The 1,153,433-nt window shown below is 42.5% G+C and overlaps 1 protein-coding gene across 2 annotated transcripts; it reads right to left on the bottom strand.

Annotated features, from left to right (window-relative positions):
- Window positions 1-9,773: 9,773 nt before the first annotated feature.
- TMEFF2 (transmembrane protein with EGF like and two follistatin like domains 2) lies at window positions 9,774-919,742 on the bottom strand. 2 transcript variants are annotated; one of them, XM_040357081.1, is made up of 11 exons: window positions 919,073-919,742; window positions 915,143-915,252; window positions 741,096-741,225; window positions 705,466-705,492; window positions 462,206-462,302; window positions 279,617-279,765; window positions 238,907-238,966; window positions 126,890-127,007; window positions 93,509-93,667; window positions 69,298-69,443; window positions 10,018-10,099 (listed from the first exon to the last, which is right to left on the bottom strand). In XM_040357081.1, exons 1-10 carry the CDS (start codon window positions 919,239-919,241, stop codon window positions 69,302-69,304), a joined length of 1,161 nt encoding a protein of 386 aa, XP_040213015.1. In that variant the 5' UTR covers window positions 919,242-919,742; the 3' UTR covers window positions 10,018-10,099; window positions 69,298-69,301. The 2 variants fall into 2 exon arrangements, with proteins under 2 accessions (XP_040213016.1, XP_040213015.1); XM_040357082.1 differs by lacking the exon at window positions 69,298-69,443 and having other exon boundaries at window positions 9,774-10,099; window positions 919,073-919,737.
- Between the last annotated feature and the right edge of the window lie 233,691 nt (window positions 919,743-1,153,433).

Here is a 1,153,433-nt window from a genome sequence, read left to right on the forward strand (position 1 = left end):
AGGGGGCAGTAAATGTCCACAAGCAAGAAAACGGATTTAAAATCTAACGACCAGCTTCTGTCTAACGACCAGCTTTCGGTAGAAAACCAGCATGATCTCTGTATTTTGAAAGGGGGATGTCTCCGTTGTAAGAATAAAATAGAACAGTGGTAGAGATCTCTGCATCCACATTGCTTGAGTTCATGTAGGAATCTGTCATTTTTTTAATAAAAAATAAATGTACATGTATACCCAGCTTAGGGCTCATTCTTTTTTTAAACATTTTGCAGAAAAATGTAATGGGCCAAATGGTTGAATCCTCAAATAGAAATATAAAAATAATGCTTTAGTGGATCTAATAATATAAAGCAACACAGAGCCGATTCCAAAAGTGTATATATAAAGATCCTTCACTTTTTAAAGTATACTATAAATGTGAAAACGGCTGCAGCTTACAAAAAAAAGGTGCTCTATCTGCTCTTTCTAATTATACCATATACAAATCAGGCAGAACAGTGCCATAAACCAAATCAGTGTTTCTAATAGTATAGCGCTCTTAGGAGCACTGCATATCTTTTTTTACATGCTGTCTGGGTACAAGGTGATGTGGATGCTACAGCAGTGAATATGAGAAGAAATCTAACTAAAGGCCCCTTTCACACTGGGGCGTTTTTCGAGCGTTATTCGAGCATTTTTCAAGCGTTTTTCGAGCGTTATTCAAGAGAAGCCTCATCTGCAATCCCAATGTGCTGGTAAAGCACCGCTAAGACCCTAACGTTCTAGGGTGTTTTTGCAGTGCCTCAGTGTGAAAGGGTAAGGCATTTTTACAGCGCTTTCAATTCATTTCAATGGAGAGGGGCGTTTTTGGAGCATTTTTTTTCAGTGCCCAAAAGCTGCTCCAAAGATGCTGCTTGCAGGACTTTCCTCAACGCCCTGCCAGTGCAAGGCCTCAGGCCCCGTACACACGACCAGTTTCCTCGGCAGAATTCAGCTTCCGACCGAGTTTCTGGCTGAATTCTGCCGAGGAAACTGGTCGTGTGTACACTTTCGGCCGAGGAAGCCGACGAGGAGCTCGACGAGGAAATAGAGAACATGTTCTCTATTTCCTCGTTGTTCTATGGGAGCTCTCGTCCCGCCGAGCTCCTCGGCGGCTTCAGGGCTGAACTGGCCGAGGAACTCGATGTGTTTGGCACGTCGAGTTCCTCGGCCGTGTGTACGAGGCCTCAGTGTGAAAGGGTAAGGAGTTTTTACAGTGCTTTCAATTTATTTCAATGGAGAGGGGTGTTTTTGGAGCGTTTTTTTCAGCGCCCAAAAGCTGCTCCAAATATGCTGCTTGCAGGACTCAGTGTGAAAGGGTCCATTGAGATGCATGGAGAGTGTTTTATGAGCGTTTTAATAGCAATATGTTTACGCTAAAAAGCTGTAAAAACGCTTCAGTGTGAAAGGGGTCATAGAGTTTTGGTGCCCTAGTAAAAGCTCATGAGAACTGAAATAATAGTAAGGTCACATACTTCTGGTGAGTGGATAATTATATAACACACAGTTTTGAAGTCTGGCAGATTTTCAAGAGGTTAAAGAAAATAGAAGAACATTCATAGACACTGACAAATTTAAGATATTTTTCACAGATATAATTTTTCACTGCAGAAATATTTTATTGTTTATTGAGCGTTTATTATTATTATTATTATTAGTATATTTATTATTATTGGCTGTTAGGCCTCGTACACACGACCGAGGAACTCTTTGGGCGAGACACATTGTTTTCCTCGACGAGTTCATTGTTAGGCTTGTAGAGGAACTCGACAAGCTTGCTTTGCGTACACACAGTCAAGACAAAATCTCCTCGTTCTCAAACGCGGTAACATACAACACATACAACGGCAGGGGAAGTTAGATTCCACTGGCACAACCCTTGGGGCTGCTTTTGCTAATCTTATGTTACTACATGTTAAAGTGGAGGTTCACCCTATAAAAAAATTCTAACAGTACATCCAGCACCGTGCTGCATATAAAATATCACTGACCTTTATTTATTTTTGTCCATAGATATTGTTTAGCCGTGGAATTGGCATTTTAAACGACGGCGCACACAGCGCGTCACGACTTCCCGAAGGAAGCTCGGGTCGGCTCGGCTCTATTCGGCGCCTGCGCACCGGCGCCGAATAGAGCCGAGCCGACCCGAGCTTCTTTCGGGAAGTCGTGACGCGCTGTGTGCGCCGTCGTTTAGCATGACAATTGATTGGCATGTCAATAGGAACGCCCACTCCCGCGGGATTCCCTACCCGGAAGCCGCGCTGAGTTCTATGGCTAAACGATATCTACAGAGGAAAAAAAAATAGGTCAGTGTCAATTGATTTGCAGAACTGGGCTGGATATAATGTTAGAATTTTTTTTATAGTGTGAACTTCCACTTTAAGTAAAAGTTTGGTGGGACACGATTTGCACTTTTCAGTCTGTTACAGCATGAAAAATGTGTTATCTCCATTACAAATGCTACTTTTACTCCCATACTTTATTCTGAGCATGTGAGGGTTTCTTAGCATACACACGCTCGAGTTTCTCGTCGGAAACCAGCCCGACGAGGAACACGACAAGGAAATTGAGACTCCCGTTGAGGAAATAGAGAACTTGTTCTCTTTTTTGCTCGTCGAGTTCCTCGACAGTTTCCTCAATGAAAAACGTACACACGACCGGTTTCCTCGGCAAAAAAGCTCTCCCACCAAGTTTATTGATGGATTCTGTCGAGTTACTCGGTCATGTGTATGAGGCCTTACATTGTTTTGGTTGATGACACTGTGCTGTCGGATTTGTATATGTACGTATGTATACTTGTATGATTGCACATGTGGAAGTTAATTTAGGTAACAGAGATCAAAGAGTAGTTTCATTTAACATAAATTACAGGAAGGAGATGCATGGGGTAGAATCAAACTTTAAAATAGTACAATTTACTAAGCTGTGCTCCATAATGCATGATACTAAATGCAACCATTTTTTTTCAACTAAGAACACTGAGGAAGGGCATATTAAACAATGGCATTTGACAGTGCATTCCACTGGGCAACAAGTATTAACCACTTAAGCCCCGGACCTTTAGGCAGCTAAATGCCCAGGCCAGGTTTTGCGATTCGGCACTGCGTCGCTTTAACAGACAATTGCGCGGTCGTGCGACGTGGTTCCCAAACAAAATTGGCTGTTTTTTTTCCCCACAAATAGAGCTTTCTTTTGGTGGTATTTGATCACCTCTGCGGTTTTTATTTTTTGCGCTATAAACAAAAATAGAGCGACAATTTTGAAAAAAATTCTATATTTTTTACTTTTTGCTATAATAAATATCCCCCAAAAACATATATAAAAATGTTTTTTTCCTCAGTTTAGGCCGATACGTATTCTTCTACCTATTTTTGGTAAAAAAAATCGCAATAGGCGTTTATCGGTTGGTTTGCGCAAAATTTATAGCGTTTATTAAAATAGGGGATAGTTTTATTGCATTTTTATTAATTTTTTTTTTTTTACTACTAATGGCGGCGATCAGCAATTTTTTTCGTGACTGCGACATTATGGCGGACACTTCGGGCAATTTTGACACATTTTTGGGACCATTGTCATTTTCACAGCAAAAAATGCATTTAAATTGCATTGTTTATTGTGAAAATGGCAGTTGCAGTTTGGGAGTTAACCACAGGGGGCGCTGTAGGAGTTAGTGTTCACTTAGTGTCTTTTTACAACTGTAGGGGGGTGTGGCTGTAGGACTGACGTCATCGATCGAGTCTCCCTATATAAGGGATCACTCGATCGATGCAGCGCCATTGTGAAGCACGGGGAAGCCGTGTTTACATACGGCTCTCCCCGTTCTTCAGCTCCGGGGAGCGATCGCGACGGAGCGGCTATAAACGAATAGCCGCGCCGTCGTCCCGGATCGCTCCCCGCGGGAATCCGACCGCCGCATGTAGCGGGGGGGTCCCGATCGGACCCCCCACCCGCTAGACTGCAAAAAAGGACGTACATGTACGTCTGTGGACGTACATTTACATGCGGCGGTCGGGAAGTGGTTAAAGAACGAATGTTAAACCTTATTACATAAAAACTAAATTAAAAAGACATATAAATCAGAAAAAAATTTCCTTAAACCACTTAAGACCCGGACTAAAATGCAGCTAAAGGACCTTGCCCCTTTTTGCGATTCGGCACTGTGTCGCTTTAACTGACAATTGCACGGTCGTGCGACGTGGCTCCCAAACAAAATTGGCGTCCTTTTTCTTCCACAAATAGAGCTTTCTTTTGGTGGTATTTGATCACCTCTGCGGTTTTTATTTTTTGCACTATAAACAAAAATATTGCAACAATTTTGGAAAAAAAATAATATTTTTTATTTTTTGCTGTAATAAATATCCCCAAAAATATATAAAAAAAAACATTTATTTTCGTCAGTGTAGGCCGATACGTATTCTTCTACATATATTTTGTAAAAAAAATCGCAATAAGCGTTTATTGATTGGTTTGCGCAAAAGTTATAGCGTCTACAAAATAGGGCATAGTTTTATGGCATTTTTATTAATATTTTTTTTTTACTAGTAATGGCGGCGATCAGCAATTTTTATTGGTACTGCGACCTTATGGTGGACACTTTTGACACCTTTTTGGGACCATTGGCATTTTTATAGCGATCAGTGCTATAAAAATGCATTGATTACTATAAAAATGCCACTGGCAGGGAATGGGTTAACACTAGGGGGCGAGAAAGGGGTTAATTATGTTCCCTGTGTGTGTTCTAACTGAAGGGGGGGTGGGACTGATTGGGGAAATGACTGATCGCTGTTCATACATTGTATGAACAGAGGATCAGGCATTTCTCCCCCTGACAGGATCGGGAGCTGTGTGTTTACACACACAGCTCCTGGCTCTCGCTCTGTAATGAGCGATTGCAGGTGCCCAGCGGCGATCGCTCCCTATTCGCTGATTCGCAAGATGATGTATAGCTATCTGATCTCGCGCAGCCGTGCCGACCTGCCGCCGTATAACAGTTATACATCGGCTGGTCGGCAAGCATTTAATAAGCTCAATAAAACATTTTCTTTAAAAAAAAGAAATACTAGCTTCGAGAAACCTGAAACATTTTGCTTGCGGTGGGATGTACCTGCTCGCCAAGCTGCTCATTTAGGACTAGAGGGCACAGAAAAAAATATTTACTTACCCAATCCTCCTCATTGCTGGACCACTCCCTGTTGCAACTTCGCCCTATGTTCCAGCATAAATTTTGAAACAAAACTTGTTTTTCTTTGTTTCTGTTATAACGATTTTGCAAATAACTAATTGTTCTTCATAAATTTAGGCCAATATGTATTCTGCTACATTTCTTTGGTGACAATAACCCAAATCAGTGTCAATAATTTAGTCTGTAGGAAAGTTAAAGCGTCCACAAACTATGGTACAAATTTAAAAATTGATCAATCTTGAAGAACTGATAAACTGTCATTTCATGAGGCCCTAAAATGCCAGGACGGTACAAATACCTCCAAAATGACCCCTTTTTGGAGAGTATGCACATGTGGAAGTTAATTTAGGTAACAGTGATCACAGAGTAGTTTCGTTTAGTAAGAGGCATTGTGAGTTTTTCGAAGTTGCAATTTTTTCCCATAATTTTTGGGAAGATTAAGAAATTAAAAAATAATGTTTTCACAATAAAAAAAATACATACTGTCACCAGTGCAGTACAGCATCATCATATAACTGGTGTGGTGGTGATCAGGGACACTGAATAGTGACAGTTTTTTTTTTTTTTTTTTTTAACACACTGTGACCAAAAACAATATAATGTTACCATAGTAAGGGGAAGTGATCAGGCTTTTTTTTTACATATTATAATTGACCAATCACCGCTAACAACACAATTGTACACAATGTGTGGCATGAAAGAAAGCCATCCATTGTTTACAACTGTCATGTGATCTGCTCTGATTGGCCACAGCAGTCACATGGTACTGACAGTGAGCCGGTACACTGATCAGTCATCGACTATGTCCGGTGGACACAGCTGGTGACAGATTGCACTGCTGCACAGCCTCGCAGCCACATAAGCGACACTTTCTGAGAGGACCTCATATGATGTCCTCTCAGAACGGTAAAGCCAGAACGATGGCTGAGGTACCAACAGATTTGTGAAATACAAATGTGGTACCAATGTTAAAAGGGCTAAGATATTTAGCAGGAATCTACAAACCAGCCATCATAACATCAATAAATATATTGTCTCATTAGTACAACATTGTAGTAACTAACATGGATTTATGAAGGACCATTCTTGCCAGACCAACATTTTAATATTTTATGAGGAGGTGTGCTGTAATTTGGATAGAAGAAAACCCATGGATGTATTGTGTCTAGAATTTGATATAGTACCCCACAAACACTTATTCCACAAATTAGAATGTATTGGCACTCTTGTAACCAGTTTTCTATCTATGCACATACGTGAATGATGGATATGTTGATAATTTGTCTGGTTACTCCATAGTCCCTGCAAATATGCTAACCAATTACTCAATTGTGAATATCTGGGTTTCCAAACTGATGTTGCAACCCAGGTATGCCTTTTCAGCATATGTGAGTAGCATTGTCCTCATCAGATGCACACGTGAAGAGACTGATTTTTATTTAAAAAAAATCTGGACTGAATAAACCAATACATTTAGCTTCTTTTCTCAGATTCCACCTTACATTGTATGACTGAACCTATTTACACTTGAGGAAATACATCTAAAGAAGTATTACCAGCATTTTAAAGCATGTGCTGAATCCCCATGGGATCCAGTGCACATAGCACTTGGTCCCATTAAAATATATGTAGTGTTAATAAAATGTACTTATTTAGTTCTGTCAGTGCTGGTTGGAGCTCCATCCCAGGCTACAGTACACATTTTGAATGTTACCATTAGTGATCTACAACCACCCCCTCATTAATTGTTCAGACCCTCCTCTGTAATTGTGAAGCCTCGTGTCTCTGCATATCTTAATATTCACTGTAAATAAAGCTAGTAAATGTAGACCTGTCTTTAGCAGCAACTTCAGCCTACTATTTTAGATCTGAGGAGTAAGTGGAGTTGTAACTCTTTACTGTAAGTACTAGGTGATATCACTTAGAGCAGACATTAGAGTATCAGCACCTTTCTCACATCCTCACCACCACCTGTCAGGAGACCAGCAGCAAGGGCCCGACAAGTCTGATACCCTCTTCCTTAGCCACTCCAAATCCTGGTGGACTGTGATTTCATTTATTGGATACCCATCAGCAAGAAGATATGCACAGAAGAATCAGGCCAGAGTAAGTGTCATGATTTTATACATTATTACTAATCCACAGTACGGTATATGCCTTCAGACATGACTTTTGAAACACTGATTGCTCAAATAAGGATACAGTATTTCTACAAATTGTCTTTTAGAGATACTTTTTGACACATCTTTTGGCAAGCACTGACTAAAATAATTGTATATGTACTTATTGTGTGTGGATAGTCAGGGGATTTATCTGTGTCAGTTTCAGCTACTGCAATCAAACTGGACAGTATTCCTTGTTGCCCTAAAGGAATATCTTTGGCTATTTTTAAATCTACAACATTATTTAAAATAACACCTGGTGATTCTGCCATAAAGATTCTCATTTAGGAAACTCTTGTTATAGGGTGACCATTTTCTGTCCATGTTTCACAATTGTGATCCTGCATTGCCACCCTATTACACTGCATACTGATGTCTACATGTGGCTATCTCAAAACATATAATGCAGTTGTTACCACATAGAATATAACTCTGCAAACTGTTTGAGAAGAAATACCATTTCAGGATTTAGACAATACTCATGCAAACCATGGGTAATTTGTGCGTGCAAGGCAAAAGTATTTCTATACTTCATCAGGCATTTTGTGCCCATATGAGCTTGTTTGGACTGAAGAGATTCTGGTGCTGCTAGGCAAATGCAAATATGCACCACATCAATATGTGAGCTCACAGTAGAAAGCATATGGCAGGAAGTCTTAGCTTTCTGTATAGCACCCTGCAACTAACTACACTCATTGCACCACGTCTAAGGTAAGCACAGAAAGCAGGATCCAGTGCCCGAAACAAACATTACAGGTCAGCCCCACTGCTATTGGAGTCCAGGTATGGTTCTTAAGATGTACATTGAAGGCAATGGATCATTGAGGCAATAAGCAGTGGGAGTGTAAAAGTGTCAGTTGAAGTAGTGAAGAAAAGACAAAAAAAGGATAGTTTAGAAATGTCTCCATAGAAGAAGTCCATCAGCTTAGGACACAAGCAACATTTTTTTTAAAATGGAGTCCAACAAAGAGGGTAGGGTTCTATAAGGGTGCACTAACGGTGTTCCCAGCAAAGCTTTTCCTTCTGTCCAATCATCTAGAGGTACAGCCATATCACCCATGGTCTAGAATTACAACTGCTGTGTCCTGTACTGTACAATTGAAATAAAACTGTTTATTTAGTTAGAGTTTAACATTCTGTATACTTTATATCCAAAAAGCTGTGCTTTAGAAAAGAGTGGTAAATAGAAAATAGTTGCTGAAAAATCATATCAAATCATCTTTGAAATTTGCTAACACTTATTCGGGGAGGGAAATGTGTTGATAAAATTATAACATTTATCTTTTTGATCTTAGTTCAAAATGCTATGGGGTTGATTTTCTAAAACTGGAGAGGGTGAAATCTTGTGCAACTTGGCAAAGAAACAAATCGCTTTATTTCTTTTTTGTTAGTGCTTAATTGAACAAACTGAAGTTAGAAGCTGATTGGCTACCATGCACAGAGGCACCAGATTTTACATTCTCAACTTTTAGTAAATAAACCTCTATGTGTAGCAAGAAGCCAAAACTGATCATCACCCTGTAGCATAGTGATGGAAGCATCATGTTGTGGGGTGTTTTTTGTCATCATGGACTAGAAAACTGCTCTTGACTGACAGCAAAATGGATGCAGCCATATAAGGAATAACTATAGAAGTCCTGTTTCAGTCTGCAAGAGAACTTAGTCTGGGACAGAGATTCACATTCCAGTAAAATGTTACCATAAACACACAGCCAAGGCTACATTTGTCTGATTTAAAACTCAACTAAGAAACTGTTATAATAGCATGTAAATCAAATGGTACAAGTCACAGTGCAACTATTTTCATTCAAGGCTGTGGTATTACAAAATATGTATAAATCCAAGGAAGTGAATACTTGCTGTATGCAAAGCACCATAGTTGTATTTGCTTATAGATAATCTTTGTGTAAAAATAGCTACATACTTTCATAGTTAGTCAGGTTGAAAAAAGACATAAGTCCATCTAGTTCAACCAAAAAAAGAAGAAGAAAAAAAAGCAATATAATATAAGCTAATACAAACAAATCTGATTGTAATCATAATGCCTTCTGGTAACCAAGGTGTAAGGTTTTCATTACATGTACATATATAGCTGATATTTACAGGAAAAAATAGCATGTTATGTACTTTTACTAATCTATGTTTCCTTGCACAAACATAGTCATGTTTCCTTACATTTTAGGGTAATGGAATTACGAGAAAGAAATGAAAACAATAGTTACAAGCAAGAATAACACAGTTTTAATTGCCAATAATAAGAATTTGCATTAAATTTACATCATTTCTCCTATGTTATATGAGCATTATTTGTACATATTGAAAAACTAACAAACTTCCAAGTATTCAAATGCCAGTAAATAATTCTCATTTGTATTTATTATACCAAATACATTAAAAAGAACAAAAAAGCTATATAATGTGATATAAATAGTTTATTTACATTACAGAAAAACATCAAGACAATGTATACTATTTCAAATATATCCATACATATTCAAATATATCTGTAGTACATGTTTTCATTGGTGTAGATTACCACAAATTCAAGGCAACATGTGCAGGTCGTTTGTCCATTTATTGACTAATATTTATCTAGTCCATGTTCTCTTCTGGTATTTTTGCCATTGTGGAAACATGCGTGCTTTAAATTAACCGCGTTGATGCCCTTGTTGTGTTATCTGAACTGTAGTGGCCCGTGGTTTGTTTTTGCCTGTGGATCCGATTGCTTCTTGGACATTTTCTACAAAATAAAACGCGTAAGTAAATAATGGGACACCAAATACCTGTCATATGCAATTTACTTTGAATTACATTTGCTTGGTGTTTACAGTGTATTGCATATAGTTGGGTACTTAAAGTATAACTCCATTTACACTATGAAATACACATTTGTACTTCACCCTACAACATATAAAAAACAAAGACAATATGACAGGTTACCTGTAGTGCAGACAAAGACAGATATTAAGTGAAAGTGGAGTAATATTTTTAATATTGCATTGACTAAAGTAGGTATTTCTAGGGAAGACACATTTAGGCTCATTCATATCCTTAAATTCCTCCATTTTCTGCCATTTGCCTATTTAGTTAAACTATCCAGTTCCCTGGTGGTGGATGTAGAGGGTGAATGCAACAGGAAATTAGGGCTAACATCATTATTTGCAGGGCATCAGATACAAAGCAAACATGCGTGTCAAGAGGCACATGCAAGCAAGTGCATAAAATCCTTCATAAATTAATGATAAGTAATACAGTCAATGTTTCACATCACCAAAAATAAATGTCAAAGGACAGCTTAAGCCCAGAGGCTGTAACATGCGTTGTTTTATGAATATGACAAATATTAGTGAAACAAGGATTTCCCATCTTAAATCTGAGTTGAAAATGTGTGGAAAACAGGACTTAGTCCAATGAACACGCTAATGGCAAATACTTTGTTACTATAGTGTACAGTATGGTTCAACATGCATTCAGCTTTTAATTAGCAAGGAATGATTGGTGAACTGTGGTGGGCACTAATGAGGTGGCACTGATGGGCACTGATAGGTGGCACTGATGGGCACTGGTAGGCGGCACTGATGGGCATCACTGATAGGTGACACTCATAAGGAGGCACTGATGGGTACTGATTGGCAGTGCTGGTGGGCACTGATTGGCAGCTCACTTTCACACACACCTGTCAGCATGGAATGCCAATAACTGGCTTGTGTTTATATTGTGTGGTAAAGGCCGCTGTGATTGGTCCCTTACTGGTAAGGGACCAGCTGTGCCCTAAAGAGGCATCGATCACAGAGCGCATCGCCCATGTGCCACAGTGGACACAATCCCAGGAGGACATCATATGACACCTTCCCAGAACTGTCCGGCCAATCTGTAACCGCCATTCAGCTTTAGCGCGGTTGGAAAGTAATTAAAGAAGAGCCTAATTGAAATAGTTAAGGACTACACAGCAAGTAGCAACTGTTGATACAATAAATTCTGTGGTCAGGAGTATGTAATTTCACAACACAGCCAAAAGAGGGCAGCAGTCAGGACTATAGTATGTACAATTATGCAACATAAATCACAGTGTATACAGTGCAGCAGGCAGTAGTATATAGTGTACAACATAGCTTATAGATGTAGTATTTACATAATATAACAATAATAGAATGCATGGATCGACGTGAACAAAGTCTCTTGATTTGCTAGAAGATTATAACTCTAACTGTGTGTCCTTTAAAGAGGAAGTGCAAAGCTGCTGTAACCATAAGTGGAGATCTCTTGTCTAAGTTGTCTCCTGAGAAGGATAAAACTGACACAGACAACATAAACAGAAATGTAATTTGTTGTTTGCCTACGGGTCACCTTTGAATTGGAAGTCCAGGATAAAATCTTTAAAAAGAGTATGTAAACCCAACATTTCATATTCCTGATATGTGCCTACTGTGCCATTGAATTGTATAAAAAGGTATCCTCTTTACTTTGTATTGCTTCATTTGTGTGAAATCTCTGTTGTTCCTGCCAGTCACTCGGCTTTCCTAATAGAAACTAATCACACTATACAGGAGTTCCCACTGTGCTTAGTTGTGCTGGGAACCCAGTGTGCTCTCCTCCAATGATCAGACTTGTCCTGACACCCCCTCTCGCACAGCCATTCACTGAGTAGTTCAGCATGCTGCTGTTTCTCCTCCCCCAGCTCTTTAGCTTGTATACAGCTGAGAACAAATGATATGAAATCACTTATAAAAAAGGGGGAAAAAATGTATTTATAATATTTTTTATATCTATGCACAAATAATTTGCCTATCATTTCTATTTTAAACTGAATGTTTTTTTTTTTTTACAACATGGGGCATTAAAATCACGTTCTAACATTTATACTAATTCCCAGGTTGCTCATACGGTCATGTTATTGGCTCTAGTATCTCAACTGGTAGCAGTTTCAGGGGAGAAGAGGGGGCACTGATAATAGATTGCCCATAGTTAGCCTGTGGATGATGTCACCATTTAGGAATTCCCACCGTTGATGGAGCACTCTCTCCTCAACCCTGTAGCTGGCATTGGCTGATACAGGGGAGATCACATGAACATGGAGCAGCCCGAGAATAGATATTGTATGTATATGCATTTTTCTTCTATGAGTAGTTAGTATAGGTGAGAAGGGGGGTTGGAGAAGTTTTAAGAATAAACAGTTTTATCCTGGAATTCAACAGTCCATCAAGCTCTTAGGCCTCGTACACACGGACGGACCGTTTTCAGCGGACATGTCCGCTCGGAGATTTCTGTCTGATGGTTGTACACACCATCAGACAGAAATCCGCACGGACACGAAACGCGGTGATGTGGCCACGCCGTCACCGCGATGATGACGCGGCGACGTGCGCGGCCCTGGAAGGTCAATGCTTCCACGCATGCGTCGAATCACTTTGACGCATGCGAGGGCTTTCGGCCGAGCGGGCATGCTAAGAAACATTTGTCCCCTGGAAACCTGTCCGATCCGCCGGAAAAATCGTCCGGTCGGACGTACAGACGACCGAACATGTCCGCTGAAACTGGTCTGCGGACCAGTTTCAGCGGACATGTTCGGTCGTGTGTACGGGGCCTTATGGTTTCAAAATCTTGTTTTCTGGGAGAAATAATGCCAATTGATGCCATAAACAGAATCCATTTATTTCACATAATGAAGTAAGCAACAGAAGCTGGCAGTAAGCCCATGTTTCTGCCAGTTTTCGGGAGTTACTGTTTAAGCACATCTCACTTAAAAACAATAATCAATGTCCCAGGTACCCTCTTAAATTTATCATAACCAAACAAGGCCATATGTTGCTTATCAAAAGTTTGGCAGAAGACACAACCTTGCTGAGCAATTTGGATTTATTATCAGAAGCATTAAGCAGCATGCATTGAAACCCCTGGCCATATTACATAGGACTCGCATTAGAGCCCTAGGCATTGCAAAGCAAACCCCATTGATGGGAGTGGGTGAAGTCTAGCAGCAAAGGCCAGGGCACCATACAGGAAAGTGATTATGGGCTTTCACAGCAGTACCCTGCTAATAATGCTTCAGTCGTTGAAGCTAGGTGCTGGAATGAGTGTCAGTGGACACAACCTAGTCCTACAGGATGCGAAGACTGTTAAAATCCTGGGACAGTCCGCTGGGCAGGCCTGGTATGATATCAACATTAAGGATATAATAGGGCTATTTCTTGCAAATAGTCATGGTCAAATAAAAAGAAGAAAAAGTGATGCAGATTACAGGACCACCCTATTAACTAAATATTCAAATCCTATATTCCGGTGCATGACAGCAAAATACTTTGACAATACTCAGAGAATTATAGTGAACAGAATTAAATAGGGAAATGCGTGTGGATATTCAATATTTATTTTACTGCAAATTCAGTGATTTTTGGCATGAGAATCATGGTTGAGTTTATACACCATCCAAGAACTAAAAAAAACAATCATCTGATTTTTTTTTCTGGCCAACATGATTAATAGGGTACTGAGCATGTTCCCCTGAGGCACTGTTATTGGTTACTGGATCTTTGGGAGGCATGGCTAGAGTTTTTTTTCACTTAGGGCTCTTTCACACGGGCGGATCAGTAATGATCCGCTCCGTGTGTCCTCAAAAGCTCAGCGGAGATCCTCCGTAAAATCCCCGCTGAGCTGGCAGCTGACAGGGCGGTCCTCGCACACTGTGCAGGGACCGCCCTGTCTTTCCTCTGCTCTCCCCTATGGGGGATCAGATGAACACGGACCGTATGTCCGTGTTCATCCGATCCGATCCGGCAGACGGAAGAAAAATAGGGTTTTCTTCCGTCCGCAAATGCGGATCTTTGCGGAGGCGGACAATTTCGGGTGTCAGCGGATGGTCATCCGCTGACACCCGTAATCACATAGGGACCCATGTATGTCCCGTTTTCATCCGCAAACGGACGGATGAAAATGCGGACATACGGTCCGTACGTGAGAAAGGGCCCTAACCCAATAGAATGAAATAGTAATGCACCAATACCAGTTTGTTAAGATCGAGTACGAGTACAGATACTTTTTCTCAAGTACTTGCCGATGCGAATTACCAATACCTATTTTTAGTGTCATGTCGGTGACATTTTTTTAGGGCCCATTCACACCATACATACATGAAAACCGATGGGAAACTGCACAGATTTCACTTGCAGAGACATCAGTTTCACATCAGTTTTTATGGGCCACAGTGCGATATGAAAAAGAGTCCTATGTGATTTCAGTTTAGTTTAGGTGCAATTTATAATCTCATCTACTACAATTCGTATTGGAATTGCACCTGAACCTCTGAACGAAATCACACCAGACCGGGCTTTGAATTTGCACTGCAAACTGGCCCGCACTTATGTTGAACCGACTTTGAAAGTATCAGTTTTAGTATGGGAGCATTTGTGCAAATACAAGTACCAGTGCAAATGATTAGTATCGGTGTCGGTGCAAGGCTAGAATGAAACACAAAGATGAAAGATTAGATTTCGAGGCTGTTTACAAAAAGAGCTGAGAATCTTCATTCATAAACTGAATGTGTACAGTATATACAGTGTACTCCAGTCCTGTAAAATACAAATTCCTATCCACTATGAATACCCAATCATGTGCAGATGCTTTTCACTAAATCAGATGATTCAAATAAATATGCCCACAGACAGTCTTTAAAGCAGTGGTCATCAACCCTGTCCTCATGGCCCACTAACAGGCCAGGTGTTATGTATTACCTTGGGGAGATGCAGACTAGAATACTGCACTCACTGTGCGTTAAGCGATATCACTTGTGATGGATTTCAGTTATCTTGCAAACCTGGCCTGTTAGTGGGCCCTGAGGACAGGGTTGATGACCAATGCATTAAAGCATACAGTACAACACTATTCATTTTTATTTTGATAAATTCTGCCTTCCACACAGTCTTATCAAATCTCCTGTGAAACCTGGGAGTCACAGAGTATTTTGGGATCCTCTGTTGGTCTCCCTGCAGCTCTACAGAGTTTCAAGACTTATATGGACACATCTTGTCATAGTGACTGGTATGTATAGTCCACAACAGTGTAGAATATCTTGGGATACTTCAGAAATGTACATAACCCAGGTCTTGCCATACAACAGGCTTGGCAAGTATGCAGTCTACGCAGCCTTGCTCTTCTCTAATGGCCCGTACACACGATCTGAAAATCGGACAAAAAATACCGCTTTTGAAGCGATCGTACAATAATCGGATCGTTAGTACAAAGCTTTTGAGAGCTGATTAAGACAGTTAAATCCGATATTATCAGGGCCGTTTGAAGACATTTGGGGGGCCCAGGCAAAAATAAATAAAAAAAGTGACATTTTAGTTTTTCAGTTGAGAAGCGGGGGGGGGGGGGATTGGCGGCTTACCTCTATCCTCACAAGCACACGCTGGCAGATGTGTGCACTTCCTGTCAGTCCGGCCGGGAACAGGAACCTGATTCTCCTGTACCACGCGGTTATGGTACACGGCCGACCGGACTGCAGGAGGACGCAGCGGTGCGGCAAGGGCCCTCCCTGCTGGGGCCCCTGGCCAGCTCGGGGCCCCAGGCAAATTCTTGCTTTGCCTGTCGGGTTCCGACGGGCCTGGATATTATCCAATAGGGCAAACACAAACATTTTGCTCATACGTTGCCATATCATACGATAATTGTTTAATCAGTACAGTTGTTGTTCGAAAATACAATACAAATACACTACAAGACATTGCATCACTTTGTACGAGAATTTTCCGAACTTTAGTAAACTCCTTATTTTTGATATGCGAGTAGGATGCAAAGAAAAACTGACGATCAGTCGTCTGATTTTCAGATCGTGTGTATGGGCCATTGGATGGGAGAAGGAAGATTACTTTTCTACCCATTTCACTTTAATCCTAATTGCACTGATGATTAGAAGCTGTTTGGTGAGGAGAAGTGAATAATGGACTTGCTCAGGGGTTTTGCCATTTTGCACTGAAGCTTAGGCCCCTTTCACACTGAGGCGCTTCTAAACTGCCAGTAAAACGAAAAGAGTGCTTTTGCGACACTTTTCATGTGCTTTTTGGGTGCTTTTCAGTCGCATTTCGGGCTCTTTTCCTGCACTTTCCAAGAGCTTTTCAGAAGCTTTTGAAGAGCTTACCATTCATTTCAATGGAGAGGGGCATTTTTGAGGAGCTTTTTGTAGTGCTCCAAACATGCTGCTCGCAGGAGATTTTTCACCGCCAGCACACCGTCCCAGTGTGAAAACATTAGTTGATTTGAATGGAAATGCGTTTTTGTGAGCTTTTCAGGCGCTATATTTAGTGTGAAAGCGCCTCAGTGTGAAAGGGACCATGACAAAATATGCAAGTGACATCAGGTAAAATATTGTGCTGCTGCAAATTCTGATAATCTGTTATTCGATTAGGGTTTAAGTTGTGCAGTCAGAATTTGCTACAACCCCATCTATTTAAAAATAAATAGCACATAGAGCATCTCTACTGTGGAATGAAGGCCATTTATTATTTTTTTAATTGGAGAAGGCCTTCGACCGCGTGTCGTGGGACTTCTTGTTCGCCACTTGCACTAATATAGGATTCAAACCTCATATGCTAAATTGGATAAAGGCTTTATACCATAATCCAACAGCTCAAATTAAAATAAACGCAACACTATCTGTCAAAGTAAGAATCCAGAATGATACAAGACAGGGCGGTCCCATCTCACCCTTATTATTCATTCTAACTTAGGAACTATTTATTTGCACTATAAACGCTTCACCAAACATTCATGTTTTCAATGTCAAAAATAAGATATACTATGCCAATGACTTCCTTTTCTTCATATCTGAACCACACATAACCATGCCCAACTTATGCAATATATTTTCCCAATACAGCTACATATCAAACTTCAAAATTAATTACAAGAAATCTGAAGCACTGAATCTATCACCACGAGAGGCCACACTAAACAATACAAAAATCAATAGCAAATTCAAATGGGAAACGACATCTCTCACGTACTTGGGTATCCAATTGACACCGAAATTGGATTTAATGTACAAATCCAACTTCCAACCCCCTTTACAAAACATCACTAAAGACCTAGAAAAGTGGACGCTAAAATACTTTTTATGGTTTGGCAGAGCAGCCATAATCAAAATGTCAATCCTGCCCAGAATCTTATACTTTTTTCAAACTGTCCCCATAGTGCTACCCTCTAGCTTTATCAGATCACTACACTCCTTGCTAAGAAAATTCCTGTGGGCCTCCAAAAAAACACGAATCAGTCTATCCACACTTACCATGAACAAGTGAAAAAAGCATGAAAATATCTGCGCTAACTTAAAATACAAAAGAGAAAAAAGCTGCTGGCACAATATGTGGATCAAACAAGCAAAAAATATAAAATTTAAAAGTGCAGCACTACAAAATTTATTATTGAAATAAAACAGTGTCCAAAATGAGTAAAGTACAACCTTCAAAGTGTTCAAAGTGTTGAAAACGAAGAACCTCCACCGAGAATTCAGTGTGCAGATATAGAAACACACCACACCCTGTGCAGTCAAACTGCTTACCAGAAAGATATCATTATAGGCATGTAGAATTAAATAATGCAGGGATCAATGGCAGTCGCACCTCCACTCGGAAAGTAATAATCCATGAAACACATCAAGAATAAGGAAGCATCCAAAACTCATAAGGATCCAAAGGTATATATTGCGTTCACCAGCAAAAGGAAAACCAAAAAAATGCAGAGAGGAAGCACAATAGTGAAGCAGGTAGGTGAAAGCAACACACAATTTATTGTAGTGTACTTACAAACAAGATGGGTTAACAGGCATCAAAAACATAGAAGGTTCCATGGAGTATAGCGTACATGTGTCAGGTCAGCCTTACATGTTTCTTTCAACAAGGATTTCTTCAGAGGCGTGGCCTGAGACACATGCACGCACATATAAATAGAAAAAGGTCCAAATGCATAGGAGCCCATGCGATCGTGAGATCAGAGGAACAGGGTTAAAAATAATGAAAGTCGTGCGCAAGCGCAGCATCTCCGCACTCACCTGCGGGTCCAAGAGAGGCATCAAATCCTGCTTCCAGGGTGACCGGCGGCAGACGCGCTCGTGCATGCACACCACTGCAAGCAAAACTGTAAAGGAACTGGTGTGCGCCAGCCATGTATCCGGGGAACGGAACAGCAGCGCACACCAGAAGTGATGAGGACACAAAGGAGGGGCCAGGCAACTGGAGGGGAAACACAGCAGGAGAGCAAACCTAGCCGAGAGACAACGTTGCCCGGCCGGAAATAACCCCAGAGCCGACCCACCCTTTGTGTGCCAAAACGTCATCTAACATACAGGGGCAAAATTAATGTAATTCTGCACTTGCAAAAATAGGTTAATTATCCAGAAATATCTCTCTAGGTAAAACCAACAAAGAACTGCAAACAATAACAAAAATTTCTAATGCACAACAGTACAATACAAGATAAATATCATGTGTACAATCATAACAAGGTATATAAAGACCTACAGCACGGAGGACAAGAAGGAGGCTCCTATGACTAATAAAACTGCGGTCTCAATAAAAGAAAAAATATTAAAAAACTTTTTTTGAAAATTATTTTAAAAATTTATTTTTCAAAAATATTTCTCATAGATTTTATATAGAGGTTGAAAATGAACCCCGACCAGAAAAATGGGTTATCGTGAGGGATTATATTCCTTGAAACAGAGAAATTACATTTTTATTCGTCCTGCGGAGAGGGGGGGGGGGGTAGTGGTGATGGATAAGGATTCCTACATTTCAGAAATGAATAGGATCCTATCTGATACTGACACGTACATACCGCTAAACTATGACCCCATTTTTCGATTTAAAAAGGAGCTTGTTAGCCTTGTTGATAAGGGTTATCGTACTAATTTACTTAATAAGAAAGAGAGAGATTTCCTGGTTCCTTTAGCCCCAAGAAAACCCATTATGTACTTTCTCCCGAAGGTACACAAGAGTCTAACCAACCCTCCGGGAAGACCTATTATTAGTGGATTAGATTCCATAACCTCGAGAGTCGGGAAGTATATAGACATTTTTTTGCAGCCCTTGGTGGCAGCAACTCCATCATACATTAAAGACTCTGCGCAGGTAGTTCGTGCTTTTGAGGGTATGGTGTGCAAGGAGAATTACATCTTGGCCACCGCTGATGTGGCCTCCTTGAACACCATTATCTCTCATGAACACGGATTAGAGGCCGTGAAACTCTTTCTTAATAGAGCATCCACTCTGATTGTCTCCCAGCAAGATTATATCTTGGATTTATTGAAATTTGCGATGACCCACAATTACTTCTGGTTTGGTGGTGTTCATTATTTGCAAAACAGAGGGGTCGCGATGGGCGCTAAATTTGTGCCCAGTATGGCAAACTTATTCATGGCCAAATGGGAGGAGGATGTCGTCTATTCTGACAGGAGACCAGAGTTGGCCTTCTGGGACAGATACATAGACGACATCCTCCTTCTATGGGAGGGCGACCTAGAGTCACTTACTCTATACATGCAAGAACTCAATAATAATTTGTTGGGGATTGTCTTGCAGTTTGAGATCAGCACTAATAAAATACATTTTCTGGATCTCACCATACAAATTAAGGATGGTTCCTTCAATTTGTCTACTTTCTTTAAAACCACAGACAGGAATGGCTATATTGGACAAGGGAGATGTCATCGTTCCTCCTGGCTTAGGTCAGTGCCCAAGAGCCAGTTCCTTCGTCTGAGGCGTAACTGCACCCTTAAAGATGATTTCTTCTCACAGGCTTCTGTCCTGAGGGAGAGATTCCTCAAAAAGTGTTATTTAGTTAACAATCTAAATGCTGTTATTACTGAGGTGGGCAATATGGATCGAGTGTTAGTTCTTTCTACTAATAAGAAAGTACCATCCAAAATGGTTGATTACAGTTTCTCCATGGTTACCACCTTTTCATAACAACATCTGGATATTAAAAAGATCTTGACCAGACATTGGGGAGTTTTGAGAAATGATAGGATTTTGGGTCCAGTACTTCCTGAACATCCACAAGTTGTTTTTTGAGGGGTTCCCCCTCTTAAGCTTCAAGTAGCACCCAACATCTTGGACGCTCCCAATCGGGTCTCTTTTTTTCAAAAGTCTAAGGGATATTACCCCTGTCATAACTGTAATGTCTGTGCCAATAACCAGAATAAAAGCCGGAAAATATGTCAGTTCAAATCGCATATTACGGGTAGAGTTTATGATATCAATACTTTCATCACCTGCTCTTCCCTAAATGTTGTCTATTTGTTGATTTGTCCATGCGGTCTTCAGTATGTCGGCCGCACTACACGTGCTATGCGTGTTCGGGTCAATTAACGCATTGGAAACATTAAGAAGGGTTTTCCAAAGCATTCTGTCTCCCAACACTATTTGGAGCATCATAAAAAGAACCCTAAGGGTACGACTTTTATAGCCATTGACAGGTTCAACCCTCACTGGCGAGGTAGTACGTCCACACAAGAAATTTCTAAACTCTAAACTCGCTGGATCTACGATCTGAAATGTTATACCCCTTTCGGCTTAAACGTCGATTGGGATATAAATTGCTTTATTAATAACAGTTGATTTATGCATGTGGGGGTTTTTGTATATGATTCTCTTTGGATTATGTACTTATTCCCCTACTTTTCCATCTAGTTATTGATTTTTAACTTTGTACATTTATATATATTTTTTTATTATTTATTATTTTTTATGTAATTTATTTTAATTTTTTTTTAATTTTCAATATGGGGATTAATTAATATTTTTCTCGATATTTTTATGTATTTTTCTGGTCGGGGTTCATTTCCCCCCTCTATATAAAATCTATGAAAAATATTTTTGAAAAATAAATTTTTAAAATAACTTTAAAAAAACGTTTTTTAATCTTTTTTATTTTATTGAGACCGCAGTTTTATTCCATGCTGTAGGTCTTTATCTACCTTGTTATGATTGTACACATGATATTTATCTTGTATTGTACCGCCGTGCATTATACATTTTTGTTATTGTTTGCAGTTCTTTGCTGGTTTTACCTAGAGAGATATTTCTGGATAATTAACCTATTTTTGCAAGTGCAGAATTACATTTATTTTGCCCCTGTATGTTAGCTGGCGTTTTGGCACACAAAGGGTGGGTCAGCTCTGGGGTTATTTCCGGCCGGGCAACATTGTCTCTCGGCTGGGTTTGCTCTCCTGCTGTGTTTCCCTTCCGGTTGCCTGGCCCCTCCTTTGTGTCCACGTCACTTCTGGTGTGCGCCGCCGTTCCGTTCCCTGGATACACGGCTGGCGCACACCAGTTCCTTTACAGTTTTGCTTGCGGTGGTGCGCATGCGGTCACCCCGGAAGCATTTCATTATTTTCAACACTGTTCCTCTGATCTCACGATCGCAATGCACGGTCGGTGATGTGGGGGGGGCAGTGATTGAAATCAGCTGCTTATTCAGCTATGTTGGCCTATCATGGGCTCCTATGCATTTGGACCTTTTTCTATTTATATGTGCGTGCATGTGTCTCAGGCCACGCCTCTGAAGAAATCCTTGTTGGATGAAACATGTAAGGCTGACCTGACACATGTACGCTATACTCCATGGAACCTTCTATGTTTTTGATGCCTGTTAACCCGTCTTGTTTGTAAGTACGCTACAATAAATTTCGTGTTGCTTTCACCTATGGGCTTCACTATTGTGCTTCCTCTCTGCATTTTTTTGGTTTTCCTTTTGCTGATGAACGCAATATATACCTTTGGATCCTTATGAGTTTTGGATGCTTCCTTATTCTTGGTGTGTTTCGTGGATTATTACTTTCCGAGTGGAGGTGCGACTGCCATTGATCCCTGCATTATTTAATTCTACATGTCTATAATGATGTCCTTCTGGTAAGCAGTTTGACTGCACAGGGTGTGGTGTGTTTCTATATCTGCACACTGAATTCTCGGTTGAGGTTCTTCATTTTCAACACTTTGAACACTTTGAAGATTGTTCTTTACTTACTATGAACAAGCAAGCGGGAGGCGTGAGTTTCCCCAACTTAAAAAACTACTACCTAGCCACACATTCAACTAGGATCATAGATTGGACATGTAACAAGGTAAACAAGGATTGGGTAGGGTTGGAGAATGACTTGAGTCCCATTCCGATATCACACTCTCCCTGGATTCCCTGGAATTTATGCCCTAAATAATTGAAACAACATCCTCTCATAGGAGCAACATTAAAAAATCTACAAACAATCACACAGAAATCCTCTCTCACCACCTCATTTGGACCGTTAACCCCACTAACTATAAATCCTAACATTGCCCCGGGTATGACTGACTCTATCCAAGCACTCTACAATAGAAACTCACTATTACTGGTAGCACACTGCATGAAGGGCAACAAAATCAAATCACACTCAGAACTACAAAAATAATTGGGTCAAGTACCCTTAAATCCTGGGGAATATCACCAAATTTATGACTATATCATGAACCCACAGAAACACAAACATTTCACTAGACCCCTAACACCCTTTGAAACCATTTGTTTCCTGGCCATCACGAACACAAAAAATATTTCCTTGACCTACACTTGGTTGCAGACCTATGATTTACAGGAACCCAACAGACATAAAACATTTTGGGAATCAACCCTAAACATGTCTTTCACAAAAGACCAATGGATGCAGGCCTGCGTATTTGCCCATAAATGCGAAATTAGCGTGAGACTACAGAAAACATCATTCAAACTCATAACAAATTGGTACATCACACCAAAAAAATTGCATAAATGGTTCTCTACAGTCCCTGAACATTGTTGGCGCTGCAATCAAGAACAGGGCACACTATATCACATATGGTGGGAGTGCGATAACATTAAATCCTTTTGGAAATGGGTAATCAAAACCAAAATACATATAACCAAAACAAAAATTTAACTAAATGCTGCATGTTGTCTTCTAAACATCACTAATTGCTCAGTAAGAAAATACAAAAATTCATTGACAAGATATCTACTCACAGCAGCAAAAACAGGAATACACAGACACTGGAGAAATACCACCACTCCCATGACCAAGGAAATGCTAGAGGAGGTACATCTCCTCAATGGAATGGAAGAGATCAGGACAATAGCACAAGGGAAGACAGACAATTTCAATAAAATTTGGCAACAGTGGACCATCTTCAAACATTTAGAATCCTACGACACCTTTAATTAGAAATAGGCTCTTAGGACACAGGCAATCCTGATTAATCAGTGTTGTTTTTTCATATCTGTTCTTATTCTATGCTTTTTATTTGTTCTTTTCTAAGGGAACCTTCTTCAGGGGATAACTCATTTATTTTCTCTTTTTAGTTAATTATAAGAAATATGTATACAAATTCAGAGTATTTTCCTTGATTACAATACTCGGTCTAGTCTTAGGCTGATTGCTAAAACATTCATGTTTAGTTAAGGAATCACCCACGGCACCTGAGTTGAACTAAGAAAATTCAATTTCAAACTATGATGTGCTTAAGTAATGTTTTTTCTTTTAATAAAAATACTCTATTATTGAATTCAGTTATACTAAGTATTCACCGTATATACCAAATTACATGTACAAACGTTAGTATGATTGTACACCTGTTAATTTTTAATATAAATAAAACGTTATTTTTTTCAAATAAATAAATCTGAAAAAAAAAACCAGTTATATTTCTACCTTTATATCTCCTAATCATATACCCATACTTTTAATTCTGAATATCCTCATCTACCCGGCTGCTGCTTTGCCCCACTGTTCCGTTTCTGCCTAGATTGATTTCTAGGCTGGCCATACATGGTTGAATTTCGAAAGAATATTCTTTTGAAAAGCTGAAAATTGGTGCATTTTTGATCCGTTGGTGCCACATGGGCATTTCTTTTTCTATTACATTTCTCACGCGATTCTCCCATCATTGATTAGAAAATCATTAGTTTTTTTTAAAAAATCCAACATGTCAGATTACTCAAATTCGATGGCCGCACAAAAATTGGCTGTTGTTGCAGCCCACTAATGGTGCGAAATACAAACAAAAATTCTTAGATAAGATTTCGAAAGAAAATTCCTTTGAAATTTGACCAATGTATGGCCTGCCTATGTCTACCATTTCTCAGGTCAGATTTCCTAATGGTGAAAACAGTGGATTATTTTTGCATATTATGTGCTGAAAGAGCTACATGTAGTCTGCATGCTGTGTTAGAGGGTGACAACACGGGAGCATAAGTGGGAGACAGAGCATTGTCACCTATAAATAGAAGTGCCCGTATAAAAACTTTAATGGCATCATCACTGGACATTATTATAGTAAAAAATGCAGGTTAAAATGTACTTTTGAGCTTACATATGCTTTAATATTTCCTTTGAAAGATGTTCCTTAGTTTCTGCAATCGGTATTTCACATATTTCTGCTCATTCCTTCCTTCCCCTGTAAAGTGTATCTGTGCTCTCTACAATGCTTTTATGTTTGTTTTTTAGAAGACAAAGTGGTTAAAGTAGCACAGAAGGACTTGTCACTCATCAGGTGTACTTAGATATGTTCTCGACATTGCACAAGCAGAACTTTACTAGCCATACAAAATTGATTTTTTTATTTTCTTCAGTCCTTTAACTCAACGTTGAACTTTTTTTTTTTTTTTTTAGCTTTGCATAGAGTGAGGAATGGTAACAACTTCTATCACACTTCAGATGTTTTTTTTTATATGATATTTTTTCCTTCAAATTTTAAACACCATATATGGGGTTCATTTACTAGGGGGTTTGCTATTTTGCCAGTTTGCCATTTTGCACTGAAGCTTAGGCCCCTTTCACACTGAGGCTCTTCTAAACTGCCAGTAAAACGAAAAGAGTGCTTTTGCGGCACTTTTCATGTGCTTTTTGGGTGCTTTTCAGTTGCATTTTGGGCTCTTTTCCTGCACCTTTGAAGAGATTTTCAGAAGCTTTTGAAGAGCTTACCATTAATTTTAATGGAGAGGGGCATTTTTAAAGGAGCCGTTTGTAGCGCTCCAAACATGCTGCTTGCAGAAGATTTTTCACCGCCCTGCCAGCACACCGCCCCAGTGTGAAAACATTAGTTGATTTGAATGGAAATGCGTTTTTGTGAGCTTTTCAGGCGCTTTATTTAGTGTGAAAGCTCCTTAGTGTGAAAGGGACCATGACAAAATATGAAAGTGACGTCAGGTAAAATATTGTGCTGCTGCAAATTCTGATAGTCTGTTATTCGATTAGGGTTTAAGTTGTGCAGTCAAAATTTGCTACAACCCCATCTATTTAAAAATAAATAGCACATAAAGCATCTCTTCTGTGGAATGAAGGCCATTTATGCTTTTTTTAATTTCAGGGGCTGAGCTTATGCACTCTGCATACCTCAAATTCATAACCTAATCTACTGACAATTTAGATACACCTTGGAAATGGCTGCAAAATGCAAAGAAAACACCTAGATTCACAGTTGAACTACAATTATAAGAGTATTTATGAATAGTCTTTCAAGTATTTGTGAATATCATGGGTAAATTAGACGTGGTTGTTTAGAATGATAATTTAACTTTAATCTTTGTCAGTGTTGTTTATTTGTTATAAAAAAGAAATACGAATACAAAGGTATGTTACTATCTACCGACGTGGAGAAGGCCTTCGACGGCGTGTCGTGGGACTTCTTGTTCGCCACTTGCACTAATATAGGATTCAAACCTTATATGCTAAATTGGATAAAGGCCTTATACCATAATCCAACAGCTCAAATTTAAATAAATACAACACTATCTGACAAAGTAAGAATCCAGAATGGTACAAGACAGGGCTGTCCCCTCTCACCCTTATTATTCATTCTAACTATTAATTTGCACTATAAACGCTTCACCAAACATTCATGTTTTCAATGTCAAAAATAAGATATACTATGCCGATGACTTCCTTTTCTTCATATCTCAACCACACATCACCATGCCCAACTTATGCAATATATTTTCCCAATACAGCTACTGTACATATCAAACTTCAAAATTAATTACAAGAAATCTGAAGCACTGATTCTATCACTAAGAGAAGCCACACTAAACACTACAGAAATCAATAGAAAATTCAAATGGGAAATGACAATTGACACTGAAATTGGATTTAATGTACAAATCCAACTTCCAACCCCCTTTACAAAACATCACTAAAGACCTAGAAAGGTAGACGCTAAAACACTTTTCGTGGCTTGGCAGAGCAGCCATAATGAAAATGTCAATCCTGCCCAGAATATTATACTTTTTTCAATCAGTCCCCATGGTGCTACCCTCTAGCTGTATCAGATCACTACACTCCTTGCTAAGAAAATTCCTGTGGGCCTCCAAAAAAACATGAATCAGTCTATCCACACTTACTATGAACAAGCAAGCGGGAGGCATGGGTTTCCCCAACTTAAAAAACTACTACCTAGCCACACATTCAACTAGGATCACAGATTGGACATGTCACGAGGTAAACAAGAATTGGGTAGGGTTGGAGAATAACTTGGGTCCCATTCCGATATCACACTCTCCCTGGATTCCCTGGAATTTATGACCTAAACAATTGAAACAACACCCTCTCATAGGAGCAAAATTAAAAAATCTACAAACAATCACACAGAAATCCTCTCTCACCACCTCATTAGGATTGTTAACCCCACTAACTAGAAATCCTGACTTTGCCCCGGGTATTACTGACTCTATCCAAACACTCTGCAATAGAAACTCCCCATTACTGGTAGCACACTGCTTGAAGGGCAACAAAATCAAATCACACTCAGAACTACAAAAAGAATTGGGTCAAGTACCCTTAAATCCTGGGGAATATCACCAAATGTATGACTATATCATGAACCCACAGAAACACAAACATTTCACTAGACCCCTAACACCCTTTGAAACCATTTGTTTCCTGGCCACCACGAACACAAAAAATATTTCATTGACCTACACTTGGTTGCAGACCTATTATTTACAGGAACCCAACAGACATAAAACATTTTGGGAATCAACCCTAAAAATGTCTTTCACAAAAGACCAATGGATGCAGGCCTGCGTATTTGCCCATAAATGCACAATTAGCGTGAGACTACAGGAAACATCATTCAAACTCATAACAAATTGATACATCACACCAAAAAAATTGCATAAATGGTTCTCTACAGTCCCTGAACATTGTTGGCGCTGCAATCGAGAAGAGGGCACACTATATCACATATGGTGGGAGTGCGATAAGATTAAATACTTTTGGAAATGGGTAATCAAAACCATAAAACATATAACCGAAACAAAAATTCAACTAAATGCTGCATGTTGTCTTCTAAACATCACTAATTGCTCAGTAAGAAAATACAAAAATTCATTGACAAGATTTCTACTCACAGCAGCAGAAACAGGAATACACAGACACTGGAGAAATACCACCACTCCCATGACCAAGGAATGGCTAGAGGAGGTTCATCTCCTCAATGGAATGGAAGAGATCAGGGCAATAGCACAAGGAAAAACAGACAATTTCAATAAAATTTGGCCACGGTGGACCATCTTCAAACATTTAGAATCCTACAACACCTTTATTTAGAAATAGGCTCTTAAGACACAGGCAATCCTGATTAAGCAGTGTTGTTTTTTCATATCTGTTCTTATTCTATCCTTTTTATTTGTTCTTTTCTTCACCTTCTTCACCTTCTTCAGGGGATAACTAATTTCTTTTCTCTTTTTAGTTAATTATAACATATATATATACAAATTCAGAGTATTTTCCTTGATTACAATACTCAGTCTAGTCTTAGGCCTCGTACACACGACCGGGTTTCTCGACAAAAAACCAGCAAGAAAACTGATTCTTGCCGAGATTCCCGTTCGTGTGTACGAGGCATTCAGGTTTCTCGTCTGGAAACCTGGCCAGAATCTCGCCGAGAAAAAAAGAGAACCTGCTCTCTTTTTTCTCGTCGAGATTCTTGTCGGCCTGTTTCCCGATGAGAAACCCGAGAGTGTGTATACTTACCTGTTGCCGTGGAAACCTGCGCATGCTCGAAATGACTTTGACGCATGCGCGGTAGCTTCCACGGCATAGGTAGGGTGAAGCAAGGTGACGGCATCGAATGTGACGAGTGCATGCTCGTCATATGTGATGACATCACTGCGTTCTTTCCTTTTAAGAGAACCGCGGTTCTTTTGAAATGAAAGTCAGTACACTCCGTCGACAAGAGTTTCTTGCCAAGAATCTCGTCAGGGAAAACGACGGGTTCTTATTAAGTTAAGGAATCACCCACGGCACCTGAGTTGAACTAAGAAAATTAAATTTCAAACTATGATGTGCTTAAATAATGTTTTTTCTTTTATTGAAAATACTCTATTATTGAATTTAGTTATACTAAGTATTCACCTTATATACCAAACTACATGTACAAACGTTTGATTGTACACCTGTTAATTTTTAATATAAATAAAACTTGATTTTTTTCAAATAAATAAATAAATCAAAAAAAAAATAATCATTTATATTTCTACCTTTATATCTCCTAATCATATACCCATACTTTAAATTCTTAAAATCCTCATCTACCTAGCTGCTGCTTTGCCCCACTGTTTCGTTTCTGCCTAGATCGATTTCTAGGCTGGCCATACATGGTCGAATTTCGAAAGAATTTTCTTTTGAAAATCTGAAAATTAATGCATTTTTTATCCGACGATTTCGAAATTCGACCAACCAAGCCCCCTCCTGTTGCTACAGAAAATAACTTTCATAGCTGGGAAAATAAGATTTTCGAAAGAAAATTTCTTTGAAATTCGACCGATGTATGGCCTGCCTATGTCTACACATTTCTCAGGTCAGATTTCCCAATGATGAAAATAGTGGATTATTTTTGCATAATATGTGTTGAAAGAGCTACATGTAGTCTGCATGCTGTGTGAGAGGGTGACAACACAGGAGCATAAGTGGGAGACAGAGTGTTGTCACCTATAAATAGAAGTGCCTGTATAAAAACTTTAATGGCATCATTACTGGACATTATTATAGTAAAAAATGCAGGTTAAAATGTACTTTTGAGCTTACATATGCTTTAGTATTTCCTTTGAAAGATGTTCCTTATTTTCTGCAATCAGTATTTCATATATTTCTGCTCATTCCTTCCTTCTCCTGTAAAGTGTATCTGTGCTCTCTACAATGCTTTTATGTTTGTTTTTTTAGGAGACATAGTGGTTAAAGTAGCACAGAAGGACTTGTCACTCATCAGGTGTACTTAGATATGTTCTCGACATTGCACAAGCAGAACTTTACTAGCCATACAAAATTGATTTTTTATTTTCTTCAGTCCTTTAACTCTACATTGAACTTTCTTTTTTTTTTTTAGCTTTGGATAGAGTGAGGAATGGTAACAACTTCTATCACACTTCAGATGTTTTTTTTTTATATGATATTTTTCCTTCAAATTTTAAACACTGTATATGGGGTTCATTTACTAAAGGCAAATGGGCTGATCAGTTTGCATGGGAATTTTCCACTGGCTTAGTAAATGAGGTGAAATTCTGCCGACTTCCATCATCCAATCAAATGCAAGCAAAAAAATGTTCTTGCATGTGATTGAGTATTCTTTGCAAAGTAAATGTTTACCACATTCACTAAGCTCTTCTGTCTGACTGGCCAAGTTGTGGGGAAAATCACTCCAATGGGCACACATACTGCAATACATTCTTGGTTCTAAACTTCTCATTCCAATAGAAAAAGCAGGAGATTTTATTTTACTTTCTGTTCTGTCGGAGACCAACCAAATAGACAGGGAGTGAGGGTAATGAGGACAAAGGCAGCCATAAAAAGTTGACAGAGATTGTAACATTTTCTAAATTTATCCATAACAAAAATAGTTTAGACTGGTGTTGAACTTTATGGAACCTGCTTCTACTTTGAGGACATTGGGAAAAAAAATAGTAAAACCTTTGGCTCTGGCATTTATTGCTTCTGTAGGTGTTACCCATGCACTTACTTACAATTTAAGGGACACAAGAGATGCTGGGGCATATAATAAAGTTTAAAACTTGTCAATATCACAAAATGGTGGTGGTGTGACGTTAGCATTGGGGTGGGGCTATATACTGACGTCAGGCCGCCACCACCAGTCTTGTATCTGGCGGCTGTCTAAGTAAGTGCACTGCTGCTATTTTTAGCATCTGAATGTGTTTTATGGACTTTGTGTTTTGCCTTAAAGGGGTTGTAAAGGTAAATGTTTTTTCACCTTAATGCATTCTATGCATTAAGGTGAACAAACATCCGACAGCACGCCCCCCCCCCCCTGAGCCCCCATTGTACTTACCTCACCCCTCGAAAGTCCCACGCGCGTCCCCGTCATCCTGTTCGGTTCCCAGCCTGGCCGCTGATTGGCTAGGTTGGACGGATTGATAGCAGCGCAGCCATTGGCTGGCGCTGCTGTCAATCACATCCAATAATGCAGCTGGGCTGAGTGATACAGTCGGCAGCTATGGCCGCCGCTGTATCACGGGAGCGTGCTCGCAAGAGCTTTCCACCATGCGAGGGAGCTCGCATGAAGCTAGAAAGCTCTCGCGAGGAGGAGCCGAGACAGCCGCCGAGGGACCCCAGAAGACCGGGTTTGGGGACACTCTGTGCAAAACGAGCTGCACAGTGGAGTATAACATGTTTGTTATTTTACCAAAAAAAATTCTGCCTTTAGTGTTCCTTTAAGTTGATACACTTTATTACCAAAGGTATTGGGAGGCCTGCCTTTAAACACACATTAACTTTAATGGCATACCAGTCTTAGTCCGTAGGGTTCAATATTGAGTTGGCCCACCCTTTGCAGCCATAACAGCTTAAACTCTTCTGGGAAGGCTGTCCACAAGGTATCCAGAAGCACATTTGTGAGGTCAGGCACTGATATGCACGAGAAGGCTTGGCTCGCAGTATGTGCTCTAATTCAACCTAAATGTGTTCTATCGGGTTGAGGTCAGGACTCACTTGCTAATCCATGTTTTTATGGACCTTGCTTTGTGCACTGGTGCAAGGTCATGATGGAACAGGAAGGGAAAACCCCAAACTGTTCCCACAAAGTTGGGAGCATGAAATTGTCCAAAATGTCTTGGTATGCTGACGCCTAAAGCGTTTCCTTTACTGAAACTAAGGGGCCAAGCCTAACCCCTGAAAAACAATTCCAAATCATAATTTAGTAGACTAAAATGTACTGGAGATTTAGTTGACTAAATACGACTTAAACTAAAACACTTGCAGACAGGGGCGGACTGACAACTGATGGGGCCCCTGGCAATAAGAGATCATGGTTTACCGATCCTGACCACCCCATGTATATGTACTGCAGCAGGGTTGCCCTTTAGCGTGAAATCACGCACCTGTACCTGATTTTCGATTACCGGATCTGGGGCGCTCACGCGTGCCGCCAGGGACCAGCTTCTGCTGTGATTAGACACAGCGGGAGCCAATCAGTGGGTACAGCGGACCCAATGTCTGCTGGGACCCATCGATCATTCCTTAGGCAGGCAGAACAGTGGTTTGCCTATGTAAACAATGCAGATCGCCGTTCTGTGACAGAGATCTTTTGTTTCTGGTGAGTGTATGCTCACGGCTCTTCTAGTTGTTATGCCCAAAGAAGTGCGGGAGGGAGAGCAGAGTAAGAGCTGTGCGGGAAACCTGAAGATCGGCTGATATATGCTGAGAGACAGCATGTCTGCTCAGGATGTTGGTAACACAGTCATCCCTCGGTCAGCGATCAATATGCCCAAATGGACAGTCTGCCATTGCTTGCAGAAGACTAAAATGGGACTAAAACTAAAATGCCATTTTAGTCCTAAGACTAAAACTAAAACTAAATCAAAATTTGCTGCCAAAATTAACATTGCTAAATGCCTTCTTTCATCACAAGTATATAGCAGTCTTGTGATTTCTATCAGTTCCTGGTAAAGCTTGTAGGAGGAGTTTTCATACTGCACTGAGCTGTTCTATGAGGCTGCAGGGCTCCTGACCCTCTGTCTGGACAGGGGCAATTGACCCTGTGCTGATTGCATGCACTCTCCCAAGAAAGAAAAGCCTCTCTAGCAATACACACCAAACTGTGCATGTGCAGCCTGACACCAAAGGTTCTGTCTTATACAGACTTGTCCAGGGGGACAGGGCATGGAGCAGAGGATCTGTGTATACAAGATCAAACAACCTTTTTACACAATGCAGAGGATTTACCCAATAGGTTTCACAGTGAGTATAACAAACATGTTTACTGCATTAACAGACTGATTTTACTGTTGTGGGTTTAGTAACACTTTAAGGCAGGAAAATCAGTGGGCCCTGATGGTGATAGCTCCAGGGTGCTTAGGGCCTCTGCAGACCAGTTGGGGGGGGGGTGTCCTTCAATGGGTCTTAAACCTGAGCCAGAGTTTACAAAAGGTCCCTGAGTTGTGGAAGACGTCTTGCCTTGTTCCTGCACTGAAGATACCAAATCCTTGTGGCTCCAAGGATTACGGATACAGTGGCTTTGATCTCCCACATCAAGACATTGAGAGACTTGTTTTACATCAGTTATGGCCCATGGTAAATATCTTGACATTTGCACTTTGCCTACCAACTGAGACTGGGAGTATGCACACCTGGATAAGCCAGCGAGCACTGTAAAGGTCATATTTATTTACTTCTCTAGTGATTTTGATGCTATAAGGCTGGCTATTCTGGGAAAGAAGCTAGCAGCCATACATGATGATGTCTCCATTGTGTCATGGATTGTAGACTGACTGGATGACCACAGTATGTGCATTTGTAAGACTGTGTGTCGGATAGGGTGGTAAGCAATATTGGGACAATATTGGGAGCAATATTGGGAGCAATATTTACTGTCTATGCCACTGATTCAGCTACCAGACAAAGTCTTGCCATCTTCGGAGGTTTTCTGATGACTCTGTAGTAATGGAAAACAGAGGGCATCCAGAACAGTCCACCTTCTGGTTATAAGCCCCAGAAAAAACAGCAGCTCACACCAGTATTGATCAAGTAAACATGAGAAGAACAGTGGGACTTATTATGGGAATGTATTTAAAACATTCATGTATATTTGAATAAAAACATATTCACAAGAGACAAAAGATTATGGCCATGGCCATAATGGCCATTCCCTGAAGACGTCCAAGAGGACAAAACACGTAGGGGCAGGGAGTCTTTGGATGCTGATGTCATTGCGCACGCGTGCCCCTTTGGACAGCGTTCTTTTTATTATAGAATGTATTCTGTTGTCCCTTGTGACCCAAGGTACTTTTTAGGAGACATGGTGAGTCTTTTGAAGACTTAATTTCATTGCCACAAGTATGTAGAATGAAGAAAGTTTTTTACACAAAGTTGGCAATTTTTTTAAAGATATTTCTCACATTCAGCATGGGCATACTTAGAATTACACCCCAAAACACATTCTGCTACGCCTCCTGAGTATGGCGATACCACACATATGAGACTTTTTCACTGTCTGGACTGAATATATACCCAACATTATATCAACACATTTTGATTTTTGAATATCATCTGAATTAGGGCTGATGACTCTTAAGAGGAGTACTGAGGCCAGGCATCATGTTGTTTTCAAGAACCTATGTACAGCACCCTACTGACCCCTTTATCAGCCATGATCTGCGTGGGGTGGCATACAGAAACATAGAGACCCAGGGATCTAGGTCTAAAATAAGGAATGAAACAAAAATGGGAAGGCTTTATTAAAGTTTTTAGCATGTCGATGAGTAGTAAGAGAGAAACCAGGGAAGGCTAAAGTGTATTCTCAAACAGAGATACGCTTAAACATATCTAAGATATGACGGCTTGCGCCGTCCTATCTTAGGTTGCAATATTGAGGCTGGCCGCTAGGTGGCGCTTCCATTGCGGTCGGCGTAGAATATGTAAATCAGTAGATACGCCTATTCACGAACGTACGCCCGGCCGCCGCAGTACATTTATGCTGTTTACGTAACGCATTACAGGCCTAAAGTTATTCCATCAAATAGATGGAATAGTAATGTTAAGTATGGCCGCCGTTCCCGCGTCCAAATTTGATATTTTTACGTCGTTTGCGTAAGTCGTCCGTGAATAGGGATTTACGTTGTTTACGTCCACGTCGAAATCAATAGGCCCGTGCGGCGGACGTAGCCGCAATGCACACTGGGAAATGTAGGCGCACGGCGCATGCGCAGTTGAAAAAAAACGTCAATCACATCGGGTCAAGCCTCATTATCATAAAACACGCCCCCTTAGACAAATTTGAATTAGGCGCCCTTACGCCCGCCCGCTTTAGGCTACGCCGCCATAACTAAGCAGGCAAGTACATTGTGAATCATGTACTTGCCTCGCTAACTTACGGTGGCGTAGCTTAAATGCCTTAAGCTACGCCGCCTTAAAGTTGCAGCCATCTATGTGAATCTAGCTAATAGTGTCTACAAACTATGGGAAAGATTTATCGCATTTATATGTTTTTTTTTACTAGTAATGGTGGTGATCTGTGATTTTTTTTGCGGTATTGCGACATTGTGACAGGTCGGACACTTTTGACACATTTTTGGGACCACTGACAATTACAGAGCGATCAGTGCTATAAATATCCACTGATTACTATGTAAATGTCACTGGCAGAGAAGGGGTTAACACTAGGGGGCAATCAAGGGGCTAACTGTGTTCCCTTTTGTGTGTTCTAACTACTTTGTAGAGATTATGAGATGTATGATCGGTAATGATCAAAGAAAGGTTCATATCCACTATTTTGTTAGCTAGGCTCCTAGCATTTGTGTATATTCCTCTTAGTTTTGTATTGAGAGCATAATATTTTCCACACAAAAAAAAAACTGTGCTGCCACTCGTGCACGCAATTGCACGTGGCCGGTGGCGATCGTGCCCGCTGGCCACACGCATTGGGTTCCCCACTGTGCAGCGGGCGCGTGCCTCCGGCGGCTTGTGCGCGACTTCTGGTGGCTCTCCTAAAGTGGCAGAATTTGAGTTCTGTTCCTGGAGTATATCCTTGTTTTTATGCATGCTAATATTCTGCCTGCTTTGGTAGCTGCAACTCTGTCCTGAATGCTGTTGCTTAATCTGTCATCTATTAGCTATCTATTAGCACCCTAGATCCTTCTCCAACCTTGAGTTCTCCCCCTAGTGAATATTTTGCATTTATGTTTTTTGCCCCCAAGTGCATTTTTCCACATTAAACCTCATTTGTCTGCCAACTCCTTTATTTGTTCAGGTCATTCTGCAAAATGTCTATGTCCTGGTGTGAGTTTATTACTCTGCTTATCTTCGTGTGATCTGCAAAAACTGAGACTGAACTAGTATCATATTTGACATATAGACACCCCCCCCTTCTACCTTCCCTGTCCTTTTGATACAAGGAAAACCCCTGTATATTGGCCAGCCAATCATGTGAGCTGTCAAACCAAGTTTCAGTTATTCCCACAAAGTCTAAGTCCTCTTCGTGGTACAGCGCTCCATAGCCACTATTTTGTTAGCTAGGCTCCTAGCATTTGTGTATGGGACTAACTAGGAGAGATGACAGATCGCTGTTTCTACTTTGTAGAGATTATGAGATGTATGATCAGTAATGATCAAAGGAAGGTTCATATCCACTATTTTGTTAGCTAGGCTCCTAGCATTTGTGTCTATGCCTCTTAGTTTTGTATGAGAGCATAATATGTCCCCCCTTTGTTTCTCCTGGCTTTGTTTATGAATTTGAATTGCCCACTCCCTTACCCCGACATTGGTTGCTATGGGTGTATTTTCAATGCTATTACCAATGCTGACTCTTCGATCACTCTCTGTCACATGCTCCCTGTCAGCTATCACTTTCTCTGATCCCTCCCCCCAGCACCTAGTTTAAAAACCCCTTTAACTTTGTGGCCATCTTACTTCCCAATAGAGCTGTACCATCCCCATTAAGGTGCAGTCCGTCCTTACTAAAGAGCTGGTAACTGACTGAGAAGTCAGTCCAGTTCTCCAGGAACCCAAAACCCTCTTTCCTACACCAGTTCCTCAGACACTTTCAGTTCACTGAGCTCCTGCTGTCTCTCTGGTGTGGCTCATGGTACAGGTAGTATTTCAGAGAAAACTACCTTGGAGGTAATTTTCCTCAATCTATTCCCTAATTCCCTGAAATCGTTTTTTAGGACTCTCCACCTTCCTCTCACTCTACCAATGTGTACCATGACCACTGGGTCCATAATCTGTCCACCTAATCCGTGATGTGTTGAATCCAAAAGCCCAGTAAACAACACACTGTTTGGCAACCCGGTCTTTCTGACAGATTGTCCTCTCTGTCTACCTTATAAATGAGTCTCCCACTACCAGCACTTTTCTGGCCTTTGCGGTATCACTGCTCCCCTCCTTACTGGAGCCGCCTCTCCCCTGGCAGCTAGGGGAGGGCGCCTGCTTCAGCATTGCCACCCCTGAGCTTATTACCCCCATCATTATGCAACTTTACATATTTGTTGGGGGGTACTAACTCAGGACTGGCCCCCTCTAGACTGGCCCCAGCCAGCACCTGCTGGGTAATGTCCAAACTCCTCTCTAGATTGCTAATGATTCTCAGTGTTGCCACTTGACTCTCCAGAACCAGGATCTGGGTTTCCAGAGAAACAACTCGCTCACATCTTGCACAGCAATATGCGCCCTCGATTGGCTCATCAAACAAGCATTCATGGAGCAAGTGGCAAGTGGCGAGTGGCATCACCAACCCCGTTGGACATTTTACCTGCTATTCTATTGGGGATATTGGGTAAGACTAATTATTTATAACCTACCATATTCCCAGCTCCCAATTTCTAGTGCACCCACAGTAGGGGGCACTCACAGCAAATGGGCACTCACAGTGCTCTGGCACTCAAAGCACTCGGGCACTCACAGCACTCAGGCAATCACAGTACACGGGCACCCTCAGTACCCAGGCACTCATAGTACACGGGCACTCACAGTACACGGGCACTCACAGCACTCTTGCACTCAAAGCCCTGAGCACTCACAGTACTCGGGCACTCACAGTACTCGGGCACTCACAGACCTGGGCACTCACAACACTCAGCACTCACAACAGTACTCAGTTAAACCACAACTAGAATACCACACTAGAATATCTCCTAAATGATGCACATTTAGAAGATATTCATTTAACCTACATGTAAGCTTTATTATAAGCTTACCTTTAGATAAAAATGAAAATAGAGAATTTTCTACCACTTTAAGCTTTAGGAGCTAAGGCTTGCCTGAGAATTACAAGTCCCTCTGAGCATTGCTTGCAGTTATTAGGTCATTTTAGCTAGGGAGGAATATCTGCCTGTCAATATCCTTTTGTATATATGAAATATACAGTATCTTAGAACGTGTGAAAGTGTCACCTCAAAATATAATCCTTCCTCAAAAACAAAACTTGTAATCCATTAATTTCAGGAAAACTTTTTTACATTAGGGGCTTATCTTAATGAGAAGCTTAAAAACCATAATGAACTAAAACTCATTAAAGCGTATAGGTTTATAAACTTATGGTTAATGCCATTGTTAAATTATTTTGAATAAAATCTATACATAACAAGTAAAAAAGCATGCATTTGTGATGCCCAATACAGTTCTACTAAGAAAAGCCATTACAGCTTGCATGCTTTTTAGCATCCTTTGCAAACTGAAAAATTAAAGAGGAAGTAAAGTCTTATTTTTTTACTTGTACCTATAGATAAGCCTACAATAAGGCTTACCTGTAGGTACTGTGAATATCTCCTAAACTTGTTTACCATACTGGACGCGCCATAATCGCTGCTCCGGCCACTCACAGCCCCGGAGCCCCCAAATCCAGAAAAAACACCAGGGAAGATGTCAGCCACCTCAGCGGTGTACAGGCACCACTGGAGGGCTTTTTTCTGAGGTATTTCAAAATGAGCTACTATGCAATGCATAGTATCTCATAATGCCTTTGTCTTACAGGTTTTTTTGTTCACCAGGGTTTACAACCTCTTTAAGACAATACCATCTCTGTTGAAATTGGGAAGGGGAAACACATCCTTCCCCTGACAACTGCACAAAAATATGCTGACCACACTGGTAAGTTTAAAATACACAATATTTGCCTATTTTGATTCTATACAGTATATGTAAAATAGAGTAAGGACTAGGGCCAGACAGAGAGAGATGACTTTGACACAGTTGGCCAGCTTGAACATGTATTGCAATATAAGAATTGCAACTAAGAATCCCCATTTTATAAGAAAAATATTACTATATGTAAAGGTTAAAGGGTTTGTAAACCCTTGTTTATTTTTTTTTTAAATAAAAAATGTATCATACTTCCCTCCACTGTGCAGTTCGTTTTGCACAGTGTGGCCCCCGAACGCCCCTGGAGAAAGTGTTCTCCCTGGGGGTTACCTTGCAGGTGCTCTACCGAGTCCAGCATTTGTGTGCATAGACACAGAATGCTGGACTCGGCCCCTCCCCACGGCGCCAGCGTCATTTGATTGACAGCAGTAAGAACCAAAGACTGCGCTGCTATCAACCTATCCAATCAAGAGCCAAAAACCCTGGGCAAAGAGGTACAGCGCATCTCCGCTGAAAGAACAACTGGGCTCAGGTGAGTAAAACGGGGGGGGGGGGGGCTAGGGGGTCGGTCAGTGTCAGAAGTTTTTTCACCTTAACCTCCATTGCGGTTTTCCCGAGTGTGGCTCTGGGTTAAATTTCAGTACCATTAGCGTTAACCCCGAGCCCCCCGGGATTGCATTGCAGGATCCTGTTGCAGTATACTTACCTTGTCCCCAGGATCCTGCGATGTCCCCTGCTGTGTCCACGGGCTGTGTCCTTTGCCTGATGCCTCGAATTCAAAAAGTACTAAATTCATAACACATACAGTACACTGTAATCTTACAGATTACTTTACTGTATGAAATAATTTCACATCCCTTTTGTCCCTAGTGCTTTGTCCAGTGCCCTGCATGCAGTTTTATATTATATATGCTGTTCTTTCTGCCTGGTAAATTGAGAATGTCCATGGCAACCGAAAAGTGTCCCTTTACGTCAAAAGTGGTTTTAGAACAGCTAAAAAACAGCTATAGTAAATTAGAACACTTTCAGAATTGAGCAATATTGAATCGTGGTTAAATAAGTTGTATCATTATTATTTTTTTATAATTATTTATCGTTATTTAGTATATTATAATTTATGATTTAGTGTTTCAAGCTTTATCATACCTGGGATATCTACTAGACTCTTGTTTGGACAGATTTAAGTGCGTTATGAATAAGAATTACAGGCCTACAATTTTAAACACCAAATTTCTATGCAAAACAATTGTACCGTTTTGAGTCGCAACAATCTGACACAATCATACCGCCAGGGTGGCTACTGCATAGGATGCATTAAGGTGAAAGAACACAAGTGTTTATAACCCCTTTAATACATGATTATACCTCTTTAGTATCTCTTGTACTATATATATATATATATATATATATTAGGGCTGTGGAAATTAACTATTAATTCATCGATTAATCTTAAATTTTTTTGATCAATCAAAATTTTTTTGATCGATCAACATTATTTTGGTTGGTACTCATCTCTCCGCCGGCTTACGGGCCTTCAGGGAGTTCCGTCGGAGATCCGGTGACGTCATGGACACCGGCGGGGCTTACCGTATCCATCTGAAGGGCTCCTTTGCTGTGCCTTCATATCTGCATGCCGGCGGGACCTTACTATTAGTGTTGAGCAGAATATGCCATATTCGATTTCGCGATATATCTCGAATATATATTCGAATATTCGAGATATATTCGCTAAATTCGAATATTCGTGATATTTTATCGAAATTAATTGAATGCGATTTTTCGCTATTGCGAATGCGAAAATAATTGCGATTTTTTAATAACTGCGGTAGGAGCGCTCTGATTGGCTTAGAATATTCGTGATATTTTATCGAAATATCGCAACATGCGAATGCGATATTTATTGCGCAATTTCGAGATATGCTGGAGGAGCGCTCTGATTGGCTCAGAATATTCGTGATATTTTATCGAAATATCGCAACATGCGAATGCGATATTTATTGCGCAATTTCGAGATATGCTGGAGGAGCGCTCTGATTGGCTCAGAATATTCGTGATATTTTATCGAAATATCGCAACATGCGAATGCGATATTTATTGCGCAATTTCGAGATATGCTGGAGGAGCGCTCTGATTGGCTCAGAATATTCCTGATATTTTATCGAAATATCGCAACATGCGAATGCGAAATTTATTGCAGATATTTCGAAAACTGCTGTAGCAGCACTCTGAAATCGAATATGTATGATATTTTAACCAAAATACATATTGCGATTGCGATTTTTCGATCGCGCATGCGCAATTGCGCGAACAACACGCGACCATTTCCTGGAGCCTTGCCAGTTTCCCAATATTACAGCAACATGGTGGGAAGCAATTTCTCAAAGTCTGAGGAAAAGTTGCTGATTTGTGTAAGTATTTTGACCACTGTTATTTCATCATCTTCAACTGCATTTAAGTCTAGTTTAAAAGTTAGTATATATGATCAGATATTAGTATTTAACCAAAAATGTGTCTCCTGCTTTTACAAAACTACAAGTCCCAGCATGCCTGGACAGCTGCAGACACCCTGGTTGGCAAATGTGTATTTAGGCACTTTTCCTTGTTATTTAGCATAATGAATTTAAAATTTTTTTGGACATAGGACGTATGCGAACGTCCTGACTTCAGTGTCCTCAAGGCCCAAGGACGTTCGAATACATATTGCCCTTTAGATGTTGCAGAACTACAACTTCCAGCATGCCTGGGAATGCTGGCACTTCTAGTATTGTAAGTTCTGCAGGCCCACATTTTTCAGGCCTTTATGCACGGGTCTCTAAACTGTGGCACCCTAGATGCAGCAAAAGTAAAATTCTTAGCATGCACTGAAAGACCGTGGCTGATGGGAGTAGTAGTTTTGCAACAGCTGGAGGTGGACTGGTCTTGAAACCCAGAGTTAGGTAACAAACCCGTAGTGTTTTGCAACCATTCTGCCTCCAGCTGGTTATTTTCTGTTGAAAAGCCTGTGGCGTGCAAAACACAACCCAAAAACTCCACCCGGTGCAAGGAAAAATTTGCACACACCTAAAGAGTGACATCACAAAAAACTGCGACGGTTGCATACGTCAGTGGTCCTCCGAAAAGGTCCCGTCTCTGACCCCCCGGGGCGTTAGGCTCCTGACAGGGAAAAGAGTTACTGTGGTCCATACAGCCGAAGCCATATGGACCCATCTCGGTCCAAGCAGCGCAATCAACACGCGAACAACACGCGACCATTTCCTGGACCCTTGCCAGTTTCCAACTTTATGATCGCAACGCAATCGCAGAGCAAGATGGTTGGAAGTAATTTCACTGTATCTGAGGAAAAGTTGCTGATTTGTGTAAGTATTTTGACCACTGTTATTTCATTATCTTCAACTGCATTTTAGTCTAGTTTAAAAGTTAGTATATATTCATAATTATGCAAATGATAATGGCTGCTATATTTATGTAAAAAAGGTGGCGACGGAAATGGCAGTATATAAAATCTGTCATGTTACCCCTGTCATTGATTAATAAGGCGAGAATGCTTCCAATTGTTGAATAGCATACATTTATGTCATATATCCATAAGGCTGTCAACAAAAGTATTACAATATACTTTGTTCTTCATCTTGCAGAAGTTCCTGGAAACAGGATACGATGAGCTGCGGAGGCAGCAAGAAAAACAGGGAGTTATAAGCTCCCTGATTGAGGAACTAGGCGAAGAACACACTCGCATGGCGATCCTCAAAAAGTGGTCCGACCTGAAGAGGCGCCAGATGAACCGGGTCAGGCGTATCCGGAATAAATATCATCCTGGTAAGTTATTGGTCACAGTTATGTTTTTTTTTCCCTAAAGTGTATTTTGTGCGTGTACTCGAGAGAGGAGCCGGACTGCAGGAGTTGGGAGTAGGCAGGCCTCCCCCAGAGGTAATCTGCCACCTTTCTCCATGCCCCGGGTGGCAATGGCGGGTGTGAGGGGGTCCTCCCACACAGACCGTCCTACCTGCTCCGCTTCGAAGCCCCACGGGGCAGAGGGACTCCCTATAAGGGAGTGAGAGGATTTGCCCGCTCAACCAGCCCCGTTAGTCCTTCGCCTCTCTTTTTAGAGACCGCATGGTCAGAGTGCGTGCATGTTAACCCAATTGCGAGTGCGTGTGTAAGTGTGGTGGTTTTTGTGGGAGGGAGGTGGGCATACTAAGCGCAGGCTTACCTCGCATAGCACACCCACCGGGGGCCGAGCTGAGACCACCAAACTCAATTCACATGTAGCCGAGAGCGGGATCCGAACCCCTAGCTGCAGAGGTGAATGGCTTGTCAGCGCAGTGGCAATCGCGTTGAGCCAGCCCGGGTCCCTTGGGGACAGTTATGGAAGGTCATATGTAATTAATGTAAGGTCAGATGTTGTTAACCAAGACGCCATGTTGTTGTAACATATATCACCACCAGCCAAGGTATTCATAGTACTGTTGGAAAAAAACATGGGACAGCAGACAGGAACACAGAAGTTATGTGGGAACATACTTTTCCCATTGCTTTGCATGGGACTTTAAACAAAAAGCCCGACCCTCACCAATGGGGTTAGTTAAGGGATAAATTAACGATCCTATACTTTAAGTGGACGTATAGATAACATGTGACCAAGTGTTATCGAAATATCTACAGCTGTTATGAAATAACATGTATTTCCCATAGAGTTGAATGGGACTTTAAAGAAAAACCCTGACCAAGGCAAATGGGGGTGGGTATGGGTTAAACCACCAATCCTATATTTGTGGCTGACATATAAGTAACCTGTGTGCCAAGTTTCATGTAAATATCTTTAGCCGTTTGGACGTGATGGTGGAACATACATACATACATGCACACACACGTTGAGTTTTATATATATAGATTCCCACTAAATTCCTGTGTTAGGCGTGGGGTTGTTATAGTAATCCTGTGTACTCCATCAAGTACTTTTTTTTAACATGAGATCGTCTGAACAAAACAAAGGAGACAAAAACAGCTCATTTTACCATGGTGGCAGCCCAGCTCACGCTCAGTCCCCTGTAGTGCCCACAAGACCCTTTAATATAACATTGTCCCATTGGTTAACTGTCTATATAAATTAATTTGTATTCATATACAATACAGTAGAGTACACAGAATTTGCATACGTCATTAGAAAACATTTTTATAATATATGAACATTGTGTTATTATAGGAGCTCCGCTACCAACTGTGCGCCCCAAGCGCACAAGGCGACAGGCCGCAGAGGAGGAGCAGGAGGAGGATGTGGAAGAGGAGGAGAGGGATGAGGAGGAGCAGCCAGGGCCATCCACATCACCACCCCCAGTTCCTGTGGAGGAGCAAGAGGAGGAGCTGCACCCCCCCCCCGAAACTTCTGGTGGAGTAGTGGGTGACGAGGAAGAGGAGCAGGATGAGACGGTTAATTATACCGTCAATCAGGAGGGTAAATATGTGCACATATATTAATAAAATTTCAACAATAAAATGTAGCTCTAAAAATGGACAGCATTTAAAGCAGGGCTGTGGAGTCGGTAGATAAATTTTTCGACTCCGACTCCTCAGTTTTATGTACTTCAGACTCCGACTCCCCGACTCCCCGACTCCGACTCCTCTGTATTAATATGCAAATGTATTTTATAGATTCCTTGAGGGAAAGAAACGCAAACTACCACAGGACTACTGGCTGGGAAGCCAACAGTCTACTGTATTGCACAGTTTAAGCAAAAGACAAACACAATGAAAACAATCAAGTGACTGGATAGTAGCAGCAGGCTTAAACATCAGGAACATGATCTTTAACAGTTCAAAAATACAGACCACATTATTTGGCTGTTTTAGAACCAAAACAAAGCTTATCTATAATGAACCCAAAAAAAAAAATATGAAAAACCTAGAAATGGTTTATATTAATCTTGAAATGTAGTTCTAGGCTTAGCAAATGCAAATAAATGCAATGTAGAGTTCTAAGGAAGAGAATTGCCTCTGCCAGATCCTCTTTCATAGAGTCTCTTAAGTCAGACTTTATTATTTTTATGGCTGAAAATAATCTTTCGTAACGGTCTTTGAAATCCAAATGTTTTTTTCTTATATCCTAACAGTTCTAAAAAAGCTAGAGGTGAAGCAAGCTGCCATGAAAAACCTCACGAAGAGAGTAATGGCAAATGAGCAGCAGATACTGTTTTTGATGCGCCAAAATCAACAACTGGTGCAACAACTGGCGAAAAACATGGATGAGGTGACAGAGCTTCAGAAGTTAATGTCCTAATTTTTTTTTTTTTTTTTTAATAAAAAATGTTATATTTTGCAAAGGTTTCATTTCTTATTGAAATTGTTAGTTTTTTAAACACATCTAACTTCACATCTAACTTCACATCTAACACATCAACATCAACATCAACACATCTAGCTTAATAATAACCGAAAACATTTTATACTATTACTAGCTGAATACCCGGCGTTGCCCGGTCTTCCTATCTTAACCTTTTGGGGAGGAAAATCATAGTAATATAAATATACCCATCTTTTATATAAGGGTGTTGGTAAGGGTTAATTTAACTGTTATATATTTTTATTTGGCATATAAGTAATATGTATAGCGGGTATTATTGAAATATCTCCAGGCGTACAGAAGTTATGTGGGAACATACATTTTCCATTGATTTGCATGGGACTTTAAAGGAAAACCCCGACCCTCACAAATGGGGGTAGTTAAGGGATAAATTAACTATCAGTGGTATCAGTGAACAGCAGTGGTAATAGGAGTATATATAGAGTGGGAATTAACTTTTTACATAGGTGTCTTGACAGAGCAGCAGCAGCAGCAGTAGTAGTAGTAGTAGTAGATACAGAGTCATATCACTTGGGCAGGAGGTGCCATGATGAACAGCAGTGGTAATAGGAGTATATAGAGTGGGAAATTACTTTTGACATAGTTGTCTTGACTGAGCAGCAGCAGCAGCAGCAGCAGCAGTAGTAGTATTAGCAGTAGTAGTTGATACAGAGTCATATCACTTGGGCAGGAGTTGCCATGATGAACAGCAGTAGGAATAAGAGTATATAGAGTGTGAAACAACTGCTGACATAGGTGTATTGACTGGGCGGCAGCAGCAACAGCAGAAGCAGCAGTAGTAGTATTAACAGTAGTAGTTGATACAGAGTCATATCACATGGGCAGGAGTTGCCATGATGTACAGCAGTCTTAATAAGAGTATATAGAGTGTGAAATAACTGCTGACATAGGTGTATTGACTGGGCGGCAGCAGCAGCAGAAGCATCAGTAGTAGTATTAACAGTAGTAGTTGATACAGAGTCATATCACATGGGCAGGAGTTGCCATGATGTACAGCAGTCTTAATAAGAGTATATAGAGTGTGAAATAACTGCTGACATAGGTGTATTGACTGGGCGGCAGCAGCAGCAGCAGAAGCAGCAGTAGTAGTATTAACAGTAGTAGTTGATACAGAGTCATATCACATGGGCAGGAGTTGCCATGATGTACAGCAGTCTTAATAAGAGTATATAGAGTGTGAAATAACTGCTGACATAGGTGTATTGACTGGGCGGCAGCAGCAGCAGAAGCATCAGTAGTAGTATTAACAGTAGTAGTTGATACAGAGTCATATCACATGGGCAGGAGTTGCCATGATGTACAGCAGTCTTAATAAGAGTATATAGAGTGTGAAATAACTGCTGACATAGGTGTATTGACTGGGCGGCAGCAGCAGCAGAAGCATCAGTAGTAGTATTAACAGTAGTAGTTGATACAGAGTCATATCACATGGGCAGGAGTTGCCATGATGTACAGCAGTCTTAATAAGAGTATATAGAGTGTGAAATAACTGCTGACATAGGTGTATTGACTGGGCGGCAGCAGCAGCAGAAGCATCAGTAGTAGTATTAACAGTAGTAGTTGATACAGAGTCATATCACATGGGCAGGAGTTGCCATGATGTACAGCAGTCTTAATAAGAGTATATAGAGTGTGAAATAACTGCTGACATAGGTGTATTGACTGGGCGGCAGCAGCAGCAGAAGCAGCAGTAGTAGTATTAACAGTAGTAGTTGATACAGAGTCATATCACATGGGCAGGAGTTGCCATGATGTACAGCAGTCTTAATAAGAGTATATAGAGTGTGAAATAACTGCTGACATAGGTGTATTGACTGGGCGGCAGCAGCAGCAGAAGCATCAGTAGTAGTATTAACAGTAGTAGTTGATACAGAGTCATATCACATGGGCAGGAGTTGCCATGATGTACAGCAGTCTTAATAAGAGTATATAGAGTGTGAAATAACTGCTGACATAGGTGTATTGACTGGGCGGCAGCAGCAGCAGCAGAAGCAGCAGTAGTAGTATTAACAGTAGTAGTTGATACAGAGTCATATCACATGGGCAGGAGTTGCCATGATGTACAGCAGTCTTAATAAGAGTATATAGAGTGTGAAATAACTGCTGACATAGGTGTATTGACTGGGCGGCAGCAGCAGCAGAAGCAGCAGTAGTAGTATTAACAGTAGTAGTTGATACAGAGTCATATCACATGGGCAGGAGTTGCCATGATGTACAGCAGTCTTAATAAGAGTATATAGAGTGTGAAATAACTGCTGACATAGGTGTATTGACTGGGCGGCAGCAGCAGCAGAAGCATCAGTAGTAGTATTAACAGTAGTAGTTGATACAGAGTCATATCACATGGGCAGGAGTTGCCATGATGTACAGCAGTCTTAATAAGAGTATATAGAGTGTGAAATAACTGCTGACATAGGTGTATTGACTGGGCGGCAGCAGCAGCAGAAGCATCAGTAGTAGTATTAACAGTAGTAGTTGATACAGAGTCATATCACATGGGCAGGAGTTGCCATGATGTACAGCAGTCTTAATAAGAGTATATAGAGTGTGAAATAACTGCTGACATAGGTGTATTGACTGGGCGGCAGCAGCAGCAGAAGCAGCAGTAGTAGTATTAACAGTAGTAGTTGATACAGAGTCATATCACATGGGCAGGAGTTGCCATGATGTACAGCAGTCTTAATAAGAGTATATAGAGTGTGAAATAACTGCTGACATAGGTGTATTGACTGGGCGGCAGCAGCAGCAGAAGCATCAGTAGTAGTATTAACAGTAGTAGTTGATACAGAGTCATATCACATGGGCAGGAGTTGCCATGATGTACAGCAGTCTTAATAAGAGTATATAGAGTGTGAAATAACTGCTGACATAGGTGTATTGACTGGGCGGCAGCAGCAGCAGCAGAAGCAGCAGTAGTAGTATTAACAGTAGTAGTTGATACAGAGTCATATCACATGGGCAGGAGTTGCCATGATGTACAGCAGTCTTAATAAGAGTATATAGAGTGTGAAATAACTGCTGACATAGGTGTATTGACTGGGCGGCAGCAGCAGCAGAAGCAGCAGTAGTAGTATTAACAGTAGTAGTTGATACAGAGTCATATCACATGGGCAGGAGTTGCCATGATGTACAGCAGTCTTAATAAGAGTATATAGAGTGTGAAATAACTGCTGACATAGGTGTATTGACTGGGCGGCAGCAGCAGCAGAAGCATCAGTAGTAGTATTAACAGTAGTAGTTGATACAGAGTCATATCACATGGGCAGGAGTTGCCATGATGTACAGCAGTCTTAATAAGAGTATATAGGGTGTGAAATAACTGCTGACATAATTGTCTTGACTGATCCAAAGGAGTCATGGGAGAAAATCATGTGGTCAGATGAGACTATAATATAATTTTTTGATCATAATTTCACTAACCGTGTTCGGAGGAAGAATAATGATGAGTACCATGCCAAGAACGCCATCCCTAATGTGAAGCATGGGGGTGGTAGCATCATGCTTTGGTGGTGTTTTTCTGCACATGGGACAGGGTGACTGCACTGTATTAAGGAGAGGATGACCGGGGCCATGTATTGCAAGATTTTGGGCAACAACCTCCTTCCCTGAGTTAGAGCTTTGAAGATGGGTCGAGGCTGGGTCTTCCAACATGAGAATGACCCAAAGCACACAGCCAGGATAACCAAGGATTGGCTCTGTAAGGAGCATATCAAGGTTCTGGCGTGGCCTAGCCAGTCTCCAGACCTAAACCCAATAGAGAATCTTTGGAGGGAGCTCAAACTCCGTGTTTCTCAGCGATAGCCCAGAAACATGACTGATGTAGAGAAGATCTGTGTGGAGGAGTGGGCCAAAATCCCTCCTCCAGTGTGTGCAAAGCTGGTGTAAAACTACAAGAAATTTTTGACCGCTGTAATTGCAAAGAAAGCCTACTGTACCAAATATTAACATTGATTTTCTCTGATGTTGAAATAGTTATATTCAGCACTGTAAATACATCAGGTCCGGGGCTTCATCAGGGAATGCATGGCAAGGGACCCTTCAGCGCCCTGAACCGACGACGGGTGCCAGAAAGTCACCGCCGATCCAGGACTCATTCATCTTTATGAATGTGAGTCTGTCCACGGACTCTGTGGACAGACGGGTCCTCTTGTCCGTGACCACCCCACCTGCCGCGCTGAATGTCCGCTCAGATAGTACGCTGGAGGGGGGGCAAGACAATAACTCCAGCGCATACTGAGCGAGCTCGCGGCAGGTGTCCAATCTGGCAACCCAGTACTCCATGGGGTCGTCGGTGCTCATACTGTCAGAAGCACCGACGGACGCCATGTAGTCTGCCACCATGTGGGCCAGCCGCTGGTGGTGACTGCTGCTGCTGCTGCTGGTGGTGGTACTGGGTCGCTCGGTTTGGAAGAACATCCTCATCTCTTCCATTAGGTCCCCTGCTCGGCTGCAGCTGGGTGCAGCCACCTGCTGGGTGAGATGAGGGGGGACAACTGGAGGCCGGGGAGTTGCCTGCTCCAACCGTCTGACAATGGCTGCCTGCAGTTCCTCCATCCGGTGCTGCCTCCGGCTGGCTGGGATGAACTGCTCCAGTTTCCCCTTGCACCTGGGATCCAAAAGGGTGGCCATCCAGAAATCATCCCTCGTCTTGATGGTCTTAACCCGGGGGTCCCTCCTGAGGCATCTGAGCATGTGGGCAGCCATGGGGAAGAGCACAGCCCGCTGTGACTCCTCAATGCTGGCCAGGTGAATGAGGTGCGACTCTTCTTCCCTGAGGCGCTGCTGGTCAAACTCAGACATGCCCAACCCCCGGACTATCGGTGCCCCCAACACCGGCTCTCCCTCCTGACCAGGCCCTGACTCCGGGACGACACCAGCAACCACCTCCTCCTCCTCTTCATCATCATCCTCCTCCTCCTCCTCCTCCTCCTGGTCCTGGCCCTGGTCTCGGTGGAGCATTGCTGACTCCTCCTGCTCCACCAAGGCACTCTCCCCAGCCTCGAGCAGGCGATCTAGTGTCCTCTCCAGCATGAACAGTATTGGCAGCACGCTATTGAGGCCAATTTGCTCACTGCTGACCATCTTGGTCGCCTGCTCGAAGGAGGACAACACTTGGCAGACCTGGTTTATCTGCCCCCACTCCGCACAGGCGATGAAAGGGAGTTGTGGTGAAGCCCTCTGAGTGCCTAGTTCCATCAGGTACTCCCTCACCGCCCTTTGCTGCTCCCACAACCTCTTCAGCATGTGGAGGGTGGAGTTCCACCGCGTCACACTGTCCACAATCAGCCTGTGAAGGGGCAGATTGTACTTCCGCTGCAATTTGGACAGGGACGCGGTAGCGGTTGGGGAGCGCCTGAAGTGGCTGGCAATCCTACGCGCCTTTGCCACAATGTCACTCAACCCTGGATAAGTGCGCAGGAACTTCTGCACCACCAGGTTGAGGACATGTGCCAGACAGGGCACGTGCGTCAGACTGCCAGCATGGAGGGCGGCGAGTAGGTTGCTGCCGTTATCGCAGACAACCATACCTGGCTGGAGCCTTCGGGGTGTCAGCCACTTCTGGACCTGAGCTTGAAGTGCTTTCAGCACTTCTTCTGCAGTGTGTCTCCGGTCCCCTAAACTAACAAGCTGGAGCACGGCCTGACAGCGCACGTGCCCCACACTTGAGTAGCTACGGGGGCGCTTGCTGGGAGGCTCAGCAGCTGCGGAGACAGTGGCTTGAGGGAGACCAGCAGTTCTCCCCTGGACACCCCGGGGCGGCACCACAAGATCGGTTGCCGACGATCCCTCACCGACGCCTCGGAGGGAAACCCAATGGGCCGTGAAGCTGATGTAGCGTCCCTGCCCATGCCTGCTGGTCCAGCCATCCATTGTCAGATGAACCCTGTCGCTGACAGCGTGATCCAGCGACAGGGTTACATTCTGAACAATGTGCTGGTGTAGGGCAGGGACACCAGTCCTGGCAAAGAAATGGCGGCTGGGGACACGCCATTGGGGTTGGGCCTGCTCCAACATCTGCCTGAAGGGGTTGCTGTCAACTATGTTGAAGGGCAGCAGATGTTGGGCAATAACCCTTGCCAGGAGCCCATTGAGGGAACGCACACGTCGGTCTCCAGGGGGGAAGGGAGTGGTGCGGTCAAAGGCGTCTGAAATCGACGCCTGGCGCCGGACGGCAGTGCGGGACACAGACGTGGAGGGTGCTGTGGAAGTAGAGGTCTGGCTGCCGGTACCAGTACCTCTACTAGAGGGAGCGGGGGGGCATGACCTGCTGGAAACAGATGAAGATGTGGCAGGGGCTGCTGTACCCTGCTCACTTGTGGTGGTGGCGCTGCTACCACCACCACGCTTCATCTCCTCATACAACGCCCAGTGGTTTATCCTGAGGTGCTGGTTCAGGGCTGTGGTACCCACCCGAGCCAAACACTTCCCTCTCTTCACCCTCACTTTACAAATCCGGCAGATGGCCACGGTAGGGTTGTCTGCCACCAGGGTAAAGAAATTCCAGACAGGTGACTTCAGCACCGCCCTCCTGTCAGATGGGGTGACGCTTACTTGCACCTGCTGGGATTCGGTGCGCACAGGTGGAGCTGCCTGCTGCTGCTGCTGCTGCTGCTGCTCCTCCTCCTGACACCTCCTGCTGCCATCACCAGTGGAGACCCTGACGATGGTCTCCCTGGTGGTGACCTGGCGCACCGTTTCACCAGGGTGCCTACCTTCCCCGTCGTCACTGACGTAGTGAGCCGACGCGTCAGATGGCAACCATGATGGGTCACCCTCTTCGCCCCCAGAGATGTCAGACCAAGGGCTGAGATGTGTTGGTCTGAGGGAACCACGTGACATGGAGCCTCTAGCCTGGCTCCGCTGTCCCCTCACCCACGCCTGGGTCTGACTAGGTGCTGCTGTTTCCTGCACCAAAACAGCAGCACCAGTTTGAAGGGATGTCTCTGGGATACTGCCAGCAGGTATCCCATCCTCCTCATCCATCCCTTCAAAAAGGTCCTGACCATCAGGACAGAGCTGGAGGTCTGCCTGATGCATGGCCTCCCCCAAGAGATCCCTATCACTGTCGCTGTCGAACAGTAAGATGCTGGACTCTTGGGGGCTGGGGGGGGGTAGTACAGGCAACGGTGTAATGGTGGTACTACTGTGAGTCGGGACCGACGACTCAGTGGCACTGCTGTGCCCCATGTAGTCCACCACTACTTGAGCCTGAGATGGCAATATCGGGCGGCTGCCCGATGGGAAGAACTCCCGGATCAGGCGTACTCCCCTTGCACCCGATCCTCTACCACTAGTAGGGGCACGAGAGGTACCCCGTGCTGGCAGCGATCCAGCACTGGGAGTAACTCCCCTACCCCTACTGCCACGGCCACGGATGCCGCTCATAATTGCTGATATGTGTGTGGGGGGGTTAAACTTTATTGGGGGGGAAAATGTGAACAAAATGTGTTTTTGTGTTTTTTTTACAAGACAGGCACGCAGACAAAGACGTACACAGACAGCTACTAAACTATAAGAAAAGTAGTACACCAGACAAGGACTACAAAATTAAAGAAAAAAAAAAAAAGCACTAAACAAACACTAACTTTTTTTTTTTTTTTTTTTTTTAAACACAAAACACAGACACTAAACACACACTAAGCTAAGCTAGATGAAATAAATGTACACTAACAGTGTGTACACTTACTACACAAAATTTAACTAAACTGAACACAAAACTTAGCTTTTATAAAAGCTCTTTAGGGAAAACTAAACAAAATTTGAACTGAGATGCCTATCAAATATCACTGAACAGTGAACCTGCAAGATCTGACAGTAACACAAGATGAACAAAACTTAGCTTTTAGAAAAGCTCTTTTATAAAGCTCAGATCAATATGTGTTCTGAAATCTCTTGCAAATATAACTGAACAGGGAGGATTGCAGGATCAAACAGTAACACAAATGAAAAAAACAGCACAAAACAGCACAAAACGTAGCTTTGAAAAAAGCTCTTGGGTCTATTGCTTTGAAAAAAGCAGTTGATATACTGGAAAAGATCCACTGGAATCACTAAATAGCAATGCTGGTGATGATCTAAATCAATCAAGAACAAAGACACAGGAAACCAGGAAACCAGGAACACAGAAACAGCCTCCACACTCTATAGCAAGCTTCTGAATCTGCAATGAAATGGTGCTGGGAGTGAGCTTATATAATGTCCATGCAGGCAGGTTCCTATTGGTTGCTAACCTGTGACGAGTGTGGAAGGAGAACTCTGATTGGCTCTGATGCAAAAGGGCGGAGCAAATAATCGCGCAATATTCCTATTGCCGAATATTCGCATTGCGATTATTCGGCAATATAAAATGATCGCTTCAGCTACTCGGCCCAATGGCTCTAATCATACCAGCAATGCTTTCAGACGTCTATGGAGATCACTAGGATGTGATCTGTTTTAAAAATGAAACTGTAAAAATCGCTCTGATGCGGAAGATCGGGGCGAGGAAAATAATCGCGCGATATTGCGTTTGCCGAATAATCGCATTGCGATCTTTCTGGAAAATTCAATGAACGCTTCAGCTACTCGGCCCAGGGTCTCTAATGATACCAGCAATGCTTTTAGACGTCGATGGAGATATCTAGGATGTGATCTGATTCAAAAAAAAAATTGTAAAAAATCGAATATTCGGAATTGCGAATATTCACCGCGAATTTCGAAATATAGCGCGATTTCTCGAATATGCTATATTCGAGTCGAATATTCGCAATGCGAATATTCGTGAGCAACACTACTTACTATCTGCCACACGCAAGGGCTGTTACACTTCCCTCTATCAACCTGGGATTCTACAAACATCCACTGGGAGTTGTTATAGTTTCCTTCATGGGACATCTACATGCCGACGGACTGATGTTAACCTCTCCTCATCTGGATTCAGCAGTGGCATCGTTGTACACATTTTTATACCAGTATCATACTTAGCTACATGTTTTTATGACTGCTTTTGTTACCGTTTGGTATTACTCGCACCATTTTTACAGTTTATGTAGCTACATCAATTTTATTTCCAGTGCAATATGTATTTTGTTACCTACTTGAAGACTATAAACGTTTTAATGCTATTCCCATCGAGCGCTGCCTTTGTGTGTTTTTTGTATCCTGCTATCCATTTTTCCAGTGGTTGGTAGCTGCATTGGGAATCAGCCTGCAAGGAGGAGATCAGCTAAAAGTAGTTGGATCTGTATGTGCGTTATAATTAATCGAAATTAGTCGATTAATCGATAAAAAAAAAAAACGATTAACCTAACACAACAATTTTGATCAGTAACAGCCCTAATATATATATTTATATATATATATATATATATATATATATATATATATATATATATATTAGGGCTGTTACTGATTAAAAAAAATTGTGTTTGATTAATCATTTTTTTTTTAAATCGACTAATTTCGATTAATTAAAACGCACATACAGATGCAACTACTTTTAGCTGATCTCCTTGCAGGCTGATTCCCAGTGCAGCTACCAACCTCTGGAGAAATGGATAGCAGGATACAAAAAAACACATTAAAACTTTTATAGTCATCAAGTAGGTAACAAAATAAATATTGCACTGGAGATAAAATAGATGTAGCTACATAAACTGTAAAAATGGTGTGAGTACTACCCAGTGTTGTTCATCTTCGTTTAAAAAAGAAACTAGTTACAATTACAAGTTACTTGCCCGAAAAAGTAATTGAGTTAGTGACTCAGTTACTTTATTAGCAAAGTAACTAGTTACTCGGAAAAGTAACTGAGATTTTTTTTTTTATATTCTACAATGCAATTACGTTCTATAACATCTTTAATATCAAAGATGTTTATATTAACTGATTGAAGAATAAAAACACTATATACAGTATTTTAGAACATTTCGAACTGTGTACAATTATTAATATCATCATCACACTCCAGCTGCCCAGGCAGCAATACTGTACAATATATATTCAGTGTGCAGTGTGAGTGACACTGCTGCAGTGCACACTGAATCTATATTGTACAGTATTGCTGCCTGGGCAGGTGGAGTGTGATGATGATGATATTAATAATTGTACACAGTATTGCATTTGCTGGGCCTGCCATATACTGTACTGTACTATACTGTATAACTGCACTACAAAATTCCTTTACAAATAATGCATATTTTAAAATGTTATTAGTAATAACATTTTAAAATATGCATTATTTGTAAAGGAATTTTGTAGCGCAGTTATACAGTATAGTACAGTACAGTATATGGCAGGCCCAGCAAATGCAATACTGTGTACAATTATTAATATCATCATCACACTCCACCTGCCCAGGCAGCAATACTGTACAATATAGATTCAGTGTGCACTGCAGCAGTGTCACTCACACTGCACACTGAATCTATATTGTACAGTATTGCTGCCTGGGCAGGTGGAGTGTGATGATGCTGGGCCTGCCTGGGCATGTGGAGCCGCCCGGTGGAGTGTCCCGTGTACTGTGCGGGCGTACCTGTGTGCCTCAGCCTCTCCATCCCCGACTGTCATGTTGACGATCTCCTCCGCGGGCTCCAACGCCGCTGTTCCATCCGTTCGCATCCGGGCGGTCCCACTCCCATCTCACTGTCGCCATTCGGCCGCGGGCGGGACTCGGGAGACTCCAGGGGCGCGTCACTGCATGCGCCAAGCAAAGCCACTGCCACTGTGATTGGGTGGGTGACTGTCAACGCATCATCACATTCACATGCATTGGTGTCAAAGAAGTTAATGATTGGTCCCCGGCAGGCATGTGACTCTCAGTGTGGATGGCGCTGGCAGTGCCAGCGCCACCCACACTGAGAGTCACATGCCCGCCGGCGACCAATCTGACATCAATGCATGTGATGATGATGATGACAGACACAGTCAGTCACTCACCCACCCAATCACAACCGTCAATGCAACATCACAGCCATCCCGCCGGCCCTGAGGTGAGGGGAATTAGAACAGACATGACCCCGGATGTAACGTGGTAACAGAGCAAATGTAATGGCAACGGCGCTCCCGCTGGGGTAAAAGTAATCAGGTAGATTACTAGTTACCCCTTGGCGGGCAATCGTTACGTAACGGCGTTTATTTAAACGCCGTTACTTACAACACTGGTAATACCAAACGGTAGCAAAAGCAGTCGAAAAAACATGTAGCTAAGTATGATACTGGTATAAAAATGTTCGATGTAATTTTACCAATGTATCACAGATGTATACAATGTCAATTGTCTGTTTCAATTTTATTTCAATAAAATTCTTGATTGTGAAAAAAAAAAAAATGTGTACAATGATACCACTGCTGAATCCTGATGAGGAGGGGTTAACATCAGTCCGTCGGAATGTAGATGTCCAGGGAAGGGAACTATCACAACTCCCAGTGGATGGCTGTAGAATCCCAGGTTCATAGAGGGAAGTGATAGAGGGAAGTGTAACAGCCCTTGCGTGTGGCAGATAGTAAGGTCCCGCTGGCATGCAGATATGAAGGCACAGCAAAGGAGCCCTGCAGATGGACACTACAAGCCCCGCCGGTGTCCGTGACATCGCCGGATCTCCGACGGAACTCCCTGAAGACACGGAAGACGGCAGAGAGGTGAGTACCGATCAAAAGAATTTTGATCGATCAAAAAAATTAACGATTAATCGAGGAAATAATAGTTCATTTCCACAGCCATAATTTATATATATATATATATATATATATATATATATATATATATATATATATATATATATATATATATAAAGCTAGTACCCAAACACTCACACTGCCATTTTTACTGCAGTGTTGGTTAGTAATTAGAAAGGGCAGGGATACCTAAAGTAAATATATATTTTTATAAATCTATAAGTTTATATATAATGTATATGCTTTTACACGGGTTGATGATGTAGACTACAAGTAGTCATCTTAACACACATTTCTAAGGTATGGGCCACTTTTGTAAATATTGGGCAATGTCATGCAGCCAACACTGGAGTACATGCTTGAAGACAAGAAGTGGCTGCGAATAACTTGCAGCAAATTAGCAAAAATTTGATGCAAATAAAAAAGGTGGAAACATGAATTTACTAAAAAAATAAAGACTATTTTGTATTAGACCAATGGTTATTGGTGATTGGTTGAACTAGATGTGTCTTTTTTCAACCAGACTATGTAACAATGCTTTATAAAAACAATTGTAATTATGTTAAGGTTTATATTTACTTTAACATTACCAATAAAACACTAGACATTTAATTTAAGCTACAACCAGTGTGAAAAGCTGTACCATGGAGTAATCTTGAAGCAATTTATCTGTATGCTGGAAACTGACAGCAGGTGACATATTTGGTAGTAATGCTTCTGTACAGCCAAATACTAAAAATAATAAGTTCTGCTGATACTTTCACTGTAGACAAGTGACTGTCCATGTGACCTGGCTTCCCTCAGCAGCTATATTGCAGTCTGCTTCTAGCAAATTAAAAACATCAAAGAACTGTATGTCACTAAAAGTGCCACTGGGGATAGGCTACAAAATGGGATATGCCTTTAACAAATGAAAAATAAATTACAAGGCATTGCAGTGCAGTGTGGATGTTTGTCAAGTGAAGTATAAAATTCACTCAACTAGAAACAGTAGAAAGGTATATTGCTTAGAAAATGTTCCCTGTCATCACAGGTTGGTAGCTACTCAGCAGTGAACATTGATAAGGCTTGCTTGGTTGAGCAGCACATAATGGATTGGGAAGAAAATAAAGTATATGGATTAATGTATACAGACCGCAAAAGAGCCATTAATATTTTACAACAGTTGATCTATTTGCTTACTTGCTTTCAATGCACCCAGTGATACAATAAGCGTTTATATTCTAAAACAAATTATACAAATTTTGTTTTCACTGATGCAGTTGTTAATCAAATAGGTATTACGATGATGTTAACTCATTTTTCTGCAACAAAATGCAACGAAAAAGCATGCTATTTTTGATTTAATTAAATGTAAATATGTTCTATAAGGGCAATTTTTTTTTTCAGGTATGGTATTGACAAGACTGGACAGTAAGCCTATTTGAAGGTAAGGAAGAGTAAAAAATAAAAAGGGAAGTAGTGAGTACGGGCCAGGGACTATAAGAAAATGCAGCGTGCAACCCATATCCTAACTAAGACATGTTAAGAATATACAACACAAGTAGTATTTTGTGTTACTTCCCCAAATCCACATTTTAAACCACATTTTTGCAAAGAGCAGCACTGTTCCAAAACAAATGTAAGGTAAGATGGAGCTCAACTCAAAAAGTGAGGATTGGCTATGTTATAGGGAAAAGTTAGAAATCCTAATCGCACCTAAACATTACACTGAAGAATGTACCCTTTGTCTGAAAAATAGCAGATATGTTAGTGTGCCCAGGCACTACTATTCCCACAGCCTCATAGTTATATATCTGCGATGTGAGATCTAAGGCACTGCTGCTGATAGTTAGTCTAAGAAGATTTGGAGTGAGATTTGTTGATGTCACTACTGTGCCGCTCTTTGTTGTACTTGCTTAGGTCTCTGTCATTAAAGTGGATGTAAACCCGATCATGACATTTGACCTAGACACATACAGTGCCTTGAAAAAATATTCATACCTCTTGACATTTTCCACATTTTGTCATGTTACAACCAAAAACATAAATATATTTTATTGGTATTTTATGTGAGAGACCAACATAAAGTGGCACATAATTGTGAAGTGGAAGAAAAATTATAAATCATTTTTTTTTTACAAATAAATTACTGAAAAGTGTGGCATGCATTTGTATTCAGTCAAAACTTTGCAGAACCACCTTTCACTGCAATTACAGCTACAAGTCGTTGTGGGGATGTCTCTACCAGCTTTGCACATCCAGAGAGTGACATTTTTACCCATTGTTCTTTTCAAAATAGCTCAAGCTATGTCAGATTGGATGGAGAGCGTCTGTGAACAGCAATTTTCAAGTCTTGCCACAGATTCTCAATTGGAATATGCTTTGTCTAATCCATTCCATTGTAGCTCTGGCTGAATGTTTAGGGCCATTGTTCTGCTGGAAGGTGAACCTCCGCCCCAGTCTCAAGTCTTTTACAGACTGTAAGGTTTTCTTCTAAGATTGCCCTGTATTTAGCTCTATCCAGCTTCCCTGTCCCTGCTGAAAAAAGCATCAGTGGGGATGTTGTGTTCAAGGTGCTGTGTTAGTTTTCTGCCACACATAGCGTTTTGCTTTTAGGCCAAAAAGTTTAATTTTGGTCTCATCTGACCGGAGCACCTTCTTCCACATGTTTGCTGTGTCCCCCATGGCTTCTCGCAAACTGTAAATGTGACTTCTTATGGCTTTCTTCTTGCCACTCTTCCATAAAGGCCAGATTTGTGGAGTGCACATCTAATAGTTGTCCTGTGGACAGATTCTCCCACCTGAGCTGTGGATCTCTGAAGCTCCTCCAGAGTTGCCATGGGCCTCTTGGCTGCTTCTCTGATTAATGCTCTCGTGGCCCAGCCTGTCAGTTTAGGTGGACGGCCATGTCTTGGTAGGCTTGCAGTTGTCATATTCTTTCCATGTTCAGAAAATGGATTGAACAGTGCTCTGTGAGATGTTTAAAGCTTGGGATATTTTTTTTATAACCCAACCCTGCTTTAAACTTCTACATAAATTTATCCCTGACCTGTCTGGTGTGTTCCTTGGCCTTCATGATGCTGTTTGTTCACTAAGGTTCTCTAACAAATCTATGCAGGCTTCACAGAACAGCTGTATTTCTACTGAGATTAAATTACACACAGGTGGACTCTATTTATTAATTAGGTGACTTGTGAAGTCAAATGGTTCCACTAGATTTTAGTTAGGGGTATCAGAGTAAAGGGGGCTGAAAACAAATGCATGCCACACTTTTCAGACATGTATTTGTAAAAAATTGGGAAAATCATTTATAATTTTCCTTCTACTTCATAATTATGTGCCACTTTGTGTTGGTCTATCACATAAAACCCCAAAATACATTTAAGTTTTTGGTTGTAACATGACAAAATTTGGAAAATTTAGAGGGGTATGAATACTTTTTCAAGGCACTGTATATCTGTAGTGTTTACTTATCTCTCTCCAAAGCCCTAAGTCCTGTGTCTTTCTGCTGCTCTGTTCCTCTGTTATCAGCGTGATAACTTCTGACAAGCTCTCTGACATGGGAGATGAAAGCAGCTGAACATTTGTGTCAGGGAGGATGCTATAAATAGATTAGCATAGAGTTTGTCTATTCACAGCACAGCTCTGCAAGTATCTTTATTCCTCTGCCTATGTGGAGGGGGGGTTGTCTTTCCTCTAATCAGCTGTCACACAGTATATGCCAATACTCCCAGTGCTGAAACACCCAGTGCTGAAACAGGAGGAAAAGATTCTAACACAATGTTCATTTTCTAAAGAATATAGAAAGCTGAAGACAGCAGATATACATGTAAAACTTATGTAGGGAGATTTGTTTCATCCCTGTGTATCATCTAAGGCTGTTCACTTCACTGGGTATAGGAGAGGTTTTAAGAAGCACAGATCAGAAGATGACTGCCTCTACACAGAGATAGGGTTCAGAACAAAGCAAGGTAAGTCAATAAAGAGGGAAAAGTCTGTTGCAGAATACCACAGACAAGGCTGCTGGCTGGTCTGTAGTCCTCTGCCTACCTTTTTTTTGGGCAAAGGTTCCAGAGTTTAGTTTTTAATTATAAGCATTAAACTGCAACTAAAAGTTGGGAGTCTGCATTTCAGATACGTAAACTTTACCCAGCAAATACAGATGGGATGCATGCACTATTTAGCTTGCTATTTAGGCTTTGACCCTGACAAGTGATTATACACTCTATAGACAGGATGGTTTACTGTTTAGTCTATTTTTCTATATTGCCATTGAAATGGCTTATTTCAGTGATGGCGAACCTTGACACACCAGATGTTTTGGAACTACATTTCCCATGATGCTCATGCACTCTGCAGTGTAGTTGAGCATCATGGGAAATGTAGTTCCAAAACATCTGGGGTGCCAAGCTTCACCATCATTGGCTTATGTTGAAGTCTGTATATGTTCTTTCAGCATTATTATCTGTATATAAAGTTCTTAAAATACAGAGTGTTAAAAATAAATATTACCCAGGTACACATAGATCATGCTTAACTTAAAGTGGAGTTCCAGCCTTTTTCTGTTTTAATAAACAGACACTTACCTGCTCCACGGTCCAGCGACACGGCCACCCAGAGCTCCGCTCCTCTCCCCCCCCCTCCGCCAGCGCCTCCATTCATAGTGTGGGCACCTGGCCGTGACAGCTTTCGGCTTCACGGCCGGGCACTCACTGTGCATGCGCGAGTCGCGCTGCGCTCTATGAGTGGACAGGCGATCTCCTGTGACCTGTCACGTGTCCCAGGAGATCGCCTAAAATGAGGGGCCACCTAAGGTGAGAGGAGGAGTCGCCTAGGAGGTCCCTGGGTGGAAGTAGGAAGTGGGACAGGAAGTCCCACTCCTACCGAAGCCCCCACTCCCCCCCAAAAAAAATTACATGCCAAATGTGGCATGTAAGTGCTTAAAGCGGAATTTCCACTTTAGAGTAACTTTAACAAAATCTCAACATTCCTGCCATTATTAATACTGGATGTTTCCCAATGTTGTCTTTCTTCTCTATAGAACGAAAGCAGGAATCATAGGCCAGCCCGACCTCCATGCTAAAATCACATGCTGTGCAAAACTGACTATGCATTATGATTATTTTTTCATTCAGCAAGCAGACTGAATGAAAAAAATGTGATGGCTGGAGGAATCCTCCCCACTGGGATATTGTAGTCTGACAGAGAAACTTTCAGAATACACTGATTAACAGGTGCAGCAATTTGATCAGCAAATGTTTTCCAACTTGTTCATTCAACATAAGTTGATCTACTGATCGACTTCTGTTGAACAGGAACAACCACACACTGGGGTTGATTTACTAAAGGCAAACTTTGCACTTTGGTAAATAGAGAAACCACGCTAAATGTAAACATAAAAAACAAACACCTTAACATGATATAGCGACGTTTGAGCCGCTTATAATTAAAAGTCCCAATAAAGTGCTTGTGCTTAAAAAATAAGGAAATCTGTACTTCTTCGGTGCTCAGACAAGGTGCCCCCACATAGATGTGAACTCACCCCTCAATATGGACCAACTATCTCTAGAGTGGTCAGATGCACATGTGGGCGGAGACCCCTGCAGATTTTCTTCAAGCTGACAGTTTTCAGGGATGAATATGCCTCATACGAATAGGTATGACAGAAGAACCTTCATTGCGCAATACCGTTTTAAAAGGATTATTTACAATTTAAATCATAATAATCGACTCACATGAAAGGGTGCCTGTGGCCTGGCACCTGGTGTGAATAGCAGGTGATTATTTGGTAAATAAACCCATAAGCAATTTTGAACCACTGCCGTGGTAGATGCTCGATTTCCGGAGGCAAATAGTGGGCGTAAGGAAGTTGCGAATCAACCTCAACGCGTTTCAGCCTATCAAATGGGCCATTATCAGGAAAGGCTAAAACGTATCAAGGTTGATTTGCGTCATTCGCGACTTACTTCTGGCCACCATTTGCCCCCAGAAATCGGGCTGATTTCCCAAATAATCACCTGCTATTGACACCGGGTGCCAGGCCACAGGCACCCTTACATGTGAGTTGATTATTACAGTAAAACAGTATTGCACAATGAAGTTTTTTCTGTCATATCTATTCATATTGGGTATATCCATCCCAGGAACCGTCAGCTTAAAAAAAGTCTGCAGGGTTCTCTCCCCACACGCGCATCTGGCCACACTAGAGATAGTTGGGTGAGTTCACATCTATGTGGGGTCACCTTGTCTGAGCACTGAAGAAGCACCGATTTCCTTATTTTTTGAGCACAAGCTCTTTTAATTATAAGCGGCTCTAATGTCGCCATATCATGTTATGGTGTTTGTTTTTTATATTTACATTTAGCGCGTTTCTCTATTTACCATTTTATTTGATTTGCAGAGCAAATTTGTCACTGCAGCTGTTAATTTAATTTAATTTAATTTGCCACTAGATCTTTATTTATTATTTTTTGTTTACTATTATCTATTCCTTTGTCGCTTTGGTTATTTATTGTTAAACTTTGCACTTTGCAAACTGCAGTTGTACTCTACAAGTGCAGTTGCTTCAGAGATTAGTAAATTAGGTAAAGCTTCACTTTGCAAAGAATATCCAATCCCATGCAAGGGAAATAAAAAAGAAAATTTTTGCTTGCACATGATTGGATTAAGGAAGTCAGCAGAGTTTCCCCTCATTTTCTAAACTCTGGAGCAACTGCACTGGCAGAGTACAACTGCACTTGTTGTTTGCACATTATATTTGACTTTAGTATATCAACACCACTGATTGAAATTAATCCGGTCACTGCTGATTTGAATGAAATTAGATCCATCTATTGCCATCTTTAACCCCATGCTGACCGCTGCACAACTATATACGTCAGCAGAATGGCAAGGCTGGGCAGATCGACATACAATATATATACGTAGCCTTTAAGGCACAGGGTTGTGGGTGTGTGCGCGCCCGACCACCGCATGCTCTGTGAGTCTGACTCTGAGGCCTCGTACACACGACCGAGAAACTCGTCGTAAACAAAACATCGTTTTCCTCGACGAGTTCCTTGTTAGGCTTGTCGAGAATCTTGGCAAGCTTTCTTTGCGTACACACTGTAAAGACAAAATCTCGTTGTTCTCAAACGCGGTGACGTACAACACGTACAACAGCACTATAAAGGGGACGTTTGATTCCACTGGCACCACCCTTGGGGCTGCTTTTGCTAATCTCATGTTACTGCGTGTTAAGTAAAAGTTTGGTGAGAGACGATTCGCGCTTTTCAGTCTGTTACAGCATAACGAATGTGCTATCTCCATTACAAAACCTACTTTTACCGAAGGCACGCTCCCATCTTATACTTTATTCTGAGCATGCGCGGGTTTCTAAGCATACACACGAACGTGTTTCTCGTCGTAAACCAGCCCGACGAGAAACACGACAAGGAAATACATACACACGACCGTTTTCCTCTGCAAAAAAGCTCTTCCACCAATTTTCCTGATGGATTTTGTCAAGGAAAACGGTCGTGTGTACGAGGCCTTACTCTGTGAGTCCCGTGGACTCAATGTCCGCCAGGAGTCCCGCGATCGTCTCACAGAGAGGAAAAATGGGGAAATGCTAATGTTAACAAGCATTTCCCCTTCTGCCTAGTGACAAGGACACTGATCACAGCTTCCTGTAATCGGGAGCGGTGATCAGTGTCGTGTTACACGTAGCCCATTCCCCATACAGTTAGAACACATCCCTAGGACACACTTAACCCCTTCAGTGCCCCCTACAGGTTAACCCCTTCACTGCCAGTCACATTTACACAGTAATCAGTGAATTTTTATAGCACTGATCGCTGTATAAATGTGAACGGTCCCAAAATAGCACCAAAAGTGTCTGATGTGTCCACCATAATGTTGCAGTCACGATAAAAATCGCTGATCGCCGCCATTACTAGTAAAAAACAATTATTTTTTAAAATGCCATAAAACTATCCCCTATTTTGTAGACGCTATAACGTGTGCGCAAACCAATCAATAAACGCTTATTGCAAAAAAAAAATACCAAAAATATGTAGAAGAATACGTATCGGCTTAAACTGAGACTTTTATATATATATATATATATATATATATATATATATATATATATATATATATATATATTTTGGGGATATGTATTATAGCAAAAAGTAAACAATATTGCTTTTTTTTTCAAAATTGTCGCTCTATTTTTGTTTACCACCAAAAGAAAGCTCTATTTGTGTGGAAAAAGGGACATCAATTTTGTTTGGGAGCCATGTCGCACGACCGCGCAATTGTCAGTTTAAGCGATGCAGTGCCGAATCAAAAAAAGTACTCGATGGTCTGGGCTGAAGTGGTTAAAGGTCAGACTGTCGCTGTAAATGCTACAGTACTGGAGTGTAAAAAAAAAAAGATAATATTAATATAATGACTGCAAGCAGAAAATACCTGTTTTTTTTTCAACAGGTCACATGAAAAAAAAAAATTTTTACTCTCTTCATTATAAACAAATGTAACTCAAATGCTGATGTAAAATTGTAATGAGAATGAGATACATTTTATATATATATATACACACACACATCAAGTACATTTCCCCCCCAAAAAAGTCACTATGCTACTGTTGATAACATTTTACACAACAAAGAAAAATACTTGCTGCTACTTCTTTCACAACACAAAGAAAATTGTATCAACTGATCTGATGCTTTTTTCCATGGCTGGATTTTTTATCAATCTTTTCTAAATTGATTGAATTAATACCTGCCGTGTGTCAGACAACTGATCACTCGTACCTAGATTGATTTAAAATCGATACGTGTATGGCCACCTTGAAGCCAGGTTCACACTGCTGCGAATTCTATTGCGAATTTGAGCCGTTGTGATTTCTCAAATTCGCAAGTCATTAAAATAACATTGTTTTCCATTAGTGCCATTCACATCAGTGCGGTGTGAATCTAAGCTGCGGAAAAAAAGGGTCCGATGGACCGTTTTCATCAGATGAACCGATCGTGTGTGGGCCCCATCGTTTTTTTTCCCCACTGGTGAAATAAAATAGAACCTGGTTTAAATTTTTCTTATGGTTAAAAAAAACGATAGTAAAAAACGATCGTCTGTGGGGAAATCCATCGGTCAAAAATCCACGCATGCTCAGAATCAAGTGGACGCATGCTCGGAAGCATTGAACTTCATTTTTCTCAGCACGTCGTTGTGTTTTACGTCACCGCGTTGGACACAATAGGATATATATATATATATATATATATATATATATATATATATATATATATATATATATATATATATGTATATATATTAAAGAAACTCCCATCAAGTTGTCAGCTGTATATTGAGTGCTTTTTACCATCAAGGGCCTTTTTGTGGGCTTGCATGTGCTCCTCTCCATTTCCTTACATACAGCAGGTGTGATTTTCCATGGGTCCCTCTAGACCAGGGGTCTCAAACTGGCGGCCCTCCAGATGTTGCGAAACTACAAGTCCCATGAGGCATTGCAAGGCTGACAGTTACAAGCATGACTCCCACAGGCAGAGGCATGATGGGACTTGTAGTTTCGCAACAGCTGGAGGGCCGCCAGTTTGAGACCCCTGCTCTAGACCTTCTGCACACTTTCTGGATAGATCACCACCTGGAAACCACCCTGTCCCTATGTTTTTAGTTGGTTCTGGTTACACACACTATTCAAATTTGAAGATGTCTTTATCCCCCTGAGGAAGATCAGGACAGAATACGATCAAAACACATTGATTTTTTTTTAGGAAACTTGTATATACCCAACACATCTGATCTCTATTTACTGACAAGAGTAGAGGATGTTCGATGATGGTTTATTAAAAAAAATGGTGGACTGCACATCTGAAACCTTGTTAACCATTAGTTTCCACTACCATAGACTTTTAAGTTAACAGTGCTTGGAATGAGTTACTGGGGTTTGTTTACTAATGTCAAATAGGATTGTTTATATTCCTTTTGCAATAGAGTTAGCTTAGTGAATGAGGTGAAGCTTTGTTGATTCTCATCATCCAATCATGTGCAAGCAGTAATTTTCCTTGCACGTGATTGGATATTCTTTGAAAAAAAACCCACTACATTCACAAAGCTAAGAGAAACAGTCTGTTTGCCTTTTGAAAAATCAACCCCATTGTGTACATTTGTAAGTCAATGTATGGTGTCATTGACTTGAAGAAAACAAGGAGAAGCCACAGACCCTTTTGACCTATTTTACATAAGTAAAAATATTTTTTAAAGAATTTTAATTTCATGCAATGCAAAACTGGTATTGATCAGTTAATTATGCCAGAACTTGTTGCAGTACATCACACTCTAAAATACAGTATTTTACAGTATTTTATATGACATAAAGGCAAACATAATGATTGGATAGGTATACATCAAATTGTCTTAAAGGTGTCCAGCCTTTAAAAAAAATTATAAATGCACAGCATTTTGCAGATAAAATATGCATTTATAGAGAATGTTGTGAGTGTTTTTGTAGATGCTAAATTTAATACCATTATGCAATGTAAAGGCAGTTAAAACTGAAGTTTAGGTATGGATATTTTTGCATAGGTCCATCTTGAACCAATGTAAGCATGCATGTGTCATATCTTGGCAATCCCCATGGAAGCTGGAAATCACTGGAGTAGGCAAAGCTTTTCAAGTGATCGCTGCTAGCTTTTAGGTCCCATGAAAAGTGGCTGCTTTGATGTTTAGTGAACACAGGATGTTAGTGGTGTCAATCAGAGAACACTTTAAATGTTCTCAATAAATACAAAGTGTTCTCTGATTGGATGAGGTGGAGGGAGAATCAGAGAATGTTTTGCATTTATTGAGAAAATGCAAAGTGTTCTCAGAATGGTTCCTGTCCCTATTGAGCGCACACCTGTGTTCAATAAGCAGCAGAATAGCCACTCGGCACGGGAACCTGAAGCTAGCGAGGATCAATATTAGTATACAAAAATATCCATAGCTAAGCTTCAGCTTTAACAAAAAGTATGTCTGGAACTGGAAAGAGCAAAGTAAAAAGGGAAGGTTAACAGAACTAATAAGGGGCATGGAGAAAATCAGTTGTGTGGAAAGCCTAATTGAATTAAAAATATTTAAGCTTTATAAGAGGTAATTTATCAGATCCCCAAGGGATGTCAGGAAGGTTTTTTTTGTTAAAGCAAATTGGATTCCATTTTTTTAAAGAGTGCATATAAAGAATAGTGGTAAGGGAGTAATCTTAATAGTATAATGAACAAATCATAATTACCTAAAAAATAGATGTGCTAAAAGTTTAGAACCATTTTGCCTGTGCATGGTTGTCTTTTCAGAGATTGAAACCTTCAATAAAAAAACTGGGAAATTAACTAAGTTTCCTGTGCCATTATAATGGAGACTGTCTGGAGTGGTGTGTGTCATATTATCTAAGCATATACAGTAGATCTGTTGTAGGTCTATCTGCTCCAGCGGCAGCAGTTTCTATTTCAGAGTGAAATTGAAACCAGCACTGGATTTTCACCTAATTTACAAAGGAATTGTGGCAGTTTTTCATATAGAAAACTGTCATAGATCCCCACCAGGTTTGACCGTGACATATGGAATGTGAGCAGTCAGCAGACAGCTCACATCCCTTCCATTGCCTGTGCAGTCATTACACTACATGAGCAGAGTCTGCAGGGCCCACAACCCTCCTCCTTCCTCCTGCTCTGAGTAGAACTTGGGTCAGGAATAGGCAGAGAGATCAGAGCCTGCAGCTCTATCTCTCCTGTGCTCTGCACTGTGTCTGTCATAGACATGGCAGAACAGACTACTGAGCATGCCTAATTAACAAAGGGGCTTGTGCTCCTTTAGCTAATTAGCAGCACATCTGCTCAATTCTGTATGTTTAGAAGAGTGGTGCAAGTGTTGTGTTTGCATCACTCTGTTAAAGCGGTAGTAAAACCTGCTTTGTTATTTTACCTACAGGTAGGCCTATAATAAAGCTTACCTATAGATAAAATGAATATTTCCTAAACGTGATATTCCCCCTGCATACTGCTGCTGACGTCACCGGCGCTTGCGCTCTGAAGGTCTGAAATACCGCGTTGGACCTTCAGAGCTTCTTGCCGAAACCATGGGCTACCATGCACATGCACGGGAGTGATGTCACCGCAGCTTCGGCCACTCAGCGCTGGAGCCCCCAAACTCAGAAGAAAGACCAGGGGAAGTTGTCAGCCTTCTCAGTGGTGACTGCCCGCCACTGGAAGGGCTTTGTTCGAAGGTAAGTATTTCATAATGTGCTAGTATGTAATGCAGGTGTTTTTTTTTCCTGCAGCAGTAAACTACTGCTTTAATTTCAAATAACGACTCCATCTTCAGCAGCCATTTTCTATGTGTAAAAGACAGGAAAGTTTAGGGTACAAAAAGATGAAAAATTACTTGCTGCCTAACAGTAGTAAATAACAAACTCTGTTGCAAGCTGTTTTTTTGAGTGTTATCCATGTTTAAAAAATTGAATATTCTGATTCCACCAACATTCCCCAAGCATTTGAAAACTTTCTTTTGTGGCATGGAAGTTTGTGGCACTGTGAAATATTACTAAAGTTTATTTGTGTGCATTAACAGAATTTTAAAAAACAAAATATATTTTTTTTACTCCATGTGCACTTGAAATGCTTCCTCTTGTAAAATTTCAGCTTTTGGTACTGTACAACATTCTTTACATTTATCACAAACTGCATTTTTTTGTGTTTAACAGTATTAAAAAAAAATCATGACTGTACAGAAATGTGAAAGGTTCATGTCATGGTGCTGCAGTGTAAAATGTACACTATAGCTAAAGAAAAAAAAATCAGCTTTTAGATGCACATGGAGCACAGCCTACCTGCTCAGTACTTCAGTTTTTCATCCAGGCAATGCTGTACTGCACCAGTCCACCCTACTCCCTTTTGTCGGTAATCTGGTGATGCTGGAACACACCTGCTTTTGATGCTGGAACACCCTCCTTGCTGCCTCTCACATACAGAAAGCCTGATGTAAAAAAAAAATGTCACTACTAAGATGTTTCTCACAGCCATCAATCAGATTCAAATCTGCCTGGAAATTTGAATATGATTGGTGATGCAGAAAGCACATGTTTCAGGAAGTACACTCCTATTGACCCTGTGACGTACCTTGTATCTGTTCTAGCTGCAGTGAATTACAAAGAACTCTGATAAATGCACATTGAGTGAAAGTCCTGATGTTGGCACAGCTGCAGTGTGCCAGAGTGTATTAATAGGTCATTGACTGGTTTCACTTGTTGCCAGGAATTGCTATTTGATCGAAACTTGTTGCTAACTGCATTTTGTACTTTATAAAACTGTTGTATAAAATAAGGAATAGTGTTACCGCTCACAATTTTAAAAGTGTAAACCTACTTTATGCCTGTGCACAATTATTAAACGATTTGATATAACTTACAGTTATACCTTATCATACTGTATATGCCAACTGCACACTTTATGGTTTGTTGCCACACACTGCTGACAAGTCACCTGCATAAAACCATTGCTCAATAGAGAGCCCCTTAAAATATCCATTAAATGCCTTCACTATTAGTGTGTGCCAGAGCCATTAAAGGATAGATTCACCTTTTTATTAAATGTCATAAATGCACTAATGGTATGATAAAAAATAAATAATGAATATGCATTGATAAAAATAAAATAAAAAATATAAACCTTAGTGCCCCCTGGGTGCAATGCTGAGGCTTCTGCAGACCTGACTTCTAAGCTGAGGTCCGTATCTGAAGTATGGACTTTCAGTTAGAAGAGTTCAAGAAGGATGGCTGAACTAAAAATGGGATGATATCAGCATGCTACTACCTTCACTGCTCCATTCACAAAGTGGCACTGTAACTTGCTGCATCCAAGTATACCGCACAAAAAATTGTCATTCACTAAAAAACACTACTAAAATACCACATCCGCATGTACTATTTTTTTAAGTCATTTGAAGGCACTATTTTAGTAGTGAAAGCCTGCAGTAGTTTACCGCCGGCAGTTGCTGACATCCTTAACAAATAGTGTAAAAAGCTGTCTGTTAAGGAGCAGGAAGGCGATGGTGTCCTTAACAATCGATGAGTCATCAGCTGTCAGCAGGGTTCCCTGCTGACAGCCGAATGTAAAAAGAATTGCCAGCATCGAAAAATTAAGAAAAAAAAACAGTGTGGGGTCCCCCCAATCCATACCAGGCCCTTTGGGTCTTATAATAATTTTGAGGGGAACCCCCATGCCAAAAAAATAAATAAAGTATGTGAGTCCCCCCAAAATCCATACTCTTAACAAGGGGGCCCCCATATCCCAGCCCCCTAATGTGAATGAGTATGGGGAACATAGTACCCCTACTGATTCACAAAAAAGTGTCAGTTTTTGACAAGTCCTTTATTAAAAAAATTAAAATAAATCCATTGTCCAACATCAATCACAATGACCGATTTGAAAATGAAAAGAAACTCCGCTCCCTATGAGGGCTTCCCCTGAATGACAGCTCCGCCGCCTACCGTCTCTAAATAAACTAAGGGGCGGGGCCGCCAATCACCAGATGGCCCCACCCCATTGTGGTGTCAATGGCCCAGCAGGCCTTGGACATCACTGGGTGGCCCCACCCCTTAGTTCATTTAGCAACAGGAGACAGCGGAACTGTCATTTGGCAGGAGCCTTCGTCAGAAGTAGAGCTTTTTTTTGGGGTCATCGTGGCAGTGGGTATTGTGATTGACATTGGATCTACACTGGGTGGCCTTTTAAAAAAATATATTAACAAATTTGTCAAAAACTGTGTCTGCTTTTTTATGTACTTTTGAGCACTTTTTTGATGAATGACTAGGGGTAATATGTACCCCTACTCATTCACATCGGGGGTACCCCTTGTTAAAAGCAGCTGCCAGATTCCGATAAGCCCGTCCACAGATTCCCACAACCACAGGCCAGGATTGTGGGGAAGAGGCCCTTGTTCCCATCAACATGGGGACAAGGTGCTTTGGCAGGAGCCCTCCTGCCCCAAAGCAACCCCTCATGTTTAGGGCATGTGACCTGGTATGGTTCAGGAGGGGGGCACACGCTTGTGTCCTCTTTTCCTGACCTGCCATGCTGCATGCTCAGATAAGCATCTTGTATAGATTTTGGGGTAACTCCATGCCATGATTTTTTAATTTTGGCATGGGGGTTTCCCTTCAAATCCATACCAGACCCAAAAAGCCTGGTATGGATTTTGGGGAGCGTGCTTTTAGGGGCGCGTGCTCATTACAGAGCGAGAATCGGGAGCTGTGTGTGTAAACACACAGCTCCCGGTCCTGTCAGGTGGAGAAATGACTGTTCGTCTGTTCATACAATGTTTGAACAGTGATCTGTCATTTCCCCTAGTCAGTCCCACCCCCCTTCAGTTAGAACACACCTAGAGAACATAATTAACCCCTTCCTCGCCCCCTAGTGTTAACCCCTTCCCTGCCAGTGGCATTTTTACAGTAATCAATGCATTTTTATAGCACTGAATGCTATAAAAATGCCAATGATCCCAAAAATGTGTCAAAAGTGTCCGAAGTGTCCGCCATAAGGTTCCAGTATGGATAACAATCGCCGCCATTACTAGTGAAAAAAAAAATATTAATAAAAATGACATAAAACTATCCCCTATTTTGTAGACGCTATAACTTTTGTGCAAACCAATCAATAAACGCTTATTGCGTTTTTTTTTTAGAAAAATATGTAGAAGAATACGTATCGGCCTAAACAGTTTTTTTTATATATTTTTGTGGAATATTTATTACAGCAAAAAGTAAAAAAGTATATATATTTTTTTCAAAATTGTCGCTCTATTTTTATCGCGCAAAAAATAAAAACACAGAGGTGATCAAATACCACCAAAAGAAAGCTCTATTTTTGGGGAAAAAAGGACGCCAATTTTGTTTGGGAGCCACGTCGTACGACACAGTGCCGAATCCCAAAAAGTGGCCCGGTCATTGACCAGCAAAATGGTCCGGGCTGAAGTGGTTAATGTATTAAGGGGGGAGAAGCCAAGTGAGAGTGCACACAGATCCTATGATTGCTTCCAGGGTAAAGGAGGAATGAATGTGTTTGCGCTCTGTAGCATGTAACATGAGGCAAAAGGTGAACTTATCCTTAAAGTACCGTAGAATTACCATATAAATTCTGGTCAAATGTTATGTTTTTCTATTTCATATTTAAAAACTGGCAGTTTATAGGTGGGGGAAAGGTTCTCTTATATCTTTGGCGGGTTCCACTAAGTTTGCACTCTATGTGGTGGCTTTAGAATTGGAGAATTGATTACATTTTATTGTGATGCCACATAGGAACAGTGATTCGCATCCAAACAGAGATTGATAGTTTTTTTTAAATGAAGAATAGATACCACTCTCCAAGGTATATCAGTGTTAACAGTTAACAGTTACAAAAGGACATAATGTGGAGTAGGTGGTGTCCTTCTGAGTTTTCTCTTCAAAACACTGCAGAGAACACTGAAGCCCCATACACACTATCAGTTTTCCTGCAGGTTTTCTGTTCAGGTTTACCAAAACCATGTAGTGCAAGGGCCTGCTTGATTGCATACAAATTGAAACTCTTGAGGTTTGACCTCATATTAGATGGTTTTGGTAAACCTGAAGAGAAAACCTGCAGGAAAACTGATAGTGTGTATGGGGCTTTAGTCTTAGGAGGTGAGCTTGATCATATGACTTTGGCAGGGCATGTGATGTGACTGTGCTCTCCCCTAAATGACAAACTTTTCACAAATTTACTGGAAAAACTCATTGCATCTGGTGGTAAATTAAAGATCAAATAAGTATATTTCAGGACAGAAGTTTATTGGGTTTTCCCCAATATGATCAATTAAGTTCTAATTCGTTGCAGGTAGTTTATTTATTGCTTTGCTATATGAGATGGTAAAATTTGGTGGTTGGATTGGGACACAAAAGACAGTGTCAACTAATATAATATATTGGCTGGAAAAATATTAACTGGACATAATGTATGTACACATGCATGCATACATTATGGATGTAGTACGGTATAATTGGGTATTATTTTTTGCATTGGATCAAAAAGAATGTCTGTCAAATTCAATCTTAAATGACATAGTTTGTTTGGTAATTCAGAGGAAAGTAAAAAACCTTTAGAAAATATGGTCCAATTTGCTTTAACGGGGAAAAAAAGCCTTCCTATATCTTAATTATAACTGGATAAATCAGTGGTCCAACATTCATATATTTTTAGAAACAAATGCATACATTTTTTTTTCTAATAATCCACTGTATTTGCTAGAACCAGTTCCTGTTGAAGTCTGTGCCTCATTTTTAGCTTTTATAGTTTGTTTATTATGTCTTCTCTGGTGATGTTACAATAAACAGTTTACTGCTGAATTTCATATCAGCCATTTATAAAATTAAATTATATTTCCCCTTAAGGGGAATGCATACAGTCAGTAAATTACCCGTTCCTTGCAACTAATTTTCTCCAAAGCCCTAATTTAATTATGCAATCAACTAATAATAGCACATGATATTCATGAATATTATCCCCCTATCTGGGGTTGTACCAATATTCTTCCAAAATGTTGATTGAAAAACAAAGAAAGAAGATTTTTTTGGACTTTACAAGTATACATATCTGATTATGCAAACATCACACTTTACAAGTAAAATTAATGTTTATTAACCAATCACATTAAAATTGTAACGTACATACTATAAAAACAACGCTGGTGCATAGATTTTAATAATATGTTTGCTAATTTTTGTAGGTAAACAATACATATTTACAGTGTATTATAAAAGGTTGTCTATATAATCTTTCTTACTGTACATCATAATTATTTTATTTATGCATTCTAATAACACACCTACCATAACATTTCTCCCTAAGAGGTGAATCTTGTTAATTAAAATCATTTAGAGCATGTCAAAACCCCACCATTGAGTGGTATAATGATTATATATGTTTCTTTATTATAATACACTGTATATAATCTATGTAACTGCCAGTGGCATGACTGTGGTGAAGGTATTGCAAACAAACAAGAAAAAAAATAGGATTTTTACCTTACCTGTAAAATCTATTTGCTGTACTTGACAGGATAGTATTCATAGACTGCTGGGATATACTGCCACCTTCAAGAGATTGGATACTGGCAAAGGAAAGTTGTAAGGACATCTTAATATAACCCCTCCCACTTCCAGCATGCTTCAGTTTTGCCAGAAAGCAAACGTAGGAGTGAAACAAGAACAGAAAGGTGGAACTTGTGTCCTTTAATGTACTTCAAGATAAAGATTTTACACATAAGGTAAATATCCTATTTTCTTGATCATACAATACAGGACACAGGATGATAATCTTAGACTACCAGGATGTCTAAAAGAAGTCCAACTTATAAGTGGGCAATAGAGAAACCAACCCCACAGGATAACATAGGTGGCTCATCAAAACTGGACAGTCAAAGCCAGCTGAGGCCTGAACATTCTTGAAATGTAACAAAGTGCAAACACAAGACAAGGTAAAAGCATTGTAATCTACAAGATGCCTGATGCTGAAAAGTCCAATAAGCACAAAATGCTCATGTAGACTGTATCCAGACAGGGAAAGTAGAAGTCTTGCTGTAGAGGTCATAAGCAGGCAAGATTAACTCTAAAATCCACCTTATGAAGGCAAAACAAGAAACAGGCTGTCCTATACAGGGACCCCTAAGTGGTCATAAAAAAGAGCTGGACTGACAAGAAAACATCAGATGCTGAGAGATAAACTAGAATAGTATAAAATTCAGGCAGTACAAGATGTTTTAGAGCAGGACAGAGAGAGGGTAGGACAACACTCTAGAGTAGGAAAAAAACATGATAAGAAACAACTAAAGGAAAAAAAGTGGCCATGTGTCTAAAAACAAAAACCTGTCCATGAGAAGCACAAGTATTTCATCAAGCAATACTACATAGTGTAAATATTTGTGTAAATTGATGCCTCTAAATGCCTTATTGTAGATTGTTTCTGGCCAGTCACGTGACCTCTGGCCGTTCTCCTCTCCCGATCTAAGGGGTACAGTGAAAGGGCCAAGATCCCCCTCTGACATCAGCCGTGACATCACGTGACCGCTGTGCTGTCCACTCAGCCCCTCCTGCTGTAGCTTTAGAGTGGCCGGAGGTCAAACGATCAGCAATAAGGTATTTAGAGTCACCATTTTACACAACCTTTTTCACTATGCAGTATGGCTTGATGAAACAGAGGGGCTGACAATAATCTTTCTTTAAGTGAGTGAGTGAAAAAACGTATATAGCGCTGCACATGCGAACTGAATCGCCTCTGGGCGCTTGTTGACCATTTCTCCTTTGACCTTAAAAGAGATGGGTTTTAATATTTCTCCTAAAGGCCAAGTGGTTCTCCTCCAACCGAATGGAGGTTGGTAAAGTGTTCCAAAGTCGAGGGCCCAGGACAGCAAATCTTCTTTCTCCTTTGGACTTGTATCTGGTTTTGGGGATTTGGAGTAAATTTTGGTTTGAGGATCGCAGAACACGATTGGGGTTGTAAGCCTTTAGTTTTTCGCACAAATACTTGGGGGCATTTCCCAAAATACATTTGTGCGTCAGACAAAGCGCTTTGAAAGTGATTCTATCTTTCACTGGCAGCCAGTGAAGGCTTCTCAGTGAGGGCGAGATTGATTCCCAAGGTTTTTTCCCAGTCACAAGTCGCGCGGCCGTATTCTGAACGACCTGCAGGCGAGTGATTTGGTACTTTGGGAGTCCGAGGTAGAGGGCATTTGCATAGTCCAGTCTGGAATTAACAATAGTTCCCACCACGACTGCTATGTCCTCTTTGGGAATAAATGGAATAAGTCTGCGTAGTAGGCGCAGCAGATGGTGTGATCCGCTGACTACTGACCCTATTTGTGCATCCATTGTCATGTAGGTGTCAAAAATGACCCCGAGACTTTTGACTTTGGTGCTAGGGGTGATGATTTTGCCCAGAATGGGCGGAGGTGTCCAGGTGGTTGCCGGTTGATTCTTTCGATTAGCATGAAACAGAAGAAGTTCTGTTTTCGATCCGTTGAGTTTAAGATAACTCTTTGTCATCCAGTTCTCTATCAAAGAGAGGCATTTCTCTAGAGCGAGATGATGATCCTTTTTGTTGCAGATGCGAAAGTACAATTGTGTGTCATCCGCATAAGAGTGGTAGAGCAGCTTTTGGCTGCTAATTATTTAAAAAAGGGGGCGAAGATAGATATTAAACAGCACCGGGGACAGAGGGGATCCTTGAGGGACTCCGCATGACACTGTGCGTTTCTCAGAAGTGAACGGTCCCAGTTTCACTACTTGTGATCGGTTTTCCAAAAAGGAGGAGAACCAGGGTAAGTCACATTCTGCGACTTTGGCTACTTCAACTAGCTGAGTCAGCAATAGTTTGTGGTCTACCGTGTCAAAAGCTGCGCTGAGGTCCAACAGTACTAGAAGACAAGATTCTCCTTCGTCTGCGGCCTCTAGAGCATCATCCCATATTTTGAGCAATGCTGTTTCCATCCCGTGTCCTGGACGGAAACCCGATTGAAAAGGATCGAGCAAATTATGGGTGTCTAAATGCTGTTGCAGCTGTTGTACCACAACTTTCTCCATTACCTTGGAGAAGACGTTCAGGTCTGTTATGGGACGACGATGTTCAGGGTCCTTGGGGTCAAGGGTGGGCTTCTTTAGGATGGGTTTGATTATACCTTGTTTCAACAGGGTGGGCACTATGCCCTCACTGAATGACTGGTTAATCAGCTGTTTGATAGGTGGTGCAAGAATATCGGCACATTCCTTAAGCAGTTTGGTGGGGATAATATCATTTGGCGCTGTGCTATTTCGCAGGGCACTGATGATATTTTTTGTGTCCTCGATGGAGATGGGTTTTAGTGTAAACATTGTTGATTGTGGCTGATTCCGGTGGGAATTGGGCGGGGGACTTAGGGGGAAATTGGGGGGGGGTGCTGTTTTGATGAATGCTTTCACGGATCCTTTCGATTTTGTTAACGAAATGATCTGATAATTCATTGCAAAATTTTTGAGTATCTGAATTGGGAGCTTCTAGACAGACTGGATTCATAGTCTGGGTGACAAGCTTGAAAAGTTCGCGGGGACGGTTTAGGGCATTGGTGATGATCTTGGAAAAATGTTTTTTTTTGGCCTTGAAAATTTCTTTGTGGTATTTTTTTGTTATTTCTATGTAAATGGCATGGTTTTCGTCTGTGGTGCTTCTTTTCCAAGCTGCTTCCGCTCTTCTGCGTTCTTGCTTAAACAACGCCAGCTGGTCGTTAAACCAGCTGGAGTTGTTTTTCCGGATGCAGGTTTTGCGTTTGGGTGCTACTAAGTCGTCTGACTGTAGTAAAGCTATGTTAATGGCATCCAGGGTTTCAGTGGCTGATTGATGTGAGTGGATTTTTTTTAGTTTGTTCCCTAATGTTGTTTTAAAGAGTTCCGAATGGAGCTTCTTCTGAGATCTGGTCCAGTGTGTTGTCACTGGTTTTGGTGTTTTTGTCAAAGGGGCATTTTTGGTAATCAGGAATTTGATTACGTGATGGTCTGTCCATGGTAGCGGCTCATTTTCCAGAATTTTTACTTCTATATCTTGTCTGAAGATAAGATCGAGCGTGTGACCAGAAGCATGTGTGGGCCCACATACTAGCTGCTGCAGGCCTAGTCCTTCCAAGTGGTCAATGCAAGCAATGGCCACGGGATCCTGTGAGGAGTTGGCCCAAAGGTTGAGATCCCCAAGCAGCAAAAAATGTTTGCTGTTTAGTGTATAAGTGGAAACGAATTCTGTCAACGATGTGAGAAGCTGCGATTTTGGACCCGGTGGCCTATAGCAGAGTAGAATATGGACAGTCTCCTGGGGGTTTGTTTGAAGCTGTAGGGAGAGGGTTTCCATGAAAGGAAGAGTATTTTGAAGGACTGGTTTAGTGATCGAGAGGTGATTCTTGTGGATCACTGCCAGGCCTCCTCCTCTTTGCCCCACTCTGTTTTCGGTTATTATGCGATAGTTCTCTGGCACCAGTTCACACAAAATGGTGTTACAGTCAGCTGTGAGCCAGCTTTCTGTAATAAAGAGGCAGTCTAAATCGCATTGTAGGATGAGATCATGAATTTCTACTCAGTGTCTTACTCCCGATCTTGTATTGATCAGAGCGCATGATATGCGCTTTGGTTTAGATAAGCAGGTGTAGTGTTTGACTGTCGATCGTCGATTGATTCTAAACAGTCGTTCACTCCTTAAGACTTTTTTGTTGGCGTCTGGTAATATTGATGCAAATAGCTTTAGTCCCCAAATGGTTGCTGCCGAGTAACTCAGTTTAGTCATAGTTGCTGATGTACTGGTGGGCAGATGCCAATAAGGGGGGGGGATTCAGTATATGATGGGACGAACGATTCACCAAATCCTACCTCCCTGGTTGATCCAGAGGAAGGCGAAAAACCCCGTTCAGTGCTATGCCAATGTGCCGTGGCAGGGGAAAAAATTCCTTCCTGACCCCCTAGGGGCCCCCTAGGGGCGATTGGACGTGGCCCTGGATCAAATACTGAACCGAATGGAGGTGGTGGCCTTGGAGGGAAAAGGGGCAGGGGTACCCAACTGGTAGTTATTGGGTAAGGATTGGGTCGGGGTGAGAGGTGGGGGCACCCCAATCACAGAGGTGTACCAAGATTTTTTTTATTGTTTTGTGGAGGGGAGATATTTGGCTGGATAAACGTAGGAAACCAGACTAGGCCGCAGCTAAAGCCGCAGACTTTCCTGGCTGTGGATGCGGGCGCCACAAGCCACTAGCGGGATACTATGGATGTTAGGTAACTGAGAGGATGGGGCTCCTCCTTGGGTACCGGGGGGAGTTTTCCCAAGCCGTTTAGGGAGGAATTGCTGGGAATCGATGCGGCGTGCCACTAGGCCGCGAGTGAAGCCGTGGTCTTTCCTAGAGGCGGCCGCCGCGAATCTTTCCAGGAGGTGGCGGGGGAAGCGGGGGCCCAGGTAGAGATTGCGGGCGGTTGGGGGATAGAAAGAGTGAGGCGGGGAGATGGCGGGTAATGCCTCAATTAGGGGTGTCTGGGTGTCTGTTTTTCTGCAGGGGGTTAGGCCGCTGCCGCGGCTCGTCCTTACAAGGACGGCCGCCAGCGGAGTCCGGGGCGATGGATATCCGGGATGGTGGATAGCCCTGAGAAACAGTGGCTTACCTTGCTTAGGCTCCCCGGAGGAGATGTCTGCGGAGTACAGAGGGGAGGCCCGGGGGGAGGAAGAGAGTTGCGGTCCTGGTTGCTGTAGCAGTGGGAGATTGTAGGTGAAGGTGTTGCAGCAGGGGGCTGATGGAACCTGCCTGCCTGACTGACTAATCTATCTGGGTGAGAGCAGACTCGAGAAGCGCCCGCTCCCCCCACTGTGCTCAGGCTGACTAACTGTACAGAGTTCCTGTTACACACGTCGGATGTGCTTGACTATGTGTGCCGATTGCTCTGAGGGGGAGAGGAGTCGAGAGCAGAGCCGTGGGATGATGGAGGCACATAAACTTACCATGGTATCATGGATCAGCAGCCATGATTACCATGGTCAGTTTACATGGGACAGGCAGGTTTTCTATAGCTTAGAAAGAGACAGATTAGACAGCCCAAACACAGTGCTGTTGAACCACTTTAGCCCCAGAAAGGATTTCCCCCCTTCCTGGGCCATTTTCTTCAGTACGGCACTGCGTTAGTTTATCTGACAATTGCGTGGCCGTGCGACACTGTATCCAAATAAAATTGATGTCCTTTTTTCTCCACAAATAGAGCTTTCTTTTTATGGTATTTGATCACCTCTGCGTTTTTCTTTTCCGCTATAAACTAAAAAAGACCGACAATTTTGAAAAAAAAAAAGATTTTTTACTTTCTGCTGTTAAACATACTTACATACAAAATTAAAAAAAAAATCGAATTTCTTCATGAATTTATTCCAATATGTATTCACTACATATTTTTGGTAAAAACAAAAACAAACAATAAGCCTATATTAATTGTTTTGGGCAAAAGTTATAACGTCTACAAAATAGGGGAAAGATTTATGCCATTTTTTTGTTAAATGGGGATGATCAGTGATATTTAGCAGGACTGCAACATTGCAGCAGACAGTGTATATTAAAATTAGTGCTGAGCTGGTATCGTCATTGACCACGTGACTTCATCAGAGGATAAAAAAAATCCCTGATGAAGTCACGTGGTCAATGACGATACGCGTAGGGACACTACAAGCACCGGAGATGATGCGGACGAGCTTGGTGCTCGTACTTGATATGCACCTTAATGTTATTTTAAATGTGAGTACCAATATTTTTATTCAATAAACGCAGATTTTATTCAAAAATTACTACACTATATTGGGATTCCTTTACCTTCTCCCTGCTAATATATGCACTCCATTTAGAGACCCTATACCCCGTGAATAGGCGAGTTGCTCCATACATCCAGGCAACATATTCCCACGCTCTAAGGAACCATCCAGGCAGCACCAGGCCAGATTTGGATTGGGTTTATATACATGCTGTAACCACACAGCAGTGAGGTAAGGGGCCACCCATTCACTATTATTAGAGGATCATCCACAGTGTGGAAGTCATAGAAGAAACCGTCACTCAGCACTGAAATTCAGCACATAACACTTTATTTTGCTATTTTGGACTTTAATATAAACACCATCCTGCATGTTCCCCATTTTGCTTCAAAAACATCATGCAATACGTTTCAGAAAGCAATAAGTTTAATTTAGTACTTTTGATTGTCACTTATGTTTTGCATGTTTTTTCACTTTTCCATTGCTTCAGTATCTGTATGATAAGGATTATTTTTGCTTGGCACTATTTTGTTTTGCACATTTGCACTTTATCATTGCTACAGCACTTGCTTGCAGGGCAAGCCACCTTACTAATTCAGTCAGTATATTAAGGCTTTCTGGATTGCTTGATATCAATTTGGGATCACCAGTTGTCTGCACATCTGCACTTTATTTATTTGTGCAATATATCTTTTTAGTACTGCTAGTACACTAAGAATTTGGAACAATATTGTTTATTATTGTTTTTTTTATATCCCGGAGCCTTGCACATTGCACCTTTATGCTTTGAATTTTGAATTATCCTCAACAGCTCAGCACTACTTTTTATATACACTTTTTAACATATGGTATGGTTTTACCTTTTCCAATGTTTTGTAGCAGTTGATTTACTATTAGAAATATCTTATAGTAACCCGGAAATACCTCCTGTATACATACCATTGCAGAACAGATCGGACACCTAGCTGACATATTTGACACTTTTTTGGGAACCAGTGACATTATTACAGTGATCAGTACTAAAAAATATTTACTGACATTGTACTAATGACACTGGCAGGGAAGGAATTAACATCAGGGGCGATCAAGGGGTTAAAAGTGTTCCCCCAGTATGTTTCTAGCTGTGTGGGGATGGGCTGCCTGGGACAACGCACAGATCCATCTTCCTGCGTAGCAGGAAAACAGGATCCTGTGTCATCCCCTGTCAGAACAGAGAATTGCCTTGTTTACTTCATCAGATCCATGTAATGTCTCTGCGGGTAATGATTGCGGGCGGCCGGCAGACATTAAGTCCGCCGCACTCACTGATCGGCTCCCCTGCTGGGCAATCGGCACTCCCACATAACCTCGTACACGAACCAACGTACACCTACGGTGGTTCGCGCAGCCAAGCTAACTTGCCGCTTGCTTTTTTTAGGGTTACAACCTCTTTATTAGTTCCAAGGGCAGTCTAGCAGAATTGAAAGAACCAGGTTTAAAATCTACAGAGTCACTGGGAAAAATTCAGGAACAACCATGTGAACAGCACCCTAAATGTAGAAAAAACAAAAAAGAGTGAGGCAAGCGGTCTCTGAAAAAAACCCACCAAGGCCAAAAATTGACCCTTGGTGATCCTCAATGCCAAATGCTAACCCTAAGTACACACTGGGATAGATGTTCTTTCCACATGCAACAATAGACCTTATGTGAAATCTGTTACCCAGCCTTTAGAGGGTAGGAAAAACTGAATCAGGGCCTCAGCATCATTAGTCAAGTGACCAGGAAGCAGGGTAATAAACCAGTCCATGATTAAAGAGGATCCAGACAATCTGGGAGAGCCCCTGGAAAACCCAGAAGGAGCCTGATGAGGTCTGAGCACCACATCCTCTTTGGCCCATTTGGTGCAAAGAGAAGCACTGGGATAGCCTTTGTCCAATCTTGCAGACCAAGAGAGAAAGGAGTATCAGAGAAGAAACCACAGAGTAGCCTGAAAACCCAAAGGTCCATGTCTGGCATCCCTCAACTGCAACAGAGGCCTTGAACACCTTGGGATGAAGACCATCCTATGGAGTCCATACAATGATGATGGAGGATATCTGTTTGTCAACTCTAAATGTCTGGTATTTGCATAGTGGTCAGGGGTGAGAATTTCTGCTCAGGCCAGAAGCAGATGCAGCTCCCTGCAATTTGTGATTTCTTAATGATGGCCGAAGGAAGCAACCACCTTTGTATAGTTCAACTGAATCATGAACCATGCAGACAAGAGGTCCAACAGTTAAGGGATAACAATCACCCTGAGTTCCAGAACAAAGTCCCTCATACTGAGAGCATACCTAGGACTCCACCCAAGCTACCCAAGCTCGATAGGATGGTGTCAATTGTGATGTCATACCAAAGCACTGGGAGTAAGGAATTTTCTGAGTGCAGTGACAAACTTATGATTCAACACACCAGGGCAAGCCTGGTTCAGCTGGATATGTGAATAGCAGAGTCCCTAGACCGCACCCCCTTTTGCCACATTGCTCAGAAGTCTGGCATAAAAATTTCTATATGAGACTGACTTGAAAGAGCAGAGCATTAGACCCAAGACCCTCATGCAAAAATATAGGGTTGGTCCGGCTGCAAATGTGGAAAATTAAGAGCCTGGAGCTTCTACGGGAGAAGGCGAAAACATCTTGAACAAGATAAGGCAAAAAAGTCTGCCTGCAATTCCCACAATATGATTCAGCCATGATTCACAGAACTCTGACATAGTTACAAGAAAAAAAAAAATCCTTGGGAAACAAAAAGGAACATGTGAGCTGCAGTAGGGACAGTGATCCAAGATAACAAAATCCAAACCCTCAGAAAAACTACAACCCGCCTGCCAACTCAAATTTAGCTAAGGGATGCTGCAAGATCACACTCATGAACCACTACACCAGCAGCATACACACGTAAAACCCCACCCTCAGGGGATGCTCACAACCCAACTGAAGAGCAGGAGGGGATAACGGTTACTTGAGACAAAAACACTAAGAACATAAGTACAAATAGCCTGTAAACAAGACATGACAAACAAAGGGATACTCCCTGACCCACTTCAGATCAGGAAGGATAATAGCAATCTGTGATTAGATCATAAAAGGCCGCTTGTATAAATAAGTGAGATATTACCATCAAATAATTACTCACTGACTCACTGCAGAGCAGTGGTGACTAGGTCACCATATGTCACTGGTATCAGTAGAATGTAAGTGAGACATTACCTGTAAAGGGTTATCCATGATTAGATCAATATAGGCTACTTGTACCATTAGCATGTAAACGAGACATCAGCAACGTAAGTTTTATTCACTAACCCACTGAAAAGCAGGAGGGATTAATGGCAGTTTAAGCATCCCAGTTTGAGTTCTCATAGCCTGCTGTACAATAGTATACAAGTGGGGGAAATACAAAAAATACATGACCCTCCCATTGAACTGGAGGGAAGCAATGCCCAATTGAGGAGTACCTGACATACATTGCAAAGAGTATTTTGTAGCTCATTCAGAGGGTAATAAGCATACACCCAAACAATGCAGCTCATGCTAGGGGTGGGGATACTGCCAATGTGCATTGCAGCCATGTAGAGACACACAACACATTTTATAAGTGTCATGGGGCCAGTAATAAGTGTTTCAGAGTACAGGAACCTTGGTTAACGAGTAATGAGAATTTTGAAAGACAATCAACTTTTAAAAAAAAATCCTGACTCGGTTTGCGAGTGTTGTCTTGCAATACGAGCAGGATTCAAGACAATGGTGTGTGCAGTACCACATTTGGCCAAAGGTGTGGGAGCGCCAGTGACACTTAGAGTGGTGACACTCAGAGCGGTTCGGATCTGTTTGCCCAAGTGTTCCCGAGCCTTTCCGAGGGTTTCCGAGTTCAGCCGAGCTGTCTCCGAGTATTTCAGAGGCTCTCTGGCACCCCCACCTCTGGCCACATGCGGTATTGCATGCAATAGAAGAAAAATGCGGAACAAATTATCTTTGTTTCCATTGACTTCTATGGGGAAACTTGCTTTGATATGTATTGGATTACATGCATTCTCCTGGAATGGATTATGCTCGAAATTCAAGGTGCCACTGTAAATTATTTGTTGCAGTACACAATGCAGTGTCTGCAACACATGTGTAAAGTGTTGTAGCTACGTTAGTTAACCCACTAAGGAAAACCATGAACACATGGGGGGGGGGGTGTCCTGTAGCGTAGGGACAATGCAATATAATCACTGGTGGTATTTTGGGTGTTTGACAGTAGGTTCCACAAAATGTCAGTATAATCCAGACAGTTTTCACTCCTCCAGTGGGCATGACCCCAAGGGGTTTTCAGGGTTAAGGTCACCAAGTGCCACAACACAAGACCTATCTTGCACTCTGTGGCTAACAAGACACACTGCATGTCAAGGTGAAAGCTTTAATACAGGAACCAGGGCCCAAAGCAACATTGCATCTTCCTTCTGGTAGAGTCTGGGAATGGTCCCCAAGGAGCAGAGATAAGTGCTGATCTAAAAGTTGCTCAATTGTGCTGCAATGACCGTGCAAGGGCTGGAAGTCTAGCAAAAAAAACGAGGCATGCTGGAAGTGGAAGGGATTATACTGGGTTGTCCATACACCTTTGCTTGGCCAGTGTCCAACATCCTGTAGGTAGGGGTATAACCCAGTAGTCTTAAAGGACCACACATGGTGAAGACATTTACATTTTTCTTATACAGTGTGATGCTTCTATAATCAGACATTTGTACTAGTAGCATCATAAAAAAAAGTTTTTTTCTATTTTACCCTAATTTAATTACCCATTTTCACTCCCCCCAGTAACAGTGCATTGTTTTCTTGAAGTAGTGCTCAAAATTGAACTACATATTCAAGATAGGGCAAATATTTTGCATTGGGTTAAAATTATGTCACCATTTTTTGCAGGCTTTGGAAGCTACAGACTGGAATTGCATGAAGTCACAAACTCTACAACAAACAAGATCTGCGTATTCTTCAGCAATTTGCCCAATGTATTCCCTCCTGGCAATGACTCACAGGTGCTCTTTGCTTGCTTATGTAACAATAGAGTGTCATACATCAAGGGAATTCATTCTGAGTAGAACTAGGCAGTAGGAGAATCACTCTAATAGAATTTGATCAAAGGAGGCTTGCACTTGTTTTGTCAGGAAAAACACAAGTCAATTGCCTATAGGGATTGGTGTGCCAGTTCTGTGTAGGAAGAATAAGTGCATTTTTAGGAGCAAGTGGGCTTATAATGCCACATTCCTGGACCCTGAGGCTTGGTTAACCCTTGTTGAATGAACTAGTAGAACTGTGGTTTCTCATGCAACTTGAGCTATCAGAAACACAGGTTTGAGCAAGAGCTCTCTTGGTAGTGACAGAGTGCAACGAAGTGCTTACTAAGGCAGAGGTAACTTGGTGGTATGCATGCAACCCCAAGCAGAAGGATTTATTACAGCAGTGTGTGTGTGTGTGAAGTAACCCAACTTTAATGCACACAAAAAACATAATTGTCCATATAGCTGCTTAAAGTGTTACTAAACCCACAACAGTAAAATCAGTCTGTATATGCAGTAAAGCATGCTTGTTATACTCACATGGAGCCTAAAGGGTTAATCCTGCACATTGTGTAAAAATACTGTTGGATCCTGTCTTCTCTGATCCTTCTCTTCTTTCACAGTCCCCAATTCATCTTCTTAGGGCCACTCACACATGCTTATTTTGATGTGTATTGCTAGAGAGTTTTTTTTTTCTTTTATGGGAGGGTGCATGTGATCGCCACAGGGCCAAACAGCACTGTCCAGAGAGAGGGTCAGGAGTCATGCAGCCTCATAGGACAGTCAGAGGAGAATGAAAACTCCTGCTACAAGCTTTAAACAGTGCTCGACTGGACACTGATAGGAGTCACAAAACTGCTATATACTGCTGATGATAAAAGTTATTTAGCTGTTTATATTTACTATAATAATTGCATTTCCATGTTCTGTGTACTGTGGGAGACCAGATATAGTGAATGCAGAGTCCTGGGTTTAGTAACACTTTAATCATTCATCAAAAAGAAGAGAAGAAAAAAGGCGCACCAGCCTAGTGTGTTACCGTAGACGATTTAATGAATAAAAAAGTGATAAAAAACTACTCACAAAGGAAGCAGCATAATAGACTTGTCGACAACACTTTGGTAGATGTCCCTCGAACCACACTCCAAATAGGGGGAATAGAGGTGTGTCACTGCCGGCTGACGCGTTTCGAGGCTACAAAGACCTCTTCATCAGAGCCCAGCAGTGCAGACCCTTCCACGGGCTCCCCTTATATACATATGAGCACTCATACACAAATTGCAAACCGCAGGGGACCTCCCATGGGTCATCACCGGCTCCCCCCACCCAAGTGGGTGGTCCCAGATGCCTCACACTAGTCGGATTGACAGTGGTAGAAATACACAAAGGATAGTAATAATAATAATAATAATAACAATAATAACCAGATTTAGGAATGTATAGTGTGGTATCGCTGTAGGTGCCAATGTCTCCAACAGCGATATGCCCTACAGCTATGGCCGCTGGTCGGGTATCTCTAATAAATAGATATATATACATATGGATATAGGGAAAGAGGTGCAAAAATCAAAAACCAATTTAGTAAAAAGCCAAATTAGTTAAAAATTGATTAAAAATTGAACTTAATACTGCTTATTGTCAGCCTGGTCTGAAGTACAGCTCTAACCCCCTGCTCCTCCAGGATCATCCAAGGAGCTTCCTATTCTTCTGGATGTGCAGCTGTCCTCTGTAGCGACATCCGTCGTGGCGCAGTACGACACGGCGGTGCTGAGACTCCATAGTGGGAAGTAGATGGAGCGCAAACAGATCCATCTGCGCTCCACGTGTACGCACGCCGGTGCTCCGCATCATCACTAGTGGCCCACAACACCAGCTCCTGGCGCGCTAATAGAGCTACGCCAAGCTGGATACCTCACTATACATTCCTAAATCTGGTTATTATTATTGTTAGTATTACTATCCTTTGTGTATTTCTACCACTGTCAATCCGACTAGTGTGAGGCATTTGGGACCACCCACTTGGGTGGGAGGAGCCGGTGATGACCCCTGGGAGGTCCTCTGCGGTTTGCAATTTGTGTATGAGTGCTCATATGTATATAAGGGGAGCCCGTGGAAGGGTCTGTACTGCTGGGCTCTGATGAAGAGGTCTTTGTAGCCTCGAAACGTGTCAGCCAGCAGTGACACACCTCTATTCCCCCTATTTGGAGTGTGGTTCGAGGGACTTCTACCAAAGTGTTGTCGACAAGCCTATTATGCTGCTTCCTTTGTGAGTAGTTTTTTATCACTTTTTTATTCATTAAATCGTCTACGGTAACACACTAGGCTGGTGCTCCTTTTTTCTTCTCTTCTTTCTGCTACTAGGATATTCCCCGTCCATGAAGGACAGCAAGGCCTTTGTTACCGGTTTTGGTATTTTCTCTATGGAACATTGATCATTGGACAATCCACTTGTGCTCAGGAGTTTTTGTTTTCTGTGTTTAATCATTCATCCCATGTGTCTCTACTCTCTACCTACGTCCACTTGTAATTTGAATTCATCTCACATGGACTGCATTACACTACACAGCTTTGTGCCATTAACAAAGAAAAAGTAGTTTTTAATATTGAGATTAACAATCTGTTAAACAAGTTAGCTTACAAGCTTAGCTCATTCTGAGTATAATATCATTGATCACAACTCCAGATACTTTCTCTAAGCAAGTTTTCTATGCATGTAAATATGATATTTTCCAAATCAACAGGTTTTAGTTAATTTCAGACATCAGAACCAAATTCATAAATCCATAGCCACCCATCTCAGATTTCTACTCATACAAATTAGATTTTGTTAAAGTATACAGTATCTGAAGCCAAAACATTTTTTTTCTCGATTTGGATAGAGTAAATAAAGGTTAAAGGGGTTATAAAGGTAAAAAAAAAAAAAATCCTAAATAGCTTCCTTTACCTTAGTGCAGTCCTCCTTCACTTACCTCATCCTTCGATTTTGCTTTTAAATGTGCTTATTTCTTCTGAGAAATCCTCACTTCCTGTTCTTCTGTCTGTAACTACACACAGTAATGCAAGGCTTTCTCCCTGGTGTGGAGTGTCATGCTCGCCCCCTCCCTTGAACTACAGGAGAGTCAGGACGCCCACTAACACACAGCTCCTTATACCATCTGCAACGTAGAGAGCGTCCTAACTCTCCTGTATTCCAGGGGAGGGGGCGAGCACAACACTCCACACCGGGGAGAAAGCCTTGCATTACGGTGTGTAGTTACAGACAGAAGAACAGGAAGTGAGGATTTCTCAGAAGAAATAAGGACATTTAAAAGCAAAATCGAAGGATGAGGAAAGTGAAGGAGGACTGCACTAAGGTAAAGGAAGCTATTTAGGAAAACATTTTTTTACCTTTACAGCCCCTTTAAAACCCCAGTATTTTTCTGCAATCTGCACCCCTTTGGATACAAACGGATATCTTTTTTTTTCAATTCTGTAGAAACAAGATTTAGTGAAAGGAGATCTATCTGAAGCAGACAAATGTCGCCTTATACGTGTCCCCAGTGGAACTGTATACAGAGGGCACACATAAATGTAGTCTTTTAAGAAATTGAAACATGCATCTTAGATCATAGCTGACCAGTCACCACTCGATACATATTCCATAAACATAACAACAATGTAACCCTGAATGCCAAGTGGATCCCTGTGATGCCTGTGACCTATAATAGGTGTCCTTTTATTAAAGTTAGATCAGCGGCGATCCTGACTCTCACCGCTGGTCTCAGGTCATACACAGTTTATGAAGCTGAGGTAATCATGTTCTCCACTGATTACCTCAGCACAGTGAGAATCTGTAACTGACTGTCACAGAAACGGCCAGTTTATGAAGGTGTGATCTCAGCACCTCACTGGCGATCTGTGACAGAATTCTCACTTTCTGATTCACCATCTCAGAGGTGGAGAATCAGAGAGAGAAGCAGGAAGCTGGATGAGTATTGTGGAGGAAGAAGGAAGTCTTTTGACTTTCATCCTTCACACATGAGCAGCCATACCATCAGAACACATTTTCCCCACTATTACCCCAAAATGAGCAGGTTAGGAATTTATAGTGTATGTATATGTATATAAATATATATATATATATATATATATATATATATATATATATATATATATATATATATATATATATATATATATTAAAAAATATATACACATATATATAGATATATGTATATATCTATATAGATATATATATATATATATATAGCATATATATGTGTGTGTTTATATATATATATATATATATATATATATATATATATATATATATATATAAAACTATATATCTATATAAGTATATACAGATAGATATCTATATCTATCTATCTATCTATCTATCTATCTATCTATCTATCTATATATATATATATATATATATATATATATATATATATAGATAGATAAATAGATAGATAGATAGATAGATAGATAGATAGATAGATAGATAGATAGATAGATAGATAGATAATATATATCTATCTCTCTATATATATATTATTCTACGTGCAGAACCCATGGACTGTTCTATTACAGTTATACAGGTTTATATTTGTATACTTTATTAAAAAAAAATATTTAATTATAAATGTATTTTTCATTTATATAAATGGTGTATAGCTGCATTACATATGTGGGATTCCATTAATTTACTATACACCATTCACATTTAAATAGGCACATGTATGAGCTTTAAATATTGATAAAAACAATGGGCCAGATTCAGGTAGAATGGCGTAAATCCGCGGCGGCGTAACGTATCACATTTACATTACACCGCCGCAAGTTTTACGGGCAAGTGCTTGATTCACAAAGCACTTGCCTGTAAACTTGCAGCGGCGTAACGTAAATCCGTCCGGCGCAAGCCCGCCTAATTCAAATGGGGCGCGTATCATTTAAATTAGGCGCGTTCCCGCGCCGAACGTACTGCGCATGCTCCGTTTTGAAATTTCCCGCCGTGCTTTGTGCGAAATGAATGGCAACGTGCGTTACGTCCTTTCCTATTCACGGACGACTTACACGGAAAAAAAAAATTGAAATTCGACGCGGGAACGACGCCCATACTTTAACATGGCTAGTCTAAATATAAGCCATTGAAATAGCATCCGTAACTTTACACCGGGAAAAGCCGACTAGCGACGACATAAGAGAGTGCGACGACCGCGCGTACCTTCGTGGATCGCCGTGAACAGCTAATTAGCATACCCAACGACGCAAACTCCACCCAGCGGGTGCCGAAGTATTGCATCCTAAGATCCAAAGGCGTACAAAGCCATACGCCTGTCGGATCTTACCCAAATGCCGTCGTATCTTGGTTTGAGGATTCAAACTAAAGATACGACGCGGGAAATTTTAAAATACGCCGGTGTATCAGTAGATACGCCGGCGTATTTCATATGTGAATCTGGCCAAATGTTTTTTAATAATTAGGTTAATGTATATTGTTTGGTGGGAATGTAACTTTATTATTTTATTATTATGTGGTGTATAATGTGTGCTGATTCGTGTTCAACTTTTGTATTTTTCACTTCCTCATACTGTAATCCCGCTACATCACGCGAGATTACAGTGAGAGAAGCCGTTCTCAGGAGTTTCCAGCCGTTTGTAGATCGCTCCTCATCTCATGAGAACCCATCTACAGAGCTTCATAAACAGGCACTCAGAGGAGAACTGAATAGCGGTATTTTACTGCACTTTTCATAACTATAGGGTTGGTCAGCTACTATCTGGGTTACATTTTAAACCTCTTAAGAGACTTTATTAGTGTGTGCCCTCTGTATGCAATTTTAATTTTTAAAGTTTTATTTTATTTTGGGGTGTGGGCACTACAGTTTAACATGAGCTATGGGAATTCACAGACTAGTAATTTGTATCCTTTTTATCTTTGAGTCAATACACCCAACACTTCTACATTTATATTCATCTCTATAGCATAACCCTATACAACAATCTTTACCACCCAAGTGTGTAAAGAAAAAACAGTTGTTTTTTGTTAAATATCTCTATTTATGTGGATTTTAGGACCATTTTTAGAAATGTAAAATGACTATAGAAGGGATCTAAGATATACTAAAAGATTTCATCTTTAATAACCTATTATTTTTGACTCCAATGTTCTGGGAGGTTAGCTCAAGAACAATGCATGAAAAGGAGCAAGTCTGTGGTAACAAAGACTATTTTAAAGTATCCAATCCTCAAATGATTAATCTAATTTGATTAGATTAGTGATGGGCTGCTCACCAGTCAGGACCAGTCAGTATTAATCAATGGAAGCAAGATCTATATTAATTATGATACCTGGAAGTAAAATTTGTCTTTTGATCACCAAAGAGCACACCAAATGTTCTAAATATATCCCGGCATATATATATATATATATATATATATATATATATATATATATATATATATATATATATATATATATATATATATATATATATATATATATATATATATATATATATGCCGGGATATATTTAGAACATTTGGTGTGCTCTTTGGTGATCAAAAGACAAATTTTACTTCCAGGTATCATAATTAATATAGATCTTGCTTCCATTGATTAATACTGACTGGTCCTGACTGGTGAGCAGCCCATCACTAATCTAATCAAATTAGATTAATCATTTGAGGATTGGATACTTTAAAATAGTCTTTGTTACCACAGACTTGCTCCTTTTCATGCATTGTTCTTGAGCTAACCTCCCAGAACATTATATATATATATATATATATATATATATATATATATATATATATATATATATATATCTTGTCTATCTCACTGATTTGTACTTAATAATGTTATAAAATGCTTTATAATTTCCTATATAAATAGATTTTGTGTGTGCTACATTTAGATCCTTTTACTGTATTGTATACCACTGTATTTCTGTTGTGTTCCTGCTTTCACCCAAGTGTCTGAGCCTTTTTGCCAGGTTATATACTGTACATGGAGGTGTGGAGGTGTATATAACTGTGCTATCTATAGGTATATCACTAGGTAATACTGGCAATGTTATTATCCTTATAAAATATTATTGTAGTTGCAATCTTAACAGCTGTGAATCTGATAAATTTCGAACAACAGAAGTCAAACTTACAGGTCCTGTAAATTATGATTATGCCAGTCAACTGATGAAGTACAAGTATTTATAAGGACGCTAAACATTATATACAAAGATGATTTGGTGGTATAATTCATCTGGTCCAGGATCGTTAGAAATATTTATTTCTTCTGGTTCTTATTGGGCCATATAATTTGAGGATTGTCATTATAATCATCATAATGTACACCAGAACCATTCTGTTCATCATTTGCATACACAAACCTAAAGAAGGCGTTTAGCAAAAAAGTCTTCATTTTGTCCCCAGATGCCCACTCTGCCTGGTAATTTTTAATTTGCATACCTCTAGGAAATGCAAATTGGAAATTGAACCTAGTTGACTGTATTTTTATATAACAGGTCTTCTTGGTCTGTTATGCAAATATACAAAACATAGATTTCTACTTGTATTATATATTTTTTACTTTTTAAATTCCATTTGTCATAAAAATCCCTCATGGTTTAGTACACATTTTATATGGTTAAAAGAATTGCCAGCAAATAATTATTTTTTTTTTTTAGACAAAAACAAGTACAAACCTTGTAATGCAAAGGATTACAACACAGATAATGGCGATCTGAATGGTTCCAATCACTGCTGCTATTAAGACATACTGGAAGCGTACGGGGCCTGGGACCACGTATAACACATTAAAGTCCTTTTTTTCACATTTTGAACCACTATATCCTGCATCACATCTGCAAAGATAAATACATTGTTTTAGTCATACAACATTTATGCCATTACATGTTGTGTGCATTTGTAGTTACTTACATTTTATTCAAACAGCCAATCAATTGTCAAATCAAAACAGGCAGAAAACTGTGCTCACGCTTCTCCTGAGTCAGTTAGTTTATCATCTCTTTAAACTTTTGTTGATGAAACAAGGCTTGTCTTGAAACTGTCACTTTTTGAAATAATACATTGAAATTAAAAGCGTAATTAACACTTCCTACTCTGACCAGGGAACCCCCCCCCCCTCCCATGAGGTAAACATTTACCTACCTAAACACACAACATATTATCAATGAAGAGTAAGAAACTGTTGTGGTAAGTAATGCAATTTATCATTATGTTCATCTTAAAATCTCAGCCCCAACATCGATTGCAGATTCAAGTGATTATTGTGTTCTGCTGGTGTTGCTGGATTTTTGCTGCACTGTCTTTTAAGGCCTGATTTTAAACTCCAATTGTGAGTATTATGATTGATTTTAATATTTTAATAAAATTCATTTAAGCGGTATCACACTAGGTCAGTGCACCCTCCGTTCTTCTCTCTTTTTTCTTAGCTTCATGAATTCCCACGATTCTGAGGAGGGCTGCAAGACTCTGGAAGATAATTTTTAATTGGATTACACCACCCCATAGCACCAAAAAAATACCGGAGCGCAGGAGATTTGTCTTTGTCAGTTATGATACCAGCCATTGGATGGTTTGATAGTTTGGTTGAGAGCACATCCAATGTGACAGTTACATTCCCGGCATGTGCCGGAAACTTAACTGTTTTTTTAAACTGTTAAATCTATGGGTAGTTTACGTCCAATTTAAGACAACTATCCTGAGTTTCACCAACTAAAGTACAATACTAACAAATATTATTTAGCAGTGTTTATTGTTAGATATTTCTTTTGTTGTAAAACGTTTCTTGCATTTCGAAAAAAAAAAGAAAGCATTATTTGGTTTTCCCGTACATTGCAAAGCCATGTCTGTAGTTTTTTTTTTGTAATTTGCTTCAATCTAAACTGACCCTAGAGTGCAACTAGATATAAAGTATATTTAAATAACATCTGTAAGCCAAAATGGCAAAATGGTCAATGCTACAATCAATACATTAAACAGCTTAAAGCACTACAAACAGTTTTTTTTTTTTAAATTTGATAAAAATATATATTTTCCTAGATATAGGTAAATCATGGTTATTATGTTCGACCTTACATTTGCTTATACAAATGTCTTGCCCTCTCCCCACAAACCTCTCATTTTAAACAACCTGTGCCTCCAACAGTACCATTTAGTCAGATATACAGTAACAGTCCATAACAACCCATTTTTTTAATCCAAAATGGTATTTGTGTAAAGTTACACTGCAGCGATGACACAACTAATATTAATACATTGCTAATAATATGAAGCCAATGGAGAGTTTGCAGTTAGCATGATCAAAATATTACTCTATTGCTAACATGTATAGTTATCTTCAAGTATTTTTCTTTTTATTTCTATGTTTTATTATAAAGACATGTCCTGTTTAATAGGAGACTGAACTATTGGGGAATTGCTCCAGCCTATTTATTTTGTGGTACTACCCAGTGTTACCCAAAAATTCAATTTCCCCAAAGTAATATGTTATTCATAACTTCTGCCAGACAACCTAGGGTACGCAACAGTAATTCTAAATCTATCTTTTGATTTTCATTTGTTTCTATGTGCCGTGCACCACATATGGATGGTTCAGCACAAGAGCTTTGTTTGCAATTCAAATAAAACTTTGCTCAGCTCAGAAAAACCTGAGGCCTGTAAGGCAGATAGCGTTTTTGATGGTGAGAAAAGGAGGGGTATTCCTAAATAGTTATGCCCTGTACACACGATCGGTCAATCCGATGAGAACGGTCTGATGGATTTTTCCATCAGTTAACCGATGAAGCTGACTGATGATCAGTCGTGCCTACACACCATCGGTTAAAAAAACGATCGCGTCAGAACGCGGTGACGTAAAAAACAACGACGTGCTGAAAAAAATTCAATGCTTCCAAGAATGCGTCGACTTGATTCTGAGCATGCGTGGATTTTTAACTGATGGACGTGCCTACAAACGATTGTTTTTATTCTATCAGTTAGGTATCCATCGGTTAATTTTAAAACAAGTTTTTTAACCGATGGATAAATAACCGATGGGGCCTACACACGATCGGTTTGGTCTGATGAAAACGGTCCATCAGACCGTTCTCATCGGATTGACCGATCGTGTGTACACGGCATTATATTCTAAAGCAGTGGTTAGGAAATAGAATTACATTTTTATTACTGTCAAGGCTGGCTGTATCTTCTACCCAAGCTTAAGACAAAATTATGAGTGTTCCTATGGGGGCGTTAAATCCAGAACTGAAGCCCCACCCCCTCTATATTCTGCAGTCCGTCCTGTCCGTACCTCCCCTGCTACCTTACTTGTATATAAAACATTAAGGCCTCTCGGAAATAGCAGAATGGTGTCTGGGCTCAGTCAAGCTAGTGTTTTATGTGCATGGGAGGAAAGGAAGCACAGATAAAACAACATAATTAAAAAGAGAGTTGTCAGCTTACAGAGGAGGAGAAAGGGGACTGTGCTGGCTATGTGTGCATTGTCCATCAGGCTCCCCCACCTCTGAGCTGTAATTTAGAATTGGTTTCACCTTCGTCCAGTGTTGTTTGTTATACATAGAATTGGGGTAGAAGAGCCATAGCACACATTTAAATTCCAGTGGGGGATTTAACAAACATTTTTATACTTGTGGCAGTACTTCTTTAAGGAAAGTGCGCATGTGCGAGGCACCGCTCCTCTCTCCTATTGGGTCGACAGCCATGGGAGGAGGAGGGAGCCCTGCGGTGACATCACAGGCCGTGGCCCTGACTCCCGGAAGTGGAAAAGGATACTGGTCAAAGAGTATCCTGTCCTCCCTCCCCCCGAAAGGTGGCAACTGTGGTACTGGGGGGGATCAGATGAGCGGAAGTTCCACTTTAGGGTGGTACTCCGCTTTAAGTAATTTTGCTGCGGTACACATTTTTCTGTTGGTGAGCTTATTTGTAGTATGAGGCCTCGTACACACGGCCGAGGAACTCGACGTGCCAAACACATCGAGTTCCTCGGCCAGTTCAGCACTGAAGCCGCCGAGGAGCTCGGCGGGACGAGAGCTCCCATAGAACAACGAGGAAATAGAGAACATGTTCTCTATTTCCTCGCCGAGCTCCTCGTCGGCTTCCTCGGCCGAAAGTGTACACACGGCCAGTTTCCTCGGCAGAATTCAGCGAGAAACTCGGTCGGAAGCTGAATTCTGCCGAGGAAACTGGTCGTGTGTACGGGGCCTTATACAGTACATAGTCAAATCCAAGCAAACCACTGTTGCACTTTCCATGTCACCAACATTGACTCTTGGCAGAATCTCAGTTTAACAGTGTCCACTGCAAGCTTATTTGGCATATTTGGACCCTTCTGTTTAGTTACAGTCCTCACATTTTTCTTACAGATGGTTCTAAATGCCAGAGCTCATTAACTCATTCACACTGGTCACATGCTGCTGATTTTTTTCAGTGCCAGCTATATCATGTCCTGTGATTTTTTTTTCCTGATTCTTTTTTTTTCATCCTACCTGACATATTAGGGAGGGAAGCTGATAACTGGCCAGAAAGAAGGAGATGATAGTTTCCCTTGTGCATTAGCAGGGACCCAACAAGATTCCTGCATGTAATGCATCTTGAACTGTGATGCTGTAAAGGAGCTTACTGTATATCTCACTCCCCTGGTGCTCTAGAAAGCACTAGAAAGCTTTAAGGAAAGAGTATCACATTTCATTTCATGAGGTCAATATAGAGCATAGAGCAGTACTGCTACTCTAGAACTTGTACTTGTCCATGTAGCACTGCTTATCAACTGGTCTATGTTGCTCCTTCCATAACATTTATAAATGTTTCATATTCCTACATGGTGCAAATATTAGGAGATTAAATACTATTTATAAAAGATAGTAAGAGCCATCTCTATACCCACTTAAAAATAGAAAAGTTGTCTTGGAAGTGACTTCTTTTCAATGTGTACAACTTTTAAATCTAAGTTAATTCAGATCTATAATATTTCACAGAACTCTGCAGCAAAGCTTGCTATTAACATTGAGTTCTCTGAAGTGCAAAAGATTTGTGATAATAAATACAGGTCTTCATAAATGTAAAAAGACATGTTATTATCCTGAAATAATTCAGTGGGGAGCCCCTTGTCACCTCTTAATGGAAATCCCATACAAACTGGAAGCTGGAATGTAAGCATATTTTAACATTAGTTTGCAACATATGGACCAAGATATAAAAATTCAGAAACAATTGAGTAATGTCCATGATTTTTTATTTGCACTAACATACAACTTTTCAGGACAAGCTTTTGGGGTATATCCTCTTCTTCGAGGTCCCAGCCGTACTAATTCACAAAAGTTTTAGCAGAAGGTTAAAAAAGACAGGCCCAGATTCAAGAAGCAATTGCGCCCGTGTAACCATAAGTTACACGGCGCAATTTCTTACTTGCTCCGGTGTAACGAGTGCTCCTGATTCAGGAACCTCGTTACACCGACTGCAGCCTAAAATCTGCGCGGCATAAGGCACTTATGCCTCGCAGATTTTAGGCTGCATTCTTGTGCTTGCCGCTAGGGGGCGCTCCCATTGTGATCAGCGTGTAGTATGCAAATTGCATACTACCAACTGATTCACAAACTTGCGCGGGCCCCGCGCAAGCCAGGTACGGAGTTTCCGTACGGCAACTTTAGCGCAAGGCTGCCCTTTCTAATAGCAGGGGCAGCCAATGCTAAAGTATAGCCGGCCTTCCCGCGCCGTGAAATTTGAATTTCACGGCGTTTGCGTAAGTGCTTCGTGAATGGTGCTGGACGCCATTCACGTTCACTTTGAAGCAAATGACGTCCTTGCGACGTCATTTGCCGCAATGCACGTCGGGAAAGTTTCCCGACGGAGCATGCGCTGTACGCTCGGCGCGGGAGCGCGCCTAATTTAAATGATTCCCCCCGGCGGGATCATTTAACTTGTGCGCGCTTACGCCGGGCAAATTTGCCGGCACACCCTCGCAGTTCACGGAGCTACTGCTCCGTGAATCGAGGGCAGCGCAAAATATTTGCGGGGCGCAGGGCAAAATCGTTGCCCTGCTCCCCCGCAAATATCGCGCAAATGTACCTGAATCTGGGCCACAGTCTTTAAGGGAAAGGAAAAAAAAAACAAAAGAAAAAAACGCACACAAACAAATGTACACAACAAATAAAACTATTATTATTATTATTATTATTATTATTATTATTATTAATATACAGGATTTATATAGCGCCAACAGTTCGCATATCGCTTTACAACATGGGGCAGACGGTACAGTTACAATACAATTCAATACAGGAGGGATCAGAGGGCCCTGCTCGTTAGAGCTTAGCCGAGTTCGTGAGATAAGACAGATAGAGAGTTGTAGACTGGGGAGGGGGGATGACAATCACAGAGGAGGTTCAAAAGGTATCCTTTCCTGTATAGTTTTGAAATTTCTTTTAAGAACTCTGGCCCAGATTCACAAAGGAGATACGTCGTATCTCTGTTTCTATCTATGCGACTGATTCATAGAATCAGTTACGCATAGATATCCATAAGATACGACAGGTGTAAATGTTTTACACTGTCGGATCTTAGGATGCAGTACCGCAGCCGCCGCTGGGGGGAGTTTGCGTCGTAAACCAGTGTCGGGTATGCAAATTAGGAGTTACGGCGATCCACAATGGATTTTCGTGTTCGCTACGTCGCCGCTAGTCTAGTTTCCCGTCGCAAAGTTAGTCGTCGTTTTGGGTGCCCTAACTTTAGTCAGCAAACGTATTGCTGTCTAAAGTATGGCCATCGTTCCCGCGTCGAAATTTAAAAATGAACGTCGTTTGCGTAAGCCGTCCGGGAATACGGAATTACGCTACGCGCGTCGCCGTTTGAAAAAATGACGTCACTGCGCGCAAAGCACGACGGGAATTGCGAAACGGAGCATGTGCAGTAGGTCCGGCGTGGGAGCGCGCCTAATTTAAATGGCACACGCCCATTTGAATTGGCCCGCCTTGCGCCGGACGTATTTATGATATACCGCCGCAAGTTTCCAGGTAAGTGCTTTGTGGATCGGGCACTAAAACTGGAAACTTGCGGCGGTGTATCGTAAACGCGTTACGTTACACAGCCGCAAATGTATGTGAATCTGGCCCTAAGGCACTTTTCCTTTCCCTCAGAGGTTGTCTTTTTTTAACATTCTAAATAAAAAAATTGTGAATTAGTATTGCTGGGACCTTGAAGAAGGGGACAAAAGCTTGCCCTGTTGTCGCAAATACAAATATTGCGAACAGTACTCAATTGTTTCTGTCACAAGTGCACCAATAAAGCTACAATCACCTCAAGCAAGATGTTATATAAAAGTACAGAAATGTTTGTCAGGATTGTACAAACAGGAAAATGTTCACATTCTGTGGTCTATAACTTTGCACAAATTGCTTAAAATGTGCCTGTTTTGTTGCTCCTTTGATATGTTGCTGACTATGTGGTGTAATAAAGTTCCAGAGATGGGGCTGAATTTTTTTATTGATTGGGTTTGAAACCCAATAGTGGTTAGATCCTATGGTGCTAGTAATAGCTTATATACTTCTATACAAAAACATTTTTTTCTGATTTACTCTTAAGCCTCGTACACACGACCGGTTTTCTCTGCAAGAAAACTGCTTCTTGCCGAGATTACCGTTCGTGTGTACGAGGCATTCAGGTTTCTCATCAGTTTTTTTACGCGGTTTTAGCCCACACATGATCATTTTTTACAACCCGAAAAACAACATAGTTTAAAACTACGTTAAAAAATGCAGCATGTTCGGAAAAAAAAACTGTCGTTTTTCAGAACCTGAAAAATTATGTGAAGGCCACACAAGATCATTTTAAATGACATTTTTGAAAAACAACGTTTTTTTCATGCCGAAAAATGATTGTGTGTACGCGGCATAAGAGTATATGGGAAAACAATCAAATTACTTGAAATGAGAACCAATTTGCAGGTTTTAAGATCTGATCCATATTAAGTCAATTAACCATTTACAATGATGCAAGTTAAAATAAAGGGAAATTCACACACTCTATTGTAAGAAGGAAATTGTGCGTAAAGGTCTTTTTACAATGTTTCTTCTCTATACACTGTTATTTAAAGAATAGGAGATCTGGCATAAGATAAGCAATTTGCTCAGTTGCTTTAATTTGTGCTTCAGTGGTCTGTGTAATTTCTAAAGGTTAATATATATTTGCTTAATGTGAGCTTAGGATCAGCTAGCATTTCTCTCATATCAGAATTTCTAATGCTGAACAATTTTATCTCTGGACAAAAAAATAAATTTTAGCCATCTATATACTCAGTCTACGGCATTCAATTTTTGTTCACCCAGAAATGTGTACTGTGTGCCCAGAATTTTAATTTAGAAATACAATGTTTTTTTCTTTGACTGCAAGTGGAAGGCTAACGTATATGTGAACCTTCACCTTGTAAAACAACGTATCCAGTTTAAAATAGAAATGCAAGGCAAAACATTTGTGTATTTATATTAAAAAAAAACATTCTAAATACCTGCATTCTAAACAGCTGCATAAGAGGCTAGGAGAGGTGTGGTGGAGACTAAAGGGGAGAGGGGAGGGGGGGTGGTGTCCACAGAAGGCAGAGAAACAGCAGCACACTAATCTTCCCAGTGATTGCCTGTGCTTGAGGTGTATGTCAACACACATTTTGTCCATTAGCGGACAGGCAGACTGAGGTTGATTTACTAAAGGCAAATAGACTGGGCACTTTGTAGTTGCCCTTCGCAAGCGCGGTTGCTCCAGAGCTTAGTAAATGAGGCAAAGCTTCACTTTGCAAAGCATACCCAATTACGTGCAGGAAAAAATACATACATTTTGCTTGCACATGATTGAATGATGGAAGTCAGCAGAGCTTCTGCTCATTTACAAAGCTCTGGACCAACTGCATTTGCAGATTGCAACTGCACTCTGCAAGGTGCAGAGTCTATTTGCCTACAATGCCTTGTGTAGTCATTTTTAAATAGGAGGGGGACTGGGAACTGGCAGGATCACCAGATATTTCACACAAAGGAAACAATGCAAAGAGAGCAGGATACTCTTTAATACAAATATGTGGTAACACAGACATATATCAGGAATATGACATGTTGGGGTAACATACACTTTAAAGTCACAGGATGCAGTGAATTCTCTGTATTAATGAAGAGTAAAAGTTGACCATAAAGGCAGAACCAAGATGCAATACCAAATAACAGGGCAGGAACAGAGCCAAGACAGACTGAATGTAGAGCCAGGGCAGAGATGCATGGATGGAAGTGTTGCCAACTGTCAGTATTTTTGCTGTCAGCCAGTAAAAAACTGTAACTTTTCTCCTGCCAGTAAATGCCAGTAGGAGGTAAAGGTTGCCAGTAAAAAAATATGGCTGTGATGCTTGGCTTGGACTTGCGGATGCACAGCTCGGGTCCGGTGACAGTCGAGACCAGTCGAGACCATCCAGACCTGCTACAGTGTATTTGGGCAGTACCAGCGGGAGGGGACGAGTCTGGCGGAATTGGTGCCTGAACGTGTCATATGAGGTTATGGTGCAAGGGAGCTGAGCGAAGTGGCCAGAGCTTTGTGTGTGGATCTGCAGGATGGGAGCAAGGCAAGCCGGGAGAGGGACTGTGTGTGCTGTTTGGACTGGAGGGGACTAAAGAGACAATCTGGCATGGAAAGAGACTGTCACTGTTACTCAGGAGGGGACGTTTCGGTGATCTGTGCGTCTGCACCCTGCTGTGGGTCAATTTCATGTGTGTGCTGCCCATTCTAATTTTCTGCCCCTGAGTCCTGTCCCTGAGCCACTTACTTACTATTTGAAAATAAAATAAGAAATATGTTTTTTTGCCTTAATATCTATCTTAAATCACATTGATAATTGCATATTGTAATTATGTGTAGCCTAACTACTGAAATTTGTACTTTCAACTGTAATTTTCTAACTTTTGGAAATGCCAGTAAATACTTGGCTGCGCCAGTAAGTTTTGGGTGTTGTGTCAGTAAATTTCAATCTGGTAGGTTGGCAACACTGATAGATGGGAACAAAGTCAGGACAGGCTGCATTCAAACTCAGAAACCTAGAATAATCTAAGTTGAAATGGGAAACAAGAAAACATCTAGACAGGCTGAAAACACACACCTTTAATCAAGTACTTACTAAATGTTCTAAACTCCATTTTAGCTCTCCATTTTGAGGTCAGGTGTGCAGCTGCAACATGATCGTACTGTAGTGCTGGGTATCATCCAACCGTTTTCAAGCTAAATATTACACTATACTGTGTCCATAGTCTCAGGGCCCTTTCACACGGGCGGATCAGTAATGATCCGCCTCCGTGTGTCCGCAAAAGCTCAGCGGGGATCCTCCGTAAAATCCCAGCTGAGCTGGCAGCTGACAGGGCGGTCCCCGCACACTGTGCAGGGACCGCCCTGTCTTTCCTCCGCTCTCCCCTATGGGGGATCGGATGAACACGGACCGTATGTCCGTGTTCTTCCGATCCGGCAGACGGGAGAAAAATAGGACTTTCTTCAGTCCGCAAATGCGGATCATTGCGGAGGCGGACAATTACGGGTGTCAGTGGATGGTCATCCGCTAACACCCGTAATCACATAGGGACCCATGTATGTCCCGTTTTCTTCTGCAACGGACGGATGAAAATGCGGACATACAGTCCGTACGTGTGAAAGGGCCCTAACACAATAAAGGGGTTGATTTACTAAAACTGGATAATGCTAAATCTAGTACAGCTGTGCATGGTAGCCAATCAGCTTCTAACTTCAGCTTGTTCAATTAAGCTTTGACTGGAAGCTGATTGGTTTCTATATAGAGCTAAATCAAATCATGCACGTTCCAGTTTTAGTAAATCAACCCCAAAGTGTTCGTAATACAAGTGTAATGCGATATAGTGTCCATAATGCAATACTAATCTAGATCTTCTTCACCAATCCCATGCAGCAAAACAGCTTTTGCATTCCTCTGGATATTTACAAGTGAAGAAAGAAATCATATTTATAAAGAATAGGAAACTAAACTTTTTCTATGCTATTGTAACAAAGACAACATATCAATTCCCGCATTGAAAATAATATGTGAACTAAAAATAAATGCAATTTGACAACATCAAACTACTCTTACAGTTTCCATAATAAACTTAAACAGGCATATTAAAACTGCTGCACGATTTTCAATAAAATTCTATTTAAAAAAAAAAAAAAAAAAACAGAAAGTGGAGGACTTCTCAAATATAGGAAACAAAAGCAAGAATATTTTTCAAATAGTGAGGAAAAACGTGGAGTGCATTTTAGTAAAACACAAAATGACACTTGAAAGAAACGTTAGATGTTTTCTGGATTATAGGCAGTTCACTATTTAAATAATCTGCTGTACTTGCACAAAGGACGCCAAAACAATTTAGGTGCAATACAGAGCACCACATTTACAATACTGCAAACTGTATCTCTATCTCTCTCATTATATATACAGGTAGTCTCGGGTCTATAGGTTTGTTTTTAAGTTGAATTTGTATGTAAGTTGGAACAGATACATTTTTGAGTGTAACTCCAGTCAAATAAGTTTTGGATAGATAGCATAAGGAAGAGTTAACACCCCTGTAACATTTGTGTTGCTGTCTGTGACCCTGTTCAGAAGATTTTACCTGACTTTCTGTCCCTGTGATAATTGGATTTAACCTTCCTGGCGGTGTTCCCGAGACTGACTCGGGGTTAGATTTTCCTGCTACGATCGGTAACCCCGAGTCAGTCTCGGGCTTGCCTCGCTAGATCCAAAGGCACTTTTTACTTACCTTGTCCCTGGATCCAGCGATGCCACCGCGCTGTGTGAGCGAGCGGGACCTCGCTCGATTCACATAGTGCCTCCGTGTGACGCCGATCTCCGTTCCCTGCGACGTTACGACGCACGGGGACGGAGAACGGCGCCAAATTCAAAAACGTAAACAAACACCTTACATACAGTATACTGTAATCTTATAGATTACAGTACTGTATGTAAAAAAACCACACCCCCCCTGTCCCTAGTGGTCTGTCCTGTGTCATGCATGTCATTTTATATAATAAAAACGTTTCTTTCTCCCTGCAAACTGTAGATTGTCCATAGCAACCAAAAGTGTCCCTTTATGTCAAAAATAGTTTTAGATCAGCTAAAAAACAGCGATAATAAATTATAATCACTTGCAGAATTGTGCGATAGCGATTTGTGGGGAAATTCGTCATAAAAAAAAAAAATAATGACAGCAACAATTCTGCAACTGAGCAAATTTCAGTGATTTTAATTTGATTACATTATTGAATAATTTTTATTATAATTATATTATTATTTGTTATAATTATTTATAATTATTTATTATATTATAATTTATAATTTTGTTTTTAAAAAAATGTCATACCCTGGATGCCTATTAGAATCTTGTTTGGTCAGATTTAAGTGAGTTATTTCTAAAAATTACAGACCTACAATATAAAACGCCAAATTTCCTTGCAAATAATGGTACCGCTTTCAGCATGTTTTTTCGGAAAGAATCATACCGCCAGGGAGGTTAAAAAATGTTGGGATTTCATGGTTTTGTGAAAACCGGGATTGGTGATAAATCTTCAGTGGGGACACTTTTTTCCCCATAATAACTCTTACTGGAGTGAATTTCCCTTCCTAAGGGTCAGTAGAAAGGAAAGTATAATGTTCAAGAACTGGTCAAAAAACAAAATGTATGTTTGACGAAGCTTGAGGTTTCAAAAAAATTTTTTAGGAAAATTTATAATAATGGTTTAAAATGAGTAGAGAATGTACAAAAAAAAACTTTTTTGGAACTTTATTTTGACGTTTTGGGTGTAGATATTGCTTAGCTGTATTTCTTTTTATAGGAAAAAAAATTCAAAATAAGAACTTTTAATATCAAAAGAGAAGTACACTTTTTTTATTTTTATTTTGTGGTATATTTCTTTGTTATATCTAAAAATAAATAAATAACAATAGATTACACCACAAAAAGGGATTTTTTTTCGACATTACACCAGCAAAGAATCTACGAATTAAGCTTAAAAAAATAAATAAAAAATAAAATAAATAACTTGAGCTATTTAAATACCTAAAAGCTTTTATAATAAACCTTACAAAAACACCTTCACCAACCAACATTTTGTCTTCCCCATTGAGTTTGAAATTCTGAAAAATCTGGAAATGTTGCCATTATTTCAGCAAAGCAAATTTGGCAAACTTTGCTCACACCTTATTGTAAGTTAAAAGTGAATCCCTTTGGACTAGGAAGCAAATTATTTGTGATGGGCTTTTGTGATGCTGTATGGGCCTAGTCATTCTGATAGATTTTAATTATTACAATTTTAGATATAGTTCTTTTGGCATATTCACTAATTCGAGCATGTTCAAGTATTTATTTGAAAATTATCAAAAAATAAAACTAAACTAATTCAATATCCTTCTAGAGTTTGTAGTTAGACCTCATGATTTGTATTTTATCCTTATTGAGAAAATTCACACATTAGATGAAGAGAAGGGGAGAGCACAAGGCATTTCTACATTTCAATTGGAACTTTATGTAACATGCTTTAATCTGTTTATAAAATTAATGAAGGATATATATGCACCTCAAGAGATTTGTAATAGCCTTTGAAGGAAATGCAGCCTATTGGGCCCCTTCTTCACTTCTAAGTATTTTATTATCTTACTCAGCCCCATCGTATGTTGCTTTTATGTATAGAAGCAATTAACTTAGAAATCAAACGGATCTGGCATTTAATGGAAATTGATGAGAAAATCTTGGTAACTGCAGATATTGGTCAAACTGAACCAAACTATTTTAAAGGTAGAATTAGGAACAAAAATATGATCAATACCAGTTTGTGTGCCATGAGATGAATAACAAGTGCAATCCGTTTTAAGCTGATGGCAAACATCTGCAAATCTATATTTTAAAGTGACCTTGTCATTATTCTATACATAGCAGGTTTAATGGACTGTGTTAAGGTAGGTACTAAGCAGTTACTTAACCACCTCAATACCGTACACTTTTACACCCTTCCTGCCCAGGACAATCTTCAGCTTTCAGACATTTGAATGACAATTGCGTGGTCATGCAACCCTGTACCCATATGAAATTTTTTGCTTTTTTTTCACACAAATAGAGCTTTCTTTTGGTGGTTAATAATAACCACTGGGTTTTTTGCTAAATAAACTAAAAAAGACTGAACATTTTGAATAAAAAATGTGTTTTTCTTTGTTTTTGTTAAAAATGTTTCCAAATAAATAATATTTCTTCAAAAATGTAGGCCAAAATTTATTCCGCTACATTTCTTTGGTGAAAATAAACTCAAATCAGTGTTTATTATTCAGTCTGTAGGAAAGTTATACAGTCCACAAACTATGGTATATATACTGTAACTAACAAAAGTGAGTACACCCCTCACACTTTGTAAATATTTTATTATATCTTTGTATAACACTTTGCTACAATGTAAAGTAGTGAGTGTACTGCTTGTATAACAGTGTAAATGTGCTGTCCCCTCAAAATAACTCAACATAACTCAGCCATTAACCTTCTTAGCGGTATTCCTGAGTGTTGCTCGGGGGTGAATTTTCCAAGAGCGGTAATCCCAAGCCACACTTATGCCACGTACAGACGGTCGTTTTTTGTGATGAAATAAAACAACGTTTTTTATCATGAAACAAAACAACGTTTTTCAAACTTCATTTTAAAAAACGACGTTGCCTACACACCATAGTTTTTTCAAAATGCTCTAGCAAAGCGCGGTTACGTTCAGCACGTACGACGGCACTCTGTTCCATTCAAGCTTGCGTCATAACTTGCTTCTGAGCATGCGCGGGTTTAAAAACTTTGTTTTAAACGTCGTTTTACCCTTACTCTATCATTTTAAATGACACAAAAAACAACGTTTTGAAAAACGACATAAAAAATTGAAGCATGTTCGATTTTTTTTTTGTCGTTTTTCAGAAGACATAAAACAACGTTTTCCCCACATGCGGTCATTTTAAATGACGTTTTTAAAAATGACGTTTTTTTTCATCACAAAAAATGACCGTGTGTACGCGGCATAAGGGCTGCATTGCAGTATCCAGAGAAAGTTACTTACCTTGTCCCCTGGACCTTATGATGCTCTGTGTGCCAGGCTCCGTTCCCTGCAAGCGGCGCGACGGACAGTGACAGAAATTCAAAATGTGCAAAATACACACAGTACACTGTAATCTTACAGAATACATTACTGTCTCAAATTATTTCACACACCCTTTGTCTCTAGTGCTTTGTCCAGTGCCCTGCATGCAGTTTTATATTATATATACTGTTCTTTCTGCCTGGAAACTGGAGACTGTCCATAGCAACCAAAAAGTGTTCCTTTACATCAAAAGCTAGAAAACAGCGACAGTAAATTAGAACACTTGCTGAATTGAGCGATAGTGATTCGGGGGTGGAAATTTGTCATCAAACACTGAAAGCAACGACAGTGAGAATTCTGCAACTGAGTACATTTCAGTGTTTTTGACTTAATTACATTATTGAATAAATTGTATTAATATTATTTTTGATATTTATAGTTATTTATTATATTTTAATTTATGATTTTGTGTTTCAAACTTTATCATACCCGGGATGTCTACTAGACTCTTGTTTGGTCAGATTAAAGTGTGTTATTCCTAAGAATTACAGGCCTACAATATAAAACGCCAAATTTCTATGCAAAACTTTGTACCGCTTTGAGCATCAAAAATCTGAAATAATCATATCGCCAGGGAGGTTAATATCTTAACTACTGGCAACAAATGTGAAAATGTCCAAATTGGGCCAAAAGTGTCAATTATTTGTATGACCACCATTATTTTACAGCACTGCCTTAACCCTCTTGGGCATGGAGTTCACCAGAGCTTCAAAGGTTGCCACTTGAGTCCTCTTTAACTCCTCCATGATGACATCACAGAGCTGGTGGATGTTAGAGACCTTGCGCTCCTCCACTCTCCTTTTGAAGATGCCCCACAAATGCGCAATAGGGGTTAGGTCTGGTGATATGATTGGCCAGTCCATTACCTTTACCCTCAGCTTCTTTAGCAAGGCAGTGGTCATCTTAAAGGTTTTGGAAATATGGTCCAAGATGTGTAGATTCACCCAAAAATAAGGCACCTAATCCCAATTAGATAGATAAAGTTTTTTCCAATGGGAAAGGGAAGGGGATAATTTGCGGTGCGTACTTTAGCAAATTGATAGTGATGAGAAAGCACAATTCTTGTTAGAAAATTACAAAAATGCTTTATTTATGAATACAAAACATACAATACAATAGTTTAAAAGAAAAGTGGACAACCAGTTTGTTGATTTGATTCAGTGGATAACACAGCATCAGTCAGTTGTAAATATGGATGCAACTGGAAAAGGAAATCGCATAGACCCTACATGTTTCGCGGACTTCCGCTTCTTCAGGGGAGGGAGCGATATCCAGTCAAAATATGCAACTGAAAGGTATATATACACAAGCATTAACCAGTAAAATATAATACACATTCCAATTGCTTAAATCAGGTACAACATATAATGGTAAAAAATGGTTCCAAAGTTTAAAGACCACACTATCTTACCCACGAGTTGCCCACAACTAGCGACAAACACAGAAAACCGCCGAGGTGAAAATGGTCATGTGCATGATCCTGCAAATGAGCAGGAAAAGTTTGAAAATGGTCACAAAAGGACAGTCATATAAGGGTTAACATGTAAGTGAGAACCATTTTTTACCATTATATGTTGTACCTGATTTAAGCAATTGGAATGTGTATTATATTTTACTGGTTAATGCTTGTGTATATATACCTTTCAGTTGCATATTTTGACTGGATATCGCTCCCTCCCCTGAAGAAGCGGAAGTCCGCGAAACATGTAGGGTCTATGCGATTTCCTTTTCCAGTTGCATCCATATTTACAACTGACTGATGCTGTGTTATCCACTGAATCAAATCAACAAACTTGTTGTCCACTTTTCTTTTAAACTATTGTATTGTATGTTTTGTATTCATAAATAAAGCATTTTTGTAATTTTCTAACAAGAATTGTGCTTTCTCATCACTATCTTAAAGGTGTGTTTGGGGTCCTTATGTTGGAATACTGCCCTGCGGCCCAGTCTCCGAAGGGAGGGGATTATGCTCTGCTTCAATATGTCACAGTACATGTTGACATTCATGGTTCCCTCAATGAACTGTAGCTCCCCAGTGCTGACATCACTCATGCAGCCCCAGACCATGACGCTTCATTCTGGAACAACAGCCACGTAAACCAATTTAATGCAGTGTGCAGCATATGGTCTGAGCACTGAAAGGCTGACCCCCACCCCTTCAACCTCTTCAGCAATGCTGGCAGCTCTCATATGTCTATTTCTCCAAAGACAGTCTCTGGATATGACGCTGAGCATGTGCACTCAACTTCTTTGGTTAACCATGGTGAAGCCTGTTCTGAGTGGAACCTGTCTTGTTAAACTGCTGTATGGTCTTGGCCACCATGCTGCAGACCAGTTTCAGGGTCTTGGCAATCTTCTTATAGCCTAGGCCATCTTTATGTAAAGCGATGACACCAAATTCAACACACCTGCTCCCCATTCACCGAGACCTTGTAACACTAATGAGTCACATGACACCGGGGAGGGAAAATGGCTAATTGGGCCCAATTTGGTCATTTCACTTAGGGGTGTACTCACTTTTGTTGCCAGCGGCTTAGACATTAATGGCTGTGTGTTGAGTTATTTTGAGAGGACAGCAAATTTATCCTGTTATACAAGCTGTACACACTCTACTTTACATTGTAGCAAAGTGTAATTTCTTCAGTGTTGTCACATTAAAATAAATAAAATATTTACTAAAATGTGAGGAGTATACTCACTTTTGTGAGATCCTGGGGTGGATTTACTAAAGGCAAATAGACTGTGCACTTTGCAAGTGCAGTTGCTCCAGAGTTCAGTAAATTAGGTAAACTTCACTTTGCAAAGAATACCCAATCAGGTGCAAAGAAAATTTAAAAAAATTGCATTTTTGCTTCCCACATAATTGGATGATGGAAGTCAGCAGAGCTTCTGTACATATACTGAGCTCTGCACTTGCAGAGGGCAAAGTGCACATACTATTTGCCTTTAGTAAATCAACCCCCATGTATCTGAAAATGTATCAATCTAATTTCTTGAGGCCCATAAATGCCAGAACAGTAGATATATCTCCCAAATTACTCCTTTTTGAAAAGTAGTTCAAGATATTTAGTAGGGTTGTCCCGATACCGATACTAGTATCGGTATCGGGACCGATACCAAGCATTTGCCTGAGTACTTGTACTCGGGCAAATGCTTCCGATGCTTCACCCGATACTTTTACTGTCAGCGGTGATCAGTGCGTGGGGAAGTTACAAGCACTGATCACCGCTGTATAGATTTAAAATTAATTTCTGCGCTTCTCTTTAAAATCAGCGGTGATCGGTGCTTGTAACTCCCCCACACACGATCACCGCTGACTGTCCCGTGTCCTCCTCCAGCCCCCCTCCGTTTTGCTGCAGGCTGTCTCGCTCCCTCCCTGTATCCCGTGTTTCCCGCTGTGTATCCTGTGCATCCCGCCGTGTTTCTCTCCCCTTCCGTGCTCCTCCTCCACCCCCTGGAAATGTCAGGATGGAGAGTGGGGTAGGAGCCGGTAAATCCGGCTCCTTACTGCTCAGAATGGACAGAGTCAGTGATCACTGACTCTGTCTATTCACATAACTGAAACATTGTAAACTGTGATTACAATGTTTCAGTTTATGAATGAAGAGAAGACGCTGTCTTCTCTCCTTTTATTTTCCTTTTATTTTCAGTGCAGGGGAACATGTGTCCCTAGTCCCTTTCCCTGTCTCAAAGGGAAGATGTCAGAGGTCTGTTAAGACCCCTGATATCTCACCAAAGCCCCCCACCAACAGGGCTGAAAAAATAAATAAAATAAATAAAGAATAAAAAAAATGATTGTAAAAAAATAAAAAAATTAAAGAAAAAACACACTGACATGGTCGACCCCCCCCCCCCCCCTAAAAAAAAAAAAAGCATTATAAATAAAAAAAATTGTAAAAAAAATTGTAAAAAATTAAAAACAAATTGTTAAAGATAAAAAAAAAAAAACTACTGACACATGTGCCGCTGTCATATGAGATTAAAAAAAAGTATCGGTATTCGGTATTGGCGAGTACTTGAAAAAAGTATCGGTACTTGCACTCGGTCTTAAAAAAGTGGTATCGGGACAACCCTAATATTTAGTAAGAGGCATGGCAAACTTTTTAAAGTTGTAGTTTTTTTGTCACAATTGTTTGATTTTTTTTTTTACATGAACAGATCACACAAGAGTGTAGCCTGCAAGGAGCGTACTGTGAAGGACGTCATATGACGTCCTCCCAGAACAACAGGCCTCCTACTCTAAAATCTAATGTATTGCAGCTTACCAATGCTTAGATGTGGAGGCTGCATTGTAAAAAATCACTCTGCAAAATAACCCACTCACTTATATATTTATATATATCTATACATATGTTTTGCCTTTCTATTGTGAATACAGTTTTTTTCCCTTTTTATAAATCATCACATCCCCTTGAGGAGGAGGAGAAGCAGCAGCACACTGAGCTTCCCAGTGAAAGTCTAATCATTGGGGGAGAGCACACTGAGTTCCCAGCACAGCTAGAGAACTGACCACAGTGTGTTCTCCTGCTTTTTAAAAGGAAAGCAGAAAGAATGACAGGAACACCAGCAATTTCACGCAGGAGAAGCAATACAAAGAGAACAGAAGACTTTTTATACAAGTACATGGTACAGTAGGCGCATTTTAGTAATATAAAAGGCTTGGTTTACAAACTCTTCAATTTTCAATTTTCAGGCTTTTTCCCTCTCCTCTGTCACCTGGTGATTTGGTGAATAACACAACTCCTAATAGAGTGCCCAGATTGAAGCTGAACTTTAGCTAATACTATGCAGTTACATTACAGCAAAATGTTTTTTCTTTTTGGGATAAAGTTTTTACATAACTGAATAAAAGCTGTATATTGCAAGCACTCCCTGTCAGAGTTAAATGGTTCTTCCTAACCCCCTAACAGCTACATCAGCGGGACAGTTTGTTCTGTTGAAAAACAACAGAATTGCTGGCATGACCTCCTGGCAAAAATAAATAAAAAAAAGACTAAAAATACAGTAAAAACCGCAGACATAACATTTAAGAATTGGTAAGCTGCAATATAATATTGATGTGCTTTAAGTTCACTTTCTGCTATCAATGTGTCCTGTTTTTCTGGATGTTATTGTTCTATCTCCTGTTATTGTTCTATCACTTCTGACACTAGCAGGTATGTTGAAGGCTTTTTGTACCCAACAGCAGCAGCTGCTCTCTTCTCCAGCCTTGACATCAATAAATGCCAGGGAAGCATTGCAGGATTTGAAGAGTCAGTGCCCCTGCACACAGCCACTAATAGCTGACACTGGGATGTGCAATGTACCCAATCCAGTCACATAAAGCTTGATTGATGGATGGATGGATTGATATGAACATGAGTTTTCCTTATTTTCAAAATTCCGACAACATATACTTTTGTTTAAAACCTGAATTCATTCAGCAGATGAATGTAAACCCTCAATTTTTAATGTAATTAGATAACTGCAATTTTTTAAAATCAGAGTACTGTTACGCCTAGCAATTTGACAGGACAACAGTCAATATGAAATGATAAATAGTGTCCTTCGCGCTACTAAGAGTAATAGGTGAATGTCTCAAATACACAAAGTGAAAATGCAGCAAAAACTAACAGTGTTTACAATACACCAAATTAGAATATAAGAAAAAGGTTCTCGCGCATAATCTAAACACGCATAAATATTGCAATGAAGTGAGTAAAAAAATAACAGTGATATGTGATAATAAATAGTGTATAACACCAAAAAGTAGTCCATATAAATAGGGCAGATAAACTGCTAAAAAGGAGAAACAAAAAATAAAAATATGTGCATATGGAAAAAACAAACAAAGCATCTGTCAATCTGTATGCCCAAATCAATGAATAAGTGGTCTGATCCCCAGCGTGTCTGGTCTGGCCAGATGAAGACACGTGATGGTGTCGTAGCGTGTAGGCATTGGCTGTGGACAGACGTGCACCTGGAGTGACGTAAGAAGGCGCAGAGAACGCCGCTGTTCAAGTTTTAACATTGCACCTGTTTTTTTTACTGTTGATGTAAGAGCATATACATTTAAATAAACGTCCCCTATTCTTTGATACTACACCATTGGAGGTCTTTCTCTGTCTTCTCTCCCCCGGCCACCTACTGGAGCCTTGATAGGGACCATTTGAGGAATTGGTTGGAGTAAGCTGCAGCAATACATATGAAGTCTGCAGGAAGTCTGAAAGAAACCAGTGGAAGTGTATACAGTGGGAATATCGCTTGATGTATGGAGGTGAAGCTCTCTATGGATTTCCTTGTTACTGTATTTATATATATATATGAGGTGAGAGTTCTGAGAGACCAGACACGCTGGGGATCAAACTTATTCATTGATTTGGGCATACAGATTGACGGATGCTTTGTTTGTTTTTTCCATATGCACATATTTTTATTTTTTGTTTCTCCTTTTTAGCAGTTTATCTGCCCTATTTATATGGACTTTTTCTTATAGTCAATATGAAGCAATTAATGAAAGATTATAAGCAAATCAATCAATAAATGTTCCATATGAATAAATTAACTAGACAAGGCCTCTCTTATATTTTTAACCTTTTGTTCCATTAAAGATTGCACCATGTGTGTTTGTTTATACATATTGTTTGTAACCAATGCCGGCCTGTTTTTAATATGTTACTCTGCTGTGCTAAACATATGAGAAACACTGGGGTTGATTTAAAGTGGAGGTTCACCCAAAAAATCAACTTTTAACATTACAATCAGCCGAGTTGTCCTAATGACAATCGGCTGTTTTTTTTTGTTTTTTTGTCTTTTTTCCCGTACATACCTTATTTTCACCGCCACTTCCGGGTATGTCTTCTGCGGGACTGGGCGTTCCTATCTGATTGACAGGCTTCCGACCGTCGCATACTACGCGTCACGAGTTGCCAAAAGAAGCCGAACGTCGGTGCGCAGGCGCCGTATAGAGCCGCACCGACGTTCGGCTTCTTTCGGCAAATCGTGACGCGTAGTATGCAACAGTCCCGGAGAAGACATACCTGGAAGCGGCGGTGAAATAAGGTATGTACGGGAAAAAAAAATGTAATGTTAAAAAATTATTTTTGGGTGAACCCCCGCTTTAATAAGTCTAAAGAGGGCAAAATATTTTGCAGCTGTGCATGGTAGCCAATCAGCTTCCATGTTTTTTTGTTTGTTTTTTTTGTCAACGCTTAATTGAACAAGCAGAGGTTAGAATCAGATTGGCTACCATACACAGCTGCACCAGTTTTAGTAAATCAACACCACTATGTTCACCAGGTAGGGGGTGGGAATGTACTTGCCTCCTAAAGGAGCTATGTTGCACATAGGCCCCAAAATTCCTGCACAGCTGCCTGGGGCAACAAAGGTGCCCAGCACCAGCCCAGTGCTGGAGGTCTTAGAAAGGTCTGATCATTCCCAAGCCAACAAAAAGGTTCATGGATATACTTAGATAAGTAATCATTTTATGTAGCAGAAAATAAAAGTTATTTTACAATATAGTAAATATTGTATATACACAAACACATTATACAGAATATGGTTAGAGAAGGACGTGTATGGCATTTGTGTTCCACAGAATTTAAAATGGGCAAATGTTTTTACACCAACATTATACTGAAATTATTAAAAATTTGTAAAACATTTTTTTTTTTTGCTTTCTATTTTTTGTTACTTTTGTTGTTTAAAAAACAAAAAACAAAAATTTAATTTTAAATGGAAACCTAAAAGGATTTCTTCTGTTTTACAGAAAACTCAAATACAAAAAAACCTTGGGTTGCGAGCATAATTAGTTCCGGAAGCATGCTTCAATCTATAGTCCTTCAGTCTATAGTCCATATAAAAAGATTATAGCAATGTAATAAGTTGTGTAACCATAAAATGTCCATCCACAAATGGAAGCCTCCCCAATGGGATTAGGAGCAAAATCCAGTAGGAGCTACAGAGCATTAAAAGAGAAGAGAGGTGCCTCTAAGTGTAGTAATATGGTTACATTTAATGAAGGTACAACATTTAGCAACTCACATGGTTGATGATTAACCACTTCCTTACTGGGCACGTAAACCCCTTCCTGACCAGGTGAAATTTCAGCTTCTGGCACTGCGTCGCTTTAACTGACAATTGCGCGGTCGTGCGACGTGGCTCCCAAACAAAATTGGCGTCCTTTTTTCCCCACAAATAGAGCTTTCTTTTGGTGGTATTTGATCACCTCTGCGGTTTTTATTTTTTGCGCCATAAACAAAAAAAGAGCGACAATTTTGAAAAAAAGTCAATATTTTTTACTTGTTACTATAATAAATATCCCATTTTTTTTTAAAAAAAAAATATTTTTTTTCTCAGTTTAGGCCGATACGAATTCTTCTACATATTTTTGTTAAAAAAAAAAAAAAAATTGCAATAAGCGACTGGTTTGCGCAAAAGTTATAGCGCTTACAAAATAGGGGACAGAATTATTATTCATTTTTATTATATTTTTTTTTTACTAGTAATGGCGGCGATCTGCGATTTTTATTGGGACTGCGACGTTATGGCGGACACATCGGACACTTTTGACACATTTTTGGCGCCAGTCACATTTATACTGCGATCAGTGCTATAAAAATGCACCGATTACTGTATAAATGTGACTGGCAGTGAAGGGGTTAACACTAGGGGGGCATGGAAGGGGTTAAATGTGTAGCCTGGGTGTGTTCTAACTGTAGGTGGGGGGAGGGGGTGACTGGGGGAGGTGACCGATCTATGTCCCTCTGTACAAGGGACACAGATCGGTCTCCTCTCTCCCCTGACAGGACGTGGAGCTCTGTGTTTACACACAGAGCTCCACGTCTTGTCCCTGTAGCCGCCGATCGCGAGTGCCTGGCGGACATCGCGGCCGCCAGGCACGCGCATCGGTATCTCAGGAATGCGGCGGGCACGCGCGCGCCGCCGGAGGCGCTCGCGCGCCCTCTAGTGGCCTGGAAGAGCGGAGGACGCATATATGCGTCCTGTTAGAGATTTAGAACCACCCTGCGGCCGCACATATTCGTACGGCCGTCGGGAAGTGGTTAAAAGAGACACATCTACTACATGCATCTGGGGTAAAGCAATCCACATAGACAGTCCTCCTCACCGCCGGCTCTCACTGCTGTCAGTCTGCAATTGTGACCAGGAAGACTACCCTGAAGTAGAGCGATCTGAAAGCGAGGCTTGAACTGTTCGTAGATGGGACGACATCAATGGCGGCCTATGGGTCAGCTTTTCCCCGGATGCCTGCATACTTAGATGTGCCTCTTTTAATCATCAACCATGTGAGTTTCTAAATGTTGTACCTTCATTAAATGTAATTGTATTGCTACACTTAGAGGAGCCTCTCTTCTATTTTAAACTCAGTTGTGACATGATGCTACTCTTATATCAAGACATCACTAGTAAAAAATGTTGCTTGTCTTTCAAAATGCTCTCAAACCAAGTTACTCTCAAACCAGGGTTTTACTGTATGAATAAAGCTGATTCAAGCCTGCCTAACATAATTACTGATTCTGCTCTGAATATGCAATCACTTTCCACTCTACTTCATCATACTTGCTTGTCTGGCAGAATAAAAAAAAAACATGGGCCCTTTTGTCCATGGCTTACCCTAACCTTAACATATTCTGTAGCTGTTGCACTCTGGGATACACAATGTCATAGTTTTGACTAGTGACCACTGGGAAATATCGGGGGGGGGGGGGCGTAGTAGATGACCTGTACACGTGTGTTTTTGCAGACCAATACTCCACTCATATCAACAACTTACTTTTCACAGCCTTACCTGCATTACACTTTTAATTCGCCTACTTCCCAAAAATCCAACCAACAAGGGTTTATACCATCAACACAGCCCACCTTTACCATTATTATATTACAAGAATCTTTTATGAAACTGCTAAAGAATATCAGAATCCTGCCATGTACCAGTTGTGAAATTATATGAAACATCCACAATATGTGTGAAGACTGGCCGCAGGCTAGCCTGGATTTGTATGAGGAGTCTGAGGGCTATTTATCGCTCCTCCCCTCTCATCTCCTGCGTTGGTGGGGTTTCTGGGTGATGTAGCCGACGCACGTCACTTCCGGCCGGCTCACAGAGCGGCGGTCGGCCGCAGCAATGGCGGTGGTTCATCTCCCGAGCACCGTCGGGGGGACCCCCCTTTTCATCCCTGGCTTCCACCAGCATTGTTGGGGCCGCCCTGTCCATCCTCCCTTGCACCCCAATTTTCCATACAGCTTCGTAGGGGCCGCCAGCTTCTCCCGGCCCTCATACCGGGGGAAGGGGGGGTGTCGGTCCATCCACATTGCCCAAGGCTCATCTCACTGCAGGAGGCTGCCCGCCCCCTTCTCCAGGTACTCTCGCTGGGTCATGAGGGGGGGCTGTCCGATCCCATCCACCCTTCTGCCAGGGCTCACGCCCCCTGGCCATCCACTCACTGGTTCTTGGAGGTGTCCTCTCCTCTCCTCTCCTGGCTCACGCTGCTATCACAAGGGGGGAAGGCGTCACCCACCCACTCCTCCCGGGGCTGTTGCTGGCAACATGGGGGGGGGGGCGTCCATCCACTCCTTCATTATAATACATATAGGTAGATGGCGCATAACCAGGAGAGCACAGTCAATAATTGAAAAGTACATATATCATAAGGTCCATGTCAATAACTAAAAATGAATGAATCAATAGTCCAATATAAGTCCAATAAACACTTTAGTGGCAGCAAAATCCTGAAGCAGAAGCAGACTCTGAAAGATATGTATAAACAAAAAGAGAAAATGCGCCAACCTAAGTGCAGTAAGTGGGTATTTAATTCAAGTAATTTTTACACAATAAGAATGGCTACTCACAAAACCAGTGATAACACAGGCATGTAATGGAAGAAAACGGCTGGTCCGGTGTCACAACGTGTCATCAACAGTTACAACAGGCTGGTCTCATATCCTGGTCCCCTGGGCGATTGAAATGAAGGTCCAAGGTGTTCAGGAGCCTTTGGGGGACCCCAGAGAGTACAGGAGCCGTGGATGCTGTATCAGAAGCGGCGTGCGTTCCAGCGTGGAACGCAACGTATCGCCGTACAACCGGAAGTGACGTGGGGACTTCGGACAGCCAATGGGATGACGCGTTTCTCAGCCTCCGCTGGTTCATCAGATCCATGGTGTCCAATAGGAGCGGACGTAATAGGTAAACAGGAAAGTGCCGTGATTGGTCAGCTGCGCCAATGGGCAAATGCACACAATGAAAAGAAAGGAATTATGTAGGAAATGACTGGGAAAAATACACACTATAAATGGAATGGGGAATTAAAACAAAAGATTATTATTACAATTATTAACAGGACCATTTTGAAAAAAGGACCATTTTAAAAAAGAACTACTTTAAAAACGAAATTTTTTTAAAAAACTTTTCTTAAAAAACGAACAGCAACATATCATATCAATAGAACAAGCATGTCTAAACAAGTATTTTGGATGGAAAAAGAAAAGGAACACAAATGAGGGACTGAGAGGAATACAATCAGGAATTTTTACATAAGCATGTGAACATCCCTAAGTGGGTAAAATAGCACACATATATGCTAAGAAAAAATAATAATAATAATAATAATAATAAATGATAAATAGAAAAATAGAAATAATAAAAATCAAAATGAAAATAAAAATAATAATAATAATAAAAATAAAAGTAAAAATATATAAATATAAAGATATAAATATAAAAATAAATATAAGTATCAGAAAAATTAGAAAATTGTCAGAACAATTAGAAAATTAATATTATTATCTGATCCATAAAGGATCGTAGATTACCCATACATGTACATGTATGTAAAATAGAATATATGTATACAATAGAAAATGGAACCGACACATCCAGGACTGATCATAAATAAATGTATATATATTTCATAAAACTGATGGCAATTCAGAATGTCAAAATAAACTAGTGCATATAATGCACAGTGTATCTATAGATGGTAACACAATATACATAGATAACAAAAAAGACTAATAACCGAGGCAATCCTGTAGTACCCCGTGTATATGTCAAATACGGTCAGAAAAAGGTTTATATGCATATATGTGTGAATATGAAAAGTACCAAAAAACTATCATCAACCAAAGGACAAGGTATATTTAAAAGGTGAAAAAACCTGCATACATTAGATAATATTATTCGTCTCTATTTCCTCATTGAGGCCATGAGGCGACATCGTGTTTAAAGAATAAATCCAGAAAGTTTCCTGTCTACATAGTCGCTGGAATCTCTCGACTGCAGTGGGGGTTTCCGGAATGGCCTCAATGACCCACACCTGCAGGAGAGAGATATCCTTATGATGGTAAATGGCAAAATGACGTGCAATACTAGACTTGGGGTCCCCACCATGAACAGCACGTCGATGTTCCCCAAATCTGGTATGAAGGGCTCTAATGGTTCTACCCACATAAAAAAGTCCACAAGGACAAGAGATACAATAAATGACATAAGTCGTCGAGCAGTTATAAAAAGAATTCAAGTTATAAGTTTTGTCATGGATGACAAAACTTTTTTGTCCCTGCTTAACATGGGAACAAGTCAAGCATTTGGCCTTTTTACATTGAAACATTCCGACAAGAGGAATGAGCGTGAGTTGTTTGAGCCTATTAAGTTTAGTATTACCAGAGGATTTTATTTTGCTGGGAGCAATCTTACGCTTGATGCTGGGAGCCCTACGATAGGCAAATTTTGGCTGAACTGTAATGGATGAAGAAAGATGGGGATCCTGAATAAGAATGGGCCAATGTTTTTTAATGATATTTTCCATTTTTTTGTATTTAGCGTGATACTGGGTAATAAAACGGGTGGTAGGGGCCTGGTCTGTTTTCCTGGATGAAGGTAGGGAATCAGAATCATAATTATTACAAGCGGTTTCCACAAGGTTAGGAGGATAGCCTTTAACGATGAATTTGTCTTTAAGATTGACACTCAAAGATTTATAGTCCTCCAATCTGGTACAATTGCGTCTAAGACGATTAAATTGGTTTTTGGCTTTTGGGAACATTATTGATCCATTTGGGGTGGTGGCAGCTAGAATAGTGGAGATAAGAGTTCACAGCGGTCGGTTTAGTGAAATTCCTAAGCCCTACCATCCTATATTCGTGATGGTACCCATCTAATTGAGTTGTTGTCCCCTTATTCCTGGGAGCCTTCTTACCATTGGCTATCTCTTGATGTTTGCTCGCTTTACACTTCTATACCACATTCTGTGGGATTAGAGGCTGTCTCACATTTCCTTAATGAACATTGCAGTTTAAACACACAACAGATTGAGTTCATCCTTTTGTCTACTCGTTTTTGCCTAGAACACAATTATTTTCAGTTTGATGATGAGTTTTATCTACAAAAGCAAGGCACAGCCATGGGTGCAAATTTTGCACCTAGCTATGCCAACCTGACCATGGGTCGATGGGAGGCCAGCTATATAGATAAAAACAACCCCTTTTTGGCACATGTCGTGTTCTATGGTCGCTATATAGACGACATCATAATGATCTGGGATGGGTCTATTGCATACTGTAATAACAACTCCTTTGGCCTGACCTTTACCTCGGCTAGTGACCCCGAATCGTTATGTTATCTGGATCTTGAACTTTTTCACGACCATGATATTATTGGTGCTAGGAATTTCACTAAACCGACCGCTGTGAACTCTTATCTCCACTATTCTAGCTGCCACCACCCCAAATGGATCAATAATGTTCCCAAAAGCCAATTTAATCGTCGACACAATTGTACCAGATTGGAGGACTATAAATCTTTGAGTGTCAATCTTAAAGACAAATTCATTGTTAAAGGCTATCCTCCTAACCTTGTGGAAACCGCTTGTAATAATTATGATTCTGATTCCCTACCTTCATCCAGGAAAACAGACCAGGCCCCTACCACCCGTTTTATTACCCAGTATCACGCTAAATACAAAAAAAATGGAAAATATCATTAAAAAACATTGGCCCATTCTTATTCAGGATCCCCATCTTTCTTCATCCATTAAAGTTCAGCCAAAATTTGCCTATCGTAGGGCTCCCAGCATCAAGAGTAAGATTGCTCCCAGCAAAATAAAATCCTCTGGTAATACTAAACTTAATAGGCTCAAACAACTCACGCTCATTCCTCTTGTCGGAATGTTTCAATGTAAAAAGGCCAAATGCTTGACTTGTTCCCATGTTAAGCATGGACAAAAAAGTTTTGTCATCCATGACAAAACTTATAACTTGAATTCTTTTTATAACTGCTCGACGACTTATGTCATTTATTGTATCTCTTGTCCTTGTGGACTTTTTTATGTGGGTAGAACCATTAGAGCCCTTCGTACCAGATTTGGGGAACATCGACGTGCTGTTCATGGTGGGGACCCCAAGTCTAGTATTGCACGTCATTTTGCCATTTACCATCATAAGGATATCTCTCTCCTGCAGGTGTGGGTCATTGAGGCCATTCCGGAAACCCCCACTGCAGTCGAGAGATTCCAGCGACTATGTAGACAGGAAACTTTCTGGATTTATTCTTTAAACACGATGTCGCCTCATGGCCTCAATGAGGAAATAGAGACGAATAATATTATCTAATGTATGCAGGTTTTTTCACCTTTTAAATATACCTTGTCCTTTGGTTGGTACTTTTCATATTCACACATATATGCATATAAACCTTTTTCTGACCGTATTTGACATATACACGGGGTACTACAGGATTGCCTCGGTTATTAGTCTTTTTTGTTATCTATGTATATTGTGTTACCATCTATAGATACACTGTGCATTATATGCACTAGTTTATTTTGACATTCTGAATTGCCATCAGTTTTATGAAATATATATACATTTATTTATGATCAGTCCTGGATGTGTCGGTTCCATTTTCTATTGTATACATATACCGTATTTATCGGCGTATATCGCGCACTATTTTGCCCTGAAAATCAGGGCAAAATCGTGGGTGCGCGATATACGCCGATACCCGCTTTCCCGCCATGAGTTTGAATACTGCGCCCGCATATAGCGAGCGCAGTACAATCGTGAATCTTCGGCCAGTCTCGGCGCCTCTCGTACTGACGTCCTGACGTCCTGAGCATACAGGACGTCAGTGCGAGAGGCGCCCGAGCCTGCCCGAAGATTCACGAGTGTACTGCGCTCGCTATATGCGGGCGCAGTATTCAAAGTTGTGGCGGGAAACGAGCGGGAGGACGCCGCCGAAGGACGCCGGACCCGCCGAAGATGGACACCGGACCCGCCGAAGATGGACACCCGACCCGCCGAAGATGGACGCCGGACCCGCCGAAGACGGACGCCGGACCCGCCGAAGAGGACACCCGACGAGGCCGCAGAAGGACTCCGGACCCGACGAGGCCGCAGATGGACGCCGCGCAAGACATCAAAACTGTAAGTACAAAACAACAAAAAATCTTTTTTTCCCACAGGATTGGGGGCCACTTTGGGGGTGCGCGGTATACGCCAGAGCGCGTTATACCGCGATAAATACGGTATTCTATTTTACATACATGTACATGTATGGTTAATCTACGATCCTTTATGGATCAGATAATAATATTAATTTTCTAATTGTTCTGACAATTTTCTAATTGTTCTGATACTTATATTTATTTTTATATTTATATCTTTATATTTATATATTTTTACTTTTATTTTTATTATTATTATTATTTTTATTTTCATTTTGATTTTTATTATTTCTATTTTTCTATTTATCATTTATTATTATTATTATTATTATTTTTTCTTAGCATATATGTGTGCTATTTTACCCACTTAGGGATGTTCACATGCTTATGTAAAAATTCCTGATTGTATTCCTCTCAGTCCCTCATTTGTGTTCCTTTTCTTTTTCCATCCAAAATACTTGTTTAGACATGCTTGTTCTATTGATATGATATGTTGCTGTTCGTTTTTTAAGAAAAGTTTTTTAAAAAATTTTCGTTTTTAAAGTAGTTCTTTTTTAAAATGGTCCTTTTTTCAAAATGGTCCTGTTAATAATTGTAATAATAATCTTTTGTTTTAATTCCCCATTCCATTTATAGTGTGTATTTTTCCCAGTCATTTCCTACATAATTCCTTTCTTTTCACTGTGTGCATTTGCCCATTGGCGCCGCTGACCAATCACGGCACTTTCCTGTTTACCTATTACGTCCGCTCCTATTGGACACCATGGATCTGATGAACCCGTGGAGGCTGAGAAACGCGTCATCCCATTGGCTGTCCGAAGTCCCCACGTCACTTCCGGTTGTACGGCGATACGTTGCGTTCCACGCTGGAACGCACGCCGCTTCTGATACAGCATCCACGGCTCCTGTACTCTCTGGGGTCCCCCAAAGGCTCCTGAACACCTTGGACCTTCATTTCCATCACCCAGGGGACCAGGATATGAGACCAGCCTGTTGTAACTGTTGATGACACGTTGTGACACCGGACCAGCCGTTTTCTTCCATTACATGCCTGTGTTATCACTGGTTTTGTGAGTAGCCATTCTTATTGTGTAAAAATTACTTGAATTAAATACCCACTTACTGCACTTAGGTTGGCGCATTTTCTCTTTTTGTTTATACATATCCACTCCTTCATGGCTTTCACTGCCATCAGGGGGGCATCTACCCACTCATTCCAGGCACACACTGGCAGCATGGGGGAGGCATCATCTACTCCTCCCAGGGGTCATGCTAGCAGCATGGGGGGGGAGGCTGTTCACTGCATCTCCAGGGGTCACGCTGGCAGCATGGGAGAGGGCTGTCCACCCACATCTGCAGGGGTCATGCTGGCAGCATGGGAGAGGGCTGTCCACCCACATCTCCAGGGGTCACGCTGGCAGCATGGGAGAGGGCTGTCCACCCACATCTCCAGGGATCACGCTGGCAGCAAGGGAGAGGGCTGTCCACCCACATCTCCAGGGGTCACGCTGGCAGCATGTGGGGCTCTCCACCATTTCTCCCGGGTCACGCTGGCAGCAGGGGAGACGTTTCAGTCTCTGCATTTTCTGTCATAGCGTTTCCGCCCCGCAGTTCTGTCATGGCGATCTGCCCCAGGGTTTACTGTCATAGCGTTTCTGTCCCGGGGGTTTTCTGTCATAGCGTTTCTGTCCATGGGTTTATGTCATAGCGTTTCTGTCCTGGGGTTTCTGTCATAGCGTTTCTGACCCGGGGTTTCTGTCATAGCGTTTCTGTCCCGGGGTTTCTGTCATAGCGTTTCTGTCCCAGGGTTTCTGTCATAGCGTTTCTGTCCCGGGGTTTCTGTCATAGCGTTTCTGTCCCAGCATTTCTGTCATGGCGTTTCTGCCCCTCAGTTTCTGTCATGATGTTTCTGGCCCAGCATTTCTGTCGTGGCGTTTCTGCCCCTCAGTTTCTGTCATGACGTTTCTGGCCCAGCATTTCTGTTGTGGCATTTCTGGCCCAGCATTTCGGTCAATGCGTTCTGTCATAGCGTTTCTGCCCCTGGGTTTCTGTCACACCATTCTACTCCAGTATTTCTCGGCGTTCAGTCTCGGCATCAGAAGGGGTTGTGGTTATGTCATAGCGTTTCTGCCCCAGGTTTTTTTTTCTGTTATCCGGCTCTCATACCCCTTCCCTCCTATCAGTTTGTGCATTTTTGGCAGCTCTCCCTCTCACGTCCCCTTACCAGGTATGGACAGTTAGGCCAGGGGTTGTGGGGGTTTTACAGGGCTACTTGTTTTGCGTCCTGTTGGATGGTGTTCAACCTTTGCATTGTTTTACAGGGCTCCTCAGGTCAGCCCTTGTTCATTCCCCCACATATCCTCTCGCCACAGCAGTTGTTCCCATGTCTGTGCTTCTGGAAGTAGGCTCAATCTATCAGTCACGGGACAGTCGTTTGGTTTCTGGGCAGTTTCGCAGTGCCAACGGATGGGGTTCCTTCTAATCATCAATTCTCAGGACGCTGGTTTCTGCTGTCGTAACAAATGCTTACTGGAGCCGTTCTTTTAGACCGTCCGGGCGTGCGTTACTCTACCAGACAGATTGTACATGCCCTTCTACTTTCTTATAACACCTACTTCCGGGTCTTTTTGCCCACTTATAGGCATACTGACCAGCGAGGCTAAGGCACACCTCAGGCCTTGGTAGTTAGGGTGTCGCATTCCTCAGTGAAGACTCTGACTACAAGTGTGAGGGCTGGCCCCAGGCTTGCCTGGATTTGTAGGAGGAGTCTGAGGGCTATTTATCCCTCCTCCCCTCTCATCTCCTGCATCGGTGGGGTTTCTGGGTGCCCACCCACCCGTTCCCCCTTTTTTCATATTATCATTTTCTTCATTAATTTCTTCACAATCACTTTAAGGGTATGCCCACTTATAGGCATAATGACCAGCGAGGCTAAGGCACACATCAGGCCTTGGTAGTTAGGGTGTCGCATTCCTCAGTGAAGACTCTGACTACAAATATGCTGATAATGTAGATATTTAATATATTATGACATCAGGCACATTACAAGAGTCTGTCAATGTAGACTTCTATGCATGTTACAGGAGAATCACATGGTAGAGACTGCTGCTGTGTTTAAATTCACTATCAGAGACGGTCTGCATATTGTCATGGACTTAAAGGTTGCTTCCACATTACAGACGAATGATAAAGATTTCTTCAAAGTTAGAGAAGCTTGTTATAGACTATAGTGACTGCAGGCATGTCGTACGTTGTTCAATACAAACACCCCTGCCCATAATTTAAGAATTCATTATTCAAAATTTTATAAAGAAAAATTTACAGTTTTTTGTTTTACTTTAATTGTGGAGACAACTTTTTAGTAATGAGAATAGATTTTTCAATAGAGTTTTATTGTATTGTCAAGTTGATTCATTTATTAGGAAATCAGTGCTTAGAAAGTCATACCTGCAGTATGGTTCCAACATGTTAGTAGAATGTTCACATTTGCCGTGTTTACAATAGCCGTCATAGGCATCAGAACAGGAAATATGCACTCCTCTTTCTTCTAATTTGTTTGCATTTTCTGAAAGCAGACAGTAATATGAGAAAGGGGTTTAATAGAGATCATGCATTCATAACAGCTTATTGAGTTTCATTTGTTCCAATTCTGTATGGAAGCAAGGGATCCTTGTATCCATAGAGACCCAGTGACTTCTATGTTCTAGTAAAACACTGATAGACTATAGTATTATAATTTACTAAATGTCTGGCTATGCTCATGTTAAATAGTCAGTTTAAAGGGAAACAAAAACATCCAAATAATAAAAATTCCTAAATTGATCACAATGCAACTGGTCTGGAGCCTTCCTGAAATCAGTAGATCTTTAAGACTTTATTTTACACCGAAAGCTATGCAGGAAGACAGATCTGTGTGTTTCCCCAGTCACACAGTCCCCATACAGTTAGTAAACACACCCAGGGAACACATTTAACCACTTGATTGCCTGTAATGTTAACCCACTCCCTGCCAGTGTCATTAGTACAATAACAGTGCATATTTGTAGCACTGATACTGTAATAATCTCACTGATTTCCAAAAAAGTGTTAAAAATGTCAGTTAGGTGTTCGATCTGTCCGCCGCAATGTGACAGTCCCGCTAAAAATCACAGATCCCCACCATTACTAGTAAAAATGCCATAAACCTATTCCATATTTTGTAGACACCATGGCCCGGATTCACGTAGCACTTACACTGGCGTATCTTGAGATACGTCGCGTAAGTGTCAATGTGCGCCATCGTATCTATGCTCCTGACTTTGAAAGCAAGATACGCCTGTAAATAGGCTTCATCTGACCAACGTAAGTTTCCTACGTCGTCATATCGTGGGCGCATATTTACGCTGGCAGCAAGGGGAGCTCCCATTGATTTATGATTCGAATATGCAAATGAGTGAGATACGCTGATTCACGAACGTACTTGTGCCCGGCGCATTAATATACGCGGTTTACGTAAGTCGTACGTCCGGTGTAAAGTTAAGCCTCATAAAGCAGGTGCAAGTCATGTTAAGGTATGGACCAGGGAACAGCCTTCGTATTTTATGTCGTTTACGTAGTAGTACATGAATAGGGCTGGGCGTAGGTTACGTTCATGTCGTAGGCAGTGATTCGACGTATCTTAGGGAGTATTTCCGACGTGATTCTGAGCATGCGCACTGGGATGCTTCCACGGGATGGCGCATGCGCCGTTCGTTCGGCCCATCATTTGCATGGGGTAACGCTTAATTTAAATGGATCACGCCCACTTCCACCTACTTTGAATTAGGCCGGCTTACGCCGAAGAATTTACGTTACGCTGGCGCAACGTTGGGAGCAAGTGCTTTGTGAATACTCTGCTTGCCTCTCTGTGTTACGTCGGCGTAGCGCATATGAGATGCGCTACGCCAGCAGAAATATGCGCCGATGTATCTGAATCCGGCCCTATAACTTTTGTACAAACCAATCAATATACGCTTAGTGTGATTTTTTTTACCAAAAATATAAAATAGATAGAATAGAAGAATATATATTGACCTAAACTGAGGAAGAAATTAGTTTTCTAAATTGTTTGGGGATATTTATTATAGCCAGAGTTAAAAAAAAAAAAAAAATCTAAATTGTTACTCTTTTATTGTTTGTTTGTTTGTTTTTTGTTTATAGCACAAAAAAATAAAACCCACAAATGTGATTAAATACCACCAAAAGAAAGCAAAATTTGTGGTGAAAAAAGGGACATACATTATGTTTGGGGGCCAGCATAGCATGACCGCACAATTGTCAGTTAAAGAGATGCAGTGCCGTATTGCAAAAAAATGGCCTGGTCATTAAGGGGGTAAATCCTTCCAGTCCTTAAGTGGTTAATGAATTTTAAAAAAATTTCACTCCTATAGAATTTATTTATACTTTTATACCTATTTATGTTAACTTGGTTGATTCTCTTTGGTCTGTTAAAGCAGAGTTCCACCCATTTAAAAGTCAGCAGCCACAAAAAGTGTAGCTGCTGACTTTTAATAATCAAACACTCACCTGTCCCACGATCCAGTGATGCGGGCGCACGAAGCCTCGCTCCTCTCTCGGGCGCCAGAATTCCAACTGTGGGCACCCGGCTGTGGCTTCACAGCCGGGCACGCACTGCACATGCGCAAGCAGCGCTGCACACTGTGAATGGCCGGGCAATCTTCTACAGAACACCTTCCAACTATCTTATACTGAAGGGGAGAGGGTGAAGGATTCTCCAGTCCTGACATATTTCCTGTCCTAAGGTGATGATGCTGCTTCTCTATAGATGCATCACTGCGAGTGAGCCTTGTTTTTCTAGGACTGAAAGTGTCTTACTGGGAGGAACATCTTGTAAAACAGGGGGGGAAAAGACTAAAAAAAGAAAACAAATACACTTTAACCACTTCCATACCAGGCACTTACGCACCTTCCCGCCCAAGGCAATTTTCAGCTTTCAGCACTGTTGCACTTTGAATGGCAATTGCGCGGTCATGCTACACTGTACCCAAACAAAATTGGCGTCCTTTTTTCCCCACAAATAGAGCTTTCTTTTGGTGGTATTTGATCACCTCTGCGATTTTTTTTTTTGCGCAACAACTAAAAAAAGACTGAAAATGTTGAAAAAAAATTTTTTTTTTTTTTTTTCTGTTAATTTTTTTGTAAATAAGTAAGTTTTCTCTTTCAATTATGGGCACTGATATGGCGGCACTGATGGGCACCGATGAGATGGCACTGATGGACATCGATGAGGTAGTACTGATGGGCACAGATGAGGTGGCACTGATTGGCGGCGCTGGTATGCGGCACTGATGGGCACTCATAGGTGGCACTGATGGGCACACATAGGTGGCACTGATGGGCACACATAGGCGGCACTGATGGGCACTCATGGGCGGCACTGGGCACTCATGGGTGGCACAGATGGGCACTCATGGGCGGCACTTATGGGTGGCACTGATGGATACTTATGGGTGGCACAGATGGGCACTGATAGGTGGGCACTGGGCATGGATGGGCACTGTGGGGTGGCACTGATGGACACTGTGGGGTGGCACTGATGGACACTGGGGTGGCACTGATGGACACTGTGGGGCAGCACTGATTCTCATGTTGCCAGTCAGTGCCCATTTGTGGGCACTGATTGGCATCTTTTTTTTTTGTTTAATGCTTTTTTTTTTTTTTTAGACTTTTTTTTTTCCAGCCTTTTATTTTTTGTTTTGCCCACCCTGGTGGTCCAGGGTGGGCTTCCCTGGTGGTCCAGTGTGGCGATCCGAGGGGGGCTGCACTGATAAACAATCAGCCGATCGGCTCTCCTTTACTCGCGTCTATCAGACGCGAGTGAGGAAGAGCCATCAATGGCTCTTCCTGTTTACATCGTGAGCAGCCGTGATTGGACACGGCTGATCACTTGGTAAAGAGTCTCCGCCGGAGGCTCTTTACCGAGATCGGAGATGCAGGCTGACACCCCGCATCACTGATCGCCGCGATTTACGGGCCAGATTCACGTACAATTGCGCCGGGGACACGTAAGCCATTTAAGTTACACCACCGTAAGTTTTCAGGTTTAGTGCTCGATCCACAAAACACTTACCTGGAAACTTGCGGCGGTGTATCGTAAATGCGTCCGGCGCAAGGCGGGCCAAATAGAATGGGGCGAGTACCATTTAAATTAGGGGCGCTCCCGCGCCGGACGTACTGCGCATGCTCCCGTCGCAAATTTCCCGATGTGCTTTGCGCGAAATTACGACGCGCCAACGTTTTGTGAATCACGACGTAAAAAAAGATTTACGCCGGGAAAAATAAAAGATTTGAAAAAAATTCAAAAGCGATGCGGGAAAGACAGGCATACTTTAACATGGTGGAGTACTTTTACACCATGTTAAAGGTGCCCTATCTTTGCGACGGAAATCTAACACTCGCGACAACGTAACGACGGGAAAAATCTTTGTGGATCGCCGTAACTCCTAATTTGCATACCCGACGCTGGTTTACGATGCGAACTCCCCCCAGCGGCGGCCGCGGTACTGCATCCTAAGATCCAACAGTGTAAGTCCATTACACCTGTCGGATCTTCTGCCTATCTATGCGTAACTGATTCTATGAATCAGTCGCATAGTTAGAAACAGAGATATGACGGCGTATCATCTCTTTTGTGAATCTGGCCCACTGTGTACATTAACACTAAATTAGTAGCTTCTTATTCCATATACTTTTTTTTTGCTTAAAGTGAGGTTCCACCCTCCAATTTTTTTTTTTTTTACCAAAAATCCTAAAAAAAAAAATAGTACAGTATATATTTTTTTGTACTTACCAGCGGTTGCTATGTCTAAGGCCCTGTACATACGACCGGTTCATCCGATGAGAATAGTCCGACGGACCGTTTTCATCGGTCCACCGCTGAAGTGGCCTGATGGTCTGATGTGAGTACACACCATCAGTTCAAAAACCGATCGGGTCAGAACCCGGTGACGTAAAACACACGACGTGCTGAAAAAAACTAAGTTCAATGCTTCCAAGCATGCGTCAACTTGATTCTGAGCATGCGTGGGTTTTGAACCAATGCTTTTGTGTACTAACCATCGGTTTGGCCCGATCTGTCAGCGGTGCATCGGTTCGATTTTAAAGCAAGTTTAAAAATTTTGGTCCGAAGGACAAAAGACCGATGGGCCGTACACACGGTCGGTTTGGACCGATGAAACTGAACCTCGGTCCATTCTCATCGGTTTTGACCGGTCGTGTGTACGCGGCCTAAGTCTGTAATCTGCCTCTTCATTGTCCGCAGCAGGTCTTCTTCCTCCGTCCTACTTCTGGTGAATGGGGCGCGGTGCCTTCTGGGAACTGTGTGTATCCCAGAGAGCAGCCAGCCCATTCAAAAAGCGTTGCACGGCTCGCGCATGCGCAGTAGGAAACGAGCAGTGAAGCCGCACGGCTACGGAGGATGCTGGCGCCGGGAGCTGCCACTATCAAGGGATCGGCCTTGGGGGGGCTGACATTGCGGGCGAGTAGGACAGGTAAGTGTCCTTATTAAAAGTCAGCAGCTACAGTGTTTTGCGGGTGGAATCCCTCTTTAAGGAACTAATAGGATTATATTTTGTACTGCTATAAACTTTTTCTAGTTTTATCTTTGTTTCTATTCTCTTCATTAATATTACAGACACCTTTCAAATTAATTATTAAGAATATTATGGAATATTTATTTGTAGGGCACGTGGTATATTGTCCGCCTTTTAGCTCAAGTGGTGTCATGTCCTACATAACTTCATAACCTGTCAGAAATATTCCTCAGTGACCTCAAATTCTTTGCCTGCCAAGGTAGAAAAACATGCTAATGGAAACTGCCAGATGATATCTCCCTCTTGATAGCAGTAGTACTTTGCTCCAAGGCACATGAATATAAAACAGAAAAACAGAAATGCTAGGTATATTTATACACTGTAACCAATCAGGAAAAGTCATATCTGATTGTGCTACAGGAATCTTATCAACTCTGAATAACATAAGACATAACTTTATACATTATATGCTGTGTATTATGACTGTCTAATCTCAATGACAAACAGTTTTATGTCACATCTGGCCCTTACTATGCTCAGACAATATTCACCTTACAAAGCTGAGTTGTCAAAATACTGTGGGGTTTATTTACTAAAACTGTACAGTGCAAACTGTTGCAGCTCTGGATAGAAACCAATCAACTTATCAACTTACAGTTTTTTTGGCCAAAGCATTTGTTACTCCAACATATCATATTCATGATATGTGCCTGCTGTACAATGTACTTGTATGAGAAATAGAAAAGGGGGCACAATAGGAGCCCACTTAAGTGGGATTGTGGCCACCACATACTTAGGAAATGGATGAAGGGTTAAAATGTATAGCTTGTATTATGCTGAGTATGTATGGGCTTATGTGGAAATTTGTGGTACTGTTGCTTTAAATGAGGGATCAGCAGCCAGCCAATGGGACTCAGCAGAAGGAACTGGAAGCCGGGAAGGCTTTAAAAGGATTGGCTGGGCTGGAAATCCCCCTCTTTCTCCTCAACAAGCACCGGTGGAAGAACGTCCCGCCCTCCCTCCCCAGTCGCGTGCAATTTTATGCGGTCGGTGTCACCCTGGATGTCCAGGGGGGACGTGTTATTTCATAATTTAATGAGGTAATGCTGCTTGAGTTCTAAAAACTAAGCAGTTACACAGTTGGTTGGTTTCATTAAAGTTGATGTTTGATGTTGAATAATAAAAGTTTATACGGATAATTTATTTCTTGTGTTAAAACCAATAAAAAATGGCGCGACCATTATTTGCCAAACTTGGGTCAGTATATTTACAGGCATACCCCACTTTTAAGGACACAATAGGGTTTATTTATTAAAGCTGAAAAGTGCAAAATCAGGCTCACTTCTGCATAGAAACCAATGAGCTTCCAGGTTTTATTACCAGACTTAATTGAACAAGCTGGGGTTAGAAGCTCATTGGTTTCTATGCAGAAGTGAGCCTGATTTTGCACTTTTCAGCTTTAGTAAATAATCCCCATTGTGTACTTAAAAGTGGGGTATTCCTGTATTTAATTTTACTTATTGTACCTGGAGTAAGGTTGTTGGTGGGTATATGTGTGGCCTACAGTCCCAGTATTCTGTTCTCTCTGTATTACTTTCTTTGTGTGAAATCCCTGGTGTTCATGTCAGTCCCTCTACTTCACTATTAAAAACTGACCACACTAAACACCATGGTCAGTTCTCTAGCTGAGCTTGGAACTCAGCCTGTTCTCCTCCAATGTTGAGACCTGCCCCGACACACCCAGCCCCCCGCACAGCGATTCACTGAGAAGCTTAGTGTGCGGCAGCTTCTCCTCTTCCCAGCTCTTATGCAGCTGAGAACAGAGGGAAGGTTATCACTTATAAAAAAGTGAAAAAAGTCATTTATAATGTGCTTTTTTAAATCTATACATGCTATACATACATGTTTTGTCCTTTCATTTCTATTTCAAACTTAAAGTTGTTTACAACCACTTTAATTGAAGAAGCTGAAGTTAGAAGCTGATTTTGCACCCCTATGGGATCTTAAAATTCTGTATTTTGTGTTAGGCAAAAAAATGACTACAAATACAAAATGGTGCGCTGTTCCACCGCCCGGATCACTTTCAGAAGAAGCGGGAGAGGTTCCCCCCTCCTGTCACTTTCTGGTGGTTTTCAGGCTCACCTTGCTGATATCGGTTGCGACTACTGGTCACAGAGATGAGCGGAAGAAAGATTGCCTCCACTTGTCTCTGTAGCCTAGGAGGACCAGAGAGATGTCATAACATCATGTTTGGTTCAGGTCCATTATAAACAAGGCCTTTTTTTTTGTTTTAAAGAATTAGATCAATGTTTTTCATCTAATGTTCTACATTCTAGAGGAGAGATGTGGGGTCTTGCCACTGCTCACTTTTATCACAAGGAATGTTTACATTCCTTGTGATAGGAATAAAAGTGATACCGTTTTTTTGTTTTTTTTAAAGGGACAATGTAAGAATAAAATACAAATGTATAAAATAAATAGCCCCCCTGTGCTTATGCGTAGTGGTGAATATATACCCACATATGTAAACAGTGTTCAAACCACACATGTGAGGTATCTCTGCAAAAATCAGAGTGAAAGCAATCATTTAAGCACTAGATCTCCTCTGTAACTCTAGACTGGTAAGCTGTAGAACATTTTAAAGCATTGCCTATGGAGTATTTACTCAGTGTAACATCATCTTTCATATTTTACAAATACACTGTGTTATATATTGAATTTTGTTCATTTTTAAATCAATAAAGTGTATATTTTCCCCCCAAAAAAGCATTCGAAAAATCGCTGCAGAAATACAGTGTGACATAAAAAATTGTAAAGGCCACTATTTTATTTTCTAGGGCCTCTGCTAAATATATATATATATATATATATATATATATATATATATATATATATATATATATATATATATATATATATATATATATATATATATATATACATATATATATATATATATATATATATATATATATATATACAGTACAGACCAAAAGTTTGGACACACCTTCTCATTCAAAGTTTTCTTTATTTTCATGACTATGAAAATTGTAGATTCACACTGAAGGCATCAAAACTATGAATTAACACATGTGGAATTATACATAACAAAAAAGTGTGAAACAACTGAAAACAGATTTTATATTCTAGGTTCTTCAAAGTAGCCACCTTTTGCAGCAGACACATCTCTAGAACTGTTAAGAGGAGACTGTGTGAATCAGGTCTTCGTGGTAGAATATCTGCTAGGAAACCACTGCTAAAGAAAGGCAACAAGCAGAAGAGACTTGTTTGGGCTAAAGAACACAAGGAATGGACATTAGACCAGTGGAAATCTGTGCTTTGGTCTGATGAGTCCAAACTTAAGATCTTTGGTTCCAACCCCAGTGTCTTTGTGCGACGCAGAAAAGGTGAACGGATGGACTCTACATGCCTGGTTCCCACCGTGAAGCATGGAGGAGGAGGTGTGATGGTGTGGGGGTGCTTTGCTGGTGACACTGTTGGGGATTTATTCAAAATTGAAGGCATACTGAACCAGCATGGCTACCACAGCATCTTGCAGCGGCATGCTATTCCATCCAGTTTGCGTTTAGTTGGACCATCATTTATTTTTCAACAGGACAATGACCCCAAACACACCTCCAGGCTGTGTGAGGGCTATTTGACCAAGAAGGAGAGTGATGGGGTGCTGCGCCAGGTGACTACCTCTTGAAGCTCATCAAGAGAATGCCAAGAGTGTGCCAAGCAGTAATCAAAGCAAAAGGTGGCTACTTTGAAGAACCTAGAATATGAAATATATTTTCAGTAGTTTCACACTTTTTTGTTATGTATAATTCCACATGTGTTAATTCATAGTTTTGATGCCTTCAGTGTGAAAACTACAATTTTCATAGTCATGGAAATAAAGAAAACTCTGAATGAGAAGGTGTGTCCAAATTTTTGGTCTGTACTGTATATATATAATGCTTGGAAGTTCTAGGTAATCTTCTAGCAAAAAAACACTGATTATTACGTATAAGAGAGAAGTGTCAGAATTGGCCTGGTAAGCAGGTGGTTAAACCCATAAATCCATATGGTCCAAGATATAACAGGAAGAGTGAACGTTTGCAAAGACACCCTGTTTCTAACTACATAACTATGCAATTAAGAAATTTTGGTTGTGACAAGGATGGATATTAAAGTGACAGGTTAAATATTTCCCTAATCTGCTCAAAGCATAGCCTAAGGCTACACAAAGACAAACGACATAAAAGAGGCATTTCTGTGTTGAAAAATGCCTAACAACATTTTTACTATTAAATATCATCACTGATCTGCAGTGAGTACAATTTGTGTGCACTTTCAGCCAGACACGCAATGGGCATTATTTATTAAAGCTGGAGAGTGCAAAATCAGGTCCACTTCTGCATAAAAAGCTTGAAAGAAAGGGGGGTGAATGGCAAATGTATGCTTGTGCCACATCCAGTATATATAAGAAAAGAAAAAGGGGGTTCCCCTGGGTGGACTTTTAAGGCACTAATAGTATTCCAAAATATAGAGGATATTGAGAGTAAAAAAATATAGTTTTATTCACAATTGTACATATTTATCAAAAAAATGAAATATTGAATTAAAATATACAGTCAACCTCACAGCTTGACAACCCAGCAAGAGCACTCTTTGCTGGGTTGTCAAGCTGTGAGGTTGATCCTGTCAATATTACAGTGTACTGTTAGACAGCGGACATTATTAGGTTTGTTGCGGATCTCATATAATCAGGGACCTCCATCCCAGTCCCAGTATATCTCTTCTGGCTGATCCACCGGCTTCTCGAACTTTGGAATAATTTCTCCCTAACGGGATGAACACCTTTTCCTTGTAAATGTTCATCTCAAACGTCCATTAATTGTATATACTGATACCCATTTCTTCTTTGATTGGCAACCTCATTGATTGAACCCAGCGTGCCGTTTATATTTTCAATTATTTTTTAAAAACCGTATGCAATGAAATATTCATCATCCTTTATAATACATGAACTAATTGTCCTTCTCTACACACCCCTGAAGAAGGTTACCCCAAAACGCGGTGACAATCATTGGAACTGTATATTTTAATTCAATATTTCATTTTATTGATAAATATGTACAATTGTGAATAAAAAGTTATTTTTTTACTCTCAATATCCTGTATATTTTGGAATACTATTAGTGCCTTAAAAGTCCACCCAGGGGAACCCCCTTTTTCTTTTCTGTTCAATTAAGCTTTGGCGATAAAGCATGGACGCTGAATGGCTTCTATGTAGAAGTGAGCCTGATTTTGCACTCTCCAGCTTTAGTAAATAAACGCCAATGTCTGTTTTTTTGCTTTCCATTTTAGGACAAACAAAGGGGTTGGTTTACTAAAGCTGGAGAGTGCAAAATCTGGTGCAGCTGTGCATTGAAACCAATCAGCTTCCAGGTTTTATTGTTAAAGCATAATTGAACAAGCTGAATTTAAAAGGTGATTGGCTAGAATGTACAGCTGCACCAGATTTCACACTCTCCAATTTTAGTAAATCAACCCCAAAGACCCCAAAGAGTAGTACACAATACGCATGTGCTTTTTTTGTACTCAGAAGCATCATTTTGATATTATCTGGTACTTGATGATCTTTCCAGTAGAATGAGAAGTCTGGCAAGTCTTCTTATGTCTATAGCCGGACCAACATTGGTACAGTGTTCTGGTTGTATTACCAACTGGCAACAGTAGTCTACCTACTCTGGTATCAGCTTGTGTAACTTCAAAGCAAACCTAGTGAATGACTAAACAATGAAATTATATAAAATCATGTGTGAAGCATGAATGTGAATCTGTATTCTATATATATATATATATATATATATATATATATAAAACCCAATTTTTACATGTCTGTTTCCCAGTGGAAGATTTTCTTCCACTTCCTCTTTAGTAAAATGTTGTTCCAAGAGCAGGAAGTGGGAACAATGGGCCAGATTCACAATGGAGATACGACGGAGTATCTCAGATACGACGGAGTATCTCTCAGAGTATCTATGCGACTGATTCATAGAATCAGTTACGCATAGATATCCCTAAGATCCGACAGGTGTAATTGTTTTACACTGTCGGATCTTAGGATGCAATACCGCGGCCGCCGCTGGGGGGAGTTTGCGTCGTAAACAAGCGTCGGGTATGCAAATTAGGAGTTACGGCGTTCGCTACGTCACCGCTAGTCTAGTTTCCCGTCGCAAAGTTAGTCGTCGTTTTTGGTGCCTTAAATTTACACAGCAATCGTATTGCTGTATAAAGTATGGCCGTCGTTCCTGCGTCGAATTTTAAAAATTAACGTCGTTTGCGTAAGCCGTCTGGGAATACGGAATTACGGTACGCGCATCGCTGTTCGAAAAAATGACGTCACTGCGCGCAAAGCACGGCGGGAATTCCGAAACGGAGCATGCGCAGTAGGTGCGGCGCGGGAGCGCGCCTAATTTAAATGGCACACGCCCATTTAAATTTTCATCGCAAGTGCTTTGTGAATCAGGCACTTGCGATGAAAACTTGCGGCGGTGTAACGTATCTACGATACGTTACGCCGCCGCTATTCTACGTGAATCTGGCCCAATATCCCTAACAGAGACCTACTGTAGATAGCAGTAAAATATAAGTTCAAACCCTTCCCAACTCTAACCAAAGCAAAACAATCAAATTTGGGGTTATAGATAGAATTTAACAGCTCCCACTTCACATTGCCCAAATCACAATATTGTTAATGGACAGTGCATTCTCTAGGGTACAGAAATTGTAAGTGCTAGAACTGAATTGGTTATAAAGAAAGGTAATGCAGAATTATCTAATATTGCAAAAAGATGCAGTCGGTCTATTATTGCAAATACAGCCTTTTCTCTAAAACAAATCTTTGTCTTCTAAAAAAAAAATAAAAAAAATGTTATGGTATCAATGAAGATCATTTGCTTCTATAACTTTCTAAAGGGAAGGAAATCTGACATGTATACAGATGAGTTGTTTTGACATTGCGCTTACTACATACTATTAGGGTCAATGACTGTATAACGTACTGATGTGTGTGGATCTGCATGATTTCCATTGAATTTCACTCATACTGTCAGAAAGAGGTCAGTAACAACAGTCAATTTGTTTTGTTTCAGCAAAGGTTATCTTATAAAGCATATTTGCTGCCATAGTGCATCTGAATATTGTGGCTCATCATAGTATTCTTCTGAAGTATCATTTAAGAAATGTTTAACAAAACAAGGTACTCATTTATCCAAATACACAGTCGTTTCTTGTAAACTGCACACTTTGACATCCAGAAATCCATGAAACAAGTTGAGAAGAGAGGCAAAATGCTTAATGCAAAAACAGATTTAAATTTATAAAATTATATTTCCTTGAAACTTAATGTATAATCATTCCTTTAATATTTCATAGTATGCCAGGAACTTTTACATTACAATATGTGCTACCTTTGAGGTTCTGCAAAGCATAGCAATTTTTTTTTACCATAAAATAATATTCTTAAAAGTCTCATTTAGAAAAAAAAATAGGAAAACTACTGTGTGTACATGTGCACAAAAATGTGTTGTTTAGACACATTAGGACCTCCTAATATAAAAAAATGTCTTGCCTGACTGTACTGATGACACTTTGGCTCTAATACTTACCTAATCACAACACTTGAAGAAGTCGTCTATTTACAACAATTTGGAGTAAACCACCATGTCTGCCGTACATGTGAAAGATCATAAACTCATTAATGAGGGTTTGCATTATAGTCAGAAATGCTAATATACTGTATATAAGTATATTGGTCAGTTACTATAAGGCTGATTTACTAAAAGATTTGAGTATGTTCACACAGTGTGTGCAAATTCACTTCAATTATTGAATTGTGTGAAAAGAAAACCCTGTTTGCTGCATCTGCATGTGATTGGATAACTACAAACTATATTGATAAATAATAGCATATTATGTTTACCGTCTAAAAAGAAAAAAAGTATTAGTTTATTTCCTCTTAAAATACCAGACAGGGAAACCCCAGTGGCTGAAGGGTGAATTCTTTAGGGGCACAGACCAAAGAAGAAGATACACATTTGAACATTTATTGAAAACAGAAAAGCTCATAAAATCAGTGGGCCAGATTCACAAAAGAGATACGACGGCGTATCTCCTGATACGCCGTCATATCTCTGTTTTAGGGGCTTCCTAACTATGCGACTGATTCATAGAATCAGTTATGCATAGTTTGCCCTAGGATCCGACAGGTGTAATTGAATTACACTGTCGGATCTTAGGATGCAATACCTCGGCCGCCGCTGGGGGGAGTTTGCGTCGTAAACCAGCGTCGGGTATGCAAATTAGTACTTACGGCGATCCACGGCGGTTTTTCGCATTCGTTACGTCGCTGCTAGTCTAGTTTCCCGTCGCAAAGTTAGTCGTCATTTTAGCTGCCCTAACTTTACACAGCCCCTTTTTAAAGTATGGCCGTCATTCCTGCGTCGAATTTCCCCAAAAATGTTTCTTGCGTAAGACGTCCGGGAATACGAAAGTACGCTACGCACGTCGCCGTTCGAAAAAATTACGTCACTTCGCGCAAAGCACGGCAGGAAATTCAAAAGTGAGCATGCGCAGTAGGTCCGGCGTGGGAGCGCGCCTAATTTAAATGGCACACACCCGCCGGCGTAGGTTTTCATTGCAAGTGCTTTGTGAATCAGGCACTTGCGATGAAAACTTGCGGCGGTGTAACGTATCTACGATACGTTACGCCACCGCACTTCTACGTGAATCTGGCCCAGTATATCTAGATTAAACAATGCATGAACAATAGTGTGAAATGTTTAAGCTACACATAATGTGCTGTTAATCTCCAAACATTTCATAAAAATATGCCCACAGATGGAAGAGTTTACTAGGGAAAACGGTCTAGCTTCCAAAATTCAAATTTATATAATTACATAGTTGGTGAGGTTGAAAAAAGACACATCAGTGCATAAAGTTCAACCCGTGTGTGTGTTTTTATATCAGTATTACATTGTATACCCCTGTATGTTAAGGTCACTCAGGTGCCTTTTTGAAATTATCTATGCTCCCTGCTGAAACCACTGCCTGAGAAGAGAATTCTTCATCCTTCCCGCTCTTACAGTAATGAAATCATCTATGCAGTGTAAGGTTAAACCGCTTCTCTTCTAGTTTTTGTGACTTTTAAAATTCCCTTTCACTGAAGAGTTTTATCCCTATTGTGGGGTCACTAGTATGGTATTTGAACAATAAAATCACATCCCCTCTCAAGCATCTCTTCTCCAGAGAGAATAAGTTCAGTGCTTGCAGTCTTTCCCCGTAGCTAAGATCCTCCAATCCCTTAATTAGCTTTGTTGCCCTTCTATGGACTCTCTTCCGTTTCAGCAAATCCTTAGTGAGGACTGGTGCCCAGAACTGGACGGCATACTCCAGGTGCAGCCGGACCAGAGTCTTGTAGAGTGGGAAAATTATCATTTAAATCTGGAATTAATCCCCTTTTTAATGCATGCTAACATTCTGTTGGCTTTGCTTGCATGTAATTGCTGAGCCTGTCATCTACAAGACATGGGCGCCGTCAATAAATCTGTTTAGTTTCGTTCCGTTCCATTTCGTATTAGGCGATAATTCGTATTTCATAATTTGTTTCCGAAATTCAATTTGGATTCGTACAAAATCTGAATTTTTGTTAGATTCGTAACATTTTTGTAAAAATTACAAACATGCGTTATGATGAATTTAAAAAGAAAACCCAGGAAGTCAGCAGTGCTGCTGACTTTCTGGGTTTGCTTTTTAAATTCATCATAACGCATGTTTGTAATTGTTACGAAAAGTTAACGAACCTAACGAAAAGTTGTATTCAATCTAAATTGAATTTCGGAAACGAATTACGAAATACAAACTAACGGGCTACAAACAAACCCAGCAGGAACTCAGCACAGAACAGGGATGGTGGGAGCCCCTCATAATGAGCACAGCAGGGGAACAATCCCAGGAGGAAGTCAGCACAGCGCAGGGATGGTGGGAGCCACTCATAGTTAGCACAGCACCGGGATGGTGGGAGCCACTCATAATGAGCACAGCAGGGGCACAGCCCAGGAGGAAGTCAGCACAGCACATCAATGGTGGGAGCCCCTCATAATTAGCACAGTGCAGGGATGGTGGGAGCCCCTTATAATGAGCACAGCACAGGGATGGTGGGAGCCTCTCATAATTAGCACAGCACAGGGATGGTGGGAGCCTCTCATAATGAGCACAGTAGGGGTAAAGCCCCAGGAGGAAGTCAGCACCTCACAGGGATGGTGGGAGCCCCTTTATAATGAGCACAGCACAGGGATGGTGGGCGCCTCTCATAATTAGCACAGCACAGGGATGGTGGGAACCTCTCATAATGAGCACAGTAGGGGGTAAAGCCCCAGGAGGAAGTCAGCACAGCACAGGGATGGTGGGAGCCCCTCATAATGAGCACAGCAGGGGTACAGCCCCAGGAGGAAGTCAGCCACTATCCCTGTGCTGTGCTCATTATGAGGGGCTCCCACCATCCCTGTGCTATGCTCATTATGAGGGGCTCCCACCATCTCTGTGCTGTGCTGACTTCCTTCTGGGCTGTACCCCTGCTGTGCTCATTATGAGGGGTGACCACCATCCCTTGCTCAGTGCTGTGCTGACTTCCTGGGTTTTTAACTTCATCATAACAAATAATCGTAAATATTATGACAATAATAAATCAATATTAACAAACATTCTTATTTTGTCTGATTCTGAATCTCCCATCAACTACCAGTACCAGTCAGTCTCCCACTCCCATATTAAAAAAGGTAATTTTCCCAACCCTCACTCAGCAGCAGAAGAAAACCTCGGAGTGGTCAACAAAACACCAGTCATTTTTCCGTTCACGTTGTAAGAAATTCGGATCCGAAATTTGTTAACAAAATTTCGTATTTCGTAAAATTCAGAAGCATAGCAATTCAGATGCTTCCGAATGTACGAATTTTCAGAAATTCATACACATTTTCGATTCGTACCAAACAAACCGCACATGTCTATATTCTAACATGACCCATAGGTCCTTTTCCATCCTAGATTCCCCCAGAGGTTCACCCCCTAGTGCATGGGTCGTCAACCCCCCGGTCCGCGGCCCAAAGCCGGGCGTCACCGCCTCTCCAGCCGGGCCGCAACGCACAGGACACATTGGCGGGCCGTACCGCCGATATATCCAGGGAGATCCATTCGAAATTCAGCTGCCCGAGCAGATGACGCCATCTCTCTGCGCTACGCAGAGGCGCGCCGCTGTCCCGGCCTAACATACGGGGCTGAAAGGCTACGCTACACAGAGCAGCCGCCGGATGAGAGCAGAGAGAGAGAATTACGTCATCTTTCGGCCCACCCGCTCTATGCATTCCCGCAATCTACCGGCTCTCCCTCACATTCTCGCGCTGAGACTGTGTATGTACAGTGGGCACTGCTGAGGGACTTTTATATTGTTTTATAATGGCACATTTATTTTTATTTTTTATACTGGGACATTTATAAATTTTTTTATACTGGGACATTTATTAATTTTTTTATACTGGGACATTTAATAATTTTTTATACTGGGACATTTAATCAATGTCCCAGTATAAAAAATGATTAAATGTCCCAGTATAAAAAAATGATTAAATGTCCCAGTATAAAAAAACGATTAAATAATTTTTTTATACTGGGACATTTAATAATTTTTTCTATACTGGGACATTTAATCATTTTTTTATACTGGGACATTTAATCATTTTTTTTATAATGGGACATTTTAATAATATTTTTACACTGGGACATTTAGGGCTGGTTCACACTGCAGCGATGTCAGAGTTTGGATGTGATTTGCACCGCACTGCAGTGCACATCACATGCGATCTCTGTGCGATGCGATTTCAGCCATACAAATTGTATGGCTGAATTCACATCAAACTTGCACAGGACCCTTTTTTGTCCGTAGCAGAAACGGATCGCATGGGTGTTCACACCCATGCGATCCGATTCCTGTCCGAGTTTGCAGATCGCACTGCGATATGCGCACTGATTTGGGGGTGTTGTTAACTTTTAACTGACACTCCCAGCAGTTCGCATAGGGCAATGTGAACTGCCGCCGCAAAACCTGTGATGCGGGAACGCGCAATGGATTTGCAGGGTTCTCACACTAACCGCTAACGCAACACATCGCGATTCCTCCTACCGGGCCTTGGAAAAATATTCTTCCACAAACCGGTCCTTGGTGCCAAAAAGGTTGGGGACCACTGCCCCAGTGAGTAGATTGCATTCATGTTTTTGCCACCCATTATTTTAAATTTTTCTACATTGGATCTCATTTGCCATGTAATTGTCCACCCCATTAATTTGTTCAAATTTTCTTGCAAGGTTTACATATCCTGCAGAGAAATTATTGCCCTGCTTAGCTTAGTATCGTTCGCAAATACTGAGATTGAGCTGCTTATCTCATCCTCCAGGTCGTTTATGAATAAAGTAAATAGGATTGGTCCCAGGACACAATACTGGGATGCCCACTTTTCATACCGGACCAATCTGAGTATTGCCCATTTATCACTACCCTCTGAACTCGGCCCTGTAGACAGTTTTCAATCCATGTACTCACCCTTTGGTCCATACTGACAGCCCTTAGTTTGTACAGTAAACGTTTATGGGGAACTGTATCAAATGCCTTTGCAAAATCCAGATACACCACGTTGATGGGCCTTCCTTTATCTAGATGGCAGCTCACCTCCTCAGAAAAGTTTAAAAGATTGGTTCGGCAAGAATGATTCTTCATGAATCCATGCTGATTACTGCTAATTATACCATTCTCATTACAAAAATCTTGTATATAATCCCTTATCATTCCCTCCAAGAGCTTGCAAACTATTGACTTTAGGGTAACTGGTCTGTAATTTCCAGTGACATATCTTGGGACTTTTTTAAATATTGTGCTACATTGGCTTTTCTCTAATCTTCTGGTACCATACCAGTCAGTAGACTCAATGAACAATGGTCTGGAAATTACTTAACTGAGTTCCTTAAGGACCCTCGGGTACAAGCCATCTGGTCCCGGTGACTTATTAATGTTAAGTTATTCAAGTCTATTCATAATTTGATCCTCTGTTAGCCATAAGGGTGCTTCCTGTGATGTGTTATGAGCATAAACATTGCAGTTTTGGTTACTGAATCCCCCCGTTTCCCTCATGAAGACTGGAAAATTATTTTGCAAACTAACTGAAAATGCTGTTTCAAGTTCACTTCCCTGGTACACACAATAAACAAAAGGATTCCTCAAAAGGTGGATTTTTAATGGACCGGAGACAGTAAATAAAGTAGAAAAATATAAATTTTATTAGTACAAAAGCATATATAAAAAAGGAATTCACATAAAAACAAGCACAAAGTGTAAATGACAACATGGAACCATAAACCAGTGAATAACCTAAAAATCAACTGGGACAGAAGAAATCCAATGCGTTTCAACAGAAAATTAAGGTAACAGTCTTCTTCAGGGACAATAGATTATACTGAGGTTTTGCTGAGGAGAAGAATAAATTGTGTCGCAATTGTCGTACTTTATAACTGTGTTTTAGGCACTCGGTTACCAAAGCGAGATGACCAGAACTCAACTTCTGCATCCCCCAAGATGCACTTGTGTCCATTCACAAAAGCACAAGGCACACAGATTTTATTACCTAGCAATTTTTACAAGTGAAAATAAATGTTTAAATTCAAAGCAAATGAAGAGAATAGCAAATAAGAGAATAGCTACCCTTCTTAACCACTTACCGCCCGGCTTATAGCAAAATGACGGCCGTACAGTGGTTGCGTTATCCTGACTGGACATCATATGACGTCCAGCAGGATAACAGCTGCCACGTGCCTATGAAGGCATGCATCGCGGTGCTCCGCCCTTTTGCAATCCTTGTTTCAGCATGTCTGTATACTGGTCCAGGATAATTGTTTCTTTCTTTTTAGTCTGGTTTAATGGGTTCCTGTCTATTTGATGGCATTCAGTTGGTGTTTAAGAAGGGTGGCTATTCTCTCGACCTGATTGTCCCCCTTTATTTTGAAATAAGCTGATCCTTCCACTAGGGTGATGCTGGTGAGGTCACTGATGCAAATTAAGTGACAGGGCAGTTTTACAGCAGTATATTGAAATGCATTAGTGCACTTTTACTGCAGTATATTGACGTGCGATAGTGCACATTTACTGAAGTATATTAAAGTGTGTAATACTGCAGTATATAATACTTTTACTGCAGTATATTAAAGTGCATCAGGGCACTTTTACTGCAGTATATCGAATTGTGTTAGTGCACTTTTACGGCAGTATATTCAAGTGCGTCAGTGCACTTTTATTGCAGTATATGAAGTGTGTCGGAGGACTTTTATTGCAGTGTATTGAATTGCATTAGTACACTTTACTGCAGTATATTAAAGTGCATTAGTGCACTTTTACTGCAGTATATTGATGTGTGTCAGTGCAGTTTTACTTCAGTATATTGCAGTGTGTCTGTGCACCAAACACCACTTTCCATTGATTAAAGCGCATCCAAGTACACATTTCCCCGTTTCTATTTCATTTTGGTAATTGGCTCCCCCCATTATGTCTGGGAGGCCAACAAGGAGAGGCAAACATTCCCATGGCACTGTGAGGGGGCCAGCAGTGTCTGTGGAGGAGGGGATGATGATGATGAGGTCACTGATGTGACTTGGGTGCCGCATAGAGCAGAGGAGGGAAGTGAGGGTGAGGCACAACCCCAATGAGGCAGCCATCATGGAAGAGTAGAGAGCAGCCACCCTATTCATTCAGATTGGGGAGCTGATATCTCCCAGCCCACTTCCCACAGCTCAGCTGTCTGGGTCTAAAGCACATGATCAGCCAATCACACTGTTGTGAGTTTTAATCTTTGCCTCAGCAGATTAAGCATGGCAAAAACACCAGTCATATGGGTACCACATGCTTGACAAGGCATTTAACCTCCCAACACACAAGACCATTGGCAAGAGCACCTGAAAACCATACAAAAGGGACCCAAGTATGCTCCTCCTCCCCTTTCTGGTTTACCCCTGCTATATCTCATGACCTCTCAGCAGCCTCCACTGGTAGGGATGATGGTATAGCTAAGGGTGTCAGAGGTACTTGCAGCATGTCTGCAAGCAGCACACCACCAGCTGTATAGTCTAGCAGGCAAATGTGTCTGTCCCAGCTGCTGCAGCAACTAAAAATATACAGTCACTGCCATCCACATGCCCAGTGCCGTAATTCCAGTTTGTCAAAGCTGCTGGCTTTACAACTCCTGTTTTTTAATCTGGTAGATTTTTCCTCTTTCCTTGAATTTTCAAAATGTGCTGTACCACAATGGTAGGTTCCCAGGCACTATTTCTTTGCATGTAAGGCCATTCCAGCTCTGTACCATCACACAAGGGCAAAGCAGCCAGCCAGCCAGCCACGGTCCACACTACTGCTGAATTGTCTTATGAACCACCAGTACCCCTAAACATTTAGGGACTATTCAATGAGTCAGGCTAAAAGATGCCATGCAGTGCTTCGGCTGGTCTGTCTAGGGGACAGGAGCCACACCCCAGCAGAGATTCTTTCAGCTCTGCAGGGGCTGGCCCAGAAGTGGTTCACACCATGCCAGCTTGAGCCAAGAATGGTGGTGTGCGATAATGACACTAACCTCCTGTCTGCCCTTCATACAGGGAAAGTTGACACATGTGTCATGCCTGGCACATGTCCTATTTGGTGGTGCAGCATTTCTTAAACTGGTACCCAGGATTGGAAGATCTGCTAAAGTAGGCCAGAAGAGTCTGTAGCCATTTCAGACAGTCATAAACAGCCAGTAAAACATACAGATTTGTTGCACTTAAAAAACAGTAAACAGTATAAGCAGCTGACACTATATTGCTGGGCACAATGACAAGAAATAGAAAAACAGGTGCAGCGCTATTAGATATAAATAATAAAGTTCATCAATGATGAGCTGTTGAGGAACAATTGAAACAAAGTCTAATTGAATTCCCGTTGCATCAGAGGGTGCGGGGTCACCCATGACACCATGGCGGAATCGATCGTGGCGGCATGCATAGTTGGGTCGTGGAAAGATTACATCGCTGGAATTTTTTTTTCTTTTTTATTAAAGGACTTGTCCCAAGCTGTGTGTATGTTTTTTTTACCATTTTTGTAACTTTTTTGGGTGAAATGGTAGGGGTACAACGTACCCTGTTACCAAATAACATAGGGGGGCTTCCAGATTCTTATGGGCCCCCACCCGCAGACCCCCACAACCACCGAGCAAGGGTCTGGTATGGATTTGGAGGGGGACCCCTACTTCATTTTTTTTACAAAATTTGGCGCAGGTTTCCCCTTAATATCCATACCAGACCTGAAGGGCCTGGTATGGAATTTGGGGGGAACCCATGCTGTTTTTTTCAATTACTTTTTTCTGTATTGCCGGGACCCGCCAATTCATTATAGCAGCGAGTTTTAAATGACTTTTTTCCTTTAGAAATGTCATTTTGTGCAGGGACTGTTCTAAACACAGGAAAAATGCGCTACTTTACAGGCATACTATAATATTTCACTTTTATTGTTTCACTTTAAGCATTATTAAAATCACTGCTCCCGAAAAAACTGTAGTTTTTAAAACTTTTTTTGCATTGATACATGTCCCCTGGGGCAGGACCCAGGTCCCCAAACACTTTTTATGACAATAACTTGCATATTAACCTTTTAAATTAGAACTTTTGATTTTTCACATTTGTGTCCCATAGACTTTAACCCCCCTGACGGTAAACCCGAGCGTGACTCGGGGTTGGTTTTACATGTTAGGATCGGTAAACCCGAGTCACGCTCGGGCTGGATGGGCTTACCTTTCGCTGGATCCACAGGCTTGGTTTACTCACCTTGTCCCTGGATCCAGCAATGCCACCCGCTGTGTGAGCGAGCGGGACCTCCTCGCTCGATTCACAGTCCCCGTGTGCCGCCGATCTCCGTTCCCTGCGACGTTACGACGCACGGGGGCGGAGAACGGCGCCAAATTCAAAAAAGTAAACAAACACTTTACATACAGTATACTGTAATCTTATAGATTACAGTACTGTATGTAAAAAATACACACCCCCCTTGTCCCTAGTGGTCTGCCCAGTGCCCTGCATGTACTTTTATATAATAAAAAATGTCATTTCTGCCTAAAAACTGTAGATTGTCCAAAAGTGTCCCTTTATGTCAAAAATGGTTTTAGATCAGCTAGAAAACAGCGATAATAAATTATAATCACTTGCAGAAATGTGCGATAGCGATTTGCGGGGAAATTAGTCATAAAAAAAATAAAATAATGACAGCGACAATTCTGCAACTGCAAATTTCAGTGATTTTGAGTTGATTACATTATTGAATAATTTTTATTATAATTAAATTATTATTTGTTATAATTATTTATAATTATTTATTATATTATAATTTATAATTTTGTTTTAAAAAAAAAAATCATACCCGGGATGCCTACAAGACTCTTGCTTGGTCAGATTTAAGTGAGTTATTTCTAAAAATTACAGGCCTACAGTATAAAACGCCAATTCCCTTGCAAAATAAATGTACCGCTTTTGGTACGTAATTCCAGACAGAATCATACCGCCAGGGAGGTTAACGGTGTTCGCGTATTCAAACAATTTTTTTTTCCTGTTCGCATGTTCTGCTGCGAACCGAAACCGGGAGGTGTTCGGCTCATCCCTAATAATTACCTATCAGTGCCACCTATCACTGCCCATCAGTGCCATCTATGTGCCAGTGCCAGATCTTAAAGGGAACAACATACCCATAAGTTGCTTTGCGCAGCCGCGCCAAACTGCTGATGTATATTGGTGTGAGCCGGTCAGCATGTGGTTAAAGCAATGTACTGAGCTGGTCCAGCTCTTGAGGGAGTATTCCACATTTTCACTGTGAAGAAGCCTTTCCGCATTTGGAGATTAAATCACCTTTCCTCCAGATGTAAAGAGTGCCCTCTTGTCTTTTGTAATGACATTAAAGTGAATAACTCAACACCAAGTTCACTATATGGACCACTTATGTATTTATACATTTTGATCATATCCCCCCTTAATCTCCTCTTCTTAAGGGAGAATAAATTCAGTTCCTATAATCTTTACTCATAGCTGAGCTCCTCCATGCCTCTTATTAGTTTGGTTGCCCTTCTCTGCACTTTCCCCAGTTCCCCAATATCCTTTTTATGAACTGGTGCCCAAAAATGAACTGCATATTCCAGATGAGATCTTACTAATGATTTGTACAAGGCAGTGGCAACTGGTGAATTTTTAAGATGGTGGGGCACCAGACACCGCCCTTCCTTTTTGACCCCTACCACTTCTCAGAAGCCCCACCCATCTCTTATAGACTCCAGCCACTCCGTTCTAACTTTTCTTTGGGATTATATACATGGTACATCCATATGCAATGCAAATTGAGCTGGCCCTCTACACATTTCCATAGGCCAAATATGTAGATTTTCGGCACACAATAAAGCAACATGTTTTCTTTTCTATTACATGCTTATCTTGAAATTCTAAATATTATGGACGTTTGTTTAAAATTGCTATAGATGTACTGAGACATAACCATGAGACCTTTTTAATATCTTATATATATATATATAAATTCAAAATGTTCTCTATATGAAATTTTAAAATGTTCAAAATAGCTGTAAAACAGCTACAGCGTGGGCTTACTTTGTCAAGGGCATCTATGGACATCGTCCCAGACTCAGCTGATCACAGATCAGGGTAAAGGGCCTGTAACGGACACATGCATGCTGCCGAGACAGTTATAATCTTCATGCAGGGAGGACTACAAGGAACTGCATGGCTTGTCACAAGTGGATGTACCACAGTGTATTCTGAGCTCAAAGGGTTAATTGGACAAGTTTCTTTTCATTGTTGAATGCTAATGTTCCCTTCGCATAGATAATGAACTCTTCTTTTGTGTGCAGGTAAACAGCCCCCTGTGAGGTGTATGCTGATGGGGATTATGTGTGAGTGATAATTGTTTTAAAGGTTAATTGAATTCTATGTGCCTGGCCAGGAAATGTTAAGTGGGGTGAGGTGCCGAAGCGTCTAGAAACTGGCCAAGTGATTAATTCAAGGAGATGTCATTGTTTCAGGGGGTCTGTGTTGAAGCACCCTACTGGGAAAAGGGGAGGGCGGAAACTGTCATTGTTCTTGTAACAGTTGTAACCAGATATAAGCAGGTGAAATATGCCAAATAAAGTCAGTCTACTTGACCCTTCAAACGTAGCACGTCTCGTTTCTTGGAAGGGCGTTCGATGGGATATACCGGCGGTACCTGCATATCGCAGCTTGCCAGGGAAAAGGACGTCTCAAACGGCTGAGACCCTCACTACCAGTGGGTAGCCGTTACATTGGTTGGCAGTAGTGGGATGGTCCTTTTATCCAAAGAGCAAGTTCTGAATGGAGTCGCAGTACGCCAGGCTGAAAAGATCCACACTGAAAGATCTATTGGAGATTCGTGGTAGGAGCGCCAGCAACAGACCACGGAGGGAGCTGATAGCTGAACTGCTGGAGCTGGACGAAATGGATGGATCCATGGAAGGAACGGAGCCCCTTGCACCGGTCAGCGAAGAAGATGTAATTACTGGGATTGTACAGCGGAGATTATCCTTGTATCCAGAAACGTCCGTGGAACTAATCAACCAGCTGTTCCGGGAAGCAAGGGAAGAAATACAAACGAAGAGGGGACAAGAACTGGAACTGGTAAGAGCGAGACAGCCCATTACACCTGCAGTTCCTACCCCCCCACCCGCTGCTACAGGAAAGAAAATACCGTTCACTGCATTTAAAGCTTTTGTAGAAAGTGAGGAGGAAATCGATGGATATTTGGCGGACTTTGAGAGACAGTGCTCACTACACCAGGTACCACCAGACCAATGGGTCACTATTTTGTCGGGGAAACTGTCGGGCAAAGCCAACGAAGCCTTTCGGGCTCTCGCTCCAGAGGATATTTTACAATATCAGCAAGTTAAAAAGGCGCTGCTAACCCGATATGCCGTAACGCCAGAAGCCTACCGCCGGCGCTTCCGGGAGTCCAAGAAGATGGCTGTGGACTCCCACATGGAATGGGCCAACCAGTTACAAAGGGTGGCATCCCTTTGGGTCCAAGGGTGCAAGGCCAACACCGGGGAGGAAGTATTGCAGCTGTTCCTAATGGAACATTTCTTCCAAGACCTGGCCGCAGACATACAAGACTGGGTACGAGATCGCCGTCCCGCTAACTTAAACGAGGCGGCTCGGCTAGCAGATGAGTACGCGGAGACAAGGAAAGTAAGCCAGGGTACGACGCGGCTGGCTCAGAAGGTAGAACCGCGTACTCCAACCGTCACCCCACGCCCAGAGTTTCGGGCTCCAGTCCCACCACGTCCTCAGGGGCCTAGCAACTACCCCCGGGATTCGCCTAGGGTGACGTGCCATCACTGCAGCGACACGGGACATATTGCTCGTTATTGCCCTTTGAGAGCTACAAATAACAACTGGAGACGCACAACACCCAACACAGAGGTCACTCCATCACGTCCCTCTGCGGCCCACTGCCTGGAGACCGAGGGGGGCCCTGAGGAATGTCTGGGAATTTGGTATGAGGCAGACCCAATACAAGCGGCCTCTCCGGATAACCGTCAGCATCACCGTCAGGAGGTACGAGTGAATGGACAAGTAGCACAAGGCTTAAGAGATTCCGGGACTACTATCACTCTGATTCAAAAACATCTGGTAAAGCCAGAGAACGTGTCCACTCGCACAGTTGCCGTCCGGGTCGCAGGGGGTGCTGTATTTCGCGTACCCACCACCCGTGTGCACTTAGACTGGGGAGCCGGGTCAGGAAAGACCACAGTTGGTATCATGGACAACCTACCTGCCGAGGTGGTGCTGGGCAACGACATTGGCCCTCTGACTTCGGCTTATTTACCTACACCTGCTGCTGCTTGTCCCGGGACCACCCGCGTTGCTGGAATCAACCCGCTTGCTGCTGAGAACCGGGTAAGACTACCTTCCCCGACATGTACTGTAGATCCGGCACAATATCACAGTCTAAAATGGGAATGTGACAAGTTGGCCAGTGAGAAATCAGAGATGCAACGACACTATGTCATGTATTATGAGATGTCCCGTGGCTTGAACATTGAAATGCACAAACAGGCGGAAATTGTCAAAAGATTAAATGGGATTTGCATCCAGGTGGTGCCGTATCTGTCCCAAGAGCATCAGCAACAGGTTTTGGGAGCCATTGAGAGAGCAAAGCAAGTGACTGTTCCAGAATTGAATTCTATTCTTCACCGTCACCATCAGCTACCGACCTGGTAAGCCAATGGGAAGGCCGACGGACTGTCCAGGCAAACAGAACTTTTACCCTAACAGCAGACCGGACATCCCCAAGTTGATCCGAAAAGGATCAATCCGGGTCTGCCGGAGTGTTCCACAAAGGGGGAGTAGTGTAACGGACACATGCATGCTGCCGAGACAGTTATAATCTTCATGCAGGGAGGACTACAAGGAACTGCATGGCTTGTCACAAGTGGATGTACCACAGTGTATTCTGAGCTCAAAGGGTTAATTGGACAAGTTTCTTTTCATTGTTGAATGCTAATGTTCCCTTCGCATAGATAATGAACTCTTCTTTTGTGTGCAGGTAAACAGCCCCCTGTGAGGTGTATGCTGATGGGGATTATGTGTGAGTGATAATTGTTTTAAAGGTTAATTGAATTCTATGTGCCTGGCCAGGAAATGTTAAGTGGGGTGAGGTGCCGAAGCGTCTAGAAACTGGCCAAGTGATTAATTCAAGGAGATGTCATTGTTTCAGGGGGTCTGTGTTGAAGCCCCCTACTGGGAAAAGGGGAGGGCGGAAACTGTCATTGTTCTTGTAACAGTTGTAACCAGATATAAGCAGGTGAAATATGCCAAATAAAGTCAGTCTACTTGACCCTTCAAACGTAGCACGTCTCGTTTCTTGGAAGGGCGTTCGATGGGATATACCGGCGGTACCTGCATATCGCAGCTTGCCAGGGAAAAGGACGTCTCAAACGGCTGAGACCCTCACTACCAGTGGGTAGCCGTTACAGGGCCAATTACAGCAGCCCTCTACCATCAGCTGTGTCCAATGACAATATAACAACACACATAAAAATGTAGGCAGCGCTAAAATAAACACCTGAAAAGATGTAAACTGGATAACTCATATTAAACATAAATTAATGTAATAGATAATAAACTGAAGAGTCATTAAAGTGCATATAAAGTCCATAAAATAAATATTGAACGGATGATAAATAGTCTACAGGAATTTTCAAAGATAAAGATAGGGGATAGTACTCACACCCCCCTCTGTATAAACTCTTACCATAAATAGTAAGGTAATAGGCAGGAAATAATGCTGGTTAACAATCCTGTGATATCCGATTTAAATCTGAGTCCGCCTGCATGTCCTCCCTGTGTAGTGTTTTGCTGGCGTTGACGGAGAGAGAGTGTTGTTTCATTTAGTTTGAGCAGGCAGGCGATTCAGTTAGCTGCAGTGTATTTAGTATATATATATATATATATATATATATATATATATATATATATATATATATACTTCCAGGCATTTAACATATATATATATATATACACATGCTTGTATATATATATATATATATATATATATATATATACACTGCCTACTAGTCTAGCCAAGCCTATGGCCCCGTACACACGGCCAAGGAACTCGACGTGCCAAACACATCGAGTTCCTCGGCCAGTTCAGCCCTGAAGCCGCCGAGGAGCTCGGCGGGCCGAGAGCTCCCATAGAACAACGAGGAAATAGAGAACATGTTCTCTATTTCCTCGTCGAGCTCCTCGTCGGCTTCCTCGGCCGAAAGTGTACACACGACCAGTTTCCTCGGCAGAATTCAGCCAGAAACTCGGTCGGAAGCTGAATTCTGCCGAGGAAACTGGTCGTGTGTACGGGGCCTATATCTGACTGTAGGACATTCCTGGTGTACGTGTTCAAATACACTTTCAGGCAGGAAGGCCAGGCAGGTGATTCAGTGATCTGCAGTGCATAAAATATATATACACAGGCTCCTACATATATAGGCACTGCATTCTAGTCCAGCCAAGATTATACCTGACTGCAGGCCATTCCTGGCGTACTTTTTCTAGTAAGCTTCAGGCAGTGTTTTGCTAATCTAATTGTACAGTATGTCTGGAAGGCCACCAATGAGAGGCAGACACTCATAGGCCGCTAAAAGAGGGCAAACAGGCTCTGTGTCTACAGCCAACAGTGCTGGTCATGGACACGGTGCATCCTCAGCACATGGCCGTGGGGAACGCCTGTCCTTTTTTTTGGCAGTTGGCCGTGTTGAACCACAACATGCAGAAGAGTTGGTAGAGTGGATCACAAAGCTCTCCTCATCCTCCTCATCCTCTGTCACCCAGGCTCAGAGTACTTTGGCTGCCAAAGCAGCCTATTCCATCGGCTCAATGTCATCAGTCACTCCTTCCCTAGCCCCACCATCATGCCCTGAGAAGTCCCCCGAACTGTTCGCCCACAGTGTCGGGTACATGCTACAGGAGGATGTGCAGCGTTTTGAAGGCTCTGATGATGGTACCCAGGTTGAGGATGAAGGCTGTAACGTGAGCCCAGAGAGAGGGGGGTGCCCAAGAAGGACAAGAAACTGGCAGTCATGTTCCCCCAGCTGCAGCATACTGCCAGGTTTGCTCCAGTGGCGAGGAGGGAGGGGATCACTGACTCTACGTGGGTGCCTGATAGAAGAAAGGAGGAGGAGTAGGCACATCTCCAAGGAGGCAGTATGCCCTCCAGAGGCCAGCTTTAGGGCAGCAAACCGACTGCATCACACCGCAGAGCTCCGCATGTGCAGGGCGCTGCTGACTCCATGTGTTTTTTCAAAAGTTCTTTGGTGTGGGCCATTTTTGAGACGTATGCAGCAGATTGCACCATTGCCGTTTGCAACATATGTCTAAAGCGTATCAAGAGTGGCCAAAACAGCAGCCACTTGGACACCACATGCTTGACCAGACATATGTCAACCTCCCATGCAGTCCGTTGGCAACAGTACTTAAAAAAGTTATACATATCAATATAAAATCCGTCTCACTGTTATTAAGTGGCCCACACACAGGTTTCAATCACATATCCAACAATATACAAACATATTACTAAGCCCAGTAAGGACAATGGTACAGTTTCCAAGGATAGTAGCCAGATGGAAATATGCATATGGAGTGGTTGAACCACGGTGTGAGTCCAAGTGCAAAAGAGGATTTGCTCTACATGTTACACGTAGAGATACACTTCTTCAGGAGGAATAGATAGAGGCCGTTTTATATAAATAGTCTACGTGCCAAGACTATGACGGTGTATTGAAACAAACTGTCAGTCTAGGGTGTATAATCATAAAGTTCAGCCACAGTAGTAAACTGTAAGGTTTTGCTGGTAAGCAAAGGAAGTTCCAGAATAGATTCAATCAGCACGACAAGGTATACTGGCATAAGTTGGTAATAGGAACCAGCATGCATCGTAAACAATGCTACTCCAGTAGAATGGAGAAGAGTGTGCTCAAGACTTTAGCCAAGGCCTTGGAGTCTTAGTAGTTGTGTGCATGCAGTGAGCTTCCTGGGTCCACGGGTGTGGATCCAGGAATTTTTTACATTACCTACCTGTGTGCCTTCAAAGTCCATCTCTCTTAAGTTTTAGCTAGTCCATACATATTATCGGGACGTTGGCACACTATTATTGTTGAATCCACAGTGTCACCCTATAAGGATACACGTTAAACTCAACTTTTTTAAATAGTACTTAAAAGACCCACACCAAAGAACAAGGCGGACCTCTCCTTGCTCCTCATCAGCTGGGATCTCCAACCCCACTATACCTTCAGTCCTCTCAGAGACCTGCACTGAGAGGAATCATGGTGTAGCGGGCAATATGCTAGCGGTTCACCTAAATCCGATTGTAGCAGGCAAATTTCCCTACCCCTTTTGCTAAACCGTCAAAAGAAATTCGGTCCCAGCCATCTACATGCTCAGCGGCTTAATACTAGTTTGGCTAAATTTCTAGCACTCCAACTGCTGCCTTTTCAGCTGGTAGACTCTGCCCCCTTTCGAGAATTTGTGGAATGTGCGGTACCTCAGCGGCAGGTTCCCAAATGCCATTTTTTCTCAGAAAGCCATTCTGGCTTTCTACCAGTATGTGGAAGGCAATGTCTTGGCCTCGTTGGACATGGCGGTCAGTGGTAAGGTGCATATTACCGCTGACTCATTGTCCAGCAGGCATGGACAGGGACATTATCTTTTTTTCACGGTGCACTGGATAACTCTGCTGGCAACTGGGAAGGATTCAGGTGAGGGTGCAGTATTGTTGGAGGTTGTCCGCCACCACGCCTCCAAAATGCTGGTAGTGGTGATTCTGCCACACCTCTCTCCTCCACCCCCTCCTCTTCTTCCTCTATGGCCTCTTCCTGTGCAGATTTGTCTTCGGAACCTCCGTAGGCATTCCAGGGACTACGCAAGCACTCAGGCAAAAAGATGCAAAAAGTCTGTGGGCATTTCCACCGGTCATATAATGCCAGTGCTCAGCTGGCTGACCTTCAAAAGGAATGCAACAAGCCCAAGAACTGCCTCATCTGTGACATGCCCACCAGGTGGAACTCAACGTTGGCAATGCTGCAGCAGCTGCACACGCAGCAGAGGCCCATTAATGAGTACCTGTACGTGTATGGCACCAGGACAGGGCCAGGGGAGCTTGACTTTTTTTCGCCACGCCAGTGGGTCATGATCAAGGTTGCATGCACTGTCCTGTCACCATTTGGAGGAGGCCACGTGAATGGTGAGCAGTGACAGTGCATGCATCAGTGATACTGTCCCTCTTGTCTTCCTGTTGGAGCACATGCTGCATCAAAAAATAAACAGGGCACTTGAGGCACAACAGAGGGAGGAAGAGGAGGCCTTCCTTACCTCTCAAGGCCCCCTTTATCCAGACAGTATTCATGCGGGCCCACCGATCACACAGGAAGAGGAAGAGGAGGAGGATTGTGTCAGCATGGAGGTGGAGCCTAGAACTCAGCATCAGCAGCAGTCTTGAAGGGATCGTTTTCAGTCCCCAGAAAACCATGGACTTGTACATTGCTGGGAGGAAGTGGCTGCGGATCATGTCGTCCTTAGTGACCCAGAGCACTCCGGACCGAATGCCTCAGAAAACCTATGCTGCGTGGCCTCCCTGATCCTGCAAAGCCTGCGAAAGGACCCTCGGATTTGTGGTATCAAGGAGAGGGATAATTACTAGCTGGCAACACTTCTTGATCCACGTTACAAGGGTAAGGTTGCGGAACTCATCCAGCCGTCGCAGAGGGAGCAGAGGATGAAACATCTTCAGGAGGCCTTGCAAAAAGGTTTGTGCAATGCGTTTCCAGAGCCTGGGAGGTTACAATTTCCTGGTCCTCCTGGACAACGTGTTGCTGAGGCTTTGGTCAATCACAGAAGGAGCGGCGGAGAAGGTGGCCATCTGACCGGTGCATTCAGACATGGGAGCGCGCCCGCAAGTGCTTTCCACCATGCAAGCTCGCTCGCATGAAGGTGGAAAGCTCTTTCGGGGGGAGCCATGACAGCCGCCGAGGGACCCCAGAAGACGTGGATCGGGGCCACTGTGTGCAAAACAAGCCGCACAGTGAAGGTGAGTATAACATGTTTGTTATTTAATTTTTTTTTACTTTAGTGTTCATTTAAGAACACACCTACAGTCCCTGTTTGTTTGGACCACCTGTATACTGCTGTTCAGAGTATATAGGGCCTCCTAGTATATAGGACCCCTTAATATCCATACAAGACCCAAAGGGCCTGGTAATGGACTGGGGGGTACCCATGCCGTTTTTCTCAATAATTTTCATCCATATTGCCGGGACCCGACATTACATTACAGCCGCAAGCAGTTTTAAATGCCTTTTATTCCTTTAGAAATATAATTTTGTGCAGGGACTGTTCTAAACATGGGAAACATGTGCCACTTTATAGGCATACTATAGACACCCCCAGGTACGATATTTAAAGGAATACTTCACTTTTATTTTTTCACTTTAAAGGGGTTCTCAGGCCCTTCCTTGGACTACAGGAGAGTCAGGATACCCACTAACACACAGCTCCTTTCTCTATCTGCAACATAGAGAGCGTCCTGACTCGCCTATAGTCCAAGGGAGGGGGCGATCACGACACTCCACACCAAAGAGAAAGCCTCTCATTATTGTGTGGAGTTACAGACAGAACAGGAAGTAAGGATTTCTCAGAAGAAAAATCGAAAGATGAGGTAAGTGAAGGAGGACTGCACTAAGGTAAAGGAAGCTATTTAGGAAAAAAAATTGTACCTTTACAACCCCTTTAAGCATTATTAAAATCACTGCTCCCGAAAAAAAATGTGTTTTTAAAACTTTTTTTGCATTGATACATGTCCCATGGGACAGAACCCGGGTCCCCGAACCCTTTTTAGGACAATAACTTGCATATTAGCCTTTAAAATTTGCACTTTTGACGTTCGAGTCACATAGACTTTAACGGTGTTCGAAAGTTTGCGCAAACTTTTGGTCTGTTCGCATGTTCTGCCACAAACCAAATCGGGGGTGTTCAGCTCATCCCTGCTTATGATCAAACAAAACACCCAGATCCTTCTCCACCATAAATTCCCTCATTTGTACCCCCCCTAGAATGTATGATGCATGCATATTATTAGCCCCAAGTGTATAACTTTACATTTATCTGCATTAAACCTTAATTGCCAAATGAAACGGTGCATTGAGGATGATAGACTTGGTACTTTTAATCCCAGACCCTATATCATTTATAAATATATTGAAAAGTAAGGGTACCAACACTGAACCTTGGGGTACACCACTAATAACCTTAGACCATTTGGAGTATGAATCATTAACCACTTACTGCCTTTTAGCCAGTTTTCTATCCATTTACAAACTTTTTCCAGGCATGTTGACTTAACCTTACACATTAGCCGTGAATGTCAAACGCTTTTGCAAACTCCAAGTATAGTATGTCCACAGCCAATCATTTGTCTAAGGTTTTACTTACCTCCTCATAATCAGATTTTCTGCTTTTCATGAATCCATGCTGTCTGTTGCTTAAAATATTTTTTTCAACAAGAACTCATCTATGTGGTATTTTATTGAACTCTCGAGTACCTTCCCAACTATAGAAGTTAAACTAACAGGTCTATAGTTACTTGGTAAAGACTATGGGCCAGATTCACATAGAAGAGTGGCGGCGTAACGTATCGTAGATATGTTACACCGCCGCAATTTTTCATCAACAAGTGCCTGATTCACGGCAAGTGCCTGATTCACCAAGCACTTGCAATGAAAACCTACGCCGGCGGCCTCCAGCGCAAGGCGGGCCAATTTAAATGGGCGTGTGCCATTTAAATTAGGCGCGCTCCCGCACCGGACCTACCGCGCATGCTCCGTTTCCGAACTCCCGCCGTGCTTTGCACGCCGTGACGTAATTTTTTCAAACGGCGACGAGCGTAGCGTAATTCCGTATTCCCGGACGGCTTACGCAAACGACGTTATTTTTTTAATTTTGACGCGGGAACGACGGCCATACTTTATACAGCAATACGATTGCTGTGTAAAGTTAAGGCACCAAAAAAAGCGACTAACTTTGTGACGGGAAACTAGACTAGCGGCGACGTAGCTAACGCGAAAAACCGTCGGGAATCGCCGTAACTCCTAATTTGCATACCCGACGCTGGTTTACGACGCAAACTCCCCCCAGCAGCGGCCTCGGTATTGCATCTTAAGATCCGACAGTGTAAAACAATTACACCTGTCGGATCTTATGGCTATCTATGCGTAACTGATTCTATGAATCAGTCGCATAGATAGAAACAGGGATACAACGGCGTATCAGGAGAAACGCCGTTGTATCCCTTTTGTGAATCTGGCCCTATGATCCCTTTTTAAAAATAGGCACCACATTGGCCTTACACCAATCCTGTGGTACTATTCCAGTTATTAAAGAGTCCCTAAAAATTAGAACAATGGTTTTAAAATGACAGAGCTTGATTCTTTAAGGATTTGTGGGTGTATACCATCTGGTCCAGGTGCTTTATTCACCATTATGCTGTCTAAATATTTGAGCTATTGTGAATCATTTGGGGCTGTGTCAATACCACCTCCATTATAGCCATGAGCTCCCCCATGCTCCTTTGTATACACATAGCTGTTCCTTAATATATTACAAATAGGCTACCATTTGATTAAAAACTCCACAACAAAGCTATTTGTTATAGCCCCTTCCCTTATAAAGCATACAGAGAACCCTGTTCATTGTTAGCATTCATTAGAAAACATTTCATCAGGGTGCTTTTGTAAAAAATGCAACCACTTAAAATACTGCTGTAAGAGACTACCAAATTTGGCCCAGATTCTCGTAGATGGGCGTAAAACTGCGGCGGCGTAATGTATGTAATTTACGTTACACCGCCGCAAGTTTTACAGGCAAGTGCTTTATTCACAAAGAACTTGCCTGTAAAGTTGCGGCGGCGTAGCGTAAATCCCCCGGCGCAAGCCCGTCTGATTCAAATGAGCCGGGTAGGGGGCGTAGAGCATTTAAATTAGGCGCGTTCCCGCGCCCAACGTACCTTGCATGCGCCGTCCCTAAAATTTCCAGACGTGCATTGCGCTAAATGACGTCGCAAGGACGTCATTGGTTTAGACGTGAACGTAAATGGCGTCCAGCCCTATTCACGGACGACTTACGCAAACGACATAAATTTTAAAATTTCGACGCGGCAACGACGGCCATACTTAACATTGGTTGCCCCTCATATAGCAGAGGCAACTTTACGCGTCGCAAATCTAACGTAAACGTCGTAACTTCACTGCCTCGACCACGCGTACGTTCGGGAATTCGCGTATTTTGCTAATTTGCATACTTGACGGGGAAAACGACGCAGGCGACACCTAGCGGTGAAAAAAAAAATTGCATTTAAGATCCGACAGTGTAAGAGCCTTACGCCTGTCGGATCTAATGGTTATCTATGCGTAACTGATTCTAAGAATCATTTGCATAGATACGATGGCCCAGATTAGGACTTACGACGGCATACATTGCGTTGCGTCGTCGTAGGCCCTTTGGGAATCTGGGCCTTTGTGTTTAGGGGTGGCCACAATCTGTTAACTAGGTTAGCTGTATATGTGAATACACTCCAATCACTACAAGAGTACTCTTACACAGCTAGAGCTAAGGATTCTTTGACAAAATAAGTAGGTCCACCTGCAATATACATTTATTGATAGGGTTCCATAATATAAATAGACACCAAACAGTATTTTCAACACAATGTAAATTGTTATTACACTGGATTACATGATATTTGCAAATTACATACAAAACCATATTTACAGTGTACAGTACAAGTCTGTATTTGGTTTACCTCTTAGCTTCAGGTATGGTCATATTGACTGCTTTTGTGTCTCAGGACAAAGCAGAGGCACAGCTTGATAACAATTCATTATATTCCCCCTCTCCTTTCTGTTCAGAGGCAAGTATAAAGCACCCTAATTGTACTCTGCACCTAGAAAATGTATATTGGGCACAGCCTGACTGGAGGATTCAAAGAAGAATGCTGTTTACAACCCATGTGAAATTCGATAAGGAAAAATATTGCCCAAGCAAGCCTTTTAAGTAGAAAAAAAGTAACAATGCTGAAAAAGCAATGATTTAAAAATATCTAAAATATATTCATAATCACAATGTTATTTACAGCTGTCAATGGCGATTTCACATACAATCATTATTTAACATACAGTACTGTATATGTGTGTGAGGGGACTGTCTGGGTGTTGCTAACCAATAGATTGCCATTCTGTGTCACACCAGTAAGACTGCATTCAATGAAAATGTGGGGCAACATGAAGTTAGTTTTTGTTCTCTGATAATTTACCAAACGCACCACTGAGTTTTCAGAGAGCACTGGGAACATGTCGAAGTGAGTAGTGGTTTACATAAAGCAAATGTTTATTCTTTTTGTATATAAGGCTTTCATTATATTTAAACTAAGGAGTTGCTCCTAGGCAATTGCTAAAGTTAGAGAAAAAAACAACAGGTATAAAATATTGGTAGCTATTTGCAGTTCTAGTACAAGCTTCTTGATACAGATGATGCTATTGTGATTAAAATAAAGGAGAGGTAGTAAGTGACAGCACACTACAGGCTGCATTAATACAAAACAGACAGCCAACTGCCAAGCATTTTGATGTGCATAAAAATAGAAGAGGGCCACTGACAAGATGACACATTTTAATAGCAGATGGATATGTATAACCTGAGTTTTCAGTTGAATGTCAGGAATATTGACATGCTGAGCAAGGAACATCATTCTGTAAGCAGTCTTAAAGGAGGTATTTTGTATGATTAATGAAGCTGTTTTCTCTTATTTTCCTTTCCAGTGCCAGCAAAGGGCACAGATGCATACATGATTTATGCCCCAAAGCCAATTACCCCCTTCCTAGTAAATAAGCTCTTCATACAGTCTTTTTATTTTGTATATCGCTTAAAACATGTGTAAAAAAATATAAAATGCATGCCCAAGTATAAGTCTTATATTGTGTGCTCCAGGACCCATTACCTTCAGCAGCCACCTTTTACACTTCTAGACCAAGCCTATTTCTGACACTATGGGCCAGATTCACAGAAGAAGTACGCCGGCGTATCTACTGATACACCGGCGTACTTTCAAATTTGCCGCGTCGTATCTTTAGTTTGAATCCTCAAACCAAGCCGTCATTCCTGCGTCGAATTTTAAATATTTTTTTTTGCGTAAGTCGTCCGTGAATAGTAAAGGACGTAACGCACGTCGAAGTTCAAAAAATTACGTCAGTGCGACGTCATTTCGCGCAAAGCACGGCAGGAAATTTCAAAATGGAGCATGCGCATTTCAATCGGCGCGGGGACGCGCTTCATTTAAATGAATCACGCCCCCTACCCACCCAATTTGAAATACGCGCCGAGAAATACACTACACCGCCGTAACTTACGGCGCAAAATCTTCCTGGATTCGAAATTCCGCCAGGTAAGATACGGCGGAGTAGCGTATCTCTGATACGCTGCGCCAGGGCAATTCTTTGTGAATCTGGCCCTTATTGTTTACAAGTTAAAAACAGTATTTTGTGCTAGAAAATGACTTGAAACCCCCAAACATTATATATATATATATTTTAGGCAAAGACACTGGAGAATAACACGGCGGTCGTTGCAATATTTTATGTCACACAGTATATGCGCAGAGGTCTTTTAAATCCGATTTTGTTGTGGGGAAAAATACACATTTTGTAAATAAATAGATACCTAACATGTTAAGCTTTAAAATTGCACACACTCGTGGAACGACAAACGAGGGTACTTAAAATTCTCCATAGGCGACGTTTAACAGTTTTTAACCGTTACCTGTTTAGAGTTACAGAGGAGATCTTTTGATAGAATTATTTCTCTCACTCTAACAATCAGAGAGATACCTCACATGCGTGATTTGAACATGTTTACATTTGTGGGCTTAACTTACATATGCATTTTCTTTAGTGTGCAAGCTCGTGGGGATGGGGGGCACTTTAAAATTATTTTTATTTTTTTTTATAATTTTTTTTATTGAACACTGTCCCTTTAAAAAAAATCTGATCACTTTTATTGCTGTCACAAAGAATGTAAACATCCCTTGTGACAGTAATAGGCGGTGACAGGTACTCTTTATGGAGGGATTGGGGGTCTTTGCGCTTTAAAGTATCCAAAACCAGTGTTTTGGAATACTGTAATTTTTTTTAAATCGGCAACATTGGCAGCAGAGTAAACTGGACGTGACGTTGTGACATAGCTGCCTTGTTTTTATATTGTCGAGTACTTCATGATACAGGTGAGCCAAAGCTAAGAGATAATGTGGACCCGTCTGGACGGAAAAGAAAGGAAGTATATAGATTTTTTTTACACAGGACATGCAGGATAGGTAGAAGGAGTGGGGGTGGGGGGTTTGGGAGGAACATTTTTTTTAAATAGATAGTGTTAGGCTTCAATTCCACGTTAAAATTGTAATTTAAAACTCATACATTAGGATAGAAAAGTCCAGAATGATAATTATCTATACCAATACATATAGTATCAAACAAACAAGAGTCTTACAAAGCTAAACTAAATATCAAAAAAGATTTGCAATCAATGAAACAGACCACAGGAAAAAAATAATCACTAGATAAATATATGAAAAGTACTTAAACAGTGAAAAAAAACAACATAAAAAGGAGTTGGGGGGGGAAGGAACATCAAAGATGCTTGGCCTGTCACATCTAGATTCATGATCAAATATGAAATCCACCTGGGGAAAAATAAAAAGATAATAAAGACGAACCAACAGACACTATGGAGAATGAAGATATGTATTCTAAGACAATATTATCAACTGTTGTTTGGAATCTGACTCATTTCAGCCAAATTTTACTGAATGCAGTTGGATATAATGAGCAAGCTTTTCCATTTCTTGTATGTTATTATCTGAACTTATCTTATTATCCAATCATCTGCTGTTAAAATTGCTATATTTACCAAAACAATGGAAGTAATGTCTAGTAAATAACAATCTGCAGATGACTTAATTCATTAAATTGAAATTATTGTATTTTGCTGTTCATATGAAGACAGTTTAGCTGGTTAGAACAGGTAGTTTAACAGAAATGAATGGTCATGTATATTCAATTGCTTCAAAAATCTTTTTAATTATCCTGCTGTCTATTTATTAAGAACTAGAAATGTCATGGTTAGGGTTTCATATTTTTAAGATTTTATAATGAATTGGACAGTTTAAAAAAAAAACAAAAACATTATTAATCTGAGGTAAAAAACAATAGAAGAAAAGATCATTAATATACTATATATTGCAATCCTATGTTTAGGTTAATGAGCATCTGACATCAGGATTATTATGAACTGAGATAAGAAAGGGCTTCAATGTGATAACAAAGTAAAAGAGCAATTTTGGCAGGATGTGAAGGTAGCCAGTGTTACTAAAAATGCTATCAAGTAAAAACGGCAGCTGGCTAAAAGCAGATAGTTCCCTTAATTTACTATGCTGAGTTCTTTGTAATTCCTATACATACAGAGTACCTTACAAGTACAGTAGGGGAGTACTTCCTTGAGTCTCTGCTGTACAATTTCTTCTCTGTCTGTTTTCTGAATCAACACTTTCAAACATGTAATGTAGGTTTGAAACTGTTTGTACTTGTGAGAATTCTCTATTTTACATTTAATTGTGTGCATCTGAGGGTTAACAAGGAGACAATAGTAAATATTTCTGCATCACAAGCAAGAAAGTAAGTAGGTAGACCGCTTCAATACATCTATGCCTAGTTGAATAACTAAAGTACTTTAAATCAAATTTTCCCTTAATTTTATCTAGAGCACACCTCTAGTTAAAATGATTTTGTGTTAACTAGAGGGGCATTTTTCTAGTTTCATTGTGGAAACTAGGAGAGTGTTAGCATTCACCCTAGGTTCAAGGGCTAAAGAAAGTGCAGGGAATGACTGACAAATAAAAGGGTCCCAGTTCTAATATGCTTTTAAAAAAAATGTCTGACCAGCTCGTTTTCAGAATTGGGTCAGGCATAGGGTCCAACCTATTTGTTACATTTTAATTGAGTAGTGTAAGGTGTCCACTAGCACATAATGCCAATGGACATGATAAAAAATAACACTGTATAATGAATAGAATGTAAGGCAGGCTTAGTGATACAGTTTAGAACAAAGGAAGACTTCAACCTCAGAGAGTTTTCTGGAAGCAAAAACAAATCCAAAACAGAAAAAAAAAGAAGAAAAAGAAAAGACTAGAAAATCTAGTTATATACATTGAAAACGATATGACCACAAATATTTGACAACTATTAGGTGCTTCCCCTTCCCTACCCTCCTGGTCTCCCTTCTCTCTCCCTGTTTATTCCTTACCTTACTGACCTCCCCATTCAATCCTTCTCTCTCCCCCCAGTTTTCCCCCCCCCCTTTTTCCTTTTCTTCTTTCCTTTTTCCCTTTTTCCCTCTTTTTTTTCCTCCTTTTTTCTCCATTTCCCCCCCCCCTCTTCTTTGTCCTCTTTGTCCTGGTTGGTCTCTTACACACCTTCTTCACCCCCTGGTGATCCATACCTCAATAATTAACCGACCATCCCCCCCTATACATATTACTCATTCTATTCCTTATCCTAATAGAGCCCGTCTAAATAAAAATATCCCCCTCCACGCGCCACAGAAGGCTTTTGCCAGGCTCCACGTCCGACCATATGACCAACCTGGGTGAGTGCTTTGCTCCACTGTATATTGCGCTGCTTTGAATTATACACAATGTATACATATTTTTGTATGTTTTGCTTGTTATTCATTTGTTTATACATACCTTTTAGAACTTAATCTCCTCCTGAAGAAGCGGTAAAACCGCGAAACCGGTCGAGGTCATCGATTCCACTAAAACACAGTCTGTTAATTGCTTTCTGATGTATAATGTGGGGATTGTTCTTAAATTTTCTTTTGTATTATATTTGTATTTTTCTTGTTAAATAAATATCGATACCTTTTATCAGATTGTTTGTATCAGTGCCGCGAAAAGTCCCCCCCAAAATCCCCTTCCCCCTGGCCCCTGACCCAAATATTGACCTCTGTTGGCCTCAAGCACCTAATAGTTGTCAAATATTTGTGGTCATATCGTTTTCTATATTCAATGGGATGTAGGCACAATTTTTACTCCTTGTACCTCTATTTTAAAAGAGGCGATACTCTCCCCCTTTTTTTCAATTTTTAGTTATATACATTCTAAGAAATGGGGAATAGTTCTCTACATACAGCCATTACAAATGTCTGTACATGCCAACACAATATTGCTACCACAGTGTCATTCCTATAATTAACAGTAAGATATCCCTGGTGTTATATTAAAAAATGATCTTTCATCATCATAGACTGAAACATGCCTATCGGTTGACAAAAATGGATATATAACTAGCTAAAGTGGGCCAGTTATATAACAGGAGATCAGGGGGTGTGGAATGGCTGGCAGGGGAGGTGGTCAGAGCAAGAGGGTTAGGGTGGTGGCAGGTACAGTGGTGAGAGTGAGGGGTGATGGGGTCAGGTGTGGTGGTGACAGAAGGGAAGCATGAAGACATGGCCATGGGTGGGTCAGGGTAGATGTGCAGTAGTGAAGGTGGGGGTAATGGGGTTCAGATCCTGTGGTGAGTCAACAGTGTATAGATGCAGTGGTGAGAACATGTGAGGAGCTCAGTTTATTTGCTTGTTTCCTATTGCTTCTCTGCATGTGTTATTCTGCATCATCCTGGTTTGACCTGTCAGAACTAAGGTTGTGAGATCCTGTAAGTACCTAATAGTCACCACTGTGTTTATGCAGAATCCTGCTGCAATATTTCTGACACCACAAAATGGCAGCAGGATTCAGGGCAAGTCTGGTAGCAACTCCAGAGATAGAACACTACTGTACATGGCTGGCTTGAATAGCTGCCATGGAAGCATTATTATCTCAGCCCACACTAAGGATAGAAGTATCATTTTATTGGCTCAACCCTGATGACACAACTATCATCCATATTTGAAGAAACTCAGATGGAACTCACGTGCATTCTTGGAAAAGTCCAAGAGGGCAAATTATTATATACAAATTGTCTCTTTCCAAGAAAATGCTTTAAATTAAACAAATCTAATATTATTTGTCTATAGGCAATGCATCTATTATTTATCTCATGTTATTATTAACCCAAACTCTGCATTTCAACATGAAACTATGGGGGGAACAAAAACACAATTTAGTTTTCAGTATACTTCATTTTATAATAACTATAGGATGCAGGTGATTGATAATAACATTCATAGTTCCTGTGAAAGAAGCAAATCCCTTAGACCCCCTACCACACTGGGTCGGTTTGCAGGTGCTATAACGCTAAAGATAGCGCCTGCAAACCGACCTAAAACAGCCGCTGCTGTCTCTCCAGTGTGAAAGCCCTTCAGGGTAAAACCGTCCCACTAGCGGCCGAATAGTGCCGCAAAATTGATGATAAAGCGCTGGAGAGTCTCACACTTAGGCCTCGTACACACGATAGGTTAACCAGAGGCCAACGGTCCGATCGTGTGTAGGCCCCATAGGTTATATAACCTTAGGTTAAAAAAATGACAACTTGCTTTAAAATGTAACTGATGGATTGCTAACCGATAGGTCAAAACCGATCGTTAGTATGCAAAACCATTGGTTAAAAACCCACGCATGCTCAGAATCAAGTCAACGCATGCTTGGAAGCATTGAACTTTTCAGCACGTCGTTGTGTTTTACATCACCGCATTCTGACATGATCGTTTTTTTAACTGATGGTGTGTAGGCACGACTGACCATCAGTCAGCTTCATAGGTTAACCTAGGACAACGGTCCTTCAGACCGTTGTCCTCTGGTTAACCTATTGTGTGTACAAGGCTTCACAGTACACATTTTAGGTGACTACTTCTAAAGCTGGACAAACATTTTTTAGTTTCATTGTACAAACCTATAATTTTTGATCTTTCTTATTGCCAGGAAATTTTAGAGTAATTACCAGCATGCCACCCACCCACAGTACATTTACTGGGGACAGGCTAGGCAATGCTACTGGAGCATGCAGCGGTGCTATCCTATCCTGTGAACACATTGGATCACTGTGCTCAGTACCTGGCTGTTGTGAACGGCAGAGGTATCATGTGATCGCTAAGACAAATCATAGCAATCACATGATTTTATGTAAGTAGACTGTCATGAATGTCTTTCATTCATGAACAGCTGGCTTACTGTTGTGATGCCTTTATTGGCTCAGAGCTATCACAGGGTACCTGGGCCAATTACAGCACCCTGTACCATGTGACTAGATGTGACCAATGACAGTTATATCATCACTGTTATAAGTAATAACAGGGTAAAAACAAAAAAACCCTGATCACCCCCCCCCCCCCCCCCCCCCCAGAATAGTACAATGTCCTAGGATCTCCTCAGACCATGTTTTTTCTTTTTCCAGCTGATAAAGAAATGCCCATTGGTCGGAAATGTCTTGCTGCCAGAAATGATTTAGGAAATAGGAAGCTCTCCTTTGAGCTAGGGTGGATAGCAGATTTGCATACATTTAGAGCTTTGTGCCTTCAAAATTAAATAGAGCTTGCACCTGGCAGCATGCATTGTGTTTTCTTTGGGGGAGAACATTTCACTGCAACAGGTCATACCTTGTGAGGGCCCCGTACACACGTCCGAGAAACTCGACAGGCAAAACACATCGTTTTGCTCGTCGAGTTCCTTGTGAAGCCGCCGAGGATCTCGGCGAGCCAAGTTTCCTCATTAAATAACGAGGAAATAGAGAACATGTTCTCTATTTGGCTCGACGAGTTCCTCATCGGTTTCCTCGGCCAAAAGTGTACACACGACCGGATTTCTCAGCAGAATACGGCTCCGATCGAGTTTCTGGCTGAATTCTGCCGAGAAACTCGGTCGTGTGTACGGGGCCTAACTCGATAGAACTCAATAAAATGCTCTTTTGGCTCTACAGAAAAGTATGTAAAATAACTTGAATAGTCTGTATTATATATATCTGTGGTATTGCTTTCAAGAGACCATTATCTGTATGTTATGTTGGTGCCTTAACTGTTACTATAGATCTAAACTAATTTCAGCGTGTGTAAGATGTAACCTCGTGAGATTCTTGTTATCAGAAGAAAATGATTTAAAGAGATTTTTGAGTCAAATAAAGCAGCATATCTGCTTCTGAAAATGTATATTGCAACTTATTGAACTTAGAAGCACATAAGTACTTAATTCTGGCAGAAATGTTGTTCTTGGTAGTGGTATTTTGTAAGTGCCACCAGATCCCCTTTAAAGATGATAATGCACTATACAATCTCCTCCTACTCCAACAACCATATTGTGTAAGGACCTGGGAAATTTTAACAACACTGGTGCATCACAACGCTGTGGAGATGTCACAGATGTAGAGCAGAAGCCCTGACAAACATGAGCTTTAGAGGAGGTTGTATGGTGAGCAAGCTTGCATGAATCTGGAATTGATCTCCGCAAAGAAGTAAACCATTGAATTGTGATTATACAACACCGGATGTGCAGGCCGGAAGAAAATTATTTACTTGCCTGTAAAGATCACGTTGTATAATTATGTAAAATGAGGAGACCTAACTAATTAAGACACCATTGGCTGCTTGAAACCAAATGTTTGTCACCAATTAGGTCAAGGGGAAGGGGGAAAGGGGATTTTGGGGGGGACTATTCACGGCACTGGTTAAACACAGTATAATAAAAATAACAAGTATTTATTGAACATAAAACAGGTATCATAAAGCAACATTTAAAAACAATCCCCACATTGCAGTATAATTATATTAACCACTTAAGGACCGCCGCACCACTATATACGCACGACTATATACGACTATATACAGAATCATGCTGCAAGACTAGTCACAAACTGCCCAAGGCGGAATCACATCTCCCCGCTGCTTAAGAATCTACACTGGCTCCCGATAGCAAAACGGGTTGAGTTCAAGGCACTCTGTCTGGTGTTTCGGGCCTATTGGCAACTATGTCCGATGTACTTATCGAATATGACACAACACTACTGTCCACCCAGAGAGCTTCGCTCAACTGACGCCCTGTTAGCAATTATTCAATCTAGTCGATCAGCTTCAAAAGGTGGCCGCCAGCTCCAAACACTGGGGAACTCTCTTTGGAACCAGCTCCCTCATCAGCTCCGAGCATCCTCCTCCTTGATGGCCTTCCGTAAGGGCTTGAAAACACTTCTTTTTTCACAAGCCTACAGATAGAGACTTGGCCTTCCAAGCCCTTAGCAGGACGCTGCCTTAATCCCAGGCTGCGGTCCATGGTCAGGGAGTAGGGATAGGCTTTTTGTGCCCTGATACCCCCCCCCTTCTTTTTATATTTCTGTTTATTTCTTGTCTGTTCCCCTCTTTTACTTAGATGTCCTAGTTTCTTCTTTTTGCTCTTGGGAACTGGATACCCCCAGCTTGTTGGTAAGCGCTTAGACGCGAGTTTCACAACTCGCATTCGGCGCTCTATAAGTATTTATTCCAATCCAATCCAATATACGTCGGCAGAATGGCACGGCTGGGCACATGGGCATATATATATACGTCCCCTTTAAGAGGCCAGCCGTGGGCCGCAAGCGTGCCGCCAGTGACGCGCTCACGACCAGGTCCAATGCTCTGTGACCGTGCCCGCGGGACCCACGGACCCGATCGCCGTGGGTGTCCTGCGATCGGGTCACAGGAGCTGCAGAACGAGGAGAGGTGAGTGTAAACACACCTTCCCCGTTCTTCTCTGTGGCAATGTCAGTGATCGTCTGTTCACTGACATAGGGAACGACGATCACTGACGTCACACGTCCAGCCCCGCCCCCTACAGTTAGACACACACATGAGGTCACAATTAACCCCTACAGTGCCCCCTAGTGGTTAACCCCCTCGCTGCCATTCTCACAGTAATCAGTACATTTTTATAGCACTTTTCGCTGTGAAAATGACAATGGTCCCAAACATGTGTCAAAAGTGTCTGATGTGTCCGCCATAATGTCGCAGTCATGAAAAAAAATCGCTAATCAGAGCCATTAGTAGTAAAAAAAATATTAATAAAAATGCCATAAAACTATCCCCTATTTTGTAAACGCTATAAATTTTGCACAAACCAATCGATAAATGCTTATTGCGATTTTTTTTTACCAAAAATAGGTGGAAGAATTGGCCTAAACTGAGGAAAATAAATGTTTTTTTATATCTTTTTTGGGGGATATTTATTATAGCAAAAAGTAAAAAATATTGATTTTTTTTCAAAATTTTGTTTATAGCGCAAAAAATAAAAACCGCAGAGGTGATCAAATACCACCAAAAGAAATCTCTGTTTGTGGGAAAAAAAGGACGCCAATTTTGTTGTTTGGGAGCCACGTCGCACGACCTTGCAATTGTCAGTTAAAGCGACGCAGTGCCAAATCGCAATTAGGGGCAAGCTCCTAAACCTGCATATTGGTCCGGGTCTTAACCAGTTAAGGTATGGCAAACAGTTTATGCCAAAATGTCAATTGTTTTGCAATTTTCAATAAAAATCATTGAAACAGAAGTAAACCATTGAATATCAGCCTAAGCATAAAAAGAATGTTTCTTAGTGGAGCTTAAGTTATCTCTTAGGCCCCTTTCACACTGGGGCGGGAGGGGCGGTGGTATAGCGCCGCTATAAATAGGGGTGCTATACCGTCGGAATTGCCGCGGGATTCGACCACTAGCGGTGCAGTATTAACCCCTGCTAGCGGCCGATAAAGGGTTAATTCTTCCCGCAATGTGCCTCTGCAGAGGTGCATTGCGGGCGGTATTACCGCGGTTTCCCATTGTTTTAAATGGGAAGGAGTGGTGAAGGATCGGTATACACACTGCTCCTCTCACCGCTCCAAAGATGCTGCTTGCAGGAGATTTTTTTCTCTCCTGACAGTGCATCGCCTCGGTGTGAAAGCCCTCCGGCTTTCACATTGAGGTTGCTGGGCAGGAGATTTTCAGGTGGTATTTAGGCACTATTTTGAGCACTGTACCGCCTGAAAAACTCCGCCTGTGAAAGGGGTCTTAGCTTGTGCTTCTTGTCCATTAATAAACTAATTATGGGGGCAAATATTTTGTATTATTTATGCCTGGGATCAATTGGAGCCTGTGGCATGCATATCCTCACAGTCCCAATGTAATCCTGGTTCCCTAAAAAACATTCCTTAAAGGATATTTCCATTTTTAAAGCCAAATTTGGGTAATACCTAATTCATATTTGTCCCCATTCACATAGCAAATCTTAAGCAAACAAATATAAATTGCAACCCACTTTTTTTAGATTCTCTTTTCTGGAACTTCCAGCAAGGAAAAACTCTACTTAGTTAATTTTCTTATGAAGGAGGCTGGTTTCGTCTATCATAATTAACCCTGTCTGGAGGCAGCCATCTCATCTGTTGTGCTAGATCTGAGCACTATCTAGCTGAAAGAAAGGTTAATGGTTTAGGAGCTGGGCTTCTCCATTGTATATTAGTAGGAAGCAATCCCCAGACCAACTACTAAGACAGATCATTCAGTTAGCTAAGAAATGCTTTCAGTCATCTATGACGCCTTAGAAACATCTACAAGGTAAGAAATATTAGTTATAAAAAAATCTTTAGGTATGCTGTGTGAATAGGAAGACCTAACAAACATATATTGTGCTTTTCTCAAATGTGACTTACAAAAATTGAAGTACACTTTAAAGCACATATTCACTTTACTATTATTACTTAGAAACCCCCAGATTTTTTTTATTATTATTCCTGGCATACATACCCTGGCCCGGATTCAGAAAGGACTTACAACGGCGTATCTCCAGATACGCCGTCGTAAGTCCAAATGTGCGCCGTCGTATCTATGCGCTTATTCAGGAACTGACATACGTCTGAATTTTGCAAGATACGACCGACGTAAGTCTCCTTACGCTGTCGTATCTTGGGTGCATATTTACGCTGGCCGCAAGGGGCGCTTCCATAGATTTACGCGTTGAATATGCAAATGACCTAGTTACGCCCGTCGGATTTAGCTACGCCGTTTACGTAAGGCTTACGTCCGGCATAAGTTTACCCCTCATAAAGCAGGGGTAAGTCATGTTAAGGTATGGACGTCGGAAACGTCGGAATATCGTCGTATTTTACGTTGTTTGCGTAAGTCGTACGTGAATGGGGCTGGGCGTAAGTTACGTTCACGTCGAAAGCATTGAGCCGACGTATCTTAGGGAGTATTTGCGACGTGATTCTGAGCATGCGCCGTTCGATCGGCCATGCATTTACATGGGGTCACGCTTTATTACAATACAAAACGCCCACTGCCTTGCTACTTTGAATTACGCGGGCTTACGCCGGCCCATTTACGCTACGCCGACGTAACTTTGGGAGCAAGTGCTTTCTGAATACAGTACTTGCCTCTCAATGTTATGTCGGCATAGCGCATATGAGGTGCGCTACGCCCACTCAAAAATACGACAATGTATCTGAATCACAGCCCCTAAGTTTAGGTGTCTTTGGGAAGGTCACATAATGCCCCAGAGTAGTCTGCCCAGGTGTCAGTTGCTGGAATTATAAATACTCCAGAGAACAATGCTCACATAGTGGTACCAGCTCATAAGAATCTAGGTCACTGCATGCCAAAATAATCAGAGGATCTACTGAGTATACTGATGTTATTATGTGGGTCTAATTAAGGTAACCTCTGAATATGTATTTTCTTTATATGCTCAGTTAGGGATTAGGGATTTAAAAATATATTAACAGTATTATGGTTTATTTATAAAATCAAAATGTACAAAGGCACTACCACTAGCCATGTGTGGCAAAAATATATTTTTTTCCCCAGCCCAAAACAGAATGAAAAAAAAAATGTATGAGAAAGAAAGAGAAAGCTGTCTTCTCATCCAGACATTTGGTTCCAGGACTGCTTCAATTTGAACTTCTTCCTACCACTGAATTATGATACAAAACACCCACTTAATATCAATGGAATTTAAATCTCATGTGTTAAAGAATCCTTGCCCACTTGTCATAAAGTAGCAAACAGCCCTCTTCAAAAATTCTTTATTGCAGGAGAAAAGATCTATTGACAGCGTGCAGCAACTCGACAGGAACACATTAACATTTTCCTGCAACCTCTTGATGCTTCTCTTAACCTAAAAGCCAGAACGTCTATAGACTCAAGGATGTCAATACCAAGAGGGCAAATAAATGATACAGTGCAGTTCTCCCGGTAGAAGAATGCATTACTGTGTCAGAAAAATGAAAGATATTATTTCTTTTTTTTTAGCCTCAGAGTTTTTGCAGCTTGTTTACCAGCTGACAAGAACATCCAAGAAATCTTTCATCTGTGAATATAATAATTTTACCAAGAAAAAAAAAAGAAGAGGTAAGGCAGTAAAACTGCAAATGAGGCCTTGTTTCTCCAGCTGCATACAACAAGATAATGAACTAGAATTGCTCATTTCTGGCTTCTAGCTGTTATATTTTTGCAAATGTAAACACTTTTGTACCTTAAAGAAAACAGCTGTTTTCACATACATATGATATGAAATGATTACATATTATAGTTTTCTATAGGAACGAAAAAAATTATAAAACCTAAAAATAATAGATCTTTGTACTTATGTGTAAAATCCATTTCTTGGAGTACATCGCGGGACAGGCTTTAAATCATGACATTCAAAAATCCACAATTGCCATCATGCAAAGAAAATAATGTGCAAAGTTCGGCTTATATTTGGGTCGGCTTATACTCGAGTATATACGGTAGTTGAAATTTAGTGTTCAACATCCTATTGTGCCGGTGCTGTAGGTGTATCACCCAAACGTGTTGCACTTTCCGATTCCGGACGCCATTTTGTTGTAGACCTATGACGCAATCCAATTGAATCTCAATTTTTTTTTAGAAATTCAGGTAGTTTGCCGCTTTTCCATTAGGATACTTTATATGTTTTTTCCAGCTAGAGGGGTCTGGCAATATTATGTATATTTACATAATGTACAAATTAAAAAAAAAAAACATTTTAATTCTAGGACTGAGGATTGAGCCACATATCAGAATGAGGCTTGAAGTGCAAGCCACGGGCGCCATCTTTACAAACAGGAAGTGGTTAAATTTCTCGTTTTGGCAATTGTAGAGCTGGCCCTCATTTGAGGGGTTCTCCATACCTATATATAAGCAGTGGACGCAGTGGACCAGCACCACAGAAGATGCCTTATTAGGAGAAACACATCGGGAGGGGCTCTGCTGATGCCACTGCGTTATTTAGATTTTACTTGCTTTTACATGTCTTCCCAAATGTGAGTGGCCATTTTATATTTATAAATGTTCTAATTTTGAAACGGAATTACACTATGTGGCTGTGTATATTCATTGATGTCAATACTGTGATATACCTCTGCCTGGTTCTATTGGAAGCAGTGCTTGCTTACTTCTCCCTGGGCGTGGTACACCAACAAGCCAGTTCGACTCATCAGGCGTAAGCCTTGCTGGGTCCAACTTGTTTGATAAGCCTTTGATCTTCACGGTGTTGGATCACCTACGACAACTAATTATACAGTCACTTTCATTTCAGTGGAATATTTGGACTAGATATTCACTTGTTCACCAACACACTTGGTTCATTGTAACTTTTGATGCTTATTATAGGTTCACATTTATAATTTTGTGTATTTAATTACTCTGATTACCTGGACCTTTCTTCATGTGTTTTTTAGCACCAATCGGTTTGGTTTTTATATATGCCTGTTTTTTAATTACCTTAGTAAGTAGGTGCTGTCTTAATCTTTTTAATAAACCAATGGTATGAACGGACGTTGAGCAATGAGGCTCTCTTACCCATGAAATTACCTTTTTGGTGAGGTGATCTGGAGAGTGTGTCCAAGCAATTGACTATCCATATGGGCCTTCTCGCTGGGAGATACTTCCCTTATCTATAGTGAGGGGCATACTCACTAAAGCAAGGCCAGACTCTAATAAGGTCTTATTTTCTGGTAAGAGGCTACATTTTTCATCTTCGAGTGGAGCGCATTTTTGTGATCACCTACAATAGGATGTAGGGCCGAAACAACTAATCGATTAATCGACAACTAATCGATTATGAAATTAATCGATTACAATTTTGATAATCGATTAATCGGCCAGTAACATAATAGTGTTAAAAAAACTAAAACAAAAAAGCAAATCGCTACTGTAGATATTACTTTCACTGTCCCACAGTAAAAAAATGAACTCCTTACAGTAGCGATTATTTGCTCTTTTTGTACTTTTTTTTTTTAACCCCATTATGTTACTAAACATCTCAGGCCTGGGTCAAACCTCTGTTTTTTGGTGCTTTTTTCAGAAACACACTACAGTTAATTTACATGTTTTCCTATGGGACACGTTCACATCCATGATTTTTCTTTCAGCTGCTGCGTATTTGGAGAGGGCAATGACTTTTTAAGGCAAAACAGTGCTATTTTTTTTGGTTCAATATACTTCAATGGAGAAGCTGCAGAAAAGCATGTAATGTGTTTTTGCGGCAATTTGTGTTTTGCAATATGCCCAAATAGCCTTCTTTTTTTTTTAAGGGTATTATCCGATTTATCGAATAATCGACCAACTAATCGATTATGAAAATAATCGTTAGTTGCAGCCCTAATAGGATGTGCACATGTTGAGCACTACATTTCAACTACTTGATTATTTGGGACTTTTAACCTTTTTTAATAATTTTCCTGGACTTTGCACATTATTTTCTTTGCATGATAGCACAGATTTTTTAATTTGTGGATTTTTAAATGTGATGAAGTCACTTTATTTACTTGCATGGGGCACAATATGCACTTTAATAATTGTTTACTGATATATATTCATAAATGTATGTATGTACTATTTGATGAAAGCACAACTTTTCTTTCTTTCCACTTGTAAACCAATATTGTTATGTGCAATATTTTGAGTGTAGCTGTAAGTATTATTAATTAATATTAATTTAATTCCTTTTTACCGTATTTGCCGGTGTAAAAGACGACTGGTCGTATAAGACGACCCCCTAATTTTCCAGCCAAAATGTTGGTTTTGGGATATACTTACTGTATAAGACTACCCCATTCCTACTAGTCATGCCTCGCCTCACTTTGCCACCATTACATGCCAGACTGTGCCACTACATGCCAGACTGTGCCCCATTACATGCCAGACTGTGCCCCATTACATGCCAGACTTTGTCCCATTACATGCCAGACTGTGCCCCATTACATGCCAGACTGTGCCCCATTACATTACATTACCCCTCCATTGTGCTGTTCTCCCCGTCCACGCTCCGCTCCGTGTCCCCCCTCGCTGTGCCCTTACCTTATCCACATGCAGAATCGCGGCCGTACTGTACGTTTTTTCAAAAGCCGCGCCTCCGACGTCTTCTGTTCCGTGATAGGCGGAACAGTCAACTTCCCAGGAGGCATTGTGTTCATTGTTCGCCTACCACGGAGGCCCTCTCGTCCGAGGACGAGAGGGCCTCCGTGATAGGCGGACACTAAACACAGGACTAGGGGGCCTCCATGATAGGCGGAACTGAACACAGTGCCTCCTGGGAAGCTGAGTGTTCCGCCTATCATGGAACAGAAGATGTAGGAGGCGCGGCTTTTGAAAAAACATATGGCCGCGATTCTGTATGTCTTTAGGATAAGGTAAGGTTAGGTTACCGGCGTATAAGGCGTATAAGACTTTCAAGAAGATTTTAAGGGGTTAGAAAGTCGTCTTATACGCCGGAAAATACGGTACATTGAGCGCAGATAGTTTCTATTAGATTATAAATTATGACTACCTGGGTTATGCACCACCTATAAGTGGATGGACATTGGCAGAAAAAAACAAACAGAAAGTCCCCCTATATAATTTCTCCTACTCAGGACGCGCCTCAGTTTTGTAGCAAGCAATGGACCTCCAAAAAGAGGTGAGAGGTATCTGTGTGCTGTGATGTACTCCAAGAAATGGATTTTACATGTAAGTACAACAGTCCAATTTTCTTTTTCGTACATCATGGGACACAGAGCAGGCTATAAATCACGACTACCGTGGATATCCCAAAGCAATGCAACTGTGGGTGGGGGGGGGGGGGGGAAACAGCAGCTGTCAGACCCAACAAAACACTTTTATCTTGCACATGATTGGATGACAACATCAGCAGATCTTCCCCTCATTTTAGATCTACCGCTTAGATTTAGAGTGACTGCACTTCCAAGTGCACTTTCGAGTGCAATTGCAGTGCAAAGTGGATTTGTCTTTCGTAAATAACCCCCAGGATGAAGGATAGCCCAAGAGGCCCCCACACTCCTAGTAGAGTAAGCCTTTCTGAAAGAGGCAGAGCTTTACCATTCAAGCCATAAGCTTGGACAATAAAGCTGAAAAATCCACAATGAAATGGTTGACTTAGTAGGTACCCAGCCTTTCCTAGAGCCTTCAGGAAGGACAATGAATGAACTGTCTGCCTGACTGCCATGAACATTTATATATATATGTCCTGACAGACCAAACCACATGTATGGTGTGCAATTTAAAACTCAGATTCAGATTCAATTTAAAACTCAAAACCACCTTCAGCAAGAATTACGGATGATGAGGAAGCAGTACTACCTTATCACGATGAAGTGCTAAAAATGTCTCCATACAGGAAAAAAAACACCCATTCTGACATTCTCCTTGCCGAAAAGTTTCCCACCAAAAACATTAATTTCTAAAAGACTAATGCCGTGTACACACGATCGGAAATTCCGACAAGAAAACTCTAATGTGAGCTTTTGGTCGGAAATTAATTTCTGATATATACAATTCTTCATTGTTATTGTACTTTTGTAAGTATACAATGTATTATGCTTTATTATTCACCCAATAAAGACTCTTTGTGGGGAAAAAATAAAGAGATCAGGGTCCTTTTCTCAGCATGTTGACACAGGCATTTATACTTGCTGTCACAGGCAATTCTATTTAGACTGTGACTGCTTTTCAAGGAAAAGTAACTGTAGGACTTTTATCACCTTTAATTGTTTCTGGAAGGATAGTATAGTTCAGGTTTTAACAATAAAAAAAGTATTATATTGTCACTATATTATACATAATTTTGATAATAAGAAAGAATTATTGGTTGATACAGTAGGTGTTTGTGATATTGTGCTTTTAGCACGACAGCGTCGCGCTGATACTCGGCGACACGGTGCCGAGATCTCGCCGACATCTTGCACTCACTGGAATAGTGACAGCACATCCCAGCAAGCGCGTCATAGAAGCGACGGGAGATCCGACTTGGATTCCCGCCAATTCTACACGTGTGCGGCGTTTGTTATGAATCCTGAAGGGGAAGTCCCCGCCGGATTTTAAATAAAAATCCGGCATGGGTCCCCCCTCAGGAGCATACCGGGCCCTTAGGTCTGTTATGGGTTGTAAGGAGAGCCCCCCTACGCCGAAAAAACGGCGTAGGGGGTCCCCCTACAATCCATACCAGACCCGTATCCAAAGCACGCTACCCGGCCAGCCAGGAAGGGAGTGGGGACGAACGAGCGCCCCCCCCCCCCTCCTGAGCCGTACCAGGCTGCATGCCATCAACATGGGGGGGTTGGGTGCTCTGGGGCAGGGGGGCGCACTGCGGCCCCCCCACCTCAGAGCACCCTGTCCCCATGTTGATGAGGACAGGGCCCCTTCCCGACAACCCTGGCCGTTGGTTGTCGGGGTATGCGGGCGGGAGGCTTATCGGAATCTGGGAGCCCTCTTTAATAAGGGGGCCCCCAGATACCGGCCCCCCACCCTAAGTGAATGAGTATGGGGTACATCGTACCCCTACCCATTCACCTGCAAGAAAAGTGGTAAAAACACAAATAAACCACACAGTGTATTAAAATATTTTATTTTTCTGCTCCGGAGGCCGCCCCCTGTCTTCTTTATTAGCTCTTTTACCAGGGGGGGCTTCTTCTTTGACGTCTTCGGGTGGGTGGGGGCCGCCGTCTGGTTCTCTTCCACCGCCGGGGGGGGGTGGCTTTTAAAAAAGCCCCCACCCCCCCGGCGGGTTTCCTCCGGCGGGGCTCTTCTTCTTCCGCTATCCCGACGGGTCTTCTCCGCTATCCGGGGGGTCTCGCCGCTCTCCGCTGTTGACTCGTCGCACCCCGGTTCTTCGTCTCGCAGTCCGGTCCCTTCTTCCGTGCTGTACGTCTTCTTCCGCGCTGTGACGTCATGTTCTTCACTTCTCTTCTTCTCCCGATGTTGACTCGCCGGTCCTCCTCGCTGAAATGACGGATGCGCGCCTTGCATCGGACCTATATAGGCCTCACAGTCCCATCATGCTCTGTACCTACCCATGTGATACCTACCACATGGGTAGGTACAGAGCATGATGGGACTGTGAGGCCTATATAGGTCCGATGCAAGGCGCGCATCCGTCATTTCAGCGAGGAGGACCGGCGAGTCAACATCGGGAGAAGAAGAGAAGTGAAGAACATGACGTCACAGCGCGGAAGAAGACGTACAGCACGGAAGAAGGGACCGGACTGCGAGACGAAGAACCGGGGTGCGACGAGTCAACAGCGGAGAGCGGCGAGACCCCCCGGATAGCGGAGAAGACCCGTCGGGATAGCGGAAGAAGAAGAGCCCCGCCGGAGGAAACCCGCCGGGGGGGTGGGGGCTTTTTTAAAAGCCACCCCCCCCGGCGGTGGAAGAGAACCAGACGGCGGCCCCCACCCACCCGAAGACGTCAAAGAAGAAGCCCCCCCTGGTAAAAGAGCTAATAAAGAAGACAGGGGGCAGCCTCCGGAGCAGAAAAATAAAATATTTTAATACACTGTGTGGTTTATTTGTGTTTTTACCACTTTTCTTGCAGGTGAATGGGTAGGGGTACGATGTACCCCATACTCATTCACTTAGGGTGGGGGGCCGGTATCTGGGGGCCCCCTTATTAAAGGGGGCTCCCAGATTCCGATAAGCCTCCCGCCCGCATACCCCGACAACCAACGGCCAGGGTTGTCGGGAAGGGGCCCTGTCCTCATCAACATGGGGACAGGGTGCTCTGAGGTGGGGGGGCCGCAGTGCGCCCCCCTGCCCCAGAGCACCCAACCCCCCCATGTTGAGGGCATGCAGCCTGGTACGGCTCAGGAGGGGGGGGGGGCGCTCGCTCGTCCCCACTCCCTTCCTGGCTGGCCGGGTAGCGTGCTTTGGATACGGGTCTGGTATGGATTGTAGGGGGACCCCCTACGCCGTTTTTTCGGCGTAGGGGGGCTCTCCTTACAACCCATAACAGACCTAAGGGCCCGGTATGCTCCTGAGGGGGGACCCATGCCGGATTTTTATTTAAAATCCGGCGGGGACTTCCCCCTCAGGATTCATAACAAACGCCGCACACGTGTAGAATTGGCGGGAATCCAAGTCGGATCTCCCGTCGCTTCTATGACGGCTCTGTCTCCATCGCGGCAAGCCAGCTCGGCGCTGGCTCCCGCGATGGGGCTCGTAGGTGCTCAATCTCGCCGAGAAAGAGAGCGAGATTGACACAAAATCGGGTTCACCTACTGTATATAATCAAAATGTAGATATTCATTTAGAAATTACCCACTGTAATTCTCTGCAGTCTAAAATGTAGATATGAAATAAGCTACAGTATATGAAATCTTTCATTTGTATCCACAAAGACAACAATATTTATTTCCAGAATTTATAAAACCGTGGCATATTTTACAGAATTTTTTACAGAGCATTTAGATCCAATCACAACAGTCCCTCAAAAAAGGCCTGAATCGAATGTTGCTATGCCATTCTTATTAACACTAAGGACAGCCTGCAAGGGTACCAATTGATCTACCCATATGTTTTTTATATTTTTGGAAGAGGCCTTAGCACTCAAAGGAAACCCATGCAAAAATGGGGAGAACATATCCATTACATGTATATATTTCAGTTGCAAGCCAAACCAAGGACCCAGAGCTGAAAGGCAAGGATATCCAGATAAGGCCTATTTTTCTTGGCCAATTCTAATGCCAAGAACTAGAATTGTCCTTTTGTGCAGAAATAATATATATACAAAACACCCAGGTGCCTTTTACTTTCTTGTGGGCCAACAAACATTTTATATAACTCTGCATTCTTTATAATTCTCAAAATTCTTAAAAAAGCTACCAGTTCATATGTGCCTGGACCATTGAACACCAACAGTTGTGGCTGGCAACTGTAAAGGGATTTGAGCTGTCAGGAGAAAGGTGGGTGTGTGTGGGAGTCAATGGTTAGTTTACATAACAGGGATAGTAGAAAGTCATTTACTACTTATGTATATGTCTGTTCCAATCCTCCATAGTCCTACTCCTCTGATTCTTGCTAGGGATGAGCCAGATGTTCGAGTCGAACATAAGTTCGACTCGAACATAGGGTGTTCGCCGAATAGCGAACAATTTGGTTTGTTCGGTGCAAATTCGAAAGCCACGGAACACCCTTTAAAAGTCCATGGGAGAAATAAAAAGTGCTAATTTTAAAGGTTAATATGCAAGTGATTATCATAAAAAGTGTTTGGGGACCTGGGTCCTGCCCCAGGGGACACGTATCAATGCAAACAAAGTTTTAAAAACTGCTGTTTTTTTGGGAGCAATGATTTTAATAATGCTTAACTTGAAACAATAAAAGTGAAATACATTTTGTACCTGGGGATTGTCTATAGTATGCCTGTAAAATAGCGCATGTTTCCTGTGTTTAGAACAGTCCCTTCACAAAATGACATTTCCAAAGGAAAAAGGTAATTCAAAACTACTCAGGAATATTTCACTTTTATTGTTTCACTTTAGGCATTATTAAAATCACTGCTCCCGAAAAAACTTCAGTTTTTAAAAGATTATTTTGCATTGATACATGACCCAGGTCCCTAAACACTTTTTATGACAATAACTTGCATATTAACCTTTAAAATTAGCACTTTTGATTTTTCATGTTCGTGTCCCATAGTGTTCGCGTGTTCAAACAAATGTTTTGCCTGTTCGCGTGTTCTGCTGCCCTAATGCATCCCTAATTCTTGCTAACAGAAATTAAATCTGAATATGCAAGTAGAGACAGTACAATATAATAGAAAAGGGGGCACAATAGGAGCCCACTTAAGTGGGATTGTGGCCACCACATACTTGGGAAATGGATGAAGGGTTAAAATGTATAGCTTGTATTATGCTGAGTATGTATGGGCTTATGTGGAAATTTGTGGTACTGTTGCTTTAAATGAGGGATCAGCAGCCAGCCGATGGGACGCAGCAGAAGGTACTGGAAGCCGGGAAGGCTTTAAAAGGATTGGCTGGGCTGGAAATCCCCCTCTTTCTCCTCAACAAGCACCGGTGGAAGAACTCCCGCCCTCCCTCCCCAGTCACGTGCAATTTTATGTGGTCAGTGTCACCCTGGATGTCCAGGGGGGACATGTTATCTCATGATTTAATGAGGTAATGCTGCTTAAGTTCTAAAAACTAAGCAGTTATACAGTTTGTTGGTTTCATTAAAGTTGATGTTTGATGTTGAATAATAAAAGTTTATATGGATAATTTATTTCATGTGTTAAAACCAATACAAAATGCCGCGGCCATTATTTGGCAAACTTGGGTCAGTATATTTATTTAATTTTACTTATTGTACCTGGAGTAAGGTTGTTGGTGGGTATATGTGTGGCCTACAGTCCCATGATTTTGGTTCAGTATATTTTTAGTTATGTTTTTACATTATATGTTTTATATGTTATATGAAAGCTCTATTTTCCAAATGAACTTGAAATGGGGCACAGCTTGTATAAGCTAAGTGCCAAAATATTTTTTGTGTAAAATATCATATGGCATCATTTAAACAAAGTAAATAAAGGAGGAGAAGAAAGAAAATTAAATATTTTATAGTACCTTGCTAAAACATACTTTCAAAATATATTTTCAGCAATCAATAAAACACATATTGTGACAGAGTCTGGGTAAAAATTACACACACAGTGGTGAATGGGAGCCATTTCTTGGACAAAATGAGGATTGGAGCGGTTGTGGGCTCCAGTGAAGCCTGGTAAGAAATATAGGTCAATCTTCTATTAAGAGGCTAATCGTAAGATTTGTCTGTTGGGCCTGGAATTCAGACTGTGGAAAAGTTTCTGTGGGGATGCAACCTGATCTCCCCATCCACAAGTCCACCTTGCTCATTAAAGTGCTGAAAAGCACTCACTGGAGGAAGCCATGCTACAAGTTTGAAAACTCTACATACATAAAACTTACAGTATGTGTTATTTTGTTGTGCATGACATACTTGAAGCATTATCAACCAGACTGGAACTGATTGAGGCTGAGCTAAAGCCTACTGCATTGGATCTAGCACTTTCTAAAGAAAGCAGGACTTTTATTTTGCTTTATGCTGACTTAAATGGGTTTTGTTTTGTCTAGACATAAAGAAGGGATAGGTACTCCCTTAAAAGAAAGGTATAGCCAATGCTCCTTTTGCCATAGCTCTCCTGTAGGTCACAGTAGTGCACTTAGTTTTGTACTCCTGTGACCCAGATTCAGCTGACAGCAGGATAAAACCTGCTGTCGGCGGACGTCACAGAGCCAGTCCAGGCTCTGCAGTGATCCCAACAAAGCTCAGGCTCAAACACTCCCGCCACCTCCACAGTCCGGCACTCCAGTGAGCACTGAAGGAGGAGAGCACACTCCCTTCTCAAAATGGACATGGAAACTGACCGATCAGCAGTCTTTGATCACTCAGTTGTCAGTGTAGAAGTGGCCGGGGACAGCAGCAGTTTCAGACCAATGCTGCATCTCCATATATGAGTGTGATTGTTTTGTTTTTTTTTAATCCCACACTTCTCTATTAAAGACACTGCATTGTATGGTGCCCTACTGCCACAGGGCTACCATTTGAATGAGTCCCCTGTCACAATTTCTGCTCAGATGCAGGCAGTGCGTCACTATAAAGAGACAGTTTTTAAATGGACAGTCACATGTTTTCTATAAACTGTGGTTACTACTCCAAGGATGGAGGATGTGGTGACAGCCCTTGTCCAGAGTAAAGACTCGTAAACACGCATGGTTTTCTCGGCAAGAACCAGCAAGAAAACTGCTGGCAGAGCTTTCTTGCCGAGTAAACCGTGCAAGTGTAGGAGGCTTTCAGGTTTCTCGTCAAGAAAATTGCCCAGAATCTCGACGAGAAAAATAGAGAACCTGCTCTCTATTTTCCTCGTCGTGATTCTCGGCAGTGTTTTCCTGCCGAGAAACCCGAGCGTCTGTATACTTACCTGTCGCCGTGGAAACATTCTTGCCAAGAATCTCATCAGGAAAAACAAGGGGCCAGATCCACATACATTTAGATGGGCTACGCCGCTGTAACTTACTTTTTAATTCTTTGAATCCACAAAGAATTTGCGCCGTAAGTTACGGCGGCGTAGTGTATCTCTCGGCGTGTAATTCAAATCGGCGAGTAGGGGGCGTGTTTCATTTAAATGAAGGCGCGTCCCCGCGCCGAATGAACTGTGCATGCGCCGTCCCTAAATTTCCCGCCGTGCATTGCGCTAAATGACGTCGCAACGACGTCATTTTTTTAACTTAGACGTGAATTACGTCCATCCCTATTCACGGACGACTTACGCCAAAAAAAATTCAAATTTCGACGCGGGAACGACGGCCATACTTAACATGGCAAGTCTAACTATACGCCGCAAAATACCAGCTTTAACTATACGCCGGAAAAAGCCGACTAGAGAAGACGTAAGAGAATGCGACGGCCGCGCGTATGTTCGTGGATCGTCGGAAAAAGCTAATTTGCATACCCGACGCGGAAAACGATGCAAACTCCACCCAGCGGACGCCGAAGTATTGCATCTACGATCCGAAGGCGTACGAAGCCGTACGCCTGTCGGATCGAACCCAGATGCCATCGTATCTTGGTTTGAGGATTCAAACTAAAGATATGACGCAAGAAATTTGAAAGTACGCCAGCTCTCTCTGTGGATCTGGCCCAAGGGTTTTTTCCTGATGAGATTCTGGCCCGTGTGTAAAGGGCTTAATGCTTCACAGCAGGAGGTCACCCAGGTGTAGCTGGTGACCTCTGAGGATGCTAATAAATGCACAGAAGCCCAAGTGGAGCAAATACAGAAGGCAAGTGGGGAGGAAAACACTGCATACCCACCCAGCTGAAGGCTTAGCAGGAGGAGCTACATAACATTGTGAAAAAACTAATGTAACAGGACCCAAGTGTAATTGGGATCAGCCCTAGTGACACTGAGGATGTACAGGCTAGCCATTTCCTCCAGAAGCTGAATCCACAATGTAGATGCATTCCTGTATACTTTTGAGAGTGTTGCAGACCAGGAACAATGGCCCAAGGGACACTGGGCAGGTATCCTGGCAACCTTTCTCGCTAAACATGCTCAGAATGCATACTTTCACCTGAGTGAGTGAGTGAGTGAGTGAGTGAGAAACTTATATAGCGCAAACAAATGCGAACTTAATCGCCTCAAGGCCACCAGGGGAGGCTGCATTTTATGAAAACTTGAAGACAGAGATCCTTTGTTACCTAAGGCCCCGTACACATGACCGAACATGTCTGCTGAAACTGGTCCGCAGACCAGTTTCAGCGCACATGTTCGGTCGTCTGTACGTCCGACCGGACAATTTTTCCGGCGGATCGGACAGGTTTCCAGCGGACAAATGTTTCTTAGCATGCTAAGAAACATGTCCACTGGAAGCCTGTCCGTCGGACATGTTCGGTTGTCTGTACAGACTCACCGGACATGTCCGCTCGGCCGAAAGCCCTCGCATGCGTCGAAGTGATTCGACGCATGCGTGGAAGCATTGAACTTCCAGGGCCGCGCACGTCGCCGCGTATCGTGTCCGCGTGGATTTCTGTTTGGTGGTGTGTACAGACAGAAATCTCCGAGCGGACATGTCCGATGAAAACGGTCCGGCGGACCGTTTTTATCGGACAGTCCGTCCGTGTGTACGAGGCCTAATGCCGCGTACACACCATCACTTTATGTGAAGAAAAAAAAACGACATTTTTAAAAACGTCACTTTAACCACTTGCCCACCGGGTTAATTCTGGCACTTCTCTCCTTCATGTGAAAATCACAATTTTTTTGCTAGAAAATTAATCAGAACCCCCAAACATTATATATTTTTTTTTAGCAGACATCCTAGGGAATAAAATGGCAGTCATTGCAATACTTTTTGTCACACCGTATTTGCGCAGCGGTCTTACAAGCGCACTTTTTTTGGATAAAAATCACTTTTTTGAATTAAAAAATAAGACAACAATACATTTTGCCCAATTTTTTTATATATTGTGAAAGATAATGTTACGCCGAGTAAAATGATACCCAACATGTCACGCTTAAAAATTGCGCCCACTCGTGGCATGGCGTCAAACTTTTACCCTTAAAAATCTCGATAGGCGACGTTAAAAAAAATTCTACAGGTTGCATTTTTTGAGTTGCAGAGTAGGTCTAGGGCTAGAATTATTGCTCTCCCTCTAACGATCGCGGCGATACCTCACTTGTGTGGTTTGAATACCGTTTTCATATGCGGCGCTACTCGCGTATGCGTTTGCTTCTGCGCGCGAGCTCGTCGGGACGGGGCGCTTTAAAAATTTTTTTGGGGTTTTCTTATTTATTTTTATTTAGTTTTATAATTTTTTACACTGAAAAAAAAAAAAATTGATCACTTTTATTCCTATTACAAGGAATGTAAACATCCCTTGTAATAGAAAAAAGCATGACAGGTCCTCTTAAATATGAGATCTGGGGTCAAAAAGACCTCAGATCTCATAATTAGACTTAAATGCAAAAAAAATAATAAAAAAAAAAAAAGTCATTTTTTCAAATGACAAAAAAAAAATGTTTCTTTAAGAGGCTGGGCGGGACTGACGTTTTGACGTCACTTCCGCCCAGCAGAGCTATGAGGACGGGTGAAGGAGATTTCTCCTTCAGTCCCGTCCCCGCTCAGCTGCCGGACACATCCGATCCCCTCCGCCGCTACCGACGGCTCCGGTAAGCGGCGGAGGGCGCGGGAGAGCGGCGGGCCCCCCTCTCCCGCCACCGATAACGGCGATCTCGCGGCGAATCCGCCGTGGAGACCGCCGTTATCGTGTACACCACCGCCCCCTGAAAAGATGAATATCTCGGTTGTGGCAGCAGCTGCTGCCGTTATCGAGATATTCAACTTTAAAAAGAGGACGTCTTTTTGACATGGGGCGGTGGTCAAGAGGTTAAATGACCGTGTGTGGGGGAAAACGTTGTTTTATGTCTTGTGAAAAACGACCAAAAAAAATTGAAGCATGCTTCAATTTTATGTGTCGTTTTTCAAAACGTTGTTTTTTACTTCACAGAAATTGACCGTGTGTAGCAAAAAACGACGTTTAAAACAACGTTTTTACACCCGCGCATGCCCAGAAGCTAGTTATGAAGCGAGCTTCAATGGAAAAACGTGGTGAACGTAACCTCGCTTTGCTAGAGCATTGTGAAAAAACGATGGTGTGTAGGCAACTTCGTCTTTGAAAATTGAAGTTTCAAAAACGTCGTTTTTTACTTCACAGAAAATGTCGTTTTTTTCATCACATAAAGTGATGGTGTGTATGCGGCATAAGAGTGACCACTTTAATACAGGCACAGGCCGAATAAGATTTTAAAGTTATTTTCTTTCTCCCATGCTCTGAATAGGTGAATTAATAGAGATATTAAGGCTGGCCTAATTCATCTAAACCAGTCACATTGTTACCAGACCAGAGTAGTCAAACACAGTGTCCCTGATCTTTAGCCACTCCAGTCACAATGCCACAAGTGTCAGTGCAGACAGTCGCCATGTTCCTAATTGCTAGCTACAACAGTTACAGTGTCACCAGACCAGAAACAGTGTTTCTGATTCTCCCCACACCAATATCATTGTCATCATACACCTAAGCACTGCCACACCCGTGCCAGTGTTTTCAGACCAGTGAAGCTACCAACATTGTTCTTGATAGCTAGACAACACCAATCTCAGCATTGCCAGACCAGCATCAGCCATCACTTCCCTTCAGTGCCAGTGTTACCAGAGCCAGTGTGAGCTAGTCCTAAACACTAGCCAAAGTAATAGTGTGACCAGAGCCAGTATAAGCCAGGAACAGTGGCCTGAGCAGTGCCACTGTAAGCTTGCTACAATCTCTAAATATCACCATAGCCAGTGATGCTAGCAATGTTGTTTTGATTGCTAGCCATAGCATTGCCAGTGTCATCAGAGCTAATAAAGTCAGAAACAGTGTTCTGATCACTAGTCACACCAGTGGCAGAGTCACTAAAGCCAGTGTAAACCAGCAACAGTGTCAATAGACTCTGCAAAAAAAAGAAAAAAAAAATAGGTCTGAGTTGGTGAATTAGTGCTGTAATAATGTATCCATACTGTGTGATTAAGTCCACACTAGTTTCACAAGGCCCCTTCATAAATGTCCACAAAGTGCCAACTGAAAAATATGTGCTCCACTAACAGAATCTACACTTGTGACCTTCTTTACTCCTCCCCTATAAGTGCACACACTAACTAGAAAAAATTGTGACCGCTTATATTTGGAAGAAAATTAACCATATGCACTCGGGTGTCAGCGTTGCACTCTACTTTTGCTCTGACATATAGCTCATCAGGTTTGTCAAAACACTTAAAAGGATGATAGAGGGGCATTTCCATAGTGTAGTACAGCCCTCAAAATTTCCACTCGCCTACTAGCATTTGGTGAGTGGATTTAAGCTGGGGGCGAGTGATGACAGGGCTGCATGACCAATCTCCCTCCAATCTGTGCCTACACTTAGAGTCCCGATGAGATTGGCGGCCGAAGAGGAAAGGTGCATGCTCGGCAGAGCAGTACACAGGTGCTCTACTTACAATCCTTATTAAGCCATGGGACCTCTCTGAGCCTGCCCCCCTCCCCCCGACCAATGTAGCCGGAGAGCAGAGAGCAGGAAGCAGAAAGTAGTGAGTGAGGTGGAGGATTGCAAAAATTACCACTCCGGTGCAGCGCTCACTGAAAGTTGCCCTGACATGAGAGCGGCAGCCTTCTAGTTTGTACCGTTTTCTTCTCCTTGTGCTCCATGTAGGTGTCCACCAGTTCAGCCTGAGCACTGTGAACAGACTGGTCTCAATGTGTGCTGTGCGGTGTCAGTGTGCGCTGTGCTATGGTGTCAATGGCTGTGCAGTTGTGTGGATCTCAGCGCTGGATTGTACTCCCTCCCGCTGTGCTGCATCTCCCCTCCTCTCTGCCAGCCTGAATAAAAAGGGGAAGTGGGGACATGCAAGCGTGGAGCCGCACACACAGGCTCCTGATGATGAGATGAATGGGAGAGAGAGAGGATGGATGGGAGTTGCAGAGGAGACAGCAAGAGAATGGGGAAGAGACCCAGTTCTAGTGCCCTGTCCCTCTGGTCTGCCCCCAGTGCCCTGTCCCTCTGGTCTGCCTCCAGTGCCCTGTCCCTCTGGTCTGCCCCCAGTGCCCTGTCCCCCTGGTCTGACCCCAGTGCCCTGTCCCTCTGGTCTGCCCCCAGTGCCCTGTCCCCCTGGTCTGCCCCCAGTGCCCTGTTCCATTTTGTTAAATTTGTTGTTGGTAATATTTAATTGTGTAACTTGATTCTGCATAAAACATTTAACAGTGTCATTCCATGAGATAATCTATGAGGGGGTGTTTACAGGTGCAATTAGGCGCAGGGCAGTGTATGAATTAGGTGGGGCAACTGGTGGCGAGTAACTCTTGAGGCCTGGCTAGTAGCTCAGGACTTGAAATTTTGAGCCCTGGTGTAGTAAGTTTGTTAAGCATTAAAAGACACAAAAGTTAAAAAATCAAACAATTTAGTGCCCTCCCTTGTGCCCAGTAAGATCACACAGTTCTGGAAAGGGGCCTCGCTGCACCTGCCTCTCACTGGGTGCAAGTGTGCATTCCACTAAGTGAAAGTAATGCTCTTTATGAGAGCCTTGGTCAACATGGCGGTGAGCTTTCGATGAACCTCAGGCCTTGTACTCACGACCGGATCTGTGCGCTGGAAACTGTCTGCCCGACAGTTTCCGGCGTACAAGGCTGATTTGTGTTTTGTTCCGCTGGCGTGTACACACCAGCGGACCAAATTCCCGTCGTACCGGAACGCGTGCACGTAAACTACGTACGACGTCACTATAAAGGGGAAGACCAAAGTTAATGGCGCCGCCCTCTGTTCCTCTTTTGCTAGTTACGTGTTTGCTCGTGTTAGTGAAGGTTTGGTTAGAGCTGATTCGCGCTTCTCGGTCTCCAGGCTTTGACAGCGTGTATTCACGGGTTCAGTGCGTGTGCTTGCGGTAACGTAGTTGTCATTCGGCTATAGGCAAGCAGGTTGTTTCTGCTTTAGCAGTTGCATCCTGTGCGCTCGTATCTGTTTGTCACGCGTTTGTCGCAGGTAGTGCTGGATTTGCGAGTGCTTTCTGTTTCAGTGTGTTCTTGACTGACCAGCCGGCCGGTTTGAAGCCATGATGGAGCAGCAGCGTCAATTTTCGCGAGTTGGTGCTGTTTATGGGATGGCTGCTGGATATGTTCATTTGTCCAGTACTTTGGCCAGAAACAGGGGGCGGAGGCGTTTCTGGACCAAGAATTGGTTGCGCCAGCGTGACCAGTTCTCACATATGCCTCTGCTTAGGGAACTCCAGGAGAATAATCCTAATGACTTTAGGAATTTTCTCCGCATGACGGACCCCGTATTCAACCGTCTGCTGGATCTTCTGTCCCCCTATATCACGAGGCAGGACACTGTGATGCGCCAAGCCATCACGGCCGAGCAGAGGCTTATTGCCACGTTGCGGTACCTGGCGACTGGGAGGAGCCTGCAGGACCTCAAGTTCTCGACAGGCATCTCTCCGCAGGCGCTTGGGGTCATCATACCGGACACGTGTGCTGCCATCATCAAAGTTATGCATGAGGAGTATATTAAGGTAAGTTTCCTGGCTCTAATAATGTGGCCAACTAACTTTATTTTTATTTTCCCAGATATGCTGTGTGTTTAACTAACGTTACCTTTTCTCCCTATGCATGTTGATATCAGCTTTACATGTTTTATTCTTGGCCTACCTGCATATTTGTCCCTTACCCAATATTAACCTGTCCAGCATGCTATCCTAGGGACAAACCCACCTTGCCATTTTTTCAAACAGGACTTTTTGGTTTTTGTGTCCCCCCCTTCAAACTTTTATTGTCCCCATCAGAGGGCTGTGGAGTCTCTTAATGAAGTGGCCCTATATATTTCATTTCCCAAATTCTCCATGCACATTTTTCTAATGCAATTTTAATACTGTGAACTGTCACAAGGATGCTTGTAGGATGTATTTGTTACAAAGTACTAAATCTCTAATTTTGTTTGTCCCCACAGCTACCCTCCACACCACAGGAATGGCAGTCTGTGGCTTCCCAATTTGCCCAGCGGTGTGATTTTCCAAACTGCGGTGGAGCAATAGATGGGAAACACGTCCGCATTGTGCCCCCACCCCGCTCGGGGTCCTACTATTATAATTACAAGGGTTATCATAGTATTGTGTTGATGGCGGTGGTGTCGGCACAGTATGAGTTTCTATATGTGGACGTGGGGAAGAACGGCCGGATGTCTGATGGGGGAGTGTTCGCACGGACTGATTTCTATGATCGTCTCCAAGCTGGTGGTCTGGCATTGCCACCAGATGAAGATAATGTGGAAGGACTTCCGTTTGTGTTCCTAGCGGACGAGGCTTTCGGGCTTGGTCCTCACCTCATGCGGCCTTTTCCCCAGAGGACCCTCACCTCAGAGAGGAGTGTGTTTAATTTTCGGTTGGCCAGGGCTCGGAGGGTAGTCGAGAATGCCTTTGGGATACTCACCAACCGGTTCCGCCTGTTCAGGACATCGATACATCTGGCGGAATATAAATTGGACACCGTTGTATTTGCCTGCTGCATTTTGCACAACTTTTTACGCAGGCACTCCCAGACGTACCTACCCGACATCGGTTCTGAGGCAAGACTACCCTCAGATCCCCTTCCCGGGCTGGACACTGGTCGCGCTGGCTTGGCCCCCCAATCAGCTCGTGAGGTACGCGACAAATATGTTGAGTACTTCATGGGTCGGGGGGCCATTGCTATGCCAGATCATATTTCTTTCTAATTCGGCCCCCAAAGAAAGGAATATTCTAAAAAATAATAAATAATTAGACCATTGGACTTTATACAGTTGTTTGTCATTAATGCTTTTTCTCTTTTTCTGTCTTCCTGGTTCTCTAACTAACTTCTTCAATTGTAATGCATAATTGATTTCTCCACTTTTAGTAACTAACCACATTTTGCACAGTATTCACTCATCTACAAACAGGGTATTGAGTCTAGAAATAAGAAGCAACTCCATTTGTAAATGTTGAGGTCAAGTTTTTTTAATTTTTGCTTGTTCATGACCCCAAAAATAATTTTATATTTTTTTCATTACTCCCTGCTTTTGTACTTAGGAGTCTTCAAAAAATTTTTAAACTTTTTTTTTTTTTTCAGGTAATTCAACCAAAAATATTATGCAGATTATACATTTATTAACAAGTTCACTTTTTTTTTACTCAAATATAGTTAGATTTATTGTTTACATATATATATATATATAGATTATATTTGGTGGGGTGTTTACCGCCTTAAATTTTTTTTTGGCCATATTTTTTAGGCACAAAAAACAATAATTTTTTAACCATTTTTTTTGTTTTTGGTGTGTTTTTCTAAAAGAAAATTTTTAGGTGAGAATTTGGAGTCAAATCTCTACTTCACTAAATTCAGTGATTAGAGAGATTTATAATTCTATATATATATTTTTAAAAATGTTTGGCGTTGTTTATTCTTTATGGTCTAAACTTTATAGTATCCCAAAATGTTCAACATGGTCAAAAAGTAACAAAATCCAATTCCAAAAATATAAAAACTCACAACAGCAGTCAGTCATGGTGTGCTTTCACACTGGAACACGCCAAAATTGGAAGATACACACATTCAGTGCAAACTCGCCAAATGTCATTGGTTCAACAGACAAATGGCCACATGTGCTATCTGACATCATGGGTGATCAATGTCTGTGTTTTGTGGGAGCAAACCCTTCCTCTCAACTACTTGAGGATGGAGGAGGGGGTTGGACCCACAAAGCACAGACATTAGATATTCTGTGATGGCAGATAGCACATGTTGGCACACTGTGTGTGTATCTTCAAATTTTGGCGTATTCATTATTCAAACTGTAAAAATGTTTGTGGGGGCGGGGGATGGGCGGGGGGTGTTTCAGTCTTTGACACGGCCCATCATGTCAATAATGTTCTTAAAATTAGATTCGATGACCATCATTCTTTGCCGCATATTGTCCATTTCCGTGCTGCATTCCAAAAGGACATTTGTTACATTCTGTTCCATGAGAAACATCCTTTCACGCATATTGTGCATTTCAGTGCTGCACTCCATTACCTGCTGAATAATTATAGCAGCACTTGCACGTGAAAATATTGGCACACCATCCTCCTCCCCTAAAACAAAAAAAAAAAATGGCATTTACAATATTATTTTTCAATGAGGCCTATCTACATATGTTTTTTTGAATCAAGCTAGGGTGACACTGACCTGATGGGCTTCTCCTTTCCACCTCTTCGACATCTTCTATCACTCCTCCTTCTTCCACCACCTCCCCATCATCTTCAATCACTCCTCCTTCTTCCACCACTTCCCCATCATCTTGGACTCCTCCTTCATCCATCAATCCACCTTCTTTCAATTCGCCAAATTGTTCTTCCGCCACTTGCCCTTCATCTGCTATGACTTCTAAGTCCAAAATTACTTCTTCCTCCTCTCTTCCTTCCTCCTTTCTTCCTTCCTCCTCTCCTTCCACATCCTCCTCTCCTTCCACATCCTCCTCTCCTTCCACATCCTCTTCTCCTTCCACATTCTCCTCTCCTTCCACATCCTCCTCTCCTTCCACATCCTCCTCTCCTTCCACATCCTCCTCTCCTTCCACATCCTCTTCTCCTTCCACATCCTCCTCCTCCTCCACATGTTGAGATGGCAGATTTTGGCCTTGTCTGGCCCTCTCTGCCTCCTCCAAATGCTGGCGACTTCTTTCCCCTGAAATAAACCAAAAAAAATGTAGACTCATCAGCACACAGATATTGGAGAGCATAAATCGCACACATTGCTTAGAAGATGCTTTCATTTAGTTACTTTTATCTTTCACCAAACCTACATTTTGCAATTACTTCTATATGGCAAGCTCTGATCCTGCCCCTTTTTAGCAAAGTGACACACATGGATGTCCCCCCTAAACTGTATTTCTGGGAGACCCTACCAAAACCCATTTTTGATTTGGGGAGACACAGGTGCTCTGCATTGCAGATGTGAAAACATCTGCTTTATTACCATATTATTTCTAGAACTAGCTTTTACACAATGTTTACAAACAAAGTTTTTGGCCAGTGAGCCATGTCCAGGTGTGTTGTTCCTGGAATAACCGAGCCTTTCTGATAAACTATGTGATGTTACGTTGTTTACTAAGAACACTGTTTGTAAATATGTAGTTATTTATGTTCTAAAAAATAAATAACAACATGTCTTTAAAATTACAAGCAGGCCAAGGAGGCAGATGGTGAAATATACATGGCAACACATTATTGCAGACAATCACCACCCCCCCCCCCCCAACCCCAATATATATTTACTTACTTTTACGCAGAATTTTAAGTATTTTCTTCATCTGATGTGGCTCCCTCAATTTTAAGTCTGACCAGCGTTTCCTCAGCTGTTCCTTGGACCTGGTGATCCCAAACATCCTCTGCATTCTCCTCGCCACCTTGTCCATAATATGTGCCTTTCGGCGGTTAGGGGTCTTGTATGGCCCTAATTCACCATCATAGTCCTTTTTTCGCATGATGTAAACTAACTCCACCATTTCCTGGAACCGCATATTAGTGGCTTTATATCTTCTTTTCCTTGATCGGGACGTCCCTGCCTCTGTCCCTTCACTTGTGGCATGAGAGCATCGTGCCCGCTCGTGTGACATCGCCATCTTTCCTTTCCCACAGAGATTATGGGCGTGGAAAAGATGAATTCTTACGCCATGGGCGGAGAAGAGGGCGGCGTTTAATACATACGCGGAGTGTAGAGAATGCAAACAACGTGTTTACGTCCGTTACGCGGAGAATCTTCGAGCGCATCCAGAACATACACAGTTAACGCCATATTTCCTAAACTCATTGATTAGGGGCCTCGCAAAGGTGACGAGGGCGGGGTTTCATAAATACGCGGAGTGTTTAAAAGGTTTACGCCGTGATTACGCATCTTACGCGGTAATTAGGCGAGCGTGAGAAACGAGGAGCGAGAGACAGGAAGGTAAGGAAATTAAAAATGTGATCAGCAGAGGCCTTGAAAATGTAGACACATGGGATGGGGGTTTGGGCTGTTGGTTGCACCCTTTTTAAGCTATTCTGTCTATGGGGTACCACAATGTTATTTTGGTATCCAAATGCTTTTGGACACCTCACAAAATAGAGATGTGAACAATGCTGTACCTCATTGACAAGTTTTTGAATGGTGTATTCAGATCAGGCAAAGTATTGTTCAAGTGTTGGTTGTACAGAGGTCATTAGGAAGTGTCTTTTATGTCATCCATTGTCAGGGGTATGAGATTTACACATGAAAGAGTGCCTAGATGAAAACTGTCATTTGTAAGCATTGTTTAATTTAATATATTTAAAATATTTACTGCAATGTGAACAATGGCTCTGCATCTAGCAAATCAATGTTTGGTACAAGCAATGCGGCCGAGCTGCCAATCATTGTTTAAACAAGAGAGACTGTGTTTGGAATTAGATATAGGTAATAAATTTGAAGACACATATTAGATCAAGGTCAACGCTGATCCTTTGGAATATTTATTTTTCTGTGGTTTATGTTTTTGTAATCTAGACTCAAAAAGAAATATAATTTTGCAAAAATTGCAATGGACCTCCTACAAAGCAAGGAATCTATAGAGGCCTTACTTCAAAAATACCAGGACACGCCCATCCTGTGGAATTCAAAACACTCGTTATATTGCAATAAAGAGGTACGAGCGGCAGCACTAGAAGAGCTAGCAAATTATATGCAAACTTGGGTGCCAGGATGCACTGCCAACATGGTGAAGGATAAACTTGCCAACCTCAGAAGCACATACAGGAGAGCATACAAAGCTAATAAAATCAAAAAATCGGGAGCAGCAGCAAGACAAGCAAAGGAACCCAAACTGTGGTATTATAAACAGATGGCTTTTTTGCGGGACGAAATGGAAGGCAGGAAAACGATGTCCAGTCTTTCTTCCAACCTTTCCTCCATGCTACCTTCCAGCGGACATTCCCCAGATGACCACAGCCCTGCAGAGTCGGAGGAAGAGGGCCTGGCTGACAGAGATGCAGATCTGCCACCCTTCGATGAGGAGGTATAGTAGTTTCCTCTATATTTATGGCGTAAATAATTCTTGGTGGATTAATGATTAGATATTGTAAAAAAAAAACCAAGCTGGAAAAAAGCAAACAAAAAGGTGTACAGACAAATAGGTGTCAGGGATGACAACTGCAGGGGTCAGAAGTAGAGTGTATTCAAGTAATAATGAACAGAAAATACTGAACGAAAAACATGAAAATGAGTGTGGTTTTATTTAGCGAAATTGTAAAAAAATTCTTTTTTTTTCCACACAGGAAGAAGAGATCAGCCAGGAGGTGGCAGATCCTCAGGTGTCTGTCAGCCAGGAGGAGGCCGGGGTCAGTGGCAGCCAGGAGGAGGCCGGGGTCAGTGGCAGCCAGGAGGAGGCCGGGGTCAGTGGCAGCCAGGAGGAGGCCGGGGTCAGTGGCAGCCAGGAGGAGGCCGGGGTCAGTGGCAGCCAGGAGGAGGCTGGGCCCAGTGGCCTGCAGCAGGTCCACCCGGCCAGGAGAACCACCACCAGCCAGTCTTCTCCCCCCCAGGTGAGGCCATCAGGCCGAAGGAGGCAGTTGAGGCCTGTGGAGGAGGCAAGCCTCCGCATGATCCAGGAGGCAAGCGCCATCATGAGGGCCCCCCTCAACCCCACAGAGGCCTTCAGTGCCTCATTGGCCCATGATTTAAATGAAGGGGAGGAGGACCAGAGAAGACTGGCAAAGGCCCTGATGAACCAGGTCCTTTGGTGGATGCAGAGGGGCCTGCTGACCCCAGACACTGGGCTATGTGACCCGGCCCGGCTTGCGGAACACCATCCTCCTGCTGCCACATCAACCCCACCTGCAAGACCCCGTGTTCGATCCGCTGGAAGGCTGCCTGGAGGGAAGGCTGGAAAGAGGAGGAAACGTTGATTTTCTGCCTTCCATTTCCTTCCACATAAAGGACATCTTGTTTGTACTACCACAGTTTGGGTTCCTTTGTTTGTGTGCTGCTGCTTCATATTTTTGTGTTTGGCTCCTGAGGCTTGGAAGTTTATCCTTCACCATGTTGGAAATGCAAGTTTGCATATAGTTTGCTATCTATTCTAGTGCTGCTGTTCTTTTTATTTTTTGTGATGACATTTGCCTGAATAAAAGGCCTTTTGCTTTCATTTGAAAACATGTCTATTGTTTGATATACTGTGGGGATTATTAGGCAGCAAACCTTTAATAAATATACAATGGGTAATTTACAAAGGACACACTCCTTGGGGGGGGGGGGGGGACATTTGGTGTGCCAACATGGTTTAATATTCTCTAATGAAACACCAACAAAAAAAAAAAAAATTTAAAAAAACATGTAAAAAAAAAAAAGTTTAAATGGTGACATAACTAGAAACAAAAAAAGAAATTAAAAAAATGCACATTCCTTTACAAAAATGACTACTCTAAATTATGGAGGACCACCAACCAAAACACACGTCTGGCATAGAAAACATTATTAAAGGATTACATCACAAGCAAGAAATGTGACATTTCAGTATGGGACAACTCTATTGAAATTGCATCAGCAAGAGAACGGGGTTATTCTAGCAAGAGAAGAATTAATAAAACGAGGCTTTAAAATGTGGTTTAGTGCGCCTTTTTAAGACATTGTTCTCTTGCTAGAATAAAAGGTTTCTAATGACGAATGTGCCATATCCCAAAGAAACGCGAGTTTTACCTGAACGAGCGCTCCCGTCTCCTCATTTGGACTGAGCATGCGCAGGGTTTTTGTACGCTGCTTTTGTGTACAGACGACCGAACATGTCTGACGGACACGATTCCAGCAGACTGTTTTAAAGCAAGACCAGGAAACAGTTGTTCGTTGGAAAACGGTCTGGCCGACGATTGTTTGCTGGAATTCTGTACGTTACTGCCTACACACGAACGAACATGTCCGCTGAAACTGGTCCGCGGACCAGTTTCAGCAGACATGTTTGGTCGTGAGTACGAGGCCTCAAAGTTAAAGTAGCCACAAGTTGGAGTAGAAGAAGAGTGGATCACTGAGTGCATATGCTGACTTTTGATTTAAATATAGGAGGTCATATTTTTTTCTGGTGGGTGTGTACACAGGAGAAGAGCACAGAGGTGTTACTAGTGTGGATTATGTAGGTGGAGCATATATTTTCCAGTTGGCACTTTGTGGGCACGTCCTTTTTTGCAGATCCTTTTGTTTTGTCACTAACTCTGTGAATGTTTTATAGATCCACCCCTAAATGTACATAATATTCCTATTTAACTTGTCTAATAGCAAATGATACTTTTTTAAACATGAAATTTATCAAGATGAAACTGATGTGTGCAGCCCAGAGGTCTCTATAGCTACACGTGCAGGCTGGCACTTAGGGCCCTTTCACACTGATTCCTTTTGATTAATTGTTCAGTTAAAAAAAACTAAAGAAAAATGCATGAAAAATGCACCCCTTTAAATCCTATGGAACACTTGACACTGGTCAATTGTGTTTCAGCTGCATTTTTGGTGCACATTTGGTGTATGTTTAGTGCAGTAAAAAAACGGCACCTCTCCTTTGAAATAAATGGAAACCACAACAAAAACAAATAAAAATGCATCAAAAACGTAACGCGCCTTTGAGACGTGCTATGTCCAGTCACAAGTCCAGGGAAAAAAGACACCACAAACGTGGTAAAAATGCATCAAAAATACAATACACCATGGCAAAAACGCATCAAAAATGTGTCAAAAATGCATAGGCCCCCATTTATTCAATTGAATTTCTTTAGTAGGATACAACATGCAGATGGCAAAAACGTATTCAGCAAATTCCCATATTCAGCAAATCATCATGGTCCATTTGGTTGAATTTCAAACTTGATTGAGAATTTGCTCACCTTTATCAATTTGCTTTAATGAGTAAAAAAAGTTTTTTTCATTTTAACTCCTATGTCTTTTTTGGTTGGACTAAGAATATTTCTGTAGTATAGCCTGCACTTGGTATGTTTATGTCGTAAGCATAAAAAATATACATACCAAAATCATTAAAAGACTTATATATATATCAAATGCTGGTTATACTACAATGGTTTCCAGAAATATATTAAGATATTAATTATAATTATATGAATGAATAAATACCACTGTTGTTTCATAAAACAATAGATTACATTTGTTACCATGATTGTACTGCGGCATGTTAATGCAAATTATTTGATACATAAAAGTTCTAAAAGTACACAACAGCAATTATACCATTAAGCTCTAACTCAGCCCACTAATAACATCAAATTCACAATTGCTACTAGTTCTGCCTAATATTAAGTAATATTGGTATAGGCCAAATGGTTACTCATTAAATGGGGACAAGAGCAAACGCTCAGTATGGACAGTTCAATTTCGATAGTTTGAGATGTTTCTGAATGCTGACAGTGTATGTATTTTTGTGAGATATAATCAGAAATGAGTAATTGAAAAAAAAAAGATAAGTCAGACTAGTTGAAATGTATTTTCATTGTCAAGGACAGTGTCCTTTTACCAACTGTAGGCCAAATTCACTAGATCATTTGTAATACTAACCATTAATTTCTGCAATAGGAACCAAACAGACCTGAAGTTATAGTTGCATAGCTGAAAAATAATGATTGTTTTGGCATTAATAGCTTAGTAAATTGAGCCTAATATCTGAGTGACTTGCAATTTATAGTTGTGATTGACAATAAAAATGTTTTTCTGTCTTATGGGTATATTTCTCCAAAACAAAAGTTATGCTGCTTCTGACCTGCCCCTCCTGATTAATTATTTCCTTCATCCATGAGGATGAAAAAAAGATACAGAGCCCTCACGATGCATCTATGAATGGGTCCTAAAATATATGGCAATACTTTAAATTCCCTGTACAATTAGGTTTCATTTCCATGGACGTTTTTGGACGTTTTTACAGCCACTTTTCTGAGCGTTTTTTGCAGCTTAAAAACAGCTCTCCATGTTAGTCTATGGCCTCATTCCCACCATGACGTTTTTGAGCTGTAGATGGCTGAGCCGGTTTTAAGCTGCAAAAAAAAAAAAACAGGACCAGTGCATTCTGAAGCTCCAGAGTAGAGCTGTAAAAACGCCAGACATTAAAACACGCTCACCGCTGCGTTTTTGAGCTCCAGCTCAAAAAATAAAATAAAATAAAAATTTAAATTTTTTTTTTAAAAATAAACGTGGACAGGCGTTTTTAAGCTGTAAAAAAGGGTAAAGAAAGTGGCTGTAAAAACGTACATGGAAATGAAGCCTTAAAGTTAAATTTAGAGTTATATACACTAACGTGTATCTGATTTTAGAAAAATATCATCAGAGATAACCTTAGAGTTATTTTAAAATAGAAACTTTATTTTGGAATTACAGATTTTGCTGGCTGGAGCCAGCAAACAAAATGTATCTTTTATGTACTTGCGATTTTGTTCAGAATTGGGTAAAGAAAGAAGGAATTATAAAGCTGCCTTTGTACTTTACATTTCACATGGAAGCACATTTTTTTGTGTTTCATATACATAATTTACAGAATGGACCACTGGATAAGGTTTCTGAAACTTTATTCTGTGACCAAAGTGTATTTGAAGTTCTCTATGAAAATGGTATCACTGTGGTATTTTGTACTACTACTACTAATACTGTATTTCTATATAATGAGATAGTAGAAAATACTTTTGTTTTAAATGTACAGTAAGAAAACCCTTCCCCAGAACCCATATTTAATTCCTGTAATGACAGATGTAATGACTGATCTGTTCTCTTTCATTGCCAGGCCATGCTCCCTATTTTTAACTTCAGGTGGTCTGACTATTTTTGCTATTTTTTTACTTTTTTATCATGTTCCACAATTTTTGCTTGTATCACAGAAAAAAAGACAGTTTTGGCACTATGACCCAACAGGATGTTTCTTGCAAGGTGATCGTATGTAACATATCCACCCAGCTGCTCCATAGGAAAGTCATGAACTGAGTTTCCATACAAGGTGAGCGCTTGGGGGGCCTCTTGTCACATGTGATGTTACTGCACTTAATGTATGGATGGCAAAACAAATGTGCAAATAAGCTGTGACTGTTGTAAAAACCATACAACAAATTTATTAAAAGGTAGACCACCAGTCATAAAAACTGTACATATGTGGAGAAATCATAAATGTCATAGCAGCCACAGCATGCAAAACAAATGTCAGATGGTATGCAGTAATACACTATAAGGACATCCAGAATGTGGTGCTTACTCAGCCCTTGGAGACCCAGTGAGATGAACTGGTGCTGCAGTGGAAGAGAGGAAGTCGTGCCTGAACTGGTAGATGGTAGCAGCCCAATTTTTAATAGTGACAGCCCCATGGTGTGGGGACCTGGGCCTGAGGAGTAACTAGGTGTGTGATGAAAAACATTGTGCAACCTGTGTCCTGGTGTGCACCGGCTGTGACATCATCCACTCTGGACGGCGCAGGCTGAAGCGAGGTCAAGCTGTAGCTGAGATGCACACTGAGCTTTGAGCGTGGCTGTTAAAAAATGATTAAAGCTGTTGTCATGACAATGCATTTCCAGCATGGCCCTTTGTCAAGTCAAGTGACTGGGACAGCAACAAGGGCTTAAATAGGGGATTAGCCTGGTAATACACTATATAACCAAAAGTATTGGTTCGTAGTGTTCAATATATATATATATATATATATATATATATATATATATATATATATATATATATATATATATATATATATATATATATATATATATATATATATATATATATATATGACCCACCCGTTGCAGCATAAACAGTTTCAACTCTTCTGGGAAACCAGTCCACAAGGTTTAGGAGTGTGTATGGGAATGTTTGACCATTCTTCCAGAGGCATTTTTGAGGTCAGGCACTAATGTGGATGAGAAGACCTGGCTCGCAGTCTCTGCTCTTATTCATCCCAAAGGTGTTATATCGGGTTGAGGTCGGGACTCTGTACAGGACAGTCAAGTTCCCCCACCCCAAACTTGTTCATCCATGTCTTTATGGACCTTGCTTTGTGCACTGGTCCAAATCATTTGGTGAAGGGGGGATTATGGTGTGGGGTTGATTTTTTGGGCTTGTGCTTGGCCCCTTAGTTCCAGTGAAGCAAACTCTCAAGGCATCAGCATACCAAGACATTTTGGACAATTTCATGCTCCCAACTTTGTGAGAACAGTTTAAGATGGCCCCTTCCTGTTCCAGCATGAATGCGCACCAGTGCACAAAGCAAGGTCCATAAAGACATGGAACGAGTTTGGGGTGGAGGAACTTGATTGGCCTGCACTGACTGACTTCACAAATGCGCTTCTGGAAGAATGATCAAACATTGCCATAGACACAGTCCTAAACCTTGTGGGAAGCCTTCCCAGAAGAGTTGAAGCTGTTATAGCTGCAAATGGTGGTCCAACCCAAAATTTGAACCCTACAGACTCAAGCCCTATACACACGGGCAAGAATCTTGTCAGGAAAAAAACATTGTTTTGGCAAGAATCTCTTGCCGCCCGAGTGTACAGACTCTCCTTTCAAAAGAACCGCAGTTATCTTGAAAGGCAAGAACGCTGTGACATCATCGCGTACGACGAGCCTGCGCTCGTCACATTCGATGCCGATGTCGCCATCTAGCTGCACCCTACCTATGCCTAGGAAGCTACCGCGCATGCGTCAAAGTAATTTCGAGCATGCGCGGGTTTCCATGGCGACAGGTAAGTATGCACGCTCTTGGGTTTCTTGGCAGGAAAACTGCAGAGAATCTCACGACAAGAAAAATAGAGAACATGTACTCTTTTTTTCTCGTCTAGATTCTGAGCAGTTTTCTTGTCAAGAAACCTGAAAGCCTCATACACACGCTCGGTATACTCGGCAAGAAAGCTCTGCCAGCAGTTTTCTTGCTGGTTCTTGCCGAGTAAACCGATCGTGTGTACGAGGCTTAGGACTGGGATGTCATTAAAGTTTATGTGTGTGTACAGACAGGAGTCCCAATACTTTTTCTAATATAGTGAACATTGACTACTAATAATAGAGTTTTGCAAATTTTGCATAATATCCTAAATTATGCTTATTAGGGCTAATGGACGGCTAGGAGATTTCCTCAGAGCTAAAGATTCCTATAGATTATTGTTCCTGGAACTCAAACTTATTGCACACCAATGGATTGTGCCTACTCCACTATATAATAAAACATAGATATCTACTAGTATAATATCCTTACCAAAGAAAGACTGGTTTATATACGAAGAGGCAGCCTTCATAAGGGCAACTGGATGGATGAAGTGGATCTTGACCTTTTGCCATTGGTAGCACATACACTGTTTTCATAATATGCACCTATTGCATTTTTTTTTTGTTTTTAATTATGCTGTGGAATTGACATAGCCAGCCAATTCATGTGGTATGGCACTCTTAGCCCTCTGTAGGTGTATAATTTTTATTTCCATCAAATGATGTGCCATCCTTCATTCCTAACACATTACACAGTCCATATCAGTATAGATATCCAGCATGAGATTTTTGCCTGTTGAGATCTGATATGTTTTCAAAGTGTTCCTTTAGTTTTTTAAACTTCAGTTTGGTAGATTTTTCTCCACAAATATATTTCTTTTACTTACAATGGTAGTTCACCATTTTTCCAATTCACCAGTTACTTTCTTACCTGGTATACCATTAATAAATTTCTAAAAAAAATACATCAAATGAGCAAGCTAAGCTAGATCATAAGATGAAAAAAAGAAAAGAACTGCATGAGCATGCTCTGAACACCCTGGACATTCAGCATGCATGCAGTATGGCAGTAAATTTGTTGCAATGTTGCTTAGTCTGAGCTGTCTTATGTAGCATATTTACAGTGCCTTGAAAAAGTATTCATACCCCTTGAAATTTTCCACATTTTGTCATGTTACAACCAGAAATGTATATGTATTTTATTGGGATTTTATGTGATAGACCAACACAAAGTGGCATATAATTGTGAAGTGGAAGGAAAATTATAAATTATTTTCATTTTTTTTTTTCAAATAAATATGTGAAAGCATTTGTATTCAGCCCCCTGAGCCAATAATTTGTAGAACCACCTTTACCTGCAATTACAGCTGCAAATCTTTTTGGGTATGTCTTTGCACATCTAGAGAGTTAGGCCTCGTGCACACGACCGTTTTCCTCGACAGAATCCATCAAGAAACTTGGTGGCAGAGCTTTTTTGCAGAGGTAAACGGTCGTGTGCATGTTGAGGAACTCGATGAGAAAAAAACAAGTTCAATTTTTCCTCGTCGGGAATCTCAATTTCCTCGTCGTGTTCCTCATTGGGCTGGTTTTAGATGAGAAACATGTTTGTGTGTATGCTTAGAAACCCGCGCATGCTCAGAATAAAGTATGAGACGGGAACGCACCTTTGGTAACAGTAGCGTTTGTAATGGACATAGCACATTTGTCACGCTGTAACAGACTGAAAAGTGCAAATCGTCTCTTACCAAATTTTTACTTAACACGCAGTAAGATTAGCAAAAGCAGCCCCAAGGGTTGTGCCAGTGGAATCGAACTTCCCCTGCCGTCGTACGTGTTGAACGTCACCGCGTTTGAGAACGACGAGATTTGGTCTTGACAGTGTGTAAGCAAAGAAAGCTTGTCAAGATTCTCGACAAGCCTAAAAAGGAACTCGTCGAGGAAAACGATGTTTCATTTACGACGAGTTCCTCAGTCGTGTGTACGAGGCCTTACAGTTTTGCTCATTCCTCTTTGCAAAATAGATCAAGCTCAAATTAGATCAAGCTCTAAATTGGATTTAGACTGGACTTTGACTGGACCATTCCAACAAATGGATATGCTTTGATCTAAACCATTCCATTGTAGCTCTGGCTGAATGTTTAGGGTCATTGTCCATCTGGAAGGTGGACCTCTGCCCCAGTTTCAAGTCTTTTGCAGACTCTAACAGGTCTCTTCTAAAATTGCCCTGTATTTGGCTCCATCCATCTTCCCATCAACTCTGACCAGCTTCCCTTTCTCTGCTGAAGAAAAGCATCCCCACAAAAAAAAGATGCCTGCCACCACCATGTTTCACGGATGGTGTGTTCAGGTTGATGTGCAGTGTTAGTTTTCCGCCACACTATTCTGATATTTATTTGAAAAAGAAAATCATTTATAATTTTCCTTCCACTTTACAAATATGTGCCACTTTGTGTTGGTCTATCACATAAAATCCCAATAAAATACATTAACGTTTTTGGTTGTAACATGACAAAAAGTGGACATTTTCAAGGGGTATGAATACTTTTTCAAGGCACTATATTATATATCTATATATATATCTATATATATCTATCTATATATATATATATATATATATATATATATATATATATATATATATATATATATATATATATATATATATATATATATAAAAATTGCTGGCTTACATAAAAAAAAAATCCTATTGGTGAAAACAGTGGTCTGTCATTAAACAGATTTTGATCATTATTTGCTCAGAACTATTTGTAACTTGATAAGCGAAGTAACAAAATGTAAACACTCATATTTGAAAATGGGCCATGCAACATGTATATTTGGCAACATTTGCATTTAAAATTGAACTTTACTTTTAAACTAAGCTGTGGAAGATGCCATTCCCCCCCCCCCCCAATCCACCTTTGTTGTTCGTCTGTCGTTTGGAAAGATGACCTTGACATCTAACAGGTTGTTGGCTGTGCTCTACAGAGTGCTCGCTTCTCTTGTGCTTCTCTTGTGCTATAGTTGTCCTTCTGGACTCAGATGTCTGACAGCCTTGGTTGATCAGCATACACCATGTCGATCATATGCTAGGGTTTCCCAGGAGGTGGTGTCGATATCCAGGGACTTGAGAGAGGGTTTCAGCATGTCTTTGTATTGCTTTTTTTGTCCCCCCCACAACCGCTTTCCTTGCAACAGCTCACCATAGAGGAGCTGTTTGGGGATGCGGTAGTCTGGCATCTTTGCACATGGCCTGCCCAGCGTGTCTGGGCTTTCATAAACAGGGTGTGAATGACAGCAGGCCTGCTCTGTAGAGGACTTCTGTGTCTGGCACCTTGTCCTGCCACTGGATCCTCAGAAGTCTGCCTAGGCAAGTTGTGTCTTGTGAAAGTGATTCAGTTGCCTAGCGTGCCTCCTGTATACAGTCCAAGTCTCACTGGCGTACATCCAGGTAGTTAGTACTACTGCCTGGTATACTTTAAGCTTTGTAGCAAGGCTTATTTCATGGCGGCCACACACATTGGTCCGCAGTCTGCCAAAGGCAGAGCTTGCCTTGGCGATTCTGCAGTTGACCTTGATGTCAATCATCACTGCATGGGAGAGGGAGTTGCCAAGGTATGCAAATCTATCCACTGATTGCAGCTTTTGTCCCTTCAATGTGATGATGGGCCCTTGGTGATCGGCTTTTGGAGCTGGTTGGTGCATCACTTCGGTTTTCTTTGTGTTAAGAAAGAGGCCAAAGTTGTCACATGCTGCTGCAAGTTTGTCCATACTGGCTTGGATTTCCTGCTCTGAGCCAGCATTCAGGGCACAAAAAGTAACTCTCGTAGCACAATCTCCTTTATCTTGGTGGCAGCCCGGAGTCTTTACAGGTTGAACAGTTTCCCATCGGTTCTGTATCTCAGGCTGACTCCTAAACTGTTCTGAAATGCGTCAGGCAGCATGCCTGAAAACATTATGCTGAACAGGGCGCATGCACTCCCTGAGAGCTGAGGTCCATACAAGGATCTAAGGGCTTTGTAGAACCGTTTGGCATAGTTTCCATCAGCAAACTTCTGGATTTCATCTGCTTTGGCATTCAACCAGGAGTCCTGGATCTTGCAAAGCTTGATCTGTACAATCCTGCGAGTGTTGTTGAAGGCATTTTTCTTAGCTGTTAACAGTGTTCATTATGGTGAGCACGGTGAAGGCCTGCTTTTCAAGCAAGTAGGACTTTGGTCTCTTCATCGTTTTCATCAAACCAATCCTGCCATTCTGTGTGAGGGTCCAAGAAGCTTTAGTGCAGAAGAGTGCACAATATCCCGGAAAATTTGTTATCATATGTCATACAGACCTCACAGGCAAATAATTCAGTTTTTCTGCCCACTACGTAAAAGATTTCTTACATTCATTAATCAGTCCACTCTACAAAAAAATAGGTAGCTTTCATGGCCATAGAGAATAATGGGCGTTCCATCACTTACAGTAACTTGACAGTAATTAAATTACTTATTACCTAATACAAATATGCTGTATGTTTGTATTAAACCATATAACAAAAATGTCCTCTTGTAAGATTTTTAATTAAGATCTAAAGTGGAGAGCTATATTCATTCTGCCTTAATATGTTTCTAAAAAAATCATAAATAAATTAGTGCTCAAAGTATAAAATGTGAAGCGTGTTTAATGCAGGCACATACAGTTTTGCTCTGTCTTCTGAGGACACGAAGCTCAGGGGAAAATCATGTAAGAGTTTCATTAATGGGTAAAGGTGGATTTGAAAAGTTGTCTACTAGAAGAGCACAAGTAAATGAACTAGTAAGATAAGATAAGTTGTTAAGGCTAAGAACAGCATAAATATATAAGAAAACAAATATTGAAAATTTTTCACTCAAATAGGAAAAATGGGAAAACTGATTTAGGGGGCAGGACAACATTTTGTTGTAATCATTTTAGCTGTGACAAGGCAGGTGACATGGGATATGGAATCATTGCACTTGAGATTGTGCTCTTATGCCACGTACACACGATCGGTTTGTCTGATGAAAGCGTTCTGATGGACCGTTTTCATCAGACAAACCGATCGTGTGTGGACCCTATCGGTTTTTTTTTCCATCGGTGAAAAACGTAGAACCTGTTTTAAAATTATCTGATGTTTAAAAAAACGATAGAAAAAAACGATCGTCTGTGGGGAAATCCATTGGTTAAAAATCAACGCATGCTCAGAATCAAGTCAACGCATGCTCGGAAGCATTGAACTTCATTTTTCTCAGCACGTCGTTGTGTTTTACGTCACCGCGTTCTGACACGATCGGTTTTTTAACTGATGGTGTGTAGGCAAGACTGATGAAAGTCAGCTTCATCGGATATCTGATGAAAAAATCCATCAGACCATTTTCATCAGATGAACCAAGAGGATTTTTGGTCAGATCATTATTTTATATTATAAAGGAACAAGAACATGCAGGTTAGAACTGTAGAGAATGGGTCTTGCTACTGTAGTCCGCAAGAAATTCAGCCAATCAGACTTTGACTATTACTGAATATATAACAATTTAAGGCCCAAGCCCTTAACATTGAGATCTGGGCAAACAGCCACTTTTGTGATTCATATACCCTGCCCGTTACCCATTTATAGACTGCTCACTAATATGTGAACTAACATCAACACAACTGAGCAGCCATTCTTGTTATTTCTCTGTCAGCACATATAAACACCTTCTTCTCTTATTCCCAGTGCATGAAATATATTAGGATTATAGAAGTGTGTAGAATCCTAAGGTCTGATCAGCACACAAAAGTCACACCACCAGGCCCGGATTTACTCCCTGTGCCGCCCCAAGGCCGGGTCCTTCATCTCCTGGGGGAGATGCTTTCTTACATCTCAGGTGTCACTGTCCCCAGCGGAGTGCTTCCTTACGTCCCAGGTGTCACTGTCCCCAGCGGAGTGTTTCCTTATATCTCAGGTGTCACTGTCCCCAGCCGAGTGTTTCCTTATATCTCAGGTGTCACTGTCCCCAGCGGAGTGTTTCCTTATATCTCAGGTGTCACTGTCCCCAGCCGAGTGTTTCCTTATATCTCAGGTGTCACTGTCCCCAGCCAGCAGAGTGCTTCCCTACATCACAGGTGTCACTGTCCCCAGTGGAGTGTTTCCTTACATCTCAGGTGTCACTGTCCCCAGCCAGTGGAGTGCTTCTTTACATCTCAGGTGTCAATGTCCCCAGCAGAGTGCTTCCCTACATCTCAGGTGTCACTGTCCCCAGTGGAGTGTTTCCTTACATCTCAGGTGTCACTGTCCCCAGCGGAGTGCTTCCTTACATCTTAGGTGTCACTGTCCCCAGCGGAGTGTTTCCTTACACCTCAGGTGTCACTGTCCCCAGCCAGCAGAGTGCTTCCTTACATCACAGGTGTCACTGTCTCCAGTGGAGTGTTTCCGTACATCTCAGGTGTCACTGTACCCAGCCAGCGGAGTGCTTCTTTACATCTCAGGTGTCAATGTCCCCAGCAGAGTGCTTCCTTACATCTCAGGTGTCACTGTCCCCAGCGGAGTGTTTCCTTACATCTCAGGTGTCACTGTCCCCAGCGGAGTGCTTCCTTACATCTTAGGTGTCACTGTCCCCAGTGGAGTGTTTCCTTACATCTCAGGTGTCACTGTCCCCAGCGGAGTGTTTCTTTACATCTCAGGTGTCAATGTCCCCAGCGGAGTGCTTCCTTACATCTTGGGTGTCACTGTCCCCAGCCAGCGGAGTGCTTCCTTACATCTCAGGTGTCACTGTCCCCAGCGGAGTGCTTCCTTACATCTTAGGTGTCACTGTCCCCAGCGGAGTGTTTCCTTACATCTCAGGTGTCACTGTCCCCAGCCAGCAGAGTGCTTCCTTACATCTTAGGTGTCACTGTCCCCAGCGGAGTGTTTCTTTACATCTCAGGTGTCAATGTCCCCAGCGGAGTGCTTCCTTACATCTTGGGTGTCACTGTCCCCAGCCAGCGGAGTGCTTCCTTACATCTCAGGTGTCACTGTCCCCAGCAGAGTGCTTCCTTACATCTCAGGTGTCACTGTCCCCAGCGGAGTGCTTCCTTACATCTCAGGTGTCCCCCCCATTAGAGCCCTTCTATATGCCAGCAGCAGTGTCACCTACGCCATTACTGAAGGCTGAGGGGGAACAAATTAGGGGCAACCATTTTCCAGAAAACCACAGACGAGTTATAAACAAGAAGGAAGCCTGCCGAGTGGCTACAATAGAGATTGAGTGGTGGCACCGCCCACCCGCCACCCCTTTCCACAACAGGTCACAGATGACAGACAAACCGACCAGGGGTGTGGGGTAGGTGGTGCCGCAGATCCATTTCTATTGTAGCCACTCGGCAGGCTCCCTTCTCGTTTATAACTGGTCTGTGGTTTTCTGAAAAATGGCTGCCGGCAGAGACATTATCTCCGCCGGCCGCGGACCTCCAGCGGCGGTGGCGAAAAATAGTACATTACAGTGCCGCCGCCCACTGGGGGGCTATGTTAGTGCGGGGGCGGCCGCGAAAGCCGAGAAGTTGCCACAAGAGCGGCGCCGCCCCTTCACCCACTGTCGCCCCGAGGCCTGGCCTCGGTGGCCTTGTGGGAAATCCGGCCCTGCACACCACCATTCTTAGCCTAATTTTGGTGTGAAGGAAATTATGAAGATAATAAATTAGAAGCGACCATTGAGATGCTGGCAGGAAATCTGTATTGGGATTCTATATTGTGTGTTATGGAAAGAAAGAAATATATATGGACAGCCGCACTCCAATGTCTAAAAAAGACGTGCCCTTTATTGGGTAAAAAGAAAATGCATTACAAAAAACAGCAGCATACAGTGGGAAATAAACAGCTGACGCGTTTCACATTGAACCTCTAACCTGACTAAGCATTGAGGTTCAATGTGAAACGCGTCAGCTGTTTATTTCCCACTGTATGCTGTTTTTTGTAGTGCATTTTCTTTTTACCCAATAAAGGGCATGTCTTTTTTAGACATTGGAGTGCGGCTGTCCATATATATTTCTTTCTTTGCATGCTTCGTGCATTGCCGGCACCCGTTGGTTCTTGAGTGGACAGTGATTGCCTTAGGTGTGCTCACCTGGAGCGGCAGTTTTTTCTATTTGTTCATTGTGTGTTATGGACTCCAGTAAAACAGAAATATAAAACAAGTTGATTTTTTTTAAGTGGGCTTTACAGAAAACCTACACTGTACATGTTTACATCCCCACTGGTCAGGGTGTGTAGCAAGCACCTGGTTTCTGTTTTCTTGTGCCTGCCCTTGACTGCTCCTGAAGTAGAAAGAAAAGATCCAGCACTATGGGGTATAAAAGGATGCGTTACAGACTCCCTGCTTTCCAAATTCCAGTGTTTGGTGACTGAGAATGCACTCACAAGATTGGAATGCTGTCACAAGGGTCTACAGTCTGATCAGGGAAGAGTTAGGTAGAATCCCCAATCACCAACCCATTTCCAAAGTCTAGTTAACTAGCTGAAGCTGTATCCATAGCTTAAACAGGTATCCTGGTAAAGCTTCAAAAGAGATTGGAGACATAACAGATTAATGAATCTGTTATTTTGCAATATGATTGTGACCCTCCTGATGATTTCCTACACAAATATGGAGTTTGCTGACCTTTGCTTATTTATTATTGATGGTGCTGGACAGGGCTTTTTTTCAGGGGGAACTTGGGGGAACTCAGTTCCACCACCTCGGGCTCAGACCCTTTGGTGCATGCTTACCACAATCACTTGTAAACACAGAAGTCTGGTTTCTGTGTTTACAAGTGACAGCTTTGTAACCCCCTGAACTCTGCACTGTGTATGTAATGCAATTCTGGTATTTAATGCCCCTTTAAGAACCTTCTACTGTTTGTGAAATCTGAGCGGGTCGTGGTTGAGTTCCTGCACCTATGTTCTGAGAAAAAAAGCTCTGGTGCTGGATTTATATTCTATGTTGGAGCTGTGATATGTCACTCTCTACAGGTCCAAAGCCTCTGTAAAATTTTTGAGCTAAAAAACTTTGCCATAAATACAAAACATGTACCTATAACTTACTCTTAAAAACATTGGGCCAGATCCACAGCCAGCGGGCTTAACTTAAATCTTCCTATTTAAGTTACACCGCCGCCAAATTTCTACCTAAGTGCCCGATCCACAAAGCACTTACCTAGAAATTTTCGGCTGTGTAACTTAAATCTGTCCGGCGCAAGGCGTGCCCAATCTAATGGGGCGAGTCCCATTTAAATTAGGCGCGCTCCCACGCCGGACGTACTGCGCATGCTCCCGACGCGATTTTCCCGACGTGCATTGTGCAAAATTACGTTACGCCGAGTTTTGTGGATCGCGTCGGGTAAAAAAAGTTGCGTCGGAAAAAAAAGATGCGGCGGGGAAAAAAAATGTTTGCGTATCCCTTTTAAGGATCTGGCCCATTGTCACTTGTTAACGTAACTTACAACCTATGATTTTTACCTGATATCGGTGTATTGTGTATATACTGTCACACTCTACACATACATATAAAGTATATAGTAGATGTAAAGTATATTGTGGGGTTTAGCTCAAATTGGGATCACCTTCCCTGGGAAAAGGGCAGTCTTTCCTTAAAGTCTGACTTGTAGCCAGTTTTATTTAAAAGGTTGCATGGAAAACAAACAAAACAGAAAATACATCTTTGCCATCCAGGCACTAACTAAACGAGATTCCTATCTCACAGGTAAATGGGTTCTCCCAGTCACCAATAAAACAAACGTTGTGCAATCCTTTCTTTCTCTTACAAAGCAATCTTCACATCCATAGTTCTCTCAGGTTTGTCTTCCTGAGTCCCAGGCCAAGAGCAACCTCTTACTCCAGTCCTTCCTTATTTATACCAACTGCTGCTGGTCACAGGTTGAAAGAAAAATCTGGTTCAGGTGATGCATAGCATGTCTCAACTACCTCTTCTTTCATAATGTCACTATATATATATATATATATATATATATATATATATATATATATATATATATATATATTGTAAGATTGGGGTTATTAGACTCCAGCGATAGATGCGTTTTCCAGTGAGTACACCAATCCAGAACTGAGTTTTTAAGGGCCTGGGAGCCCACTTTTATTTAAAAAACACAAAAGTTCACAAATACAATAGTAGCCCTCGCAGGGGGTTCCACCATTCCTGTATCTTGACAAATTCAACAGTTTAGCCTCCTGGCTTTCACACACTAGCCATCTGGCTTTTTTAGGCCTTTAGCCTAGGCCTAGTTCTGTTCCTCAGAACACACAGTTTCCTAACATTAAGCTCAAACCTTGCTTTCTTCTGTCAGCGTCCTGCTGCTCAATTTCTGTTCGTCAGAACAAACAGTCTCCTGGAGTTAAGCTCAAACCTCGCTTTCTCCTAATGACATCTACCTCTTGCAGACATCCACACAGCCCCTGACTCCACTCAGAGGGATTTGGAATCCACCTGATTCCTGGGACAGACCTCCTGTCTGTAGGGTGGGGCCCTGAGCCATGTCAAGTCAGAACTAAATAGCTGAACACACAGCTGTGTAATTAATGTGTCTTTCTCTCCAACATATGGCGTAACCCAGCAATCTTTCCCATAGCACGGGGTCCCGCCCTCACAATATATATATATATATATATATATATATATATATATATATATATACACACACAGTCAGAATTGACAGTGCTCAGGGCTATCAATGCAAATAACCAAATTATGATATTCACCAATGGTTATAAAAGTTATTCACAAATTTAAAAAGGAGTCTGCCCAGTGTATAGCAAGTAATTATCGTTTATTTCAAAACTTGTAAGCCATAGGACAATGTAAAATCAATAAAAGCAAGCAGTACCAAGTTCCAATGTCCGGGTTGGGATGGCATCTCATACTTGCGTTCCGGAGAGGAGAACAAGAGGAAGATGGAGTGACAGCCTGCACAATAATGGTGCAGTTTCGTGTACAAGCTCAGTGTGCCATGGATGGTACTACAATTGGTCACCAGGAGGAAGCCTAAAGAAGCCACACGGAGCCATTTTGGACCGCAAGCATGGGTGGTTACCGTGACAATGCGTTTCACACACATAAGCTTTGTCAAGTCACGGAAAGACTGCCAACTGACATATTTATACAATGGGGATGAGTTCAAAACTAAAGAAGGGGAGTGCAAGTGGGTGGGAAAAGAAAAGAAGCTGAGTGCCAAGGTCTCATCATTGCCCTTACAGATTGAATATAAACAGATTTAAAAAAAAAAAAAAAAATACTATTAATTCATTACAATTTTTTTTCACTTAAAGTTTTCACTTAGAATTAAACATTTAAAGACTAAAATACAGTTGGATGACAATTCTAAATTATATTAATCCAACAATTCAAGAATCCATAGGATTATATACCTTCCCCAGGATTTCGTATACAAATGACCTGTAAAAAATAAAAATGAAATGAAAATAAAAATGTAATACAAATTTTTATTAAAAATAAAAGATCAAATTTCAACCATATCTTTGGTCACTATAATTATAAAAAATAATGGGCACTGCATCCTACGGACTAAAGAGGAGAGGGACCTTGTTGCTTTGTTATCAGTGTTCAGTTTAAAATCCTTCATCTCTGATGGTTTGAAGGTAAATATATATGTTCCCATCCAAGATTTTTTTCATGCTTGTGTTGGAGACTGCTCTGAACTGACAGGATTGATCAATGGTTTTTGATGGGTATTCGTGTGGGCAAAAAAAGAAAGGAATGCCTTGATCTTTTGCTTTAAAAAAAAACTGTTTACTTTTAGCCTGGACTGGAAGTGACGTCAGTCTGGTCCTCCAAGGCAAGAGGTGATCAAAGATGATCTACTCTTTGATCACCCCTGGGACTAGCCAGCCGCACCGTCGGATTGTGTCTCGGGTGAGTTGGCGGTAACGGTAATCCAGAGAAACACCGGCAAGCCATGGGAGGGGAGATGTGCTTCTGAAAGTGTTCCAGTGGCTCATTAACCACTTGGACCACTTTCACGAGAAAGCTAGCTGTCCGCTGAAGAAATAGATACTGCCGACCATAACCCCAGTAAACCACTTCAAAGCCACAAGATATATACTGTATATATATATATATATATATATATATATATATATATATATATATATATGCGTATTGCGCTCTTGAAGTGGATAAAATACATGTTTCACTGGTTACATCATCAATAGGGACTGGAAGACCTGTTCTGGATGATTTTTTTTTTTTTTTAAGGGAGCTAGGCAGGGCTGGGAGGAGAAAGGAGTTAGCAATTATTTTCCCCATCCATTCTGACTTGATAATGGCAGTGCTGCCTAAACTGAATCTAAAAGTGCCATTGAAGGTACCGGTCACCCAGCACACAGAGACCAGACAGAAGTGACCAGTATTCTTATCAGGATGCATTGGGATCCCACCTATGTGCACAATGAGTTTTAATAAGGTTTAGGGAGCCTAGAGCAGCATACATACTGTATACCCTAAAAAGCACTATCTACATGGTTGATCAATTTAATACATTTAAAACAACAATCTCCAGGATCTAACTTTTCCTTATGCCCGTCTAATTTATCTGAATAGATTGTATTTAAATATTATAAAGTGTGATTGCTTTCCAAACTAAAAGATAAAAGGGGCAGATCCATATTCCCTGTCAGTGAGACAACTGCCCCTCATTCTGATGTTTTTACTTTCCACATAAAAAGCTGTTCTATTCCTAATAGCACTTATAACAGCTAGAATAAAAGAATAAATAAATAAACATGCTTTCCTTTGAAAGATGGGTCTATTTTCCGAACATTACAATCTAATCTATCACCAGGAAAATATTGCTAAACATTCTGGCATTAATATGATTGCCTGCAAGTCAATATACTCTCTGCAGAGAAATAGTTTTTTAGCATGCTAGTCATGAGCAACCTAAAAGCCCTTTAAAGAAACCACACAGTTATTGAAAAAAAAAGTTTACAAGTCTATAAATGATGCATTCTGCTTTTATGAATTAGAGCATAAACTGTAAAACATGTGCATATAACTTCCACCTTGTAATGCAGGCATTTTCCACTCTTTTTACCAGGCAGATGAAATTCTTATGTTTACTTTTCAAAAGCAGATATAAACTATTGTTATGGCCATTTCATTTACTGTAGTAAACAAATGCTACATTTCTGTTATAGAGTGCTGGATATTTTAGCTTTTCATCATTTTGTATAATATGAAAATGGGAAATATATAGGGAATTTTGATACAAAGCTATTTATTTTTTAGCTTAAGTGTTTCAGGCAAACTGCTAAGGCCATTGTAGTTTATTCCTGAATGTAATTTATTCTTCTGCAAGTGCCAATATAGGTTAAAGGTTTTTCCCATTTCCAGCTTATTTATTTTACCCAGATTTCTATCTGGATGTTATATGACAAACATGACTCCCACTGTAACACTTTTACCAAATGATCAACTTAAGCTATTTAATATGTGAATGAAGTATAGAAGTGTTTACTGCCTTCCAATGCATTAATGGGTGCAATGAGAAATAAAGGAGTAAAGGGCCATTTAAACACTAAAAGAATGCTTCTGAGATTGACTCTATAATTATAAATAAAAATCATTTCTGCATAGGTGCCTTAAAGGGATTGTAAAGGTAAAACATTGTTTCCCTAAATAGCTTCCTTTACCTTAGTGCAGTCCTCCTTCACTTACCTCATTCTTTGATTTTGCTTTAAAATGTCCTTATTTCTTCTGAGAAATCCTCACTTTCTGTTCTTCTGTCTGTAACTCCACACAATGTGAGGCTTTCTCCTTGGTGTGGAGTGTCGTGCTAGCCCCCTCCCTTGAGGGGGCGAGCAGGAGAGTCAGGACGCTCTCTACATTGCATATAGAGAAAGGAACTGTGTGTTAGTGGGCGTCCTGACTCTCCTGCTCACCCCCTTAAGGGAGGGGGAAAGCACGACACTCCACACCAGGGAGAAAGCCTTGCATTACTGTGTGGAGTTACAGACAGAAGAACAGGAAGTGAGGATTTCTCAGAATAAATAAGGACATTTAAAAGCAGAATCTAAGGATGAGGTAAGTGAAGGGGGACTGCACTAAGGTAAAGGAAGCTATTTAGGGATTTTTTTTACCTTTACAACCCCTTTAACCTAAAATGTACAATAAAAGAAGAGAGAAACAATTAATATAAATTTTGCATGTAATCTTTTGGCAGGAGAGGGAATGATTTTACTGTCAACTTTGTTCAGTGTATTCAGAGATGGATTGTTCTTTGAGCTAACTTCAATGAAATGCATCTTCAATTTAATAGGATAATAGACAAATGTCTCTTATCTTTTTTGTTGCTTTTGTGGTATTTAACATGATTATTTATTTGTTGTTATTATTTCAACAATACAGTATGAATACAGTATTCTTGGTAAGGTTATTTTAAAAGAAAACATTTGAAACTGACCTTTTATTACATAATCCCATTTCTGTAAAACAAAAAAAACTTAAAAATTCTTAGAAACCAAAGGTCCGTGATAACTCTGGTTTGCTAAAATCATTCAAATGTGACACATCAAGAATATTTTAGGTAACTGAAAGGTGTGCACAGACTCAGTGATCATTAATAAGAAGCCATAAAATATTAGATCATTAAAGAAGAGAAGTATTTAAAGATCACAAAGAAAAAATCTAATAGCAAAATCTCAAATCTCAAAAGTTAAAATCCTGAAGTTGAGACCTAAAGTTGACAATCAGTATTTTACAGACAAAGGAGGACATAATAAGAAAATCTAACAGTAATATTAAAAACAAAAAACAAATTAAGAAAATACGCATCAATGGTCAACTAAAATGTATGCATTTAAAGTGCATCAATATCACTTTCCTAAAAAGCCTCTCTCTTCACAAATAGTCCATAGTCTCCTAACATTTGCTTTTCCCTGCTGACTTGCCACACTGTTTGCTAATTTTTCAAACTTCTGAAATAAGTACTCTTAAATTTATTTGTATATAAGAGTACTTTATGTTATGTGGAATTTCACATAAAGACAATGCCAACGTTTTCCAAGAAGATTCTGCAATAAATTATCTGCTAGTTGTTTGTGATAATTAATCCAGTTCATGATAAAACTAGTGGTAGTTTTTTACATCCCACTGGACTGTTTTGTAATGTTGAAGACATTTTGCTGTTCAGCTTCTAAAGTCAACGTTACAGAACAAGTCCAGCTGACTATGATCAACATTATCTTACCTGCAAAAGGCATGCCAACAACACCCTATATTACCCTAAAAGGCATGTCTATAACACCTTAAAGGGATCAGAGTCACAGCTCTTTTGGAATGTGTTTCAGTGCAAAATCATTTGTCAACATTATGCTGTAAAAGGACATTTAGGTCACACTAACACCATCATAAGATCTAGTATTGTTCTTTTTTTTTTTCAGTTCTTTTCTCTTTTTGATTACACGAGTTACAAACTAATAATAAGATTCTACTGTACCATACTTTGCTGTGCTAAATCATAATGTAACATACTGTATTTTTTAAATATGTTTTATTTATAATTTTATAACCAAATAATACGTTAGAAAAGTTAATACCCAAACATGAAATACTTCAAACTTTACACTTTGAAAAAACCTTACAATATTTCAGAGGATGTGATATTTCTAAATGGAAAATATTGAGTCAATTCATTCCTTTTAATGCACAAAAAATAAACATAATTCTCAGACTAAAAATACTCAAATAAGGCTGAACTCTGGGTATCTACTAAATTTCCCCTTGCAGTGTCCTTCATGTACTTCAAGGATTAAATGTGGAACTAGGTTCCACAGTGGGTATTACAAGCATGCTTTACTGCATATACAGACTGATTTTACTGTTGTGGGTTTAGTAACACTTTCATCATGTAATGTTAGTAGAAGAACTCCCAAGGTTACGGCTCAGAAGTTCTGTAACACGAGGTTCTGCTGGTTAGAATAGAGATCTACAGAGGAATACAGTCATGATCACCATCCAATCCATCCCATACATGCCCCCTTCCTATCCAACATCTCTATTTTACCCTAAGGGGATTGGAATAAGCATAATACTTACCGTAATCCTTGCTCTTCTAGCAGCTGGCTCTCCTCTTCACTTATTGTTACTCTCTGGTAGTAGTACCGTTTTATGAATTATGACATTGGATAGCTGTGACTAGTTGAGCAGAGAAGAATATCAGCTTTTGGAGGCATATTGTATGGAGGGGAAAACCTTGATGAGCAATGAGTAAGGTAAGTATTTCACCTTTTTTCTTTAAACTCAGATCAAACTAGCATTCACTCCCAGCATTGTGTGTGAATGGCAGTCACTGCAAGGTCAATTTTTTTTGACACTCAAAGTTTAGCTTTAACCACTTGCTTACTGGGCACTTATACCCCCTTCCTGACCAGGCCAATTGTCAGCTTTCAGCACTGTCACACATTGAATGACAATAGCTCGGTCATGCATCACTGTGCCCGAACAACATTTTCAGTATTTTTTTACACAAATAGAGCTTTCTTGTGGTAGTATTTATTCACCACTGGATTGTAAATTTTTTGCTAAAGAAACAAAAAAATGTTCATAGTTTGTTATGAAATTTTTCAAAAGGTAACTTTTCTCCTTAATTGATCTGCACTGATGAGGCTGCACTGATGGGTACTGATGAGGTGGCGCTGATGAGGTGGCATTGATGGGCACTGATGAGGCTGCATTTATGGTACTGGTGGACACTGATATGGCTGCACTGACAGGTGGCACTGATAGGCAGGACTGATAGATGACACTGATGAGGCACTGATGGGCACTGACTGGCAGCACTGATAGGTGGCACTGGTGGGCACTGATTGACAGCACTGGTGGGCACTGATGGGCACTGATTAGCAGAACTGGTGGGCACTGATAAGAGGCACTGGTGGACACTGATAGGTAGCACTGGTGGACACTGTTGGGACCGATATCCCTGTAACAGAAGTCGATTATGCTTTAGGAAGGTTATCCTGCTTTTGGCTTCCCATATTCACTGAGGTCATATCAGAGAGTTTGGATGCCTTTTAAAACTCCAGTTGATTTTAGCATTTTTTTGGCAACTTTTCTCGCTGCAAGATCACTTTTATAGGCAGCGGGAGAGGTGCCCCCCCGGCCGCTACCCGGTCGTCTCAGACGGCCTGTCATGCTTATTTCATTTACAAGGGATATTTACATTCCTTGGAATAGGCATAAAGGTGATCAAAAAAAGAAAAATAAAGAAGATTTTTTTTAAAGCGCCCGTCCCTCCGAGCTTGTGTGCAGAAACGAACGCATAAGTAAGTCATGCATATGGAAACGGTGGTCAAACCACACATGTGAGGTATCACTGCAATCGTTAGAGCGAAAGCAATAATTCTTGTGCAAGACCTCCTCGGTAACTCTAAACACAAAACCTGTAAAAATGTTTAAAGCGTCACCTATGGCCTATAAGAACCATAGTTTGTCGTCATTCCACGAGCATGCACAATTTTAAAACATGACATGTTAGGTATCTATTTATTTGGAATAACATAATCTTTTACATTATACAAAAAAAGTGGGCTGACGTAAAAAATTTTGTTTTTAATTTTATTAATTAAAGTGTATTTTTCCCCAAAAAATTGCACTTGAAAGACCGATGTGCGCCTAAATAGAGGGCTTCAGTAAGTTTTTAAAGCAGGTTTATGATCCTATAGAGCCAAAGCTTACTTGGGATGTGGCTGTTGCATCAGGCACCAGAACCAGAGATCTCTATTAGCATGATGTTTAACTTCATAGATCGGAAAATAAATTAAAGTAAAAGACAGAAAACCAAGAGTGCTTCATGTCATCTTTCTTTAAATCTACAGTATAAGGCATTTATATTCACTTTGCAGGCAAATTGACAAGATTTTTATTTGTACATGATTGGGCGATGAAAGTGAACACACAACTTCACCTTATTCAGTAAGCCAAATAATAACTAATGTTCCATGGGGCATAGAAAATGTTTACATACTGGTCTATTTATAAATCTTTTCACACAGCTTTCATCCAATAATTATACTTTTCTCTAACTGTATTCAAATGGATTCATTGAGAAGTGAAATAATTCCGATTAAAAACATTTATAAATAGGTCCATTAGTTTAGTGAATAAAGTAAAGCTACATTTACTTCAGCCATAAAAAAATATATTTTTTCTTGTTGGTTATTCAAAATGAGTATAGCTTCCCAATAAGATAACAACTCATTTAATTTACACACTAAAAATTCACTTTAATAAGTGAACATTCCCTTCAACCTTGTAAGACCGAGTAGTAAAACTCGACTGCCAAGCAGGAGCTAAATATAATTGTCCTCATGTATATAATTTCAAACAATACACAGAAAAAAAAGACACTCCATTAAAATATGTCTGCATAAAACAAAACAAAAAAATCTTAATGAGTCTATGAACAGGCATATTCTCTCATGTGTTATATTCACAGTACACCATGGATTATACAAATCAAACTGCAGTTGAAAATTAAAATGGCTTCCCTCTTCAATATTTTCTTGATTTTTTTTTCTTTAAGTCTATATAGTGTTCTTGCAGCAAATTAATATATCTTTATTAACAATATTGTTTAAACATCGGAGTATAGATGTTTCATGGGAGAATCTTAGATTTCACACAACTTTCACCCAAGATGCACCTATTTTCTAAATTAATCATATATGGAAAATGGGTGTAAATGTTGTGTTAATCCTGGGTGAAAACATATAACCCTTCTTCTGCAATAAAATAAAAATTAGACTTTGGTCTTAATATGCATTTATAAGGTTTTACAAGACATATACACCAATACATGGAATATCCTCATTAAGGATTAAAACAGTAAATACAATATACACAGTAAACAATTTTTTGTCTTTAAATCATCACGGTTCAAAAGATCTTATTTACACTATGATGCTAGGAATTGCTCCTTTGTGTGTGTTTTTTTATTTCTTTTGCACATTATCATGCTCTGGGGATCATCAAAACAATACTCAACAACCATGTTACAAAAGCTAAACAGTTCATAAAACAGTAAAACGTATTGGATTTATGTTGTAAAGCGCTGCATAAACTGTCAGCACTATATAAATACTATATAATAGTAATATTTTATAAAATTTTATAGAAAATCTGCGCTTAAGATAAAATAGTGCAAAAACGGCAGCTAAACACTATACCCTGATACCAGGCATTCAACATAAGATACATCAAAACAGTTCAGCACTTATATACAGTAAATAAAAATGTTCTCTAATGCCCCGTACACACGATCGGAATTTCCAATGGCCTAAAATCCGATAGAATTTTTCGTCGGAATTCCGTTCAAGCTGTTTTCCATACACACTGTCAGACCAAATTCCGACCGTCCAAAACGCGGTGACCTAGAACACTACGACAAGCCAAGAAAAATAAAGTTCAATGCTTCCGAGCATGCGTTGACTTGATTCTGAGCATGCGTGGGTTTTTTCTCCGTCGTAGTTGCACACAGACGATAGGAATTTCCTATCGTTTTTTTTCCATCGAAAAAAAATAAAACATGTTCTATTTCTAAACACCGACGGACTTTTTTCATTGGAAATTCCGATTGTGTGTACGTGGCATCAGAATGTGATATCAACTATCCCTGATATTCACAAATAAGTGATACGGTAAATGTTTATAGTACAATACAGTGGATGTGTAACTACAAGTATAAAAGAAACGGTAACTAACAACATCCAAAAAATAAAAAACTGTGTAATCAGTTAAGTTGCCAGTCCCACATGCCATGATGGAAATTGAAGCTTCTCAAAATAACCAAAGTAACACCATCCACTCTCGTGCAATTCTTATCAGAATACTTATGACTCTGATAAGAGTGGTCAATAAATGTGTATTTACAGCAATAAAACCAGCATCGTGGAATAAGGGGTAATCTTCACAGAAAAGCCCAGCGAATACATTAACCACTTCCAGACCTTAGGTGTTATTCAGATTTGGTGTTTGCAAGACAAAAACATTTTTTTCTGCTAGAAAATTACTTAAAACCCCCAAACATTATATATATATTATTTTTCTAACAGCCTAGAGAATAAAATAGTGGTCATTGCAATACTTTTTGTCACACCGTATTTGCGCAGCGGTCTTACAAGCGCACTTTTTTGGGAAAAAAAATCACTTTTTTGAATTAAAAATAAAGACAACAATAAATTTGGCCCAATTTTTTTATATATTGTGAAAGATAATGTTACGCCGAGTAAAATGATACCCAACATGTCAGGCTTAAAAATTGCGCCCGCTCGTGGCATGGCGTCAAAATTTTACCCTTAAAAATCTTGATAGGCGACGTTTAAAAAATTCTATAGGTTGCATTTTTTGAGCTACAGAGTAGGTCTAGGGCTAGAATTATTGCCCTCGCTCTAACAATCGCGGCGATACCTCACTTGTGTGATTTGAACACCGTTTTCATATGCGGGCGCTACTCGCGTATGCGTTCGCTTCTGCGCGCGAGCTCGTCGGGATGGGGCGCTTTAAACATTTTTTTTTGTTTTCTTATTTCTTTTTATTTCTTTATTACTTTTTACACTGAAAAAAAAAATTTGACCACTTTTATTCCTATTACAAGGAATGTACACATCCCTTGTAATAGAAAAAAGCATGACAGGTCCTCTTAAATATGAGATCTGGGGTCAAAAAGACCTCAGATCTCATATTTAGACTAAATATATTTAGACTAAAATTCAAGAAAAAAAAAATTTGAAACTGTCATTTTTTCAAATGACAAAAAAAAAATGTTTCTTTAAGGCCTTGTACACACGAGAGGCGAATCCACCGCGAAGACCGCCGTTATCGTGTACAGGACCGCTCACACTAAAGATGGATACCTCGGTTGTGGCAGCAGCTGCTGCCGTTACCGAGATATCCATCTTTAAAAAAAGGACGTGCATCGTCGTGCGCAGGTCTGGAAGTGGATAAATGGGGTAAAGCAAATCCTCCTCTATGGTTAGTAATGGCTTGAATCTGGCTCAATCAGATAAAATCAAGGTGTGTTGCAGGGAACATGTAATAATTAAGTTTCTCCACATAGTGTAAAACCACAAACCGCACAGTTTAATGATTAAAATTGCACTTACATCATGACCAGACAGGTATGTACACAAAATACCAAAATAGGTCTTCCTCCAGTAACAAAGGTTTATGTCGGCCAGTTGCACATGCATGGTAGTATGTGTGCATGGCTCCCCCTACGCGTTTCACCATACGTGACATCAAAAGAGGCACGCATACACTCTGGACTATGCTCTTAAATAAGGGAAGAGACCAAGGAGGACCGCTACCATTGGGTGAGGAACCACCAAGGGGAAATACCAAACACCTGGGTACTATTAGGCATATTGTACAATGGTGTGATCATTACAAACAAATTCCTTATATTCTATAGCACCATCTTGTGTTAAGAAAGGAGATGGCCAGAATTAAAAGAAAAAAATAGCATGTTTTTCTACCTTGTTAGATAAAACTACAACAAGTTTATAGCAGTACAAAATGTAATCCAATTAGTTCCTTAACCATTTGCCAACCGCCGCACAACGATATACGTCACCAGAATGACATGGCCAGGCATATGGGCGTACCTGTACTTTCCTGCTTCCCAGCCCGTGGGAGTTTCGATCGGGCCCCCCCCCCATGCCTGTGGCGGTCGTAATCCCTCCAGGAGCGAGCCGTGATGAGGGGCGTCCATCGATTTATGGCCACCCCCTCACAATCTTTCCTGGTGAATGATAAGCTTCCTCTGTCTGTGAATTGTGATAAGACATTTCAAGTAAGTGCACCAACACTACACTGACACCAGTAAACGTAGGCACACTTTTCACCCCCCAATCACCCCCTGATCACCTCCTGCACCCCCAGTCACAGTGTCACCGATTGCAGTGTTCATTTATTTACTGATCACTGCATTTGGTGCAATTTTTTCAATGGGCTCAACATACCTCTCAGCAATTTTCTTGGGGTGTCTACTTTCTAAAATGGGGTCATTTGGGGGGGTTTGTACTGCCCTGTCATTTTAGCACCTCAATAAATGAGGCAGTCAAACTAAAAGCTGTGAAAATTCCAGAAAATGTACCCTAGTTTGTAGACGCTATAACTTTTGCGCAAACCAATAAATATATGCTTATTGACATTTTTTTACCAAAGAAATGTAGCTGAATACATTTTAGCCTAAATGTATGACTAACATTTAGTTTATATTCTATGTTCTTATAACAAAAAGTAGAAAATATCATTTTTTTTCAAACTTTTCTGTCTTTTTCCGTTTATATTGCAAAAAAAATTAAATCACAGAGGCAATCAAATACCATCAAAAGAAAGCTCTATTTGTGGGGAAAAAAAGGATGAACATTTTGTTTGGGTACAACATTGCATGACCGATCAATTACCAGTTAAAGCAGTGCAGTGCCAAATTGTAAAAAGTCCTCTGTTCTTTAATACCTAATGGTCTGGGCTCGAAGTGGTTAAGCAATAAAAAAGGATAGGGAATATGCTCCTCATTTAGTTTTAATGCACACAATATTAAATCTCTTAGCACTTCATTATCAGGACAAGGTGATTTGTAGCAATGGGGAACTTTAGCTTAAAGTGTATCCAAACCAAAGAACAAGAATGTAATATAGGGCCAAATTCCCAAAAACGTAGCCTAACTTAAATTTCAGCAGTTAAGTTACACTGCCTTAAAATTTCTACCTAAGTGCCCGATCCACAAAGCACTTACCTAGAAATTACACGCCGTGTAACTTAAGTGCCTCCGTCGCAAGGTGGTCCTCCTCTCCGGGGGGCGATTACTATTTAAATACTGTACCGTACTGCGCATGCGTGTGACGTAATTTTCCCGACGTGCAGCGCGCGAACGTAATTTACTCCGGGCTTTGTGGATTGCGACGGGACAATAAAGTTGCGACGGGTGAAAAAAAAAGTACGCGCCGGGAAAACAAAAAAAAAAAAAAAATTGACAGCGTCGCTCGGCATGCATTCCTGAGAGGGAGAACTCCATGCCAATTTTCAAAGAAAAAACCGGCATGGGTTCCCCCCCCAGGAGCATACCAGGCCCTTAGGTCTGGTATGGGTTGTAAGGAGACCCCCCCTACGCCGAAAATTCGACGTAGGGGGTCCCCCTACAATCCATACCAGACCCGTATCCAAAGCACGCTACCCGGCAGGTCAGGAAAGGGAGTGGGGACGAGCGAGCGCCCCCCCTCCTGAGCCGTGCCAGGCAGCATGCCCTCAACATGGGGGGGTTGGGTGCTCTGTGGCAGGGGGGCGCACTGCGGGCCCCCCCACCCCAGAGCACCCTGTCCCCATGTTGATGAGGACAGGACCTCTTCCCGACAACCCTTGCCGTTGGTTGTCGGGGTCTGCGGGCAGGGGCTTATCGGAATCTGGGAGTCCTCTCAAATAAGGGGGCCCCCAGATACCGGCCCCCCACCCTAAGTGAATGGATATGGGGTACATCGTACCCCTACCCATTCACCTGGAGGCAAAAAGTTAAATTTATCAAACACACAACACAAGGGTTTTTAAAATAATTTATTAGTCTGCTCCGGAGGCCCCCCTGTCTTCTTTAGCTCTAATACCAGGGGGGGCTTCTTCTTCCGCTCTCCGGGGGTCTTCTCCGCTCTCTGGGGGGGGCTTCTTCTTCCACTCTCCGGGGGGGGGGGGGTCTTCTCCGCTCTCTGGGGGTCTTCTTCTATCTTCGCCGCTCTCCGCTGTTGACTCGGCGCACCCCGGTTCTTCTGCAGCTGTCCGGTGCCTTCTTCTTCAGCGATGGCTGCCTGCTATCTTCGTGTGTTAGCTCAATTACTAGCAGGCAGCCAGCACGGTCTTCTGTGACGTCATCTTCTTCTCTTCTCTTCTTCTCCCTTCTTCCGATGTTGACCCGACGCCTCTTCTCGCTGCAATGATGGAAGCGCGCCTTGCATCCGATTTATATAGGCCTCACCGTCCCATCATGCTCCGGTAGGTACCCACGTGGTGGGTGCCTACCCACGTGCACCCACCACGTGGGTACCTACCGGAGCATGATGGGACGGTGATGCCTATATAAATGGGATGCAAGGCGCGCTTCCATCATTGCAGTGAGAAGAGGCGACGTGTCAACATCGGAAGAAGGGAGAAGAAGAACATGACGTCACAGAAGACCGCGATGGCTGCCTGCTAGTAATTGAGCTAACACACGAAGATAGCAGGCAGCCATCGCTGAAGAAGAAGGCACCGGACAGCTGCAGAAGAACCGGGGTGCGCCGAGTCAACAGCGGTGAGCGGCGAAGATAGAAAAAGACCCCCGGAGAGCGGAGAAGACCCCCCCGGAGAGCGGAGAAGACCCCCGGAGAGTGGAGAAGACCCCCGGAGAGTGGAAGAAGAAGCCCCCCCTGGTATTAGAGCTAAAGAAGACAGGGGGGCCTCCGGAGCAGACTAATAAATTATTTTAAAAACCCTTGTATTGTGTGTTTAATAACTTTAACATTTTGCCTCCAGGTGAATGGGTAGGGGTACGATGTACCCCATATCCATTCACTTAGGGTGGGGGGGCGGTATCTGGGGGCCCCCTTATTTGAGGGGACTCCCAGATTCCGATAAGCCCCCGCCCGCAGACCCCGACAACCAACGCCAAGGGTTGTCGGGAAGAGGTCCTGTCCTCATCAACATGGGGACAGGGTGCTCTGGGGTGGGGGGGCCCGCAGTGCGCCCCCCTGCCCCAGAGCACCCAACCCCCCCATGTTGAGGGCATGCGGCCTGGCACGGCTCAGGAGGGGGGGGGGCGCTCGCTCGTCCCCACTCCCTTTCCTGACCGGCCGGGTAGCGTACTTTGGATACGGGTCTGGTATGGATTGTAGGGGGACCCCGTACGTCGAATTTTCGGCGTAGGGGGGGTCTCCTTACAACCCATACCAGACCTAAGGGCCTGGTATGCTCCTGGGGGGGGAACCCATGCCGGTTTTGATTTTACAAATTGCCGTGGAGTTCTCCCTCGGGAATGCATACCAAATGCCGTCGCTTGAATGGGCTTTTACATGGTGTGACTAATTTTCCACATTGTAAAACCAGCCCTAGTTTTGCGCAAGCAAATCGGAACTTACGCAGAAATCACAATGCTGAAATGCTTTGTGGATCTGCTTAAGTCCTCATTTGCATACTCAAAGCGGCATTTCAATGAGAAATGCCCCCAGCGGCGGATGCGGTACTGCATCCTAAGATCTGACCGTGTAAGTGTCTTACACATGTCAGATCTTCTGCCTAACTTTGGAAAAAGCCTTTTGAGGATCGTTTCCAAAGTTAGGCACAGAGATAAGCAGGCTGAATAGCAGTTCCGCCTGCGTATCTCTTTTGAGAATTTGGCCCTCAGTGTGGAATACTGATCCCTAGATGTGCTGGCTGCATTTGTTTTCTTTTTTGAGGCTTTTCCCCCTTTTTCACCAGGTGATCCTCCCAGTAACACACTTCCAGTCCTAGGGAGACAAGGCTCACTAACAGTGATGCATCTATAGAGAAGCATCATCACCCTAGGACAGGAAATATTTCAGGACTGGAAAACCCTCCACCCTCTCCTCATCTGTATAACATAGTTGGAAGGTGTTCTGTAGTACACAGAACTGAGAACAATGTACCTAATAAGAGTGCAGAACAGCCAGAGGACAAAGGAAGTTATCAACAGTGTTGTTTTTTTATACTTACTGGACAGAGCAAAAAGCAAAGTGGTGTATTTAACAGACCAAAATGTGGATCAACTAAGTTAACATAAATAGGTATATGTAAAAAATGGACAAAAAATTTGACTTTATTGGTACCCAAAAGGAATGACTAGATGGACATATAATATTTCAAATTGTAATAAAAAAACATTAAAATATAAATAAAATATCAATCTCAAAATGTATGTGCATTGGTCATATTCCATAAACCATAAAAATAGGCACCCTAATGGGGTGTTACTATGTACTATGTGCAGTTATGTTGTATTAACCACTTCCATACTGGGCACTTAAACACCCTCCTGACCAGACCAATTTTCAGCTTTCAGGGCTCTCACACTTTGAATGACAATTACTCAGTCATGCAACACTGTACCCAAATGATTTTTTTGTCCTTTTTTTCCCCACAAATAGAGCTTTCTTTTGGTGGTATTTGATCACCTCTGCGGTTTTTATTTTTTGCGCTATTAATGAAAAAAGACCGAAAATTTGGGGAAAAAATGATTTTTTCTTAGTTTCTGTAATAAAATCTTGCAAATTATAAATTTTTCTTCATAAATTTTGGCCACAATTTATACTGCTACACGTCTTTGATAAAAATAACCCCACATTTTTGGAAATGATTTGGTCTGTGTGAAAGTTTTAGAGTCTACAAGCTATAGTGCAAATCATAAAAAATTATCACATCTGATCACACCTGATGTACTGAAGGCCAATCAAATTTCATGGGACCCTAATAAGCCAGGAAAGTACAAATGCCCACAGATGGCACTGAGGCAGCACAGATGGCACTGAGGTGGCACAGATGGCACTGAGGCGGCACAGATGGCACTGAGATGGGTACTGATGAGATGGGTACTGATGTGCACCGATGAGGCCTGTGTACTGGTGGACACAGGTGGGCACTAATGAGGCAGCACAGATGGCACCAATGAGGCGGCACAGATGGCACCAATGAGGCGGCACAGATGGCACTAATGAGGCGGCACAGATGGCACTAATGAGGCGGCACAGATGGCACTGAGATGGGTACTGATGCGATGGGTATTGATGTGCACTGATTGACTGCGGCACAGGTGGGCACTGATGAGGTGGCACAGGTGGACACTGATGAGGTGGCACAGATGGGCACTGATTGCAGATGTGCACTGAGGTGGCAGATGGGCACTGGGCACAGGTGGTACTGGTGGGCATGGTGGTACTGATGGGCACGGTGGTACTGATGGGCACGGTGGTACTGATGGGCACAGGTGGGCATGGTGGTACTGGCGGGAGCAGGTGGGCACGGTGGTACTGGTGGGCGCACGGTGGTCATGGTGGTACTGGTGGGCACGGTGGTACTGGTGGGCGCACGGTGGTCATGGTGGTACTGGTGGGCACGGTGGTACTGGTGGGCACAGTGGTACTGGTGGGCACAGGTGGGCACAGTGGTACTGGTGGGCATGGTGGTACTGGTGGGCACGGTGGTACTGGTGGGCACACGGTGGTACTGGGGGGCACAGTGGTACTGGTGGGCACAGTGGTACTGGTGGGCACAGGTGGTACTGGTGGGCACACGGTGGTACTGGTGGGCACACTGTGGTACTGGTGGGGGGGCACCTTTGGTACTGGGGGGCACCTTTGGTACTGGGGGGCACTGTGGTACTGGTGGGCACTTTGGTACTGGGGGGCACTGTGGTACTGGTGGGCACTTTGGTACTGGGGGGCACTGTGGTACTGGGGGCACTGATTGGTCACTTATTTTTTTTTTTTCCAAATCGCTGCTACTTACAGTTAGCTCTCCCCTCCTCACACGCGGTGTCTGTGTGAGGAGGGGAGAGTCGGCAATGAGAGATGATCTCATATGTTTACATGTGAGATCATCTCTCATTGGCCGCACAGATCGCGCTGTAAATAGCCGCTGTGATTGGCTATTTACCGCGATCTGTGTTTGGCTGTGTCCAGGGGACACGGCCAGCACAGCAGTTCCCCGCTGCGCGCTCGGGAGCGCGCGCGGGGAACGAGCAAAGGGGCGGCCGTAAAAAGACGGCCTGTTAGAGAAGTAGAGCCGCGATGCGGCCGTACAAAGTCGTAAGGCCGTCAGCTAGTGGTTAAGCTTCTTCAGGGCCTTACTATCCTGGCTTAGGGAGGATGGATGCTATCACATGTAGTGTGACAAGCATATGTTGCAAGATCAAGAAAAGTGGAACAATAATAATTCAATACAATGACTTAATGAGGCAGCTAGTAGGAGAATATATATTTCATCCCATCAGAAATAAGGGAAGGCAGTGGCCCAAACATGTCCTATCTTAAGATCAAAACCTCAAAGGAACAGATATTGGACCCAAACCCGCTGTTGCAATCATCAGGAACAGTTCCAGAATAAACCAGTATACTAATATAGGGAATCAGGTATCGATCAATCAACTTGCTGGATTATCTTGCGATTATTGCTAGCATCTGCTATAGTCTCTAGCGATAATCACTGTCTTCTCTCTGCTGGGAGAAGACAATTGCTGATTCCCCTGTCAGCATGGCATGTGTTGATGGGGGAATCAGGCAAATGTCTTTCCTGCAACCTGTGGTTGTCTGAAAATAAATTCACATTGTATATGGCCTGCCTTATACATTGAGGCACTAATCTACCCATCTCATTTCTCCTTGGCTAAAGATTTTTTAAAGTCGGTTAAGGCCCCTTTCAGACATCCGCTCCGTCTGTCCGCTCATTACAAGTCCGTTAACGGACTTGTAATGAATCCCTATGGGAACGCGTCCGTTAGCGGATGGAGCATCCGCTAGCGTCCGCGTCAGTCGGGATCCGCTTTTCTGAACGGAAGAAACCCTATTTTTCTTCCGTTCGGCGGAGCGGAACTGATGCAGACGGACAGACGGTCCATCTGCATCAGGTTCCCCATAGGGGACAGCGGAGCAGAGACAGGGCGGTCCCTGCACTGTGTGCGGGGACCGCCCTATCCGCCGACAGCTGAGTGGGGATCCCCGCTGAGCCGACGGAGACACACGGAGCGGACCCGGAAACGGTCCGCTCCATGTGAAAGAGCCCTAAGATCCAAGAAAAGTCGGTTAAGGTCCAAGGAACAATGTAATCATAATTTCTGTCATTTCTGTTCCTTGAAAAGCGATAGCCTCTTTAAAACCCACCACCCCACCTACTTTCCTTTGCTTCCCTATCACCATTTACCTTCCTTTTGGCAGACACCCCCTCAATTCCTGCTGTGTCTTGAGATAGGAAGAAGGAAAAAACACTTCTTCAAACAGAAACTCACCGAATCAACTTTTATCTAGGTCTATAATCACCAATGGTGGCTTGTCTATGTGCCGCCCCCTAATCTTCATGTGGGTTGTCCGGACACATGGATTTCTACAAGTTTTTTTTAAGCACATGATTAGAGCCTGAGGCTCTAATTTACTTAAAAAAAGTTGGGTTTGGGGCACAGAGCACTATGCCCTGAGCCCACCCATTTGTGACAATATGAGAATGAATATTCGGTATTGTCTTCCGGCTTCTCTTCCTGGCTAATCAGGACAGGAAGCGGGTCTTAAGACCAGATTGGCCAGGAGGAGAAGCCAGGGAATCTGAGGCCTGGATAGAGTACCAGAGAACTAGCTGCCACTGTGTTTAACTAATGTAACAGGTGTTTGCCAAAAGAAAAAAAAACTAAAAAAAGACACAAAGGCTGCTTTTTTCAACTGCTGTGGTACTATTAAAAAAAACATCATTAAATATTTAAAAACATCACCAATCAACAGTTCCCCTATTTTGTAGGCGCTATAACTTTTGCGCAAACCAATCAATGTACGCTTATTGCGATTTTTTTAAACAAAAATATGTAGAAGAATACGTATCGGCCTAAACCGAGGAAAAAATGTTTTTTTAAAAAAAAAAATTGGGATATTATTATAACAAAAAATATTGTCTTTTTTTGTTTATAGCGCAAAAAATAAAAATCGCAGAGATGATCAAATACCACCAAAAGAAAGCTCTATTTGTGGGAAAAAAATTATAAAAATATAATTTGGGTACAGTGTTGTATGACTGCGCAATTGTCATTCAAAATGCGTCAGCGCTGAAAGCTGAAAATTGGTCTGAGCATGAAGGGGGTTTAAGTGCCCAGTAATGAAGTGGTTAAAGAATCTGGTCAATAAAAACTGACACAATTATTAAAAGAAAAACAGTCAAAGACCTGAGATAATATCACAGTACAAATCATTGGTTTTGAACTTGAACCAGCAGGCCCATGCAGTATTTTAGAGTGTTTAACAACAGTATATCTGGCAATAAGCGCAAGTTCTTCTAAGAGACATATATCATCCACTTTACATAGCCATTGAACTAAAGTGTGTACTGTGCATTGTCCCCAGTGAAGTGGGATCAACAATTTTGCAGCATTTAATAAATGTACAATAATTGAACTTTTGTATTGGCTTACTGATTCTGTTGTACAATGGCATAACATAAACCAATGTTCTAATCTAAACTTGTCACCTTGTATAAGGGGGATCATGTTAGCCACCACCTGCCAATACACATGAACAAGCGGAAAAGCCCACCAGATGTGTCCCTGCTCAGCAAAAAATCTGCAGTCCCTCACATAGGTGAGACAAATTAAGACATTGCATTCAATTTAACTGGTGTGTTAATGCCAGCAAATAAGAAGTTTATAATTTACAGTGCCTTGTAAAAGTATTCACCCCCTTGGCTTTTTACCTATTTTGTTACATTACAGGCTTTAATTCAATGTTTTTTAATCTGAATTATATGTGATGGATCAGAACACAAAAGTCTGTTGGTAAAGTAAAATTAGAAAAATATATAATTAAAACATTTTTTCAGAAATAAAAAGATTATAATTGGCATGTGCATATGTTTTCACCCCCTTTGTTATGAAGCCCATAAAAAAGCTCTGGTGCAACCAATTAAGTGTCACATGATCTGTCATTACATATACACACCTTTTTGAAAGCCCCCAGAGGCTGCAACACCTAAGCAAGAGGCAACACTAACCAAACACTGCCATGAAGACAAAGGAACTGTTCAAACAAGTAAGGGATAATGTTTTTGAGAAGTACAAGTTATGGATGGGTTATAAAAAAATATCCAAATATTTGATAATCCCTAGGAGCACCATCAAATCTATCATAACCAAATGGAAAGAACATGGCACAACAGCAAACCCACCAAGAGACGGGCACTCACAAAAACTCATGGACCAGGTAAGGAGGGCATTAATCAGAGAGGCAGCACAGAGACACAAGGTAACCCTGGAGGAGCTGCAGAGTTCCACAGCAGAGACTGGAGTATCTGTACATGGGACGACAATATGCCATACGCTCCATAGAGTTGGGCTTTATGGCAGAGTGCCCAGCAGAAAGCCATTAATTTCAGAAAAAAACGAAATGGCACATTTTAAATTTGCGAAAAAGCGTGTGGGAGACTCCCAAAATGTATGGAGGAAGGTGCTCTGATCTGATGAGACTAAAATTTAACTTGGCCATCAAATAAAACGCTATGTCTGGCACAAACCCAACACATCACATGCCCACAGGGAAACATGGTGGTGGTCAGAGTTGAGGGAAAGATGTATGGTGCTAAATACAGGGATATTCTTGAGCAAAACCTGTACCACTCTGTGTGTGATTTGAAGTAAGGATGGAGAATCAGTAGGACAATGGCCCCAAACACACTGCTAAAGCAACACTTGAGTGGTTTAAGGGGAAACTTGTAAATGTTTTGAAATTTCCTAGTCAAAGCCCAGACCTCAATCCAATATAAAATCTGTGGTCAGACTTAAAGATTGCTGTTCACAAGCGCAAACCATCCAACTTGAAGGAGCTGGAGCAGTTTTGCAAGGAGGAATGGGCAAAAATCCCAGTGGTAAGATGCTTAAAATAATAGCATCTGCACGGCTAATAGTCTATTGATCCCTATCAAGATAGAAATAATATGGACACAAGATATGTGTCCATATTATTTCTATCTTGATAGGGATTAAAAGACTATTGACCATGCAGATGCTATTATTTTAACATATATATCCAACTATGAATATGGTGGACCCCTTTATTTCACCTTGAATTTAAATGTTTGTAAACATGTCATTACTAATGATTGCCAGGTTAGAAATTGGCACCATGTTATGGGTGCATTTCTTTGTACATGAAACTAAATGTATGTAAACATGTTTTTATGCCTACCTTTACATATATAGTGTGAAATAAGGGATTGTAAGGTAGGGAACCCCCATAGGGAGCATTTGAAAGAAGAACAAAACTTGTGGTAATATATTCATCTTAACAACATTTATGTTACCTAGCCATGAGTGACAAATAGAAGACCACTTGCGTTGCTTGATGTTTGTTTATTTAATAGCTTTAGAGCGATCACCATGAAATGCCTGCTCATCTGTGTGATCCCTCTTTTTTACACACACTGTAATTTATAATTTAGTCATGCTCTGGTTTGAGCTTGAGATTACCCTATGAGCCTGTTTAATTGCTAGTGATCTTCATCATTTGATACCGTTAGTGGTGGATTTTGATTGCATTTACTTATGTATATTCCAAATCTTTGCTGTCCTTAAAAAATAATTAATCAGTTTGATACCACTTGAGGCTGCATCAGGTAAATGCTTTCTTTGGGGACTCTCTCCAATTTTTTTCTATATGTATGTTTTCTATTGCTTTACTTATTTGACTTTATTCAGTAAACTAGAAAATGCATTTCCTGCAGAAAATGCGTGGGAATGCTGAATAGCTGAATTGCTAAAGCTAACTGGATGAATAGCTTAAATCTGTAAGAAAAAGTTGAAGAAGTGAGAATAGTTGGAATAGTAGGAAAAACTGAAAAGCTGACACTAAACTGAATTGTTGGCTTTAAAAGTTTGCAAAGAATATGCCCAATACACACTCTGTTTAATTGATACATTTTTCTGAAATTATCACTAAACTTTAACAGCTTTTTCACAAAAACTGTAAAAGATATCAAACTGAAAAGATATATCCAGATAGCTAAATATTTTGTGAACATTTTAAAGTTTATTTGGCGTCTGTAGGTGAAAGTATGAAGGAGCTGAAACTTTTGGGAGCGTAAGAAGATTTTAAGGATTTGAAGCATGCTCTCATGGACTTCAAGGTTAAAAAAAGGGTTAAAAAGCTTAATGTTTTAAAAAGTATAAATAGTACAAAAAAATTGAAGAAGTCCCATCATTAGCTGAAAGAGCTGAACATTTTAAAAGTTGAATGGTTTTAATAGCTGAAAGTATGCAGAAGTTACGCAGAGACAAAAAACATCAAGGAAATATAGGTAGATATTTCAACACTTACCTGCATAGTCTGTTCTTGCATAATGGCTGTCCTCTGATTTCGTAGTTGCTGTTGTATTTTCTGTTTAAAGCAAAATGAATTTGTTAACTGTTGCGCTAGCTCTGGTATATTTTGGCATGTATTTAATTGTTTACAAATACATAACATTGAGGCATATCTGTTTTATGGATAAGCTAATGTTAGTAAATCTTGCTCAAGATTCACAAACTTTATCATACCTGAGATGTCTACTAGACTCTGGTTTGGACAGATTTAAGTGAGTTATTCCGAAGAATTACAGGCCTACAATATAAAAACGCTGAATTTCCATGCAAAATAATTGTAGCGCTGTCTGCATCTAAAATCTGACATAATCATACCACCAGGGAGGTTAAGCAGGGTATACACTGACTGAAAATTGCCAAGTTCAGCACGAACCCGATAACCATGTGTACTGCTGTCTGTTCAACAGAACCCAGTCTAATGACAGGCTTATGTTGAATGGTCCTACTGGAAAACCAGCATTTAATCAGTGCTTGCAGCCAATCAGATCTCTCTATCCTGATTTGTTATACTTTAATACAGCAGCAGGGGAGGTCTCTGCATTACACATAATTTGTGTTGATGCTGTGATCTGTCAAGTTTTTTTAGTTCAACATGCTGGTTGAATGAAAAAAAAAACTGAATGTGTATACCTTGCTTTACATAAGTTGGAGGGATTTTTAGGATGAGTTAGAAATCCTACTTTAAGGCTGGGTTCATACCTATGCAAATTGGATGTGGGTTTCTCCGCCTCCAATTCGCATTGCAAGAGAATGTGAACAGCTCTCTATGGAGCTGGTTCACATATCTCCTGGGTGGCTGCGGAGCGCACTGCACTGTGCATCTTTGGTTCCATTTCAGGGTCGAATTCAGGTAAATATTCGTCCCTAAAATGGAGAATAGGGACGCACATCGTTCCTATGCGAACCGCGAAAGGTTTAGGTGTGAACCGAACCTTAGTGAAACAAGAGTTATAAATGTTATTACAACCTAATACTTTTTAAATACTGTGAACAATATATTTATTTATACTGTAAATAGTTTTGACTGCCAAAACTTTTTTCTACACAAATGATTCATTTTTAGTTGCTTGCTTTCTATACATCTAAACATATACACTGCGGTTGATTAACTAAAAGCAAATAGGCTGTTCACTTTGCAAGGTAATTTGCCTCAGAGCTTAGTGAGTGTGGTGACGCTTCACTTTGCAAAGAATACTCCAATCACATGGAAAAAAAAACTGCACATGATTGGATGATGGAAGTCAGCAGAGCTCCACCTCATTCACTAAACTCTGGTGCAATTTCTCTTGCAAATTGAAAAGTGAAAAGCCCATTTACCTTTAGTTAAAATAAAATCTGTCTGTATAGCATAACTAGTTTGCTTAATCTATCATTAAACAAACCCCAGCACTTGCTGTTGCTTTAAAATGCACCCCACCTTTTCCTACTGCCATTTGTGGCATTTTTAGAATCAAAAGTCTTACTATATGCACTTCCTGACCCCATGTTACTTAATTAAATATGACAAATGTGTTACATATTTTACAGTTCTGAACATTATCATGGAACTGAGAGTACTTTAAGGTGTTTGACTGATACCACTGACAGATTTACCATGTTCTTGATGTATTTATGACTCAGTAAATTCTTAATAAATTAAGGCTTTTAAACTTTAGTTAAAGATAAGATGGTAACAAAAATGTTTTACCTTATGTTATTTATTGTAGAAGGATGTGAAAAAATACTGACAACCTTTCCATGGTTTGATTTAATCAATGGTTATGTTCCATTACAGATGTTACAGATGTTATCAGTTTGAGTAAAGCCAATGTGAAATATGTGCAGACATCAAAGTTGATGTACATAGTTTTATTTTTATTTTTTCTGGATGTTATAGATGTGGAAAAACGGGTATGAACAAAAAATAATATGGAACAACTGACTGGGCCAGCATAATTGTTGGCTTCATGGGCAAAATGTTACCAGCAAAAAGACAGGAATTTGGAATGTACATGTAAAACATTAGTCTAAACTCACTTACAATGTTGAATTTTTTTTTGTAAACTTCACCTAGAGACATATATAAATACATTACATATACATAAATAATAGTGCACTTCTGGTTACTATGCAAAAAATGTAATACTGAAAATTGATCAATGTACAATTAAACAGTGAATTGAATAGTCGATAAAGTTGAACATGAAAATAAGTCCACGTGCCAATAGCATTGAAAGCATTGTCGGAACATTTGGGGTTAAAAGAATATACATATAGGCCTTTATATTATGCATATTTTTAATATTTTCCATATTCATATATATTTGGCAGAAGAGAAACCATTTGTGTCTTAGGTTAATCGCAGTTCAAAGTCTGTGAATAAGGCCTTGTTAAAAGAATGATTTTATGTCTTACAGGGAGGTTGTAATAAGTCTTGTATGTCCCATCTCTAGGTCATATATCTTTTAGGTTTGACACTTATAATATAGGAGAATGGTAAGGAGCACTGGTTTGATATGAACTTACAGGAATTGTCCTTTGCATGAACGAAGCTAGGGGGGGGGGCTCATCCACCAATAAGCTATCGTATTATATATCTTAAATAGTAATGTTTCTTTCATAATGGTAATAATGTAAATGTATTAGTTATTATAACTTGTTAAGTACATATATATTACTATGCTTACAAATGTGAGTTCCTAGCTGTATTGACATTGAGAACCTGTATTTGGGAAGTAAAGTGTTTTGCTTAGAAGTACTTTTCAAAGAATCTCACTTTCCTAGGAATTCAACTAATGGTCTAAGCTAATGGTATGTAAACATTCCCAGTCTACAAATTTACTAGAAGAGCCACAATGTCTGACAATTGTTAGACATATAAGACAATTTATGGTGTTCCACCAAGGCTTAGGTCAAAGGGGGTCATAAATTAGGATTAACCCTGGATGACCCTAGCATTAGAAATTATTCCTTATACACCACCACCACTACAGGTTAAAAGTGGCATTACTCAAAATGGCCGCATTCTTGGTTGCTATGGCAGCCTACCTAACATAGCATCATTTGACATCATCAATGACGTAGTAATGTGAGATACACACCCACTTCTTGAGTGTGTTAAAAAGTAGTTGTAGGGGACACAAGGAGATCAATCTTGGAGGGTCGCTTATGGAGGATGGCTGACTTGATCTCTGGGCATCTCTGATGGTCTCTGGAGGGCTCTATCTCTGGAAGGAAGCTGACTCTAAAAAGATGTCTGGGGAAACTCTCTCTCTCTCTGAAAGGATATCTGAAGGAAGCTGGAAGGAGATCTTGAATGCAAAGATGTAGGGGGTTGAAAGAAGTCCCTCATGGGACTTTGCTTCTCAAACAGAAAGAACTCGTAAATACTGGTAATGTATAATTTTGTTTATTTACCTTTTGGTAATGGAATGTTTTTGCATACACATAACTAAAACCATTTAAATATATTTGGCAAGATAATTTGGGAGTTATATTATTTTTAACTGCAGTATGAAATAATTATATTCCAAATATTAGGAGACATACACAAATGATGTTTGTCTTTAAAAAGCTAAATGCCAACAGTTGTACAATGGTTTTAGGGTGATGTCTGTGAAAATAAATTCTCTCTAAATTTAAAATAAGCTTGCCTGTATTGCCAAACTTGTGTACAAAATATATTTTGATCTGTACACATATAAGAAGTAAAAGAAGAGATAACATAGTGTCAATGTAAACAAAAGCTATTTACTAAGCCGTATAGTCATGGAAGGTTATTTTACAAGTTACCAGGTTTTAAATATACCAGGACGATTTAAGTAAGAACTGTGAATATACCTTCTCATATCAGTGGCGTCACTAGGGTTGGTGTCACCTGGTGCGGTAAAATATGGTGTCACCCCCCCCCCCCCCCAATAACATTTTTCAAATATTTTTTACCCTACTGTTTGCTCTCTGTTCTCCTTTCTTCCCCTTTTCTCTCTCTCCCTATCCATCTTTCTTGTTTGTTCTATCCCTTCTTCTTTCTCTCCATTTTTCTTTGTCCCCTCCCCCCACCTCTCTTTCTCCAGAACCGGAATTCACATCTCAGGAGCCTATAGGCCAGGGGCGTACCTAGAGCATTTGGCACCTGGGGCGGATCCAATATCTGGCACCCCCCCACGTTAAAAAGGTAAAAACACCCCACTGTGCTCCCTGCATACCTCTGCATCCTTCAATATCTTTTTGTTACTACTGTGCACCCCTCTCCACAACTGCACCTCTGGACCACTTTACATTGCACAGCACCCTGCATCACTGGACCCCTTTACATTACACAGCCCCCTGCATCACTGGACCCCTTTACATTACACAGCCCCCTGCATCACTGGACCCCTTTACATTAAACAGCCCCCTTGCATCACTGGACCCCTTTACATTACACAGCCCCCTGCATCACTGGACCCCTTTAAAATTACACAGTACCCTGCATCACTGGACCCCTTTACATCTCACAGCCCCCTTCACCTCTGGACCCTTTTACATTACACAACACCCTGCACCTCTGGACCTCTACATTACACAGCCCCCTGCATTACTGGACCCCTTTACATTACACAGCACCCTGCACCTCTGGACCTCTTTACATTACACAGCCCCCTGCATCACTGGACCCCTTTAAAATCACACAGTATCCTGCATCACTGGACCCCTTTAAAATTACACAGCACCCTGTATCACTGGACCCCTTTACATTACACAGCACCCTGCACCTCTGGACCCCTTTACATTACACAGCACCCTGCATCACTGGACCCCTTTACATTACACAGCACCCTGCACCTCTGGACCTCTACATTACACAGCCCCCTGCATCACTGGACCTCTTTACATTACACAGCCCCCTGCATCACTGGACCCCTTTAAAATTACACAGCACCCTGTATCACTGGACCCCTTTACATCTCACAGCCCCCTTCACCTCTGGACCCTTTTACATTACACAGCACCCTGCATCACTGGACCCCTTTAAAATTACACAGTACCCTGCATCACTGGACCCCTTTAAAATTACACAGCACCCTGCATCACTGGACCCCTTTACATCTCACAGCCCCCTTCACCTCTGGACCCTTTTACATTACACAGCACCCTGCACCCCTTTACATCACATAGCCCCCTGCACCCCTGGACCCTTTTACACTACACAGCCCTCTGCACCCCTTTACATTACACAGCACCCTGCATCACTGCACCCCTTTTACATTACACAGCCACCTGCACCTCTGGACCCCTGCATGTTACACAGACCCCCCTTCAGTGCAGACACCCCCTCAGTGCAGACACCCCCCCTGAGTGCAACCCCCCCTCAGTGCAAATCCCCCCTCAGTGCAACCCCCCCCTCAGTGCAAACCCCCTCGGTGCAACCCCCCAGTGCAAACACCCCCCCCCTTAGTACAAACACCCCCCTCAGTGCAAACCCCCCTTAGTGAAAACCCCCTCAGTGCAAACACCCCCTTAGTACATCCCCCCACCCCTTCAGTGAAATCCCCCCAGGTGCAAACACCCCCCATCCCCATTCAGTACCTCAGATCATCGCATGCAGCGCCACGGCACATGGACAGAAGGTCCCCCCGGCCCCTCCCCCTCTGTACACACAAACAGAGAGAAGTGGGCTGTGCCTGTGTGCCGACTGCCGACCACCGCTAACAGCCCGTGGCTGTGAGAGGAGGGGATGGATGGTGCTGCGGTGTCACCCCGCAACCCCCCTCCTCTTGTACCGCGGCGCTCTGCCCTCCAATTCCGCGGCGCTCATCGCTGCAGTCGCGGGGGGGAGCCGCCCCCCCCCCCCCCCCATGTCAGCTAAAAAAAAAAAATTTTTTTTTTTTTAAAATCGCAATGGTTTCACCCCTCTAGCGGGTGTCACCCGGGGCGGCCCGCACCCCCCTAGCAAATATTATCTGAACATTTAACCATCATTTATCTCTAATTGTAGAAGTACATCAATTTGTATTATCACAAATGGTACCTGATTTTAATTTTGCACTATATCTTTAGTTAATAAATATATATATATATATATATATATATATATATATATATATATATATATATTAAATATTCATTTGTGTTACTTGTCTTCAAAATAGCACGGATAAAAGAATTTTGGATTTCTTGTTTTGATATTGTAGGAAATTGTAACTCTCCCAAAGCACAGATTTACATATTTACATAAATACAATAATATTTTATATTTCAGTATAAACATTCTGACAGTATATGGAGGCACTATGCCACGATACGTCAATGGTTCTGACAGCATATAGTGAAATAAAGGTTTATCTAATTCTTCTCAAATTAATTATATATCCCACCGGGTTTGAAACAACGTGAATTGTTAAGGAATTCCACTATACACACGTGCCCTCCAACATAATCAAGCCTCTTACCAGATGGCTGTGATTCTAAATAACAGAGACTAAACACACATGAGAAATAATGGACTCCTCTGGGTGTCTCTGAATTGGAGCAGTATGGTCCATTGGGTTTCAACATATGATATTCTCCAATACCAAGGCCACAACTTTGGATCCAACTCATAAGGCCGCCATAGAGGAAAAGCAACATAGATCGCACATAGCGTGAATACTGCTAGTACATATTTATTGTTAAAAACACCACATTCAGGAAAATAAAAAACATTCAAACCACATGGAGCCTCACCGGCGATGAGGGGCATGAATGACTTTGCACGTTTGTGGCCCCGCCCAACTAGTTTCGCGTCACAGCGTATCGTCAGGGGGACAGGAGCATAAACGTGTGATACCAGAGAACAAACTATTTTATATCATGTGACTGGAGCAGTCTCTGTATTGGGAATTAAACCCGGTGATGAATGCCATGTTAGATTTTTCCTGTTGCATTTTTATCTTTTGTTTCTGTCCATATTCAGGACTTGTTCTTTTAGTCTGGCCAAATGTTCCTCATTATACCCTTTTTCCTTAAACCGGTCTACAATCACGTCAGCTTGGATCTTGAAGTCTGCGATCGAATTGCAGTTTCTGCGAAGTCGCATCATCTGCCCTTTAGGTATATTAGCTTTCCACTTGGGATGGTGGCAGCTAGCTGACGGTATATAACCATTGCGGTCAGTGGATTTGAAAAACGTTTTTGTATATAACTTAGACCCATGCTTGAAGATTTGCAGATCTAAATAATCAATGCATTCATTATCCCACTTGCCAGTGAAGGTAAGGCCATACCTGTTGATGTTAAGGTCTGATAGGAATTTTTGGAAGGTATCACTAGTGCCATCCCACAGGATTATGAGATCGTCAATGTATCTTCGATAAAGTTTAATTTGGGGAATGTTGGCATTGTATACGTATTCTTCTTCCCAACAGTCCATAAGCAGGTTAGCGACACTGGGGGCATAACGAGCCCCCATTGCCACTCCCTTGGTTTGAACAAAATAATTTTTCTTATACCAAAAATAATTACATTCCATGGCCATTTTGAGTCCTTCGATAATGAAATTAATCTGTTCTTGCTTGAGTTTAGTATTTTGATGTAAGGCTTTCTCAACACCTAGGATCCCATCTTCTTGGGAGATGCTGGTGTAGAGCGAATTAACATCAATGGTAGCTAGTAATAGTCTTTCTGCCCCATCCACATGCTGTAGTTCATTAATCAGTTGTAGGCTGTCACGGAGATGTGATCTTCCCTCCTTTACTACAGGGTTTAGAAAGGTGTCCAAGTATTCCCCTAACCGCGAAAAAATGGAGTTAATCCCACTGATTATGGGTCTTCCGGGAGGTTTGTCGAGCCTTTTATGTATCTTTGGTGTATAATAGATAACCAGCGTTTTCGTCGATTTGGACACTAAATATTCAGCTTCACTCTTATTCAGGATCCCCATGCATTTGCCCTTCTTCACATATCTCTCAAGCATTTTCATGAACCTCAGCTTCGGATTCCCCTTTAATTTTTTGTAAGTGCCTTCAACTTTGAGTAGGTTTTCCATTTCCTTTTCGTAATCTGCTTTATTGAGGATGACCAGGCCTCTCCCTTTGTCCGCTGGCCTAATTATCACCTCATTTCTTTTCCCAATTGCCTTAATAGTTGCCCATACATAGTTGCCCATCCAGGTACCAGTACAGACCTAATGCCGCGTACACACGATCGGTCCATCTGATGAGAACGGACCGATGGACCGTTTTCATCGGTTAACCGATGAAGCTGACTGATGGTCCATCGTGTCTACACACCATCGGTTAAAAAAACGATCGTGTCAGAACACGGTGACGTAAAACACAACGACGTGCTGAAATAATGAAGTTCAATGCTTCCAAGCATGTGTCGACTTGATTCTGAGCATGCGTGGATTTTTAACCGATGGTTGTGCGTACTATCGTTTTTTTCCCATCGGTTAGGAATCCATCGGTTAAACTTAAAACTGATTGATTTTTTTTAACCTATGGATAAATAACCGATGAAGCCCACACACGATCAGTTTTGACCAATGAAAACGGTCCATCAGACCATTCTCATTGGTTTAACCGATCGTGTGTATGCGGCATTAGGCCACCAACTGTACTAAAGCTCCATCTGATCCTTTTTCATACGAAGGGTCATGGTAGTCTGGTAAGTAGGCACTTACCTCTATCTTTCACCGGGTGTCGCCAGTTTGATATCTGTTCTGTGGTGATGGTGTCTACTCTCAAGTCAACCATTTAATGAATTGACTTACCAATGCTTATCATTTAGTGACCATTGCTGCATTTTTTGGACCTGTTTGCACCTATTTTTTGATGTTGTCATTATATAAGCACTTGCACTTTAAATCACTATTATATTGTTGACCTTATAGTTAATATATTGTTTCAAGCTAGAATTTGGAATTTATTTACCCCTTATTATTATACACCCCCCACATAATCAAATATGATACAATACATTGCATTGCTTTCAGTATGAAGTAGATCTTTGTTTTGCTACACTACATTGTTTGTTTGCAGTACAGAAGCAATGATTCAATTCCCCGGTTTCACACTTTTACAGCGTGTTAACCCATGCATCAATCAATTAATGTGCGTTGCATAAATGAGCCAAAAAGGAGCATCATGCTGCAAAGCTCACTGGATTTCTAACAGGATATATTGTAAAATTAAACTTTCAACTGTATATTTAAAGAGTAACTCCACTTTTGTTGAGAAAAAAATGTTTTTTTAAGAATAGGCATTATTACGTCTTGAAATCATTTGTAAAATCTTGAAGTGTAACCCATCTGGACCGGGGCTTTTGCCCAGGACCAACTCAGATATAGCATGTTGTATTTCCTCTGTTGAGATTTCTTTTTCCAGATCCTCTGTTACTTCTGTTGAAAAAAACGGTAAGGCTGTATCTTTTATATATTTCAGAATCTCCTCACATTAATTTTTTTTATTATTTTCCTGTTGCGTCTTTAAATTATATAACTTAGAATAATATGTATGGAAGATTTTAGCTATTTCTATTGGGTCGTATGCCATTTCCCCATTTGTTTTTTAAAATTTTGATTATAGAGGTCAAAGATTGTTTTTTTTTTAGTGTTCTAGCCAATAATTCCCTGTTTTATTACCTTGTTTTATTTGTGCTTTTTTTTATCCCTCGTCTGAAGGGAATCTTCATCAAGCAAGCATCGTAGTTGCCTTTGTTTTTCTTTTAATAGTATTTTGTTCTCCATTTTAAGACTCTGTTTATGCTTCCTTTCTGATTTTGTACAGTATGCTTTCAGATTTACATATTGCATTAAATCAGAGTGCTGCTGATTGAAAAGGAAGGGAAATTGTATATAACAATAAAATACAATATGGCTTGGGTCTTAATTGTATAAGCCACACATTTTATTTGCTATAATTCTTTCCATTAAAGTGGAGTTACCCTTTTACAAATCAAAGTATCAGATAAAATAAGTTTATTGCTAGGGTTTTGACAGGTATCCGCTCCCACTTCCACTTGGATCTGACTTTGAGTGTGCCATGTGCACCCAAAAGTGTACACAGGATGTAAGTAGGATACCCTTGCCCCTTTCACTGTTTCCCCTACCTCATATGTCACAATTCCTGGCATGTAAAATAAATAACATATATAAATACAATTGGTGCCTGCTCTTATGAAACCGTAAGTACTTGCCTACATAACACTTTCACCCCCCTTCCTGCCCAAATTGTATGAAATAACCTCTAAAATTGGGATTTTATTGGCAACAAGTAGCAAATTGTGTATAAAAATATAAATTTAATAATAGAAAAACGAATGTTATTTATATAATGGAGACATAAAAACATAAAATAAATAATGGATGTGAAACAAATGATACAATGCCAAAATTCAAAACCTCCAGTGGTTAGGAGACAGTCGAACAGTGGCTAATACAACACGTTTCAAACAGTTAAAAACAGTTCTTCCTCAGGGATATCAAATTGTATCTTTGTCTACAACTACGACAATACACCTCCTTCCTGCCCAGGCCAATTTTGAGCTTTTAGCGCTATTTCACTTTGAATGACAATTGGGTGGTCATGCTACACTGTAACTATGTGACATTTTTATAATTTTCGTCACATAAATAGAGCTTTATTTTGATGGTATTTACTCACTGCTTTTATTTTTTATTTTTTAAAAAGACCGACAATTTTTAAATATTTTTTTTTCTTAGTTCCTGTCAGTAATTTTGGAAATAAGTAAATTTTCTCCTTCACTGATGTGTGCCTATGAGGTGGCATTGATAGGTTGCGCTGATAGCCACTGATGAGGGGGTACTTATGGGCACTGATGAGGCGGCACTTATGGGTACTGATTAGGTGGCACTGATGAGGAGGCACTAATATGCCGCACTTATGGGCACTGATAGGTGGCACTGATGAGTACTGATAGGCATCACTGATGGGTGGCACTGGTGGGCACTGATTAGGTGTCACTGAGAGAAGGCACTAATATGCTGCACTTATGGGCAATTATAGGTGACACTGATATGTGGAACTGATGAGCACTGATAGGCAGCACTGATGGGTGGCACTGATAGGTGGCATGGATAGGCGGAACTAATGGGCACTGATGGGCATTAATGGGTGGCACTGATGGGCATTGATGGGCAGCACTGATAGCCAGCACTGACTGGCCTCACTAATGGGCACTGATTGCTGGCACTGGTGGGCACTGATTGCTGGCACTGGTGGCCTGTTATTGTAATCAGGGCACTGGTGATCAGTGTCCTGATTATATGTCTTGATATCCCCTGAGAGGAGATGCTGCTGATCGGCTCTCCTTGCCACACACTGTCAGTGTGAGGCAATAAGAGCCCAAATTTTCAGCATCTCTGTGTTTACATGTGACTGGCTGTGATTGGACACAGCCGATCACATGGTAAAATAGCCACAGTTGCGGCTCTTTACAGAGATCGAGGTGGCACAGTGTCCTCTGGCACAACGTCATTCATGGTCGTCCCAGAACGAGAGCCGAACTGCCCCTCTGTCATTTGACGGTGGGCGGGTGGCAAGTGGTTAATTAATCTTAAAGTGGTTGTAAACCTCAGACATAAAATATAAACAAAGCACATCTCTCTATAGTGGGTTATTGTCTCAATTAAGTGTACTTGATTTGTTTCATCCTTGTGAATCACCTGAGGCCATTGGTTTACAACCATATTATTCAGTCCCAATTAGCTCACCCTGCCGTCTTCCTCTCAGCTATTATGTTTCAGCTATTTTTGTTTATTTCTGTTTTTTTTACTTTTGATATTTAAATTTTGTGTTTATTTTTTATTTGTTACGTTTATTAATGCAATATAAAAATGTGCAAAATTATATTTAAGAGGCCCTGTGGTCCTACCGCAGCAACACCTGAGGAAGGATGATAACAATTAGAGAAGAAATGGAAAGGGGTGGATTCGTTCATGTAATTATAGCTTCTCCACCAGAGAATTGGCTACTCACATGAAACAATAATGTCAGCCTGGTAAAAAAAGGGAACATAGCCTGTAGGCATTGTTCATATTCAAAATGTAGTATTTACCTAATAAAATAAAAAATAAATAAAAAAAACCCACAAACTTAAAGACTAATTTGCTTAGTTCTTGACATAATAAATATTAATGCACATATACCACATTACACATTCTCTTTGACAAAGCTGAGAAAGAGTAATTTACAATAAATCAAGTGCAATTTAAGTGGAAGAGTGATGGATTGAATAATAGTGCGTTATGTATAATGAAAAGGTATACCTAGATATAGTGAGACATGTTGATTGGCTGCAAGAAATTCACATCTAGAAATAGTCATGGCAGAAAGTCAAAAAGTTATGTATTATTAAATACATGTGTGACAAGACTGACATATCAGTCACATCAAACCATGTTCAGTGTAGGTGAATACAGAATTAATTTTTATTATTAATAAACTGTTAAACCAAGAACCTGTAAAGTAACATTATTATTAAATTACAGTATTGTTTTAGTATGATCTACACAAACTCCTGTATAGAAAGAAAAAAGTAAAACCTGAAATCACAAGGTTACCAGGTTAATTCACGAGATTCGCTGTGCATTTAATAAGGTATAATACAGATATATATATATATTTTTTTGGGGGGGGGGTTATAAACACTAAGCCTTGCCATTTTTATGTTTCTATGGTAACCCTTATTAGGAATACAGGAGTTATAATGATTTGTGATCCCATAGATACAAGAAAATTATAATACTAGTAGAAGTTATTTTAACAGCACTGACCTAACCAGGCTGCCATGGCAACTGTCAATAATCAAGTGATACTACGATAAGAAGGGGAAATATTGAGTCATACATACCTGGGTAAACACTGGATTGCTGGGCACAAAATACATCCTTTAGGATTTCAGGAGTGTCCTAATTCTATCAGAGTACTTTTTAGTATATTTTTTCCAGCTAAACAGAATTCTAACCCTAATGATCATCTCTTACTATATTTTTTATATATATATTTTATATTTTTTTTATTTTTATATCAATTGCTTGCCATGTATATGATTATTATGCATGTGATAACTGTATTATACTAATTTCTACAGTTGTTCACGTGATATGGGGGTACTTACAAAATGTACAATCCATTTAAGTTGTAAAGTATCTGTATAACGTTTAACCTTAAAAATGTCACAAAATGAAACATTGATCATGTTTGAAAAATATATATATATTTTTTTTCATTAATGCCTGAAATGTGTAACTATCTCTCTGAGAGTCATGGTTATGGAGATAGCTCATCATCCTTGGGCTGCATACACACCTGAGCATTTTCAGCTCGTAAAATGCTCATCTCAAAAGTTCCAAAATCTCCAACAAGCAAATTACCATTCATTTTAATGGCCCCTATTCACATCTGAGCGTTCTGTCACCTGAAGCAAAATGCCTGAGGCTCCGTTCACACCTAGGCGATTTTGGGCGTTTTTCTGCTCTAATGCCGCGTACACACGATCTAGAAAAAACAACGTTTTTTTCAACCCGATCATTAAAACGGCCTTGCCTACACATGATCGTGAGAAATGCTCTAGCAAAGCGCGGTGACGTACAACACGTACGACGGCACTATAAAGGTGAAGTTCCATGCGGATGGCGCCATCCTCTGTGATTCGCGCATTTCAGTCTGTTACAGCTTGATGAATGTGCTTACTCCATTACGAACGCTAGTTTTACCAGAACGAGCACTCCCGTCTCATAACTTGCTTCTGAGCATGCGCATTTTTTTCACGTCGTTAAAGCCCACACACGACCATTTTTTACGACGTAGAAAATGACAACGTTAAAAACAACGTGAAAATTAGAGCATGTTCGAAATTTTTAATGCCCATTTTTTACATTGTGAAAAATGCTCTGGAGCCCACACACAATCGTTTTTAATGACATTAAACGTGTCATTGCGCTAAATGACGTCGCAAGGACGTCATTGGTTTCAACGTGAATGTAAATGGCATCCAGCCCCATTCACTGACGACTTACGCAAACAACGTACATTTTTAAATTTCAACGCGGGAACGACGGCCATACTTAACATTGGTTGCCCCTCATATAGCAGGGGCAACTTTACGCGTCGCAAATCTAACATAAACGTCGTAACTTCACTGCGTCGACCGCACGTACGTTCGGGAATTCGCGTATTTTGCTAATTTGCATACTTGACGGGGAAAACGACAGAGGCGACACCTAGCGGCAAAAAATTAAGAGCCTTACGCCTGTCGGATCTAATGGATATCTATGCGTAACTGATTCTAAGAATCAGTCGCATAGATACGACGGCCCAGATTAGGACTTACGACGGCGTGTCTTTAAGTGGTATAGACACACACTGCTATCCTTTTAACATCGCTGACACAACGTACACAGAGCTTTTTTCAATGCAGTCTTTTAACAACAGGTACACTGTGCAGCCAGCAAACTTGCCTTTCAGCATGGATCAGTAGAGGGATTGCACACATCCGTTTACACCAATTGTGGGCAATTAGCTCCAGGTGAAGAGTTTTCAGGCAGGTAATCCAGCCATTTGCAATGTTAAGGGCTTCCTGTCCATGTTTATTTGGTCAGCAAATAAAGAAAACCGAAAGGCTTTCCTCGCAGGGGTAGAAAATATAGTCCCAAAACAGTCCATTAAACAAATATAAGCCTTCTGGCTAACAGACAGACTTTACTGGGTCTGCTTCAATCCTGCATGCTCCTCTATCAGCACCATCACTGATTACACTCAGGTAAGTCAAAATTATACACCAGGTGGGGAAGCAAGGTATGGCCAGTGCTTAACCCCTTGCCGCCTACAGACCTTTCACCGTCACTCATTTATCTTAAGAACCTCAAGATTCTGCATGGTAGATACACCCCATCTATCACTGACAGGGTCAGTCACACTGGGTACAATTTATCAGTTAGATATTTAGAATGGTCTCTCTGAATATGGACACCTAGATACTTCAATTGAGAAACCCATCCAAGAGGCACTGGAAGAGTTGGAGAGGGTGCTGTAGGGGGTCAGAGGAAACAATACTGATTTATTTAAATTTATTTTAATACCCGAATGGGCACAAAAGATATTTATTATAGCTAAAGCAGCAGCCAATGACTGTTGGGCATCACTCAAATAGAGCAGAGTGTCATTGGCATAGAGAGTTATCTTTTCCATCAGAGGTTCAACTGATATGCCTTGAACATCGGGGGATGCTCTAATAGTATCGCCAAAGGCTCAAGTGCCAGGGCAAATAGACCTGGGGAGAGGGGGCACCCCTGTCTAGTACCTCGGCAGAGTGTGAATGGTTTGGATAGGATATTATTCTAGCAAAGGGAAAGCGATACCAATAGTGGATTGAAGTGCTGCGCACCCCTGAAAAGATTTGGGAAAGGAAAGGTACCCCTAGGGGCTTTGAGTTGCAGCAAGGATTAAATTACATGAAACATGTAAAAAATGTATATAATTTATTAGATGAAAAAGCGTACACAGTGAAAAAAACATCTGATAGAAATCAGGACATGAGCTCCAAAATAACAATTTAAGCATATTTAATGAATACAGCCAATAAGAATTCATACGCCAATGTAATGATGTTGCTTATACACAAAATCCGAAGCGTTTCAACCTTTGTATTTTTAGAGGTCTTCTTCTGGGGGTTATTTTGGAGCTTGTGTCCTGATTTCTATCAGATGTTTTTTCACTGTGTACGCTTTTTGATCTAATAAATTATACACATTTTTTACATGTTTCATTTAATTTAATCCTTGCTGCAACTCAAAGCCCCTAGGGGGGCCTTTCCTTTCCCAGATAGTATATTATTCATCCTTACTCTAGCTGTGGGGGCTGGGTACAGTTGTTGGACCCAATAGATGAAGTTTGGACCAAAACTAAATTTGTGTAGCACCAGCCATAAGTAATCCCAGTCCACCCAATCAAAAGCTTTTTCGGCATCTAGGAAGGTCACCACTCCTGGGGCACCAGAGCTCCCGGCATATGTAATAATGGTAAACAACCTTCTGAGATTAATATCAGTCCCCTTTCCTGACATGAACTCAGTTTAATCACCACAAATCAAGGGAAGTATAATTTTATGCAGATGGAAGGCTAGTATTTTAGTGAACATTTTTGTGTCAAAGTTTAAGAGAAAGATGAGCCTGTACAAAAAGAAAAGCTCTGGGTCTTTACCAGGTTTCAGCACCACCGCTATAACAGCTCACAACATAGACTCTGGAAGAGAGGCTGCGTTTAAAGATGATACCAGGACTGCCTGGAGTTTCTCCGCAAAGGGGTCACTATATGTTTTAAAAAATTCATAAGGGAGACATTAATAAAATTTAACGCAGAGGCCCATTTTGACAAGAGAGAGTCCATGTATGTAGCTATTAATTTAATCAATCTGGTGAGTATTGCAATGGTAACAGTTGGTGGGATATACAAACCCACCACAATCACGGGAACATTGGCAATTACTGCATGAAGTAAAACAAATTTGCCCTCAGGGTCCAGATGTAGATCCAAAAGAGTAAAGGGTAGGGACTTACAAATTAGTATGCTCACCCCGCGAACATAAGGGGAATATGTAGCATGGTAGTAATGGCCCACCCAAGACTTAAAACCTTACTCCTGTGCTGGTAGGTCTTCAAATAGTTAAACACCAGGGAGCGCTTTATTTTTTTAGCTTAAATCCCGGACATTCCAGGAAACAATATTTAAAGTGGAGTTCCACCCATAAATATAACATTACATCAGTAGTTTTAAAAAAATGTCATTAGTCCTTTACGAATTTTTTTTTTTTTTTTTAGATGCCTTCAAAGTGTTGTTGCTAGGCAGAATAGTTAATCTTCCCACTTCCTGCACCTAGGTGCTTAATGCTTCCTAACCTACACCGCACAGACTCCTGGGAATGTAGTGGGTGTAACTTTCCAGGAGTCTGTGCATTCCCCAGTCTCAAAGAATCATGTGACTTGGACAGCACAGGTGCTGAAACCTGATCTGACACTGCTTGTGCAGCACTGAGCATGTGCGAGATTTGCAAGGCTGAAATCCAGGAAGTCATACACTTAAGATGGCCCCAGTCAATTTCTATTTTATAAAGTGTCTAAATGCTGTAACAACCTAACAAAACGGACCTTAGTTTACAGACTAACTTTACTAGAATACATTAAGCTTGTGTATTACAGGGGTATTTATATTTAAAAAGTGAAATTGTGGCCGGAACTCCGCTTTAAGGGGGCTATAAGAGAAGTATCACAAATAAAACCCTTTTGCAGGAAATGACATCCAGACCTTGAAGGACACAAGCATGAAGCATGTACCCTGTAAAGCAGAGGTGCACCCATGGCTAGGACAGTTAGTATAATACACAGATTCATAAGAACATTGTTTAGTAGACCATAGTCCCCAAAAGAAAATGGAACAAAAAAACAAAAAAAACTGAAAAAAAACTAGGGTTATGAACAGTGCACAACCTTCAACTCGTGGCAGTATAGTATCGTGACACCAACCTAACACACAGTAGAAACAATAATCTTAGCAAATTTCTGGAGCAAAAAGGACACCTGTTTCCATGGCAGCTAACACAGAAGGGTGACTATTGGAGGATCAGGATTGCATCTTAGCCAGACACATATCAGCAGGCAGGGGGACGAATAGACAGTCCAGACGAGGGCCCTGGCTTAAGCATATACGTATATATTCCCATTGTCTCCAAGTCACAGATTCCACTGCAGGTTCCAGAGTGACTATGCAGGTAAGTTAGTTAAGTGTTATAACAAAAAGGTTATAGCCAAAGAGGCATGGTAGGCACATAGTGAGGCACAGAAAATATAGCTTGCCATCTAAGGTACTCTCCTTTTCTGGGAAAGGCAGTAGTATAGAGCAGATGAGGCCTGCCATCAAAGGCCAAAATACACAGCAGAAAGTTACCATAGCTTCTCCACAGGCCAAAACGTAAAAAGAAGAACTCACAATCTTGGCAAGGTGTTGATCTACTATAAGGCCCCATACACACTATTAGATTTTCGGCCGATTTTGTTGTTCAGATTTACCAAAACCATGCAGTGCAAGGGCCTGACTGATTGCATACAAATTGAAACTCTAATGCCGCGTACACACGCTTAGAATTTCCAACAACAAATATTCGATGGGAGCTTTTTGTCGAAAATTCCGTCCGCGAGTAGGCTCCATCGGACATTTGCTGTCGGAATTTCTGACAACAAAAATTTGAGAGCTGGTTCCCAAATTTTCCAACAACAAAATCAGTTCTCATAAATTCCGAGTGTGTGTAGACAATTCAGATGCACAAAATTCCATGCATGCTCTGAATCAAGTACGAGACGGAAGCGCTCGGTCTGGTAAAACTAGCTGTCATAATGGAGATAGCACATGTTAAAATCTTTTAATGCAGCGCATTCTCTTCTAACAGACTGCTCTTCTAACAGCAGTAATGGACTGAAAAACATGAGGCTGAAAAGCGCGAATCATCTCTCAGTAAAATGTGTTGTACGTGCCTGCGTTATTGGCAATCGGAATTTCCGACAACATTTGTGCGACCGTGTGTATGCAAGACAAGTTTGAGCCAACATCTGTTAGAAAAAAATCCACGGCTTTGTTGTCAGAGAGTCAAATCGTGTATATGCGGCATTAAGGTTTGACCTCATATTATATGGTTTTGGTAAATCTGAAGTAAAAAATATACAGAACATTGTGTAGTGTGTATCGAGCTTTAGGCATCATCCGTTACAGTGAAGAAGTGTACCCACAAACGGGCTGGGAATAGCATGTTATATTTCAGGCCTCTGTGTTGTTTCACTGCATCAAAGGACTTGCGTTGTTTCTGTCAATAGAGAAGTCTAAGAATATCATAAGCTTAGCCTCCTCAAAGTGAATAGTATCCAGCGTGTGGGCTTCCTGAAGGATTAGATCTCTATCTGTCTTGAAAATTCAATAGGCGGAAAATAAAAGTATGGGCTGGTCTCCCAGGTTGGTTTCTGGTAGGTGGAATTTGGTGTGCTCTCTTCACCACAAAGAACGGGGAAAGACAGCCTGAGGGAACAGAGATCTCAGTAGACACTTGGTAAATGCCGCTGGGCCATTACCTTCCACACCCCCAGGATGCAGAAATTATTCTGCCTGTTACAGTTCTCTGCATCCTCAGCCCTGGATTCAAGGGCTTTTACCTTAGTCTGAAGCGCGTGCAGGCTGGTCGAGTGGTCGCCGATCACGTCCTCAGAATTACCGATCCAATGCTTAACCTCTGTGATGTGGCCCTGAATCTTGTCAATATCCCTTCTCAGGAGATCCACCTCCATTTGCAGAGAATCAATCTTGGTGGTAAGATTGTTCTGTCACATGTAATGGCCTGCATAAGTGCAATAAAGTTTTTGTGTGCTGTAAGAGCCGTCTCTGAATCATTTGTCTGCATTGCCATGTTGGCACCCGCTCCAGCAGTTTTAACTGGACCTGTACTGTGTCACAGAGGCTCAGATTGATGCCCTCCTTTGGTGCAGAGTATCCCGGCAGCAGATGGAACAGGGTAGGATTAACAGGAAGAAACCTCCCCCACAGCAGCAGAGCTCCTCAGTTAGACATCCATCTCGGTCGTCATCTTGGATACGCCCCTGACAAGTTCTCGTTAATGAGACATGCAGGGTCTAAAATACACTGTAGGTCTCTTCTGGACCACACTGAATGTTTTGCAATGCAAATCGCATTGCAAATCATTGCTTTCTGGCTATGCTAGCTGGGGACACTGAGAGGCTGACGCGGAAGTGATGTCATAGCTGTCGCTTTTCAGGTCACAGTGTCCACTCTTCTTCTCCCCCCCTAGCCGCTGTCACCTGCCATGTTGGTCCTGAGCCCGCTGATGGGCAAGCAAAGCCCAAAAAACATGTGTGTTTGTGGAACTAAGGAGCCAAGCTAAACCCCTGAAAAACAACCCCACACCATAATCCTCTTTCCATCAAATGATTTGGACCAGTGCAAAAAGCAAGGTCTATAAAGACATGGATGAGCGATTTTGGGGTGGAAGAACATGACTGGCCTGCACATAGTCCTGGCCTCAACCCAATGGAACACCTTTGGGATGAATTAAGGCGGAGACTGCGAGCCAGGCCTTCTCATCCAACATCAGTGCTTGTCCTCACAAATGTGCTTCTGGAAGAATGGTCAAACATTCCCATAGACACACTCCTAAACCTTGTGGACAGCTTTCCCAGAAGAGTTGAAGCTGTTATAGCTGTAAAGGGTGGGTCAAACGTATTATTGAACCCTATGGACTAAGACTGGGATGCCATTAAACTTCATGTGTGTGTAAAGGCAGGTGTCCCAGTACTTTTGACAATATAGTGTATCTCTTCACTCCCTTTCCAATAGCCAAAACATAAAGTAAGAGAAAATCTCTCTAAGGTGATTGTCACCAGGGTCACTAGTACCAGTATCCCCACTGAAAGATATCCCCACTATTCTTGTTCTAAAGGATAACCCAAAAGTTGGTATTTTCTTTTACTTTCACTTCTGGTGATAATGGTAAACATGACAAATAGAGAGGGTGAATCACCTTAATAGAGGCAGGGACAGCAATTAAAACCTGACAGGTTTTCCAATCCCTCTCTATTCTATAAATAAATAAAATAAAATAATATTTTGCCTTTATTTATACTTTAGCTCCCCTAAATATTCATACATCATTACAACAGATATAATGGGATTACATTGGTAACCTTGATTTTTCTTTTGTGTGGCTATAAAGAACAATATGTATTTAAAACAAATACAGTGGAACCTCGGATTGCGAGTAACACAGTTAACGAGTGTTTCGCAATACGAGCACTGTATTTAAAAAAATTGTGACTCGGTTTGCGAGTGTTGTCGAGGAAAACGAGCATGATTCAGGCCAAAGCGGTGTGTAGTACTGCTTTTGGCCTGAGGTGGGGGGCGCCGGAGCTGAGCAGAGCTGAACGTAGCCGATCAGCGCCATTCGTATATGCACGGAAAGGCCAGAAGACAGCACGGCTGACCTTAGCAAATCTTGGGTAGGAAGTCTTTCCAAGGTTTGTCGAGGTCAGCCAAAGTGTCCTCGGGCCTTTTCGGGCATTTCCGAGGCTCTCCGGCAGTATTGCATCCCATTGAAGTTAATGCGGAATTAATTATTTTCATTTCCATTGACTTCGATGGGGAAACTCGATTTGATTTGCAAGTACTTTGGATTACGAGCATTCTCCTAGAATGGATTATGCTCGTAATCTGAGGTTCCACTGTACATGCATATTTAATTTGATTACATTTTTTTAGATGTTTTCCTACTATAGACATAATTGTGTATGATTAAGTGAACTTTACATGGATTTATCAAATTTGTGTGACTCCGTAAATTAAATAAAAATTTACAGACAAAATATGAATACAAATAAATGATGTGGAAAATGCTCCAGATTTGTGATGTCTTATTGCTTATCTTGTCTGCCATTTAGCACACCTCACATTTTCTAATGCTAATTTGATTGCAATTTCTTCATACTAATTTGATGTGAGTAACTTTTTGCTGTGTTGCATTTGTATGTAAACAAAGTTTTCATATTTGGGACAACTTCAAAGCAGAATTATTCTGTCAATTTAACAAGACTCAGAATTTATTCAAGAAAAAAAAAGGTTTTGAAAAAAGAATATTCCACTGCTATGGCAATAATGTTCAAGCTAGCAGTGCCTGATCTTAGAATTTTGGAGCCTTACTTTGAAGTTCTGTGGGAAAACAGCCTTTGTAAATAGCTTTGTTATAAAAGTAAGGCTGTAAAACTCGAAATGCTCTTTAGAGGCAGCTTTTTATTTAAAGCATTTTGTCTGAATTATGTGCTTTAAACACACAAATGCATAGTTTGAATCAGCATGACTGTCGGACTTACAATTATAATATTTTAAATCTGAATCCCTATGAAACCAGTGAAGTGTAAAGCTCATAAAGTACATTAATGTTGTTCAATGGATTTTCAAATAGAAGGAAACAAAGAATCTAAAATGTGAAACACAAAGCCACAATAGTTAGAACTCAGTAGGAATCGTGTTGCTACAGGATTTTAAGTGGTGAGGAAAATAAAGAATACAGACATTTACGCAAACTGCTTTCATGACAAAAAAATAAATAAATAAAATAAATGGTAAGAACGTTTTTTTTTTTTTTACCAACAGATTCTGGAGGAGCTGGTGCTATCACTTAGATACAATTAAAATGTGGACACTGCTACATTCCTTTGTTTTTAAAGGGGTTGTAAAGGTTTGTTTTTTATTTTATAAATAGGTTCCTGAGCCTAGGTTCACACTGCTGCGAATTCAAAATCGCGGTAAAATGCACGATTTTACCGCGATTTCGCGGCCGCGATTTTGCCCGAAAAAAGTAGTACAGGAACTACTTTTTGAAATCGCAGATGCGGCGTCGCACTGATTAGGACAGTGCCATTGCCGACAATTGCCGCCGATTTGAGATGCGATTTGACATGTCAAATCGCATCTCAAATCGTTCCAAATCGTACCCAGTGTAAACCAGGGCTCTAAGCTAGTGCATTGTTGGTTCGCTTACCTTTTCCTTTGATTTCCCTTCTAATTTTTTTTTCTTTGTCTGAATTTCTCACTTCCTGCTTCTCCTCAGTAAGTTTGCCCCCATCATCTGACCTGTCCTGGCTGGGGGTTAGTCAGGGTGCTCGCCCCCCCCCCCCCTTGGGACTACATCCCTGAAGGGAGATACTCTCCCCGCAGGGATATAGTCACAAGGGAGGTGACAATCACGCTGACTAACCCCCAGCCAGAACGGCCTAGATGATGGGGGCAAGCTTACTGAGGAGAAACAGGAAGTGAGAAATTCAGACAAAGAAAAAAAAACATTTAGAAGGGAAATCGAAGGAAAGGGTAAGTGAACTAACAATGCACTAGCTTAACCACTTGACACCCGCACGCCGTCATATGACGTCCAAAACGGGGACCTGTTATCCTGGGTGGACGTCATATGACGTGATGGGCTTTGCGGGGGGATATCTCAATGATGCCTGCACCCGGAGGCATCATTGAGATATCATTTTTTAGCGGCGGCGATCCTGCGCACCGTAAGAACGATCATAGTGGCGGTTCCGCCGCTAGATCGTTCTTACAGGCGGCGGGAGGGGACATCCCCCCCCTCCCCCCGCCATCCGGTGCTTCTCCGGGCTCTCCCGTCCCACCGGGGGCCCGGAGAGATGATCGCCGTCCGCCGGATGTTTGCCATAGAGAAGACTGGTGACCATCTGGTCATCAGTCATCTCTATGATCGTCGGTGGCCCGGGCGCGATGTGATGACGTCACGCCCGGGTCCCAGTAAGTAAACAAACCGCAATTGCGGCTAGTTTGAATGAGATCTGTGAATTTTTTTTCACGATCTCATTCTTTCCAGCCTGCAGGAGAGATGTGGGGTCTTATTGACCCTGCATCTCTCCTTAAAGAGGACCTGTCACACACATTCCTATTACAAGGGATGTTTACATTCCTTGTAATAGGTATAAAAGCGATTGAAAAAAAAAAAAGTGTAAAAAAAAGTGTAAAAAATAAAGAAATAAGTAAAAGAAAAAAGAAAAAATAATAATAAAAAAATTAAAATGCCCCTGTCCCCGGTAGCTCGCGCTCAGAAGCGTACGCACACGTAAGTCCCGCCCACGTATGTAAACGTCGTTCAAACCACACATGTGAGGTGTCGCCGCGTGCGTTAGAGCGTGTGCAACAATTCTAGCACTAGACCTCCTCTGTAACTCTAAACTGGCAACCTGTAAAAATTTTAAAGTGTCGCCTATGGAGATTTTTAAGTAACGAAGTTTGGCGCCATTCCATGAGTGTACGCAATTTTAAAGCGTGACATGTTAGGTATCTAGTTACTCGGCGTAACATCATCTTTCATATTTTACCCAAAAATTGGGCTAACGTTACTGTTTTGTTATTTTTTAATTTATGAAACCATTTTTTTTACAAAAAAAAGCCGTTTGAAAAATGATTGCGCAAATACGGTGCAAGATAAAAAGTTGCAATGACCGCCATTTTATTCCCTAGGGTGTCTGCTAAAAAAACATATATAATGTTTGGGGGTTCTGAGTAATTTTCTAGCAAAAGAATGAGGATTTGTACATGTAGGAGAGAAGTGCCAGAATAGGCCCGGGAAGGAGGTGGGTTTTAAAGCCCGGTATTGAAGTGGTTAAGGGAACCTATTTAGAAAATAAAAAAACAATCATTTATAACCCCTTTAATGTTTCAACCCCATTACATTTTAATTCCCCCACTAAAACACAAATAAAAGAAAAAAATATGGGGTCTAATAATACATCCACAGGGATATTATTTAATAATCATTAAAGCTAACACATTCCATACAAAATATTCCCAATAATCCAGTGTACTTAATAAACATAGACAGTGCTGTCATAAACAAACTTCCACTCTTGTTTATCAGTTCTACTTCTCTCTAGCAATGTAATCGCACCATATGTTGCTTCATAAAGCCCAACAGAGTAGTGGTGCTATAGTTTCCTACAGAATCAGAGTTTCATATTAAATTTGTAATACTTCTATAATATATACAGTATAGTAGATTTAGTATTGCGCTCCAGACAACAGTTTCAATCCATGACTATGGATACACATCTCCATATTGAGTTATGGACTGTTTCCTAACATACTTGATCACAGACAAGTCCCTTATATCTAAGCTTTTGTACTGTATATCCACAGTTAATTTATATTTGTAATCAAGTCCAAAACTAGATTTATTGGTTCAGCAGAATATGTGATTATAGTATTAATGACAAATGAAAACATCTAAAGGCTACAAACACAAATAATGGCAGTGTCTTATAGGGCTGAGGTTCATATTCATGTTCTGACCTACCATAGATTTAAGGCTATTGCTGTATGTTTGAGATTTGTGGTCCAGTTGAATAATTGCAGAAATTCAGCAGGCCATATTTTTCTGTATCCATAATGCACTGCAAGGTCTTTTGAACATAGATCAGCTGGCTTAGAAGGAACAATATAGGGGGCTTATGTGCCATAGTGCTTGGTGTCATTGTATTGTAAGCTGTAGCAGCAAAAGAATTAGAAAGTCTTTACAACTGCACAGGGAGTGATTAGGGCTAGTTGGAAAGCTGTATTTTAATTTGAAATGATATCTCCTTGTGGAAAGGGAACACAAGAGGGCACCAAACTAAGTGTAGCAATAGTAAACCTTTATTAGATAAAAAAGACAATAGGCAATGCATTCAAAAAGATGAAAGTCAGTGCTTATCATGAATATCATCAAGCCGTCAGCTCAGATGTGCTGTGTCTGGTATTGCAGGCAAAATTGCTCTATATCCACACCAGCTGAGTAATGGGAAAAAACAGGAAGTGGCTGAAAGCAGGAAGTGAAACCATCTTGGAGTGCAAATTATGTCACATGCCTTTCAGCTGTGAAGGGGCATGGCTACACATTTTGAACCACCCAGCTTCTTTTTAAGCCTTGACAAAGAAGCTGGATGGCTCTGAAATGTATAGCCATGCCCCCTTCACAGCTGCCAGGCATCTGACATAATTTCAAGTCCAGCCTTGCACTCCAAGGTGGTTTCACTTCCTGCTTTCAGCCACTTTCACAGCTAACAGGCATGTGACAAAATTTACAGTCCAGCCTTGCACTCCAAGATGGCTTCACCTCCTGGTTTTAGCCACTTTCTTTATATTATCCGGCTGGTGGTAGCACTCTCACCTGGAATAACAGACCTCTGAAGCACAAGCTTAATGGCTTAATGATATTCATAAATACTAATTGTCATCCTTTTGAGCGAGTTGCCAATTGCCTTTTTAAATCCAATAAAGGTTTCCTATTGCTACACTCAGTTTGGTGCCCTCTTGTGTTCCCTTTGTCCTAATCCAGATACTCTTCAGTCTGTGAGATGCTGCTGATGCTGGAATTAACCTTTGATGAAAAATGAAGGACTGTGTTGTACCCTTTCCATAGTTGTGCAAGTGGTTCCATGATTGCTATGAGTGAGTGAGAAACTTATATAGCGCAACACATGCAAACTGACTATCCATTCCCTGGGCCCTCAGAAGAGATGGGTCTTGATCTTTCTTCTGAAGGCCAGGTGGTTTACCTCCAATCGGATGGTGGTTGGTAGAGCGTTCCATAGTCTGGGACCTTGGACAGCAAATCTTCATTCTCCTTTGGACTTGTATCTGGCTTTAGGTATCTGGAGTAGATTTTGGTTGGTGGATCGCAGAATGCGATTGGTGTTGTGAGCTTTTAGTTTTTCGCATAGATATTGGGGGGCATTTCCCAGAATACACTTATGCGTTAGACAGAGTGCTTTGAAAGTGATTCTGTCTTTTACAGGCAACCAATGAAGGGATCTCAACGAAGGTGAGATTGATTCCCATGTTTTTTTTCCAGTCACAAGTCGAGCGGCCGTATTTTAAACGACTTGCAGACGAGTGATTTGGTATTTTGGGAGTCCAAGATAGAGGGCATTTGCATAGTCAAGTCTGGAGTTGATAAGTGTCCCCACCACGACTGCTATGTCTTTTTTTGGGATAAAGGGAGTGAGTCTGCATAGAAGGCGCAACAGATGGTGCGATCCGCTGACTACTGACCCTATTTGTGCATCCATTGTCATGTAGGTGTCGAAGATGACTCCGAGACTTTTGACTTTGGTGCTGGGGGTGATGGATTGACCCAGAATGGGCGGGGGCGTCCATGTTGTTGCGGGATAAATCTTTTTCTATTAAAGTAAGGCATTTCTCTAGTCCGAGATAATGATCCTTTTTGTTGCAGATGCGAAAATATAGTTGTGTGTCATCTGCATAAGAGTGGTAAAGTAACTTCTGGTTGCTGATGATTTCAAAAAGAGGGCGGAATTAGATATTGAAAAGAACAGGCGACAGAGGGGATCCCTGGGGGACTCCACATGACACCGTGCATTTTTCAGAAGTGAAAGGGCCCAATTTCACTATTTGTGATCGGTTTTCCAAGAAGGAGGAGAACCACGATAAATCACATCCCGCAACTCCGGCTACTTCGACTAGCCATGTCAGCAATAATTTGTGGTCTACCGTATCAAAAGCTGCGCTTAGGTCCAGCAGTACTAGAAGACAAGATTCTCCTTCGTCTGCGGCCTCTAGAGCGTCATCACATATTTTGAACAGTGCTGTTTCTGTCCCGTGACCCGGACGGAAACCGGACTGGAATGGGTCAAGTAATTTATGGGTGTCTAAGTGATGTTGTAGCTGTTGTACAACTTCTTTCTCCATTACCTTGGAGAAGATATTCAGGCCTGTTATGGGGCGACGATGGTTAGGGTCTTTGGGGTAGAGGGTGTTTTTTTTTAGAATTGGTTTGATTATACCTTGTTTCAGCAAGGGTGGCACCACGCCCTCCTTGAATGACTGGTTTATGAGCTGCATGATAGCTGGAGCCAAAATATCGGCACATTCTTTCAGCAGTTTAGTGGGGATGATATCATTAGGCGCTGTGCTATTTCGCAGAGTCCTGATGATATTTTTAGTGGCATCGATGGAAATGGGTTTTAGAGTGAAGTTAGGTGATTGTGGCAGAATTATGTGGGTATTAGGTTTGTGATTTAGGGAGGGTAGATGGAGGTTGTATTTTGCTGAATACTTTCTAGGATTCTTTCAAATTTGTTGATGAAATAATCTGATAATTTGTTGCAAAATTCTTGTGAATCAGAATTAGGGGCTTCTAGACACACTGGGTTCATGGTCTTGGTAACTAGATTGAAGAGTTCACGGGGGCGGTTTAGGGCATTGGTGATAATATTAGAAAAATGATTTTTTTTGGCAATAAAGATTTCTTTATGGTATTTTTTGGTTATTATCTTATAAAAAGAGTGGTTTTCCTCTGAAGAGCTTCTTTTCCAGGCTGCTTCAGCTCTTCTGCGCTCTTGCTTTAGCAACGACAACTGGTCGTTAAAACAACCGAGTTGTTTTTCCGGATGCACGTTGTGCGTTTTGGAGCTACTAAGTTGGCTGACTGTGGCAGAGCCTTGTTTATAGCATCAAGAGTTTCTGTGGCTGTTTGATGTAGTTGGATTGTTTTTATTTTGTTCCCTAATGTAGGTTTGAAGAGTTCCGAGTGGAGCTTCTTCTGAGATCCAGTCCAGTGTGTTGTCACCGGTTTTACAGTTTTTTTTTTGAGGGGGTGTTTATGTGATTGTGAATTTAATGGCATGGTGATCAGTCCATGGTTGCGGCTTATTTTCCAGAATATTGATTTCCAGATCTTGTCTGAAAATGAGATTGAGCGTGTTACCTGAAGCATGTGTGGGCCCGCATACTAGTTGCTGCAGACCTAATCCTTCCAAGTGGTCAATGCAGGCGTCGGCAACGGGGTCCTGTGAGGAGTTAGCCCAGAGGTTAAAATTCCAGAGCAGCAGGAGTTGTTTGGTGTTTAGGGTATATGTGGAGATGAACTCTGTCAATGACATGAGCAGGTGCGTTTTTGGACCCGGTGGTCTATAGCACAGGAGTATGTGAACAGTGTCCTGGGGATTTGTTTGCAGTTGCAGAGTGAGGGTTTCCATAAATGGAAGTGAGTACTGAAGGCCTGGTTTAGTGATCGAGAGGTGAGTCTTGTGGATCACCGCCAGGCCTCCTCCTCTTTGCCCCACTCTGTTTTTTGTTAGAATGCGATAATTCTCTGGCGCCAATTCTCCTAGAATGGCGTTACAGTCGGCTGTGAGCCAGCTTTCTGGGATAAAAAGGCAGTCTAAATAGTTTTGTAGAATGAAATCATGGATTTCTTGTTGGTGTTTTACTGCCGACCTTGTATTGACCACTAATTCGGGGTACTTTGTCGCAGTAAGTGGGCTTAGCACTATATGATTATATAGTGTGACCAAACCCCCGTATTTTTGAATATGTTCAGGTGTTTTTAACTAGCCTTGCAGGATAAATGTCATTTTTGCATGTGTGCGCTATAATCTGTTTTGTCTTGTATTGACCAAAGCGCATGATATTTGCTTAGGTTGGGGTAAATGCGTGTCATTTTTGACTGTCGATCGTCGATTGATTTTTAACAGTTGCTCATTCCTTAGAGCTTTTTTGGTGATGGCTGGTAATATTGAGGCGCTATATGCCGCTATAAACAAAAATAGAGCGCCAATTTAAAAAAAAAATTATATTTTTTACTTTTAGCTATAATAAATATCAACAAAAAAAATATAAAAAAAACATATTGTTTTCTCAGTTTAGGCCGATACGTATTCTTCTACGTATTTTTGGTAAAAAATCGCAATAAGCGTTTATTGATTGGTTTTCGTAAAAATTTATAGTGTTTACAAAATAGGGGATAGTTTTATGGCATTTTTATTAATAATTAATTTTTTACTACTAATTGCGGCAATCAGCGTTTTTTTTTGTGACTGCGACATTATGGCGGACACATCAGACAATTTTGACACATTTTTGGGACCACTGTAATTTTCACAGCGAAAAGTGCTATAAAAATGCACTGATAGTTGTGAAAATGACAATTGCAGTTTAGGAGTTAACCACTAGGGGGCACTGAAGGGGTTAAGCGTGACCTCATATGTGTTTCTAACTGTAGGTGGGCGGGGCTGGACGTGTGACGTCAGTGATCGTCGTTCCCTATATCAGGGAACAGACGATCACTGACATTGCCACAGTGAAGAACGGGGAAGGTGTGTTTACACACACCTCTCCCCATTCTTCAGCTCCTGTGACCGATCGTGGGACATCGGCGGCGATCGGGTTCGCATGTCCAGTGGGCACTGTCACGGAGCCTCGGACCGTGCCGCTTGCGCGCACCAGCGGCGCGCGCGCGACCCACGGCTGGGCTCTTAAAGGCGATGTACTTAAACGTGCCTGTGACCAGCCGTGCCATTCTGCCGACGTATATCGGCGTGAAGGGATCCTTAAGTGGTTAATATCATATATTTATGGATTTTTACTGTCTGGTTATCAAAGAACCATCTGGCCTGCTGTAAGTCTTCTTGAAATGCCAGGAGGATTGGATTACACAACAAGTGGCGTTTAACAAAAGATAGCATATAAGAAATCTGCCTCTGGAATAGAATTCATGCATCCTCCCTAGCGGTGGGGCATGGACATAAGAAAGCCTCAACTCTGAGGCCCCGTACACACGACCAGTTTCCTCGGCAGAATTCAGCTTCCGACCGAGTTTCTGGCTGAATTCTGCCGAGAAACCCGGCCGTGTGTACACTTTCGGCCGAGGAAGCCGACGAGGAGCTCGGCGAGGAAATAGAGAACATGTTCTCTATTTCCTCGTTGTTCTATGGGAGCTCTCGCCCCGCCGAGCTCCTCGGCGGCTTCAGTGCTGAACTGGCCGAGGAACTCGATGTGTTTGGCACGTCGAGTTCCTCGGCCGTGTGTACGAGGCCTGAGTGTGCTTTTAAAATGCAAAGGCCAGTGATGAACTCTCTTTTTCTCATTACGCTCAGGACAGACTTACATTACAAATCATCTCTGCTCTTTTGTTTTATATGCTCTGTAATATTCTTTTAAATTTCTATGTTAGCGTTCTACTTTCTTTAAAAATAAATAAGACCTTTGCGCATTGTGTTTATTTTTATAGCTTATATTGTTATTATATTATCTCCATCGTCAGCTGCGGCAATGTAATATACTGTAAATCAACCATATTCAGTCTATGTAAAAAAAAAGTTCAGCGTGTGCTAATTTAAGAAGCATATTATGTGCGCATGTGCATGTTACCAAGCATAAAGTCACTGCAAGACATGTATCAGCACGTGTGCACATGCATCGTATTAGTGTATATTGCCCTATTTAGGGTAGAATGTGACATGGGCAGGTTGCTTAGTCAGTATCTCGCTGCCCTTTATGAACTGACCTTGGTTTACATTCCATCTCTACCTCTGCCTTATGTTCCTGTACCTTGCTATATGTATCGTGATGTTCTTGGCCTGTCTTCTTATGCTGTCCCTGCATTCTGATTCAGTACTTCATTTTGTGGCTGTTGACATTTGCCTTGTGCCCTGGCTTAGTTCCTGTCCACTGATAAGGTGCTGCTCTGGTAAGGGGTGCAGAAAAAGCTACTCATCTCGAGATACGTCGGCGTAAGTGCTTTGTGAATCCGGGCCATAGTCTTTACTTTACAGGAAAGAAAAAACAAAAAACTGAATTTACTTCCTCTTTAAACCAACATACAAGTGAACAGCGGCACTCAAGTGTATAACCAAATCCAAATGTAAAAAAAGAATATCACTACCTACTGTAAATACACGTGTCTCAATGTCATAAATTATTCAGGACATACAGTATTTAGTGTAATCAAGCTGGAAACCCTGTGTACATCGTTTCAGCCAGCTTGGTGGGATCGCGGGTTATAGAGTGAGACACCCGCTACACCTGAATAATTTGTCCTTTTGGTAAAAAAATATATATTTAGGCTGGGTGATCACTCCTAACCAACAAATAGCTAATCCAGTCTGTAGGTTTTAAAATAAACTCTAGTGTTCAAAACCAGACCTTGTTTGTCAATAATGACATCTAAAAAAATAATAGTATCTTCACTCAATTGATAATCCAAGTAAATGTTGTTGTCGTTAGTATTCAAATATGCCAACAAAGAATGGACTGACTCTTCTTACACCTCCAATATAAAGAGGAGGTCATCAATGAACCTGCCATATTTGCGCCCATTGCTAAACCAACCTGCTGGGAGTAAAACTGGCCATGAAACCAGAAATAATTATGTGACATACAAAAATCCAATTACCTACCCAAAAAAACTTTTTGTGAGTAGGGAATGTCATCCCTTTTGCTAAGGGCCCAATTTAGTGCCAGTAATGAGTCGTCATGCTGTATTATTGTATACCGCAAAGATACATCAGCAGTCACCAAAAGTGTACTTTTATGCCCATCTAAGTGCATGCCATTCAAAGATTGTAATAGATCTTTCAGATATTCTTTAGTCACCAGCACACTAGGCTGAAGCAATCTATGCAGAAATTCCCCCAACCAATGCGTTACGACCCAATACCATCAACAATCGGTCGTGCTGGTGGAGTGGTTCCATATTTATGCACTTTTGGAAGCATGTATATCACTGCATGGGTGTCTGCAGGTAGGGACAAGGTGGGTCATGTGCCCCTCCTGAAATCAGGGATCGGATCGGCACTGTTAAATTTATCACATCGCTATGGGGGTGCGGGCAGCCCGCACCTGAGTGCCAACCGCCAGTGGGGTGACACCATTGATGTAGTGTGACTGTTGGCTCTTTTCCCTGCTCAATCCAGCAGAAAATTTGGTGGCGCTGTGATAGGACAAAGGTGAGCTGCAGGTTGTCAGAGGTTTCCCTCGTTCGCCTCCCCTTTCTACTGTCAGGGAGAAGAGACAGCGGCTCTCATTAGGTTCCCTGCCCAGCTTCCTGCCCACTCTGTTCCTTCCCCATTGGCCATAACTGAGGACCAATCAATGGAGACTAGGAGAGGAGAGCATCATGGGATATGTAGTCCAGAAGATTGGCGGCTCCATTTTCCACAGGGAGGAGGCTACAGATCAATCAAGAGAGAGATTGAGAGACTGCAGCCTGGAAAAAAGCTGAGAGAGTGAGTGCTACAGGACAAAGAAAGAGGAGTGCGCTGGGCAGAAGCCAGAGAGAGAGACACCACCAGAGAGAACCATGCTGCCCAGCGCCACCAAAGAGAGAGACACGCTGCCCAGCACCACCAGTGATAGAGCCACGCTGCCCAGCACCACAAGAGAGAGAGCCACACTGCCCATCTCTACCAGAGAGAGAAACTGAGCCACTGGCAGGGTAGAGACATGCTACACTACTGACCAGAGTCTCCCCCGGGGAACCCAGAGTGAGCAATCGCCCAGCCGGAGGGATCACTGCTGTAGGTTTGCTGGGTCTGGTAAAAGGGTCATTATCCATTACTTATCTTAGGGGCTGTATAACGTCTGCAGTCTCTGACTAAGATAATGTGATAATGACATTGTCGAAAAGGGGCGGTGCATGGGTGACCCTAAAATGATGCCCCCCTTGCAAAAAGTTCTGCGGACGCCCATGTATCACTGGCATATGAAACACACTAGGTACCAAGTATTTTTGATCTTTTTTATATAATTTAGTTCTGGAACCCAATTCCACCAGAGTTGTTCCTTATACTTAATAGTGGGGTCTCTATCAAGTCTTTTATAAGTGACTTTATCAGTCAGAATATCTAACAACTGTCTATGATAAAACTCTTTATCTTGCACAACCACTCCTCCACCTTTATCCGCAGGTCATATAATAACATATTTTCTATTTTCTAGTGATTTTATACCTTCTGTAATGTAATGAAGGTTTATATTTTTTATTGGCTGAATATTTTTGAAATCTCTAAGGCCCCGTACACACGAGAGGATCGATCCACTGAAATTGATCCGCGGATCGGTTTCAGCGGATAGATCCGCTGGTGTGTACGATCCAGCGGATATTTATCCGCGGATATATTTCGGGCCGACCGATTTCCAGCGGATAAAAATTTCTGAGCATGCTAAGAAATCTATCCGCTGGAATCGGATCCAGCGGATCGAACCGGTGGTCTGTACAGACTCACCGGATCGATCCGTCCGATTCCCTCCCTCGCATGTGTCGTAATGATTCAACGCATGCGTGGATATCCTTATATGACAGCGTCGCGCACGTCGCCGCGTCATCATCGCGGCGACGGCGCGACACGTCACCGCGGACGGAATTCCGCGGGGATTTTGATCTCCTGGTTAGTACAACCAGGAGATCAAAATCCGCCAGAGGATTTAGCCGCGGATACGGTCCGGAGGACCGTTTCCGCGGATAAATCCTCTCGTGTGTACCCGGCATAAGAACTAGGGGCCAAATCCTCAAAAGAGATACGACGGAGTAACTGCTGTTACTCCGTCGTATCCCTGGTCCTAACTATGGAACTGATCCACAGAATCAGTTTCCCATAGTTAGGACGAAGATCCGACATGTGTAATTGAATTACACTGTCGGATCTTAGGATGCAGTACCGCATCCGCCGCTGGGGGCATTTCGCGTCGAAATGCCGCCTCGGGTATGCAAATTAGGACTTACGGAGATCCACAAAGCTTTTCAGCTTCGTTTTTTCTCCGTAAGTTTTATTTTGCAAACGCAAAATTAGGGCTGCTTTTACAAGGTGTAAACTGTTTACACCTTGTAAAAACAGACCTTTCTTGCTAGCGACGCGATTTTTTTTTAATTTTAAATATTTTTTTTGGCGCCGTATCTTTTTTTTTACCCGACGCAACTTTATTGTCCCGTCGCGATCCACAAAGCCCGACGTAACGTAATTTTGCGCTATGCACGTCGGGAAAATGACGCCACGAGCATGCGCAGTACGGCCGGAGCGGGAGCGCGCCTCATTTAAATGGGAATCGCCCCCTGGAGAAGAGGAACGCCTTGCGCCGGCCGGATTTAAGTTACACCGCTCAAAATTTCTAGGTAAGTGCTTTGTGGATCGGGCACTTAGGTAGAAATTTTGCGGCGGTGTAACTTAAATAGGAAAAATTACGTTGCGCCGCTTCTTTGTGGATTACCCCCTAGATTCTTGAATACTTCAATATGATAGTTATTATTAATTGGTTGGATTGAATAAAGATTTATTCCTTAAACTGCTGTCCACCACTTGGGGGGGGGGGCAGTGGTTACTCTATTCACGGAAAATAATAAAAACAATAATGGCGCATACAGAGAACAAATACCGTATATAAATCATCCAAAGTATTACTCTATTCACAGTGTCAAAAGGATGTTTCAAATAATAACGTTTCATATTTCATTTCCATATGAATTTATGAGTATCTATATAGATCTCTGATTTTATTAAAGGTTTTTAGGGCATTTTTAAGTCCCACATTTTATATATTATACATATATATATATATATATATATATATATATATATATATATATAGTTCTTTATGATTTAATTCTACCTAACTTCAATTATAAATCCCACCATTTAGGTGTCCCTTCTTCTCTTTCTTGGATTGTTTTCATCTCCCTGCCTTACATCCTCTGTTTCTTTGGGAGGGCTCTATGTTGTAATATGCATTCTGAGGGGGCCCTCCCCTTCCACCTCCTTGGTGATATCGGTGATGGAAATTCAGTTTTGGGGTTCTCCATCAATTCCCCTGTCCCCCTTAAAAAAGGGATCTCTGCTCTTAACTGGTGTCATGTTCATACTGTGCTAAATGTTTGTATCTATTCTGTACTGGAATTGGGTATTTCTTTTCCCGGGAACACAGAGGTGGTTGGTGGCCCTTGTTGCCACTGTCCCTGTTCATTAAATTGTCCATCTTTTCAATTATTTGATTGATTATGACTCCCATATCTATATAGGGGAGGTCTCTGGGACTAATACCCTCTCTGTTGGTGTCCCTGATTAGGATTATGATTCCTACTATCAGGGTGTTGATAATTGGGAGCAATGCATCCTCCCCCATGGGGTGGTCCCTTAAATTCCCCTACCTGTGGGGGCATGGGTTTGAGGTTAATCGGCCTACCAGATTCTTCCTCTCCATTGAGGACATCACTAACTGAAGGTGTGAGATTTTGCCACAAATAGATATAAAACTTTTTTCAAAGCAGTAGAATCCCTTTCTTTTTCTGTATATCCCTATCAACGTTTAATTTTTTTTCTTATTTTTACTATAAAACTCTTTGTATTCATTAGAATCCTTTATGGGGTCTAATCTAGCCTGAAGTTCATTTATTTTTTACTTAATTTGTTCCAGTTTAACTTTTTTCCTCTAAGACCCCTTTCACACTGGAATGGTATGCAGGCACTATTGCGCTAAAAATAACACCTGCAAACTGACCCTAAACAGCTGCTGCTGTGTCTCCAGTGTGAAAGCCTGTGAAGGAGCTGTGTGTATACCGCTCCTCCACCACTCCAGCCCATTGAAATCAATGGGACACCGTGGCTATACCGCCAGCAATGCGATCTGCCGAGGTGCTTTGCGGCGGTTTTGAACCCTTTCTCGGCTGCTAGCGGGGGTAAAACCACCCCGCTAGCGGCCAAATAGTGCAGCGAAATTACTGTTTATTACAACAGGTGTTCTTACTTTTAAAGGAAGTGTTTAGTATTCTTGGTATTATTTTAATTTATGTACTGTGAATGAGTGTGTGAAGTATTGTTCTTATGTTTTGTTAACCACTTCAGCCCCGGAAGAATTGGCTGCTCCATGACCAGAGCATTTTTTGAGATTCAGCACTTCGTTGCTTTAACTGACAACTGTGTGGTCGTGCAACGTTGTACCCAAACAAAATTGATGTCCTTTTTTTCCCACAAATAGAGCTTTCTTTTTGCGGTATTTGATCCCCTCTGAGTTTTTTTTTTTTTTTGCGTTATAAATGAAAAAAATTGCAAAAATTTAGAAAAAAAACACTGGCCCAGATTCAGGTAGAATCGCGCAATATTTGCGTGGGCAAAGAGCAATTTTTTTTCTCTGCGCCCACGCAAATATTGCGCTTTGCCCGCGATTCACGGAGCAGTTGCTCCGTAAATTGCGCGGGCAATACGCTAAACAGCCGGGCGCAAGGCTGCCTAATGTAAATGATCCCGCCGGGGGCGGGAATCATTTAAATTAGGCGCGCTGCCGAGCGAACAGCGCATGCTCCGTCGGGAAACTTTCCCGACGTGCATTGCGGCAAATGACGTCGCAAGGACGTCATTTGCTTCTAAGTGAACGTGAATGGCGTCCAGCGCCATTCACGGTTCACTTACGTAAACGACGTGAAATTAAAATTTCACGGGCGGGAGGCGCAGCTATACTTTAGCATTGGCTGCGCCTGCTATTAGCAGGAGCAGCCTTATGCTAAAGGCGCCGTACGGAAACTCCGTACCTTGCGTACGCAGGGCCCGCGCAACTTTTGTGAATCGGTGGTAGTATGCAATTTGCATACTATACGCCGATCACAAAGGCCGCGCCCCCTAGCGGCCAACGCAAGAATGCAGCCTGGGATGTGAAGGCATAAGGAGGCTTATGTTTGTCACATCCTAGGCTGCAGTCGGTGTAACGAGGTTCCTGAATCAGGAGCACTCGTTACACCGGAGCAAGTAAGCACTTGCGCCGCGCAACTATGGTTGCGCGGGCGCAAGTGCTTCTTGAATCTGGGCCACTATTTTGTACTTTTTGCTGTAATAAATAGCCTCTATTTTTTTTGTAATGGCAGCGATCTGTGATTTTTATCGGGACTGCAACATTATGGCGGACATATCAGACACTTTTGACACATTTTTGGGACCACTGGCATTTATACAGCGCTATAAAATGCACTGATTACTGTGTAAATGTCACTGACAGGTAAGTGGTTAACACTAGGGCGCAATTAAGGGGTTAACTATGTTCCCTAATGTGCATTCTAACTGAAGGGGGATGGGACTCTCTAAAGGAGATGACAGATCGTGGTTCCCAGCTTGTAGGAACTCACGATCTGCATCTCCTCTCAGAACAGGGATGTGTGTGTTTACACACACATACATCCCTGTTCTTCCTCTCGTGCCCACGATCGCTCGTGGTCAGCGATTATCGCGACCACTGGTCACAAGCACGTTTAAAGGGACTGACGTACAGCTACAATGGTCCGCAGGAACAAGCCGACCTGCCGCAGTATAATGTTCGGCGGCAGGTCGGCAAGTGGTTAATATGAGGTGCAGTATGATAGAAATTTTGTTGTAAATGTATTATTGCAATGACAATAAGGCTACTTTCACACTGGTGCGGGGGTGCGTTAGCGGCAAAGTTAAAAGCACTGTGGCTTTTCGGCTGGTGCTAGCGGGGTGCTTTTAACGCCCACTAGCGGCCGAAGAAAGGGCATAAAGCTCCTGTTTTGCGGCACTGTCAAAGCGCTTTGCAGGCGCTTCGGCAGCGCTGCCCATTCATTTTAATGGGCAGGGCGTTTTGGGAGGGTGAATACACCCCTCTCCAAAACGCCCCAAAGATGCTGCTTACAGGACTTTTTTTCCTATCCCGCAAGAGCACCACCCTAGTGTCAAAGTACTCAGGCTTTCACACTGGGAAGGCATGAGAGGCACTTTACATGTGCTATATTTTGTGCTAAAACCCCTGAAAAGAACCTCAGTGTGAAAGAGTTTTAACTTAAAACTTTTAAGTCTTATCAATAAATAAAATAAATACAAAACAAGCAATGTAATATTTACTTATTTAGGTTGAAAAAAGACGTGGAGTTCAACCGTATAAGGTCAGTAAAAAGGAGCAGCTGTAAGCTTCTACACATGCAGAGTCCCACGAGAAGAAATATAGGAGAGGAAATGAAAGGTTGCCGTGTCGGCAACTTCACATAAGTTTAAGGCATGTCAAACAAAGTGCACAGATGCAACCTTACAACCTTAGGAAGTGAAGAGGGGATACCTAGTCACATGCTGTCTGGCCAAGTACACCTCCCAACACAGTACAGTGGGTAGTGAAGAGAAAGATATAAGTGAAGGTTTAGATTTTGTTGTTTTCACAGTTTCAGTGGAAACTGTTATATGTACCTTTAATTCTATTGTGAGATGTCAATGGATTTATTTTAGAGACATTCTAGCCGTATTGACCAGGTATTTCCCATTTATATGCATCAAATTCTATTGTGACATTAAACAATTAACTGACAAGCCCAAAAACAATATAATGCACTTTCTTACATGTAGTACCATCACAATCCATAACATGCTAAATTCAAATAATAAAACACTTTTATGTGTCCCTTTTTATTCATTAACCACTTAAGACCCGGACCTTTAGGCAGGTAAAGGACCTGGCAAGTTTTTGCGATTCGGCACTGCGTCGCTTTAACTGACAATTGCACGGTCGTGCGAAGTGTCTCCCAAACAAAATTGGCGTCTTTTTTTCCCCACAAATAGAGCGTGCCATTTTGCCGACGTATATCTGCAGGAGGCGGTCCTTAAGTGGTTAACTGACATGTTAAAGCCAACCAGCACCATCACCAAGTCTCCAGGATTATAATAGAGTTCTTTTGGTTGCTTCTTACTCCTTTTGAAAGCCTAGTTATTTTTTATAATCTTGTTTAACAAGGGAGATCCTAGAGAAGGATTGTCAGTATTAGGATCCCTTTAGAACAGAACGCAGCTCAACTCACCTGACACAGCCTTTGCCTGGGAAACAACAGTGATTGGCCAGCTCACCTTTAAATCATCTGTATCATCATCCAATCAGTGCTCGTGATAGAGTTGTTACCTTTGTGTGCCACTGTTTGATCCAGCTATCTGCTCTGAGTATCTTGTGAATGACCCGGCTTGTTTGACCCTGCTTGCTCGCTTCTGATTGAGTACCGTTTGGACTCTGATCTACCCGTGTATGACCCGGCTTCCCTAGACTACGCTTTGCCTGATTCTACTGTAGTACCTTCATCTGCAGCGGTGAACTACAAGCACCAGATAACATCCACTCTATCTGCAGCGGTGAACTACCAGCACCAGCTGACATCAACCCTTATCTGCAGCGGTGAACTACAAGTCCCAGCTGACTTGCTCTGCTTAGACCTGCTCATAGTATGTGCTCTTGTACTTTGAACTCTTTGCATAATCAGCACACCTGAACTGTTACCTGTTATCTGCTCCTAGCCTGACAAGGATGAACATGTCAGTGCTTAAAGAGGAGTTACGCCCCCCCCCCTCCAGAAATATTAAAAGTCCACAGCTACAAATACTGTATCTGCTTCACAGCCGGATTCCTACTGCGCATGTGCGAATTGTGCTGCACCGGTAGCCGGGGGGAGGAGAGGGGCTGAACTTCCAGCTCACCTCACCGCAAGTGGGAGCGGGTACCTGTCAAAACCAGGTACCCGTTCCCCCCCAAAAGGTGCCAAAAAGAGGCAGACAAGCAGAGCTTCCCCTTTTGGGTGAAGCTCTGCTTTAGTTCTGTGCAAGAACTGCCTAAGGAGGGAGCGCCAATTGCAATAAAGACACCACTACTACAAGGGCAGCTATTTTACTGGTGAGCAGGTTTAGGAATATTTACTGGCCTTTGTGATCCTTATAATTTATTACATATTTTAGTCACAAAATAGCCATTCTATTAAACCCAATCTCCCACAAACCCCTTGAATACGTTTCAGTAGCCAAATTATTCATACAATGGCCCTGCCTAGTGAAACCAACTCACCTGTATCTTATACTGACAGAGGGCAATTAAATGAAAGCAAATCTATCTCATGGGAAACTGTTGACTACACAAAGATATTACAATCGTCTTGTGCACTTAAATTTACCCATCTTGAGTGATTACTTTTGTAACCTTTTAAAAACTTGTTAATAATACAACATATTCAACCTAAAAGGTACTACCAGGTTAATACACACACTGAAACGTGAAAATTGTTTCCCTGGTCAAAAAATTTAAGAAATATTACAGGCCGTGAAAGGGTTAAACACAAGCATTTTTATATATATAGCAGTACATCATGTTTATATACAGAATGTAAATATACAGAAGTATTCTGCATATTTGATTGTTTTGTAGAAACTTCAGTAACATTATTAATTTGGTAAAGAATAATATTATATAGAGAAGAAATATGAAAGCACCAAGAAACAAGCATTTAGGAATCTTCCAGCTATTCTGTCTACACAAAAATAATGAAATCCTGTCTTCAAAATAAATTTTGCTACAGGCATTACCTTGACATCGCCCCAAATACTTGACTTCAATTTTCTCCTGTTTCTGGCATGATGCCTCTTTGATCTGACAAGGATTATCATAAGATTTCCCATCAGAAGCACAAACTGGATTGAAACTGATGTGGGAACAGTCGATGTTGCACACACACCTATGAAAATACAAAAGTATAACAGTTCTAAATGAATGTTACATTACAAGATAAAAAAAAAAACATTTTGACAAACAGGTCTTCAAACACACCAATATTCTCTATGGATCACATTTTAGTCAGTAACAACATTTTTGAAAATGTACCAGGAACTGCAATTTCAGAAACTTGAAGGAAAATTAAAACAAATAAAAAAAAATCGACCCAAAAACTTAATTGAAAATGACCAAAGGAATTTGTAGTTTTTACAAAATATTATTAAAGAACTACATATACTGATCTCAGCAATCTTAATTTCATTCATATACTGTAGCTAAGATAGTGGTTAGAGCTAAAGACATGTTTGTTCAACATCTGACTGGACATCTGTTGGCCTCAAAAGTTAGGGGTACCCCCTGCAGCAGCCAATCATTGGTGGCCCAGATCTTTCTCTCCCCTGTAATGTTGTATGTTAGAGTATCTTGTAACAGACTTTTCTTTATCTAGTTACTAGAAATACAAATTGGTAACATCATATGCTAGCTATACATGATCTATAAAAATATTGGTACAAAAATCATGCAGTGTTGCAGTAGTGTATTTAGGATTTGTGCTGCCCCAGGCCTGACTAAACTTGTGCACCCCCCTAATTTAAATATGACCCACCCCTTCCTGTCAAGGCCACACCCCGCTCTGTTTAAGACCCGCACTGAAATTTTCGAGTGGGGACACTAGTTCTGAGAGCCTGAGGCAATGGATTCCCTTAATTTGCATATATTTCCTCTCACTTCCTGTTCAGCTATGGGGCAGGAAGTGAAGGGAAATCTCTGCAATGGGACAGGGATGGTAAAAAATAAACTGACAGGGGCTATAACCCTCCCTTACTCTATCCAAAATGAAAAAAAAAAGTGTTGCCTATAGTTCTACTTTAAGCACACATTTCTGATAATTTTATGGAGAGGACTGATAAAATATAACCGTGCCAATGGTGCAGCAAAAAACATATAGCATAGTGAGGAAGGTTTGTGGTCCAGGATGATAGGGCAGTCAAAATTAGAAGCAGCACCCCCCCACCCACAGTTGCAGAATGCCGTCCTCCCACATACCGGAAGCAGTGCAGCCCAGTCTGCCCCATCATAACAGTGTAGCACAAGCCGGCGGGGACTCTTTCTGTGCTGCCCCCATGCAAAGTGCTGCCCTAGGCCAGTATACAGCATTGCAGTGTTGCGTGATAAGGCCTAATACTCCAGCTGGGGCTACATTCATTTTATGTAATTTTGGGAGATCAAACAGGAACTGGGTTTAATTCCAAGCTCTTTTTCTATAAATCAGGTCTTAACGAGCTCTAGCCAGTTTCAAATATTTCTGTGGGATGCCTATCAATGCATCAATTAGTTGATGTATAAGCACCTATGGAGTTGGCTGGCATTTGTACTGTACTGTGTCCAGCTGATTCAGGGAACGCATACAGAGCAGGTGCACTGCTGGTCTTTTAGACGCCTACATAAAAGTTTGCACTTTAATTTACTGTAAACTGCAGGGAAGGACAGGAAAGATAGACAAAAATGTATTGTGTAATTATATTAACAGTGTTATTATATATCCCTTCTAGAAAAAGTGGCACCAACACACATTACTTTATGTTTTTGTTTATATAAACCACACATATTAATATTAAAATTTCAATTTAACCACTTAAGGACCCGCTCATGTATATATACGTCCTGTTTTTAAAGATGGATATCTCGGTAACGGCAGCAGCTGCTGCCACAACCGAGATATCCATCTTTTCACCATCAAAAACGTTGAAAAAAGCTGAAAAAAAGTTGAAAAACTCACTGCAGAGCTACTGCCGTTTTTATAATATTATTTTCACGTCCAGTGTGCATGAGGCCTTAATAGAGTCTTTGCTAAAAGAGAAACATGAACATAATCATTGTTGTCTTTTCATTCTGACAATAGTTATCACCTGGCTGTCACGCTGACTCCTTGGCTTAGTCAACACAGAACAAGCTTGCGGATATAGACTTCTGACTTTGAGCCCTGGTTCACACTGGGCTGCGGGAGTGAAGCCGTGCGAGTTCAGCTGAACTCACACGGCTTCACTCCCGCTGGCAGTCTCGATTTCGGCCGCGATTTAAGAGACATCTGTGCAGGATTCTGCACAGATGTCTATGTAAATCGTGGCCCGAAATCGCAAAAAGTAGTACAGGAACTACTTTTTGAAATCGGTGCAGCGCCGCAGATGCGGCGTCGCACCGATTAGGACAGTGTCATTGCCGACAATTGCCGGCAAATGCCGCCGATTTGAGATGCGATTTCACATGTGAAATCGCATCTCAAATCGAAGGAAATCATACCCAGTGTGAACCTGGCCTAATCTTGTCTTTCTATGGTCCAGATCAATAATGCCAAAGGATCAGCATCACAACAGCCAACCAACTAGCATTTCCAGAAGTAAGTAAACAATGTACAATTTTATTCTAAAGCAAATCTTTACTTGCTATTCATACATGTAACAATAAATTGCTGACCACCCATACATGATGTCATCGAATCTAGTATTAGGTTTGACTGTAAATTAATGAGGACAAGCTTTGCCATTTCTGTGAATGTTGTTTTATGTCTAACCTCTAAGTAATGCAAAACCTAGTTTAATGAAATTTATCGGACCATAATTAATCAAGAAAATAAAACCATATTATTTTGCTGTCCTTGTTACATATCTAATATTACACTCATCTAGCACATTGTGTTATCAATTAATGAGGTTTATACTTTATACATTACCTTTTATGCAGTGCAGTTGCTTTTGAAAATCATTCTGGGCAAAGTACATTATCATACAGTAAGTTATTCAGTTTGATAGTGTAGCATTAACATATTTGTAACATTTACATAGCATTCCCTAAGGCAGAGGTTTGCATTGCAATGACATTTTAGCAGTAATCTGTAATCAAAAATAAAAGGGCTGCTATAGAGTTGGGCTGTTTGAAGATTTAATTCTGCAGAACAAACAATGCACTGTATAAAATATAACAATGATAATAGCAGTATCCATACATCACGAGTCACAATGATGTCAATTAAAATCAGAATCTTATATACAGTATCTGGTTTACAGGTTTCTAAAAATACACATATACAATACTATACTTGTGGAAATGAAGTATAAGCAAAAAAAAAAATAACCATACAAAACAAGTAATTATGTAATCTATTTGTAAAGTTTATTTGAGGTAGTGTCCATGTACTTCACCCCTGCTATTTGGCTCCAGTACAAGGTAGTAAAGTTTTATATTGGATTGACATGGCTTAATACATCATTTGTCTAGTCTGCAGGTTTTTCATCAATATATAAACTATATTTTCAAAAGTATTGGGACACCCACCGCTACACACGCATGAGCTTTAATGGCATCCCAGCATGTCAGGAATCAGGAATCAGACTGAGGCACAAGTGCAGTAAAAATCACACTTTAATAAAATGGTAAAATGGTAGAAACAGAGCAAACATAGTCAAAACATAGCCAGAGTTCGGTAACCAGGACAGGTAATCAGAACAAGCCAGAGAAACAGGAGTCCAGAGATCAGCGAAGTTGGGTTCAGCAAACAGGATCAGGAACCAGAAGGGAAGTCAGCCAAACAAAAGTCTTTCACAGGTAAACACAGCAGAGAGAGTCAGGATATGCTGACCAAGGCAAAGGCACAGAAGGCTGTCCACAAGGTTTAGGAATGTGTCTATGGGAATGTTTGACCATTCTTCCAGAAACGCATTTGTGAAGTCAGGCACCGATGTGGATGAGAAGGCCTGGCTCACAGTCTCTGCTCTAATTCATCCCAAAGGTGTTCTATCAGGTTGAGGTCTGTGTAGGCTGCTTGTAGGCAGCTTGCTGTGGGGGCATTTGTCAGGAGGGAGGGGCCAGGAGAGCCGAAGAGGGACCTGAGAAGAGGAGGATCTGGGCTGCTATATGCAAAACCGCATTGAGGGCCAAGAAGTCTACAAGGTTGGAGTATGCCCTATATGACCTATTAGTTTATTAGGTCATACTCAAACTTTACCTTGTAGGCTTCCTGGCCCTCAGGGAATAGTAATATCCTAATCCGAGTGGAGGCATACAGTCCCAAAATTAGGTATGTAATTATTGGTTTGTCAATATTGGGCAATACATTGTATTTTGCAGAAGTACCAATTATTATAATTATATATTGTTTTAACCGCTTGACAACCGGCTCACGCCGATATACATCAGCAGAATGGCACGGCTGGGCAGATCGACGTATATAAACATCGCCTTTATACTCGCTCAGATAAAAAAAAATTATGTATGCATTCTTTATTTAAAGTAAAAGGTTTTTATTTTTATAACAAGAAATTACAATCCAAAACAAGTACAGCAAAGTATGAATTATCTCACATCAGCTGTAACAAAAAACAAAACAAAATTCTCGGTTGAATGTAAGACATATGACCCAGGTGCCATAGTAGTAAAGGTCCAGATGTGTAGTAACCAATAATAGAAATTACTTAGTGGACCAACGGCAGCAGCAGTAGACAACGCAGGCGACTGCACCTATTCATTAAAAAGGCAACCCCTCTTCACTTCACATACACAGAAAAGGATAGTAGGAAGTACATTGGAAAAGAGAAAAAGGGAAAGAACCAAGATTCAGCCTGCTGCCTGCCTAAGCTCCAGCATAGGGAGTGATATAGGACCTTGTATAAGTAAGACATCCTGAAGGCACCCTGCTCCTGCACATGAACACCCCACAGCTTACCGGCACCATCCCATTCCGTCTCACTGCTGTGAGGATAGAGGAGGTAAATAGTCCACAGGATGCACTTAAATTCAGCTGTGCAAAAATACTTGAGCCAATAAAACCAATAAAAACAAAGCACTAGCCAAGCTCTCCAAATATCATATAGCCTCAACCTTACAGAACCAATGCATCAAGGAGGGCACCCACTGTGGATTTGCATAATGCAGGAACACATGATTGGGCCCCATTGACTAAGTGTCTCACCACTGACTTCTTGTACACCTTCACATCAGGGTAGTAGATAGAAAACAGGTGTGTAAGGTAATCGAGTGTCCTCAAATTTCTGCACAATTTCTATACAATGGCAATTCTACACAATTCCAGAAGGGCTGAAGATCAGAGCATACCAAAAAGATGTGTAGCATATCTCCCCTGTCTGACTCACGGCGCCAACAATGGTCCGATATTTAGGGGTACATTCGGTTTTATGTGGCGTTTGCAGGACTACCTCATCATAATTTTGTAACCAGCTTCCTGGTACGTATTACTGATGGAAGATTTGTATGAGAGAGTTAAGAATATTGAACACTCTGCCAAGGGCAGCCTGATTTGAAGGTCCATGTCATCCAGAAATGTAGGCAATCGGTGTCAAGTTTCAGGGAGCAGCAATTTGTAGGTGAAGGAGAGAGTATATCTGAGCGAGTCATGCAAGCAGCATTCCCGTTCAAAGGTGGTCAACAGTTGTGCATGTGAAGAAGCATCTGGTATTGATTTCAGGAAATGGGAGAGATGATGTAGTTGAAAACCACTAAGGCCTGTGAAACATCAGCCATAAAAATATACTTAACTCCAGTTATTTCTGATTTTATATCAAATTTATTAGGTCACATAGATTACATCTGTATAAACAGCCCAGAATAAGTTGTTAAAAACCTGTATACCAATAAAGCAAGTAGTATCATTTCAATGTTAAAATGTGTGGAGTATAGTGAAGTGGAGTCTTATTGTATAAGGCAGTGGTGTCCAAACTTTTTTCAAAGAGGGCCAGATTTGTGTGAGGGTCGACCATTTTGCCTGACATTCTTTGAACCATTAAAATTTGGTCTAAGTTTGTTAGTTCGAGCACTAATACACTACCCAACAAGAATTCTTGCCTTTGTGGCTGTGTGTGAGTAAAGAGATGAGCTTGGGCACATTATTTGGATATACCGTATTTATTGGCGTATAACACACACCTTCACTTTAAGAGCGAAGTTTCAGGGAAAAAAATAAAATTTTAAATAAAGAACTGTGAAGCACAATAAGGGTCAGTGCCCATCTGCAGCCTCACAAGTGCCCATCTGCAGACCCACCATTGCCATGAATGAAGCATTCCCAATTGCCAGGAATGCAGCACCCACCATTGCTAGGATTGCAGCACCCACCATTGCCAGGAATGCAGCACCCACCATTGCCAGGAATGCACCACAATTTCCAGGAATGCTCTCACCATTGCCAGGAATGCTCTCACCATTGGCAGGAATGCACCCACCATTGCCAGGAATGCACCCACCATTGGAAAATTCTTATGTGTGTGTACGGCGCTTGCCCCGCCTCCTCCCTGTCCCCTCCAAGGCATATACATCTTTTGTGGCCCCAGCGCTGGGAGATCGTCGGGGGCCACAAAAGATATATATGTCCAAATAACCAGTCGGCCATTCAAAACTGGAACGCGGGCCGGACATGCCTGGTATAAGGCATTACAAACCCATCAAACAGTTATTTAGGGCATAAGTCTGTTATCTAATGTACCTACAGTATACGATCATTGGTATCCTTGCTAAATCTATTAACCTTGTTACGTCTTTTTTTCATTTACAACAGAGGGAAAACATCCCATACATTATCCCATACATAATAGTATTATTTACAAAAATATATTTATTAGTAAAAGAATATTAAAGTTTGGAAAATAAAATAACTGCAATAATTTTGTTTGTTGTCTTAATCCTTAATATTGTAATGCACATGCTATATAAAAATTAATAAGGAGGCTTTGAAAATTGGATAGTAGGCAATTAACGTGACTGGCATCCAATCTAGAAACTGGCCTGACAGTTTAGCTATCAAATTTCATATCATGTTATGGGTCAATGCAAAAGTTAATTACTGGATTTTTATCAGGGATTTCTGGATTTAAAAACAACACATGGTATATGCTCAGTGAACACATATTTTGAGTTATTAAAGCAGTATTTAAAAGTAACTTTTTAATGTGATTTTCATAACTCAACATTCATGCTTTTGTTATATTTTTATAACTGTGTTAGACATTAAAATTTTTAAGCCACTACAAAGGTAGTGTATTTGCTGCTACCATCACTATACACTGCACCGCCTTCATGTACTGATTTGTTTTCTTTTATCGTTTATAATAGGATGATTCACAAATAATTTGGATGTGCTTGCACACAGTATATGTGGCTAGATGTTACCATTATAAATCATCTTGGATGGAATGTTTTAGCCTGTGTTTTTCATTTTCATTCAGTAAAATTTATGGGCCAGATTCAGAGAACACTTACGCTGGCGTATCTACAGATACGCAGCGTAAGTGTCCAGATGTGCCGTTGTATCTATGCGCCTGATTCCTAACACTAGAAGCGCCTGAAATATGGCTTCAGCCGTCCGACGTAAGTTGCCGTACGCCGTCGTATCTTGGGTGCATATTTACGCTGGCCGCAAGGGGCGTTTCCGTAGATTTACGCGTCGAATATGCATATTACCTAGATACGCCAATTTACGAAAGTACTTGCGCCCGTCGGATTTAGCTAGGCCGTTTACGTAAGGCTTACGTCCGGCGTAAAGTTACCCCTGCTATATGAGGCGCAGGTAATGCAAAGTCGGAACAAACGTATCTTTTTACGTCCTTTACGTAAGTCGTACGTGAATGGGGCTGGGCGTAGGTTACGTTCACGTCGTTGCCATTGAGCCGTCGTATCTTAGGGCGTAAATTCTACGTGATTCTGACTATGCGCGCGCATGCGCCGTTCATACGGCGCTTCATTTACATGGGGTCACGATTCATTATAATACAACACGCCCAATACCAGCCTACTTTAAATTACGCGTGCTTACGCCGTGCTTTGTGAATACTGTACTTGCCTCTCTATGTTACGTCGGCGTAGCGCATATGAGTTGCGCTACGCCCGCACAGAGATACGCTGATCTCTGTGAATCTGGCCCTATGTTTTTTATATAAATGTAAATTGTTGTGCCTGTAAAATCCCTACCAGCCAATATACACTTGAGGAACAACAGACAACCAGAAGATTGTGGGATAACAAAATAGGACATACATATTACACACACATACTCATGAGTCCCCAAGGGTTCAAGGCTTCCAAGCATGCGTCAACTTGATTCTGAGCATGCGTGGATTTTTAACCGATGGACGTGCCTACAAACGATCGTAAGAGTTATGCCGCGTACACACGATCGGTGTGTACGCGGCATAACTCTTACGATCGTTTGTAGGCACGTCCATCGGTCCATCAGACCGCTCTCATCGGTTTGAGAGCGGTCTGATGGACCGTTTTCATCTGACCAAACCTATCGTGTGTGGGCCCCATCGTTATTTATCCATAGGTTAAAAAAAAATCAATCTTGTTTTAAATTTAACAGATGGATACCTAACCGATAGAAAAAAAAATGATCGTTTGTAGGCACGTCCATCGGTTAAAAATCCAGGCATGCTCAGAATCAAGTCGACGCATGCTTGGAAGCATTGAACTTTGTTTTTTTCAGCACGTCGTTGTGTTTTACGTCACCGCGTTTTGACACAATCGTTTTTTTAACCGATGGTGTGTAGGCATGACTGACCATCAGTCAGCTTCATCGGTTAACAGATGGAAAAATCCATCAGACCGTTCTCATCGGTTTGACCGATCGTGTGTACACGGCATTAGGGCAAACAATGCCCTGTTTCGTTTGTGGCAGAACTCTTGATTATGGCAAACGTTTGGCCCCCTGAACCGCAAACCCTGTACTTTACTGTGTATAGAACCTGCTGCAGCAAAACTGATATACAGTATATAACGGGAAAAAATGATATTCAAATTGATTTTCTCTGCAAGCTTTCTTTATTTTGTAAACAACTGCTTGGGAAGCCAGTCTGTATGATGAGGCCACACTTAAAGCGGGGGTTCACCCTATATAAAAAAAAAAACAATTTTCCCTCTAGTATTAAATTCGGCATAGTAGCGCGAGCTACAGTATGCCTGTCTGTATTTTTTTATCCCCGTACTCACTGTGCAATTGGATATTGAAGATTCCGGGGAATGGGCGTTCCTATGGAGAGGGAAGGTGATTGACGGCCGGCCCTGGCACGTCACGCTTCTCCGGAAATAGCCGAAATAGGCTTGGCTCTTCACGGCGCCTGCGCATAGCCTGTGCGCAGGCGCTGTGAAGAGCCGAGACCTACTCCGGCTGTCTTCGGGGAGCGTGACGTGCCAGAGCCGGCCGTCAATCACCCTCCCTCTTGCTAGGAACGCCCATTCCCCGCGGCAGACGGAATCGTCTATGTACGATATAACAGTGAGTATGGGGATAAAAAAATTAAGACCGGCATACTGTAGCTCGCGCTACTATGCCGAATTTTATGCTGAAATGTTGGTAATGAGGGTGAACCACCGCTTTAAGTGCACTCAGAACAAGATTAGGTGTTTTGGATACATTCTGGTGTCTCTTTGGCAGACTTTGGATGAAAATAACACATTTTTGCACCACAGGGAACAAGCCTTATGTGAAAAAGCCAAATAATAGTACACTCAGACCAAGATTAAAGCGGAGGTTCACCCAAATAACATTTATATAAGACCAAATTCTTTATACTACCAGCATGTACAGTCAACATTTTTTTTTTTTAGGCTGTACATACCTTATAATCTATATTTGCAATCTGGCTTCTGGGTACTTCTCCCACGGGAGTAGGCGTTTCCAAGCTGAGCCACAATGTAATCTGGGCATTCGCCCAGATGATTGATGTCTATCAGAAAATGTTCCCCCCGGCGGATAAGGCCCCGCCCCCCGTATTGCGTAGGCGCGTCACAGAGTTTCTGAAAGGAGCCGAACAGGTAAAGCTGCAAGTCGGCTCTATACGGCGCCTGCGCAGTCAGCTCTACACGGCTCCTAGTCGGTGCGCAGGCGCCGTGTAGAGCCAACTCGCCCCTTTACATGTTTGGCTCCTTTCGGAAACTCTGTGACGCGCCTATGCAATACGGGGGGCGGGGCTTTATCCGCCGGGCGGAACATTTTCTGATAGACATCAATCACATGGGGGCGAACGTCCAGATTAAATTGCAGCTCAGCTTGGAAACACCTAATCCCGTGGGAGAAGTACCCGGAAGCCGGATTGCAAATATAGATTATAAGGTATGTACAGCATAAAAAAAAATATATATATGCCAACTGTAAATGCTGGTAGTATAAAGAATTTGGTCTTATATAAATGTTCTTTGGGTGAACCTCCGCTTTAACAATTTGATTTTAGATAAAGTCTGGTGTCTCTGGTGTTGGGTAAAAGTAACAGGTGCAGAAAAATTGGGCTTTGGGTGTTGGTGGTGCCTTTACACAGTAACCTTATAGTACTCTTGAAAAAAATCAATACATTTTTCTTAACAAAACATACAAAAACAATGTCCAACAATAACCTCAAAAAGAGAAGTTTCAAAATAAATGTTCAAAACTAATTTGGAAATTGCTTTATTCTCTCATATTGCCACCTTTGTCCTCCTCATCTTCCCCTTGTGAAATACAATACATTTTTACACCTTATTAAAACTTCTCCAAGATGTCCAGACAATGCCACATCAATATACCTTTCTGCATTGGCTAGCTGCATGTCCACAGAGACTTATATTCCATACCCCACTTCAGTTTCACCATTACTGTCTTTCCAGTAAGGAATATTTTTGGGTATAGTGGCAAACTCATTCTACCACTGATCTACAGACCAGTGAAAGGAAGAATACATTTCTCAGTGGGATGCTTCAAGAATGAGCAGAGGGCGGAGGGAGCAGGAAATGGCTAGAGGTACTCTTGATGAAAGCAAGAATTGGCCTTTCTGTAGAAAATTTAAAGTATATGCACCTGTCAAATAGGTGCAGAAAAATTGGGCTTTGGGTCTTGGTGGTGCCTTCACACCGTATCCCTATGGAGGTACTCTTGATGAAAGCAATAATTGGCCTTGCTGTAAACATTTTAAATTATATGCACCTGTCAAACAGGTGTGGAACAATTGCTCCTTGGGTGTTAATTGTGACCATAAAACCTATACCAAAACATTTAAATCAAAACCCACACAGCTAGGCAGCCTAGACCAGTGTTTCTCAACTGCAGTCCTCAATGCACCCCAACAGGTCATGTTTTCAGCCTTTCTTTTGCACAGGTGATTTGATCAGTTTCAATGCCCTAGTAATTACCACAGCTGTTTTATCTGAGGGAAAGCCTGAAAACATGACCTGCTGGGGCACCTTGAGGCCTGGAGTTGAGAAAAAATGGCCTAGACAGTCTTGCAGAGATTCCAGATCCCAAAAACATTTAAACAGTGACATTGGTATCTTGATAGCTGCTGCTAATCCAGGACTGAATTAATTTTGATATATGTCAGCCGGTCAATGGACAAGCTCTTTTATTTGTCACAAAACCTCCAGGAGCACTGAATGCCTGTTCAGAATGCATGCTGGATGCAGGAAAGCCCAACAGCTGTATTGCATACTGGGCAACTTCTGGCCAGTGGTTTATTCTCATGACCCAGTAACCCAGTGGCTTGTCTACTGGAAAGCTCTCAATGTCTGTTTTTGCCCCTAGACAATCGTCCACCATATGACAGTGCTAATGGGATGTGTAAGCTGACAGCCCTGGGCACCAAGGACTAAAATGCATCACTTAGGCGGCCCCACTTCTCAACCGCTACTCCTTTGACCAACAGATGCCTCAAAATGATCTTTTCCATGAGATTGTAACCTAACAGAGTCTGGAAAGGTGTTACATAAAGTCCTTTTAAGATGTCCTCAAGATATTTCAATTTGTGTGGGAAGCACAGGGCACTCTGCAAGGGCAGGATAAGCTCCAAGGATTTCCCCTTGAAACAGTGGTCAAGGAGAATTGCAATCCCATAATGATTCTTCTCCATGATGCAAAAAAATTAATGGTGTCCTTTTGCAAGCTTTGAAGAATAAGGGAGCCCATGCCTTGCAAGTTTGTGGGGGCATGAGAATCAGAGTCCTCAAGGTCAACCAAATAGTACTCCCAAGATTTCTGGGGACTGAAAAGCATCTCTTCATTTTTGACTCATGTCTTCCTCTGATTGTATGCCTCCAAAACTGCCAGAATCCTCCTCCTTCACCCTCTCCTCTTGTGTGTTCTGTGGTTCTGTGGTGTTGCAAGAATGGTGTCTGCATAAAGCAGGAATTGAGAGGAAAGTAAGTCCTCCTCTGCAAATTCACAGAAGGGGCCAGAATCCACTAGACAAAAAGGCAGAAGTTGTAAAGTCAGCAATTTGGACAAGCTGAAATTTAGAAGTTGGGCATGTGTGTGGCAGTGAGTATTTTTTCTTTTATGCAGCAGCTGGGGCAGAAACATTTGTCTGCTATATTCTACAGATGGTGGTGTGCTACTAGCAGATGTGTTGCAAGGACCTGGGACACCCTTTGCTATACCATCATCCCTGTCAGGAGGCTGCTTGGAGGTTATGAGATATAGCAGGGGTAGACATGAAAAGTATTGAGGAGCAAAATTGTGTCCCTTTTGTGTGGTTTAAAAGCTCTTGCCAACGGGCTGAGTGGTGGGGGTTAAATGCCTTTGCAAACATGGCACCCAAATGGCTGGTGGTTTTGCCACACTTGATATGCTTGCAGCAGTGATTACAAATTGCAACAGTGCTATCATGTGCAAAAAAAGGTTTACAAAGCTGAGCTGTGGTAAGTGGGCCAGGAGATAACAGCTCCTCAAATCTGATGGATTAGGGTGGCTGCTCGCTACTGCTCCATGATGGCTGCCTCTATAAGACATCCTGCCTCATTGGGGTTATGCCTTCCCCTGACTTTCCTCTTCTGCTCTATCTGTGTAACTGCGGCGGCTGGTCCTTCATTGGTTAAAGAAGGATTGAATATCTGATGTTTGAAACAATTGCTTGGCTGGCCATACTCAGTTTAAATGCTGAACTGGCCAAGATTCAGACCGTTAATGGGCAGGCTGAATGTACCAAGTTGATCATTTGGATGATAACTGGAGATAGCTTTAATGGTAGAAATTGTTAGAGGTATTTGTGGATGTGGATTCCAAGATATTTTAAATTTGTTAGTGGAGAGCTTGGAATTTGCTAGGAGGGCCAGTAAGGGAAATTGTCTACTTTTCCCAGCTTCCAAATAAAGGGTTTATCAAACTTATGCATTATATCTAAAAGGGAGCTTCTAAAATAACTTTTATGCCGCCTACACACGATCAGTTTTCCCGTCGGAAAAAGTCAGATGTGAGCTTTTGGATGGGAATTACGACCGTGGGAATGCTCCATCAGACTTTTTCTGCCGTAATTTCCACCAGCAAAAGTTTGAGAGCAGGTTCTCTATTTTCCCGATGTAAAAAATTCCTAGCAGAAAAAACGTTCGTCTGTATGGAATTCCAACATGCAAAAAAACACGCATGCTCCGAATCAATTTGACGCATGCTCGGAATTGAACTTAATTTTTCTCGGCTTGTTGTAGTGTTGTATGTCGCTGCTTTCTTGATGGCGGAATTTGGTGTGTAAACAATGGGAACAAATATCTGCGCTAACTAAAAGTGAACCAATGTATTATATGAAAAAGCAGCTAGCACAGTCTGTGGATTCAGCAAACAAAAACATGTAAATAAATAGTGCAGCGCTCAAATGATATAAAGTGTCAGTCCAAGTATAAATCAATGCAGGGTAAAGTTGATAGAGCTGACAGAAGACCTCCACCACAGCTTCAGTGTGAACACACCACACCACGTGCTAATAATCTGCTTACCAGATGGTAAAGGCAACAGGCGTTGTAATCATACAATGCAGAGGGTTAACCGGGAAACGATATTCCAAACCAGATGGATCGATCAGCATAACATCAAGAAAATCCAAGACTCGGACAATTGATGGATATATTGTGCAAATACCACATGGAATTAATCAATGAAGAGAACAAAAGCAACAATAGTGAAGCCCGTAAGGTAAAACATACTAAAATTGATTGTAGTCTACTTACAGGTGTACAAAGATCATCATGACATAAAAAATCCGTGGCTCTCAATGTGCTTGTATCAGCCAGCCTGACATGTTTCATCGGAAGTTGGATATCATCAGAGGAATTTGGTGTGACCATGTGTATGCAAGACAAGCTTGAGCGGAATTCCGTCGGAAAAACCATCCAAGGTTTTTCCGACGGGAAAAACGATCATGTGTACGCGGCATTAGAACAATTTTTTAGTAGATCAAGGCATTATCAGTGTACATTCCAGGGAATGCCATAGAATGCCATGGATTATTGGAGATTATTTAATAAAGCATGCTAATTGCTCCATCACTATTGCAAATAGCAGTGGTGAGAGGGGGGAATCCCTGGTGAGTGTCTCTCTGAAGGGGGAGTGAATCAGAGAAATATTTGTATTAGTGCAGTTCCAAGTCATTGGTTTGTCATACAGCAGTTTTGCCCATTTAGAATGTTTTTCTCATAACGTGCATGGTTTCCCAGAGAAAATTACAGTGTGCCAAGTCAAAGGCTTTTGTGAGGTTTATTGACAATATGAGACCACAATATTAAAACTGCCAAGCGATATCGATGTTCATGTACAGTCTTCTAAAGTTAATATGTTAAAGGGGTTGTATACCCTCATGTTTTTTCACCTTAATGCATCCTATGCATTAAGGTGAAAAAAAATCTGACGGCTACTGGCCCCCACAACCCCTCTGTTTTAATTACCTGAGCCCTGGAAAGTCCCGCGTTGAGAATGCGCCGGATCTTTTCCCGGGGATTTTGGCTCTTCATTGGATAGATTGATAGCAGCACAGCCATTGGCTCCCGCTGCTGTCAATCAAATCCAATGACGCGAGCACTGGGCAGAGTCCTGCACTCGGCGGTTATGGACCCTGAATGCAGGACTCGGGAGGAGCACCCACAAGGTAACCCTCTTGGGAGAGCGCTTTCCATAGGGGGTTATCTGAAGTGGGGAGAAGCAGAGAAAGAGCCGCTGAGGGACCCTAGAAAGGATTTTCGGGGCCACTCTGTGAAAAACGAGCTGCACAATGGATGTTATTAAAAAAAAAAAACTATAGTATCACTTTAACTCTTAATGAATAAGTGAATGAATCACAGAGGCCAAGCATCAGGAGAGAATCTTAACTAAAAACTTTACATCACTATTCATTAAGAAATAGGCCTATAGGATGTCCAATGTTTTTATTTTTCCCTGGACTGGGTATAAGGACTATCATGACCTCATTCATAGAATAAGGGGGTTCATAACATTAAAAGGATATTTGAAATGATTTATTACATTGGAGTGGGAAGTTTACTTTGTGTCCTATACCACGTGAGAGGTATACCATCTAAGCCTAGTGTTTTATTAGCTGAAAGGGATAGCAGTGCAATGGTTATCTCCTGTGGAGTAAAAGGGGCATTTCTTCTTGGGATAGGTGAGGGGAATTTACTCCCTGTAAGAAGGTTTGGGATCCTGTTTTAGATAAAGTCAAATTACAAGGCATAAAAACGACACAAAGAAACCACTAATAGCTAATGAGTCTGAATTGAGCTCTCATGTCTCAGATTGTATCCAAGGACTGGATGTAGCTGACAAGCCCACCCATGCCAGGAAAGATTAAGCCTTTCTATTATTGCCTCTGTGCTCATCAAGACGGATAAACTGATAAAGCATTTTTTTTTCTGTATTAGGTCTGTGTGCATGACAAGTGTGTACTGAGCCTTAAACACGTTAGGTATTTTCTCCTCTGAAGGATTGCCACTATTCTTTATTAACTGTCAATAAAAAGTTTTTCTGGAAATCAAGCAGAGTGTGGTGGAAACGCATGTATGCTGCTATATAATTAATATAGAAAAACTCTGTTTCATATTATACATTTGTAAAAACATCCCAGAGAACCTAGAAGCATTTGCTTACCAAATCCTGTGATCTAAATTATAGGCAGTAGCTTTTTTTTTAAATCCAACAAAAGTTTTATTTAGTTTGCAGAGGTACAAGGCATACAGAATCCCTTCGACATATCGGGGACATAAACAAAATAGGCAGTAGCTTAGCAGAAGAGAAAGTTTGGTGGGGAAGTGATCTGATGGAAACTGCTGCATATAGTTAATTTCCAGTACCTTAAAAGGTTCTTGATTGACAAGATAACTACAGGATTTTTCTATTACCAGATGTCAATGTACCGTATTTATCGGCGTATACCACGCACTTTTTTGCCCTGAAAATCAGGGCAAAATCGTATGTGCGCGGTATACGCCAATACCCGCTTTCCCGCGCCGAGTTTGAATACTGCGCCGACATATACCGAGCGCAGTACACTCGGGTATAGTCGGGCAGTCTCGGCTCCTTCCGCGCTCACGTCCTGGACGTACAGGACGTCAGCGCAAGAGTTGCTGAGCCTGCCCGACAATACACAAGTGTACTGCGCTCTGTATATGTCGGCGCAGTATTCAAACTCTGCGCGGGAAACAAGCGGGGAGGACGCGAGGACGCCGCAGAAGGACGCCGGACCCGACGAAGAGGACACCCGAAGCCGCAGACGGACGCCAGACCCGACGAGGCCACCGATGGACGCCACACAAGACACCAAAACTGTAAGTACAAAAAAACTTTTTTCCACAGGAATCCGCTGCAACTTTAGGGGTGCGCGCTATACGCGGGAGCGCACTATAGCCCAATAAATACGGTAATTAAAAGCCTTATACCAGTTTACAAATAGGTGACTCCAACTGAGGAGACTGTACCCCATCCAACATAAGGTCTGGAATAGAATGATATCTTATGATATCCATGGCCTTTTCCGTACCAAACTCTTTTCACATTTTTTTTTTTTCCAGAATAGATTTTATTGAGAGTAAATAACAATACAATAGGATATACAGTACGCACATTAAGTAGGTGATGCAACAAAAAGTGACATTTGCAAAGAATATTGTAGATACAGTACAAGTATTTGAAAATCATATTAAAACAGTTCATTTTATTTTCCCCTTAATGTGTGTCCCCTAGACTGTAGGCGCTAGTGAATATAGGGGAGGTGTACCCTCGAGGGTCCACTATACACCATATCCGTCCTATTAAAGCTAGATTGGGGAGTCTAATTTTGAGGAAAGGGGGGCAACCCCAATCATGCTGTCGCAATGTGGTAAAACCTAGGAACAGGGGTGTGAAATTTCAAAAAGAGACCAGAAGGGACGATCCCCAACCCCGGTCACCCCTAACGGGATCTCGGCTGTGGCTCGGGGATGGGGAGTAAAGAACGAGTGAGGAACATTAAAAAGAATAAAGATAAACATCTGGTCAGTAATCACGTTGAGTGTCTCCCCCCGCTTCCAGTTCCCTGAGCGATAGGGGTCCCGTACACACCTTACAATCAAAAGTAGCTTTCCCAAGGGTCACGTATCCCTTTCAAAGAATTTGTAAATGTAACACACATTTCGCAAGTTCATATAGTCGGTCGTTGCAGACAGAGGTAATAAAGGATGAGGATAGATGAGAAAGAGAGTAGAACAAGATATAGAATGTAACAGCGACCCGTTTACCTAAAAAGTTACATTCATAAAGGAGGTTTTAGAGGATATGTTAGTCAAGTCAGTGAGTAGAGATCTATTCCGTATTGGGTGTAATGGAGTTCTTATATTGAGTCCAGCCTCCCCAGATGAGTCTGAATTTTCCAGTATTGTCTCTAGCCTGGTGAATCAGTTTTTCCATCAGTTCGATTTTGTTCACCCTATCCTGCCATTCTGTCAATGTAGGCGGAAGGGGGTCTTTCCACCTTATTGGGATACATTGAGTAGCAGCATTAATCAAGTGTATTAAGAGTGATTTTCGATACATCGATTGGGGCAGAGAGGTGTGATGAAGAAGATACTGTCCTGGGGTAAAATCTGGCGTGTAAGATGTAATTCGAGTAATATGTGAGTGTATCTCCTTCCAATAGGGCTGTAGTTTCGGACAGCTCCACCATATATGTAGTAGAGTGCCTTCCTCTCCTCCACATCTCCAACAAGCCGGAGATACCGTTGGGTAAAATTTGTGCAATTTGCTTGGGGTCCTATACCACCTTGAGTAAATTTTGTACCTGTTCTCTTGGGCTGATACATTAATAGAACCCTTATGTGTATGAGTCCAAATTGAGCTCCAGTCGTCATTTGATAATGATATCTGGAGGTCAGTTTCCCATTTCGCGTGGATGGTGGTCATAGCAGTGTTTTGTGGAGTGAGCCAGGAGTAAATTTCAGAAATAAGATGTCGTTGTGGAGCAGAGGATTCACAAAGCCTTTCAAAGTGTGACAGATCCCTGCACCACAAGTCTGAAACCTGTGAGTCTAGGAGGAATTTCCTAATGTGAAAAAATTTATAGCGTGGTATGTGGAAGTCCGGGAATTTCTGAATCATAGCCGAGTGGGATAGAAGTTTACCCCCCTCAAAAAGCTGATGCGCTCGTACCGAAGGTGCCATCCCAGATCTTCTTGGATCCCTAGTGTCAATACTCTTCGGAAAGCCGGGGTTATGGTTAAATGGGGTCATAGGACCTAGGTGAGGAGCCGTGAGCGAGCCTTCATGTGTCTTTCTAAGGTAAGTAAGGGTTGGGCCAATCAAGGGGTGGGATGTACATGACCTAGGAGTGAGTGCCTTATCTATCCAAGGGAGGTGTGAAATCCGGAAACCAACAAAGGCTTCTTCTAGTTCAACCCAGTCTTTTTCCGTTCTGTGGGCATGCCAATCTACTATTCTCGTAAGCAAGCATGCTTTATGATATCTAGATAGGTCCGGCACTCCCAGTCCACCTTTCAGCTTGGGCATAGTCATTCTGTCCCAATTTAACCTGGCTGGACGTCCAGCCCAAAGAAATCGTCTACATGTGGTTTTGAGGGAGGCTAAAAAAGAGGCAGGGAGTTTAATGGGTATGGCTTGAAAAAGATAAAGAAGCCTGGGAAGGACGTTCATTTTCAGAATCGCCGCCCTTCCGAACCAGGATACCGTGCCTTTAGTCCATATCTCCAGATCCGACTTAATGGTTTGTAAGGCAGGTAAAAAATTCCTAGCATACAGATCAGAGAGTTTAGTGGGCAATTTGATGCCTAAGTATGTTAGGTCATTCGGGTCCCATTTAAAGGGGAAATTGTGTTTGCAGAGGGCCACTACCTCTTGAGGAAGGGACACATTCAGTGCAGTTGACTTTCCGAAATTGATTTTAAAGTTAGAGAGTGCTTTGAATAATTTGAAGTCCTTAAGTAAATTCGGTATGGAGACCAGAGGATTCGTTAAAAATAGAAGGACGTCGTCCGCGTATGCCGCCACTTTATATTGTTTCCCTTTAACGTCGACTCCCCGCACGTCCGGATTATCGCGCAGACGTCTTAGAAAGGGTTCCAAAGTTAAGATAAAGATCAGGGGTGATAAGGGACAACCCTGCCTCATGCCGTTGTGAACCGAGAAGGCGTCCGACAGGCGACCGTTCACCCTAACCCGGGCTGTGGGTGTTGAGTATAGCGCCATGATCATTTGTAGGAAGCGCTGTGGCAAGCCAAGCTTACGAAGCGCAGCCTCCATATAGTCCCAGGCCACTCTGTCGAACGCCTTCTCGGCGTCAAGGGAAAGCAAGAATCCCCTGGTCTTTGAGGTTGTCAACCAGCGATGTATGTTTATTGCTTTCGTGGTATTGTCCCGCGCCTCCCTTCCTGGGACAAATCCAGCTTGATCAGTGGAGATAAGGTTCGGGAGGAGGGAAAGTAATCTATTGGCCAGTATTTTAGCGAAAAGTTTTAGGTCCACATTCAATAATGAAATGGGACGATAATTTGAAACTAACGTATGGTCCCTCCCAGGCTTCGGTATCAAGGTGATATGTGCTTCAAGTAAGTCTGTTCCAGTAGAAGGAGAGAAAGGAATATTATTGAATGCCTTAACAAAATGGGGAAGTAGCAACTCAGCATGTGCTTTATAGTATCCAGTTGTTAGACCGTCCGGGCCAGGGCTCTTGCCTGGCTTCAATTGTTTCAATGCACACCTTGCCTCTTCCACCGACACTGGCTCATCTAAATGAGACAGGTCAGGGATCTGAGATGCCGGCACACCATAATCAGATAGAAAATCATCTATAAGTTTTCCCCGATGTATAGGCGTCCCTGACCCGGACGGAGAAGGTAAGTTATATAGCGATGAAAGAAAAGATGTAAATTGTTTGGCTATCAAGTCTGACCTATGTAGAATCTCTCCTGTGGGGGTGGTGATGGAATGAATCGTATTGGCTTCTTTTTTCTTTTGTAATGCGTGTGCTAATAACCTGCCAGACTTATTGCCAAATTCATAGTAGAGTTTATGAGTCAGGTTAAATTTGTATTGGAGTCTTTTGTGCAGTTCAGTTTGGAGGTCCTTTCTGGCTTCCAATAAAGCATCAAGAGAAACCACCGCCACAGAACGTTTATGAACAGTTTCCAATTTTTTAATTTTAGATAAAAGTTCATCAAGTCTGGCAGATCTGAGCTTGCGCCGTCTGGACATAATAGAGATGATTTTCCCCCTGAGGACGCATTTGTGAGCAGCCCAAACCGATGCCGGTGCTACTTCCTGTGTGGAGTTATTAGCAAAGTATTGTGTAATAGTCTCTGACACTTCAGTAGCCAGGTTGGGGTCAAGCAAAATGGAATCATCCATCCTCCATACTGGTCTACCCGGAGAGAATCCCCTCCAGGATAGCGTCATCGTGATAGGGTGGTGATCTGATAGCACCATAGGCTCAATTGAAGTATCAGAGTGTTTAGTCAAATCTTCCTGGGTTACAAAAAAGAAATCAATTCTCGAGTATTTGGTATGTAGGTTAGAGTAATAGGTATAATCTTTTGTTGTGGGATGGAGTGTACGCCACGTATCGTGTAAAGTCAGCAAGTCTAGTTGGGTTCTAATGGCCCTAAGAGCTTGGTAAGTCAGGCAGGAGGAACCATTGGATGTGTCAAGAAGTGGATTTAGGGGGACATTGAAATCCCCACCTAGGATCAGCATTCCAGATTGAAAGACCGTGAGTCTTTGAACTACGTCTCTAAAGAAGCTAACCTGTTGTGAATTAGGGGCGTAGATATTAGCAATGGTCATTGGTGAGTTATAAATCTTGCCCTTGATAAAGAGAAACCTCCCGTCTGGGTCTTGTTTGATGCTTTCAACCCGAAATGGACAGTGTTTGGATAGTAAAATGGATACCCCTCTTGATTTCGATACCCCGTTGGTGGCGTGATACACAGTTGGGAAATTGCTGCTTCGCAATGTGGGAATGCTATCTGTCCTGAAATGAGTTTCTTGTAGTAGAACAATTTGCGGCTTTTCCTTCCATAGAGAGGAAAGCAACAAGGAGCGTTTCTCCGGTGTATTGAGTCCTCTTACATTTAGAGAGTACAGTTTCAAATTCATGTTAGAGGTGTCTTGGTCAGTAGACCGGGGGTTTGTGTCAGTTCTGTCAACCATCATCTCCCTAGAGACCTGGAATGATAAGTGGAAAGAAGTGAACGAGAGGAGGAAAGGTGAGAAAAAAGGGAGGCTACAAGCCTAGTTAAGTAAGCAAATTAGTAGGACTTGCGAAATGGAGAATTGTACACTAGTACAGTGTCCAATATTCAATTGAAATTAATAAAAAGCCGAACGGCTAAGGGTACGGTGCACCCAAATCGGGTTTACCACAACCAGTGGTTATCAGAGCTACCAGGCCCTACCGTATGGGGGTCGGCCGGACCGAGCCTGGAAGCAAAAATCAGTGAATTTAGAAAATATTAACCAACAATATTTACAATCAAGTAATACCAATGGGATTGTCCCATGTCACCCTAGGACAACCCCTAACATAAGGTAACATATGCCAGCCATGTTTAAAATCGCTGGCAATGACTATTTCCCAGGGAGTATTAATATTGCCACATAGGAAGGATAATAATCAATACACTGGTGAGTCTCGTAGTGTATAGTCAGGGGTAGCGTCCTTCCAATAAGGTAACATTCGTTCCTCCACTCCCCCCTATTATTACCGGGTTCTCCCATTTCCAGATCAGGCCAAGCATAGCACATCCCCCTCTCCCAAGAGCTGGGAGACATGCTAAGATCCCCCACCAATGATCTTACTACCTCCCAGTGGTACCCAGAGATATATTGTGGTATAGTCATGGAAACCACACCACTCAATCCGTAAGCATTGCAAGTGAATAGTCTGTATCAATATCTAAACTCTCCCCTCTAAAGCATATCTAAAGCTACTCATCAAAACAAATGAGAGAGATACTTTTATAACCAAAACATATTGAATTGAAGAGAGCATATTCAGGTAGTAGAGATTCCAGCCGGAAAATTTACAAATAACCATACCTCTCAGGATAAAGTTCAAGTATGTAGAATAAGAAAGTCTCATAGTGGGCTGTAAGCCCAGGTGAAGTCTCAAGAATGCTCTCAAGTCTATGTTCACAAAGTCTCCCTACGCACAGCATTTATATGGGCTAGAGAACCTATTTGTGAGCAGAATGACAGTCTTTACATTGGTAGAGCCAATTATTCCCTGTGTTTTAGACCAGGATCGTGCGTAAAGTCCAGAGATTCCTTAAATGGACACGGGTGGAGTATATGTGGGTAGGTAATAACAGGCTTACCAAGCAAAAATAGAACAAAAAGAAAACATTTTTAGTGATAAGGCAACATTAAGACAGCATTCACTGTAGCGGGGTAAAGGGGTAAAATTCCATCCCTAGTGTTCAGCATTTAGGTTTAATCACTCAGATTTTAGTGCACTGGGGAGTGCTCCAGCTCTCGTTAGCCTAGCGGCATATAGATTGTTGTGTCATCCATTCCTGGTGTAAAAGAAAGTTTGATTCTCTGCATGTCACGGAGGAGACCCATGGAGTCGGCAAGAAATCCACAAGAGGGTGATTTGTAACCAGACAGAAATTAACCATAACGTAATACCTCAAATCTCTCAGGGTGATGATGATTATTTGCAAGAAGAAGGCATCTGCTCACCATGTTGTTATATAGGCTGAGGTATTTGTTTTATAGGGAGGGTGCTGTCAGCTCTATCTGACAGAATTAAGCCATCTGTTCTCAGGTAGTTGCGTATCAGATGAAGACACTATCTGTCATATCTCAAGGATGTACCCTGTCATAACAATTTTCAAACTGGTTCTGTAGAAAATAGGATGAACAAATAAACTCCAAAAAAGAACATAACCGACTCTTTTCTTTACTCCAGAACCATAAACGGAAGGGCAGGATGTTCTGCCAACAGGAGACTTCATGTAGGTATTTATTAACGGTCTCTTCGTGCCCTCCTGGCAGCTGGCCTAGGTGAACCTAGGTTATGAGAGCCAGATGTCGTATCATCAGGTGGTACTCCTGATTCTGAGGGAGAGCGCCGACGGCGGTAATTGGTAGACTGAGTCTCCATGGGTTCCATATGCTGTGGTGGCCAGCGATGCACGGATTGACGGTACATTGCATACCATTCTGGTACCGCAATCAAAGGGATCCCCAGGGTGTCACAGAATCTGGGCAAGTCCTCCGGGACTTTCAACATTGCAGTGCGCCCTTGATGAGATGCAGACAGGCAGAATGGGAATTTCCATTTATACCCTATGTTTCTGTCGCGTAGGACATCCAAAAGGGGTCTGAGATACCTGCGGTGTTTTAAAGTGATACCCGACAGGTCTTGAAAAAGTTGAATCGGTGAACCTTGACAAGTTAATTGCTTACCCCTAGCTTTTCTTAAGATCTCTTCCTTAATTCTAAAATCAGCCAGGCAGCATACTATATCTCTGGGTGGATCTGTGTCTTTTCCTTTAGGACGCAATGCACGATGAATTCTGACAAGATCTATGTCAGTCTGGGGTGGTCTGTCAAGTATGTAATTAAACAGGCCTACCACAGATTGGGAGACAAGGTCCCCCTCGACCGATTCAGGTAAACCCCTGACTCTCAAATTCTGGCGGCGTCCTCTATTATCGAGGTCCTCCATATGTCTATTCATGTCTCTTAATTGGAGAGTGTGATCATCCACCTTCCTTGTGGAACGCCTGAGGATGGATTCATGGTCCTCTAGAGCAGTTTCAGTGTGTGAGACTCTATCTGTGAGGGAGCGGAGGTCTAACCGCAACTCTGAGATTGCAGCCGCCAGAGCATCCTTAATGTCTGTTGCTACATTCTTTAAATCCTCAATGGTCAATGATCTTTGAGCTGTGGTGTTCTGTATTCCCCGAACCTCCGGTCCCACCGAAGCGGAGACTGGGTTCGGTGTCGGGCTAAGGATAATTTCCTCAGGGTCCCTGTGCTGCTGCTGTGAATTACCTGAGGTAATCCTCTGACGAGACGTCGCCATGTTCCCTCTGTTAGCGCGGGACATATCCGTGACTGAAAATGTCACTGTACCGTTATTCTCCCTCGGTGAACGGGATCTCGAGGCAGATGATGACCTTGAGGCCGTTCCCATGTCGGTAAAAGCTGCAAATTTAGGCTGGGTGAGCTGTAAAGGTGGAAAGTTATCCCAGGGTGACAGGAGCTCAGCAGCTAAGCGTCCATTCTCCCTCACGGTCCGGCCACGCCCCCCCTCTTTTCACAGTTAAATGTGACAAATGATTTGAGGATGTGCTTTAAGAAATCTGAACATGTAAGCACTTGGAAATTAGGCCAGTAATATACCAGAAAATAAGCCATTATGAATAGGGAATGCACATCAGGGAAATAAGGGGTATCCTGAGACTCCACACACCACAATCTCCATACCAAGGGTATCATGGGAAGTCATAAGGGACTTACACCATCTTTCATACTAAACATAAGACATTTTAAATATACATAAAAGAAGACAACAAAAACGTATAGTTCAGCAACAGCCTGGAGTTATAAAGAGCTCCCTTTCCCAACTCCTCTCTTAAATGAACAGACCCTGTCCCATAACTAACATATAAATATATGAACATAAAACTGTATATATCACATCTGGCACACTTAGCCTGGCACACATTTAAATTCAGAAGTGGGTTCCTGCAGCATTAAGCGTTAGGAAACAGAATCAAACAATATAAGACAACCCTATTTTTAAGTATCAGACACTGATTTAGGAAGTAATTGTGAATGAAGCAAGGACCAGAGCAGGTCTAAAGTGTTATGCCACATACACACGATTGGTCAAACCGATGAGAATGGTCTGATGGACCGTTTTCATCGGACCAAACCGATCGTGTGTGGGCCCCATTGGTTATTAATCCATAGGTTAAAAAAAAGCAATCTTGTTTTAAGTTTAACCGATGGATTCCTAACCGATGGGAAAAAAAACGATCGTTAGTAGGCACAACCATCAGTTAAAAATCCAGGCATGCTCAGAATCAAGTCGACGCATGCTTGGAAGCATTGAACTTAGTTTTTTTCAGCACGTCGTTGTGTTTTACGTCACCGCGTTCTGACACAATCGTTTTTTTAAACCGATGGTGTGTAGGCACGACTGACCATCAGTCAGCTTCATCGGTTAACCGATGAAAACGGTCCATCAGACCGTTCTCATCGGTTTGACCGATCGTGTGTATGCGGCATTAGCCTGGGTGTTGAAAGTGAGCTTTCTCCTGATACTGTATAATTGTATAATCAATTGGGCAAGATCATGGTGTATTGTAGTTCCACAGCACATAACTTATGCATAATAAATTGGAACTGGGTAAGTTGTTTTCTTACCTGTGTAGAATAATCAGGATTACAGCAAGATTGAGGTCTGTTAATATTCAATCCCGATGTAATATATAGCCACAGTAATTTAATGAGCACATTTCAATAATGAAATGGGAGATAAATTGTTGGTGAGGAATTAAGTAAGAAACCAATGCTCCAGGAAATATACAGGGTTGTTCCCTTCAACTTTTTCAGGAAGACCAAGCAGTCTACTATGCTGTGACATAGGCCCCGTACACACGGCCAGTTTCCTCGGCAGAATTCAGCTTCCGACCGAGTTTCTGGCTGAATTCTGCCAAGAAACCCGGCCGTGTGTACACTTTCGGCCGAGGAAGCCGACGAGGAGCTCGACGAGGAAATAGAGAACATGTTCTCTATTTCCTCGTTTGTTCTATGGGAGCTCTCGGCCCGCCGAGCTCCTCGGCGGCTTCAGGGCTGAACTGGCCGAGGAACTCGATGTGTTTGGCACGTCGAGTTCCTCGGCCGTGTGTACGGGGCCTTAGCTGGTTTTCTAGGTTCTCTGCCATTTTGTCTTTTAACCCTTTTCTCCAAATTAGATAGCTAACTAGTTGTTTAGTTATTTAGAGTACCTTTCCCAAATAATTACAGTAATATAACTAACAAAGTATTTTTTATCAATTAATTAATATAACTGGATACTAATATTTATAGGGAATATCTGATTGTTTCTTAGGGGATCAGAAATGATTTTTTTCCCCTGCTGGAGCATATTAGATCATGCTTTATTGTTTTGTTTTTTTGCCCTCCTTTGGATCAATTGTGGGTATAGGATTGTATATAAAGGAGTGTGTATATATTTACATATAAACAGTATATATATATATATATATATATATATATATATATATATATATATATATATATATATATATATATTATATATATATACACCTTATATTGGTTGAACTAAATGGACTTGTGTCTTTTTTCAACCAGAGCCCTGAAAATACTAGACTTGCATTAAACTCTAGCTGGCTAAAAACGGTAATAAAAAATATTTATAATAAATGGTATGCATTGTATGAATTTAAACCTTATTAACTATATAACTATTAATGTACAGGGATATTGAAAATGGTAGTGACATAAACACACTCACATTGAACCTTACTAACTATTTAAATATGTAAGTCCCCATAAGGCTAATTTTCAGGATTATGTATTAAGAATTGTATGCAATAAGGTTAGGGGCAGGCATAGTTTTTATGAATTATATTTTATTGTTCATTCATTATTTATTGTTCATACAATATTTATTGCGTTTTAGCTACGTAATATTTTTCACAGCCCTATTGTTTCTTTCCATACTAGCTGTGTTATCTCTGAGTTTTTGCATGTTATCAGAAAGACGATCCAACCTAACCTAATTTTATTCTCTTTTCATAGTGTTAACAGTACTTTATTATTTGTCAGCATTACATTTAGCAACACATATAATAAGTTGATATAATAAACTAGTATACTATAACAATTGCCTGGCTATCAACCAATTCATATTATTGCACCTAAACTTAGATGTCTGTTAGTGTACAGCAATTACAACATGTATTCACTGTACATTCTGGTGACTAAACAACACATTTCAATATTTAAGGAGTACATCAAATGACCTGAATGGGAAAGAGACACCATGTGCTCATCATTGCATATAATGTGAGAGGGTTCTTCTATTATCATACACAAACTGTTCAAAAAAGATCAGAGAGTCAACTATAGTAATCCAAGGTGTCAGTGGTTTGTAGTGGAGATTAATTTCCTTGCACATGATTAAGGTATCTTGCAAAGTGAATTTTTGCTTAGCTTTACCTCACTAAAAAAAGTGAAAATTCACTTTGCAAAGCAACAATTCAGTGGACACTCTCTATCTGCAGACCGTGCTATTCCAACCATTGGCTTACTTCTAGAGAGGAAATCCCAGGGGAAGGCATAAGAGGACCACTTATGCTTAAAACAAATAGCATGATATTGAAACAGGCTTTCATAATCCTACCAACAACCTAAAATCAAATTGGTTGATCTACACGATTTTACTAAGCAATGGGGCTTACTTACGAAAGGCAAATTAACTTTGCACTACAAGTGCAAACCACAAGTGCAAAGTGCACTTAAAATTGCACTGAAAGTGCACTTGGAAGTGCAGTCGCTGTAAATCTGAGAGGTAGATCTGAAATGAGGGAAAACTCTGCTGATTTTATCATCCAATCATGTGCAAGCTAAAATGTTGTTTTTTATTTTCCTTGCATGTCCCCCTCGGATCTACAGCGACTGCACTTCCAAGTGCACTTTCAGTGCAATTTCAAGTGCACTGTACTTGTAGATTGTGGATTTGCCTTTAGTAAATAACCCCCAAAATCTGTTTACAAAAATGTACAAATGTACATCACAACATAAATACATTACATTTTAGGACAATGTGATACTCTACTGGTTGTGACATGTTTCAATCTTTTTTAAGCAATTGCCTGGTAATGCAACAGCACTCACTCTGACAATATAGAATAGATTGCTAATGTAGCAGAATTGTACAGGGTAACCCAAAACATTGTTGCCTGATAATGTTTTACAATTGAATTCTATTAGACTTAGATTAGAATGATGACATTATGAGTTAGACATTCATAAAAGAGGCTTCAACATTGTGTAGAGAGGGCCCAAACCTAGTCTCAGGCTGCAACACTTAAATCTATTTGCAAATATGTTTTGTTAAAGTATAACTAAAGGAACAATATTTTTTATTTTTTTTTCGTTTTTTCGTTTTGGATAGGGTGGGGAGGAATTAGAACACTGATTTGGTCTTTTTGCTGTCCCCATTAAGGAGATTCCTCAACATTTTTTTCATTCCATTAACATTGAAAGTTGAAGTAAAAGAAAATTAAACAATTTGGGTTGTCCCCATAAAACAAATAGAGTGAAAATATTCCAATTGGGGTACTAGTTCTGGTGACCCTGGGGTTTCCAATGGATTTCCTTGATTTGCAGGGACTACCTCTTACTTCCTGTTTTGGCTATGGGACAGGAAGTGAAGCTAAATCTCTCCAACAGGACACCGATGGCAAAAAAAAAGTAAAGTCATTTAGTACATTTTGTAATTTAGTAATGTCTAAAATTAGGAACTGTGGGCCAGATTTACAAAAGAGATACAACGGCGTATCTCCTGATACGCCGTCGTATCTCTGTGATCCGCCCGTCCTAACTATGCGGTTGATTCATAGAATCAGTTACGCATAGATAGCCCTAAGATCCGACAGGTGTAATTGACTTACACCGTCGGATCTTAGGATGCAATTCTAGGCTGGCCGCTAGGTGGCGAGGCCATTGCGGTCAGCGTAGAATATGCAAATGATTATTTACAGCGATTCACGAACGTCCGCGATGCCCGTCGATCTAAATTTACGTTGTTTCCGTCGAGATACGCGTCGTAAAATTAGGGCTACCTCCTAGGTGTTCTAAGCAATGTTAAGTAAGGCCGTCGTTCCCGCGTCGAAATGTTAAATTTCACGTCGTTTGCGTAAGTCGTCCGTGAATGGCGCTGGACGCTATTTACGTTAACGCCGAAACCAATGACGTCCTTGCGACGTCATTTAGCGCAATGCACATCGGGTAATTTACCCGACGGAGCATGTGAAGTACGCTCGGCGCGGGAACGCGCCTAATTTAAATGGTGCCCGCCCCATTTGAATTAGGCGGGCTTGCGCCGAGCGGATTTACGTTACACCGCCGCAAGTTTACAGGTAAGAGCTTTGTGAATCAGGCACTTACGCTGTAAACCTGCGGCGGTGTAACGTAAATGGGATACGTTACGCCGCCGAGGAGTAACATAATTGTACCTGAATCTGGCCCTAAGTTCTTCATTCTATGACATATACCAGCTATGTCAAATCTTTAAAGTTTTACTGAAAATACATACTGCTTTCTCTGGTCTATTTATAATAATTGGCTATGACAAGTGTGTAACAAATATTGTAAACGCATATTTAAAAGAGAAGTATGGGATTTGTTTTTGTTTTTTCAATCATACTTACCTAGCTGGATGCAGCATCTGTTTCCCCCGCTGGCTCTAACTCTGAGAATCGAGCAATCAAATACTACCGATCTCTTGGTTCTCACAGCTCAGTTAGCAGATGGCTGGTGACTATCATCAATCTGCTCTCTGCTCTGTCCCCGCACTCATTGGAGCACTGGGCTGTGGAGGGGGCGGGAGCCAGTCCAGGTATGTGGGTGGATCCATATGATCGCAATTGTTCCCAAGCCTGGATTGGCTCTGTGACATCAGCTAAAAATGGGTCACAGGAGTGCAGAGCAAACTGCTCTACTGTGATCCACAGGAGAAGTACAGCCAAACGAGCTTACAATAAGGCTAAATGTAGTTTGTCTAATCAGTACTGTAATGATACTTTGAAATGTAGATCTGTATGAGATGTGGTGAACATTCACAATATATGCCCATGAACTATACTATGGAGAAAATACATGCAGCACATGATCTTCCCAAAGCTGGATCGCCCACAAGGCCACTTGGTGCTTAGGGCCTGGTCATTGTCCTGGGCCTGCAATTATTAATTAGCAGGCTTGTCTATATTTAGAAGAAGGGATTATATTTACCAATTACTTATGCTTGCTTCCATCCCTAGTGCTCACCTGTGTCCACTATAAATGCTGCAGGCCAGTTAAGTATAAAGAGGGGGAGGAGGATGGCTGAGCACTTCTGGCTCAGAGCTGTCAGAATTCTGAATTAGCAGGCAGGGAAACAGCATATCAGGAACTCTGAATCCCCAGTCTGCAAGATTTGTAATCAGAGAAGGTATTAGGAGTCCTAAAAGGCTCCATATGACTTGATAACCAGGCCACTGCCTTAATAATGTCACATAGTGGCTTTTCAGCCCCTTGGTGAACATAATAAAGTCTAATAATAAAATAAATAAATAAATACAATGTACAAAAATAAATAAATAAAGAAAAACCCCTTTAAACCCCTTGAATTCATACAGTATCTCACAAAAGTGAGTATACCCCTCACATTTTTGTAAATATTTTATTATATCTTTTCAAGTGACAACACTTTGCCACAATGTAAAGTAGTGAGTGTACAGCTTATATAAGTGTCGGGTTCACACAGGGGCAACTTGACTTACAGCGTGACTTTGCAAGGTGATTTGGAGGCAACTTCAGCGTGACTTCAGCACGACTTCAGCGTGTCTTTGAGCAACTTACAAAGCAACTTGAAGTTGCCTCCAGGACAGGCGACTTTGGCTGTGGCCAATCACAGAATAATCAGCTCTGTGGGAGGGAGAGGTTTGCTTGGGTAAACTAATTTCTTTTCCTGTAAAGTTGCTTCAGTTAAGATGGAGATCAGACTTTGGAGGCAACTTCCATTGAAATCTATGGATACAAGTTGCCTAGAAGTCACCTTGAAGTAATACAGGAACCTTTTTTGAAGTCAGAGCAACTTCAGTAGTGTACATTAAGACAGCTCTCATTCACTGCAATGGAATTTCTTATATCCAGCGACTTGGGGCAACTTGAGGTCTGACAAATCGGATCCCAGGTTGCTGTAGTGTGAACCGGCACTTACAGTGTAAATTTGCCATCCTCTCAAAATAACTAAGCACACAGCCATTAATGTCTAAACTGCTGGCAACAAAAGTGAGTACACTGCTAAGTGTAAATGTCTAAATTGGGCCAAAGTGTCAATATTTTGTATGGCTACCATTATTTTCCAGCACTGCCTTAACCCTCTTGGGCATGGAGTTCACCAGAGCTTCACAGGTTGCCAGTGGACTCCCCTTCCACTCCTCCATGATGACATCACAGAGCTGGTGGATGTGACCTTGCGCTCCTCCATCTTCCGTTTGAGGATGCCCCACAGATCCTCAATGTGGTTTAGGGCTGGAGACATGCTTGGCCAGTCCATCACCTATATCCTCAGCTTCTTTAGCAAGGCAGTGGTCGTCTTGGAGGTGTGTTTGGGGTCATTATCATGTTGGAATATTGCCCTGCGGCCCAGTCTTCGAAGGGAGGGGATCAAGCTCTGCTTCAGTATGTCACAGTAGATGTTGGCATTCATGGTTTCCTCAATAAACTGTAGCTCCCCAGTGCTGGCAGCAGTCATGCAGCCCCAGTCCATGACACTACCACCACCATACTTGACTGTAGGCAAGACACAATTGTCATTGTACTCCTCACCTGGTTGCCATCACACACGCTTGACACCATCTGAACCAAAAAAGGTTAACTTGGTCTCATCAGACCACAGAACATGATTCCAGTAATCCATGTCCTTAGTCTGCATGTCTTCAGCAAACTATTGGAGGGTTTTCTTGTACATCATCTTAAGAAAAGGCTTCCTTCTGGGACAACAGCAATGCATACTAATTTGATGCAGTGTATGGCGTATGGACTGAGCACTGACAGGCTGGCCCCCCACCTCTTCAACCTCGGCAGAAATGCTGCCTGTACTCATACATCTATTTCCCAAAGACAACCTCTGTATATGACACTGTGCATGTGCACTCAACTTCTTTGGTCAACCATGGCAAGACTTGTTCTGAGTGGAACCTGTCCTATTCAACCACTGTATGGTCTAGGCCACCGTGCTGCTACTCGGTTTCAGGGTCTTGGCAATCTTCTTATAGCCTAGGCCATCTTTATGTAGAGCAACAATAATTTTTTTTCAAATCCTCAGAGAGTTCTTTGCCATGAGGTGCCATGCTGAACTTCCAGTGACCAGTATGAAAGAGTGAGAGCGATAACACCACATTTTACACACCTGCTCCCCATTCACTCCTGAGACCTTGTAACACTAATGAGTCACATGGCATCGGGGAGGGGAAATGGCTAATTGGGCCCAATTTGAACATTTCTACTTAGGGGTGTACTCACATTTGTTCCCAGTGATTTATATATTAATGGCTGCGTGTTAAGTTATTTTGAAGGGACAGCACATTTACACTGTTATACATTCTGTACACTCACTACTTTACATTGTAGCAATGTGTAATTTATTCAGTGTTGTCTCATGAAAAGATATAATAAAATATTTACAAACATTTTGTGAGATACTGTACATACGTACACACAGGAAACACTAACACACTTAAATACCTATTACAGTAAATATATCAGGTATCCCAAAACTCATTACTGTACAGAATAATAATTTTAGGACCTTGTTTTTAACATTAAACTGCTGTAATTATAAAAAAAGAAAAAATGAATAAAATTGTTAAAATTTTTGATGTATCACCTCTTTAAAAATGTGGGTATCACAGCTTACTGCTGTTTTGCCAGGGCATCTAAATTTGAAACTGGACATATCTGGTAGGAAGTTACCAGTAGTAAAACTACAACTTTTCTCTATCATCTGGCGGTTATCACATCATCACTGTCACATTATACTCATTTGCTGTCACCACTGTCATGATAGTAATAAATTAATTTGGAATATTTTAAGGTAAAACTTTGGTGACACGTTCTTTAATTATTGAAATATGTGATCAGGGTATACATTTGAAAAGTTTGGGGCACAGAATGCTAAGCTATTAGCCTGCTTAGGGCCTTGTTTTGTCTTAATCTGGCGCTTAAGGTTTCACCACATGTTAGTCATCTATAAAAAAAATGGTTTTATGATTCCTGGTGCCATTTTATTTTGTGTTCTTTAAAATGAAACTCTCAAAATTGCACCACACTGCTGTGGCTACTACTGTAACTTCTCTACTTTCATGTTTTTTATTCTTGGTTTGCAAAAAAAAGCACCTGGCCACAAACAGGAATAGTTACATGCTGTTTAAATGACACTATCACACATAGCTGTTGTTTTGTTTCATAAGAAAGAATCACAACACCCCCCCACTCATCATTGTACAAGACTACCACCATTTGTCTTGTAAAAAAAATAACAGCAACACTTTTTTTAAATCTTCTTGTTTACCAACCTTTCTCAAATCAGAATTGCTTAAGTCTATCCAAAATGACCTTGCGTCATAACTAACAGCAATGTAAAGTGATGGTCTCCCGGTAGTTGAAAAGGAGAGAGAATGTAGGTGGTGGTGGATAGGAAGACAAAGCCTATTCTTAATCTAATCAATCACCTCACTGACAGCCGTTGTAATCACCCATCTGCAGCATCTTGGCAGTTCTAAATTGTGTGCCAGACAGGGTCTTGTATACTTTCATTATCAATTACATACTTCTCTAGATGAAGATGAAGGGCGAGGAGGTGATAGCAATGAGCCTACTATACATAGTGATGTAACAATACACTGTAAGCCTGAGCATTACCTGTCTACAGTAGATTCTCGCACTTGGAGGAATAGAGCAGTTATTTTTTAAATGTTTGACCTGCCCTCACATCTGGAAGCAACCCAGAAAACACTTGGGATGCTAAAACACAGATTAATGATTCTCTAAATTAATTGTATTGCTTTGAATTATAGGTAAGAAAATTTTTCTCAAGGTGCATGTGTAAAAAATCTGACTATTAGATCTTTATTTGTCAAATGTTCTCAGTACAACACCAAAAAAAGGAGGGGGGTGTATACAAGATACCTTACATGCTCTTCATTTGAATCTGGGAGGCATCTTGTATATACCCCTCCTGTGTTTTGTTGGAAGACCAGATTGCTGGTATGATTGTAGATTTGTAACTTGGTGAAAAAAAGGGAATTTCTGCATAAAATTATTTGTTCTCTGCAATTTTGCTCCTTCTAGCTTCAGTCTGTATGTCCCCTCTTTGACAGTAAGGCACCTCTGAGTCTTTATGTGATATATCTGACAACAAGGTACCTAGCAAGTTGTATGCCCTTTGACATCTTGATATACTGTATATTTTGCTCCTTGAAAAATAGTACTTTTTTCATAGGTTTCCTCAGTGTAATATGGCACATCTTTTGCTTTATATGCACTTTTTGGCTGTATATCTATTTTGTGCATTACTGAACATCTCTGTTTATATACAGTACCCATTTAAATCAATTGCACTTTTTGCCCCTTTTATTTCCCCACTCTGCAATATTGAATAGCTTTGGTTCCTTAGAAATATGGCATTTACCTGACAGTATTGCAGAATCTGAGAATAATTTACCTTTTAATGTTTAACTTGTGGCAGAATGGGTACAATTTCTCTCTTTAGCAATTTTGTAGAAGAACAGCTTTAAAGAGAGTGTTAAAGGCATGCTTTTCGTTGGGAGTAGGGAATACAAATTATCAGTAATACACACGTATAGCCCTTTAACATTCAGTACTGTTTAATCGTAGAACCAAATCCTGAAAATGTTTCCCCAAAATGGTAAATTATAGAAATTACTGTGTTTTTTTGTATACATAACCACTCAATGTGAGTAGATGCCTGGACTTCTACCTGTATAATCATAATGGCTAATGCAGCCATCACATAGTAAGCCAAAATATATAACATTTTTGCTTTTGGGTTTAGATATGCTTCAAACATTCACTGATTCATTCTGCTTAACAAGATAACAGATATCTCATTGCTCAAGTACTTTCAGTAAATATTGTAAATGTGTCATCAGTTTATGTTAATAGGCCATATGTTGATTTACAATTTGAGCATAATGTAGGAAATCTGGACGTTTATTATAAACACATAGAGGCATACAGAATGCCAGACTGCAAAGAGCTTGGAAATGTGGTGAGATGTTAATGAAATCGTGGGGTCCAAACCCCACAGAGACTAAATCCGGCTTGTATAAACCTCTGTGGTGTGAACCAAATCATTTTATCTCCTAAGCTGATGTAAAGACTTTAAGTTTAATTAGAACCTTTGTTTCTGTCACTGACAAATTTACATGCCGGCAGATGGAATGGAATGATAGATTTTATCAATGTTTATTTTCACAGTGGGGAGGAAAAAAAATTGCATCTTGATTGACCCACATATTTTTGCATCAAAACAGCATTTCACACTGCCGATGTCTCTGCAAGGTAAATATGCTGGATTGAAAGTTTTGTACAGGCTATATTTGTATCTGACAACCAAGCATTCTGTGACTATATCCATATTTCATAATTCAAAATACAACAATGACTAAAACATATCCTAGTTAGAAAAAGTCATTTTTCAATACTCTGGTGAGAGAAACATCATTTAATAATAATGTGAAATAGAAACAGCCATGAAAACCAGGTACATTGTATCATGTACAGTAAAACCTTGGTTTGAGAGTAACTTGTTTTGAGAGCGTTTTGCAAGACAAGCAAAATGTATTCATAAATATTGACTTGATATACAAGCAATGTCTTGATATACAAGTAGCGTCATGTCACAACTGAGTATATAAGAGACTCTAATGCCGCGTACACACCATCACTTTATGTGATGAAAAAAAATGACGTTTTTAAAAACGTCACTTTAATTGACTGTGTGTGGGGAAAAACGTTGTTTTATGTCTTGTAAAAAACGACCAAAAAAAATTGAAGCATGCTTCAATTTTATGTGTCGTTTTTCAAAAGTGCACTTTTTACTTCACAGAAATTGACCGTGTGTAGCAAAAAACGTCGTTTTCTAAGACGTTTTTTCATCCACGCATGCCCAGAAGCTACTTATGAAGCAAGCTTCAATGGTAAAACGTGGTGGAACGTAACCTCACTTTGCAAGATCATTGTGAGAAAACGATGGTGTGTAGGCAACTTCGTCTTTGAAAATTGAAGTTTCAAAAACGTCGTTTTTTACTTCACAGAAAGTGTCGTTTTTTTTCATCACATAAAGTGATGGTGTGTACGCGGCATAAGTGTAGCAATATGGTTACATTTAATGAAGGTACAACATTTAGCAACATGTTGCTACACTTACAGGCGCCTTTTTTCTCTTTAATACTCTGTAGCTCCTGCTGGATTTTGCTTCTAATCCTCTTGTGGAGGCTTCCTTTTGTGGATGGACATTTTATGGTTACACAACCTATCACATTGCTATAATCTTTTTATATGCACTTGTAGCGCCTGGTTACTTAAAAAGTTCCGGTGCTAGTTAAATTTAGAGAGGGATCCGAGTGTTAACTGACTCTGAACCAATTATTATTTTTCAAAAGTCTCTGTGTCAGCTTGGCTGTGCTGTGGGCTGTCTATTGTTACTGGGGTGTAGTTCCTACCCCAGGGCGATGGGTGACAGCAGTGGAGTCAAGGTTTGGGTGCTTTTTCCCAGCAGCCTATCAGGAGGGTGGAGCCTCGCTGTGCATGCTGGGGGAGGGTATTTATGGGGCAGACGCCATTAGTCTGGGTTCTTCTTTGGAGTGCGGCACTCACCTACAGGGTGACTGCATCACGGCGCCCCGGCATAATGGCCTTCAGGCCAAGGTGTGCATGCCACGCAGTGTTCCTGGATCCAGGACCATGTTGGTCCGGAACATTTAAGCTGTGGCAGGGATCAACTGGGATCCAAATCTTGAAGATCCCAAGCGAGATAGCTGTTTGGGGTGGAGTCCATCTGAGGTGAGCCAATGAGAGGCTGGCGATCCAATAGGGTCTCAACAAACCACTGGGGATCAAGGTAGCCGAACACTGAGAGGCTGGTCACCTGTCAGTCGGTACCTGAAAACTACCTGAAGGAGATCCAGGCGCAATTCTATCAAGGAGGATAATGTCCATAATTACAATCACAGAGAGGGCCTGTGGCAGAGGCTTTTCCCTGAGTCCATTTCAGGAGGGTCTGTGGCAGAGACTTTTCCTTCAAGTTACGAGTGATACTCTGGCTGCCAGGCCAGTGAGATAGGCCTGTCCAGGTACGCTATACCCACTCTGGCTGGAGTGGAGAAGAATACAAAGTATTGTTGGGAGCAGGACTGTTTCCCTGTTGTTACGCCTGAGTCTGCTCTTTCTCCTTCTACTTCACCTCTACTCTTCATCACAAGTTTTAATGTTTTTACCCGGCTGGGTAATAAAGAGCACAGAAAAAGCCACTCCATTACTGCTATATTCACTATACACCCCTAAGACGGCAGAGGAGCCACGAAGTAACATGCCACCCAAAACAAACCAGCAGCTCCTTCAGGGGGAGCGCTACACACTATAAACTGAAGGACCTATGAATAAATGGTTGTGGAACTAATCATTTGAGTTACCATTATTTCTTATGGGGAAATTTGATTTGGATTACAAGCATGCTTCCGGAACAAATTATGCTTGCAATCCAAGGTTTTACTGTATCATCTACTCTACAGACAGCAGGAACCATAGAGAACCAGCAAATGAACAGGAGATTTCTAGAAATATATATTTATTTAATTAGGTTCAAAATCATGTTAAAGTGTAAGTTCACCTTTACCAAAAAACACACAATGCTGTCCTACATTGGTATAGCAGCATACTGTGCTAAACTTCCTTCCAGCCAAAGCTCTCTTTCAGTTTAACCAGTTCAGCCCTGGAAGGTTTCACCCCGTTCCTGACCAGAGTATGTTTTGCAATACGGCATTAAAGGGGTTGTAACGGAATTTTTTTTTTCATAATAAGCATCCTTTACCTGCAGACATTCCTCTTTTCACTTCCTCATTGTTCGTTTTTGCTCAGAAGTTGCTCTTTTTCTTCTCTGTTCTGTTCACTTCCTGCTTGTCTGATTGTTACCCACCACCGTGAAGGGAGACTTTACTGCGGTGGTCATTGACATGCTCGTCCCCTACTGGGAACTACATCTGTGCGGCAGGACACTCTCTATGTGTTAGAGACTTCAAGGAGGTGTGAATTACTGGGCGTGCCACAATGCATTCTGGGAAATGTAGTTCTAACATGAACGAGCACCGCAAACCAGGAAGTGAATGAGAGAACAGAAACTAGAACGCCGGAGGTGATATAGATGAAGGAATTTAATAGGTAGTTACTTGTTTTTTAACATAATCATTACACTATTCTGTCTGTCTACCTTGCAGACATTAATTTCAGCCCAAAATTTTTTTTTCTTTACAACTCCTTTAAGTTAATTTAACTGATAATATCGCTGTACCCAAACACAATCTATGTCCTTTTTTTCCCCGCTGTAAACAAAAAAAGCTTGACAATTTTGAAAAAAATAAAAATAATAATATACTTTACTTTCTGCTATAATACATATCCAAAAAAAATCGAATTTCTTCATCAATTTAGGCCAATATGTATTCTGCTATATGTTTTTGGAGGACACCACTGCCTGAGCACCCACCTGTGGACTCTGCCCTGCCTGTTGGTATTCCCCTGTTCAGAGCGCTGCACCATTCTTAATGGCAATGATCTTCTTTTCCTACTGTTTTACCTATACAGGTTGTTGCCTACAGTGACCAAATAACTTACTTGGTTACTTTTACATATAAAGAAAAGAGAAACCTGATTAGCTGCTGTTCAATCTTGAATAATTCCATCCTCCTGCGTTTTGTCAAAGCTTGACTTGCAACTTGATATCATGTTAACTAGTACTCTATCCTACAAACATATTTCCTTGCATCTTGATATCCCATTGCATTGTATCTTTGTCTTCTACCCAGTGGCCTTGCTTGAGCTAGGTCCCTGTAGTGCATGGTATGTCCTTTTTGTGTCTTGTAGCTTTGCTATTTCCTTCTAGTGTGCTGTGTGCCTACTTGCTCTCTTGTACTCCAAGCTGTTTACTTAGTCTCTCTTACTAAGCTTCCATGTTTCCTGACTGTGCACAGCCATCCACCATTATTTTTGTTTGTTAACACAATTTATACACAAATATGTGTATATAAACCACATTTTTTACATAGTGCATGTAATTTGACTTTCAAGAAGAGCTCTGTAGAAGTTACAAAAGGATTTATATAAATTATCTAGTAAGCACTTCATAGAACACTGGACTTAATTTACTAAAGCAGTAGAGGAGATTCACCTAGAAAATTTAAAGTTTTGTTGGAAAGCACATGTTTTACTTACTTTTTTTGCAAAACATACACTTTCTTAGTTGGACAGCTATTCCTTTAGTAAATCAACCTTTTTATCTTCTGTCCTCAAGCTTTATACTTTATGCACTTGTAGCACCCTCTAGGTTGCTACATAGTGAATAGGATTTTTGTACAGGTTGGTAAATTGTCAGGCTTGGCTGACAGCCAAGCCTGCATGTTTTTCTTTTGGGTCAGGGTTGAGTGACTCAGGCTGAGCTGGTGACTCACAGGCAGCATCACTGAGACATCCCACTTCTTTCCAGAACATGCCAAAATGTTATGTAGAGGAAAAAGGAGAGGAGAGGTGGGGCTGCCTGGGGTATTCTGAGGAGCCCTGAACAATCCCCAACCTGTATTGGCAAGGGACAGGCCTCCTTAACCACTTACCCCCCGGACCATATTGCTGCCCAAAGACCAGAGTACTTTTTGCGATTCGGGACTGCGTCGCTTTAACAGACAATTGCGCGGTCGTGCGACGTGGCTCCCAAACAAAATTGGCGTCCTTTTTTTCCCACAAATAGAGCTTTCTTTTGGTGGTATTTGATCACCTCTGCGTTTTTTATTTTTTGCGCTATAAACAAAAATAGAACGACAATTTTGAAAAAAATGAATATTTTTAACTTTTTGCTGTAATAAATATCCCCCAAAAATATATAGAAAAACATTTTTTTTCCTCAGTTTAGGCCGATACGTATTCTTCTACATATTTTTCGTTAAAAAAAATCGCAATAAGCGTTTATTGATTGGTTTGCGCAAAAGTTATAGCGTTTACAAAATAGGGGGTATTTTTATGGCATTTTTATTAATATTTTTTTTACTAGTAATGGCGGCGATCAGCGATTTTTTTTTCGGTATTGCGACATTATGGCGGACACTTCGGACATTTTTGACACATTTTTGGGACCATTGGCATTTTTATAGCGATCAGTGCTATAAAAATGCATTAGATTACTATAAAAATGCCACTGGCAGTGAAGGGGTTAACACTAGGGGGCGGGGAAGGGGTTAAGTATGCCTGGGTGTGTTCTTACTGTGGGGGGGGGTGGCCTCACTAGGGGAAACACTGATTTTCTGTTCATACATTGTATGAACAGAAAATCAGCATTTCCCCTGCTGACAGGAACGAGAGCTGTGTGTTTACACACACAGCTCCCGTTCCCCGCTCTGTACCGAGCGATCGCGTGTGCCCGGCGGCGATCGCGCCCGCCGGGCACACGCACGGGAGTCGGGGGCGAGCGGGGGGCGCGCGCGCGCGCCTCCGGCGGCGCCCGTGCGCCCCTAGTGGCGGCTAATAGGCAGGACGTCCATTTACGTGGTCTCGCCTAGGAGAGCCACCTTGTGGACGTATTTCGGCGGTGCAGCGACGGCAAGTGGTTAAATACACAGGGTTAGCTCAGCTAGGGGGGAGTTGTTCAGGTGGAAGCTGGAGATGGAGTGCTAGGCTGTCATGGCCCTGAGAAAGCCCCCCAGTCTGAAGAGATGTGACCTTGGGTCTGTGGCTCGGGTGCGGACCAGACCCTTCTCATGACAAGCGGAGGTGTCTTGGACAGGTGGTGCAGGAGCAAGGAGAGGACAGCAGGAGAGCACTGTCAGGCAAATTCTCCAAGGTGGAACAACAGGTCGTAGCCAAGAAGGTTGTAAGGCACGCCTGAAAGGACTGGGAGATTGCAGTCTGGGATGGGTGCAGAGTCAGTGGAGTGGACTGTGGTGGCACAGGCAGTGGAAAGAGGCAGCTGCAGCCAGGAGGGCTGGCAGGGCTTGAATAAGTGGTGCTGGGATCAGTAGCCTAAGGGACAGCTAGCACTAGGACTACCACTATTTTTCTGCTACACTAGAGGTTCTCACAGTCCCTGCCTGCAAAGGGCATTTGCTAATGCCTGGCAGAGCCAGTGTCAGGCCTGAAATATAGTGCTAGCTGGTCCTGGAAGAACAAGCAAGTGATGTGCTGGGGGTGTTGAGGAGAGATAGTCTGCAAGCAGGTGCTGTGCTGGAGCTGGAGTGTAGAAGTTTAATATACAGGAAGTGTATATAGTTGTGTCCCGTATACTTTCTTCAATCAAGTGGGCATCCCATACTCCCCCTTACCCCATCCAAGTTTAATAACCCTCAATAAAAAAACAAAAAAACAAAGTTCAATGACTGGTTTTCTGCCTGAGGGTGAATGAGAACTGTGTGCCTGACTGGGAAAGGTGACAGACTGACCACAACACTCAGCAGCCTTTACGTGGGGTACTGCTACACACATTTATTTTTGTGTGGCTCTATGCACTATAGGAGTGACACTATAGGAGTGCACTTTTACTATTTTATCACTCCTTCCTGAAAGAAGCTGAAATGCTGCAGTTACTTTTGGGAGTAGTAGTTTTTGTCTTCTGCTTGTACATCAAAGGGGCAGATGCCATAACTATCCTCCATCCATGCACAGCATTTTTCTGCTTTGATCTAGGTTGGATAAAGTAGAGGTTAACACAGAAGATTTAATTTATGAATTAATTAGACAAAATGGCCATAAGTAATATCTTTTTTATAAACATCTAATAGAAGGCCATGCAACACCTTGAGCATACCACATTTATTTGTATAGGATTCTTCTGATAATATTTCTATTTTACCAATTAAATGATACACAATCCATAATAAGCAGAAATATGTAAACTAAATACATTTCCACTTACTAGTAAAAATACACTAAACTTGATTATCTATTATTCATAATATTCTATAAAGAGTTTTCATTACTGAAGGTAAATCACACTATTTTGTACATTACAATACTGGCCTAAAATAAATATGACACACTGATTTTATAGCTAGAGGGTAAAAAAGAACTGAAATAAATGATTTATGATAACTAATTTTGCCTTTCTCGCTCTCACGCTGTGTTTAAAGAAGGCTGTAGTCCAAGAATGCCCATGAGATAAGTACCAAGGAAACAAAGGGCAATGTTTATTTTTGAGAAATTAGGTCAATGGCAAGGTACACATCAGTGTAGGAAATATGGTCATTTTACCTGTAGACCCAAAATATTTAAACAACCCACAGCCATTTTATACATATGACAATTAATGTTTTATTGCTTTTAGCCAACCTGAGTCTGTGAGTGTAATAAACATATACAATGCCCTATTAATTTATTAAATTATAATGCATTATAAATTAAGTTGGATTTTTAAAGGAAAAGCTAAAGAAATTGCTTAGCTTAGTAGATAGGGTAACGATGTGTTAAAGTAAATCATGTAACCACAAGCATGCAGTAATCCTGTTTCTTTAATATCCTTGCATGTGATTGGGTTTAACCCTTTGACTCCCAAGCCTATTTTGACACTTCTCACATACATGTAAAAATATGCATTTTTTACTATAAAATTACTTAGAACCCTAAAAAAAAATGAATTTTCTGAAAGCAAAGGCCCGGGAGAAAAAAATGTTGATTATTGCAAATTTTTATGTCATATGATATTTGATCAGTGGTTATCCAAAAGCAATTGTGGGGAACACATACACTTTAGTGAATTTTAGTGCACATAACCACAATATAATGCACACTATAATACACAATATAAAATATAAAAGTTAATGTTACACCATGTAAATAGATACCTAACATGTCACACTTTAAGGCTGGGTTCACACTTATGCAAATTGAATGTGGGTTTCGCCGCATCCAATTCACATGACAGGAGATTGTGACCGGTTCTCAATGGAGCCAGTTCACACATTTCCGGGGCAGCTGCGGAGCAAATTGCACAGGGGTCCTGTATGTCTTTCGCTCTATTTCAGGTCTAAATTCAGGCAAACATTCAGGCCTGCTTTGTCTCTGAAATGAAGAACAGGGATGCAGTGGATCCCTGCTGTCAGCCCATCTGAATCAAGTGTGAACCCAGCCTGAAAGCGTGCTCGCCCGAGGAAAGATGACATACTATGGTACGTAAAAATCTCCATAGGTGATGCTTTAAAAGCCTTTACAGGTTTCCACTTTAGAATTACACAGAAGGTCTGGTGCTAGAACTATTTCTCTCACTCTTATATTCGCAGCAATACCTCACATGTGTGGTGCAATCGCTGATTACATATGCTTGCGGGACCAACATGCACATTCACATTTGTGTGTGAGCATTAGGGGGGGGAGTCACTTTAGTATTTTACAATTGAAATTATTTATTTTATTTAAAAAAAAAAAATTACACTGTCTCTTTACTTTTGTATCAACTTTATTGCTATCATAAGAGATGAATAACACTCCTTGTAAAAGCTGTGGCAGGGAGAGGTACTCTTTACTGAGAGATCTGAGGTCTCTTCAGTAATGGCTTGTAAACAACAAACTGAAATCAGAAGTGATAAAATCCTCATAGCTTCCAATTTCATAGACCATAGAGATGATTGGGGACCTTCCGTTCCTCCTTCATCTCTTTGGTATGTCACCCTAACTGCCAGTTTTAGTCTTGGGCTCCCTGATGGGACCATATTCCACTGCATATAAAAGGAATTCAGCTGCTTAGATCACTTTTACATGAAAGCGAATCACCAGTTGAAAAAAAGTTACCAGGGTCATGACTGCTGCCAAAGTCATGACCCTGGTAGAACCACTTTAACAAGAGGATGTATGGGTACATCCATCTGGGGCATGTGATTAGAGTGAATACAGCTTCACATTTTCACTAAGCAAAGAGAACACCTTGCTAAGTGAATAGTCTATTTTCCTTCAGTAAATCATTATATACAGTGGGGATCGAAAGTTTGGGCACCCCAGGTAAAAATTTGCCTTAATGTGCATAACGAAGCCAAGGAAAGATGGAAAAATCTTCAAATGGCATCAAATTACAGATTAGACATTCTTATAATATGTCAAAAAAAGTTAGATTTTATTTCCATCATTTACACTTTCAAAATTACAGAAAATAAAAAAATGGCGTCTGCAAAAGTTAATACAATTTTTTACCTGGGGTGCCCAAACTTTCGATCCCCACTGTATATATATATATTTATATATATATATATATATACAATGGCCCAGATTCACAAAGCACTTACGCCGACGAATATCAAGCTACGCCTACCTAAGTGCAAATGTGCGCCGTCGTATCTGTGCGCAAGACCCACAAACAGAGATGCGCCTAAAAATAGGCTTCACCCTGCCGACGTAACTTGCTTACGCTGGCGTAGAGTGGGCGCACATTTAGGCTGGGCGCATAGTGCCGCGCCCATTGATTAGCTATTTAAACATGCAAATGAGGGAAATACGGCGATTCACGAACCTGCGTGCGCCCGACGCAGGCTAGGAGAGGTGCGCGTAAGTTGTACGTCCGGCGTAAAGTTATGCCCCATAAAGGAGGTGCAACCCAGCAGCAGACATGCAAAGGTCCTCACCAAGGAACACAAGCTGGCGCATTTTACGTTGGACGTGTGTCTGGCTGGGTGTAAGTTACGTTCACGGCATACGCAGTGATCCAGCGTATCTTAGGCAGTTGTTCCGACATGGTTGTGAGCAGGCACAGGGGGATGCGTCCACGTACTTGTCTTGCGGCCGGCCCATCATTTGCATGGGGTCACGCCTGATTTGCATGGGTCACGCCCACTTCCACATACTCCAGCCTGCACCTTTTGATATTTAGGGCGTTTTTGCAGTGCCTCAGTGTGAAACGGTAAGGCGTTTTTACAGCGCTTTTAATTCATTTCAATGGAAAGGGGGGTTTTTGGAGCGTTTTTTTTCAGCACCCAAAAGCTGCTCCAAAGATGCTGCTTGCAGGACTTTTCTCAACGCTCCGCCAGTGCAACGCCTCAGTGTGAAAGGGTAAGGCGTTTTTACAGTGCTTTCAATTCATTTCAATGGAGAGGGGCGTTTTTGGAGTGCATTTTTCAGCTTCTTGCAGGACTCAGTGTGAAAGGGTCCATTGAGATGCATGGAGAGCGTTTTATGAGCGTTTTATGAGCGCTATTTTTAACACTAAAATGCTGTAAAAACGCTTTAGTGTGAAAGGGGTCTAAAGCAATAAAGACTGATTTGTAAAATAGTTGAGAATCTTTACTTAGTAGATTGTAGCTGTGTTCAATTTGATTACCCAATCATGAGCAGGTGAAATAAACAAACAATAATTTGCTTTTCTTATACTTAGAAAAATTAAGCAAATATTCTATCCATTTATTGAGTGAAGAATCCCAACTCTTTTTTAATTCAGTCTTATTCAGTTTTACTGCTTTTTCTCACAATGTTAGTCTGTGAATCAACTACCTGCCTGACAACAGTCATTAGGAAGGGGAGCCGGTGACTGCAAATTTAGCATCTGCTCCCTCTTGTAGCTAATCTACAAATTCTTTATTTGTTAACAATAACAAGTGACAGCAACCTTGTCCCTGTGTGTCATTCACTTTAATGCTCGTCGCACAAACTACATATGATTTATTTTTTTCAAATTAGCCCCAAAAAAGTTTTTTCCACAATTGTCTTAGAATTGTCGAGCTCAGAGTCACCTTTCATTACATTTATCGAAATGTCTGATTTGTAATTAGCACCTTCCCTGTCCTTCTACTATCTACTCTGTTTTACCCTAGCTAGCACCCTCATAGAATCAGACATTTACTGACCTTTGGTAATCCTTTTTGTTACTGTCTTCTTAATGCATGAATTCTACATATACCACCATTTAGTATTTCTGTATATGTCAGTTCCAGTGTTGCCAACCTACCAGATTGAAATTTACTGGCACGACAACTGAAATTTACTGGCGCAGCCACGTTTTTACTGGCATTTCACAAAAGTTACTAAATTAAATTTGTAGGTGCACATTTCAGTATTTAGGCTACAAACAAGTACGCTAGGCAAATAGCAATGTGACTTAAAGCGGAGGTTCACCCGCACATGACCCTTTTTCCCCTTAGATGGATGCTCGTTTTGTCTAGGGGAATCGGCTAGTTGTTTTAAAATATGATCCATACTTACCGTTTACGAGATGCATCTTCTCCGCCGCTTCCGGGTATGGGCTGCGGGACTGGGCGTTCCTATTTTGATTGACAGTCTTCCGAGAGGCTTCCGACGGTCGCATCCATCGCGTCACGATTTTCCGAAAGAAGCCAAACGTCGGTGCGCAGGCGCAGTATAGAGCCGCACCGACGTTCGGCTTCTTTCAGCTACTAGTGACGCGATGGATGCGACCGTCGGAAGCCTCTCGGAAGACTGTCAATCAAGAAGGAACGCCCGCTCCCGAAGACCCATACCCGGAAGCGACGGAGAAGATGCATCTCGAAAACGGTAAGTACGGATCATATTTTAAAACAACTAGCCGATTCCCCTAGACAAAACGAGCATCCATCTAAGGGGAAAAGGGACAAAAATATATAATTGGGTGAACTCCCGCTTTAAGGTAGATATTAAGGTAAAACAACATATTTTAGCTATTTTTAATATAATAAGGGCAAATTATTTAGTCACATCACCCCCTGCCTCCATCTCCCTCTGACACCAACCTCTGCCTTCACCCCCCTCTGCAGTGCCACAATCTCCCTCTGCCTCCAATATCACTCTGCCTCCAATCTCTCCCAGGCCCCCTGCCTCCAATCACCCTCTTCCTCTATTGTCCCCTGCCTCCACCCCCCTCTGCAGTGCCACCAACAACCCCTATCTCCATCCCCTACCCGCTGCGGTGCCACCATCCCCCTCTGCAGTGCCACCAACACACCCTGCCTCCAATCACCCCCTGCCACTTACACCCCCTACCTCCAATCTCCCCCTGCCTCCATCCCCCTCTGCGGTGCCACCACAGCCACCATCACCCCCTACCTCCAATCTCCCCCTGCCTCCATCCCCCTCTGCGGTGCCACCGCAGCCACCATCACCCCCTGCCTCCAATCTCCATGCACAGTTCCAAGCTGTACCGATCTCGGTGATTTTTACTGGCACATTCCCGCAAACACAGACATTTATGAACGGGGGGGGAGTGCTTGTTTTTACGAATTGTTCATAAAAATACGGACGGTTGGCAACACTGGTCAGTTCTGATGTTCCATCGCACTGTGATAAAATTAATTATTTGCCTCTGAAGTCAATTTGAAACAGTTCAGTCTTCAAGTGTAATGGTAATTTTACACTTTCTATGGTATTTTGAACAGTCAGAAGGTGTATTATCATATTTCGTTTAAAATAGCACTAAAGTCCATTTTGTGTAACAAAGTCGTGTGACAATGAAGTGATTTTTTATTGTACTCTATTTTTGAGTGGCCTATTTGAATGTATGTTCAGTATAATCTGCCTGAAATACTCTTTCATGTGCTGTACTTCTTTAGCTGTGCATTTCATCATACTTTCTTTGAAAACCATTAGACCCTTATAAATAAAAGATCCTGAAAGTGTCTTTATGTTCAGGGCAGTGAAGTGGCTTAGTGGTTATCACGTCTGACCTCCAGCACCAGAACTTTTGAATCCTGGCCAGAACATTGTTTGCGTGGGTTTCCCTGGGTATTCCTGTTTTCTCCAATACTCCAAATAAATTATGGTAGGTTAATTGGCTCATGTCTAAATGGGCCCTAGTATGTGTGAGCATGCATGTATGCCTGTGAGATAGGAACCATAGATTGTAAGCGCCTTAAGGACAGGGACTCATGTGAATTTACAGTATGTAAAGTGCTGTGTTACTTGTTGGCACTATATTAATAGCTGTAATAAAAAAATATATATATTAATCAATACATAGTATTTGGCTGTGAGCTACTTTACCATAGTCTGTAAAGCTTTATTGTGATGGTAGTTTTAACAGTGGCAGTGACAATCCAACAAGTGTTTTAGCTACAAGCGTTCAAGACCTTCCATAACAGGAGGTCATGAGGATCTGGTTAGCAGCCATTTCTATGAGGTGGGGGCTTTTTTTTGAAATTCCACAAATATTCTGGTGAAAGTGTTAAGCACTGAGGGTTATATTGGACATCATGTCACTTTATGGAATTTCCTCTTCTTTAAAGTGCTTTTGAATATAGACTCATCATTATTCGATAATCTTATATTATTATTTTTTTGCGCTATTTTTTTAAGTTTATTTTAAGTATTTAGTCGTACCTTTTTTGAATTAATAACAGGTCTTAATCAACACATTGGGGTTCATTTACTAAATGAATACAGACTATTCACTAATCAAAGTGAATATTCACTTTGGAAAGTGTGGGGTTGAGTTACTAAAACTGGAGAGTGCAAAATATGGTGCAGCTGTGCATGGTAGCCAATCAGCTTCTAACCTCAGCTTGTTAACCACTTCCAGACCGCCTGCTGTCGTTATACGTAGGTATTCTGAAGAGGGATACCTGTCACAGATCAGCTGCGGAGCTGATCTGTGTCTTACCTTTTACTGCTGTTGGTCGGCTGGCGCCTGTGGTTCCACAAGCTTGTGTTCAGCGCTTGCTGCACTTAACAGCTATGAGTGTCACTGGCTTCACCTGATGCTTAACCACTTGGGATCCGCCTGCCGTCAATTGACGGCTACAGCGCGGATCCCAATTGCCAAACTGCCGTCAATTGACGTCCGCCCCTTAGGGCGGTCCCCGCGCGCTGCGGGGAAAATCTGTGTTGGCCGTGTCCCTCGGACACAGCCAATTACAGATCGCCGCGAACGGCCAATCAGAGTGGCCGTTCGCGAGGCGATCTGTGCGGCCAATGAGAGAGGATCTCATATGTAAACATATGAGATCATCTCTCATTGCCGTTTTACACAGAGACAGCGGTGCTGTCTCTGGAGAGGAGATCGATCTGTGTCTCTTGTACATAGAGACACAGATCGGTCACCCCCCCAGTCACCCCCCCTCCACCTACAGTTAGAACACTAAGCAGGGATACATTTAACCCCTTCCTCACCCCCTAGTGTTAACCCCTTCAATGCCAGTCACATTTATACTGTAATTAGTGCATATTTATAGCACTGATCGCAGTATAAATGTGAATGGCGCCAAAAATGTGTCCGATGTGTCCGCCATACTGTCGCAGTCCCATTAAAAATCGCAGATCGCCGCCATTTCTAGTAAAAAAAAATAATTAAAAAAAAATAATTCTGTCCCCTATTTTGTAAGCGCTATAACTTTTGCGCAAACCAGTCGCTTATTGCGATTTTTTTTTTTTTTTTTACCAAAAATATGTAGAAGAATACGTATCGGCCTAAACTGAGAAAAAAAAATGTTTGTTTTTTTTTTAAATTGGGATATTTATTATAGCAAGAAGTAAAAAATATTGTATTTTTTTCAAAATTGTCTCACTTTTTTGTTTATAGCGCAAAAAATAAAAACCGCACAGGCGATCAAATACCACCAAAAGAAAGCTCTACTTGTGGGGAAAAAAGGACGTCAATTTTGTTTGGGAGCCACATCGCACGACCGCGCAATTGTTAGTTAAAGCGATGCAGTGCCGAAAGCTGAAATTTCACCTGGGCAGGAGGGGGGTATATGTGCCCAGTAAGCAAGTGGTTAATATATCTTTTCTTCCTGCTACTTCCGGTCCAGTCTCCCATGTGCCTCTCTATTTAAATTCCACTCAGACCAGTTTCTGGTTGCTTGAACAACACTTGTTCATGAGCGCCTTCCGTGCAAACCTTTCTAACCTGACTTCTCGTGAACTGATCTCTTGTATACCAAATCGGCTAGTTCTCCTGATTACATTGTTTGCTGCCCACCCTGACCTTGGCTCGCTATTCGGCTCTCCTTTTGCTCCATCCCTCAATCCATCCATCCGTGTCTGACAGTGTCTTTTGGTAATCTCCTCACGAGCAGGGTGAACCTGGGGGTCGTGACCTGGGGTCAGCACGCAGCTAAATCCAAACTCTCGTAAAGAGGTCCCTGGCAGAATACCGGCTGACCCTTAGATTCCACGGCCTGGGGGATCCTGTGTCACCTGCTCACTTGTGGGCTTACACCAGGAGCACCGTGACAGTACTGTTGCTAGTAGCAGCTATCATAACCCGGGAATCTTCTTCTTCAGTGGGCGGTCCGCTTTCAGATAAAGGTGGTCTCTGCGGCAGATTCGCAGCGAGATCACTGTTATTGGTGGAGGGAGAAGGCCCCCCCTCCTGCCACGCTCTGGTACCCTCCGAATATTCGCTGTTCTAACACTGAACCATCTCTCCGCCAATCAGGAAGAGCGGGTGTGTTATACGTCACCTGATTGGCTAAAACAACACACCCTGTGATTGGATGCCTATCAGGAGGAGTGGAGGAGATGCACAGAGGACACAGCTGGCCGCCATCACCCGCTGCCCCACCAAGTTAGTGGGCGGGGGGGTTTCACAGTGTTAACTTTTGATGGGCACAGTGGTAATATTTGATGGGCACAGTGGCAGCATTTGATGAGCACATTGGCTGCAATTGATGGGCACAGTGGCTGCAATTGATGGGCACAGTGGCTGCAATTGATGGGCACAGTGGCTGCATTTAATTGTACAGTGGCTGCAATTGATGTGCACAGTGGTTGCAATTGATGTGCACAGTAAGGCTGCAATTGATTTTTATTTATTTTTTTCAGAATTTTTCAGTTTGTTTGCGTCCCGCCCAAAATTTTGAGCCCCTAGCCGCCACTGTTTACATCTGATAATGAAGATCTGCCAGCAAAGTATAGAAAAGTTTAATTATGGTAAACATAACTAGCCTCCTCCTTAACCACTTCAGCCCAGGACCATTTGGGTGGTCAATGACCAGGCCACTTTTTGCGATTCGGCACTGCATCGCTTTAACTGACAATTGCGCGGTCATGCAACGTGACTCCCAAATAAAATTGGCAACATTTTTTTCCCACAAATAGAGCTTTCTTTTGGTGGTATTTGATCACCTCTGCGGTTTTTATTTTTTGCGCCATAAACAAAAATAAAGTGACAATTTTGAAAAAAAATAATATTTTTTACTTTTTGCTGTAATAAATATCCCCCAAAAACATATAAAAAACATTTTTTTTCTCAGTTTAGGCCGATATGTATTCTTCTACATATTTTTCTAAAAAAAAAACGCAATAACCGTTTATTGATTGGTTTGCACAAAAGTTATAGCGTCTACAAAATAGGGGATAGATTTATGGCATTTTTATTAATATTTTTTTATACTAGTAATGGTGGCGATCTGTGATTTTTATCGGTACTGCGACCTTATGGCGGACACTTCGGACACTTATGACACATTATTGGGACCATTGGCATTTTTATAGCTATCAGTGCTATAAAAATGCATTGATTACTATAAAAATGCCACTGGCAGGGAAGGGGTTAACACTAGGGGCAAGGAATGGGTTAATTATGTTCCCTGTGTGTGTTCTACTGAAGGGGGGTGGGACTGACTTGGGGAAATGACAGATCGCTGTTTATACATTGTATGAACATGCGATCAGTAATTTTTCCCCCTGAAAGGACCGGGAGCTGTGTGTTTAAACACACAGCTCCCGGTTCTCGCTCTGTAACGAGCGATCGCGGGTGCCTGGCAGTGATCGCGCCCGGCGGGCACGTGCATCGGCACCAGGGGCGAGCAGGGGGTGCGAGCCTCCGGCGGCGCGTGCACGCCCCTAGTGGCTGAAATGCACAATCACTTTATATTACGTGATTTTGAGCCGCTGAGCTGACCTGCCGCCGTAGAACTACAGTAGAACTACAGTGGGCGGTCGGCAAGCAGTTAAAAATACGTAAAAGGGAAAATCTAAGTAGGATTTTTACGCAAGTAAAATACAAGTAAAAAGACAAGCAGTAGTTTACAATATTTTTATTATAAGTTATATGCTATGTAAATAGAAACATAAAAAATATAAAGTAGGTGTTATTTCAAACTGGCTGCAAAGTGAAAATACACTTTAGGTGCTAGGACACATATTATATTAGCATCATTAACCACTTAAGCCCCAGACCAATACGCTGTCTAAAGACCCAAGGTGTTTTTACAATTTGTCACTGCGCTGCTTTAACTGGTAATTGCGCGGTCATGCAATGTTGTACCGAAACGAAATTTGCGTCCTTTTCTTCCCACAAATAGAGCTTTCTTTTGATGGTATTTGATTGCCTATGCGATTTTTATTTTTTGCGATATAAACGGAAAAAGACCGAAAATTTTGAAAACAAAAGATTTTTCTTATAACAAAAAGTAAAAAATATCGAATAAACTAAATTTTAGTCAAACATTTAGGCCAAAATGTATTCAGCCACATGTCTTTTGTAAAAAAAATCGCAATAAGCGTATATTTATTGGTTTTCGCAAAAATTATAGCGTCTACAAACTAGGGTACATTTTCTGGAATTTACACAACTTTTATTTTATGACTGCCTATCTCATTTCTTGAGGTGCTAAAATGGCAAGGCAGTACAAAACCCCCCCAAATGACCCCATTTTGGAAAGTAGACACCCCAGGGAAACTGCTGAGAGGCATGTTGAGTCCATTGAATATTTTTTTTTTGTCCCAAGTGATTGAATAATGACAAAAAAATAAAAATAAAAAAAAAATTACAAAAAGTTGTCACTAAATGATATATTGCTCACACATGCCATGGTTATATGTGGAATTGCACCCCAAAATACATTCTGCTGCTTCTGCTGAGTACGGGGATACCACATGTGTGGGACTTTTTGGGAGCCTAGCCACGTACGGGACCCCGAAAACCAAGCACCGCCTTCAGCATTTCTAAGGGCGCAAATTTTTGATTTCACTCCTCACTACCTATCACAGTTTCGAAGGCCATAAAATGCCAAAATAGCACAAAAACCCCCCAAATGACCCCATTTTGGAAAGTAGACACCCCAAGCTATTTGCTGAGAGGCATGTCGAGTCCATGGAATATTTTATATTTTGACACAAGTTGCGGGAATATGACAAACTGATTTTTTTTTGCACAAAGTTGTCACTAAATGATATATTTCTCACACATGCCATGGTTATATGTGGAATTGCACCCCAAAATACATTCTGCTGCTTCTCCTGAGTACAGGGATACCACATGTGTGGGACTTTTTGGGAGCCTAGCCGCGTACGGGACCCCGAAAACCAATCACCACCTTCAAGATTTCTAAGGGCATAAATTTTTGATTTCACTCCTCACTACCTATCATAGTTTTGAAGGCCATACAATGCCAAGATGGCACACAACCCCCCCAAATGACCCCATTTTGGAAAGAAGACACCCCAAGCTATTTGCTGAGAGGCATGTTGAGTCCATGGAATATTTAATTTTTTTTGCCCCAAGTGATTGAATATTGACCAAAAAAATAAATAAAAAATAAATTACAAAACGTTGTCACTAAATGATATATTTCTCACACATGCCATGGTTATATGTGGTATTGCACCCCAAAATACATTCTGCTGCTTCTCCTGAGTACGGGGATACCACATGTGTGGGACTTTTTGGGAGCTTAGCCGCGTACGGGACCCCGAAAACCAATCACCACCTTCAAGATTTCTAAGGACATAAATTTTTGATTTCACTCACACAAATCTTGAAGGTGGTGATTGGTTTTCGGGGTCCCGTACGCGGCTAAGCTCCCAAAAAGTCCCACACATGTGGTATCTCCGTACTCAGGAGAAGCAGCAGAATGTATTTTGGGGTGCAATTCCACATATAACCATGGCATGTGTGAGAAATATATCATTTAGTGACAACGTTTTGTAATTTTTTTTTTTTGGTCAATATTCACTTGGGGCAAAAAAATGTAATATTCCATGGACTTAACATGCCTCTCAGCAAATAGCTTGGGGTGTCTTCTTTACAAAATGGGGTCATTTGGGGGGTTGTGTGCCATCTTGGCATTTTATGGCCTTCAAAACTATGATAGGTAGTGAGGAGTGAAATCAAAAATGTATGCCCTTAGAAATCTTGAAGATGGTGATTGGTTTTCGGGGCCCCGTACGTGGCTAGGCTCCCAAAAAGTCCCACACATGTGGTATCCCCGTACTCAGGAGAAGCAGCAGAATGTATTTTGGGGTGTAATTCCACATATGGGGGGAGTATGTTTTGCGCGTGGGTGTAAGCGTTACTGGCACTAACTAGCTACCTAGCGGCACCAGCGACACTAATACAGCGATCAGAAAAATGATCGCTTAGTGATGCTGGCAATAGGGGGGTGAAAGGGTTAACTCTAGGGGCAATCAGGGGTTAAAACCTTTATTAGAAAATGTATGGGGGTACCTAACGCTATAAAAACCTAGCGGGCGAACCTCAAAAAATAACTAGCTACCTAGCGGCACTAATACAGCGATCAGAAAAATGATTGCTTAGTGACGCTGGTAATAGGGGGTAAAAGGGTTAACTCTAGGGGCAATCAGGGGTTAAAACCTTTATTAGAAAATGTATGGGGGTACCTAACGCTATAAAAACCTGGCGGGCGAACCTCAAAAAATAACTAGCTACCTAGCGGCACCAGCGACACTAATACAGCGATCAGAAAAAAACGATCGCTTAGTGACACTGGCAATAGGGGGTGAAAGGGTTAACTCTAGGGGCAATCAGGGGTTAAAAACCTTTATTAGAAAATGTATGGGGTACCTAACGCTATAAAAACCTGGCGGGCGAACCTCAAAAAATAACTAGCTACCTAGCGGTACCAGCGACACTAATACAGCGATCAGAAAAACGATCGCTTAGTGACGCTGGCAATAGGGGGTGAAAGGGTTAACTCTAGGGGCAATCAGGGGTTAAAACCTTTATTAGAAAATGTATGGGGGTACCTAACGCTATAAAAACCTGGCGGGCGAACCTCAAAAAATAACTAGCTACCTAGCGGCACCAGCGACACTAATACAGCGATCAGAAAAATGATCGCTTAGTGACGCTGGCAATAGGGGGTGAAAGGGTTAACTCTAGGGGCAATCAGGGGTTAAAACCTTTATTAGAAAATGTATGGGGGTACCTAACGCTATAAAAACCTGGCGGGCGAACCTCAAAAAATAACTAGCTACCTAGCGGCACCAGCGACACTAATACAGCGATCAGAAAAACGATCGCTTAGTGACGCTGGCAGTAGGGGGTGAAAGAGTTAACTCTAGGGGCAATCAGGGGTTAAAACCTTTATTAGAAAATGTATGGGGGTACCTAACGCTATAAAAACCTGGCGGGCGAACCTCAAAAAATAACTAGCTACCTAGCGGCACCAGCGGCACTAATACAGCGATCAGAAAAACGATCGCTTAGTGACGCTGACAATAGGGGGGTGAAAGGGTTAACTCTAGGGGCAATCAGGGGTTAAAACCTTTATTAGAAAATGTATGGGGGTACCTAACGCTATAAAAACCTGGCGGGCGAACCTCAAAAAATAACTAGCTACCCAGCGGCACGAGCGACACTAATACAGCGATCAGAAAAACGATCGCTTAGTGACGCTGGCAAAAGGGGGGTGAAAGGGTTAACTAGGGGGTGATCAAGGGGTTAAAAGTGTTAGGTCCAGTGTAGCCCCCTACCCCCCCCCAATAAAGGTTTTAACCCCTTGATCACCCCCTAGTTAACCCTTTCACCCCCCTTTTGCCAGCGTCACTAAGCGATCGTTTTTCTGATCGCTGTATTAGTGTCGCTCGTGCCACTAGGTAGCTAGTTTTTTTTTTGAGGTTCGCCGCCATGTTTTTATAGCGTTAGGTACCCCCATAAATTTTCTAACGCTATAAAAACATGGCGGCGAACCTAAAAAAAAACTAGCTACCTAGTGGCACGAGCGACACTAGTACAGCGATCAGAAAAACGATCGCTTAGTGACGCTGGCAAAAGGGGGGTGAAAGGGTTAACTAGGGGGTGATCAAGGGGTTAAAAGTGTTAGGTCCAGTGTAGCCCCCTACCCCCCCAATAAAGGTTTTAACCCCTTGATCACCCCCTAGTTAACCCTTTCACCCCCCTTTTGCCAGCGTCACTAAGCGATCGTTTTTCTGATCGCTGTATTAGTGTCGCTCGTGCCGCTAGGTAGCTAGTTTTTTTTGAGGTTCGCCGCCATGTTTTTATAGCGTTAGGTACCCCCATAAATTTTCTAACGCTATAAAAACATGGCGGCGAACCTCAAAAAAAAACTAGCTACCTAGTGGCACGAGCGACACTAATACAGCGATCAGAAAAACGATCGCTTAGTGACGCTGGAAAAAGGGGGGTGAAAGGGTTAACTAGGGGGTTATCAAGGGGTTAAAACCTTTATTGGGGGGGGGGGCTATCCTGGACCTAACACTAACTGCCTGACACTAACTGCCTGTCACACTGAAACTAAATGCAGTGATCAGTAAATGATCACTGCAATTTAGTGACGGTGTGACAGGGGGGGCTGGTGGGGGCGATCGGGGGGTGACCGGGGGGGGATCGTAAGCCTATGTGTCTGTGTGTCAGTGTAGTGCTTGTGTACTCACTGTGTGATGTCTCCGCTCCTCCGCCGGACGAAAATACCGGCGGGAGGAGCGGTGACATCACTTCCTCCTCTGCCTGTGTTTACAATGCAGGCAGAGGAGGGCGGGGGAGGAAGCTGATTGGCTGGGGAGCGATCCGGAGGGGGCGGACAAAAACGAACTGCCGCCCCCGCATCCCGGATCGCTCCTGAAGATTACCGACCCGCGCCATGTACCGGGGGGGGGTCCCGATCGGACCCCCGACCCCCGTCAAGCAGGGCACGTACAGGTACGTTGATGTGCCTGTCCGTGCCATTCTGCTGACGTATATGTACATGAGCGGGTCGGGAACTGGTTAAAACATCATAGATGCCTTATTTCACATTAGTACAGTAGAGTTTTCTTAGAACAGAAAATATTAGCATGTTTCATTCGATCACATATCCCAAACACAGGTTTCACGATAGTGGACAGAGCCATGCAAACCATTTCTTTATGGTTCTTTGGTTAACTGTACATCCATAACCACTGGTGTGTGCTGCAGATACATTAAGTTCTAATATTACATAGCAATGTATTTCAATCTAAATACAAATAAACAAAAGCCTTTCATGTATGGTAAATCTACTTTTTATTAATACATTTCTTCAAAAATGAACGTATTAAATTAACTACATGTAACAACCCTTGAAGTTCAATCTTCCATGTAACCCATACTTTGCCTTTGAAAAAGCTCTGGAAGCTGGTGAAACAAATGGCATTTTAATATTTCAGGCTATCACGTAACTAGGGATGAGGTTCCGCTTTGCAACTACCACCATAGGTTTGAGGTGAAATCTGCATGTTTAAAGTATCAGCAATTTTTTGTGGGAATTCTTCAGACCAAATTCACTGTACCAAAAATTATTTCATAGGTCCTCAAACTCTAAAACTAAAAAAAAAAAAAAAAAAAAAAAAAAAATTAAATTTTCAAAAGCTGCAACTGAGATTTCTACACTTGTTTTTCTTAAAAAATGTGATTAGAATAAAAGAAAGATCTATCAAACCAGACAATTTGTAGTCAAAACCTGATGGTTTGGTGGCTATCTCAACTAGCAAAATATATCAGAGGTGCCTGATTTTATAGAGTCCATTTAGGAGTAAACCAATCCAGCCTGGGATGTGCAGTGGTTAACTTGCTGGCAGAATAACACATCATTTACGTGATCTGGAGTCAGTGAATCATGTCCTAAAATATTGAAGTGTCACATAAAATGATGAATTGTTCAGTGATGGTTCACCAAAAGCCATTAAATAAGAAAAAAGTAGTAGTTAATAGTTCACAATAAGTCCTACAACTAAATATTTATGATTACTACCAACTCTATAAATACAGCAAAGGTTAAAAAAAAAAAAATACCGAACCTTTTTCCAAATATGCTCCTTACATACTGTATTTATTGGCGTATAACACTCACTTTTTTACCCTGGAAATAGAGGGTAAATTGTGCCTGCGTGTTATACGCAGGGGGCTGTGTAAAGTTTCTTCCCTGAAACTTCCCCCTTAAAGTTAGGGTGCGTGTTATACGCCTGTGCGTGTTATACGCCGATAAATACGGTATGTACTGTGTATATTACATATTTACATATTGCATTTATACCTGCTACTATGTTTCATTTGGTTTGTATCATTACACTGTTTACAATATTCTTAGTATTCATGCATAAAATCCAATAAAAAGCATTGGGGAAAAAAAAAGAAAAAAAAAAAAAAACAACACGTATGTGCTATCAATTGAGTCCAAATATAAATACATTACCTAGTCATTTTAAAAATATAACTATCTTTATATAGAAAAGTTATACTACAAATAAAAAAATATTAAAAAAAAATAAAAGTTCACCTTTTTCTTATTTTTTAACTGTTTTGCATGTATAAAAAAGAAGAAAAACACTTTTTTTCTTAATGCATGTACTGTTTCCCTTTTTAAACTGGGAACAACAAGCAAGTTCAACTTAATGTCTGACAAAGTTCCACTAAAGAATTTAAATCTTTTACATATATAGGTTACATAACACAGGTTATAAGTTATAAAGAAGGAAAACAGTTGTTTACAGGCAATCCACCTCCTAGCACATCATTTGCCAGTCACTGTCATTCCACTTCTGTTGACATCTGCTCACAGGACATATTGCTGGGTCATGCACCACTGCCCTGGAGGTCTTTAAGACAATTGTGTAACGCTTGCCGTGCCCTATCACAAGTCTCACATTAAATATGTTTATGACGCCAAGTTCCAACCTGGTTATGCTTAATCACTTGCTAGGAGGACCAGCACAACTAATTTGAATAATAGCCATGGCTAATCCTTTTTAAAAGCTATATCACTCCTCCTGCTTTCGTTGCCTTCTTACTAAGCAACTGGGATATTGCATCACGTTGATTAAATGGATGTAAAGCAGAGGTGACACTGTGTACAATGGAGCTGTGTCAGGTTGTAGTATAGGCATATACAGTGTACAATACACACACATGCAATACAACTGACATGTCCACTTATGCATTTTTTTATCCATCCTTTGGTTAGAATTTAGATGGATTACCTCTAAACAAAGAGGTCTAATTGCAAACTATACTCTTGGGCTTGATTTGGTTGTGTATGGAGGAATAGTATCTTTGACCACTGTAATGTTCTGGAGCTGAGGTTGGGTATTACGTGGTTTGGTATATAGAGATTAAGCTGAGGACTGCCACAAGCAGATACCCATTGCAGTTGCAGAATGCTTCATCACATCCATGCAATAGTATGATCCCAGATAGCAAACGTAACTTGCCACAAATTTGTGGAAGTGTTGAATTGTAAGTCTTTAAACGTGCTGCACATTTTCACTGGCAAGTTGTTACATGGTTATTCAGGTTAAAAAAAGACACATATCCATCTAGTTCAACCATAAAAATAAATAAAAAATAATATCATACAATCCATATACACAATCCTTCACCCACAGTTGATCCAGAGGAAGGCAAAAAACCCCAGCAAATCATGATCCAATTTGCTCTAGCGGGGGTCAACTTTAAATGTTAGTACCCGGTTATATTATGTACATTTAGGAAAGAATCCAGGCCTTTTTTAACCCCTTCCCATCTGGCCTATAGCAGAATGATGGCCGGGCGGTGGTTCTGTTATCCTGACTGGACGTCATATGACGTTTTTCAGGATAACAAGCCAGCGAGCGCCCGCAGCATGGCGATCGGTGGTGTCGTGTGTCACTCTGACACACTGCATCTCCGATCATGGTAAGGAGGCTCTAACGGAGGCTCTTTACCACGTGATTAGCTATGATCAATCACAGCTGATCACAGCGTGAACCAGGAAGTGCCAGTAATTGGTTTTTCCTCAGTTCGCACTGACAGGGAGAGCCGGTCGGTGGCTCTCCTGTCAGAGGGAGGGGGGGTGCGCTGATAGTCAGCACATTGATTATCAGCGCAGCCCCCATAAGAGGTGTCCACCACAGCTGCAAATCAGTGCCCACCAAAATCACCAATCAGTGCCCATAAAAGTGCCAGTGCCCATCAAAATGCCAATCAGTAATGCATGCCAGTGCCCTTCAGATGCCCATCAGTAATGCCTGTAAGTACCTCATCATCAGTGCTGCCTATCAATGCCACCTATCAGTGTCCATCAGTGCCCATCAGTGCCACCTATCGGTGGCCATCAGTGCCCATTAGTGCCACCTATCAGTGCCCATCAGTGCCACCTATCAGTATACCCTATCGGTGCCCATCAGTGTTGCATATCAGTGCTGCCTATCAGTGCCCATCAATTCTAAATAGTATTGCCTCCTCATCAGTGCCACCTTATCAGTGCCCATCAGTGCAGCCTCATCAGTGCCCATTAGTGAAGGAAAAAACAAAATATTATAACAGAAACAAAAAAATGTCAGTCTTTTTTAATTTGTGTAGCAAAAAAATAAACCCAGTGGTGATCAAATACCACCAAAAGAAAGCTCTATTTGTGAGAAGAAAATTATGAAAAAATTTGCTTGGGTACAGTGTTGTATGACCATGCAATTGTCTTTCAAAGTGACAGCGCTGAAAGCTGAAAATTGTCCTGGGCAGGAAGGGGGGAAGTGCCCTGTATTAAAGTGGTTAAAGCAATCTACCGAGTTGGCCAGAACCACCTCTGGGGGGGGCTATTCCACATTTTCACAGCTCTTACTGTAAAGAAACCTTTCCGTATTTGGAAATTAAATCTCTTTTTCTCTAGGTCGTAAAGAGTGCACCTTTTTACTCTGTGTTGACCGTAAAGTGAATTACTCATAAACCAAGTTCACTATATGGACCTCTTATATATTTGTAAATGTTGATAAATACCCCTCTTAATTTCTTCTTCTCAAGAGAGAATAAATTCAGTTCCTCTAATCTATCCTCATAGCAGAGCTCCTCCATGCATCTTATCAGTTTGGATGCCCTTCTCTGCACCTTTCTCCAGTTCCCCGATATCCTTTTTATGAACTGGTGCCCTTGCAGAGCACTTGAAGCACAGGTTCTAGTTGGCACTTTATCAATTTATAGCAAATTTGCGTGGCTCTATCAAGAGCAAAGTTGCAGTGGTGAGTCTACAGCAAGAGCTCTGCAAGTCTACAGCATGAAAATTCAGCCACAGTGACCCCTGTGGTGGGTTGACTATTGCACTGTGCAACTGAACCACAACTTGCAGCAGACTTGCAGAATGTTTGCAAAGAAAGTTGATCTGGAGTCATGCCATGTGGACTTGCTGCAATTGTGCAACAAACTTGTGAAGGAGAGTGCCAATTTAGCAACAATTAGAAATGGTACTTACATCCTATCAGATTATAGAGAAAAATTAATAAAGGCTATTGTGGACTTTCATGGTACCGTACAAATGCTTGCCATACACAAGGTAAGCAAACAATATACATTTTATTCCAGCAATATATTAAAACATACAGACATTGTAAAAATAGACACAATAACCTGTGTCCTGGGTATTCAGCTCTAGAAAATTACAGATGGAGTGACCTTTGGAAGATAACCATTGTCAGCATTAACATATACCATCTGTGTATTGGATGGCCAACATGTTTCACAGAAAAAAAAGCACTTCTTCAGGAGCTTGTTATATGGTATTATAGAGCAATCATCACATTTAATACTATAATAGAATACTATTATAATTCTCTATTTCTACTCTCTATTATAGTATTAAATGTAATGATTGCTCTATAAAACCATGTAATAAGCTCCTGAGGAAGCAGTGTGTTTTCCACGAAACATGTCAAGCGTCCAATACACAGATGCTATATGTTAATGCTGAAAATGGTTTATCGATGGACGATGGACTATCTTCCAAAGGATAATCCATCTGCAATTTTCTAGAGCTGAATATCCAGGACAGAGGTTATTTGGTCGATTTTTAGAATGTCTGTATGTTTTAATACATTGTTGGAATAAAATGTATATTTGTTACTTACCTTGTGTATATCAAGCCTTTGTACTGTACCATGAAAGTCCACAATAGCCTCTATTCATTTTTCTCTCTAACAAACTTGTGAAGCCTGGCAAGTCTAGAAATAACTTAGCAAGTCATTTTCAAACTTCCAGTACAATTGCTTGCTATCTGGGATTGAACCTATAATGTAATTAAGTTTTTTGGGTTCAAATAAACTGTTAGTCATCTACTCACCTCAAGCATCAAAGTTGTCATGAATTTCATTTTTGTGATACTGAGAAACATCCTAAACAAGCTGCAGACTGTGAGACCTTTGATGCTACAGATGTTACAAATGCTCATAAACTCGCTACCAACTCATATCTGCAGTAAAGAATAAATCCTCTGTGTGAAGGGTTTATTGTGCCATGACAGCACTGCCAAATCTGAAATAATCTGGTAGTATTAGGCAAATCTAAAAGAGCAGAATAATGAATACAATTCAATCCACTTTAAGTTTAGTTAATCACAGCACAGTTTTTCTATTACATTTTCTATAATAACAGTAAGTTTAATTACACTACATATGACTTTCACATTTCAAGGACACAGACATTTGATTTCAGTGTAATATTACAAGCATGTCTTCATTTGATTAAATGTATTACTGTAAAACAGGTTACCTTAGCAATGTTAATTTAGCATAGAGACCCACCATTTCAGTATCCACCCGCTACTTAATATTGTTGATTATTATATTTTACAATGATCTCACAACAGAAACTTTTTTGTCTAAAGGGAATAACGTATAAAGATGAGAAGAGAAGAAAACTGGGAATAAACTAAAGATACATTATAATGAAGTAGTGGTTTACTACCAAAAACTTTGCAGAAATATATATATATATATATATATATATATATATATATATATATATATATATATACAGGGCTCAAAATTTCAAGTCCTGAGCTACTAGTCAGGCCTCAAGGCATACTCGCCACCAGTTGCCCCACCCAACCCCTACCATGTCCCGCCCCTAATCCCGCCCCTAGACATGCCCTCATAAATCTCATGAAAATACACTTAAATGTTTTATGTAGAATTAAGTAATAAATATTAACAACAACTTAATCCGTGCCCAAAAATGCAGCCTACCAATGCAGCAAAATTTCCCCATTTTCCAGCCAGAGTCCCCTCACCCACATTGCAGCCAGAGTCCCCTCACCCACATTACAGCCAGAGTCCCCTCACCCACATTACAGTCAGAGTCCCCTCACCCACATTGCAGCCAGAGTGCCCTCACCCACATTGCAGCCAGAGTCCCCTCACCCACATTGCAGCCAGAGTCCCCTCACCCACATTGCAGCCAGAGTCCCCTCACCCACATTGCAGCCAGAGTCCCCTCACCCACATTGCAGCCAGAGTCCCCTCACCCACATTGCAGCCAGAGTCCCCTCACCCACATTGCAGCCAGAGTCCCCTCACCCACATTGCAGCCAGAGTCCCCTCACCCACATTGCAGCCAGAGTCCCCTCACCCACATTGCAGCCAGAGTCCCCTCACCCACATTGCAGCCAGAGTCCCCTCACCCACATTACAGCCAGAGTCCCCTCACCCACATTGCAGCCAGAGTCCCCTCACCCACATTGCAGCCAGAGTTCTTCCCCCCCCCACACATATTAGGCAGAGTTCTTCTCCCCCCCACACATATTAGCCAGAGTTCTTCTTCCCCCCCACACACATATTAGCCAGAGTTATTCTCCTCCCCCACACACACATATTAGCCAGAGTTCTTCCCCCCCCCCACACACACATATTAGCCAGAGTTCTTCTCCCCCCCACACACATATTAGCCAGAGTTATCCCCCCCACGCATATTGGCCAGAGTTCTTCTCCCCCCACACACATATTAGCCAGAGTTCTTTCCCGCATCCTACCTGTGCTGGGTAGGAGAGGAGGAGCCGCCGCCGAATGGTTCAAACCGCGGGGAACATTACAGCTTTCAATTCAATAGCTGTGTGTTCATCGCAGCGCGCGTCTTATACAGCCCCTCCCCTCTTGTCCGGGAAACTTTGTTAGACAGATCACCCATCCAATCCTGGGATGGGTGATCTGCCTATCAGTTTCCCGGAGGGGAGGGGCTGTATAAGACGCGTGCTGCGGGGAACACACAGCTATTGAATTGAAAGCTGTAATGTTCCCCGCGATTTGAACGCCACAGCGGCTCCTCCTCTCCTCTCCTTGCTTGCCCCCCCTGCTCCCAAGCAGCCAGCCAGACACTCGCCAGCCCTCAAAATTTACTCGCAAAATGCGAGAGGCGAGTGTAAATTTTGAGGGCTGTATATATATATATATATATATATATATATATATATATATATATGTATATTTATGACAGAAGGAAGTGACAGCCTGGACATAAGACAATGGGGGGAGATTTACTAAAACAAGAGCACTCAGAATCTGACGAATCCGTGCATAGTAATCAGACTCCAGATATTATTGTCAAGCTTAATTGAACAAGCTGAAGTTGATTGGATACTATGCACAGCTGCATCAGATTCTGAGTGCACTAGTTTTAGTAAATCCCGCCATGTGATTGCAGTGGAAAGCCATACAAGGGCTTTCTGATTCTTAGGTCTCATTGAGCCCGGGTTCACACTGATGCAGCGTGGGACACAATCGTAGCACATTCCTGTGAGAATTACATGCTGTGTCTCGAGGGTGCGATTTGAGCCATGGATTTGTATTACTCAAATTGCACCACACCAGAATCAGATTGCATAGGTGTTCACACCCATGGGCTCCGATTCTGAAAATTGTGATGCTTTTTGCAAACCAATTTTGGGGTGTCTTTACCTTAACATGAATAATGCAATCAGTTTCGCGTGAACGTGGTTGCAATTTTGATGCAGTGCAGAATCCGTAGCAAATTCGTATCTAGTGTGACCTGAGGCTTAAACTAGTGGTGTTAAAAACTCACACTTGAGCTGAGATTTTAGTGTCCCACCAACCATCCTGCATAGGCTGCAATAGCAGTGAATGAGGGTGTTTATATGCTGGTAATTTTGTAAATTATCTGTAAGCAATCACGGCTCATTCACTCTACAACTCGCACATTTAGCGTGCATTAACCCATGCACACTGACACACATTTTTTTGCAGCATTGAGCTGCATTTTTTACATATAATGCATTGTAGTGTTTTTTGTTTTGTTTTTCGCTCTAAAATGTCTTTACTTAAAGTAATCTTCATATAAAGGAACATTTCCTATGAAGTTACTTCCTTTTCCAATGAACTTTTTATTGATAGTTTGATAGTGTGATTGAGAAATCAATTCGGGGAATTCTTCTTTGTTCATTCACAATATTTGTCATTTAAAAAATGGACAACAGTGTAGTTTCTGGCTGCAACCTCTGATGCAGAAAGGCAACGGCAGGGACAAACTGGACCCTGCACAATGACCTTCAATCTCATCCTTAAAATGCAGAAAGTATATCCTGAATTGAACGTCAAGGGATATAGTAACAAAATAATGCAGCAGGCACACTGAAACAGATCAATCCCCCACTAATCTGAAAGAAGAAAAGTCCAAATATTTTCAGTCAGCACTTGCTGGGAGCGTCAATTGATCCTTTAAAATGACTTCCACTTGTAGCTTCTTAATCTAACACAAAAGACACAAATCACTCCATAGTGTAATAGAAATCTACAAAACCAGTATGGAAATAATCATTGCTTGCTACAGGCATCCATTGTTCTCATCTAGCTTATTCCACCTACATGTATTGCAAGCGGCTTTGTGTAACTAGTTCACTATATAAAAAGTACTTAGAAAGATTGTATTGCTGCCAACATGAATGAATAGATGTTGATACAATAGCAACTAGGTAACTTCTCAAATCCACTGTCAGGATGATCTGCGTGTAACAGGCTCTCTCTTCCAGCCATGGATACACAGATATCCAATCACTAATCTTGTTGTAATCGGATCTCAAAGAGTAGAATTGGTTTAACTGAAGGGTGTGATACCAGAATGAAAAAGTGTTTGAATTATCTGTCTGAACCTAAGCCGTCGGCCTGTGACAGGTGAATTTAAGGAAAAAAACGCAAAAAGTTCAAAGGACTGCCCAGTTGGTGACATCACACTGAGCCTCAATTCGGACTAATTTTGATTAAAACGTCAATTCTTGTCACAGAATACAGAAGGCACTCAGAACATTCCTTTAACCACTTAAGGTGTTGTAAAGGTAAAAAAATGTTTCCCAAAATAGCTTCCTTTACCTTAGTGTAGTCCTCCTTCAACTTACCTCATCCTTCAATTTTGCTTTTAAATGTCCTTATTTCTTCTAAAAAATCCTTACTTCCTGTTCTTCTGTCTGTAACTCCACACCATAATGCAAGGCTTTCTCCCTGGTGTGGAGAAAGCCTCTTGAGGGGGGAGGGGGCGAGCAGGAGTGTCAGGACGCCCACTAACACACAGCTCCTTTCTCTATCTGCAAAGTAGAGCATCCTGACCCTCCTACTCGCCCCCTCCCCTCTAGAGGATTTCTCCACCCCAGGGAGAAAGCCTGGCATTACCGTGTGGAGTTACAGACAGAAGAACAGGAAGTGAGGATTTCTCAGAAGAAATAAGGACATTTAAAAGAAAAATTGAAGGATGAGGTAAGTGAAAGAGGACTGCACTAAGGTAAAGGGAGCTATTTAGGGAAATTTTTTTTACCTTTCCAATCCCTTTAAGACCCAGACCATTATGCAGGTAAAGGACCTTGGGAGTTTTTGCGATTCGGCACTGCGTCGCTTTAACTGACAATTGCGCGGTCGTGCAGCGTGGCTCCCAAACAAAATTGGCATCCTTTTCCCACAAATAGAACTTTATTTTGATGGTATTTGATCACCTCTGCAGTTTTTATTTTTTGTGCTATAAATAAAAACAGAGCAATCATTTTGAAAGAAAATCAATATTTTTTACTTTTTGCTATAATAAATATCCCCAAAAAATATATAAAAAAAATGTTTTTCCTCAGTTTAGGCTGATACATATTCTTCTACATATTTTTGGTAATAGTTTTATTGCATTTTTTTAAATATTTTTTTTTACTAGTAATGGCGGCGATCAGAGATTTTTTTGTGACTGCGACATTATGGCGGACACATCGGACACTTTTGACACATTTTTGGTACCATTGTCATTTTCACAGCGAAAAGTGCTATAAAAATACACTAATTACTGTGAAAATGACAATGGCAGTGAAGGGGTTAACCACTAGGGGTGCTAAGGGGTTAGGTGTGCCCTAAGGGAGTGGTTCTTACTGTAGGGGGGCGGGGATGGACATGTGACATCACTGATCGTCGTTCCCTATAACATGTCCTGGTTAAGCTGATCAGGAACAATAGTATCACTTTTGGATATCTAAATGGATTCAGTCTGACATTTTCCAAAGGAAACTGCCCCTTCGCCAGTCACATCTTACAATTTCTATCCCCCTGCCAACCCCCCCCCCCCCGCACAAAAAGGGTACATTTCAGACTTTTATTATGATAGTTTGGATTATAAGCTCTAACGGCCAGGGCTCTCTGATTCCTCCTGCAGTGAATTGTATTGTAACTTGAATTCTGCCCTCGTGTTTCTAAAGTGCTGCGCAAACTGTTGGCGCTGCATAAATTCTGTATAATAATAATATAATAATAATTGTATGCCAAAAGTAAGATGCCACTCAAACCAACCCAGTGCTCTAGGAGTGTAAATAACAATATTAATTATTACTTATTATTTGATACAGTTCCACATAATGATCTAATACAAAAGTTGTACAAGCTAAGACTTAACCCTTGGGTGGATATACAGTTGGCTAAAGAATAGATACCAGAGTGTGGTTGAAAATGGGGTTCACTCAGAACATAGAGCAGTCACTAGTGGTGTGTGGGGGAAAACGTCGTTTTATGTCTTCTAAAAAACGACCAAAAAAAATTGAAGCATGCTTCAATTTTATGTGTCGTTTTTCAAAACGTCAACTTTTACTTCACAGAAATTGACCGTGTGTAGCAAAAACGTCGTTTAAAACGACGTTTTTTCATCCGCGCATGCCCAGAAGCTACTTATGAAGTGAGCTTCAATGGAAAAACGTGGTGGAACGTAACCTCACTTTGCTAGAACATTGTGAGAAAACGATGGTGTGTAGGCAACTTCGTCTTTGAAAATTGAAGTTTCAAAAACGTCGTTTTTTACTTCACAGAAAATGTCGTTTTTTTTCATCACATAAAGTGATGGTGTGTATGCGGCATTAGGCTGGGTTCACACTATTGCAAATTGGATGTGGGTTTCCCTGGTATTAAAGTGGCATTAAACCCAAAACAAAGCATGTAATATACCACAGTTTACCAATCCTTAACTACTTGCCGACCAGCCACCGCAGTTATACCGCGGCAGGACGGCTTGGCTGCGCGAGATCACATAGCTATACGTCATCTCGCGTTTCAGCCAATAGGGGCGTGCGCGCCCCTCGCTCGCCCCTGGTGCTGACGCTTGTGCCCGGCTGGCGCGATCACCGCTGGGCACCCTCGATCGCTCGTTACAGAGCGAGAACAGGGAGCTGTCAGGGGGAGAAACACACTCCCGGTCCTGTCAGGAGGAGAAATGACTATTCGTCTGTTCATACAATGTATGAACAGCGATCAGTCATTTCCCCAAGTCAGTCCCACCCCCCTTCAGTTAGAACACACACAGGGAACATAATTAACCCCTTCCTCGCCCCTAGTGTTAACCCCATCCCTGCCAGTGGCATTTTTATAGTAATCAATGCATTTTTATAGCACTGATCGCTATAAAAATGCCAATGGTCCCAAAAGCGTGTCAAAAGTGTCCATAAGGTTGCAGTACCAATAAAAACTGCTGATCGCCGCCATTACTAGTAAAAAAAAAAAAATATCTTAATAAAAATGCCATAAAACTATCCCCTAAAACTTTTGCGCAAACCAATCAATAAACGCTTATTGAGATTTTTTTACGAAAAATATTTAGAAGAATACGTATCGGCCTAAACTGAGGAAAAAAATAGTTTTTTATATATTTTTGGGGATATTTATTATAGCAAAAATTAAAAAATATTTTATTTTTTTCAAAATTGTCGCTCTATTTTTGTTTATAGTGCAATAAATAAAAACCACAGAGGTGGTCAAATACCACCAAAAGAAAGCTCTATTTGTGGGGAAAAAAGGACGCCAATTTTGTTTGGGAGCCACGTCGCATGACTGTGCAATTGTCAGTTAAAGCGACGCAGTGCAGAATCTCGAAAAAGGGATGGTCCGGGGCTGAAGTGGTTAAATGTGGTGGCTGCATTTATTTATTTATTTATTTTTAGGCTTTTATGACCTCTGTTTTCACCTGGTGATCTGGTCAGTAACACACCTTCTTTATTAGAGTTCCTCCACTCTGGATGAAGCAGCACAAGGGGCACATTTGGACAGCAGCATTGTCAGTCTGAGGGAGACAAACTAGCAGAATTAGCTGGCTTCACTAGTTAAAGCAGCCTCACTAGCAAATTGAAGCGATTACAGAAAACTGTTTTTTTTTTCCTTTAGGGATAAACGTTTTACATGAATACATAAAAGCTGACCATTGTAAGCACCCCTGTCAGTAGTAAATGGGTTGTCTCAATACTTTAAATGCTACATCTGCAGGAGAGTTTGGTCTGTTGAAGAAAAAAAAACAGACTTACCTGCTGGATCACCAGGTGAAAATAAAAGAACTAAAGTCTAAAAAACGTATGCACCACATCTAAGGCCCCGTACACACGACCAGTTTCCTCGGCAGAATTCAGCTTCCGACCGAGTTTCTGGCTGAATTCTGTCGAGAAACCCGGCCGTGTGTACACTTTCGGCCGAGGAAGCCGACGAGGAGCTCGGCGAGGAAATAGAGAACATGTTCTCTATTTCCTCGTTGTTCTATGGGAGCTCTCTCCCCGCCGAGCTCCTCGGCGGCTTCAGTGCTGAACTGGCCGAGGAACTCGATGTGTTTGGCACGTCGAGTTCCTCGGCCGTGTGTATGGGGCTTAAGACTCGGTAAGCTAAAATATAATAAATTTTTGCTTTTATGTTTATTACTACTTTAAAGTATGTAACTGTTGCAGTCCACTGATTTTTCTAGTTAGAATACTATTTTAGTAAAGATGTCCAAATCAAAAAAGTTAACTTCAAATTACTGACATGTGGTGTAAATTGGGGATTGTATTCATTCTGATCAGCGAGGTGAATGAATATATCCAAATTTTCCTTGGACCCCTTCCTGATGAAGATGATATTAAAAGGTTAATCTTTTCCACAGGGTGTTCCCCCTTCCATATACATATATATAAAGGGGAAGTTCCATGCGGATGATGCCACCCTTGGGGCTGCTTTAGCTGATTCCAAGTTAGTAAAAGACGATTTGCGCTTTTCTGTCTGTTACAGCGTGATGAATGTGCTTACTCCATTACGAATGGTAGTTTTACCAGAACGAGCGCTCCCGTCTCATAACTTGCTTCTGAGCATGCGCTGGTTTTTAACGTCATTTTAGCCCACACACGATCATTTTTTACAACCCGAAAAACGACATAGTTTAAAACGTCGTTAAAAAATGCAGCATGTTCGGAAATTTTTTTTGTCGTTTTTCAGATCCCGAAAAATGTGGTGAAGACCACACACGATAATTTTAAATTACATTTTTTTAAAACAACGCTTTTTTCATGCCAAAAAATGATCGTGTGTATGCTGCATTAGGAATAATTCACTTAAATCTGTCCAAACAAGAGTCTAGTAGACATCCTGGGTATGATAACGTTTGAAACACAAAATCATAAATTAAAATATAATAAATAACTGTAAATAATTATAACAAATAATAATGTAATTATAATAAACAAATATTCAATAATGTAATCAAATCAAAAACACTGAAATGTTCCCAGTTGCAGAATTGTCGCTGTCATTACTTTCAGTGTTTGATGACGAATTTCCCCACAAATCGCTATCACTCAATTCTGCAAGTGATTCTAATTTATTGTCGCTGTTTTCTAGCTGGTCTAAAACCACTTTTGACATAAAGGGACGCTTTTTTGGTTGCTATGGACAATCTACAGTTTCCATGCAGAAATAACAGTTTTTATAATATATAAATACATGCAGGACACTGGACAGGCCACTAGGGACAAAGGGGATGTGCATTTATTTGATACAGTACTGTAATCTGTAAGATTACAGTAGACTGTATATATACTGTGTTTTTCATTTTTTGAATTTGGCACCGAACTCCGCCCCCGTGTGTCGCGCCACTCGGGAACGGAGCTAGAGACTCTGTAGTCACCAGTGTGAATCAAGCGAGATGACAGCTCGCACACACAACGGGGAGACATCGCAGGATCCAGGGTACAAGGTAAGTAACTTCCCCCTGTATCCTGCAATGCAATCCCGAGTCTGGCTCGGGGTTACCGCTTTTGGTATGTAAAATTCACCCCGAGCCAGACTCGGGAATACCGCCAGGGAGGTTAAAGTGATTGTAAAGGCTCACTTTTTTATTTATGTTTAAATAACAAACATGTTATACTTACCTCCTTTGTGCAGTTGGTTTTGCACAGAGTAGCCCTGTTCTTCCTCTTCTCAGGTCCCTCTTCACTGCTCCTGGCCCCTCCCTCCTGATGAGTGCCCCCATAGTCCAGCAGCTTGCTATGGAGGCACCCGAGCTGAGTCAGAGCTCCATGTATTCATTCAGAATTGGAGCCCCGACCCGGCCCCACCCCTCTCTCCCCTGATAGGCTAATTGACAGCTGCAGGAGCCAATGGCGTCATGGCTCTGCCCCAGCCAATAAGGAATAGAGTCCCAGGTGGCCAAGGGAATCGGGGACATCACTGAATAGAGAAGGGGCTTTGAGTAAGTATTAGGGGGTGGTGGGGAGGTTGCTACACACAAAATGTTTTTATCTTAATGCATAGAATGCATTAAGATAAAAAACATTTTGCCTTTACAACTCCTTTAAGTAGTGGTCCAGGTATGCAGTATTTAACCACTTGCCCACTGGGCAGTTATACCCCCTTCCTAACCAGACCAATTTTCAGCTTTTATTGCTCCCACATTTTGAATCACAATTACTTAGTCATGCAACACCTGTACCCATATGACAATTTTGTCCTTTTTTTTTAGCACAATAAGAGCTTTCCTTTGGTGGTGTTCAATCAGTGCTGGGTCTTTTTTTTTTTTTGCGTTATAAAAGGGAAAAAAAAACAGACACTTTTGTAAAAAAAAATAAAAAAATTCTACGTTTCTGTTAGAAAATTTAGCAAATTAGTATTTTTTCTTTTTGGCCAAAATCTATACTACTACACATCTTTGGTAAAAAAAATAACCAAAATCAATGTATATTATTTAGTCTGTGTGAAAGTTATAGGCCCGGATTCAGAAAGGACTTATGACGGCGCATCTCCAGATACGCCGTCGTAAGTCCAAATGAGCGCCGTCGTATCTATGCGCTGATTCATATAGGCAGTTACGCCTGAATTTGGCCAAGATACGACCGACGTAAGTCTCTTACGCAGTCGTATCTTGGGTGCATATTTACGCTGGCCGCAAGGGGCGATTCCGTAGATTTAAGCATTGAATATGCAAATGACCTAGATACGCCGATTCAGAAAAGTACTTGCGCCCGTCGGATTTAGCTACGCCGTTTACGTAAGGCGTCGGTCCAGCGTAACTTTACCCCTCATAAAACAGGGGTAAGTCATGTTAAGGTATGGACGTCGGAAACGTCGAAATAGCGTCGTATTTTACGTCGTTTGCGTAAGTCGTACGTGAATGGGGCTGGGGGTATGTTACGTTCATGTCGACAAAGCATTGAGCCGACGTATCTTAGGGAGTATTTGCGACGTGACTCTGAGCATGCGCGCATGCACCGTTCAATCGGCCATTTACATGGGGTCACGCTTCATTACAATACAACACGCCCACTGCCTTGCTACTTTGAATTACGCGGGCTTACGCCGGCCCATTTACGATACGCCAACGTAACTTTGGGAGAAAGTGCTTTCTGAATACAGTACTTGCCTCTCAATGTTATGTTGGCGTAGCGCATAGGAGATGCGTTACGCCCGCTCAAAGATACGACAATGTATCTGAATCGCGGCCATTGAGTCTACAAGCTATGGTACCAATCATTGAAAATTGATCACACCTGATGTACTGATGGCCTATCTCAATTCTTGAGACACTAACAAGCCAGGACAGTACAAATACCTCCCCAAATGACCCCTTTTTGGAAAGTAGACATTCCAAGGTATTTATTAAGAGGCATGGCAAGTTTTTGGAAGTTATGTTTTTTTCCCCACAATTCTTTGCAAAATTATGATTTTTTTTCTTCTTTATTTTTTTCACAAAATTGTCATATTAACGGGTTATTTCTCTCACATGGCATATGCATTTTTGCAACTACATCCAAAACACATTCTGCTACTACTCCTGAGTATGGTGATACCACATGTGTGAGACTTTTTTTTACAGCCAAGCCACATACAGAGGCCCAACATGCAGGTGTTCTAGAAACACAACTTACACATTTAATTTCTTGACTACCTCTTGTACTTTTGAAGGCCCTGGAGCACCAGGACAATGGAAACGAGACATGCATGAGCATTAATGAGGCATGGTTGAGGCTGAATGAGCAAAGATCAGCGATGTGGGCACTTCACATCCAGCCCACAAACCGGCTCCCTCCTCTCTTCATACACTGAACCGATCAGTGCGAGGAGAGGAGGGCGCTGAATTGGACATGTGCCGGTTTGTTCACAAGCGATCGCTCCATCATTGGACGGAGCGATCACGTGGTAAAGGGCCACTGTCATTGGTCATCTACTGTGATTTTTCATTTTGTATAGAGTTAAGGAGGGTTAGAATCCCTATCAGGTTTTTTTTTTTTTTACTTTTTTGCCATCTGTGTCCCCATTAGAAGATTTCCCCTCTATTACTTTTCACCCCACATTTGGGATTTTCTTTACTTTCACTTTCAGTGATGGTAAACAGGACAAATAGAGAGGGTGAATGTCCTAATGGGGGCACAGACAGCAATAGAAACAGGTGTTCTAATACCTCTCCACCCTTTCCAAAAACTGAAAAAAAAAATTCCTTTAGTTATAAACACAAATATATAAGTACCAACCAATTTTAAATTGCCTGGACAGGAAGGGGTGAAAGTGTCTGGTACTGAGGTGGGTAAAATACACTATACTTTTTTCTGCATATCCACACAACAATTATATAACCCTGAATCATTCATGTCCGTTGTGGTAAAAGTTGTCTCTAAATCTTTGCTAATCCCAGAAGATTTTACTTTCTGCAAGGATAAACATAAGCATGCATTTGGAGATAATTAAACTAAACATGCTTATTTATAAAAACAACTGTTTATTAAACTGGATAGTTTGTAAAGTTATTAATTGGAATTTTTCGGGAAGTTTTTTGAAGAGATTATAACCAACACATGCGAATTTCAGTGCAAAGTGGATCCAGCTCTTGCTATTACAAGGTTGTAATTAGGAATGAGTGAACTTGAGAGTTCTTGTTTTCTCAAAATGTTGGTAAAAATCTGAAGTTTTTGATAAAAATATGCAGATTTTTGCCAAATGGATTGGAGTACAAAAGGGAAAGAAAATTACCGTATTTATCGGCGTATAACACGCACAGGCGTATAGTGCGCACCCTAACTTTAACCACTTGAGGACCGCCTCCTATACATATATGGCGGCATTAGTAGTAAAAAAAAAAAATTATAAAAATGCAATAAAACTATCCCCTATTTTGTAAGCGCTATAAATTTTGCGCAAACCAATCAATAAACGCCAAACCAAAAATAGGTAGAAGAATACGTATCGGCCTAAACTAAGGAAACAATTTTTTTTTTATATATTTTTGGGGGATATTTATTATAGCAACAAGTAAAAAATATTGTTTTTTTTTCAAAATTGTTGCTCTATTTTTGTTTATAGCGCAAAAAATAAAAACCGCAGAGGTGATCAAATACCACCAAAAGAAAGCTCTATTTTTGGGGAAAAAAGGACGCCAATTTTGTTTGGGAGCCACGTCGCACGACCACGCAATTGTCAGTTAAAGTGACGCAGTGCCGAATCGCAAAAAGGGGCCTGGTCCTTTAGCTGCATTTTGGTCCGGGTCTTAGGTGGTTAAATAGCTCCAGGGGGTTATGGAAGCTTCCTTTAAATATTTTACAATGAAATGATTTGCCATCTCAGCTTAGTGTATGTGTGGAATAAATGTGTCTGGCAAATACATGAACTATAGTGCAAATAGTATAGCACACCACTTCAACGTGAAGAACAGGCAGGTGTTACTTGACCAGGCGAATGTGCAAACAAATCTGACCAACGAGTTTGTTTTGTAAGTTGGGCTAAGGTCTCCTTGGTGAATGTGAAGCATAATTGTGGTGAATATTTTTATAACCATGACCCTAAGTGTTTTTATCCTATGCAAATAACTACCTACATATCCCCAGTGGCAGCGCATAATGCAGGACGCCCCCCTATCCATGCGTGCAGCCCCCTAACAGATAATTTCATGCTCCCAAATATGTAGGAACAATTGTGGCTCCTTCCTGTTCCAACATGATTGCACACCAGTGCACAAAGCTGGTTCATAAAGACACAGATGAGCGAGTTTGGGAAGGAGGAACTTGACTAGCCTGTCTCAACCTGACTTGACCTGACTGACCTGACCTGACTCAACCTGATAAAAAACCTTTGGGATGAATTAGAGTGTAGACTGAAAGCCAGGAGTTCTTATCCAACATCAGTGTCTGACCTCACAAATGCTCTTCTGGAAGAATGGTCAAACATTCCCATATACACACTCCTAAACTTTTTGGACAGCCTTCCCAGAAGAGTCAAAGCTGTTATAGCTGCAATGGGTGGGCCAACTCAATATTGAACCCTACGGACTAAGACTGGGACTGCCATGAATGTTCATGTGCATGTAAAGGCAGGCGGCCAAATACTTTTAGCAATATAGGGGTAGATTCATAAAGACTTACGACGGGCGTATCAGTAGATACGCCGTCGTAAGTCCGAATCCCCGCCGTCATATATTTAAAGCGGTTCTCCACCCTAAAGTGGAGTCCCGCTGATCGGAACCCTCCCCCCTCCGGTGTCACATTTGACACCTTTCAGGGGGGAGGGGGGTGCAGACACCTGTCTAAAGACAGGTATTTGCACCCACTTCCGGCCACACGATACGGGCGAAAGACGGGCATTCCGTCACATCCCGTCTGTCGCCCGTTGTGTGCTGGGAACACTCGGCTCCCAGCACACAGCGTGTGAGCCAATCGGCGGGCGCAGTGCGACTCGCGCATGCGCCGTAGGGAACCGGGCAGTGAAGCCGCAGCGCTTCACTTCCTGGTTCCCTCAGCGTGGATGGCGGGGGGAACAGCAGAGTGACGAGCGATCGCTCGTGCTCTGCTGCGATCGGCGCTGGACTCCAGGACAGGTAAGTGTCCTATTATTAAAAGTCAGCAGCTGCAGTATTTGTAGCTGCTGGCTTTTAATATTTTGTTCCCATGGCACATCCGCTTTAAGCGTATTCTCAAACTGAGATACGCTTAAATATTGCTAACATATGACCGGCGTAAGTCTCCTACGCCGTCGTATCTTAACTGCATATTTACGCTGGCCGTGGGGTGCGTGTACGCTGATTTACGCCTAGAATATGTAAATCAGCTAGATACGACTATTCACGAATGTATGCCCGGCCGTCGCAGTAAAGATACGCTGTTTACGTAAGGGGTTTTCAGGCGTAAAGATAAACCACCAAAAACATGGCACAGCCAATGTTAAGTATGGACGTCGGAACCGCGTCAAATTTTCCAAATTTTACGTTGTTTGCGTAACTCGTCCGTGAATGGGGCTGGCCGTAATTTACGTTCACGTCGAAAGCATGACGATTTGCCAACGTCATTTGGAGCATGCGCACTGGGATACGTCCACAGACGGCGCATGCGCCGTTTGATCGAAACATCATTTACGTGGGGTCACAGTTAATATACATAAAACACGCCCACAGCTTCAACATTTGAATTAGGCAGACTTACGCCGGCCCTAATACGCTACGCTGCCGTAACTTCGGCGGCAAAATCTTTGAAAATACCAAACTTGCCTCTCAAAGTTACGGCGGCGTAGCGTATAGGAGATACGCTATGCCCGCCTAAAGGTACGTGAATCTACCCCAGTGTGTATACTTTAGTCTGTGATATTTATCACTCTGTTGATCTTATGAACAATACAATAACCAAAATTATGTATCTTTTTAACCTCCCTGGCGGTAACCCCGAGCGTGACTCGGGGTGGGTTTTTCTTGCTGCGATCGGTATCCCCGAGTCACGCTCGGGGTAGACATGCAGAGCCTGCAGCGTGCGCTGGCTTACCTTCTCCTGGATCCAGCGATGTCACCACGCTGTGTGAGCGAGCGGGACCTCGCTCGATTCACACAGCGTCCTCCTGTGCCGCCGATCTCCGTTCCCTGCGACGTTACGACGCACGGGAGCGGAGATCGGCGCCAAATTCAAAAAAGTAAACAAACACATTACATACAGTATACTGTAATCTTATAGATTACAGTACTGTATGTAAAAAAAAACACACCCCCCTTGTCCCTAGTGGTCTGCCCAGTGCCCTGCATGTCATTTTATATAATAAAAACCTTTTTTTCTGCCTGAAAACTGTAGATTGTCCATAGCAACCAAAAGTGTCTTTTTATGTCAAAAATGGTTTTAGATCAGCTAGAAAACAGCGATAATACATTATAATCACTTGCAGAATTGTGCGATAGCGATTTGCGTGGAAATTCGTCATAAAAAAAAAAAATAATGACAGCAACAATTCTGCAACTGAGAAAATTTCAGTGATTTTGAGTTGATTACATTATTGAATAATTTTTATTTTTATTATATTATTACTTTCTATAATTATTTATAATTATTTATTATATTATAATTTAAAATTTTGTTTTTAAAAAAATGTCATACCCGAGATGCCTATTAGATTCTTGTTTGGTCAGATTTAAGTGAGTTATTCCTAAAAATCACAGGCCTACAGTATAAAACACCAAATTTCCTTGCAAATAATTGTACCGCTTTCAGCATGTTTTTTCAGACAGAATCATACCGCCAGGGAGGTTAAAATATTATTTACCACAAATACATAGTGATATTTTCCCTGCCTTGTTAACATTGGGAATGAGCCATGGAAAATGTTTTAATCAGACTTGCTGACCAATATGTTATTGATGTTTCCATACAGATTTTCTACAGCTAATTTGTTTATACAAATTCTTTTTATAAGTATTATGTTTTTGACATAGTAATTTTTTTTTAAATAAAGGTAGCTGTGCATCTTAAGGCTCAATGAACACTGAAGCTGATAAACTGCAGTTTATTGGTGTTTTGGCTTTTTTTTTTAAAGCCCATAAACTGAACTCTATGCACACCTGGGCGTTTTTTAGTGTTAATGAGCTTTGGAGTTTATTGGCTTTTTTTCTGAACGCCCGAAATTTGCGTTCAAAGTGACTTTTTTTTGCGGGAAAACGCTCAAAAATGCGAAACGCTCAAAAACCCCTAAAAACGCTCAAAAAGGCCGGCACCAGCTACTGCCGATTTTTTTTTTTTTGCTTTTATCAGCTTCAGTGTGCATGGAGCCTTACAATTTACAAACAGTGAACCGTTGTCTACGAGTTATGGTTTCCTGGAACTGGTCTATGACTGATCATGATGATATAATAAAACAATGTTGCTTTGAAAAAAAAAAAGCAAAAGAAAAAGCTGAGGTGTACCATAAGTACAATAAGATATTGCTACTCCTAAGATTGTGCAGTGATGGATTTTTATTTGCAATATTCTGCAAGGTACTATTTTGTGCTAGGAAATTGTGCACTATAATATAAATTGTATCTGATTATGTAACAATTTATATGAAGACTATAATGGGGAAGTACAAAATGTTATACACCATTTTGACAGTTTTGTGCAATAAATACTAAGCTAACAAACCTTTACCAGACAAGGTCAGTTGAGGTACTTTTATGTTACAACATTTATAAGATTGCTTTATATAAAAAGCACTACACTGGAAAAATATTTTTGATCTTTCCAGTGAACTGCAGTAGAGGCCCATATGTTCTTCTTTTCAACTGAAATTTAAAGAAATATACGTTTGTTACCTAAAAGTAATAAAACTCCCATGCATCCTTTCTTACCTTTGATTGCAATTTTCATAGTCCCTTTTTTTATGTTTTAATTAATAATTAAAAAAAAAATAACAATTGGCAGCACAATGTGCAATATTAATTCGGAGATACCAACCAAAGGCATGCATAAGATAGAAAAAATAGTATTTGATAAATGAAACTAATAAGCCTTAGAAAATGTAATCCGACTAAAGTAAGCTCATATTTTCACAGTTCCATACGCATTAATAACTTTAATCACATTTGAATCACATTTGTTTAATTAGATTACATACCATGTGGTTTTCAGAGGGCTGCATTAAATTAACTGTGAACAATATATAATAACAGTCTATAAATACCGAAGAGATTTTCTTTGATATAATTAAAACAGCCAGAAAGTACATATGCCCCACGGTATTTGGGGAATATAGAAATTACTGGATCTATGACAACTAGACTAGTTCACATGCAAGGCAGGTTACGTGCTTTAAAGGTAATCTATCTAATAAGCCAGAACTAATTTTGTTGTTTATGTCTGAATAACACAGAAAGAAACTAAGAAAGTTTTGAATGACAAAACTTTGTCAGCAGATCTCTTAGGATCTATTTATAAAAAAATGCTGGATGAAAGTCACACTAATTTTTCAAAATACATTAACAAATTCGGCCCATTGTTTGCTTTATTGAACCATATCATATGATTGTCTGCTCCATCTTGTGGCATAATACCATTTTTCCTGATTGAGATATATCAGGAAAATGCCATATTGTAGCCAGTAAATGGGCTGAATATCATATGAGATAAACAAATTTAAACAAAATATAACCATAATTTGAGAACGGTGGGTGAATGCTTGTGACATTCACCCAGTGATTTTTTTAAAACAGACCCCATAATGTAGAAAAAGAAAAACTGCACCAACTCTAATAGCCAGCTATAAAACTGGAAAAAATGTTCAATATAAATTAAAACGTAAAATCAAATATTGAAAAATTGACTGATAAATGAATTAGTCCAAAATAAATGTCCTGATTAAAAAAGACACTGAATATGCAGCAGGAAACTGTACAGCTGGATTTTGATTACACCACAGTGAGAGGTATAAGGCCCCGTACACACGAGGGGATCTCCTTTGGAAACGGTCCGCCGGACCGTTTCCAGTGGAGATTCCTCCTCCGGATTTTGATTGGATGGCTTGTACACACCATCGGATCAAAATCCGCGCGGAATACATCCGCGGTGACGTGTCGCGCCGTCGCCGCGACGACGACGCGGCGACGTGCGCGACGCTGGAAGGTAAGTACTTCAACGCATGCGTCGAATCGTTACGACGCATGCGAGGGAGGGGAGCGGACGGATTGATCCGGTGAGTCTGTACAGACGACCGGATCAATCCGCTGGACAGGATTCAAGCGGATAGATTTCTTAGCATGCTAAGAAATTTTTATCCGCTTGAAATCCGTCATAAATCCCAGCGGATAGATCCGGTTGTGTGTACGAGGCCTTACAAATCAGTGAAGCCACCACCACATAGATAGCCTCTTACCGGATAGCTAAGAGGGAATAGCCTTAAACAAGATACACCGCTCTTATGTTGATAACCAATCCAGAGGAATCCTAATCACAGTCATCCAAGGGAAAAATCTCCAGGGGAGAAGAGCCTGATATCCAGCGAATCAAATCCTCCACACAGAGATAGAGTGGCAGCCCTTCCACTCAGAGATCACGTAGTCCCCAGAATAGAAACAGTTTCCTGCTGCATATTCAGTGTCTTTTTTCATCAGGACATTTATTTTGGACTAATTAATTTATCAGTCAATTTTTCAATATTTGATTTTACGTTTTAATTTATATTGAACATGTTTTCCAGTTTTATAGCTGGCTATTAGAGTTGGCGCAGTTTTTCTTTTCCTATGTTATTTATGTGTATATGCACTGTTTATTGCTGCCTTCGGTGTTAACATACCTACATATTTTTTCTTCATTTATTCTGTTTCTGGTTAGCGCAAATTTTTTTGTTCTTAGACCCCATAATGTGTCTTGCAATAAGCCCCCCCACTGCCCCACAAATACCCTAGGAGGTAATAAAAGGGTATGCTTTATTTTTAAAGATGTCTTGGTATAGAGTAAATCTGTCATGAAAAGAATACATGAGCTGGCAATTTTAACCCCCTGTTGAAAATGCTAATTACCTGGTTGCATGTATGTTACCGAGTACTGCACCACTGACATAATTACTTTCTAAGGCCCCTTTCACACGGGGCTGTCTGTTTTGACGGACTCCGTTTGCTCAGCGGGGATCGCTTTGTTGATCCCCGCTGAGCCGGCGGATGACAGGTCCATCTCTGCTCACTGTGCAGAGCCCCGTTCTCCTCTATGGGGGATCGGATGAAAACGAACCACCTGTCCATTTTAATTCGATCCGCCAGACAGATGGAAAATAGGGTATCCATCCATCTGGATTCAGCGGATCAGAATAGCGTTCCGTTTTTTGGAAAGAGATGGGTTGGAAATGGCAGGGCACTGATTTGAACACGCTAGGGTCAGAGCAGATGGGAGAAGAAGGATGCCAAGTTCAAAATTGCCCTAGTCCTCTGGTGCAAGCCACAGCCCAGTAAAATCCCCCCCCTATAATAAAAATAGTTGGCAGGATGCCAAATAGGTATATCTCTTAACAGGAAGTTTATTTTGAAAAACTGATTTTTGCACATTAACAGCCACATATTAGGGTATCTCCATGCAAAATATTGCCATTTGGCCAAAAATCACGGAGGTTTTTATAAACATCACATCTTAAAGGAACATAACACTTTAAACGCTTATTAAGCCTAATCTGTGTATTAGTGAGCGATTGTAGTGATGCTGACACCCTATTCTGAGGCATAGTCAAAAATGTATAGTTTAACCACTTAAGCCCCAAACCAATATGCAGCTAAATGCCCAGAGGTGTTTTTACAATTTGGCACTGCGCTGCTTTAACTGGTAATTGCGTGGTCATGCAAATGTTGTACCAAAACGAAATTTGCATCATTTTCTTCCCACAAATAGAGCTTTCTTTTAGTGGTATTTGATCACCTTTGCGGTTTTTATTTTTTGAGCTATAGATAGAGCGACAATTTTGAAAAAAATTCAATATTTACTTTTTGCTATAATAAATATATCCCCCAAAAATATATAAAAAAACATTTTTTACCTTAGTTTAGGCCGATACGTATTCTTCTACATATTTTTGGTAAAAAAAATCGCAATAAGCGTTTATCGGTTGGTTTGCGCAAAATGTATAGCGTTTACAAAATAGGGGATAGTTTTATTGCATTTTTATTAATTTTTTTTTTTTACTACTAATGGTGGCAATCAGCGTTTTTTTTCATGACTGCGACATTATGGCGGACACTTCGGACAATTTTGACACATTTTTGGGACCATTGTCATTTTCACAGCATTGTTTATTGTGAAAATGACAGTTGCAGTTTGGGAGTTAACCACAGGTTAACCACAGGGGGCGCTGAAGGAGTTATGTTTCACCTAGTGTGTGTTTACAACTGTAGGGGGGTGTGGCTGTAGGTCTGATGTCATCGATTGTGTCTCCCTATAAAAGGGATGACACGATCGATGCAGCCGCCACAGTGAAGCACGGGGAAGCCGTGTTTACATACGGCTCTCCCTGTTCTTCAGCTCTGGGGAGCGATCGTGAGGGGGCGGCTAGAAACAAATAGCCGCCCCCTCATTCCAGATCGCTCCCACACGATTAACGACCGCCGTATGTACCGGGGGGGTTCCAATCGGACCCACGTCTAGGCAGCGACGTGCGGGCACGTCGTTCTGCCTGTCCGTGCCATTTTGCCGACGTATATGTACATGCGGCGGTCGTTAAGTGGTTAAAAAAATTCTAGAAGAGGGGATACTGGATATCACTCTAGAACACCTCTATAAACCCTGTAGCCGCTAATACAGGACTTGAGGGAAATTAACAGTTTAGTTATACTTGGAGCACCAGTTTTTATCTAATGCTACCCACTTCACTTCATAGTGATTGGTTTAGCGAATATTTTTTAGCGTCCCGATGGACGAGGAGAAGGCATCACCTTGTGGACTAGCCAATCTTTTGGAAATGTATTCATTCACGGTCGATGACTAACCTGGTGGATAATATCCTCAGGGTTATGTACCTTTGTTGTCTACGCAATTATGCTCCAGACCACATTGCAAGCCCACCTGCGAGACCACACCTACACATAGATCGGCCCTGCTACAGTATGTAGTTACTCTTTGGAGGCTGGTTGTAAGGACGGGTTGAGTTTTCACCGAGAAGGACACTCTGTATTCAGAGTCGTTGGATCCTTTGCTCGGGGTCGGTGGATATATTTATATATAAAGACAGAGGGATTTTTGGTTTCACTAAAAAGGCCAGTAGTTTGTTTTACTTCGGCAGGTAAATCAATCAAGCAATAAGTTAGATTTATTGGCTGTTTTCAGCTTTCCAGGTTCTTGCTGAGGTAGCTATCCTAGCATTTGAGGCTCACATATGGAAACAGACCAGGCGGCTAAGGATGCCGCGTTACAGCCCCAGACACTTGATGGGTCTGTGCAACTCACAGCTTCCACCTAGTTCTGGCCCAGTATAGCTGGGCAAAATAATTCAACTTTAAGGACCCCAGAACGAGAAGAACAAGTGGTCCACAGGGGGCAACTTTGGAATCAATGGGATCCGTTATGTCTGCCAGCCATTCTGACCCCTCCACAGCCCCGCAGACTGACACATGGAACATGTCTTCAGTCACAAGCAGTTATGGCTGCCCTAGTAAATGAACATGGGATAGAGACAGGGTTCACCACAGTTGGTTTTTTAGTATACCACTTCTTGTTTTACCTGTTACCAAAGGTGTAACCAAGGGCTGAACCTCCCTTCTGGAAATATAAAAGATATATCCGGGTGCCCAAGTAAAGGTATCTGAAAAGTGCTGTGGTTGTAACACCCAGACCTGGCCTCCTCACTATGTTTGTATGCATGGGACAATTGTAAGATTATGACAGGTGTCCTCGCCAAAAAAAAACATGGTGGAGAGCTTTGCCCTGTGGGTTTTTTTTCCCAAGGGTGGTCCCAGTTCAGGTTTAAGGTATGCCTTCTGAGCGATGGTGGTAGGGGATGGCAACATTATTTACCCTGGGCAGACCAACTACAATGTTACTTAAAATATTCACACCCAACACATGCCTGCTCAAAGATTGGGCGGATATGGAGTTACTCCAAAAGCTAGGATTTTAATGCCTTTTTGGGATTAAATAGGAGAACAGGGTGAGGTAGTGTCACAGCATGACTGTATACACATTGCTCAATGGGACACTTCTCCCAGGTCATTTATGACTTCCACTGTTTTATCTGATATACACAAGGGTTTTGTAGATTCTGCTGTTATTAGAGTCAGCTACTAGAGCAGCCAGCATATACCAAAATGCCAGTACTAACACCTGAATTAGCACTGCTAGATCATTCATTGTTAGATATCCAGACACATGCCACAGAGAAAGATTTGAAGGTTTGGGTGAGGGATGACTCGGAAAAGACCATAAATGGACTTTTCCTCGAAGAGGGGAAGACAGAACATGATGCATCACCGCTAGTGCATTTTTGTCAGGACATGATGCATCCCAGCAGCTAGTGCATCTTTGTTTATGGCCCAATACCATTTTACTGAAGGATTACTTTGTCACAAATCTACCCAAGCTTGTTAAAAGCATATGTGTCACGGTGCATCACATGTATCAGGAATAATCCAAACATACCACACAAGGTGAAACATGAACACCTCCCGTATCCTACTACACCTTTCATCTCCAAAAAGATTTCACCCACATGCCAAAGAAAGGGACAGAGCAAGAATACCTTTTGGTCATCGTGGATGTATTCTCACGATGGGTGGAAGCATTCAAAACCACAAGAGAAGGTACGGGGGCGTGACTGAGTATGACGGTGTGAGACACAGCGTGCGTGTGTGAGTGCAGGTGTCCTGACATGGCCTTTCTGAGAAGCACGGGAGGCTTCTGAAACATCCGAGCAAGCCGAACAGCTGATCGCAAAATCAGACAATTGAACAGCTGATCTCGCTGAGCTAGTTGCGGGGAGAGAGAGAGTGAATAAGCAGGCTGGAGTGGAGGAGCGGGGGAGCAGACACTCACTCATTTACTCACCCACTCGCAAACAATTGGAACAACAGAGGATGGCTTATGGACCATGGACCCGTGCTGACTCCAAGCTGACCCCAAGCTGACTCCATGCTGTTCCTATGCTGACACGCTGATAGGAGCGAGAGGGAACAAACAGCGTGGTGCGGAGAGGAGCGGTAAAGCGGCTTCAGACATCCAGGTACAGAGGAGCTAAGCTGAGTAAACACTGGTGTAAATATTGGATATCAGGCACCAAGCTCCGAGCATCCCCCTCCTCCTTTACGAGCAGATACAAAAACAGTCAGACGGTGCTGAGAAATACACCTGACTGTATACAGCAATTCTGGTGGAGGGCATAGGACGTAAAGTGCAGAGCGGACAAATATACGGCAGCAGTGGTTTATCCGAGAAGGAGAGAGAGAAGTGGCTGATGAGAAAACAGGGGAAGCAAGCCGGGAATAATCCCCCCCACGTGTATGTAACACGGCAGCAATCCCAGGCTGGAAGTGAGAAAGGCGCCCAGAAGGCTGAAACAAAAGAGCATTTAAATATAAAGACACCTACACCTACACCTACCTCAGATCCCTCAGAGTTTTTTTCAGAGCCAATATCAGCTTTCACAACCCAAAAAGGCACAGATACCAGAGGAAAAGACAACAACGGAGGTGCAGCCAAAGCCGCAGCAGGACATGTCAGGTGAGCACAATATCGCAGACAGTCACATGACATCTCAAACTGTATTGTTGCCAGACAGAGACAGTGGTATCATACAACGTATTGTTCAAGATAATAATGCAGACATGGCCAATAAGGCAAGTGGAGGTGGCGGAAACTCTATGACGGCTACAGTATTTATGGCTGACAATAATGGCCCACATAGGGCCAGAAAGCTCGAGGGGAATGAGGAGGGGGACCTGGATATTAAAAATGTTTTAAACTCTCTCCCTACCAAAGACGATATTCAAGAAATGATTGGGTAAATGGCTGGGCCCTCTGAAGGCGGAAATGGAAGAGATACGGTTTAACGCAGAAACTCTAGATAAAAAGGTGTCAAATTGTACGAAAGCACAAGGACTGACAGATGCCAGGGTAGATCATTTGGAAAACGTAATCAGAGCGCAGCATCAGAGGCTGCTAACATTACAACTACAGGTAGAAGAAAATGAAAACAGAAACAGAAGGAACAATATACGGATAAAAGGCATATCAGAGGCAGTAACTACAGCGGATCTAAGAGGGAGAGTGTCAGACACTCTCAATGAGATATTGGGAAAATCATCGGATAATCAAATTGAGCTTGACCGGGTACATAGGATCCCAACAGGTCCCTATCCGATAAAAGAACCCCCAAGAGACGTGCTCTGCAGAGTGCATTTTTTTAGGATAAAGGAGGCGATAATGAGAGCGGCGTGGCAGAAAGGCCCGTTGGAAATAAATAAGGACACAATCCAAGTGTTCCCCGATTTAAGTCAGCAGACGAGAGCTAGAAGAAGGAAAATGAAACCCCTATTAGACCATATCCGTCTGAAAGGGGGATCGTACAGCTGGGGGTACCCGATATCTCTGAATATTAAGAAAGATGGAGAAACGTTCCATTTAGATGATACAGATCAGTTACCAGAACTATTCAAATTTCTAGGGTCTGAAGCCATTGAAGTACCAAATTGGAGAGAAGTACAGATAACCCCCAATAGGGATGGGTCAAGACAGCGAGGCCGGAGCTCAGAAAGCCAGTAGAAAATTCCAATACTGAAGAACAGTAAACAAAAGTCTCTCGAGAAAGGAATTACATTTTTTTTTTTTTTTTTTGCATGAGATGGAGAATGAAGCAAAGGGATACTGACTTCTGCTCTTCTCTCTCCCTCCTCTCTTCTTAATCCCCCGACTGGAGAAGAGCATCAGGATAGCCCTTTTTGGCTTTTTTTTTTTTTCTTCTTCTTCTCTCTTTTCCTCCCCCTGGCAAATAACTTTTTGGTGATTTTTTTTTTCTCAGCCCTCTATCTTTTTTTCAGTATGGTTGGGCAGGTAGACCATTGAATATGGAAGCAAGTTCTTTTTCTCTCTTTCGACCTGGACTGTGGGGGGGGGGATAGGGTGGGTAAGGTGGATTGAAAAAACACTGTGTGTGATGAGGATATCCTTAGGATTGTTAATAATATGATTTCTGCATATGATTAGTCACTAGGTTTTTTTTTTTTTTTTTTTTGCTTGGTTAAGATATCAGTTAAAAGGGTGGGGAGGGAGGATTAAACACAGATTACGTGGAGGCAGAAGAGGGGTAGATAAGGGTGAGGGAAGGGGGGAGGGGACATCAAGGGGGTAGGAATGAAGGGGATAGATAAGTAACAATGGAGGGTTTAAGGTAATATGGTTAAAGACACTAATTATTTGGAACATGATTTCCCTGTAGTCCCATAGGGGCCCACAATATAACCGGGATAAGGTGGGGGAACACACGAAAATGAGTGAATTACACTATAAGGGGGAGAGAGAGTAAGGGGAGAAGGGGGAGAAGGGGGGAAGGGGCAGACCAGGCAGGACGGGAGCTAGAAGGGGATTGGTGTAAATATTAATATAGAGGGAAGGAGAGATTTTAGGGGAAGAATATGAAACGACGTAGAAAAGTATGATCTATTTGAAGATGAATTATATGATTTTGTTTATGTAAAAGAAAATGTTGGCGTATACACATATAACATTGATATACTAATAAAGATACATAGGATGGGCAGGTTGAGGACCATAGGGAGGGAGGGGGGAGAGGGAGGAAAATATCTTAGAGTACACAGGGGGGGGGAGGGGGGGGGGAGAGGAGAGGGAAGCAGAATGTAAAAATGTATAAAGGCATAAAAAGTAAAACTATATTTGATAAGAGAGAAAGAAGGTTAAATAAGGAATAGAAGAGAAAGGGCCACGGAAGGGAACACCGAGCACAAGCACTGCCATGCTCTATTGAAACCCCCACAATAAACGCCTTTCCTCCGGGTGGAGGAGAAGCCGGAGGCGTTTTGAATTTTTTCTTTTTTTTCTTTTTTTCTGTGGCAGTTGGGTCTCTGAAGGACACCGAACGACCACAGACGCGAGGAGCAATTCGAGCGTAGGGGAATAAGGGTTGTTTTTTTTTTTTTTTTTTTTGTGGCTAAAGTCCCCGCTTTCCCCCCCTCCCCCCCCCGGGAAAAAGGAAGGGAAACAGAAAGAAGAAAATGTCGAATATAACATTCACATCGTATAACGTAAAAGGGCTAAATATTGCGGAAAAAAGAGAAAGAAATACATAGACTAAAATCTCAGGTTACATTTATACAAGAAACCCACTTTAAGGGAGAATAAACCCCGAACTTGAAAAATCGCAAGTTCCCAATAGCATATCATAGTACATCACAGAACTCAAAATCATGTGGGGTATCTATTTTGATATCCAAACAGGTGAAGTGGAAGGAATCCGCGGTGATCAAAGATGAAGTGGGTCGTATGTTAATCGTTAAAGGGACTCTGAATCAAAAGAAAACCACGTTGGTAACTATAAATTTGCCAAATGCTGACCAAATAAACTATCTAGAACTATGTCTACAAAAAGTCCACCAACACAGGGAGGGAATTTTGGTGATAGGGGGCGACCTGAATATAGCCCTGGATCCTATAAAAGATACATCGAAAGGTATCTCTCAACTGTCTTATATCAAATTAAGGAAAGCTAAAAAACTCCTCCAAGAACTACAAATGATTGATAGCTGGAGAACAGTACACACACAAGAGAGGGGTTACACGTTCTTTGCAGCAAGACATAAGTCGTACACCAGAATCGACTATGTCTTTATTCCGCAAAATGTAGCACCATTGTTAATGGGGGCCAATATTGGAACCTTTACGCTCTCGGACCATGCTCCAACAGATTGTACAATAAAATGAGACAACCCCCTTTTTCCTGTGGGAAACGCACAAATGTGTAATGAGAGGTATCCTCATCGCAATGGGAGCACATAGAAAAAAGATATTAAACGAACAGATAGACACATTGTTTAAACGAATCGGAGAACTAGAAACAGTACATAAAAAATCACAGGCCCAGGCTATAGAACTAGAATTGGATTCGGCGCGAGAAAAATTAAATCTCCTGCTGATAGATAAAGCTAAAGCTAAATTAACAAGGGGGAAAAGATCATTCTACGAATTCGGAAATAAACCAGGTAGAATCTTAGCAAATGCTTTGAGAGAAGCACACAAAGGTAATCAGATCACACAAATTAAGACATCAAACGATGAAATAGTCAGCACACCACAAGAAATCGCAAATAGCTTTAAAAAATACTACGAGAAACTATATCAGCTAGAAGATAAAGTAGTTATAACTAGCTATATCAGCTAGTTGATAAATGGTCAGCAGAGAAGGAAAAAGAGAAAATGGAAAAAGCTAGGGAATATATAACAGACACCTTGATGCCAAAAATACCAGAGGATATAGCAAGGAAATTAGACGAGCCAATCACAACAGGGGAATTTATGGATGCCTTAAAAATATTAAAATTGGGTAAAGCACCAGGTCCAGATGGGTTTACCCTAACATATTACAGATTGTTCTCGGAGAAACTGGCACAAAGATTTACATCAGCTTTTAACTCACTAAGGGAAGGAAATAAAATACCAAATGAAACATTAATGGCACATATAGTAGTTATTCCAAAAGAAGGTAAAGATCCATCACAGTGTGCCAGCTACCGCCCTATATCACTATTAAACGTGGACTTAAAAGTCTTCACTAAGATCCTTGCTAGTAGGCTAATATAATTCATTCCAGATCTGATACACCCAGACCAAGTGGGATTTATACCAGGAAGAGAGGGAAGAGAGAATACACAGCGAGTGGTAAACGCAATACACCTAGCTCAGAAGCAAAAGAAATCAATGATATTAGTAGCTAGCGACGCAGAAAAAGCGTTTGATCGAGTGGAATGGTCATTCCTGAAAGCAACACTGAAGCATATAGGACTGAGGGAAGGAATGTTGAGTTGGTTTACGAATCTATACTCAGAACCACGCGCGAAAGTTAAAATAGAAGGTAAGATATCTGACCCATTCGATATTCGAAATGGGACAAGACAAGGCTGCCCCCTATCGCCCATAATCTTTGTGTTGACTATGGAGCCTTTCCTGCGGAAAATTCGAGCGAACGAGGATATTAGAGGGCTAGCAGCCAAAGGAGAGATACAGAAAGTAGCGGCATTCGCGGATGATTTAATTTTTTTATAACATCTCCAACTATCTCCTTACCATGTCTAATGACAGAAATAAGAGAGTATGGGAAGCTGTCCAACTTCAAAGTCAATTATGGGAAAACAGAAGCATTAGGAATAGAAGTTAAAACGGAACTACTGGAGCGGATTAAAACAAATTTTGATTTCAAGTGGACAGACTCTCATATAAATTATTTGGGCACAAAGATATCGGGGTGTTTAAATAGACTTTTTGAGCTCAATTATGCTACGCTGGCAAGGCGTGTAAAAACAGACCTAGACAAATGGGACCTTTACGTGGTTCGGGCGGACAAACATATTAAAGATGAATGTGCTCCCAAAAATTGTATATATCATACAGACCCTACCAATTAAAATCCCTCAAAGCTATTTAAGAGAATTAAGATTTTTGAAATTTATATGGGCTGGGAAACCAGCAAGGATAAGCAGGACCATTCTATCTTTACCCAAGGGGAAAGGGGGGATTGGACTCCCAGATCTACTAAAATACCAAGAGGCAGCACATATAGCTAAAGTCGTGGATTGGTGTGGGCGGAATGAAAAGCCGTGGATAAGAATGGAACAAGCGACGGTAGAGGTACCATTAGAAGGATTGGCATGGACCCCAGATAGTGAAATAACACCAGAGGTAAAGAAACACCCTATGATAGGAGCTACCATACAAATTATCAAAAAGATTTTTGAAAAAACGAAACTGTCAGAAGACCCAAGCCCTCTCGCACCGATCCTGGGAACTAATGCCTTTCAAATGGGAATGACAGACCCAAGGTTCAAGGCCCTGCGACAGAGAGGTATAAATAGGGTCATCCACTTCTCAAAAGATAACCGATTAATGACAAGGGGAGAGCTGGAAAGAGAAGGGATGCAGGAACTAGACTTTTTGAGGCTAATGCAACTAGTAGCATTTCTCAGAACAAAGGCAGGTATCTACACGACAGTCAGGACTCCATCCAAATTCGAACAATTATGCCTAGAAGGGAAGGCAATAAGACACTCTCTGTCACATTTTTATGCAATATTAGTAAATCTAGATATACCACAAGAATTTAAATTCTTACAAGCATGGGAGAGAGACCTGAAACTAACATTCAAAGAAGAACAAAAAGATAAGATTCTGAGATTCACGCATAAAGCATCAGTAGCAAGTAAATATGAGGAGGGGGGCTATAAAATATTAACAAGATGGTACAGAACACCAACGGTACTACACCGAATATACCCAGATACATCAGAAATCTGTTGGAGATGTCTGGAAGCGGAAGGGACATTAGTGCACATCTGGTGGAAGTGTAGAAAAATACAAGAATTCTGACAAATGGTAATAGAAATAACTGATAACATTACAGGATTTAATCTGGCGGATAGACCATTGGCGGTTCTACTATTAGACATTCCAATGACAATGGAAAAATACCAAAACTCACTGATAAGACATCTTATTACAGCTGCAAGAGCGTGTATCCCAGCTTTGTGGAAACAGGAACTGCCCCCATCAAGAGCACAATGGCTCGCTAAAGTGGCAGAGATCCAACAAATGGAGAACCTAACAATGACATTGAAAGATCAGGATGAGAGATACAAATCGATATGGGCCCCATATGAGAGGTATAGGGGGGAGGCGGGGATGGGGAGCGGGGAATAAGCAGCAGACGCCCTCTTCCTTTTTTTTTTTTTTCTTTTTTTTTTTTTTTCTTTTGGGGGGTAGGGGTGGGGGGAGGATAGGGTTGCAAGAGACAGATAGAAATGAGAGGAAATAGGAGAAGTATTGCTAAATCAGGATGGAAGCGGGAGGGGGGATGGTGGGGTGCGTAATCTTTTTTGTGTCCCTTACCATCTCTCTAATAATTTGATAATATAGTTTAAGTAAGTGGTTGAACCACAATGTATAATCCTGTAAAGTAATTCTTGAAATAAATAAAGAATTTATAAAAAAAAAAAAAAAAACACAAGAGAAGACACACAGACAGTAGTGCACATACTCACGCAGGGAATCATTCCTAGGTGGGGATGTCCATTGCAAATAGGAAAGCCACGCAAGGAACTTTAAAAGATTGGCTCGTACACTTACCCTTGATACTATACCAAATCAGAAACACCCCTAGTTCAAGAAATGGACTTTCTCCTTATGAAATTTCAATAGGTAGGCCAGTACAAAAGAGGACATGGTTTGTGGAAAATTAAGATCCCCAAGTGGATCCTAACCTTTACTCCCTTCAGGAAGAGTACGTGAGTAATCTGGTAAGTACACTTAGCGAAAATTATGAAGCAATGGCTGTCACCTTTCCTCCTCTTTCCACAGATCCGATCCACCAGGTCATACCGGGAGACAAAGTCCTAATAAAAAACTTGCAGTGAGAAAACATATAGGACCCGTTTACAACGGCCCACACAAAGTAGAAAAAGGTCTCCAGAACAGCTGTACTTACTTCCCAGGGACCACAATGGATCCATGCATCCCGGATAAAGAAGACCCCCCTTTTTCACTTCCAACTCCGGAGGCACGGACAGAAAAGCAGAAAAGGAGGGATCAACAAGCCGCACAACTGGAGGACTTGATCCAAGGATTGGAACAGGTCCAAGTGCAACTACCCTGAACATTGTCAAAGACTGGCCTCAATTTGTGTCCCCGTTTCGGTCTCAGACAACTTACCAACTCCACATTGGCCCGAATTGCAAAATATGTTTCTTGTCACCAATTGTTACATGTTGTGTTCTCCTTATTGCAATCCCAGGAAAATGACTAACCCCCATGTAAAAAGGGGTGAGAAGGTCAGCATGGCAATGTTGACCATAGAGGAGAAATGGTATAATGAGTGATCGGTGTAGGCTAGGGCCTACACGATCAAAGGAGGGATTGTAAGGCTGGCTAGAGTTCCCCCCTAATATCAATGCATTGTAAGGCTTGCTAGAGTTCCCCCATAATATCAATGCTTGTATGAGATGTATCCTTTAACCCAGAACCGGAGTGATTACACAGAAGCTAGGAACAACCTTGCAAAATGTTATTATGTACTGAGCAGAGAACAATAACATAGATAAGGCGTGCGGGTAGACACAAGGTTTAGCTGGTTGCACAGAAAATAGATTGCTTTCATGCTCTCAGAACAGAGGGTTACACGTTGTATAATTGTGACGTACTGTATTACTTGTATAACCTAATTACTTAAAAACGATTGGCTGAGCCAAGGGTGGCCCTTTTCTTGTATGTTTTGATTAGGTGCAGAGCGCATGAAAAATAAAGTCTAGATTTGGATTCACCATATTGCTGTGTGTGTTCTGACTCGCCGATGCATCAGAGAGCTCCATACATCCGGAAGTCCTAAAAAAAACAAGTCTAGTTGAACCACTAACCTTACAAAAACTAGGTACCAGCTCCCCCCCTCCCCCAAAAAAAAGGGCATGCCAAATGTGGCATGTCAGGGGTTCACGAGTACCTAAAGCTGAAGTTCCATTTTTGGGTGGATATTTTGTTGACTTGTGCTTAATTTTTCCTTCCAGTTAATAATGAACTGCTAGACAGTTAAAACAGTATAAAAACAATAAAGATCTAAATGACATTTGGTAAATGATCTCCTATGCTGCTTTGTCTGGTACCATGAATATCAATAGGTAAACCATGGAATCCCGACTAACTGCTCATATGCTATTTTAGGTTAAAATATTATAATTGTTAAAACACATTAATAACACATATTCATGATTGAAATGTACCATACAAGGTGTATCTGGACCTTTGATTGTTCAATGTGTATTATGGTACCAACATCCCGAGTATAATCAATACTTAGGAGATAAAGAGTAAGGGACTTTCAAGGTACCAAAGAAAATTCCTGAAGTACATACAGGATAATAAAATGGATCATTTTTATTTGAATAGTCATAAAATGATACATGATTAAAACTGATGCAACAAGACTCATGCTCAATGAAACATCTTACGAACTATACCACCATGCTCATATTCCCCATGTAGCCTGTCTGCTATTCTGAATAATGAGTACATTTATAGTATAATGGCAACATTATTGGAGAGAGACAAGCAATTGATTCAACACATTTTGTTGAATATTTCCAACTTCAGAAGTTAATGGTGGGTAAACAATCTGAAGTACATAATACAAAAAGAGAGTATAAATCCTTACAAATATTATTAGTATCTGTAATATGCAAACAACCAAAATGCAAACATATCATTTTATCATGTGTACTTACAGACATGACAAAAACCATCTATATGCAATAATGTGGATATCAGCATTTGCAAGGCAGGCAAAGGGAAGAGGCGCTGCCAGGGACTAGAAGAGATCACAGCCCCATAGACCTTGAAATTCCTTACACATAGGTTGTACAATTTGTAGATAAGTTGTACATGATTGACAAAATAGAGTACACTCACACATAATCATCTACAATTTGCTTGTTTATAAACCCTAACAAATAGCAATCATTTTTAAATACATTTCTGGATCTTTGGGGTTGTGTTCTCATGTGGTCCATGGCGGCAGTGTCTCATCCCCTTTTCTGCCTTTCAAGCACTGATATTCACATAATTGCATATGGATGCTTTTTTTATAGTGTCTGTAAATGTATTTTACTCTATCTTGTATATACTATTGATTTGCAATTATTTGCAGTCTTTTTTTTAATCATATACTTTATAATACACCACCCACTATTAGCCTATAAAGAAGTTTGAAATAACTGAGTTGATTACTCATCTCTCTCTCTAATAATGTTGCAAAAAAAATATTATAAAGTACTTTTGAAAGACAGTGTTCTCATTATTCCAAATAATAGAAATGCAACATGGCAAATAAAAGCACAGTGGTGTAGTTCTTCAGATGTTTTAAAGTGGCTGTAAAGTCTTATAAATACACTTTTTTATTTTTTTGCAAAATCTTCTCTAAGTGCATTTAGATAGGAGCTCTGCTGTGCAGTCACATGGTTCAGTCTGCTCTCGTGCCCATGTAGAAAGACTCCAGTGGAAGGGGCTGTTTTTCCCCTCTGACACTGACTTTCTGAGTATTGGTTTTAGTTTCTACTCATCTACATCATAGAGGAGGGGGAGGGACAGTTGGCAGGGAATAGTATTAGTCAATGAAGGCAGGAGGAGAGGGAAAGGGAGGGTTAGGAAGCAGATCAGCATCACAAACAGACTACGGAAATGACAGAGATTTGGAGGGGGGGGGATGCAGAGATGCTGGTGAGAGAGCTGGATGGCGGAGGCATGTAAACTGACCATGCTATCATAAGACATAATACAACTTCACAAATGATGTAATGTATTATATTGTATTGTAATATATTTATTTGTTTCTGCATATGCAAGGTATTGGTCACATGATTTTCTTCGTACAAATACTATACTAATTACACAAAAATCATTCCTACTGTTATCATACAAGAACAATTTCCGTGCTTAAACCTTCGGATATTTTCCCATGAACTGTTGTGATCGGCTCTCAAAAGCAGTGTGCTAACGATTAGATTATCAGACGATCGCTCCAGCGTTTTTTTTTTTTTACTAGGCATAAGTCCCTTGCTCTTACTCTCTTATTTACACAGTATATATGACTTAAAAATAAAGAGGTCCTATACAGTATTTCAAGATATTAAAGAAATGATTCTATATCACACATAGTACTTTGCTATACCCTAAATACTAATGAAATGTGTGTAACTGGGTGTCATAACTGATTACCACTTCAATAAAAATGTTAGTATTTTCAAACTAATGTAAGCGTATGCATTTTACTTTTGCCCTATCATTAAAGCGGGGGTTCACCCTTTTTTGCGTACATACCATTTTAGGGCTATTTTCACCCCCGGCTTCCCCGTGGGAGTGGGCGTTCCTAATCACAGGCTGAGATTGATGTGCTTCCGACCGGCGCATACTGCGCGTCACGAGTTGCCGAAAGAAGCTGAACGTCGGTGCGGCTTTATACTGCGCAGCGACGTTCGGCTTCTTTCGGCAACAGCATACTGTCGGTCTCATAGGTCGGCTCCATGCAATGTTAGAATTTTTTTTTAGGGTGAACCCCCGCTTTAACCTCCCTGGCGGTATGATTCTGTCAGGTTTTAGGTGCTGAAAGCGGTACAATTAGTTTGCATCGAAATTTGGCGTTTTATATTTTAGGCCTGTAATTCTTAGTAAATAACTCACTTAAATCTGTCCAAACAAGAGTCTAGTAGACATCCCGGGTATGATAAAGTTTGAAACACAAAATCATAAATTATAATATAATAAATAACTATAGATAATTAAAAAAAAAATTATAATGTAATTATAATAAAAATTATTCAATAATGTAATCAAATCAAAAACACTGAAATTTGCAGAATTGTCGCTATCATTATTTTTATTGTTTGATGACAAATTTCCCCACACATCGCTATCGCTCAATTCTGTGAGTGATTATAATTTAGTATTGCTGTTTTCTAGCTGGTCTAAAAGTACTTTTGATGTAAAGGGACACTTTTTGGTTGCTATGGACAATCTCCAGTTTCCAGGCAGAAAGAACAGTTTTTATTATATAAAACTGCATGCAGGACACTGGGCAGACCACTAGGGACAAAGGGTGTGTGTAATTATTGGATACAGTACTGTAATCTGTAAGATTACAGTATACCTTATGTGTATTGTGTGTTTCACTTTTTGAATTTGGCGCCAAACTCCGTCCCCGTGCGTCGTAACGTCCCAGGGAACGGAGCTCAGCACTCAGCACTGTGAATCGAGCGAGGAGACACAGCGGAGGAGCCCTCACACACAGCGGGGACACATTTCAGGATCCAGGGACATGGTAAGTAACTTCCCCTGTATCCCCCTGTATCCTGCAATGCAATCTGGACTCAGGAATACCGCCAGGGAGGTTAAATATAAAAAAAAAATCATACAACATAACATAAATACATAAAAAAAACAGCACACTGACTCTGCATTGAACAGAGTCCATATCCTCACTGAGCAGTGTCCACACACCCAGCAGTGTCTATACTCTCCCACCGATATTGCTCACTAAGACACATGAGGGTTGATTTACTAAAGACAAATAAACTGTTTACTTTTGCAAGGGCAGTTGCTCCAGAGCTTAGTAAATGAGGTAAAGCTTTACGATTACCCAATCACGTGCAAAGAAAAAAAAAATGCTTGCTTATGTTTGGATGATGATCACATCTGCAGATCTCCTCCTCATTTACTAAGCTCTGGAGCAACTGCTCTTGCAGAGTGCAACTGCACTTTGCAAAATGCACAGTCTATTTGCCTTTAGTAAATCAACCCCATGGTCTGGGGGTGAAGCAGAGTGAAGTACAGCTCATAAGCAGTTAGCACAAAAAGAGTGTGCAAAAATAACCCGTTGGTGGTCCGATCGACTGAGAACAGCTCCCAGAGATCGAATCAGACCTAATGACATCACCTCTTCACTCATAACTTCTGAGAACACCCTGAGAACACCCTAGAGGACTCAGTATAGGGACCCCCTGAGGCATATAGAGCAAAGCACCTTTATCCTGCGTGGAGTCAGGTTTTCTCCACCCATGTACTTGGAATGTTGGGGTAACCACCCTTGGGGTAATCGCAGTCTCAACAGACATACTGGGCCAGATTCAGAGAGAGAGTACGCCGGCGTATCTACTGAGAATGGGGCTGATTTACTATCCTCTGTGCGCTGCGCTGGTTCATGCCTTAATTAGTGCGCCGGGTGAAGCCTTAATTAGGCGCATGAACCAGCGTAGCAGCCGGCGCATTGCAAGTAATATGTAAAGCCGCGCCAAACTTCCTATAGAAGTCTATGGGAGAAATCAAAAGTGTTCATTTTAAAGGCTAATCTGCAAGTTTTGTCCTAAAAAGTGTTTGGGGACCTCAGTCCTGCCCCAGGGAACATGTATCAATGCTTTTTTTTTTTTTTTTAAACGGCCGTTTTTCCGGGAGCAGTGAAATTAATAATGCTTAAAGTGAAACAATAAAAGTGAAATATTCCTTTATTATATTCCTTTAAATTTCGTACCTGGGGGGGTGTAATGTCAGCATGTGAAATAGCGCATTTTTCCCGCACTTAGAACTAACATTCTGAAGGAAAAAAGCCATTTAAAATTCACACGCGGCTATAATGAATTGTCGGCTCCCGGCAATTCTAAAGGGATTCATTCATAAAGGAAAAAAAAAATGTGTAGGGGGTCCCCCAAATTAAATTACCAGGCACTTCAGGTCTGGAATGGATATTAAGGGGAACCCCGCCGTAAAAAAAAAAAAAAAAAAAATGGCGTGGGTTTCCCGCAAATATCCATACCAGGCCCTTCAGGTCTGGTGTGGATTTTAAGGGGAACTCCACCCCAAATAAAAAAAAAATGGCGTGGAGTCCCCCTACAAATCCACACCAGACCCTTATCCGAGCACGTTAACCTGGCCGGCCGCAGAAAAGAGGGGGGGACAGAGTGCGGCCCCCCCTCCCCTGAATCGCACCAGTTACCAGTAGCTGAACCTGTGGCAGCTATTTCTCTCCACCAGCCTGTGTCTATGACTTAGGCCCATTTCACACTACCGCGACTTCAATGTTGTGCAATTTCGTCGCCATTTTGCGGCTGCCATTTTGACACGATTTCAGGGAGACTTGAGGTCTATGAACCTGAACGTGCATCAAAGTCAGACCAAAGTAGTGCAGGGACTACTTTGAAGTCGGCACGACTTCAAGTCATATGAATATGAATGGTTGACATTGGACATCATGGGGAACGACTTGTCATGTGACTTATAGCCCCAAGTCATAGGACAAGTCGTACAAGTGTGAAAGGGGCCTCACTGTCCAAATTGTGCTTTGCTCCTCAATGCACATCTATGTTTACATCTGCTAGCCCTTCTTGGGGGTTTGACTAATGGGATATAAGTTGAGGTTGGAAACAGAAAGGCAGCAGAGGTACCAATTCAGAAGCTAGGAGTGGAGAATTCAAGCCAAAATCAGAATTGCTTATTGTTTTACTAGCTAATATTACTGTATATATGGTATAAAAAAGCCGCGCCAATCTAAATAAATTCAAAATCAATGTCAGTCAATGAATGAAAATTGGTGAAATCCCCATGAAGGCAATAAGATCAGATGGAGCCTTTGGTTTGCTTAATGAATGACACTAGGTTCTTAGAATTAGTCAAACCTCGAACACCCAGGTGACATGCATGCATTTAGTGCAAATCCTCCACCGTAAGAATAAGCTGCTTACCAAACGGCAAGCCTTTATTGCAATTGGCTATAGCCCAGCCACGGCCTTTCAATCCTCTGGATGCTCAGGATGGAACACTTGTATTAAGCAGCGAGATCCAAGCCTCAGCAATAGGATGGAAAAGAGTTGCAGTTCACTCTCATTTACCCCCTCAAAAGACAGCAGCAATCAAGCGGTCCAGACACATATACCGGAAGATAAAGAAGGGGCACAATAGCGTAATACCGCAGGATAAAAATATTTATTAAAAGTAATGTACTTACATCAGTACGAGTTAAAACAGCGTGTGACAATAAGAAGTAAAGCCGGCCGGCTTGAAGAGCCCTCCTCCTTGGCGTGGTGACGTCACTGACGCAGCCTCCCAGACGCGTTTCATCACTAATGGACGTTTTCAATGGGGGTAGGGCTAGCAGCAGTGAGACACCTTCATATAGCAGCCACTCAATGTAAACGGCGATCCATGGGAACAGACCCCGCCATCTTTGTTGAGGGAAAGTTTGCCCATACTACCGCGCTTAACGTGCGCGGCTCGAGCAGAGAATGTTAGTCTTTTTTATCAATACCCCATTGCCGCAGAGTGAACTCCTTTTTCCCTGCAAAACGGCAATAAAAAGAAAGAAAAAATTAAAACTTATAGAACCTCCGTGGAGACTAGTTGGAATTAGCACATGGACAAACCAAGGAAGCACAAAGTTTATATCCGGCACAGGATAATTCAACTCGGTGCTCACCGTGGCCATCTTGTGGGCAAATTAGAAACCACTTATTGGATTGAACCTAGTGGTAATGTAAACCTAGGAAGAACACAGGCCTGCATGTCTATACAAGATAGTGGTTTTTAAAGGGTATTATCCTAAATAATATAAAATGTGATGGGAAAACACATTCCTATACATAAGCAAGATCAAAAAAACACTTCAAGTGACAAAAGTGAATTATAAATTTTAAATTTTAAATGTGCTGAATGGTTTTAAGTCAACTGAGTGGTAATAATCCAAACAGTGTACCATGCCAATTCTTAAATATTTTTATAGATTTAGTTAGTATATTTAAATAAATTTAATATTCAAAAATTATACTTAATAGGTCCCAACACAGTCGGGAAATGTAATAACGTAAAAAAACACAGTACGTGCTACCCCACACCCTCAAGGGTAGACATACCTCAAAAAGGGGGGGGGGAAGGGGGGAAGGGAACACAAGTAATAATAATGTGTTCATTGTGAACAAGAAAAAAAATATAATAAAAATGGCATTTTCATATAAGTGAGAAAATGCGTGAAGATTTATTTTTTGAAAATAAAAATAAAAATATATCAATAGTGTATATATATATAGCTAAATAGGTGAAAACAAAACAAATTTTTATGTTTAGAAATAAAAATGCAAAAACCCGTGTCTGTTCCCATAGAGCCCTTTACAAAGGTTCACATCAGGCATTATTAATAAAAGCATTTATATCTGTTTCAATGTTGAGGCCATGGGGACTATATGATTTCAAACGATGGATCCACCCCATTTCCATTTGGGAAATCTCCCTAACCAAATTACTACCCCTCCAGTGCGCCTTGAATTTATCAATTCCGAGAAATAGGGTATTGGAGGGGTCCTTATGATGTTTAAGTCTGTAATGATTAGACACAGAGTGGTTCCTAAAACCTGCTAAAATATTCGTGATATGTTCATTAACCCTTATTTGAAAGGACCTCTTAGTGCGGCCTATGTATTGTAGCCCACAAGGGCATTGAACCAAATATACCACCCCAGTGGAGGCGCAGGTAACGCATGGCACAATCTTAAACTCCTTCTGGGTGACTGTAGAAATAAAGGTGGTGACACATCTCCGCTGGTTGCTACTGAGGGCACACACACGACACCTGTTACATTTATAGTAGCCCCTAAGTTGGTCGAAGAAGCCAATGCTCCTAAGGTGGAGGGTCAATAACTTTGACAGAAATCTTATTCCTAAGGGACTGTACTCCCTTAAAAATCACCTTCGGTTTTGTTGGCAAAATTTCTCTCAGCACCGGGTCACTCCTGGCAATATGCCAATGTTTCTGAATCAGATGTGAAATGGACCGGTGCTGGATGGAATAAGAGGTGATAAAAGGCACACCCTCAAGGAATTGACTTCCTTCAACATGTTCCCTTTCACGCAAAAGTTCATCCCTATCCATAGCTGTGATTTGGTCAAGGGTATCTTTTAAAGTATTCTCATTGTAACCCTTTTCTAGGAAACGCTCTGTGAGGACCCCAGCCTGATTTAGAAACTCTTGGCGGTTCGAGCAGTTCCTCCTGAGCCTAAGGTATTGACTCTTAGGGACTCCCTTGAGCCAAGGGGCATGATGGCAGCTATCGATAGGGATGAAAGCATTGCGGTCGGTGTCCTTAAAGTAAGTGGAAGTGGCAAAGGAACCATCGCTAACACTTATCGTTAAATCCAAATAATGGACACTGGTTTGGCTGGCCTCGTATTTTAGCTCGATCCCTCTATTGTTGGAATTGAGGTCATTGATAAAACCAACGAGGTCCTCATACTCACCAGCCCACAGGAGGAGGATGTCATCAATGTACCGTGCCCAAAGGGCAACCTGAGGTACATTTCGTGAATAGATGACATCCTCCTCCCACCTGGCCATAAATAAATTGGCCAGGCTTGGGGCATACTTAGCCCCCATGGCCACCCCCGTGTCCTGTTTATAGAACACATTATCAAACCAGAAATAGTTTGATCCGGCAGCGAACTTTAGCAAGGCCATAATGAACTCCACCTGTTTAGTACAAAGCCCAGATTCTTTAGAAAGGAAATATAGGACTGCCTCCATACCCAAGGCATGGGGTATGATGGTATACAATGACTTTACGTCGATAGTAACCATCCACATCCCTGAGGCTGCTGTAAAACTGGTTAGTATGTTCATAATGTGCCTTGAATCCTTAACATAGGAAGGCACCTTTTTTACTATAGGCTGTAAATAAAAATCGATATATCTGCCCACCCGGGACGTGATGGAATCAATCCCACTCACTATGGGACGTCCCGGGGGGCAGACTGGATCCTTATGTAGTTTCGGGAGATAATATATAGTGGGAGTCCGGGGGGCTTTAGGAATGAGAAAAAGTTTCTCCTTGATAGTCAATATACCTTCAAACAATCGCCTCTCCACTAAAATTTCCAATTCCCTTTTAAATTTGAGTTTAGGGTCATTAGGGAGAACAGAGTAAGTATCAGTGTCGTCAACAATGTTGTGCATCTCTTTTAAATAGTCCACCTTGTCCAAGACAACAATACCCCCCCCCCCTTATCCGCCGGTCGGATAACTAAATCCTTATTTTTGCAAAGAGAATCTAGACCCTCTTGTAAAACTTTACTAAGTTTGGCCTTCTTAATTTCCATACCCTCCAGGTCTCTTAATAAGACATCCCTAAAGGTTCTTAAGGATGGTGCCATTCCACCAGGAGGGTTAAACAAAGAAGAGTTGGATAGGCCCGAATGAACAAAGCCATTGGTTAGGTGTCTATTAGACGGAGTGATTCCAGCCATGTACCTTTTTATATGAATCTTCCTAACGAATTTATGTATATCCATGTAGGTACCAAACCTGTTTAGGCTCTGTGGGGGTGCAAACTTTAACCCCTTATTGACAGACTCCGAAAAATCTTTACTGGATAAGGGGTTAAAGTTTGCACCCCCACAGAGCCTAAACAGGTTTGGTACCTACATGGATATACATAAATTCGTTAGGAAGATTCATATAAAAAGGTACATGGCTGGAATCACTCCGTCTGATCGACACCTAACCAATGGCTTTGTTCATTCGGGCCTATCCAACTCTTCTTTGTTTAACCCTCCCGGTGGAATGGCACCATCCTTAAGAACATTTAGGGATGTCTTATTAAGAGACCTGGAGGGTATGGAAATTAAGAAGGCCAAACTTAGTAAAGTTTTACAAGAGGGTCTAGATTCTCTTTGCAAAAATAAGGATTTAGTTATCCGACCGGCGGATAAGGGGGGGGGTATTGTTGTCTTGGACAAGGTGGACTATTTAAAAGAGATGCACAACATTGTTGACGACACTGATACTTACTCTGTTCTCCCTAATGACCCTAAACTCAAATTTAAAAGGGAATTGGAAATTTTAATGGAAAGGGGATTGTTTGAAGGTATATTGACTATCAAGGAGAAACTTTTTCTCATTCCTAAAGCCCCCCGGACTCCCACTATATATTATCTCCCGAAACTACATAAGGATCCAGTCTGCCCCCCGGGACGTCCCATAGTGAGTGGGATTGATTCCATCACGTCCCGGGTGGGCAGATATATCGATTTTTATTCACAGCCTATAGTAAAAAAGGTGCCTTCCTATGTTAAGGATTCAAGGCACATTATGAACATACTAACCAGTTTTACAGCAGCCTCAGGGATGTGGATGGTTACTATCGACGTAAAGTCATTGTATACCATCATACCCCATGCCTTGGGTATGGAGGCAGTCCTATATTTCCTTTCTAAAGAATCTGGGCTTTGTACTAAACAGGTGGAGTTCATTATGGCCTTGCTAAAGTTCGCTGCCGGATCAAACTATTTCTGGTTTGATAATGTGTTCTATAAACAGGACACGGGGGTGGCCATGGGGGCTAAGTATGCCCCAAGCCTGGCCAATTTATTTATGGCCAGGTGGGAGGAGGATGTCATCTATTCACGAAATGTACCTCAGGTTGCCCTTTGGGCACGGTACATTGATGACATCCTCCTCCTGTGGGCTGGTGAGTATGAGGACCTCGTTGGTTTTATCAATGACCTCAATTCCAACAATAGAGGGATCGAGCTAAAATACGAGGCCAGCCAAACCAGTGTCCATTATTTGGATTTAACGATAAGTGTTAGCGATGGTTCCTTTGCCACTTCCACTTACTTTAAGGACACCGACCGCAATGCTTTCATCCCTATCGATAGCTGCCATCATGCCCCTTGGCTCAAGGGAGTCCCTAAGAGTCAATACCTTAGGCTCAGGAGGAACTGCTCGAACCGCCAAGAGTTTCTAAATCAGGCTGGGGTCCTCACAGAGCGTTTCCTAGAAAAGGGTTACAATGAGAATACTTTAAAAGATACCCTTGACCAAATCACAGCTATGGATAGGGATGAACTTTTGCGTGAAAGGGAACATGTTGAAGGAAGTCAATTCCTTGAGGGTGTGCCTTTTATCACCTCTTATTCCATCCAGCACCGGTCCATTTCACATCTGATTCAGAAACATTGGCATATTGCCAGGAGTGACCCGGTGCTGAGAGAAATTTTGCCAACAAAACCGAAGGTGATTTTTAAGGGAGTACAGTCCCTTAGGAATAAGATTTCTGTCAATGTTATTGACCCTCCCCTTAGGAGCATTGGCTTCTTCGACCAACTTAGGGGCTACTATAAATGTAACAGGTGTCGTGTGTGTGCCCTCAGTAGCAACCAGCGGAGATGTGTCACCACCTTTATTTCTACAGTCACCCAGAAGGAGTTTAAGATTGTGCCATGCGTTACCTGCGCCTCCACTGGGGTGGTATATTTGGTTCAATGCCCTTGTGGGCTACAATACATAGGCCGCACTAAGAGGTCCTTTCAAATAAGGGTTAATGAACATATCACGAATATTTTAGCAGGTTTTAGGAACCACTCTGTGTCTAATCATTACAGACTTAAACATCATAAGGACCCCTCCAATACCCTATTTCTCGGAATTGATAAATTCAAGGCGCACTGGAGGGGTAGTAATTTGGTTAGGGAGATTTCCCAAATGGAAATGGGGTGGATCCATCGTTTGAAATCATATAGTCCCCATGGCCTCAACATTGAAACAGATATAAATGCTTTTATTAATAATGCCTGATGTGAACCTTTGTAAAGGGCTCTATGGGAACAGACACGGGTTTTTGCATTTTTATTTCTAAACATAAAAATTTGTTTTGTTTTCACCTATTTAGCTATATATATATACACTATTGATATATTTTTATTTTTATTTTCAAAAAATAAATCTTCACGCATTTTCTCACTTATATGAAAATGCCATTTTTATTATATTTTTTTTCTTGTTCACAATGAACACATTATTATTACTTGTGTTCCCTTCCCCCCTTCCCCCCCCCTTTTTGAGGTATGTCTACCCTTGAGGGTGTGGGGTAGCACGTACTGTGTTTTTTTACGTTATTACATTTCCCGACTGTGTTGGGACCTATTAAGTATAATTTTTGAATATTAAATTTATTTAAATATACTAACTAAATCTATAAAAATATTTAAGAATTGGCATGGTACACTGTTTGGATTATTACCACTCAGTTGACTTAAAACCATTCAGCACATTTAAAATTTAAAATTTATAATTCACTTTTGTCACTTGAAGTGTTTTTTTGATCTTGCTTATGTATAGGAATGTGTTTTCCCATCACATTTTATATTATTTAGGATAATACCCTTTAAAAACCACTATCTTGTATAGACATGCAGGCCTGTGTTCTTCCTAGGTTTACATTACCACTAGGTTCAATCCAATAAGTGGTTTCTAATTTGCCCACAAGATGGCCACGGTGAGCACCGAGTTGAATTATCCTGTGCCGGATATAAACTTTGTGCTTCCTTGGTTTGTCCATGTGCTAATTCCAACTAGTCTCCACGGAGGTTCTATAAGTTTTAATTTTTTCTTTCTTTTTATTGCCTTTTTGCGGCGAGTGGGAGTTCACTCTGCGGCAATGGGGTATTGATAAAAAAGACTAACATTCTCTGCTCGAGCCGCGCACGTTAAGCGCGGTAGTATGGGCAAACTTTCCCTCAACAAAGATGGCGGGGTCTGTTCCCATGGATCGCCGTTTACATTGAGTGGCTGCTATATGAAGGTGTCTCACTGCTGCTAGCCCTACCCCCATTGAAAACGTCCATTAGTGACGAAACGCGTCTGGGAGGCTGCGTCAGTGACGTCACCACGCCAAGGAGGAGGGCTCCTCAAGCCGGCCGGCTTTACTTCTTATTGTCACACGCTGTTTTAACTCGTACTGATGTAAGTACATTACTTTTAATAAATATTTTTATCCTGCGGTATTACGCTATTGTGCCCCTTCTTTATCTTCCGGTATATGTGTCTGGACCGCTTGATTGCTGCTGTCTTTTGAGGGGGTAAATGAGAGTGAACTGCAACTCTTTTCCATCCTATTGCTGAGGCTTGGATCTCGCTGCTTAATACAAGTGTTCCATCCTGAGCATCCAGAGGATTGAAAGGCCGTGGCTGGGCTATAGCCAATTGCAATAAAGGCTTGCCGTTTGGTAAGCAGCTTATTCTTACGGTGGAGGATTTGCACTAAATGCATGCATGTCACCTGGGTGTTCGAGGTTTGACTAATTCTAAGAACCTAGTGTCATTCATCAAGCAAACCAAAGGCTCCATCTGATCTTATTGCCTTCATGGGGATTTCACCAATTTTCATTCATTGACTGACATTGATTTTGAATTTATTTAGATTGGCGCGGCTTTTTTATACCATATATTGCTTTGTTTTTCCAACGTCAGCTGCTGCCTATAGACTCTGTGGTGGAAGCGCGGTTTTCTGTTTTTCCATATTACTGTATATAATTTGTCATATTGACAACTACACTGATTATTATTATTATCTGTCAATAATTATTACTCTGGCCAGCGTTACTATACAGTAAACAATCTGTCACCAACTATCACTAAATATAATCTGCAGCCAACGGCTGTATTGATATATGTTACTGTACTGGGGTTCCTACAACAGTCGTACCTACTGATGTCATGGTATTTAATTTGTTGAATGTCACCATATTTAATAAGTTAAAAACTATCAAATCATATAATGTCTAAAAACAACTAACAACACTAATATATATATATATATATATATATATATATATATATATATATATATATATATATATATATATATATATTTATTTTAAAAAAAATATTGGGTTTGATGAAAATGGATTATACTGGATCTGATCTGCTCACAGAAAATGGTAGCTATCCCTTTGTAAATATGTATTTGCTCATTTAGTTGATTAAGCAATACTAAACTTTTATTTATTTATTTTATAAAAAAAGTTGCATAGTAATTTGTACAGGGAATATTAATGTACATTTGTTCTTTGCGAACTGGGCAGAACAAATGTTATTAGGCCATTTCCTTTGTTGATTGAATGTTTTTCTTTGATTTAGCCACTTGTTTAACAGCCTGTAATGCCCTTTTGTTACCAGCAAATTTTCAGTGCTATGGTAGTATGACTGAGAATGACTCATGCAACGTGTACCCAAATGGTATTTAATAACTGTCTTTTGGTTTTTTTTTTTTACTATAAAAAAGACCTATTCCTCCTATGCCCAGGGGCAATAGACCAAGACCTCAAGAGAATTTACGGGCTAGCCGGTATGGCTTGCATACCCACCTTGGCTCTCGCGGCCACGTCCAAGGCTATGGAAGCCTGGACAGAAAATTTAAGCTGGCAGTGGCCTTCCTGGTGGAGGCTTTTATTGACCTGATCCGCCTGTTGGCTCGGACTATGCTATCCTCGGTCACGGCTAAGTGGGCCCTATAGTTGTGCCCTGTGGCTCATCCAGCATGTAAGCAGGCCTGTTGTAGGTTCCCCTTTGAAGGCTCCTCATTGTTTGGTAACAGGCTGGATAGCGCCAAAGCCTAGGCCATGGGTGGGAAGTCGGGATTCCTGCCCCAGGATAAGCCTGTGTTCGGTCAGAAGAGGCCCCAGCGCAGAAGACACAGCACTGAGGGAAGCATGCTCTTACAGGCCCGGCTGGTATTTCAGAAGGAATTAGAGCAGAGGTCAGACATCCTTCCAAAAGTTGGCTAAAAGCCAGGTGCCCAGTGGGCATGAGCCGGCTAAGTTATTTAGAAAATTGGGCCCACCCAGGTGGATCGGGTGGGGGCACACGCGCTTCTCTTCCAGTATGTCTGGGTGGCCTCAATCTCAGACTACTGACCATCAAGACAGTCTCCGCAGGCCACACATGGTCTTTCACCAATACTCCCCCCCAGATTTATTTCCACCCTGCTACCACAGACAGAAGAAAAGAAGCAGGTGTTACTATCCAAAGTGAATTCGCTAAGAACACAGGGAGCGGTGGTGTCCGTCCTGAAGGTTGAAGGGTTCCAAGGAGTATACTCCCCTCTTCTTAGTACAGAAGAAAAACGGTTCATGGCGCCCTGTAATAGACCTAACTTACCTAAACAAGTTTATAAAATACAAAAGATTCAAAATGGAGACTTTGCCTACCATTAGTGGTGCAATGGATCGTCATTGATCCGTGATCCGCACGGATCAATGACTTTGGATCGGCCACACCACATGATCGGTGGCACAGGTGGGGGGGGAAGCAGAGTGGTAAAACACATTGAAATTGTCTCTGTTCTGCTCGCACTCACACAGCCCTGCCTTCCACTAACCCCGCACTTGTGATAGACAGAATGCGGGTCCAATGCTGTCTATCACAGTGCAGGGTTAGGAGGAGGCGGGGCTGTGTGAGTGCGAGCAGAGCGGAGACAGTTTCAATGGCCGGAACATACAGGCGGTAAATTGCTTTCTGCCGGACTTCACTTGTAAAATATGTGCTGCCGTCCATCCTCCCCTCTCCCCCCCACATACCTCTCCCCCCCCACATACCTCTCTCTGCTGGCTCTGTTTTCTCTGTCTGTCCTCTCACCGGCCGCCGAGTCTGTCTCCTGTCCCTCCCCCCGATGTACACAGTGAGAAGGGAGAGCTGTGCTCTTCCCATCTCAGCTATGACAAGAGTTCTAGCACAGTTCTAGGACTCCTGTTTTGGAGGTGACAGGGTCAATAAAGAGAACCTGTCATTTCCAATTGCTATCACACAGGGAATTTTTTCTCCTGTGTGATAGCAATAAAGTTAAGTAAAAAAAAAATTACAAAACAAAATAATAATAAATAATAAATTAATAAAATAAAAAGTAATTAAAAAGTAAAGAATAAGAAAATAATAAAAACTAATAAGAAAATTATACAAAAATAAAAGACAAGCAACAAATAAATAAAAATAAAAACAAGTGAAAAAAAAGAAACAAAAAATATTTGAACTAACCATGCAGCCCCTGCCATTTGGTTGCCATTCTCCGTTTATTTAGGCGGGTGGTTCGGTTGGTGGTGAGGGGTGCAATGCGGAACCTGGCCTTGGGGTGGCAGGGAGAGCAAATCTGGCCCTGCTGGCCACCCTCTCACTTTCTCTGCCCTGGCGAGGCTGCAATCTGATGCACAATTAGGCTGCAATGGGGGCACAGTGAGGCTACAATTTGGGGCACAGTGAGGCTGCAATGGGGGTACAATGAGGCTAAAAAAAATTGCTGATCCGAAAAAAATTATCCGATCTGTGACTCTGATCCGAGGAACAATCCGAACCGTGAGTTTTTTGATCTGTTGCACCCCTATCTACCATCCAACAAGCCGCGCAGCCAAGCGATTGGCTAATCTCAATCGTCTTAAAAGGAGCCTAATTCCATGTGCCTGTGGCAGAAGAATTCGGCAAAAACCTCCGGGTCATAGTCGGGCAAGAACATCTACAGTTCATCTGCCTCCCTTTCGGGCTGACAACCTCACCCCGAGTCTTTTCGAAAGTTCTTCTGGCCGTGGTGGCCCTCATCATAACAAAAGGGATACGCTTGTACCACTATCTTGACCTCCTGTTACTGTCCCAAGACAGGGAGCAGCTGTTGGTCCACAGGGAGAAAGTCATCTGCACACTAATCGAATTTGGGGGGCTCCTAAACCTGGAAAAAAGCCATCTGGAACCAGTTCAGCACCTGATATACCTAGGGGCCCAGTTCGACACGGTGGAAAGCACCATCTTTCTCCCAGCGGAAAATACCCCAGTAATTCGAGAGAATTTCACGGGCTCTGAGCTCCTCACGCCTGAGGGCGTCACAGTGCCTAAAAATTATCGGCACAATGGTCTCTACGACCCCCATGGTCAAAAGGTCTCTGTGGAGGTTATGCCCTTTCCAGACAGGGTTTCTTCAACAATGGAACTCAGGGGACGACAATCAGTCCATTCACATAACTTCAGGAATGAGGAACAGTCTCTTCTGGTGGCTCCAGCGCAGGAATCTGTTCACCTGCTACTCCATTGCCCCTGTCTCATGGGTCACGGTCACAACCGATGCCAGCGGTGCCGGATGGGGAGCCCACTTCCGGTCAGAACTTGCACAAGGTAAGTGGTATGTCCGCCTTCACAACCTGGGCTCAAATGTACTGGAACTTCGGGCAGCCTGGCATGCCCTTCAGTCATCTCCTGAAATGGGAATCAGTGTTATTGAGGATAGACAACACCACAGCGGTCTTCTATGTGAAGAGGCAAGGGGGAACTAGGAGCTCCACCTTGCTCCAAGAAGTCAAGCCCATCATGTCCTGGGTTTAGAGAAACCTGGCCAATATTTCAGCGGCCTTCATCCCCGGATTTCAGAACTTCCAAGTGGACTTCCTGTCTTGCACACAGTTAGGCAACAATGAGTGGTCTCTTCATGTGCAGACGTTCAAATGGATCCTGTCCTTGGGAGTCAATCCCGAAGTAGATATATTTGCATCCCCCTGCAACTTCAAGATCACAGTATCAAGTATTACACTCGGGCCAGGCCTTCGGAATAGATGCCCTGACAGACCAGTGGAGCTTCAACACCTTTTACCTTTTCCCGATTATCCTCAGGTTCCTACGGAGACGTCAAGCGGAAGCTGTCGAGGTGGTGATGATATCGCCTTACTGGCCAAACAGGCCATGGTTTCCCCTCCTGACCAAGCTCAGCTTCCATGACCCGGTGCCTCTTCCTCTCAGGCCGGATCTTCTTTCTGAGGGGGCAGTTCTGCCCCTTTGTCCAGGATTACTGAGACTGATGGTCTGGTTCTTGAGAGGGAGAGGCTGGAATTTCTCGGGTGCGCTTTTAAGAGTGATTTCCACCCTTATGAGCTCAAGAAAGGCAAGCACAAATAAAGTCTATGGGAGAATATGGGCCAAATTTGTCGAATTCTCATCCTCTACAGGCAGATCATTCAGAGATCCAGAAATCTAGGATATCCTTGGCTTCCTTCAATTTGGCCTAGATCTGTCTCTATCCATCAGCTCTCTCAGGGTCCAAGTCTCAGCCTTATCAACCTTCTCTGGTACATCATGGGCTGTTCACCCTCTAATCCGGCAGTTCTTCCATACGGCGACAAGACTCAGGCCCCAAAGAAGACCAAAATTCCCAAATGAGATCTTCCCCTTGTTCTCGACTCACTGTCTGGACTCAGTACTGCAGGATCTACCCTGCTTTCTATCAAAGACCTTTCCGCAAGAGTTGCTTTTCTAGTAGCCATCACTTCGGCCAAAAGGGTTTCTGAGATTGGGTCCTTGGGTCATAAGGAACCATTCCTGACTTTCTTGTCAGACCGAGTGGTCCTCATCCCTATGCTCGGCTCAAACCCGAAAGTCACCTCAGCGTTCCATGAGAACCAAGAAATCGGCCTACCTACATTCAGGACCCCAGGGTCCACCGAAGTTGGATGTATGAAAAATACTAAAGGAATACCTGCAAGTTACTTCCTCCTTTAGATGACTATCTGTTTATCCTGCACTCTGGCAGTAACAGAGAGAAGCGATCCAGTAGAATCCATTTGCAACAAACACAATATATTTTTTATATATATATATATATATATATATATATATATATATATATATATATATATATATATATATATATATATATATTGTGCTATTAGTTGTTTTTAAACATTATAGATCAAGGTAATCACATTTTTTGCCACAATTTTTCAGAAATGAACAAACATGTCAGTACAGATGGGGTTTAACACAGAGCTTGGTAACGGTGCACTAGATACACACAATGGCCCGGATTCACGTAGAAGCGCGCATCTTTGTGCGGGCGTAACATATCCTATTTACGTTACGCCTCCGCAACTTTGACAGGCAAGTGCAGTATTCTCAAACCAAAGTTGCGGCGGCGTAGCGTAAATAGGCCGGCGTAAGCCCGCCTAATTCAAATGTGGAAGATGTGGGCGTGTGTTATGTAAATTTAATGTGACCCCACGTAAATGCCGCTTTTTACGAACGGCGCATGCGCCGTCCGTGAAAGTATCCCAGTGTACATGCTCCAAATTAACCCGCAAGAAGCCAATGCTTTCGACGTGAACGTAAATGACGCACAGCCCTATTCGCGAACGACTTACGCAAACGACGTAAAACGGGAAAAATGTGACGCTGTTCCGACGTCCATACGTAACATTGCTACGCCTCATATAGCAGGGGTAACTTTACGCCGGGAAAAGCCTAACGTAAACAGAGTATCTGTACTGTGTCGGCCGGGCGTACGTTCGTGAATTGGCGGATCTAGCTGATTTACATATTTCTAGGCGTAAATCAGCATACACGCCCCTAGCGGCCAGCGTAAATATGCAGTTAAGATACGACAGCGTAGGAGACTTACGCTGGTCGTATCTTATACAAATTCTGGTGTATCTGATTCTTTGAATCAGGCGCCAAGATATGACGGCTCAGACTCAGAGATACGACAGCGTATCTGGAGATACGCCGTCGTATCTCCTACGAGAATCTGGGCCAATGTATAGAACATACACAGAGGAAGAGGGTAGTGAATGTTTTTTGTACTGGTCACATACAATGGAGGCATGGAGATGACAGGATTAACGTTCAGATGGTCAGGATAAGGGAGGTGAGGGATTAATGTTACAGGTCACTAGGTATTTAATTAACAACATTATGGCTAGTATGTGTAAAAGAGGAGGCAGAAGGAAAGGGTTAAAAATAATTTTGTGTCATTACAACCAAATTAATGAATCAGAAAATGCAGCCACAAATACATTCATTCGGTGCCCATTGATCTCTTACCTTCCTCTAAAGTAAGGGGAAGGGGAGTGGCCAGCAATGTAAATAACACCATATAATCTCTGTGAAGATCAATCACAATGATTGCATGATACTCAGCCATTGGCTTGGTATAGTGTCTCTGTGTGCCTAGCCATCTAATGACAGCTTGGTACACAATGACCACTTGGCAAATCGGCTGCCTGAGGTCTATTTATCTGGTGCCGTTCATAAAAGACCCTGGGTAAATAAAGGGCCACACATTGAAAATCATACAATGGTAGAGAAGCCGTTAAACTGGCAATACCACATTTGGCCACTAGAGGGTGCTAAGTATCGTAGCAATTTTCCATGATATTTATTACCATATAGCAGCTAAATACAGTATTTTACATTTTAAATCAATGAAAAAAATTTGACCAGCACGGGAAGTACCCTAATAACTCTCTTGCCCCATTCATGCAGAAACAAATATACATGCACTTTCACTTGATGAAGTGGTATGCAAATTTTTATAAATACACTGTGTGTGAAATTGCAATTGAATATGCTGTAATTGCTTCTGATTTCATGCAGATTTGGATGAGAACTGAGCAGCTGGAAAGATAAATAAGAGTCTCTTCTTCTTTCCCATATTGAGTTTAGCACCATGCTTTTACAGATACATGAAGTAAGAAATATCTGGAGCATTTTGTACCTGTCACTATGAATCATATGGTGTCTAGTACTGACAATTGTTTCTGGTCTCAGCTGGCATATTAGCTCATGTTGATATTGAATATTTATCCAGTAAACTCTCTGACCACTCTTGCACTTTGACGCAATATTCCCTCTCTGGAACAAGTGCATTGCAGACTTACCATCTTAATTGTCAGACTTGCTCATTGTAGGGCAGATTTTTTGGAATAAATTGCCACCAATATTGAAAACTATAAAGCAGAGGCGTGTGGGCGGAGCCTAGCGGAGCGGTAATGCTGGGCTAGAGCTCTGCTCCGTGCAGGAGATAAACCCGTAAATAAACGACGGACCGATCCGTCAAAACGAACGGGGACACCGGAACGGACTACCGGAAGGTGAGAGGCACCGAATGATATAAAATGGTGCTGGGAGGAAGCAAGGGAAAGAACAAGAATAGTGGCACAAACGGCGCTCAGCATCTCAAGAGCGCGGCTGTGAAAAAGGCGCCGGTTACCTCAGGTGAATTCTCCTCAGAGGTAGTGAGGAGGAAAAAACCCTTAACAAAGCCACAGAAACAAATGGCTTCCCGCAGTAATATAGTCACTGATAGTGAAGGAGAGGACGCGTTAGAAGAACCCTCATCTTTATTAAGACAGGATGCAGCGGTCCCCTCAGGTATTTTACAGCAATTTGAAAGGATGCTACACAGAGCGCTGCAAGTTACCTCAGACCAGATAACAGCCAATCTCACCAAGGAGATTAGGGACCTTGGGGGCCGCACAGAGGCCCTTGAATCAAAAATGGACGAAGTTGAGGTATTCACACAAGAGTGTATGACTGAAATTGATACCCTTAAGGAAGAAAATTTAACCCTGCAAAACAGACTGGAAGATTTTGAAAATAGAGCCAGGAGGTCCAATATAAGGTTTAGGGGTCTGCCCGAATCAGTCATTGACCTGCCTGGAACCATATTGGCACTATGTCAGGAACTGCTGCCTGGCATACCCGTAAGCAGACTGGAAATGGACAGAGTCCACAGGGCTCTTGCTCCCAGAAAAGCGGATGGACCACCTAGAGACATTATAGCCAAATTCCATTTTTACAAAACCAAAGAATTAATAATGGAGGCCACCAGAGAAAAAAAGAAATTATCCTTTCAGGGGCATGACTTTCAGATTTTTGCGGACATTTCCCAGCTGACGATAAATAAGAGAAGGGCTATGAAACCCCTTCTTCAAGAATTACAACATCGCCAAATTAAATACCAGTGGGGTTTCCCCTTCTCCCTGAGGTTCACTTTTCAAGGCACCAAAATAGTGTGCAGAACCCCGGATCAGCTACACCAAGCTCTTATTGACTTCAAAATTATTGAAAATCCACCAACAGCGCATGCTGCGCGCAGAAGATCTGCATTCACCTCTCCTCACAACACTTCACCTAAGCAAGACCACGTTAACGGCATCCATCAAATGCACAAGCGTGGCAGATTTGTGGCTCAAGAGCAAGCACAAGACCAGGAAGATACTATGGACTGATTCCACTGAGCAAGATACTTCTTTTTTCCCTCTGCCTAAAGGCAGGAACTTGTTCATTTGTTGTTTGCAAAACGCATGGCAGTTACAGTGACCATCCTTTTCCTTTTTTTTTCTCTTTCTTTTCCTCTTTCTTATATATTTCTTTAATTTTCTCTTCTACTTTTCAACCATAGTTATAGCCAATGCCCTCATAGGAGGGACCACTAATGTGCATGGGTTTTTATTCAGAAGCACAGCTTCCTCACACCACAAGATTAGGCACTCCCCTCCCCAATACAGGGGACCAGTAAACCCAATTGCCAGATTGACTATTACTTATACTACTTTTTGTCATTTACCAATCTCTCACTAGGATACTTCAATCTAACCCATCCTCTCTTAATGCCCTACATATACTCTGCTGCCTTTATGCTAATTCTCCCCTGCCTATAGGGCAAGAGACACCACCATCCCGGTTCTCACTGAGTGGAGTTTCACTCTACTCTCTCTTCCCTCTTTCCTTCAAAACCAATAGTTTTTTCTTATTTACACAAACCAGTTACCCCGTATATTATAGAAGTAATTAGAGATGTTGTACATTCAGTATCTGTTATGGGTACTTACAGAATTTCTTTTTGGACGCGGGTCTCCATGGCACGGACAATACACGTGCCACACTTGGCTCCCCTCTGATCCTCGCAATAATATGCGAGGGCTAGACGTGGGCCCTTTTTCCCCTGACCGGGTACTTTTCTCCCGGTCACGGGCCAGTTCGGAACATTTTTTATTCATTCTAATGCTTGTTTGTTATTTTAACAGTAACATTTTGTTTTCTTTTTTGAAGGTAATCACTTTCCTGAACCCCTTCTTTCCTCTTCTTCCCCCCTCTGCACGGACTAGACCGGGTAATCGTTGTACAGGCTCACATGGTAAGATGTGCGGAATGGTTTGGCTGCCATGGCTCCTTTGAATGTACTATCTTTAAATGTGCAGGGTCTAAATGTTCCACAAAAACGAGTAAAGGCTTTCAGATATTTTCAAGCCAAGAAAGCACATGTAGTATGCTTACAAGAAACCCACTTCACCCCTACCGCCACTCCTAAATTTTTTCATGCTTCCTATCCTCAAGTTTATACAGCATCCGCTTCATCTAAAAAACGGGGCACCCTAATTGCCTTCCATAGGTCTACACAATTTACGGTAAAGTCTGAAATAAAGGACCCAGAGGGTCGCTACATTATACTAACAGGTCATATAATGGACGCAGCAGTAACTATTGTATCATATTATGCTCCCAATCAAAACCCACTCCCATTCATGTCGCACTTATTTCAAGTGGTAAACACACACAAATTTGGCTCCCTCTTTATTTGTGGGGATTCTAATCAGGTTCTCCTCCCTTTTTTGGACAAAACTCCCTACTCCCCTCCGAAAAAACAGGTCAAATGGTCCCTCTCCAACTTACTATCTAAGCACAATCTAGTGGACTCCTGGAGGGAAGTGAACCCCACCAGGCGCTCCTACACATACTTCTCAAATCCTCATCAATCGTCCAGTCGTATTGATCACATCTTTTTGACAATAGGTATGCTGCCGGAGGTATTAGACTCCGGCATCATTCCTATTCCTTGGTCGGATCACAACGCAGTCCTTACCACTCTAGCTTCGACTATACCCAAAAAGCATGATTCCACATGGTACCTGCCAGATATAATTCTCAAACACCCATCTTATAAAATGGTAATAGAGCAAAGCCTAAAGGAATACCTGACACTTAATGCAACCTCGGAAATCTCACCGCTAACTCTGTGGGAAGCGCACAAACCAGTGCTGAGGGGAATAATACAAAAACAATACGGTATCCTTAAAAGGGAACGCAAGCAACTAGCAAATAAGCTTGAACTAGAGCACAATCTGGCATTCATGGCCTTCCAACATAGTCATTCACCCAAAACAAAAGCCCGTCTCGACAAGGCGCGAATGGAATATGACTTATTCCTCACGGAATCTGCCAATAAATCCCTGTATAGGACAAAACACTTTTTCTACAAATATGCTAATAAATCAGGCTCACTCCTCGCAAGATCACTTAATTCAATTAATAAAACATACAAACCCATCCATTTAAAAATTGCAAATAATAACATTTCTAGTAATCCGATCAAAATAGTGCAAAAATTCAGTACGCACCTTAAAAAATTGTACTCCGAAAATAAGGTATTCAACTCACAGGAAGCTGATACCTTCTTTTCCGATTTACAGTTACCGCGATTGAGTGATTCCCAAAACGCACTATTAGACGGACCTATAACGCCATCAGACGTTTTGGCGGCCATCAAAGACCTTAAAATAAATAAAAGACCAGGTCCAGACGGGTTTACTGCGCGTTACTATACAACGCTCAAGGAACAGATCTCATCCACAATGGCTGACGCATTCAATGATCTATTGAACCATAAATCCTTTAGACAAGAATCCCTCATGGCCACGATTTGTATGATACCCAAACCACATTCAGATGCTACCCTTAGTGAGAACTACCGCCCGATATCCATGCTCAACACGGACATTAAAATACTTGGCAAAATCCTAGCTAGCAGAATGAACAAGATTATTGGATCGCTAATTCATAGGGATCAAGTGGGATTCATGCCCAATAGACAAGCAGGGGATAACATTCAGAGGGCTAGTCTATTAGCACACATTGCAAGAAAGAGGAAAATTCCAGCATGCTTCTTATCATTAGATATTAGACAAGCCTTCGACTCTGTCTCTTGGTCATACCTAGAGTACTCATTGCTGAAATGGGGCTTTGGTCCCAACTTTATACGATGGGTTCTACAGTTATACAAAAACCCGAGAGCGTATGTCAAATACGCAGGATATAAATCAGATGCATTCTCCATACAGAGAGGCACTAGGCAAGGCTGTCCATTATCCCCTTTATTGTTTGCCCTCCTTATAGAACCTCTGGCCCAAAAAATAAGAGCGGACCCCAAGGTGATGGGTATAGAATTGGGCGGTGTAAAACACAAATTATGTCTATATGCGGACGACATCTTATTGTTCCTCTCGTCTCCCCAAGTTTCTGGTCCCAACCTAACCCCAATTTTGCACCAATTTGCGTCTTTTTCGGGATTAGTGATAAATCCTAAGAAATGTCTGGCCCTCAACGTTTCACTTTCCAGCACAGAATTGAATGCGGCGAAAGTGGGTCTTCCCTTCGAATGGCCAGCCAAAAGCATCCCTTATTTAGGAATACACCTCACTGCTGATATACTAGATCTATACTCTTACAATTATCCTGCACTTTTGAAACACATAACAAGTCTTTTACACTCGTGGACCCAACTCCCCTTATCCTGGTTCGGTAGAATTAATGCAACAAAAATGACCATACTGCCCAAGCTCCTATATCTCTTTAGGGTACTCCCCATACCCATTCCAGCGCATTTTCTTAGAATAGTACAAAAACGGGTCTCCACCTTCGTCTGGGGTTCCTCCAGGCCAAGAATCAAATCACAAGTCCTACATCTCCCCAAGACGGCAGGTGGGCTCGGTTATCCCAACTTTGCCCGTTATTATCAAGCAGCGCAACTGGCAATGTTAACAAAATATCATGCCAAAACTGAGGTGCCACTTTGGGTATCAATAGAAGCAGTGGAAAGCGACCCTATTTCTATATCTAATTTGTTGTGGATCTCTCCAAAGTTACGTAAGCATATTACCAACCCAGTCACGAAGCACTCGCTTTCCTTATGGGATGCACTTAAATCCAAACATCACCTATTGTCTCCATTAACCCCGTTACTGTCCTTTAACAAAAACCCGGCATTCTACCCGGCTTGGGTCTTTCCCAGTTCCTTTAAAGAATGGGTGGATAGGGACTGCACACTCAAATACAAATTTTTTGATTCAATGTCAATGACCCCCTTCCCATCTATGTGCACAAAATACGGGATACCATCGAAGGAAATCTTTAGATATTTACAGATTAAATTTTTTTCCAACCCCCTACTAACTCAGCATACTTGCCGAACAAATTCACAATTTTTGAAAATGTGTGCGATAAGAATCCTAATGCTAGAAAAGTGGTTTCAGCCCTATACTCGCAGCTACTTTTACAATCAGACAAGGGGAAGCTATCATATGTCCGTAAATGGGAGGAAGACTTGGGCACAGAACTGAATGAGAGGGAGTGGGAGCAAATATGGACCAACACTAAAACAGCTTCTTCTAATGTGCTAGCAGCGGAAACGAACTATAAAGTAATATCTAGGTGGTACTTGGTGCCGACTAGAGTGGCCAAATTCTCTAGTAATTATTCTGATCAATGCTTTAGGGATTGTTCTGGTACGGGAACATATATTCATATATGGTGGTCGTGCCCAAAGGCACAGGTATTTTGGTCAGAAGTTTTCCAAACAATAGAAATCCTCACTAAAACTTCCCTCCCTATGGATCCTAAATTGGCATTACTTAATTTAAAACCACACAATTTGTCGCATATGCAATTCAACCTGATTAAACAGCTCCTTACGGCAGCAAAACAAACAATAGCGAAAGCATGGAGATCTCCTAATTTATTAATGAGCAAAGTAGTCAATAGAATGAACACAGCAATGAAGTATGCCAAAATGTCGGCCATCGAATTGGATACGATCACCAGATTTGAATGTATATGGGAACCCTGGATTAATCTCACAATGCAGAACGCATTTGTTAATGCGGTAATGATGCCATGGTAGTCCAGCCATTGTATAGACAGCCTGACTTTTCTAACCAAAATGCAGATGGATCCCCGGTCTAGTCCTGCAGAGCCCTCTATCCCTTCCTCCTTCCCTTACCTTCCCTCTTTTAATTTAATGCTTTATAATTTTCCTTTTTATTTTATTTTTTTCCTTATTACCTCGCATCTGCGACTTCTATTTACCTAAGATATTAGGAAAATACAACATCAACTAGATGCCTCTAACATCTTGGAAGCAGTACAACACCTGGAACGAAGTTCAAATATTACGCAGCAAGACCTCTGTTATCCAAAACATGTCCTGATGGACTTCTCTGTTAATCTTTTGAATTTATTTTGATCGAATTTTCATGAATGATTTTCATATGTGATGTAGATGTTATGCTTCATTATATAATACTTCAGTATTTTCCTCTGTATACGCTAATACTATTTGAAGATTCTGTATACTTGTTGTTACTATTACACAATAAAGATATATTGACACGGAAAACTATAAAGCAAATTTTTTAATATTGATAGAGGAAAAGCTGACTATGCTATTCCTAGATTGTAAGGACTTGATGCTCCTTTATAAACCCTTTTTTTGTCAATGTGTGATCAAATCACTTCAAATATTGAAAAGGAATGATATGGATTTCTTCACAAATTGGTCATAAAATGTGATCTGATCTTCAAGTCACAACATTAGACAATCACAGTCTGCTTAAACTAATAACACACAAATTAAATGTTACCATGTTTTTATTGAACACACCATGTAAACATTCAAAGTGTAGGTGGAAAAAGTATGTGAACCATTGGATTTATTAACTGGTTGAACCTCCTTTGGCAGCAATAACTTTAACCAAACGTTTCCTGTAGTTGCAGATCAGACGTGCACAACAGTCAGGCCCCGTACACACGTCCGAGGAACTCGACGGGCAAAACTCATAGTTTTGCTTGTCGAGTTCTGTGTGAAGCCGCCGAGGATCTCGGCGAGCCAACTTTCCTCATTGAACAACGAGGAAATAGAGAACATGTTCTCTATTTGGCTCAACGAGGAACTCTTCGGCTTCCTCGGCCGAAAGTGTACACACGCCGGGTTTCTCGGCAGAATTCAGCTACGATCGAGTTTCTGGCTGAATTCTGACGAGAAACTCGGTTGTGTGTGTACGGGGCCTCAGGAGTAATTCTTGACCATTCCTCTTTACAGATCTGTTTCAGTTCAGCAATATTCTTGGGATGTCTGGTGTGAATCGCTTTCTTGAGGTCATGCCACAGCATCTCAATCGGGTTGAGGTCAGGACTCCAACTGGGCCACTCCAGAAGGTGTATTTTCTTCTGTTTAAGCCATTCTGTTGTTTATTTACTTCTATGCTTTGGGTCTTTGTACTGTTGCAACACCCGTCTTCTGTTGAGCTTCAGCTGGTGGACAGATGGCCTTAAATTCTCCTGCAAAATGTCTTGATAAACTTGTGAATTCATTTTTCCTTCGATGATAGCAATCCATCCAAGCCCTGACACAGCAAAGCAGCCCCAAACCATGATGCCCCCAACACCATACTTCACAGTTGGGATGACGTTTTGATGTTGGTGTGCTGTGCCTCTTTTTCTCCACAAATAGTGTTGTGTGTTTCTTCCAAACAACTCAACTTTCATCTGTCCACAGAATATTTTGACAGTACTGCTGTGCAACATCCAGGTGCTCTTCTGCAAACTGTAAACATGCAGCAATTTTTATTTTGGACAGCAGTGGCTTCCTCAGTGGTATCCTCCCATGAAATCCATTCTTGTTAAGTGTTTTACATATCGTAGATTCGCTAACAGGTATGTTAGCATATGCCAGAGACTTTTGTAAGTCTTTAGCTGACACTCTAGGATTCTTCTTCACCTCATTGAGCAGTCTGTGCTGTGCTCTTGCAGTCATCTTTACAGGACGGCCACTCCTAGGGAGAGTAGCAGCAGAGCTGAACTTTCTCCATTTATATACAATTTGTCTTACCGTGGACTGATGAACAGAAAGGTTTTCGGAGATACTTTTATAACCCTTTCCTGCTTTATACAAGTAAACAATTCTTATTCATAGGTTTTCTGAGAGCTCTTTTGTGCGAGGCATCATTCACATCAGGCAATGCTTCTTGTGAAAAGCAAACCCAGAACTGGTGTGTGTTTTTTATAGGGCATGGCAGCTGTAACCAACACCTACAATCTCATCTCATTGATTGGACTCCAGTTGACTGACACCTCACTCCAATTAGCTCTTGGAAATGTCATTAGTCTAGGTGTTCACATACTTTTTCCACCTGCGCTGTGAATGTTTACATGGTGTGTTCAATAAAACATGGTAACATTTAATTATTTGTGTGTTATTAGTTTAAGCAGACTGTGATTGTCTATTGTTGTGACTTAGATAGAGATAATATCACATTTTATGACCAATTTGTGCAGAAATCCATATCATTCCAAAAGGGTTCACATACTTTTTATTGCAACTGTATATATACCGCATTATATATACTGTATAGCATACACAATTACTACACATGCAATATTGTAGTCATTGTTATTAAAAATTGCCTTACCTATCCAGTCTGCAGCCTTGTAATTTTCTGTAAAATTCAATGCAATAAGGCAACCTGGAGGCATTCTGTAAACTGCTGGTATGCACAACACCTCCAAAGATGTCATTTTCTGCTTGTGTGATTGACTCACTGATTTTTCAAGAAGTCTGCAAGTCTAAGATACAACTCAGATTTTAGGTGCCCAGTTTCAGCTTTGGTGGGAGGGTTAATAACTTATAACGTGATGCAGACCCAGCAACTTTTCTCATTAATGTACACTGGTTATAATGAACCAGTTCCTCCTATTCTGAATCAGCGTGTACATTGATCTCCCAAGAGGGGATTTTTTTTTTCTTGACAAAAGTTGAGTAACTCTTTGAAGTTCCCACACTTTCAAATTACCATAAACAAAGTAATGCTATTGCATTAGGTTTTTGGTCACATATGAAATTGTGCCAAGTCAGGTTTGGCTCAATTTTCTTTTGAAGAAAATGTATGGTCACAGCATACACTTTAACATTGTAACAGCAATACAATCAATAATTATTTCTGACAGTCTAATATGAGCACTTCATGTTTTGAGTTCTGCCTGTCTGATAACACCTCAAATTTCGACGCGGGAACGACGGCCATACTTAACATTGGTACGCCGGACTTATGCCTCATATAGCAGGGGCAATTATCCACTTAAGGACCCCCCACTGTATATATACGTCCTCTTTTTAAACATGGATATCTCAGTAACGGCAGCAGCTGCTGCCACAACTGAGATATCCATGTTTTCAGCGGGCGACCGTGTAAACGATAACGGCGGTCTCCGCGGCGGATTCGCCGCGAGATCGCCGTTATCGGTGGCGGGAGAGGGCCCCCCCCCCCTCCCGCCGCTTTTCCGCACCCTCCGCCGCTTACCGGAGCCGTCGGTAGCGGCGGAGGACATCCGATGCTGCCGCCTGGAGAGTGAGGACTTGAGTGAGGGCAAGATGGCCCCCACCCGTCCTCATAGCTCTGCTGGGCGGAAGTGACGTCAAAACGTCAGTCCCGCCCAGCCTCTTAAAGAGACAATTTTTTTTCTGTCATTTTTTTAAATGACAAATTTTCCTTTTTTTTTTTTTTTTTTTGCATTTAAGCCTAAATATGAGATCTGAGGTCTTTTTGACCCCAGATCTCATATTTAAGAGGACCTGTCATGCTTTTTTCTATTACAAGGGATGTTTACATTCCTTGTAATAGGAATAAAAGTGATCATTTTTTTTTTTTATATTTTAGTGTAAAAAATAATAAAATCAATAAAATTAAATAAGAAAACAAAAAAAAAATGTTTTAAAGCGCCCCGTCCTGACGAGCTCGCGTGCAGAAGCGAACGCATACGCGAGTAGCGCCCGCATATGAAAACGGTGTTCAAATCACACAAGTGAGGTATCGCCGCGATCGTTAGAGCGAGAGCAATAATTATAGCCCTCTGTAGCTCAAAAAATGCAACTTATAGAATTTTTTAAATGTCGCCTATCTAGATTTTTAAGGGTAAAAGTTTGACGCCATGCCACGAGCGGGCGCAATTTTAAAGCGTGACATGTTGGGTATCATTTTACTCGGCGTAACATTATCTTTCACAATATATAAAAAAATTGGGCCAAATTTATTGTTGTCTTATTTTTTAATTCAAAAAAGTGAATTTTTTCCAAAAAAAGTGCGCTTGTAAGACTGCTGCGCAAATACGGTGTGACAAAAAGTATTGCGATGACCGCCATTTTATTCTCTAGGGTGTTAGAAAAAAAAAATATATAATGTTTGGGGGTTTTAAGTAATTTTCTAGCAGAAAAAACTATTTTAGTCTTGCAAACACCAAATCTGAAAAACACCTGAGGTCTTTAAGTGGTTATACGCCGCGAAAAGCCTAACGTAAACGTGGTAACTTTACTGTGTCGGCCGAGCGTACGTTCGGAGATTCGCGTATCTAGCTAATTTGCATACTCGATGGGGAATTCGACGGAAGCGCCACCTAGCGGTAGAAAAAAAAATGCAGTTTAGATCCGACGGCGTAAAAGACTTACGCCTGTCCGATGTAATGGATATCTATGCGTAACTGATTCTAAGAATCAGGCGCATAGATACGACGGGTCGGATTAGGACTTACGACGGCGTACATGGCGCTGTGCCATCGTAAGTCCTTTCAGAATCTGGCCCACAGCCTCTGTCCCCAATTTAACATCCGTGCAGGTGCATGAGGGTGAACTTACACTGTATGCAGGTGGGGGCAGGCATCCACAGCACCTGCACCTGGATGTCAAATTGGGAGTTGTGTCCATGCAGCTGCTGCATCCCAATAGACTTGAATGGTACCCCTATGCATCCCATGCAGGCAAATCCATCCATTTGCATGAATAAATGCTTAAATATGCCTATGTGAATGAGGCCAAAGGGTTACCTGGGTGTGGTTTGAGATGGAGCTCAGGTAACTATAAAAAGAGTGAGTTTTTGTGATTCGTGCTGAAATGTTTGTGTAAGACTCACCAGACAAGAGGATAAAGCTTAATAGACACGGGCTGAATGTCTGGCCTAATGGTCTGCCAATTGGCTCCCTGCCAGAACACTCTGGTCAGCGCTCTCAGCCATTGGCCGAGATGGCCGCCCCCATCAAAACACAATAGTGCAGTAAGGGAGATCATTGTTCATTGTACACAGATTTTGAGTTGTTTTTGTTGTTTTTTTCACCTAGCCCTGCTTGGTTGTACAAAAAAAACTACTAGTGTACACTAGGCTTAAATTGGATGTAAACCTGATTCATGAAATTTGAGCTGGGCACTTATATCTGAAGTGTTTCCTTATCTCTCTCCAAAGCCCTAATGCCGCGTACACATGATCGGTTTGTCTGATGAAAAACGGTCTGATGGATTGTTTTCATCAGACTAACCGATCGTGTGTGGGCCCCATCGTTTTTTTAGCCATCGGTTAAAAAAATAGGAACTTGTTTTAAAATTATCTGATGGTTAACTAACCGATATAAAAAAAAAAACGATCGTCTGTAGGCACGTCCATCGGTTAAAAATCCACGCATGCTCAGACAAATTTTGGGGACGGGAACGCTCGTTCTGGTAAAACTAGCGTTCGTTATGGAGATAGCACATTCGTCACGCTGTAACAGACAGAAAAGCGGAATCGTCTTTTACTTACACAAAATCAGCTAAAGCATCCCCAAGGGTGGCACCATTGGATTTGAACTTCCCCTTTATAGTGCCGTTGTACGTGGTTTATGTGACCGCGTTGTGACACGATCGTTTTTTTTAACCGGTGTGTGTAGGCACGACTGAACATCAGTCAGCTTCATCGGACCGTTTTCATCGGATGGACCGATCGTCTGTACAGGGCATAAGGCTGGGTTCACACCTATACCAATTGGATGTGAGTTTTTCCGCATCCAATTCGCATATCAAGAGCCAGTTCACATATCTCAGGGGCCGCTGTGGAGCACACTGCATAGAAATGCTGTGCGTCTTTGTCTCTGTTTCAGGGCCAAATTCAGGCAAAAATTCATCCCTGATCCATCCCTGAAATGGAGAACAGGGACGCACATCGTTCCTGTGCGATCCTCGGTCAGTTTAGGTGTGAACTGAGCCTCTGTCCTGTGTCTTTCTGATGCTCTGTTGTTCTGTTATCAGCATGATAACTTCTGACAAGTTATGCGACATTCGAGATAAAACCAGCCTAAAATTTGTGTCGGGATGGGTGCTATAAATTGATTAGCAGAGAGCCTGTATTGTCACAGCACATCTCTGAACATTCCTTCCTTCCTTTGCTTATAAGGAGTGGAGGTGTGTACCTTTCCCCCAATCAGCTGTCACACAATATGTCAAGAATCTACAGCCAGTGCTGAACAGGAAGAAAACATTTCTAACCCAGTGTTCACTTTCTAAAGAATATAGCAAGCTGAAGACAGCAGATATACATGTAGAACTTATGTATGGAGATTCACTGGGTATATGTGAGGGTTTACATCAACTTTAAGGAAGCAAAACAATGGACATGACTTTGAAGTAGAAGGAGTCACAGTAACACAATTGGGAAGCTGGGAGTTGTAAAATACATTTTATACAATCAATGGGTTAAAAATATTTACATATATTAACCACTTGACCACTGGGCACTTAAACACCCTTAATAACCAGACCAATTTTCAGCTTTCGGTGCTCTCACGTTTTGAATGACAATAACTCAGTCATACAACACTGTAACCAAATTAAATTTGTTTCCTTTTTTCCCACAAATAGAGCTTTCTTTTGGTGGTATTTGATCACCTCTGGGGTTTTTATTTTTTTGGCTATAAATGAAAAAAGAAGGAAAATTTTGTAAAAATAAATACATTTTCTTCATTTCTATTATAAAATTTAGCAAAAAAGTAATTTTTCTTCATAAATTTGGCCTAAAATGTATACTGCTACATATCTTTGGTAATAATAATAAAAAAATTGGGATATTATTTAGTCTGGGTGGTACCAATTACTGAAAATTGATCAATTTGATCATACCTGATGTACTGACAGCCTATCTCATTTCTCGAGACCCTAACAAGCCAGTAAAGTACAAATACCCCCCAAATGACCCCTTTTTGGAAAGTAGACATTCCAAGGTAGTTAGTAAGAGGCATAGTTAGTTTTTTGAAGTTGTCATTTTTTCCCACAATTCTTTGCAAAATTAAGATTTTTTATTTTATTTTATTTTTTCACACCATATTGTCATTATAACAGGTTATTTCTCTCACATGGCATGTATATTCCACAAATGACACCCTGCTGCTCCTCCTGAGTATGGCGATACCACATGTGTGAGACTTTTACACAACCTGGCCACATACAGAGGCCCAACACTGAAGTAGCAACTTCTAGCATTCTAGAAGCATAAATTACACATCTAATCTCTCAACCACCTATTACACTTTTGAAGGCCCTGGAGCACCAGGACAATGGAAACGCCCACAAAGTGACCCCATTTTGGAAAGCTAACACCCCAACGTATAATCTATGAGGCATAGTGAGTCTTTTGAACGGTTAATTTTTTCCAGATGTTTTTGGAAAATGTGGAAAAAAATAAAAACGCATTTTTTTTTACAGAAAGTTGTCCATTTATAGGATATTTCCAACACATAGCATGTACATAGAAAAAATTACACCCCAAAATATATTCTGCTGCTCCTCCTGAGTATGGCGATACTACATGTGTGAGACTTTTACACAGCCTGGCCACAGCCGAGACCCAACATCCAAGAAGCACCATCAGGTGTTCTAGGGACATAAATTACACATCCAATTTCCTTACAATCTATCACATTTTTGAAGGCCCTTCATATTTCTAACACAGCATGTACATACCAAGAATTACACCCTAAAATACATTCTACTGAGTAATGGGTAAAAAAAAAAAAGATTACCTGTGGTTTTAGTAGTGCAATTGTCCACAGAAGGAGAACCCTGATCCAGGCAGCAGGCAGAGACGTGATCACTGGCCAGCGACAGTGAATGGAATTGTCCAGGCAGCAGGCAGCAGGCAATAATATTGTCCATAGTCAGTACAGGCAGGGATTCTGTCCATATACAGTCCAGGGCCAGTACAAGTAGAAACATTGCCAGCAGTGCCAAATTATTTGTCCTGGTAGTAAGCAGGAACATGGTCCAGTAGCGGGCCAGGAAAGAATGGGGACAGGGGTAGAGGCTTCTCCCACTCAAATCTCTTTGAAGCCTCCAGGCAACCAGACCCTAATCCGGGAATGAGAAAACTAAAAAATTCATTTTTTCATCCAGAAAAACAATTCTGGAGCCCCTCACATATGTGAGACCCCTGTGTTCCCACTAGTATAGCAGGGTCAAAGATCAATCCAAGGGGCAGGCAAAAAACATGGTCAAACAGTCCAGGGTCAGTTCCAGAGCAGGCAGAGGTAGGTACAGTTTAGCATTAGGCAGAAGCGTGGTCGTATAACAAGCCAGGGTCATTTCCGGAGCAGGCAGAGGTAGGTACAGTTTAGCGTTAGGCAAAAGCGTGGTCGTATAACAAGCCAGGGTCAGTTCCAGAGAAAGCAGAGGTATGTTTAGGGTTAGGCAAAAGAGTGGTCGTATAACAGGCCATGGTCGGTTCCGGAGAAGGCAGAGGTATGTACAGTTCAGTGCAGTGGCATAAGGGGTGTGGGGGGAAATTACAGGAAATGAGAATTGCATTTACCATACTTCCCTAATAATGTAGAAACGTATGGTAACGTCGGAAACATGCACCTATACAGAGGCCTGGTTGGGAAGGACAATCGGGACAATAATACACAGTGTCTCTTCGAATTCCTTCTCTGGAGCACACTCTGCATTTTTTCTGGCGTCTGTAGCCTGTTTCACGGGCGACGGCTTTCTCAGGAAAGTGACACTCATGGAGTCTGCTCAGGGAATCAGAGCAAATCATTTCTGGTGGGTTTTCAGGGTACAAAAGGGCGGTGATGACTTCTTCTTGATAGAACAGATAGGATACGGGGTTCTCTGATGATTTTTTGTAGATAACATAGGAATTAAAGAAGGCCAAACTAAAAAGATAAATGGACACTTTCTTATATCAGTGGCGGGATTTTCTTGTGGGAAGGTAGGGTTCGATCATCTAGTCATTGAAGTCCACTCCCCCCATGAACAAATTATAGTCATAGATGCATGCTGGTTTTTGGATTGGGCCATTTCTTTTGGGGACTTCCACGTAGGTGTCATCGTGGATTGATGTGAGCATGTGGATGTTCCGTTTGTCCCCCCACCTGACAGCCAATATCTCCTGGTTCCTCAGTGATGCCGACTCCCCTCGTCTGAGCTTTTCATTCACCAGTTTTTGCGTGAAGCCTTTTCTATTGGGTCTTATTGTGCCACATGCTGGGGTATTCCTAAGGTAAAGATTTCTAAACAGGGGCAGGCTAGTGTAAAAATGATCCACATAAAGGTGGTATCCCTTTCCAAAGAGTGGATAGATCAGCTCCCAGACCACTTTTCCGCTGACTCCGATATACTCTGGGCATTCAGGGGATGCAGTTGGGAGTCCTTCCCTTCGTACACCATGAAGGAGTAGAGGTACCCTGTGGCTCTGTCGCATAGTTTGTACATTTTGACCCCATATCGGGCCCTTTTGCTGGGGATGAACTGTTTGATGCCCAGCCTGCCTGAAAATTTGACAAGGGACTCATCCACGGATATGTTCTGTTCAGGGGTATATAATTGGGGAAATTGTTGAGAGAAAAAATGTAGGAGTGGACGAATTTTATATAGTTTGTCAAAAGCAGGGTCATTTCGGGGAGGGCACTGGGCGTTGTCGTTAAAGTGGAGGAACCGCATAATTATTAAATATCGGGATCTTGGCATAAGGGAGGGGAAGAGTGGCATGTGGTGAATGGGTTTGGTGGACCAGTAGGAGTACAATTGTTTTTTTTTTAAAGTCCCATAGTAAAAGTTAGGTCTAAGAAAATGTTGAATTCCTCCACGGTTAGTTCTCTCCACTCAAAGGGGTGGGCATATCTGGAACCAGGGTTGCTTTTTATGTACTGCTGTGCATAGAGATTGCACTGGGCCACAATGAAGGATAGCAAATCTTCGGTGAAAAGTAAATTAAAAAAATTAAGCATGGAAAAATTATCGGTGTTCACCTGGACACCTGGCTGGGCAGTGAAAGGGGGGATATTTGCTGCTCCGGAATTAGGGGGAAGCCACAGGGGGTTTTGAAGGCCATAGAGAAGGCTGGCATGGCCCTTATCCCTTTGGGGCTGAGATGACACCCTACTGGTGCCTGGCCTTTGTTGCAGTGGCACTGCGCTTGAGGTGGACGGCACATCGCTTGAGGTGGACGGCACAGCGCTTGAGGTGGACGGCACAGCGCTTGAGGTGGACGGCACAGCGCTTGAGGTGGACGCTAGCACCCTTTCTTTTCCCGGGCACACGTTCCTCTTCAGATTCTGAATCAGACTCACTGTCTATAACGGGTTCATAGGCCAAATCCGAATCGGACAGAGACTCCCCGCTGCTCTCATCGCTCATGGTTAGTAGACGCTGGTAGGCCTGCTCACCGGTAAAGATTTTTTTTGCCATACTGGTGGCTGGTGAGGCTGCACTGCAGAGCACTGTGGTGGCACTGGTGGACACAGGTGGACACAGTTGGGCACAGGCGGCACTTATGTGCACTGTAGTGGCACGGGTGTGGCTCTGGTGGGGCTCTGGTGTGCACTGATTAGCAGAACAGGCAGCACTGGTGGGCACAGGCAGCACTGGTGGGCACAGGCAGCACTGGTGGGCACAGGTGGTACTGGTGGGCACAGGTGGCACTGGTGGGAACAGACAGCAGTGGTGGGAACAGACGGCACTGGTGGGCACAGGCGGCACTGGTGGGCACAGGCGGCACTGCAGTGGCGCAGATAAGGACTGATGGGCACAGGTGGCACTGTTGTGGCACTGGTACGGCACTGTTTTGGCACTGGTATAGGACTGTTGTGGCACTGGTGCGGCTCTGGTGACACTGGTGCAGCTCTGGTGACACTGGGGTGGCACAGAAGTGGCACTACTGGGCACAGATGTGGCACTGTTGGGCACAGATGTGGCACTATGGACACAGATGTGGCTCTATTGGGCACAGATGTGGCACTTTAGGCACAGATGTGGCACTATTGGGCACAGATGTGGCACAGATGTGGCACTATGGGCACAGATGTGGCACTATTGGGCACTTATTGGCAACAATAACGTTTGGCAACACTCACAGTTATCTCCTCTTCTCTCTACTGTGTGAGGAGAGGAGAGGAGAGGAGATGAACTTTCCCTGACCTGCTGTGTTTACATTGTGATCGCGCCATCATTGGACGGCGCGATCACATGGTAAAAGACCGCTGTCATTGACCAGTTACCGTGATCTGTGTAGCGCAGGGTCTCGTAGACCCGGTGCGCACGTAAGTTTCTTTGTGCGCGCCCGAGGAGGCGCGCATTACCGATTCTCCCGGGGGACGTTATATAACGTCCACCCCCAATTAGGCAACCACCTTGCCGCCGTTATATGACGGCAGCTGGTGGCTAAGTGGTTAAAATATCTAATGAAGATATTATGCAAACAAACGTTTCTATTGTAACACTTTATCCATTGAACCCAAAATAAGTTGTACACATTTTGCTTGTGCAGTACTGCATGTGAGGAGTGCAGCAAAGACATTAATAACAATGTGATAATAGGAGATAATTCTAAATATAGCATAAAGTAAAGACACAATAAACCACACATAAAGCCTCTATTCAGTGTCAATTTATGCTTATAGGGCCGGATTCACAAAGACTTACGCCAACGTATCTACTGATACGCCGGCGTAAGTCCAAATGTGCGCCATCGTATCTATGCGCTGATTCTCAAAATTCGCCTGAATTGTGGCAAGATACGACCAACGTAAAGGGGCGCTTCCTTTGATTTACGCGCCAAATATGTAAATGAGCGAGATACGCCGATTCACGCTGTAATCTACGTTGTTTACGTAAGGCGTTTTTCCGGCGTAAAGTTAAACCACCAAAAAGCTGGTCTAAGTCGTTTAGGGTATGGACGTCGGAACTACCGTCAGATTTTACATTGTTTACGTAAGTCGTATGTGAATGGGGCTGGGCGTAAGTTACTTTCACGTCGTACGCATTGAGCTGTCGTATCTTAGGGAGTATATGTGACGTGATTCTGAGCATGCACGCGCATGCATGCGCATGCGCCGTTCATACGGCCATGCATTTACATGGGGTCACGATTCATTTTAATACAACACGCCCACTACCTGCCTACTTTGAATTAGGTCGGGCTTACGCCAGCCTATTTACGTTTCGCTGGCGTAAATATGGGAGCAAGTGCTTTGTGAATACTCAGCTTGCCTCTCAATGTTACGTCGGCGTAGCGCATATGAGATGCGCTACGCCGGCACAAAGATACGCAAATGTACCTGAATCTGGCCCATAGTCTTTATATTTGAAGGTTTCAGTCCAATATAATTCTGTTTATAGGCATGCAGTCCACGTGCCTGCAAATATTTCTAAATGTCTTGTTGCAATATACAGTGAGCAGTTTTTTCACCTCAGGCTCAGATTTAGCACAAGATCAGAAGCGTCAAACATGCAATCACTTGTCCCAAACACAAAGGGAAATACTGTAGAAGATATAAGACATAAATGTCACTAGGGAAGTGAAAAGTAAAACATTTACATGCTGGTCCCGAACATAGTATGTGGATTGCAGATAGTTGTAATCAAAATCATTGGCTAAAATCTGCTACCCACCTCAAGCTGTGTCCAATACACATATGAATACAATCTTTGAACCCAGAAAATACGTTTTAAAGAGATCCTTTTACCTTTAGAGCCCATTCACACAGGGGCAACACAACTTCTAGCACGACTTTGGGAGGCAACTTGGACACGACTTGAGTATAAATCATCAGGCAACTTACAAGGCAACTTCAAGTTGCCTCCCGGACAGTACAAGGCAACTTCAAGTCGCCTCCAGGACAGGAGGCTTTCCAGTGGCCAATCAAACAGCAATCAGCTCTGTGGGAGGGAGGGACTTTTATTGAAATCAATGGGTATAAGTTGCCTACAAGTTGCCTAGAAGTCGGATTGAAGTAGTACAGGAACCTTTTCTATAGTCGGAGCGACTTCAGTAGTGTACATTAAGATGGCTCCCATTCACTTCCATTCATTTTCTCGACCACGCGACTTGGGGCAACTTGGGGCGACTTGAAGTCGGATCCCAGGTTGCCCCAGTGTGAACCGGCTCTTATGTAAATGATTTTATCAAAAAATAAAACATGCATGTGTGATATTTTTAATAAGGTGTTTTCCTTTATTTATAAAATAAACTATGAATAGGAATCCAACACTTCTGGGAGTGTTGGATCCTACTGTCTTTAGGCTCCCACTCCCAGCATTCACGGCTCATGTTCACAGTGCTTGAGCAACTTGTTGATATATGAATGAATGAAAAGTGTTTTCCAGGTTGTGACCTGGGAGTGGTGTGGGAGGCCCACAAGGCGGTGATAAGGGGGATACTGATGAAGCATGGGGCGAGGATAAAAAGAGATAGGGAGACAAAGGTAACAACTCTTATGACAGAAATTGCAAACCTGGAGACAAAACATAAACAGAACCCTAACCCTGTGTTGGAACGGGATCTACGGGGGGCGCGTAGACAAATCACAGAACTACTTATAAAGCGGGCCAAATGGGCAATACAAAATGGCAGAAGACAGAATTACGAATTTGGTAATAAAAGTGGGAAACAACTGGCCAGGGCTCTAAAGGAACAACAGACTAAAACCTATATCCCGATGATCCAGGGCACAGAGGGGGAGAAAATTGTGTTACCTAGAGAGATAGCAGGGAGATTTGGGGATTTTTATGGCTCCCTATATAACTTGCAAACAAGCTCTCAAGACCAGGCGAAAATGGGTGACTATATAGCAACTTCAGGTACCCCCAGCTTAACATCAGAAATGAGCCAGGAAATGGAAAAACCTATCACAATAGAAGAACTACAGGAGGCAGTGAAAAAGGGGAAGGGAGGGAAAGCACCTGGGCCAGATGGTTATACCATTCACTATTACAGAGCTTTTATGCCCGAACTGGGCTTATTTATGGTCAGACTGTTCAATGGTTTAGGGGATTCTGGTACCTTCCATAACGAATCGCTAAAAGCGGTGATAGCTGTGATCCCTAAGGAAGGAAAGGATCCTTCCCAATGTGGGAGTTATAGACCAATTTCCTTACTGAATGAAGACATGAAGCTCTTTGCCAAGATTTTGGCAGGGCGGATACAGCAGAAGATATCAGGACTTGTCCATAAAGATCAGGTGGGATTCGTGCAGACGCGGGAAGCCCGAGACAACACGGTCAAGACTCTGAATCTGATCCACCTGGTGGGTACCACCCGAACCCCTTGTGTCTTTTTAGGAACAGATGCAGAGAAAGCATTTGACCGGATTAACTGGCAATTTATGTTTGCGGTGCTAAGACACATGGGGTTCGGGAGGAAGATGCTGCGATGGATTACAAGTAATTATACACAACCAACAGCCCAGGTTAGAGTGAATGGAACACTATCACCTCCCTTCCAACTTTCAAACGGGACAAGGCAGGGTTGCCCCCTATCGCCGCTATTGTTTGCTCTGACTGTTGAACCGCTGCTGAGCCGGATTCAAAGGTGAACCCCGATATTAAGGGGGTGTCTTTGGAAGGTACAGAATACAACAATTTCAGCTTATGCTGATGACATGATGTTTAGTGTGACCAGCCCGATGGAATCCCTTCCTAACCTGGAACAAGAACTAAGTGCGTATGGAGAGTTGTCAAATTTCAAGATTAACTACGATAAATCAGAGGCGATGGGAGTGGCGATCCCGGAGAGAGAATTGAGGATATTGAAATCAAAATTTAGATTTAAATGGTCTGATACCTCTCTTACGTACTTGGGGACCTCTATCCCGGCGGACTTAACACAAGTTTTTAAACTTAATTTTTTGCCTTTGCTGTCCAAAACACGGGCCCTCCTGGATAGTTGGCGGAGGGGGTTCCATTCATGGCTTGGAAGATCTAGCATCATTAAAATGAGCATACTACCTAAGTTTCTGTACCTTTTTCAGACCCTCCCGATTGATATACCCAGATCTTTTTTTAGGCAAGCACAGTCCCTTATCAGTGGGTTTATATGGGCAAACAAACGACCAAGAATCAAGGCCCGCATAATCTCATTGGCCAAACGGGATGGAGGAATAGCTGCTCCAGATATCTATAGATATTATCAAGCAGCATTATTGTGCCGACTTATTGATTGGAGTCGGCATGCTGGAGAAAAGTTATGGCCGGGGCTGGAGCAGGATCAATGCGGCGGTATCTTGCAGCGGGCGGCATGGTGTTACCGGGGGCTTCCATCAGACACCAAGAGCCATCCGTTGATAGGCCCCACCTTGCGGGTAGCACATAAGCTGTTCGTGAGGGGGGTACTGTCCACGGAGGACTCACCACTTTTTCCAATTTTGGGAAACCCGCAGTTTGAACCAGGGTTAATGAACGGACCCTTTAGTAAACTGAGGGAGCAAGGGTGGTTCCAGGCATCGCACTTTCTGAGGGAGGGTGGATGGATTACCAGGCAGGGGTTGGAAGGTGAAGACTTGCCTTACCAGTTGGATTTCTGGAGATCTCTCCAATTGCACCATTTCTTAGACTCTCTAAAACCATCAGCTAGATATGGTCGAAGAATGACACTGTTCGAGAGATACTGCAGTGGGGAAGGGATCTTACGACACTCCCTATCAAGAATTGGTGAATTATTAAATACCCCAACAGAGGATGATCAAATGCCCTTCTTTAATAGGTGGGAACGGGACTTGGGAAGACCTTTCACAGAAGATCAAAAGACTAAGATAGTAAGGAATATCTTTGAAACATCCATGTGTATAAAGACACAAGAGATGAACTATAAAATACTATCTCAGTGGTATCGGACCCCGGAGATACTGAATAAATGTTTCCCAGAAATAACAGACAGGTGTTGGAGATGTGATAAGAAAGGAGGAACCCTAATGCAAATCTTCTGGGCCTGCCCCAAGATTCGAAGCTACTGGAGAAAGGTCAGGGAAATAACCCAAAGATTTTGTAGGGAACAATTAACAGAGGAGTGGTCTTTTTTTATATTACAAAATGCGGAGATACCAGTGAGGCAATACAGGAAATCAGTTGTGTGCCATCTTTTGAATGCGGCCCGGGCTTGTATCCCAGGATTGTGGAAGCGGGCACGGGCCCCATCCGTAAAGATGTGGCTTACTAGAGTGGAAGACCTGAATAGAATGGAGGACTTAGTATGGACTTCAAGGCAGAAGCGGAAGGTATACCTAGAAACATGGGCAGAATGGAATATATTTAGATATTCGGAGGAGGGAAAGGCCCTGATGGATGTGGATTGAGAGGGGGTGGTCGCGTGGGGGTCGGGGGGGGGAGACAAACTTTTGTCTTTCTTTCCTTTCTTTTTTTTTTTTTTTTTTTTCGGGGGGGGGGGGGATAGGTTACGAAAGGGGGGTATAAGGGAGGTAAAGTAAAGCGAAACAGAGAGAGACAGTTTAACTGCCCTGACTCTGGCGGGACATGGGGATCCCGCTAGGAAAGGGACAAATAGTATCATTGCAAAGAAGGTGTTATCAGAGTAGAGAGCTGCCCTCAGATAAGATAGAGGGGAAGGAAATTACGATAAGATAAGAATAACTAAAATGTATAGTGAGTGTTTTCTTCCTCGTATACTCATGGAGAATGATATGTTGGGGAAATGTTTTTTTTTTTGTTATATTTTTATTTTTATTTATTTTTCTGTGAATCTTATGTTGATATCCCTGACTTATGTAAAATGAGAGGGTTAAACCAGAGGAATGTCTTTTGGGTTTTTGTGAATTTCTGTTTTTTTCTGTTTAAAATCAAATAAAGGATGATTAAAAGAAAAGTGTTTTCCTCTCCAGCTCTAGAAAGAGTCTCTATAGAACTGTCAAGGCCACAGAACAAAAAAAAATATATATGTTATTTAATGTTCATTTATTCATACTGTCAGTATACATCTCCTATATTAAACCTCTGTATATCATCATCAGGGTGCAACTTTGCAACAGAGGGGCATGCAAGCAAAGCTGAATCATATCTAAGATAGTGGCCATAACTTCCTGCAAAGCCACACACTGATAATGGCACTTATTTGAAAATCTTATAAAAAAGAAAAAGCAACCAATTAAAGAAAAATATCATACATGTATTTGTAATGCCTTTTTATTTTATTTTTTAAAGCATCTTAAATAAAAAGCTTGATCTGGAGACAGTTTTTTTTTTTTTAAACTAATGTGCCACAAATAAGAGCTTCACAGACACAAAAACCTCAGCATAATCATTCTCAAAAACTGTAACTCATCAATTACATATACTTTTCTCAATTAAAATAGCTACTTAGCCATCAGTTAACTGTTGGGATAATGAACACTGTGATCAGGGGTTTTATAGAGAGCAGACATCAGGACCATGACCACTGATCCTATTTCACTACTACTCATGTCTGCACTGCTTCTTACACTAACAATTAATGCAGCCCCCTAAAATATAATATGCAGTCCCACTTCTCACACATACAGTACATACAATGCAGCCCCCTGCCCCCCCTCCTCTTCACACTCATACTATACAGCCCCCTGCCCCCTCCCCTCTATTCTTACACTAACATGTAGCCCCCTAAACAAAAGATTACCTGTGGTTTTAGTAGCACAGTTGTCCACAGGAGAATAGCACTGGTTCAGGCAGCAGGCAGGGACTTGGTCAGCAAAAGCGAACACAATTGTCCAAGCAACAGGCAGGAATACTGTCCATAGTCAGTACAGGCAGCAGGCAGGGATACTGTCCATACACAGTCCAGGGTCAGTGCAGGCAGAGATTGTCAGCAGGGCCAAAATATTGGTCCTGGTAGTAGGCAGGGACATGGTCCATGTGGTGTGGTCAGTTCATGCGACAGGCAGAGGCATGATGCATAGGTCCTACAGGCAGAAGTAGGGCCTTGTTCAGGATAGAATGGGGACAGGGGTAGAGGTTTCTCCCACCCAAATCTCTTTGACGCCTCCGAGTCTCCAAACCCTAATCTAGGAATGAAAAAACCAAAACAAATTGTTTTCTTCATCCAGAAAAAAACAATTCTGGAGCCCCTCACATATGTGAGACCCCTGTGTTATGAATCCCAATAGTCCAGTGGCATGTTGGGCCTCTGTATGTGGACAGGCAGTGAAAAAGTCTCACACATGGGGTATCGTTCTACTCAGGAGGAGTAGCAGAATGTATTTTGGGGTGTCATTTTTGCTATGTACATGCTATGTGTTGGAAATATCTTATCAATGGACAACTTTGTGTAAAAAAAAAATGCGTTTTCATTTTATTCCACATTTTCCAAAAACTGCTGGAAAAAAATAAACTGTTCAAAAGACTCATATGCCTTATAGATTATATGTTGGGGTGTTAGCTTTTCAAAATAGGGTCATTTTCTAGGTGTTTCCATTGTCCTGGTGTTCCAGGGCCCTCAAAATTGTAATAGGTAGTCAACTAGTTAGATGTGCAATGTATGCTCCTAGAACCCCTGATGGCGCTCCCTGCATGTTGGACCTCTGTATGTGACCAGGCAGTAAAAAAGTCTCACACATGGGGTATCGTTATACTCTGGAGGAATAGCAGAATGTATTTTGGGGTGTCATTTGTGGTATGCACATGCCATGTGAGAGAAATAAGCTATTACAATGACAATTTTGAGAAAGAAAATTAAATAAAAAATAAAAATATAAATTGTGCAAAGTATTGTGGGAAAAAAATTACAACTTCAAATAACTCAACATGCCTCTTACTAAATACCTTGGAATGTCTACTTTCCAAAAAGGGGTAATTTGGGGGCATTTGTACTTTCCTGGCTTGTTAGGGTGTCAAGAAATGAGATAGTCCGTAAGTACATCAGATGTGATACATTTATTATGATTTGCACTATAGTCTATAGACTCTAAAACTTTTACACAGACCAAGTAATTTCCACAAATTTGGGGTTATTTTTACCAAAAATGTGTAGCAGTACAAATTATGGCCACATTTTATGAAAAAAAAGTTCTAATTTGCAAAATGTTATCACAGAAATTAAGAAAAATTATATATTTTTCAATTTTTTTTGTCTTTTTTCATTTATAGCGCAAAAAATAAAAAACCCAGAGATGACCAAATACCACTAAAAGAAAGCTCTATTTGTATGAAAAAAATGACACAAAAATCATTTGGGTACAGTGTTGCATGACTGAGTAACTGTCATTCAAAGTGTGAGAGCGCTGAAAGCTGAAAAATGGTCTGGGCAGGAGGGTTTTTTAAGTGCCCAGTAAGCAAGTGGTTAATAAACATTAAAAATGACTGGAACACCCCTTTAAGCATCATTAAAATCACTGCTCCTGAATAAACGGCCGTTTTTAAAACTTTTTTTGCATAGATACATGTTACCTGGGGCAAGACCCGGGTCTCCAAAACCGTTTTAGGACAATAACTTGAATATTAGTCTTTAAAATGAGCACGTTCGAGTCCCATAGACTTCAATGGGGTTTTTAAAGTTTGTGCAAACGTTCGGTCCGTTCAAGGGTTCTGATGCAAACCGAACCGGGGAGTCTTCGGCTCATCCCTACTCACAAATGTGCTTTTGGAAGAATGGTCAAATATTCCCATAGACATACTTCTGAATCTTGTGGACAGCCTTCCCAGAAGAGTTGACGCCATTATAGCTACAAAGGGTGGGTCAACTCAATATTGAACTCTACACACTAAGACGGGGATGCAATTAAAGTTAATTTAAAGGCAGATGTCCCAATACTTTTGGTAATACAGTGTGTGTGTGTGTATATATATATATATATATATATATATATATATATATATATATACATACAGGGCTTTTTTTCAGGGGGAACTTGGGGGAACTCAGTTCCACCACCTCAGGTTCAGACCCTTTGGTGCCTGCTCACCACAATCACTTGTAAACACAGAAGTCTGGTTTCTGTGTTTACAAGTGACAGCTCTGCACTCTGTGTGTAACCCCCTGAACTCTGAACTATACGATACAATCCTGGTATTTAATGCCCCTTTAAGACCCTTCTACAGTTTTTGAAATCTGAACAGGGTTGTGGTTGAGTTCCTGCACCTATTTTCTGAGAAAAAAAGCTCTGTATATATATATATATATATATATATATATATATATATATAAGGAACTGTCAAGAAATGAATTGTAAATGGTGCATTTCTGCTGTAACTTTGCACCAATGGGTATATCTTCATTAAAATGAACCTAGACTAGGGCAAACATATCAAATGAAAGAGAAAAAGGGGGGTGTAGGTGTGGCACTGTTCTGATGAAAAGACATGGGAATCCAAATGGATTCAAAACAAATGTGGTGCTACCCCCACCTGAGTATTGACCCTGAGAAATGTGTAATATAATAAAGAGAGAAGCGTGGAAAACGCAACAATTGAAAACATATTAGTAAATGTGTATATGCGTTTTGGACCCTCGGCCGGGTGTTTGCTGATGCAATATACCCTCAGGCCGGATGTTGGTAGGTGCTAGTCTGACGATACTTGTGAGTGTGACAACAACTATGAGCAAAGTATAGCATCAAACACAATAAAATGAATAAATTAATATACCTCCTGCTGGGTGTTTGCTAGTTTGAAACCTAGACCGGGTATTATAATTGGAAATTAGGTGAAAAAATACATAAATAAATCCTAGGGTTCAAACTACTGTAGCAAACACCCGGCAGGTGGTATATTCATTTATTCATTTTATTGTGTTTGATGCTATACTTTTCTCACTGTTGTTGTCACATTCACAAGTAGCATCAGACTAGCACCTACCAACACCTGGCAGAGGGTATTTTGCATCAGCAAACACCTGGCTAAGGGTCCAACACACATATACACATTTACTAATATCTTTTCAATTTTTGCGTTTTCCAAGCTTCTCACTTCATTATATGAGGCCTCGTACACACGACAGAGTTTCTTGGCAGAATTCGGCAAGAAACTCGGTCAGAGCCGGATTCTGCCGAGAAACTCTGTCGTGTGTACACTTTCGGCCCGATGGAGCCGCCGAGGAACTCGTCGAGAAAATAGAGAACATGTTCTCTATTTTCTCGTTGTTCTATGGGAGCTCTCGGCCCGCCGAGCTCCTCGGCGGCTTCAGGGCTGAACTGGCCGAGGAACTCGATGTGTTTGGCACGTCGAGTTCCTCGGCCGTGTGTACGAGGCCTTACACATTTCTCAGGGTCAATACTCAGGTGGGGGTAACACCACATTTGTTTTGAATCCATTTGAATTCCCCTGTCTTTTCATCAGAACAGCGCCACACCTACACCCCCCTCTTTCTCTTTCATTCTTTTTACACCACCTAGTGGAAATTGTGCAATATGCAGCAGCAAAGTATGACATGGTTCAGATTCTACTTAAAAAAACCTACAGTCCTTGTCTTGTTTGCACCGCCTGTATACTGCTGTTCAAAGTATATAGGGCCAAAGGGTCTTGTCAGGGCCGATCCTCCCTATATGCTCACTATGCAAGCAGCCTAGGGCCCCGCAAAGCTGCAAAGGACCCCCCAAATTACTAGAGGCATCGCCTGGTGAGAAGTCATTTTCGCCCCCTCACCCCGCTTCTAAACTCGCTGTCTGAGTCATTTCCGACAGCAGAACACCCCCTCCCCCAGCTTCTCAACTTTCTTTAATGTGACATGTCACTGTCGTCAGTGCCCCCCGCTTCTCATTTTTAATGTGCCATGTCATTTTGCTTAGGGCCCCAGGGAGGTCAGGATCGGCACTGGGTCTTGTAATGACCTGGGGGGAGTGGTGGCGGGGAAACTCATGCTATTTTTTTCAATGATTTTTATCCATATTGCAGGGACCAAACATTACATTAAAGCCGCAAGCAGTATTAAATTACTTTTTTTGAGAGTAATCTCATGTTGTGCAGGGACATTTCTAAACGCGTGCCACTACTATAGACACCCAGCAGGTACGATATTTAAAGTAATTTTTGATTTTTTTTTTCACTTTAAGCATCATTAAAATCGCTGCTCCAGAAAAAACTACAGTTTTTAAAACTTTTTTTTCCATTGATACATGTTCCCTGTGGCAAGACCTGGGTTCTCAAAGACGTTTTCCAACAATAACTTGAATATTGGGCTTTAAAATTAGCACTTTTGAATTCGAACGTCCGAGTCCCTCAGACTTCAATGGGGTTCTAAATGTTCGCGCGAACGGTCGGTCTGTTCGAACGTTCTGGTGCGAATCGAACGGGGGGGGGGGGGGTGTTCGGCTCATCCCTAGTGTTAAGGTATTGTCAAGTGCTAAAGTTCTCTGCTGATTCTAATAGAAGATTGCATTCTAAAGGTATATTGGGGATTATATATGCTAAAAGGCGCAGGAATTTTGCTAAACACTTTCAACACTGGAATCTCAATCTAGATAGTGCTGCAGAGTGCTAACCATGAGTTGTGTCCGAGGACTCCTGGAGACACAATCAACACTTTTTTATTTGTCCTGCTGGTTCCATTAATATATACAGTCCGCAGTTGCTTTGATTATATCCTTCATTCATTTTGAGCTTTGGTTAACACAGACATTTTTGTATGTAATATTTGCCTGACAATAACTAGAATTATCCTTTTAATCAATTAACCCTGCTTTGCTTAATCTATACTCTATTATTCCATATTTTTCCCTTTCATATTAGCAGAGATAAATTCACCTTTTCTCCTGTCCTTTCATCAGCAGTGATTTTCAAGGACATGTCCCTGTGCATCTTAATTCATATGTAGAGGTATGGTCTGGAGCCCAGAAGATGTCAGAATGCCCTCAGGAAAATAAGCCTACAATTGGATTTCTATATTTTTCACAAATTGCTTTTCACAGCAGCAGAAAAACAAAAAAGAAAACCTAAACAATCAATGGTAATCAAGTGAGAAGTGAAAGGTATTGTTGCCGAGCACATCCTGTCTTTTAGATGTTACAAAATATTAGATTAGCATTGTTGCTTACTCTTTCCGCAATATCCTACACATTCAGATTTAGCTTGGCTCCTATGTATCATAAGGAATATGAGGATTTACATTTTTTATGCTATAGTTAAATAAAAGAGTTTCTAACATCAAGTGTAGTGGAAATAGCGAAAAGTAATCTCGTAGTTGGTCATACACCAGGTTTGTATTGGATTTTATCTTTAACTTTTGCAAAATGTACCAATAAATTGTTAATATTTTAACAAATCAAATCTATGAAAAATCTTTTTTATGTATAATCAGCTTTACATACATAAACTTAGTAACACAATGTGCCAAGTCCTTAAAAGTTAAATTGTTCAGGAGAGGTTGTAAAAACGTCCCGTGTACATGAAGCCTCAGGCCTTGTACAGACGACCGAACATGTCTGCTGAAACTGGTCCGCTGACCAGTTTCAGCAGACATGTTTGGTCGTGTGTACGGCCGACCGGACAGGTTTCCAGCGGACATTTTGTCCAGCCGACCGTTTTGCAGCGGACAAATGTTTCTTAGCATGCTAAGAAACATGTCCGCTGGAATCCTGTCCATCGGACATGTTCGGTCGTCTGTACAGACTCACTGTACATGTCTGAGCGGCCGCCATCCCTCGCATGCGTCGAATCACTTTGACGCATGCGTGGAAGCATTCACCTTCCAGCGTCGTGCACGTCGCCGCATCATCGTCGCGGCGACGGCGCGGACACGTCACCGTGCTGTCTGTCCGCGCGGATTTCTGTCTGATGGTGTGTACAACCATCAGACAGAAATCTCCGAGGGGACATGTCCGCTGAAAACGGTCCGGCGGACCGTTTTCAGCGGACTGTCCCCTCGTCTGTACGAGGCCTTACACTCAATACTGTTAATCTTTTTTTACAGGCCTCCTCTTTTACAAGAAGACAAAACAACAGGGATCCAATGTGGCACAGAGTGTTTTTGTCACATGACTCTCATGAGTGGATATTGGGACATACATACATACATACAAACAGGCACTGAAAATAAACATGGAACTGAAAGTTGATTTCTGTGCAACCCTTCAATAATGTTAACCCTACACCCCCAGTTAAGCCCCCATTTATTTTTACTGGAAAAAACAAACAAAAACAAAATGACCCAAAATACATACCAGAATGCAAGTAAATGTAGTGTTCTCTGCACCCTTCACATCACTGCCCTTAGTAGTGTCCTCTGCCCCTTCACATCACCCCCCCACAGTAGTGTTCTCTGCTCCCCCTTCACATCACCCCCCCCCGCAATAGTGTCCTCTGCCCCCCCCCCCCCAAAGCAGTGTCATCTGCCCCCCTTCACATCACCCCCACTGTAGTGTATTCTGCTACCCACAAAGTGTCATCTGCCCCTCTGCCCCCTGAAAGCAGTTTCCTCTGGCTCCCCATCTTCCAAAGCAGTGTCCTCTGTCTATTTATCATCACAATTTCCCATTGAAGTTTCCTTTGTCCCCCCTCCAACAGTGTCCCCTCTGTCTCCTTCACATCCCCCCCCATACACACTGTACTGTAGCTGCCGCCGTGTGTACAGCAGAGTGAAGATCAGGAGACAGCATATAACTGGATGAAAGGCAAAAGCAGGAGCTAACACGAGTGAGACAGGATATACTTGGCTATCTTTGCCATGACATATGGACACCACTTTATAGACACTTTTGAGCATCGAGATGTTTCTGGGACACTGCATGGGTGGCTCGCCAAATATTTATCCAGTCCTCCATTGGCTTACATAGGCTGGTAAGGGGGTGGCAGGGTTAGATAACAAGGGGAGATATAGCCTGCAGATCACCACTTTTGCATGGGGGTTCTGAGGAACATAAATGCTCAAACAACTTCATCTATGGCTGCCTGAGAGAAAGTATTTGTAGTATAGAAATGCCTAACCTGGAGATATCATAGCACCTCGTAATTTGGTAATTTGTTCTGCTCCTGCAAATCTGATTTAAGCACTTAAGGACCGCCGCACGACGATCTACGTCGGCAGAATGGCACGGCTGGGCACAGGGACGTATATATACGACCGAAGCTCCGTGACCGCACCCGCGGACCCAATCGCCACGGGTGTCCTGCGATCGGGTCACAGGAGCTGAAGAACACACATGAGGTCACACTTAACCTCTACAGTGCCCCCTAGTGGTTAACCCCTTCACTACCATTGTCATTTTCACAGTAATCAGTGCATTTTTATAGCACTTTTCGCTGTGAAAATAGCAATGGTCCCAAAAATGTGTCAAAAGTGTCCGATGTGTCTGCCATAATGTCGCAGTCATGAAAAAAATATATTAATAAAAATGCCATAAAACTATGCCCTATTTTGTAAATGCTATACATTTTCCGCAAACCAATCGATAAACGCTTATTGCGTTTTTTTTTTACCAAAAATAGGTAGAAGCATACGTATCGGCCTAAACTGAGGATTTTTTTTTTATATCTTTTTTTGGGATATTTATTATAGCAAAAAGTTAAAAATTTTCGCTCTATTTTCGGACGATCAAATACCACCAAAAGAAAGCTCTATTTGTTGGAAAAAAAAGGACGCCAATTTTGTTTGGGAGCCACGTCGCACAACCGCGCCATTGTCAGTTAAAATGACGCAGTGCCGAATCGCAAAAAGGGGCAAGGTCCTTAACCTGCATATTGGTCTGGGTCTTAAGTGGTTAAACAGTCAGGAGGAAACTAACTGAAGCAGTCTTGTCATTTGCAGACAAGGCTAGTGATGGAAGGAGGAAGAGGAGATAAATGCTGGGCAGAACACCAGATTATGAAAGAAGGAAAGCATAGGAGTATGATAGGATATGACACCCGATGCCTGTTTTAATCTATCCTATATATCCAAGGGTTATAAATCACCAGCAGGAGCCATAGCAAGTTATCAACAAAAAGTAGATTGCAGTCTGCCGCCTCCAAGCAGACCAACAGAGGGACCTCATGAGTAGCATAATATTTAAAGCGGGGGTTCACCCTTAGAGGGCACTTTTCCCCCTTAGATTCCTGCTCGTTTTTACTAGGGGAATCAGCTATTTATTTTAAAATATGTGCAGTACTTACCCGTTTACGAGATGCATCCTCTCCGTCGCTTCCGGGTATGGGCTTCGGGAATGGGCGTTCCTTCTTGATTGACAGTCTTCCGAGAGGCTTCCGACGGTCGCATCCATCGCGTCACGATTTTCCGAAAGAAGCCGAACGTCGGTGCGCAGGCGCAGTATAGAGCCGCACCGACGTTCGGCTTCTTTCGGCTACGAGTGACGCGATGGATGCGACCGTCGGAAGCCTCTCGGAAGGCTGTCAATCAAGAAGGAACGCCCGCTCCCGAAGACCCATACCCGGAAGCGACGGAAGAAGATGCAGCTCGAAAACGGGTAAGTACAGCTCATATTTTACTACAAATAGCCGATTCCCCTAGACCGAACAAGCAGGAACCTTATGGGAGAAAAAAAAAAATTCATAAATGGGTGAACTCCCGCTTTAAGTAGTGGGACTAGTTGGACACGTTTAAAAATATTTAAAAAGGTGTGGAATGCACACCCCCACCCCACAATTGAGATGCAGCAATATCATGTGATATTCAAAGCCTTGGATTTACTACAGTTGACCTCCAGTTCAAAAATCCAAGCAAAACCATCTAACATTTTACAATAGAAAAAGTGCATCATTACAGGGTGGCCCACAGTGAATGCTGATACAGTACAATGTGCCACGTCCTAAAATTGACTGGAAACATATAGAATTGACTACAAAGATGGACTTTATCGGCACAGAACTCAGTTAAAATTTGGTACGTTTAATCAGTAAATAGATTTAACAATGTTAAAAACATATGTATAAAAAGACACAAAAACTATTTGCCATATAACATCACATACAAGACCCTGTGAATTAGGATGTTTCTGTGCAGGGTAGCCATGGATCAAAGCCATATGCCCTATGAGCTAATCCTGGTGAAATGGGGTAAATATAGTTCGACTATACCGTATTATTGTAGGTGCTTGCCTGTAGAAAGCAAAGGTGGGTACTCCCAGTACAAATACATTTTTTATTTCTATGCTGTAAAGGATGCAGTTATGAGGAAGGCTGGGGATTCAGATAACCTTGCTATGCAAGGGAACCTGGTTCAAATATTTGTGGACTTGTCCCAACAACTATCCAACGCAGGTGGTCCCTTAAACACTCTTGGGTTTGCTTTCCCAAAAAATCTGTGAAATACTGGTGGTGTTTACCTTTCCAACTACAGTTTCAATTTCAGAATTAAACATACAACTTTGCTTCCTTTCAAGAGGATGAACGGCTACTATTTCAACTGGCCTTTATCTCCCAAGAATTGTCTCTGCCTGCTTCCTCACTTACTCGCCAGAATTCTTCCAAGTGTCCTCTTCCAGTCAGTCGACTGAATTCGGACTTGCAGAAATAGAGATGACAACAAAATTCCAACCCTCCATGGTGGTGAACTCTCCCTCTGAATCCTCATCTGACCTGTCACGCTCCATGTTTGGTTCGAAGTGCATCTTCCCAGGTTATAAACTTGTTACTGTCCCCCGATTGAAATCTACTTTTATTTTTTTTAGGGCACTTTACTTTACTTTAACAATTTTTTTTATTTTAGATATATTTATAATTCCTTTTTTTCATATTTGAGGCTTATAGGCTGGTGCCCTCTTAGTGCTCCTCCCCCTGTTGTGGCTCAAGGATTTCAGATCCCTCGGGTGGCGGCAGGATAGCACCCTGATACCTGTGTGGGGGCCCAGGCCTCTTTTGATAGATGTTGAAATCATGCCTCTTCAGATTAATCTCCCTGTGGACTCATGGTATGCTGGTTATGTATTGATAAAGTGTTTCTCCTCTCCTCTCCATGGCTAATGCTCCTCAATAGGGTGATACTCTTATGCCGCGTACACACCATCGCTTTCTGCGATGGAAAAAAACGTCATTTTCAAAAACGTCAATTTAATTGACCGTGTGTGGGCAAAAACGTCGTTTTATGTCTTCTAAAAAACGACAGAAAAAAATTGAAGCATGCTTCAATTTTATGTGTCGTTTTTGGCCGACGTCGTTTTCTGTGTTCTAAACATTGACCGTGTGTACGTAAAAACGTCGATTTAAGCCCGCGCATGCTCAGAAGCAAGTTAGGAGACGGCAGCGCTCATTCATGTAAAACGACTGTTCAGAATGGAATCAGCACATTCGTTAAGGTGTTTTTCAGCTTATAGACAAGAAAATAAAGCGCTTCTTTAACCCCTGCTTTTAACTGCTACCCAGAAATGGACGTTTGTTGCGGCTGATCTTGTTGCATAGTTATGACAAGCTTTTAATTAGTTTCTTTCTTGTTTGATAATGTTTATGTTTGTGTTCTGTTATTTAGTTGTATCTTCCATCTTAAACATTTTAAATATATATATTGGTCCACCTTTTTTTTTATTTGTTAATTTTTGTCACCAATTTGATTAGTAATCTCTTTTTTTTTTTTATTTAGGAGTGTGTGAAGTGTCTGCAACAACCTAATTTTTTAGTTAACTCACCCACAAGCATGTTTTTTTACCTTGTTAATGTTTGCATTATTTATTTTGTAATGGGTCTGCCCACTCAATACTGATCTCTCAAATCTACAATAAAGAAACATGTTGAAATTTGGCTGAAAAATTAATTTTTATTTTAGTCTTCATAAAAATTTCAAAAAAAAAAGTGGCAAACCAAAAACACAACATAATAAAAACAAAGATGCCAAGGTAGGCAGCACTTTAGAGCATGCTTGTTTTTTTCTGAAAACAAGGGTCCCCGAAGCCACAAATACAGCCTGTGAGTCCACATTAAAATTCCATCAGGGGCACCGTATTATTTCTTCGCCCTTTTCTTCCCAGCAGCCTTCCCTGCAGTCTTCCCTGCAGCCTTCCCGGTAGCCCGAGTCCTTGGGGGCTGGGTTCCTGGAGGAGATGAGGTGGCAGGAGCCAGAGCAGCCTCATGAGGTGGAGGAGCAGGAGCAGGTGCAGGAGCAGGAGCAGGAGCAGGAGCAGGAGGAGCAGCAAGGACAGGAGGAGCAATCCGCACAATGTGGGTGTCGTCATCGAGCTGCCCCAGGGATGCCATGGTTATGGCTTGGAAGATGAGGAGTTCGCAGCGCACACGCTGGCTCTGCTCCAGATTGTACATCTTGGCTGCAATGAGCGCTGCGAACCCCTCAACTTCACTGGGTGGCTCTCGGATGGCTGCAGTAGCTTGGCGAAGCAGGCCCTGGGTCTCCTCCTCCATTTGTCGCATACTCCTGAGCCGTTTATTGGGATTGCGGAATGGAGGGATCCGGGAGATGGTATCCCGCCGGCGTGCCTCCTGGGTCCCACTGGGGCCTGCCACCTCCTGGCTCCCAGTGGGCTCTGCCACCTCCTGCCTTGCAGTTGGCCCTGGCTCCTCCTGGCTCCCTGTGGGCCCTGTCTCTTCCTGGCTCCCTGTGGGCCCTGGCTCTTCCTGGCTCCCTGGCTCTTCCTGGCTTGGGTCTGCCTGTGTATCAAAAAAAGGAACATATGTTATTTGTGTTTGTCATTAATCACACACATTTTTACAATCATGAGTGATGCAAATTGAATGTCAATATATATTACACACAGGGTCGCCATCCTTAATTATGTGGCCCCTTAAACACCTTCAGACATGGTCCCCCTGGAATTATGTGGGTTGTTGCATGCCTAATTTAGTAAATAAGTGGCCTTTTCCCCAAAAATTAATTTATTCAATTTAGTGTCAACTAGATAGTACTCAAAAAGGGTGTCTTCCATCTGGGACCCCTTGCAGGTGTATTGCGTTACTCCCCCCTACTGGCCTATCTGAAAATGCCACCCACTCCTTCATAAACATTATTAATTTGCCCATTTTGACCCCATCATGTTTTCCCACTACTGACTATTGATCCTATCCCTAAACTTAGGAGATTCACATAGAATTTAGAACAATAGTAACATACATTTACCATTATTACTATACTTGTCATATACTAACTAAATTCAAACAAAAAACACATACCATTCTCCATGGCTCACAATTGGGGTCCTCCAGGAACTCTTCCTCTTCCTCCGAGCTTGCCTGCTCTTGTCTGCAGGGAACACTGGAGGATTGGCTGCTGGGAAGCTGGGAGCTACCTCTTGGGGGAAGGGTAGACATGGATGTCCTGGTCTCAATGTGGTCGTCCAGGAACTGCAGCTGACTATAGTACCACAGGGTTGGTTTGTATATGGAGTCAGCTGCAGCCCCAGACCTCATTGAGGCCAGGACTTGGACCCGTTGGGCCCTGTAGGTGCCCCTGATGGAATTGATTTTACTTTTCACAGTGGCTGTTGTGGCGTTGGGGACCCTTGTTTTCACAAAAACAAGCATGCTCTGTCTAGCTTTCTCCCTGGCATCTTTGTTTTTATTTATTGTGCTTTTGGTTTGCCACAGAACTGGATGTTCCTTCCATTTTTGGATGAATTCTGTCAGGAAGTCCGCATCCTTGAAGGCATCCATTCTTTCTGCACATGAAACAGAAGCCAAAACATAATGTAATTAAAGGCACTAGCTTACTTCCCCTAACTAGCCCACAAACTCATTCCCTATTCACTATAATAAAGTCGGAATAAAAAACTTACGTCTCGTCGTTAGGAAAGATCGGGATTTACGCCTTCTTCCACAGACTATGCACGCCGTTTACAAACACGTCCCATCCCTTTTACACTACGCACGCGTGACGCTCCGCACGACACCCCGCCCCTGACGTTCGGTATCGTCCTTTCCACGCCCCTTCTCTGTCGTTTGGTGAGTGAGAAAAGATGGACAACATGGAGGTGTATTCTAGCTCTAGCCAGGAGGCAGGCCAGGCCCAACCACGCCGCAGATTCCGCTGCAGAGCCTCCAACATGAGCTTTAATGAAATGGTGGAGATGGTCACCATATTGAGGAGGGAGGACTATGATGCCAAGCATGGCCCCTACATGCATCCCAATAAAGTAAAAGCCCAAATTATGGAGAAGGTCATCCGTAGGCTCCAGCGGAAGTTTGGGAAAACCAGGAGCAGAGAGCACCTGCGCAAAAGGTGGTCGGATTTAAAAAAAAGGGAACCCCACCAACTTTACAGAATTAATAGGGTGATTCGAAGAAGAAGTAAGTTTTTTCCATGTGTATTTAATTATTTTGGTGTGTTCTTTGTGCCATTTTTTTTTTTGGGCCAGGTTGACCATAAAATGAATATTATGAATGTGGACGCATGATGCAGTCGTCGTAGTCGTCGTTCATTCGGTGACTTTCAATAATCCAAGACCATATTAATGAGAAATGGCATCATGCCTAGTTTGCATGTGCAAAGGGGAGTTGAAGCACTGTATCTGAACTAAAATCGTAAATTTAGGAATTGTGGGCGAATGAACGACGACTCCTATGACCAATTAGTCGACACAAATATGAAAGTTGTGACATTTTTGGGGCTTAAAAAAAAGGTGTATTCAATTCTGGAATAGATGGAAATGTGTTTCAGCTTATTTTAGAAGAAACGTAAATACCTTGAGATTCACAAAAAGGAGCGTTTGCTACTCCTTTTTTTATTGAACATGTGTACTCAGTAGCACAATTGTTTGTCACAATCACAACCTATGTTGGGTCACACACAGGGGTGAGCAGATCCAGGGGAGACTTGTTTAGCTTACATATCTAAAATGAAAAATTGGGTTAACTGATTTGACATTACTTTGTGAATGGATTAAATATTGGTCTATTTTATTGATAATTGTTAAAAAATCAACAATAGTGACCTTTTGTTTATCATTTCTTATTTTTTGGGTGTCATTTCATGCCGCTCGTAATGGTTGAACCTCATGTTTTCCCTTTCTTCAATCTTGTAGGGCACAATGAAGCAGAAAGGCAGGAGGCACAAGCCAATCAAGCCACACCCCCGAGGGATGTAGAGGAAGAGGAACCTGCCTCAACATCCGGTAAAGTAAAATCTACCACATTTTCTGTGAATATAGATATAGGCATACAATCTTTTAACACATGTTTTGGTTCCACATTTCAGGAGGAAATCGGGCTGGTCAGGGACTGGACACGTATAGTGCCCAGCTCCTCATCGGCGAGGTTCTCACCTGCAGGGCCCAAGTCGAGGACATACGTCTGGCCTGCCGTGAAATACGCCACAAAGCAAAGACGCTGGAACGGCAGCTTAAAAATTTTATTAATGTTTTGGGGAGGGTTTAATTTTTGGTGTATTTTCTTTTTTCCTTGAATTTGAAAAAAAATAAAAAAAATAAAATAAAAAAAAATATATTTTGTACTAATCAAAAAAGACCAAAAAAATAAAAAAATTAGATTTTGTACTAATCAAAAAAGACCAAAAAAAAGAAAAAAATATATTATATTTTGTACTAATCAAAAAAGACCAAAAAAATAAAAAAATTATATTTTGTAATAATCAAAAAAGACCAAAAAAAAGAAAAAAATATATTATATTTTGTACTAATCAAAAAAGACCAAAAAAATAAAAAAATTATATTTTGTAATAATCAAAAAAGACCAAAAAAAAGAAAAAAAAATATTATATTTTGTACTAATCAAAAAAGACCAAAAAAACAAAAAAAATGATTTGTTGTACTAATCAAAAAAAAAATAAAAAAAAATAAAAAACATTTTGGACTCCAAACAATTTGTGTGTAGTTATTGGTATCAATGCAGACTCATTCAATTACTCAGGCATATTTGTAGAGTTATTAAGATTTAACACTCATGTGAATTTATGACATCCCAAACACATGGCTGGATGAGAACCTAGGAAAAAGAAACATTACCCCCCAAAACTTACAAATAACTAAAATCAAACAAATAAACACTGTTTCATCAAACAAAAAGTAAATTTAATTATTTAATCCAGATCAGGCATTGCAATGGCCCCCCTCCCCATAAAATAGTCCACATAGGATTGACGCACTGCACGTGCGGTTTGGGGGGCCAAGCCTCTATGGCTAGCCTGATGTCCCGGCTCCGGAGCCACAAGATCAGCCTCATCAGGCAATACCGTCAGGTAAGTTTGAGAATTTCTTTTCAAAAAATTGTGCAAAATGCAACAAGATAGTATGATGTAATTCCACTTGTATTCCGCCAGGTTTATTGCTGTTAAAAACAATCTGAATCGGCTGGCCATGATTCCAAAGGCATTCTCTACCACACGTCTTGCTCTGGCCAGCCGATAATTAAAAACCCTCCTCTCATGGGTGAGGGTGCGTACGGGAAATGGCCTCATGAGGTGGGGACCCAAACCAAAAGCCTCATCTGCTACAAACACGAAGGGCAGACCCTCTTCGTTCTCCTCCGCAGGTGGCAATCCTAGGTCCTCCAACCGAAGCCGTTGGGCGAACTCCGTCTCCGCAAACACACCGCCGTCCGACATCCGGCCATTTTTCCCAACATCCACGTACAAAAACTCGTAATTTGCAGAGACCACCGCCATCAAAACAACGCTGTGGAACCCCTTGTAATTGAAGAAATGGGATCCACTATGGGGTGGGGGCACAATGCGGATGTGCTTGCCATCAATGGCTCCTCCGCAGTTCGGAAAGTTCCAAAGCTGGGAGAAGTCCGCTGCCACAGTCTGCCATTCCTGTGGCGTGGTGGGGAACTAGATAGAAAGAACAAATAAAAAACATTATAACAAAGATTTTGAACAGAATATAGCTAAAATTACAAGGGATCCCACCAACAATTCCACAAAAAAGGTTAGTATTAAAAAATAACATGTGAACAATTAAGCATATTAATCACCCCCCTCTGATGTTGAAAAAATATATTTAGGGGGAGTGGGGCTCAAGATGAGTTTCTCACATGAGAAACAACCCCCCAAAAAATATCAAACTAAGAAAAATAATTATTAGTATGTAGTTCAAAAATCTAGGGGGGGGGGGGGTTTGGACAATGGAGGCCACAAATAAACGGGGATATAGGGACACACAAAATGCAGCACTACAATGGAGGCCACAAATAAACGGGGATATAGGGACACACAAAATGCAGCACTACAATGGAGGCCACAAATAAACGGGGATATAGGGACACACAAAATGCAGCACTACAATGGAGGCAACAAATAAACGGGGATATAGGGACACACAAAATGCAGCACTACAATGGAGGCCACAAATAAACGGGGATATAGGGACACACAAAATGCAGCACTACAATGGAGGCCACAAATAAACGGGGATATAGGGACACACAAAATGCAGCACTACAATGGAGGCCACAAATAAACGGGGATATAGGGACACACAAAATGCAGCACTACAATGGAGGCCACAAATAAACGGGGATATAGGGACTATGCTAGGTGGGTTTGGCCACAACATAGAATGATGGACAGGTTGGCTAAATTAAATAAACATGTAGGGCTTTACTAATTGTGTAGAACAGCATACATAGAGACAAAGTGATCATTCTGAGCATATTCGAACATTTTTTTTTTGGGACATAGTTTGACCATTGAAAGAACACCACTTACCTTAACATAGTCCTCCTGAAGAACCTGAATGATGGCCGAACAGGTCTCAGGGATTATGAGGCCCAGAGCCTGGGGGGAGATGCCCGTCGAGAACTTCAAGTCCTGCAGACTTCTCCCTGTTGCAAGGTAGCGCAACGTAGCAACTAGCCTCTGCTCAGCAGTGATGGCTTCCCGCATAACGGTGTCCTGCCTGGTGATATATGGCGACACCAAAGCCAAAAGCTGCTGAAATACGGGGTCAGACATCCTAAGAAAATTCCTGAAATCATCAGGGTTATTTTCTCGGATCTCCCGCAGCAGAGGCATATGAGAGAACTGGTCCCTGCGTAGCAACCAGTTCTTGGTCCACAACCTCCTCCTCACCCTGTTCATGGACCGTCGCTGGGATGCAGCACACATCCTAACAACAAGCACAGCACGATCTCGGCGACGAGTTCGTACCCGCAACATGGCTAGAAAACGGTCGTCAAATCAGATCAGACTAAAAATTACGCCCTGAAGTAAAGAATGGCCTTTGAAGAACGACCTGCTAAACAGCACCGTGCACACCAAACGTAATGCCTAAACAAATACGTCCTTAGTACAAGCACTGTATCACAGATCCGACAACAAATAGACAAACTGTACGACAGAAAACGAAATTTAAAGCACAGTCACTGAAAATCACGAATCGTATCTCACCAAACTTTTACTAACACGCAGCAACACGATATCAGCAAAAGAGGCCGTCTTCCGCATGGAAACGACCCTTTATAGTGACGTCGTGCGTGATTGACGGAACTGCGCTGTGCTAGAGCGTTGTGAAAAAGCGATGGTGTGTATGCTACGTCGTTGTTCAAATTGAAGTTTGAAAAATGACGTTTTTTTAAAGCACATAAAGCGTCGCATTTTTCCATCGCAGAAAGCGATGGTGTGTACGCGGCATTAGAGTGACATCTCACAACATCCAAGGCCTTAACTCTCCGATAAAGAGACGGAAAGCATTTCAACATTATCTTTTTCAGGGTCTTGACATTCTCTTACTCCAGGAGACTCACTTCTCTGGGAACTTTTATCCAGTGTATTTACATCATAAATTTCACACATTTTACCTAGCAAACGCAGAGGCCAAAAAAGGGGAGTGGCTATCCTATTCTCTAAAATAGTTTATTTTTCCTATTCTCAAATGATTAAGGACAGGGAGGGTTGCTACATCCTGGTCAAAGGACATATTGACGGCTGCCTTTACACGTTTATCTCATATTACCCCCCGAATAAGGGTCAGGCAAAGTTCTTCTCAGAAATGCTTCAAACCCTCTACCCCCACTTTGAGGGTAGGCTAGTAATGGGTGGTGGCTCTAATATCGCATTTGACCAGCTCTTAGACGAAATGGGAACAGGAGCATCCCAGATACAAAGAACACCTAAGCAAAGCCTTCGCAGTAAGTGCAGTAAGCTTATTCAATAAGCTTCTCAGTTAAAACGGAAGCGTCAGGAAGACATAGACAAACTTGATAGATTTTAAATTACATTGCAAAATGTACAAACACAATCCCACCCCTCTATGCTAGCTAAACTTGACAAAGCTAGACTGGCTCTAAACCTGGCCCTTACCTCAGCTGCAGAAAAAAGTTTAAGGTGGCAGGGAGCCCGTTTTTACACACAAAAAGACAAAGTAGGTTTGGAACTCGCAAACAAATTGACCCCTAAATACCGTATGATCTCCATTGCCAAAATTAAGGATTTGAAGGGTGACATCACTGAAAACCCCAGCCGTATTATGGAAACTTTCCACTCCTTTTATTCAAAACTGTACAGCAAGGCCAATGGTGAGGAACCCAGAAACCTTGATGCCTTCCTGGAGTGCATCCCCCTGCCCACTCTTACTTATAGTCATCGCTCCCTTTTGGAGTCCCCTATTTCGGAAACCAAGCTTCTGGACATAATCAATGGGCTCTGTACCGGGTCTACCCCTGGACCTGATGGGTTTTCTAATAAGTAGGGCTGTTACTGATCAAAATTTTTCTGTTCGATTAATCGTTTTTTTTTAATCGATTAATCGACTAATTTCGATTAATTATAACGCACATACAGATCCAACTACTTTTAGCTGATCTCCTTGCAGGCTGATTCCCAGTGCAGCTCCCAACTACTGGAAAAATGGATAGCAGGATACAAAAAAACACACAAAGGCAACACTCGATGGGAATAGCATTAAAACTTGTATAGTCTTCAAGTAGGTAACCAAATAAATATTGCACTGGAGATAAAATTGATGTAGCTACATAAACTGTAAAAAAATGGTGCGAGTAATACCAAACGGTAACAAAAGCAGTCATTAAAACATGTAGCTAAGTATGATACTGGTATAAAAATGTGTACAACGATGCCACTGCTGAATCCAGATGAGGAGAGGTTAACATCAGTCCGTCAGCATGTAGATGTCCCATGAAGGGAACTATCACAACTCCCAGTGGATGGTTGTAGAATCCCAGGTTGATAGAGGGAAGTGATAGAGGGAAGTGTAACAGCCCTTGCGTGTGGTAGATAGTAATGTCCCGCCGGCATGCAGAATTGAAGGCACAGCAAAGGAGCCCTTCAGATGGACACGGCAAGCCCCGCCGGTGGCCGTAACATTACTGGATCTCCGACGGAACTCCCTAAAGGCCCAGAAGCCAGCGGAGAGGCGAGTACCAAAAAGATTTTGACCGATCAAAAAAATTAAAGATTAATCGATTAATTAAAAGTTAATTTGCACAGCCCTAATTATAAGGTATTTTCACATACCTTATATGGTCTGGTATTTTAACGATTTGGGGACAGGCAAACCTCTAAACCCTGCCGCTAATCTAGCATTTATCTCTGTTATACCAAAACCGGGTAAAGATCACAGTGAAGTTGTGAACTACAGGCCTATCTCACTGGTCAATAATGACTTGGAAATTCTAGAAAGAAATATTTTTCCAATCGCTTAGCCTCTTTCATAGGTAAATACGTACACAAAGACCAAGTGGCAGGCAGGGTCTGGACCAGATAAGGAAAGCGATAGATGTGATCTCCCTACTGAAGTTGGGGTGAGACAGGGGCTCACCTCAGGAGGGCTACTGTCCTTAGCAGGGCTTTTTTTCAGGGGGAACTTGGGGGAACTCAATTCCACCACCTCTGGCTCAGACCCTTTGGTGCCTGCTCACCACAATCACTTGTAAACACAGAAGTCCGGTTTCTGTGTTTACAAGTGACAGCTCTGCACTCTGTGTGCATCCCTCCTGAACTCTGCACTCTGTATGTAATGCAATCCTGGTATTTAATGCCCCTTTAAGACCCTCCTACTGTTTGTGAAATCTGAACGGGGTCGTAGTTGAGTTCCTGCACCTATTTTCTGAGAAAAAATGCTCTGGTCCTTAGACCTCCAGAAGGCTTTTGATACAGTTTATTGGTCCTTTCTTTTCTCCATCCTCAACAGATGGGGCTTCGGCCCTAACTTCACCAGAGTCTTAGAAGTTTTCTATTCCCAACCTTCCGCCCAAGGCAGAATGCAGGGAATTTACTCAGAACCCTCCTCTAAAGCTAGAGGGACTGGACAGACGTGTTCATTTTCCCCTCTGATATTTGCTAAAGTAATAGAGATCCTGGCCATTGCCATCAGGAAGCATCCAGATATCCAAGTAATCTAGGTATGATTACCATTGCCATCCAGGTCAGTTGTGGCACGTCTACACATAAATGTGCCCTTTTTGCGGATGATATCCTATTATTCATCACCTCTCCCCTCATTTCAATTCCTAACATTCTTCGATTGTTACACAATTTTGACCGACTCTCAGTACTAAAAGTCAATATCCAAATTTCAGGCCCTGAATGTATCGGCCCCTCCTACGCTGGTGAATTGGTTACAGGACCATTTCTCTTTCACCGGGAATGATAAATCAATCCCTTATTTAGGTGTTAGTTTGGCCTCCTCTATAGACCAACTCTATAACATCGATTACTCCCCTCTTTATAAAAAACTCTCTACTAACCTATCACAATGGTCATCCCTAGGGCTCCCCTAACACTTCAATGTAATATATTCACCATTTAGTATTAAGGTATTGATTCCTGACCTCCCGAACACGTATCTCTCTTTTCTTTTGCACTCTTCTCTTTCCCCCCTCCCTTTCCATCCTGCTTTTCCGAAGTAACACTACATCCCTCCCTGAACATCTTATCTCACACAGTAAATCCAGAGTTTTTGGCACCTTTTCCAGACTCTCTGGTTACTTAGTAAGTTGTCACTGTTGATGGGGTGGTATGGCTTAATGGCTTACAAAGCCCTAGCCCGGGGACAGGCCTCCTGTCCCTATTAGGCTTAGGCCATGTACACACGGTCGGTCCATCCGATGACAACGGTCCGATGAAGCGGACTGATGGTCTGATGTGCCTACACACCATCAGTTGAAAAAACGATCGAGTCCAACGCGGTGACGTAAAACACAACGACATGCAGAGAAAAATTAAGTTCAATGCTTCCAAGCATGCGTCGACTTGATTCTGAGCATGCGCAGGTTTTTAACCTATGCTTTTGCATACTAACCATCGGTTTTGACCTATCGGTTAGGCGTCCATCGGTTCAATTTTAAAGCAAGTTCTAAAATTTTTGACTGAAGGATAACTGACCGATGGGGCCCACACATGATCGGTTTGGACAGATGAAAAGGTCCTTCAGTCTGTTTTCATTGGTTTGGACCGACCGTGTGTACGCGGCCTTACACTCCACAACCTACCGAGCAGTGGGGTAACATTTCCTATTCATGTTTATTCTCTCGACATATCCTCAATTTAGGGACTACGAAGTTGATGCTATACTGTTTAACTGTTTAAGGGGATAATTTCTCAATTGACGTACCTCTGGTGATATTGAGAAGTCTCACTCACAAAATGATATACCCATGGTGCAGCCTCTAGAGACTTCTGGATCATGGCACTACTTGGTATGTTATACCTACAGCAATGTTATCATATTTTACCCCCTACAATTTATTTTCTCAGGTCATTCTCTCATGATATCTCACTGTTTTTGCATGGTTATTTTACCTATGGCAACCAATGTATTTTCTCATTTGTATTGATTGTTAATATTCTTGCTTTAAAATAAATAACAATTATTGAAAGTAAGATTTCCCTGTATTTGACTCCATCCATCTTCCCATCAACTCTGACCAGCTTCCCAGTCCCTGCTGAAGAAAAGAATCCCCAGAAACAAGATGCTGCCACCCTCATGTTTCAGAGTGGGGATGGTGTGTTCAGAGAAATGTGGAGTGTTACTTTTCCGCCACACATAGTGTGGTCAAAAACGTTTAGGTCAAAAAGTGCAATTTTGGTCTCATCTGACCAGCCCACCTTCTTCCACATGTTTGCAGTTTGTGAGAAGTCATGTGGGGGACACAACACAGTTTTTTATGGCTTTCCTTCAACAATGTCTTTCTTCTTGCCACTCTTCCATAAAGGCCAGATTTGTGGAGTGCACAACTAATAGTTGTCCTGTGGACAGATTCTCCCACCTGAGATGTGGATCTCTGCACCTCTTTCAGAGTTATGGTGGCCCTCTTTGCTGCTTCTCTGATTAATGCTCTCCTTCCCGGCCTTTTCTTTTTCGGATGATGAATTGAACAGTGCTCCTTGAGATATTCAAAGCTTTAAACTTCTCCACAACTTTCATCCCTGACCCTGCCTGGTGTGTTCCTTGGCCTTTATAATACTGTTTGTTCACGAAGGTTCTTAAAAAAAACTCTGAGGGATTCACAGAACAGCTAGCTGTATTTATACAGAGATTAATTTACACACAGGTGGACTCTTTACACTAATTAAGTTACTTCTGCTAAGGGGTTAGTTACTTGATACAATGTTACATACCACTCCTTGTGCACGTGTCTGTTTGTGTTTGTTCCAGAACTATGCAGGCACCATTGGGGGGCAAAAAGATCACTCTGCCATGATGAAGTTAAATCACAGACCTGACACCCTCAGCCACTTCTCTGCTGCAGAATAGAGCCATTGGTACATGAGTGTGTAGAATAAAAACCATGCCTCAAATAGTAAGCTTTTAAAGAGGGCCTTCTGTGATGTTTGTGATAGATCACTGTAACCCTTTTGCTTTTTCTCCTGATGCATGATGGGGGGGAGGAGCTGTACCAGGAAGTCGGGACGGTGTGTGTGTGTTGGCAGACTGGAAGCTGACACACGAGGCTGGAGAAGGGATTATATCTGTTAAGAACAGAAGCTATTTGGATCAACACTCCTCCATGTAAAATGACATAATATTCTGAGTAATAAACCTCGCTCTGGTTAAGAAGTACATCGTCCTGTGTGTGTAACTTGCTGAGCAGATTCTGGCAGCATTGCCAGCAACACCGGGGACACAGAGTGGCAAGGGGACATAACAGTGGCGACGAGGACTGTGGATGTTAGCACACATGGCCTTCATAGGGTTTATTCAATCATTTGATCCTGCAGCTGAGTCATGGAGCTCTTGAGTGGAGAGGTTGGAACAGTATATGGAAGCAAATAATGTGACTGTTGAAAAGAAAGTTGCAGTTTTTCTCACTGCATTGGGTCAAGCTGCATATGGAACTCTCAGAGACCTAGTTTCTCCAGACAAGCCGGCCTCTAAGCCCCTGCCTGAGTTAATTCAGATGTTACATACACACTACAACCCGAAGCCGTTAGAAATCGCAGAGCGGTTTAAATTCTACAGTAGGAAGCAGCGGGCCGGGGAGGATATAAAGACATATATCATCGCTTTATGTAAACTAGCTGCCACTTGTCAGTTTGGAGACTACCTGCAGACGGCTCACCGGGACATGTTCGTCATGGGACTCTGCGACCCAGCCATACAGAAACGTTTACTCACGGAACCTGATTTGACTCTGGCGAAAGCCACTGACCTTGCTACGATCATGGAGATGGCAACTCGGGACGCCACCCTCCTGAAGGCACCACCTGAACCTCCTGCAAGCCAGGGTGAGGAAATATTCCACACTGCTATCATGCCTCACTCAAGACAGCCGTTCCCTGCCACTCAGCTAAAACCTTGCCTCCTTACTTCTTCGGTCTCTGGGACCCTGACTTGCTACCGTTGTGGTAACACTGTTCACAGTGCGCCTGCTTGCAAGTTCAAGGATGTCGTTTGTTTCCGCTGTGGAAAGTCTGGTCATATTGGGTGTGTTTGCCGCAGCTCTCGCTCCCCGAACACTACCAAAAAAGATAGATGTAAACAGACTTTCCGTGTAGATATGGACAATAACGGTTTCAGCTCTGATGAGGAGACCTGTGTCCAGTATGTTGGACTGTTTCGAGTAGCTGGGAGCACTCCTGCGATTACAGTGGATGTCACACTTAATGGCTATCCTGTCTCCATTGATGTTGATACGGGGGCAGCTGTGTCTGTCATTTCATGGACTGATTTAAAGGCCTCGGGTCTGTCCCTGCCGCTCAGACCTACAAAGATCACACTGCAAACCTACAGCAAGGAACTACTACAACCCTTGGGTTATGTGCAACCCCTTGTTGCATTAGGCACCCGAAGTCAAAGGCTATGCCTTTATGTTGTGAGTAAAGGGGGTCCTCCGCTAAATGGAAGGGACTGGAACAAAGCCCTGGGCATGACTCCTTTTGCCATTGCCCAATGTACATTGATTTCTGAAGTAGACCTTTGGGTGGAATCCCTGAAGTCCCGTTTTACAACAGTTTTTGAGGACTCTTTGGGCACAGTAAAAGGAAAGATGGCCCACCTCCTCTTAAAGCCGGGTGCTACACCCCTTTTCGTAGGGCAAGGTCAGTACCCTTTGCCTTGCGGAATAAAGTGGAAGCAGATCTGGACCACCTATTGGCTGAAAAGATCATAACGAAAGTTGATAGAAGTGAATGGGCATCGCCAATTGTGCCTGTCAAGAAAAAGACTGGAGACATTAGGATTTGTGGTGATTTCAGGGTAGCCCTGAACAACCAACTTCTTGTGGATCAATACCCATTGCCTCGACTTGAGGATTTATTTAGCTCACTGGCTGGGGGGCAAAAGTTTACAAAAATAGACTTAAAGCAGGCTTACCTGCAACTGCAAGTACACCCGGATTCACGTCATCTGTTGACCATTAACACTCATAAAGGTTTATTCCAGTATAACCACATGTTTTTTGGCATAGCCCCAGCTCCAGCCATCTGGCAGCGGCTCATGGATGAGGTCCTGGCGGGAATACCTTTCACCCAATGTCTATTGGATGACATGCTCATCACTGGTCCCACTGATGAAGACCACAGAAAGAATGTCGAAGCGGTGCTAGAGAGACTCCAAAAGTATGGTTTACGTGTTAATCTTACAAAATGCAAATTTCTCAAGCCTCAACTGGAATTTTGTGCCCACACGGTGGACTAACATGGGTTACACACTACTGAGGAGAAGGTTAAAGCCCTTACCCAAGCCCCTACTCCCCAGAATGTCACCCAGCTCAGGTCATACCTTGACCTCCTAAATTACTACCACCGTTTCTTGCCGAACCTGGCACACCAGCTCTACCCGTTACATCGTTTACTGGATGCAAGAGCTAAATGGATATGGACGGAAAAATGTGAGGAAGCTTTTCGTTTTTCTAAAGACCTCATTCTGTTATCTCGAGTTCTGGTCCACTATGATTTGAAGAAACCTGTCATCTTTGCTTGTGATGCCTCACCTTATTGACTGGGTGTCGTGCTTTCCCATGTCATGCCGGATGGCACAGAGCGCCCCATTTCTTTTGCCTCCAGGTCTTTAACCTCAGCGGAACAAAACTACTACCAGATAGACAAAGAAGCTTTGGCCATTGTATGGGCCGCATACATCTATGGTCGGGAGTTCACACTTATCACTGACCACAAACCTCTGTTGTCAATACTGAACCCTCAGAAAGGGATTTCTACAATGACTGCATCTCGTTTGCAAAGGTACGCTTTATTTTTAGGAGCTTATACTTATTCTATCAGATACTGCTCCCATGATACCCATGGCAATGCAGATGCATTTTCCAGATTGCCACTTGGAGGCCACCCACCAAGAGATATACGTGTAGTGGAAGTACACAGGCCACGATCTTGCATGTCCACCTCCCTGATTGCCAGACATACAGCCACAGATCCTTTCCTGTCTCAGATATTCTCTTATGTTCAGACTGGATGGCCAGAAAGAGATCCAAGTGAATTTCATCCGTACTTTGCCAGAAAATGTGAGCTTGTTACGAATGTTGGTTGCCTACAATGGGGCAATAGAGTGATTGTACCCCAGTATTTGCAATCAACCATGCTGCGGATGCTGCATGAAGGCCATCCTGGTGTGGTGTGCATGAAGCAGCGAGCCCGGAGCAATGTTTGGTGGCCACAAATGGATACGGCAATTGAAGATTATGGCCCAGATTCTCAAAGGCGTTGCGACGGCGCAACACCATTTGCGCCTTCGTAAGTCCTAATCTGGCCCCGGGTATCTATGCGACTGATTCTTAGAATCAGTTACGCATAGATACCCATTAGATCTGACAGGCGTAAGGCTCTTACGCTGTCAGATCTTAAATGCAATTTTGTTTCCCGCCGCTAGGTGTCGCGGACGTAGTTTTCCCCGTCGCTTATGTAAATTAGTTAATTACGGCGATTCCCGAACGTACGCGCGCTCGACGCAGAGAATTTACGTTGTTTCCGTAGCCTTTCCGACGCGTAAAGTTGCCCCTGGGTCTATGAGGCGCAGCCAATGTTAAGTATGGCCGTCGTTCCCGCATCGAAATTTCAAAAATCTACGTCGTTTGCGTAAGACGTCCGTGAATGGCGCTGGACGCCATTTACGTTAACGTCTAAGCAAATGACGTCGGTGCGACGTCATTTAGCGCAATGCATGTCGGGTAATTTACCGACGGAGCATGCGCAGTACGCTCGGCGCGGGAGCGCGCCTAATTTAAATGGTGCCCGCCCCATTTGAATTGGGCGGGCTTGCGCCGAGCGATTTAACGATACACCGCCGCAAGTTTACAGGTAAGTGTTCTGAGAATTAGGCACTAACGTTGTAAACCTGCGGCGGTGTAACGTAAATCTCATACGTTACGCTGCCCAGGAGCAACATAATTGTATGAGAATCTGGGCCAAAGTTGCTAAATGCCCTGGGTGCTGTTAAGCCCAGCGACCCCAAAAGAGAGGAACCCTGCAACCTTGGCCATGGCCAACGGACCCATGGTCAAGACTCCATCTTGATTTTGCTGGCCCCATCCGGGATAAAATGTATTTGATCGTGGTAGATGCGCATTCCAAATGGCCGGAAGTTTTTCAAATGACTTCTATTACCTCGGCTGCTACCATTCTAGTCTTAAAGAAGCTTTTTGCTCAATATGGCTTGCCGACAGCCATAGTCTCCGATAATGGCACTCAATTTACATCGCATGAGTTTCAATCCTTCCTTGGTGGCTTGGGCGTCCACCACTACAAAACAGCTCCTTATCATCCAGCTTTGAATGGGCTGGCGGAACGATTTGTGCAGACGTTTAAGAAGCACTTACTGTCCACTCTGGACCAGGTTGGACTGTCAGAAGAGAAGCTGCTGTAATTCTTGATCATGTACCGTAACACGAAACACGCTACTACTGGGCTGTTACCAGCTTTTCTTATGTTAGGCAGGCATCTCCGCACCAAACTTGATTTAGTTCTTCTGCAGGAACCGTCACCAACACCTCCTTCGCCAGGCCGTCTGGGATTCCATGCCGGTGATCTTGTGTGGTCTCGGAATTACAGGGTTTTGCCCCCTTGGCTCCCTGGCGTTATTGATGGAACTCTTGGAAGAAGAATGTACCTTGTTCGCCTGGAGAAAGGCATTTCTGTTCGACGACACCTTTCGCAATTGAGGAAGCGCATTTGCTGGCCGCTAGTGACGAACCCGACCCCTCTTGCTAACTACCCACCAGAGTCTACTCTGAACTCTGCTGGTGACATATGGCATGGTGTCTGGCATGATCCCGCAAGTTTACAACCAAACCCTGAAACAGTTGGTGACCATGTTCCTGAGGAACCCAGTCATGTGCCTGGAGTTACAGAGACTGATTTGTCTGTGGGACACCCCCATAGACACATTGGAGATCAGGACACAGAGACACAGGGCTTGTGAAGTGCTGCGGGAATCACCAAACTGAGTTGCGGATGCTACTTGCTGAACTGATTTTGCTTGTCTCGTTATGTTATGTGTTCAACATTTTGTTCTCTTGTTATGTTTTGTTTTTGTTGTTGGGAAAGAAAGGAGGTGTGATGTTTGTGATAGATCACTGTAACCCTTTTTCTCCTGATGCATGATGGGGGGGGGAGGAGCTGTACCAGAAAGTCGGGACGGTGTGTGTGTTGGCAGACTGGAAGCTGACACACGAGGCTGGAGAAGGGATTGTATCTGTTAAGAACAGAAGCTGTTTGGATCAAGACTCCTCCATGTAAGAATGACATAATATTATGAGTAATAAACCTCGCTCTGGTTAGAAAGTACATCGGCCTGTGTGTGTAACTTGCTGAGCAGATTCTGGCAGCATTGCCAGCAACACCGGGGACACAGAGTGGCAAGGGGACATAACACCTTCCTATTGTCAAAGCCTAAGGCATCATTAAAAAAAAAACTATCAAACAAGCCCCCTGAAGCTATTCCATGCAATACAAGGCACAACTTTTTTTAAAAGACTGGACTTTATTAAAAAAAAGGTCTTAGATTTTACAATATCTTAAGTAATATCAGGGAAATGCATTTTAGTCAAGCTAATGATTTAAAAAATCCATCATATTCACTGTACAGTACAGAAGAGCCTATTCAAGCACCAGAATTTAACAAAGCAAATTACTGCTGCTAAAAATGAACACTATTCAAAGATTACACCCTTCAGATTCAGACAAAAATGACTGTCAGAATCTTTTGTGTTTATAAACTATAACCAACTGAGTCTGACAATATATACTAATAGACTTATACTTCAAAAAATTAATGTAAGTCACATTGAGCACTGTGAAACTATTAGCTGCTTGTGCATTAGCTTATGGATTGTTTATTGATTCTAAAACTGTCCCTGGGCACATAGAGCTCAATGGAGGGCAATATGTGAACTACAATAAGCTTATGGTTAAAGGCATTGTACACCTTAAAAAAAAAATGTTGTTGTGATCCCCCTGTGGATCGAGAAGGTGGAAGAGATAAAGCGCATGGAGGATCTTATCCTCACAGCGCAAAACAGACAGGAAAGATTCACTGATACCTGGCAACTGTGGAATATCTTCATATACTCAGCTGAGGGCCAAGCACTGAGGGAGTCACGGACGTGTGAACGTATACTTCCCAGCATCTATCTGCACGCCTCAGACCGTTGCTACAATGGTAAGGGAGACCACAAAGTGAGGGAACCCTCCCCCCCCCCCGGGGAGCCTGTGCTCGGGGAGTTCAACCCCCAGAGCCCCCCCTGCCCCCCCCCCATTCCCCCTCTGCTACCCTTGACCGCTCCTTCTTTCCTTCTCTTTCTCTCTGTCCTTAGTTCTGACTTTCTATCCTCTGGAATAGTACACACCCCCTTTTAGGGGGTCTTTCTTGAAATAAAGAGAAAATGTGGGAACCGGTCGCGTGATCCGGATACTTTGCTATAAATTGACACAGTTGTTACTTTTCGATGTTGTATACCTAATCTATTACGTGTGCTGTGTGTATGGTTGTACCATGTCGGCCTGCGCGGCCTTGTCCCTGTTTACAAATAAACAATTTTGAAAAAAAAAATGTTTTGTTGTTTTACCTAAATCTCTTATGGCAATGTATTAATTACGTAGCTGGTTCCTAGGGACAGACAACTTTTTGTTCTGGGTCAAACCTCATCCAGTGCATGCCTTGCCATTTGCTCTATGTTGCATTACAATTGCAGGAGTGCAAATGTGATGAAAACACATATCTTCCACCATGGTAAGCTCTGTTAATTGCTCTGCTTGTTTGCGTCTGTTTCAAATCAAATTACTATTTAGTGCTCACCTGCAGATCACTGGACTGAAAGATCCAGGAAGTGTGAGATATGTATTTTTTTCACTGAAAAAGTAAATTTTCAGGCTACAGACAGAGGTAATGCATGAACCCGTGCAGTGCCATGTTGCATGCTTAATCTTTGAATAAAAACATAAATTTATAACACAAGAATATGAAAATTTGCTCTACTATAGGCTGTGCATTCAGGCCAACAAATTACACCATGAAACTACTTGATTATTGCACATCTTATGCAGATGAAAACCACAAGGTGAAGGTAGGTAGAAAGATTTGTAATCACTTTAAAATAGAAACAAGTAAGTACTAAACCAATGGTAGGGCAGCATGAAAGCCAGTTTTTCACCTTAGTGCCTGTGACATCCCTTTGCTGGGGTATTTTGTGGTCCCGGAAATAGTTTTCAGTCAAGTTCTGTAAATGCTGGCTTGCTATGATGTCCCAGCATGTTCCAACATTGATTTAAGGTGTGTGCACAAACTCCTCAGGGTATTTTAGCTGCTAGGAGACAGAGAGAGAGCAGGGTAGACAGAGAAGCTGGATTGTCAATTTGAGAACAGCCGACCATATACACATCCAGCTTAAGACTTTTTTGGGGGGACATCCCTAGCAACTGGCATCAAGTCAAAATATTTTCCAGTGTGGAGTCGGCCCGATATTGAAGTGCTGTCTTGGTATCAGCAGTAGGGTTGAGCGAACTGTAAAGTTCGGGTTCGGTACGGACTTTGTTTTTTTTTGTACCCGGACCCGGACATTTTGCTGAAAGTCCAGGTTCGGGTCTGCTGTTCGGGAATGTTATGGCGGGCTGCAGGGCAGCCAATCCCCATTTGTTTTACTACTGTGACTAAGAAGCCATCACAGCCATGCCTACTAATGGCATGGCTGTGATTGGCCAGTGCATCATGTGACCCAGCATGTGACCCAGCCTCTATATAAGCTAGAGGCACACAGCACAGCTCGTCACTCTGCTTTAGCTAGGGTAGGGAAAGGCTGCTGCTGATCTGAGGGCGAGATTGAGATAAGACTATCCTGCTTCAGAAATCTACACCAGCACTGCATCTGTCCCTGTGAGATACTCTGCATTAGACAGTTGAGGGTAAGGTTCCTGCTTGTTCTGATAGGGAGAAAATTATATAGGAGATACTCTGCATATTGCACCAGCACTGCATCTGTTCCTGTGAGATACTCTGCATTAGAGAGTTTAGGGCAAGGTCCCTGCTTGTTCTGATAGGGAGAGAATTATATAGGAGATACTCTGCATATTGCACCAGCACTGCATATGTTCCTGTGAGATACTCTGCATTAGACAGTTTAGGGCAAGGTTCCTGCTTGTTCTGATAGGGAGAGAATTATATAGGAGATACTCTGCATATTGCACCAGCACTGCATCTGTTCCTGTGAGATACTCTGCATTAGACAATTTAGGGCAAGGCTCCTGCTTGTTCTGATAGGAAGATAATTATATAGGAGATACTCTGCATATTGCACCAGCACTGCATAGGTTCCTGTGAGATACTCTGCATTAGACAGTTTAGGGCAAGGTTCCTGCTTGTTCTAATAGGAAGAGAATTATATAGGAGATACTCTGCATATTGCACCAGCACTGCATCTGTTCCTGTGAGATACTGTGCATTAGACAGTTTAGGGCAAGGTTCCTGCTTGTTCTGATAGGGAGAAAATTATATAGGAGATAATCTGCATATTGTACCAGCACTGCATATGTTCCTGTGAGATACTCTGCATTAGACAGTTTAGGGCAAGGTTCCTGCTTGTTCTGATAGGGAGAGAATTATATAGGAGATACTCTGCATATTGCACCAGCACTGCATCTGTTCCTGTGAGATACTCTGCATTAGACAGTTTAGGGCAAGGTTCCTGCTTATTCTGATAGTGAGAGAATTATATAGGAGATACTCTGCATATTGCACCAGCACTGCATAGGTTCCTGTGAGATACTCTGCATTAGACAGTTTAGGGCAAGGTTCCTGCTTGTTCTGATAGGGAGAGAATTATATAGGAGATACTCTGCATATTGCACCAGCACTGCATCTGTTCCTGTGAGATACTCTGAATTAGACAGTTTAGAGCAAGGTTCCTGCTTGTTCTGATAGGGAGAGAATTATATAGGAAATACTCTGCATATTGCACCAGCACTGCATCTGTTCCTGTGAGATACTCTGCATTAGACAGTTTAGGGCAAGGTTCCTGCTTGTTCTGATAGGAAGAGAATTATATAAGCGATACTCTGCATATTGTACCAGCACTGCATCTGTTCCTGTGAGATACTCTGCATTAGACAGTTTAGGGCAAGGTTCCTGCTTGTTCTGATAGGGAGAGAATTATATAGGAGATACTCTGCATATTGCACCAGCACTGCATCTGTTCCTGTGAGATACTCTGCATTAGACAGTTTAGGGCAAGGTTCCTGCTTGTTCTGATAGGGAGAGAATTATATAGGAGATACTCTGCATATTGCACCAGCACTGCATAGGTTCCTGTGAGATACTCTGCATTAGACAGTTTAGGGCAAGGTTACTGCTTTTTATGATAGGGAGAGAATTATATAGGAGATACTCTGCATATTGCACCAGCACTGCATCTGTTCCTGTGAGATACTCTGCATTAGACAGTTGAGGGCAAGGTTCCTGCTTGTTCTGATAGGGAGAAAATTATATAGGAGATACTCTGCATATTGCACCAGCACTGCATCTGTTCCTGTGAGATACTCTGCATTAGACAGTTTAGGGCAAGGTTCCTGCTTATTCTGATAGTGAGAGAATTATATAGGAGATACTCTGCATATTGCACCAGCACTGCATAGGTTCCTGTGAGATACTCTGCATTAGACAGTTTAGGGCAAGGTTCCTGCTTGTTCTGATAGGGAGAGAATTATATAGGAGATACTCTGCATATTGCACCAGCACTGCATCTGTTCCTGTGAGATACTCTGAATTAGACAGTTTAGAGCAAGGTTCCTGCTTGTTCTGATAGGGAGAGAATTATATAGGAAATACTCTGCATATTGCACCAGCACTGCATCTGTTCCTGTGAGATACTCTGCATTAGACAGTTTAGGGCAAGGTTCCTGCTTGTTCTGATAGGAAGAGAATTATATAAGCGATACTCTGCATATTGTACCAGCACTGCATCTGTTCCTGTGAGATACTCTGCATTAGACAGTTTAGGGCAAGGTTCCTGCTTGTTCTGATAGGGAGAGAATTATATAGGAGATACTCTGCATATTGCACCAGCACTGCATCTGTTCCTGTGAGATACTCTGCATTAGACAGTTTAGGGCAAGGTTCCTGCTTGTTCTGATAGGGAGAGAATTATATAGGAGATACTCTGCATATTGCACCAGCACTGCATAGGTTCCTGTGAGATACTCTGCATTAGACAGTTTAGGGCAAGGTTACTGCTTTTTATGATAGGGAGAGAATTATATAGGAGATACTCTGCATATTGCACCAGCACTGCATCTGTTCCTGTGAGATACTCTGCATTAGACAGTTGAGGGCAAGGTTCCTGCTTGTTCTGATAGGGAGAAAATTATGTAGGAGATACTCTGCATATTGCACCAGCACTGCATCTGTTCCTGTGAGATATTCTGAATTAGACAGTTTAGGGCAAGGTTCCTGCTTGTTCTGATAGGGAGAGAATTATATAGGAGATACTCTGCATATTGCACCAGCACTGCATCTGTTCCTGTGATATACTCTGCGTTAGACAGTTTAGGGCAAGGTTCCTGCTTGTTCTGATAGGGAGAGAATTATATAGGAGATACTCTGCATATTGCACCAGCACTGCATCTGTTCCTGTGAGATACTCTGCATTAGACAGTTTAGGGCAAGGTTCCTGCTTGTTCTGATAGGGAGAGAATTGTATAGGAGATACTCTGCATATTGCACCAGCACTGCATCTGTTCCTGTGAGATACTCTGCATTAGACAGTTGAGGGCAAGGTTCCTGCTTGTTCTGATAGGGAGAAACTTATATAGGAGATACTCTGCATATTGCACCAGCACTGCATCTGTTCCTGTGAGATACTCTGCATTAGACAGTTGAGGGCAAGGTTCCTGCTTGTTCTGATAGGGAGAGAATTATATAGGAAATACTCTGCATATTGCACCAGCACTGCATCTGTTCCTGTGAGATACTCTGCATTAGACAGTTTAGGGCAAGGTTCCTGCTTGTTCTGATAGGGAGAGAATTATATAGTAGATACTCTGCATATTGCATCAGCACTGCACAGGTTCCTGTGAGATACTCTGCATATTACAGCATCACTGAGTAGGTTCCTGTGAGATACTCTGCATATTACAGCAGCACTGAGTAGGTTCCTGTGAGATACTCTGCATATTACAGCAGCACTGAGTAGGTTCCTGTGAGATACTCTGCATATTACACCCAGACCAGCTCATGGCCATCACTGGTGCGTGGCTGGGGGGGATACAGAGGACACAGATGATACACCTCCCACAGAGGACAGCTTTTCATTGCCTCTGGGCAGCCTGGCACACATGAGCGATTACATGCTGCAGTGTCTCCGCAACGACCGCCTTGTTTCGCACATTTTAACAGGTGCTGATTACTGGGTGGCCATGCTGCTGGATCCCCATTACAAGGACAATGTACCGTCCTTAATTCCCTCACTAGAGCGTGATCGCAAGATGCGCGAGTACAAGCGCACGCTGGGAGACGCACTGCTGGTGGAATTCCCACCTGACAGCGGGGGCACAGTGGAAGCACAAGGCGAAGGCAGAGGAGGAGGAAGAGGTCGCCAACGCAGCCGGGGCACCGCCAGCACCTCAGAAGGCAGGGTTAGCATGACCGAAATGTGGAAAAGCTTTGTTAGCATGCCACAACAACCAGCACCACCAGCTGATATGGAATGTTTTAGCAGGAGGCAGCATTTCACCAACATGGTGGAGCAGTATCTGTGCACATGCCTACACGTACTGAATGACGGGTCTGCCCCCTTAAACTTCTGGGTCTCCAAATTGGGCACATGGCCTGAGCTTGCCCTTTACGCCTTGGAGGTGCTGGCCTGCCCTGCAGCCAGTATATTATCTAAAATGTGTATTTAGCACGGCAGGGGACGTTATCACAGACAAGTGCAGCCGCCTGTCCAGAGCCAATGTGGACAAGCTCACGTTCATTAAAATGAACCAGGCATGGATCCCACAGGACTTGTCCGTACCTTGTGCAGAATAGACACCGGGCCGGCCTTACCCAGCCATTCTTTTTTTTCTGATCTTTCTAGGGTTGCCACCTCATCCCTTTAAAAGTGAAAACATATTAATTACACAGGTTCTCTGGCTGATTAAGGTGCTGCTAATTAAACTCACTTGGTGCCTTATCGACATTAAATTAGCCCCAGAACCTGTGTAATTACTATGTGTTCGGGTTTAAAGGGATGAGGTGGCAACTCTAGATCTTTCTCACTCTTTTGGGGTGTACACAAATTTAAAAAATAAATCAATTAAAAAACAAAACTTGCTGTGTTGGCTACCTCGTCCTCCTCTACCGCCGCTTCCACCTACACCGCCACATCCACCGCCACCTCAACCTCCATATGGACCTCGTCCTCCTAGGTCAGGATTAATATTATTATTTTTTTTATGTTATTTTTATTTTTTATGTTATTTTAAGTTATTTCCCGATCCACATTGCAGAGTACTTGCCATGCTCTTCCCGACATTTTGCTGCCACTTGCAGCCCTCTAGCCCTTTCCATTTGTTTTTTAGAGACATTTTAGTAGTCAAAAGTCCGGGACCCCATTGACTTCAATGGGGTTCGGGGTCAAGTTCGGGTCCCGAACCCAGACTTTTTTCCAAAGTTTGGCTGAACCCGTCGAACCCGAACATCCAGGTGTCCGCTCAACTATAATCAGCAGCACTGGGTTTACATCTAGCGGGCATACCATCCAGGGGCAGCAGGAAACTGTACAGTGTTTTTAAACGGGGGGGTTACATGACCTTCAATGACAATTCAACAGCAAAAAAACTTTTCAGCAAATGTTGGCCCCATTGGATCCCTCTAAGGCCCCGTACACACCATAGAATCTATCCGCAGATAAATCCCATCGAATGGGTTTCAGCGGATAGATTCTATGGTGTGTACACTCCGGCGGATATTTATCCGCGGATATTTCCGAATTCCAGCAGATAAATATTTGTCGACATGCACAGAATATCTATCCGCTGGAATCGGATCCCACGGATGGATCCGCTCGTCTGTACAGACTCACCGGATCCATCCGTCCAAAGGGATTCCCCGCACGCGTCGTAATGATTTGACGCATGCGTGGAATTCCTTATATGACAGTGTCGCGCCCGTCGCCGCGTCATAATCGCGGCGACGGCGCGACACGTCATCGCCAAAGGATTTTGGCGCAGATTTCAAAGCGATGGTGTGTACACGCCATCGCATAGAAATCTGCTGAAATCCTCGAGAGGATTTATCCGCGGATACGGTCCGCTGGACCGTATCCGCGGATAAATCCTCTCGTGTGTATGGGGCCATACTCAAAAACCAAAGATCTGTGGTATAATACCAGGTGGTCTTTTCTGAGACAGGAGATTCTCATCAAAGCAACCTAGAGGGACTAGTAAGGGGTCCAAAGAATCATTTTATTAGTCCACAAACCAGTTAGTCCACCTAGTGGAGAAATTCAGAGATACAGTGGAACCTCAGTTTACGAGTAACGCGGTGAGCGCTTTAAAAAGACAAGCAACATTTTTAACCACTTAAGGACCGCCTCCTGCACATTTACGTTGACAGAATGGCACGGCTGGGCACATGCACGTACAGGTACGTCCTGTGCTAGTGCCCAGCCGTGGGTGACGGGCGTGCGCCCGCGACCTGGTCCGAAGCTCCGGGACCGTGGGACCCGCGGACCCGATCTCCGCTGGAGTCCCGCGATCGGTCCCCAGAGCTGAAGAACGGGGAGAGCTGTGTGTAGACACAGCTTCCCCGTTCTTTACTGTGGCGATGTCATTGATCGCATGATCCCTTTTATAGGGATACACAATCGATGATGTCACACCTACAGCCACACCCCCCTACAGTTAGAAACATATATTAGGTTATACATAACCCCTTCAGCGCCCCCTTGTGGTTAACTCCCAAACTGCAATTGTCATTTTCACAGTAAACAATGCATTTTAAATGCATTTTTTGCTGTAAAAATTACAATGGTCCCAAAAATGTGTCAAAATTGTCCGAAGTGTCCGCCATAATGTCGCAGTCATGAAAAAAATTGCTGATTGCCGCCATTAAAAATTATAATTATAAATTATAATAAAAATGCAATAAAACTATGCCCTATTTTGTAAAAGCTATACATTTCGTGCAAACCAACCGATAAACGCTTATTGCCATTTTGTTTACGAAAAATAGGTAGAAGAATAGGTATCGGCCTAAACTGAGGAAAAAATTGTCGCTCTATTTTTGTTTATAGCGCATAAAAATAAAAACCGCAGAGGTGATCAAATACCACCAAAAGAAAGCTCTATTTGTGGGGAAAAAAGGACACCAATTTTGTTTGGGAGCCACGTCGCACAACCACTTAATTGTCTGTTAAAGCGACGCAGTGCCGAATCGCAAAACCTGGCCGGGTCCTTTAGCTGCCTAAAAGTCTGGGTCTTAAGTGGTTAAAGAAATTCTGACTCGGTTTGCGAGTGTTGTCTCGCAAAATAAGCAGAATTCAAGCTAATGTGGCCTTCAGTACTGCATTTGGCCTGAGGTGGGGCCGGAGCCAAACGGTGCCAATCGGTGCAGTTCGGAAATGCACGGAAAGCTTGGCCGACCTCGACAAACTCCAGCGCCCCCCCGCCTCTGGCTGCATGCGGCATTGCACGCCATTGAAGTCAATGCAGAACAAATTATTTTTGTTTCCATTGACTTTAATGGGGAAACTCGCTTTGATATGCGAGTACTTTGAATTACGAGCATTCTCCTGGAACGGATTATGCTAGTAATCCAAGGTTCCACTGTATCCTGTGATATCTGGTCACCTCATATTGGTCGAAATTGTCACAAGTCTGGGTTAGGATAATATACGCTCATCACTGTTAATTTTTTATCATATTAGCCAGCATCATAGCATTATAATACACTGATCACTGAACTTCTGAGTTTACAGTAAAGCAAACTCTTATGCCCTGTACACACGATTGGTTCATCCGATGAAAACGGTCTGATTGATTTTTTCATCAGATATCCGATGAAGCTGACTTTCATCAGTCTTGCCTACACACCATCAGTTAAAAAAAATATCGTGTCAGAACGCGGTGACATAAAACACAACGACGTGCTGAGAAAAATGAAGTTCAATGCTTCCGAGCATGCGTCGACTTGATTCTGAGCATGCGTTGATTTTTAACCGATGGATTTCCCCACAGACGATCATTTTTTTCTATCGTTTTTTTTTAACCATCAGATCATTTTAAAACAGGTTCTAAGTTTTTTCACCGATGGGAAAAAAACTGATGGGGCCCACACACGATCGGTTCGTCTGATGAAAACGGTCCATCAGACCGTTTACATCAGACGAACCAATCGTGTGTACGTGGCATAAGGCGTAAGACATGGGGAATTATAGTTAATTTGGTGTGAAGGACCAGTCATGTCATTTTACAAAATAGTAATTGAATATGATTGACCCAGGTAGATCATGCGAAGGACAAGAACTGGGTATTGAATAAATGGAACAGTCTACTTTACTGTATATATTTTTTCTCTAATTGCATATGCTGACTGATTATTTATTTGTGGAACTGATTCCGAAAATTCTTCACTGCCCATTTCAGAAAGTTCGAAATTCATAATTATAATTTTACTAGGTATATAAAAAAACTTTTATATGTGGGAGGTAACTGTTATTTATATTTGTTGCTGTGGGCACAGCAAGAGCCTACACAAAGTCAAAACGGCTGTCGTTAAAAGTGGAATCCTGTAGGGAAAACTAAGCCCAAGCAATTCTTCATTATGGTTCACTTGTAATAACTTGCTGGGAATGCTGATTTTCCTAACTTTATGTGCTACTTCATTGTAGTCAGTAATGGGTTGGCTTTGGGCATTACAATATAATAAAATTCATGCATTTGATATATTTTTACAAAAAATAATGTTTAGTTAAACATTGGGACATACAGTACATATTTACAGTACTATCTTTTGTTCTGTAGGACTTCCTTCATGAATATATGGTGATACAAAAGCAAAATTCACCCTAAAGCATTTAAAAACATTTGCAGTTTCATGCAGTAAAGCAATATTGGGATCTACGCTAAAATTGAGCATTTTTATAATGCTATAATGTGAGTTGACCTACGTAATGCAAAATAAGTGCTGAGAAGCACTGAGCTACTGGATCTACTACTAGAAGCTGGAAAAGAGTTTCAGCAAATTACTTCCCTACAATGGGTGAGTACCTTAAAATGGAATCTATGGTGCAATTACCTAGTAGGTAGAAATAATCTGTAGACTTCACAACATGGTATAATCCAGGACCAGCCTGTCACTCTCTCTAACTTGGCAGCACACAAGTTAGGGAGCAGCATTTCTAGTAGGTTGTGGAATATTAAATAGTATTTGGAAGACTTGCTGACAATATTGTCACTTTTAATTAACAGATCTAATCTATCTAACAATTCTCCTGACAGTTGTCTTTTAAACAAAAGTGCAAATTATAACACTTAACCCATTGTTAGTGTCCTAACATCCTGCAGTCCAAGATGTGGAGAAAATTATTTCCTTCTGTATATTAAAGAAAACATATGTTAAGAAAATATGTAGGCTTAATTACCTCTTCCTTTGAAAACACTAGCCCCCTGGCTGTTATGTTGAGTTGGTACTTGGAACATGGTCAAGGGCTCTAACTGCAGTAGAAAATGTCAGCCTCCATATTTATCTCAGTGCAAGTTTCTTCTAAGTCACAATTTAAAAAGGAACTTTGGTATATTTAAAAAGCAGGAGTGCATTCTACCAATAAATTACTAACTATAGCCAATTAACAAATATAACTATGTTCCTTGCAATGAGAGAACAGCTGACTTTCATCTCTGAACCTGAAAATCTTGAACCGTTTGTATCTGACCTTCCTTTTAATACAGTGCTGCAGTTATCTTTTATAATGCACACAGTCTCTAAAAGGCTTTTGATAGACGTGAGTAGTCTCAGTTACCTTAGGTAAGTGCTAAGTGTAGGGTTTTTTGTGTTTGCTGCCAGTGCAGGTAAATTTAAGCAGGTCTATGCTGCGATCTAGGCCTGTGTGTTTTGATCTGGGGGCAGGGGAGTGGTTTAGTGTAGCAATAGGTGACTGGTATGTACTTCAGCTCTTGGGCACATCCTCTGTTTCCAGGGTGAATGTTCTGGAAAAGGGGCAGGGCAGAGGGCTGGAGTGACATGAGGTGCATGTGAGGAGCTCTGACCAATCCCCAACTAGGATTGGCAGGGGGCAGGCCTCCTACATATACCCATTGTCAGACTGCTGGGGAAGGAGTTGTCGGCTGTGTGAACTGGAAGATGGAGTGCTAGACTGTCGTGCCTGAGGGAACCTCTTTTTTCAGGGGGGGTGTCCTTAGGTGGAGGAGCTCGGGAGTTGGGAGGGAGTCTTTCCTTACGTGGTCATGGAGAGGTGTCCTGGAACAGGAACTGGAGGAGACAGTTGGTCCACATGTCCAAAGTCTTTCAGGAAGGATCCAGGGATGGTGTCGGTGAGTGAAAGCAAATTGGAGAGATCTGGAAGAGGCATGCCAGGGGAGCTGGATGCAGAGCCAGAGGGAGAGACTCTGGAGTTAGTGTCAAATTGATGCAGCCATGAGGGTGGGCAGGATTTGTCAGCCTTGCTGGCATCAGTAGTACATCACCTTTTATTCTTCTCAATTAAACAGTTGCTGCCATAAAGGGGTACTGCAGGTGCCGGTCTACAAAGGGTCATCAAGTAAATTCACTGGGACTTATTCAGAGCGAGGCCTAGTCATGTTCTGATGGTGTGAAAAGATTACTAAGACTGTGACAGAAAGTAGTGTGCTGGAGGAAGAAGTGTTCTGAGGTAAAAGACTGTCAAGTTTAGGGTCAGCCATCTTGTCCTTTTTGATGAGTTTGATACGTGTGATGCAGTTACTATAGTCTTCAAAGTACCAATTCATCCTATGGGCATCCCATGTGCCTTGTCCCCAACCAAGTTCAACCCCATAATACAATAACAAAAACAAGCAAGAGACTGTTCATTGACTAAGGGAGTGTGTCTAATGAATGTCTGGCAGCAGGGTGGAATGTGTGGATGTTGTAACATGTAGCAACCCATCGCTACATTATTAAAAATGTTTTTGATCAAAAGATAAGATTTATCTCTTGCCATTAATCCACAGTGATTTGACAATGCCTATTCCCAGTACAGCTGGCCATAAACAGTTCAAATCTCAACCAGTTCAGCAAAGACCAGCTGAGATTTGAACCATATATGGGCAGGCTGAGTGTGCCCAAGTTGATCGATGAATCAACTCGGGGACAACCAGCATGTCGGATCTTTCATGCAAGTATTGCATATAGCCACCAACAGTTATCACTGTGTGTTCTCCTAAAATAAACAACTCCCCACTCCACCCCCCCAGGAGGGATTCTTCCATCAACACTGACTGTGTTAAGGGGGAATCAAGTGATTTTTCCTGCAACAAACACAATCACTTCATCTATGGCTGGCTTTAGCCACAGCCATGTTGCTCTTTCTGTGCATACAATGTGTAACTATAACCCTATCAACTTCTAGCTGCACTAGCATTTCTATTTTCTTCTTCCATAAAATGTCATTTGCCCATACAAATGCAACACCTTTCCTTCTGGTTAGTGTCTGGAGCCATCTCTGGTAAATTGTATTACTGAATATAACAAATTAAAACATTTTCCAAAAAATAACACATCCACTCTTGGTAAACACTGTGTTTTAAAACGTTATATTATTGAATATACCCTGGAAGAAGGGTACCAGTGAAAGTGGCAACATTGATAAATAACGGTGCACCCACAATAAAATGTTTACAGTATGTGTACAAACATCAGCAGTAAGGTAGTTTTACATTGGATTTTTAAAGCACTGAGTATGTGAATTTGTGTATGCAACTGTACTAGAAACTTTGATCATTTCGCAGGTGAGCTACTTTTATTTAGTCACAATAAATATACCCAATAAAGTAGGTATGACCAATATCAGCAAACACATGAACAGAGGCAACAAAAGGGGATGCTGTTTTCAAATGTATTGCAACGGAACAGCAGGCTGATTCAGCTCTTTTAAAAACCTAACATTAATGACTAGCTTCTTCATCTTCACAATCACAGCAGGATGATACATCTCACTGGGGTACCATTCAAACATCCTCCTCAAAGCACTCTTTGACTGCTGCTCAAGATTTTCCTCTATATCTAACACTTTTGTTAAAGACCCAAGAAAACAAATGTCATTGTCAATAATGATGGTGGACACTGATAATGGCCACCCTTAGATTATTAGGGATAAAAAAAGATCAGGATGGTCAAGAAGCATTTAATGCCACAGATTATGTTCTCCTGCACTATTGGGTATTCCTTGCCTCCCTCTTTGAGGGTTGTGGAAATTAATTCCAGGCAGCTTGAAAGTTTGCAGTGCCAAAGTGTAAGGATCTCCACCTTTAATATGTATTCATCTAGGCACACATGGGAAGTTCAACACTCCTACTGCATATTATACAATAGCCTAATGAAAAAGAGCCCATTTTCAACCATGTTTTGTGCCAAAATCAAAATATGATAAGCTTAAGGACATGATGAAAAAACATTTTACCACTCATTGTTGTAGTTTAAAATGTTATATTGTGACAGCAGGCAGGTAAAACCGCCTGGTTGCATCCAGGATAGCAAATATGTGTGTCCCAAGTTCAGGCTCTATGCCGACTTGTACTACTAAGGGGAAGGGCTGAGAAGTCCTGCAGGGGTAGGAGGTAATGAGCCCAGCTGGCTCATTAAGGCCTCTACAAAATCTCCCAGCATGCAAAGGGAGTTGCTCCATCCTGGAATCAGTTTTGTGCCTGTTTAGACTGGGGAGCGTGGTACCTGTCTGTGCTGTGAGACAACACCTGTGTGGCAAGCCTCTTTAACAGGGAGATAGGTGCTGGGGACAGCACAATGCTGCACCTAGCTTATAGCCAGGGAACCTGTGTGTAGAAAGTGGCCAAGTTGGCAAGGATTTTATTTCATGTTTCTTTTTGTTTTGCTGTTTTTGGACCATTGTAAATAGTGTAAATAAACTGTACCTTTGTTTTTTCACCTTCACTGTGGTTTGCAGTGCCTAATTTTTGTGTAGTGAACCCATCCAGGCGGTCACACACTGCAGCCGAGCTAACCACCTCACAATATGTTAAAACTCTCAAACTAAAAGTTTGAAAAGTTGAAAAGAGAAAAACATATATTCAAAATATCCTTGACATTTTATTTTGATGCAAACATCTGTGAAAATCAAATCAGGACATCATAGGGTTACACAAATTTGTGCAGAATGGTAGTGTTCAGAAAGCCCATACTTTCCAACTGGATCAAAACTAAGTAGGCCCAAGTAGAAAAATAATTGTTGAAAATATGTTAAGAACTCTCCAGAAAACAAATGCACTGTAAATGTTGATTTGCATATTTGACCTTTGTGACATATTATAATTCTGAATACTGTGCATATAGGAGGTTCTGTCAATGACTGGTTATATTAGATGGTAAAGGCTCTTACCAGACATCCTCAGCATCTTCATCACACTCTGCTCCAAACTGACAAATATCACAGGTTGATGTCTCCTTTTGACTGGTCTCCCCAGACCCTTCATTGGCTGTAAGATACAAATAGTAATACAATAAGAACTACAGCTAAATCATAATTTATGCTGTTAGGGAGATTTAAAAAAAAATGTTTTTGGGGAGATAAAACAGAATATTCAGTTTTGAAAAACTGTGGAAACCACAATATATTCTGAAACTGTAAATATTATAAAATGAGTGAGATTACAAATAATACATCATTCATAATTTCTTCAATGTCATATCAAGTAGTACATACATTCATAGGAATGTGATTTACAACAAAGATTGTCATTTACAGTATATTGGATTCACCATTTAACTTTTAAAAGTAAGGACTAAAGGACATTAATTTGACAGTAGTAATCATAAAACTTCTACCCTTTCTAACATTTCTAAGTACTTTATATTAGTACATGAAAGTGATGAACATGATTTGCAGTCCACAACCGACAGTTTGCTTTTGCTTTCAAAAGTGGTGATAACTTCCACTGTAAAGTACTTGAACTGAAAGCCGTTTTGGATTTTCCATTTAAAGACTGAAGACCAAAATGGGCCTAATTGCCAACAAAAAATAATTCATAAACGTAGAGATCTGCATAATTAGTTGAATCAAAAGTACAGACTAGTGTTAGCAAGTGACCATAATAAAGTTTTTAATGTGACAAGTTATAGTCCATCCAAATTTAAAGTGGTCATGTACAGCTGCTAAGTTTTAGCAAATTCCTAATGAGGAAGCAACTGTATAACTATGAATAATAACCACATAACCAACCAAAAGAATGTAGCCAACCTGTACATAATCAATCAATATGCAATACAGACTGCTAAGTATTTTGGTATAGATTATGATGCCCTGATGAATGGCACAGGTATCTATGTGACAAACTAGATACCTATCAAAAATTAGCATGCCAAGGTTGTCCAGTGCCCAGTACCAATGTCATCTTTTAACTCATCCTTTTCCAACCTTTTTACCCCATGGACCCCTTGAAATATGTTTTCAGGTCTCAGAGAACCCTTAAAAAAGGTGCACCTCTCTCTTCTGTCACTAGGTGGCATTGACACCTGTGGACTTAGAATGACAAGGGCATAGTGAGTTCACAGGTTAGGAGTAGATAGGTTGTCCTAGCCAATTGGTAGGAGTCTCTTTGGCCCCATGAACTGCTGGGAAAGCCTATTTATTTGGGAGGAGTCAGGTGATCGGGACTCTGTGCCACCTGGACGGCTGTCTGGGTGGACGTGTGTTACATAGTTACATAGTTACATAGTTACATAGTTAGTCAGGTTGAAAAAAGACACAAGTCCATCCAGTTCAACCACAAAAAAACAAAATAAAAAAACACAGTAAAATCCTATACACCCAACTCCATACCCACAGTTGATCCAGAGGAAGGCAAAAAACCCCAGCGGAGCATGATCCAATTTGCTACAGCAGGGGAAAAAATTCCTTCCTGATCCCCCGAGAGGCAATCGGATTTACCCTGGATCAACTATACCTACAAATCTTAGTACTCAGTTATATTCTGTACATTTAGGAAAGAATCCAGACCTTTCTTAAAGCAATCTACTGAGCTGGCCAGAACCACCTCTGGAGGGAGTCTGTTCCACATTTTCACAGCTCTTACTGTGAAAAAACCTTTCCGTATTTGGAGGTGAAATCTCTTTTCCTCTAGACGTAAAGAGTGCCCCCTTGTCCTCAGTGATGACCGTAAAGTGAATAACTCAACACCAAGTTCACTGTATGGACCTCTTATATATTTGTACATGTTGATCATATCCCCCCTTATTCTCCTCTTCTCAAGAGTGAATAAATTTAGTTCCTCTAATCTTTCCTCATAGCTGAGCTCCTCCATGCCTCTTATCAGTTTGGTTGCTCTTCTCTGCACTTTCTCCAGTTCTCCTATATCCTTTTTGAGAACTGGTGCCCAAAACTGAACTGCATATTCCAGATGAGGTCTTACTAATGATTTGTACAGGGGCAAAATTATATCTCTGTCTCTGGAGTCCATACCTCTCTTAATACAAGAAAGGACTTTGCTCGCTTTGGAAACCGCAGCTTGGCATTGCATGCCATTATTGAGCTTATGATCAACTAAAACCCCCAGATCCTTCTCCACTACAGACCCCCCCAGTTGTACTCCCCCTAGTATGTATGATGCATGCATATTCTTAGCCCCCAAGTGCATAACTTTACATTTATCTACATTAAACCTCATCTGCCACTTAGTCGCCCAATCAGACAGAGCATTGAGGTCGGCTTGTAAATTGGAGACATCCTGTAAGGACGTTATTCCACTGCATAGCTTGGTGTCATCTGCAAAGACAGAAATGTTACTTTTGATCTCAGACCCAATATCATTTATAAATATATTGAAAAGTAAGGGTCCCAGCACTGAACCTTGGGGTACACCACTGATAACATTGGACCATTCAGAGTAAGAATCATTAACCACGACTCTCTGAATTCTGTCTTTCAGCCAGTTTTCTATCCATTTACAAACTGATATATCCAATCCTGTAGACCTTACCTTACACATGAGCCGTGTGTGCGGAACTGTATCGAACGCTTTTGCAAAATCCAAATATATCACGTCCACAGCCACGCCTCTGTCCAGGGTTTTACTTACCTCTTCATAAAAGGAAATCAGGTTTGTCTGACAACTTCTGTCTTTCATGAATCCATGTTGTCTGCTGCTTAAATAGTTTTTTTCCTGCAAGAACTCATCCATGTGGTCTTTTATTAAACGTTCCAGTATCTTCCCAACTATAGAAGTTAAACTAACAGGTCTATAGTTACTTGGTAAAGACTTTGTTCCCTTTTTAAATATGGGCACCACATTGGCCCTGCGCCAATCCAGTGGTACTATTCCTGTCTTTAATGAGTCCCTAAATATTAGATACAGTGGCTTTGAAATGACAGAGCTCAACTCACCTAGGATCCGTGGATGGATGCCATCAGGTCCAGGTGCTTTATCCACCTTTATTCTGTCTAAATATTTCTGGACCATATCACTTTTGAGCCATTGTGGATTTGGGGCTGTGTCACTCCCACCCCCATTTTGGACATGAGCTCCCCCATGCTCCATTGTATACACAGAGCTGAAGAAAACATTTAGTAAATTTGCCTTCTCTTTGTCCCCAGTCACCCACTCTAGATTATTTTGTAAGGGGCCTACATGCTCAGACTTCACCTTTTTACTATTAATATATTTAAATAATTTTTTGGGGTTTGTCCTACTATCTTTTGCAATCTGTCGTTCGTTTTGAATTTTTGCATCCTTGATTTCCTTTTTGCATATCCTGTTATATTCTTTGTAACATTTAAACAACACTAGTGTTCCTTCATTTTTATATTTTTTAAAAGCTACTTGCTTATTGTTTATAGCTTTTTTAACTTTGACCGTGAGCCACATAGGTTTTATTTTTAGCCTTTTAAACTTATTGCCCATGGGAACATACTTTGCAGTGAGGTTCCACACAGTCTTTTTGAAGAATTCCCATTTCTGTTCTGTGTTCATCTGTGCCAATAGTCCCTCCCAGTCCAAGTCCTGGAGAGCAGCCCTCATCCTTGGAAAATTTGCTCTCTTAAAATTTAGTGTTTTAATATTTCCTGTATGTATTTCTTGCTTATAGTTAACATTAAATGAAATCATGTTATGATCACTGCTACCCAGGTGTTCCTTTATCTGAACATTAGTAATAAGCTCTGCATGGTTTGAAATTATCAGGTCCAACAGGGCATCATTCCTAGTTGGGGCCTCAATAAACTGCACCATAAAATTGTCCTGCAATAGGTTTTTAAATTTTTGTCCTTTAACTGTCCCAGAAGTGCCATTAATCCAGTCAATTTCTGGGTAGTTAAAATCCCCCATTATTATCACCGTCCCAGACCTTGCAGCCCTTTCCATCTGTGCAAGGAGCTGAGTCTCCACCTCCTCATTAACATTGGGTGGTTTATAACAAACTCCAATGATTAATTTTGAACTACGCACATCTGTATGCAGTTCCACCCATAATGCTTCAGCCTCATCACACTCTCCATCAACCAGGTTCTCTTTCACGCTTGCTTTGAGGTCACTTCTCACATAGAGACAGACCCCTCCACCTTTCCTTTTTACCCTGTCTTTCCGAAAGAGAGCATAGCCAGGAATATTAATAGCCCAGTCATGTGAGGATTGAAGCCAAGTTTCAGCAATACCGATTACATCATAGCTCTCCTCATGCATCAGAGCTTCCAGTGTTGTATTGCTCCTGGTTGCTAGGCCAGAAGCCTGAGGCCTATTCGGGAGCACCTGGTTTCTAGGCTGTCTGAGGCCTATCCAGGACTGTAAGAAGCAGCGCGGGTTTGGGGCTTCAGGTCGGGAGCCTTACCAAACTGCAGAGATTCAGCTGGACTGGGAACCAAATGTTGCTAGAAGTGAAGGAGAAGCAGTCAATATTGACTGTTGAAAGTTCAGTTGCTATAGCAGTTCTACAAAATACAGTGCGCTACATTCAGCTTAAAGGCCCTATACCTGTATAGCTGCCTGTCTATTACTATTTATGGTCTGGAGAATCTGCCAATTGCTATTGCATTTGCCTAAGGGTGTCCTGGCCCTAACCCAGTTCTTGTTAGGAGACAATAAAATCAATTTTGTTGCATTTAAAAAGTGACTGGCGCCCATGTTTCTAACTTGCATTACACCCACCATGCCCAATGACCTGTACCCTGAGGAGGAATGTCAGTTCTCCATGATTCTGGGGGTCACCTTTAGGCCCTTAGATGCCACTACATAAAGCTTTATTAGAGATTTTGGTACAGGAGCAGAGTACAGAATTTGAACTGCACAGTGGGATACAACAACTGTATCAAGTTTAGTTTAATGAAAAATGAATCCTTAATCCGCAAAATCCAAGGCCTATACAATAACATGAGTGAATCTAGTGGTTACAGGAAACAGCTAGGTGGACCATTTGGAGTAAGCAGTGGTAGCGTAATACTTAAACTGGGCAGACTCAAAAAAATGATCCACATACTTCAAGTCAAAATATATAGTTCACGTTTATACTAGTCAGTTCCTGGTGCATTGTAAATGGGTAATTTCAGTGATCAATTCTTCAATGGAAGGGGAGTGGTTGGACATCCAGTGCCAAGATATTATAGTTCTGGCAGTATAAAGAAGTGCAATAAAACATAAAGGATGGTTACGTTTTATGGCATATTCCATGGTGCTAATTGTGTGTATTGTGCTATCCCTTGCCTCCTGGAATGAGACAAAACCCACTTCCTCCATGTGTATTATTGAGGGGATGTAAGGTTATAGTCTATTAGCAATGAGTTTGGAAAGTACCTTTGGGTTAATATTAAACAGGGATAATGTGTCATATATAACAGAGAGTGAGGCATCCTTATCTCCTTTGGATCAGGGTGATGTGAGATTCATAGAAAGCAAAGTAACAAGTGGAGGATATATAATTAAAAGTAGTTTCAAAGATTGGTGATAAGGCATCTTTGAATTGTTTGAAGAAGGTTGCTATGAAGCTGTCAAGACCTGGACTATTGCCAGTAGTTGAAGAGGAAATCGTATGTTTTATTACTAATGTAATAATTGGACTGAAGGGGACTTAATGGCTTTCTTCAGAAGGACAGGGGATTTGGTGGAGTCTATGCAGTCTCAAAGACAGGATTGGATATCTGGCTATTGAGACAGTTGTCTTTATATTGTACAAGTCAGTATAGAATAAAAAAAAAGTCACGGCAATGTCTGAGGGGCCATGTAGTATAGTCCTTTTTGGAGTTTGGATTTGGGAATGACTGTTTCACAACATCAATTGGTCCCAGTATGGTGTCACTTCTGGTTACGTCACTTTGATGTCATATCCAACATACTAGGGTTGTCCAGATACCGATACCAGTATCGGTATCGGGACCGATACCGAGTATTTGCGGGAGTACTCGTACTCGCGCAAATACCCCCGATACCTAAATAGAATACTTTCCCCCCCCTTTCCCCCCCCCGCCGCTGCATCGCGCCGCCGCATCGAGGGACATGGCTAGAGGGACATTGCTGCATATGTGAGGGACATGGCTAGAGGGACATTGCTGCATATGTGAGGGACATGACTGCATATGTGAGGGACATGGCTAGAGGGACATGGCTGCATATGTGAGGGACTGTCACGATCGCTATCGTGCCAAACAGACAGCGAGGCGTGGTCACGCCCCAAGTGGCTCTGAGTGGGATTGAACCCAGGACTTCTCCATTGTTGCTCCAGGTCTTTGCCTCTGAGCCACTTCTCAAGTTCATATTCTGCTTGCTGTTCATCAAAGCCTGGTTCTGAACTATGTGCTGATTGCCTGTCTTTGAATCTCCCTGCAATCTGCACCTGTTTATCCTGGTCCAGCTGAGGCAGGTTTCCTAATCAACCAGGGTATAAAGCCCTGCCTCACTATGAGGCAGGTGTCAGTTCATTGTTCTCTGATAGTCCTGTCTGTGCCAACGGTTCCTGTGATCCTGTAGTTGTCTTCAGCCTACAAGACTGACCCCGGCTTCTGACCCTTTTGGCTTATGTACCCTGGAATGCTGCTGTCTCCTGCCCTTTGACCCCGGCCTGTACTTTCGGATTTTCCCTGCCTTCTCCAGCCCTTGACCCACGGCTTGTGCCCCGGATTTGTCTTTGGTTCCTGTCTGCAACCCTGAACTTTCCGTCAGTAGTTACCTGACTCTCTTTGGAATCCTGGACCACGGCTATACTTGGGCTATCCTTGGCAAATCCCTATCAAGCCCCCGTGCACAGACTCACAGCCCAGGTAGTGTCTTACCTGTATTACCTTGGGCTGTGTGTATTTGTAAGGGTGAGCATACAAACCTGCAAAATGGACTCCACTCAAGGTAAGCCCTTACATAATGAACTGACCTATAACATGGAGTCCGCAGAGTTGTACAAAATGCTCACCTCCCTGGCTTTGCAAGTCTCCAGCCTGGGCCATACCATTTCTGAACTACCGCAAGAAGTTCTATTGCTTAAAGGGACAGTACGCCCAGCCCCGGAACCAGCATATCCTGAGCCATTTGTTGTGATGCCAGAGAGGTTTGACGGTAGCCGTGCATCCTTCTCATGCTTTAAGATGGATTGTGAGTTGTTGTTTACTCTTAAACCTAAGACCTATGCCACAGACTATGTTAAAGTTTGCGCTTCCATCAACCTGCTCACAGGGCAAATCAAATCATGGGCTCATCAATTGTTGCAGGAAAAGAGTCCAGTCTTGGACAGCTGGGAAACTTTCATGTTTGCTCTGGACTCACACATTCCTGTCTCCAAGAGAACCAGTATTCCCAAGTCTGCTCTCGGTTCACGTGGCCTACGAGTATCCAGGGACAGGAATTCCCAGTACAGATATGACACCAAGCCAGCCCAGCATGTGCCAAGGTATGAAACTCTGTATGTGCCCAGCCATGAAGCTCCAACACCACATAGCCTTGACGCTCCTGTGGATGCACACACGCCTACCTTGGAGGATGAGGAACCCATGCAGATCGGGGCCATCCGATCCAGCCTATCTAAGGTAGAAAGAGAGCGGAGGAGAGGCTATGGACTTTGTTTTTATTGTGGTGTTAGCGGGCACCTTATATCTCTCTGCCCAACTCGCCCACCTCGGCCAAGGGTTCTTCAGGTGGGTACTATTGGGAGTTTTTTCTCTACCCCAGAATCTTTGCCTGCTATGCAGCTTGAAGTTCCTTTGCCCCAGTCTGACATTCTGGCTCCAGTGTCTCCAGTTTCAGTGTCCCCAGTTCCCGTGTCTCCTGTGTCCCCAGTTCCTGTGTCTCCAGTTCCTGTGTCTCCAGTTCCTGTGTCTCCAGCGTCTTCTGTTCCAGTTCCAGCGTCTTCTGTTTCAGTTCCTGTGTCCCCAGTTCCAGTTCCTGTGTCTTCAGTTCCGGTGTCCCCAGTTCCAGTTCCTGTATCTTCAGTTCCGGTGTCCCCAGTTCCAGTGTCTTCAGTTCCGGTGTCCCCAGTTCCAGTTCCTGTGTCTTCAGTTCCGGTGTCCCCAGTTGAAGTTCCAGATCATGTGTCCCCATGTGAAGTTTTTCCACCTGACTGCACATATGCCTCGAATGGTACTATGGTCCGTAAGCAGGATCTAGCAGTGTTTGAACAAGCTTTACAAGCAGTGAGTGCACCCCCTACCAGAACTTCAAAAGCAACGAAGTCCAAAAAGAAAAAGAAAAAGTCTTCGGACTCTGTCGTTGGTGCTTTGTTTCCCCATGGTTTGGACGAGAACTGTTTGTATGGCATGGATGCCTATGGCAACATATCTCTCCTGTCGGACGATGTGTTTGACTACTCTAGTGAAGAGGGTGGTTTGGACTTTACAGACTGTGTCTATGAGGAAGCTCCTTCCAACGCCCGGAGGGCGTTTTTAAGGGGGGGGAACTGTCACGATCGCTATCGTGCCAAACAGACAGCGAGGCGTGGTCACGCCCCAAGTGGCTCTGAGTGGGATTGAACCCAGGACTTCTCCATTGTTGCTCCAGGTCTTTGCCTCTGAGCCACTTCTCAAGTTCATATTCTGCTTGCTGTTCATCAAAGCCTGGTTCTGAACTATGTGCTGATTGCCTGTCTTTGAATCTCCCTGCAATCTGCACCTGTTTATCCTGGTCCAGCTGAGGCAGGTTTCCTAATCAACCAGGGTATAAAGCCCTGCCTCACTATGAGGCAGGTGTCAGTTCATTGTTCTCTGATAGTCCTGTCTGTGCCAATGGTTCCTGTGATCCTGTAGTTGTCTTCAGCCTACAAGACTGACCCCGGCTTCTGACCCTTTTGGCTTATGTACCCTGGAATGCTGCTGTCTCCTGCCCTTTGACCCCGGCCTGTACTTTCGGATTTTCCCTGCCTTCTCCAGCCCTTGACCCACGGCTTGTGCCCCGGATTTGTCTTTGGTTCCTGTCTGCAACCCTGAACTTTCCGTCAGTAGTTACCTGACTCTCTCTGGAATCCTGGACCACGGCTATACTTGGGCTATCCTTGGCAAATCCCTATCAAGCCCCCGTGCACAGACTCACAGCCCAGGTAGTGTCTTACCTGTATTACCTTGGGCTGTGTGTATTTGTAAGGGTGAGCATACAAACCTGCAAAATGGACTCCACTCAAGGTAAGCCCTTACAGGGACATGGCTAGAGGGACATTGCTGCATATGTGAGGGACATGGCTAGAGGGACATTGCTGCATATGTGAGGGACATGGCTAGAGGGACATTGCTGCATATGTGAGGGACATGGCTAGAGGGACATGGCTGCATATGTGAGGGACATGGCTAGAGGGACATGGCTGCATATGTGAGGGACATGGCTAGAGGGACATGGCTGCATATGTGGGGGACATGGCTGCATATGGGGGGGACATGGCTGCATATGTGGGGGACATGGCTGCATATGGGGGGGACATGGCTGCATTTGGGGACACATTTAAAAAAAGTATCGGTATTCGGTATCGGCGACTACTTGAAAAAAAGTATCGGTACTTGTACTCGGTCCTAAAAAAGTGGTATCGGGACAACCCTACAACATACCCTTGAAAAAATTGGATATGACAAACCGTGTCACAGTGTGGCTTAGCAGAAACAGGAAGTGATGTAACTGGAAGTGGTGCCATACTGGGACCGATCGATGTGGTGAGATCCTGATGGGCTTACAGAATGGTAACAAGTGGTTGTCTTTGTTGCCGTCACATTTTTTGGGTCTATTTGACATGTTTATTACAATAATTTATCTGGTTAGCATATTTAACTTTAACCTCTTGACCACTGGGCACTTAAACCCCCTTCCTAACCAGATCAATTTTCAGCTTTCGGTGCTCTCACAATTTGAATGACAATTACTCAGTCAGACAACATTGTGCCCATCTGAAATTTTTGTCCTTTTTTTCCCACAAATAGAGCTTTATTTTGGTGGTATTTGATCACCTCTGTTTTTTTTTGCGCTATAAAAGAAATAACACTGAAAATTCTGTAAAAAAAAAAAAATCTTGTTTCTGTCATATTAGCAGGTATTGCGGGGTATTGCAGAGTATGGGCGGGTTATTGCAGAGTATGGGCGGGTTATTGCAGAGTATGGGGGGGGTTATTGCAGAGTATGGGGGGGGTTATTGCAGAGTATGGGGGGGTTATTGCAGAGTATGGGGAGGTTATCGCAGAGTATTGCTGGTATTGCAGAGTATTGCACAGGGAGGGATGGCTGGATCTGTGACTGCAGTTGTCTTCTAGACCCGGTGCTCACAGATGATTCCGGGAGCGCGCCCCAGGGGGCGCGCGAGAGGAGGATTCTGGGAGGACGTCCCAGGTACAACCTCCCAGAATAACTCCACCGCGCTGTAGACGTCTTTTGTCTATAGCGCGGTGGTAAAGAGGTTAAATAAACTTTGGGAGCTTTTATATACTTCACTATTGAAGCATTTTCGTCCCCTTAGATGTGGTATATGCAACTGTATTCCCATATTGATTATGAGCAAAGAAGGTGGAGCTTTCTATTGGGTTGGAAGCTTATCAGCAGTGGCCCATATGCCTCGTACACGCAACTGTTTTTCTCGTCAGGAAAAAAAAACAAAGATGGGATTCCTCTCAAGCCTGCCTTGCATACACACATTCAGGCTAAATACTGTCCAAAGTGCGGTGATGTACACCACATACAACGGGACTATAAAGGGGAAGTTCCATTCAAATGGCGCCACCCTTTGGGCTGCTTTGCTGATCATCGTGTTAGTAAAAGTTTGGTGAGAGACGATTCACGCTTTTCAGCGTTGTGCTTTTCAGTCCGTTACAGCGTGACTAATGTGCTATCTCCATTACGAACGCTGAGCATGCATGTTTTTTCCCCTCAGAAAAGCATACACATGACCGGTTTTCATCATGGGAAAAAGTCGGCCGGGAATCCCAACGAGAAAAAAGAAAACATGTCCCCCCCCCACAGTTTTCCTGTCGGGAAAACTGTGATGGAGCATACACATGGGTAAAAGCTCTCTTGGCAGTTTTCCTGCCGGGAAAACCAGTCGCGTGTACGAGGCAATAAAGTTTTGTATGCCTGTCTATATTATGAGAGGAAATTTTAGTTGATGAGTTTTATTTCTTTGCGAGCAATGGTGTAATGGTGTAAAAGGGGCTGCGTTGGATTTATACACACACAGTTTTAATTTCAGTGGACACTATGGACTTATTTTAATGCACCTTTTATGAACACTTGGTTTTATTATAGTCACAGTGCTGCATTAAATGAGCCATTTTAATGTGTTTGTTATGATTTGATGTATAGTCTGTATGAATGCCCTTAAAACAAAGCCTGCAATTCTTCTTTGTTGAAGCAAATTGATTAATACGTGCAGGCTTCCTGTGTGTGTTTGAGGGTTAGTTTGAGGTACTGGATTTCTGAAGACATTTAGGAGACTTTGGCGGATTTCTCTATTTTGAGGCGTGTTAGAGGGTATACAACATTATCTGTATTGCAATTAATAAATTAGCTTATATCAAATTTCTTACCACTATTGGTATTCCTGAACTTACTGTGCTCTATAATTCTCGGAAAACATGGGCAAGTGTCACTACCTCATTTAAAGTTCCCTTTTGAATGACAACCAGTGAGTGCCCCTAATGCTCGCTGTGGAAAAATTGCTTGTAGAGAGGTACTGACCCAAGGTTTGAGCTCATCTTGAAACAACCCTAACACCCTTTTTCAAAATCTTTACATCCCTATAGGGCATCAGCATACCATTCAACTATATTCTTAACTTTTGAAAAATTCCAAACTTTACAGGGTAGAACAAACTGGTATGTTCTGCTCTTTTTTCTTCTCTTTCATTAGGACTTCTCCCTAGCAATATCTCCAGCTCTATTTAAAACTGGTTGGGAGTAACCTTGTTGAGTGAATATGTGACACAGATCTGTCTCATCTGAACAAGTTTGTGGGACCCTTAGTAGTTGTCCTACGGGGATCCCCCTAATGGTGTGCCTAGGGTGACCTGAGTCAGCTCTAAGAACCATGTTGCCTGATAAGGGTTTCCTGTATAGGCTTGTCATTACCTTTCCATCTTTTTGTACCAATTGTACATCCAAAAAGGGTATTGTATGCTCATTTTTATTCCCTGTAAATGTTTAGTTTAATCTGTTGTCATTAAGGTAGTCAAGGAAGCGTTCAAATAAAAAATAAGAACCATCAAAACAAAAATTTGTATCTGTATAGCAATGAAAAAAACTGATCTGGGGACAGAATGGATGTGTACCTTCTCCTACCAACCCATGTACAGGTTGGAGAGAGAAAACCTAGCACCCATAGACACTCCACACCTCCGGCAGAAGAACTCACTGTCGATTTGAAAGAAGTTATGTGCAAGACGATACCCCATACTATTCAAAATGAACTCCTTCTGGACACATTTGTGAACATCCATCTGGAGTGTCCGGTTTGGTGATCTTCAATAAAAATTGAGTACACTGTGTTACTCTGTAAATACAAGCTTTATGGAAATAGCCATCTCTTTTTAAACATTGTGTAGTGTGTCTTTTATATTTGATGATGTGTATAACAATTTTGTACAATTTAAGAATTAATTCTAAAGCCACGTACACACGACCATTTTTAATGTCCTAGAAAAAAATATGTTTTTTTTGTACGTGATTCTTGTCAAGCCTGCTATGCATACACACGATCGTGAGGAAAAAAATGCTTGAGCATAGTACAGTGACGTACAACACGTACAACGGAACTATAAAGGGGAAGTTCCATTCAGATGGTGCCACCCTTTGGGCTGCTTTTGCTGATTTTGTGTTAGTAAAAGTTTGGTGAGAGATGATTCGCGCTTTTCAGTCTTTGTGCTTTTCAGTCTGTTACAGCGTGACAAATGTGCTATCTCCATTACAAATTACTTCTGAGCGACTTACCGTCGTTAAAGCCTAGACACAACCTTTTTTCACGATGTGAAAAACAACAACATGAAAAATGACGAGAAAAATTAGAGCATGTTCTAAATTTTTAATGCCCATTTTTCATGTCGAGAAAAATGCTCTGGAGCCTACACATGATCATTTTTAATGACCATTCTAAAAAATTGCATTTTTCACGTCATGAAAAACAGTTGTGTGTACGCGGCATAAGTCACAATTTATTTAGCCATTTATTGTTGCTGCTTAAAGTCCTACACCTGAGGGTTTTCAATGTATAGATATTGTAAACAAAGGTATCAGTAGGAATACACTAAAAACATGTGAAAGCATAATTGTGGGACTCGAGGCGGCATACCAAGATCTGAATTACAAACACTAGCAAAGCTGCTCTAGATAAGCAATCAGCAATCCACCTACTGCAGTACCAATGTGAAGGTGCTAGCACAGCTGATCTGCAGATACACAGGAAAGAATACAGTTGGGAATTTGCTACACTTCTTCAACCTTTAATGCATAGTCTTGCAAAAACATCACAGACAGTGTGGGGCACAGTAAAAGTTAGCAGGTTTTGTGCTACAGTTAATGCTTACTCATAACTTACTATACCAAGGATTCCAAAACATTTATAGTTTAGACATCAATGATGTTGTGTTAATTGTGTTAATTAGAGTGTCCCCCTCATCCCTCTCAGAGGAGAGGTTTGTAGGAAATGCAATCAAGAGTAACTGCACAACGTGTTTTAAAAATATACCTTTTGATTTACCTTGTAAGTCACAAAGGTAACATGTAATGGTTTATTAACAACCAAAGCTTTTTGTTTCCAAAAGTGAAAACATTCTATCTTTGATGAATCAAGTGATATAATCATATGTAATATTAATACTTTAAATTTAAAACAGTAACTCAATGAGGCTTTTAGTTCTTTTTTTTTTTAAATCAAAAATAAGTTTATTGTAGCAATACAAACATATATATATACACAGGCAGATCAATAGAAAGTGCATCAGAATGGTAAAGGGAATATACCAAATGTACTCCCACATTGGCAAACATCCAAGTCTGAAGTAATGCCAACACATACATTAAATGAACGAATCATTATCTACACTTCAGACGAATAGAAGGATGGGTATGACATTATAACTTACTTCATCATACAAGGCATTACCACATTAGCTCAGTCTGACTGTGTATTTCAATATTAACTCTTTAACTTCGGAAATAGAAAGATAACACCAAATAGGGATAGGAAGAGAAGAAAGGGAGGGGAAAGAAAGAAAGAAAAAGAAAAGAGGAAAAAGAGAGAAAGGATCTTTATCCCTAGGACTGTGGTCCTCAACATGTTTCCAACCTCCACCTAGTGTAGCAGAGGGTAGTGTGGTATTCTCACTCCTCATACCCCACCATTAATACAATTACACCACTCAATATTGATTTATCGTCATTTGTTTTGAGGGATCATCCCTGTAACAATCTGTCCCTCACTAGCTGAAGAGGTCCCAATCCTGGGACATCTAACCAGGGTTGCCATAGTGAATAAAACTTTTTCGAAGCACCCCTGTGCTGGTATGTTAGTTTTTCACGAATCAGTAGGTTATTGACCTTTTTCACCCATAATGTGCCCGTTGGTACCCTAGGCGTAATCCACACCCTCGCAATCTCCTTACGAGCCAGGTAAAGCAACCGTAGCACCGCAGTGTGACCGTTTGGTGACAGATCAGGTAACTCCAGAGCGCCAAGGAGGCAGACCACTGGGTCAGTAATAACTGGTATCTGAAATACCTGGGCTATAGTATCAAGGACATATTTCCAGTACCTAAAGAGTTTCGGGCATTTCCAGAACATGTGCAAGAGATCCCCAGTATGCGCATTGCATTTTGGGCACAGAGGTGTCTCTCTAAAACCCCATTTATGTAGCCTAGCCGGGGTTCTGTATACCCTATGCAGCAAATATAAGTGAGAGAGCCTCTGTGATGCCGATACAGACACTAGTGGGGCGGATGTCAGACACAATTCCCATGTTTCACCATCTATAGGCCCCAAATCCCGTTCCCACCCTCGTCTGCAGGGGAGCTTACTTGCATCATGTGTAGATTGGATCAGTCTTGCATAGACCCTGGATATCATGCCCGCCCGGTCATCAGCAATGAGCACATCTCTCATCAGAGGGTGTACCACTACAGCTGGTCGGGTAAGTCTGCTTTCGCATTGTACAGCGTGTCTCAGTTGCAGGTATTGGTAAAATTGGGAGTTACATAAACCATATTCCTCTTTTAGGGTCGCAAAGGATTTAATTATAGTTCCAGAGAACAGCTGGGCGATATAATGTATGCCCAACCCCTCCCAGGAGCCAAATCCCTTCAACTTAAAAAGTTCACAATAATGTCTATTCCTCCATATTGGGGTAAACTGGCACATTGTCTTGATCTTGAAAATGGTCCTTACATATTCCCATAACTTATTTAATAGACTAACTGTGGGTAGTGCAGTAGGGAATTGAGTAAGGCCTGCATCTAGATACACCAGTGCTGGAAGGGTTGAGTCCACTGGGACTATCAGTGATCTTATCGGGTCAGATTCATCCACTATTCCCCAATTAGCAAGTTGCTGGAGCTGTGACGCTATGAAATAAAACCGAGAGTGCGGAACTGCCATACCTCCCTGATCTTTTGGTAATTGCAGAGAATGCAAACTAATGCGGGCCGATCCCCCCCCCCATATCAACTCTCTAAATTGAGAGTCTATACGGGTAAACCATCTATGAGTGATCCAGATCGGGGAGTTGTGAAAAATATATAAAAGTTGAGGTGCCCATATCATCTTAATTAGGTTAACTCTTCCGGTCACGGATAGAGGTAACTTTCTCCAGGCTGAGCATTTCAGCCGTAGTTTCTGCATCAGTGGAGATAGGTTTTTGTCAAGGTACTGGGAAGGATTTGGCTAGACCTGTATGCCCAAGTAACGGAATTCATCTACTATTGCAATGTCCTTCGCACAGTCCGGCAGAGGGCTTGGCAAAGGGTCTAGAGGCATAATAACTGATTTGTTCCAGTTAATACTGAACCCCGAAAGCCGACCGAAGTCAGCAATCAGACCCATTACGTTTTACAGGGAGCTTGCCGTGTCCCCCAGATATATCAATGTATCATCCGCATAAAGGGAAACCACATCTTTTCTGGGACCCCTCTGAAACCCCACTATATCCTGCCTATTTCTAATGTGAATGGCCAGTGGCTCAAGAGCCAGGGCAAACAACAGGGGCGACAAAGGGCACCCCTGCCGAGTGCCCCTAGCCAGACAGAAGGGTTCCGACACCTCTCCATTAATACGCATTCTCGCCGACGGGGAGCTATACAATAACTGTACCCATTTCAAAAATGAGGGACCCACCCCAAATCGAGTTAGGACTTCCCAAAGGTATGGCCACTCCACGCTGTCGAACGCCTTAGCGGCGTCCAACGATAGGATCGCCCTGTTACCTACATTGTCCGGGGGGATTTGTAAGTTCAGGAAAAGTCTGCGCAAATTCTGAGATGTGGATCTCGTCGGAATGAACCCAGACTGATCTCTATGTATCACTTTTTGTATACAGCCAGCCAACCTGCTAGCCAAAATCCTGGCCAGCAGCTTGACATCATAGGTTAAAAGTGAAATCGGTCTGTAAGAGTCCGGAGACGATGGGTCCTTTCCGGGCTTCAACAGGACCACAATAAGTGCCTCGTTCATAGAAGGGGGGAGAGACCCCGTTTCGAATGCATGATTATACATTTTAAGAAGAATGGGGAGGAGTTGAGTTGAGTACCTTTTGTAAACCTCAGAGGGTAACCCATCAGCCCCGGGTGCCCGGCTATTTTTCGAGTGGGCCAGCGCCTCAAGTAATTCATCCTCAGTCAGAGGAGCATTAAGAAGGGCAACATCCGAAGCAGACAAGGACGGCACAGGATACTTGTCTAGAAACGAATGTATGTCATCTCGAGTGGGGTTAACCTTGGAGGAATAAACATCCTGAAAAAAAAGACTAAATACCCTAGTAACTTCTCTAGTAGAATGGCAGGGATTCCCCTCGGAATTTGTTATAGATGCGATATGCGAGGACGGCTGTTGTGACTTAGCCAGTAGCGCTAACATATGCCCCGTATTCTCTCCCTCCTCAAAATGAGTTTGTTGTAGGAAAAACCGCTTATTTTCAGCTAGTTGCATAGTTAGGTCTTTGAGTAAGGTTTGGGATGCTAGCCACGAGCGTTTCGCATCATCTGTGGGGTCAGCAATATACCTGGCCTCCGAGGATCGTACTTCCTCTAGTACCGACATTTCCCATTCCTTAGTGGAGGTTTTTATCTTGGAAATTACTCTAATAAATTGCCCTCTGAGGAAGGCTTTAGCTGTGTCCCAGACTATATCTAATGCCGCAGTATCTAGGTTTTGACTGAAAAAATGTTGGAGAAGCTCTGGGATAGGATCAGGGACCGGAAAAAGTGATAGCCAAAAGGGGTTAAGCTTCCAGAGGGTATTGCCCCTGCGAGCCCCACACCTGATGTCAATCGAGAGAGGAGCATGATCAGAAATTTGCCTAGGGTGGTATTGAGAGGTTTCCAACAATGACAGGAGTAATGCATTTCCCAGCCCTAGGTCTATTCTAGAGAGGCCCCCCACCGAGGCAGATTGGCACGAATAGACTCTGGCGTCCGGATTGCGGACCCTCCAAACATCTGTTAGTCCCATTTCCAGTAGTAATCGAGCGAACGGGGTAGGCCCACTTCCCCTTTGTGCTCCAACCTCCCCTTGGGCAGACAACCTGTCCCTAGTATGGTCCAGACAGTTATTAAAATCCCCTACAACCAACACAGGGACACCTGGAAAACGGGCAACAAAATCTGACAGTACTTTCAGTATGCTGGTAGAAAAGGGAGGGGGAATATAAATACCTGCAAGTAAACATTTAGTACCGCATATACAGCATAGAATAATGACATAACGCCCCTCAGGGTCAATTAGTGTCTCCAGAGCCGTAAATTGCGTGCCCTGTTTGACTAGGATGCTCACCCCCCTCGAGTACACTGAGAAAGTAGAATGATACTGGTGGCTAAATTGCCTTATCGCAAATTGGGGTGTGGAGGTCGGGGGGAGATGAGTCTCCTGCAGGCAGACAATATCAGCGGTTATACGCTTGATTGTGCGAAGCACAGCCAAGCGTTTAACAGGATTATTCAATCCCCGCACATTCCAGGACACAAATCTGGTTATCTTAGACATTGCATATTAGGAGTAAGTAAAACATAGGAGTCAATGGCAAGCACACAGCAGCAAAAAACAGGACAGCTAGTCCCCCTTGGGGGAGGATTCCTTAGTATGCCCTCAGTCAAGTGCAGAGGCACACATAGCAGGGCCAGACGGCCCAACGGAGTTGATGAGGCCAGGCCGAGGAGTATCACAAAGTTCACAGCATAGGTAGTCACTGGTGGGATAATAAACCCCAAAAGCAGGTGGTATGTAAAGGACGATGAACCCACAGTCACATTGGCAGATGAAAAAAGGGATATTAAAAGAAAAAGAAAAAAAGATATATTCAAAAAATAACAGGCCAACATGGCCAACTTTGTTTGCCTACAGGCAGTGCGAGGCCTGTACCAGGCCCGCATGGGGGCAACAGTGGAAGTGCACCAAGTGTCTAAACTTCTCAACAGCAAGAACAAATAGCCCAGTGTATCTAGTATGAGCGAAATCTCAGCAACTTCTCCGCCTTGATAAAGGGGAATAGTAGGTAAATGGCAGGATAAGTCCATCTAGGTATTACCCATCTTGTTGAGCACGGTGACGATTGCGACCTTCTCGGATTGAATGTTCCTCTCTGTCTAGCCATTGTGCAGCTGATGACGGAAGATCAAAGAAGTGTACAGATCCCAATGCTTCCACCCTAAGCTTGGAGGGGTACAGCATAGCATATTTCACATCTAATACTCTGAGGCGACGTTTAACATCCAGAAACTTTGCACGTTGCTTTTGCAGCTCAGCAGAAAAATCAGGGAAGCAGGAGATTTTAGCATTATCAACTTTCATGGCCTCGGGTTTAATCCTGGCATTGCGCAGTATGGCATCCCTGTCCTTGTAATGCAGAAGTTTAAATAAGAAGGGTCTCGGAGGTGCTCCTGGCTGAGGGGGACGGGAAGGCACCCTGTGAGCTCTTTCCACCGAGAATAATGGAGTGAAAGCTTCTTTGCCAAAAGCAGTCACCAGCCAGTTTTCAATAAATTCTACAGGATTCTTCCCTTCAGCTCTCTCAGGTAGACCCACCAGCCTCACGTTATTTCGTCTCATTCTGTTCTCCAATTCCTCTAAACGGGAGGAATGTTGTGTAAGGAGATGATTATTGTAGGAAAGATCCCTTTGCATGGGGGCCATATCATCCTCTATGGAGCTCACCCTCCCCTCCACAGCAGATGTCCTCTCCCTTAGTTTCTGTGCATCCTGCCTCATGAATGACATTTCTGCTTTCACCCCCTTAATATCAGCAGTTAGGGCAGTTAGGGAGGTATTGCATGTAGTTATGGCCGCAAATATATCCCTTAATGAGGGTTCATTGTCAGTAGCAGGACTAGTGGCTGGACTGGTGAGGGCCTGCGGCCTAGTGGTATTGCCGTTAGGGGTACTCACTGTACTCCATGGAAAGTCCGGGCCTCCACCATCCTCCAGGGGGACCGTATCGTCCGCGTCTGACACTACGCCCGGCATCTCGCTCTGGCCTCCCGGGCGAGCATTGGGATCGGCGGCCAGCACTCTGGAGAATAACTTCTCCGCCCCATCCCTGTATTTTTCCTTGGCCGTGCGCTGGGCCTGAGCGCCATCTTGGATCCCCACGCTGTCCGGGGACCGGGCCGCATTTTGTCTCCTAGCCGCCGCCATCGTGTTCGGATCGGGGAACAAGAGACACCGGAGCGATCAGGGAACCTTCCTGCAGCGAGCTGGCGTGAAGAACGGGTCTGTCGGGTAAGTATCAGGATGGATTGCAGGAGATTCGGCGGAGAGAAGCAAAAGGTGCGTCCGGCTACATCCGCTGCCTGGCCACGCCCCCAGGCTTTTAGTTCTTTAAGAAAATTGTTTGTTTGCAATGTATACATTCAGATGCGGTTCTCTAATTAGGTAAATGAGGCAGCCGCCTAAGGCCTTGCTCTCCCAGGGGCCTCGTGGCCACCTAATTTGCCTCTGCTCGATAACTGGACGGACCAACAGGCAGGCATAGGGCACACAAAGCAGCCGAGCTGCTCCTTCAGCCCGCACCGCTCATCTGTCATCTCCCTCCGCATCTGGCCAGATGCCTATTCGGGTCTGGAGTCGGCCAGATTATCCCTGCCCTTTTGACTTTCTGTGAAGGGGAAGCTCCGGTGGATGGATCCCATCCCAGCGTCTGTTGCAGCCTGGCCGACCGCTCAGAGAGAAGGTGAGTATCCGGCCGCCCACGCCGCCCACCTGTGTGCCTGGATAGGAGGAGCGGCGGGCCGGGGACAGCTGCACATGGAGAAACTGATCTTTCCACATTCCTCCTGCAGCCGCTAAATGAGCGCTTCTTCTACGGGCATTCATTGGCTGCAGAAAGAATATGGAAAGATCAGTTCTCCCTCCCCTCTCTCTCTCCCCGCTCTCTCTCTCTCCCCTATCTTTCTCCCTCCCCCACCCCCATCTCTCTCCCCCCCTCTCTCCCCCTCCCCCTCTCTCCCCCCTATTTCTCTCCCCCCCTCTCTCTCTCTCTTTCACCCTCTCTCTGGACTGTGGATGCGGAATGATTCAGTGACACAAGGGAAAATCCTAGAGGGATTGTCACCTTGCTGGGTCCCAGATGTTGTATTGGCTGCATATATCTGCATATATCTGATGAGGAGGGTGCCCTGGAATTGTTACTGATCGCTTGTGTGCTAGATCCACACATCTTTCTGCAGCCATTTTTACTTGCTTGATTTTTTTTTATTCATTATGGGCATGCCTAAGGCCTCACAAAGCCTAAAGCCACCTCTGTATACATTTGTCTTTATATCCTTTTTTTACCAAATACACTGTAGGTAGCTCTTTCTTCTCCATGAATATAGTTGAATAGAGCTAGGAATGTCAAATCAATCACTATCTCTTATATTTATAAAACACCTATTATTACTGGACATGTCAAAGAACCCCAGTTTTGATAAAGAACATCCACTTTGAGAAAGGATTCTGAACTTTATTGTAATATATTGTATACTAAACAAATCACTTGCATGCTTCTTTCCATTTGTAAAAATAAGCAGATGTCTGAGATGCTATACATATTGGCAAAGTGGTTGTTTTTATGATTTACATTGTCCAGAACTGTTTTAAGAAAGCTGTTTGTCTTGTTTGCTAGTAAAATTGGTTTCTGTCATCCTGGTTTTGTCAGTTTTATTGAAAGAAAGACACTATATAAAAATTGTTATACCATCTCAACAGACAAAGCTGACTATAGTAAAGTCAGTGTTATCACAAGTCTCAGTAAGCTTGAAAAATCAAATTCATCAACACAGCTGCAAATCAGAAAAATGTATTTTTTATATGTCACGTCCAGGAATCTTTTCATTTGTTTCCAACACTGTACATGATATCAACATTGTGTAAGCAAACAACTTACAGTACAAAGAGCGTTTTCATGAGCATTTAACATCCAAAAGGCTTACATCTCTGCATGTAATAGATTAACAATTTTTCTCAATTTCTGAAGCTGCATGGATTATAATATGTAAATTAGCCCAACTAAACTAGACTCCTACAATAACTTGTTGTCTACACTTGCTCTATTTTATCGCCACTGAGATTTAGTAGGAATCATGCTGTGCCTGTACTGGAAACAGTCTTTTTTTTTTGTTCTTGGTTCAGATCTCTTTAGCTATGTACATAATGCATAGTGATGAGCCTGAACATAACTAGGTTCAGTTGGGGACAGTTTTCTTTCCCTTTTATTTATATATATATATATATATATATATATATATATATATATATATATTTATTTTTTTCACAAAAAGAGACAAAACATTACAGGGTATGGACTGGAAGACAAGCAGTATTCCAGTCCGTACACTAGAATTAACATCCACATAAACCTGATGGTGCAACACATTTCAGGACACTGTCTTATAAACAGGGGTTTCTGAAGTCAATGGGAGCCAAATGTTACAAAATAGTTCTGCCCATTTTTAGGCTAATAGGCAGGAGATTGTCAAACAAATGGCATTGTGGGCTCAATGCCTCTGGGAACATATACCAAAGCAAAACATAAATAAAGCAATGCTTTTAGTAATGTTTCATTAAAAATGTGAAACTCCAATAAATAACATGTACACAACCTACTACAGAAACACTGACACTTACAAATAAATACATGTTTAAAATGCTGGGAAAATGAAAGCTTGCAGCAGTTTCATTATGTTTATAAACAAAGAAGCCATGGAGTCCATTCATCTATACCAGACCCTTATTATCTTAGAGGGTCGGATAGAAACTTTAATAAAACAAAATACAGAGTAAAGCCCCATACACACTATCAGTTTTCCTGATGGTTTTCTCTTCAGGTTTACCAAAACCATCTAATATGAGGTCAAACCTTAAGCGTTTCAATTTGAATGCAATCAGGCAGGTCCTTGTACTACATGGTTTTGGTAAACCCGAAGAGAAAACCAGCAGGAAAACTGATAGTGTGTATGGGGCTTGAGGCCTTCCCAAATTCTGTACCACCCAAACAGCCAATGTTCAGTTTGATCTTGTAATCGGACCAAAATCTAATGCCGCGTACACACGGTCGTTTTATGCGATGAAAAAAAACAACGTTTTTAAAAACGTCACTTTAATTGACCGTGTGTGGGGGAAAACGTTGTTTTATGTCTTGTAAAAAACGACCAAAAATAATTGAAGCATGCTTCAATTTTATGTGTCGTTTTTCAAAACGTCGTTTTTTACTTCACAGAAATTGACCGTGTGTAGCAAAAAACGTTGTTTAAAAATACGTTTTTACACCCGCGCATGCCCAGAAGCGAGCTTCAATGGAAAAAGTTGTGAGAACGTAACCTCGCTTTGCTAGAACATTGTGAGAAAAACGATGGTGTGTAGGCAACTGGCCTACAGCGATCCCAGAAAGAGAAAAACAGGGATGCAGTGAGTAATATGGAGTGATTTTCATGCATCCCAGCCACATAAAATGTAATGCCGACACATATGGGAGATGCAATCAGTGATACAGACATTGAATTGTTACACATGATTATGGAGAAGTCACATAACGCTGGCATGGACCTGCCAGGATTTGAACATACTGCAGGGGCTCACAGAAAGTGAGTGGGACTTGCAGGGGTAATATGGAGCCTACACTTATGAATATATTTCTTGCAGTTCAATTATGCAATACATCACTATCTACTCTTAGCTCTCAGTGCAGGGCATCAGATAGGATATGCCAATCATCCGACATTATATACAGAAATTAAGTGACCATCAGTGCTGAATGGCCAAATAAGCTCAATGGATGAGGTTGCACCAACAAAATGCAATCTTAAGCTAGGGGGCAACCAACAACTGATCACAATAATTGTCTGGAAGACATAGAACACAGATTGAGGTAGAGCAATGTCAGAATCCTATGCTTTCCAGAAAGCATTAAGGGCAAAATCCCAACTGAATACATTAAAACATAGCACTTATGCCTAGTACACACGAGAGGATTTATCCGCGGATACGGTCCTCCGGACCGTTTCCGCGGATAAATCCTCTGAGGATTTCGATCCGCTGGATTGTACTCACCATCGGATCGAAATCCGCGCCGAATTCACACCGTGGTGACGTGTCGCACCGTCGCCGCGATGATGACACGGCGACGTGCGCGACGCTGTCATATAAGGAATTCCACGCATGCGTCGAATCATTACGACGCATGCGAGGGATGGTTTCGGACGGATCGATCCGGTGAGTCTGTACAGACCACCGGATCGATCCGCTGGAGCCGATTCCAGCGGATAGATTTCTTAGCATGCTAAGAAATTTTTATCCGCTGGAAATCGGTCGGCCCGAGAAAAATCAGCGGAAAAATATCCGCTGGGTTGTACACACCAGCGGATCTATCCGCTGGAACTGATCCGCAGATAAATTCCAGCGGATAGATCCTCTCGTGTGTACGGGGCCTTAAAGGTTTTTGGGGAAAGTTTTTGGGGTGTAAAGGGCACACAGGATCCCTGCAAGACATTTTCCGTCAGGCAATCCCCCAAGACCATCGATCCTGAGGATGTCTCACTACAAAAATAGGAATATCATTCTGAATCTGGCTCTCACTGAAGGCAGTGTTGAAATCAGTGGCTCCAAAGTTTCACTTTTTAAGAGTTTTCTGTGGAACATCAAGGGCAAAGAATTAAGTACATAGAAGTTTAAAAGAGGCTCCACCAGCTCCAACTCTCATACGCAATGTTATACCTTTCAAAGTTAAAAGCTACAGCTGGGGGTAAAACACATTTCCTTGACAATCCTCAGATGGCATTCCTTTGGCTGGACAACAACAAATTGCACCTTCCTCCCAATTAAGGAAAATCCTAAACTTCTTCAATCCCTAACTTTTCAGTATCTGGATCACAACTTAACCTCAATGTAACGGGAGTCACTTTTGGGCACAGATTGAGCCAGGAAATAATGGACATATCTTGGGTTGCTTTAACCGGGGTCTGTAATCCACAAATATTCAAGAATGTCTTGAAGAACTAATTACAACCGGTCAATAGAGTGACTCCTTCAATGTGGGACAGAGTCTGTTAAGGGGGTAATTAAGTCTCCTACTGTCATGTAAACTAGCCTTAGCCTGGCTTCTAAAGACCTTTTCATTGTGTGATGCTAATTAACACTGTTTTGTGTGAATTTCTATTGATGATAATGTGTGTTGTAAGTTAGCACAATCTAAAATGTCAGATGTCTGACTTATGTTTACTAAAGGAATGTGTATTGTATTGAGGTGAAAAGAGCTTATCTCAGAGTCACCTCGTCTGGGTAAATGGTTAGTAATTAGCTCATATCGGTACCAGAAAGTCTGACTAAAAATGTGCATTGAATTCATTGTGTTATGTCGTGGGGGTGATGAAAGATTTGCCAGCAGATGTACTACTGGGGAATGATTTGGCCCCCCTCATTTCTGCTTATGCCCCGATGGGCCCTAATTAAGCCAACCCAGTGACTACCTGTGCCCAGTCCCATGATGCTGGAACCGGCCCGCTTGCTGCTGAGACCCAGGTAAGACTATCTTCCCCGACATGTACCATAGATCAGGCACCCCTAGGCCGGGATACCCCAGAGGCATTCGGGAGGGAAACCCGGGGGGATCCCTAAGGCAGATACTCAGGAAAGGAGAATGGATGGGGTGCTTTATGAATGGGTGGGGGACATACTGTATAGGATCCCTAAGCCACCCCAGAGAAGGAAGTCCCCTTTACAGAAAAGACAGCTGGTGGTACCTAAGAAATACCAGCTGGAGATTCTGTGAATCGGGCATGATGTACCACTAGCAGGACATCTAGGGTCCTGTCGCACAGCCCATAGGATTACACAGAATTTCTTCTGGCCCAATTTTAACCAGTATGTGCGACAATACTGCAAAACGTGTGACACATGTCAATGGGTAGGTAAGAGGGGGGACCACACTAAGGCTAGACTTATGTCTATGCCTATTATTGGGGAGCCCTTTTACCGCATAGCCGTTGACATTGTGTGTCCCATGGCCAGGCCTAGTCCATCCGGGAAGAAGTATATTCTCACCGTGGTGGACTATGCCACCCGTTACCCAGAGGCAAAAGCTATGTCCAACATCGAAGCGGAGACAGTAGCTGATGCCCTGGTTAAGATATTCACTAGAGTGGGGTTCCCTCAGGAGATCCTCTCTAACCAGGGAACCCAGTTTACCGCAGTGCTCACCCAGCAGTTGTGGAAGGTGTGCAATATTAAGCCCTTGCTTAGCTCACCTTACCACCCCCAGACTAATGGTCTCTGCAAGTGCTTTAACGGGACTTTCAAGCAAATGCTGAGGACCTTTTTGGATGCTTGCAGAGACTGGGAGAGATTTCTGCTTCACCTGTTATTTGCGTACAGAGAGGTACCCCAGGAATCTACTGGTTTCTCTCCTTTCGAATTGCTCTATGGGAGAAGGGTCCTGCGGACCCCTCAATCTCATTAGAGGACACTGGAAGGGAAAGACAGAACAGGAGGGGACCCCCATAGTGCCCTATGTTCTGGAACTCAGGGACCGCATGGAGCAACTGTCTCTGATGGTAAGGGAGAATCTCCAGGCGGCCCAGGGGAGACAGAAGAAATGGTATGATCGGGGGGCCCGACAGAGTATCTTCCAGGTTGGGCAGAAGGTCTTAGTGCTCAAGCCAGTGAAGACCGACAAGATGCAGGCATCTTGGCAAGGCCTATATAAAGTAGTAGCCCAGATATATGATACTACCTATGTTATTGCCAGCTGTGCAGATGAAAGAATCCAGTGGACCTTTCATGTGAACATGCTGAAGGAGTATCAGGAACGGCAGGAGGATGTCGCTGCAGTATGTGCCCCTGCTGCGGACGACTCAGAAAATGTACCCCTCCCTGATTTACTAGAGAGAGACCCCCAGACTGATCTCATTAGCCTTGTACAGCTAGGGGACCGGTTAAGTCCCACAAAGAAGGAACAGGCTAAGCGGCTTCTGTGGGAGAAACAGGCAACTTTCTCCCAAAAACCGGGCTACACGACCCTGGCTGTGCATAAGGTAGAGACCCCTGGACAAGCACCCTTCGACAGACCCCCTACCGTATCCCTGAAGCAGTCTGAGAAGGAATGCGGGAGATACAGGAGATGATTCAGTTAGGAGTCATTGAGCCCTCTGACAGCCCTTGGGCCTCGCCTGTAGTCCTAGTGCCTAAGAAAGACGTAACTACCCGGTTCTGTGTGGACTACAGGCGACTCAATGAGAAGACCACCACTGATGCCTACCCGATGCCCTGGGTAGACAAACTGCTACATCGTATAGCCAGGGGACGTTATTTAACTACAATCGACCTGTGTAAAGGTTATTGGCAGATTCCCCTGGCCGAGGATGCTATCGCCAAGTCGGCATTTGTTACCCCATTTGGCCTGTACCAGTCTAAGGTCATGCCATTCAGGATGAAAAATGCCCCGGCTACCTTCCAACATATGGTGGATAGGCTCCTCGATGGCTTACATGATTTTGCTTGTGCATACCTGGATGACATTGCGATCTACAGTGAGTCTTGGGAGGAGCACCTGGTTCATGTAGGGGTGGTGTTGGACAAGATTCAGATCGCAGGCCTGACCTTGAAACCAGACAAGTGCCATCTAGGTATGGCAGAGGTGCAGTACCTGGGACACCGAGTAGGGTGTGGGAACCAGAGACCCGAGCCAGTCAAGGTAGAGGCAGTAGCTAACTGGCCCACACCCCGCACTAAGACCCAGGTATTGGCCTTCTTGGGGACTGCAGGGTACTACCGAAGTTTTGTCCCCGATTATAGTGCTATCGCCAAACCCCTGACAGACCTGACGAAAAAGAATTTACTTAGGCAGGTCCTGTGGTCTCCAGCTTGTGAAGCTGCGTTTCTAGCCCTCAAGCAAGCACTTGTAAATGCCCCTGTTCTGGCTGCCCCAGTACCTAACAAACGTTTCCTTGTTCACACAGATGCTTCCATGTCTGGACTGGGGGCGGTGCTGAGCCAAGTCGGGGAGGACACCCGGTCGCATACCTGAGCAGAAAGCTACTCCCCGGGAAGTGAGCTATGCGGCAGTGGAGAAGGAGTGTTTGGCCCTGGTTTGGGCCCCTTAAAAAGTTGAACCCTTACCTGTACGGACAGGAATTTTCATTAGTCACTGACCACAACCCATTGGTGTGGCTTGACCAGGTCTCAGGAGACAATGGCAGGTTGCTGCGGTGGAGCTTAGCCCTGCAACCCTACTTCACAATCAACCCTGTAAGCAAAATGGCAATGCGGATGGGTTATCTCGGCAAACAGACATCACCCCGGCCTCCTAGTTCCGGACATCCCCAAGTTGACCAGAAAAGGATCAAGCCGGGTCTGCCGGAGTGTCCCATAAGGAGGGAGCCATGTAAGGGGAGTCACTTTTGGGCACAGATTGAGCCAGGAAACAATGGAAATATCTTGGGTTGCTTTAACCAGGGTCTGTAATCCACAAATATTCAAGAATGTCTAGAAGAACTAATTACAACCGGTCAATAGAGTGACTCCTTCAATGTGGGACATAGTCTGTTAAGGGGGTAATTAAGTCTGCTACTGTCATGCAAACTAACCTTAGCCTGGCTTCTAAAGACCTTTTAATTGTGTGATGCTAATTAACACTGTTTTGTGTGAATTTCTATTGATGATAATGTGTGTTGTGAGTTAGCACAATCTAAAAGGTCAGATGTCTGACTTATGTTTACTAAAGGAATGTATATTGTATTGAGGTGAAAAGAGCTTATCTCTGAGTCACCTCGTCTGGGTAAATGGTTAGTAATTAGATCATATCGGTGCCAGAAAGTCTGACTAAAAATGTGCATTGAGTTCCTTGTGTTATGTTGTGGGTGGAGTTAAGCCATTGTTATTTTATTACTGACTGTATATAAGAAGCCTGAGTTTCCCCATTAAAGATCTATTCGTTTGAACCAGAGAACAGAGCTGTGTCTCGTTTCTCTGGGGGAAATCTGTATGGGTCGTGTCGCCGGATTGTGGAGTGTCGATAAGCTGTCCTGGGTTGGTGGAATGGAATATTGTAAACGGCGTTAACCCCTGTCCCATTTGGGGTTCCGTTACACTCAATAATACTCCTCTTGCGCCCTGTACACACGATCGGTTCATCTGATGAAAATGGTCTGATGGATTTTTTCATCAGATATCCGATGAAGCTGACTTTCATCAGTCTTGCCTACACACCATCAGTTAAAAAAACGATCGTGTCAGAACGACGTAAAACACAACGACGTGCTGAGAAAAATGAAGTTCAATGCTTCCGAGCATGCGTTGACTTGATTCTGAGCATGCGTTGATTTTTAACCGATGGATTTCCCCACAGACGATCGTTTTTTTTCTATCAGTTTTTTAACCATCAGATCATTTTAAAACAGGTTCTACATTTTTTCACCGATGGGGAAAAAAACGATGGGGCCCACACACGATCGGTTTGTCTGATTAAAACAGTTCATCAGACCGTTTTCATCAGACGAACCAATCGCGTGTACGTGGCATTAGGGTGGATCTAATCGATTAGAGACTGCTGCTTCTAGATTACCCACCATAGTCCTCATTTGAAGGCATAGGACTGCCTCTACACATTTTTCCTAAGGGAAACAACTTTTGTGTTTTCTTTTTTGTTCTGTAATGTGTTTTACTAGGGCTAGGACATTGTATTTTATTTTTTATTTTTTGCATGACAGAATTCTGCCACTGCAACTTCTACTCACATAGGAGAACATTACTGTTCTGCTTAATAGAATGTTATTACCAGTGGCGGCCCGCCCATAGGGGGCGCCCGGGCACCGCCCGCCCCCCCCCCTCCTGTAGTCATAAAAAAAAACGGGCCCTTTAAGGCTTTTAAAAATTTGTTTTGCAGCGCAACGCAAATAACATACACTCATGCATCGCATGAGTGTATGTTATTGTGGCTAGCCTATTCAGATAACCGGACATTGGGCGCCGATTATCTGAATAAGAACAGCTGGTTGGCTGTGCGGAAGTGCCTATCAGAGCCAGCGGCTCTGATAGACTTTCCCAGTACAGCCCTTCAGCTCCCGGATGTCTTATCATCGGAACGTAGTGAGCTACGTCCCTTGGATAAGACTGACGGCCGTCTCAGCCAATCAGGTTCACTGATTCTGGTTATCAGTAACCTGATTGGCTGAAGCGTCATCGATGGTGGCCGAAGACATCAAGGGACCGTGGAAAGAGGATGGCGAACCCCAGAAAGGTAAGTGCCGGGAGGGGGGGCAATCTGACTGGCAGCATTTTACAGGGCACAGTGGGGACAATTGATGTGGGGACAATTGATGTGGGCACAGTGGGGACAATTGATGTGGGCACAGTGGGGGACAATTGATGTGGGCACAGTGGGGACAATTGATGTGGGCACAGTGGGGACAATTGATGTGGGCACAGTGGGGACAATTGATGTGGGCACAGTGGGGACAATTGATGTGGGAACAGTGGGGACAATTGATGTGGGCAAAGTGGCGACCATTGATGTGGGCACAGTGGGGACAATTGATGTGGGCACAGTGGGGACACTTGATGTGGGCACAGTGGGGACAATTGATGTGGGCACAATGGCGACAATTGATGTGGGCACAGTGGTAACAATTGATGGCATAGCACAGTGGCTGCGTTTGATGGCACAGTGGCATGGCACAGTGGTGACAATTGATGGGCACAGTGGTGACAATTGATGGGCACAGTGGTGACAATTGATGGCACAGTGGCGACAATTGATGGCATGGCACAGTGGCTGCATTTGATGGGCACAGTGGCTGCCTTTGATGGGCACAGTGGCTGCCTTTGATGGGCACAGTGAGGCTGCAATTGTCTTTTTTTTTTTCATTTGTTTGCGCTCCCCTAAACATTTTGAGCACCGGCCGCCACTGGTTATTACCAGACACCTGGAAATCTTTTTGGATATAATGAGCACACATCAAGCCCTAGGGGCCTATAGCATAGTGTGAAGTGTTCACTCCAGACTCACAACTCACCTATCTCTCTTATTGTCATCCATAACATCATATGGGAACTTATCTTCAGAAATGGCCTGGGACAGGTTGTTGTTATTATTGTTATTATTGGTACTTATATTATTATTCTCTAATCACAAGTAGGGATAAGCCGAACACCCCCCGGTTCGGTTCGCAGCAGAACATGCGAACAGGCAAAAAAAAATTTGAACACGCGAACACCGTTATGCCCCGTACACATGACCGGGTTTCCTGATGGGAAAACTGCGAGTAGAGCTTTTAGCCGGGAATCCCGGCCGTGTGTATGCTCCTCGCAGTTTTTCAGATGTGAAAACTTCCCAAAACCCGCCGGACCAAAAAAGAGAACCTGCTCTCTTTTTTCCCGCTGGGCTTCCAATTTTTGGCAGTTTTCCTGTGCTTTTCCTGTGCTCTCGAAAAAACGTCCCTTTTTAAAACGTCCTTTTTTTAAAACGTCACTTTTTAAAACTTTTTTTGCATTGATACATGTCCCCTGGGGCAGGACGCAGGTCCTCAAACACTTTTTATGACAATAACTTGCATATTAACCCTTAAAATTAGCACTTTTGATTTCTCCCATAGAATTTTAAAGGGTGTTCCGCAGCTTTCGAATTAGCCGCAAACACCCCAAATTGTTCACTATTCGGCGAACGGGCGAACAGCCGATGTTCGAGTCAAACTCATGTCACATGTCACAAGTATGAGTAATGAATCCCCAATAACTTCAATAAAAATCAGAGGACTTAAAAGATACTCATTGCTGTATGCTTTATTTTCTACCCAGATCTCTTTTGGCTCTGTAGTGGTCTGCCTGCAGGAAACTCATTTAAATAATGAAAAAATGTATCTCCTCATTTGCAAGGGCTACCCATACAAATATCACTCAAACTACTGTATTTGGATTTTGCTAGAGGAGTCAGTACCCTAATTTTTTCAAAAGTAACCTTTCCTGCAGTCAGGATCAGATAGACCCAATGAGCATATATGTCTTTCTAAAAATTATCATTGACAATGTACACTATATTTTAGCAAATTTTGATATACCTCCCGCATACAAAAAATATTTAAGCATTATTATGAACAAAGAAAATAATGCAGCACCTCCAAATATAGAATATTACAAACTTAAAGCATGTACTGCCAACACAGCATTCATAATGTGCAAAAAGCATCTACAATATTTAAAAATGATAATACAAAACAAATCACTATGAATAGTCCAATGCAAAAGAGTCCAACATATGTGATAAATATCACTGCAAAGAAAGTGTCTCTCACAAGCTAATGGAAATCCTCTCCACAACGTGTGAGCAACATAACTAAAATCCACTCAATGACATTAACGTGGCTGTAAACTGCTGGACAATTTTTTTTTTTTTTTTTTGTACCTGCAAGATAAAGGCAACGCATACTAGCACATTATGTTAAACTTACCTTAAAACAAAGCTCTTCCAGCGCTGAGAAGTCAGCGCTGCAGGCGCTCTCATCTTCACCCGTCTTGCTTCCGGGTTTGCAGACTCTGGCTATGTGACTGGCCTGAGCCGCGATGATGTCATTCCCATTAACTCATGATTTCACTGGCTGCATGTAAACTAGATATCTCCGGTGCATGTTTAGGATATATTTACACAACCTATAGGTAAGCCTTATTATAGGCTTAAAGACAGAGGCCCAGATTCTCAAAAGAGATACGACGGCGCATCTCCAGATACGCCGTCGTATCTCTGCGTAGCGCCGTCGTATCTATGCGACTGATTCTTAGAATCAGTTACGCATAGATATTCATTAGATCCAACAGGCGTAAGTGTCTTACGCCGTCGTATCTAAACTGCAATTTTTTTTTTGCCCGCTAGGTGGCGCTTCCGTCGATTTCCGCGTTGAGTATGCAAATTAGCTAGATACGCGAATTCTCGAACGTACGCGCATCCGACGCAGTAAAGTTACAACGTTTACGTTAGGCTTTTCCCAGCGTAAAGTTGCCCCTGGGTCTATGAGGCGCAGCTAATGTTAAGTATGGCCATCGTTCCCGCGTCGAAAATTGAAAAAATTACGTTGTTTGCGTAAGTCATCCGTGAATGGGGCTGGACGTCATTTACGTTCACGTCGAAACCAATGATGTCCTTGCGACGTCATTTGGAGCAATGCACACTGGGATATTTTAGGGACGGCACATGTGCAGTTCATTCGGCGTGGGGACGCACTTCATTTAAATGAAACACGCCCCCTACCCGCCAAATTTGAATTCTGCCGGGTGATTTACGCTACACCGCCGCAACTTTACAGGCAAGTGCTTTGTGAATAAAGCACTTGCCTGAAAAACTTGCGGCGGCATAACGTAAATGAGATACGTTACGCCCGCACAATTTTGCGCCCATCTATGTGAATCTGGGCCAATATATCTGGCGCAAGGTCAGTTGCTGAATAATTCTAAAAAAAGTCCCATGGTGATAAAAAGTTAGTTAATGTAGTATATACATTTGGTATATACATAATCAGTCCATCATATAGTTCATGGAGAAAAACAATTGGATTAAAAGCAGCAGCTGTTCTTAGAGAATAGCCAGATCTGTGTGAAAAACAAGAAGGGGGGAGAGAAGCGCTGGCTCCTATTATATGCTTCTCTATAGTTACAATCAAAATATGGAATTTTTTTTCCACTTTAAAGCTGCCAGAGGAAAGCAGCAACATGCACATTTGTGTCAACAGGATGCTTCACACATGGTCAACCAGCTCCGTTCTCACAATGGGGACACCCTGCACTACCGCTTCTCAAAACTGAGGACAGTCAGAAAAATTGCTTGATACTGTCTGGGAAAAAAGCTCACCACATGGAGGTAGAATTCCATTTTGAAATAGAACAGTAAGGGCCCTTTCACACGGGCGGATCAGTAATGATCCGCTCCGTGTGTCCGCAAAAGCTCAGTGGGGATCCTCGTAAAATCCCAGCTGAGCTGGCAGCTGACAGGGCGGTCCCTGCACACTGTGCAGGGACTGCCCTGTCTTTCCTCCGCTCTCCCCTATGGGGGATCGGATGAACACGGACCGTATGTCCGTGTTCATCCGATCCGGCAGACGGAAGAAAATAGGATTTTCTTCCGTCCGCAAATGCAGATCTTTGCGGAGGCGGGTGATTACGGGTGTCAGCGGATGGTCATCCGCTGACACCCGTAATCACATAGGGACCAATGTATGTCCCGTTTTCATCCGCAACGGACAGATGAAAATGCGGACATACGGTCCGCACGTGTGAAAGGGCCCTAAAGCTCCGTACACACTCTCGGAATTTCCGATGGAAAAAGTCTGACTGACCGTGTGTATGCCCCATCGGACTTTTTTCCGAGAAATTCCGTCGGAGTTTAGATAGAGAACATGTTCTCTTTTACTCCGATGGAATCCCGTCGGAATTCCGATGTGAGTTTGGCCGGGCAAAAGCCTGATCATGTGTACGGGGCATAAGTATGCTAAATCACCGTCTACATTGGTGCTTTGTAAGAATTGCAATAGGTGGGGTGTGTTCTTCACTCTGCTAGTTCCTGATTGACTAATGCTGGCAAATCACACTAGTATGCACAGGAACACAACATAGTGAAGTAATGGAACTCTAAGGCCTTGTACACACGAGCAGACATGTCCAATAAAAACGGTCCGCGGACTATTTTCATCGGACATGTCTGCTGGGAGCTTTTGGTCTGATGTGTGTACACACCATCAGACCAAAATCCCAGCGGACAGAGAACGCGGTGACGTAGAAGACACCGACGTTCTCTAATACGCGAGTTCAATGCTTCCATGCATGCGTCGAATCAATTTGACGCATGCGAGGGATTTCGGGCCGCTGGTTATACGTCATAACCAGCGGACATGTCCGATGAGTCGTACTAACCATCGGACATGTCCGACGGACATGTTTCCAGCGGACAAGTTTCTTAGCATGCTAAGAAACTTTTGTCCGCTGGAAACCTGTCCGCTAGGCCGGAAAACTGTCCGCTAGGCCCTACACATGGTCGGACATGTCCGCGGAAACTGGTCCGCTGACCAGTTTCAGTGGACATGTTCGGTCGTGTGTACAAGGCCTCATAGTAGCAGTAGTGGTGAAGGTATACAAACATATATATATAAGTTACAGTATGCGTAAAAAACATATACATGTGTGTTGCCAATTGTATATCATTTTTAGAGACAGACCCTGTTCTTTAACTTATTGTAGGTTCTTCAATGTTTTGTCCCTGGAATTGCCTTTCCGTCTTCAATGTGATCTCAGTCTAAACTAAGCATACCATTAAAAAAAAGTTTTTTTCATCTATTTTAAAAACAGTTCTCGCCATGAAGCAACATACTACATATTTAGGGCTTTTTGTCATGCATAATGAAAAATAAATACTAACATTCTCTAGGTTTTGTGGTCCCTTTATGCAGTATTAAGCGGGGAGAATGTATTTGTATTGGTTTTAGAACACTGACCTTTATGAAAATGTTACTGAAGAGAGACACAGCATAAAATTCTAACAATTTATAGAATAGAGGATTTACAAAGCAAACCGGTATGAACAGGATTTTGTACACCAATGTGTTATCTTGACATTCAGAACATGGTACTATTGATAATAACTTCACAATTCTATGGCCATTGTAGCTTGAGTCTTATGGGTTACACAGTACCTCTGCTGATGGTATTATGTCTTAATAACATTACATTATTCTGGCTCTGTAAAAAGTCATTACCCTGTCTTTTGTAAGATGGCACTTCTAGTAACATGGCACCATTAAAAAATATCAGTTTGTCTTTTGCAATATGATAGTTTTGGTAACATAGTACTGCCCTGGCTGCAGTAGTATGGTTCTGTCTCTAGTTGAATTAGGACAGCTATGCTTCAGGTGGCTTTACATTCATTTACCACAGTGACCATTATGAACATTTCTGTTTTCTTGCTCTAAAGGATAAAGCATGTTTTAAATGGTTATTATGTTTTTTTTTTTTTAATCAAAACTTTTTTTATTGACAAGAATAATGGGTAACTGAGTTACAATAAGGGTATAAACATATTTCCCCACAGTTGAGGCGTACACAAAATAAAACAATATATGTACAATATATGTACAAATGATGCAGTTACCTATTATTAGGCATATATAATCTTGTTTTTCATAAAACTTAGAACAAACAAAAACAAAACAAAAAAAAGGTGGGGATAAAATAAAATAAAGTAAAATAGATTATTACAAGGAATAGGCTCCTTCCTCCAGGCTTGTTAGGCCTTTTTACCATATGAGTTACCATCTGCACAGCAAATGCATTATAGGAGAGGCCCTAAGCTCAGGAGGAGGTCCCTACAACAACATTAGAGTCTATAACCATAGCTGTCTATCCATATGAGCTGGGAGGAGCAAGATTGAGGGTGTCCAACCAGTTTTGCCATACAAGATCACATTTTTTTGGAGCCTTTCGGTGTCGGTATGCTAACTGTTCCCTAAGGAGGAGAGAGTTAACATATGCGATCCACTGGGCTTTTGTAGGCACATTAGTCGCAAGCCAGTAACGTGCTATGAGTTTCCTGGCTAGGTATAGTAGTCTAGTTACCATTATATAGATGCCTTTTGGATACATTTCAGCATCAACAGATTCCAAGAGGCACACCAGTGGTGTGCATAGTATGGGTGTTTGTGCTACAGCGGATACAGTCTGTGTGACCTCTGTCCAATATCTAGTAAGCTTTGGGCAGCGCCATATCATGTGTATAAAATCTCCCCTGTGAACGGTACATTTAGGGCATAGGGGGGAATCTCTTCTGCCCCATTCATATAGTTTGTATGGGTGTACAATATGACCTATGAAGTATAAACAAGTGTGAGAGTTTATGAGATGCCTAGACTGACACCACTGGACTTGTTTCCAGGGCCATGTCCCAATGGTCACCGTCTATGTCACCCACATCCGTGGACCAGTGCATTCTACATTTAAGTAGGGCAGCATTTTGAATTGTGGCTACCAAAGTAGAATAGGCTTGTGATATCACACCCTCGCGGGTATCAGCTTGTAGGACCTCCTGTATCAGGAAAGATTTAGTGATACTTAGACTGACAGTCCATGTCTGGGTTTGTAAAGCATGCTTGAGTTGGAGGTATTGGTAGAATTGTTTCCGTGTTAGAGAGAATTCCCTGCATACATTTCGAAATGATTTGAGTACATTACCATCATATAATTGTGTAAAGAACCATATCCCTACTCCTAACCAAAGGGAGAATCCCTCTAGTTTGGATAGTACAGGGTAATTGGGATTGTTCCAAATGGGAGTAAACTCCATTGGACCATCTACAGTTAGTGCACTTTTAACTGTCTTCCAAACCTTCTGAAGTAGTATTGCTGTTGGGGAGGACGAAGGGATACCCAGCAGACCCATCTCCAAATGAGAGCCAGCTATTAATATGAGATAGGTCCCATCCTGCAAACTATTGCAGCTGTGATGCTAAAAAGTACATCTTAGGCCGGGTACACACGAACAAACATGTATGGTGAAAGCGGTCCGTCGGACCGTTTTCACCATACATGTCTGCCAGAGGGCTTCTGTACGATGGTTGTACACACCATCGTACAGAAGTCCGCGCGTAAACAATACGCGGGGCGTGTCCGCGTCGTCGCCGCGACGATGACGCGGCGATGACGCGGAGACGTGGGCGGGCCTGCCATTTAAAGGCTTCCACGCATGCGTCGAAGTCATTCGACGCATGCGATGGACGGCGGGCGCCTGGACATGTACGGTAGGTCTGTACTGACGACCGTACATGTCCGAGCGGGCAGGATTCCAGCGGACGGTTTTAAAACACATCCAGGAATATTTGCCCGCTGGGAAAAGGCCCGGCGGGCAAATGTTTGCTGGAATTCGGCCCGCTCGCGCCCACACACGACCGAACATGTATGCTGAAACTGGCCCGCGGACCAGTTTCAGCATACATGTTTGGTCGTGTGTACGGGGCCTTAGAGTGTGGTACTGCCAGCCCCCCCCCCCCCCCGTCCCCTGTCATTGCCAAATTGTATTGTTGTTAGGCTGATGTGGGCTCTACCTTTTTTCCAGATAAGCCTACAAAATTGGGGAATTGTGAAAGATGTATAGGAGCTGCAGTGCCCAGATCATTTTGATCAGGTTTACCCGCCCTACCACTGATAGTGGAAGCTTGCACCATCCCTGACATTTAATATGCTCTCTTTCCATTAGGGGGATAGATTAAAATTTGGGACGCCTCTGAGGGTGATACTGGTGGATCTAGGGGCATTAATACGGATTTGGACCAATTAATAGCAAATTCGGAGAGCTCACAGAATTAATAGTAAATCCGGAGAACTCACCAAATTTAGTAATAGTTACCATCAGGGTCCGCAGTGAGCCACCGGAGCCTGCCAAATATAGGAAGGCATTGTCAGCATAAAGGGACAACATATGCTCCAGGTGGCCCTTGCGGAATCCCACAATGTCCCCATTATTGTGAATTAACATTGGAAGTGGCTCTACTGCTAGTGCAAATAAAAGGGGAGATAACGGGCAGCCCTGATGCGTACCCCAGTGTAGCTGGAAGGGCAGGGATAGGGAGTTATTAACTCGGACCCTGGCCCGAGGTTCAGAGTAAAGTGCTTTCACCCAGTTGATAAAAGCATTCCCAAGGCCGAAGCCAGCCAGGATCTCCCAGAGATAGGGACATTCAACACTTTTAAAAGCCTTGGCAGCGTCCAAGGACAGAATGGCCCTACCCCCGGTGTTATCCACCGGGGTCTGAATATTTAGGAAGAGGCGTCGGATGTTGTCCGCCATGGACCGTGTCGGAATAAATCCGGATTGATCACGATGTACCAGCCACCCAACAACACCCACAAGTCTGTTTGCAAGGACCCTGGCTAGCAACTTGACAACTTGATATTAAGCAGGGTAATGGGGCGGTATGAATCTGGTATCTGTCTATCCTTGCCTGGCTTGGGAAGGACCACTATAAATGACCTCCTTCATCGAGTCAGGTAGATGACCCATTTTATCCGCCTCTTGTAAGGCCTGCAATAGTGGAGGTACGAGGATTGACCCATACCTGGTGTATACCTCGACAGGCAGCCCATCCGATCTGGAGATTTGTGTTTTGGTGCATCCGCCAATGCCTCAGTCAGCTCTTCTATCGTGATTGGGGAATAAAGTGCTTATTCTTTCAGCCACGGAGACCTGGGGAAAGGTACAGTCCCCTAAAAAAAGAGCCAAGTCAGAGGGGGTATTGTTAGTTTTAGAGGTGTATAAGTCTGCCGTGTACTCTCATTCTCTAGATCTTTTCTTTATACCAGATATTTCCTGTATAAGGAGATCCCATAAGAATGCTTTTATAGCATCCCATACTACCGATCCACTAGCAGATTGTTTATTGAACATCAGAAATTCCTTCAGCTCACCGGGGATGGAGTCTGGGGTGGGGAGTAAGGTTAACCAAAACGGATTAACTCTCTACATTGGTCTGACAGATGGAGCTGAAGTATCAACCCTCGCCCAAAATGGAGAATGATCCGAGAGGAGGCAGTGTCCATAGGCCGCATCCAAAATGTGGGAGCAGCATATAATTTCCCATACCCATGTCTATTCTAGAGATCCCTGTTACACCCTCTCCAGATGTCAGGTAGACCCAGCTCAGATATTAAAGCTGCAAATGGGGATGTGTGGGACATCACTCTTTGAGTTCCAGCCTGTCCAGTTGTGGGTCAACAATATTATTGAAGTCCTCCAGACCTAAAATAGGGATCCTGGGGTGCAATGCCATAAATTGTGCAAATTTGTTCAGGGGATCTGAATTAAATGGTGGAAGAATATACATTGCTGCAACAATACATCTGAAGCCCCCCCAGGCTGCACAACAGGAACACATATTTACCCTTTCTGTCAATCTGCTTCTCCATACACTGAAAAGCGGTATTCATAGCAATTAGCATGCCTACTCCCCTAGAAAAAGAGGAGTAGGTGGAGTGAAATTGTACCGGAAATTGACAAGTTTTAAGCAGGCGGACAGAGTCAGGTTGTAAGTGTGTCTCCTGGAGACACACAACATGTGGTTTCATTATCGATAAATAATGAAACATTGCCCCTCGCTTTGTCCCATCACTCAGGCCCCTCACATTCCATGAGAGGAAGAGCAGTTCCTTATTAGAGTTGGCAGACATAGTACATAGAGGCAGAATATGGGGGAGGTTTATTATTGGCATGTCCTCTGTATTGCAAGGTTAGGCCCACCATGTAGTATGTCATTATAAACAACAGTAATAACACATGTTTGGTGCTCCCTCTAGTGTTAGATTGAAGAATAGACAACCATGGATTTATCCATTTCAAAATAATTTGTGGAAAAAAAGAAAAAGAACAAGAAAAACTGTTGAAAGAAAAATTGTAAAAGAACAACAAGAGAACCAAAACTATAGTTCTGGGTCAACAGGACCCAAGTAATCTCAGGGTGCTCCTCAACATGAGGGGGGATAAGTCCGCTCAGGACTAGGTTGCTGGGGGGGCAATAACGTAGCCCGAGAGGTAAATAGACCAGATAACTAGTGTCAAACTTGATCACTTAGGCCCCGTACACACGACCAAACATGTCTGCTGAAACTGGTCTGCGGGCCAGTTTCAGCAGACATGTTCGGTCGTGTGTAGGCCCGAGCGTGCAGGATTCCAGCAAAAATTTGCCCGCCGGGCCTTTTCCCAGAGGACAAATATTCCTGGACTTGTTTTAAAACAGTCCGCTGGAATCCTGCCCGCTCGGACATGTTCGGTCGTCTGTACAGACCTACCGTACATGTCCGAGCGCCCGCCATCCCTCGCATGCGTCGAATGACTTTGACGCATGCGTGGAACCATTTAACTGTCGGGCCCGCCCACGTTGCCGCGTCATTGTCGCGGCGACACCGCGGACACGCCCTGCGTATTGTTTACGCGCGGATTTCTGTACGATGGTTAGTACAGCCATCGTACAGAAATCCCCGGGCAGACATGTACGGTGAAAACGGTCCGGCGGACCGGTTTCATCGTACATGTTTGCCCGTGTGTACACGGCCTTACAGTATGTCCCAGAACATAGTAGAATAGCCGTGTAGTGTGGAATGGGACCAATACATTGTGAGATCACACAGATGTAACCTGCCCCACCGCCAAACACATACCATGTGCTTTCCACCAATAAAAATAATTCTTTCTGTTTTCAACCTTCAGGCTGGCGCCAGATTACGTTCCTCCCTGTCCAGCCGGTGCACAGCAGAGGTAGGGTTGTCAAAAAGTGAGAGGAACCATTGGCGAGTAACTTAAATTTTGCCGGGTATGGCATAAAATATTGAACATTTGCTGCCCTCAGTAGTTTCTTGATATCCAGGAATTTCACCCTTTGCCTTTGCACTTCCGCCGAAAAGTCAGGAAACAGTAAGATTTTTGCATTATCCACTTTGAGAGAAGGAGTAAACCTGGCTTTAGACAGTATGGAGTCCATGTCTCTGTAATTGAGCAGACGGAACAGGAAGTGCCTCGGGGGTGTACCCTGTGGTGGCGGGCGCGTTGCGACCCTATGGGCTCTCTCAACTGCGAACATAGATGAAAAAGCGTCTTTCCCAAACGTGTCAGCTAACCATGTTTCGATGAACGCCACAGGATTCTTGCCTTCTGATTCTTTTCCAGGATGCCCACCACATGTACGTTGTTTCGGTGGAGACGGTTCACCATGTCCTCCAACCTAGATGTGTTGGCAGCCGCCATGGAGTGAGTATATTTAACATCCCTCTGTAATGGCTGCCATTCATCCTCCAGTGTGCTAAAATGCCCTTCCACTGCAGATGTGCGTTTGCACAGCTTTTGTATGTCTTGCCGCACAAAAGATATTTCCATTTTCATGCTTTTCACCTCCCCTGCTAGGTTAGTAATAGAGGAGTTGCAGACAGTAACCGCAGCCAGTATATCTCTGAGTGTTGGCTTGGGATCAGTGTTGTCATCATTGCTCTGCAAGCTGGGCACCACCATATTGGACAGTTGTGTGGGGCTGTGTGACACAGGGGACAGCAAGGCTGTAGGTTGCAGGATGGTGGTGCTATGGCTCGGCTTCTGCAGGATATACGGCAGAGAAAACGGCTGCACCTCCTCTTACATGCCTTGCTTGGTCTCGCCCCCCAAATGGTTATTATGTTTAATATTGAAGCCACACTGTTGGCAAAATACAAAGTACAAAACAATTTCTTGTTGGGTGAACCTCTCCTGTCTGGTATTGTAACAATATTGTGATCATTAACATTATAGAGTATAAAACACACAAGTCAGTGTACAGAAAAGAGCAATACATATATAAAAGAGCAATAACATAAGATAAAACACAATGTACAGGCTGGCAAGAAGTATATAATATAACATACAGAATAGTCTTCAAAGTGGTCAATGTGGAATAATTATACGGCAAACAGAACAGTGTACATAGTGGGACAATCTGGGGCATGCAAAGGGCAGGAGTAGGAGTATGTGACTTCTAGAACAGCATTTAGAATGGGGAATTCAGCATGTCATGCAGAGAAGAGATATCCAGAGTATGTAAAACACAGCACAGCATAATGAGTGGAAGAACAGTGCGTATTGCAGGTAGAGTGTACGGGTACAGAGTATGTAACATACAGCACATCATACAAAGTGGAGCAGTCTGAACTGCAGATAGAGGAGAGTGGTTCACAATATGTAACATACAGCACAGTGTACAGTGATCCAATTTGCCTACAGAAGGGGGATGGGGTCCAGAGTATGTAAAACAAAGCAGTGCATGCAGAGTACAGAAGTTTGCACCAGATGCTTTGGGAAGGCTTCCACAGTGTGCATTTCTTGTGATCCATAGCATGTAAATACAACACAGTATGTCAGTGGAGAGTTACAAGCTGTGGCAAACGAATGGAATGTATGTGCGCTTCAACCCCAGTACTCAATTGTAATGCTTCAGAGTGAATTATGTCACTATGAAATGTAAGAGGATAAGGGCTTCCTGGATCTTTTCTTTATACTAATTACTGCTGCTGATTTGGCTGTCCTATACAATACTTAAAATAACACCATGTTTTTGTGGGACTAAATACATGTTTTCTGAGCAATGATAGCACGTGATGACATGACATTTATGTTTAAAAGAAACAGTCTTTTCAATGAGTTATGCAGCAGTTATCACTCTGACATTATCTAAGCATTCAGTATGATCAAATCCCTTAAAAAAGCAAAAACACTTATTCCAATAGCAACAATTTCTTAGACCCTTCTGCAATATTCTGCTGCCTGACTGACTGCAGTGATGACTGTTTTTAACATTACTTCCCCCCACCTTTCTTTATTTCCGTATATCCTACTGTGGAGATGAGAACCTTGATAAACACAGATATCTCAGAAAGAGTAATTTTCTTAAAATTTCCCAGGGCTGCAGGAGGCTGATGCTGAAGATGTTCATTTTCAGACTTGGCTTTTCTTCTTTTTTTTTTTTTCAACAACTGGCGCTTTCAAAGACTTAAGAATGTGTTTTATCTGCTAGCAAAGGTTCTACTTTTCTTTAAAGAAAGCCTGGAATAAGAAAATATGCAGGCTACTGTTGCTGACCTGTCATTTTATAAATGCTGGTTACTTGGTTGCTACATTGAGTCAAAAGTTTCAAAACTAGCTGTGTGCTTGTTCCAGGTGAGGGATTCCAAGATTACTGAAGCCAAATACAGATCAGCAACTGGGGGTAAGCAATAGATTGTTGTGTACCAGGTACCTTTAATTTTAATATGAAACAATACTAAAGCGTCTTGCCTCCTTTTTTTCATAATAAATACTTTTATATTAAGTAAAATCTGCTGACACCAGGAGCACCTTAACCACTTCAGCCCTGAAAGGATTTACCACCTTTCTGACCAGACCATTTTTTTGCAATACGGCTCTGTGCCGCTTTAACTGACAATTGCACGGTCATGCGACGCAGTTCCCAAACAAAATCTATGTTCTTTTTTTTCATCACAAATAGAGCTTTCTTTTGGTGGTATTTGATCACCTTTGCTGTTTTTTTATTGCACTATAAACATAAAAATAGCGACAATTTTGAAAAAAAAAACACAATATTTTTTACTTTCTGCTATAATAAATATCCCAATTTAAAAAAAAAATGATATATATATTTTCCTCAGTTTAGGCCGATACGTAATCTTCTACATATTTTTGGTAAAAAAAAAAATTTGCAATAAGCATATATTGATTGGTTTGCGCAAAAGTTATAGCATCTACAAAATAGGGGATAGATTTATGCAATTTTTATTATTATTTTTTACTAGTAATGAAGGTGATCTGCGATTTTTATCAGGACTGCGACATTGCGGCGGACAGACCGGACACATTTAACACTTTTTTTTTTAAACCATTGAACCTTATACAGCAATTAGTGCTATAAATGGCCACTGATTACTGCAGAAAGTGCACCACACCTGCAGAATGTCACAGCCGCAGCAAGAGTTAAATGCCCTGTCATGGTTGGTGGGTGTAGCACCTGCCAAACATGACACATTCAAGTGAATGAGGCCACTTTGCAAGTGCCCTACAACCTTGTGCAGTACAGCAAACAAAGGGTTAAAGGGTCAAAGGGTTGTTGCTGTCTCACCACCTGCTTTAACCCCTTTGGACCCTGCAGAAGAATGCAGTTCTGGTGCAACAAACTAAAGATCCACGCTGCTCACAGGTGAGCTGGTTCCAACAGCATGATCTCCTCACTGCAGAGTGCTCGTCCAGTCGCAGCTGAAGCAATTATGAAAGGAAAATCCGGATGGCTGCACACCAAACTGAGATCCAAATGTCTTTATTCACATACAACCACATATATTCACATAAAGATTTTATTTTATTTTTTTAAGTATATACTTTGCGATAGATTTTAGCTATATTGTTCTATCACTGCTACATAAAAAAGTGTTGCCTTTAAAAAAAAAAAAAAGTACCCTTAACCCCCTTAGCGGTAAACCCGAGCGTGACTCGGGGTGGATTTTTAATGCTAAGAACGGTATCCCCGAGTCACGCTCGGGGTGGACGTGCAGAGTGTGCAGCGGCGCGGCTTACCTTCGCAGCATCCACAGACAAGTTACTCACCTTGTCCCTGGATCCTGCGATGCATCCCCGCTGTATGAGCGGGGTCCTCCTTGCTCGATTCACAGTGTCCCCGTGTGCCGCCGATCTCCGTTCCCTGCGACGTTACGACGCACGGGGGCGGAGAACGGCGCCAAATTCAAAAAAGTAAACAAACACAATACACACAGTATACTGTAATCTTATAGATTACAGTACTGTATGTAAAAAATACACACCCCTTGTCCCTAGTGGTCTTCCCAGTGTCCTACATGTACTTTTATATAATAAAAACTGTTCTTTCTCCCTGCAAACTGTATATTGTCCATAGCAACCAAAAGTGTCCCTTTATGTCAAAAATGGTTTTAGATCAGCTAGAAAACAGCGATAATAAATTATAATCACTTGCAGAATTGTGCGATAGCGATTTGTGGGGAAATAGGTCATAAAAAAATAAAAGTAATGACAGTGACAATTCTGCAACTGAGCAAATTTCAGTGATTTTGAGTTGATTACATTATTGAATAATTTTTATTATAATTATATTATTATTTGTTATAATTATTTATAATTATTTATTATATTATAATTTATAATTTTGTTTTTTTTTAAAAATCATACCCGGGATGCCTACAAGACTCTTGTTTGGTCAGATTTAAGTGAGTTATTCCTAAGAATTGCAGGCCTACAGTATAAAACGCCAAATTTCCTTGCAAAATAATTGTACAGCTTTTGGTACATAATTTCAGACAGAATCATACCGCCAGGGAGGTTAAAAACCTTTTTTGAGTGGAAATCAATCCTATTGAGCAACTGATGTGTAAGCGAATTAAAAATGTAAAAGTTAATTGAATACACATGCAATTTATGCAATGCCAGTGTCACTGTATATTAGAATCAAGTTCTGTAAAACCACATATAGCATGCCACTGAAAAGAATTGCACATTTGTAATTCTTTCCTTTAAGCCACCTGAAAAGACCCTCTCCCAGCTGAACAGTATTTTTTTTGCATTGGTATATGTCCCCCAAGGAACTTCCTAGCTCCCAATGACCTCTGTTTGACAATCCTTTGCCTATTAGCCCCAAAAATCGTAATGACTGGTTTCAAAGGGGGGTTAAGATTCAAAATCCAATATTTTATTAAGTTTGCAAAATTACTTCAAATCTGAACCTGCGGCACTCAGCTCATCACTAATCTCCAGTCACATTTTCAAATTCCAAGACAGGTTTGGCTCTGAACATTTTCTTCATACTGAAATATTTTTTCACATCACGCTTCTGCATGTATTTGGAAATAGTTAAATTCATTTTTAATCACTAAAAGTAGTGCACTCACATTGTATGAATAATAAAAACGACATGTCAGAAAGCTGCAGCGTAATAACATCCACTATGCAATCTTACTGGCTGGTAGCCACTGTGCATGACTCATTAGCCATACATTTGTCATCAGGGGTTTGGCCCTGATTGTTGAATTTTGTACTGTTTGAGCAGAGAAGGATTAAATGGTCAGATCACACTATCTACTGCGGGCTTGTTTATTATTGATCTCTCAAGCGCTTTTGGCTGCTTAGTAGTATGAGGGTCATTGTGGTCTGGTAAGCATCCAACTTTATTCCTGTTTCTACTGGATTTCTGAGAGATTGGAATCACTTTTTGCACTTTTATGGACTTGGTTTGAGCACAAGATCATATTAACACTTTTATGTTTGTATCACATGCCAAATATTGTCTCACAAACTTGTTATGTCTGATATACCTTGATAGCACTGCACATAATGAACGATACTCCTTTGCTAAAATGAACCACACTAAATTTTTTGAAAATAAAAAAGCTATTTGCTCTTTCAGCCCCATATATCTGAATTATGTGAGGATAGCACCACTGTATATTACATCAGAGCCTGGTAAGCTTACTGTATTTGCTTTCTCATCCTCACTCTCACAGATTCGATAATTTTTGAAGAAGCACATAACACAGCTAAAGTATCATTTTTATATGTGCCTGGGTTTGGCTTTAACGCCACTCAGGTTTGTGTCTGTTAACAATGTTAGAATAGATTTATCCTTGGAATCCTCTTGTGATGAGGGTCCATCAATCTACACACCTAGATACAACATCAGATACTATTGAGAGTACCAGTACTTTTACTTATAGCAGTTGAGGAATAATTTCGTAAAAAAAACACATTTATAAAACAATTAGAATAATTTTTTTTATTTTTTTAACAAAAATGTTTATATACTTGTATTGTGCCTTAAAAACCTCCACTGCCACATGGTAATTGCTGTTTTCAGTGGATTCATCTGTTCTATGTTACTAATTAATTTTGCCTACGCCTATTAGTAATAAAGAAATAAATCTGAGAGACTGTCATATGTTCTACTAAACAATTAATAGTCATCTTTTTTTCTGGAATTGTGACAACAGACTTCTTGCTGTGTCTTGCCACAATGCTTAGGATTGTCAAAGAAAAAAGTAGCAACAATTCTGTGCAATCAGCTTTTGTTATACATGTGGCATGACTTAACAACATTGAGAGTTTTCCTAGATGGGTTTTTGAGTCTAATGCCGCGTACACACGGTCGTTTTTCGGCATGAAAAAAAAGGACATTTTTCAGCATGTCCAAAAAACAACGTGTTTTCCAACTTCATCATTAAAAACGATGTTGCCCACATACTATTGTTTTTGGAAAATTATGAACAAAGCGCGGTGACGTACAACACGTACGACGGCACTCTGAAGGGGACGTTCTATTCGCCTTTGGGCTGCTTTTAGCTGATTCTTTGTTAGTAAAAGACGATTTGTGTCTTTTTGTCTGTTACAGCGTGATGAATGTGCTTACTCCATTATGAATGGTAGTTTTACCAGAACGAGCGCTCCCGTCTCATAACTTGCTTTTGGGCATGCGCGGGTTTAAAACGTCGTTTTAGCCCACACACGATCATTTTTTACAACCCGAAAAACGACATTTTAGAAGCCGAAAAACGATGTGAAGCCCACACACGATTTTCGTGCCGAAAAACGACCGTGTGTACGCGGCATAAGCAGTGCTGGATACAATTGTATCTACATCATATTTACTAAAGATCATTTAATATGTGTCCCATAGGACCATTTGGCACCAATTCTGTGTTTGCAAACTTTTAGGCCTCGTACACACGACCGAGTTACTGGACGGGCGAAACACATAATTTTCCTCGTCGAGTTCCTTGTTAGGCTTGTCGAGGAACTCGACAAGCTTGCTTTGCGTACACACAGTCAAGAAAAAATCTCCTCGTTCTCAAACGCTGTGACTACAACACATATGACGGCAGGGGAAGTTTGATTCCACTTGCACAACTCTTGGGGCTGCTTTTGCTAATCTTATGTGTTTGCGTGTTAAGTAAAAGTTTGGTAAGAGACTATTTGCACTTTTCAGTCTGTTACAGCTTCAAAAATGTGTTCTCTCCATTACAAATGCTACTTTTACTCCCGTCTCATACTTTATTATGAGCAAGCGCGGGTTCCTTAGCATACACACGCTCGAGTTTCTCGTCGGAAACCAGCCCGACGAGGAACTCGACGAGCCAATTTGACTCCCGTCGAGGAAAAAGAGAACTTGCTCTCTTTTTGGCTTGATGAGTTCCTTGACAGTTTCCTCGATGAAAAATGTACACACGACCAGTTTCCTCGGCAAAAAGACTCTCCCACCAAGTTTCTTGATGGATTCTGCTGAGGAAACTGGTCATGTGTACGAGGCCTTAAAATGAATTAATTAAAGCTGATCATTATAAGCACCCCTGTCAGTTTTAAATGGTTTGTCTCATCCATGTAAACTGATACATTCTGGAACAACAGATGAAAGCAGAAGAAAGAAAACCAATGCAGCCATTGCATGCAGTAATGTGTAAGAAATATTTGCTTTTGGGTATAATACTACTTTAACTAAAATTGTGGACCAGTCATTCCTGGATTTTTACAATGATTTTCCTGAAAATAATAAAAAAGTTTAAAATTAAATGTTCTTTTTTTTTTTTTTTGCAGGAAGCAGAGACTGTAAAAATAATGAGTAATAATGAAAAATTATGGATGCCCCCTTTAAATTACAAATTGTATATATGTATAGAATCTGTGTGTATATATATATATATATATATATATATATATATATATATATATATATATATATATATATATAACAAATTACTAAATTGTATCAGTGCAATCACTTCTACAAATATCTAGCATTGTGTATGGGCCTTGATTGTTATAATGTACATACTAAGGAATAAATAAGAATACTTAAAGAGGGGTTACGCACAGCTCTCAGGGTTTGGGCCTTTGCTCGGAGGTGATTTCTACAGCCCAGTCAGTGGTCTCCATACCACCTGCTCTGGGGCAATCCTAACTTGCCCCATTTCAGACTTCTACCTGAATCCCATCTCTGGGCTCTGTTTGGAATTAAAACCCTAAGAGATGTTATTTCTGTGGGTTTATTGCTCCCCATTAGAAATTGTTTGATTACATTTATGATTCCTACATGGAGATATTCCTAGCTAGGCATGGAGGACTGGGAGGATTGCATTGAGAACAGCTCAAAGTTGGTGATCTCCTCTAAACTTATTCAGACAACATTCTTACATAAGGTATACTATACTCCTCAGAGATTGCATAGGATCTACCCTCAAAGGTCTCCAGACTGCCCCCAGTGCTGGACAGCTGTTGGCATATATTATCATATGTTCTGGGGCTGGCTGAAGATATCACGGTTTTGGAGGATGTGTTTGAGATTGTTAACGTTCGCCTTCAGCTGACCCTTTCAGTCTCTTCTGAACTGGCACTGCTCAGCATTCAGGGTGACACATAGAGGCCACGGTGTACTAAACTGCAGATCTCATATTTGTTATACCAAGCCAAGAAAGCCTTGCTGTGGACACAAATTCAGAGAAATTGTGTCCGATTCAATACAACCCCTTGTCCTCTCTGTTCATTTGCTATTGTCACACAACTGGGTGGGCTCGGTTCGCAATGCTCTGCACCTCAAGCCCACCCTATTTTGAAGCCTATTAGAACCTCTGGCTCTAATCATAAGATTCAAATCCCCCCATTGGAATTCATGTATTCAGCGTATTGCAAGGGGTCAGGTGCATGGACAGGGGGGGGGGGGCGCCCTTGTGCCCTTAATTGATGGGCCTCCCCTGCTCACTGATATCCTGGCAGGGACAGATTTTGTATTTCTTCTGAAGTTTGCACTTTGAGGAGGACTTTTTATTTAACACTTAATCATGGACTCTTACGTTGCACTATTTTTCACCAATTTTCTTTGTGTGTATTGATGGTTTATGCACATATAAATTGACACTTGGTATGTATATTTATTATAAAGATTAACAGTTATGATAAAGATGAGATGAGCGCTACACATGTTCCTTTAGACTTCTACAAATATATCTAAAAAACATGAAACCTAATTCCATTTAACAGTACTTTTTATGCATAATTTGTTCTTATTAGTTATTATGTCATAAATAATTGTTCTTGGCCAACTTCAACTACTCCAACAACTTCAGAACTTTTTTTAATTCATAATTAAGTTACTGTATATACTCAAGTATAAGCCGACCCGAATATAAGTCGAGGCACCTAATTGTACCACAAAAAACTGGGAAAACTTATTGACTCGAGTATAAGCCTAGGGTGTCCATCTGCATGCATCACTTTGCCTCACTGTGTCCATGTGCATGCCTCACTGTGCCCATGCCTCACTGTGCCCATGCCTCACTGTGCACATGCCTCACTGTGCACATGCCTCACTGTGTCCATGACTAGACTGACGTTTAACATGAGAGTCTATGGAAGGGCTGCCTGGATTTGAAAATTTGGTGCTCCCCAGCCGTAGGTCCCCCAGACAACAAACTTTGCACACTTGTAGAAGAGGGGCTACATGTGTGCCAAGTTTGGGGTCCAGACGACCTACGGCCGGCCGGTACCGGGTCCCCAAAGTCCGGGAGATCAAGAGCAAAAAGGTGATTTGAGTATAAGCTGAGGGGCATTTTCAGCACAAATAAATTTTGCTGAAAAACTTGGCTTATACTCAAGTATATACAGTATATGTCTGAGTGAATGCAACAGCATACTGACAACTATGACAAAATATGTTACTGGAATCAAGGAGCAATATATTCAAAACATAGACCCGGATTCACAAAGCACTTACGCCAATGTATCTCAAGATACGCCAACGTAAGTACAAATGTGCGCCGTCATATCTATGAGCCGACCCACATACTAAGATACGCCTAAAAATAGGCCTCCTACGACCGACGTAACTTGCCTACGCATATGCTGCTCCCATTGATTTTCTATGCACATATGCAAATGAGGGAGATACACCGATTCACGAACGTACTTGCACCCGGCAAATAATATACGCGGTTTGCGTAAGTCGTACGTTCGGCGTAAAGTTATTCCCCATATATGAGGCGCAACTAATGCTAAGGTATGGGCCAGGGAACACAGCCGTCGTATTTACGTTGTTTAGGTAGTACGTGAATAGGGTTGGGCGTAGGTTACGTTCACGTTGTAGGCAGTGATCCGTTGTATCTCAGGGAGTAGTTCCGACGTGATTCTGAGCATGCGCACTGGGATACGTCCATGGGACGGCACATGCACCGTTCGTTTTAAGTACTTGTCTGGCACTCGGCCCATCATTTACATGGGGTCACGCCTCATTAGCATGGCTCACTCCCACTTCCACCTACGACGGCTTATGCCGAGGGAACCCAGCGCAGTTTGGGAGGCAAGTGCTTTGTGAATTCAGTGCTTGCCTCTCTGCGCTACGTCGGCAGAGCGTATATTAGATATGCTACGCCGGTATAAATATGCGCCAATGTATGTGAATCCGGGCCATAGTCTGTCCAAGCCATATTCTTTACTCTATGAACCCTAAAAATTATATTAAACCAGGTTCCAATTAATATTCCTGATCCCATACTCTCCTTACTCATGTTGCATGAGATTACAGGGCCAACAGGATAACTTGTATTGTTTCCTAGTCACGTATTACAGAAGCATGTGTCTGCATAGCTTCAGCCACATTTCAGTTTTATATGCAGATGTGGAGGAGCACATTTGGCAGTGCAAGTTCTAAAGCATGTTTTTTAGTACAGGTATATGGAAAGCTATGTGCTACTAACTACAAATGGGTGTGCTTCTGTCACACAAATAGAGCTTTTTTTTGGTGGTATTTAATCACGTTTGTTTTTTGTTTTGTTTTTTTGCGCTATAAAAGAAAAAAGACTGAAAATTCTGTAAAAAAAATATTTTTCTTTGTTTTTGTTATCTTTGTTAGCAATTTTTCTTCATAAATAATTGCCCAAAATTTATACTGCTACATATCTTATGTAAAAATAAGTACAAATTGGTGTATATTATTTGGTCTTTGTGAAAGTTATAGAGTCCACAAGCTATGGTGCCAATATCTGAAGATTGATCACACCTGAAGTACTGATGGCCCATCTCATTACTTGAGACCCTAACATGCCAGAAGAGTACAAATACCCCCCAAATGACCCCTTTTTGAAAGTTGAAGTTGTGATTTTTTCCCACAATTCTTTGCAAAATAAGATTTGTTTTTTCCTTTTTCACAAAATTGTCATATTAGCAGGTTATTTCTCACATACACAGCATATGCATACCACAAATTACACCCCAAAACACATTCTCCTATTACTCCTGAGTATGGCGATACCACATGTGTGAGACTTTTACACAACGTGGCCACATACAGAGGCCCAACATGCAGGGAGCACCTTCAGGTGTTCTGGAGCACCCAGGCCAATGCTGACATCTCTCTCCTACATGTAAAAATTATCATTTATTTGCTAAAAAATTACAAAGAACCCCAACACATTATATATATTGTTGTCGGGGTCCATATCCCAACGGCCAGAGCTGATCTTCCGGAGACCTTGAGATTTTGGAAGTGTCATTGCCCCAGTAGGGTTAAACCAACCACAAAATCATCAGTCATGGGATGGAGTACCATCTTTGACCAGAAGGGCAGTTTCAAATGTGGTTTGTTCAACTGTGTTGTCTGTGGCTTCATGTGGCATAGGAAAATGAAGTCCGCGGGGGTTGACAGGAAACCCTATTCCATTAAACAATTTATTAACTGTGGGATGCAGTATGTTATATACTGCTTGGTCTGCTCCTATTGCCTCCTCTTAATAGGTCGCACTGCACGTACTCTGAGGATACACTTCAAGAAACACAAAAGAAACATTATTCATGGTTTTGAAAAACACTGTTTCATGCCACTTTTGAGATGAACATGTCAAGAACTCTAAAGCCTCGTACACACGCTTGTTTTCTCGGCAAGAACCAGCAAGAAAACTGCTGGCAGAGCTTTCTTGCTGAGTAAACCGAGCATGTGTACAAGGCTTTCAGGTTTCTCATCTGGAAATCTGGCCAGAATCTCGACGAGAAAAATAGTTTCTACTCTCTATTTTCTCATCGAGATTCTTGTTGGCCTGTTTCCCGACGAGAAACCTGAGAGTGTGTATACTTACCTGTCGCCGTGGAAACCTGCACATGCTCGAAATGACTTTGACGCATGTGCGGTAGCTTCTACGGCATAGGTAGGGTGAAGCAAGATGGCGGCGATGGCATCGAATGTGACGAGCGCATGCTCGTCGTCCACAATGACGTCACCGCATTCTTGCCTTTCAAGAGAACCTGAGTACACTTTCTGAATTTAAGCTGCAATACATATTACAGATCTCTTTTTTTTTTCTTTTTCGCATGTTCTGTATTTTCTTCCTTGCTGATATCAGTTCAAGCTTTGAACATCTCACACAGCACTGTTCAATCCATCATGTGAAAATGCAAAGAGTATGGCACAACTGAAAACCTATCAAGACATGTCCATCCACCAAAATTGGCAGGCCAATCAAGGAGAGCAGTCAGCAGAGAAGCAGCCAAGGGGTCCATGGTAATTTTGGAGGAGGTGCAGATCCACAACTTAGGTGGGAGAATCTGTCTACAGGACAACTATTAGTCGTGCACTCCACAAATCTGGCCTTTATGGAAGAGTGGTAAAAAGAAAGCCATTGTTGTAAGAAAGCCATAATAAGTCCTGTTTGTGAGAAGCCATGTGGGGGACACAGCAAACATGTGGAAAAAGGTGCTCTGGTCAGATAAGACCAAAATTGAACTTTTTGGCTTAAAAGCAATGTGCTATATGTGGCGAAAAACTAACACTGCACATCATCCTGAACACACAATCCCCACCATGAAACATTGTGGTGGCAGCATGTTGTGTGGATGCTTTTCTTCAGAAGGGACAGGGAAGCTGGTCAGAGTTGATGGGAAGATGGATGGAGCCAAATACCGGACAATCTTGGAAGAAAACCTGTTAGAGTCTTGAGGCTGGGTTGGAGGTTCGCCTTCCAGCAGGACAATGGCCCTAAACATACAGCCAGAGCTACAATGGAATGGTTTACATCAAAGCATATGTATGTGTTAGAATGGCCAAGTCAAAGTCCAGACCTAAATCCAATTGAGAATCTGTGGCAAATTGCTGTTTACAGACACTTTTCAATCTGACAGAGCTTGAGTTATTTTGCAAAAAAAACTATGGGCACAAATGTCACTCTCTAGATGTGCAAAGCTGGTAGAGACCTCCCCAAAATGACTTGCAGCTGTAATTACAGCGAAAGGTGGTTCTGAAAAATATTGACTCAGGGGAGATAAATACAAATACACACCACGCTTTTCACATATTTAAAAAAAAAAAAAAAATTGAAAACAATTTATTATTTTCCTAACACTTTACAATTATGTGTAACTTTCTGTTGGTCTATCACATAAAATGCCTATAACATACATTTACGTTTTTGGTTGTAACATGACAAAATTTGAAACATTTCAAGGGGTATGAATACCTTTTCAAGGCACTGTACCTCTGCTTAGCCCCTGGCAATACATTTTGGAGTTACTAAACTAGGAACAGCATAATTTCTTCATAGTTCCTAAACAATACAATTTTCTAATACAAGCTTGTCAACTGACAAGGTACACAATAATTCTCTCTTGCAGCATATGCCACAAAGAAAACAATCTTAGATAGTCAAAAGTTTGCCATTTCTGTCATTTCCTCAAACAGTTGACTAGCAGTAATTTTACATATCATTTATTTTGCCTTGCCATAGCTGTCAAATTGAAATCCATGTATCAGCTAATGTAACTTAAATAAAATGCATTACATTCTGTTAGAAGTGCTGGCACGCTTAAGATTAAGGGAAAACTGCTATAAAAGCTATTTTTTAATTAAAGAAATATGTTTCGACCACACACTCCATTGTGCCATGCAGGCATGCTAACTACAGATAAAAGTATTAAGAACATCTCTGAATAGAGTTGACATTACAAGCTTGGTAGTGTTACAACACGACTGCACTATTGAAAGAACAAAAATCTACAGAATTATGGACCACACACCAAAAGCTAATACAGTCAAACTAATAAATAGCTAGATAGATAGACAGACAGATAGCTAGTTATATATACGGTATATATATATATATATATATATATCTATATATATATATATATATATATATATATATATATATATATATATACACACACACACAGTATATACACAGTATATATATATATATATATATATATATATATATATATATATATATATATATATATATATATATATATATATAGTAGGATTGGGGTGATTAGACTTCAGCGGTAGGTGCGTTTTCCAGTGAGTACGCCAGTCCAGAACTGAGTTTTTAAGGGCCTGGTAGCCCACTTTTATTTAAAAGCACAAAAGTTCACAAACACAACAGTATTTCTGCATCTTGCATAACCAACAGTTTAGCCTCCTGGCTTCTTCCTGAACCGTGGGCTCCCACTAATTCCTCTATCCCTTCTACCTTCTGGCCTCAGGATCCTTCTTTTTCCTCCCACAGACCTACTCTCCTGGGACTGTTGGAGACCCACTTCCATGAAATCTGTCAGGGACTGACCGCTCTCACTACCTGATGCAACATTAACCAACAACATTTGTTTCTTAGGTTCACTAACCCCTATGTGGTTACCTTTGGCAACCAAACTATCTGAGATCAACATCACATCCTTCTGTTTAACCTCAATAGCAATGTTCCACAAGGGGTTATTCAACTCAACATTGTCATTGGGACCTCTTCTCCTCTTGTTTGCTAGGACAGTGTCTATGGAGGGACCACCTACAGGCAAGCAGTTACTCCCTATGGCACAGTCCCGCAGTTTCACATCGCCCCCTGTTGTCCAACACTCCAAAAGCATATCTCCTACCAACGCACATTTTCCCACACCAATCTCTTTAACCATTTATGTGTCCCTTGGTACCTCAACCAATACCTCTCTACAGTGCTTCTCATACACTTTTTCGTTACAGTTACCATTACTGTTATTTCCTGTCAAAGTGTCTCCGGGTACCTCAAACTGCACCTCTCTGCGAGTGATGGACCGAATTCCCACTACTGCCACATCCATTCCGAGCCCTTCCTTTACATGAGGTCTAGAGGGTGGAACAGTACGCACACCATGTACCAACCAATGCTCAGCCGCACCTCGGACCGCACCGGCAGGAATACACCCCATCACATCAGCATACGGAGAGACTTCCACTATGTCTATTATTTCTGATTCCTCTAACAATTCTCCTGAGCGCCTTCTGCACACAACCGCCGCTGGAAGCACTCTCGAAGAGAACTGTGAGACAACTTTCCACAAAATTAACCAACAGTACAGCAACCAATTTTCATCAACATTGCTGTACCACCTGTGTCCACCGATTGGTACTGCGTAGTACCATGTCGCCCCTCTGCTGTGGATACATGCAGATGTACATTGGAAAGATTTTCACCAATTCCAACAAAATCTCAGTTATTTCTAGACATGCCACATTTAAACACAGAACTCTAGGAACTTTTCCCTTACCAACGATGTGGAGGGGCTCATTTGCTAAGGCGCGAGAGACTGAGACACTTACAGAGACCTCTACCTCAGAGGCAACTGACAAAACTTGTGGCTTCCCCTGAGCACTGCAAATCGCATGTGTCTCATCCTCTCACTTTCAGCAACACTGAGTGATTCCAAATCGCTATCCATTACCCCATCATCCTGAAGCTCAACATTCCTCATCTCTTTTGCTGTGGACAAAACCTCTGCTATGTATGCGCCCTTTTCAGATCCTTCCAATTGGAGAGGGTTAACTTCTGCAAAAGCCAATGCACCCGTGTCTACCGGCCCTGCAGTCTCTCCATTTTGCATAGCAGAACTTGTGTCCACTCCACTGTTACCCACTGCAAACACATTTTTAAACACAGCAGGCTGCAATAACATAACTTCACCACTTTGCTCAGGTGGCGCTTCATTAAACTCATGAGGACTTTTTCTGCCAGCAGTGACAGACCACAGTACCCCATTATGACTACAAGTAATTTCAGACATTTGAGTTTTACCATTTTTCTCATCACCAAGGTCTTATCACCAACCCTCTTATCCATCAGAGCGGCACCACAGTTGTCCCGTGCAACCTCTGGCTCCAACACACAGAGCTTCCTGGAGGTTTCTAAGGACACCTCTGCAGCCTTATATACGGTTGCTAAGGGGAATCGCATATCCTGCTTAGCGATCACCCCTACCTCAGTAAGCATCACATCACCATAAGTACATGTATCATCAGCAATATCTTCATCATCAGCATTCATAAACATAGCAGTTTTATAATCTCTATCAGATTGTCTTTTGTCAGAATGCATGGCACCCTGCATGCCACTCAGCACATCACCCTTCCTCTCCAAAGGAGTTATTTTGCCCACTAGGGAAGCTTCACAGTTGTCCTGGGAAACCACTTGCCTCACCACTGCAGGCTCCTTGGCGGCTTCCCTTGGCAACTCTGCAGCACCTGTCTCTGTCACTAGGGAACATGGCATACCAACTGTTTTGGTCACCCCTAGCACATCTCTCCCAGCACTCTGCTGGATTACTTTAGGTGCACCCAGAGTCCATATGTCCTTTTCAGTCTTTGACCTTGCTGCAAGCAGGGTTTTAACCTGTGTCTCCCCACTGATCTGGGTAGCACACTGCAGCAAGTCCATTTTTACACATTCTGCAGATCCCCTCACCGGACACACTGCTACTTTACTTGGATCACAAACTGCAACAGTCTTACCATATCCTGTAGCAGGTAACTCTGTCTTCATTTAAGTGCGCTGTCTCTCAGTTGCATATTTACTGGCCAACTCCCTCTGGTGGTCACAGGATGAAATCGCAGCAGGCATCTCCCACTGTTTAGCACTCCCTGCAGACACAAACGAAAACTCCTTGTTGCCAGGGGTGACTGCAAACATATCTGAAAAGGAGTCTTGGCCCACCGATAAAGAGTTCTGCTCAGCAACATTACCTTCAGCTGCATCCCAGAATCTAGGGCAAGAAAATATGCTGTGCCCCAGCTGACCACATTCCAGGCATGGTGTTTGGTGACTTTTTCCTGTTGTTAAGGGAGATGGCACTCTCCCAACACACATAATTTCACTGGCATCTTTATGGGGATGGTAATATACCTCTTCCTTGTAGCTTCTCCTTCCCATTGGCACATTTTCTCCTGTTGCTAACGAAAACGGTGCTCTCCCAGCTGCACGTTGCTGGCTCTCCCACACACGTAGACTTCTCTCTCCATGAAGCGGCGTTGCTTTAAACTTGCCACGACCCTCTGTAGGCAATATCTTTGTCTTGCGGTCCACTAACCTGACATCACAGGCGTTGCTATGGGCAACTGCACCCATATGCTCACTCTTTACACTCAGAGCAGGCTTCTCATACCTTTGCTTTGCTGAAGCCTGGGACAAAGGGCATTTGAAAACTTCATGCCCCCACTCACTGCACCGCAAACAGTGCACCTGGCTCTCAACACTTTTCACATTGATAGCTGGCTGGCCTACACCAGTGTTGCCAGGGGCAACAGCATGCACTTTCCCTTTGACTTGATTCAGTGCAGCCAAGTGCATCTTGCACCAGTCTGGGGCTTGTTCTGTCGGTAACAACTCCTCCAGTCACAAGGTTCTGTCTCTCATTTCTGCAATCATTGCTTCCTTTTTGCCTTTTAACCTCCCCATCGCTGCAAACAGACCAATGTTTTTTTTAACACAGTTCCTTTTTAACACAGGAAAAAATTTGGTGTACTGTCTCCAAGACTTGCAAACAGCACACTTTCATATGCAGACTTCACTCTTTGCGATTCTGCTTGAATCATCCACTCACTGGGCCTTTCCAAGTGGATTCTCTTCTCAGGCCACGCTGAGCTCACTTCCACAGGTACACCCCCTGTATGCAACACAGTCCATCAATTGAACTCCTGTGCAATGCAGTTTGCCTGGCTGCCACACACAGCTAACAGCAGTTCACCGCAGAAAACTTTGACTTTCAGTTCACATTGGCTGCTCATCACAGCATTGCTGCAAAACACACAGGCCCGGATTCAGAAAGAAGATACGACGGCGTATCTCCTGATACACCGTCGTATCTCTGAGTCCGGCCGTCGTATCTATGCACCTGATTCATAGAATCAGGTTACGCATAGATCTCCCTAAGATCCGACAGGTGTAAGTGACTTACACCGTCGGATCTTAGGCTGCAATCTCACGCTGGCCGCTAGGTGGCGCTTCCATTTGTATACGCGAGGAATATGCAAATGAGGAGTTACGCCGATTCAGAAACGAGCGGCCGCCCGGCGTTTTTTTTACGTCGTTTGCGTTCGGCTTTTTCCGGCGTATAGTTACCCCTACTATATGTGGCGTATCCTATGTTAAGTATGGCCGTTGTTCCCAGGTCGAATTTCGAATTTTTTACGTCGTTTGCGTAAGTCGTTCGCGAATACGGATGGACGGAATTTACGTTCACGTCGAAACCAATGACGTCCTAGCGACGTCATTTAGAGCAATGCACGCTGGAAAATTTTACGGACGGCACATGCGCAGTTCGTTTCGGGGCGGGGACGCGCCTGATTTAAATTTTACACGCCCCCTAGCCGCGGAATTTTAATTCCGACGGGGGATTTATGATACGCCGGCGCCAAGTTTACAGGCAAGTGCTTTCTGAATAAAGCACTTGCCTCAAAAACTTGCGGCGGCGTAACGTAAATCAGATAGGTTACGTGGATCTAAAGATCCGCTAACCTATCTGAATCTACCCCACATATCCGTGCCCATCCATGCCGCCTATCAGTGCTCATCTGTGCTGCATATCGGTGCCACCTATCAGTGCCCATCAGTGCCGCATATTAGTGCCCATCAGTGCCCATCAATGCCACCTCATCGGTGCCCATCAGTGCCCGTCAGTGAAGTAGAAAACGTACTTATTTACAATGTTTTGTAACTGAAACAAAAAAAACATATTTTTTTTTCTAAATTTCGTTTATTTATTTATTTTTTTTGCAGAAAATAAAAATCCCAGAGGTGATCAAATACCACCAAAAGAAAGCTCTATTTGTGGGAACAAAACTGTGCAATTGTCATTCAAAGTGCAACAGTGCTGAAAGCTGAAAATTGGTCTGGGCAGGAAGGTGTATAAGTGCCCTGTATGGAAATGGTTAACAACACTGAAAGAGGGATCTGTTTTGTCCATGAGGCCAGCCAAGAAAGTATCATTTTTTAGATCTTACCATCATGAAGGATTAGAGTTGAACGGACACCTGGATGTTCGGGTTCGACGGGTTCGGCCGAACTTCGGAAAAAAGTCCAGGTTCGGGACCCGAACTTGACCCCGAACCCGAACCCCATTGAAGTCAATGGGGACCCGAACTTTTAAGTACTATTTTTTTTAAAAACGAATGGAAAGAGCTAGAGGGCTGCAAATGGCAGCAAAATGTTGGTAAGAGCATGGCAAGTACTCTGCAAACAAATGGATAGGGAAATAACTTTAAATAACATAAAATACATACAAATAAAAAATATTGAGGAAACACTGCAAACACTGGAGGAAACACTGCAAAATATATTTTTTGCCCTAAATGGGTGTTTTTTGAATAGCACAATAGAAGAACACTAACTAAAGGGCTAGATTCACATAGATTAGCGGATCTTTAGATCCGCGTAATCTATGTGATTTACGATCCGCCGGTGCAATTTAGCTAGGCCAGTGCAGTATTCACAAAGCACTTACCTCGAAAATTGCACCGTCGGATCGTAACTCCCCCGGCGGAATTCAAATTCCGCGGCTAGGGGGAGTGTACAATTTAAATCAGGCGCGTTCCGGCGCTCATTTAACTGCGCATGCGCTGCCGGCGAAATTTCCCAGTGCGCATGCTCCAAATGACGTCGCTAGGCGGCAACGTCAATTGCGGCCATCCGTATTCCAGACCGACTTACGCAAACGACGTAAAAATTTGAAACTCGGCGCGGGAACAATGGCCATACTTAACATTAGCTACCCCTCATATAGCAGGGGTAACTATCCGCCGGAAAAAGCCGAACGCAAACGACGTAAAAAAAAAAACGATGGGCGGGCGTTCGTTTCTGAATCGGCGGTTCTCCTCATTTGCATATCCGATGCGTAAAAGACACGGATGTCAATGCCTTTATAGACAATGGTTGAAGAAAGAATCTGGTTTAGTAATTTTGTACATTCATTTATATCTGATGTGCACTGGCTCAGACATCCGGGTGGGTCCTATAGCCTATGTCAATCTATTTGCAAGCCATTTCCATTCATTGACATTTTTGGGCCTATTCAATAGGTGCTTTTATTAGTTTCTTTGGCCTGAATTGTGGCTTCATCCGATCGACGTAAGTTTCCTACGCCGGCAGAGCCTGGGCGCATATTTACTCTGGCCGCAAGGGGCACTTCCATTGATTTGCGCGTCGAATATGCAAATGACCGAGATACGCCGATTCACAAACGTACTTGCGCCTGTCGCTGTAATCTACGCCGTTTATGTAAGGCGTACGTCCAGCGTAAAGTTATTCCACATAAAGCAGGTGTAAGTCATGTTAGGGTATGGACCAGGAAACAGCCGTCGAATTTTACGTTGTTTACGTAAGTTGTACGTGAATGGGGCTGGGTTACATTCACGTCGTAGGCATTAAGCCGTCGTATCTTAGGGAGTATATGTGACGTGATTCTGAGCATGCGCGCGCATGCGCCGTTCGTTCGGCCCTTCATTTGCATGGGGTCACGCTTCATTTTAATAGATCACGCCCACTTCCTTCCTACTTTGAATTAGGCAGGCTTACGCCGGCCAATTTACGTTACACCGAGGCAACAAAGGGAGCAAGTGCTTTGTGAATACTGTTCTTGCCTCTCTATGTTACATCAGTGTAGCGCATATGAGATGCGCTACGCCGATCTAAAGATGCGCCGATCTACGTGAATCTAGCCCATAATATATATTTATTTTTCAGTTCCAATATTTAATATACTCATTGTAGTTTAGGAACATTTATAGAAATTTCCCTTTCTCTCCATTTTTAGTCTGATATTAGAACATGTGGCATTCTTGGTCGTGCCTCCCTCATATTGGTTTATCCATGTGATGGCACTAAGCGGTGGGTTGCTATTTGCTTAATCGGCTATTATTGGGCCTTAAGCCATCACGTCTTTTTAACAAGAATAGAGGGAGTTGTTTTTAATAAATGTTAATTATAAAATAATTAATATTTTTATATATATCGTTTATAATTTTTATAAAACCTATATGCTGGGTTGGCTTGTGCATCCAATAGTGCTTGCATGTTTGATTGGTCTTGTTACTCACATTGGTCATTGGCTAGGGGGGGTGTTCCCTAGCCATGACGTAGGCATAGTCACAAACATAGAACCCAACATTATTTTGTTTTAGTGGATAAACATCAATTTTTTAGGCATTTTTTATCTTCTTTTTTTGTCAAGTATTATAGATTCTCTTTCCAGACTTTTTATTTTACCCCGTGGCCAATGTCAATGTTGTATGTCCGCAGCAATATAACACTTTTGGCACATCTGCCTTATTTCAAAATGGTGGTGACGGAACTGGGGACTCCCGGATTTCTGAGCTGGGCGTTCCCTGTGTAGTGTGATTTAAATAGCGGTGAGTCAAAACGACGTAGGGAGGAGCGACGTGCTGATGATACCACAACCAAACAACGCAAGGTCCCGGAACGTAAGTGCTGTGGGAGCCGGCCGGCTTTACAAAATTGACACGCTATAATATATCTACACAATGTGAGTGTACCATTGTTTTTAATTGTTTTAATAAAGTGCTACTAGCTAGATTATGCTATGTGAGCCTCTTTTTTTGCCCTAATATGTGGAACTGCTGAGCTGCTGAGTTACACATTTCATTGAGATTTACCTAACCAGGAAGTGGAGGGATTCTGCTGGGAACTATAGAGACCTTGGCTGGGGTGTAAGCCACAAGCGATTGTGATCTCCTTCAAACGAGATCAGAAAATCTGGTAAGCGGCAGTATATTTTTTCTATCTGAGACCATCACTTTTCCTGGGGTGTTTTGTCTGTTTGAAGTCACAGATATCACGTTTGGAGAGGACTTTCATGCTGAAACTAACACCCAGATTTTTAGAATATTTGGACTCTTTACCATGTTTAATTATAAGTTTTTTGCTTCACATTATTTTTGTTTCACAACATCAGCACTGGTATCAGAAAGTGGATTGTTAGTTCCACTTCATGGGATGGTGTTTTGAGTTTGCTTGAACAAGTTTAAACGGACAGGGTAGCTGTCCTATCGATCTGATTGTTCACATTGAAGTCACATCAATCTCATGCACTCCGTTCATTTATTGTGGCAAGCGGAGTGTATGTGATTTTAGGAATGATGTTTAGTGTATATTTCATTCATTTGTTGTTTTTCACAATCGGAGTATACAGTGTATGTGATCTTAGATATCAAATTTTTGTGCACATCATTTGTTGTTTTTCTTATTGCAGTGCAGCTATTTTCTCTAACATTTGCTTCCTATGGTGTGTATCTCACATGGTTAGTTGCAGCGGCAAGTCGTGTTTCTATACACCTTATTTACCATTTTAGACAGTGCAGTATTTCCACCTTTACAAATGCTGACCCACCCGCCTGACACCCACAGGGACTCCAAGGCAAGGTACAACAGCCCACCCTCCTAGCTGCCACAGAGATGAGGGGCTCCCCCCCAGAGGACTTACCACCCTGGACGGTACCGCACAGCTGCTGACTGCTTCCTACTTGAGCTGCTCTCCTTGCAGCTGCCTGTGTCAGTCTGACCCTCCGCAGCATTGCTCTGCATACACCTCTAGAGGCCAAAAGCCCCTGCAAAATGCTTGCCAAGCGAACGTACTGCAAAACGGTGTGGACCGCAAGAAAATGGCCACGAGCGGCAGATAGAGGCAAAACACAGCGCGGACCACAAAAAAAATGGCCGCCGAGCGGCAGCTAGAGGCCAAGACAGGCGCGGACCACTAGAAAATGGCAGCCGAGAGGCAGATAGAGGCCAAAGCAGGCATGGACCACAAGAAAATGGCCGCCGAGGGGCAGATAGAAGCCATAACAGGTGTGGACCACAGGAAAATGGCCACCAACAGCATGGATGAAGAAACACACAGGTAAGCAAACTGACACTCTTAATGGCAGCCCACTAGCACCCCCTAAGCGGACGTACAGCATAGTTCCTGCCTTAGATGGAGCCCCCCCAGGTTAAACCCTCAGCCCCGGCAGCCAGCCTAGCTCAGAGAGCCCAGGGAGGGAGGGAGGGAGGAAAGGAAGGATGTGACCCCCTACTCGACCTCCCCAGGAATGTCCAGCTATGTCCTCCTGCGAAAGCAGGGGATTACTACTTACACTTCCTGCGTGGATTATGCTGTAAGCATCCCAGACAGACCATCTTCTGCGCAGTTCCGTAGGTGACTGTCGGCTCGGCATGCGGTGACTCGGTCATATGCGTAACTTGGAGCATGTAGCTCAACGGACACCCGTAGAGCGACGGGCATGTCGTGGACGACCGAGCGCGTAACTACAGTCGGCACACGCTCGATGGCTGAAACTGGGAAAACTACAAGGATCTGGGATCCAGCCTGTCACCCAGTCGGCAGTTGATCGCAGATCACAGGAACAAACAAAAAAATAATAAACCAGGGAGCCATGTCCTTCTCCTTTGCTAGGCAGTAAAAAACTGAGCTGCGAGATGCAGGGAGAGGGGTTATACCAAGAGGGACTGCCCCTGGGCTGTACTGTATGGAGTGTAATGTGTTTAACACTTTCTACAAGTTTCTGCCTATTCACTCCTGAATGAAGGCTAATACCCACTTTGTCAAGATTAAGGCTGTGTCCGTCCATGAACGAAAGAGAAATACTAATTTATTAAGGTAATGAATATAAATACAACCACCTCCAATATGACACAGTGCAATAAACCAACCAACAGACAGAGACCCACAAATAGGTCAGGGCACGAGGATGATACCAAGGGTTGTGTATGTATTTATGTGTATGCCTGTAATTAGGCTTAGGTGACACCTGACCGCAGGAGGTGCTGTCTGCCAGGATCCATCCGCTGGTGGACACCTGTACTGTGGCCCAAAGATAACATAACACCAGCAGGGAGAAGTTCCCCTGACAATTCCAAACTGCCATTAGACACCTGCTGGTGGACCTCAGTACTACATACCAAAAGATAGATATTACCAGCGGATGGAACCTTTCCTGACAGAAATGGTATTAAGCCAGTTGAAAACAACCGAGAACTTTGACAGGTTATGTGACTGGGCTCCCCTCTCTGCTTTTGTTTTAATTTTCACTTCAAAGGCATACCACTGCTTTTTAAAAGCCTATATACAGCATATATCAGAGAGATACAGGGGGGGGGGGGTTTCCTTGCTGTAAAAAATTATATCAAGCAAATCATTATTACACGATACTCCAGATACCCCAATCATGAGATCGTTCCACTGTGTGCCCCAAGGGGTGCAGAGGTGTGCATGTGCCAGGCGACATACCAGTGCATCACTGAACATGGCTGTGCCGCTCGTCCACAGTACAATTATTGCAGGCAGGTGGCACAGCCAAGCTTAGCAACGAACTGGTTAAAGAAAATGCAACAATGGTATATTTCCAAAATGTACCAAAAAAAACTAAATTGCAGAATGATCCATAGGATACAGTGCTAAATATCCGAAAAGAAAATTAGGAACAAAAATAAATATTTGTGTAAAATTAAATTGCAGATTTTAAAAGATTACACAATAAAACACATGTAGCTGTTTTCAATCTGAGAAACTATATTTACATTTCCAAATCAATAGAAAAATAATAAACCAAACTCTATATATAAGCACCCCCCCCCCTCCGGACACCTACCAACCTCTATATAGGACTCCAGACACTTATCAACCAACCTTTATATAAGACCCTCCTGACACTTACTGACCTTGATACAAGATTTTAGATACCTACCAGCCTCTTTATAAGACCACTGACACCTACTGACCTCTATATAAGACTCCAAACCCCTACCGACCTCTATTTAAGACCCCCAGAAAAACAAAAACCCTACTAATCTCTATAAAAAAAACCCTGACACTTACCAGCCTCTAAATAAGGCTCCAGATGCCCCCTGACCTCTATATGAGACCTCTCAACTCCCAACACCTAACAACCTCTGTATAAGACCCCATGACACCTACCAACCTCTAAATAAGACCCCTGACTCCTACCTATCTCTATGTTAGATTCTTTAAAACGTACCTACCTCTATGTAAGACCCCCTGACATCTACTGACCCCACAGAGGACCTCCTGACACCCACTGACCTCTATAGAAGACTGCAGATACCTACCTCTACTGTATATAGGCTATATAGCCCCTATAAAAAAGCTCACATCCCCCTGCCTCTATCACAAGGTGATGATATGAGGTCTCTCTGTACACAATCACTATCTCTCCCTCCAGCTGAGTCTCCCATTACTGTTCAGCACCTCCCTCCCCTTTCCCCACATGGTTACACATTCTGGTTACCTGTGTCTGGGGCAGTGAGGCCTACATGCTGCCTCTGGGCTTATCCACCCATCATCCACTCAACCAGGGACATTTGGTGGGACCAGGGCATGCCAGCCGAGACAGCAGATGGGGTGAGAAGAAAGCAGGGCTAAGCCAGAAACAAGAGGTGATAGTGAACAGGGTGGTGAGTGTGCCTGAGGTGAAGCTGAGTGGATTTGGAGTGTCAGCGGTCCTGTATTTGGCTAGCTGTTACAACTGCCAGCTCCCTATTAATCCATCGAACAGCACCCAGTTGCCACAGTCACTGGTGACCTAATGAAGGTGCATGACGCCTCACAGGGGGCCCCCTACAGGTCCCGGGCCCTTGGGCAGTGCCTGAGTGCCTGAAAGGTCAATCTGCCCCTGCTACCAACTTGCTCCAGGTCACTGATTTAGAAAGGACCAAATTCAGACAGACAAAAAAAGAGCATTGTAAAAAGGGGGAGGAAACTAGCCTCTGTTGGTGTTAGATAGATTTAAGGTGCTGGAATATGGTAGATCTTTTTCTATTTAGTTTAAGACTAGATAATCACGATGTTTGGTTTATACAGACAAAAAGGAACATGTTAATGCAATCTGCTGCATTTATTAACAATAGAAAGAAAAGCTATGTCCAGTTTAAAGATGTCCTGTGGTATTACTGTCTTATACACTTTGGGGTAGATTCAGGTAGATTGGCGCATCTTTATACCGGCGTATTGCATCTCATATGCGCTACGCCGACGTAACTCAGAGAGGCAAGTAAAGTATTCACAAAGCACTTGCTCCTAACGTTGCGCCGGCGTAACTTAATTTAGTCAGCGTAAGCCAGCGTAAGTGTAAGTGGGTGTGACCTTATGCAAATGATGGTCGTAGAGTGGAGTAGTGATATACGCCCAGCGTATCCTGAACGGAGCATCACAACTACGCCGGCCCAACTTCCTGGGAATACGCCGGCCAACCGGCTTACGCCGAGCCTATAAATACACCAATACATGCGCCCGTCCGGCGCAAAAGTACATCCTGTTTCCCCCCCCTTAGGGAAGGTACTTTTGCAAAGCGATGGCGGCTGCTGCAACTACAGACAAGAAGGAGAGGAGGAAGAAAAACTTTAGCCTGGGGGAGAGGGCTATTATTGTTGCTGGCATAGTGGCACATGACAAGTACCTCCATGGTGCCCTCAGTCACCAGACCAGCAAGGCTAGAAAGAAGGAGATCCTGAGGGAGCTCAGCCTGCAGGTCAGTGCCGTGGGCAATGCGACCAGGAGCCCCCTGGATATCCCCAAAAAAATCCTGGATATCCAAAAACGATCTGAAACGTAAGGTCCGTAATAAAGCTAGGTGCGATAAGGAGGACCAGCCTGTACTGTGCGGTTGACCCCGGAGGATGAGATGATCACCCAATGCCTGCAGCGTGAGCCTGTGGAGGGCATATAGGGGTTTGACTCCGGAGACCAGTCCTTGAGGTCAGGTAAGTGTGTTTTATCTCCTATCCGGTGTGTAGCATATGAGGGGGTGGAAGGGAATATGTGACAAGTGTGTGGGTCCACCAACATGTGAATGCTTTGTGTCATCCACAGATGTGCTGGAGGGAGCTGGGCCGTCGTCGGCTGCAGGTCGACCCATGCCATCCAGGGATGAGAGTGCCCATACCTCACCTCTGGAGGAAGTAGTGGAGGAGAACGGGGACCTGGAGGACGTGTTCTACATAGTGGAGGAAAATACCAGCATCCCTGAACCCTCCCAACCCTCCTCCCCCATCAGTGAACCCTTTCAACCCTCCTCCACCATCAGGGTACCATCCTCACCCTCCTCCACCATCAGGGTACCATCCTCACCCTCCTCCTCCATCAGGGGACCATCCTCATGGGCCTCCCCATCTACACGGCCCCAAGCCTCTCCTGCCCCCAGAAAGGCCACCAGAAAAACCAGGGGTGTTCCTGAGGCCATTCAGGAAACCCTTGCGAGGGATCAGGCCCGCCAGACCCACCATGTGGGTGATGTTGCCCGGGACATGAAGCGTCTCGCAGACAGCCTGGCCTCCTCGGCAGAAATACCAGACTGTCTGCAGGATATTAATGCCAATTGTGCAGCAGTTGTCATCTGTGTTGGGAAGCTGCAGGCCATGACCTCACGCCTGGCCTCACAGTGGCTGCAAAAGCCAATACAGCAGAGACGAGGCACAGGAGGCGTTAGCAACATCAGACCACCACCCGCCAGCTGCTGATGCCCGCATAGCCCTGGCGTTGGAGGGCGGGCAGCCAGAACCTGCCAGGAGTGGCAGACTTGAGGAGGAGTCTCCTGCTGATGCCCCACCGCCACCTGAAGTTGCCCCCAAGTGAGGAGCCAGAGACGTGGCACCAGGCGGCGCCCACGACGGGGCAATTGCGTGTTTTTTTTATTTTTTTTATGCTCCGGTGAGGATTTTTTTTTATGCTCCGGTGAGGATTTTTTTTTTTTTATGCTCCGGTGAGGAGTTTTTTTTTATGCTCCGGTGAGGATTTTTTTTTTTTATGCTCCGGTGAGGAGTTTTTTTTTTGTTATTACTGCACACGGTCAGTAGTGCAGGCTACAGTGTGACTGGTGTGTGAATGTGAGGGTGACATACCTGCCAGTAAGGTGTGTCACCCTAGGTCATCGGGGGAGAAGTTATCCCTACGACCGTGTGAATGTGGTATGAATGGCCAGCGACATAATTGGAGCCTTGGCGCGGCGTTGCTGCTCCCAAGTCCTGCATGGTGGACTTGGGCTAATCCAATGTGAAGTGGATGTGGTGTGTGTGAGCTAGGGACCACAGTGGTGTGCATGTGTGCATTCTCCTTGTGCCATGCTGAATGTGTGTGTTTAACGTGCAAACATGCCTACCACGAGGCATCTCCTGACTGCTCTTCCCTCAGCAGACGGGGTAGCCTCGGTTAGGGGGGGACTGTGTGGTTCGGGGGTCAGGTCATCACATATGTCAATCTTCAGGCCCTTTCTCATGGCGTAGTTGTGCAGCACGCAACATGCACCGATGATCTGGCACACAAAGTTTGGGGAATACAACAGGGTCCCCCCAGGATTATCCAGGCATCGGAAACGGGACTTCAGGATGCCAAATGTGCGTTCCACCACTGCACGGGTGCGGATGTGTGCATCATTGTATTTTCTCTCTCCTCTGGTTTCTGGATTCCGGAATGGAGTCATGAGATGGGGCCCAAGTGCATATGCAGAGTCACCTGGAAGGGAAAAGACAGGAGGATGTTAGTCATGCATGTGCCCCTCGTGATGTCTGCATCATGGGGTCGGACAGTCATGTCTGACACCCATGTCACTCACCAACCAGCCAGCTGTTCCCGTACACGTTCTGTTCGAATTCTGTTGGGTTGTAGCTTTGACGGTATATGTAGCTGTCATGGCTGGACCCTGGGCGTGCCATATGAGGCATTGGGCATCGGCTATCACCTGTACGTTGATGGAATGCCACTGCTTCCGATTGTGGAATATGTGCTCTGTGTCACAGGGGGGCCGTAGTGCCACATGGGTGCAATCAATGGCCCCCACGGTGCGTGGGAATCCTGCAATTTCGTAGAAATCCTGCATTGCCCTCTGCCGCAGGTGCTCATGGGTGGGTTTGATGATGTGGTGGTTCATGCGTGTGAGGATTGCGGGGACAACCTTGTGTACGCATCTGCTCATGGTGGATTGTGACATCCCAGCCACTACTCCACTTGTACGCTCAAAAGATCCACTTGCAAGAAAATGGAGTGTTGCCAGTACCTTGACCAGTGGCGGCACTGCATGTGAGCGATGTGTCTTGCTGGTGATGTCATCATGCAGGGCTGTGGCTATTTCCAGGATGGCTTCAAGGCTGAATCTGAAAATGCGAAACACCTCCGAATCACCCATGCGAAAGACGTTCATGCGCATGCGGTATATCCTCTCCTGTGCCCTCCTACGTGGCGGTGGGCCCATTAGTAGTGCTAGGACCACGGCTGCCATGTGTTGTCCTGCAAGTGGGGTTGCTCAGCTCGTCCATAATGGTGCTGCTGAAGCTACTCTCCAGCTGACTTGTGCAAGTCTGGTGCAAAGTTACCCCTGCTTTATGAGGGGTAACTTTGCATATTTGCATACAAAATCAATGGGTGCGCCAGATACGTTTGGCGTAATTATGCGCCTACGATACGCCAGCGGAGGAAAGTTACGTCGGTCCGGGGAAGCCTATTTTCAGGCGTATCTAGTTCTGTGGGTACGGCGCATAGATACGATGGCACACATTTACACTTGCGCGGCGTATCTCGAGATACATTGGCGTAAGTCCTACCTAAAACTGGCCCAATATATATTACCAGGCTGGACTGAACCCGTAATAGACAGCAGCATAGAATAATGGAATGCATGTGCATGAATCCTGCAAGTAATATAAATTAATGACCTACTTAGCAGCAGCACTTGGTTGCAAATAACATAATAGAAGCTTATGCTCCCACTATATTTAACTTTATATATTTTTAATATTTTGACAACATGTGGAATAAGTGTCCAATAATAAACATTACACTTGTATTCCTACAAATAAATAATGTTTTCCTGTAGATAGTACTTGTATCTGTTATATTTTTACATCTGCTTCTACATGCACATATTCTGTTTATCTACCTGAAGCTCATTCATAATCTCTGTAAACTATGTGCCCACTAAATGTCAGTGTTGCTAGTGTACTAAGCACAGGATGTGTAAGATAAGATATAGATGTTTTAAAATTCATACCAACAGTGTTTTTTTGCCTCTGTTTTACTTAAACTGGCAAATGTCTAGAAAGGGACACAAGATTTTATTCACTTCAACTTCAGTATTTATCAACATTAATTTGCTGTATGTCTTGCAGAAATAAGTTCATTTTGTAATTAAGTTTGTGCACAATGGTACAGGGAAGCAATACTACATCTTCCATATTTTAGAATAATTTACTGCTACATTTAATTAGGACATTCCTACAGAAGGGAATGAGATGGAAGATTAACTTTGCAATTTCTTGTAGCTCTGATGATATACAGTACACTAATAGGCAATATAATGTCAAATGAAAAGGATCAAGGATATTTGTGATGTTATGTTTTTTTGTAAAGTAGCTTTGATTTGCTTCCAGAATGACCCGATGGTCCCAATTCGTGTAGGAGAGTGTAATGTTCACTGTGTCAAAAAAACAAACAAAAAAAAAACAGTCTAGGTAATCCAGCATGACACATGTATAACTGTTCAAATTATTGGATTTCTTTCTAAGTTTAATAATATCTTGGTGTTGCTATTCATAACCTCACATTCATCTAAATGAAAATGATATTAAAGCCAAAGTTTTATATATTGTGCTTACCTTTTCTAAGATGTGGTGACTGCATATGTTTTTTTTGTAGGAATTTTTCCCTCAGTTTTCACCCAGTGATCTGGCCAGTAACACACTTCCTGTATCAGAGTGCCCTTGCTCTGCATGAATGAGAACAGAGGGCACAGCAGACAGCAGTATTGTCAGTCTAAAGGGGAAGGGCATGGAGGAGAGAATGCCTTTTAAGAATTTGTAAGCTGCAATATAACAAACGTTTGCTTTTAGGTTTAACCACATGACGACCGCGCCATAGCCGAAAGACGGTTACAGCACTGTCAAGTTATTCTGGGAGGACGTCTATGGACGTCCTCCCGTACTCACGCTTCACGCACACCCCCTGGTGCATGCTCGCGAAATTGTCCGTATTTGCCGGGTTCATGGAACCCGGCGCAACACGGATCACGGTAAAGGGCCAATGATAGCGGCCCTTTACCACGTGATCGCTCCGTCATTTGTAAACAAACCTCTTTCCCCTCTGTGTACCGATCGATACATTGCGAGAGGAGAGGGGAGAGAGCAGATGGCAGCAGTGCTGCTCTGTGACAATTGAAGTCACAGAGACAGCCATCCCTGTCCATACCCTGCCCATACTCTGCAATACAATACCCTGCCCATACTCTGCAATACAATTCCCTGCCCATACTCTGCAATACAATACCCTGCCCATACTCTGCAATACAATACCCTGCCCATACTCTGCCATACCCTGCCCATACTCTGCCATACCCTGCCCATACTCTGCCATATCCTGTCCATACCCTGCCCATACTCTGCAATACAATTCCCTGCCCATACTATGCAATACAATACCCTGCCCATACTCTGCAATATAATACCCTGCCCATACTCTGCCATACCCTGTCCATACTCTGCCATACCCTGCCCATACTCTGCCATACCCTGCCCATACTCTGCCATACCCTGCCCATACTCCACAATACTCTGTCATACCCTGAAATACTCTGCAAAACTCTGCCATACTCCACAATACCCTGCAATACCCCGCAATACTCTGCAATACCCCGCAATACTCTGCAATACTCTGCAATACTCTGCAATACTCTTCAATACCCCACAATACTCTTCAATACCCCACAATACTCTGCAATACCCCACAATACTCTGCAATACCCCGCAATACTCTGCAATACCCTGCAATACCCCCCAATACTCTGAAATACCCTGCAATACTCCGCAATACCCTGCAATACTCCGCAATACCCCACAATACTCCGCAATACCCCGCAATACTCTGCCATACCCAGCAATACTCAGCCATACCCTGCCATACTCTGCTATACCCAGCCACACTCAGCCATACCCAGCCATACTCAGCCATACCCAGCCATGCTCGGCCATACCCAAAGCCATAACTTTGTGTTAAAAAAAAAAGTGTTTCAACCACTTCCCGTCCGCTGGCTGTCATATGACATCCTTGACTTTGTGCGTGGATATCTGAATGATGCCTGCAGCTACATGCATCATTCAGATATCAGCTTTTTCAGCCAGTGATTCCCTACACCATAAGAATGATCATAGCAGCTGTTCCACTGCTTGATCGTTCTTATGGGAGGCGAGAGGGGACGCCCCCCCTTGCGCTGCCCTCCGGTGCTTCTACCAACTCACCACTACGATCGAAGCCAGGTTCGATTTTTTTTATTATTTCAGGCTTCCTAGCCTAGAAGTGAGATGTGGGGTCTTATTACATAGTTACATAGTTAGTCAGGTTGAAAAAAGACACAAGTCCATCCAGTTCAACCACAAAAAACAAAATAAAAAAACACAGTAAAATCCTATACACCCAACTTCATACCCACAGTTGATCCAGAGGAAGGCAAAAAACCCCAGCAGAGCATGATCCAATTTGCTACAGCAGGGGAAAAAATTCCTTCCTGATCCCCCGAGAGGCAATCGGATTTACCCTGGATCAACTTTACCTACAAATCTTAGTACTCAGTTATATTCTGTACATTTAGGAAAGAATCCAGACCTTTCTTAAAGCAATCTACTGATCTGGCCAGAACCACCTCTGGAGGGAGTCTGTTCCACATTTTCACAGCTCTTACTGTGAAAAAACCTTTCCGTATTTGGAGGTGAAATCTCTTTTCCTCTAGACGTAAAGAGTGCCCCCTTGTCCTCAGTGATGACCGTAAAGTGAATAACTCAACACCAAGTTCACTGTATGGACCTCTTATATATTTGTACATGTTGATCATATCCCCCCTTATTCCCCTCTTCTCAAGAGTGAATAAATCTAGTTCTTCTAATCTTTCCTCATAGCTGAGCTCCTCCATGCCTCTTATCAATTTGGTTGCTCTTCTCTGCACTTTCTCCAGTTCTCCTATATCCTTTTTGAGAACTGGTGCCCAAAACTGAACTGCATATTCCAGATGAGGTCTTACTAATGATTTGTACAGGGGCAAAATTATATCTCTGTCTCTGGAGTCCATACCTCTCTTAATACAAGAAAGGACTTTGCTCGCTTTGGAAACCGCAGCTTGGCATTGCATGCCATTATTGAGCTTATGATCAACTAAAACCCCCAGATCTTTCTCCACTACAGACCCCCCCAGTTGTACTCCCCCTAGTATGTATGATGCATGCATATTCTTAGCCCCCAAGTGCATAACTTTACATTTATCTACATTAAACCTCATCTGCCACTTAGTCGCCCAATCAGACAGAGCATTGAGGTCGGCTTGTAAATTGGAGACATCCTGTAAGGACGTTATTCCACTGCATAGCTTGGTGTCATCTGCAAAGACAGAAATGTTACTTTTGATCTCAGACCCAATATCATTTATAAATATATTGAAAAGTAAGGGTCCCAGCACTGAACCTTGGGGTACACCACTGATAACATTGGACCATTCAGAGTAAGAATCATTAACCACGACTCTCTGAATTCTGTCTTTCAGCCAATTTTCTATCCATTTACAAACTGATATATCCAATCCTGTAGACCTTACCTTACACATGAGCCGTGTGTGCGGAACTGTATCGAACGCTTTTGCAAAATCCAAATATATCACGTCCACAGCCACGCCTCTGTCCAGGGTTTTACTTACCTCTTCATAAAAGGAAATCAGGTTTGTCTGACAACTCCTGTCTTTCATGAATCCATGTTGTCTGCTGCTTAAATAGTTTTTTTCCTGCAAGAACTCATCCATGTGGTCTTTTATTAAACGTTCCAGCATCTTCCCAACTATAGAAGTTAGACTAACAGGTCTATAGTTACTTGGTAAAGACTTTGTTCCCTTTTTAAATATGGGCACCACATTGGCCCTGCGCCAATCCAGTGGTACTATTCCTGTCATTAATGAGTCCCTAAATATTAGATACAGTGGCTTTGAAATGACAGAGCTCAACTCACCTAGGATCCGTGGATGGATGCCATCAGGTCCAGGTGCTTTATCCACCTTTATTCTGTCTAAATATTTCTGGACCATATCACTTTTGAGCCATTGTGGATTTGGGGCTGTGTCACTCCCACCCCCATTTTGGACATGAGCTCCCCCATGCTCCATTGTATACACAGAGCTGAAGAAAACATTTAATAAATTTGCCTTCTCTTTGTCCCCAGTCACCCACTCTAGATTATTTTGTAAGGGGCCTACATGCTCAGACTTCACCTTTTTACTATTAATATATTTAAAGAATTTTTGGGGGTTTGTCCTACTATCTTTTGCAATCTGTCGTTCGTTTTGAATTTTTGCATCCTTGATTTCCTTTTTGCATATCCTGTTATATTCTTTGTAACATTTAAACAACACTAGTGTTCCTTCATTTTTATATTTTTTAACCCTTATTGACCCCATATCTCACTGTAAAGAGGACCTGTCATGCCATATTTCTATTACAACGGATGTTTACATTCCTTGTAATAGGAATAAAAGTGATCAAACAAAATTTTGTTGGGGGAATAAAAGTGTCAAACTAAAATAAATAAAGTAAAATGAACAGTTTTTTAAAAAATTTTTAAAGCTCCTCTGTCCCCATGTGCTCGCATGCAGAAGCGAACGCATATGTAATTCCCGCCCACATATGAAAACAGTGTTCAAATCACACATGTGAGGTATCGCTGCAAACGTTAGAGCGAGAGCAATAATTTTGGCCCTAGACCTCCTCTGTAACTCAAAACATGTAACCAGTAAAAAAAAATTCAAGTGTCGCCTATGGGGATTTTGAAGTAACAAAGTCTGGCGCCATTCCACGACCATGTGCAATTTTGAAGGGTCACATGTTGGATATCTATTTACTCGGCGTAACTTTCACATTATGCAAAAACATTGGGCTAACTTTACCGTTTGTTTTTTTAAAGCACAAAACTGTCTTTCCCCCAAAAAACGCGTTAAAATAATTGCTGCGCATATACTGTGTGAGATAAAAAGTTGCAACAACCGCCATTGTATTCTCTAGGGTCTTTGCTAAAAAAAAAAACATATATAATGGTTTGGGGTTCTATGCAATTTTCTAGCAAATAAATGATGATTTTCACATGTAGGAGAGAAATGTCAGAATTGGCCTGGGTGCTCCAGAATGCCCGAAGGTGCTCCCTGCATGTTGGGCCTCTCTATTTGGCCACACTGTGTAAAAGTCTCACACATGTGGTATCGCCATACTCGGGAGCAAAAGAAGAATGTGTTTTGGGGTGTAATTTGTGGTATGCATATGCTGTGTGTAAATGACAATTTAGTGAAAAAAAAAAAAAGAAAAAAATATCTTGATTTTGCAAAGAATTGTGGGAAAAAATTACAACTTCAAATAACTCACCATGCCTCTTTCTAAATACCTTGGAATGTCTTCTTTCCAAAAAGGGGTCAGTACTTCAGGCGTGATCTATTTTCAGAGATTGGCACCATAGCTTGTGGACTCTATAACTTTTACAAAGACCAAATCATATACACCAAGTTGTACTTCTTTTTACCAAAGATATGTAGCAGAATACATTTTGGCCAAAATTTATGAAGAAAAATTACTAATTTGCTAAATTTTATAACAAACGCGAGGAAAATTTCATTTTTTTACCAAATTTTCAGTCTTTTTTCTTTTTTAGCGCAAAAAATAAAAAACCCAACGGTGATTAATTACCACCAAAAGAAAGCTCTGTTTGTGTGAAAAAAGGACAAAAATTTAATATGGGTACAATGTTGTATGACTAAGTAATTGTCATTTAAAATGTGAGAGCACCAAAAACTGAAAATTGGTCTGGCTAGGAAGGGGATTTAAGTGCCCAGTTGTCAAGTGGTTAATAAGACTTCAATGGGCAGTTAAAGTCTCAAAAATAATTCTCTCTCTCTCTCTCTCTCTCCCAGTCATGTATTCCTGCAGATTTGCAGCTGTTTTTGCTTGGAACTCCCTTAAAATATACAGCACCAATTCCAAAAAAAGTTGGGACGTTGTGTAAAATTGACGTAAAAACAGAATGCAATGATCTGCATATCTCATAAACCCATATTTTATTCACAATAGAAAAAAATAAACTGAGAAAATGTATAATTTCAGAAAAAAATTAGGTACATTTAAAATGAATGGCGGCGACTTGACTCAAAAAAGTTGGGACAGGTCCGCGGTGTAGCATCCCCTCTTCATTTAACACTCTGTAAATGTCTAGGAACTTAGTATACCTAAGCCAGTCCCTCCACAGCCTAGTGCTCCAGTGAGCGCTGAAGGGGAGAGCAGACTAACATGGCTCTCTGCTCAGAGCGGAGGTGGAGAGCTAAGTGATCAGCACTGCAGAGCCAACAGGGGTAGGGGGGGGGGACAAATGCAGCATTGAACCTAATTGTGTAACATCTTACAGTAATAAAGATGCAGCACAAAATAATTTGCTATTTATGCAAACACCCATAAACTAGAGCATGAAAACCCACAAAACAATACATTCAGAAAATGGCAACTATGCTATATTATAACAGTATAAGAATTCAAGTCATTTGATGTAATAGACATGCTAATGCTGGTAACAAATTTGCATATTAGCTCTTATACAGAATCCAAGATCAATATCTATAACTATTCTGCTGATTGCATTATATTAGCATTTGCTTTCAAAATTTTTAGTTCTAGTGAAACCAGAATAGGCTGTGTTATATTAATAGTATATTGTATTTTCAGTAAGCACACATTTAGCCAGATTCAGATAGACTGGCTTAATTTTGAGGCGGCGTAGTGTATCGCATATACGCTACGCCGCTGTAAGTCAGAGAGGCAAGTGCTGTATTCACAAAGCACTTGCCTCCTAAGTTACGGCGGCGTAGTGTAAATGGGCCGGCCTAAGCGCGCCTAATTCAAATGAGGAACAGGGGGGCGTGTTTTATGTAAATGATTTGTGACCTGACGTGATTGATGTTTTTAACGAACGGCACATGCGCCATCCGTGGACATATCCCAGTGTGCATTGCTCCAAAGTACGCCGCAAGGACGTATTGGTTTCGACGTGAACGTAAATTACGTCCAGCCCCATTCACGGACGACTTACGCAAACGACTTAAAATTTTCAAATTTTGACGCGGGAACGATGGCCATACTTAACATTGGCTAGGCCAGCTATTTGTTAGACTAACTTTACGCCGGAAAACGCCTTATGTAAACGGCGTATCTTTACTGCCACGGGCAAGCGTACATTCGTGAATCGGCGTATCTCGCTGATTTACGCAGCTAAGATACGATGGCGCAGGCTGTCGTATCTTAGCTACATTTGAGGCCTCGTACACACGGGCAAACATGTCCGATGAAAACGGTCCGCGGACCGTTTTCATCGGACATGTCCGCTGGGATCATTTGGTCTGATGGCTGTACACACCATCAGACCAAATTCCCCGCGGACAGGATACGCGGTGACGTGGCAGCGCCATGGCCACGATGATGATGCGGCGACGTGCGCGACCCTGGAAGGTCAATGCTTCCATGCATGCGTCGAATCACTTTGACGCATGCGAGGGCTTTCGGCCGAACGAACATGTCCGGTGAGTCATACAGACGACTGAACATGTCCGACAGACAGGCTTCCAGCGGACATGTTTCTTAGCATGCTAAGAAACATTTGTCCGCTGGAAACCTGTCCGCTCGGCCGGGAATCCGGTCCAATCAGCCGTACAGACGACCGAACATGTCCGCGAAAACTGGTCCGTAGACCAGTTTCAGCAAACATGTTCGGTCGTGTGTACGAGGCCTAAGTGTAAATCAATTTGAGAATACACTTAAATGTACAACGGCTTAGATTCAGAGTTACGACGGCGTATCTACTGATACGCCGGCGTAAACCTCTCTGAATCTAGCTAATTGTGAGTTATTTTGTACAATGAATTTCAGAATGTATAATGCAATTTGTCAGTCCCTACCCCCACCTTCTCCTTTCATAGATAACTGTGCACAGTACAGCCATTACATGTAAATATTTAAGGAAATTAGGACCATTAACTGCAGAGTGCCTTTTTCTTTCTAATCAGTACAAACAGAAAATTTCCCAGCACACACTTACCAGCTAGTCTGCAACCAAACTGAACTGGCCCTGTCTGACAACCTGTTTGAGGTTTTAGTTGCACACATTTGCAAATATATGTGAAAGCCACAGTGCCTCGCCAAGGCGCCTCTGCATACTGTGGCCCCAACTCTATAGTTTTGAGAGTCTCCAATTTGGAGCATAGAGCAGGGGATACATTAAGGCAGGTCTACCTAAAGGTAGCTCATTGGTCCTTAAAGGCACAGGAACATATTGGACACTAGTAAATGGGCTGGAAAATCTTCTGTTGTGTGTAATGCGTAAAACCCCTTCCATGTGCACCTTACTGTAAAGGCTAGTTATAGATAGGGGTGATTGCCACTTATCTGTAAAACATGTTGGCTGAATTTGACACTGGGACACATTGGATAACTTCAGCTCTGTGCTCTTGCTGGGTGTCCAGCATGTCCCTGTGCCTTTAAGGAGGAATGGGCTACCTCCAGGCAGACCTGCCCCAAATGTATCTACTGCTATATGTGCTCCAAATTGGAGACTCTCAAAACTACTGTATAGAGTTAGAACCACAGTATGTAGAAGAGCTTTGGCAAAACATTGTCACTTTCAAATATATTTGCATAAAACCGCTGTTGTTTCTGTTGTTTTTAATGTGCAAAGCCCCCATCCATGTGCACCTTACTGTAAAGGCTAGTTATCGATTGGAGTGATTGCCACTTCTCTGTTCTTTCTAATCAGTGGTTATGGGAGGAGCAAAAAGACAACCAAATGAAGCATCACTGTAATGTTTGATGCCACTTGGTGACAACATTTACCATGTGGCTTTGATACTGTTGAGGGAATATGTATAGACATATCCAGGGGTGTCTTGCCTTGCTGATTGCTTTCCCTGACTTCAGTCATACAGTGAGCTTGAGAATCCTGGGAAATTGCAAGCAGCAATGGTACTGTGATGACAAAAACCTTGCAAAATAAAAGAAAATCATAGCGGTTATGAATAGAAGAGCTGACTCTGTCCACGCAGAACAAAGAAGTGCAGTTCAGAAAGACCTGACAACACTGGCCTGTGTCCACCACTTCTGGGGTATAAGAGGCCTTAAGGTCAGACAGCTAATGTAAGTGAGTTGGAAGACTCTTTCCTGTCTCTGGCAACTTTCGTGAGCGGGCATGGGGGCACTTCAGGGGGATGGTCTAGTTTTTCCCTTGTTCTCTCACCCCATTTTTCCCTTCTTTCTTCTTCATGCTCATATGTTCTCCTTCTGTCCATTCCTTCCTTCTCTCTGTTTCTAATCCCTGTATCCTTTTCTTCCCTTATACTCGCTTCTTATCCTTAGTTTCCCTTCTCCTAATTTTGTGTATTACAGTCTGACCTGATGGTTTGCATCCCAAGTGACTTAGTGGTTATACTTATCTTTAACCATCCAGTTTTAGAAGTAACACGTATAAGTGTTAAAAATTCGACTGCTTTCTCTCATGATTGAAATAAATGCATCCATAATGATCCTGCATGGTTGAAACCCCTTGTACAAAATACATGTTTTTGGATTGGATTGGATTGGAATAAATACTTATAGAGCGCCGAATGCGAGTTGTGAAATGCGAGTCTGCTCTGTACCCAATACCTATGCTTTTCTGGACTTTTGTATTTCTATATTTTTGTAAAATTACTAAAGCAAAAAAAGTAATGAATTTACAAGAGAAAAGAATTGCAGGGGTGTGTCTAAGACAGCCAGGCTGCTGACACACCAGACCAGAAGAGTGGTGGCCACCATGTAAATGAAAAGGAGAAATTAAAGATGCAAGGGGAGGAGGATTAAAAGAGTTATAATTACCGTATTTATTGGCGTATAACACGCACAGGTGTATAACACGCACCCTAACTTTAAAGCCCCATACACACTATCAGTTTTCCTGCAGGTTTTTCTCTTCAGGTTTACCAAAACCATCTAATATGAGGTTAAACCTTTATGCCGCATACACACGATTGGTCAAACCGATGAGAACGGTCTGATGGACCGTTTTCATCGGACCAAACCGATCGTGTGTGGGCCCCATCGGTTATTTATCCATAGGTTAAAAAAAAGCAATCTTGTTTTAAATTTGGTTTGGTTAAAAATCTAGGCATGCTCAGAATCCAGTTGACGCATGCTTGGAAGCATTGAACTTAGTTTTTATCAGCACGTTGTTGTGTTTTTCATCACACGATCGTTTTTTTAACCGATAGTGTGTAGGTACGACTGACCATCAGTCAGCTTCATCGGTTAACCGATAAAAAAGGTCCATCAGACCGTTCTCATCGGTTTGACCGATCGTGTGTACGCGGCATAAGAGTTTCAATTTGTATGCAATCAGGCAGGCCCTTGCACTACATGGTTTTGGTAAACCTAAAAAGAAAAACCTGCAGCAAAACTGATAGGGCTAGATTCAGCATTGATTTACGCCGGCGTATCTATCGATACGCTGCGTAAATTCAAAGCTGCGCCGGCGTATCTTCTTTCTGTATTCAGAAAGCAAGATACGCCAACATTAGCCTAAGATGCGACTGGCGTAAGTCTCTTACACCGTCGTATCTTAGGGTGCATATTTACGCTGGCCGCTAGGACGTAGAATATGCAAATGACCTAGATACACCGATTCACAAATTTACATACGCCCGGCGCTATTTTTTTACGTAGTTTACGTTATGCGCCGTTCGGGAAAAACGTCAATCACGTTGGGTCACCAAGAATTAACATAAAACATGCCCCTTCATCCTCATTTGAATTACGCGCGCTTACGCCGGCCCCATTTACGCTACGCCGCCGTAACTTAGAAGGCAAGTGCTTTGTGAATACAGCACTTGCCTCTCTAAGTTACGGCGGCATAGCGTAAATACGATACACTGCGCCGCCGTAACAATGCGCGCCCCTACCTGAATCTAGCCCATAGTGTGTATGGGGCTTAAGAGGGAAGTTTCAGGAATAAAACTTTCCACAGCCCCCTGCGTATAACACACAGGCACAGTTTACCCTCTATTTTCAGGGTAAACAAGTTAGTGTTATACACCAATAAATACAGTATTTACAAAGAACATTCTAGGGGTTTAGAGTTAAAATTATTCAGTTGAGTGCAATGGAATATAACTTTCCTGTATATTTGCATGCAGGCAGGATGTTAAAGCTCAGTAACCTGTTCATTGGTGTCAGAAAAGAGGAAGCCTTGAGTACCAGCATAGATGCAGGGAGCTGAGACCTAGTTATCTGATGGGCAGGGAGAGATGAAGCTTTGTTACCTGTTAATGTATACCAGTGTGGATGCAAATATAGGTGTATGAGCTGGGGTGGGTAATGATGCTAGAAGGATGATGAGTGTGCCTCTACCATCCTCTTCACCTCGTTGGTAACGTTATGTTTCATGTATAGACTTCATTACTGACAACATACAGTAAAAATAACATGGAAGCGTAAATCTGTGAGAAGAAAATCAGTCATCATCACCATCAGATGCAAGCTGGCAACCACAGAATGAATATGTCTGGTATCCTTTCTGATATGCAATGTTTGATTTCACCCATTCACTGGCTACTGTCCCATCCAGATGTCAATAAGGTCTCAGGCAAACAACTATTCCTGCTCTACTCTGGAGATGCAAAGCTGCAAGACACAAATGTTATGACTCTAAAGAGGCATGCCATGCAGTGTGACACCACCAACATGAAAACCTGTACTGGCAAAATACAGAGGCCATTTCTGATAAACCTTAAAAAATGCTAGGAGCCTGGCTCTCTGACACTGACCAGAAAGTAGTATGAGAAGTAAGCAGAAAGAAAAATCAGAGTAGAACTCATGATCTGCATACCTGTTAAGCGTCACTGACTCCATTGAAGGTTTTGGATCAACGACAGCCAGGCAACTAGCCTTTTTTTAATAAATAATGTATGACCAATAGCAGCCTCTGCACAGGCTGCCTTTAATTGGTAACAAAATGTTGCTGCTCCCATCGCCCTGTTGTAAAATGGCCACCTGAAGCAGGCAGATGATTCCACGTCACTGCCAGTTAGTTGCCTTGCAAATGCATTTGTTTCAGATATACAGCCAATTCCACCAAGAAAAGCTTTATCTATATCAGCATAGGAATTAACTAAATGTGGCAATTTGAACACTTCTTCATTTCAAGCAGCGATTATGCAAATTCTCTAACTCCCATCTGTCAAAAATGCTCATTGCTTCAGAATGTTTTCCTATTTAGATCCAGACTTGACTCATGTTACAATGTTTTAAAAACATTTCATTTTCACATATGTTTAAATGTGTATTTTAATGTGTTTAGCATGTTGAAGTATGCTTTAGCACATTTGAGTTCCCTTTAAAGCAGGGATATGCAATTAGCGGACCTCCAGCTGTTGCAAAACTACAAGTCCCATCATGCCTCTGACTCTGGGTGTCATGCTTGTGGCTGTCAGAGTCTTGCTATGCCTCATGGGAATCGTAATTCTGCAACAGCTGGAGGTCCGCTAATTGCATATCCCTGCTTTAAAGGATAACTCCACTACTGTGGGAAAAAATAGCAAACAAGAAACAAAAATACTGGGCCAGATTCAGAACAGAGATACGACGGCGTATCTCCGGACACGCCGTCGTATATCTGAGTGCGGGCCGTCGTATCTATGCGACTGATTTAGAGAATCAGTTACACATAGATTTCCCTAAGATCCGACCGGCGTAAGTGTCTTACACCGTTTTATCTTAGGCTGCATATTTACACTTGCTGCTAGGTGGGGCTTCCATATATTTACGCAAGGAATATGCTAATTAGGTATTTACACCGATTCAGAAACGTACATCCGGCAGGCGCTTTTTTTTACATCGTTTACGTTAGGCTTTTTCCGGCGTAAAGTTACCCCTGCTATATGAGGCGTAGCTAATGTTAAGTATGGACGTCGTTCCCGCGTCGAGTTTTGAAAATTTTACGTCGTTTGCGTAAGTCGTTCGCGAATAGGGCTGTACATAAGTTACGTTCACGTCTAAAGCATTGACGATTTGCGGCGTAATTTCGAGCATGCGCACTGGGATTTTTTCACGAACGGCGCAAGCGCCGTTCTTAAAAAAGTCAATTGTGCGGGGTCACAGTTAATATACATAAAACATGCCCACATCATCCCCATTTGAATTAGGCGGGCTTACGCCAGACCAAATACGTTACGCCGCTGTAACTAAGGGCACAAGTTCTTTCTGAATACGGAACTTGCGCCCTAATTTACACAATTGTATGTGAATCTAGCCCAGAGTGTATACACATGCTACACAAATCATATTGTAGTTTTATGTTATTAAAAGTTACCTTTCCTTTTCAATCTGCAGCACTGTAATTTTCTCTAAAATGAAATGCAATATGGCTACCTAGAGGCAATTTGTACACAGATGGTATACGCAACACCCCTAAAATCCCTGCTTGTGTGATTGGTTTACTGATTTTCCAACAATGTAGATTTTGGTGAGATACACCCAAAGGGAAGCCACATCTAAAGGGATGTAGAGCCTGCAACTTTCCTTATTAGAGCCATGCAGGTGCAGCAGCTGATTGGTATTATAAAATCACTGGCATACCGATTCACAAACCAGCCATAACATTATGACTATTCACCCAATATTAAGTGGACCCCCTTTTTGCAACCAAAACTGCTATGACCCATCGAGGCATGGCTGTCACTAGACTTCTGAAGGTATGCTTTAGAATTTTGCACCAACTGTCAGTAGCGAATCCTTTAAGTCCTGTAAGCTGTGAGGTGGGGCCTCCATGAATCATACAAGTTTTTCCAGCACATCCTACTGATGGTTGTATTGATATTTGGAGAATTTAGAAGCCAAGTCAACAAACTTGTTATCGTGTTCCTCAAACCATTCATTGCCATCAGATAATATAATTTCCATGAAGATGTGTACTTGGTCAGCAACAAGGTTTAGATAGGTAGGACCCAAGGTTTCCTAGTAGAACATTGTCCAAAGCATCACACACCTCTGGCTTACCTTCTTCACACACTGCATCCTGGTGCCATCTCTTCCCAAGGTAAGCAACATACATGCACCCAGCCATTCACGTTAAAAATAAATAAAACATGATTCATTCAAACAGGCTGTGAATGAATGAATGAATGAATGACTGTCTTCTCTCATTTCTCTATGGTCCAGTTCTCATGCTCATATGCCCATTGTAGGCGCTTTTATCTGTGGACATAGGTCAGCATGGGCATCCTAACAGGTCTGTGGCTTAGCAGCCCCACACACAACATAATGCAATGTAATTTTTGTTTCAGATTTCAACACATAAACCTCATTAACAACATGTTTTCTTGCTGCTTAATATATCCCACCAACATTCAGATGCCACTGTAACAATATAATCAATGTAATTCCCTTTACCTGTCATAAAGTTATGGCTTTATAGCTACATGGACAGGAAGACCTAAATACAGTTTGGAGTCTGGACTACCTCTCTGCACATTTAAAGTTGATCTACAATATGTACACACTATATACAGGTGTTCAGTAGTGGAATAAAACAGAGTTCTGGAAATAGCCCAGGCACAAAAAACACAATGGTTACAAATAAATAAATATGACAAAATATATTGCATATGTTAATTTCACTGCATTAATAGATAATATACTGTATACATGGGGATTGTATTTAGAATTTCATTCCTGTGGGTCACAGAAGGATATCTTTGCAACCATGACTTATTTGTTCTCACCTTTCCCTAGGTTCTTTAAAGCATAATGGAAAAAAAAAGAGGAAAAAAGTATAAAATGCAATACTGTCTAAATCCCGAGCAGGAACAGTAAGACTTTATACTTTATACTGTATATTAAATGTAACACAGTAAGGTTTAAGAGAAGAATATAATTAAGTACGAATCATCTCAAAACTGTTTCTCACCATGGGATGCACCAATTAGATAGGATCACTTTAAAGAAAGCACATTATAATATATTTGTGTCTACAAAGAAAACGAATGTGCATAATGAGCATCTGCTTCATGAGGCTCACACAGTGACAACATTCAATTTATGTATTCATGTACTGGAACCTTACTCTTCTGTGTACTGAATTTGATGTAAAAATATACCTTTCCTCTAATTAAAACAACTGTGTCCACCGGTTTATGTCTGTGGGGTCCCTACCACCACATTCATCTTTCATCTATAGCAGCACAGGTTAGTTGTATTGATTTATTAACACACATTCAGTTACAAAATGTGAAAGAAAATCAAAGCTTTTCATGTGTTATTAGATGCTTTGTACTAGTTAGGCAGTGAAGTAAGTCTCTTCCTGACTCTGAATCAATGCAGTTTATTACAAATAACTTATATTTCATCCTAGGTGGGAATCTCATCTGCTTGTCCCTAGTTCTGAAAATGACAACAAATATACATTGTGGGCCAGATTCACAGCGGAGATACGACGGAGTATCTCAGATACTCCGTCGTATCTCTCAGAGTATCTATGCGACTGATTCATAGAATCAGTTACGCATAGATATCCCTAAGATCCGACAGGTGTAATTGTTTTACACTGTCGGATCTTAGGATGCAGTACCGAGGCCGCTGGGGGGAGTTTGCGTCGTAAACCAGCGTCGGGTATGCAAATTAGGAGTTATGGCGATCCACGACGAATTTTTGAGTTCGCTACGTCGCCGCTAGTCTAGTTTCCCGTCGCAAAGTTAGTCGTCGTTTTTGGTGCCTTAACTTTAGACAGCAAACGTATTGCTGTATAAAGTATGGCCGTCGTTCCCGCGTCGAAATTTAAAAATTCACGTTGTTTGCGTAAGCCGTCCGGGAATACGGAATTACGCTACGCGCGTCGCCGTTCGAAAAAATGACGTCACTGCGCGCAAAGCACGGCAGGAATTTCGAAACGGAGCATGCGCAGTAGGTCCGGCGTGGGAGCGCGCCTAATTTAAATGGCACACTCCCATTTAAATTACGCGGGCTTACGCCAGAGGCCGCGGCGTAGTTTTCATCGCAAGTGCTTTGTGAATCAGGCACTTGCGATGAAAACTTGCGGCAGTGTAACGTATCTACGATACGTTACGCCGCCGCACTTCTACCTGAATCTGGCCCTTTATGTATTTTTCTCACCAGTATGTTTATGCTATTCTATTCAGCATAAAAAAATAGCATTTTACATTCAAATGATGCGTTTCTTAACCGGAGCTATACACCCACACAAATGGAACCTATTCATGTAAATAAAAACAGCGCCTTTATTCTGTAGCAGGCATTCCTTCTTAACCACTTAAGGACCGAGCCTCTTTCTGAGATTTGGTGATTAAAAATTAAAAATGTTTTTTGTTTTTTTTTGCTAAAATTTTTTGTCACTGTTTAAAAAACAAAACAAAACAAAAAAACATCTGGGTCACATTAATTCCTATTACAGGTAATGTAAACATCCTGTGTAATAGAAAACGAGATCAAAGAGTAAAAAAAAAAACTCAGATCTCATATTTAAACTAAAATTCAATGATATGGAGACGGGAGGGTGCCATCTTCCCCTCACTCGTATACCCAGGAAGGAACAACATCTGATTGCCTCCCGCGCTGCCGACGGCTCCGGTAAGCGGCGGAGGGCCCTCTCCCACCGCCGATAAAAGTTTCAGCGTATATACACCACAGAGACCACTTTTATCTGAAAGCGGACCGCCCACTCTTGAAGAGGGTACCAGGGTTATGGTAGCTAGCTGCTACCATAACAATGGTATTCCTCTTGAAAGTAGCGATGTATTCCTGCGGCGGGTGGTCCGTAAGTGTTTAAAGTCAAATTTAGTTAAATTGGTTGTAAAGGCAGAAGTTTTTTTTTTTATCTTAATGCATTATATGCATTAAGATAAAAATCCTTCTGTGTTTAGCAGCCCCTCTCAGCCCCCCTAATACTTTCCTGAGCCCATCTTGATCCAGCGATGTTGAACGAGAGACTCGGCTGTCCAGGACTCTACGTCCTCATTGGAGACAGCAGTGAAGCGCCATTGGCTCCTGATGCTGTCAATTAAAGTTAGCCAGCCAATGAGGAGAGAGAGAATGGATGTCTGTATGGATACAGAAGCTGTGCCTCGGGGGCCCCCATAGCAAGCTGCGTGCTGTCAGGGCACTCAATAGGAGGGAGGGGCCAGAAGCGCTAAAGAGGGACCCAAGAAGAGGAGGATCTGGGCTGCTCTATGCTAAAGCATTGCACGGAGCAGGTAAGTATAACATGTTTGTTATTTTTTTAGAAAAAAAAAACAAGACTTTAGCATCACTTGATAGGGTAAATGGAATAGCCATTTTGTTTATCAAACATTTATTTGTGATTATCAAAGCATGTATTTCTGATTAAGCAGATATTTTTGATGCAAATGTTAGAAGTCATATTGTGTAAGAACTGTTGTGTTCAAATGCCATTTACACCTCCAGCTGTGGAGATTGCTGCCGCAACCTTTTCCTCAAATGGACACTGGAAGGGACAACTATGTGAACAAGGATTTTGCATTTTCATTCAAGATTTGATTTCAAAGAAACTTTAGCTAACTAGTTCCAAACCTTTTGTATAACACATAAATTTGTATTAGTGGGCCAGATCCACAAAAGAGATACGACGGAGTAACTGCTGTTACTCCATCGTATCCCTTGTCCTAACTTTGGAACTGATCCACAGAAGCAGTTTTCCAAAGTTAGGCAGAAGATCCGACATCTGTAAGGGACTTACACTGCCGGATCTTAGGATGCAGTACCGCATCCGCCGCTGGGGGCATTTCGAGTCGAAATGCCGCTTCTGGTATGCAAATTAGCACTTAGGGCGATCCACAAAGCTTTTCAGCTTCGTTTTTTCGCCGTAAGTTTTAGTTTGCAAGTGTAAAATTAGGGCTGCTTTTACATGGTGTAAAGTTAGTAACACCATGTAAAAGCACATTCAAGCGACGGCATTTGGTATGCATTCCTGAGGGAGAACTCCACGGCAATTTGTAAAATCAAAACCGGCATGGGTTCCCCCCCAGGAGCATACCAGGCCCTTAGGTCTGGTATGGGTTGTAAGGAGACCCCCTACGCCGAAAATTCGACGTAGGGGGTCCCCCTACAATCCATACCAGACCCGTATCCAAAGCACGCTACCCGGCCGGTCAGGAAAGGGAGTGGGGACGAGCGAGCGCCCCCCCTCTCCTGAGCCGTGCCAGGCCGCATGCCCTCAACATGGGGGGGTTGGGTGCTCTGGGGCAGGGGGGCGCACTGCGGGCCCCCCCACCCCAGAGCACCCTGTCCCCATGTTGATGAGGACAGGACCTCTTCCCGACAACCCTTGCCGTTGGTTGTCGGGGTCTGCGGGCGGGGGGCTTATCGGAATCTGGGAGTCCCCTTTAATAAGGGGGCCCCCAGATACCGGCCCCCCACCCTAAGTGAATGGATATGGGGTACATCGTACCCCTACCCATTCACCTGGAGGCAAAAAGTTAAAGTTATTAAACACACAACACAAGGGTTTTTAAAATAATTTATTAGTCTGCTCCGGAGGCCCCCCCTGTCTTCTTTATTAGCTCTAATACCAGGGGGGGGGCTTCTTCTTCCGCTCTCCGGGGGTCTTCTCCGCTCTCCAGGGGGGGCTTCTTCTTCCGCTCTCCGGGGGGGGTCTTCTCCGCTCTCCAGGGGTCTTCTTCTATCTTCGCCGCTCTCCGCTGTTGACTCGGCGCACCCCGGTTCTTCTGCAGCTGTCCGGTGCCTTCTTCTTCAGCGCTGGCTGCCTGCTATCTTCGTGTGTTAGCTCAATTACTAACAGGCAGCCGGCGCGGTCTTCTGTGACGTCAGGTTCTTCTTCTCCCTTCTTCCGATGTTGACTCGTCGCCTCTTGTCGCTGTAATGATGGAAGCGCGCCTTGCATCACACTTATATAGGCATCACCGTCCCATCATGCTCCGGCAGGTACCCACATGGTGGGTGCCTACCCACGTGCACCCACCACGTGGGTACCTACCGGAGCATGATGGGACGGTGATGCCTATATAAATGGGATGCAAGGCGCGCTTCCATCATTGCAGTGACAAGAGGCGACGTGTCAACATCGGAAGAGGGGAGAAGAACAGAAGAGAAGAAGGTGACGTCACAAAAGACCGCGCTGGCTGCCTGTTAGTAATTGAGCTAACACACGAAGATAGCAGGCAGCCAGCGCTGAAGAAGAAGAAGGCACCGGACAGCTGCAGAAGAACCGGGGTGCGCCGAGTCAACAGCGGAGAGCGGCGAAGATAGAAGAAGACCCCCGGAGAGCGGAGAAGACCCCCCCGGAGAGCGGAAGAAGAAGCCCCCCCCGGAGAGCGGAGAAGACCCCCGGAGAGCGGAAGAAGAAGCCCCCCCTGGTATTAGAGCTAATAAAGAAGACAGGGGGGCCTCCGGAGCAGACTAATAAATTATTTTAAAAACCCTTGTGTTGTGTGTTTAATAACTTTAACTTTTTGCCTCCAGGTGAATGGGTAGGGGTACGATGTACCCCATATCCATTCACTTAGGGTGGGGGGCCGGTATCTGGGGGCCCCCTTATTAAAGGGGACTCCCAGATTCCGATAAGCCCCCGCCCGCAGACCCCGACAACCAACGGCAAGGGTTGTCGGGAAGAGGTCCTGTCCTCATCAACATGGGGACAGGGTGCTCTGGGGTGGGGGGGCCCGCAGTGCGCCCCCCTGCCCCAGAGCACCCAACCCCCCCATGTTGAGGGCATGCGGCCTGGCATGGCTCAGGAGGGGGGGGGGGGCGCTCGCTCGTCCCCACTCCCATTCCTGACCGGCCGGGTAGCGTGCTTTGGATACGGGTCTGGTATGGATTGTAGGGGGACCCCTACGTCGATTTTTCGGCGTAGGGGGGGTCTCCTTACAACCCATACCAGACCTAAGGGCCTGGTATGCTCCTGGGGGGGGGGGAACCCATGCCGGTTTTTTCTTTGAAAATTGGCATGGAGTTCTCCCTCTCAGGAATGCATGCCGAGCGACGCTGTCAATTTTTTTTATAATTATTTTTTTTCCCGGCGCGTATATTTTTTTTCACCCGTCGCAACTTTAGTGTCCCGTCGCAATCCACAAAGCCCGGCGTAAATTACGTTCGCGCGCTGCACGTCGGGAAAATTACGTCACACGCATGCGCATGTACGGCCGGCGCGGGAGCGCGCCTCATTTAAATTTTAAACGCCCCCCGGAGAGGAGGACCGCCTTGCGACGGAGGCACTTAAGTTACACGGCGTGTAATTTCTAGGTAAGTGCTTTGTGGATCAGGCACTTAGGTAGAAATTTTAAGTCAGTGTAACTTAACTGCTGAAAGTTAAGTTAGGCAGCTTTTTTGAGGATTAGGCCCAGTGTTCCTAGCCAGTTAGAGCAATTCTTTTGAATCCAACAGCATATGGTGCCGCTCTCCCTGCCTGTAGCTACATACAGGCTTGTATAATAAATACATCTATTTTTTTAATCTGGCTTAAGCAGTCAAAATGTTACTGAAACCCATGAGTTTTGGGTTTCCAATACAAAGTAGTCCTTTGTGCCGGAAAGACAAACTCTGCAGACATTGCTAAGAAATGGAACAACAAAAGCTGGGAATTCACTTCTGCTTGAAAAGGTAAACAAACCTTTTGCTTACTGTGATTTTCCTTTGTACTGTGCTTATTTCTGTAAGTTGGTGTCATGGAGAAGTACTCTTTCCAAGAACCTTGACTGTTTTTTATTTTATTTTTACTTCTACATGAGTGTTCTGCCGAATGACTTGCCCAATCTCGGGTGCAATGTATGGCTAGGAAGAATTTCTGCAGTTCCTGTGTCTGGGAGACCAGCCAGGTCAGAGATCGGGTCTTCTCAGCTTCCAGCGCTATCACACTTTCAATGACAATTGTGTGGGCATGTAATACTGTACCCAACTGAAATTAAAAAAAAAAGAATAGACGGTTTTTTTTTGGTTGTATTTAATCACCACTGGGTTTTTTCTTTTTTGCTAAGCAAATGAAAAAAGACTCACATGTTCTGGTATAAAATCTTGAAAATGTTTTTTTATTCTTCACTGATGTGCGCTGATGAGGCTGCACTGATAGGCACTGATAAGCTACACTGATGAAAAGGCACTGATATGCTGCACTGATGGACACCGATTGGCCCTGATAGGGCTGCACTGATAATCAGTGCAAATGTGCCCTATAAAAAGATAGTCAGGAATCGGCTTTCCTTTCCTCAGACAGTGACAGCAATGAGGAAAGAAACTGCTAATAACCAGCATTTGTTTACCTTTGATTGGACACAGCTGATCACATGGTAAAAGGCTGCTGTAATTTTCCCTTTACCCTGATCTGTGATCAGCTGTGTCCAAATGAAGGGGGGGGGTGGATTTTTGGGAGGAAATCAATATACACCTTCCTGGAAATGTGTGACTGTGCTGTAGCCGCCAATAAGCTATAGCTGGGTCGACAAGAGGTTAAAATTACCAACATTCATTTTTAAATTGCCCATAAAAACATCCTTATATCCTGCAAATGAAGGCTGAAAATAGGATACAATAGTGATGTGCAGGTTGGTAGAGATAACCAGTGAGAACTGCAGAGAACCAGGGAGATTGTCACTCCCAGAAGCATCAGTTTTCCATCAGAATTCAGGATACCATGCCTCTTAGTTGTAGTTTTAAGTGAGGCAGGCAGTGGGAAGGATATACTGTTTTGCAGAGTGTGTATCTGAACACTTTCGTTTCAATGTTTTTATTGAAATTTTCACAAAAAATAATAAAATCTTAAATACAAAAACAAGTACAGTATAAAATGTATACAAACTCCAGAATTATCCAAACAATGTGTGGATATCCCTACAGTGTACCGTATTGCAAATACAGGACTTTTCTATCTATAATAATTAAGCTATCCTCGTCCATATGAGGTATCCTCAATTCTCGTTTAGAATTTCAGACGTGGTCTAAGGCTAATACTATGTATCTGTTATATACAGTTAGAGATAGAGCCTCTATGTTTTGTAATTCAAGGTCAATCTTTTGCTTATGACTTTTATATATATATATATATATATATATATATATATATATATATATATATATATATATATATATATATTGTAGACGCTCTTATTGACCACTATAAGTATGAGCAAGAGGAAGTATCTGAACACTTTTAACATTGAAGTAGTATTAAACCCAAAAGCTAAACATTTCTTATGTTGCAGCTTACTGTACCAATTCCTCTATGTGATAGCTGCACTAGTTTCCTTTTCTGGGATTTCTATTTCCATCTGGTGATCTAGCCACTAAGTCTGTTTTTCAACAGAAAAGCTCTACTGCAGTTACATGGATGAGACAGGCTATTTAGTCCTGGCAGGGTGCTTAAAATTATCAGTTTTTATTTATTCATGTAAAACCTTTCTCCCAAAAGAAAAACAATTTTATAAAGTCTTAGCTGGAGTTTGGCTTCAATGTGTTAGGCCGCATACACACGGTCGATCCATCCGATGAGAATGGTCCGACAGACCGTTTTCATCGGTTCACCTCTGAAGCAGACCGATGGTCTGATGTGAGTACACACCATCAGTTCAAAAACCGATCGGGTCAGAACGCGGTGACGTAAAACACACGACGTGCTGAAAAAAGCGAAGTTCGATGTTTCCAAGCATGCGTCGACTTGATTCTGAGCATGCGCGGGTTTTGAACCGATGCTTTTGTGTACTAACCATCGGTTTTGACCGATGGTCAGCCGTCCATCGGTTCGATTTTAAAGCAAGTTCTCAAATTTTTGTCCGTAGAACAACAGACACGGTCAGTCAGATGAAACTGGACTTCAGGCCGTTTTCAGCGGTTTGGACCGACCGTGTGTACGCGGCCTTACTCTACTTAAATCTGCTAGCACTTCTAGCACCCCCCACCTCAGACCGACAATGCTGCTGTCCAAATCTGCCCCCCAGTGATCATTCATCCACAGTGGGGCCACTCTAATATATAGGAGGAGTGTTAATGGCCAGATAACCAGGGGAAAAAGAGGGAAAAAAGGCTCAAAAAACTAATACAGCCATTTTTTTTCTCTGTCCCATTACGTAGATTTCCCTTCACTTCCTGTCCCCTAGCCAAAAGAGGAAGTGAGAAGAAATCCCCTCAAAATGAGGGAATCCCTGGTTGTACCAAGGGTCACCAGGGCTACTGTCTACATTGGAAGATTTCCCCTCTATTATTGTTGAGGAGCCAACTCAAAACGTGGGCTTTCTTTTACTTTCTCTCTTGGGGATAATGGTAAACAGGACAAACAGAGAGGGGTGAAAATCAAGAGCACAGACATCATTAAAATCTTGACAGGTGTTTGAATCCCTCTCAATTTTTTCCAAAACTAGAAAAAAAGTTTTGCCTTTAATTAAAAATATTGACACTGTATTAATACCATTCTATATTACTGTAAACTGAAGCATATTAAAATGTTTGTTGAGTAAATGTCACCTAAAACAAAAAAATATGTTTTTATATAAAACTGCTATGAAATGTTTAATATTGCTGTATGCTCAGGGTGACACATTGAAGAGCATTTACATAAATCTGTTGATACAGATGCCAGAAAATTTTGTATGCATCCTATTTGCACACACTTTAAGGAATCCTTTTATGGTCTTCCTATTCCATTGTGCTGTTTCATCTAGCCAACCAGATCTAATTCTCCAGTTATATTCCTGTACTGTTGCAGCATGCTCAGCACTTTTATTATGTTATTAGAATATGTGGGAGCATTTCACTTGTACCTTGTGAGCATGAAACATCAGTAGATAGGGTTGGTTATTTAAAGATCAGTTCCGGAGAAGTAGAGCTAAGAAAATCTGTGCTGCTAGATAGTTGTATAATCTTCAGCATTTCAAAATGTAATGTTTTGATTCACATTCATTGCTATACAATGCATTGGGCACATAGACATTTTATATAAAAAGGGGTTACAGGGTGGTGAAAATCTATTTTCTCCCTTCCTGACACCATTTATTAAAGTACATTTTCTACTTTTTTTAAGTTTTTAAAAACCCTTGTGTTGTGTGTTAAGTTTTAAGTTTTTAATTAAAACAAAATGTTAGATAAAGGACATCTACAGAAAGTGCACAAATATCACAAATTCTTTTAAAGAATGAGAAACAAATAAAAGTAAGGTGCTAACACATATCTAGTGTTTAAATAAAGACATTAAGGGAATAGCAATCCAGTGATCTTTATCCAGTTGTATTCATGGTGTGTAACCCACCTTTGTAATAATTAATGTGCCAACTGTGGGTCCTCCACATGTGACGTCACTTCATGTTGGATCTGGTTAGGATATTCTGCCATTTGAAACGCACTCAGACTAAATGGTGTGCAGGACAACTGATACCAGGCTGTTTGTGTTGGTGCTGACTATAGTACCTACAAATGTACATTTAAAATTTATATTTTATCCCTGCTTTTGGCTTTTAAAATCAACAGTATAACACTTCCCTGGATTATTTTTTTTTCTGGGTCTCGGTATTGATGTTTGAGGATGACCACTTGAGAGGACAGCGGTTGGCAGATTATTATTAATTGTTACAAAGGTGGGACACCATGAATACAACTGGATAAAGAATGGTACCCTAAGACACCAAAGGCTTATGGTATTGATGTGGCCGGTAAGTGTGCATTTTGTACACATTGTGGTGGAGCACTAATCTAAGGAGCACTTAAAGGGTCACTAAAGGAAAAACTTTTTTTTTCTGGGTATAGAGACATAATAGTTACCTGATTCCTTTTAAAAACAATTAAAAATAGATAAAAATCAATCATATAATGTACCTGTAGTTTTTTTAGTTTCGTTTTTGCATTTAGTTTCGTTTCAGCATGTTATGCTGTATCTGTATCTGTGCTGGACAGTGCCATAGAGCAGTATTGGTTTGAAAACGAAACTAAAATCTCCCAGTACTGTGGTGATCAGGAAACAGACAACCAGGAAGTGTCCAAAAAACAGAGGCGAATTACAGCAACATCAGAGCAAAAACGAACAATGAGGACATGAAACCAGGACTGCAGTAAGGTAAAGGAAGCTATTTAGCTAAAAAAAATATTTCCTTTAGTGACCCTTTAAGGCACTTTAACACCAGGAGCACAGTGGTTGGAGCTTTTTCAGCAACGACTTGATTTTTTTCTTTATGGACTGTGCAGGTTTTATTAATACTTTTTAGTGTTTGTTTTTCTGTTTTGAATTTTCAAGATCACTGGATTGCTATTCACTTAATGTAAACATTAGATATGTGTCGGTGCCTTACTTTTTTTTTTCTGGTTTAGAGGTGGTTAATCCACTTAAAGGGGCAGCTTAACACACTCATTGCTTTAAGGTTGTTGTTATTTGGGTTGGTGCCAAGGTTTACTATTAATATTTGCACTTCTTTTAAAGAATGACTGAATTAACAGTTGTTCCAAACCACCTGGCACTAGGCCAAGTTTAATTACCCCTTTATATTTAAAGTAGTATTAAAGGCTATTTTTTTATATAACAAACATGCTATACAGTACTTACCTGCCTTGTGCAATATTATTGCACAGAGCAGATGAACCTCCTCTTCTGGTGCTATTGGCTCTCTCTTTTCTGTGCTTAGTGCCACTATAGGAATCTATTTCCTATGGAGTCAGACATTGCAGCTTAAAGGGGGAGGTTGGCGGGCAGTAAAAAACCTGCTCAACTGCACATTTTTGCCGCCCCTCAACCACAAGTCTAAACAAGCCCTCAGACAAATTTTTATTGGAACCTTGGGAGGGTTTCCTAGCTACTTTTCTGCAAATACAAAATATGACTTGACATCTAAATATTTTTGCTAACAAAAAATCATCTATGTGGTCTTTTACGTAAATAGTTTTATGCAGTTGTGAAACAAAGGGCCAAATCCTCAAAAGGGATACGCAGGCGGAACTGCTGTTCAGCCTGCGTATCCCTGTGCCTATCTTTGGAACTGATCCTCAGAATCAGTTTTCCAAAGATAGGCAGAAGATCCGACATCTGTAAGAGACTTACGCTGTCGGATCTTAGGATGCAGTACCGCATCCGCCGCTGGGGGCATTTCGAGTCGAAATGCCGCTTTGCGTATGCAAATGAGGACTTACGGAGATCCACAAAGCTTTTCAGCTTTGTGTTTTCTGCGTAAGTTTACGTTTGCATACGTAAAATTAGTTCTGCTTTTACAAAGTGTAAACTAGTAACACCTTGTAAAAACAGATCTTTTTTTCGATCGCCGCGTTTTTTTAAAAATTTTGAATTTTTATTCCCGGCGCGTAACTTTTTTTTTACCCGACGCAACTTTATTGTCCCGTCGCAATCCACAAAGCCCGACGTAACGTAATTTCGCGCGCTGCCCGTCCGGAAAATGACGTCACGAGCATGTGCAGTACGGCCGGCGCGGGAGCGCGCCTCATTTAAATTGTCATCACCCCCTGCAGAAGAGGACCGCCTTGCGCCGGAGACATTTAAGTTACACGGCCTGAAATTTCTAGGTAAGTGCTTTGTTGATCGGGCACTTAGGTAGAAATTTTAAGTCAGTGTAACTTAAATGGGAAAAGTTAAGTAAGGCAGGAAATTTGAGGATTTGGCCCAAAATTTTTAGGTTGTCAAGCAAACATTTTGTGTTGGTACAAGCTCAGCTTACAATATCCTTTAACAAATATGCAGTACCAGTGGCTTCAAATTTCAATAATGATTGGATTGTATAGACAGGTACTTATATTACACATTATCACAAATTTTGCTAATCCAAAGATTGTACAAAAGCATGAGCTCTTTTAAGGCCCATACACACAATCAGAATTTTTGACAACAAAGGTCTGACGGACTTATTTGATCGGACAATCCGACCGTGTGTATGCTCCATTGGACAATTATTTTTGCTTTTTCATCGGACAAATGTTCACTGTGAATGCTCTTAAACTTTTTGACAACAAATGTCCGATGAAGCATAATCCGAGCGTGTGTACACAAGTCCATCGGACTTAAGTCCAAAGTACAAACACGCACGCTCGGAACCAATGCTAAAGATCAGACAACAATAGCAGAAGTTGCCCAAAGGGTGGCGGTAAAGAGCTAAAAAGCCACGTGATTTGGTGAAAATTGGCTGAAAAAGTCCTGCCGTGTGTATGCAGAACAAGTTCACGGCCAACGCCCATTTGGATAAAAATCCACAGAAAAGTTCAATGGAAGTCCGATCGTGTTTATGAGGCTTAAGAATGATAAAGTTTACATTTTGGATTTTGTTGGAGTTAGTCTACAGTAGACTGCCCTTTATTCTTATTACATATAGCCTATTACTAAATAACCCCACTAGAGCTATTGTTCAGCAATGCCATGTTATGCAAGCCATGACCTGTGAGCCATGTGAGAAGTTTGTGTGATATTAATAGTGATGGTGTTGCAAGATGTCTGTGTGCTTCTTTGCATACATATGTCTTGCACTGCCCGGGAGACTGCGCTGCGGCGACGTCCCTCGAAAAAGGCTTCACTGCCATTTTCCTTACCACAAATGGCAGTGGCAACACCCGAGAGCCGATCCAAAAAGTGGCTTGGGTGCCAACATTGCGGGATCCCTGGACAGGTAAGTGTCCTAATATTTAAAGTCAGCAGCTACGGTATTTGTAGCTGCTGACTTACATTTTTTGGTGGGGGAGTGGGTGGATCTCCGCTTTGAAATTGCTTCTCCAATACTGTCATACATGAAAAAGCCTCTCCCTTGGAAAGAGAGGTTACCAAAAAAAGAGTCCAAAGAAGAGTCCTAATATTGATAAGCAGAAGCTCCCAAAAATATTCAACAAATGTAATTCCTTAGGGGTTGCTCGTGTTAGAATACTGGATCTTTCAATCACCCGGTGACATATCATACAAATCGTGAGATCCCTCCACCGAGAATAATGAGCCTCTTACCAGATGGCAAGTAACCAGAGCAGTTGGCTATAGCCCAGCCACGGCCTTTGGGTTCCCAGAAATCACCGGACAAGACTGACAGCGTCACGACTTTAGCTAAATCGATCGCTCCAATGCAGAGAGTATATAGAAGAAAAGACGCATATAGCGTAATACCGCTGGGTAACAGATTTATTTAAAATAGCAATGTACTTACAGCAATTCAAAGTAAAAACAGTGTATGTTTAAAATATAAATGCCGGCCGGCATGCAGGAGCCCTCCTCCCGAGCGTGGTGACGTCACTGGCGTAGCCTCCCAAACGCGTTTCGTCACAAGGGGACGTTCTCAATGGGGTAACCCCCATTGAGAACGTCCCCTTGTGACGAAACGCGTTTGGAAGGCTACGCCAGTGACGTCACCACGCTCGGGAGGAGGGCTCCTGCATGCCGGCCGGCATTTATATTTTAAACATACGCTGTTTTTACTTTGAATTGCTGTAAGTACATTACTTTTTTAAATAAATCTGTTACCCAGCGGTATTACGCTATATGCGTCTTTTCTTCTATATACTCTCTGCATTGGAGCGATCGATTTAGCTAAAGTCGTGACGCTGTCAGTCTTGTCCGGTGATTTCTGGGAACCCAAAGGCCGTGGCTGGGCTATAGCCAACTGCTCTGGTTACTTGCCATCTGGTAAGAGGCTCATTATTCTCGGTGGAGGGATCTCACGATTTGTATGATATGTCACCGGGTGATTAAAAGATCCAGTATTCTAACACGAGCAACCCCTAAGGAATTACATTTGTTGAATATTTTTGGGAGCTTCTGTTTATCAATATTAGGACTCTTCTTTGGACTCTTTTTTTGGTAACCTCTCTTTCCAAGGGAGAGGCTTTTTCATGTATATCTACTTGGCGCGGCTTTTTGTTTTTTTATGTTGATTGTGTATTCGCACGATAGCTGCTGCCTTGAAATCACTGTGTTGTAGCGCAGTTTTTGTGTTTTTCTAATACTGTCATACGCATTGCAAAATGTTACAGTTTGCTTATAACGACTTCCAGAAAGCTTAGTTATTAATTGTTGGGACAATCGAAGTGTCAGAGTGTCATTCTGCCTTTTGCCTGTCAGTTCATTTCTGTCAGTTTACCTTTGATGCAAAAGAACACAGCATTTCAGTGTAATGCCACGTACACACGATCAGTTTGTCTGATGAAAACAGTCTGAAGGACCGTTTTCATCAGACTATCCGATCGTGTGTGGGCCCCATCGGTTATTTATCCATCGGTTAAAAAAATAGAAACTTGTTTTAAAATCATCTGATGGTTAACTAACCGATAGAAAAAAACGATCGTCGGTGGGTACGTCCATCGGTTAAAAATCCATGCTCAGAATCAAGTCGACGCATGCTCGGAAGCATTGAATTTCATTTTTCTCAGCACGCTGTTGTGTTTTACGTCTCCGCGTTCTGAAACGATCATTTTTTAACCAATGGTGTGTAGGCAAGACTGATAAAAGTCAGCTTCATCGGATATCTAATGAAAAAATCCATCAGACCATTTTCATCGGATGAACCGATCGTGTGTACAGGGCATTATAGTTCTTGCTTTATTTGGAGTTGGACAGCTTTATTTGGAGCTGAACATGTATGCTAGTTAATATAGTAACCCAAATTGTGAGAAAAACAATCAGCACCACAATACTAATAAATTACTCCTATAATAATGTGAAAAAAAAGAAACAAATATAACCCTCTGAGTGTCTACACAGCTGTTGAACACTTATAGTGATACACCACACCTACTGCAATATTAATTTTGTGAAAATAGTGCAGCGCTGCGTATCTATAAATCTTATGTAAACAAATAATTATACATTCCATACAACACTTTATGAAAGAAGAAAATAAATAAATTATAAAAAACAGTTCATATGTAGATTTCCAAAGCTGTCACCGCTGTGAAAAAATCCTATTTAAATGAATCCAATGTTCAGTGCACACCACCACCTGCTAAAATGCCTGCTTACCTCAAGGATGAGTATAAAACTCATAAACTGATCACTCCACGTGTCCACCACGATGAATCCACTTTACCAATGGTAGTAATACCTACAGTCCCCAGACTGCACCTCTGTGTGGGTAATCAACGTTTAAATTATCTCCAAACACCACCTTCCTCCATCCGCTTTTAAATAATGAATTCCACTTATGTATCCAGGGTTTAAGGACATGAACCAAAAAACACAAGTACCATAGTGTTCTCTGCTTTAGAATTTATTAAAAAAGCCCCCCTAAAAAGTTACACTTACAAGAAAAAAACAATAAAAACAGCATGTATCAAATCACCAGCTCATTCATCGCAAGATCTAGACTCACGGTGCTTCGCCTGACATCACAGATACGACTCCTCGATGTCAGGCGAAGCACCGTGTTTTTTATAATTTATTTATTTTCTTTTTTCATAAAGTGTTGTATGGAATGTATAATTATTTGTTTACATAAGATTCATAGATACGCAGCGCTGCACTATTTTCACAAAATTAATATAGTAACCCCCTTGGTTTTTGAGGAGGATTCAGCTGTAAAACATTGATTAAAGTAGTTATTTGTTATTCTCAGGGTCTAAGAGCACCTTAAGTGGGTCTCCTGTAAAACAAAAAAGATAATCTAGGATTTGGCTCTCTTGGGCCCTTGCAAAAGAATGGATCTTTTTCCTGGAGAGTTTGGGCCCTGAATTTAAGTCCACCAATGTCAATGGGTGTTTTAGGAAAATAGAATTAGAGCAATATGGTGGATCTGTTGGCAAAAGGTCTGTCAGGTGTTCGATTTTTTCACATCCCAGCAAAACTTAATGAGGTTGAGGAGAGATAAGTTTGGGATAAAGTTTGGATGGGTGTAGGTATCGGGCAGTTAGGAAAAGTAGAATAGGGGAAGAGATGTGAAACAGTAGAGAAGGATAAGGTTTAGTCAAGTTATATAGGAAAAAGGAGAGTAGACTGCAATAAGTGATACGATTATTACATTTTAGATCATTTGGGGGGCCTATTCAGGGAGTTTGCTATAAAAGGGACAGCTTAAAGGGTGAAATGAATAGACTGTGGTATCAGTGGCGTCAAAGATAAGGCAGGATGAAAATGGGAATAAAGGAGGTGGGTATGAAAAGTGTGTAGAAAATGTGGTCTTCAAACAGCAAGACAAAAGTAGTGAATATATGTATGTCTATGGATGGCAATTGTGGGGCAATCACCAGAAAGCTTACATGTCAGTCAAAAACAGTTAAGATAACAATAACTATCAGGCAATATTTAATATTTTTTTCTCAGTATACGAAAATCACTGTTATGCTGCATACACGCGGTCGGAATTTCCGACAACAAATGTTCGATGTGAGCTTGTTGTCGGGAAAATCCGACCGTGTGTATGCTCCATGATTTTTACAATTAACCGATGGATTGTAGGCGCTACGGACCATCAGTCAGCTTCATCGGTTAACCGATGAAAAAGGTATATCGGTCCGTTCTCTTTGGATCGTATGTACGAGGCTTTAAAGGTGATTAAAAATGTAAGCACATTTTTCAGGACAGTGGTAAGTGAAATTAAGAAATAAAGGCAGCCTACCTTTAGACACCTAACTGATTTAACTTGATTTAATTTTATAATAAAGGCAGCCATTATGATTCCGTGGAAGTGTTAAAAAGGGAAAATTTTTTTAAAAAATTATAAATAAAGAATAAAAAAGGGGCAAAACAATATTACATTTACATATTACGCATTTAGGAATAAGGAGAGCATTGCAGTATATTTATATATGTAAGTTAATACAGTATAATATGCAAGTTTGACAAAGTGTGAGTTATTTACCTTTCAGATATCCGGAATTTGAAGGCAAACTTACAGAACTGTAATTTTTGGTTGAAGACTTGAAACATTAACCCTTTCACTGATAGGTCTGTTTCCAGCTGGCCAGGTTCGTACCCCGTAGGGACCTAATTTCTCCTTCTGCTATCCCCCCTCCAATGCGGCAGATTCCCTGTCCCCATTCTCTCCACCTTCCGGCGCTCCCTTCCATCTAAAAAAGCTCCCCACACTGTGATTTTTTTTATCCACTTTATCCACCTCCCCCAGCACTGATTTCCATCCCCCACACCGATCTGACCCCCTATCAAACCCAATGCCCTGCAGCTACCCTCAGAAGCCGGATTCCCTCCTCCGCCACTCCAGTCAGCTTCTGGTGCTGCTGGGGCTTAGATGGTATCAAAATATGTCCTACCATATCTCCAATCATCCCCCCCCACAATGACCCCCACCTCTCTGATCCTCAACTGCTGGGCGGCATCCCTCCTTCCCCTCCCACTGCCCCACACTTAGGTATGGCAAGATGACAGGCTGGAGAGTGGGGGGGAGCGGTGTGGGGGCGGGGGCAGGTGAAGTTGGGCAGGCAGTGATCAAAACAGTTTGCTAATTTGTCCACTGCTAACTGAGCATTGTAAACCGAATGTTACTTATTTACTAAAGCTAGAGAGGGCAAAATTTGTCACAATTCTGCAGAGAAATCAATCAGCTTCCAGGTTAAAGGTGCTCCCTGCATCCCTGTGCAGGCAGTCCCATTAATGTAATTGGGATGTAGCAACTGTGCGAACAGAACAATTGTTCCCAATTTGACATCCTTGTTGGCCCGTGTGCATGTCTGCATTTGGGATCCCACACAGATGTCAGATTTGGAGCAGCAGCCATACCTGTCTCAATTGACATAAATGGGACTGTCTTTACAGGGAGGCATGGAACACCTTTAGTATGCCACATTAATGATGCTTTAGTACCAAGGAAGATTGTAAGTTATGTTGTGTTTATGTACACTAATATGAAAATAGCGATATGATGAACTTTTGCGCAATTATTGCGGGGCCCAAAAAATCAGTAGCACGTTTTTATTCTACAGGTCATGTGCTTTCAGAAAATGTATAGTTTTTTTTTTCAAGCTCTAAAAGCTGTAAATGAAAACAGATTTATAGAGTAAATTGTTTTTATTCACTGTTTTGTGCACCTTCACTTTTCACCATTTCACAAAAATGTGCAATTTAAAATGTACAAATATTTGTTATTTATTAATACAGTTTTAACTTTTAAATTGGGTAGGAATTTAGCAGGAGTTTTGTACATTTTGCCATGTATGAATCTACTAATAATGATTTTAGTGTATTTTTAGCGAAAATATTGATTTGATAAACATTTGTGCAAATATCGCGGTTCCTTAAAAATCAGTAGCACCTTCTTTTTTTTCTACTGGTCAGGTGTTGTCAGAAAATATATGGTTTGGGGGGTCTTTTACAAACTCTATATGCTGTAAGTGAACACTGAAACCTCTAGATTTTTAGAGAAATATTTGTTTTCGTCCAATTTTCAGCATTTCTCAAAAAGGCGCAATTTAAAATTTACAAATATTTGTGAAAAACGAAAACCTCCAGATGTTAAGAGAAATTTGGTTATTTATAGTTTTGTGAATGTTCAATTTTCACCATTTCGCAAAAAGTTGCAATTTAACATTTACAAATATTTGTTATTTATTATTAACATATTATGTTATAACTCAATACAAGTTAAGCTTTTATATTTACTAGGAATTTAGAAGGAATTTTACTGTGCTTATATCTGCTAATAATGATTTTAGAGTATTTTGTTTTGATAAACATTTGTGAAAAAATCTCAGTGCCCTGAAATCAGTACACAGGCCTAATACATACTTGCCTCTGGTAAGCAAATAATTCAGACGGTGGTGGAGCAGGAGTGGTGGAGCACGAGTGTTTGGGTCTCATCCGCCCAATATTTCATCATTACCTCAGTGGGCGTATCACGGCTTCCCTGATTTCGAGATTGTGTACTTTCTTTTTCATCACTGTTTTACTATTAATCTATCATCTCCTTCACTGGTTTAATTACAGACTTTTTAAATAAATTTCCAAAGCATTCACTTTATGTTTGTACCATAAGCACCTAATACATGTTTATATGCTATACACTGGTATATGTCACCTTGTCATATGATGGGTTGGTTATTACCATTGGTACTTCACTTTTTAGAGCAGCCTTCACATTTTTCTACTTGGTATTTTCTGTGTTTATCTCACGGCAGAGCTGCTGCTGTTTTTTCTGTTTAGATATTATTTGAGTTAGCGCAGTATTTTTTTCATTTTTTTTTTCATTTTTTACCTTAAAATCAGTAGCACCTTCTTTTTATTCCAAAGGTTGTGTGCTTTCAAAAATTAAATGGTTTGGGGGGTCTTTAACAAACTCTGAAAGTTGTAAGTGAAAAATTAAAACCTATAGACTTTTTGGGAAATTTGTATTTTTACATTTTTGCGTATTTTCGATTTTCACCATTTTGCAAAAAGGTGCAATTTAATTTTTTCAAATATTTGTTAGTTATCAACTCATTACAGGTTCGCTTTTATATTCAGTAGGAGTTTTATAAAATGTGCTGTGTTTTTATCTGCTAATAATGATTTTAGTGAAAATATTGTTTTGATAAACATTATACAGATATCATTGTGCCCTAAGAATCAGTAGCACATTTTTTTATTCGACTGGTCAGATGATTTCAGAAAATATATGGGTTGGTGGTCTTTTACATACTCTTAAAGCTGTATTGGGGAAAAAGCAATGTAAAAATCGCAAAAATTGTCCGGCCAGCTCAGTTTAATAGTGTTGCACAGGGCCTGGCAACAAAATGGTTAACAAAAAAAAAACAGATACTATATTTTGCACCTACATGGTATTATCAAGTCAATTTTTAAAGAATTTCTAAAAAAAAAATGAATTTTTAGAATTAACTGAGCTCAACACTTTCAAGAATATTGTGTGTGTGTGCTATCTGGTTAGGGTGTTCTTTTTCCATTTATTCTGTTACAGCATATCAATGTTGTGACATCTCTCTGCATCAGAAACTGAGGTAATGCCATCCACAAACTGGATCATAAATGTCCTTTGTAAACACAGAGATAAAGTAGGTATTTATTATATTGTTTTTTTTGTATTATTTGTCTCCGGTAACCCATTTCACACTATTATTATTTAGAGGTCCTTTGCACTCAGATTCTGTATTTGTCTATCAATATATCTAAATATGATTTGTGGATTTATCTTACTCTGTTTAGTAACCAGGTGTTCATTTATCGAGACTGATTTGCCTTTTGCAGCTTTCATGATTTTTTTTTTTTTTTTGTAGCTCTAAAGCATGAAATTGTTCCCTCGGTTTTGTATGTCAAATCTCCCTTTCTAATTGCTTATGGCTGTTTTTTATCATTAGAAGAAAGTCATCAATGTTTTGTTTTTATACTTTTTGCACAATGGAACAAATTATGCAATGTGTTTTCATAAAATGAATTGAAACACTGTCATTTGTGTTCTATGGGCCAGATCCAGGTACTTTTCCGGCGGCGTAACATATCCCGTTTACGTTACACCGCCGCAAGTTTTCATCGTAAGTGCTTGATTCACAAAGCACTTGCGTGTAAACTTGCGGCGGCGTAGCGTAAAGCCGTCCGGCGCAAGCCTGCCTAATTCAAATGGGGCGTGTACCATTTAAATTAGGCGCGCTCCCGCGCCGAACATTCTGCGCATGCTCCGTTAGGAAATTTCCCGCCGTGCTTTGCGCAAAATTACGGCGCCTCGACGTAATGTTTTGAACGGCGACGTGCGTAACGTACTTTCGTATTCCCGGACGTCTTACGCCAAAAAAAAATTGAAATTCGACGCGGGAACGACGGCCATACTTTAACATGGATGGTGTCATTTTACACCATCTAAATAGCACTCTTAACTTTATGAAGGGAAAAACCGACGTAAGAGAATGCGACGAACGCGCGTACCTTCGTGGATCGCCGTAAACAGCTAATTTGCATACCCGACGCTGGAAAACATCGCAAACTCCACCCATCGGCCGCCAGAGAATTACACCTAGGATCCGAAGGCGTACGAAGCCGTACGCCTGTCGGATCTATGCCAAAAGCCGTCGTATCTTGGTTTGAGGATTCCAAATCAAGATACGACGCGGCAAATTTGAAAGTACGCTGGAGTATCAGCAGATACTCCGGCGTACTTTTTCTGTGAATCTGGCCCTATGTCTTTTGTTGACAGTATTTCTGCCAAATCTAGGTTTCAAGACATTCTCTCAACATTGGGAAATGTACTCTTTTAAAATTAAAAGCAGTGCTGGGGTCACAGCATAAACTTAAATGTTTTACCATCAGTTTTGTAAAAGCAATACAAACAATAGTTTTGTTGACAATTCAAATCAAGCTTACTTGACAACTCTCCTTTAAAGTGGTTGTAAACCTAGTTACACCAATTTTACCTACAGGTAAGCCTATAATAAGGCTTACCTGTAGGTACTGGAAATATCTCCTAAACCTGCAAGGTTCCTGCAAGGTTTAGGAGATATGTACCATATATGCTTGCGCCGTTGTCATCGGTGCATGCAAAGTAAAGAAAGGGTATGATCTTGCACAAGAAAGTTTGAGCCAAGAAAAGGCTGGGCTCAGCAGGCTTACGGAGTGCCAAATCCCTTCCCTGTGCTCTCCTACCAAAAAGGCCAGGAAGAGCCACAACCAGCTGACTTCCTTACTCGGGCAACATCAGCTATCACAACAGCACCCGATAGTGCTGAAGGGTTTGGCTGTTTCACAGCTCTATGAGGGCCTAATCGTCCATCTTCTCAGCAAGGCGAGGAAACGTGAGCTAACCCCAAAAAAACATGTGTGTGATTTAGAGCACACACCTCCACCACCTCCACAACAAGCCTACCCACCCCAGCAAACCTACCCACCTCAGCAAACCTACCAACATCAGCAACCCCACTGACCTCAGCAAACCTACCAACCTCAGAAACCCCACCCACCCCAGCAGCATGGTGGTCAGTGGCAAAATCAGTCCCAGGATCCCCAACAAAGCCAGTGGTCTGGGAAGTTTTGGGTCTACTAATTTATATATATATATATATATATATATATATATATTTTTTTTTTTTTTTTTTTTAAGTATGATTTTCTTGGTTATACTTTAGTTCCTTTTCTGTGTATGATTTGCACTTTTGGTTTCAGTTTGTTAATTTTGATGTCTACTAATTTTTTACTGTTCTTTTTGTTCTGAATGCACAAGAGACGAAATGGCCTCAGCTGATGTTGAACGAATTGTGGAGAGCAATGGGCGTGATTTGGTCTGGCCTGTCAAAAATCGCAGCCTGTTGTAGTACCACAGCCTGGGGACATATATGTCATCTGCTGCTGCTCCCGATCTCTCGGAGTCCACGACCTTCTTGTGCTCCCTATTGTATGCACTCCTCAGGTTCCCAATTTTGCTCTTCACATAATTGATGTCTGCCCTGGGATACAGAGGCTTCACCAATTCCACCAGTTGACCCATTGCTGCCTTCCACTTGATTTTGATATGCCATTCTTGTGCTTACTATTCAAAATAAAAAAATAATACAAAAAAAATGTGCTTATGTGTTTAACTTCTGATGGCAGTTTGGGAGTAGACAGGTACATTTCTAAAATTAAAGAGAAGGTCCGGTAAAAAAATAAAAATAAAAGCCAGCAGGTACACATACTGCAGCTGCTGGCTTTTAATAAGTGGACACTTACCTGTCCTGGAGTCCAGCGATGTCGGCAGTAGGGTTCCCGGCGTAAAGCCGAAAGGCTACACTGCCATTGCGGGTAAGGGAACCCGGCAGTGTAGCCTTTCAGCTTCACGCCAGGAACCCTACTGTGCATGCGGGAGGCCCCGCTCCTCTCTCCTATTAGCCCGGCGGCCAGGGGAGGAGGAGGAGGGAGCCTCGAGGTGACCTCACTGCCGCGACACGGCCGTCAAAGACAGGTATCCTGTCCCCTCTCCCCCCGAAATGTGCCAATTGTGGCATCGGAGGGGGGGGGAATCTGATGAGCGGAAGTTCCACTTTAGGGTTTAGGTGGAACTCCGCTTTAAGAACAAGGGACGCAAATAGAGTTGGAGCTTTGAGCTTAAAACCCACTAGCGTATAATGGGGTTGTGCTAACTTGACACAAAAAAATATATCTTTTATTGATATCACTAGAACACAAATCCTTTGTAAATATGTTTGTTATTGCTCCGTCAGTATCACCAGCAAAGCAGCTTTTTATTTTAAGCCATTATAAAGAAGAATAGAATGCATTTTGAGATTGCCGAATTTGCCGCGTCACAAATATGATATCTCTGTTACGAACGCTAGTTTTACAAGATTGAACTCTTCGGCTGGTCCTTGCTTCCGAGCATGCGTGTTTGGAATTTGGACTTTTGTACAAACGATCGAATGAGCCGACGTAGGACATTTGTAGGACATTTGTTGCCGAAAAGTTTGAGAGCATTCTCAGCGAACATTTGTCCGATAAAAAAGCAAAAACAATTATGAGATGGAGCATACACACGGTCGGAATGTCCGATGAAACACGTCCGTCGGAGCGTTGTTGTTAAAAAGTTTGATCGCATGTATGGGCCTCAAGCTTCTGTAGCCTTCCTTAAATTTGCTTTTATAGAATCTCCACTTTCTCTTGTTTTTTCTTATTGACCTCAACATAAACAAAGAAGTAGCAGAAACTCTTAAGGCCCGTACACACGGTCAGACTTTTTGCCAACAAACTTCAAAAACAGCAAGTTTTCAAATTAGTCCGATCGTGTGTACGCTCCATCGGACAAACTTTTTCGGGTTTCATCGGACAAAAAGTTTGGTCTGCAAACGGACAAACTTTATGTCAACAAGAGTCCAATGGTGCCTAGTCCGGTCGTGTGTACAGCAAGCAATCAGACTTTTGGACAAAGTACAAACGCACATGCTCAGAAGCAAAGACCAGCCGGAAGCGTTCTGTCTGATAGAACTAGTGTTCGTATTTGAAAGAGCACATTCGTGACGTGGCAAGTTCTGAAATCAAGAAAAGCAGCGCACATTCTCTTCTTCTTTATAATGTGATAATACTAAAAGCTGCTTTGCTGGTGATACTGACGGAGTAAAAACAAATGTCTTTACTTTGGATTAGTGTATTTTGGTTATATGAATCACACATATTTCTATATTTTTTTGTGGGTCAAGTTAGCACAACCCCATTGCGCAACATGTCTGCTTGACGAACGGACAAAATTGCAGGAAACTGAAAATCGCGAATGCACACAGACGAAACCTCTACTAACTCTCGATTAGCAGAAGGAGCCCAAAGGGTGACGCCGAAGAATTGAACTTCCTCTTTTAAACTCTCGTCAGTACGTTGAAACGTCACTACATTCGTGTTTGTTGCCGAAAAAGTCAGAGCGTGTGTATGCTATGGGTGTGACCGGACAACTCCCTTCGGACAAAAATCCAAGGGAAAGTTTGTTTGATGTCCGGCCGTGTGTACGAGGCTTTACACCTACTTTTCTTTTTGAAGCGAAAAGAATGGTAATTCTACAAAGTTTTCAAATCTGCCTGATTGAGCTTTTCCTACAAAAAGTGCTGACAAACAACTTTTGCTACAAACATGAGATTTGAGTCTAAAAATGGGGAGAAAATGTCCTGATCTTGCATAATCATCTCATGTGTATGGCCAGTTTAAGGGCTTTAAAAAATATAAACTTTGCAGCATTGTGAAAGACAAGAAGAGAAGACAATCTAAGCTGATAAATCCAAAGTGTGACATCTGGAAAATGGTTTTATTTTAAGTTTTAAATAGATTAAAGAAGGATTCAAGTTTCTGTAAGGCTTTTATTGTTGTCTGAGTCCCTCTTGGATGTATTCTCCTTTGCTTTCTCTGTGATCCTGTTATCATAATTTTGGGGAAATAAGGCAGGGGGTAAGAAAAAAAAACACAGAGGTGCTAGCCTTTCCTCATTTCTGCTATACTGTATATGCAGGTATATACATTTTCCATTCACTTACAGAATAAAAAAATAAAACTTTAACAAAAAAACATAGAAAAATGTTTGGGATTTCCATTGCACTACCTTGTCATACCTATAATGTACAGTATATGTAACAATCTATTTTAAAGTATATTTGGCATCATGCCTTACTAAGTTTTTTGTGAATCTCACAATATTTCTTTTTTGGAGATTCTACTATAATACTAACAGAACTTCCTATTTTGGCTGACAAAACAAATCCACTGCTTTTCAATTGGAGTCAGAAGCTCCTTCAGTTGGCCTTTTGGGTTTGCCTATATAAGACCTGATGGAAAGCACAACAGACAACTGGAAAAAGAGCACCCAGTAAGCTAACAACAGTGACAACATCAGTGTTGCACTGATGCACATTTCAGGAAAAAAAACGTTCAAGGGAACCACATGCATTATCAAGGTATAACTGTGCCATTCAAAACACACCCAAATAATGCATACACACTCAAATACTACTAAACCTATCAGTTTTGACTATTGAGAATGTACTACAAGAGTAAAGTAACAAACTAAAATCATGCTGCAGACATCATTTGAAACATTTTGTTGCTGAACACTTATAGCACACAGAGTTTAAGAAGGTCCAGTGATGTGCACATTTTTGGGATGAAAAATGTAATATGTTTTTATGCTATTATATTAATTATTATACTAATATACTTTAATATACTTTAGTATACCAAACCAGGTAAAACAATAATTTTAGAGTAGATATAATGATATCATGGTACAATGTCCTTTTAATTTTAAGACTATAAAAGTGACCAGGCACATGCATTTAGATAAAGAGAAACCAAACCATCTTCCATATAAAAAGTCTTCATCATTCTAGTAACATAATTCAAAGTCTTTCCAAGCCATCTAGTTTTTTTGTTTGCTTTGATAATTTTTACTGGTAAATGAAGCACCAAAGCTGGAATTCTTGTGAACCCTGATACATAATGCTGGAGAAGGATGCAGGAATTGAGCAGGAGTTCTTGCATCATTTCCATATGCACCTATGGATAGATCAATGTATTGACAATTTAAAGAGATGTAGGTGAAGCTAGACCTACTGATGGGGCTATCAATGGAGAAAAAACTTAAGCAGCTACAGCAGCAGAAAGGAAAGAAACAAATAATCACCATGTCAAAGAAAGTCCCTATCCAATGGTTTAACTGGCAGGATTAACAAGTATTTACAACATTTTTCAGGGGGAACTTGGAAAACAAAGAGCCTTATGGCAACCTATATCACACATGTAACTTTAAAGTTTGCCTATAGTTCTGTTTAAGACCTACTGTACCAGATGATGGTGATAGGCAAAAGTGTATAGATCAAAATTTGGCAGCAGAATGATTAATCCAAGGAATCAATCTGACTGTTTGGATGCAGATTGATTTTCACCAACTCTGATGGTTTGCTTTCTTTTGTATCAGCATAGTAAGAACATTTTAAATTCAGAGGAGTGTTAAAATTACAGTATTTTGAACCTTTCGTCATTACTGAGTCTTAAAAAAAAATTGCAAACTGGAGTCTTTTTTTCATTGAATCTGGGAAAAAGAGGTGGAAATTTGTATGCACTGTATGGAGCTTGTGTAGGCAAGGAAAAAAACACTTGGCCCACAATACAGCATCTGCTCATAGAGCTATTATAAGCTCAGCAACGTCACAGTTTCCCTTTCTACAGAAACTCCCTGTGGTACATAGAACTTTATTGGAGGATAAAGTTATACAGTTAATAAACATACAGGTAACCTGTCATATCTACCAAAAGATTTGTGATTCTGTTCAGCCAGCCTTGTGATTTAGGCAATTACCATTATCTCTAATTCAGGTAGTCAGAATAGCTTGTTTACTGACCTACCCCCAAGCCTGACAATAAAAAAAATGCATACATTTCTTCTGCTCACTGTTCCTGTTAATAAATGTTGAGTGTCAGAATCATAGCACATGTAATGCCTCATTCACATGTATATACTTAAACATAAAACTATTTGAGGGCCATGTTTGCATGCACAGGGTGCCTGGGTTCACCTGGGCATCCATCTGCAGGCATTTCTATTTATGTAAATTGGAGCACAGAAGCTGCATGGACACAGCTGATGCTCCCATTTTGACATCTGTGTTGCTGCTCACCGGCATCCACACAACTGCAAAACACAAGTCCAGATTAAAGTTCCATAAAAGTTCTTGGCATGAATCTGTGTGGATAATTCACCCATGTTCTTCTTTAATATAAGGACACCATGCTCGAATTCACCAAAGGGATAAATTCTGGACTCACCAGAAAGTAAAAAAATTGCTTGTGGATAAATTGGCATTTGAACCCAATCTGAAAGGAAGCCTAAAGGCTTCTTGCAACCTAAAATGGTGTTCACATTGGTGTTACAAGCATTACTCCTGGAGAGCCAGCAGTGCTTCCTGGTTCTATTATTGTATATGCAGCTTTCTACTAGTTCAATGTAAGTGCAATGAAGCAAAACTACAGCAGGCTTTCCATCACATTTTAATACTGCCATGAGGGGGTCCAGCTTTTGAGGAAGATCGAAATAAAGGTAAAGAGGGGGCTCTTTGGAGTAGTGCTTGAAGCACCAACGAGAACACCATTCCAGGTCGCAAGAAGACTTTTGGTTTCCTTCCAGATTGGGTCCAAGTGACAATTTATAAACAAGCACTTTTTGACTTTATTGAGTAAAGCAAGGGGTCAACATTATTCTGGTGAGTGCAGAATATATCTCTTTGGTGTTGGCACAGAGAATTGGAGTACAGTGTCATTATATTGAAGAAGCACATTTGTGATTTACAGTATCCACAAGGATTTATACCAAACATAGTATATATATGGGACTTTAATATGGGTTTTTGTTATTTCTCTGTTTGTTTGTTGTTGCAAGCACTGTTGGATTTTCTTTTAACCACTTCCCGACGGCCGTACGACTATATACGGCCGCAGGGTGGCTCTAATTCTGTTTTTACGACCGCCCCTTTCCTCGTTCCCTGCGCGCGCTCCCGAGCGTGCATCGGGGAACTTCTGTGCTGGCCGTGTCCCGATCACAGATCGCGGTAAATAGCCAATCACAGCGGCTATTTACAGCGCAATCGTCGGCCAATGAGAGATGATCTCAAATGTAAACATATGAGATCATCTCTCATTGCCGGCTCTCCCTCCTTACACAGACACCGTGTGTGAGGAGGGAGAAAGTTCTGTGAGTAAAAGTGCCATAAAAAAGTGCCAGTTTTAAAAGTGCCATACAGTTTTAATAGTGCCATACAGTTTTAATAGTGCCATACTGTCCCAATCGGTGCCCGGGAAACACTTGGTGCCCACTTGTGCCACCAGTACCACCTGTGCCACCTGTGTTACCAGTACCAACTGTGCCCACCTGTGATCAGTGCCCATCTGCCGCCTCAGTGCACATCTGCCACCAGTGCATATCAGTGCCCACTTGTGCCACCTCATCAGTGCCCACCTGTGCCACCTCATCAGTGCCCACCTGTGCCACCTCATCAGTGCCCACTTGTGCCGCAGTCAATCAGTGCACATCTGTGCTGCCTCATCGGTGCACATCAGTACCCATCTCAGTGCCATCTCTGCCGCCTCAGTGCCATATGTGCAGCCTCATCAGTGCCATCTGTGCTGCCTCATCAGTGCACATCTGTGCAATCAATCAGTGCACACATGTGCCGCCTCATCAGTGCACATATATTCCACCTCATCAGTACCCATCTGTGTCACCTCAGTACCCATCTGTGCCACCTCAGTACCCATCTGTGCGGCCTCATTAGTGCCACCTGTGCCGCCTCATCAGTGCACATCTGTGCAATCAGTACACATCTGTGCTGCCTCATCGGTGTACATCTGTTCCACCACCTCAGTACCCATCTCTGCCACCTCAGTACCCATCTCTGTCTACTTTCCAAAAAGGGGTTATTTTGGGGGCATTTGTACTTTCCTGGCTTGTTAGGGTCTCAAGAAATGAGATAGGCCTTCAGTACATCAGGTGTGATCAGATGTGATAATTTTTTATGATTTGCACTATAGCTTGTAGACTCTAAAACTTTCACACAGACAAAATAATTTCCAAAAATGTTGGGTTATTTTTATCAAAGACATGTAGCAGTATAAATTGTGGCCAAAATTTATGAAGAAAAAGTAATAATTTTATCACAGAAACTAAGAAAAAAACATTTTTTTTCAAAATGTTCGGTCTTTTTTCATTAATAGCGCAACAAATAAAAAACCCAGAGGTGATCAAATACCACCAAAAGAAAGCTCTATTTGTATGAAAAAAAGGACAAAAAAATCATTTGGGTACAGTGTTGAATGACTGAGTAATTGTCATTCAAAGTGTGAGAGCGCTGAAAGCTGAAAATTGGTCTGGTCAGGAGGGGTGTTTAAGTGCCCAGAAATGAAGTGGTTAATTTGGTGACACATAGGTGTTTTTCACAACAGCTGCACATATTTCATATAGTAGTTGGCGAGAGTGTTTAGCTTAACCACTTGCCGCCCGCCATATAGCAAAATGACGGTGGCAAAGTGGTTTCAACATCCTGACTGGACATCGTATGACGTCTTCAGGATATTGAGCCGATGTGCGCCCCCGGGGGCACACTTTGCGGTGATCGTTGTTGTGGGGTGTCAGTCTGACACCCGCAACACCGATCTTGGTAAAGAGTCTTTGACAGAGACTCTTTACCACGTGATCAGCCGTGTCCAATAACGGCTGATCATGATGTAAACAGGAAAAGCCAGTAATTGGCTTTTCCTCACTCGCATCTGTCAGACGCAAGTAGAGGAGAGCCGATCGGCTGCTCCTCTGACGGGGGGGGTTTGTACTGATCGATTTTCAGTGCACCCCCCCCCCCCCGAGGATGCCCACACTGGACCACCAGGGATGCCACCAGACCACCAGGGATGCCCACCACAGTAAAAAAGTAAATACTGTGCTTCCCTAGAAATCTCTCTAGTGGGCAGCCAACACAACAAAAGGATAATTGTAACAAACTAGGTAAATAAAAGTGCAGAGCCTATAACAGGAACTCCTATAACAAGAGTTCTATATAGTGAAGTGTAATAAACAAATTCAAACGTATCAAAGTGAAAATGTGATTTGCAACTTAATATACATGACATATATATAAGTGTCCATAAAAGTGAAAAAAATCCAAATGGAGCAATCTTTGTAGAATCAATGTGGAAAATGTCCCTTCAAGGAAACGTGATCCCTCCAGAAACAAATAATCAGATGAAATACCCTTACCGAATGGGGTGGACCCAAACTACACCGTATGGTGGTGGGTCATACATGCATGGAGGGCCGATTGCCCGATCTGGTCACTGATGTAATAGTGCTCCTCACTTCCACTGGACTGGGACTGGTGATCTCCTCGACAGAAAGCTGTGTGAATCAACCTCCAGGTGACTCACTCCGCTCCAATTCAGGATGAGAAGAGTGGGTAAAGCAAAACCAGCTAGTACTAGACCCGATGGGCTCCAAACATGGGGGAAAACAGGAAAAAAACAAGGAGAACGACTCCTCATAGCGTAAAAAAGCTTAAAATGTTATTCTTAAAATGCAAAAAGTCCAGACATTAAATCCAAAAATTTCAAATAAAAAATATAAAATAATCATCTCAAACACCACATCCAAAATAAAGGTAAATGTCATTATGCATACACAATTTGCGCAGTTGCCCCTGTTAAAGTCTTTTCAGATGAAACCGGTCGGGCACATACACTTGGTCCACACCACTTCCATACTGGGCGAAGTGTGTATGAATTGATGACATTTACCTTTATTTTGGATGTGGTGTTTGAGATGATTATTTTATATTTTTTATTTGACATTTTTGGATTTAATGTCTGGACTTTTTTCATTTTAAGAATAACATTTTAAGCTTTTTTACGCTATGAGGAGTCGTTCTCCTTGTTTTTTCCTGTTTTCCCCCATGTTTGGAGCCCATTGGGTCTAGTACTAGCGGGTTTTGCTTTACCCACTCTTCTCATCCTGAATTGGAGCGGAGTGAGTCACCTGGAGGTTGATTCACACAGCTTTCTTTCCTTTACCATAGACTGGCGCTTTCAGTGCCGTAATGCGTTCCATGCTGGAAAGCATACGACGCTCGCGTGATGATGTCATTGCCCGGCGCGGACCCTGTGTTCCATAGTGGAACGCGGAAGAGCGCCGTACACGGTGCCCTGTTTGAATTACTGCAATGCACTCATGCCTATAAAGGCATTCAATGGAAATACAGCTGGTGTTCTATTATTGTCAGCCGTAGACTCAGGCTTAGCCTGTCATCTCAGCCATGCTGCTGTCTTTGCTACATTTGCCGGAACACCGCTCCAGGAAACAACTACTACTTTGCTGCCAAGACTTCCTACAACAACTGCATTGCTGGGAACCACCTTTATGCTATGAACATCTTGCACCATGGACATTCCATCTCCTGCATAGATATCTACAAACAGATAAGTAGACATTCCTTCACTTGTAGTTCTATAGGAAGATCTAATGCTAATGATTCATCTATTACAATTGTACTATTACAAATACCGTGTGGATATTACTATATCTTCTGCGAGATAATAATGTGCTAAAGCTTATTGCAAAGGAGTACCTAAAAGGGACAGCTACCTCTAAATCATTATAGCAATAATTACCTCATGTATGCTACTCTAATTACCTGAGCTATATTGCCTCTCGTTTGTGTGCATTGCTACATCTCTAATTACAGCTCATGTCTACAACTATATTTACCTGAGCTATACTGCCCCTCATACTATTCTACAAATAAATACCTCAAGTATGCTACTATATTTACCTGAGCTATACTGTCTCTCATAAGCAATAGTATTGCATCTACCAATTTACCTCAAGTATGCTACTATAACTACCTGAGCTATATTGCCTCTCATACACAAGTACTACTACTCAATTAAAGTACTTGTTATATGCAAGCAACAGTTGTCACTACAACTTATATTACTACGAGCCTGACATGAGTACAAATCCTCATAGGCCTTGTCCTAATTGTTTGAACTTGTTCGCTCTAACTTTTCTATGCTAGGGGTTGTTGTTATTCCATAGCATCTCCCTTAGTGGCCTTAATACATCTCTACATGCCAAGGTGATATAATGTAGAGAACCCCCAAACTTCTGTTATGAGGAGAGACGCCTGGGGTCCCTTACTGATAATCACCTGCATGTAGTGGTGTATTGGGATATTGTCCTTGAACTATTTTAAACGCTAAGCTCTGGTTGCATGCTGTAATGCGTCCATGCTTAGTAGCACAACGCCTTTCTTTATGTGACAGAGAGATGATGTATAGATCCCCAAACTCCTGTTGCGAGGAGTGACGCCTGGGGCCTAATACTGAGTTGTCGCATAGAGAATCGCATTGAAGTCCTTGCTAACCGCAGTTGTGGTTCACTCCGTTCACCAGTGCTGTTACATCCTCCCTTTATCTGTAGTTCTGCTGTACAGGAATTTAAGGAAGCTACTATAAAGACAGATTAATATTATTGTAGTAGTTCTATTGAAAATAACATTTACTGTATTTTTTGGACCATTAGACGCACTTTTTTCTCCCAAAAATATGGGGGAAAATGTCTATGTGTCTTATGGTCCGAATGAACATCAGGCACTGCCCCCCGCCGCCATTGTAGTGCCTCTGTGGGGGGCTAAGATATGGCAACCCACTCTGCTGGGACTTGTAGTGCCTCTGTGGGGGGCTGAGATATGGCAACCCGCTCTGCTGGGACTTGTAGTGCCTCTGTGGAGGGGACTGTGGATTCCTCAGTTTTCCCACAGTTTAGGGCACTACAAGTCCCAGCAGAGTGGGTTGCCATATATTAGCCCCCCACATAGGCACTACAAGTTCCAGCAGAGCGGGCTGCTCTTACAGAACAGGAGAAGCAGCTGGGGGAGGGGGGTTTGTACCGGAAGGGGAGAGAAGATGGCACAAGTTTGAGATGGGGAGGATTTCATGGGCACTTGTAAATAGTTTTGGTTTGGAACCATTTGGTTCAGAATATTTTTTTTCTTGTTTTCCTAGATGTGTCTTATGGTCAGGTGCGTCTTATAGAGCGAAAAATACGGTACATTTTATTACAGAAAACACAAATGGATTAAATGGTGATCTCTTATATCTGCCTGAAGTTCAGCTTTAAGAGACCACTTTGACCAGAGATGCACTTCACTGTAAATTCCCAAGCTATCGTTGTTATTTCTTTCTTTAATTTCTCACCTTTAGTGCTTAATCAAATTGTTCTGTATGAGATATTTAAACTATTCTCATCTTGACAACTGATGGGAAATTAAATCATTAGGAGCTAATATTGACGCTTGACTCACATCCCCATTCAGTATACTGTAAGACTTAACTTTTATTTATGAGCACAAGCCAAAAATCTTGTTATTAGCAGCTCGTTCTGTCATATTTCCAATACTTGACTCACATGTGTATATTATGCATTAAGCTGAAAGGAGGACATAGAAGGATGAATATTGATGGGTACCATCTCTTTAGTATTTTCTAAATGTTTGTACCATAGTAACTGTATTAGTTTTTTTTACACTCTTTATTCATATTTAAAACTTCTTACCATAACCTCCCTGCTTATTAGGCACTTACATATCTTGCATACCCACACCTCAAGGCAGTGAAAGGAGAAGGTAACTGGAATAGAAGATCCCTTACTCCTCAACGCATTCTACAATAATGTAATTGACTTGTTACAGCTCATCCTAATTCCTGTCATACTTCAGGGAGGGGGGATTTTGGGTAAGAGGATATTGGAGGACCCTAAACCTCTAGTAGTTGTCTACCTCTCTCTATACAGTAAGACTACCTTATGTGAAAAAAGCTAATAATTATTTTTGTTATAAAAAATTACCCATATCCCAAAACGAGTAGCTCAGTGTTTTTACATTCATTCTGAAGAGGAGGGTTTGGTTCATTTATAATCAGCTGATGCATTTTCTGTGTTCTAATGAGGAAAGGTGCAGTGTCTGCATGCCTTTAGAATTAATTAACACTTGAGGAGTATCTCACCAAAACTTACATTTCTATTGCAGCGGATGCCTAAAATCTGGCTGTTATCTTATAGCTGGATTCACGTAGAGGTGCCTAACGTTAGGCAGGCGTAGCGTATCTCATATACGCTACGCCACCGTAAGTTATAGAGGCAAGTGCTGTATTCACAAAGCACTTGCATCCTAAGTTACGGCGGCGTAGCGTAAATGTGCCGGCCTCAGCGCGCCTAATTCAAATTGTGAAGAGGTGGGCGTGTTTTATGCTAATGAATCTTGACCCGACGTGATTGACGTTTTTAACGAACTGCGCATGCGCCGTCCGTGGACATATCCCAGTGCGCATGCACCAAATTACGCCGCAAAGACTTATTGGTTTTGACGTGAACGTAAATTACGCCCAGCCCCATTCACGGACGACTTGCGCAAACGACGTAAAAATTTACGCGGTTCCGACGTCCATACTTAACATTGGCTGCGCCATCTTTTTGGTGGAATATCTTTAGGCCTGAAAATGCCTTACGTAAACGGCGTATCTTTATTGCGACGGGCAAGCGTACGTTCGTGAATAGGCGTATCTCGCTGATTTACGCATTCTAGGCGCAAATCAGCGTACAGACGTATTTTAGCTAGATTTAAGTGTATCTCAATTTGAGAATACACTTAAATTTACAACGGCGCAGATTCAGAGTTACGACGGCGTAACTCTCTCTGAATCTGGCTATTAGTGTCTACTTCTGGAAAAATCAGTGAGCCATAAACACAAGCAGAAAACTATATTTACAGTATACTTGTATAGCAATTGCATATGCTATATTATTATTATTATTATTAGAGGTACTTATAGCACCATACATTTTTGCAGTGCTTTACACATATATTGTAAGCTCCCTGCCCTCAAGGAGCTTACAACCTGAGGTCCCTAACTCACATTCATAGATACATATACTATGGACATACATATACTATGGACAATTTAGACAGGATCCAATTGCCTACCACAATATCTTTGGAGTGTGGGAGGAAACCCATACAGGCACAGAGAGAACATGCAGACTCCAGGTAGATAATGCAGTGGTTGGGATTCAAATCGGCACGCCTAGTGCTGCTAGGCGAAAGTGCTAATCACTTATAAGTATTATTATTTCTATTTGCTATTTATTTACCACGAAAGTGGAGCTACCCTTTAAGTGGCTTCAGAAGAAGTAAAGAAACATTTTCATACAATTTATACAACTCCTAGTCTCCAAAGGGTTCTTCTACTTCCACGCATTACCAAACATAAAGCAACACGTTAGGTAACAAACAAATGTTTCTTCCATGCAACAAACTGTGATTTGATAGTTATAGAAAGGGGATGCAAGCTAACTTCTACCTCCTATCACTTAGATACCACTGGTGTCTAGTAAATGCGGCACTGGGAAATGGAAGTCAAAGATTATTAAGAAGGGACAGGCAGTGGTATTAACAGATCAGTGATGACTGGGCTAATTTACAGAACTTGTAAAATGCAAACTACATTTTTTAATACATGCTTGCTAATCTCTGCTATGCTCGGACGCTAAAATATTGGCTAAGGTACTGGCAGCAATATTAAATAAAATCATTCACAAACTCATACACCCAGATCAAACAGGATTCATCCCTAGTAGATCAACCAGTTTGAATATAAGAAGGGTATTTCTTAATCTGCAGACTCCGACAGATAATATGGGTGCAAGAGCGGTTATGTCTTTGGATGTAGTTAAGACATTTGATAGCCTGGAATGGAGTTATATCTGGCGGGTACTGGGGGAAGTTGGGTTTGGGCCCTCCTTTATCAGATGGATAAAAATATTGTATATGGTCCGAGTGCTAAAATCAGAGTAAATAACGAATACTAGGGTAAGATTCTATTGGAAAGGGGGACAAGACAGGGGTGTCCATTGTCACCCCTGCTCTTCGCCCTTGCAATGGAGCCCTTGGCAATAGCAACAAGATCAAGCCCAGGTATGAAGGGGTTCTCAAAGGGGGACAGAAGAGGAAAGGATCGCATTATATGCGGATGACATACTCCTTTTTTTAGGGGGAACAGAACAATTCCTTAAGCAGGTAATGGAAACTGGAGAAATTCGGAAGGTTCTCAGGATTAATTATAAACTGTGAGAAGGCGGCACTTATGCTGGTGGACCCCATTAGGAATCCCATTCCATTAGAACTGCCTCAATTAGAAGTAGTAGAAAAAATACCTGGGTATATACCTGACAAGGGACCCCAGCAAATATATAAGCAACAACATGATACCACTTTTGACTAAATTTAAAAGTAAAATTGATATCTGGAGTTGGCTCCCCCTTTCAGTCGCGGGAAGATGCAATCTGATCAAAATGCTCTGGATGCCACAATTGTTATACGTGCTAAATAATTCTCCAGTGTGGATATATAAGAAGTAGTTTAAAAAAATTGAAACACTGTTTAGAGAATTGATACAGAAAAGGGTCAAGCCAGGATCAGCTTGCATGTTCTACAGTTACCAACAAGGCGAGGGGGGCCTAGCTGTGCCACACCCCTGGAGCTACTACTTCGCCTCTCAGTTACAGCACTTGGAGGGATGTAGCGCCCCGGGAGGAGGAAGTGCGGTTGGGGACTTAATAACACTAGGGTGTCACATAATACAGTAATAAAGGTGTTGGAGGCAGACTTTTTTCTGTATAGAAAGCCCACAGTAAAGATGTTAATAAAAGTGTGGAAAGCAGTTAAGTTATTAATGGGGTATGAGGGGGTAACACACTATACCCCACTTTGGAACAACAGGAACCTGCAGGAGATGGCGGCTATAGAAAAATGCAAAGAATGGGAAATAAAGGGGATAAATAGACTAGCCCAAGCTTATGAGGGAAACACTTTAAAAACATGTGCAGACCTGAGAGGAGAATACAATATATCAAACCACTCATTTTATAAATATCTGCAGATTAGACATGCATTGGGAATGCAGTTTAAGAGAGAAGGCCAAGAATGGAATAAAACCCCCCTTATTCAAAGAGTAATTAAACTGGGTATGAGCAAGGGACTTTTATCTGAACTATACACACAAATATGTAGTAGAAGTATTAAATAGGCCCAGAATCGATCAAGAGTAAGAAAAGGTGGGAAGAGGATGTTGGAGAAATAACAGAGGCTAAATGGAGATGGATATTAGAGATGGGGCACTTGGTGTCAGTCTCCCCCTCACAGAAAGTCTTGCATTTGCTGTTATATAGGACACACCTAAAAGACTATTCTTGTTTGGACGAATAACAGACGACAAGTGTCTCAGATGCCAGGAAACAGGGGATTTGATGCACATGATATGGAGGTGTCCAAAGCTGTTTTGATACTGGTCAGAGGTTCTAGATACCATAAACGTAACATATGAGACTGAGCTGAAAATGGACCCTAGACTGTGTGTCTTGGGCCTTGGGAAGGAAATCGGCAAAACAGCAAGTATAACTGTAGCAGTGGCACAATGTCTATTCCAAGCAAGAAAATTGATAGCACAGAGATGGCAATCAGTGAAACCCCCATCAGTAAGGGATTGGGTTAGAATAATAAGTGAGAGGGTATGGAGGGAAAAGGTAGTCTATACGAATAGGGAATTTAAAAAAATATGAAAACCATGGCTGAAAAAGAGGGGATATGCCCCGTAAGGGAAAAAGCCCAAAATAGATGATGGATGCGAACCCATAAGGAATAAGTGGAACCGTATAATATTAAAAAGTACACTAGGACAGAAGAGGGAGGGTGGAAAGGGGGGTGAGGTAAGATACTGGGTTTAGCAGGTAAAGGGGTAATTTAAAGATGTAATGATTGTAGTTTTCACAGTTGTGTTTTTAAATGTACCGAAATTTGAATAAAGAATACATAATTGAAAAAAAAAATATACCGTATATACTCAAGTATAAGCCGAGTTTTTCAACCCTTTTTCTAAGGCTGAAAATACCCCCCTCGGCTTATACTCGAGTCAGTGTACCTGAAATTATTGACAGCCTGCAGGCGTCCATTGTTTAAAAGTCACGGTCTCCTCTTGGTCCCTTCCGTGATGGGCGTTTCTGAGCAGACACAGTTCTGCCTATCACAGGCGTTCTCACATCCTCGGACTCAGTTTCTAAGCAGACACTGTGTTCAGTGTTCCGCCAATCACAACGTCCGTTCATCCTTGGACAAGAGGACATCAGTGATTGGCGGAACACTGAATACAATGTCTGCTGGGAAACTGAGTCAGAGGATGAGAGAACGTCCGTGATAGGCGGAACTGTGTCTGCTGAGAAACGCCTATCATAGAAGGAACCAGGAGGAGACCACGACTTTTAAACAATGAATGGATGCCCGCAGCCTGTCAATAATTTCAGGTACACTGACTCGAGCACAGTGAGGCTGCAATGGGCACAGTGAGGATGGGTACTGTGAGGTTGGGCACAAAGAGGTTGCAATAGGCACAGTGAGGTTGCAATGGGCACAATAAGGTTGGGCACAGTGAGGTTGCAATGGGCACAGTGAGGTTGGGCACAGTGAGGTTGGCACAGTGAGGTTGCAATGGGCACAGTGAGGTTGGGCATAGTGAGGTTGCAATGGACACAGTGAGGTTGGGCACAGTGAGGTTGCAATGGGCACAGTGAAGCTGCAAATGGGCATTGTTTACCCTCTTTTCCTCTTACAGTAGCTGTTGCATTTCTCACCCTAGGCTTTTACTCGAGTCAATAAATGTTCCCAGTTTTTTGGTGGTAAAATTAGGTACCTAGGTTTATACTCGGGTCGGCTTAGGTATATATATGCTTGCAGATTTCTTCAGGATGCATAAAATCATACTATAAATGAATAACAATTGCATATAATGAATTCCATGAATACCCAGATTGGATCATTACGGTACATTAGTACACAGATAATATAAAAATATGGGCTTACATGTCGGCAGCCTTAGGAAACATGAAATTGGAAACTTTCCTTAATGAATGCACTTGGAATCTACTATAAAGGCTAAAGGCGCATTATCCTCAATTAATAATAAAATCAATTGAGTTGAGACTACAGAATGTCATCACGCAGATATATTTTGTGTTATCACACAATGTTAACCCTAAAGAGCTACACTGTTTTTATATTTACACAGAAACCTGCCTGAATGTGTATATTACCTATTATAATGTACTCACTAACAATGGAAGGGCTTCTGATACACTAAGGACTTTTGATACAATATACTGTAAATACAAAAGGAAACATTTCATGAGCATTTATGAAAGTCACACAACTTCTTAAAGCTGTACATACCGTATAATCTATATTTCCAATCTGGCTTCCGGGTACTTCTCCCCGTGGGAGTAGGCGTTTCTATGCTGAGGAGGAATGTCCTCTGGGAGGTCGCCCAGATGATTGACGTCCTTTCAGAAAAAGTTTCCCCCGGCGGATAAGGCCCCGCCCCCCCCCGTATTGTGTAGGCGCGTCAAGAGTCACGGCGTTTCCGAAAGAAGCTTAACATGCAGAGCTGCAAGTCGGCTCTATAGAGCTTCTTCATGTTCGGCTTTTTTCGGAAACGCTGTGACTCGTGACGCGCCTACGCAATATGGGGGGCGGGGCCTTATCCGCCGGGGGGAACTTTTTCTGAAAGGACGTCAATCATCTGGGCGACCTCCCAGAGGACATTCCTCCTCAGCATAGAAACGCCTACTCCCGCGGGAGAAGTACCCGGAAGCCAGATTGGAAATATAGATTATACGGTATGTACAGCGTAAAAAAAAAAATGCGGACTGTACATGTTAGAAGTATAAAGAAGTTGGTCTGATATAGATGTTTTTTGGGTGAACCTCCGCTTTAATAAAAGTTTTGTGGTTATAAGGTGGTTAATAATTAATTGCTTGGTATGCTACTTTTAGCATGTGACACGTGATACTGGAGCCTGATGAAGCCAGCCCAATGCATCGTCTACACAATACAATTATTAAATTGATAGAGAATGCCAAAGCCATGGGCTGCAAACTACAGCCGTTATTAGAAAACATTGAAAGAAAATAGAATATACCAGATTTGTTGGACTGTTTTTACAAATCCCTGTGTCTCCTTGTAGAGAACAATCATGTAGGTGTTTTTGAAAATCTAATTAAAATTGCCCTAAGTAAACACATTTCTAGAGAGTTAGTGTAGTCATTTTACAACACTATAAATAATTTTGTGTATCTTTAAATCGTGTTAATTAATTCCCCAGTCTTATGCAAATAAAGAAAAAGTCATATTTTATCTAAAAATTGTAAAATGAATCAACGGTTTCTGCAGACAAAAGAAAATTCAAACTCATGTATTATGCATAAGTACTCAGTGAAGATATTTTAATCGTGTTATTATATTGTACGAGACTTAAAAAAAAGAAAATAATTGCTCCGTGTTTTTTTTTATAGAGTAGAAACATTTACAGTTGCATTCAAAAATCACAAATACTGTGGTCATATCTAAAATTAAGATTTTGACATGTTTCAGTTTAAGCATAAAACTGTAAGCTTAACCTATACCATGATGTACAGAATGCTAGGGTATGTTCTTTGGTACAATAAGATTTGCACTGTAAGGTATATTTACACTGAGCAAAATTATAAACCAAACACTTTTGTGTTTGCCCCTATTTATCATGAGCTGAACTTAAAGATCAACAACTTTTTATATGTACACAAAAAGCCTATTTCTCTCAAATATTGTTCACAAATCTGTCTAAATCTGTGTTAGTAAGCACTTCTCCTTTGCCGAGATAATCCATCCACCCCACAGATGTGGCATATCAAGATGCTGATTAGACAGCATGATTATTGAACAGGTGTGCCTTAGGCTGGACACAATAAAAGGCCACTCTAAAATGTACAGTTTTACTGTATTGGGGGTGTCCGGGGGGTCCGAAAACCAGTCAGTATCTGGTGTAACAACCATTTGCCTCACACAGTGCAGCACATCTCCTTTGCATAGAGTTGATCAGGTTGTTGATTGTGAACTGTGGAATGTTGTTCAATTCATCTTCAATAGCTGTGTGAAGTTGCTGGATATTGACAGGAACTGGAACATGCTGGCGTATACGTCGATCCAGAGCATCTCAAACATGCTTAGTGGTTGTCATGTCCGGTAAGTATGCTGACCATGCAAGAACTGGGATGTTTTCAGCTTCCAGGAATTGTGTACAGATCCTTGCAACATGGGGCCGTGCATTATCATGCTGCAACATGAGGTGATGGTCATGGATGAATGGCACAACAATGGGCCTCAGGATTTTGTCATGGTATCTCTGCATTCAAAATGCCACCAATATAATGTACCTGTGTTGGCTGTCCATACCATAACCCTACCGCCTCCATGGGCCACTCGATCCACAACGTTGACATCAGCAAACCGCTCACCCACACAACGTCATAGCCACTGTCTGCCATCTGCCCTGTACATGGGATTCATACATGAATAGAACACTTTTCCAAAATGCCAGATGCCATCAAATGTGAGTGTTTGCCCACTCAAGTCGGTTACAATGACAAACTGAAGTCAGGTTGAGACCCCGATGAGGATGACGAACATGCAGAGAAGCTTCTCTGAGATAGTTTCTGATAGTTTGTGCAGAAATTCTATGATTATGCAAATCGATTTTTGCAGCCGCTGTCCGGGTGGCTGGTCTCAGACGATCTTGGAGGTGAATATGCTGGATGTGGAGGTCCTGGGCTGGTGTGGTTACACATGGTCTGCGGTTGTGAGACTGGTTGGATGTACTGCCAAATTCTCTGAAAGCCTTTAGAGAAGACTAATGGTAGAAAAATGAACATTCAATTCAAGGGCAACGGCTCTGGTGGACATTCCTGCAGTCAGCATGCCTATTGCACGCTCCCTCAAAACTTGCGACATCCGTGCCATTGTGATAAAACTGCACATTTTAGAGTGGCCTTTTTATTGTTGCCAGCCTAAGGCACACCTGTGCAATAATAATGCTGTCTAATCAGCATCTCGATATGCCACATCTGTAAGGTGGATGGATTATCTTGGCAAAGGAGAAGTGCACAATAACACAAATTTAGACAGATTTGTGAACAATATTTGAGAGAAATAGGCCTTTTGTGTACATAGAAAAAGTCATAGATCTTTAAGTTCAGCTCATGATAAATAGGGGCAAACACAAAAGTGTTGCATTTATAATTTTGTTCAGTCTATATAAAAATGTATTTTAACCACTTGCCGCCCGCCAATGACAGATTGACGTCGGCAAAGTGGTTGTAGAATCCTGACTGGACGTCATATGACGTCCTCAGGATTCTGAGCTGCTGCGCGCCCCCGGGGGCGCGCATCGCGGCGATCGTTGTTGCGGGGTGTCAGTCTGACACCCCGCAACACCGATCTCGGTAAAGAGTCTCGCACGGAGACTCTTTACCACGTGATCAGCCGTGTCGAATCACGGCTGATCACGATGTAAACAGGAAGAGCCGTTGATGGCTCTTCCTCACTCGCGTCTGACAGACGCGAGTAGAGGAGAGCCTATCGGCGGCTCTCCTGACAGGGGGGGTTCGCGCTGATTGTTTATCAGCGCAGCCCCCCCCAGGACCACCAGGGAAGGGCATATAAAAAAAAAAGGCTGTAAAAAAAAAGCTGTAAAAAAAAAAGCATTAAAAAAAAAAGATGCCAATCAGTGCCCACAAATGGGCACTGACTGGCAACATAGGTAAATCAGTGCCACCCCAGTGTCCATCAGTGCCACCCCACATTGTCCATCAGTGCCACCCTACAGTGTCCATCAGTGCCACCCTACAGTGCCCATCCATGCCCAGTGCCCACCTATCAGTGCCCATCTGTGCCACCCATAACTAGCCATCAGTGCCACCCATAAGTGCCGCCCATGAGTGCCCATCTGTGCCGCCTATGAGTGCCCAGTGCCGCCCATGAGTGCCCATCAGTGCCGCCCATGAGTGTCCATCAGTGCCGCCTATGTGTGCCCATCAGTGCCGCCTATGTGTGCCCATCAGTGCCGCCTATGTGTGCCCATCAGTGCCGCATACAAGCACCGCCAATCAGTGCCACCTCATCTGTGCCCATCAGTACTACCTCATCGATGTCCATCAGTGCCATCTCATCGGTGCCCATCAGTGCCGCCATATCAGTGCCCGTAATTGAAAGAGAAAACTTACTTATTTACAAAAAAATTAACAGAAAAAAATAAAAACTTATTTTTTTTCAAAATTTTCAGTCTTTTTTTAGTTGTTGCGCAAAAAAAAAAATCGCAGAGGTGATCAAATACCACCAAAAGAAAGCTCTATTTGTGGGAAAAAAAGGACGCCAATTTTGTTTGGGTACAGTGTAGCATGACCGCGCAATTGCCATTCAAAGTGCGACAGTGCTGAAAGCTGAAAATTGGCTTGGGCGGGAAGGTGTATACGTGCCCTGTATGGAAGTGGTTAACCACTTCCTTACTGGGCACTTAAACCCCCTTCCTGCCCAGAGGACTTTTTGCGATTCGGCACTGCGTCACTTTAACTGACAATTGCGCGGTCGTGCGACGTGGCTCCCAAACAAAATTGACGTCCTTTTTTTCCCACAAATAGAGCTTTCTTTTGGTGGCATTTGATCACCTCTGCGGTTTTTATTTTTTGATAGAGATAGAGCGACAATTTTGAAAAAAAAAAAATGTTTTACTTGTTGCTATAATAAACAGCTCATTTTTTTCAAAACAAATTTTTTTTCCTCAGTCTACGCCGATACGTATTCTACATATTTTTAGTAAAAAAAAAAAAAAATCGCAATAAGCGACTGGTTTACGCAAAAGTTATAGCGCCTACAAAATAAGGGACAGAATTATTATTTTTTATTATTTTTTTTTACTAGTAATGGCGGCGATCTGCGATTTTTATTGCGACTGCAACATTATGGTGGACACATCGGACACTTTTGACACATTCACATTTATACTGCAATCAGTGCTATAAATATGCACTAATTGCTGTATAAATGTGACTGGCAGGGAAGGGGCTAACACTAGGGGGTGAGGAAGGGGTTAAATGTGTACCCTATATAGTGTTCTAACTGTGGGGGAAGGGGGATGACTGGGGGAGGTGACCGATTTGTGTCCCTATGTACAAGAGACACAGATCGATCTCTTCTCTCCGACAGGATGCTCTCATTGTGAGAGCCGGCAATGAGAAATGATCTCATATGTTTACATATGAGATCATCTCTCATTGGCTGCACAGATCGCCTACCAAATGGCCAATCCGATTGGCCGTTCACGGCGATCTGTGATTGGCTGTGTCCAAGGGACACGGCCAGCACAGAAGTTCCCCGCTGCGCGCTCGGGAGCGCACGCAGGCGTCCCAGAGAAGTAGAACGATCTTGCGGCCGTATATAGTCGTACGGCTGTCGGGAAGTGGTTAAAGTGACACTAAAAAAATAGATTATTTATTATTAACTCAGAAAAGTGCATTCTATTGCCTTCAGCTTCCTTCATATCTCCAAATTCTCCTTTTTTTTTTTTTTGCTGTGATTTGACCTTCTGTAAGAGGGTGGCTGTGTTCATTCTCTTGCTTGCTTCTGAGATGAACTATGGAATTTGTGACATAGCGTGGAAGTTTAAGAAGGTAAAACACAAGAAAGGATTTAATGAAAAATAGATTACAGGGCCATTAAACAGTGGATGTGCATAGATTATTTTTGAAGATTAAGACTATTGTTAACATAACTTTAACTCTAAGCTACAAAGAAGAAAAATCCTTAAAATAAGACCCAGACACAATTTGCCTGATCATCCCCATGACCCGGTTATGTGTAGAGTAAATCTTTGAAGATCTGCAAATTTAGGGCGTCATCTTGAGTATTGCCAAGTAGGACACATACTTTAGGAGCTTGGGGCTTCAGTTCACATTTCAGAAGAACAATTGCATCTGTACCTGTGGGACTTATTTTGCCTACAGCATACCAAAACAGAACAAGCCAATGATCTAACTTCAACCCTGGTCTATACACATACATTTCCTCTAGAACCCCTAATATGATGAACATTCCAGCTGCACAAAGTATTGTACAACACCACAGACAATTGCCTCATCTGTCTCTTAGTGGTTCTAGGACTATGACTCAGACCACACCATCTGAGGCCTTGGACCCACTGGCTGATGTACTGTAGGTGACCGCGATATTGTGTCAATCTCGCTCCCTTTCTCGGCGAGATTGACCACATATGAGCCCCGTCGCGGGAGCCAGCGCTGAGCCGTCTCGCCGCGATGGGGAAAAAGCCGTCATAGAAGCAACAGGGATCCGACTTGGATTCCTGCCAAATCTAGCCGGGGCGTTTGGTATGAATCATGAGGGGGAACTCCACGCCAAATTATAAATAAAAAATCGCCATGGGTTCCCCCCCCAGGGGCATACCAGGCCCTTAGGTCTGGTATGTGCTGTAAGGAGAACCCCCCTACGCCGAAAAAAACAGCGTTGGGGTCCCCCTACAATCCATACCAGACCCGTATACAAAGCACGCCGCCCGGCCAGTCAGGAAAGGAGTGGGGACGGGCGAGCGCCTCCTCATCCTGAGCCTTACCAGGCCACATGCCCTCAACATGGGGGGTTAGGTGTTCTGGGGTAGGGGGGCGCCCTACCCCAGAATTTGGGAATTTGGGAATGTAGGAGGTTGAAATGAGTCCTGTGGGACTCATAACTGAAGCTTCTCAAAATTACAGAATTCTTAAAGTCTTGGTAAACTATTATTCAGTTTATTTTAACTTAGGTAATTGAAGTTTGGTTTAGCATATGCTTGACTAATCCAATCCATTGTTAGTTCAGTTTTGGAGAGAAGTGAATTCTAACTGCAGTATGAATTTGTTTTGCTTCTAAAACAAAGGAGATACATATACTGTTATATCTCACAAAACTGACTTCAAAGTCTTAGGCCCCGTACACACCATAGAATCCATCCGCAGATAAATCCCAGCAAATGGGTTTCAGCGGATAGATCCTATGGTGTGTACACGCCAGCGGATCTGTTTCCGCGGATATATCTCCCCTGGGATGGATTCCAGCAGATCGAATATTTGCTGACATGCAGAACATATCCATCTGCTGGAGTCCATCCCAACGGATGGATCCGCTGGTCTGTATAGACTCACCGGATCCATCAGTCCGAAGGGATCCCCCGCATGCGTCGTAATGATTCGACGCATGCGTGGAATTCCTTATATGACAGCGTCGCGCACGTCGCCGCGTCATAATCGTCATCACGTCATCGCCAGAGGATTTCGGCGCGGATTTCAATGCGATGGTGAGTACACTCCATCGCATTAAAATCTGCTGAAATCCTCGAGAGGATTTATCCGCGGAAACGGTCCGCTGGACCGTATCCGCGGATAAATCCTCCCGTGTGTATGGGGCCTTAGAATTGAATTGGTTATAGCATGTGTTAAACAATTGATTCATTCTAAGTCTAAAAAAAATAAGTCTTGATCAAATTATCAAGCTCTGTACAACATGGAATTTTGTCTGTGCATGTTTAAAGTTTAAGTTAGAAGATCTGTTTGTTTTGAGAAGAAAACACCGTGATTCAGGTAAACACAATTGTTCACACAAGTCCCTGAAGTCACAGAGGGCTATTCAGTAGGGATGAGCCAAACACCCCCCCGTTCAGTTTGCACCAGAACCTTCGAACGGACCGAACGTTCGTGCAAACTTTTAGAACCCCATTGAAGTCTATGGGACTCGAACTTTCGAATTCAAAAGTGTTCATTTTAAAGGCTAATATGCAAGTTATTGTCATAAAACGGGTTTGAGAACCCGGGTCTTGCCGCAGGGAACATGCATCAATGGAAAAAAAAGTTTTAAAAACAGTTATTTTTTCTAGAGCAGTGATTTTAATGATGCTTAAAGTGAAAAAAATTAATACAAAAATTCCTTTAAATATCGTACCTGCTGGGTGTCTATAGTATGCCTGTGAAGTTGCATGTGTTTCCCATGTTTAGAACTGTGTATGTGTAATAATATTGCGCTAACCAGAAAGTGAGAAAGTGAAAATCAGGCTGCCAACACAACAAAATGGATGCTTTGTGAACGTAAATATATATAACAGTGTAGCGCCAATCGGGGAACCCTGTACGGGTACTCCTAAAGACCAAAAATAGGTATTCCACCCCACTATATGGTTTAAAATATCATAAGTGATCAAAAAATAGAACATAAACCAACCATTCAAAAATAAACAGAAAGTGTTCCAAGGTACTGTCACTACAGTGATCATGTACCATACCATAAGGTAAGTGTTCAAACTTATAAAATGGTGCTAATAGACCAGTGATGTGAGCCAACCATATATTGAACCATACACACTAAAGTGCAATAATGATGCAATCCACCGTTGCAGGAGTTGGATATCGACAATCAATTATATAAAGATTAGTCCATGCTTTATAGAAATGTGATAAACATATCTTCTCCTCAGCTGGTTTGTGCAAAACATATATTGAAATTAGGGAAGAAAAAGTTGCGCTAACCAAAACTAATAATAACGTGTAGCAGCCAGCACCAACAAAGGACAATGTTGTGTACAAAAATAAAAAATAAAAAGTGCAGCGCTAAATATTAAATGAAGTGAATCAAAAAATAAGTGAATAATCCAATCCAAAAATCAATGGGATTGGAGAAAAAAGGGGGGAGACCCACCTTGAATGGTGTGGCCAATGGACTACAACCAGGTGTAATACCACAAGAGACCACTGGGAGGTGGTGCTTCTTGTAACCTTAATGTTATGACTAAATGCACTGTGATGAGTGATATAACACCTGTAGATGACGGTGAAAAGAAAACAAAACAAAAACAAAAAGTCCAAACAAGATGTGTGTACCAGACCTACGCAGGTCTAGTATACATAGTCCAAAAAGGTAAGATGGTTCAGGAATTCTTATCAGGAAAAACACAACCACAAACAGATGAAGGATGATAATCTTCACAGGTATTCAATATGGATGGGAGGGACCTCATCAACGATCCACAGTAAATAGATAGAAAGATGGATACTCTTACCAGAATCCGTGGACACACACGTCAGCGACGGTATGTCGATCAAGCATGCACGAACTCCAGGACGGCAGTGATGTCGGTGAAGAAGCCTTTTAATATGCTGACATCTAATCCACAGGAGCCGGTATAATCCAATAGAGAGAGACAACTCATGCAGGAGAGGTTCACGAATGCAGACATGTGGTGGACAAACCCATCATGGAATCATGTAAGAAAAAACCGTACCTCACATAGTGCGATTACTCTCGACAAAAAGCCTTTATTAGGCATAAATTATGAGCCAAGCAAACAGAAAAAACGGATAAAAAATATTGCATATATTAAAAAGATAAAATGGTACAGGTCTGGTAAGAGACGAGTACAAGTGATCACATGGGTAAAATGGCGTAATGAGCGGATAGCGTATGAGCTATGTACCCGACATGTTTCGAGCAGCAGAGCTCTTCAACTGGGGCATATCCCATACACATGCCCAACGCCATCTATTTATAGTGTGAATGAACAATAATGACAACTTGCCTGGAAAAGCTGTGCAAAGCCAAGGGGTGTAACCAATCATCGCCATCAGCATCAAACACGCCCACTGCTGTCAGCAAAGGACGTTTAGGTGTGCAATGACAACTTCCTATGTATCCCCTCTGTGCTCTCATTGGTTCCTGGAGCCAATACATGAGCCACATCACTTCCGCCCTCAGCAGCCTAACTGAAGCCAATGTCAGGAAATCCCTCAAATTGCTGAATGCCCAGAGGGCAATGGTCGGAATAGCGGCGGGCATACATGTATGCGCGTCTCCACGGAAACCGCGGAGATGACAGCGCACAATACATGCGACGCGATTGCGCTCCACATTGGAACGCCAATGGGCCCAATCAGGGGATACGGACGGCGTCAGGTCGGCGTCATGATGTCATCACGCCGCTCCCTTCTAATGCGCTCCATGCATTCCATTGGCCAGCAACGGACCAACGAAAATACTGACAGCCAACCTGTATTTTCAAGGGGGATGGCTTAGATATACCCAGCGGTGAAGCTGTTGGTATATAAAAGGCTAAATGGCATTATTGTTATTAAAACAGTATGTATATATTACAAGATTGCCCCACCTATATACAGAAAAAAACTATAAGCATATAGCAATGTACAATGTATATCAGTGTTGAAACAATATCTCATCTCCATGGATAAGTGTATAGTAACATAAAACAAACTGGTGTGTATTAAAAAAGTAAATATCAGACGAAAAGAAAACAAGAGAAAACGAGAGACATGCTTGCCACAAAAACCCTAGGATTTGTTGATGAAGGCATTGATATCCCACTCTATATTGAGTCCATGGGGAAAAAAACAGCGAAGTTGGTATATCCAAAACATCTCAAGCTGGGAGACACCTCTGATCTTAGATTCACCTCTCCAGTGGGGGGTAAATTTTCCAATAATCTGGAAACTTGTCCCCTCTGGTTTTTTGTGATGATGTTCCAGGTAATGTTTGGGTACACTGTGATTAGTTTTACCTAATCTGATCCGTGTTATGTGTTCGTTTACCCTAATAGAAAACGTACGTATTGTCCTGCCAACGTATTGTTTTTTACACGGACAAGTAAGAAGGTAAACGACATAACGGGTATCGCAAGTAACAAAATCCCTCATGTGATAGATAGTGGATGTCACTGTGGATGTAAAATTCTCAATTTTTCTACTAGTAAGCGCATTTATAAGACACACATTACATCTCCTACATGCATGAAAACCTTTCATTTCGGGAAAGAAAGAAGGTTTGATGGGGGGGTCTGATACATTAGGAGCAAGCTTATTCCTGAGTGCCATAGCTCCTCTAAATACAACGCCCGGTCTGTCAGGAAGTACCGGACCTAAAAGAGAGTCACTCTTCAATACGTTCCAGTGTTGATTGAGTATACTCTTAATGCGTTTATGTTGGACAGAGTACTGTGTGGTAAATGCCCATTTGAATTTGGTGTCTGGAAGGCGTTTTGGTTTCTCTACAATAAGTGAGTCTCTATCGATCTTATAAACACGATCAATGTCCTCATCTATCTTGGCCGTGGAGTAACCCTTTTCAACAAACTTAACCTTTAGGGACTCAGCTTGCGTAGCAAAATCTGATACATTTGTACAGTTCCTCCTGATACGAAGCAATTGGCTGAAGGGTATGGACTTCAGCCAAGAACTATAATGGCAACTATCAGTGGGGATGTACCCATTTCTGTCTGTTGGCTTAAAGAATGTTCTCGTGACCAACTCGTTTTGATCCACTGAAATCTCAAGGTCGAGGAAATGTATAAGGTTGTGGCTAAGATCATAGGTGAGAACAATACCCATCTCGTTATTGTTGAGAGTAACCATAAACTCATGGAGGGATTCTTCATCACCATGCCACAAGAGGAGGATGTCGTCTATGTATCTGGCCCACAGTAGGATCTCAGGACGATGGAGAGCATAGACGACATCCTCCTCCCATTGTGCCATATACAGGTTTGCCAGGCTGGGGGCAAACTTGGCCCCCATTGCGACCCCCTTGGTTTGAAGGAAAAAACGCTGATCATACCAAAAGTAATTGCCCTGTGTGGCAAATTTTAGTAGATCCATAATAAATCTCTGTTGTGCAACAGGGAGTGTATTATCTCTAGAAAGAGACAATTCCACAGATTTAAACCCCAATTTGTGTGGTATGCACGTATATAGAGACGTGACATCGGCAGTTACTAGTAAGCAACCTTCCGGGTAATCCACCGCCTGTAGTTTGCGAATAGTGTCACCAGTGTCTTTTAAAAAAGACGGAACGGCCCGCACCAGGGGTTGTAGGAAAAAATCAATGTACCTCCCAATGCGAGAGGTCACTGAGTTGATCCCACTAACGATGGGTCTACCTGGGGGATTAGTGACACCTTTGTGGATCTTGGGGAGGAAGTACATGACTGGAATACGAGGTACAGTGGGTACAAGGTAGTCCTTTTCTTTTTTATCCAGGATTCCATTTGCAAAATCCTTATTGATCAAACCCAACAGAGACTTCTGTAACGTCTTCGTTGGATCGGAATTCAACGGGGAATAAGTGCTTGTGTCATCTAGGATACGGCACATCTCCACATGGTAATCTGCCTTATCCATGATGACCAGACCACCCCCCTTATCCGCTGGCCGGATTATTAGGTCCTTTCTCTCACAAAGGGACTTAAGGCCTAGTTTAATGTCAGGATGGTCGTAGGTGCGTTTTTTTGGTATAGACTCCAGATCTTTAAGTACAAGATCTCGAAAGACCTTAATAGAAGATGCTGTGGTGGTTGGAGGATTAAACAATGAGGGATTAGACATTCCTGAATGAATCACATCTCCAAGAGGGGTATAGGAGGTGTTGGACTGGTAGGGATTAGACAAAAAATATCTTTGGATATTTAATTTTCGGGTAAACTTATGAATATCGACAAAGGTGTCGAATTTATTCAATTGTTTCGATGGAACAAACTTTAAACCCTTGTCTAAAGTGGTGAGCTCAGCTTTGGAAAACTCTACCTTACTCAGATTGAAGATGCCACTATCTTTTACGGTCTGCCTCTTTTTCCTTGCCCTCCTCCCCCCTCTGGAGCCCCGTTTTGTTCTATACCCCTTTTTGAGCCCGTGCGGGCCCTGGGAAAATCCCCCTCATGGGAAGGCTCGGGGTGTGGGCGATTATACGAATAGGGTGATCTATTGTATGAATCCTGGTCTCCTTCGGTATATGGAAGATATCCTCTAGACCCCCCATGTGAGTGCGTATCTCTCAATGGAAGGAATCTATTCTGGGTATATAACGGAGTATGATTTCCGTATGATTGGTCATAATGATCTCTACCTCGACTGTCATAAGAATCCCGGGGGGATCTATCTCTAACGTAGGACTGATGGGGAGATCTATCCCGCGCATATGAGTCCCGAGGGGAACTATCTCGACTATGGTAATAGGCAGAACCATGATCATTCAGAGCTTGGTGGCTTCCCCTACCTTTGCCTCGTCCACCCCTCCCCCTGGATTGACCCTTAATAGGGTTATTGGGAATAAAAAATTTACCAGGAGGGTCCACTTTCTTGGGTGGAAGAACCATCTTACCTTTTTGGACTATGTATACTAGACCTGCGTAGGTCTGGTACACACATCTTGTTTGGACTTTTTGTTTTTGTTTTGTTTTCTTTTCACCGTCATCTACAGGTGTTATATCACTCATCACAGTGCATTTAGTCATAACATTAAGGTTACAAGAAGCACCACCTCCCAGTGGTCTCTTGTGGTATTACACCTGGTTGTAGTCCATTGGCCACACCATTCAAGGTGGGTCTCCCCCCTTTTTTCTCCAATCCCATTGATTTTTGGATTGGATTCTTCACTTATTTTTTGATTCACTTCATTTAATATTTAGCGCTGCACTTTTTATTTTTTATTTTTGTACACAACATTGTCCTTTGTTGGTGCTGGCTGCTACACGTTATTATTAGTTTTGGTTAGCGCAACTTTTTCTTCCCTAATTTCAGTTTTTCTATGACATTTTTTGTTGCAGCTTATCACTAGTCCTTCATTATTTTCCTTGGTTGTTTACACACTATCCACCATGGATGTTTTTGATTATAGGACCACCCGCTCTTTAAACATTGAGGGTGTATTCACGGTTATTGGTACCAACGTTGAAATTAGTGGGGTCTTTATGAGACTTAAAAATCTTATGACTACCGAAATCCATCTACAATGGGACATAGCCTTTCTGGATCAATACCAAAAAGAAAAGCTGGTCCCGAGAGGATTAAGGTGGGACATTCACCCACAACAAGGAGAGGAGGAAACCCAGACCTGGTTCCGTTATTTTAACGAAGCTGGTTTAAATCTTTTGGATTTCCTCACAGGGAGAAAGAAGGCCAAATTGAAGGCTATTGATTTAGAGATTAAGGCCCTTCGTGAACAACTCCTTCCACATAAAACATCTCCAGAGTATATTTCTCTTTCCTCCAATCTCCAGACTGTACTGGAGAAGGAAGAAAGAGATCAACGTTTTAAAAAACAAAAGAAATACAATAGAGATACCAATGATTATAAGACGGGTTTGGTCTTCAAATGGCAAAAAAATGAGTCACCTGCACCATCAAGTGAGGTAATTCTCACTCTTGATGGATACAACTGCTCCTTTGACCAATGCTCCTAGAACTTTGACACCCGTCCTCATCCCTCAGGTTCTTCCACCCAAGAAAGTGGACCCTCCTGGTAAATTTTTTATTCCCAATAACCCTATTAAGGGTCAATCCAGGGGGAGGGGTGGACGAGGCAAAGGTAGGGGAAGCCACCAAGCTCTGAATGATCATGGTTCTGCCTATTACCATAGTCGAGATAGATCCCCTCGGGACTCATATGCGCGGGATAGATCTCCCCATCAGTCCTACGTTAGAGATAGATCCCCCCGGGATTCTTATGACAGTCGAGGTAGAGATCATTATGACCAATCATACGGAAATCATACTCCGTTATATACCCAGAATAGATTCCTTCCATTGAGAGATACGCACTCACATGGGGGGTCTAGAGGATATCTTCCATATACCGAAGGAGACCAGGATTCATACAATAGATCACCCTATTCGTATAATCGCCCACACCCCGAGCCTTCCCATGAGGGGGATTTTCCCAGGGCCCGCACGGGCTCAAAAAGGGGTATAGAACAAAACGGGGCTCCAGAGGGGGGAGGAGGGCAAGGAAAAAGAGGCAGACCGTAAAAGATAGTGGCATCTTCAATCTGAGTAAGGTAGAGTTTTCCAAAGCTGAGCTCACCACTTTAGACAAGGGTTTAAAGTTTGTTCCATCGAAACAATTGAATAAATTCGACACCTTTGTCGATATTCATAAGTTTACCCGAAAATTAAATATCCAAAGATATTTTTTGTCTAATCCCTACCAGTCCAACACCTCCTATACCCCTCTTGGAGATGTGATTCATTCAGGAATGTCTAATCCCTCATTGTTTAATCCTCCAACCACCACAGCATCTTCTATTAAGGTCTTTCGAGATCTTGTACTTAAAGATCTGGAGTCTATACCAAAAAAACGCACCTACGACCATCCTGATATTAAACTAGGCCTTAAGTCCCTTTGTGAGAGAAAGGACCTAATAATCCGGCCAGCGGATAAGGGGGGTGGTCTGGTCATCATGGATAAGGCAGATTACCATGTGGAGATGTGCCGTATCCTAGATGACACAAGCACTTATTCCCCGTTGAATTCCGATCCAACGAAGACGTTACAGAAGTCTCTGTTGGGTTTGATCAATAAGGGTTTTGCAAATGGAATCCTGGATAAAAAAGAAAAGGACTACCTTGTACCCACTGTACCTCGTATTCCAGTCATGTACTTCCTCCCCAAGATCCACAAAAGTGTCACTAATCCCCCAGGTAGACCCATCGTTAGTGGGATCAACTCGGTGACCTCTCGGGAGGTACATTGATTTTTTCCTACAACCCCTGGTGCGGGCCGTTCCGTCTTTTTTAAAAGACACTGGTGACACTATTCGCAAACTACAGGCGGTGGATTACCCGGAAGGTTGCTTACTAGTAACTGCCGATGTCACGTCTCTATATACGTGCATACCACACAAATTGGGGTTTAAATCTGTGGAATTGTCTCTTTCTAGAGATAATACACTCCCTGTTGCACAACAGAGATTTAATATGGATCTACTAAAATTTGCCACACAGGGCAATTACTTTTGGTATGATCAGCGTTTTTTCCTTCAAACCAAGGGGGTCGCAATGGGGGCCAAGTTTGCCCCCAGCCTGGCAAACCTGTATATGGCACAATGGGAGGAGGATGTCGTCTATGCTCTCCATCGTCCTGAGATCCTACTGTGGGCCAGATACATAGACGACATCCTCCTCTTGTGGCATGGTGATGAAGAATCCCTCCATGAGTTTATGGTTACTCTCAACAACAACGAGATGGGTATTGTTCTCACCTATGATCTTAGCCACAACCTTATACATTTCCTCGACCTTGAGATTTCAGTGGATCAAAACGAGTTGGTCACGAGAACATTCTTTAAGCCAACAGACAGAAATGGGTACATCCCCACTGATAGTTGCCATTATAGTTCTTGGCTGAAGTCCATACCCTTCAGCCAATTGCTTCGTATCAGGAGGAACTGTACAAATGTATCAGATTTTGCTAAGCAAGCTGAGTCCCTAAAGGTTAAGTTTGTTGAAAAGGGTTACTCCACGGCCAAGATAGATGAGGACATTGATCGTGTTTATAAGATCGATAGAGACTCACTTATTGTAGAGAAACCAAAACGCCTTCCAGACACCAAATTCAAATGGGCATTTACCACACAGTACTCTGTCCAACATAAACGCATTAAGAGTATACTCAATCAACACTGGAACGTATTGAAGAGTGACTCTCTTTTAGGTCCGGTACTTCCTGACAGACCGGGCGTTGTATTTAGAGGAGCTATGGCACTCAGGAATAAGCTTGCTCCTAATGTATCAGACCCCCCCATCAAACCTTCTTTCTTTCCCGAAATGAAAGGTTTTCATGCATGTAGGAGATGTAATGTGTGTCTTATAAATGCGCTTACTAGTAGAAAAATTGAGAATTTTACATCCACAGTGACATCCACTATCTATCACATGAGGGATTTTGTTACTTGCGATACCCGTTATGTCGTTTACCTTCTTACTTGTCCGTGTAAAAAACAATACGTTGGCAGGACAATACGTACGTTTTCTATTAGGGTAAACGAACACATAACACGGATCAGATTAGGTAAAACTAATCACAGTGTACCCAAACATTACCTGGAACATCATCACAAAAAACCAGAGGGGACAAGTTTCCAGATTATTGGAAAATTTACCCCCCACTGGAGAGGTGAATCTAAGATCAGAGGTGTCTCCCAGCTTGAGATGTTTTGGATATACCAACTTCGCTGTTTTTTTCCCCATGGACTCAATATAGAGTGGGATATCAATGCCTTCATCAACAAATCCTAGGGTTTTTGTGGCAAGCATGTCTCTCGTTTTCTCTTGTTTTCTTTTCGTCTGATATTTACTTTTTTAATACACACCAGTTTGTTTTATGTTACTATACACTTATCCATGGAGATGAGATATTGTTTCAACACTGATATACATTGTACATTGCTATATGCTTATAGTTTTTTTCTGTATATAGGTGGGGCAATCTTGTAATATATACATACTGTTTTAATAACAATAATGCCATTTAGCCTTTTATATACCAACAGCTTCACCGCTGGGTATATCTAAGCCATCCCCCTTGAAAATACAGGTTGGCTGTCAGTATTTTCGTTGGTCCGTTGCTGGCCAATGGAATGCATGGAGCGCATTAGAAGGGAGCGGCGTGATGACATCATGACGCCGACCTGACGCCGTCCGTATCCCCTGATTGGGCCCATTGGCATTCCAATGTGGAGCGCAATCGCGTCGCATGTATTGTGCGCTGTCATCTCCGCGGTTTCCGTGGAGACGCGCATACATGTATGCCCGCCGCTATTCCGACCATTGCCCTCTGGGCATTCAGCAATTTGAGGGATTTCCTGACATTGGCTTCAGTTAGGCTGCTGAGGGCGGAAGTGATGTGGCTCATGTATTGGCTCCAGGAACCAATGAGAGCACAGAGGGGATACATAGGAAGTTGTCATTGCACACCTAAACGTCCTTTGCTGACAGCAGTGGGCGTGTTTGATGCTGATGGCGATGATTGGTTACACCCCTTGGCTTTGCACAGCTTTTCCAGGCAAGTTGTCATTATTGTTCATTCACACTATAAATAGATGGCGTTGGGCATGTGTATGGGATATGCCCCAGTTGAAGAGCTCTGCTGCTCGAAACATGTCGGGTACATAGCTCATACGCTATCCGCTCATTACGCCATTTTACCCATGTGATCACTTGTACTCGTCTCTTACCAGACCTGTACCATTTTATCTTTTTAATATATGCAATATTTTTTATCCGTTTTTTCTGTTTGCTTGGCTCATAATTTATGCCTAATAAAGGCTTTTTGTCGAGAGTAATCGCACTATGTGAGGTACGGTTTTTTCTTACATGATTCCATGATGGGTTTGTCCACCACATGTCTGCATTCGTGAACCTCTCCTGCATGAGTTGTCTCTCTCTATTGGATTATACCGGCTCCTGTGGATTAGATGTCAGCATATTAAAAGGCTTCTTCACCGACATCACTGCCGTCCTGGAGTTCGTGCATGCTTGATCGACATACCGTCGCTGACGTGTGTGTCCACGGATTCTGGTAAGAGTATCCATCTTTCTATCTATTTACTGTGGATCGTTGATGAGGTCCCTCCCATCCATATTGAATACCTGTGAAGATTATCATCCTTCATCTGTTTGTGGTTGTGTTTTTCCTGATAAGAATTCCTGAACCATCTTACCTTTTTGGACTATGTATACTAGACCTGCGTAGGTCTGGTACACACATCTTGTTTGGACTTTTTGTTTTTGTTTTGTTTTCTTTTCACCGTCATCTACAGGTGTTATATCACTCATCACAGTGCATTTAGTCATAACATTAAGGTTACAAGAAGCACCACCTCCCAGTGGTCTCTTGTGGTATTACACCTGGTTGTAGTCCATTGGCCAAAACATATATTCCTCAGAAGCAATCCTCAATACTGGACATAAGAAGATTGATGGGTACTCTTATCGGATCAGGTGGACCCTCGACTCACCGTACGGCGGGAGGGTCTTCAGGGCTTGGGTAGACTGTCTGATCCGGATGGCGTCAGGATGATGGTCCTGGGCAAAGGTGGTCTCCAAAATGTCCTAGCGTCCAGAGGGTAGCTTGATATTATACCAGCCTGGTAATAATGCTTAAACACTCCCAGCCATAGGAGAGGAAAAAAGAAAAAAAGGGGGGGGCTCCTCATAGTGTAAAACTGGTTTTAATAAAAAATTCCAAATATCCACACAAGTGACAGGAACTCGATAAAAACAATAAAAAAATACAAAGCCACACGTGACAAGGAAAAACAAACTGTAAGGTAAAAAACAGCAGCAACTCCCACCCTTGATGAGTATTTCCAGAAAGAAAAAATGCAGTGGAGATGCGATGAATCAGCAACCTGACCAGTTTCGTCTAAGATAGACTTCAACTGGGGTATCAGATACCCCAGTTTCGTCTATCTTAGACGAAACCGGTCTCCTATGGCTGGGAGTGTTTAAGCATTATTACCAGGCTGGTATAATATCAAGCTACCCTCTGGACGCTAGGACATTTTGGAGACCACCTTTGCCCAGGACCATCATCCTGACGCCATCCGGATCAGACAGTCGGTCTACCCAAGCCCTAAAGACCCTCCCGCCGTACGGTGAGTCGAGGGTCCACCTGATCCGGTAAGAGTACCCATCTATCTTCTTATGTCCAGTATTGAGGATTGCTTCTGAGGAATATATGTTTTGCACAAACCAGCTGAGGAGAAGATATGTTTATCACATTTCTATAAAGCATGGACTAATCTTTATATGATTTATTGTCGATATCCAACTCCTGCAACGGTGGATTGCATCATTATTGCACTTTAGTGTGTATGGTTCAATATATGGTTGGCTCACCATCACTGGTTTATTAGCACCATTTTATAAGTTTGAACACTTACCTTATGGTATGGTACATGATCACTGTAGTGACAGTACCTTGGAACACTTTCTGTTTATTTTTGAATGGTTGGTCCATGTTTAGAACTGTCCCTGCACAAAATGACATTACTATAAGAAAAACGTCATTAAAAAATTGCTTGGGGCTTTAATGTAATGTCTGGTCCCTGCAATATGGATGAAAATCATTGAGAAAAATTGCTTGGGTTTCCCTGTCCCCCTCCCCCCAGGTCATTACCAGCCCCTTTGGCCTTATATACTTTGAACAGCAGTATACAGGTGGTGCAAACAAGACAGGGACTGTAGGTTTGTTGTGAAGTAGAATCTGTTTGTAATTTTGAACTGGTACTTTTTTTAAGTGTAGCTCCAGCCAAAAAAATCTATGTTCAAGCTTTTTGGAAAACATAGAGAAGGGTTATCACCCCTGTAACATGTGTTTTGCTGTCTGTGTGCATCTGTTCAGAAGATTGCACCTCACTTTCTGTCCCAATAACAAATGTTTTTTTGAAAATTCGTTTTTTTTTTTGTGAAATAAGGATTGGTGATAAAGCATCAGTGGACAGGAGACATCTCTTACAGAAGAGAATTTCTCTTCCTAGGGGTAGATTTCCTCTCACTTCCTGTTGTCTCCTTCCAGGTTGCAAGTAGGAGTCGTTTGTAAGTTGGATGTTTGAAAGTAGGGGCATGCCGTATATACTGGTATATACTGTGCAGAAATTTGGGCCCTAGGTGTTGCCACAACACTGTAAGCCCTCATAGTTACTCTTGGTGGGCGCAAGAATGGGTGCAGTGAAAATACTTGCTGATCAGCCACTGCCTGTGATATTAATATGACAACAACAGCAATTGTATTTACGTGGCTTTAGCTGCACGCTGTGCAGAGGACACAGCACACCACGTGAAAATACTTGCAGAATGATCCCCTGCCTGTGGTATTAATATAAGAAGATCCCTGCCTGTAGGAATTGATATGAGAAACACCAGCAAATCTGTTGGCGTAGCTTTAGGTGCACACTGTGCAGAGGACACAGCACACCACGTGAAAATACTTGCAGAATGATCCCCTGCCTGTGGTATTAATATGAGAAGATCCCTGCCTTTAGGAATTAATATGAGAAACACCAGCAAATCTATTGACGTAGCTTTAGGTGCACACTCTGCAGAGGACACAGACAGTACACCACGTGAAAATACTGCAGCTAGCACAATCACCTGCCTGCCTGTCAGTATATTAGGAAGAGCGGATCTATCTAAACTCAATACAGTGTATAAATATATAAACAACACCTGGGATGCATATACTGTATATCCTCTACACACTGTAACTCTAACTGATTAGCCTGCCTGCCTGCCTGCCTGCTCTATCTAACTCCAAAAATGACACTCTCTCTCTCTCTGTCTCTTTCTGTAAACCACCAACACACTACACAAGGCCAACTTTCAGGCAGCCTTATATAGTGTGGGGCGTGTACTAAACCCCCTGAGCCATAATTGGCCAAAGCCACCCTGGCTTTGGCCAATTATGGCCCTCCGTTTTTTGCACGCTGTGATTGGCCAAGCATGCGGGTCATAGTGCATGCTTGGCCAATCATCAGCCAGCAATGCACTGCGAAGCCGCAGTGAATTATGGTCCGTGACACGCCACTTGAATTTGATGTGAACGGCCCAAAACTTTCGCAATTCGACGAACAATCGAACATACGATGTTCGAGTCGAACGTGAGTTCGACTCAAACACAAAGCTCATCCCTACTATTCAGTAAGTTACCAAGTCTAAAATGTACAAGTATCATTCAAGAATTTAAATGTGGTATTTTGTTATAAGAACTTGTGTACAAATGTGAATATTATCTATATCATCATATATCTTTGATATTTAGAAGTATATCCATTTATTTATATAAAAAATATCAGAATTTATCCGAAGATAGTACTGATCCAAGCGCTCTATGGATATAGTGTGATATCTACTGAGATATGTGAAGTGGTAGTTTTTGGCAGAATAGCAGCTATTATAAAAGAAATGCTAGAAATTAGGAAAGGTGTCTCAATATGGAAACACTAACAGCGCTTAGGTAAAAGAAAAAAATCTAAAATTACCCCTCTGCTTATGGTGATAGATATTCACCCTTGGTGAGAGCAATTGTCACTTCAAATCAATCATATACCATGAGTGAAAAAGAAGAGCACAAAACCTCACTGAAATGATAATGGTTGAAATTGCAAAAGAAACGATGATACAAAGTCCATTTACCAAAAAAACGCATTAGCATAAAAAAGTCTCTAAAATCATTGTAATTCCTGTGCGTTGTTATACTCCTGAAGTGTCCACACAAAGATCTTCACATACAGGTCTCCCTTAGGAGTTCTACTCACCAGATGCCTATGGTGTAATCAGCCTTGAGAACTCCTGTGATCCTGCTGGGCTCCTTCAAATGGTATGCCTAGGATGTATCCTGGAAGACTCTAAATATCTTTCCTCCTATTACCAGCGTCTCTCGGTGGAGTGGATGGGTAATCAAGGGCAGAGTATGATCATGGAAAATAAGCATAGGAAAGAAACATAGTGTGATACTGCTTTTTATTCAAACCAAGCCCCTCACAAAATGTTATGCTTACAATGTAATAGAAAAATACAGGCACATCAGATGTTAGGACTATTAGCTCACGTAGCTATGTTGCTTGTCAGCTCAGCTCCAGCTGACAAGTTGCTCGTTCTATACAACTGCTGTCTGTATGGGTGTAGACTCGTCGTGTAGCCACGCCCTGACGCGTTTCGGGATTGGTTCCCGTCTTCAGAGGGCGTAGCTACACAACGCTGGCTCCGAATTTAAATAGGCAGAGCTGGTGTGTCCATCCACGCTCCAGCCTATAGTACATCAGCTATGTGTGCGGATGGTACCCGCCCACTCAGTCCTGGAGTTCCCTCTCAGGTCCTGTTTTTGGCTGATGGTATCTCCCTATGCAAAACTATGGGCGCGGAGTGCATTGTAATGCCCGCGCTTCCATAATATGCCGGATGTTTAAAGCTTAGTGACACCTCCCTCCGAACGGATGACACGGCATCTGTGTCACCCTGCTCGAGGTGGTGTCTATGCAGAGATGGGGCAAATGAACAAAAACTCTGTTTAACCAGAGAAGTACTCCCCATCTCAGTGTATATAAAAAATATCCATTTATTTGTATCATCACAAAATATACCTGATATTAATTTGCACTGTATTTTAAGTTAATAAATATATATTTTTAAGCATATCATTTGTGTCACTTGTCTTCAAAATAGCACGACCGTGTGGATGTGGTATGAATGTACAGCAACATCATTGGTGCCTTGGCGTGGCGTTGTTGCTCCCAAGTCCTGCGCGGTGGACTTGGGCTAAACCAATGTGAGTTGGATGTGGTGTGTGTGAGCTAGGGACCACAGTGGTGTGCATGCGTACATTGTCCGTGTGCCATGATGAATGTGTGTGTTGCTGCAATTCAACATGCAAAGATGCATTCTACGAGGCAACTCCTGACTGCTGTTCCTTCAGCAGACGGGGTAGCCTCGGGCAGGGGGGGATTGTGTGGTGCGGGGGTCAGGTCATCACATATGTCAATCTCCAGGCCCTTTCTCATGGTGTAGTTGTGCAGCACGCAACATGCACCGATGATCTGGCACACAAAGTTTGGGGAATGCAACAGGGCCCCCCCGGACTTATCCAGGCATCAGAAACGGGACTTCAGGATGTCAAATGTGCGCTCTACCACTGCATGGGTGCGTATGTCTGGTTTGGGGATTCCAGTATGGAGTCAGGAGATGGGGCTCAAGTGCATATGCCAAGTCACCTGGAAGGGTAAAGACAGGAGGATGTTAGTTGTGCAAGTGCCCCTCGTGATGTCAGCATCATGGGGACGGACAGTCATGCCTGATACCCATGTCACTAACCAAGCAGCCAGCTGTCCCTGTACCCATTTGTTCGAATTCTGTTGGGATGGTGCTTTGACGGTATATGTAGCTGTCATGGCTGGCCCCGGGGTGTTTGGCACGGACGTGCCATATGAGGCATTGGGCATTGGCTATCACCTGTATGTTGATAGAATGCCACTGCTTACGATTGAGGTATATGTGCTCTGTGGCATGGGGGGGGGCTGTAGTGCCACATGTGTGCAATCAATGGCCCAGACGGTGCGTGGGAATCTGGCAATGCTGTAGAAATCCTGCATTGCCTTCTGCCGCAGGTGCTCATGGGTCGGTTTGATGATGTGGTGGGACAAGAGTGTGAGGATTGCGGGGACGACCTTTTGCACGCATCTGCTCATGGTGGATTGTGACATCCCAGACACGACTCCACTTGTACGTTGGAAAGATCCACTGGCAAGGAAGTGGAGTGTTGCCAGTACCTTGACCAGTGGCTGCACTGCATGTGAGAGTCCCGTCTGGCTGGTGATTTCATCATGCAGGGCTGTGGCTAATTCCAGGATGGCATCAGGGCAGAATCTGAATATGCGGTACACCGCCGATTCCCCCATGCCGAAGAGGTTCATGCGCGTTCGGTATATCCTCTCCTGTGCCCTCCTCCGTGCCTGTTGTCGCAGTAGTGCTCTGACCATGGCTGCCCCTGGCATGTTGGCGTACGGATGTGTTGTCCTGCAAGTGTGGTTGCTCTGCTCGTCCGTAACGGTGCTGCTGCAGCTGCTCTCCAGCTGACCTGTGCATCCTGTTGCTGGGTTGCACCTCATTTATGGGGAATAACTTTACGCCGGGCGCACAACGTAGCCCATCGCGCGTAGTGGTACGCCGGTTCGTGAATCGACGTATTCCTTTCATTTGCATGTTTGCATGGCTAATCAATGGGAGCAGCATTGTGCGCCCAGCCCACATGTCTGCCCACCCTACGCTGGTGTGCTCACGCTACGTTGGTGGGGCATAGCGTGTTGTTGGGCGTATGTTGCTTTTTGAATCCGGCCCGCAGAGTTTAAACTTTAGATAACTGTGGAGCACCTGTCCCTCTTCCTACTCTCCCTTGGTGTGGGAATTCTCCTCCCCCAATCTGCATCTTTTACTTTTTTTTTGTGTTTGGTCATCTACCTCAGTTGCCCTGTACACACCCACAAATGCAATTGTGCACCCAGGGTGCAAATGTGTGTGTAAACTGCACTTGCACCACACATGTGAGGTATTGCTGTGAATGTCGGAATGAGAAAAATAATTTTGTTGACCCTGCATGTCTCCCCTGTACTCCACAATTTTTTTTGCAATACAGATCGCATTGCAAAACATTATTTCCTGGCTGAGCTAGCCAGGGACATGGAGAGCTTGACCCGGAAGTGACGTCAGAGATGACGCTTTCCATGTCACAAGAAGAATATTGAACCCTGCAGACTAAGATATGTACAGTTGTGCTTATAAGTTTACATACCCTAGCAGAATTTATGATTTCATGGCCATTATTCAGAGACTGTGAATGATAACATAAAAACTTTTCTTTCACTCATGGTTAGTGTTTGGCTGAAGCCATTTATTATCAATCAACTGTGTTTACTCTTTTTAAATCATAATGACAACATAAATTAACCAAATGGCCCTGATCAAAAGTTTACATACCCTGGTAATTTTGGCCTGATAACATGCACACAAGTTGACACAAAGGGGTTTGAATGGCTATTAAAGGTAACCATCCTCACCTGTGATCTGTTTGCTTGTAATTAGTGTGTGCACAAAAGGTCAATGAGTTGCAGGCCAGTAAAGACAATACTTATTGTGTAGGTTAGGAGCCTTGTATTACCCACTATTTTCCCCATATAACAACAGCACAGCAACAGCACACTTCTAAGCCTCCGTTTGAATACCAATCTAGACAGATCCCTGTGTCTCATTGTCACAAATTGCTTGCTCTTTATAATAATCAGCATTTCTGTTCCTGGCATCAGCAGTGCAGCTAAAAGGTTTTACCACAATTTTTAACCATTTATTCTCCAGGAGCATCATTATTCACAGTCAGTTGATTGCAGTGGCTCTGGCCAGAGAATACAGCATAATGCACTTTTACATTATAAATTGTTCATTATAAATGTCCTTTGAAATAAACAACAAAACAGTAATGCTGTTTATAGCCTTTATAATGCTATTTTGTCATAAAGTCAATTACAACAGCATTTGCCATGGTCACCTACCTGGCAGTACAAGCTGTCATTACATTACCACAGCTTCTTTCTCTTTTTATAGTTGCCCAAGATAATATGCTCTTTGTCACACATAAGCACAGCAAGCTTTGGCCAGGGGTTGGAAAAAGTGGATGTTATTCAGTGCTAGTTGATGAGTCAGACTAGAGATGGGAGGGAAACTGAAAAGTATAGCGGCATAAGTAAAGCATTACGGATAGTCTTCCAAATATCCATAAATGTACAACATTCAATTTCCTTTTTGATGTAAAGTGACAAATAGCTAGCCACCTAGTACTGTACCTATCTTATTTTTTTATTTGCTAGGGTAGGCCAGCAAATATGTATGATGTTATACTGTACATTCATTTGCTTCTCCACAGACAGAAATTGGGCTATAGTATAAACCTATTTTTCTTTTTTTTCTCTGAATCTTCCGAACTACTGATCTTCATTTGACGCTCTGAGGTCATATTCTGGAAAAAGTAATAAAGTAACTGATGTCTTTGCTAGTACACTGACAGTGGTGTTTTGGAAAGGTGTTTAAAAAAGGAGATGCAGAGGGGTTTCCCCAACCGTAATGAACAAATATGAATTGAAGGGACAGACTCTCAAATAATAATAAAGGTGGAAAAGGAAGATAAAGAAAATGTGACTGATTAGTGAAATTCCAGTATATGTCAAATTTTACAAAGGACCTTCATTCTCAAATGCACAACATTTTGATTTGTATTCAGCCTTCTATTTTCAGTTAATAGTTGTTGAAGGTTAACATTAAAAATATGCAAATTACCACAGTTCAGTGGGCAGTAATATTAATGAAAAAGAACATGAAGTAAAAGTCCAAGGATGATGGATGTAATAAATGCTAGGACAAGTACTGATTTTAGATCTTTACTGAGCTTTCAGGATGTTGTGCAATTGAATGGCTTTCATTAAGCATAACACACAGATCCTGCATATCACAGATATTTTTAGATTTTTTTTATGTTATATGGAAAATCAGTTAGAAGATCATGCAGGTCCTTGTACATTCAACAAGTAGATACAATCTAACTACTTGGATAACCAAGGTTCAACAAGCACAGATCACGTAGCTGAAGCAAGGAGGTGATCAAATGATCCGACAGGTGTAATTGTTTTACACTGTCGGATCTTAGGATGCAGTACCGCGGCCGCCGCTGGGGGGAGTTTGCGTCGTAAACCAGCGTTGGGTATGCAAATTAGGAGTTACGGCGGATCCACGACGTTTTTTTGCGTTCGCTACATCGCCGCTAGTCTAGTTTCCCGTCGCAAAGTTAGTCGTTTTTTTTGGTGCCCTAACTTTAGTCAGCAAGCGTATTGCTGTCTAAAGTATGGCCGTCGTTCCCGCGTCGAAATTCAAAATTTAACGTCGTTTGCATAAGCCGTCCGGGAATACGGAAGTACGCTACGTGTGTCGCCGTTCAAAAAAATGACGTCACGGCGCGCAAAGCACGGTGGGAGTTAAGAAATGAAGCATGCGCAGTAGGTCCGGCGCCGGAGTGCGCCTAATTTAAATGGCAGACGCCCATTTAAATTGGCCCGCCTTGCGCTGGAGGCCGCCGGCGTAGTTTTCATCGCAAGTGCTTGGTGAATCAGGCACTTGCGATGAAAAATTGCGGCGGTGTAACGTATCTAGGATACGTTACGCCGCCGCGATTCTACGTGAATCTGGCCCCAAGTGTATATTTCACTTATTAAAAAATAAAATAAAATGAAACAGATTCAGTCCAAACTAAAAAAGTAAAAACTCGGGGTAATTAACCCCACACTTTAAAAACTCCCAAAAAAATCGTCCATGGATGAAAAAATGAATTTCACAGATGCAGGTTGAAAGGAATACAGATGAAAGAATTCCACCACCGATCGGGGTAAAGTTTGAGCAGAATGTAGAGAATCCACCAGGAAAATGGTAAGTAATAAACTCTTACTAGATGGCCAGATATAAACAGCATAACGATCCACTCCACCAGGGGAAAGGAAGAAGAGACTGCAGCGCTCCACGGTAGTCAGCTGGTCCCAATTTGTACAGGTCCCGATTTTCCTTCAGCTCACCTCCAGGTTTCAATCACCATATAGTACCCAAAAGGAATAATGCTAAAATAGTGAAGTACCGCTAAAGCAAGCTCCGGTTTATTAAAAGAAAGGTTGTGTCCAATACAATGGCACTCCACGGGTACAAAAAGTACAGGACAATTTGATAGAACAGGATAAAAACAAACAAACGTGCGCCCGTGCTTCCGGGGTCACGTTACAACGTGATGACGTCAGTGCGTGGCTCCGCCCTGACCGGTTTAGACATAAACAGTCGTTGTCTAAGGGCACGGGCGACGCACTGAGCCGTCACCTTTTATAGCCACAGAGCAGCAACCAAGCCTCGCTCCCAGGTGGCTTCTGTCAATGGGGAAAATAAATTTCCCATTATGATCGCACACAGCCAATCCCGTGCAGGAGGAGGGCAGAGAGGCGGGGAGAGAAACGCAAACCCTATCAAAACTCCAACCTCCACAAAGGAAGGGGGAAGTGCTCCCATCAAATCTCTCCCTCCAAATGTCACTCTGGCTGGCTGCTGGAACATACATTTTTAAATTTCCACTGTCTGCCGCTTTACATGTGTAAGATCACTTAAACATATAAACAGCTATAACTAAGTATAAAATTAATTACAAAGGTACATAAATTCAATCATGAAACCTTAATCATAAATTCACATATAAGCAGCAATAAGACCTAATTTAAGTCTATAGAGCCATCTAGTGGGCAAAAAAGATATTTCAAGAATTATCCAAAAAGGCATTTACCTCAATGTCCACATTGAGGTCAAATGGTTTGAGGCACTTGATCCAATATATCCAGCTCATTTCTAACTAATTTCTAACTTGGAAATAGCTCTCCTTTTTGGTCCCCCTCTCCAGTGTGGTTTCAAAATGTCTATAGCCACAAAGGAAGTACCACTAGGGTCCCTATCATGCACCTCTCTATAGTGGCGAGATACAGAGTGGTTTTTGTAACCTCTCCTGATGTTCCCTATATGTTCATTCACTCTAATTTGAAATGATCTTACTGTACGTCCAACGTATTGAAGCCCACATGGGCAAGTGAGGAGGTATACAATATACGTAGATGAACAGGTAATGAAGGATCTGATGTTAAACGTTTCAGATGTGCTGTTTGAAGTAAAAACCTCAGTCTTGCGGTCGCAGACTGCGTTAACCATACACACCGCACATTTCTTGCACTTATAATAACCCTTCATGGTTTGAAAAAACATCGGTTTATTTGATGGAGGGTTGCATACCCCAGGTGCTAGGGGTATGCAACCCTTCATCAAATAAACCGATGTTTTTTCAAACCATGAAGGGTTATTATAAGTTTCGTCATAGGTCAGATGTTTCAATGGGATCCTCCTTGGCGGGCAGTGACGTCACCATGCCAAGAAGGAAGGGATCCGCTTGTTGCCGGCCGGCATTTGTTTTATGTCTGATGATTTTATCTTCTTTGTAAGTACCCCTTACATCTTTTTTTTACATATTTTTTCAATAAATATGTTTTTATGGAATTACGCTATGGTGCACCTTTTCTCTATCCATGTTCATCTTGACGAGCCTGTGAATGCGCTGGAAGCTTTGTCTGGAAACTTTTAACCCTGTGAGTCCACTACAGTCTCTGGTAAGCGGCTTTAATACTAGTGGTGGGTCTTCACTTCAGTGTGAAAACACATTTGATGTCACGGTGGTGTTGAAGTTTTGGAGGATTTAATCTTCAGGATTGACCATTTGTGTGCACATTAATAGTGCATTGGGACTTTACTTATTTGAGTTTCAGTGGACCTTTTATTCTCAATTCTGTTTAGTGGCGCAGCTTTAATTTTCTTTTAAATTATAATCCTACCTTTAGATATCAGAGAGTTACCTATTTAAAAATAAATAAAATACATTCTGGAGGTACTTAACCACTTCGATACCGGGCTTTTATACCCACTTCAATACCGGGCCTATTCTGGCACTTCTCTCCTACATGTACAAATCATCATTCTTTTGCTGGAAAATTATGCAGAACCCCCAAACATTATATATGTTTTTTTAGCAGACATCATAGGGAATAAAACGACGGTCATTGCAATGTTTTATCTTGCACCGTATTTGCGCAATCATTTTTCAAACGCCTTTTTTGGGAAAAAAAAATTTCATGAATTAAAAAAATAACAAAACAGTAAAGTTAGCCCAATTTTTTTGTAAAATATAAAAGATTATGTTACACCGAGTAAATAGATACCTAACATGTCACACTTTAAAGTTGCGCACACTCATGGAATGGTGCCAAACTTCTGTACTTAAAAATTTCCATAGGCAACGCTTTGAATTTTTTTACAGGCTACCAGTTTAGTTGTACAGAGGAGATCTAGTACTAGAATTGTTGCTGGCACTCTAACGCACGCGGCAATACCTCACATATGTGGTTTAAACGGCGTTTACATATGTCGGTGGGACTTACGTGTGTGTTCGTTTCTGCGCGCAAGTATCGGGGACAGGTCCTCTTTATGGAGAGATGCGGGGTCAATAAGACCCCGCATTTCTCCTCCAGGCTGGAAAGCATGAGATCGGTAAAAAAAAATTCACAGATCTCATGATTAGTGTTGCTTACTAGCCGCAATTGCGGCTTTGTTTACTTACGGGTACCCGGGCGTCACCAGTTATATCTATGCTTCCTGCCTGCGCCGGACGATTCCTTCTCCGGGCCCCCGATGGCACGGGAGAGCCCGGAGAAGCACCGGATGGCGGGGGGAGGGGGGATGTCCCCTCCCGCCGCCTATAAGAATGATCAAGCGGCGGAACCGCCACTATGATCATTCTTATGTTGCACAGAATCGCCGGCACTAACGAATGATATCTGAATGATGCCTCTAGCTGCAGGCATCATTCAGATATCCCCCCACAAAGCCCAGGACGTCATATGACGTCCACCCAGGATGGGAGATCCCATCTGTGGACGTCAAATGACTATGAGCAGGTATTGAAGTGGTTAATATTGAGGATTCAGAGAGGTTGATTCAGTAATATTCTATAATGTTACAAAAATATTCAAGGAATTCTATATAGCTATATATATATATATTTAAATAGCAGAAAGTGTATAATTGATATGGCCATATTGAATAATAAACAAGATAGGGGTTTTATGTACAGCAACTTTTTTGTGTAAATTGTTGTGAATGCATTTCTTTGGAGTTTATAAAGAAGAAATGTTGAAAGAGGGCTTGAAATATCCCCTAACTTTGCTGCTCATAGCATGCAATACAAATAGAAAAAAAACATGGCAAATATACATGGTAAAAGAAATCAATTGAAAAACATATGTAATAGAGACAAGTAGCTGTTGGCATTTATTGGCGTTTCTTGGCATTACAGCCATTCATTAGAAGTGTGATGAAGTAATATACTGGAACGGTAAAATAGACAGGGGTTGATGATAATGCCCTTAGAATAAGGGAGGACAGAGAGACTATGTCCCAACAAGGTGGAGACAAATTGGAAAACTTACTGCACAGCCTCAAAACCAAGTCCGGTATTCGCCAAGGAAAGCGGCATCATCGATGTCAATTTGATGTCTTTTTCCATCCCTGGCCACGTACAAGATGGTCGGGCACCCACTGCTGATGGCTCCACCACATGCAAGCTGGGTATCCTCTCCCCACCTTCCTTGTGCAGAGTGGCCAATCAGGCATGATGTTGATGGGGCCCCACCTGGGAGTATATAGTAGCCCTTGAGCAACCGATGATTCATTTGCTTGACTCAATCACAAGCAATCACACACCGATCCCACACACTGGTCACCCCTTTCGCTGGGAGCTCAGTCACAATTTTTTTGGTATGTTTTTTCCTCCCTCTGCTTGGTTTCACTCTACACACACTCCCCCATGTAGTCCCCTTGTGGGAACACATAGACATTTTGCTACACCATTCTTACACATTTTAATTAATCTATTTTTGATACACTTATTTCAGGAACACTATACACTTGTCGTGCACACATAGTATTTGGATCATGCTGTGACCATCGTGTTGTGCTCTGGGCGCTGTTCTCCATCCTTTGAGGGTTCCCCCGTCTCAACCTGGACACCCGTACCCCCGCTTTCCTTAGCGAATACCAGACTTGGTTTCCCAATTTGTCTCCACCTTGTTGGGACATGGTCTCTCTGTCCTCCCTTATTCTAAGGGCATTATCATTAACCCCTGTCCATTTTTCCTTAACAATATATTACTTCATAACACTCCTGATGAATGGCTGTAATGCCAAGAAACACGTTGAGTGCCAATAAATGCCAACAGCTACTTGTCTCTATTACATATGTTTTTCAATTGATTTATTTTACCATGTATATTTTCCATGTCTATTTTCCATTTGTATTGCATGCTATGAGCTGCATATTTAGTCATAAGTCTTGTGACTACCTATCTATTTGATACAAAATATCTAATATGAATTCTAGATTGTAATAAATAAATCATGTACTGTAACTTCATTTTTATGCTATTATTTTTACTTGACATGGCAATCCCTCATTCAAAGTCCCATAAACTCTTTCTTTTTTACCTACCAAATTAGGGATGGAGGCCACCATGTGTTTTATATAGTGTGTGTGTGTGAGGTCACGTCCATTTACTGTATCTCTTAACTTTCTTTGATTTATTTTATTTTGATAGCACTGAATAGGAGTTAGATTTTTCATTACCATTTTCAGATTCATATAGGAAATGGTGGGAATACATTTATATTTATGGTATTGGTAAATCACAGATTACATTCAAATCTTTGAATTGATTATTTATAATTTGTTCCATTCAAAGGTTTTGATTAATATAGCAACAACAAAAATATCTGATATTTACTGGGCCTATTTACACTTTTTACTATTTGCACATTGTTGGATGTAGAAAAACATTGAATATTTTGAGTAGGAGAGTAGAATTTACTATCTACACAAAAGAGACCTTAGTCAATGTCCTTTTACATGCACCCTCATGTAATCCGAATGATATCATTAAAAAGGGTTACCCTGAAGACCTTGTGGCTCTTATGGATTGACTACTCTACCTCTGATTCCTTAAAGACGTTACTGACACCTCGAGTTCAGCCCTGATGCTCGATCCGTATGTACTTTGCACAGCTGGGGTGTCGTGGCCCGCTCGGTTCTCGGTTCTTCCTTCCCTCCTCCCCCACCCATCTTTTCCCTCCTCCCCCACCCATCTTTTCCCTCCTCCCCTACCCGTCTTTTCCCTCCTTTTCCTCTCTCCTTTATTACTTCTTCTCCTTCTCTCTTTTCTAATGATCAACTGTAGTTTTACTGGTTTATGTCTCCTCAGTCCTCCTTGCTTTTCCATATCACACACTATTAGCCACCCGACATAGGGGGCGAATTTGGTGGACTCGTGTACAGCTTCCGTTGTGCAGTGTTTCAGACAGTATGTATTTATATGTTCCTTCCTATGCTATAGACATTTGATGATCATATGTGTTGTATTTCTCTGTTGAAAACAATAAAGACATATTTACCTCTAAAAAGGGTTACCCTGAATGTATGATAAATAAGAGAAAGGGATACCAGCATAACTAAATATTTTGCGGAGGACCATCATTTAATCAATAGTTTTTTTTAGACTCAGGCAGTGGAGAGAATACAATTTCCAAGGAGTGTGGGTGATACTCTGCAGAAGATATATTTTTTGGATTTTTTAACTCTAGAAAAGATGCCACATGCAATAAACTATTGATGTAATACATAAATGTTTGTAATACATGACTTGCACCACTAGATGTCTCAGAATGAAATTGTTTGTAGCTGTAATTCATTATAATGATAACGATGAAGAATATTGTTTAACCACTTAAGACTCAGACCGATATGCAGGTAAAGGACCAGGCCCCTTTTTGCGATTTGGCACTGCGTCGCTTTAACTGACAATTGCGCGGTCGTGCGACGTGGCTCCCTAACAAAATTGGCTTTTTTTCCCACAAATAGAGCTTTATTTTGGTGGTATTTGATCACCTCTGCGGTTTTTATTTTTTGCGCTATAAACAAAAATAGAGCGACAATTTTGAAAAAAAAACAATATTTTTTACTTTTTGCTATAATAAATATCCCCCAAAAATATATAAAAAATATACGATACGTATTCTTCTACCTATTTTTGGTAAAAAAATCGCAATAAGCATTTATCGATTGGTTTGCGCAAAATTTATAGCGTTTACAAAATAGGGGATAGTTTTATTGCATTTTTATTTAAAAAAATGCTTTACTACTAATGGTGGCGATCAGTGATTTTTTTTTGTGACTGCGACATTATGGCGGACACATCGGACAATTTTGACACATTTTTGGGACCATTGTCATTTTCACAGAAAAAAAGTGCTATAAAAATGCATTGTTTACTGTGAAAATGACAATTACAGTTTGGGAGTTAACCACTAGGGGGCGCTGTAGGGGTTAAGTGTGACCTCATATGTGTTTCTAACTGTAGGGGGCGGGGCTGGACATGTGATGTCATTGATCGCCTTTCCCTATATCAGGGAACAAACGATCAATGACAGTGCCACTGTGAAGAACGGGGAAGGTGTGTATACACACACCTCTCCCCGTTCTTCAGCTCCTGTGACCGATCACGGGACTCCGGCAGCGATCGGGTCCGCTTGTGCCCAGCCGTGCCATTCTGCCAACTTATATCGGCGTTAGGCGGTCCTTAAGTGGTTAAGTTATTATGAGACATGGCTAAAACGCATTTCGGTGAAATAATAGTTCATTGAAATCAAGACACATGATTCGGATTGTATAATGTAAATAAATATTATTGTAATTCAATTTGCAGTTGTTTGGAAACTACTGTGCAATTGAAAGCAGGTTTGTGTAACCAACTGCTTGTGACTACTACTTTAATCCTATAGCACCTGTTGAGATTAGGCTTTGAGTAAACACTATGGGGGTTATTTACTAAAGACAACTCCACTTTGCACTATGAGTGCAAACTACAAGTGCAAAGAGTACTTGAAATTGCACTGAAAGTGCACTTGGAAGTACATTCAGTGTACTGTAGATCTTAGATCTGAGGGGTAGATCTGAAATGAGGGGAAGCTCTGCTGATTTTATCATCCAATCATGTGCAAGCTAAAATGTTGTTTTTGATTTTCCTTGCATGTTCCCCTCGGATCTACAGTGACTGCACTACCAAGTGCACTTTCAGTGCAATTTCAAGTGCATTTTGCACTTGTAGTTTGCACTTGCAGTGCAAAGTGGATTTACCTTTCATAAATCACCCCCAATGTGAAGAAAATGCATCACAGCTAGTTGGTGATTATCTGGATGTGCTGTTTGCTTGTATTCAAACAAAGAAGCTTCTGTGATTTTGAATTCCATAAACAGACATTTATCTTTTTAACCATGTGTGAACCAGCATCGTAGGTCCAGAGTCAATATAGAGGATAACATTGTTCTCAGTTGGAAGCAGTACCTAATGTTAAAATGGATTTCTTATAAAAAAAATACATAATGTATATATCAATCTTTCATTGACATGGCCATTTTTGTTTTTTGTTTTCTGAGTCCCCCTGTAACATAATTTTGTTACCCTCTTATCCTGCCATCAATCTTTTATTTTTCTTCCATTACTTCTGCTGGTCAATTTGGCCTGTTGCAGGAAGTAGGAAAATAACAGATCTACTGGCAGGATCAATAGATTCAAAAAAATGATGTTAATAGGGATTTAGAAAAAAATAAACATCTCTGCTAATGCTACTGACAGACTACATTATGTACATAATTTTAGATTGTGCCCACAATTCTACTTGTGTTATCCTGTTGTTGTTGAGCATGAAAAGGTATTTATGCATTACTATTCATGAGCATTCATTAACTCAACAGTCTGCAGGAAATATACAAATAAAAACATTTCCTTATTTGGTTTAGAAAAAAAGGAACCGTAGAGTGCATTCAAATGTAATAGCTAACAACAACAAAAAAGTCCTACTGTTGTGCAAGAAAAAAACAACCATGGTTTGTTCATTACCACTTTCTGGAGAAAAATCCTTGTGCTAATATTAGGCATGTTGCAACCAATAAGGGCTCGAAAAATAAAGCCAGTAGCATTAAAAAATATATATATATTATTAATTATAATGCTATACGGTATTATAGTGTATAGATAATAATAATGTACTTCCCTGTTGCCCTGTTTTTTGTTTTTTTTGTGAATTACTATTTTGGTGTAATTGTTACCTGTGCTATTAAAAGCCTCACATTTAATGCCTGTACATCCGTTGCACAGTATAAAATTGTCATCCTCTAGTGTTTCAGAGAAGTTTAAAAGTGAAAGACACTTCCCAGCAAGAGCCACTAAATGAAGGAGATAATGACTATTCTGTCCTATCCTCAGGTTGTTGGGCAAGATAAAAGTACTGATTTTTTTTCGCAGCTAAGATGTGTTTAGCGTGTTGCCAGTTCCTTTTAATTTCTCTTACCATTCTTTCCTTTGTGGTGTAATTAGAAGAGTCTCGACAGCAAGAAAAACTGCAAGACATCTTTGTCACTGCTTTCCTCCAGGGCTAGATTTCAATTATGTGCATCCCTAGACTATTTTTTTTTTGTTGTAGCTTGGTGACAATCTTTGTGACTGCACAATGCTCTAAGCCTTACATTACAAGTAAGAGTAATCTGCAAAGTAGTTCCTTACGCTTTTGTTATTGAGACATGCAGTGCATCCGGAAAGTATTCACAGCTCTTCACTTTTTTAAATTTTTTTTATGTTACACCCTTATTCCAAAATAGATTAAATCCATTATTTTCCTCAAAATTCTACAAACAATACCCCATAATGACAATGTGAAAGAAGTTTATTTGAAATCTTTGCAAATGTATTAATTATAAAAAATCACACATACATAAGTATCCACAGACTTTGCCATGACACTCAAAATTGAGCTCAGGTGCATCCTGTTTCCACTGATAATACTTGAGATGTTTCTACAACTTGATTGGAGTCCACCTGTGGTAAATTCAGTTGATTGGACATGATTTGGAAAGGCACACACCTGTCTATATAAGGTCCCACAGTTAACAGTGCATGTCAGAGCACAAACCAAGCCATGAAGTCCAGGATTGTATCAGGGCACAGATCTGGGAAATGATACAGCAATATTACTTCAGCATTGAAGGTCCCAATGAGCACAATGGCCTCCGTCATTCTTAACCACTTCAGCCCCATAAGAATTTTTCTTCTAGGAAGTTACCAATTGCATTAAAATGTATGTACAGCCAAAACTTTCCTTTTAGTTTTCGCAAAGGGAAGGGTTTGGATAGATCTCCTTTTACCTCTTTTCAGAGAAGATGAAAGGAAATCTCCAACAAAGTGAGAGGAATTCTGCTCTTAGAAAGTAGTCACTGAAACCCCATTGGAAGATCTCACCGCTTCTGATGAAAACTGTTTGGAATTTCCCATCAATTTCTGTCTCTGTGACAATGAACCGATTAGGTAAGTGAAATGAAGTAAGTGTATTAAAGACACAGAAAGCAATAAAATTGTAAGAGGTAGAATGGCGGCCAGAATGCAGGACCGGTTGGAAGCCCATGATAAGGTCTGGGAGCTGTGGCACCGCCGGGAGGACCCACTCTGACACGGTACGTGGGCCACTCCGATAACACTCTTCTTCTACTCTGCTCTCTTTCTCTTTTATTTCCCCTTTTTCTTCATTTCTGCAGTCTCCTTGTGACTCCGGCTGTTAAGATATTCAGATGTTAGGTTTGGTGTTCATCCTAGCTACAACGAATGTGAAGTCCTCACAGACTAGGCCTAGAATGTGTTCTTGCACTTTGGCACCACCATGTACCCTGACATAGCGGAATAAGGTATGCAAGGGTACTGCACCCTCATTGTCTTTGTGTATGTGTACCTTTCTGTATGGATGTATGTTATGAAAAACAAACCTCTGATCAATAAAAACTGTTATTGGAATAAAAAAAATTGTTAGAAGCAACAGCTGCCTAATGCCGCGTACACACGATAGGTTAGTCTGATGAAAACGGTCTGATGCACCGTTTTCATCAGACCAAACCGATTGTGTGTGGGCCCCATCGGTTATTTATCCATAGGTTAAAAAAATAGGAGCTTGTTTTAAAATTATCTGATGGATAAAAAACCTATAGAAAAAAACGATCGTCTGTGGGTACGTCCATCGGTTAAAAATCCACACATGCTTAGAATCAAGTCGACGCATGCTTGTCAGCACATCGTTGTGTTTTACGTCACCGCGTTCTGACACGATCGTTTTTATAACTGATGGCGTGTAGGCACGACTAATCATCAGTCAGCTTCATTGGAAAACTGATGGAAAAATCCATCAGACCGTTTTCATCAGACTAACCTATCATGTGTACAGGGCATTAAAGCTTGCCTATGCATATTGAAATAGAGTCCAGCTTTTGATCTCATCAAGAAACCCTGATAAAGCGGGTTATCTGTGACCCCCAAAATGCATTAGTTAATTGTTTGGCTCACATCTAACTATTTTATTAAAACGTATATTTGAACACCTAACTCTGGTTCCTATTCTAAGTGTCCATATACAGTAGGTGAACCCGATATTGTGTCAATCTCGCTCTCTTTCTCGGCGAGATTGAGCACCTACGAGCCCCATCGCGGGAGCCAGCGCCGAGCTGGCTTGCCGCGATGGAGACAGAGCCGTCATAGAAGCGTCGGGAGATCCGACTTGGATTCCCGCCAATTCTACACGCGTGCGGCGTTTGTTATGAATCCTGAGGGGGAAGTCCCCGCCGGATTTTAAATAAAAATCCGGCATGGGTCCCCCCCTCAGGAGCATACCGGGCCCTTAGGTCTGTTATGGGTTGTAAGGAGAGCCCCCCTACGCCGAAAAAAACGGCGTAGGGGGTCCCCCTACAATCCATACCAGACCCGTATCCAAAGCACGCTACCCGGCCAGCCAGGAAGGGAGTGGGGACGAGCGAGCGCCCCCCCCCCTCCTGAGCCGTACCAGGCTGCATGCCCTCAACATGGGGGGGTTGGGTGCTCTGGGGCAGGGGGGCGCACTGCGGCCCCCCACCTCAGAGCACCCTGTCCCCATGTTGATGAGGACAGGGCCCCTTCCCGACAACCCTGGCCGTTGGTTGTCGGGGTATGCGGGCGGGAGGCTTATCGGAATCTGGGAGCCCCCTTTAATAAGGGGGCCCCCAGATACCGGCCCCCCCACCCTAAGTGAATGAGTATGGGGTACATCGTACCCCTACCCATTCACCTGCAAGAAAAGTGGTAAAAACACAAATAAACCACATAGTGTATTAAAATATTTTATTTTTCTGCTCCGGAGGCCGCCCCCTGTCTTCTTTATTAGCTCTTTTACCAGGGGGGGCTTCTTCTTTGACGTCTTCGGGTGGGTGGGGGCCGCCGTCTGGTTCTCTTCCACCGCCGGGGGGGGGGGGTGGCTTTTAAAAAAGCCCCCACCCCCCCGGCGGGTTTCCTCCGGCGTCTTCGGCGGGGCTCTTCTTCTTCCGCTATCCCGACGGGTCTTCTCCGCTATCCGGGGGGTCTCGCCGCTCTCCGCTGTTGACTCGTCGCACCCCGGTTCTTCGTCTCGCAGTCCGGTCCCTTCTTCCGTGCTGTACGTCTTCTTCCGCGCTGTGACGTCATGTTCTTCACTTCTCTTCTTCTCCCGATGTTGACTCGCCGGTCCTCCTCGCTGAAATGACGGATGCGCGCCTTGCATCGGACCTATATAGGCCTCACAGTCCCATCATGCTCTGTACCTACCCATGTGATACCTACCACGTGGGTAGGTATCACATGGGTAGGTACAGAGCATGATGGGACTGTGAGGCCTATATAGGTCCGATGCAAGGCGCGCATCCGTCATTTCAGCGAGGAGGACCGGCGAGTCAACATCGTGAGAAGAAGAGAAGTGAAGAACATGACGTCACAGCGCGGAAGAAGACGTACAGCACGGAAGAAGGGACCGGACTGCGAGACGAAGAACCGGGGTGCGACGAGTCAACAGCGGAGAGCGGCGAGACCCCCCGGATAGCGGAGAAGACCCGTCGGGATAGCGGAAGAAGAAGAGCCCCGCCGAAGACGCCGGAGGAAACCCGCCGGGGGGGTGGGGGCTTTTTTAAAAGCCACCCCCCCCCCGGCGGTGGAAGAGAACCAGACGGCGGCCCCCACCCACCCGAAGACGTCAAAGAAGAAGCCCCCCCTGGTAAAAGAGCTAATAAAGAAGACAGGGGGCGGCCTCCGGAGCAGAAAAATAAAATATTTTAATACACTGTGTGGTTTATTTGTGTTTTTACCACTTTTCTTGCAGGTGAATGGGTAGGGGTACGATGTACCCCATACTCATTCACTTAGGGTGGGGGGGCCGGTATCTGGGGGCCCCCTTATTAAAGGGGGCTCCCAGATTCCGATAAGCCTCCCGCCCGCATACCCCGACAACCAACGGCCAGGGTTGTCGGGAAGGGGCCCTGTCCTCATCAACATGGGGACAGGGTGCTCTGAGGTGGGGGGCCGCAGTGCGCCCCCCTGCCCCAGAGCACCCAACCCCCCCATGTTGAGGGCATGCAGCCTGGTACGGCTCAGGAGGGGGGGGGGGGCGCTCGCTCGTCCCCACTCCCTTCCTGGCTGGCCGGGTAGCGTGCTTTGGATACGAGTCTGGTATGGATTGTAGGGGGACCCCCTACGCCGTTTTTTTCGGCGTAGGGGGGCTCTCCTTACAACCCATAACAGACCTAAGGGCCCGGTATGCTCCTGAGGGGGGGACCCATGCCGGATTTTTATTTAAAATCCGGCGGGGACTTCCCCCTCAGGATTCATAACAAACGCCGCACACGTGTAGAATTGGCGGGAATCCAAGTCGGATCTCCCGTCGCTTCTATGACGCGCTTGCTGGGATGTGCTGTCACTATTCCAGTGAGTGTGAGATGTCGGCGAGATCTCGGCACCCTGTCGCCGAGTATCAGCGCGACGCTGTCCTGCTAAAAGCACAATATCACAAACACCTACTGTAGAATCTTCGGTATACAGTACTGTATGTGAGCTGCCTGCCTGATGCATTTTACAACATTCAACCTACAGAAATCCAGAGAAACTTTTTTTCCACCTAAGACACAGCACCACCAGCTCCTTTCTTTAGCAAAAAAATAAATAAAAAATACAGTGTTCTAGTCTTATTTAAAAAATAATTAAATAAATACAAGGTTTGGGCTATACAGTATATACACTACCAAGTTACTACATCATATTATTCTTTCTATAGAAAGAACATAATTTCTCATGGAGTCAAATAACATGTATTTACATACAGTATAGTAGAGTATAATACAATGTAGCCATGTAACTTAGCTGCACTGATTAGCCTGATTTTTATAATCAGAATATAGACTATATGGAAGCCATAACATTGAGAGGAGCCATAGTAGCAGCCCAAAGTTACCAGAGGATGAGACAAAGGAGCTAAAATATGTTGGCATGTATTGCCAATGCATCATTTACAAATGTATATATAAATATATTCCCATTAGCCTTGTCTTTTTTTTTGTTTTGTTTTTCTGAAGGCATGTAACACAAGGCTTCACACAGATTTGCATCTATAAGTGCTAAACTGCAATTTACATGTCATTTGCTAAGATGCTTTTTTTGCGATCTGAAATGGCATCTGCATTTTAACACAGGGGAAGCAAAGGTGTTGATAACAGCTGTCGTTTATTGCAGATATAATCTACATTACCCCCCATTTAAATTGTTTTGTTTTCCGGTTAACAACTATAGCGAGTCATGTCTCCTTACAAATAATCACCTGAAATCTGCATTTATTTGAGTCAGCAGTGAAATATTGATAGTGGCATATGTCATGGTACAATCAGGCAAGACATAAAAACAATGCTATGCTTATCATGATTACTGTAAACTTATTTCAGAAGCACACAGATGGTCAGGCCTAACAAGGCAGTAAAAGGTCCATTAAATATTATGGACACAGAAATCCCCAGCTGCTTCTTAGATTTATATGACTGGAACATTTTTTTTTTTACTTTTTTATTAAAATTCATAGTGACAAATTGCTTCTCTTACTATTTTTTCTGTCAGTGGGAGGACAAAAAAAAATGAAACCTCCGCTGTGAACAAATAGGAGGTCATATCAAATAAATATTTTATGAGCAATAAAATTTGTAGTAGTAAGAACATAGCACGACCTGATGTCTATGTGTGATTACTAAGTTATTTTAATTGATTTGTAGGTTTCAAACAAACTTAAAATAGGTTTTACAAAATGAAATAACAATACAGTTATATATTTAAAAGTAAAAACACTCCAGAGCGCACATCCCAATGTAGGATGTAATGGGTGAGGACAGAACCAAGACAGCTCATAGATGATTCAATTTTCTTTCCTTCCACCGATGGGCTGCTGGGGGTTTGCGATGGTCAGTAGGCGCCTGCTTGCCTGAAGATCATTGTCATGGAGAAGAGCTGGCAGTGGAGATGCATTTCTGAGGGATTCATCTTTCTTCAAATGAATGATGTGTTTGTGTATGTATTTATATACAATAAATGTTGTTGTTAAAACGTGCTACACTATACCCTTTGCGCTGGTCTCCCTGTTCTGTCAAAGTTATATAATTCCTTAATAAATAGTATGTATATTTTGTAGCTACACTACATAGTGTAATAATAAGGACATGGTGATACGATTATATTTCTGAAAATATTTACATTTTCAAGTTGGTCATTTTCTTATTTAGGTGCATCCAAGACAGATTAATCAGTTAAGCTCCAGAACAATTTTGGGCCTATTATTTAGCACATATGCTATTAATAATACGTATGATACATTAGGATACAGAATTGAGATATACTGTATATCATTTTCGTGGATAAAAGGGTTTTTGCTTGATAGTATTGCTGTACAAGAATTTTTTAATCCGATTTATATTTTAAATACAAACAAAGCAAAAAATAATATATTTTTTTCCCAGTTAAACACTAATAAGCTTATTACTCATGTGAAAAGTTTATTATGTTATTAACTCCATTCATTGTGACTCTAAAATTATATTTCTGGTGCAAAGTGTGGCAAAGTTATTTATGGATTAAACTATGTCTGAGAAACAAAATAAATAAAAACATATTTAGCACAGCTCTGCAATACATGCACATTTCCACATTGTGTCTCTTTTAAAGTGCTTCAAGTACAGAAGAATATCAAGGATCCAATAAGAGATCTGGTGAGCTGACAATGCTGCCTCTGTTTCACTGAAAGTCCAAGCAGGGACCCTCCCTGAATTCTCCCCTGGTAGAATAAAGACCCCCTTTGTCATCCGCAAAACAACTGACATATCTGTAAATGGCCAGCAGAATTGCACACTGGCAAACGGAAATTTGTCAATGCTAATGCACATGCGCACATGGGCAAGAGCAGCCAAAAAATATATATGCACCAGTGTGCCAAAGGGCATGCAATGCGTGACTGATTCTGACATCCAGTGACCTATTTAAAGCCAGCAGCAATCACTAATTGCTGGGTGATCCTCAGCCCCCCCCCCCCAGTGTTCTTGTGCCTTGTGAATCCTGATCTTGGACCTCCCTTTACCGACCCGGCTTGCCTTTTGACCTGATTCACCATGATTCCTAGCTCTGACCCCTGGCTTGAACTTCTAATTTGCTTCTGCTTGATCCACTGTATTTGACCTCGGCTTGGCTTACTGACTCTATTACCTGTTTACCTGTGTTTGTTGGCTTGTTCCAGTTTCTGCTACCTGCCTATGCTACTGACTGATCCACCATGTATGACCCTTGGCCTGGCTTCTGGTTCTGCTTTCTGCTTTGCCCTGCTGTCAAGTACGCCCAGAACTGCTAAGGAAACCTGCCCTACAGCACATCCTGCCTGTTCCTGCTGCCATCCAGTGATCAGCTCTGCAGACTACTACAACTGGCAACTTGTGCTTCTTTGGGTATTGCATTCCCTGTACCACCTCCAGGGGCGTTCTGCACTTAGCTCTCTCGCCACTTCGGCCTCTGACCAAGTACGTGATGCCCTTCCTTTTATTTTATACAAATAAGGAATAAGGAGATAGAAGTGTTTAGCAGGAGGAGGAGGGCTTAAATGAGCTGGGCAGAAGAGGCACTTTCTTGTCAGCTCATACAGGAAGTTAATAGTGCACAGATTTTCTAGTGGATTAGGTATAAACATGGGGAAATATGCATGTATTGCCAATATGTAATACATTTAAATTTTGCTCAAACATACATTTTAAACTCCAAATTCTTGCTTAACACATAGTATTGTTTGTATTGTTGTTAGCTGCTTCAGTTACAATGCACCAATTATTGTTTATATTTTAACAAGCACTGAGTGCAAATACCTGTAATAAGTGCAGATAGAGCAACCAAGTGCAGCCCCTGTATTTGCTATTTGCAATGTTGTTGCAATTGCTTCAAAACTACAGTAAAAAGCATTAAAAAAATGTTATGATACCTAATATGATAATGTTACATAAAAAATAAACAAGTCCCATAAACTGAAGCAATCCAGAGGAAGGCAAAAAAAATTTGGACAACAGCTGCCAATTTTTTCTCACCAGGGAAAGAATGCTTCTTGACCCCAGCAAGGCAGTCCAATTCCCTACTACCCTTGAGGTGCAGGAACAGCATAAATGATGTGTAAATGTCCTAATTATTCAAAACAGCCTATGTTCAGCCTAACTGGCTGACCTTTAAAAGATGCACTGACCGCACTGACAAAGCAAGCCAAAGCAAGTTTTTATACATTTAATCTACTCTCGGTTGTGAAGAAATTGTATGTACATGAATAAGAAACTGCTTACAGGAATAAGTCCAACGAATAGTGATAAATGATGCGTTCTTTAAATGGTCTCAGGTCTTGAGTGGTGTGCACAATTATTTAAAAGATGGAAATAGAGTAATTGTAAACCCTAACACCCTGTAAAACACCTCATTATGTTTAAAATAAAAATAGGCAAAACATTTTTGTATAGATTTAAAAACATTATAAATATATTTTTTCACTTTTGTTTTATAAGTGATCGCATTTCCTCTGTTCTCAGCTGCATAAGAGCTGGGGGGGGGGGGGGGGGAGAGAAGCAACAGCACACTGATATTTCCAATGAAAGGCTGTGCAGTGGAGATGTGTCAAGACAAGTTTGATCATTGGAGGAGAGCTAGAGGAACGGTCATGATATAATCTCATGCTTAGTGTGGTCAGTTTTTATTAGGAAAGCAGAGGGACTGGCAGGAACACCAGTTATTTCACACAAAGGAAGCAATACAAAGAGAACAGAAGTATGTGGCACAGCAGGCATATGAAGTGTTGAGGTAACGAGCACTTTAAAACTTAATACAAGAAAAAGAGTTTTCCTCAAATCACCCCCCCCCCCCCCAGTAACCAGTGCTCTCTACTTTCCAACAGTGGTCTGTTCGTCATGTGAGCTCTGGATTGCAATTAACGATATCAGAGAACCTGTGACTGCTGGAACATAGGGTAAAAGACTCTGCGGGGACTGGTCTTACAGCACAGAGGCAACTCGTAGGAGCAGAGGGTCAGGTAAGTAAAACTTGTTTCTCTAGCCCTAAACAACCATTTAACTTTGAAGTGCAGGGGCAGCCCCACTGCAAAAAATGTTTTATACTTTCCCTGAAGTTCAGCTTTAAGGTCCATTGCTCAATACATTATAAAGGAAATATATATATATATATATATATATATATATATATATATATATATATATATATATATATATATATATCAGAAAATGATTTGCTACAGTCAAGAGATAATTGGCTTTTCTGCTAAGCCAAGAGGCAAAAAAGTAGTGGTCCATTAGTCCAGAAACCTTTTGTTTACAAAGAAAAAGCTTTTTGGAATAAAAGTTTTCTGTTGCCATGGTTTTGACATGCATTCGTTAAAAGCTCTGGTTTCATCATATCAGCTTCTAATAAATGTATCATGTTGATTTCTCTTAAAAATAAGTGGCAAGCATTTAGATGTATGTAGGTGATATCAGAATATGTCCTAAAACCAAACTGATCCTAGCGCTCAATAGATCTAGTATGTTAAATAAATATATACGCAGAACAGCAGCTGTTATAAAAAGGTAAACGTAAATAAAAGAATGTGTCAAATAGACACTAACAGCGCTTAAATGAATACCAATATGATTCAACTGAACCTAGTGTTCACAATCTGCTGAAGTATGATGTAATGATCCGAAGGGATTTGCCCCTATAAATCACCCCAACATCAAACTAGTGAAAAATTAGAATCATAAAACAGTCCTCAAGGAATCCACCAAGGTATTAGATCCACCAAAGAAGATACAGATGTTCTGGGACAAGCTAGGTTTCACAGCATGTAGGAGATGTAAAGCGTGCCGCCAAGTATCTACCCACCTAAGAGACCTCACTCAGTTCTCTTCCACGGCCAATGGCAGACTTTTTGAAATCAAGGCATGCATAACATGTGTATTGACACATGTAGTGTACGCCTTGGAATGCCCATGTGGGCTAATGTACATTGGTCGGACAAAAAGAAAATTATCCAAAAGAGTGTCTGAGCATATTTACAATATCTCTATTGGATATACAGAGCACAGTGTTTCTTTGCATTTTAAGGAAAAACACGATAAAGATCCATCAGGATTAACATTTTGGGGGATAGACAAAATAGACCCCAACTGGAGAGGATCCAATATGGTAAGGGAGATTTCAAAACGTGAAACGGAATGGATATTCCTTACCAATACACTCAGCCTGAATGGACTCAACATTGATCTGGACATAAATTGCTTCATAAGCAACAATTAACATGATAGAGTAAAGAAATGATAGGGAGGGCATTTGATATGTATAGGATGCCTAGTTTTAAGATTATTTTATTCTTATCTTTTTTATCTTATTGATGTATTTTATATGTTATACTAAGTAATACTTCAGAAAACAACCTTAAAACTTATCTAAGTATGACAGTTAGTCTAGATTCTAGGCTTAAGACATTGAGTTTTAAGAAATTGTCAATTGTCATTATTCATGTGTATGGTCTTATTAGAATCAATACATAAATGTATCATGCAGCAATGCAGGTTATATTTATGAGATTGTATAGTTGCCTAATGAGGTAGCTACTAACCATATGGCTTTTTTAATACAAAGCGTAAGTTTACAAACAGAGAAATAATGTAATACTAGCATGCTGATTTTCGTTTCATTTTAGTGCCAATGTTTACTGAATATCTAGATGCGCTGTAGTTTCATTCATTTTTATTCTTATTCCTTATTTTTGATTTGTTTTCATTTATATTTGTTGTTTGCAGCACAAACTAATGTGACAGATCTCAATTGGTTTGGGTGTCAGCAAGGAAGGTCTTTCTTCCTTTGCAATGGGGCGGCACTGACGCTGACACAGGGATTATAGGAACAGAAACAGCTGTGGAGGGTGGGCCATCTTACAACCAGTAACTGGCCATTACGTCCTAATGGGGAGTATGATTAACATACCACGCTGTATCCTTAAGTATTGGCAGAGGGCTGAACCAATCAGGTGATCCAAAGCGTAATTACGGGGAGGACGCACTGAACGAGTGGGGGAGTGGTTAAACACACCCACTCCAACAGCTCTCAATAGGCGAATGGGCAGAGCCAAAAGGACTCATCCGCCCATATAAACGAGAAGTCGCTTTGTGTAGCCACGCCCTCTGAAGATGTGAGCCAATCACGAAACGCGTCAGGGCGTGGCTACGCGACGCATCGTTCACACAGGAGTAAGCTGTACCCGGGACTCACCAGCTGGAGCTGTGCTGACAAGTACATCCGTCTGAGTGAGCTACTCCCTTATCATCTGATGTGCTATTTTAAATCCTTTACCTTGTAAGCATATTCATGTTGCGGGGGATATTTTCTTAATTAAAAAACAGTTTTACACTATGTCCTGCTCCTCTGTTCCTTTCCATGACCGTTCATGTCACATCATGCACTCATCCCATTGATCCAACATTCCCTGTGAGGTGTGCTTTGGACACTAAGCTGAACTGGGGCGAGAAGGAGAGAGGCTGGTGATCCATGATTGAGAGGAGATCGTAAGGCATTATATACCACTACTATCTGGTGAGTAGAAAACCAAGAGGGGGGCTGAGACGTAAAGGACTGTTTATTGACATATCAGGATTGACCAACATAACTACCCTGCTTTAACCACTTACCCCCCGGACCATATTGCTGCCCAAAGACCAGAGTACTTTTTGCGATTCGGGACTGCGTCGCTTTAACAGACAATTGCGCGGTCGTGCGACGTGGCTCCCAAACAAAATTGGCGTCCTTTTTTTCCCACAAATAGAGCTTTCTTTTGGTGGTATTTGATCACCTCTGCGGTTTTTATTTTTTGCGCTATAAACAAAAATAGAACGACAATTTTGAAAAAAATGAATATTTTTTACTTTTTGCTGTAATAAATATCCCCAAAAATATATAAAAAAACATTTTTTTTCCTCAGTTTAGGCCGATACGTATTCTTCTACATATTTTTCGTAAAAAAAAATCGCAATAAGCGTTTATTGATTGGTTTGCGCAAAAGTTATAGCGTTTACAAAATAGGGGGTATTTTTATGGCATTTTTATTAATATTTTTTTTACTAGTAATGGCGGCGATCAGCGATTTTTTTTTTGGTATTGCGACATTATGGCGGACACTTCGGACATTTTTGACACATTTTTGGGACCATTGGCATTTTTATAGCGATCAGTGCTATAAAAATGCATTAGATTACTATAAAAATGCCACTGGCAGTGAAGGGGTTAACACTAGGGGGCGGGGAAGGGGTTAAGTATGCCTGGGTGTGTTCTTACTGTGGGGGGGGGGGTGGCCTCACTAGGGGAAACACTGATCCTCGGTTCATACAGTGTATGAACCGAAGAAAAGCATTTCCCCTGCTGACAGGAACGAGAGCTGTGTGTTTACACACACAGCTCCCGTTCCCCGCTCTGTACCGAGCGATCGCGTGTGCCCGGCGGCGATCGCGCCCGCCGGGCACACGCACGGGAGTCGGGGGCGAGCGGGGGGCGCGTGCGCGCGCCTCCGGCGGCGCGCGTGCGCCCCTAGTGGCGGCTAAAGGGTAGGACGTCATAATACGTGATCTCGCCTAGGAGAGCCACCTTGTGGACGTATTATGACGGTGCGGCGACGGCAAGTGGTTAAGGAATCACCTTTTAACCAAAGACTTTAACATGTTGTCCAACATGGTGTAGGATTCCTTGAAGACTGTTTTATGATTCTAAGCTTTTAGATGTAATGAGAGAAACAGTCTTCTGATTTAGGAATGTGAAAATGCTCCAAGTGTTTTTGAAAATATACCATTAAATAATAGAAACATTAAATCATATATAAACAATAAAACAAACATTTGATATTGTGTTGAATAGTTATTTTTTTCCTTTATTTTCATTTGGTGACTATACAAGTAATACTTCCTGGGTGACAATGCTTACTCATAGTACTATATGTGTAGAGGGTGTCTCACTCAACCCGCAATCCCGCCAAGCTGGCCGAAATTATGTAAACAGGCTTTTCTGCTTGAGGTAGGGAGAGCTGCCTGCTAGCAGTCGTCCTTCTTCCTGTTTTCACTGACTGATTTAATGTAATATGAGCTGACACACACAGAGCTCTGCGTTCAGTGGCCTTTCTTGTGCCCTATTGGCTGGAAGAGGAAAACCAATTGAGGGCACAATTACAACAGCCAATGGAAGAGATTGTACTGAACTGCAGGGAGAGCTGCAATGGATTCTGGGACATGCAGTTCCCACACAATACGGGCTCATAGACTGGTATACAGGGAGAAATACAAATCCCAAGAGGCTTTGCTGATAAGAAAGTAAAATATTAAATTTTGTGTCCTGAGGTTAAGTTCAGTCAGGCTTGAGGGAGGGAAGAGACCAGACCTGAGGGAGAGATGCTGTCTCTCAGATGCTCTCTCTGTGCGATTCATGCCTCCTCTGCCAGTCGGGATGTCCAGGCTGAGAGAGGGGGATCCCAGGTGTATATTGAGGCACATCCCCACCAACGGTAAACCGTTTCAGTATGAGGGGACAAGTCGGGTCGCCGGGAAAGCCTGCCTGTTCCAGGACTTTCGCTTGGTCCCTGTTCACTGGAATTGGTGAGAGGACATTTCTGCCCATCTGCAGGGAACAGAGACACTGCACCATAGAAGGAGTTATTTGAACACCGTATAAAAAAACATCATTGCCGGTAGTCATCTTGCTGACACTTGAAGTACTACAGGGATAAAGGATAAGGCTATCCATTTCTGGGACATTGTATACTGACACCATTGTCCTCTCACCTTGTTCATTATAAATCATGTCTGTTTCACTTGATAATCTGGGCCAGTTATATTGTTTGCCCTGCTACCCAGGAGTTAAAGTGCACTAATGAAGGTGGCTAGCTGAAGACACCAAAGCTTATCTTTGCTTCAAAAAGGACTGAAGCTGTTAGGGCCATGCGGATCCACACACACACATATTCAGGGCTCTGCATATGTATTAGGTGTGTGGGACAGTTTATCTATAAAGTTAAGCCACTACTTGCTGACTTGAATAGGTGTGTTAAGTTGGGCCTGTGGTGTCAGGGGACAGTAGAGAGAGGTCTGACACAAGGGGAGTCATTCCTCTGCTCTCCTCCTGCCTGGACTCATAGAGCCAATCTGAGTAAAGGTAACCAATCTAATTTGACCTGTCATATTGTGCTTTTTTTTTACCATTAAAGTGTGCCTCTCCTCTTGGGGACATTCTCAGGTGTGGAATTCCCTGAAAGCAGCTTGAGTATAAGATTGAGAGCTCTATTGCTCACAAATTACAGTTATTCTCTAGTTGATTACTTGACTATATACTATTGCTGTTTGTTATTCTTCCACAGAAATATTGTAGTAGAGACAATTTCTTATCCTAACGTGTGTGTTTCTCATTGGTCATTGCATTTACACTATTGCCAGGTGTGACAGAGTTTTTTTTTTTTTATGTGTTAGACCAACACAAAGTGGCACATAATTGTGAAGTGGAAGGAAAATAATAAATGGTTTTAATTTTGTTTACAAATAAATATCTGGAAAGTGTGGCATGCATCTGTTTTCTGCCCCCTTTACTCTGACACTCCTTAACTAAAATCTAGTGTAACCAATTACCTTCAGAAGTCACCTTATTAGTAAATAAAGTCCACTGATGTGTCATTTAATCTCAGTATAAATGCAGCTGTTTTTTGAAGCTCTCAGATATTTGGTAGAGGACCTTAGTGAACTAACAGCATCATGAAGGCCAAGGAACACACCAGACAGGTCAGGGATGAAGTTGTGGATACGTTTAAAGCAGGGTTAGGTTATAAGAAAATATCCCAAGCTTTGAATATCTCACGGAGCACTGTTCAATACATCATCCAAAAATGGAAAGAGTATGGCATAACTGCAAACCTACCAAGACATGGCTGTCTACCTAAACTGACAAGCCAGGAAAGGGGAGCATTAATCAGAGAAGCAGCCAAGAGGCTCATGGTAACTCTGGAGGAGCTGCAGTGATCCACAGCTCAGGTGGGAGAATCTGTCCACAGCACTCCACAAATCTGGCCTCTATGGAAGAGTGGCAAGAAGAAAACCATTGATGAAAGAAAGCCATGAGTCCCATTTGCAGTTTGCAAGAAAACATGTGGGGGACACAGCAAACATGTGGAAGAAGGTGCTCTGGTCAGATGAGACGAAACTGGAACTTTTTGTCCTAAAAGCAAAATGCTATGTGTGGTGGAAAACTAACACTGCACATCACCCTGAACATACCATCCCCACCCTGAAACATTGTGGTGGCAGCATCATGTTGGGGGATGCTTTTCTTAAGCAAAATACTTGAGACTGGGGCAGAGTTTCACATTCCAGCAGGACAAGGACCCTAAACATACAGTAGGTGAACCCGATTTTGTGTCAATCTCGCTCTCTTTCTCGGCGAGATTGAGCACCTACGAGCCCCATCGCGGGAGCCAGCGCCGAGCTGGCTTGCCGCGATGGAGACAGAGCCGTCATAGAAGCGACGGGAGATCCGACTTGGATTCCCGCCAATTCTACACGCGTGCGGCGTTTGTTATGAATCCTGAGGGGGAAGTCCCCGCCGGATTTTAAATAAAAATCGGGCATGGGTCCCCCCCTCAGGAGCATACCGGGCCCTTAGGTCTGTTATGGGTTGTAAGGAGAGCCCCCCTACGCCGAAAAAAACGGCGTAGGGGGTCCCCCTACAATCCATACCAGACCCGTATCCAAAGCACGCTACCCGGCCAGCCAGGAAGGGAGTGGGGACGAGCGAGCGCCCCCCCCCCCTCCTGAGCCGTACCAGGCTGCATGCCCTCAACATGGGGGGGTTGGGTGCTCTGGGGCAGGGGGGCGCACTGCGGCCCCCCACCTCAGAGCACCCTGTCCCCATGTTGATGAGGACAGGGCCCCTTCCCGACAACCCTGGCCGTTGGTTGTCGGGGTATGCGGGCGGGAGGCTTATCGGAATCTGGGAGCCCCCTTTAATAAGGGGGCCCCCAGATACCGGCCCCCCCACCCTAAGTGAATGAGTATGGGGTACATCGTACCCCTATCCATTCACCTGCAAGAAAAGTGGTAAAAACACAAATAAACCACACAGTGTATTAAAATATTTTATTTTTCTGCTCCGGAGGCCGCCCCCTGTCTTCTTTATTAGCTCTTTTACCAGGGGGGGCTTCTTCTTTGACGTCTTCGGGTGGGTGGGGGCCGCCGTCTGGTTCTCTTCCACCGCCGGGGGGGTGGCTTTTAAAGAAGCCCCCACCCCCCCGGCGGGTTTCCTCCGGCGTCTTCGGCGGGGCTCTTCTTCTTCCGCTATCCCGACGGGTCTTCTCCGCTATCCGGGGGGTCTCGCCGCTCTCCGCTGTTGACTCGTCGCACCCCGGTTCTTCGTCTCGCAGTCCGGTCCCTTCTTCCGTGCTGTACGTCTTCTTCCGCGCTGTGACGTCATGTTCTTCACTTCTCTTCTTCTCCCGATGTTGACTCGCCGGTCCTCCTCGCTGAAATGACGGATGCGCGCCTTGCATCGGACCTATATAGGCCTCACAGTCCCATCATGCTCTGTACCTACCCATGTGATACCTACCCACGTGGTAGGTATCACATGGGTAGGTACAGAGCATGATGGGACTGTGAGGCCTATATAGGTCCGATGCAAGGCGCGCATCCGTCATTTCAGCGAGGAGGACCGGCGAGTCAACATCGGGAGAAGAAGAGAAGTGAAGAACATGACGTCACAGCGCGGAAGAAGACGTACAGCACGGAAGAAGGGACCGGACTGCGAGACGAAGAACCGGGGTGCGACGAGTCAACAGCGGAGAGCGGCGAGACCCCCCGGATAGCGGAGAAGACCCGTCGGGATAGCGGAAGAAGAAGAGCCCCGCCGAAGATGCCGGAGGAAACCCGCCGGGGGGGTGGGGGCTTTTTTAAAAGCCACCCCCCCCGGCGGTGGAAGAGAACCAGACGGCGGCCCCCACCCACCCGAAGACGTCAAAGAAGAAGCCCCCCCTGGTAAAAGAGCTAATAAAGAAGACAGGGGGCGGCCTCCGGAGCAGAAAAATAAAATATTTTAATACACTGTGTGGTTTATTTGTGTTTTTACCACTTTTCTTGCAGGTGAATGGGTAGGGGTACGATGTACCCCATACTCATTCACTTAGGGTGGGGGGGCCGGTATCTGGGGGCCCCCTTATTAAAGGGGGCTCCCAGATTCCGATAAGCCTCCCGCCCGCATACCCCGACAACCAACGGCCAGGGTTGTCGGGAAGGGGCCCTGTCCTCATCAACATGGGGACAGGGTGCTCTGAGGTGGGGGGCCGCAGTGCGCCCCCCTGCCCCAGAGCACCCAACCCCCCCATGTTGAGGGCATGCAGCCTGGTACGGCTCAGGAGGGGGGGGGGGGGCGCGCTCGCTCGTCCCCACTCCCTTCCTGGCTGGCCGGGTAGCGTGCTTTGAATACGGGTCTGGTATGGATTGTAGGGGGACCCCCTACGCCGTTTTTTTCGGCGTAGGGGGGCTCTCCTTACAACCCATAACAGACCTAAGGGCCCGGTATGCTCCTGAGGGGGGGACCCATGCCGGATTTTTATTTAAAATCCGGCGGGGACTTCCCCCTCAGGATTCATAACAAACGCCGCACACGTGTAGAATTGGCGGGAATCCAAGTCGGATCTCCCGTCGCTTCTATGACGCGCTTGCTGGGATGTGCTGTCACTATTCCAGTGAGTGTGAGATGTCGGCGAGATCTCGGCACCCTGTCGCCGAGTATCAGCGCGACGCTGTCCTGCTAAAAGCACAATATCACAAACACCTACTGTACAGCCAGAATTACAATGAAATAGTTTAGATCAAATATTCAAATAAATGTATAATGGCCCAGTCAAAGTCCAGACCTAAATCCAATTGAGACTCTGTGGCAAGACTTGAAAATTGCTGTTAACAGACGCTCTCCATCCAATCTGACAGAGCTTGAGCTATTTTGTAAGGAAGAATGGGTAAAAATGTCACTATTTTAGATGTGAAAAGCTGGTAGAGATATACCCAAAAAGACTTCCAGCTATAATTGGAGTATAAGGTGGTTCTACAAAGTATTGACTGAATACAAATGCATGCCACACTTTTCATATATTTATTTGCAAAATATATTGAAAACCATTTAGCATTTTCCTTCCACTTCACAATTATGTGCCACTTTTGTGTTGGTCTATAACATAAAATTCCAATAAAATACATTTATGTTTTTGGTTGTAACATGACAAAATGTGGAAAATTTCAAGGAGTGTGAATACTTTTTCAAGGCACTGTATAAACTAGTGGCATGTAAACAGTTACAATATTGTGCTGCACTCTTCTGTCAAGAGTTTTATACAAAATCAAAGCTTCTTGTTGATAACATCTGTGTATCGGAAACATTAGAGTTGGATACACTTTGAAATTCAGTCTTTAGGATTTGGTTAATTAACATAACTATATCTTTATATTTGCAAAAATGAAACATCACAAATAATAACTTTCCATAATAATATTCCATTCAGGGACCATTTATAATTATGCTCAGATGCTCAGTTATGATTGTATAACAGAAATGAACACAACTCCACCCTATTCACTAAGATACAACGTGGACATTCATTTGCTAGATAAACAGTCTCTTTTAGTAAATCAACTGTATTTCAGCTAATGTTCCCTACTGGACATTTTCATAATGGGTGTTAATCCATTTTGTACAAATTTGTATCAATGTGCTTTCACATTATAGCCTATGAAGCTACTGCTTGCTAGATTATTGTATAAAATGTGTCACTATGGAGGGCATCATATCGTTGCTGTTGTATACCCAGATAGCAAGTATAGCTTGCAACAAATTTGTGGCAGTGTTGCATTGTAAAGTCTGTTAACTTGCTGCACGTTTTCACTGGCAAGTTGTACACTTGCAGAGCACTTAAAGCACAAGTTCTAGTTGACACTTTTCCAATTGGAAGCAAATTTGCGTGGCAAGTCTCTAGCCAGAGTAAAGTTACAGTAGTAGAGTCTACAACAAGAGCTTTGCAAGTCTACAGCATTAAAATTCAGCCACAGTGACCACTGTGGTGGGATGACTATTACACAACATAACTGAACCAGAACATGCAACCGACTTGCAGAATGTTTGCAAAGAAAGTTGATCTGGAGTCATGCAATGCAAACTTGCTCCAATTATGCAACAAATTAGTGAAGCCCGGCAAGTCTACCAATAGTTTAGCAAGTCATTTTCAAACTTGGAGCACAATGCCTTGCAATCTGGGTAGGCTACTATGCGTTGGATATCTAAACCACATATAGATTTACATTCCAGTCTGAGAAATCCCAACTAGTCATATTAAAATGTATTGTAAAAGTGAAACAATTAAGAAAAAAAAACTGTAGCTACTGATAATTAAAACCAATCTATAACATATTTGCTGGAATTATATATTGTCTGTTCAACCACATATACTGGGAGGTGGCAGTGAAACATACACTACTGACCTATCCCTCCTCCCAAGTGTGTCAGACTCCCTACCATAAATACATTTTATGGGGTTGCCCTTATGCTCAGTTGCAGAATTGTTGCTGTCATTATTTTATTTTTTTTATGACGAATTTCCCCACAAATCGTTATCGCACAATTCTGCAAGTGATTATAATTTATTATCGCTGTTTTCTAGCTGATCTAAAACCATTTTTGACATAAAGGGACACTTTTGGTTGCTATGGACAATATACAGTTTGCAGGGAGAAAGAGCCGTTTTTATTATATAAAAGTACATGTAGGGCACTGGGCAGACCACTAGGGACAAGGGGGGGTGTGTATTTTTTTACATACAGTACTGTAATCTATAAGATTACAGTATACTGTATGTATAGTGTTTGTTTACCTTTTTGAATTTGGCGCCGATCTCCGCCCCCGTGCGTCGTAACATCGCAGGGAACGGAGATCGGTGGCACAGGAGGACACTGAGAATCGAGCCAGGTCCCGCTCTCTCACGCAGCGCGGTGGCATCGCTGGATCCAGGAACAAGGTAAGCCAGTGCGCGCTGCAGGCTCTGCATAGCTACCCCGAGCGTGACTCGGGGTTACCGATATTGGCATAAAAAATCCACCCCGAGTCACGCTCGGGAATACCGCCAGGAGGGTTAAGGGTGGAGAAACAGGTAAAATAAATTGAGCCCAATAATCCAGGCAGGGGTCAATCACTAATATAGGGTGGCATGTGGGAAGGGAGGGGGGAGTTATGGCATATGATAAGCAGTTTCCTATGAATGAAAAAAAAAACAGTTTACAGTATTGTTTGTACTACAAAAATAATATGGGTAATTTGGGTAATACAAGCACGAAATGCAACAATGGATCCAAGTGTCTGTTCAGCACTGCGCAAAGTCTGCCAAGTGAGATAGGAGATTTTAAATTTTAGTAATAGAAGTGCACTATAATTTGGTATTGTTGAATCTTGGCTTCATTCCTCACATTGGGCTGGTAATACTCCTGATCATGTTGTTTTTTGGATAGCCAGGGTAAAGATAGCAGTCCATGTCTCTATGTGAGAAAAGATCAGGTCTGGTCATGTAGACCTCTTAAAAATAACAGAGCTGGTGACTGGGGACATAAAGAAGGCAACTTTAATAAATGCATTCTTTAGGTTTGTGTATACAGAGAAAAATGGTGGTACTCAAATCCATAATGTGGATAGTATTGCCACAGCCTCAAATGAACCACAATAGCTGAAAATGGATATGGTTAAAAAAAGATTTAAAGTGTTACTAAACCCAAAACAGTAAAATCAGTCTGTATATGCAGTAATACATGCTTGTTATATCCACTGTGGAACCTAAGGGGTTAATCCTTCAAATTGTGTATAAGGGCTGTTTGATCCTGTCTTTTCTGATCCTCTCCTCCTTCCACTGCCCCCAATCAATCTCCTGATAAGACAGAGCCTTTGGAGTCACGAGTCACTCTGCACATGCTTAGCTTGATGTGTGATTTTTTTTTTCTTCTTGAGAAGGTTATTGTGATCAGCACAGAATCAATCAGCACTGTCCAGAAAGAGGCTCAGGGGTCCTGAAGCCTCATAGGACTTCCAGGGTGAAAACCCCTCCTACAAGCTTTAACCAGATTTAACAGATAGAAGTCACAAAACTGCTATATACAGTTGATGAGAAAGGGTATTTAGCAGTTTATATTTACAAAAATAATTGCATTTCCATGTTATGTGTACTGTGGAAGACCAGATATATTGAATGTAGAGTCATGGGTTTACACTTTAAAGGGATTGATATAAGACCAATGTGGTGCTAAATTTAAAAGTGATCAAAGTCTTTACAAATTAATCACAAACTGGTCAGTTTAATTTCTAAAGGCCTCTTGAACACTTTGTATGAGATCACAGCATTTTCATGTGGGCAGAAAGCAAAAGCGCCCCTTCTCCACTGCAAGTAACCTACAAAATTCCATGAGAGACTGTGCTGGATGGTGGAGTGGTTTTAATGTTTAGGTCGGTATGTGCTCTGATAAAATTGCTCAGAATGCAAGAAGGGGAGTGTACAGAGAAGAGAAACCAAATCGGTAAGAAGAATAGAGCACATCAGCTATTAGAAAATATCAGCTAAATTAAACTTATTTTTACTTGAGAAGAGGCATTTAGGGGGGGATATGACCACCATGTATAAATACATAAATGCTCCACATAGTGATCTTAGTGCAAATGTATTCACTTTAAGGACATTACAAAACACACAAGGGGATGGAGATGAAAGTGGTCCCCCCCACCGGCCGGCTTCAGGGGAGAGGAGAGTGCCGACAATGGATGGAATGCCTAGGTGGTGATGTCACCCATAAGCTTACTATTGGGTATCCATTGTCAGCTGTCCCTCTCCCCTAAAGCTGACACTGGCAGCCGATCAAGTGACCGGACCAGAGTGCCCTGAGAATAAGTAAGTGTAAGCATCTTTCTTCTACAGGGTAGTTAGAGTAGCCTTTGGCAGGGGGATGGGAGCCATCTTAAGCTTAGTTAGAGCCTGGAATTCCGCTTGAAGGTGTTTTACCTTCATCTACATTAACTGTGGTTATAGGGGTTCTGTATATGGAGATTTTTTATTTCTTTTTATTTCTTCATTTGTTTTTTGTTTTTTTTCTATTAATTGAACTAGATAGACTTTTTTTCAATCTAACACAGTAACTAATATGAGCTCTTAAGGGCAGATATTTATATGCAATAACAAAGAATATTGATATGAATGGCTAAATAGCTAACAAAATATGATTGATAAATATTAGCTATATCATTGGACTAATTTCTTTACTTTGCTTATATACATAGATCAGGGTTCCTCAAACTATGGCCCTCCAGTTGTTGCGGAACTACACATCCCATGGGGCATTGTAAAAGTCTGACATTCACAGACATGACTAGGCATGATGGGAATTGAAGTTCCTGAACAACTGGAGGGCCATAGTTTGAAGACCCATGACATAGATAGACTTAGACTTCAATATCATTGATCAGAAGGCAAGTCTTTAAATACATGTAAGCACCTAGATTATATTATTCAGCCAGTCTTGATCAATACGTTTTCTATAGGCTATTATGTTAAAATCAGTGATAAAAATGTACATTCATTACAAACAAATTTTTTATAATAAAATCACTTTTAATGTATTGAGCTTGGTTTCACATATTATGAAATACAATTAATGACCAAAACAATAACACAGTATTATTTAAGAAGCAATCGTGAAAGAAGTTTGCTAAAAGCCCTGAATTATGGAGGGGGTTGCTTTAAAAAAAATTATGTGCATTCATTACAAATATAGGGGTCCACAATAAGCTTTATAAAATTCGCCCACTGATAAATTAATTTTTCCAATGATTTGCAGAACTCTACGCCGGCTAGGAATTAAACAATACATTCCTAGCAAAAGGGCAAGATATGGAGTAACATTTTACAAGCTCTGTGAGAGAGTCACGGGATATCTTTATGCATTCCGCATATATAAAGGAAGAGATTCCCAGCTCCAGCCCCCTGAGTGCCCGACCTACATGAGCACAACTGGAAAAATTGTATGGGACCTGGCTTACCCACTTCTGAAAAAAGGATATCACATATACCTTGACAACTTCTATACCAGCCTGACCCTTTTCAAACACGTATACATTGCAAAAACCCTGGCCTGTGGAACTTCCAGAAAGAATAGGAAGGGCTTCCCACAATCTCTAGTGAACAAAAAGCTGCAAAGGGGGGAAAGAGCAATACTGAGATGCAATGAAGTGTTGGCCTTAAGGTGGAAGGATAACAGGAACGTGCACATGATGTCCACCATTCATGATGACACTACAGTTGAAGTTCAGAGAAGATGAGGTCCCATTGAAAAGACAACATGTGTCCAAGATTATAATCTCTACATGAGGGGTGGATTTCAATGATCAAATGATTCAGCCCTATTTGTCAATAAGGGCGTCCCTATTGTGGCACAAGAAGGTAGCAATTTATCTCATCCATTTGGCCATTTATAATTCCTACATAGTCTACATCAAATCCACAGAAAGCCCCACCCCTTCCTAAAATTCATAGAAGTAGTCACTTCCCTCATCCATCAACAAAGACCCCCCCCAGAAGACCTTCAGTCTGATGCTGTTAGCCGACTTCATTAATGCCACTTCCCGTACAACATTCCACCATCTGAAGCAAGCTGAAGACGACAAACAAATGTTGTGTGTGCAGCAAAAGAGGATTTCGAAAGATACCAGCTACCATTGTACCCAGTGTCCCTCCCAGCCTGGCCTTTGCATTGGTGAATGCTTCCAACTTTATCATACATCCCTAAAATATTAGCCCATATTTTTAACCATTTCCCCATTTTCATCATCTGTACTGACCATTTTCCATGCTTCCACAAATAACCATGCCCTGCCTTCCACGTGAATTGAACCTGGCCTGCTTTTTGACTATGCCTCTGCCTACCGTTTGGACTGCTTCCACGTGAACTGACCCTGGTCTGTTTTGTGACTATGCCTCTGCCTACCGTTTGGACTGCTTTCACGTGAACTGACCCTGGCCTGTTTTGTGACTATGCTTTTGCCTACTGCTTGGACTGATCTGTTGCACTGCTACTGTAGTACATCGGGGTCTCACATATGTGAGGGGTTTCAGAATAATTTTTCTGGATGGAGAAAACAATTTGTAATGCTTTTTTCGGGTTACAGAATTTTCGGATTAGGGTCTGTAGTCCGGAGGCTTCATAGAGATTTGGCTGTGCTGGCTGTCTGGAAAATTTCTATGGACAAATGGACAAATGCTTTGGCTGTGCTGACAATATCCTTGTGCTGACTATAGACAATATTCCTACCTGCTGCCTGGATAATTACTATTGCTGTCGCTAAGCGCATCCCGACTGCTGCCTGGACCAGTGCTCTCTTCTGTGGACACTACTAAAAGCACAGGTAATACTTTTTTTTTTACCCATTCCGTAATAGAATATATTTTGGATTGTAATTCTTGGTATGTACATGCTATGTATTAGAAATATGAAGGGCCTTCAAAAATTATAGGTTGCTAGGAAATTATATACAGTATCTAATGTATGCTCATAGAATGCCTGATGGTGCTACTTGGATGTTGGGCCTCTGTATGTGGCCAAGCTGTGTAAAAGTCTCACACATCGTATCGCCATACTCAGGCGGAGTAACAGAATGTATTTTGGGTTGTCATTTTTTGCAATGTATTTGTTATGTGTTGGAAATATCTTCTAAATGGACAACTTTGTGTAAATAAAATGTGTTTTAATTTGTTTTCCACATTTTCCAAAAACTTCTGGAAAAAAATAACCGTTCAAAAGACACATTATGCCTCATAGATTACATGTTGGGGTGTTTGATCTCCAAAATGGGGTCATTTTGTGGGCAATTCCATTGTCCTGGTGCTCCAGGGCCTTCAAAAGTGTAATAGGTGATTGAGAAATGAGATGTGCAATTTATGCTTGTAGAACGAATGCCTGATGGTGCTACTTCAATTTTGGGCCTTTGTATGTGGTCAGGCTGTGTAAAAGTCTCACACATGTGGTATCCCCATACTCAGGAGGAGTAGCAGAATGTATTTTGGGGTGTCATGTTTGCTATGTATTAGCTGTGTTGGAAATATCTTATAAATGGACAACTTTGTGTAAATAAAATGTGTTTTCATTTTTTTTCCCACATTTTTCAAAAATGTCTGGAAAAAAAATAACTGTTCAAAAGACTCATTATGCCTCATAGATTATACATTGGAGTGTTTGCTTTCCAAAATGGGGTTATTTTGTGGGCAATTCCATTGTCCTGCTGCTCCAGGGCTTTCAAAAGTGTAAGGCCGCGTACACACGGCCGAGAAATTTGACGGGCAAAACACATCGTTTTGCTCGTCGAGTTCCTTGTTCGGCTGTCAGAAAACTCGTCGAGCCAAATGGTCCCATTGCCCAACGAGGAAATAGATAACATGCTCTCTTTTTGGCTCGACGAGTTTCCCGACGGGTTTCTCTGCGAAAAAAGTGTACACATGACCAGTTTTCTCGGCAGAATACATCTCCCATCGAGTTTCTTGCTGAATTCTGCAGAGAAAACCGGTCGTGTGTACGGGGCCTCATAGGTGGTTGAGAATTAAGATGTGCAATTTATGCTTGTAGAATGCCTGAAGGTGCTACTTCAATGTTGGGCCTTTGTATGCGGCCAGGCTGTGTAAAAGTCTCACACATGTGGTATCGCCATACTCCGGAGGAGTAGCAGAATATATTTTGGGGTGCAATTTGTTGCATGCATATGCTCTGTGAGAGAAATAACCAGTTAATGTGACAATTTTGTAAAAAATAATAAAAAAAATCTTAATTTTACAAAGAATTGTGGGAAAAAAATACAACTTAAAAAAATCACCACGCTACTTACTTAATACCCTGGAATGTCTACTTTCTAAAAAGGGGTCATTTGGGGGGTATTTGTACTTTTCTGACTTGTTAGTGTCTCAAGAAATGAGAGGCCGCCAGTACTTCAGGTGTGATCAGATTGATCAATTTGCAGGGATTGGCACCATAGTTTGTAGACTCTAATTTTCACAAAGACTAAATAATATACACTACTTTGGGTTATTTTTACCAAAGATATGTAGCAGTATAAATTTTGGCCAAAATGTATGAAGAAAAATTACTAATTTGCAAAATTGTATGACAGAAACAAAGAAAAAAGCAATTTTTCAGAAAATGTATGGTCTTTTTTTATTTATAGCACAAAAAAAAGTGATTTAATACCACCAAAAGAAAGCTCTATTTGTGTGGAAAAAAAGGACGCAAATTTCATATGGGTACAGTGTTGCAAGACTGAGTAATTGACATTCAAAGTGTGAGAGCACTGAAAGCTGAAAATTGGTCTGGCAGGATCCCCGAGCGTGACTCGGGGTTGATTTTTTTGGCTAAAATCGGTAACCCCGAGTCACGCTCGGGGTAGCTATGCAGAGCCTGCAGCGCGCGCTGGCTTACCTTCTCCTGGATCCAGCGATGCCACCTTGCTGTGTGAGCGAGCGGGACCTCGCTCGATTCACACAGCGTCCTCCTGTGCCGCCGATCTCCGTTCCCTGCGACGTTACGACGCATGGGAGCGGAGATCGGCGCCAAATTCAAAAACGTAAACAAACACTATACATACAGTATACTGTAATCTTATAGATTACAGTACTGTATGTAAAAAAAAAACACACCCCTTGTCCCTAGTGGTCTGTCCTGTGTCATGCATGTTCTTTTATATAATAAAAACCTTTATTTCTGTCTGCAAACTGTAGATTGTCCATAGCAACCAAAAGTGTCCCTTTATGTCAAAAATGGTTTTAGATCAGCTAGAAAACAGCGATAATAAATTATAATCACTTGCAGAATTGTGCGATAGCGATTTGTGGGGAAATTCGTCATAAAAAAACACAAATAATGACAGCGACAATTCTGCAACTGAGCAAATTTCAGTGATTTTGAGTTGATTACATTATTGAATAATTTTTATTAGAATTATATTATTATTTGTTATAATTATTTATAATTATTTATTATATTATAATTTATCATTTTGTTTTTTAAAAAATGTCATACCCGGGATGCCTATTAAACTCTGGTTTGGTCAGATTTAAGTGAGTTATTCCTAAGAATTACAGGCCTACAGTATAAAACGCCAAATTTCCTTGCAAATAATGGTACCGCTTTCAGCATGTTTTTTCTGAAAGAATCATACCTCCAGGGAGGTTAAGTGCCCTGTATTGAGGTGGTTAAACCCATTTTTAATCACATTTTTTGTATTCTCCAGTGTCATTCAAAATATCGTACATTTTATCTACATAGTGTGTTTTGTCTATTAGGACTATTTCTCCCCCTTTGTCTGTAGGTCTTATTATTAAAGGGGCTGTAAAGGTAAAAGTTTTTTCACCTTAATGCGTTAAGGTGAAAACATTTTGACTATACCAGCCCCCCCCCGGCCCCCTGTTTTACTTACCTGACCCCTCGAAAGTCCTGCGCTCGGCCCCGACATCCTCTTTGCCGCTCAGCCTGGCCGTTGATTGGCTAGAGCGGATGGATTAAAAGCAGAGTAGCCATTGGCTGGCGCTGCTGTCAATCACATCCAATGACGCAGCACGCTGGGGGGCAGGGCCAAGTGATACAGTGAATGGCTATGGCCACTCACTGTATCACGGGAGCGTGCCCGCAAGGACTCCACACAATGTGAGGGAGCTCGCATTAATGTGTGAAGTTCTTGCAGGAAGGACCAGAGACAGCCGCGGAGGGACCCCAGAAAACGTGGATCGGGGCCACGAGCTGCACAGTGGAGGTAAGTATACCATGTTTGTTATTTAAAAAAAATTTTTTACAAACCCTTTAAGTCACATCTTTCTAATAGGTATTAGAAGTTATAGTTAGTTATTCATTTAGCTAAAGATCAGACCACATTTTAGAAACCATTTGTGAAGAAATCCTGACAGTTTCAAACTGATCAGAAAACCAAAAACATCACAAAACATTAGCTGGAAAAAACTGCAATGAGAGGCTTAAAACACTGTTTGGCTTTATACAATGCAAATATTCTATTATTGGTACAAAATTAAAATTTGCCTGTGTAATATCATCATAAGATATTCTGATATATGGAAATGTATTAAAATTATTGATTGTGTCTCCATATTTTATACATCTCTCAGCATCCCAATAATGTAAGGGCTCATTTACAAATGCAACAAGGACTGTCACTCCTCGTTTGTTAGGAGGTAAGGCGGCGATATGTTGCCTCTTAATCATTTGTTTTAACCCCTAAATTGTGTACTACTGTGCAACAACTGTACCACAGCACCATTCACTTGAATAAGTTATATTTGGTGAGTGGTAGTGCTCGTTGAACATAACAGGGGGGTATAATTTATGATACAAAGCATCATGGGCACGGCATGTGTTCATCCCCCTGTCACTGCCTTTGCAACTTGAAGCGATTGTATACCCCACTTTGACATTTTTACCTACAGGTAAGCCTTTAAGTAGGTAAAATTATTATTCACCTTGCATGCAGCCGCTGATGTCAGCGGCACATGCTCTCTGAAGGTCCGGCAGATCCTGCCAGAAAATCAGACCTCCTTGCCGGAAAGAGTACTTCCACACGGCTCCGGCCACTCACAGCGCCGAGCCGCGAACCTGGAAGGAACGCAGGGGGAACATGTCAGCTCCCTCAGCCGGGATCGGAAGGCGATACCGGCACTTCGTTCTAAGGTAAGTATTTCATAATCGGCTAGTATGTAGTGCATACTAGTTCATTATGCCTTTGCCTTACAGTTTGTTTTTCACATACATTACATACAACCTCTTTAAGGGGGAGCAGATTGGATAGGTAAAAATGTGACTATTTTTACTGTCCCTCTAGTGCAAGTGTAAACAAGCCCTTACTGTAACTCTTTTTACTTCAAACACCTAGTCTTTGTTTTATTTCCATATCACATCTCACATGGGTTGTAAACAGCAACCTAATCTAGATCCTTCAATCTGGTTGCACCCTATGTACATTTGAATATGGCAATAATCACTGTGTGTTGCAAAATGTTAAACGTTACTCCTTCCCCCATTGCATTTTAGCTAAATAGAAGATAAATGCAGATCCTTTTATATTACTTTTTCTAAAATAAGCCATCTGAAAATATGGAATGCAATTTGAAAGCATAAGCAAAATACTGGAAAAACATAAGACATGCATATAAACAGGATGCAAAATGCAACATATTTTATAAAGACTGATCAGTACTTTCAGAATCCACTGTAAATGAATACTGCTGTGTGTGCCTGTTATTTAGAGGCAAGGGTATCGATTCAGCCAATCAATTTGAAACTGAATGTGATGAACAGAAAAAAGCAAGAACCATGGCACATGAGGAATAAAAAGAGCATTTCACTGCCATATGCACTATGCTACAATACAAATTATCTACTTACACAGAATTAAAAGACAAGGAAACAATGCACTGATTTATTAAGAAGAGTAGCTGTAAATACATTTGTAAAGAAGAAAGAGGTTTGTCTACTCATAATGATAATGAAAAATATAAAAATTAGGCAGCAGAAATATCCCTTACCTATTTTGAACCACAAATAAAGATTTTTTTTAAATGTGTTAGGGTTGAAAGTACCGGTGCAGAACAGACAGAATTATGTCACTGTCTGTGACTCAATTGGATTTGCAGCGATGAACAAATTTAGTAGTACCCTTAGGGCTCACTAAAACAATGGTTCATTGTTTCTGAGAGCTGAAGAAATAAAAGCAACCGTCTTGTGTATACGTGCATACCTTTGGCATGGTCATAGAGTAAAACAAAAAAAAAGTGTAAAAAAAGATCAATTACTGTATAATGTTCAAGAATTTTCCAAAATGCCCTAAGCAGATTTGTTGATATCCCTAGAAAATATTATAAATAATTGGATAGTTGGATCATAGTGAGCAGAGTTAAGCTGACCATACATGGATCGAAATTTGTCCGCTTCAGCATGGACTGGCCGAATTTTGATTCATGTACGGGCACCCTGGTTGTTGATCGATTGGGTTTGTCTTGAATGATTAGTGCCTAGAGGTTTCTAGGCACAGGGTATAGCATATGAACTAAAAAATTGGCTAATACTGTGCCGTGTCAATACAATACGATGTGCAATGTATGGTGCAATAGAATATAGCAGTGTTTCTCAACTCCAGTCCTCAACAGGTCATGTTTTCAGGCTTGCCATTATTTTGCACAGGTGATTTGATCAGTTTCACTGCCTTAGTAATTACCATAGATGTTTTATCTGAGGGAAATTCTGAAAACATGACCTGTTGGGGCGCCTTGAGGACTGGAGTTAAGAAACGCTGGAATATAGAATATAGCAATAGAATATAGAATTACCAATGAAACATAAATAAATAAATTAGTGATATCAAATGTCCATATACTGGTAAAAAATAGAAACCAAAAATTCCATACAACAGTGAAAAGTTTGTTTCCAAAAATACACTGGTGCAGATCCCTCTTCCCACAGTATGTGCTCTTCAAATACTTTCATGAGCGAACACCCAGTGCTCCATACACCAAAGCATACAGTAATTAAATATAAATATATATATATATATATATATATATATATATATATATATATATATATATATATATATATATATACACACACACACACGCTTACCAGAGGTAGTGTGACTCACAATTCCCTGAGGAGTCAAAATATGCTGGGATCATGGACTTAACTCTGTGTTGAAAGCTTGGGTTTCCTTGGAACAGGAACTTTATATGTGCCCCTACAAACAGCTCCCTGGTTGAAAACTAGCCACTATATAATTACACACATAAAGCATCTGCTTATAACAGCCACTTTGAAAGTCTTGTACCAGCATGTACCACACTTGGGATCTCGTCGGCCCTGGGCATACTTAGCCTGCTCAGAACACAGGTTTTCTGCCAGTTATGTCATAAACCTTTTTAAAAAACAATTGGCAACTCCCATAACATTTAGCTTACCAGTTTGTTTTTATAAGGGGACATTTTAGTATCCAAGGTGTCTATTGATACTCTGGAGTTTACTCCAGCCCAGTAACTGCTCCCTCAAACTAAGTTTTCTGTACGACCATAAAGTAAATTACTGATGGTCCTTAAAAGCAATGTAGCCAGACTTTGTTTTCCAATACATTGGTTAGACAAATGCCCACCGGGCCTGAGGGCATGGTTCCTTAAATTGAATAAAATAGGAGAGATGGAGGAACTAATTTGTATTTTGCAAGACCAAATGGTAAAATTTACCCAGGCAATGACTTTTTCGGCCTCACTACAAAACAAGGTATAAGCAGATTGTGTTAGCCCCATGAAGTTGATTCATATTACTGTGGACAGGAGACAGAATCTATTTCGAATGGGGCCCATAACTGATTTGACTATCATCATTGTTAGTTATTATTATTATTATTATTATACAGGATTTATATAGTGCCAAAAGTTTGCACAGGGCTTTACAAAATGTTAGTTGTCGTGGTACAGCCTGCACCCTGTCCTTTTGCACTGGTGCTCTTTGGGGAGTGGGGGGGGGGTGCACCCATCTTACCTCTGCACAAGTAATAATATTAATATATATGTTAATATTCTCTCTCCCCTGTTCCCCCCTCCTGGGCATATAATTATTTCAGTATAACTGACTTTTTTGAAAATTATCAGTACTACCCGAAGAGACGTGGAGGCTTACTAGCATATATAGACCTGCCTTCCTGGGCTGAGGTCTAAGTATTTGTCTGAGAGGCTGTCTGTATTCCAATGTACCCTCACCATCCACTCTGTCTTACTCTTTTGGGTTTGTTCAGTTCATATTATATGTAGCTATGCTCTGTGTAACATTAAGTTTAACCCTGTTTATTTTTTTTTGTATGTCATGAATGTCTAATAAAAGTATAATGTAAAAAAAAATGAAACTTTCAAAGAAAAGAATACCTTACCTACTGTAAAATATGGAGACTCAGTTACCGTTTGGAACTGTTTTGCTGCACCTCGCATTTTGTGCCTTGAATTTGTGCAGGGCACAGTGAAATCTCAAGACTGACATTAGCTGGGGCATGGGGTGCCTTGAATTTGTGCAGGGTACAATAAAATCTCAAGACTTAAGGAATTTTAGAGCAAAATCTACAGCCCAGTGTCAGAAGACTGTTTCAGTTACAGGTCATGGGTTCTCCAACAGGATAATGTCTGGGATCAATGGAAAGGAAACATTTCAAATCATAACATTTAAAAAAAAAAAAACAAGAGCAATTAGGAAAATGTGCAAATTGTTTATTTTCTTACAAAGTATGAGCCATAGAAACTCCAGGGCCAAATGACAGCTTATTTTCCCACTGGGCAAAGTGACGGGTAGTCAAGTTAAAGCGGTTCTCCACCCTAAAGTGGAGTCCCGCTGATCGGAACCCTCCCCCCCTCCGGTGTCACATTTGACACCTTTCAGGGGGGAGGGGGGTGCAGATACCTGTCTAAAGACAGGTATTTGCACCCACTTCCGGCCAGACGCTACGGGCAAAAGACGGGCATTCCGTCACATCCCGTCTGTCGCCCGTTGTGTGCTGGGAACACTCGGCTCCCAGCACACAGCGGGAGCCAATCGGCTGGCGCGGCGCGACTCGCGCATGCGCCGTAGGGAACTGGGCAGTGAAGCCGCAGCGCTTCACTTCCTGGTTCCCTGAGCGTGGATGTCGGGGGGAGCAGCAGAGAGACGAGCGATCGATCGTGCTCTGCTGCGATCGGCGCTGGACTCCAGGACAGGTAAGTGTCCTAATATTAAAAGTCAGCAGCTGCAGTATTTGTAGCTGCTGGCTTTTAATATTATTTTCCCGTGGCACATCCGCTTTAATAAATGAGCAGAGACTGTATGACTGTTCACTTTGTTTTGTAAACATAGTGATCCTGTTTTCACTTTCAATGCCCAATCATGTGCAAGGGAATTGAGAAAAAACAGACTTTTTTTCACAATTGAATTGGGCATTAGTGTCTCTTTAATTTTTTAAATTAGTCCAGTTCAGTATTCTTCACCTGCACCAAATAACACCTTGTGCTTAAAAAAATGTTTGTTAAATATTGGGTGAATCTGTGGATCATGTAGACTAATCCAGACAGCAATGTAAAGTGATGTTTTTTTTTTTTTCAATTTTAATATGCACCAAAGCATTATTTATTTAAATGTATTCAGCTAATCCAATCAATGTGATCTACATGTCTACTAAACCAAAATAAAACATGGACAGATATATTCTGCAAATTAAAAAAAAAATACACTTAAATACACAATAAAATATGTTGGAGTCTTTGGCATCTAATAAATACTAATAAATCGTGTGTATAAAGAAGCTAATGCTTGGTGGTATGATTCCATTAAGTTGCATAAAAATAAATCCATATTTCTTGTTCAAGCCTAAATAAGCATGTAAAAAAATAATTAGAAACAAACTACATAGATTAGTGTACAGAACATAAACATGATAGATTTTCAGCTTTTAGCAGCTGCAAATGTGCTCACGCGATGTTAGCAAGAAAAAAGTAATACGCTGTTGTGTATGAACAAAATATTTTGTAAGCCAAAAAAAATGCCTTTAAGTGGCCTCTACACACAAAGCTGAAATTACAATCCTTGTAGTCAACTAAAAAGACTAGCCCAAATAGATATTCCACTTTTAAATGTAATTTCTAAAACATGTTTGTGATACAAGTGTCTACCTTTTCATACAAGACAAAGCAAATCAATTTGTCACATTATTTCAGAAACTGAAAAATACCTTTTTCCTTTAGGCTGGGTTCACACTAGTGTGAATAAAAAGTGGATTTCACCACATCCAATTTGCATGACAGGAGATTGGGACCGGCTCTCTATGGAGCTGGTTCACATATCTCTGGGGGGCTGCGGAGCGGATTGCACAGAGGTCATGTGCATCTTTGGCTCCGTTTCAGGGCCAAATTTAGGCAAAATTAGCTCACTGGCTGTGATTGACAGCAATCTCAGCCAATGAGGAGGGAGAGTACCCGGAAAGTCGAGGCTCTTATGCACATTGCTGGATCAAAACGAGGCTCAGGTAAGTATTAGGGGGCTGGGGGGCTGCTGCACACAGAACGTTTTGTTACCTTCATGCATAGAATGTATAAGGATAAAAAAACTTGAGCCTTTAGAACCACTTTCATTTACTATAATAGAGGAACATACTCTACCATATTTGCCAACATTGACAAATACAACGTTGTAAAATTGTTCTAGTCTCTTAGTCTAAGTGAGAAAATAGTGCTCAATAATATGGTAAAATATAGCATAATACATGAACATTATTTTTTACTGTACTTTAGTGGATCAAGGCCATACTGCTACAAATATTTAAACAAGCTGTTCATTTTAAGTACATTATATGAGGATTTATTTACTAAAGAAGTAGAGATTTTTCACTAAGCAAAGTGAAACTTCACTAAGCTTAGTAATTAAGCTAAAGCAATGTTCATTTTGAATGTGCAAAATAAAATAAAAATGCAGTAGTTAGGTTTTGGACATATGTGAAAACAGCTTGAAGTGAAAACGGCTTTGCGTTATTTCCTAAACAAGTTAACTTATGCTAAACAATCCCTTTACTAAGAGAACACAATTGCACCTTTAGTAAATTATCCCCTAAATGTTTAACTGCAATAATACTGAATATTCTATTTATTTGCAATTCATATTTTATTGAGTACCACATTTTTAGATCTGTTAAATGACAAGGTAAAGCAAAACAACAAATATTATAGGTCAAAATCTCAGTATGAAGTTTTTATCTTTTAATAAAAATTATACTTTTTTTTTTCCTTTGCAACGGGATTTGTTACCTCTGATTAAATTTTAATATGTGTAATATATTAGCTTGCCATGGAATCTTACAAGATAACCTTTTTAATGTAGACTTCTATACTTTAATATCACATTTATGCAAAGTTATACATTTCATTTTATATTCAATGTTTCTATATGCCTGCAGTGTTAGGTATTTGACAAACAGGCATTAGGGCTGAGTTAAAAAAAAAATAGGACCTTGGATATTTAACACATTTTTCAATAATATGGTTTTATTGTTATTAAAGTTTTTAGCATCTATCTAATGAAATAGATGACATAGCATCCTTCTAATGAAATAGATGACATAAATATTCCTTCAACATACTGCAAAAATAAATTTACAGGAAATGTGGCTAATGAAAACCAATCTATAAATATGCATGTATTGCAAACATGCAGTAACAAGTTTTGTTTTGCACATACACTATACACATTTTCTTCTAGGAGAGGGTCATAAAAGTGGGCACTCCCTCTCCAAATCAAATGCCAGCAAAGTGCCAATGGGCAATAGACTCTTTCACACTACTTTTGTCCCATGAGATAGTGTGGAAATAATTGATGGACATGTAGTACATGTAATTTAGTTTTATTGTAACCAGAAAACTAGCAAGTCACGAAATCTGTTCAAAGAGGACAGGATTGAACCATGGTTAGTTTGAGAATATCCCAGAATCTTCCATGCAGCTGAAGACTCCCATTGATTTTACTCACAGTTGGTAAAACAATTTATTAGATTACTTGGGTACTGGTTTGGGGAACAGTATGCTGGGGGATAGTTGTATTATGTTGAATATTGTCCTACCCATGTGCATCTTTCAGTTTTTGTCCAATCACAGCCGATCACATGTAAACACGGAAGTGCTGGAAATCGGCTCTCATCGCCTCACACTGACAGAGTGTGTGGCAAGGAGAGCCGATTAGCGGCATTTCCTCGCAGGGGACAGAAAGACAGATAATCAGGGAACTGATCATCAGTGTCCTGATTACAGTAAAGCGCCACCAGTGCCAGCAATCAGTGCCCACCAGTGCCAGCAATCATTGCTCATTAGTAATGCCAGTCAGTGCCTCATCAGTGACACCTATTCAGTGCCTATAAGTGCCGCCTCATCAGTGCAGCCCCATCAGTGCACATCAATGAAGGAAAAAAAAAATACTTATTTACAAAATTTACTGACATAAACAATTTTTTTCAAAATGTTTGGTCTTTTTTTTTGTAAAAAAACAAAACTCAGCAGTGATTAATTACCACCAGAGGAAAGCTCTATTTTTGTGAAGAAAATTATAAAAATGTAATATGGGTACAGCGTGGCATGACCGTGCAATTGTCATTCAAAGTGTGACAGCGCTGAAAGCTGAAAAATGGCCTGGGCAGTAAGGGGGTGGAAGCGCAATGTATTGAGATGTTTAAAGTAAAAAAATACTCATAATGGTATATTTAACAGAGCAAAAAAGAATAAATAGGAGAAGTTCCTTGTTGGTGTTTACAAATACTATAAAGGGTAACTCCACCTTTGTGACAAAAATATAGCAAATACAAAATATATAGCATATACAATTGTGACACAACTGTTTTGTAATTAAATGGTATTACAAATTACCATTGCATTCTGCAGTCATTGTAATTTTCTGTAAAATTCTGTGCAATATGCAACCTGCATTCTTCCTCTACGCAGTTGGTGTACAGAACATCCCAATAAATGTAATGTCCTGCTTGTGTTATTAGCTCAATGATTTTCCCAGAAGTCTGCACTAAGCTACAAGTTTAGGCATCCTGTGCAACAGGATTTTTCTTTTGTGAGATACTCCCTGAGAGGTAATTACTTTTAAAGGGATTCAGACACTGCAACGTTCCTCATTAGCACAAGGCATGTGCATCAGCTGATAAAATGGAACACAGACATTCAAGACTCAGTTTAACATAGTTTAACATAAATATTTTTCTTAGGAACAGAAACAGGTAGGAATCTGCTACAAAGTTTGTAAAATCCTTGCAATGTACATAGATCAACCAGATAGGATTATTTTTTTTCTCAACAAAAGTGGAGTTATTCTTTAACCACGTCCTTAGGAGAGATCTCCCATCCTGGACGGGTGTCATATGATGTCATCAGCTTTCCGGCCATCTAGGAGAGCGCACGCCCGCCCGCTGCCTCACTCAGGAGCCAGTGCGCATGTCCGGCGGCCATGATTGCCTGAAACAGAGCAGGGACGTGAATCTGTGTGTGTAAACACACAGATCCACGTCCTGTCAGGTGAAAGTAGACCGATCATGTGTTCCCAGTACAGAGGAACACCAATCAGTCTCCTACCCTTGTGAGTCCCCTCCCCTTACAGTTAGAATCACTCCCTAGGTAACACATTTAACCCCTTAATCGATTATACAGTAATCAGTACATTTTTATAGCACTGATCACTGTATAAGTGTGAATGGTCCCAAAATAGTGTCAAACGTGTCCAATATGTCTGCCGCAATGTCACAGTCAAAATAAAAAATTTGCAGATCGCTGCCATTACTAGTAAAAAAAATAATAATAAAAATGCCATAAATCTATCCCCTATTTTGTAGACGTTATAACTTTTGCGCAAACCAATCAATATACACTTATTGCAAAAAAAATTACCAAAAATATGTAGAAGAATACATATCGCCCTAAACTGAGGAATTTATTTTATTTTTTAAATTGGGATATTTATTATAGCAGAAAGTTATTTGTGTTATTTTTAAAAATTGTCGCTCTTCTTTGGTTTATAGCACAAAAAATAAAAACCACAGATGTGATCAAATACCACCAAAAGAAAGCTCTATTTGTGGGTACAATGTTGCATGACTACGCAATTGTCATTCAAAGTGTGACAGCGCTGAAAACTGGAAATTTACCTGGGCAGGAAGGGGGTGAAAATTCCCTATATTGAAGTGGTTAAGAAGGAATGGTCTGCCTCCAGGTACAGTTGAACCTTGGATTACGAGCATAATGCGTTCCAGGAGAATGCTCGTAATCCAAAGTACTCGCATATCAAAGCGAGTTTCCCCATTGAAGTCAATGGAAATTAAAATAATTTGTTCCGCATTGACTTCAATGGCATGCAATACCCCATGTGGCCAGAGGTGGGGGCGCCAGAGAGCCTCGGAAACACAGGGAAAGGTGACCTCGGCAAACCTCGGAAAGGTTCGGGAACTGAGTATTTCCGAGTCTTTACGAACATTTCCGAGCGGCGCCAAATGCAGTACTGCACACCGCTTTGGCCTTGAATCCTGCTCGTTTTGCGAGACAGCACTCACAAACCGAGTCAGGATTTTTTTAAATACAGTGCTCGTACTGAGAAACGCTTGTTAACCACGTTACTCGCAATCCGAGGTTCCACTGTATATATTTCCCACAGTTGGTAACTGAGACCGTTTTTAATTAAGAGCCTCAAGTTACAGAAATGCCTTGATGTATCAAAGTGGCCTAACTAGTTTTTATGAACAGTGTAGTCCTGATTGGATGGAATGTATGTATTGTTTTGTACATTTCTCTTCCCGTGTGCTCCTTACTGCTTTTAGATTTTTTTGACCACTTAAGGACCGCCTCCTGCACATTTACGTCAGCAGAATGGCACGGCTGGGGACAGGCACGTACCTGTACGTTGCCTCTAAGAGTCCAGCCGTGGGTCGCGCATGCGACCCGGTCCAAAGCTCCGTGACCGCGGGACACGCCCGATCGGTCACAGGAGCTGAAGAACGGGGAGAAGTGTGTGTAAACACACCTTCCCCGTTCTTCACTGTGGCAGTGACACTGATCGTCTGTTTCCTGATATAGGGAATGATGATCAGTGAAGTCACGCCTACAGCCACACCCCCATACAGTAAGAATCACTCCCTTAGGGCACACATAACCCCTTAGCGCCACCTAGTGGTTAACCACTTCACTGCCAGTGTCATTTTCACAGTAATTAGTGCATTTTTATAGCACTTTTCGCTGTGAAAATGACAATGGTCCCAAAAATGTGTCAAAGGTGTCCGGTGTGTCCGCCATAATGTCACAGTCACGAAAAAAATCACAGCTCACCGCCATTATTAGTAAAAAAAAAATATTAATAAAAATGCCATAAAACTATCCCCTATTTTGTAAACGCTATAAATTTTGCGCAAACCAATCGATAAACGATTATTGCGATTTTTTTACCAAAAATAGGTAGAAGAATACGTATTGGCCTAAACTGAGGAAATTTTTTTTATATCCTTTTTGGGGATATTTATTATAGAAAAAAGTAAAAGATATTGAATTTTTTTCAAAATTGTCGCTCTATTTTTGTTTATAGCGTAAAAAATAAAAATCGCAGAGGTGATCAAATACCACTAAAAGAAAGCTCTATTTATGGGAAAAAAAGGACACCAATTTTGTTTGGGAGCCACGTCGCATGACCGTGCAATTGTCAGTTAAAGCGATGCAGTGCCGAATCGCAAAAAGGGGTAAGGTCCTTAACCTGCATAATGGTCCGGGTCTTAAGTGGTTAATTGATCAAACCAGAAGTCCTTGTTGCCTTACTAGTTCAGGTATTCAAGTCATGTCTTCTTGTTACCTTGACAAAGTCAGCAGAAAATAGATATATTTTTTAGGAGGGAGTAGCATAGCACCTCCCCTTCTGTTTTAAGTTGCAGTTACCTATACTGTATACAGTCTCTTTTGATGATTACCTAGGCAATAAAAACAATTTTTTGGGAAAGCATGCATGCATTCTTTTCTGCTGGTTACTTGGGCACTAACAGTTAAAAATAAGGCAAACCTGGCCTAGGAGGTTGTTTTTATCTCTTGTGAACTGTATGAAATGTAATGCCTTTACTTTCTTTACCTAGTTAAACCTTGTAATTATGCATAATAAATAAAAAAAACAAGCTTGACATGCATTTTCATTTGTGTAAATTTCACATAAAAAGCTTTCACAAAAAAATGCATATTTTTCAAGCATGAAACTCATCAATTATTCATGCCATCCATAAGTCTGTAAACCTCTATTTCTTTGCATTTCTAAGAGCTTTTGTGACAAAATTGGATTTTTTTCAGTGTAGTCCTAACACTGTACATATATAACGTGAACAAAAGAAACTAAAATATCAAAATCTGTATTATACTTGTTTTATTATGAAAACTGATCTGAAAATAATTATTTCATCACAACATGCTTCCTTTTTTTCAACTTTATAATTTTCCTATATTTCTCCCATAAATCCAGTGCTTACTATCAATACAATTGTGTCCTTTTGTCTGTTGAAAATCTTAAGTGATGGAAATTTCCCAGAAGAGATGATCAACATTAACATAAGCAATGCCTGAGATTATATTGGGGTTGTTCATGGACCACATATACCAAAAAATTGTCTGCAATGGTGGCTTCATAGAACCACAAAGGAGACACCCTGAATCCAGATGTATGGGCCAGTGCTAGAAAAGTAAACTTTACAACATTAAGGAGCATTATACATAGTAAGTAATTTCAGCAGCATTTAAAAAAAGCTAAAAGTATTAACTTTACAGTTGATAGTGGTAATGGTTATCCACGCCAATGGTAAAGAGTTTATTTGGCATATGCATTGCTGCTTGATAAGTCAAATAATTTTAATATTTTTTGGTTGAAAGTCAATAACCATTGAATCAATTTTTTTAAATATACAGTATGTGCCACTATCACTATATTGACATGCTTTTTTTATCAAAGAAAACTGATATGAACAGTGTGCAATAATGAAAATGAAACATGAATGTATTGAAGCTGACAGCTATCTGAAGTACAACATTAGATCACATACAAATATAATATGTATGCAGATCAACAGGATATTAATAAATCTACTTTTACAGACTAACCAGTTATCTTGGAATCTTTTTCAGTCTTATTATTGCATTGTGTACATTTGTTCTTCTTCTATTATGGACAGAGATTAGATAATAATATTCTGTTATTTTAGCTATGTACTTTGTATTGAGTTGTGGGGAGAACAGCGATTTGCAGTCTTATTAATTTTCACCCTTTTCTTTAGCTTATTTAAAATCCACCTTAAGATTTTAGTGGTTGACTTTGGTAAGGTTGTATATTTCTGTCTTTTAAAGCTTTAATATATTGTTTAGGAATCAAGGTATCTCCAGGTGCGGGAACTTAGAAAATGAACTAAGCTTGTAGTTAATGTTCTTGCATCTTTTCATCATACTGCATCTCATCAGGGAATGGGAATAAATGAAATGTGAAAATCAATGACACTAATCTTGGGAACTTCAAAATGTATCTTGTATTTACTACTAGTTGAAATATGAGTGATTGCTGAATACACTTTGTTAGATTTATTAGTTTAATTGCCTAAATATTTTTTTAACAGGAATAGCAGTAGACTGTACATATTAGTGACTACAGCTTAAAAAAAATAAAGAATAAATATTTGATAATATACAGAGTTATTTTGAACATGTATACCCAAGGATGTGTACTGTAATAGCACATGTCAACAGAAAACAATCTTTTTATTATGATCACGTGATTATATTCCATCAGGACAACTTTAATTAACACTAAGGCAATGTTAATATGTATTACAACTTTGATTCTTATTTTGTTTTATTATGATTTAGAAAAGTTTGTTCAAAACTGTTAGAAGTCAATGTGGAGATTCAGGGTCATTGCCAGCTAGTTGTGTGTGCATGTTTGTTTGAGCAGCATGCTAATATACAGTACATGCACAGGATTATCCATGTGGGCACTTGGCGCCAATGTCTAGGCATGCAGGTGCATAAACATTCACATCTAATTCCAGACTTGGTGTCATGTGACCTATTTAAGGAACAGAGCTAAAACTGTGAAGCAGCTGGATGGCCTTTACTTGTTGTCTTGTGGCCAAACTTGTTCCTGATCTGCTTACCCATTGCTAATCCAGCCTGCCCTTGGTCTCTGTTCTTTCTCCCCACTATTTCCCTTGGTTAGTTCCTAACTATGACTTGTCACAGCTAATCTCTGCTGATTAATGGCCTGCCTCCTGACCACAATATGTTTTCAAACCTTCCTGTTGTCACTTTTCCTACTGTGTTCTGCAGTTTCCTGCCAGCTGCTTTTCAGTATACTGCTTCTCTGTGATCTTCTGATAAATGATACAAGCCCTCAGCACCTGAGCCATTCTGGGTCTTCTCATTCCCTGTACTTAATTCCAGAGGTGTGGACTATAGGGGACAAACCAGGTATGTGGCGAAATGAGAGTAACAAATTGCTCCACGTGGATTACAACTCTGAATAGATAAATCTCAGTTTAAGTCACTATTGTGCTAAAACACTGGACTATAACAGAGATGTGTACACTCTATTTGTCATTTAACTGAAGCATAGCAAATATTACAAATGTGTGCCCATTTAGAAAAAATAAAGTTGCATAAAAGTGTGTCCATATTCCCACAGCTGTTTCATAGGAAACTGGAACTATACCTTCTCCAAATGCCCTTGTGCACGAAGCATGTTTTTTTGTTTTCCTTTTTGTTGGTGTTTCTATATTGTGTATCAGTACAACATGTGCTCATAGCCCTTTTTCTCCAGGAATAACCACAAGGCTGTACATTTGATGTATTGCCATGTGTTAGATAATGAGTTTATAAGAAACTTCCCATTAACATGTAAATAAGATTGTAATTAGAACTATAATCTAGTTAGATGGCAATATATTTAAACCATTAAGGATAAAACCACTCCAAGCTTCCATGTTGGTGTTACGGTAAATAGTTCCCTATTTCCATTGTCTGTCCTTATTACATCTGATATGGGTTTTAAACAGAAGCCTTATTTGAATCCTCCAATCAGGCTGGTCCAATATACATCCACTAGGTATTATGACCAATTAGGGTGTGTTGTATTAGCCACTGTATAGAAAAGAGAGGGAATATAATGCATTGTAAAATTGGTGTGTATGATTCCACGCAAAGATGAAGTACCAGCAGAAAGGGATAATGCAAATATAAGGAATCAAAAGAACTTCTGCCTCTACAAATGACTTCCACCTGAGTGGAGTAAATGAGCGAGTAAAATAAGTGGAGTAGATGTGGTGCTGTTCTGTTGGTTCTCCAAACCTATGATCCTGGGTGTCTGTAAACTATTATCTTACTATGTCACTATATATGGAGCGCTCCAGATGTCGTCAGAGTGACGAAATGCATAGGGCGGAGTCAGCATACGTCTTGCATCACTTCCGGTCGGCGGACAAAGTGTCAGCATTACATGTTTTACAAGTTTTTGATAAATGTGAGTACATTTCCACATGTTTCAATTGAATACAATTTTTTATATAATTACACTATTGGGCATCCTTCTCTCCCTCACATGGTATATGATTGGAGCATCCTTCACATGGTATATGATTGGAGCATCCTCATAACAGCACGGACCGGCTATCTCCCAGGTTGCTACACAGTGGCAACATTTTCTGCCAGTGTGCCGTCAGTGTGCCAATGCCCTCAATTGCTGCCAGTGTGCCATCAATTGCTGCCAGTATGCCATCAATTGCTGAAAACTGTGAATGCCTCATACCCCAAGTGGGGAAGGAAAATCTGGTGAGTGCAGCTATAATAGGAGCACAGATAAGGCATGCATGCTGTGATCACCCTTTTGAAAAGGGAATTAGATCAACATTTTCTTCATCAGCACACAGCACTTTCAACGGGAAAAATACTTTATATACCTTTACTAATGTACCCCTTTCTGCTTATTTGCACATAATTTTTTTGTTATATTTTATTGCACTATAATGCTATTATTCGAGAAATCAACATCTCTTGTATACAGCACTTTAGAGATTATTTCACACTAAAGCAACTTTATTATCATTATGATCGTAAGATAATAGATCACAGACACCCAGGATCATAGATTTGGAGAACCAACAGAACAGCACCACATCTACTCCACTTATTTTACTCACTCATATAATGCATTGTGACCATGGTGTGCTCTCTTTTTGTCCTAGGGACACACAAGCGGTCAATATGAACAGACCTAAAGCTGAGAGGTAAACTAACTTTATACTGTTTAATTTATAAATCTCATGTACTTATCATGATGTACTTATACTGTACATTGTTCTGTAAATGTGTGTAATTTGTATATATTGGGTAACCCTATCAATAAATGTATATTGCAGATTGAACTACAACTTTTGTTCAAGAATCAGAAATATGTATACTCCTATCTACACTTAACCTAGTTAACACAGGGATATTTTAAAGTTTTTCAGTCGTGCTATAAAATCCATTAAAAAAAATAACCAGGCAGATTCAAACTAAATTGCAGGAGTAGATCAGGATTACTGCCATATGACATTTTTAAAGATTTCCTTATCTCTTTAACCACTTCCCGACGGCCGTCCGACTTTGTATGGCCGCAGGGTGGTTCTACTTCTCTGAGTAGCCGTCTTTATACGGCCTCCGCTCCACCTGGCCACTGGGGGCGCGCGCGCCCGCTGCATCACTGGGATGCCAATGCGCGTGCCTGGCGGCCGCGATGTCCGCCAGGCTCCCGCGATCGGCGGTTACAGAGACAAGGATGTGGATCTGTGTGTGTAAACATGTCCTGTCAGGGAGAGAGGAGACCGATCTGTGTCTCTTGTACATGGGGACACAGATCGGTCACCTCCCCCAGTCACCCCCCTTCCCCCACAGTTAGTAACACTCACTAAGGTACACATTTAACCCCTCCCTCACCCCCTAGTGTTAACCCCTTCAATGGCAGTCACATTTATACAGTAATTAGTGCATATTTATATACTGATCGCAGTATAAATGTGAATGGTGCCAAAAATGTGTCAAAAGTGTCCGATGTGTCCGCCATAATGTCGCAGTACCGATAAAAATCGCAGATCGCCACCATTACTAGTAAAAAAAAATAATAATAATTCTGTCCCCTATTTTGTAGGCGCTATAACTTTTGCGCAAACCATTATTGCGTTTTTTTTTTTTTTACCAAAAATATGTAAAATACGTATCGCCCTAGACTGAGAAAAAAAAAATTGAGCTATTTATTTTTTAGCAACAAGTAAAAAATATTTTTCAAAATTGTCGCTCTATTTTTGTTTATAGCGCAAAAAATAAAAACCGCAGAGGTGATCAAATACCACCAACAGAAAGCTCTATTTGTGGGGAAAAAAGGACGTCAATTTTGTTTGGGAGCCACGTCGCACGACCGCGCAATTGTCAGTTAAAGCGACGCCGTGCCGAATCGCAAAAAGTCCTCTGGTCAGGAAGGGGGTTTAAGTGCCCAGTAAGGAAGTGGTTAAAATGTCACGAACACGTGTTCATTTCTAACAGAGTAAACTAATTTAATGTAACTACTTGGAATAGATGCTATAATGGGCTAAAACTGAAAGGGCAAAGCAGATAATTATAATAATTAATCAGCAATGCCATACTAAATACATACTTTATACATATTGTTTTACATTAAAATGGATATGCATATTTTATGCTGGCTATTCTTGGTACATCAAACTTGTAGTATACAGGATGATCACTCTGCTAGTTCCTGGTCTACCGTTGCATTGTCCATGGTTTAGCTCTCTGCTCACTGGACCAAGGTGGTGATGCTGATTCATTATTCTGTAGGTGGTGGATATACAATGAGAAATCACAAACCTGATCCATGAAGCTGGGTTGTTGAGAAACAGCAAATATTTGTTCACCTGACTAGATGTATGCTGTCCAAATCACACAATTGGCTAAATATGAATACAAATCATTTGGCAGATAAAGCAGTAAATGTATTTCAACTGTGTTTAGTTGTGTGCCTGAAGTTTCACCCAATCATCCAGTAATTTCGACCATTTATTTTTTTTAGCTTTTTTCGTTTTTCATTCCTTGTATTTAACATGATCCTTTGTCACTTTTCTGAGCAATAGATCCATACCACAAACCATACCAGGATTGACTTTGTGCATTTAGGGTGCTGCAGCAACTCACAATGTATCGTTATGAGACATAAAATAAATATATTGGGCTTCTGCATGACTGCGCACTTTGCACTGTGATGTAATACTATACATACAGTAGTGAAGAAGACATGTAACAAATATGAAGTAGGTGTCAACCCAATTTGGCTGCAAAAGTGGAAATATACTTTAAACTTGATTTGGTGGCATTAAGCCTGGTACACACTATACGTTTTTTTTTCATTCAACCCAGCGGACTAAACAAAAAAAAAAACAGAGGTATTGCCATACTAACATAAGCAATGTTAGTGCAGCATTCTCTCCCGCTGTGCCTTTGTATTCTGACACAAGGACTTCCTCTCCACCAGAATACACTAATTAGTGCTTGCATTCATTAACTGACAGTGGTGATCATAAGATCAGCTTCTGTCAGATGGGCTGCTGTACACACTGACTGAATGTCGGCTGGTTCCAGTTGAACCGGCTGATATTCGACCCGTGTGTACCCACAAGAAAAACAGAAATGGAAGTTGCGCACACCTAGTGCATTACCAGAGATAATTTAATAATATTTTTTTGTATAAAAGTGGGTACTCACAAAATGTAACTGACAAAAGGCCATAAACACAGTGCATGGACATGCACAGAACACGGGGTACAGCTAACGCATTTCGGGGGCGCACCCCCTTCCTCAGAGCTAGCCTTCCATTTCTGTTTTTCTTGTAGTTCCTTTTGGATTACCCCATCTGAGGAAGGCAGCATCCACCTAGTTTTGGGATACCATAGCACAGTGGTGTAGTGAATAGCACTCTCACCTAGCAGTAAAAAGGGATGCTGGTTCGAATCCCGACCACGACACTACCTGCCTGGAGTTTGCATGTTCTCCCTGTGCCTGCGTCGGTTTCCTCCGGGTTCTCCGGTTTCCTCCCACACGCCAAAAAGACATGCTGGTAGGTTAATTGGCTTCTGCCTAAATTGGCCCTAGTATATGAATGTGAGTTTAGGGACCTTAGATTGTAAGCTCCTTGAGGGTAGGGACTGATGTGAATGTACATTGTATATGTAAAAGCTCTGCGTAAATTGACGGCGCTATATAAGTACCTAAATAATAATAATAATAATAATAATATATACCTTTTACACCACCATTTTATCTGATATCTGTTACATCACACCTTGGATGACCTATTGGCGCTGGAAGTGACTGTGTTTTTTCCATGTGTACCCAGCCTTAGTGACAGTATCCATTAAAATTTCTCTGGGTTCCCAGACAAAATCATTTTTAGAAGACCCCTACCACCACCACCTTAGTTAAATGTTTAATTTACATATCTGTATTACTGTCTTGGCTACAAATAAGCCTGCCATTATGTGGTACATTCTCTTGACACAATTTTCCCTGGGGATTGATACATACAGCTCACATCAGAAGATGTTGAGTGACCAGAATTGCTAAACATAACAGCTCAGGGTCTAGCACACAGCTTAACCAATTCCCCGCACACAGTACATTTGCTGGGGGAGGGTGGTACAGGCAGGCTGGATCACGTACATGTAGTTTATACAGCCTGTTCTGGGTTAGGGATGCTTATGTGCACACCCCCTGCTAACCCGCGCTATTACTGGCTACAGTGGGAATTTGTCAGCAGGTCCTGGTCAACGATTTATGGCTGAGACCTGCTGATCGGCTGTGTTTACAAACACACAACACAGATTAGTGATCTGGCTGTATCGTCTCCCTGCAAAGCAAGGAGGAAAAACTGTCAGATCTGTTGGTAAAAGCAGCACATATTACACATATTGCACTTGTTATGCACACAGTTAACCCCTTGATAGCCCCTTCCTAGCCAATGTCAAAAATACAGTGTACAGTATTATATGTGATCGCTGTAGTAGTATTACTACTAATGACAATGTCAGTTAACAGTAAGGCCTCGTGCACACGTCCGAGGAACTCGACGGGCAAAACACATCGTTTTGCTCGTCGATTTCCTTGTGAAGCCGCCGAGGATCTTGGCGAGCCGAAATTTCCTATTGAACAACGAGGAAATAGAGAACATGTTCTCTATTTCCTCGCCGAGATCCTCGTCGGCTTCCTCGGCCAAAAGTGTACACCCGCCCGGGTTTCTCGGCAGAATTCAGCTCCGATCGAGTTTCTGGCTGAATTCTGCCGAGAAACTCGGTCGTGTGTACGGGGCCTAAGGCCTCGTACACACGACCAGTTTCCTCGGCAGAATTCAGCTTCCGACCGAGTTTCTGGCTGAATTCTGCCGAGAAACCCGGCCGTGTGTACACTTTCGGCCGAGGAAGCCGACGAGGACCTCGGCGAGGAAATAGAGAACATGTTCTCTATTTCCTCGTTGTTCTATGGGAGCTCTCGTCCCGCCGAGCTCCTCGGCGGCATCAGGGCTGAACTGGCCGAGGAACTCGATGTGTTTGGCACGTCGAGTTCCTCGGCCGTGTGTACGAGGCCTTAGTGTATCTTCCACCAAGGGTCTGGTGCCATATTGTCTACCACACAGTCCTACTATAAGTTACTGATAACTGCCATTTCCAGTATAGGGTCATAGCTGCGTAAAGTATACCATCATTTGAAGATATTATAACTTTCACGCAAACCATCTAGTATACACTTATTGGGATTTTTTTTTACCAAATACATGTAACAGAATACATTTTGGCCTACATTTAGGAATCTTATAAAAATATATTTTTTTTTTAATTGGATATGTTTTTTAACTGAAAAACAATTATAAATATTGTTTTTATTTTTTGTTGTTTATAAAAAAAAACAATTGCTGATCAAATACTACAAAAAGAAAGTGCTTTTTGTGTGAAAATGATATAAATGTAATTTGCGTACAATGTCACATGACTGAGCAATTGCCAGTCAGAGTAGTGCAGTGCTGAATAGCAAACAATGCACTGGTCATGAAGGAGGAAAAACCTTCTGGAGGTCAAGTGGTTAAAGTGCTACACCTTTGGTGCAGTTACACTTACATCAGAGTAACACCCATCCTCAATACCAGTCTTATACTCATATGTCCCTTATCCAGCTAGATTTAGCTCATTAGACCACCTCACCACTTGTCAACAATCTGGGTGGGCCCAAACATATGCTCTGCAATCCCATTCATTTCTATAGACTTCCTAGTACAACTAATCCAAAATTAACAATTTTAAGATGCGCACTACACACAGTTTACCTTTGCAAAGACAATCCAAATAGCCTCAAAAGTCTAAGGGGGGTTGAAGAGGAAGATTGACAGAACTGAGTTTAACTTCCCAAGGGGGGAACTTTTTTCCTTTACTGGAGGATTGTGATATAAATGATTACATGAGGGATTTAGATGTTTACTTATTTAAATTATGCCTAATCATGCACTGTATATACAATAAGAGGAAATCTCTACTCAAGCTTGGAGTAGAGCAATTAAGTTTAAAAAAAAGCTGAAATGCAGGTGTGCTGCTGCATAATGTAAACTGTGCATTACAAAGCACTCACTGGCCCTAATTTATCATAGGAATAGCATATAACCGCAGTGTTACAAAAAATAAATAAAAAATAACCAATGCAGCATGAAACTGCAGATAATGGTGGGGCACAAGCTAATAGTTAAAATTGGAAGCCTACTATAATCATGAGGCTGTAATACAAACAAATGTGGTTCTGATGTTTTCGATGAGTGCTGAATCTATTGAAATACTATTACTGTTAACTGGTAACCCAGGAGTGGATGGATGAGCTGTGGCTGGATATGAATATATACAAGTGTGATGTTGATAATTGTGACCTGCAATGCAAATTGTTACTACTTGAAAGCAATATTTGACTACCTTTTACCATTGTGAAATAATCACATACTGTACCTGCAAATCACTCTAATGCCGCGTACACACCATCACTTTCTGCGATGGAAAAAAACGTCATTTTCAAAAACGTCAATTTAATTGACCGTGTGTGGGCAAAAACGTCGTTTTATGTCTTCTAAAAAACGACAGAAAAAAATTGAAGCATGCTTCAATTTTATGTGTCGTTTTTCAAAAGTGCACTTTTTACCTCACAGAAATTGACCGTGTGTAGCAAAAAACGTCGTTTTCTAAGACGTTTTTTCATCTACGCATGCCCAGAAGCTAGCTTCAATGGTAAAACGTGGTGGAACGTAACCTGACTTTGCAAGATCATTGTGAGAAAACGATGGTGTGTATGCAACTTCGTCTTTGAAAATTGAAGTTTCAAAAACGTCATTTTTTACTTCACAGAAAGTGTCGTTTTTTTTCATCACATAAAGTGATGGTGTGTACGGGGCATAAGGCCTCGTACACACGACCGGATCGATCCGCTGGGATTGATCCGCGGATCAGTTCCAGCAGATAGATCTGGTCGTGTGTACGGCCTAGCGAACATTTTCAGGCGGATAAAAATCCAGCCGACGGATTCCCAGCGGATAAAAATTTCTTAGCATGCTGAGAAATCTATCCGCTGGAATCCAGTCCAGCGGACTGATCCGGTCGTCTGTACAGACTCACCGGATCAGTCCGTCTGCTCCCATCCCTCGCATGCGTCGTAATGATTTGACGCATGCATGGAAGTATTTACCTTCCAGGGTCGCGCACGTCGCTGCGTCATCGTCGCGGCGACGGCGCGGCCACGTCACCGCGGATGTATTCCGCGGGGATTTCGATCTGATGGTGTGTACAGCCATCAGATCCAAATCCGCTTTCCAGCGGATATCCTCTCGTCTGTACGAGGCCTAAGAATAAACCCCTGTCCCCTGTCTGTTTCCATGGCAAAGAAGAACTTTTAAAATACGAGCCCACAAGCAATCATTTTCTGGAAGCGGTAAATACTCATCTCCCAGCATTCACCGCTGTATCTCACCCCTGCACAATGTTTTTAACGCGAGTAACGTCGTAAACTTACTGGTTACCATTACAACGGGCGGCGTCATTGAAAGTTCACGCGTTGTGATGAAATCTCAAGATATTTGGCAGGATGGCGTTCCGCATTGTCTCCTGGGAAACATGAAACTGTGCTCCCAGGAGACATTGCGGTAAGCTCCCAGATGATATTATGGCGCCAGGGAAAGGAGTAGGGACACCTACTCCTGCGGGAGGTAAAGCCCGGAAGTGGCAGCTAAAAAAGCAAATCTACGGTATTTACACTATAAAAAAATTTGATGTGGCTATTTAACTTGTTGATAGTGTTCTGCATGTGCTGGGATATAGTTGTCTTTTTGGGTGGAACTTCACTCTAAATCTGTCCAAACAAGAGTGCCATGATAATCTGACTAAAAAAATGTTGTAGATAGTCACAGTTACCCTTACATAGGACAAATACATCATCAATATATCTTTTGTAGAGGAGGAGTTCCTCAGGTGGATTATTAAAAATTACTTCTTACTCCCATTGGGCCATACAGAGTCTTGCCACACTGGGTGCAAACCTAGCTCCCATGTTTTTTGTTGATAGTTGATAGTATTGATGATGGTACCAAAAATAGCTATGTTTGAGACAGAAATCTAGACATTTAATAAGGAATTTTCTTTGCATGCAAGGAAGTTTAGTGAACTTTCTGAGCCCCCATATCATTGCTTCACATGCCTGATGGTGGTGAATAATGGTATAAGAGACGAGACATTTACATGAATCTAAGTCAGGGGTGCCCAAACTTTTGACGAGCTAGGGCCATTTAAGCGACACAATGAGTGGAGCGGGCGGATGACAGGTCAATGTCCACTCTGCGTATGCAGAGTGGACACTGACACAGCCCGCTCTACTCTATGGGCCCTCCGATCTGACCAGATGGAAGGAGACAGATCCCCTTCTGTTTTGTTAGCAGATCAGATTGGAGGTAGGTGGGTGTAAACGGCACAAGTCTGTATACATCTGTGGCTCCATAGAGGTGAATGGAGGGTCCGATTGGGTGGGACTGATTGTGTCAAAGGGGCCTAAGGCTGCTTTTACACTGATGCCCTGTGGTTTACCCACATCAAAGGTACACCTATGGCTTTCCTGCAGGTTAGCTGCACTTTTCCATTGATGTCTATTATATCCTGCAAGAGTGGTGCACTTTCTGAAAGAGCCTCAAACCCACAGGCAATACCAGAAGTCTATAACTCAGTGCAGGTAACCCTGGGCTGCACCTGTGGATCAGTTTTGAAAGCAGCCCAGTAACCACTGCAGACCAGATATGCCCATAAATACATTGTAGTTTTAGTATAAACTTACCTTTAATAACAGTCCCTAATTCAGGCTTGTGACAGGAGATGGCATTATACAGGAAGCATCTGCTTATGCAGCTCTGCTCGGCAGCTGCTTGCTTCCTCTACCTGCCGGCTTCATTTACAATACTGATGCTCTGGGATGGCGGGTATGGAACCCACAATGTGGGCTTGCAAAAACGCAATCCCAGAGCAGGATGTCGCGGGCCACATCAGAGTGCTCCATGGGCCACATGTGGCCTCTGCACCACTGGTTGGGCACCCCTGGTCTAAGTGGAGGATCTATCTTATCTTTGTGGATCTTTGGCAGTGCATAGATAATCGGGGTCCGACATGCTTCTGGTATCAAGTATCTTGCTTCCTTTTTATCAAGTATACACTTCTTAAGTCCTAAGTTGACCACCTAATGTAATTATTTTTTCCATTTAAATATGGGATTACATTCGTTAGAGAGTTCACAGCGCAGCATCACAACTTTACCCAGTGACAGAGAAGATAACTGTGGCAGGGGATGGAGAGGTGATAGCGAGCCTGGACCTGTCATCATTGGAGGAGGGCATGATGCCTCCTCCAAAACCAGTTATTCTTTTTACTTCAACAACTTTTAGGACAGGGGTCGACAATATCCGGGCGCCAGGTCGCATTGGCGACAAGAAATTGTGACCTGGCGCCCGCCAATAATTGAGGCCGCGGCTTTGCAGCCTACAAGGGCGTGAAGCCGCGGCCTCAATTACCGGCCGCCGTAATCGCGCAGGGGGGGAGGTGGGGACGCACGGAGGCACAGGATCCTGTGTCTCCGTGCGCCCCCACCTCCCCCGCCGCGTGATCGCGGCGGGTCCGCGATATGCGGTAATTAAGGCCACGGCCTTGTGAAGTCCCAAGCTCTTCGGAAGCTTCTGTGAGCTGGCGCCATCTGGTGGTGGCCGTTGGCATTACATTACATTGGCATTGCAGCAATTTTAATGTGTGTCATTTTTCACTATTTTCACTGCCATCTCCTCCCCTTTAATTAGAACCCCCAAACATTATAGATAGTTTTTATTATAACAACCTAGAGAATAAAAGGGCGATCGTTGCAATACTTTCTGTAACATCGTATTTGTGCAACGGTCTTACAAGCACACTTTTTTGGGAAAAAAATACACTTTTTTAAATTAAAAAATAAGACAACTAGTAAAGTTATCCCAATTGTTTTTATATTGTGAAAGATAATGTTACACCGAGTAAATTGATACCCAACATGTCACGCTTCAAATTTGTGTCTGCTCGTGGAATGCCGACAAACTTTTACACTTAAAAATCTCCATAGGCGACGTTTAAAAAAATCTACAGGCTGCAAGTTTTGAGTTACAGAGGAGGTCTAGAGCTAGAATTATTGCTCTCGCTCTAACGATCGCGGCGATACCTCACGTGTGGTTTAAATACCGTTTACATATGCGGGCGCTACTCACGTGTGTTCGCTTCTGTGCGCAAGCTCGTCGGGACAGGGCGCATTTTCTGGCTCCTAACTTTTTTAGCTGGCTCCTAGACTCCAAGCAAATTTGTAAAAACCCTGTTTTGGGATACCAGCAGCAAAGGGTGCAATGCACGGTGTATTTTATACAATTTGCACATTCACATTATAATTTTCCACATTTGTATACCATCTTATTATACCAAACTAAGTATCATCATCTTATTATCTAATTGGTCCATTAATTCAATGTGAATTGTCTTTTCCTTGTTTGCCTCCAGCTCCTTTTTCAATACATACCCCTCCCTCCCAACACAAAAAAACAAACAAAAAAAAACAGGGGCAATGGGAAAAAACAAACTTCCTCCTCCTCCCATCACCTCCTTCTCCCCTTCGTTCCGATTCCTCCTTTTTTTTTTTTTTAATTAAGCAGAATTTTGAGCCTATATATTTGATAATCAATATAGATTACTGTATGTACATTAATGATTACACACCATGAAATAACTAGAAATCATAAGGACTGAAAATGAAAAAAATTAAGAAAAAAGTCACTTGTCACAATTCCTAAATGAAAGCACCCAGAAACAGTGCACAATCATTAGTACCACTTCCCCTGCCCCCCCCCTTCTGAAAAACTGCATTAGGATAGTGCACAATCAGAAGATCCTCATTCATGTTTAATCATTTACTCATCAAAAGTATTAAAGATGTAAAAGTGAATACACCTTTGGCATCAGAAGCTGGTATCGTTGCTTTTTACCAGAAAATATTTCTTGCAATCATTTTGCATTACAGCCCACGCCACCACCTTCATGCAAAATTCCTTCAGCTGCAAGAAGTTTGTTGTTTCCTTACATGAACTACCTGTTTCAAATCTCCCACAACATATTAATTGGGACTCAAATCATGGTTTGACTAGGCTAGACTATACCTCTACTTTTGGACAGATGGACTCGCATTTTCATATAAAGAACACTTTTATTTGATGCAAAATGTATAGTTAATTTGATAACTGTAGGATGCCCAGGCCCTGAAGTAGTAAAACAATCCCAAACCATAATATTTCCATCACCATGCTTAAAGTTGGTTTGAGGTTGCTCTCTAGAAATGCTGCTTTTGGTTTGCACTAAATATGTCTACTGTTACTGAGGGAGGATAAACAACACTATTTTTGATGTGGTCTTAATGTTTTGGGGACAGCAAAGGCTTTTTCCAGATTTAGCTGCTTTACTCTTTTGCAAATTTGATTATCACTATTTGTTCATAAGCGCCGTGTTGGGAACACAGAAAGGGTGGATTCATCTTTGTTACCATTATTTACATGCAAGTTAAATTGCATGTTAAATTGGTACAATCTCTTTCACAGTTTCCTGTAGATCTCACAATTAAATTTTAGGGTTCTCAGAACTGTTTTTTTAAAGCTAAAAGTATTCTCTTAAGCCCTGTACACACGATCGGTCAAACCGATGAGACCGGTCTGATGGATTTTTTCATCGGTTAACCGATGAAGCTGACTGATGGTCAGTCGTGCCTACACACCATCGGTTAAAAAAATGATTGTGTCAGAACGCGGTGATGTAAAACACAACGACGTGCTGAAAAAAACGAAGTTCAATGCTTTCAAGCATGCGTTGACTTGATTCTGAGCATGCGTGGATTTTTAACCGATGGTTGTGCCTACTAACGATCGTTTTTTTTCTGTTGGTTAAGAATCCATCGGTTAAATTTAAAACAAGTTGGCTTTTTTTAACCGATGGATAAATAACCGATGGCGCCCACACACGATCGGTTTGGACCGATGAAAACAGACCGTTCTCATCGGTTTAACCGATCGTGTGTACGTGGTCTAACGCTGAATATTGAGCCTGTCAATCCTGGACAAATTGGCAGTTATTTTTTTCTTTCAGTGAAATTATTGATTTTAAATAATTTTACCTTTTTTTAATCCTTTGCCATAGTCATAGGCATTCACAACCTTCTCTTTAATAAGGGCATTAGAAAGTTTTCTTGACTTCTGCATGATGACATCACATAAATCAATAGCAAATAAAAAAACAGTCATGAGATAGCTGAGGTTAAAATAAGACAGATTTTACCTGCATACTCTGTAAGAAAATGTTAATCACTTAATGTACTAGTGCTTAAAGGCCTTGTTCACACAAGGCGTATGCATCCATGCCCTGTGTGAGGGCAATGTACACCTGCACAGGTTTGCACAATAGTTCCATTCATCTCTGTGCAAGCAGTCCCATAGCTGTCAATTGGGACACAGCAGCTACAAGGATACTCCCACTGCTCTCAATGTAACATACATGTGGGTGCACAGCTGCGAACGCACCCTGGGTGCACCCACACGGATGTCGTATTAGAAGCAGCGGCTGAGTCCATGTAGCCACTGCATCCAATTAGACAGTTATGGGACTGTCTACATGGAGATAAACAGAACACCTGTGCATCCTCACACAGGTATACATGGCCCTCACATGGGGCACGGATGCATACGCCCCATTTGAATGATGCCTCGCTTTCTCTACATGGCAAATCTGCATTTTATTAATAAAAAAAATTGAGAATGAATAAACCATGTCAAATGTATGTGACATTGTTCAAGTATATCAAATGTATCTTTAGGCAGTCTCTGAATGAAGATCTTATGTTTCAATTATTTAATATTATGTATCAATATATACATTTTTGTTATTCATATTAGGGCAGAAATGCCCTCCCCCTGCGCAGCTATTCACTGGGAAGTTCAGTGTAATGTTGTTTCTTCTCCCCCAGCTCTCTGAGCTCATTCTGCAGCTGAGAACAGAGGGTATATGAGCACATACACAGTATGTGATCCATAAACAAATGTTTTGTCTTTTGTTTCTATTTTAAACTAAATGGGTTATTTTACAAGATGAGAGTTCATATACTTTAAAGGAGTCAAATTGATGATTGTGTTTGACTGAAATTATGAATATAATCGAAGGAGCAGGATTTAAAGTTTTTCTTGAATGAACAAAACATTGTAGGTTGTTTTTATACAAGAAATGTTATTCATTCCAAAAAAATTTCAAAGCAAACTAAATTTCAAACATCGTTTGTCAAATCTCTGATGGTATTATCGAATGTACTAACAAGATTTTCCATCTGATTTGTCATACAAAATCCTAAAAGTGTATAGCCATTTTTTAGGTTTTAACAAACATGCAGCACTCTGTAGGGCTGGATTACTATCAGAGGTGGAGGTTGTACTAAAGTTAATGTTCACTAAGCTAAGAAAATAGGTGAAGTTGTGTTCCTTTTGTAAACCCAATCATCTGCAAGGAAAATTGAAAAGAAACATCTTGTACATGATTGGAGGATGGAAAAAAATACATTGTTACTTTTATTCAATAGCTACTAAGCGCACATCCACTTTTACTGTGAACAGACTCTATTCCTTTAGAATGTTAAGCCCAGTAAGTTCTTAAAAGTATTCAGCTGTAAAATAATGTAACTTCAAGGTTTACATTATAGACACCTCATTTGTCATTTATTTCATTATAATCCCTTGTGGTTTTGTTTTGTTCAAGTGCCAAAGACCAGACAATCCAAAAAATAAGCTGCTGAAGTGCTGTTTAATATTACCATTCCCTCTTATCCATGGCAACTCAAATGCCATTAAAAAAAAAATATGTTTTTTTTTTCCACTATAGGCAGCTAGTTTTCTAAACTCCAATGAAACTAAAATAGAAAAGAAGATAATTACATGTCTGTAAAAGTAATACATACAAATAATGCTTGATGTGTTTCTACAGTATATACACCTTAAAGTGGAACTTTGCTGTATTTGAGCACCACAAACCAAAAGTGCCATTTAATTATTTTTTTATATTCACAGCAAACTCCCCCATCTATCCATGCTTTGTTTTGCAGAGAATTAACTTAGAAAAGCATCCCCTAGCAATTTATATATGTGATACCATTAGGGTTCCTTCTTTTTATATACTGGTGTATCATGCTGCCATTTGTAGTCCTTTTCAGTCGTTATAGTGTTATTAATGGTACTGATTTGTAGTGCTGTTTAAATATCATACATTGCTATTATTGTGTTTGCTATGTCCTATAATTGTCTCTCCATTATTCTGTGCCACTCATCTCCTGCCCACTTCTAATATTATGCCACCTCTTCCCCACCAATTTGTTCCATATAAGCTCGGTCGCGTCCTGGGGCTTATGTTTTGAAGAATGAGCTTCTGCACATGCTCTGAAACATGTCACTGCTCTCTTCATGATGCCACTTCTGATGCATGCATCCATGGTGATCTCAAAATTGAGGTGGCCATCTTGACCCTGTGCTCCAACCCTCCTCTGCAGCTGCTGATCAGCACAGCGATATGAAGAGAGCAGTTAAAAGGAGCCCAGCCAGAGGCTCTCTCTGCGATCTTAGAGGTCTCACTTTCCACAACTCAAAAATCAACACAATTGTTTATCTTACACAGATCATATTATACCCCGGAAAAATTATTTAAGTGGAAACGCAGGGATTTTCCCCCTATGCCCTCGATGTAGAGGCGCCCCAGCCAATCTTATACACATGTTTTGGAGGTGTCCCAAACTCCAAAGATATTGGGAAGATATAATTCAAAACATTAATAATACACTAGGTATAAAATTAATATTAGATCCAAGAATCTAATAGTAAATAAACCTAATATATCAACAAACATTTAAAGTGCAATGGCGAGATGCCTGTTTTTGGCACTTAAATTGATAGCGCAGAAATGGATCTCCATATTTTCCCCGATGGTAGAGGAATGGAGAACACAACTAAGGGAAACTTTAGTAAAGGAGAAATATTGTTACCTACATAGAAACAATCAAGGGAAATTTGAAGCTATTTGGAAAGATTGGTTGGAGGTTTGGGACCTTGAGCACTGAACGACCTTGCTAAATGAGGATGCGGAGAGATATGGGGGGGGTGAGTGTGAGGGAGGGAGGGAGAGAAACACTAAAATATTAAATATCAAATAAATAAAAGAGAAAGAGAAGATAATTATTATTTATTTTTTGGCACCCCCTTTTTTTTAGGGGGGGATAATGTATGATGCAATATGTGTATGTCAACTGTATCTGGATTTTATGAATGTATTATGAATGTAGAATGTTTCAATTTGTATTTGATGTAGTAGAAAACAATAAAAAAAAATACTGAATTTAAAAAAAAAGGAGCCCAACCAGGATTATTATCTTGATGAGCCTGCAACACATTTATTTCCTGTAAGTGTTTTTTACCAGAGTGTTAAACTACTGGTATACTGCACTTAGAAGTGCATTCTTTTGTATTTTCTATTTGTGATATAGTGTGCTTCTACTCCCTGAAGTGTTGCTCAAGTGCCCTCTTAGCTCCATCATACCTTTCCCTTGGATTCACCATCTCAAGACTACCAGCACCCTGAAGGTCTTTGATGCAGAAGCAACCTATGAACTTTTTCCTTTGATTTTAAGAAAGCCTATTTCCAAATGTCAAGGGCCATTCTCTAAAAAATGTTTATAAATGATACAGAAGAGTCAATTTAGTTTCATACTGTTTTCTGCAAACACATTACACAATATGTTTCCATGGTTGAGCCAGATTTTCAATTGGGCACAGTAGATTTGTACAGTCATTGGACATAAATCCAGTAAAAAAAGAAAATGTATGCACATTCCCTGCCTCCTTTTGAGGCCCTGCAAGTGAATCCAGAACCTACTCTCTGGCTGATATACAAACTTTTTACTGAATCATCTCTTGGGTACAGATTTATGTTATCTTAGGCCTCATACACACGATAGGTTAAACAGAGGACAACGGTCTGATGGACCTTTTTCATCGGTCAAAACCGATCGTGTGTGGGCCCCATAGGTTATTTAACCATCGGTTAAAAAAAAGCCAACTTGCTTTAAATTTGACCGATGGATTCCTAACCGATGGAAAAAAAATGATCGTTAGTAGGCACAACCATCGGTTAAAAATCTACGCATGCTCAGAATCAAGTCGACGCATGCTTGGAAGCATTGAACTTCGTTTTTTTCAGCACGTCGCTGTGTTTTACGTCACCGCGTTCTGACGCGATCGTTTTTTTAACCGATGGTGTGTAGGCGCGACGGACCATCAGTCAGCTTTATCGGTTAACCGATGAAATTGGTGCATCGGTCCGTTCTCATCGGATGGACCGATCGTGTGTACGAGGCTTTTAGGGGGTGGGAACCTGAACTAGGCCAAACTTTTCTGCCCCACAAAAGGACAAAATTACTAAACTGACCTATACCTCCTCATACAAAAACGCAGGAATCATGTTACAATTAATTGACCAATAACACTGTATACGGTCCCAGTTACACTCAAAGATATATATAGCCCATTACTTCCTAAATTTGTTGGATGGGCTGCGGGCATGGAGGGTACGTCCCTACACATTTGGTGGGTGTGCTGCAAGTTCAACTGCTTCTGGCAAGATGTGAAGGAGCAAATACAACAAGTGACAGACTGGCATTTCTGGGATGACCCCTCTATATTCATACTTCACAGTGCTAATCTATAAAATTGTATAATAATAGTAACGGCACTGGAATTGATTCTGACCTACAGAATAAATATACTTATTATTATTATTATTATTATTATTATTATATTACCTATATATATATATATATATAGTAAGACATAACATTGTAGGGGGTTGAGCCAAGGAGTTATTCAATTGCCTATGGGGACCAGGAAAAACATTTTCACTTGTTTACCCATTTTAAACTGAGCTTTATTTTGAATATCTTTGGATCAAATAGTGGGTTTATCAATTCTTGTTCTAGCTTGGTTGAAGTCAATAGACCTGCTCAATTCAATAGACATGCTCATCAAACTGTAATGGCTATTTTTAGATCACTTCCACTTCCACCCCCTTACAATACAATCTATCATAAACACAATTAAATATCTAATGTATGCTTCTCACCACTCCTCATCTGCTGCTCCTCCCAGCAACTCTTTTAACTTGGTTCTGTTAAACCTGAGGATAGAATTCAACTCAATGCTTTGCTTCCAATGCAGTACACAATTCATTCCCTAGCTTTATTACTGATCTCATATACAAAATATTCCCAAAACCTTATTCTCTGCTCTGACCTACTTAGGTTTTCCATCCCATGTATGACTCCAAGATTTCTCCTGAGCAGCATTAGGCAAACCTTGCCTAATTGTTAATTAGAATATACATCCCTTAATAGTTCTGCTAAAGCTGAAATTCAGTATTTGCAGCATGTTCTATTTTTTTAGCTACTAGTGGTATGAACCTCATTAAAATGATCATATTGCCTAAGTTCTTATACATATTGCAATATTCATAAGTATCCATTCCCACTAGAGTATTCAGAGAAATTAACTCCCTCATATCATTTGAATATGTGGTAATTTTACTAATCAAACTCCACTGACTTAAAGATAAAGGGACCTTAGAAAATTCAGATTTTTTGTTATATTGAATGGCAAATACATCATAAATAGGAATTTGCCTACTACTGATTTTTTCTTTAAATATTGGTGTACATAGAAAGTGTTTACTAGCTTTTCTGCTTTACCCCGATTTACATATTGTAGAGCAATATTTTGATCCATGCAGCTGATAGGACAGTTCTGGAGAGGATGGGAGGTCAGGCTTGCTGACAACTTTTAAAAAGGCAGATGAAAATGTTTTTCACAGATACAAGGACTCAAAGTTTATGAAAAGGTTGATATTCCAATATTTTATACAAGAATTTCCCCACACTTTTACTACATGTTCACTTATTAAGCCCTGTACACACCATCGGTTTGTCTGATGAAAACCGATGGACCCTTTTTATCGGACAAACCGATTGGGTGTGGGGCCCCATCGGTTTGTTTTCCATTGGTGAAAAAAAATAGAACATGTTTTAAAATTTTCCTATGGATAAAAAAAATGATAGAAAAAAACGATCGTCTATGTGGAAGTCCATCAGTCAAAAATCCACGCATGCTCAGAATCAAGTCGACGCATGCTCAGAAGCATTGAACTTCATTTTTCTCAGCACGTCGTAGTGTTTTACGTCACCGCGTTGGACACGGTCGGATTTTTGACTGATGGTGTGTAGGCAAGACTGATGAAAGTCAGTTTCATCAGATATCCGACGAAAAAATCCATCGGATTAGATTCCATCAGATATCCGATCGTGTGTACAGGGCTTTAGACCCAACTATACATTCCCCTTATACATGTATATATATATATATATATATATATATATATATATATATATATATATATATATATATATACTGTATTTATTGGCGTATAACACTCATTTTTTTACCCTTAAAATAGAGGGTAAACTGTGCCTGCGTGTTATACGCAGGGGGCTGTGGAAAGTTTTTTCCTGAAACTTCTTTCTTAAAGTTAGGGTGCGTGTTATACGCCGATAAATACGGTAGGTAGAGCAAATACATTGTGCCTGGCGCAGGGAATTCCATTTAATAAAAAGCCAAGAATAATCCTAACTGGAAAAATCACTTACAAGCAGCAGAGAGAGCAAGGACCCAGTTCTTATCTTCTAACTGTGCAAGGAACGCTTGTCCTGACAATCCGCTGGCTTCAAAGTATGAGCTGGGAGAGTTGTCAGATATAAATGGGAGTGCTGGATGACAGCAATGCAGGACTGTAATCTTCAGCGTGCCGAGAAGTGTAGAGAAGATCTCTATAAAAGGTGTTGATCTACTAAAGAAAAACAGATTATTTACTTTGCAAGTGCAGTTGCAAGGGAAATTTCCCCGGAGCTTAGTGCAGGGGTCTTCAAACTATGGCCCTTCAGTTGTTCAGAAACTACAATTCCCATCATGCCTAGTCATGCTTGTGAATGCCTCATGTAATTCCTCATGGGACATGTAGTTCCGCAACAGCTGAATGGCAGTAGTTTGGAGATTCCAGGCTTAGCGAATGAGGTGAAACACTGTTGACTTGCATAGGATAAAGTATACATTCCAAGGTGAAGTTTTGCCACATTCACAAAGCTTTAGGGAAAATAATCTAGCACAGTGCAGCTTCAATTGCAAAGTAAACAGTCTATTTGCCTTTAGTACATCAACCCCATAGAGTCAGCACCAGAACTGTTCAAAGTGTCCTTGGCAATCTGTGGTGTACAGGCATACCCCGGTTTTAAGTACACAATTGGGTTTATTTACTAAAGCTAGAAAGCAAAAAATCAGGCTCACTTCTGCATAAAAAACAATGAGCTTCCAGGTTTTATTACCAGTCTTAATTGAACAAGCTGGGGATAGAAGCTCATTGGTTTCTATGCAGAAGTGAGCCTGATTTTGCACTTTCCAGCTTTAGTAAATAAACCCAATTGTGTACTTAAAACCGGGGTATGCCTGTATTCAGTTTTCTAGCACATTTTATTAACATGTATACCAATAATCAGTTGGTTACCTAGTTATCCAATTGTGGTTGCTATGCTTCTAAAAGTTACCCCATCAACTTTAAATTTGAACTCAAGGTAGTTAAAAAAAAGATACAAATGAACGTGGCTTTGTATTTATAAATACATCATAATTTTATTGTTTTAATGCAAGTAGAACCTACATTTGATTTGATATCAGCTTTTTGCAGTTCCTATAGCAAAGTTCAGACTAAAAGAGGAAGAATCAGCACCAAGAGCCAATCAGTAGTGATTAACATGAAACATGCATTTTACTGCTCCTTCTTTCAGTGTCAAGTCACACACTGGGAAGGGAGAAGATGTGAAAGTTAACTGCAAAAGAAAAAAATCAGGTCTCCTGCCCTGCCAGGCAGGCCTGTGCTGTGTGTCAGAGTTGTGTAAATCTCATGAAATCCTTTGGTGGGGAAGACAGCTCCCATATATGTATTTTATCTTTGTATTTAGATGTTTGATTGGTGATTAGCTTTTATAAGGTATGGGAAATATGATACACATGTATTTTAAATGTACAACATCATAAAAATGATGTACACCTAATACTTTATATTTAACTGCTTAACATGTCTATGTTCTATAATGTATAATTGTTTTATTGTTAAATATTACAAAAAATTACTTACATTATTTACAATGTAGCAATCTTTTGAAATCTCCTGAAGTCTGCGTTTTGCTATGCCTTAGCATACAGTATGTAAAATCTATGCTTTTAAAATATAGCCTTTAAGCGAATGTGAAATTTTTTTTTTCACAGCAAAGATTTCATAAAGCAAGTGTAAATGGGTTTTGATTCATAGGTTTGTATCATACTTTGTATGAATAAAGCATAATCAAAGCTTAATGCTTGATGACAAGTGAGCCCCTGTCATTCCACTAAGGAAAATGTGTTCTATTTTGGTTTTATGTAATCCTCTCAGTACCAATAATGATAGAGATGCTCACTATGCAATTCAAATCATTCATCATTACAGCTTCCAGCTAATTATAATTGGCTAGTAAGGAAAAATAAGACCGTGCAGTGTTTTTGTTCAATTTAGCGGTATTAAAAGCATACTTCAGGAATTTGTCAGGACAACCATTCTGCTCTTTGTGCTATGCATTTGTAGACTGGCCTATCAGTCAATATTGTGATAGAGTGGAGTGGAAGCATACTGAAAAGCTGACAGATGTTGCAAGTGTTTAACACAGACAAAAATGCATAAGCATAAACAGGAATAATTAGCTACCGGTCAATTGATAATGAAAAAAGATGGCTTTAATTAACATTCTATTATTCAGAAAGACACATGCAATCATTACTCATAATATATTATTTCAATGTAGTAATGACATGTACAAAATTGGAGAGTTAAATATTGCTCTATTTTCCCACTGATGTATAATCTTGGGAAAAAAACAAATCATATTTTTTTTAATATATTCTTAGTGTAGCCTGCAAACATTTCCTCTACAGTGTTTGTAACATAGGTCCTAACTTATTAAAGGAGTTGTATATAAGTGCTGTGTTTGAAAGAATAAAAACCACCTGTGCCACAAGAACACACAGGTGTGTACATCGGCTAGTGTCTAGCCACCTGCCAGTTATAAATGTGAAAGCCTATGCATTTTTATGTGTGCAGAGATAGTTTGCACCAGACATTTGTAAATGTCTTACCAGTACAGATGGTGTGTGGTTGCTCCGAAATGATGTTCAAAAATGTTTGTAAATGTTTTATACACAGAAGAAATAGAGGTGTATCTTGCACATGCATATGCATTTTTGAAGAATATTTACTTTGATACAGTATATGCACATTTCATGACTTCTCTTTAATTGCCAGAATATGATACACTTCATGCTTGGTGGGCAGTTTGTCACAATCTTAACAGTTATTTATTTTTATTTTTTAAAACCCTAGTCAGTATGTTGTTGCTCTACCAGATTTTGACTCCTGAAACCTGCAGAGCACAATCCATATTTTTCATTCCATTCCTACAATGCATTCCAGTGTTGAGTCTGTGTAGACCAATTGGCCTCTCTTTACTTAAAGCGGTGGTTCACCCTCCTTAACATCATTATAGCATTACATTCGGCATCGTAGCGCGAGCTACAGTATGCCGGTCTTACATTTTTTATCCCCGTACTCACTGTGCTATTGATCATTGAAGATTCCGACTCCCGCGGGGAATGGGCGTGCCTATGGAGAGGGAGGATGATTGACGGCCGGCTCTGGCACGTCACGCTCCCCGAAGACAGCCGGAGTAGGTCTCGGCTCTTCACGGCGCCTGCGCACAGGCTATGCGCAGGCGCCGTGAAGAGCCAAGCCTATTTCGGCTATTTCCGGAGAAGCGTGACGTGCCAGGGCCGGCCGTCAATCACCTTCTCTCACCATAGGAACGCCCATTCCCCAGAATCTTCAATGTGGAATAGCACAGTGAGTACGGGGATAAAAAATGTAAGACCGGCATACTGTAGCTCGCGCTACGATGCCGAATGTAATGCTAGAATAATTTTTTTTTTTTTTTTTTTTTTAATAGGGTGAACCCCCGCTTTAACACTGCAGTGAGAGTTCTGAAGGTGTAATGCTCCTGTTGCTTTGACAGGTTGTTTGATTTGTTCTTCATAAAACTAAATTCATTTTGTTGGTATCTTCATTATGTTTTACAACAGTACAACGTAAAGTTGTTTTTGCACGAAGAGAGCATTATTATATACAGGCATACCCCGGTTTTAAGTACACAATTGGGTTTATTTACTAAAGCTGGAAAGTGCAAAATCAGGCTCACTTCTGCATAGAAACCAATGAGCTTCTATCCCCAGCTTGTTCAATTAAGACTGGTAATAAAACCTGGAAGCTCATTGGTTTTTATGCAGAAGTGAGCCTGATTTTTTGCTTTTCAGCTTTAGTAAATAAACCCAATTGTGTACTTAAAACCGGGGTATGCCTGTACTGCTTTACAAAGATCAATAGTGATAATCTGGCCAAAGCACAGTGGCATAAGTAAAGTAAACAGAATTTCCATTATTACCAAATAAAAATGGGCAAGAAATATATCACATAAAATGTAGGAACAACTGCAGTGACAGAAAACAAGTATTCGACATTGAGCTTATTGAAAGCAAAAAATCCTAAATGGCCTTTAATGCCAATTAGCTGGTTTTACCCACACACAGGTAGATACCATGGAGATTATTGATGTCCAAAGCAAATTCTGGCCTGCCCACATTGAGAGAGGGGATACAAAGGTTTTTGCTCTCCTTTCAAACTACCTCCAGCATGTGTCAGTGTATTTATTCCAGTCTTTAATGCTATAAGTCTCTTGTACCCACAATATATCCACTTTCTGAAATCAGATCTTGCAGAAGATATTAAGATGGCAGAAATAATACCATATTCTAAATAGAAATCTGATATGTTACAAGCTTCTAGACTATGCTAACAGACTTCCCAGACAATGGCGTAGCGTATGGGGGGGCAGGGGGTGCTGTAGCCCCGGGCGAAAAATTTAGGGGGGCGAAATTCCGTGCGGCTTGCCAATGCGTCCTAATTTTTATTTCCAGTTTCCCCCGATCTCTGTCCGCCATGTTTAATGTCCGGCGCCCTGTGATTGGGTGTATGGGGGTCATGTGCGGCTGGCCAGTCCGCGATCCGTACATGACCCCCATACACCCAATCAGAGTGCGCCGGGAAACATTGAACATGGCAGCGGGAGACAAGCACTGGAAAGGAACCCGCCGGCGCTGTCTCCTCCTCCGCCTGTCCCTGTGGTGCAGCGGGGCTCGGTGGAGATGGGACCGGCTGGAGCGTGGATGGCCTCGGGTGGATGACGCTGCCTGGCGGGGACTCTACACTCTAGATGGGACTCGGAGCATGGATGGAGGTGCCGTGCAGCGTCTAACATGGAGCGCGCTGCGGGTGGATGGCGCTGGCGGGGAGTCGGGACAGAGGTAAGGAGGACTCAGAGGATGGATTTGCACACAGCTGTGGGGAGGGGGGTGTGAGTAGTACAGGAAGTAGGACGCAGACTGTAGGTGTCGGGGGTCAGTGTATGTTTTGGGGGGTCAGTGTAGGTGTCGGGGGTCAGTGTAGGTGTTGGGGGTCAGTGTAGGTGTCGGGGGTCAGTGTAGGTGTCGGGGGTCAGTGTAGGTGTCGGGGGTCAGTGTAGGTGTCGGGGGTCAGTGTAGGTGTCGGGGGTCAGTGTATGTGTCGGGTAGGTGTCGGGGGTCAGTGTAGGTGTCGGGGGTCAGTGTATGTGTCGGGTAGGTGTCGGGGGTCAGTGTAGGTGTCGGGGGTCAGTGTATGTGTCGTGTAGGTGTCGGGGGTCAGTGTAGCTGTTGGGTAGGTGTCGGGGGTCAGTGTATGTGTCGGGGGTCAGTGTATGTGTCGGGGGTCAGTGTATGTGTCGGGTAGGTGTCGGGGGTCAGTGTATGTGTCGTGTAGGTGTCGGGGGTCAGTGTAGCTGTTGGGTAGGTGTCGGGGGTCAGTGTATGTGTCGGGGGTCAGTGTATGTGTCGGGTAGGTGTCGGGGGTCAGTGTAGGTGTCGGGGGTCAGTGTATGTGTCGGGTAGGTGTCGGGGGTCAGTGTAGGTGTCGGGGGTCAGTGTATGTGTCGGGTAGGTGTCGGGGGTCAGTGTAGCTGTTGGGTAGGTGTCGGGGGTCAGTGTATGTGTCGGGGGTCAGTGTATGTGTCGGGGGTCAGTGTATGTGTCGGGTAGGTGTCGGGGGTCAGTGTATGTGTCGTGTAGGTGTCGGGGGTCAGTGTAGCTGTTGGGTAGGTGTCGGGGGTCAGTGTATGTGTCGGGGGTCAGTGTATGTGTCGGGTAGGTGTCGGGGGTCAGTGTAGGTGTCGGGGGTCAGTGTATGTGTCGGGTAGGTGTCGGGGGTCAGTGTAGGTGTCGGGGGTCAGTGTATGTGTCGTGTAGGTGTCGGGGGTCAGTGTAGCTGTTGGGTAGGTGTCGGGGGTCAGTGTAGGTCACATATGTTCAAAAAATGGAAAGAGTGCAGTGCTTATGTGGTTAAAACCATGTGTGAAATAAATGTTATACCTTCAAATGTAAACAAATGATATGTGAAAAATGTATTAAAAGGAAAACTAATGCAGAGTCCAAAAAGAACACAACATAGTCCGTAAAGTGTTAATTCCAAAAGCAAATCCGTGAAGGGTTAACTCCCAAAAAGACACATTGCTTGCCAAGAAAGTGAAGATAGAGTTTGGTGAATAATAAGTCCCAAAATTCTCTGGCAATACCCTGGTTTATTTTGGGACTTATTACTAATAAACCAGGGTATTGCCAGAGAATTTTGGGACTTATTATTCACCAAACTCTATCTTCACTTTCTTGGCAAGCAATGTGTCTTTTTGGGAGTTAACCCTTCACGGATTTGCTTTTGGAATTAACACTTTACGGACTATGTTGTGTTCTTTTTGGACTCTGCATTAGTTTTCCTTTTAATACATTTTTCACATATCATTTGTTTACATTTGAAGGTATAACATTTATTTCACACATGGTTTTAACCACATAAGCACTGCACTCTTTCCATTTTTTGAGATCTATCCTAAGTTTTTTTTTTTTTTGTAGTGAACTTAAGTGCCAGCTGCTTTCCTATACACTTAATCATCATTTTTTTTTTATTATCTTCTTAAATTAGCGCAGCGTTTGCCTTAGGGCTTCTTTTTTTTCTAAGGTCAGGGTAAAGTGGTTCAGGGCAGGGGGGGTTGCCAACAATCCTTGCACCAGCCTTGGTGGTCAGTGTGTGGGTTAGTGGTCAGTGTATAGTGTAGTGGTCAGTGTATAGTGTAGTGGTCAGTGTGTGGGTTAGTGGTCCGTGTATAGTGTAGTGGTCAGTGTAGTGTGCAGTGTGGTGGTGTGTGGGTTAGTGTTCTGTGTATAGTGTAGTAGTCAGTGTGTGGGTCAGTGTATAGTGTAGTGGTCAGTGTATAGTGTAGTGGTCAGTGTATAGTGTAGTGGTCTGTGTATAGTGTAGTGGTCAGTGTATAGTGTAATGGTCAGTGTATAGTGTAGTGGTGTGTGGGTTAGTGGTCAGTGTATAGTGTAGTAGTCAGTGTGTGGGTCAGTGTATAGTGTAGTGGTCAGTGTATAGTGTAGTGGTCAGTGTATAGTGTAGTGGTCAGTGTATAGTGTAGTGGTCAGTGTATAGTGTAATGGTCAGTGTATAGTGTAGTGGTGTGTGGGTTAGTGGTCAGTGTATAGTGTAGTGGTCAGTGTGTGGGTTAGTGGTCAGTGTATAGTGTAGTGGTCAGTGTATAGTGTAATGGTCAGTGTATAGTGTAGTGGTGTGTGGGTTAGTGGTCAGTGTATAGTGTAGTGGTCAGTGTGTGGGTTAGTGGTCTGTGTATAGTGTAGTGTGCAGTGTATAGTGTAGTGGTCAGTGTGTGGGTTAGTGGTCCGTGTATAGTGTAGTGGTCAGTGTAGTGTGCAGTGTGGTGGTGTGTGGGTTAGTGTTCTGTGTATAGTGTAGTAGTCAGTGTGTGGGTCAGTGTATAGTGTAGTGGTCAGTGTATAGTGTAGTGGTCAGTGTATAGTGTAGTGGTCAGTGTATAGTGTAGTGGTCTGTGTATAGTGTAGTGGTCAGTGTATAGTGTAATGGTCAGTGTATAGTGTAGTGGTGTGTGGGTTAGTGGTCAGTGTATAGTGTAGTAGTCAGTGTGTGGGTCAGTGTATAGTGTAGTGGTCAGTGTATAGTGTAGTGGTCAGTGTATAGTGTAGTGGTCAGTGTATAGTGTAGTGGTCAGTGTATAGTGTAATGGTCAGTGTATAGTGTAGTGGTGTGTGGGTTAGTGGTCAGTGTATAGTGTAGTGGTCAGTGTGTGGGTTAGTGGTCAGTGTATAGTGTAGTGGTCAGTGTATAGTGTAATGGTCAGTGTATAGTGTAGTGGTGTGTGGGTTAGTGGTCAGTGTATAGTGTAGTGGTCAGTGTGTGGGTTAGTGGTCTGTGTATAGTGTAGTGTGCAGTGTATAGTGTAGTGGTCAGTGTGTGGGTTAGTGGTCCGTGTATAGTGTAGTGGTCAGTGTAGTGTGCAGTGTGGTGGTGTGTGGGTTAGTGTTCTGTGTATAGTGTAGTAGTCAGTGTGTGGGTCAGTGTATAGTGTAGTGGTCAGTGTATAGTGTAGTGGTCAGTGTATAGTGTAGTGGTCTGTGTATAGTGTAGTGGTCAGTGTATAGTGTAATGGTCAGTGTATAGTGTAGTGGTGTGTGGGTTAGTGGTCAGTGTATAGTGTAGTAGTCAGTGTGTGGGTCAGTGTATAGTGTAGTGGTCAGTGTATAGTGTAGTGGTCAGTGTATAGTGTAGTGGTCAGTGTATAGTGTAGTGGTCAGTGTATAGTGTAATGGTCAGTGTATAGTGTAGTGGTGTGTGGGTTAGTGGTCAGTGTATAGTGTAGTGGTCAGTGTGTGGGTTAGTGGTCAGTGTATAGTGTAGTGGTCAGTGTATAGTGTAATGGTCAGTGTATAGTGTAGTGGTGTGTGGGTTAGTGGTCAGTGTATAGTGTAGTGGTCAGTGTGTGGGTTAGTGGTCTGTGTATAGTGTAGTGTGCAGTGTATAGTGTAGTGGGCAGTGTGCAGTGTGGTGGTGTGTGGGTTAGTGTGCAGTGTGGTGGTGTGTGGGTTAGTGTTCTGTGTATAGTGTAGTAGTCAGTGTGTGGGTCAGTGTATAGTGTAGTGGTCAGTGTATAGTGTAGTGGTCAGTGTATAGTGTAATGGTCAGTGTATAGTGTAGTGGGCAGTGTGTGGTGGTCAGTGTATAGTGTAGTGGTCTGTGTATAGTGTAGTGTGCAGTGTATAGTGTAGTGGGCAGTGTGCAGTGTGGTGGTGTGTGGGTTAGTGGTCCGTGTATAGTGTAGTGGTCAGTGTGGTGGTGTGTGGGTTAGTGGTCAGTGTTTACTGCATACTTACTAGTGTAGTGGCCAATGTAGGAATCGGGTAGGTCAGTGCAGTGGACTCAGGGAGTGCAAAAAGTCCGCAGGTTAGGGGGGGGCGCAAATTTCTTGCCTTGCCCCGGGCGCTGACAACCCTAGCTACGCCACTGTTCCCAGAGCACATGCCATGACTCCAATAGAGTATGCAATTAGATTAAAAAAGGAACAAAACACACACACACTGTATACAGAGAGTGACAGATTTTTTTTGGAGAAGGTTGTGCATGTACGGGTCCGAATAATGGCTGCGGTCTAAACCGGCTCCATCACACCCACTGGCATAACAGCGCATAATTTAGCGCATCCCTACACCCTCCGAACCCACACATTCTGCAGAGCTGCTGAGGTGGATTGGGTTTCTCTAGTAAAGGCTCTAAAAGTCACATAGGAAAGTTTTAGAGGCAGGATATGTTAACCCGAGTCTCCCGCAAAGTGGGCGATGAGCCGCATCCCCTGAAAACTGCAGATAATGTATTCTTCAGCATAAGGCTTATTATTATTCCCCTGCATTACTAGATCAGTTTCAGTCCATATTGCAAACATTTCTGGACACTACTTCTAAACAAATAACTGATTGTTTGTCCAGGGAAATAAGGGGTCTAGGCAGTTGTCCATTTGGAAGAGAGAATGAATTATGTGGCTACAGTCTGGGTTGGACAGGCGGAAAACTTTGGCAGCCTAAAATCTGAAACCCAGGCATTAAATCACAAACTAGAGTATGCTGAGAACAAGGTCTGCAGGTCCAATTTACGATTTTAGGGCTTACCCGAATCCATCATAGACCTCCAGTCCACAATAACTGCTCTGTGCCAAGAACTGGCTCCTGAGATCCTGATTGATAGACCTGAACTCAAGAAAGTACACACAGAGGGCCAGATTCACAGACGACTTACGCCGACGTATCTATTGATACGCGGCGTAAGTTCTGAGATGCGCCGTCGTATCTATGCGCCCTATTCAGGGAACAAGATACGCCTGAATCTAGCCAAGATATGACCGACGTAAGTCTCCTACGCCGTCGTATCTTGGGTGCATATTTACGCTGGCCGCTAGGGGCACTTCCATTAATTTACGCATCGAATATGCAAATGACCTAGATACTTGCACCCGCTATGCCGTTTACGTAAGGCTTACGTCCGGCGTAAAGTTACCCCTGCTATATGAGGCACAGGTAATGCAAAGTATGGACGTCGGAACAAGCGTATGTTTTTATGTCGTTTACGTAAGTCGTACGTGAATGGGGCTGGGCGTAAGTGAGGTTTCACGTTGTATGCATTGTGACGTTGTATCGTAGGGATTCTTTGCAACGTGATTCTGAGCATGCACGCGCATGCGCCGTTCGTTCGGCCATGCATTCACATGGGGGTCACGATTCATTTCAATACAACACGCCCACTACCAGCCTACTTTGAATTACGTGGGCTTATGCCGGCCCATTTACGCTACGCTGCCGTAACTTAGGGAGCAAGTGCTTTGTGAATACAGTACTTGCCTCACTAAGTTACGTCGGCGTAGCACATATGAGATGCGCTACGCCCAACAAAAGATACGCCGCTGTATGTGAATCTGGCCCAGAATGTTAAAAAGTGATCAGACTGCCCCCCACATAAAATACATGTGGAATTTCATTATTTTTGCACTAAGGAACACCTATTGAAAGCCTCCAAGTGATGTGATATCTTAATCTTACAGGGACATCAATGCCAACGTTTTTTTGACCTTGCTTCTTCCACTATTCAAGAAGAGAAATAAAACCCTTGACCCACATATTCCAACAACACCAAAAAAAAAACACGATTAGGGCTTCCCCTTTAAACTGATGTTTATATACTAGGGAAAGCAATACGCCCCTACAAAACCTGATGATGCTTGAGATTGCCTTTACAACCTTGGCTCTTATACCAGAGGATCATGCAACAGACTCTTCTACATCTGCAGCAGAGCATCAGAATACTCCAAAATTCTTCTTCTAAAGAACAATACCTTGCCCGCAGCAGCTCGTTTTAAAAGGAGTCTACCCATTCCTCCCACTACTCCTGAGCCTGTCACCTTCCTGCAGCTGCCCTGTGATCACGTTTTGGTAGCATTCTGACTTTTTGGGTACATGGCTATCATGGGTCATTTCTCTGTACCAGTTTTGCAATAGACGATGCAGCCTGCTGTTTCTGTTCTCTATACATTCCAGTTTCAACATTACCAGTTTGTTTTTTCTACATTATTTTCGCATATGATGTTCTGCTATTTTTAACTAATCTTTTGATTTCCCTCCCTAATCTGATTGGTATTCTGAAGAAATGCTCTGCCTTCTCAGGACTTAGCACTAATGATTCTAATGCCGCATACACACGATCGGTTTGTCTGATGAAAACGGTCTGATGAACAGTTTTCATCAGACTAAACCAATCGTGTGTGGGCCCCATCGGTTATTTATCCATCGGTTAAAAAATTAGGAACTTGTTTTAAAATTATCTGATGGATAAAAAATCTATAGATTTTTGTTATATTGTTCCTTGTGAATTTTTTTATCAGTAATTTGCACCTATTTTTTTTTAGACACAGCAGATGTATTTATAATATTTATTTTTTAGCCTTGGCCATAACAAAGAAAATATTTAAAAAAACACTCTACATTTTCTCTAAATAAAGGATGCAGCAAAACATGTTTGCATAACATGTATTATTCATAGTTAGGGATGAGCTTCGAGTTCGAGTCGAACTCATGTTCGACTCGAACATTGCCTGTTCGCCTGTTCGGCGAACAACAAACAATTTGGGGTGTTCGTGGCAAATTTGAAAAGCCGCGGAACACCCTGTTAAAGTCTATGGGAGAAATCTAAAGTGCTAATTTTAAAGGCTAATATGCAAGTTATTGTCCTAAAAAGTGTTTGGGGACCCGGGTCCTGCCCCAGGGGACATGTATCAATGAATTTTTTTTTTAAAAACAGCCTTTTTTTGAGAGTAGTGAATTTAACAATGCTTAAAGTGAAACAATAAAAGTGAAATATTCCTTTAAAATTCGTACCTAGGGGGGCTGTAAAGTAAGCATGTGAAATAGCGTATGTTTCCCGTACTTAGAACTGTCTCTGCACAAAGTGTCATTTCTGAAAGAAAAAAAGTCATTTAAAACTGACTTGCGGCTATAATGAATTGTTGGCAATTCAGAGAGAATTCATTCATAAAAAAAAAAAAAAAAGCGTGGGGTCCCCCCAGATTCAATTACCAGGCCCTTCTGGTCTGGTATGGATATTAAGGGGAACCCCGCCGTCAATTAAAAAAAAAATTACGTGGGGTTCCCCCCAAGTATCCATTCCAAACCCTTCAGGTCTGGTGTGGATTTTAAGGGGAACTCAAATTTTAAAAAAAAATGGCGTGGAGTTCCCCCAAAAATCCACACCAGACCCCTTACCCGAGCACGCAACCTGGCCGGCCGCAGAAAAGAGGGGGGACGGGAGAGTGCCCCCCTTCTGAACCGTATCAGGCCACATGCCCTCAACATGGGGAGGATGTCCCCATGTTGATGGGGACAAGGGCCTCATCCCCACAACCCTTGCCCGGTGGTTGTGGGGGTCTGCGGGTGGGGGGCTTATCAGAATCTGGAAGACCCCTTTAACAAAGGGGACCCCCAGATCCTGCCCCCCCCTATGTGAATTGGTAATGGGGTACATTGTACCCCTACCATTTCACGAAGGAAGTGTAAATAGTTGTAAAAAAACACAGACACCATGGAAAAAAGTCCGTTATTAAAAAAGAAAAAAAATCCAGCGGTGGTAATCCACTCTCGGTCCCGGCTCCCCGCTCCAACGTTGTCGGTATCCAGCAGCGGGTGATCTCCTCTCCAGCGATGAGAAGATCATCCGGGATCCAGAGCGCAGCATCGCCGGCCACCTGTCTCCACCGGAGACAGCCCGGCGAATGACGCTGCTGGAGCTAGTGACATTTCTTATATAGGTGAGGCGGGGCCACCCGTCACGTGACCCCGTCCCCCTCTGACGCACCCTCTGCTACGTCACTGGGGAAGCCCAGGCTTCCCCCTTGTGTCAGAGGGGCGGGGTTACGTTACGGTGGCCCCGCCTCACCTATATAAGAATATAAGAAATGTCACTAGCTCCAGCAGCGTCATTCGCTGGGCTGTCTCCGGTGGAGACAGGCGGGGCGGCGATGCTGCGCTCTTGATCCCAGATGATCTTCTCATCGCTGGACTGGAGAGGAGATCACCCGTCGCTGTATACCGACAACGTTAACTTTCTGCTGGGCTCAGACTATGCAAACATTAGGTGAAGTAAATTTTAGTTATTGCATTTATTGAAAAAAAAATCGGTAAAAATTCTTATGCTTCGGTTATGAACTTGAAAGTAATGATCAAATAGTGAACCAATGCTAATCAGAGAAATCAACAAGCTGGCTTGCCAAAGATAGCAATAAATGAAAGCCGGGCACCTGGTACACCTCCCAAGTTCCTGACTACACAACAGCTAAATTAAAATAAAAAAAGACAACAAAAGCCCAGCCAAATGAAACCGGAATAATGCGGCCTGCCATTGCATGGTGAGTTAAATATACTGGTAGTCATTGTGACAGACTCAGATTCTCCTATGTTTAGGGTCACCTTATGTCCAATAGGGCCATAGGGTGACTAAGAAATTATATCATAAATTCTATGAGATGGGACATTACTGATACTGATAGTTCATATTCCAGGATGTCTTGAGACATAGTACAGGTGATTCCATGTGGACCAGAGTGACTCATTCCTCTGTGTAACAGACTGTTGAAATGTTAATGTCCCACCTCCAGCCATCTCTCTATTCTTTGTGCTAATTGCCTCTATTGTGTGTGTGAAGATGTCCTGTGTTTACGCTTAAGAGATTGTGTATTGTACAGCAGATGAATGAAGAGTCGGGGTGTCTAGTCACCTCGTCTGGCTAAATGATTAGATAAATTAGCTCATGTTAATTATTGTTCTGGCCACCTCCACTTTACTGTATAAAAGATTGTGTTCTTGTTCCTATTAAAGACTCCATACTTAGCACACATACAAGTCTCGTCTCGTTGTGTGTTCCAAGGCAGCTAAAATATCTGGTATCTATGTCGAGACTATGGGAAGCAGTATCTGACGGAAGCATTCGGTCTGGATGCGGGGACCTTCTGTGACAGTCATATAATAGATCTGTTACCCATGTTGATTAGAAAATGACTATGCACCTTATTAACTGAAAGAGTAAGGGGCACAAATAATCAGCTTAGGTTAGGGGATAATAAATATCTAGGCTGACTGTAGTCACATGCTAGTCATACTACTAAATTTGCCTGAAGACACTGTTATGCTCTTTATCCCCTCACCTAATAAGTCCATAACTTTGTAGCTACAGGCACTGCAAAGCAATCCATCCTCAAAGTTCACAACGTTTCTCAACAGCCCATCTCTCCCTGCTCCCTCTCACAGCAGTGACTTGGCAGCATTTCATCATTCTAATGAAAACATGGTGGAGGTATTTCTCAGGGATGCAAAGCTGTCAAGCACCTTATGTTTATTCTGTCTTATCTTGAGGATGAGGGATGGCTTTTCTTTTTTTAAATCTCAATTACAGCTTGTTATGAATTTCTAATACCTAAAATATCCAGAGTTGGTCACATGTTCATTTTACACTGTGGAGATTGGATAATTTTCTCAAAACTCATGGTTGCCCAAGAGTTTTTGTTTTAGACCAAATTTGTTTACATTTGGAAGCTGTTCAACTTGAAAGTCCTTTTTTTCAGTAAAGTTAGCTTTCTAACTATGTAGGAGAAGGTGAGATGTGCATCCTTGTTTGTCCTTGCCTTTAGTGAAAGTAAGTCTGAACATGCACACTAGACAAGTTGCTCTGTTCATTTTGTCATCACTTGTCCTCTCTTCATCATTACCTTTGAAGATCATGACAAAATTGCTTTCCAGAGCTAAACAATGCACACTTTTTTTAACAGCAACAAAGGATTTATGATTTTGTAGTTTAGGATTGTGAATGTGAGTAGGACTGATCACAAAGAGCAGAATGGGTTTGTAGTTATTGATTACACTATACTTTTCCCACAAAAGATAAGGATGTTGTCTGATAAACCAAAGTTTTCAAGTGTGTGCTTGTATTGGCAAAGCTTAATAGTGGTGGATATGTTGTTCAGTGATGTAAAGAAAAATGTCAAACTGGAAATCCCCCACAATATCATATTAGTTCTGAAATTCCACAACAGAATATTCCCTGCAGCCTGTCAAGTTTCAAAGCAGTCCTTCTGGATAATTCTGAGTTATTGGTCAAAAATTGCACCACCCTCTCATGATTCTTCATCATTACCCATAATTTGTTCCCATGTCCTATCTTCAACTACATCACCATCATCATTTGACCTAGAAATGTTAGAAGTAGTTTTACTACAGATGCTGTATATATATTTTCCCCTACTCTGTGGTAAAGCCATTTATATGTCTTTTATTCCTTCTTGGTATTCTGTATTCTGTTCACCAACTAAATTATCCACAAACTGGAAGCAGCTGTTATTATGACACACTGATTATTGGTGATACTGGCACAAAAAAGAAGAGGCTGAGTAGTAGTTGGAGAATTTAGGAGTATGCCAACTCAAATGTAACTTCAACATATGTTGTTTATCACCATGATCTCCCTCCTGAAACTGGGAATAACCATTTAGGTAACCAGATAAAAAGTCATATGCGCTTAGTTTGTATTGTTAAGCCTGCTAACACTTTGTTTGCTAATGATCATGTTACTTTCCCTTTTGCCCTTTGTTGCCTAATGTTGCATAAATCAAATTGATGTTCCACTACTGTGTACAACCAGATTTTTACATTTAGTGACACAAAATTAGCGGGCTTTCTGCAACATTTAAAAAATTCTGTCTGGTGCTGTTGCCACAATTCAACACAATATGACAGATTCGTATGGAGATGCAAAAAAAATTCAAACGTCAAAAAAACTTTTTAAAATAATCTTACTAAATGTTCAGAGTCAATGTAACTGTGACAAGTTTAATACACCAAAAGTCAGCTTCCAACAATGGTCTGCAAATTTTACACAATGAAACAATGGTAACTGTGTAAAACAACACTTCAGGTTTCCAATTGGACACAAAATTATGAAAATTAAACCTGCAACAATTATGTTGTATCACTTTATACACTAGGGTGCTATTTGGCTTGGTAATTTTATACAAATGAATACAATATATGGTATATGTTTATTACATTTGCAAGTATGGTGAGTATGCTTGCTGACCTAATATAAAAACAAATTCTGTTTTCAACATTGGTTTGGCACTAACTTATAGTTCTATATATGGACTGTTACTTTTGTGATCATTATTCACAAAAACATTACAATATTTCTAAACATCACTGTACATTTAACTATTACACACATTTTATACTGAGTTCTTAGCAAACAGTCACGCGGATCTATAAAACAATTTTCCACAGTAATCTTCTGCTGTCTGCTTGTAACACCTGGTCATGCTGTTTACCTCTTTCATTCCATTGTCTAACATGTTAACCCTTGTACTTTTCATCCTAGCTGTGCATTCATTTAATACCCTTTTCACACCCCTAAAATGTACCCACCTAAAAATGTTGATGCACTTGAAAAATAACATAACTTGAAAAATGACACTGAATGAATCAGCTCTGTGTCATCTGCATTTTACAAACATTAAGCTGCTGCAAATAGTGAGTGTAGCCAGAATGTGGGAAATGCGGCAGGTTACTGAATAAGATTGTATTTACCCAGCAGTATAATAGAACTTTCCTAGAAAAACCATGCATCAGCCTAATAGCATCTTCAAACATTCCCATATTACCCCAGCAGTATATAACCCCCCACACACAGTATAGTATTTTAACTCAACGGGACTATATCTCATGTGTATCCCGATCATATATAAAATTACTAATCCTTGCCAGAGGACTTTGAAAGCTGTACCTTTCTATCTTACAACCCCACTTGAAAGCAAGCAAGTGTAAATCTCCTTCAAGGGGACACAGACAGCAATAAAATCTTGACAGAGATTATAAACTGTGCCTATCATTTCAGTGCAATTGTTTTTATTGGTGCTTTTGCTTCAAGGATTTCCCTTAAATTAGTTTTTAGGGGGACCACCATCGAATAGACAGTAATGCCCTGTCCACGCGATCCGAAAATCGTACAAAAAATGCCGCTTTCGAAGCGATCGTACGATAATCGGATTGTTAGTACAGAGCTTTCGAGAGCCGATCATGACAGTTCATACGATATTATTCTATCGGACATGCACGGATTTTTTTTTCGTATGATGCCAGATCGTACGATTTTCGTTTAATCAGTACAGTTGTCGTTCGAAAATGCAATACAAATGCATTACAACACATTACATCACTTCCGAATTTTTATTCTGTCGTACGAGAATTTTTGTGACTTTAGTAAACCCATCAGATTTGACGTGAGATTAGCAGCATGCAAAAAAAACGGACGATCATCTGATAATCTCATCGTGTGTACGGAGCATAAGTGTGAAGATTTTTCTTTTCTTTTTATTTCTGTCAGACACTTATCAAATAAACAGGAGGAGGCTTTCCCACTTCCTGCTTCTCTTTGAAACGTGACAGTTTTCCCTTTACACAGACAACTAACATTGAAACCCTTCCCCATTCAATAAAAATATGAAATATGTTATTTTATAAATATACATATAAGAAAGGATGAGCTGGATTTTAATTCACTTCAATTTACTTCAGCAGTAAGTATGTAACCAGAGAAGTTAGGACTCTTGACCAATGTATAACAGTAACAAGAATATCTTAAACCATAAAAAAAAAAAGCCAACAGTGGAAATTTCTATATTGAAAACTTCTTATTTAGCCGTTTGATGTCATCTATGGGTCAAAAAAACATTTCCATGTTTCTAGTTTTTATAATTAAAGTCAATGGGGTTGATTTACTAAAAATGGAGAGTAAAAAATCCGCTGCAGCTCTACATAGAAACCAATCAGCTTCCAGGTTTTTTGTCAAAGCTTAATTGAACAAGTTGAATTTAGAAGCCATGCACAAACCAGGTTTTACACTCTCCAGTTTTAGTAAATCAGCCCCAATGTGTGCATAACAAACCAAGCTTTCACAGAAATGTAATTACCATTAAAGTGCATGTCAACTCTAAAATGATGGCTTATCGATCACTTTCATGATTAGAAACCAGAATTAAAAGAGAGGATTGTTTTTTGTTTTTTTCCAACAGGGACAAATGCAGCACTAAAAAGGGGGTTTTAATCATTACAAGATTATTTTACATACATTTTGAAGAAGAACATCATATTTATCCAAAACATAATACACATTTGAGCTGGAAGGAAGTTTGGGACTTTAAATGAAACATGCACCTAAAGGACCATGTACCAACAGTTTATATATCTTATTAATTTCAGATACACATTAGCATCAGCTCCTGAAGAGTGCAGAGTTGCAAGAAACGCATCGAGCTATTCCGATGCTATTATCATGTACTACATGGGATCATCTTACTATTTTTAAATGTATTATGCTGTACCAATCATGACATGTATATGGTTAACATGTTATGTATGGATTAATCTGCCTGACTTTTTTATACTATTACCAAGTATTGTAATGCTTTTATGCTACAATGTATTACATGTATATAGATGAAATACATATTATTATTATGTATTACTGTCCTGTGTGATGAGTATAGAGATTCAGCTAGTACAGTTGTAATATGCATCCTATTGGTCAGACACCCATTGTCCGTTATCACTCTTTTAGGTGCATGTTTCATTTAAAGTCCCAACCTTCCTTCCAGCCTAAATGCTATACAGGGATGGAGACACTGGACGTACAAGTCCTATGCCTTATATAAAGTCCCAAATTCCCCTATCTCTTCCCCCCTCCCTTCATGTATAATACACATTTGCTTGACCACGGGGTGAAAGAAGGTAGTTTGCAAATGCCAGCATCCCGGTATCTCTAGGACATGTTTCTTCTATTGGTGGTGCAACACATTCAGTGTGCAATTGCCCCAAGCATTTTCACAGCTGTCACAGATAATCACTATAATTTGTTTAAGATGTCTACTTTCTGTAATGGATATTATAAGGTATTTATCGTGAAAAACCCCATTCATTAAAATACCACATTATGTACACTAGATGGAGCTGACAAACATAGGAAGTAAACATATTACACAAATTATGGAAATTATTTGTGTGATTTGCACAGTAATTCTTTTTTTATAAATGTACTTTCAAGTATTTTTATACAGAGGCTTGTAATTACAGTGGGATTTTGTGAGGGGGGACATTTTAGATACACACACCACTTCATGGAGCTCTTTTTTTAATCATGGAACTTTTTTTTCACAAAATAGATCATATAATCGCATAATCCTTACCTCCATCGCCTGAGCCCGAGCCTCCCTCTGAAATGAAAGGAAAAAAATTAGAGAACGATTTTGACAGAATATGTACGATCAAGTAAAGGATTCATCGTTCAAAACACATTACAAACAAGAAAAGCAGTTACACAACTTTCTAATCTATTGTTTGTTCATTTTCATTTAACTTTTCATAACCCAAAGTATTTACTTTCTTGACATATATTTTTAGTTTTTCACCAATATGAATTTTCTTATTAAAAAATGGACCTTAAAAACCAACAGCAAATGCCGCTACATGCAACTACAGAGCAAAGACAATGTTAAATTACCTAAAGGGCCCATATATACTTACTGTTCTGTTTCAGTGCCTTAAATGTGTTAACACTCATTATTCATAATGCATTGAATTAAGGCAGCCCATTCATTATGGAAGGATTGGAAATGCACCACAATGGATGAAAAAAAATACATGACCCTTTCTCAAAAATGCAGTGCACCATATGTTGGCTCTAAAATACATGTGTGTTTGGGTGCCATGCACAAGTGTGAATGGGTCCAAAAGCTTGCCAAGAGCTTTTGTAGTGCAACTTACATAATGTTCAAAGAAATGGCAAATGTGTTGAATATTTCAGTTAGAGCTGCGTTCACACACAGCAACCAACCTCCCATTTTATTAAAAGTTCCAGGCACAGTTAATAGTCATCATATCCCTCCAAAAACTTTGCAGTATGTGGGACAGTCCTAGATGGTGTCCACATTTGTGTATCCTATGTTGTTGTTACTTTCCCTGCAGTGTCCCATAAAATACCTGATGACCACTGGTTCAAGTAGCACTTGGAATTATTTTGAAATTAGGAAGAAGTACAAGTACTCGCGCAAATGCTCAGTGTCGGTCCCGATACCCAGGGCCGTCTTAATAGCATCATGGGTCCCTGGGCAAAGTAATGCTCTGGGGCCCCTACAATGATGACAGTGCAGGTAAACAGACATCAAGTAGGTAGGAGGCAGACTGCCTCCCCTGTGTATCTATCACTCTCAGTGCTATCATGGGGCCCCCCAATTTCGGGGCAGGGTGGGCTCAAGGACCAGCTGCTTTGGGCAAAGTGCAGGGGCCCCCCATGCAGCTGGGGCCCCTGGGCAGTGCCCAGGTTTGCCCTCTCATTAAGACAGCCCTGCTGATACCGATACTAGTATCGGTATCGGGACAACCCTAATATATAGCACCTCTTTTCTTGTGCCATCACAGGCTTGTTTATACTCAATAAAAGAACAGCAGAGGGTGCTTCTAAGTGCAGTAAAAAATGTATGTAAAAACAACAATTGTCAGCTTACATTTCATAACAAGTCAGTCCCGGTTTACACTGGTGCGCTGTGCAAATCACATACGATGTGATTTCAGTCATACACATAGTATGGCTGAATTTGCATTGCACTCGGACCAAACTCTCTCTGGACCCTTTTTTGGTCCGCACCAGAATCCAATCGCACAGGTGGTCACACCAATGCAACCCGATTATTGTTCAAACTGACAGTTCGCACTGCGATATGCGAACTGATCTGAAAGGTGTCGTTAACTTTCTATTGACACTCCCAGCAGTTCGCATAGTGCAGTGTGAACTGCCTTGTGTGTCAGGTGTGATGCAGGGATTCGCTGGGTTCCTGCATCGCACTAGTGTGAACCCAGCCTAAAGTGCTTGTCATAATGAATTAATGCACTGGGGGCTGTCATCCCAAGCACAATAGCACATAGCAGAGGAAATCTAGCCCAGAGAATTTGTGCTACCAGCAGCCAGAAAATACTTAGGGAGCCATGTGCACAGACAGCAAGAGGAATGTCCTGTGTGATGTCAGACACTGGTGGGCATGGAGGAGATATGGCTACAAGTTTTGAGGCTGCTCTACCTCTTTCACAAGCCTATGTTACTGTTAGAGCAGTTTATATACTCAGTGGATGGGATTGCCAGATGGGACCACAAGGCATAGCATGCCTAATAAGTGATATAAACAAGACCAAGGAAAAATCCAAGCTTTACTCACCGGCCAGCCCTAAAGACAGATTTGACTCAATTGCGGATGCCTTGAGGACAGGTAAGTGTGTTTTATTTTCTATCTGGTGTGTAGCATGTGTGGGGGTGGAAGGGAACATGTGACAAGTGTGTGGATCCTCCAACATGTGAATGTTTGTGTCATCCACAGATGTGCAGGAGGGTGCTGGGCCATCTGGCCAGTCCACACCATCCCCTGGACATGAGTCTGAGGCAGACCACCTGGCAAGCCAGGAGTCCTCTGTGGAAGGGAGTGGCCACACCTCTCCTCAGGAGGTGGTTGAGGAGGAGGAGGTGATGAGTGGGAATGAGGTGAGGCTCCATTTGGAGGAGTCTTCCCCTGTGGCTGGGACCAGTCAACCCACCATTAGTGGTAGCCCCTCCTGCTCCTCCCCCAACAGGGCTTCCCCCCAAGGGTCTCCCCTTCTCCCAGGCCCCAAGCCACTTCAGGACCCAGGAAGGTGGCTAGGAAGACAAGGGGGTGTCAGATGTTATCCCTGACCACCTCAGGAGGGACCAGGCCCGCCAGACCCGCCATCTGGCTGAGGTTGCCCAGAGTATGGACCACATGGCCCAAAACATGGCCTCCGTGAAGGAAGCTGTGGAGGAGTTGGGCTGCAACTTCTCAGCTGTGGTCACCTGCCTGGCTGATCTGCAGACCACCATAGCAGGCCTGGGTGAGGAGTTCCACGCCCTGACAGAGGCTGTCAGGGACAACACGGCAGCCTTCCAGGCGGGGGTGTGGCTGCATGCGGACACCAATGGGGTCCTCACCCGCATCGCCTTGGCATTGGAGGGCAGGCCTTCAGGCGTGGAGAGACCAGGGGATGCTCCTCCTCCTGATTGCCCCCCCCATGAGTCTCCCATGAGGAGCTGAGGCCGTGGCTGCCACAGGCGTGGGGCACGGCAGCGCCGTAATTTTTTTTTTCTTTTTGACTCAGATTATGAGTGTTTTATGTTTCTTTTTGTCATATACTCAGGTTATGAATTTTTATTTTTTTGTAGCCAAAGCACACGGTTAGTAGTGCAGGCTATGTGCTTCCATTGTGGAGTCCATCATGAGCTAGAGATAGGACTACAGATACCAGGGTGCCGTGACGAGGCTCTGTGGCTTACGCATGTATTTGCAAATGTGTGCAGACTAAACCCCTGTAAAAATTGCAGATCATTGCCATTTCTAGTAAAAACAATAACAAATAAATAAAAGTCCCTAAATCTATCACATAGTTTGTAGACGTGATAAGCTTTGTGCAAACCAATTAATATATGCCTATTGGGATTTTATTTTACCAAAAACATGTAGAAGAATATATATCGGCCTAAACTGATGAATAAATTAGTTATATATATTTATATATATATATATATATATATATATATATATATATATATATATTGGATATGTATTATAGCAAAAAGCAAAACAATATATATATATATATATATATATATATATATATATATATATATATATTCAAAATTGACACTTTTTGTTTGTTTATAGCGCAAAAAATAAAAACCACAGAGTTGATCAAATACCATCAAAGGTAAGCTCTATTTGTGGGGAAAAAGGACATCAATTTTGTTTGGGTACAAGGTATCGCAAAAAAATGGCCTGGTCATTAAGGGGGCAAATCCTTCTGGTCCTTAACTACTTGCCGACCTGCCGCCGTCATTCTCCTGCGCGAGAGCCCGTCATATTACGTTGGCTCTCTCGCAGGCTACGGTGCGCGCGCCCCCCGCCGGGCACATGCGATCGCTCGTTACAGAGCGGGGACCGGGACCTGTGTGTGTAAACACACAGCTTCCGGTCCTGTCAGGGGGGAAATGCTAATCCTCTTTTCATACAATGTATGAACAGAAGATCAGTGATTTCCCCTAGTGAGGCCACCCCCCCACAGTAAGAACACACCCAGGGACATACTTAACCCCTTCCCCAACCCCTAGTGTTAACCCCTTTATTGCCAGTGGCATTTTTATAGTAATCCAATACATTTGTATAGCACTGATCGCTATAAAAATGCCAATGGTCCCAAAAATTTGTCAAAAGTGTCCAAAGTGTCCGCCATAATGTCGCAGTACCGAAAAAAATCGCTGATCGCCGCCATTACTAGTAAAAAAAATATATTAATAAAAATGCCATAAAAATACCCCCTTTTTTGTAAACGCTATAACTTTTGCGCAAACCAATCAATAAACGAAAAATATGTAGAAGAATACGTATCGGCCTAAACTGAGGAAAAATTTTTTTTTTTATATATTTTTGGGGCATATTTATTACAGCAAAAAGTAAAAAAATATAATTTTTTTTCAAAATTGTCGCTCTATTTTTGTTTATAGCGCAAAAACTAAAAACCGCAGAGGTAATCAAATACCACCAAAATAAAGCTCTATTTGTGGGAAAAAAAGGACGCCAATTTTGTTTGGGAGCCACATCGCACGACCGCGCAATTGTCAGTTAAAGAGACGCAGTGCCGAATCGCAAAAAGTACTCTGGTCTTTGACCAGCAATATGGTCCGGGGGTTAAGTGGTTAAAAAGGACAAGACACTATAATGTCTATGTAATGTTTTCTCTGCTTTGTTCTAGATAGAGCTAATTTATTCAAATTTTCATCTTTTTTCTATTTGTTTTTTTTTATCCACACTTCAATTATTAGTCATTTAGTTCATACGTACTTTCAAGTGTATACAGTACATGTCAATTAAAAAATATTCTGAACTTACTCCATCCTCTCTTGAAGCTTTATACTTTTTTTTGTCATTTAATGGCATCTTCCACTTCATATTACATTTCTGGGCTGTAAAATAAGACTTCTTTATTTTCACTCTCTACATATGCCTAGTTAATATTTCTGTAAAGTATTCAGCTCAGCAATTGAATATGTTCTTCTTTTGCCCAATTAAGTTTCCATTTTTATCTCTGCAGATCATCACTCAGGGTTGGAACCCCTTCCTTTCTAGTTCTCTTTTCAAGGAGGTTTTCTATTCAGAACCTTTCCTGCTTTTTTCATCTTTCTTCTGCCTGCATAATTAATTTACTATTCTTCTTTTTAAGTAAATTCATACGCATGTGCTTTGTTTTTTCCTAAGGATTTAGATCCTATACTTATTCTGTATTGCCTTTCTTTTCTATTTTTCGCTAGTCATTAATTCAATCTATCCTCTTTCAGTATGTTTCATAGCCACATTTTATATTACATATAATATAACATGTATTCTTTATTTTCTGTCATTTTTTTTTAATATATCTATCTATCTATCTATCTATCTATCTATCTATCTATCTATCTATCTATCTATCTATCTATCTATCTATCTATCTATCTATCTATCTACATACACATATCTGAAATTGTCATCGTAGGTGGATGTCCACTGTGAGAGACATAATCAAAAAATTTTTTTTTAACTATTTATTTGTATGATACAGCTGCAAATAAGTATTTGAACACCTGTCTATCAGCTAGAATTCTGACCCTCAAAGACCTGTTGGTCTGCCTTTAAAATGTCCACCTCCACTCCATTTATTATCCTAAATTAGATGCACCTGTTTGAGGTCATTAGCTGCATAAAGACACCGGTCCACCCCATACAATCAGTAAGAATCCAACTACTAACATGGCCAAGACCAAAGAGCTGTCCAAAGACACTAGAGACAAAATTGTACACCTCCAGGCTGGAAAGGGCTACGGGGAAATTGCCACCTACGATAACAATTTCAGACCCCTCCATGATTTCCAAGTGGGAGAACTTGCAAAATAGCAGGGTGTTCAAATACTTATTTTCATCACTGTATATAGATAGATAGATAGATAGATAGATAGATAGATAGATAGATAGATAGATAGATAGATAGATAGATAGATAACGGAATGACCCGTGACAACCAGAGACTTTTGAAGGATGGGGGGTAGTCCTGTGCCAGCATCACTAATGGCTCTTGGGTCTAGGGTCACCCTGTGCCCCTTTTGGGCATATGGTGACTGATAACTGATAATTCATACATATTGAAAGCAGAGAACAGAGCGTATGTCTCGTTTATTCTGGGGAAATCCATATGGACATATATATATATATATATATATATATATATATATATATACACACACACACATACATACATATATATGCATTCTGTTCATATTTACCTAAAATATATATATTTTTTGAAATACCTGATTTTTTCCCATATAGGTTCCATAAAATTGTGTCTGCTCCTCTCCTTAGCACTTCTAGATAATTATATATCTGGTTTTGGGTTTCACCATCAAGCAATATTAATTATGCCATATCTATACTTTTATGTTCAGACATGTACCACGCACAATATGTATTAGGTTGTGCGTAAATCTACTCCATGTAAATTCACTGACTTTGCATTATTACTCTTTCTATCTTTTGCAAATTATAGGGATGTAGGCCTAGATGGCTGTTTCTCCCTCCCCGACAAACCCTGCCAGTTTCTCAAACCACTTAATAGTATTTTAACATTATAATTTGGCTTTTTTTTTTTTACAATCCTTTTAGATGTTCCAGATGTTTTCTTTTGCTATAGTGAAATGACCAACATAATACTTAAGCCTCATGCACACTGGATGTTTTTACCGCTGCTGTTTTTGGCTTCAGGTGTTTTTTTCTGCAGCCAGTAAACTCCCCAGTATGTTATCCTAAGTGTCCCTGTACACACATAGGCTGTTATCAGCGTTTTTTGGCAGAGTGTTTTCTGGCTGGAAAAAAAACACAGAACTAGTCAGTTTTGAGAGGAGTTCTTCAGCTGTAAAAACAGTCTAACTCTGATAAAAGCTGAAAAACGACGACCCGAATATAAGCCGAGGCACCTAATTTTACCACAAAAAAACAGGGAAAACTTATTGACTCAAGTATAAGCCTAGGGTGTCCATCTGCATGCCTCACTGTGCATCAATGTGTCCATGTTCATCCCTTACTGTGTCCATGCCTTATTGTGCCCATGCCTCACTGTGCCCATGCCTCACTGTGCCCATGCCTCACTGTGTCTATGACTAGACTAACATGGGACATGGGAGTATATAGAAGGGGTGCTCGGCTTTGAACAATCGGTGCTCCCCGGCCATTGGTTTCCCAGACAGCAAACGTTGCACACTTGTAGAGGAGAACATGGGGCTACATGTGTGTGAAGTTTCGGGTCCAGGGGACCTAGAGCCTGCCGGTACCAGGTCCCCAAAGTTACTGGAGAAATTACAGTTTAACATGGGAGTCTATTGAAATGGTGCCCGACTTTGAAAAATCAATGCTCCCCGGCCATAGGTGCCCCGGACAACAAACTTTGCACACTTGTAGAGGAAGAGTGGGGCTCAATGTGTTGGGGTCCAGGGGATCTACGGCCGGCTGGTTCCTGGGTCCCCAAAGTCTGGGAGATCAGGCGCACAAAGGTGACTCGAGTATAAGCAGAGGGGGGCATTTTCAGCACCAAAAAATGTGCTGAAAAACTTGGCATATACTCGAGTATATACGGTAATTGCCTTTGCATCCTCCTGTAGCTAGTACTGTTTCTAAAGAGGAACTGCAGTCTTCTCACATAATTTGTAATAAAAACATCTTTGCCATTCTGAAGCTTCCCTGCCAACCACTTTACATAATATTTTATATATTCTGTACTTGCCAAATATGCTGCAGAAATCTCCCTTCACTAAGTCTTTCTGTAACTATTTTAACTGTGGGCAGCTGAAGCTGTTGTCTGTTTACTTCCTGCATTAACGCAATCACACAGAGGCACACCTCTAGCTCTGCAGCTCTGCAGTTCTCATTGGCCCTCTTATAACTCACCCCCCTCCCTTCCTGGCAAACTCTGTTGAGAGTGAGAGAGAGAGAGAGAGAGAGCGAGAGAGAGAGAGCTGTGCATGATGTCATAAGCCTAGGCTTTTTACCAGACAAGAAACAGGAAGTGGTCTATATAAGGTATTTACTGGCAGAAAAAAAAAATGTTTTAATCTCCATAGTTAAAACAACAAGCGCAGAAGATTTAATAGATGGAACGTTGAAAAAATTACTGAGGGTCCGCTTTAATTGTTTTATTACCATACCAAATGTGGCAGCTCTGAATAAACTCAGTACCTTCACTGTCCTCATATCTTTCTATTATACTATCCTTATGTTGGCCATACATGGTTCAGTTTTTTCCTTCAGCCAGTGGGCTGAACGAAAAAAACTGAATCGATTTCCCCATCCATACATTGGATGTGGAAATCCTTCCCACTGTGCTATTGTATTCTGACAGCGAGGAGACTCCTCCAATGTCAGTATACATAGGTCAGCACTACAGCCATAGGCTGCAGCTGCTGACCAAGCAGCTTTTATTTGACAGTGTGATTGAACAGAAGTCAATCTACAGATCAACTTTTGTTTAACTGCGGTCTGCATTCTCTAGGTTCCTATGGAGCTCTACTTGTGGATTCACCTTGGATACTAACAGTGTAAGTGTGTATATCTGTTATTTCATTTTTTCTGAGTCCTATGATCTATAAAGTTGTAATCATGTACTATATATTAGTTTGGTAACATGCTGTTTTTTGTAGAACCTACCCCCTTTTGTGCAATACCCCAAGAAGAAGACTGAAGGTTGAAACCCGTTGGGGTGCATTTCCATATTTCCATATATGTGGATGACCTCTAGGGTGTATGTATATCCATGAACATGACTTTTTTTATGTGATCTACCTGCATGAGGACCTATGATTGCTTTTAATCTTTGTATAGTTTTTATTTTGATGTACAATAAACCTTTTTCTATTATATATGGTAGTAATATTTTCCTGGTGCCAGCAAAATCTCATCTATTGTTTTGTACATTTGTATATTCGTATTTATCTTAGGGATGTGGCATTACAAATTAGGATATAGGCATACAGTGTCTGACACAATTGTGCACTAACTGACACTTTGTGGGAACCAATGACACTAATATAATAATCAGTGCTAACAATATACACTGTCACTGTATTAATGACACTGGCTGAGAAAGATCAAAGGTTAAATGTGTGCCTAATTAGTTCTTATGTGTGTACCATAAGTTGATTTTACTAAGGAAAGTGACATTTTTTTCTCTGCTTTGCAAGTCTGGCACATCCCTGCTGACAGGACAGAGATCAGCATTGTTTACATTGACAGAGCTCTGTCCTGTCTTCCTCCTCACAAATCAGTGGGTGTCAGCAGTAAATCATTGATGTGCACGTCCCCTACCTGAAAGTTCTGGATCACGCACTAGATACGTGATCCAGCACAGGAGAGCCACTCTGCCACCGTACTCCTACGTGAGGCAGTTGGCAACCGATTATATAAACCCTCTCCAAATAAACAAATAGCAAGGTAGGAAATATTTGTTGTAGTTATTTTTAGGGCTGCTGTGTGAATGAGAACTCATGCCAAACATATAATGGGGAATTCTCTAATATAATTTCAAAGGTGGAAATACATTTTAAACAATTAATATAATTGTAGTAGCTGATATACTCTGTCTTTAGAGCCCTTTCATACTGGGGCGGTGGGGACAGTAGCGGTAAAGTGGTGTTAGTTTTAGCGGCTGTTATTGCAGCGCTTTGACACCCATGTAGCACCGATGCATACATTCCAATGGCCAGGGGTGGTGGAGGTGTATACACCGCTCCCAAAGAGCTGCTTGCAGGACTGGGGCTGCAGATGAGGCATTTTTCAGTGTGAAAGGGGTCTTAGTAGCAGATCTACCTGCCTTTTCTCTGAAAAAAAAATATATAAAAAATTATGTTGGTTGCACACTTGTATCTTACAATACTTCAATGAAGACTTATTGAAAGTGAAAACTATATTAGGAAAATTTATTCTTACCTGAAATTTTATTTTCCTGTAGTCCGTAGGCGGCACACAATGGGTTAAGCTCCCTTCTAACCCCTAAGGAAGAAAGAACTTAAACAAGCAGTGAGACAAGTTAAAATCATTGATTAAGCTCAGTGAATCCACCTGCCCTGAGCCTATAAGAACGCCCCCAAGAACACACACAGACGTATTTTATGCAGCAATAGAGTAACTTTAATGGGAGGGAAAACCTGTGCCGCCTACGGACTACAGGAAAAGAAAATTTCAGGTAAGAATACATTTTCCTATTCCTGGTCGTCCTACGGCGGCACACAATGGGATTTGCAAAGCAGTGCAAAAAGGGAGGGATATCAATGGTTTAAGGCACCCTGAAGCACTCTCGAGCCAAAGGCTGATCCCTCGGACGATACTACATCGATTCTGTAGTGCTTTATGAAGGTGTTCGGTGAAGCCCACGTCGCCGCCTTACAGATCTGGTCCATTGGAACATGATACTTCTCAGCCCAGGACGCAGCTGTAGATCTTGTAGAGTGAGCTCTCAAGAGAAGAGGGGAATCCTTGCCTTCTAAAAGGTAACAGTGCTTGATAGTGTCCCTAATCCATCTTGCCAGTGAAGATTTACTTGCTTTTTTCCCCTTGTTTGGTCCTTGGAACTGTAGGAACAGGGCCTCAGACTGTCTGAATTCCGAGGTTCTCTGTAGGTAAGCAGAGATGGTTCTTTTTACATCCAGGAGGTGCAGGTCATCCTCAGAACCATCCTTAAATACAGGCAAGACAATTTCTTGATTAATATTCGAGGAGATGGAGACTTTGGGAAGGAAACCCGGCATAGTTCTTAGGACAACCGCATCCGGAAGCAACCTGAGATGGGGTTCTTTGGATGACAGGGCCTGAAGCTCACTTATTCTTCTGGCGGATGTAATTGCTACCAGAAAGATACATTTGAAAGTGAGGAATCTTAAGGATGAACTCTCCAGGGGCTCGAAGGGAGGCGACGTTGGCCTCTTCAGCACTAAAGGCAAGCTCCAGGCTGGTAACGGTTTATGGAAAGATGGTCGTATCTTCATAATGGCTCTGAAAAATCTGCTGACGAGAGGTGTTTTTGAAAACATTCCGTTCAGGTAGGAATTAATGGCGGTCAGCTGGACCCTTAGGGTGTTTGGTTTCAGCCCCTTTTGGAAGCCTTCTTGTAAAAACTGCAACAAAGAGGCCACCTGTTCAGGAGAACATGAGCTCCTGGCGCACCAGGCCGAGTATAGGGACCACACTCTACTGTAGACCTTCAGGGTATCAGGCTTCCTAGAGGCCAAAAGAGTAGCTATAACCTCCTGAGATAGGCCTTGAGCGGTCAAGGTTCTGTGTTCAAATTCCATGCCGCAAGCTGGAGTTTCTTGAGGTCTGGATGGAACATCCCCGATTGGAGCAGAAGGTCCTTCTGGATGGGTAATTTCCAGACCTGACTCTTTGACATATTCAAGGCTAGCGGAAACCATGCCCTCCTGGGCCAAAATGGTAGGATTGCTACTGCTCTCACCTTCTCGTCCCGAATTTTCTGCAGCACTTTCGGGATTACTGGAATCGGTGGAAAGATATAGATGAAAAGCCTCCTCCAGCTTATCGACAGGGCGTCTATCGCCAGTGGGTTCCCCACACTAGATAGAGAGCAGAACTGTGGAAGTTTCTTGTTCTGGAAGTTCGCCATTGCATCCAATTCAGGCAACCCCCACATGGAAGTGATCTTCCTGAAGATCAAAGGGTTCAGTTCCCACTCTCCCGGCAGGATCAAATTCCTGCTGAGCCAATCCGCTCTCACATTGTCCACACCTCTGATGTGAACGGCCGTCAGAGAAAAAAGGTTCTCCTCTGCCCAGAGCATGATGCGGGCACACTCCCTCTGCATTGAGGGGCTTCGAGTTCCCCCCTGTTTGTTCAGGTAAAAAACTGTGGCTAAGTTGTTCGACTGAACTTGAATCGCCTTGTGGAGAATCTCGGACCTGAAATGGATGAGCGCCTTCCTGATTGCCGTAAGCTCTTTCAAGTTGGATGACATTAGAAGCTCCTTCCGAGACCAGGCTTCTTGGACCCAAAAGGTCCCCCACATGAGCACCCCAGGCTAAGCCTGAGGCATCCGAGGTGAGGACCGTCGGAGTCCTGAGGGATCTGCCCCCCAGGAAGCGTTGAGGATGCATCTACCAAAGGAGATCCTTCTTCACCACAGGAGAAATGGTGATAGGCTTCTCCAAAGAGTCTTGGCTCTTGTTCCACTGAGACAAAATGCAGTTCTGAAGTATCCTGAAATGGGCCCCGGCCCAGCCCATGGAACGGCTTCCAGGGATGATGTCATCATACCTAGGACCCTCATCGCCTTCCTTACTGAGCAGTGATTGGTTTGTAGAAGATCCTGCACTGCCTGTTGAATATTGGAAGCTCTCTGATGTGAAAGGAACAATTTCACCTGAAGGGTGTCTATCGTGAACCCAAGGTAGGAAATGATTGGAGTAGGGATCAAAGAAGACTTCTTTACGTTCACAATGAAACCGTGAGAGTCCAGTATTTGAAGGGTTTTGTGAAGATGATGCCTTAACAAAACTTCTGAGGGGGCTCTGACTAGCCAGTCGTCTAGGTAGGGTGTTACACATATCCCCTGTAGGCGAAGAGCTGCAGTCAGGATCACTACCACTTTTGTAAAGACTCGAGGTGCCGAGGTGATGCCGAATGGTAGGCAAGTGAATTGAAAATGGAGAATCTGATGATTGAAGAGAAGAGCAATCCGCAGATATTTTCTGTGTGATTTCAGAATAGGGATGTGCAAATATGCGTCCTGAAGATCGACTGACACTAGGAAGTCTCCTTTTTCTATGTTTGCCATGGCAGACCGAATTGACTCCATTCTGAATTTGCGCTTTGCAAAGAACTGATTTAGGTAAGAGAGGTCTATTACTAGCCTCCATCCTCCTGAGGTCTTGGGCACTGGAAATATCGGGGAGTAGAGACCTTGGAACTTCTCCTGATCTGGAACTTCTTCTAGAGCGTGCTTTTTTATGAACTCTCCCACTTACTCTAGAACCACTGGGTTGGAGGGTTTGTTGAGCATGAATTTCTGTGGGGGAAAGGAATTTAGCTCTAGAGAGTACCCTCTTGTGACGATGTCCGTTACCCAGGAGTCCGATGACGTCTTTTGCCAGACCTGAGAAAAAAACCTCAGCCTGCCTCCCACTGGAGGAGAGGCGTTGATGGCGTCAGGCTTCTTTGGGTTTGTTGAAGGGCTGCTTCTTGGCTGCCGCTGGATCTTGCCTTTTCCTATAATAGGGCCTTCTGCCCCGAAAGGAATAGTTCCTTTTCGGGGAGTATCTGGATCTTCCGAAAAATGGCTTACTAGACCTCTTTTTCTCCGAGGGAAAAGTAGCATCTTTTTCCTCATTATAGGATTTGAGAATATCCTTCAGATGAGGGCCAAACATGGATGAAGGGTGAAAAGGCATGTTTATAAAATTGAACTTTGAAGATACGTCACCTGTCCATTGTTTTATCCAAAGCGCCCTCCTGGTCGCATTGGATAAGGCAAGGGATCTGGATGAAAAATTTAGAACGTCCACAGGAGCGTCACATAAAATTCTGCAGCAGATTTCATCATGACAACACCCTTCAGCAAAGAGTCCCTAGGGACCCCTTCTTCTATATCCAGAGACAATTGACTCAGCCAGACTCTTAGTGCTCTTGCTACCGGAACTGAAGAAGCCGCAATTTTGGCGGTGGAGGCTGCTGCTAGATAACTTTTTTTAGCTAAGCCATCCGCCTTTCGTTCCAAGGGGTCAGACAATTTGGAGGATTCGTCTGAGGGAAACAGAGACTTCTTGACCATCCGGGCAGCCGCCAGATCAAGTTTAGGTGGATTTTCCCACTCGGATGACACTTTAGAATCCAACCTATAAGAAGATTTAAAGCGGGACCCTGCATCGGATTTCTTATCAGGGTTGGGCCAGTCCTTTTTAAACCAGTCACCTAGAATGGGGTGAAAAGGGAATCTCATATCTGGGATCTGAGGAAAATAATACAATTGATCCTTTTTTGGTCTGGCGGATACATCTTTGGAAGATTCTATAGTGTCCTTTACCGCCGACAGCAACTTAGGAATTTTATCCTTAGGCAATAAGTATAAGTCGTCATCCAGGTCCTCAAATGCTATTTCCTGATCGGATGATGAGGAACTACATTCCCCAGATGAGGAGCTAGCTGCGGCTGGGGAAATATCTCTGGCGCTACGTTTCCTCTTTTTGGACACCAGAGAGTCTTTAATTTCTTTAAATGTGCTGGACATTTCCCCTTTAAACCATGAGGGAAATGCATTTGCACTATCAGGTGGATTCAAGCAGGCTGCACAGGTGTCACTTGAATATGTTTCTGGTAGGGGCTGTTCACATTTATTGCAAATATTGTGCTTGGATTTTCTCTTGACTTTCCCGGAGGGAGCCATCTGAGAAATAGAAACAGAGAAAATAAAAAAGCCCACACCTAAGTAACAGCACTATAACATACGTATACACACACATAGGGGACATGCCTCACCTCTGACCGGCCAAGGGACCTGCTGCCTAGGCTCAGTGCAGCCATAGCAGATCCCTGCCGGTCAGAAATAGCCTGCAGCCCTAGACCGGAAGTGACGCGGCCGCCCTGGGATTCCCCCAGAGTTCCAGCCCGGCTGTAAACACCACAAAGTTGTGCGACTAGCGCACTGAATGATTCCCAGTAAAATAACCAATGTAATAGAGCCGTTACCGGTGCTCACCGTCCCTCCGGTCGAAGATGCGGATTCCGGAGTCCCGGAAGTGCGTCATCAATGTGCGCGGCTCCTTGCGGCGACTTCCGGCCAATGGAGCGCAAACACCCCCGGCATCCATCTAACCGTCCTAAAACGGGGATCCCATGGCGGCCTCTCCGGATGACGTCCTTGCCGAGCCGGGGGGTGTTGGGGTGCAGGCTGAGGGACCGAGGATAGCACCCGGTATACGGCCGCCCCTTAGCTCAGGAACCCAGAAGCACCAGGTGTGAGCACTTGCCTCACGCCTTCTTCATCTGTTCTTTGAGGTAAGAAAGAAAAAAATACGTCTGTGTGTGTTCTTGAGGGCGTTCTTATAGGCTCAGGGCAGGTGGATTCACTGAGCTTAATCAATGATTTTAACTTGTCTCACTGCTTGTTTAAGTTCTTTCTTCCTTAGGGGTTCGAAGGGAGCTTAACCCATTGTGTGCCGCCGTAGGACGACCAGGAAATAAAAAATCAGGAGGAAACGTGAAAAAATGTAGGTTTCCCCAAACTATACTTAAAAAAGACATTGAAATAATAACTGTGATAAATGTGTGCTCAATAAAAATACAATATACTTTCATTTTAAAGTATTGTTAATGTCTCTATATTCCTGCTAAGCAATAGTGTTATCTTGTGGATAATAAAGCAGTGTGGATAAGTACAAGTTCTATTTAATATGCACTCCCATAATGTGTAATTATGTAATTATGGATGCCCTAGGACCATTCCATTCTAAGAATGTATGACTGTGATAATTTAGAAAGAAATTTATCACACCCTGACCCACATCCATTGTAGATTCCTGAAAATGTTGCTCTGGGGTAAGGTTGTACAGCACAGAATGACTAGTTACAGGCTACAGCTCTACTCAAATATATAGTACATAAAAATTCAAACTTATACTGGCTGTAATAAGCCATCTAATTAAATTATAGTCAGCTTGTAAGCCATTTTAAACTTTTAAAAGTAAAAGTCTTACCAAACAAAAGGCCTGCTATTAGCCAAAAAAAGTCTCTATAGCTAGGAAGGGCTATTTTGGTGGAGAAGGGGTTAGCAACTGGTGGGACTAAATAAGGCCTTACATATATTGAAATGTTGCTACCTCAGCAAGTACCAGCTGAATTCTGATCCATCTGTGACTATTCCTGTTGGAGAGAAGTCAATCTAACGATCAGCTTCTGTCAAACGGAATGTAAGAAATCAGCAATTAGTGGGCTGCAGCACTAATCAGTGTATTTTGACAGTGGAGAAGTCCCAACTGTCCAAATACATTATCACAGCAGAGAGGATTCCTCCAGCCACCTCGCTTGTGTGGACTGGGGAATTTGTTCATTGTTTTCTTTTTTTTTGATCAGTCTGCAGGTTGATCAAAAAATTAACCAATGGCCAGCCTTACAAACATCGCAAACAAACTGAACCCAGTATAAGCCCTGGTTCACACTGGGTACGATTTGGAACGATTTGAGATGCGATTTGACATGTCAAATCGCATCTCAAATCGGCGGCAATTGTCGGCAATGGCACTGTCCTAATCAGTGCGACGCCGCATCTGCGATTTCAAAAAGTAGTTCCTAAATTGCGGCCGAAATCGCGGCAAAATCGCAGCCACGAAATCGCGGTAAAATCGCGCATTTTACCGCGATTTTGAATTCGCAGCAGTGTGAACCTAGGCTTAGAGACAGATAAGGGCTGCCTGTCTACTATAAGTAATTCATTACATGTATCTTGAGGTGTCTGATCTGATTTTACGAAGGGCTTGTACTTTTTTTTGTTTTGTTATTAGAATAATCAGCACAGTTCCAGGCAGCTATGTATTGATGTACAATAATAATTTGTTGGGTATATATAAAAGGTGCATGCAAAAAAAAATTGAAAATGCTGAGGAAAACAAATTAAGTAAAGCATTTCCAAACAACATCTTGACACCATATAGCCAAATACTCAGACAATAAAACACGTAGGCCCCTTTCACACCTGCAGACCGCAGGGGAGATTCAGATAGAGATATGACGGCGTATCTCCTGATACGCCATCGTATCTCTGAGATCCGACGGTCGGATCTATGCGACTGATTCATAAGAATCAGTTACGCATAGATCTCCCTTAGATCCGACATGTGTAAGTGACTTACACCATCGGATCTTAGGCTGCAATCTCCCGCCGGCCGCTAGGTGGCGCTTCCATTTGTATACGCAACGAATATGCAAATGAGGAGATCCGCCGATTCAGAAACAAACGCCCGCCCGTCGCTTTTTTTTACATCGTTTGCGTTCAGCTTTTTCCGGCGGATAGTTACCCCTGCTATATGCGGCGTATCCAATGTTAAGTATGGCCGTTGTTCCCGCGCCGAGTTTTGAATTTTTACGTCGTTTGCGTAAGTCGGTCGCGAAAACGGATGGACGTAATTTACGTTCACGCCGAAACCAATGACGTCCTAGCGACGTCATTGGGAGCAATGCACGCCGGGAACATTTGCGGACGGCGCATGCGCAGTTAAATCGGCGCGGGGACGCGCCTGATTTAAATACTACACTCCCCCTAGCCGCGGAATTTGAATTCCGCCGGGGGATTTACGATCCCCCGGCGCAAGTTTCGAGGTGAGTGCTTTCTGAATACTGCACTAGCCTCTCAAATTTGCGCAGACGGATCGTAAATCAGATAGATTACGCAGATCCAAAGATCCGCTAATCTGTCTGAATCTAGCCCCGTATGTCCGTTTATCATCCATCTGTTTTCAGATGAAAAACGGACATACATGTATCCCTATGGCAGCCCTCAAAATTTCCACTCGCCTACTAGCATTTGGCGAGTGGATTTAAGCTGGGGGCGAGTGATGACAGGGCTGCATGACCAATCTCCCTCCAATCTGTGCCTACACTTAGAGTCCCGATGAGATTGGCGGCCGAAGAGGAAAGGTGCACGCTCGGGAAAAGTAGTCTGGTGAGCCGCGCACAGGCAGAGCAGTACACAGGTGCTCTACTTACAATTCTCATTAAGCCATGGGACCCAACAGTATGACCTCTCTGAGCCTGCCCCCTCCCCCGAGCCCTGACCAATGTAGCTGGAGAGCATAAAGTAATGAGTGAGGAGGAGGATTGCCAAAATTACCACTCCGGTGCAGCGCTCACTGAAAGTTGCCCTGACATGAGAGCGGCAGCCTTCTAGTTTGTGCAGTTTTCTTCTCCTTGTGCTCTATTTAAGTGTCCAACAGTTTAGCCTGAGCACTGTGAACAGACTGGTCTCAATGTGTGCTGTGCGCTGTCAGTGTGCGCTGTGCTATGGTGTCAATGGCTGTGCAGTTGTGTGGATCTCAGCGCTGGATTGTACTCCCTCCCGCTGTGCTGCACCTCCTCTCCTCACTGCCAGCCTGAATAAAAGGGGGAAGTGGGGACATGCAAGCGTGGAGCCGCACACACAGGCTCCTGATGATGAGATGAATGGGAGAGAGAGAGAGGATGGATGGGAGTTGCAGAGGAGACAGCAAGAGAATGGGGAAGAGATCCAGTTCTAGTGCCCTGTCCCTCTGGTCTGCCCCCATCGCCCTGTCCCTCTGGTCTGCCCCCAGTGCCCTGTCCCTCTGGTCTGCCCCCAGTGCCCTGTCCCTCTGGTTTGCCCCCAGTGCCTTGTCCCTCTGGTCTGCCCCCAGTGCCCTGTCCCATTTTGTTAAAGTTGTTGTTGGTAATATTTAATTTTGTAACTTGATTCTGCATAAAACATTGTCATTCCATGACATAATCTACGAGGGCGTGTTTACGGGTGCAATTAGGTGCAGGGCAGTGTATGAATTAGGTGGGGCAACTGGTGGCGAGTAACTCTTGAGGCCTGGCTAGTAGCTCAGGACTTGAAATTTTGAGCCCTGCCTATGGGATTGCGGATGTCAGCAGATGACATCCGATCTCATTGATCTCCACTATGCTCCGTTTCTGCAGACGGAGGAAAATCCTATTTTTCCATCCGTCTGCGGATCAGACCGGATGGAATACGAAGATCTGACAGGGCCGTCCCTGCAGATGACAATGTGCAAGGACCGCTCTGTCATCTTCCGGCTCAGCGGATATCAACAGAGTGATCCCCGCTGAGCTAGCGGATGTATAAGGAACGGATCCTCACGGGATCCGTGGGTGTGAAAGGGCCCTAATTAAATAAATATTAACATATTGGAATTTTCTGCTGCCTTTTAGCCTATAATGAAAGGGTGCCTGCGAGCCAGGCATCAGTTTTAAGCTGTAAAGAGAAAGAAGGATTCAATATTAGGTGGAACAGCAAATTAATGTAAAAAGTTCTAAGGAGCTTAACTGCCGATTGGGTATACTTCAGTCAAGTGTTCCAAATCATCCCAAAATTTAGTCTGACAACCTATATGTGCACAAAATAACAACAGTTGTATTAGGTAGACCATCTGCAACACAGAGTGCCAATTTCCAGACATTCAGTGGAGCACCATTCTTTTCCATAGCAGTTTATAGAAGATGTACTGTGTGGCTAAAAGCATCAGTGTATTGAATAAGGCCACTTTCACATTGGACCAAGAGCCGCGGTGGCTGTATATCGGTGCTAAAAATATCGGCGCTATACCGCCGGGATTGCCGTGGGAATCGGCCGCTAGCGGTGCGCTATTAACCCCCGCTAGCGGCCTATAAAGGGTTAATACCGCCCACAATGTGCATTGCGAGCGGTATTGCCGCGGTTTCCCATTGTTTTAAATGGGAAGGAGCGGTGAAGGAGCGGTATACACGCCGCTCCTCTCACCGCTCCAAAGATGCTGCTGACAGGAGATTTTTTGTCTCCCGCTAGCGCATCGCCTCAGTGTGAAAGCCCTCCGGCTTTCACATTGAGGTAGCTGGGCAGGAGTTTTTCAGGCGGTATAGCAGGGCTATTTTTAGCGCTGTACCGCCTGAAAAACTTCTCAGTGTGAAAGGGGTCTAATTCTTTACAGCAGATTCGCAAGGTAAGTGGGAAAGGACAAAGTATCATGTCAAGGATACATTTAAGCATTTTCTCCTAACATTGGCTAATAATAGGACATAAGCATAGCATGGGGATGGATCAAACATGAGCTTAAACACTTGGCATAGCATGAGCTTGATGTTCATGAAAAGATGGCCAACCTATGTGGAGTTGGGTAGGTGTAGTATACTATGAAAATCTGAATTTGTCTTCTTTGGTTCATGAAGAATCTTTGTTTGGGGCCTCCAGGCACTCCTCCCAAAGTTAGAAATATCTCTGAAAAGATACCGTAAATTCAGTTTAGGAGGTTATTGACTATTGATAAATCTATTAGCCCTATGTACATGTTTGCAAAACCTGAAAGTGTGAAAAGTGAAGGTTAATCAATAGTGATGGACGAACATCTGACGGGGCGGTTCGCGAATGCTAACTGAAAACTTTCTCAAATGTTCGCGAACCGCAAGTTTGCGGCGGGCCCTATTGACTTTAATGGCAGGCGAACATTAAAAACCTGCAGGTCATATTTGCAGCCACAAAATACTTACTAGCTGTGCACAAATAGTCCCACAACATGGACACTGACACCTACCAGAAGTATTAAGCGAAAAACCGGATACAGAAATAAGTGTCGGCCAGTACAGGCCCCAAAAATTAGCCCACAGGCGTTAACCTTACAGCAAACAACTTTGTATTCTGTGGCTGGTGGTACATTAGGCATTCACCGGATACAGAAGTAAGTGCCACCCATTACAGGCCCCAAAAATTAGCCCACAGGTGTTCACCTGACAGCAAACAACTTTGTATTCTGTGGCTGGGGGTACATTAGACTTTCACAGGATAAATAAGTGCAGGCCCCAAAAATTAAGCATTCAACGGACATAAAAGGCCTTTTATGCCCCTGTATTTACCTAAGACAGGGACCATGAATTTTTATTGGTGGTGGATATTCTTGGCCTGTCATGAGGAATTTGAATCAAACATGGTCTACTGGTCACATGTGTTGAATTCCTTCAAGATCCATGCCTCATTCATTTTTAGAAATGTGAGGTAGTCAACACTGTTGTGAGCTAGGCGAGTACGCTTATCGGTCACGACCCCCCCTGCTATGCTGAACGTCCTTTCGGACAGGACACTGGACGAGGGGAAAGCCAACAGTTCCATTGCAAATTGTGCAAGCTCTGGCCAGAGGTCAAGCCTGCCCACCCAGTAGTTCAGGGGTTTATCACTTCTCAATGCGCCCACATTGGCCGTTAACCCAATGTAGTCAGACACCTGTCGGTCTAGGCATTCCCTGATACTGGATCAGGAGGACAGCTGTCGATGGGTCTGCTGAAAGAATGATCTCATATCATTAGTGACCAACACATTTTCAAACCACCCTCTTCTTGCAGGCGCTGTTGGATTGGTACCTGCAACTGTTTCTCTGTGAGTAGAAATTCCTCTGCCAGTGCACGCAAAAGCAGAATGCAGCATTTCTCGAAGCAAGGCCTGGAAGTGCTGCATTCTGATAGCCCTCTGTGATGGTGGTAACATTTCCGCCATTTTTCGTTTGTACCGGGGGTCTAAGTACGTTGCTACCCAGTACTGTTACTTGCCCTTTATGCTTTTTATACGGGGGTCCCTCTTAAAACACTGGAGCATGAAGGCCCCCATTTGCACTAAACTGGAAGCGGTGTAGTGGCCTGGCTCCTGCTCATCATCCAGGATAATGTTGTCCTTGTTCTCCTCCCCCCATCCACGGACAACACCAGGGATCACAGAAAGGTTTGAAGCATGCTCTTCTTGCTCCTCCTCATCTGCCCCGGGAACCAGTCTCCTCTGACTCCTCTTCAGACTCCCGTTGTTGAGTAGCCCCCCTGGGAATTCATCCAGCATTGCGACTTCCTCATCTTCCTGCTCCTGCTCCTCGACGACTTGATCAATGACACAACGCAATGCACGATCCAGAAAGAAGGTGTAAGGTACGATGTCACTAATGGCGCCATGGCTGCGACTGACTAGTTTGGAGATCTCGTCAAATGGCCGCAGATGTCTGCATGAGTTGCGCATGAGCAGCCACTGGCACGGTGAAAAAAAAACAAGCTCCCCAGAACCTGTCCTGCCACAGAGTTCGTACAGGTAGTCGTTAACTGCACGTTTCTGCTGGAGCAGCCTATCAATCATATACAAGGTTGAGTTCCATCATGCCGGACAGTCACAAATAAGACGTTTGACGGGCAGGTTGTGTCACCGCTGAATGTCAGCAAAGCAAGCCATGGCCGTGTAAGATCTTCTGAAATGGCCCGAGGTTTTCTTGGCTGCCGCAAGACTTTCTGGACCCCAGGGTATTTGGCAACGAATCGCTGCACGACTAAGTTCAGGACGTGTGCCATGCATGGCACGTGTGTAATTTTCCCTGTTGCAGCGCTCAGCAGATTGGTACCGTTGTCGCGCACCACTTTACCGACTGTCAAATTGAACGGTGTTAGCGACTGATCTGCCTGTGAACGCAAAGCTGAAAGGAGTGCAGGACCAGTGTGACTCTTGTCTTCAAGGCACAACAGAAGCAGCACAGCATGGCAACGTCTTACCTGGCATGTCGAATAGGTTCTGGGGATCTTGGGTGGCACAGCGGAAGAGGCGGTAGCATCGGAAAAGGAGGAGTCAGCCGAGGAGGAGAGGGAGGATGGAGGAGGAGGAGGAGAAGAAGAGGCAGGCCTGCATGCAATCCGTGGCAGTAAAACTAAATCTACATGGGTGCCACGGGTTACATGCTTGACGGCCGTCAGAAGGTTCACCCTGTGGGCAGTAAAAGTTATATACCTTCCCTGCCTGTGTTTGCTAGACCACGTGTATGTGGTCAGATGTATCTTGGCACCGACACTGTATGCCAGAGATACATTCACTTGTTATTATGGCCACAGATTTTCGAAAGGCCTCCAAGTCCACCAGTTTATATGGCAGTAGTTTGCAGGCTATCAGTTCCGACAAGCCAGCGGTCAACCGTTGGGCAAGAGGGTTATCCGGCGTCATAATTTTTATTTATTTTTTTACCATCGAACATTTGGGCCACGGAAGCAGGCCTTTTTGCAGAAAAACGTGAGGACGGCATGATGGTAGGTGGAGTGAAGGACAATTGTGAGTATAGAGGAGAAGGAGAAGAAGAGGCTGAACGGTGAGAGCCTGGAGTGTGGCTTTGTGGGTTCTGATGGCGTTGCTCCCACTGGACTCGGTGATGGGAGGCCAGGTGCCTTCTTAAGGCAGTCTTCCCAAGGTGAGTGTTGGGCTTACCGCGACTAATGCAATGACTGCAAAGGCTGCAGATGGCAACACTATTGTCAGCAGCGGTCATGTTAAAAAAAGCCCACACTGCGGAGCCATGGGAATGCCAGATGTGACCGTACATGGTTGATGGCTCGCTCCTGATACATTAGCAGTCTGGTTTGTCCCTCCTGTGCAATGTAAGTTCGGCCTGCTTCTCCTCCCTATCTGCCGGTCCATCTCTCCCTTTGAACTCACCTCCTCTTCCTCTCTTGTGGGCACCCACGTGACATCTGTAGACACGTCATCATCAACGTCACCTTCCCCACCACTAACATTAGAGATCTCGAAGTAGGCAGCAACTGCGGGGACTAACCTCCTTGTGCTGATCTGGGTACTGTCGTCAGACTGCTGAGTGGCAGCTGTTGCTACCTCCTCTTCCTGATCCAATGCCAAGAATGGCTGCGCTTCGGAAATGTCTTCTGATGGATCGGAAAATAATTCCTGTGACTCAAGCGGAGGGTATATGGTGGTGTTGGTGGGGAGCCACTCAAGCAAGTCTGGTGCGTCCTTAGACGTAATCGAAAGCACCTTGTACCACTTCCCACTTTGGTTTCGGCCTGGTGCTCCTGCCCTACCACCCCTGCGGAAGGGCCTGCCTCTTCCTCTGCCTGTCATTTTTTAAATGACCCTGTGACAAAAAATCTCTAGAGAAGCGGCAATATATGTGGAAGAAGGTATATAACACCCCGTTTCAATCTGACGTTTTGGGGGGCCACTGGTTAATCGCACCAGTTATAAAACTTTTTTTTCAGTAACTTTTGTCTCTGTGTGTAGCTAAGTTAAAGCAGCAAAACAGAACAAAAAATTCTGCAGTACCCAAATACACTATTATGAAAGTATATTTTTATATAACACCCCGCTTTAATCTGTCATTTTGGGGGGCCACTGGTTTATCACACCAGTTATGAAACTTTTTTTCAGTAAATTTTGTCACTGTGTGTAGCAGAGGTAATGCAGCGAAAGAGGCAACAATTCTGCAGTACCCAAATACACTATTATGAAAGTATATTTTTATATAACACCCCGCTTCAATCTGTCGTTTTGGGGGGCCACTGGTTTATCGCACCAGTTATAAAACATTTTTTTTTCAGTAAATTTTGTCACTGTGTGTAGCAGAGGTAATGCAGCAAAAGAGGCAAAAATTCTGCAGTAGCCAAATACACTATTATGAAAGTATATTTTTATCTAACACCCCGCTTCAATCTGTCATTTTGGGGGGCCACTGGTTTATCGCACCAGTTATAAAACTTTTTTTCCAGTAACGTTTGTCACTGTGTGTAGCAGAGGTAAGGCAGCAAAACAAGAAACAAAAAGAAAATTTTGCAGTACCCAAATACACCACCAGTCACAATGCTGCAAATCCACTATAATATGCTTTCTATATTAGAAAGTATACTATAAGTGTATTATACCCCTATATACTGCACACCAAACAATAGTACACCTATACCAGTCCTTAAAAGGACTTTTGTGGACCTGTTAGCTAACAATTTGTGTCACTACAGTCTGTCCCTGCTCCACACAGCAACCTCTCCCTACACTGACAAAAATCAGAATGTATTGAGGAAAGGGACCTCAAGGTAGTATTCTCAGAAATACTACTGGCATTTTGAGCCACACCAGAAAGGCAGAGTGAGATTAGGGAAGTAAACAAGTGCTGGTGTAGAAAGGAGGAGTTTTGGTTCCTGGAGAACTGGGCGACTTCTCAGTCGGTTACCAGCTCTATAGAAGGGTTGGACTGCACCTAAATGGGGAAGATGCAGATCTGCTGGGAGTGAAGATGGCCAAAGGTTTAGAGGAGCTTATAAACTAGGCGACGGGGGGAAGGGGGGGGGCGTCCAGAGGTAGAGATAGTCAGCATGGGTTTGACCCTTTTCCAGAGGGTAGTATTAGGAGCATTAGTAGTAGGTTGACTAAAACACTTAAATCTGAGGTAAGTATAGCAACCCCAGAGCACCCAATAAGGAGATAGTATGCGACCGGTCAAAACTATGTGGCATGTTTACCAATGGCAGGAGTCTGGCGGACAAGATGGGAGAACGAGAGCTACTGTTGTACGAGGAGGATTTTGAATTTGTAGAAATTACAGAAACTTGGTTCAAAAGCTCTCATAATTGTCTGGCAACCATTCAAGGGTATTCCCTATATCGCAGGGATAGAGAGGGTAAAAAAGGGTGAGGGGTATGCCTGTATATCAAAAATGATGTACACGTAAAAGTGAGAGATGAGATCACTAAGGGATCTAGGGAGGAGGTGGAATCCTTATGGATAGAGCTACAAAGAGAGGAAACTAAGAGGAAAGCAGTACTGGGAGTATGCTATAGGCCCCCTAACCAGAGGGAGGAGGCAGAGACGGACCTCCTATCACAATTTGGATTAACGGCAAGATTAGGAAGTGTCATTATAATGTGCGATTTTAATTATCCAGGCATTGACTGGGTGGAAGGAACCGCGCTTTCATCTAAGGCTCACCAGTTCCTAAATGTCTTGCAGGACAATTTCATGGGTCAGTTGGCAAATGCACCAACTAGAAACAAAGAATTACTACACCTACTGATTACCAACAATACAGACCTGATCATGGATGTGGAAATACGGGGCAATTTAGGAAACAGCGATCACAGGTCAATTAGTTTTAGTATAAGTCACACAAATAGAAAATGTAAGGGGAATACAAAGACACTGAATTTCAAAAGAGCCAACTTCCCTAAGCTTTGAGAGCATATTAAATAAGGGCATTAAAAAGGAACAAGAGAACAGCGCCCTCTAAGTGCAGTATGTAAACATTTTAATAGGGAAAAAATGTATTCAAATACACTCATTTTCAGGCATGTAATGGAGTTTGGGTTTCATCCGCTCTGACTTTCGAGTGAGGGCAGGGTAGGGTTCGGCGTCACTGGTGTGGATGGGTGTCAGCGATCGGGACAATCCTCCGGCCACACTGCTAGTGCACAGTGCTTCCGGATGGCTGGGACTGCGATCAGCGGTGTACAGGGACAATGTCACTTCCAGGTCGGGTCAGCGGGCGGTCCTCGCTTCGGAGTATGCGTACTCCTTCCTCAGGCTTGGATGGTGGCCATATTAGATTATTGAGATTTATACACACGCACACCATAATGGGTCAGCTTAATTAATTAATTAGATGATAAGGATAATTAGATGATAAGGATCATAAAAGCTACATAATTAAAAACTAAAAAGTTAAAATATAGATGATAAGGATAATTAGATGATCAGGATTAGATGATAAGGATAATAAAAGCTACATAATTAGAAAAAATAAAAATAAATAGTTGATATTTTTTTATTTTTTATTTTCTAATTATATATATAGCTTTTATGATTCTTATCATCTACCGTATTTATTGGCGTATAACACACACTTTTTTCCTCTGAAAACAGAGGGTAAACAGTGCCTGCGTGTTATACGCCAATATCATGTTTTAACAATAGGGGGCGGGGATCGGGCAGTCTGCCCCCCATGGTCCTGGAACAATGCTCCCTGCATAGTCTAAAGTTGAGAAAAAAAGTCACTTGCCAGCCCCTTCTACACCGCTCCTCCTGTGTCTGTGTCATTGTAAAACAAAGCTTGTAAATATCACTATAACTCCATTTTTTCTGGCTGCTCTCCTCCTCCTCTGAGTGTAGCTTTGATTGGTGGAGGAGAGCGGTCACATGACCATCTGTGTAACATCAGAGGAGAGCAGTCACGTGACCAGGTCAGTGAAAAAAAACGGAGCTATTGAGGTATATGGAAGCTTTGTTTTGCAATGGGAGTGACACATGAGGAGCATTGAGGAAGGGGTTGACAGTGATTTTTTTTTACTTAACTGTAGAGAATGCTGGCAGCACTGTCCCAGGAGACTTGGGGTCTTCTGGGAGTGCAGGGGGGCTGTGTACTGGATGGGAGGTATGTATAATGAATGGGGGATGTATAATGGATGGGGGGGATGTATAATGGATGGGGGGCTGTGTACTGGGGAGTGGGGGCTGTATAATGGATGGGGATGTATAATGGATGGGGGGCTGTGTACTGGATGGGGGATGTATAATGGATGGGGGGATGATTACTGGATAGGGGGATGTGTACTGCATGGGGGAATGTATAATGGACGGGAGCTGTATACTGGGGAGGGGGCTGTATAATATATAGGCGTGTGTACTGGATGGGGGGGTGTAAAATGAATGGGGGGGCTGTGTACTAGGGAGGTGGGCTGTGTACTGTAAAGAGGGCTGTGAAAACATTTCTGACAGACCTAGCTGCGACAGAGGCTTTTGGAGAGGATTGAATGCGAGCCTTTTACCTACCGATTATTGGCCAGGGCCTCAAAACAGGAAGGCGGATGGGTTATTCCGGCAGACGGATCTGGAACCTTAAGACTACTTTTCCAACATCCTCGAGTTGACCTGTACGGGGTCCCATTGTGGCTGTTGGACTGTTTCCCAGGGGGGAGTATTGTCATGGACTTTGGAATGCTGAAGTGTATCTCCTTGAAATCTGTTACACAGTGGGGGGTCTTCTGCCCTGTCTTAAGGCTAACCCCCCCCTCCAGACGTCTCCATGGTCTGGAGGAAAAGTATTGTTCTGTGTCTGGCTGTTTGTGTACATTGATTGCCCCCTGGGGTTTCTGTCTCATTACACATAGCAGTCATTCTATTCAAGCTATCGGACCAATCCCTGCTGACCCTGTTTCAAGTCCTCATTTGCATGGCTAAGAGGACCTAATTGAGAACTACAGTGTACTTTACAATTGACCAATAGGAAAGCCGGTTGTTGGGGGCGGGGTGTTCGAACTGCTGTATAAAAGTGTGTTGTGTGCATCCAAATAAAGAGTTTCCTGTTTGAACTTACATACAGCCTGCCTGGTGTTTGTTCTGATGGATTTCGAACGGCACAAAGCTGTAGTTTGAGTCCCGGAGCCTTGGATGACCGAACCATCAGACGCTGCGATCTGCAATCTGATTCAATAGCAGCAGAGGAGTGTCGGGAGAGTGGAACCGAGCGAGCAAGGGTCTCGTTACAACATTTTTTCCTTAAACTCCCCTCTTAAAATTGGGGTGCGTGTTATACGTCTGTGCGTGTTATACGCCGATAAATACAGTAATTACCGTATTTATCGGCGTATAACACGCACTTTTTCCCCCTTAAAATCAGGAGGAAATCGTATGTGCGTGTTATAGCGGATATCACTTTCTTGTTTTTTTTTTGGTGGGGATTGGGCGGTGGTGTCACGCCAGCCGTTCCGCCTCTCCTAGCCCTGGGACAGCCCGCTGGCATACTATAAAGATAAAAAAAATCACTGTGAGTCCCTTCACATCCTTTGAAGTGTCATAGCCTGCACATACCTCATTCTCCCCGTTCTTTCTGGCCACTCTCCTCCTCCAGCTCCTCCTCCCCCTCCGAGTGTAGTTTAAGATTGGAGGAGGAGAGCGGTCACACGAAACAGAGGAGAGCGATCATGTGACCAGCTGGAAAGAACAGTGACACAGTATGTACGAGAAGTGACTGGCAGTGATTATTTTAAAACTTTAGAGTATGCTGGAAGTGCTGACCCAGGAGACTGGGGGGTCTCCTGGGAGTGCAAGGGGGCTGTGCAATGTAAAGGAGCTGTGTACTTGCAGGGGGAAAATGCTGTGTAATGTAAAGAGGAGCTACATAATGTGCAGGGATCTGTGCAATGTGTGTGGGGGGGGCTTTGGTCTGTGCAATGTACAGGGGGGCTTTGGTCTGTGTAATGTGCAGGGGGAGCTTTGGTCTGTGTAATGTGCAAGAGGGGCTTTGGTGTGTGTAATGTACAGGGGGGCTTTGGTCTGTGTAATGTACAGGGGGGGGCTTTGGTCTGTGTAATGTGCAGGGGGGGCTTTGGTCTGTGTAATGTGCAGGGGGGGCTTTGGTCTGTGTAATGTACAGGGGGGCTTTGGTCTGTTTAATGTGCAGGGGGCTTTGGTCTGTGTAATGTGCAGGGGGGCTTTGGTCTGTGTAATGTGCAGGGGGGGGCTTTGGTCTGTGAAAATGTGCAGGGGAGGCTTTGGTCTGTGTAATGTTCAGAAGGGGGGGGTTGGTCTGTGTAATGTGCAGGGGGGGCTTTGATCTGTGTAATGTGCATGGGGGGCTTTGGTCTGTGTAATGTGCATGGGGGGGGGCTTTGGAATGTAAAAGGGGCTGTTGAAAGTTTTTTTCCTTAAACTTCCCTCTTAAAATTAGGGTGCGTGTTATACACCGATAAATACGGTAATTAATTGATATCCCTTTACTCATAATTTATATACATTTCTCTTTTTTTTATAGATTTTAAATATATCGTCAGCACAATATTTTTTGTAGATATACTTTGCCAATCAGACTACTGGTCGTCAGGAGTGAGTATAACAATTATAATATAAGCCACCCCAGTAAAAAAGACAGTGTATACAAGTTAGGTCATAATGTTTTTTAGCCGTAATTCCGTAATTTGCTTTTATTTAATTTGTTGTGATGTTGCTATGGGGACCCCTTATATAAGTATGGCGTGCGTGTGTATAAATCTCCATAATCTAATATGGCCGCCATCTAAGCCTGAGGAAGGAGTACGCATACTCCGAACGCAAGCACCGCCCGCTGACCCAACCCAGCAGTGACGTTGTTCATGTACACAGCTGATCACCGTGCACCAGCGATCGCGGCCACCTGTCCACACCAGTGACGCCGGACCCTACCCTCCCCTCACCCGGAAGTCGGAGCGGATGAAACCCAAACTCCATTACCTGCCTGAAAATACTACACCTTTGTGAGTGGATTTGAATATGTTTTTTCCCTATTAAAATGTTTACATACTGCACTTAGAGGGTGCTGTTCTCTTGTTCCTTTCTATATAACAGAGTTTTCTTTTGCCTTCTAAAACTTCTGAACTGGCAGCCTGCTTTGGACAGGTATTTATTATTTATCCTCACACAGACTAAGGGCCAGATTCTCAAAAGAGATACGCCGGCCGCTAGGTGTCGCCGACGTCGTTTTCCCGATCGAGTATGCAAATTAGCAAAATACGCGAATTCCCTACGCTCGACCGACGCAGTGAAGTTACGACGTTTACGTAAGATTTGCGGCGCGTAAAGTTGCCCCTGGGTATATGAGGCGCAGTCAATGTTAAGTATGGCCGTCGAAAATTTACGTTGTTTGCGTAAGTCGTCCGTGAATGGTGCTGGACGCCATTTACGCTAACGTCGAAACCAATGACGTCCTTGCGACGTCATTTAGCGCAATGCACGTCAGGAAATTTTAGGGACGGCGCATGCGCAGTACGTTCGGCGCGGGAACGCTCCTAATTTAAATGATCCACGCCCCCAGCCGGATCATTTGAATTAGGCGGGCTTGCACCGGAGGATTTACGTTACGTCGCCGCAACTTTACAGGCAAGTGCTTACGCCGCCGCAAAGATGCGGCGATCTACCTGAATCTGGTCCTAAATCTCTAAATAACTTATGTTATCTTCCTAATCTCTCCTCCCAATCCATTCCTAGTTTTACCTTGTCATATCCAGAGTGCGCCATATTACCCAATTGTCTAAATAAGGGCATTAGCCAGTGCATCTCAATGGGAAATACATTTAAAATAGCTAATAAAAGTCCCGGGTGGCTTAACTCAAACGTAATAATGCATATAACAGCAAAGGAGAAGGCCTTCAAAAAATACAAGGCAAAGGGATCGTCATCAGCATTCCAGCTTTATAAAGAATGCAACAAGAAATATAAGCGTGCAATCAGGGCGGCTAAGATAGTACACGAAAGGCAAATAGCTGAGGAGAGTAAAAAAAAAGCCAAAAAATTGTTTAAGTACATAAATAGTAAGAAAGGGAGGTCAGATCATATTGGTCCCATAAAGAATGATAAAGGGGGGAAGTTGTAAAAATGACCAATACACATGCCACATACGAGCCAATGTTTGCTGCATCACAAGGTAAATACCAAACAATGAGTGCTCACTGGAAACCGTGGATTGAATGGTATAAGTTAAGAAGTTTTGAATACCAATCATAATTGGAAAATGGCTCATATCCAGCTAAGTTTCTTTAATGGTTATGTCATACCTTATCACAAGTTATTATACTGGACTGTGTAGTTGTATGATTTTTTTTCTTATTTGTTATTAGTTATTTTTTTTTCTATTTCAATTTTCTTAATTTTGTTTATATTGCTTATACGTGTTGCTTATATTTGTAAGGTCGATTCGCTTCTCAAGGCTAGTACATAGCAATTTATATAAAAATACAACTTGTTTTCTATTTATCTACTTAAAAATTGTTAATGCCTTGAGATGTTAACTGTACCTTAATAATCTAATAAAAAACGATTGAAATTAAGAATGATGAAGGGAATCTGGTTACTAAGGATGACTCGGTCTTTCATGAGGGAAATAGGGGGCTTCAGTAACCAAAACTGCAATGTTTATCCTCATGACACGTCACAGGAAGCACCCTCATGGCTAACAGAGGACAGAATTAGAAATAGACTTGAAGAACTTAACATTAATAAGTCACTGGGACCAGATGGCACCCGGGGGTCCTTAAGGAACTCAGTCAAGTAATTGCCAGACCATTGTTCCTAATTTTTGAACAGTCTGCTGACTGGAATGGTACCAGCTGATTGGAGAAAATATTGTAGCACCAATATTTTAAAAAGGGCCAAGATACATCCCTGGGAATTACAGACCAGTTAGCCTAACATCAATTGTGTGCAAGCTCTTGGAGGGGATGATAAGGGACTATATACAAGATTTTAGTAATGACAACGGTATCATAGCCATTAATCAGCATGGATTCATAAAGAACCGTTCTTACCAAACCAATCTATTCACCTTCCATGAGGAGGTGAGCTGCCATCAAGATAAAGGAAGCCCCGTAGACGTGGTGTATCTGGATTTAAAAATCATTTGATACAGTTCCCCATAAACGTTTACTGTACAAAGTAAGGTCGGTTGGCATGGACCATAGGGTGAGGACATGGATTGAAAAGTGGCTACAGGGGCGAGCTCAGAGGGTAGTGATAAATGAGGAGTACTCTGAATGGTCCAGGATGGAAAGTGGGGTCCCCCAGGGATCTGTCCTGAGACCAATCCTATTTAATTTATTCATAAACGACCTGGAGAATGGGATACTAAGCTAAGCAGGGCAATAACTTCTCCGCAGGATATGAAAACCTTGCAAGAAGATTTGAACAAATGAATGGGGTGGACAACTACATGGCAAAGGTTTAATGTAGAAAAATGTAAAATAATGCATTTGGGTGGCAAAAATATTAATGCAATCTACTCACTGGGGGAGAACCTCTGGGGGAATCTAGGATGAAAGTCCTAGTAGATGACAGGCGCAGCAATGGTATGCAATGCCAAGTTGCTGCAAGCAAAGCAAACAGAATATTGGCATGCATTTAAAAGGGGATTACCTCCAGAGATAAAACAATAATTCTCCCACTCTACAAGACTCTGGTCTGGCCGCACCTGGAGTATGCTGTCCACTTCTGGGCACCAGTCCTTAGGATGGATGTGTTGGGACTGCAGAGAGTCCAGAGAAGGGCAACAAAACTAATAAAGTGACTGGAGGACCTTAGTTATGAGGAAAGGTTACGAGCACTGAACTTGTTCTCTCTGGAGAGAAGTCACTTGAGAGGGGATATGATTTCAATGTACTGATACCATACTGGTGACCCCATAATAGGGATAAAACATTTCCGCGGAAAGGAATTTAATATGACATGCTGCCATTCACTAAAAATAGAAGAAAAGCGGTTTAACCTTAAACTGTGTAGAGGGTTGGGCAAGTGAAAATCCACATCTAGTGGCAGGCGACGTGGCAGGTGACAATCCGCATCTGATGGCAGGCAGCGTGGCAAGTGACAATCCGCATCTGGTAACAAGCAGCGTGGTAAGTGACATGCTGCATCTGGTGGGAGGCCATGTAGCAAGTGACAAGCTGCCTCTGAAGGCAGGCAACATGGCAAGTAACAAGGTGCATCTGAAGGCAGGCGATGTGGCAAGTGACAATCCACATCTGGTGGCAGGTGTCTAGTGGCAGGCTTGTTATAAAGCATCCTATGTGTACTGGCCCCTTATCCACTGATGAAGTCACATGATCAGAAGATGCAATACGTTGGAACAAGCCGGTGACGTCACACCATGAGCCGAAGCATACGGTTGGCCAGTTTGTTGGAGGTTTTTCATGTTCCAATGCCTGTTAACTGCTGTTCACCAGGAGATGTGCACAATTTAGGTTTTATTAAAAAATATTATATCCTATATGGAGAGCACTATAAATCCTTTTCTTTTTTGAGTTGTAAATAAACAATGACCAAAGGATTGCAGAGGATGGAGATGGATTGAGGAACATCTGGATGCTGGAGAGAGGAACAACATCTGTAGCATAGGAGGTCCCACTTAAAAGGGAAATGACTTGAGACCTAATATTTGTTAGGTCAGAAAATAAGGTGAGAGAATAAGAGTGTTGGTGAAGGCATATGCACAAGCGGTGAAAGAACACTCCAGAGAATTATACACACAGTGGAACGTTTGAAAAAGCATTTGGCACATTTGAAAATAAACCACACCCTGAATGTTTATGTCTTCCACTTTTGCAGCCAAATTGGGATAACACATACTTCATATATTACATGCACTTATTGACATTACATACAGTAACTTAAAAAAAAAAAAATTAAACATTGCAGCTTAGCTATTTTAAATGTTTTTTTCTGCAAACTCCAGCAATGAAAAAATTTACTTAGTTCATTTTGTTTATGAAGGGGCTGGGGAGACGTGTTTGCTGTGTTTGCCATATTTTACCCTATTTGTACTATGCTCACAGATATAATTTCATCAATTGGAAACTAGATATAAATACTGCAAATATAACAAATAAATCCTCATGTGCTGCCCGACTTCAATAATCCAATATTGGCTGCTGCTAACACCTCAATGTGTTCCCACACCCTGACAAATAGCAAACAAAGCAATAATGTAGTGCTGCCCCAATATATGTAGAAATTTACAATAGTGAAAATTTGCTATCAAACAAATACAATAACAAAGCCATAAATAACCTCCAGCCCCTCTAACACCCATCCAAACAATAGCCCCATAAACCATCAAATTGTATGTGCATATGAAAACAAACTTAATGTAAATCATTATATGGTGAGTATCAGTAAATAAAAAAACCCACAGGGAAACATGAATAATATCAAATTATAAAGTATTGTGATCTGAAATAAGTAAAACAAATTGTCCCATCAAATAAGTCCCAACAGATTTATATGATTCTTTCAGTGAAGTGATTCATTTAAGATTTGATTCAAAACACAAGATCAGTCCCATCAGTGATCTTATACCCTGTCAACCTCCAGACACCTCTATTCTCTACCAACACAGTCATGGTAGCTGTGAAGCTTGGCAATGAAAGAAATGCTCAATGGTGAAGGTTTGGTTAAACCATAAAGGCCTCTGAGAAAGTAACATGACCCAATATTAGATTGCACTGGTACTGCTGGGAGCGGGGGGGGGGGGGGGGGCTGGGTGTTGTGTCTAGCAGGAACATGGCCAGGAAAGGAAGGAGTAGTTGATGGTAGGACAGGTGATTAGGTAGAACTGCAGCTGAAAGGTACTTCTGTTAATATAAGCCCTCATTCAGACGAGGCGGACTCCGTCGCTACGGAGTCCACCAGCTCCCACCAGCCCAGCAGGAAATCTCTCCGCTGATCTGGCGGATGACAGGTCCCTCTCTGCTCACTGAGCAGGGAGGGGCTTGTTGAGCGTCACTGTCACCTATGGAAGCGATAAGGATTTTGGCACTTAAGATTTCTGATCTGGCGGATGACAGGTCCCTATCTGCTCACTGAGCAGGGAGGGGCTTGTTGAGCGTCACTGTCTCCTATGGAGAGATCTGATGAAAACGGACAGCATGTCCGTTTTCATCAGATCTCACCCAATCCGATCCGCCATGGACGGATGGCGACGTATTGCCATACGTCTGATTATAGCGGAACGGGTCGAATGTCAGCGAGCATGTCACCGCTGACTTCTGATGCTCCATAGGCTTGCATGGAGCGGCCATTCAGGTCCGCGACAAAACTGACAGGCGGATCTGAACGGTCAAAAAGCGTGAAAGGGGCCTTAGTAACCATGAATCTATTTGTTTACAGATCAAAAACCAAATAAAACGTATAACGCTCGAATGCCCCAAACTGTTATTCCAGCTGACTGGCCACAATGTTTGCAGGTGCTAGTTGTGTTGAATACTGGTTTATCAGACACATTAAGGACTACAACAAAATGGTGCCTGTCCACACACTGCCTCGGCATATAGTGAACTCCTCTTAGTAAAAAATGGCTTTGGATTAGTCTCCTACACATGGAAGAACCCCCTCCAACATGTTTCGCCCAGTAGGGGCTTAATTGTAGAGGCCTTGATTGTAAACGTGGAGAAAAAATATTATTATATGAATTTTAGCATTGCATGTATCATTCACATTCAATTATCATCATACAATATTATTTAACACTGGTCCTATAAAGCTATTATACAGACACTATATTAGAGGTATAATATTGCATGCTTTAATCCTATAATGGCAAAAGGCGGTTATTTGTATCTTTTCAAATAAAAAAAAAAAGGCAACTAGGCAGTAAAACAAACTCAAGTAATTTTAGAACATACAAAGTTTGTTGCTATTACACAACATAACTGACACATACCTGCCACACATGAACCTTCAGCTACAACAAGTATTTCACTTTGCTGCTTGCAGGCTGCTCCTCTTAGGTAGCACTCGTTTCGGAAAGTTACACCATTGGATCCACAGACTGGTATGTAATCATGGGGGCACTAAAGTGAAGAAGCAAATAAATAATTATTACCTACAATTCATTTTATTATGTAAAACAAATTAATATTTTCTAAAGTTATGTTAATTTCTGTTTCTATTATCACTTCACAGCTGGAATAGCAGAAGGACTCAGGGAACCCAAAAGACCCTAATGAGCCAACAGAGTAAAGTTGGCAGGGAGGACTATTGCAGTACACGGTAGAATAGGCAGACTCAAAGAGAGCAATGATCTCAAAAAAATATACAATTGTTTAATATAATGACAAGAAACAGGGAATGAAAAACATCAAACATAGACAACATTTAAAACAATGCACATAGGGTGACTCAACAAATCACCGGAGGTGCAATCCCCAGGAAAAGGGGAGGTTTTGGGGTAAAGGTTGAAGTCACGATATGGAAGATCTCCATTTCACAGCTGGTTGATCACTTCCCATCCCTAGGCCGTTTATAAATTACCTAAAGTTTAAGTGGTTATACCAGGATCATGTTTAAGGCTACACCCACGATCCTGGTATTATTTTTTACAGCCGGTGATATCCTATTAGGTAAAAGTGATCCAAGCAGCTATCTAGCCACTGGATCACTTTTACAGGTGATGGAAGGGGGTCCCCCCTCCACCTGCCGCCTTTACCAGGGTCTCCTATCTGACTGGGAAGTCCAGTAAGTATGCGACTGGCAGCATCGGCTTACCTGGACACAGTGAGAGGAACTGAGCAACAATAAACCTGTAACATGTAAAGGCTTTTAAAGAGTCCCCTATGGAGATTTTAATCCTCCTGGCGGTAACCCCGAGCGTGACTTGGGGTTGATTTTTTTCTACCAAAATCGGTAACCCCGAGTCACGCTCGGGGTAGCTATGCAGAGCCTGCAGCGCACGCTGGCTTACCTTCTCCTGGATCCAGCGATGCCACCGCGCTGTGTGAGCGAGCGGGACCTCGCTCGATTCACACAGTGTCCTCCTGTGCCGCCGATCTCCGTTCCCTGCGACGTTACGACGCACGGGAGCGGAGATCGGCGCCAAATTCAAAAAAGTAAACAAACACTATACATACAGTATACTGTAATCTTATAGATTACAGTACTGTATGTAAAAAAACACACACCCCTTGTCCCTAGTGGTCTGCCCAGTGCCCTGCATGTACTTTTATATAATAAAAACCTTTCTTTCTGCCTGCAAACTATAGATTGTCCATAGCAACCAAAAGTGTCCCTTTATGTCAAAAATGGTTTTAAATCAGCTAGAAAACAGCGATAATAAATTATAATCACTTGCAGAATTGTGCGATAGCGATTTGTGGGGAAATTCGTCATAAAAAAAATGACAGCAACAATTCTGCAACTGAGCAAATTTCAGTGATTTTGAGTTGATTACATCATTGAATCATTTTTATTAGAATTAGATTATTATTTGTTATAATTATTTATAATTATTTATTATATTATAATTTATAATTTTGTTTTTAAAAAAAATGTCATACCCGGGATGCCTATTCGATTCTTGTTTGGTCAGATTTAAGTGAGTTATTCCTAAAAATTTCCTTGCAAATAATGGTACCGCTTTCAGCATGTTTTTTCTGAAAGAATCATACCGCCAGGGAGGTTAAGGTACCCTAGTTTGGTACTGTTCCACGGACGTATGCAATTCTAAATCATGACATGTTAGATATGCATTTATTTGGTGTAACATCATATTTTATGTTTTATGAAAAAAGTGGAAATTATATTGTGTTTACTAAAATTCATTTAAGTGTATTTTTTTCCTGAAAATTTTTCATTTGATAACCCACTGGGCAAATATCATGCAACATAAAAAATTACAACCATTTTATCTCCAGGGTCTCTGCTTAAAAAATATATAATGTTTAGATGTTCTAAGTAATTTTCTAGCAAAATATTTAATGCATGACAAAAATATCAGACCTGGCCCAGACTGAAACTGGTTAATTATTTTTAACTTTGTAAATGGCTGTTGACTATTGGTAAATTTTTAAAAGGGAAGGAGTGGGAGAATACAAAATGCAAGGATTTGAAATCAGTTCTAAAAATTTAAGAAAGTTACCGGTAATTTTTTTTTAAACTTGTGTGCAGATCTTGTACTTAAAGGTGTTTGTGCTCTATTTAAATATAACTACATGGCACAAAATCTCCTTTATAATGAAATCATATATTCTCTTTAACTTATCCCAGACTTGAATGGCACAACAATGGCATCTGTTACCTAATTTGGATATTTGGTCATTTGATCCACTTTTATTAACTGGGATCAAACTCAGCTGGAACCAATGCTTTCTTACAGGGAACGTTTTTTTTTTTTAGTCTCTTGGCTGCAATGCAGGTTTATGACTGATCCTTATCTATGGCCCTCATTACCGGTTCTGGATTTTACCATCAACTTTGATAGGAGCCTTCAAGCATGAATATTTCTGCCCTTTTCTGCTGTAACAGCAGCTCTTTTGTATAAACCCTGTTCTTTCCACTGCTTTGTCTACCTCACTTCTTTAGTAAGAGCAATTAGCATGATACTCCTTTGTTTTTTTAGCACTTTGTACACTCTGTCTCATGGACTGCTAGGAGTGTAGATACTCCTCTCTCTATTCTGCAGCTGGATCATCTGTCACTTTCAGTTATAGTACATGACTTTTGGCCTATAGCCACCCAGAGATGCCAAAATTCAAACTATGCTAAATGCTGTGAATATTGCTGACACATTGGACATATACCCTTGGACGCTAGAAAGAAAACTTTGCTACAAGACTCTGCTGCCATTCTACCATCATCATCATCATCATCATCATTTTAAACAGGTGTTTAACTCTCCCATAAAGAAAGTACCACTGTACTACCAATAAATAATCAAGTATATAACATCAGTAAATATATAAACTTTAAAACAGTGACAGCAATGGTGTAAAGGCAATAAAGACCCCTTACAATTTTACATAATTAAAATTAGACAAATCAACTCAGCTTCTTGCAAAAAATAAATTTGCGCAAAAAATAAATTTGCGCAACATGAACACTTGTTCCTCTTTAACGCTGTCCTTGGCATATAGCGAGTCATAAAGGGGTTGTAAAGTCAGAAGGTGCTTTTATCCTATGCATTAAGGAAAAAAGCCTTCTGTGTGGAGCAGCCCCCATCGGCCATCCTAATACTTACCCGAGACACATCTCTGTCCAACGATGTCCACAAGTGTCTCAGCCATCCGGGACTCTCCCTTCTGATTGGCTTAGACACATCAGCAGTGCCATTGGCTCCCGCTGTTGTCAATCAAAGTCAGTTAGAAAGAGCTGCAGCTTGGCTTGGGTGTCCCAATAGCAAGCTGCTTGCTGTGGAGGCACTGAAACAGGGGGAAGGGGCCAGAAGCCCAGAAGAGGAGGATCAGGGCTGCTCTGTGCAAAACCACTGCACATAGGAGGTAAGTATAACAGGTTTGTTATTTTTATATAAAAAATAAAACAAGACTTTACAATGACTTTAATATTTACCAGCACTACAAGTGGGCATACTGCTTGATTTACAAAAAAAAATATTTCTTTAAATGCTTCCTCCATGCTTGAAAATAATTAGTTGACGTACAGACATGACCTAGGACAGTGGTTCTCAACACTGTCCTCAAGTACCCCCAACAGGCCAAGTTTTGTGAATTTCTCTTAGATAAAAAAGCTGTCCAAAATACCAAGCCATTGACTCAGATTTAAAGCACCTGTGCAAGATAAAGGAAAACCTGCAAACATGGCCTGTTGGGGCTACTTGAGGACAGGGTTAAGAACCACTGACCTAGGATAATTAAAAAACACTATGGGCTAGATTCACATACCTTTAGGCGGGCGTAGCGTATGTCCTATACGCTACGCCGCTGTAACTTTGAGAGGCGAGTATGGTATTCACAAAGATTTTGCGGCCGAAGTTACGGCCCTATAGCGTATTAGGGCCGGCGTAAGCCCGCCTAATTCAAATGTTGAAGCTGTGGGCGTGTTTTACCCAAATTAAGTGTGACCCCACGTAAATTACATTTCTAACAAACGGCGCATGCGCCGTCCGTGAACGTATCCCAGTGCGCATGCTCCAAATCACGTTGCAAATAGTCAATGCTTTCAACGTGAACGTAACCTACGCCCAGCCCCATTCACGGACGACTTACGCAAACAACGTAAAACGTGAAAAATTTCTACTGATACGCCTGTCGTAAGTCTTTCTGAATCTGCCCCAATAGGTATACATTTAGAAATGACAGTTGGCTCCTCTCAGTGAATGAATCCAACTGAGAGCAAGATCTGGACACCTTCACATCGCTCCTCATGCCTCTTGCCAATCATATCAATAATAAAGCAATATTTTTACTCTCTCTCTATAATGTATATATATTACACACACATGCTGACATTAGTAACCAAGATGTGGGTGGAAGGAATAGATGTTGTTAAAAATTTCATGAGAATATCATGACTAAAATCAGGAAGACTGCCATAATTGCCTTTCCCACGCTACTTATCCGTATGCCAAAGTTAAATCCTTGGCAAGATAACTTTGTTTATGAACTTGGAGACACAACATCTGTGTCAGCCTTGCCTCGTATCAAAACAGAATCTCTGCAAATGGCATAGACAGCTATGCATAGTAGGGAGTCTGGATGAAACCTGCTGAACTGCTCAAACATTTGGTAAACTACACACCTGTCAGATGACCCACCTTGTACATATATTTTTCACATTTATTTTGTCATCTGAGTACGCACTTTTCCACGGTTGTTCCTGAACATCTTAGAGAGACTGGTGCACATAAGGATAATTCTATAAACAACTGGTGCTCATAATGATAATTTTCTTTTAAGATACTTTTAAGCCTTGTACATACGATCGGATAGCTGATGGAATCTAATCCGATGGATTTTTTCGTCGGATATCCGATGAAGCTGATTTTCATCAGTCTTGCCTACACACCATCAGTCCAAAATCCGACCGTGCCAAAACGCGGTGACGTAAAACACTACGACGTGCTGAGAAAAATGAAGTTCAATGCTTCCGAGCATGTGTCGACTTGATTCTGAGCATGCGTGGATTTTTGACCGATGGACTTCCACACAGACGATCGTTTTTTTTCTATCTTTTTTTTATCCATAGGAAAAATTCAAAACATGTTCTATTTTTTTCACCGATGGAAAACAAACCGATGGGGCCCACACACAATCGGTTTGTCCAATTAAAACAGTCTATCGGTCTGTTTTCATTGGACAAACCGATCGTGTGTACAGGGCATTCGACTTTATTTCAAATCTCATTTCTGTATAGTTTCTACATAACAATTTCCACCATAAACAAGTTATTTTGATATTTGGTAATAAGGTTGGGCTACACACAAAGTGAAGTCCTTTCAGACATGTGACTATAATGTTTTAACTTTCAATGGCACTCGTTAAAAAAAAAAAAAAAAAAAGTGTTGTTATGGCAATAAAGGCTGTAATATTAGTGAAATTAACTCGTATCTCTTATACATATTCCAATTCAGCAAACAATGGATTTGATATTCAATACCGCCATATCCATAAGTGTCAAGCAAGGCAGGAAATGTGCATTTGATGTGGAATTTGTTTAATTTCAGGTACAATAACATATACTGTATATGTACAATATGCTAAGCAACAAGTACTTTAATTAGTTTACACAATAGATTAGATTAGGTGTGTTTTTTCCCTCTTTTAGCTTTTTGCACAGAATCCTTAAATGCTAGTGTTTTTAAACTTTAGGCGGCTGTACCTGCTGCCTCCATCATTCCCCCTCTCCCACGGCATGCTCTGGGAAGAGGAACTGTTATCTCAGGACTTGCTTTCCATAGTGCAAATCTTCCCTATTTTTCACACAGCACAACACCCTAATTCCCACCTACAATGCACCACTCCCCTTTCTATTCAGACAATCACTATAGAGATATGTGCATGCTAATATAGTACTATGTATCAAAACTGTCAACTGCTTCCTCCCCTTACCTTCATTCTCATGTGTCAAATAAGTGTGGCTTAGCAGCATAGATAAGACTTATTACACAGGAGCTGATTGATTGATATGCATCTCCACCTTCCTACAGCCCCTGCAAATGGCATAACAGGAGGAACCATATGACAGGAGAATTTTTGGAGCCTGTGGTGCAGTGTGCAAAAACAAAACACCAAAGTAAACCAAAAAAGTGTTTCTGAACACACACAAAAAATGCACTAGAGTATGTCATATGGTCCCCTCCTAAAGAGTAATGACCTTTCTGTGAATCAAGTGGTGTTGTTGCCTAGTACCCATTGTCACAGATGGGCCCCTAATCTAAAATAAATACAAGGAGGACCTCCAGATCGCCAATCCCAGGGGGTACTTCACACCGCAAGCTCTCTGCCTTCCTGGCCCCTATGACTAAGTGGCGTGTGCAGCCACGTAACGCATAAGGGAGGAGAGCCAGTGGTGATGTCATCCTCGATTGCGGCCAAGAGCGAAGGGATTAGTGTTATACGCTTGTTTTAACTACTCTAATGCCACGAACACACGATTGGTTCGTCCGTTAAAAACGGGCAGTTAAAAATCCGTTTGTGTCAGAATGCGGTGACGTAAAACACTACAACATGCTGAGAAAAATTCAGTTCAATGCTTCCGAGCATGCGTCGACTTGATTCTGAGCATGCATGGATTTTTAACCGATAGACTTGCCCACAGACGATCGTTTTTTTATATCGTTTTTTTAACCATCAGATAATTTTAAAACAGGTTCTAAGTTTTTTCACTGATGGGGAAAAAAAAGATGGGGCCCACACACGATCGGTTCGTCCAATAAAAACAGTCCATCGGAACAGCACAGGTATGCCGTTCTTTCAGAGCGTATGCACAGGTTATGTTACCGGCTGCATCTAAAGTAAATATCTCCTAAACGGTGCACGTTTCGGAGATATTTACAGTACTAATAGGCAAGTCAAATAAAGCTAAGGAATTTCCAAGCTCAACTTACCAACCAGCCTGCGACCCACCGAATTGACCTGTCTAACAGTATGCGTTAAAAACAGGGGTTTAGTTGCACATATTTGCAAATACATGCGTAAGCTGCAGGCCCAAGCAAAGCACCCTGTATCCTGCAGACCCTACCTCTAACTTTTAGTCTGCACAGTGGGATCATTTCTGACAGATAGATGAAGGGCAGATGACTGGAGGGAGCCCACCCCCCTTAGGCCCCGTACACACGACCGGAACGATCCGCTGAAACTGGTCCGGCGGACCAGTTCCAGCGGACAGATCCAGTCGTGTGTAGGCCCGAGCGGACAATTGTCCGGCGGATCGGACAGTTTCCATCGGATAAAAATTTCTTAGCATGCTAAGAAATCTGTCCGCTGGAAACCTGTCCGTCGGACGTGTTCAGTCGTCTGTACAGACTCACCGGACACGTCCGACCGACCGACATCCCTCGCATGCGTCGTACTGATTCGACGCATGCGTGGAAGCATTGAACTTCCAGGGCCGCGCACGTCGCGCATCATCGTCGGTCTGGCGGACCGTTTTAAGCGGATTATCCATCCGTGTGTACGGGGCCTTAAAGGCGCAGGAACACACTGAACATTGCACTATGGCAGCAAAGGTGTCAGTGCGTTACTTGACCAATATGTCAACATATTGACATTACTATTATGCAGGTCAATTTGGTTGATCGCAGGCTGGTTGGTAAGTTAAACTTGGAAATTCTAGTTATAGGTGGGGGCAGTGACCTTTTTTGTAGTACTAATAGGTAAGCCTTATTATAGGCATACCAATAGATAAAAATCATACATGGGAGTTTACTCCCACTTTTCCTAATGCATTTAATTGCTGATCTGTTTGCCATTAAAACTGGATCCTAACAGCTCCCCACTGTTGGTATATGAGTACTATAATTCCATATATCAAGCATATTAGTATATACAATTCTATAAATGTCATAAGAGTGTTTCATTCCATATAAAGTAATCAATGTACTGTAAATATATATATGTGGGGGCGTGGTCTGGAGCTGCATGTAGCAGGACGTGCAGAGTGAGAGCTCCGCTCGAGACTCATCCTTTTCAATTGATCCTGGGGTATATATTCCCTGCCAAAGACCACCTGAAGGCTCCGGGCACTCTACTCAACCGCGGGCTACCATGTCCCCATCTAAAAGGCCCGGGGCTATCGCCAAATTGGCTCAATTTCGCCATGATGAGCAAGATCCTGAGGAGGAAGATGGCGCCGACCAGCCTTGTGTGGATGGAGATACAGCCAGAGTGCTAGAGGCGATCGCCCTCTGCCAATCCACCCTAACAACCTGAATCGAGGAGGTAAAGATCGATATCTTCCTGATCCGGCAGGACGTTCACAAGCTCCGTGAGCGGGTGACTGAGACGGAGCGCCGGGTCGGCCATGTGGAGGAGGGCCTGCATCCCCTCCAGGTTACCACGGAACAGCTGCAATACCAGTTGAATGCGGTCCTATCCAAGCAGGACAACATGGAGAATCGTCTAAGACGATGTAACCTGCGCATCCCTGAGAGGGCAGAGGGCGCGGATCCCCCTACATACCTTGAAAACCTGCTGGTCAAGACGTTCGGTAGAGAGGCCTTCTCCTCGACATTCGTGGTGGAGCGCGCGCATCGCCTCGCTGCAAAACCCCCCCTGCTGCAGCCCCGCCGCGCACCTTCATCGGCAAGTTTCTTAATTACCGCGACGCAATCCTCAGGCTTACCTGGGAAAGAGGCAACATCCCCATCGGCAACGTAAACGTGGAGGTGTTCCCGGACTTCTCGGCCGAGGTCCAGTAGAAGAGGACACGCTTCACTGAGGCCAAACGACAGCTCCGCGCACGCCATCTCCCATACGCGATGCTCTTCCCGGCGCGGCTCGGCGTGGTGAGCGAGGGCAGAGCATAGTTTTTTGAAGACCCGCAGGCCGCGGCACGGCCGAGCAGGCTCCCGCCTAGATCCTCGCCACCCCGTCCATCGCCTCCATTAACTCTCCGCGGCTGAGGGATCCTACTGTATGGGTGACCTGCTTACTCAAAACCTCCTACAGAACCGTGAGTTAGCCCATGACATTTCTCTTTCTCCTGTTCTCATCCTCCCCCCACTCCCCGCTGTGCGCCGGTAAGTGCCCCGTTCCCCCCCTGGATCGAGCTGTGAGACGGCGTCTCCCCCCATCATTATGATTATTTTGTGTGTCTCGGGCGGCTCACCAGCGCCCCCACTCCACGAGACTGGATACCCCCCTCCACCGTTGTGTGCTCTTCAGTTTGTCGCCCCCCCCCCCCCTGACCCCACTGGTCACCTTAAGAACACGGCACCAGTGCCATCCAGGAATACCATTCCTCAACCTATGTTTCCCTGGCCAACCTCTGCCCACCTGAGTTTGGTGGATGGCAGTGTGTTGAATCAGCATTGCTGGTCCATTGTCTATGTAGACTGTTTAAATTTCACTTTTGTTTATATATGTTTTGTTCTCCTTTCTTTTTTTTTTTTCCACAAAAGATTTTATTGAAGCATAAAAAATAGTACAGGCATAAACGTTTGTTAAAATAAACATGTTGCAGATAACATTTTGACAGGTATCAATGACAAACTGAAACCATATGGTGAAAATAGACAGAGTGTACCTTTCAGGGTAAGCTTCCCGGCAACGGGCCTGGAATTGGGGTGTTCTGAGAAAAAGAGATGAAAAGAGGGGAGAAGGGGGGTGGGGGTTGGGGGGGAAAGGCGGACAGAGAGGGGGTAGGAGGGAAGGAGGCCACTCCACCATCACGGGACTGTAAAGAATTATCGGTCTGGGTGGTAAGGGTGAGGTCCGTGGTCTGTTCAGGAATCCCGTGGTTCAGCGAGTTCAGGGGGGGAAGTAAGATTTGTAGCATTCAGTAGATTTGAAGTGGGTCCAGCATGCCCATGTCAGTGTGTATTTCTGTAAGCGCTCCTGAGAAGTGTAGATAAGTTCCTCCAGTTCTGCAATTCCGGCCACTCTAGCTAGCCATTCTCTAGTGATAGGAGCTTCCGGGGAGCGCCAATGGTTTGGAATACAGAGCCTAGCTGCATTTACCATGTGCATGGCCAAAGATCTGTGATAAACGCGTTTGGGAAGGGTTGAATGATGTAGGAGGTACTGTGCTGGGTTGTAGTCGAGTTCATAGGTTGTTACCTTTTTAATGATGGAGTGTACTTCCGCCCAAAAAGGTTGTATGGATCCACATTCCCACCAGATGTGTATCATGGATCCCACATCGGAATCACATCTCCAGCAGGTGTTGGGGATTGTAGGTGAAAACTTATGTAAGCGTGAGGGGGTCCTGTACCATTTGGTTATAATTTTGTATCCGTTTTCTTGGATCGCGACGTTTAGTGAACCCTTATGGGCGATTGTGTATATGTTTTCCCAGTCTTTATCAGTGAGCTCTGAATTTACGTCCTTCTCCCAGGATTCATGAAGGCGTATGGAGGATGATGGGAAGGAGTCATCCTGGAGGAGGGCGCAAATGAAAGATATGAGATGTCTTTGTGGGGCCGGGCAGAGGCAAAGAGATTCAAACGGGGTAAGAGACCTTGACCAGGTCGCATTTGTGGCTTTGGATGCAAGATAGTGTCTCATTTGTCTAAATTGCCAGAAAGGAATATTCTGTGTGCGTGATTCGGCTGCCAGGTCATCGCTTGGACGTGGGTTTCCCCCCTTAAATAAGTGTTTCGCTAGAATGTCCGGGTATGGCCATTCCTTGTGCAAAAAAGTGGGGTCTCCCGGAGGGAAGTCCGGATTTCCCCTTAGTGACGTCAGCGGGCCCAGATGTGAGGAGAGTTTATGCAGGGATACAGCTCTATTAAACGCCGCCAGGGTAGGGTATATAAGGGGGTGTGTTTTGAGTGATTGGGGCCATAGATGAGGAGGGAGCCATGGGAGTATGTGCGTAGGTGTGTAGGTAAAGAGCCTTTCCAATGAGACCCATGCCTTCCTCAGGTGGTGGATCCTCCAGTCTGCGACCCTAGTCAGGTGACATGCTAGATAATATTTGTGAAGGTCTGGTAGACCGATTCCACCGCAGTTTTTGGGTAGGGTGAGCCGTGAGTATTTTATGCGGGGAGGTTTGTTTCTCCATAAGAAAAGAGAGCAAGCTTTCCTATATGACGCAAAGAAGGAGTTGGGAAGGTGAATTGGAATTGACTGTATCAAATACAACAGACGGGGAAGGATCACCATCTTGATTAAGGCCGCCCGGCCAAACCAGGAAATGTTCAAATTGGCCCAGTCTTTCAGGTCACTCTGAACCCTCGTAAGTGCTTTCAGAAAGTTCAGGTTGAAAAGTTCCGTCATATTCCTGGTAATCTGAATGCCAAGGTATGTTATAGCCGTCTCCTTCCACTGAAATGGGAAAGAATCCTGGCAGTGCAACACTTCCTGGTGGGGCAGCGAGACGTTCAAGGCGTGAGATTTCGAGTAATTTATCTTTAAGTTGGAGATTTCTCCAAACTGGCCTATGTCCTTTAGTAAATTTGGTAAGGAAATTCTGGGGGTTTGTAGGGAGAGTAGGATGTCGTCCGCAAAGGCAGCGACTTTAAATTCCTTTCCTGCTATGGTGACTCCTTTGATGTCAGGATTATTACGTAATCTGTTTAAAAGGGGTTCTAATGACAAAACAAAAATTAGCGGGGATAAGGGGCATCCCTGGCGAGTTCCGTTGCTGATGGAGAAGGCGTTTGACAGGAAGCCGTTAGTCTTTACCCTGGCCGATGGATTGGAATATAGGGCGTTAATGCACGTAGCCATGCGGGGCATCAGCCCGATTCTTTTTAGGACTTCTCGCATGTAATCCCAGGCCACCCTGTCAAACGCCTTCTCCGCATCAAGGGATAGAAAGAAGCCTTTGGAGTTCGACGTTTGTAGCCAGTGTTGTATGTTCAGGGCGCGTATGGAGTTGTCCCTTGCTTCTCTGCCCGGTACAAACCCCACCTGTTCTAATGTGACCAATCCAGGGATGAGGGGGAGTAGTCGATTGGCTAGAATTTTGGCGTAGAGTTTAATTTCCACGTTGAGGAGGGATATGGGCCTGTAGTTTGAGGCTAGCAGGGGGTCTTTGCCCTCCTTAGGTATGACCGTTATATGGGCTTCTAAAAGCCTGCCCGTTTGGGTATGTGGGTCTGCCAGGGAGTTAAACAATTTGAGCATTTCAGGGGTCAGGGTATCCTGGAACGTCTTGTAATATATGAGGGATAGGCCACCTGGGCCTGGGCTTTTCCCTACTTTCATTTGCTTTATGGCCAGGAACAGCTCTTCTTTAGAAAGGGGGGACTCCAGGGCCTCAGCTTGTTGGGTGGAGATGGGTTTGGGACAGTATTCGGCTAGATATTCTTGTATTCGGAAGGCCCGAGCAGAGGCAGCAGTGCCTCCTGGATTTGTTTGAGGTAAGTTGTACAGGTTAGAGTAAAAACTCTCAAAGTGGCTTGCTATCTCCTCATTTTTTGAGAGGAGGGTGCCCTGCTTGTCCCGAATTTGATGGATTCTAGAGGAAAGCCCGGCTGCCTGTATTGTGCGTGCTAGCATTTTGCCGCTTTTGTTCCCGTGCTCATAGAACACTTTTTGTTGCAGAATATAGCGTCGTCTCGTTCGTTTCCCGAGTTCATCTAAGAGTGCGGACCTAGCCTGCACTAAATCTTGCAGTACTGTGTGTGAGGTTGACAGTTTGTGCGCTGCTTCTAGCCTGTTGATGGTTTTAATAAGTGTCTTGATAAGTTCCTGGTGTCGTTTTTTGGCCACTGATGCTAGGGCTATGAGCTTCCCCCTTAAAACACATTTATGTGCTTCCCAGAGTGTGACCGGTGTGATATCCGGGGTCGTGTTTTCCTGGAAATATGTCTGAATGTGAGACTTGATCTGGGCAACTGTTACAGGATCTTTCAGTAGTGAAGGGTTTAGGCGCCACGTTTTCGTGGAGTTGTTTACTTCAGGGAAGGAAAGTGTTACGGTGACAGGGTGATGGTCGGATAAGAACATTGGTTCAATAGTGGCTTGGGATAAGAATTATAGGTCTGATTGGGAAAGAAAGAAATAATAAATTCTTGAATATTTTTGATGTGGAGCCGAGAAGAATGTGTAGTCTTTAGTGTTTGGGAAAAGGGTGCGCCAGGTATCATGGAGTGTCAGGTTCTGGATTTGTAGTTTGATTTGGCGTAGGGCTCGGAAGGGGAGAGTGGAGGAACCAGTGGAGGAGTCTAGAATGGGGTTCATCGGAGTGTTGAAATCCCCACCTAGAATCAACAGTCCTTCTTGAAAGGTGGAGAGAAGGTCGCCCACTTTCCTGAAAAATGTAACTTGGTGTTCGTTTGGGCTATAGATGTTGGCAATAGTAATTGGTTTAGATGCAAACCTACCCTTGAGGAAGACATACCTGCCCTCTGGATCAATCAATGTGTCAGCTAGTTGAAACTAGGCATGCTTAGAGATGAGGATCGAAACCCCCTTGGCTTTGGAGTTCGGGTTTGTGGAGTGTAGGGCTTGTTTGTAGATGTGGTTGGTTAATCTAGGCACAGTGTCTGACCTGAAGTGAGTCTCCTGAAGTAGGAGAAAATGTGCTTTGTGTTTAGAGAGGGCAGAGAGAACCTTAGATCTCTTCTCAGGAGCGTTCAGGCCCTTCACATTTAGTGATAGGCACTTGAGGGATAGGTGGTTTTGCTTGTCCATTTGGACGGTCTATAGTATTCCAAAGGGTCTAGTGCAAGTCTGTAGGGTGGCTAGGAGGTGAGGAGGAGTGGCTCCCTGGGGGGGAGGGGAAGGAAAGGAGATGAGGGTCCGGTAAGCTAGAGATATGAGGAGGCCAGAGGGAGGCGTAGGAGATAGCGGATAGAGGAGAGGGGGGGTTGAGTGGTGGGTGGATCCTGTTTGGAACCAAAATTATGAGTTTGGGGTATCAGGGGTGACAGCAGGAGTGGAGGGAAGGAGAGAGCGGGTCTCGTTTGCGATGGATATGTCCACGCGGTTCTAGAAGGGGGGGGGACAAGAAATTCCGGAGGCGACTACGCGGAGTACCGCGTCACCTAATAGGGGGGGGGGACGAGACAGGAAAAGGGGCGAGAAATCCGGAGTGTCAGCTATAGTCCTGTTGGACAGCTGTGTGGGGGTAGTAAACCTGAAAGGAAACTCGAGAAACGGCATCAAAGAGGACAACGAATGATTGTACAGTGGCATCAATTGAGGCACATTATTATTAAACATCAGATACAGTATAATGTGGAAGCCGTAGGGGGTCATGAGCATTGAGGGAAGGGCAATAATAGCATGGACAGGCCCATAGAATGGGGTTCCTATAGGGGGTCAAAGTACAATGTGCATCGTCGGGTGGGGGGTTAGGGAACCCTCCCGCTGAGAGCGGGTGTCTGTAAAGCATTCCTAAGAAAACATAAACTTGAACCAAGGTAATAGAATGTCTCTCATACTGTCATGAACGTGGATCAGTGCAAAACATAAAAAAAAACGAAACAGTCCTTGAACAACAAACTCAGCTTCATTCGTCATTGAGCCTCAGCACCTAGAGAGATGACATGTAATTTGGCGGGGCCCGAGCAACCGGGTAGGTGGGAAAGGGAAGGGGGGGGCGGGATGGGAGTAGAGGAGGGGGGTCAAGCACCAGTACTGAGGTGCGGCGGAGGAGGGGGGTGCGGATGGGGCGAGGGGGGGCTAGGTGTACCGTTATGCGGGGGGGTGGATCAGCATCCCCCCAGTAAGTCTCATGAGAGGGCAACTGCTCGCCGTTAGGTTTTATGAGCCCATGTAGAGAGAAGGTGGTATGGCCGCCTTTGAATTGGTGGCATCACGTGTCTCTCCACATAGGGGCATGGTGTGTAAGGCCCGCATGTGGTAGCCCAAGGGTACGGAATTCAACCAAAAACAGAGGTGCTCAATTCACAGTGAACCCCCCCGTGTCCCAGATGCTCCACGCCCAAAAACAGCGCTGGGCCGATCGGTACCTATTCACTAGTGCATCGATATAGAGTAAATAGCCGTTTAGTCAGCAGCGCTAGAGCGTCGGCTATAGTGAAAGCGGCAAGTCAGCTCGTCCCGCATGCAGGAGAATCCACTCGGATGCCCTGCTCCAGGTACATTAAGCAATAAGCCAGGTCGGAGCACCCGGGACACCAGAGAATGCGCACGCGAAGTCACATAATGCATTGACTATTCAAACCACTAAGCAATCACATGTCAAACACAGGATACAATCCCCCCCCTCCCATGGAGGAGAAAAGAAAAAAAAATAAGAAAAAAAAGAAAAAAAAAGGGGGGGGAGTAGGTAGTCTCTGGAATCCCAGGTCTAGCGGGTAAATCAGGCTTTCCGTGTTGTGGGTATAGAAGGTTATGCTGGAATCATGTGCAAGTCATACCTGGTGCAGGCCATGTCTGGTGCCATACTAGGTTTCCTGGTGGCAAGGTGGGTAAAGGGAGAGGATCGCCAGTGGACATCAAACACCCCGTGCTGCTTGCAACTAAAGAGTACCAGTGTAAGCATGGAGAGGGGGAGTCATCCGCGCCTGCTGGTGGACGTGAAGAGAGACGAACAGGAAACAAAAACAGTTCAACTCACTGATCCGCGACATCCAGTGTGGCCGGTTGGTTGGTTACATGTCCCGATTCCCCCTCCGGGGGGTGTCAGCGTGACTCGGGGGGTGCGCCGGGAAGTCGCGTCGTGATGGACGATCTCCTGGAGATGAGGGCTCCAATCTGCAGCGTCTAGATCTCTGTCGCTGTGCTTTGGGTGACGAGGCATGCGAGACTGGCTTCCACGGTTCCGTCGGGAAATAGAATGAGTACCACTCTGGTATGTCGACGGGTGGGATGTCGAGTTGTTCGCAGAAGCCCGGTAGATCTTCCGGCGTTCGTAGAAGAGCGGTGCGCCCCCTGGCGGTTGCAGACAGACAGAATGTAAACTTCCACCTGTATTGAATGTTTCGCGCTCGAAGTGTGTCCAGTAGAGGGCGGAGAGTGCGCCTAGTTTGCAGAGTTATCTGGGACAAGTCCTGGAATAACTTTATATCGGCGCCATTGTGCAAAATACGGCCTCTGATCCTGGCTCTCTTGAGGATCTCCTCTTTAAGTGGAAAGTTTACAATACAGCACACTATGTCCCTGGGGGGGTCGGAATCTCTGGGGGGAGGCCGCAGGGCTCGATGGATTCTTTCCATCTCAATAGGTGCATCAGCGGGCCGTTCCAGTAGTTCATTGAAAATGGCGCACACCGCCAGGGGCATGGAGGCCTGATCGATTCCCTCGGGGAGGCCCCGTACCCTAATATTGTGCCTGCGCCCCCTGTTATCCAAATCTTCCACATGCCTGTGCAATTCAAACATGTGGGGCAGGTGGAAATCGTAGGTTTTTTGCACTTGCCTTATCGCCGCTGCTTGAAGCTGCGTGTCCTCCTCCACTTCTTTCAGTCGGCCCCCCATCGCCTGCAGGTCTGACTTCAGGTCAGATATGGCGGCCGTTAGAGTATGCTTGATGTCCAGTGCGACCGATTGCAGATCTCTTTGTAGGTCTAAGAGGCTCGGCGCTGCAGCTCTGCTGCCTCCCGCCATCACGTCAGCCGATCCGTCGGGCGGGGATGGAGACAAGGCCTGTGCTGCCTGAGAAGCCATAAGCTCCGCGGTGTGTGTCAAGGCCCGGGTCCGGAACATCTCCGGTATGTTGGATCCGGATTGGGATCCGCTCTCAGTTGTTGCCCGGGGGGTGGAGGTGCTTCTATGTGTTTTGCCCATCCTCGAATTTTCGGGTGAAATCCCCAATCTGAGCGTTTTTTGTCCTCAATGTGCCGGAGCTCTCAAATTCATGCGGCCATCTCGAATCCCGGCCAAGCCACGCCCCCCGTTCTCCTTTCTTTTAATGAATTCATTTTGACATGCTGCGAGCGCCGAAGCATTCCTCCTATGCTATTGCCAATGGGAATAGCCCCCCTCCTCTATGTTTTGCTATGCTATGTGTTATGCTATAATTACTGCCTTTGTGTTATGTGCTGCCACCTGGGCGTCAGACTGCACAACCTGACCCCCCCCTCTGCCATGGCTTCCCTTAAGATTGTGACTTGGAATGTCCGGGGTCTTGGGGAGAGGGCAAAGCGTATAGCGATCCTCTCCCACCTTAAGTCTCTCAGGGCTGACATCTCTATCCTGGTTGAGACCCATCTAGCAGGCCAGAAACAAATGTGCCTTAAAAAGCCCTGGGTGGGCTGGATGTATCAGGCCCCATACACCTCTATTTCCCATGGAATCGCGGTCCTTGTAGCTAGGACGGTGCAGTTCCACCTTCATACCCTGCAGTCCGACCCCCAGGGCAGGTAATTGTTTTTGCATGCAACCATTGGGGGCCTGGAGGTTTCCCTTCTACATCCCTCCCCCCTTCCAGTTCGCCATGCTGCGGGAGGGGGAGGCCTTCATGGCTCGGCACCCCCTGGTTCCCGGTCGTCTGGGCTGGTGACTTTAATATGGTAATTGCCCCAAGCCTTGACAGACTGAGCCCTACTGCCTCTTCCCTCCCAACACCTGACATTACCAGATTCGGGAAGTTCCTCACTGAATTCGCTCTTATAGACACGTGGCGACACGCACCCGACACAGTCACACTTTTCATGCTTCACCCCCTCACGCTCAGCAATGTACCATATTGACCTTATCCTCCTGACCCCCCATCTCCTCCCTCACCTCCTTGACGTGGGCTTTGGCACCAGAGTGCTCTCTGACCATTCCCCTTATTGGATCAAACTGCGGTTGCCGCCCCCCCCGCTGTCCGGATTTGGAGACTGAATCCATTCTGGCTCACCACTCTATCCGACCTGGATTCGGTCTGGCTTGAGTGGGATCACTTTTTCCGCACAAACGACGGCTCCGCCTCGTTCGGATCTGTCTGGGAGACCTTCAAAGTGCATGCTAGCTTGATGATGACCACGCGAATAATAGACACAAGGCCACCTCTAAGACGTTGCTCTGCCAGGCGGAGGAGAGCCTTGACACCCTTGAGCGAGCCTTCCAAAATGACCCCACTGCAGCCAATGCCTCCCGCATTCGTATGCAGACCAGACTTACAGATCGGCTGCATTTTGAAAAAGCCAAGCAGGGCATTTTTTCAGCAAACAGCGCATATTTGAATTCGGCGAGCGTGCTGGCAAGTTCCTTGCCTACCGGGTCCACTTGGACCATAAGCCCCCGGTGGTGGTCTCCCTCCAGCTGGCTTCCGGAGTCAGGATAACGGATCCTGACCAGGTGGCCGCAGAGTTTAGGTCCTTCTACTCCAAGCTGTACTCCTCCACTGTCCAACACACCCAAGACGAGCTTTCGGCATTCCTACGGAACATTAACTTCCCTACACTTGCACCCCCCAGGTGGCCCAGTTGGAGGTGCCTATCACCGAGGAATGCGTCGCGGAGGCTCTGGCACTTCTCCCCATATCTAAGACGCCCAGCTCCGACGGACTCCCTCTCGAGTTCTATAAGCAATTTGGCGAGATTCTCATCCCACGGCTCTGCCAATTATACACGCACATATTCGATACGAGCTACCTTCAGGGCGTCCAATTGTACTCATCCCCAAGCCAGGCAAAGACCCCTTGTTCCCAGAATCATATAGGCCTATCTCTCTCCTTCAACTTGACATCAAAATTCTGGACAAAATCCTAGCCTTGCGCCTCAACAAAGTTATCCTCAGCCTCATACACCCCGACCAGTCCGGGTTTATGCCAGGCAAAAATACGGCCTGTAACCTTAGACAGCTCCCCACATGAACCTCCAGGCCCAGCACGCGGATGTGGGCTCCAGGGTGGTAGTCAGTTTAGACGCCGCCAAGGCGTTCGATTCTGTCGAATGGAGGTACTTGTGGGAATGCCTCCGCAGATTCAGTTTCGGCCCAAAATTCATCAAGTGGCTTCAACTTCTCTATCAGTCCCCCTCGGCACGTATCCAGGTCAATGGCAGGGTTTCCACCTCCTTCCCTCTCTCCCGTGGCACACACCAGGGTTTCCCCATCTCACCCCTGCTCTATGCCCTGGCAGTGGAGCCCCTAGTCATAGCTCTTAGGGCCCACCCCAATATTAGGGGCCTTCGCTGCGGTCGGCTGACCAAGGTTGTTAGCCTCTATGCCGACGACATGCTTCTCTACCTTGCCGATGCTGGCCCCTCACTCCAGACGGCTATTCAGGTTATCACAGCCTTCGGGATATACTTGGGGCTCCGGATAAACTGGACTAAGTCCCAAATCCTCCCTCTAGACACGGGCGCCCCCACTGTTGACCAGGCCACGCTCCCCCTGGTCAGAGCAAGCACCGTCAAATACCTCGGTGTCACTGTTTCCAGGTCCCTCTTTGACTACGTCACCCTCAATGTTAAACCCCTATTCGCCCTCCTAAAACTGAAAACGCAGATATGGTCCTGTCTCCCCCTAGGGGTAATGGGCCGGATCAATCTGGTCAAAATGATCCTTCTCCCCAAATTGCTTTATGTTTTTTGGCAGGCCCCTCTCTACCTCCCTCCACGTATATTGAAAGCCATGGAGGCCATCCTCAACACCTTTGTCTGGGGCTCCTCCCAGCACAAATTGTCCTGGCAGGTCCTGAAGTGCCCAACCGGCTTGGGCGGTGCCACACTCCCCGACTTGTTCCTCTACTACATGGCATCCCAACTCTCGCACCTCTTCCACTACAACCACTCCAATAGAGACCGCTACTCTGCCCTGGTTTGCATGTGTGCCCCAGGCCCGCTGTGCCACCCCTTCCAGCTCCTGTTCTGCGGACCCCACGGCCTGCCTGGAGGGCACATGCTGTTTCATCACCGCAAGATATGGCAGCTTGCCATGCGCTTCGGCAGGGCACCCTCTCCCTACTACAACACACCCCTCTGGGACAACCTACTCCTGCCCGAACTTGCCTCTATCCCCGACCACGGCTTGTAGATCGACAAGGGCGTTATTTACTTGTTGCAAGTTGTGGCTCGTGGATCGGTCAGGTCATTCCAAACACTCAAGGACAACTTCGTGCTACCCAACCACATGTTCTTCCGCTTCCTTCAACTCTGACACGCACTTAACACACAGCTTGGTAACTCCATCCCAGCCCTCGAGGTCGCTTTGCTAGTTGACATTGTGTCAGGAACACAAGAGACTCATCTCCCAACTCTACACGTACCTCCTGCAGCCCGTGGCAACCACCACTGCCTATCAGCTGAAAACCCGTTGGGAGCCTGACCTGGGCGCTGTGACTGACGAAGACTGGGAGGAAGCCCTGACCAACTGTAAAACTGTTTCCCCCAAACTCTCTGACCGTCTCACCCACCTGTTTATCCTCCACAGGTCGTACCTGACGCCTTACTGCATCTCTAAATACAGACGAGACCATGACCCCAACTGCCCCAGCTGCGGCCACCCCAACGCCTCCTTCTTCCACCTGCTCTGGACTTGCCCGCCCATACAAGGGTTCTGGGCCCAGGTGGTCCGGTTCCTCCATGACCGCATGGGCTCCCCCGTGTCCCTCTGCCCCCGTCAATGTGTGCTGGGGCTCCTCTCACTCCCTGAAGGCGAAAAGTACTTGAATATATTTCTGCAAGAAACATTATTCCTTGCTAGGATGCAGGTCGCCAGGATGTGGATGAGGGGGGCTCCTCCCACTCTACAGCAATGGATCAGAGCTGTCAACACTACTCTCCCCTACAAAAACGTAATGTATACCTGCAGGGGCTGCCCAGAGAAGTACAATAAGATTTGGGATAGGTGGCTACAGTGGGTGACCACGATATTGTGTCAATCTCGCTCCCTTTCTCGGCGAGATTGACCACCTACGAGCCCCATCGCGGGAGCCAGCGCCGAGCTGGCTAGCCGCGATGGAGACAAAGTTGTCATAGAAGCGACGGGAGATCCGACTTGGATTCCCGCCAATTCTAGGTGCGGCATTTGGTATGCATTCCTGAGGGAGAACTCCACGCCAATTTTGAAATAAAAAACGACATGGGTTCCCCCCCCCAGGAGCATACCAGGCCCTTAGGTCTGGTATGGGTTGTAAGGAGACCCCCCTATGCCGAAAAACCGACGTAGGGGTCCCCCTACAATCCATACCAGACCCGTATCCAAAGCACGCTACCCAGCCGGCCAGGAAGGGAGTGGGGACGAGCAAACGCCCCCCCCTCCTGAGCCGTACCAGGCCGCATGCCCTCAACATGGGGGGGTTGGGTGCTCTGGGGCAGGGGGGCGCACTTCGGGCCCCCCCCACCCCAGAGCACCCTGTCCCCATGTTGATAAGGACAGGGCCTCTTCCCGACAACCCTGGCCGTTGGTTGTCGGGGTCTGCAGGCGGGGGGCTTATCGGAATCTGGGAGCCCCCTAAATAAGGGGGCCCCCAGATACCGGCCCCCCACCCTAAGTGAATGGATATGGGGTACATCGTACCCCTACCCATTCACCTGGAGGCAAAGTGTTAAAGTTAATAAACACACGACACAGGTTTTTTAAAATAATTTATTAGTCTGCTCTGGGGGCCCCCCCTGTCTTCTTTAGCTCTTTTAGCAGGGGGGGCTTCTTCTTCCGCTCTCCGGGGGGTCTTCTCTGCTCTTGGGGGTCTCCTCCGCTCTCCGGGGGGGTCTTCTCCGCTCTGGGGGGTCTTCTTCTATCTTAGCCGCTCTCCGCTGTTGACTCGGCGCACCCCGGTTCTTCTCGCGCTGTCTGGTGCCTTCTCCTTCAGCGCTGGCCGCCGCTGTCTTCGTGTGTTAGCTCAGTTACTAGCAGGCGGCCAGCACGCTCTTCTGTGACGTCATCTTCTTCTCTTCTCTTCTTCTCCCGATGTTGACCCGACGGCTCTTCTCGCTGCAATGACAGGTGCGCGGCTTGCATCCGACTTATATAGGCCTCACAGTCCCATCATGCTCCGGTACCTACCCACGTGGGTAGGTATCACGTGGGTAGGTACCGGAGCATGATGGGACTGTGACGTCGTAGGTGGTCTATATAAGTCGGTGCGAGCCGCCGCACCCGGTATTGCAGCGGGAGGAAGCGACGTGTCAACACCTAAAGGAAAGAAGAAACGAAGACAGCAGAAGGCGACAGAAGAAGAAGCAAGAAGACAGAAGAAGAAGCAAGAAGAAGACAGAAGCCGACAGAAGCACACCACCCCCCGCCGAAGACGTCGGAGGAAGCCCGCCGGGGGTGGGCGCTTTTATAAAAGTGACCCCCCCGGTGGCGGAAGAGAACCAGATGGCGGGAAGAAGAGCGGCCCCCACCCGAAGACGTCAAAGAAGCAAGCCCCCCTCATGAAAGAGCTAAAGAAGACAGGGGGGGCCCCAGAGCAGACTAATAAAATATTTTAACCACTTACCCCCCGGACCATATTGCTGCCCAAAGACCAGAGTACTTTTTGCGATTCGGGACTGCGTCGCTTTAACAGACAATTGCGCGGTCGTGCGACGTGGCTCCCAAACAAAATTGGCGTCCTTTTTTTCCCACAAATAGAGCTTTCTTTTGGTGGTATTTGATCACCTCTGCGTTTTTTATTTTTTGCGCTATAAACAAAAATAGAACGACAATTTTGAAAAAAATGAATATTTTTTACTTTTTGCTGTAATAAATATCCCCCAAAAATATATAAAAAAAACGTTTTTTTTCCTCAGTTTAGGCCGATACGTATTCTTCTACATATTTTTCGTAAAAAAAAATCGCAATAAGCGTTTATTGATTGGTTTTCGCAAAAGTTATAGCGTTTACAAAATAGGGGGTATTTTTATGGCATTTTTATTAATATTTTTTTTTACTAGTAATGGCGGCGATCAGCGATTTTTTTTTCGGTATTGCGACATTATGGCGGACACTTCGGACATTTTTGACACATTTTTGGGACCATTGGCATTTTTATAGCGATCAGTGCTATAAAAATGCATTAGATTACTATAAAAATGCCACTGGCAGTGAAGGGGTTAACACTAGGGGGCGGGGAAGGGGTTAAGTATGCCTGGGTGTGTTCTTACTGTGGGGGGGGGGTGGCCTCACTAGGGGAAACACTGATCTTCTGTTCATACATTGTATGAACAGAAAATCAGCATTTCCCCTGCTGACAGGAACGAGAGCTGTGTGTTTACACACACAGCTCCCGTTCCCCGCTCTGTACCGAGCGATCGCATGTGCCCGGCGGCGATCGCGCCCGCCGGGCACACGCACGGGAGTCGGGGGCGAGCGGGGGGCGCACGCGCGCCGCCGGATAGGCAGGACGTCATATTACGTGCTCTCGCCTAGGAGAGCCACCTTGTGGACGTATTTCGACGGTGCGGCGACGGCAAGTGGTTAATACCCTGTGTTGTTTATTTGTGTTTACACTTTGCTTGCAGGAGAATGGGTAGGGGTACGATGTACCCCATACTCATTCACTTAGGGTGGGGGGCCGGTATCTGGGGGCCCCCTTATTAAAGGGGGCTCCCAGATTCCGATAAGCCTCCCGCCCGCATACCCCGACAACCAACGGCCAGGGTTGTCGGGAAGGGGCCCTGTCCTCATCAACATGGGGACAGGGTGCTCTGGGGTGGGGGGGCCGCAGTGCGCCCCCCTGCCCCAGGGCACCTGACCCCCCCCATGTTGAGGGCATGTTGCCTGGTATGGCTCAGTAGGGGGGGCGCTTGCTCGCCCCCACTCCTTTCCTGACCGGCCAGGCGGCGTGCTTTGGATACCCCCACGCCGTTTTTTTGGCATAGGGGGGTCTCCTTACAACCCATACCAGACCTAAGGGCCCAGTATGCTCCTGAGGGGGGAACCCATGCCGGATTTTTATTTAAAATCCGGCGGGAAGTTCCCCCTCAGGATTCATACCAAACGCCGCCCACGTGTAGAATTGGCGGGAATCCAAGTCAGATCCCCGTCGCTTTTATGACGCGCTCGCTGGAATGTGCTTTTACTATTCCAGCGAGTGCGAGATGTCGGCACCCTGTCGCCGAGAATCAGCGCGATGCTGTCGTGCTAAAAACACATTCTCGGCGGCAGGTAGAAGACTCCTCCACGTGTACTGTGGAGGACTAGATGTGGTCCCGCCCGGTTAACACACGCTCCTCTCATGGGCTTCCCTCCTTCCCTCCCCCTTTGATCCCCTGTTGCTTCGGTGCCTCGCAGCCCATGCCACGTAAACACTTTCCCTCCTCATTTTTCCCATTTTCTATTTGCATGTCCCTGTGTATGTTAAATGGATTGATTTGTACTTGTAGTGCATGTTGCACTTATCACCTGTCTGTTCATTTATTCTCTATGCTCAATAAAAGTTGTTTTGATTTAAAAAAATATATATATATATATATATATATATATATATATATATATATATATATATATATATATATATATATTAGTCACAGGGGCACCGAAGGGCATCTATTACATGCATTGTTCCACAAGGAATTAATTTCTTGATTATATACTCTGTATGTGTTTTTTACAAAACAAATGTGTTTCTCCTATTCTTGTATATCCTGCATCCCATACGTCTCCCACAGGAAAAGAAACCCTTTTGCTCCAAAAATTTTACAACTGATTGGTAAATGTATCGCAGGTGCTAAAGACTAGTTGTGGAGGAAAACGTGCCCTAAATATGAGGGGGGAGAAATGCAAATGCCAAAAGTGTAAAAATTCTCTACCATTTTTCAAAGTTTATTTGCGGATCAATGTTATATACTTTAAATTGTATGTATTGGTAAAAACAATAATAAAATGCACATATTAAATGTAATGCTACAGAACAAGAAAAATAAAATAAAAAACAAGTGTGCATAGCCCTACACTATAGTGCCTCTAGCTGCCATCACTTTTTCCTTTTCACTGTAAAGACAAAAGTAAAAAAAAAAAGGAACAATCATTACAAAGGTTTATCTCTATTTAGCCACCTTCAATAAAGAAAGAATATCAAGTCAAAGTGTGAATGTTTCAGACATCACTTTTAGTGAAAGGTTACTTTAGGTGTTCAACCTTACAACGAACATGTCATTATCACAATATTATATGATACTACATTTTTGCAAGTGTCATAACCTCATTGTCTTCAATATTAAGAGGGCTGGAATAATATATTTGCAATCGACCTTCAATGATTTGACACTGTAGTTTTCATCTCACATTAAATGTGCAGAGAATTCTGAGTGTAATTAGATATTGCTAAGAACTGTGATTTCAGGAATTGGACTTTAGTAAAAGGCCACTTTAGGTTCTCACCTTTTAAAATAGTATTAAACCCTCAGGAATTTTTAGCTTAGCAAACTGAACACAAGAAAATAAAAATTTCCTAGTAAACTATTTGTTAAAATTTGTATTCTTACCCCAACACTTGCAGTTTACAATTTTCCATTATACCAGTCTTCACAGGGAAAAGTGAACATTGGACAGTGCAGTCTCACAGCAATGAGATGGCTTGTAGTTCTCAAGGAACTGTGAGGGCACTGATGAGAACCCTCAGTTCATTCACAAGACCTGCAGCTTTTAAACTGACAGCCAGCATGGAGATATGGGCAGAAAGCTGAAGGGCTTGTCTGCAGGAGCATAGCATTGTACCCACAATCCATCAATTGTGGATGCAATGCTCTGCAGACTCCTGTGAAAAAAATAATAAAAGCACATTTTTTTCCCAACAGTAATACAGTGAATGCATTTATAATTTTATCACAAAGGTAAACTTAGGCTGGCCAAACATTATACCATTTTCTTACAATATTCTGTACAATTTTCTTTAGATTTACCTAACTATATAGTGTGAGGGCCTGCCTACAGTATTTATCGGCGTATAACACGCACAGATGTATAAAACGCACCCTAACTTTAAGAGGGAAGTTTCAGGAAAAAAACTTTCCACATCCTCCTGCGTATAACACACAGGCACAGTTTACCCTCTATTTTCAGGGTAAAAAATGTAGTGTTATACGCCAATAAATACAGTAATTGGATACAATTGAAAGTGTTGTTTAGTTTTAACCTCATATTATGAGGTTTTTGGTAAATCTAAAATAAAATTGTACAAGGAAATTGAACATGTATGGCCAGCATTAGCCTTTAAAGTGGTTGCATATTAGCTCATTATGACTTTTGCCTTGCAGGAGAAAAAAAAATAAAAATTTGATGCGGGTTTACAACCGCTTTAAATGAAGAAGCCACATACTCAAAAAGAGAATAAATCAGCTGCTGAAAAAAAACTATGAGTTTAATATTACTTTAAAGTCCATCTAAACCTCTAGTATTTACCTCTTATGCCACGTACACACGATCGGAAATTCCGACAAGAAAAGTCAGATGTGAGCTTTTGGTTGGAAATTACGACAGTGTGTATGCTCCATCGGACTTTTGCTGTCGGAATTTCCGCCAACAAAAGATTGAGAACAGGTTCTCTATTTTTCAGACGGAATGCAATTCTGACGCGCAAAAAAACATTCATGCTCATAATTAAAGGGTCACTAAAGGAAACTTTTTTTTTAGCTAAATAGCTTCCTTTACCTTACTGCAGTACTGGTTTCATGTCCTCATTGTTCGTTTTTGCTTTGAAGTAGCTGTAATTCTGCTGTGATCTGCACACTTCCTGGTTGCCTGTTTCCTTATAACCATGGTACTGGGAGATTTTCACGGTGGTCTAAGCTGTCATTACTGTGTGTCTAAACTCCTCAGAACCAATCAGATTCATTTTAAAAACAAAACACTGCCCTGGATTTGTTTGTTTTTGTTCTGTGAGTCTTCCCGACTCACCTCTCACCCGAAACTTCATGTATGTACCTTTAAAACCGAAAGTGAAACTAGAGGCACATTATATGATAGATTAAATTCAATTTTTAATCATTTTTAAAAGGAATCAGTTAACTTGTATGTCTCTATACCCTGTAAACAGTCATTTCAGCAAAAAAAAAAAAATCCTTTAGTGACCCCTTAAGTATGAGACGGAAGCGATTGGTCTGGTAAAACTAGCGGTCGAAATGGAGGTAGCACATTCGTCACGCTGTCACAGACTGAAAAGCACAAATTGTCTCTCACTAAACTTCTACTAACACTACTGGTATTGAACTTCCCTTTTATAGTACGTGTTGTACGTCACCGCGTTCTTGATAGTCAGAATTTTCGACAAGATTTGTGTGACCGTGTGTATGCAACACAAGTTTGAGCCATCATTCCGTCAGAAAAAAAAAACATTTTCTTGAAAGAATTTCCGATCGTGTGTGCGTGGCATTAGAGTGTTATACAGTATCTCACAAAAGTGAGTACACCCCTGACATTTTTCTAAATATTTTATTATACCTTTTTATGTGACAACACTGAAGAAATACATTTTTGCTAAAAAGTAAAGTAGTGAGTGTACAGCTTGTATAACAGTGTAAATTTGCTGTCCTCTCAAAATAACTCAACACACAGCCATCAATGTCTAAACCCCTGGCAACAAAAGTAATTACACCCCTAGGTGAAGATGTCCAAATTGGGCCCAAAGTGTCAATATTTTGTCTGGCCACCATTATTTTCCAGCACTAACGTAACCCCTCTTTGGCATGGAGTTCACCAAAGCTTCACAGTTTGCCACTGGAGTCCTCTACCACTCCTCCATGACGACATCACAGAGCTATAGATAGAGAAAATTCCTGGACTGCTGCACTCCCTGAAACAATGTCTTTATTCAGCAAAAAAAAATAGAAAAACACAAAACAACCAAAAACAGTGCAGTCAAAAAGTAGAGGTGGACAAAAGGAAAAGGGTGGCTGACATGTTTCACATCTTTCGATGCTTAGTCGTAGCAGACATCACAGAGCTGGTGGATGTTGGAGACCTTTAGCCGGATTCAGGTAGAGCGGCGTATGTTTAAGCCGGTGTAGTGCATCTCATCTGCGCTACGCTGACGTAACATAGAAAGGCAAGTACAGTATTCACAAAGCCCTTGCTCCGTAAGTTACGTCGGCGTATCGCAAATGGGCCGGCGTAACCCTGTCTAATTCAAAGTAGGCATGTAGTGGGCGAGCTACATTTAAATTAACCGTGACCCCATGTAAATAAGGGCCGTTCATACGGCGCATGTGCGCGCATGCTCAGAATTTACGTCGCAAATATTCCCTACGAAACTACGTTGGCTCAATGCTTTCGACGTGAACGTAACCTACGCCCAGCCCCATTCATGTACGCTTACGCAAACAACGTAAAATACGATGGCTGTTCCGTCGTCCATACCTTGCATGGGCTGCGCCATCTTTTTGGTGGTTTATCTTTATGCCTGCGTATGTCTTACGTAAACAGCGTAGCTTACTGCAACGGGCGTAAGTACATTCGTGAATCGGTGTGATCTTGACCTATTCACATCAGCGCTACTATCCTTCATTGTCTTTTTGTATAACAATATCCTAGAGCTGGGCTTTATTCTTTTCTCCCTTGTAACTAATGCGACAACAGTATGTTACAGCACAAACAGCAGCCAAATAATTATGCAATGCCAGCTTGGCTCAAATGTACTATTAAAAATGATAAGAAAGTTGGAATTCTACTTGACGTTTTAAGAGAGAGATAAACATATACTAAAAGCTATCAATAGATGTTTTTATTTTTTAATGTGAGGCCTGATATTTGTCTAAGAAAGCTTGCAGGTTAAGTAACTAGAAATTAGTAAGGTTAAAAAGATCAAAATTAATACAAAATGTGAGGTATACTGCCTTGTTCCAAATTTCATTTGGGAAAACCTTTAGAAAAAAAGCCAGAAGCCTTCTGTCCAGAATGCAGTACATTTTCCCTGGAGGGGATCTTTAAGGGACATGTTCTCTTATTAACCACTTCAGCCCCGGACTATTTTGCTGGTCAATGACCGGGCCACTTTTTGCGATTCGGTACTGCGTCGTTTTAACTGACATTTGCACGGTCGTGCGGTGTGGCTCCCAAACAAAATTGTCGTCCTTTTTTTCCCCACAAATAGAGCTTTCTTTTGGTGGTATTTGATCACCTCTGCAGTTTTTATTTTTTGCGCTATAAACAAAAATAGAGCGACAATTTTGAAAAAAAATATTTTTTACTTTTTGCTGTAATAAATACCGTATTTATCCCCCTATAGCGCGCACCCCAAACCTAGAGGAGAATCCTAGGGAAAAAATAGAAATACTGACAATTTACAGATACAGTTACTTACAGTTGCCCGGCGTCCATCGGCGACCTTGTCCGGTCCGACGTCTGTCTGCGGCATTTGTGGTGTCCTCCCCGCTTCTTCCTGCTTCTCCCGTGCTGTTTTTGAATGCCGCCGCCAAAATATACCGAGTGCAGTACACTCGGGTACACTCGGCTGGGCTCGGCCACGCTCGGCTCCTCCCGCGGAGCCGAGTGTGGCCGAGCCCAGCCGAGTGTACTTGTCAGGGCCCCAGCTCTGCAGGCATCCGTGCGGCACGCATGTGCGGTAGATCTGCGGTCCGGCGCCTACCTGGGCACTTTGAGCGAATGCACGTGCGCGTTGCGGCGGCTCGTGCACGGGCGTGCACTTTTGCGGGACCAATCAGAGGCATGACCGCCTTATTTAAACCAGCCCCTGTCTGTAGACAGGTTGCTGGTTTATCGTCAGCTTATGTGTCCTTGTTGCTGTTCCCTTGTACCTGGACCTGGAATTCCTCTCGACTCAGCTCTCTCCCGGAACTTTGACCTTGGCTTGCTTCTGACTTCGCTGCTCTCTCCTGACCCCGACCTTTGGCCTGTGACCCGGATCTTGCTACTATCTCCTGCCCCTGAACCTTTGGCTTGTGACCTGGATCTGCTGCTGTCTCCGCTCCCTGAACCTTGGCTTGAACCCCGGACTTATCTCTGTCTGTTCCCTGAACCTGAACTACACCTGCATTCCGGACCTGTTTCCACCTGTCTCCTGTTTCCGGCTGCTGCCCTGCAGGATCTGCCGCTGCCCACTACAGCCACCATCAAGTTCCGCTATCCCGCTGGCACCGGTACCTCCTCGTGCTTCTGCCTCCTGTCGTAAAGGTGAGCCGCCCTCAGCATTTTGGTCTCGGTGAGTACTTGAGTTCTGACAGTACTGCACTCGGTATATGTCGGCGGCGGCGCTCAGAAAGCCGACATATACCAAGTGCAGTACACTCGGGTACACACGGCTGGGCTCGGCCACGCTCGGCTCCTCTCACAGAGCCGAGTGTGGCCGAGCCCAGCCGAGTGTACTGCACTTGGTATATGTCGGCGGCGGTGCGCAGAAAGCGGGGATCGGCGTATAACGCGCACCCACGATTTCCCCCTAAATTTAAGGGGGAAAAAGTGCGCGTTATACGCCGATAAATACGGTATCCCCCAAAAATATATATAAAAAAAAATTTCCTCAGTTTAGGCCGATACGTATTCTTCTACATATTTTACGTAAAAAAATCGCAATACACGTTTATTGATTGGTTTGCGCAAAAGTTATAGCGTCTACAAAATAGGGAATAGTTTTATGCCATTTTTATCAATATATTTTTTTTTACTACTAATGGCGGCGATCAGCGATTTTTATCGGTACTGTGACCTTATGGCGGACACTTCGGACACTTTTGACACATTTTTGGGACCATTGGCATTTTTATAGCGATCAGTGCTATAAAAATGCATTGATTACTGTAAAAATGTCACTGGCAGGGAAGGGGTTAACACTAGGGGGCGAGGAAGGGGTTAATTATGTTCCCTAGGTGTGTTCTAACTGAAGGGGGGGTGGGACTGACTAGGGGAAATTACAGATCGCTGTTCATACATTGTATGAACAGACGAACAGTCATTTCTCCCCCTGACAGGACCGGGTTCTCGCTCTGTAACGAGCGATCGCAGGTGCCCGGCGGTGATCTCGCCCCCGGGCACGCGCGTCGGCACCAGGGGCGAGCACGCGCCCCTAGTGGCTGAAATGCGAAATGACGTATACCTACGTGATTTCGTGCAGCCGAGCCTACCTACCACCATATAACTGCGGCAGCTGGTCGGCTAGTGGTTATATAACCCATCTCAGCCCTCCTCCCCTGAACCATCCTAAGCATAACAATACCTATTCAGTGGCAGTGGCCTCCCACATTACCTACATCCTGGCCAGTAGGTATATGTGCAATAACCAGCAAGGAAGTAGACAAAATGAGAGGCAATGAGGGGTTATTTATGAAAGGCAAATCCACTTTGCACTACAAGTGCAAACTGCAAGTGCAAAGTGCACTTGAAATTGCACTAAAAGTGCAGATCTGAGAGGGATATGCAAGGAAAATTAAAAAAAACAGCATTTTAGCTTGCACATGATTGCATAATAAAATCAGCAGAGCTTCCCCTCATTTCAGATCTAACCCTCAGATTAACAGCGACTGCACTTCAAAGTGCACTTTCAGTGCAATTTCAAGTGCACATTGCACTTGTAGTTTGCACTTGTAGTGCAAAGTGGATTTGCCTTTCGTAAATAACCCCCATGTTTTAGGTGGTGTCTAACCAACTAGAATACGTGAAAATTTGGCAAACCTGGCAAAGGGGAGCACAGTATATTCTCTATGATTATGCAAGCTAAAGAACTTATTAATCATACTTACATAAGTATGGAATTTATTTTATATCAATGTTTAATAAGCTGATAAACCTTTAGTTAGAAATAAGAGATGTCTTGTTTGGCTTTAGCAATATTGCAGTTCTGAATCTGAACTCAAAGCATTAAAGAGATGCACTGAACGTGGACTAATATTATCTGATAATGTTCTATAACATTAAGGCTGAGAAGCCGTCTAAGCCAGCGTATTTAGATATTTTTAGAGATTTTATTGCTTAGGTCACCTCGAATAGTATAAAATTTGCCTTCACAGAAAAAGCTAATAATTCAGGAAGGTTAGAAAAAGCTTCTTCACATCAATCTGTCAAAATGATTTGACAGGAGTGATAATTTTAATGGGGTCTGCAGTAATCCCACCGTTACGAAGGCAAATCTTTTACGGAGATGACCAGAGAGGAATACCATGACTTTTCTGCCAGAATTGTATACGTTTTAATGCTTTTAGTGTAGAAGCTATGTCTGATCCAGCATAGTCAGTGTTCAATTTTATAGTTTAGTACTAGATTAATCCACCTTCCTTTTAGATACACAAAATAGTAATGAGCTTTCCCATTGACTTGCCCCAGTGCAAAATATAAGCTTGGCATAGACTTAATTCCATACCCACTTCTCCAGGCTTACCATCCCAAATCGCTGTAATTCCCTATGCAATTAACATGCCCACAATTACCTACTGTACCCAAATCCTCCAAACCCTCATAACCCCTCCCTCATACATACCCAGTATGTTCCCACTTCTACAGGGGATGGTACTAGGGAGAACCAGAAAATGGAGCAGATGTGGCTGGAACAAAGAGTATGTAAATGGTAGTAGAAGTGCTTCACGTAGCACAGCTTTCTGGAGGCACTGAGAGCATGAGTGGAGAGATAGTACTAGAACTACTGTATAGCAAGCATCTGCATAATCTAAAGTGTTATTTAACCCACAAATGTAATAAGCAGTTAGGGCTGCAGACCTCAGCACTAACCATCTTTGCTGTGTGGTTTTCTCTTTAAGCCTCTTTCCTAGATCACCTTTGAATGGAGACTCCTAGATGGCACCAACATGCATTCACAGAAACAGATAGTCCAACGGCAAGCAAATCCCATGCTCTCCCCTCTTCCTGCACCACTGCTGTCACTTCAAAACAATGCATTAAGGTACTGAGGGGACATGCTCCCCTGCCTAGAAGTTAAGGGAAGCAACTGTGCTACCAAGAGCTGGTGTCAGTGTATATTTGGTAAAGTACAGTAAGTATTTGTGCACCAAGTACCAAGCAAGTTATGTACTGGGGAATGTTGAACAGGATGATATGAATTTATTAATTTAAAAACATTGAGCAATTAATACTACTTAGTAGTACTACCAAACCCACACAGCACATTTTCATATAAGTATAAAAAAGTGCTCCAGTAGAAAATAAGTGTAATGATGGGACAGACTTTCAGTGAACCACGCTAGGCCAAATTGGAGATTGTTACTTACAGTATAGGCAAAACCCAATCACTAAAGTCACATATAATGTGTACCATGTTCATTTTATTTAAAAGTCCCGTGAGGGCGGGACCCTGCGCTATGGGAAAGATTACTGGGTTACGCCATATGTTGGAGAGAAAGACACACTAATTAGACAGCTGTGTGTTCAGCTATTTAGTTCTGATCTGACTATAGCTCAGGGCCCCACCCTACAGACAGGAGGTCTGTCCCAGGAATCCCTCTGAGTGGAGTCAGGGGCTGTGTGGATGTCTGCAAGAGGCAGATGTCATTAGGAGAAAGCGAGGTTTGAGCTTAACTCCAGGAGACTGTTTGTTCTGACGAACAGAGATTGAGCAGCAGGACGCTGACAGAAGAAAGCGAGGTTTGAGCTTAACGTTAGGAAACTGTGTGTTCTGAGGAACAGAACTAGGCCTAGGCTAAAGGCCTGAAACAGCCGGATGGCAAGTGTGTGAAAGCCAGGAGGCTAAACTGTTGAATTTGTCAAGATACAGGAATAGTGGAACCCCCTGCGAGGGCTACTATTGTATTTGTGAACTTTTGTGTTTTTTAAATAAAAGTGGGCTACCAGGCCCTTAAAAACTCAGTTCTGGATTGGCGTACTCACTGGAAAACACATCTATCGCTGGAGTCTAATAACCCCAATCTTACAGTTCCTTTAAACATTGGTAAATATTAGGCTTTACTTAAAATAATTAATTATCAGTCATGAAAGTTCAAGCACTTCCTGTTATAGGGTAGACATGTGCAAATGCCAAAATTAAAAAAAATTATGAAAAAAATAATAGTTTCTGTTACCTATGAAGAACTATACCCCTGGCTATGGGAAATATCGAGATACAAATCACCCTGAGACTTGGGGTTTTCCCAGGCTCAATCAAGGGGTCAAAAGGGTGGTAAAACTAAGAGAGGAACTAGAGGGGGAGGCGTGCTCAGTCCCAGAAGAAAAAAGACATAAAGGGGATGGGCATCTTTAATTTGAGTTCCCAAACCCTCAAGGATTCAGAAATACTAGATCAAGGTCTCAAGTTTGCCCCATCTCAAAATCTCAATACATTTCAGATCTATATGGATATTCACAGATACATCCATAAGCTCAATGTACAGAGGTATCTGGCATCCAACCCCATCTACCCTATTAGAGCATCTACTGCTGAGTTTTCCCACTCTGGTCTCTCTAACACCTCATTGTTCAATCCCCCTGGTATCCTTCCTCTTTGTTTGAAGGTGTTCAGGGATTTGGCCTTTAGAGACTTAGAAAATATGAAAACTAAGCTTATTAGAACTAAGAAAGACCTGGAAATAGGTATAGATTCTTTATGTACTAATAAGAATGTTGCTATTCGCCCTGCAGGTAAGGGAGGAGGGATCATCATTTTGGACAAAATGGATTGTATGCAAGAGATGCATAGGATAGTTGGGGACGTTGATACCTACACCCCTCTACCCTCTAACCCTAATGACAAATACAAGGGAATTTTGGATAGAATTGTGACTAAGGGTTTTGATTTAAATATCTTAAACAAAAATGAGAAGGCATTTTTTGGTGCCTAGGGCACCAAGGACCCCTATCATATACTATTTGCCCAAGGTGCATAAGAGTCTAACTTGCCCCCAGGGTCATCCAATAGTCAGCGGCATTGACTCTGTTACTTCCCGGGTGGGCAAGTATATAGACTTTTTCTTGCAGCGTATTATGCCCTCTTATATTAAAGACATGCGGCAGGTCATCAACCTCCTGTCTGAACACAGGCCACTTGAGGGCTTGTGGTAGGTGTGGTGTGGTTGGTGACTGCTGATGTTACTTCACTGTATACGGTAATACCACATGATCTATGTTTAAATGCTGTTAGATCGTCTTTGGAACGAGATTCCAATTTGCCTTTATTATGGAATTATTGGAGTATAATTTATTTTGGTTTGATGGACAATTTTTCCGCCAAGACAGAGGTGACGCCATGGGGGCCAAGTATACCCCCAGTTTGGCAAACCTATTTATGGCACAGTGGGAGGAGGATGTCATCTATGCCCAGCCAAGATCGGAAGTGGTCTTGTGGGCTCGCTACATAGATGACATCCTCCTCCTATGGGATGGCAACGAGTCAGATCTATCAGACTTTATTGAGTACACTCAATGGGAACAATAGAGGTATCCATCTCAATTAGGCTAGCTGTGAGAAGATCAACTTTCTAGACCTCACTATTGATAATATGGCTGCTGTGTGTCCAACCTTTTATAGAAGGTACTTAATTCCTTCAAAATATTGTCTCTTGTGACTCTTCTGACCAGGGGCAAAGTCAAATAACTGTGTTATAGGTTTCTTTTTATTTGTTGCGTACCTGCAAACTTTCCAAACAAGAGTTATGGCTTTGGAACTTCATGAACCCTGGAGATTGAGTGCATCCCTATTGTTTATTATAATTACCTCTCCTGCTTTATAAACAAGTATGGAAAAACGGTCCTCAGATCAGTCACACACAAAGGGGACTGAGGTGGACTGGTGCCTACAGTAATGCCTTGACAACAAAGTAATTTTATGATACGGTAGGCTGTGCCCCTGGATGCACTTTCAGCTTTAAACATCTGTGGAATTGTGTTGCAAAGAGCTCCAGCAACACACCATAAGCAGAAATTCTTCCTCCTCTGACACTGCACATCAGCAAATCAATGAATGCTGTGTACAATCAGGCTTGTCCATCATGTCATACAAGTTGTGATTCTAGTTCATTTGGCAGCCAATAAAAATGCTGGAAAAAAAAGAATATTAGGTTGTAATAACTAACTTGCTTCTGTTTATTGCTAGAGATTTATGCCGCGCTACAGAAGATTTTTGTATTATTTGCTGCCATGGAAGCGGTTTTAAATCTCTAAAATGGAAAATGAATAAAGCATATCTCCATATACACTTTCCTCAGTTCCTAGCACTTAGTGTAAATCCTGTCTGCTTCCTCCTTCTTTGGCTATCTGCATGAGTCAGTTCTGACAGTTTTTCAGACAAAGGGCAATGTGTGAAGATACCCACCCTTCTCCCCCTGTCAGCACACAGCAGGTGATTGACAGCCTCAAATGTGCATGTTTCTGTTGAGTCTGTTGAGTCTGTGGTAAGGGGGTGTCCTTTCCCTCCACTTAGGTCCCAGATTACACTCATCTCTGTGCTGTGCAGTGTGTGACATCAGATGGTCACCTTCTGGCTCCTGGAAACTGAGAAACACCATATAATTTGTGGACTTTAGAAGGAAGGCTGTGAAAGAGAGAAGGCTGCAGATAATCAGGTACATATTATGTAGGATTTAATTCATCATTGTGTATAACCCAAGGCTAGTCACATCAGAGGGCCTATGTAATAGTTTATTATCACTTTAATATAAGGACCAAAGCAAAGATAAGGTTCTAAGCGCCTACTACCCCCCCCCTCCCCCACATACATAAGAACCGTAAATCCTTATTGTCTGTCTTGTTAAGTAGAGGGAAGATACATGAATAAAAATATGGCATAGTGAGTCTATTTCAGGTCATACTGAGAGGAGCTGTGCTGTTCATTCCATTTTCCTAATCAGTAGTTGGGTCAAACTGACATTTGTTTTAGACCATAGTTTTGAAAATATTTAAAGGAGGATATGACATTTTCCTCAAACAAAATAATTTCTAACAATGTACTGTATGTGGTTTTCACTTGGGAAATGTAATTCATTCCAAAATTTAATGTTAAGAGCAAACCACATTTTGACTTTCAAATGGTATTTGTCAAATTTTAATCGGCATTCTTGAATGTACTGCCAAAACTTTTCATATGAATGTTTGTACAAAAATAGACCAAGTTCCCTTTTAAAGATAAATAAATGCACCTGCCATGCAGGTCTCCTGCAGTTCTGTCAGTGTATCTGTGTGCCTATACATCCCGTGGATACACTGACAGAAAGTATCAATGGAGCGCCATGGTAGTTTATTGACAACTACAAGCCAACAGCCACAAAGGATAGGTATGCATCTGGTACTAGAGTCACTGTAAATCTGTAAGGTTCATATTTTAGTATTTGTTTTGTTCTTAACTACTTCCTTACCAGCCCATTGTCAAATTACATCCACAGATGGAATCTCCCATCCTGGGTGGACGTCATATGACATTCTGGGCTTCCCGGCCATCTAGGGCAGTGGTCATCAACCCTGTCCTCAGGGCCCACTAACAGGCCAGGTTTTATGTATTACGTTGGGGGGATGCAGACTAGAATACTGCAATCACTGAGCAGCAAATGATATCACCTGTGATTTGTTTCAGTTATCTTGCAAACCTGGCCTGTTAGTGGGCCCTGAGAACAGGGTTGATGACCACTGGTCTAGGGGGCTTGCGCGCGTGCGCCCATGGCATCGCTCGGGACCCGGTGTGTGTGCCCGGCTGTCGCAATGTCCCCTGGGCACCCGCGATTGCCCGCAATCGCAGGTGCACCGGGTCCCGAAAAGTTGCCACCTACCGAAATGGATCAACAATATCCCCAAGGGCCAATTCTGTCGCCTACGACAAAACTGTACAAAAGATTCTGATTATATAGAACTTAGCAAAAACTTCAAAAATAAATTTATTGAAAAACAGTACCCCGAGAACTTGATCAAGGAAGCCTTCAACTTTTACCTACATGGAAAACCACCAAAAACCAACAAAATCACGGATGACTGCTCCACTAGGTTCATTACCACCTTTCATCACAAACACAAAAACATGGAAGGAATATTTTTCAAACACTGGAATATTCTACTCCAGGACCCCCACCTAAAATCCATTCTTCCAGCCCGTTCAATAATCATTTACAGGAGGGCCCCGAACCTAAAAAATAAAATTGCCCCCAGCAAACTAAAATCTACTCCCAATCCACCCGTCATACCCAGGCTTATACCCCTGGTGGGTATGTATCAATGTCGGAAACCTCAGTGCAAGACCTGTCGCTTCATCCAACATGAACAAAAAACATTTAGCACAAAAGGCAAAACTTATCCTCTTAAAGAATTTTACAATTGCTCTTCCGATTTCGTGGTATATGGACTAAGCTGCCCCTGTGGTCTTATGTATGTAGGCCGAACCATATGATATTTGAGACAAAGGTTCGGGGAACATAGGAGGAACATAGAGGGTGGAACAGACCCTCACAGTGTACCTAAACACTTTACCACTACACATCAAAAATCCACCTCAGGACTTCAGGTATGGGTCATCAAACAAATAAACAAATCTTTACCAGCAGCAGAAAGATTCAAAAAACGTTGTGCCCGAGAAACCTACTGGATTTACAGTTTGGATACACTCTCGCCTGGAGGCATCAATGAGAGTATAGATATCGCCACAATTTTATAATTATAATTTTATATATTATATATATTTTTAATATAATTCATAATATCCTTTATTATTATCATAATCTTTTACATTATCAGTCTTATATATATATATTTTTTTAGTAAATCCTATTCTTCCCTAAATAGAAATCTACTTGGTTTCCTATGCCCCCCCCCCTTCCCCCTAAAATAATACCTCCCCCAAAAAAAACCATTATGTTTTCAGCTGATTTTATAATCTTATACATTTGTAATTTCAGGTCTAATATCAAAAGGCCCGTTTATAGCCTGGGGGTTGGCGGGAGAAAGTATAGTTTACACTTCATTTTATAGTGGTCTGCTATTTCTGTTTCATTCGCAACATCCTACTTATTACTCATTTGTACTATAAAATCGATATGCCGATACGCTAAGTCAGTGACTCATTTGTGTATAATCTATAGATTTGCTTATGTTTTACTTTGATGTACAATCTTCTTTAAAGTGGTTGTAAACCCGTGTAAAAAAAACATAGCACATAACATAGCATAAAAGCTCATTATGAATTACCTGCCTTAGATCGAAAGCCCCCGCAGCGGTCCTCATACCCCCTCCTACCAATGACATCTCTCCCGGGGTTACTTCCGGGTATCTCGGCTCCGGCGCTGTGATTGGCCGGAGCCGCAATGACGTCAATGCTGCGCATGCGCGCAGGAGCCATTGGTAACGGCACAGAGACTAAAGCAACGGCACATACATGTCATTGCTTCAGTTTGCTTTAGTGCGCATGTGCCGATGACATCGGCACTTGCAGGAGACAGGGGATATCTCCTAAACCATGCAGGTTTAGGAGATATTTTTGGTAGCTACAGGTAAGCCTTATTGTAGGCTTTTAAAGAATTAATACATCCTCACATGTAGTGCACATGTGGATGCATGATATTTTCGCATATGCCACGTCCTAAACGAATTTTGAAAAAAAGGGAATGACTTAGGGGCTAGTCATGGACTTTGTCGGCATGATAAGTTAGTAAAGATATGAGTCTTTCGAAAACTGACTTTATATATAAAAATATTTATTACAAAAAAATATATATTTTTAAAAGTTTTCCTCCAAAGAGTACACATAAATTACACATAGCATTTGATCAGTACAGCGTTCACAGTAATTGATGTAGCTTAGAAGATTAAATCTGGTTATATAGTACTAGCACCAATTGATATAATACTAGACTAGATGTCCAAAAGTGGACTGATAGTTGGAACCATAAATAAATACAAAAGCTTCTAAAGAAAATCATCAGCAACTGGAGATTTTTAGCACTTGCGCTGGGTTGATCGGAGTCCTGACATGTTTCGCGCTGTATCTGAGCGCTTCCTCGAAGGACTTAGTGGAGTCAATGTGCTAAATTGGTGAAGGAGACAAATATACATATATAACATATTGATATAGAACAAAAGAAAAATATATAACAGCCTATATAAATATTTAAGAAACCGGAGTGCTCCTATAGCATGCAATATGGTGAGAAAGGACGAAAAAGAGTCACCCCCATGAAAATTGTGGAAATAACCACAAAGAGCAGACAAGATGCCTGGAATTCCAGTCCCAAAAATTCCAGTACGAAGGAGACAGGAGGCATAATGAAATTGAAATATGATAGGTAATAAGGTTTAGACTCAGTTTGCTTACCTATAAAAAGGAGTACAGACAAAATAGCTGTAGACTAGCTTGGCTTGGTACTCTCTGCATAGAGAGATATGTAGCACGGGCTAGCAAGGAATTGAATTTGTAACCCCAAGGAGAATTAAATGACGTAACACAGGCGGCAGGGCTGTAGCAAAAGATCAATGTATAGAATCAGAGCATTATTTGATAGTAGACAAGTAGTGATAATAATTATTAATAAGGGGCAAATAGTAATAACAGCAAGCAAAATGCTTACCCAATATTTGGAACCAGTTATATATAGAGTTTGCAATAGCTCATAGCAAGACTGCATTCAGTGAGTATAAGATTAGGGTGTTTGAAAAAAACCCCAGTAACAATCTTTAGAGCAGTTCAAGGAGACAGGGGCAAGGATTGCCTCGATAGGCCAGTCACTGAAACAAAATATAAAGAAAAGGAGACTGTGAGCCTAATAAAATCGGCCTATTTGGCCGATTTTATTAGGCTCACAGTCTCCTTTTCTTTATATTTTGTTTCAGTGACTGGCCTATCGAGGCAATCCTTGCCCCTGTCTCCTTGAACTGCTCTAAAGATTGATACTGGGGTTTTTTTCAAACACCCTAATCTTATACTCACTGAATGCAGTCTTGCTATGAGCTATTGCAAACTCTATATATAACTGGTTCCAAATATTGGGTAAGCATTTTGCTTGCTGTTATTACTATTTGCCCCTTATTAATAATTATTATCACTACTTGTCTACTATCAAATAATGCTCTGATTCTATACATTGATCTTTTGCTACAGCCCTGCCGCCTGTGTTACGTCATTTAATTCTCCTTGGGGTTACAAATTCAATTCCTTGCTAGCCCGTGCTACATATCTCTCTATGCAGAGAGTACCAAGCCAAGCTAGTCTACAGCTATTTTGTCTGTACTCCTTTTTATAGGTAAGCAAACTGAGTCTAAACCTTATTACCTATCATATTTCAATTTCATTATGCCTCCTGTCTCCTTCGTACTGGAATTTTTGGGACTGGAATTCCAGGCATCTTGTCTGCTCTTTGTGGTTATTTCCACAATTTTCATGGGGGTGACTCTTTTTCGTCCTTTCTCACCATATTGCATGCTATAGGAGCACTCCGGTTTCTTAAATATTTATATAGGCTGTTATATATTTTTCTTTTGTTCTATATCAATATGTTATATATGTATATTTGTCTCCTTCACCAATTTAGCACATTGACTCCACTAAGTCCTTCGAGGAAGCGCTCAGATACAGCGCGAAACATGTCAGGACTCCGATCAACCCAGCGCAAGTGCTAAAAATCTCCAGTTGCTGATGATTTTCTTTAGAAGCTTTTGTATTTATTTATGGTTCCAACTATCAGTCCACTTTTGGACATCTAGTCTAGTATTATATCAATTGGTGCTAGTACTATATAACCAGATTTAATCTTCTAAGCTACATCAATTACTGTGAACGCTGTACTGATCAAATGCTATGTGTAATTTATGTGTACTCTTTGGAGGAAAACTTTTAAAAATATATATTTTTTTGTAATAAATATTTTTATATATAAAGTCAGTTTTCGAAAGACTCATATCTTTACTAACTTATCATGCCGACAAAGTCCATGACTAGCCCCTAAGTCATTCCCTTTTTTTCTTATTGTAGGCTTACCTGTAGTATAAAGTGTTTGTAAAGGGTTTACAACCACTTTAAAATCCTTCAATAAAATTTGAATACAAATAAAAACAGCCTGTGCAATAATTAGCCACCCCTGCTTTTAATCAAAAGATGCTGTTCAGAAACAGCCAAACTATTTTAATCGTAATTGAAATAGGGAGCATTAATTGCTTTTGCCAAAATGTACAGTACATGGCCAGTGTTATTGGGGTCAGCAAATCAAAGGCAGCAGCAGAAAGCTTTAGTTTTATGTGAGACTCTTTAATAAATTCTGAAAACAGATATGCATTCAATAAAGATGAAAATGTCAAAACAATTCCTACTTAGTCACACCAGATCTCCCCATTGAGCGCAAACATAATAACATTTTACCACATAGAGGAGTTTGTTAAATTGGAGTGAAGTGTTGCCAGACTGCTGTCCAGTAATGAAATGCCACTTGACTTTAAAACATTTCTGCTGACTGTTGCCTTGAAGTATTAGTACACTACTGGAAGACAGCTACTGGAGTTGCACGTCAAGCTTGTGTCACGTATTTATACTACTTTTGAGTTGCATGATTTATGCAGAAAGAGAGATTGTGTTTTCCAGCTCTAGTGAGAACTGTGCAATGATACCTTGAAGGGAAAGTAGTGAGAGAGATTATTAGCAAATGGAACCAACTTCCAAGTTATTGTCAAAGACAGCCAGACAGAATGTTGCATTAAAGTATTTCAGCTCCATTGGAAGACAGCTCCTGAAATTTAAAATTGCATACCAAGCTTTTATCAGATTCTTCTACTACTTACAGAAATAAATAAAGTGGATAGCACTGTGAAACACTACTGCAAAATAAGCATCATGACATTCCAGTATAATCTTAAAGGGAAAGTCTGGCATACTTTGATATGACATTGCAGAGTAAGAAGCAGAGCCTCTATACTGTATGTAATGAGCAAATACAGCCACTTTCAGCTACATGAAGATTTGCAAAACAATAGCACATATTTATATGATTATTTACATCAAACTCTTTTCTTTTACATGTTTAGAAAAATAATACATTTAACTTTTAAACAAAGTTTCCTAGCCCCTTTGCCCATTACGCTCTTCATATCAATGTGTGAATAGTATAACCAAACTTCTGTACGATTAACTATCACAAACTCATAATAATTGAACAAATGTAGGATAGTTTAAATGTCAGTTAAAGTAATTGTAAAGTCTCTCTTTTTAGACACTGAGCTGCCATTCAGCCCCATCCCCTCTCTCTCTCCTGATTGGCTAGCTGACTTAACAGCAGCGGAAGCCAATGGGCCTCGTGGACATCGCTGGATAGTGATACGGCTCAGATAAGTATTAAGAGTTTTTTTTTTGTTACAATAATCTTCATTATAACAGAAAAGTGTAACAACAATGTTTTCAATTGTCATGACAACTGTGATCACTAGTGATCTGTGATTGGCTACAGCTAACCACATAGTACAGAGTGCTGTGATTGGACCAGGTACCATGTGATAGCTAATCACAACATAGGGAACACAGCTTTTATGAATGCATTGATTAATAACCGCTTTGTTGACATTCTGATTCCATAGGGATCACATCATCACTGGGCCCGAGTACCTGGATCCACAATCCGCTATAGACAGATCAGTTGCAGGGAGGTGCAGTGCGCTCCTAGATACAGGGCAGGCACGTGACGTACATGTACGTTATTGTGCCTGCACATTCTGCAGTATATGTACTGTGGTCAGTCTCTAAAGGTTATATCCCTTAATAGGTATGGAGGATATGAACCACCTTTGCAAACCCAGTTATTACCCTAGAAAAATAGCAGTGATATTTTCAATATGCTGCACGTAACTTGTTCAGAGGGCAGAGCTATAAGAGGGGTCCTGCAGGTACTCACTACAGACTGTCGGCAGATAAATACAAGAGGGGCAGATGCAAGACCAGTCATACTCCACAAGAGAGAGCAGCAGTGACTGGTCTTTATTACAAGAAGTTCACTCATAGTGGCAAAGTTTCATGCTAAATTACTGCACAGATCTGGAAGAAATACGCAAAGCACACCAAGGTTCAACATTCTCAGATCAAGGATCTCTGGGATACTTGTCTACTACACCAAGCATATTGGCTTTTATGTCCGTATATTAGGAGACAGAAGCCCAACTTCAGTATTACAATGTGTTTCAATGATATGGAACCACTTTCAAGACATGCATGTCATTTTCTCCCTCTTTTGTTTACTTTTATTACTCTTATTTTTGCTTTTTGAACTTTGCACCCCCTTTTTCCCTCGAACAACATCCTGCTGTAAAATTGCAACATGAATCCAACCCTCAATGGATGGCCTGGTGAGGAAATGTCCCTTTACGCAAGCACCATCGCGACTTCCCATGCAATGGAATGCAATTCTGTTTTCCACTGGACCAAACATCTTTGCAGTGTTTCCCACCTCTAAAGTGCATGTTAGCATTGAGCTCCTGCTATCTATCCTGAATGCAGTAAGACCTGATTGATATAAATTTCTGTCCATCCATGTAGTTAATTCACAGGCAGTGTTTTTTACTCTTCATTGCTCAGTTACACTTTATACATCTTTGAGTGTTCAGTACCCTTGTTTTTACAACCTGATTGGAGGTGGTCATATACAGTATCTCACAAAAGTGAGTACACCCCTCACATTTTTGTTAATATTTTATTATATCTTTTCATGTGACAACACTGGATAAATTACACTTTTTCAGATCCTCAGAGAGTTCTTTGCCATGAGGCACCATGTTGAACTTCCAATGATCAGTATGAGAGAGTGAGAGCGATAACACCAAATTTAACACACCTGCTCCTCATTCACAACTGAGACCTTGTAACACTAACGAGTCACATGACAACCAGGGAGGGAACGTGGCTAATTTGGACCAAATTGGCCATTTTCACTTAGGGGTGTACTCACTTTTGTTGCCAGCAGTTTAGACATTAATGGCTGTGTGTTGAGTTATTTTGAGGGGACAGAAAATTACACTGTTATACATTGTAGCAAAGTGTCATTTCTCCAGCGTTGTCAAATAAAAAAAATATAATAAAATATTTACAAAAATGTGAGGGGTGTACTCACTTTTGTGAGATACTGTATATAGACTTAGGTTATTTAGTTGCTGTCTGTCACCTGTATAAAGTGAGCCTTCATGTCCCCAAAACATTGGTGTTTATCTGACATGGGATTTCATGATGTCATCTTAGCATACTGGCTTTTAGTTCATATTGGCTTAATCTCTGGAGTACTTACATTTAACCCTTATGATATCGAAGCTATATTATTACCTGCTAACCCCACCATTGTGTTTGGGGGTGACACGATTGATAATTTACTGCAAGAACATAAAAAGATTAGAAAGTAAAACATACATCTGGAACTGCACAGTTGTACTTTATCTGAATATAAAAGGGCTAAAATAATTCCAAGGGGGTTATGAATCTTAAAATAAACAGGCAAACCACAAACTTTTTTAATGGATTGAATTTTAACTTTATTAAAAATATATGTTTTTAATTATTAAACTTGCAGGTACATTTTTTTTTACATTTATTATTTTTTATCTTAGGAGCCTTTAAAGCATGGGTGCTCAACCTGTGACCCAAGTCCCATGAGGCTTTGCAAGTCACTGACAGTTACAAGCATGACTCCCAAAGGCAGAGGCATGATAAGAATTGTAGTTTCGCAACAGCTGGAGGGCCACAGGATGAGCACCCATGCTGTAAAACATTGCACCCGTGATCAGCAGATTGTGGATGCAATGCCAGGCTCCTGGAGACTGTCAGTAGCGCTGCCTGACGAATTTCCGATACGGGCAGGCAGTTACTGAATTGTAGGAAGATCAATGAACTACTAGAGCGCTCACCAGCATCCCCGAGTTTATTGAAAACGACAAGCTGTCAGCCGCAATGGCTGAAAGCAGTTGTAGTTCGTTCATTCACAGAACTCTCTGAATCGATGATGTGGCATGTGGGCCGAGCCACACATGGCTGCATTGTTTTTGAATTGTGACAGTGGGTCCAGGGAGAGGATCCCCACCCACTATCATAATGAAGGATTGGGTCGGGGCGAAGGCAGGTGATTTAGTAACATGTTATACCCTAAATATGGGTGTAATATGCAACATATTACTAAAGGTGGACTTATCCTTTCAGTCAGAGAAGAAATTGGGACACAGCTCAACAATTAACAGTGAGATAGCAACCCTGAGACGCAAACTGCAACGTAAATCAAGTACTGAATATATGGGCCCTTACAGCACCAAGACAGATCTCCAGTCCGCTAACAAGATATACTGTAATTACTGAGAAGGTAATGTAAAATATTGCATGCAAGACATAAAGGGTCCACTATTCCTTTATTAATATAGCATAGTACAAATAATAGAAGAATGGACATTGTATGTGGTATCAAGGAGTGTACAGATTACACAACTTGTAAAATATAAACATTTGATTTTATTAAGACCATGTTAACAACACTGAATGCACAAAAGATATAGGATGTGGACTAGATGCTATATCACAATGTGAAAGTGCTACAGCGAGACTGTGGGGTCCATGTCAATGTGTTTTGCCATCTCCTGCTTCCTGGGGACTGGGCTGTTCTAACCCATGTTAATGTAGCAAATAATAGGTCATTGATTTTCATATTCATCTAGGAATAAGTAAACAGAATACAATGATATAAATAGGCACATAGAAACATATAAATCGTGTGCCCCGCTCAACTGGACAGTAAACAACATATAAAAAACAACAATTGTTATACCTTATGCAAAGAAGAGTCTCAGGCTACTTAAATACTCAATAAAAACACAAATAACACTACTTTTTCCAAACACTGCTTCAAGGGTAGTTGTATAAAGAAAAACTTCCTCCACTAAAAGAAAACAACCCCCTTGTGTAAAAGTGTGAAGACCGGTGGGGAGGACATGCAGAGAAGAAGAGAAAACCATTTAAAAACAGACAGATTGTGAAAATATAAGATGTTAAACGGTGCATAAATGAGGACAATAATATAAAAGATTGTCCTGCAGGTTAGCAGATAAAGATAAAGTAAAAATCCTATATCCTGTTATCATTCTTACAAAGCCTTTCTGTAAGGTCCACCCAAATACATGAGCAGAGCTTTTCCCCTACAATGGAACAATGGCAAAAAATTGAAAATATGATCCAATTGTATTTACCAAAATGTTACAGACTTAGGGCTAGATTCAGGTAGGGGCGCGCAATGTTACGGCGGCGTAGCGTATCGTATTTACGCTACGCCGCCGTAAGTTAGAGAGGCAAGTGCTGTATTCACAAAGCACTTGCCTTCTAAGTTACGGCGGCGTAACGTAAATGGGGCCAGCGTAAGCGCGCGTAATTCAAATGTGGATGAGGGAGCGTGTTTTATGTTAATTCTTGGTGACCCGACGTGATTGACGTATTGGTTTCGACGTGAACGTAAATTACCTCCAGCCCTATTCGCGAACGACTTATGCAAACGACGTAAAAAATATTCTACGCCGAAAACAACGGAAGCGCCACCTAGCGGCCAGCGTAAATATGCACACTAAGATACGACGGTGTAAGAGACTTACGCCAGTCAGATCTTAGGCTAATGTCGGCGTATCTTTCTTTCTGAATAATGAAAAAAGATACGCCGGCGCAGCTTTGAATTTACGCAGCGTATCTATAGATACGCCGGCGTAATTCATTGCTGAATCTAGCCCATCCATTTTACTGTATATAACAAACACTAGATATTGGCATGGCTAATGGCTGGCTAAGCAAAGATACAGCAAAATATATACTGGTGAAATATCCAATGTTTTCAGTGATCTACAGATTACCGAAAATCTATAAAGCATTTAATGCACTTAAGTACTGGCCTCTAGTATCAGGCTCTGGAGGCATTACACAACCATTAGAACAATTTCTAGACCTTCAACTTCAGCCACTTATTTTGGCGTTGCCTTCCTATTACAGGACATTGTTTATTTTCTTCATATTGTATGTGAGATTTTTTGGGCCCCTAGGTTGTTCTTTGGTCACCATGTATGTTAATTCTGATGACATTATATGCCAAAATTCCCAATGAGGATGAACTCCTCTTGTGAGAAAGTGGGAGAAAGTGTTTTGCTGCAACAAAACACTTCCTCACATCTTACTGCGGTTTCTACGGAGTTCATCCAACAAATGTTTGAACTTGAGCCCAAACTTTAAATTTGAGGACATTACAGTTGAGGATACAAATCTGTGTGACAGCGATTAGAATTTCTATGGCCTGCATTTTATCAATGACATCTGCCTACTGCAGACATGCATACTGTAGCTGCACCCATGCAGTGTCTCTGACTCCTCTCAGAGAGATGGGAGTTCACCTGGTTGCCAGGAACAGACTTCCTGTCTGTGGGGTGGGGCTCTGAGCCATAGAAGGTCAGAACTAAATAGCTGAAGACACAGCTGTGCAATTAATGTGTCTTTCTCTCCAAAATCTGGCGTAAACCAGCAATCTTTCACGTAGGACAGAGTCCCACCACCACACTATATATATATATATATATATATATATATATATATATATACTGATATATATATATCTAATACTGTATATATATATACAGTAGAGGCATAACATCAAATTCATGAGCTGTGTGTTATGATTAGGGATGAGCTTCGTATTCGAGTCGAACTCATGTTCGACTCGAACATCGTATGTTCGATCGTTCGTCGAAATACGAACAAAACGTGTCGTTCGCGCCAAATTCGAGTTACGTTTCACAGACCATAATTCACTGCGGCATCGCTGGCTGATGATTGGCCAAGCATGCACTATGACCAATCACAACGTGCAAAAAACGGAGAGCCATAATTGGCCAAAGCCAGGGTGGCTTTGGCCAATTATGGCTCAGGGGGTTTAGTACACGCCCCACACTATAAAAGGCCTTGTGTAGTGTGTTGCGGCAGTTAACAGAGAACAGAGAGAGACAGAGAGAGTGTCATTTTTTGCAGGTAGATAGAGCAGGCAGGCAGGCTAGTTTGTTATTGTTACAGTGTGTACAGGATATATATACATCCCAGGTGTTGTACATATATTTATACACTGTATAGTTTAGCTAGATCAGTTCTTCCTAATTTACTGTCAGGCAGGTGATTGTGCTATTTAAAGACGTTATCACAGGCATACTATAGACACCCAGCTATATTTTTTTTAAATTTAAGCATCATTAAAATCACTTCTCCTGATGCAGGAGCAGTGATTTTAATGATGCTTAAATAAAAAAGAAAAAAAAATGAAAAATTCCTTTAAATATTGTACCTGCTGGGTGTCTATAGTATACCTGTGAAAACGTCTTTGAGAACCCGGGTCTTGCCCGAGGGAACATGTATCAATTGGAAAAAAGTTTTAAAAACGGTTGTTTTTTCAGGAGTCCTGAAGAAAACGACAGTTTTTAAAACTTTTTTTCCATTGATACATGTTCCCTGGGGCAAGACCCGGTTTCTCAAAGACGTTTTCACAGATATACTTCAGACACCCAGCAGGTACAATATTTAAAGGAATTTTTCATATTTTTAATTTTTTTATTTAAGCATCATTAAAATCACTGCTCCTGAAAAAACGACTGTTTTTAAAACTTTTTTTCCATTGATACATGTTCCCTGGGGCAAGACCCGGGTTCTCAAAGACGTTTTACGACAATAACTTGCATATTAGGCTTTAAAATGAGCACTTTTGAATTTGAACGTTCGAGTCCCATAGACGTCAATAGGGTTCTAAATGTTTGCACGAACGTTCGGTCCGTTCGAAGGTTCTGGTGCGAACGGAACAGGGAGGGGGGGGGGGTGTTTGGCTCATCCCTAGTTATGATCATTGATCATATCTCCAGGTCCAACAGTGGCGGTGACAAATACAGACTTGCTACAGTGAGAATCCATTTGAATCTACTCTTTACAGACTGTGAAACCCCGGGGACTGAACACAAGCTTGTCGTTGACATGCTTTCTTCATAAATGGTAGCTTCATATGCTCCTTGCAGTTCTCCATTAGTATCTTTTCTCTTTATTTTTTCTTGCATATATTTATAACATTCTTTTCACATTTTTTACTAATATGTTTTATTTTTGTGTTAGCGGTGTTGTATTATCGCACCTCCCCATTATTTTGCTATTGTTCTCTTGTTTTTATTTATTTTTTATGCTTATTTTAATTTTTTTTCAACTTTATGTCTTCTCAACATCCTTTTGTAACATGGCAACATGTTAGGGAGGGAGCACATGGTACACTTCCTTTACTTTCCAAGGTGAAAGAAGTTATAGTTAGAGGGTTTAAGAGAGTTGCTGGATTTATGTACAAGAGGTAATGGTTTGGGCAAATCTGGAGCAGTGGCTAAGGCTCAGGGTCCCTGACTTATATCTTGCACCAGTGTCCAAGTATGATAAGTTATGCAACTACAACAAGGATTAAATTTTTATGAGCACAACTTCCATGCCTGCAATAAAGAGCCACCTGTTCCATAATGATTGATTCTAATAGAAAGTCTAATAACTGACCGGTGGTATTCTAGATGGTTCCCATGAAGGTCACTGTTAACAGTTTAAATGATTAAAAAGTAATTACTGTAGTTACATGGTTTTCTTTGTAACCAACATACTGAATAAACTTTTTAACAATAACTGTGTAGGAAATAAGCCTTTCCACACATGCACATGAATTTATGCTGACCTAAATAAGTGTTACTTTACGTGTATATGCATGAATGTATGCATCACACATGCTTTTTCTTGTTCATTCATTATGCAAAGTGAGGGAATTACATTCAGAATAGGTATTTTTTTAAATGGAGCAGATTCATTAAAAATGCATGATACATGTGTTTACCATTCATTTCACGAGTAAACACTCAAAAATACAGCATGTCCTTTATGTGCATGTAATTTATTTTCAGTATACTAAAGTGCATAAATGTCATCTAGCCACATGGGATGAAGAGTATTTTGACTTCACATGAGTAGGCCATCAGTGAGTGCACTCTGATCCTCCTGCCTGTGCTACATTACACTGCATAGTCCAGACTGCTCTGAATTGTCTGTCACTTGGGTTTTTATAAATGTCAGCTGAAGTTCCAGACACTTCTGCTTGCAAGAACAGTGTTTTACAGATAGGGAAATGCAGAGAGCAGATTTAAAAAAAAAAACACTCTATAATATCCAAAACCAACACCAATTAGTGTATAAGTAATGTGAGCTCCGTGCTCTATAGGTATAGTATATCCAAACTTGTTATGTAAAACCTGTCATATATATGCCAGTTCAAATTATGCATACCATGAACAACAATTCTAGTGATCAAAGTGCTTTTTATATATATATATATATATATATATATATATATATAAATTGCGCGATCCACCTATCCTATCTAGTTTTTAAACACCCAGTTCACAGGGGTGCATGTTTTATTTGATTGCAGCAAACTTAATAAGCATATACTAAATGGTATCTTGGTGCCGGTAACACATTTTTTGCAAAGGGTTTGTAAACCCTTGCGTTTTTTCACCTTAATGCATCCTATGATATGGCGGTACTGTAATTATTTAGGTACCTTTTTACCCAAGTGATATACAGCTTTAACATGACCTAGCTCTTTCCCAGCCTGTCTGTAAGGAAACAGTGGCAAGAGCAGCTTCTAGTCCTCTGCTGCTGGTCACATGTTCAAAAATAGAAAAATATTGACCTTTGGGATACAGAGTAAAAATAAATACTCAATATCAATGAACTGGTTTAAATTGTCACATAAATATATATTAAAAATAGAATCTTTATTGTTTTTTGCCAATAGCATGGTGTGAGCAGATGTCTGTCAGTCACATGCTGTGTCACGCCTTGTCAGCCCGTGTCTTAGAAAAACAGGGAGGTGAAGCCTCCATCAATCAAGATATAATATCCCACCCCGTTGTTTAGAGCTGTTTATAGGACATGGAGGAGAAGGGAGCTGTCATTTACCACTGTGTATATGCCCACATGTGTGATTAAATAGTCACATGGCTGCTCAGATGTCATAGGAAGGAAATGCTCAGGGTAGAAAATACACTAAAAACTGAGCATGTCCAGAGCTGCCAACATTGCTCAGGAAAACCCCCAACGGTAGTGGGGACATAGACAGAAGGCACAGAGAACAGCAGAATCAACCATTTTTTTTGCAGAATACAGAAAACAAATCCCATTGTGACTGGTATGAACAGCATGTATTACAGCATTTATTGATAGTTTTTTAAGATGTGGGTTTAATGACACTTTAAGGCTGGATTCCCATTGCAGCATGCAGTGGCTCACAGCACAAGTCTGTGCGTCTCCATTCACCATTTTAGGTCTGACTTTAGCCCAGAATTTTGGGCTGAATTCAGACCTGAAACGGGACCAAAAGATGCACAGGGTTCCTGTGTAATTCGCACTAGAGCCACTGTGGAGATGTGTGAACCGGCTCCATTAAGAGCTGGTCACAATCTCCTGCTATGTGAATTGGATGGTGTGAACCCAGTTTTAGTTTGCCCAAAAAATATTACTGCAGCTATAAAGTATACATTTTATTCTATAATTTGTCTCCTTCATATTGACATTAAAACAATGTTCTTTACAAAGTTATTTACAAATCGGGTTAAGGCTTTAAAAAAATATATAGAAGTAATGTCCTGTACACATGTTCGGAATTTCTGTTGGAAAAACCTTGGATGTTTTTTCCGACGGAATTACGCTCAAGCTTGGCTTGCATACACACGTTCACACAAAAGTTCTCTGAACTTTCGACTGTCAAGAACGTGGCGTCATACAACACTACGGCGAGCCGAGAAAATGAAGTTCAATGCTTCCGAGCATGCGTCAAATTGTTTCCGAGTTTTCGGAATTGCTACAGATGATCGGATTTTCTGGTAGGAATTTTTCCGTCTGAAAATTTGAGAACCAGGTCTCAATCTTTTACTGGCGGAAAATTCCGACAGCAAAAGTCAGATGGAGCATACACACGGTCAGAATTGCCGTTCAAAAGCTCACATCTGACTTTTGCTGTCGGAATTTCCGATCGTGTGTACGGGGCATAATAAAAAATAACAGCTAAGGGTGGAGGGGGGGGGGAGGATGCTAAGTTCATTTAAAGCTAACTTAGGGAGTTTAAAAGGAACAACTTTTGAAAAAACCTGTAAAGCTGATTTTACTGCCATCATATGCCGATTAAAAGTCACCTATTTGATCTTCATATGAATAAAACAAAATAAATAAAAAAAGTAACAAATCTGTACATTGTATCTCTGTATCATGCGTTACAAATACCATACAGACGCTTCATATTTGATAGCAACTACTGTAGACACTGCTGTATTACTCACCAAGTCCAAGCTGCCATTTTGAGAGCCATAAATTGCCAGTGCGAGAAGCAGGTCTAGCGGCAACAGTAGGAGAGGGAAAGGGAAAGCTATGTATTCCCTGTGAACTTTAATTACTTTTTGGGGGGTATACATAGCATGCCTAAGGCCCGAGTTTATCTTTTTTAGACTTCAGGTTTAGTGGGTTTGGAAGCAAAATAGAATTAAATGCAATAGAATTCCAGTTTATTGCATTTTTTTATTTTATTTTTGCATTAGGAACTGTTACTTTTCTAGACTTGAAATGAGGTTATGTTTGTAGTATTCTTAGATGCAAACAGTGCTCAGCAGAGTTCTTTAACTTATTTTCATGCCTTCTGGCTCCTTCCACGTTTTTTTTTTTTCAGTATTGCTGTGATCAATACTCACAGGGGACCACCTATGTTTACAGCAAATGCTGCTTGGAAACACATTAATTTAGCTGTCACTACAGGTCATATGCAGTGCAGCTAACAGCAGCCCTTATGAGAAAAGAACAGAGTCTGAAAGTTTTCTTTTCATGCTAATACAAAACAATGAACAAAGTCATTTTACTTTTTTTTGCATGCTGTATTTCCCAAGTAAACTATCTGAATCTATAACGGAAAGCTGCTTACAGTCAGAAGCTCTTTACACTGCTATCTGTAGTAAACAACAAGCCAGTAAGTGCATTTTTTATTAAACAGTAAAATTAACCTGGACACTAAGGTCCTAAGGTACACACGGTCGGACAAAACCGATGAGAATGGACCGAGGTTCAGTTTCATCGGTCCAAACCGACGGTGTGTATAGCCCATTGGTCTGTTGTCCTTCGGTCCAAAATTTTAAAACATGCTTCAAAATCGAACTGATGGCCCGCTGCCCGATCGGTCCAAACTGATGGTTAGTACAGAAAGCATCGGTTCAAAACCCACGCATGCTCAGAATCAAGTCGACGCATGCTTGGAAGCATTGAACTTTGTTTTATTCAGCACGTCGTGTGTTTGACGTCACCGCGTTCTGACCCGATCGTTTTTTGGAACGATGGTGTGTACGCACATCAGACCATCAGGCCACTTCAGCGGTGAACCGATGGAAATGGCCCGTCGGACCATTCTCATCGGTTTGGAACGACCGTGTGGACACGGCCTGACAGGCTTTCTTAAAGCGGAGCTCCACCCTCCACCTCCACTCCCACTCCCACTCATTGGAACCCTCCCCCCTCTGGTGTCACATTTGACATCATTCAGGGGGAGGGGGGTGCAGATACCTGTCTAAAGACAGGTATTTGCACCCATTTCCGGCCACACAGTCTGCGGGTAGACACAGTCTGCGGGTAGACTGCGGGCAGGATGTCAGATCCCGTCCCCCCCGTTGTGTTCTGGGAAACACACAGCTCCCAGAACATATCGGGAACCAGTCAGCACGGCACAGTGCGACTCGCGCATGTGCCGTAGGGAACCGGGCAGTGAAGCCGGAATGCTTCACTTCCTGGTTCCCTCACCGAGGATGGCGGTGGGGGCAGCAGAGTGATGAGCGATAGCTCGTCCTCTGCTGTGGACGGTGCTGGACTCCAGGACAGGTAAGTGTCCTAATATTAAAAGTCAGCAGCTGCAGTATTTGTAGGGGACATCCTCTTTAATAACAGGCTGCTTCATATAGCTACCGTAGCCCTCTTTTTGGGGGTTATGACAAATGACCCTCCCCAAACAGGATATTGTGCTAAATCCGTAGGTAAGGGAAGAGTGGGTTTGATAGTAAATTTAGCAGTGCCTCTACCCAACACAGGGTTTCTGTTAATAAAGGGGAAAATTAACCAATAACCCGATCAAAGTATATTGTGAAAATCCTGAGGGCTACTATATGAAAATAATAACTAAAAGGTATAGACTATGCTGCTGGTACTGTCTGCACTCCCATAAGTGTGCCAAGTATATTACAGATTTAAATAGTACCGCACTACAGTAATAAAGTAAATAATTATAATAATAACAATTATTTAAAAAAAATTGGATCACAGTGCTCGAGTCGATACATCAAAATATCCATAAATGAATCCAATATCAGTGGATAATTTAAATCAGTGCAGATGATGAATAGTCCATGCAAAAAAACTGTATAAATAATAAAAGTGAAACAGTGATGAAAAAACGAAGATGCAGCTTCCTATTAAGAGCTGCAATATCTCACAGAGTGCTTCTTAGTCCCATCTAGTGCTCAGACGCTCAGATGAGTGCTCCATTTCTCATTAGTGCTCAAAGATCACTTAACAGATCACCTTCAAGTGCTCCTCCTTCCAGGAATAATCTCACCTGAGGGAGTGTGATCTCTACAATTAAGTGAGATCAATACAAGCCTTTTAGCCTCCCCGGGCTGCAAAATTTGTTGCTGTTGTCCTCTCAGATATGGCTCATGGTGATTCGTAGTATCCAAAGTACATATATAAAGAAAAACAACTAATAGTGCTTATATCCTCCATAAACCTTCACTTTTTTAAATAAGTCCAGGTTACTCACATTGCTCAGGTGCTTCTAGCGCACCAAGCTCTGACAAGCATTAAAATCTGTGTTTTGAACACACCGCTCTATCCACACAAGCCACGCAGACAACAATCTGACTCACAGGTCCAAAAATTTTCTCTGTTTTTTTTATGACTTTTTGACACTTTTTTGGTGAATGGGTAGGGGTACTATGTACCCCATACTCATTCACTTGGGATCTGGGGGGCCCCTTTAAAAGGAGGCATCCAGATTCCAATAAGCACCCTGCCCGCAGACCCCCACAACCATGGGGACATGGTGCTTTGGGGTGTGAGGAAGCAGACCCCCCCTGCTTTAAAGCACTCACCCTCTCCTCATGTTGAGGGCATGTGGCCTGGTATGGTTCAGAAGGGGGGGCGTTTTCTTGTCCCCACAACTTTTTCTTTTTTTGGCTTGGTATGGAATGGCAACTTATTAATTGCCAGCAATGCTTTTGTTTTGTTTTTATTCAGCTGTCAGTGGGGAAGCCCATTGACAGCTGATGACTCATGCCGTGGCAGGCTTCCCAGCCCACTCCTTAACAACCGACTATTCACAAAGCTTTGCCCAATCAGGGCTCAGATTGCACAGTGCAGCATACAAGCAATGTTTGGGACAAATTTTTGTTGAGCCCAAACTGTTCACCCAACTGTAGCCATAACCAATGAGCACTGTATGCCTATTGATAAACATGGCTCTCTGTGGCGTTAGGGTTAAAAGGCTGTCCAAAACAAGAAATGAAAGGAGAGGATAGAAAGCACTCCACCCAGTAGAATATGTACAATATCTAAGGAGGAGGAAGTAGTACTGTTCAACACAGAGTAATGGATTTGTTTCAATATAAATTGAGGGTTCAAAAACCGAATCCCATCTCAGAGCAATTTAAACATCATAAATAACCCACTACTGAACCATACATCTGACATTTTCAGTTAAAATAAACATTTTTTCCAAACTGACATATCATCTTTTTTTTAAACTGCCAATGAAATGTTGGCAGTCCTAAGAGACACCTAATAATTGGTATAAAAAAAGTGGATTACAAAGACAAAGGATTTTATAGACTTGGTAGGAAGGCATGACTGACAGCTGCGATGTTTTCGTGGATAATACATGCTGCTACATCTCATGAGTCGTTTTTTCTCCTCAAACGTTTTCCTGATATGTTAGAACAAAGATAAAAAACTTGTTCAGATAATCATGTAGCATCTAAAAATATCATCTAATCACTATGCTGCCAGTAGTCCCTGCTTCATAAAAAGCTTACAAATTAAGGTGGCTTGTATCTATGGTACCAATAAAACTTGTAATTGCTTTTCTGTTATGCAATGCTTGTTTCAATGAGACCATATGTAAAGTATAGTCATTCTTTGTCCATACAGATGAGCTAACAAAGGGCTGAGGTCGCTTGCCTTACGCTCATTTGGCAGCATTAGGTGCATCTGCATGACAGGAAAAAACGAATCACAGACTCCTTCATATTTGGAAGTACTGGTATAATCTTCGCTCTTTATAGCTGAACGAATGGTTGAAGGAACCAAGGGAAAGAAAGTCATTAGGAAGGGGTTTAAAGGGAACCTGATGTATTATGCAGAAGCGGGCATGTTCAAATCCTAGTCTAAACCTACCTGTGCTACCTTGCCAGGAAGCTGTCACGGTGCACCGCCAATCATGTGCGGCCAGAGCATTCCCTGTCACAGCCACACATATACAAACCACTTATATACATGCGGCTGCAGGGCATTTGCTTAGCTGCTTATGATCGGTGGTGTGCAGTGTCGACTTTCTAGTGGGATAGCTCAGATGGGATTGTACGGGGATCCAAACACACTTGAGTTCATACCTATTCAGCACACTTCTGAATAAGAAATAATTTAGCCTTTTCAGCACTAGCCTGGACTGTAAAATCAGGACTCAATGAAGCAGGGACCGGCCCAGATTCGAACCATGTATGGGCAGGCTGAATGTACCCAGGCTGATTGATCGGTACAACCAGCCTGTCAGACTTTACCTGCGATTATTGCTAGCAGCTATTGTAAATGCTAGCAATAATCACTGTGTTCTTCCGGCAGGGACAGCTTTCCCTGCTGGGAGAACACAATGGCTTCGCAGGAGGGATTCCTCCATCAACAATGACTGGGGCTGCCTCACAAGGAACGAGGAGCTGCTGACACACAACGGCTGTGCGGCTTTATCTGGTTTTAACTGATTGTGTGTTAGAGATTGGTGCGCTGTAAGCACCAGAAGATTTTGAGTACCTCTCTTGAGATTTTAATAAATATGTGGTTTTAAAAGTTATAAGCACTATGTGGCTTGTTTTCCATCTACATGTACGGAGGAGACGGATTTTAAGGATCAGCACAGGAGCTTGGAGATTCCCTATTATTCGCGTCCGGGGTGGCTCACCAGCACTGATTGACAAAACCTAATTGTGAGGTCACACATCCTGAGGTGAGGATATTACCAAAGGGGGGGGAGGGGAGCACAGGAATGGTGGCACTTTGATTATATGTGGAGCAGTTTTGCATAATACTAAGAAGTTCACAAAGGACATACATTGATGGACTTGTGCTTTTCCAGGCACTGAAGCAGTCTGGCTCAGGAGGACATTAATTTTGCATGTTTTTTCGCTTGATTCTGTTTATTTTTAGTTTTTCCAGGCACAGTAGTAGTGCACAGGAGGGCATTTATTTTGCATGTTTGTTCACTTGATTATATGTTTTCTGTTTATCACGATATTCATTTAAAGTGTTAAGTGAATATATATAGGACAACACTTGGATGTAGAGATAGCGGGGCACTATTATTATTATTTTGAATATATTGTGGCACATGTATATGGGACTGTAAACAGTGTCAGCAGGTGTATATATTATTTCTTTATTGGTCGCAAGGCGCTCACACTTCTTTGAAGCTGAAATTTAATCTGCCCCCTATAAGTAAATTACATTTTTAAATAAAACTTTTCCAGTTTCATTAATTATGATAAATGGCACAAAGGTGGGGGTGAGAGGATGAATTACTAAAGGCAAATAGACTGTGCACTCTGCAAGAGCAGTAGCGACAGAGCATAGTAAATTAATTAAAGCTTTGCTTTACAAAGAATAACAGAGCAAGAAAAAGAAAAAAAACAGCATTTTTCCTTGCACATGACTGGATGATGGAAGCCTGCAGAGCTTCTGCTCATTTAATAAGATCTGGAGTAACTGTTCTTGCAGAGTGCAACTGCACAGTCTATTTGCCTTTAGTAAACCCCAGAGTGTTTTAGTGAGAGTGTTTTATTGGACAGAAAAAAAGGTGCAGACTTTAGTTCAGCAGCTATAAATACTGTCGCTCTTGACTTTTAAAATAAGGACACCTTTCCAGGGCGCCTGCAATGTCCTCACCCGAAACCGACCCGTCTCTCATCTCCAGGTGGATGCGCCGTCTTTGCTAGTAAGGGAATCAGAAAGTAGAGCCTTGTGGCTTGACAGCCTGGTTGTCTACTGCACATGTGCAAGTCTGGGACCTGTGTGTGCCCCAGAAGACAGAGCGGGGGACAGAGGAGGGGCTGGACATGGTGTAGATCGCCGCGGATACTGCTGCAATCTATCGCCGGAAGTGTGACATAATACCTGTATTAGACAGGTATCTGCTCCCCCTTCCTCTGAAAGGTGCCAAACATTACACTGGAGGGGGGAGGAGTTATGACAGCAGAAGTTCAATTTTTGGGTGGAACTCCACTTTAAACAGTCTAACCAAAATTCATCAATAGATACAGGGACTCTATCTTGTTACACTTGTTGCAGCTCCACTCAGCGACTCTGGGACATCTCCAACTAGCAATATGAAAAACAAACACTAGAGGGTGCCAACTAATTGCAGTATTAAAATTCATATTGTTAATAAAAAACTATGGCAAGTGGTTACTCATTCATGTCACTCATGTCAGAGTGTAGAGGCAGATCCCAGCCATGAGCTGCACAGCAAACATAAAAGGATCCTGCAGGACAGCGGGGAAACACAGAGGATGGTGTCACATGCCGGGGGGCGTGGACACTTACACTTGTTATTGGTTTTAGTAATGACCAGCAGCAACCACTCGTCTCTCATAGACCCTTAGTTGTTTCATTTGCCCAAGTTAGAAGCTGCTTATTTATCTTGTTTTATTCCCTTTGGTCATAAGTGACCAGTGATAAATGACTAGTGTTCCGGAATATTATAAATAATAATATATTTTAGAAGCACCATGTAATTACTGACTGTAATTAGCTAGAATAATATGTTTTTTTTAATAGGTACACAAGTACAAAATACAATCAATCTCAGGTTATGAGGACAATTTAAATTAATCCCAAGTATACCATATAAGCATGTGTTAATACACTGCATATACAGTAGATATGCAATCAGTATCCAAGAAAATGTGTAAAAATCAACTAGCTTTGTAAAAATAAGATGAACCCAGGAAAGCAGAAACTGCTGCACATTTCTTTTTTTTTTATCTTATGTTATACTACTAGCCTGGCCCATATGAAGAATTCTGGATAGATGTGATACCTCTTGCATTTGAATCCTTTGGCTGAGGTTTACAAAAATAAATAGCCTTTCCCCATTTCGATTATAGTTTGTCTAAAAGGCAAAACTATTGACATGTCTTCAACTCACAGATAAAATAAAGAAAAACCTTCTTAACCCCTAAAATGTCTGAAATCAATTTAAATGATCATTCTCCAAAGAGCAAGATTAGAATTTCCAAATGCATTACTTTAGTATAAAAACGAAAAATTTTCTTCTTTACTTCTATCCTGTTTTGTAAATGTAGATAAACATTCCATCAATTATTATTATCTCCCCAAAAAATGCAGGCACAGCATGGTATGTTTCTAAATTTCTTCAAAATGCAATTTTTAACACTACCTATATGTTTACACAACCTGTTACATAGTGTTGAGAAGGTAACATGTATGGTAATTTGATTTGATACATATAATTTATTCCAAAAAATAAATAAATAAAAAATCACTGCTAGGTTGCGCAATAAGCATATGTACTGGTTTTCTAAAAAAAAAAGAGTATCCATACCACCATACTGTATATATTGTTACAAAACACCCTATTTACAATATAGACAAAATTGTTTATTTGAGTGTGGTGGACTGTAATGTAAACAGGTTGTTTTATATTGTTATTTATGATGGTTTTTATATTCTTTCTAAATATATCCGTTATTTTAGATTGAATGTTGTTACTTCATCAACGTGTTTGAGATCAGTATCTTTTCTCTAAAAGCTGGAGTAATTGATTCTTACATATGTTCTTGATGACACTTCCTGTCTATTGCTATATATGTATTGTGTGATGCAGATGTAATTAGCTTGACAATGAGCAAGGTTGCTTAAAACTGTCACTCTGCTTCTTATTTATTTTTGAGTGAAATAAATTACTGAAGTAGGCTGCAACTATACATTTGGATTACTATGTATGATTCCACTGTTGCGTGAAGATACTAGTTTACCAAAAAGGCATAAGTGCTGCTTCATTTTGCTTATATATATAGCAGTGCATTGCTGGCTGATGATTGGTCAAGCATGCACTATGACCCACATGCTTTGGCCAATCACAGCGCAGAAAAAACGGAGAGCCATAATTGGCCAAAGCCAGGGTGGCTTTGGCCAATTATGTCTCAGGGGGTTTAGTACATGCCCCACACTATATAAGGCTGCCTGCGTGGCGGCCTTGTGTAGTGTGTTGCGGCGGTGGTTAAAGACAGAAAGAGAGAAAGAGACAGTGTCACTTATTTTGAGTTAGATAGAGCAGGCAGGCGAGTCAGTTAGCTTCAGTTACAGTGTGTAGAGGATATATATGCATCCCAGGTGTTGTATATATATTTATACACTGTATTCAGTTTAGCTAGATCCGTTCCTGTTATTCTCTTCATAATATACTGACAGGCAGGCAGGTGATTGTGCTAGCTGCAGTATTTTCACTTAGTGTACTGTGTCCTTTGCACAGTATGCACCTAAAGCTTACCTGAATTTAATTGCTGGTGTTCTCATACAAATACAGGCAGGGACCTTCAGTATTTTGATTTAGTGTCCTTTGCACAGGACCAGACATTACATTAAAGCCACAAGCAGTTTTAAATGACTTTTTTTCCTATATAAATGTCATTTTGTGCAGGGACAGTTCTAAACACGGGAAACACGTGCCACTTCACATGCATACTATACACACCCAGCAGGTACGATATTTAAAGGAACATTTCACTTATTTTTTTCACTTTAAGCATCATTAAAATCCCCCAAAAAACTGCAGTTTTAAAAACTTTTTTTTGCATTGATACATGTCCCCTGGGGCAGGACCCAGGTCCCCAAACCATTTTTAGGACAATAACTTGCATATTAGCCTTTAAAATTAGCACTTTTGATTTTGAACGTTCGAGTCCCACAGATTTGAATGGGGTTCTAAAGTTTGCACGAACTTTCGGACCGTTGACAGATTCTGGTGCGAACCGAACCGGGGGGTGTTCGGCTCATCCCTAGTATACACACACACAATGCCTTGAAAAAGTATTCATACCCTTGACATTTTCCGCATTTTGTCATGTTACAGCCAAAACCATGTAAATGGATTTTATTGGGATTTTATGTGATTGACAATACTTTGTAGAACCACCTTTCACTGCAATTATAGCTGAAAGTCTTTTTGGGGATGTCTCTACCAGCTTTGCACATCTGGAGAGTGACATGTTTGCCTATTCTTCTCTGCATAATAGCTCAAGCTCTGTCAGATTGTATGGAGAGTGCCTGTGATCAGAAATTTTCACATCTTGCCACAGGTTCTCAATTGGATTTAGGTCTGGACTGTGAGTGGGCAATTCTAACACAGGAATATGCTTTGATCTAAACCATTGTAGCTCTGGCTGTATGTTCATGGTTGCTGTCCTGCTAGAAGGTGAACCTCCGCCCCAGTCCCAGTCCCAAAACTCTAATAGGTTTTCTTTTAATATTTCCCTGTATTTGGCTCCATCCACCTTTCCATCAACTCTGACCAGCTTCCCTGTCCCTGCTGAAGAAAAGCATACCCACAACATGATGCTGTTATCACCATGTTTCATGGTGGGGATGGTGTGTTCAGGGTGATGTGCAGTGTTAGTTTCCTGCCACACACAGCATGTTGCTTTAAGGGGGCTGTAAACCCTAATGTTTTTTCACCTAAATGCATCCTATGCATTAAGGTGTAAAAACTTCTGACACTGACCAGCCCCCCAGCCCCACCGTTTAACTCACCTGAGCCCATTCGTTCCCACGGTGGAGATGAACTCTACCTCTCTGCCTGTTATCTTGGCTCTTGATTGGATAGATTGATAGCAGCGCAGCCATTGGTTCCCACTGCTGTCAATCAAATCCAATGATGCGGGCACCAGGGAAGCGCACCCACACAGGTGTCCACCTTAGGAGAGCCTTCGCCGGCGTGGACACTCAATGCGGGGAGGAGCTACCAGTGCCGTCAGGGGACTCCAGAAGAGGAGGACCGGAGCCACTCTGTGCAAAACAAACTGCACAGTGGAGGTAAGTATGACATGTTTGTTATTTTAAAAAAAACAAGGGTTTACAACCCCTTTAAGGCCAAACAGTTTAATTTTGGTCTCATCTGACCAGAGCACCTTCTTCCACATGTTTGCTATGTCCCCCATATGGCTTCTCGCAAACTGCAAACGGGACTTCTTATGCCTTTCTGCTTACCACTCTTCCATAAAGACCGGATTTGTGGATTACACGACTAATCTCTGCAGCTCCTCCAGAGTTACCATGGGCCTCTTGGCTGCTTCTCTGACAGAAGTCACAGTGCCACCTGTTACTGTTACAGAGCACCAGCAACACTACACTCTGCACCCTGGATCCAGAGTAATTGATTTTCCCCTTCTGAGATTCGCCAGCCCTTCTGCACCTTTTGCTACACTCACAATGGACTTTATTTCCATTTGTTTCTTATTCTACACGCATTGTTTTTATTTTAATTATTATCAATTTTTGAATATATATTATCATTGCACTTTATATCATTACACCTGTAGTCACTTGTTTGCAGCACAGCACCACTTTATATATTTATTTATATAATTTTATACAATGTATTCTCTCTGCATTCATATATCTAGGTTTATATGTTATATGTGATTTTCCCCTTCTGAGATTCGCCAGCACTTTAGCACCTTTTGCTACACTCACAATGGAAATTATTTCCATCTGTTTCTAATTCTACACGCATTGTTTTTTATTCTAATTATTATCAATTTTTGAATATGTATTATCATTGCACTTTATATCATTGCACCTGTAGTCACTTGTTTGCAGCAGCACTTTATATATTTATTTATATCATTTTATATAATTTATTCTCTCTGCATTCATATATCTAGGTTTATATGTTATTTCATGAGGGAGCGCATCACCACTATTTTATTTTTTTGTCCTGACACTTGCTGAGAATACATAGCAGCCGAACGATGGCAATGGTAAGGCTGCAATAACGGCACAGGTCGGGCTGCAATAATGGCACAGATCTGGCTGCAATTATGGCACCCCTCCTTGCCCCCACATATCAGCACAGACTCTCCCCAGCTAGCCTTTCTTAAACTTCTCCCAGAGGCATGGATGCGGTGAGCACTATATAAAGTACAGAAAAACTGTGATGATAACAGCTGCATGTTTTTGGGGAGAGGTGGAAACTAATCAGTGGCGTAGCAATGAATAGCATGGAACATTGAAAACTGCCTATAACTTCTTGCTTCGAGCCCCCTGGGATGTTTTTTGAGGTGGAACAGCAAGTATAATCTATTTTTTTTCTGTTTTTTCCTGATTTTCCTTTTTCCTGTGATTACTGAATGGGAACTATGCACTGGTAAAGAGTGCTATTGATAGAGCTTATTTCAAAAGCATGGAAAAGTATTGAAAACTTTTTTTTACCGCCTGCTAACACCTGCCAGTACTGTGAGGAGCTGGATAAAGTGCTAGCTGTCAAAATAATAAGAGCAAAATGAAAAAATCCTATTGATATCCTATTGCCTCTGGTGAAGTACTGAAATGAAACTGTGAACTGTGAGCCTGGGTTGCGTTGCCTGGGTGTTTTTTTTTCTCTCCCCTGGTGGTACAGTGATGTTCCGCAGCAGAGTTCTGTCACAGAAGCATAGAGAACGGGATACTTTTTTTTTTCACCAGTCCTAACCGCATAGTACTGGAGTAGCGGGCTTGCAGGCAGTACCATAGAGAGAATCAGCATTTGTTTACCTTCCTTGAGACATGCAGAATTGAAAGCAAAAACGGCAAACTTGGAGTATAAAAAAAGGGGACATGAGATTGGTTACTCCCTTACTGTTACTTTCTATAGCTATACTTTTTAGTGTAGCAAGGTGACTGACTCATAGGCCAGCACGGAACATTATGAATATACTATAAATGTAAAGAAAAACGCTACGCCTATTACAATTCCTATTGCCTGCCGGTTTATTCTCTGTTACCGTCTGTTTCCGCCCAATAAACTCAAAAGTTGAAATTCTCCCATAGTTCCCAGCCGGCCCCCAATAAGCTACGGAGACACAAATTGAGGTAATATCAGAGGCCTCCATAAAGTCTCACAGTAGTACCCTCAACGAAGAGAAGGAAGGAAAGGCAAGTTGAACCAAGCTGGTTTAAAATATGTACGAGGGGAAAGGGAGCAAGACAGGGGGGCGATTCCAAATTCCCCCCTGCTTGAGCCTGACCCAAAGTCCAGGCCCGATGAGTAAATATGTGACCCATGGGGGAAACAGAGATAAACAGGCGGTGGAAAAACAGCAAGGAGCCAAAAGTAATCAAATAGATAATAAGGAGAAGAAAAGGGAAAAGAAAAAAGCCAACGTTAAAAATCCTGTAGAACTGGACACTCTATCAGAGTCCAGAATAGATCAAGAGGTGGAAGTGGAACTAGAACAGAGATTGAAGGAGGAATAGCAAAACAAGGCAATATTACCAACAAAAATTGAAATAGAAGGCATGTTTGCTGCTCTGGAAAAATCACTCAAATCGCAAATGGAGAGAATGGAAAGAAACATGGGGCATATGCTGGAAAGAGTAGAGGAAGTAGAAAAAAAACTGTAATGTAACCACTATTAAAAAACTAGAGGAAGAAATCAAATCCATAAGAAAGGAACAACAAGAACAAGCGTATAAATTAGAAGATCAAGAAAACAGAGACAGAAGGAAAAACATTAGAATAGTGGAGTACCAGACTCACCCCAGCCTGAAAATCTTTCAGAAATAATAAGGAAAATTTGTAATCCATTATTGGATAGAGAAATAGCATCCCCATTAAGAATAGAAAGAGCCCACAGGATAAGAAGACCAAAGAGGAGGGGGAGGTAAGAAGGGGATTAGGATCTGTATACTCCACAATAAAAAATATATATCTGTCAGAAAAAGGAGGAAAAAAAAGAATTACATGACCAACGTAAATTTTATTAAATACAATGTTAGAGGCCTCAATTCCCCAGAAAAAAAGTCATACGGTATTAAAAGAGATGGAAATGTACTCCACAGAAATAGTCTTCTTGCAGGAGACACACATAGCGTTAGATTCCAAAGTAAAACTTTATTCTCGGGCAATCCCAACCTGGTACTATGGAGATTCCCCAAATAAAAGAGCAAAGGGAGTCGCCATAGGAGTGGGGGAAAACATTCGTTTCACAGTGGAGGAGAGGAGAGTTGACCCAGATGGTCGATACCTGTTCCTGAAAAGGGATACTCCAAGGGAAAAGATATACTCTTGCAAATATATACTGCCCTAACTGCCCTAACAGACATCCCCAAAAATATCTAAAGGGGATTCTGAACGCTTTATCGGACTTTAAACAAGGTTATGTAATTCTTGCAGGTGATTTTAACCTCTTAATGGAACACCAGCTCAATAGTACGTCTAGGGCACAGCTGCGAGATAGTAAACAATCAAGATTGGTTAAGAAGAAAATGTATAACCAGCAATTAATAGATCCATGGAGAATAACACATCCAAATAAAAAGGATTATACATATCATTCATCTGTGCACGGTACGTACTCGAGACTCGATTACATCATGGTGGATAATGGGGTTTTAGAATTTGTAATGGAAACCTCAATAGGTATAATATCAATCTCGGATCACGCCCCCGTAATAGTAAAAATACAGTTTAATGAAATAGAGCAAAGAAAAAGGAAGTGGAACTTGAATGAGGACCTTATAGATGATATAGAAGTAAGCAAGATAATAACAAAGGAGATTGAACAATACTTTATGATAAATAATACACCAGATGTGAGTCTGGCAACAATTTGGGAAGCCCATAAGGCATATGTTAGGGGCAAATTAATTTCCATAGGGGCAGGGAAAAAGAAGGCAAGAGAATTATTGATAAAAAACACAATAAAGGAGTTATATGAACAAAAACACAAAATATATCAGGAAAGGGAAACACATCAAAAGATAGTGATTAAGAGGGCCCAACTTGGAGACTTGATGGAACAGGAAACTAGAAAAATATTTAAGAACGTAGTAAAAAAAAGATATAAGTGGGGGAACAAACCCGGGAAATACTTGGCCAGATTATCTAAAGAAAAAAAAACATAAACTATATCGAAAAAATAAAGAACCAGATAGGAGAGATTAAAAAAATATAAAACTTCTGAAATCGCAAAGGTTTTTCAGACATATTATAGTACGTTATATTCTATTACATCGAACGAAACTAGACAGCAAGAGAAAACTAGAAGAATTAAAATACAGGAATACTTAGGGGAAGTTAATTTACCAAAGGTCTCTCAAGAGAATGCCAAACTTCTTGAAGACCCAATTACCCAGGAGGAAATATATAAAGCTCTCCAAGAAACGTCAGGGGGAAAAAGCCCAGGTCCGGATGGATTGCCGATCAAGTATTATAAAAAAAATTAAGAACTTTTGGTCCCAGAATTATGTAAGTACTTAAATAGAATAGGAGAAGATTAAGAAATAAGAAAATAATCACTCCTAGCCAATATTTCAATTATACCAAAAACAGGAAAAGATGGAACTCTTTGCTCCAACTATCGGCCAATAGCGCTGCTAAACACAGACATAAAAGTATATGCAAAAATATTGGCAACGAGGATAAAAACTTTAATGCCTGACCTATTTAATGTGGATCAGGCGGGTTTTGTAAAAGGAAGAGAGAGAGAATCGATAACAGCATAAGAACCATGTTGTTACTACAAAAAGATTAAGAGATGAAACCCCCAGTCGTACTCGTGTCAATAGATGCAGAAAAAGCATTTGACCGAGTCGACTGGGGGTTTATGATGGATACACTTCGAAGTATAGGTCTGGAACCAGATTTATGAAATGGGTAAATAATTTATACAATCACTCTATGGCTAGGGTAAAGGTCAATAGGAGTGTGTCGTCAGTGTTTGAGATGACCAACGGAACTAGACAGGGGTGCCCACTCTCGCCCCTCCTGTATGTAATATCATTGGAACCATTATTGGCTAAAATACGGAAAACCCTGATATAGGAGGGGTGAGAGTGGGGGAGGAAGAACACAAGGTGGCCGCCTATGCCGACGACATACTCCTATACCTAATTTGACAAAGACTGTCATTGCCTAACGTAATAAAAGAAATGTAGTATAGAAAAACCACTGAAACATGGTATAGCTCAAACTTATAGGGTATTAACAGATTTAGAAACACAGGGAACATTGATATGTATAGAAAAATGGGACAAGATATAGGTAAAAAGCTGGAAGAATGAAAGATGAAGATGAAACAAATGATTGAGGCAGTATTTAACTTTGCAACCGACATTGCGTCAATTGAAGCAAACTACAAATGTATGGTACGCTGGCATTTGACCCCAGAGAGAATGAGTAAAATCCACCCAAATAATTCCTTGTTGTGTTGGAGAAACTGCAAACATGGTACAAATAAAACAAAAAAACAATATGAAAAAACTTTGGTCCTTGTCCTGCTCAATGCGGCAAAGGGATTAATCCCCCCAAAAAATGCTTCATCCATTAAGGCCATCTATAAAAGAGTGGATACATCGAAGAGATCATATAGCATAAATGGAATACCTTGGCCGCGATAATGCTGGGAAGGGACGAAAGAAATAGAGTAACATGGGAGAAATGGAGAGCTTTCTAAACATTCAGAAAAATTTGCGCAGGGAATGATAGAAACAGATATAGGAAAAATTTGACCTGAAGCAGACAGATCAGGGGAGGATAGGGGAAATTGGAAAAATAGGCAAGATGTATGATAATATTTTGTGTTGTCTTTTTTCCTTCGGGGAAATTGTTTTTTTTTTTTACTAATGTTGGCCTGTTTTATACAAGAACATTTTTCTAATAAAGAATAAATACAAAAAAAAAAGGTACTTGTCTATTGACTAGGTAAATTCCAGCTTTAGTTTTAGTGCATTCAGCTCTTTCTTGCTGAGTAGCCAAGTATCCCAAGCAGATATGTTACAGATGAAACTCGAAAAATTTGAATATCGTGCAAAAGTTCATTTATTTCACTAATGGAACGTAAAAGGTGAAACTAATATATGAGAGGGACTCATTACATGCAAAGCAAGATAGTTCAAGCCGTAATTTGTCATAATTGTGATGATTATGGCTTACAGCTCATAAAAATCACAAATCCACAATCTCAGAAAATTTTAATATTACATACAATCAATAAAACAAGGATTGTACATAGAACAATATCGGACCTCTGAAAAGTATAAGCATGCATATGTACTCAGTACTTGGTTTGGGCCCCTTTTGCAGCAATCACTGCCTCAATGTGGTGTGGCATGGAAGCTTATCAGCCTGTGGCACTGCTGAGGTGTTATGGAAGACCTCATCTATCTCTTGGCAATGACCCATAGCTTCTCTATGGGGTTCAGGTCAGGCGAGTTTGCTGGCCAATCAAGCACAGTATTCCCACGGTCATTGAACCAGGTTTTGGTGTTTTAAGCAATGTGTGGACAGGTATCAAGTCCTGCTGGAAAATGAATTCAGCATTCCCATAGATCTCGTCTGTGGAAGGAAGCATGAAGAGCTGCAAAATCTCCTGGTAGATGGCTGCATTGACCCTGGACTTAATGAAACACAGTGGACCAACACCAGCAGATGACATGGCTCCCAAATCAACACAGACTGTGGAAACTTCGCACTAGACTTCAATCATCTTGCAGTGTGTGCCTCTCCATTCTTCCTCCATACGCTGGGTCCCTGGTTTTCCAAATGAGATGCAAAATTTTCTCTCATCAGAAAAGAGGACTTTGGACCACTGAGCAACAGACCAGGTCTGTTTTTCTTTAAACCCCGGTAAGATGCTTCTGACGTTGTTTGTTGTTCAGGAGTGGCTTGACAAGAGGAATACGACATTTGAAGCCAATGTCCAGGATCCGTCTGTGTGTGGTGGCTCTTGATGCACTGACTCCAGCCTCTGTCCACTCCTTGTGAAAGTCCCAAACACTTATGAATGGCCTTTTCCCGACAATCCTCTCCAGGCTCCGGTCATCCCTGCTGCTTGTGCACCTTTTTCTTCCACCCTTTTCCCTTCCACTTTCTACTAATGTGCTTTGATGCAGAACTTTGGGAACATCCAACTTCTTTTGTAATTACCTTTTGAGGCTTTCTCTCCTTATGGAGGGTATCAATGATGGTTTTCTGCACAACTGTCAGGTTATCAGTCTTTCCCATGATTGTGATTCCTACTGAACCAGACAGAGACCATTTAAAGGCTCGGGAACCCTTTGCAGGTGTTATGGCTTAATTAGAGTTGGACACTTTGAGGCAGATCCACAGAGCGAGTACGCCGGCGTATCTACTGATACGCCAGCGTACTTTTAAATTACCCGCGTCGTATCTTTAGTTTGAATCCTCAAACCAAGATACAACGGCATCTGGGTTAGATCCGACAGGCGTACGGCTTCGTACGCCTTCGGATCGTAGATGCAATACTTTGGCGTCCGCTGGGCGAAGTTCGCGCCGTTTTCCGCGTCGGGTATGCAAATTAGCTATTTCCGATGATCCACAAACATACGCGCAGCCGTCGCATACTTTTACGGCGTCTCTTGTCGGCTTTTTCCGGCGTATAGTTAAAGCTGTTTTTTTGCGGCGTATAGTTAGACTTGCCATGTTAACCTCTTCCATACCGGGCAGTTATACACACTTCCATACCAGGCCTATTCTGGCACTTCTCTCCTACATGTACAAATCATAATTTTTTTGCTAGAAAATTACGCAGAACCCCCAAACATTATATATGTTTTTTTAGCAGACACCCTAGGGAATAAAACGACGGTCATTGAAACCTTTTATCTTGCACGGTATTTGCGCAATAATTTTTCAAACGCCTTTTTTTGGGAAAAAAATTGTTTCATGAATTAAAAAAATTTAAAAACAGTAAAGTTAGCCCAATTTTTCTGTAAAATATGAAATATGATGTTACACCGAGTAAATAGATACCTAACATGTCACGCTTTAAAATTGCGCACACTCATGGAATGGCGCCAAACTTCGGTACTTAAAAATCTCCATAGGCAACGATTTGAAATTTTTTACAGTTTAGATTTACAGAGGAGATCTAGTGCTAGAATTGTTGCTGGCACTCTAACGCACGCGGCGATACCTCACATATGTGGTTTATACAGCGTTTACATATGTCGGCGGGACTTGCGTGTGCGTTCGCTTCTGCGCGCAAGCTACCGGGGACAGGGGCGTTAAAAAAATAAATTTTTATTTCTTTTTTTTTTTATATATTTATTTCTTTTTTTACACTTTTTTTTTTAATTTTTTATTTTTTTTTATCACTTTTATTCCTATTACAAGGAATGTAAACATCCCTTGTAATAGGAATGTGTGTGACAGGTACTCTTTATGGAGAGATGCAGGGTCAATAAGACCCCACATCTCTCCTCCAGGCTGGAAAGCATGAAATCGGTGAAAAAAAATTCACCGATCTCATGCTTGTGGTTGCTTAGCAGCCGCAATCGCTGCTTTGTTTACTTACGGGACCCGGGCGTGACGTCATCACATCGCGCCCGGGTCCTCCGACGGTCATAGAGATGACTGGTGACCATCTGGTCACCAGTCATCTCTATGCTTCCTGCGAGCGCCGGACGATTCGTTCTCCGGGCCCCCGATGGCACGGGAGAGCCCGGAGAAGCACCGGATGGCGGCGGGAGGGGGGGGATGTCCCCTCCCGCCGCCTGTAAGAACGATCTAGCGGCGGAACCGCCGCTATGATCATTCTTACGTTGTGCAGAATCGCCGGCAGTTTAGAAGGATATCTGAATGATGCCTCTTAGCTGCAGGCATCATTCAGATATCCACCCGGAAAGCCCAGGACGTCATATGACGTCCACTCTGAACGGCAGAAGTTCTTTGTGGACGTCATTTTACTATGGGCTGGTAGGGAAGTGGTTAAGTATGGCCGTCGTTCCCGCATTAAATTTTTTTTTTTTTTTGCGTAAGTCGTCCGTGAATCGGGATGGATGTAATTCACGTCTATGTTAAAAAAAATGATGTCCTAGCTACGTCATTTAGCGCAATGCACGGCTGGAAATTTCGGGACAGCGCATGCCCCATAGTGCCTAGAACATTGCACCTTTTGACAATATTCAAATTTTCTGAGCTTGAGGATCTGGGGTTTTCATGAGCTGTAAGCCATAATAATCACAATTATGGCAAATCACGGCTTGAACTATCTTGCTTTGCATGTAATGAGTCTCATATATTAGTTTCACCTTTTAAGTTGCATTAGTGAAAAAAACGTACTTTTGCACAATATTCACATTTTTCGAGTTTCACCTGTGTGTGTGTGTGTGTGTGTATATATATATATATATATATTGTAAGGGATTAGCTCGGTAGCGGGGTGTGTGACCCCCTGGATGGGTTCACTACACACTGATTTATACAGAGAAACAGCCGAAAACGGTTGAAAGCAAAGATTTTGGTTTATTCTTCCATCTTGCTGGAAACAAGTGCAAGCATCCAAACAGCATAAACAAAATCAAACATAAAATAAACCCTGGCCACTTGGGGCGTCTACCTTCACCACACAGGAACCTATCTATGGAGTCTGGCACAGCCTAGTGCTGGGCAGACACTGCTGGTCCTACAGCAGAAAACAATAGTCTCTTTTTGATTTTTATCACACAGAAAAATCAACAGCACCTCACCTCTTCAGAAGTATTTCTGCTCACTGCTCTCCTTCACTCAGAAATCCTCAGGATGCTGCAATCAGTAGTAATCCTCTGGATTACTTATAGAGGCCTTAATTGCCTCATTCTGAACAGCTGAAGTTTTCCAACGCCCTTAAATCTTTCTGGCTGCTTCTGCAGTCGAGACCTGATAATAATTGGTATATTGTCTAAACAAGGCAGAAATGTATCTCCCGTCTGTGACAACACCCACAGATTTACCTGACATCCTGTCACATACCCACCCTCTTGTTTCAACCCTAGGGTTGGGACACAGGTTGCCAGGCAGGCATGCACTCGGGACAACCCATCTGCATTCCCCATTTTAGCACCGGGGCGATGCGTTACCACAAAACGAAATTCCTGGAGAGCCAGGAACCACCTATTTATTCTCCTATAGGTCTCTTTGTTCTGTGCCATCCACTTCAATGGGGTGTGATCCATCACCAGTTCAAACTGTCTACCCACGAGGTAGTACCGGAGAGAATCCAAAGCCCATTTCACCGCCAAACACTCTTTCTCAATGGTGGCATAATTCTCCTCATGGGCCTTCAACTTTCGGCTGATGTACATACAAGGGTGTTCCTCCCCTTTGATAATCTGGGACAGTACAGCTCCTAATCCCACATTTGACGCATCTGTCTGAACCACAAAGTCCCGTGAAAAATCAGGCGAATTTAAAACTGGCTGACTACATAAGGCCTGTCTTAAAGCCTGAAAAGCTGTTTCTGCTTTGGGTGTCCATTTGGTCATTACAGACTCCTTCTCTTTAGTCAAATTGGTCCGGGGAGCAGCCTGTGAGGCAAAATGGGGGATAAAGCGGCGATAATAGCCCGCGATCCCCAAAAATGCACGAACCTGTTTCTTGTTGGTGGGACGTGGCCAATCCTGAATAGCCTCAACTTTGTTTATTTGGGGCTTGATTAGACCTTCATTCAATGGTATACCCCAGATACTTCGCCTCTTCTAGCCCAAGGGTACATTTTTTTGGATTGGCTGTAAACCCGGCTTTCCAGATGGAATCCAACACAGCCTGAACTTTTGGTAAATGTGAGTCCCAATCCTCACTGTGGATGACAACATCATCGAGGTATGCAGCAGCATAGGCTCGATGAGGCCGAAGGGTCTTATCCATGGTGCGTTGAAATGTGGTGGGAGCATTCTGTAACCCAAAAGGCATCTTCTGATATTGGAAAGATCCGTCTGGAGTTACAAATGCTGTTTTTTCCCTGGCCGACTCCGAGAGAGGAATTTGCTAATAACCCTTGGTCAGGTCAGGTCTAACGTCGTCATGTACCGGGCAGTGCCTAGGCGATCAATCAGTTCATCTATGCGGGGCATAGGATAGGTGTCAAACTTAGTGATTTGATGCGAAAGTCATTACAAAACCGCCAACTTCTATCTGGTTTGGGCACTAAGACAATGGGACTGGACCAATCACTATTTGACTCTTCTATCACCCCCAGCTCAAGCATTTTTTTTACTTCCTGGCGAATTTCCTCTCGCCGGGCTTCTGGAATTCTATAAGGCTTTAACTTGACCTTATCCCCTGGTGTGGTGACAATGTCATGTTCAACTCCGGAGACCCAACCTGGTAGGTCTGAAAACTTCTCCTTATTACGGAGCACAAATTCTTTAACCTCCTGTTGCTGAGTTTTGGATAGGGTCTCCGCTATCCCAACTTCAGGGACAGCCAGGTTAAATGGAGCAGAAAATCGGGTAGTCTTAGCGACCAATGACTCTCTATCCTTCCATGGTTTCAGCAAGTTCACATGATAGAGCTGCTCAGGTTTTCGTCTTCCCGGTTTGCTAATTTTATAATTCACCACCCCCATTTTCTCCAACACTTCATAGGGACCCTGCCATTTGGCTAGGAATTTACTTTCCACTGTGGGGACCAGCACCAACACCCTATCACCAGGTGCAAAGGAAGGGACCTGGGCCCCACGATTGTAAATCCTTTGTTGAGCCAATTGGGCTTGGGCTAAATGTTTCTTCACAATCGGCATCACTTGGGCAATATTATCTTGCATTTGGGCCACATGTTCAATCACACTTCGATGAGGGGAACTCTCACTCTCCCATGTTTCCCTGGCAATGTCCAGTAGGCCCCCGGGGGTGCCTCCCATACAGTGGCTCAAATGGAGAGAACCCTGTGGACGATTGGGGAACCTCTCTTATTGCAAACATCAGATAAGGGAGCAGATAATCCCAATTCTTTCTGTCTTTATCCACCACCTTCCTCAACATTTGTTTTAAGATTTTATTAAACCTTTCCACTAACCCGTCTGTTTGAGGGTGATATACTAATGTACGTAATTGGGTCACTTTCAGGAGTTTACAAAGTTCTTTGGTCACTCTAGACATAAACGGGGTGCCCTGGTCGGTTAGGACTTCCTTAGGAAGACCCACACGGCTAAAAAAACCTGAAATAACTCTTTGGCAATGGTTTTCGCAGAGGTGTTTCGGAGAGGAATCGCTTCTGGGTAACGGGTGGCATAGTCCATTATTACCAAGATGTGCTGGTGCCCTCTAGTGACCTTCAGTAAGGGGCCAACCAAGTCCATGGCGATCCTCTCAAAAGGGACCTCGATAATGGGCAGGGGTACCAACAGACTGCAGAAATGTGGCATGGGTGCAGTAATCTGACACACTGGACAGGAAGAGCAGTACAATTCTGCTTCCTTAGTAATCCCAGGCCAATAAAACCTCTGGGTGATCCTCTCCCGGGTTTTTTCTGCTCCTAAATGTCCCCCAAGAATGTGCCCATGGGCCATCTCCAAAACCACCATCCTACGGTTTAGGCACTACCAGTTGCTCAATGGTGTCCTCTATCCTCTGTGACACTCGATATAACAGGTCCCTTTCAATAATGAAGTAAGGGAGGGCAACCCTCTCGTCAGGGTTAACTAACTCCCCATCTACCTTCACTACATTCTCCCGGGCTCTTAGCAATGTGGGGTCCCTCAATTGCTCAGTGATGACATTTTCTCTGTGCACCTTGAGGTCATCAAACCCTCTCGACCGCTGTTCCTCTTCTGAGGTAGCAGGCTGCTCCCTAGGGACTGGTGTTTCCCCTGCTAAGAATGAGAATGGAAATTCAGGAGAATCCTCACAGTTAGAGGTTTCGGGAGTAGATGGTTCAGACTCAGAAGAACCACCTACTGGGGAATCTGGGCAGTCCCAGAGTTCCCAGAACTTTGGGAAATCTCTTCCCACAATGGCGTCATGTGGCAGTTTGGGAACTAAACCCACCTGGTGACACAAGTTACCGAGGGAAGTTTCAAAGGAAACCGTAGTCACCGGATATTCTCGAGTGTCCCCATGTACACAAACTACAGCCATTTTCCTAGGATGCAAGGTTTTTCCCACCACTAGATCACTTTTCACTAAGGTGACCAGGCTACCTGAATCCAACAATACAACAACATCTTTACCATCTAAGCACATTCTACATAAAGGTTTCTCATTTCCCTTTACTGCAGTGCATGTGGTTGCAAACAGGGACTGTCGTCTCTCTGTCAGAAAGTCACACTGCATGGGTTCATCACCCGCTGGGCAAACCGATGCTTCATGTCCCTCTTCCCGGCAACGGTAACAAATCAACCTTCTGGTCCTCTCCTGTGGGATGGGTCTTCCAGGCCGCTCTCGCCAAACATTAGCAGTAGTCCCGATAATTCTTCTAGTTGCTCCTTGGTCCCTCTTTCCACCCCCATCCCTTGATGCAGTCTTACCTATAGGTGGGGAGGGGCTGGTCTTGGGGTGGAAAGTCTGTGCGACTCTGGTGGAAGAGGACAAATTCTCTGTCGTTAGGTACCTTTCGACCAGGTCTACAAGTTTGTCTGCGGTTTCCGGAACCACCATGGTTCACCCATTTCTGCAGAGTGTTAGGAAGAGACCTAAGAAATTTGTCCATGACTACTCGCTTCAAAATTTTTGGTCCGGACAGAGTTTCTGGCTGCAGCCATTTCTTAGCCAAATGAATGAGGTTATACATCTGCGACCGAGGTGGCTTCCTCTGCTGATAAATCCAATTGTGGACCCGCTGAGCACGGACATCCAGGGTTACACCGAAACGTGCCAATATTTCCAATTTTAGCCGATCATAGTTTTTTGCATCTGCAAGCTCCAAATCAAAATATGCCTTTTGGGCTTCTCCAGATAATAGGGGGGGCCACTATTCCAGCCCACTGTTCTTTAGGCCAACTCTCTCTTTCCGCTGCTCTCTCTCAAACGTGGTCAGAAACATCTCAGGGTCCTCCTCTGCAGTCATCTTTGGCAATAAGTGTCTTACCCGAAAAGTCGGTATGTTACTGGCCTGACTCCCAGCCTCGGTCTGCTGTCTCTGAAGCTGTGTCACGATGGTCTTCATTTGCTGCTGGTGTCTCTGTTCCAAGCCTGCAATGCTCTCTTGGTGAGCCTGTTGTTGAGCTGCAAGGCTCCGCTGCAAAGCTTAATTGCCTCACTCTGAATAGCTGAAGTTTTCCAATGCCCTTAAATCTTTCTGGCTGCTTCTGCAGCCGACACCTGATAATAATTGGCATATTGTCTAAACAAGGCGGAAATGTATCTCCCGCCTGTGACAACACCCACAGATTTACCTGACTTCCTGTCACAATATTTAATATCACTTCAGCGTTCTATAGAACCCAAAGTACTAGATGTGAAGCTTTGCTACAAGATCTCTTTCAGGATAACTTCAGTTCTCCTCTGATCCTGTGGACTTTTTTTGTAATCTTACTTTCCAGAAGGACCTACCACCTTGTAGGCTTAATAAAAATCTTTGTGCAATTACCTTATCATGAACATTTATACTTACATAGTGTTTCTCCTCCTCCTTTTTGCAGGGTGCTTTTTATGGTTGATTTACTACATAGTTGCATAGTTAGTTTGGTTGAAAAAAGTCCATCTAGTTCAGCCAAGCGTGATCCAATTTGATCCAGCAGGGGAAAAAATTCTCCCTGATCCCCCAGGAGGCAATTGGATATTCCCTGGATCAACTTTACCTATAAATGTTAGTATCCAGTTATATTATGTACATTAAAAAAATAATCCAGGCCTTTTTTTAAGCAATCTACCAAACTGAACAGAACCAGCTCTTGAAGGAGTATATTTCAAATTTTCACATCTCTTTCACAGCACTGTGAAGAACCTTTCCGTATTTGGAGATTAAATCTCTTTTCTTCCAGCCAGAAAGAGTGCCCCCTTGTCCTCTGTGATGCCTTTAAAGTGAAAAGCTCAACACTAAGTTTGCTATATGGACTACTAATGTATTTATACATGTTGCTCATGTTCACCCTTAAAGGGGTTGTAAACCTTTGTGTTTTTTCACCCTAATGCAGCCTATGCATTAAGGTGAAAAAATACCTTGCACTCTCCTGCCCCCCTGAGCTCCCATTTTACTCACCTGAGCCCCGACCTTCCGTGGGCGCGATCAAGCATTGCTTTCCAAGCGGCTTGTTGGCTTTTCATTGGTTAGATTGATAGCAGCGTGGCCATTGGCTTCCGAGTCATACAGTCGGCGACTATGGCCGCCAACTGTATCACACGGGAGCGTGCCGCAAGGTAACCCCCTTAGGAGAGAGCTTCCCAGGGGGGGGTTAGCTCTTGCAGGGAGGAGCTGCGAGAGCTGCCGTGGGACCCCAGAAGAGGACATTCGGGACCACTCTGTGCAAAACGAACTGCACAGTGAAAGTAAGTATGATATGTTTGTTATTTATATTTTTAAAAACCCTGAACCTTTAGTGTCCCTTTAATCTTCTCTTCTCAAGAGAGAATAAATTCAGTTCCTCTAATCTTTCCTCCATGCCTCGTATCAGTTTGGTTTCCCTTCTCTGCATTTTTTACAGTTCCCCAATATTCCAGATGAGGTCTTACTAATGATTTGTATAGGTGTAACTGAGCTGTTGGCAATGCTGTATTTTCTCCCTGGCTGCCCTGTCTGATGGCAATAGTCCCTTCATACTTTGTCCAGCCCTGGATTTTGGTTGGCATCCATTAACATTGCAGTCAAGGTAGATAAAGACTATATATTCTAAAACCAAGTATGGTACAGCGGAATTTGAATTATGTGAGACTGTACTTATGTATAAGTACTGCATTATGATTCTTTTTTGTTCTGGAATTAATGGGAAACCAAAGCAATGTTAAATCCAATGTTAAATGTTTATCAAAATGCTTCCTTTTACATGAAGCCCTAATAGCCAATACTGATGTGACAAACCAATGATTGGCTCAAAGTGCACTAAAAATTACAATGTTCTATCTAAAACCTGGATGACAAATCAATGTGATGATTCACTGAACATCAGTGGGTGTGAATTTCAGCAACAGAAGGGTTTATGTGCTTAGAAAAGTGCATATCTTATATAACGCTCCTACAAAAAAGTTAAAGGAAATAGTAGAACATGAATAAAATATTGCTCTTAGTGTCTAAATGGTCTTGGGTACCTAGCTTTTGTAATATGTGAAAAAAAAGAGTTAGAGATTAAATGCATGGTTATTCTTATGGAAGTGACACTCAAATGTTACTTTTTTTTTAAAGGAAGCAGTGGCTGCAAACTGTTTACAAATTACATTTAATATGGTAACATAAGTATGTTAACAAATAGTTTGGTCCCATGGCTCCAGAGCCAATGTTAAGCTGGTTACAAGCTGAAGGTTATGCTTGATATTTTTTTTAAAGGGAAAAACATTCCATCATGATAACAGTAACAGCTTATTCACACTAGTGTGGTGACTGCCATTGGAAGAATGCCACTTACGGTGCTTTTTTTTTTTTGCATTGATACATGTCCCCTGGGGCAGGACCCAGGGCCCCAAACACTTTTTATGACAATAACTTGCATATTAACCTTTAAAATTAGCACTTTTGATTTTTCACGTTCGTGTCCCATAGACTTTAACAGTGTTTACATGTTCGAGACACATTTTTGGCCTGTTCGCATGTTCTGCTGCAGACCGAACCGGCGGGTGTTCGGCTCATCCCAAACAACAAACTGTACTTGTGTAGGCTGCATCTTCAGTACTATAGTCCTCAAAAGTATTTTTTTAATATAACAATGTAAAGAATAATAAAGTTATTTTCAGAGTAAAATATGAAGGAATATTAAGATTATACATACCATATCAATGTTCGTAAGTGCTTGGTCACACTAGTGGTTGGGGGGGGGGCATTAAAGCCTCAAGGTTGAGCCATGTTTTTTTGCTGTTCCCCCTTTAGCTACATTGTACCCTTACCCATTCACCTAAAAAGTGTAAAAAAAAACACACCATACAGGTTTAAAGTATTTTATTAAGGCAGCTCTGGCTCGATGTCTTCTCCCTCTGTCGGTCCTTCTCCCCTTTCTGGTTCTTCTCCTCTCTGCGCTGTCTTCTCTCTCTCCGCTGTCTTTCGCCAGTAGTTCTTGCTCTTTTTCTGGGTCTTCTCCCTCTGTTCTTCTTCAGTTGTTGACTCGACGGGATCTCCCAATGCAATGCTGGGTCCGCCGTGTGCAATGACTTATATTGGCATGGGGCGGGGCCAACTGATGATGTAATTTGGAAGGCCACACCACCTTGTGATGTCATTGCCCCATCATCGCCTCCAAATTAAATCATTTAATGGCCCCGCCTGATTTTTTGGGTGTGGGGGGTTTCCCTTAAGATCCGTACCAGAACAAAGGGTCTGGTATCGTCTTGGGGGGAACCTCACGCAAAAATTTCCCCTTCAATATTCTCAGCACACAAGTCACACCGCAAGTCGGATCATCTTGATCCAACTTCTGGTGCGACTTCTATTTAAATCAATGAGCTCCAATAGGGAACCATTGATTTTGAATAAATAGAGACAGAGAAACACGGCTGAAAGCTAGCGTGGCTAAACGCGCATTGACGACAATGCAAAACGCGGTTAAATGTGTCGCAGTATGTCGCACCAGTGTGAACCAGACCTTATCCAGCAGCATATACTATATATTTTGCATGTGAAGCCCAGCTACAGAAACCTTATGTGTGGCACCTTTACAGCGAATGACCACTAGAAATTGGCAGAAATATTCAAATATATTGCAGGATTGACCGGGAAAAAAATCCAAATATTTTCAGCTGAGGCCCAGCTGTGGAAAGATTATGTGTGGTACTTTCACAGTGCCTAAGCAGTGGAATAGAACAGAGGCAGCATGAAATGGTGGTACTGGCAGGATATCAGCTGCGGCAGAAGTTGGTAATGGAGACAGGAGTTGGTAATAGTGGCAGATAAGCAGCATTGCAAGAGCTGGTATTGGAGACAGACCAGCAGCAGTGGAATGAGCTGGTACTGGAGACAGTAGCTGGTAAGAGCGGCAAGAGCTAATATTGATAGCAGGCCAGATGCATTGTCAGAAGCTGGTACCAGTAGCTAGCTGGCAATGGTGGAAGGAAATGGTAATGGCAGGAGATATTAATGGTTGGGGACCAGAAGCAGTGGCAGAAGCTGGTAATAGTGGCAGGAGCAGTGAAAATGAGCTGGTAATGGTGACAGGAAATGGTAATGGTGGCAGACCAGCAGTGGTGACAGAGCTTGTAGATGCAGGCCAACAGTGGTAGAAGAAGCTGTCAGAGAAGGCAGGAGCTGATAATGGTGACAGGCAGTGGCTGTGTAGACATTCCTGTACAATTTTTACAGGCTAAATACACCTGGCAACCTGAGGATATTGTGAAAATCATATATATGCTGTATTGGTGGTCACTGTAAAAGTCTATGTGTGGACATTCTATTCACAGATTACAGGCTACATCCACCTTGAGGCTTCCTTCATATTTGAGAGCTTAAATTCCATGGGTAACATCTACACAGTGCTTACAGATTGGCTATAAAACTCCAACATAATGGCTTTAGTTTATGGATGCAACTACTATACCTGGAAGATTCCGCTAGTTAAGAGCTCTTTCTGTGATCTCATATGTTTACCTGTGGATTGTTCTTCATTCAGTGCATGAAGTCAGTGATGAGTTCTCCCTGAATGTGATCTGGAGGATCTTTAACCACTTAACGACCGCCGCACGCCTATATACGTCCGCACAATGGCACGGACAGGCAGAAGGGCGTATATATACGCCCTTGCCTTCTAGCGGGTGGGGGGTCCGATCGGGACCCCCTCCGCTGTGTGCGGCGGTCGGGTTCCCTCGGGGAGCGATCCGGGACGACGGCGCGGCTATTCGTTTATAGCCGCTCCGTCGCGATCGCTCCCCGGAGCTGAAGAACGGGGAGAGCCGTACGTAAACACGGCTTCCCCGTGCTTCACTGTGGCGGCGCATCGATCGCGTCATTCCCTTTATAGGGAAGACACGATCGATGACGTCATTCCTACAGCCACACCCCCCTACAGTTGTAAACACACACACAGTGATCCTTAACTCCTACAGCTCCCCCTGTGTTTAACTCCCAAACTGCAACTGTCATTTTCACAACAAACAATGCAATTTAAATGCATTTTTTGCTGTGAAAATGACAATGGTCCCAAAAATGTGTCAAAATTGTCCGAAGTGTCCGCCATAATGTCGCAGTCACGAAAAAAATCACTGATCGCCGCCAATAGTAGTAAAAAAAAAATAATTAATAAAAATGCAATAAAACTATCCCCTATTTTGTAAACACTATAAATCTTGCGCAAACCAATCGATAAACGCTTATTGCGATTTTTTTTACCAAAAATAGGTAGAAGAATACGTATTGGCCTAAACTGAGGAAAAAAAAATGTTATATATGTTTTTGGGGGATTTTTATTATAGCAAAAAGTAAAAAATATTGAATTTTTTTCAAAATTGTCGCTCTATTTTTGTTTATAGCGCAAAAAATAAAAACCGCAGAGGTGATCAAATACCACCAAAAGAAAGCTCTATTTGTGGGGAAAAAAGGACGCCAATTTTGTTTGGGAGCCACGTCGCACGTCCGCGCAATTGTCTGTTAAAGCGACGCAGTCCCGAATCGCAAAACCTGGCCTGGGCATTTAGCTGCAAAATGGTCCGGGGCTTAAGCGGATAATCATAACATCTTTATGGATGACGTGGATTACCTAGTACATTTTTTATTCATTATTCTGCAGCTATTTTTAGGATCGATTATGCTAATTACAGTGCCTTGAAAAAGTATTCATATACCTTGACATTTTTCACATTTTGTCATTTTAAAACAAAAAACGTACATGTTTTTTTTTGTTGGCCTTTAATGTGATAGACCAACACAAAGTGGCTCATAATTGTGATTTGAAAGAAAATTATAAATGGTTTTCACATTTTTTTTACAAATAACATTTCTGGAAAGGTGTGGCATGCACTTGTATTCAGCTCCCTTTACTCTGACACCACTAACTAAAATCTAGTGGAACCAATTGCCTTCAGAAGTCACCTAATTAATAAATAGAGTCCACCTGTTGGTAATTTAATCTCAGTATAAATACAGCTGTTCTGTGAAGCCCTCAGAGGTTTGCTAGAGAACCTTAGTGAACAAACAGCATCATGAAGGCCAAGGAACATACCAGACAGGTCAGCGATAAAATTGTGTAGAAGTTTAAAGCAGGTTTAGGTTATAAAAAATATTCCAAGCTTTGAACATCTCACGGAGCACTGTTCAATCCATCATCCGAAAATGGAAAGAGTATGACAACTGCAAACCTATCAAGAAATGGCAAATGAAAATAATTTATCATTTTGCTTCCACTTCATAATTATGTGCCACTTTGTGTTGGTCTATCACATAAAATACATTAAAATTTTTGGTTGTAACATGACAAAATGTGAAAAATTTCAAGTGGTATGAATACTTTTTCAAGGCACTGTGTATATATATATATATATATATATATTGTGAGGAATTAGCTCGTGGGGATCACCTTTTCTGAAATCACAGTCTGTAAGCAGGCACTTTCTTTTAAGTCTGGCGGATGCCAGATTTTATTTATAAACGGTTTGCAGATTAAAATAAACAAAACAATAAATTAAATCCTTGCCGTCCGGCGCTAAACTAAACAAACAGGATCTCCTCTCTATACAGTGTGGGGCTAGTCCCTGACACCCACAAAACATGTAGTAAAGCAAACCTTTTCAGTCCATCACTCAGCGCTCCCCTCACTCAGGTCCCTTCTTGAGTTTCAAGCCAGAGCCCTGTTGTGCTCTCTTCCTGGACATTTAAAGTCCAGCTGATTGTGGACTCCAGTGGACCCAAACATCCGGACCGGAATCCTAGCCAGGCACAGAGGCTGTAAAACCCGGAATGGATTCCGGTTCAGTCTCTCATGATAGAACGCATGCGAGGTGAAATGTACCTATGATCATGTATCGCACCTCGCATAGCGTCACATATCCTCCCCCTCTGCTCAAGCCCCTGTGGCTGAGCACTTGACCCAACCATACAGTGCACACGGGAGAGGGCATCTGCATTATTTTGAAGCTTCCCTGGCCTGTGCTCCACCGCAAATTTAAAAGGCTGTAGAGCCAGGAACCACCTTGTCACACGAGCATTTTTCTCCCTGTTATCACACATCCACTTCAGGGGAGCATGGTCTGTGACCAGCTTAAATGACCTCCCCAGTAGGTAATACCTCAGGGAGTCTAAGGCCCACTTAATGGCGAGACACTCTTTTTCTACAATGGCATAATTTTTCTCGTGCTTGTTCAGCTTCCTGCTCAGGTATACCACTGGGTGCTCCTCACCATCCCTGATCTGTGATAGTACGGCCCCTAGTCCCACCTCAGAGGCATCCGTCTGTATAACAAACTCCTGGCTAAAATCCGGGGTTACTAGTATGGGTACCATACAAAGAGCCTGTTTTAACTTCTGAAATGCCCCCTCGGCTTCGGGGTTCCATTTGACCATGACCGACCCCTTACCCTTCGTTAGATCGGTCAAGGGGGCGGCAATGGTGGCAAAATTGGGTATAAAACGCCTGTAATACCCCGTAATGCCCAGGAAGGCCCTCACTTGTTTTTTATTGACTGGTTGGGGCCATTTTTGAATTGCCTCAATCTTATTGGTCTGCGGCTTGACCATCCCCCGGCCAATAATGTACCCAAGGTATTTGGCCTCCTCCAGGCCTATGGCACATTTCTTTGGATTGGCCGTGAGACGTGCTTCCCTAAGGGAATCTACGACCGTTTGTACACGGAGCAGGTGCGATTCCCAATCTGGGCTGTGGATGACCACATCGTCCAAGTACGCCGCTGCATACGAGCGATGTGGTCTCAAAATTTTGTCCATCATTCGCTGGAATGATGCAGGGGCTCCGTGCAGACCAAATGGCATCCGCTTATACTGAAACGAGCCCTCAGGAGTGGAAAAGGCAGTCTTCTCCTTGGCCGATTCAGTAAGCGGTATCTGCCAATAACCTTTCGTTAGGTCTAGGGTCGTTATGTAGCGAGCCTGTCCCAACCTGTCCACAAGTTCTTCGACCCGGGGCATCGGGTAGGCGTCAAATTTGGACACACTGTTAAGTTTTCTAAAATCATTACAAAACCTAATACTGCCATCAGGTTTTGGGACCAGCACTATGGGACTTGACCACTCACTGTGAGACTCCTCGATCACATCCAACTCTAAAATATTTTTTATTTCTTCCGCAACTGCCTCTCGCCGGGCCTCTGGAATTCTATATGGTTTTACATTTACCCGAACCCCTGGTTCCGTCACTATGTCATGTTGGATCGTGTTGGTCAGTCCGGGTAAGGGGGAGAAAAAGTCTCTATTTTTCTGCACGAATGCCCTAACGTCACTTTGCTGTGCTACGGACAGGGAATCCGTGATGGGAACGTCAGGTATCACGGGTATCCGGTCTGTTGGAAGTGGGGACGTGGCCAGTAAAGTCAGGGCTTTAAGAGATTTACATGGTAAATTTGGTGTGGTTTCCTTTTCCCTGGCTGGTAGACTTTGTAGTTTACCTCCCCCACCCTTTGGACAACCTCAAAGGGACCCTGCCACTTGGCTAAAAACTTACTTTCTACCGTGGGAACCAGTACCAACACTCTGTCCCCCGGGTTGAAAGTACGGACCTTGGCACCCCGGTTATAGACCCTCCTTTGGGCCTCCTGGGCTCGCTCCATATGTTCCCGTACTAGGGGCAGAACGGCTGCGATTCGGTCCTGCATCAAGGAGACATGCTCTATGATGCTCCTATATGGGCTGACCTCTTCTTCCCACGTTTCTTTAGCAATATCTAGCAGGCCCCTGGGATGCCTACCATACAAGAGCTCAAAGGGGGAATAGCCTGTGGAGGCCTGTGGAACCTCTCGTATGGCAAACATGAGATATGGTAGCAAAAAATCCCAGTCTCTCCCATCCTTGTCGACCACCTTTTTCAACATACTCTTCAATGTTTTATTAAACCTTTCAACCAGACCATCTGTCTGGGGGTGGTAGACAGAAGTACGGAGATGGGAGATTTTGTACAATCTACACAATTCCTTGGTAACCCTTGACATAAAAGGGGTGCCTTGATCGGTCAAGATCTCTTTTGGGATCCCCACTCGACTAAACACCTGGACTAATTCCTTGGCAATAACCTTGGCGGAGGTGTTACGCAAGGGTATGGCCTCAGGATAGCGAGTCGCATAGTCCAGGATCACCAGAATATGCTGGTGACCTCGGGCAGATTTCACAACCGGCCCCACCAGGTCCATGCCAATCCTTTCAAAGGGGACCTCAATTATTGGTAGAGGAACAAGGGGGCTGCGAAAATGGGGCGATGGTGCTGACATTTGGCACTCGGGGCACGATTCGCAGTACTCCTTGACCACTGCATGCAAACCGGGCCAGAAGAATCTTTGGGTGATTCTCTCCCTGGTTTTTTCGACCCCGAGATGTCCCCCCATTACGTGACCATGAGCCAGGTCTAGCACCACCCTGCGAAAGGGTTTGGGAACCAGTAGCTGTTCTACCTCTTCCTCTCCATGTTTTATCACTCGATATAACAAATTGTTTTTAATTGCCATGTAGGGAAAGGACACCACCCAATTAGGATCCACCGGTTCCCCATCCAACACCTTAACATTTTCCCTGGCATTCATGAGGGTGGGCTCTCGCAGCTGCTCGGTACAGAAATCCTCCCTCCTGACCTCCAAGTCGGGTACCACATTTTGGCTACTCTCCATGTCAGGGTCAGGCGAGGTTTCCTGTTCGTTACCCTCAGGCTGGGTGCCAGCTTCTAAGTCCTGCGGTTCCCCAGTCATGGCAGGGAATGGTGGAGGATCTCCGGCCTCCTCGATCCCACCAACAGCATGCCCTTCCCTTTGGCAAAACGGGTCTGGTGAGAGTTCTCGAGTTTCCCCAGTAGGGGGAGCGCTATCTACGGGCCTCCCTTCACTCTCCCATAACTTCCAAAAATGAGGAAAGTCCCTCCCCACTAAGGCTTCATGGAGCAGTGAAGGTACCACCCCCACTGAATGTGTTACACAGCCCCAGGGGGTATCAACCTGAACCACCGCTGTCTGGTAGTCCCGAGTGTCCCCATGGATGCATATTACCCCAATACAACTGGGGTGTAGTTTTGCGGGGTCTACACACACACTCCTGACTAAGGTCACCACACTACCAGAGTCTAGCAGGGCTGTAAGAGGCTTGCCATCTGCTGAAATAACGCACATTTGTTTTTCCAGGCGACGCTGACCTGTCGCAACACATGCGACCTGTGCAAACAGAGAAAGGCGTCTTACCCTATCAACATAATCACATTGCATAGGTTCATCATTTAGAGGGCAGTCTGTAGCAATATGGCCTAATGCATGGCAACGAAAACACCGTATTTGCCCTACCCCCAGTCCTCTTACCGGTCCCAAAAACCTTCCTGGCTTCTTTGGCCAGTCTCCAGGTCTAGGACCTACAGTCTCATCTGCTGTAACAACAGTCTTATCCACTCTCCCCAAACTCTTGAACCCCGGAACAGTCTTACCCGAACCGTTGGGAGATCTTGCACCCCGAGACACTCCGAAGTGGGGCGTGGGTGGGTTTATTAATTCCTCGGTAGCACTGTACCTCTCCACTAGGTCCACCATTTGGGCTGCAGTGTTGGGGTCCCCCTGTCCGACCCACTTTCTCAGGGTAGCAGGGAGCGCACGCAGGTACCGGTCCATTACCACACGCTCCACAATCTGAGGGCTGGTCAGAGTCTCTGGCTGCAACCACTTCCTGGTGAGGTGGACCAGGTCAAACATTTGTGACCGGGGTGGCTTGTTGCTGGAATAGGACCACTGATGCACGCGCTGGGCCCGGACTGCCATGGTGACACCCAAGCGTGCGAGTATTTCTGTCTTTAGAGTCTCATAGTCCTGGGCCTTATCTGGTTCTAGGTCAAAATAGGCCTTTTGGGGTTCTCCTGTTAGGAATGGGGCCAATAGTCCCGCCCACTGCTCTTTTGGCCATCCTTCGCGGTCAGCGACTCTCTCGAAAGTCGCCATGTATGCCTCAACATCATCCGCCGGTGTCATCTTTTGCAGGTGGTAGGAAGCACGTACAATCTTTGGTTCCGCTAACACCGGAGGTGCGGACCCCTTTTTCAGTTCCACCAGAGCTTCGGCGAACTGTCGGTTCATCTCCTGCTGGGCAGCGTGTTGTGCTGCAACGGCCTCTGCGACTTGGCGGTGTTGTGCTGCAGCGGCCTCTGCGACTTGGCGGTTTATCTCCTGCTGGGCAGCCTGTTGTGCTGCAGCGGCCTCTCGTTGTGCTGCAGCGGCCTCTGCGACTTGTCGGTTGGTTTCCCGCTGGGCTGCATTGGCCTGTAGCAGGGCCTTTAACATTTCTTCCATTTTCAGAAAAGTGCCCGCTGAATCCACCACGTGTGAGGGATTAGCTCGTGGGGATCACCTTTTCTGAAATCACAGTCTGTAAGCAGGCGCTTTCTTTTAAGTCTGGCGGATGCCAGATTTTATTTATAAACGGTTTGCAGATTAAAATAAACAAAACAATAAATTAAATCCTTGCCATCCGGCGCTAAACTAAACAAACAGGATCTCCTCTCTATACAGTGTGGGGCTAGTCCCTGACACCCACAAAACATGTAGTAAAGTAAACCTTTTCAGTCCAGCACTCAGCGCTCCCCTCACTCAGGTCCCTTCCTGAGTTTCAAGCCAGAGCCCTGTTGTGCTCTCTTCCTGGACATTTAAAGTCCAGCTGATTGTGGACTCCAGTGGACCCAAACATCCGGACCGGAATCCTAGCCAGGCACAGAGGCTGTAAAACCCGGAATGGATTCCGGTTCAGTCTCTCATGATAGAACGCATGCGAGGTGAAATGTACCTATGATCATGTATCGCACCTCGCATAGCGTCACAATATATATATATATATATATATATATATATATATATATATATATATAACATACAGTATCTCACAAAAGTGAGTACACCCCTCACATTTTTTGTAAATATTGTATTCTATATTTTCATGTGACAACACCCAGCTTCACCGTTTGCTACTGCAGTCTTCTTCCACTCCTCCATGACGACATCACGGAGCTGGTCAATGTTGGAGGCCCTGCGCTCCTCCACCTTCTGTCTGAGGATGCCCCACAGATGCTCAATAGGGTTGAGGTCTGGAGACAAGCTTGGCCAGTCCATCACATTTACCTGCACCTTTTTTGCATGGCAGTGGTCATCTTGGAGGTGTGTTTGGGGTTATGTTGGAATACTGCCCTGAGGCCCAGTCTCCTAAGGGAGGGGATCATGCTCTGCTTCAGTATGCCACAGTACATGTTGGCATTCATTTTTACCTCAATGAATTGTAGCTCCCCAGTGCCACCAGCACTCGTGCAGCCTCAGACCATGACACTTCCACCACTGCTTGACTGTAAGCAAGACACACATCTGAACCAAATAAGTTTATCTTGGTCACATCAGACCACAGGACATGGTTCCAGTAATCCATGTCCTTAGTCTTCTTGTCTTCAGCAAACTGTTTGCGGGCTTTCTTGTGCATCATCTTTAGAAGAGACTTCCTTCTGGGACGACAGCCATGCAGACTAATTTGAATGCAGTGTGGCATATGGTCTGAGCACTAACAGGCTGACCTCCCACTCCTTCAACATCTGCAGAAATCCTGGCAGCACTCTTACCTCTATTTGGCAACAGTGCTGTAGCTCAGTTTCAGGGTCTTGGCAATCTTCTTATAGCCTATGCCATCTTTATATAGAGCAACAATTATTTTTTTTCAGATCCTCAGAGTTCTTTGCCATGAGGTGCCATGTTGAACTTCCAGTGACCAGCGATAATACCACATTTAACACAACTGCTCCCCATTCATACCTGTGACATTGTAACACTAATGAGTCACATGACACCGGGGAGGGAAAATGACCCAATTTGGACATTTTCGCTTGGGGGTGTACTCACTTTTGTTGCCAGCGGTTTAGACATTAATGGCTGTGTGTTGAGTTATTTTGAGGGTACAGCAAATTGACCCTGTTATACAAGCTTTACACACACTACTTTACATTGTAGCAAAGTGTCATTTTTTCAGTGTTGTCACATGAAAAGATATAATAAAATATTTACAAAAATGTGAGGGGTGTACTCACATTTGTGAGATACTGTATGTAAAATAATTCACCTCCTCTCAACCCTTGTAGCTGCTCACACTCTCTATGCCACTTGCATGCATTTGTGAAATATATAAAAAATAATAAAAATAAAATTCAGTGAAGCATTACTTAATATTAATTTATAAACATCAAACTAATTAACAAAACTTCAAAAATGTGCATCTTATAAATTGTGTACTCCAATTCTGTGTATAAATGCCACAGCAAAATAAAGTCTCTTTGTGCTTCACATTCCACTTCAACACTTTACTTTGTGCATCCAGTATCATAATCGTGTCAAATTACACCTTCACCTCCATGCTCAACGCCAAATGTGCTCTCACATTTTCTCTATGACCTACATATTATTTTAGGACATATATGGCATTTTTCCCCTTTAAATGGTTTGAATGATTTTTCAATCCTGCTACAACTTTCCTCTTACTTCCTCCTACTTCCTCTGGTCCTCAAGGCAAACAGCAGAAAAAAACAAAAAGAATCTCCAATAGTATTTTATAGTTTTAAAAGCTTTTATTTCTAGTAAACCACTCACATTGTAAAGTACACTTAACCTAAGTGCACACAAGTACAGAAGTGCAGCAATAGAAAACACTGTGGTATATTAGCTGCTTATATACATACAGAGAGATGTACAAGTACTTCCTGGTTCGCAATGTGCATGATGACGTCACGCAAGCTGCGAAACACATTGAGCGGCGTTTGGGTGACATTGTTACGCACAGTGGAACCAGGAAGTAACTGTAATTCTCTGCATGTATATCGCCTGATGATGTCCCACAGCGATAAAAGAGGAGAGCTCTGGTTTCATAGGACACTAGCAAAAAAACTGAGGTATGATGGAAGTGGGATGGATTAGAGTAGATTCTTTGAGGGGAGGCGATTTTACTGTTAACCCAAAGCCATGTGCAATTGAGATGGAGGAAGCAAGGTACCTGGGTCTGGTAAAGCCTTAAAGGAACAGTGAAGAATAAACCATACAGGATTGGCCCCCCCTCTCAATAAAGAAAACAGATACAAGCATTCTTGGGAACAGTTGGGTACAACTGGTGGTTTGTTCCCAACTTTGCTGAAAATCAGTGAGGATACAATGGAATGCTGATGCAGAGGTTTCTTGGAATTAAACCTGCATTATGCCAACATCCTGTGCTGGTGGATTTTTCCTGGGAATTTATTGTGCAGACATACACCTCAAGTGTTTGGGAGCAATCTTGTATCATAAGGTAAATGAAGAAGAGCACCCTGAACTTTTTTCAGCAGACAGCTAGCAGCCACTAAATTATGCTATGGCAATCTGTATTTGTGCAAAACTTTCTGCTGGCCAGGAGATTCTGCTTTGTATCAGACTTCTGTTAAATAACTGGTAATCCCTAACCCCTGTCCTTTAATCTCTTGCCGACCACCAGCAGTACATTTAGTGCTGGCGGGCAGCGGCCTCAGTCACTGTGATCTATCTGTGCGTCGCAGTGTACTTTCTATAAGTCACTGATCACCACTATTATAAATATATTGTCTGTATGTATCAGTATCTTGATCACAATCAGAACTATACTAGTGTCCCCAAAAACGCAGTGTTCGCAGTGTTAGCAGGATCAGCCCCAATCACTGCCAGCACTTGCAATCAGAATACATTTTGGCCTAAAGTTATGAACAAATTAGATTTTATTGGATATGTTTTATAACAGAAAGTAGATCATATCTTTTTTTTCTCTCAAAATGTTTAGTTTTTTCCCCATTATATAATAATAAAAAAAAACAGTGGTGATCAAATACCACCAAGAGAAATATCTATTTGTGAAAAAATTATATACATTTAATTTGCGTTCACGCCGTACAGTGTTGCATGCTCCAGCAACTGCCAGTTAAAGTAGCAGTGCTGAATAGCAAAAAATAAAACCTTCTGGAGGTCAAGTGGTAAATATATACAGTATCCTGTAACACACATACTGTATATACATACACACAATGTAAACACATCTGACTTTAAACTCTTAAGCCCCTGTTCACACTAGTGCGACTTTTCATGAAATTTGACAGTTTAAAATCGCAGGACAAGTCACACCCTATTTATGTCTATGGAACCGTTCAAATCAGTGAGACTCTGACTTCCATTGATTTGGAAAAGTTTCCTGCGTTATTTTTGGCGATTTCACATGCGACTTTTACAGATATCTGTGCATGAAATAGCACAGGTGTCGGTAAGATGGCTTTGAAATTACACTGAAGTAGTTTTACATATTATTATTTTTAAGGTACTTATATAGTGCCGTCAATTTACGCAGCGCTTTACATATACAATGTACAATCGCATCAGTCCCTCCCCTCAAGGAGTTTACAATCTAAGGTCCCTAAACTCACATTCATACACTAGGGCCAATTTAGGCAGAAGCCAATTAACCTACCAGGATGTCTTTGGTGTGTTAGAGGAAACCGGAGGACCCGGAGGAAACCCACACAGGCACAGGGAGAACATGCAAACTCCAGGCAGGTAGTGTCGTGGTCGGGATTCAAATCAGCAACCCTTTTTTTCTGCTAGGCGAGAGTGCTACTCACTACACCACTGACATATACTTTTATGCATGCATAAAAGCATTTAAGCATAAGATAAAAGCAAACATTGTTTAACACATGCGTATAGGTATACAATGGCCTTGGTTAATTATCATATTTCTCTTTTTTTTTGTCCTTCTAATTCATATACTTTTGATATCCCATGTTTCAATGGTGTTTGTGTACAGCAGAGCCTTTCCAGTGCATTTAAATTATCTCCATCTCTAATTGGTTGTGGTAGTGTGTTTATCAAATGTTTTAGTTGCAAATATTCCCATTCGCTTATCTTACACCCTTTTGTTTCTTTTAAATCTTCTAGTGTCCTCACCTTTCCATGCTTTGTGATATCTCTTAATTGTGCATTCCCCATCCTAATGCCAAATAGCTTCCCCTTCCCTGGGAAAAAAAAAAGTTCCTTGTGAGTGCTATTAATGGTGAATTATATGGTGTTGCGCTATAAAATAAATTATAAAGTGCTAGTCAGTTGCAAAAAGGATATGAGCCAATAATGAATAAGTTACATTAGATAAAATGAATTGCTTATCATAAGTGAATGGCAAAGGATAATAAATATAAAACCAAAATTAAATAAATTAATAGTCCATATGGCTAAATAAAGTGCAAGTGGTGTAGATCAACGTGATCTTAAAACAACAATGTCTTTTAGTAAAACAGAAAGTCAAGGTGCAGACGGAACCTGGAAGTGACATCCTAGCCACGAGCTCGCTGCTCGTTTCTGATTCTGTGCATACTGTAATTGTTTTAAATGTACCTTTGTGTTTCGACTTTGGTCATAAATAAATTATCGTAACATACTACACTATAGAGGTCCCTTCCTTTCCTGACTTTCTCCAATACATGCCCGGTTGTGTTCACCTGAGCGGAGTCTTACTGGCTAATCCAGCCCTGACAGTTAGAGGAAGGCATTACCAGGCTAAATACACACGGGAACCCCCTGGGAAGGAACGTGAAGAGGACCCTCCTCCTTGATGAAAGATCATCTAGCCCTTTACTTTGTTATGCTGATTACCTTGCAGCAGTAAGGTAAGACGGTAGTACACCCACGGGTGTCATACACACCGAAGATTCCAATCACTCAAGTCACATCACCATTTGTTGATGTCATACAGCACCTTATTATTGCACTATTATTGCACTTGCACCTTGAGTTTCTGTTTTACTGAATTACTTTATTGTTTTAAGATCACATTGATCTACACCACTTGCACTTTATTTAGCCATATGCACTATTAATTTGTTTAATTTTGTTTTTATATTTATTATGCTTTGCCATTCACCTATGATAAGCAATTGTTTTTCTCTAATGTAACTTATTCATTATTGGCTCATATCCTTGTTGCCACTGACTAGCACTTTATAATTTAATAATTGATTTTTATACATATTTACTTTGGGTAGTGTTTGACCCTGACGGTGTTTGCTGCACCTTAAATTGATTTTAATATATCTCCTATTAGCGCGAGAATACCTACTAATACAATGGTGAATTATACTTCCAATTTTTTTGTCGATATATAGCATCCCAAATGTAAAATACATTTTTAGTTATCTCGTGTATTTCTGAATCTAGTGTTCTATACTTCTGTGGAATAGATATATTTTGGTGCAAAGGTGTTCTATTTAAGTATTTTCAATCCTAATCCTAATCCTTTTTTTTTTTCACTGTTTTCCTTGACCCATTCTATCTTTCGTAAAATAATAAATGATTTACAGTATCTGTTTATGTCTGGTACAGTTAGACCCCTTTCTTTTCCTAGTGATAAATGCAAATGTAATTCTCGTTTTTTTATTTTGCCATATATATTTTATCATTACTGTTTTTATTATTCTAAAAAAACTCTGTGGTACACCCACCGGTAACATCTGGAATTTATATATAATTATCTTATTGAAGCACATTCCAGCACCAGAATTGTATTATGTCCTCCTTATACTTATTCTCTAAAGAATACTGTCTAACCTTAAGCTTTGTAGCAAGACAAAATATTGCATGATTAAAGGTGAATATTTTGTATTGCTACAAAGGAATCCCGAGTCAGAGAAAACTGAAAGATCAAAGGCAGACTGCACTATAGAACTGGGAAGCTAGCTCAAAAAAAGGAATATTCCACCAACATGATTTTACATTCCTGGCCGTTTTTAATGAAAAGAATCAAACTCATATATTAAACCGATTTTTTTTGCAGTACTATACCTCCTTTTTAAGCACTGATAAAAACATAAGCAATACATACTGCATAAAGCTCCCTCTACTGATTGCTGCTTGCTAAACTAACAAGGCTTGTCTTTTCAGAGTCTACAAACGAAGAATGTTGTCATGAATAATGAGCTTGCTCTTTATAAGAGCACAGCCACAAGCTTTAACAAGAAGAGAACAACTTTATTTTCACTGGAGGGACAGTGGAAAAAATCCACTGTTCAATAAATAAATACAAAAATGGTTACCTAAAGCTACCAATTATATTTTATATTTCATTACTATACCAGGCAACTAATATAAGAGTTCCAGTCCTGTAATCACAGCAACATAAAGCTTTTTAAGACAATATGGGGTTAATTAAGTAAATGCAAATAGGCTGTTTGCTTTGTAAGGGATATAACTTTAGCTTAGTAAATGAAGGGAAGCTCTGCTGATGTCCACCATCTAATCATGTTCATGCAAAATACTTGTTTTATCTTCCTGGCAAGTGAACTGGCTATTTGTCTTTAGTAAATCAACTACTAGAGAGTCAGCTACCATACTTATACAGTATGTTGCTGGCTAAAGTATTAAAGCTGTATTTGCTAAACTTAATAGCCAGTTATTAAAGTGGAGTTACACCCTCTTTTTCAACTCCTCATCATCCCCTGCTGCTCAGTCCCCTTAACCCCCCTGGCGGTATTCCCGAGCGTGACTCGGGGTGGATTTTTTGTGATAAAATCGGTATCCCCGAGTCACGCTCGGGGTAGCTATGCACAGCCTGCAGCGCGCGCTGGCTTACCTTGTTCCTGGATCCAGCGATGCCACCACGCTGTGTGAGAGAGCGGGACCTCGCTCGATTCACACAGTGTCCCTGTCTGCCGTCGATCTCCGTTCCCTGCGACGTTACGACGCACGGGGGCGGAGATCGGCGCCAAATTTAAAAAAGTAAACAAACACTATACATACAGTGTACTGTAATCTTATAGATTACAGTACTGTATGTAAAACATACACACACCCCTTGTCCCTAGTGGTCTGTCCAGTGCCCTACATGTTCTTTTATATAATAAAAAAGGTTCCTTCTGCCTGCAAACTGTATATTGTCCATAGCAACCAAAAGTGTCCCTTTATGTCAAAAATGGTTTTAGATCAGCTAAAAAACTGCGATAATAAATTATAATCACTTGCAGAATTGAGCGATAGCGATTTGTGGGGAAATGCGTCATAAAAAATAAATAAATAATGACAGCAACAATTCTGCAACTGAGCAAATTTCAGTGATTTTGAGTTGATTACATTATTGAATAATTTATATTATAATTATATTATTATTTGTTATAATTATTTATAATTATTTATTATATTATAATTTATCATTTTGTTTTTAAAAAAATGTCATACCCAGGATGCCTATTAGACTCTTGTTTGGTCAGATTTAAGTGAGTTATTCCTAAGAATTACAGGCCTACAGTATAAAACGCCAAATTTCCTTGCAAATAATGGTACCGCTTTCAGCACCTTTTTTCTGAAATAATCATACCGCCAGGGAGGTTAAACGAATTTGGCATATATATATTTTTCTTTAAACTCACAGTTTTATCAGTTAATTAGATCTCCTCTAGCCGCGGCAAGAGCCCTGAGAACGTCATCCCCATTTGCAATGCCTCCTGGGAGATGTTTGGCATGAATCCCAGAAGGCAGTAGTTTGCTAGGTACAGATTTCCCTAAGCCACGCCCTCCTGTTGTGCTTATTGGGCAGTCATGGCTAGAGTGGCGGCTGATGTCCTCCCTGTCACTATAGAGCAGAACGCCTATGTAGAGGGAGAAAGAAAAAAGTGGTAGAAAACCAACATCTTCTCCACTTCTCATGATCTCACTCTCAGTACTTGCACCCAACCCCCCCCCCCCCGCTTTTCAGTGTCTTCTATGATGGCCGATCGGCAGCCACCCCCCCGCTTCTCAGTGTCGTCTATTCTTCTATGATGGCTGATCGTCGGCACCCCCCGCTTATCTACTTTTAATGAGCGCTGTCATATTGATTGATTTACTTTCTATTTATATTGATTTTCATTTACTTTCAGTGATCAGCGGCACCCCCCCCCCTTTAGCAACTTTAAATGTGCGATGTCAGTGTCATTTATATTCAGTGATCGGCAGCAAGCCCACCCCCCCTTATCGCCTTTGACCGGGCAATGTCATTGAATGTAATTTACTTTCAGTGATCGGCGGCATGAAGTTTTATAAGTTGTCATTGCAATGTCATTGTCATATATATGCGATCAACGGCACCCCCCTCCCCCCCCTGCTTGTGAACCTTTTAATGGGCAATGGGCGATGTCATTGATTGTCTTTCAGCGATCGGCGGCAGAACCTCCCCCCCCCCCCGCTTATCAACTTTTAATGTGCGATGTCAGTGTAATTTGACGACCGGCGGTTGATTGTCATTTCTCTCCATTTGCTCTCAGCGATCGGCAACCCCTCCCCCCGGGTTATCAACTTTGTCGATCGGCAATCCCCCCCCATGCCTGCTTATCAACTTTTAGTGGGCGATGTCATTGTTTTTTTATTAACTTTTAATGTCATTTACTTTCAGTGATCGGCAATCCCTATCCCCCCCCCGCATATGAACTTTTAATGGGTTATTTCAGGAGAGGTTTGCATAAGGGGCGGCAACTTCGTCTGACACTGCCCTTGCTGTGGAAACCTGACCTGAAACCTTTTACACTGCTTGTGCAGCACTGAGCATGTGCGAGATCTGCAAAGCTGAAATCCAGGAAGTAATACAGTCTAGCTTCATATGCCCACACTTAAGATGGCCATGGTCTAATGCTAGTTTATAAAGTTTCAAAATGCTGTAATAATCTAACAAAACGGACCTTAGTTTACAGACTAACTTTACTAGAATACATTAAGCTTGTGTATTATAGGGGTATTTTTATTTTAAAAGTGTAATTTCGGCCGAAGCTCCACTTTAAACTGCACAATGACAGTAGCAACATGGAATGCATGATGGAATTGTGCTTTCCTTGTGCTCTCCTCTAGACCATGCCGTTGATATAGTTCATGGTAGGATGAGCCTGATGTTCAAGTCGAATATAAGTTCGACTTGGACATCGGGTGTTCGCCTTTTTTGCCGAATAGCGAACAATTTGCGGTGTTCGCTGTAAATTCGTCAGCCACAGAAAATTCCATACCAGGCCCTTCAGGTCTGGTATGGATATTAAGGGAAACCCTGTGCCAAACTATTTAGAAAAAATGGCGTAGGGGTCCCGTGGCGTCAGAGGTGGCATGGTCACCTGCACACATCAATGGGTAACCCTGCGGCATTTTCCCGTGGCCCCGCCCTCAGCTATATAACATTAACTCTTAAAATTACGTATTACAAAAACAAAATGGGAATGTCAACACAAGATGAGAGGAAAACAATTTGGTCAATCTTATCGACCGAGTAGATTTAAAACAACTACTTCTAGCCAATGAGACCCCTCCCTCCCCTACTCCAGAGACTTCAAAGATCAAAAAGAAGTCTGACTTCTTTCCCTCCCTGAACACAAATTCCAACATAGAGCCTTTGTCAAAATCACAAGTGATGATATTACCAAACTACCCATCAAAATGACAGTAGGCAAATTGACACAAAAAGAAAGAGTAGCCATACTTAAATTACGGTTAAACCCTCTGATAAAGGGGGAAATATAGTAATTATGGACAATAGTCAATATGTATCTATGTGTCGAAAAATCTTTCTAACAAGTCCTGGAATCAAACAGATTTCAGGCAGACTTCTATGAGCTGGTCGATTTGTTCTAAATGGGGTTCTAACCAAAAACCAATGTGAATTTGTTCATACCCTCTTCCCTCGCATTCCCACATTTTATTCTCTGCCCAAACTCCACAAGAATGCCACTTCTACACCAGGTAGACCAATAGTCTCTGGGAATGGATCCTTAACAGAAAACCTTAGTCATTTAGTAGATGAACACCTGTCCACATGCACTTAGTCTCCCTTGCTACCTACAAGACATCATTCACCTGCTGAAAATTATTGAGGGAGTGCGTGTATCCTTGTCAGCCCTCCTAGAGGCCATATACGTGGAGGCACTGTATAGCTTGATTCCACACAATTTAGGTATTGCATGTATTCCGAGGGTGCTATCGCAACGTATGTGCCATGATTGGCGTTATAATAATTTAATCTTGGAGTCTCTTGACTTCATTTTACATCATAACTTCTTTGGCTTCAATGGTTCCCATTTCCTCCAGTTGCAGGGAGTTGCGATGGGGACAAGTTGTGCCCCATCATATGCTAACCTGTACCTGGGGGAGTGGGAACGAACTCTGTCTGACTTGGAGGAGATGGACATTTTTGTTAAACACGTGGCCCTATGGATGCAATCCCCTGCAGGAATTTTATTAAATTTGAGCTTCACTATGACCTCAGATACAAAATCAATTCCTTTTTTGGATATCAACATTTATAAAGATGAGGATGACAATCACTGCAGCACCCTATATCTTAAATCCACAGCGGGTAACAATATATTGCATGCTGCTAGTTTCCATCCTAAACCACTGATTCAGTCTATACCATATAGCCGGTATTTACACATCAAGCATAATTGTTCGGATGAACGAATTTTCAAAATAGAGTCTGACCAGTTGAGAGCCTGACTACTTTTAAGGGGCTACTCTAAAATATGCATTAAAAAAGCATACAAACACGCCTTAATGAAACCTAGACAACAATCAATACACTATAAAAAGTCAGTGACCCCCCCAGACCCATATAACTCGATTAATTACAAAATTCTCAAACGCAAACATTTTGAGTGATCACTTTGTACATAGTGAATTTAATCAAGTTGGTCGCAAAGACCCCTGTAAATATCCAGGTACTTGTTCCTGCAGAGGATGTGGCTACTGTCAATACATGTACACTGCTCGAAATCCAACACTGCCTGACGGCACAATAGCTTAAGCTCAACACTATGCCAACTGTAGGACCAAGTGGGTAGTGTATATGCTAATATGTGATTGCAATTGTTTTTACATTGGCAAAACAATACAGGAATTCTGGCAAAGAGAAATTGTCACAACCTTAGCATAAAAACGGTCAATAGTGAGCTCCCCTTGGGCGACATCTTAATTCTTTGCATGGTGGTATCTTTTCCAAGATCCGTCTTCTCATTTTGGACATCTTCAGATGCCACTCTGCCTTTTACCACTCACGTCCCTCCCTGGTGTCTCTCCTTGCTGTGTCCGTCCATGGTTTTGCTAGTCCCGGGCCCAGTATGATATTGCTCTGCCTGGCGCACCCAGGCCACCCCATTGGTGTGGCGGTTGTTTGCAAATGAGTTGATATATCTCCACCCTGGTCCACGGATCTCCTTTTGCCATCATGTTAGCTGTCTCGGCTCATTGGTTGCATGGCCAAATCGACTGCGCCTCCTATTGGCTGTCCTATGCTCTGTCCCCTGTGATCCATATCGAGGCTTGGTTTTCCACCAGGTCTTGCTTTCACCAGCGCATCCGCTGTGGGCACTGCTTGCAGCAGGGCAGGGCATGATCCTACTCCGTGTACAGACGTTCCCCTTTTCCCGCTGGAGCCCATTGAACGCCGGGATTACAGTATTGGCTAACAACCCATCCAAACCGGGATGGGGCTTCTCATTGGTCAGTCTTCAAATGGTAGCTACTCTTTAAAACGTCTATAGTGACAGACGAGCATTTAGGGTGTAGCTTGCACATGGTGTATACGGACCACTATCGACATTAAGGTAAAGACATTTTAGGACCTGTTCCTTGGTATATGTACACTGATATTGACCCTTCTATATGTTGGGATGTACTTTGTCCTTGTGTGGTCTTTCCCCCTTCTGAACTTGTGTCATTTGGCTTTTTAGATTTAAGGTTGGTGCTTAATGCCGCGTACACACCATCACTTTATGTGATGAAAAAAAATGACGTTTTTAAAAACGTCACTTTAATTGACCGTGTGTGGGGGAAAACGTCGTTTTATGTCTTCTAAAAAACGACCAAAAAAAATTGAAGCATGCTTCAATTTTATGTGTCGTTTTTCAAAAGTGCACTTTTTACTTCACAGAAATTGACCGTGTGTAGCAAAAAACGTCGTTTTCTAAGACGTTTTTTCATCCACGCATGCCCAGAAGCTACTTATGAAGCAAGCTTCAATGGAAAAACGTGGTGAACGTAACCTCACTTTGCAAGAACATTGTGAGAAAACGATGGTGTGTAGGCAACTTCGTCTTTGAAAATTGAAGTTTCAAAAACGTCATTTTTTACTTCACAGAAAGTGTCGTTTTTTTTCATCACATAAAGTGATGGTGTGTACGGGGCATTACACTCCCTTACCATCTACAACCAGCCTTAAAGCGGAGTTCCACCCAAAAGTGGAACTTCCGCTTGATCCACTCCTCGCCCCCTTACATGCCACATTTGATCCACTCCTCGCCCCCTTCCGCCGAGGGGCCGATAAGGCGATACGTCATATTGCCTTTTGGCGGCCCTCCCTGTAGGCGATCGCCTGGGACACGTGACAGGTCCCAGGTGATCGCCTTTCCCATCAGACATTGCAGCGCCGCTCGCGCATGCACAGTAAGTGCCCGGCCATGAAGCCGAACGCTGTCACGGCCGGGTGCCCACAGTAACAATGAGGACGCCGGCCGGAGAGGGGGGGGAGAGGAGCGGAGCTCCGGCTGGCGCGTTGCTGGAACATGGAGCAGGTGAGTGCATGTTTATTAAAAGCCAGCAGCTACACTTTTTGTAGCTGCTGACTTTTAATAAACATGAAAAATGCCTGGAACACCCCTTTAAAATGTGAGACCCTTTAGTATTCTAACTTGCCACCCAATACTTCCCCCTGGATGTTTTTCTCCAGTAGACCATTTATATGTTTATACAATATTTTCTCTTGACCCTCTCAGATTGACCCGTGCCCTTTGAGTGTCTCCCTGCAAACCTCAGATCATCCCGGTGCCCTGCGGCTCCAGCCCTCTTGAGGGACCCTTTGACAGTGCAAACACCTGGGTTTGGTTTATCTGGCCTTGCGGTGGGCTTGAAGTGGGAGACCAACACCAGTGCATTTCAGTGACCCCCCCATCTTGGTTTTAAGTACAGTGGCATATGAATTGAATCAACCCATATAATTGGGCCAGTTAGGTACCATGTATATATATACTGTATATGTATTTCCTATATACACTGCTGTATTTCTATGTATTTAAGTCTGCTTTTACCTTTCAGGCAAACTTTTTGTAACCTCATATTTCTGACACCTCTAAAGAAGATTCATCGCAATGCGTTTGGTGTCCTCAGCTGTATGAACTCCTTGTACCTTTATCTTACACATTTGCATGATGTTTTGTATGCCTTATTAATTTTTATCTTTTTGTACCAATACATATTATATTTTTATACATATATACAGCGGATGTTTGTTCAGTGCCTATATAGTCCCACCCATAGAGGGTTTTCTTTTGCCCCCGTTTACGTACAAATTTGGGACTGTATGATTAAAGACCATTTCAGTTTATGAATGCATGATTAACCATATCCAATCCACAGGAGTTGGTGTCTTAAAATGGACTTTTACATCTGGCAATATCTCTACACTAAGAACCCTCCCTGAATTTCAGTATAAAAATGATTTGCATTTACCATAGTAATATGGACAGGGAAATGTGGTATGGTTCTAAATTCTCTGTTGTTTTGTTTATGTACAATAAAGCTGTGTTTAGATTGGTGTGTTTGCATGGAATATTTAGATTACTTTTTAACCACTTGCTTACTCGGCACCTAAACTCCCTTCCTGCCTAGACCAATTTTCAGCTTTCAGCACTCTCACTCTTTGAATGACAATTGTGCGGTCATACAACACTGTACCCAAATGAATTTTATCATTTTTTTTACCACAAAAATAGCTTTCTTTTGGTGGTATTTGATCACCTCTGCGGTTTTTATTTTTTTGTTAAAAAAAGTAAAAATATACCAATTAAAAAAAAATATATATATATAATATAAAAGTTTGCAAATGGGTAATTTTTCTCCTTCATTGATATATGCTGATGAGGCTGCACTGATGGGCACTAATAGGCTGCACTGAAAGGCGGCACTGGTGGGCACTGAAAGGCGGAACTGGTGGGCACTGATAGGTGGCATTGGTGGGCACTGAGAGGTGGCACTGAAGGGCATTGATAGATGGCACTGGTGGGCACTGAGAATTGGCACTAATATTTGGCACTGATAGGTGGCAGTGATGGGAACTGATAGGAGGCAGTGATGGGCACTGATCAGCACTGGTAGTTGAGTCTGATAGGCAGCACTGCTAGATGGAACTGATGAGGCAAGGATTGGCACCACTGGTGGGCATTGATAGGTGGCAATCGTGGGCATTGATAGGTGGCACTTTATTGCACTGGTGGACACTGGCAGGGGGCACTGGCAGACGGTACTGGTGGGCACTGATGAGGCGGATGTGCCTCTTCCACTGGGGACTGATGTCCCTTAAACAAAAGCCGTGATCAGCTTTTTTTTCTCCTCATGCTGTCAGCATGAGGAGAAAAAAAATATTACCAAGCTTTGTTTACATCACGTGATCAGCTGTCATTGGCTGACAGCTGATCACGTGATAAGGGACTGGGACCGTCCCCTTACTTGGATCTGTGATCACTCGAGTCTCAGTGACTCAGTGATCACAGCGCGCGCTGCTCGCACCCTGCAGGGGGCGTTCAAAGGGGAGGATGTCTATTGACGGCTTCCCAGAAATTCAGGTCCATGCTGCAGCCATCATTCAGCTATAGGGCAGACGTCTAGTGGTTAAGTTGGTATTAAGGGAGCTCAGGTTTAGTCTAAACTAGATTTTATTTCAAAGTTGTTCTATGATCTTTGCTAGAGACTCCCTTTCGCTTCCACCTGTATCAGTTTCTCGTTTTCAACAATTATTTTGATATACTTTGCACTAGGGTTGTCCCGATACCACTTTTTTAGGACCGAGTACAAGTACCGATACTTTTTTTCAAGTAGTCGCCGATACCGAATACCGATACTTTTTTTAAATGTGTCCCCAAATGCAGCCATGTCCCCCACATATGCAGCCATGTCCCTCTAGCCATGTCCCTCACATATGCAGCCATGTCCCTCTAGCCATGTCCCTCACATATGCAGCCATGTCCCTCTAGCCATGTCCCTCACATATGCAGCAATGTCCCTCTAGCCATGTCACTCACATATGCAGCAATGTCCCTCTAGCCATGTCCCTCACATATGCAGCAATGTCCCTCACATATGCAGCAATGTCCCTCTAGCCATGTCCCTCACATATGCAGCAATGTCCCTCTAGCCATGTCCCTCGATGCGGCGGCACGATTCGGCGGGGGGGGGGGGGAAGGGGGGGGAAGTATTCTATTTAGGTATCGGGGGTATTTGCGCGAGTACGAGTACTCCCGCAAATACTCGGTATCGGTCCCGATACCGATACTGGTATCGGTATCTGGACAACCCTACTTTGCACACTAGTTTGCAGTCCTTTGTCTGTTTGCTTGTTGTTGTGGTAGAATCTGGAAGCCCCCCATTTATAATTTAGGAGGAACACAGGAGTACGCATTACGCATTCCCACAAAGAGTTAAAAGTAAATAAACACACAGGCCCAGATTCTCAAAGGACTTACGACGGCGTATCGCCATGTACGCCGTCGTAAGTCCAAATGAGAGCCATCGTATCTATGCGGCTGATTCTGACATATGCCGGCGTAAAGTTACCCCTCATAAAGCAGGGGTAAGTCATGTTAGGTATGGACGTCGGAAACGTGCGAACAGCGTCGTATTTTACGTTGTTTGTGTAAGTCGTCCGTGAATAGGGCTGGACGTAAGTTACGTTCACGTCGACTAGGCATTGAGCGGGCGTAATTTAATTTGAAAATTTGACGTGATACTGAGCATGCGCCGTTCGAAAAAAGCGTCATTTACGTGGGGGTTATGATTAGTTTACATAACACACGCCCCCCTGTTCCTCATTTGATTTAGGCGCGCTTAAGCCGGCACATTTATGCTACGTCGCCTTAACTTTAGACGCAAGTGCTTTGTGAATACAGCACTTGCCTCTCTAAGTTGCGGCGGCGTAGCGTAAATACGATACGCTACGCCCGCTTACATTTACGCCGCCCTACGAGAATCTGGGCCACAGAGTACAAAAAAGCCTTTTAATTACAATAAAACACAAACATATATTTTCCTGCTTTAAAATAAATGTTAGAAATTAAGTAATTCCACATCATTTATGTCAACTAGTGATATAATCCACAGCAATGTAAAGCCAGCATGTAAAGCAGCATCGCTCACGATGACCTGTTGCCTGATGATCTGTACAAGCTGCATTCCTGATGCTAAACAACATATTCCTAGCTGCCACACTGACAACTAGAAATCCTGGACAATCTTGCTGAAATCTTTATTTCTGGGGATGTCAATAAAATATATTTTAAAAGCAAGTTTGACTTTTATTGTAAAGACTTTTTCATGGTGTATATGTTTACTTTCTTGTATTTTATATTTTTTTGTGGGAATGGGTAAGGGATACTAAGGTACTCCTGTACTCAATCCCATGGAAGAGGACAGATATCTGGCCTATCCCTTATTATAAAGAGGGCATCCAGCCAGAACCATAACTTCCCCTCCATATTACCTGCACCTACTTTTTGATGCACTGGAGGTGGGGAAGAGGCCCCAACATTTTCAACTGTGGTTTAGCATGGACTTTAATTGTTAGTCTGTGGAATGTCATTGTCTTTGCCTTTAATGCAATAATGAGCATTCCTCTATAAAAAAAATCATATATCTATTAATATTTGACTTATTTACTTAGATTAAGTTTTGTTAAAGTTGGACTCTAACTAAGCATATACTGTATAACAACGGCAATTATTGCATTTTCACATTAAAAATTACATTTGTAAGTATTTTTTAATCCATATAGTGTAGGTGCATGGATTCATCTTGAAAACAGCCCTGGTAATTTAAATGCCAATCAGGCTATGCTGTATGCACATGAGTGAACAGATTAATGACTTACTCACTATGCCACGTCTTCTTTACTACTATCTAATCAAAGTATGGGGTGCATGTTCTTGAACAACTGGAGTTTTTCCATTTTTAATTGCAGGTTGAAAAGGGATTACACAAAGTAAATAGTTGAAATAGAACTAAAGACAATTTTTTTTTTTCATTTTGGATAGAGTAAGGGAGGGTTATAACGCCTGTCAATTTTTTCTTCAATCTGTGTACCATCGGGGGGTTTTGCCTTTACTCCCTGTGACATAGCTAAAATGAGAAGTGGGAGGAAACACCTCCAAAGTGAGGGAACCCTTGGTTGTTTGTCAGCAATGTCACCAGAACTAGTGTCTGCCTTGAATAACACTATTACTATTCTGGTGACAACCCAATTTTGGGTTTTTTCTTTTACTTTCATTCGGAGAAAATGGTAAATAGGGATGAGCCGAACACCCCCCCATTCGGTTCGCATTAGAACCTGCGAACAGACTAAAAGTTTTTGTGAACTTTAGAACCCCATTGAAGTCTAATTGTAAAGGCTAATATGCAAGTTATTGTCCTAAAAAGTATTTGGGGACCCGGGTCCTGCCCCAGGGGACATGTATCAATACAATTATTTTTTAAAACTGCAGTTTTTTTCGGGAGCAGTGATTTTAATAATGCTTAAAGTGAAACAATAAAAGTGAAATATACCTTTAAATTTCGTACCTAGGGGGGGGTGTATAGTATGCCTGTGAAGTAGTGCTTGTTTTACCGTGCTTAGAACTGTCCCTGCACAAAGTGTCACCTGCAAGTCACTGGGAAAGCCTGGGTTTTCCCTTGTGTCAGAGGAGGACGGGGTCACGTGACGGGTGGCCCCGCCCTCACCTACATAAGAGCTGTCACTGGCTCCCGCCGCATCATTCCCGGAGTGTCTCCGGTGGAGACAGGTGATGCGCTGCGCTGCGAACATCTCATCGCTGGATCCTGGACCTGGATGAAGAGGAGATCTTCTCATCACTAGACCCCGGAGAGGAGATCACCCACCCATCGCAGGATACCGACAGCGTTGGAGCGGAGCCGAGAGTGGCTTACCACCGCTGGAATCTTTTTTTTATTTTTAATAAAGGACTTTCCCAACGGTGTCTGTGTTGTTTTTTTTACATTTGCTACACTTTCTTAGTGAAATGGTAGGGGTACAATGTAACCCATTACCAATTCACATAGGGGGGCAGGATCTGGGGGTCCCCTTTGTTAAAGGGGTCTTCCAAATTCCGATAAGCCCCCTGCCCGCAGACCACCACAACCACCGCGCAAGGGTTGTGGGGATGAGGCCCTTGTCCCCATTAACATGGTGCTTTAAGGGGTCACAGACCCCCAAAGCATCCTCCCCATGTTGAGGGCACGTGGCCTGGTACGGTTCAGGGGGGGCACTCTCTCATCCCCCCCTCTTTTCCTGTGGCCTGCCAGGTTGCGTGCTCGGATAAAGGGTCTGGTATGGATTTTTGGGGGCAACTCCACGCCATAAAAAAAAAATTGGGGTGGAGTTCCCCTTAAAATCCATTCCAGACCTGAAGGGTCACATTATTATTATTATTAAGTCACATGCAAATCCAGACAGGATCCAAATTAACATCTACTACAAAAAAGTGACCCATATGAGATAATGCTAAAATTAGTCTGTGAATTATTTAGGATAAGAAATGTTTTCACTAAAAGACACTTTGAAAGAAACCCACAAGCGGTGATGTGGTTTCACGTGTATAGAACTATGTTCAATGTGACATTGGTAAATGCTCTAACCAGGCAATATTTAATAGAAGTATTTTTGGTGATTCTGGAGGTAATTTATGGACCTTTATTTATAGCGTAGGATGTACAAGATCCTGATTTAGCACACTGTTTGATTGTCTGCACTTTAAATTGTATTTTATCATTTTTTTCTAATACAAAGAAAAAATAAACACGTCTTAAACCAATACATGATTGTATTAAGATTTCTTATCCTTCAGGCATATATAAAACAAAAACAACAATTGGTAAAACTATAATAATACAACATCACATATGTGATGAAGGCTGCTCATACCAATAAGCCATGCTCTCTGTCCCTTTTTTCCATTTATTTCCTGTTTTTTCTGGAAAATTTACATTTTCTGAAAAAATTAAAAATCAGTGTGGAGCAGTTTTAAAAACTGAAAGTCATTTTGTTACAATGGGAAGGTAAAATGTAGTGTATATAAAACTTATTATGCTTAACCCTTACAGATCGCACTTTGAAGAGGAATATCATTGTTATGGCAGCAGCTAGCTGCCATATCCCCGGTATCCTCTACTTTAGCGGGCGGTCCGCTTTCAGATAAAAGTGGTCTCAGCGGCAGATTCCCCGCAAGATCACTTTTATCAGAGGGGTGGGAGAGGGCTTGAGTGAGGGGAAGATGGCCCCCACCCGACTCCATACCATTGCAGGGCAGAAGCAACGTCAAAACATCGCTTCCGCTCATAGCTCTTAAAGGGACTTCTTTATTTTAAACAACATTTATTTTATTTTAATTTTTTATTGCATTTTAGTGTAAATATAAGATCTAAAGTCTTTTTGACTCCATATCTCATATTTAAGAGGTCCTGTCGTGCCTTTTTTACATTACAAGGGATGTTTACATTTTTTTGTAATAGGAATAAAAGTGACACAATTATTATTATTATTTTTTTAAAGAACAGTGTAAAAAAATAAAACAAATAGCTCACATGCAGAAGTGAACGCATACATGAGTAGTGTCCACATGTTCAAACAACACATGTGAGGTATCACCACAATCGTTAGGGCGAGAGAAATAATTCTAGATATCCTCTGTAACTCAAAACATGCAATCTATAGAATTTAAACGTTGCATATGGAGGTTTTAAGGATAAAATTTGTCGCCATTCCAAGAGAGGGCGCAATTTTGAAGCGTAACATGTTGGGTATAAGGTTACTCGGCATAACATCATCTTTCACAATATAAAAACAATTTGGGCTAACTTTACTGTTGTCTTATTTTTTAATTCAAAAAAGTGTATTTTTTCCAAAACAAGTACGCTTGTAAGACCGCTGCGCAAATACGGTGTGACAGAAAGTATTGCAATGACAGCCATTTTATTCTCTAGGATGTTAGAAAATATATATATATATATATATATATATATATATATATATATATATAATGTTTGGAGGTTCTAAGTAATTTTCTAGCCCAAAAAAAATGATTTTAACTTCTAAACAGCATATGCCCGGTCTTAAAGTGGTTAAAATAGAAGTACAGCTTAAGAAAAACTTGCTTTTAAACCACTTCCCGCGGGCTAAGTTATCCTGACTGGCCGTGGGGGGCGCACATTGCGGTGATCGTTGTTGCGGCGTGTCAGTGACACACCACAACTCCAATCTAGGTAAAGAGTGTCTGACAGGGACTCTACCACGCGATCAGCCATGTTCAATCATGGCTGACCACGATGTAAACAGGAAGAACCGTTCATCTGTTTTTTCTCACTCGCGTCTGACAGACGCGAGTAAAGGAGCGCCGATCGGCTGCTCTCCTGACAGGGGGGTCTGTGCTGATTGTTTATCAGCGCAGTCCCCCCTCGGATGCCCGCTCAAGATCACCAGGATGCCGCATGGATCCCCAGGGATGGCCACCACACTGGACAACCAGGTATGCCACCCTAGACCACCAGGAATATGCCAACCAGTGCCCAGGCAGCTGCCAATCAGTGCCCAGGCAGCTGCCAATCAGTGTCAATGAAAAATGCCTGCCAGTGCCACCAGTGAAGCATATCAGTGAAATTTGATTAGTGCCAGCCATCAGTGCCAAGTGCCCATCAGTGGCGCCTATCAGTGCCCATCAGTGTCATCTATCAGTACTACCCATAAGTACCCATCAGTGCAGCCTTTTAATGCCCATCAGTGTCACCTATCAGTGCCACCTATGAGTGTCCATTAGTGCCACCTATCAATGCCCATCAGTGCCGCATATCAGTGCCACCTATCAGTGCCGCCTATCAGTGCCCATCGTCAGTGCCCATCATTGCCACCTCATCAGTGCCACCTCATCTGTGCCGCCTTATTAGTGCCCATCAGTGCAGCTTATAAGTGCCCATCAGTGAAGGAGTAAACGTACTTAATTACCAAATTTTATAACAAAAACAAAGAAAGACTTTTTTTTTTTAAATGTTCAGTCGTTTATCAAAAAAAAAAAAAAAAAACAGAGGTGATTAAATACAACCAAAAGAAATCTCTATTTGTGGGAGCAAAATGATAAAAAAATTGTTTGGGTACAGTGCTGCATTACTGTGCAATTGTCATTTAAAAAGTGACAGCACTGAAAGCTGAAAATTGGCCTGGGCAGGAAGGAGTAAAAGTGCCTAGTTCAATACCAAAAAGTGCCTGGTAATGTATTTTCTATTACAAATGGAATAACAAGGACTGTATAGGTTAAGAACATTTCAACTGTACATGGGAACCATCCCACTTTCCCTCGTAATAATTTACAAGCTTCCTGTCAATATGCATTTTCAGTTCTTGACAATGCTGATCCAGAAGCATATATTGCTTTTGTAAGAGCTTGATCAATGTTCTCCTGATTTTCAGGTGTCATTTTAATCTATAAGTGTAGTTATTGTGTATATTTGTGACGCAACACTTTCTTACTTGAAGATGCTGCTGGTTAACTACCTCCCACCCGGCCACTGCACATATATACGGCCAGGTTGGTGCTTCCTCCTTCTGAGTGGACGTCCGGAAAGTCCCTCAGAAGGAGGGGGGTCGTGCCTGTGCAGCAGCGCGATCCCGATGCGTTCGTGTCACCCGGACACGGTGCATCTCTGATCGACAGGAAGGCTCTGTAATTAGCCTTCCTGATCTCATGACGCATGTCCAATCAACGCCGTCATGTGATGTAAATAGAGAGCCAGTTTCTAGGTGATCGGCTCTCCTCACACGGAAGTTGTAAGTGAGGAAAGGAGAGCTGATCACTGCAGCCAGCCAGTGATCAGTGTGTATGAGCTGTTTTTTTTTACAGTTTTTTACACACTGATCACCAGCCCAGTGTCCCCACACAGTGTAAACACACACGTCACCAAAATATTGTCCCCACACACAAGTCCCCACACATGTCCCCCACGTAGTTAAAACACCTGTCCCCCACATATGTCCCAGTAAAATCATATGTCCCAATGTTTATGTGCATACATATGCCCGTGATCATCTACGCACATCTGTACATCATCATCTGCTTACATCTGTCTGTGATCGCACAAACCAATTACTATACACTTAACAGGATTTTTTTTTACAAAAGACATGTAGCAGAATACATTTTGGCTTAAATTTATGCCAAAATTAGATTTTATTGGATTTCTTTTAAAATAGAAAGTAGAAAATTGTTTATTTTCAAAATTTCCGCTCTTTTTTTTAGCTTATATCACAAAAAAAAGGAGTCGTGAATAAATACTGAACAAAATGCTAAAAACTTCATTTGGGTACAGTGTTGCATGACCGTGCAATTGTCATTAAAAGTGTGAAAGCGCTGAAAGCTGAAAATTGGCCTGGGAAGGAAGGGGGCGAAAGTGCCCAGTGTTGAAGTGGTTAAGAAACACTTGTGATAATCCAGAAGCAGCAGAACGAGTGTTCTGGAATGAGAACTGTAGAGGGACTTGCACTTTCATTATGGTCCTCATCGTTTCATTCCATGAAGTATTCTGTAATGTCTCTAGGGCAACTCTGGCATGCGCTAAAGTATGCATTTTTTCATCCTCGTAGCATTTGGAAAATAATATTTCTTGTCTCAATATCTGCAAATTGAAGCTTCAGCAGAAATTGCACTGTAGAAATGTTTCCAAACTCTAGATGTTAGTCTCACCATTTTACTGAGAGAATGAAATGGAAAAAAAAAATTCTGACCAGACTATAGATAAACATTATACTGTGATGTTGGAGAATATTAATAGGATCATTTAAAGGTTGTAAAGATATGCTCTTACCTGTCAATCAAGGTCTGAGAGGACAGAAACTATCATCTACTGTATCTCAATATTCACCCAACTGTAGGAGGTACAAGATGGAGCCCACAAGCAAACAAAACTTTCCTTTGCAGTGCCCCCTAATGGCAGAAATGCATATTTCTCTTGTCTGACACTGCATTGAGAAGTACAGTGTTACTTGGATTGTATTCCAGGATTTGCTTGTCTTTAGCTAAAAGAACTTGCAGCAATTTAAGACTTTATGTAAGGTCTCAGAAATCTTTCATCAATGTTGTTATGTTATGTAGTTTGACTTTCATGTCATAGATATAGTATATTTCTAGGCCTTCCCATCTCTAGTTGTTCATGGTTCAGATACTCACTGACTCAGCAGATCCAGCATTGTCCTGCTAAGATCCTCTTCTATGCAGTCTCCTCTGACAACATCAGGACAGCTCTTTTGGGTCAAAGATAAAACATGGAATAGAGCCTGTGGCAGCAAATCTGGCCGACCTGGAAGACCCCACAGCTCCTCTAGCAAGAGTTTTATGATGTTCGCATACCACATTCTTCTTGGCCAAGCATGTACAATCAAAATTACCAGAATTACCAGCGCAGCCCCCCCTCGGATGCCCGCCCAAGACCACCAGGATGCCGCATGGATCCCCAGGGATGGCCACCACACTGGACAACCAGGTATGCCACCCTAGACCACCAGGAATATGCCAACCAGTGCCCAGGCAGCTGCCAATCAGTGCCCAGGCAGCTGCCAATCAGTGCCAATGAAAAATGCCTGCCAGTGCCACCAGTGAAGCATATCAGTGAAATTTGATTAGTGCCAGCCATCAGTGCCAAGTGCCCATCAGTGGCGCCTATCAGTGCCCATCAGTGTCATCTATCAGTACTACCCATAAGTACCCATCAGTGCAGCCTTTCAATGCCCATCAGTGTCACCTATCAGTGCCACCTATGAGTGTCCATTAGTGCCACCTATCAATGCCCATCAGTGCCGCATATCAGTGCCACCTATCAGTGCCACCTATCAGTGCCCATCGTCAGTGCCCATCAGTGCCACCTCATCTGTGCCGCCTTATTAGTGCCCATCAGTGCAGCTTATAAGTGCCCATCAGTGAAGGAGTAAACATACTTAATTACCAAATTTTATAACAAAAACAAAGAAAGACTTTTTTTTTAAAATGTTCAGTCGTTTATCAAAAAAAAACAAAAAACAGAGGTGATTAAATACAACCAAAAGAAATCTCTATTTGTGGGAGCAAAATGATAAAAAAAATTTGGGTACAGTGCTGCATTACTGTGCAATTGTCATTTAAAAAGTGACAGCACTGAAAGCTGAAAATTGGCCTGGGCAGGAAGGAGTAAAAGTGCCTAGTTCAATACCAAAAAGTGCCTGGTAATGTATTTTCTATTACAAATGGAATAACAAGGACTGTATAGGTTAAGAACATTTCAACTGTACATGGGAACCATCCCACTTTCCCTTGTAATAATTTACAAGCTTCCTGTCAATATGCATTTTCAGTTCTTGACAATGCTGATCCAGAAGCATATATTGCTTTTGTAAGAGCTTGATCAATGTTCTCCTGATTTTCAGGTGTCATTTTAATCTATAAGTGTAGTTATTGTGTATATTTGTGACGCAACACTTTCTTACTTGAAGATGCTGCTGGTTAACTACCTCCCACCCGGCCACTGCACATATACGGCCAGGTTGGTGCTTCCTCCTTCTGAGTGGACGTCCGGAAAGTCCCTCAGAAGGAGGGGGGTCGTGCCTGTGCAGCAGCGCGATCCCGATGCGTTCGTGTCACCCGGACACGGTGCATCTCTGATCGACAGGAAGGCTCTGTAATTAGCCTTCCTGATCTCATGACGCATGTCCAATCAACGCCGTCATGTGATGTAAATAGAGAGCCAGTTTCTAGGTGATCGGCTCTCCTCTCCTCACACGGAAGTTGTAAGTGAGGAAAGGAGAGCTGATCACTGCAGCCAGCCAGTGATCAGTGTGTATGAGCTGTTTTTTTACAGTTTTTTACACACTGATCACCAGCCCAGTGTCCCCACACAGTGTAAACACACACGTCACCAAAATATTGTCCCCACACATGTCCCCCACGTAGTTAAAACACCTGTCCCCCACATATGTCCCAGTAAAATCATATGTCCCAATGTTTATGTGCATACATATGCCCGTGATCATCTACGCACATCTGTACATCATCATCTGCTTACATCTGTCTGTGATCGCACAAACCAATTACTATACATTTAACAGGATTTTTTTTTACAAAAGACATGTAGCAGAATACATTTTGGCTTAAATTTATGCCAAAATTAGATTTTATTGGATTTCTTTTAAAATAGAAAGTAGAAAATTGTTTATTTTCAAAATTTCCGCTCTTTTTTTTAGCTTATATCACAAAAAAAAGGAGTCGTGAATAAATACTGAACAAAATGCTAAAAACTTCATTTGGGTACAGTGTTGCATGACCGTGCAATTGTCATTAAAAGTGTGAAAGCGCTGAAAGCTGAAAATTGGCCTGGGAAGGAAGGGGGCGAAAGTGCCCAGTGTTGAAGTGGTTAAGAAACACTTGTGATAATCCAGAAGCAGCAGAAAGAGTGTTCTGGAATGAGAACTGTAGAGGGACTTGCACTTTCATTATGGTCCTCATCGTTTCATTCCATGAAGTATTCTGTAATGTCTCTAGGGCAACTCTGGCATGCGCTAAAGTATGCATTTTTTCATCCTCGTAGCATTTGGAAAATAATATTTCTTGTCTCAATATCTGCAAATTGAAGCTTCAGCAGAAATTGCACTGTAGAAATGTTTCCAAACTCTAGATGTTAGTCTCACCATTTTACTGAGAGAATGAAATGGAAAAAAAAAATTCTGACCAGACTATAGATAAACATTATACTGTGATGTTGGAGAATATTAATAGGATCATTTAAAGGTTGTAAAGATATGCTCTTACCTGTCAATCAAGGTCTGAGAGGACAGAAACTATCATCTACTGTATCTCAATATTCACCCAACTGTAGGAGGTACAAGATGGAGCCCACAAGCAAACAAAACTTTCCTCTGCAGTGCCCCCTAATGGCAGAAATGCATATTTCTCTTGTCTGACACTGCATTGAGAAGTACAGTGTTACTTGGATTGTATTCCAGGATTTGCTTGTCTTTAGCTAAAAGAACTTGCAGCAATTTAAGACTTTATGTAAGGTCTCAGAAATCTTTCATCAATGTTGTTATGTTATGTAGTTTGACTTTCATGTCATAGATATAGTATATTTCTAGGCCTTCCCATCTCTAGTTGTTCATGGTTCAGATACTCACTGACTCAGCAGATCCAGCATTGTCCTGCTAAGATCCTCTTCTATGCAGTCTCCTCTGACAACATCAGGACAGCTCTTTTGGGTTAAAGATAAAACATGGAATAGAGCCTGTGGCAGCAAATCTGGCCGACCTGGAAGACCCCACAGCTCCTCTAGCAAGAGTTTTATGATGTTCGCATACCACATTCTTCTTGGCCAAGCATGTACAATCAAAATTACCAGAATGCCCTCCATCAGTATCCTGTGCAACAAGCAAGAAATAATCTGAAGTGGAAGAAGGGCATAGATCAGAGAAAACTGATCCAAAGGGTAACCAGGGAATCTACTTCAAATGTCTGAGGATCCCTGGTCTGGAAAACAAACCTGTTCAGTTTGTTGTTGAATCTGGATGCCAAACCCGGCATCCCCCATAGCAGCCACATCTCTGCTAATGCCTCTGGGTAAAAGCCCATGCTCTTGGATTCAGCTGGAAAAGTGCACAGTGGAGAGGCCTGGTGGTTGTGTGGAGAAAACAACAGATAGGGTAAAAGAGTGGTGGGCAGAGGGGGACCACAGACACCTGCACTCCATCCTACTGCTGTGTTTTTTTTTGTTTTTTTTTACACATGAACACAGGTTCAACCTCCTGCATCTCTCTGCCCTATGCAGTGTAGAGCAAATGCAGTATATCACATGATCAGACTTTCTAACAGAAAAAAGGGTATTTATCAATTTATTTCATGTGGGCTGAACACTATTGCTACCATTGAAAGATTAGCTATTCAGAATATCTTATAATAGGTTAAATGACACTTAAAGTGAGTGTTCGCTTAACTATATTTGGTCAAGCTATGTTTACCTTAAATCACATGCAACACCAGCATTTTTGCTTGGCTGGACTAATGAAGTGAGCACAACTTTACCTAATTCACTAAGCTAGGTAGACATTCATTATAAGGAGAACATTTTCCACGTTAGCATATCAATACTATTAAGACATGCTAGAACTGTAATCAGGGTTTCTAAAAAAAAAAACATAATTTTTATCAACTAGCTTTTAAGATCAACAATCAAAGATGTGTTTGATTTTGTTTGTATAAAAATGAAATGACAGTCACAAAACCTTGCACAAACACAAAATGAACACTCCGCCCTAAGAGCCGGTTCACACTGGGGCGACTTGCGATCCGACTTCATGTCGCCTCAAGTCGTCCCAAGTCGCGCTGTAGAGAAAAACAATGGAAGTGAATGAGAGCGGTGTTAATACACACGACTCAAGGTGATCCGACTACAGAAAAGGTTCCTGTACTACTTCAATCCGACTTGTAGGCGATTTGTACCCATTGATTTCAATGGAAGTCGCCTCAGAAGTCGGATCACTGTCTTATCTGAAGCTACTTTCCAGGAAGATAACATACATTTCTCAGGGAAACATCTCCTGCACCCCTCCCTCCCCCTCCCTCTCCCAGAGCTGATTGTTGTTTTATTGGCCACTGGAAAGTCTCCTGTCCTGGAGACGACTTCAAGTTGTGTTGTAAATCGCCCCAGATCGCCCTGTGGTTCATGTTCAAGTCGTGTCGGAGTCGCCTCTGAAAGTCGCGCTGGAAGTCGTGTCGCCCTAGTGTGAACCGGCTCTAACCTGTGTGAGGGAGGGTGCAGACAATAAAAAAAATGCTTAACCACTTGCAGAATGGAGCATATTGCTGACCACTTACAGACAGCCCATGCCACAGATTTACTGCTACAGGGTGGATACGCTGGGCAGAATCACCTGTAAACCCGATTCTACACTTCTAGGTAGGGGTGTGCTCGAGCGCCACTTCTGCGCTGCTTCTACTGTGATTTGTCACAGCAGAAGCTGAACAGTGGGTGTCAGCCAATGGATGTCCACTGGCACCTGCCAATTGCTGGAAATAGACACAGGAAATAGCTCTGCCTATGTAAACAAGGCAGAGCTCTGTTTCCTTAGTAAAAGCAGCTCAACCAGTACACAAAACACTGGCTAGGCACACATTGCCCTAGATGTTAGATGTTAACCCCTTTCCAGCCAGTGTCATTAGTACAGTGACAGTGCATACTGTGTTTTTAGCACTGACCACTATATTAGTGTCACTGGTTCCCACAAAGTTTCAGTTAGTGTCCAATTGTCGCCACAATATCGCAGTCCCGCTGTAAGACCCCTTTCACACTGGGGTGGTTTGCAGACGCTATTGCGCTAAAAATAGCACCTGCAAACCGACCTGAAACAGCGGCTGCTGTTTCTCCAGTGTGAAAGCCCAGAGGTTCCTGCTAGCCGTATCTTTGGAACAGTAAAGGAGCGGTGTGTTTACAGTTTCTCCACCGCTCCTTCCCATTGAAAGCAATGGAAAGCTACGGCTATACTACTGGCAATGTGCCTCTGCAGAGGCGCATTGCCGGTGGTATTAACCCTTTTTCGGCCACTAGCAGGGGTAAAACCGCACCGCTAGCGGCCGAATACCGCCACAATTCCGATGGTAAAGCGCCGCAAAAAAATAGCAGCGTTTTACCGCTACCGCACCTCCCGCCCCAGTGTGAAAGGGGCCTAAGTCATTACTAGTTTAAAAAAAATAAATACAAATTCAAGTTTAATTCCCATTGTTTGTAGCGCAAACCAATCAATATACTGTATGCTTATTTGAATGTTTTTTATCAAAAATATGTGACGGAATGCATATTGGCCTAAATTTATAAAGAGATTTGATTTTCTAAAAAAAAATATTGGATATGTTTTATAGCAGTAGCAGAAAGTAAAAAATATTGTTTTTTTTTTTCAAATTGGTTGCTTTGTTTATAGCTAAAAAAATAAAATAAAAATGCAGTGGTGATCAAATACTATCAAAAGAAAGCACTATTTATGGGGGAAAAAAAGACATACATTTTCTTTGGGTACAGCGATGACTGCGCAATTGTCAGTCAAAGTAACCCAGTGCCGTATAGCAAAAAATGGTCTGGTCATGAAGGGGTGTAAATCTTACGGAGGTGAAGTGGTTAAACACCTACAAATATGGGCAGCTAATTTCAGCAGTTATGCAAAGACCTGGGAAGGTTTTTTCACTTAAACCAAATGGTCATTTAAAGGGAATTTTTTTTTTTTTTTTGTTAATTTTACAATTTTTATTTTAAGTTTGCACATTTATAAATCACATTTTGCTATAATTATGTTTATTATTCAGGATCCTTATTTTACTAAAAAATATTTTCAGTGTGAAATGCTTTAGTTTGTGCTGCAAATGCTAGGCTGTCTGATAAAAAGCCCAATACCACCTCTGCACACGCTGACTTCTTTTGTACACTGAAAATGTAGACAGCACCAAATCTGCATTGAGCTTTTTTGTATAGTTTTAATTCCTGATATTCAAGGCTGTATTCTAAGCATAGCAGTAACCTAGCTATCTGAAACCTTGGAGTCCAAGACACACTCGCCACCTGAATGCTAGAGGGGGTACATTTGGTATATTTATATGCAATTTTATATATTTACCTAAAATATTGTTTTTTACTCCTGATCATTATCTACCTACAGAAAATATATGGGAAAACAATATCCATCCTCTATAAGAAGTTGTAAAGATCATGTTTTAGAGTTGTGCTTGCTATGTTTGAGCAGCAGACACAAGAATTTATGAATCTCGCTACTATTTCACAGTACACCTGTCTCATTCTTTCGGTTTTGCTCTTGTTTTACCATCTTGTTGGGCACTAAGACTTACACATCTATTGATACTTCTATATATTTTTTTTTGCACAAACAGGTGATATGTGATATAGGAAATAATTTGTTTCTGATGTTGAACCAGGGCTCAAGTCCTGCGGGAACGCGTGGGAAAGGAGTTCCTGCACTTTTTTCACAGCAGGAACTCAGTTCCCTTTGCAGGACTAGAGCAGCCAAGAGCAGCCGAGCCGCCCAAGCCAATCCTTCACTAAGCGGCGATGCCCAGCTCGAGTCACTGTCAGGGGCAGGCAAATCCTTTATGTTACTGGCCGCTTCCTGTGTATAGATTCATCGGGTAGTGTGCGGGGAAGCGGCCAGTAACATAAAGGATTACTAAGGTTCAGTGGATCGAAAAAAAAAAAAAAACATGCGGTTTAGTAATTATGCATATGAGCGTATCATTTTTTTTTTGGTGGGGGAGTGGATCTTGGGTGGGAGTTCCCACACTATTTTCCCCAGGACCCCTGTGTTGAACACTAGTAGGACAGAGCAGACAAGAACTAAAATTAAGATTTACAGTCAGAACAGTTAATGTAACACCATGTTTGGTATATACAGGATATATAATATATACATTTATAATATGTGTACAGTTACAAGAAAAAGTATGTGAACCCTTTTGGAATGATATGGATTTCTGCACAAATTGGTCATAAAATGTGATCTGATCTTCATCTGAGGCCGGGTACACACGGACAAACATGTATGGTGAAAGCGGTCCGTCGGACCGTTTTCACCATACATGTCTGCCAGAGGGCTTCTGTACGATGGTTGTACACACCATCGTACAGAAGTCCGCGCGTAAACAATACGCGGGGCGTGTCCGCGGTGTCGCCGCGTCGATGACGCGGTGTCGCCGCGACAATGACGCGGCGACGTGGGCGGCCCGCCTTTAAAATGCTTCCACGCATGCGTCGAAGTCATTCGACGCATGCGAGGGACGGCGGGCGCCTGGACATGTACGGTAGGTCTGTACTGACGACCGTACATGTCCGAGCGGGCTGAATTCCAGCGGGCTGTTTTAAAACAAGTCCAGGAATATTTGCCCGCTGGGAAAAGGCCCGGCGGGCAAATGTTTGCTGGAATTCGGCCCGCTCGCGCCCACACACGAGCAAACATGTCTGCTGAAACTGGCCTGCGGGCCAGTTTCAGCAGACATGTTTGCTCGTGAGTATGGGGCCTAAGTCACAACAATAGACAATCACAGTCTGCTTAAACCAATAACACACAAAGAATTAAATGTTACCATGTTTTTATTGAAAACACCATGTAAACATTCACAGTGCAGGTGGAAAAAGTATGTGAACCCCTAGACTAATGACATCTCCGAGAGCTAATTGGAGTTAGGTGTCAGCCAACTGGAGTCCAATCAATGATATGAGATTGGAGGTGTTGGTTACAGCTGCCCTGCTTTTCACAAGAAGCATTGCCTGATATGAATGATGCCTCGCACAAAAGAGCTCTCAGAAGTATCTCCAAAAGCCTTGCTGTTCCTCAGTCCACGGTAACACAAATTGGGGTAGATTCACGTAGGGGCCCGCAATGATACGGCGGCGCAGCGTATCGTATTTACGCTACGCTGCCGTAACTTACAGGAGCAAGTGCTGTATTCCCAAACACTTGCTCCGTAAGTCGCGGCAGCGCAGCGTATCGTATTTACGCTACGCCGCCGTAACTTACAGGAGCAAGTGCTGTATTCCCAAACACTTGCTCTGTAAGTCGCGGCGGCGTAGCGTAAATGGGGCCGGCGTAAGCGCGCGTAATTCAAATGTGGAAGGGGGCGTGTTTTATGTAAATGTATGATGACCTGACGTGATTGCATGCGCCATCCGTGTACATATCCCAGTGTGCATTGCTTCCAAGTATGGCGCAACGACGTATTGGTTTCGACGTGAACGTAAATTACGTCCAGCCCTATTTGCGAACGACTTACGCAAACAACGTAAAAAATTCAAATTTCGAAGCGGGAACGACGTCCATACATAACATTGGCTGCGCCTCCTAATAGCAGGAACAACCTTACGCCGAAAAAAGCCTAACGTAAACGACGTAAATACATTGAGATTGGCGTACGTATGTTTGTGTATCTAGGTAATTAGCATATTCTACGCCGACAACAACAGAAGCGCCCCCTAGCGGCCAGCGTCAGAATGCACCCTAAGATACGACGGCGTAAGAGACTTATGCCAGTCGTATCTTAGGCAAATGTTGGCGTATCTAGCTTCCAGAATACAGAAAGTAGATACGCCGGCGCAGATTTGAATTTACACGGCGTATCTATGGATCTACCCCATTGTCTATAAATGGAGAAAGTTCAGCACTGCTGCTACTCTCCCTAGGAGTGGCCGTCCTGTAAAGATGACTGCAAGAGCACAGCGCAGACTGCTCAATGAGGTGAAGAAGAATCCTAGAGTGTCAGCTAAAGACTTACAAAAGTCTCGGGCATATGCCAACATCCCTGTTAGCGAATCTACGACACGTAAAACACTAAACAAGAATGGATTTCATGGGAGGATACCACAGAGGAAGCCATTGCTGTCCAAAAAAAAACATTGCTTCATGTTTACAGTTTACACAAGAGCATCTGGATGTTCCACAGCAGTACTGGCAAAAAATTCTGTAGACATATGAAACCCAAGTTGAGTTGTTTGGAAGAAACACACAACACTATGTGTGGAGAAAAAGAGGCACAGCACACCAACATCAAAACCTCATCCCAACTGTGAAGTATGGTGGTGGGGGCATCATGGTTTGGAGGTGCTTTGCTGCATATCAGGGCCTGGACAGATTGCTATCATGGAAGGAAAAATTCATTCCCAAGTTTATCAAGACATTTTGCAGGAGACTTAAGGCCATCTGTCCAGAACTTAAGGCCATCTGTCCACCAGCTGAAGCTCAACAGAAGATGGGTGTTGCAACAGGACAACGACCCAAAGCACATAAGTAAATAAACAACAGAATGGCTTAAAGGGAAGAAAATACATCTTCTGGAGTGGTCCAGTCAGAGTCCTGACCTCAACCCAATTGAGATGCTGTGGCATGACCTCAAGAAGGCGATTCACACCAGACATCCCAAGAATATTGCTGAACTGAAACAGTTCTGTAAAGAGGAATGGTAAAGAAATTCTCCTGACCATTGTGCACATCTGATCTGCAACTACAGGAACTTAGTTATTGAAGTTATTGCTGCCAAAGGAGGTTCAACCAGTTATGAAACCCAAAGGTTCACATACTTTTTCCACCTGCACTGTGAATGTTTACATGGTGTGTTCAATAAAAACATGGTAACATTTAATTCTTTGTGTGTTATTAGTTTAAGCAGACTGTGATTCTCTATTGTTGTGACTTAGATGAAGATCAGATCACATTTTATGACCAATTTGTGCAGAAATCCATATCATTCTACATACTTTTTCTTGCAACTATATATATACACACACACACATACCATACATACATACATACATACACACACACACACACACGCACACACATGCTGTATTGATATCAGTAATTCAAATCAGGCATGCTAGGGCAAGTAGTAGTGACAGAAAAAAAAAATCACTTTTTGAAAAAGACCGCACACAATTTTTTTTCATAGAACCAACCTGACATTATACAGGATTTCTTCTTGAAACAAACAGCAGTATTCAGATACCTAGAAGGATATACCAAGCTACAGTACAAATGAGGTTCAGATTTACTCTCAGAATTCTTTTCCTGATGCGGCACACTATGCATACAAATAAAAACAACTCAACTAATACATGCCAAGGCTAGAGTCACAGTAAGAAACAAACACTGCAGTTTATTTTATAAATATAAACACTATTTAAAATGTGGAGTGTAGCTGATACATTGTTTCTATGCAAGCATTTAATTAATTTATTAGCAGTTTACATTGATTTGTGTTATTCATTTATTTGGCATTTAACATATATTGTTAACACATTTGATTATCATTTGGATCGACTGATTATCAATTAACCAACTGCTCAATTTGATAAATTAAGCAGGTAAGTAATTAATTGTATTTTTATTATTATATAAAAATATGTCAATTGTGTCATAGCATTGTGTGTCATTGTGTGTAGCAGTTTGGTGTGATTTGTTAACTTATTAAATTACTTTATTAGAAATGTGTGATGTAGTTATATGTGAGTTAGACGCCCCAATACACATAATGCTGAACTGTATAAATACTGGGGTAAATGTCTCAAAAAGGTAAGTTGTGCATTGAGACATACCTCATCACCATAATATAATGGACATTTATGCAGACAACGCTTTCTTATACACATCTCTCAATATTGTGGCCAAAACTACAAACACTACTTTTCTATTTCTAATACATAATGACAATTTGGGACAAATTAGTCAACAATGTTCTCTTCTCATTAAGTCCCTTTAACTCAGATTATAAGTAATTTGGGGTTTTACTCTTGTCTGACACTAATGGAACTGTAAATTGACATTAAAGTGTATGTATACCCTCACATATACCCAGTGAAGTGAACAGCGTCAGATGATACACAGAGATTAACCGCTTGCCGATCAGCCACCGTCATTATACTGCGGCAGGTCGGCACGATCCCGTGAGCCGTTGTAGCTGTACGTCGGCTCCTTTAAGTGGGATAGCAGGCGCACACACCAGCTGCATCGCAGGAGTGCCAATGCTCGTGACCGGCTCTTATGGAGTTCTACATAGTATAGAACTCCATAAGAACTTCACCAAATTCTCCTAAAAACATCAACCAATGCTTGTTAATGCCCACATGTGGTGCCCCTATGCTGTGCAGTTAAATGCAGGTGTGCAGTAATGGTCACTGGTGAGTGTTGAAGTGCAAGAGTTCAACGGCAGTTAGTGAGTAAGTATAGTCAAGCTGAGTGGAGAAACTTACAGAAGCATTAGTGGGAGGTGGGCCGATGCAGGGGTGCATCAAGCAGTGAATGGGTGCATCGGGTGCCATTGAAAAAGTGATTGATTGTGTCGACAATTGGTGGTGAGGTAATCAGATGCGTTGGCAGAGAGTGATTATAGTTCATAAGACATAAGAAAAACACACAAAGTCAGATTTGTGAACATTTGCATGTTTGTAAGCATCTCTGTGACTCTGACCCACGTTCCATAGGCCAGTCTGTTGTAGATTATATGGATTTTTTTCATCTGTTGACTGCTGCTACCTCTGAGACAGGCTAGCACCTACGGTGCGCCACCCTTCTTCCTCCATAAGCACAAACATGCACGTTCTTCCAGTGCAAAACTGTACAATAGAACAGGTCCTACCTATTTATATCTATATAGTCCTTATTGTTCAGTGGCAAGAGCGGATTTTTATTTCTCTCCGAGACAATATTTGCTTCTAAACCAACCTAAATAATATTCTTTGCTAGGCTTTTGCAGAGTCAAGAATTAACAATATCAATATGGCAACAGACTAATGTGATAAACAATTATCAGCTCTATTGCTGTAAAAGTAGGCCAGGATTTGTTTACTGACAACAGAATACATTCTATTGTTCTGATACAGACACCTGATACAGGCACCTGAGTTGTGTATCATACACATTACTTTTGTAAATGGGTTCTGCCTCCTAAAATTACAACATTTATTAATCTCCATATGATCTCAACCACCCCTGAAGAAGCCTGACCGGGCGAAATATATAGGGTTTGCCAACCGGGTTGCGATCTCTGTTATAGTACTGGTTGTCTGTTATGGGAACTTTTTAACTTTGTACTTTTGATCAGGTTATTGAGTTGTCTAGTGGGCCCTTGTGAGGTCTATGATATGCTGTACAACCTGATGCCACTCTGTTTTTTAATAAATTATTAAAATTTATATTATTTGCTCTATCTTTCTTTATTAGTTTTTGTATGCACCGCCATAGTCCCGCCATTGTTCTACTTTCCCATATATAAATTTGGGATGAGGTGCTTTTGTTAAAAAAACTATTTCCCAGTCTAGACCAGCCAGATCCTATCCCCCTTTTCCATTTATTAATCTCCATAATTAATACAACTATCATTATACAGTAGTATATTTATCAGACCTACCCACAAAGCAAACCTAAAGTGTATTTAGACTTTTGCAAACAAATTGGAATAACACCTACTTTATATGTGTATCGTGTTCCAATTGATATAACTTAAAAAAAAAAAAAACGCTGATTACCACTGGTCCCAGATGATTGCCCAGCCATTCACGGTGTGCAGCGCGGCTCATGCATGCGCAGTGCGTGCCCGGCTGTGACAATGCCAGCAACGCAGAGAGGAGGGGGAAACGAGCGGGGCTTCGTACGCCTGCAGCGCTGGAACCTGGGACATGTGAGTGTCCGATTCAGGGGTCAAGTCCTGGGGAAAAAAGTGTGGGAACTCCCACCCAAGATCCACTCCCCCACCAAAAAAAAAAAATTATACCCTCATATGCATAATTACTAAAACGCATGTTTTTTTTTTTAAGCAAGTTCTTTCTAAATCCCGCGATAACTCGCGGCAGATCTCCGCAAAGTCTCCTGGGAACAATGACAAACGCTCCCAGGAGACATTGCGGCATTGAGGAAGTGACGGAATACCCGCACACTACCCGATGAATCCATATACAGGAAGCGGCCAGTAACATAAAGGATTACTATGGTTCGCCTGCCCCTGACAGTGACTCGAGCTGGGCATCGCCGCTTAGTGAAGGATTGGCTCGGGCGGCTCGGCTGCTCTAGTCCTGCAAAGGGAACTGCGTTCCTGCTGTGAAAAAAGTGCAGGAACTCCGTTCCCACGCGTTCCCGCAGGACTTGAGCCCTGGTCCGATTAATAAAAGTCAGCAGCTACACTTTTTGTAGCTGCTGACTTTTATATGGGTGGAATTCCACTTTAAAGATGTTTACCCTAAGTAGCCTTGCCTGTACTGTGCAGGCAGGTGACCACAATCAGTTGTAAAATAAATGTGCACACTGTCTGTTCTAACAAAGGGTTGAAGATCTCAAGGATTACTAACCTGCTCCAAAGAAACAACTAGAATGTTAAGAATTCATTTTTATAATTATTTTTAGGTGTGCTGTGTGAATTAAAAAATATAAACAAAAATATACAGACAAAAAAAGGATAGTGGCGCTGTAACCTGTAATGCTAGATATTGATATTGCGTCCATTAATATAGTCCTTCTATTAATATTTTCAGAAAGACAAGGGATAGGTGACCTGGGCTGAAGGTGGGAGCAAGGGGGAGAAAGGGAGAATGTCCTGTATACAAAAATAAATAAAGTCCATAATCCAGCGCTAGCCTTCAGAGGGAAGTTGAGAGCAAACTCCAAAATATGCAGAGAAAACAGAAAAGGCGCCTCCAGGTTAGGAACAATACATTTTTAATTAACAACAGGTGCATTTATCCACTTACATCTATGGTAGTGTAAATCCCGCACATGTCTTTTATCGAGCCCTTCAGTGGCGTCCGTCCGTGGCTGTGAAGCTATTTAGTTCTCCTGCAGCTGTGTGTGTTTGGTGAGAATGGTTCTCTTGTCTGAGGCTTCGTACACACGACCGAGGAACTCGTCGGGCAAAACACATCGTTTTCCTCCTCGAGTTCCTTGTTAGGCTTGTCGAGGAATTCGACAAGCTTGCTTTGCGTACACACAGTCAAGACAAAATCTCCTCGTTCTCAAACGCGGTGACATACAACACATACAACGGCAGGGGAAGTTCGATTCCACTGGCACAACTCTTGGGGCTGGTTTTGCTAATCTCATGTGTTTGCGTGTTGAGTTAAAGTTTGTAAAGAGACAATTTGCACTTTTCAGTCTGTTACAGCTTGAAAAATGTGTTATCTCCATTACAAATGCTACTTTTACTCCCGTCTCATACTTTATTCTGAGCAAGCGCGGGTTTCTTAGCATACACGAGTTTCTTGTCGAAAACCAGCCCGACGAGGAACACGACGAGCAAATTGAGACTCCCGTCGAGGAAAAAGAGAACTTGCTCTCTTTTTTGCTCGTCGAGTTCCTCGACAGTTTACTCAATGAAAATTGTACACACGACCGGTTTCCTCAGCAAAGAAGCTCTCCCACCAAGTTTCTTGATGGATTCTGCCGAGGAAACGGGTCGTGTGTACGAAGCCTCACAGGAAATCCGGATGGCCGGGGTGCTGGGACCGAGGCTTGATCCAGGCTAGTAGGCTGGTGTTGGAGCGCAGTGTCGGGTGTAATGATGTCACTGGCAATTGCGACGACGTCCGGAGCATGCGCTTTACAGGTGCGCTCCTTTTTCAAGCACTATGCTTGAAAAAGGAGCGCACCTGTAAAGCACATGCTCCTAAACATCGTCGCCAGGGCCGATCCTAGGGTCACAGGCGCCTAGGTGCAGAAATATTTCTGGCGCCCCCACATGGGCGTGGTCATTTTACTAACTCCTCCCCTTTACACATGTTTCTATGGCAATGACTCTACCACAGATATGCTATCCCACGAAATCTTCATTAACCTGGGATCCTTACATGATCTCTTAACAATAAACAAAATACAGAAAGAGAAGCAGAGTACTTTATTGAGACCTGGAGGGGGGCCTCTCTGATGGACACAGAGAGGGCTTCTGTTAGAGAGTCTGTTAGAAAGAGCCCCCAGACATACTACAGATATGATACAGGAGATGGTCAGAGACTGCAGACATGATACAAGAGACGGTCAGAGACTGCAGACATATTACAGGAGATGGTCAGAGACTGCAGACGTAGTACAGGAGATGGGCAGGGGCTGTGTATCCTATGCAATCCAGGGGTTGACAAATTTGCTTGGAATCTAGGAGCCAGCTAAAAAAGTTAGGAGCCAGAAAACGCGCCCCGTCGCGACGAGCTTGCGCGCAGAAGCGAACACATACGTGAGCAGCGACCGCACATGTAAACGTTGTTCAAACCACACATGTAAGGTATCGCCGCGATTGGTAGAGCGAGAGCAATAACTCTAGCCCTAGACCTCCTCTGTAACTCAAAACATGCAACCTGTAGAGTTTTTTAAACGTCGCCTATGGAGATTTTAAAGGGTAAAAGTTTGACGCCATTCCACGAGCGGACGTAATTTTGAAGCGTGACATGTTGGGTATCAATTTACTCGGCGTAACATTATCTTTCATAATATTAAAAAAAATGGGGATAATTTTACTGTTGTCTTATTTTTTTATTAAAAAAAGTGTAATTTTTTCCCAAAAAAAGTGCGCTTGCAAGACCGCTGCGCAAATACGGCATGACAGAAAGTATTGCAACGATCGCCATTTTATTCTCTAGGTTGTTAGGATAAAAAATATATATAATGTTTGGGGGTTCTAATTAGAGGGAAGATGTCAGTGAAAATAGTGAAAAATTACATTAGAATTGCTGTTTAACTTGTAATGCTTAACTTGTAATACCAACGGCCACCACCAGATGGCGCCAGCTTACACATCTGCTGGTAATAACTTGTAATACCAACGGCTCACCACCAGATGGTGCCAGCTCACAAAAAAAAAAAAAAAAAAAAAAAATTTTTTTTGCCCCCCCCTTCCAAGCCAAGTCGCCAGGGCCCTATTTATAGTCGCCATGGCGACCTGGCGCCCGGGATTTGTCGACCCCTGATGCAATCTATCATGCCATAAAACATCTAGAGCGGGGCAGCCCAGAGCACGTGTAAAGGGATGCTGGGGTTGCCATCCCCCAGCACACTGAACACTGTGACTCACCTTGGTTCTCTCTCTGTGCAGCCCAAGATAGAGATGGGAGGGGGAGGCATTCCAACTGGAGTTGGTGCGGGATCCAAGACTCCCAGTGTGAGGAATTCATTCCTGCACATCAGCACTCAGCAACCACTGAAAACTAGAACCCTCGTATCAGGAAGAGGAGAGGCCCCTCTGGACGGACACGCCTATGCTCAAAACATCAGTTATGGACGGATACAAACAAGGAGAGAAGGAGGGAGGGAGGGGAGAACTCTGGCACTTCAGTGCCCCCACCTCTGCAGGTGCCTGGGTGCAAAGCACCCTGCCTAGGATCGGCCCTGATCATCGCAACTGCCCATGATGTCTTTACGCCTGACGCTGCACTCCAAAACCGACCTTCTAGCCTGGATCAAGCCTCGGTCCCAGCACCTCGACCATCTGGATTTCCTGTCTAACGAGAGGACCGTTCTCACCAAACACAGACAGCTGCAGGTGAGCTAAATAGCTGCATAACCACAGACGGATGCCACTGAATGAATTAGAATCACTTGCAGAATTGAGCGATAGCGATTCGTGGGGAAAGTTGTCATCAAACACTGAAAGTAATGACAGTGACAATTCTGCAACTGAGCAAATTTCAGTGTTTTTGATTTGATTAATTTGAATAATTTTTATTATTATTATATTATTATTTGTTATAATTATTTATAGTTATTTATTATATTATAATTTATGATTTTGTGTTTCAAAGTTTATCATACCCGGGATGTCTACTAGACTCTTGTTTGGATTGATTTAAGTGTGTTATTCCTAAGAATTATAGGCCTACAATATAAAACACCAAATTTCCATGCAAAACATTGTACTGCATTGAGCATCAAAAATCTGACATAATCATACCGCCAGGGAGGTTAATCTAAGCTATATAAAACAAGCATGTGCTAGGAAGACAAATACACCTCACTTTAAATAAGCCAATTTCCTAGGCTTAAAGGGGTTTAAAGGTTTGTTTTTTATTTTCTAAATAGGTTCCTTTAAGCTAGTGCATTGTTGGTTCACTAACCTTTTCCTTCGATTTCCCTTCGAAATGGTTTTTTTCTTTGTCTGAATTTCTCACTTCCTGTTCCTCCTCAGTAAGCTGTTCTGGCTGACTAACCCCCATCCAGAATGGCTCGGGTGATGGGGACAAGCTTACTGAGGAGAAACAGGAAATGTAAGGAAACGGCACTAGCAACCCATATAGAAAATAAAACAAAACTTTACGACCTCTTTGAGAGCTATATTTTAAATCATAGTCTGCAAGGAAATATTGCCTGATAAAGAACATAAATGGTAGTGGTTCGTGTCATTTTTTGTAAAGACATTACACAATGTGTCCCTATAGGCAGCAAATATAAAAGCCTAAAAAACGGACATACATGATTAACTTTTAGTGTTAAAAATAGCAATAAATAAAGATTTTTTTTTTTTTAACCACTTGACAACTGGGCACTTAAACACCCTTAATAACCAGACCAATTTTCAGCTTTCGGTGCTCTCACATTTTGAATGACAATAACTCAGTCATACAACACTGTAACCAAATGAAATTTTTGTCCTTTTTTTCCCACAAATAGAGCTTTCTTTTGGTGGTATTTGATCACCTCTGCGGTTTTTATTTTTTCCGCTAATAATGAAAAAAGAACGAAAATTTTGTAAAAAAATGAATTTTTTTTCATTTCTATTATAACATTTTGCAAAAAATGAATTTTTCTTCATAAATTTGGCCTAAAATGTATACTGCTACATATCTTTGGTTAAAAAAAAAAAAAATTGGGTTATTATTTAGTCTGGGTGAAAGTTATAGGGTCTACAAGCTATGGTACCAATTACTGAAAATTGATCAATTTGATCACATCTGAAGTACTGACGGCCTTTCTCATTTCTTGAGACCCTAACATGCCAGAAAAGTACAAATACCCCCTAAATGACCCCTTTTTGGAAAGAAGACATTCCAAGGTATTTAGAAAGAGGCATGGTGAGTTTTTTGAAGTTGTAATTTTTTCCCACAATTCTTTGCAAAATCAAGGTTTTTTTTATTTTTTTTCCACAAAAGTTTCATATTAGCAGGTTATTTCTCGCACACAGCATATTCATACCACAAAATACACCCCAAAACACATTCTGCTATTCCTCCCGAGTATGGCGATACCACATGTGTGAGACTTTTACACAGCGTGGCCACATAGAGAGGCCCGACATGCAGGGAGTACCATCAGGCGTTCTGGAGCACCCAGACCAGTTCTGACATTTCTCTCCTACATGTAAAAATCATCATTTATTTGCTAGAAAATTACATAGAACCCCAAAACATTATATATGCTTTTTTAGCAAAGACCCTAGAGAATACAATGGCGGTCGTTGCAACTTTTTATCGCGCATGGTATTTGCACAGCAATTTTTCGAACGCATTTTTTTGGAAAATAAAACAGTTTTGTGCTTTTTAAAAAAAAAAACATTAAAGTTAGCCCAATGTTTTTGCATAATATGAAAGATAAAGTTACGCCGAGTAAATAGATACCCAACATGTCACCCTTCAATATTGCACACGCTTGTGGAATGGCGCCAAACTTTGCTACTTAAAAATCCCCATAGGCGACGTTTTAAATGTTTTTACTGGTTACATGTTTTTAGTTACAGAGGAGGTCTGGGGCCAAAATGATTGCTCTCGCTCTAACGTTCGCAGCGATACCCCACATGTGTGGTTTGAACACCGTTTTCATATGTGGGCGGGACTTACGTGCACATTCGCTTCTGTATACGAGCACGCGGGAACAGGGGCGCTTTAAATATTTATTTTTTATTTTTATTGTTCATTTTACTTTATTTATTTTAGTTTGACACGTTTTTTTCCCAAAAATAAATGTTTTGATCACTTTTATTCCAATTACAAGGAATGTAAACATCCCTTGTAATAGGAATATAGCATGACAGGTCCTCTTTACAGTGAGATATGGGGTCAATAAGACCCCACATCTCACCTCTAGGCTGGGAAGCCTGAAAAAAAAAAAAGATCCTGGCTTCGATCGCAGCGGTGAGTCAGAAGAAGCACCGGAGGGCGAAGGGAGTGGGGACGTCCACTTTTGCCTCCCGTAAGAACGATCAAGAGGCGGAACAGCCGCCATGATCGTTCTTATGGTGTAGAGAATCGCTGGCTGAAAAAAATGATATCTGAATGATGCCTGTAGCTGCAGGCATCATTTAGATATCCCTGCACAAAGTCAAGGACCTCATATGACGTGGGCGGGAAGTGGTTAAAACACATTTTTTTCCCCAGAGTATTTTCTGGGTATTGCAGAGTATTGGCCGGGGTATTGCAAAGTATTGGTGTTGGGGTATTGCAGAGTATTGGTGTTGGGGTATTGCAGAGTATTGACCGGGGTATTGCAAAGTATTGGTGCGGGGGTATTGCAAAGTATTGGTGCGGGGGTATTGCAAAGTATTGGCCGGGGTATTGCAAAGTATTGGCCGGGGTATTGCAAAGTATTGGTGCGGGGGTATTGCAGAGTATGGTGCGGGGGTATTGCAGAGTATTGTGTGGGGGGTATTGCAGAGTATTGTGTGGGGGGTATTGCAGAGTATTGTGTGGGGGGTATTGCAGAGTATTGTGTGGAGGGTATTGCAGAGTATTGTGTGGAGGGTATTGCAGAGTATGGTGCGGGGGTATTGCAGAGTATTGTGCGGGGGTATTGCAGAGTATTGTGCGGGAGGTATTGCAGAGTATTGTGCGGGGGGTATTGCAAAGTATTGGTGCGGGGGTATTGCAGAGTATTGTGTGGGGGGTATTGCAGAGTATTGTGTGGGGGGTATTGCAGAGTATTGTGTGGGGGGTATTGCAGAGTATGGTGCGGGGGGTATTGCAGAGTATGGTGCGGGGGTATTGCAGAGTATTGTGTGGGGGGTATTGCAGAGTATTGCGCGGGGGGTACTGCAGAGTATTGCGCGGGGGGTATTTCAGAGTATTGCGCGGGGGTATTGCAGAGTATCGCGCAAGGGGTACTGCAGAGTATTGCGCGGGGGTACTGCAGAGTATTGCGCGGGGGTATTGCAGAGTATTGCGCGGGGGTATTGCAGAGTATTGCGCGGGGGTATTGCAGAGTATTGCGCGGGGGTTTTGCAGAGTATTGCGCAGGGGTTTTGCAGAGTATTGCGCAGGGGTTTTGCAGAGTATTGCGCAGGGGTTTTGCAGAGTATTGCGCGGGGGTTTGCAGAGTATTGCGCTGGGGTTTTGCAGAGTATTGCGCGGGGTTTGCAGAGTATTGCGCGGGGTTTTGCAGAGTATTGCGCGGGGGTTTTGCAGAGTAATTGCGCAGGGAAGGCAGAGCATTGCAGAGTATTGCGCAGGGAAGGCAGAGTATTGCAGGGGTTAATGCAGGGATGGCTGAGCAGGGATGGATGGATCTGTGAATGCAATAGTCACAGATCCATCCCACACTGCTGCTGCCATCCGCGCTCTCCTCTCACACTATACCGATCGGTACAGCGAGAGGAGGGAGGAACCGGCGTCATCAAATGACGCCGGTTTGTTTACCTGTGATCGCGCCGTCATTGGACGGCGCGATCACATGGTAAAAGACCGCGGTTGTCGGTCAGTTACCGAGATCTGTGTAGCCCCGGCGCGCACAGAATTTTCAGTGTGCGCGCCCGAGGCGGCAAGCATTACTGCTTCTGGTGGGCGCCGTTAAATAACGGCGACCCCCAGTTAAGCAACCACCTTGCCGCCGTTATATGACGGCGGCTGGTGGTTAAGTGGTTAAATGTAAGTTCGATTTCATTATTTTAGAGTTGAAAATAATACAATAAATATGGCCACAGTCTGACTATTAGGGCAAATTATTATATATTTACATACAGTGATAGCAATAAAACACTAATAAAGTAGAGGCTGTCAATGGAAACAAGGACAAGTGTATTCTTTAGCTTAGTAAATACCTAAGAAAATGACTTGCTAAAGTGTTCACATTTTTGTTTTTTTTGTTTACAAAAGATTTTTATTGTGAGTATAAAAATTAGAGTACAAGCATAGGTAAAAAAAAACATAAACATAACCCTCTTTAGAGGAAAAATTATGACATGGTAACACACAAGGCACATTTTAGTGTTTTTGGTCATTGGGTGAGTATATGGTAATCAAGCAGCATATCACCAAAATTTAATATGTATATACAAAAATAAAGAATAATAAGAGATATAACATAGGCATCACATATTGACCTACCAATATGCCCATTTGGCCTCAAAGATGTGAATATTATCATGTATTGTGTGGTAAATTTTCTCTGATAGTTTTAATACTTCCATTCTATCTAGTACCTGTGACCATATAACTTTGTCAGTTCTCCAATTGAATGCGATCATCCATTGCACTGAACTGCATAGTGAATGGAGGAGTTTGGTGCATGGCGGGGGAATATCTGGAACATTTCCGTATAGAAGGCAAATTAATGGGGTGAGGGAAACTTTGTGTTTGGAGGAGTCTTCGAATTTGCGAGCTGCTTCATGCCAGATATGTGATAGACGTGGGCAGCTCCAGAAGGTGTGAAGCAGAGTACCCTCAGCACGGCAGCCCCTGAAGCAATCAGGGGAAACCGACGGGTAGAAGGTATGTATCTTGGATGGTGTAAGGTACCACCTTGTAAATAATTTTGTTGGAGTTTCTCTAAAGGAAACTGCTTTGTTGCTTTTTCTGAGGTTTTCTGACATAGTATACCATGTGTCTGGGGGAAGGTTAATGTCTAGATCCGTTTCCCAGTGTAGCATGGGTTGGGTTTTTTCGGGTGTTGAGAAGTCATTCAGGTAATTATAGAGTCTAGAGATTGTACCTTTGTCTCTGGAGGAAGATTTGCATATCCTCTCAAAGATTGTAATATTAGGGTTCGTGGAGAGTGAAAAATGTGTTTGGAAGAATGATTTTATTAAGGAAAATCTTTCCTTTTCTGAAGAGGGGAGATTAAAGTCCTTCTGAAGGGACTCGAAACTTCTAAAAGTCCATTTAGATTGTAGTGATCCTAAGGAAGTTAGTCCACTATCTATCCAGATGGTGAATGAGTGTTTGTTTTTATACGCAAGAGGTAGTCTAGGATCACCTAGGTATGAAGAGAATGGGGAGATGGTTGATGCAAGTGAGAAAGTGTCTTGTATGTTTTGCCATAGTTTAAATGTGTTCACATTTTTGGCTTTGTGTTTTGTGCTTGCAATAACAGCAGGATGCTGTACTATGTTTGCCATCAATGAAAACAGAGAGTTTGGCATTTAAGGGATATATCTTTTGGCTTGTGTGCATGAACTGTGTAGGGCTGTTCTTTTTAAATACTTTGGACTTGCAAGCATGGGCTAAAAGTCTTGTTTTCCAGTATGTTTGAATTGCAAAAAAGTGTTTCAAAGGATGGTGAAGTATGTCCTGATCTGAGAATCAGGCCTCGTACACACGACCAGTTTCCTCGGCAGAATTCAGCTTCCGACCGAGTTTCTGGCTGAATTCTGACGAGAAACCCGGCCGTGTGTACAATTTCGGCCGAGGAAGCCGACGAGGACCTCGGCGAGGAAATAGAGAACATGTTCTCTATTTCCTCGTTGTTCTATGGGAGCTCTCGTCCCGCCGAGCTCCTCGGCGGCTTCAGGGCTGAACTGGCCGAGGAACTCGATGTGTTTGGCACGTCGAGTTCCTCGGCCGTGTGTACGAGGCTTCAGTAGTAGAAACAACTGAAGCTTCCCTTCCACACTCCTTATTGATCATGTATAAATGAATAATACAGCACACAATATTATCCAATAAAATAAGGAGCACAGTAAAGCAGGGCATAGCACACATAAGGAATCGTGCACAGGGCACACAATAGAGATGGATGGAGAAATCCCCCCACACCAGAATACTGTACTATGACAGCAGCTCCCACTGCTGTCAGAAGGTATTGATCAGCGGCTGCAGCCGTTTATCCACAAACTTTTCCCAGCTTGTCTGTTTGACAGAAGTTGATCTAACAATCAAATTCTGTAAAACAGGGAGGGCCTATACTATATATATATATATATATATATATATATATATATATATATATATATATATATATATATACTGTAAAAAAAAAACAGGGAGGGCCACACACAGATAGAAAATTCAGCTGGTCCCTACTGAACCGGCTGAATTTCAATCTGTCTATGCCCAGCTTTATTCAGTTGTATAAGAGATTCTTTCCCTAGGGAAAAAACACTGCGCTAACACGTGAATAAATATATATTAACCTAATTAAAGAAGCCGCCAGTACCTATTACTCAAGATACCCAAAGAAAAAAAGACATAAAATACAAAAAAGGTACAGCGCTAAAAATATTGAGTGATAATAACCAAATAAGTGAAAAATATAGCGGTCAGTAAGGCACAGGGATGATTATAGTCTTCCCAATCAGACTTTCTCCGGCAGGTGAATGGAAAGGGCAGATCCTCAGCAACAGTCCCCAACACATGGAATAATATGGCTCATATATATTGGAAAAATGAACAAAAACACTCCATAGTGAAGTACTGCAAAGATCGCGGGTTTAATAAAGGTTGGGTTGCACTTACAGTTAAGATGAATTAAAACGGCATGGGATAGACAGAAAGTGGCGTTTTGATCCGATCCAGTCCTGTCAGACCAACAAAAGAAGAGCGAAAATTTGGAAAAAAACACATTGGGGGTTATTTACTAAAGGCAAATCCACTTTGCACTACAAGTGCAAACTACAAGTGCAAAGTGCGCTTGAAATTGCACTGAAAGTGCACTTGGAAGTCCAGTCGCTGTAGATCCGAGGGGGACATGCAAAGAAAATAAAAAACAGCATTTACATGATTGGATAATAAAATCAGCAGAGCTTCCCTCATTTTAGATATACCCCTCAGATTTACAGCGACTGCACTTCCAAATGCACTTTCATTGCAATTTCAAGTGCACTTTGCACTTGTAGGGCCAAATTCTCAAAAACGCCGCCTAACTTAACTTTCAGCAGTTAAGTTACACAGGCGTTAAATTTCTACCTAAGTGCCCGATCTTCAAAGCACTTACCTAGAAATTACACGCCGTGTAACTTAAGTGCCTCTGTCGCAAGGCGGTCGTCTTCTCGAGGGGGCGATTACAATTTAAATGAGGCGCGCTCCCGCGCCGGCCGCACTGCGCATGCGTGTGACGTAACTTTCCCGACGTGCAGCGCACGAACGTAATTTACGCCGGGCTTTGTGGATTGCGACGGGACAATAAAGTTGCGACGGATGAAAAAAAAAATCCGCGCCGGGAAAAAAATTTCAAATTTAAAAAAAAAACGCGGCGATCGAAAAAAAGGTCTGATTTTACATGGTGGACTAACTTTCCACATTGTAAAACCAGCCCTAATTTTGCGCAAGCAAATCGGAACTTACGCAGAAACCACAATGCTTAAAAGCTTTGTGGATCTGCTTAAGTCCTCATTTGCATACGCAAAGCGGCATTTCAATGAGAAATGCCCCCAGCGGCGGATGCGGTACTGCATCCTAAGATCTGACAGTGTAAGTGTCTTACAGATGTCAGATCTTCTGCCTAACTTTGGAAAAGTTAGGCACAGAGATACGCAGGCTGAACAGCAGTTCCGCCTGCGTATCTCTTTTGAGAATTTGGCCCGTAGTTTGCACTTGTAGTGCAAAGTGGAATTACCTTTAGTAAATTTAGTAAATAACCCCCCATATCTTTTACTTTTTGCTATAGTAAATATCCAATTTTTTTTTTTTTTAAACAAAAAAACATTTTTTTTCCTCAGTTTAGGCTGATATGTATTCTTCTACATATTTTTGGTAAAATTTGTTTTGCAATAAGCAGATATTGATTGGTTATAGCGTCTACAAACTATCGGAAAGATTTATGGCATTTATATGACGTTTTTTTTTTTGTTTTGTTTTTTACTAGTAATGGCAGTGATCTGCAATTTTGAGTGGCATTGCGACATTGCGGCGGACAGGTCGGACACTTTTGACACATTTTTGGGACCATTGAAACTTACAGAGCGATCAGTGCTATAAATATGCATGGATTACTATGTAATGAGGTAGGGGTTAACTCTAGGGGGCGATCAAGGGGTTTAACTGTGTTCCCTATGTGTGTGTTCTAACTGTGGGGGAATGGGACCAACTAGGAGAGATGATAGATTGTGGTTTCTACACAGGATCAATCTTCTCTCCTCTAACAGCACAAGGATTTTTGTGTTTACACACACACACAAACCCCCGTGCTGTCGATATCGCCCGTCGGCCACGCGCATCAGGTTCCCTATCATGCAGCGGGCGAGTGGGCCTTCTGGTGGCTCTCCTGGGCAAAGCAGTAATATATATATATATATATATATATATATATATATATGGGATTTTGCCCAGGAGAGCCATTCTGCCACCGTATATCTGCGTGAGCTGGTTAGGAAATCGGTTAAGGTTTTTCTACCAAATGTTTCAATCACCCGATCCTCAGCACACTGCATCATCATTTTAGGGAAATAAAATATATACAGTATAACAAAGAATCCCTTTCACTATCAGAAAGTGTTTTTTTTTTTTCAAATAACAAAGTTCAATGCATTTTTCAGTCAGCAAGTTACTTTATATTTAATTAAATTGAATGTGTCTGTAACTAAATTATATTTTCCTAACATTATGGCTTTGATTACCTCTATGATAAATTGACAGAGGCTCTAAATACTGTCTGTAGGTTCAATTTATATTTCTCTAAACCCTTACACAACAAAATACACAAAAGTGCTTTATTAATGGCTTTCTGATGTTCCAAAAGAAGCAGGTCTTGAGTCTGCAAATGTTCAGACTAAGTATTACTCAACTATTATAAGTGTTTTGTTGTCTCTGTCAGAGAAAGGGAATCAGCACAGCAAAAAGTCTACAAAAATTACTAGTGCTTGGACTGAATGAGGTCAATTTACTACAGGAGTAGAAAATGTTCAGTTTGCAAAGCGGAATGTTCACACAGCTTGTTAAAGCGGAGGTTCACCCTAAAAAAAATTCTAACATTACATTGAGCTTACTTCCAACTTTGACAGTATGCTGATTTTTTTTTTTTTTTTTTGCTGTACATACCGTCATATAGCTATTTTCCCCCCGGCTTCCGGGTAGTGGGTCCTGCGGGAGTGGGCGTTCCTATGCAGAGGCTAAGTGATTGACGTGATGACAAAAACTTCTCCCGGCGCATAAGGCGGGTCTCCAGTTTCCGAAAGAAGCCGAACTTCGGTGCGCAGGTGCCGTATAGAGCCGACTCGCAGTTCGGCTTCTTTCGGAAACTCGTGGGGAAGTTTTTGTCATCACGTCAATCACTTAGCCTCTGCATAGGAATGCCCACTCCTGCGGAAGCCACTACCCGGAAGCAGGGGGGAAAATAGCTATACGACGGTATGTACAGCAAAAAAAAAAAGCATACTGTCAAAGTTGGAAGTAAGCTCAATGGAATGTTAGAATTTTTTTTTAGGGTGAACCTCCGCTTTAAATATGGTGAAGCTGAAGGTGAAGAAATAAAAGTGTATAGTCTCAATTTACAATGCATAAAAATTCCAACAGGGAGCCAAGCGCAAAAAGTATACCAAGGAATTATAAAAGTCACACTGGACCGCTGCTACCGCACTCAGATGGCCAAATGAAATTCCGACAGCAAATGTCCGATGGAGCATACACACGGTCGGATTTGTGAACATGGCATTAGAAAAAAAATACATCTCTTTTAAAAGTATGTAAACCTTTGGAATAGAGTAGAAACATCTTCAAAAGAAGATGATTGGAGTCGGGTGTTCCAAAAAATTCAAATGTTTACTTGGTTTGGCCTGTCACAGAAAAAAATACACTTTACTTAAAGCGGGGGTTCACCCTATATAAAAAAAAAAAAAAAAATTTCCCTCTAGCATTAAATTCGGCATAGTAGCGCGAGCTACAGTATGCCTGTCTGTATTTTTTTATCCCCGTACTCACTGTTATATCATACATAGAAGATTCCGGGGAATGGGCGTTCCTATGGAGAGGGAAGGTGATTGACGGCCGGCCCTGGCATGTCACGCTTCTCCGGAAATAGCCGAAATAGGCTTGGCTCTTCACGGCGCCTGCGCATAGCCTGTGCGCAGGCGCCGTGAAGAGCCGAGACCTACTCCGGCTGTCTTCGGGAAGCGTGACGTGCCAGAGCCGGCCGTCAATCACCCTCCCTCTTGCTAGGAACGCCCATTCCCCACGGCAGACGGAATTGTCTATGTACGATATAACCGTGAGTACGGGGATAAAAAAATTAAGACCGGCATAGTGTAGCTCGCGCTACTATGCCGGATTTTATGCTGAAATGTTGTTCTGCAGGGTGAACCACCGCTTTAAACTGTTGTGGTAAAAGCAAATGAAAATATTCCAAAGAATTTTTAAATCTTTTAGAATAAGACTGGACAAGTTTACAAAATACATTTCTAAAGATTGCTCCACCATCAGTCCATAGCCTGACAGATAGTTTGAAAATACGTAGAATCCTCAAAGAGGTAACAAAGAGTTCTACAGTGACAGCTAAAAGATTTCTAGTCATCCCATCACTTGATAACATCAATCACTGCAATGATTGAGAGAGAATGAATTCCAAGTTGTATCAGGAAATTGTAGAGCAGAATGTGGGAATATCTGTCTGTGATCTAAAACTCAAATGAAATTGGTTCATGCAACATGGTAGTGGTCAAAAACCTATCTGTAAAATAGCAAAAAAAGAAATGATGTATTTTACAATGGTCAGATACTGAATTCAGTCTAAATGAAATGCTGTGATGTAATATTAAAGGGTCACTAAAGGAAAAAAAATGTTTTGCTGAAATGACTGTTTATTGGGTATAGAGACATAAAAGTTAACTGATTCCTTTTAAAAATGATTACAAATTTAATTTAATCTATCATATAATGTGCCTCTAGTTTCACGTTCGGTTTTAAATGTACATACATGAAGTTCTGGGTAAGAGGTGAGTCGGGAAGACTCACAGAAGAAAAACAACAGATCCAGGGCAGTGTTTTGTTTTTAAAATGAATCTGATTGGTTCTGAGGAGTTTTAGACACACAGTACTGACAGCTTAGACCATCGTGAAAATCTCCCAGTACGATGGTTATAAGGAAACAGGCAACCAGGAAGTGTGGAGATCACAGCAGAATTACAGCTACTTCAAAGCAAAAACAAACAATGAGGACATGAAACAAGTACTGCAGTAAGGTAAAGGAAGCTATTTAGCTAAAAAAAAAATTCCTTTAGTGACCCTTTAAGTGACCCAAAAACTTACATACATTGAAATGGTTCAGTTTGCAGAAAAGGGCTAATATACCTCACAGCTATAATAAGTAATCATTATCTACAGACATGATTTAGCTGAGGTTAGGACCACTAGAAAAAGGTGAATCAGTCACTATAGAGCGGTGTTTGCACATTATTTACCACCTGGTATTGATTAGCAAAATGTATACATTGCTTAAATATTACCTTTATTTTATTATGATGGAAGATAAATGCACATATTAGTCATTTATGCCCAGATTCAAAACACTCTCAAAGGTTCCACATTTACAAATGCAAGGTATATAACATTTCCCCCCTAAAGTAGGCCATCGCTCTTTTGATGTCAGATTTATAAATGGCCATCTAGATAAAGAATTCCTGGGAAATCCAAAAATTCTGCATTAAAGACTGGGCAGTATGTTTTTTAACGGGATGACTACAAGCGTACAAGACAAAAAGCACCATGCTTTCATATCCCTTTTTATACAATACCCCAGGACTGTCAAAGGCGTTGTAAAGGTTTGTTTTTTATTTTCTAAATAGGTTCCTTTAACCACTTAACCCCCGGACCTTTAGGCAGCTAAATGCCCAGGCCAGGTTTTGCGATTCGGCACTGCGTCGCTTTAACAGACAATTGCGCGGTCGTGCGATGTGGCTCCCAAACAAAATTGATGTCCTTTTTTCCCCACAAATAGAGCTTTCTTTTGGTGGTATTTGATCACCTCTGCGGTTTTTATTTTTTGCACTATAAACAAAAATAGAGCGACAATTTTGAAAAAAATGCAATATGTTTTTACTTTTTGCTATAATAAATATCCCCGAAAAACATATATAAATTATTTTTTTTTCCTCAGTTTAGGCCGATACGTATTCTTCTACCTATTTTTGGTAAAAAAAATCGCAATAAGCGTTTATTGATTGGTTTGCGCAAAATTTATAGCGTTTACAAAATAGGGGATAGTTTTATTATTTATTTATTTTTTACTACTAATGGCGGCGATCAGCGTTTTTTTTTTTCGTGACTGCGACATTATGGCGGACACTTCGGACAATTTTGACACATTTTTGGGACCATTGTCATTTTCACAGCAAAAAATGCATTTAAATTGCATTGTTTATTGTGAAAATGACAGTTGCAGTTTGGGAGTTAACCACAGGGGGCGCTGTAGGAGTTAGGGTTCACCTAGTGTGTGTTTACAACTGTAGGGGGGTGTGGCTGTAGGTCTGACGTCATCGATCGAGTCTCCCTATAAAAGGGATCACTCGATCGATGCAGCCGCCACAGTGAAGCACGGGGAAGCCGTGTTTACATACGGCTCTCCCCGTTCTTCAGCTCCGGTGGAGCGATCGCGACGGAGCGGCTATAAACGAATAGCCGCGCCGTCGTCCCGGATCTCTCCCCACAGGTATTCGACCGCCGCATGTAGCGGGGGGGGGTCCCGATCGGACCCCCGACCCACGTCTAGGCAGGGACGTACAGGTACGCCAATGTGCCTGTACGTGCCATTCTGCCGACGTATATCTACATGCGGTGGTCGGGAAGTGGTTAACTGACAATTGCGCGGTCATGCGACTCTGTACCTAAATAAAATTGATGTCCTTTTTTTCTTACAAACAGAGCTTTCTTTTGGTGGTGTTTGAACACCTCTGCTTTTTTTATTTTTTGTGCTATAACAAAAAAAGAGTGACACATTTTTAAAAAACAATATTTTTTACTTACTGCTATAAAACATACCCAATAAAAAAATATAAAAAATCTAATTTCAGTTTAGGTCAATATGTATTCTGCTACATATTTTTGGTAAACAAAAATCCAGATAAGCATATATTGATTGGTTTGCGAAATGTTATAGTGTCTACAATCTATGGGATATTTTTATGAAATTTTTATTTATTCATTTATTTTACTAGTAATGGTGGTGATCAGCAATTCTTAGTGAGACTGCGACATTGCGGTGGACAAATCGGATCCCTAACTGACACTTTTGACACTTTTTGGGTACCAGTGACATTATTACAGTGCAGGGTGGATAAAAATTGATGATAACAAAAAAACAAAGTCTTTTTTTATTTAAATCAGTTTTTTTTATTTTTAGCAAATTTATTACAATGAAGTGCTTTTGGAGTAAAACATATATCTAAAGATAGTTTTCTATTTAAGATACATTAATGATTTAGTTTACAGGAATACCCCACTTTTAAGTACACAATGGGGTTTATTTACTAAAGCTGGAAAGTGCAAAATCAGGCTCGTTCCTGCATAGAAACCAATGAGCTTCTAACCTCAGCTTGTTCAATTAAGCCTGGTAATAAAACCTGGAAGCTCATTGGTTTCTATGCAGAAGTGAGCCTGATTTTGCACTTTCCAGCTTTAGTAAATATACCCCATTGTGTACTTAAAAATGGGGTATGCCTGTATTCAGCATGAAATAGAGCTTAGTTATAAAGCATGAGGCTGTATATTCTGCAATATTATCATTTTTGGTAAACTCATTGAATGAATCCAAGCTCTGCAAGCTGAGATAACATGCACTGGCAATGTTATTGTTTTAATTAAATAAAAGAATTTGAGTAGTTTTTCAACTATCTGTGATTAACCTAAAATCGGTTCTGATTTCGCTGTTTTACTACCCTGACAGCTTATTATGTCTAAATATAAAACCTTCCTTTTGTTTGCAAATATTAAAGATTCTAACTGCCAGCAAGAATGAGTCCTTACATTTAAAGAGCACCTGTCATTTCAGATCCATTATGGCAGCGCCTGTTAGCGGACATCCACTCACCTGCTCCCGCCACGTTCCTCTCCTTGTCGTGTCACTGCCGCATCACCAGCTGTTGGCGAGTCAACAGCGGGTCAGAGGAGGAGCCGCTGCAGGACAGAGATGACAGCTGCTCTTTAAAAATTATGATTTAAGTCACGTTGATTTAAATCAGGCCTTTTTTACTAGTTTTACTAGTGATTTAAATCATGATTTAAATTGTGATTTAAATCAACTTGATTTAAATCAAATCCACCCTCTCCTCAGAAGGATCGGCGGGTCGCGGCGGACATCGCGGGTCGCAACGGACATCGCGTCCGCCGGACCCTGTTGATTAGCTCCTGCAGTATCCAATCACAGCGGGAGTGGGACTCCGGCGGCTCGTCCATGCCTCGGAGCCGAAGAAAAAATGCACGTACAGGTACGTGATTTTGCACTTAAGGGCCGCCCTGCCGCAGCATATGTAAGTCGGGCAGTCCTTAAGTGGTTAAACGTCTTTCAATCACAAAAATACCTGAATCAATCATGGAAACCGAACACCAAAGATCACATCTGTTGGTGGATATATTATATACCAGATTATGAATGATTGATAACAATTTCAAGCTAATTCCCAATATGCTACAGCAACGTAAATAATTAAATTTAGCTCTTTGAGAGCCTATGGGTATAATTTAGCATAAGTCAAAATTACTTTATTAAAATGTTTTTGGATCACATACGTGTTCATTTACTGTGGTACATATTTGGGGTGTCAATGGCCCTGTTATCATTATACCAATCATTCCAAGCTCCCAGAAAAAGGGGTACAATAACATTTTTAAAAACATTTTTCAATACACATTAACTCAAAGTGCACATGAATGAATAGAAAATACAGCAAGCAGGACCCAATGCAATTAATTACATGTATTGGTTTTTATTCTCTCCGGTTCTTCTTTAAATAAAGGAAAACATATATTCAAAATATCTATATCTATATTACTAGCAAAAATGTCATTGTTTGTTCAAATGTAGAAATAATTCATAAATACACACACATATAAACTTGGTACTCTAAATTTTGGTGACATAATGTATAAAGAACAATCTAAATAATTATCCTTGCTTTACTAGAGACGGTAATATATTCACAGAGATGAGTTCTTTCAAATTTAGAGCAGGGCTTAACTATGTTACATTCTGTGTCAGCAAAATATAACTCACATACACAATACCAAACCTGAAAAAGGTAAATGATTGCATACTAGATAGCACGTGGCCAATATAAAACTATCACATAAAGGTGTAACTATATGACTATTTTTCACATTGCACTTAGGTGAAAAAAAAAATATGTCCTTGAAGTTCAACTACAGGTGAAAAATAAAAAGGAAAAATAAATATATCTTAGAAACCCGAACAAATCCTTGGATCAACAATCTACTTAGTTTTTTTTGCAATGTAACTAATCAATTTTTCAAACCATTTGCAATACCTGCTAAAGCCAGTTCCTGTAGATGACTATTCAACTGCACTTACAGTAATAAGCTCCTTTTAGCTTTAGTTGCAAGGGGTGCCCTTGATTTGTTTTCATGACTTTAAAGTGAACAGATGTCTATTGAGTTTATTATATGGTCCTCTTCTCAAGGGTATATAAATTCAGTAAAATTAGCCTTTCCCTGTAACCGAGGTTCTCCATGCTGCTTCCTAATTTAGTTGCCCTTCTGTGCATTTGCTTTCAGCTCATTGACATCCATTCATTGAAGCAGTGCCCAAAACTGAACTGCATACTCAAGATGTGGTCATGTTACTGCTTTGTATATTGGCAAACGTATAAGTCTTCTTTAAATACACAATACTAATTATTTTCAATCTAATATTTGTTCTGCCTAATAGAGGATATTTGGCTCCTTCAAGTTTAATAGGTGGTCCATAGTAATGTGATAGTCTGTGAGTCAATCTGTTGCAATTATTGTGGTAGTAGACCCCTTATTTGTATGTGTGGAGTTTTGTAAAAGTATGTTCTCACTATGGCATCTTATTTATATACCTGTATCTATACAAATATAATTGTTGCCAAGATCATTTCTGTTTTTTTATATGTAGGTCAGCCCTCAAAAATCCACTCGCCTGCTCACATTTTGCGAGTGGATTCTGGCAAGGAAGGGCTGCCTGGGAGTCGGGGGGGATGGGCGAGCCGTGAGCCTGTGTCAAATGGGAGCCCTTCTCCCAGCGATCACCAAGGCCGCCCAGGTGTTCAGAGCGCAAAGGGGGGAACAGAAATAACAGCTTTCATTTCAGCTTTCATTTCAATAGCCGTGTTCCCCGTGGCTCGCTGTCAGATACAGCCCCGCCCCCTGGTTCCGGGACTTTGATTGACAGATCACCCGTCACTGGGATTGGACGGGTGATCTGTCTATCAAAGTTCCCCGGCCAGGGGGCGGGGCTGTATGACATTGCACGGTGGGAACACGGCTATTGAAATGAAAGCTGTTATCACTGTGTTCCCCCGCTGCACTCTGATCACCTGGGCGGCTCTCCTGTTCCTCTCCTCGGCTGCATGGGTAGGCTGCAAGGTGGACACAAGGCTCCATGGTGGGCACTGGGAACACGGCTGCAAGGTGGACACAAGGCTCCATGGTGGGCACTTGGCACACGGTTGCAAGGTGGACACAAGGCTCCATGGGGTGCACTGGGCACACAGCTGCAAGGTGAAAACAAGGCTCCATGCTGGGCACTGGGCACACAGCTGCAAGGTGGACACAAGGCTCCATGGTGGGCACTGGGCACACGGCTGCAAGGTGGACACAAGGCTCCATGGTGGGCACTGGGCACACGGCTGCAAGGTGGACACAAGACTGCATTGGTGGGCACTGGGCACACGGCTGCATGGTGGACACAAGACTGCATTGGTGGGCACATGGCTGCATGGTGGACACAAGACTGCATTGGTAGGCACTGGACACACGGCTGCATGGTGGACACAAAACTGCATTGGTGGGCACTGGGCACAAGACTGCATTGGTAGGCACAAGGCTGCATGGTGGCCACTGGGCACATGCCTGCATTGGTGGGCACACGGCTGCATTGGTAGGCACTAGGCTCAAGGCTGCATTGGTGGGCACTAGGCTGCATTGGTGGTCACTAGGCACAAGGCTGCATTGGTGGGCACAAGGCTGCATTGGTTGGCACGAGGCTACATTGGTGGACACTAGGCACAAGGCTGCATGGTGGACACACACAGCCTGCATTGGTGGGCACGGAAACAGTTGTTGTTAATATTTATTTTAATAGCTTAATTCTGCATAATACATTTGAGTGTCATTTTATGAGAGCATGTTTAGGGGCGGAATTAGGGGCAGGCTGGGTGGGAAAACTGGTGGCGAGTAACCCTTGAGGCCTGGCTAGTAGCTCAGGACTTGAAATTTTGAGCCCTGATGTAGGTTATTGCAAAATTAACATTATGTAATGTCCATTACTATTAAAATAGTTCTTGTGTAGTAAAGGGACAAGGTAAACCACTCTATGGGGGTTATTTACAAAAGGCAAATCCACTTTGCACTACAAGTGATCTGAGGGGGACATGCAAGGAAAACAAAAAACAGTATTTTTACTTGCACATGATTGGATGATAAAAATCAGCAGAGCTTCCTGTTATTTCAGATCTTCCCCTCAGATCTACAGTGATCTACAGTGACCGCACTTGCAGTGCACTTGCAGTGCAGAGTGGATTTTCCTTTAGTAAATCAACCCACTATGTGTCCAGTATTAAAGCCATTTAAACTCACACAAACTAAATTGGGACATGTGGCTTTTACCCCGTACACACAATCTGAATATCGTACGACAGATCGTATGATTTTTTTTTCGTACGATCAGAAAAAAAAAACGATCTGGCATCGTACGAGGAAAATATTCGTGCTTGTCCGATCAAATAATATCGGATGAACTGTCGTGATCGGCTCTCGAAAATCATACGATTCTTCTTCGGACGATCGTTTTCTTCCGATTTTTGGATCGTGTGTACGGGGCATAAGTGAACTTGGGAGTATATAGAATGATACTCAGTGCTTTAACTGGGCGGGAACGCGGCGGTACTCAGTACCGCCACTTCCAAAAATGGCCCTGGAGAGTACCAGCACCTCTCCGTGTGCCCAGTACGTGGGTTTACAGTACCGGAACGCAGCCGGTGGGCTTGTCGAGTTGCGGGCCGGTAATGTGTGTCAGACAGGCAGCGCAGTCACAATAGAAACTGTATGCCACCCCGCCGGAGCCGACTCACTGCTGCCGAGTGCGCTCCTGGCTCCCTTTCCTCTGTCCTGTCACTCCTGTCCTGTGCGTTTCCTCGACCCCCCCCCATGGAGGAGAGTTGGTTCATTCCCCGGCGTGCGCCGCGTGACGTCACGCCGGAGGCGAGGTGAGAGGAGGACTCGCGCAGGGAGCTGTGTCGGCGGCAAGGAAAGAAGCCCAAGTCACGAGGAGCCTCAGCTCAGCCTGCGTCTACAGTTCCTAGTGCTACTACTGTCTGGATCCTGGACTCAGGACTGCAACAGAAGAAAGTAAGAAAATAATTTACTGTATTGGAGGGAGGGGGGGTTGGACTGAGGTGACCATCAGTTTTTTAATAAAAAAATGGCAGAAAAAAATATTTTTGAGTTATTTTGAGCTTGCCTTCTCTAACTAAAAAAACCCCCCATTAATTGCAGCCTCACTGTGCCCATCAAACGCAGCCACTGTGCCCATCAATTGTCGCCACTTTTCCCATCACACGCAGCCACTGTGCCACCAAACGCAGCCACTGTGCCATCACATGCAGCCACTGTGCGAACACACGCAGCCACAGTGCCATCAATTGTCGCCACTGTGCCATCACATGCAGCCACTGTGCCAACTCACACTGCCACTGTGCCATCAATTGTCGCCACTGTGCCATCACATGCAGCCACTGTGCCCATCACACGCAGCCACTGTGCCATCACACGCAGCCACTGTGCCATCACACGCAGCCACTGTGCCATCACACGCAGCCACTGTGCCACCACACGCAGCCACTGTGCCACCATCAATTGTCGCCACTGTGCCCATCTAATGCAGCCACTGTGCCCATCAAATGCAGCCACTGTGCCCATCACACGCAGCCAAGGGTATTTTCATGTTCAGTATTGGGGGGGGGGGAGCACCGGCGCCTAATAGAGTACCGGCACCTCTTTTGGCCCACTTAAAGCACTGATGATACTAAATAACTTCCAGCTAAAATTGGTCTGCTTATTTTAATTTGTATCCTTAGATGACAGTGAGTGGCGACACAGCTTTGGACCCATAGAGATATCGGACTTTTGTTGTTTCCTGCATCTGCCTGTATTTAAATGTATGCAATTGACGTCCCAGACAAGCCTCCTTTTCCTATTGACATCTGTTACGGAAAGTGTGAAAGAGCATCTGTAGAGGAGCAGAATGCTGGGATTGCTAAGCACGAGGATTTAGTTGTTAGCCATGATTAAGCCCTGATGACTGAAATGCGTTGGCTTTTTATGGCTGTTTTTCAACTGCATCGATAAAGAATCATGTTTCAGCCGATTTTCATGACACCATCCTTTGCCTTTTTGCATATTTGATGCTTGGCTCACTTTAATCTAGTCCAAAACCTGAACCTTGAGATATACCACAAACATGAATAATTATTGAATTATTATTCACAGCTCTCTGTGGCCATTAACTACTTCAGGACCACCCACCGCACATATACTGCGGCAGGGCAGCCCGGCTGTTTGAATCAATATACCTGTACGTTAGACGTTACTACTGGATCTGAGGCGCATGTCGCTGGCATCCCGCTGTGATTGGGCACAGAGGAAGCCAATCAGCGGGTCCGGCAGACACTATGTCCACTGGGAGACCGGCGATCGTTCGTAGAGAGGCAGAACAGAGGTCTGCTATGAAAACAAGGCAGATCACCGTTCTATCAGTGAGGAAGAGGGAGATCGTGTGTTCCTGCTAAGTAGGAAAACGAATCTCTCTCTTCATCCAGTCAAACCATCCCCCACACAGTTAGCAAGCACCCTCTAGGCACACATTTAACCCTTTGATGGCCCCTGATGTTAACTCATTCCCTGTCAGTGTCATTTATAGTGACAGTGCATTTTTTAGCACTGATCCCTGTACTGGTGTCACTTGTCCCCAAAAAGTGTCACTTGGTGTCAGATTTGTCTGCCACAATGTTGCAGTCCCGCTAAAAATCGCTGATTGCCGCCATTACTAGCGAAAGATATTAAAAAAACATAAAAAGTCCATAAACCTATCCCATAGTTTGTAGATGTGATAACTTTTGTGCAAACCAATCAATATACGCTTATTGGGATTTTTTTCTACCAAAAATATGTAGCAGAATACATATTGGCCTAAACTGATGAAGAAATTCGATTTTTTACATTTTTTTATTGGATATGTTTCTATGGCAGGAAGTAAAAAATACTGTTGTTTTTTTTTAAAAAGCGCAACAAATATTAACCACAGAGGTGATCAGTTACCACCAAAATAAAGCGCTATTTGTGGGGAAAAAAAGGACATACAGTTTGTTTGGGTACAGCGTCTTATGAATTGTCAGTTAAAGCAACACACTGCTGTATCGCAAAAAATGCACTGTCAGGAAGGGGGTGAAACATTCCGGGGCTAAAGTGGTTAAGGTGTTTGTAAACATGTTATACTTACCTGGTCTTGCAAAGATCACCCCCGATTCTCTTCTTCTGGTGTCCCCTACCGTGCTCCTGTCTTCAATTGCCTTCCGAGTACCCCCCGTGATCAGGCTTGATCACGAGCTGCACTGTGTATGTATTGGCTCCTGCTGCTTTTACTGAGCCCAGTGAGGAGGGAAATAGAGAGAGAAGTGCCACTTTATGCCTGTTTTCACCTATTTACATACTGGATTTTCTAAACCAACACACCTTAATTTGCACATTTGACATCTAAAAAGAACTTATAGCAAAGTCCAAATATACGTCATACACAGTCTCTATATTATCAAACTCTTCACTGTAAAATGTACATGATCATAGGTTAATGGGTGACTGCAAGCTGCACAAATACAGCAGCACGTAAAAATATGTTAACCCCTTGGAATTAACTGGTTTTCTGCAGTAATTTGCCATAAAATGTGATCTGATCCCCATCTAAAGCCTGGTACAAACGATCAGATTTTCTGCAGAAAAAGCGTAGGACTTTTGTCCAAAGGGCGTTGGCGAGGAACTTGTCTTGCATACAAACGGCAAAGAATTGTCGGCCAACTACGTGTTTTTTCAGCTCTTTAGAGTCACCCTTAGGCAACTTCTGATAATGTTGTGTTATGGTGAGCATTGCTTCCGAGCATGCGTGTTTGTACTTTGGAGTTTTGTCCGATGGACTTGTATATACACGCTCGGAAAATCCGACAACACACAATTCTTGGCGGGAAATTTATAAGCATGCTATCCCACATTTGTCCACAGCCTGTCATCACACAATTTTCTTCGGAAAATCTGATCATGTATATGAGACCTAATTCACAACAATAGACAAACACAAAGGGGAATAGTTACTAAACCTGGTGCACACAGAATCTGGTGCAGCTGTGCATAGTAATCAATCAGTTTCTAGGTTTTATTGTCAAAGCACATTTGAGCAAACTGAAGTTAGAAGCTACAATGCACACTTGCACCAGATTCTGTGTGCACCAGTTTTATAAAATCTTGCCCAGTGTGCTTAACCTCCCTGGCGGTATGATTATGTCAGATTGTTGAATCTCAAAGCAGTACAATGTTTTGCATGGAAATTTGGCGTTTTATATTGTAGGCCTGTAGTTCTGATGCCACATACACACGATAATTTTTTTAATTGATCGTTAAAAACGGTCGTGTGTATGCTAAAGAGCATTTTTATCGACGAGAAAAATGGGCATTAAAAATTTTGAACCCGCTCTACTTTTTCTCATTCTTTTTCTCGTCGTGAAAAACAGCTGTGTGTAGGCTTTAACGACGGGGGAAAAAAACTTGCATGCTCAGAAGCAAGTTATGAGAAGGGAAATTTGCATAATCAGCCCAAAGGGTGGCGCCATTCGAATGGAACTTTTCCTTTATAGTGCCGTCGTAAATGATGAAGTGATTCTAATTCACTATCGCTGTTTTCTAGCTGGTTAAAAACCTCTTTTGATGTAAAGAGGCACTTTTTGGATGCCATAGACATTCTCAAGTTTCCAGGCAGAAAGAACAATACAGTGAAACCTCGGATTACGAGCATAATCCAAAGCTCTTAATCCAAAGTACTCGCATATCGAAGCGAGTTTCCCCATCGAAGTCAATGGAAACAAAAATAATGTGTTCCGCATTGACTTCAATGGCATGCAATACCGCAATACGGCCAGAGGTGGGGGGCGTCGGAGAGCTTCGGAAAAACAGCCGGAAACGGAAAGGCCATAGGACAGCTCGGCTGACCTCGGCAAACCTCAGAAATGCTCAGAAACTGAGTATTTCCATTTCTTTCTGAGCATTTCCGAACGGCGCTGATCGGCTGGGATCGGCGCCATTCGTCTCCGCTGGGCTCCGGCACCGCCACCCCATCTCAGGCCAAACGCGATACTGCACACCGCTTTGGCCTGAATCCTGCTTGTTTCGTGAGACAACACTCGCAAACCGAGTTAGGATTTTTAAAAATACAGTGCTCGTACTGCGAAACGCTTGTTAACCGCGTTACTCACAATCCAAGGTTACACTGTATATATAGTATAACAATGCAGGCAGGGCACTGGACAAAGCACTAGGTACACTAGGTGAAATGATTTTATACAGTAATGTAATCTGTAAAATTACAGTGTATTTTCCGCCGGGCTCCTGGATCCTGCAAAGCAATCCTGAGTGTGGCTCGGGTGTCACCGCTTTTGGTAGTGAAAATTCACCCCGAGCCACACTCGGGAAATACCACCAGGGAGGTTAAGCTAATAACAAACAAACAAACAATAATCAAATTACTGCAGAAAAAAAGTTCCAAGGGGTTTACTTTTTCTTGCCACTGTATATGTACTCTGATCAATGGTAACTCACTGGTATCATACCAATAATTTAAAAGGTTAGCTCTTTGTGGAATGGTCTGTGTACTTTATTGACATTTATATACTCTAATCACTTTTGAAATATATCAACCTTGAGCCATTCTGGTGCATTTTGAATTATGTCAATGCCAACAAGCACCACCGTGCTCTTTTGAATGCATGCATGAGAATAAATTATTATAAAATACAAGAAAAAGTGCGCCTGTTCTAGAATGAGCAAGGTTGGAAAGAATACAAACAATGCTACAGAAGTGTCTATGTGAGAAGTTTAAGCAGGAGAAGAGAGTGGAGGGTACACAGTGGGCAGAATATGAAGAATAAGAATACTGAGGCTATGACAGTTGGTAGTATGTGCTATAGAGGAATGCAGAGTATAAAACAGCAAGCACTATACCAGGGATCTTCAAACTTTCTAAAGAAAGGGGCCATTTACTGTCCTCCAGACTTTAGGGGGTTGGACTATGCCATGTAGGAGTACACTATGCACGATCTTTGGTATTAGGGGGATAAATAGTGCCCATTTTTTTTGTCAGTGGAAGGAATTATGCCCCATTGTTGTTGTCAATGGAAGGAATTATACCCCATTGTTGGTGTCAGTGGCAGGAATAATGCCTCAAGGCCGCAGTTTGGAGACCACCGCACTATATAGTATATGCAGGACAGATATACAGAAGGTATAACAGTGGGTAATGTGTGCAGGTGTTATGATAGGAGGTGTTATACACCAGAGAGGAGTGTGCAGGTAATAGCAGTGGGAAGTACAGTATATGCAGATGAGAAGTAGGGAGGTATAACATCAGGCCATATGAGCAGAGGATACATTTGGAGGGTATGATGGTTGGTGGTATATGTGGGAAAGGAGTGTAGATGTAATGATAAAAGGCAGTGTGAGCAGAACAGAAGTTATGATAGGGGATGTGCAGGGAATGCAGAGGGTATGACAGTGGGCAGTATGAGCTGGAGAGAAATGTAGAGGGTACAATAATAAGCTGTACAGTAATTCTATAACTGTAACACATGTTTGTTACAAATCTTTCTAATGTTCCATATTTCTGGATTCAAGTATTGCAGAGAAGACAAAAAAATACTGATACAAATGAATCACAGGGAGTCAGCTGCTACAAATCTTTACAAATCTTTCTAAAATTAGCAACAAAATCACAAAAAAGTATGGTCAGAGCATTAGAGTAGAATGATAGATGTGGGGAAGTGCACCCCATGAAACACTTGGCACCTATTTATAAACCTTATTGTAAAGCAGCAGCATGGGACCCATGCACAAAAGATTTTAAAGAGCCTGGTCCAGTGAAAGAAGTAGAGGTAATGTGCCCAGTGAAACTAAAAAAGGCTTCTTCTGTGAAGGTTATGTGGAAAAAACTGAAACAGGAGAGGGGACCACCATATATTACAAACACAATCCTGCACTATGGACTCCTAGGAGCAAACCAGCCTTCCATTCTCTTCCAATAAGCGTACTAAAAACTACTGCCTCTGCAGGCACTGGGGGGCACACACTGCTGCCAACCTCAACTTCCCTTTGAGTGAGAAACCTCCAGACTGTGTGAGCTCAGTGAGCAATGTCTGTGGGGGGGGGGGGGGGGAACTGTGCAAGATGCAATATTTGTGTCGTAGAATTGTGTAGACTGTATGGTAAGGATTACCTGGAGGGAAAAGTGGAGATTGAGGAGCCAATTTACTAAAGACAAATGGAATTTTCCTTAGAACTTAGTGAATGAGGTAAAGCTTTGCAAACTTCCATCATCCAGTCATGTACAAGCAAAAAAATTTTTTTTAAATATTTTATATATATATATATTTTATCTTTGCACATTCTTTTCTTATTGCACATTCTTTTCTTTGCACATACCTTTCAAAGGTGTGACAGGAAGTCAGGTAAATCTGTGGGTGTTGTCACAGACGGGACATGCATCTCTGCCTTGTTTAGACAATACACAAATTGTTATTGGGTGTTGGCTGCAAAAATAGCCAGACAAGGTCTAAGGGCGTTGAAAGACTCCAGCTGTTCAGAATGAGGCAATTAATGCCTCTATAAGTAGTCCAAAGGATTACCACTGAATTGCTGCATCATTCCTAAGGCTTTGTGAGTAGGAGAGCAGCACTGAAAGTCTTCTGAGGAGGTGAGGAGAGGAGTGATTTTTCTGTGTGATAAAAATCAAAAGACTATTGTTTTGTGCTGTACGACCAGCACTGTCTGCCCAGCGCTAGGCTGAGTCAGACTCCATAGATAGGTTCCTGTGTGGAAGGTAGACGCCCAAAGTGGCTAGGGTTTATTTTATGTTTGATTTTGTTTATGCTGTTTGGATGCTTGCAATTGTTTTCCAGCAAGATGGAAAAATAAACCAAAAACTTTGTTTTCAACCGTCTTCGACTGCCAGTCTGTATAAATTCAGTGTGTGGTGAACCCATCCAAGGGGTCAAACACCCCGCTACCGAGCTAACCCCCTACAAAGGGTATTCTTTGTAAAGTGACATTTTACCACATTCACTAAGCTCTGGCGAAAATCTCCATGCAACGTATACAGCCTATTTGCCTTCAGCAACCCCTGTGTGTGCTGGGAGAAGGATCTCACTGAGGAAGACCAATATACTGTATGTGCATACGATATCACTATATGATAACGTCGCTGTTAGAGCATGCTCTGCTCAACTAAATCCAAGACTAAAAGACAGAATCCCCCATTGACACATTGGTAGTGAAAGTAGAACTTACAATGAATTGGTCAAAGACACTGGAAACTTTCAAAATGGAAGAGGAATTGTAAGACAAATCCAATAAGTTATTTAAATATGATTAATATTATAAATTGTAAGTTCTACTTTCACTACCCACAAAGGACTTCAATTTTACATGTTGAAGTCCCTTTTGTTATGTATTGTTTATTTTTTTTACATCTGGAAATAAAGCTAACAGTTTTTGATTGTAGTATTTTATACTTTGTACCCATGTGATTGACGTCCTTTTTTTCCCCACAAATATAGCTTTCTTTTGGTGGTATTTGATCACCCCTGCGGTTTTTATTTTTTGCGTTATAAACAAAAACAGAACAACAATTTCGAAAAAAAAAAAGCAATATTTTTTACTTTTTGCTATAATAAATATCCCCCAAAAAATATATAAAAAACAAGCAAAATTTCCTCATATTTTTGGTTAAAAAAATCGCAAAAAGCGTTTATTGATTGGTTTGCGCAAAAGTTATAGCGTCTACAAAATAGGGGATAGTTTTATGGCATTTTTATTAATATTATTTTTACTAGTAATGGCGGCGATCAGAGATTTTTATTGTGACTGTGACATTATGACGGACACTTTTGACGCTATTTTGTGACCATTGTCATTTATACAGCGATCAGTGCTTTAAAAATGCACTGATTACTATGTAAATGACACTGGTAGGAAAGGGGTTAACCACTAAGGGGCAAGGAAGGGGTTAAGTATGTCCTAGGGAGTGATTCTAACTGTGTAGGGGCTGGGCTACCAGTGTCTCGACACTGATCACTGCTCCCGATGACAGGGAACAGTAGATCAGTGTCCTGTCACAAGGCAGAACAGGGAGATGCCTTGTTTACTCTGACATCCCCCCGTTCTGCAGCTCTGTGACACGATCGCGGGACACCAGCAGACATCAAGTCTGTGGGTCCCATGGGCACGGTCACGGAGCGTGTGCCCGCAGGGTGCGAAATTCAAAGCAACGTATATATACGTTGCTTTGCGCAGTCATGTCATTCTGCCAACGTAAAAGTGTGTGACATGGTCAGCAATCGGTTAAAATGTAAAGTTATTTTTGCAGCCTTTAAGATTAACCATTAAATAGTGCTGCACTCCAATAACATATAGAGTACATAAACTAAAATCACTGTATGCAAGTGTATAAATCTCTTCCTTGCTTTAGTGAATACTTTAACCACTTCAGCCCCGGAGGATTTGGCTGCCCAATGACCGGGACATTTTTTGTGATTCGGCACTGCGCCGCTATAACTGACAATTTCACGGTCGTGCAATATGGCTCCCAAACAAAATTTATGTCCTTTTTTTCCTCAAATAGAGCTTTCTTTTGGGGGTATTTGATTACCCCTGCGGTTTTTATTTTTTGCGCTATTTACAAAAAAATTGAGACAATTTTGGAAAAAAGGCTATTTTTACTTTTTGCTATAATAAATATGCCCCAAAAACATATAAAAAATAAATAAAATTTTCCTCAGTTTAGGTCGATATATATTCTTCTACATATTTTTGGTAAAAAAAAAAAAAAAACTTAATAAGCGTATATTGATTGGTTTGCACAGGGACAGGGAGCAGACGATCAGTATCCTGTCACAAAGCAGAACAGGGAGATGCCTTGTTTACACACGCATCCTCCCGTTCTGCAGCTCCGTGTGGGTGCGCGCATGCACGCATAGCGGGAATTTCAAAGCAACGTACCCATACGTTGCTTTGCGCACACCAGCCATTCTGCCGACCTATATCTACTGGCGGCGGTCGGCAAGTGGTTAAATAAAAATGATAACAGTCCGCACATAAATACAATCATTAATGTGGAAAAAAGTTGCTCATATGTGATAGCATACATTCTTTTTATGCATCCAACTTTGCCATGTGAGCTCTTAGGCCTCGTACACACCACCGGATCTATCCGCTGGAATTGATCCGCGGATCAGTTCCAGCGGACAAATCCGGTCGTCTGTACGGCCTAGCGGATATTTATCCGCGGAGATTTCTCGGCCGGATCGATTTCAAGTGGATATAAATTTCTTAGCATGCTAAGAAATCTATCCGCTTGAATCGGGTCCAGCGGATTGATCCGGTGGTCTGTACAGACTCACCGGATCAATCCGTCCGCTCCCCTCCCTCGCATGCGTCGTAATGATTCGAGGCATGCGTGGAAGTACTTACATTCCAGCGTCTAGCACGTCGCCGCGTCATCATCGTGGCGACGGCGCGACACGTCACCGCGGATGAATTCCGCGCGGATTTTGATCCGATGGTGAGTACAAGCCATCGGATCCAAATCCGGAGGAGGAATCTCCGCTGGAAACAGTCCGGCGGACCGTTTCCAGCGGAGATCCCCTTGTGTGTACGGGGCCTAAGACATCCAAAACACCACTGTGTAACTTCCCTCTAAGTCATATCTCCCACCTTCAATTTCCTTTAGGGTGTGCGCTCACCTATATTGTTGATCTCCGGTTTCCAGACAATCTCTCTATCCTATAAGACCTGGAAATTTAAAAGCTGTACCACTAAAGCCAGAGACTGAGAAGAAGGCTGGAATTGAGGACCTTGACATAGCAGACCTGGCCTGTTGAGAAGGTGCCAGGGGTTGTTTACTTGAACTTGTGGGCAGTGAAGTCATTACACTGTGCATGACGGACCGCTGAGAGGAGTTGCTACAGGAGTTATGTATCTTTACCTTTTTTTCTGAGGATTTGTTTCACTTGTTGTCTCGTGGTATGGAGCACCAACACAGCCTTTTATTGTCAGTAGTTTTTTCATGGTTTTTAATAAAAAAAAAAAAAATGGAAAGCATTATAATCCCTTTGTGTTTCTTTTTAGTTGGAGCGGTGTTATAAGGTAGAGGAGGTTGGATATTTAACCCTTAGAGGTATATATGCTAGTTTGACCACCTGGAAACAGGGGTCCTACAACATAGGTGAGCGATTAACAAAATCCTAATGCAATCAAAAAACATCAAAGGAATATCAAAAGAAATTATATAAAGAAAAGTTGTATATGCCAACCTAAAATGTATATCCATGTTGTCTACCATCTGCTTAATATTATGAAAGGACACTTGTGGCCTCCATAATTAGGGGTCTCTGGATTCGGTAAGAAGTATATTTTTTAACGGTGGTGGTGGTGGCAGTGAAGAAGTGTCCCTGATGGTGTTTCACTAAGTGTTGGAGAACATGAAAGAAAATGATTCTAAAATAGGGCTGCAACTAACGATTATTTTCATAATCAATTAGTTGGCCGATTATTGTTTTGATTAATCGGATTATAGCCTTAAAAAAAAATTTGGGCCAATTTGTTGTTGGGCAGATTACAAAACACAAATTGCCGCAAAAACACATTACATACTTTTCTGCAGCTTCTCCATTGAAGTATATTGAACCAAAAAAAAAAAGTAGCACCGTTTTGCGTTAAAAAGTCCTTGCCCTTTCCAAAAATGCAGCAGCTGAAAAAAAATCATGGATGTAAATGTGTCCCATAGGAAAACATGTAAATGAACTGTAGTGTGTCTCTGCAAAAAACAGAGGTGTGAACCCAGGCCTGAGATGTTTAATAACATAATGGGGTTAAAAATAAATAAAAAGTAAGTACAAAATTAGCAAATAATCGCTACTGTAAGGGGTTCATTTTTTTACTGTGGGACAGTGAAAGTAATATTTACAGTAGCGATTTGCTTTTTTGTACTATAAAGGGATAATTTTAGCTTTTTTAACCCCATTATGTTACTGGCTGAATAATCGATTATGAAAATTGTAATCGATTAATTTCATAATCGATTAGTTGTTTCGGCAGTATTCCAAAAGTTTTTTTTTTTTTTTAAATAACAAACATTTTATACTTGCGGGGGGGGGGGGGGGAGGAGTTGCACCAAGAAGGTTATTTGCCGTAATGCATAGAATTTATGAAGGTACAAAAACCTTCCTTTAGAACCGCTTTAAAGCGGTCCTCCACCCTAAAGTGGAGTCCCGCTGATCGGAACCCTCCCCCCCTCCGGTGTCACATTTGACACCTTTCAGGGGGGAGGGGGGTGCAGACACCTGTCTAAAGACAGGTATTTGCACCCACTTCCGGCCACACGCTACGGGCGAAAGACGGGCATTCCGTCACATCCCGTCTGTCGCCCGTTGTGTGCTGGGAACACTCGGCTCCCAGCACACAGCGTGTGAGCCAATCGGCGGGCGCAGCGCGACTCGCGCATGCGCCGTAGGGAACCGGGCAGTGAAGCCGCAGCGCTTCACTTCCTGGTTCCCTCAGCGTGGATGGCGGGGGGAGCAGCAGAGAGACGAGCGATCGCTCGTGCTCTGCTGCGATCGGCGCTGGACTCCAGGACAGGTAAGTGTCCTAATATTAAAAGTCAGCAGCTGCAGTATTTGTAGCTGCTGGCTTTTAATATTTTGTTCCCATGGCACATCCGCTTTAAGTGGTCCCAAGAATTCATCATTACATATTATAGAATTTTAGTGGACTTTTAGATAATATTTCACAATCAGTGTGGTGAACTCATGTTTATATTGAGATTATGTTTGGATTTTGTATGACATCCACCCAGGATGGGAAAGCTCTTGCTCGGCCATTATTTGACTATATGCCAGACGAGAATCAGCTAAAGATGAATTCTAGGGATGGCTATTTTTGCATCATTACATTGGACAATTGTACAGTATGTATGTGCCATGCTACCCTGCTGCTTAATGAACACAGGTGGTCACTTAACATGGGCACCATTCAGGGAACAATTTGCATTTTACTTAATGAATGCAAACTCTTCCCTGACAAGACAAGGTAGAGATTGCGATGCCACTGCCCTGTCTCTCCACCTCATCCAATCAGAGAACGCTTCATATAGAAAATACAAAGTATTTTCTGAATGGTGCCTGAGTCAAGCGAACATCCTAATGTGATCACAAAATAGAATGGCAGCCACTCAGCACAGGGCCCAGAAGCTGGTGGTGATCACTATAGCAGCTGTGTTTACTACAGTGTATTTGAATTTGCACAGGGATCTGCCAGGTAAGGCACATGCATTCTTACACTGGTCCAAGCTGCACCAATGTAAAAATAGACACACTTGAAATTCAGCTTTAATAGAGCATCAGTCCTGGTTGAAGGACAAATTGCATATATGTGCGCGCATTGCAGATTACATTTTCAATTTGCGATATTTCATATTTTAACATTCACTGACATACATTAGATGTGGGCTTTTAATGTACATTAACACAAGTTTTCTGCGCCTTTCTGAAAGGTTGTAATCAAGTTTTATAAGAAGGAGGACTTTTGTCATTTTGCAATGAAGCATGATAACCTGTATAAATATGCATTACAGCACATAATAATGCCTTTTATGCATGTTATAGAACAGTTTTTCACCTCACTTCACCATACAGCAGTGATCTTCACAGCATAAATAAACATCAGCTCTCTGTGGACTGTCACTATTACACAATAGGCATCTGCAAAGATATGAATAGGCCTTTAAAGTAGACCTAAAGGCAAAACTTCTCCTTTTTTTTATATAGAATATTGGAGGCTTATAACCCTGTCACTTTATTTTTTTGCCATCTGTGCCCCATTGGGGAGATTTTCCTTCACCTCCTGGCCTATAGCCAAAACAGGGAGTGAGCGTAAATTCCTCCAAAAGGAAGGGAATCCCTGGTTGTCACCAGAGCTAGTGTCCCTATTGGAAGATTCCTCTCCTATTCTATTCCCCAAATTTTGAATTTTATTTCAGTTTTGGTCATAATGGGCACCAGGACGATCGGATTTCCATCGGACAAAACCTCGGAATTTTGTGCAAAGGGCGTTGGCCGTGCTTGTATTGCATACAAAACGGCAAAGAATTGTAGGCCAACAAACACGAAGCTACGTGTTTTTCAACTCTTTAGCGCCACCCTTTGGGCAACTTCTGCTAATGTTGTCTTATGGTTAGCATTGGTTCAGAGCATGCGTGTTTGTACTTTGGATTTTTTTCCAATGGACATGTCTACACACGATCACATAATCCGATGCCACACATTTGTTGTCAGGAAATTTTAAAGCATGCTATCCCACATTTGTTGTCGGAAAATCCAACAACAATTCCAATGGAGTCCGATGGAGCACACAAACGGTCGGATTATCCGACAACATCCTGCCATTGCACAATTCCCGTTGAAAAGATCAATCGTGTGTACGAGGCTTTAGAAAATCTTTGTAATTAATAATGAGGACATAGACAGCAATAAAAACCTGATAGTGTTCTAATCCCTCTCCACATTAAAACAAAACAAGTTGTGCCTTAAGTAATACTTTAACTATGCCCTAAAATCATCCTTCAATAATACGTTTATAAAAAGCATCAAAAATACCAGTATACCTGTCAAATTTAGGACAGCTAATGCTTGACATTATTATCACCATATACACATGTGCAAACCTTCCAATTCCTCTTCTCTTCAACAGTATAATGAGGTCCATAAAATACTCAAAAAATTAATCACGTTGAAAAATCATATGTAATTCAACCCATAATATCACCATTACAAACGTTATCAACAGGATAATCCATCATACTCATTTAGATTTCTGTAACATATAGACACGCTCCATTACTTTTTCTATCCACCTTGTCCCTTCAAAAACCAGTATAGCCTTGAATGTCCTAGTCATGTAATTCTACCATTCAAGTATTTTACCCATTTGCTAGCTAGAATTGCAGCATTTGTGAACATACATTTTAAATTCACTTCTGTTTTGAAAACTGATTAATAATAATGTTGTTGATTGATTCTTCTTCAACCTAGCTTAAAGGGTAACTCCATTTGGGAGTAAAAAATATAGCAAATAATGAAAAATGTTATAGCATAAACAATTGCTACACAAACCATGTTGTAATTTATCGTTATTGACAATAAATAAATAAATAAATAAATAAATAAATAAAACAAATAAAAATAAAATAAATAAAAACTTTCTTTTTTAATTTGCAGTGCTGTAGAATCCAATGCAATATGGCAACCTGGAGGCATTCTGTACACAGTTGGTGTACAGAATGCCACCAAAAATGTAATTTCCTGCTTGTGTGATTGGTTCACAGATTTTTCCAGAACTCTGCACTAAGATACAAGTCAAATTTTAGGCACCCCTGCAATAATCACTTCTAAAAGGAATGTAGACGTTGAAGCTTTCCTCATCAGAACTCAGTGCACCAGCTGATTCAAGTGAATTAGTCATTCCTTCATTCTGAATGAGTATACGACCAGTCTGGTAAAATAAAGAGCTATTTCTTTTAGGTGTAAATCAGTTACAAAGTTTTCTAAAATCTTTGCAATTTACATCGATCACCCAGAGGGGTTTGTTTTTTTCTTAACAAAAATTGAGTTACTCTTTATACACTGCTAAAAAAATTAAAGGAACACTTTGAAAACATATCAGATCTCAACAGGCAAAGATCTCATGCTGGATATCTATACTGATATGGACTAGGTAATGTGTTAGGAATGAAAGGATGGCACATCATTGGATGGAAATGCAAATTATCCACCTACAGTGGGCTGAATTCAAAGACACAGTGAAAATTAAAGCGAACAAATTATGCAGCAAACTAGTCAATTTTTCTGAAATTTCATTGCAAGAACTCAGAATGGTCCTCAGTAGTTTGTATGGCCCCCAAGTGCTTGTATGCATGCCTGACAACATCAGGGCATGCTCCTAATGAGACGATGGATGGTGTCCTGGGGTATTTCTTCCCAGATCTGGACCAGAGCATCACTGAGCTCCTGAACAGACTGAGGTGCAACCTGGCAGCACCGGATGGACCGAAACATAATGACCCAGAGGTGTTCTTTTGGATTTAGGTCAGGTGAGCGTGGGGGCCATTAAATTTCTTCATCCTGGCTGCATGCTCTCGCCACATGAGGATGGGCATTGTCGTGCACCAGGAAGAACCCAGGACCCACTGCACCAGCGTAGGGTCTGATAATGGGTCCATGGATTTCATCCCGATACCTAATGGTAGTCAGGGTGCCATTGTGTAGCCTGCAGAGGTCTGTGCGTCCCTCCATGGATATGCCTCCCCAGACCATCACTGACCCACCACCAAACTGGTCATCCGGAACGATGTTACAGGCAGCATAAAGTTCTCAGCGGATTCTCCAGACCCTTTCACGTCTGTCACATATGCTCAGGGTGAACCTGCTCTCATCTGTGAAAAGCATGGGGCACCAGTGGCGGATTTGCCAATTCTGGTGTTCAATGCAGCTCCACAGTGTCCTGCAGTGAGAACAGAGCACACTAGAGGACATCGGGCCCTCAGGCCACCCCCATGAAGTCTGTGTCTGATTGTTTGGTCAGAGAAATTCACACCAGTGGCCTGCTGGAGGTAATTTTGTAGGGCTCTGGCTGTGCTCATCCTGTTCCTCCTTTCACAAAGGAGCAGATATCGGTCCTGCTGATAGGTTAAGGACCTTCTACGACTCTGTCCAGCTCTCCTAGAGTAACTGCCTGTCTCCTGGAATCTCCTCCATGCTCTTGAGAATGTGCTGGGAGACACGGCAAACCTTCTGGCAATGACACGTATTATGTGTCATCCTGGAGGAGTTGGACTGCCTGTGCAACCTTTATAGGGTCCAAGTATCGCTTCATGCTACCAGTAGTGACACTGACCCTAGCTAAATGCAAAACTAGTGAAAAACCATCAGAAAAGATGAGTAGGGAAAAAAATGTCAGACACCTCCATCTGAAAAAACATTGCTGTTTTGGAGGTCGTCTCATTGTTGCCCATCTAGTTTACCTGTTGTTAATTTCAATTAACAGCAAAGCAGCTGAAACTGATTAACAACCCCCTCTGTATACACCCATCCCCCTCTGCTTCTTAACTGACCAGAACAATATCCCATGAATTCTGATTCAAAAGTGTTCCTTAAATTTTTTTGAGCAGTTTATATGCCTATAAATATCCATATCATCGCCAAAGTAGACCCTCTTTCATTCAGGTACAAGAGATGTGTTTAGCAAACCAAACTTATCACAGAAATAATAAAAATATAATATATTATAGAAAGCAGCTATCACCAAACAGTTATATCACTACACTAAATGCAGAATCAAAATTACTGTATTTATTGGCGTATAATACTCACTTTTATCCTGAAAATAGAGGGTAAACTGTGTCTGCGTGTTATACGCAGGGGGCTGTGGAAAGTTTTTTTTTTCTGAAACTTCCCTCTTAGGCCGCGTACACACGGTCGGACAAAACTGATGAGAATGGACCGAGGTTGAGTTTCATTGGTCCAAACTGACCGTGTGTATAGCCCATCGGTCTGTTGTCCTTCGGTCCAAAATTTTAAAACATGCTTTAAAATCGAACCGATGGACCGCTGCCCGATCGGTCCAAACCGATGGTTAGTACAGAAAGCATTGCTTCAAAACCCGCGCATGCTCAGAATCAAGTCGACGCATGCTTGGAAGCATTGAACTTTGTTTTATTCAGAACGTTGTGTGTTTGACGTCACTGCGTTCTGACCCGATCGGTTTTTGGAACGATGTTGTGTACGCACATCAGGCCATCAGGCCACTTCAGCGGTGAACCGATGGAAATGGCCCGTCGGACCATTCTAATCGGTTTGGAACGACCGTGTGTACGCAGCCTTAAAGATTGGGTGCGTGTTATACGCCTGTGCGTGTTATAGGCTGATAAATACGGTAATAAAATAATAGTGAAGCGCTTTCAACTAAACACTCTAAAGTGACAAATGCAATAAAAGAAAAAGAAGGGACATAATCTCCAATGCAAAAAGTTTACTGAATATTTCTCTACATACAATATGTGAATTCAGCAGCAACTGTTGATACAGCTTGATAAAGACCATGGTATGCTCAAAACTGTACTGTTTGCATTGGAGATTGTGTCCATTTTTTATATATATTTATACAGTGCTGTGAAAAAGTATTTGCCCCTTCCTGATTAAATTTTTTTGCATATTTCTCACATTTAAATGATTCAGATCATCAAACTAATTTTAATATTACACAAAGATAACCAGAGTAAATCCAAGATGCAGTTTTTCAATAATTATTTAATTTATTAAGGAAAAAAGCTGTTTAAACCTGCCTGGCTCTATGTGAAAAAGTAATTGCCCCATCCCACGATGAATCATAATTGTACTGTGATTAACCACAATTTTATGGAAAGCAGAGTTAAATTTCACTTGCCACACTCAGGCCTGATTACTGGCAGACCTGTTAAATTAAAAAAATCACTTAAATAGAAGCTGTCTGACAAAGTGAAGCACTGTAAAAGATCTCAAAAAGCAACACATCATGCTGTGATCTAAAGAAATTCAAGAACTGATGAGAAAAAGTCATTGACATGTATCAGTCTGGAAAGGATTACAAAGCCATCTCTAAGGCCCCGTACTCACGACCAAACATGTCTGCTGAAACTGGTCCGCGGACCAGTTTCAGCAGACATGTTTGGCCGTGTGTAGGCCCGAGCGGACCATTTTCGGGCGGATCGGACAGGTTTCCAGCGGACAACTGTTTCCTGGACTTGCTTTAAAACAGTCCGCTGGAAACCTGTCCGCCCGGACATGTATGGTCGTCTGTACAGACCTACCGTACATGTCCTGCCGCCCGCCATCCCTCGCATGCGTCGAATGACTTCGACGCATGCGTGGAAGCATTTTAAAGGCAGGCCGCCCACGTCGCCCCGTCATTGTCGCGGCGACACCGTGTCATCGACGCGGCGACACCGCGGACACGCCCCGCGTATTGTTTACGCGCGGACCTCTGTTCGATGGTGTGTACAGCCATCGAACAGAAGTCCCCGGGCAGTCCCCGGGCAGACATGTCCGATGAAAACGGTCCGCGGACCGGTTTCATCGGACATGTCTGCTCGTGAGTACTCGGCCTAAGGCTTTGGGATGCCAGCGATGCCAGCGAACCACGGTGAGAGCCATTATCCACAAATGGAGAAAACTTGGAACAGTGGTAAAAGTGTCCGGCCAACCAAAATGACTCCAAGAGCATAACGATGGCTCATCCAGGAGGTCATAAAAGAACCCAGAACAACATCTAAAGAACTGCAGGCCTCCTTTGCCTCAGGTAAGATCAGTGTTCATGATTCAACAATAAGGAGATCAAAAATGGCATCCATGGAGGAGTTCCAAGGCCAAAGCCACTGCTGACCTAAAGGTACACAAAGGCTCATCTCACATTTACCAAAAAACACCCTTATTATCCCCAAGACTTTTAGACAAATATTCTGTGGACTGATGAGACAAAAAAAAATATTTTTGTAAGGTACGTGTTCTGTTATATCTGGCATAAAACGAATACAGAATTTCATAACAAGAACATCATACCGACAGTCAGACATGGTGGTGGTAGCGTGTTGGTCTGGGGCTGCTTTGCAGCTTTAGGACCTGGACGACTTACCATAATTGATGGAACCATGAATTTTGAACTCTACCAGAAAATTCTAAAGGAGCATGCCCGCCCATCAGTTCATAACCTCAAGCGCAAGTGCACTTGGGTTATGCAGCAGGACAATGATCCGAAACACAAAGTCCACCTCCAAATGGTTTAAACAAAGCAAAATTTAGGTTTTGGAGTGGCCTAGTCAAAGCCCAGACTTAAATACAATTGAGATGCTGTATCATGACCTTACACAGGCTGTCCATGCTGAAACACCCTCCAATGTGGCTGAATTACATTTTGCAAATAAGTGTGGGACAAAATTGCTCAACAGCAATGTGAAAGACTCATTGACAGTTATCGCAAACGCTTGATTGCAGTTGTTGCCGCCAAGGGTGGCACAACCAGATAGTAGGTTTAGGGGGCAACTACTTTTTCACATAAAGCCAGGCAGGTTTGGACAGCTTTTTTGCCTTAATAAATTAAACCATAATTAAAAAACTGTGTTTTGTATTTACTCAGGTTATCTTTGTGTAATAATACAATTTGTTTGATGATCTGAGTCATTTAAGTGTGACAAATATGCAAATATATATATATATATATATATATATATATATATATATATATATATATATATATATATATATATACGCACACAAAATAGTTGATAGGTGAATCCTACAAACAGTGGGCTAGATTCAGCAAAGAATTACGCCGGCGTATCCATAGATACGCCGCGTAAATTCAAAGCTGCGCCGGCGTATCTACTTTCTGTATTCAGAAAGCTAGATACGCCGACATTAGTCTAATGCCGCATACACACCATCACTTTATGTGATGAAAAAAACGACACTTTCTGTGAAGTAAAAAATGACGTTTTTGAAACTTAAATTTTCAAAGACGAAGTTGCCTACACACCATCGTTTTTCTCACAATGTTCTTGCAAAGTGAGGTTACGTCCCACCACGTTTTACCAGCTTCTGGGCATGTGTGGATGAAAAAACGTCTTAGAAAACGACGTTTTTTGCTACACACGGTCAATTTCTGTGAAGTAAAAAGTGCACTTTTGAAAAACGACACATAAAATTGAAGCATGCTTCAATTTTTTTTGGTCGTTTTTTACAAGACATAAAACGACGTTTTCCCCCACACACAGTCAATTAAAGTGACGTTTTTAAAAACGTCATTTTTTTTCATCACATAAAGTGATGGTGTGTACGCGGCATAAGATACGACTGGCATAAGTCTCTTACGCCGTCGTATCTTAGGGTGCATTCTGATGCTGGCCGCTAGGTGGCACTCCCGTCGTTTTCGGCGGACAGTATGCAAATTACCTAGATACGCCGATTCACAAACGTACGTGCGCCCGGCGTTCGTTTTTTACGTCGTTTGCGTAAGGCTTTTTCGGCGTAACGTTGTGCCTGCTTCTATGAGGCGCACTCGATGTTAAGTATGGTCGTCGTTCCCGCTTCGATTTTTGAATTTTTTAAGGTGTTTGTGTAAGTCGTTCGCGAATAGGGCTGGATGTAATTTACGTTCAAGTCGAAACCAATGACGTCCTTGCGACGTCATTTGGAGCAATGCACACTGGGATATGTACACGGACGGCGCATGCGACGTTCGTACAAAACGTCAATCACGTCAGGTCAACACACATTAACATAAAACACGCCCCCCCCTTACACATTTGAATTACGCGCGCTTACGCCGGCCCCATTTACCTTACGCCGCCGCAACTTACGGAGCAAGTGCTTTGTGAATACTGCACTTACTCCTGTAACTTGCGGCAGCATAGCGTAAATATGATACACTGCGCCGCCGTTAGATTGCGCGCCCCTACCCGAATCTAGCCCAATGTATATAAAGTGTCACAGAAGATCAATGATAAAAAAAACTGCAAAAAAATGTAAAAAAGCAGTGAAAAAAAAACATTCAGAGTCCAAATAGTCTCATAGACCCTACAATATCTGTGCAATCAAATTAGAAATGAAAAAAAAAAGAACTTCCTACAATCAACAATATCTTAAGAAGTGCGAAACACCACCGCAGTGCCAGTCAACATCCCTTGTGGGTATTTCCTTACCTGATACTGTGGACCCCACTAATATGTGAAGTCATATGTGCTTTGTATGTACAGGAATTCCTCACTTAATGATCGGGTTCCGTTCCAATGACCAGATCGTTAAACGAATTGGTCGTTAAACGAGGAGCCACAAGTATTCAATATTTTAAGCATTCTTAACTACCGTACTGTACTGTATTGTGGAAAAAAAGGTCTAAACACAAAACTCCAGCTCAATAATATTGTTTTAATTTGCATAAGTACAAAACACAAACACAAATTCTGTACTGTACAATACGATGATGTATAGCGTGTGGTTTGGGTGGGGAGAGCTGGTTGTGAGTCAAAGTGGTTGTTAAAGCGGAGTTCCGGCCACAATTTCACTTTTTAAATATAAATACCCCTGTAATACACAAGCTTAATGTATTCTAGTAAAGTTAGTCTGTAAACTAAGGTCCGTTTTGTTAGGTTGTTACAGCATTTAGACACTTTATAAAATAGAAATTGACTGGGGCCATCTTAAGTGTGGGCATCATGAAGCCAGACTGTATGACTTCCTGGGTTTCAGCCTTGCAGATCTTGCACATGCTCAGTGCTGCACAAGCAGTGTCAGATCAGGTTTCAGCACCTGTGCTGTCCAAGTCACATGATTCTTTGAGGAAGTGGGAAGATAAACTATTCTGCCTAGCAACAACACTTTGAAGGCATCTAAAAAAAAAAAAAAAAATCGTAAAGGACTGATGACATTTTTTTAAAACTACTGATGTAATGTTATATTTATGGGTGGAACTCCACTTTAAACAGGTAAGTCATTAAACGAGGGGTATCTGTATTGACTTTTCATTCCATGAATTTTACCATCAGATCACAAGTATGTTCTTGATAGCCGATAAACCAAGGAAGGAAGCGCAGACATCCAATAGTGCAGACCGCTTCAATCATAATTATTAATAAAAACAAGTATTGCACTTACATGTAATCCATAAAATCAGGCATGGTATAAACACAGGCAAAACACTGTTCTCTAACATGGTGTCCAAGCCCCACCCTGCGTGATTATGTCACTGCCCACTTGACTTTCTCAAAGCATTCTTTGAGAAAACTAATTGGGCTCTACGTGGCAGGTGTTCCAATACTTTTGACAAGTTTGGACACTAGTAAGTCATCCCAGTGCTCAGACCAATTTGACCCCTGAAACTAAAAATCTGACCACTTCCTGAAAGTTTTATTTTCTGACTGGGCCGGTCCTGCTCCTGCCACCTTCCCCTGCTCTCATGTACACAAACAGCAGGAGCCTGCACAGCTACCACTTAGCAAACATTAGGATTTCAGGAAAGATTAGTAATCTATTATCTATTCAAACTGAATTGCCAGTTGTTGGTGCACAAAAATTTAACCGATGTGTGGTTTGTAATATGTGAAGAATGGAAGAGGAATCACGGTTGGCATTATACAGTACTCTATTGCATGAAAGCTCCTACAATCAGCCCCTCAGTCCTGTCATCTAATCATCAGGGGCTGTTCAGTGAGTCTCAAATGGAAATAAATGATATCAGGAAACACTACAAAGTATCATTCCGTCTGCCTCAGGCTGCTAATATCACATCCAAGATGGCAGCGCCCAGCTGCAGTCTCAGTCCTGTGCAATAGCATATCAGCAATCATTATAGGCAGCTTTAATGAAGGAAACAAGCTTATTTGGCATACAATCCATGCAAAGATTGTTACTAATAGCAACAGTATGAGTACAGAATATCTTGAAGCTTAAAGAGGAGGTACAGCCCCTCCACGAAAAATTAGCAGCTTCAAATCCTGCAGCTGCTGACTTACTATATGGACACTTACCTGTCCAGGGATCCCAGCCAATCTTCCGATCGGTTGTCGGTTGCAGCCGCCCCTATAAGGAAACCCGGCAGTGAAGCTTTTCTAATTGGTCCAGCGGTGGAGGAAGGAGGACTTCCTCTCCTGAAAGTGGGGAACGATACCTGTCAAAAACAGGTACCCATTTCCCCCTCCCCCCTGAAATGTGCCAAATGTGGCACTGGAGGGGGGGGTGGGGGGGATTTGCGGAAGTTCCACTTTTGAGCTCTCTTTCATGTGTATTACATTGTAAAGGCCTTATAAGATAAGGTAAGAACATCCTTGGAGGTTCTTCTATTCAAATTACAGCCTAGTTTTGTGAACTGTCTTCAAATAATTTTTTGCCTTCCAGGCTTTTTGTTTTTATACCTTCAAAGGTGAATGGAAATTGCTTGGTATTGCTCATTCCACCTCACCAATCTGTCTATCACCAGATAGACAGATTGGTGAGGTGGAATGAGCAATACCAAGCAATACCATTGCCACTACAAGCTGACCCCTGTAAAAAAAATGGTTTTATCCATCCTTCTGTTTTACAATTTCCATGACTACTGAGATCCTGACTGCTAGTGGAACCAGCAATGCTCGTGTATTTTCAGTCTTGAAAGCTATAACCCCATTTACACCAGAAGCCACTTAAAACGGAAAGCTACTAGAAATTGTCAAATCGCTTTATTTATAGCACGCAAAGTCCTTTACCACTCCTCTTCTAATTAGTTATGCAGAGTGGTTGGCCAAAGAAAAACATGCTTTTAAGATCAGAGTGAGAGACAGCTAGTATAAAATATGAAGAAAAAAAGGCTTAATTTTAAAGAGGGAATGAAAGAAATGACAAAATATAAAATATGAGGCAACAAATGATAAGTTGTTCCATGCAAACACTGCAAGCAGCAGCGACTTCTTTTGTTCTAATTGTATGTATACCAGAAAGCATTCAACAGAAAGCTCATTGAATAAGTAAACATAATTACTAACAATCTGTCTTTATTAATGTGACAAAGAATACAGACTGCCCTATTAATACATCCTGATCTATTTCTTGAGTGGCCTGTGTTTCAGAGGTCACATGGCACTGTTAACAAATAATTAAAAGCAACGCACAGAAAGAGCACAGATCTGTGACCATACAGAGGTGATTAGAGCCATTTGCTCTAAACAATACAGCAATGGAAAAAGAAAATGTATGTATCCCAAGCCTAATTACAATTTACGGATGTTCAAGTGGCTATATACCTCCTGTAGCACACATAACTCCCTCACCTCTGCTTTCTCAAGTTGTCTGAAAGGTTTGCTCAGGAATTATTGGGCATGTGTCTATATAACATAAAGGCAAAATTTCACCTATGTAGCATACCATAACAAATGATACCATTGGCATTCAGCATTCCAAATACAGACATACCCCACTTTTAAGTACACAATGGGGTTTATTTACTAAAGCTGGAAAGTGCAAAATCAGGCTCACTTCTGCATAGAAACCAATGAGCTTCCAGGTTTTATTACCCAGTGTAGGAAGGGTAGCATTCAAAAACACCAAAGGTGCTTGTTTAGTTATCACAGTACGTCACCACCATGTTGTTGCTCATGTACTAGCTGGGGTATCAACTATAAAGTATATATAACCTGAACAACTGTACATTGAAGCAAATATTATCTTACATAAAGTTCAAAGGTCCTACATTGTTGTAGTTTATGTGAACTGTGAACATTCCATAACTTTAGACAAAATAAGGATCAATAAGTACCTCCTACAGCATACACATGAATATCTTCCTCACCCTTGCCTAAACAGCAAAACCACCATAACAACATAGTGGAATGACACATTTGTGAGACATGTCCCCTTCATCAGTCTCAGACTACCCTCCAAATGAAAACACTATCAAACTGATGTTGGCTCATTAGTAGCCAATTTGCACTCACTAACCTAATTCATAAACGAGGGCCTAAATATGTCTCTGTGCTTCTGCTACTGAGCATTTGGGAAGCAATTCCTGATATTATTCATGTTCTGCTGCTTGGTACTTTTGGTGTCTGGAATCTGCTCCTGACCTTGGTTTGAGAACCTTGTATCGTATGATGGCTTATTTTACTCAACTGCCCTTGGTAACAGTCAAGCTTAGACTTTGGCTTCTGCTGTCTGTATGCCACCTGCTTCGACCTTCTGCTGGTCTGCCACCCACCCTAACCTCTGGGTTGAACCTGACCACGACTCTGCCTCGTGATTTGGTACCTGTTCCCAGCCAGGCAGTCCCACAGATAGCCCTAAAGCCAACACAAGCAGCTCTAAAGTCAACTACATTCCCACCAACAAGGACTCTGATGAGGACAAGACAGTGAGGCCCCGTACACACGACCGAGTTTCTCGGCAGAATTCAGCCAGAAACTCGATCGGAGCTGAATTCTGCCGAGAAACCCGGCGTGTGTACACTTTCGGCCGAGGAAGCCGACGAGTTCCTCGTCCAGCCAAATAGAGAACATGTTCTCTATTTCCTCATTGTTCTATGAGGAAAGTTGGCTCGCCGAGATCCTCGGCGGCTTCACACAGAACTCGACGAGCAAAACGATGAGTTTTGCCCGTCGAGTTCCTCGGACGTGTGTACGGGGCCTAAAACTTACATTTTGCCAACAACCTTTTGCCACCAGCTAGTGGCACAGAGGGTCCACCTTATCTGTGACATAGGAAATCTTAAATTGCTAGGTTCTCTGGGGTGACCATGCATTATGACACCACTAGTTCGCCATTTTTTTTTTTTTTTTACAATAGTGCTAGTTTTGCCTGTAGAAATATAAACTGCTAAGCAAAAGCCTATAAAAATGATATCCTTTTTATGGCTCCTATTTGGAAAAATTAGATACCAATAGCCTTACCTTGAACTGACAATCACATGTCACACTGTCTCCGATTCTTAAACACTCTCCGTCAAATTTACAGGTATTGGTGTCACATAGAAAAAGATCATTTTCTCTGTCATCAAATCCTGGAAAAAAGTAAAAAAACATTTTAAATTGAAATCAAGAAAAATAAAAACTATATAATAGAATTGGTTATTTACTTTCATTATCTGACACTTTTTCTTACTTCTAAGTTCATAATGGATTTTTTTTTTTAATTAGACACACAGCAGGGAAATTTACTGAGACTGGAGCAGCTGGAATCTGGAGCAGCTGTGCATGGCAGCCAACCAGCTTCTAGCTTTCGTTTTTAAAGCTTAAAGCTGATTGGTTACCCTGTACATCTGCTCCAGATTCTGTCTGCTCCCATTTTAGCAAATTCCCCCCAGTATTGCCAAGACAGAAGGAACACATTCTGGTTCATAAAATGAGATCAGTCTTTCTATAACGTTTTTACTCAATGACATACTAGGACCCTTACGTTAAAGTCTAATAATAGTAACGGGCAATGGTATTTATTTTATTAGTGCCTAATTTGTTTGCAGATTGATCGCCTCTAAAAGCCTAAACTGCAAGGAATAAGGGTACCTTGTTCTTTACACACGGATATGAAATAAGCCAGCATTCTTCATAGGCTTTTCCCTTTTTTTTTTCTATGGACAGTATAAGACATCTGGGTGGGGGGGAGGGGTGTTTAGAAATATCAGAGTTCAGCTTGAAAGATACAATATTAAACAGAACATACCCGTATACATTAGACTTCAGATCCATTAAGATTTAACTGTATTGATTCTTTCATTACATTCCTCTGTTAGAAACCACATCATCGTATTAAAAATGAAAGAAGAGTCAGCAGACAATAGCAGAGTCCTTAACATATTTATACTGTAGCTGATTTGCCCTTTCTGGGTAGAAGGATAGGTTTTAACCAAATCTTAGAAAAGAGCTGCATACAGAATGCACAGCCATGTGTGATGTACACAGTAACCCAGAGATAACATATTGCTGCTCTTATAGGAATATCACACAAAGCTAATAACCCATAACAAATCTATCACTGCCTTCATAAAGGATACTGTTAGTTCAATACAGACATCAGTAGCTTATTATTGACAAGGACAATAAAAGGGTAAGATTCTAAAAGCTTAAAAAGAAAAAAAAAAAGCCATGATCGCCCAATTATCTTATTAAATAGGTTTCAGCCACAGAGATGATTTACAGGTGCAGTAACTCCAGGGCTCATCCTTCCTTATTTAATTAGCATATTTCACAACTTGGCAGTCAATACAACACCAGTCATGACCTAATGCTGAAATTTAGATAAGGTTACCACAGCTAAATTGATGCGACAAAGCAGCATTTTGGATTTTTGTCCTGAATTTGACCTTTTTTTTTTTGGCGTAATGGGGTACTGTATCATCTGCATTAGCAATTAACTCCCCAGTGACTGTAGCCATTGCAATGGCCCACAAATCATGATACATCACTTTTCATTCATTCTTTCATTTATTGGTAGTTAAGGAGAGCAAGCAATTTGTCACACTGCTCATACTGCAAAACCACTAGTTATTGTAATGCTTTATGTTTAAGCAAATATAAGTAGACTGAAGATATTGCCAAAATCTGATATGAAAAAGGTGCAACCTTATTTATTTTTTCCAGACTTTAAAAAAGAAAAGAAAAATAAGAAGTTTAAACCCAGTGTGAGCGTATATGTTCCTAGGTATGGAATGCTGCAGTTTGACATCCCTTGATGTTTGTGCAGCCAAAGTCAAATGTGACACATGACAAACAAACAATTCTACTGTCTGCGGGCTTTCTTCTGTATGACTATAGATTGGTCTATCGGTCAATTAACAGTATGTATAAATTATGAATCATTCATTACGCTGAGCTCGATATGAAAGTTTTCCAAAAAAACACACTGAAATAGACGATGTTCTACCAGTCATGTGCATAAATTATCAATAACTACTTCAGCCAATAAATCCCATGTCAACAGAACTTTCTTTGCCTTTCTGGAATAGCTAATAAGTGCAAGGATGGGGGAAATGTACATATTGCCATTGCCTTGATTAATCACCATGGAATGCCAACATTTCCAGGTCATTGTATACAGTAACTACTAACACATCTAATAATCCAAGCACAATGCAAGCAAGATTAGTAAACAATGGAAAAAAGAGTTGTGTGTTTATACATGGTGGTTTCTGATTTATTTATTTTTTACAGGCAGCTTAAAGTTGAACAGGTAATGAAACTTTACACCATAGTTTTTATAGGTTTATTTGTATTTTTCAGTATTGTGGAAATCTTTTGTGACTTAAAATATATCAAACAGCACTGCTTACAGAAGACATGATCTTGGAGAAGATAGATAGATAGATAGATAGATAGATAGATAGATAGATAGATAGATAGATAGATAGATAGATAGATAGATTGATAGATAGATAGATAGAGAGCGTGAGAGAAAAATATGTATAAATATATATGAAAACATAAATATATGAGAATAAAAAATTATATATATATATATATATATATATATATATATATATATATATGAAAAAAAATATATATATATATATATATATATATATATATATATATATATACATATATAAATAAAAATATATAGGGAATTTATAAATATGTGGGTATATATATATATATATATATATATATATATATATATATATATATATACATATTCTTTTTTTATTCCCATATATTTATGTATTCCCTATATATTTATACATATATTTTCCTACATATGTTTCCAGATATATATATATATATATATATATATATATATATATATATATATATATATATATATATATATATATATGGAAACATATATAGAAAAAGATATGTATAAATATGAATATATATATATACATACACCCACATATTTATGTATTCCCTATATATTTATATTTTATTTATATATATGTATACATATTTCTTCCTATATATTTTCATATATATAGGAAATATATATATATGGAAACATATATAGGAAAATATATGCATAAATATATAGGGAATACATAAACTGTGAATACATGAAACTGTATATGGAAAAAATATGTATATGGATAAAAGTACAAACGTATAGGATTTTTTATATATGTGAAAAAACATATAAATCAATATGTGGAAAATATTCATATAAATAGATATATATAGTAATATGGGGAAATTTAGAAATTATATATATGTATATATGGAAAAATATATAAATATAGTGTGTGTATATATATATATATATATATATATATATATAAACAAATGTTTGTATATGTATCCACCATCCATCCATGTCCATGTCGGTGATAATGATTGTAGTGATTTTTAGGCATCCCACAAGTGAAGTGAGTGGAAGGTTTGGAATGGCAGCAGTGCTGTGGGGATAGAATGGACTATAGACTAGTATGTAGGATAGACTAGGATGACAGAGGCATAGCATAGATTGGCATAGTGACTGTAGAGGCATAGTACATAGCACAGATTGGCATAGTGTAGAGGCATAGTACATAGCACAGATTGGCATAGTGTAGAGGCATAGTACATAGCACAGATTGGCATAGCACAGATTGGCATAGTGTAGAGGCATAGTACATAGCACAGATTGGCATAGTGTAGAGGCATAGTACATAGCACAGATTGGCATAGTGTAGAGGCATAGTACATAGCACAAATTGGCATAGCACAGATTGGCATAGTGTAGAGGCATAGTACATAGCACAAATTGGCATAGCACAGATTGGCATAGTGTAGAGGCATAGTACATAGCACAGATTGGCATAGCACAGATTGGCATAGTGTAGAGGCATAGCACAGAGGCATAGTATAGCCTTGCTGCCTATGTGTCAATGTCTGCAGTAGGGGATCACTTACCAGAACAGTTCCAGCCTGTCGGGGTTTGGCAATCACTGAGGGAGGTAGGAAAAGCTGCAAGTTTCCCCGGCCGAGCTATTATTAGTAGAAGAGACGGTAAGAGCAAGGAGCAAATGCAATCCCAAAGTGTCCAGCAGCAGCCCGGTCTGTGCGGCTCTCCCCCCACCATGTCTATAGAGGCAGGCGGCACTCGGAGATGTAAAGAGAGGAGCAGCGGCTTATCATGACGGGGTCCCCGGCCGGATGGCAATGACACCCTCCAGTCACCCTCCAGTCACTCGGTGCAGCAGGACGACAATTCCAGACGGTGCTGGAGACAGAGCGCAGCGATGGGGAGATGGCAGAGCAGCCCCGACACTGCCGGGAGGGGGAGAGGAGAGGAGAAGAGAGGAGAGCGGAGGAGAGGGGCGGAGAGATCCGCACTGAGGACAACACACACTGGAGACTGGGAGCCAACCTATGTGCTGACACCATCCCCGGCATCCATTGTATCAATAACACTACCAGCTCTATCAGTTCTTCTATAGGAAGAGATCATGGCTCTCCTGCATCAGAGATGTCAGGGTGTGATAGATATCCTTACTGTGTAACGTCTATACACATCCACTATTCAATGGCCCTATATCTAGGTTTCCTGGAATCCTGTCACCCTAAATTTCTCTCCTCCTGGTGTGAGCTCCCAAACCTCTTCTTTTCTCCCTCACTTCCTGTTTGGAACCAGCAGAGCATGTAGGTGTAGTCATGTACACAACTCTAGGCCAGTGTCCCTCAACCTTCCTTCAGTCAAGGCACTCTTTAAAAAGGATGCACCCCATTCTAAAATGTAAAAATGATTCCAATAGTTTAATATGGTGTAGCAACATGCACACACGTAGGACATCCGAGGGGATTTATTCTTCCAACGCAAAAACACTTTTGCAAACTGTATTGCAACGTTTCACTTCTTTTTTCCATCACTCAGCTTATATGACCCCATCACTGATAGAGAGGGGTCAGAGAGGAGGATACAAGAATGATGTGCAACCTGACTGACATCCTCCATAGCAACTGATGATACTCAGTGGCGGCTGGGTATCATCCCTTGCAGGAGGATAGTCAGAGTATCCCGACACTCAGGGGCAGACTGACCATTCGGGCACCATGCCACTAGGGGGCCCATCAGGGTTACCAGCCTCAGTTAAACCAGGGACAGTATGTAAAAATCAGTGGCCCAGATTCACATCCAGCGGCTTATCTCTGCGGCGGCGTAACGTATCCGATTTACGTTACGCCGCTGCAACTTAGACGGGCAAGTGCTGTATTCTCAAAGCACTTGCTCCGTAAGTTGCGGCGGTGTAGCGTAAATCGGCCGGCGTAAGCCCGCCTAATTCAAATTTGTATCAGGGGGGCATGTTTTAGGTAAAACTACTGTGACCCGACGTGATTGACGTTTTTGCGGAACGGCGCATGCGCCGTCTGTGGAATTTCCCAGTGTGCATTGCTCCAAAGTACGCCGCAAGGACGTCATTGGTTTCGACGTGAACGTAAATGACGTCCAGCCCCATTCACGGACGACTTACGCAAACGACGTAACTTTTTAAAATTTCAACGCGGGAACGACGGCCATACTTAACATTGGCTGCGCCTCATATAGCAGGGGCAACTTTACGCCGGGAAAAGCCTAACGTAAACGTCGTAACTTTACTGCGTCGGCTGCACATACGTTTGGGAATTCGCGTATCTAGCTAATTTGCATACTCGACACGGAATTCGACGGAAGCGCCACCTAGCGGTAAAAAAAAAAAAATGCAGTTAAGATCCGACGGCGTAAGAGACTTACACTTGTCGGATCTAATGGATATCTATGCGTAACTGATTCTAAGAATCAGGCGCATAGATACGACGGGTCGGATTCGGACTTACGACGGCGTACATGGTGCTACGCCGTCGTAAGTCCTCAAAGAATCCGGGCCAGTGTTTTTAAAAAAATCCCAAGATTATAGCTGCCCCGCGTCTTCAGTACCTTTTCAGTGTGTGTATGTGTATTCTGTGTTTATGTATACAGGCCCAGATTCAAGAAGCAATTGCGCCTGCGTCAGGGCCAGATTAAGAACATCATGGGCCTGGTGCTGAGGATTTTGGTGGGGCCTTTTAGGCTGCATTCACACCTCCGCGACAAGTAACGCCGCGTACGCGGCGTATTTTGCCGCGAATAGTGTAACTTTTTTTTTACAAATCCTTCCTATTGCTTTGTATGGCCGAACGCCAATGCCGCCTGAAAAAAAGGGTCCGGGACTTTTTTTCATGCCGCAGGTGTACGGCGTCTATGAGATGTGAACCATCTCATAGACAGCAATGGGAATTCTCCCCTCCAGCGGCACGAGCAGCCGGCGTCGGGCGTTTTGTCACGGAGGTGTGAATGGGGTGTAATAAATAATAAATAAATGCGTGAGAATGACATGAACGCAGCCCAGCCAAGGCAAGTGACCAATGACACAGAACCCAGAAGGAAGACCGGGTGAAAATGTAAGCGCCCGGGCCCCGCCTGATTCATCGCAGCACTGGAGGGCTCAGTCTGAAAATTGAAGTGTACACTAATGTGCTAATATGCTGTGCATACTTGTACGTTGTGGCATAACCTACCCCAGGGCCTCTAAAAAGTAGTAATGTCAGGAAAGTTTACTACCGCTTTATTATCACAGGATCCCAGGAGCCTCTCATGGGGCCCCTACTGACCCAGTGGCCTTTGGGCAGTGCCTAAGTGCACTTTTGCCAACATTTAAAAAATATTTTCAGGGCCACTTTTTTATATAAGTGCTATATTTAGAGTAGCTGAGATCCCCGATGTTCCTCTATACATCATAGTAGTAATCACAAAATTAAATGAGTACTAATAATGGGGCAGAACAAATATGAGAACTGAGATTTCCTTTAGTTGAACTAACAAAAGTGTGTCCATTCTAAAGCTGGTAACACTGAGGGTATTCAGTATAATTTTAAAGAACTGTTTTTGTGGGTAAGCGACATAGGGGAGGAGTATGGACGGTATATAAGTGGGAAGTATGTGCAGGTGAGGGAGAGGAATGTGGAGGGTCTAACAGTGGGCACTATGTACAGGAGAGGAGTACAAAGGGTACGGAAAAAAGCACTATGTACAGGAGAGGAGTGTGAAGGGTATGACAATGGGCAGTATGTACAGGAAGAGTGAGGGGGTATGACAGAGGGTAGTACGTACCAGAGAGAAGTGTGGAGGGTATGATGGGGCAGTATGTACAGGAGAGGAGTGTGGAGGGTATGACAGTGGGCAGTATGTACAGGAGAGGAATGTAGACGGTATGATAGTGGGCTCTATGTATAGGAGAGGAGTGTGGAGGGTATGACAGTGAACACTATGTATAGGAGAGGAGTGTGGAGGGTATGACAGTGGGCACTATGTATAGGAGAGGAGTGTGGAGGGTATGACAGTGAGCAGTATGTACAGGCGAGGAGTGTGGAGGGTGCGACAGTGGGCACTAAGTACAGGAGAGAAGTGTATGACAGCAGGCACTATGTACAGGAGAGGAGTGTGAAGGGTATGACAGTGGGCGCTATGTATAGGAGAGGAGTGTGGAGGGTATGACAGTGGGCACTATGTACAGGAGAGGAGTGTGTAGGGTATGACAGTGGGTACTATGTATAGGAGAGAAGTGTGGAGAGTATGACAGTGGGCACTATGTACAGGAGAGGAGTGTGGAGAGTATGACAGTGAGCACTATGTACAGGAGTGGAAGGATATTTAGGGACTGAGTAGTGGTTATGCGGGTCATACATGGATTGAAATTACGCCAATTATGCAGAGACCAGCCATAGTCAATCTATGTATGGGCTAGCTGGTTTTACACAAGTCAATCTATTAATCAACTTGAGTACAACCAGCCTGTTTTTTTTTTTCTTAAAACAATCAGTGCTGCCAGCTAAAGTTAGCAACACTGATTATTGTACGCACTGGCAGAACACAATAACACTGCAGGAGTGATTCCCCCATCCACAGGTCAGCAGGTGAGAGGGTGTGTGGGGACAGGCTGGGGAGAGATACTAGTCAGTGGCTGGGTAGGCACTGGTAGTATCAGAGCCAGATACACACAGGTTACATATGCCACGATCGTTAGAGCGAGAACAATAATTCTAGTACTAGACCTCCTCTGTAACTCTAAACATGTAACCTAAAAAAATGTAAAGCATCGCTTAGGATACCAAAAAAAATTGTGCTAACTTAACTAACTAACTGTTTTTTTAATGAATGAAACATTTTTTTCCAAAAAAACATGTTTGAAAAATTGCTGCGCAAATACCGTGCTAGAGCTGCACAATTAATCGTTAAAAAAATTGTGATCTCGATTCAACCCCCCTGACGATCTCCAATGCAGAGTTTGCTGATTCTTTCATATAACAAGTGGAGAGACTTTCAGCTATCAAAGGAGAATATCTGGGCAGTCTGCCAAGTTTTTAACAGGAAACATTGTAACTAACACTTCCTTCTTAGATCAAAGGGATACACTTCTGTGTGTAAAGAACAAATCTGGGCAGTCTGCGAAGTTTGTAAACAAAATGAAACATTGTAACTAACTAACATTGTAACTAAATTTAACCACTTAAAGTCCAACACTTGTTTCTTAAGTTAGAAAGCAATATTATTTGCTAGAAAATTACTTGGAACTGCCAAACATTATATATATTTTAGCAGAGATTCTAGGGAATACAATGGCTATTGCTGCAATATGTTATGTCACACTGCATTTGCCCACTTCAATGAATAATAAAAACCATAAAAACAAAACAGTGAAGTTAGCTCATTTTTTTTTTATTTTTTTGTGAAAGATGATGTTACGCCGCAACAATCGTGAGAGAATCGTGATCTATCTTCTAAGCAAAAAAATTGCAATTCTCATTTTAGCCAGAATCGTGCAGCTCTGTACCGTGCAACATAAAAAGTGCAAAGACCACCATAGAGTAATTTTCTAGCAAAAAACAAATGATGATTTTTACATGTAGTAGAGAAGTGTCAGAATTGGCCTGGGTGGCAAGGGGTTAATTACCATGAGTAATATACAAATAATTATTATAAGCACTGTGATCCTATCAGTCTGCTGTAGTGTGTCAGCTTGTATTTATATTGGCCGCTCTGAATGTAGCTTCTGACAGGCTGTGCAAGCAGACCCGTATCTCCGGAACCATAAATGATAGCCGTCCCATATTTTAACCAGTTGTGGGGTAGCTCTTCCCATGCCTACCCCCAAATGTGGGGTTTCTGTGACCTCTGGTCATCGAGCTACAACCCCCCAAATTCCATCTTAGAAAAAAAAAAATTCTTAAAAAAAAAAAAAAAAATTTTTTTTTTTTTTTTTTTTTGGGCAAATGGGCCTATCTTGAGAAAGGGGCCTGGAGCTGCAGCTCCATCAGCCCCATTGTTAATCCGGCCCTGGCCTGCGTAACCATAGGTTACACAGCGCAATTGCTTACTTGCTCCGGCGTTACGAATGCTCCTGATTCAGGAACATCGTAACGCCGACTGCAGCCTAAAATCTGCTTGGCATAAGGCTCTTATGCCACGCAGATTTTAGGCTGCATTCTTGCGATGACCGCTAGGGGGCGATCCCATTGTGCTCAGTGTATAGTATGCAAATTGCATACTAACACCGATTCACAATGTTGCGCGGGCCCTGCGTACGCAAGTTACGGAGTTTCCGTACGGCGTCTTTAGCGTAAGGCTGCCCCTTCTAATAGTCATTTGCCGCAATGCACGTCGGGAAAGTTTCCCGACGGAGCATGCGCTCTACGCTCGGCGCGGGAACGCGCCTAATTTAAATGAGACCCGCCCCCTACAGGATCATTTACATTAGGCGCCCTTACGCAGGGCAATTTTAAAGAGCGCACATGCAATTTACGGAGCTACTGCTCCGTGAATCGCGCGCAGCGCAGATAATTTGTGGGGGCGCAGGGCAAAAACGCTGCCCTGTGCCTCCGTAAAAAAGGGGCAAATCGTACCTGAATCTGGGCCACTGTGTGTATATATTGTGTATCTGTGTGTGTATACTGTGCGGCCCCATAATCTATTGCCTGGGGGCCCCATAATCTCCTATTGCCCCGGGGCCCCATGAGTTGTCAGTCCGCCCCTGCCGACACTTACCCCATCTAGCTAGCGGACGGGCACGCAGCGTGTCTTATTGGCGGAGGCAGCGGCATGTCCTACTGGCAAATATTAATTTGCTATTGTCACACAACTGGGTGGGCTCGGAGCGCAATGCTCTGCGTCCTGAGACCTCCCTTTTTTGAAGCCTATTAGACCCTCTAATGGATGGGCCACAACTGATAATACCATTGGCCGTTAGGAGGATGGCAGCTAGAAGGTTATAATGGTGCACAATGAAAACTGGTGGCTTTGTGTAACTATCAGCCAGGCTTCATCCACATGCTGGCTTGAATAAAAAATTTGGGCAGATTTTAATCATTTTTTTATCATTTTGCCAAGGCACCCCCCATAAAACCGCAAGGCACCCTACAAATCCCATAGTCCATAGAACATTTCGAGAGTCAGCAATTGAAGGTGGCTAGCTTCTTACAAACAAAGGGGGGGGGGGTGTTTTCTGCCACAAACTGTAGTCCTTGATGCCAGGAAACCATGAACTGGTGATAAAGTATATGGGCATGGGCAGGGGAATAGTTCATGATGGATGAAGAAATCCAGTGATGGGGATGAACAGTCCAAAACCCAGGGCAAGCTTCTTCATGGACGTGGAAGCATACTCCAGTACATATAGATAAAAGCCAAAGAGAGGCGCCTTCACAGTGTCAACAGTGTAATTTTATGGTACAAAGAAATAAAAACACTCACATGGAGGTAATTGGTGAGCAGCATAAGGAAAGAATAGTCCTGCTATAGGAGACTCGTCATTGCAGGACTATTCTTTCCTGCTGATCACCGATTACCTCCCTGTGAGTGTTTTTTTTTCTTTTTCCAAAAAATTACACTGAGAAGCCACCTCTTTTACTTTTGGCTACCTTCTTACATACAGTAGGACCATCAAGCACAAACGTTGTCACCATGCCAAGTTATACTACAGCATAGAAAAAGGAATTTGGGTATTTGGAGGAGGCTGAGGGCAACAGAATTTCATTTTGTGAGTTAAAAATACATACTTGAATAGTTTTTTTAACCAATATTTAGTGTCATTTTGATCAGCGACCTCTATAAATCACATGTCAGTCTATGTTCACATCTGTGCAGGCACAGAAGTCTATTCATTAGAAAGGCCTGCTGTATCTGCGTTTCACACAAGGAAAGAGTACCTGACCTGTAACAAAACCTGAAGCACCAAATTGTATGTTGTCTACCGGGCGCTCGGGTTCGGCACAACACGAATCTGGTGGACAGATTATTGGGAGGGGCTGTAGAAGACCCATCTGTCATGGTGCATGTTGGCGCCAATGTCAAAGGCAGATGGAGTGTCTTAAAGAACGATTTTAGGGACTTGGGAGCTAAATTGAGGAAAAGTACATCCAAGGTAGTATTCTCAGGCATACTACCGGTACATCAAGTCACATCAGAAAGGGAGATTAGGGAAGTAAACAAGTGGCGAGGAGCGGTGTAGTAAGGGATTTGGGTTCCTGGAGGACTGGGCAGACTTTTTAGTCGATAACCAGTACTATAGAAGGGACCTAAATGAGGAGGGTGCAGATCAGCTGGGAATGAAGATGGCCAAAAAGTTAGAGGGGTTTTTAAACTAGGCAATGGGGGGAGGGTCCAGAGTGAGAGATAGTCAGTGCGAAACATATTCCAGAGGGGAGTATTGGGGGCATTAGTGGTAGGTTGACCAAAGCACATACACTCAAGGTAAGTATAGTAGCAAGTCCTAGTTGCAATCTCGGAACACCCAATAAGAGGATAGTATGCGACCGGTCTAAACTTTGTGGCCTGTTCACCAATGCCAGCAGCCTGGTGGACAAGATGGGTGAACTAGAGATAATGTTGTACAGGGAGGATTAGAATTTAGTGGTAATTTCAGAGACCTGGTTCATCAGCTCTCATGATTGGCTGGCAACCATTCAAGGGTATACCCTTTATGGCAAGGATAGAGAGGGTAAAAAAGGGGGTATGCCTATATATCAAGAATAATGTACAAGTGAATGTGAGAGATGACATCACTAAGTGAGGTGAAATCCTTATGGGTAGACCACCAAAGGGATGAAGCTAAGGGGAAAATAATACTGGGAGTATGCTATAGGCCCCCTGTTAGCGAAATCTGGCTGTATGCAGAGCACACAGACAGGTATTGTGTCTCTAATAGTAACACATTTAGTCTTCGTGGAATAATCTTTAAGCTAAAAGGTTCACTCACCATGCATTAGGTCTGCCATTCATTCAAATAACCAAACATCAACCCCAGCTTGTTCTCATCTCGGCATTATCACAAGTCTGCCGCCGACGCCCATACAGCGTCCTTTTATTACAACAAAAGGCTTCACAGACCACAGCTGATTGGAGGAGATCACAGCATGTGACCATAGAAAGTGATGTCACAGCATGTGACCTCCTCCATAGGAAGTGAGCTCCACCCAGCAGATGCCCATAAAAGGATTTGGCAGCACATGATAAACCCTTCCGACAGGGATATTTAGATACATACAATACATGAATACAGTATAATACAACAACAGCATGATGCAATAATAATACAATAACGATACAGTAATAATTCAATAACAATACGATACAGTAATAATACAATAACAATACGATACAGTAATAATACAATAACAATACGATACACTAATAATACAATAACCAATAAACACAGTTCCTGATGAGGGGAGCTTATCTGCAGGTGTATGCTCACATCACAAAACAGTGTTGATCAGGCACCGAGAGATGACAAGAGCGTACATCCGCTAAACCGACAATGTGCTTGCAGAGTGGATGCATCCGACAGGCGAATATCTGTGCATGACACAGGGGCCCTTTTGCCGGCCGACACCCCCACTCCACAAACACCCTTCTCCAAATCAGGAAGTGTATCTCAACCAGTCTCAGTCTGCCCCAGTCAGCTCTTTAGAGTGGGCTGCGGGAGAACCAACAATGGGTGACACTATGACAATACATATTAAATACATCTTCATGAAATTTCCACAACACCCCTAACCTGAGGTAAGGGGGAGACCGATCTCCTATCACAATTTGGATTAGCAGCAAGGATAGGAAGTGTTATCATAATGGGGGATTTTAATTATCCAGACTGGGCGGAGTGAAACACGCATTCATCTAAGGCTCACCAGTTCCTAAATGTCTTACAGGACAATTTTATGGGTCAGATGGTAGACGCACCAACTAGAAATAAAGTGTTACTGGATCTACTGATTACCAACAATACAGACCTGATCACGGATGTTGAAATACGGGGCAATGTAGTTAACAGCGATCACAGGTCAATTGGCTTCAATATAAATCACACAAATAGGAAGGAGAATACAAAGACACTGAATTTCAAAAAAGCCAACTTCCCTAAATTACGAACCTTGCTGGAAGGCATGAATTGGGATAAAATCTTAGGAACAAAGAACACAGAGGAGAGATGGGTTTGCTTTAAGAGCATATTAAATAAGGGTATTAGCCAATGCATCCCATTGGGTAATACATTTAAAAGAGCGAACAAAAGTCCTGGATGGCCTAACTCCAATGTAAAAATGCATATAAAATAGAAGGAGAAGGCCTTCAAAAATACAATGTTGAGAGATCAGCATTTAGACTTTATAAAGAATGCAACAAGAAATGTAAGGGTGCAATTAGGGTGGCTAAGATAGAACATGAAGAACACATAGCGGAGAAGAGCAAAAAAAATCAAAAGAAATTCTTTAATAGGTAGATTCAGGTACCTGGGTGTAAACTTGCGGCGGCGTAGCTTAGCCTGTTTAGGCTACGCCACCGTAAGTTAGCTAGGCAAGTACATGATTCTCAATGTACTTGCCTGCTAATATACGGCGGCGTAGCCTAAAGCGGGCGTGCGTAAGGGCGCCAAATTCAAATGTCTTGGAGGGGGGCGTGTTTAATGGTAATGAGGCTTGACCTCACGTTTTTTACGTTTTTTTTTTAACTGCGCATGCGTCGGGCGCCTACATTTCCCAGTGTGCATTGCGGCTAAGTACGCCACACGGGCCTATTGATTTCGACGTGGACGTAAACGACGTAAATCCCGATTCGCGGACAACTTACGCAAACGACGTAAAAAATTATAATTTCGCGGCGGGAACAGCGGCCATACTTTAACATTGTTATTCCACCTAATAGATGGAATAACTTTAGGCCCGCTAATGCCTTACGGAAACGGCGTAAATCGACTGCGGCGGCCGGGCGTACGTTCGTGAATCGGCGTATCAACTCATTTACATATTCTACGCCGACCGCAATGGAAGCGCCACCTAGCGGCCATCCAAAATATTGCAATCTAAGATAGGACGGCGCAAGCATACACTTAAACAAAGTCGGCGTAGATTCTGAGTTTGGTCGACTTATCTACTGATAAGTCGGCCTAACTCTACCTGAATCTACCTATAAGTATGTAAATAAAGGAGGACAGACCATATTGGCCCCATAAAGAATAAGGAAGAGCATCTGGTTACAAAGGATGGGGAGATGGCGAAGGTATTGAATTTATTCTCTTCCTCAGTCTTCACAAGGGAATCGGGGGCTTCAGTAACCAAAACTGCAGTGTTTATCCTCATGACACATCATAGGAAGCACCTCCATGGTTAACGGAGGACAGAATTTAAATTAGACTTGGGAAAATTAACTTTAATAAATCGCTGGGACCAGATGGCTTGCACCCGAGGGTACTTAAGGAACTCAGTCAAGTAATTGCCAGACCAGTGTTCCTAATTTTTACTGACAGTCTAATGACTGGAATGTTATCAGCTGATTGGAGAAAAGCCAATGTAGCACCAATATTTAAAAAGGGCCCAAAATTCATGCCTGGGTATTACAGACCAGTTAGCCTAACATCAGTAGTATGCAAGCTCTTGGAGGAGATGATAATAGACTATATACAAGATTTAAGTAATGAGAACGGTATCATTAGCAGTAATACGCATGGATTCATGAAGAATCGTTTTTGCCAAACCAATCTATTAACCTTCTATGAGGAGGTGAGGAGTTGCCATCAAGATAAAGGAAGGCCCGTAGATGTGGTGTATCTGGATTTGGCAAAAGCATTTGACACAGTTCCCATTAACGTTTACTGAACAAAATAAGGTTCGTTGGCATGGACCATAGGGTGAGTACATGGATTGAAAACTGGCTACAAGAACGAGTTCAGAGGTTGGTGATAAATGGGGAGTATTCGGAATGGTCAAGGGTGGGTAGTGGGGTCCCCCAGGGTTCTGTGCTGGGACCAATCCGGTTTAATTTGTTTAGAAACAACCTGGAGGATGGGGTAAACAGTTCAATCTCTGTATTTGTGGATGATACTAAGCTAAGCAGGGCAATAACTTCTCTGTAAGACATGGAAACCTTGCAAAAAGATCTAAACAAATTAATGGGGTGGGCAACTACATGGCAAATGAGGTTTAATGTAGAAAATTAAAAAAAAAAAAAGCATTTGGGTGGCAAAAACATGAATGCAATCTATACACTGGGATGAGAACCTCTGGGGGAATCTATGATGGAAAAGGACCTGGGAGTCCTAGTAGATGATAGGCTCAGCAAGCTGCTGCTAACAAAGCAAACAGAATATTGGCATGCATTAAAAAGGGGATTAACTGCAGGGATAAAGCGATAATTCTCCCACTCTACAAGACTCTGGTCTGGCCGCACCTAGCGTATGCTGTCCAGTTCTGGGCACCAGTCCTATGGAAGGATGTACTGGAAGTGGAGCGAGTACAAAGAAGGATAACAAAGCTAATAAAGGGTCTGGAGGATATTAGTTATAAGGAAAGGTTGCGAGCACTGAACTTATTCTCTCTGGAGAAGAGACACTTGAGCGGGCATATGATTTCAACTTACAAATACCATACTGGTGACCCCACAATAGGGATAAAACTTTTAAACAAACTTTAAAAAAAAAACAAAAAAAATAAATGCTAAATTACATTTCCCAGTCACTATGTGATGTTTGTATATAGGGGGGTCAGTGATTCTCCTCCACATCCATAGCAGACCCTTTTCCTAAATCTTTTTGTTTACAGAGGGCTTCCATATTTTGATTAGTACACCATGCAGACCCCCATAACCATCAGGCCAATGTTGTGGGGAAAAGGCCCTTTACCACATCAACAAATTTGCACAAATACTGCATTTATGTCACCATGAACGCCATCCCTAACTCAGACTCCAACAGGAAATACAGAAGAAGTAGCCTCTCACCATTTCCTAAAAGAAGATCCTTTTGGACCCACTCTTGAATGATGGCAGTCGATCTCATCAAAATGTTTCCGCTGTATCAGGGAGCTGTGAAAATTGAAGCCACCCAAAAAAATGACAGCTGCACTCTGTCAGCACCCCAACACTCCTCTTCCTTACTGCCTCACTGTCAGGACCCCAACACTCCTACTTCTGTTATTATTTCTATTCCTCCTTCTGCATACCACTCCACAGTGCCTTAATGACATATTTGTAATTGTTGAAGGAAGATTTGGGGAAGGGCAGGCAGCCTTTGTCTGTAGGATTGTACATTTAATCATGGCTGATGCCTGCCCTTCACCCTGGTCGTAAACTTTTTTTTCTCCATTTGCTCTTGCCTGCCCTTGCCCCTGCATTGTGCAGCTTTTTTTTTTACATTTTTGCATAGGGAAAATGTGATGTATAGGCTTAGGACTTTCTTTCTTTGTTAAGAGTGTACTCAGGTTGAATTGCTGTCCCTGCCTGTGTTTGCAGGAACAGGTTAAAAAACAAATTAAATATGGCAATTACATGTGTAAAATAAATATATAAACAGCCAGAAACACAAACAGCCGAGAGTTTAATGCAGACTGCCTTTTGCCATTTGACCATTTTAGGAAGATTTTGGGAGAGGAAGGAAGCCTATGCCAGCAATGGGAATATACACCCACTTTTTTCTGCTGCCTGCCTTTACCTTGACTGCATAATTCCCCTCTCCTCACATGCTGTCTTCCCTTACACTGTGCTGTGAAACGGCGGGAAGACTTTTTAAATTTTCTCTAAACTCCCCCTCTTCAATGCCAGCTTCTAATTCCACCATGAGGAGGTGGACAAAGCACATTAGCAGCACAAAAAATTAATAAAAAAAGTGGCTGCTATCAGGAACATGGGGAAGTGCCTTTTGCTGCTGACTTGTTCTGTGCTGCAGAGCTATATGTTTACTTGTGCATTGCATCCAAATGGCTGGTACTTTTACCATGGCTTATTGCAGACATAGGCTGCAGGTCACAACAGTGGTTTTGGCATCACAGCTACCTTTACCACTTCAATACTGGGCACTTTTTCCCCCTGCCTTCCCAAACCAATTTTCAGCGCTTTGAATAACAATTCCGCAGTCATGCAACACTGTATCCAAGTGAGTTTTCTTTCACACAAAGAGAGTTTTCTATTGGTGGTATGTATCCACCACAGTGTTATCGTAGTACTCTAGGGAGGTGATCAGGATTTTTTTTTTTTTACACACTATGAACTTTTTTCCTGAATTAAATCTATACATTCAGGGGCAGATCCAGAAAGAATTGCATGGGCGCAGCGTATGTGAGATACGCTACGCCGCTGTAACTTACTTGTTGTACTGTAGCTTTGAATCCACAAAGAATTTGCGCCGTAAGTTACGGCGGCGTAGTGTATCTTTCGCGGCGTAACGGCGCCTAATTCAAATCGGCGAGTAGAGGGGCGTGTTTCATTTAAATGAAGTGCGTCCCTGCGCCCAACTAACTGTGCATGCGCCGTCCCTAAATTTACCGCCGTGCATTGCGCGAAATGACGTCGCAAGGACGTCATTGTTTAGACTTGGACGTAAATTACGTCCATCCCGCGATTCACGGACGACTTACGCAAACGAAAAAAAAATTCAAATTAAACGCGGGAACGACGGCCATACTTAACATAGCAGGTTTAACTATACGCCACGAAACAGCAGCTTTAACTATACGCCGGAAAAAGCCGACTAGAGACGACGTAAAAGAATGCGACGGCCGCTCGTACGTTCGTGGATCGTCGGAAATAGCTAATTTGCATACTCGACACGGAAAACGACGTGAACGCCACCCTGCGGACCCCGAAAAATTGCATCTTAGATCCGAAGGCGTACGAAGCTGTACACCTGTCGGATCTAACCCAGATGCCGTTGTATCTTGTTTTGAGGATTCAAAACAAAGATACGACGCGGGAAATTTGAAAGTACGCCGGCGTATCAGTAGATACGCCGGCGTACTCGCTTTGTGGATCTGTTAGGTCTGCCGTGGCATCTACTTACACCATTCACCTATTAACCCTGGATAAAACTAGAAAAGCCTTTTTTTATGTTGCAATAAATCCAATTGTATTTAAAGGGGTTGTAAAGGTTTGTTTTTTATTTTCTTGATAGGTTCCTTTAAGCTAGTGTATTGTTGGTTCACTTACCTTTTCCTTCGATCTCCCTTCTAAATGTTTTTTTTCTCTTTGTTTTCTTTGTCTGAATTTATCACTTCCTGTTCCTACCTCAGTAAGCTGTTCTGGCTGACTAACCCCCAGCCCGAACAGCTTGGATGATGGGGGCAAGCTTACTGAGGAGAAACCGGAAGTGAGAAATTCAGACAAAGAAAAAAACATTTAAAAGGGAAATCGAAGGAAAAGGTAAGTGAACCAACAATGCACTAGCTTAAAGGAACCTATTTAGAAAATAAAAAATAAACCTTTACAACCCTTTTAAAGCAAGCTAAATGTAAAAGTAAATAAATATTTTAAACATGGAAAATATGTGATGCCAGACTATGGTGTTGCTAATGCTGACCGTGAAAATCATATTGTTCCATAATACTGCATACAGCTTAATCACTTCAATGAGAGATCGTGGTTCCCAGCTCATAGGAACTCACAATCTCTCTCTCCTCTCCACACCTCACAGAACTGGGATGTGTGTGTTTACACACACACCTCCCTGTTCTGCCTCTCGTGCCCGCAATTGCGCGTGGCTGGCGGTCCTCTGACCATGAGCATCTGCACCCCCGATGTGCACACTGTGTGCGTGCTATCCCGCTTAAAGGGACTGACGTACAGCTACGGCGGTTTGCAGGATCGTGCCGCAGTATAATGACTGCAGCTGGTCGCCAAGTGATTAAAGGAATCTCCCAAGAATATAATAGAAATTATTGGTGTTTTTCCCATGTCACCTTCAAGTAACATCTAAAGGTGAACCTTCTCTCTGCCATATGGTAATTGTGATTATTTTTGCATTGGTACAATTCTTCCATGCCAATGCCTACAGTAGCTACTACGGGCCAGGTCCTCAAACGAATTACGCCTGCGTATCTATGGATACGCCGCGTAATTTCAAAGTTCCCCCGTCGTATCTCTGTTTTGTATCCACAAAACAAGAAACAATGGAATCTGGGCTCGATCCGACAGGCGTACGTCTTAGTACGCCGTCGGATCGTAGGTGCATATTTACGCTGGCTGCTAGGTAGCGTTTCCGTTGAATTTTCCGCGTTGAGTATGCAAATTAGCTAGATACGGCGATCCACGAACATACGTCCGGCCGGCGCAATTTTTTACTTCGTTTGCGTTCGGCTTTTTCCGGCATATAGTTACCCCTGCTATATGAGGCGTATCCTATGTTAAGTATAGTCGTCGTTCCCGCGTCAAATTTTGAAAATGTTACGTCGTTTGCGTAAGTCGTTCGCGAATAGGGCTTTGCGTAGAATGACGTCACCGTCGTAAGCATTGGCTTGTTCCGGTTTAATTTCGAGCATGCGCACTGGGATACCCCCACGGACGGCACATGCGACTTAATTTACGTTGGGTCATGACGTATTAACATAAAACACGCCCCCATCACATACATTTGAATTGTGCGCCCTTACGCCGCCTAAGTTACACTACGCCGCCGTAACTTGCGGCTTGAAATCATGGAGGATACAAAAAAAAGTAAGTTACGGCGGCGTAGTGTATCTGAGATACACTACGCCGGACGGAGAGAAGCGCCGCGCTTTGTGGATCTGGCCCTATGTTCTTTGTTTGACAATACCTTGCTTATAAGGCATGAACATTTTTAGTGGGGCTCAGACTAAAGTTCACAATCTTTGGACTTTACAATGGGTTTGTCAAATGGCCTGAGAAACTGAACCAAGACTTATTCAGATATACAGTACCTACTGTTTAGGATGTTTTTTTGTTTTTTGTTTTTTATGGTGAAATACAGTATTATTATTTTTTTTTGTCAAAACAAAGTTTATTGAGCATAAAAAAGAGAAGGATAACCATACAAAGGTGTAAAGGATAGGTCTTCAAACAGAGCTCTCACTCTGCACACCCTACACCACGCAGCTCCAGACCACGCCCCTACTGTTACACACATCCCTAATCATTATATCTGCTTTCTTTATTCCTCTCCTTTCCACTCTACAACTTTAATAAACACCCAGAATGTCAGATTGTATGTACTTAGCTTCAGTGTACACTTCCTTTCTCTCTGTGATCCTCGTTCTTCACCTTGTTGTCAACAATGGGACTAGATTTTGTAAGATGGAAGATAAAAGCCTATGCACCTTGGGTATGAATTCAGAATACTATTACTAATCTGTGATCAGCCTGCAAGCGAGTACCAGAGAATTGGGTTTTGGGTACAGGGAACTTACTAACAACAACTTATTGTAAAGCTGGAGGAAGCCAACCAGCAAGGAGGGTTAAACATCAATAATACCCAGGCAGTGACAAGAGGCCAAAACCCATACAATTACCAATAAGAGCCAGTTGGTTATCTGGTATGAGGAGATTTGCCACCACAGATTTGCCACCACAATTTCCAATTTGTGGTGCTTGAAAAGGCCCTAAAACGACAAGACGAACGGAGAACTGCAAGGTATTGTGTGTTTTCCCTTGATCCAGCCCCAGACCTGAGACTTTCCTGAATTAAAACCTTTCAAGGAAAGTATGGGGTTAACAACTGTTTTTTTTTTCCTAGTATCAATGTAAGCTTTTTGAGGGTCTGTAGCTGCAGAAGTCTGAATGGTTGACTTTATCTATAAGCAAAACTACAAAGTCATTACACAGGCTACCTTAGAGCACCATGCAATGACTTTGGAGGCATACAGGACTGAATTCTAAAATGCCTCCAGCAGCTTTAACCACTTCCATACAGGGCACTTATACACCTTCCTGCCCAGACCAATTTTCAGCTTTCAGCGCTGTTGCACTTTGAATGACAATTGCGCGGTCATGCTACACTGTACCCAAACTAAATTTTTATCCTTTTGTTCCCACAAATAGAGCTTTCTTTTGGTGGTATTTGATGACCTCTGCGATTTTTATTTTCTGCTTTTCTCTTTTTTATTTTCTGCTAAAAAAAAACAAATGACCAAAAATTTAGAATTTTTTTTTTGTTTCAGTTACAAAACTTTGTGAATAAGTAAGTTTTCTCCTTCACTGATGGGCACTGAGGGTACTGCAATGATGGGCACTGATAAGGCGGCACTGATGGGCACCGATGAGGTGGCATTGATGGGCACTGATGATGGGCACTAATATGCAGCACTGATAGGCGGCACGGATGGGCACTGATAGGCGGCACGGATAGGCGGCATGGATGGGCACAGATGAGGTGGCATTGATGGGCACTGATGATGGGCACTAATATGCGGCACTGATAGACGGCATGGATGGGCACTGATAGGCGGCATGGATGGGCACTGATAGGTGGCATGGATGGGCATAGATGGGCACTGATAGGTGGCACTAATGTACTGCAGTGTGTTATACTAATGGATGCTGTAACGGTATGGCCCGTGGGACCCAGAAGAGTGTGGGGTACTCCTGTTTCAGCTTTACCAATGACTCTTGTGTCTAGGGTCATCCTATGTCCACTAGGGGCATAGGATGACTGAGAACTGATATCTTGGATTACATGAGATTTGACAGTAATGATAATACACAATGTATTCAAGAATGTCTAGAAGAACTAATTAAAACTGGACAATAGAGTGACTCGTTCAATATGGAACATAGTCTGTCAAGCGGGTAATTAAGTCTGCTACTGTCATTTTTAATTAACCTTAGGTTAGGATGAAGGAAAAAAGGTGGGACAGCCGCACTCCAAAAAAACTCCTCCTTTAATTAAAAATCACAACATACATGCCACAGCAAAAAACAGCACAACAAAAGAAAAGCTTAGCTTTTCTTTTGTTGTGCTGTTTTTTGCTGTGGCATGTATTTTGTGATTTTTAATTAAAGGAGGAGTTTTTTTGGAGTGCGGCTGTCCCACCTTTTTTCCTTCATCCTAACCTGCATTTTGATTGCACTGCCTGCACCCTTGGCTCGGACCACAGGAATCAGATTACCTGGTTCTCTTTGAGCGGTTACCCACTCTCTCATTTAATTAACCTTAGTTTGGCTTCTAAAGACCTGTTCATTGTGTGATGCTAATTAACACTGTATTGTGTGAAAGTTCTATTGATGATAGATGTGGAATGTGAATTAACACAATCTAAAAGGTCAGATGTCTGACTTATGTTTACTAAAGGAATGTGTATTGTATTGAGGTGAAAAGAGCCTATCACAGAGTCACCTCGTCTGGGTAAATGGTTAGTAATTAGCTCATGTGGATTGTGTCAGACCTGGTGCCAGAAAGTCTACCCAAGAAATGTGTATTGGAGGCTCGTTAGCACCCATTGTATGATGTTGTGGGTGGAGTGTGTCATTGTCCCTTTGATTACTGCAGCATGCTTTCTACTGTATAAAAACCTGAATTTACCATTAAAGTGTTGATCCGTTTGGAACCTGAGAACAGAGCTGTGTGTCTCGTTTACTGGGGAATTCTTATGGGTCCTGTCTGCTGGATTGTGGAGTGTCGATAAGCTGTCGTGGGTTGGTGGAATGGAATATCGTAAACGGCGTTAACCCCTGACCGTTACAGATGCCAATCAGTGCCAAACAATAATGCCTGCCAATCAGTGATGCCTATTGTGGGCACTGATTGGCATCCATTGTGGGCACTGATTGGCATCCATTATTTCTGTCATTGTCATCCCTGGCGGTCTAGGGTGGCATACCTGTGGTGGGCATCCCTGGTGGTCTAGTGGCATCCCTGGTGGTCCAGTGTGGGCATCCTCAGGTGGGGCTGTGCTGATAATCGATCAGAGCAAACCCCCTGTCAGAGGAGCAGCCGATCGGCTCTCCTCTACTCGTGTCTGACAGACGGGAGTGAGGAAAAGCCAAATACTGGCTTTTCCTGTTTACATTATGATCAGCCGTGATTGGACATGGCTGATTACGTGGTAAAGAGTCTCCGTCGGAGACTCTTTACCTAGATCGGTGCTGCGGGGTGTCAGACTGACACCCTGCAACAACGATCGCCGCGGTGCGCGCCCCCATATGACGCCCCCATATGACGTCCAGTGAGGATATTGAAACCACTTTGCCGCCGTCATTTTGTTATAGGGCGGGTGGCAAGTGGTTAAAGTTCTTTTAAAAAAGTTTGCACAAAATATGATACAAACAGGTCAACAATGGCTGAAGGGAAAAAGTGCCTTCAGTGCAACAAACAATTCAAATAGTCTTGGATGAGCAAGGTATTGCAGAAATATTAACATGGGTATTTAAAAAAAAACAGATACTCTTGAGGTACCTTAACTGAACATGTATTTACCATCCAACTTTACTGGAAGAGGGTGGCATCAGAGTGACCAAAAGAGTGGCAGTGCCACCACATCTTCATCCACCATGCATCCAATACCATGTCAGCGGTCTATTTCTAAAACTTTGTGTACCTCGTCCACTAAGAACCTCTCCTCCCAATCACCCAATCTTTAGAATCCAAGCCTTGAATCATCAATGCTACCACTGTGGAAACCATTGCCACGTGCATGCTAGCTTTCAGGCTGCTAGGTGCGAAAGCTGGCATATACCAATAAGACCTGTAATTTACATGGAGACCACCACACAGAAGACTATTTTTTTACTGATAAATTGCAATATTGACCTTGATGTGGTTGATGCACTCCCAGGATTTTGCCCTTGACTTAACCCCCTGTCAGATCCATCACAGTGTCATTTGCAAGAGGTTCTTGATGAAAAAAAGTCATTGAATATTGAGACTCAAGGGAATTACTTATAATATCTGATCCACATGTGGTACTACCAGAAGCCATGGCCCCTGAAATGCCTATTGAATTAGCTGGGGTCATCAGAATGTATAATCGGAATGCATGTGGGATTTTTTTTGTTGCACTAAAGTAATGGCAAGCTCATCTGTTAGCAACCTGCTAGGAAATGGTTTGAGAGAAATTAATTGTTAATTTCTGGGGACTGTGACCTAGAGCCAATAACTAGGAATAATCAGAATGACCACAGTGTCTTAAGCCCTGTACACACGATCGGTCTGATGGACCGTTTTCATCGGTTAACCGATGAAGCTGACTGATGGTCAGTCGTGCCTACACACCATCGGTTAAAAAAACGTGTCAGAACGCGGTAAAGTAAAACACAACGACGTGCTGAAAAAAAACGAATTTCAATGCTTCCAAGCATGCGTCGACTTGATTCTGAGCATGCGTAGATTTTTAATCGATGGACGTGCCTGCAAACGATCGGTTTTTTTTCTATCGGTTAGGTATCCATCGGTTGAATTTAAAACAAGATTGCTTTTTTTTAACCTATGGATAAATAACCGATGGGGCCCACACACGATCAGTTTGGACCGATGAAAGCGGTCCATCGTGTGTACGCGGCCTTAGAGGGCACACCTTGAATCTTGAAACAGATGGGCATATGCAGAAAGACCACATCAGCAATGATTTTGTAAATGTGGGCAGCTGGGGCACACGGAGGCTAATTCTCCCAGAAGATGTTTACCTTAACAGTCTTGCTTTGTTGGAGAAATAATTTCAAGAGAAAGAATTATCCTCAGAGCATGTACCCATAAGCCACCTAGTGACCACAGGGAACATTACCATAGTACTGTGTAAAGAAGAACTCTCACCCAAATTTTTTAACTTTCATTTAATCCCTCCTGATCAATGGGACAATCGGACCTGAGGAATGGGACTTCAGTGGCCCTGTTGTGGATTAAAGGCACATCATTATTTCTGGTAACACAGGCTGTAGCTAAACTCCAGTCTGAAGCCTAATTTATGGGTGTTGCTATGGGAGGTGATGCAGCCAGCACTGAGCCCCTGCCCCTTCCCTAAGCTGACTCCCCTCTATTATAATGAATGAACAATTAGCGCTGCAGGGATATATGATAGAGAAAACATGCAGGACACAGGCAGCTCTATCACACAGCCTGACAAGACCTGCTTGTTCATTCATAATCATAAAAGAACACTCAGCGCTGTGGTGCTCTGTGCTATCTACAGCTGCCTGTAAACAGCCCCAAAGAAAGATAACACAGCCTTACAACGCTGGGTGATCTTTTATTATTATGAATGAACAATCAGTGTCATTGGGGCAGGTGCCTTGTATAATACAACACTGCTAGTTAATTCACAATGGTAAAAGGTTGCATAGTACTGCAGGGCTGTGTGATCCATCGACTGGGTCTGTGCATGTTTACAATCAGCCACAGGTAGACACACAACCTGGAGTGCTGAACGATCTGTTGTCAATTACAGTGCTTTTCTCCAGAGTGGCCACCAATGCCAGAGACCAGTGCTAAGACTCACAAATTCTATCTTGGTAGCAGCATGGCTAGAAAGTGGTGGGTAAATTGAACAACCTGACTGCTTAGCAATGGCAGGACAATTCCAAATTAGACCAAGTGCATGTAATATCTGGGTAATTAAATTTAAAAATAAACATTTTGGTGATATTTCTTCTTTAAAGTATAACTAACGGCAAATTTTTTTTCCGAGTGCAGAGGGATTAGAACGATTGGAAGTGACAAAATTACCATCTCTCCACATGAGAGATCATCATGAGATCACTTCCTCAGAACCCCAAGCTAAAGTGAACTCATGATGATCTCTCATGTGGAGAGATGGTAATTGTGTCACTTCCAGTTCCGGCAGCCACGGCACTTTCGGTTCCGGTGGAAGCCGGAAGTGATAGTAATTATTACTGCGCCATCAGTAGGAGTAGTAGGAGTTACTGGGTGTAGTAGGCGGGACTTAATGTATAAAAGACACCCACCCACAGGCTCCATGAGCTTCTGATGATGCCCAGTGGGAGGAGTGAAACGTGTAAAGCTAAGGAGAACCTGTGAGGGCTGTTTGCACACCAAGACTGCGTTTTTCTGCAGGTTTTAAAGTTTTTTGATGTAAGTGTAATATTTTGGGGATTTTATAAATAAACCTTGCAGTATTACATTATATACTATATATTTTCCTTTTTATTGGCATATGCTTAAAATGGATGTCCGATCACCATTAAAGCTTGGAAGGATCTAGAACACCTTAAATGCTTTTGAATATATATCGGTGGAAGATAGGAGTCGTCCCTATATAGTTACATAGTTACATAATTAGTCAGGTTGAAAAAAGACACAAGTCCATCAAGTTCAACCATAAGAAATAAAATAATAATAATATCATACAATCACATATACAGAATTCTATACCCACAGTTGATCCAGAGGAAGGCAAAAAAAACCAGCAAAGCATGATCCAATTTGCTATAGTGGCAACACACACCAGATCCAATCAGAGATGGGAGATACAATTCTAAATATACTTACAGGTGTATTTAAAGCTTCTGTCTGGTGAGTGGGGACCCAGGAGGGGAGCATGGAAAGTCACCTGAGATCCATTTCAACTTTTCACAAGCTGAGCACACCTCATTGGATGGACTTTCTATGACTGCACTTTATTTGTCTGCACTTTAAATGCACTGAGCACTTTATTACATTATGTCACTGTACATCAGGGGTGCCCAACCTTTTGAAAAGCGAGGGCCACTTTAGCGACTTGGTAACTAGTCGCGGGCCACAATGAGCGGAGCGGGTGGATGGCATGTTCGTGTCTACTCTGCATATACAGAGCAGACATGGACACAGCCCACGATACTTTTTAGCAGATCGTATTGGAGGTAGAACACAAGTCGGTTTATGTCTACCACTACTTTAGAGGTGAATGGAGGGTCCAGTTGGTCGGACTGTCGGACTGACCGCGTGAAAGGGGCCCAAGGCTGCTTTTCACTGATGCGCTGCAGTTTACCCACACCACGAGTGCAACGCAGTGTACCTTTGTCTTTCCTGCACTTTGCAATAGACATCTATTATAGTCTGCATGTTTGGTGCACTTTCAAAAAGCTCACCAAACTCGCAGGTAATAACAGAAGTCTATGGTTCAGTGCAGGTAACCTGCAGGTAAACTGCTCTGCATCTGCGGATCAGTTTTAAAGCAGCCCAGTAACCACTGCAGAAAAAGATATGCCCATATATACACTGTGATTTTAGCATTCTATTCTATTCCATCCCAGAGCAGGAGGTCGCGGGCCACATCAGAGGGCTCCGAGGGCCACATGTGGTCCCCGGCCACTGGTTGGGCACCCCTGCTGTACATGTTAGTATAGGCATTTGAATGTAAGAGAACTGTATTATTTTAAGTTACAGGAGCAGCGCTGAGTTTAATACTTATACATTTTGCATCACTTGGGGTTTTCACCTTACACTGCAGCAGCAGCAAAACTGTATATATTTTTTATATATTTTTGGTGTGCTTTCTAAGTCATCACAAAAATATTCATCTTGGTTTTGCTACATCTATTCACAGTAGGATGCCATTAAGTTATGTACTGTACTAAGTAATTTACACAAGTACATTAAAGTACACAGGTAATGTTCTAAGATGCTTAGAAGTAGATGAAAAACAACTGTAAATGTAGTGCTAGTGAATATGATCAAAAACACATTCAGCAATCAGAACTGTTGCACCTACTATGTGAAATACTGTATAAATATTGGGAACAAGTGACACAAAATTCTAAACGTGAGATGAAACTCTATCTTCTCAGAAAGCTGCATATGACAGGTATTATTATCATCATGGTAGCATTTACCGTCTGTATGCAAAATAGAGAACGATGTCCTGGTGAGAAAAAAAGCCTTATTTAGTCTGTTAGTTATGTGAATCAATCTGTTGGAACTGGGATTAGCAGTGAATCAAGCTGATTTGCTAGAGGCATATTTTCATAGTTGTTTGGCCATGTGGATCGAACCATTTTGTTTACCTATGAGCTTATTCTAATAGTGGTCACTGATAGGAGCTGCTCTCTGCTACTCTATTTTAGCAACCTCCCCGGACTGAAGATTCAGGCTGCTTTTGTCTAAAAAGTAAAAAAATATGTCAGGAATTCTCAGGCTGATAACAGAAGAGAGCTATAAGACTTAGCTCATTGAAAAGCGATAACAAAATACTGCAGATATATGCGCCCAGCTCAAATTTCACGAATCAGGTTTACATCCACTTTAAGTAAGGTTTACTAGTCTATATGGCTTACTATGACCTTTTCATTATTATTTTTTTCTGAAACAAGATAAGCAAAGTAAAGTTTTGGAGAAAACGTTCCACAACTATTCCACCATCTCCTTCTGATAGGACAGGTCCTTGTCTCTGAAAACAGTACCACCAAATACCAAAATGTTTTCTCCATGACATTAGCCAATCAGCAACATTTAGAGTTCACCAGGCTATGCCACAAAGCCCTTCTGTTAAAATAACATACACATGAGACACAATTATAGAACAGGGAGCAAAGCACAATTATTAGCCACATTATGGTTGTGTTTATAAATCAAGATATTTCAGTAGATTCAGTAATACTGCTTTGGAGTTTGTAGAATCAGTTTTTATTTCTGGTGCCTGATATCCCATTAGTGGATCTGGTGTATGAACCAGACAGCATTAACTTAATTTCTTCTACTCATCAACTGAAAGCAGAAATGTGTATCTTTTGAACAGCTGCCTTATAGTCATTTTATAAATGCCACCAAAATGAGTTTGCATTATAGATATGAGAGCTTGTCATTTAGAAATAACATGAATTGGCAGCCACGCCATGTTGCCCTGAGTCTTGTTTTCATGAAGTTATCTGCTTCACAAAATTAGTTCCTAGGCTCTCAGCACCATCTTTGTCATTTTCTAACATTTATTTGTTTATGTATCCATCTTTGTCTAACTATGGCAAGTGAAATTACCCATGGTTGCAAATGATTGCTTGTTGCAGGCGGCAGAGTGGAACACAGTTGCAAACTTATGAGTAACTGAACTGGTTAGTAAGGCAATGTATGGAACTTTTTTACTTTCCTTTTATCTTTGAGAGTAAATGTTGTCCTTTTAACAGTGAATATTTAAGACTGAAAGTTGTATGCTGGAAAATACAGGCATTAACAAACATTTTAAACTCCATTTATGCAAACTGAGGATCATAATCCAATACTATTGTGGATTACCATGTCTAGGAGAAAATTAATTCCGTTGGTATATGATCTGCTGTAAATGTCCACAGTCAAAACATAGGTTGCCATGCCTAGCACAAAATGATATGATGCAATTTTTTTTGTGGTTTTTAGGGGCATTGCATATTATAACATAGGTTACCTTAGGTTAGAGACGTGATCTTTAAAACAAAGTGAATACTAAGCACAATTTCCCCAAATTGTGCATTTATGACCGACAAGTAAATTGCAACCTCAATTTCAAAAAAGTTGGAATGCTGTGTAAAATCCACATAAAGATAGAATACAATAATTAGCAAATCCCATAAACCCATATTTTATTTGCAATAAACCCATATTTTATTTGCAATAGAAAATAGAAAACAAAAGCCCCATTATTGCTAAAAGCTATTTCCAGGTTTTAAAGAAACATATGCTCCCATTCAGACAGGGAAAACCTTGCATATTTTAGCAGGACAACGCCAGACAATGCCAGACCAAATACTGCAACAGCATGGCTTTGTAGTAGAAGAGTTGGGTTTCTTACTTGGCCTGCCTGCAATCCAGACCTTTCACAAGTTGAAAATATTTGGTGCATCTTAAAATGAAACATATGACAAAGAAGACCCAGGACTGTTGAGCAGTTTAGAATCCTATGTCAGACAAGTTTGAGACAACATTCCTCTTCCAAAACTCCAGAAACTGGTCTCCTCAGTTCCAAGACATTTACAGAGTGTTGTTAAAAGAAGAAGGGATGCTAGATCATAATGATAATCATGGCCCTGACCTAACTTTTTTGAGACGTGTTGCTGCCATCTATTTCAAAACTATCTTATTTTTTTTGTTAAAATGGTAAAAAGAGAGAGAGAAGAATCTTATTATTTATTTTTTTTTTTTGATTGTTTGGGGGGTCCCAATTTAAGGGGTTAGTTAGGTAGGGTACACCGAGGACAAGGGAACAGGTAGGCGGAGGTGTTTGAAGACAATACATTTGAACTAGGGCAGCAGATAAAGTGGGTCAAAATTGGAAGCGGGTGTCTTTAAGAACAGAGCAAAAGATTGAATTGGTTATAATTATGTTTATGGCTTTATGTCTATTTGTTTTTTGAAGAGACATTGGGCCAAATTCTCAAAAGAGATACGCAGACTTAACTCCATTTTTCTAATTTTACACGGCGCGTATATTTGCGCGCGATCGTCAAAACGACTTAAGCAAAGATTTCCGTATTTTCAGCCGCACTTAAATTAGTTACACCTGCGCATTCCCGGGCGCAAATTACGCTAGGCTCGCCGCTGTTTTTGATAGGCAAAGATGCAAATGAGGGAGTTAGGGCGATTCTCAGAATTAAGTGTGTGTGCCGTATTTTCCGCCCTGTGCGCACCTGTTAGTTTTTCTGACTAAATTTCCACATTATAAAACCAGCCCTAATTTTACACATGCTGTGGAAGGGTTTGCAGAAGGAAGTGACTAGAGGTTACAGCTCTAGTTGTGAAGCTTGTTGTTTAAAAATGCCAGGACCAGCAATGATTTTGACGGCACTTGCTGCCTTACAGGCACAAAGGAGGAGGAGGGCACAGAGGAGGAGGATGAGGGCACAGGCGCGTGTTTATCGGCCACGCCGTGATATTTGGCAAATGCCAGCTTATGAGGTCATCGGCAACTACCGATTTGATAGGGAGGCCATCCTGGAGATCACCCAACTCCTTCATGAGGATCTAATCGCCCCAACCCTACGTTCCCATGCCCTGACACCTCTTGAAAAAGTTATGGCAACCCTCCATTTTTTATCGAGTGGCTCATTCCAGCGAGCATCTGGAGGTGTGGCTGGGATGGTGCAGTCAACCATGAGTAAATGTCTACATCAGGTGGTCCCTGCCATACTGCGGCGCATGAGCCATCAGTTTGTCATGCCCACCCAGGAGGACCAGCGTGTGCAAGCAATGACAGACTTTTACAATATTGCTGGCTTTCCTAAGATCATCGGGGCGATTGACTGCACCCATGTGGCACTCCAGCCCCCCCATGATACTGAACACCTGTTCAGAAACAGGAAAGGCTGGCATTCGATCAATGTCCAGATGATCGTAGATGCACATGGCCTCATCTGGCACGTTTGTGCCAAGTTTCCCGGCTCGTGCCATGATAGTTTCATCCTAAGGCAGACCAAGATCTACAGAGACTTTGAGATGAACGTGTATGGAGACAGCTGGCTGATTGGTGAGTGACATTGGTGTCAGGTATGCCCCCCCCATGATGCAGACATCACAAGGGGCACATGCATGACTAATATCCTCCTGTCTTTTCCCTTACAGGTGACTCAGGATATGCATTGGGACCCCACCTGATGACCCCCTTTAGGAACCCCCAAACACCCGGAGAACGAAAATTCAATGAGGTGCACATCCAGACCAGGGCTATAGTAGAGCGGACTTTTGGCATGCTAAAGTCAAGATTCAGATGCCTGGACAAGACTGGGGGTACACTGTTGTATTCCCCAGACTTTGTATGCAAAATTATTGGGGCATGTTGCATACTGCACAATTTTGCATTAAGAAGGGGCATGCATGTGGAGATATCTCCTGACCTAACCCCCCACCCAGGCAATCCCCCCCCCCAAACCCCTCTACCCGGTCTGCTGAGGGCCAGGCAATCAGGAGACAACTGTCTGAAGGCATCTTTGCCCAGTAAATGCATCCTAATTATATTTTTGTTTTTGATTTGCCAAGACCAAATCACAGAGATTATGTGACCTTTAAATCTTTATTTTGCTAAATAAATGCACATTACTTATATGCCAAAGAGAATGTTTATTTTTATTTACAAAACGCACATTAATTATCTCACAATGAGAATGCATGAATGCACGTCACTGTGGTCCCTAGCACAGACACATCACATGCACATCGAATTGGATTAGATCCAAGTACCCCCCCCCCCCCCCTTTGGTACTTGGGAGCAGTAACGCCCCGCCACGGCTCCAATTATGTCACTGTGCATTCATACACCATTCAGGAACCTAGGATTATTTCTCCCTGGTCCTGGGGATCCCTACTCCACCAAAACTGAGGGTGACACCCTTATGTTTTCAGGAATGCCATCCCCCCACATTCACACATCATTCACACACATAAACCAAATCATAAGTACAGTGTAAAAAAAAAAAAAAAAAAGTACCCCTGCAAATTAGGGATGTTGCCGAGTGCTCCTTCTGGGCTGCCCACGGGCACGGGCACGGTCACGGGGACGGGCACGGGGACGGCCATGGGGACGGCCACGGCCGACTGGGGGATCTTCACGGGGGGGGGGTCTGTGCAGGGGAGGGAGTATTTTCAGGGGGGGGACTGTGCAGGGGAGGGAGTATTTTCAGGGCGGGGGGACTGTACAGGGGAGGAAGCAGCCTCCCCTGATGTATGTCCTCCTGCTGGCCTTCCCTCCAAGGCAACGGCTATCCTTGTCAGACAGGAAGTTATGTCAGCCGTATTGGCCTGCACAGCCCGGGTATTGGCCTGCACAGCCTGGGTGAGGGCAGTCACCTCCTGGGCCACACCTGTTGTGGCATTCCTCAGGTCCCACAAACAGGTGATGACCCCCACGGAGTTGGTGGCCACGTCACCCAGTGACTCCCTCATTGCACCCAGGCTGCGCTCCACCTTGCTCATAGTTTTTTGTATTGCAGACAGACTGCGGGTCTGCCGGACATTGTCCCTCAACAGACTGACCGGCAGACGCACCAACCCCCCCCTGTTTTCAGGGGTCGGCATCCTACTTGCCCCTGAGGCTTGTGGCCTTGGAGGAGGAGTTGGAGTGAGCCATGGGTGCTGCTGCATGTTGGAGGAGGGTTGGAAGGGGCGACCCATGATGGTGGCCTGACTTCTGGGCGCCTGTGGGGTTCCCTCAGGGGATGATTCAAAGGTCATATCTTGGCCCATCATTATTTCCTGCCCAATCAGAATATTGTCATCTTCCTCCCCCTCATCCTCCTCCCACTCAACATCCAAATTAGGGGAGTTGTGGGCACTCCCCTCCCATGGCGAATCCTGCCCTTCTTGGGACTCTGCATGAGCCTGTCTTGGGGGTGGTGCAGCAGCCTGCCCTGATGGGCCTGTAAACCTCCTGACCTGATGGGCCAGCAACCTCGTGACCTGATGGGCCAGCAACCTCCTGACCTGATGGGGCTGCCACCTCCTGGGCTGATGGGGCTGCCACCTCCTGGGCTGATGGGGCTGCCACCTCCTGGGCTGATGGGGCTGCCACCTCCTGGGCTGATGGGGCTGCCACCTCCTGGGCTGATGGGGCTGCAACCTCCTGGCCATCTGGGGAGGACACAAAACAATCACAGGTTGTTGGATCCATACACTTGGCACATCTTCCCTTCCCCCACCCACACATGCTAATCACCAGATAGAAATTCCAAAAAATTACCTGTCCTCATAAGAGGATCATTGTCAAAGCCAGGCAGGCCCACCACCTGCTGTGGGTGGAAACACTGGGCCACTGCCCATTCCTCCTCACTCATCCTGACTGGGCAGGGTCCCCCTCCTCCAGTGCCCCTGGTATGGGCATGCAGCGTTGCCAGCTTGTTCCGGGACACGCTCCTCAAGTCATTTAATTTTTTTTGAACTCCAGCGATGGTCCTGGTCTCCCCCCCCCCGCCGCATTGATCCGATCGGTGATCTTTTGAAGGATCTCCTTCCTCCTGGCCGGGGTGGTGGTGTGGCTCTCAGGGCCATGGAGAAATCGCCCAAATTTAATGACGCCCTGAGCAAGTATATGCTTCTCTGCCGGTGTAAAATTTAGCTTCCTGCGCTTGGGAGCCATGACAGACAACACCCAGCAACAGGGAACTCACCCAAAAAACAAACACCAATACACACACACACACACCAAAGAAAATACAAACAAGCCAAAATAAAAAATAGACAGACAGCTACTATTAATTCGAAAACAAACAGGCAAAAAAGGAAAACAAAAAATATAAACAAAACCCCAAAAAAACTATTATGAAAAACAAACAGGCAAACAATCAAAACAAAAAACAAATTAGCAAAAACAAACACCAACTATACCCTCCAACTCCACAAACACTTTTCTCACAAAACAATCTTACCAACAAACACTGACAAACGTTCAAAGCAGAAGCAACTTGCTTTAGGAAGGGAACACAGGGAAATACTTTTGCAATTGAAGTGTGTTTGACTGGGGCTATTTAGACACAGGGCGATCTTCAAACTAAGTACGCTTGGCCTTTTACCTATCTCACTGATTGCGCTGACCAAAGTTCTGCACATGCGCATTGAGGTCCAGATTCGTGCGCGCATGCGCAGTACGGCCGGCACTTCATTTGCATGGGGTCACGGCTCATTACAATGAAGCACGCCCACTTCATTCCCACTTGCCATAACCACGCCTTACGCATTGAAACTTAAGTTAAGGATGGCGCAGTTTTGTGCGCAAATGCACTGAGAATACGGTAGTTACGACACCAACTTAGGGCGCCGTAACTTAAATGACATAAGTTAGATAATCCTAAATTTACACATGGTTTTGAGAATTTGGCCCACTATGTATAGGATACTGTAGTGTATGGTTGTATCTGCTTGTATGATAAACTCTTGTGACCTTGTTTAAAAAAAAAAAGAAAATAAAAGAGTAAATATGAAAAAAAAAATGGTAAAAATGGTTAAAATGGTTTTCTCAGTTAAATAGCTTGATATTTTTCTATTTTCTATTGTGAAAAAACACTGCATTCAGTTTTTTTGTAGATTTTACACAGCGTCCAAACTTTTTTGGAATTGGGGTTGTATATACCATTTCTATAGAATGGAAAGAAATTAAAGAAAAGAAACAATATCTAACGAGTGGACATTGATGGTCAGACTTTAAGGCCAAGGAAGTAGTTTAAAAAAGTTTTAATTGATAGCATATAAATACAAAAGCAGATACAAAAATAATACAAAAAATTGTTATAATTATTAGCCACTGTATATTCCTCAGAAGTCGCCAACGCACGTTTCGCCGTGGGGCTTCTTCAGGACGAAGACGAGGAATGCATGTTTAGCAGAAAAACAGATTTGTGTATGACATATGGTCCTCAGTGGAAGTATCCATAGGGCATATATGATGCATAGTAAACGACAGCATTCGTCGAAAGTGCAATTTTGGCAGAAGTTTTCAAGCGTAACACCAGGAATCTTTGGTAGGCCAATAGAGGTCAAAAGCAAAGGGTCCGTGGGTTGCAGGGCTAGAAAATCCCCAACAAGCTGCACAGCTCACAAAAGACTAATTGAAATGGTCTCAGGCTTGCTGGTATAACGGGTATCTGTGTCCCAGGGTGTACACGAGGCAACTCGTGTTGCCTCGTGTACACCCTGGGACACAGATACCCGTTAACTACGCTGTTCTATGTGTATGTTCACCAGCGGCGTTACCGGTCTGAACACTTGGATTCACATGTTGTACATGTTGACCACTATCTGCTGTCCCAGCAAGCCTGAGACCATTTCAATTAGTCTTTTGTGAGCTGTGCAGCTTGTTGGGGATTTTCTAGCCCTGCAACCCACGGACCCTTTGCTTTTGACCTCTATTGGCCTACCAAAGATTCCTGGTGTTACGCTTGAAAACTTCTGCCAAAATTGCACTTTCGACGAATGCTGTCGTTTACTATGCATCATATATGCCCTATGGATACTTCCACTGAGGACCATATGTCATACACAAATCTGTTTTTCTGCTAAACATGCATTCCTCGTCTTCGTCCTGAAGAAGCCCCACGGCGAAACGTGCGTTGGCGACTTCTGAGGAATATACAGTGGCTAATAATTATAACAATTTTTTGTATTATTTTTGTATCTGCTTTTGTATTTATATGCTATCAATTAAAACTTTTTTAAACTACTTCCTTGGCCTTAAAGTCTGACCATCAATGTCCACTCGTTAGATATTGTTTCTTTTCTTTAATACTTTACAGATGTGGCCCATGTGAGTGCTTTCCTTACGTTTTCTCCCATTTTTTCAATTTTCTTTCTCTTCCCCCTTCTCTTTCCCCCCCCCTCCCTCCCCTCCCCCCTCCCTCCCCCCTTTCCCCCCCCCCCCTTTTTTTCTTTCTTATTTCCCTTTCCTTTTTCCCCTTTTGCTCTCCCCCCTTTTTCTTTCTTTTTCTCCTTTTTTTTTGCCCCTCATCTATTCCCTTCCTTCTTGAAATCAATATAGAATGGAAAGGTTTTGGGACTTTGAGTGAGGCATGAATTCAAGGCTATCAAGCAATAAATGAATGAATGAATGAATGAATGAAAAACGTATAAAGCGCGGCGCATGCGAACTGAATCGCTTCTGGGCGATTCAGTTCCTCTAGTTTTATTCCTCTACAACTGTAAATAACACATTACGTTTCTTTTACAGTAATATCATACATGAATAATTGGAAGGGCATGGTATAGCAAAACCATGCGTGCAATCATAAAGCATGTCAACAATATCATAACTTATTACATGATACAATGATTAAAAATGTCCTCCACATCAATGAATCACCTGGGACAACATGTAACAAAATATTTACAGTATATTGCAATTCAAAATTAAAAAAATTAATAAAATGTGGAACCAACTAATAGGGCATATAGCATCTACGATTTCCCGATGCGTTTCATGGGATGTATGCCCATTCTTCGGGGGCATATGCTGCATGTATCTATAATGAAACATATAATGAATGTAACCATGGTCTCGTGATTGGCCCAGGGAAAGGGGAATGATGATTACAGAGGACAAATAACATCCCTTTATATACTCACGTTGGCTAGGTATGTGCGGCCTGAGGGCAAGGACCACTGAAAAAGTCCCCCATGGAAGTTGAGGTATTGGGACACAGGAAACTAGCAAAGAGCACTTATGGGATCCCAAAAATAAAATATCCAAGAAATAGTGTAACAAGGTCTCTACCTCTGTGAATATAAATAAGTAGTGTATAGCATTCTATAGTAGTATATATGTGTATATAATTATTATAAATTAGGAAGTAGAGCAAATCCATAACCAAATGGGGGAAATTAAAACCCTCAGTGGTAATGGTTTAATGGTTAATGTTAAACCTATGCCAATTCTCAGCTCTCCTGTCCCTAAGATGTTTTAGTTATATACCAGTTCAGTTCTTATATATTTTTCACACTTTCAACCCAGTTGGGCAGATCAGTGATTATCTATAGCTTTGTCTATGGCCAGCTATGGCATCACAGTGCTAACAGTCAGGGGTCATTAGGTGGGCGATCTTGAGCTGCCTTATTTTCTTATCTGAAATATTTAAGCATAAAATAATAGTAGTTTATCTATAACCATTTTTCTTTTTGTCTTGGATAGAGTGGAGAAGGATTAGAAATCCTATTTTCTACTATCCAGGGCTTCGTTGGAGAAGTATCTCTTTACTCACTGTCCTGAGGACAACCTTTTTACCAGACAGGTAAGTGAGGGGAAGTCTCAGGCCTCGTACACACGGCCGAGGAACTCGACGTGCCAAACACGTCGAGTTCCTCGGCGAGTTCAGCCCTGAAGCCGCCGAGGAGCTCGGCGGGCCGAGTTCTCCCATAGAACAACGAGAAAATAGAGAACATGTTCTCTATTTTCTCGACGAGTTCCTCGGCGGCTCCATCGGGCCAAAAGTGTACACACGACAGAGTTTCTCGGCAGAATCCGGCTCTGACCGAGTTTCTCGCTGAATTCTGCCGAGAAACTCTGTCGTGTGTACGAGGCCTCAAACGATGACATAGACAGAAGTAAAAAAAAAAAAATTAAGCTTAAGCGGAATTCACTGAACATTGACAATTTTTATGCTACTAGGATTAGTAAATAGATAGGAAAGTATATTATTTTTACTTATTTTAAGGGTACTTTCACACTGAGGCCTCGTGGGCGGTTTGCGGTAAAGTGCTTTATATCCAGGCTTTCACACTGGATATAAAGGAGTGGCTCTTTCAGGGCGCTTGCACCTGCAAAGTGCCTCAGTGTGAAAGCAGCCTAAATTCTACATGAATCATCTGCCCTTACTTAAGATGACCACACTCAGAAATGCTGGGGGGTGTTTTTCAAAGTGATTTCTCAGCAAAAAAAAAAAAGCATTTGATGGATGGGTAAGTTTTCTGTGAATATCACAAATCAATTAAATAGCATTTTTGGTTTGTGCTGCTCAGATGCAGTGTAGTTCCCTTGTAAATAGCATTTTTTTTTTACCTGAAAAGGTCCTTGCTCTCAGTGCACCAAAAACAAGATCACAACATTAACCATTGCCTTACTGGGCACTTAAACCCCCTCCTGCCCAGACCAATTTTCAGCTTTCAGTGCTGAAGCACTTTGAATGACAATGGCGCGGTCATACAACGCTGTAGCCAGATGAAATTTTTATCATTTTTTTTTTCACACAAATAGAGCTTTCTTTTGGTAGTATTTAATCACTGCTGGGGTTTTTATTTTTTGCTAAACAAACAGAAAAACTTGAAAAATTTTGAAAAAAAAAATCATGTTTCATAGTTTGTTTGTAAAATTTTGCAAACAGGTAATTTTTCTCCTTCATTGATATGCGCTGATTTGGGGGGCACTGGTGAGCACTAATAGGCTGCACTGGTGGGCACTGATAGGCACAGATAAGGCGGCACTGATAGGCACAGATAAGGTGGCACTGATGGGTGGCACTGATGGGTGGCACTGATGGGCACTGGTAGGTGACACTGATGGGCACTGGTAGGTTACACTGATGGGCACTGGTAGGTTACACTGATGAGCACTGGTAGTGGACACTGATGGGCGGCACTGGTAGGTGACACTGATAGGTGGCACTGTGGGCTCTGATGGGTGGCACTGTGGGCACTGAGGGGTGGCACTAGAAGGAAAACATTATAGCTGCATAACAGCCAAGCGCAGTTTATTTTAGTTTGCTGAGATCAAAAGTATCTGGTAAGGAGATTCTGAGCACTGGTGGGACACCTTTTGAGTCAGGGCCATCTTTTCCATTGGGCACGCTGGGCAGTTGCCCGGGGGCCCCGCTTGCCTGGGGGGCCCCACCGGCTGCCCAGCAACCCCAGTAAAAAATTGTGGAGAGTGACGGGTTAGAACTGCCCATGCCCAGTTCGCGGAAATCACAGAGAAGATCCGGTCCTCCACGAGTGCGGGGGGTTGCTGATGTAAGGGGGAGTGAATGCAAAAATGTAAGGGGGCACTGATATAAAGGTTCCCCCTCCTATATTAGTGACCCCCCTTACCTTAGTGTATTTAATCTAAGGAAGGTGGTCTCTGGTCACCAGAGTACCCCCCACATAAGAGTCTGCAGGATTCCCCCTTACAATGCAAGGGGGAACTCAGTCTGCGGACCCCGATGTAAGTGGGAAAGAGAAAGCAGTGGACTCTGATATAAGGTTGTCTCTGGTCACCATAGCCCCCCTCCACATCAGAGTTCCCCCCTTAGATCATGATCTGCAGCGTTTCCCTTTACATAAGAGTTCCCTTTCACTGTAAGGGGGAATCCTGCAGACTCTGATGTAAGAGGAAACTCTGTGCTGGCTGGGTTATAGTAACCTGATCTTCATGTAAATTTTTTTACTTTTGTTTAACTTAAACACATTTCTAATAGCACTAGCTATATGTTTATAGTTTAAATACTGACATTTGCATTGTTGGGCACTGAAAACTGTAATTTTAGGTACTTTTTTTGCAGTGGCAGTAAAAAATGTGGTTCTGCCAGTAGATTTTATGATTTTTGTCAGTAATTCTCGTGCGTGATTGTGTAGACAGGGCCCCAGTGCACTGTATTGCCCGGGGGCCTATAATGCTCTTAAGATGACACTGTTTTGAGTACACCTTGGTTTGCTATGCTTTATCGTCAGCACCATGCTGTTCACAAAATTATTTCATGTGGTTTTATTGCAAGGTTTGCTTTTGAAATGGGACTTTTTTATCTGTAGATCATTTTTGATTGTTTGTTTGCACATTTTCTTATGAATGCGATTTTTATGATATACTTATATGATTTTGTATATCACTTTGGGCATTTTAATGATTTATTTGATTTAAAGAGATAGCGCACCTATTTTTATTTAAGCATTTTATTGTTGTCTGCTTTCCTGTTGAAGATTTTTCTTCACTTTACCTGTCTCTCTAATGTGATTCTGGTTCTGGATAATAGTAAAATAGTAAAATCTATACAAAATAAAGAAAAAAGTTTTGGCTACAGACACGCTAAGGCCTGGTACACACGATAGGATTTATCCGCGGATACGGTCCGCCGGACCGTATCCGCGGATAAATCCTCTGCGGATTTTAATTCGATGGAGTGTACACACCATCGGATTGAAATCCGCGCCGAATTCCCATCGCTGTGACGTGTCACGCCGTCGCCGCGATGATGACGCGGCGACGTGCGCGACGCTGTCATATAAGGATATCCACGCATGCGTCGAATCATTACGACGCATGCGAGGGATGGGTTCGGACGGATCGATCCGGTAAGTCTGTACAGACCACCGGATCGATCCGCTGGTGCCGATTCCAGCGGATAGATTTGTAGACATGTCTACAAATTTTTATCTGCTGGAATTCGGAAATATCCGCGGATAAATATCCGCTGGAACGTACACACCAGGGGATCTATCCGCTGAAACCGATCCACTGAGATTTTTCAGCGGATGGATCCTCTCGTGTGTATGGGGCCTTACACTGCCACAGATGTATTGCTTATGTCAGCAGCAGCAGAGGAGTGTTCAAGTTTCAAGCAGGCTGTTGGCTTTCTGTTGGAAATGGTCCAGGGTACTGTAAAGCTGCCCAATTCCCTCTACAACTACTGGAACATGCCCTTTCTCCTGCCCCTGGCTGCTGTGGTCAGGGAAGCAACTAATCAAGCATGATTTATTAGCTGCAGTGGAGTGCAGAGGAGACATTATGGGTCTAATAGAGCCAAGATGTCTCAATAAAGAGAATTTGTCACTCCAAATATGTTATTACATAAGGGCCCTTGGTAATAAAAGTCTAAAATTCACAAATTAATGCACATTTTTTTGTAGAAAAAGTGCATGTATTATTTTTTCCTACAGGAATGTACAAAGCACTGTACCCATAATCAATGGAATGTCAGGCTCCTGCATACTCTCCCTCCAGTTTTCTGCCTGTACTGTACCTGTTGCAGAGAATGTGTTTCCAGCATGACAGCATCGCGCTGATTTTCGGCGACAGGGTGCCGACATCTCGCACTCGCTGGAATAGACAAAGCACATTTCAGCGAGCGCGTCATATAGGGATCAGACTTGGATTCCTGCCAATTTTAGCTGCGGCGTTTGGTATGAATCCTGAGAGGGAACTCCACGCCAAATTTTAAATAAAAAAACGGCATAGGTCCCCCCCCCCCTGGGGCATACCAGGCCCTTAGGTCTGGTATGGGTTGTAAGGAGACCCCCCTACGCCGAAAAACCGGCGTGGGGGTCCCTCCACAATCCATACCAGACCCGTATCCAAAGCACGCTGCCCGGCCGGTCAGGAAAGGAGTGGGGACGAGCGAGCGACCCCCCCCCCTCCTGAGCCGTACCAGGCCACATGCCCTCAACATGGGGGGGGTTGGGTGCTCTGGGGCAGGGGGCGCACTGCGGCCCCCCCCACCCCAGAGCACCCTGTCCCCATGTTGATAAGGACAGGGCCTCTTCCCGACAACTCTGGCCGTTGGTTGTTGGGGTCTGCGGGTGGGGGGCTTATCGGAATCTGGGAGCCCCCTTTAATAAGGGGGCCCACAGATACCAGCCCCCCACCCTAGGTGAATGAATATGGGGTACATCGTACCCCTACCCATTCACCTGGAGGCAAAGTATAAAAGAAAATATACACATGACACAGGGTTTTTAAAGTAATTTATTAGTCAGCTCCAGGGGCCCCCCTCTCTTCTTTAGCTCTTTTACAAGGGGGGGCCTTCTTCTTCCGCTCTCCGGGGGTCTTCTCCGCTCTCCGGGGGTCTTCTCTGCTCTCTGGGGGTCTTCTCCACTCTCCGGGGGTCTTCTCCCATCTTCTCCGCTCTCCGCCTGTCATCTCGGCGCTCCCCAGTTCTTCTCCGGCTCGCTTTCCAATGCCTTCTCCTTCAGGGCTGGCCGCCGCTATCTTCGTGTGTTAGCTCAATTACTAGCGGTGGCGCAAGCCCGCTCTTCTGTGACGTCTTCTGCCTTCTTCTCGTCTTCCGATGTTGACACGACGCTTCTTCCCGCTGTTAGGCTGCATTCACACCTGAGCGTTTTGTCGCTTGAACCATGAAGCTCCAAAACGCTAGAGGGGAAAAAATACATTATTCTCAATGGAGATGGTTCACATCTCCACTCCAAAACGCCTGATGCTGAACGCCTGAAGCTCAAACAAGTTCTGGACCATTTTTTGTCGCTCGAATTGAGCGTATTTGGGCATTTTTCTGTTTTTAACATTGGTGACCCTAGACCTGTTCAAAATCGGTAAAAAACGTGGGAAAATCGCGTTAAAACGATACGCTCAGGTGTGAATGCAGCCTTATGCCGGGTGCGCGGTTCGCACCGATTTATATAGGCCTCTCTTATGATGTCACAGTCTCATCATGCTCCGGTACCTACCCACATGGTACCTACGAATGAGAGCAATAATTCCAGGGCTATCATTCAGAGGCGATTCAGTTCGCATGTGTTGCGCTTTACAAGTTTTTCACTCACTCATTCATGGTTAACGTTGATCTGATGACCTGTAAAGCCTGTAGGCTCATAAAGTGTTGCCTTTGAACAATATCAGTTTGTTACCATTTTATGAGAATGCACTTTTAAGGCTTGATATATTTAGTATCTGTGATGGGAGTCACTTTGGGCGGGGGGCCCAAGAACCCAGCTTACCTTAGGGAGGATGGGAAACCCCTGTCTCAGCTTCCCAGGTCCCTCTTACTGTATGTGTAAGTATGTGTCTATTGGGGGCACATGGTGACCGAGAAAATTATGATACTTAATGGACACTGAGAATGTGGTTTGGATTACCTCAAATGGGACAGTAATATTTATCAACAATATCTCTCAAGAAATATACAAATAGTATTCCTGGTTTGTTTGATTCTGAACTATACATGTTTATTGAAAGAGCTGGCCACATTATTCTGTTCCTTGTACTCCAATGTAGGAGCCGGACAGTCTGTTGCTGGTGGTCTCCTGCTATTGTCTATTTATTAAGGTGTTATGTGTTTTCTGCTAAGCTTGTTTGTCCCATGGTTAATTGTTAATTGGGTCACCTATTGTCTGATTAATCACAAACTTGTCTGTCTGTTAATATTTTGTGCATCCCACCTAGGCTGATTTAAGTGACTAGTTATTTAGCTCAAGTTAATGAAACCACTGTCAGCTATCATTTGCTTGTGGGAGAAATAGTATACTGTTTGTGTTAGTTGTTCTTTAGTTATGTTAATTATATTTCTATATACAATTTAATTTGCATATAATAATGTAATCAGGCACCTGACCTGGTGGCAAATGGAAAAAGAAAATATGGACAGCCGCACTCCAAAAAACCTTGATGGTTGTCTTTATTTAAAAAAAGGAAAAATGCACTACAAGTCACAGCACACTACACAGGAGTAAAACAGCTAATGTGTTTCACACTATAAATTAGTGCTTAATCATAGCTTTTTTTTAACCACTTGACACCCGCACGCCGTCATATGACGTCCAAAACGGGGACCTGTTATCCCGGGTGGACGTCATATGACGTCCTGGGATTTGCGGGGGGATATCTCAATGATGCCTGCACCCGGAGGCATCATTGAGATATAATTTTTTAGCGGCGGCGATCCTGTGCACCGTAAGAATGATCATAGCGGCGGTTCCGCCGCTAGATCGTTCTTACAGGCGGCGGGAGGGGACATCCCCCCCCCGCCGCCATCCGGTGCTTCTCCGGGCTCTCCCGTCCCACCGGGGGCCCGGAGAGATGATCGCCGTCCGCCGGATGTTTGCCATAGAGAAGACTGGTGACCAGATGGTCACCAGTCATCTCTATGACCGTCGGAGGCTCTGGCGCGATGTGATGACGTCACGCCCGGGTCCCCGTAATTACAAACCGTAATTGCGGCTAGTTTGAATGAGATCTGTGAATTTTTTTTCACGATCTCATTCTTTCCAGCCTGGAGGAGAGATGTGGGGTCTTATTGACCCCGTATCTCTCCTTAAAGAGGACCTGTTGCACACATTCCTATTACAAGGGATGTTTACATTCCTTGTAATAGGAATAAAAGCGATTGAAAAAAAAAAAAGTGTAAAAAATAAAGAAATAAGTAAAATAAAAAATAAAAAATAATAATAAAAACATTAAAATGCCCCTGTCCCCGGTAGCTCGCGCTCAGAAGCGTATGCACACGCAAGTCCCGCCCACGTATGTAAACGTTGTTCAAACCACACATGTGAGGTGTCGCCGCGTGCGTTAGAGCGTGTGCAACAATTCTAGCACTAGACCTCCTCTGTAACTCTAAACTGGCAACTTGTAAACATTTTAAAGTGTCGCCTATGGAGATTTTTAAGTAACGAAGTTTGGCGCCATTCCATGAGTGTACGCAATTTTAAAGCGTGACATGTTAGGTATCTAGTTACTCGGCGTAACATCATCTTTCATATTTTACCAAAAAATTGGGCTAACGTTACTGTTTTGTTATTTTTTAATTTATGAAACCATTTTTTTTACAAAAAAAAGCCGTTTCAAAAATTATTGCGCAAATACGGTGCAAGATAAAAAGTTGCAATGACCGCCATTTTATTCCCTAGGGTGTCTGCTAAAAAAACATATATAATGTTTGGGGGTTCTGAGTAATTTTCTAGCAAAAGAATGACGAATTGTACATGTAGGAGAGAAGTGCCAGAATAGGCCCGGTATGGAGGTGGGTTTTAAAGCCCGGTATTGAAGTGGTTAAATAAAGACAACCATCAAGGTTTTTTGGAGTGCGGCTGTCCATATTTTCTTTTTCCATTTGTTGCCTTGTGCATTGCCAGCACCCTTGATCTCCTGAGACAATCCACCTGGAGCGGTAACTCTCTTCCTACCTGACCTGGTGGGGCATATATTCTGTATGAGTTTACTCATTAAACGGTTTCAGTTTCATACAAGCTATTTGTCAGCTAGTATGCTGTAGCTATGATAACCCTGTATCTATGGGCCAGATTCACAAAAGGGATAGGACGGCGTATCTGCTGATACGCAGTCGTATCCCTGTTTCTATCTATGCGACTGATTCATAGAATCAGTTACGTATAGATATCCCTAAGATCCGACAGGTGTAATAGTTTTACACTGTCGGATCTTAGGATGCAGTACCGCGGCCACCTTGGGGGGAGTTTGCGTCGTAAACCAGCGTCGGGTATGCAAATTAGCAGTTACGGCGATCCACAAAACTTTTTCCCGTCGTTACGTCGCCGCAAGTGTTAGTTTGCCGTCGCAAAGATAGGGCACCTTTTACAAAGTGTAAACTTACTACACCATGTAAAAGTATAAAAAAAAAAGTATAGCACTTAACCAGAAAATTTGCGGCGGTGTAACCTAAATCGGTTATGTTACGCTGCGCCGCCTGGCTGTGAATCTGGCCCTATGTCCCAACCGGAGGAAGCGGTTATACTGAAGGAAGCACCAAGGTTGGGTGCTGGGATGGTTCTGTCACAGTATCTATTTGCTCAATGCAAACTTTATATTTTACCAAAAAATGTATTGCGTGCATTAAAATTAACTTCAGTAAATTATTTACTGAACATTTGGGTTTGATAAACATGTACACTAAAAATCTCAATTATGACCATTTATTCTTGATGGCCTTTGCCTACAGAAAATAGATAATATTTGGGGTTTTTATCTAATCTTCAGGCCTAATATAGATATTTCTACATGTGTACAAAAATGAAAAAAGCGGCTTTGACAGCAAAAAAGGTTAAGCACACTTAAGTAATAAATGCTTCACCAGTAGTGCCCTTGCAAGCTTAGGGTATCAGCAAAAACATAACATTCTCTTATTTTCGTGTCTACCATGTCTTATTTTAGGTATAACAAATTTGTTTGTCTGAGGCAAGTGCAATTCTTTTGTGCATTAATATTTTCTTTGTTTACAAACGTTTTTTATTGAAGCATAAGGTCATAGTATATTCATTTACTAGTGGTAAAAAATGAACAAGTGAAAGAGTCATTTACATAATACAGTACATACAAGTAAAGATATATCTCATGGGAGAATGTATACAACTAATTTGCAGATATGCATTAATATTTTCAAGATCTTTTGATCTGATTTGATGTGTCACAGATTAGCTTTCAGTTTTCTGTTTGTGAAATTCATACCTCCTTGCTGCAGTGGTTCTGCTAGTTATTTGCTTACATTCACATGTACTTCTGGCTTTGGTGTTCACCTATGGGCACTACTGTGGATGTATATCCATTTCCCTTCTATCACTTCCTGGCCCGCTTCCCAGTCTGCTTCCCTTTGTATAGACATGCTCAGTGCAGCCTGGGTTTCCTGAGCAACTTTCTAGTCTCTCAAGTTTGTCTTGTATTACTTGTATTCTGTACCTGATTACCCGGGTACTAACCCCAGCTTCGTCTACTGTTTCCGCTTGCCTGCCGCCCTCCCTTGAGAAAAAAAAAAAGAGCGATGCGGTCATGGTCCCAGTCATTCCTGTGCCGCGAGACTCTGACGTGTGACGTAATTTCTCCACGCCGGCCCCTTTCTTGGTGACGCACCAGCGCCTGGATGCTCTCTCTCTCTGGGAACATCCAGGGTTCCCATGACAACATGGAAGCGTATACAGGATCCGCCCTCCCGTCTCCTCCTCTACCTGGCACACAGCTGGTGTGTGTTGTCATCACTCCACAGCTTTATTATAGATAATTCACAACATTCAGTGTCATATCTGTCTCTGAGGCAAGGTGCAATTATATGAGCTGCTGGATTTTATCTGGGTGAGTTTCCGCATCATTGGCTATTGAGTCTAATGCTGCAAATGAGATTCAGAGACCTTTTTGAATGCAGGAGTAATCTAGTTTCTTGTTTGTTCTTATCACAGAATCCCAGCAACAATATATTGGCTGCGGACAACACTGACTGGACCATTATATATTTACTTTTTCCCTGCTTGCTATGCAATTAGGTAAGCCACCACACTTCAGCGGTAGTGCGCTCTTTTAATTCTTAGTCATTCCAAGATGCCCAACACTTGAATAGATTATGGAGTTGCCGTACTCAAGGCTGGTTTTTAAATTTCTTCCCTCCATAGGATATAATAGGGATTTTGTTCCCCAGCAAGGAAGAAGGATCTATATAAATTGATCTATCCTCACTCTACCATAGTGCGGCCCTAGAGGGATGATATCATTATCATTTCAGGTAGGCTTTTTCATTACCCACCTGTCTTATATCTCCCTTTTCTCCTTTTTCCTTCAAAACCAGAAATACATTTTTAACTTTTAGGATTTTATTCACACTTAGGCATCTTTCTGGCAGGGGATTTCCCCATCTATTTGCAACCAGTGTTCGTGTACGTGGTCTTGGGAGGTACGGAACCTTGTTTCTATGCCCTCTGTGATATCAGCAGTGACTGGCTTGGATAACTTCTTGGTTGGGCTGGCTGACCCCTTCAGGTCCTATGCTGAGGCAAAGAATATGGTTCAGGTTGCCAACGTAACCGGAATCTTGATGTCTTTTTAAATGATCGGCTATCAAATGTCCAATGAACATTTACATATATGTGGAATGGTTAGTACTATTTATTATCAATAGAGGTGTACATACATACTTTCATACAGATTTTTCTATATATATGTATTCATTTGCGCATGATGAACATTGTCATAGTGGGCATGCTCTAATTCCTGTTTTTGTTTGTATTTATTTTTTCCGTATTTTCTCCTTTCCTTTATTAAATACAGATACTGCTATCATCATAGTGCAATATCCCACCCCTGAAGAAGAGGTTCTACAAACAAAATAAACCTTGAAACGTTGGGTTTTCTGTCTTACCCCATAGACAGAGTCGGGTCCTGCATTGTCACTGTCATTCCTTATTTGTTATTTGTTATCTGTCATTTTTTTGCCGATGCTTTCTCCCATTCTGCTTCTCGCATTCATCTGGATGTGTTTTTCACGTTGAGAACAGCTGTTCATTTATGTATTTATATAAGATTTTTTCAAATAAATGATGTCTATTGGAACCTTTTGGTCCCAACAGCTTTTTTACCTAGTCATTTAGTCATTCCAATCAAAAGTCCCAACTGAGGAAACACACTCTTTGGAGTGTATATCTATATTTAAAGGTGTCGTAAAGGTTTGTTTTTTATTTTCTAAATAGGTTCCTTTAAGCTAGTGCATTGTTGGTTCACTTACCTTTTCCTTCAATTTCCCTTCTAAATGTTTTTTTTCTTTGTTTTCTTTGTCTGAATTTCTCACTTCCTGTTCCTCCTCAGTAAGGTGTCCAGTAAGCTGTTCTAAATGACTTTCCACCGCTCGGATGATGGTGGAAAGCTTACTGAGGAGAAACAGGAAGTAAGAAATTCAAACAAAGAAAAAAAACATTTAGAAGGGAAATTAAAGGAAAAGGTAAGTGAACCAACAATGCACTAGCTTAAAGGAACCTGTTTAGAAAATAAAAGACGAACCTTTACAACCCCTTTAATATTTCCAGCCCTGACCAGCTTTTAGGTAGTCTAAAGCCTCGTGCACACAATCGAATATCTGATGAAATCGAATCCGATGGATTTTTTCGTCGGATATCCGATGAAGCTGACTTTCATCAGTCTTGCCTACACACCAACAGTCAAACATCTGATCGTGTCCAAACGCGGTGACGTACAACACTACGACGAGCCGAAAAAAATGAAGTTCAATGCTTCCAAGCATGCGTCTACTTGATTCTGAGCATGCATGGATTTTTGACCGATGGAGTTCCATACAGACGATCGGATTTTTCTATTGTTTTTTTATCCATAGAAAAAATTTAAAACATGTTCTAGTTTTTTTCACGGATGGAAAACAAACCGATGGGGCCCACACACGATCGGTTTGTCTGATGAAAACAGTCTATCGGTCTGTTTTCATCGGACAAACCGATCGTGTGTACAGGGCTTAATGAGAGAGATTTCAGCAATACTATTTTGGATTTGAATTTAGGTCTTCTAATAACAAAACTTGGTCGAATTTTTTTTATTTGCCCTGTATTGAATATAACAAATTTTCCCTGGCTCTTTAACGCATCTTTTGGACCTTATAAAAGGCACCCCCCTGAGTCTTACAAATGTTTAATGTACTTTAATATGAAATACTTGCTGTGCAGATCAAATGCCTCATAGTAGGCTGGTAAAATAACCCCTTACTTGGTGTTTAAAATGCTATGAGCATAAAATGTATGTAGTTTTGACTTTCAGTACTGTGACCTATCATTCAGTATTTTGCTCTAGCCAGCTTGTCTTTTGATGTGAGTGTTTGATAGTGCTTTCACATTTCTGCCTCATTTAGGCCTCCAGGATCTATGCAAATACACAGCTCATATGTGTATAGTTTTTCAACTATGAACATTGAATTACTCTTTCTGTGTCTCATCAATCTTAACAAATACACCTAGTTATTCCATCCTGTAATTCTCACATCTTTTTATCTATAGGGAAGTTATTTTATCATTGATTGGGCCTCTGCAAGGAATACACGCTGCTGCATTATTTGTTTTATCCCATATCAATTATTCTTTCATTCTAAACAGAGTAACAATAATCAAAGCAAATTCCTAGACTGAAAACAGAGGATGAAAGAAAAAGGAAAAACTCCTCCTAGACACTTTTTGTGTCAATCCAATAACCTACATTTAGTAGATAAACATAGAAATTAGTTGTTTGACTTTGTATTCGTTTTCAGGCTAGTTGAGCTCTAAATCGCAGCACTGGTTTAACCATTGTGCAATTGATATAGAACTGTGTTTTTTTTCTGATGTGTATAAAACCCATTTCTGCTAAAATATATTCCTTACAAATAAAAAGGTAGCAAATTCCTTTGGCATTAAGTCAAGTCAAATAATAGGTCACCCAACTTGACATTAGACACTACATAAATGTTCTTTGGAGCAACAAATCCTAACACAGGGATTGCTCATTTTGATTTTGTGACACATCTTTCCTTTCACAGGACATTTGCCATGTGTTTCATTTCACTAACTGCCACATTTATTAAAATATTTAGTTTTACCTGTATCTACTCATGTTTGCATGAGAGAAATGGTTGTTTGTGCTACTTTGTGCACTTAAAGGGATTGTAAGAACAGCATGTATTTTGATCCTAATGCATTCTATGCATTAAGATAAAAAACCTTCTGTATGCAGCAGCCCCCTTCAGCCCCCGCTAATACTTACCTGAGCCCATCTTTAGCTATGTTGCAGGAGTGTTTAAGCTGCTTGGGACTCCCCTCCTCATTGGCTGAGACATTGGCATGGCGATATTGGCTCCGGCTGCTGTCAATCAAAATCATTCAGCCAATCAGGAGAGAGAGAGGGCCAGGCCACGGCTCTGTGTCTGAATGGACATAGGGGGCCAGATTCACAGCAGAAATACGCCGGCGTATCTACTGATACGCCGGCGTGTTTTCAAATTTGCCGCGTCGTATCTTGATTTGGAATCTTCAAACCAAGATACGACGGCTTTTGGCATAGATCCGACAGGCGTACGGCTTCGTACGCCTTCGGATCGTAGGTGTAATTCTCCGGCGGCTGCTGGGTGGAGTTTGCATCGTTTTCCAGCGTCGGGTATGCAAATTAGCTGTTTACGGCGATCCACGAAGGAATGCGCGTTCGTCGCATTCTCTTACGTCGGTTTTTCCCGTCGTAAAGTTAAGTGTGCTATTTAGATGGTGTAAAATTACACCATCCATGTTAAAGTATGGCCGTCGGTCCCGCGTCAAATTTTTATTTTTATTTTTTTGCGTAAGACGTCCGGGAATACGAAAGTACGTTACGCACATCGCCGTTCAAAAAACACATGCGCAGAACGTTCGATTTAAATGGTACACGCCCCATTTGAATTAGGCGGGCTTGCGCCGGACGGCTTTACGATACGCCGCCGAAAGTTTACACGCAAGTGCTTTGTGAATCAAGCACTTACGCTGGAAACTTGCGGCGGCGTAACGTAAACGGGATACGATACGCCGCCGCAAATCTACATGAATCTGGCCCAGGGAGCTGTGACTCGGCTCGGGTGTCCCCATAGCAAGGCGCTTGCTGTGGGGGCACTCAACAGGGGGGAGGGGCCAGGAGCACAGAAGAGTGATCTGAGAAGAGGAGGATCCAAAACCAAATGCACGGGGCAGTTAAGTTTTTTTTTTTAAATCACTTTTATCTTGTTCAGCCATGAATTTTTATAGGGCCTCAGCAACCTCATGGGCCTTTGTAATATCATGTTTAAGAGTCGCATCTTAGTGTATTCACTTGTCTTTTTCTTTGAGGGCATTTATTTTAAATACAATTCTGTCACAAATCCTTAATGAACAGCCTCCCCAAGCTTCAAGGGCTAAATGCTCGTTAAGTCTAGGGGTATGAGCTGTAACATTTATCTTATCCCTTCCACATTCTGTGTGACTAATCCCCCCAAACCCCTTCTCTTTGGCACCCCAGCCCATGGTTGCACACTGACATCATCACATGTAATACAAGAACAATAATCCTCTACTGTACATGATGACACAGAGGGCCCATCTACAACCCAAAGCATCAAGGTTAACAGGTGACTAGGGATGAGCCGAAAACATCCCCCCCATTCGGTTTGCACCAGAACCTGCGAACAGACCAAAAGTTTGTGTGAACTTTAGAACCCTGTTAAAGTCTTGGGGCTCGAACGTTTGAAATCTAAAGTGCTAAATTTAAAGGCCAATATGCAAGTTATTGTCCTAAAAAGTGTATGGGGACCTGGGTCCTGCCCCAGGGGACATGTATCAAAGCAAAAAAAAGTTTTAAAAACTGACAAAGTACACTTTCTTTGCTAAATGGTAGAGGTACAATGTACCCCATTACCAATTCACATGGGGGGCTGGGATCTGGGGGTCTCTTTTGTTAAAGGGGTCTTTCAGATTTCGATAAACCCCCCCGCCTCCAGACCCACACAACCACCGGGCAACCCACTGGGGATGAGGCCCTTGTCCCCATCAACATGGGGACATGGTGCTTTGAGGGGTCACAGACCCCCAAAGCATCCTCCCAATGTTGAGGGCATGTGGCCTGGTACGGTTCAGGAGGGAGGGCGCTCTCTCGTCCCCCCTCTTTCCCTGCGGACTGCCAGGTTGCATGCATGGATAAAGGGTCTGGTTTGGATTTTTAGGGGGAACTACACGCCATTTTTTTAAAATCTGGGGTGAAGTTCCCCTTAAAATCCATACCAGACCTAAAAGGTCTGGAATTAGATATTTGGGGGGAACCCCACAAATTTTTTTTTAATTGATGCAGGGTTCCCCTTATCCATACCAATCTTGAAGGGCCTGGTAATTGAATTTGGGGGGACCCCCACGCATTTTTTTTTTTTTATAAATGACTTTTCTCTGTATTGCCGGGAGCCGACAATTCATTATAGCTGCGAGTGATTTTAAATTACTTTTTTTCCTTCAGAAATAACACTTTGTGCTGAGACAGTTCTAAGCATGGGAAACAAGCGCTACTTCACATTCATACTATACACACGCCCCAGGTACGAAATTTAAAGGAATATTTCACTTTTATTGTTTCACTTTAAGCATTATAAAAATCACTGCTCCTGAAAAAAACTGCAGTTTTTAAAACTTTTTTTGCATTGATACATGTCCCCTGGGGCAGGACCCAGGTCCCCAAACACTTTTTATGACAATAACTTGCATATTAGCCTTTAAAATGAGCACTTTAGATTTCAAACGTTCGAGTCCCATAGACTTTAACAGGGTTCTAAAGTTCACACAAACTTGCCGCGAACACCACGAATTGTTCGCTGTTCGGCGAACAGGCAATGTTCGAGTGGAACATGAGTTTGACGCAAACTTAAAGCTCATCCTTACAGGCAAGTATTAAGCTAACGACAAACCATGCTTATTCCTCCACCCTTAGACTTAACAAACATTTATTTATTTCAGTGTGTGCGTGTGGTGGTGTGGGGGGGGGGGGGGGAGAAGTAGCTGGGGCAATGCAGATGTCATTTTTTTAATCTCAAGGTTATGCACCAAGTAAATTTTAGAAGATATCAAGGTATTGTTTACAACAAGCATTTTTACTTTTCTCTGAGATTCAAGTTCATGCTGGGCAGCTGCATTCTAGAAAACTGTTTTGTGTTTGTGCTTTACCCTCTTGGTGTGGACCTCACACAAATATGCGGCCCCATTAGACTGGGCTTTTTTCCATGGCACGGCGCGCTCCCAGAACAGAGACTGGGGTCTCATTGACTGCCCCGGGTCCCGTACTAACAATTCCAGGTCACCTGAACACTGTGATACCCTCTGATTGGCTACCACAGTAATCAGCAAATGTAATCGCGCCCCATGTTTTCTCTCTCTCTGTGAATGGAGTAGAGAGAAACATCATATCTCTTGCTTTCCTTGCAGAGAGAAAAAAAAGTGTGTAAAAAAAAAAAAAAAAAACAGGAAAAATACCAATATTAAGGTTTGATCTAGGTGAGTGCCAGGGTTAGTGTTTGGGTCAAAGGTCAGGGTTAGGATTTTTTTTGGACAGGATTTTTTTTTAAATTAGTATCAGTGTCAGTCAGTGTGTTTTAGGCAGGATATAAAACAAAACAAAAAAAAGCAAAATGTGCACTGTTGTTTCTCGTCTGTACTACGGGTACAAACAGCAACTGACAAACACATATCTGGTATCACTGCGATCATCAGGAGCAAGAGAATTCATTTTGGGTTGCTATTTGGTGGAAAGTTTTGGTAGTAGCAAGAAATATACAGCTGAATTAAAATTTTTAACAACTTTTAACATTATATACATTCACCTGCTTAAAGCGGTTGTAAACCGCATAAACTTTTTTTTTTTTCCCCCAAACCTGCAATGCAAAAGGCATAATAGGCTAGTATGCATCGCATACTAGCCTATTATGAAATACTTACCTCGGAACGAGGTGTGTACCACTTACCTGGTCCACGCCGAGCAGGATGTCATCTTGCTCCGGCGTGTCTTCCGGGTATCGCCGCTCCAGCGCTGTGATTGGCTGGAGCGGCGATGACGTCACTCCCGCGCGTGCGCGCGGGAGATTTAAAATCGTCAGGGTCCGGCGATGCCGGTCCTTCAGCCGTGGAGTCCCCCCTGCGCATGCGCCGCCCGCATTGCGGGGGTAATATCTCCTAAACCGTGCAGGTTTAGGAGATATTATCCTTACCTACAGGTAAGCCATGTTGTAGGCTTACCTGTAGGTAAAAGTCCAAATAGTGGGTTTACAACCACTTTAAGTTTTCACCACAAAATTGATAATTTATGAGAACTTGAAAAAAAATGAGTATAAAACTGGAGCTTTTGTACAAATGATTAGTCAAGTTCTGCTTTCATTTCTCAATAAAATTTTAATAACATCGAATCACACTAGATTCAATTTAGGTTCAGTCTCTTCCATAGACAAGATTTACAAAGCATGTTGTTCGAAAATTGTAACTACTACAGCGTGAAGAGAAACATAGAGGTATACATGTTGCTCAGATCTCAGAAATGTATTTATGCTCTTTTGTTTCCAGAGTGAAGAGAGAAAACTTTAGGATTTAAGGGCCAGATTCACAAAGCACTTACGCCGACTTATCTCGAGATGCGCGGCGTAATTGAAAAATGCGCCGCGCGTTTCTTTGCGCCGTATCCTCAAAACGAGATACGCCTGAAATCCATTTTTTTCCGTCCTACCTAAAAGAATTACACCAGCGCTTCTTTGCGCAAAATACGCTAGACACACCACTATTTTGATAGGCAAAGATGCAAATGAGGGAGATAAGGCGATCCACAAAATTAAGTGTGTGCGGCCTAGATTACGCCCTGTGCGCATCTGCCAGTTTCTTGGTGTAAAATTACACTTTATAAAAGCTGCCCTAACTTTGCACCAGCCGTGTAAAGGTCAGCTAAAGCAACACCATTAAGGAAGAGCTGAGCACACACACTTGCAGGACAACAATCTGTATGCCAACATGCCAGGGGCATCCATGCTCATAACTTTACTAGTGACTTTAGTAACCGAGGGTACCCCCTCTTCTGAGGGAACAGCAGCCAGGAGACGCCTCGCAGAATGCATCTTTGCACAGTAAGCACACTCATTAATCATGGCACAATGAGAATGCATGCATGCACACCCACTGTGGTCCCTAGCACAGACACATCACATGCACTAGACATGTGCATTAGTTTTCGTTAGAATGCATTTTCGTCCGAAAATCTGTTTTTTTTTGTTATCGTTTTAACAAACGATAACGAAAGTGCAAGAAACGAAAACCGAAAGATCCGACATAAAAAATGCTTTATTTTCGTTGCGGTAAAAATTCGATATAGAGAGATTCGACATTATAGGGAAAAGATTCGACATCATAGAGAAAAGATTCAACATTATAGAGAAAAGATTCGACACTATAGAAATAATAGATTCGACATTACAGAGAATAGATTTCGATTTATGAGAAAATAGATTCGACATTATAGAGAATAGATTCGACATTATTACTAGTCATACAACATTAGAATTCTTGTAGGCGGAATATTCGAACGGAAATGTACGATTCGACGTAAAGATTTGACGTTCCGTCGAATTTTTTTGCCCATTAGACAGCAACCAACAAAGATTCGACGTTCCGGCGAATATTCTTTTGACCATTCGACAGAAACCAAGTATTATTGGATTTTCGGACGAAAGCTATTCCCCAACGAAAAATGAAATAAATCAAAACGATTTTCGGTAGTAACTAAATAAATTTATTTTCCAAACGAAAACGAAAAAACGAAACAAAATATTCCAGTCTGCACATGTCTAACATGCACATCTAATTGGATTAAATCCAAGTAACCCCAATGGTACTTGGGAGCAGTAACGCCACGCCACAGCTCCAATTATGTCACTGTGCATTCATACACCATTCACATGGACCTGGGATCACTTCTCCCTGGTCCTGGGGATCCCTACTCCACCAAAACTGAGGGTGACACCCTTATTTAATCAGGAATGCCACCCCCACATACATCATTCACACACATAAAACAAATCATAAGCACAGTATAATAAAAAAAATAATAAAAATAAAAAATCAAAAGTACCCCCAGACTTAACGGTGGCGGCGTGAGCTACGCCTGGGCCGGCCACGGCCACGGCCAACCAGGGGAGACTCCTGGGGGGGTGAGCAGGGGAAGGAGGAGCCTCCCCTGGTGACTGTCCTCCTGCTGGCCTGCCCTCCAAGGCCACTGCTATCCTGTTCAGACTGAGTGTGAGGGCAGCCGTATTGGCCTGGACAGCCCGGGTGTTGTCCTGGACAGCCTGGGTCAGGGCACTCACCTCCTGGGCCACGCCTGTTGTTGCGGTCTGCAGGTCACAAAAGCATGTGATGACCGCCAAGGAGTTTGTGGCCACATCAGTGAGCGATTCCTTAATTGAGCCCAGGCTGTCCTCCATATGGGTCAAAGTCCGGTTGATCTGACCCAGATGGCGGGTCTGAAGGGCATTGTCCCTCCGCAGATTGGCCGGCAGACACTCGGCCACCCCCCTGGTCTTATGGGTAGCCTTCCTGCCTGCAGCTGAGTCTTGTGGCCTGGGAGGAGGGGAGAGAGAGACCCTTGTGGGGGAGGCCTGTTGGGGGAGGAGTGGGAGGGGCTACCCCTGATGGTGGCCTGACTGCTGCCAGCCTCAGGGGTAGCCTTAGGGGGAAACACATCCGAGGCCAAAAGCATTTCCCTGGCAATGTCCATATCTTCATCCTCATCCTCCCCCCCTCATCCTCCTCATGATGTGAGGTGTGGCCACTCCCCTCCCCTGGGGACTCCTGCCATTCTTGGGGCTCTTCTGCAGCCTTTTGTCCTAGAGGTGGTGCAGCCTGGCCTGATGGCCCAGCAACCTCCTGGCCTGATGGCCCAGCAATCTCCTGGCCATCTGTGGAGTACACAAAGCATACACAGGTTGGAGGATCCACACACTTGGCACATATTCCCTTTCCCCACACACACATGCTACTCACCAGATAGAAAAACACAAAAATTACCTGTCCTCACAGGAGCATCAGATTCAAAGCCAGGCAGGCCCACCACCTGCTGGCTATTGAAACACCGGGCCACTGCCCATTCCTCCTCAGTCAGTCTGACGGAGCAGGGTGGTCCTCCTCCAGTGCCCGTGGCATGGACATTTATCTTGGCCATCTTCTCTCGGACCAGGCTCCTAAGATCGTTGATCTTCTTCTGAATCCCACTGGGGGTTCTCGTCTCAGCTACTACAATCTACTACTCCTCCAAATCTTTTATCTAACACTACACTCACCAACACACACCAACAGACGACAGAGCAGAAGCAACTTGCTCTAGGAAAGGGGAACACAGGGATGCACTTTTGCAAGGGAAGTGTGTTTGTCGGGGGCTATTTATACACAGGGCGATTCTCTAACTAAACTAAGTACGCTTGGCCTTTTACCTATCTCACTGATTGCACCAAGCCGAGTTCTGAGCATGCCCAGTGAGGTGAAGATTTGTGCGCGCATGCGCAGTACGGCCCGCCCTTCATTTGCATGGGGTCACGGCTCATTACAATGGAGCACGCCCACTTCCTTCCCACTTGCAATAACCCCGCCTTACGCCTCAGGGTTTAAGTTACGCTGGCGCAAATTTGGGCGCAAATGCGCTGTGGATACGGCACTTACCACACAAAATTAAGGCGCCGTAACTTAAATGACATACGTTTGGAGTAACTTAATTTGCACCGCTCTACGTGAATCTGGCCCTATATCTTTAGCTGCCATTTGGAAACATATTTCAGCCCACTTGTAGATAGCTGCATAGTTTAATGTGTAATCCAATAAAAGACATTATTTTTTTTACTTTACTTTTGACAGCCACCATGACACCAAAGAAGCCTTAAAACCCAGAAGTTCTGAAGGTATTAATTAAATGCGTTCATAGGTTACATTGTTTGTAGAAGGTCAAGTACCTAGAGTACTTTAAAGTGTAATGCAATCCAACAAGCATTTAAAAAAAGTAACAATTTTATTGCGTTGCTTTTGACAGCAATTGTGACAGACGACAAGTCTTTAAACTCATAATTTCTGAAGGGATTCAGAACTTGTTTCAATCATTATGTGGCTTGTAAAAGGTCAGGTTCCCAGAGTATTCAAAATGTCTGCTAAAAAGCTTACAAACATCTCCTGAAACCATGTAAAGCAAAAAATAATGTAGGGGTCAGCTTCAAGTGTGGAGCTCAGAGAGGTAATTCAGACATCCTGTCCTTGTTTATTTATCACCATTGCATCAAACACAAAGTCAATGAGTATTCCCTTGCAGGGATCTGTGAAATAGTCTTTCTTGAATAGGCACTCTAAAACCCATAGTTTTTTTCAAGCAGACTCACCGCCTATGACCAAAGCCCCCAGACCTACACTGGAAAAATCAATCTGGACCAAGTACTGAAAGTCTTAGGCCCCGTACACACGACCAGTTTCCTCGGCAGAATTCAGCTTCCGACCGAGTTTCTGGCTGAATTCTGCCGAGAAACCCGGCCGTGTGTACACTTTCGGCCGAGGAAGCCGACGAGGAGCTCGGCGAGGAAATAGAGAACATGTTCTCTATTTCCTCGTTGTTCTATGGGAGCTCTCGTCCCGCCGAGCTCCTCGGCGGCTTCAGGGCTGAACTGGCCGAGGAACTCGATGTGTTTGGCACGTCGAGTTCCTCGGCCGTGTGTACGAGGCTTCAGGCCTCGTACACACAACCATTTTCCTCAACAGAATCCATCAAGAAACTTGGTGGCAGAGCTTTTTGCCGAGGAAAATGGTCGTGTGTATGTTTTTCGTCAAGAAAACTGTCGTGGGACTCAACAAGAAAAAAAGATGCAACTGCACAAGTTTTTTTCAGTACATCTTACTGAAGCGTGTAGTAACCTGAGAATATTTTCTGGTTATTTTCAGTGGTTGTAAATTTACAAAGAGGTTGATTACATCTTAACCAATCATAAGTTATCAAATCCAGAAGTAGAAAAAATTCAATCTGGCTGTGATCATCAGACCAACAGTATCAATGGACAGATAAGAAAAAACATTAATAACTATATTCCAGTCTGTTAGTTTGTCGTCATCTGCTGTCAAAATTAAAGCACAGTTTGGGTAGAAAGGAAAGAGTAGAACAAAAAGGTGGGAGAAGGGGGGAAGGTTAGGTACAGTGTGTGCTGTGAACCACCGGTGTCAGTTGGCCACTATACACCCCCCCCAGGGTGGAGGACCTTTGATGGGGGATACTTGTTAGGCTTTTATGGGGAGTGGCAGGACATGACGTCCCCAAAATCCTGGGAATATTTAAAGGCAAACTATGGCTGCCAAGGCTTGTGAAATCTCTCCACATTGCCTTTGTCTTGTGCCATCTCACAGATGTCTTTGACCCTGTTCAGCCACTCTGAGACAGAAGGCACTCGGGAAGACCTCCAATGTAAAGGAATCAGTGACTTGGCCACATTAAGGAGGTGTTTGGTAAGTGAGTGTTTATGTCTTTTAAAGGAACATTTTTAAATCAAGTTTCTGACTTTGTTATAGAAGGTTGTGATCAGGGTGCAATGCCACCAAATGTGGGTCAGTGTGCCTGTTTCCATTTGACATCTCCAGCAAACGTTTGGTTTTTGGGTATCGCACTTGTTTAATTTGTCAGGAATGTTGTACCAGTGTGTCAGCAGTTTGTAGCTTTTTCCTGTAATTTTGTGCTTATAGAACATTTATGTGCTAATATGCAAGTATACCTCCATTGTTTATCCGTTTTATCTTCATTTAATTCCTACGCTGTGTACCAAATACTTATTCACATGGGGGGTGCGTTTCTGGGTCCCCCTTATTAATAAATGTGGCTTCCAGATTCCAATAAGCCCTCTGTCTTCAGACCACCACAACCACCAACTAGGGTTGTGGGGAAGAGGCCCTTGTCTTCATCAACACAAGAAGACAAGGTGATTTTCCAGGGTGGTGCCCCATATTAAGGGCATGTGGCCTGAGATTGTTTAGGAGCAAGGGGGCCACACACAGAATGCTCAGATTAAGGGTCTGGTGTGACTTTTTAGGGAGACCCCATGTATTTTTGTATGAAGTCCACCTTAAAATCCATATCCAAAACAAAGGGTTTGGTATGGGTTTCCTGGGGGTCCTCACACATTTTTTTCATGGTGTACCTCTTAAAATCCATACCAGACTCATAGTGTCTGGTATGTGTTTTGAGTGGGACTCTATGTAAAAAGAAATTGTCATTCCTGCTGTAGCATGTATTACAGAAAAGTGACATTTACAAAGAAAAAATGATGTCTTTCTGCAATCCTAAATGATAAAGGAAAACACTTTGACAAAATCTGTGGCCCCTGGATTAAATATTTGTCAGGAAACCCCTGAGTAGGGATGAGCCAAACACCCCCGGTTTGGTTCGCATCCAGAAAATGCGAACAGACCAAAAGTTCACGTGAACATTCAAACAAAAGTGTGAATTTTAAAGGCTAATATGCAAGTTATTGTCCTAAAAAGTGTTTGGGGACCCGGGTCCTGCCCCAGGGGACATGTATCAATGCAAAAAAAAGTTTTAAAAATGCCCTTTTTTTTGGGAGCAGTGATTTTAATAATGCTTAAAGTGAAACAATAAAAGTGAAATATAACTTTAAATTTCGTACATGGGGGTGTGTATAGTATGCCTGAAAAGTGGCGTGTGTTTTTCCGTGGTTAGAACTGTCCCTGCACAAAGTGTCATTTTTGAAGGAAAAAAAGTAATTTAAAACTACTCATGAATTGCCGGGATCCCGGCAATACAGAGAAAAGTCATTGAAAAAAACAGCAGGAGTCCCTCCCTAGTCCTTTACCAGGTGCTTTGGGTCTGGTATGAATATTAAGGGGAACTCCTGCCATTTTTTTCAATGACTTTTCTCTGTATTGCTGGGACCTGGCAATTCATGAATAGCCGCAAGTAGTTTTAAATGACTTTTTTTCCTTCAAAAATGATATTTTGTGCAGGGGCATTTCTAAACACAGGAAACATGCGCTACTTTACAGGCATACCCCACATGTCCCCTGGGGCAGGACCCAGGTACCCAAACACCTTTTAGGACAATAACTTGCACATTAACCTTTAAAATTAGCACTTTAGAATTCTCCCATAGACTTTTACAGGGCTTTTTGAATTTGCCGCGAACACCCCATTTTGTTCGCTGTTCGCCAAACGAGCGAACAGCCAATGTTTGAGTCGAACTCATGTTCGACTCGAATTAGAAGCTCATCCCTACCACTGAGTAATCCTTTACAACAGCAATGTTCCTAAAATGGATGACCGATCGATCGATCAACGACTCATCCTCTTTTTCTTTCTTTTATTTTTTGTTCCTTTATAACTGTATCTTTACTATTGTGGGTTGTTCCCATGGTTCCTGAGAGGGAAGCATGTCCCCCATATTTGTGTTGCCTTGTGCTTTTTTCATGTATATATAAGTTCTTGAATCTCCGTAACAGCAACTTATTCACATATCATATTTTGTTTCTCCTGGCAGTGATATTGCCTTCTTCTCGTGGCTGGGAGATGGATGGTCGAGTTCTAGCAACCTCAACTCTTGGATGGATGATACATTGTCGCCACTTGTTTGACCCATCTGCTGTACTATAATTCATGTGTGTACCCAGCTAATTTTTTAAGAAGATAAAATGTGAACGTCTCCTTGTTTTTCTATATTGTAAGTACATTTTGAATGTGGGAAATGCAGTTTTTGTATGCAGTTTGTTGCACTTTACTAAGTTCTACTAGTGCTTTTTACAAAATCTCAATAAAATGTAAAAGAAAAAAAATTATAGAGTTTAAATTGCCAGCAAATTATGTTTCGTTGCTAGCTTCTTAAAAAAATAAACTAACAGCACACAGCCCCTTCCAAAAGTACCCCCAAAATACATAGCAGACCCTTGGAGAGAAAACAAAAAAACAAATCAAACATGCTGTCAATGACATCATGTGCCAGCAACTTTAAACACCACATTTCTTTTCTTTGTTATGTTTTACAGGGCACTGCCCAACCCATGCTATGGTTGTGATACCCCTCTGCATATTAGTCCAGGAAGTGGGCATTTCTGATTTGACAAATTGATTGATTTGAGCTTCTGGAAGTTTGCCAAAACCTGCTCAAGCTGAACCCAGGACAATCCAACCCTCTGAAATATGTTAGGACTTAAGCTGAACCTGAACCTTGGGGTCCATAATAATGTCATGTTTAATTATAATTTGTGCAGGCTAGTAACTCTAAGAAGTTTTCCTTATTTTGCTGCAGAAACTCTTACAACTCTTGTAAGAGGGGCGGAGAGTGGGCGGAGATGATGAGAACATGCTGGTGGGCGGAGAGCGGGATGATGCTTCACCTGATAGTTTTTTGGGTTTTTTTTCAGCGACGAGCGGGCAGAGAGTCGGGCGGAGAGCGGACATAGAGGAGGCGGAGGGCGGCCTAAGAATGTGCTGAGGGGCGGAGAGTGGGTGCAGAGTGGGATGAGAAACTGCTGAGAGGGGCGGAGAGCGGCCTGAGAACGTGCTGAGGGGCAGAGAGTGGGCGAAGAGCGGGCAGAGGGGTGGGGGGGCAGAGAGCAGAGCGAGTCCTCAGGCGGGTAAGTTGAATTGCAAGGAGGACCTGTAAGGAGCATCCTTCTCACTGATCACCAATGCAGGAAACATTCTTCCCACTGACCACCAACGAAGGGGACATTCTTCCCACTGATCACCAATGCAGGGGACATTCTTCCCACTGACCACCAACACAGGGGACATTCTTCCCACTGACCACCAATGAAGGGGACATTCTTCTCACCGACCACCAATGAAGGGGACATCCTGACCACCAATGCAGGGGACATTCTGACCACCATTGCAGGGGACATTCTTCCCACTGACCACCAATGCAGGGGACATTCTTCCCACTGACCACCAATGCAGGGGACATTCTTCCCACTGACCACCAATGCAGGGGACATTCTTCCCACTGACAATTAATGCAGGGGACATTCTTCCCACTGACCACCAATACAGGGGACATTCTTCCCACTGAACACCAATGCAGGGGACATTCTTCCCACTGACCACCAATGCAGGGGACATTTTTCCCACTGACCACCAATGCAGGTGACATGATTCCCACTGACCACCAATGCAGGGGACATTCTTCCCACTAACCAACAATGTAAGGAGAATTCTTCCCACTGACCAATGTAAGGGACATCATTCCCACTAATAACCAATTTAAGGGACATTCTTCATATCATTAGTCTGTATTGTGGTTTGAAAACTGTCACATGACATAAAAAAAGGTATCGGTATCCGGTATTGGCGAGTACATGAAAAAAAGTATCGGTACTTTGTACTCGGTCCTAAAAAAGTGGTATCGGGACAACCCGAGCACAAACCAATCAATATACGTTTATTGCGATTCTTTTTTACCAAAAATATGTAGAAGAATACGTATCGGTCTTTTGAGGAAAAAAAATGTTTTAAAAAAAAAAATGATATTTATTAAATCAAAAAGTAAAAAATATTGTGTTTGTTTTTTAAATTTTCGTTCTTTTTTTGTTTATAGCGCAAAAAATAAAAACTGCAGAGATGATCAAATACCACCAAACGAAAGCTCTATTTGTGGGGGGAAAACATAAAGATTTAATTTGGGTACAGTGTTGCATGACCGCGCAATTGTCATTCAAAGTGCAACAGCGCTGAAAACTAAAAATTGGAAGGGGTTAAAGTAGAACTAATGGCAAAACTTAATATAGTTTTGGATAGAGTGGAGAGGGACTAGATTACTTGTCATTTTATATAACTGTCTGTGCCCTTCAGGAGATTCACCCTCTCTATTTGTCCTGTTCACCATTATTATTAAAAGTGAAAGAGAAGGAAAATCCAGATTTTGGGTTGTCCCCAGAAAAGTAATAGAGGGGAAATCTTCCAACGGGAACGTCCCCAAGGAATTTTGGTAATTTTTAGGGATTTCTTCTCTCTTCTGTTTAGCTATGGGACAGGAAGTGAAAGAAAATCTCTACAATGGGAAACAGATAGCGATTTGTGGGGAAATTCGTCATAATAAAAAAAAAATAATGACAGCGACAATTCTGCAACTGAGCACATTTCAGTGATTTTGAGTTGATTACATTATTGAATAATTTTTATTATAATTATATTATTATTTGTTATAATTATTTATAATTATTTATTATATTATAATTTATAATTTTGTTTTAAAAAAAAAATCATACCCGGGATGCCTACAAGACTCTTGCTTGGTCAGATTTAAGTGAGTTATTCCTAAAAATTACAGGCCTACAGTATAAAACGCCAAATTTCCTTGCAAAATAATTGTACCGCTTTTGGTACGTAATTCCAGACAGAATCATACCGCCAGGGAGGTTAAGCGTTCTACAGCTATGTTTTCTACAACTCAATCAATCATGGTCAACCTGGTTGACCATGTTTTTCACAGAAAATTCTGTTATATATATGTACATTATTACATTTGTTTTTGGATAGGTATTTGGCCCATAAGATTGTAAGACGTGAATTTGTGTTTATAGCCTGTGACAAGTATTATTGTTAGCTTTCTTTTCATATTTCAAAGCCTTATTTTGAAAAGGTGTTTATGTAAACCTGCTGCCATTGCTGACCTCCTCCTAAAAAATACTGTAAATAATGTACATATGCGCTAAAAACAACTAATTAATGTGATATTTACTACAAAAGATCAGATGCCAAATGTGATAAAAAACAAACAAAAATTGCTAATACTGATGAGTGAACTCGGTATTGTTATCACCGCAAACAAATGTGATCAAATCAAAATAGCATCGACTGCATAAGGTTTCCAATAACCGTCCCTATAGTTGAATGGATATTGCTCTGAAGGGTTAACAGTGCGTGTTTAATCAGCAGAAAGTGAATGTCAGTGCAATCAAACCAACACAGCCTAGGATGGCTATTAAGCACTACAAATGGATTCAGACCCGCTTCATTGTGATGATACCACACAGCCTTGTTGAATAATATGCAATGCAGTTACTTCAGATCCACTCCACACAAATCACGTCAGGATGTGAAATATATGAGGGAGAGAAAGAAACACACAATAGTGTAATGCTGCAAAGCTCCAAAACAGAATCAGAGGCGCTGTGCGCTGATACACTCACGATTTTCCCCCTCTTTGTGAAAGCCGCTCAGTAATGAATTGTAGATGTAGAGATCCTCACTCGGGAACTTCCCACAGGTCTTGTATGGCAGGCTCCTCCCCCACGCGTATCGTCACTTGCCACGTGACTTAATCATGGGTAATGTCCATAGAGCATTCTGTGAAAGAAATCTCTACAATGGCAAACAGATCGCGAAAAAAAAATCTGACTGGGTTTTAACCCTCCCTTGTTCAGTTCATAAAAAAAAAACGTTTTGCCTATAGTTCTACTTTAAGCGTTCTACAGCTATGTTTTCTACAACTCAATCAATCATGGTCAACCTGGTTGACCATGTTTTTCACAGAAAATTCTGTTATATATATGTACATTATTACATTTGTTTTTGGATAGGTATTTGGCCCATAAGATTGTAAGACGTGAATTTGTGTTTATAGCCTGTGACAAGTATTATTGTTAGCTTTCTTTTCATATTTCAAAGCCTTATTTTGAAAAGGTGTTTATGTAAACCTGCTGCCATTGCTGACCTCCTCCTAAAAAATACTGTTACCTGGCTGTTTATACATTTATAAATGTTGAGCACAGATCCTAATGGGAGTGCTGATTGCCACTTTAAACAAGCTTATAGGCTTCAGCACTACTTAAAGCTTGTTGAAAGCCTGCTTTTAAATAGAGAAAACTGCCTAAAGCTGGCTGAATGCTTTGCAAAGCTTTTGCTCAAAGCTTGGTGAAAGTTTCATAAACATTTTCTGTTTCCTGCTCTTTTACAAGCTGAAGCCCATATGAAACAAGCCACAATTTGCTTTGAAACCCTGTTCCATGTTCATGTGTGCAGCCTCATACATGGGTTTGGCAATTCACAAGTGCAGCTGGGAATATCCAAGACAAACTCAAGGGACTGTCTCGTAAGATCCGCATACAAGTAAAACATTGCTTTTGGTTGAAGTGGCTCTTTAATAAGATCCCAAATGGGGTGGTGGTATGTGGTGTTTTTTGCCATCTTTAGCTCTCACAGTTATGAAAATTCCAATACATCTAAACTCTTATAAAGATCCACTCCCTGGGGTTAGATGAAAACAGTATAGAAGAACTAGATTTTTAAATGTATTTTTCCACCCTTTAACATAAGTCACAGTCATGGAAGACTCAATAAAGAATGATTATCTACAAAGCACAGCAAAGCTTCTTCCCAAAACAGCAAGAAAATAAATAAATATAACCACAGTAGAGAATTTGTATTAGAGGAAACAGCAATCATCATGGTACATTTTTTATATGTACCAAGATGTGGCATTATGAAGCCTGGCGTAAAGCTAATATTGTAGGCAAATGATAGGAGATAACATTACTGAAGAAATTGAATTTTGAGTCTTCATTATGTCTAATTATGGTTTCTACAATGTTAATTGACACATACGCCCATATACTAGTATTCCTTGTCCTCCTGGGAATGAATCAGTTTTTTAATTAAACCACACCTGAAGCAGATCAATGTTGTAATTACACTAATTTATGAAAACTCTGCATTGACACTGTTTCCCTTTATGCTCTTTTGTATCACATTCAATTACTATTTGATATTGTGTGGTGTGTTTATTGACTTAACGTAATTCTGCCTTTGAAATTAATTATTTTCTTTTGGTATTACAATCCCATTGTTCAAAATATCATTTTGAAATAATAATTTGAAATCAATACATTGTATTTGCATTATTTTAAACGTCATACTTGCTTGTTTATAATGGCCATCAATATTTTGATATATTTTTAAATGTTACAAAATATACCTTTGCTTTAATCAAATTACTAGGCAAAGGTCTCTTTATGTGTCTTTCAGTGACTTTCAAAGTGTCCTGGGAGGTATGAAACTTGTGGCACTCTGTTAGGCAAATAATAACTTCAGGGACTGAAGTTGAGTTTGTTCATGCTGTCTCATATCTCATTATTGGCTCAGTAAAGAAGAAAGGGATATTTGAAGACATGTGAATAAAAAATTAAAACAAAAAACTGCAGCTTGCCCACTGTACAAACACCTTTTGAAAATGTTGGTAGGGGGTGGAATATAAAACCACATTGCTTCCTGTAGATTATTTCCTGTACACTTGGGCACCAGCAAGCTGTCTGTCACTGTCATGGGTGTATGATGTTATCTGTAGATGTTCTCTCTAATGTCAATGGAATTGTCATAATTATGAATGTATGTATGGTATAATCAATGAATCGTAAAAAGCTCTAAATGTCTGTAGATACCTTTAGACCTAATCTGCCATTAGTCATTCCATTTTCTAAGTTACCTAAACCCTGTTTGAGAGAATCAATAACCGATTAAATATTAAATATAAAAAATTGAAAATCTGATCATAAAATAGCTACTGCACATTTGTCAGTCTACAGAATCTGACTGTATGTTCCACATGAGGTTGAACTTGTGTTTTAAATGTACCGATCTTTCCTGTTCAACCATATACATGTATGGACATATCTACTAACAACCTTCTGGGGAGGATCTAGCACTACTTTCTTGAGTTTTAGATTCAGTATATCAGATCAAATATTTTTATATTTCCATATTAAGCTGACAATTGCAGTTAGCTGGTGCAAGGGCGGATCCAGAGTCTAGTCTCGGGAGGGGCACTGCCAGAAAATAAGGTGTTGCTTACAGAACTTAATTAGATGTCCGGTGTGTACGCTGCAATGTTGCAGTACCGCTAAAAATTCAGTCCCACTTTTGTATATAAATGCAGTCCCACATTTGTATATGAATGCAGCCCGCTGTATATATAAATGCAGCCCCACTTTTGTCTATGAATGCAGTCCCACTTTTGTCTATGAATGCAGTCCCACTTTTGTATATAAATGCAGCCCCACTTTTGTATATAAATGCAGTCCCACTTTTGTATATAAATGCAGCCCCACTTTTGTATATAAATGCAGCCCCACTTTTGTATATTAATGCAGTCCCACTTTTGTATATAAATGCAGCTCCACTTTTGTATATAAATGCAGCCCCACTTTTGTATATGAATGCAGTCCCACTTTTGTCTATGAATGCAGCCCCACTTTTGTCTATGAATGCAGTCCCACTTTTGTCTATGAATGCAGTCCCACTTGTGTTTATTAATGCAGCCCCACTTGTATATTAATTCAGCCCCACTTTAGTATATTAATGCAGCCCCACTTTTGTATATTAATGCAGCCCCACTTTTGTCTATAAATGCAGTCCCACTTTGTCTATGAATGCAGTCCCACTTTTGTCTATGAATGCAGTCCCACTTTTGTATTTTAATGCAGCCCCACTTTGTATATTAATGCAGCCCCACTTTTGTATATGAATGAAGCCTCACTTTGTATATGAATGCAGCCCCACTTTGTATATGAATGCAGCCCCACTTTGTATATGAATGCAGCCCCACTTTGTATATTAATGCAGCCCCAATTTGTATATGAATGAAGCCCCACTGTGCATGGCACTCACCATGGCATTGCCTCGATCACACACAGCAGGTATCTCCTCTCCCGACGTGTGTCATGGAACAAACAGGAGCTGTATGTCTGTGTTCGGCAGGGCAGTGTGCTCTAGCAAGGTCCCCCCCTAGACGGGCTTGTGTGATAGACAAAACACTGATTCAATCAGTGTTCCATCTACTATCACACAAGCAGGTCTAGCACAGGCAGCACAGCCGAACACAGACCCAGCTCTCACACACAGCAAGAGATGCCCGGTGTCATACACGCAGGAGAGAGGGGGAGCGCTGCAGTCAGCTACAGCTCAAAGCAGCCTCAGGACAGGCAGCCTACTGGGTTGGGCCAGTCCGGCCCTGGTGATGAGAGAGAGTGAGAGACTCGGCAGCGGCAGCTGCAGGCACCACAAAGCAGTTTTAAAAAAAAAATTATATATATTTTTTTTAAAGCCAATGTGACATGATTGTCTTGGGGGGGGGGGGAATTTCCCTGTTGCCCCCCCTGGATCTGCCGTTGAGCTGGTGTAATATTAAAAATGTAAAGGTGTTTTAAAGGTACAATTTTTTTTCCTAAATAGCTTCCTTTACCTTAGTGCAGTCCTCCTTCACTTACCTCATGCTTCGATTTTGCTTTTAAATGTCCTTATTTCTTCTGAGAAATCCTCACTTCCTGTTCTTCGGTCTGGAACTCCGCAATGTGAGGCTTTCTCCCTGGTGTGGAGTGTCGTGCTCTACGTTGCAGATAGAGAAAGGAGCTGTGTATTAGTGGGCGTCCTGACTCTCCTTTAGTCCAAGGGAGGGGGCGAACATGACACTCCACACCAGGTAGAAAGCCTTCCATTACTGTGTGGAGTTACAGACAGAAGAACAGGAAGTGAGGATTTCTCAGAAGAAATAAGGACATTTAAAAGCAAAATGGAAGGATGAGGTAAGTGAAGGAGAACTGCACTAAGGTAAAGGAAGCTATTTAAGAAAAAAAATTGTACCTTCACAACCCCTTTAAGTAAATACATCTAATTTACAAAACTAAAACAGGCACTTCTAGCATGTTTTTATTAACATTGCAGTTTGTTTATTGACAACTATATGTCATGGAAATACATAATACATGAAATTGTGTATTATGAATTAACTGACAAACTGCTTTTGTTAAAATTTGTGAATCATACTAGCATCCTGTTGTGCTCCATTTCTCAACTGTTCCATTTCCTATAATTGTTTTAATGGCATATAATTGCATGAGGTTGTAGAAAAACAATTATAGATCCATTTGCTAGTTTTAATCTATTGGTACATTTTGTTCTGTAAGAACAACAGTTAAAAATTTATATTAGGTGTAATTCAAATGCAAGATCTGAATCATAACACAGGACGATAAAATGGGGGCCTTTTAATTGAAATTCCTTCTCATTGATTTTGACTTAGGAATGTTTAGATACATCAGAATATTTCATGCATGCAGAAGTACCCGATGACAGTATATTGAGGCTGGTCTAAATGTTTGAAGCGGGAAAGGGAAAAATATAACTGTTTAAAATTGAATTGCTTGCCTGCGGTAAAATAAATTTGGCCCATAAAGACTTTGACTAAACCAGTGATTGGTGACATGGACTTTCACTGCACTGTTCATTTAAGCACAAAATACTCTGTTTAGCTTACAGTGTCCTTAACATACACAAGCAACATTTTTCCTAGAATGTTTTCTCTCTCTTTCTCATCCACTCCCTTCTCAACTGTTATGAAATATGGCATTATTCTATGTGCTTTTTTAAATAATTATAATTTTTATTGAGATGTTTTTCAAATAGTATCAGGATTTCAAAACCCAAATGGGTGATCACAAAGATAAACAAGCAGAGCATGACAATATTCAATGCAGTATAAATGATAAAAAAACACCAGTTTGAGAGAAGTTTATGTATGTATGTAGGGAAAGAAAGTCATCGGAAGGGATGGGATTTAGTTAAGAAAGACCATAGAGCGAGCTGTCCCACTATTGCCATATTTGGGTATTAAAGTGTTCCATTCGCTCATTCACTTTAGCTGTGAGATATTCTAATTGTCTAATATTTGCTATGTTGTGTATAAGTTGGGTTTAGGTTGGAATTGCAGCAGTTCTCCAGTGTTGGGGGATAATTCACCTGGCAACAGTCAGGCTGTGTGTTACCAATCTTTTGGCATTTTAAGACATCCCTGGAAATGATAATTCAAGAAGGCAGTGTATAGGGTCTAACAAAAATGGTTACATCTAGCACCTGTCCTATTGTCTCGACTTGGGCCCAAAAGGGTTGGATAATGGGACTATCCCAAACATTTGGAATAATGAATGAATGTATCCTGGCCATCTCCACTAGTCTTTAAATATTGTCAGGTCGTAGGTGTGTAAAGCCTCGTGCACACCACTATTTTTATATTTCCTTCAACCCAGCGGGTTGAACTAAAAAAAATGACAGCTCATTTCGGAGCAGCTGTATTAATAATGCCATGTCAGTACAGCAATCTCGCCTGCTGTGCTATTGTGTTCTGACAGAGTGACAGCAGGGGAGATTGCTATACTAACATCAGATTATTAGTACAGCTGCTCCGACCTGAGCCGCAGTTCTTTCTTGTCCAATTCGGAGTCGGTCGGCAGACCTTTTTTGGTCATAAGCCTTCAACAGAAGCCAGCTGTCATACACATGGGCAGAATGTCATCAGGTTTCTGACATTCAGCCCATGTGTACTAGGCTTAAGACTTCAGGTGTCCTGTACCAGAATATCAAAAGCCTATATATGTTTTCTTTATAGACCACACAGAGGGAGGATTTAGCTGCTGATTTTAGCCTACAAAGGGAGAAATTGTACATTGTAGGGCTTTTTTTTTACCATTTTGCCATATATTGAGGATGTTCTATGGGTGTCAAAGAGGATTCATGTAAAAGTTTGTATAGGAAAGAGAGCAGCTAAGTTTGGGTAGGCCCCTGATCACATATGCATTCAATTTTCGTTGGGCGTTCAAATGTTAGCAAGGCTAGTTTAGTTAAAAAGTAGTGTCTGAACTATAAATAAGAGTAGTGGAGGTGAGCTGCTATTTTTTTTTGGATATGGGGTAAGCAAAGGAGTATAATTTATGAGTAGTTGGATTAATATGTTGGAAGTTGAAATATTTTGACTTGGACCAAAGGTAGTATTTGAACTGTGGACAGAATGTAAAAAATAGCAATACCCAATAAAATATATATTTATAGGGAAAAGATATATTAATATATGTTTATGGTAATATTATGAGAAATGGCCTGGTTTGTGTTTGCTGTCTCTCTGAGGACAAAAGCATTTGCTTGGTGCCTTCATTGGCATGCATAAGTCAAAATATATGCATGGTAATGAAGCTTACCCTTTGCCTTGGGACCATAGCTCATGTGGCTTTGGGTTGCAAAGTGGCTGACGGTGTATGTCAGAGATAGGCTAACAAACTTGTAAATATTAAAAGCCAGGTTCGGACACTATGAATCTGTTAATATTGGTTAAGCATCATAGCCACGTATACTTGAGGCCCATCCAATTACTTTCTTTGGAAAGATTTGATTGTGCTGTGGGAGCCAATTGGAAATTGATCAATGATAGCAAATGGAGAGAAGTAATATAAAAGTAGCCACAACTAGGGAGCTGTGGTGGCTCAACGCGATTGGCACTGCGCTGACAAGCCATTCACCTCTGCAGCTAGGGGTTCAGATGCCGGTCTCGGCTACATGTGAATTGAGTTTGGTGGTCTCAGCCCGACTCCCGGTGGGTGTGCTATGCGAGGTAAGCCTACGCTTAGTACGCCCACCCCCCTCCCACAAAAACCAACACACTTACATGCACTCAAAATTGGGTTAACATCACGCACTTTGACCACGCGGTCTCTAAAAAGAGAGGCGAAGGACTAACAGGGCTGGTTGAGTGGGCTAATCCTCTCACTCCCTTATAGGGAGTTCCTCTGCCCCGTTGGGCTTCAAAGCGGAGCAGGTAGGGCGGGCTTTGTGGGAGGACCCCCTCACACACCTGCCATTGCCACCCGGGGCATGGAGAAAGGTGGCAGATTGCCTCTGGGGGAGGCCTGCCTACTCCCAACTCCTGCAGTCTGGCTCCTCTCTCGAGTACACGCACAAAATACACTTAAAAAAAAAAAAAAAAAAAAAAGTAGCCACATAATGGACTTGAAAAAAGCTTTACGGAGGAGTTCCTGGTAACCTGACTGGGATGCTGGACTGGAAACTTGACTGGAGACTTGATTGGGAGACCTTGCCTAGGGGGACCTTGACTGCAGACTTGATGGGCAGACCTGACTGAGGAGTGGTAATATTGGATGTGCTTGCTAGCTAGCTAGATGTCAGAGAAACACATTGTGAAGAGTCATGTTCTACTTCCATTTGAACGCTAGATGGCAGCAAAGCTGACAGTGAAACACTCATGCATCACATGACTTTCTGGCTGTCTATAAAAGCTCAGGAAGTGCTCAGAGGGATTGCTGGTTCGTCTTCAGTTTCCTGTGACTTGTTCCTGTGTTTGATTACCTGCTGTGACCCGGATTGCCTCTTCTCCTGGACCCGACATCAGCTCGTATTACGGACTCCGCTAATCCTGTGTTTGACCCTCGGCCTGTGACCTGGACTTTGCCTCTTATCGCCTTGCCTTGACCTTTTGCCTGTGACCTGGACTTGCCTTGTGTGTTCCCTATACAGTACCTCCAGCTGTGTTTGGACTATCTTATCAGCCCGTGCTTGACCCTCAGCCTGGTTTTGGTCTCTCTGACTTAGTTCTTCCAGCAAGCCACGCACCTGCCAGTTTGACACAGCTGCTCGTCCACTTGAAAGACCCTGATACCAGTCTACTTGAACCTGCTGGGTAGCCTGTGCCTTTCCTCCCCTGTCTCACCTCCAGGGGTCGAGGTGCGCTTAGTCGCAAAGGGTAAACCGCTCTCGGCATCTCGGCCTCGGTAAGTACTAGTCTGCCCGTGATACTAGAGCTCCAGTTGATGCTTGAATATTGTTGAGAGTTTGAAAGGTTTTTGTCTTCTTAGGTGCAGGAGTTGTATAATTAGCCAGCATTAAGTGTTGCTGTTAATATGGATCTGTAACATGTATACCTCCAAAGTATTGTAATTTATGTATTTCCTTATCTGTGACAAAGCTGTAGAGGTTAATTATTTGTGCAATATAATCTTTGTTGTGTGTTTCATTGCTGACCTACCCCTACAAGGAACGGTGAGAAGTTGGCATGGAGTAATAATATTGACGTTATTTATTAATGTCCATATTATTTGTTAGACCAGAGCAGTAAGTTGGGGTGTATAGGAAACAAATTACCTTGTTCTAACTCTGTTCAGCGGTTTGAAGCATTTTGGAATTACCGGAAAGTTGATTTGACGAAGATTTGCTGCATAATAATATTTCATTAAGTCTGGAGTGCTCAATCCGCCTTTCATTTTTAAGGGGTAGAGTGCAGAACTAGGAATTCTATGGGCTTTATAATGCTATAGAAGTTTGGAAAAGACTCTTTGGAGATCACTTGAATTGCGATAAAATTACCAAAATTGGGAGAGTCTCAAAAAGATACATCAGCTTAGGAAGAATTGGCATCTTGAGGGTCGTAATGCGGCAAAGCAGGGTCAAATTAACTTATTAATCTCTTGAAATAGTGGATGATAGTTTGCCTCAAATAAAGCTGAATATGTGGTGGTGATATTAGTGCCAAGATATTTTTATCGTACATTGACACCAGTGGTGGTGGTAGTGGGATTGCTGACTAGAGAGTTGTGCTGGAGGAATATTGATAGGGAGTGCTTCTGTCTTATAGGACTTAATCTTTTAACCCAACAGGAGACTGAATTCCTTTAAGAAATGATATAATGTTGGGGGTACAGGGTGTGGCCTAGTAAGAGTAAGCAAGATATCATCTGCAAAAAGACAGAGCTTATTCTCTTTATGCCTGATGGTGATCCCTTGTATATTCATATAAGAGTGAATGGCTTCAGCCAGCAGTTCCAACAGAGGATAATTGTAGAGGATATCCCATGAGTAAGTTTGACCTGTAATGAGAAAAGAGCTTGGATTGATTTAAAGCAGGGACCTTTAAGACCAAATACATACACAAAAGATAAAGGTTCTCTGTCCTATATGCCCATATATGCCCAATGGATTTTTTCTGGGCATATAGTGAAAGGCGCTAGAAAATAATTCATAAAACCATGAAGTTTATTATACAAATATTACAATTACTATGTATATATAACACCATATCCAAGGTTTAAAAAGTAGAGTTCACAGATCTTATTTCAATTCAATATCAATGTTTTCTCAACATGTTTCGAATACTTTAGACATCTTCATCAGGAGAACATGTGAACAGTGTCCATATAGGGAAACCCAATATCATAAAATCAAAAAATTTCCATAAGGTTGCTGGAGTTGAAGTTTTCAGTTCCAGAGGAGAACATCCAAGAGACATAAGGATATAATCCAAAAAATATATTGATTCTCAGGGTTAACCCTCTAATATTTACGTAAAAAAATAGGAGGCTTCAAAATCAAGAAACACTACATTCATGCCAAAATCACAAACTATTATGGTCTGGTGTTGAATCACAGAAAGGATGTATCCGCACACCTAAATTTTCAAACCAAACAGCAAAATATGCAATCCAAATGGTCAGCAGATCAAAATACCCCAAACTTCAACCCCCAGGCACGTCCCATCAAACTTACTTATAATATATATGAGTAAGGAAGGTCATCTAGACCAGGGGACTTGTGATGAGGTAAGTCTTTAATAACAGCTGTAAAATTTCTCCATAGTGACTTAGTAGTCTTAGGCCCGATACACACGAGAGGATTTATCCGCGAATACGGTCCAGCGGACCGTTTCCGCGGATAAATCCTCTCGAGGATTTCAGCGGATTTCCATGCGATGGAGTGTACTCACCATCGCATTGAAATCCGCGCCGAAATCCTCTGGCGATGACGTGTCGTGCCGTCGCCGCGATTATGAAGCGGCGACGTGCGCGACGCTGTCATATAAGGAATTCCACGCATGCGTCGAATCATTACGACGCATGCGGGGGATCCCTTCGGACGGATGGATCCGGTGAGTCTATACAGACCAGCGGATCCATCCATTGGGATGGATTCCAGCAGATAGATTTGTTTAGCATGTCAGCAAATATTCGATCTGCTGGAATCCATCCCAGGGGAGAAATATCCGCGGAAACAGATCCGCTGGAGTGTACACACCATAGGATCTATCCGCTGAAACCCATTCGCTGGGATTTTTCAGCGGATGGATTCTATCGTGTGTATGGGGCCTTAGGACAGGGGTGGGCAATTATTTTTTCTATGGGGCCACATGAGAAACTAAAAATATTTTGGAGGGCCGGGCCAAAAGGCTAAACTCAATACTGCATAAAATCAATTGTATTTCTTTATAAAAAGCAGTAAATATCATTGTTGGACAACTGGTACGAGTACTTGTTATAGTTAAACAATGAAAAAGTGAGGTTGCCTTACAAGAAAAAAATTTTAATTTATTAAACAAAATTTCCCAAAACAATGAACATTTTTCACTATTTGTGACTCATATTAGTGAAAATTTCCAGAGAGGATCAGAGACTGCGGACATGATACCAGAGAGGATCAGAGACTGCGCACATGATACCAGAGAGGATCAGAGACTGCAGACATGATACTAGAGAGGATCAGAGACTGCAGACATTGTCCCCATAAAGTCCTGCCAAACGACAATGTATGCCGTGTCATAAATTATGGTTTATGTATGTCTTATTGTCTTAGTGATTGATTCACATCACAACTTCATTGATAGCTTTTTTTTTGTATGATTTTTAGTTTTGCTCATTACTGCCACACACGTGCAATGCATGGCTGCATGTGTGTGGCAGTGATGAGCAAAAGCAAAAATCATACAAAAAATAAGGGTATCAATTTCAAATTAATGAAGTTGTGATGTTAATCAATCACTAAGACATACATAAACCAGTGTGCCATCAATTGCTGCCAGTGTGCCATCAATTGCTGCCAGTGTGCCATCAATTGCTGTCAGTGTGCCACCAGTGTGCCATCAATTGCTGCCAGAGTGCCATCAATTGCTGCCAGTGTGCCATCAATTGCTGCCAGTGTGCCACCAGTGTGCCATCAATTGCTGCCAGTGTGCCATCAATTGCTACCATTGTGCCATTAATTGCTGCCAGTGTGCCATCAATTGCAGCCAGTGTGCCACCAGTGTGCCATCAATTGCTGCCAGTGTGCCACCAGTGTGCCATCAATTGCTGTCAGTGTGCCACCAGTGTGCCATCAATTGCTGCCAGTGTGCCATCAATTGCTGCCAGTGTGCCACCAGTGTGCCATCAATTGCTGCCAGTGTGCCATCAATTGCTGCCAGTGTACCACCAGTGTGCCATCAATTGCTGCCAGTGTGCCATCAATTGCTGCCAGTGTGCCATCAATTGCTGCCAGTGTGCCACCAGTGTGCCATCAATTGCTGCCAGTGTGCCATCAATTGGTGCCAGTGTGCCATCAATTGCTGCCAGTGTGCCACCAGTGTGCCATCAATTGCTGTCAGTGTGCCACCAGTGTGCCATCAATTGCTGCCAGTGTGCCATCAATTGCTGCCAGCATCCCCACAAGCAAGTACCTGATGATGATGATGATGAAATCTCTGTCCTGTCAGTGTTTTGCTGCCTGCAGTCCTCGGCCGTCTCGGGTCTCCTACAGCAGCCTGTGCAGTGTGCACAGTGTGAGGTGAGGAGTCGGGACCGGGTCATTACTTGGCGGGAATTGGGGGACTTTTTTGAATTCGGGGACACTCACTCCACGTGGTGACGGGCGGCTGGGAATGCCGTCAGCGGGGGGCGGGAAAGGAAGCGTGGCCAGCTCCAATGGCTTCTTCGGCTGAATCAGTGGGGGGCGGTAAAGGAGGCGCGGCTAACACCCACGGGTTTCTTCGGCTGCACCAGCGGGGGGGCGGGAAAGAGGTGCAAGTAACACCCGCAATTCTTTCGGCTGCAAATTCAGACTTCAAATTCAGATTTCTAGCGATCCGCCAGGGGGCCGGATTAAAAGGTCCGCCGGGCCGTATACGGCCCGCGGGCCGTAGTTTGCCCACCTCTGTCTTAGGAGATGATAAGCTGCTAGAGGTAAATTGTGGCCAGTTAAGAGAGGACATGCATTTGTCAAATTTAGCAGGATGGAAGGGGGATGGGAGTCCGGAGAAAGACAATTATACACATTTTTTATAATAGTCCCCAAAAACATCAGCGATAGACTGCTGGTTATATGTTTGGAAGCCATCTGCTCAAATAATATGATCAGGAGTAGATAATAGGCCTGACTTGCAGTTTATTTTGTATGAGACTTATTACAATATGTATAGTCTGTTTAGTCAGCATAAAGGATCAAGTTTGATCATATCCAGTGATTTTAGCTGATTGTGTAATAAAGACTGAAGGCAGGCTACTGCAGAGGATTGCATTAACTGAACTTCCATATTAGTCTGTTGTTGTAGGAAGTGGGATCTGTATTGATTATTTTTGAGTTTGAAGTGAGCTCCTTTTGAGATACAGTGGCCTCTAAAAAGGGCTTTGTGCACCTCCCACGAGTAGATGCCTTGTTCACAGTGCCAGTATCAAAAAATTCCATCAGTTTTGTGGTTATACTAGCTTGATATTCTGGTGTTTGAGAATGGATTCATTCAGCCTCAAGTTTTTAGGACTCAAATAAAAAAATTGAATTTCTAGGTTGACGGATGCGTTATCCGACCATTTTATACAGGGCCGGCCTTTCGGGTGTGCGACCGCACAGGGCGCCATGGGCAACAGGGGCGCCGTGCGGCAGGGGCGGATTGGGCCAGGGTTCCCCCCAGGCCGTCCCGACTTATATGCAAAATGGCCGCGCTGATGTTTTTTTTTCTTTAATGAATTCGGCCAGATGCACGGCCGCATGCTGTGGCATGATTCTGGGACACTGTACAGTAGGAGGCAGGCAGGCCACACAAACACCCTGTGATTGGCCGAACAGGGTCATGTGCGGCCACACGCTGTGGAATTCTGGGACCTGTAGTCATGATGTGAGGCTCACAGAATTCCACAGCGTGCGGCCGCACATGACCCTGTTCGGCCAATCACAGGGCATTTGTGTTGCGAGTGCAAATGGATCGGCGGAGCTCGTCACGTGTGGATGTGGCCAAGAGCGGCTGGTCTTGCCTCTCTGCCTGGGATGCTGTGCCATCCTCCTCTGTCAACCCACCTCCTCTATGTCAGCCCACCCCCCCTCTGTGAACCCACCTCCTCTATGTCAGCCCACCCCCCCTCTGTGAACCCACCTCCTCTATGTCAGTCCACCCCCCCTCTGTGAACCCACCTCCTCTATGTCAGCCCACCCCCCTCTGTGAACCCACCTCCTCTATGTCAGTCCACCCCCCTTTGTCAACCCACCTCCTCTCTGTCAGCCCACCGCCCCTTTTTAAACCCACCTCCTCTATGTCAGCCCATACCCCCTCTATGAACCCACCTCCTCTATGTCAGCCCACCTCCCCTCTGTGAATCCACCTCCTCTATGTCAGCCCACCCCCCCTCTGTGAACCCACCTCCTCTATGTCAGCCAACCCCCCCTCTGTCAACCCACCTCCTCTATGTCAGCCCACCTCCCCTCTGTGAACCCACCTCCTCTATGTAAGCCCACCCCCCCTCTGTGAACCCACCTCCTCTATGTCAGCCCACCCCCCTCTGTGAACCCACCTCCTCTATGTCAGCCCACCCCCCTGTTGTCAACCCACCTCCTCTATGTCAGCCCACCCCCCCTTTGTAAACCCACCTCCTCTATGTCAGCCCATCCCCCTACTGTGAAGCTACCTCCTCTATGTCAGCCCACCTCCCCTCTGCGAACCCAACTCCTCTATGTCAGCCCACCCCCCCTCTGTGAACCCACCTCCTCTATGTCAGCCCACCCCCCCTTTGTGAACCCACCCCCTCCATGTCAGCCCACCCCCCCTTTGTAAACCCACCTGCTCTATGTCAGCCCACCCCCCCTCTGTGAACCCACCTCCTCTATGTCAGCCCACCCCCCTCTGTGAACCCACCTCCTCTATGTCAGCCCACCCCCCCTTTGTTAACCCACCTCCTCTATGTCAACCCCCCCTTTGTCAACCTATCTGCTCTATGTCAGCCCCCCCCTCTGTGAACCCACCTCCTCTATGTCAGCCCACCCCCCCTTTGTCAACCCACCTCCTCTATGTCAGCCCACCCCCGTTAGCCCTCCTCTGTCAGCCCACCCCCCCCCTATGTCAGCCCACAGAGTGTAGAAAATTAATAGAGCCAGGATTTTACCAGCCAGAACACAGTTACAGCAGGTAAAATATATTGCCCTTGGGGGTCTAATACAGAGAATGTAAATTTCAAAGAGGACGTGTTTCTAATTAAGATTGCATCCCTGGCTTTGCTTGATGGTTCTGATGCCGAGAAAGAGTCAGGGAACTTTTTTGATGCAAACCTAAGGGAACCCCCTTTATGAAAGTGAGTTTCTTGGAGTTTGATCCTCTAAGATTACAAGATAACATTTTAAAGACCTTGTAGAACTAAAAGGGTGTTACGCCATTGTAGTTTTATAAGTCAAAAGTAAATAATCTGGTATGTAAAAGTTGGAGGTACATATAAACAACACATAGCAATCAAGGTAAAGGAACTGCAAACTTAAAACTGAAATGGCAGTGAGAGGCCATTGAAAGTCTCAAGTAACAATAAAGCAAGTACAGAATGCCTGGGATGGTCAAACATATCAGGGTACCATGGACCAGTGAATGGTATGAGTAGGGGTACATATAGACGGTGACTAATGGATCAGTGCCAACCTTAACTTTCTGTAGTAATAGCTAATAAAAAAGTAGAACTTGAATAAAACAATCATGATCCTCAAAGGGTATGGGTAGGTATTCCCAAGGGAATCAGGAAATATAGGGAGAGTTAAACAAGGATGGAAGTATAGTGTACAGTTCTTACCACGAGAGATCACGTTGGTTGTTGAGGTGGAGGAGTAGGTTGAAATGCTTGAGATTTTTGTCTCTTTTTGGGCTTTGTCGTGGTCCAAATCTTGCTTGATGTTGCAGTTAGATGAGGTCTGGGAAGAGGGAATTGTCAAAGCGGAGAGATGGTAATCCCAATGCTTTAAGGAAGGCTTTACCTTCTTGAAGCTTTCACAGGCTGTTGTAAGCCATCTTTGGTGACAATCAATCTAAAGAGAAACCCCCAGAGTGTTTTTGAAGATGCAAGGTATTTGGCCTGAGAGTACACCGTTTGGCCAGAGTGATGGGGGCGGTCACAGAAGATTTGAATTTTCTCTCCCCTGTAATATTTTATGCGTATTAGCAAGTAAGGTTTCCTTGCTGTTTTAGGCCCTGTACACACGAGAGGATATCCGTTGGAAACGGTCCGCCGGACCGTTTCCAGCGGACATTTCTGCTCCCGATTTTGATCTGATGGCTGTACACACCATCAGATCAAAATCCCTGCGGAAAACATACACGGTGACATGGCCGCGCCGTCGCCGCAATCATAACGCAGCCACGTGCGCGACCCTGGAAGGTAAATACTTCCACGAATGCGTCAAATCAATTCGACGCATGCGAGGGATGGGGATCGCTTGGACTTATCCGGTGAGTCTGTACAGACGACCGGATCAGTCCAACGGACAGGTTTCCAGCGGATAGATTTCTTAGCATGCTAAGAAATTTTTATCCGCTTGAAAACCGTCGGCTGGAGAAATCTCCGCCGAAAAATGTCCGCTAGGCCGTACACACGACCGGATTTGTCTGCTGGAACTGATCCGCGGATAAATCCCAACGGACAGATCCGGTCATGTGTACGAGGCCTTAGAGAAAACAGACAATAACATACATCAGGTGTGTGGCTGCAAGAGGGTTTGGGCTCAAAGAGTGATGCGCTCAATTCATATTCCAGTCTTTGTCAGGATAGATGAAGCCAAAATGGGCCTAATAGGTATTATTGTAACTCAGAGTCACTTATCACTTCACACCATCAGTCTGCTGCTGCACATACACCTTCCTGTTTGCTAGTTTGTCTCACACCACCCCTTTTCTTATCTTCTGTATAAAATAAAATGTATTAATTAATTTTGTAAGAACAGATAAACACAGTGGTTGGCATTCCTGTTAATCGGTTTATGGCATATGCAGAGTTCGTTTTTATCTCACTGTCTCAACCAGAAAGATCCATAAGAGTTTTTGATGAGTTAGGAGCCAAGAGTGGAGTCTCCAGAAGGAACCACACTCTTACCATCAGGAATGCAGACACCAAATGCCAGCCAGGTAAGTTGTCCTTAAGCTTGCTTATATTTCTGTCTTTCCTTTGTGTCCTATCTGTTGGTTCCCAAGAAAACCAGACCCACTTTTGAACCTGTTAGGTAATGTGTGTGTGAATGTGTTTCTGTCCCCCTTCACAAGCTGGACCGGGTGTGGATAGGGTTAATCCTTTGCAGTTCCCTACAATGACCCCTTAGAGCTACCTGGATCAGAGGTGCATGGTAAGGTCAGATTAAAACGCATAGAGAAGAAAGGAGAAGGGTCTCTTGTCAAGTGTTTTGTCTATTGACATAATCCCATTTGATCCACATAGATAAGTGAAGACTATGGGCTAGATTCACAGAACACTTACGCTGGCGTATCTACAGATACGCAGCGTAAGTGAACAAATGCGCCGTCGTATCTATGCGCCCTATTCTCTTAACTAGATACGCCTGAATTTGGCCTCCATCGGACCGACGTAAGTCTCCTACGCCGTCGGATCTTGGGCGCATATTTACGCTGGCCGCAAGGGGCGCTTCCATTGATTTACGCGCCAAATATGTAAATGACCTAGATACGCCGATTCACAAACGTACTTGCGCCCGTCGCTGTAATCTACGCCGTTTACGTAAGGCGTACGTCCGTCGTAAAGTTATCCCTGCTATAGGTGGCGCTACCCATGCAAAGGTATGGACGTCGGAACAGCCGTCGAATTTTACATCGTTTACGTAAGTCGTACGTGAATGGGGCTGTGCGTAGGTGACGTTCACGTCGTTCGCATTGAGCCGTCGTATCTTATGAAGTATATGCAACGTGATTCTAAACATGCGTGCGCATGCGCCGTTCGATCGGCCCTTCATTTACATGGGGTCACGGTTAATTTAAATGTAGCACGCCCACTACCTGCCTACTTTGAATTAGGCGGGCTTACGCCGACCATATTACGCTACGCCACCGCAACGTACGGGATGAGTGCATTGTGAATACTGCTCTGGGCTCTCTGCGCGCCGTCGGCGTAGCGTATATTCGATACGCTAAGCCGGCAAAACTAGGCGCCGAGGTACGTGAATCTAGCCCTATTCTTGTAAATATGCAGACTTGCTTAACTATTTGTTTTAGAGGAAAGAGGGTATAGGCTCCAGCTCCAGAGAAGAGAAAAGACTGGTCAGTCATCATGAGCATTACATTAACCAGTTGGTAACCGCCCTATAGCCAAAATACGGCTACAGAGCGGTTCCTGTACTCTAGGAGGGCGTCAATGTACGTCCTCCCAGAGAGTGAGTTGTGCGCGCCCGAGCGGGCGCGCACACGCGATCGCCGGTGCTCGCCGGGTCTACGGGACCCGCAGCAACAGCACTCGCGGTAAGGAGCCAATGGAAGCGGCTCCTTACCACGTGATCGCGCCGTCCAATGACGGCGCGATCACATTTGTAAACAAACCCTGCGGCTGGGTCACCTGCAGGTCATCTCTCTCCTCTCCTCACACCGTTGCAGCGTGAGAGAAGAGGAGAGAAATTTGTTTCAATCAAAGTAAGTGCCAGCAGTGCCCAGCAGTGCCCAGCAGTGCCCCATCTGTTCCCCAGCAGTGCCATCTTTACCCCAGGCAGTGCCATCTGTGCCCCACTAGTGCCATCTGTGCCCCACTAGTGCCATCTGTGCCACCTGTGCCCCACAAGTGCCCCACCAGTGCCACCTGTCCTACACCAGTGCACACCAGTGCCACAACAGTACCACAACACTGCCAAATCAGTGCCACAACACTGCCACATCAGTGCCACCTGTGCCCATAAGTGCCACCTGTGCCCATAAGTGCCACCTGTGCCCATAAGTGCCAATCAGTGCCGCCTGTGCCCACGAGTGCCGCCTGTGCCCACGAGTGCCGCCTGTGCCACACCAGTGCCGCCTGTGCCACACCAGTGCCGCCTGTGCCACACCAGTGCCGCCTGTACCAAACCAGTGCCGCACCAGTGTCATCTGAGCCACACCAGTGTCATCTGAGCCACATCAGTGCCGCCTGTGCCCATCAGTGCCACCTGTGCCCATCAGTGCCGCCTGTGCCCATCAGTGCCACCTGTGCCACACCAGTGCCGCCTGTACCAAACCAGTGCCGCCTGTACCAAACCAGTGCCGCACCAGTGTCATCTGAGCCACACCAGTGCCACACCAGTGTCATCTTTGCCACATCAGTGCCGCCTGTTCCCATCAGTGCCACCTGTGCCCATCAGTGCCGCCTGTGCCCATCAGTGCCACCTGTGCCACACCAGTGCCGCCTGTACCAAACCAGTGCCGCCTGTACCAAACCAGTGCCGCACCAGTGTCATCTGAGCCACACCAGTGCCACACCAGTGTCATCTGAGCCACATCAGTGCCGCCTGTGCCCATCAGTGCCACCTGTGCCCATCAGTGCCGCCTGTGCCCATCAGTGCCACCTGTGCCCATCAGTGCTCATCTGCACCCCACCAGTGCTCATCTGCACCCCACCAGTGCTCATCTGCGCCCCACCAGTGCTCATCTGCGCCCCACCAGTGCCATCTGTGCCCCACCAGTGCCATCTGTGCCCCACCAGTGCCATCTGTGCCCCACCAGTGCCACACCAGTTCCACTTGCACCACTGCAGTGACGCCTGTGCCCACCAGTGCCGCCTGCTAATCAGTGACCCCAGAGCCACAGCAGTGCAACCAGAGCCACACCAGTGCCACATTTGCCCATCAGTTACACCTGCGCCACTGCAGTGCCACTAGTGCCCACCAGTGTTCTGCAGTCCAGCCTCACTAGCCACCAGTATGGCAAATTTTTTTTTTACCACCGAGCAGGCCTTCCAGAAACTATGGGCGTCTGATGACAGCTGCGAGGAGTCTCTGTCCGATTCCGATTCGGCCTATGAGCCCGTAACAGGAAGCGGGTCTGATACGGATTCAGAGGAGGAACCTGTGCCCGTTAAAAGAAGGCGTTCTGGCGTGGAGCAGCCTACTACTAGTGCAGTGCCGTCCACCTCGCAAGCAGTGCCGTCCACCTCGCGAGCAGTGCCGTCCACCTCGCAAGCAGTGCTGTCCACCCCGCAAGCAGTGCCGTCCACCCCGCAAGCAGTGCCGTCCACCCCGCAAGCAGTGCCGTCCACCCCGCAAGCAGTGCAACAAAGGTCAGGCACCAGTAGGGTGTCCTCTCTGCCCCAAAGGGATAGGGGCCATGCCAGCCTTCCCTATGGCCTTCAAAACCCCCTGTGGCTGCCTTCGAATTCTGGAGCATCAAGTATCCCCCCTTTCACCGCCCAACCAGGTGTACAGGTGAACACCGATAATTTTGACATGATTGATTTTTTTCATTTCGTTTTTACAGACGAATTATTGTCATCTATTGTGGCCCAGTGCAATCTCTACGCTCAGCAATTTATTGTAAGCAACCCCGATTCCAGCTATGCCCGCCCCTTTCATTGGAGAGACCTGACCGTAGAGGAGTTTAAAATATTCTTAGGCCTGACCTTCAATATGGGTCTCTCAAAAAAAAACAAAGGGTACTCCTATTGGTCTACCAAAGCCATCCACCACATGCCCGTCTTCTCATCCCGTATGCCCAGATCCCGATACTTTATTATTCTACGATTCCTCCACTTCAATGACAACACCCAGTGCCCTCCCCGAAATGACCCTGCTTTTGACAAATTATTTAAAATTCAGCCACTTCTAAAAAAAAATTCGGAAAAATTCCCCCAGTTATATACCCCTGAACAGCACATATCCATAGATGAGTCCCTTGTGAAATTCCACGGCAGGCTGGGCATCAAACAATTCATCCCAAGCAAAAGGGCCCGATATGGGGTGAAGATGTACAAACTGTGTGACCGAGACACGGGGTACATCTACTCCTTCATTGTTTACGAAGGGAAGGACTCCCAACTACATCCCCGCGAATGCCCCGAATACATCGGAACAAGTGGAAAAGTCGTCTGGGAGCTCATCTATCCACTACTTGGAAAAGGATACCACCTTTACGTGGACAATTTTTATACCAGCTTGCCCCTGTTTAGAAATCTTTACCGGAGAGACACCCCAGCATGTGGCACAGTGAGAATAAACAGAAAGGGCTTCCCCCAAAAATTGTTGAATCAGAAGCTGAGACGAGGAGAGACGACGTCTTTACGGAACCAGGAGCTATTGGCTGTCAAGTGGAGGGACAGACGAGATGTCCACATGCTCACCACCATCCACAATGACACCTACGTGGAAGTCCCCAAAAGAAGCGGCCCAGTGCAGAAACCATCTTGTGTCTACGACTACAATTTATTTATGGGTGGCGTAGACTTCAATGACCAGATGATTGAACCCTATCTTCCCTCCCGAAAATCCCGTCACTGGTATAAAAAAGTGTCCATTTACTTTTTCAGTTTGGCCTTCTATAACTCTTATGTTATCTACAAAAAAGCAACACAGAATCCCGTTCCATATCTACTCTACCAAGAAGACGTTATCACCGCCCTTTTGTTCCCTGAAATGCCACCAGACATTCTTCGCACTGATTGCGTGAGCAGACTTCACGAACGGCACTTTCCTGACAAAATCCCCCCCCCGTCGAACAGGTGCAGTCCGTCAGAAGAAATGCCGGGTGTGCGCCAGAGGAGGAGTCAGAAGAGACACAACAGTTTATTGTCCCGATTGTCCCTCCCAACCAGGCCTCTGTTTAGGTGCATGTTTCCGCCGTTACCACACTATTGAAAATTATTAGGTAAACAAAATTCAAATTCCCTGTCATTTTCCTCCACACCCCTTATGCCACTGCACTCTACATACCTCTGCCTTCTCCGGAACCGACCCTGGACTGTTATAGGACCACGATTTTGCCTAATGCTAAAAATACCTCTGCTTTCTCTGGAACTGACCCTGGCTTGTTATATGACCACTCTTTTGCCTAACCCTAAACTGTACCTACATCTGCCTGCTCTGGAATTGACCCTGGACTGTTTGACCACGTTTTTTGGGTGCCCCTTGGATTGATCTTTTACCCTGCTATGCTAGTGGGAACACAGGGGTCTCACACATGTGAGGGGCTCCAGAATTGTTGTTCTGGATGAAAAAACTAATTTTTTAGTTTTCTCATTCCCAGATTAGGGTCTGGTTGCCCGGAGGCTTCAAAGAGATTTGGGTGGGAGAAGCCTCTACCCCTGTCCCCATTCTTTCCTGGCCTTACTACCAGGACCAATATTTTGGCACTGCTGGCTATGTACCAACTATGAACAATATTGCTGCCTGGACAATTCCATTCATTGTCGCTGACCACGTCCCTGCCTGCTGCCTGGATCAGGGCTCTCCTCCTGTGGACAATTGCACTACTAAAAACACAGGTAATCCTTTTTTTTGTACCCATTACTCAGCAGAATGTATTTTAGGGTGTAACTCTTGGTATGTACATGCTGTGTTAGAAATATGAAGGGCCTTCAAAAATGTGATAGATTGTAAGGAAATTGGATGTGTAATTTGTGTCCCTACAACACCTGATGGTGCTTCTTGGATGTTGGGTCTCTATGTGGCCAGGCTGTGTAAAAGTCTCACACATGTGGTATCGCCATACTCAGGAGGAGCAGCAGAATATATTTTGGGGTGTAATTTTTGCTATGTACATGCTATGTGTTGGAAATATCCTATAAATGGACAACTTTGTGTAAAAAAAATGCGTTTTCATTTTTTTTCCACATTTTCCAAAAACATCTGCAAAAAAATTAACTGTTCAAAAGACTCATTATGCCTCATAGATTATACGTTGGGGTGTTAGCTTTCCAAAATGGGGTCACTTTGTGGGCGTTTCCATTGTCCTGGTGCTCCAGGGCCTTCAAAAGTGTAATAGGTGGTTGAGAGATTAGATGTGTAATTTATGCTCCTAGAATGCTTGAAGTTGCTACTTCGGTGTTGGGCCTCTGTATGTGGCCACGCTGTGTAAAAGTCTCACACATGTGGTATCGCTATACTCAGGAGGAGCAGCAGAATATATTTTGGGGTGTAATTTTTGCTATGTATATGCTATGTGTTGGAAATATCCTATAAATGGACAACTTTGTGTAAAAAAAATGCGTTTTCATTTTTTTTCCACATTTTCCAAAAACATCTGCAAAAAAATGAACTGTTCAAAAGACTCATTATGCCTCATAGATTATACGTTGGGGTGTTAGCTTTCCAAAATGGGGTCACTTTGTGGGCGTTTCCATTGTCCTGGTGCTCCAGGGCCTTCAAAAGTGTAATAGGTGGTTGAGAGATTAGATGTGTAATTTATGCTCCTAGAATGCTTGAAGTTGCTACTTCGGTGTTGGGCCTCTGTATGTGGCCACGCTGTGTAAAAGTCTCACACATGTGGTATCGCCATACTCAGGAAGAGCAGCAGAATAAATTTTGGGGTGTAATTTTTGCTATGTACATGCTATGTGTTGGAAATATCCTATAAATGGACAACTTTGTGTAAAAAAAATGCGTTTTCATTTTTTTTCCACATTTTCCAAAAAAATCTGCAAAAAAATGAACTGTTCAAAAGACTCATTATGCCTCATAGATTATACGTTGGGGTGTTAGCTTTCCAAAATGGGGTCACTTTGTGGGCGTTTCCATTGTCCTGGTGCTCCAGGGCCTTCAAAAGTGTAATAGGTGGTTGAGAGATTAGATGTGTAATTTATGCTCCTAGAATGCTTGAAGTTGCTACTTCGGTGTTGGGCCTCTGTATGTGGCCACGCTGTGTAAAAGTCTCACACATGTGGTATCGCCATACTCAGGAGGAGCAGCAGAATATATTTTGGGGTGTAATTTTTGCTATGTACATGCTATGTGTTGGAAATATCCTATAAATGGACAACTTTGTGTAAAAAAATGCGTTTTCATTTTTTTTCCACATTTTCCAAAAACATCTGCAAAAAAATGAACTGTTCAAAAGACTCATTATGCCTCATAGATTATACATTGGGGTGTTAGCTTTCCAAAATGGGGTCACTTTGTGGGCGTTTCCATTGTCCTGGTGCTCCAGGGCCTTCAAAAGTGTAATAGGTGGTTGAGAGATTAGATGTGTAATTTATGCTCCTAGAATGCTTGAAGTTGCTACTTCGGTGTTGGGCCTCTGTATGTGGCCACGCTGTGTAAAAGTCTCACACATGTGGTATCGCCATACTCAGGAGGAGCAGCAGAATATATTTTGGGGTGTCATTTGTGGAATATACATGCCATGTGAGAGAAATAACCTGTTATAATGACAATATTGGTATGAAAAAAATAAATAAAATAAAATCTTAATTTTGCAAAGAATTGTGGGAAAAAATGACAACTTCAAAAAACTAACTATGACTCTTACTAACTACCTTGGAATGTCTACTTTCCAAAAAGGGGTCATTTGGGGGGTATTTGTACTTTATTGGCTTGTTAGGGTCTCAAGAAATGAGAGAAGCTGTCAGTACTTCAGGTGTGATCAAATTGTTCAATTTTCAGAAATTGGTACCAAAGCTTGTAGACCCTATAACTTTCACCCAGACTAAATAATACCCAAATTTTTTTTTTTTTTTACCAAAAATATGTAGCAGTATGCATTTTAGGCCAAATGTATGAGGAAAATTACTTTTTTACAAAATGATATGATAGAAATGAAGAAAAATTCATTTTTTTTACAAAATTTTCGTTCTTTTTTCATTAATAGCGGGAAAAAAAAAACGCAGAGGTGATCAAATACCACCAAAAGAAAGCTCTATTTGTGGGAAAAAAAGGACAAAAATTTCATTTGGTTACAGTGTTGTATGACTGAGTTATTGTCATTCAAAACGTGAGAGCACCAAAAGCTGAAAATTGGTCTGGTTATTAAGGGTGTTTAAGTGCCCAGTTGTCAAGTGGTTAAGTAAGGGAATGAGCTGTAAGAGACCCTCATAAAATGCCCAGCACAAGATGAGCATGACATAGTTAGATAGTTAGTCAGTAGGGATGAGCTTTGTGTTCGAGTCAAACGTGTGTTTGACTCGAACATCATATGTTCGATCGTTCATCGAAATACGAACAAAACGGGACGTTCGAGCCAAATTCGAGTTACGCGCCACAGCCCATAATTCACTGCGGCATTGCAAGCTGATGATTGGCCAAGCATGCACTATGACCCGCATGCTTGGCCAATCACAGCACCGTCAGCACAGAGAGCAGTAATTGGCCAAAGCAAGGGTGGCTTTGGCCAATTATGGCTCAGGGCTTTAGTACATGCCCCACACTATAAAAGGCCGCCTGCAGGGCGGCCTTGTGTAGTGTGTTGCGGCGCTGGTTAGATATCAGTCAGAGAGAGAGTGTCTTTTTTTTCTAGCTAGATAGAGCAGGCAGGCTAGTCAGTTAAATTTACAGTGTGTAGAGGATATATATATACATCCCAGGTGTTGTACATATATTTATACACTGTATAGTTTAGCTAGATCAGTTCTTCCTAATTTGTCAGGCAGTTGATTGTGCTAGCTGCAGTGTTCTCACGTGTTATATTGCCCGTGTGCTCTTTAGTTTGCACCTACAGCTACTTGGTGTGTACTTCACTTGTGCTCTGTAGTTTGCACCTAAACCTACTTGGTGTGTACTGCAAGTGTGCTCTGTAGTTTGCACCTAAACCTACTTGGTGTGTACTGCACTTGTGCTCTGCAGTTTGCACCTAAACCTACTTGGTGTTAACTGCACTTGTGCACTTTTCGTTCATATTGTTTTTCGTAATTTTTTTTTTTTTTTGGGTTCGGTATTTTCGTTGTTTCTATGTTTTCGTTTCTTTCTTCTTTTGTATCTTCGTTGTTTTCCATATTCGTTATTTTGAAAGTATCGTTATTCGTTATTAATTGCGCTAAACCGTTCGTTCATTCGTATGTTAACGAATCAACTAAAATAACGAAAATTGACGGAAAACGAATTCGTAACGAATTCTTAATGTATACTGCAAGTGTGCTCTGTAGTTTGCACCTAAACCTACTTGTTTTACTGCACTTGTGCTCTATAGTTTGCACCTAAACCTACTTGGTGTGTACTGCACTTGTGCTCTATAGTTTGCACCTAAACCTACTTGGTGTGTACTGCAAGTGTGCTCTGTAGTTTGCACCTAAACCTACTTGGTGTGTACTGCAAGTGTGCTCTGTAGTTTGCACCTAAACCTACTTGGTGTGTATTGCACTTGTGCTCTATAGTTTTCACCTAAACCTACTTGGTGTTTACTGCACTTGTGCTCTATAGTTTGCACCTAAACCTACTTAGTGTGTACTGCAAGTGTGCTCTGTAGTTTGCACCTAAACCTACTTGGTGTGTATTGCACTTGTGCTCTGTAGTTTGCACCTAAACCTACTTGGTGGTTACTGCACTTGTGCTCTATAGTTTGCACCTATACCTACTTGGTGTGTACTGCACTTGTGCTCTGTAGTTTGCACCTAAACCTACTTGGTGTTTACTGCACTTGTGCTCTATAGTTTGCACCTAAACCTACTTAGTGTATACTGCAAGTGTGCTCTGTAGTTTGCACCTAAACCTACTTGGTGTTTACTGCACTTGTGCTCTATAGTTTGCACCTAAACCTACTTGGTGTGTACTGCACATGTGCTCTGTAGTTTGCACCTAAACCTACTTGGTGTGTACTGCACTTGTGCTCTATAGTTTGCACCAAAACCTACTTGGTGTGTACTACAAGTGTGCTGTGTAGTTTGCACCTAAACCTACTTGGTGTGTACTGCAAGTGTGCTCTGTAGTTTGCACCTAAACCTACTTGGTGTGTACTGCACTTGTGCTCTGCAGGTTGCACCTAAACCTACTTGGTGTATACTGCACTTGTGCTCTGTAGCTTGCACCTAAACCTACTTAGTGTATACTGCAAGTGTGCTCTGTAGTTTGCACCTAAACCTACTTGGTGTTTACTGCAATTGTGCTCTATAGTTTGCACCTAAACCTACTTGGTGTGTATTGCACTTGTGCTCTATAGTTTTCACCTAAACCTACTTGGTGTTTACTGCACTTGTGCTCTATAGTTTGCACCTAAACCTACTTGGTGTGTACTGCAAGTGTGCTCTGTAGTTTGCACCTAAACCTACTTGGTGTGTACTGCACTTGTGCTCTATAGTTTGCACCAAAACCTACTTGGTGTGTACTACAAGTGTGCTGTGTAGTTTGCACCTAAACCTACTTGGTGTGTACTGCAAGTGTGCTCTGTAGTTTGCACCTAAACCTACTTGGTGTGTACTGCACTTGTGCTCTGCAGGTTGCACCTAAACCTACTTGGTGTGTACTGCACTTGTGCTCTGCAGGTTGCACCTAAACCTACTTGGTGTTAACTGCACTTGTGCGCTTTTCGTTCATATTATTTTTCGTAATTTTTTTTTTTTGGGTTCGGTATTTTCGTTGTTTCTATGTTTTCGTTTCTTTCTTCTTTTGTATCTTCGTACCTACAGCTACTTGGTGTGTACTTCACTTGTGCTCTGTAGTTTGAACCTAAATCCTACTTGGTGTGTACTGCAAGTGTGCTCTGTAGTTTGCACCTAAACCTACTTGGTGTGTACTGCACTTGTGCTCTGCAGTTTGCACCTAAACCTACTTGGTGTTAACTGCACTTGTGCACTTTTCGTTCATATTGTTTTTCGTAATTTTTTTTTTTTTTGGGGTTCGGTATTTTCGTTGTTTCTATGTGTTCGTTTCTTTCTTCTTTTGTATCCTCGTTGTTTTCCATATTCGTTATTTTGAAAGTATCGTTATTCGTTATTAATTGCGCTAAACCGTTCGTTCATTCGTATGTTAACGAATCAACTAAAATAACGAAAATTGACGGAAAACGAATTCGTAACGAAAAAAATTGCACATGTCTACTACTTAATGTATACTGCAAGTGTGCTCTGTAGTTTGCACCTAAACCTACTTGTTTTACTGCACTTGTGCTCTATAGTTTGCACCTAAACCTACTTGGTGTGTACTGCACTTGTGCTCTATAGTTTGCACCTAAACCTACTTGGTGTGTACTGCAAGTGTGCTCTGTAGTTTGCACCTAAACCTACTTGGTGTGTACTGCAAGTGTGCTCTGTAGTTTGCACCTAAACCTACTTGGTGTGTATTGCACTTGTGCTCTATAGTTTTCACCTAAACCTACTTGGTGTTTACTGCACTTGTGCTCTATAGTTTGCACCTAAACCTACTTAGTGTGTACTGCAAGTGTGCTCTGTAGTTTGCACCTAAACCTACTTGGTGTGTATTGCACTTGTGCTCTGTAGTTTGCACCTAAACCTACTTGGTGTTTACTGCACTTGTGCTCTATAGTTTGCACCTAAACCTACTTAGTGTATACTGCAAGTGTGCTCTGTAGTTTGCACCTAAACCTACTTGGTGTTTACTGCACTTGTGCTCTATAGTTTGCACCGAAACCTACTTGGTGTGTACTGCAATTGTGCTCTGTAGTTTGCACCTAAACCTACTTGGTGTGTACTGCACTTGTGCTCTATAGTTTGCACCAAAACCTACTTGGTGTGTACTACAAGTGTGCTGTGTAGTTTGCACCTAAACCTACTTGGTGTGTACTGCAAGTGTGCTCTGTAGTTTGCACCTAAACCTACTTGGTGTGTACTGCACTTGTGCTCTGCAGGTTGCACCTAAACCTACTTGGTGTATACTGCACTTGTGCTCTGTAGCTTGCACCTAAACCTACTTAGTGTATACTGCAAGTGTGCTCTGTAGTTTGCACCTAAACCTACTTGGTGTTTACTGCACTTGTGCTCTATAGTTTGCACCTAAACCTACTTGGTGTGTATTGCACTTGTGCTCTATAGTTTTCACCTAAACCTACTTGGTGTTTACTGCACTTGTGCTCTATAGTTTGCACCTAAACCTACTTAGTGTGTACTGCAAGTGTGCTCTGTAGTTTGCACCTAAACCTACTTGGTGTTTACTGCACTTGTGCTCTATAGTTTGCACCTAAACCTACTTGGTGTGTACTGCAAGTGTGCTCTGTAGTTTGCACCTAAACCTACTTGGTGTGTACTGCACTTGTGCTCTATAGTTTGCACCAAAACCTACTTGGTGTGTACTACAAGTGTGCTGTGTAGTTTGCACCTAAACCTACTTGGTGTTTACTGCACTTGTGCTCTATAGTTTGCACCTAAACCTACTTGGTGTGTACTGCAAGTGTGCTCTGTAGTTTGCACCTAAACCTACTTGGTGTGTACTGCACTTGTGCTCTATAGTTTGCACCAAAACCTACTTGGTGTGTACTACAAGTGTGCTGTGTAGTTTGCACCTAAACCTACTTGGTGTGTACTGCAAGTGTGCTCTGTAGTTTGCACCTAAACCTACTTGGTGTGTACTGCACTTGTGCTCTGCAGGTTGCACCTAAACCTACTTGGTGTTAACTGCACTTGTGCACTTTTCGTTCATATTGTTTTTCGTAAAAAATTTTTTTTTTTGGGTTCGGTATTTTCGTTGTTTCTATGTTTTCGTTTCTTTCTTCTTTTGTATCTTCGTTGTTTTCCATATTCGTTATTTTGAAAGTATTGTTATTCGTTATTAATTGCGCTAAACCGTTCGTTCATTCGTATGTTAACGAATCAACTAAAATAACGAAAATTGACGGAAAACGAATTCGTAACGAAAAAAATTGCAGATGTCTACTACTTAATGTATACTGCAAGTGTGCTCTGTAGTTTGCACCTAAACCTACTTGTTTTACTGCACTTGTGCTCTATAGTTTGCACCTAAACCTACTTGGTGTGTACTGCACTTGTGCTCTATAGTTTGCACCTAAACCTACTTGGTGTGTACTGCAAGTGTGCTCTGTAGTTTGCACCTAAACCTACTTGGTGTGTACTGCAAGTGTGCTCTGTAGTTTGCACCTAAACCTACTTGGTGTGTATTGCACTTGTGCTCTATAGTTTTCACCTAAACCTACTTGGTGTTTACTGCACTTGTGCTCTATAGTTTGCACCTAAACCTACTTAGTGTGTACTGCAAGTGTGCTCTGTAGTTTGCACCTAAACCTACTTGGTGTGTATTGCACTTGTGCTCTGTAGTTTGCACCTAAACCTACTTGGTGTTTACTGCACTTGTGCTCTAAAGTTTGCACCTATACCTACTTGGTGTGTACTGCACTTGTGCTCTGTAGTTTGCACCTAAACCTACTTGGTGTTTACTGCACTTGTGCTCTATAGTTTGCACCTAAACCTACTTAGTGTATACTGCAAGTGTGCTCTGTAGTTTGCACCTAAACCTACTTGGTGTTTACTGCACTTGTGCTCTATAGTTTGCACCTAAACCTACTTGGTGTGTACTGCAAGTGTGCTCTGTAGTTTGCACCTAAACCTACTTGGTGTGTACTGCACTTGTGCTCTATAGTTTGCACCAAAACCTACTTGGTGTGTACTACAAGTGTGCTGTGTAGTTTGCACCTAAACCTACTTGGTGTGTACTGCAAGTGTGCTCTGTAGTTTGCACCTAAACCTACTTGGTGTGTACTGTACTTGTGCTCTGCAGGTTGCACCTAAACCTACTTGGTGTGTACTGCACTTGTGCTCTGTAGCTTGCACCTAAACCTACTTAGTGTATACTGCAAGTGTGCTCTGTAGTTTGCACCTAAACCTACTTGGTGTTTACTGCACTTGTGCTCTATAGTTTGCACCTAAACCTACTTGGTGTGTATTGCACTTGTGCTCTATAGTTTTCACCTAAACCTACTTGGTGTTTACTGCACTTGTGCTCTATAGTTTGCACCTAAACCTACTTAGTGTGTACTGCAAGTGTGCTCTGTAGTTTGCACCTAAACCTACTTGGTGTTTACTGCACTTGTGCTCTATAGTTTGCACCTAAACCTACTTGGTGTGTACTGCAAGTGTGCTCTGTAGTTTGCAGCTAAACCTACTTGGTGTGTACTGCACTTGTGCTCTATAGTTTGCACCAAAACCTACTTGGTATGTACTACAAGTGTGCTGTGTAGTTTGCACCTAAACCTACTTGGTGTGTACTGCAAGTGTGCTCGGTACTTTGCACCTAAACCTACTTGGTGTGTACTGCACTTGTGCTCTGCAGGTTGCACCTAAACCTACTTGGTGTGTACTGCACTTGTGCTCTGTAGCTTGCACCTAAACCTACTTAGTGTATACTGCAAGTGTGCTCTGTAGTTTGCACCTAAACCTACTTGGTGTTTACTGCACTTGTGCTCTATAGTTTGCACCTAAACCTACTTAGTGTTTACTGCACTTGTGCTCTATAGTTTTCACCTAAACCTACTTGGTGTGTACTGCACTTGTGCTCTGTAGTTTGCACATAAAGTTAATTGGTGTGTACTGCACATGTGCTCTGTAGTTTGCACATAAAGCTACTTGGTGTGTACTGCACGTGTGCTCTGTAGTTTGCACATAAAGCTACTTGGTGTGTACTGCACGTGTGCTCTGTAGTTTGCACATAAAGCTACTTGGTGTGTACTGCCCGTGTCCTCTGCAGTTTGCACCTAAAGCTACAAGGTGTGTGTACTGACTTTGTCCTCTGAAGGCCATTATAATGTCTGGAAGGACAACAAGTAGAGGCAGAGAGTCACGAGGGCAAGCAGGCTCTGATTCTAGAGGCAACAGTGCTGGTCGTGGACACGGTGCATCCTCTTCAGCACGTGGCCATTGGACACGCTCGTCCTTGTTTTCGGGAGCTGGCCGTGTTGAGCCTCAACATGCAGAAGACTTGGTAGAGTGGATGAGTAACCTCATCCTCCTCATCCTCTCTCACCCAGGCTGAGGTTACTTTGTCTGGCAAAGTAGCTGCCAAGGCGTCCTCTTCCCTCTGCTCAATGGCATCACTAACTCCTTCCCTAGCCCCACCATGTCCTCCTGAGGAGTCCCCCAAACTGTTTGAACACAGTGTTGGGTACATGCTGCATGAGGATGTGCAGCGTTTTGAAGGCTCCGATGATGGTACACAGATAGAGGAAGGCAGTAACATCTCCAACGAGGCAGGATGCCCTCCAGGGGCCAGTTTAAGGGCAGCACACCGACTGCATTACAACGCAGAGCCTGTGCAGGGCGCAGCTGTGTCTCAGCGTTATTCAAAAAGTTCTTTGGTGTAGGCTTTTTTGAGATGAGTGCATCAGATCGCACCGTTGCTATTTGCAACATATGTCTCAAGCGTATCTCGCGTGGCCAAAACATCACCCGCTTGGGCACCACATGCTTGACCAGACATATGTCGACCTGTCATGCAGTTCGTTGGCAAGCATACCTCAAAGACCCACACCAAAGAACAAAGCGGACCTCCCCTTGCCCCTCCTCAGCTGGGATCTCTCCAACCCCACTATACCCTCAGTCCTCTCTGAAGCCTGCACTGATAGGACTGAAGGTGTAGAATCAGGTGTGTCACAGCCTAGTACATGCGGGCAATCTACTATTGGTACACTGATGGCAGATTGTACCAGGCAAATTTCCCTGCCCCAGCTGCTGCAGCGCCAAAAGAAGTTCTCTCCCAGCCATCCACATGCCCAGCGGTTGAATGCTAGCTTAGCTAAATTGCTAGCACTTCAACTGCTGCCTTTTCAGTTGGTAGATTCTGCCCCCTTCCGTGAGTTTGTGGAATGTGTGGTACCTCAGTGGCAAGTTCCCAAACGCCACTTTTTCTCACGGAAGGCGATTCCGGCTCTCTACCGGCATGTGGAAGGCAATGTCCATGCCTCGCTGGAAAGGATGGTCAGTGGTAAGGTGCATATTACCGCTGACTCATGGTCCAGCAGGCATGGACAGGGACGTTACCTCTCTTTCACAGCGTATTGGGTGACTCTGCTGGCAGCTGGGAAGGACGCAGGGCAAGGTACAGTAGTGTTGGAGGTTGTTCCACCACCACGCCTCCAAAACACTACTATTGGTTGTGACACACCTCTCTCCTCCACCCCCTCCTCTTCTTCTTCCTCTGTGGCCTCTTCCTATGCTGATGTGTCCTTGGAACCAGCGGTGCTCCGTAGGCGTACGAGGGGCTACGCAGGAATGCAGGCAAAGAGATGCCATGCGGTGCTAGAGCTGGTGTGCTTGGGAGACAGGAGCCACACTGGGGCAGAGGTTCTGTCAGCTCTGCAGGGGCAGGCTCAGAGGTGGTTGACGCCATGCCAGCTTAAGCCAGGAATGGTGGTTAGCGACAATGGCACCAACCTCCTCTCTGCCCTGCAACAGGGACAACTGACCCATGTGCCCTGTTTTGCTCATGTTTTGAATTTGGTGGTGCAGCGGTTATTGGGCAGGTACCCGGGCTTACAGGATGTCCTGAAGCAGGTCAGGAATGTGTGTGTGCATTTCCGAAGGTCATATAATGCCAGTGCTCGGCTGACAGACCTCCAAAGGGAATACAACCTGCCCAAGAACCGCCTAATCTGTGACATTTCCACCAGATGGAACTCTACATTGGCCATGCTGCAGCGGCTGCAGACACAGCAGAGGGCCATCAATGAGTACCTGTGCCAATATGGCAGCAGAACTGGGTCAGGGGAGCTTGTTTTTTTTCCCCCACGCCAGTGGGCCTTGATCAGGGATGCATGCACTGTCCTGTCACCATTTGAGGAGGCCACGAGGATGGTGAGCAGTGACAGTGCATGCATCAGTGAGACTGTCCCTCTTATTCACATGTTGGAGCACACGCTACGTGGAATAATGGACAGGGCCCTTGAGGCAGAACAGAGGGAGGAAGAGGAGGACTTCCTTACCTCTCAAGGCCCCCTTTATCCAGACAGTGGTCCTGCATGCCCGCCTAGCACACAGGAAGAGGACGAGGAGGATGATTGTATCAGCAGCATGGAGGTGGAGCCTAGCACTCAGCATCAGCAGCAGCAGCAGTCTTTAAGGGATCATTTACAGTCCCAAGGAACCCATGGACTTTTACGTGGCTGGGATGAGGTGGCTGCAGATCCTGTCGTCCTCAGTGACCCAGAGGACTGTGCCCCGAACATTGTATGGCCTCCCTGATCCTGCAAAGCCTGCGTAAGGATCCTTGTATTTGTGGTATCAAGGAGAGGGATCATTAAGTAAGGTTGTGGACCTTATCTTGCCATCGCAGAGGGAGCAGAAGATGAAACATCTTCGGGAGACCTTGCAGAAAGGTCTGTGCAACGCGTTCCCAGAACCTGGGGGATTACCAAATCCTGGTCCTGAACAATGTGTTGCTGGGGCTTCGGTGAGTCACAGAAGGAGCGGTGGAGAAGGTGGCCGTCTGACCGATGCGTTCAGACAATTTTTTAGTCTGCAACCCCAAGGTATGACCAGTTCCAGCAACCATCGCCAGCATCCGGTTAACATGGTGCGGGAATACCTAGGGGCAAAATCAGACTTGGACACCTTCCCCCCCGAAAATCCTCTGGCTTACTGGGTCTTGAGGATGGATCACTGGCCAAAGCTTGCACAGTACGCAATTGAGCTACTGGCTTGTCCTGCATCCAGCGTTCTTTCAGAACGCACATTCTGTGCTGCTGGAGGCTTTGTGACCAATCACAGGGTGCACCTCTCCACCGACTACGTCGATCGACTGACCTTCATAAAAATGAATCAGGCTTGGATCAACACCAGCTACCAAGCACCTGATGCTGATGTAACTGAATAATTTTTTTGAAATGTCAGATCCCTTGGAGACTGCCTATGCTGATGCTGAGTGACTGTCCTGTTATGCTGACTGAATATTCTGTTCCTCCTCAATGATCTTGCTCATAGCTAGTAAGAACATTGTTGGTTCTGGGCACCGCCAGCAGTGCCTAAGGCCCAATTTTTCTGCCCCTGTTTAACAGGGGTGTATAATAAAAAATGTTGATGCAATTATTTGCATGTGGCTCTTTGCTGCGCTCCAATTACAGTATCTGTGAGGGGTTGCAGTGTTGGGACACCGTCAGCAGTGCCTAAGGCCCAATTTTTCTACCCCTGTTTATCAGGGGCTTATAATAACAATTTTTGATGTAATACTTTGCATGTGGCTCTTTGCTGCACTCCAATTACAGTATCTGTGAGGGGTTGCAGTGTTGTGGCACCGCCAGCAGTGCCTAAGGCCCAATTTTTCTGCCCCTGTTTAACAGGGGCGTGTAATAACAATTTTTGATGCAATTCTTTGCATGTGGCTCTTTGCTGCGCTCCAATTACAGTATCTGTGAGGGGTTGCAGTGTTGTGGCACCGCCAGCACTGCCTAAGGCCCAATTTTTCTGCTCCTGTTTATCAGGGGCGTATAATAACAATTTTTGATGCAATACTTTGTATGTGGCTCTTTGCTGCGCTCCAATTACAGTATCTGTGAGGAGTTGCAGTGTTGTGGCACCACCAGCAGTGCCTAAGGCCCAATTTTTCTGCCCCTATTCAACAGGGGCAGAAATGTAATTACATTTCTTGATCTAATATTTCACAGCAGGGCGTTCCAGCGCCCACCAAGACTAACTGTGAGGGCTTACAGTGTTGAGGCAACACCAACACCTAGGGCCCAAATTTATGCAGAGTATATACGGCAGGCCCCTACTTTCAAACATCCAACTTACAAACGACTCCTACTTGCAAACGGAAGGAGACAACAGGAAGTGAGAGGAAATCTACCCCTAGGAAGGGAAATTCTCTTCTGTAAAAGGTGTCTCCTGTCCACTGATGCATTATCACATATCCTTGTTTCACAAAAAAAAAAAAAAAATCATTTGTCATTGGGACAAAAAGTGAGGTGCAATCTTCTGAACAGATGCACACAGACAGCAAAACAAATGTTACAGGGGTGATAACCCTTCTCTATGTTTTCAGAAAAGCTTAAAAAAAGATTTTATGGCTGAAGTTACACTTTAAAGAAGTACCAGTTGAAAATTACAAAACAGATTCTACTTAACAACAAACCTACTGTCCCTGTCTTGTTTGCACCGCCTGTATACTGCTGTTCAAAGTATATATGGCCAAAGGGGCTTGTAATGACCTGGGGGGAGGAGGGCGGGGAAACCCATGCTATTTTTCTCAGTGATTTTCATCCATATTGCAGGGACCAAACATTACATTAAAGCCGCAAGCAGTCTTAAATTACTTTTTTTCTTATAGTAATCTCATTTTGTGCAGGGACAGTTCTAAACACATGCCACCTCACAGGCATACTATAGACACCCAGCAGGTACGATATTTTTTTCACTTTAAGCATCATTAAAATCGCTGCTACAGAAAAAACTTTTTTTCTATTGATACATGTTCCCTGGGGCAAGACCCGGGTTCTCAAAGATGTTTTCCGACAATAACTTGCATATTAGGCTTTAAAATTAGCACTTTTGAATTTGAACGTTCGAGTCCCATAGACGTCAATGGGGTTCGATATGTTCGCACGAACATTCGGTCCGTTAGAAGGTTCTGGTGCGAACCGAACGGGGGGGTGTTCGGCTCATCCCTAATTGTCATCAAATCATGTGTAGTGTTGCTGTGGTTGTGATCATGAACAATGGCTGGCTGCTTGATATCCCTGTATATCAGTGCCACTAGCCATTATCTCTGATCACTGCCACAGCAGTGCAATCACAAAACCAGTGCTGCTAGTTAGTATCCTTAATCACTGCCTTCCACTCACAGTGTCCCTAATCACTGCCACATCAGTCATTTTGTCCCTGATTATCGCCACACCAGTTAGAGTGTCCCTGGTCACCACTACACCAGTACCAGTACCAGTACACCAGTACCAGTGGCCATGGTCATCGCCACACCAATTATATAGTCCTTAATCACTGCCACTCCAGTCATATTGTCCCTGATCACTGCCACACCAGTTACACACCAGTTACAATGTCCCTGATCTCCACCACACTAGTGCAGTGTTGCCTCTGCCTGCTGCTTGCACCTTGGTGTGCTTACTCTTCAAACTGTGGTAATTTTGTGGGTGTTTCTACTGACCTGGTGTAATTCTGGAAAGTCATTCTAAGTATGCTCATAATGTGTGTTAGAAATATCTTATTAATTAAACAATCTATTTTAGTTTTCTTTCTTGCATTTTCCAAAAACTTGTGGTAAAAAAATTACATTTTCAAAATCCGTATGCCTTTCAGAAAATACTTTTGAGTGCTTGTTTTCCAAAATGAAGTCATTTTGTGGGTGTTTTGACTGTCCTGGTTCTCCAGGACCTTGAAAATGTAATCTGTAGTCAGGAAGTTAGATGCATAATTTACGCATATTTTATGCTTATTAAAAGTGCAAAGGTGCTCCATGGATTTTTGGCCCCTCTATGCATCTAGGCTGTGAAAAATCCTCACACATGTGGTATCCCCATACTCAGGAGGCATAGCAGAATGTTTTTTGGGGTGTAATTCTAAGCATGCATATGCTGTGTGAGAAATAAATGGTTAAAATGTAAATTTTATGAAAAAATATCTTAATTTTCCAAAGTATAATGACAAAAAAAATCAAAAAGCTCACCTTGCCGCTTATTGAATAAATACCTTGGACTGTCAACTTTCCAAAAATATGTCTTTTGAGAGGTATTTGAAGAAATGAGATAGACAGTCAGTACATCAGGACTGATCAATTTTATATACTGTATACCATAGTTTGTAGACTTTATAACTGTCATGGATATGCAATAAAGTCTGGCAGCTTACCTGTCTCCATGTGTTGATTAGAGGCCTGACTCTCTTCCTGGCTGTCTTTTATCACCTTCCTCCCTATATGGCTCCACCCTAGGCCATCCCAGGAAGTCTATATTAACTATTGCACTGCAGGTCTGCTTTGCTGTTCAACCTTGTTGTTAGCTTAAGTTCCTGTCTGCAGTGTGCTACGTTTACCTTCCTGTGTATCGTTTTTGGCTAGTCCCTGACTTCTCCTGTTTGCCTGTGACCCTGACCTTTTGCCTGTCCCTCGGTTACCCTTGTCTGCCTGTTGCCCTGACCTCGGCTTACCCATCACTATCGTTGTCCTGGTTTCTGCTTCCCGTCTCTCCCTGCAGAGCGTGACCTAGGGGATCCCAGGGGTCGCGACCTGGATCCAGCTGCAGCGAAGACCATCCTCACCACTAGAGGCTCTGGTGAACACAAATCTGGGTCTTAGACTCTGCACCTTGGGGAATCTTGGGCTCACGCTTCCTCTCTGATTGCAGCAGTCGGCTATAGGGTTCACTCCCCTGTGGTGCATCCCTGACCCCAACGGGGAGCACTTGTCACCTGGCAACAGGTGACCTGACAGTTTGAACAGCCATGAACCCGGCCGACGTGCCGCGCCCTGCAGACAATCCATTACATGGCATTGTTCGCAGACTCTAGACGCATGAAGCTAATCAGACTCAGGTGAAGCACTTCCTACAGGATCTGGCTTCCCGCTTTGATCAGCTTCAGACCTTTTTGGGAACCCCGGATCAGCAACCCCAAGTACAACCAGCGGCTGCGCCTATCGCACCAGTCGCAGAGTCGCATTCACTACAACTGCCAGCTCCGTCCCGTTTCTCTGGGGACTCTAAGTCCTGCAGGGGATTCATTAGCCAATGCATTATTCATTTTGAGCTTCTGCCCCAACACTTTCTGTCTGATCGGGCTAAGATAGCCTATATAATTTCCCTCCTCTCCGGTGAAGCTTTAGCCTGGGCAGCCCCTCTGTGGGAATCGAATGATCCAGTGGTTTCTAGCCTGCCTGTTTTCTTGAAATTTTTTTGGAATATCTTCGAAGAACCAGCTCGTGTCTCTTCAGCGGCCAGTGCCCTTTTACATCTCTGCCAAGAATCCTGTTCAATGGGACAATATGCTTTTCAGTTCCGTATCCTCTCAGCTGAATTGAGCTGGAACAATGAGGCCTTAGTCGCAACCTTTTTGCATGGCCTTGCTGATAGAGTGAAGGATGAATTAGCAGGAAGAACCATCCCCACTGATCTGGACAGATCGATATTCGCTTTCAGGAAAGGACCCTAGAAAAGCGACGCCAGCATTCCTTGGTCCTTAGTCAGCCTGAGCTCCCCTCTCTTCGACTCGTGGAGCATCCCCTGCCAGCTGAGGAACCCATGCAGCTGGGTCGGACCAAGTTATCCCCTGAGGAACGTGCTAGGCACAGAACTCTATGCCTGTGTCTCTACTGTGGGGGCAAAGGTCATTTTCGTGACACTTTCTCTCTTTGTCCAGAAAAACTTTCTGGTCCAATACATCTAGAAAGTGGAGTATTGGACCCAGAAATATCACCTTCACCTTCTCGTCTTCTTCTTGCTGTGTCCCTTCATCTTGGTGCTTCTTCTCATTCGGTCTTGGCATATCTGGATTCCGGAGCCGCTGGCAATTTCATGGACTGGGAAATCGCATCGTCCATGAGACTTACCCTTTTGCCCCTCACCACGCCATTGGTGGTCTTGGCGATTGATGGCACTGTTCTTCCAGGGGGTCCTATTCGCTTCCAGACACTTCCTGTTAAGATGTCAGTAGGGACACTTCACCAGGAGTGGATATCGTTCCTTGTCTTACCTAAGGCCTTAACCCTATTGTTCTGGGACTCCCTTGGTTACGGCTCCATTCTCCACACGTTGACTGGACTACTGGACAGATCCTGGCTTGGGGTTCCTCCTGTTCCTCGTCCTGCCTACCCAAGGGTGCCCCAAAAGAGAAACTTCCTGTTGCCACCATCCCAGTATCTTTTGCTCTTCCTACTGTATGTAGTGATTTCCAGGATGTGTCCTGCAATAGTCGGGTTGATGCACTCTCTAGCTCATGTGGCACTCTAGATGAGGAGCCCACCTGTGAACCTGAGCTGATCATTCACTCCAGTTTGCATAACAGATTACCTTTGTCTGTCTCAAAAACGCACAGCCAGGCTAACTGGTCTGCAAGTTCTGCACTCGCTACGCCTTGTGATGCGATTTGTGTAGTCGATACACCTGACTATGATATTCACTCGGCCTCTGCATCAGTTATGCCAGTCCAGCCCATGCCCAGTGGGCCTCCTACTTTTTCTTATTCAGGACCTTCAGTAACCTCGTCCCACCTTAGTACTATTACATCCATTCAAACCTGTCTAAGGGGCTCAATCCATCCTTGGGATAGACTGCCTCAATCGGCCAGGTGGGGTTTTCAACCTTGTTTTCAGGGCTCTCCGCATTCTGCTGGTTTTCCTGCTATCCAGCTTGACTCCTGTGTCATATCACCTTCTAACCAACCTGACCTCAGGATTCCTCTGACCTCTGCCCAGTCTGATGGTCCTGTACTAGATGCCCAGTCCATCTTTAAGGGTTTGGGGAACTCTCCTCAGATTCCTGTTGATCCTCTCATGCCCTTGCTTATTCCCAAAAGGTCTTTGGTGCTCAATAAATCCTCTCGTGCTCTCCCTACTTCGGTTCTGGTCAATGAGGATAATCTAAAGTATGAGGTTACTCAAGTCCTGGATTCTCGCCTCTGCAGAGGCATTCTTCAGTATCTTGTACATTGGAGAAGGTTTGGTCCTGATGAGGCATCTTGGATCGCTGCATCTGAGGTCCTTGCACCTCGTCTGTTGAGGAGGTTTCATCTGAGATTTCCCTTTAAGCCTGGACCCAGACAGGGGAGGGGAGGGGCCATAAGAGGGAGGGTACTGTCATGGATATGCAATAAAGTCTGGCAGCTTACCTGTCTCCATGTGTTGATTAGAGGCCTGACTCTCTTCCTGGCTGTCTTTTATCACCTTCCTCCCTGTATGGCTCCACCCTAGGCCATCCCAGGAAGTCTATATTAACTATTGCACTGCAGGTCTGCTTTGCTGTTCAACCTTGTTGTTGGCTTAAGTTCCTGTCTGCAGTGTGCTACGTTTACCTTCCTGTGTACCGTTTTTGGCTTGTCCCTGACTTCTCCTGTTTGCCTGTGACCCTGACCTTTTGCCTGTCCCTTGGTTACCCTTGTCTGCCTGTTGCCCTGACCTTGGCTTACCCATCACTATCACTTGTCCTGGTTGCTGCTTCCCCTCTCTCCCTGCGAAGCGTGACCTTAGGGATCCCAGGGGTCGCGACCTGGATCCAGCTGCAGCGAAGGCCATCCTCACCACTAGAGGTTCTGGTGAACACAAAGCTGGGTCTTAGACCTGGGGAATCTTGGGCTCACGCTTCCTCTCTGATTGCAGCAGTCAACTATAGGGTTCACTACCCTGTGGTGCATCCCTGACTCCAACAGGGTGCACTTGTCACCTGGCCACAGATGACCTGACAATAACTTTCATACAGACTAAATAATTTACACTGAATTGCATTATTTTTACCACAGAAATGTTGCGGAATACATCTTGGCCTAGATTTATGAAGAATAATTATTTATTTGCATTTTTTTTTAGAGAAACAAAGAAAAACATGTTTTTTTTTAATGTTCCATATATTTTTGTTTATATAGCAAAACAACAAAACAAAAATGCCTGATTCCTGATGTTTTATATAAGCATGCCTGTTAGAAGCTGAAACCTGGTTGCATTGTTTCTCAAAGAAGGTAAATCAAGTAAAGTATCCTTTCTAGGATTGTCTTAAGCACCATTTTTCTCTTTGTAATACTGTCTGGAAGCCACAATACAAAACATTGCATTCGTACAAATTAGGAATCTTTGATAAAGAGGATTGAAATGTTAAATTCAATAAGAATTTTCTAATCCTATGCATTTCTCCCATAATACATTTTCACAAATACATTTGCAGACTGTGCAAGCCTGGCCATTATTTTAAGGCTGATCTCTAGACAAATTAAAAAAATCAAGTAATAAAGTTATATATTAATAAAAATGTGCTTTAAATTAAACTAATAAAAATGTGCCTTGTTATCTGACTCAAGAAGGAAGGGAAAGGCAGAGTTTGCAGGGTTCCTCCTTTGAACAGAGTTTGCTCTGCTGTACCCTGAAGACTCTGATTTAAGGGGAAATTATGGGAGCTCTGATTTAAGGGTAAAACTAAGAACTGTGATGTGAGGGTAGCTCTGATGACTAGAAACCTTTTACGTTGGAGTTTACCTTTACACCAGAGTCTGCAGAGTAAATACACTGGGGTAAATACACTGGGGTAAAGGGGGCAACTGATGTTAGGAAATGTACACTAAGGTAAGGAGGATGCAATGGACCTACACTATGGTAAGGTAGGGTCGGTGATATAAGAGGGGTGTTATGACACTAACCTTATTGTATTACCCCCCTCACATCATTGACATCCCCCCGTCCCCAACAGAGAGTGACTGACTAACTAATGGCATCACAGACTCTGATGGGCTGGGCAGTCAATCACACACTGACCTCCTGCAGCAGTGTCACTTCCCTGACGGTAGAGCCTGATGTGCGGAGGATGACCTCTCTTACAGCTCTGACTCCGAGCTCCTGATAGAGCAGACAGGAAGCGCAAGAGTACAGAGTTGCACGAGTGCCTGGCAGGATCGCTGATGAGTCGCTGGAGGCAGGAGCGAAGTCAAGGTGCAGGCCGGGTCGGTATTGGGCTGGCAGTGAGGTAGCAGGAGAGGCAAGCGGAATCAGAATCAAACAAGCCGGGTCGGGTGCAGGCGGAGAGCAGGAGCATCAGAGACAAGCTGGGTCGGATAAACAGGAACAGGAATCAGGATAACAGGATCAGATACACTAAACGTTATAGAACGGACAGCACCTGAGTCCGGAAAGTGGCCCAGTTTAAATAGCCTGTCTGCCGCCAAACACTCAGGGGGTGCACGCAACGGCGCTCCCGCAGGAATGGAGATCATTGGCCGACTTCTACGGCCACCATTTTGGACGTTGGCATGCCCTTCCTGACAAGCAGTAAAATTGACTGATTGTCTGAGCAGGGTACTGGGGGGAGACTTCTGGTCCTCCTTTTCTCTCCTCTCCTTTCCTCCTGCTTCCCCTACTTACACTCACTTTCAAATGTTTGGGAAAGGCGCCAAGCATCACAATGAATTAATATTCACTATTGTCTTCCTGATTCTCCTCCCAGCCAACCAAGATGCAGTTCCTGAGACCCGATTGGTCAGGGAGTCTTAGGACTCCCGGCCAAGCGGATCTCAGTCAGGACCCACTCCATATTCGGCCTGAAGGAGAAGCAATGGCCCCAGAGTGAGGAGCTGCAGCCCTGATCCATGTCTGCCGGATCTGCCTCCTTTCTAAGGTAAGGATGCCTGTGATCACCGCCGCATTCCCGTCCATCTTCTGTCCGCCTACAGACAGCAGCTGTGAGGACCAGAGGGGGGAACTCTTTGAGGGTGGGGTGTGGTCTGTTTGAAACCATGCTACATGTTACACCCTAAATATAGGTGCAGTGTGTAGCATGGTTTTAAAGGCGAAGTTGTCCTTTAACTTATGATGTAGTACCTGCATTAGGCTTCTTAGTGAGATCTATCAAGTGACATTGTCTAGTCTGAAATAATGTCAGCAGTCTGCTTCATACAAGTGAAAGAATTTCCTCAGTCCTCTTTCTCAACACAATGCAATGCTGGTACAAGTAAGTCCCAAGTTGAGAGGCCACAGAAGGGCTGATCTGTGTCAGGCATTTGTGAACACAATTAAGAACTGAAGAGACACCAGGATTAACATACAGTAGCTGTGTCTTTTCTGAACCAACATTTCAGTCAGGGAAGTAGATAGTGACCATGAATAATTGCTTGAACATAGATGGATCGGTGCTTCTGAAAGAAAGGAAGACTGATAAATTGTCAGGGGAGTGATGTGACCTCTCTGAGAGTGTGGCAGGTAGTAAATAACATGCTTAGCACAAGAAACGTCACACACAACTCATCCGCAGTCACAGGGCTTCAATCCAATCCCAGTTACTCTGTCAGAGGGTTTCTTCTTGAATCCACATCTAAAGAACAAAGAAAGGTCAGCACTCTGGGTCCAAAGTAGTATAGTAAAATTGTCACTTATTAATACAGCTTAAAAGCAATAAATCAAGTGATAGCCTAGTTCAGACTGTATATTCCTTTCTCAAGCAAGATTTAAAATAGGATGACAATCCCTATGCACTGCAGTATTAGAATGTATATCAGCATATTATAAAACATGGACTGGGTCATGTATAAAGAGCCCTTCTTAAAGTGTACATACACCCTAACAATGAACGTCAATTATTTTTTACCTTTTGGTCTGTTAAGTATACAGTTAAAATTGTTTAGTTATATCTGTTCGCTAAATTCAAAAATGGTCAACTGATCATGCTAGAAATCTAGTGATTTGATATTTCCCTCTGCTCTCTGTGTTGTTCTTTGGTACCAACTTCAGGTGACAAAGCTATTCCACCATAGATACAATAGGAAAAATGACCGTTATTACCCTAGGGCAAGAAGTGTGTTAGTGGCAGAATCACAAAGTAGAAAAAAAAAGAAAGCTTGAAAAAAGAATGCAACCACTACATCTAAGGACTGGTAAACTGCCATATAAACTGCCATATATTCTTATTCTCGCAGTATAATCTCATACTGCTCACACTGCTTTAACCACTTGGCGTCCGTGCTATAGCCAAATGACGTCTACAGCACGGACCTGAATTGCCGGGAGGCCGTCAATAGACCTCCTCCCCTTGGCACGCTCCCTGTGCGCACCTGTAGGGCGTGCGTGGCGCACGCTGTGATCACTGAGTCACTGAGGCTCGGGTAATCACAGATCCGAGTAGGGGGCTGATCCCTTACAACGTGATCAGCTGTCAGCCAATGTGTGGGTGAGCTCTCGCGCCTCCAGGTGTAAAAGGTAAAAATTGAATAATGTGAAACTGCTGCTCAATCTAAATGTGTAAATATAAATAAATACCAATAATGGATGAATAATAAAATGATAAGCACAATTATCAATACGTAAACGAACAAGTGCAATATAAAGTGTGCTGCAATCTGTAAAAAAAAGTGACAATGTGCAATATATGTGACACAAATGTCCCATAAAAGTGATGATAAACGGTCTTTGTGAATAAATTCTTCCAGTGATCTTCTAAAAAAAACAATCTTCCAAGAATGGGCTCACAGAGCGCTTACCTCCTTGTATATGCAATGACTCTTTGGATGAAATCTCCGCTTTCCTTGATGACGTGTATCAGCTGAATATCTCCTAGAATGGTTCCCATAAAGTATTCTCCAGCTAGGTTCCAGCAATGTAGGCTATGGCCCAAATGTATCCCTTGATAATGCTCAGGATGGAAAGAAAAGATTCCCCATAGTGAAGTAAGTAATGTAAAAAAAATGTAATAAAGAAATAGAGATGCTTACAAAGGTAAAATGTAATGTGCAAACGATATCCGCAGTACTTCCGGTATTTCCTGGTAGTTCCGGCCCTTACATGTTACGCCACGTCATGTGGCTTCATCAGAGGTGTCGGATTGGTTAGACTTCCTTTTATTTATACACGAAAAACGGAAGTATACCAACGGCCATCTTGCCGGAGTACATGTTTCCGTCCAGGCCGCGGCCATTTTATAGGTTAGTATCAACAATAGTGTTCCTCATTGAGAGATAATTCTGTTAGTCTAATACAGCATATCTTAACATACTCCCGGCGGCCCAATGCAAGCTACATTCATTGGCAATAGATTTAAATATAAAGATTATGCAGACGATTTTATTCAGAAACAGATTGAAGAGGTATCAAAAATGCATAGATGATAATGTTACAAGGATCCAAGATTAAACAACGCAATACAGAGGCACCTATGTTAGTTTTAGACTACAATATACAACATTGGGAGGTTGAAAAATGAATAAGAACATATTGGCATATACTGAAAAGTGATAGACACTTAAAAGGTATTTTACCAGACAAACCTTACATAGTCTATAAAAAAGCTCCGACACTGAGAGATATAGTGGTAAAAAATGTGGTAGAACCTCCACCTAAAAGTCAAACTTTTTTTTCAGGTAAAGGCTTTGTCCCGTGCAAATATTGCTATGCATGTAGGCACTCAAAAAAAACACAAATCAAACGGCTAGAATTCACCTCTACTAGACCAGGACAATCATATACCATTAAAGATTTTATCAGTTGCCATACAGAGGGAGTGGTATATGTATTACAATTTACCTGTAATCTACAGTATGTAGGTAGAACAAAATGATCTCCCATGGTCAGAATTAGGGAACACATTCAAAACATTAGAAAAGGTTTCCCAAAACACAATGGGGCAGATCCACAAAGAGTACGCTGGCATATCTACTGATACGCCGGCGTACTTTCAAATTTCCCGCGTCGTATCTTTGGTTTGAATCCTCAAACCAAGATATGACGGCATCTGGGTTAGATCCGACAGGCGTATGGCTTCGTACGCCTTCGGATCTTACGAACGTACGCGCGGCCGTCGCATTCTCTTACGTCGTCTCTAGCTGGTGTTTTGCGGCGTATAGTTAGACTTGCCATGTTAAGTATGGCTGTCGTTCCCGCGTTTATTTTAAATTGTTTATTTTTTTTTGCCTAAGTCGTCCGTGAATCGGGATGGACGTTATTCACGTCTATGTGCATGCGCAGTTCATTCGGCGCGAGAACGCGCTTCATTTAAATGAAACACGCCCCCTAATCGCCGATTTGAATTACGCGCCGTTACACTGCCAGAGATAGACTTATGCCGGGTACACACGAGAGGATTTATCCGCGGAAACGGTCCTCCGGACCGTATCCGCGGATAAATCCTCTGGCGGATTTTGATCTCCTGGTTGTACTAACCAGGAGATCAAAATCCCCGCGGAATTCCGTCCGCGGTGACGTGTCGCACCGTCGCCGCGATGATGACGCGGCGACGTGCGCGACGCTGTCATATAAGGATATCCACACATGCGTCGAATCATTACGACGCATGCGAGGGATGTGTTCGGACGGATCGATCCGGTGAGTCTGTACAGACCATCGGATCGATCCGCTGGAGCCGATTCCAGCGGATAGATTTCTTAGCATGCTAAGAAATTTTTATCTGCTGGAAATCGGTCGGCCCGAAAAAATCCGCGGAAAAAGATCCGCTGGGTTGTACACACCAGCGGATCTATCCGCTGGAACTGATCCGCAGATCAATTCCAGCGGATAGATCCTCTCGTGTGTACGGGGCCTTAGTAACTTATGGCACAAATTCTTTCAGGATTCGAACCGAGGACAAGTAAGTCACGGCGGCGTAGCGTAGCGTATCTCTAATCTGCCCCAATGTAAGCAAACACTTTGCCCAATTTCATAACAAAGACCCTACACATTTGTCTTTTTGGGCAATATAAAAATACAAGAAACCATGGAGAAGGGCACACCTGGTCAGATCCATCAGTCAAAAAGAATCCAGGTGGATACACAGCTTGCAGACAATGGTACCTGATGAAATGAATGTAGAATTTGATCTTAACTGTTTCTATCATTTTTAAACAATTTTATATTTTTAATATTTTATGTTATTTCATGACAATTATATTATAATTATTATTTTATATATTTAGCGGCCATAATATTACTGTATTTATACATCTAGCGGCCACATTACTATTTTATACATTTGATGTTGTCGTCATTATGCCAGCTCAGTATAATGTCCGTTTTGGTTGCATAGAGAGCCCTTATGCGCCTTCTAGACATTGCAACATCCACTCATAAGATTTAACATACTGTTACCAACCAATTAAATGGCGACTGCCTTGGCGGAGACATATACTCCGACAAAATGGCCGCTGGGAGTATGTTAAGATATGCTGTATTAGTCTAACAGAATTATCTCTCACTGAGGAACACTATTGTTCATACTAACCTATAAAATGGCCGCCGCCTGGAAACATGTACTCCGGCAAGATGGCCGCCGGTATACTTCAATTTTTCGAAGTATAAATAAAAGGACACCTAACCAATCCGACACCTCTGATGAAGCCACGTGACGTGGCGTAACATGTAAGGGCCGGAACTACCAGGAAATAGTACTGCGGATATGGTTTGCACATTACATTTTACCTTTGTAAGTATCTCTATTTCTTTATTACATTTTTTTTACATTACTTACTTCACTATGGGGAATCTTTTCTTTCCATCCTGAGCATTATCAAGGGATACATTTTGGCCATAGCCTACATTGCTGGAACCTAGCTGGAGAATACTTTATGGGAACCATTCTAGAAGATATTCAGCTGATACACGTCATCAAGGAAAGCAGAGATTTCATCCAAAGAGTCATTGCATATACAAGGAGGTAAGCGCTCTGTGAGCCCACTCTTGGAAGATTGTTTTTTTTAGAAGATCACTGGAAGAATTTATTCACGAAGACCGTTTATCATCACCTTTATGGGACATTTGTGTCACATATATATTGCACATTGTCACTTTTTTTACAGGTTGCAGCACACTTTATATTGCACTTGTTCGTTTACGTATTGATAATTGCGCTTATGATTTTATTTTTCAGCTGTCAGCCAATGACAGCTGATCACGTGATGTAAACAAAACCTTGGTAATCGTTATTTTTTCTCCTCACGCTAACAGCGTGAGAGAAAAAAAAGTCGACCATTGGCTCTTGTGAAAGGGACATCGGTCCCAAAGAGGAAGAGGCACATCTGTCTCATCTGTGCCCACTATTACTGCCTGCCAGTGTCACCTACCAATGCCACCTGCCTGTGCCACCTGCCAGTTCCCACAGTGCCCACCAGTGCAAATAAGTGCCATCTATCGATGCCCACGAGTGCCACCTATCAATGCCCACCAGTGGTGCCAATCTGTGCCAGCTAGCAGTTCTGCCTATCAGTGTCACCTACCAGTGTCGATCTGTGCCCAACACTGCCACCTATCAGTGCCCACCAGTGCCACCTATCAATGCCCTTTAGTGCCACCCATCAGTGCCACCTCTCAGTGTCACCTCTCAGTGCCCACCAGTGCCACCTATCAGTGCCCACCAGTGCCGCCTATCAGTGCCCACCAGTGCCGCCTATCAGTGCCCATCAATGCAGCCCATCAGTGCAGCCCATGAGTGCCAATCAGTGCAGCCCATCACAGTGCCCATCAGTGCAGCCTCATCAGTGTACATCAATGAAGGACAAAAATTACCTGCTTGCAAAATTTTATAACAAAATATAAACAGGATTTATATTTTTTTTATTCTGTCTTTTTTATTTATTTTAACAAAAAATAAGAACCGCAGAGGTGATCAAATACCACCAAAAGAAAGCTCTATTTGTGGGAAATAATTTATTCATTTGGGTACAGTGTTGTATGACTGCACAATTGTCATTCAAAAGTGAGAGCGCTGAAAGCTGAAAATTGGTCTGGGCAGGAGGGGGATTTAAATGCCCAGTTAGCAAGTGGTTAAATACCAAATTAATAAATTATCTTAAAATTCTCAGTAATACTGTGATATATTTACAGTATATATACATGTATATATATATATATATATATATATATATATATATATATATATCCAATGGTTGTCATCGCACACAAATCAGGGTTAAACAATGGGCCCGGGTGCACAGCAAAAGACTGTAGTGCATATAAATCAAAGCTTCTATGAGGCACAAGCTCCTGAGGAAGACATGCTTGTGCCTCGTCGAAACGCTGAATTAAACCGCCATTGTGAGTCTAAACCGCTGACAACAAAAGTGAGTACACCCCTAAGCCAAATTTGGCTTAAAGTGTCAATATTTTGTGTGGCCACCATTATTTTCCAGCACTGCCTTAACCCTCTTGGGCATGGAGTTCTCCAGAGCTTCACAGGTTGCCACTGGAATCCTCTTCCACTCCTCCATGATGACATCTCAGAGCAAGGGCGGATCCTCCAGAGTCTAGTCTCGGGAGGGGCACTGCCAGAAAATAAGGTGTTGCTTACAGAACTTAATTAGGTGTCCGGTGTGTCCGCTGCAATGTTGCAGTACCGCTAAAAAATCAATGATCGCCGCCATTACTAGTAAAAAATATTTAAATATAAATGCCATAATTCTATCCCATAGTTTGTAGACGATTGTCAGGGACTGCAGACATGGTAAAAGAGATGGTCAGAGAATGCAGACATGATACAGGAGATGGTCAGAGACTGCAGACGTGGTACAAGGGATGGTCAGAGACTGCAGACGTGGTACAAGAGATGGTCAGAGACTGTAGACATGGTACAAGAGATGGTCAGAGACTGCAGACATGGTACAAGAGATGGTCAGAGACTGCAGACATGGTACAAGAGATGGTCAGAGACTGCAGACATGGTACAAGAGATGGTCAGAGACTGCAGACATGGTACAAGAGATGGTCAGAGACTGCAGACATGGTACAAGAGATGGTCAGAGACTGCAGACATGGTACAAGGGATGGTCAGAGACTGCAGACGTGGTACAAGGGATGTTCATGGGACAAGGGATGGTCAGAGACTGGAGACATGGTACAAGAGATCAATGCAGCCTCATCAGTGCCCATCATTGCAGCCTCACTGTACATATGAATGCAGCCCCACTGTTGTATATTAATGCAGTCCCACTTTTGTATATAAATGCAGCCCCACTTTTGTATGTAAATGCAGTCCCACTTTTGTATATGAATGCAGTCCCACTTTTGTATATGAATGCAGCCCCACTTTTATATATAAATGTAGTCCCACTTTTGTATATAAATTCAGTCCCACTTTTGTATATAAATTCAGTCCCACTTTTGTATATAAATGCAGTCCCACTTTTGTATATAAATTCAGTCCCACTTTTGTATATGAATGCAACCCCACTTTTGTATATAAATGCAGTCCCAGTTTTGTATAAAAATTCAGCCCCACTATTGTAAATAAATTCAGTCCCATTTTTGTATATAAATGCAGTCCCACTTTTGTATATAAATGCAGTCCCACTTTTATATATAAATACAGCCCCACTTTTGTATATAAATGCAGTCCCACCTTTGTATATAAATGCAGTCCCACTTTTGTATATAAATGCAGCCCCACTTTTGAATATGAATGCAGCCCCACTTTTGTATATGAATGCAGCCCCACTTTTGTATATAAATTCAGTCCCACTTTTGTATATAAATGCAGTCCCACTTTTGTATATAAATTCAGTCCCACTTTTGTATATAAATTCAGTCCCACTTTTGTATATAAATGCAGTCCCACTTTTGTATATAAATACAGCCCCACTTTTGTATATAAATGCAGTCCCACTTTTGTATATGAATGCAGCCCCACCTTTGTATATAAATGCAGTCCCACTTTTGTATATAAATACAGCCCCACTTTTATATATAAATGCAGTCCCACTTTTGTATATAAATGCAGTCCCACCTTTGTATATAAATGCAGTCCCACTTTTGTATATAAATGCAGCCCCACTTTTGTATATGAATGCAGCCCCACTTTTGTATATAAATTCAGTCCCACTTTTGTATATAAATTCAGTCCCACTTTTGTATATAAATGCAGTCCCACTTTTGTATATAAATTCAGTCCCACTTTTGTATATAAATGCAGTCCCACTTTTGTATATAAATACAGCCCCACTTTTATATATAAATGCAGTCCCACTTTTGTATATAAATGCAGTCCCACCTTTGTATATAAATGCAGTCCCACTTTTGTACATAAATGCAGCCCCACTTTTGTATATGAATGCAGCCCCACTTTTGTATATGAATGCAGCCCCACTTTTGTATATAAATTCAGTCCCACTTTTGTATATAAATGCAGTCCCACTTTTGTATATAAATTCAGTCCCACTTTTGTATATAAATGCTGCCCCATTGTATATGCAAATGCAGTCCCACTTTTGTATATGAATGCAGTCCCACTTTTGTATATGAATGCAGCCCCACTTTTGTATATAAATGCAGTCCCACTTTTGTATATAAATGCAGTCCCACTTTTGTATATAAATGCAGTCCCACTTTTGTATATGAATGCAGCCCCGCTGTATATATAAATGCAGCCCCACTTTTGTATATGAATGCAGTCCCACTTTTGTATATGAATGCAGTCCCACTTTTGTATATAAATGCAGCCCCACTTTTGTATATAAATGCAGTCCCACTTTTGTATATAAATGCTGCCCCACTTTTGTATATTAATGCAGCCCCACTTTTGTATATTAATGCAGTCCCACTTTTGTATATAAATGCAGCCGCACTTTTGTATATAAATGCAGTCCCACTTTTGTCTATGAATGCAGTTACACTTTTGTATATGAATGCAGTCCCACTTTTGTCTATGAATGCAGTCCCACTTGTGTATATTAATACAGCCCCACTTTGTATATGAATGCAGCCCCACTTTGTATATGAATGCAGCAGCCCCACTTTGTATATTAATGCAGCCCCACTTTGTATATTAATGCAGCCCCGCTTTTGTATATAAATGAAGCCCCACTTTGTATATGAATGCAGCCCCACTTTGTATATGAATGCAGCAGCCCCACTTTGTATATTAATGCAGCCCCACTTTGTATATTAATGCAGCCCCACTTTTGTATATGAATGAAGCCCCACTGTGCATGGCACTCACCATGGCATTGCCTCGATCACACACAGCAGGTATCTCCTCTCCCGACGTGTGTCATGGAACAAACAGGAGCTGTAGGTCTGTGTTCTGCAGGACAGTGTGCTCTAGCAAGGTCCCCCCCTAGACAGGCTTGTGGGATAGACAAAACACTGATTCAATCAGTGTTCCATCTACTATCACACAAGCAGGTCTAGCACAGGCAGCACAGCCGAACACAGACCCAGCTCTCACACACAGCAAGAGATGCCCGGTGTCATACACGCAGGAGAGAGGGGGAGCGCTGCAGTCAGCTACAGCTCAAAGCAGCCTCAGGACAGGCAGCCTACCGGGCCAATGTGACATGATTGTCTCGGGGGGGCAATTTCCCTGTTGCCCCCCCTGGATCCGCCGTTGTCACAGAGATGGTGGATGTTAGAGACCTTGCACTCCTGACACTTTCTGTTTGAGCATGCCCCACAGATGCTCAATAGGGTTTAGGTCTGGAGACATGCTTGGGCACATTACATAAACATTCCCTAGTAAACTATTTGTATTATTTCTTATCCCAATATTTGCCGTTTACAACATTCAGTTCTGCTGGCTCCTGCTCTCTTAGTGCTGCTTCCCTGAGTTTCCAGTCTTCACAGGAAAGAGTTTACATTGGACAGTACATTTTGCTAGCTTGGAGAAGGGAGCAGAAGAAGGAGGGAGGAGCAGGGGGGCCTTGCCATCCTAAGCCATGAGGCAGTGCCCTTCTATTGATGCACATGGTATAGAAAGACACAACTCTAGTCCCTGCATGCAACTATAAATTCATACGATGCTGCAAGAGAAAGGAGCCACTGTGAAACCAAAAAGCTAGGACAGTTGTTGAGTACCAGCTTAAACTGGAACATAGACAAGGATTAAAATATAAAAAGCGAAATACTTAGTAAGTGATTAAATCAGCTTTTGAAAGTGCTTTAAAAACCTGAGGGTTTACTATAACTTTAATGAATTGTACATACCCACAGATAATACAAAACAAAGACAATAGTTCTCTGCAAGTACTTGACTTGTTCCGACAGTGACATGTCACATTAAAGATTAAAGTTGAGAAACGGGGGGAGGGGGTGTTCTGCTGTCGGAAATGAAATCTTACATTAAAGTGAGAAGCGGGGGGTGCTGACTTCTTACCTCTTCTCCCATGCAGCCAGCGAGTTGAGAAACGGGGTGAGGGGTCGGAAATGACTTCTCACCAGGCAGGGCCTCTAGTAATTTGGGGGGCCCTCTGCAGCTTTGTGGGGCCCTAAGCGGCTTGCATAGTGAGCCTATAGGGCGGATCGGCCCTGAAGAGGGTATATTTGCAAGAGAAGACCTGAATGCCTCCTCTGGCACTGCCACCATTCCTATTTCTGCATCAGTTCATGATCCATGACCTTTGAAATCCAAGTGATTCATGACATACCTATGCAGTAAACTCAAATCTAATCCAGAGTCAAGACAGCACCCAGATTAAAAGACAAGCATATTAAGGGTCAAGTCATTATGCTCTAACCAATGGAGAAGCAAGACATGGAGTCAAGGGTTTCAGTAAAGGTCAGGACAGGCAAATTCACTTTCAGTATGGTTCTATACAGAAACAAAATATTAGGAAACCATCTTATATACAGTAATCACACCTATGAGCCAAACTGCTCTCTACAAAGAACAACTAGTAAAATGTCCCTTCAAAACCTGGTTTGTCCAGCTACTGAGAGCCATGTGGTAAGACAGGTGCATTGGCATGGACATTGTACTTTAGAGCATTAACAGAGCATGTGCACTGTGTCATGAAAGAAACAGCATGCAACACGGAACATGCAAAGGCAAAATACCCAGAAGCAATTTCACTAATGGGTCTGAGACTCAGTAAGTAACATATCTCTTGAATCTCAGCAAGTGTTAAAGTGTTTCTTGTTGCCTTTTAATGAAGTCACTAGGAAAATATGTATCTTTACAAGCTGAAATTGCAGTGAAAGCTGAAGTTTAAGAAAAAAAACTAAAACAAATAGAAGGCCGCTGACACTTCAGTCATTAAACATTTTCAAGGATGCCATCATCAAATTCTTTTTAAAGATAGCTTGTGCTGAAATTGAAACATTTGCTAATCAGCAAGATCCTTAATGCAAAATAAATAAATAAATATTATAAGATGCTTACACTACAGACAAGTAACTTTTCAAGTTAAAGGGAACATAATTTTAAAAAAATGATTAATGTTAGAAACAGATCCTTTATTTTCTAATTTTGTTTATGTCTTAAATGTATCTTTACAGAGCACCAGGTTTTTGTTATTAGGGGAAACTATAAAATATAGCAGCTGTCATTATTGACTCTTTATAAAAAACAACAACAAATAAATGAAAAAAACAAAAAAAAAAAAACACTAATCCTAGCTGTACTACATAGTGAGTCACACTAGTTGAGCCAACCAGGATCAAAGGGCCAGATTCACGTAGCCCGGGCGCAACGTAACTTAACCGATTTAGGTTACACCGCCGCAAATTTTCTGGCTAAGTGCCCGATCCACAAAGCACTTACCTGGAAATTTGGGGCGTTGTATCTTAAATCCGTCCGGCGCAAGGCGGGCCAATTCAAATGGGGCGGGTACCATTTAAATTAGGCGCGCTCCCGCGCCGGACATGCTGCGCATGCTCCCGACGCAAATTTACCGACGTGCTTTGCACGAAATTACGACGCGCCAACGTTTTGTGAATTGCGACGTGAAAAAAAAGACTTGCGGCGGGAAAAAAAAGTTTTTTAAAAAAATTCAAAAGCGACGCGGGAAAGACGGGTATACTTTTACATGGTGTACTAATTTTACACTTTGTAAAAGGTGCCCTATCTTTGCGACGGCAAACTAACACTTTCGGCGGCGTAACGACGGGAAAAAGTTTCGTGGATCGCCCTAACTGCTAATTTGCATACCCAACGCTGGTTTACGACGCGAACCCCCCTCCCAGCGCCGGCCGCGGTACTGCATCCTAAGATCCGACAGTGTAAAACTATTACACCTGTCGGATCTTAGGGATATTTATGCGTAACTGATTCTATGAATCAGTCGCATAGATAGAAACAGGGATACGACGGCGTATCAGCAGATACGCCGTCGTATCCCTTTTGTGAATCTGGCTCAAGGTGATTATTCCAGAACTTGCTGTTAAATGTCAGAATTAGCAGCTACATGGGAGTTGCATGACAGAGTAGAACATGTTCATTTTACAGAGTGAATCTTTCCTTAGCTTATACAGTTGCGCTGTGTTTACTTTAAAAAAGAGCACAGAATTTTTGTTTGCATGTGATTGGATAAATTAAGTAAATCAGTTTCACCTTGTTTACTAGGTTAGGTTTACATTTACTTTACAAATTGAACACGCTCTATTCCTTATATATTCTAAAAGGGTTCCTTTAAGGGCTCGTTTACACAAAGTGACCAAATCACTAAGGGCTGGATTCACAAAGAGTTACGCCGGCGTATCAGTAGATACGCTGACGTAACTCGGAATCTAAGCCGTTGTATGTTTAAGTGTATGCTCAAACTGAGATACACTTAAACCTATCTAAGATACGACGGCCTGCGCCGTCGTATCTTAGGGTGCAATTTTTCCGCTGGCCGCTAGGTGGCGCTTCCGTTGATTTTGGCGTAGAATATGTAAATGACTAGATACGCCGATTCACGAACGTACACTTGCCCATCGCAGTAAAGATACGCCGTTTCCGTAGGAGATACGCCGCGTAAAGATAAAGCTGCCCCCTAGTGGCGTAGCCAATGTTAAATATGGCCGTCGTTCCCGTGTCGAAATTTGAAAATTTTACGTAGTTTGCGTAAGTCGTCCGTGAATGGGGCTGGACGTAATTTACGTTCACATCGAAACCAATACGTCCTTGCGGCGTACTTTGGAGCAATGCACACTGGGATATGTACATGGACGGCGCATGCACCGTTCGTAAAAAAACTTCAATCACGTCGGGTCACCAATCATTTACATAAAACACGCCCCATCATCCTCATTTGAATTAGGCGCGCTTACGCCGGCCCCATTTACACTACCCCGCCGTAACTTAGGAGGCAAGTGCTTTGTGAATACAGCACTTGCCTCTCTGACTTACGGCGCCATATCGTAAATACGATACGCTACGCCGCCTCAAAGATGCGCCGATCTACGTGAATCCAGCCCTTAAAGTACATGAATATAAACATGTCTAATATATCATACTTCTAAATATATAAAAATATGAAAGAATTGTGCAAACAAATAGATGGTGACCAAATGAATCAATATGAGGGCTAAACTTCAAAATAACTCAAAGTGCAAAGTGAAAAATAGTTGTATGTATATATTTTTCTAAATTTACTTTACCAACTTGGGGCCAGATTCTCAGTCAGCGGCGTATTTCTGCGGCAGCGTAACGTATCCGATTTATGCTACGCCTCCGCAACTTAGATGGGCAAGTGCTGTATTCTCAAAGCACTTGCTCCGTAATTTGCGGCTGCGTAGCGTAAATTGGCCGGCGTACGTTTTTCACAGTGTGCATTGCTCCAAAGTACGCAGCAAGGACGTCATTGGTTTCGATGTGAACGTAAATGATGTCCAGCCACATTCACAGACGACTTACACAAACGACGTAACTTTTTAAAATTTCGACGTGGGAACGACGGCCATACTTAACATTGTTACGCCGCACTTATGCCTCATATAGCAGGGGCAACTATACGCCTGGAAAAGGTGCATAGATACGACGGGTCGGATTAGGACTTACGACGGCGTACATGGCGCTGTGCCGTCATAAGTCCTTTCAGAATCTGGCCCTTAGACTATTGTGTTCTGATCCATCACATATAATTCAGATGAAAATAAAACATTGAACTAAAGGCTGTAATGTAACTAAAAAGCCAAGGGGGTGAATACTTTTGCAAGGCACTGTACATCCTGAGTACACAATTGTTCCTTAAAGTGGATGTAAACCCCCCAAAAATATTTTTAATTAAGACTCTATATCTGTTACAGCAGAGGATGTCATTTCATCTGTACCCAGTCTTGCCACATATAGTTATTCAAGTTCTGAGCTTTCTTCAGTAAGATAATAATGACACGCAGAGAAATAGGTGTCATCCCCCTTGCTGTGACTGACACCTGATTTGCTTATCTCATGCACAAATGTGAGAGAGGCATTCTGTGTACTTCACATCCCCCCTCCTTTCGACTCCTGCTCTCCCAGGATTGGCTGCTCCACACCTTAGCATGATTGGGCAGAGAGAGAGAAAGAGAGAGATGTTTTAAATGTATGTTATTTTACATACTGGTCAAGTGATATGTAGGGTGAACTGAATTGTATATTAATTACACATTATTGATTCATGTTATTTAAAGGAAAAAATATTATTTAAAGGAAAAAATATTATTTATGCGTTTTGAATTGCACATAAACCATTAACACAATATTGTCCAATGTCTTCACTTGATATATTTATGTTTTGTGACCAACTTTTTGTTAATTTGAATTAATGAGTTTGAGCGCAGCACAGTTTTTACTTCTTTACCAGGAAGGTTTGCTGTTTTCTTGACTTTTTACCCTATGCACTGACTTTACATCTTTCCTCAAAAATAATAATAAAGGTGTTGAATTTATTTTGTGGGTTAGCCGCATTTCTGGGTCTCGAGTCAGTGGGAGGTAGTTCTTCACTCTCTCTGCCTTTGGTCTCGACTGGAGACAGGGAATTAAGGGGCCTCTCTATCCATGCTTCCAGTTTCTGTGGTGCCCATTTTGAAATTAGTCAAATGCCGTCTGGAAAGGTGAATATTTCCGCACTGCCCTGGTGGTGAGCAGCTAACACAACCAATCAACAAGTGGTAAAAACAAATATAAACATAAATGAAAGTGCACCTGATGGTGAGTGAACACAGTGCCAAACAAATGTTCAATATGAAATAAATCAATAAATGAACAAAAAAATATAAACAAATATCTAAAATTAGACCAGAAATGGGTGCACTAAAAAAAGTCTCTAATATTGATGAGTCTCTGATATTAGTGATTGAATGAAAAAATTCAAATGTGGTGCTTTCCTCAGTTGTGAAGATTAAAGTGAAAAACTGGGATAGAATAGGATCAACCGCCACCAGCAGGTAAGAGGCTTACCGGAAACAGTGAACCCTAAAGAACATGCGTTCAAAGGGTCAACTGGGCATGATGTAAAATCACTGTTAGAAGCTGGATCCTCAGCTGCATTTCGCACAGATATCTGACAAACCGAACCAATGAAAGGAGGTCTTTTCCTGGTATTATGTTCTCATGGTACCAAAATGTTAAACCAGATATAAAATAGAAGAATGGGAGAAGAAAAGAAGGCGCATAGCGTGATACTTCAAAGGTAAGGAACTTTTAATGTAATAGGAATACTTACATTAAAGCGGTTGTAAACCGCATCAACATTTTTTTTTTCAAACCTGCAAGGCAAAAGGCATAATCAGCTAGTATGCATCGCATACTGGCTGATTATGGAATACTTACCTCGGAACGAGGTGAAGAACACTTACCTGGTCCACGCCGAGCGAGATGTCATCTTGCTCCAGCGTGTCTTTTCCGGGTATCGCCGCTCCAGCGCTGTGATTGGCTGGAGCGGCGATGACGTCACTCCCGCGCGTGCGCTCGGGATATTTAAATTTGGCAAGGTCCGGCGGCTGCCGGTCCTTTCTCCGTGGATTCCCCCCTGTGCATGCGCCGCTGCAATCAGCGGCGCATTGCGAGGGGAATATCTCCTAAACCGTACAGGTTTAGGAGATATTCTTTATACCTACAGGAAAGCCTTATTATAGGCTTACCTGTAGGTAAAAGTGAAAAAAAGTGGGTTTACAACCACTTTAGGGAAGTCAATCAGAGCTTATCAAAGTACTTATGGCAGCAGTGGAGTCCTCCCACAACTGAGGAAATCACCACTTTTGAATTTTTTCATTCAATCACTAATATCAGAGACTCATCAATATTAGAGACTTTTTTTAGTGCACCCATTTCTGGTCTAATTTTTAGATATTTGTTTATATTTTTTTGTTCATTTATTGAATTATTTAACCACTTAAGCCCCGGACCATTTTGTTACTAAATGCCCAGGCCAGGTTTTGAGATTCGGCACTGCGTCGCTTTAACAGACAATTGCGCGGTCGTGCGACGTGGCTCCCAAACAAAATTGGCGTCCTTATAGTTTTTCTTTCACACAAATAGAGCTTTCTTTTGGTGGTATTTAATCACCACTGGGTTTTAATTTTTTTGCAAAATAAGATGAAGTAAGAGCGAAATATTTTGAAAAAAAAAAACACGTTTTTTAATTTTCTATTATAAAATGTATTTCTATTAGAAAATTTAACAAATAACAAGTTTTTGTTCATAAAGTTGGGACAAAGTTTTTACTGCTACATATGTTTGGTAAAAATAACTGCCAATCATTAAAAATTGATTACACCTGATGTACTGACAGCCTATCTCATTTTTGAGGCCCTGAAATGTCAGGACAGTACCCCCAATTCCCCTTTTTGCAAAGTCAGGGCTCAAGTCCAGCGGGAATGCATGGGAACGGAGTTCCTGCACTTTTTTCACAGCAGGAACTCAGTTCCCTTTGCAGGACGAGAGCAGCCGAGACGCCCAAGCCAATCCTTCACTAAGCGGCGATGCCCAGCTCGAGTCACTGTCAGGGGCAGGCGAACCTTAGTAATCCTTTATGTTACTGTCCACTTCCTGTATATGGATTCATCGGGTAGTGTGCGGGTATTCCGGCACTTCCTCGATGCCGCAATGTCTCCTGGGAGCTTTTGTCATTGTTCCCAGAAGACATTGCGGAGGTCTGCCGCGAGTTATCGCGGGATTTAGAAGGAACTTGCTACCCGATGAATCCAAATACAGGAAGCGGCCAGTAACAAAGGATTACTAAGGTACAGTGGATCGAAAAAAAAACAAACATGCGGTTTAGTAATTATGCATATGAGCTTATCATTTATTTATTTTTTGGTGGGGGAGTGGATCTTGGGTGGGAGTTCCCACACTTTTTCCCCCGGGACTTGACCCCTGTACAAAGTAGACAGTTCATGGTATTTAGTAAGAGGTATGATGAGTTTTTTTAAGTTGTAATTTTTTCCACAATTCTTGGGAAATTTAAAAAATTATAAAAAAAAAAAATCCTGATGACCTATCACATTTTTGAAGGCCCTGGAGCAACAGGACAATAGAATTACCCATAAAATGACCCCATTTTGAAAAGCAAACACCCCAACACATATTCTATGAGGCATTATGAGTCTTTTTAACCACTTAAGCCCCGGACCTTTAGGCAGCTAAATGCCCAGGCCAGGTTTTGCGTTTCGGCACTGCGTCGATTTAACAGGCAATTGCGCGGTTGTGCGACGTGGCTCCCAAACAAAATTGGGGTCCTTTTTTCCCCACAAATAGAGATTTCTTTTGGCGCTATAAACAAAAATAGAGCGACAATTTTGAAAAAAATTCAATATTTTTTACTTTTTGCTATAATAAATATCCCCCAAAAACATATATACATTTTTTTTTTCCTCAGTGTCAGACTTTTACACAGCCTAGCCACATAGAGAGGCCCAACATGCATGGAGCACTATCAGGCGTTCTAGGAGCATAAATGACAAGTTTAGTTTCCTGACAACCTATCACATTTTTGAAGGCCCTGGAGCACCAGGACAATAGAAACGCCCACAAAATGACCCCATTTTGGAAAGCAAACAATCCTACGTATATTCTATGAGGAATGGGCTGCAAATAGGTACTCAGGTACTCTGATGGGTTGCAGATAGGTACACATGTACTCTGATGGGCTGCAGATAGGTATTCGGATACTCTGATGGGCTGAAGGCAGGTACTCGGGTACTCTGATAGGCAGCAAATAGGTACTGAGGTACTTTTGGCTGGAGGCAGGTACAGGGGTACTCTGATGTACTTCAGATAGGTACTCTGGGCCAGATTCACCAAAGAGATACGACGGCGTATCTCCTGATACGCCATCGTATCTCTGTTTCTATCTATGCGACTGATTCATAGAATGAGTTACGCATAGATATCCATAAGATCCGACAGGTGTAATTGTTTTACACTGTCGGATCTTAGGATGCAGTACCGCGGCCGCTGCTGGGGGGAGTTTGCGTCGTAAACCAGCGTCGGATATGCAAATTAGGAGTTATGGCGATCCACGATGGATTTTCGCATTCGCTACGTCGCCGCTAGTCTAGTTTCCCGTCGCAAAGTTAGTCATTATTTGACCTGCCCTAACTTTACACAGCAATCGTATTGCTGTATAAAGTATGTCCGTCATTCCCGCGTCGAAATTTAAAATTTAACGTCGTTTGCGTAACACGTCCGGGAATACGGAAGTACGCTACGCGCGTCGCCATTCGAAAAAATGACGTCACGGCGCGCAAAGCACGCCGGGAATTGCGCAACTGAGCATGCGCAGTAGGTCCGGCGCGGGAGCGCGCCTAATTTAAATGGCACACGCCCATTTGAATTGGCCCGCCTTGCGCCGGAGGCCGCCGGCGTAGTTTTCATCGCAAGTGCTTGGTAAATCAGGCACTTGCGATGAAAACTTGCGGTACGATATGTTACGCCGCCGCTCACCTACGTGAATCTGGCCCTCTGTTACTCTGGGCTGGAGACAGGCACTCTGATAATTCTATGCATTAAGATAAAAAGCCTTCTGTGTGCAGCAGCCCTCCTATTAATTACCTGGGCCCCATCTATGTTCACTGAGGTCCATGAGTGTTTCGGCCGTCTGAGACTCTCCCTCCTGATTGGCTAAACACAGCAGTTTTGCCTTTTTATAGAGAAAAAAAAGGCTTTACAATCACTTTAACTAAGTATGCATGGAAATGAAGTCTTCCCGAAACATCCTGGCCAATCAAGATGGCTGAAGGCCCCCAATCTGAAAGGGGAAGATGCCGGCCTGGTGTGGGAGCGGGCAGATGTCACATTACTGGAGGGGAGGTGAGTATAGTTCTGCTTTAAACAGCATAAATGCAACAATGAAGAATATTAGAACAACAACACTAGTAATGAAAAATACCAGATGATTCAGCCTTCTCATTTGTTCTCTGTGCCAAAGATTATAGTCAATAATAACAACAACACTTTAATTATAACAGTGCTTTGAATATCTTTGCATACCTTTGTATATCTTTCTATAGAAAACATGCTGTGTATAATTTATTAGCATAATCATAGCTAAAGTGTTTTGAATTTTTTTAAGTACAAATGTAAGCTGAATGCTTTGTATGTCTGTTGCCTACACAGGCCACATAATCATTCTTTTTCTTATATGCAGAACATTAGTGCATGATTACATCAGGAAGGGGTCAGCACTTTGAGAATTTATTTGCCATATTTATCCTTTTGATCTCTGTTCCTAAAAGCCTGATCTCTCATCTAAGGACCAAAAGCCAGGACAATAGAGCTGTAGATCACTACATGTGGGCTGTGGCACCTCGCTCCTTCTTTTAAAAAGACTCCATTAGGAACGATCGATTGGCTCAGCCGTTAGGAGCATCAGAGAATCAGTTTCACTTTCTAGGCAGAGCTGCTAAATCTCCTAAGAAATAGCCATTAGCTGTAACTATCATCCCATAAGCACCCCACCAGCACATCAAAAGCACATGAGGCTAAGAGCAGCTGCTGTCATTTATTTTACAAGCATTTTCACAACAATGGATCTGATTACAGTCTTCACTAAAGCTGCATATTTCAATGAAAGACATTTAAAATATTTAATATATTCAGCATATGTAGGCTTCATATTAAGATCTATGCAATATTTACAAGTATATTTCACTTTGCAATATCTATACTATTTAGCAGTGGTGATTATGGTAAGATTTTCTAACTGAATATTATTTAAAGGGTTTCTAAATCAGAGGAAAAAAAATATTGCAGCTTACCAGTTCTTTGATGTAGCGTCTGCATTTCTTTTTTTCAGTTTAAATTGCCTTTATTTTTATTTAGTGACACTGCCAGTAACACACTTAACATGCTAAAACAGAACTATAGAATACCTCCCTCTCTCCTAATCTCCATAACATAGGGGGGGGGGGGCTGTTTTGTAGTTCACAGAGGTAAGGCTTATAATATTGCTTGAAATAACACTGCACGTAACAGATTTGGATTTCTGGCAGGATCAATAAGTGTTTTTATCAAACAGATACAACAAATCACTTTTAATATTTAAAGTGGAGGTCCAGCTGTGAAAAAATAAATACAAATAAAAGTCAGAATCTTCAAAAACTGTAGCTGCTGACCTTTAACAAGCACACTTACCTGTCCAAGGTGCCTGCGATGTCGGCCGCCCGAGGCCGATCCGTCGATTAGATCGGGTCCCGGCGCCTGTTTCCAGTAAGGGAAACAGGCAGTGGAGCCTTGCGGATTCACTGCACATTTCCTACTGCGCACGCTTTGTGAATGGCTGGCTGCCTTCTGGGGGACACAAAGGTCCCAGAAGACAGCGCGACCAAATGTCCCACAAGACAAAGCGAGTAGGAGAAGATAGAAGATCACCGCGGAATAGGAAGTGGCAGATAGGACGATCTGCCTAGCAACAGCCATTTCTAGAAAGTATAAATAAATATATATATATATATATTTATATATGGACCTCCGCTTTAAGGTACCAAAGGGAAGTAAATGAGAGACATTCATTGTTAATGACACTTACACTTTATTGGAATGTAAACACTTATGCAATGGTGCTAGACAGTGACTATACCATAAACAGACTGAGAATGGAGCCATCACTATTCTTTACAGGATAGCACATCCCAACTGTTCTTGATTCACATGGAAATCTATGCTGAGCTGATGTCAGTGTTATCAACTCTGTATAAAAACTGACACTGCGATTTTCAGCTTGAAAAAATGCAGCATCTAATTCTCTCCCCTTCTTTCAGCCTTCTCCTTTGCCTGTTTAGGAGCAGCAAACATGCTTTGTTAAATGTCTGAAAATAGAATAGGTTTCTAATCAATACATTGTAGTGTTCACTTCTCATTTATGTATTTATTTGCTTATTTCTGCACAAAAAATGGATAAGATTTCTTGAGCTATAATCTGCAATGCTATAGATCTTGACATGGCTATTTGTCATTTTACAGCAGCACACATCCTCCTCCAACAACATAACCACAGAGCAAGCCATTGCTGGTAAATATTATTACATCCATCAATGCTTATTTTTTAAATTATTCAGTAGCCTGAGAAATGTCACCTTAGTGTGAAATACTCAACAAGGATGTTGTGTGCTAGGCTAATGCAGCAGACAGGATTTGTAAAGTGTCTGTACCAGACAACGCCATGTGATAATCAGCAACAGCAAATGTAAGCAGAAGATGTGGAAAAAATGTGTATATAGCACCATTGTAATTTTGCAAATCCAGATTGGATGCAATATTTCTTGTATACATAATGAACCAAAATAATATGCAATTCTTTACAAAGTAGTTTAGGGTGACCAGACATCCCCAGTTTCAGGGGACAGTCCCCTGATTGAGGTTACTGTCCCCGGACCAAGTCTGTCCCTGGTTTTGTCCCCAGATTGGATTTAATAGGGGCAGGGGCAATTTCAAAGACAATCAGTGCAGAATTAAAATAAAAAAAAAAGAATTACACACCCCGCTCCGCCGTGCCTACTACCATAGGGGGGGTTGTATTTTTCCCATTATCTGTGCCCCTTTCTGATGATGATGTGCTGGTTGGAGCGGAGGGAATATTTCTTCAGTTTCGGGCACATGCCAATTTAGCTTCCCTAGCATGTTCTTCTGCCTTGGCTCAAATCCTGGCCAGCCACCTGCCTATCTCCTTGCCTTCCCTGGCGGAGTGATCTTCCTCCGCTCCCCATCCAGTAGTAGCCGGGGGCCCGAAGAGTAATGCCGCGTACAGACGGTCGTTTTTTGTGATGAAAAAAAACGTTGTTTTTAAAAACGTCATTTAAAATGACCGTGTGTGGGGGAAAACGTTGTTTTATGTCTTCTGAAAAACGACAAAAAAATAAATTCGAACATGCTTGAATTTTTTGTGTCGTTTTTCAAAACGTTGTTTTTTGTGTCAATTAAAATGATAGTGTGTGGGCAAAACGACGTTTAAAACAACGTTTTTAAACCCGCGCATGCTCAGAAGCAAGTTATGAAGCGAGCTTCAATGGAAAAGAGTGCTAAACGTAACCACACTTTGCTAGAGCATTTTGAAAAAACAATGGTGTGTAGGCAACGTCGTTTTTGAAAATGAAGTTTCAAAAACGTCGTTTTATTTTAATGATTTAAAACGTTGTTTTTTTTCATCACAAAAAACGACCGTCTGTACGCGGCATAAGACTTGAGAGGCTGTGAGGCTGGCGGCGACAGGCAGAGAGTCGCTGATTGCCGCCATTACTAGTAAAGAAAAAATATGTCCCCGGATTTCATTTAAAAAATCTGGTCACCTTAAAGTAGGTGCAACCATTTAAAGGTTTTTTTGAGGAATTCACGTAGGCTGCTTTTGCCAACCTTCATCTAAAAATGCTGAATGCTTGGCTGACAATCTGTTCTTGGGGCTTTGATAAATTTGAAGCTACTAATTCATAAAAAGCATGCAGCAAGTGAAGGGAGGGTGAGTTAGAACATGTGACCTGCATACATGTGTAGCTCTTGGTTGCTACTCGTAACAAACATCCACCAAATCACCCTGCTGTCAGACCCCAGTTATCACTTCTGAGACAATAAATAGTCATTTGCGTTGTTTTGTTTATTGTGGGGATATAACTTGGTTGGAGTAAAAGAAGATATGAGATGCCCATAGCACTTGTTGAATTGCCATCACATTTAGAGAACACCGATTGGTAGATTTAGAAACTGATGCACTTCTAACATTCACAGTCTCTTCCCCTGCACATCTTCATGCAGACTATTGCTCCTCCTCCTCTGCACTAGCTCCTGCAGAATGTCACTCCCCAGCACTTTTCTCCTCCTGTCTGCAAAACTGTTAGATTCCTGTCTCATCACTTCCAGTATGACAAAAGGGGATCACTCTGAATAACCCTGGGTTGCCGGCTGTACTTAGTAACTGTTACAAAGTCTCTTGAATGGTGTTATCTGAGCGCTTTACTAGGCCAGAGGTATACGGTACCTCTCCTCGGCGGCCTAGCAGTTTTAGTAGCACATGGCAACAAACAGACTACTGCTCCCAGCCAGTCCGACATGCAAATCCTGCGCCTCACAGGCAACAGCGACTTGTCACTACTCCAAACAGTCTCTCTTCTGCTCCAGGACTCCTTATCAATGACCGTGTAATGATGAGGACTTCATCCATGACTGTGTAAGGATAAAGTTCCCTTCCAGACTCCCTGGCATGCCTCTGCACCCAGCACTCCTCTGTGGTATACAGACTGACCTTCTCCAGCCCCAAGTCCATGATGGAGAACTTTATCTGGACATACATTCCAGCAGCACCTCCTGCCCTTCTGCTCCAGGAATTCCTCATCTGTGACTGTGTACAGAATCAGACCTCATCCATGACCGTGTAAGGATGGGGTTCCCTCACAGCTCTCCCCGGGCCACTCTGCGTTCTGCGCCCCCCTCCCAGATGGGGACGTCCTACAGCAACTGCCTAGTATTTCATTTTCCACTTCTCCTGGTTGACAACTCCTCCCCAGCAGCATGTGACATCAGCTTATATGGGAGGCCTGTCCCCTGCCAATACCAAAAGGGGATTGGTCAGGGCTCCTCACATGAGCTGCCTGGCACTCCAGCTTCAGGCCCAGCCCCTCTTCCAGAACAATCTCCCTGGAAGCAGGGGAGGTGCTTCAGCGCCAGAGCACAGGTGGTCACACCCTCTGCTACACTAACCAGTCCCAGATCAAAACAAACATGCCCTGCCCAGAGCATAGGCCTGCCTAAATTAGCCTGAGAGTTTCCTTAGAAAAAAATCATATTCTAGCACCTACCTATGGTAGAGGGTGCTACACATGTTATAAGTTACTCAAAAAGAATTGCAGCCGATTCAGCATTTCGGTATGTTAATGGATAAGTTATATTCAGGGTGTAACATGTGACATGTTACATATATACTGATGTACCAGCAACTGTTTTGACAGCGAGTGGATGATCTTCTCCCTCCCACTCTCTACCACAATCTAAAGAAGATGCATCCGTGCATGGCTCCCCCCGCAACATTCATTCACAGTGTCCTGTGAGTTAATAGACTAAGGCCGCGATTCAGATACATTGTCGTATCTTTGAGCAGGCGTAACGCGTCTCCTATGCGCTACACCGACGTAACATTGAGAGGCAAGTACTGTATTCAGAAAGCACTTGCTCCCAAAGTTACGCTGGCGTATCGTAAATGGGCCGGCATAAGCCCGCGTAATTCAAAGTAGCAAGGCAGTGGGCGTGTTGTATTGTAATGAAGCATGACCCCATGTAAATGCATGTCCGATCGAACAGTGCATGTTACAAAGTTTCCGACGTCCATACCTTAACATGACTTACCCCTGCTTTATGAGGGGTAAACTTACGCCGGACATACGCCTTACGTAAACGGCGTAGCTAAATCCGACGGGCGCAAGTACGTTTCTGAATTGGCGTATCTAGGTCATTTGCATATTCAACGCGTAAATCTACGGAAGCGCCCCTAGCGGCCAGTGTAAATATGCACCCAAGATGCGACGGCGTAAGAGACTTACGTCGGTCGTATCTTGGCCAAATTCAGGCGTAACTGCCTTTATGAATCAGTGCATAGATACGACGGCGCTCATTTGGACTTACCACTGCGTATCTGGAGATACGCTGTCGTAAGTCCTTTCTGAATCCGGGCCTATAAGTACCAGCTGTGTTGTAGTTCTCAATGAATTACAATGGTGCTGTTGATTTGGGTTGGTTGGATTTCTGTTCAGTTGAGTTGGATTTTTTGATGTGTTGATGTACCATTAATCTTTTTTGGATCCTAAACTTTTTTCACAGACTCAAAAAGTACCTGTCTTTAGTTTTGTATGTCATGTGTATGTACAAATGTACAACTATGCATTATGGTATGTTGAAGGGTTAGGTTTGATGTTTATACCACCAGTATGGGACTCTGGAAATAATGGAAATTAATAGGATGCTCCCTCTACCAATTGCGGCCGGTTGTTCTTTTTGGGGGGCAGCAAGCAAACCACCCAGTGGTCTGCCGGTGCAACCGCTTCCCCGCTCCTGCTCGGTCGTTTAACCCGCAATCCCCTGGGGGTCTTGTGGTCAGTCATCCAGCCCCGCACTTACCCCATCTAGGTTCCGGACTCCTACTGGTGATGGGGGTGGTGGGCAGGCATCTTCTCCTCCTCTCTCTCCTCCTCCTCTGCATCACGGCGGCTCCCACAATGAGTCTCCTCTCTCCTCCTCCTAGTTGCCCAATAGGATCGCCTTTCCTTTCAGCCTAACGGGTGATGGGTCTCAGGACCCACTTCCTGATTGGCCGGTAGGAGGATCAGTGTGAGAATAGTGTGCAAATATTTATTCGCTATTCTCACACAACTGGGTGGGCTCAGAGCGCAGTGCTCTGCGCCTAGAGCCCACCCTTTTTTAGAAGCCTCTGGCTCTAATCACATACTTAAAAAAAACTCCCCATTGTAATCCATTTGCCAGCGCCTTGCATGTAGATTAGGGGGCTGAACGCATGGATGGGGGGGTGGCACCTGTGTGCCCCTAATGGACGGGATGCCACTGCCCTTTACTCAAATTATTGTGTAAAGTATGTTACCAGTGTGTGTCAGGATAAAGAACTATATTCACAGAACACATCAGTACAATTATTTAATGTCAAAGATTAGGTAACCTACTCCCACTAAGGACAAATTGACTGCCCAGGACATTAAGCAGCAGCTAAGTGCACAGTGATGAAGGCCAAAGGGTGGACAAAGTAGGTGCAGAATCTAGAATATTGCATAGTCTTCAATAGAAGCTACTGGGGGTGAAGATGTTGCACTGCAGGTGGTGTCCAGGTTGTGGTCCTCCGACTCACCTGAGGAGGCTGCACCCAAGAGCAGGTGATGTTCTCTTGCTGCATTGGGGTATTGAATACACAGAAAAACAAGCAGGAGTGTATGAGAACACACATACACAGGGGAGAAACACAGGCTGGGAAAGCAGGTGTAGATAATGTGGGACTGACAGACACACAGAGAAACAGACTGGTGCATACAAGCAGGAACTAACTGCAAAAGTGGAAAGAGAGACAAGATGTTGACATGAAAGCTCAAGATAACTCAGGTTGGAAACAGCCAAGGAACACAAGCCCAGGCACAGGAGAAGTGGCGTCACTAGGGTTGGTGTCACCTGGTGTGGTAAAAAATGTCACCCACCCTTCGGCACTAAGCAGGCTAGTGCATTGGTGTGGCTCTCCCCCCTAAACCCGCCACAATGAATGGAGCCGGGATGTGAGGAATCGGGGGATAGATGGAGCCAGGATTGGATTGGGGGGTGGATGGAGCGGGAGTGTGGGCCGCTGCCCCCTGCCCCCCTCCCCCAGCGAAGCCACTGCACTGGAGCACTGGAAGGGGTACACATGGCTAGATGCATAAGAAGCGTTAATGCAATACAGAGAGGCACAGCGGAAATGCTGGGGAAAATTACTAAGGAACACCAGGGGTGCAGCTGCTAGTGTGTGGATGTGTTGCTCGAAACACATATCAATTCACACGTTAACCTTTTAAAACAGCGCCCCCTCTAAAATTGGATAGAAGACAGTGGCTGCACCCAGAGCGAAAGACCTGGTGCCAGGAGCTAATTTACTAAAAATTTTAAAATGAGCACACAAGTGAAGTTGGTGCAAAAGAAACAAATTAGGCTTCACAGCTTGCTACAATTAGACGCTGTATTTTCTAAAGCTGGAGAGTGCAAAATATGGTGCAACTCTGCATAGAAACCAATAAGCTTCCAGGTTTTATTGTTTAAGTTAAATTGAACAAGCTAAAATTAGAAGCTGTTTGGCTACCATGCACAGCTGCCCCAGATTTTGAGTGCACCAGCTTTAGTAAATCCCCCTGTGTGACAGGTCTCACTCAGAGTGACCAATGAATTGTAGATATGCATAGGTAAGAAGGGTAAAAAAAATGCATTCCAAAATGTACTACATTTATTTATTATAATAAATTATAATACTCTATCATAAACTGCATTAGTCTACTGGTGAATGTGCTTAAAGAGAGTCTATTGGGATACACATATGGGAGATAGCAGTGTTGTCTTGTTTTTTAAGTGTAAGTGAGGTGGGGGGTGCTGAACATGTTACATGTTACTCCCTAAATACAATTGTAACCTTGAGATATGCAAGCTGCTTGCCACGGTGGCAGATGAGACTTGTAGCTCATTCATTCACAGATCTCTATGATCTCTATGCACAGTCTAACCTGTGACTATACAGATGGAGCACTTTTTTTAAATGTGATTGCAGCTTCAGGGAAAAGAACCCCCACTCACTGTCACAGGGAAGGGAGGGGTAAGGTGGGGGGGGGTGCTGTTACATGGTATACCCTTAATATGGGTGTAACATGTAACATGTTCAGAAGGTGAACTTACCGTTTAACAAACTTTGTAGCAGATTCCTACCTTTTTCTTTTTTAAACATACATTTTTGGGGTTTTGCAAGGTCCTTTCCAGACTGATTCCTGAATGGCAGGGTCTGGTTCTTTATAACCACTAAGTGCAATTTTAGTGTCCATCTACTAATGCATCCATCTACATCCCTTTTGAGGAAGTTTACCTTTAGGGAGTGTCTTACCAAAAATACAAATTCCTATTGCAGGCAATGTCTAAAATGTTTATTGTATCTTAGCACAGATATCTGAGAAAAACGGTGAACCAATTGCACAAGCAGAAATTTCTGGAGGCACTCTGTACACCAGCAGTGTAAAGAATGTCTCCAGGATGCCGTATTGCATTGAATTTTTTGAACATTTTTAGAAAATTAAAGTGACTTAAAATTGATTGGTAATTTATAATAACATCAAATGGCTTGTGTAGCAATTTTATATGCCATATAATATTTTGATCGAAAGTGGAGTTCTTCTTTAAAGGTGCTTGTTCAGAAACTGTCATCCTGTAGATGTTAAAAAGAGTCTACCCTCAATATTTCAATTTTTCAAACCTAGCTGTAGAGAGGCATTCCATGCTTGCTTTTTAGTTGTACTTCCAAGCTTAAAGGTTAATCTCACATTTTACATGTTCTATCCATATTTAGGGCACAGAATGTAATATGTTCCAGCTCCTGACACCTTTCCCACCGATCCCTCCCCCTCAGTGTGACAGCAGGAAGGGGTTCTTCTCCCCACACCCAATTAAAAAACAGCAGGACTCTGCCCACATGCATCATTCATTTACAGTTTCCTTTGCATGAATAAACTACAAGTACCGTCTGTCATCTTGCAGATGGCTTGTAGATTTGACAGAACTTTGAGGGCGCTGATAAGTGCCCTTGTACTTCATTCACAAGCCTTGCAGCTTTCAAACCAAAGCTTTTTTTTTCAACTGGAACATGGCGGAACTCTGCCACCTCCAGCTCTGGTCCACTGCTCCCCGCTGTCACTTAGAAGCCCAGTTTCTAAGTTTATAACTGACAGCTTGCCTCCCAACGGCTCCCACAGATCTCATTTCCTGAGTGGTTCTCAAAGAGTGCAGGGCGGAGACAAGGGAGCAGGTGACCCTGGTGCAGCGCAATCATGGGCTGGAGAGGAATGCGCCCTATTAGGCTGCATGGAACCTCTGTGATCCCAGTCTGATGCCTGGATGCTGATGCCCCTGCTGGATGATCTTGCAACAGAGAGGTGGAGCCACCTACAGTGTGCTTTGTGCAGGGAAATACTAGACCCAGCCAGTGGTTCAGCTACAAAGGTAGAACAGGTGATAGATAGTGGAGCTTTTGAGGGGGGGGGTGAGGGTAGTGGAGGAGGGGTAAAAGTTAGATTTGAATGAGAGGTGCAGAACTCTGCAATCTGTTTGTATTGCACCCTGACTTATGCAATCTGTGCAGAGTGTACATCTGAACTCTGCAATCTGTCCGTAGTGCAGGGCTCAACAAACCCCAGGCGCCAGGTCGCCATGGTGAGTAGAATTTTCGTCCTGGCTCCTGGGGGTTTGTCAGCCTCCAGTGGCTGTAGCATGAGAAGGGAAGCCGGGCACAACAGGAGTTGTGGAATGTCAGTCCTAACACTGCCGGGCACCCAGATCCCGTGAGTGTACAAGACTGGGGGTGGGGAGGGGACGGCGCTGTGAGAGCAGATTAAAGGAGAAGAGATGGCGGGATTGTAAAGAGCAGATGGAAGATGTGAGCTGTATGGAAGTAGGAGGGACAAAGTGGGGAAAGAGCATAGCTGATGGGCGGAGCGAAGCCCTGGCAGGAAGTGTCCCCTGTGCGGCTCATGGCAGTGTGGACTTGAGCCTCCTGCTCCGTGCTCCTTGAGCTAATCCTACAAGGTCCCTTGGTGCGGGTCCAGCCTGAGCTGTCTCAGCCTCACTTCAGAGCAGGAACCCGTGGGCGCTGCAGTGGTTCTGCAGTGGTCCAGAGCCTGACAACCCGGAGCCAGTGCGGCCACCTGTCAGTGCAACATCATCAATGCCATCTCATCATTGCAGTACCCATCAGTGCTCATCAGTGCAGTACCCATCAGTGCAGCCCCATCAGTGCGCAGTACCCATCAGTGCAGTGTCATCAATGCCCTCTCATCAGTGAATAAGAAAAATTACTTATTTGGTAAATATTATAGCAGAAATTGTTATTTTGTGTTTTGTTTTTAGCAAAAAATAAAGCCCACATTGGTTATTAAATACCACCAAAAGAAAACTATTTGTGAGCAAAACAAATTCTAAAAATGTCATATGGGTACAGTGTTACATGACTGTGTAATTGTCATTCAAAGTATGACAGCGCTGAAAACTGAAAACTGGCCTGGACAGGAAGGGGGTGAAAGTAACCAGTAGGAAAGTGGTTAAAAAAAACTGACTCTTATCTTTTTTAGCTGGCTCCTAGATTCAAAGCAAATTTGTCAAGCCCTGGCGTAGTGTAATGCCCCGTACACACCATCACTTTATGTGATGAAAAAAAACGACGTTTTTAAAAACGTCACTTTAATTGACCGTGTGTGGGGGAAAACGTCGTTTTATGTCTTGTAAAAAACGACCAAAAAAAATTGAAGCATGCTTCAATTTTATGTGTCGTTTTTCAAAACGTTGTTTTTTACTTCACAGAAATTGACCGTGTGTAGCAAAAAACGTTGTTTAAAAAGACGTTTTTACACCCGCGCATGCCCAGAAGCTAGTTATGAAGCAAGCTTCAATGGAAAAACGTGGTGGAACGTAACCTCGCTTTGCTAGAACATTGTGAGAAAAATGATGGTGTGTAGGCAACTTCGTCTTTGAAAATTGAAGTTTCAAAAAGGTAATTTTTTACTTCACAGAAAATTTCGTTTTTTTTCATCACATAAAGTGATGGTGTGTATGCGGCATAACCCTGATACACTGATCACAGGTGCAATGCTGTTTAAGCTCCTGAAGGTAAAAAATAATAAATGCACATTTTTTTCTGCAAAAATTTGTGTATTTATTATGTTTTCTAAAAATATGGACTTATCCTTTAAAATATACTGGATAACTAAAAGATAACTCTTGTTATCTTGTCTTGTTGTTTCTCACATAATACAAGAGAATATTTCAAATGTTGCTGCTATTATCCAGCTGGATTTGTAACAGAGATCAGGCCTGTCACCTAATTATTATGTATTGATCCACTTTAAAAACTATTTAAACCAATTACTGAATAATTTTGGAGCATTGATATATTTACAGGACATTAGGACACTTTTGGATTCTAAAACACTTTACTTAAACAGTTGCTAAAATTTCCTGAGTGTTTGTGGAATCACAGTGGATTACTAATTTCCCACTATAATAACATTATATCAAACTTGTCAGAGATAATTTACTTTCATTTGCAACCATTAGTCATTTTATAAAGACACACGTTAGAAATCCACATTTACTACACATTTTTAGTCAGTCACTTCATAACTGCAGTACACCATTTTAGGCCCTTTTTCACAAAGCCTCATGATGTGAGAACACCTGTTGACTTTTAGCTGGATTCAGGTAGGGCAGCGTAACTTTCAGGCGGTGTAGCGTATCGTATTTACGCTACGCCGCCTTAAGTCAGAGAGGCAAGTGCTGTATTCACAAAGCACTTGCCTCCTAAGTTATGGCGGTGTAGCGTAAATGGGTCGGCGTAAGCGCGTCTAATTCAAATCAGGAACAGGGGGGCGTGTTTTATGTAAATGACTAGTGACCCGACGTGATTGACGTTTTTTACGAACGGCGCATGCGCCGTCCGTGTACATTTCCCAGTGTGCATTGCTCCAAAGTACGCTGCAAGGACGTATTGGTTTAGACGTGAACGTAAATTACGTCCAGCCCCATTCACGGACGACTTACGCAAACAACGTAACATTTTGAAATTTCCACGTGGGAATGACGGCCATACTTAACATTGGCTAGGCCACCTAGGGGGCAGCTTTATCTTTACGCCGGCGTACCTCTTACGGAAACAGAGTATCTTTACTGCGACGGGCAAGCGTACGTTCGTGAATCGGCGTATCTAGTCATTTGCATATTCTATGCTGAACTCAACAGAAGCGCCACCTAGCGGCCAGCGGAAATATTGCACCCTGCACCGTCGTATCTTAGCTAGGTTTAAGTGTATCTCAGTTTGAGCATACACTTAAACATACGACAGCTTAGATTACGAGTTACAACGACGTATCTAGTGATACGCCGGCGTAACTCTTTGTTAAACCAGCTATAAGAATGTGCACTTGCATGTGTGTTCCTAGTTTTCAGATCCTGTATTCAAGCTAAGAGCCCTTTCACACTGAGCTGCGGCCGCTTGTTTTAGTGACGCTTTAGCGCTGTTTAAGCAATGCCCACTAAGCAATTACCCAATAAGCAACGCTTTACGGCCGCTAGCAGGGCACTTTTAACCCCAGAGAAGGGGTTAAATGCGTCTGCGTTGCAGCGCTTTCGAAGCACTTTTCAGGCGCTTTGGAAGCGCTACCCATTCATTTCAATGGGCAGGGCATTTTGGGAGTGCTGTATACAGCTCTCCCAAACCCAGGGCTGGACTGGGACAAAAATGTGGCCCTGGACTTCATCCAGACTGGCCCACTTTGACAGGTCTCTCCCATGGTGGCTGAACAACTCCCGCACCCCCCCGCGGCCACCCAAGCCCCCTCTCCCCCTTTACTAGCCACTAGCCATTCTACTTTATTAGAGTAGAATGGCTGGTACTGGTACTCTTGTGGCAGTACCAGTGGGGAAGCTAGACATTATTTCACCCGGGGCAAAAAATCAGTTTGGTGCCCCCTCTTATGGGACAAGATTAGGCAGAAGTGAGAAACTCCCAGGCCATAGCTGTTGACTCAGCTGTCTGTCCCCTCCCCCATGCTCTTTGTCCCCCCAGGTGAGCGCTGCAGGGAGGGAGAGGAGGTGCACTGCGGGAAGGGAGAGACAGAGGGGCGGAGGGGGGCGGCGGTCCGCTGTCACTGAAGCCAGCCCACTGAGCCATCGGCCCACCGGGTAACTCCCTGTAGTCCCAATGGCCAGTCCATCCCTGCCCAAACCGCCCCAAAGATGCTGCTTGAAGGACTTTTCTTAATGTTTTGTAAGCGCACCACCCCAGTGTGAAAAGACACCCTGAAATGAATGGATGGTGGTTTTTAGGCGTTATTTAGAGGCTATTTCTAGAGCTAAAATGCCTGAAAACCGCCTCAGTGTGAAAGGAGCATAAAAAATTTGCCATGGTTATAGTCATGTTATTGGATGCATAGTGATCCTGCTAAATTTAGTCTGGACATCTGATCTTCTATGACATCTGGTCATAAAAGGGTTACAGTCAAACTCCAGGGTTATATAAAGCACACAGATTAATACAGCTCAATATTCATTAATACTATTGTATTTTTGTTCAATGCAAGCATTGTAACTATTCATTTTGACTCAGTATCAGCACCTTGCAGTCCCTGTATAGCAAAACTTAGACTGTGAGGCCGCGTACACACGGTCGGTCCAAACCGATGAAAACGGCCTAAAGTCCAGTTTCATCGGTCCAAACCGACCGTGTTTACGGCCCATCGGTCTGTTGTCCTTCGGACAAAAATTAGAGAACTTGCTTTAAAATCGAACCGATGGACGGCTGACCATCGGTCAAAACCGATGGTTAGTACACAAAAGCATTGGTTCAAAACCCACGCATGCTCAGAATCAAGTCGACGCATGCTTGGAAGCATAGAACTTTGTTTTCTTCAGCACGTCGTGTGTTTTACGTCACCGTGTTCTGACCCAATCGGTTTTTGAACTGATGGTGTGTACGCACATCAGACCATCAGTCTGCTTCAGTGGTGAACCGATGAAACCGGTCCGTCGGACCATTCTCATCGGATGGATTGACCGTGTGTACGCGGCCTAAGAGAAAGAAACAGTACCATTAGCCAAGCAGTTCATGTGTTTACTTGAGTATGCTGAAAGAAGGATAGAGCAGATTGTGAGAAACACATCTGTGTGCCTCTTCTCCTTTCACTGTCCAGTCACAGGATAAGGGGAGGTCAAGACCTGTAAAGCCTCGTACACACAACCGGTTTTCCCAGCAGGATAACTGCCAGGAGAGGCTGGGAAAACTGGACGTGTGTATGCTTCCTTGCAGTTTTCCCGTCAGTAAAACAGCCGAGAATCCCAGCGGGAAAATAGAAAACCTGCTCTCTATTTTCCCATTGGGATTTCTGGTGTTTTTTTTTTTGCCAGGTCTACTATTTACCTATGGGAAACACTGCAAGGCAGTGCTGATGGAGCATACCGGATTCCCGGCCATGGCAGTTTTCCTGCCGGGTTCTCAGCTCTCCCCTCGGTTTTGACTTTTTACCGCCGAGAAAACCGAGCGTGTGTACAGGGCTTAAGAATAACCTTACAGCAACAGGTCTTCTGCTCTGTCAGATGAGGCTGTTAAGTGTGGCAGAACTGTGTAAATATCAGGAATGGATGGATATAAATGCAAATCCTTTAGCAGGTAAAACAGTTACCTTAAAGTGGTTGTAAACCTAAAATTTGTTCTTTCTATTTCTAGAGGCATCCTAATATCCCCAATTCGTCTCTGTCTTTTTTTTTTGTCTTATCTGCTTCCTTCTCGGGATATCGCTGATATCCCGAGTGGTGACGTCACTCCGCGCATGCGCCGTCTGATCGGTAATCCGGCCAGCCGAGACCCTGCCGGTCAATAGCTCTGTTTATGTCGGGGCTGCGTCATTTCCTGCTGTTGACGTCAGCCCCGACATCACGCGATATTTTGCAGTGGCGCAAGAGAAACCAGGAAGCATATATTTATATTGCAGAGTGGGAAGCCTGGATTACTGATGAAGAAGAGGCTTGAATATTTGCCGTAGTGCGCACGCGCGAGATTACAGCAATCGTAATCAACTGTGGGTGGAAGTTTTCACAGCAGCAGATGCGGAAGACCAAAAGAAGAATGACGCTGGCATAGTACAAGGAAGCGAAAGGACAAAAGTAAGGATTTAACCGGAATAATAATAAGTGCATTTATTACATAACGATCGGTGGATGCAGCGGGACACTGTCTTTAGGAAGATAGTAATAGTTTAGAGAGTAGATGGGGGTTTACAACCGCTTTAAAGTATTACTAAACACACACACTGTTTAATTTACATTACCCCCTCTATTTATGTATATGGATGATGACACTGTAATTATTTTAGATAAAAAAAGTACTTTTTTCCTAATCGATATACAGCTGTCACATGACCTTGCTCTTTCCCAGCCTGTCTGCAAAGAAACATAAGCAGGAGGAGCTTCTAGTCCTCTGCTGCTGGTCACATAGTAAGTAAAAATAGTAAAAATAAATAATCAATATCAATAAACTATTTTAAATATATATTTGAAATAAAATCTTTATTATTTTTTGGCAATAACATGAGTTCTGCCAGTCACAATCTGTGTCGCGCTCCTCCAGCTTGTGTCTTAGAATAAGAGAACGGTGAAGCCTCCATTAATCTTCCACCCCCAATGTGTTTAGCTGGTTAGTGGGCATGGAGGAGAAGGGATTGGACATTTATTTACCACTGTGTATATGCCCACATGTGTCACTCTATAGTCACATGGACTGCTCAGATGTGACAGGGAGGAAATGCTCAGCATAAAAAATCTCATAGTGACTGAGTAAGTATGCACATCATGCAATACACCATTTATTGATAGTTTTTAATGATGTGGGTTAAGGCTGCATTCACACCTCGGCGTACAAAATCGCGGCGTTTTGTCCCGCGAATTGCAGCGACAAATAGCGGTGTTTTGTACCGCGATTTGCGGCGACAAAACGCCGCGATTGTGAATGCAGCCTTCACCCCCTCTATGGAGATGTTTCACATCTCCTATGCCGAACGCCGAAAGCCGCCTGAAAAAAAGGTCCGGGACTTTTTTTCAGGCGGCAGGCGTACGGCGTTCGGCGTGGAGATGTGAACCATTTCCATAGGGGGCAATGTAAAATCCTCCCTCTGGCGTCTCGGGGCTGCAGCGGCGTCACACTACAGGCGTATATACGCCTAGGTGTGAACGGGGGCTTAGTGACATTTTAAATGTATTTCATCTGTGTGTTTATCTGATTGTTTGGCAGTTCGTTCATGGGGAGATTCGACTTCAATGACCAAATGCTCGAACCCTACCTTGCCACAAGATAGACATACCATTGGTATAAAAAAGTCACAATATTTTCTTTTCAATTGGCCATATACAACTCCTATATCATTTACTGCAACTCCACCCAAAACCCCAAACGCTTCCTTGGCTACCAGGAAAATGTTTTCACTGCCCTTATATTCATGAATGTCCCACCGGAAAACATCTGATCAGGTGTTCTTAGTTGACTCTTTCCTGATATAATCCCTCCCAGACCAACAGGCCAACGACGTAAAAAAAAAGTAAGGTGTGTACCAGTGGAGAAGTCAGAAGAGACACATCTTATTATTGTGCCCAATGTCCTTCCCAACCAGGCCTCTGCATAGGTGACTGTTTTCGCCATTACCATAGTTCAGTAAACTATTAGTGAAGTATGGTAATCCTCAGTTCCTGCCTTCACACACCTTCACACTCCTTACGCCACTGCTTGCTCTGTAACTGACCCTGGTTTGTTATTCGACCACGCTTATGTCTGCCAATTCTGTACATACCTCTGCCTGATCTGGAACTGACCCTGGACTGTTATTCGACTACGCTTCTGCCTAACGATTCTGTACATACCTCTGCCTGATCTGGAACTGACCTTGGACTGTTTGACCATGTTTTTTGCCTGCCTCATGGACTGATCTTGTACCCTGCTACTTGACTAGTGGGATTCAACACAGAGGTTTCACATATGTGAGGGGCTCCAGAATTCTTTTTCTGGATTTTTTTTGTTTTCTCATTCCTAGATTAGGGTCTGGAGACTCTGAGATTTGGGTGGGAGAAGCCTCTACCCTGTCCCCATTCTGTCCTGAATGAGGCCCTACTTCTGCTTGCTGCCTGTAGGACTTACTGCCATAATGTCTCTGCCTGTCGCACTGCCCACACCACATGTTCCTGCCTACTGCCAGGACCAATATATTTGCCACTGCTGACAATATCTCTGCCTACACTGACCCTGGACTGTATATGGACAGTATCCCTGCCTGCTGCCTGGAAAGTTGTGTATGATGTTGCTGACCAAGTCCCTGCCTGCTGCCTGGACCAGTGCTACTGGAAACACAGGTAATCTTTTGTTTATGCTTTGCTCAGCATAATGTATTTTGGGGTGTAATTCTTGGTATGTGCATGCTATGTGTCCCTGGAACACCTGACGGTGTTCCTTGCTTGTTGGATCTCTGTATGTGGCCAGGCTGTGTAGAAGTCTCACATATGTGGTATCGCCATACTCAGGAGTGGCAGAATGTATTTTGGGGTGTCATTTTTGCTATGTAAATGCTATGTGTTGGAGATATCTTATAAACAGACAACTTTATGTAAAAAAAAATGTGTTTTCATGTTTTATTAATTGAAGGTGCCAAATAATTTCATTTTCATATATTCTTCAATAGCTTCAAATGATATATATTCATTTTGTACACTAAAAGTCTTTGCATGCCAATAAATTACCTTGTAAAAGTAGCAGTGTCATTATCACTGAGCTTATAGAGAGAATATAGCTTTAGGTGGGTTCCCTCTGGGGCCTTACAAGACTTCAACGTGTGTGTGCTATGGTTCCCAAGAAAATGAGGAGAAATATACCTAATAAGGATAATGACTGCAATAAAAACCTGGAAGAGGTTCTCATTGATACAGTAATCATTAAACACTTTCCCTTATAGTGGGCAGTGCTGTGTTGACCCAGATTACGTGACCCTGTTAGTGTCTCTTGTCTCCATTAGCCACTCTACCCAATCTACCCAGATACTGGCTATTCACGTGCCTGCAGCGTGTCTCGACTTTTGCCTGGATAACAACCACTTTGTTGCCTGCTGCCTGTCTCAACCTCAGCTTAGACCCTAACATTTCATTATCTCACACCTAGTCTTTACAGCATAGCCATACTTTTTCTGCATCCCCTTGGTTGGGCAATTCTGAGGGCCAATAACTGTTCTCAGCTTGCAGCAAAGTAGCCCGAGGGCCACTAGGGTCACTGGCCCATCACTTTTTCTGAGGTTCTCTAGTGCAGATCAAATTGTCACTTAAACTCTCCATGTAGATAAAGTCAGCAACCAGTTAAGGATTATTAAAATGTATCTTTATTTCTTCCAAAGAGTACACATGTTCTATTTATTTGTTTATTAAAATGCTTGTAAAACAACAGCACAGTCTTACACACGTGCCTCGATGCACTAGCGAGATAAAAACAGGACACAAAAGGGGCAGAAACTACGATCCAACAAGTAACAATAAAACAATAACAACCAGCGAACAAGAACATATATAAAACATACAAAGTTAAAAATATAAAATTTAGAGATATTAGAATGTTCAATATTTAAGTCACCCCAAAAGCCTTGATATATAGCCATGTTTTTAACAATCTCCTAAACTTTAGCAGATCATTCTCAAGTCTTATGTGAAAGGGCAAGGAGTTCCAGAACTGAGCTCCTTGAACTTCCAGGGTCCTCCCACCGCATTTGTTTTTGGCAAACTTGGGGATGTTCAACAAAGCCAAATTCTCAGACCGCAGCGATCTGGTAGGCACATGTCTGATGAATTTTTCTCTGAGATTGCCCAGTCCAAAACCATGGATGGCCTTATGCACAAGACACCCCGTCTTGAACTGAGCCCGTTGTGCCACGGGCAGCCAGTGCAAGGCCTGTAGGGATGGAGTGATGTGGTCGTACTGGCCCACACCCGTGAGTAGCCTAGCAGCGGCATTCTGAACAAGCTGAAGTTTGTGCAAGATGTTTCTTAGACACACCCATGTACAGGGAATTGCAGTAATCGAGTCGACTACCAACCATTGCATTGACCATAGAGATTTTATCAGAGTCCACGATAAAGCGAAATGTAGATCTCAGGAGTCTTAAGTGGAAGTGACATACACTTACCACTTGATTCACCTGGCTACGCAATGCCAACTTAGAATCAAGGATAACCCCCAGGTCCCTGACCTTAGAGACTGGTACCGGACTCGGTTTAAAAGAGTCAGGCCAGTCGGGCATCTTACTAGGGCAATCATGGTTACTGAAGATCATAGTTTCAGTTTTGGAGCCATTAAGCTTGAGGTAATTGGCTCCCATCCAGGTTCTAATCTCCTCCAAACAAGAGGCAAGATCCACTTGCCTCTCGTTGGTCCTGAGGAGGCGAAAGTATATCTGGGTATCGTCTGCGTAGACGTGGAAGAGGAGGTTAAGGCGACGTATGATGTACAACAATGGTCTCATGTAGATATTAAACAGGATGGGTGATAATGCCGAACCCTGAGGGACCCTACAGGAGAGAGAACTATCAGCAGAGTAATACGGTCCCAATCTTACCTGCTGAACTCTCTCCTGCAGAAAAGAGGCCATCCATGCCAAAGCAGTACCATCAGTGCCAGCCACAGTCCCTAGTCTTTCCAACAGTCTGGTGTGATCGATGGTATCGAAAGCTGCAGACAGATCCAGAAGTACTAAGGCCGAGGTGTCATTCCTATCCAAAGACCAAAGGAGATCATCCTGGACTTTAACCAAGGCCGTTTCAGGGCCTCTGCCAGGTCGGAATCCTGACTGGAGGTCATCGAAGATGTTGTTAGATTCCAAGTGAGGCTGATACTGCCATACCGCTGCTCTTTCCATGATCTTAGCAAGGAACGGTAAGGTGGAAATAGGTCAATTGTTACTGAGCACGGATCGCGGCAAGTTAGATTTCTTCAGCAGTGGTATAACCACCGCCTGCTTTACAATATTTGGCACCACTCCAGATGAAAAATATGTGCTTATAATGTCCGCTATAAAAGGGGCCATGGTCTCACAAGCATCCTTCATCAGCTGTGCAATGCAGGGATCGAGCGCAGAGGACGATGCCCTAAGAGACTTGAGGATGATTTTTATTTCCAGGGGGGTGACAGGAGAAAAACTGTCAAAATGATTGCCCCTATACACAGGTATAGACTCAGAGTAGTTAATGTTTTCAATATTATCTCTAATAATCTGAATCTTATCCGTGAAATAGTCAGCAAGCACCTGACACCTGACAGAAGTAACCCGAAACTTCTTCGGGAGCTTGGGTACATGACGGATTAGCAAGAGCTCTTGCGAAAAAGCTCTGCAGCCGAGTTGTTCGCCTTTTTAATTTTTCTGGTAAAAAATACTTTTTTAGCCTCGACAATTCCTAATTTATAGATTTTTAGATTAGTTCTAAACAGAGCCAACACAAGTGACATTTTATTCATCCTCACCTAGTTGCGGACTTTATCTACATGAAAGGAACTAAACCTGGGTGGCTAAATTCCAGCATAAAAAGGCATAATAGAGAGAAGAAGCCATGCTTTAAAAAATATAAAGCTGAAGTGTTACTGTTAAAATTCCAACATTACAAAGAATGCAAAAAAAAACAAAAAAAAAAAAACACATAAGAGCACAGCAGCAACTATAGACTAAAAGAGTCAGATAGGGGATGAGAGTAATATATATATATATATATATATATATATATATATATATATATATATTTAAATATATTAATAGTAAAAAGGCAAATTCTGAGCATATTGGCCCCATAAAGGATAATCAAGGGAAGTTGGTTGTAGCTCCCTCAAATGCTGGGGCCCATAGCAAGAGGCTAGCCTTCAGTCCCCTCCAAAAGCCTCTGTCCCGGGTGAGTCTGTCACAATTAGTATAAAACAGCCAAATGCAGACTCACATAGCAATGTATAACTTGCTTATCTGCAGCCAAATACAAGATGCTAGAGGGTTTGTCCGCCTGGAGTACCGCATAAAACAGCTGACAGTGTGAAGTCAGTGGATGGATACCAGAAGAGACGAGTCCACGGATCCCTTGAGTGAAGAACAACCACTCTGGAGCATGGAAGTATATGATGTCACCTGCGAGGCGGGCCTGCTGCTATAGTAAATTGATAAATTGGGTTGACAAAGGAGCTAAAAAAGCTCAGAAACACGTTAGCATAGCAACAGGCCCACTCTACAGGAGACGTCATTTCTGTTTCCATGATCCAGAGTGGTTGTTCTTCACTTCTGGGGATCGACTCTTCTGTTATTCCTCCACTGACTGCACACTGCTGCCTGTTTTATACATTACTCCAGGCAGACCAACCAGTTTCATCCTGTATTTGGCTGCAGATAAGCGAGTTATATTTATTCTCATGTATGCATTTGGCTGTATTATACTAATGAACTGTTAATTTATGCTTCACTTAGCTTGCACGCCCTTGCACCAGCCAGGTCATGGTACATTGAGTGTCCCCCTCAGCGAATCAGTGGGAGTAGTTGCCTGTTGGGGAGGGGTACTTAAGGGACTTAAGGGTCCGTCCGTTCGCGCCTCGTGGCCCGCCTGGCCTGAGGTGTGCGTTGTGAATCCTAGCTCCCAGACCACGTTGGCCTGGGGCTGCAGCTTTGTTTTCTGGGCCTAGTTGTCTGTCTGGGGCCTGTACCGCACAGGTGATCCTGTGCTGTCCGTCCTGTGGGAGGAAGCCACTTGATGAAGGAAACCAGGGGAGGACTTATCCTGGGAGGGACCGTGCAAGAGTCTGGTACCTTAGGAGAAGGCCTGGAAACTTCATCCGAGGATGCACCGTACACTGAGAGGCTTGACAGTGTCGCCTGTCGGGTCTAAAGATTCTAGTGAAGCAAAGCTAAAGAGATCCGGGTGCTGAATCCTGTGGAACAGGATTCCGGACCAAAGTGTCTCATCAAGAATAGAAGGTCTGTGGCAGAGACTGTACTTTATTTTGTGCACCATCCCGGCTGCTAAGCCAGTGAGAGGGACCTATCCAAGTGAGCAATACCAACTCTGGCTAGAGTGGCGATGAGAACTGCTTGCTGGAAAAAGGAGTGTTTCCTACTTGTGACTGTGCACCTGAACCTACCTACCCTTCCACCCCTCATCCTTCTTTTCTACTAAAGTTCTCCCAAATAAACCCAAAGAGAAAAGACGAACACTTTACAAAACTTTGGTTCAGCTACATCTTGAGTATGTGGTCCATCTCTGGTCATCAGTGCTCAGGAAGGACGTGTTGGAATTGGAACTGGAGAGATTCAAGAGAAGGGCAATAAAACTAATAAGGGGACTGGAGGACCTTAGTTATGGGAAACAACTACAAACATTATATACAAAAGGGAGGAGGAGGAAAAAGGGAAAGGAAAGGGGTAAGGCATATAATGACATCAATTACAACGTAACCTTGGGACTATAGTGAGACAACAGCTAGTAGCATATACCATGGTCTCTATCCCTATTGCTTGTAGGAAGAGGGGTAGCATATATTGGGGAAGGGAAAAAGGGGGAAGGGGAGGGAAAAGGGAAAGAAGGGGCAATAAGAATTGTGGGACTTTGACATGAAACACACCACCGGAATATAATGAATCAATTAATAAGTTAAAATGACATTCATTGGATACAATAAGCATTCCAAACAGTGAACATTCATCACAATAGATAATGTGCAAAAAGTAATAGGCATGATTGGTAAATCACATAATAAATTACATAGTATAACATAATAGTACCTATAGTATAACATAGTATGCATCACTGTATCCAAATTGATGTATAGAATAAAACATAAAAAACATATAGACATGGTTGTCTAAACACATGATTAACATGATAATGGTTGGCAAGGTATAAATTAATTGATTCGTGATTCTCAGAAGTAAAAATCGCATGATGTGATATAGTTGCTATGACATATCATCAGTAAAAAGCTTGACGCATTTTGTGGATAAACTTCCACTCATCAGGAGCAAGTATGGCCTGGGTATTTGTGGAAATATAATAAGGATTCACTAAATGGTAATTTAGTTCATATAACAAAGAGAGGAGGGAACGTAAAGTAAAGTCCCAACGCTCTTACCTATGGGTAGATTGACAATTGAAAAACATAAATGATAACTGACGATGTTGGCATCTGGGGGCACTATGGAGAACATGATCCCCGAGGGGAGCTGAGGTGGTGGCGATGCGGCAGCAACCCCACATGGACCAATGGTAAGTGGACATTTGGTAGAAAGGAAATCCACAATCAGTAACCGTAGTGGGAAGTGTAAGGTGAAATCCCAAGGAGTTCCTGTGAACATATATGATAACAATGGGGTGTCATTGGAGTGACTAGCATATGCTAGAAAGTATAGAGAAAGGTGAACAGATCCAAGGGAGCAGTAGTCCGTAAGGAAAGCACAAATGTGAGGTGAAAATAGTGAAGATAACACCAGGGTAAGTGACTAAGGAAGGACCATGTGAAAAACAAATTAACTAAAATTACCTAAAACAGTGAGTGAAAAAAATGGTCCAATCAGATGTGAAATAGTCGACAGGAACCCAATAAGTAGGCCTGGTGAATGGTCCATAAAGTGCAATAGTGGAAGCCGGTAGGTGCACCACAGACCCACACCAACGTCACGCTGCATGCTTAGGAGAGAAGGCGCCCACATCAGAGCGGATGACGCTCTAAAATAGGTGCTCAGCCCTCCCTCGTGGTGCACGCTGATGGACTACGCCTCACGTCAGTACGTGGTGTCAACACTGACGTCACTCGTACGGCTTGTGGGCGTGGCGTCAACGCGCAGAGTGTACCCGCCCGTACCCCCATGTCAAATAGGTCAGGGGAGAAGGGGAAGGACCTGATGCACATCGCAGCTCCAGGGGATAAATGAAAAGGCCACAGAAACCCCTGCAAAAGCCCAATGGAGGCGGGCTAGCCCGAAGGCATAATAATAGCCCATAGGGCAAACAATGAACTACAAACATTTAACATATTCTCCCTTGACAATAGATGTTTACGAAGAAATATGATCACAATATGCAAATATCTGATTCTAGCAAAGGTAAAAAAAAAGATTTAGTCTCAGGTCGCTTAGAAAGACGCATGGCCGCTCAGTGAAGTTGGATGAGAAGCAGTTTAACCTTGAACTGTGTAAAGAGCAGTAAGGCTGTTGAACTCCCTTCAACAGTTAGTGGTGTCAGCAGGGGGTGTCAATCATTTAAAAAAAAACATTTAGATGGTCACGTTAGCAGATGCGGGAAAGGATAATGGCATAAATACATGCATACAACCACACACACAGGTTAAACTGGATGGTCTTAATTCAACCTTACCAACTACAGGTATGTAACTATGTAACCTGCCAGGGGTGTCACCCATTACGCTACCATTGCACTACCATTTTCCCATTCTATACAAAATAATGTTTTCAGACATTGGCCTTTCAGGCTAAAGATGAGGTAAAACAAGATATTTTAGACTTGTTTTAGTATTTTAAATGTAATTTGAATATAAAAGGTTTTAAATAAATATAAACATTTTGGAAGAATTATTATTTAAACAGATGAAATACATGGTATGAGAGAAGGTGGTATTGATTTAAAGCGGAAGTAAACCCATCGATTTGATAGAATCAAAAAACAGTTAACATTCCCGGCATGCCGGAAATGCTAGCTGTCACATTTGCTTGTGCTCTCAACCAAACTGTCAAACCATCCAATGGCTGGTTTCATAACTGATCACATGTGCAGCATCATGGCAGTTGTAGATTAAACAGAGGCCAAGATGGCAGCTTCTTTGGCTGAAAACGATAGGAGGGTTTACTTCCACTTTAATAATGTGTTTAAACAGTGGTAAGAAGTGTTACAGAACAGCTGCAAAGCTGTCACCTATACTGTAGTTCCACAGACGCAAGGCTGACTGTTCCCTATAGCACTTCTTTTGTCTTAGTCCCACACACTGGTGGTCTGTTCCTATCTGTTTTCTGCACAAGGCTCCAAGCTATGGGCATTGCCACCTCTCACCTGCTGTTTTTTAGAATTAGCGAAATAGCCAGTAATTTTCTGGTCTGGCAAACTGCTCTCCATTAATACATGATCAGTTTCATATCTGTGCATGATTGAGCAATGCTTGTATTTGTAGCAGCAGACCCCAGTTACTAGTGATTCAAGAGAGTATTTCTAGCTCCTCAGGCATTCAATGTTCTTGAGAGAGGTCCCATTTCTCAGTTCATGTGCCTACACAGACCCTTGCACCTTGTTCTTCTTAAGGCTACCCCCTTACCAGAGACTAGGGCCGCTGTTAGATATCATAGGGCCCCCTACAGTCTACCTGATGGGGCCCATGACCCCACCCCTGGGCCCATCCCTGGCCCTGCCCTAACCTCAAAAAATAATTCAGCTGTCTTCAAGTGATATTTATAATCCCTTGTGATACATTGGGTAGTGACATATTCCTCTTTATGGAGAAATCTGGGGTTTATTAGACCCCTGATCCCTCCTTTGCCCTCCAAGGGCTGCTTTCTTAGCTGGTACCAGCCAGGTAAATGCAGAACCGACACTGGAAGTGATGACATCTTCATTACTTATGGCCTCAGCTGTCACAGAGGAGAGGGAGAAACTGATGTTCCTCCTCCTTTTTTGTGCGCTGCCAATCCGACCAGATGGAATGGGCGAGCCTTTATTGCCATTAACTACATACAAGCGAGGAGGAGTTGATATTCCAGCAAGCTGAATTAGAAAAAATAATCCCTCCATTTTACAGCCTCATGGGCCCCTGTGTTTGATATGATATGATTTTAAACTACAAAGGAGCCATGGCCTACAGGGAGAGGAGAAAGCATGAAAAATGTGCCTGCATCTTACTCAAGAGGATCAGTCTCAGCATAAGGCACTGGCAGTACAGCCATCCCTCCTGCTGGACAGGTGGTTGGGCTCTGCTTTTGCACTGATAAGACCCCAAGTCAGAAGGCCTAAGAGGAGACACCTCCTGACTGAGTCCACAGTCCAGGTGTCCTGTCGAGAAATACACCGGCCCGATGCCACCGCTATAGTCCTGGCTATAGCATCCCTGACAGCAGGCAGAGGTGTGATATTCAGCTGTCAGGGCTGCTGTAGCCAAAACTATAGAGGTAGAATAGGGAAATGCAGCTGCCTGCTTACTCCGCGACCAGTGACTGCACTCACTGGAGTAAGAAATGAGAAATAGTCATACTTGCAGCGCTGCCATTGTCCATTAGCAAAGGTGCTGAAAAGGAGATCCAGCCTATGCTCGGGAGCCTGGAGAGAAGAAGAGACCATCAGACCCTGGTAAGTGCATTGCTGCCCAGCCACTCACCAGCACCCCCTTCACATGGCGCCCATGGCACTTGCCATGGCTGCCATACCCTAGATACGCCCCTGCTTAGAGAAGGCAGCACACCTTTTCCACCACCTGGCAGATTGTATGCCTTCTCTAAGGTACCCATATTGACAAGCAAGTTTACTTTTGACATCATGCAATGAAGGATTGTAACTGTCTTTAAATATTTATGGTATCATTACATTGAGAATTATTTATTTATTTATTTATTTATTTATGCCTGTTTGCTCATTTAGTCCGCACTAGAATTAGCCCACATTAGCGCTTTACATATGGTTGCTTTTGACTCTTCTAATGCTCCCAGAATCTCTTGATCCTGTATATCCCGAACCCCAGTGCTGCAAAAAACTCATGCTCCTGTATGCCTGTTGTCCCAGAACCTCATTGTTGCAAAAGTATCACACTTTTGTGAACCTGTGTGCCCAGAATCATAGAGCTGCAGGAGGTTCTCATTTCCATATATCCATGTTCCCAGAACCCCAGTGCTTCCAGTGCTTCCTCACACATGTTTTCCCAGCTGTATGAAAGTCTCACTCTTTTTTTCGGCTGAATCATAGTGCTCCCAATGTCTTATGCACCACTGTGACCCCAGTATCTCAAGCAATCCCAGTAACTTCTGTAACACCCAGTGACTCCTTTGAATTTCTTCCTTGTTGAGCTCTTCCATGCACTGGTACTGTCTTAGGCCTCGTACACACCATAGGTTAAACAGAGGACAACGGTCTGATGGACCATTTTTATCGGTCAAAACCGATCGTGTGTGGGCCCCATAGGTTATTTAACCATTGGTTAAAAAAAAGCCAACTTGCTTTAAATTTAACCTATGGATTCCTAACCGATGGGAAAAAAAATGATTGTTAGTAGGCACAACCATCTGTTAAAAATCAAAAAAATCAAAAAATTCCTCAGAATCAAGTCGACGCATGCTTGGAAGCATTGAACTTCGTTTTATTCAGCACGTCGTTGTGTTTTACGTCACCGCGTTCTGACACAATCGTTTTTTTAACCGATGGTGTGTAGGCGCGACGGACCATCAGTCAGCTTCATCGGTTAACCGATGACAACGGTCCATCAGACCGTTCTCATCGGATGGACCGATCTTGTGTACGAGGCTTTACGGTCAAAACCTGGGACCCATCTTGTAGCAAAGCCCATCACCCCTTGCTATGTGCACTGGAGCTCTTAAAGGCACTGTGGTTTTACCCTTTTTAGGCTCACATCTCCACCAGGCATGCAGACCACAGAAGGTTCACAATCCTTATCCTATATTATCTCACAAAAGTGAGTACACCCCTCACATTGTAAATATTTTATTATACCTTTTCATGTGACAACACTGAAGAAATTACACTTTGCTACAATGTAAAGTAGTGAGTGTACACCTTTTATAACAGGGTAAATTTGCTGTCCCCTCAAAATAACTCACAGCCATTAATGTCTAAACCGCTGGCAACAAAAGTGAGTACACCCCTAAGTAAAAATGTCCAAATTGGGCCCAAAGTGTCAATATTTTGTGTGGTCACCATTATTTTCCAGCACCGCATTAACCCTCTTGAGCATGGAATTCACCAGAGCTTCACAGGTTGCTACTGGAGTCCTCTTCCACTCCTCCATGACGACATGATGGAGCTGGTAAATGTTAGCGACCTTGCGCTCCTCCACCTTACATTTGAGCATGCCACACATTTGCTTAATACGGTTTAGGTCTGGAGATATGCTTGGTAAGTCCATCCTTTACCCCCAGCTTCTTTAGCAAGGCAGTGGTCATCTTGGAGGTGTGTTCGGGGTCGTTATCATGTTGGAATACTGCCCTGTGACCCAGTCTTCGAAGGGAGGGGATCATGTTCTGCTTCAGTGTGTACGTGTTGGCATTCATGGTTCCCTCAATGAACTGTAGCTTCCCAGTACCGGCAGCACTCATGCAGCCCCAGACCATGACACTCCCACCACCATGCCTGACTGTAGGCAAGACATACATGCAAGTCTCTGTTAAACCGCTGTATGGTCTTTGCCACCGTGCTGCAGCTAAGTTTCAGGGTCTTGCCAATCTTCTTATAGCCTAGGCCATCTTTATGCAGAGCAACAATTCTTTTTTCATATCCTTAGAGAGTTCTTTGCTATGAAGTGCCATGTTAAACTTCCAGTGAACAGAATGAGAGAGTGAGAGTGATAACACCAAATTTAACACACCTTGATCGGGGATGCGCTATGTTCGTGGGACAAGCATCATCCCAGATCACAGCGGTGCACGCCCCCCGGGAGCACGCAATAGCACCACATCCTGACGTCTGGTCAGGATAATTTAACCAGTTTGTGCACATCATTTTGTTATATGGGGGGCGGGAAGTGGTTAAGTAACATAATAATGTAACAAACCTACACAATTTTGTAGTGTGGAGCTGGTAGTAATTTTTTCTATCACTCAGCTATAGGGGTGAGCTTCGAGTTCGAGTCGAACTCATGTTCGACTTGAACATTGCCTGTTCACCTGTTCGGCGAACAACGAACAATTAGGGGTGTTCGCGGCAAATTCAAAAAGCCGCGGAACACCCTGTTAAAGTCTATGGGAGAAATCTAAAGTGCTAATTTTTAAGGCTAATATGCAATTTATTGTCCTAAAAAGTGTTTGGGGACCTGGGTCCTGTCCCAGGGGACATGTATCAATGCAAAAAAAGTTTTAAAAACTGCAGTTTTTTCGGGAGCAGTGAATTTAATAATGCTAAAAGTGAAACAATAAAAGTGAAATATTACTTTAAATTTCATACCTAGGGAGGGTGTAAAGTTAGGATGTGAAATAGCGCATGTTTCCCGTACGTAGAACTGTCCCTGCACTAAGTGTCATTTCTGAAAGGAAAACAAGTCTTTTAAAACCGGACTTGCGGCTATAATGAATTGTCGGCTCTGGCAATTCAGAGCGAATTCATTCATAAAAAAAAAAAATAGCTTGGGGGTCCTCGCAAATTCCATTACCAGGCCCTTCAGGTCTGGAATGGATAATTAAGGGGAACCCCGCCGTCAATTAAAAAAAAAAATGACGTGGGGTTCCCCCCAAATATCCATTCCAGATCCATTAAAAAAAAAAATGGCATGGAGTTCCCCCAAAAATTCACACCAGACCCCTTATCCGAGCACAATAACCTGGCCGGCCGCAGAAAAGAGGGGGGGACAGAGTGCGCCCCCCCTCTCCTGAACCGTACCAGGCCACATGCCCTCAACATGGGGAGGATGTCCCCATGTTGATGGAGACAAGGGCCTCATCCCCGCAACCCTTGCCCGGTGGTTGTGGGGGTCTGCAGGTGGGGGGGCTTATCAGAATCTGGAAGACCCCTTTAACAAAGGGGACCCCCAGATCCTGCCCCCCCTATGTGAATTGGTAATGGGGTACATTGTACCCCTACTATTTCACGAAGGAAGTGTAAATAGTTGGAAAAACACACACACACACACACACACCGTAGAAAAAAGTCCTTTATTAATAAAAAAAAAATAAAAAAATCCAGCGGTGATAATCCACTCTAGGTCCCGGCTTCCTGCCCCAACTTTGTCTGTATCCATCGACGGGTGTGGGTGATCTCCGGTCCAGCGATGAGAAGATCCATCCATCCAGAGCGCAGCATCGCCGACCTCCTCTCACCGCTTGACACAGCCCAGCGAATGACATGCTGTAGCTTTGACATTTCTTATATAGGGGAGGGCGGGGCCACCTGTCACATGACCCCTCCCCCTCTGACGCACCCTCTGCTACGTCACTGGGTAAGCCCAGTCTTCCCCCTTCCTGGGCTTCCCCAGTGACGTAGCAGAGGGTGTGTCAGAGGGTGCGGGGTCACGTGACGGGTGGCCCCGCCTCCCCTATATAAGAAATGTCACAGCTTCAGCCGCGTCATTCGCTGGGCTGTGTCCAGCGGTAAGAGGAGGTCGGTGATGCTGCGCTCTGGATGGATGGATCTTCTCATCACTGGACCGGAGATCACCCGCACCCGTTGCTGGATACAGACAACGTTGGAGCAGGAAGCCGGGACCGAGAGTGGATTATCACCGCTGGATTTTTTTATTAATAAAGGACTTTTTTCTACGGTGTGTGTGTGTGTGTTTTTTCCAACTATTTACACTTCCTTCGTGAAATGGTAGGGGTACAATGTACCCCATTACCAGTTCACATAGGGGGGGCAGGATCTGGGGGTCCCCTTTGTTAAAGGGTTCTTCCAGATTCTGATAAGCCCCACGCTCGCAGACCCCCACAACCACTGGGCAAGGGTTGTGGGGATGAGGCCCTTGTCCCCATCAACATGGGGACATCCTCCCCATGTTGAGGGCATGTGGCCTGGTACGGTTCAGGAGAGGGGGAGGCCGCACTCTGTCCCCCCTCTTTTCTGCAGCCGGTCGGGTTAACGTGCTCAGATAAGGGGTGTGGTGTGAATTTTTGGGGGAACTTCACGCCATTTTAAAAAAAAAATTGGGGTGGAGTTCCCCTTAAAATTCACACCAGACCTGAAGGGTCTGGAATGGATATTTGGGGGGAACCCCACGTCATTTTTTTTAATTGATGGCGGGGGTTCCCCTTCATATCCATTCCAGACCTGAAGGGCCTGGTAATGGAATTTGGAGGGACCCCCACGCTTTTTTTTTATTTTTTATGAATGAATTCTCTCTGAATTGCCAGAGCCGACAATTCATTATAGCCGCAAGTCCGGTTTTAACCACTTGCTTACTGGGCACATAAACCCCCTTCGTGCCCAGGCGAAATTTCAGCTTCCGGCACTGCGTCGCTTTAACTGACATTTGCGCGGTCGTGCGACGTGGCTCCCAAACAAAATTGACGTGCTTTTTCCCAACAAATAGACCTTTATTTTGGTGGTATTTGATCACCTCTGCGATTTTTATTTTTTGCGCTATAAACAAAAAAAGAGCGACAATTTAAAATATATATATATATTTTTTACTTGTTGCTATAATAAATATCCCATTTTTTTTTTAAAAAAATATTTTTTTTCTCAGTTAAGGCCGATACGTATTTTTCGACGTATTTTTGTAAAAAAAAAAAAAGAAAACGCAATAAGTGACTGGTTTGCGCAAAAGTTATAGAGCCTACAAAATGGGGAACAGAATTATGATTTTTTGTATTATTTTTTTTTACTAGTAATGGCAGCGATCTGCGATTTTTATTGAGACTGCAATATAGCGACGGACGTATCGGACACTTTTGACACAAATTTGGGACCATTCACATTTATACAGCGACCAGTGCTATAAAAATGCATAATTACTGTATAAATGTGACTGGCAGTGAAGGGGTTAACACTAGGGGGTGAGGAAGGGGTTAAATGTGTATCCTGGGTGTGTTCTAACTGTGTGGGGGGAGGGGGGTGACTGGGGGAGGTGACCGATGCTGTGTCTCTATGTACAAGAGACACAGATTTGTCTCCTCTCCTCTGACAGCACGTGGAGCTCTGTGTTTACACACAGAGCTCCACGTCCCTGCTGTCACCTGCCAACATCGCGGCCGCCAGGTACATGCATCGGCTCTTCGGTGATGCGCCGGGACAGTGTTTACCCGCCGCGCGCCCCCCAGTGGCGCGCGTGGGTAATGCACATAAAAATGACGTCTAAGACGTCCACTTGGCACTTGAGAGCCGCGCTGTGGACGTCTTTTGTCTATAGCGCGGATCTCAAGTGGTTAAAAGACTTTTTTTCCTTTCAGAAATGACACTTTGTGCAGGGACAGTTCTAAGTACTGGAAACATGCGCTATTTCACATGCTAACTTTACATCCCCCCTAGGTACAAAATTTAAAGGAATATTTCACTTTTATTGTTTCACTTTTAGCATTATTAAATTCACTGCTCCTGAAAAAAAACGGCCATTTTTAAAACTTTTTTTTGCATTGATGCATGTCCCCCTGGACAGGACCCAGGTCCCTAAACACTTTTTAGGACAATAACTTGCATATTAGCCTTTAAAATTAGCACTTTAACGGGTTCTAAGTTCACACGAACATTTGGTGTGTTCGCAAGTTCTGGTGCGAACCGAACAGGGGGGTGTTCGGCTCATCCCTACTCAGCTAGCTCTGAGAATAAAAAAAGAATCTGCATCTTTTGAAACATCAAAAAAAAAAGGTATCGTAACCCATCCTCTTACATTTAATCTAACCTAATATCTAAACCAAACATTTAACCCCCGCAAATCTAACACTTAACCTAACCCAAAAAGTAAGCCCTTAACCCCCCCCCCTACACACACACACACACACACACACACACACACACACACACACACACCAAATAACCCCTTAGATAGGTCCTAAACATGTAACATATTCCTGACACTGAAGCTCTAAAACGTTGAAACCTTAAGGTCACTTTCACACTGGTTCACTTCAATACTGCTAGTAAAACACCTATGCATTAATGGAGCATTTTTGGTGCGTGTTTGCAGTGTTTGAGGTGCGGTTTTTAAAGGACTTGTGACTCAAAAAACTGCACTAAAAACACTTAGCAGGGGCGTTTTTGAGTCGCTTTTGAGGTGTTTTTGATGTGGTTCTCATTCATTTCAATGAAGAGGACATTTTGGAGGGCAGTTTTTTTAACTCCTCAAACATGCTCCAAAAATGCTGCAAGCAGGATTCTTTACACCGCAACGAAGGCACACCCCCCCCCCAGTGTGAACACATTCATAGAGTTTAAAGGGAAGCATTTTCCTTTTCCTGACTGACTCCATGGCAGCCTACGTGTGGGTTAATCCCGCCTCCTCTCCAATGTGATAGGACCCCATACCCATAAAAGTTAACTCACCAATAGACTCAGTGTTCCTTTTTTTTCCTCCTCCATGGATCAAGTATTTTCAAGGAATGAAAGAGCACACTTTAAAGCGGTGCAGCTCGGATCCCAGCCATGGGCGGGTGGAGAGCTTGCCCAGCATATCTGGTCATGTGCTGTGGCGTGTGCTGAAGACAGGATTCGGCTGGCAAGGTCCATCTTTACTTTTACCTCCATGGCAGTCGCCTATTTGTTTATATATGTTGTCTATTTGTTTGTTTGCGGCGGCTGGAGCGCTTCTGCGTTCCAGCACACCTGTGGCTTCCTGGTTCCCCATCGCCTGAGCTCCCGCGCATGGCGCTGTACCTACTCCCAGAGCGAGCTTGGTCGCGCATGCGCAGTCCGTCGGTTCCCGCGGCAGCCGCGCAGGCGCCGTGGGTTCGCGGTCCACTGCGCAGGCGCGTACGTGGAGGACGTGTGACGTCACCGGCGGGCCTTTTAAAATCAGCTGCTGGCCTGTGTACTTTGGGTTTCCTACAGGCAAGCAGCTGATTGACCGTCTGTGATACTCTGCTAAAGCTGTCAGGTCAGTGAGAGATCCTTTTACTTCTGGCAATTGATTTTACCATTTCCTGCTGTGCACCTTCTACATTGTATTCTAATTATTGTTTAAATTATGTTCTAACACTAAATTTAATTGATTTATACGCATTGATTTTATTTTGGTTCTGTTCATTTAAAAAAAAAAAAAAAAAAAACACACAGATGAATTAAGAAAATTTCTTACTCTTAAAGGGGCAGTATACCATTTCATTTCCTGTATTATTCGGCACCATAGGTTCCTTTCTGGTTCCGAATTAGCGTCCACCCTTACCACGCAGGTCCGGGAATTATGGACCAGTCACCGTCTACAGGCTGCCAGCCCTCACGCACAAGGTATGTGCGGGAAAGGGTTCAGGTTTGGGGCTGCTAGTCACATTTCATGTGTGTTGACAGTTTCCTCCCTAAATGTTTTTTATTTAGCCCTTCCAATCCAGAACCGGAAGACCTTGCCAGACCGCAACGCACTTCTTCCTCCTCAAAGTCGAGGTCCAAGCGTAGATCTCCATCTACTTCTTCCCACCAGAGGAGAAGATCACATTCCTCCTCAAGACACCGCTCCCACCGCCATGATAGTCGCTCTGATCGCAGAGCCTGTTGGGGATGTGACACTCGTGTCCCTGAGGGCAAGTCATTATGTGACCGATGCTACGCCCATGCGGTTAGGGAAAAAGAGACTGAAGGTCATCGTATCGAGTCTCTGGTGGAACGTGTGGTTCAACGAACTCTAAGAGAGAATATGCCCCACACGCAGATTCAGACCAACACTGACGGGTCTGTTTCTCCAATCTTGGAGATCCTAGAGGATCCAGGTCCTTCCCAGCCTCAAGCCTCCACTCCGGCTTTTCCTGAGGGTGACCTAGAGAGTGACGAAGAAGGCTTAGAATTTGACTTCGCGCAGGTGACGGCACTCGTCAAAGCGATTAAAGAGGCTCTCCTATGGGAGGAACAACCCGCTTCTCCAGCCAAGCAGAAAAAATATTTTAAACGCTTGGGGAAAGAACGCCCTACGTTCCCGTTCCTGACTGAACTAAAGGGTATCTTTGAAGAGGAATGGAGCAAGGTGGACAAGAAATCTTCCATGGCTAACAAAGCCTCAAGGCTCTATCCCTTCAAACAGGAAGAGGTCAAACATTTGGAGAATGTTCCTCTAGTAGATGCGGCAGTAACGAGACTAGCCAAACACGTCACGCTACCTATTGCTGACTCCGTCTCTTTCAAGGATGGCCTGGACAGAAGAATGGACCAGGACCTTAGGAGAATTTATGGCCTAGCAGGCACGGCGTGCAAACCAGCTCTAGCCTTAGCGGCATTATCAAAGGCCATGGAAGCCTGGACGGAAAACGTTGATTCTTTCCTCAAAGGCGTCTCTGAAGAACTAGCTAAGAACTCAGCTACTGCAGAGCTAAAACTGGCGGTCGCATTCCTGGGTGAAGCCTCCGTTGACTTAATCCGCCTGTTAGCTAGGATTATGCTTTCCTCTGTGACCGCGAAACGGGCCCTCTGGCTACGCCCCTGGGTTGCTGACCCATCATCGAAGCAGAACTGGTGCAAGATTCCCTTCGAAGGGTCAACCCTGTTCGGCAACAAGCTGGATGATGCCATCTCCAAAGCCACGGGTGGCAAGTCTGGTTTCCTTCCTCAGGACAAGCGCCAAACAGGAAGAAAAATACCCCAATTTCGGCGATACAGCCCAGACCGCGCTAGGGAAGCTCGCGCTTACAGACCTGGCGGAAACTACAGAAGGAATTGGAGTAGAGGTAGAGGCTCCTACCGCAAACCTACTCCAACTACTCAAGCGTCAACTGGACGCGACAAGGGGAAATCTTTTTGAGACAACGCCCGCCCAAACGGATCGTGTTGGAGCTCGTCTACTCCTTTATCGGCACGTCTGGGCGGCCTCAATCAAGGACTTTTGGGTCATCAAGACCGTGACCTCAGGACACACATGGTCCTTTTCCAGTCCTCCCTGTCCAAAGTTCATCTCCACCCTTCTTCCAGGGTCGCTGGAGCAGAGACAGATCCTTCTAGACTACATTCACCTCCTGAAGGTTCAAGGGGCGGTGGTACACGTCCCAAAAGACGAACAGTTTCTTGGGGTGTACTCCCCTCTCTTCTTAGTTCAGAAGAAGAACGGCACCTGGCGCCCAGTCATAGACTTGACATATTTGAACAAATTTATAACACACAAAAAGTTCAAAATGGAAACCTTATCAACCATCCAACAAGCAATACAGCCGGGCGACTGGATGATTTCCGTGGACCTAAAGGATGCCTATTTCCACGTCCCAATAGCAGCAGAGCTGCACAAATTCCTCAGATTCTATGTCAACCAGGAACACCTTCAGTTCGTGTGCCTACCCTTCGGCCTAACGACATCCCCACGGGTCTTCACCAAAGTTCTCTTGGCACTGGTAGCTCTTATCAGGCTGAAGAAGATCCGTTTGTATCATTATCTGGACGACCTCCTGGTCCTGTCCCAAGACAAAACCCTTCTCTTGGCACAAAGGGATCAGGTCATCTCGACCCTGTCCGAATTCGGGTGGCTCCTGAACCTGGCAAAAAGCCATTTAGAGCCAACTCAGTGTCTAACCTATCTAGGGGCCCAATTCGACACGGTAAGGAAGACCATCTCTCTACCAGTAGAGAAGATTCCGGTAATTCAGGAGAGGATTTCCCGGGCCTTGAGTACTCGCCATCTAAGAGCTCATCAATGCTTGAAGATCATTGGGACAATGGTATCCACAACACCGATGGTGAAATGGGCGCTATGGAGGCTACGTCCCTTCCAATCCGGCTTTCTCAGGCAGTGGAAGTCAGGGAGCATGAGTCAACGGATCCACATTTCAACGTCAATGAGGGGCAGCCTCTTCTGGTGGCTTCAACCGAAGAATCTGCTGAATTGTCACTCCATCGCTCCAGTTTCTTGGGTCACAGTGACGACAGATGCCAGTGGCTCCGGTTGGGGGGCCCTGTGCGGCACAAGTATGGCGCAAGGCAGGTGGGACACTCGCCTCCACAATCCAGGCTCGAACACCCTAGAGCTTCGAGCGGCCTGGTGTGCCCTACAGTCCTTTTCACAACTGCTGAGGGAAAGTCAGTAATTCTAAGGATGGACAACACCACAGCAGTATCATATGTCAAGAGACAAGGCGGGACTCGGAGCTCATCCCTTCTCCAGGAAGTAGAGCCCATTATGAAATGGGCCCAAGTGAACCTGGTCAACCTGACGGCTGTTTTCATTCCAGGCATTCAGAACTCCCAGGCGGATTTCCTGTCACGAACTCAGGTGGACGTCAACGAATGGTCTCTCCACGATCAGTCCTTCCGTTGGATATTATCCCTGGGAGTCAATCCCCAAGTGGATCTCTTTGCTTCCCCGAACAATGCCAAATTGAAGAAATTCTACACGAGGGGTTACTACAGCCAGGCAATCGGGACAGATGCCCTAACGGATCGGTGGTGGTTTCAGAGGGCATACGCCTTTCCCCCGATCCCAATAATTCTGAAATTCCTGAAGAGACTTCTAGCGGAAGAAGTAGAAATCACAATGGTGGCTCCATACTGGCCGAACAGGCCATGGTTCCCTCTTCTGGTTCAGCTGAGTCTTCAGGACCCAATTCTAATACCATGCAGACCAGACCTTCTCTCCCAGGGGACACTCCTCCATCCCTGTCCGGCTCAAATGAAACTAGCGGTCTGGTTCTTGAAAGGGAAAGGCTAGAATCCCTTGGCTGCGCTTCTCGGGTAATCTCTACCCTTATGAGCTCAAGGAAAGGAAGCACAAATAAAGTGTATGGTAGAATATGGTCTAAGTTTGTGGAATTTTCTTTAACCGCAGGCAGTTCTTTCAAGAACCCAGAAATCCAAAACATCCTAAGCTTTCTGCAATCAGGGCTAGACCTTCCCCTGTCTGTAAGCTCACTAAGAGTTCAAATCTCAGCACTTTCAGCCTTTTCTGGAATTCCTTGGGCAGCCCATCCACTAATCAAACAGTTTTTTCGTGGAGCCTCAAGACTAAGACCTCTGAGGAAACCAAGATTCCCCAAATGGTATCTCCCGTTAGTACTTGACTTTTTGAATGGACTTAGTATGTCGGGGCCCTCCCCGTCCTCGTTGAAGAGCTTTTCAGCCAAGGTAGCCTTTCTGGTCGCCATCACCTCGGCCAAGAGAGTGTCCGAGATCGGTCTCACAAGGAGCCATTTCTCACCTTTTTTCCAGACAGAGTGGTTCTGATACCTATGCTGGGCTCCAAACCGAAGGTCTCGTCGGTTTTCCATGAGAATCAGGAAGTAGTTCTCCCTACTTTTAAAAACCCAGATTCTGATGAGACTCACCCTCTGGATATGGGCAAGATACTCACTGAATATCTCCAAGCTACATCTACATTCAGACGTTCTGATCACCTGTTCATCCTGCATTCAGGCAAGAACAAAGGGAAAAAGGCATCTTCAAGAACAATTGCATCCTGGATCGTCCAGACGATACAACAGGCTTATTGTGCAAAGGGCTTGGCTCCTCCGCAGGCGGTAACAGCTCACTCCACGAGAGGGATGGCAGCTTCCTGGGCAGCAGCCCGTCATGTGGCGCCAGACGTCATTTGTAGAGCGGCCTCTTGGTCTTCTATAAACACCTTTATGTCCCATTACTGTGTTGAACCTGCAGCACTGTCTTCTGTTAACTTTGGTTTATCAGTCTTGTCGGCTGACGGGACAAATTAAATATATTTCTGTTCAGCATACCCACCCGTGTGTTTGGCTAGTTATTTCCCACACGTAGGCTGCCATGGAGTCAGTCAGGAAAAAGGAAAATTTATTATCATACTTACCGTAATTTTCCTTTCCTGATGGACTCCATGGCAGACGGAGTTCCCACCCTGAAATTATGGAGTCGGGATAGTTACGGAACACTGAGTCTATTGGTGAGTTAACTTTTATGGGTATGGGGTCCTATCACATTGGAGAGGAGGCGGGATTAACCCACACGTAGGCTGCCATGGAGTCCATCAGGAAAGGAAAATTACGGTAAGTATGATAATAAATTTTCCTTTTTTTAACCCAAAAGCACTTAAAAAAATCTTTAGTGTGAAAGCCGCCTAATCCAAACCCTAAAACTGGCAATAATTAAACCCTATTCTGCTGTATACCCAACTTGTCCAGACTGGAAGTCTCTGCACAAATAGCATAAAGGTCCAACTACAAAGCAGTTTCTTCTTAAGCTGGAAGAAACTGCTTAAAGATTTTGTAAATTTGCATGTATACAGTAATATACCATAGTGGTTTTTAAACTTTGGCTATTTGACAGGTTTATACACTATGGGCCAGATCCTCAAAAGGGATACGCCGGCGTTCTAACTTTGGAACTGATCCACAGAATCAGTTTTCCAAAGTTAGGCAGAAGATCCGACATCTGTAAGACACTTACACTGCCGGATCTTAGGATGCAGTACCGCATCCGCCGCTGGGGGCATTTCGAGTCGAAATGCCGCTTCTGGTATGCAAATTAGCACTTAGGGCGATCCACAAAGCTTTTCAGCTTCGTTTTTTCGCCGTAAGTTTTAGTTTGCAAGTGTAAAATTAGGGCTGCTTTTACAAAGTGTAAAGTTAGTAACACCATGTAAAAGCACATTCAAGCGACGGCATTTGGTATGCATTCCTGAGGGAGAACTCCACGGCAATTTGTAAAATCTAAACCGGCATGGGTTCCCCCCCCCATGCCGGTTTAGCCACCACGTGGGTACCTACCGGAGCATGATGGGACGGTGAGGCCTATATAAATGGGATGCAAGGCGCGCTTCCATCATTGCAGTGAGAAGAGGCGTCGGGTCAACATCGGAAGAAGGGAGAAGAAGAGAAGAGAAGAAGATGACGTCACAGAAGACCGCGCTGGCTGCCTGCTAGTAATTGAGCTAACACACGAAGATAGCAGGCAGCCAGCGCTGAAGGAGAAGGCACCGGACAGCTGGAGAAGAACCGGGGTGCGCCGAGTCAACAGCGGAGAGCGGCGAAGATAGAAGAAGACCCCCGAGAGCGGAGAAGACCCCCCCCAGAGCGGAAGAAGAAGACCCCCCCGGAGAGCCTCCAGGTGAATGGGTAGGGGTACGATGTACCCCATATCCATTCACTTAGGGTGGGGGGGCCGGTATCTGGGGGGCCTCCTTATTTGAGGGGACTCCCAGATTCCGATAAGCCCCCCACCTGCAGACCCCGACAACCAACGGCCAGGGTTGTCGGGAAGAGGTCCTGTCCTCATCAACATGGGGACAGGGTGCTCTGGGGTGGGGGGGCCCGCAGTGCGCCCCCCTGCCCCAGAGCACCCAACCCCCCCATGTTGAGGGCATGCGGCCTGGTACGGCTCAGGAGGGGGGGGGCGCTCGCTCGTCCCCACTCCCATTCCTGGCCGGCCGGGTAGCGTGCTTTGGATACGGGTCTGGTATGGATTGTAGGGGGACCCCCTACGTCGATTTTTCGGCGTAGGGGGGGGGTCTCCTTACAACCCATACCAGACCTAAGGGCCTGGTATGCTCCTGGGGGGGGGGAATCCATGCCGGTTTTTAATTTGAAAATTGGCATGCAGTTCTCCCTCTCAGGAATGCATGCCGAGCGACGCTGTCAAATTTTTTTAAATTTTTTTTTTTCCCGACGCAACTTTTTTTACCCGGTGCGATCCACAAAACTCGGCGTAACGTAACTTTGCGCATGCGCAGTACGGCCGGCACGGGAGCGCGCCTCATTTAAATGGGACTCGCCCCATTTGAATAGGAACGCCTTGCGCCGGCCGGATTTAAGTTACACAGCCTGAAATTTCTAGGTAAGTGCTTTGTGGATCGGGCACTTAGGTAGAAATTTTAAGGCAGTGTAACTTAAATGGGATTTTTTAAGTTGCGCCAGGTTTTTGTGGATCTGGCCCTATAGTCTCAGAGGATTCTTTCATAAAATCCAAAAAATAAATTTTTAACATTACATTCAGCCGAGTTGTCATAATGACAATCGGCAGTTTTTTTTTTATTCTATCCCCGTACATATCGTATTTTCACCGCCGCTTCCGGGTATATCTTCTGCGGAACTGGGTGTTCCTAATTGATTGACAGGCTTCCGACCGTCGCATAATGCGCGTCACGAGTTACCGAAAGAAGCCGAACGTCGGTGCGCAGGCGCCGTATAGAGCCGCACGACGTTCAGCTTCTTTCGGCAACTCGTGACGCGCTGTATGCGACGGTCGGAAGCCTGTCAATCAATTAGGAACACCCAGTTCCGCAGAAGATATACCCGGAAGCGGCGGTGAAAATACGGTATTTGTGCGGGGATAAAATTTAAAAAAACAGCCGATTGTCATTATGACAACTTGGCTGAATGTAATGTTAAAAAAAAATTTTTGGGTGGACCCCCGCTTTAATTCTTTTTCAAAGATATCCAAGGGTATTTTAAGAGCCCCAGAATGCTCTGATGCCCGTAGCTCTTATTCTAATATATTTTTCTCACTACTTTCTACTTCATTTTAGACACAGTAGAAAAATATTGTACTCCAACAACAGCTTTATGTGCTTCCCATTACATGGAATATTTTTTTTGTAAAGAAATACTGTCACAATGCCATTTTTAGGTGTATTCTAGTATCTTTGTTTTTTAATTGATTTTTATGTAATCTTTGAAGAAAGTTTAATATTTTAAAAGGATGGAGGCGTTTTACCTCCAGTTAAATCTATGTTATTATTCCTTAATGCCAACTGGTATGAGTATTTTGATACCACTGGAGGGTAAGATGTAAAAGGCACTTTATACCTGAGGGAGACGCCTACTTATTAAAATTTTACTTAAAAAGAGTATTCTGTTGCTGTCTCTGACCACATTGGATGAGACACCCAGTCATCTGAAGTGAGAAAAATTTTACGCCATGGAATCATAAGTAGTAATAAAAACCAGACAGTGGTTAAAACCAACCCCATGCTATCCAAAACTGTGTAACTTGTTTCTGTGCAGGATGTTGCACCCACCAAACTTCAAGGTGTAATGTTTAAGCTTAAATTGTGTCTTGGACCATCTTGTGGTAAGAACTGTAGACAGAAGGACATTAGAATTGCATCCAGCAGTTATGCACGCCTTATAACAGATGCGTGGGTCAAAAATGATTTCAGGAAAATAAACTGATAATTGCAGTAAATCAGTATATTCAGTGGGAGTAGTGTCAATCTGTAGTTCAAGAGATGTTTTATCTATATATAGGGGTAGATTCACGTAGAATGGTGTTTCTTTGTGCGGGCGTAACGTATCCTATTTACGTTACGCCTCCACAAATTTTACAGGCAAGTGCCGTATTCTTAAAAGAAAGTTGCGGTGGCGTAGCGTAAATAGGCCGGCGTAAGCCTGCCTAATTCAAATTGTGAAGAGGTGGACGTGTGTTATGTATATTAACCCTAACCCGACGTGATTGACGTTTTTCGCGAACGACGCATGCGCCGTCCGTGGAATTTCCCAGTGTGCATTGCTCCAAAGTACGCCGCAAGGACGTCATTGGTTTTGACGTGAACGTAAATGACGTCCAGCCCCATTCACGGACGACTTACGCAAACGACGCAAATTTTTCAAATTTCGTCGTAGGAACGACGGCCATACTTAACATTGGTACACCGCATATACGCTTCATATAGTAGGGGTAACTTTACGCCGGGAAAAGCCTAACGTAAACGGCATAACTGTACTGCATCGGCCGGGCGTACGTTCGTGAATTTGCGTATATCTAGCTGATTTACATATTCTAGGCGTAAATCAGCGTACACGCCCCTAGCGGCCAGTGTAAATATGCAGTTAAGATCCGACGGCGTAAGAGACTTACCCGGTCGGATCTAATAGAAATCTATGCGTAACTGATTCTTTGAATCAGGCGCATAGATACGACCGGCCAGACTCAGAGATACAACGGCGTATCTGGAGATACGCCGTCGTATCTCTTTTGAGAATCTGACCCACATATATATTGTGTGTATATTGTGTGTGTGTGTGTGTGTTTGTGTGACCATCTTGTGGTAAGAGTTGTTTTATCAAGTTGTTTTATCATTAACTGTAGACAGAAGGACATTAGAATTGCATCCAGCAGTTATGCACGCCTTATAACAGAGATGCGTGGGTCAAAAATGATTTCAGGAAAAAAAACTGATAATTGCAGTAAATCAGTATATTCAGTGGGAGTAGTGTCAATCTGTAGTTCAAGAGATGTTTTATCTATATATAGTGTATATTTGGGGGCAGATCCACAAAGAAATTACGCCGGCGTATCTATTGATACGCCGGGGTAATTTCAAAATTCCCGCATTGTATCTTTGTTTTGAATCCTCAAAACAAGATACGACGGCATCTCGGCTAGATCTGACAGGCGTACGTCTTTGTACGCCGTCGGATCTTAAATGCAATTTTTTGGCGGCCGCTAGGTGGCGTTTCCGTTGAAATCCGCGTTGAATATGCAAATTAGCTATTTACGGCGATCCACGAACGTACGTCGGCCCGGCGCATTTTTTTTCGTCGTTTACGTTCGGCTTTTTCCGGCGTATAGTTAAAGCTGCTATATGGTGGCGTACTCAATGTATGGCCGTCCTTCCCGCGTACAATTTTGATTTTTTTGCGTCGTTTGCGTAAGTCGTTCGCGAATAGGAATTTGCGTAGAATGACATCACCGTCGTAAGCATTGGCTGGTTCCGGTTTAATTTCGAGCATGCGCACTGGGATACCCCCAGGGACGGCGCATGCGCAGTTAAAAAAAAACGTTGTTTACGTCGGGTCACAATGTATTAACATAAAACACGCCCCCATCACTGCCATTTGAATTCCGCGCCCTTACGCCGCGAGAGATACACTACGCCGCCGTAACTTACAGCGCGGATTCGTTGTGGATTAAAAATAAAAAAGATAAGTTATGACGGCGTAGCGTATCTTAGATACGCTGCGCCCCGCGCAGATGTATGTGGATCTGCCCCATTCTGTGTGTATATTGTGTGTGTATGTGTATGTATATGTATATGTGTATATGTATGTATATATATATATATATATATATATATAATATATATATATATATAAATATATATATATATATATTACACACACACACATACAAGCAGAAGGGACGGAGCACAGATCTTGCTTTTTCTTTATTCCAACTATTTCATGTGTCACTGCCATTGCTCAAGTTGACAAGTAATTTGACATTAAACCATGTAACATTATATACACCCACAATGGAAATATGAAGCAGGAAATACCCACAGCATTTAGTAACTGACTACCTTTTGTATATATAATAATTTATTACTATAGCAATCTACCTTAATGATCATACATAAACAAGGGTCACTAAAGGATTTTTTTTTTTTAGCTAAATAGCTTCCTTTACCTTACTGCAGTCCTGGTTTCATGTCCTCATTGTTCGTTTTTGCTCTGATGTTGCTGTAATTCTCCTCTGTTTTGGACACTTCCTGGTTGTTTGTTTCCTGATCACCACAGTACTGGGAGCTTTTAGTTTCGTTTTTCAAACCAATGCTGCTCTATGGCTCTGTCCAGCACAGATACAGCATAACATGCAAAAACTAACCTAGATGCAAAAACGAAACTAAAAAACTGCAGGCACATAATATGATTGATTTTTATCTATTTGTAATTGTTTTTAAAAGGAATCAATTAACTATTATGGGCCATATTCTCAGTGAAGTTACGATGGAGTAAGTCAGGATACTCCATCGTAACTCCCTTTTTTGGCCAGTGTATCTATGCTCCTGATTCTCAGAATCATTTTTGCATAGATACACTTAAGATCCGCCATCTGTAAGTCACTTACACTGGCGGATCTTAAATGCAATGACGCCGGCCGCCGCTAGATGGCATTTACGTGAAGGAGTCATTTGCGTATGCAAATGATCCTTCTACGCCGATTCCCGAACGAGTTCGCGTCGCGTAACCGTCGCTAACGTCGTTTGCGTAAGCGGAAACTTACTCCTGCTATATGAGGGGTAAGTTTCCGCAAGTCTCGCGTAGGCCATGTTACGGATGGCGTCGGGTCCCCGTCGTGTTTTTTCGTCGGGTACGTCGTTTACGTAAGTCGTTCTTGAATACGACTTTACGTCAATGACGCACACGTCGGCGTCATTGACGTTTTCCGCCGAGAACTGGAGCATGCGCACTGGGCTTTTTGCAGCCTGGCGCATGCCCAGTTCTTTCGCATCGGGGGCGCGCTTCATTTGAATAGAAGACGCCCCCTTGGAGATCCGCCAGGCTACGCCGGGACACTTACACTCCGCTGTCCCAACTTATGGAGCAAGTGTTTGGGGAATACAACACCTGCTCCAGTAAGTTGGGACAGCGGAGTGTAAGTGCCCTAAGCGCAGCAGGCGGATATTTAGAGAGAATATGGCCCTATGTCTCTATACCCTGTAAACAGTCATTTCAGCAAAAAAAATGTTTTCCTTTACAACTCCTTTAACAAGCATTAAACCTCACAGTGCTGGGAGGGGTCCTCCTGCAAGGGTAGTTTTTTTTCCTTGCAGTGTGACCAGAATAGCATGTTTCTACTGCAGGCATGGCTAGATGTCTGCGCTCAGCTGTGGTGGGCCAGTCTGTACAAATCAATGGCATGCTAACATTGTCCACAGCTGTCCACGACTATTGCATACAATTGTGCAAGGAGTGATTACATGTGGTTTGGGAGAGATAAGCAGCCTTATACATAGACATTTTGGGCCAGATTCACAGAAGAGATACGACGGCGTATGCAAATTAGTTTTTTTTTTTTGGCGTAAGACGTCCGGGAATATGAAAGTACGTTACGCACGTCGCCGTTCAAAAAAATTACGTCACTTCGCGCAAAGCACGGCGGGAATTTCAAAACGGAGCATGTGCAGTACGTCCGGCGCGGGAGCGCGCCTAATTTAAATGGTACACGCCCCATTTGAATTAGGCGGGCTTGCGCCGGACGCCTTTACGTTACACCGCCGTAAGTTTACACGCAAGTGCTTGGTGAATCAGGCACTTGCGCTGAAAACTTGCGGCGGTGTAACGTATAGACGATACATTACGCCGCCGGAGTTTTCTGTGAATCTGGCCCTTTGTTTCCGGGGCTACTTCTCTGTCTCTAGCCCCGGGTAATCACACCATGTGCAATTATATGCTGCAGAGCCTGTCAGTCGTGCTTACCTTCCGCAGCTGACTGCAAACGCGCATATCTTGGTGATGTACAGCCCTGGATGGTTGCAGGAACGAGCCATCTCCATAGGGAAAACAGAATCTCTGAAAATCCCATAATTGATGCCCACATGATAGGCCTGAACTGTACTCATGAGCTAAAGGCATTGCATCTTTCACTGCCACCACAGAATGACCAGTTAGCCCCATCATGAACAGGGTCAAAACAAACCTTAAACCGGCCCAAAGATGCTGCTTGCAGGACTTTTTTTCCTGTCCTGCAAGCACACTGCTCCAAGTGTGAAAGCACTTGGGCTTTCACACTGGGGCTGCAAAAAAGGCAGTTTATAGGTGCTTTACAGGTGTTATTTTTAGTGCAGAAACGCCTGCAAAGCGCCTCAGTGTGAAAGGGGTCTAACACTTGTACTGAAACTAAATACAAAAACATTTTTTCTTACCTAAACCACACTGATCCCAACACTGCCACTTACTGGCACTAACACTGCCACTTACACTAACTGGCACTGGCCTTGACACTAACTGACACACTGACACAAACTAACACTAACACATTGACACTTAAGTGGTGTACACACTATAAGAAAATCGTGCAAACGTTTGTCCGATTTTTCTCAATGTTTCACATCAAATTGAATGAACATTCTTACCATTATTCTCATATGACATACGGCTTTGTTTGTTTTTTATTGTTTCTGATCATGCACAGTCTTTATATTTTGATTGTTCTTGTATGAAAATTGTATGAAAACGGTACACATTAAACTAAATTTAAACAAGAAAATTTGGGAATTTTTGTACGAAAACTCGGAATGGGCTGTCAAAAGTTGTGTACACACTGTACAAAAATCGTAAAATGGATGAAAATGTTTGCCCGATTTGTGTACAAGCCTTTACTGACACTTACACTGACACTGACTGATGCTGACACTAACACAGGAGTGGATCTAGAGTCTAGCCTCGGGAGGGGCACTGCCAGAAAATAAGGTGTTGCTTACGGAACTAAGGGGGGGGGTCAGGATGGTACACACCAGAGAGGTCTGAAGGGCACACACAAGGGAGGTCAGGATGGCACACACAAGGGAGGTCAGGATGGCACATACCAGGGAGGTCAAGAGAGCACACACCAGGGAGGTCAAAAGAGTACATGCGAGGGAGGTTAGGAGAGTACACACCAGGGAGGTCAGGGGAGCACAGTACGGGGTCAGTAGGGCATACACCAGGGAGGTCAGGAGGGCATACACCAGGGAGGTCAGGAGGACACAGTATGGGGTCAGGAAGGCATACACCAGGGAAGTCAGGAGAGCACACATCAGGGAGGTCATGAGGGCACAGTACGGGGTCAGGAGGGCATGCACCAGGGAGGTCAGAAAGGCATACACCAGGGAGGTCAGGATGGTATACACCAGGGAGGTCAGGAGGACATACACTAGAGAGGTCAGGACAGAGGGAGGTTAGGAGAGTACATACCAGGGAGGTCAGGAGGGCATACACCAGGGAGATCAGGAGGGCACACACCAGGGAGATCAGGAGGGCATACACCAGGGAGGTCAGGAGGGCACAGTATGGGGTCAGGAAGGCATACACCAGGGAAGTCAGGAGAGCACACATCAGGGAGGTCATGAGGGCACAGTACGGGGTCAGGAGGGCATGCACCAGGGAGGTCAGAAAGGCATACACCAGGGAGGTCAGGATGGTATACACCAGGGAGGTCAGGAGGACATACACTAGAGAGGTCAGGACAGAACATACCGGGGAGGTCAGGAGAGTACATACCAGGGAGGTCAGGAGGGCATACACCAGGGAGATCAGGAGGGCACACACCAGGGAGATCAGGAGGGCATACACCAGGGAGGTCAGGAGGGTACAGTATGGGGTCAGGAGAGCACACACTGGGGAGTAGGAAGGGCACAGTATGGGGTCAGGAGGGCACACACCAGGCAGGTCAAGAGGGCCCACAACGGGGTCAGGAGGGCACACACCAGGGAGGTCAGGACAGCATACACCAGGGAGGTCAGGAGGGCACACACCAGGGAGATCAGAACGGAATACACCAGGGAACAGTACGGGGTCAGGAGAGCACACACTGGGGAGGTAGTGTAAGGGCTTACCTTGTGTGGAGTCCATTTTGCAGGTTTGTAAGCTCACCCTTGCAGGTACACACAGCCCAAGGTAATACAGGTAAGACACTACCTGGGCTGTGAGTCTGTGCACGGGGGCTAGATAGAGATTAGCCCAGGATAGTATAGCCGTGCCCAGATTCCAGAGAGAGTCAGGTAAGTACTGACAGAAAGTTCCGGGTTTGCAGACAGGAACCAAAGACAAGTCCGGGCACAAGCCGTGGGTCAAGGGATGGAGAAGACAGGGAAAGTACAAGCCGGGGTCAGAGGGCAGGAGACAGCAGCAATCCAGGGTACGTAAGCCAAAGGGTCAGAAGCCGGGGTCAGTCTTGTAGCTGAAGACAATCACAGGAACCGTTGGCACAGACAGGACAAGCAGAGTACAATGAACTGACACCTGCCTCATAGTGAGGCAGGGCTTTATACCCTGGTTGATTAGGAAACCTGCCTCAGCTGGACCAGGATAAACAGGTGCAGATTGCAGGGAGATTCAAAGACAGGCAATCAGCACATAGTTCAGAACCAGGCTTTGATGGACAGCAAGCAGAGTATGAACTTGAGAAGTGGCAGAGGCAAAGATCTGGAGCAGTGAAGAGAAGTTCTGGGTTCAATCCCATCCAGAGCCACTTGGGGCGTGACCACGCCTCGCTGTCTGTTTGGCACGATAGCGATCGTGACAGTTCCCCCCCCTTAAAAACGCCCTCCGGGCGTTGGAAGGAGCTTCCTCATAGACACAGTCTGTAAAGTCCAAACCACCCTCTTCACTAGAGTAGTCAAACACATCGTCCGACAGGAGAGATATGTTGCCATAGGCATCCATGCCATACAAACAGTTCTCGTCCAAACCATGGGAAACAAAGCACCAACGACAGATTTAGAAGACTTTTCTTTTTGGACTTCGTTGCTTTTGAAGTTCTGGTAGGGGGTGGACTCACTGCTTGTAAAGCTTGTTCAAACACTGCTAGATCCTGCTTACGGACCATAGTACCATTCGAGGCATATGTGCAGTCAGGTGGAAGAACTTCACTTGGGGAGACATGATCTGAACTTCAACTGGGACAAGGAAATGAAGACACAGGAACTTCAACTGGAGACACAGGAACTGAGGACACAGGGACTGGAACTGGAGACACCGGAACTGGAAACACAGGAACTGGAAACACAGGAACTTCAACTGGAGACACAGGAACTGGAACTGGAGACACAGGAACAGGGGACACAGGAACTGGAACTGGAACACAGGAACTGGGACACAGGAACTGGAGACACAGGAACTGGGACACAGGAACTGGAGACACAGAACTGGAGACACAGGAACTGGAGACACTGGAGCCGAACTTCAACTGGAAAGGTACAGATTCTGAGGTATAGAAAAACTCCCAATAGTACCCACCTGAAACCCTTGGCCGATGGGGGGGTTGGGCAGAGAGATAAAGGTGCCCGCTAACACCACAATAAAAACAAATCCATAGCCTCTCCTCCGCTCTCTTTCTACCTTATATAGGCTGGACCGATGGCCCCGATCTGCATGGGTCCTCATCCTCCAAGGTAGGCTGGAGCATCCACAGGAGCCAAGCTATTGGTGTTGGAGCTTCATGGCTGGGACATACAGAGCTTCATACCTTGGCACATGCTGGGCTGGCTTGTCATATCTGTACTGGGAATTTCTGTCCCTGATACTCTTAGGCCTGAACCGAGTGGACTTGGGAACACTGGTTCTCTTGGAAACAGAAATGTTAGAGTCCAAGCAAACATGAAAGTTTCCCAGGTCCAAGACTGGACTCTTTTCCTGTAACAACGATGAGCCCATAGATTTGCCCTGTGACAGTTGATTGAAGCGCAACCTTAACATAGTCCGTGCATAGGTCTTAGGTTTAAGAGTAAACAACAGCTCACAATCCATTTAAAACACAAGAAGGATGCACGGCTACCATCAAATTCCTGCATAACAACAACCTCAACATGCTGTTCCGGGCTGGCGTTTGTCCTTTAAGTAATTTAATTTCTTGCTGTATTTCCAAAAGGTATGGCCCACTGAGACTTGCAGAGCCAGAGTGAGCATTTTATACAACTCTGCGGACTCCATGTTATAGAGTCATTCATTATGTAAGGGCTTACCTTGTGGATCCATTTTGCAGGTTTGTAAGCTCACCCTGCAGTACACACAGCCCAAGGTAATACAGCAGACACTACCTGGGCTGTGAGTCTGTCATGGGCTAGATAAGATTAGCCCAGGATATATAGCCGTGGCCCAGGATTCCAGAAAGAGTAAGTACTGACAAAAGTTCCGGTGGATGACAGGAACAAAGACAATCCGGGCACAAGCCGTGGGTCAAGGGATGGAAAGACAGAAAGTCCAAAGTACAACCGGGTCAGGGCAGGAGACAGCACAATCCAGGGTACGTAAGCCAAAGGTCAGAAGCCGGGTCAGTCTTGTAGCTGAAGACAATCACAGGAACCGTTGGCACAGACAGGACAAGCAGAGTACAATGAACTGACACCTGCCTCATAGTGAGGCAGGTTTATACCCTGGTTGATTGGAAACCTGCCTCAGCTGGACCAGGATAAACAGTGCAGATGCAGGAGATTCAAAGACAGGCAATCAGCACATAGTTCAGAACCAGGCTTTGATGGACAGCAAGCAGAGTATGAACTTGAGAAGTGGCTCAGAGGCAAAGATCTGAGCAGTGAAGGAGAAGTTCTGGTTCAATCCATCCAGAGCCACTTGGGGCGTGACCACGCCTCGCTGTCTGTTTGGCACGATAGCGATCGTGACAGTAGGGAGGGCACAGTACAGAGTCAGGAGGGAAAACACCAGGAGGTCAGGAGGGCATACAGTCGGGGTCGAAGGGCACACATTGGGGAGTCATGAGGGCACGCACTGGGGATCAGAACACACACTAGGGGCTTTAGAGCACACACTGGGGATCAGGAGGGCACACACTGGGAGGGATCAGGAGGGCACACACTGGGGGGATCAGGAGGCACACACTGGGGGGATCGGGAAGGCGCACACCAGGGGCAGTCACAATGCTTTAATGAGCCCAATTTCTCACTATGCCACATGAAAAGAGATGCAATCCAATTTGTCAGCTAACAGATCCTCTCTGCTAAGCTGCAGTAACTCAACAGACTTAGCATAGAGGTGCATGTAAACTAATCCAAAATGCATTGTCTGCTAGTTGAGCTCACCTCCAGGAAGTTCACAGTCATTCGCTCCCTCTGCTCAGCTGCGAAAACCTCCCTCTTCCAGCGGGGTTGATCTCGGGGGTCAGGCACATCCCCATCCCTCCCACTCAAGAGAAGCCAGGAGGCTCCCACCTACTCAAGCAGCAGGAGAGGCTGGAAAACTGTTGGGGTGACAGGGGTGGTACGAGGGCGTAGAGTCCAGTCCTGATGTGTCTAAGCAGTAATTCCTAATGCTGAAATCACTGTGAGTTGTCCTGACTGTGGCCCTGAATTTCCAGGGCGCGCTCAGTCTCCGAGTCAGTATTTCTCGGGGGGGAGCAATTGCCCCTTGCCCCCTGGATCCGCCCCTGCACTAACATGCACTAATCACAATCAAGCCCTGAAGTAGTTCATTTTTATTTTTGTATAACAGACCTTTTTTATTTTTTTTATTTTTTACAGACTTCTTTGAAATCTGTTGCATCTCCTCTTCAGAGAAAAAACACAGAGCTACAGAATGAATGAATCACTGTGATAGCCAATAACAAGCTATCACAGTGATCATTTGATTGAAAACTGGTTCTTCTAGTTCTTGATTGTTAGTAGAGACCAGGAGCTGTCACCCCTAACTTGGCTTCAGGGTTGGGAGAATGCAAATAAGCACAAACACAGGAACACAGATATGCAGCACCCATGATAAAAGCCCATATTTGTGCTACAGGGTCATAGAGAGGTTTAAGTGATTGTAAAGTCAGAAGGTTTTCTATCTTAATGCATTCTATGCATTAAGATAAAAAGACTTCTGTGTGCAGCAGCCCCCCTCAGGCCCCCTAATACTTACCTGCACTGATACAAATTATTCTATTGGCTCCTAATTTTAACATAAACATTTTATAAGTTTCAACATAAAAATAAATGTTAATTAATTTACTTTGATATTTGAAGTTCCTTACTTAATATTCATTAGTTCTTAAAACACACCTTTTACATTTACGGAAATAATGTATTATAGTAATCTAGACAAAACTTTTAAGGCATTTGCATTTCCATATTCTAATTGAGTTACATTTACCGACTGAAATTGCGGGATGCATGTTTGCCATTCGTGCAACTGCATGAGTTTTGATGCTGTATATTTTAAAGAGTTTGACGTCTTTTGGAACTTTGAAAGCCTGCACAAGGCAGTTCCCATACGTTTGAGGCCCATCAGGACAAAAGAGCGCCACCAGTGGCAAGAATTTTACCAGGTCACTACAAAGCCATGCAATTGCATTGAAAGGTAAGAATGAACATTGAACAAATCGTTCACATGCTTTAAAGTTACTTAACACACCATCCAAAATGTTTATTTTATTTGCAGATTAATATATTTATAATAAATGGACATACGTCCGTTGTATACACTTATTGAGACAACTCACATGTGCTCACGCAAAGTTTGTGCTTACTGCATTCTGCAGAACGCAATCAAGAGCAGGGTGAGGGACCGCCAGCTGTTAAGCGTAGAAACAATTTTGTGCCACAAAAATAAATGTTTTAGCCAATTCTGTTTTTGAGATATTGAAATACAAATTCAGATTATGTATCAAGTCCTGCCCACTTTGCACCCAATGTTATTAATGGGACACTAAAGGTTCCTGTTTTAAAAAAAAATAATAAACATATCACTTACCTCCACTGTGCAGCTCGTTTTTCACAGAGTGGCCCCAATCCTGTTTTTTTGGCGTCCCTTGGCGGCTATCTCGGCTCCTCCCCTCATCAGCTAACCCCCTTCATGGGAAGCTCTCTGCATTAGCAGATGTATTTTTTTCTTAGCACTCATCTTGTATCAGAAAGAATGATTACGGAACTCATTTATGCTTTTAGCCTGAGGTACCCTGAAAACCTAAAATATACCTTTGAAGTTTTTTAGAAGATCTTTTTAGACCTAGATGTGGGGAATCTATCTTCACACTAACTGCTTACCAACCAGCCACTGTCATTACACTGCGGCATGTCTGGTCTCCTCCGTAAACCGCCATAGGTGTACGTTGGTCTTTGCACAGGAGAAAACAGGCACGTGCCTCCTGCGGGAGCGTTCCCATGGGTCTGTTGTACTCGATGTCCACCGGCGACCCACGATCATGGCATACAGTAAACAAGGCGATTCCTGTTTTGCCAGATGACATGTCAGAGATCTTCTGTTCCCAGTGATCAGAAACAGCAATCTCTGTCATGTCCCTGGTAGCCCATCACCCCTACAGTTAGAACACACCGGGGAACACACTTAACTGATTGATCGCCCCCTAGTGTTAACCCCTTTCCTGCCAGTATCATTAATACATTGATCGGTGCATTTTTACAGCACTGATCAATATAATAATATCACTGGTCCCCAAAAAGTGTCATTTGGGGTCAGATTTGTCCACAGAAATGTTGCAGTCCCAATAAAAATCGCAGATCGCTGCCATTAAAAGTAAAAACAATAAAAAAATTCAAGTCCCTAGGGCGCCTTTCACATGGGCGGCTTTTTTGCCACAGATAAAAGCATGTTTATGTTTTGCTGGAATTCAAGACTCCAGGCACAGCGGTCAGCTGCATTTGTACAGTGCTTTTAGCTGTGGTTGCGTTTAGCCGCGGCACGATATTGAACATCAATACCAAGCACTGTGTCTGGTATGAATCTTGAGGGGGAACTCCACACCAAATTTCAAATAAAAAACCTGCATGGGTTCCCCCTACAGGAGCATACCAGGCCCTTGAGTCTGCTATGGATTTTAAGGGGAACACCGCACGCCGAAAAAACGGCGTGGGGTTCCCCCAAATTCCATAGCAGACCCGTATCCGAGCAGCAGCCCGGCCGGTCAGGAAAGAGGGTGGGGACGAGCGGGCGCACCCCCCCTCCTTAACTGTGCCAACATGGGGGGTAGGTGCTTTGGGCCTCCCACCCGGGCCCCCCACCCCAAAGCACCTGTCCCCATGTTGATGAGGACAGGGCCTCTTCCCGACAACCCTGGCCGTTAGTTGTCGGGGTATGCGGGAGGGGAGCTTATCGGAATCTGGGAGCCCCCTTTAATAAGGGGGCCCCCAGATCCCGGCCCCCACCACCCTAGGTGAATGAGTATGGGGTACATCGTACCCCTACCCATTCACCTGGTGAAAAAAATTTAAAAAAACACACTACACAGAGTTTTTAAAGTAATTTATTAGTCAGTTCCGGGGCCCCCCTCTCTTCTTTAGCTCTTTTTGAGGGGGTGCTTCTTCGATGTCTTCTGCGGGGATCCCAGTGTTCACTGCCATTTGGTTCTCTTCTGCCGGGGGGGGCGCTTTCTTCATTAGCTCTTTTACAGCGGCCCCCCTCCCGGGCTTCTTCGACGTCTTCTGCCTCTCTTCTCTTCTTTTCTTCTTCTATGTTGACACGTCACTTCCTCCCGCTGTAATGCCGTGTGCACAGCTCGCACCCATTTATATAGGCCTCTTATGACGTCACAGTCCCATCATGCTCCGGGTTTTTTTTACATTTTTTTTCACTAGGTTAATGGGTAGGGGTACGATTATTAAAGGGAGCTCCCAGATTCTGATAAGCTCCACTCCCGCATACCCCGACAACCAATGGCCAGGGTTTTCGGGAAGAGGCCCTGTCCACATCAACATGGGGACAGGTGCTTTGGGGTGGGGGGGGCCACAGCTCGGTCGTCCCCACCCCCTTTTTTCTGACCGGCCGGCTGCTGCTCGGATACGGGTCTGCTATGGAATTTGGGGGAACCCCACGCCATTTTTTCAGCGTACGGTGTTCCCCTTAAAATCCATAGCAGACTCAAGGGCCTGATATGCTCCTGTAGGGGGAATCCATGCCGGTTTTTTATTTGAAATTTGCCGTGGTGTTCCCCCTCAAGATTCATACCAAACGCAGCTGACACAGTGCACTGCGATTACCTGCGGTTATGTGCCGATAGCTGCGGGATTTCGCAGCTGGACGCATTGAGATCTATTTTTTCTATCCGCACAAAACCATGGGTAACAAAACCGCAGCTAACCGTAGTGTGTGAATGATGTCATAGGAAAGCATTGTGTGCTTCTAGCTGCGGTAAAATCCGCAGATAAAAGCACCATTCTATCTGGCCGTGTGAAAGGGGCCTAAATCTATCCCATAGTTTGTAGACGCAATAACTTTTGCGCAAACCAATCAATACGCTTATTATGATTTTTTTTACCAAAAATATGTAGAAGAATATATATTGACCTTAACTGATCAAAAAAATTTGGTTTTTTATAGCCTTTGGGAATATATATTATAGCAGAAAGTAAAAAAATATATATTTTTTCAAAATTGTAAGTCTTTTTTTTTTATAGCGCAAAAAAATAAAAACCACAGAGGTGATCAAATATCACCAAAAGAAAGCTCCATTTGTGGGGGAAAAAGGAAGGTAAATTTTGTTTTGTTTCATGAGATTATTCCTTTTTTTAAATACCATATTATTGTATTATTTTTATATAAAAACCTTCAAACATATATCAAATACATTTGGAAAATTAAGTTTTACCAACTTAAAAAAAATGAGTAAGCTACAAGTTATTATGACTTAAAACAAAGTAACTAAGGCCCAGATTCACGTAGAGCGGCGCATATTTAGTTTGTCGTAACACATGTCATTTACGTTACGGCGGCTGAATTTTGGGACGTAAGTGCCGTATCCACAGAGTATTTGCGCCCAAATGTGGGCCAGCATAACGTAAATTCCGAGGCGTAAGGCGGGGTAATTGAAAGTGGGAAGGAAGTGGGCGTGCTCCATTGAAATGAGCCGTGACCCCATGCAAATGAGGGGCCGGCCGTACTGCGCATGCGCGCAGGAATCTGCACCTCACTGGGCATGCTCAGAACTCTGCCCGGCGCAATCAGTGAGATAGCAAATAGGCCAAGCATACTTAGTGAGATACGCCCTGTGTATAAATAGCCCCACACAAACGCCCTTCCATTGCAAAAGTACATCCCTGTGTTCCACTTCCTAAAGCAAGGTGCTTTTGTTCTGTTGTCTGTTGGTGTTTGTTGGTTAGTGTAGTATTGTTAGAGTAAAGATGTATTGAAGTAGGAGATTGTAGTAGCTGTGTTTTTTTTCTGAGTGTTTTTTGTGTCTGTTTTTTCTGTGTTTGTTTTTGATTTTGTATTAGCTGTCTGCTTGTGTTGTTTGATTTTGGTGTCTGGTTTTTGCTTTCTGAATTTTGGGTTTGTTTGTTCTGTATCTTTTTGTGTCTGTTTGTTCTGTGTGTTTTTGTGTTTGTTTGTTCTGTTTGATTTGTGTGTGTGTTTGGTGCTGAGTGCTGTGTGGTGAGATGGCACCAAAGAGGAGGAAGCTGAACTTCACGGTTCATGAGAAGCAAATCCTTGCTAGGGCGATCACCCGATATGGGCGATATTTGCATGGCCCTGAGAGCCGGGACATCACCCCGGCCAGGAAGAGGGCGATCCTCCAGGACATTACAGATCAGATCAATGCGGGGGGGAAGACCAGGATCACCAGTGGCATTGCAAAGAAGATCAATGATCTAGGACCTGGTCCTGACAAGCTGGCCAAGATAAATGCCCAGCCAGGGCACTGGCGGGGACCCACCTTGCCCCGCAGATGGACAGAAGGGGAGGAGCGTGCGGTGGGCCCAGTGCTTTCCACAGCCAGCAAGTGGTGGGCCTGCCCAGCTTGACTCCGATGAGGCCGTGAGACTGGTACGTTTTTTTTTCTATCCGGCGAGTAGCATGGTGGGGGGGAAGGGGAATATGTGCCAAGTGTGTGATCCTCCAACCTGTGTATGTTTGTGTGTCATCCACAGATGGCCAGGAGGTTGCTGGGCCATCAGGCCAGCCTGCACCATCCCCCGGACTTGAGTCTGCTGAAGAGCCCCAAGAAAGCCAGGAGTCCCCAGGGGCAGGGGAGTGGACACACCTCACCTCATGAGGAGGTTGAGGGGGAGGAGGATGAGGGGGGGGAGGTTGTGGATGATCGGATGGACATTGCCAGGGAAATCCATTGCTGATGCTCCCCCTTGCTCCCCCTTGGCTGCCCCTGTGGCTGGCAGCAGTCAGGCCCTCTATCAGGGTACCCCTCCCACTCCTCCCCAACAGGCTCCCCCCCAGGGGGCTCCCCTCCTCCCAGGCCACAAGCCTCATCCTCATGCAGAAAGGCCACCCAGAAGACCAGGGGGGTGGCCGAGGTACTGCCTGCAAATCTGCGGAGGGACCAGGCCCGTCAGACCCAACATCTGGGTCAGGTCACCCGGACTTTGGCCCAGATGGAGGACAGCCTGGCCGCCATTAAGGAGTCGGTCAATGATGTGGGCACCAACTCATTGCGATCATCACCTGCTTTTGTGACCTGCAGGCCGCCACAGCAGACGTGGCCCTGGAGGTGATTGCCCTGACCCAGGCTGTCAGCGCCAATACCCAGGCTGTCCAGGCCAATACGGCAGCCCTCACTGTGGGCCTAAACAGGATAGGCGTGGCCTTGGAGGGCAGGCCAGCAGGTGGGCAGAGCCCAGGGAGGCTCCTCCTTCCCCTGCTTCCCCCCATGATCTCCCCTGAGGGCCTGTGGCCGTGCCCGTGGCCGTTCCCATGGCCGTGCCCGTGGCCGGCCCAGGCGTAGCTAATGCCACCGTTGATAACTTGGGATGTTCTTTTTTTTTGTTTTTTTTTTGTAAGAATTCTACTGTGATTATGATTTGTTTTATGTGTGTGAATGATTATGAATGTGGGGGTGACATTCCTGCTGAAAAAGGTGTCACCCTCATTTGTGGTGGGAGTAGGGATCCCCAGGACCAGGGAGAAGTGATCCCAAGTCCATGTGAAAGATGTATAATGCACAGTGACATATTGGAGCCTTGGCGTGGCGTTGCTGCTCCCTAGTACAGTGTGGGGTACTTGGGTCTAATCCAATTCGATGAGGATGTGGGGTGTGTGTGCTAGGGACCACAGTGGGTGTGCATGCATGCATTCTCATTGTGCCATGTTTAATGTGTGTGTTTACTGTGCAAAGAGTGCTCTGCTCTGCCTCTAAAGTCACTAGTATAGCTATGAGCATGGATGCCCCTGGCATGTTGGCATACAGATTGTTGTCCTGCAAGTGTGGGTGCTCAGCTCTTCCCTAACGGTGTTGCTTTAGCTGACCTTTACAAGGCTGGGTGCAAAGTTATAGCACCTTTTATAAGGTGTAACTTTCCGCCGTGAAACTAGCAGATGCGCACTAGGGCGTAGCCTACGCCGCACAAGCGTACGTTTTGTGGATCGCCTCCCTCATTTTCATATGTAACTAGCAAATCAGGGTGGTGTCTAGCGTATTTTGCGCTCCAAGATGCGCCGGTGTAATCGTTTTACATTGGACGAAAAAACAGATTTTCAGGCGTATCTTGTTTTGAGGATATGGCGCATAAATGCGTGCGGGCGCATTTTTCAATTATGCCGCGCATCTCTAGATACATCGGCGTAAGTGCTTTGTGAATCTGGGCCTATGTAACTAAGTAACAGGGCAGCACAGTGGTGTAGTGGTCAGCACTTTTATCTAGCAGAAAAATGGTTGCTGGTTCAAATCCCGACCACAACCCTTCCTGCCTGCCGGTTGTATGTTCTACCATGTCCTACGTAGGTTTCCTCCCACACTCCAAAGACATGCTGGTAGGGTAATTAGGCTCCTGTGTAAATTGAACCTAGTATGAGTGGTGATTATGGGCCGCGTACACACGATCGGTCCCATCCGATGAGAACGCTCTGATGGACTAACATTTAATCTTTACCAGGGTTTGGAATAAGTCCTGGGTGCTTCCCCACCACCTCACATTTAAAAGAAGTCTCCTATGTGGTATCTGTAATAGGATATCGCCAAATCTTTTTGATGTTACAAATAGGAAACACACTCCCCTCCTTATGTGGTTCCTTCAATAGGTTAATATTTTTTATTGCTGATAATAATTCCCATGTCTAATATGGTATGCAATTACACCTTGTTTTAAAAAAGGTCACCTTTATTTCACTGGGAGTTATTATTGTTCTACAGAGTGCTTTTACATTATCAATCATGCATTATGCATTGGATTACATGCGTTAGAAGGTGTTGTTTCTCAAATTAGGAAAGAAAATTATATGTAATAGCCCTTTTTTTCCGAGACAGATCCTGTCATTGACTTCTGGAGGCCTGTGTTGTAGTTCCAAAGTGTGCCTTATCTGACACTCAAGTTACACAGATTTTAAAACATTATTGTTTCTTTATTACATACAATAAAAATTATATTTGCCTTACGCACTACAGGTCCTGTAGCTGCAAATTAAAGGGTCACTAAAGGAATTATTTTTTTTAGCTAAATAGCTTCCTTTACCTTACTGCAGTCCCTGGTTTCATGTCCTCATTGTTCGTTTTGCTCTGAAGTTGCTCTGTTCTGGACATTTCCTGGTTGTCTGTGTTCCTGATCACCACAGTACTGGGAGATCTAGTTTCGTTTCCTAACCACACTCGCGATGGCGCTGTCCAGCACAGAGCATTAAATTGCATGCAAACACTAAGCTAACTGCAAAAACGAAAGTGAAACTAGAGGCACATTATATGATTGATTTTTTCTATTTTTAATCATTTTTAAAGGGAATCAGTTAACTATTATGTCTCTATACACCTTTAAACAGTCATTTCAGCAAAAAAAAAAAAAATTTCCTTTAGTGACCCTTTAATTAATTTTTTTACTATGATATTTTACCCTTCTTCACCCTACCAAGCACTTTATTTCACAAGTTAATTTAAAATTATGTGTGGTGTGTGTGTGTGTGTGTGTGTGTGTGGGTGTGTGTGTGTGGTGTGTGTGTACAGTGGCCTTGAAAAAATCTTCATACCCCTTGAAATTTTCCACATTTTGTCATGTTACAGCCTAAAACTTAATGCATTTTATTGTTTTTTTTTTATTGTTTTTTTTTTTATGTGATAGACCAACACAAAGTGGAAGGAAAATGATAAATGGTTTTCAATTTTTTTTACAAATAAATATGTGAAAAGTGTGGTGTGGCGTTTTGTATTCAGCTCCACTGAGTCAATACTTTGTAGCGCCACCTTTCACTCTAATTACAGCTGCAAGTATTTTTGGGCTAGGTCCTCTACCAGCTTTGCACATCTAGATAGTGGAGATTTTGCCCATTCTTCTCTCTGCAAAATAGCTCAAGCTCTGTCAGATTGTATGGAGAGCGTCAGTGAACAGCAATTTTCAAGTCTTGAACGCAGATTCTCATTGGATTTAGGTCTGGACTTTGACTGGGGCCATTGTAACACATGAATATGTTTTGATCTAAACCATTCCATTGTAGCTCTGGCTGTATGGTTTAGGGCCGTTGTCCTGCTGGAAGGTGAACCTCCACCCCAGTCTCAAGTCTTTTGCAGTTTTCTTCTAAGATTGCCTGTATTTGTGGCTCCATCCATCTTTCTCATCAACTCTGGACCATCTTCCCTGTCCCTGCTGAGGAAAACATCCACACAGTATGATGCTGCCACCCCATGTTTTACGGTGGGGATGGTGTGTTCAGGGACAGGGTGATGTTCAGTGTTAGTGTTTTCGCCACACATTTTGCTGTTAGGCCAAAAAGTTCAATTTTGGTCTCAGCTCACCAGAGCACCTTCTTTAACAAATTTGCTGTTATCCCCCACATGGCTTCTCGCAAACTGAAAAAGGGACTTCTATTGGCTTTCTTTCGACAGTGATTGCCACTGTTCCATAAAGGCCAGATTTGTGGAGTATCACAGAATGGATGGCCTGTGGACAGATTCTCCCACCTGAGCTGTGGATCTTTTCAGCTCCTCCAGAGTTACCATAGGCCCCTTGCGCTTCTTGATTAATGCTCTTCTTGCCCGGTCTGTCAGTTTTAGGTGGGTGGCCCATGTCTTGGTAGTTTGCTGTTGTGTCATGCTCTTTCCATTTTGGATAATGGATTGAACAGTGCTCTGTGAGATGTTCAAAGCTTGGGATATTTTTCTTTATTCCTGATCTGTCTGGTGTGTTCCTTGGCCTTCATGAGGCTGTTTGTTCACTAAGGTCCCTAACTAACCTGAGGGCTTCACAGAACAGCTCTATTTATTTTGAGATAAATTACACACTCTATTTACTAATTAGGTGACTTCTGAAGGGAATTTGTTCCACTAGATTTTAGTTAGGGGTATCAGAGTAAAGGGAACTGAATACAAATACATGTCACACGTTTCAGATATTTGTAAAAACATTTGGAAAACAATTTATCATTTTCTTCCACTTCACAATTATGTGCCACTTTGTGTTGGTCTATCACATAAAATCCCAATAAAATATATTTATGTTTTTGGCTGTAACATGACAAAATGTGCAAAATTTCAAGAGTTCTGATACTTTTTCAAGGCACTATATATATATATATATATATATATATATATATATATATTGGAATGATAATACTCATGTGACAGATGCATTTTCCGATGAGTTTTTGCCAGTCCAGGGGTTTTCACCATCAACAACAGCCAACTGTAAATGCCAAGTCACTGGCTCCAGGCAGCAAATGTATCTACAGCAGCCATAGGAAGGAAAAAAGGAAAGTTATTTTTCCTAATTTGTTTAAAGGTACCAGTAAGCTTACTAGCTCTAACATTGCATCTTGCATTGTTGACATTGATGGCTCATTCTCATTTGCAGTCAAAGCTGAAGAATAGTGAAGGTGATGTTGTGAGCTGGAGCCAATATGTCATTTAGTCCTCTTGAACCACAACCCAAGCAAGTGCAAATTACATTTCCTTTCAATTACCTATAAGTTTTATTTTAAATGGTACAATCATTTTTTTTAATTTGGTGCATGTATTAGTACTACTATTAGAAATCACCTGAATCTGCTGCACTTTTGGTAAAGCTACAAAACTGGCAGCAGACCTTTTTTGAATTTTTCACAGAACCATTAAAGGGTCGTACTCCTCACCAGATCCTTGTAACCACAATCAGTCTAGAACACACTCAATCTCCTCTTCTCCTCTCAACACCACAACTTCCTGTTCCTGTGGAGCAGCCATCTTTGAATGGATTTGTTATCTTTCTTTTGATTTTTACTTAAAAATACTACACTATTGGAAGCTCTTATAAGGTGGGATTGGTGACTCTGGAGAATCTAGCAGAGAAAAGGAGAGTGGCGATTGGGTGCATTCTAGAATGTTTGTGGTTGCAAGGCTCTGGTGATGGAAGAATATTGGTGGTATAGTGTTAGATCATTACATGTTTATGTGAGCACAATAAATAATGTGCGAGGAACACGTTTTTGGTTTGATAGCATCACGCTTTGTTGGTTTTAGTTTTTATATGTCCAAGACGTATTGAACAGAAAGCATGCCTAGCAGTGGAGGGAAGAGTGACACTGGATTGTTGTTGAGCACAAGTGTGATTTGACCCATTATGCAAGAGTGTCTCACTATTTGGTGAGCATGTGACTGATTAAGGTTCCAGCCGCCACAGTTAAACTGCGGCTTGATCCTGAAAATCGCTGTAGGTGTTAGTTGGCTCGTACAACGCTACAACTTTTGTGCAAACTAATCACTATACGCTTATTTAGATTTTTGTAAACCAAAAATATGAAGAATACATATTGGCCTAAACTGATGAATAAATACATTTTTTTACATTTTTGGGGGGATATTTATTATAGCAAAAACGAAAAAATATTGTTTTGTTTTTTAAAATTGTCGCTCATTTTTTTGTTTATAGTGCAAAAAATAAAAACAGGCAGAGGTCATCAAATACCACCAAAAGAAAGCTCTATTTGTGGGGAAAAAAAGGATGTCAATTTTGTCTGTGTACAGCGTCGCACGACCGTGCAATTGTTAGTTAAAGCAATGCAGTGCCGTATCGCAAAAAATGGCCTGGTTATTAAGGGGGAAAATCTTCCGGGGCTGAAGTGGTTAAAATATTAGTGAGAAAATCACTTGAAGAGGATAGTGATTAAGAAACTTTGCAACTTTGGGATATTCTAGCATTGAAAGTAGAACTGTTATTTTGAGACCTTTTTGAGGAAAGGAAGATTCCAGCAGCTGGGATTATACTTTTTTGGGGATGATTATACATTTTCACACATCCCAAGTGCTGATTTGCATGTTGTTATAAGTATTTAGGGGGGGGGGCACTGGGGAAATTGCACCTATAAGGTTTTTTTTCCCTTAAGCCCAGGTTCACACTGGGCTGCGGGAGTGAAGCCGTGCAAGTTCAGCTGAACTCGCACGATTACACTCTCGCTGGCAGTCCCGATTTTGGCCGCGATTTCAGAGACATCTGTGAGTGAGTGAGTAACTTGTATAGCGCAGCAAATGCGAACTTAATCGCCTCAAGGTGCTTGGAATCCAGCGTTGTAACCGGTCCTTTCAGAAGAGGTGGGTCTTTAGTTTTTTCCTAAATGCCTGATGGTTTTCCTCTAAGCGGATGGTGGTGGGTAGAGCATTCCAGAGCCGTGGTCCTTGACTGAAAATCTATGTTCTCCCTTCGATTTGTAGCGGGATTTAGGATTTGGAGAAGGGTTTTGGTTGGTTGACCGGAGCACGCGCTTGGTGACGTAGGGTTTTATTTTCTCGCTTAAGTATTGGGGAGCCTTCCCCTGTATACATTTGTGGGTGAGGCAGAGCGTCTTGAATGTCACCCTGTCCTGTACGGACAGCCAGTGGAGGGACCTCAAGACTGGGGAGACTGATTCCCACTGATTGGTGCGATGGTTTGTCTGAGGATGGTGTCCATGTGGTCCTAGAAATGGAATTCTTATTTGCGTGAAGGATGAGTAGTTTGAGGGAGCTTTCAGTCATCCAATTGTCAATCAGTGTGAGGGCACTTTTCAAGTTCATGAAATTGGTATTTTTTGTTGGTGATTCGAAGGTAAAGCTGCGTGTCATCCGCATAGGAGTGGTAGCGCAGGTCCTGTTTGCTGATGATTTTGAGGAGCGGGCGGATGTAGATGTTGAAGAGTATGGGTGAGAGGGGTGATCCTTGCAGGACTCCGCATGTGATGGTCCGTGTTTCTGATGTAAAACCTCCAAGTTTCACGGTCTGAGTGCGATTTCCTAAGAAAGATGCGAACCACGGTAGGGCCGCGTCAGAGACTCCTGCTACTTCTTTGAGTCGCGTGAGCAATATGTTGTGATCTACTGTGTCGAAGGCTGCACTAAGGTCCAGCAGCACTAGGAGACAGGATTCTCCGTCATCTGCTGCTTCGAGGGTGTCATCCCATATCTTGAGAAGAGCCGTTTCTGTGCCGTGGCCTGGGCGAAAACCTGATTGTAGAGGATCTAGGAGTTTGTGGTCGTCCAAGTGGGGCTGAAGCTGTTGCACTTCTGCTTTCACCATGATCTTGGAGATCGTGTTCAGGCTTGTTACCGGTCTGCGAGGGTTAGGGTCTTTCGGGTCGAGGTTGGGCTTCTTTAAGAGGGGTTTTATTATGCCTTGCTTGAGGTTGTTCGGAACAGATGTCAATGTAAATCGCGGCCCAAAATCACAAAAAGTAGTACAGAAACTAATTTTTGAAATCGATGCAGCGCCGCAGATGCGGCGTCGCTCCGATTAGGACGGTGCCATTGCCGACAATTGCCGGCAAATGCCGCGGATTTGAGATGCGATTTGACATGGGAAATCGCATCACAAATCGTACCAAATCGTACCCAGTGTGAACCTAGCCTAAAGCTGAGAATGCATTAGGATAAAAGAAAAAAAACTTTTAGCCATTTTAGTCCCTTGAAAGCATGAAGGTGATCCTTGGATTTTGGGCTCCATTATGCTGAAAAACATTCTCACATATGAGGTATCCCCATACTGAATATTTTATGCCCCTAGAAAAGCACAAAGGAGCTCCTCAGAGTTTGGGCCCCTCTATGCAGTTAGGCTGTAAAAAAGTTTCAAGTAACAGAATGTTTTTTGGGGGTGTAGTTGTAAATATGCCTATGCTGTGTGTGAGAATTAACTTGTTAAAATGACAACTTTGTGGGAAAAAAAAACCTAATTGTATTTAATTTCCTAATTTTTATAAAAAGTAAAAAAAAAATTACAACTTTCAAAAACTCACAGGGGCAGATCCACAAAAGGATTACGCATAATTTAAAATTCCCACATTGTATCTTTGTTTTGTATCCACAAAACAAGATACGACGGCATCTGGGATCGATCCGACAGGCATACGTCTTAGTACGCCGTCGGATCTTAAATGCAATTCTTCGGCGGCCGCTAGGTGGCGTTTCCGCGTCGAGTATGCAAATTAGCTATTTCCGACGATCCACGAATATATGAGCGGCCGTCACATTTTTTTACGTTGTTTCCGTTCGACTTTTTCCGGCGTATAGTTAAAGCTGCTATATGGTGGCGTACTCAATGTTAAGTATGGCCATCGTTTACTTTCACGTCGAATCCAATGACGTCCTTGCGGCGTACTTTGTCGCAATGCACCCTGGGATATTTTAAGGACGGCGCATGCGCCGTTCAAAAATAACGTAGTTTAGGTCGGGTCACGACGTATTTTCATAGAACACGCCCCTATCACTCTCATTTGAAATTGTGCGCCCTTACGCCGCAATAGATACACTACGCCGCCGTAACTTACTGCACGGATTCTTTGAGGATTCACAAGAAGAAAAAGTAAGTTACAGCGGCGTAGTGTATCTTAGATACTCTACGCCTGCCTAAAGATAGGCAGATCTTTGTGGATCTGCCCCACAATTACTAAATAACTTGGACTGTCTATTTTCTAAAAAGTAGTAATTGTACTGTCTTCGCATTTTAAGGCCTCAAGAAATTAGATTGTTTGTAGATGCTATAACTTTCATGAAGATTAAATAATATACACTGATTTGGGTTATTCTTACCAAAGAAATACAGCAGAATACATTTTTGTCTAAATCTGTGAAGAAAGCTTATATAGAAATATAATAACAGAAACTAAGAAAAACATTCAGTATTTTTTTTGTATGTATCAAAGTAAAACCCCAGTGGTGATTAAACACAACAAAAAAGCTCTCTCTGTCTCAAAAACGTATATAAAATATACGAAGTACTGTGTTGCATAACTGAGTAATTGTTACTCAAAGTGGGATAGCACTAAAATCTGAAAAATGGCCTGGGCAAGAAGGGGGTGAAACAGCCTGTTCTAGAAGTGTGTCTTTTATATCAAATTCTAAACCCTGAAGCTTCATCTTCCTTTCTTTCTTTTCTTCACTGCTAATAAGTTGCTGTTTTTTTTTAGGAAGCTTTTTTCTTAACCCTTCCTGTCTAAGGGCCAGATCCACAGACGAAGTACGCCGGCGTATCTACTGATACGCTGGTGTACTTTCAAATTTCCCCACGTCGTATCGTTGTTTTGAATTCTCAAAACAAGATACGACGGCTTCTGGGTTAGATCCGACAGGTGTACGTCTTCGTACGCCTTCCGATCTAAGATGCAATACTTCGGCATCCGCTGGGTGGCGTTTTCCGTGTCGGGTATGCAAATTAGCGATTTACGACGATCCACAAACGTACACGCGGCCGTCGCATTTTCTATTGTCGTCTGTAGTTGGCTTTTTCCGGCGTATAGTTAAAGCTGGTATTTTGTGGCGTATAGGTAGACTTGCCATGTTAAGTATAAGTTTTTTTTTGCGTAAGTCGTCCGTGAATAGGGATGGACGTAACTCACGTCTAAGTTAAAAAAATGACGTCCTAGCGACGTCATTTAGCGCAATGCACGTCGGGAAATTTCGGGACGACGCATGCGCAGTTCATTCGGCGCGGGGACGCGCTTAATTTAAATGAAACCCGCCCCCAACCCGCCCAATTTCAAATCCGCTGACAGAAATACACTACGCCGCCGTAACTTACAGCGCGAACTCGCTGAGGATTCGAAAATGCGCCAGGTAAGGTACGGCAGCGTAGTGTATCTCTGATACGCTGCACCGTTCTACATCTATGTGGATCTGGCCCTAAGTGTTTTTGCAATCCCCAAGATCACGGGAATGTAGTATGGAGCATTTAGATACTATTTCATTCTTAAATTTTTTTCCTAAATCTGCTGCAGTAAAAATGTCTTTCCAAGCACATAGGCATATATTTATGCACTTTATCTTTAAAAAGAGGAACTGCAAATTTTGTATTTAGTTTTTCAGTCCCATGTTTTGGCAGCGGATAGATTAATGACCCAATAAACTTACTAGTTTTATAGACATCAACACATAAATATGGATAAATGTTGTCAGCCAAAACCAATTTTTTTTTTAAATCACTGTCTTTAAACCAGTGTGGACAGCAGTTGACAAGTCAAATATAGCAGTTTTTAACAGTACTAATGAGACCTTCTGCCAGAAATCTGGTTACCATGACAGTCAGGTGTTCTATCTTCCATCTGCTGTTGGATGCTGGTCAGTGTGTGGATGTGTGTATTCATGGTAAGCAGCACACACATCTGCAAATCCCATGCAGTAATAAAAAAAGGAATTCTAGAATAACCAATTCACATTAAGTGCATCAGTCCATATTGTTTCTGTCTCTATCGACTCTCTAAAGGTCATAGGCTTGAAAGCTAAAAGGGAGAGAGACACATAAATCATAAGAAACCTTTCCTAAATATATGTATGATTTATGCATATCTCTCATTGTATGCATTTTAAAAAGGAAGTAAAGCCGTTTTTTTTCTTCTAAAAAAAAAAACCTGCAAGAGAAAGGCATAATGAGCTAGTATGCATAGCATACTAGCTCATTGTGAATGACTTACCTGAGATTGAGGCCCCCGAAGTGCTTCTCATTACCCTCCTCTGCCGCCGTCCCTTCTGCGCTTCTTACGGGTATCGCCACTCCGACGCTGTGACTGGCCGGAGCGGGAGTGACATCACTCCTGCACATGAGCGCGGGACCGGCAGATCCCTGCGCTTGCGTGGGAATACGGCATTAATCCCCCATAATCCCATTCACAAAAACGGCACGATCAGTGCGCCTGTGCTGTTGTCTACTTTTACACCTTCACGAATAGAGTTTTTCGTGCCTGCTGTCCAGGCATCCAGGATTAAAAAGCTGAACTTAACTTAACAAGTAAATACACACATAGGGCCAGATCCACAAAGAACTGCCTATCTTTAGGCAGGCGTAGCGTATCTCAGATACACCACGCCGCCGTAACTTAGAGCGGAGGTTCCTTATCCAGAAAGAATTTGCGCCGTAAGTTACGGCGGCGTAGTGTAAATGTGTCCGCGTAAGGGCGCGAAATTCAAATGACTAAGATGTGGGCGTGTTTTATGTTAATTCATCTTGACCCCACGTAAATGACGTTTTTTTAACGGCGCATGCGCCGTCCGTGGGGGTATCCCAGTGCGCATGCTCGAAATCGCGTCGCAAATAGTCAATGCTTTCGACGTGAACGTAATTTACGCAAAGCCCTATTCGCGAACGCTCTACGCAAACGACGAAAACAACGGAAAATTTGATGCTGTCCCAACGTCCATACCTAACATTGCATACACCTCATAGAGGCAGGGGTAACGTTACGCCAAAAAAAGCCTTACGTAAACGATGTAAAAAAATGCGCCGGGCGGACGTACGTTTGAGAATCGGCGTATCTAGCTAATTTGCATACTCGGAAATCAATGGAAGCGCCACCTAGCGGCCAGCGTAAATATGCACCTAAGATCCAACGGCATACTAAGACGTACATCAGTCGGATCTAGCCCACATTCAGGCGTATCTTGTTTTGTGGATACAAAACAAAGATACGACGGCGCATCGTAGAACTTACGCGGCGTATTAATAGATACGCCGCCGTAAGTTCTTTGTGGATCTGGCCCATAAAGTGCATATATGGGATCTGTTTTCCCTGTCAAAGGATTTGTATAACTGAACATCCAGTCCTGAGATTTACATAGGCCCAACACATAGCACAGCCAGCCTGATGACCTGACTTTTCTCCTCCACAGTTAAGTAAAAACAGCCAGGTCCCCCTGCCTGCCCCCCAACAACAGTCTAATTAGATCACCCCTCTGTTCTCTGCATCCTCCTAGTCTTAATGTTGCCTTACAAGCAAATACAAGAGGTTGAAATAAAATGAAATTCTGGTAATTTCACATGTTGCAATTAAAATACATTTTAAAAGATATTTATAGATATATAATTGCAATAAATTATGATTTTATTTTTTAATATCTGACTGAATGTAACTAGTTGCTAGTTTGAAGAATTAAACTTTTTTTCATCGCCAGTTACATAGAAAAACTAGTGCTGACTGGCAATTTGACTTTTCGTTCTAATTGACAGGTAATTATTACTTTTACATCATCTAGAAGAGGAAAGTAAATGCCACTTTTACTTCTAGGCTCTGAAAGAAAAATGATTTTTTTGCAAATGGTAGAAACATCAGAGTGAAAGGAATAGGTCAAGGGTACCTAGTTAGAGAGAAGTGTTCTCTCTGAGAATGTCTGGCTAACAATGGGATTTATGTGCCTTTTAAAGACACAGAATCGCACAGATATCTTTGCTGTGATAACTGCAGTCATTTGTGTGAACTCGTTAGAGGAGACAGTGAATCTAAACTTGCCTTTCAATCTCTTTTCAAAAATGAATTAATTTATTGTAGAGGACACTAGTAATCTGTTATCTAGACACAAAGCCAAATATATGAGATGATTTGTTACTTACCTATTTTCTATTTAAAATCCCAATGAAGTGTGATGCATGATGGCTACAAGAATGCTTCCAACAAATGTAAATCATAACAAAATCATCTTTCATGGCGGCTACTTTTGGCTTTTTTGGGGGGTTTACTGAGTGACCTTAGCTACATAGAGCTGTGACAACCTTCTACGGTACAATTTGACCTATCTTCCAGTTACAGCCAGTGAAAGGAAAAATAATTTGGGAAGATATTTGCATATTTTGCAAAAAAAAAATAAAAAATGTAAACACTTTGACTACCTTTTGTGTTCCTTAATCTCATTTACATTTTGTGATATAAATATAGTAATTTAAATTAAATTAATATTTACATGCCATGTGCAATATGTTTTGGATAAGGAGAAGCAAGGTTTCAGGAAATAAAATGCTGCAGAGTTAGTGCTGCTCTATGTACCCTCTACATGAATAATTTATCAGGAGCAGATGCTGCTGAAAACGGAGCTATGAAGCCTACATCGTTCCTCTGCCAGTTCTCTTATGTGATTTATGGAAAAAAGGGTCTCTCTGTGATCACATGACCAAAGGAGCTGTGGGGTTAGCTGGTATTATACCACATTAAAAAATAATAATAAGAAATAAGAAGAAGAATGGATAAGATCCTTGCGGTTTCTTCCATTTAAAGGAATTAAATAGTTACCAAAAAAGCTAAAATAAGCATTTCCAGGAGGCTTATAAATATAAAATATATAGATGAACTTTATAGAGAATTATCCCTAACAGAATACAATAAAGAGACCATAACTCTATTTAATTGTACATCTACTTTAAAGTCAGTTGCAGGCACAAATGAGCATCCAATACTATCAAGAAAACACTGTGGTTAAGTTAAGTCAGGAAGTTCACTCAACATACCTTAAAGTGGTTGTAAAATCAGATTTTTTTATCTTAATGCATAAGCATTAAGATAAAAAGCCTTCTTTGTGCAGCAGCCCCCCTAATACTTACCTGAGCCCCATCTCTATCCAGCGATGTCCACGAGTCCCTCGGCCATCTGGGACTCTCCCTCCTGATTGTCTGAGACACAGCAGCAGCGCCATTGGCTCCAGCTGCTGTCAATCAAACTCAGTTAGTCAATCAGGAGAGAGAGGGGGCAGGGCCGAACTGCAGCTCCATATCTGAATATAAACACAGAGCTGCAGCTCAGCTTGGGTGCCCCCTTAGCAAGCTGCTTGCTGTGGGGACACTCAACAGGGGGGAGGGGCCAGGAGCTCCAGCCAGGGACCCGAGAAGAGGAGGATCTGGGCTGCTCTGTGCAAAACCACTGCAACAGAGCAGGTTAGCATAACATGTTTGTTATTTTAATATAAAAGAACGGAGAATTTACAATCACTTTAATGCCCAGCTGCAATCAAAACCTTTGTATTTGTTATAGTTCTCTCAAATTTTTATTGTGCTTTATATCTGTCTATGAAGAGATTTCACCACACTTCATGTGCTAGTGTCCAAATAGAAGGTGAAAAAATGAGTCCATAATAAAAACCTGACCTGCTCTTCTCTCCACTCTGTTTAAACATTTTAGATTAAATATACAAACAAAATTTGTACTTTAAGTGTCCCCATTAAAGAAATTATATTAACTTTCTGTCTCCGTGACCACACGGGAAGTAAAGTACAATCTCCCCAGTAGCTACAGAAAGCATCAGGTGCCTGCATGCCAAGTCTGCTTCACTGTATGGCATTCACTTTTTAGGACAATAACTTGCATATTAGCCTTTAAAATTAGAACTTTAGATTTCAAACATTCGAGTCCCATAGACTTTAACATTGTTCTAAAGTTCACACGAAAGTTCTGGTGCGAACCGAACAGGGGGGTGTTCGGCTCATCCCTACTCCTGGAGCAAAAAACACACTACCCTGTGAATTAGGGTGTGAGATATACAGGGTGGGCCATTTATATGTATACACCTTAATAAAACGGGAATGGTTGGTGATATTAACTTCCTGTTTGTGGCACATTAGTATATATGAGGGGGGAAACTTTTCAAGATGGGTGGTGACCATGGCGGCCATTTTGAAGTCGGCCATTTTGAATCCAACTTTTGTTTTTTCAATAGGAAGAGGGTCATGTGACACATCAAACTTATTCGGAATTTCACAAGAAAAACAATGGTGTACTTGGTTTTAACGTAACTTTATTCTTTCATGAGTTATTTACAAGTTTCTCTTTGTTTACAACCATTGACATGTCGCAGAGGTTAACACGTGCGGAGCGGACAGAAATTGTGTTGATGTCTGGTGAACGCAGTAACCGGGTCATTGCAGCAGATTTCAATGCAAGACAGCCTACGAGACCACCCATCTCCCATGCTACAGTTAGCAAACTGCTTGCTAAGTTTCGTCAAACTGTTTCAGTGTTAGATTTGCCAAAATGTGGACGCATGAAATCTGTCACTAATATGAAGAAACATCAGTGGCTGTCCTAGCTTCATTCAGCAAGAGCCCACAGCGTAGCACTCGCGCAATGTCACTGGAGAGCACATTGAACACATTTTATAAGTGGTCAGAAACTAGTAAATAACTAATGAAAGAATAAAGTTATGTTAAAACCAAGCACACCATTGTTTTTCTTGTGAAATTCCGAAAAGGTTTGATGTGTCACATAAACCTCTTCCTATTGAAAAAACAAAAGTTGGATTCAAAATGGCCAACTTCAAAATGGCCGCCATGGTCACCACCCATCTTGAAAAGTTTCACCCCTCACATATTCTAATGTGCCACAAACAGGAAGTTAATATCACCAACCATTCCCATTTTATTAAGCTGTATCCATATAAATGGCCCACCCTGTATAAACAAATGTCGGTGACCTCTGTTGGTAAGCTCATGAAAGGAGTTACCCTGAATGCTGTCAGAAGTAGACCCTGATAATGATTAGCCAGGAAGGATAAGGATATTAAGATCCCTGTGCTGAAGATGATGAAGACTCCCCCTAGGGGTGATAAAGGTGTGATCTTCCAATTCCTATTGGTACATGGCAACTAAGGAGTAAAATATATGTGACTCATAGGATCCCATATGTGAGGGAAAATGGCTATGTTAATATTGCATGTGATACCTGATGCAAATTCAATGTGAATAGATAAATTGATAGATACATATAGTTAAATATATGCAAAGATAAATAGGTGCCTGATGCAAGTACAATGTGATTAAATAAATTGAATAAATATAGTGAAGTAATGCAAAAATATATGATGAATCTGATCCTTATGCACAAAACAAAAAAATAAAAAAATATATATGTGATACAAAAATGTCCTGGATGGCCTGTATTCTAAAAAGGCCAATAAGCTGGTGCTTATAGTCCTATTAGCAATGAGTTCATGTGCAGAGGTTAAATATGAATAAGGTGACTTGGTGAATTAATTATTCCTGGTCTTCAATCTTCATTTCTGTGACTTCTGTGCTCCCCCTTATGGGATCCCCACTCACAAGATTGATGTCCCCCAGCGGGGGTGTTAGGCTTGATTCAGTGGGGTGATGTTATACCTCAGCTTGTAGGCGATCCACCGTCAGGCAGCTTCCACCGGGGGTGTGTGTTCCGCAGCAGAGGTAAAAAAATATGTAGGCCAATCAAAAAGGAGAAAAAGAAGAGAACGGAGGCCCGCATAGTGTAGTAAAAATAACCAACTAATTTAATAAAAATATATTAAAAAAATTGCTTTTGATTGGCCTACATCTTTTTTGACCTCTGCTCCAGAACACACACCCCTGCCACCACCCCTACTCTCCTTAATTTATTTTCCTACCATACCTCCTTGTGAGGTTTGTTATAGGGGGCAACAGCTATCTTGCCTACACTTTAGCGCGTAATATGTTATATTTTCATGTGCAATAATTACTTTTGGGCACAGGATAGATTTTATAATCAAATAAAGGGGCGGCAATGGGGGCTCGCTATGCCCCCAGTGTAGCGAATCATGTGCAATAATTCGGGATTTTCCTAGTTATCATGACGGAAAATCTGAGTTATATGATGACAGGAGGCGAATATCTTGCATTAATCTTTCTTTTTAATGCTCATAGCAGAAAACATAAACATTTGTTTCTTTAAATTTTTGAGAAAAAACTTCATAGAACTACAGTACCCAGATGCCCCATGGACCCCTCCCTCATGTCCTTGACTCTATATAAGGGGCTGTCTGGGTCTCCTCCTCCTCTTTCTTTATGCGACGTTGGTAAATCCAAAATTTCTCGTAACTTTGCCGTAGTAGACAACACGTTCCACTGTGGTCTGGAGATCTGTCCCCGACGCTGGGAGTAGGCCAACCTGGCCTCGTCGACAGTAATACCTGGAGGATGCTCCGACGGTCATAACAGTGCTCAACTGGAACAAAAACAAAATAACCGTCATACTGGAACTCCAGAAACTTTTCTTATCTTCCGCATAGGCGTAGACTCCACCCCTCAATAACCTGAAACGAGAAAAGACATCGTGATAGGGTGGGTAGGGTGGGAAGATATTCGCCTCCTGTCATCATATAACTCAGATTTTCCGTCATGATAACTAGGAAAATCCAGAATTATATATCAGACAGGAGGCTTCATATCTTGCATGTTTAAAGCTAACAGACTTAGTATGATACATGCAACAATGTTAAAGTATTGAAGAGGAAACATGACTTTGAGGTCGGAAGTAATAGCGACGAAACGTCGTTTCTGACGACCAATCCGCCGCTAGTAGGAGGTCTGAGAGAGAACCGCCCGATGTGACCACCTTAGTAGCCATGGCCCCTCTGGTGGAATGAGCTCCGAAGAGCGAGATGTCGATCCCAGCCATTTCCATGGCCGTTCTCACCCATCTGGCCAATGATGCTGAAGACACTGGTAGGTGGGGTTTCACATAAGAGACCAGTAATTGAGTACAAATGGGCGACCTCAGGGTTGCGGTCCGATGTTCATATTGCTGTAAACATCGCACCACGCAGATGTGTGGGTGGTCAGTGAAAAGGGGATAGAATACTGTCTGTATTCCCGTTTTCGTCCGACGAACCACAGAGAATCTAACTCCTTCTGGCAGGAATTGGCGTCGGGATATGTCTAGAGCTCTAACATCCGAGACCCTTTTTATGGAAATAAGGCATAAGAGGGTAGAAAGTTTGACAGAAAGTTTCTTCAGAGAGAGGGCCTCATTGTCCCCCCACGAAGTGAAGAGTTGTAGAACCCGAGAGACATCCCAAGTGGATTGATACCTTGGTCGGGGAGGTCGTTTGAATCTCACTCCCCGTAGAAGTCTACAGACCAGAGGGTGTTTACCCACCGGTGCTGCGTCAACCTGACAGTGATAGGCCGATATGGCAGACCTATAGACATTCAGGGAACTGTAGGATCTACCTGTCTCATACGCGTCTGCTAAGTAGTTCACTACCGCTGCTACAGGTGCATGAACGGCATCAATTTGCCGTTGATCACACCAACGAACCCACATGGTCCAGGCAGATCTGTACGCCGACCTAGTCCCGGGGGCCCAGGCCAGGGCGAGGAGATCTCTAGCCGATTGTGAAAAGTTGATGTCAGTGGTTCCGAACCCGATACTAACCATGCTAGCAGTGGGAGGTTGCCCTCCAGCAGCAATGGATGGCAACCCTTGGACGCGTTTGATAGGAGCTGAGGTGAGAAGGGAAGCAACCGGGGGTAATCGATTGACATCCCCAGCAGAAGGGGAAACCACGGTTGCGTCGGCCACCAGGGGGTGACCAACACCACCGTCGCCCCTTGAGTCACTACCTGTAGAAGGGTTCTGGTGATCATATTGAACGGAGGGAACGCATACTGTGTCCCTCTCGTCCAAATTTGACGGAATGCATCGACTGCCAATGCTTCCGGATCCGGCCTCCAGCTGTAAAAGCGGAGTAGTTGTCTGTTGAGGCGGGAAGCGAAAAGGTCCGTATGAAAGGGACCCCACATTGTTTGCAAAGTCAGGAAAACTGAACGATCCAGTGACCAGTCGCTGGAATCCGTCAGATAACGCGAGTTCCAATCTGCGACTGTGTTGGAAATCCCGGGGAGGTATTCCGCTACCGGGGTGGTATTTATTGACAGACAGAATTGCCAGAATTCTGACGCGATGTCTGCTAATATCTTGGATTTTGTTCCCCCCAAGCGGTTGACATATTGAACCGCTGCTATGTTGTCCATGCGTAAGAGTACGCATTTGTTGGACGTATGTGGAAGAAAACTTTTGATCGCAAAGAATGCTGCCAAAAGTTCCAAAGCATTTATGTGGAGACGAGTTTCCTCCACTGACCATTTCCCCCCGGTGGTAATTTGTCCGCATCGAGCGCCCCAACCTTGGCGACTCGCATCGGATTCTATGATCACATCTGGGTATGAATTGAAAATTGTTCTGCCGTTCCATTCTACTGCGTGGCGGAGCCACCACAGCAATTCCTCCACTGCGTCCGAGTCTAACGAGACTTCGTCTGCGTATCGCAAGCCCTGGCGCAGATGGAGTGTTTTTAGGCGCTGTAGAGCGCGATAGTGTAAGGGTGCTGGGAAGATTGCCTGAATAGACGCCGATAGAAGGCCTACTATGCGAGCAATCAACCGCAGGGATACCTGTCCTTTGCGCAACGTGGCTCTGATTTCTTTGCGAATCAGAGCTAGTTTCGCCTTCGGTAAGAGGAGCAAAGCCTGTTTGGTGTCTACCAGAAAACCCAAGAATTCCATCTCCTGAGATGGTACCAGAACGGATTTCTTGTAGTTGATAAGGAATCCGAGTTCCCTCAGCAAGGACACCGCCCATTGGCTGTGTAGGGTCGCTTGTGTTCTGGAACGTGCCATGATCAGCATGTCGTCCAAGTAGATGATTAGGCGTACCCCCCTGCTCCTCAGAGCAGCTACTACTGGTTTGAGTAGTTTGGTGAAGCACCAGGGGGCTGATGACAATCCGAATGGAAGGCAGGTGAACTGCCACATTCGGTCCCGCCACAGAAATCTTAGGAAAGATTGAGATTGCTTGTGCATAGGGACCGTAAGGTATGCGTCTTTTAGATCTATTTTTATTAGCCAGTCTCCCGGCCACAGGAGGTCTCGTAACAGGTGAATACCTTCCATCTTGAAATGGCGGTAGGTCACGTGTTGGTTGAGTTCCCTCAGATTTATGACGGGGCGGTAGCCGCCGTCTTTCTTCTTTACTAGAAAGATGTTGCTGACGAAGCCATTGGAGAGGGGATCTACCTCCTGAACCGCTCCTTTGGCCAGCAGTTCTTTGAGTTCTTCGTCTATTAATTCTACGTTTTGAGTAGCAAAATGAATAGGAGGGGGTATGACATTCAGTGTTGGGGGAGACACGAACTCTATCCGGTAACCCGTTACCGTCGAGAGGATCCATGCGTCCGCCGAGATCGTGGACCAGGCGTGGGAAAAATACATCAGTCTCCCCCCCACCTGTGTGTGTGGAATCGTATGTAGAGATAAACTCACCAGTCGGTGGTCTCGATCTGGGGAATCCACGTCCTCCGCGTCCTCTCCAGGGGCGTCCGCGAGGAGGGAAGAAGGGTGGTGGTTGAGCCATAGGCATGGTGTACGGCTGTGGAGCAGGAGCATACTGCTGGTTTGGTCTTGCATAGGGCCTGTACTGAGCCATGCGGCCGGTAGATCGCCCTCTGCCTCTACCGGCCTTGCCAAAAACCTTGCCCGGTTGAGATTTCCGTAGCGAGGTCTGTGCCTTGTCTAGGCTTGAAAATAAGCTGACAAACTTATTTATATTCTTTATTAGGTCATCACCGAATAGAAGGCCATCGGCGGATGGTCCCGGTTCGTTCTCAGCGAGATGGCTTAGTTGGGGGTCCAACTTCATCAGTATGGAACGTCGGCGCTCCACTGAGCAGGTCGTGTTGGCAGTGCCCAGCAGGCATATAGCCCGTTGCGCCCAGCCTCTAAGCTGTGTCAGGTCAACAGGTTGGGCTGCTGACGCCGCCTGTTCTGACAAGTTTAAGATTTTGGTGAGCGGACCAAGGAGGTCCAAAATGCGGTCTTGAATGACTTTAAAGGACCGCTCGATGCCTTTTTTGGCGTATTTCCCGGATCTCGTGAGATATTTAAGTAATACCGGGTCTATCTCTGGGGTGATAGCCACTTTGTTTGCCACCTGAGGTCTGGGGCATTCTGCCCGCAATTTATTGCGGTTGCCTCTATCTAAAGACCGTCTGGTCCATAATTCAAGATATTGGGCCACATGAGGTAATGGGGTCCAGTCCCCTGAACGAGGATGTGAAATCTCGTCCGGATTAAACAGGGATTGCCCCTGGGCATCCAATATGGCATTTTGCAACACTTGAGTGTTGGCATCCGCCGTAAACCCCGTCTCCTCTTCCTCACTTATGTCAGAGTCAGAGGTCTCGGCGTTGTCAGACAATTCAGATTCGTCTTCAGACGTGTCAAATGAATTTGGTTTAATGCGCCTAGCGGCTCTTTGCCCTTTTATAATCTCCTTGGGGCCCAAGGGTCGCATGTGGTCTGGCCTGTGTGAGGCCTGGCAGGTCTGGTCAGATCCTGTTTGGGGCACATTATAAACTTCCCCTGCCGGGGAGTCGAGGTGCACTGACAAGTGCTTCAACTTTTGGGATGCCTTGCCCTTAGTAGGGGGGCAGCCCGAGGTGGATGGCACTGGTAACTGGTGTTTTGCATTGGCTGTCAGCGCTGCATGGATTGATTTTGAAATCAGTTCCTGAATTTGGGCTGTGGATAGCAGATGCGTCGCATCCATATCCACTACCTCTTTTGCCAGTCCATCAGTATTTGCCATTTTTACCTCTTCTAAATTTTTAAATATATATATATTTTTTACAATATTTCTGGATCCAGAGAGCTTGTCAGGGATAAATCACTGACACTCTCCCACTATTAGTTAATAGGCAGGGAGGGGGGGGGTTAGATCACTCTATTCCCGATTGGTCTAGTCAGGGATAGTGTGTCTAATCGTTCCCCCCAAGCTTAGTAAGGTACCTGACCGAGGTTATCTAGCAGCAGCCGTATCGCCCAGCGCTCCCCTGTGCTCTCCGTCCGTACAGTGAGAGTCAGGGGACGGCGCGCTGCTAGAAACTCCTCGGCCGTAATCTCGCGAGATTACGGCCGAGAGTGTTCTGATAGGTCGGCTGACGGTGCAGAGGCGTGTCGAGGACACTCGTCGCTCGGCCACGCCCCCGTGCAGGAGAAAAAGCCCGCGAAGCGCGGCTAAGTGAAGGGGGGGGAAGGTGGATGAGGAGAGGGCCGTGTATTATGGAGCCTGACTAAGCCAGGAGGTCAATCAGGGTAATACACGGCTCGGAATCGCGGGATTCCCGCGGCAACCTGTAATAGAATTACATAATAGACCTATACCAAAATTTACATCCAATACACATATATAGGATTAATAAATAAATAAATCAATAATTAAATCAATAATGACAATCAATATGACACAAAGAAAAATTGTACTTATCTCTATGCCAGAGCAGAAAGAAAGAGGAGGAGGAGACCCAGACAGCCCCTTATATAGAGTCAAGGACATGAGGGAGGGGTCCATGGGGCATCTGGGTACTGTAGTTCTATGAAGTTTTTTCTCAAAAATTTAAAGAAACAAATGTTTATGTTTTCTGCTATGAGCATTAAAAAGAAAGATTAATGCAAGATATGAAGCCTCCTGTCTGATATATAATTACTTTTGGGCACAGGATAGATTGTATAATCAAATAAAGGGGCGGCAATGGGGGCTCGCTATGCCCCCAGTGTAGCGAATCTGGAAAGGAGAGACCATTTTTCAAGTTGATTGTCCGGCTCTATTGTAGGGCTGCAACTAACAATTATTTTCATAATCGATTAGTTGGCCAATTATTGTTTTGATTAATCGATTTGTCGGATAATAGCCTTTAAAAAAAAATAGCATTTTTTTTGGCCAATTTGTTGTTGGGCAGATTACAAAACACAAATTGCTGCAAAATCACATTACATGCTTTTCTGCATCTTCTCCATTGAAGTATATTGAACAAAAAAAAAATAGCACCGTTTTGCGTTAAGAAGTCCTTGCCTTTCCAAATACGCAGCAGCTGAATAAAAATCATGGATGTGAATGTGTCCCATAGGAAAACATATAAATGAACTGTAGTGTGTTTCTGCAAAAAGCACCAAAAAACAGAGGTGTGAACCCAGGACTGAGATGTTTAGTAACATAATGGGGTTAAAAAAACAAAAATAAGTACAAAAAGAGCAAATAATCGCTACTGTAAGGGGTTCATTATTTACTGTGGGACAGTGAAAGTAATATTTACAGTAGTGATTTGCTTTTTTATACTATAAAAGGCTAATTTTAGTTTTTTTTAACCCTCGTTATGTTACTGGCCGATTAATCGATCATGAAAATTGTAATCGATTAATTTCATAATCGATTAGTTGTCAATCGATTAGTTGTTTTGGCCCTACTCTATTGTAATTTAAAAGATACATTGATGACGTGATTTTATTATGGGAGGGTTCCCAGACATCATTGGAGTTGTTTATAGCATCTATGAATGACAACCAATATGGACTTAAATTCACAGCAGAATGGAGCCCGAATACAGTCAACTATTTGGATCTCACTTTAGTTAAGGATGGTGACAAAATCTGCACAAAGACTTTCTTTAGGACCACCGATAGGAATGCCTTTGTGCCGATGAATAGTTGTGACCACCCCCGGTGGTTGGGGTCAATACCCAAAAGTCAGTACATGCGTATCCGGCGCACTTGTGATAGCATGACAGACTTCCACACACAGGCGGCCATTCTTACAGATAGATTCAGTGAAAAGGGCTATTGCCCAATGATGCTTACCAAAACCAGAGAGGAGGTGGCCACCATGGATAGGGAAAGCCTTTTGGTGAATAAGAAGAAAAACCCATTCCAGAAAGAATTAGCCTTCATCTCTGGTTTTCACAAGCAGTACAAGAGTGTAGAGAACGTTTTTAAAAAGTTCTGGCCGATCCTTTTGAAGGATAGGGATTTGGAAACTGTCCTACCTTCTAAATCCAAATTTATTTACAGGAGGGCCTTGGGACTGAGGAACATTATTGCCCCTAATGTCCCAGACCCCCCAAAAAAGCTCCCTAAGTTTTTGGATGAAACAGGGTTTCATTACTGCACAAGATGCAAATCTTGTCGCACCACTTTAAGACATACTAAGAAAGTCACGAAATTAAAATCACATGTAACACAACAAGAATTTAATATTAAATCTTTAATTACCTGTTATTCCAAACACGTCAAATACGTCTTGGAATGCCCTTGCTCCCTGCAGTACGTGGGTCGTACCACCCGCGAATTAAGGGTTAGGATTAGGGTTGAGCGAACCCGAAATGTAAAGTTCGGGTTCGGTACAGACTTTGTTTTTTTTGTACCCGGACCCGAACCCGGACATTTTGCTGAAAGTTCGGGTCCAGTGTTCGGCAATGTAATGGTGCGCTGCAGGGCAGCCAATCACCAATTTGTTTTACTTGTTTTACCTAGAAGCCATCACAGCCATGCCTACTATTGGCATGGCTGTGATTGGCCAGCATGTGACCCAGCCTCTATATAAGCTAGAGGCACATAGCACAGCTTGTCACTCTGCTTTAGCTAGGGTAGGGAAAGGCTGCTGCTGATCTGAGGGAGAGATTTCGATAGGAATATCCTGCTTCAGAAATCTACACCAGCACTGTTTCTTTCTTTGAGATACTCTGCATTAGATAGTTTAGGGCAAGGTTCCTGCTGATCTGACGGAGAGATTTAAATAGGACTATCCTGCTTCAGAAATCTACACCAGCACTGTTTCTTTCTGTGAGATACTCTGCATTAGATAGTTTAGGGCAAGGTTCCTGCTTGTTCTTATAGGGAGAGAATTATATAGGAGTCAGTCCTGGTTCACAAATCAAATTGCAGCTGCACTGCATCTGTTCCTGTGAGATACTCTGCATATTGCACCAGCACTGCATTTCTTTCTGTGAGATACTCTGCATTAGATAGTTTAGGGCAAGGTTCCTGCTTGTTCTTATAGGGAGAGAATTATATAGGAGTCAGTCCTGGTTCACAAATCAAATTGCAGCTGCACTGCATCTGTTCCTGTGAGATACTCTGCATATTGCACCAGCACTGCATTTCTTTCTGTGAGATACTCTGCATTAGATAGTTTAGGGCAAGGTTCCTGCTTGTTCTTATAGGGAGATAATTATATAGGAGTCAGTCCTGGTTCACAAATCAAATTGCAGCTGCACTGCATCTGTTCCTGTGAGATACTCTGCATATTGCAGCAGCACTGCATTGCTTTCTGTGAGATACTCTGCATTAGATAGTTTAGGGCAAGGTTCCTGCTTGTTCTTATAGGGAGAGAATTATATAGGAGTCAGTCCTGGTTCACAAATCAAATTGCAGCTGCACTGTATCTGTTCCTGTGAGATACTCTGCATATTGCACCAGCACTGCATTTCTTTCTGTGAGATACTCTGCATTAGATAGTTTTGGGCAAGGTTCCTGCTTGTTCTTATAGGGAGAGAATTTTATAGGAGTCAGTCCTGGTTCACAAATGAAATTGTAGCTGCACTGCATCTGTTCCTGTGAGATACTCGGCATATTGCAGCAGCACTGTATTTCTTTCTGTGAGATACTCTGCATTATATAGTTTAGGGTAGGTACCATGTAGGTAGGTACCGGAGCATGATGGGACTGTGACATCATAAGAGAGGCCTATATAAATCGGATGCAAACTGCGCACCCGTCATTGCAGCGAGAAGAGGCGTCGTGTCAACATCGGGAGAAGGCAGAAGAGAGGAGAAGAAGAAGACATCACAGAAGAGCGGGCTGGCCGCCTGCTAGTAATTGAAGCCCTGAAGGAGAAGGCACCGGAGAGCGGGAGAAGAACCGGGGTGCGCCGAGTCAACAGCGGAGAGCGGAGAAGATAGAAGACCCCCCGAGAGCGGAGAAGACCCCCCGGAGAGCGGAGAAGACCCCCGAGAGCGGAGAAGACCCCCCGGAGAGCGAAAGAGAACCAGACGGCGGTGAAGAAGAAACCCCCCCTGCTAAAAGAGCTAAAAGAAGACAGGGGGGCCCCCGGAGCAGACTAATAAATTATTTTAAAAACCCTGTGTCGTGTGTTTATTTACTTTAACACTTTGCCTCCAGGTGAATGGGTAGGGGTACGATGTACCCCATATTCATTCACTTAGGGTGGGGGGCCGGTATCTGGGGGCCCCCTTATTTGAGGGTGCTCCCAGATTCCGATAAGCCCCCCGCCCGCAGACCCCGACAACCAACGGCCAGGGTTATCGGGAAGAGGCCCTGTCCTTATCAACATGGGGACAGGGTGCTCTGGGGTGGGGGGCCCCACAGTGCGCCCCCCTGCCACAGAGCACCCAACCCCCCCATGTTGAGGGCATGCGGCCTGGTACGGCTCAGGAGGGGGGGGGCGCTCGCTCGTCCCCACTCCTTTCCTGGCCGGCCGGGTAGCGTGCTTTGGATACGGGTCTGGTATGGATTGTAGGGGGACCCCCTACGTAGTTTTTTGGGCGTAGGGGGTGTCGCCTTAAAACCCATACCAAACCTAAGGGCCTGGTATGCTCCTGGGGGGGAACCCATGTCGGTTTTTTATTTAAATTTTGGCATGGAGTTATCCCTCTCAGGAATGCATACCAAATGCCGCAGCTAGAATTGGCGGGAATCCAAGTCGGATCTCCCGTCGCTTCTATGACGCGCTCGCTGGAATGTGCTTTGTCTATTCCAGCGAGTGCGAGATGTCGGCACCATGTCGCCGAGAATCAGCGCGATGCTGTCGTGCTAGAAACACATTCTCGGCAACATGTACTGTAGATACGACTGCTCAGACTCAGAGATACAACGGCGTATCTGGAGATACCCCGTCGTATCTCCTTTGAGAATCTGGGCCTATATCTCCCTAACAGCGCACTGGGTAAATGCAGTGGCGGCTGGGCCTGCGGCGGATAGCAGTTTGGCGCATGTTCTTCCAGCTCTGAGGATTGCAGGGCGCTTCAGTTTACCTCCTGTTGCTAACTCCTCCTACTCCGCTTCCTCATCCTCTACCGCCTCCTCATCCAAAAATTGCATTTAAGATCCGACAGCGTAAGAGCCTTACGCCTGTCGGATCTAATGGTTATCTATGCGTAACTGATTCTAAGGCCGCGTACACATGGTCGAACATGTCCGCTGAAACTGGTCCATGGACCAGTTTCCGGGGACATGTTCGACTGTGTGTACGGCCTAGCGGACAGGTTTCCAGCGGACAAAAGTTTCTTAGCAAGCTAAGAAACTTGTCCGCTGGAAACTTGTCCGCTGGAAACATGTCCGTCGGACATGTCCGATGGTTAGTACACCTAATCGGACATGTCCGCTGGTTATGACGTGTAACCAGCGTCCCGAAATCCCACGCATGCGTCGAATTGATTCGACGCATGCGTGGAAGCATTGCACTTCCGTGTTTGAGAACGTCGGTGTCTACGTCACCGCGTTCTCTGTCCGCTGGGATTTTGGTCTGATGGTGTGTACACACATCAGACCAAAAGCTCCCAGAAAACATGTCCGATGAAAGCGGTCCGCGGACCGGTTTCATCGGACATGTCTCCTCATGTGTACGGGGCCTAAGAATCAGTCGCATAGATACGACGGCCCAGATTAGGACTTACGACGGCGCACATTGCGTTGTGCCGTCGTAAGCCCTTTCAGAATCTGGGCCTATGTGTTCGGTTTAAAGGGATGAGGTGGCAACCCTAGATCTTTCTCACTCTTTTGGGGTGTACCCTAATTTAAAAAATAAATCAATTAAAAACCAAAACCTGCTGTGTTGGCTACCTCGTCCTCCTCCACCGCTGCTTCCACCTACACCGCCACATCCACCTCTACCTCAACCTCCTACTCCATATGGACCTCGTCCTCCTAGGTCAAGATTATTATTTTATTTTTATTATTTTTTTATGTTATTTTAAGTTATTTCCCTATCCACATTTATTTTCAGAGTACTTGCCATGCTCTTACCGACATGTTGCTGCCATTTGCAGCCCCCAACCCCATTCCCTTCGTGTTTTAGAGACATTTTTGTACTGAAAAGTTCGGGTCCCCATTGACTTCTATGGGGTTCGGGGTCAAGTTCGGGTCCAGAAACCCGGACTTTTTTTTCCCGAAGTTCGGCCAAACCCGTCAAACCCAAACATCCAGGTGTCCGCTCAACTCTAGTCAGGATAAATGAACACGTGGCAAATATAAGGAAAGGTTTTCCTAACCATAGTGTCTCACGACACTTTCTCCAGTTCCATGACAGGGACCCACGCTATTTGACCTTCTATGGAATAGATAGAGTTAAATATCATTGGAGAGGTACGGACATGAAGAAGGTCATCTTTAAGAATGAGACTCGGTGGCTGTATCATTTAAGAACTATGCAGCCGCTGGGTCTCAACATAGATCTGGACCTTAATTGCTTTTTGACCAATGATTAATGTAATTTTCTGCCTATTGGTTACATGTCATCATAAAGTGTTTCCCTCGCCTCTTTTACACATTACTGGGATTTTAGTACCAATTTTTAGTATCAATTTATGTTTTGATGTCTTTTTTAATAATTTGGTTTATAGTTGTTGAATTGATCTCGTTCATAGCAACAATGATACTTGACATGTTATCATAAAGGGTTTCCCACACCTCATTTACACCCTACTGGGATTTTAGAAATAACTTTTAGTATCAATACATTTTTTGATATATTTTTTAATTTATAGTTGTTGAATTGATCTCGTTCATAACAACAATGATACTTACCTATAGACCGAGTAATAATATTATGTAATTCTATGGTTTGATGTATTGTTTTTGAATTTTATTTATTCCATGTATTTTTTAACTAGCTGTTAGTGTTGAGCAGAATATGCCATATTCGATTTCGCGATATATCTCGAATATATATTCGAATATTCGAGATATATTCGCTAAATTCGAATATTCGTGATATTTTATCGAAAGTAAATGATTGCGATTTTTCGCTATTGCGAATGCGAAAATAATTGCGATTTTTTGATAACTGCGGTAGGAGCACTCTGATTGGCTCAGAATATTCGTGATATTTTATCGAAATATCGCAACATGCGAATGCGATATTTATTGCGCAATTTCGAGAAATGCTGGAGGAGCGCTCTGATTGGCTCAGAATATTCGTGATATTTTATCGAAATATCGCAACATGCGAATGCGATATTTATTGCGCAATTTCGAGAAATGCTGTAGGAGCACTCTGATTGGCTCAGAATATTCGTGATATTTTACAATACAAAATAATTGCGAATATTCGGCAAATGCGGAAGGAGCACTCTGATTGGCTCAGAATATTCTTGATATTTTACAATACAAAATAATTGCGAATATTCGGCAAATGCAGAAGGAGCACTCTGATTGGCTCAGAATATTCTTGATATTTTACAATACAAAATAATTGCGAATATTCGGCAAATGTGGAAGGAGCACTCTGATTGGCTCAGAATATTCTTGATATTTTACAATAGAAAATAAAAAGTGTTTTGCATTGGTGGTGATTCTTTACTCTATCCATCTGTCACAGCCGTTTGTCAATCAAACACCTTAAAGATTGAACACGTTCATGCTGCATGCTTTGGACTTTTTTTCACTTCACATATCAAAGACATTTTTATGAAAGATTATTTTTCTATTATTGGGACTATATTTCTTTATATATTTGTTTCACTGTGTATTTCACAAGTTATTTGCGCTTGCTTATTTTATAATTTGCCCACATGTCATGTCACTAGACATATTTTTTATTCTTGTAGAGCGACTCCATTTTCTGTCTTGTATTAATTTATGTTGTATAACATTTTTGAGTTGCTGCTGTATTCTCCCCTTTTTTAAGGTATGCGCAATTTTTTCCTTCTTACAAAAAATAATAATATCAAACATACAAATATTCATAACATACACATACACAAAGCCCCCCCCCCCTTTTGCATCAGAGACAATCAGAGTTCTCCTACCACAGTTATCGAAAATTCGCAATCATTTTCGCATTCGCAATAGCGAAAAATCGCAATTTTTTTTTTTTCAATTTGGCAACATAAAAGGATCGCCTCAGCTTAGCTACTCGGCCCAGGGTCTCTAATCATACCAGCAATGCTTTTAGACGTCGATAGGATGTGATCTGTTTTAAAAATCAAATTGAAAAAATGCGAATATTCGGAATTGCGAATATTCACCGCGAAATTCGAAATATAGCGCGATTTCTCGAATATGCTATATTCGAGTCGAATATTCGCAATGCGAATATTCGTGAGCAACACTACTAGCTGTCTGTCAGTATAATTACGCCGTTCAGACTGGGACTGAGGCTGTGGTAATTGCCAAATTCTTTCACCTGCTGATGGCCTAATTGATAGGCACATATAAACTAGTACATTCAGTGACTGTCATGAATCAGATGTGATCGGAACTGTGTGGACTGCAACAGAGGGAACCCAGATGTGTTTTAAGTGAAAATATGGTTTATTAAGGATAGTGAAATAATATATTAAAATAACAACCTCCAAAAACACTCCAACCAACACCAACAGAAACCACAAATAATAACAGTAATAGACCAATATGTACAAGTAATAGGGACAAATCGGAATCACAACAGGGCCAGGCCAGGATCGTCAACGGGAGGTCAGCAGCTGGGGAAAGGGAGCACAAACAGGACAAGGAGGGGATGGATGGATCACAGGGGGAACAGGTATAGGTACAGAGCAAAGAGTACAGGATCACAGGATTCCAGGATTCCAGGTTCAGGTACAGGTTCAGGTTCAGGTACAGGTACAGGTTTCAGGTTCAGGGCTCAAGAAAGATATCAAGGCAAGGTCTAATTGTCACTGCCAGGTATTTATACACATCTCCTGCAATCAGGCTCAGGTGATGCCTGATCGCAGGAGATGTCGGCCCCACACTGCCAAGAACCCCCCGCTGGTGGACGGCAGTACTGCAGCCCAAGGATCACATAATACCACCAGGGGAGAGCTCATCTGGCAGTTCCAGACTGCCAGGAGACACCTGGTGGTGGACCACAGTACTGCACGCCAAATACCAGGCAGTATCACCAGCGGGAGGAACCTTTCCTGACAGTGACTAGGCATGCTTCCTGAAGACGTGTCAAACGAAACGGACGTAGAGGTATCACCTGGTCACGTACCAAGGTTACTTCCGGTTCCCTTTGGCTCACTGCGGTGCAGGGTGGAACGCACGCCAGCGCACATGAGTCGGGACCATGTCCACCTATTTGATACTATGCCATCCACCTCAGTGCCGGGCCTTGGGCACTCTTTAAGTAAGCAGCCATTTGGCTTTTTATTTGAAAATGTTTAAGTACAATAAACGGCATTAAACCCTATTTTGGACCTTATCTTCTTATTTGCATATGCCGTTCTGAGTCTCCTTGGGCTAAGAGGTTGTTCCATTATCTGCTTATTCATCTGTTAATAGCAAAGTTCAACTTGCTATGAAGCGCATTTGACTACTTTTTTTCAGTAAAAGGGTCAACTACTTGTGGTAAGCTGCCATCTTTTGAGCTCTTTTATGGGTGTCCTTATTAGAGTCAGTGAAGGTGGACCATTAACAGTTTCTATCACTGGATATTATTTCACTGGATGTTTGTGGCAATTGTTGTGGATCTTGCAGGACACTACAGTTCTATGGACTCATATTAACAGCACATGTATTTATTAAATCTATGTTATTGTGATTATTTATGGAATATTGTCTTTATATTCATTTATTTTCACCTAATGACCACCAATTATCAAGTGTAACTATTAGGCACCTGTCACGTTGGGGTCTAGATGTTAATGTGTTTTTTTTTTGTGTTATTTAGGTTATATTAGGTAGGCTGGTGCATCACTTGCTATTTATTTATTTATTCATTTATTTTCTATCATAGTTATTATTTTTATTTAATACATATTAGCGCACTCACCCCTTTTTTAAATTCAAATATGTTTGATAGTTTAGACTGGCACATTTGTTGAATGTACTGTAGCTTATATAGAAGGTTTGTTAACTTGGAGTGCTGCAGCTTCACCTTATTATTGTTTCATGGATTATATATGAGCCAGAAGATTTTTAGTATATAGTACCAGGAAATAGACACAAGACCATCTAGTGGTAATATATTGGTACGGGTTAGAATGAATGCTGGTTTGAGCATAAATGAGTATAGAGAAGCTAGGTTCAAACAAAATCACTATGTTAAAGTAACTTAAAAAATAATTCTGTACCACTTGGCTAGACACCATTGGGCAACACATAAATCAACAAATTCAGCAATAAACAGTGCATAAAAGCATTAACTGCAATGGGCCAGATTCTCGTAGAATGGAGTAAAACTACGGCGGCGTAACGTATCTCGTTTGCGTTACGCGGCCGCAAGTTTTACGGGCAAGTGCTTGATTCACAAAGCACGTGCCTGTAAAGTTGCGGTGGCGTAGCGTAAATCCTCCCGCGCAAGCCCGCCTAATTCAAATGATCCAGGTAGGGGGCGTGGATCATTTAAATTAGGCGCGTTCCCGCGCCTATCGTACTGCGCATGCGCCGTTCCTAAAATTTCCCGACGTGCATTGCGCTAAATGACGTCGCAAGGACGTCATTGGTTTAGACGTTAACGTAAATGGCGTCCAGCGCCATTCACGGACGACTTACGCAAACGACGTACATTTTTAAATTTCGACGCGGGAACGACGGCCATACTTAACATTGGTTGCCCCTCATATAGCAGGGGAAACTTTACGTGTCGAAAATGCTACGGAAACGTCGTAAATTCACTGCGTCGACCGCGCGTACGTTCGGGAATCTCGCGTAAATAGCTAATTTGCATAGACGACGGGAAAACGACGCCGGCGACACCTAGCGGCGGGAAAAAAATTGCATCTAAGATCTGACAGCGTAAGAGCCTTACGCCTGTCAGATCTAATGGATATCTATGCGTAACTGATTCTAAGAATCAGTCGCATAGATACGCCCGGCCAGATTAGGACTTACGACGGCGCAAATGGCGTTGCACCGTGGTAAGCCCTTTGAGAATCTGGCCCAATGTGTATAATAATACCATAACTAGTTTAGTGCACCCCAGGAGAATAGCTAGGATATGGTGCAATGTCCCCTGAGAGGTAGGGATGAGCTTCGAGTTTGAGTCAAACTCATGTTCGACTCGAACATTGCCTGTTCGCCTGTTCGGCGAACAACGAACAATTTGGGGTGTTCGCTGCAAATTCGAAAAGCTGCGGAACACCCTGTTAAAGTCTATTTGAGAAATCTAAAGTGCTAATTTTAAAGGCTAATATGCAAGTTATTGTCCTAAAAAGTGTCCTGCACCAGGGAACGTGTATCAATGCAAAAAAAGTTTTAAAAACTGTTTAAAGTGAAACAATAAAAGTGAAATATTCCTTTAAACTTCGTACCTAGGGTGGGTGTAAAGTAAGCATGTGAAATAGCGCATGTTTCCCATACTTAGAACTGTCTCTGCACAAAGTGTCATTTCTGAAAGAAAAGAAGTCATTTAAAACTGACTTGCGGCTATAATAAATTTTCGGCTCCCGGCAATTAAGAGAGAATTCATTCATAAAAAAAAAAGCGTGGGGTTCCCCAAATTCAATTACCAGGCCCTTCAGGTCTGCTGTGGATTTTAAGGGGAACTCCACCCCAAATTTAAAAAAAAATGGCGTGGAGTTCCCCCAAAAATCCACACCAGACCCCTTATCCGAGCACGTAACCTGGCCGGCCGCAGAAAAAAGGGTGGGGACAGAGAGCACCCCCCCTCCTGAACCGTACCAGGCCACATGCCCTCAACATGGGGAGGATGTCCCCATGTTGATGGGCACAAGGGCTTCATCCCCACAACCCTTGCCCGGTGGTCGTGGGGGTCTGCGGGCGGGGGGCTTATCAGAATCTGGAAGACCCCTTTAACAAAGGGGACCCCCAGATCCTGGCCACCCCTATGTGAATTGGTAATGGGGTACATTGTACCCCTACCATTTCACGAAGGAAGTGTAAATAGTTGTAAAAAAACACACACACACCGTGGAGAAAAGTCCTTTATTAAAAAAAAATAATAATAATCCAGTGGTGGTAATCCACTCTCGGTCCCCGCTTCCCACTCCAACTTTCTCGGTATCCAGCGACGGGTGATCTCCTCTCCGGTCCAGCAGAAGATTGTCCGGGATCCAGAGCGCAGCATCGCCGGCTGCCTGTCTCCACCAGCGACATCCTGTTGAATGATGCTGCTGAAGCTAGTGACATTTCTTACATTGGTGAGGCGGGGCCACCCGTCACGTGACCCCGCCACCTTTTTATTTTTTAATAAAGGACTTTTTTCCACGGTGTGTGTGTGTTTTTACAACTATTTACACTTCCTTCGTGAAATGGTAGGGGTACAATGTACCCAATTACCAATTCACATAGGGGGGTCAGGATCTGGGGGTCCTCTTTGTTAAAGGGGTCTTCCAGATTCTGATAAGCCCCCCGCCCGCAGACCCCCACAACCACCGGGCAAGGATTGTGGGGATGAGGGTTCCCCTTAAAATCCACACCAGACCTGAAGGGTCTGGAATGAATATTTGGGGGGAACCCTACTTCATTTTTTTTAAATTGATGGCGGGTTCCCCTTAATATCCATACCAGACCTGAAGGGCCTGGTAATTGAATTTGGGGGGACCGCACACTTTTTATTTATTTTTTTATGAATGAATTCTCTCTGAATTGCCGGGAGCTGACAATTCATTATAGCTGCAAGTCAGTTTTAAATGACTTTTTTTCTTTCAGAAATGACACTTTGTGCAGAGACAGTTCTAAGTATGGGAAACATGCGCTATTTCACATGCTTACTTTACACCCCCCCCCCATAGGTACGAAATTTAAAGGAATATTTCACTTTTATTGTTTCACTTTAAGCATTATTAAATTCACTGCTCCTGGAAAAACGTCAGTTTTTAAAACTTTTATTTGCATTGATACATGTCCCCTGGTGCAAGACCCGGGTCCCCAAACACTTTTTAGGACAATAACTTGCATATTTGCCTTTAAAATTAGCACTTTAGATTTCAAACGTTCGAGTCCCATAGACTTTAACGGGGTTCTAAAGTTCACACGAACGTTTGGTGTGTTCGCAGGTTCTGGTGCAAACCGAACAGGGGGGTGTTCGGCTCATCCCTACTGAGAGGTACCTCTTAGCATTAACAATAATTGAAGATCTCTGTGTAACAAATGTAAGGAGACAGTCTTTAGTCCTAACTCTGGAGCCGGCTGGCATTGGGGCCTAGCTGTACCATTGCTGCACATGAGAATAGTCCCAGTCAAGACTGCAGGCAGCAAAAGGCTACTACATGGCTATGTCGTCAGTTCCTAAAGGGGTCAATCTGTCTAGCAGCAAGCTAGTAAATCCCCATAGCAGCAGCTTGCCAATCCCAGCAACATTGCAGCTCAACATCTGGTCACGCACATCGATTAGTCCACTGTCTGCTGTTCACCCAGATGACTCTGGAAGATGCAGCTCTTTCCCCTCCTCCTGACAATCTCTCTCTGGGAATGTGAGTTAAAAAACTCTTGGTTTACAGAACTACAGTGCCAGGAGTGCAGTGCTGCCTGACTTATTCTAGTGAATTCTTCCTGCTCAACAGCTTCCTCCTTGATATAGCACTGCTACAGAGAGCAGCTGCAGCCTGTGTTTCTCTCATTATCCATTCTTAACCAAGCACCTGGCTATATGGCATAGCATCATTTTGCACTTTGTTTAACCACTTGCTTACTGGGAACATATACCCCCTTCCTGACCAGTGGACTTTTTGCGATTCGGCACTGCGTCGCTTTAACTGACAATTGCGCGGTCGTGCAATGTGGCTCCCAAACAAAATTGGTGTCCTTTTTTTCCCACAAATAGAGCTTTCTTTTGATGGTATTTGATCACCTCTGCGTTTTTTTTTTGCGCTATAAACAAAAATAGAGCGACAATTTTGAAAAAAAAAATGTTTTACTTGTTGCTATAATAAATAGCGCAATTTTTTTTTATTTTTTTTCCTCAGTCTAGGCCGGTACGTATTCTACATATATTTGATGAAAAAAATTAAAATCGTAATAAGCGACTGGTTTGCGCAAAAGTTATAGCGCCTACAAAATAGGGGACAGAATTATCATTTTTTATTATTATTTTTTTTTACTAGTAATGGTGGCGATCTGCGATTTTTATTGGGACTGTGACATTATGGCGGACACATCGGACACTTTTGACACATTTTTGGCACCATTCACATTTATACTGCGATCAGTGCGTTTAAATATACACTAATTACTGTATAAATGTGACTGTCATTGAAGAGGTTAACACTAGGGGGTGAGGGAGGGGTTAAATGTGTACCCTGCCTAGTGTTACTAACTGCGGGGGAAGGGGACTGACTGGGGGAGGTGACCGATCTGTGTCCCTATGTACAAGGGACACAGATCGGTCTCCTCTCTCCCTGACAGGACGTGGATCTGTGTGTTTACACACACAGATCCACGTCCTTGTCTCTGTAACCGCCAATCGCAGACATCGCGGCCGCCAGGCACGCGCATTGGCATCTCAGTGATGCGGCGGGCACGCGTGCTCGCTGCTGGCGCGCTCGCACGCCCCCCAGTGGCCAGGAGGAGTGGAGGCCGTAAAAAGACGGCGAGTCAGAGAATTACAACCACCCTGCGGCCGTATAAAGTCGTACGGCCGTCGGGAAGTGTTTAAACTCATCATCTTCCATTTTTAAAAGTGCACAACAACACAATGCTTACTTTAAACTGATCCTTCTGGAAACGAAGGATATTGACTTGTTATTGCTTGGGGCCTGGGTTGAGCAATGGAGGCCAATGAACACTGTTTGAATGGGATTTTAATAGGTAGTTGTAAAACAGAAAAACTCTCTTGTTTTAAATGTGCAGTTTACAGGTTATGGAAGCATTTTTGTGATCTCCACATAAAAAAATCTATTACCTTCCCTAAAATCTATTTTATTCCTCTAAGGCCCCGTACACACGACCGGATCTATCCGCTGGGATTGATCCGCGGATTAGTTCCAGCAGACAGATCCGGTCGTGTGTATGCCCGAGCGGACAGCATGCTAAGAAATCTATCCGCTGGAATCCAGTCCCTCTGACTTATCCGGTCGTCTGTACAGACTCACCGGATAAGTCCGCCCGATCCCCATCCCTCGCATGCGTCGAAGTATTTACCTTCCAGGGTCGCGCACGTCGCCGCGTCATCGTCGCCGCGACGGCGTGGCCACGTCTCCGCGGATGTATTTCGCGGGGATTTTGATCTGATGGTGTGTACAGCCATCAGATCAAAATCCGCCAGCGGATTTATCCGCTGGAAGCGGTCCGGCGGACCATTTTCATCAGATATCCTCTCGTGTGTACAAGGCCTAACAAATTGTATCTGCTTTTTAAACAGATCTTATAGAGTTTTATGATGATGGCTGTAAATATAGTGACTTATAGTTAGTGTGTGAATTTGTAAAACTGCCTAATAGTAACTGGGAGTCAGAGTGGTTGCAACATTAATGGAAGCATCAATGATATTTATTCATAACAGCTTTGTTGACATTGTGATCATATGATCGCATGGTGATCACATATGATGCCTGAGATGCTCAAAGCAGTCCGACATCATGATTGCAATCGCAGGGGGGCCCCCTTTAGTCCGAACAGGCATAATGCCATACATGTAGATTATTGTGCCTGCGCGGCCTGCACGTGCCGCCCCGCTGCAGAATATATACAGTGGAGGGTAGGCAAATAGTTCAATTTGTTTTACCTTTACCAAAAAAAAGTGTATTTGTAGATAAAAACCCATTGTGCAGCTTTGATCAAAGTTGGATTGTGCCCTTGGTATATGTGTAGGCCATTTACATATTCCCCGGAAGCCTGACTAAAAAAATTTGTAGAGATGGCATCATTCCATCCTCTTAGCAACATCCTAGCAACAAGGCAGGACGGGATGATACAATCTCTGGGAGATGTCAGGCTTCATGGGATACGTAAATGGCCTATGCATATAGCAAGGGCATTATTCAGCTTTTGCCAAAACCTCACAGTTTGTTTGTTTTTTTGTCTCCAGACACCCCCACACCAACATAAACTGTTTTTTGAAAAGGTGAACTATGCCTTTAAGTTTGAAAGTAATTTATCCCTTCACGGCTAGAACAAATTGCACAGTTGTGCCCCGAAGCAGTTTATCTTAAAATATGTTTTTCAAAATCTCTTTGCTTTTTTTAAATATACTGTAGAAGTGGCTTTCTTTTATCAGAACTGTGCAGTCAATATTGTTTTTTTCTTTTAGGTACAAAATACAGTTAAAATCCATAAAAAAAAGAAAAGAAAATGTTTTTCCTCTGATTTTCCTGTTGTTATTAAGACGAAATAATGACAACCTGAGAAAACAACTCAAAAAATTGTCTGTGCACGTCTTTCTATCGTATGTGCTTTATGTAAATTTTATTGTATTTGTTATTGAACAATTTACTTTCAGCACTAGAAAATCAGTGCTGTAAAGATTTGTGTGGGCATATAATTTAGAAAATAGGCTTCTAGCACAAGCCCAGAATATTATTTAAAAGAAGGAGTTAATTAGTTTAAGTACTTAGTTTAGGCCCCATACTCACGACCAAACATGTCTGCTGAAACTGGCCCGCGGACCAGTTTCAGCAGACATGTTTGGTCGTGTGTAGTTACGAGCGTACAGAATTTCACCGTACATTTGCCCGCCGGGCCGTTTTTCAGCAGACATTTATTTGCAAACTTGTTTTAAAACCGTCCGCTCAAATCCTGTCCGAACGGACATGTTTGGTGGTGAGTACACAAAACCAACGTACAAAAACCCCGCGCATGCTCAGACTAAATGAGGCCACGGGAGCGCTCGTTCAGGTAAAACTCACGTTTGTTTGGGATATGGCACATTCGTCACTAGAAAGATTAATTCTAGCAATAGAACACTGAAGCAAACCACACAATAAACAACACTTGATGCCGTCGTTTTATTCATTCTTCTCTTGCTAGAAATAATCAGTTATTTAGCTCATGTTATTTCAACTGAGTTGTTCCATACTGAAAAGTGACATTTGTTAGCTGTGATGTAGTAAGATTTTAGCAATCTTTTTAGTGGTCCTCCACATGTATAATTTTTTGCTTTTAATGTTTAATGTTTATCTTTCCCACTTTATTTATGTGTTTATAGTTATGTCACCATTTATAAATTTTTATTAGCAAATTGTTATGATTTTGCATTTGTTTGTATATTTAACTGGATTTTTTTGAAGGTTGTTTAAATTGTCTACCATGTTGGCACACCAAATGCCCCCCCCCCCCCCACATGAGTTAGTGAATATTTTTGATGAAACATTTCATTTGTTTGTAATGTTTTATGCCTAAAATAATACCCACAGTATTCCAAACAATAGGCACGTTTTTAAATTCAACAAAAAGGCTTTTATTTTAGCAAATGATAAAAAGGAACAAAAACAGAATGGCAGCACTTGAACAGCTAGCAAAATACATGCAAACTTGCATTGTCAAACATGGTGAAGGCTAAACTAGCCAACCTCAGGAGGCACACAAAATAAAATCTGAAGCAGCAGCACATAACACCAAAGGAACCCAAGCTGTGATAGTCCAAACAAGATGCCATTTGTGGGGGATCAAATGGATGGCAGGGCATCAACGTCTCCTCTTCCTTGCAACCTTCCTTCCAGGCTGCCTTCCAGCGGGTCTTCCCTGGGCCCTTGCAGGTGGGGATGATGTGGCAGCAGGAGTATGATGTTCAGCAAGCCGGGCCGGGTCACATAGCCCAGTGTCTTTGGTCAGCAGCTCCCTCTCCATCCACCAAAGGGCCTGGTTGATGATGCCCTTGGCCAATTGCCTCTGCTCCTCCGTGCCTTTATTCAGATCATGTGCCACGGAGGCACTGTAGGCCTCAGTGGGGTTGAGGGGGGCCCTCATGATGGCACTCGCCTCCCTAATCATTTGGAGGCTGGCTTCCTCCACTGCCCCCAATTTCTTCTTACGGCCTGGTGGCCTAATATAAAGGGGAGGAGCCTGGCTGGTGCTGGTTTTCCTGGGGAGCTGCTGAACGCCACTGGGCCCGGCCTCCTCCTGGCTGCCACTGACCCCTTCGGCCTGGCTGTCAGTGAGGAGAGGATCTGCCATCTCCTGGCTGGTCTCTTCTTCCTGTGTAAAAAAAAGGGACATGTAATATATTTATAAATATAATCACTCACATTTTCATGCTTGAATCTTAGTTTTTGCATTGAATTTAAACTTGAAAACAGACTGACCCTCTGACCCTTGCAGTTGTCATCCCTGACACCTATTTGTTTGCCCACGACTTTTCATTTTTGCTTCACAGCTTGTATTTTATTAACCAATATCAAGTCAAGAATCAAACAATAATTAATATTATTCCATAAATAGTTAGGAAACTACTATACCTCATCATCGTAGAGGCGCAGATCTGCCTCTCTGTCAGCCAGGCGCTCTTCATCCGACTCTGCAGGGCTGTGGTGATCTGGGGAAGTCCCGCTGGGAGGTAGCGTGGAGGGAAGGTTGGGATTCAGACTTGACATAGATGGCCTGCCTTCCAGTTGATCCCGCAAAAATGACATCTGGCTGTAATACCACAGCTTGGGTTCCTTTGGTGGTCTTGCTGCTGCTCCAGATCTTAGCTGCTTTTGGTGAGCTTTGTATGCTCTCCTATATGTGCCCCTGAGGTTGGCAAGTTTATCCTTCACCATGTTGGCACTGCATTCTGGCACCCATGTCCTCATGTATGCTGCTAGCTGTTCAAGTGCTGCCGCTCGTACGTCCTTGTTATGGTAGGTGGGCTGCTTTGAATCCCACAGGATGGGCATTTCCTGAAATTTATCCAGCAAGTGCTGGATAATCTCTTGGGTCTGCAGGAGATCCATTGTTCAATCTTGATTGTTATAATTTTATTCTAGATTACAAAAATAACAAGAAACCAAAAACACGATTTAAAAAATGCTCCGCATTTACATTGATAGAATATGTTGTTAAAAAAGTAGGACCTATATAGAAATACAAACACAGTGTCTCTTGTTTCCAAAATGCTGCCCAGCTCTGCCCCATTGGTTGGTTGTAGCTAACATTTTTTAAAAACATGCCGCCCCTTTGGTTACATTGCAGGAAATAATAGAAATGTACAACCATACACAATTATTACAAATGACAGCATTCATCAAGGCACTATTGCATGTGTAGATATCCTGCCCCTCAGCATTGATTACCTGAAAGAAACTTCCTAATGACCTCTGTCCAACCAACACAGCACAATACTTGGCCTGATCTGAATACACCCTACATAATTGCTAATGAGTCACATCATTTTTGACATCTCTATTTTGTGATGTCTCCAAAAGCATTTGGGTACGAAAATCACATTCTGGTATCCAAGAGACATAATAGCTTAATAAAACTGTGCAACCAACAGACCAAACCCCCATCCCATGGCTCTACATTTTATAGCCCGCTGCTGATCCCATGTTTAAATTTCTTACCTGCCTCTCTCCAAATCCTCGTTTGTTACGCTCGATTAATTAACACGTAACCTACGTAATCACGTCAAGCGCCTTTTATCCACTCCGCGTATGTATGAAACGCCGCCCTCGTCACCTTTGCCATGCCCCTAATCAATTGAAAAAGTAAATATGGCGTTAACTGTGTAGGTTTTGGAATCGCGCGAATATTCTCCGTGTAACCTACGTCAATACGTTGTTGGCATTCGCGACACTCCGCATATGCAAGAATCCCCGCCCTCATCTCCGCCCCTGACGGGACATTTCCTCGTTTCCACGCCCCTAATCTCTGTGGGAAGGAAAGATGGCGATGTCACACGAGCGGGCACGGAGCTCTCATGGCGCAAGTGAAGGGACAGAGGCAGGACCGTCCCGATCCAGGCCCAAAAGATATAAAGCCACTAATATGGCTTTCGAAGAAATGGTGGAGTTGGTTTACATCATGAGGAGGAAGGATTATGATGGTGAATGTGGGCCCTATAAAACACCAAACCGTAGAAAGTCACACATAATGGACAAGGTGGCAAGGAGAATGAGGAGAATGTTTGGTGTCACCAGGTCCAAGGAGCAACTCCGGAAGCGTTGGTCCGATTTAAAATTGAGGGAGCCACATCACATGAAGAAGATCCTCAAAATTCTGCGTAAAAGTAAGTCCATATTATTTAAGGGGGGGGGAATGTCTGCAATAATGTGTTGACATGTCTTTTTTGACATCTGCCTCCTTGGCATGCTTATACTTTTGAACACGTGTAGATACTGTATTGTGTTTATGTAAAATAACAACCTTTAACAAATTTTGTGAAATAGTAAACACGCGTAAGATGACATTGTTTTGAAAAAAAACGAGGTGAGTCAAGGAACAACACACCTGGACATGGCTGACTGGCCACAAACTTTGTCTTCCAACATTGTTGAATAGCAAAATCACATAAATTAAATTGAGTGAATGTGACAGGCAAACAAGATTCATTCTCCAAAATGCAAATAAAGCTGATGTTTTAACATCTGGAAATGCAAAGCACCTGTGTCTCAACAATCAAAGGATATTTATTTGGAGGGTCGACGAGAATTAATGTTTTGGGGGGACATCCATTTGTGTCACTTCTTTGCAAAAAAGGGGCAGGATCAGAGCTTGGCCTAGAACTACGCCAAAAATGGAGGATTGCTGAAAGAATAAACAAACAAAAATCATCATAAATGTATCGTCTATGCAATGTGTGCGATTTATGATATCCTAGATCAGTGTGCTGATGAGTATACCTTTTGGTTTTTCTTATTTCTTATAGGGGAAAGAAGACGCCAGCAATTGGAGGAGGCAGAGAGGGCCAGACACCCCCAAAATCAAACACCTCCACATGTTGAGGAGGAGGAGGCTGTGGAAGGAAGAGAGGAGGATGTGGAAGGAAGAGAGGAGGATGTGGAAGGAAGAGAGGAGGATGTGGAAGGAAGAGAGGAGGAAGACTTAACTCTGGATTTAGAATTCGGGGAAGATGAGGCGGAACTTGACGAAGCAGAATTGCGTGATTTTGAAGGGGTAGTGATGGATAAAGAAGGAGTTCTGGAAGAAGATGGAGGAGTCGTGGAGGATGAGGCTGAGGTGGTGGAAGAAGGAGGAGTGATAGAAGATGAAGAAATAGGGGATGTAGAAATTATCAGGCCATCAGGTCAGTGTCACCCCAACATTAATAGGGCCAAACATATGCAGATAGGCCGGAAACTATTTACATATTTTGAATGCCAATTTGTTTGTTTTTAGGGGATGAAGATGGTGTAGCACATTTTTCACGTGCAAGTGCTTCAATAATTGTACAGCAAGTAATGGAGTGCAGCACGGAAATGGACAATATGCGGGAAAGGATGCTAGTCATGGAGCAGAATGTGCGAAATGTAATTTCAGAGTGCAGCACGGAAATGGACAACATGCGCCAAAGGATGCTAGTCATCGAACAGAATTACAAAAATATCATTGACATGATGGGCCGTGTCAAAGACTGAAACACAAAAGCCCATCCCCCGCCCATCCCCCGCCCACACAACAATTTTTAATTTTTGTACTTTATAATACGCCAAAATTTCTAAATGCATGCACAGTGTGCCAATATGTGCTATCTGCCATCACAGAATATCTATTGTCTGTGCTTTGTGGGTACAAACCCCTCCTCGATCCTCAAGTAGTTGAGAGGAAGAAGGGTTTGCTCCCACAAAACACAGACATTGATCACCCATGATGTCAGATAGCACATGTGGCCATTTGTCTGTTTAACCAATGACATTTGGCGATTTTTCACTGAATGTGTGCATTTCGAAATTTTGGCGTGTTCCAGTGTGAAAGCACACCATCCATGACTGACTGCTGTTATTTTTTTATATTTTTGTTTGGTGTTGATCTTTTTTTGTTTGTAAATGTTTACAGTTTCAGATCACAAAACGAACAAGAAATCTCACCTAAAGATATACGTTAACTAATTATCTATAAAAAATGTAATAATTTTTTGTTGTGTTAAAAATTTTTTTTAAATAATATACACAAACAAATACAAAGCAAAAAATATTTTTGTAGAAAAACAATACCCAAACATTTCTAAATGTAAATAAATGTCTTCTAAAAAATAAAAAAAATTTTAAAACCAAAAAATAAAAAAAAATGAAAATATAACCAAAAAAAAATAAACATATACATTATTCTGGGTTATTGAAAAACAAAATAAAGAAAACCTTTAATTTTGAACAAAAGTAGAAAAAATATATGTTTAGAAATGTGTATATATATATATATATATATATATATATATATATATATATATATATATATAGAGATAGATATATATGAGACAAGCCAAAAAATACTGGCGTATAGTTTCAGTGAAATTATTCTTACATTGTGTTTCGATCTGTATTCTTGCTAATCACTGTCAATAAAGAAAAAAAATAAAAAATTGTAAGCCAATATTTTCTCAAAAATATTAGTCAAAAATGTTTTCTGCCAAAAAATACACATTTCTTGTAGAAAAATGACTAAAATAAAAAAATAGAGTTGTGACATCAAAAGCAGAAACATGAGTGGCTTCTTATTTCTAGACTGAATACCCAGTTTGTAGATGAGTGAATAATGTGCAAATGTGGTTAGTTAATACATCTGAGTAAGTAAATTTGGCACTAGAAGTGCACTATTTTTTGAGAGAACCTGGAAGACAGAAAAATAGAGAAAAAGCATTAATGACAAACAACTGTATAAAGTCCAATGGTCTAATTATTTATTAGTTCTGAGAATATTCCTTTCTTTGGGGGCCGAATTAGAAAGAAATATGATCTGGCATAGCAATGGCCCCCCGACCCATGAAGTACTCAACATATTTGTCGCGTACCTCACGAGCAGATTGGGGGGCCAAGCCAGCGCGACCAGTGTCCAGGCCAGGAATGTTCTCTGAGGGTAGTCCTGCCTCAGAGCCCATGGGGGCTAGGTACGTCTGGGAGTGCCTGCGTAGAAAATTGTGCAAAATGCAGCAGGCAAATATAATGGTGTTCAATCTATATTCCGCCAAATGTATCGATGTCAGGAACAGGCGGAACCGGTTGGAGAGGATCCCAAAGGCATTCTCGACTACCCTCCGAGCCCTGGACAACCGAAAATTGAACACCTTCCTCTCTAAGGTGAGGGTCCTCTGGGGAAAAGGCATTAGGTGAGGTCCAAGCCCGAAAGCCTCGTCCGCTAGGAACACAAACGGAAGTCCTTCCACATTATCTTCATCTGGTGGCAATGCCAGACCACCAGTTTGGAGACGATCATAGAAATCAGTCCGTGAGAACACTCCCCCATCTGACATCCGGCCGTTCTTCCCCACATCCACATATAGAAACTCATACTGTGCCGACACCACCGCCATCAACACGATACTATGATAACCCTTGTAATTATAATAGTAGGACCCCGAGTGGGGTGGGGGCACAATGCGGACGTGTTTCCCATCTATTGCTCCACCGCAGTTAGGAAAATCCCACCGCTCGGCAAATTGGGAAGCCACAGACTGCCATTCCTGTGGTGTGGAGGGTAGCTGTGGGGACAAACAAAAAAAGAGATTTAGTACTTTGGCACATAAACATAGCAAACATAATCCTACAAGCATCCTTGTGCAACTTTACATTTTTAAAATAGCATTTGCAAATTATGAAGGGAGAATTTCGGGGCACAAATAGATAGGCCCACTTAATTAATAAGAGACTCCACAGCCCTCTGATGGGGACAAAAACACTTTTAAGGGGGTGGGGGGTGTTTAAACTGTTTTTAGAAAACAAAACCCAAAATATATAAAGTGGCAAGGTGGGGGTTGGCCCGAAGATAGCATGCTGGACAGGTTAATATTGGGTAAGATCCAAAGATGCAGGTAGGCCAAAATAAAAAGAACATGTAAAAGCTGATATCAACATGCATAGGGAGAAAATGGAACGTTAGTTAAACACACAGCATATCTGGGAATAAAATAAAAAGTTAGTTGCCAACATTATTAAAGGCACATTGTGAGGTTCAAATGAGGGAACTTACCTTAATATACTCCTCGTGCAGAACTTTGATGATGGCAGCACACGTGTCCGGTATGATGACCCCAAGCGCCTGCGGAGAGATGCCTATCGAGAACTTGAGGTCCTGCAGGCTCCTCCCAGTCGCCAGGTACCGCAACGTGGCAATAAGCCTCTGCTCGGCCGTGATGGCTTGGCGCATCACAGTGTCCTGCCTCATGATATAGGGGGACAGAAGATCCAGCAGACTGTTGAATACGGGGTCCGTCATGCGGAGAAAATTCCTATAGTCATTAGGATTATTCTCCTGGATTTCCCTAAGCAGAGGCATATGTGAGAACTGGTCACGCTGGCGCAACCAATTCTTGGTCCAGAAACGCCTCCGCCCCCTGTTTCTGGCCAAAGTACTGGAATAATGAACATATCCAGCAGCCATCCCATAAACAGCACCAACTCGCGAAAATTGACGCTGCTGCTCCATCATGGCTTCAAACCGGCCGGCTGGTCAGTCAAGAACACACTCCAACAGAAAGCACAATCAAATCCAGCGGTACCTGCAAAACACAGATACAAACACACCACGACACACAGATACGAACGCACAGTACGAATCTGCAAAGCAGAACGAACTGCACGCCTGTACCCGAATGCCAACTACGTACCCACAAGCACACGCACTGAACGAGAAAATACTACCTGCTAAAGCCTGGAGACCGAGAAGCGCGAATCAGCTCTAACCAAACCTTCACTAACACGAGCAAAGCCGTAACTAGCAAAAGCGGAACAGAGGGCGTCGCCATTGACTTTGGCCTTTCCCTTTATAGTGACGTCAAACGTGGATTACGTGCACGCGTTCAGGTCCGCAGGGAAATATGGTCCGCTGGTGTGTACAAGCCAGCGGGCCAAATGAAAAAACAGCCTTGTACGCCGGAAACAGCCCGTCGGACATTTCCAGCGAACATGTTTGGTCGTGAGTACCCGGCCTTAGAGGTAGATTCAAGTTTTAGTGCTTAAAGTCTATGCAAACCCAAAATGTAGTTTTCCATAAGTTTGGTATCATGTCTCATTGTATGCAGTTTTCTTAAGCTAATCCCTTTTTCTTAATCTGTTGCAAAGTTTCTTATTTGAAGATCCTGGCCCGGATTCAGAGAGCCTTTACGTCAACGTATCTATTGATACGCCGCATAAGTTCTACGAAGCGCCGGCATATCTTCTTTCTGTATTCAGAAAGCAAGATACGCCAGAATTTTACTAAGATACGTCTGCCTGGCGCATTTTTTTACGTCGTTTACGTAAGGCTTTTTCCGGCGTAAAGTTACCCCTCATAAAGCAGGGGTAAGTCATGTTAGGTATGGACGTTGGAAACGAACGAACAGCGTCATATTTTACGTCATTTGCGTAAGTCGTTCGCGAATAGGACTGTACGTAAGTTACGTTCACGACAAAAGGATTGACAGTTTGCGGCGTAATTTGGAGCATGCGCACTTGGGAACGTTCACGCTTTCAGTGCTGTCCCACTTTGAATTACAAATGCACAGTCATTTTTCACATAAATAGAACTTTCTTTTGGTGATATTTAATAATCACTATGTTTCTTATTTTTTGCTAAGTAAACAACAAATTACAAAAAAGTTTGAAAAAAGTGAATTTTTCTTAGTTTGTTATAAAATATTGCAAATAAAAACATCTATCATCCTAAATTTAGGTTAAATGTATTTAAGTGGAAGACTGTGCTAAAGTACTTGGGTACACTGATTCCATCAAACTTAAAGGAAATCTTTAAAATACATTTTCCACCACTCTATAACTCTGTAAGAATTCTTCTTGACAAATGGCAGCATGGATTACACTCATGGTTTGGCCGAAACAACATAGTTAAGATGAGTATTTTGCCAAAAACTTTGTATTTGTTTCAGGCATTGCCGATAACCATCCCAGTGGCTTTCCTCCGACAAATGAGCACCCACCTTATGAAATTCATATGGGCAGGAACACGACCAAGAATAAAAAAAGAGTTGATGATTTTACCCAAGGGCTTTGGTGGGATGGCAGTACCAGACATCGCTAAATATTACCATGCGGCCCACCTGACAAGGTTGGTAGATTTGTGCAGGCATGGTAATTACAAACGTTGGGTTGATATGGAGCAACAGATCAGTCCGATCCCATTACGCAGAGCTCCTTGGTGCTATAATGTATTACCAAGCTCGCTGAAGAAACATCTTACAATTGGTCCAACATTGCGAATTGCGGCTAAGGTCTGCCGAAACCCAAAGTTCTCAACGGGCCAATCACCCCTGTTCCCTATAATGGGGAACCCAGGTTTTATACCAGGAGTGGAGCGAGGAACTTTGCTGCACATATTCTGGTCCTGGGAAAAAGTAAGACAATACTGGCTGGAGGTCCAGAGAATTTCCCAAAAATTTACAGAGTTTCCCATACCAGATGATCCTGCTTTTTTCTTGCTCCGCTGTTCACAGATTCCGGTGCTAACCTATAAAAAAAACGGTGCTGTGTCACCTGATTAATGCTGCTAAAAGTCGAATAATCTTACAGTGGAGAGATACTAGAACACCCTCCATTGTGAGATGGCTTAACAGACTACGAGAGATAGGAGCAATAGAAGATCTGGTCCTTTCATCTCGACATAAAAGAGAACAGTATGTTGAAACATGGACAGGATGGAATCTATTCATGTACTCTGAGGAGGGGAAGAGAATGCTAGCTGAGGAAAGTATGGAGTGAGGAACCCCCGGCAGGGGGCCTGTCCCTGTATGTGAGTTACAGTAACAAGAAGATAGTCCCTCCATCTCTTGAGTGGTTTTTTTGGGGGGGGTAGAGGGGATATGTTTTTTTGGGGGGGGAGGGAAGGGGAGGACAGGGTGGGATATATAAGGAAGGGGAAATAAAGAGGTTAGGGTGAATGACAATAATAAAAGTAAGTTTAGAGATGTGGGTAAGGTGGTTTAAGATGTTTCTTCCCCCAGTATAACACCATAGGAAAAGAGAGATATAGATATTTTTCTTGGGCGGTAATATGAATATGACTATGTATCTCTTTTTTACCATGATAATTCCTCTTTGTTGACTTGGATATAAAAATAAAAATAAAGGATATGCAAAAAAAATGTATCCAGCTTCATTTCCTTTGTGAAAATAATTAACATGAAATTCGGAATTTGGATTGCAGGATTTTGAATTCGGGAGATGGAATTCGGAATTTGCAATTCAGATGTTGGAACCCGGAATTTGGAACATGGAATTTGTCATTCAGAACACGGAATTTGGAACATGGAAGACGGAATTCGGATTTTGCAATTCAGATGTTGGAACGTAGAATTTGAAGCAAGGAATTTGGAATTACAGAATTTGGAATTACGAAACACAATTTTTAACACGGAATTCGTAACTCGGAACAAGGAATTTGAAATCTGTAACACGGAATTTAGAACACGGAATACAGAATTTGGAACTTGGAACTTGGAGTTAGGAACACAGAATTTGGAACACAAAATAAATTCAGAACTTGGAAGAAGGAATTTGGAATCTGTACCACAGAATTTGTAACTCGGAAGAAGGATTTTGGAATCTGTAACACAGAATTTGGAACACAGAATTTGGAATTTAGAACACAGAATTTGGAACACAGAATTTGGAATTTAGAACATGGAATTTGGAACATGGAATTTGGAATTCAGAATGCGGAATTTGGAACACGGGATTTGGAACTCGGAACGCAGAATTCGGAATTTGGATATGGAATTTGGAATTCGGAACACGGAATTTGGAACTCAGAATTTGGAATTTGCAATTCAGATGTTGGAACATGAAATTCGTAACTCGGAACAAGGAATTTGGAATTTGTAAAGCGGAATTTGGAACACGCAAATTGGAACACGGAATTTGGAACAGGGATGAAGAAACACGAAAGAAGAAATTTGGAATTTGGAACTCTGAATTTGGATTTTGGAATTCCGAACACACAATTTGGAACACGGAATTCGAAACTCGAAATAAGGAATTTGGGATCTGGAACACGGAATTTGGAATTCTGAACACGCAAGTTGTAACACGGAATTCGGAAAAACAGTGACGACAGAATTTGGAATTTGGAACACGGAATTTGTAACTCGGAAAAAGGAATCTGTAACACGGAATTTGGAACACAGAATTTAGAATTCGGAATATGGAATTTGGAACTTGGAACTCAAAATTTGGAATTCTGAACAAGCAATTTGGAACACAGAATTCAGAACACGGAATTCAGAAAATGGAATCTGGAATCCCGAACACGTAATTTGGAACATGGAATTTAGAACACGGAACACAGAATTTGGAATTCGGAAGAAGGAATTTGGAACTCGGAAATTGGAATTTGGAACTCGGAACACGGAATTTTAAACTCAGGACACGGATTTTTAAACTCGTAACGCGGAAGTTGAAATTTGGAATTCAGAACATGGAATTTGGAATCTGTAACACAGAAATTGGGATTCGGAATATGGAATTTGGAACTCGGAATTCGTAATTTAGAAGTCGGAATTCGAACTTTGGAATTTGGAAGTTGGAATTTGCAATTCAGATGTTGGAACACGAAATTCAGAACTCAGAACAAGGAATTTGGAACACAGAATTCGGAAAACAGAAGACAGAATTTGGAATTTGGAATACGGAATTCGTAACTCGGAAAAAGGAATTTGGAATCTGTAACACGAAATTTGGAACACAGAATTTTTAATTTGGAATTCCAAATACGGAATTCGGAATTTGGAACACAAAATTTTAAATTTGGAGTTCCAAACACGGAATTCGGAATTTGGAACACGAAATTTGGAATTTGGAATTCGGAACATGGAATTTGAAACACAGAATTTAGGATTCGGAATACAGAATTTGAAACTCGGAATTTGAAACTCGGACCACAGAATTAGAAATTTGGAATTCGGAACACAGAATTTGGAAGTCGAAATTTGGAATTCAGAAAACGGAATCTGTAACATGGAATTTGGAACACGGAAGATAGAATTTGGAATTTGGAACATGAAATTCGTAACTCGGAAGAAGCAATTTGGAATCTATAACACAGAATTTGGAATTCGGAAGAAGGAATTTGGAGCACGGAAATCGGAATTTGGAACTCATAACATAAAATTTGAAACAGAATTTGGACCACAGAATTTGGAACAAGGAATTTGGAATCTGTTAAATGGAATTTGGAACATGGAATTTGGAACTCAAAATTTCAAAGTCGGAATTCAAACTTTGGAATTTGGAAGTTGGAATTTGGAATTTGCAATTCAGATGTTGGAACACGGAATTCAGAACTCGGAACAAGGAATTTGAAATCTGTAACACGAAATTTGGAACATAGAGTTTGGAACACGGAATTTGAAATCCTGAACACGCAATTTGGAACACGGAATTCGGAACATGGACTTCGGAACACAGAAGAATTTGGAACACAGAATTCGTAATTCGGAAAAAGGAATATGGAATCTATAACACGGAATTTGGAACACAGAATTTAGAATTCCGAACACGCAATTTGGAACACGGAATTCGGAAATCGTAAGAAGGAATTTGGAACATAAAATATGGAATTCCGAACACGGAATTTGGAATTTGGAACACGGAATTTGGAACACGGAATTTGGAATTCGGAACACAGAATTCGGAATACGGAACTTGGAACACGGAATTCGGAACACAGAAGACAAATTTGGAACACGGAATTTGGAATTCCGAACACACAATTTGGAACACGGAAATCTGAATTTGGAATCTGTAACAAGGAATCTGTACTTTAGAACACAGAATTTGGAAGTCGGAATTTGGAACACAGAATTCAGAACATGGAATTTGGAATCTGTAACACAGAATTTGGAATCTGTAACACGGAATTTGGAACACGGAATTTGGAACTAGGAATATGGAATCTGTAAGGCCTCGTACACGATAGGTTAAATAGAGGACAACGGTCTGATGGACCGTTTTCATCGGTCAAAACCTATCGTGTGTGGGCCCCATAGGTTATTTAACCATTGGTTAAAAAAAAGCCAACTTCCTTTAACCACTTCCCGACGGCTGCATGAATATGTACGTCCACAATATGGCACGTACAGGCAAATGGGCGTACATGTACGTCCTTGCCTTTCCGCGGGTCGGGGGTCCGATCGGGACCCCCCCGCTACATACGGTGGTCCGGTTCCATCGGGGAGCGTTCCGGGACGACGGCGCGGCTATTTGTTTATAGCCGCTCCGTCGTGGTCGCTCCCCGCAGCTGAACAACGGGGAGAGCCGTGTGTAAACACGGCTTCCCCGTGCTTCACTGTGGCGGAGTATCGATCGAGTGATCCTTATATAAGGGAGACTCGATCGATGACGTCAGTCCTACAGCCACACCCCCCTACAGTTGTAAACACACACTAGGTGTACCCTAACTCCTACAGCGCCCCCTGTGGTTAACTCCCAAACTGCAACTGTCATTTTCACAATAAACAATGCAATTTAAATGCATTTTTTGCTGTGAAAATGACAATGGTCCCAAAAATGTGTCAAAATTGTCCGAAGTGTCCGCCATAATGTCGCAGTCATGAAAAAAAATCGCTGATCTCCGCCATTAGTAGTAAAAAAAAAAAAAATAATAAAAATGCAATAAAACTATCCCCTATTTTGAAAACGCTATAAATTTTGCGCAAACCAATCGATAAACGCTTATTGCGATTTTTTTTACTAAAAATAGGTCGAAGAATATGTATCGGCCTAAACTGAGGGAAAAAAAAATGTATATATGTTTTTGGGGGATATTTATTATAACAAAAAGTAAAAAATATAGATTTTTTTTCAAAATTGATGCTTTATTTTTGTTTATAGCGCAAAAAATAAAAACCGCAGAGGTGATCAAATACCATCAAAAGAAAGCTCTATTTGTGGGGAAAAAAGGACGCCAATTTTGTTTGGGAGCCACGTCGCACGACCGCGCAATTGTCTGTTAAAGCGACACAGTGCCGAATCGCAAAACCTGGCCTGGGCATT

Source organism: Rana temporaria, chromosome 6 (genome assembly GCF_905171775.1).
Source record: "Rana temporaria chromosome 6, aRanTem1.1, whole genome shotgun sequence".
NCBI classification, from domain to species: domain Eukaryota; kingdom Metazoa; phylum Chordata; class Amphibia; order Anura; family Ranidae; genus Rana; species Rana temporaria.

Coding starts and splice junctions, on each gene's coding strand:
- TMEFF2 (XM_040357081.1), bottom strand. CDS start 919,241: ATGGTGGGGGGAGAGCCGCACAGACCGGGCTGCTGCTGGACACTTTGG. Junction 238,967..279,616: donor GTATTTGGGGCGATGTCAAG/GTAATGCCTGTA, acceptor TGCTTTAAACAG/AAAATACAACAGCAACTACG. Junction 127,008..238,906: donor TGCAAGAACAGACTATGCAG/GTAAGTGTTGAA, acceptor GTCTGCTTTCAG/AAAATGCAAACAAATTAGAA.